General features: G+C 40.3%; 9 protein-coding genes across 19 annotated transcripts; 4 read left to right on the top strand and 5 right to left on the bottom strand.

Moving 5' to 3' along the window:
• Positions 1-16,512: 16,512 nt before the first annotated feature.
• LOC140482585 (glutaminyl-peptide cyclotransferase-like) lies at positions 16,513-42,353 on the bottom strand. 2 transcript variants are annotated; one of them, XM_072580113.1, is made up of 7 exons: positions 42,237-42,353; positions 36,080-36,226; positions 31,796-32,077; positions 26,998-27,171; positions 23,146-23,245; positions 20,430-20,546; positions 16,513-16,682 (listed from the first exon to the last, which is right to left on the bottom strand). In XM_072580113.1, exons 1-7 carry the CDS (start codon positions 42,351-42,353, stop codon positions 16,537-16,539), a joined length of 1,083 nt encoding a protein of 360 aa, XP_072436214.1. In that variant the 3' UTR covers positions 16,513-16,536. The 2 variants fall into 2 exon arrangements, with proteins under 2 accessions (XP_072436214.1, XP_072436215.1); XM_072580114.1 differs by lacking the exon at positions 42,237-42,353 and adding an exon at positions 28,189-28,211 and having other exon boundaries at positions 26,998-27,157; positions 36,080-36,175.
• Positions 42,354-89,647: 47,294 nt separating this feature from the next.
• On the bottom strand, positions 89,648-117,329 carry qpct (glutaminyl-peptide cyclotransferase). The gene is made up of 7 exons (XM_072580546.1): positions 117,100-117,329; positions 113,699-113,845; positions 110,660-110,941; positions 100,242-100,415; positions 98,204-98,303; positions 96,475-96,591; positions 89,648-93,459 (listed from the first exon to the last, which is right to left on the bottom strand). Exons 1-7 carry the CDS (start codon positions 117,214-117,216, stop codon positions 93,314-93,316), a joined length of 1,083 nt encoding a protein of 360 aa, XP_072436647.1. The 5' UTR covers positions 117,217-117,329; the 3' UTR covers positions 89,648-93,313.
• A 24,088-nt stretch (positions 117,330-141,417) lies between these two features.
• mocs3 (molybdenum cofactor synthesis 3) lies at positions 141,418-210,358 on the top strand. The gene is made up of 13 exons (XM_072580545.1): positions 141,418-141,635; positions 149,295-149,430; positions 152,345-152,437; positions 154,778-154,898; positions 160,335-160,413; positions 160,497-160,610; positions 161,916-162,024; positions 177,395-177,457; positions 179,159-179,322; positions 187,641-187,688; positions 187,971-188,067; positions 189,124-189,234; positions 207,718-210,358. The coding sequence occupies exons 1-13, from the start codon at positions 141,492-141,494 to the stop codon at positions 207,873-207,875; spliced, it is 1,437 nt and encodes a 478-aa protein (XP_072436646.1). The 5' UTR covers positions 141,418-141,491; the 3' UTR covers positions 207,876-210,358.
• Positions 210,359-255,291: 44,933 nt separating this feature from the next.
• Positions 255,292-676,534, top strand: prkd3 (protein kinase D3). Of its 5 annotated transcripts, XM_072580534.1 has the most exons (20): positions 255,292-255,591; positions 426,164-426,289; positions 460,767-460,905; positions 523,845-523,976; positions 545,877-546,019; positions 558,625-558,675; positions 563,207-563,396; positions 565,852-565,929; positions 569,245-569,428; positions 570,741-570,864; positions 578,042-578,119; positions 625,741-626,017; positions 640,683-640,735; positions 649,117-649,189; positions 651,720-651,826; positions 657,050-657,211; positions 666,924-667,022; positions 672,047-672,314; positions 674,139-674,224; positions 676,343-676,534. In XM_072580534.1, exons 1-20 carry the CDS (start codon positions 255,292-255,294, stop codon positions 676,514-676,516), a joined length of 2,844 nt encoding a protein of 947 aa, XP_072436635.1. In that variant the 3' UTR covers positions 676,517-676,534. The 5 variants fall into 5 exon arrangements, with proteins under 5 accessions (XP_072436635.1, XP_072436636.1, XP_072436638.1 ...); XM_072580535.1 differs by lacking the exon at positions 426,164-426,289; XM_072580537.1 differs by lacking the exons at positions 255,292-255,591; positions 426,164-426,289 and adding an exon at positions 360,189-360,292.
• Positions 657,424-708,985, bottom strand: ndufaf7 (NADH:ubiquinone oxidoreductase complex assembly factor 7). 4 transcript variants are annotated; one of them, XM_072580541.1, is made up of 11 exons: positions 708,807-708,985; positions 708,178-708,353; positions 707,460-707,540; positions 706,156-706,266; positions 704,505-704,718; positions 702,509-702,567; positions 700,615-700,728; positions 699,001-699,144; positions 697,172-697,345; positions 670,687-670,752; positions 657,424-657,480 (listed from the first exon to the last, which is right to left on the bottom strand). In XM_072580541.1, exons 1-10 carry the CDS (start codon positions 708,880-708,882, stop codon positions 670,693-670,695), a joined length of 1,209 nt encoding a protein of 402 aa, XP_072436642.1. In that variant the 5' UTR covers positions 708,883-708,985; the 3' UTR covers positions 657,424-657,480; positions 670,687-670,692. The 4 variants fall into 4 exon arrangements, with proteins under 4 accessions (XP_072436642.1, XP_072436641.1, XP_072436643.1 ...); XM_072580540.1 differs by lacking the exon at positions 657,424-657,480 and adding an exon at positions 662,801-664,449; XM_072580542.1 differs by lacking the exons at positions 657,424-657,480; positions 670,687-670,752 and adding an exon at positions 679,228-679,373 and having other exon boundaries at positions 708,807-708,984.
• A 190-nt stretch (positions 708,986-709,175) lies between these two features.
• cebpz (CCAAT enhancer binding protein zeta) lies at positions 709,176-748,391 on the top strand. Its single transcript, XM_072580533.1, has 16 exons — positions 709,176-709,346; positions 716,701-718,199; positions 723,575-723,806; positions 724,619-724,838; positions 729,356-729,441; positions 734,977-735,030; positions 735,623-735,725; positions 738,253-738,321; positions 739,235-739,301; positions 740,704-740,804; positions 741,009-741,069; positions 744,509-744,693; positions 745,117-745,200; positions 747,008-747,066; positions 747,352-747,433; positions 747,740-748,391. The coding sequence occupies exons 1-16, from the start codon at positions 709,188-709,190 to the stop codon at positions 747,880-747,882; spliced, it is 3,204 nt and encodes a 1,067-aa protein (XP_072436634.1). The 5' UTR covers positions 709,176-709,187; the 3' UTR covers positions 747,883-748,391.
• On the bottom strand, positions 747,591-754,772 carry LOC140482850 (protein CEBPZOS-like). 2 transcript variants are annotated; one of them, XM_072580543.1, is made up of 5 exons: positions 754,642-754,772; positions 749,096-749,214; positions 748,580-748,624; positions 747,970-748,057; positions 747,591-747,840 (listed from the first exon to the last, which is right to left on the bottom strand). In XM_072580543.1, the coding sequence occupies exons 2-4, from the start codon at positions 749,211-749,213 to the stop codon at positions 747,981-747,983; spliced, it is 240 nt and encodes a 79-aa protein (XP_072436644.1). In that variant the 5' UTR covers position 749,214; positions 754,642-754,772; the 3' UTR covers positions 747,591-747,840; positions 747,970-747,980. The 2 variants fall into 2 exon arrangements, with proteins under 2 accessions (XP_072436644.1, XP_072436645.1); XM_072580544.1 differs by lacking the exon at positions 754,642-754,772 and adding an exon at positions 754,340-754,617.
• A 742-nt stretch (positions 754,773-755,514) lies between these two features.
• Positions 755,515-915,392, top strand: slc30a6 (solute carrier family 30 member 6). Of its 2 annotated transcripts, XM_072580531.1 has the most exons (15): positions 755,515-755,759; positions 759,334-759,371; positions 779,748-779,834; positions 786,792-786,876; positions 828,238-828,280; positions 830,917-830,982; positions 840,237-840,317; positions 844,060-844,095; positions 851,999-852,093; positions 866,147-866,195; positions 868,197-868,316; positions 875,117-875,219; positions 876,001-876,048; positions 877,132-877,200; positions 913,438-915,392. In XM_072580531.1, exons 1-15 carry the CDS (start codon positions 755,528-755,530, stop codon positions 913,936-913,938), a joined length of 1,653 nt encoding a protein of 550 aa, XP_072436632.1. In that variant the 5' UTR covers positions 755,515-755,527; the 3' UTR covers positions 913,939-915,392. The 2 variants fall into 2 exon arrangements, with proteins under 2 accessions (XP_072436632.1, XP_072436633.1); XM_072580532.1 differs by lacking the exons at positions 755,515-755,759; positions 759,334-759,371; positions 786,792-786,876.
• Positions 915,393-1,040,138: 124,746 nt separating this feature from the next.
• On the bottom strand, positions 1,040,139-1,044,245 carry LOC140482844 (forkhead box protein G1-like). Its single transcript, XM_072580530.1, has one exon. The coding sequence runs from the start codon at positions 1,044,096-1,044,098 to the stop codon at positions 1,042,989-1,042,991; it is 1,110 nt and encodes a 369-aa protein (XP_072436631.1). The 5' UTR covers positions 1,044,099-1,044,245; the 3' UTR covers positions 1,040,139-1,042,988.
• Between the last annotated feature and the right edge of the window lie 62,128 nt (positions 1,044,246-1,106,373).

Below are 1,106,373 nucleotides of genomic sequence, written 5' to 3'. Positions count from 1 at the left end.
TCTCCTCGGCAGCCTCAAAATAGTGACAAAGCATACTAGTCCAGGCCTTGCTTTCCTGCCATAAAATTGAGCATATATTAAATGTGGAAATGAAGGCACCCAGGAAGTTTTATGGCTTCACCAGCCTGTAAATCCATTTACAGATGATTGTAGTATTCTGTCCAACATCTCTGAAAAAGTATATTTCCCTGTGTTCAGTAAAATGTGTTGAATTAAAGTGGATTGGTATGCATGAGCTGAATAGTTTGTTTCCAACACCAAACTCTACAAATTCCATGCATGCATCCTTCAAATAGATGCTTGCAAGGACTTTCTGGGATCTCCATTTTTTATACATTTCTTCAATTTGGGCAAAAAAAACTCAGATTTATTTTTAATCTTTCCCTCAGTTTAGATAGAGGTTTATAAAATCATGAGGGGCACAGATAGAGTGAACAGCCAAGCTCATTTCCCAAGGGTTGGGGAGTCCAAACTAGAGGGCATAGAGTTACAGAGGTCTATAGCATGGAAAGAGGCCATTCTGCTCAACCTGTTCATGCCACCGAATTTTCACAATTAAACTAGTCCAATCTGCCTGCATTTGGTCCATATCCCTCCATACCTATCCCATCTATGTACCTGTCTAAATGTTTCTTAAATGTCAAAATTGTATTTGCTTCCACTGCCAGCTCTAGCAGTCTTTTCTAGATACTCACCACCCTATGTGTGAAAGATATTCCTATCTGGATCCTTTTGTATCCCTCCCCTCACATTTTAAACCTGTGCCCTCTAGTTTGAGACATCATGAGGAAAAGCTATTGGAAATCTACCTTATCAATGTCTGCCATGTTTTTTATAGGCCTCTATAACATCACTCCTCAGTCTCCTAAGCTCCAAAGAAAAATGTCCCATCCTATGTAACGTCTCCTTACTACTCAAACCTTCCAGTACAGGTAGCATCCTAGTAAATCTTTTCTGCACTCTTTCTAGTTTAATAATACCATTTCTATAGCAGAATGACTGAACTGCATGCAGTACTCCAAATATGGCCTCACCAACGTTTTGTATAGTTGCAACAAGACGTCCTGACTTTTACAGGGAGGAGAAAGTGAGGACTGCAGATGCTGGAGATCAGAGCTGAAGAGCGTGGTGCTGGAAAAGCACAGCCGGTCAGGCAGCATCAGAGGAGCAGGAGAATTGACATTTTGAGGCTAAGCTCTTCATCAGGCTACCTTCCCCCTATCCTCAGCCCCCCGACCCACAAGCCTCATTCCTTATGCCTGAAAAGTTGATTCTCCTGCTCCTCGGATGCTGCCTGACTTGCCTGACCTGCTGTACTTTTCCAGCACCACAGTCTCGACTCTGATCTTTAAGAGGCCCTATTTTCTCCCTGGTTACTCTTTTACTCATTATATGCTTGTAGAATCTCTTTGATTCTCCTTTATCATAAATGCTAAAGCGATCTCTTGTCCCTTGTTTTCTCTCCTAAGTTTACTCAATCACCCTATATACTCCTCAAAGAATTCACTTGATCCCAACTGCCTATACATAGCATATGATTCCTTCTTTTTCTTGGCCAGGGCCTCAATAAGTCTCATCATCAGGGTTCCCTACTCCTGCCAGCCTTGCCCTTCATTCTTACAGGAACATACTGATCTCTCTATTTCACTTTTGAAAGCCTCCCACTTACCAGACCTTTGTGTGCAAACAGCCTCCCCAATCAACTTTTCAAAGTTCCTGTCTGAGACCATCAAAATTGTCCTTATCCCAATTTAGAACCTTAACTTGTGGACCAAACATGTCCTTTTCCATAGCTTTTTTAAAACTAATGGAATTGTGGTCACTTTATTGGTTTAAGTTGAGAGGGGAAAGATTTTAAAAGGACCTAAGGGGCATCTGTTCACATAGAGGGTGGTGAGCTGCCAGAGCAGGTGGTGGAGATTGGTACAATTAAACACATTTAAAAGGCATCTGGATGGGTACTTGAATAAGAAGGGTTTAGAGTGATATGGACCAAATGTTGGTAATTGGGACTAGATTAATTTAGGATATCTGAACAGCATGGACGAGTTAGACGGAAGGATCTGTTTCCATGCTGTACATCTCTATGACTATGGATCAGTGGGCATTATTTAGAAGCTGTGAGATGTATTTAAGAAGTCCCAGGATCATTATTACTGTCTTCTGAACTCATTTAAACGTTCTTTCAAATATATGGTTCTCAAAATGGCACTTGCTAGCCAAATATGAGCTCACTGGTAATGTATACAAGTTTGAAATGACAAATTTTGGACTTTGTTACTATTTTTCATAATTTTTAACATGTACTAGATTAACTTCAGCAGGTACACAGAGTTTTATACAGTAAAGGAATGAGAGACTACAGCAACAAAACTTCGGGAAGCTCTGGATTGCATTTGTAGTCATGGTAACCGCACCTCATACTGCCACGTCTCTCCTTTTTTTTAGCCAAAGTTACCATTTATGCAAATAACAAATCTGCTTTTATGTACAGTATATGGACATAATTGAGACCAGACCTACATTGCAAATTACAACCTAGCAAAAATGTGAATCAAAATGTTTAACATTTATTTTAAATCGTGAACAATGTGTACATTTAGTGTTTTGTTTTGAAAAATAATATTAGATTCAAGTGACCTGCATCAAATTTACAAAGCACTACTGCAGGGGAAGCAAAGTCTTGACAGCAAAATATGCATTATCCATGTCTGCAGCCATTGGATTGTTTCAGTAAACAGAATCTCAGCTATCCCCCTAATAACCACAAGCCATCCACACTTTCCTGATTTAAAACCTGTTATATACTTTTGGTTATGATTTTTCCCCTTCTTTAGCAAACAGGCTGTGTGAATAACCTGCTTGCAAAATGCAAAAAAGGTCTAATTAACCAGCCAGAAAGCAACTCAATGAATAGTGCAGTGCTGTAATTATTTTACATTATACATTTCACGTTGCCTATCACTTTCCCTGCTGTTTCCTTTAGTTGTTGCTTTCTCTACTAACAATTATAAAAATTAGAGTCCTTATTAGAGTCATAGAGATCTACAGCACGAGAACTCCATGCTGACCAGATATCCCAACTCGTCCAGTTCCACTTGCCAGCACTTGGCCCATATCCCTCCAAACCCTTCCTATTCATAAACCCATCCAGATGCCTTTTAAATGTTGCAATTGTACCAGCCTCCACCACTTCCTCTGGTAGTTCATTCCATACACGCACCACCCTCTTTGTGAAAAAATTGCCTCCTAGGTTCCTTTTATACCTTTTCCCCCCTCACCCTAAACCTCCGTACTCTAGTTCTGGACTGCACCACCCCAGGGAAAATACTTTATCTATTTACCTTATCCATGCCCCTCTTGACTTTATAAACCTCTATAAGGTCACCCCTTAGCCTCCGACGCTCCAAGAAAAACAGCCTCAGCCTATTCAGCCTCTCCCTATAGCTCAATTCCTCCAACCAATATTCCAAAAGGGGCCTAACCAATGTCCTGTGCAGTCGCAACATGATCTCCCAACTCCTATATTCAGTACTCTGACCAATAAAGGAAAGCATACCAAACACCTACTTCACTCTCCTATCTGCCTGTGACTCTACTTTCAAGGAGCTATGATTGTCTGCAATGTTTGTAAAATAGCCCTTAGGGATGAGTGACCACAATATGATAGAATTTTACATTATGTTTGAATGTGAGGTAGTTCATTCTAAAGCAAGAGTGTTAAATTCAGATAAAGGAAATTAAGAAGCCATGAAACACAAATTGGCTGAGTTGGATTGGTAAAATGCATTTCAAGGTATGATTGTGCATATGCAATGCATAGAATTTTTAAAACTATTACATAACTTTCAAGAATTATACGTTCCTTCAAAGTTCAAAAACTCAAAAAGAGCAGTCAACCATGACTAACAAAGGAAGTTCAGGAATGTATAAGATTAAAAGAAAAGGCCTATAACTCCAATCACCAGAGAGATTGCCCCTGATTCCCATTGATTTCAGTTTTGCTGAAGACCTTTAATGCCACACTCAGTTGAATGTTACCTTGATATCAAGGGCTATCTATCACTTGCTGCTTATACTGTCCGGTATGCAAGTAGACCTGTTGAAGTCATATCTGCCTCATTGGAAGATGGTTATGGTTGTTCAAGATCAGTCATCTCAGCTCCAGGGTGTCTGCAGGGATTCCTCGGGGTAGTGACTGAGGCCCAAACATCTTCAGCTTCTTCATCAGTGACCTTCCCTCAATCATAAGGTCAGCAGTTGGTATGTTCGCCAATGTTCAGTACCATTTGTGAGTCTGCAAATGCTGAAGCAGTTCACGTTCAAATGCAGTTGGACCTGGGCAATATCCAAGCTTGGGCTCGCAAGTGACAAATACCATTTGCATCACACAAATGCCAGACAATGACCATCACCAATAAAGGACAATCTAACCACTGCCCCTTGTCATGCAATGCTGTTACTATCACTGAAATTCCCGACATCCACAAACTGTGAGTTACCATTGACCAGAAACTCAAATGTACTCACCATGTAAATACAATGGACACAAGAGTAGGATGCGGTTTCCTTCAGGTGCTCCAGTTTCCTCCTGCAGTCCAAAGATGTGCAGGTTAGGTGGATGGGTCATGCTGAATTGCCCATACTATCCATGAAAATGCAGGATAGCTGGATTAGCCATGGAAAATGAGGGTTACTGGATAAAGCAGAGGGGATGCGTCAGGATGTGATGCTCTTTGGAGGGTCAGTGTGGAATCAATGGGCCAAATGGCCGGCTTCCAAACTGTAGGGATTCTATGATCTACAAGTCAGAAGTGTTATGGAATTCTCCCCATTTACCTGGATGAGTGCTGTTCCAACAACATTCAAGAAACTTGACACCATCCTGGCCAAAGCAGCATATTTGATTGGCAAAACACCCACAAGTTTCCACTGCCTTCATCATGGACTCAGCAGCAGTATGTACCATCTACAAGATGCCCTGTAGAAATTCACAATGATCCTTAGCCAACACCTTCCAAATTTAGAAACAATCATTTCAGATAATCATTACATGGATTATGGTGTATTAGTTAGGATGAATAACTTCACTAACTTGCTGCAGATTTTTGAAGCGGAACGGAAAGGAACTATGTGGGTCACATTTTGATGCAGTATACATGAAATTTCAAAAGGCACTTAATAACTGTCTCAAACAAACGATTTGTGAGGGAAATTATAAGTCATGGTATAAAAGGGACAACGGTAACATGAATACAAAATTGGTTAAGTAATACTAAGCATTATATTTTTCAATGGATATTTTTAGGCTTGAGGTTTGCCATCATCGTCAGTGGTCCCTCACAGCAAAGGTTGACTTTATTCCACCCTCAGGGTGAGTCCGTAGGTGACTGTACGGACTAATGCAACTATTGCAGACTCTGTTATACTTAGGGCACAGGGTGGTCATGGGAAGAAGTGGGTGACACATTGGTGTGGCAGTGTGCTCATTTTCCTGTTTTTGCCTATCTTCCATATTTTCCTGATGGCAAGTCTTGAGGTACTTAATACTTTCCTGGATGCTTCTCTTCCACTTTGGACAGTCTTGTGCCAGTGATTCCCAGGTATCTGTGTGGAATGCTGTACTTCATTTCACTCGAGGTATCACTGAAGCACTTCCTCTGTCCACCTGGGGCTTGCCTGCTATTTCAAAGGTGAGAATGGAGAACCTTCTCGGGGAGTCAAGCTGACGACATGCCCAGTCCATTGTAGCCAATGTGGTCAGTGCCTTGATGCTGGGGATATTGGCATGGTCGCAGATGCTGATGTTGATGCGTCTTTCTTCCCTGCGGATATGCAGCATCTTGCACAGACAGCATTGGTGGTAATGCTCCAGTGCCTTGCCATATCTACAGTAGGCTGTGCATGTCCCAGTGCCATGTAGAAGGGCAGGAACTAACACAGCTCTGTAAACCTTAATTTTGGTGTCAGATCTGATCTTGTCCTTGAACACTCTTTTCCCCAGGTGACCGAAGAATACGTTAGCACACTGCAGGCGTTGCTGGATCTCTTCATCAATCGTTGCTTTGGCCGACAGGACAATTCCGAGGTACTTGAAGTGGGTTGACCTTCTCTAAGACCTCCTTGTGGACCTTAATTGTTGGGTGTTTGCTCAACAATGCCATGCCAGCTCAGTGGAGGACCTTCGTCCGGTGGCCGTTTAGGCTGAGACCTATGCTTACATAAGCCTTCGTAATGATGATCTGGAATACAAGCCATGAGATTGCACATACACAAGCATCATCTGCATATTACAGAACAATGACACTGGTTGAGATGACTTTAATTTTGTCTTCAAGGCAGTGGAGGTTGAAGAAAGGAAGGTTTGCAGTATAGTTCTCCAAAGATCAGTATTGAGACCCTTACTTTTCCTAATATATTAATGATCTGGATCTTGGTGCAAACTTGCAGCTGATATTAAACTTGTAAGAATTGTTCACTGAAGAGAACAATGTGGAACTCCAAACAGACATTAATAATTTGGGGGATTGTACAGAGATGTAGCAGATAAGGTTTAATGCAGATATTTGTGAGGTGATGCACTTTAGTCTGAAGAACGTTGAAAGATAATATAAAATAGCCAGTACAATTCTAAGAGGGGTGCAGGAGCAGAGGGATGTGCACATATTATTGAAGGTAGCAGGACAGGTGCAGAAAGCAGTTCATAAAACATACAATGTTCTTGGCTTTATTAGTAGGGGCATAAAGTACATGAAAAGGAAGTGATGTTGATCTTGTACAAGGCACTTAAGACCATAAGCCCATAAGACATAGGAGTGCAAGTAAGGCCATTCGGCCAGTCGAGTCCTCTCTGCCATTTAATCATGGCTGATGGCATTTCAACTCCACTTAACCGCACTCTCCCCTAGCCCTTAATTCCTTGTGAAATCAAGAATTTATCAATCTCTGCCTTGAAGACGTTTAACATCCTGGCCTCCACTGTGTTCTGTGGCAATGAATTCCACAGACCCACCACTCTCTGGCTGAAGAAATGTCTCCTCATTTCCATTCTAAATTGACCCCCACTAATTCTAAGGCTGTGCCCACGCCTGGTCTCCCCGCCTAACGAAAACAACTTCCCAACGTTCACCCTTTCTAAGCCATCTTGTAAGTTTCGATTAGATCTTCCCTCAACCTTCTAAACTCTAATGTAATACAAGCCCAGGATCCTCAACCGTTCATCATATGTTAGGCCTACCATTCCAGGGATCATCCGTGTGAATCTCTACTGGATACGCTCCAGTGCCGGTATGTCCTTCCTGAGGTGTGGAGCCCAAAATTGGACACAGTATTCCAAATGGGTCATAACTAGAGCTATATAAAGTCTCAGAAGCACATCGCTGCTTTTATATTCCAACCCTCTTGAGATAAATGACAACATTACATTTGCTTTCTTAATCACAGACTCACCTGCAAGTTAGCCTTTAGAGAACCCTGGACCAGCACTCCCAGATCCCTTTATACTTTGGCTTTATGAATTTTCTCACCATTTAAAAAATAGTCCATGTCTGCATTTTATTTTCAAAGTGCAAGACCTCACATTTGCTCACATTAAATCTCATCAGCCATTTCCTGAACCACTGTCCTAAATTGTCTAAATCTTTCTGCAGCCTCCCCACCTCCTCAATACTACCTGCTTGTCTGTCTAACTTAATTTCATTGGCAAACTTCACCAGAATGCCCCCAGTCCCTTCATCCAGATCATTAATGTATAAAGTGAGCAGCTGTGGCCCCAACACCAATTGTCACTGCTGCCATTCCAAAAAAGAACCTTTTATCCCAACTCTCTGCCTTCTGTCAGACAGCCAGTCCTCAATCCATGCTAGTAGCTCACCTCGAACACCATGGGCCCTCACCTTACTCAGCAGCCTCCCATGAGGCACCTTATCAAATGCCTTTTGGAAGTCTAGATAGATTATATCCACTGGGTTTCCCTGGTCTAACATACTTGTTACCTCTTCAAAGAATTCTAACAGGTATATCAGGCACAACCTCCCCTTACTAAATTCATGCTGACTTGTTCTAATCTGACCGTGCACTTCTAAGAATTTAGAAATCTCATCCTTAACGATGGATTCTAGAACTTTATCAACAACTGAGGTTAGGCTAATCGGCCTATAATTTTCCACCATTTGCCTTGATCCTTTCTTGAACAAGAGGGTTACAACTGCGATTTTCCAATCATCTGGGACTTCCCCTGACTTCAATAACTACTGAAAGATCACAACCAATACCTCTGCTATTTCCTCAGCTGCCTCCCTCAGAAGTCAAGGATGTAGCCCATTGGGCACAGGAGATTTATCAATTTTTAGACCTTTTAGTTTTTCTAGCACTTACTCTTTTGTAATAGCTACCATACTCAACTCTGTCCCCTGACTCTCCTTAACTGTTTGGATATTACTCCTGTCGGGGTAAAAACAATGACTGCAGATGCTGGAAACCAGATTCTGGATTAGTGGTGCTGGAAGAGCACAGCAGTTCAGGCAGCATCCAAGGAGCTTCGAATTCGACGTTTTGGGCAAAAGCCCTTCATCAGGAATATTACTCCTGTCCTCCACTTTGAAGACGGACACAAAGTACTTATTAAGTTCTTTACCTATTTCCTTATCTCCCAGCATTAGCCTTCCTACATTAGTTTGGAGTGTCCCAATGTCTACTTTTGCCTCTCATTTGTTTCTTATGTATTAATAGAAACTTCTCCTATCATTTCTAATATTACTGGCTAGCCTACCTTCATATTTGATCCTCACCTTCCTTATTTCTTTCTTTGTTATCCTCTGTTTGATCTTGTAGTCTTCCCAATCTTCTGATTTCCCAGTGCACTTGGCCACTTTATAGGTTGAATCTTTTTCTTTGATACGTTTCCTGATTTTCTTTATCAGCCTTAGCTGTCTAATCCCCTCCACACCCCCACACCCCACAGGATAATCTTCCTTTTCTTTTGGATGAACCTCCGTACTATGTCCTCAGTTACATCCAGAAACTCCTGCCATTGTTGCTCTACTGTCTTCTCCACTATGGTCTGCTTCCAGTCGAGTTTTGTCAGTTCCTCTCTCATGACCCTATAATTACCTTTATTTAACTGTAACACCATTACATCCAATTTTGCCTTCCATCTTTCCAACTGCAGACTGAACTCTACCATATTATGATCGCTGCCTCCTAAGTGTTCCCTTACTTTAAGATCTTTTATAAAGTCTGGCTCATTACAACACACTTTAAGTCCAGATTAGCCTGTTCCTATATGGGCTCCATCACAAGCTGTTCCAAAAAGCCATTGTGTAAGCATTCCATGAATTGCCTTTCTTTGGATCCACCTGCAGCATTATTCACTCAGTCCACCTGCGTATTGAAGTCCCCCATGATCATTGTGACCTTGCCTTTCTGACATTCCCTATCTATTGCCCCTGGTCCTGACCACTGTTAGGAGGCCTGTACATAACTCCCATTATGGTTTTTTTTGCCTTTGTGCTCCTCAATTCCATCCACACAGACTCCACACCATCTGATCCTATGTCATTCAGTGTCATAGATTTAATTTCATACTTAACTAGACAAGGCAAGCCTGCCCCCTCTGCCCAGCCCCCTGTCTTTTTGATAAATTGTAAACCCTTGGATGTGTAACTGCCAGTCCTGAACCCCCTGCAACCATGTCTACCACATCAGAATCATTCACGATGATTTGTGCCATTAATTCATCTACTTTGTTACGAATACTATGAGCATTCAGGTAATACGCCTTAATGCTAATTTTGTATTAATGCTATCCTCATGATTTCCAACATCTCTAGTAATATGTCCTAAGTTATCCTTCCTTTTTGCTTCATTCCTAGTCTGCCTTGAACTTAAACCCTGCACACATACTAACTTGCTGCTTATGTTTCTACCTGAATCCATACTCCCTATCGCTTTCCCTTTCCCTTCCCCCGTTTCACAAGTTTAAAGTCCTAGTCATCACTCTATTTATCCTTTTCGCTAGAACACTGGTTCCAGATTAATTCAGGTGGAGACTGTCCCGATCTCGACTTGGTAGACCTCAGATGAAATATTGTGTGTAGTTGTGAGTACCATGTTTTGGAAAGATGTGAATACATTGTAAACAGTGCAAAAGAATGATTCCAGGAATGAGAAACTTCAGTTATGAGGATAGAATCATACAGCACAGAAACAGACCCTTTTATCAAACCATTCCATGCCAAACATAATCCTAAACTAAACTAGTCCCACCTTCCTGTTCCTGGCCCATATTCCCTCCAAATATTTCCTATTCATGTAGTTATCCAAGTATCTTTTAAATGTTGTAATTGTGTCCCATCCACCACTTCCTCAGGAAGTTCATTCCACATGTGAATCACCATGTAAAAATATTGCTCCTCATGTTTTTTTTTAATCTCTTTCATCTCACCATACAAATATCCCCTCTAATCTTGAAATCCCCCATTCTAGGGAAAAGGTACCTACCATTAACCTACCATCGATGCCTCTCATGATTTCATAAACTTCAATAAGGTCACCTCTCAACCTCCTAGGCTCCAGTGAAATAAGTTCCAGCTTTTCTTTACAACTCAAACCTTCTATACCTGACAACATCCTGGTAAATCACTTCTGTACCTTCTCCAGTTTAATATTATCCTTCCTATAACTGGGTGACCAGAACTGCACGCCGTACTCCAGAAGAGGTGCAATGTCCTGTATAATCTCAACACGACTTTCTAACTCCTGTATTCAAAGGGCTGAGCAATGAAGGCAAGCATTCTAAATGCCATTAACCACCCAGACTAAATGTGACACCAACTTTAAAGAATCATGTACTTGAATCTCCTAGGTCCCTCTGCTCTACAACACGTCCCAAGCCTCTAACATTAAGTGTAGAAGTCCTACCCTTGTTTGTTGTACCAGAACGTAATACTTTGCATTTATCCAGATTGAACTCCAGCTGCCATTTTCAAGCTCATTGACCTATTTGATCAAGATCCTTTCATAATCTTAGAAAACCTTCTTCACTGTTACTATACCACCAATTTTGGTGTCATCTGCAAAATTATATCAGCTATGCCTTCTGTGTGCTCATCCAAATAATTTATATAAATGACAAACAAAAGAGGACCCTGAACTGATCCCAGTGGAACACCACTGACAACAGACCTTCAGTCTGAAAAACAGCTCTCCACTACCACTCCGTGTCTCCTGATGTTATGTCAATTATGTATCCAATTGGCTAGCTTACCCTGAATCCAGTATATCGAAGAGTGTGATGCTGGAAAAGCACAGCCGGTCAGGCAGTATCTGAGGAGCAGGAGAATCAATATTTCGAGCATAAGCTCTTCATCAGGAATCCGATATGACCTAATTTTACAAATCTATCTTCAATGCAAAACCATGTCAAAGGCTTTACTAAAGTCTAAGAAAACTATGTATTCTGTCCTCATCAATTGTTTTTTGGCACCTTCTCATAGATTGATGAATTTGGGACTTCTTTTCTGCAAGAAGAAGGCTGAGAGGAGATTTATTAGAAGTTTTTAAAATCATGAGTATGCACAGCACCTGCTCATAAAATAAAAATTAATGAGAAGGCATAGATTTCAAATGATGTGCAAATGAAGTAAGGGTGATGTGAGAAAAAAAATCTTTTCACACAACAACTAGTTAGAATATAGAATATACTGCCTGGAAATGTGGAGACAAGTTCAATTGAGGCATTCAAGAAAACATTGAATGAGTATTTGGAAAGAAATAGTCTGCAGGGAAACAGGGAAAAGGCAGGATATTGGCACTATGTAATAGAACTGTCCAGAACTGTTCTGCACTGTAACAGTTCTGTGATTATGGGTGGACAATGTTCAAACCTCAGTGACTCAGATTCAAGTTGATAGGAATCAGAATTCAAATTTATCATTGGTCAATGGCCATCAGCAATTCAGCTTCATTGACAGGAAATTGATGGATGTCAGAAGTCATCACATTATATCCTTTGTTTCCAGACCTTTGGCCAGAAGGATTCATCTTTGTGGCCAAAGATTTTTCTTTGAGAACCATCACTTTGTACGTATATGAGATTTAGGGCATAGAGGTTTAATTCTAGATCATAGCCTAGGTGTTAACCAATGTTTTCGATTGCCTTTAAGAACAAGTTTGGTTCAAAATAAATGGGTTATTTTTTTAATTAATTAAAGAATCCTGGTGGATTTTATTTTGCTGGATCATAGTACAAAAATGAAGCAATTGGCCATTTCTGTAATTGAGTCAATACATTTACACAAATTATGCGACTGGTGGAGTAATCAAGCTTTATTATCAGCAAATTTCTCATGTCACAGTACTAATAGAATTTTATATCTCAAAATCTCTAAAACATGCCCTCAGCTGGGGTTGAGATGGCTATTTGAAATAATACGAAAACCTACAGAATTAGGAACAGGAGTCCATTCCTGGCTTGTGCTTATTTCTTTTTAACGTTTCAGACAATATAACAGTGTCTTCGTGGCATATTGAGTATGATCTTTACAAAATAGGGCAAGATCTTCTAAGTTATATTGCAAAATAGGCACTGATTTTAAAAGGGGTTCCATTCTGAAGAAAGTAGCATAACTGATAAGTTTGTGGATGTGGAGGCCTGACCATTCTTAGTGGAAGGTCTTCATTTCAATAATAATTGCAAAAACAAAAATTGCTTGAAAAACTCAGAAAGTATGGCGGCATCTGTGGAGAGAAAGCAGAATTAACATTTCGGTTTGATTGAAGGAAGCTGTTCGCAGGTAAATGGAAGTCTGGCAAATGGGAGGTTTTCAAAAGTAAGATAACAAGGGTTCAGGGCCAGCATGTTCCTGTTAGTGTGAAGGGCAAGGCTGGCAGGAGTAGGGAAAACAAAATGTCGAGAGTTATCATGGCTCCAATCAAGAAAAAGGAGACATATGTCAGTATGGGCAGCTGGGATCAAGTGAATCCCTTGAAGACTATAAGGAGTGAAGAGGTACACTTAAGAGGGAAATAAAGATGGCAAAAAGAGGACATGAAATAACTTTGGCAGATAAGGCAAAGGAGAATCCACAGAGATTCCACAAGTATATTAAGGGCAAAAGAGTAACAAAGGAGAAAATAGAGCCCCTTAAAGAACACTGAGGTCATCTCTATGTGAAACCATAGGAGGTGGGTGAGATCCTAACAAATATTTGTCATCAGTATTTACCATGGAGAAAGATATGGAAGCTGGGGAAGTAAATAGTGATGTTTTTACCGTGTTTTAAAAAGAGTCCACATTACAGAAGAGGAAGTGTTGGAGGTCCTAAAATGCAAAAAGGTGGATAAATACCCAGAGCCTGATGAAGTTGTATCCTAGGACATTGAAAGGAAGTGAGGGAAGAAGTTGCATAGATATTTGTATCATTGACGCATCGACAGCCATAGGTGAGGTACCGAAAGACTGGAGGGAGGCTAATGTGCCATTATTTAAGGAAGACTGCAAGAAAAAGGCAGGAAATTACAGACATGTGAGTCTAATGTTAATGGTGGGTAAGTTGTTGGAGGGGATTCTGAGAGACAGAATCTACAAGCATTTGGAAAGGCAGGGACTAATTAGGGATAGCATGGCTTTGTGCGTGGTAAGTTGTCTCTCACAAATTTGATTTTTTTTTTGAAGAGGTGACCAAAACGATAGATGAAGGCAGTGTGGTAGATATTGTCTACATGGATTTTAGCAAGGCCTTTGACAAGGTACCACATGGTCAACTGGTTAGTAAGATTAGATCACATGGGATCCAGGGAGAACTAGCCAATTGGATACAAAATTGGCTTGACTGTAGGAGACAAAGGGTGGTGGTAGAGGGTTGTTTTTGAGACTGGAAGCCTGTAACCAGCAGGGTGCTTCAAGAATTCCTGCTGGGTCTGCTGTTGTTCGTAACTTATAAAAATGATTTAGATGGGTATATAGGAGACATGGTTAGTAAGTTTGTAGGTGACACCAAAATTGATGAAGAAGGTCTACTAAGAGCACAATGGATTGTAATCAAATGGCAAGTTGGAGTTTAATGCAGATAAATGCAAGGTGTTGTATTTTGGTAAGACAAACCAGGGCAGAACTTACATAGTTAATGGTAGGGCCCTGGGGAGTGTTGTTGAAAAGAGAGACCTCGCAGTTCTTTGAGCGTGGAAACATAGGCAGGGTGGCAAGCAAGGCGCTTGGCACACCTACCTTCATCATTCAGAGCATTCAGTACAGGAGTTGGGATATCATGTTATGGATGTACAAGACATCGGCCACAGTTGGAATACTGCATACAATTCTGGTCACTCTGCCATAGGAAGGATACTATTAAACTGTAAAGGGTGCAAAAATACTGGAATTATAAGGAGAGACTGGATATACTTGGACTTTTTTTCCCTGGAGTGTAGGAGGCTGAGGGGTGACCTTCTAGAGTTTAATGAAATCACCAGGGGCATAGATAAGGTGAATAGCCCAGATCTTTCCCCAGGTAGGGGAGTCCAATTTAAGGTGAGAGAAAAGTTTAGAAGGGATGTGAGGGGCAACTTCTTGACAGAGTATGTGGAAAGAGCTGCCAGAGGAAGTTGCAGTGGCAGGTACAATTACAACATTTAAAAAACATTTGGAAACGTACATGGATTAGGGGGATATGAACCAAATGCAGGCAAATGTGCTAATTCAGTTTAGAAACCTGGTCAGCATAGATGAGTTGGGCTGAAGGGCCTGTTTCCATGCTGTATACCTCTAGGACTCTTAACACTGCAGGGTCCGCAAGTGGAAAATGAGATATTGTTCTTACAGCTTGGGCTGAACTTCACAGGAGCCCAGGCAGGTCCCTTGGTCACCCCTGTTGCCTATGTTGTATCTGCAAAAATGACAATGAGCTTTTGGTTGCCTGCCATTTCATCACCTCACCCCTGGCCAACATCGGCCTTGCTCCAGTTTCGGCCTTGCTCCAGTGCTCCAGTGAAGTTCAGTGCAAGTTGGAAGATTGCCTCATTTTCCACTTCTGGACTCAATATCAAGTTCAATAATTTTGGGGCCTGGACATTTCTCCCATGACCTTACTCCAACCCCCACACACTGGGCCTTGTCATCACATGGATTGCTAACATCAACACAGCCCATTGTCAGCCATTACTAGTCTTACTTAACAGCCATTCATTCTCCCAGGCTGATCTTTACCCATTCCTTTGATTGCCCAACTGTTTTTCTCTGTCTGGGCTCCATCTCCACCGATCATTTACTTCTTTCCTCTTCCTCCACTCCTTCTTTAGCATATATACTAACCTTTTCCAGTTACAGTCAGTTCTGAAGAAGAGTCACTAGAGCCAAACATCACTACTTTCTCTCCACAGATGCTGCCAGACCTTCTGAGTTTTTCTATCAATTACTGTTTTTGTTTCTGATTTTCAGCAACTGCAATTCTTTGTATTTTTTATAATTACCAGAAATATCCAGATGGAGATCCACTGGAAAGGCCCTGTGCAGACAGTGGCAGCAGGATTAGAATTGAAGCTCTTAGAGTTGAGTACCAAACGTCTTGAGTGATTTTTTCTTGGGCAGGTGGAATTTGAACCTGTACCTTCTAGAGTAAAGATTGTGCTGCATGACCCTTACTTTGGTTTGCCTACAGTTTTGCTGTCTGCTTTAAATGTAAGAATTCAAACAGACAAGCACTTAATTTTACAGCATGTTCTTGACTTTTGGATTAGAAAAGTAGAGATTTGTACTTGACTGCTTATACTTCTGTCTTTCGAAAAGAGTTGTTGAGCTCAGTTAAGAGTGATTTCTATCAAGGTTTCTTCTCAACTTTTGAAGTTACACTTCATGCAGTGTGGACTCACGTTTCAGATCTATATTTGACAACATAATGCTGAAGTGATGATTTTTATGTCATAATACATTTACACTGATACAAAATGCGTTGTACAACTATATTGTTTAATGCATACATTCCAATTGACAAACTTAACCATTACAGTCCAGATATATTTTCATTGCAGTTAAATTAACATATCACCAAAATGATTTCAAATGTATCCTCAAACAATATTACCAAGAAAACTTACACCAGCAAGCATTATTTACCAAGAATTTAAGCCATGAAGCATCTATTGATTAACAACAATGAGTATTGATCTTTCTATACATTATATTCTCATGGACATTAACTATGTGAATAAATTTAGTTACTTGTAAATAATGATTCCTAGTTGCAGCAGAATTTGTAACTGCTTTCTTAAATTTATTTAGTTTGCAATACATGGGTCTGTCATAGCCATCCATTTGGTAAACATTAAGGCAACATCATAATATGACACAACACTAAGTTATAGTCCCAACAAGTTTATTTGGAAGCATTAGCTTTTGAAGCGCTACTTCTTCATCAGGACAACCACCTGATAAGGAGCAGCACTTTGAAAGTTAGTGCTTCCAAATAAACCTGTTGGATGATGACCTGGTGTTGTGATTTTTAACTTTGTCCATCCCAGTCCAATATCGGTACCTCCAAATCATCACAATATGAGATACTCCAAAACAAATATCTGCAAAATTTTATTGAGGTTATCAATTGTTGTTGGGTCCAGGTTGTCTTCATTATCCTCCATTCTGTGCCATACTTGGGGGAAGGGCGATGGCATGATGTGCAGAATGGGAACATCTATGTAATATTAAACATTGACCAATTACTTGTATTTATTGAATTTGTGTTAGTGCTGCATTGTGATCAAATGATGTTTGAATTGCAATATGTCACTAAAAGACATTTATTTCATTTGAAGCAGTTTTTTGTGAAAGGCACACTATTTATGAAACATGCTGAAAACCAATGTGAACATGTTCTACCTGGAGTTCCACAAACAAATCCAATTTTCTGTCCTTTTTATGCAGACTAATAACTGTTTAAATATTATTGGACTATGCTAATTGTGTTACTTTGCAGCATTTATTCACGAAGTCACTATGACTCAGTAGTAGGACATTTGACCCATCATATCTGTTGCTGTTTATACAGCAAAACAATCTGTTGCATTCCCATGCACTTTCCCCAATATTCTACAACTCTTTTTCCCCAAATGCCAACCAATACTCTTTTGAAATAATTAACAGTTGTTTTGAAGTCATTGTCTCCATTTTGCACCACAGCATAAAGCACCATATTCCCAGGTCATTAGCATTAAGTGTGTAACAAATTCCTATTCACAATTAGTGTGGTGGCCTTGGTGAGGCCACACCTTGAATAATGTGTGCACTTTTGATCTCTTAGTCTGAGGAAGGACATTCTTGTTAGTGAATGTTCACCAGACTGATTCCCGGGATGGCAGGACCGAAGTAAGGAAAGACTGAATTGGCTGGGTTTGTATTCGCTAGAATTTAGAAGAATGATGGGGGGGGATCTCATAGAAATACACAAAATACTGCTGAGACTGGACAGTCTAGTTCCGGAGGAATGTTCTTGATGTTGAGTAGGTCCAGAACCAGGGGTCATAGTCTAAGAATAAGGGTTAAGCTATTCTGAGATAAGGAAGAATTTTTTTCACTCAGAGTTCTGAACCTGTGGAATTCTCTTCCACAGGAAGCTGTTGGGATCAGTTCATTAGATATATTCATGAGGGAGCTAGATGTGGCTCTTGCAGCTAAAGGGATCAAAGGCTATGGAAAGAAAGCAGGAATGGGATACTGAAATTGTGTGATCAGCCCTGATCATATTGAATAGTAGTGCAGGCTCAAAGGGCCGAATGGCCTACTTCTGCGCCTAATTTCTATGTTTCTATGGTTTCAACCTAACCCTGCCACTAACATCCCTTGTTCCTGGGACCATTCTCCTAAAAATGTTGCTTCTTTTTCTCGTCACCTTGAATCAGTGACTTGTGGTTTTTGATCCTTCAACCAACATCAACAGTTTCTCCATTTCTATTTTGTCCAAACTTTCCGGATCTTGAACAACTTTAACAAATCTCTCATGATCCTTCCTCCAAGGAGAATATTCCATATCCCTGCTTCTCTAGTTTAGTAACATAAATGAAGTTCCTCAACTCTAGAACCTTCTTATGAATCTTTTCTGGACCCTATAAAATGTAATACTGTCTCTCCTAAAGTGCCTTGAATAGAATTGGACATGGTGCAAGCATTCCCCGCTTTTTGAAAGTTCGCTTTACACCACTTCACTTTTATGGAAGATTCACATTAGTACCTGTTCACGTTAACCAAAAGAAATCCAAAGAGGATTTTCACTTTTACGAAAAACAGCAAAATTTTTCCCATGAAAATGAATGCTTCTTCAATTTATGCCATTTCAGCTTATGAAAGGTTTCATAGGAACACTCTACTTTTGGATAGGAGGGGACATTTCAGGCTGAGAGAAAGATAGGACTACAAATGCTGGAGATCAGAGTCGAAGAGTGTGGTGCTGGAAAAGCACAGCATCTGAGGTGCAGGAGAATCAACATTTTGAGCATAAACCCCGCTCACCTCTTCCCCCTTTCACCTTAAACCAATGCTCTCATTCCTGATGAAGGGCTTATGCTCAAAACGTCCTGTGCCTCGGAGACTGCCTGACCGGCTGTGCTTTTCCAGCATCATATACCTTGACTACATTTCAGGCTGAACCAAATTGTTTTACAGGTGCATCATGTTCTTTGCATTTGTACTCCATGCAAGTATTTCTACTTGTACATAAATATAGTCTATGTGGAAAATCTACAATTTTGTTACATGTGAAAGGAGAAAATGCCTTTCCTTACTTTATTAACTGGAAAGGATGCAGAAATGATTTACAAGGATGTTACTAAGACTGGAAGGTTTGATCAATAAGGAGACTCTGAATACACCAGGATTGACTTCAGAGAGTTTTATGAAATCATGAGGGACATAAATAAGGTGAATAGCCAAGGTCTTTCCCCAGGATAGGAGAGTTCGAAACTAAAGGGCATAGGGGAGAGGGGAAAGATTTAACAGGGACCTGAGGGGCAACATTTTCACACAGAGGATAGTGCGTATATGGAACAACCTGCCAAACGAGGTTGCAGAGGCATGTACAGTTACAACACCTAGAAGACATTTGGACAGGTACATGTTTAGGAAGGGTTTAGAGGAATATGGGACAGATGCAGGCAAATGAGGCTAATTCAAACTAGGAAAACTAGTTAACATGGACGAGTTGGGCCAAAGGGCCTGTTTATGTGCCCTATGACTCCATGGGAGACTGGTTAGCAAAGTTAGATTTCATGAAATATAGGAAGTACTAGCCATTTGGATAGAAAACTGGCTCGTAGGTCGAAGACAGAGGGTGGTGGTGGAGGGTTGCTTTTCAGACTGGAGACTTGTGACCAGTGGAGTGCCACAACGATTGGTGATGGGTCCACTACTTTTCGTAATTTATATAAATGATTTGGATGTGAGCGCAAGAGGTCCAGTTACTAGGTTTGCAGATGACACCAAAATTGAAGGTGTAGTAGACAGCGAAGAAGGTTACCTCAAATTACAATGGGATCTTGATCAGAGGAGTCAATGGGCTGAGGAGTGGAAGATGGAGTTTAATTTAGATAAATGCGAGGTGCTGCATTTGGAAAAGCATATTAGAGCAGGACCTATACATTTAATGGTAAGGTCTTAGGGAGTGTTGCTGAACAGGAGACCTTGCAGTGCAGATTCATAACTCCTTGAAAGTAAAATTCCAAGTTGATATGATAGTGAAGAAGGCGTTTGGTATGTTTTCCCTTATTAGTCAGAGTACTGAGTATAGGAGTTGGGAGGTCTGTACAGAATGTTGGTTTGGCCACTTTTGGAATATTGCGTGCAATTCTGGTCTCCTTCCTATTGGAAGGATGTTGTGAAACTTGAAAGGGTTCAGAAAAGATTTTCAAGGATGTTGCCAGGATTGGAGAATTTGAGCTAAAAGGAGAGGCTGAATAGTCTGTGGCTGTTCTTCCTGGACCGTCGAAGGCTGTGGGGTGACCTTATAGAGGTCTATGAAATCATAAGAGGCATGGATAGGATAAATAGACAAGGTCTTTTCCCTGGGATGGGGGAATCCAGAACTAGAGGGCATAGGTTTAGAGTGAGAGGGGAAAGATATAAAAGAGACTAAGGGGCAACCTTTTCATACAGAGGGTGGTGCATGTATGGAACGAGCTGCCAGAGGAAGTGGTGGAGGCTGGTACAATTGCAACACTTAAAAGGGATTTGGATGGATATATGAATAAGAAGGATTTAGAGGGATAAGGGCCAAGTGCTGGCAAATGAGACTAGATTAGTTGTCCACTACACCTCCAATTTTGGTGTCATCTGCAAACTTACCAACTATACCTCTTATGCTCTTATTTGGTCGGCATGGATGAGTTGGACCAAAGGGTCTGTTTCCGTGCTGTGCTATGACTCTATGACTGTCTGACATGTTGCAACATACCTCTTTGCAAAAATGGTGTATGGTCATCATCAATGTGCCCTGCTTGCATTTTAGTCCAGAAGTATTTCACCTCATTGGAATGGTCATTCAGTAGTCCCTGTCGATGCAGACGTCGCTCTGTTGAACAACAAGTTGCACTTAATAAATGGTTCAGTATGTTATTCTCCAAATTACAGTGCATTGCTCCATTACACTAGTTAAATCCTCTCTCTTTGAGATGTACTTTCTGTTATGTTTCTCCAATAAGGGATTATCTACCAAAATTAAACATATAATGTATTTTAGGTGTCTGCTTGGCATTGAACCATTGCTGTTTTTTGGAGTTGCTACTTTCACACTGTGAATACATTCTATTCTATAATCTAGTTTTAATTTTATTTTCATTTTTTTTAAAACAAGATTTAACCCTTCCTTCAAATTTGAAGTGCCCATCACTTGACAACCTGAAATTTTTTTAAGAAAATCGTAAGAACATAGGACATAGGTAATTTGGCCCTCAGAGTCTGCTCCATTCATAATTGATCTGGCTGTGGTCTCAACTCCACTTCTCTGCACACTAAAACCCCTGACTCCTTTGTGTAACTCTACCTTGGTAAAGAAAAACCTCTACTGCTTTCTGGGTAAGAAAATTCAACATACTAATATCCCTCAGAGATAAAACATTTCTTCTCATCTCTCTCTCGAATAAGAAAGATCTCTTCTTCTTAAATTGTATACACTCGTTCTAGTCTGCAAATCAGATTAAAAGCTTCTTGGTATCCACTCTACTGACACCCCTCAGAATATTATGTTTTATTCTTCAAAACTCCCAATGGGTATAGGCCAACCTGTTTTGACACTTGTTCATAAAATAAGCCCTTCATCCCAGCAATGAGTTAAACGACCCTTCTCTGCACTTATGTTGTTTTTCAAAGTATTAAGTATTCTGATGTGGCCTCAAAAAGACCTTAATAAAGTCCTGAAGGATGGGAAAAATTCATTTAATGTTGCTCTTTTTTATATATCAACCCAATTTCAGTTTACTCTGTTACCCATTCATACATCAGCTTGTTATTCCTTGGTTCTCAACATGGATTATCAAGATGATCTGTGATCTTTTCCCTCCCTTACATTTTTGCTTCAGATTTTTGTGCTTTTTGTAGCATGGCAACCAAGTTTAATGCACAGATTTTGAAACATATTGAATTGCTTATCCGAGGAGTTGCCACTCAAGTTCTACTGTCCTTTAATCAACATAATTCCCTGAGGTGCCATTTGAAATTTAATTCAAGTTTCTGCATGTAAGAATCCCCAGTAGTCATAAATCATTTTGGACCTTTTATCCTACGATGTCTCGTCATTGTATCGATTGTGTAAGATCTGGGTAATTATTCACCTTCCTGTTTATTTAATCTTTAAAGATCAAATTCTGTGCTGTTACAACTCATCCTTGTAAGGCAAAATTCCAAGTATCCATACTGTCCATGTTTCCTTTATTTACCCTTTGCAAGATTAAACATTACGCAACACCAAATTATCGTCCAATAGGTTTATTTGGAAGCACTAATTTGCAGAGCGCCACTCTTTTATCAGGTGATTGTGGAGGTTAAGATCACGCTCACAGAAGTTATAGCCAAAGGAGTCCAGTGTCATGGAGATGTGATACAGTAAACAATCTTAGATTAAACTTGCATCTTTTATAATGGAATATGCTGATTTCTGTTCCTTGATATGTAAATCTGGGATATCAAAGAACAGAAACCAGCATATCCCATTATAAAAGATGAAAGGTTTAATAAAAGATTGTTTACTGTGTCATATCTCCATGACACTGGACTCCTTTGGCTGTAAATTCTGTGAGAGTGATCTTAATCTCCACAACCACCTGATGAAGGAACGACGCTCTGAAAACTAGCGCTTCCAAATAAACCTGTTGGATTTTAACTTTATCCACCCCAGTCCAACACCAGCACCTCCATGTCCTTTGCAAGATGACAGGCACAACACCCAGGCATTACTGTTTAAACTTATTTATATCCCAGAGGCTCCTATCTTAGCCTTAGTTGGGATATTTGCCAGCTAATGTTTGTTGCACATTTGTATTTATGTAGCATCTTTAATGTTGTAAAATATCCCAAGGGACTTCACAGGAGTATTAATCAACAAATTAGTACAACAACCCAGAAAAGGGGACATTAGAAACAAAACAGAAATTGCTGGAAAAGCTCAGTAGGTCTGGCAGCCATCAGTGAAGAGAAATCAGAGTTGATGTTTTGATTCCAGTGATGCTTTTTCGGAACTGTTGGTAGCAAGGAAAATGTTGCTTTTTATGTAAGAGAATGGATGGGGGAATGGAGGATAGAGCCCAAAGAGCAAGAAGAAAAGTCAGACAGACAAGGGAATGGATAGTGTTCAGCCTAGGAGAATGAATAGCTGCCAATGGGAACTTTAGTGGCTAACAATGGATTGTGTGTAGTAGCAGACCATGTGATAACAAGGTGTGGTGTGTGGTGGATGAAGGCTTCAGTGACAGTTAAATTGAGGCAGGAGCAGAGCTGGTTGATAATATGGAGGAAATAGGGGATGGTGCAAATAGATGGTCATAAGCCCATCTCAGCATATCATGATTGTGAGCAATTTGCTTCAGCCTCCAACAATTGACAGGAAATGAAATGGAGTTGCCTAGGAAATGGAATCTTGCACAGATTGAAGAGAATTTCAGTTAAGTTTCAGTTACCTATTAGCTGTAGTCTTTTATGCCATCGAGCTGTATTTGGAAAATAACTTGGAAATCTCGGATTTGGTCCACCAATTAAATCCAATAAAACCAGTAGGTCCTATGAAGAATGGAAGCAGTTTGTCAATTTTGTTTTAAAAATCACTAATCAACAAGTTAACAATTACCTCAACTTGCAAGGTTCCATCAGATATAAATTCTGTACTAAATATTTATCAGCTGATAAAATACTTTATCCCCATATTAATATCTTCCTTCAAACTGAACATATAAAACTTCCTTATTTGTATCTTTGCGGTCTTTCAAAAAGTGAAACCTTGCATTTTGTTAGCAGCTGAATTAAACTAAATGACTACTTGCAGTGATTTGCAGATCTGAATCCCCCAGACTCCTCCTCTCCTCAACTTAATTTAGACAATTACTTTTCGAGGAGTGTAGAGTCTCCTTATTCTTCCCACTAAAACATGCAACTTCACACCAATCTATCTACAAATTTGTTAGCCATTAAAAATGAACAAGATTATTCACAAGTTCCTGTATTTAGTTGCAGGTTCTACTCTGGATTGACTGTAACCTCAAAAGCAATCCTCATCCCCACACTCTGTCAAAACCCTGTTAAACATGATACATTGTCCATGAATATTGAAATTAAGCATCTGATCCTCAAGACCAGTTATTTTTATTTGTGAACATAAAATTATTCCAGCAGTGACCTTTGTGCAATACCACTTTGCAGCTTTAGTTAAAAATAGGCAGCTTTTAAATTAAAATAAAGTAGTTGGGGTTCCTAAAATCAATACTTTGTTTTTAAAGCTAAAAGATATCCACTCAATAGTTTTCAGCTTTACATCCATACACTATCACAAAGAGAAACATATCAGTGTACCCTTTTCTGCAAATGTATAACATATGTTTCTCTAACCATTTCTCTACGTATATCCTTAAAGAAATCTCAAACGGTCGCATGGATTTTAGTAGAAGTCATTAATAGAAGTAAAGACAAAGGAAAGTTTCCTAACTTTCATGACAGTAGGACTCATATGACTACAGTTTACATGGAAAACAATAAATTCCAAGGCAACAGTACCCATCTTACATCAAGTTAGTAACATATATAACAGTGATGAAGTAGTAAGACCCTTTGGTCCATCCAGCCTGTTCCATATAATTGCACTGTCACGTGTTGCAAAATTTATCTATCCATTCTATCTAAACCTGTGTGATTTCATGGACAAGGTGAAAAGCCAAGTAAAAATAAGAAAATCTGGGGAGAAAAAAGTTGGGAAAATGTCTCTCTGAGCCATCTAAGCAATCAGAAGTAGTCCAGGAAATCAGTCAGGTTTTGACATTCTTAATTTTTTTAAAAGAGGTGATAACTATACCGTGCAGAAACAAGTCAAACTGTTGCCTTAAGAAATTTAACAAATCCACCATGAAACATTATTTATTCTCAGAGAAAAGGAGCACTGACTGATATCCAGCCTAGATCTGGTGTGTTATACAACTTAATGTTGTGACGTCTGGACCTTCTTATCTTACTTAGTTAGAACAAACTGTCAATTTGGGAACACGATCTATTTCCTTCATCTTTGTCAGATCACCCATAATTCTATGCTTCTCACAAGAGTTCCAATTCTTACAGTTTGTTTTCATGGCGAAGGAGTTAGAAAGCCTCAATGGTCCCTCACCATGAGAAAAGAACAAATCTGGACATGGTATTCCAAAGTAGGTCAAATTTAAACAAGATCTCGTGCAAAAGCAAAACAATATACCTTCTCATTTGTGCAGTTATCCCATAAATGTGTCCCACCATCCTATTTGCTCCAATTAAAAATTGGCAAGATTGCTCGTGTACGTTTCAAGATAGCTGCAGTAGAAAGCTGAATTAAATTTATTTCTGTATCTTTTTTCTCTGAAGAATGTACAAATGTTAAACTTTCACAATACCTATTTGCATAATACTGTGATTATCCAAGTTTAACCTTACCTGCCAGTCATGAGCCCAGTTGCCAACACGTTAAGATGCCCCAAAGCTAATAATCATCGTCTTCAATCTTTACACTTGATCAGAATGCAAATTTACAGATTGTGCCCACATCACACATCCAGATCATCAATAAAAGTAACAATACTGTTGTAAAGTGGAGATTGAGCCCCCCCCCACCAACAACTAAAACTGAAACTGAAACACGCAAAGAGGAGTGTTTCACCTCGGGTGACTGTCTGTGCGGAGTTTGCACATTCTCCCTGTGTCTGCGTGGGTTTCCTCCGGGTGCTCCAGTTTCCTCCCACACTCCAAAGATGTGCAGGTCAGGTGAATTGCCCATGCTAAATTGCCCATAGTGTTAGATGCATCATTCAGAAGGAATGGGTCTGAGTGGGTTAATCTTCGGAGGGTCAGTGTGGACTTGTTGGGCCGAAAGGCTTATTTCCACACTGAAGGAAATCTAATCTAATCTAAAAATATCTGTTAACAGAACTGTGAGAAGTGGTTAAACCCATTTTCAGCAACTTCTAGTGGTTAAATAAAAGAAATCCCTGACACTTTACAATCAACAAGTGACAGTTCATTTATCTAAATCAAGCAGTGAACAACTTAACTGAAATATTGACAAACCAAACAATTCTTTTCTAACTACTAACTCTTCCTGAATAACACAAAATTTGAATGGTATGCTGTTTCGATAAATTTAAATACCATTCATACAGAAACATAGAATTTAGTCTCTTGAAATTATAGCCAGGTTGTCTTTCAGAACTTTCTGTGCCTTCTTCCTTCTCTTCTGTCAGAAATGTCTCCTCCCTTGGTCTCTTCAGTCAGGAATGTCTTCTCTGCATTTGGTACTATTATTATTTGGATGGTGCTTTCTCTAATATATGATGATGGCGATAGCCAATTTCTGTCTTGACAGCTGTTAACTCTATCAGTTAGCTCTGCCAATTTTTCAACTGCCCCCTTTTTTTATACCCTTGATGACCTTTCAATGTTTTTACAATCAGATTGGTCCTAAGTTGTCAAAACCATCAGATTTAAATTTGATAAGTTTTTGATATGTAAGGGCCTGATTCAAATTGATTGGCTAAATTCAGAACTTGTTGTCTCGGTAAAAGTCCTCTTTGGTTGCTAACTATGCAGCCTTTTGACACAAGTGTTTCGGGCTCTCTGTGTATTGGCAAACCCAAGTTGCTACCAGAGATCCATTTTAACTTGAGGCACAGAAAAAAGACAAAAAGGACCATGCAATGCTTTCCCAAATTTACAATTTTACTAACACCAACTTTGCAATAACACACATGCTCCAGCCTCATACTACCAGTCACTCCAATCTCTTACTACTTTTAATGCAGGTATTCCAATCATGCACCATCATTAGGTCAAGCAATTCCGAACTCTCACAATGAATAACACTGGGACTATAACTTTAAACTATTGCCATTAATAAGTATTGCAATCAAATTTAGCAATTGCTTGGATCTTACCCAGCTATTATTCAAACACTCCACACAATCCAACAATTAACCAGACATCACATTTCTCCTGGTCATTAACCAGATATGCTGATCACTTATCAGCATTAACTAGACACTGGCTTCACTCTGTCATTAACGACAATGCTGTTAACATATCTATCCAGTTTCAAGATGTCATTAGACACTGAGAACATACATTTTATTGGATCTTTACAAAATTTAATCTTCTATCTATGTAGAACAAAATTGCCCTATTTTACTTCAGTATTTTATTGAAGCAGATCATGCCTATAAACATGATAATAAGCAAAGTATACGTTGTCTATTAGTATTAATCACTTCTTGTATTATTTTCCTGTCTCAAAGATAGTGAGCACTTACAATTCCATGCAGCTGGTTGGTATCACTGGCACCAGGTGGATGTTTAACGATCTCCATTTTGTTCGCCAAATGTCGAGAGCCATACAGTGAGTCAATCTCAGACCAAGATTCAATTGCTTCTTGGCCATCAAAAAAAATTAGCTGCAGGGTAAGATCTGGCCTCTCTCCAGCATTCTAAACAAAAGAGAAATATGTTTAAGAAGGCTTTACCCACACTTGGAATATTCAGGTTGCTGAGTAAATAAAATTGCATTTCCATTGGAGCATTTTCGAACGTTAAAATTCAATTGAAACAAAGATGGTGGAAAACATAGCGCATGTATGTGTTATACCACATATCATCATAACACTTTGAAATGTTCACCAATAGATGATTTTGTTGCTATTTTAATGGTATGATCAATTTAAACTGTAGACAGCATGACCAGTAAGTAAACCTGCTATTGAGTCAATTTTCTGGGTGAAGCCTTGTTAGTTTACAATTGTTGTGATATAATATGATGATAATACATATTTTGTGGCCCAGTTTCAAATATTCATACACTATTGGTTTAGAGGTATTCCTTTAAGTATTTGACCCTTTATGTTGTTAGAACTTCTGACCTTAGCATTATTAGCACCACATTCTATTATTTGCAAGTGCTGTGCTAGTTTTATGGTGATTATTCACTGCTCAAATTAAATACCATTCACTTTGAAGTATATCAGTATTTGCTTATTGAACATCTATGCATGCTACTGACTTGTTTCAATTTCATTTGTTCACTGTGCCATTTAATACATGATTATTTGATCAGCCTGCGTAAAAAGTACGTGTGGCCTTACAATATACCTAGAAGTAGCTGAAATCAGTTTGTGTTTTGTAACTGGTTTAGAATTTGTTGGACCACAGACTGTTGCAACAATTTAGTTGTCAGTGCAATAATGTGGCACAATTCACACCCTCAGAATACCCCAAAAGCGCTTCCCAGTCAATGCTTTATTACAGTCACTGTTTAAAAAATAATTTGCCAGGATCAGTTATTATTGGCAAGTTTGTGCCCATTCCTACTTGTCTTGGAGAAGATAGTGGTGTGCAACTTTCTTGAACCCTGCGATGATGATACTCATAAAACACTATGAGCAGGAAGCTGCAGGATTTTGGCCCATTGTCAATGAACAAAGGATAATACAGATCCAAATCCGAATGACTTGGGAGGAATCTTGGATATAATCTTATAAATATGGCCTTGTCTTTTAAGTGGCAGCGATGACCATTTCAGATGTACTACTTTGCAGTTAGCTGCAGTATATCCTATAAATAAGAAACACTGTGACCTCGCAAGAGGAAATAATAAATTTCGTGCTAGTAAGAGGATATTCATTCCAATGTGATAGTAAATGTTTAAAGTGGTAGATCAGTTGTCAATCAAGTAAACTAGCTAATCCTGAATGGTGTTCATTTTCTTGATAGCTATTGCAGTTGAATCCATTCAAACAAGTGGATAGCATTCTATCACATTTCTGCCTTATGCCTTGAAATTTTGGAGTGTCAGGTATTTAATCAGTCACTCTAAGGCACCTAGTTTCTGATCTACTATCGTGGTAACAGCATTTATATGACTTTCAACTTACATTTCTGTTGATTGGCAACCCCCAAAGATGTTAATGGTGGGGTCTGTGTCACGGTTATAAGTATTGAATGTAAAGAGAAGGTGACTCAACTCTCTCTTAGAAGCAAATTATTGCTTGTTACTTGGTTGGCATCATGTCATTACAGAGTCATACAGTTTTTACAGCTCAAAACAAGGCCCTTCAGCCCATTGTGTCTGTAACAATCATCAAACATCCATCTATTCTCGTCCCATTTTCCAGCACTTGGCCATAGCTTTGAATTCATGTAAGTAGTTCACAAATGTCTTGAAGGCTCCCATGTCTTTTAGGCAGTGAGTTCCATTTGATGTTCAAAGCTTTGGTGCTATGTAAGCTTTGGTAGGTACTTGTTGTAATTTTATGTACAACACAGTCCCATAACTTGAGCTGGATAAGTAACCAGAAAAGAGATCTTATGGTGCAGTGGGCAGACTCCCTACCTCTGAGCCTGAAGCTCTGGTTTTAAATCCCACCCAGAACATGTTGGCCAAGGATAGTTCATTAATAACATGACCATAACAGAGTCATAGAGATGTATAGCACGGAAAGAGACCCTTCGGTCCAACTCGTCCTTGGCAACTAGATATCCTAACCTAATCTAGGTAAAAACAATGACTGCAGATGCTGAAAACCAAATACTGGATTAGTGGTGCTGGAAGAGCACAGCAGTTCAGGCAGCATCCAACGAGCAGCGAAATCGATGTTTCGGGCAAACGCCCTTCATCAGGAATAAATCTAGGCCCTAATCTAGGCCCATTTGCTGGCACTTGGCCCATATCCCTTTTAACCCTTCCTATTCATATACCCATCTTTTAAAAGCTGTAATTGTACCAGCCTCCACCTGGCAGCTCATTCCATACATTCACCACCCTCTGTGTGGAAAAGTTACCCCTTAGTTCCTTTCTTTATCTTTCCCCTCTCATCCTGAACCTATGTCTTCTAGTTCTGAACTTCCCCACCCCAGGGAAAATACCTTGTCTGTTTATCCTATCCATGTCCCTTATAAACCTGTATAAGGTCACCCCTCCCACCACCCCACCCCCAGCCTCCGATGCTCCAGGTAAACCAGCCCCAGCCTTTTCAGCCTCTCCGTATAGCTCAAATCTTCCAACTCTGGCAATATCCTTGTAAATCTTTTCTGAACCCTTTCAAGTTCCACAACATCCTTCCAATAGGAAGGAGACCAAAATTGCATGCAATATTCCAAAAGTGGCCTAACCAATGCCCTGTACAGTCACAACATGACTCTGAACTCCTATACTCAATGCTCTGACCAATAAAGGAAAGCATACCAAATTCCTTCTTCATTATCCTATCTACCTGTGACTCTTCTTTCAAGGAACTATGAACCTGCACTCCAAGGTCTCTTTGTTCAGCAACACTCCCTAGGACCTTACCATTAAGTGTATAAGTCCAGCTCTGATTTACTTTTCCAAAATGCAGCACCTTACATTTTTCGATATTAAACTCCATCTGCCACTCCTCAGCCCATTGGCCCACCTGATCAAGATCCCATTGAAATCTGGGGAACTTTCTTCTCTGTTGATTATGAATCTGCAAATCTTTCCAACAGACACTACTGGGACTCAGTAAGAGTGGGAGAGTAGTAATGAAAAGTAGTTGGATTTTCTACATCAAGATCCATAGCTCTACTCTATGATATATATGTAAAGGTGCATGTTTGCCACAGCAACTTGGATTCGTTAAGTGAACTAGAACATACCATCACCAAATAACCAAAAAACCTGCTTAAATGATGTTGGTATTTGTTTATTGCTCATCATGACACCAGGAATACTCCAAGCAGCATTGTAAGATGTTTACATTATCCTAAACAGTCAAACAAGGTCATCTCATTGCATCTCATCCAAAAGACAGTATCTCCAGCATCTCAATATTGCTGTGTGAGTTTAAATTATTTGCTCAAGCCCTGGCATAGAGCTGTATCCAAAATTTCTGAATTGGAGTTGAAAATGTTATTAGTGCAAATTGCAGATGGAATTTAATACATAAACCTGCAATGATATATTTTGGCAGAATGGCTAGGGAAAGGCAAAATAGGCTAAATGGCACAATGAAAAGTGCACAAGGACTTTGAGTTCCACATACATAGAACTTTCTTTGTAGGAGGCAGTGCATATTGAGAGAGTAGTTATCAAAATGATTGGGATTGTGAGCTTCATAAATGAAAACTATGAGTATAAAAGCACAGACATTATATTTATTATTTATAAAGTTCTGATTGGGCCACAGTATTGAATTTAGTTCTGGCCACCACACTTTAGGAAGGATTTGGGAACTCACTGGCATGTTGTAATGGAGACTTATCAAACTGGTTGCAGGATGAAGGATGTTAGGTTGAAGAAGCTTGGTTGTTCTATATTTGGCAATGGGGGGTATTTGATAGATTATACAAGATTATGACAAATTTCGATAAAGTGGGCAAGAGACATTCTCATTTAATTGACAATACAAAGAGTGGATTAAAGGGGAAGAGATGCAGAAGGATGTGGGGAAGAAACCTTTTATGCAGTGAGAACTCATCATCTGGAAATTTTATACAACAACAGTACTCCCATCCTTATGAGCTTCCCTCTTCTGTGCTTCCAAACCTCTGGTACTCCAGCCCTTCTAGTGGGACCTGTCGGATTGATTTTTGCAGAAGTCTGTTTGCTATCCAAGTGGCTAGCACTACACCCGTTGACATTTCTCGGGCAAGGGAATTGTGTCATGTGACTGGCTGGCAGGTTTTGAAGTGGGCTTTCCTTCCAGAAAGATGCAAAGTCTCACCGTGAGCCAATTAATGGCTTAATAGCTGTTAAATTTCTAAAGAGCAATCCAGCCAACTAGAGGGGCTTTGTCGTGCCTTTGCAACTTTGAAGCAGAGGGAAAAGTAAGTTTAAAACAACAGTAATGTTTGGAAATGCATGTACTGGTCCTACTGAACCTCCATCTTGAAGTATCCATGATGACGTGGACATATCATGTGTCATTTGCAATAAGGATTATTCCAGTATAAATAGCTTCAAAAGTTGAATATTCTGTAACATCTGAATGTTAAAGTTGACATTTTAGCAATTTATTTTTCCAAGCTTGAGATGTAATAATTTACCAACTTACTTATTTATAATGCCTATGTTATAATGACTCATAAATAAAACAGTACCTTTATCTCTAATAATAATTTGTCCAATGCACGAGCAAGTTCCAATATCATGGAACATGGTACAGCAGAATCAGTGGCACCCACATACACTCTGCTATACCACCATTTGTTGAAATATTTTGAGTCATGATGACAAGCCAGCACCAGCCTTCGCTTAGCTGAGGGGTTCAGAGTGCTGATGATATTTGAAAATGTGACGGTTCCATAGGGTATTGCTTCCTGGAAGGTGTCCTCTTCAGTGACCCAGCCAGCCTGGAGTTCATCTAACTGACTTATGATATGCTGTGGAGAGAAACCAGTTTTGTAAAGCTTAATTCTCACAGCAACTGAACAAGTGTCTGGTTAAATGCATCTTATACTTAAAGCTATTTGCTTAATTGAATTGAATTTATTGTCACATGTACTGAAGCACAGTGAAAAGCTTTGTCTTGCGAGCAATAAAGGCTGAGTAACATGATGGCATTATAGGTTCAGGAGTAGGCAATTCAGTTTATGTACTTATCCTCCTTTATTCTAATATTACTCATTCTCATTCCACTCACCACCTTTAGATGCATTTCCCTCAATAATTTGGGCAAGGATAGTCTGACAATATCTTAGATCTATAGTTAATCAAATATTTATTGCTTTTTTTTTAAAAGAGAAGGTTTCAAACTTGTATCATCCTTTGCATTAAGAAATGCTTGCTAATTCCTCTCCTGTTTTACCTGGCTCTCAACTTGCCTTAGATCTGTTTACCAAAATAAACTTTTTTCCCATGTATCCTGTGAATTTGTTTAAAAGTCTTAAAACCGAAATACTCTCTAACCTTCTGTATTCCTGGGAATGTGAGCTTAGTTTATTTAATCTTTCTGAATCCAGCCCCTAGGATGCTAGTAATATTCTGGTGTTGGTTTCATTTCACCATACAGAGTTCTTCTAGTTATCTCTTTGAAGGTGCCATCTTAAGGGCAGGGACTGATGTTTTTAGCATTATTTATGAAGAACACACATTGAGTAGTGTGGATCCAGTTTACTCGAACATTTCAAACAAGTTTTTTAACAGCTTCAACGGTAACTTGCAGTTACAGATAACTATGTTTGCAACCTCCTGCAAATTACTTTCTTTCTAGAATACACATGGCAGTCGGTCATGGGCTTTATCCTTGTCTTATTGACATATACCGTTCTTAAATCTAAATTACACTAGGGATGAGGGCTCTTGTGGGATAGTGGGTGGTGTACTTACAAGAAGGTCCATGTTCAAGTTTCACTTACCCCAAAGATATATCATAATGTGTCTGGACAGGTTGATTTGAAAGAAATCTACAACAGGGATGAAAATAGAGCTCAAAAAATTGAATTTAGGCCATTTAATGCCTGTTACAACCCAGAGCAACTTTGAAGAGGTTCAGGAAAATACTTCTTTCTTGACTTCAATTCACAGAAAATGAGACAGTGAAGACTTTTGAAACATTGAATGAACCATAGAATCTATAGTGTGGAAGTAGGCTATTCGGTCCATACTGACCCTCCAAACAGCATCCCACTCAAACCCACCCAATCCCATCTTGTTTTTGTCATGGCCATTCCATTCATCCCTCGACACTGTGGGCATTTTAGCATGGCCAATCCACCGAAGCTGCATATCTTTGGACTGTAGGAGGAAACCAAAGCAAACCCACGCAGACAATGTGTAAAATCCACACACAGTCACCTAAAGGTGGAATCAAACACTGGTCCCTGTGAGAACTGTGAGGCAGCAGTGCTAAAACCAATGGTTTACATTGAAACATCAAAAAAAAATTCATCTGTCACAACTGTATACTGACTAGGAATTGTGTTAGACTGGACAAGAACATATAGCTGCAGTTTGTCCAGTGTGACCAGAATCAAAACATCATTGTCGACAAATAGCAGAGAAAATTAATCATTCTTTGAATCACTATATCAGTGATTTTCCTCATACATTCTTATTCATATAATTATTTCTTTTAAACTTCAAAATATATTTCTATTTTTATTTCTGTCCATCTTGATCTTGAAATTTCCAATAATATCATCATCCAGAGTCCTTTTACATCGAACATAGAATATAAACAAGGTTTGTGAAGGTTTGTAGCTCAGGTTGAGGTTGAGAGTGTAGGTTTGCTCGCTGAGCTGTAGGTTTGATATCCAGATGTTTCATTACCTGGCTAGGTAACATCATCAGTGGCGACCTCCAAGTGAAGCGAAGCTGTTGTCTCCTGCTTTCTATTTATATCTTTCTCCTGGATGGGGTACCTGGGGTTTGTGGTGATGTCATTTCCTGTTTGTTTTCTGAGGGGTTGATAGATGGCATCTAGATCTATGTGTTTGTTTATGGTGTTGTGGTTGGAGTGCCAGGCCTCTAGGAATTCTCTGGCATGTCTTTGCCATAAACAAACACATAGATCTAGATGCCATCTATCAACCCCTCAGAAAATGAACAGGAAATGACATCACCACAAACCCCAGGAACCCCATCCAGGAGAAAGATATAAATAGAAAGCAGGAGATAACAGCTTTGCTTCACTTGGAGGTCGCCACTAATGATGTTACCTCGCCAGGTAATGAACCGTCTGGATATCAAACCTACAGCTCAGCGAGCAAACCTATACCCCATAGGATATAAACTTCAAAACTATTGAGAGCATTTTATTATTGGATGCAATCCAGCATTTTTAGTGCATTCAACTTGGTATGAATAGAAAGTAAATAAATGATTCCACCCGACTGATTCTTTACTTTGAAATTTATCTGATGATGCACTGATAGCTCACACTGCTCACAAATATTCCTGGATCTGGGTTTGTACTTATTGTAACATGAGTGCGTGGAGTTCTTCTATGAAACGTGAAAGCTTTGAATTCTGGGACAGATCTTGAAAACAGGAGACCATTCTGTGTTTTCAGGTTATCCTCCTGTTCATGTTGCTGATGGCTCATATGCTTCTCATTTAATCTGTTCATTGGAGATATATGCTAACCGAAAAATCTCCAACAATCTTGAGGAAGTTCTAAGTTCTGAGGAAGGGTCACTGGACCTGAAAGATTAACTCTGATTTCTCTCCATAGATCCTGCCAGACCTGCCGAGCTTTTCCAGCAATTTCTACTTTTGTTTCTGTCAATCTTGATCTTGAAATTTCCAATAATGTCAGCATCCAGAGTCCTTTTACATAGAACATAGAAGTGTACAGCACATCAATGGGTCCTTTGGCCAATGAAGCTGTGCCAAACGTGACACCAAATTAAACTAATCCTTTCTGCCTTTGGACAATATCCGTCCATTCCTTGCATATTCATTTGCTTATCTAAAAGTACCTAAAATGACCCTATTGTAACAGTCTCCACCACCATCCCTTACACTTTCTGTATAAAAAATTTACCCCTCACATCTCCTTTGAACTTTCCCCCTCTCACTTTAAATGCATGCCCCCCAGTATTAGACATTTCAATTCTAGGAAAAAGATACCTATTGTCAACCCTATCTATGCATCTGATAACTTTATAAACATCTATCAATTCTACCCTCAGACTCCAACGGTCCAGAAGAAACAACCCCAGTTTTTCTAGCCTCTTCTTATAATTCATATCCTTTAATCCAGGCAGCATCTTGGTAAACTTCTTCTGCACCATCTCCAAAGCCTACACATCCTTCCTGTAATGTGGCAACCAGAATTGAACACAATACTCTAAGTGTGGCCTAACCAAAATCTTATAAAGCCGCAACATGACAATGCTGACACTAATACTCAGTTCCCTGACCAATAAAGGCAAGCATGCCTTACGCTTTCTTTAACACCCTATTTACATGCATAGCCGCTTTCAGGAAACTATGGACTTGAACTCCAAGATCTCTCTATACATCAATTGCTGACAGAGTTCCACTATCCTTTACCTGCAAAGGTGCTTCCTGATTTCCTTTCTAAATAGCTGGGCTCTAATTTTCCGATTATGTTTGTCTTATTCTTGCATTCCCCCACCTCCGCTCTGCTGCCAGGAAATAATTTATTTTTGAATCACTTTAGCATTACCTTCAGTGATCGCATCTTATGGCCTTATGATCTTAATCTTCTTTATTAAAGAGTGGACAGGAAATTGGAGTTGTGGCCCAGATGAGATTAGCTGTGATCATATTAAATGGTGGAGCAGGCTTGAGTGGCTAAATTTCCTTTTCCTCTTTCATGTTCTTATGCATGATAAAGTTGCTACATTCTGTCATAGGCTTCCAAAATAAATTTAACTTTAATGGACTTCATAACTTTACAGGATAATTTTACTCACGTGACGCACAGCTTGGTTTCCAATAGAGCCTGGATATCTCTCTCTAAGCATTGGTCTCAAATAATTAAACCACATTTGAGAGATGTTGGTCAGTGCTGTAATGTTGCGGATGTCGATTGGATTCAAGAACTTGGGCTTATGGAGTAGCTGGTGGTTAAAATCATTGACAAAGCGTCAAAATTAAAAACATATGAGGTAAACTATTACCACAAAAAAAGTTACATTTGCTTATGAAAGCTTATTTATAGAAGTAGTAAATGCTGCAAACACTCAGCATGTTGGTGGCTCAGTGGTGAGCCACACGGTGCCAGGGCCCTGGGTTTGATTCCAGCCTTGGACGACTGTACATGTGGAGTTTGTACATTCTCCCTGTATGGGTTGCCTCTGGATGCTCCAGTTTCCTCCCACAGTCCAAAAATGTGCAAGTTAGGTGGCTTGCTATGCTAAACTGCCCATAGTGTCCAGGAATGTGCAGGCTAAGTAGGTTAGCCATGAGAAAGTCAGGGTTATAGAGGTAAGGTAGGAGTGTGGATTCGGTGGGATCCTCTTCAGAGGGTTGGCGTGGACTTGATGGGCCGAATGGCTGCTCACACTGAATGATTCGATGAAATCAGAGAGCATGTGAGTCAAAAGGAATAGAGAAAATGAGCGGAAACCTGGTGGGATATTAACTAGAGAGTTAGCGACAAACGTATGCTGCATCTTTCAGGAGGTGTCTGTTGAACCACATGCCAATAGGCAATGGCAAGGCCGTTGGTCAGCCTCCCTCTTGAATAAGACCCCAGAGACAGAAGTCACACCAGTGAGAACCACTGGATAATAAGAGGCTGGTAGGTCTTGAACTCAGCAATGCAATGGAGGAGACCAGATTGTGGCTGCTGGTGGGAATGCATCACTGGAATCCCAAGATCTCAGGACAAAGGCAGTGATATTTGGGAGAAGGTGATCTTGGATTGGGGATCATGTGAGAGGTGCTTTGTAACCAAGGCTAAGGGTTGGCTTGCACCTGTCACCCCACATCTGAAGTTCAGTCACTCAATCAGTCTTTGCTTGCATTTGATCAAGTGACTACCCCAAGAGGATAAACGGCCCTGCAATGTAGCATCTTCTGGGAATGTTGCATAGTGACAGGCATGTCTGAATCTGGACTAATCTGAGGGATAGTGAGTAAAACCATTGTGGCCTCCTTAATTGACCAGTTAAGAACCTCAATTGAAGGTGGGATAGGAAGGTGAGTCATAGACTTTTCCATCACATTTTACCACTGGTTGGGCAGAAAGATGACAAGATTTGGGTATGCCACCGCCCTGCTTAAAAGAACCCTTCCGTTCTCCAAGGTCACAACCCCAGCAGCAGGCAGTTCCATCTATTGTTTCAGATCAGTGGCCTTTCATTTTGACAGAAAGTCATCAACCTGAAATGGTAATTTTGTTTCTATCTCCACAGATGCTGCCACATTTGCTGGGAATTTGTAGCATTTCTGTTTTCATTTCATATTGTCATCATCGAGAATATTTTGCATTTGGCTTTAATTTATAATTCACCAACTATGAACTAAAATCAACCGAAGAGAAATAATTGAATAATTTTCTCGTCATTAACGAAGGTTTCAGAATTATGCCACACATGTGTGAATATTTCTGGCTGTATAGCTAGGGTTGATTGTGAGGAAATGCCAGTCACCACTCAAGCCTTTTCAAAAAACGTTTGTAATCAAAACTCATTGTATGAGGAATCCCAGACATAAATTTATACAGCAATCCATTAAAATAATATTGTAATTGGTTTCATAAATCATGGTCCACAAAGGATCATATGCATCTCTCTCCAACAGAGGCAAATAATTGGTTATATAAAGTTTGATAGGCACCATTCATTAGGTAGGGTGAGACATAGTGAGATGACAGATCTCTGTGATTGTAGGCAGTGCTTTAAAATGTCATATATTCTAGTTTGCAACATTTAATTGTCCTACTAAAGGAAGGTTATTATTAAATTAAGTGCCGAAAAGATTTACAAGGATGTTACAGGGACTGGAAGGTTTGAGATATAAGGAGACGCTGGGAATGTTGAGACTTTTTTTCCATTGAGGTTCGTGGTTGACTTTAAGACATTTGGACAGGTATATGAATAGGAAAGATTTAAAAGTTTATGGGCTAAACAGAAGTGAATTAGACTCATATTGTTTGGGAGACCTGGCCGCATGGATGAATCGGACTGTTTTTGTGCTATATGACTCTATGAATTGGGATTTTGGGACCACTACCATTTAAGAATAGAAATGTATAAAGAAGCACATTATTCTGTGAAGAAAGCAGGAATACAATGTTTCCAATCTAATATATTTTCAGCAACGTCTATTAGTAAAAATATTGATCAAGCAAACTACAAGCCTGGTTTCATAAACTTTTGATTGAGCGGTGGTGACAGAGTGGTAATCTTCATGTACAGTAATCCAGATCCCCAGGCTAACAGAATTATCGAATCCCTACAGTGCAAAAAAAGGTCATTCTACCCATCGAGTCTGCATCGACCCTCTGAAGAACATCCACCCAGATCAAGACCCCCACCCTATCCCAGCAACCCCATATTTACCATGGCTAACCCATCTAGCCTTCAGATCCTTGGACACTACAGACAATATGGCAAGGCCAATTCACCTATCCTCCACATCTTTGGAATGTGGGAAGAAACTGGAGCATCCGGCAGAAACCCATGCAGAAGTGGGGAGAACATATCAACTACACAACCAATCACCCAAGGTTGGAATTGAATCCAGCTCCCTGGCACTATGAGGGAGCAGTGCTAATCACTGAGCCATTGTACTACCCAAAAACCCATGCCTCGAAAGAGACTGGAATTGGGCCATGGTTTCAGATGGTGAAATTTGAATTCCATAATATCAGAAGTTAAAAAAACTAGCTTGATGGTGAACCTGTAAACATTGTCATTAAAACCTATCTGGTCCACCAATGTCTTTTGTGGAACAAAATCTTGACTTGATCTGGTCTGCATGTGACTAGAAACCAACAGTAATGTGGTTGACTCTTAACTTCCATCAGAAATGACCAAGCAAGCCACTCAGTTGTTTTAAAAGGGCAACAATAATTTTCATTGATGATCAGTTTGAGTTCTGCCAGGGCCACTCAGATCCGAACCTAACTGCAGCTATTTCTCAATACAATATCCGAAATTCAACCATCTTTAGCCACTTCAGCAAATGAACTGCCCTCCATCAGGTCAGAGTTGGGGACATTTACACAATGTTCAGCATAATTCATGGCTCCTTATATAGTAAACTTGTTAGCATCCAAGTGCAGCAAGACCTGGACAACATGCAGGCTTGGGCTGATAAATAATATTTGTGCTGCACACATAGCAGGCAATGACTCCAGCAAGAGAAATCTAACTAGTGCTTTACTAATACTGAATTGATCACCATCAACGTTCTGGGGTTACCATTGACAGGAAACTGAACTGAACCAATCAGATAAATGCTCCAATTACAAGAACTGCTCAGAGGCTAATAAATTAGTAGTGGGTAACTCATCTCCTATATCACCAATGCCTGTCCGCTATCTAAAAGGCATTAGTCAGGATTGTGATGGAATACTGTCCACTTGCCTGGATGGATACAGCACCAATAATCTTCAAGAAATTCAATGTAATCCAGGAAAAAGTACTGCTTGATTGGCACACCATATACCACCTTTAGTATTCACTCTGTACCACAAACACACAGTGCAGCAGTGCATATCACCTAAAGATGTACTGCAGTAATTCCAACTCCTTAAAAAGCATCTACCAAACCCGCAATCTCAACCATTTAGAAGGATAAGCACAGCAAAAACTGGGGAACAAGTTGACGTCCAAGATCCCCTCCAAGACATACGCCAGCCTGGCTTAAAATGATATTGCCTGTCATTCGCTGTCACAGGGTCAAATTCTGGAAATCCCTTTCTAACAGGGGCAGTCCTGGTTGTCCATGCAACCAAGTTCTTCAGTTTTTCAGGAAATTACCTCACCACCACTTTCTCAAGGGTAATTGGGGATGGGAAATTAATACTGGCCCTGACAATGATGCCTATATCCCATGAATGACATTTTAAAAATAAGGAATCAGTGAGTCTTCAGTCAGGTTCTTAACTTGAACCTTCTAAATTATGGGGATGTAAGAAGGAATCAAGAACTGAGCATGTATTGCAAAATGCCCTATATCTATCTCCTTCTTGTTATCATGACTGGTCAGTAGTGATCCCTAAAGTCCTGACTGCTTAATCATGAAAGTGCCATAGAAGTACCATGGATATGATGATTGCGCTTTTTGATATGAGCCTTTAGCCCAATTCTTGTGGTAATTTCAGCCCTCTTTTCAGGCTGGAGCAGCTCTTTAATACTACTGTCCTTAGCCTTGCAACAGCCTTTTGATGCCATATTGACTTAAAATGTCATTTTAAAGATCAGCTACTCTCATACAGCCTCAGTTACAGCCATCTTGAAACACACTTTTAAACATAGTTAAAAATCACAGAACACCACATTGACCACCTGATGAAGAAGCAGCATTTCAAAAGCAAGTGCCTCCAAATAAATCTGTTGGACTACGACCTGGTATTGTGTGATTTTTAACTTTGTCCACCCCAGTCCAACACCGGCACCTCCAAATCATGACTTTTAAACATGTTGTTCACTATGTTTAAATAAAACTCATGGTATAATTATTACAATGGTTTTGTAGAAGTACAGGATTAAAAAAGAATATATGTTACTTATGCAACTTTAAGAGCTTTAAAACATGAACGAAATAAATTATTGAGAACTGTCATACGATTGCATCAGTCATTTTTAATTGAATTCATATGTTTGTTTGAAATTTTGACAAAACATTGGTGCATGGCACTGATTTTGAAAAGCTTCTATTACTGAAATTGATAAACATCTCAAAATATTCTCCTGCACCTAAAGTTATATAAATACGAAAGTAGAAGCAAGAACAAGTTATTTTGACCATTAAGCCTGTTCTGCTATTCGTTATGATCATAACTGATCCTACACTTCAACAGCCTATTCCTCCTTTTCTCCATATTCTTTGATCTCTTTAGCCCGTTGTGCTATATCCAATTCTTCCTTGAAGTCAGACAGTGTTTCAGCCTTGACTGCTCTCTGTGGTAGCAAATTCCACAGGCTCATTCCTGACTGGCCATCATTTAGTATTTTTCAGCCTATATCCTACCCTGCACAAAGTTAAATATGCGCTTTATCTGATCACAACAAGTTCCTTTACCTGAAACCTGTGGACTTTCAAAATCCATATTTCAACTTCAGTTCCTTCCATGGCTTTGAAACTTCCAGCCTCATTCTCAGCATCCACCTTCTGCTCTTCTGAATCCAATCTTTTTTTTTGTGCCTACCATCCTGTCCATTATGCTATTAGTTTATAATCATCACCCACTACTTCCTCCTAACAATTTGACTGTTCTCTTGATGGTATCTGTGTCCAAGACATTTGAAACATATTTGAATATTGTGCTCTGTGAAATGCTAGTTCAATTTAAATTGGATTGAATGATTTATTGTCACTTGAACTTAACAAATAAATACGGTACAATGAAAAGTATAAAAGAAGATATTAAGATATAACTAAAATATAACTAAAAACAGAGTTTCTTCCTCTGATAATGAAACCAATCCTTTCTGAACAGGACAGATAATATCTAATACTAATATACCTGAAATTTTCTTACATATATCTTGACATTAACTGAATCCTGCATTCAAAAGGCACTTTTTCAGTATTGTTGACATCTTGACAACATTACAAAAAATTACAAATTTCTGATCTCATACAACTGCACCTGCACACACCCTCACTTAAAATTGGTTTTTTGTATTAGCTTCAATCTTACTTACTGTGCTGGACAATTGACAGTAAAAGAAAAAGTAGCTCAAATAGATTATGTTCTAAAATTTCACCCTTCCCAAAATATGTTAGACTTATCTTAATGATGCTATGTCCTGTCAACATTTAACAACAGGAACAGAAGCTTAACTGAAAGCCCTCTACTTCCCTTGATTTTGAACTGTAAACTGTAACCTGCTGACACAGCACCAACAACAATATTTTCACCACAATGAAATCTATGGCCCTCAAACATACCTTTTCCTCTGTCCATGGTGCTTTATATTGTCGTTGTCCTTGGGTTTGGGAGAAAGTTATCGTCAAGTATAATAGAACTGTAAATGGAAGATAAGCTAAGCTCTTGCTATGAGCCATTTCTAGCTTAAGTGCACACTTTTGTCTTGCTTGTTCTTCCTGTCTTCACAGACCAATGTGCAATCTTGTAAGTCTAACTAGAAATCACAGTGCACTTATAACCCTTTTCAGCTCTACGTCATTCTGGACTCCCTTCAATTGGCAAATAAGGAATAAGAGACCAAGATGTGATAATCGGCTTATCTGCCTTGTTATAAAAATGTAACATATGCAAGAATGCATAAAGAAATCTTACCCATTTCAAGCAGATTCTCTCTGGGAACGTAATTGACTCAAGTAAAACCTCCAGGATTTTACTAACATTAAATGACAACACAATAAGGTGGAATAATAACAACATGCATTTACCTTGTAGTTTTTACTGAGTAAACATTCCAAAAAACCTCATCGGAGGAAAGGTCGTGCTGAACCATGTAAAATGATATCAGGGCAGATGGCAAACGTTTTATGGAGTGTCTTAAAAAAGGACAGTTGGAATAGTTAAGGGAGAGAATTCCAGGATTTGGAGCCCTGGTGTCTGAAGACATGAATTGAAGGAGGACGGATCTCTTGAAGAATTGTAGGGCTTGAGAAAGTTGCAGAGATAACAGGGAAAATTTACAAATGAATACGAGAATTTTAAGAACCTGGGAGCCAAATTTAGGTCAGCAAGCGCAGCTATGAATGGTACATGGGAATTCATGTCAGTTAGGAAAAGAACAGCAGAGTTCTATATTAACTCTGTTTATGGCAGTTGGAAGATGGCAGGTCAGCTGAGTTTATATAAGAATAGCAAAGTTTGAAGGTAACAAAAGCATTAACAATCATTTGAGCTGCAGACAAGGTGAGGCATGTTGGGGTAAGACAGTGTTACAGAGATGAAAATAGGTGATCATGGTGTTTGTACCAAAAAGAGGTTGAAACCCCATCATGGGGTCGAATGTGATATGTCCACTGAGTCTAGTTCAACCTCAGTCAGTGCCAAGCATAAGGATGAGAGTAGATGTAGAAACTGTGTATTTCAGATGATGTTACAAAACAGGCAGCATGTACACAGAAAATAGGATAAAGCATCAACTAGCATGAACATTTGCAGTTCTGATTTCACAAAGATCACCAAAAGAACTATGAAGGAATATGCAGCAAGACAGGTAATCACCATTATGAATACATTTGTGTTTGGTTTTCCTTTTGGTAACTAATAATTCAAGATTGATCCATATTGGTGGCAATGGTTAAATTCTATCCAGCACAAGTGAGATGTATTGAGAGTGTCAGAGCAGTAGTTGACAAGGTATAATTGAAAATTATATTATCGTATTGATGTCTTGAATTAAAAAATTGTGGTAATAGGTACTTGCCATCCCTAACCCGAATACTGTCTTAACCCTTCAGTGTCTTGAAGTGTTTTACATCATCTCTTGCTCTACAAAGGAAATGGCCCAAAACCTTTTTTTTCCTGCCTACCCATCCCATTCTCCAAACATGCCTCCAAAGTGTTCCTGTCATTGTACCCTTGATGATTTCACCTACACCCATTGTATGTGTACTTACACCTAGTCTGCACTCACCATGAACTGCTTTGCTACTTCCATGTTCTTTCAGTTTGCGATCTACAGATATAGTACTTAAAGTTACCGAGGAGATGCCTTACATACGGTTGTCAAGAGGAAACTAGGATTGGATTTGTAAACAGAGCAATCAAAAGAGACATAACAGAAAAAAAAACAGAAAGAGCTGGAGAAACTTAGCAAATCTGGCAGCATCTGTGGAGAGAAGGAATAAACTAAGAAAACAGAACAGCAAATAATTGTAGCTACATTCCCATGGGAACCAAGACCAGGCAATTTAATTGGAATGGCATAAACTTTGAACATAGGCCATTCAGCCTCTTGAGTCTGTTTCCCCATTTAAAGAATGCATGGCTGATCTGTGGCCTAACTCCGTAGGCCTGCCTTTGGCTCATATCCCTTCATAGTCTTGTCTCTTAGAGAAAAATCATTTAAAGGTCTAACTAGAAGAGGCTTGTGTTGAAAAGAAGTAGTTTGCTACATCATAACACTATAAACAGATTATATTGATGTAAATAATATTGTTTCAAAGGTTGAGTAGACCCTGGATCTTAGCAATTTTACATTTTTCTCCTCACAAGTCTACATGTTATCATTGTAGTGGGTGACGCTTCTGGCATTACTCAGTGTTAGCCCTTTTAGACACTTACACCCTTAAACAACAGGCATACTGCTAAACTGTCCTCAACCAAGGAACATCTCTTTACTGCTTAGGGAGTGCAATGTAGGTTTACAAGAATGATACTCAAACTCTAGGGAATACATTATGAGAAGAGATTTTACAAATTATGCCTTTTTTCTCTAGTGTTTAGAAGGTTAAGGATGATCTGATCAAGGTCTTGAAGAAACTAACAGGAAAAGATAGGGTAGATAAAGATAAACAACTTCCCTGGTTGGGATTCAAGAACTAGAGGGCATAGTCTGCAAATTACGACCAGACCATTCAGGATAGATGTTAGGAAGCACTTCTCCATACAAAGGGTGGTAGATGTTTGAAATTCTCTTCCACAAATGGGAGTGGATGCAGGATTGGTTGTTAATTTTAAATCTGGGATGGATAAATTTTGGTTAGGCAAAGGTATGAAGGGATATGAGCCAAAGGCAGGCCTATGGAGTTAGGCCACAGATCAGCCATGCATTCTTTAAATGGGGAAACAGACTCAAGAGGCTGAATGGCCTATGTTCAAAGTTTGTGCCATTGCAATTAAATTGCCTGGTCTTGGTTCCCATGGGAATGTAGCTACAATTATTTGCTGTTCTGTTTTCTTAGTTTATTCCTTCTCTCCACAGATGCTGCCAGATTTGCTAAGTTTCTCCAGCTCTTTCTGTTTTTTTTTCTGTTATGTCTCTTTTGATTGCTCTGTTTACAAATCCAATCCTAGTTTCCTCTTGACAACCGTATGTAAGGCATCTCCTCGGTAAAAAAGGTTAAAAATTAAGACTTGCATTTATATAATACCTTGCATGACCCCAGAAAGTCCCTATGTGCCATACAGCAATTAATTACTTTTAATATATAGTTGCTATCATAGTGTCAGAAACACAGCAATCAGTTTGCCCACAGCAAGCCAATACAGACTGTGATAAATAGCCAAGTAATCCACTTTTAAAATATTGGTCAAGGGATAAATATTGAACTGGACACTGGTGAAAACTATCCTGCCCTTTTTCCAAATAGCACTATGGTATCTTTTCAGACTCTTCTGAGACTTTAGGTCTTAGTTTGATGTATTTTCCAAGTTATGACATGTCTGAAAATGTAGCACTCCCTTGGTACTGCACGAGATTTTCAGCCTCAATTTCTGAGCACAAATCCTGGAGTGGGACTTGAGCTCACAAACTTCAACATCTATTGCACATTAGTATCTTACCACAGAAATGCCAGTGATTGAATGGCCAAAGGAGGAATGTTGCTTCCGTAGTATAATGAAAGTAATGTAGATCAAGATGATGTAATTAGTGTTATGATTCTACATCTCCTCTAAGAACCTGCAAACAAACAGGCCAGGATTTGCTTATCATGCACTTTGCATATTCAGTACTTTGGGTTATTTTTTATTTTAATTAACCTATTTTTCTAATCAACCTGTTCAGAGTGCGGGTGGAACTTTAACTTGGGTCTCCTTGTCCAGGCGTAAGGAACTACCACTCTGCCATAAGTGAGCTGACTACTCTGGGTTAGTACCAGTAGCAGGCAAAGTAGGTCATTAAGAGAGCACTAATTATCCACTGAAGGCCGCCTTTGGGCTGACAACTGCCCTGTTCCTGATAGACCTTATTCTAGAGTCTTAAAAGAAGTGGCTAGTGAGAAGATTGATGCATTAGCTGTAATTTTCCAAACCCTTTTGAGTTGGGATAGTCCAATTAGATTGGACGATAGATATCCTTCACTCAAAAAGACAGAAAGGTGAAAACTACAGACCAGTTAGCTCAACACCCATAGTAGGGAAAATAAGAAGTTATAAGATATGTTCACGGTAATCAGGTAGAGTCACCCTAATTTTGCTAAAAGGAAATCATGCTCAACCAATCTAGATATTTTCAAATCAACCTGTACAGCGATGTTATTACACACCAATAGAGCAGGTGGGACTTGAACTTTGATCTCCTGGCTAAAAGGGACACAACCACTGTGACACAAGTGCTCATATGTTAAAGCGATCAGTTGGAGTTTTGGACTGAGGATTTGATCTGATTTGATTTATTGTGGTCATGTATACCTAAGTACAGTGAAAAGCTTTGTTTGCGTGCAGTACAGGCAGATCATAGTAAGCAAGGACATACTGATCGTAGGGTGCTTAGACAGTGTGTGGCTTACAGGTTACACTGCACAGGAAGTGTGCAAAGCAAGATTAACATTAACGCGATCAACATTATTTGAAGTTAGAGAGTCTGTTCATCAATCTAATAACAGCAAGGAGAAGCTGTTCATGAACCTGCACTTTCATGTGTTTAAGCTTCTGTATCTTCTGCCTCAGGGAGGATGTTGTAGGAGAGCTTTAATGGGGTGGGATGGGTCTTTGATGATGTTGGCAGCCTTTCCGTGGCAAAGAGATATGTAAATGGAGTTCATAAATGGGCAGAACATGCAACCTTCTGTAGTTTCTTACAGTCCTGGGCAGATCAGTTGCCTTACCAGGCTGTTGTCGACCTGGATAGTATGCTTTCTATGGTGCATCTGTAAAAATTGATGAAGGTCCTTATGGACATGCCAAATTTCCTGAGCCACCTGAGTAACAAGAAGCATTGTTGTGCCTTATTGACTGTCGCATGTATGTGGGAAGTCCAGGACAGGTTGTCAGTTATTGTCACTTCCAAACACTTGACACTCTTAACTCTCTCAACCATTGATGTAGATAGGAGTGTATTGTCCTCCTTTCTTTCTGAAGCCAATGATCAGTTCTTTCATTTTACTGACATTTGGAGAGAGATTATTATCATTGCACCATAACACTAAGCCCTCTGTCTCCTTGATGTATTGTGACATCCTTGAATGATATCTGTCCTACCATGATGGTGTGGTCAGGACACTTGTAGATGGTGTTCTTTCGGAATTTGGCTATATACAGTTGTGGGTATACAGGGAATACTGTAGGGGGCTGAGAAAGCACCCTTGGGGGACTCCAGTATTAAGGGTTATTATGGAGGGGATGCAGTTGTCTATCTTCACTGACTGCAGTCTATGAGTCAGGAAGCTGAGGACCCAGTTGCAAAAGGTGGAGCCGAGACCTAGGTCTTGGAGTTTTGAGATCAATCTGGAGGGGATTTTGGTGTTGAAGGTGGAGCTGTAGTTAATGAGTAGGAATCTGAAGTAGGAGTCCTTGCAGGGAACACTTGCTGTGCATTAGGGGAAACAGGAGATGACAGAATCTTTTAGAATTTCAGAAGGCATATGATAACATGCTTCATCAAAGATAAAAGTGAAAAATAAAAGCTCATGGTGTAGGGAGAAGCAGGAATAAAACATTGGGCTGGTTAATAAGAAGCAGGCAGTAGGCATAAATGAGTAATTTTCAGGTTGGAAAGTTGTAATGAGTAATGTGTGACAGGGATTTGAGTTGGTACTGCAACTGATAACAATTTACACTAATTATTTAGGTATGGTTGCATAATTTGCTGACAGTGCAAAGATAGATAGGAAAATAAGTTATGAAGAAGACAGAAGAAGGCCACAACAAAATAAAGATAGGTTGAATGGGCAAAAATGTGTCAAATGGAGTATCATGGGGGAAAATGTGAAATTATCCATTTCCAGTGATGTCAAGGGGTGGAGATTAGGTTGTCTCTTACTGAACATGGTCATTGTCAAGAGTGTGTTGCTGGGAAAGCACAGCAGGTCAGGTAGCATCCAAGGAGCAGGAGAATCGACGTTTCGGGCATAAGCCATTTCTGTGCCGCAAATGTTACTTGCCACTTGACAACCCAGATTGGATATCGTCTAAATCATGTTGTATTTGAATACCGACTGCTTCAGTATTGGATGAGTTACAAATTGTGCTGAATCAGCAAACATTCCAACTTCTGACCTTATAATGGAGGGGACGTCATTGATGAAGCGGCTGAAAATGGTTTTGTTCAGGACATTTCCCAGAGCAACTTCTGAAGAGTTATTCTGTAGCTGAGATGACTGACCTCCAACAACCACAACCAGCATTCCATATGCCAGGTATGATCTAACCAGCAGAGCATTTACCCCAATGCCCATTGATTCCAATTTTGCTAGGGCTCATTGTTTGTTCGAATATGGCCTCGATGTCAAGGTCTGACACTCTCACCTCACCTCTGGAATTCAGCTCTTTTGTCCATATTTGAACCAAGGCTATAATGAGGTCAGGAGCTGAATGGTCCTGGCAAAACCCAAATTGGATGTCAGTGAGCGGGTTATTGCTGCTTGATAGCAGTTCATGACACTTTCCATCATTTTACTAATGCGAGTAGGCCTGATGGGGTGGTAATCGCCAGGGTTGAATTTGTCCTCCTTTCTGTGTACAGGTCATACCTAGGCAATTTTTCCCATTGTTGGGTAAATGCCAGAGTTGTAACTGTAGTGAAAGAGTTTGGCGAGGGGGGTAACAGGTTCTGGAGCACATCTTCAGAGCTATTGATGGAATCTTGTCTGGGCCCATTGACTTTTCAGCATTTAATGCCTCCAACTGTTTCTTGATATAATGTGGAGTAAATCAAATTGGCTGAAGACTTATATCTGTGATGCTGGGGACCGCTGGAGGAGGTCAAGATGTATCATGCACTTGGCACTTCTGGCTGAAGATTGGTACGAATGCTTCATCCTTATCTTTCACACTGATGTGTTGGGCTCTTCCATTAATGACCACAGGGACATTTGTGGAGCCTCCTACTCAAGTGAGTTGTTTAATTGTTCACCACCATTCCCAACTGAATGTGGCAGGATCGCCGAGCTTAAATCTGAAGTTTCGTTGTGGGATCGCTTAGCTCTGTTTGCCACTTGCTGCTTCTGCTGTTTGGCATGCAATTAATCCTGTTAGAAAGCTTCACCAGGTTGATACCTTATTTTTAGGTATGCGCTGTGCTGCTCCTGGCATGCCTCTTGCACTCTCCTCTGAACCAGCATTGAACCCCTGACTTGACGATAATGGTTGATTGGGGAATTATGTCAGGCCATGAAGTCAAAGATTGTGCTGGAGTACAATTCTGCTGCTATTGATGACCCATAGCATCTTATAGATGCCCGGTCTTGAATTGCTGGATCTCTTCAAAGTCTGTCCCATTTAGCACAGTGATAGTGCCAAACAATATTATGGAGAATGTTCTGAATGGGAAGGCAGAACTTTGTCTCCTCAAGGACTATAGAGTGGTCAGTCTTCCCAATACAGTTATGGATAGCTGCATCTGCAGGCTGCAGATTATTAATGATGAGGTGAAGTATATTTTTTTGATCTTGTCGTTTCCCTCACCACCAGCCACAGACCCAGTCTAGCAGCTGTGTCCTTTAAAACCCAACCAACCTGATCAGTAGTGCTGCTGCTGAGCCACTCTTGATCTTGGACATTGAATTTCCCCCATCCAGAGCATGTCTTATGGTACTTCCTCCGAGTTGTTTAATGTGAAGGAGAACTGATTCATCAGCTGAGGCCGATGGTATGTAAGGAGCAGGAGGTTTCCTTGACCATGCTTAACCTGAAGCCATGAGACTTCATGATGACCAGAATCAATGTTGAGGACTTCCAGTGCAGACTGGATGGACAAGAACTCCTTTGCTTCCATCATACACTACCCTTGGTATCTATGCCTAGGCAAGCTGTGCTTTGGTGAATACTGCTACCTACACATTGAGATACTAGTCTGGAGTATCTTGGGCTATGTATATTGTGCATACATTTCCTGAGGTTGCTTGTTCCTTATCTCTAAATCTCTACTCCTACTGTAGAGCCTGAGCACAAAAATCAAGTCTAACGCTCTTGTCAGATATTGTAAATTCCTTGTTATTTGAGCCTGCCAAGCTGTTAAAGATTTAGTAACATACGACATAGATACATGGTTAAATCATTCAGCCCATTAAGCCTGCTCCACTATTTAATAAGACTGTGGCTAATGGAACACTTCAATGTCTTTTACCCACACTATCCTCCTGACACTTTAAGCTATTTATAATCAACAAATGATCAACCTCTATTTTAAATATACTCAAAGACTGAGCTTCCACATCTTCTCTGGTAGAGGATTCCAAAGTTTCACCATTCTTTGAATTAAAAACATTTTTCCTCATCTCTATCCTAAATGGCACCTGTCTTATTTTTAAATTGTGCCCCCTGCATCTAGAATCCCCAGCCAGGGAAAACGTTCTGTCTGCATATACCCTGTTTACCCCTTAAAATATTTTGTAGATTTCCATTAGATTGTCTCTCATTCTTAAAACCTCTAGAGAATATTGGCTCAGTTTATCCAATCTCATTTCCTCGAACAGTCTGTTGAACATTCATTGAGATTCCTGTAAGGCAATAATATCTTGTCTCAGATGAGAAGACCAAAACTGCACACATGACTCCAGGTAGAACCCAAGCAAACTTGTATGCAACTGAAAAAAGATTTCACAACTCCTGAACTCAAATCCTTTTGTAATAAAGACTAACATTCTATTAGTCTTACTAATAGCATGCTGCACCTGCATGTTGTCCATTACTGAATTATTGACAAGGACATCCAAGTCTCTTTGCACATCCTCTATACTTCTCATCCTCTCACTATTTTATACATTTTCCATGTATTCCTTACCAGATTGTAATGTCAATCCTTCAACTATGTTGTAACTATCTTACTTCTAACGCATTTTTAGATGCTACAAGTAATGCTACCACTTTTTCTTTTATTCTTCTTTTGTATCCAAGATTTGTACCTAGGTGCTCTTACCTAAGATGACACCATTAGAGACAACCATTGTAAAAACTTTTCACTGTACTCCTGTACTGGAGTACACATGACAATGAAGGTTATTTAATTCTATTCTATGTCAGTGGGTATCTCTTATACTATGTGCTTTAGTTTTGCTGAAAAAACTCCTGAGGCAGACTCAACAAAATATTGGAAATCAAAATATACTAAGTCCATCAACTCATCTTTCTCAAAGAGACTTTGTTAGTAATATCTTCAAAAAGCTCCAACAGATTTGTCAGATATGATTTTCCATTTGCAAATCCATGCTGACTGTACTACATCAGATCGTTTTGATCAAAGTGTCCATTCATCATATCCTGTACAGTAGTTTCTAGCATTTTCCCTGCTACTGATGGAAGTCTTACGATTCTTTAGATGCCTATATTTTCCCTGCTGCTTGCTGAACTAGTGAGGTGACATGCACAACTTTTCAATTTGCAGGTATGATTTGCAGGAACTTTGGAAAATGATTGTCAATGCATTGACTACCTCCATAGACACCTCCTTCAACAGTTTGGGATGGAACTAGAAAGTTGTGGGGACGTAATTTAATTATTTAACTCAAGTTGATTACTGAGAGACCTATCTGGGCTGAAGAGTCCGGTGTAAGATCAGCAACACACATGTCTAGAGAAGAGTTAATTCATATTGTCATTGATCATTCTGAGGCAACTTCTGCAGCAATACAACATCCGACCTCCTCTGGGTGCAGCAGATGTTTGCAGGTTTAGCATGGCTCGTCCTCGAAACAAACTGGACCAACTTTCAACATTTACCTCCATAGAGAGTGGCTGGCTATAATGTTTTCTTAACAGAAATGTAGAAGTGTGTAAGTTTCTTTTTTGGCATGTCCTTATTATTTGTACTAACTATCTTGAAGTCTTTTTCTCTAAAACAGTTCCTCATGCAGGATCTTCTTAGAGATTTTGCAATCATGGATGTTGGTTGCTCACTGAGCTGGAAGGTTCATTTCCAGACGTTTCATCACCTACTAGGTAACATCTTCAGTGGACCTCAGGCGAAAACACTGTACATGATTCCTGCTTTCTATTTATGAAACCAGTGTTTTGCCTGAGGTCCACTGAAGATGATACGTAGTAGGGTGATGAAACGTCTGTAAATGAACCTTTCAGCTCAGTGAGCAAACCTACATCCAGAACCTCAACCTGAGCTGCAAACCTTCTCAAACTTGCTAATACTGTAATCATTTTTGTAAGTGTCATGACCTACATATCTAAATTGAATGTTTGGCAAGGTAGTTTCCATGCTGTTGACCCAGCATGGCCCAAGAAGGAATGTTGTCATAGATGCCATGTATTTGCTGCAAAATTAAATTAAACGCTGTCTAGTCTCAACTGGCTGTGAAAAATCCCAAGGCACATTTCGAAGAAGAGCTGTGTGATTATTTTCAGTATCCTGTCCGATATTTCTTCCTCAGTTAGCATGAGATTTTGACTAAGGAGCAACAACAGTGCCTTCTCCATCCTCCTCTTTTGCCTTGAAAGGAGCACAAGTTCTGATTTTTACAAGAAACTGACAAAATTCTTGAAGCTGGTTTCAACAGGTTTCTTCGAAGTTACAGCAGGATTTTGAAAAGAGTTTCAGCTTCCGTGATAATATAAAATTTCCAACCAACACAACCAAACCAATTCAATTTTTAGGAGTATTTCTGTCAGAATAATACTCGAGAACATTAGGCCGATATTTTATTGTGGCTGTTTTTATGCGTTTCTGACAGTATAACAGTAACTGTGCTTCAAAAAGTCTTTTATCCCTGTAAGATGTCCAGTGGTCACAAAAGACTGTACATAAATATAAGTCTTTGCAAAACAAAAAGTGTCGAGCCCTTTTTCAAACCATTTGAATGTAAATGCAGGTGGTCTCATTGGAAATTTTAAACACAACACTAAATAATCTTGAGTCTAATTATTCCAATAAAGTGCAATGTCATAGAATGTCAGATTTGACACCATTTTTGATCATCTTTTTATCATCCATTTTGCTTCATATCATGTTTTTCAAATATTCCTGTAACTCAATAGAATTCTACTTGCAAATGAATCTCATCCAGGCCTGCTGTTCCTTTGCAGTACAAATCTGATACTTTGTTGTCAAATACTAAAATGAATTACAGGAAATGTATCTTTGGGAAGAAGAGAATGGTGATCTATTTCATATTTGTTTTCCAGCACACAATGTAAGTGATATGAAACACGTCATTGATGTACTTTCAGGTAATGGGTCATTATGATCAAAGGAACACAAAATGCTATTACGGTTTGTCCTCTTCCCAAACAAAAGTAGATCACCAAACAAAGTTACACTCTCTTGAATGAAGGCTGCTTTACTCTACTTAACTCTGACTTTTTAATATTCAGAAATAGTTATTTACAGAAAATTACTTTTTGGCTGGAATATAGTAGAAGCCATATATGGATTGTGGACATAACATAAATCATTTTGTACTCAAAACATTATACGAATGAAAATTTTAATCATCCGGTTTTCAAGTGCTCAGAAACCCCCATTTCTATTTTATATGGAAGTAAACTTTATAAATTTGTGCTTCTGACAGGGCTGTTGCTTTGGTGGCTAGGCATGTTGGCTGTTAGGACATGCAGCTGAGTTCACCTCACAAAATGGTAGTTCTAATTTATGACTCTGTAGTATGCAGCATTTTTGAACAATGCTCTCTGAAGGAAGATCAAGAATAACAGGGCTTCCAAAACACCAGAGGATACAGCTGGCACTTGCATGGAGAATTAGTAAGTTGATAAATGAAGCCGGAGTAGTGAAGAAAGAAAAGAAGTTCAAAACAGTTAACATGCACATGTGTAAGTGTATGGAATATAATAAATAAGGTTGGGAAGTTACAGACACATTGAAATGTGGAATTATGATGTTGTGGTGCTGGCTGAAGGAAGGGCAAGACTGGGTATTAAATATTCCTGAGCATAACTTGTCTAGGCAAAATAGAAAAGGGAGAAAAGAAGGAGGGATAGCAGTGTTGGCTAAAGAGGACATTGCAATGCTGATGAAGGAAGATATCTCAGTAGGTTCAAGGATAAAGACAATTTGATTAGAGCTACAGAATAAAAAGGGTACAATTGGGGGATTCAAGATGGTGGTGATCTAACGGGTCTGCCTTGCTGAGTTCTGCACCATAACTCAGGAGAAGTGGTGCTTCTACCCTCCATGTCTCAGCTGTTTTGGAAAACAATAGTTAGTTTTAAGCTACTGGCATCACTATATATCCTTTTTAGCAATTAGGGAAGATGACTAAAGGCAAAGGGCCAGGTGGATCCCAACAAGCAGGGCATTCCCCTGCAGCAATGGATTCAGCTGTGGCCATAGCTTCAACCTTCACAGAAACCCCGTTGGATTTTCCTGCTCAGCAGGGCCTGGCTTTGGAGTTTGTGAAACTTAGGGAAAAGATCGAGTCAGCAGTGGCAGAGACCCGTGCCAGAGTGGAACTGATCTCTGCCATGAGGGGGCGATGCAAAGTCCCAGGCAGTGCATGGAGGAGTTGAGCGGCAGACCACAACATTAGAAACCGTGGCAGGACGGATTCGGGCCCTGGAGAAACAGGTACAGGCCTTAATGGAGCAGGTCAACAACCTTGAAAATCGAGGTTAAAGAAAGAACACCCATATTATTGGGCTGCCGGAGCAGAAGAAGGTGATCAGCCAGTCAGTTTTTTTGAACAGTGGCTGCCACATTTCCTGGGCTGGGAGGCCAAGGTGGGTTGGGTGCAGATCAGTCGAGTTCACCGGGTCGCGGTGCGCAGGCCTGGGTTGGACCAGCACCCCCGCCTGGTCGTAGTGTGATCCCGGTTCTACAGGGGCAAACAAAAGGTGTTAGAAACTTCCAGATCATTGGAGAAGGATCCACAGGCCCTGATGTACCAGGGATCAAATATTAGGTTTTTTCAAGATTTTTCTGCAGCTGTGATCCATTAGAGGGAGACCTTCGACGAGGTAAAGGAGAGACTGAGGGATCTGGACATCCAATACTCCATAAGGTACCCAGCGATGCTCCACTTGAGCCATGTAGGGTCTGTACATGTCTTTGACTCATTGGAAAAAAGTAAAGAATTTTTTGGACACTTTAAAATAGACTGAATTGTTCAAGTAACACGGACATTACTAGTTCTTTTATTCTTTGTTTTGTCCCTTTAATAATTTTTTCTCCTTCTTTCCCTTTATAATTATATTCTGTTAAGTGTTGTCAGAATATTCTTTTTCCCAATGATAAGTGAGGTCAATGTATGGATGGGATGGGTGGAATGCCCACTTTTAATTCCTTTGTTTGTAATATTCATGTATCTTTTATTCTTTGCCTGGGTTTGGGTTGTGGCTTCAGCTAGAAGGAGCCATGGAGGTGTATGTAGGTAGTGGAAGTGCCCCCTATGGGCAGGGGGCAAAATCTCCCTTCATGTGTTTTTTGCATTGGTTTATTATAGCTTTAGTTTTTTAAAGTTTTGTTTTGGTAGTTTTAGTATGCCTATTTTTAGGCTCTATGAGTCTTTAGTTGTTTGCACTCGGTGTGTTATGAGTAGGGTTCTTTCTGTCAGGGGTTCAATGGCTGTTTTAGAAGGATATGGCTAAATGTTCATTTAAATAGTGCACCTGGAATATTAAGGAGAGTCACTCACCGATCAAGAGAAAGAAAGTACTTTCGAGTCTGAGAAAGGAGATGGTTGATATTGCTCTGTTGCAAGAAAATCACCTTTGGGGCGGCACAGTGGCTCAGTGGTTAGCACTGCTGCCTCACAGCACCAAGGACCTGCGTTTGATTCCTGCCTTGGGTGACTGTGTGGCATTTGTACATTTTCCCTGTGTCTTTGTGGGTTTCCTCTGGGTGCTCCGGTTTCCTCCCACAATCTAAAGATGTGCAGGTCAAGTGAATTGGCTATGCTAAATTGCCGATAGTGTTAGGTGCATTTGTCAAGGGTAAATATAGGGTAGGGCAATGGGTCTGGTTGGGTTACTCTTCAGAGGGTCGGTGTGGATTTATTGGGCCGAAGGGCCTGTTTCCATACTGTATGGAATCTAATCTAATCTAATCTAATCTTGACGCAAGGAGGATCAAAAATTGCAGCGGGGTGGGGGCGGTTTGAGCGGGTGTTCTTTTCATCCTGTAACACTAAAAGCAAGGGAGTGGCTATACCCATTCAGAAGAATCGCCCATTCCAGTTATTAGGTCACATTAAGGACAAACATGGGCGGTCTGTGATCCTGAAAGTTTTAATACATGGTGAGGAGTATGGCATTCTAAATATTTACTGCCCCCAGCACATGCGCTCAATTTCCTGACTGATGTGCTTTCTAGATTGATTGCCCTTGGAACATGGCACACTATTAGAGAGGGAGATTTTAATTGCCTCATGGATCCTACAATAGATGGGATGCCCAAAGGTCTCCCAGGTACCTCTTCGCAATCTAAACAATTGGCGGACTAATATATAGATTCTGGATTAGTGGTGCTGGAAGAGCACAGCGGTTCAGGCAGCATCCAAGTAGCTTCGAAATCGACGTTTCGGGCAAAAGCCCTTCATTTTTATCTCTGGACTAATATGTAGAGCCAGGATTGGTGGACGTTTTGAAATGTCTTCACCCGTCGGGTAGGGACCTCACCTTTTTCTCTAATCCACATAAGTGTTATACAAGGAGTGACTTATTTCTAACTCCATAAGCTTTTTTGAACTTGATGATGTCCTGTAAAATTGGAGGCATAGCCATTTCCGATCATGCAGCAGCGTATTTGGAGTTTAAGGTTTGGGGCAATGGAGTAGGTTCACGGCATTCGAGTAGGTTCACGGCATTCATGCATGGATCCTTTTATTCTTAAGGATAGCAAATTTATTGAGTACTTCTCGAGTGAGTTTAAAGTGTTCTTCGCCATCAATTCGAGCATAGCCAGTAACTTGTCTGGTGCTTTGGGAGACTGCCAAGGTCTATTCAAGAGGTATAATTATTTCTTATTCGGCTAGTCGGAGACAAAAGAAGGGAGAGCAGCAACATCTGCTTGAGGACCGGCTGAAGGCAATCTAAACAGCATACTTTGATAGGCATTCAGTGATTAAACTACAGTGAATCACAGCTCTCTGGACTCCTCTGTATGCCATGCTCACTCAGATAGTGGAGGAGAGAAATCTCTTTCACAAAACAAAGGCTATTTGAATATGGTGATAAGCCAGGTAACTAGCTGGCATACTTGGCTAGGAAAAAGAGCGCCCCACCCCCCCCACCCCCCAATCCATTATATCAATCAGTCAGGGCACTGGGACTCTTGCTTATGACTCCAAAAAGTTTAATATGGCATTTCGGAAATTTTATTCCAAGTTGTATTGGTCGGAAGACTGTGAGGACAGGCTGGTTAAGGTGGAGTCCTTTTTTAAGAACCTAGACTTTCCAGGTGTGACTTCAGAGCAGGCTTCTTTTTTGAATGCTCACTTGACAGTGCAAGAGATACAGGAGGTGGTAAGGCAGTTCCAAAGTGGTAAGGCACCTGGCCCTGATGGTCTTCTGAGTGAATTTTATAAAGGTTTCATGAATATATTGTCCGAGTCGATGCTGGACACGTACAATTATTCGTACAGTCAGAACTGCCTCCCGTCCACTCTGAGAGAGGCTAATATCGCACCAATTCTCAAGAAAGGGAAGGCCCCGGAGGATTGTGCCTTATACAGGCACATTTCACTATTAAATTAAGACTTTAAAATTAAAAGACTTAAAAGACACTTGCATTTATTTTGGAAAAGGTGTTGCCCTTTATCATAAAGGAGGACCAGATGGATTTTATCAAGGGCTGTAGGTCCTCTAATAATATTAGAACATTATTGAATATGGTCCAGGTGTGTCAGCAGAGGTCGGTTCTGAGCTTGGTGATGTCCCTAGACGCAGAGAACATTTGACTAGGTGGAGTGGCCGTATGTTTTTTTTGCTTTGGAGCAGTTTGGTTTAGGTGGGGTCTTTACCAGATGAGTGGAGGTTCTATTTAGTGATCCTATGGCCGTGGTCCTCACCAATGGTATAAGATCCAGTGATTTTAGTATTGGTAGAGGCAGCCAACAAGGTTGTCCCCTCTCACCACCATTATTTAGTGGTGATTGAACCACTGGTGGAGGCTATCCGGAGGGGCCCCAATATAGCTGCCCTGGAGGTGGGATCAGCGGCACATAGATCAAGTTGTATGCAGATGATGTTCTCCTCTTCCTATTAAATCCAGCAGTGCCTGTGCAACATTTAATAGAATGCATTAATTTACTTGGCATTTTTTCGGGATATATGATCAATTTTACAAAGTCAGAGGCCAATACCTAATCTCGAAGGTAAAATCCAATTCCCCTTCAGGTGGTCACAGTGGGGTTTTCTTTACCTAGGTATTTTTGTTACTCCCACCTTTGACCAGTTACAGGCTAATTTTGCGCACTTGCTTGATAAGATAAGGCAAGATCTTCAGCATTGGGAAGTCCTTCCAATATCCTGGTTAGGCCAAATATCTCTTATTAAAAAGAATGTTCTTCCTTGCTTATGATATCCCGCATGTATGCTGCCTCTGATGTTGCCTAAGCAAATGTTGCAAAGACTCAACGGCTTGCTCGGTTCTTTTATTTGGCATCACAGGCGGCCTTTCATTAAGCTTACCAAATTGAAGCTACCCCAGGGGCTGGAAGGGGGGTTAGACTTTACAGATATTTGGAGATATCACATAAGCTCCCTTCTATCCTTTGTGAATGATTGGGCTTTTGAGGACTCAAGATCAATATGGTTGGATATTAAGGCCTCCCAGCTGAAGTCTGTTGTTTATAGATAGGATGAGGATGGTCATGGAGTACTGTCAGAATCCAATTGTCATTAATACGGTCAAAGCGTGGAGAGCGATGCAACAAAGCGAAGGCAGTCTATCCAAAATGTCCTTTCTTACTCCCATAGTTGGAATGCCAGGATTCTGGCCAGGGCTGATGGACTCTGGATTTAATTTATGGGCATTCAAGGGAGTCTATTGCCTGGAAGATTTATTTGAGGGAGAGTTCATGATGTCCTTCGACCAATTGAGTCGCAAGTATGGATTGCCCAGCAGAGACCTCTTTCGTTATTTTCAGTTCAGGGACTTTATTCAAAAAAAAGAGTATGCTTTTTGGTCAACCCTCATAGGTCTGATAAAGTGAGGAGAGTGCTTCAGATTACAGGCACTCTCTCGATTAGCACCCTTTGCCATCAAATAGGATGTGGCATCTCGAAAGATAATGAGCAGCTCTGTGGGGTCTGGGAGCAAGAGTTAGGAGTGGAGATCCCTTCAGAGATATGGGAGGACATTGGGAGAATGTGAAAAAGATCTACAGAATGCATGTTATGCAGCTGAATGTCCTTCACAATGTTTATCTGATCCTAGACCGGCTTGCGAAATTCAAAAAGGGAGCACCTCTAATGTGTCCCAAATGCAAAACAGGTGTACATACTCTTACTCATCATTTGTTGTCATGCCACAAGCTTTGCAAGTACTGTGGCACCATAGCAAGAGTCATAGATGGGGTCCTGGGGACTGGAGTCAAGGTAGATCCGATGTCTCCTCCTGGGCCTGTCAAATTTGTCCTCCTTAGATGAGTATGGGAAAAAGTTCTTAATATTTTCACATATTTTGCAAGGAAGAACATTTTGATGAGTTTGGTCTCGGAGAGCGCTCCGGGCCTGCCAGAATGGTGTAGATTAGTTATGGAACACATTCCTCTAGATTTCCTTACAAGCATGGTGCACCAGAAAACAGAACTTTTCGATAAAACATGGCAGCCTTTTTTGAACTATTTAGAAGCAGATATGTCGGCAATATTAATTAGGGTCTTTGTGTAGCCACAATGCCTAGGTCTGGTGAGCCGTTTGCCCTGAGAGGAAGATTTCCGAAAAAATACAGGTATAATAACGAATGCTCCTGGTGATGGGAAGCTTTGGTGTGGTTGTGCTGAGTGGCGCCATTTATTTATTTATTGAATTATAGTCCGTGTAGAGTTGATTTGTTTTGCAGAGTAGAGTAGTAGTTTACTGTAATTGTTGTTATACTCTCAGATTGTTATATATTTTTTGTAATTGTATAATTTTGTAAAGAACAAAAAGTTTTCCATAAAAGTATTTTAAAAAGGGTACAATTACATGTGCGGTGTAATCTATAAACAACAAAGTCGTAAAAAGGATGTCGAGGAACAAATCTGCAGGGAAATTACAGAAAAGTCACATTATATCAGAATTATAATGGGGGACTTCATTTGCACAAACTGGGATACTGGTACTGTAAGGGGTAGCAAGGGGCAAATGTTCCTAGATTGTGCTCAGGAGAGTTTTGTACAGTGTATATGCAGTCTGACAAGGAAGGATGCATTGTTGGATTTTGTTCTTGGAAATGAAGTGGACCAAATGGATCAAATATCATTGAAGCAACATTTAGGAGGCAGCGATCATTGTATCATGACATTGAGGATAGTGTTGCAGAATGACACACAACAATCCAGAGTTTAAAAAAATTAATTGGCGGAGAACTGACTTCAGTGGTGAAAGTGCAGATTTGAGCAAGATTGATTAGAATAAGAGGCTGATGAGAAAAGCAGTAATGGAACAATAGGCTACCTTTAAAGAGCAGGTGGTTCAGATACAGTTATGGTATATTCCCTCTAATGGAAAAGATAGGACAAACAAATCCAGAGTTCCCTGCATGATAAAGGAGGTAGAAATTAACATTGGAAAGAAAATGTGTGCTTAAGACATGTGGAAGACAGAAAATACAATTGAGAATCAACTGAAAATTTGGAGGGCAAAGAGGGGCTTTGAAATATCTTTGGCAGTTAGGATCAAGGAAAACCCCAAAGGTTTTATACGTATATTAAGAGTGAGAATATTACCAGGGAAAGAGTAGGACCTATTAGAGACCAAAGGGGCAATCAGTGCCTGGAGCCTGAGGACATGGGTGAGGTCTTAAATGAGTACTTCTCATCTGTATTCACAGAGGAGAAAGACATTATCGCTGGGGATTTCAGTTGGGATGGTAAGGTTCTAAAACACGTTAAGATTAATAAGGAGAACGTATTACATGTTTTAGCAGGCATTCAGGTGCATAAATGCTAGAGCCTCATGAGATGCATCTTGGTTGCTATGGAGAGGCAAGGGAGAAGCTTGCTCAGCCCCTGGCGGACAGACTTAATACTTCGCTGGACACAGGTGAAATGCCAGTTAATATGGTTTCTTTGTTCAAGAAGAACAGCAGGGATAAACTAGGTAATTATAGACCAGTCCCTGCCCCCCCAACCCCGCCCCCAACCCTGTCCAATACCGCCCCCCACCCCAAATCCCATCCAATACCGGTCCCTACCCCAAACCCCGTCCACCACTGCCCCCGCCCCAAACCCCTTCCAACACCGCCTCTGCCGCAAACCCTGTCCAACACTGCCCCCCACCCCAACCCCGTCCAACACTGCGCCCCCGCCCCAACACCGCCCCCGCCCCCAACCCCATCCAACACAACCCCCCACTCCCAAACCCATTCAACACCGCCCCCCCCGCCAGCGCCCCCCAACCCCATATACACCTGCCCCCTCTCTGGGGCAGCTGGACTGTAGACCAACAACATGACTGCTGCAGTTGCCTTTGTGGGGTAAGTCTCCAAATAGCGTGCACACACACATACACACACAGCCGCACACGCAACTTTTTACTGCAACGTTTTGACGGGTTCCATCTTTGCCCTGTACAGGACAATGTTGGAGAGATTATCTGGGGAAGGGGGTGTTTAGGATACACCCCTCTGTAGAACTCCAAGGAAAGTGTGGGGTGTGAGAGAGGGCGTGCAGTCAGTCATTTGGAGATGGTGCCTGTTTAATAACTGTAAACAAAAGATGCGATCAGTGTTGGAAACACGTCTTTGATGTAAAGTTTCTATCAGGACCTCAAGATCTTCTTCGGATAATCCAATTTTCGGATAATTGGAATTCGGATAATCGAGATTCCTCTGTATACGGAGATTGGTGGGGTCAGAGGTGAGGAACAATTGAACTTCCTTAAATTTTGGAGGCATCCAAGCAAATTGGAAAGTACCTAATTTAACATCCTTATTCAAGAAAGGAAGAAGATTGAAAGCAAGGACCTCTAGGCCCGATCTGTCATTGGGAAATTTCTTGAATCTCTTATTCAGGCAATTATTATATGGTACCTGGAAGATCATTATGCAATCTGGCATAATCAACGTGGCTTTATGTTGACCTAATTTAGTGAAATGGATAAAGGATAACATGTAGATATGGCATACTTGGATTTCCAATAGGTATTTGAAAAGGTTGCTACACGAGATAAGAGCACGTAGCATGTGGGGTAATATTAGCATGGGTAAAGGATTGATGAACTAGCAGGAAGTAGAGAGTGAGAATAAATTAGTCTTTATCAGATTCCTAGATTATAACTAGCCTCAACTATTTATAACCTGTACCAGTGATTTGGATGACTTGATGAAACGTGTGGTCACTATATTTGCTGATGATACTGAAATAGGTAGGAAGGTAAGTTATCAAGAGGAGGTACACAGTCTGAAAAGGGACATGGAAATACTAAATAAGTGTACACAAATTTTGTAGCTGGAGTATAATTTAGGAAAATGTGAACTTATATATTTTTTCCTGGAAGACTAAAAGAGACTAGAAAACTGTTAAAAAAATTGATTTACCTCAGTGTAAGGAATTCAGCTAAAATACCAGACCAGAATTGTTCAGTTCATACCTTGATAGGTTTATTCAAACCCGAGAAGGTTTATGTTCAGTTGTATGAAGGCCCCAGGAAAAGGTTATTTCATTTTCAAGACTGGGAGTTGAAGCCACATTCAACTTAAAGCCTACAGAGGTGACCAAAAAGGGAATTCTCTGTGGTATGAGCACAGTAATGCTTTTGGCATTAATGGGACATATTTATACCTTGCATTTCAAATTCTTTGAGCATGCATTATATGCAAAAATTTGGTTTATTCTATTTTATCTGCATTTTTTTTGCATAATGAACTTCTGTTTTATAAATATCTGCAACATTGCATGCTTATGTTTCAGTGAGAGACTACCTCATTAAAATCAAAGGCAAAAATGAAACATCATCCATAATTTGGGACATGACTTATCAGCTTGGATCATGACAATATAATAACGCAATAATCTAAATAATCATTCAACAATTTGATCTTGTTAAATGCAGCATATTGCTTTTTCATAGTGACTTTTACATGGAAGAATGCACTATATTGTTAAATAAACATGTAATCAGGAGAGAAAAATGAGTAAACAAAGCCATATTAGGAGCAGTGGTCAAAATACGGTCAAATGTGGATTTCGAGGAGAGTCTCAAAAAGGTTTAGGAACGTGGAGGGGGAAAAGCAGTTGAAGGTGAATTTCAGTGTGTCATGACTTGATGGCTGAAGGCTATTAATTGTAAGACAGAGGCCATGGAGTGGGGATTGGGGCGAGCACAAAATGGCAAAGTCCAAGGAGCAGTGAGCTCCTAGAATGATAGGGAGAGGAATGCATGAATGATTTAAACATTTGAAAAAATTAAAGCTAAGAATTTTCTTTTGAGATATTAAAAAATTAAGAAGCATATAGCAAGACAGCTAAGCACATACATAAAGACCATAAGACATAGGTGCAGAAATTAAGCCATTCAGCTGATTAAGTCTGCTCCACTATTCAATCATGGCTGATAACTTTCTTAGTCCCATTCTTCTGCTTTCTTCCCATAACCCTTGAACCCCTTTACAATCAAGAATTTATCTATCTCCGTCTTAAATATGCTCAATGACCTGGCTTCCACAGCCTTCTACGGCAGTGAATTCCATAGATTCACCACTCTCTGACTGAAGAAGTTTCTCCTTATCTCTGTTCTAAAAGGTCTTCCCTTTACTTTAAAATTGTGCCCTCAGATCCAAGTCTCTCCTACCAATAAAAACATCTTCCCAATATCCACATTGTCTAGGCCATTCAGTATTCTGTAAATTTCAATTAGATCTCCCTCATCTTTCTAAACTCCACTGAGTATAGACCCAGAGTCCTCAAACATTTCTCATATGTTAAGCTGTTCATTCCTAGGACCATTCTTGTGAAATTTCTCTGAACACGCTCCAGGACAAGTACATCCTTCCTGAGATATGGGGCCCAAAATTGCATGCAATACTCCAAATGTTGTCTGACCAGAGCCTTATAGAGCCTGAGAAGTACATCCCTGCTTTTATGTTCAAGTCCTCTCAAATTAAATGCCATCATTGCATTTGCCTTCTGAACTACTGACTCAACCTGCAAGTGTACCTTCAGAGAAACCTGGACTAGAACTCTCAAATCTCCATGAACTTCAGACTTCTGAATTTTCTCCCCATTTAGAAAATAGTACATGCCTCTGTTCTTCCTACCAAACTGCATGACCTCACACTTTTCCACGTTTGTACTCCATCTGCCACTTCTTTGCCCACTCTCCTAACCTATCCAAATCCTTTTGCAGCCTTGCCATCTTCTCAATGCTACCTGTTCCTTTACCTATCTTTGTATCATCTGCAAACATAGCACAGGAAAGAAATGTATGGGAAGCATAGTCTTGATGAACTGAAGTTCATGGAAGGTAAAGGCTAGGAGTTTACCAGAAGAGCATTGGATGCAAATCAGAGATTGACAATGAGACTTTCTGCAGCAAGTGGACTGAAGTAAAAATGGACGAGGAAGAAGTGGGTACTGCAGATGCTGGAGATTAGAGTCAAGATTAAAGTGATGCTGGAAAAGCACAACAGGGCAGGCAGCATCTGCGGAGCAGGAAAATCAATGTTTTGGGCAAAATCCCTTCATCAGGAATGATTCCCAATGAAGGGCTTTTGCCCGAAACATCGATTTTCCTATTCCGCGGATGCTGCCTGACCTGCTGTGCTTTTCCAGCACCACTCTAATCTTGTTGTAAAAATGGAGACAAGTTATCTAATGAAGTTCAAAGATTGAGGTTGGAAGCTAAATTTGGAATCGGTCAACGATGCCCTCCACCGCATCTCTTCCACTTCCCGCTTCTCCGCCCTTGAGCCCCGCCCTTCCAACTGCCACCAGGACAGAACCCCACTGGTCCTCACCTACCACCCCACCAACCTCCATGTACAGCGTATCATCCACCGTCATTTCCGCCACCTCCAAACGGACCCCAACACCAGGGATATATTTCCCTCCCCTCCCCTATCAGCGTTCCGAAAAGACCACTCCCTCCATGACTCCCTCATCAGGTCCACACCCCCCACCAACCCAACCTCCACTCCCGGCACCTTCCCCTGCAACTGCAAGAAATGCAAAACTTGCGCCCACACCTCCCCCCTTACTTCCCTCCAAGGCCCCAAGGGATCCTTCCATATCCACCACAAATTCACCTGCACCTCCACACACATCATTTATTGCATCCGCTGCACCCGATGTGGCCTCCTCTGTATTGGGGAGACAGGCTGCCTACTTGCGGAACGTTTCAGAGAACACCTCTTGGACACCCAGACCAACCAACCCAACCACCCCGTAGCTCAACACTTCAACTCCCCCTCCCACTCCACCAAGGACATGCAGGTCCTTGGACTCCTCCATCGCCAGACCATAGCAACACGACGGTTGGAGGAAGAGCACCTCATCTTCCGCCTAGGAACCCTCTAACCACAAGGGATGAACTCAGATTTCTCCAGTTTCCTCATTTCCCCTCCCCCCACCTTGTCTCAGTCAAATCCCTCGAACTCAACACCGCCTTGCTAACCTGCAATCTTCTTCCTGACCTCTCCGCACCCACCCCCACTCTGGCCTATCACCCTCACCTTGACCTCCTTCCACCTATCGCATTTCCAACGCCCCTCCCCCAAGTCCCTCCTCCCTACCTTTTATCTTAGCCTGCTTGGCACACTTCCTCATTCCTGAAGAAGGGCTTATGACCAAAACGTCGATTCTCCTGTTCCTTGGATGCTGCCTGACCCGCTGCGCTTTTCCAGCAACACATTTTCAGCTCCAATCAGATAAGATGCTAAAGTTTTGAACAGTCTAGAGTTAAGCCTAAGAAACTAGTAAGGAAATAGAAGGAATCTAAATGTTTAACTGAGTCTTCCAAGAAGCAAATGCCAGGTAAGCAGAATACAAGAGGAAATGGGCCTGGGAAGGACTAGGATCTAAGTAATTGTTGATTAAATTAATCCCAATTCATAAGAAAATCTGAAAGCTTTGTCAATTATGCCACAATTTTATACATTATTGTTAGACAACGTCTTTTAAGTATTGGATAAATTATTCTAAGAAAGAGCAGATAATTTTAGTCACAGTCAATCATATTAAACACTGCTGGAACTAAAACATTCACTGTCTTGTATATAGGCTACTATTTGTATTACAGAGAAAATTGCAGGAGGAGAATATCCAATTTTTAATCTTGAATGTACATTTTAACAAGATTTGTTGTCAATTTTCTCTTTGTAAAATGTTAAGAAAGAGCTTTTATGTAGATTTCCATGGTGTCTTTAAATAAACTGCACAAAGGCTGGTGTCCCATCACCAATCACACTTTATTTAGTTGCAATGTGGAGGTGCCAGTATTGGACTGGATGGACAAAGTTAAAAATCACACAACACCAGGTTATTTGGAGGTACAGACTTTCAGAGTGTCGCTCCTTCATCAGATAGCTAGTGGGGCAGGATCATAGGACAAGCGTTTATAGTAAAAGATCATAGTGTCATAAAACTGATGCAATATATTGAACAAACCTAGATTGGTGTTAAATCTTTAATCACTCAGAATGGGGATGCAGTTTCAATTCATTAGTATGTAAATCCCAGAACTTCTTTCAAGTCACAGTCCCAAGATAACTTAAGGTTTTATAAAAGAAAGTTGACATTTCAAATCAGACAATGCATTAAAGGTGTGAAGTTAGAGTCTGTCTGTATCCCAACTTTGAGTCAAACTGGTTCTGTTTCCAAAGTAGGAATTTATAAAATGTCACATGGATTGACTGCCTACAGATTGTGTGCTTTTTGAACAAAGTTGAATATGTCTGCAAGTACAAATCTGCAAATGCAAATCCACGCCATAGATTCATATGTGTGCGTGCATGCGTGGGTACGCATTTGAGGGAGAGAGAGAAAGAGAGAGTGTTTGTGTTTCGAAGAGAGGGAGAGAGCATGTGAATGTGCATATGAGAGTGTATGTGTGTGGTTGATAGAGTGCGTGCATGAGTGTACAGAGTATATGCCTGTGAGAGGGTGTGCCCGTGAGTATGTGTGCATGTGTGTTTTCTAAAACCTTAAGTTTAAATTGCAATGTATTGAACAATCTAAGTGTATTCAACACATCACATCACTTGTATGACACTTTGATCTTTACTATAAATTCCGTGTCCTATGATCCTGCCCCCTAGCCACCTGATGAAAGAGTAGTGCTCCAAAAGCTTGTACCTCCAAATAAATCTGTTGGACTAGAACCTGGTGTTGTGTGGTTTTTAAATTTATTTAGTTGTGCACAGAACGCTGGCTGTAGTCATCCAGATTGTAGTCAGTTCCTGAACTGCGAGATTCTAAATTTCCTGTTTATGTTTTTTCTCTGACATTCCTTTTTTTTTAAGAGTCAGCCCCCTTTCCCCTGACACAGTCAAGAAGGAGAGTCCTTGTACACACACACGCTGATCCAGCTCCCTCAAGAGCCAGCTCTCAGAGTGATCAGAACCTCTGACATTGCTGTTTTCTTTTTCTCCTTTTTTTGTGAAACACAGTGAAAAACACAAGGTGCACAAATCTTTATTCAGTTTCTACCACCAGGATGAAAGGAAACACCTGCGTGGCCAGTGACAAGCAATGCCCTTAATTTCCTGTTTATATTTTTTTTTTCTGTTTTGGACGTATCCCCTATTTATATATTTTTTTTCTATCCCCACACTACCGCCTAAGTGCGGTAGTGCTTATTTTTTTTCCCCAGCACCCATGGTGTGTGTGTGCAGGTGTGAGACACAGTGAAAAACACAAGGTGCACAAATCTTTATTCAGTTTCTACCACCAGGATGAAAGGAAACACCTGCGTGGCCAGTGACAAGCAATGCCCTTAATTTCCTGTTTATATTTTTTTTTTCTGTTTTGGACGTATCCCCTATTTATATATTTTTTTTCTATCCCCACACTACCGCCTAAGTGCGGTAGTGCTTATTTTTTTTCCCCAGCACCCATGGTGTGTGTGTGCAGGTGTGAGACACAGTGAAAAACACAAGGTGCACAAATCTTTATTCAGTTTCTACCACCAGGATGAAAGGAAACACCTGCGTGGCCAGTGACAAGCAATGCCCTTAATTTCCTGTTTATATTTTTTTTTTCTGTTTTGGACGTATCCCCTATTTATATATTTTTTTTCTATCCCCACACTACCGCCTAAGTGCGGTAGTGCTTATTTTTTTTCCCCAGCACCCATGGTGTGTGTGTGCAGGTGTGAGACACAGTGAAAAACACAAGGTGCACAAATCTTTATTCAGTTTCTACCACCAGGATGAAAGGAAACACCTGCGTGGCCAGTGACAAGCAATGCCCTTAATTTCCTGTTTATATTAGTCAGCCAGGGCTTCCTGAATGGCGCAGGTTAACAACTTTAATCAAGACTCTTGTAGTCATTGAGATGCACCTGGTTCCAATCACTACAGTCTTCAAGGCACCCAAAGCACTGTGGAACCAGTGGACTTTATCTGAAATTTAGTTACTATTGCTCTTTAATCAAAAATAGCAGCCAAATAAAACAACACACAACAAGCAACACATTTTAATGAGTTTTTAATGGTGTTAGTTCAGGGAGCTATATTGACCACAATACTGGGAGACCTCTTCGCCCTTGTTCCAACAAAGACATATGATCTTTCACATACATTTCAACAGGCAGACAAGAGGTTCATTTTAACAACATATCAAAAACAAAGTAGGTGTGAAATTAGTTTTAGTAATGCTATTTGCTGCCACTGGTGGACAAATTTTCCATCTAGTATGCATCTACACACTTCTGCTACAAAGTGAATTAGGAAGGACATCTGCGAGGATGTTCATAGGAAATAAGTCGAGCAAAAATATAATGGTGTCAATCGTATTGGAACACTGATTTGATCCCAGAATGAATCTTGAGTTGGTGTCCTCCCTTAATCTCAAACTGTGGGGTTCTATACAAACAAAAACCAATGGCCTGGAAGAAAGAGTGGTCAAAATGTTGAAGGCTTAAAGATACCAAGCTGTCACTGTTCTTATTTGATTATATGACCACCCCACCTGCAAATACAGAGATAGCACCGGCAGAGTTGCCAATGGGTATTAGACTCCGTACCATGTTAAGTCTGATCTTCCCGGATCTGGAGGTGAGAATGAAACAGGATCAGGCAATCACAAAATTCTGCCAAGCAACACAGACAGTTCAATACAAGGAATGAAATTTGATGTAAGAATCACAGAAATGACACCTCATGGGTAAGAGGTATGGTCGATGTGAGGTCCCGATCAGTGACGTGTAAAGTTTGGGTAGGTGCGACAGTCTTGAATAAGCACATGAACCAAATGAAAGCCAGGAAATCGCAAATGATGTGCAAGCAAAACATACCCTGCCCCTCAAAAGGTTACCAGAACCTGTGGGTTCACCCTCTCCATCAAACAATGGCAAGTCCTCAGAACCAGTGATAGACGTGATGGATGTTGCCACCTCAACACCCTTGCCAATGGAAGAAGAGTGAAGTTCTATTGAGGTGTTCCTCATGCAAGAGGCATTACATGCCACCCATATTACACACTAAGTCGTAGAAACCTGACCCAGTGTTAAAATGCCCCTGGGTGTTATACAAGAAAAGGACCAGCCTATGTCCTTGGACTCGGTTGGGGTGGGGTGTGTAGTGGTTGGAACGTGGTCAGCCCACTGGACATCACAGAATATGAGTTCCCTAGTTGGGGTTATTAATCTGGCCCAACTAGGAAGCACTTACTGACAGATAAAGAGGGAAGTGTCCAAGATACTGCCACTCTGATAGCTGAATTTGAAGAGATAGTACTAAAGTCAAGGACTGTTCATGTCTAAACAAAGTTTGATTTGGTGATGGGATATCAGCCTCTGTGGAGTCATTTCATCATCCACATACTTTTTAAAGATTGTGAGGTTTCCTGCTTCTACTACTCTCCCAGGCAGTTCATAGGATCTCTACTCTCCCAGGCATTCCAGATTCCTACCACTCTCTGGGTGAAAAAAAAACCTTCCTTAAATATCCTCAAAACCTCCTGCCTTTCACCTTTAAATTTTCCCCTTCACCTCAAGGGGAACTACTCAATCAGGTTCCCCTTTAACCTCCTCTGCTCTGCAGAAAACAACCTGAGCCCTATCCAGTCATCTCTTCATAGCTAAACTGCTTCAACCCAAGCAACATCCTGGTAAAGTTCCTCTGGAGTCTTTCCACTGCAACCATATCCTTCCTATAGTGTAGTCATCGAACTGTACCCAGTACTCCAGCTATGGCCAAACAAGTGCAGGCAGGAGCTCCCCACCCTTGCTGTCAAAGGGATCTAACAATAGATGTGTTGTTCTATGTTTGATGCTTTCCACAGTTCTTTTAAGTGACAAAATTCTACAAGATGTGACATGGCAGATACTGAAGGGCATTTGCTGGCTTCATGCTTCCACACAGACCAATTGAGTGCACTTGTGGATATTCCCCTTGGAATATTCAAGGGAAAAAAACCTTGACTATTCATCCTATTCATGCCTGTCATGATTTTGTAAACTTTGAGAAGGTCACTCCTGAACTAGAGTCCTCCAGGGAAAATAGCCCCAGTCTATTCAGCCTCCCCCTATAGCTCAGACTCTCCAACCCTGGCAAAATCCCTGTAAATATTCTCTGCACCCTTTCAAGTTTCACGACATCTTTCCGATAGCAGGGAGACCAGGATTGAATGCAGTATTCCAAAATATCCTGTACAGCCACAACATGACCTCCCAATTCCTATACTCAACGCACTGACCAATAAAGGTCAGCAACCACTTTGGGAGGGGAGCCAAGCAGAGAGCAGCCTGGGAAGGTAAGAGATGTAAAAACCTACCACGTGGAGTTGGGGTCTGCACTTCAGGACAGGAGCAGAGTGGAGAGCAGTCTGGGATGGTAAGAAGTATAGAAACATATTGCATGGATTTGGGGATTGTACTTTGGGAGAGGAGCAATGTGGAGAGAAGCCTGGGGAGGTAAGAGGTATAAAAACTTACCGCATGGTTTAGAGACTTCACTTTGGGAGAGGAGCTAAGCAGAGAGCAGCCTGGGAATCTGAGTGGGAAACTGGAAGGTGACAGCATAGGAGGGTTATGATTTGATTGGCTAACAAGAGGTCTGCTAAACACTAATCTGTGTTAATTTGAATCTGGTTAATTTATTGGATACAACTTATTTATTGGTTAAAACTTGCATAAGCAGAGATACAAAATCAGTTATTTCTTTTAAAATTCATAACTAACTAAATAAAATAAGAATGGAGGGTCAGGTGGTGTGTTTTTTTCTGCATGATGCAGGAGCTGGTGGACCCTGTTGTGGTTCCAGGTGATCATGTCTGTAGTAAATGGTGGCTGGAAGAACTCCAGCTCAGAGTCAAGAAGCTGAAGTCTGAACTTCAAACATTGTGACACATCAGGGAGGGGGTAAGTTACCTGGATGCTGTGTTTCAGGAGGCAGTCACCTTACCTGATGAAGGAGCAGCACTCCAAAAGTTGTACTTTTAAAATAAACCTGTTGGACTATAACCTGGTGTTGTGTGATTTTTAACTTTGCCTACCCCAGTCCAACACCAGCATCTCCACATCATGACACCCTTTAGACTAACTAATTCGAATTCAACCAGTGGTCAGGGACAGGTGTAAGGCAAGTAAAGGGATCCAGGGGGTAGGGTTGCAGGAGCCTCAGCCCCTGTCCTTGTCCAACAGGTTCAAGAGTTTTGCTCCCTGTGTGGTCAGGAATGGGGACCGCAGGATGAGCCGACTGACTGCAGCACTGTGGTGCAGGGAGCCACTCAAGTGAGGGGAGAGAAGAGAAATGTTGTTGTAATTGGGCATAGTAAAGGTAGAGGCATAGACACTGTTCACTGTGACCAGGATCGAGAGTCCACGTAGGTACCAATGACATAGGTAAAGCTAGGGCAGAGGTTCTGTTAAGGGAGTATGAACAGCTCGGAGCCAATTAAAAAGCAGAACCAAAAGGGTAATAATCTCTGGGTTAGTACGCAAGCCGTGAGCTAATTAGCACAGGGTCAATAAAATTAAGCATGGCTTAATGATTAAAATGCATGGCTTAAGGACTGGTGTGAGAGAAATGGGTTTGAGTTCATGGGACATTGGCACCTGTACTGGGGAAGAAGGGAACTGTTCTGATGGGCGGGCTTCATCTGAACCATGCTGGAACTAGAGTCCTAGCGAATCACATAACTAGGGCTGTAAACAGGGCTTTTAACTAAATGGGGTGCAGGAGAAATTGTAGGGGAAATTTAAAAAACTACATTAAAGGAGGAGATAAGAGTGCAGGACTCAGGAGAGGTTATTAAAATCTCCAGCACAGACACAAATAGGACAGGGTGTTTGGAAAGGGTTAGGAATCAAGCTTCCAGCACACTGGACAAATGACCAACAATGAGAAGAGGTACGATTAAAAAGGATTGAAGGTGTTATATCTGAATGCAGACAGTATAAGGAATAAGGTAAATGAGCTTGTGGCACAGATTGAAATTGGCAGGTATGACATGGGGGGCATTACAGAGGTGTGGCTGCAAAGGGATCAAGATTGAGAGCTGAATATTCAAGGATATACATCGTCTCTAAAAAAGATAGGCAGTTGGGCACAGGGGATAAGGTTGCCTTATTAGTAAGAAATGAAATTAAATCAATAGTAAGAAACTAAGTAGGTCAAATGGTGTAGAATCTGTGTGGGTAGAATTGAGGAACTGCAAAGGTTAAAAAATAGTTGGAGTTAAGTACAGGCCTCCAAAAAGTAGTCAGGAGCTGGGGTGCAAAATACAGGAGGAGATAAAAAAGATGTGTAGGAAAGGCAAAGTTACAATAATCTTGGGGGATTTCAATGTGCAGGTGGACTGGGAAAATCGGGTTGGTAGTGGATTGCAAGAAAAGGAATTTGTGGAATGTCTACAATATGGCTTTTTGGAGCAGATTGTGGAGGTAAAAACAATGACTGCAGATGCTGGAAACCAGATTCTGGATTAGTGGTGCTGGAAGAGCACAGTTCAGGCAGCATCCAAGGAGCAGCGAAATCGATGTTTCGGGCAAAAGCCCTTCATCAGGAATAAAGGCAGTGAGCCTGAAGCGCAGAGAGATAAGCTAGAGGAGGGTGGGGGTGGGGAGAGAGTAGCATAGAGTACAATGGGTGAGTGGGGGAGGGGATGAAGGTGATAGGTCAGGGAGGAGAGGGTGGAGTGGATAGGTGGAAAAGGAGATAGGCAGGTCGGACAAGTCCGGACAAGTCATGGGGACAATGCTGAGCTGGAAGTTTGGAACTAGGGTGAGGTGGGGGTAGGGAAATTAGGAAACTGTTGAAGTACACATTGATGCCCTGGGGTTGAAGTGTTCCGAGGTGGAAGATGAGGCGTTCTTCCTCCAGGCGTCTGGTGGTGAGGGAGCGGCAGTGAAGAAGGCCCAGGACCTCCATGTCCTCGGCAGAGTGGGAGGGGGAGTTGAAATGTTGGGCTACGGGGCAGTGTGGTTGATTGGTGTGGGTGCCCCGGAGATGTTCCCTAAAGTGCTCTGCTAGGAGGTGCCCAGTCTCCCCAATGTAGAGGAGACCCCATCGGGAGCAACGTATACAATAAATGATATTAGTGGGTGTGCAAGTAAAACTTTGATGGCTATGGAAGGCTCCCCACCGACTCCCACAGCTACCTGGATTACACCTCTTCCCATCCTACCTCTTGCAAAAATGCCATCCCGTATTCCCAATTCCTCTGCCTCTGCCGTATCTGCTCCCAGGAGGACCAGTTCCACCACAGAACACATCGGATGGCCTCCTTCTTTAGAGACCGCAATTTCCCTTCCCACATGGTTAAAGATGCCCTCCAACGCATCTCGTCCACATCCCGCACCTCCGCCCTCAGACCCCACCCCTCCAACCGTAACAAGGACAGAACGCCCCTGGTGCTCACCTTCCACCCTACCAACCTTCGCATAAACCAAATCATCCGCCGACGTTTCCGCCACCTCCAAAAAGACCCCACCACCAGGGATATATTTCCCTCCCTCCCCCTTTCTTCCTTCCGCAAAGACCGTTCCCTCCGTGACTACCTGGTCAGGTCCACGCCCCCCTACAACCCACCCTCCCATCCTGGCACCTTCCCCTGCCACCGCAGGAACTGTAAAACTTGCGCCCACATCTCCTCCCTCACCTCTATCCAAGGCCCTAAAGGAGCCGTCCACATCCATCAAAGTTTTACCTGCACATCCACCAATATCATTTATTGTATCCGTTGTTCCAGATGTGGTCTCCTCTACATTGGGGAGACTGGGCGCCTCCTAGCAGAGTGATTTAGGGAACATCTCTGGGACACCCGCACCAATCAACCACACCGCCCTGTGGCCCAACATTTCAACTTCCCCTCCTACTCTGCCGAGGACATGGAGGTCCTGGGCCTCCTTCACCGCCACTCCCTCACCACCAGACGCCTGGAGGAAGAATGCCTCATCTTCCGCCTCGGAACACTTCAACCGCTGGGCATCAATGTGGACTTCAAGAGTTTCCTCATTTCCCCTTCCCCCACCTCACCCTAGTTCCAAACTTCTAGCTCAGCACTGTCCCCATGACTTGTCCGGACTTGTCCTACCTGCCAATCTCCTTTTCCACCTATCCACTCCACCCTCTCCTCCCTGACCTATCACCTTCATCCCCTCCCCCACTCACCCATTCTACTCTAAGCTACTTTCTCCCCACCCCCACCCTCCCCTAGCTTATCTCTCAGCGCTTCAGGCTCACAGCCTTTATTCCTGATGAAGAGTTTTTGCCTGAAACGTCGATTTCACTGCTCCTTGGATCCTGCCTGAACTGCTGTGCTCTTCCAGCACCACTAATCCAGATTGTGGTGGAGCCTACTAGGGAACAGGCAATGCTGGATTTAGTGTTGTGCAATGAAGCAGACTTGATAAGGGAGATTAAGATGAAGGAACCCTAAGGAGGCAGTGATCATAACATGATTGAATTTATCCTGTAATTTGAGAGGGAGAAGATAGAATAAGAAGTAGCGGTATTAAAGCTGAATAGAGGCAACTCCAGAGACATGAGGGAGGAGCTGGGTAGAATTGACTGGGGAAGGAACCTAGCAGCAAAGTGGAACAGCAAAGGCAGGAGGTTCTGGGAGTAATTCAGGAGACACAACAGAGATTCATCCCAAGAAAAAAGAAGCATGGTACAGGGACCATGAGGCAACAATGGCTGACTAGGGAAATCAGGGATAGCATAAAAACAAAAGAGAAGAGCATATAATGTGGCGAAGGGCAATGGGAAACCAGAGGATTGGGAAGTTTACAAAGACAACAGAGGGCAACAAAAAATATAAGGTAGGAGAAAATTAAATATGACAGTAAGCTAGCCAGTAATATAAAGGAAGATTGTAAGTTTCTTTAGATATACAAAGGGTCAAAGAGAGGCAAAGGTGGACATTGGACCACTGAAATTTATGCTGGAGAGATAGTAGTGGGGAACAGGGATATGGTTGAGAAACTGAATAATTACCTTGTGTCAGTGTTCACAAAGGAAGACATGAGTAATTTCCCAAAACATCAAGACAATGTGGGGCAGAGCTGATTATGGTAGCCATCACCAGAGAATGTGCTCGAAAAACTGAATGGCCGGAAGGTGGATAAATCACTTGGATCAGATGGACTATACCCCAGAGTTCTAAGAGAGATAGCTGAAGAGGCTGTCGAGGTGTTAGTGGCAATCTTTTAAGAATCATTAGGATCAGGGAGGATCCCAGAGGACTGGAAAGTTCCTAATGTTTAAGAAGGATGTAAGGCAAAAAATGAAAAAATACAGACTGATTAGCCTAACCTCAGTTCTGGGTAAGATCCTGGAATCCATTGTGAAAGATGAGACTTCTGAATACTTGAAAGTGTATGATAAAATAGAACAAAGTCAGCGTGGTTTCATCAAGTGGAGATCATGCTTGACAAATGTGCTAGAATTCTTTGATGAAGTAACAAGCAGATGAGACCAAGTAGAGCTAATGGATGTTATCTACCTGGACTTCTGTGCTGCACAGAAGGCTACTGGGTAAGATAAGGGCCCATGGTGTTAGAGGCAAGGTGCTTGCATGGATAGAACCTTGGCTGTCTGGCAGGAAGCAGAGAGTGGGGATAAAAGGATGGCAACTGGTGACAAGTTGTGTTCTGCAAGGCTCAGTGTTGGGACCATAAGTTTTCACTTTATATATTAACAATCTCGATGAAGGAACTGAGGGCATTCTGGCTAAGTTTGCAGATGATACAAAGGTACAGTTAAAAATCACACAATACCAGGTTATAGACTAGCTACCCGATGAAGGAGCAGTGCTCCGAAAGCTTGTACTTCCAAATAAACCTGTTGGACTATAACCTGGTGTTGTGTGATTTTTAACTTTTTCCACCTCAGTCCAACATCGGCACCTCCACATGGATACAAAGATAGGTAGAGGGACAATTAGCACTGAGGCGGTGAGGAGGCTGCTGAAAGATTTGGACAGGTTAAGGGAGTTGGCAAAGAAGTAGCAAATGAAGCAAAACATGGGAAAGTGTGATACACTTTGATAGGAAGAATAGAGGCATGGACTATTTTCTAAATGGGGAGAAATGGAGGTTGCACATTCTCCCCGTGTCTGCGTGGATTTCCTCCGGGTGCTCCAGTTTCCTCCCACAATCCAAAAATGTGCAGGTTAGGTGAACTGGCCATGCTAAATTGCCTGTAGTGTTAGGTGAAGGGGTAAATGTAGGGGAATGGGTTTGGGTGGGTGGCAGGTCAGTGTGGACTTGTTGGGCCGAAGGGCCTGTTTCCACACTGTAAGTAATCTAAACCTTAGAAATCTGAAGTGCAAAGAGACTTGGGAGTTCTAGTCCAGGATTCTCTCAAAGTAAACTTGCAAGCTGAGTCAGTACTTAGGAAGGCAAATGCAATAATGTCATTTACGTTGAGAAGACTTAAATATAAATGCAGGGATGTAGTTCTGAGCCTCCATAATGCTCTGGTCAGGTCACATTTGAAGTAGTGTGCACAGTTTTAGGCCCAATATCTCAAAGGATGTACTGGCCCTGGAGTGGTTTCAGAGGAGGTTCACAAGAATGGTCCCAGGAGTGAACAGCTTAACGTATGAGGAATGTTTGAAGATTCTAGATTAGATTAGATTCTCTACAGTGTGGAAACAGGCCCTTCAGCCCAAGCCAACCCTCCAAAGAGTAACCCACCCAGACCCATTTCCCTCTGACTAATGCACCTACCACTATGGGCAATTTAGCTTGGCCAATTCACTTGACCTGCACATCTTTGGACTGTTGGAGGAAACCGGAGCAAACCCATGCAGACACGGGGAGAATGTGCAAACTCCACACAGACAGTTGCCCAAGGCTGGAATTGAACCTGGGACCCTTGTCCTGTGAGGCAGCAGTGCTAACCACTGAGCCACCATGCCGCCCTGGGTCTATATTCGATGGAGTTTAGAAGGATGACAGGGATCTAATTGAAACTTATCGAATACCGAATGGCCTGGACAGTGTGGATTTTGGGAAGATGTTTCCATTGGTAGAAGAGACTAGGACCCGAGGGCACAGCCTTAAAGTCAAGTGAAGACCTTTTAGACAGAGACAAAGAAAAACTTCTTCAGCCAGAGAGTGGTGAACCTATGGAATTCACTGCCACAGAAGGTTGTGGAAGCCAGATCATTGAGTGTATTTAAGACTGAGATAGATAGGTTCTTGATTGTCAAGGGGTTCAAGGGTTACAGAGAGAAGGCGGGGAATGGGATGAGAAACTTATGAGCCATGACTGAATGGCAGAACAGACTTAATGGGCTGAATAGCCTAACTTCTGCTCCTATGTCTCATGTTCTTATGATACCAACCACCTTCCTCACTACATTGTCTACCTGCAACTCCACTTTCACGGAACAATGAACCGGCACTCCAAGGTCTTTTTGTTCAGAAACACTCCCCAGGACCCTACCATTAAGTGTATAAGTCCAGCCCCGATTTGCTTTACCAAAATGCAGCACCTCACATTTATCTAAACTCCATCTGCCGCTTGTCAGCCCATCGGTCCATCTGAAAGGCTCCATTGTACTCTGAGGTAACCTTTCTCGCTTTCCACTACACCACCAATGTCATCTGTCAACTTACTAACCATACCTCCCATATTCATATCCAAATTATTTATATAAATCATGAAAAACCATGGACCCAGCATCAATCCTTGTGGCAAACTGCTGGTTACAGGCCTTCAGTCCAAAAAGTAATTCTGCACCACCACCCTCTGTCTCCTACCTTGGACCTAGTTTTGTATGTAAATGGCTAGTATTCCCTGTAATCAAATGATCTAACATTGTTAATCAATCTGCCATGCGGAACCTTGTCAAAAGCCTTACTGCAGTCCATATAGACCACGTCCACTGCTCTGTCTGCATCAATACTCCTTGTCACTTCTTCAAAAAAAACTCCATCAAGTTACCGAGACATGATTTCCCAAACACAAAGCCATATTGACTATCCCTAATCAGTTCTTGCCTTTCCGAATACATGTAAATCCTGCCCCTCAGGATTCCCTCCAACAATCTGCCCGCCACTGACGTCAGGCTCACTGGTCTATAGTTCCTTGTCTTTTCCTTACCACCTTTCTTAAATAATGGAACCATGTTAGCCAACCTTCCAGTTTTCCGGCACCTCACCCACAGCTATCAATGATACAATATCTCAGAAAGGGGCCCAGCTATCTCTTCCCTAGCTTCCCACAAAGTTCTGGAGTACACCTAATCAGGTCCTGGGGAATTTATCATATTTTGGTGTTTTAAGACATCCCCCACCTCCTCCTATGTAACATGGACATTTTTCAAGATTTTGCTATTTATTTCCCACATTCTCAAGTTTCCATATCCTTTTTCACAATAAACACTTGTTTCTAGTCTAATATGACTCTTCTTCAGAACTTTATTCTTTGTAACTTTGTCAGAACTTGTTTTTCCTACTTATCATTTGCAAATTTGATTACAGTACAGTTGGTCCTTTCATCCAAGTGATTAAAGAGATTATAAATAGTTGAAGGTTCAACACTGATCTCTGTGGTATTCCACTTGTACAGTTTCCCAAAGTATAAGTGATCCACATCTCGATTCTGTTTCCTGCTTGTTTTCCAGTCCTCGAATTGTATTCATATATCATCCTCAACACCATAAGTTTTTACTTGTTTTGTAATTTTTGTGTGGCATCTTGTTCAAATGTTTAGGAAATCTGAATATGATACTTTAATGTCTGTTACATCCTCAAAGAACTCTCATAAATTTGTCAAACATGATTCCTTTTTCAAAACTATGTTGACTTTGCCTGATTAAATTATAATTTTCTAAATGTTATTGCCTTTTTTAAAAATGAATTTCAGCAGTTTTCCAATGACAGACATTGTGCAAGCTGGCTTACAGTTTCCAGATTTCCATCTCCCTCTTGTCTTTAACACAACTATTCTATTCCAATCTGCTGGGACCTTTCCAAGATCTAATAAGGAATTTTGGATTACCGCCAATACTCTGCTATCTACAATCTATTATCTTTACGGCCATGTCATATAGAATTGTAGGCTTCAGGTCAACAGATCCTGAGAATTTGATCTATTAATATTACCATTACCTTTTCTTTAAGGATGGCAATTGTTCAAAAATTTTTATGTCCCATTGTCTCTTGATTTTCAGCTATTTTTGCGATGCTTTTTCTCAGATGCAAAATACTTAATCAAAGCTTGTTTCCCATTCTTAATTTTCCAATTTCACCTTCCACACCAATTCTGACTTCAGCTGTTCATTTTATTTTTACATACTTATAGAAGCTTTTCCTACTTGATTTGATATTTCCTTCTCGTTTACTCTCGTACGCCGATTGCTTCCTGTTTTTGTCATGTTGTGCTGGTTTCTAACATATTCCCAATGTTTTGCCTACCATTAATGTTAATAGCATTGTATGTCTTTTCTTTTAATTTGATACCCTCCTCGCTCCTACACACACACACACACACACACACACACCTTCCTAAATTGGTCATGGCTGTTGCATTCTTCTGGTAAAGTCTTTCTGTGTGTTGAACCATGATTAAATTCAGACCTGTGTGGAATAAAGTAAGGTTTTCAACCTGACTGCATTTTCAGGTCTTCAACAACCCTTTCACCACAAAGCCTTGGCAGCAAATGATTTAAGAGAATCTGTCAGAATTTTTAAGCTGAATTAGAAATGAGATAGCATCCCATGAAAATGATTGTGGAACTCTGCAAATATATGAGCCTTCCATAAATCTATGATAAAATACAAGAAGCTCTTTTTTTTCTCTCCAGTATATATATTTGTGGAGATATGGTCAAGATAACAGTTGTCATTACTGAATAAATGAATATTTTTTCCACCAAGGGAACCCTTTGGCAGCATTGAGGAGTTAGAAACTGTATGCCGAACATTCCAGTCCTTGAATAATGTGGGTGATGATGACGCAGTTGGGAAAATATGGCAAATTGGGAATCTAATTTCGAGCAATTTTGAGAAAGAAATATGACAGTGGAACCAAGTTTTGAATGATGAGAAGACAGTGCCACTAATGAGAGACAAGAGGCTTATTTACATTAATTTGCATGCCAAGAGTAACTGATCTCACCTCATTGATATGCAATTTCTCATTCTCCCACACACCAAAATGAAACTAGATGGCAACAATTCCCAATTTGAAAATCTGAATGAGTACCTAGTGGATGCATATTGAAACTTGCTCTGCCAATTCTTTATGTTGGACAGCAGTCCTCTATAAAATCAGGTCACCTTCTACAGCCAGCAATTGATCACATCCCTGTTTATTGAAGTTGACATTGGCCACATACCAGCTCCACCATGTCACCATGACACACCCCTGACCCATTTAGGGATAGTTCTATACTTCAGTGCTATACTTGGGTCCGCTAGCATCTTTAATTGTAATGCTGCAGCCAAGACACTTTGTACAATGAGACAAGCACTCATCTCTTGGATTGGACCTGGGTTCATCTCGAGGCTCCTTGCATGCTGCCTTAGTGCACACTCATTTTGTGTCTACTTAGCATCACCACTTTGCCTTGCCATTCTGTGCTTTGTCATCTCATGCAGAGCTTAAAGGCTCACTGTGCTTCTGTCTTGCCTTGCTGATGCACACAGACTCAAAGCCACACAGCTTGTTATGGTTATCAGCAGTGGCTAGAAACAAGGGGGAACATTTTGTGATGTAACATTGAGCTGTGACATTGTTACATCAACACTGTATGCTAATTATGTGACAAACACACTGCATGTGGTTAAATCAAATTGTCATATCCAAAAGTCTAAGGGGAGTCGTAGTCAGGTAGGTCGAGGGGGACAGCCTTCAGTCAGGACAGACAATATGTCAAGGGCAGTATACTTTCAGTCCAGGCACTTGGACACAGTTAGTTGGCTGCTTCATTTCCGGGTGGACTACAATCAGTCTTGCAGGTTTAATTCAACTGGTCTGGGAATTCCCAGTAAATGACCCCAGGAGTTGTATACAAATCAGTTAGGGGCTTTGAATAAAAGCAAAATACTGTGGATACTAGAAATCTGAGAGAAACATCGAGAATGCTGGAGAAATTTAGCAAGACTGGCTGTATTTGTAGAGAGAGAAACAGAGTTAACATTTTGAGCCAGGTATGACCCTTCTTCAGAAAGGTGCAGGAGCTGCTCACGTCACACCTCAGTGCATAAAGTGTCTTATATGCAATGCTGTTTTTTTTTTTGGCTTCCCTGAAAGCCACAGTCACTTGCCTTCCATGGAATGCTGTGCAGTTGGCAGTGGCACTGTACTCTGTCCAAAGGTGGAAGTCAGAACACCATACTTTCCAGCATTTCTGCAATGCAATATCTTCTTTCACTGGGGTGACTCAGGGTCATAGGACGGTCTCTTTGCATTATGTTTCTATGCAGGTCGTAGAGTCATAGTGATGTACAGCATGGAAACAGATTTCGGTTCAACTCGTCCATGATGTTCCACCAGTTAGCCTAACCTCTCCAAGTCCCATGTGTCACCACTTGGCCCATATCCCTCTAAACCCTTCCTATTCATATACCCATCCAGATGCCTTTTAAATGTTGTAATTGTACCAACCTCCACCACTTCCTCTGGCAGCTCATTCCATACACGCATCACCCTCTTCATGAAAAAGTTGCCCCGTAGGTCCCTTTTAAATCTTGCCCCTCCCACCCATAAATGTGTGCCATCTAGTTCTGGACTCCCCCATTTGAGGGAAAAGACCTTGTCTATTTACCCTATCTATGCCCCTATAAACCTTGAAAAGGTCACCCCTCAGCTTCCATGTTTGCGGTTGTATCTGCACAGACAGAAGATACCGCTTAATCCTTAAAATCTCTGCTCTAAACAACTGAAAGACGCATTGAGTCTACGGGATGGACAATTGGTATTCTTGAGCGCTGCAGCATTGTACCAAGTAAGAAAATGAGGAAGTTCTTAAAAGATAACAGCACCTTCAGCAACCTGCAAAATAACAATGTCATCCAAAGCAATGCAGACAGGGAGTTGCATGAAGTCACCTTTCCCTGATGAAAAGTGTTTTGCTACTACTGAGGCCAACATCCCTCACATGATCCCAACTGCAAGTGCACCTTAATACTTTGATCTTTTTCTGCAGTTTATGCTGTTTAATTAAAGGTAAGGTCAGACATGTTTCGAGCATTGTGGGTGCTGAAGAAGACTAGCCTCTCTAGATTGATTTTTGTAGTTGCAGCTAAAATGACATTCACTCACATAGCTGATGTTGAAAAGTGAACATATATTTACAAATACAATGATGTATTTACAATAAAATGCCACTCATCCCACCTATGTACCCTTGTCAGGATGCCTTCTTCCTTTCCCTCCCACTACATCGGAATGCATTCCTGGTGTCCACAGTCATGATAGAGGAAGCCTGCCCTGTAAAGTTTGCTAACCTTCGAGTTTTGTGTGGGTGACCTCGGGGCCTTTGTGGCCAGAAGGCCCAGACATCACCTTTATACATTATTTTTATACAAATTATCACCCAATACCTTCTTGAATGCTTCAATTGAACCTGCCTCCACCACACCTCCAGGTAATACATTTTATTCCTTCTAAACTTGCTGTTTTTCTCATGTCCCCCTTACGTCTTTTGCAAGTCACTTTAAATCTGTGCCACCTTATTCTTGTTCCTTTTACATATGGAAAGATCTATCCACTCCTTATCCACTCTATCTAGTTTCTCATGATTTTGAAACCCTCTATTAGATCTGCTCTTAGCCTTCTTCTCTCCAAGGCAAGCAGTCCTAACTTCTTTAATCTATCCTCATAATTGAAGTTTCTCATCCCTGCAATGGTTCTTGTACTGTGCTTCTGCACTCTCCCCAGTGCAGTCACATCCTTCCTATAATGTAGTGGCCAGGACTGTACACAATATTTGAGCTGAGGCTGATCAAGAATTCTATACAAGTTCAATATCATGTCCTTGTACTTGTATTCTATGTCCATATTAATAAGGCTGAGGTGACTGTCATCATCTGTGCATATATGCACAAAGGACTTTCTGCTCCTCCACCCAGTTTAGAATTGTATCCCTTTGTTTGTAGTCTTTCGGTGTGCTTCCTACCAATACATATTACCTTATACTTTGCTGCATTGAAACTCATCTGCCATCATCTGCCCATGCCATCAACCTGTCTGTCCTCCTCATTGTTTACAATTCTTCCAAGTTTGAAGTCATCTGCAAACCATAATCTAGACCATTAATAAATGTATGAGGGGGAGATCCAAGATGGCGGCGACCTAAGAAGATCGCACTGCAGCACTCCATATCGCAGCACAAGTGGGACGAACCTTCAACCCGCCCAAACTGGACCATCGTGATATCTTAGGACCCTGGAAAGATCATGGAGTCCCAAGAAACTTCTAAAAGTTAACTTACCTGGGGTTCCTGCTGTCCAGAGATGCCGAAAAAGGGAGGAGGAGCATCTGAGGCTGGGTCTACAGCTCAGCCTGCAGGATCCTCGAAGTCAATTACTTTCCAGGCCCTGGTGAATGAACTCACAAAATCTTGCGAGATGCTGGGGAAACAGATTGAAGAAGAGCTGGCTCCAATCTCTCTTATGCTGCAGAAGCATAAGCAGCAGCTGGGAGACCTGGAGAAGAGGATGGATGAGGTGGAGCACAGGATCACAGTAGCCGAAGCTGATGCCAGTTCACCCAAGGATAGGATCCAAGTCCTGGAGTTGCAGGTCCATAATTTGCGTGACCAAATGGATGATCTTGAGAACAGGGGCAGGAGAAAAAACATTTGGATCATCAGTCTGCCTGAGAGTAAGGAAGGTGAGCAGCCTGCAGAATTTGTTGAGGATTGGCTGCCGAAATTCCTTGGTTTGAAGGCTGGCATGAAAGGATTGAAGGTAGAGAGGGCTCACCGGGTCAAAGCATGGAGATTGGGTCTGGGTCAACGTCCTTGTCCTCTCCTGGTGTGGTTCCATCATTCTAGGATAAGGAGACTTCCAGAGTCCAGGGGAAGGATCCGAAGTCCCTAATTTACAAGGGCTCTAAGATCATGTTCTTTCAGGACTTCTCAGTGGCGGTGATCCAGAAATGAAACTCTTACAACTGTGTCAAGAGAAGACTGAGGGAGTTTGGGATTCAGTACTCCATGAGGTATCCAACAGTGCCTCGGTTCACCTTAGATGGATCCATACATCTCTTTGACACATCAGAGAAGACAAGAGGATAAATTAACCTAATTTGAACAATTTCAGTATATTGGAATTTATTTTTCTGTATTTTTTCTGTTGATAATAATTTGGTTTAAACTATGTTTGGCAGCAATTGAGATGTACATTTTTAATTTCTAAGTTAGGATATACGAAAGGATGGGTGTGGTATTTTTCCTTTTTTTAAAAAAATGTTTTTTCATTCATATTGGTATTCTATGATGTGTTTACTCGTTTCTGCTCGTGTTTGTGCTCTAGCTGGGAGAAGTGAAGGTGGCTGGGATAGTTAGATGCCTATTTATGGGCAGTTTGGGATGGGTAGTTGCCCCCTCTGGGCAGGGGGTGAGTTCCCCTATTCAGAGCTGTTGGCGCTTTATATGTTTTGGTTTTTGGTTTACATTTTTAATTTTTAGTAGTTTTGTAGGTTTGTTAAATGTAGTGGTTTTGGTTTATGTAGCTTTTATATTTGCTGGATCATGTGACACTAAGGCTCAGCGATTTGTGGTTTGAGTTCCTCCTCTCTGGAATTTAAATGTTATTGCAGATGGTTATGGCTAATGACTTGATTAAATTGTGTACCTGGAATATCAAGGGAAGTCACTCACCAATTAAGAGGAACAAGGTACTCTTGAGTCTTAGAAAGAAGAAGGTGGATATTGCTTTGTTACGGGAAGCACACTTGGATGACAAGGACCAACTGAAATTACAGCAGAATGGCTTTGACCGAGTTTATTTTTCATCATTTAATACTAGAAGTAGGGGACTGGCTATATTGGTTAGGAAGAATCTCCCATTTAAGTTGTTAGAGTGTGTTAAAGACACCCCCTAGAGGTTTGTAATTTTTAAAGCCTTGATAAATGGGGAAGAATATGATGTTTTAAATGTTTATTGCCCTCCAGCTCATCCCTTTAAATTTTTGATGGATGCTTTTTCTAAGTTGATAAGTCTCGAGTCCTGGCACCTCATTATAGGGGGAGATTTTAACTGTCTCATGGATCCCACAGTAGACAGGTTGCCCAAAGGTCCCTCAATACCCTCTGTGCAAACTAAACAGTTAGTGAGTCTGTGTGGGGAGTTAGGATTGGTGGACATCTGGAGGCATCTCTACCCTACGGGGAGGGATTTTATGTTTTCTTCCAATCTGCAAAGATATCACACCAGGATTGATATTTTTCTTCTGACCCTTGTAGCAACCCTGGATTTGGTGGCATCTTGTACAATTGGTAATATTACCATTTCTGATCATGCTCCAGTGTACCTTATGGTTAAGATTAAGGATGTTACAGTGGGTTCAAGGCACTGGAAAATGAATCCCTTTATCCTCAAGGATAATAAGTTTGTGGAGTATTTCTCTAGGGAATTTCGGGCATTCCCAGACATCAACATAGGCTCGGTTGATAGCTCATTCGTTCTCTGGGAAACTGCCAAAGCCAATGCTAGGGGTTAGTTATTTCCTATTCCACTAGTAGGAAGCGGCAGAAGGGTGTGCAGCAACGTCGTCTTGAAGCACGGTTGAAGCCAGCCGAGAAGGCTTCCTTTGACAGACCCTCATTGGTCAAGCTACAGAGGATTACGGGGCTGCGATCTGCATTAAATTCTGTGCTCACGCAGATGGCAAAGAAGGAGCTGGCTTTTGCAAAGCAAAAGTTATATGAGCACGGTAATAAGCCAGGCAAATACTTATCGCATCTTGCTCGGAAAAGAAGTGCCTCACAAGCCATTACGGCGATTTGGGAAGGGTCTGGGAACCTAACATGTGATTCTAAAAAGATTCATGTGGCATTCCAGAGGTTTTACACTAGGTAATACTAATCCAAGGATTGTGAGGAGGGGCAGGCCAAAATGGAATTTTTTTTAAGGATCTGAAGCTCTCGGGCTTGACTCTCAAACAAGAGTCCTTTCCCAATGCCCCCTTATCAGAGCAAGAAGTGCAGGAAGCTGTGAGGCAGCTCCAGAGTGGAAAGGCGCCCGGTCCTGATGGACTTCCCAGTGAATTCTCTAAGGAATTTATAAGTATACTGTCAGGCCTGATGCTCAACATATTTAATGATTCATACAGTCATGATTGTCTCCCACCATCCCTGAGAGAGGCCAATATTTCATATTCTTAAAAAAAGGAAGGACCTGGAAGATTGTGCTTCATTACAGGTCCGATTCACTATTAAATGTGGACTTTAAAATCCTCTCTAAGACTCTCGCGTTAAGGCTGGAGACTTACCTTCTATTATTAAAGAGGATCAGACGGGCTTCATAAGGGGTTGCGGATCCTCCAATAATGTTAGGAGCTGCTTAGTGTACTTCAAGCATGTCAACAACAGTCAATACAGGATTTGATGATTTCTCTAGATGCAGAGAAGGCATTTGACTGAGTTGAGTGGCCATACGTTTTCTATACTCTGGAGCGGTTTGGTTTGGGCGAAGTCTTTATAAAATGGGTAAAGGTTCTCTACAATGGCCCTCTTGCTGCAGTATTCACCAACAGGATACGATCAAGCAATTTTAATATTTTTAGGAGCAGCCGGCAGAGCTTTCCCCTTTCACCACTGCTTTTTACGTTGGTGATTGAACCATTTGTGGGGATCCCAATATATCAGCTCCAGAAGTGGAGTCAAAATTACATAAGATTTCGTTGTATGCAGACGATGTCCTAATTTTTTTGACAGATCCAGCAGTTTCAGTGCCTCACCTGATACAATGCATTTGCACGTTTGGCACTTTTTTGGGGTACAAGATTAATTTTGCGAAATCAGAGGCTATGCCTATGGGTGGTCTTACGAAGGAGCTAGGTCTTGAGGGCGACTATAGACTCCCATTAAATGGTCACAGTGGGATTTTGTGTATTTGGACATATTCAGTTCTGGATCAGCTGTTCAAAGCCAATTTTATTCAATTATTTGATAAAATTAAACAAGACTGTCAAAGATGGGAGGCACTTCCGGTCTCGTAGTTGGTTCGGATAGCGCTAATTAAGATGAATATTCTCCCCGTTTGCTATACCCTATACGGATGCTCCCCCTGATTTTCAATAAGCAAATATTCAGGAGGCTGAACAGCTAGTTCAGCTCCTTTATCTGCCATCGTAAGCAGACCCTCATTAAAATAGCTAAACTGAACTACCTCACAGATTGGGGGAGAAGACCTTCCAAACATTAAAAATTACTAACTAAGCTCGCTTTTGTCCACATGAATGATTGACTTGTGGAGATCCTCTTTCAATATGGCGAGATATTGAAGCCTCCCAGCAAGGCGCCCCTTTCCAGTGTTGTAACAGGTGCAATGGAGAGGATTTGGGGTGTAAGAATGGAGAAGGACCCTATATCTCTCATTCCCAATGTATTCCTTGTAGGCACGCATAAGAAAAAACTTTGCAATATTCTCACGTTCTGTGCAAGAAAGAATATCTTGCTATGTTGGATATCCGAAAAACCCCTGGGCCTGTCAGATTGGCGGAAGATTATTATGGAGCATATTCCCTTGGATTTTCTCACAAGTATGGTACACCACAAAACTGAGAATTTTTGTAAGACGTGGCAGCCTTTTTTGGAATATCTGGACACAGATTAATCTGCCAAACCAACAAGGGCTTTTACATAGCCGTAACGATTGTGTTTTACAAGTCCAATATCCAGAGAGGAGGAACTGTGAACATATGAGCATTTTGTTTGGCTGGGCTGAGTTATTACTATTTATTAGTTTGTTGTTGGTTTTTATTTATTTATTAAGTTAAATAGCCAGTTTTTTTTAAATTCTTCACTTTTCTGTATGTTTATACATTTATCCATGAGGGTGGGTTGGGGTTTTTTTAACTTGTGTTTTTTTTTTGTATTGTTTTGTACTTGTTGTAATACTAAAAAATCTATCTTTTTAATAAAAATATATTTAATAAATAAATAAATAAATAAATGTACGAGGAAAAGTTATGGTTCCAATACCAAACCCTTAGAGACCTACAACAAATCTTCCTCAGTATGAAAAATATCCATTGACTATTATTCTTTGTCTCCTATCACTCAGCAAATTTTGTAGCCACAGGAATCCCTGAAAGTCTTGGCATTGTTAAATACTTCTACAACTGGCAAGTGCACAGTTGTACACCACTGAGATAAAGTGCACAGCTAATGAGGCAAACTGTAGAGAATAGTGTGAGAAAACTCTCTAGTCCTCATGGAGAAAAACCCTCCAGCACATCAAAATTAACAATTCATTATTTTTTGATAAAATTCAATCAATGTAGCCAGTGGTAGAATTTAACCTTATAAGTAATCCCCTTAACATCTGTAAAGTGGCCAAAGGCGAGTTGACTAATAAATTCTAAAAAAGCACAATATTTTTACTGAAATCATGTTTTTATTAAATTTTAGAGAAAGAAATCTTATAGAGATCAAAAAATACAGAGTCTTTTCTAATATTTAATATAACTTGTGAATCAACATACTGACAAATCTGAAAAGGAGATATTCTACAGAGCATAGTAAGGGCCCTGGACATGGAAGAAAAGTTATGCAAACATTATTGATACAGAACTATATGTTGATGAATTTGCTACGTGTATCATAAGTAATAGTCCTTCTAATATTTCAATTTTGTTACTTTGTAAATATCTTAATTAGAACAAGCAGAGAATAGAATTACACAATCTAATGTATTGTTAAAGAATTACAGTGTAATTTCAATCCATTGTTTTTTACATCTGTTTACTAATTTTAATCAAAATTAGAGGAAGTGCAACACATTTTTCCATTTTACATCCATATCCACTTTTTATTAAAGTTAGTTACAGTACATAACTATCCCCCAACTCAATAATTAATAACCTGTAATTGTTACTTACCATTGTGTATTTTTCTGAATGTGTGGTTTTTCAGTTTTTTTCCTGATGCTTTTTCCATTTAATAATGAAGTGATAAAAATGATTTGCTATGTTTAAGACAATAAAACCAGGATATGGAGGAGCCAGTGTTGGACTGGGATGGACAACATTAAAAATCACACAACACCAGGTTATAGTCCACCTGGTTTATATAAGTGCACATTATTCCAACATATGCACTGCTCCTTCATCAGAAAGCTAGTGCTTCCGAATAAACCTGTTGGACTATAACCTGGTGTTGTGTCATTTTTAACCAAGACAATATAGATGAATGGCTTCACTGTTTGTTCACATACAAGCAAATGGACAAATGTAATGGCATAGTGTATATTAGTTTATTTAAACACTAGATATTTTGAAATTAGCAAAATGTTGTCTACATGTGGAAGAAGCAACATTGCATGTCACAATAAGTGAAAGCACATCTATCCATATTAAAAATGTTGTCAAGCTAACAAATTCAGGAAGAAAAAGAACAGTTAAAAGTAAATCTCTCATACCTATCAGAATTTCGTCATGCATGATTGAACTAATGCTTTTAGAATGTTAGTTGTAAGTAGCCTGAATCATACCCAATTCATTCATCTCCATTAGTTTACATCATGTATGAGGAATGATGTTTGAAATCCATGTTCAAAATCACCTGTGATAATAGGAGTCCAAGAAAAAAATTAGATTATGTTATAAATATTAAATAGAGCAGCATTTCTCTACATGAGTTCGCAGCAAACAGTTTTAAAAAAGGAAATTATGATCCAAAATGGTGAAGGTAACTGAATAAGAATAGGAAATGCACATTTTTCTGTATTAGTAGGGTAAAACACGCGAACACTGAACTTTGTTTCAAGGTTGTCAGAAAGAAGGCATGTTGTAAAAATAAACATTTCAGATAAGGTGTGATCCCGACCTGGTCTTAAAAGAAGTGACTAGCAAAAATTGATTCACTCACATCCTACAGAAACAGTGTCAGAAGTTTAGGGTTGTAAAGTAGATAAGACAATACCAATGTTAAATGGAGAACTAACTCATCAAAATTACAGACTAGTAATTATGAATTATGTTTCAGAAAGTATCATGAAAGAAGGAATGAGATATCTAGATAGATATGGAATGGCACGATAAACTGGATTATGGTAAAGACAAGTTGATATTTTTGAGAAAGTTATCTCGTTCATGTGTTGCCTATAGATTTTATAATGCTTATGATGCCGTATTATGCAAGTGATAAGCTGACGATAGGAAGACATGAAATGAAGGAAAGATTTCATGGTGGGTATGGTCATTATCAGGGGAATGATTTACAATTCTAATTTATACCAATGATATAAAGCATTGGACGCAGTGTAGTGGAACAATAAAAATAATACCAACAATAATATCTATGTTAAGAGATGTGAGGAGAAGTTAAGAAGTCCGCGATTGTTTACTGAGGATATCAGAAGATTGAAGAGAGCTATTCAGTATCTAAGTTTCTTAGAGTGAAAACATAAATTGAAACCCAATTGCCATCTATGATAGAAATAGGATATGGCCTGAACAATGGTTTAGATTTTACCACGATATGTACAGGTAGTGAACATGTGGAATGGATTTGCCAGGGAGACAGGTAGTGTGGAAATATAAAGGTTGAACTGGATATTTGGGAATGTCAGCTTTTAAGCATCATTAATCTAAGGGTACAGTCAGATAAACTGCCAAGTTTTGTTTTTTTTTCCCAGTCTCTGCATTGCTATAGCTTTTCTTCTTAAATATCCTAAGAGCTATTTCTCAAATATTTTTCAGTTATCTTCTGTGATTTTAGTGTCTTAAGAATTTTTTTGCATTATAAAGATATGTTTAATACAAATCTTTGTGATAAAACAACATTTTACACTAAATATTTACTTCACCTTTTTGTAACAATCACTTCTAAGTTAGTCAATGTTTGTGAAAGAAATACAATTTTCAGGTAAGGCATCTTCTAGATTTTCAGCTTCATCTTCTAGATAGGCACAACTTCACCCTTGAGGGTAGTTGAGGTTTGGTGATTGGATTGTATTTCAAAGAAAGCAAATTCTTTGAATAGAATATTATAGGTAAGCCCAAAAAGTTAAAATCTTCATTTTTCTCAGTTGAAGAATGCTAGCTTTTGATTAGATATAAGATAGAATATTATTTTTACTATCAGGATTGGTTCATCAATGTGGAATTTTGCCTTATAAGCAAGCCTTTTAAGACATGTCATTAGTGAAATTAACAGCCCTCATAACTAATGGAAGGGTTGGACTTTTGAACTAATATTAAGCCCTATAACATGAAGAACTAGAGTTCTTCCCTACTTTCTGCACTTTTTTGGAAACAAATTAAAGTTAAGTAGTGAAGTTTTCACCATGGCATCACATATATATGTGCAGTCAAAGCAAAGTTCTTCTTAGATAAATTTCAAAACAGAATGGAGGTGCCAGAAAACAGAACTTCTTAACATGCAAGGCACACTCTTCTGTACAACTATATTGTTGCTAACAGCTTTAAATAAGAATGCTGACTTAAGTCCACATACACCTAAATTTATATTGTTTGAAAAGAATCAGCAAGATAGTTTGTTCATCTTCCTCTATCTATACCATTTGAAATTATGTTTTAACTTATACATTTCATGATCAGTGAGAATTGGTGTTTCAGGTATACAATTCCAATACAAAATACTGAGCTAATCGTGCTGCCTTGTCAGAATTAATTTTGCATCCACGCAGAACACGTCATACAACTGTACCTTTTAATGCTAACAGTACAAAGACAAATTTAAAAGTTACAATTTAAAAATATACTTTAGATACAGTTAAATTATACATTTCACCAAAAGGTTTCAAATGTCTAATGAACAAATTTTTCTGAAAACTAAGATCAGTGTGCATTATAAGTGACAAATGAACACCATGAGATATTATTGATTAGCAACAATTAACATTGATTCAGTTAGCATATTAAATACAACAGGCATTATCTCTAAGAAGCCACACTTATTCAATAAGTAAGGGTTTCCCAATTTCATTAAGCTGGGAAGGACTGCTATTTACTGAAATCTGCTTAGCCTGTTGTTCAAAGTCAATCATAACGATTAATTTTGTATAAACTAAAGCTATACTAAAATCTGAGATATTCCAAGACAAACAGCTGCAATATTTTATTAAGATTATCAATTGATGTTGGATCCAGATTGTTCTCATTGTCCTCCATGCTGTGCCACACTTGAGGGAAAGGTGTAGGTATGATGTGCAAAATGGGAACCCCTATGGAATATAAAACAATGTAGAATTACTTTATGTTTCAATGTTTAGTAGCTTTCAATATCACAATCAAAAGTGGTCCAGAATATTTGGCCACTATAAGGCTTTAAGAATCTGTTACATGATCAAGAATGTAAAATTTTTGAGAAGCTTTATTCACACACTACTCATTTTATGATGTCTCACAAATATGGATAGAAGATCAATTGCATCATGCCATTCCCAAGCCTTTGAGTAAACCATTTGCTCAGCCTGCCTTCAGCATCATCAGAGGGTGGCTTTCAAGCAGAAATCTGAGAAACTCACAGGTAATGAGTTCAGGTGTTTTAATACCATGATTCAGGCCACAAATGAAACTACTGATAGCGCAGAAATCCTGTACTGCAGACCAAGAGATCATGGGAGCAATGTATCAGATGGCCAGTTTTAATGGTCACAACTAATTCAGAAATAAAAGAAAAAAATGCATTTATATAGTGCATTTCACAACTAGTGGACAACTCAAAGTTTTTTATAATAATGAAGCACTATCTTTTAAAGTCGCTTTGCAAGATAGGAAATTAGCAACCAATATTTACAAAGCAAACTATTATAAATAGCTAAGTGATAGTCATAGATTCATATGCCCAGTCAATTTGTTTTGTGTGATGTTGATTGAGAATTGACAAAGATACCAGGTATAACCCTTCTGCTCTTCTTCAAAATAATGCCATCGGTTCTCTTCCATCTACCCAGCATGAAATTGAACCTCATTTAATAATTTATACAAAAGTATGTCAGCCTTGATCTTTATACTTAAGTTCTAAAGTGGAATAAGAACCAAGAACTCAGTGAATCTGAGCCGAAGCTGTCACTATACCAATTGATTAATAGAAGATAAAAAACAAGTTTTAAGATTCTTGCTGCTCTCTTACATAATAGTAATCCTTTAATTAGCTGTCAGTTGTTTTTGTGAAAGGTCAAATTGCCTGCCTTTGGGGTCTATCAATAATTGGAGAAAGAATTGTGGTCAGAGCTTGCTGGAGTGGTTTGGTTACATCAGAATCATGGATTAGGAACTTATTTGTTCATTTTATGTCATGTTTAATTGGAATTATATATGTCAATAAAGTTATAGACAAACATTTGAAAAGGAGGGGTCTTGGGCTTCTCACACTTGGAGAAACACAGCAACCGAAGACATTTTCCACCAAAGATTTTGCTTGATTCAGTTCTGAGCAAGCAGATTGGTATATCATTCTAAAAGAATGCCATTTGATTAGCTGCCAAGCTGGAGATAGATCATGCAAGTTACTGTCACACAGCAGCCTTATCTAGCAACAAATGCCTGTAGGAAAAACAAACTCCAGATGGTAAGATGCTTAAAATAAAAATATTATATTCACAATTGTAATGTTCATAATAAATTCACAGTCAATTGAAGATATTGGAGATGGGTCAGAGTGACACTCATCAAAACGACTTCATTATTCTGAAATACTAGGTTTCCCTTTTCTCTCCAAGGTTAATAACTGATAGAAAGGAAATTGATTTTTATCCTCACCACAGTTGCAAAGGTCAACCCGAGGCAAGTAAACATGATTATTTTGCAGTAAAGCAACTGAGATGGGGACAGTAACAAATGTTCAAAGCTTCTGATGTTGATTATCATATTGTGTGACTAAAACAAATTTTAGCTTTTGTGGAGTTCAAGTTTGAAAAAAAGTCACGCACACTTCTGTGGAAAATACTCAGCCATGAAACCCATTTAAAAGTGTTATATCTCCTCGAGTATTCAGCTGCTGTAAAAACAAATGCTATTCACCCACCACATGAAAGATGTACTTTAATAAGATATTAAAACTGTCAATCAAAATTTGAACTCGGCTCCCCTGCCAAGATAAAAGGATTTGGAGGTTTTGAAACTTGGCCCAGGCTTCAAAATCGACTCATCAGTAAGAACAACCTTTAGAAAATCTCATAATTAAGTCTATTGAAACTGCAGGAACAGATGCTTAAGTTTTTTATTGTCTCGGCTAGACCAATTGCTCTGTCAATTAATGCATTCTAGCAGTTAGAGTCTTATTTTAAGTCTGAATGATGACTAACGCAGTTTTTTAGTTTTAAAGAGAAGGGATTTAAATAACAATATCATGACACTCAAACAGATTTCATATAGCCTTCACATATATGCCTCCTTCCTATATGTCTTGTTCATAATAATTTCATAATTCCAATACTGAAGAAGGGCTACCGAATCAAAACATTAACTCTGCTTTTTCTCCATAAATGCCGCTAACATGCTGAGTTTGTCCAACAATTTCTGTTTTTGATTCAGATCTTCAGCATCCACAGTTCTTTGCTATACTTTAATTCATTCACTAATGACCTTTAGGGAATAAAGACTGTTCGCTTCATCTAGTTAGGCCTATATTTTTACTCCAGACCCATGATAAATTGTTGTCTCTTAACTAGGAAATGGCCTCATGATCCAATCAGCTGAAGGACAATTTGGAATGTGGAGTAAATATTGGCCTTGCTTGTGGCACCTGGATGTTTTTAAACATCCTTATGCAAGAGATTCAATTTCTATTAGATATCAGGCTGTGAGTAAACTTTGTTTCACTGCTTTGTCTTTACTTAAAATGAGCTAACCATTCCAGTAAAAAATTTGTTGCAAATCGTACATGGATCACTTTTAGCATGTTGTTAAAGGACAAGAAATGATGAATAGACATTATTTATAAACAGGCTGCAATTAATGGATGTAAATCATAAAATATATGTTAGAAAAATAATTCAATTTCTACAATTAAGTGAAGTAGTGTAAGACAATCCAAAATTATAGAACCTTACAGAAAGTGGCAAGTTGCCCCATCAGCTTGTGATGGCTTTCATAAAGAGTTAATCAATTATTTCTATTCTGCTATTCTATAAATACAGCCACAGAGTACAAAAACAAAGAAGCAATGCTAAATATAAATCAATCTATGACATTGTTACATAACAGGAGAAAAACTGTCGCATGCTACAATATACCTCTTTGCAAAAATGGTTTATGGTCATCCTCAATATGCCCAGTTCGCATTCTGGTCCAGAAATATTTCACCTCATTGGGATGATTGTTCAGTAAACCCAGTCGATGCAGACGACGTTCTATTAGACAACAACAAGCGAGTTCAGATGAAAGGTCATTGACCTGGAAAGTTTTTTATTATAGAGTCATAGAGTCATGCAACCTGGAAGTAGACCCTTTGGTCCATCCAGCACATGCTAACCATAATCCCCAACCAAACTAGTCCCACCTGCCTGTGCTTGGCCCATATCTCTCCAAATATTTCTTATCCATACACTTATCCAAAAGTCTTCCAAAGGTTGAAACTGTACCCAAATCCAACACTTCCTCTGCAAGTTCATTCCACACACGAACTATTCGCTGTGTAAAAAAAAATTGCCTTTCATCTTTTTTAAATCTTTCTCCTCTCACCCTAAAAATATGGCCCCTAGTCTTGAAATTCCCCACCCTAGGGAAAAGGCACCTGCCATTCACCTTCTTTATACCACTAATGATTTTATAAACCTCTTTAATGTCGCCTCTGAATCTCCTATGCTCCAGTGAAAAACGTTCCAGGCGATCTAGGCTCTCTATATAACTCAAACCCTCTATTCCTGCCAATATCCTGGTAATCTTTACTGAACCCTCTCCAGCTTAATAATATCCTTCTGACAACAGAGAGACCAGATCTGGACACAGTACTCCAGAAGAGGCCTCACCAATGTCCTGTACAACCTCAACGTAATGTCTCAACTCCTACAGTTTATCTATATATATGTTTCTTGTGAAAGTTGATTGTGAATTGAATCAGGATAAAGCATTGAGATTTCTGTACTGTATCCTTGGTAGTTTTCACTAATACACTAAGGAGGCAGGCAAAACCCCATTTGAAATTTCAATGGCCAGCCATTTGTGCTTTGGAAAATTACGTAATGAATTCCTGAGGACAAATAATTTATTTAAGTGATTTAATAAGTATATGTTTTACACATTAATTTGTTCCAATCTGGGATGAGCTGCCCAGGTTTTTGGAAGCTGATTCATTTGATATTTATGTGGCACTTTTAACCTTGTTAAAAAGTCCTGAGATACTTCATTTGAATATTATCAAACAAAATTTGGCACTATACTACATGAGGTATACTACATGGTCAAAGACTTGTTAGTTTTTAAAACAGACACTTTAAAGAAAAGTAGAGGAGTTCAGGAAGAGAATTTCAGAGGATAGCTGAAAGCATTTGTGACTGAAAGCATAGATGCTAAAGATGGACGTGATTAAAATCAAAGATGATTAAGAGGTGTGAATCAGGAGAGTGCAGGTATTTGAGGTTTGTAAGGTTGGAGGAAGTGACAAAGATGAAAAGGAAAGTGGTCAAAGAGTGGATTTGAAAACTACATTCAACACTTTAAAAGTAAGCAGAAATTAGAGAGGGTCAGTCAGCAGAAGGATGGATCAGTAAGTCTGATTTCATATGCATTAGGGGCATGGAAGATAGAGTTTTGGATGAGCTCAAGTTTATACATTGATAAGAGATTCAGAAGATGATGAATTTGGAGTGAGATTGATTGGGAAATTGTATTTAGGAATACATACAAGTCAGAAGGAAAAAAAAACACAAAGCAAAATGCATGGTGAATAAAATTTGCAACAAATAATAATAAACAAATTTATAGTAAATCTATATCACTAATATTTCTATTAGTGTTTGTTACCTATTAGCTGTAGTCTTCTATGCCATCGAGCTGTATTTGGAAAATAACTAGGAAATCTTGGATCTGGTGCACCAATTAAATCCAATAACAAAAATAAGTCCTAAGAATAATAAGGTAATTGTCAAATTAAAATTAGAAAATCAATAGGTTTGTTAATTATCTCAATTTCCAATGATTACCAAATATATTTTACAGAATTAAAAATGACCCCATCAGGTCTAAATTCCATCACTAAAATGTTTAGGGGGTGATGAATTGCTTTAACTTCAGATTAATATCCTCTCTAAAATGCACTTGCATTATTATAGAACATAGAACATAAATCTTCGCACAAACCTTGAATAGAACATTACAGTGCAGTACAGGCCCTTCGGCCTTCGATGTCATACCAATCTGAAGCCCATCTAACCTACACTATTCTGGAAGCATGTTCTAAAAAAAACTGAACTCAGTTAATTAGAATAGTAAGAGTCTCCATTTTTCTCATAGTAAGGAAAAGGTAGCAGAATGACAATCCATACTCAATGTTGTTCATTATTGAAAGATAAACGTTGGATCTAGTAACCATTATATTTATTTTAGTTTCTGCGCCTTCTGAGTGGGATCATGTATTGAACAGAATTGAACTTTTGTGTGTTGCCCTAACAATCAGTGAATACATTTAAAATATATTTTGTATTGCTGTCTTCAATAGCAAAGTTAAAAATCACACAATACCTGGTTATAGTCCCCAGCTTTGACAAAAGGTCAGTTAGACTCGAAATGTCAGCTCTTTTCTCTCCTTACAGATGCTGCCAGACCTGCTCAGATTTTACAGCATTTTCTCTTTTGGTTTCAGATTCCAGCATCTGCAGTAATTTGCTTTCAACCAGGTTATAGTCCAACAGGTTTAATTGGAAGCACTAGCTTTCGGTGCACCGCTCCTTCATCAGGTGGTGCAATGGATAGGGTAAATAGGCAAAATCTTTTCCCTGGGGTCGGGGAGTCCAGAACTAGAGGGCATAGGTTAGGGTGAGAGGGGAAAGATATAAAAGAGACCTACGGGGCAACTTTTTCACACAGAGGGTGGTATGTGTATGGATGGGTATATGAATAGGAAGGGTTTGGAGGGATATGGGTCGGGTGCTGGCAGGTGGGACTAGATTGGGTTGGGATATCTGGTCGACATGGACAGGTTGTACCGAAAGGTCTGTTTCCATGCTGTACATCTCTGTGACTCTGTGATTCTATGATGAAGGAGCGGCACTCCGAAAGCTAGTGTTTCCGATTAAACCTGTTGGACTACAACCTGGTGTTGTGTGATTTTTAACTTTGTACACCCCAGTCCAACACCAGCATCTCCACTTCAATAGCAAATGTCAACATTCTACATATGGGCGGAAGTTTCTACCCAAATGTGGGAAGCAGGAATGGGGACTGTTTGGACCCAAAATAACACCCAGGATAAAACAGCCAAGCTTTGCAATTTTCAGAGGTGTCCCTCAAGTTGGTATGGAAGACATCAAATAAAAGGTGCAGGCGGGCTTTCAATGCTGAAGGGCTCTTTTGAAGCCTTCTACCTGGAGGCAAGCAGCAGGGTGCATGAGGGTTAGGTAACTGAGAGGGAACTTCAGAATCAAAGTGCCCTCTTGCCAACGTTTGAAATATTTTCACTAGAAAATGTTACTGTAGCTAGGCCAGCACTATGTGGGAGAGTGGAGGATGTTTTCTCTATTGTGCACCCTATTTGCTGTTCTTACATCAGGCAGCTAGGAAAAACCTCTAGGCTTGCCTCCGGAGCTGCTGCCGTCTGAACTGAACTATGACTTCAGACTGTTGAAGTATCCCTTAGTGTCAGGAAACTGCGAACTGCCAATAGGCCTGTTTTAGCTGTGGTTAACAAGATTTCACATTGCCATTAACCAATAGGAAAAAAAAGGGGTTTGTTGAATATTTAGGAATTGAATTTTTGTCTGTGTTTGGGAAAACCTGGACCATCTATTGATGACAATCATTTCTTGTATTTTTTTTTCCTGATTTGCATGTAGTCAGTACTTACAATTCCATGCAGCTGATTGGTATCAGTGGCACCAGGTGGATGTGCCTCCCTCTCCATTTTCTGCGCTAAATGTCGTGAACCATATAGTGAATCAATATCAGACCAATATTGAAATGCTTCTTCTCCATCAAAAAATATTAACTGCAGGGTAAGATCTGGTCTGTCACTAATATCCTAAATGAGGGAGAAATAATTTACACGTAAGTACATGTTGATTTTAGACCATAAGACATAGGACCAGGAATTAGGCCACTTGGTCCATCGAGTCTGCTGCATCATTCAATCTGAGAAGTTTCTCAACTCAATTCTTCCATTTTCTCCCTCTAACTTTTGATCCCCTTGACAATCAAGAACCTATCTATCTCTATCTTAAATATGCTCAATAACCTGGCCTCCACAGCCTTCTGTGGCAATGAATACCATTAATTCACCACTCTCTGGCTGAAGAAGTTTCTCCTTATCTCCATTCTAAAGGGTCTTCCCTTTTCTCTAAAGCTGTGCCCTCGGGTCCTTGTCTCTCCTGCTAGTGGAAACATCTTCCCAATATCCACTCTGTCCAGGTCATTCATCATTCTGTAAGTTTCAATTAGATTCCCTATCATGCTTCTAAATTCCATTGAGTATAGATCCGGAGTCCTCAAAAGTCCTCATATGTTAAGCCTTTCATTCTTAGGATCATTCTCATGAACCTACTCTGTACCCGCTTTATGGCCAGTCCATCCGCCCTGAGGTATGGGACCCAAAGTTGCTCACAATACTCTAAATGTGGTCTGATCATAGCCTTAGAAAGCTTCAGAAGTACATCTCTGTTTTTATATTCTAGTCCTTTCGAAATAATGGCAACATTATATTTGCCTTCCTAAATATCGACACAACCTATAAGTTTATCTGAAGAGAATCCTGGACTAGGACTCCCATTTAGAAAATAGTCCATGCCTCTATTCTTCCTACCAAAGTGCATGACCTCACAATTTCCCACATTGTATTCCATCTGCCACTTTTTTACCCAGTCTCCTAATCTGTTTAAATTTTTCTGCAGCCTACCCACCTCCTCAATACTACCTGTCTATCTATCTTTGTATCATCTGCAGGCTTAGCCTAAATGCCCTCTGTTTCTTCATCTAGATCATTAACATATAAAATGAAAAGTTTTGGCTCCAACACTGACCCTTGTGGAATACCACTAGTCACCAGCTGCCAGCCTGAGAAGCATCCTTTTATCCCACACTCTTTGCTTCTGTCAGACAGCCAATCTTCTATCCATGCTAACATCTGGCCTCCAACACCATGGGCCCTTATCTTACCCAGCAGTCTCCTGTGCGGCACCTTGCCAAAGGCTTCTGGAAGTCCAAGTAGATTACATCCACTGGCTCTCCTTAGCCTAACCTGCTCATTACATTATCAAAGAATTCTAAACAGATTTGTCAGGCATGACCTCCCCTTGATGAAACCATGCTGACTATACCTTATTTTACCATTCATTTCCAAATATACAGAAATCTCATCCTTCACAATGGACTCCAAAATCATACCAATGACCGAGGTTAGGCTAATCAGCTTGTAATTTGCTGTCTTTTGCCTTACTCCCTTTTTAAACAGGGGAGTGAAAATCAAAGTTCTATTATTGGAGTAGAATAACTAGCTAGATAAGCTGCTTTAGTACTATTGGTTACTGTTATTGGCACTAGTGGGAGGAATCCCTTCAAATAGCATATGGGAATTTCTACCTCTTTTTGAGCAGACAGAGGTGGCCATGATTTAACATTTCATCTGAAAGATTGTATGTCCTACAAAGCAGCATTGAAACATCAGCCAAAATTATATTGCTTGAGTTCCTAAAATGGGCAAACCCTACAAAGTCTGAGCTGGGGATCATAGAGGATGGGGATCAGCACAAATGGCAGGGGTTTGTTTTCAATGGATCCCCCTTTATGGTGCTGCATCTCTTAATCAGGCACTATGCCTTCGAATGACTGACAATGTTCCATCTCTGCTTTATTGATAGGAACATGAGAACAGGAATAAGCCATACAGCCCCTCAAGACTGTTCCAACAAAACTGAGATTATGGCTGATCTGTGGTCTAACTCCATACATTTTCCTTTGATCCATATCCCCTTATACCTTTACTTAACAAATATTTATCTCAGATATAAAACTAACAACTGATCCTGCATCCACTGCCACCTGAAGATGTAAGTTCAAAACAGCCCCCACCCTTTATGTATGGGGGTGTCTTCTTACATCTCTCCTGAATGGTCTGACTCTAATTCTCAGACTGTTTCCTAGTTCTAGAATCCCTAACCAGTAGAAATAGTTTATCTTTATCTATTCAGTCTTTTCCTAATAATTTCTTGAAAACTTCAGTCAGATCACTCCTTAACCTTCTAAATTCCAGAGAAAACAGACCTAATGTATATAATCTTCCCCCATATTGGAGATAGTAGCAGAGTAGTACCGCAGTGCACCAGGCTCCTGCTCATGCGCAGTTTGTTTACTCCGTCCACTCTTACTTTTATTTCTTTCAAATTTTTTCCTGTTCTTTCAGTACTTATTTTTCTTAGATTACTCTACTTACCATATGTGTGGTGCAAATCTGTGGTAAAAGGGGTCCCCAACATCAATGGCAGTCATCTCAAGTGGCAGTGAGAGCAGGAGCAGGCAGCCTGACACTGAGAGGTGGTGGAAATGAGAACAGGCAGCATCAGGGGTTGGCGACAAGAGTGAGAACAGGCAGCCCTAGGGACCAGCGATGAGAGGGGGAGCAGGCAGTCTGAGGCGGCCAGTGACGAAAGTGAGAAAGGCAGCCCAAGGCAGTGGAGGCAAGGTCAAGCCCTTGTGATGAGTGCAAAGCCAGCATGGCCAGGCCCTTACTGACTGTGATGTTGAACTATTACCTTGCTTTGAAATTTTTCTACATTTCAGTAATAAGGACTGTAATGTTTAACTTCTTAATTTGCTTTTTTTATTCATCTGCTTTGTACCAAGAATCTGTGTCTTGGCACATTTGTTCCTAACATGGTGCCATAAGTGGCAGCTTGTAAACTTTTTGCTGTACTCATGTGAGTGAATATACGTGACAATAAAAGCTGATTCTCATTTTAATTCATAACAATCCCTGAAGTCCAAGTATCACTCTTGTAAACCTATGCTGTAGAAGATCACTAATATAAAGGCTAATATATCCTTCTTAATGTGTGGTGTCCAGATCTGCGCATACTACAGGTCATTCTGCTATAACGTGACTGTTGTGTTCCTCTGTAACCTTGCACTATAGAAAATCGCACTATGGAAAACCACGATTGAAAATTGCGCTGTAGAGGATTACTAATAGAAAATCACTATACCCATTCAGTAGAAAGTTTGCATTATCCAATCAACGTCCACAATTTGTCAAATGCGTTATAGCCATTATACACTGATGAAACTCGCGTTGTAGCAAAATGACCTGTACTCCAAGTGGGGTCTAACAGGGTTTCATATAACTGCAGCATAACTTCTGTATCCTTGTACTCCAATGCTCTAGATATAAAAGCCAGAGTTCCATTAGCTTTCTTGATGATTTTCTGCACCTTTTGTGACAGTTTAAAGATCTGATGTTCTAAATCTCTTTGGACATCAACTGTATTTAACTTCATCCATCTTGAAAGTACCCTGATCTGTCCTTTTTTGGTCCAAAGTGGATAATCTTACATTTGCTTGTATTGAACTCTGCCTGCCATAGTTTTGCGTATTCACCTAGACGATCAATATCCCTTCGTAATTTTATGCCATCTGCACTGTCTACAATATTGCCTAACTTTGTGCCATCAAAAATTTTGATTATATGACTTTCAAGCCACCAAGCCGTTAATAAATAATATGAAAATTAAGGCCTTACTATAGATCGTTGTTGAACACTACTGGTCACATCCTGCCAATTTGAGAACCTACCAATTATTCCTACTTTCTGTTGTCTGCCACTCTCCCAATTTCCTTGCAATGTCACTTATTTGCCCTGAATTCTATGGGCTTTTACCTTACTCAATAATCTCTTACATGGCTCTTCATCAAATACCTTCTGGAAGTCCATATAAACAACATTCATAGACATTCTCCTGTTCACTCTCTTAGTCACCTCTTCAAAACATTCAGTGAGGCTTGTCAGGCATGACCAACCTGTCATGAATCCCCTTGACCATGACCCCACCTCCCACCAAACCATCATCTCCCAGACCATCCATAACCTCATCTCCTCAGGGGATCTCCCATCCACCGCATCCAACCTCATAGTCCCACAACCCCGCACCGCCCGTTTCTACCTCCTACCCAAAATCCACAAACCTGACTGCCCCGGCCGACCTATTGCATCAGCCTGCTCCTGCCCCACCGAACTCATCTCTGCATACCTCAACACGGTCCTGTCCCCCTTAGTCCAAGAACTCCCCACCTACGTTCGGGACACCACCCACGCCCTCTACCTCCTCCATGATTTTCGCTTCCCCGGTCCCCAACACCTTATCTTCACCATGGACATCCAGTCCCTGTACACCTCCATCCCCCATCACGAAGGACTCAAAGCCCTCCGCTTCTTCCTTTCCCACCATTCCAACCAGTACCCTTCCACTGACACTCTCCTTCGACTGACTGAACTGGTCCTCACCCTGAACAACTTCTCTTTCCAATCCTCCCACTTCCTCCAAACCAAAGGAGTAGCCATGGGCACCTGCATGGGCCCCAGCTATGCCTGCCTCTTCGTAGGATATGTGGAACAGTCCATTTCTGCAGCTACACTGGCACCAACCCTCACCTTTTCTTCCGCTGTATAGATTATTGTATCGGCGCTGCCTCGTGCTCCCACGAGGAGGTTGAACAGTTCATCCACTTTACCAACACCTTCCACCCCGACCTCAAATTTACCTGGACCGTCTCAGACTCCTCCCTCCCCTTCCTAGACCTTTCCATTTCTATCTCGGGTGACCGAATCAACACGTACATTTACTATAAACCGACCGACTCCCACAGCTACCTCGACTACACCTCCTCCCAACCTGCCCCCTGTAAAAACGCCATCCCATATTCCTAATTCCTTCGTCTCCGCCGCATCTGCTCCCAGGAGGACCAGTTCCAATACCATACAACCCAGATGGCCTCCTTCTTCAAAAACCGCAATTTCCCCCCAGACGTGATCAACGATGCCCTCCACTGCATCTCCTCCACTTCCCGCTCCTCCGCCCTGGAGCCCCACCCCTCCAACCGCCACCAGGACAGAACCCCACTGGTCCTCACCTACCACCCCACCAACCTCCATATACAGCGTATCATCCACTGTCATTTCTGCCACCTCCAAACGGACTCCACCACCAGGGATATATTTCCCTCCCCTCCCCTATCAGCGTTCCGAAAAGACCACTCCCTCCGTGACTCCCTCGTCAGGTCCACACCCCCCACCAACCCAACCTCCATTCCCGGCACCTTCCCCTGCAACTCAAGAAATGCAAAACTTGTGCCCACACCTCCCCCCTTACTTCCCTCCAAGGCCCAAGGGATCCTTCCATATCTGCCACAAATTCACCTGCCCCTCCACACACATCATTTATTGCATCCACTACACCCGATGTGGCCTCCTCTATATTGGGGAGACAGGCCGCCTACTTGCGGAACGTTTCAGAGAACACCTCTGAGACACCCGGACCAACCAACCCAACCACCCTGTGGCTCAACACTTCAACTCCCCCTCCCACTCCACCAAGGACATGCAGGTCCTTGGACTCCTCCATCGCCAGACCATAGCAACACGACGGTTGGAGGAAGAGCACCTCATCTTCCGACTAGGAACCCTCTAACCACAAGGGATGAACTCAGATTTCTCCAGTTTCCTCATTTCCCCTCCCAACCTTGTCTCAGTCAAATTCCTCGAACTCAGCACCACCTTCCTAACCTGCAATCTTCTTCCTGACCTCTCCACCCCCGCCCCACTCCGGCCTATCACCCTCACCTTCCACCTATCGCATTTCCAATGCCCGCCCCCCAAGTCCCTCCTCCCTACCTTTTATCTTAGCCTGCTGGACACACTTTCCTCATTCCTGAAGAAGGGCTCATGCCCAAAACGTCGATTCTCCTGCTCCTTGGATGCTGCCTGACCTGCTGTGCTTTTCCAGCAACACATTTTCAGCTCTGTCATGAATCCATATCAACTTTCCCTGATTAACGAAAATTTCCAAGGTACAGGTCGTTCTGGCATTACACAACAGTTATGTTCCTCGCACTATAGAAAATTGCGCGATGGAAAACCACTATGAAAATGGCACTGTAGAAGATCGCTATATCCATTCAGTAGAAAGTTTGTGTTATCCAACCAAATTCGTCAATTGTGTTCTAGCCATTTTGCACTGATGAAACTCGCATTATAGTAGACTGACCTGTATTCAGCTACCCCCATCCTTGATTATAGACTCCTGCTAAATTGATCTGTAAGTCCTGGTTTTCCTCTTTCGCCCTTATTAAAAAGCAGAGTGACATGTACAATTTTCAAATCCAGAAGGACGACTCCTGTATGTAGGGAAGCTGAAAGATTATAGTTAGGGCATCTACAATGTTCTTTCCTATTTCCTTTAATACTCTTGGATGGAAAGTGTCAGGTCTTGGGGATCTGTTACTTCCTCGTTAATTTCCTCATTACTGATATTTTACTTATGTTAATCTTTTTCAGTCCTTGTTCTCAATCTACTATTAATTTCCTCCGGACTTCTATCCTCCTTTTCTACTGTAAATGTTATGGCAAAGTAATTATTCAATATGCCTGCTGTTCCCCTGTAATCATGAACATTACCCCCACTTTCAATCTTTAATGGATCAGTGTTGCTCCTGACTATCCACTTTCCCTTTATATAACTACAAAATGTATTTTAATTTATTTTAATGCCCCCAGCAAGTTTCTTTTCATAATCCATTTTAGTAGCTTACATAAGATGCTTTGTGGCCTTTTTGGCCTTTATATTTTTCCCATTCAGCAGGATCGGTGCTGTTTTTCACATTTTTTTTAAGCTTTCTTTTAGTTTATGCTGTCACTCAGTTGTCCATGGCTATTTTTTCTGTGAAATAGAGCTTTTCTCTCTCAGGCATATAAACTGGTTTTGTATGGTGTTAAATATTTCTGTAAACATCCTGTACTGTTCCTCAGTTGTTTTATCCATTAGCAAATCTTCCAAGTTCACTGTGGACAATCTGTTTCGTCTTGTTCCAGTTGGCTTTACCTAAATCTAAAACTCTAGTAGTTGATTCAAACACTTCATTTTCAAAAGTTGCATTAAATTCAATCATGTTATGATTTTGATAAATGTTCATGCACAAACTCGTTATTCATCACTAAATCCAATGTTGCTTGTCTTCTTGTTGTACCCAGGGCATATATCCTGGACACTTGCCTAATTCTTGCACTTATACAATTTAGAACTTCAGAGGAGCTACTAGGTGGTCTGTATACAATACCTACTAAAGTCTTCATTTCTTCACTGTTCCTCAGTTCCAACTATATGGTTTTCACTGAATGTTTTGTCAACATTATATCCTCCTTCACCATTGAAGCAATTTTGTTTTTAATCAATAAGGCAACTCCATCACCTCTACCATTTTCCCTGTCTGTTCTGGAAACATCATAACACAGTATATTTAGTTCCCAGTCCTGATCATACTGCAGTCATGCCTCAGTAATGGCTACTATATTACATTCTTCAATTTGAATTTATGTCTAATGTCCAATTGATAGACTTGATTGAAGCTGGGCTGGCAAGGACATCAAAAGCCTGCCTGCCATTGACTTAATTGGGCAAGTGTCAAGGTCTCTTCCAGGTAGTTAAATGTTTCACCCCACCAACTCGCCAAGGGGAAGGCATAAGTTACTATACAACTATTGATGAAGTGAAGCCTGAAATGTTACCATATTAATCATCCATCATATGAACATCTACAACCAGAAACTTTGTTAAAATATAGAAAAAAGTTCATGTTTATTTGAATGGGACAAAATGATAATTTTCTTAAAATGGGAAACCACAATATTCGGAGTTGAAAAATGTGGTGCTGGAAAAACACAGCAGGCCAGGCAGCATCCGAGGAGCAGGAGAATCGACGTTTCGGACATAAGTCCTTCTTCAGGAATGAGGCTGGTGTGCCAAGCGGGCTGAGATAAATTTGAGGGGGGAGGGGCGCTGGGAATACGATAAGTGGAAGGAGGTGTGGGTGAGGGCGATAGGCCGGAGAGGGGGTGGGGGCGGAGAGGTTGGGAAGAAGATTGCAGGTCAAGAGGACGGTGCTGAATCCGAGGGTTGGGACTGAGATAAGGTGGGGGGAGGGGAAATGAGGAAGCTGGAGAAATCTACATTCATCCCGTGTGGTTGGAGGATTCCTAGGCGGAAGATGAGGTGCTCTTCCTCCAGGCGTCGTGTGGCCAGGGTCTGGCGATGGAGGAGGCCAAGAACCTGCATGTCATTGGCGGAGTGGGACAGGGAGTTAAAGTGTTCAGCCACGGGGCGGTTGGGTTGGTTGGTGCCGGTGTCTCTGAAACGTTCCGCAAGTACGCGGCCTGTCTCCCCAATGTAGAGGAGACCACATCGGATGCAGCGGATAAAGTAAATGATGTGTGTGGAGGTGCAGGTGAATTTGTGACGGATATAGAAGGATCCATTGGGCCTTGGAGGGAGGTGAGGGGGGAGGTGTGGGCGCAAGTTTTGTACTTCTTGCGGTTGCAGGGGAAGGTGCCGGGAGTGGAGGTTGGGTTGATGGGGGGTGTGGACCTGACGAGGGAGTCGCGGAGGAAGTGGTCTCTCCTGAATGTTGATAGGAGTGGAGAGGGAAATATATCCCTGGTGGTGGGGCCTGTCTGGAGGTGGCGGAAATGACGGAGGATGATACGATGTATCTGGAGGTTGGTGGGGTGGAAGGTGAGGACCAGTGGGGTTCTGTCCTGGTGGCGATTGAAGGGGCAGGGTTCAAGGGCAGAGGTGCGGGAAGTGGAGGAGATGCGGTGGAGAGTGTCGTCAACTACATTGGAGGGGAAATTGCGGTCTTTGAAGAAGGAGGCCATTTGAGTTGTTCAGGAGTGGAATTGGTCCTCCTGGGAGCAGATGCGGCGGAAGCGGGGGAATTGGGAATATGAGATGGCATTTTTACAGGGGGCAGGGTGGGAGTTGGTCGGTTTGTAGTAAATGTCTGTGATTGAGTCAGTCGCCCGAGATAGAAATGGAGAGGTCTAGGAAAGGGAGGGAGGAGTCTGAGATGGTCCAGGTAAATTTGAGGTCAGGGTGGAAAGTGTTAGTAAAGTGGATGAACTGTTCAACCTCCTCGTGGGAGCACAAGGTAGCACTAATAAAATCATTGATGTAGTGGAGGAAAAGGTGTGGGGTGGTGCCAGTGTAGCTGTGGAAGATGGACTGTTCCACATATCCGACGAAGAGGCAGGCATAGCTGGGGCCTATGCAGGTGCCCATGGCTACTCCTTTGGTTTGGAGGAAGTGGGAGGATTGGAAGGAGAAGTTGTTAAGAGTGAGGACCAGTTCAGTCAGCCGAAGGAGGTTGTCAGTGGAAGGGTACTGGTTGGGTCATCAGGAGTGGAAGAAGCGAAGGGCTTGAAGGCCTTCGTGATGGGGGATGGAAGTGTATAGGGACTGGATGTCCATCGTGAAGATAAGGCGTTGGGGGCCCGGGAAGCGAAAATCAAGGAGGAGGTGGAGGGCGTGGGTGGTGTCCCGAATGTAGGTGGGGAGTTCTTGAACTAAGGGGGACAGGACCATGTCGAGGTATGCAGAGATGAGTTCGGTGGGGCAGGAACAGGCTGAGACAATGGGTCAGCCGGGGCAGTCGGGTTTGTGGATTTTGGGTAGGAGGTAGAAAAGGGCAGTGCGGGATTGTGGGACTATGAAATTGGAGGCAGTGGATGGGAGATCTCCTGAGGTGATGAGGTTATGGATGGTCTGGGAGATGATGGTTTGGTGGTGTGAGGTGGGGTCATGGTCAAGGGGGCAGTAGGAGGAGGTGTCTGCGAGTTGGCGTCTAGCTTCACCGGTGTAAATATGGGTGACCCAAACTACCACTGCGCCTCACTTGTCTGCTGGTTTGATGGTGAGGTTGAGGTTGGAGCGGAGGGAGTGGAGGGCTGCGTGTTGTGAGGGTGAGAGGTTGGAGTGGGTGAGAGGGGTGGACAGGTTGAGGCGGTCAATGACGCAGCGGCAGTTGGATTATGAAGAGATCGAGGGTGGGTAAGAGGCCAGCACAGGATGAAACCACAATATTCATTATTGTTTAGGTTGACATTTAACAATCTGTTTCACTTGGCTTGATTCAAATGTAGGATAGATAAATTAAGTGAGAATTTTGAGTGATTCTTTCCAGACTAATAGTTTACAATGTCTTTACAATGGTGTATCATATATCAAGGAGTACCTTCATCTCAAGTAGAAGATTGTCCAGTGCACGAGCCAGTTCCAATAGCATGGCACATGGTACAGCTGCATCAGTGGCGCCCACATACACTCTGCTATACCACCACTCATTGTAGTATTTTGAATCATAGTGACAAGCCAGCACCAGCCTCCGCTTAGCTGAGGGGTTCAGGGTACTGATGATATTTGAAAATGTGACTGTTCCATAGGGTATTGAGTCCTGGAAATTGTCCTCTTCAATTATCCATCCAGCCTGAAGTTCACCTAACCGACTTATGATATGCTGTGGAGAAAAATAATTTTAACAAAAATTAACAAAGCTAAAAACATAAATGGTTAAAAGGTATTTTCACTTGGAGTATCTATTTTGCTTTCTTAATAAAGGCATGAAGTAGGATGTTGTATGTTCAGTGTAAATGTGATTAAATGGACTGATCCATTTAATCAGATAGGAGTTCTTGTATTCCTCTCTATCAAAGTGCCAATCTAATGCAGAGATTGATAATAACAACAAAATTGAAAGGGGGTTTTTAAGTGATCCCCATTTTCATGCAACTTTTGGCTGCTGCTTGCAATGGTTAAGGAGAATGTCAATAGTCATCACTTCAATTCATAGACTGGAAGACAGTTTTGTTTTAAATGCATTTTTTTAAAAAATGAGCATTGTCAGATGGTAGTGTGCTACTTCCTTGAACTGCTCCCGTCCACTTACTGCAGGTATAACCCACAGTGAGGAAGGGAGTTCCATTGACAGTAAAGAAACACTAACATAATTGAAATCAGAATGATGTTTGGCTTGGAAGGGACTTTGCAGGTGGTGGTACTCATATGCATTTGTTGCTGTTGCAATTCAATTGTTGCTGTTTCACATCTAGGTGGTAGATTACAGGCTTGGAAGATGCTGTTGAAAGAGAATTGGGGAGTTGCAATAGTGCATCATGTACATGGTACACATTGCTGTTGCTACACTTCAGTGATGGATGGAACAATTAAGTTAGTGGATGGGATGCCAATCAAATGGGCTCTTTTATCCTGGATGACGTTGAGCTTACTGAATGACATTGGTGCCACACTCATCCAGGCAAATGGAAAGTAGTTTTACATTCTTGACTTGTATCTTGTAGATGTGATAACCTTTGGGAAGCCACAAGGTGAATTACTATCACAGAATTCCCAGTCACCAATCTGTCCTGTTGCCAGAATGTATAGGCTGGCCCAGTGAAGTTTCTGGTCAATGGTAAGTGCCAGGACATTTGTTCATGATTTGTTCATGGCAATGCCATTGAATGACATGGGGAAATGGTGAGATTTTGTTGTATTGGAGATAGTCATTGCCTGGCATTTATATGGCATGTATATATGACTTGTTACTTTTCATTCAATGCTTGAATATTGTCTTGACCTTGTTGCATATGAACCTAGACTTCCGTATCGGAGAAGTAGCAAATGGTGCAATCGTCGATAAACATTCCCACTTCTAAACTTATGCTGGAGGGAAGGTCATTGATGAAGGAACTGAAGATGGCTGAGTCCAGGAAACTATCCAGGAACTCTTGCAGCTTTTGGGGTTAAAGTGGTTCATCTCCAACAATCACAGTCATTTTTTTTGCTAGCTTTGATTCCATGAATCCACAATGAATTTAAGTCTTTTTTACAGCTGATGGATATACTTTTAATTGTCATATGTCCAAATAATTTTAATAGCACTTCAGGTCATGTAATACCATCTCTTCTCTCTTGCATCTCATTAGCTGTATTACAAGATATAATGTTGAGAACATTGCTTCCATCACTACAGTATTGCATGCCAATTGGGTTTCAGAGTCAGATCGAATAATAATGTTCAACTGCAGTCTGATTAAGGTATCAAGTTTCTAAACCAGGGGAACACCAGGGCAACAGCAGAGAAAAGCACTTTTCTCTAAACTGTTATAGTTAACATGCCCTTAAACTCTGTTGAATATTTTGCTATCAGATTGAAATCATATTATATTTACATATTCAAATTGGCCCTTTATATTGTCCAAATAAATGTACAGAAATAATTTCACCACGTTCAGATGTTGACCAAATAGCAGACTTAAAGTTCACTCATACATCTCAGATTATGGTCAGACTCTGGCCTTGTCTATAGCAGGACCAATGTGTGAGTGCTGTGGAACAAGAGAAACATTAAGCTGGATTTTATGGCCTCTATCAGGTATGATTTTGATTATGTAAAATAGAAGAGATGGCAAGCCTGCCATTTTCCAGCACAGCCCCCTGCCATAATATGGTTAGAGGATGAAATTGACAACTTGCCTATAAATTTTAAGTAATTCATCGGTAATTTGGCCTGTTACCAAGACAATTGACCAATATTTTATACATTCAAAGCCATGAAATTTGTTGTGGAAAGACGATCAGTGTGAGGAACTGACGACTGAAATTTTTTTTTGTAATAGTAGGAAGGAAGAGGCGAGTAGCATTTCCAGGCTTCCCTTTGCATATTGGGGGACCTTGTTCCCAAAAGTTTACTTCCCCTTTGTTGATAATCCACCTGCTAGCTCTAACATTTCTTTGATTTTTGGAAGCTGACCAATGGGAGAGTGTTGAGTGGTATGCTCCACAGTAAAATTCAACCCATAGGAACAGGAGAAAGCCATTCAGCTGTTTGATCTACTCTACCATGCAAGGTGACAGTAGCTGATTTTAGATTTAGTTCTGTTTTCTCTCTTTAGACCTATTCCTTTGGCACCCTTACTGAGAAAACATCTCAATCCTGAAACCTCCAACTGATACAATATCTGGAAATTTTTGAGTGGATGGGTTTCAGATTCAGACTACTGTTTTTCTGTGCTTTCTGCTTTCCTCCTAATGGCCTGGCTTTAAGTATATGATTAACCTCTATTTCTTGATTACCCAACCATAGGAAATAGTTAACCTTTTAAACAGTTCAAATCAGATCATCTTTCAATTGTCTAAACTCAATGAAATACAAGCAAACATGATGCAAGGAGAATTAAGTTTTCAAAGCAGATAAAACATTAATGACACTCACCTGGCGCACAGCCACGTTTCCAATAGATCCGGGATATCTCTCTCGAAGCATTGGTCTCAGATCATTGTACCACATCATAGAAAGGTTGGTCAGTGATGTAACATTCCGGGTATCAGCCGCAGTCAGGTACTTGGGCTTATGGAGCAGCTAATGATTTAAAGTCAATGAGAGAATGAGAACATTAAAAATATGTGCCATCCTCTTGGGTTTTCAGCCTTTAGCGGGCATCTTAGAACTAATAGCATTCAAAAACATTTTTAAAATTACCAAGAGGAAGTTGAGTGTGTGGAGATCCTGTGGCTTTAAGAGTTTATTTTGTCCATTTTTTAAAAAAAAAGGAGAGACAGATTGAGGACAGGTGATAAGTAATCTGTGAGAAGATAAACAACATGTGAAGCCTTGGGTATTTTTTTTTAAAAGATGGAGCAATAGAAGCAACCTGAATGTTACCACCCACAGAAGCAGGGATGTTTAGTTTAGCTTTCAGCAGGGTTGGAAGGCAGTGAATCTTGCCTGGCTGCTACATTCTCTGAGTTTTCTCTCAGAATTGACTTTTGATGTTCTTTCCTACTGAATTGGAAAACAGCATGTAAGACAATCTGTTTTCTGAATTTCCCTTTTGTCAAGGGCATATTAATAGGATGTGACTATATTGGAACAGTTACTGGTCAGTAGTAAAATAATTTATTATTCTGTTAAGTCCTCTGATGGAGTTATGTTATTCTAAGTTCCTCTTTCTTTTGCTGTATTTTAACTGTAGTGTTTGACTAAATTGTGTTTTGCTTAACGTCGAGTAGTTTGACCAATCGAATTGCATCTGGAACACAGCACCTCACATTTGCCTTTAATATAAGAAAACAATAGGGTGTAGGCTGCCTTCTTAATATATTTTTGAGGGTCTGGTCTGGTCCATAACAAGTAGAGATGGACCTGAAAATTAGTTCCCTTAAACTAACCGCTAAACAGCAAGATCTAATAAAATGATCTATATAATGCGCAAGTACAATACTGCAAAAGATGTACTCTGCATACTACAACAGCAAGCCAACCTGATAATTGCTTAGGCAAAATTAAAATGATCATTTCCTATATCATAAAGAACAGCAATATTAGCAAAGGAGAACAAATCTAATGCTTAGCTTTCATCTATTCTTAAATTATCATGAAGTGTATTTCATTCTAACTTCCTCTATAAGAACGGATTATTTTATGGCCTTTTAACAACACCCTAATATTGGAGGCTGTATTGTAAAGTAAAGTCAGCTAAACATTTGGAAAATCACTTAAAAAGATGTTATTTAATTGTATCTCTAGAACCAGCAGTGTCATTCATGACATAATGTAAATTTGTGTCAACAACCACAGGCAGACTGAGAATACAGCCCCTTCATCATGTGTCGGCATGTGAATTACAGTTTCACATTGTTGGCTTTTGAGGAGTTTACGAAGACTTGGAAAGAATTTGCAACCCAAAAGTTAAAGTAGTCATCATAAAATAAAACCAACTGTGTGCAACTGGTTTGGGAAGTTCACTGTGTAAATAGTTCTGATTCTAAAGACCCAGCATTTACAAAACAGCTTCAAGCAGACAGGTGCTACAATGTGAAGGGAATTAACTCAATCATAGCATTGTTCATAGCATCATCATTGGTTAGAGCAAGCACCAGAAGAACAATGTTGGTGGAAATAAATCCAGCAGGGTAGAATGACCGATACTGATATCCATCCAAAACGTATGATTCACACTGAGATGCAATAAGACTTTTTTGTTTCAGATTGTGAGTGTCTGCATACATAGGGTAGAATGTTATTGAGGCATTACATAATGGAGACAATCTCCTTAGGAAGCCATGAAGGGACTAATTACCCTTTTTGTACTATTACTAAGCTGTTGCTATTACTGCAATTTTATTGGGTTTTGTTGTTGAAGATTCAAAAAGTACGTTTTTTTTTTCTCTTTTTCCTCTCTATATATTCTGTCTTTCTTACTCCAGTCTCTATTTTCCTCTTTTTTGAGTGTACCTGATTTTACAATGTATTCACCCATGATAACTTATGGTTTCTGCTCTGTCCATGTTGTCAATTTCAGTCTTTCAATCTGATTGGCCAAAATGATAAACAAATGCTTTTCCTATTCATTCTGTTTCCAGATGTTGTTTCACACACAGTTCTTGGAAAGGAAAAATTTTATAAAAATACATACAAAGGACAGGTTTAATGAATGGCAGATCGATCTCCTGTAACTTATGGACTAACATTCTCTCCATTCAAACTAAGACATGGCAATTGTGAGGCTTCAAATATGTAGAAACATTTTTAACACAGCAAAAACTGGGTGGAATTAGCAAATAGGCTACCCTTACAACCTAAGAATATAACAAAATATGGAACTTCCTAAGAATGATCATATTTTTGGAAATTAACCAGAACTCGGGGCAAACATGCAAAAAAAAGCTGAATTGCCTTTGATAAGAACTCATGTTACATCACTAATTTTGTTATTTGAATTCTGACATTTGTTATGAATTTTACCAAAACAACTCTAACACTTCAGTTACTCAAATGCATATATTTGTAAACCCATAAAATTTGTCTCAGTCGTTTTTTGTTTCTGCTTCTATTTTACCAGAATTTAGGCAACTTTATTTTACCACAGGCAGAAAGGAATATTGTTAATATTTAACAGCTGTGATTAAGATTAAGCTGTAATAAAATTACATTCAGATCGTCATGCTATCAATTTTGGATAAGTCAACAACAACGCAAAACCTTCCCAATAATATTCATAGACTCAATGCTGCAAAAAGGCTGAGACAAATTTGAATCAAGAATTAAGATTTTATTTTGTAGGCCTAGAGAAGTAGGAGTACTTATCCAAATCACTGGAGGAAAACATAGTCCTCCCCTGCAAAGGCCTTATGTTTTCTTCTCCTCACTACTTCCCTTGTTCTGTGCACTTCCATTTCTGGCTGTTACAGCTTCATAACACTGTCCTACTCTTGTCTTACCAGGTTATGATCCGCTAACGGTTCAAGTGGGAGTAGTAGGATTAAAATGCCCAGATCTTTTTCATCTGTCCCAGTCCTGCGGTTGCAGTCACAGACAAAGTTAAAATTGAGGTTTTTATACTAGCTTCAATAATAAATGCAATGCTGGGTTGTTGACAGAAAAAAAACGTTCTGTACAAATGGATTTTATTCAAAGTTTCTCCCTTCCTTTCCCAAAATATGGTGGATGATTATCTTCATGATGTTATGTCTTGTGACCTACTAATGACAGGCCCCAGAGGTATTGAAGCCCACCTCAAAATTCCTCTGCTTTTCTCCATTTTAAAATGTGAAACTACAAGCATTCTCCACATTTGCGCACAATAGCCCTCAGACCACAGTCTCAAAACTTACCTTTTCTTCTGTCCATGGTACCTTATATTGTTCTTGCCCATAGGTTTGGCAGAAGATTGTTGTCACATGAAATAAAAATGCAATACGAGAATAGATGAAGCTGTTGCTACGAGCCATCTCTAGCTGTTGTTAACAAGCACACACTTTTGCTTGCTTGCTTGCTTGCTTGCTTGCTTGCTCTCTCTCTCTCTCTCTCTCTCTCTCTCGACACAGACTAATGTGGAATCTTGTGAGTCTAATCAGAGCTCACAGAGCACTTAAAAGCCTTTCCTTTTTTACGTCATTCCAGACTTCTTTTGATTGGCAAATGAGCAATAGGTAAGACATGATCTTCATCAAGATGTACTTTGATCATTGGCTTATCTGACTTGGATTTTTTTTAAAAGCTGTAACCAATCAAAATTGAGCATAAAGAAATTTTGGATATTTCAAGCTTTTTCTGCTTCTACTGGGTAAACAATTGTCTCCGAAAAATCTGGAAAGATTTTCTTTAAATGACAGTACAATAAAATCAAGTAATAAATATTAACATTTAAGGTTTCTGCATTATAAAGGTCACAAAAATTATACAAGAATTATTGTGGTCTAAACAACAATAACAATAATTTTAAAAATATATCAAGCACCTTTTTCTGTAAGAAAATATCCCAAGGAACATAATGAACAAAGCATGCTACTGAACCACTTAAGAAATATCAGATCAGATGACTGTAGGTTTGATCACTGAAGTATATTTTAAGGAGGAAAGCAAAGGAGAGAAGTGAAGATGTATAAGGAGGGAATTCTAGAGCATCGAGATAAATGCGTGACCACAATGGTGAAGTGATTACAATTGAGGATATTCAAGAGAGCACAATTAGTTAAGCATAGATATCTTGGTTGATTTTGGGACAAGAAAGGATGACAGAAATTGAGAGGGGTGAGCCCAGGAGGGAATTGTAAACAAGGATGAGAAATTTGGAATCCAGGCATTGTTGGATGTGAAGTAGGTCAGTGACTATTAGGGTGATAGATGAAGGGGACTTGTGTGATGAGCAGCAGAGTTTTGCGTTGTACAAATTTATAGAGGGAAGTTGAGAGATTAGCCATCAGCATTCGCTATCTAGACCTTGAGGCTCCATGTTTATGATTCATTCCAGGAATTATGCACCATTGTACAAGATAGACATGGCAGATATTGCAGCATTGATGCTGTTGCCACCTGATGAAGAAAATGAGTTTCAGCTGAGATGCTCTGGACACAAGAGGCTACAGTTCGGTACATGCCACCAGTATCTGAGGCAGAGTCAGAGGAACCGGACCTGGTGTGAAAATGCCTCAGGAGAAGCTACAAGAAAAAGAATGGGCCTACATCCAGGAAATAGAAGGGGAAGGATATAGTGATTGGAACAAGTTCAGCCAGTTACATCTCATTGAGTATGAGTTCCCTGATTGGAGCTATTAATCTGGTCCAATCAAAGATTCCTGGCTGACAGATATAAACAGGAGTGTTAAGAAAAAAAAAATTAAAAAAAATAAAATAAACAGGAGTGTTGTCACTGGCCACTCAGGTGTTTCCTTTCTTCCTGGTGGTAGAAATTGAATAAAGGTTTGTGCACTTTGTGTCTTTCACTGTGTCTCACACCTGCACACACACACCATGGGTGCTGGGGAAAAAATAAGCACTACCGCAGTTAGGCGGTAGTATGGGGGAAAAAACAATGAGGAAAAAAAACTTTAAAAAAAGAAAAAAAAAGAAAAAAATAAACAGGAGTGTTGTCACTGGCCACTCAGGTGTTTCCTTTCTTTCTGGTGGTGGAAATTGAATAAAGAATCTTTATTCGTACACCTTGTGTGTCTCACTGTCTCACACCTGCACACACACAACATGGATGCTGGGGAAAGAATAAGCACTACCGCAGTTAGGCAGTAGTTTGGGGGTTAATATTAAAAAAAAAGGAGGGTGAGAGGTTCTGTTCACTCTGAGAGCTGTCTCTGAGGGAGCTGGGGAAAAAAAAAAGAGTGTCAGAGGTTCTGTTCAAAAAAAAGTAAACAGGAGTGTCAGGGATTTTGCTCACTGTAGGGGCCAGCTCTGTGCTAGCTGGGTCAGTATCTTGTACAATGCATGTGTAAATAAAAGATGACTTGCAGACAGGATATCTTCATGGACATTTTTTCAGAACAATGTTCCAGAGGTAGAAATAGGCAGTCTTAGTGATGGTGTGAATACAGAATGGAAAGCACACCTTCATGTCAAATTCACTCCTGTTTATTTTTTTTATTTTTTTTATTTTTTAAAAGTTTTTTTTCTCATTGTTTTTTTCCCCCATACTACCGCCTAACTGCGGTAGTGCTTATTTTTTCCCCAGCACCCATGGTGTGTGTGTGCAGGTGTGAGACACAGTGAAAGACACAAAGTGCACGAATCTTTATTCAATTTCCACCACTAGGAAGAAAGGAAGCACCTGAGTGGCCAGTGACAACACTCCTGTTTATTTTTTCTTTTTTTCTTTTTTTTTCTCTTTTTTTTGTGTGTGTGCAGGTGTAAAACACAGTGAAGGACACAAAGTGCACGAATCTTTATTCAATTTCCACCACTAGGAAGAAAGGAAGCACCTGAGTGGCCAGTGACAACACTCCTGTTTATTTTTTCTTTTTTTCTTTTTTTTTCTCTTTTTTTTGTGTGTGTGCAGGTGTAAAACACAGTGAAGGACACAAAGTGCACGAATCTTTATTCAATTTCCACCACTAGGAAGAAAGGAAGCACCTGAGTGGCCAGTGACAACACTCCTGTTTATATCTGTCAGGCCAGGAATCTTTGATTGGACCAGATTAATAGCTCCAATCAGGGAACTCATACTCAATGAGATGTAACTGGCTGAACTTGTTCCAATCACTGAGGTTTCAAACAGCCCAGTTTAGTCTCAGACAGTTGGCAGGATAGAGTAATTAGCTTGAAATGAAATTTAGACCAGGGATAAAAAAAAAGTTAGATTAAGTCCAACCATTGTTTAATTGAACAAAATTTTCTGTTCAGTGGTATTGGTTAGCAGGTAAACACTGTGATAATTTAGCAATTGTGGATAAATTGAAAGAGATGGTGGTAAGGTAATATTGGTTGTTATCAGGATACATGTGAAAACCAATGTGCGCCTTTTAGATGTTGTTACTAAGGGGTAGCATATAGATGAGAATTAGAAAGAAATCAATAATAGAATTTTGAGTGATATCAGAGGTAACACTGCATGAGCTTGAAGAGAATTCAATGCATGTTATACTCAGACGTTGATCAGATACATGAGTATAGAACAAGGTTGGAATGGTTTCTGTTAGCTAAAAGTTAGCAGAAAAACATGCAAGGAGGATAAATAATCATTGCTCCTATTTAAAAATGAATACCCCTCCAATTTTCGAACCTCAACTCATCTCATCAAAATGCTTAGTCCCTCAGAGAGTGACTGATTTGTGGCTAATGTTTATATGTTATCCTGGATAATAAGTGCCAGCAGCCTGTGGAAAAAACAAATCCGCAGATTCTGTCATCATCTGATGCCTGTATGTGCATTGCTAGTAGATATCACTATTCTCTAAATAATATTCCTAGCACATAAAGGATCAGATCTATACTCCAATGTTGAAAGTACGATCAGTTAGCCATCAGGATGCCCTGTGCCCAGACACTGAAGTTCTTTGAGTTTGATCCTAGCTATAATCCTGGAACCTGACCAAATGGAACCTCCCAGCACAGCTATTACTATCGTTTGTGAGGGCAGTCAGGGAACCATGAATGCATAGGTCAATAGGCTGGAAATATTCCTGAGGATGATGTGAGCAAAAAAGCTAATCTAATTCCTCAGTAATCCAACCAGACCATTTGTTGGGCCTACATATATCCTTATGGGAGTAGTTACACATCATTCTGTGTATACCAGCTCTTGACTGAGCAGATGCATGGATTCCCAATTAAATATTTCCTAAAACACAGAAAACGTCTTCAAAACAACCAGTCCCTATCAGAGTTAAGGGAGAACCTTGACAGAATTTCAGGGTTAAAACCCACACCTAATAATATTAAGTTTCAAATCAGCACTCTTACATTGAAGAGTTTTTTTGGGTGCATGGGTGCATGAATGTTCCAAAGAATGCTGGACTTATATTTAATATTCTGTTGGGCATGCTTCTAATTTAAGCCAAGATTTTTTATGGCAGAGACAAGGTGTTGAATTAGTCCATCAAATAGCAAAGTTGCAAAGCAACAGACTTGATAACATTTTTGATAATCTTGTTTCTTTTCATCCATGTTGCCCCATCGCAGGGTGTTTCATGTACTCTGAAAATACAGTAAGATTAACCTCCTCCAGGACTGCTATCATTGTGCTGCATTATGTTGACACTTTGTTGTTAAATTTCAATATAGTGTGAAGTTTAAAAAGCACAATTATAAAGGAAAGATTAACAATTTGTTTTGTATTTATTTGCCTGTGCACAGTGTAATGATATGAAATGTATTATCAACGCATTTACATGCAATGTTTCAATGTCTACATTTTTAAAATAAATTCATTGTTGGAATGTGACAAGGCCAGATTTAATGCTCATCACTAAATCCCCAGAGAAGTGGGTAATGAACCTTCCTCTTGAACATTGAGATGAAGAATTGAGTGGCTATGCAGTACACTTCAGAGTGATGTTAAGAATCAACCACATTGATGTGCAACTGAAGTTTTAGAGACCATTCTGAGCAAGGATAGCAGGTTTCCTTCCCTGTAGCCTAGTAAGAGATTACTTGGAATTTTATTAGAATCCAACAGCTTTATAGTTAATTTACTATATGACCTATTTATTTTCAGATTTAAAAAACATGAATTTAATAAAGTTGCTGTCTCTTTAAGAAATGCTGCTCTCTTCGACATTTCCCTGATCCTTACAATGTTTACAGTAAATTATTTTTTCAGATGTTATGAAATGGAAACCATATGTGCATTGTGAAAACTACATAAAAGCCATTTTGTCTTCCAATAACATTTCTCATGCTTTGTTTGACTGGCCAATTTTGAAGTGCTTAAAATTACTCACAGTTATTTTTCTTATGAGGGTAGGTTTTGTGAATTTGTGCTTACAAGAAACTGAGCTTGCTGTTAGGGCATGTTAGGCGTTTGGATGGGCAGCTGAATTAATTACTTAATAATATTCATATTTTTACCTTAGCAGACTAAGTAGTGTAAACAATGTGTCATGGAAGTTGGTTGGGTGCAGGAAGTGGCAGTGATGGCAGGGCAGTCTGTGTGGTTGGTGGAGAAGGCGGCTTCTGCAGTTGGCATCAATCAACTGCTGCAATGCAGTAGGCCCAAATTGGTATTCGTGGCAGATTGACAGAAGTGGTGGTTGCATTGGTGGTGGCATAGTAGGTGTGGTGTGGTGCTCCTGGGGATGCAGAGATGGTGGCAGTGATGGTGGTGGGGTGGGACTCCTGGAATGGACTATGATGTGGTGCATTGGTGGGTCTGGAGATCATTGCGGAGACCCCAATTCCAACCCTCCCCCCACCCCCCTTCCAATGTTGAGCAGAGCACTAGAATGGATGAAGAACTCTGTTTTTAGTTATATTTTCGTTAACTCTTAATTTCTTCTGTAACTCAAAATGGCGCCAGAGCATGACAACATTTTATACTTTTCACTGTATTTATTTGTTAAATACAAATGACAATAAACCATTCATAAGTCAGGAGTGTAATGGGATACTCTCCACTCGCCTGAATGACTGCAGCCCCAACAACACTCAAGAGGTTTGACGCCATCCAGACAAAGCAGCCTGCTGATTAGCACTGCATCCACAAGCATTCACACCCTCCACCAATGATGCTCAGAAGCAATAGTGTGTCCTATCTACAAGGTGCCCTGCAGAAATTCACCAAAGATCCTCAGACAGGACCTTCCAAACCCACAACCACTTCTATGTAGAAGGAAAGGGCAGCAAATATATGGGAACACCACCATATTCAACTTCCCCTTCAAGCCACTCACTATCTTGACTTGGGAATATATTGCCATTCCTTCATTGTTGCTGGGTCAAAATCCTGGAATTCCCGCCCTAATGGCATTGTGGATCAATCCACAGCAGGTGATCTGCAGCGGTACAAGACAGCAGCTCACCACCAACCTTCTCAAAGGGCAACTAAGGACGGACAATAAATGCTGGCCAGGCAGCGATGCCCACATCCCACAAAAGTGAATAAATAGAAAAAAAATCAATTCAATACAAGTCCACAGTACCCTGAAAGTGGCAACACAAATGTATAAAATGACCAAGAAGGCATCTGGCAAGCTTGTCTTCATCAGTTGGGTTATGGAGTATAAAAATTAGCACGTCATGTTGTAGCTGTATAGAAGTTTAATTTGAATCACATTTGGAATACAGTGTACTGTTCTGGTTGTCATACTACTAAAAGGATGTGGAGGCTTTCGAGAGGTTTCAGAAATTGTTTACCAGGGGTCTGCCCAACTGTTGAGGATGAGGGGCTGCCACAACTACTGAGGACCTGGGGCACCTATAACTGCCGCGGGCTGAGGTCATCTCCAATGTCCAAAGACCAGAGGCCTTCCAACTGACAAGGACCAGGAACAATGTTGAAGCTGCCGAGGACCAGGACCCTGCTGAAATTGCCAAGAATCAGGGCGTGTCAAAATTGCTGACGACTGAGGGCCAGCCAAAACCACCGAGGACCCAGAGCCGTCCAACTGAAACTGCCTGATCTCAGCAACAGAAAGAAGAAAAGATAAATTTGATATAAAAGGTGAAATTCAGAAATAATTGCAATAATAAGAAATAACAAAAAAAGGATGCAGCTGGTCAGCTGAAAGGGAATGGAACGGGTCAAGAGCTGCCATCTTATATATGCAAGCATGGATTGAGGATTGGTTTGTATATAAAACACAGACAGTTGGAATAAATGCCCCATTCTCAAGTTAGCAGGTTCTGCAAGGTTCAGTACTTGTGCTCTAGATATTCACAATTTATATCAATGATTTGGATGTGAGGGCAAATTATAATCTTTCCAAGTTTACAGATAATAGAAGACTTGGTTGGAATATAATTTGTGAGGCAAATACAAAGAGTCTTCAAGGGGTTGCTGACTGAGTGAGCAGAGCATGGCAAATGCAATGTAATGTAGATTAGATTAGATTACTTACAGTGTGGAAACAGGCCCTTCGGGCCAACAAGTCCACACCGCCCCGCCGAAGCACAACCCAGCCATTCCCCTACATCTACCCCTTTACATAACACTACGGGCAATTTAGCATGGCCAATTCACCTGATCTGCACATCTTTGGAGTGTGGGAGGAAACCTGAGCACCCGGAGGAAACCCACGCAGACACGGGGAGAATATGCAAACTCCACACAGAGAGTCGCCTGAGGTGGGAATTGAACCCGGGTCTCTGGCGCTGTGAGGCAGCAGTGCTAACCACTGTGCCACCGTGCCACATAAACAAGTGTGAGGTTATTCACTTTAGTAGGAGGAACAAAGAGTCTTAAATGGTTAAACATTTGAAAAGGACTTAGATATCCTTGTTCATGGGTCACTAGAAGCTAGTACACAGATGTAGCAAACAAGTATGTATGCCTTTATTGCAAGAGGATTTGAGTACAGCAGCAAAGAAGTCTTGCTTCAACTGTATGGCACCCTGGTGAAGCCATAGCTGGGTGTTCAGTTCTGGTCCCCTTGTCTAGGAAGGATACATTTGCCAAAGAGGGAGTGCAGAGAAGGTTCAGCAAACTGTTTCCTAGGCTAGTGGGATTGCCTTGGGAGAGAGCTTGAAGAAACTGGACCAGTATTCTTTACAATTTAGAAAAACGAAAGGTGATCTCATACGACATACAAAATTCTTAAAGGGACAAACACAGAGTAGATATAGAAAGAATGTTTCCCTTGGCTATGGGACCTGGGACCAGGGGTCACTGTATCAGAATAAAAGCTATTTTCTACTGAGCTGAGGAAGAAATTCTTCACTCAGGGGATGGTGAATCTTTGAAACTTTCTACCTCAGAGGGTGGTGCCAGCCCTTTCGTTAAATAAGTTCAAATCAGATTAATAGATTCTGAAGTGGTAATGTCATCGAGGATATGGGAATAGTGTAGGAATATGGCATGGAAGTAGATGATCAGCCATGATGTGGAATGGCAGAACAACCTCAAGGGGCTCAGTGGCCTACTCCTGCTCTTATGTATCTATTGTCTTCTCACCTTGCTGTTAATACTGAATACCAGGGCTTAAAGAGCTGGACAAAGCACTTAACTAATATCTACTAATTGTTCTGCTAGACCTGGGTGCCCCAGGTGGCCACCACCCTTTCCATGGTGCTTGCATTTGGGACCCCAAATCTTGAAGAACTCTTCCATCCTCTATTACAGTCAACAGAATGTTTCTGGCACACCTGCCTGACATTCATTTGAATCTCTGCACATTGATCAAGTCATTTATGGATGCGAATAGAGTCATGTCTTCACTTTTGGGCTGAGTAGGTGCCTGGTCTCTGGCAGTCATCTGTACCAGACTTTTCTTCCTCAACCAGCTGTGGAGGAATGTTAATGATGTGCTCTCCAAATCGTGTTCCTGCATCTAATATATATAGAATAGCCATAAAAGTGAAAGCCTCTTCAGTGCTAAAGGATGCAGGTGAAAACCTTGACAGTGAATCCTCTGAGGGTTCAGAGTTGGAGGTGTAGCTGAGAGTCTCAGACTGTAGCCTTTTCCTTTTGGAGGTGCCACTAGTGCCTGCATAAGAGAAGAGATAGAATTAATTGAAGAACATGGCAAAAAACATTTGCAGAAAAACAATGAATTAGCGCAATTGTAAAAGGGGAGGAGCATAGCATAACGGAGCTTATTGGGTTGGTTGCCATTTGGTTCGTCCTCATCAGCATATAAATGGACTGGGTTAGTTTCACTGTCTTTTCCTCACAAGGACTGAGGAGTTAATGTCCTGCACCCGATCCCTAACATGTAACTGGGACCTCTTAGCCTGCTTGTGAGCCAGTGTTTTCTTGCAATGAGAAAAAGAAAGGGATTGACCATGATGGCAGTGGATGCAAGAGCATTTAGTGAACATGCCAGAGCAGGAGCAGTGGTGATGTGTCCCTAGTGAGTGAGTAGGAACAGCAGAGGACAGAGAGGGTAAGCAATTGTAGAGGAGGAGGTGAATGCAGGCTCTTGAATAGATCTAATGCTAAGGGTTACAGTCCATCAGCCTTTGTGGTGTGTATGCAGTGGCAGGGTTAGATTAAGGGCTGATTGGAGGTGGCGGAGAGTAGATGGTGGCACTTGCCTTAGTGGGGCACACAAGATCATTGACCTTCTTCCTATATTGTTAGCTGTCCGTTTTGATAAATATTGATTTGATCAATACATCGTATCAGTTATATGACACTCTGATCTTTTACTATATATTCTGTATCCTGTGATCTTGCCCCATTAGCTACCTGATGAAGGAGCAGCACTCCAAAAGCTTGTACTTCCAAATACACCTTTTAGACTATAACCTGGTGTTGTGTGATTCTTAACTTTATTGGGGAAGTATATACAGCATCCTTACTAGGTCTGGCCTACATAGGATTCCTGATCCATAGCAATATGTTTGACCGTTAACTGCTGTCAGAAATGGCTAGCCAGCTCCTCAGGAAAATCGACGTTTCGGGCAAAAGCCCTTTATCAGGAATCATTCTGATGAAGGGCTTTTGCCCGAATCATCAATTTTCCTGCTCCTCGAATGCTGCCTGACCTGCTGTGCTTTTCCAGCACCACTCTAATCTAGACCCTGATCTCCAGCATCTGTAGTCCTCACTTTCACCTAGCCAGCTACTCAGTTATAAGCCAACTAGGGGCGGGCAAATGCTGGCCCAGCCAGTGACACCCACATCCAATGAACTTTGTTTTTAAAATGTGCTGTCGAAAGGAGTTGCTGTAATGTATTTCGTAGATGGTATTCAACGTTGTCACTGTGTGTCAGTGATAGATAGATGGTAATCAAGTGATTTGCTTTGTCCTGGATAATGCCAAGTTACTTAAGTGTTGTTGGAGCTGATAAAATGTTAATTTGAGTTCAGATAATTTTGATTACTCTCGTCATTTTAGGTCAGTGTCCTTTTCTTTTTAATACCATTTTAGTCCAGGCATTAAATTAAGTTGATGAAACTTGAAATTCAATTGTCCATTTTTTATCGCTAGCTAACTTGGGTTTATACTTCGTGAATAATCTTTGGGAGTCAGGAGGTGAATTACTTGCTGTAGAATTCCAACCTCTGACCTGTTCTTGTGATCACAGTATTTACACAATGAATGCAGTTCAGTTTCTGGTCAATGGTAACACTCAGGATATTAATAGTCGGGTATTCAGATGCTCCTCACCAAACCCCTTTCCACACCTGGCACCTCATCCTGCTGCCGCAAGAGGTGCAAAACCTGCACCACACCTCCTCCCTCACCTCCATCCAAAGCCCCAAAGGATCATTCCAAATCCGGCAGAGATTTACTTGCTTAACCTCAAGCCTCATTTACTGCATCCATTGCTCTCAATGTGGTCTCCTCTACATCGGTGAGACTGAGCACAAACTCACGGAATGGTTCAGGGAACATCTCTGGTCTGTATGGGCCAAACAACCCTAATTCCGATGGCCATTTCAACTCCTCCTCCACCGATGACATGTCCATCTGGGCCTCCTCCACTGCCTCAACAAGGCGACCCCCAAACTGGAGAAAGAACACCTCATCTTCTGTCTCGGGAACCGACAACCACCCAGCCTTTAGGTTGAATTCACCAGCTTCCAAATCTCCCCATTCCCTCACCCCATCTATGATCCAATCCTCCGACTCGTCACCACCGTCTTGACCTGTACATCTGTACACCCATGTGGGCGGCACAGTGGCACAGTGGTTAGCACTGCTGCCTCACAGTGCCAGAGACCCGGGTTCAATTCCCGCCTCAGGCGACTGACTGTGTGGAGTTTGCACATTCTCCCCGTGTCTGTGTGGGTTTCCTCCGGGTGCTCAGGTTTCCTCCCACACTCCAAAGATGTGCAGGTCAGGTGAATTGGCCATGCTAAATTATTAATACAAGAAGCTTCAATCTGCAATTTGAGAGGGAGTGGGTACAATCTGAAGTGACAATATTTCAGTTGAATAAAGGGAAATATGGAGCTATGAGGGAGCAACTGGCCAAAGTTCAATGGTTCAATACCTTAACAGGGAAGACCGTGGAGGAACAATGGCGGATATTTCTGTGTATAATGCAGAAGTTGCAGGATCAGTTCATTCCTAAAAGGAAGAAAGATCCCAGGAGGAGACATGGGCGGCCGTGGCTGACAAGGGAAGTAAAGAAACATATAAGGTTAAAAGAGAAAAAGTATAACTTAGCGAAGATAAGTGGGAAGCTTTTAAAGGAGGACTGGGAAGCTTTTAAAGAACAACAGAGGATTAGTAAGAAGGAAATACGCAGAGAAAAAATGAGGTACGAAGGTAAACTGGCCAAGAATATAAAGGAGGATAGTAAAAGCTTTTTTAGGTATGTCCAAGGCAAAAAAATGGTTAGGACAAAAATTGGGCCCTTGAAGACAGAAACAGGGAAATATATTACTGGGAACAAAGAAATGGCAGAGGAATTAAATGGGTACTTCAGATCTGTGTTCACTGGGGAAGACACAAGCAATCTCCCTGAGGTAACAGTGGCTGAAGGACCTGAACTTAAGGGAATTTCTATTTGCCAGGATTTGGTGTTGGAGAGACTGTTAGGTCTGAAGGTTGATAAGTCTCCGGGACCTGATGGCCTGCATCCCAGGGTACTGAAGGAGGTGACTCGGGAAATCGTGGATGCGCTGGTGATTATTTTCCAGCGTTCAATAGAATCGGGGTCGGTTCCTGAGGATTGGAGGGTGGCTAATGTTGTGCCACTTTTTAAGAAGGGTGGGCAGGAGAAAGCAGGAAATTATAGACCAGTTAGTCTGACGTCAGTGGTGGGAAAGATGCTGGAGTCTATTATAAAGGATGAAATTACGGCACATCTGGATAATAGTAACAGGATAGGACAGAGTCAGCATGGATTTATGAAGGGGAAATCATGCTTGACTAATCTTCTTGAATTTTTTGAGGATGTAACTCGGAAGATGGACGAGGGAGATCCAGTGGATGTAGTGTACCTGGACTTTCAGAAAGCTTTTGATAAAGTCCCACACAAGAGGTTAGTGAGTAAAATTAGGGCGCACGGGATTGGGGGCAAAGTACTAGATTGGATAGAGAATTGGTTGGCTAATAGGAAACAAAGGGTAGTGATTAACGGCTCCATTTCGGAATGGCAGGCAGTGACCAGTGGGGTACCGCAGGGATCCGTGCTGGGACCGCAGCTTTTTACAATATATGTAAATGATATAGAAGATGGTATCAGCAATAACATTAGCAAATTTGCTGATGACACAAAGCTAGGTGGAAGGGTGAAATGTGATGAGGATGTTAGGAGATTACAGGGTGACCTGGACAAGTTAGGTGAGTGGGCAGATGCGTGGCAGATGCAGTTTAATGTGGATAAATGTCTGGTTATCCACTTTGGTGGCAAGAACAGGAAGGCAGATTACTATCTCAATGGTATCAAATTAGGTAAAGGGGCTGTTCAGAGAGATCTGGGTGTTCTTGTCCACCAGTCAATGAAGGCAAGCATGCAGGTACAGCAGGTCATGAAGAAGGCTAATAGCATGCTGGCCTTCATAACAAGAGGAATTGAGTATAGAAGCAAAGAGGTGCTTCTGCAGCTGTACAGGGCCCTGGTGAGACCACACCTGGAGTACTGTGTACAATTCTGGTCTCCAAATTTGAGGAAAGACATTCTGGCTATTGAGGGAGTGCAGTGTAGGTTCACGAGGTCAATTCCTGGAATGGCAGGATTGCTTTACACGGAAAGACTGAAGCGACTGGGCTTGTATACCCTTGAGTTTAGAAGACTGAGAGGGGATCTGATTGAAACGTATAGGATTATGAAAGGACTGGACACTCTGGCAGGAGGGAACATATTTCCGTTGATGGGGGAGTGCCGAACCAGAGGACACAACTTAAAAATACGGGGTAGACCATTTAGGACAGAGATGAGGAGAAACTACTTCACCCAGAGAGTGGTGGCTGTGTGGAATGCTCTGCCCCAGAGGGCAGTGGAGGCCCAGTCTCTGGATTCATTTAAGAAAGAATTGGATAGAGCTCTTAAAGATAGTGGAGTCAAGGGGTATGGAGATAAGGCTGGAACAGGATACTGATTAGGAATGATCAGCCATGATCATATTGAATGGCGGTGCAGGCTCGAAGGGCAGAATGGCCTACTCCTGCATCTATTGTCTATTGTCTATTGTGTATTGTCTATTAAATTGCCCGTAGTGTTAGGTAAGGGGTAGATGTAGGGGTATGGGTGGGTTGCGCTTCGGCGGGGCGGTGTGGACTTGTTGGGCCGAAGGGCCTGTTTCCACACTGTAAGTAATGTGGGCGGCACGGTGGCACAGTGGTTAGCACTGCTGCCTCACAGCGCCAGACACCCGGGTTCAATTCCCGACTCAGGCGACTGACTGTGTGGACTTTGCACATTCTCCCCGTGTCTGCGTGGGTTTCCTCCGGGTGCTCCGGTTTCCTCCCACAGTCCAAAGATGTGCAAGTCAGCTGAATTGGCCATGCTAAATTGCCCGTAGTGTTAGGTAAAAAGGGGTACATGTAGGGGTATGGGTGGGTTGCGTTTTGGCGGGTCGGTGTGGACTTGTTGGGCCGAAGGGCCTGTTTCCACACTGTAAGTAATCTAATCTTCCTACCCACATATCCGCTCCACCCTTCCCACCGATCTATCACAATCTTCTCCTTCCTCCATCCATCTGTCACCATCCCATCTGCCTGCCCTCAGCCCCAGACACAACAGACCCTATTTATTTCTCAGTCCCCTTCCCGCTCCCCAGTCCTGATGAAAGATCCTGACCGAAACATCTGTTGCTCAGATGCTGCCTGACCTGCTGTGTTTTTTCCAGTGCCATACTTTATTGACAATGATAATGCAAATGAATGTTAAGGGAAAATGGGAGACAAAAATAGAAATTGCTGGAAAAGCTGAGCAGGTCTGGCAGCATCTATGGAAAGAAATCAGAGTTAATGTTTCAGGTCGGGTCACATTTTCTCAGAACTAGTAGTAACCAGGAGAATGTCAGTTTATATGCAGAAGATAGGGCGGAGGGAGGAGGTAAGGAGTGATTGGTAGGTGGGGATGCAGCCCAAAGAAAGAGAAGAACAGTTGGACAGACAAAGGAGTGAATAATGATCTGGCCAGGAGGGTGAATACCTATTAATGAGGACTGTTACAGGCTAACAATGGATTGTGTATAATATGTAACAATAAGGCCTGGTGTGTTGGTATTGGAGTAAGGACATGGGAGAGTTGAAGCCCTATTGAACTCAATATTGAGTCAGGAAGGCTACACGGACCCAAGTGGAAAATGAGATGCTGTTCTTCTAAATTGTGCTGAGCTTTGCTGGAGCACTGAGGCCAATCTGAGACAGAGATGTTGGTCTGGGAACAGGGTAGTGGGTTGAAGTGGCAGGCAAATGAAGTTCAGGGTATTTTTTGTGAACATAATGCAAATGTTGTGTGAAGTGGTCACCAAGGCTCCACTTCAATTCCCCAATGTTAAGGAGACCACATTGTGAGCAGCAAACACAGTAAACTAGATTGAATGAAGTGCTTGGAAGGTGTGTTTGGGTTCTTGGATACTGAGGAGGGAAGAAGTAAACAGGTGTTGCCATGAGGCTGTGGGGGGTGTTGGGAGTGAAGAAGACTAGACAAGGGTGTCCTGGAGGGAACAGCAAATTTAAGGGGAAATGGTTAGATTTTCTCCTGTTGGAGATAACAATTGCTTGGCACTTTTCTGATTCAAATGTTACTTGCCATTTATCATCCCAAGCTTTAATGTAGTCTGGGTCTTACTGCATATGAACACAGACTGTTCAGTCTCCAAATAAAAGCATGGATGAGGGTTTCAACGGCAATTGAAGTAAAGCAGCCATAGAGTTAGCTAAAACAAAAACAGAAAGTGCTGGAGATAATAATGGTGACTGGCCTGCTGAGTTTCTCTAGCACTTCTATTTTGTTTCATATTTCTAACATCCATAGTTCTTTGCTTTATCTTTGTTTTGTTATAGAACCAATAGGTGTTACAGAGGTGAAAATAGGAAGTTCTGGAGATGGCACAGATTTATGATCAGAAGCTTGTGTTGATGTCAAGTATCACACCAAATGTATGAGTAGACCATTTAAGCCCAGGCTATTTGCTTGGGCAGTAGGACCCATTTCAGTTTTGAATATTACATTAGAGGAAATTTCTGTTCATCGAGTGATGGGTTTTGGACAAGAAGTCTGTAAATTTAGAGACAATCTGCAGCAAAAATGCATTGCAGGGGTCAAGGGTGATGGTGAATAGGTAGAACTGTGTGTCACTAGTATGCATGTGGAAACCAGATGTGTTATTGATTATATCACTAAATACTGTATTCACTATTGAATATCGGGAAGAGGAGCCATTATCTGTGATTCTTTGGTTATGATTAAATTGATAAAAATGGTAAGGAAGTTAACATTTACCGAAAATGTTAATTTTTTGAGAGTTTTATGGATGGTTTATCTCCATGAACCCTAGCCGGTTATCTCACACAATTCTCTGCAGCTCACCTCTTTATATCGTATGTACTCATGTATAGGTGGGGTTTTGAAGACTTTTTTGGACTGAAATTAGGGAGTCGACTCAGACACGATGTATCATTTTCAAGGGGATGAAATTCATGCTTGGCATAGACAAACAAGAGCCAGATCTCTATATACGACACTCTCCTTGCACTGTCATGTGCTCAACATTGACAGTAGTATTTGCCACTGCTGGGAACTCCTGAGATTGCTAGCATCATTGTAATATTTAAAGGTCTTGCAAGAGGCCAAACGCTTTCAGCCAGGAGCTAACCATCACAGTTCCACATAATAGGATGTCAACAAAGAAGATATACTTCTGAGGGCACAGATGTGGCATAAGTGACACTCCATTGCAAATATGAGCTTGCATTCGCAAGTGTATTGCTTCTTTACATCAGTACTTCTCATCAAATTTTATTGTAAATGCAGTTGCAAGAATCAAGCTGCAATAGGCTGTCCATCCTTGTTGTCATGTCATCTTAGCACCCTGTCCAATTCCCTAACACCCAACATAGCATCACATCTTCTCATTGTTGAACATGGGAGCAGCACATGCTAGAAACCCTTCAGACAGTTGAAAATGTCGGGCTGAATCTTACCAGAATTTGACAATGTGTACATTTCATAGAGTTTCATGACGGGTTTCTCTCCTTGAATCCTAATGAGTTTTCTCACGATGGCAAACTTGTCCCATTAACTGTGTACCACACCACAATGGTGCCTGCTCATCCAATGCTCAAATCTTGCCATCGGCAAGATTATCACACTGCAAGATTATCCCAGCTCCCTCCTGCCAGCACCATATTCAAAAGACTTGTGTGCATCTGGTCAAGTACTGTCAAGCAAGAGTTGCCCTGCATGGTTTGAAACATTTGCCCCAGACATGCCGAAAGAGAAATTGGTGTGCAGCTTTGCAGACAGGACCTGTAGGTCCTAGTGGAAGAGTTGGTGCAGTGGAGGGCATTGCTGTTTCCCCAGGACTGTTGGAGGAGGCTACAACACTAAATCCTGTCTGTCTAGTCCAAGAGTGTCACCTGGTTCAGTGCAGTCTTTACCATCCTGTGAAATGACACCGGTCTAGGAAGAAGTTAAATTGAATTCATCTCCACCAGGGATGTGCAACAATCTTCTTTGTGCTACCTCACATTCACTGTACCTCTGCTATTGCACCGACATCCCATCAAGTTCATGCTCTATTACTGTCACTGACACATGCAACGTGTTTTCTTACTTGCTCTCACCCACCCAATCCTCTCAAATATATGAACTGTGCAACCCCGACTCACTTACTCAGGACACCTTGTCACCTATTCCCCATGTGCACCATTTCTATCAGCTGTGCCATGCACTTTCATCTCACTTAGTCCCTCCCTTTCCCGCATTCCAGAATAAAATGGCCAAAATAGGACAGAAAGAGACAAGGCAATTGATGGGGTGCCTGACATTTGGTTCCTCATCCTCTACAGAACAGGATTCTGATTATGGGAGAAAGTGAGGACTGATTATGACTGCCTTGAGCAGCCGACTTGCTGTGCCAAGTCCTGGACTGATATCCTAGGTACACCAGTCATTGAAAATAAGTATGCAGGTGCATCAAGCAGTTAGGAAAGGGAATGGTGTATTGGCATAATAATAAAAACAAAGAACAATCTGAAACAAAAACAGAGCATTTCAGAGACTCAGCACGTCTGGCAGCAACTTTAGAGAGAAAAACAGAGTTAATGTTTCAAACGCAGTGGCCATTCATCAGAAATGGTTTGTTGGCCTTCCTTGCCACCAGCTTTGATTACAGGAGGAAGGAAAGTTATAAAAAGCTATACAGGACTTTAGTGAGATCACACTTGAAATATTGTATGCAGTTTTGGTTGCCTTTCATAGCAAAAGATATACTTCCCATAGAGGGAGTTCAGTGGGGTCAGGGTCAAGGTCGCAGCATACGTGGTTGGCCACTTTGGATAGAGATAAGGAACAATTTCTTTACTAAGAGATTCTATTAATCTGTGAAATTCTCTACCACAGAAGGCTGTGAGGTGAAGTCACTGAACTTATTTAACAAAATAAAGATGGATGTTAAGAGTTAAAGGTCTCAAGGGACACAGGACAATAAAGGGAGTTTGGTGTTGAGATAGAGAATCAACCTTGATCATGTTGAATTGCACAAAGGGCTTGATGGGCTGAATAGCTTATTTTTTTCTATTTTCTATATTTCTATGTTTCTCCTCCATGTAGGAGACTAGTAAACTACTTAGAAACTAGGCAATAGTAGGCAGTAAAGAGATGTTAATGCATGCAAGTAGACCTCTTGTTGCTCACAGCTTGATTCTCATCTCGCTATACAAAACTTGGTTGTAAAATTGGACTTAAGTTTCTGGACTTGCCATATTTCCCCAACGACCTTGCTATTTCTCATGCCTTTAAGGTGCAGGGAAAATTCTGTCCAAAATGCTGATCTGGAAGATACTGTATATCATCCAAACTAGATGTCAGGCAAGTAGTTTGGTAACAAAGATATATTGTAGTGATTGAGCACAATGGTTGAGATGCAGACATGGATGTCATCAATCTACATATGTAATCTGAACACATATCTTCTGAAGATGCACCCCATCAACTGTCTTGTTTCTTTCTTAGGTAGTTTGTGAAGGAAGGGAACAAGGAGCTATGCAATCTGTGAACAAATTAGTTAGAATTCTAGTTCATAGGAAAAGCTGTAAACTTTGTAATGATGTCACAATGTTGTGCATTGTTCATACTGATAGCTTTCGGGTCACTTTGTGCTACCAAATAATATTAAGACAGAAGACTCCAATTACAATAGATAGCATTCAGAATACCTATCAAAACTAAGAAAATCATTGTAATGTATTACAAACTGTTCATATTAAAAAGAAACATGCACAGTAGACAAATAACTGTACAGTTACAATTGCTATCTTTTGTTTTTAGTTGAGAAAACAAATGTTTTAACTGATGCATTTCTATTTTCATTTTGTGAAATGTGTTGAAAAGAGAAAAGGACTTTCATTAAACAGGACCTAATGTATTCTCAAGGAATTCCAACACACTTCATAGTCAATTATTATTTATTTGTTGGTAAGTAGCTAAAAGTGTACAGTTTTGGATTCCTTACCCACGGAAGGACATTGTTGCTTTGGAGGTCATTTCGAAAAGGTTCACTATACTGCCCCCCAGAATGGAAGTGTTGGCCAATGATGGGAGGTTGATTTTATTTATTTACTTATTCACAAGATGTGGCCAATACTAGCTAGGCCAACATTTATTGCACATGCTTCCTTGCCTGTAAGAAGTGGTGGTGAATTTCCTTCTTGAATTGCTGCAATTCATAGGGATAGGTAGTTACACAAGAAGCATATTACGAGATATTGATCCAGTCACAATGAACAATTGGTGATATAACACAGTCAGGATGGTGTGTTTCTTGGAAAGAAACTTGCAGGTGGTGACACTCCAATGATGAGTTGTTTTTCTTGGCTGGAGAGTTTGGAACAAGGGGAAGTGTCTCAGGTTCAATCGAGGGGGTCAATCAGTCAAAACTGAGGTAAGGATGATTTCCTAGAAACGTAAAGAAGAAAATAATCAGAAATTCTGCTATGTGAATCCTTGAAATAACCCCAATGGGCTACCAATGTTCTATGATTCAGCATAATCAAGAATAAGATAGATTTTTAGACTCTTGGGGATCAAACAGATGATTGAGTTGAAATCAAAGATGGAGCATGATCTTTGGAACAGGCTTGGGGGACAACATGGTCTTCTCCTGCTCCCATTTTATAAGTAAATTCTGTAACAGCCATTCCTTCACTTCTGTTTCTTCCCTTCCACGAAAAATGATTAACCTGAGAATTGCAAATTATTAAAAATGTTTTATGTGAAGGTGGTGATGCAGAGTACAAAAATGTCCCAGATGTTCAAATTACTGCTCCTGGTGTTCAGACATTCATATGTAAAGAGGGCATTTCATGAATATGTGTTGTTGCTGTATAAATAGTCCACATTATGTTTTACTGTGTTAATCAGTTAGTGCCTTATGTACTAAGTAATAAACTTTATTTTATTTTTCATTTAAAAGTATACCTTATTTTCAATTATCCTCATTTAGAGAGCTAAGCGTTTGTTGAATTTTAGACAGTGTAGGTTTATGATAAGAATACAGTTCAGAATAAATTAAAATGGAATTGAAGATCATAACTTACAATGCTGAAGTTATTAATTAATAGAAGATCGTACATCTTTCATGTTACCAGTCAGATGCTGCAAAACACTTTATGAATCTCTGCAACCTGATCTACATTTTGAACAATAATCAAAATATTTAATATGCAGTTATACTGAAAACAGGGTTTCTTTTCAATCAGCAAAATATAATGGTATTCAAATGATTTGCCAGTCACATTGTTCTTCAACATCTTCATCATACAAAACATCAATTATAGACCTGCAACACCCCAATCCCACCCAAAATCAGGAGGTAAAAGTGGGATGCTCCAGTGGCTTACATAATATTAAAAGAAAAGAATCAACACACACAATGCAGCAGTATAACTCTCATCATCCTGCTCTTTATAGCCTTGTTTTAAAAATAACATATGGAGAAGACAACCTAAAACTTTACTAGACACATTGAAAAGGAAGGTTAGAAACAGAAATGACATGATCTTGATGTTTTCACAACATTCACACGCAAATGTCAATTCTTGATTCTCCACAGATATTGCCTAACAAGTACCTACTGCCTTTTCTACTTTTATTTTGCTTTTTACCTTCTTATGATCAATACTGCTCTATTTTCTGTAACCAGTTTAATTAATTACTTTTATCAAGCAAAGTAAAAATTATAGACTTTTATTCCAATGTTCTGTCCACATGACAGTTCCTTATTATTTTTGTGAAATAAAGCTGGAACTCCTTTTTTTTTCCCTATAAGCAAGTAAAACAGCAGGCTAACGGGACAAACTTGAGATTGGGGACTGATCAGCCAGAATAGTGTTATTTTTTTAAAAGTTTCCTGAAATATATTTTTATTTTATGTTTTTCATTCCTTATATTTTTGGAGCAGGTGGCGACATTGTTATAATATCACTGGACTCATAATCCAGTAGCCCAGGCGAGTGTTCTGGGGATATCCTTGGAATTCCTCCATGACAGATGGTGATATTTGAATTCAATAAAAACCTGGAATAAGTAGCTAGCCTAATTGTGACCATAAAACCACTGTTGATAAACATAAAAATTCACGTGGTTCATTAATAATTTTTAGGGAAGGAAATCTGTCATCCTTACCTGGTCATACGTGTGATCCAGATCTTCAAAAACATGATTGATCCTTATCTGCTGTCTGAGGAACTTGGAATATTCCGGCAATGCTGGATTATTAGTAATATGCTGGCCTACTTGTCAGTTCCAAAACTTGAATATTGTTCCAGGTCTTGCTGCATTTGGACACTGACTGCTCAGTATCTGAGGAATGAGGAAAGGAATTGTGACAATGTTCCATATGGTAGACTGGTTAACAAGGTTAGATCACATGGAATACAGGGAGAACTATCCATTTGGATGAAAAAATTGGCTCAACGGTAAGTGACAGAGGATAGTGGTGGAGGGTTGCTTTTTGGACTGGCGGCCTATGACTAGTGGCATGCTGCAAGGATCGGTCTAACTTTTTGATGTTTATATAAATGATTTGCAAATCACTATGGTTAGTAGGTTTCAGATGACACCAAAATAAGTGGTGTAGTGGAGAGCCAAGGTTACCTCAGAGTACAATGGGACCTTGATCAGTTGGAAATGGGCTGAGGCGTAGCAGATGGAGTTTAATTTACATAAATGTGGTGCATTGCATTTTGGTCAGGCAAATCAGGGCGGGGCTTATACATTTAATGGTAAGGTCCTGAGGAGTGTTGCTGAACAAAGAGACCTTGGGGTACAAGTTCATAGTTCTTTGAATGTGGAGTCGCAGGCAGACAGAGTAGTGAGGAAGGTGTTTGGTATGCTTTGGCTGATCTTTAAATCCTCATCTCCCCTTACTTACCTTTTCCCTATAGCCCTTGATTCCCTTCCTGATGAAAAATCTATCTACACCAACCTAAACAGCCTGCAGTGATAAAGAATTCCTCAGATTTACAACCCGATGAGAGAAGAAGTTCGTCCTTGGTCTTAAATTTATAACCTCTTATTCTGAGATCCAGAACCTTGTGTATTTCAGTAAGGTTGTATCACATTCTTTCATATTTCATGCCTAATCTACTTGACCTCTCCTCCTAAAGCAGCCCCTCCATACCTATTATCAGACTAGTTAATCTTCCCTGATTATCTGGTCGCATGGATGAGTTGGACTGACAGGTCTACTTCTGTGCTGTATATTTCTATGACTCTATAACTGTCTTTTATGATGTCTTCAATTGCTAGGACACCTTAACCTCACATTTCCCTACATTACATTCCATCTGCCAAGTTTTTGTTTATGATTTGGAGATGCCGGTGTTGGACTGGGGTGTACAAAGTTAAAAATCACACAACACCAGGTTATAGTCCAACAGGTTTAATTGGAAGCATACTAACTTTCGGACCACCGCTCCTCCATCTGGTGATTGTCACCTGATGAAGGATCGGTGCACCGAAAGCTAGTGTGCTTCCAATTAAACCTGTTGGACTATAACCTGGTGTTGTGTGATTTTTAAGGTTTTGTTTACTTAATTGAACTTGTCTATATCCCTCTGCTGACTCTTTGTTTAATCCTCACCACATGTCTTTCCTCTTATTTTTGTGTCATCATTACACTTGGCTATAGTACATTCACTTTCTTCATCCAAATTATTAGTATATATTGTAAATAATAGTGTCCGCAGCATTAATACCTGTGGTTCACCATGAGTTACAGGTTGCCATCCTGAAAATCCCTTCCCCCAATCCAACTTTCTGTCTATTAGTTAGCCAAACCTTTAATATACTGCTCCAATACCATGGACTCTGATGTTATTGAATAGTCTCTTGTGTAATCACGTGTCTTCTGCATTTTAAAAAAATGTCCAAATTGAAAAATAATTTTTAGCGCCCATTCCTCCAGGATTGCTTTCCTGATCCACAATTTTTAAAAAATCATATTCTGTTGTATTCTTAGAAATGTCTACTTGTGATGCATCTGAGCTTCAGGTTACAAAATGATAGATGCTTATCAACCTGCTGAACTTCTCCAGCATTTTCTGTTTTTATTTCAGATTTTCAGCATTTGCAGTATTTTGTTTTTAAAAAGCCAGTTCACTTATTTCAACACTCAAAATTTGAGGTATCTATTGAATTGAAATAGTAGGCAGCATATATTTATTTCACATTAGACCATTGATGAACTCTGTGAAAGTGAGGACCACAGACACTGGAGATTAGAGTCGAGAATGTGGTGCTGGAAAAGCACAGCAGGTCAGGCAGCATCCGAGGAGCAGAATTTCTGATGAAGGGCTTTTGCCCGAAACGTTCAATCTCCTGCTTTGCTGCCTGACCTGCTGTGCTTTTGCAGCACCAAACTGATACTGTACTCGCCAAGAGAAGAACTGTGAGGTCCATATACATTTTTGCATGTAAATTTTTCATTAGGAACCATGGGTGATTGACTGAATGTTGTTAATAGATGAAAAAGGTATGATGGGTGATTTTGTGATGGGTGAAACAAAAAAGGGCACTTTGGATATAGTAAAAGAACATGGGGATTCCATAGTAATAAGAAAAAGTGGGGCAGTGCACAATTGAAGTAGCTTAAGAGCAGATCTGGCAGCATCTCAGGAACAGGACAATCAACGTTTCAGGCAAAAGCCCTTCAACAGGAATCGGCTCAGTTGAGTGAATTGAGGTCCCTGGTTCTATTCGAATTTGCGAGTCCTGTGTACAATAGTACCATCTCTGTCTCTGGGTTAGAAGTCTTGGGTTCAAGTCCCACCCACTCCAAGTGTGTCGTAACCTGCCTGAACAGATTGATCAAGAAGATTCATAAATGTAATTTTTTAAAAATATTAAAATCTCTTGTGAGGCGGTGCTAGTGTCCCTGCCTCTGAGCCGAAGACCCAGGGGTTTGTCGTGACACGTCTGAACGGATTAAAATAAGCAGAAAGAATTCCAAATATTTGAGCCTTTGATGCCGAACAGCTTTGAAATCAGTGATCAAAAATAAGAACAAAGTGGGGAATTCAAGAAAATTAGAGAGAAAAATCCTTCTGTAAGGACATATTGGAGAATGTCGGCCATATTGCTAAGAAACTGCAGCGGTGGTGACCTGCATAAGTTAAGAGGCAGAGTTGACGACCATCTTAGTAAAGGAAGGGCGAAAGGAGGCAGCATTGACGACCATCTTAGTATAGGAAGGGCGAAAGGAGGCAGCGTTGACGACCATCTTAGTAAAGGAAGGGCGAAAGGAGGCAGCATTGACGACCATCTTAGTATAGGAAGGGCGAAAGGAGGCAGCGTTGACGACCATCTTTGTAAAGGAAGGGCGAAAGTAGGCAGCGTTGACGACCATCTTAGTATAGGAAGGGCACGGCCATGTTAAGTACACGCAGCTTTCCGTGTGTTACACTGTTTCTGGTCCTCCGGCTGAATTCAACATTGAAGCCGGAGTGCACGTGGAGAAGCACGATTTAAGGAACTGTTTTTCAGCTTGAACATGGAAGTGGAGAGGCTGAGGGATGAAATGTTTAAGAAGGAGGAGAAGGAGAAGGAGCAGGAGGTGGAAAGGCTGAGAGATGAATTATTCAAGAAGGAGCAGGAAGTGCAAAGGTTAAAGGCAGTGGTTGTCAACTTACAACAGGTACACGAAGAGAGTCCCCACCCTCAGATCAACTGTCTTTCTGAAGAACTGCTTTTATGTCAGCTTAACTATCAATGTCTCTAGTTCTCGAGAAGAGTAAATGCAGTCTAATAGTTTTAGTACAGACTGGTAAAGATTGTATTGCTGTTACTTCACCATCCTCCCCAGACTAGGTGAATTGAGAAATCAAAAACTGAAATTGAATCGCTCCTTTAGATAAGGCTGCTTAATAAGAATTGGGTACCAAGCTAACAGATGGAGTTAAGATACAGCTTAGCTATGATCTTGCAGTTATGCCTCTGCTACTGTATCCCTTTCACTATTATAAACAAAACTCTTTTGCTGTACTCCAACACATAGGAAAGTCCAACTGTGAATGTTTGCCTGCTGTGAAGACTCACAGAGTATCCTGGTTGAGCCCAAACTTGGGAGATGGCAAAACATTAAAAATGTCTAATCAACAGTGCCTTTGCAAGATTCTCCAAACCTCATGGTCCAATAACAGTGTCCTCCTGAAAGCAACTTGAGGCACTGCTCATTCAAAGCAAGGTCTTTTGGTTGGGACATATCCTTCATATTGTTGACACCAGAAGTGACATATTGAACCTCTGCAGTAGATTAGATATATGTACACCCACAGTGCTGTTATGGAGGGAATTCTAAGGTATTGACTTGTCCATAGTGAAAGAAAAGTGGTCAAAATCCAAGTTTAGCTTAGGAATAGCTTGGAGGTTGTGGTATCCAATGCACTTGCCCTTCTAGATGGCAGTGGCCATGGTTAGAAGGTGCTGTCGAAGGAGCATTGCAGAATTTCTGCAGTGCATCATTTATATGATACACACTATTTCTATAATATTATCAGTTGTGGTGCCAATCATGTGATGCCAATATGCTCTGTTGCCCTGGATGGTGCCGAGCTTCAGCGATAATCTAGGAAATTATCGGCGGGTGAACTTGATGTCTGTGATGGAGAACCTCTTGGAAGAGATACTAAGGCACAAGATATATGCGCATTTGGATGATAATGGACTAGTTAGTGACAGACAGCATGGTTTTGTACAAGAAAGGCCATGTGTCTCCAAACTGATTGCATTTTTTGAAGAGGTGACAAAAGTAATTGATGAAAGAAGAACTGTGGATGTAGTTTATATGGACTTTAGTAAGGCATTTGATAAAGTCTCACATGGCAGTTTGGTACAAAAGTTAAAATCACATGGGATTTGGGAAGGGCTGGCTAGATGGATACAAACTGACTTGGTCATAGAAGACAGGTGGCTGTGAAAGGGTATTTTTCAGAATGGAAATGGGTAACCAGTGGTGTCCCACAGGGGTTGGTCTTGGATCCTCTGTTTGTAGTGTGTGTGTGTGTGTGTGTGTGTGTGTGTGTGTGTGTGTGTGTATGTATATGATCTGGAGGAAAATGTGGTCTGATCAGTAAGTTTGCAGATGACACGAAGATTGGAGGAGTTGTTGATAGTACTAACGATTGTGAAAGGATACAACAGGATATAGATTAGTGACTTGGGCACAGAAATGGCAGATGAAGTTTAATACAGACAAATGCGGGGTGATCATTTGAGATCAAATTTAGGTTTGAATTATACTGTAAATGACAGAACCCTGAGAAACATTATCATACAGACAGATCTGAGCATGCCGGTCCACAGTTCCCTAAAAGTGGCAACACAGGTGGCCAAGGTGGTTAAGAAGGTATATGGCGTACTTGCCTTCATCAGCCAAGGCATGGAGCACAAGAATTGGCAAACCATAATGCGGCTACATAAAACCCTTGTTAGGCCTCATTTTGAGTATTGTGTAGAGTTTTGGTCACTACATTACCAGAAGGACATGGAATCTTTGGAGAGAATACAGAGAAGGTTCACCAGGATGTTGCCTGATCTTGAGGGCACTACCTCTGAGGAAAGGTGAAAAAGACTAGGATTGTTTTCACTGGAAAGACTGGCTGAAAGGAAACCCGACAGAGATCTACAAAATTATGAGAGGCATCGATAGGGTGGATAGTCAGAGGCTTTTTCCCAGGGTTGAAGTTTCAATTACAAGGGGGCACAAGTTCAAGGTGAGGAGAAGGAAGATTTAAGGGAGATATGCAAGGGAAGTTTTTCACGCAGAGTGGTGGGAGCGTGGAATGCCCTGCCATAAAAGATGATGGAAGCAGACGTTTAAGAGGCATCTGGATGGTAACATGAATAGGGAGGGAATAGAGAGATACAGACCAAATAAGGGCAGAATGTTTGTCTTTTAGTTTAGTGAGGGCAAGATGGTTGGCACAGGCTTGAAGGGCCAAAGGGCCCTGTACCTGTGCTGTACTTCACTTTTGTTCTTGTTGTTGTTTGTAGGTGTGCTCAAACAGGCAATGTAAAGAGTATCACCTGTGCCTTGTAGGTAGAGAACAGTGAAGAAGGTTGTCTGGAAATGCAGTGAGATCTTGATCACCTGGCCAGTGAACGAATGGCAGATGACGTTTAATTGGGATAAATGCAAAGCGTTGCATTTTGGTAAAGCAAACCAGGGTAGGACATACACAGTCAATAGCAGGGCCCTGGGAAGTGTTATAGAACAGGGAAATCTAAAGGTACAGGTTCATAGCTCCTTGAAAATGGAGTCACAAGAAGACGGGACAGTAAAGAAGGCTTTTGGCATGTGAGCTTTCATTGGTCAGAGCATTGAGCACAGGAGGTGGGACATCTTGTTGCAGCTGTACAAGGCATTGTTGAGGCCACATTTGGAGTACGATGTGCAGTTTTGATTGCCCTACTAAGGATATTATTAAACTAGAAAGAGGGCAGACAAGATTTACTCGGAGCTTAACTGGACTGGAAGGTTTTAGTTATAAGGAGAGGTTGGATAGGCTGGGACTTTGTTCTCTGGAGCATAGGAATCTGAAGGGTGACCTTTATAGAGGTATATAGAATCATGAGAGGCATATATAAGATAGATAGATAGAAGACAGTTTTCCTCATGGTAGGGGAATTTAAAACTAGAATGCATAGGTTTAAGCTGAGAGCTACAAAAGGGTCCAGAGAGGCAGACGTTTCACACACAGGGTGATGAGAGTCTGAATGGGTTGCTGGAGGTAGAGGTGGAAGCAAGTACAAATTTTGTCATTAAAGAAACATTTCGACAGGTGCATGGATAGGATTGGTATGAAGGGATATGGACCATAAGACCATAAGACATAGGAGTGGAAGTAAGGCCATTCGGCCCATTGAGTCCACTCCGCCATTCAATCATGGCCGCTGGGCACTTCAACTCCACTTACCCGCATTCTCCTCGTAGCCCTTAGTTCCCCAAGACAACAAGAATCTATCAATCTCTGCCTTGAAGACATTTAGCGTCCCGGCCTCCACTGCACTCTGCGGCAATGAATTCCACAGGCCCACCACTCTCTGGCTGAAGAAATGTCTCCGCATTTCTGTTCTGAATTTACCCCCTCTAATTCTAAGGCTGTGTCCACGGGTCCTAGTCTCCTCACCTAACGGAAACAATTTCCTAGCATCCACCCTTTCCAAGCCATGTATTATCTTGTACGTCTCTATTAAGTCTCCCCTTAATCTTCTAAACTCCAATGAATACAATCCCAAGATCCTCAGCCGTTCCTCATATGTTAGACCTACCATTCCAGGGACCAAATGGGACTAGTTTGAATTGTGAAAAATGGATGACCTGGGCGTGTTAGAGCTTGTTTTCATGCTGTAGACCTCTGACAACGACAGGTTTTGAGAAGTAAGGAAATGAGTTACTTTAGATTAGATTCTTTATCGTGTGGAAACAGGCCCTTCGGCCTAACCAGTCCACAACGACTCTCCGAAGAGTAACCCAGATCCCTCTGACTAATGCATCTAACACTATGGCCAATTTAGCACGGCCAATATACCTGGCCTGCGGGAGGAAACCAGAGCACCCGGAGGGAATCCACGCAGACAGGTGGAGAATGTGCAAACTCCACATAGACAATCGCTGGAGGCTGGAATTAAACCTGGGACTCTGGTGCTGTGAGGCAGTAGTGCTAACCACTGAGCCACTGTGCCTTGCTGCAGGAATCCTAGCCTCTGACTTTTCTTTTGTCACCATTGTATTAACAGTGTTTCCAGTTCAGTTTCTGGCTAATGTTGTCAGTGGGGTTTCAGCAATGGTAATATCATTGAATGTCAAGGGGCGATTGTTTGATTCTCACTTGTTAGAGTTGATCATTGCCTTGCGCTTACGTGGTATGAATATGACTTGCAACCTTTCAGCCTGAACCTGGATGTTTCTAGGCCTTGCTACATTTGGAGACATGTACTATTTCAACATCTCATGAGCCATGAATGCATCTGAACATTCTGCAATCATTTATGAACATCCCACTTCTGACCCCATGATGAACAGAGGGTAATTGATGAAAGCTGCACATTAGTACAAACTGTAAAACTGAACAGTCAGATATGTCAAGTAGATGATCTGCCTTGACCTACTCCTGAGATCCACAGCATCACAAATACAGTTTTCAAATGATTTGGCTTTACTCACATGATATCCAAAAATGGCAAAAGACTATTGGCCCTGTCAGCATTCGATTAACAGTGTTGAAGAAAGAGTTGTGCTTCCGAACTAGCTGTGACCCTAGCCAAATTGTTTCAGTACAATTTCAATATTGCCCAGTATTTGTATGCTGTCAATAGTCATCTCCAAGGGAGAACCTAACCATCACCTCTTGATATTCAGTGGTATTGTCATCACTCCATCCTACATTTTCAGCATCCTGAGGGTTAATATTGTCCAGAAACCAAACAAAATTTGACCAGGTACATACATACTGTGGTGACCAGAATGGGTCAGAACGTAGGAATTCTGCAGCAAGTAACTCCTTCTATCTAAAGGGTCTGGATCATCTACAAAACATGAGGAGATTGAAATAGTATCCCTTTGTCTGGATGGGTGCAGTTCCAACAACACTCAAAGACGCTTGATACCATCCAATACGAAGTAGTTGACTTGATTGCAGCCAATTATGACCTTGAAAATCCACTCCCTTTACGACTGACCCACTGTGACAGCAGAGTGTATATACAGCGTGCATTACAGCAACTCAGCAAAGCTCCAATGACAGCAACTTTTGAAACCCTCAATCTCTACCACCTAGAATGACAAGGCAGAAGATACTTAGCAACACTACTACCTGCAAGTACAGTTTCCAAGTGACAAATCATCCTGACTTGGAAATGTATCATATTTCTTCAATATTGCTAGGTCAAAATCCTTGCGTGCCCTTTCTGACAACATTGTGGGTGTTCCTTCTCCTACAGACTTGCAGCAGTTAAGGAACGTAACTTAGCCATGGCTGGTAAAGAAGGCAATACATGCTGGCCCAGTCAGTGACTCCTATAATCCCTTGGTTGAACATTGTTTTTAATGTATTGTATGTGGACCTCCAAAAGGCATTTGATTAGATGCTGCTCAATAGGACTGGTGTGCATATCTAGAGTTTGGTGATTGAAATGAACTATAATAATATGGTTAACTGAAAGTAGTGGATGTTAGACATTTTCTAGACTTGAGACTCTCCATTAGTTGGTGTACAGATGTCTGCTAATATTAATATCTAGATTTTGGTGTACTGTGCACAATTCTAGAATTTGTGGATTAGATCACTTGAAAGTATTTTGAACCATGAGGAGGATAATGTGGAACTTCAAAATGTCATAAACAGATGGGTGGAATGGAAGTTCAAGTGACAAATTTAATATAGAAGTGATCAGAATTTGGTCAGAAGAAAAAGCAGAGGTCTTGTAAAACAAAGACTACATTTCTAAAGTGGGTGCAGAGGCAGAGGCATCTGGATGTATTCGTTCATAAATGATTGGCAAGAGAGCAGGATGAGAGTACAGTTAATAAATTGTACAGCATCCAGGGCACTTTTAGTAAGGGCATAGAGAATGAAAGTAAGGATGTTATGTTAAACCTAAATAGAACATTGCTCCAGCCTCAGCTGGAATATTATGTCCCCGCCTGGTTGCCACACTTTAGGAAGGATGTGAAGATGTTAGAGAGAGTGCAGCAGCAGTTCAAAAGTGGTTTCAGGGATGAAGAATTTGAGTTAGGTGAAGTAATTAGAGATGTTGGGTCTGTTTTTTTTTTCTTCCTTTTTGGAGAAGTTTGAGAGGAGCTTTAATAGGTGTATTCAGAATCCTGAAGGTCTGCTCTGAATATGTAGGGGAAAACTATTCCTGTTAATGGAAGGTTTCAGAATAAGAGGGCATGGATTTTAAGGTAATTGTCAAAAGCAGTGATGAAATGACAAAAAACTCTCATGCTGCAAATAGTTAGGATCATGAATGCACAGCCTAAGAGTATTTTGGAAGCAAGTTCAAATGGGTCATTCAAGAGAATTGAAGTACTATCTGAAAAAGAATGTGCAGGAGGATGTTGCCAGGGTTGGTGGGTTTGAAGTAAAGGAAGAGGCTGAGTAGACTGGAGTTATTTTCTCTGGAGCATTGGAGACTGAGGGGGTGACCCAACAGAGGTTCATAAAAACCATGAGGGGCATGGATATGATGAATAGACAAGGTCAGAGTAGTGTTGCAAAAGCACAGCAGGTCAGGCAGCATCCAAGGGGCAGGAAAATCAACGTTTCGGGCAAAAGCCCTTCATCAGGAGTGGTGATGAAGGGCTTTTGTCTGAAACATCGATTTTTTTTTCCCAACTCCTCAGATGCTGCCTAACCTGCTGTGCTTTTCCAGCACCACTCTAATCTTGACTCTGATCTCCAGCATCTGCAGTACCCACCTCCATTTGAATAGATAAGGTCTTTTCCCAGGACTAGTTTTGCAGTCCAAAACTAGAGCGCATAGGTTTGAGGAGAGGGGAAAGATTTTAGATTTGGATTAGATATTCTACAGTGTGGAAACCGGCCACACTAACCCTCTGAAAAATAACCCACCCAGACCCATTCTCCTACATTTACCCCTGACTAATGCACCTAACACTATGGACAATTTAGCATGATCATTTTGCCCGACCAGCACATCTTTAGATTGTGGTAGGAAACCGGAGCACCGGAGGGAACCCACGCAGACACAAGAATGTGCAAACTCCACACAGTCACCTGAGGTGGGAATCAAACCTGGGTCCCTGGTGCTGTGAGAGCAGTGCTAACCACTGAGCCGCTGTGCTGCCCTTTTGAAAGGGACCCAAGGGACAACCTTTTCATGCAGACAATGATGCGTGTATGGAATGAGCTGCGAGAGGATGTGGTGAAGCCTCGTACAATTAGGACATTTTAAAAGGTATCTGGATTGGTAAGTGAATAGGAAAGGTTTAGAGGAATATGGGCCAGATACTGGCTAATGGGATTAATTTAGGATATCTGGTGAGCATTGGCAAGTTGTTTCTGTGGTGTACATCTCTATGACTACAGGAAGAAGTATGGGGAGTGGCATTAGTTGCAATACTTTTTTTTGGTAATACAGCATAGGCCAAATGTTCCCCTAGCTATCCTGTGATTCTGTGACATCTTTTTATGTAAAAATATTGGCAATACACAGCAGACCAAGCATCTTTAGCAGAGCGAGGAACAGAGTCAACATTTTAGGTCCATGCCTATTCATCAGATCACACCTTTCTTATCCTCCCAGTTCGATAAATGTCTTTCTTTTTCAGGATTCTCATTCTGGAAATACGTTTTCATTACTGAAACAAGTAACAGGGATGCCTCCATTGGAAGAAAAATCTCTCTCTAATGAAGAGATCCTGAGATACAGCAGACAGCTCATCATCCCAGAGTTTGGAGTCAAAGGTAATATTTAAAATAATTAGAATGAATATAGTTCATAAAATTTTAGACTTAACAATTCTAGTATTGGACAAGTAATATCAGTGGTGGAGTTCAAGTAGAAAATTTGAATTCAATATATAATTATATTAGGTTACCTACAGTGTGGAGACAGGCCCTTCGGCCCAACAAGTCTACACCGATCCTTCCAAGAGAAACCCAACCCCACCCCTATAATCCACCTAACACTACGGGCAGTTTAGCATGGCCAATTCACCTAACCTGCACATCTTTGGACTGTGGGAGGAAACCGGCGCACCCGCAGGAAACCCACGCAGACACAGGGGGAATGTGCAAACTCCACACAGACAGTTGCCAGAGGTGGGAACCCAGGTCTCTGGCGCTGTGAGGCAGCAGTGCTAACCACTGAGTCATCTTGCCACCCCAAATCTAGCATTTTGTGAGCTATTGAGTAAATTTGAATTCTGCTTGGGGGTTTTAAAGCTGCTGAAACAACAGGGGAGACACCGAGGTGGTTCCCCCCTCTCTCTTATCAAAAGACTATATTTATCTGATGCTGTTATTATTAAAAGCAAATTAGTTTTCTTGGTTGACAGTTATGTTTTCAAAAGAAAGTGCATCTCTGAAAAGCAGATTTTAAATTTTTTTTTAATATTGGGCGGTGTAACAAAATCCTGCTGAAAGTCTTTATTGTGAAAACAGATGTCACTTTTTAACCATTTTCAAGCATGCTTAAAATACTTTTTTTCAGAAAGGGTTGGTGAATTTGAATTTCTTTGTTTACAGGGCTGATGTTGTATTGATATTTTGAGAGAAAAAGAGATTGTGAATAAAAGTGGTATGATTTAGATAACTGCTTTTACTCACTTTTCGTGGAAAACAGAAGTGTGACGTGCAGTTACAGAAATATTTCTGAGTCATAGAGATGTATAGCACAGAAACAGACCCTTTAGTCCAACTCATCCATGCCAACCAGATATCTTAAACTAATCTAGTACCATTTGCCAGCACTTGGCTCATATCTCTTTGAACCCTTCCTGTTCATATATCCATCGAGATGCTTTTTAAATGTTCTAATTGTCCCAGCCTCTACCACTTCCTCTGGTAGTTCATTGCATACATGCACCACCCTCTACGTGAAAAATGGCCCCTTGGATCCCTTTTAAATCTTTCCCCTCGCATATTAAACCTATGTTCTTTGATTCTGGACTTTCTCATCCCTGGGAAAATACCTTGTCTGTTTACCCTATCCATGCCTCTCATGACTTTATAAAGTTCTGTAAGGTCTCCCCATAGTCTTCAATGCTCCAGAGAAAACAGCCCCAGCCTATTCAGCCTCTCCCTATAGCTCAACCGTCCAACCCTGGCAACATCCTTGTAATTATTTTCTGAACCCAGACATAGTGATTGGATTAAGCAGTGGCTATTATGCTTGTATCCTTACTGCCACATTGCTGATATGAGAGAAGTTGGACTAAGCTGGCTCTAAATTATTCTAATAATAATCGCAAATGTTTTATGACTTTTTATAATTCTTCACTACTTGAATTCCACATATAGTAATGACTAATTTATTTCCACATATGGAATACTGAACACAATATATAATCCCAATTAATGATTGTTCCATTGCTTTGACAGATGAGTGTTCAGCAAATAAAGACAAGTTTGCAGTTTAGGTTAATGTAATCTTGTGTGACATTACCGAAATCGCTTATTGCAAATGCTACATATGAAGTGCTTGTTCTAAAGTGATCTAACTGTTCTCTTAAATGTTGAAACAGCTTGAGAACAGAGAGTTTTCCATTTGTGTTTATCAAGGGTTACATCCCCCATGATTTAGCTTGGAAAACTCTAGCAAACTGAGGCTATATCTAATTTTGAGATGTCCTATGGTCTGATTTCCATGTGTAGCTGGCTTAGAGTACGATTGTTTTTTGTTATGTGAAAATTCTTCATGCAAATCTAAACCACATGATTGATCCAACAGAGCTGAACTCTGACCAACATTATTGCCAGCCAGGCAGCAGTTTGCAAAAATCTCAGAGCTGGATACTTTGTCCTACTACCTGATATTGTAAATAGATCTGGGACAGTGAGGGTGGAATGCTTCTAATTGTTCTTTTATATGATACTGTTCACATTGGTATCTATTATACATTTTAATTATAATCGAGTTTTAAATCTCCCATTTGTTTTTAGCCAGTCACATACAAATGTTAGAATAGATTGGGAATTACGATTGCACTCTGTAGTGGAAGAGCTTAGCTTCATACAATAATTCATTGCCAAGATTAGAAACTGAGAAAACATGTCTTGATGTGCTACTCCGTGCAAAAAGAAAAATTGGAAATGATTTAACCTTGGAACTTACATTTGGGGAAAAAACATTGTAACCTAACACAGAAACAAAATTAGATTTTCTCCATTATTCCTCCCAGTGACCTGTAAGCATTTCAAACTTAACATTTTAAAAGACAAATCCTATATCTATGTCCTCATTATAAAAAGGCAGAAATTGAGAGACATTCAGCACATTGAGACAAGGAAGCCATGAACCCATCAATATTGAAAACACTAGTCAAAGCACCATTTACACTTGTTACAAATATTTTGAGTAAAAATGTGGACTTTTATAGTTTAACTTTCTGTTGCACAATGTTATCTTGGAAATCGATAAACAAGGTGGTTGTTCTAACTAGTCCATATTGTGTTTTATTTCATCTTCTTTTTTAATCATCTGCCTACTCATAAATTTTGATATGGTCTGTTTCAGACAGCAATACTAGAAGTATATCCCATATCTTCTGGATCCTTGGTGTTTAAAATATAATTATAAGCAAATTAAATGTGACATGTGCCCTAATATTGGATTCAACAAATAAAATCTATTGGCGTCATGTTTTCATGCTTTTAGGTCAGCTGAATCTGTCTAAGAAGGCTGTTCTGATTGTTGGATGTGGCGGTCTAGGCTGCCCTGCAGCTCAGTACTTGGCTGCTGCAGGCATTGGTAAGTTTAGTCTAGGTCTTTAATTTTGACTTTATTTTTCTTGAATAGATTTTGCACAAGAAGCTTGAGAGAGACTTTATGGAGGTTATTATAGATCAACGAAACAATAAAACTTGTATGTCTGTGAACAAGTGTTGCTTCTGTGAATTGTACTAATTCTCAGGGAAAAATGATTTACTGTATGGAGTACGGGACATGCTATCTCCCAGAGATCTATCCTTTATCTGCAGATTTTCACCACATATATTAATGACTTAATTAAAGGAATAGAGATTTGTAATCCAAATTTGCAGGTAACACTAATTTGGAAGGTAAAATGGTTTGTGTGAATGGGAGGAGCAATATAGAGTCATAGAGATGTACAACATGGAAACAGATCCTTCGGGATCAGATATCCCACCCCAACCTAGTCCCACCTGCCAGCACCCGGCCCATATCCCTCCAAACCCTTCCTATTCATGTACCCATACAAATGCCTCTTAAATGTTGCAATTGTAATAACCTCCACCACTTCCTCTGGCGGCTCATTCCATACACGCTCTTGTGTGAAAAAGTTGTCCCGTAGGTCTCTTTTATATCTTTTCCCCTCTCACGCTAAACCTATGCCCTCTAGTTCTGGACTCCCTGACCCCAGGGAAAAGACTTTACCTATTTATCCTATCCATGCCCCTCATAATTTTGTAAACCTCTATCAGGTCACCCCTCAGCCTCCGACACCCCAGGGAAAATAGCCCCAGCTTGTTCAGCCTCCTTATAGCTCAAATCCTCCAACCCTGGCAACATCCTTGTAAATCGTTTCTGAACTCTTTCAAGTTTCACAACATCTTTCCAATAGGAAGGAGACTAGAATTGCATGCAATATTCCAACAGTGGCCTAACCAATGTCCTGTACAGCCGCAACATGACCTCTCAACTCCTGTACTCAGTTCTCTGACCATTATAGGAAAGCATACCAAACACCTTCTTCACTGTCCCATCTACCCGCGACTCCACTTTCAAGGAGCTATGAACCTGCATATAAAAGAACATAAGGAAACTGAGTGAGTAAATCTATTGCTGATAACTTCATTTTTCACTAGAATGAATTCTATCTGAAATGACAAAATAGACTATCTTGTGGTGAGGCAAAGGGATTTAGGATTCTATGGACACAATGACTGAAAGCTACTGCACAAGTATAAAATGTAATCATAAATGCTGTTGAAATGTTGCCCTTTTTATTCTCAAGAGGACTGGAATTCAAAAGTGAGGAAATGATGTTTCGGTTACACAGGGTCTTAGCTGGAACCCATCGGGAGCAATGCATTCAATTTCAGTGACTCCACTTCAGAAAAGATTGCTTGGCCTTAGAAAGGGTACATCCCTGATGCATGTGAATGTTATTGTGGCTTAAAATGGTAAATTATGAAGTAGGAGAATCAAATTTAGTTTAAACAGTTAAGAGGTCATCTCAATGCGGCATTAAATTGATTAAAATATTCATTATAGTAGGTGCAGCAGAATTAGAGCTAGGACGTTCAGGAATTAAATCCAGAAGCAGTTTTCACAGAATGCGGAGTGGGAATTTGATATTTTGTCTTTCCTGAGCAAGTTGTAGGCATTAGAATGATTAACATTTTCAAAACTGATTGTAAAGAATTTTTGTTAGGCATGTGTACCTAATGTGCATGTATGGATGTTGTACAGATAAGCCATGATCTAATTGAAAGGTGGATCAAGTTTGAGGGGCTGATTAGTCTACTCCTATTCCTATCTTCCATCCCTAAATTTATAATTTGACAGCAATATTAATTCCCTCCCCCCTACCTTTTTATCTCAGCCCGCTTGGCACACCAGCCTTATTCTTGAAGAAGGGCTAATGCCCAAAACATCGATTCTCCTGCTCCACGGATTCTGCCTGGCCTGCTGTGTTTTTCCAGCACCACACTTTTCAACAACATTAATGTGTCCATTTCTGATGGCGCCCTTGTTTATCCATGGAAAAGTACTTGGATCATTAATGATGATTTTATGCCCCATTTACTTTCCAGAGCTGCTTCAAAGAGAAGCAATTCCTTAGTAGTTTGGAACCCCGTTTCCTATGAACTGGAGAGAAACATCAGGATTCATAACATTTTGAAGATACTGTCGGTTAGTTCTGATTGTTACCTTGGCAGTGCCCTCGTTAAACCATGAAATATTGTGGGGCACCAGCAATTTGAAAATGACACCACTAGCTTTGTGTCAATTTCTTTCTCTTTTGTACATTGGATCTGCGAAAAGTAAAATCTGTTGGGTAATGTATTTAAATGTAACTGAGCGATGGGGCGAGGATATTACAATGTGCAAATGTCAATTTAGGTCGATTAGGACTCCTTGATTATGATGATGTGGAGCTTACTAACCTACAGAGACAGATTCTCCATACAGAAGATAAGTTAGGCGTGCCAAAGGCATTGTCTGCAGCAATCAGAATAAGTCAGTAAGTATATTTGTTTATGTCTCTTACTTTCTTTGATCACTCTAAATTTAAAAAAAAGGTTTTCTTTGTGGGTACAGCTTCCATTGTTGACAGATTTCAACAGCATACCTGTAACATTTATTACTCATCAGTTTTCTCCCTTTACTAAACCATTTTAAGGTATTGTTTCCTTGATGGAATATGGGTTGCACAGTTGTAGGTCACCTTCTGGAAGCTCACCAAATCAACTATTGTTCATGTAAGTTATGCTGTGCCTTGTACATGTTACAGATTTTGTTCCTCTGAGATGGTTGCATATCCAGAAAAAGTGTAAATGTGTTGAAGCAGTTTTTTTTTCCTTCTCTTTCTTACACCTATGATCTTGTGATAGTCATACAGCGTGGAAACAGACTGTTCAAATAAACTCGTCAGCGCCAACCAGACATCCCAATCTGACGTAGTCCCATTTGCCAGCATTTGGTACATATCCCTTTTAATCTCTAACCTCTTCCTATTCAAATACCAATCCAGATGCTTTTTAAATGTTTTAATTATACCCACCTCCTCCTCCTCTGGCAACTTGTTCCATAATGCATCGCCTCCATAAAAATTAACCCCTCAAGTCCTTCTTTAAATCTTTCCCACCTTACCGCAAACTTATGTCCTCTAGTTTAGATTAGATTACTTGCAGTGTGGAAACAGGCCCTTCGGCCCAACAAGTCCACACCGACCCGCCAAAGCCCCACCCACCCATACCCCTACATTTACCCCTTACCTAACACTACGGGCAATTTAGCATGGCCAATTCACCTGACCTGCACATCTTTTGGACTGTGGGAGGAAACCGGAGCACCCGGAGGAAACCCACGCAGACACTGGGAGAACGTGCAAACTCCACACAGTCAGTCGCCTGAGGCAGGAATTGAACCCACTGTGCCACCATGCTGCCCACTAGTCTTGGACTATCCCACCCTAGGAAAAAGAACTTGGCTACTCGTTTTATCCATGCTCCTCATGATTTTGATAAACCTCGTAGGTCACCCCTCAGCTTCCGCTCTAGGGATAAAAGCCCCAGCATATTCTGCCTCTCCTTTTAATTCAAACCTTGTAGTTTCGGCACAACGTTCTTGTAAATCTTTTCTGCACCCTCTCAAGTTTAACAGCATCTTCGCTGTAGAAGGGCAACCAGAATCATATACAGTATTCTAAAAGTGGCTTCTTCAAAGTCCTGTACAGCTGCAACATGATATCCCAATTTCTATATTCAGTGCACTGACCAATGGAGGCAAGTGTGCCAGACGCTGTCTTCACCACCCTGTCTACCTGCAGCTTCACTTTCAAGGAACTATGAACCTGCACCCCTAGATCTTTTTGTTTGGCAACACCCCTGAGGCCCTATCATTAAGTGTATAAAGCCTGCTCTAATTTGCACTACCAAAATGCAGCCCCTCACATTTTTGTACCTTAAACTCCATCTGCTACTCCTCGGTTATAGAGTCACAGATGTACAGCACGGAAACAGACCCTTTGGTCCGACTCGTCCATGCTGACCAGATATCCCTTGCTACAGTTTACTGTAGTCCTGATTGAGATCAGCTAATTCAACACAAATTACAAATGGAATCTAAGATCTTGTGTATTTTTTTTGGCTAAGCTGCTAGCTAAATTTATCCTCACCTGGAGGGGAGATGAAATAGTTATGTAACAAATACTTATTGACTGAGTTTGAAAAAAGGAAAAACTTGCATTTGTTTGGCACTTCTTACGTCCTTGGGCATTATCAAATGTTTTGCAGCTAACAAGTTACTTTCTTGAAGTGCAACGCCCTGCTATGTAGCCAAATGTAGCAGTCAGTTTATGCAGTGTTAAAGTTAAATTAGTCATTCCGTCATTGACACTTAGAAAGCTACAAATGCCTACTCGGTTAGCTGTAAAAGATCCCATGATCCTATTCAGTGAAGCTGTTCCTGGTATTCTGGCCAACATTTGTCCTTCAAACAAATTACCTAGTTATATTTAATTGCTGTTTGTGAGAACTTGCTGTATGGAAACGAGCAAATGCGTTTCCCACATTCCAACATTTTGGTGAGAATATTTCTAAAGTACTGCATTAGCTGAGAAGTGTTTTGACACGTCCTGAGGTAGTTTGGAGTACCACAAGAGACGTGTCATTGTGAAGGCTATTAAGATGGTTTGCTAGGTATCAGAGAGATTTAACATTCACTTATTTACATTAGTCCCTGCATCCTCTGGGATTATGGTGACTTGACCTTGCATTACACTACAGACAATACAATATTCCTAAAATGTTAAAAAGGAACCAAAAGCTCCAGAAGCTAGAAATCTGAAACAAAGCCAATTGCTGGAGAATCTCAACAGTTCTGTTAGCATCTGTGGAGGGAAACTGAGCCAATGTTTCGGGTCTGTTGACCCTTCATCAGAATTATATTACAACATGGGGTTGAACCCCTCTGTTAATTAAACCAAACACCCAGAAAAGCTCGCCTCGCCTTGTAATCTGTTAAAGTATGAGTGACAGAAAACTCTCAATTTCCACTATTTAAAGAAAATAACATCAATTTATTTTTAACTCTAAAAGTGAACATTAAACAACAACTATTCACAACTCTAAGCCCCTCTTTCTCTTAACTGCTTAATACCTGCCTTCAACTCTACAACAATATGCTGTTCCAATAAGACACTTTTAGTAAAATTACATCAACCTAATTTCAAAAACCACACAGTTGCTGTGTGGAGGGGAGCGAATCTACTTGAAACATAAAACGCTGAGTGGTCTGGATAGAGTAGGTGTTGAGAAGATGTTTACATTGGTAAGGGAGACTAGGACCCAAGGGCATAGCCTCAGAGTAAATGGCAGATCTTTTAGAACATACATAAGGAGAAACTTCAGCTGGAGAGTGGTGAATGTATTGAATTCATTGCCCCAGAAGGCTGTGGAGGCCAGGTCATTGAGTATAATTAAGACTGAGATAGATAGGTTTTTGAGTATCAAGAGTTTCAGGGAGAATGGGGTTGAGAAACTTATAAGCCATGATTGAATGGCAGAGCAGATTTGATGGGCTGAGTGGCCTAATTTCTGCTCTTATTTCTTATGGTCTGATGAGCTGATATTGGGGACCAGAATTCGGCGAAAATGGGTTGGCTGTGCTGAGAGCAGTCCATGTGATGTCAAGCCCTGGAGTGTGGGTGTGGCTGCAGCTAAAGGACATATGATGTTCAGGCCCTAAAATTTAACTTGATATTCAGTCTGAAGGCTGCAGGGTCCTCAAGCAGAAAGTGCGATGTATTTTTCTCACCTTGTGCTGAGCCTCATTGGAACACTGCAGCAGGCCTTAATGTTCTTTAAAATGTGCCATTGATCCTGGACAATATGTACTTGTAAAGCTTTGAAAGCTGTCTGATTGTTGCAAACAATTCTAGAATTGTTCAACCACAAGTCAATGGGGAAAGAGCAGAGAAGTGGGATTGATTCAATAACTGTCAAAAAGTCATCACAATAGTGATAAACCAAATAGCTTTTTTTCTGTGCTGTATGGTTATAGTTTCCCTATTGATCAATAATTTATCTCCTAATTACATTAGCATAAATGCTAAGAATCTAGTCTTAACAAGCTTGGGTTCATTAACTGTTCATTCAGAGCATGTTTTATCTGGACTGTTAGAGAAACAAAACCTTATTTCAAGATTATTTTACAAATTATGAAAGGTTAATGTTGTTACAACTTCAGAATGAACAACTGCTTAAAAATGTAATTAGAATACATTAAAACTTCTGTGTGCTACAAGTCCAATAGATTAATAGTAATTAACATGGTATAAATTGTGCATTAATTTTAAGGCATCATCTTTTCAAGACATCTTTTTGCTGACTAGGTTAGTAAGTTTGTATAAATTATTTCCAAGTAGAATATCATGATGAGATACATAATTTAGCTTTTTTGTCCAGTTTGGGTGCTGATTTAGAACTCTACATTCTCCTTTCAAATGACTAGTTGTTGGATTAGGGTTCCATAGTTATTAGCCACCCTCTAGTGCTGTGCACAGGTGGCCATTATTTGTATGTAAATCTTGCTGGTGAATGCTTGATTGACGTCTTTTTGAGCACTATCTTGTCCTGTTTTAATGCAGTTAAGATATTCCGTTGGATGTCCTCCTGATAAGCGTGTGACTACTTCTTTCCTTTTAACTTGATCAAATTACCCAATATTTCAATTTATGCATTGCCAACTTGCCCATTATTATTAAAGTTTTAATTGGAACTGTTCATTCCCTTCTTTATGATGTTGCAGTTTCAGGTAGCAGATGCTCATTTTGTTTTTTTGGGCTGTTTTGGGCCAACTCTGCCTTAAACCTGTTGCATTTTCTAATCTCCCTGAATTTTCATGTTAGGTATATTGCAGCCATTAATGTATAGTCAGCTTTTAATTATTTGCATGAAGTAAAGGTCCCTCTAGAGTAACCCTGTAATATGCATTAAAGTGCAATGTACAACTTCCAACTCCTTTGCTTTTCTTACATTGACCATGTACATCATAGAGTCATAGGGATGTACAGCACGGAAATAAACCCTTCGGTCCAACGTGTCTATGGATATTCCATCCCAATCTAGTTCCACCTGCCAGCACCCGGCCCATATCCCTCCAAACCCTTTCTCTTCATATACCCACCCAGATACCTATTAAATGTTGCAATTGTACTAGCCTCCATCACTTCCTCTGGCAACTCATTCCATACACATACCACTCTCTCTGTGATAAAGTTGCCCCTTGGGTCTCTTTTATATTTTTTCCCCTCTCACCCTAAACCTATGCCCTCTAGTTCTGGACTCTCCCACCCCAGGGAAGAGACTTTGTATATTTATCCTATCCATGCCCTTCATAATTTTGTAAGCTTCTTTCAGGTCACATCCTTGAAAGGATTGACTGTTTTATGCCAACTAACGTTAAATCATTTAAAGTTTCCTGTGTTTAACCTATGCAGAATGTGAAACTACTAAAACAGATTTCCCTTTGGACCGTTAGTCAACTGATAAAGGAGAGTTGCATTCCATCAGTTTGAACCATATTCAAAACTACAAGAGGTAAAAGGATTACGCAGTAGACATCACAGTTCTTCAAACATGTTTTTCAGTTTTTATTGGCCTTCCACTTGCAGAATATGATGCGCTCTGTTGCTCTGTATAGGGCATTGCAAGAGTTTTAAAAATAATTCTGTCCCTTCTGATGACCTGGAGAAGCAACAGTCTTTCATGGGTTTCTCACTGGCCAGTAAGATCAATTGTGCATGTTAACTTGTACCATTTTACCCATAACCACCTTGTCATCTTACTTCATTGACAGATGTGCAGGCATTTAACCATTTAGAAGGGTATCAGACAAACAAGAGTATTTTTTTAAATCAACGTATTAATTTTGAATTATTATTTCTTGTCCACAGGCTAAATTCAAATGTTGAATGCATACCATATCATTTTCAGTTGAGCTACAAGAACGCAAGGCAACTTATTCAACAATATCCTTTTTTTTATGATGGTTTTTGTGATGAGGATTAAAGTATTTTTGATTATTTAGATTATTCTTAACTAATTTCTTCAAATATGACATTGTAGTGGATTGCTCTGACAATGTCCCGACACGGTTTCTTGTCAATGACGCTTGTGTTCTGAATGGGAAGCCACTGGTATCAGCTAGTGCTCTAAGGATGGAGGGGCAGGTAAAGAAATAATAACAAATACTTAAAACTTTTATTTCACAGATGTTTACATTTAAAGTGTTATTGATCTAGATTGAACAGGAGACAAATGGGTGGCCATGTTGTAATGTTTTGTACACTGTAGACTAGTAATCTAGAGATCCCAGGTTCATGTTCTTTCTCATGTATCAGCTTGAGTAAAATCGGTCAACAAAGGAATTTGAGTTTCATTTGAGGAAATCTTTTCCTACTTCACTGACGTCAAATACAAACCTTTTAAGTAGCTTGCATGATAGATACTCGGATTTCTAAAATGGACAGGTTCAAGTCCCACCATGGCATCTGGAAACTGAAATATAGTACTAGTCTCTGTAATGGCTAAATTGCAATCCATCAGATTTATCAATGTCCTTCAGGCAATGAAGTCTTCCATCTTTACCCACTGTGGTACGTATGTGATGCCAGACCCATTCAATGTGATTGAAATGACTCATTGCATTATAGGATAAACATTTGAATAATTTGAAATTTCTTTACAGTTTTGAATCTTAAGAATTCCCTACCCACAAATGTAATGGAGCCTCAATCATTAATATATTAAAGGCTATTGGACAGATTTTTACTGATTCAAAGATCAGACAATATGGGGAATGAATGAGAAAGTCGAATAGAGGCAGCCATTATTCCAATGAATTATGGAATGGGCTTGAAGGGCTGATTATCTTCTACTCCTACTTGTCTTGTTCTTATACAAAACTGCTAAAGTATATTGGTCTCTATTTTTTTGAGAGAAACTGAGATGAAGGATTAATTAGATAATTACATGTCACACTGAAAGGAGTAAGAGGAAAGATGAGGTAAATTAGAATGTAGTTGGGAAATAGTTGGCTTTGTGGTTAAACCATAGAATTCCAACAGTGCAGAAAGTGGCCAATAGGCCCATGAAATCTGCACTGACCCTCCAAATTGCGCACCCACCACCCACCCATAACCTTGATTTTTTTTAAAAATTCTGGCCAATCCACCTAACCTACATATCCCTGGACACTACATAGCAATCTTTAGCATGGCCAATCCACCTAACCTGCTCATCTTTGGACTGTGCGAGAAATTGGAGCACCCAGAGGAAACCAATGCAGAAACTGGGAGAACATGCAAACTCCACATAGATAGTTGCCCAAAGCTGGGATCAAATCCAGTTGCCTGGTGCTGTGGGGCAGCAATGCTAACCACACTGCAATTGTGCTGCCATTAAAGTACTCATCATAATTGTTGTTTGTTTTTGACACTGAGGTGGTAACCTTTTTTATTTTGTTAACTTTTCAGCTCACAGTATATAACTACAACGGTGGCCCTTGTTATAGATGCCTCTATCCAAAGCCACCTCCAGCTGAGACTGTAACTAATTGTTCTGATGGTGGAGTCTTGGGAATAGGTAAGACCATTAGAAGTAGACCATTTGGCCATATTAGCTTGGTCTGACATTCAATAGGATCGTGGCAGATCCAACATTTCTCACGTTCACTTCCCTGCCCTTTCCCCATAAACCTCTATTTCCCTACTGATCAAGAATTTATTTATCTTTCTCAACCTTAAATATACACAAAGATTCAACACCTGCAGCTCTCTCTGGCAAGACTCTTTAACCCTCTTGAAGAAATTCCTCCTTATTTCAATTTTAAGTTGACATCCCTTTATTTTTAGACTATGCTCTCCAGTTCTAGGCTGTCCCATGAGGGAAAACATCCTCTCAGTAAACTGTTTGTTTGTATCTCTGTAGCTTGGAGATAGTGAGGATTGCAGATGCTGGAGAAGTCAGAGTTGATCAAGTGTGGTGCTGGAAAAAAGCACAGCAATCCGGCAGCATCTAAGGAGCAAGGAAGTCCACCTTTCGGGTTTAACCTTTTCAATCATGTGACTGCTGATATCGCTGATCACATGACCACTCCCATCCACCCCCACTCCCAACTCCAGATCAACACTTGGCCCCAGCCCCAAGCTGCTGGGTATTCTCCACCCCTCCTTTCCCCCCCCCCCCCCCCCCCCCCCACCGACCTCCCCCTTACTGAAGATACCCTCATTACACTGTGTCCCCACATCAACGAATTTCATATGCGTCACGATGTTGAACTTTTCTTCCATTGCTTCCGCCTGTGTCTCCTTTCTCGATCGTGATTCACATCCACCTTCCGAAGATGTCTTCTCCCACCTCCAACAAATTTCATCTTCTTGAACACCCTGTGCTGGCCTCTTACTCCCCTTGACCTCTACATCTTCAACTGCTGTCACAACATTAACTGCCACAATCCCTCCACTCACTTCAGCTTCCCATCCTCACAACGTGCAGCCCTCCACTCCCTCCGCTCCAACCCCAACCTCCCCATCAAACCTACTGAGAAGTGAAGTGCGGTGATTGTATGGGGCACCAACCTATACGTCGCTGAGGCCAGTTGCCAACTCACTGACACTACATCCTACCACACTTTAACCGTGACCCCCACTTCTCAATAGACAATAGGTGCAGGAGTCGGCCATTCTGCCCTTCGAGCCTGCACCACCATTCATTATGATCATGGCTGATCATCCTCCATCAGTATCCTGTTCCTGCCTTATCTCCATAACCCTTGATTCCACTATCCTTGATAGGTCTATCCAACTCTTTCTTAAATGAATCCAGAGACTGGGCCTCCACTGTCTTCTGGGGCAGAGCATTCCACATACCCACCTCTCTCTGGGTGAAGAAGTTTCTCCTCATCTCTGTCCTAAATAGCCTACCCCTTATTTTTAAGCTGTGTCCTCTGGTTCAGGACTCCCCCCATCAGCGGAAACATGTTTCCTGCTGCCAGAGTGTCCAATCCTTTAATAATCTTATACATCTCAATCAGATCCCCTCTCAGTCTTCTAAACTCAAGGGTATACAAGCCCAGTCGCTCCAACCTTTCAACATAAGATAGTCCCGCCATTCCAGGAATTGACCTCGTGAACCTACGCTGCACTCCCTCAATAGCCAGAATGTCTTTCCTCAAATTTGGAGACCAGAACTACACACACTGTTCCAGGTGTGGTCTCACCAGGGCCCTGTACAGCTGCAGAAGAACCTCTTTGCTTCTATACTCAATCCCTCTTGTTATGAAGGCCAGCATGCTATTAGCTTTCTTCACTATCTTCTGTACCTGTATGCTTACCTTCATTGACTAGTGTACAAGAACACCCAGATCTCTTTGTACTGCCCCTTTACCTAAATTGACTCAATTTAGGTAGTAATCTGCCTTCCTGTTCTTGCCACCAAAGTGGATAACCATACATTTATCCACATTAAACTGCATCTGTCATGCATCTGTCCACTCGCCTAACCTGTCCAAGTCACCCTGTAATCTCCTAACATCCTCCTCACGTTTCACCCTGCCACCAAGCTTTGTATCATCAGCAAATTTGCTAATGTTACTATTAATACCATCTTCTATATCATTAATATATATTGTAAAAAGCTGAGGTCCCAGCACTGATTCCTGCAGTACCCCACTGGTCACTGCCTACCATTCCGAAAGGGAGCCGTTTATCACTACTCTTTGTTTCCTGTCAGCCAACCAATTTTCAATCCAAGCCCCCAATACCATGCGCCCTAATTTTGCTCACTAACCTCCTATGTGGGGCTTTACCAAAAGCTTTCTGAAAGTCCAGGTACACTACATCCACTGGATCTCCTTTGCCCATCTTCAGAGTTACATCCTCAAAAAAATTCCAGAAGATTAGTCAAGCATGATTTCCCCTTCATAAATCTGTGCTAACTCTGACTTATCCTGTTACTGCTATCCAGATGTGTCGTAATTTCATCCTTTATAATTGACTCCAGCATCTTTCCCACCACTGGGGTCAGACTAACTGGTCTATAATTTCCTGCTTGCTCTCTCGCTCCTTTCTCTCATCACCAAACCATTATCTTCAAGACCATCCGCAAAATCATCACCTCAGGTGATCTCCCATCCTCAGCCTCCAATCTCCTATTTTCCCAATCCCACACATGTCTTACCCAAAATCCACAAATCTGATTCCCCTGGTCAACCAATTGTCTGCGCCTGCTCACATCCTGCTGAACTCTTCTCAACTTATCTCTACTCTGTCCAGTCTCCTTTCATCCAGGAACTCCCCACATACATTTGGACACCACCTACGCCCTTCACTTCTTCCATGACTTGGTGCCTTACACCTCATTTTTATGAAGAACAGCCAGTCCCTCTAAGCCCATATCCCCCATGAAAAAGGCCTCAAAGCCCTCTGTTTCTTCCTCTCCTGCCGACCCACCCAGTCCCCCTCCAATGGTGAATGGCTTAGAAAGAACTTGCAAACAGTGTCATTCCCCTGTATCAGCTGCATTTGTCCTGCTAGGCAGTGGTGGTTGTAGGTTTGGAACATGCTGTTTAAGTAGGCTTGGTGAATAGCAGCAGTGCATCCTGATTGACGAAACTGGTCCTCGTCCTTCTTTCAATCCTCCTGCTTTCCACAACCAGACGAGTGGCTGTGGGTACTTGCATGGGTCCCAGTTATGCTTGCCTCTTTGTTGGATACATGGAGCAGTTCCTCTTCCACAGCTACACTTGCACTATCCTCCACTTTTTTTTTCCTCTGCTACATCGATGACTGTATCGGCGCTACCTCATGCTCCCACGAGGAGCTTGAACAGTTCATCCACAACACCAACACTTCCACCCTGACATCAAATTCACCAGGATCATCCCCGACGCCTCCCTCCCCTTCCTGAACCCCTCCATCTCTGGCGACTGACTTAACAATTGACATTTACTTCAAACCCACCGACTGTCACAGCTGCCTTGACTACACCCCCCGCCTCATCCTGTAAAAACACAATCCCTAGCTCCCAATTCCTCCGCCTCCACTCTATCTGCTCCCAGGGTGAGCACTTCCACTCCAGGACATTCCAGATGTCCGCCTACTTCCAGGATCATAACCTCCTCTCCCATGTTATTAACAGTGCCCTCAATCACACATCCTCCATTTTTCGCACCTCTGCCCTCGAACCCCATCCCCCAACTGCAACAAGGATAGAATCCCCCTGGTCCTCTCATTCCACCACTAATCTCCAAATTTAGCGTATCATCCTCTGCCATTTTTGCCACCTACAGTCCGATCTCACCACTAAAAATATATTTGCCTCCCGAGCCCTACCTGCATTCCATGGGGACTGCTCCCTCTGTGACTCCTTCATTTGGTACACACTCTCCACCATTCCCCTCTCTACACCTGGTTCCTGCTGCCATAAGAGGCAAGACTTGCACCCACACCTTACGCCCCCCCCCCCACTCAACTCTGTCTAAGGCTCTAAAGGATCATTCCAAATTTGTTAAATCAGTTCTGATGAATGGTCAAACCTGAAATGTCGACTTTCTTGCTCTTCAGATGATGCCTCACCTACTATGCTTTCTCTAGTGCCACACTTTATCGACTGTACCTCTGTCACAACCTGACTTTCTACTGACTTTTTTTTTGTCATTTGCAGATTTGATGACAGTATATTCGCTTCCTTTCTCCAAATTATTAATGCATATTGTAAGCAGTTGTCGTTCTAGCACTGAACTATGCAGGACCCCACTAGCCAAGGGTCACCAATCTGAAAAAGAACCTCCTTGTCCCCACTCATTGTTGCCTGTCCATAAGCCAGTTCTCTATTGTACTGATAGCTAGTGACTTTAACAGTGTAAGTTAATTGTTCTGTACTCTGGATGAGAAAAAGTGATCATCCTACTTCATACTTGATTACCCTTGTAAGCTGAACACTTTGTGTTGTATCCATTTGGGAGGGAAATAAAACACAATCTGTAGGTAGTTAATGAAATCTTTGTGTCCAACTGTTCTCTGACCCTTCAAAAGCAATAAGTGTCAGGAAGCAATCTTAGCTGTATTTTGTTGTACTTTTGGAAAACCACAAGATTACATTATCCAACCTTCATGAAGGTTTTCAAGGAACCAGTCTTCACCAATGATTGGCCACTCTATGAAAAAAAATCATTCATCTAACCACGCTTAATTTTAAATGGCTGATACCTGTTTCTAAGCAATAACCAATACTGTGGCTATAGGAGAGGGTCAGTGCTAAGAATCCTACAGCAAGTTACTTGTCTCCTGACTCTCAAAAGCCTGTCCACCGTCTACAAGGCACAAGTAAGGAATTTGTCGGAATACTCCCCATTTGCCTGGATGAGCACAACTCCAACAGCACTCAAGAAGCTTGATATCACCCAAGACAAGCAACCTTGACAGACTAGATGATTGGCACAGCAACCACACCTTTTCACTACCAACACAGTAGTATGCGCTATCTACAGGATGCACTACTGCTATTCACCAAGCCTACTTAAACAGCACGTTCCAAACCTACAACCACTACTGTCTAGCAGGGCAAAGGCAGTTGATACAAGGGAATGACACTGCTTGCAAGTTCTTTCTAAGCCATTCACCATCGTGACTTGGAAGTATAATGTCATTCCTTTTGTTTTTCTGGATCATAACCCGAGATCTCCCTAACAACATTGTGAATGTACCTATACCAAATGACTGTAGCAATTAAAGATTGCAGCTCACCTCACCACTTCAACAATATTTAGGGATGGGCAATAAACGCTGGTTCAGCCAGGGAGGTCCGCACCCCCCAGTCAAGTTTATTAAAAACAATGCAATTTATCCACTTCCTTATAATTGATGCCCTTAATTTACAAAATTGAATCACATCCTCGCTACATTTTTGCATCTTCAGCACTGCCAAAACTATCTCTGTAGCTAAGTTGAGACCATTCTTGTCTATCTCTAGATCAAACACTCTTTAAGTAAAAGGGAGACCAAAGGCTATACTGTATTCAGATAATATCTGACCTATGTTTTGTATGAATAACATTATAAAAATCATAGTTTTGTTTAGCAGGGCACTAAAATACAGAATCTTGTTCTCTGGCACTCGATGGAGATTGAACCTTTATGGAGTGCTTAAAGGCTATGGTCAAGTTTCTTTTCTGCTACCTTTCAATCACCCCCAAATATGCTACATACTGCACTGGAACTCTGTCAAACGATGTGTATAACAGTCTGTTGGGGTTCCTTTTTTATTTAGTAAACCTTAATGCTTGAGATTCGACATTGACTCAAACTGCTGGCAATCATTGAAATCAAGTTTTGCTAAATTACAGTAGTTGAGTTTATAAGTTATAACTGACAGTTATAATCTGGATGTTCTCATGTTCTCATGATAATAGTCTTCTCATGTTGCATGGCTTCCTGTCATTTTGTTTTCATGTTGTGTTCTCTTTGGGGCCTATTTTTCATTTTGCATCACAATTTATGAATTAATATTGGTTTATACGCATTGTGATATCTGTTTTCATTGCAAATCAGCACCCCCATACTGCCTTCATCTCAACACACTGTCTGTTTGTTCTGTCTGTGGTCAAGGGGTCTTGCATCCCTCAAGAACCCTCTGGTCTTGACTCATTCTGACTGTAAGAATTTGCTGGAGTGGACAGACACAGGAGTTTAGCAGAAAAGGTGAGACGTGAACAGTGGTGAATGTTTAGGAGGGGGTGGTAGGTAATTAATAAGGCAAGTTTGGTAAGATGCATAAGTGAACTTGCTAAATCTCTCAGTGACAAACCCTCTGTAATTCTTATATCAACAATTACGCTAATATAATTTCAGCAGTTAGTCAAGTCAAGAGGAAGACCCTTTGATCAGGGTTCCAGCATAGCAAATCCAGAGCATCCTCCAATGGCATTCCAGTGGTTTGGACATGGTCATTTGACCACTTGGAGCATTAGGAATTAGGATCTTCTGACAGGTGAGCAGCTGCACAAAGGGCAGCACACCATCCTTCTTGACAAGGATCGGTGCTGGGTCCACTACTTTTTGTTGTTTATATAAATGATTTGGATGTGAACAATGGAGGTATAGTTAATAAATTTGCAGATGACACCAAAATTGGAGGTGTTGTGGACAACGAAGAAGGTTACCTCAGATTACAATGGGATCTTGATCAAATGGGACAGTGGGCTGAGGAGTGGCAGATAGAGTTTAATTCAGATAAATGTGAGGTGCTGCATTTTGAGAAAGCAAAACGTAGCAGGACTTATATACTTAATGGTATGGCCCTAGGGAGTTGCTGAACAAAGAGACCTTGGAGTGCAGGTTCATAGCTCCTTGAAAGTGTAGTCACAGGTAGTTAGGATAGTGAAGAAGGCTTTTGGTATGCTTTCCTTCATTGGTCAGAGTATTGAGTACAGGTGTTGGGAGATCATGTAGCAGTTGTACAGGACATTGGTTCAGCCACTTTTGGAATATTTCATGCAATACTGGTCTCCTTCCTTTTGGAAGATGTTGTGAAACTTGAAAGGGTTCACAAAAGATTTTCAAGGATGTAGCCAGGTTTGGAGGATTTGACTATAGGGAGAGGCTGAATAGGCTGGGGCTGTTTTCCCTGGAGCGTCAAAGGCTGAGGGGTGACCATACAGAGGTTTATAAAATGATGAGGGGCATGGATAGGATAAACAGACAAAGTCTTTTCCTTGGGGTGGAAGAGTCCAGGGCTAGAGGGCATAGGTTTAGGGTGAGAGGGGAAAGATATAAAAGAGACCTAAGGGGCAATTTTTTCACGTAGACAGTGGTGCGTGAATGGAATGAGCTGCCAGAGGAAGTGGTGGAAGCTAGTAGAATTGCAACATTTAAAAGGCATCTGGATGGGTATATGAATAGGAAGGGTTTAGAGGGATATGGCCCAATGCTGGCAAATGAGACTCGATTAGTTTGGGATATCTGGTCAGCATGTTTCTGTGCTATACATCTCTATGATTTTTTTCTATTTTTGGCTAGTTTTCTTCACAGACTAAGTGAGAAGCAGGTGTTAAAGGAGATGGAAGTATTGGAACAGGTGAGGAAGCAGTGCAGAGGGCATGCTGTATTAGATTAGATTCCCCTACAGTGTGGAAATGGGCCCTTCGGCCCAACAAATCCACACCGACCCTCCGAAGAGTAACCCACCTAGACCCATTTCCCTCTGACTAGTGCAGATAACACAATGGGCAATTTAGCATGGCCAGTTCACCTGACCTGCACACCCTTGGACTGTGGGAGGAAACCGGAGCACCCAGAATAAACCCACGCAGGCACAGGGAAAATGTGCAAACTCCACACAGACTGTCGCCCGAGGCTGGAATCAAACCTGGGACCCTGGCACTGTGAGGCAGTAGTGCTAACCACTGAGCCACTGTGCTGCCCCATATGAATAGGGTTATTGGTTAATTTTGATAGTGCATGATGGAAGATGTTGCATGTGATAGACAATTGTAGAGCTTAAACCTTGTGAGGTGCGTACAGTATTAGAGGTAGTGAGTTTAAGGTATCTAGGAGTTGATGGTGGCACTTATACTGGCTTCTTCCAGATGGCTGAGATTGTTTTAACCCTGCTTGCAATCTTGGACCAGCATGGCATGGTCTGGCAATTTGGCTTCCACTGCCAGTCTGGGGAAGAGGCCATTCCATTCAGCACCACATCATCCAGCCGGACCTCCAGGACACTGTCTAGAAGTGGGTCCCCCATTTCCAATGTCTAAAGCAATGTCAGCAACCATGTAGGCAGCTCCAATCTGTTAGTGCTTTTTCAGATACATTACAGGGTTTTAGCAATGGTGTGGGCACAAGGGGTGTTGGTGATGTCTTGGACATTCACCAAGTGATAAGTCAGTTTAGGAACGATGTGATAAAATGGGGTGGAAATTGGACATGAGGGATGTAGCAGTGTGGCAGATAATTAATGAGGCGAGCTTGATGAAATAAGGCGAGAGAACTCGCTAGGCCTCCTGGCAACAAACCTTCCAGGAATTTGATGCAGTTCAGACTTGACCAAAACATTTTACAATATTCAGTCCAGAGAATTGTGGATAAAAGAATTTAAGAATTGGAACCTGTAACTCATGGAGAACCACTTTTAATCAGGGGAATTGAAGGTAATGGGGGTCGGGTAGCAAAGTGGACTTGAGGAATATCAAATCAGCCTTGATCTTATGACTGTTGGAAGAATATGCAAAACTTTTCATCCCTGTTTATTCAAGCATCCTGGACTACAATCCGTCTGAAATGGATGACTTATCCACCTGAAGCATTACCAGCCTCCCTACTATATCTTGTATGTCAATTTAATCTCATTCATCACCTGGGCCTTCTATTTTGTCAGCATCCAAAGCTTTGTCATCACCTGCTTCCTTCATAAACCATGTGAGGAATTTCATAGTTGACAGTCTTTAGTGCTTACTGTAGCATTGGCAAGAGATTCATGTTTCTTCTTTTGGGGAAAGCTCCAATTATTTGCCAGTCTGACAACTGACGAACAATTGCCAGGCCTTTCGTGGGAATATGATCCAAACAGCAGGGAGGCAGCGACTGCTGAGAGAAATATGCCCCCGATAGGCCGAGAATCGCGGAGCGGCCCAGGGCAGAAGTAGGTGGTGTTGGTAGAGGTTGCAGAGGAGTGGATCTTTGCAGCAAGGGCAGAGGCTGGCTTTCCATGGCATCAACATTGATGTATGGTCCCTCAATACGGCATTGTATTTTAAAATTATTTGTTCATGGAAGGTGGGCATTACTAACTCAGCATTTACTGCCTATTGCTGGTTGGTCGAGAGAAGTTGATAGTAAGCTGCCTCTTGAATTGCTGTGGTTTTTGGATTGATGGGAAGGGAGATTTCTAGTGACAGTCTAGGAATTACAAGATGGTTAATATAGTATGAGGCATGGGGGAGAACTTGCAGGTGGTAGTGTTTCCATGTGTCTGCTGGCCTGTCCTTCTAGGTTGTAGAGCTTTGGGTTTGGAAGGTACTGTGGAGGAGCCGAGGTGTGTTACTGCAGTGCATAGTTTCGATGTAACAAGACTTCTGCCATTCCGTATCAATGGTGAAGGGAATGAATATTGAAGGTTGGGATGGGGTGCAAATCAAGTGGGCTCCTTTATTCTGGATGTTATTAGCTTTTTGAATGTTGTTGGAGTTGCATTAACTAGGCAAATGGAAAGCTTCCATCCCATTTCTGACTTGTGCCTTGTAGAGAGACCAGCATTTGGGATACAGGAGGGGAATTATTTGCTACAGAATTCCTCGTCTCTGATCTGCCCTTGTAGTCGCAGTAATTCTATGGCTAGTCCAATTCAGATTATGGTCAATGGTAATCCACAGGATTTGGGGAGTGGATAATTGAGCAATGGTAAGGCCATTGAATGTAAAAGGATAATGGTTAGATTCTCTGTTGAAGTCAATCATTGCCTGACAATTGTAGGATGTTATTTTCCACTGGTCAGCCTGAACCTGCATGTTATCCAGATCTTGCTAAATAAGGACAAAGATGGCTTTAGAATTGTAAGTCTTGAATGGTACCAAATGTGAAATTCAGTGATGCTTACCACTTCTCATCTTAAAATTGGAGAATTAACATTTATAAAGCAAGTATGTCTTTTTGAATGAGGGACCTGCTTACGTGAGACCTCAAGCAATCTATATAGATTGTTTGCCATGCTCCATGTGTGGTGACAGGCCCGCTCACCACTTGATTGCTAGCGATGACAGGATGACACTCTTAAGTGTAAGGTAATTGCCCACGTAAAGGGTCGGTTAATGGCGGAATGGGAAGTCCTTTGTTGTCAGAAAAACATTTTAAAGCAGCAGATTTCAATAAAATCTCAAACTTCAGCTTGATTTGTAAAAATGTGTCAAAGATTGATCTGGTCACAAATGTTTCCCCTTTAAACTTATATGTTGCAGCTTATTTTACTTTTGCACAATCATTTTAATATGATTTATATTCTCTGTGTATTTTTCCTCCTAACTTAAAATTATAATTCTTGTATCAGTTTGGCTGATCACTTTGTCTGTGGTATTCCATAAATATTTTGTGGAAGATGTCAAATTGCAAGTTATGGTGGTAAAGTGGGAGTCGATTTTTGATTTTTTTTTGCCCACTAAAACTTTCTGGTTAACTTTTCCTGAGATCTGTCATTTCTTTGCTGCTGATCAATTAGGACTCCCATTATGGTGGGAATTTTTAAATTGGTTTTGAATGGAGTGATAGAAAAGCTTTCATTGAAGCTCTTAAAATGCTGTTCTTGGATTAGGGAAATGAAAGTATAATTATTCTAAGATCTAAGCATACATGAAATTTATTGTAGAAACATTATTGGTCGTGACTTCAGAAATAAATCTTGAACTGCACTATTATGTGGCTTTTTAAATTAGTTATCACTCAAATCAGTTGTGTTCAAGATGCCAAAACTGTACACAGGTTGTTCTACTATAATGCATGTTTTGTTAACACAAGTTTGCTGTAATACAATTGATAAATTGCAGGCACTATTTCTACAGCTTGAACTTTTAAAATGTGTGTTGGTGATTACAGTGCCAACAGTTTCAGCGCAGTTTCCAGAGTGTGATTTTTCTTTAGCGTGGAGTTGCACAAGAACACAACCATTGTGTTATAGAAGAACTACCTGTAAATGGAGAAAAAACATTTTTGATTTGGTATTTACGCGATAAAGTCACTTGTTTCCTTTGATTTATGATGTGGTTTTTTAAAAAACGTGGTTGTATTATCAAGTGCTCTGCATCGTCATTGGGTCAAAAGAAATATTTGTCTTGAAAATTATTTGAAGAATGCTTTGTTGGCATTGTTACAAAGCATGTTTTCCAGTTGGAACATTTAACAGAACAACTTGTGCTTTGTGAGCTGTTTCCTAAGTTGAGAGGTGGTAACTTAGTGTCTGATTTTGTACCTTGAAGCTGTTATATCATGCCTTGAAGCTGTTATATTTCTGTTCATTTTTGTGGGGTGTGGCTGATACTAGCTGGCCAGCATTTATCGCCTGTCTCTCATTGCCCTTGAGAAGGTGGGGGTGAGCTGCCTTCTTGAAATGCTGCAGTCCACCTGCTATGAGTTGACCCACAATGCCATAAAGGAGGGAATTCCAGGATTTTAACCCAGTGACAGTCAAGGAACGGCAATATATTTTCAAGTCAGGGCGGTGAATGGCTTGGAGGGGAACTTGCAGGTGTGCCCATGTACTTCCTGCCCTGGTTTTTCTAGATGGAAATGGTTGTGAGTTTGGAAAGTGCCACGTGAGGATCTTCATTAAATTTCTGCAGTGCATCTTGTATCAGTACACAGTGCTGCTACTGAGGGTCAGTGATGGAGGGAGTGAATGTTTGTGGATGCTAATCAAGCGTGCTGCTTTGGTCTGGATGGTATCAAGCTTCTTGAATGTTAATGGAACTGCACCCATCCAGGCAAGTGGGGAGTATTCTATCTCAATCCTGACTTATGCCTGAACAGATGGTGGAGAGACTTTGGGAGGTAGGAAGTGAATTACTTAGAGCAGTATTCCTCATCGCTGACCAGTTTTTCGAGCCACTGTGACAGTGCGGCGAGTCCAAATGGGTGTCTGGTCAATGGTAACCCTTAGAATGTTGATTGTGGGGGATTCAATGATGATAACACCATTGAATGTCAAGTTGCAGTATTTGGATTGTCTCTTATTGGTGATGGTTGTTGCCTGCCATTTGTGTGGTATGAATGTTACTTACTCTTTGTCAATCCAAGCAAGGATATTGACTAGGTCTTGTTGCATTTTGAACATGGACTGCTTCAATATCATGAAGGAGGAGTTGAAAATGGTGCTGACCATTGTGTAATCATCAGCGAACATCCCCTTATGATGTAGGGAAAGTCATTGAAGCAGCTGAAGATGAGTGGGCATCGGATACTTCCCTGAAGAATTCCTGCAGAGATGTCCTGGAGCTGAGATGACTGACTTCCAACCACTGTGACCATCTTCCTGCCTTTGTATCGGGTATGACTCTAATCAGGGGAGAGACTAGTTTTGCTGGGGCTTCTTGATGCCACCCTCTGTCAAATGCAGTAAAGGGCTGTCAACTCTCACCACACCTTTGGAATTCAGCTCTTTTGTCCATGTTTGAACCAAGGCTGTAATGAGATCAAGAACTGAGTGGCCCTGGTGGAACTCAAACTGGGTGTCACTGAGCAGGTTGTTGTTCAACAATTGCTGCTTGATAGTACTGTTGATGACACCTTTCATCACTTTCCCAATGATCGAGAGTAGAGTGATGGGTCGGTTATTGACGGGGTTTAAATTGTCCTGCTTTTAATGTACAGGACATACCTGGGCAACTTTCCACAATGTTGCATAGATGCCATAACGGTACTGGAACAGTCTGGCTAGGGGTGTGGCAAGTTCTGGAGCATAAATCTTCAGTATTATTGCCAGGATGTTGTCAGGGTCCATAGTCTTTGCAGTATCCAACTGTTTCTTGATATCACATGGAGTGCATCGCATTCACTGCAGACTGGTATCTGTAATGCTGGAGACCAATGAAGAAGGTAGAGATGGATCATCCATTCAGTACATCTGGCTGAAGATTGCTGTGACCTTTTGCACTGATTGAGGGTGGGGATATTTGTGGAGCCGTCTTCTCCAGTGAGTTGTTTAATTGTCTACCATCATTCTTGACTGTAGTCATGATTTGGAGATGCCGGTGTTGGACTGGGTGATGTGTGTTGTGTGATTTATTAAACATCATTCTTGACTGGATGTGATGGGACTGCAGAGCTTAGATCTGATCCGTTGGTTGTGGGATCACTTAGGTCTGCCTATCACTTGCTGCTGATGTTGCTTGGCATGCAATGGTCCTGTTTGATAGATTCACTAATTTGACATCTCATTTTCGGGTATGCCTGGTGCTGCTCCTACCCCTGCCATGCCCTCATGTACTCTCCATTGAAGTACGTTTGATCCTCTGGCTGTTGAGTGGGGAATATGCCAAACAATGAAGTTGCAGATTGTGCTGGAGTACAATTCTGCTGCTGTTGATGGCCCACATTACCCCCTGGATGCCCAGTCTTGAATTGCTAGATCTACTCAAGGCCTGTCTTATTTAACACGATGATAATGCCACACAATACGCTGGAGGTTATTCTCAGTGTGAAGGTGGGGCATCGTTGGTGTGCAGTGGTCACTCTTGCCGATACTATCACGGAGCCGGCAGATTTGTAAGGATGCAGTCAAATATGATTTTCCCTCTTGTTGATACTTTCACTACCTACTGTAGACCCAGTCCAGCAGCTATGTCCTTTAGGACCCAACCAGTTCGATCATTGTTGCCGAGCCATTTTTCATAGTGGGCATTGAAATCCCCCAGCCAAAGTACGTTTTTGTGCCCTTGTCATCCTCTGCTTATTTCAAGTGTTGTTCAGCATGGAATATTGATTCATCAGCTGAGGGAGGACAGTACATAGTAACCAATAGAACATTTCCTTGTCCGTGTTTAACCTGAAGCCATGAGACTTGGGGTTCAGAATCAATGTTGAGGAGTCCCAGGGCAACTCCCTCCTGACTGTATGCCACTGTGCCACCACCTCTGCTGGATCTGCACTGCTGGTGGGACAGGATGTGTCTAGAGAGGGTAATGGTAGTGTCTGGGTCATAGTCATACTCACAGATTCATATCTCTTGGACACGTCAGGCTGTTGCTTAACTTGCCTATGAGGCAGCTGTCCCAGTTTTGGCATTAGTCCCTAGCTGTTAGTGCGGAGGATTTTGCCACGAAGGCAGGGCTGTTTGTACCATTGTCTTTTCCATTGCCTAGGTCGATGTTAGATGATCCATCTGGTGTCATTTCTTTGAGCCTTTTGTAGTGATTGATACAATTGAATAGCTTGCTTGGTTATTTCAGAGGACAGTTTGCAGTTGGAGCATTTATAGCTTTTTTGATTTTATACCATCATGCCTTGAGGCTATTATATTTGCTCAACCTTGCTTTATGCTTTATTCTATTTTAGATATTTTCTGATCAACCTTTTCAGAGGCAGTATTACAAACCCCTTGAATCCAGATCTCCTCCTGATTCTGAGAAAGGGGCACATCCATTGCACCACTATTTTTTTTATACTTGCCAGATCTGGTTATTGCCAGGAGGATTATGATACAGTGCATAGACATACTGTTTAGTGACACACTGGGGAGTGGGCCAGTGGTGTTATGAAGAGCCTAATGCTCTTGTCACTCACATGATATACTTCACATGTTTTAAGCAGATTTCCATTATGAATTTATTGAACAGTTCTGTGATTTTTCATGAATTGCCCAAAAAGTACCTTTTTCTTATACTTCAGGTAGTGTTATTTCTATCTCTTGTCACCTCTGTCTCTGAAGCCAAACTATTGTGATCCTGTTAGGGGCCATTAGCAAAGTGAAACCTGAAGGACCAGTGAAATCATGCCACAAGATTTCATGTTTTCAAACAAAAGCACAAACTTTATTATATTTAGAATGAATTAAACAAGGAATTGCTTTGGAATTAAGCAACTTAGGCATATTAAGCAATTTGCTGAACACTGTTAGTGTATCACTGAGAAAAGAGATGTGCTGTTGAAGCTTTTCACCTTGCACTAATTAGGACTGTTAACTTTGAAGCTTTTATTTACATTTAAACCAGGTAAGCCAAATCCATTTTTAAAATTATTCATTCATAGGATGCGGGTATCACTGGCAGGCCTGCATTTATTGTCCATCCCTAATTATTGTTGAAAATGAGGCAATGCCTTTATAAATGACTGTAGTAATTGCATTTAGATGATGTGATGTTAGGAAGGTAGTTGCAGGATTTTGCTAGCTATGTTTGAAACACAATGCTCACTTAACAAAAAAAAAATTCAGGTAACAGTGTCAACCTAACAATATATTTTTCATATTGTAGTGCCTGGGATTCTGGGATGTATTCAGGCGCTGGAGGTGCTGAAGATTGCGTCAGGGATAGGATGTATCTTTTTAATTCCTTACCACTGTAAGGTAATAAAATGTTCCTGTGAAATGCACTAGTGCATTGAGGTACCCATTGATAAAAGTGCAGTTGCTGAAAGAAAACTTTTTAATAATGTTCACAGATTACAAGTGGTACCAGTAAATTCTGAAAAGCTAACGATCTGAGTTATACAACCAAGGCCAGTAATAACGAAAGGGTGATGCAATACGATACTGCCCCCTTGTGGCATTAGGCAATTATTGGTTGTATCACCCAAGAAACTTCTCACCATAAAACCATTGCACAATATTTGAAAACAAAGTGAGGCCTTAACATTTTTCATTCCACATCTAACTTCCAATTTCCTGATTTTCTCCATCTTTTTTTTCCTAAATTGCTGGCTTGATTTCTAAAACAAAAAAAATCAAAAATTAATGATCTGTAAAGAATCCCTACAGTGTGGAAACAGACCCTTCGCCTCAAAAGGTCCACACAGACCCTCCGAAGAGTAACCCACCCAGACCCATTCCCCTACCCTACTACTCTGTTTTATCTCTAACCTCCACATCCCTGAACACAATTGGCAATTTAGGATGACCAATTTACCTAATCTGCACATCTTTGGACTGTGGGAGGAAACCAGAGCACCCACAGAGGAAACCCACGCAGACACTGAAAGAACGTGCAATCTCCACACAGATCGTCACCCGAGGCTGGAATCGAGCCCAGGTCCCTAGTGCTCCAAGACAGCATGTTATATTTTTGCCAAGAACAATATGCTGTAGATGCTAGAAATCTTTTTTTAAAACCAGAAAATGCTTAAAAATACTGTTGGCAGCATTTGCAAACAGTAAAACAAATTGGGTTTGAGATTAACAATCTTGCATGTTGGACTTGTACAATTTTGTTCCCAATTTCATTGTATGTTGTTTCCGCCTTGAATGTGGGACGTTTAAAATGACAGGAAAGTAAAATACTTTGACCAGGAGCAACTTTTCTCCAGCCTCCTCAATCTGATGGTAATTGATCAGGTTAGCAATGATACTGTTCCTCTGCTGTCTCACCCAGTTGGATACTGTTCGTGTATGAAGACTTAATTGGGACTGACAGATTATTTGAAATGATAAAAGGATTGGATTATATGAGATGAAATGATTCAAAGTATGCTTTAACATTTATTCAGTGTTACTATTAGCACTTGTGATGTTTGATGAAATCATTGCAGATATTTGTTGAAGTAACAGGATGACCCTTTCCTTTGATATGTACCAGTAATAATAGTAATATCAAGTGATGGTTCCTTTTTTTTACTTTATTGTTTCAGCTAAATTCAGATAGTTTATATTTTATTTTTCTCCTCTACTTTCTGGTGGACATGAACCATTCCCTGACCATAATGTTGTACTGCAATTGTGGGCTGAATGTCTATTCTACAGCAAAATAAAATTTGCTAATTCAATGCTTTACATAATCCCTATTCACATGCGATTTGATGATCAAAACCAAGCCAAGTGATTCCCTAACAGGTAAAAAGTGATCTTCTATCGGTTAATCTGTATGAAATTGAGCAGTTTTCTTTTTTTAAACTGTCTGTGGGGATGCATTTTATCAGCTCCCAGCTGTATACAAAGCTGGAATCTTACACTGGGAATAAATTAACCTGTTTCCTGTGACGGAAGTATGCTCTCCTAGCTTGGTCCTTAACGATAACCTGTTCAGCATCTTACAGCCAACAGATGTTAATATTTGATGCACTGGAAGCTCGATTTCGCACAATTAAGCTTCGGTCCAAGCAGCCAACATGTGCGGTGTGTGGTGAGAATCCAACGGTGAAAGATCTGATTGACTATGAAAAATTCTGTGGCTCAGCAGCAACAGATCAGGTTAGAAACTTCTATTGTCTGAAAATAAAAAACATTAAAGAGGTCCAAAGGTGAAAGAGAACACTATATTGACATTGTAACTGCTCCATACTTCTGAATGATATAAACTCATCGTTATTTTCACTTTAAAGTTTGCATTTGCTGTCACATTTGTGAATATTCTTTCATAATAATTTAATCTCTTGCCTCTATTTAGTTTACATTTCTGTTATTCCATTCATTTGGGTGCTCTAGCACTGTTTTCCAATTATGATTGAAAGAAGGTAAACTTGTTGGTAGATCCTTGGCACTGCTCTTCTGTAGCAGCGTGGGTTTGCAAGAGGGAGGAAACAGGTGTGGGAAAATATAATTTTGCTTTTTGAGAGGTTGACATGTCAGAAGGCTATTCAACTATTTGCTTTATATTATCCATTAAATCATGGTTGATCTTGGTGGCTTCAAATCCATTTACACGCCATAAACCTTGATATTTTCCCTTATCAAAGAGCTATTGAGTGTAGTCTTCAATTTTAAATTGACTCTGCTTCCACACCTTTTGAAAGAAGTAGTTCCAGATTTTAATTATCTGTATTATTTTCTGATTTTACTTCTGGCTGGCTTGATTTATTTGTAATTGTTGTGGGTAAATCTTCACAAACCTCCTTTTAATTTGGCTACTTGCTACTTCTTAATAAGTCTCTCAGACAATCAAATACTGAACCAATTATTTAAACATGTAGCGACCAAAATAAGACCCCTTGAGTAAGCAAGTTAAGCATCACAAGTGAACTTGGCTTTGTCTGACTAAGTAGTGGAATTTAGCAATGATTCCACCAACTGCCTGTCACTGGAAGTGTACAGGTTTCGATTCTTGTGCAATGCTGTTCTTTGAAGTTCTGCGACTGAATTATTCAGGCATTGAATTCTTGTACAAGTTATTGTCCTTTTAAGTATGTAGTGTGATATTATTGTTTACTCTTTTTTTTGGATTCTTTGATCCACAATATTTTAAGTCTGCAGTTACCATTTTATCAGAAATATAGAATCCTTACAGTGGGGAAGCAGGCCATTTGGCCCATCGAGTCAACACCAACCCTCCAAACAGCATTCCACTCAAACCCAGCCCCTTAATCTATCCCTGTAACCCCACATTTATCATGGCTAATCCATCTAGCTTGCACATGTTTGGACAGTGGGAGGAAACCCACACAGACAAGTCATCCAAGGTTGCAATCAAACCTGGTTTGCCGGTGATGTAAGGCAGCAGTGCTAAGCACTGAGCCACCATGCCAGCCCTTTTGTTCCTTGATAAATTTGGCTAACTGTCTGTTTGAACGCTTTAAGTTATTTTGCTGGGCAATCACTTATCCTTTTGGCATAAACAGATGTTATCAAGGAAATGTCAAAAGGTTTTGTTCATGTAGCTTCAACTCCTCCCAAACATGGCTAAATGCTTTCAATTCCTGTATACGTTTGCCCTTGTCTTTAAAAGTATATTCAAGACAGTTGTTATTCTTCTCTCTGTGTGTAACAGTTATCTTTTGATTCTTTCAATCAATGAACAGTTATTAAAGTTCTGAAGTTTATAATATCACATAATTATTCTCCCCTGTTCTGGATTCTCTTAGTTTTTTTTCAACTCCAGTGATTCCCTTTTTAATATTTGATTACTTGATAACATAGTCATACAGTTATAGAGTTGTACTGCATGGAAACCGACCCTTCTGTCCAACTTGTCCAAACTGATCAGATATCCTAAACTAATCTAGTTCCATTTTCCAGCACTTGGTCTGTATCCCTGTAAACCTTTCCTATTCATGTATCCATGGTCACATTGTTAGTCTGGTACAAGGTTAATTTGCCCTTGAGTTTATTTTAGAGAGGGGCTAATTTGGCTTGGCTCCATTGTATCTGAAGTTTGAATGGTTCATTGGGGCCTCGTTGTTTACCCTAACAGACAGTGCTTCTGGCCAAAAGCTTGAACGGTCTTTTGAAAAACTGATATAGTCGAGGTGGTGTGGCCAGCTCTATTGTTGTGCATTTCAATTCCATTCAGGAGTGAGTTGAGTAAGAGTGTCAGGGGAAACAGGAAGCCTTCTCTCAATGATTTCCAAGTGTAAGTTGCCTGTGCCATTGTTTACTGTTTGTGATAAGGGCTGTGTGTATTGGGACTATTGCAAGTATTTTTGGAACAACATCATTAAGTTCGGTTTGGGTAGGATAAATTATCAGGTATTCTGTTTTCTGTTCTTTATGTTTCATACCATAACTTTGTAAATAAATTGTTTGTTTAAAACTTGGCAGACGATCCAGCTAATTTACTCCAGCAATATCCATTATACACCTAGCTAAACAAATAGCAAAGTTACAGTCTGAACTACCAGCTTAAAAATAGTTTTGAGGGGTCTGGCCTCATCCATAACAGATTAAGGGACGTTTGTGGGATTCAAACAGCAAGTGGTAGGTGTTAGTGTCTTTTACTTTGGGTGTTGATTTGGTTGGATTAAACAGCGCTCGAATAGCAATGGCTCTTTCAGTGACCGAGTAGTTTCTGGAGGTGGAGGAAGTGACCTTGGAGATTTTACAAAAGGCAAATAAGACCAAGCTGCGGGGTTGAAGCTACCTCGTAATGGGAGGAAAGAGGAGATGATTTCAGCAGTAGCTCAGTACTTAGATTTGCTTGGAACACCATCCGGGTCTGCAGAGATGGCAAGAATTCAATTGCAAATGAAGCAGCTTGAGTTAGAGGCAAGAGGGAAGGAAAGGGTGACAGAAATGAAACAGTTTGAGTTAGAATTAAAATCTGAAGAAAACGAACAAAGGGTTTAGGAGAAAAGAAAGAAAAAGAGAGAGAGTTTGAACTTCAGAAACTAACACTTATAAAAGGAATCAGCTTAAAAGATAAAGGGTGAAGGTACGTTTATTGTGGAAGAGCAGAGAGTTAAGACGGCAAGGTTAGCAGTTGAAGTGGCTGATGACTATGAGTTGGTCTATAAACCATGATTTGGCTTCCTGAATCAATTTAAATCCATGAGAGATAGAAGCCCTCCATTTCTTCCTTTCACACCATCCCAACCAGTACCCTTCCACTGACACCCTCATCTGCCTTGCTGAATTGGTCCTCACCCTTGACTTCTCCTTCCAATCCTCCCACTTCCTCCAGAGCAAAGGAGTAGCCATGGGCCCCAGCTATGTCTGCCTCTCTGTTGGATGCAGCTATGCCGTCCCTCACCTTTTTCTCCACAACATCGATGACTGTATTGGCACTATCTTGTGCTCCCACGAGGAGGTAGAACCACAGACTGAATCCGAATGTAGTTGTACATGTTTGCATGTTTATAGTTAGTGAATGTATATGTGTTTAAAGTACTAACCGATTTCTTTTTTAGGATTTTGAAAAAGAAGCTATCTTTAGATATTGATGGGTTTTTTTTAAGGAAGAAGGTGTCACATTGCTGGTCTGGTACAAGGTTACTTTGCCCTTGAGTTTTTTTTCAGAGAGGGGGTAATTTGGCTTGGCTCCATTGTGTCTGAAGTTTTAGTGGTTCATTGGGGCCTTGTTGTTTACCCTAACAGACAGTACTTCAAAAGACCTTTCAGGCTTTTGGCCTGAAAAACCGATATAGTCAAGGTGGCGTGGCCTGCTGTTTAGTTGTGCAGTTCAATTCAGTTCAGGAGTGAGTTGAGTAAGAGTCACAGGGGAAACAGGAAGACTTCTCACTGTCCTTCTTTCCTTATGATTCTGAACAGTAAGTTGTCTGTGCCATGACCCTTACATTAAAATGTTGCCCCTTAGATCCCTCTTAAATCTTGCCCCTCTCACCCTAAACCTATGCCCTTGAGTTCTGGACTCCCCATACCAGGGAATGGACCTTGTCTATTTACCTTATCTATACCCCTCATGATTTTATAAACCTCTATAAGGTCACCTCTCAGACTCCGCTTCAGGGAAAACAGCCCCAGCCTATTCAGCTTCTCCCTTTAGCTCAAACCTTCCAACCCTGGTAACATCCTTGTAAGTCTCTTCTAAACCTTTTTCAGGTTTCACAATATCCTTCCAGTGGAGGCAGACCAGAATTGCACACAGTATTCTAAAAGTGGCCTAACCAATGTCCTGTACAGCTGCAACATAATGTCTCAACTCCTATATTCAATGCTCTGACCAGTAAAGGAAAGCATATCAAGCCGCCTTCACCATCCTATCTACCTGCGACTCCCTTTCAAAGAACTATGAACCTGCACTCCAAGGTCTTTTTGTTCAGCAACACTCCAGATTTTTTTTAAACTCTCAAGCAAATAGAAACCAAGGTTGTGCCATCTGACCTCAATTCAACCCATTAATTCTAACAAAACAATAATTTGTAGTGCCATGGTAGTGCCTCTACCTCTGGACCCATCTCTTCTATAAGATGTCTAAGTAGGTTGATTTAAAAATGTCTACAATTAAATCGTTGGTTCTTACTGTTGAATTAAAATACCATTGAGTCAAAGGTCAAAATTCTATTAGCATTTTTGATTACATTTTGTAATATGTTTAACTAATTTGTATACAAGAGGACCTAAATCCTTTTGTTCCTCAATGGCTCCCAGTCTTGCCCCATGAAGAAGCATTCTTTTTTTACTTGGGATCCAAAACAGATAAGCTGTTTCCCACTTTTGAGCATCTATCACGTTTGCTCATTAATTCATTCTTTGATCCTTTTAATTTTCCTGCATTAACTTTGTATCATTTGAGAATTTAATTATATAACAATCCTTTAAACAAAAAAAGATAAAGAACTGGAAATCAAAAACAAAATCAGAAACTTCTTGGAAAAACTCTATTTTTTTTCTCCACAGATGGTGCCAAATCTGCTGAGTTAATGTTTTGGGTCACTGGACTTGAAACATTAACTCTGTTTTTGCTCCACAGATGCTGCAAGACCTGCTGAGTTTTTCTGGCAAATTCTGATTTTGTAACTATTCCTTAATGTCTTTAATATATGTCATAAAATGCTGAGGTTCCATTGCAGATCTGTGGGGAATAATACTTCCTTTAAACAATTGGAAGATTTCCTCCCTCCCTGTCTTCCAATTTTTTGCCAACTCGATAGCTCCAATTTAGTGCACTTTCATGTTTGGTAATCTTCTTCTGTGCAGAATCTTAACTGATGTCTTTTGAAAGTGTAATTGAGAATAGCCATCGATACTGGGTGGAATTCTCACATGGAGAATTGAGATTGTAAAATCAATTTAGCATTGTGTTGCAAACTTTTGATAGATGCAGCAGTACATTATGCTGCCACAAATATTCACCCTGACTAATATGAGAGGAAGAGGAGTCTTCTGTTTGGTGTTTGTAATTAATTCATACTTGATTTTATATGAATGGTTTAAAATTTTACTAATAATAATGAACAGAAGAAATCATCCACTGCTGTCCAGGTGACCTGATAAAATGCACATAGAACTTTTTAATTAAAAAAGTACTCTGTTAGAAATGTGTTCCTGTGCTTACTAAAAAAATTAATAATATTTTCAGAAATGGTAGCTGGCTACATTGTGGGCAAGTCACTCATTGATGAATCAGAACGTGAGGGAGACTCAAACACATTCCTCTAATAGGTAGAGATAAAATCTGCAAACTGATACATTACTGTTATTCTTATCATTGTTGTTCATATGCATTGCATTATTTCTATCCCTTGGTATCCATCAATTTGACTTGTACTGAGCCCAAGCCACAAAGTCAATCTTCTGTTTTTTTTAATGTTAGGAGCACTGGATTAAATGGACAGGGACAAGAAAGTGATACATGTTTAGAGATGGAGAACGTGGCTTGATGTGCACTTTCTATTAGTGTTTACTAAAGAAGAGGTGCTGATGAAGTATTAGCGGAAGTGGAGATGGGAGAGCTGTGAGTGAGGTGTAAATTGATAAACAGGATGCACAGGAAGTGTTGGCTGTACTTGCAGTGGGTAAATTGCTGAGCAAATGGCTTGCAGTTGAGGTTGCAAACAGAAATGCAAGTGGGGATAATAATGAAAAGACTTGCCATAGTCTTCCAAACTTCTCGAGATACAGGAGAAGTGCCAGAGGATTGAAAAGTGACAAATGTGACACTCCTGTTTAACAATGAAGGTAAGGATGTTTCTCATAACTATAGTCAGTAAGTTTAATATTAGTAGTGGATAAAGTTTGAAAAACAATTGTCAGGGAAAAGAACAACAGACTGATTGATAGATTTGAATTAATGAAAGCGATCCAGCACTGATCTGTAACAGGCAGATTATGTTTTGTGAATCTGTTTTCAATTTTTCATTGAAGAGATAGCGAAAAGGAAGACAATTGATGATGTTAGCATGGAAATAAAGGGTTGGACAGAGTATGACAAAAGGTTGGTTCAGTGTTAGCTTGGTTTAAAAATGACCTGTATAAATGAGTTGGGTTGTGGGATACAGAGAAATTTCAATATTTGCATTCAACAATCTCTAAGATGTATAAATGGTAAGGATGGTGCCAACTGACTCTCATTCGATATAGACTAGGAAAATGGGCAGACAAGTGAGAAACTGGAATTTAATAGAGGAATCTGAACTGATGAATTTTTGCAATAAATGTAGATAGTATGCACTTAGAAACACAATTTTTTTAAAAAAGCCAAATTATTTTCTTGTGCCATGAAGACTGATTCTATATTGTTGCTTAAAAGGAAGGAATATCCTAAGGAATGCTGGATAACTTTAGATATAGTATTCTTAAAATTCCTTATGAACACTTGATCACAAGCTTTTTTACAGTGTTTTTCTGGATAAACTTTATTAGCAGCCAAAAAGCTAGTTGAAAGATGTTTGCAGGTACTAGGTAAAGGAATTATGTGGGACTAGAAGATCTAGTGAAATCAGTGCCGTAAGTATAAGCACTGGGGCCCTTATTGTTTCACATCAACGGACTTGATTCAGAAACTCAACACAAATTAGTCGGATTTGCATGTGTAACTAAATTGATATGGTCAGAGTAGCGTAGCGAGTGTGTTGCTGGAAAAGCGCAGCAGGTCAGGCAGCATCCAAGGAGCAGGAGAATTGACGTTTTGGGCATGAGCCCTTCTTCAGGAATGAGGAAATTTACAAATGGTATTTAATGAATCATTGTGGATATTGGGAGAAGCTTGAGTTTTATTTCAAGTTAAATCACAAGCAGAACAATGGAATGCAGATTCTTAGAGATAAAAGAAATGTTCAGGTCGATTGTCATCAAATATATCTGCACGTTTTTAAAATTAGATGTTCAATGATCTACCTAGCAAGACAATGTGATAGACTGTCCATTTGGAGTTTACACATTCTCCTCATGTCTGCGTGGGTTTTCTTTGGGTGCTCCAGTTTCCTCCCACAATCCAAAGATGTGCAGGTTAGGTGAATTGGCCATGCTAAATTGCCCATTGTGTTCCGGGATGTTTAGGTTAGGTGCATTAGTCAGAGGTAAATGTCGAGTAAAGAGTTTGAGTGGGATACTTTTTTGGAGGGTTGATGTGGACTTGTTGGGCCGAAGGGCCTGTTTTCATGCTGTAGGGATTCTATGAAGAATTCACTGGAAATATTCAAAACTTCTAAACACACAAAATGTACTTCAAACATTGTCATGATCACGTGCCATTCACCCAGCCTTTTCTGAAAGTTGTGTTTTACCAGTACTAGCTAGAATAAATGCATCTGCCAGCTTTGCATTTCCTTGTCTTCATACAAATCCATTATGTTGTATTCCAGTAAATAAGGACTTTCAATCATATTCATTTAGTACTATATCCACCAGGTGGCCATGGTGGACACCGGCTAATGGAGTTGTCAGCAGTTCAGCTGATACTTTCACGTCTCTGTAGAGTCCTGTATGTTCATCCGAGAATGCTCTTTTTTTTCTGTATAGTTATAATTTCTTGAAATCTCTAAAAAAAAAATTGAATTGGTTTGGAGGTGTGTAATTGTTGGCAATTAGTTTTATTCATTCATGGGATCAGGCTGTCGCTGGCTGGACCAGCATTTAACCATCTGCTATGGTGGAATTTGAACCTAGGTCCCCAAAATATTACCTGGGTCTCTGTCTAGCGATTAACGCGGCTAGGCTATCACATTCCGACTTGTGGAGAGTTTTTTAAAACAGATGATAGCACGTTCTTGTACAATTTAAATTATGTCTCCTAAGTAGAAGAGGTGGTGTAACAAAAATGCCTGTCCTATGATTCCTTTATCCTATTCGAATCTGCAGTAAACTATTAATGTGTATGTTATCTGTAAAAAAGCTCTATATCCTGTTGGTTATTCTAACTCATGATCTCTCCCATTTCCTATACTTTCCAATTTTAGTGTAGGACACTTCATTTGTTAACTGGAGAACAAAGAATAACTGTCCAGGTAAGATAAGCAATTTTAACTTCCATATCAAGTATTTTCTACTTCATTGTATATGAGTTTATCAGTAGAAGTATTGTACCTGTATTTGTCAATGAAAACATGTTGATATACTACATTGTATATGCCTGATAATAAAACAAAGTTTGTGTTGATTTACGGAGGCAAGTTTTCATGTTGCAACTTATTTTGAAGTTCGTAAACTGACATCACCCACAGGAACCTATTAAATTGTTCACAAAGTCTGGCTATTAACAATTATTTTTTTCTAATCAATCACTTCAGGAATATAAACAGCTTTTGGATCAAGGTGTTCCTCATATTCTGGTAGATGTTCGTCCTCAGGTGGAAGTTGATATTTGCAAACTACCTCATTCCATTTGTATCCTTTAAATTTGTTTTGATGATCCTTTGAATTCTGGTAGGCTCAATGCTGGAATAAAATTAACAAGTGAAGAAGCTAAATAGCCCTCAAATTTCCTTTCATGTTTACATTAAAATTTCAAAATTATGACCTCAAACATTACTACTTGGGTGTTTTTGCAGATTGGTGTTCAAAAGTACAACAGAATAAACATTGTTTTTTTTAATTAACCCATGTACTGATAGTGAAAAAGATTGGTTTTCGTGCTAATCAGACAAATCATATCTTACGTTAGCACATTAGGGTAATAAATAGGATGCAGCATATAGTGTTATAGCTTGAGGAGGTGCAGAGAAAATCACCTCAGACACTGAAAGGGCACATCCTCAACCACTGTGTAAAAGGTTGTGAATTGGTCTGTACACAACCTTGTATCATCAACACAAACCTGAAAGAAAACAATAAGTATCTGTGATCCAGATTTGTGGCAGAACTGTGCTTCTGACCATTTTTATTCATCCTCTCTACCCATAATGTTTGTGTTTGGTCTTGTCTTTTTGTGTGTCTAATTGTCTGTGTATTGGACAGAAGAAGGGCTTATGCCCGAAACGTCGATTCTCCTGCTCCTTGGATGCTGCCTGACCTACTGTGCTTTTCCAGCAACACATTTTTCAGCACTGATCTCCAGCATCTGCAGTCCTCACTTTCTCCTAAAGTTTAAACTATACAATTATAGATTGGCAAATCAACTTGTCCACTTATTTCCATTGATTAAAAATAATCTGATTACAATGAGTAGTTATTTTGCTATTAATAGAAAAAAATCCTGGTTTATACATTCTGTTAACCTGAATTAAACAGTTACATAGAATTGGGCGGTTTGATGGTTTAATCCATTTGTTACATTTGTGATGCCTTTGGGAATAGTGGACTTGATTTCCAACAAACTACCCCTGTGAGTTATGACAGTAATTGCTTTAAAGGTAACCATTGTAGCTGTAAACTATGTTTTTTTTATTATTTGTTTTCAAATGCAAAGAGCACAGTACAATTGTTTCCTATACATGATGCCAGATTTTCCATTGGCTAAATTAGAGGAGAAGAATACTGAATACATGAAGCTTTTACAGAATCGCATCATCACAAGTAGAAAGGAGGCAGTAGATGAAACAGTTGCTTTCCCAGGTACAGTTCTTCCTGCATATAAAGTATACTTTATTATGTACTGGGCCTTACAAGTACAAACAATTGTGGGATTTATCTATTTAAAAGCTGAGAGCTTAACATGAAGGAGCTTTTGCAGAAACACTTGCAGTTCATTTGTCCTTGAGCTGTGTTTTCCCGTGTCTGCAATTCAGATATCCAAATTCCAATTATGATAGGGAAGTAAAATCACCAGAATATATAAAGTTTTCTTTGTTAGTAATGTCTAAATCTGCCATTGCACATAACAGGCAATCTTTCTTCTAAATTTGAAGGAAAGTTGGACAGAAACTTCAGTTAGTTATAACTAGACAGCAAATTCAGCACCAAGGCAATTACACTTATATTTTCTAATATAAGTACAGTTGAGGCATTAAAATCTAAATATTTTTGGTGTAGTGTACACTGTATTATGTGTACAAACACTTATTAGGTTTTACATTTCCGCTTTTCCTTCAGAATTCTTTCCTGTGCTTTTAAATTCCAGAGTCACTGAATTGTTATGGTGCTGGAGGAGGCCAGTTGGCCTATTATGTTTCAGCTGTCTGATCATTTTGACTTGGTGCCAACCTCTTGCCTTTCGCCCACAACTGTCTGTTGTTTCTATTTAAATAGTTATCATCCAATGCCGCCTTGAATGTCTCAATTAAACCTGCCTCCACCACACTTACTCTCACCAGGAGAGCATTCCAAATCCACACCATTTGGTGTGTGAATGGGTTTTTTTTTCACCTCACGTTTGCTTCTTTTGCAAAACACTTAAAAATGCGACCTGTTTTTACAAACCAGAACAGTTTCTCCCTATTTATGCTATCCAGACCTTCTTGATTTTTAAAACCTATATTGAATCCCCCTTCTCTAAGGAAAATAATCCCAATTTCTCCCTCTAACTGAAATTGATTATCCTTGGAAACATTCTTGCAAGCCTTTTACTGCACTGTCTCAAATGCATTCACATCTGTTCTAAAGCGTGGTGCAGAGAACTATACACAGTACTCTAGCTGAGATCTAACCACTATTGAATATTGGTTCAGAATAGCGTTCCTGCTCTTGCACTCTGAAGCTTATGTATAATATACTGTATGTTGTATTAAAAGCTCTGTTTACCTGTTCTACCACCTTTAACGATATATATACGCAGGTCTCTTTGCTGGTCTACCATCTTTAGAACAGTACAATTTATTCTGTACCGTCTTTTTTTTTGTATTGAAGTGTGTCACCTCACGACAAACCTTCCTCCAACTTGAAAAGTACCTATTAACCATTACTGTTCTTCCTATCACTCTTCCAACTTTATATCCATGTTGCTAGTATCCCTTTTATTCTGTGATCCATCACTTTCTTACAAGTCTGTTGTGTGGTACTGTGTTGAGCACCTTTTGAAAGTCCGTGCACATGTCAGCAGCCTTGCCCCCATCAAGCTCTGCTATTTCTTTTAAAGAAAAAAAATTCTAAGTTATTTAGACAGGATTTTCCCTTAACAAATCTGTGCTGCCTCTTCTGAATTAACTCATTTTTCCACATGACAATTCATTCTATCCTGAATAAATGTTTCTAGATATTTCCTACCACCAAAGTTAAACTGACTGGTCTGTAATTGCTGGGCCTATCTTTACAAGTCTTTTTGAATGAGGGCACACTTTGTAATTCCCAGACCTCTCACCACTCCCAAATCAAGGAAAAATTGAAAGGTTATTGCCAGTGCTTCTGCAGTTTTCACTGTCTCCCTTCCTTCAGTTTCCTTGGATGCATCTCATCTAGTCCAAGTACCTTACCAACTTTGATTTCAGACAGCTGACCTGAAACCTTAACCTCATCAATTTAAAACCTTTCCAGTGATTGGGTTTCCTTCTCTGACACGTGGCTTAGGCATAGGGAAAGGCAGTTAGAAAATATTAATTTAACACCTTTTTCAGTGCTACTTGTCTTCATATTTATTTCCCCTTTTTTGTCCTGAATCCATACTGCTCCTCCTGAATTGCCAACTCCTCCTAATCCTTGCGTATTTTCACTAACATTGCCAGTCTTTTTTCTGAACACCTGAACCAGGAATATTTAACACCCAGGCATGTTCTGCCTTGAGCCAGGTCTCCTTAATCACCACGGCATCATAATACCACTAGTCAATCTGGACCTGTCGTCTTAACTATATCCATTTGTTTATCTACAGCAAACTTTGTTTAACCAGCCCTTTAGGAACTGCCACTCTCAATAAACTGTGAAAAATTATTGCCAAGTTTATTATTCTGTCCAATTATTATAGTTTAAAAAATTTATTTACCTCAGTGTAAACCTACTTGTTCAATTGAATGGCCACATGAAATATCAATGCAGAGTGACAGCAACATTACAGTACTTGCTGTTGTTTCAATTTCGAGTCAATTTCTCCTCAAATACTACAATTTACTGTGATGTCCGAGTAGTCAGTTGAAGGTGCAAGTGAGAAGGCTCTCTGCTGGTGATGTTTATTTAAGTGATTAATGCTGTAAATAAAGTATAACAGTGATGTGTATATCTTCTGCATTACGTTTCTTTTACATAGTGTGTTTTTTACATTGAATATGTGGATCCCTTGATTATTTGGTATATTTGATCAACCGGCATACTGCTGGTCCCAAGGATGCCAGTTAATAAAAGTTTGTTGCATATGCACTATAGACATTGTTACTGTTTCCTTTAACTTCTCATATCAGCTCTCTGTTCTAGTGCTATCAACCTCCCAAAATGTTATGCATTCTGATATTACTTTCTAATATACTCTCCTGGTTCCTGTATCCCTGCTGAGTTAGGTTAAACCCCAAAAAAAACTACGAGCAATACACCCTGGCAAGAACTCCATCCCAGATGCAACCTGAAAGTAAAAGTCACCCTAATCCCAGGGGACCATAGACTACTGCCTCATTAGAGGGAAAACACATCTCAGGCGAGATGCAAAGTTGAGAAGGTGGGGCTTTAGCACAGCCAGTACAGTAATTGTATGTGTAATGTTGCTGTGGCTCTGCATTGCAAGCCAGCTGTCTAGCTAACTGAGTTAACTGCAATGAGAATCATAATGGTCGCCATTAGATTAAGTTGTTTTTAAATTCGAGTTATTAAAATTTGAATTCAAATTCATGCTGTGGATGAGACGTAAATCCAGTGTATTCAGAAGATCCTTAAGAAAATACGACCCTTCGTTACAGTGCACTCTACTTTTTTAATTGAAGTATTTTTTAACTCGTACTGTCTTGATCACTTCCTGCGTTTTCTGAATTTCTGATTGCAAATGTTATGTAGTATGATTAATTGAGAAAATAAAATTTAGGTTTTAGCAGAATTAAATTGTTTCTAATTTAACTAATATACTGTCAATGATTGGACTGTTTGCTGGGTTGTTATTATCTATGCACCAGTGCAACAACACTTTTTGATAAGGATTTGGTAGTAAAAGATTTTCTGACTTATAAATTTACAAATCTGTAGATTTTTTTTGGACAAAGTTTAACACAGAAACATAGGAAATAGCTGCAGGAGTAGGCCATTTGGCCCTTCAAGTCTGCACCGCTATTCAATGTGATCGTGCAATCTCAGTATCACATTCCCACTGTCTCTCTACATCCTTTGGTCCCTTTAGCCACAAGGGCTATGTCCAGATCCCTCTTGAATATATCAAATGAACTGACCCCAACAACTTCCTGTGGGAGCGAATTCCACAGGTTCACAACTCTTAAGTGAAGAAATTCTTCCTCACCTCTTCCCTAACATTGGGAACATTCTTCCCGCATCTAGACTGACCCCATTCTTCTCGATTCCAGCAAGTACAAGCCCGGTTGATCCAGTCTTTCCTTATGTCAGTCCTGCCACCTCGGGAATCAGTCTGTTGATCCTTCGCTGGAATCAGTCAATAGCAAGAATGTCCTTCCATTGTTTAGGACACCAAAACTACACCCAATAATCAAGGTGTGGCCTCAGCAAGGCCCTGTATAACTGCAGCAGGACATCCATATTCTGAGACTCAAATCCTCTCGCAATGAAGCCCAGCATACCATTAACTTTCCTCACTGTCTGCTGCACCTACATGCCAACCTTCAGTAACCGTTCCAACATAACACCCAGGTTTCGTAGCACCTCACCTTTTTCTTAAACTGCCGCCATTCAGATAATTGCTTTCCTGTTTTTGTGACCAAAGTGGATAACCTCACATTTATCCACATTATATTGCATTTGCCCATTCAGCCAGACTGTCCAAGTCATCCTTCTGCCTCTGAGAATCCTCCTCGCCACACTCACTGCCACCCAGCTTAGAGTCATCTGCACATTTGGATAAATAGCTTTCAATTCTTTCATCCAAGTCATTAATGTATATTGTGAACAGCTGGGATCCCAGCATTGAAACCTGTGGGACCCCACTCGTCACTGTCTGCTGCTCTGGAAAGGACCCATTTGCTCTAACAGTCTGCTTCTTGTCTGCAAGCTTGATTTCTGTCTGTCCTGTCTCCCAACCATTTTTCTACCCCTTCCTGTCTGCCATTTCTCTATCCATGTCAATACGTTATCTCCGATACCATGAGCATTAATCTTCCTTCCTAATCTCTTGTGTGGAACCTTGTCAAAAACCTTTTGAAAGTCCACATCCACAACATCTGCTGATTCACTCTTGTCTGCTCTTCTGGTCACATCCTCACACATTCTAGAAAATTTGTCACTTGTTAATTTTAAACAAATGTTTTAATGGAAAAGCATTAAAAGTTGACATTCATTAATCTATGTACTAAAAGCATAATCTAAATTTTAAACCACTTTGAATGATTTTAACTTATTGTGGATGTGTGCCTATTAAAATGAAGACACATGATATGCAAACCTGTCCCCTTAAGGATTGACTACATCTGACGTGGGAACATGCCTTCATTCAGAGAACGAGGAGATCTGGATCATAAATGTTTTCAGCGTACTTCACACTTCCTGACCAATCTACCACATTACTTTTTTGGTAGTAGAGAAAAAGAGCTCTAAGACATATAAATTGTTTGCCTAATCATTTAACATAAGGACCCTTGAGTATTCTTATTAATGGCATAAATTTATTCTTTTGGATTATGAAATTAACAATAGATAATTTCTATTTGTTAATAACTGAAAAATTCATGTTCCAAAAATAGTGTCTCCTCTTGCCATTAAGTTATGCTTTTTGTTTCTTTCAAAAGAAGCATAGTGTTAGCTTTTGGAGTGACTTTTTTATGACTGGTTTGAAATCTTTGGTGTGCATCTTTGCCTTCAAAATATTCAACAAGGTAGGTTCAACTGCTTCACTAGGCAGGGAATTTCAGAAATTCACAATCCTTTGGTTGAGAAAATTCTTCCTCAACTCAGTCCTAAATCTGCTCCTCCTTATTATGAGGCTATTCCTTGTTCTAGTTCCAGCCGCTCGTGGATGTAACCTCTCTGCTTCTATCTTGTATATTCCCTTCATAGTTTTATTTCTGTAAGATCACTACCCCTCCTAAAATCTTGTAAATTCCAATGAGTATAGTCCCAGCCTACTCAATCTCTTTTCATGAGCCAACTTCTCAAAGCCAAAATCGACTTAGTAAACCTCCTGTGCAGCCCCTCCGGTGCCAGTACATCCTTTCTCAAAGTTTGGGAGAAGATTTGTAGCTCGGGTGCTCGTAGCTCGGGTCATCAACGCCACACTCACAGGAATCCGATTCACTAGAGAGGAAGAAAAGGACAACCAAGTCCCATTCCTAGACATGATGGTACAGAGAACACCGAACGGAGATTTCACCACAAAGGTATACAGCTATAAAGCCACACACACAAACCAAGTCCTAAACTACGAAAGCAACCACCCCAACACACACAAAAGAAGTTGCATTAAGACACTGTTCAAAAGGGCCACAACACACTGCAGTACACCAGAACTGCAAAAAGAGGAAGAAGAACACCTATACAATGTATTCGCCAAAAACTGATACCCCCGCAATTTCATCAACAGATGCCCAAGGGAAAGACAACGGAATGAGGACATGCCACAACCTAAAGGACTAGCCACACTACTATACATCAAAAACATTTCTGAACTGACAGCCAGACTACTGCGACCACTAGGACTCATAACAGCACACAAACCAACAGCCCCTCTCAGACAACAACTCACCAGGACGAAGGACCCGATACCCAGCATGAGCAAAACCAATGTAGTGTACAAAATCCCATGCAAGGACTGCACAAAACACTACATAGGACAAACAGGAAGACAGCTAACGGTCCGCATCCATGAACACCAACTAGCCACGAAACGACATGACCAGCTATCCTTAGTAGCCACACACTCCGATGACAAACAACATGAGTTCGACTGGGACAACACTATTATTATAGGACCAGCCAGAGAGCAGCCAGGGGATTTTTAGAGGCATGGCACTCGTCCACAGATTCAATCAATAAGCACATCGACCTGGACCCAATATACCGGCCACTGCAGCGGACAGCTGGAACTGACAACCGGAAGCGGCAGAGACAAACCACTATAAATGCCAGAGGAAACATCACAGAAGCGCTTCACAGGAGGCTCCCAAGCACTGAGGATGTCACCTAGACAGGGGACGAAACGTCTGCAACACGAATTCCAGCTCGGCGAACAGAACCACAACATCCTTTCTCAAGTAAGGAAATCAAAACTGTACACAGTACTCCAGATGTGGCCTTACCAGAATCTTATACAGTTGCAGCATTACTTTTCCATTTTTAAACTCTATCTCCCTAGCAATGAAGGACAATACATCGTTTTAAGCTTCATACAAGATTTAGAAATATTTTGAGGTTTGTTTTTATAATTAGCATTTCATAAATTGAGAAATCCTTGTGTTTAAAATTTCATATCACAGGTTCGCATACCACATATGAAACTAAGTTTTTAGATCTTCTTCTGAAGTCCCTGCAAATGTTGCTGAATCCACTTCAAGAATTAAAGGAAGAGCTAGAGTATTGTATAGTGCTTTCAGTCTAAGGAAATAGCTCATGAGAGGCTTGTCTTTTATATTTTAAACAAAAACCTGTCAACTACAAGCTTCTTGAACCCAGTGCCAAATCTCAGCTTGCTTTCAGGAGAGAAAATATCATATTATACACAAGTATTGACAGGCTATGGACAAACCATCCTTCCATTTTTTGAATTCTAGCTTTGTATATTAAATTGATTTAATGCCAATTTGTAAGGCTTTGAAATGAGTGGAGTGGAGCAATGTGTTTTCAATCACAGGATGCAACTCATGTTGCTTCAATTGCCCTTTGATGGCTTAACAACTTTGCAGCAAATAAATTCTGCCAGAAACTTCAGAGCAGGTCTAAGAGGCAAACTGTGTGGTTGTGTAGAAATGTAATAGTGGAGGATGGTTGAGTCACACTACTTTTGTAGTTATAGCCAAGGTGTGCTCAAAACTCTTTTCTCCTACAATGATTTGTATGGAAAGGGCATCTGGGTAATGATGTTGATTTTTAAACGCTTTTACACAAAAGTTTAGCGGATACCTACTTCAAATGTAACATATGCATAAAGTAGGTGTAAAGCTAAAACTTGATTCATCTAAGCATCCGTGATGATGATGGAAAATGGAAGTCGTATATGTGAATATGAATCTTAAGTCTTCTCACTCTGTGGTACAAAGCTCCTCTTTCAACTAAACCACTATGCTGGAGCTTAAATCCCATTTCAGATTGCATTTTCCCTTTGTTAATTAACTTAATTATTTTGATGTATTACAAAATCAAATATTTTGCCTGAAAAATGGTAAATAAATATTTTCCCAGCAAGCTCACATTAACATTAAGTATAAAATATATTGGGATCTTGAATATTCTCATCAACTTATACACAAACTTAAAAAAAATTAATGTTCATTTTTTTACTTAAGGATTTTAAAAGAAGCTATCAAAACATTATACATTCAAACTAATCCACGCAATGTTAAAAACCAACCAAAAACAGTCTAGTAGTGGTGTTAATTAAAGCAGAACTTTTCATATCATTAGCAAATTGTTGGAAATCTGTGAAATTTAAGAACATTTTAATATTTTCTGATGTTGAGGGCTTTTGTGAAGATCTGTAAATCGGATTATGAATGAGGTAGTTGGTTAGCTTGCTGAGCTGCTGGGCTATCATGCAGCCATTTCATTGCCATTCTGGGTAACATCATCTGCGCTACTTCAATGAAGCGCTGTTGTTCTGTCCCAATGGCCTGTTCTGTTGGGGTGAGTGTCATTTCTGGGTCTTCTCTGTAGCAGTTTGTACACGGAGTCTATCTCTGTGTTTGTTGATGTCCTTTTTCAATGAAAACCAGGATTCCAAAAACACTCTCTCTCTCTCTCTCTCTCTCTCTCTCTCTCTCTCTCTGGCATGTCTCTGGTTAACTTGTTCTAGAATGATTACTTTGTCATAGTTCAGTTGATGGCGCTCTTGGTCTGTGTGTACAGTGTGTGTACCTGAATTTGATCTTCCAAAATACATCACCTCGTATTTGTCCAGAAGAAACTCCAATTGCCATTCCTCTGCCCAAATCAGCAATCTATCTACATCCTGCTGTATTCTTTGACAATCTTCCTCACAGAGGCAAAACATTTTGACACAATGCCTTTGCTCTTTCTCTGGCTATCTCCATCTCAACATCCCTTCAATATTGAAATGGCATTTTGGATCCCAAATTCGAGTTTTGGAGAAGGACCTCTCCTGATTAAGGTAAAATGTCATACACAAGGCTTTGAACATGAAATAGATTTGCTTTTCTATCACTCTATTGTTCCTCTCCAGTTACACAATTTAATAAAAACCACATTACATGCACATTAGCTTTTATGTCCTTAGCTTAAATATATTTATTGAGTTCTTGCTTGTAACTTAATAATGTGGAAGGGTTTTCTAAAGGAAAACTAGTGAAACAATAATATAAAGCAAAATCTTTGTCATGAGTTCTGTTTTTCAGGTAGTGGTATCTCCTTAAGAAAAGCAAGGTATAAGAGAAAATTAAAAAACAATAAAGTTCTAGAATTAAACTGACTTACAGAACTTTACAAAATCCAAGGGCTGTTGAGTAGTGAGGCTGTACTAAATTTTAATGAATTATTCGAGGATGTCACTGAGTGTACAGATGTAGGGAATACAATGGGAGTTCTGCCAAAATTGTCACCTTTAAGAAAACAACTATTTGTACCCCTAGCTGTTTCTATCCTGCTTTTGTATTTGATTTTATATACGCAGATAGTAGACATAATAGCAAGGAGGTGATGTTAAATTTAGCCAAGATAATGGTTTGACAACAGTTGGGAGATTGAAAAAAAATTTACATTCGCCAGATGTCTTATGGCCAATTAATTGTTGTTTTAAGTATTGTTATTAGTTTGTAGGCACACAGCAGTAAATTTGTGTGCGCAAGGTATCACAGTTAGTTCCATGGTAGATTTTGGTCATTAGTTAATGCAATTTTCTGACTCACGAACATGAATGCTTTCAAACGAAAGTTAATAATTTCATGGAATTTTACAGAACCTATTGCATGAAGGATATTAGAAATCTTATAAATGTACATGAAGTACATGTTAGAACTATGCCTGACATCAGTCATCAGGATAGTGCTGGAATGGAGTTCTTGACAGTGCACTTAGAAAATCATAGTATAATCCAATGTCTTCATGATAGTCCTACAACAGGTATTTGACAAGTTAGAGTTTTCTAACAATGTAACTATCAGGATAGAACAAGAGAATCAAGTGGATGTAGTATGTATTATATACACTTATCCAAAGTGCAATGGATGCTAGGGCATTGACTAAATTTAAGGAGAAGGTAGACGAACAGGTTTTTAATTAGTAATAGATTGAAGGGTTGTGGAGAATGGATAGGAAAGTGGAGTTGAGGGGAAGGTGAGATCAGCCATGATTGTATTAAATGATGGAGCACGGTTGAAGGGCTGAATTGCCTAGTCCTGCTCCAAGTTCTTATATTCTTGTGTTCTGATTTCCAAAAGCATTTGATAAAGTGCCACTGGAAGCATTATAAATTACAGCCAATACAGTAATTTTTAGTACATTGACCTCCAAGGTCATACGTGGCTGTGGATTTTTTTTTTTGAAACTGGACCTAAGTGCGTTGGCATGATAGTAAGCATGCGCTGAACCTTGGAGGAACTCAGCGGCCATGCAAGTTAGAGGAAACACTCAATACAACAGACAGTTACAAAGGAAATGATCATGTTGTTAGAGAATTGAAGTACAAGAATAAGAAGTCTTGCTGCAATTGTATAGTGCTTTGGTGAGATCACGTTGGAGTCCTTCTAAGGAAGGATTGCATTGGAGGCGGAACAAGTTTTCCAGATTGGTTCCTTGGATAAAAGGCTGCCCTGTTACCAGATGCTGAGTAATTTGTGTTTATACTTGCTAAAGTTTAAAGAATAAGGGATTATCTCATTGAAACATGCAAGTTTCTGAAGGTGCTTGATACTGTGCAATTGTTTCCTTTGGCTGGGAGTGAAATGACAAGTATCTTCACTCTGAGCATTGTTAATGGTTTGAATTGTCTACTGTAGAGAAATGTGGATGTTCTGTTATTAAGTATATTTAAGACTGCAATATATTTTTGGTGTATGAGAATAATGGGCTATGGGCGTATGGTCTTCTCCTGCTTCTATTTCTTAGGTTCTTATAGCAGGAATGAGAGGCTATAGTTATGAACAAGACCTTTGAAAAATATTTTAGTTTTCTTTTAGAAAGTAGAAATTAAGGATGATCTGTAGAAGTATTCAAAATGATATTGTTGGGGGGGGGGGAGAAAAAAACTGGAATAGGTCCCATGAATCTGTTCTGCCACTCAATAAGATCATAGGTGATCTGGTGTGGCTTGGACTCCACCTTCCTGCCTGCTCCCCACCTTTGATTTCATTCGTCAAGACAGATCTTTGATCTCCAATGTGAAATATTCTGAGTGGGTAACTAATGAAAGATTGCTTTCGCTAGTGAGAAGAGGTGGAAGTTAATGTAAGTGTTTTTCGCATATTAGCTTGGTAAAACATGAAATATTGTGCAGTTTTAAATGGTGTTAAATAATATGGTATGACTGCAGTGTAAGGTGAGAAACTTGGGTATTTGTGATAATGGGAGAAAGATGGGCATGGAGAAAGGAGTGAACAGAACACATCAAGACAATCTCCATTCTATTCATCTCACCCACTCTCCCTCCCAAAAGTCATCAGCATAAAAGCACATTTCCCAGCTATTTTCAATTCTTATGGAGTGCCAGTGGACTCAAAATCTTAACTTTCCATTGATAACCACAAGATTGTAAGAAATAGGAACAGGAATAGGCCATTCAGCCCTCAGAGCCTTCTTGGCTATTCAGCAGAATCATGGCTGATCCAACTTTCCTCATGCCTACTTTCCTGCTTTTTGTCTGTAACCTTCAACCTCCCCTACTAACCAATAATCTATAGATCTCAACCTTAAATATACATAAGGATTCTGCGTGCACGACTGTGTCAAGGATTTCCAAAGACATTCCATCTTGCGAGAGACGAAATTCCTCCTCCTCTCAGTCTTGTCTTAGTGCCCCTTTATTCTGAGACTATTCCTCTGGTTCTAGACTCTTCCATGAGGGAAACATCCTCTCCTCATTTACCTTTCAAGCCCATTAAGCCTCCTATATGTTTCAATGGAACTTAAAAGAATGAGAGTTTACCTCAATGAACGGAATCCCAACCTGTTTAACCTTTGCTTCTAAAACAACCCTTCCATACTGGCGATCAGGCAAGTGAATCCTCTTTGATTTGACTTATTTTTGTCACATGTACCAAGGCAAAGTTAAAAGTACTTTTTTTTTATGCTAACCAGATAAATCTTACCTTACGTAAGTACATCAGGGTAATAGAATAGAATGCAGAATAAATTATTACACTTGCTCGTGATGCCACTGTTGTGGATCGAATCTCAGACAACCGCAAGACAGAGTACAAGAAAGAGATGCACAGCTTGATGGCATGGAGTTAAAGCAACAATATCTCCCTCAGTGTCAGCAAAATGAAGGAGCTGGTTATCTACTACATGCAGTGAAGTGGAGGACGTGCCCCTGTCTGTATCATTAGTGCTGAGGTGGAGGTGGTCAAGAACTTCAAGATCCTTGGAGGAAATATCACCAACAATCTATCCTATCCATCCACGTCAACACCATGGTCAAGAAACTACACCAACCCCTCTGCTTCCTCAGAAGACTAGGGAAATTTGGCATATCCACAATGATTCTTACCAATTTTTATGGCTACATCATAGAAAAGGTGCAGAGAAAGGTCACCTAATATGAGAGGTCTGTTCATAAGTCTGATAACAGAGGGAAAGAAGTTGTTCTTGCATTTGTTGGTTTGCTTCTTTCAGACTTCTGTATCTTCTGTTCAATGGAAGAAGGTTGAGGAGCTAATCACTGGATGGGAGGGTCCTTCATTATGATCGCTGCTTTCCCAAGGCAGTAGCAAGTGTAGACAGTCAGTGGAAGGAAGGCTGGTGTTTGTGATGGACTGGGCTGTGTTTCCGTATTTTGCAATTTCTTGTGATCTTGGGCAGAGCAGTTGCCACACCAAATAAAAACCAAAAGATGTGGATACTGTAAATCAGAAACAGAAGTTGTTGGAAACATTCAGCACATCTAGTAGCATCTTTGAAGCGAAATCAAAATTAATATTTCAGGTGTGGTGACCATTCCTCAGAACTAATGGTAGCTGGAAAACTGTCAGTTTATGTGCAGAAGATAGGGTGGGGAGGAAGAGGGTGAGGAGTAAATGATAGGTAGGAATAGAGACCAAAGAGAGAGAAGAAGAGTTGGACAAAGCAGTCGATAATGATCAGGCTGGGAGGGTGGATAGCTGGTAATGGGAAGTGTTAGTGACTAACAATAGGTAGTGTGTAATGGATGACTTTGTGATAACAAGACCTGGAGTATGTGGTAAAGGGCTAGGACATGGGGGAGTTCGAGCAATAGTTGCTTTTCCAGAAACTTCTGTTTTTATATTTGCCATACCAAACTGGATGTGTTCTATGGTGTACAGTGGAAATGCGATTATCTGAACATGATGGACGGGCACTTTTTCTTTTGGATAATCGATTATTCAGAAACTTGATTAAATGGCTTTCCTCTGGGGCTCAATTTTGAAATCTGCTCCCTATTCAGAGACTGCTGCAGCAGCACAGTGCGTGAGACCCCACCACCAACACCCGCCCATTTTGTCCCTCTGTCCAGCCCCCCCACCCCCCAGCACAAAGCGTGTGAACCCCCACCCCTAACACTGCACCTTTCCCCCCCCCCAGCCCCTCTCAAGACTGCTGCTGCCGCTGCCTTTGTGAGATAAATCTCCAAATAGCGCACAGACACGCGCACACACACACTCCCACACACAACGTTTTACTGCAAATTTTTAACCGGTTCCCTCTTTGCCCTGTGCAGGACAATTTTGGAGAGATTATTCCTGGGAAGCAGGGCGGGGGGTTAGGGTACACCCCTCTGTAGAACTCTAGGGAAAGTGTGAGGAGATTGTGTGTGTGTGTGTGTGTGTGTGTGTGTGTGTGTGTGTGAGAGAGAGAGAGAGAGAAAGTGTGGGAGGTCAGTCATTTGGAGACGATGCCTGTTTAATCCCTGTAAATGAAAGACACGATCACTGCTGGAAACACGTCTTTGATGTAATGTTTCCATCGGGACCTCGAGATCTCCTTCGGATAATCCAATTTTCGGATAATTGGTATTCAGATAATCGAGTTTCCTCTGTACCTATAAAAATTGGTAAGAATCATTGTTGATATGCCAAATTTCTGATATCTTCTGAGAAAGCAGACGGGCTGGATCTCACACCATAGTACAGAGTGGTTAAAGATGTTCGCAAATTCTCCAGCCAGCTAGTCCACTCAGAACCTGAGCATGTGGCTGGGGTCTCCATCCGGGCTAGTTGCAATCTGTGGGTTCACCTCGAGGCCAATCTGACATCTGTGGAGGTGACTGGATGCAGGTACGCCCAAGGCTGTTGGGCCAGATGATATCATTTCACTGGCCTATTCAAAAAGAACATAGAATACATTGAGCTCATTGGGAAGGGATGTGTTGTTGCCAGCAATTCTATTCAACTTTGTTTTGTAGTCCATTATATTGTAGCCTTGCCACATTCGATGTGTGTTCATTTGGTTAGTCTGAGACTCTAGCTTAGTCTGGTATTGTCTCTTGGCGTCTCTGATGGCTTTGTGAAAGTCCTACAGAGAACTCTTCTCAGAACTGCCTGAATTAAGTACTATTAATTTCCTTAAAGAAGGGGACCAAAACTGATGTCAGTACTCCAAATGTTGTCTCACCAGTATCTTTTACAGTTGCAGTAAGACTTCCTTACTCTTACACTCCATCCATCTTGAAGTAAGGGCCAACATTCCGTTAGCCTTCTTAATTATCTTCTGCACCTGTGTGCTAGCTTTGTGTTTCATACAGTATAAGTGCTTCCAAGTCTGTTCTTTTGTTATCCCTTCCAAAGTGAACAATTTTTCTTTGTTCCACATTACAGTCCATTTGCCAACTTCTTGCTCACTTACGTAACCTATTAAGATCTCTGTAAACTGTTTTGTATCTCACTTGCCTTTCTACCTATTTTTGTGTCATCTGCAAATTTGACTACGTTTGCATCCTTCCTTTAAGTCATGCTGCCAAACCTGCTGAGTTTCTCAAAAACTTTGTCTTTGTTTCATGTTTTATCATCATCCTTATATCGCAGGTTATAACTCTAAACCTATATTTATTGTACCACAGAGCTAGGAGTTTGGCAATGAACATAAGTCATTTTTGCACTTCTGTGTGTAATTTGGTCAATTTTTGTATTCATTTTTTTAGCTCTCCTCCACCAAACACCATTTACTGTGTTATTCCCTAATCTAAACATTGTTATCTAAATATTTTGTAATGACCTGGCAGAGAAATAATCAAGATTAATTAAGATTGGCCTACTTTGTAGCCTTTATTTTTTAAAAAATGTTAAGTATAGGCACAGCACCTGGCACACAAACACACTTATAATACTGCCTTTAATGCAAAACAAAACTATCAGAGCTTAAGCCAAACAAAGCTGTGCCAAAATAAAATTATAAACAAACAATGATGAAAAGCTTGATGGATTTCTAGAACAGTCTTTATAGGAAAGGGAGATTGAGGGATTCAGTGAGGCAATTCCATGTTGTAGACCATAATGGCTGAAGGCACTGAGATTAATTGTGGCCCAAAGAGAGGGGAAGATGCTCAAGAGGTTGAAATCAGAACAGCAGAGAGCTATTGGTTAGGTTTTAGGATGGTTGCAGTTCCAGAGCTGAGGAGGGGGTGACATCATGTAGGGCATTAAAAATGACTATTGGAGTTAAGAGAAATCACTATAGAATGAGCAAGAAAGTGGAAAATGGAATTCAATGCCGATAAGTGTGAAATGGAATATTTTAAAAGATAAAAGTAAGAATTATACTGTAAATGAGAGAAAATTGGGTAACATGGAACAATTAGATTTATGGATTCAGGCTCGCACAGCATGAAAAAGAAACATCTTGAATGCTAAAAATCTGATCAGATACTTGGTTTTATACTAAGCGCTATAGGCCATAATGAATATGAGTTATGTATAAAACCTGAGAACAGGTGCAGGTTTTTAATCCAGCAGTCAAAAACACATTTTAGATGCTATTTGTGCTGCAATTGATAAAGATTTTATTTTTAAAAAGAGCTTGCATTCTGTTCACGTGGTGTGAACAGATCCATTATTGCAGAACCACAATAAATATTTAGACTGCTCTTTTGAGGATTAGTATTTCATTTTGTTATGTCTGGAGCTTAGTGTAGTCAGTCACCGGTGCTTCAGTACAAGTAATCTGATTGTCTCAAGTCCATGTGACCTGATAGGAGTATAATGCAATCATGTCTGAAAAACCTGAATACTTCTGTTTGGTTAGTTGTGCTGCATGGGGATAGATTGAACATTTTCCTGAAATATTGTTATGGGTAACCTGAGCACTAAATTCAATCTAAGTTAGATTTTTAACCACAGAGTTCAAAATTCATTCTCTGGACTGAGAGGTTAGAGTGAACTTGTTTTTTGATAATTAATGCCTTAGAATTAAAGGAAGAACAGAGAAAGCATTATTGCAAAATATTCTAATTTAACTACAGATTGAAAGGTACTGGAGTGCCAGAAGTTGTGCTTTAATTATAGTATAGATTGTCAAATGGAATGTGAGATTTTATTTTAGGAATTTCTGTATTAAATATAAACGTGTACTGCCTATTCACCAACCTCAGCCCTCACTAGTCATTACCTGAGGATGAATCAGACTATTTCAACCCCTGAATTCTATTTGACCCTGAGCTGGAATTCTGACTCCTATATCATCATCTATTACCAAGACTACCTATACCATCTATAATATGGCCTATCTTTGGTATTGCCTCAGCCCATTTATTGCTGAAACTCTTATCTGTGTTTCTGTTAGTTCTGAACGCTAGTATTCCGTTGCTCTTGTGGCTGACCCCTCTCATACACACCCTCTGTATATTTTGGTTAACTCGAAGCTGTGTGGCCCATACCCTAAATTGCCAAGTCATCCATCATCCCATGCACTTGTTATATGTACTGGCTACTAGTCTGACTGGGCCTCACATTTTTTAAAAAAATTGTTTACATCTCTCAAGTGAATCACACCTCTCTGTCATCTCCTTCACATCTATCACCTTCCTTGATTTTTGTGTTATTCCAATCCTGGTCTTTTTTTCATTGCTAATTTATAGGTTTCCACCAGGACAACTTTAGGCACACAGTAGGGATAAAGGGGTCTCTTTTTCAGGATGGCAGTAGTGGAGTTCTGCAGGGGTCAGTGTTAGGATCATAACTATTCATGTTTTACATTATAATGATCTTGAAGAAACTGAGAGTATTGTTAAGTTGGCAGATGATACAAAAATAGATGGAGAGATGTAGGTTTGAGGATATGGGGAGGCTGCAGAAAGACTTGGACAGGCTAGGTGAGTGGGCAAGAAAGGGACAGATGGAATGTAATTTGGGAAAGTGTGACACTATGCATTTTGGTAGGAAAAGTAGAAGTGAACTTTCTAAATGGAGAAAGGCTTTTCATATCTTAAGCACAAAAGAGCTTAGGAATCCTAGTCCGGGGTTCTCTTAAGGTTCGGGTTCACTTGGCAGCTAGAAAGGCAAGTGCAATGTTAGCATTCATTTCAAGAGGGATAGAATACAAAAGCAAATATGTACTGATGGGGCTTTGAGATGGATCTCTGGTCAGATGGCATTTGGAATATTGTGAGCAATTTTGGGCCCTGTATCTAAGGAGGGATGTGCTAGCATTTGAGGGGGTGCAGAGGACATTTACAGGTATGATCCCAGGAATCTCACATTTGTTGTATGAGGAGTGGTTGAGGACATTTGTACTTGATGAAGTTTAGAAGCATGAGGCAATCTCAATTTACAGCATACTGAGAGGCCTGGATGGAGTGGATTTGGAGAAGATGATTCCACTAGTAGGAGAGACTGGGACCTAAGGGCTCAGCTTCAAGAGTAAAGGGATGATCCTTTGCTACTGAGATGATGAGGAATTTCTTCAGCCAGAGGGTTATGAATTTGTGGAGCTCATTGCTGCAGAGGCCAAGTCATTAAATGTATGTCAGACCAAGATAGATAGGTTCTTCGTTAGTAAGGGGACCAAAGGATACTGGAAAGAAGCAAGAGAACAAGACTGAGAAACAGACCATTTATGATCGAAATGATGGAGCAGACTCAATGGGCTAAATGGCCATCTGTATCATCAGCTGATAAGCCCTCAGCCAATTCTCTCTCTTCACTTCTCTTTCCTCCTTTTTAAGATGCACCTTTTTAAAGTCTGCTTGTTCAGCCCAAGTTTATGGCAACCTTTCATAATAATGCTTTTATGCTTCTCAGCATCAAATGTTTGATAACTTTTACTGTATCGTAGATTATAAACATGCAAGTTATTGCCAAGTGTACACCGCCTCTTGCTTTTTCTTGGATAAATCAGTTTGAACTCCCATCAGCAGGGGGCACTCTTCACTTAACACTCTCGTGTATGTTGGGTAGTATTTCAGCCTCCTATGAAAATAGTAACCGAAACAGCATAGACTTACTCATAAAAAAAATCTACGTTTCAAGTTTTCACAACATATTTTCCTCAAATCATTTTGTTCAATACTGTATATTTTATCAGCGAGTTGTCACCATTTATCATCAGAAGAGAGAGCTGCTGGTCTTTTGAAAATGCTACAACATTTGTAACAAGGTGGGGGTACTATTAGCCCTAGCAACAAATTGGTCAAATGATAATCTCTAAATTTTGAGCCATTATTAATGATTTGTCTTGTAATGATAATGTTGTTCCAACAGGTGCAATGACCTAATTCCTTTCCCTTTAACTTAACAGTCTATGTTATCTGTAAACAAGGGAATGATTCCCAGAAGGCTGTTAAGATCCTGCAAGAGATACTTGACAACGAGCTCTCCACGTTATCGGTGAAGGATATCCAGGGTGGCCTAATGGCTTGGGCTTGTAAGATTGATCCAACTTTCCCACAGTATTGATTGCTGGAAACATGAGGATGAGAAGGCAATCATTTAACACAATTTAAAAAAAAATTAAAATGCATTATTTATTCAATGCACTGTTAATTGTAAATAAATGCAAATGGGAAGTTATTTTAGCATTCGGATTTATTTTGTTTGAAGTATCAATGAAGGAAAGATAATGCGTGTACTATTTTCTGTATTGGATGTATGTAAACTGGTTAATAAGGATGCAAGCAATTTGGCAACGAGAAAAAAGTGTACAGAAAATCTCACTGGTTAGGGTTGATTAATTTTACTAAGTGTCTTGTGTTACAAACCAAATGCTGTACTGTCACATGACTAATTATGGAATATTGAGAAAAAGTCAAAATTAATCCTTAAGATTTAATTGACCAATAAATCACAAATGAAGCAAATGACATATGCAGAAATTCTGACAATAGATGTTTGCTTTAATTTGCTACCACAGAAGCTTTTATATATTTTAACAATTATGACGTTGTCACAAGCATGGCAGTCTTGATACTGTGGAAGTTAATGTAGCAATTCCTGTTTTTAACAATGGACCAGATTTCTTTTAAACAATATTCATTTGTGCATATAATGAAAATGCTGCCCTTAGGTTTGCCACAAAAATATTAATTAAGATATGGATTCCATTAATGTAGATAATGACATAACATCTGTTGATATAATTTCATCTCAGATGGGTAACCTATATTTCAAATGGCCTGTTTCCACACTGCAGGGATTCAATTCAAAGATGCCAGCCAGATCAGTTAGAGTCTAGGGTGGCACGGTGACTTAGTGGTTAGCACTGCTGCCTCACAGCACCAAGGTCCCAGGTTTGATTCCAGCCTCGGGTGACTGTCTGTGTGGAGTTTGCACATTCTCCCTGTGTCTGCATGGGTTTCCTCCCACAGTCCAAAGATGTGCAGTTCAGGTGAATTGGCCATGTTAAATTGCCCATAGTGTTAGGTGGCATTAGTCAGAGGGAAATGGGTCTGGGTGGGTTACTGTTTGGAGGCTCAGTGTGGACTGGTTGGGCCAAAGGCCCTGTTTCCACACTGTAGGGAATCTAATCTAATCATAAAGATGTACAGCATGGAAACAGACCCTTTGGTCCAACTCGAACATGCCAGTCAGATATTTGCAATTAATCTAGTCTCATTTACCAGCATTTGGCCCATATCCCCTAAATCCTTTCTATTCATATACCCATCCAGATGCCTTTTAAATGTTATAATTGTACCAGCTTCCTGAACCTCTTCGCAGCTTATTTCATACACGCACCACTATGTGTGTGAAAAGGTTGCCCCTTAGGTACCTTTTTTAAATCTTTCCCTTCTCGCCTTAAACCTATTCACTCTAAATTTGAACTCTCCTCCCCGAAAGAAAGGACCATGGCTATTCACCCTATCCATGCCCCCCATAATTTTATAAACTTCCATAACGTCACCCCTCAGCCTCCAGTGCTCAAGGGGAAAATAGCCCCAAATTGAGCCTCTCCTTAAATGTTTTTTTTATGTAAGTGTATTTTTTTATAAATATGTGCATGAAGAGCGTAAAATTTTATCTTCACCAATATAATATTACCATGGCAAAATCAGTTCCTGAACATTTTTCAGCTTTGCGGTGCAGGATCGATTGTTTGGAAGACGTACTGAAAATTTCAAAATCGAAATTTGGTGCTTTCTAGGAAACTATTTCATTTTTACAGCTACTCAGGCACTCTTCATTCTGTTATTTATGACTGACACTTCTGTTAATCAATTCGGAAATAGCAATTGTTGTTGCAGTTCTTGCTTAAGATTTATTCCGTAAACATACCTCAATTAATTAAACATATGAATTTATTAGATCTGTTTATTGTAAACAATGCATCCCAACCCATATCCTCCCACACCATAGATGGCATCATCACATATATTATATATTTATATGGTAGTATTGTAATCATGTATGACCAATGCAATTTTTAAGAAGTGCTGACACCTTTAATTAATCAGACTTGGGAGTTTTGAAATTCTAAAAGTTGACATTGTGGACTTCGTGGATAGGAAAAAGTCAAGCAAAGTCTATCTTTCCAGTATCTGCCTTGATTTTGACTGTTGCTTTTAAGGGAGAATATACACCAATTCCTTAGAGTAATCACTAAGGCTGAAAATAAATCTCCGGTCTAGTGCATAACATATCCCTTATAATTTTTTTCAGGTGCTTCTTTATCTTGAGTCATTTACTTTGTACAAAGAGCTGTAATCGGACAATAATTCTGTGAACCATACAATTATTGTAAAACAAACACTCCATCATGAACAGGATATATTTATAATAAAAGGGGATTTGACATTTTTATAGTCTGTGGATTAGTTGCAGAATTGCATACAGACACTTCCCTTGCTCGGTAGTTTCCTCCTGTATTTGCACTACCCCTTGCTGTCTGACATAAATTCTATTTGTAACCAAGAAGCAATAAAGAATTAATGTTTTGACCTACAGTTAATAAAGTCTTCATATATGAGAATATTAAAAATTGAGTGCAATGTAAAATTACAGAATCAACAGATAAGTATTGATATTATTGAAGCCAGAACTTAGTTGAAGGTTTTCATTTGTTCAATTTTACTGAATCAGTATTGTGAATTAATACTTATTCAGCTGACTTATTAATACAAATCTCCCTGATCAGTAACTTTTAAAAATTTCAAATTTTAATTATTAACTGAAAGAATTATGCCACAAATTTAATGTTTTAAACACATTTTACAGCATTCGTTAAAATGAGGGAACTATTAACCTAATGTTCTGTTTTGTAAACACTAATACTTTAAGCCTAAACATCTCAATAGACCATTCTCCATTCTACTTTTATATCCACCCAAATTTCCCTATATATGTCTACGAGCATCTCTTTTAACTTCTCATGGGACCAAATGCAATTGCACCAGTTTCAAGAATTCACTTTGATTCTCCTCCATGTTCACACTATACCCCAAGATATGACAATCCAAGATGTCTTTCCAAAAGCACCTTTCTAAGAATCCTTCAACACCTCGTGATTATGGATAACCCAGATCCAGCACGAGCCTTTCTACATTCTTGCTCGGTGACTCCAAATTAGAAAAGCCATTGGTTCCTGATGGCCCTCTTCCAGACCATAGTTTCTGGCAAATTCTCTCTGCCTTCTCCAAAACTCTTCTGTACCTTGATTTCAACTTTCTGCAAGAAAACAAGAGAAAACTTCAAAACAAAACCCTCCGTGCAGTTTATTCCTTCATTAATGTATGCTTGCTACATCCTAGGTAGAGTTTTGAACTAATCCCCAGCTCCAAACATCTCATTGTTCTCAGGGTCCACATGGGTGTGCTGAGGCAGCTGTAGGTATCCTGTCTCCAAGACATTCAGAAGTAAGCCAGTGTTTAGTTTCCAATTATTCCATGGTAGGTAATTATTTCTTGAAGTTGTGATTGCATTCCTATGAATTGTGACACTTGAAATGACTGTGAATCACAGGTTCCCTTAAATATCAATGTTAAAGCTGGAGTTTCTTCACAAAAACTACATACAGTTTGAAATACACGACCATGTACATAGAACATTACAGCGCAGCACAGACCCTTCGGCCCTCGATGTTGCACCGACCTATCATTAACCTTCACTATTCCATGTAGGTCCATATGCTTGTCCAATGACTACTTAAATGCACTTAAAGTTGGTGAATCTACTACTGTTGCAGGCAAAGCATTCCATACCCTTACTACTGAGTAAAGAAACTACCTCTGACATCTGTCCTATATTGTATCACCCTTCAATTTAAAGCTATGCCCCCTTGTGCTTGCCGTCACCATACTTGGAAAAAGGCTCTCCCTGTCCACCCTATCTAATCCTCTGATGATCTTATATGTGTCTATTAAGTTACCTCTCAACCTTCTTCTCTCCAATGAAAACAGCCTCAAGTCCCTCGGTCTTTCCTCGTAAGACCTTCCCTCCATACCAGGCAACATCCTAGTAAATCTCCTCTGCACCCTTTCCAAAGCTTCCACATCCTTCTTGTAATGCAGTGACCAGAACTGTACACAATAATCCAAGTGCGGCCGCACCAGAGGTTTGTACAGCTGTAGCATAACCTCATGGTTCTGGAACTCGATCCCTCATTAATAAAAGCTAAAAAAGTGTATGCCCTCTTAACAACCCTGTCGACCTGGGTGGCAACTTTTAAGGATCTGCGTACCTGGACACCGAGATCTCTCTGCTCATCTACACTACCAAGAATCTTACCATTAGCCCAGTACTTTGCATGCCAGTTACTCCAACCAAAGTGAATCACCTCACACTTATCTGCATTAAACTCGATTTGCCACCTCGCAGCCCAGCGCTGCAGCTTATCTATGTCTCTCTGTAACCTACAACATCCTTCATCACTATCCACAACTCCACTGACCTTAGTGTTGTCTGCACATTTACTAACCCACCCTTCTATGCCCTCATCCAGGTCATTTATAAAAATGACAAACAGCAGTGGACCCAACACTGACCCTTGCATACACTACTAGTAACTGGACTCCAGGATGAATATTCTAGGAGAAAGTGAGGACTGCAGATGCTGGAGATCAGAGCTGAGAATGTGTTGCTGGAAAAGCGCAGCAGGTCAGGCAGCATCCAAGGAGCAGGAGAATCGATGTTTCGGGCATGAGCCCAATTCCTGAAGAAGGGCTTATGCCCGAAATGTCGATTCTCCTGCTCCTTGGATGCTGCCTGACCTGCTGCACTTTTCCAGCAACACATTTTCAGCTCCAGGATGAATATTTCCCATCACCCACCACCCTCTGTCTTCTTTCAGCAAGCCAATTACTGATCCAAACTGCTATATCTCCCACAATCCCATTCCTCCACATTTTGTACAATAGCCTACTGTGGGGAACCTTATCGAATGCCTTGCTGAAATCCACGTACACCACATCAACCGGTTTACTCTCATCTACCTGTTTGGTCACCTTCTCAAAGAAATTATGTGTGCAGCATAGTGCATTATTAGTTGAAATGATTGGAAAATAAAATATTGTATTATAGTCATGCAGCGTGGAAATAGAGTCAGACCAACTCGTCCATGCCAACCATGTTTCCACATGTTAATTCTTTTAAATATAATGTTTAATGTAAAAAAAATTTTTTAATGATCTTAGTACTAGATTTATTCGGCTCCATCTAGTGGCGTAAGTTGGGTCAGTGCGGGTAGCTGTAGTCCATGACAACTGATACTGATCAAAGTCTGTCACTAGGTGGAACCTATAACATCAGCAGAAGAGCTCAAGAACAGACTCTGAGGACAAAGAGTGCTGGGAGGCAAGGATGAAAAGCAGTGCTAGGTAAAAACAATGAGTGCAGATGCTGGAAACCAGATTCTGGATTAGTGGTGCTGGAAGAGCACAGCAGTTCAGGCAGCATCCGAAGAGCAGTAAAATCGACGTTTCTGGCAAAAGCCCTTCATCAGGAATAAAGGCAGAGAGCCTGAAGCGTGGAGAGATAAACTAGAGGGGGGTGGGGAGAAAGTAGCATAGAGTACAATAGCTGAGTGGGGATGAAGGTGATAGGGTGAGGGGGAGAGTGGAGTGGATAGGTGGAAAAGAAGATAGTCAGGGAGGACAAGTCATGGGGACAGTGTTGAGCTGGAAGTTTGGAACTAGGATGAGGTGGGGGAAGGGGAAATGAGGAAACTGTTGAAGTCTACATTGATGCCCTGGGGTTGAATGTTCTGAGGCGGAAGATGAGGCGTTCTTCCTCCAGGCATCTGGTGGTGAGGGAGCGGCGGTGAGGGAGGCCCAGGGCCTCCAAGTCCTCAGCAGAGTGGGAGGGGGAGATGAAATGTTGGGCCACAGGGCAGTGTGGTTGATTGGTGCGGGTGTCCTGGAGATGTTAGTGCTGTGTGGCAACAGGAAGAAGAGGGCAAGATGGAAGCGCAGCAAGAAAGGTTATTTGTGCACACAGGTCACAAAAAAAAATCTTTTGGCAAATTATGTTCTGGAATTGGTGGTGTGTAATGGATATATATTGACACTATTGAATGTTAAGGTGAAACAACATTATATTTGACATTAAGTAGGGATTTACTGTGTGACTTTAAACAAACCATGGGGCTTTCTCGGATTTCAGTTACTTCAGACTTCACAGAATCCCTACAGTGTGGAAACAGACTATATGATCCAACAAGCTGAAAATGTGTTGCTGGAAAAGCGCAGCAGGTCAGGCAGCATCCAAGGAACAGGAGAATCGACGTTTCGGGCATCAGCTCTTCTTTAGTAATGCCCAATCTCTGCACATATGATCCAACAAGTCCACACTGACTCTCCAAAGAGAATTCCACCCAAACTAACCTCCCTCCCTATCCCTGTAACCCTGCATTTCCCATGGCTAATCAACCTAATCTACACGTAGCGAGTTTGGAGAAGATTTGTAGCTCAGGTTGAGATTCTGGGTATAAGTTTGCTCGCTAAACTGGAAGGTTCGTTTTCAGATGTTTTATCACCATACTCGGTAACACCATCAGTGAGCACCTGGTAAAGCACTGGCTGAGTAACATGAGTGCCTGCCATGTACATGGTGGGAGGTGTCCCCACGTGTAATGGTGGTATCCAAGTCTTGCAGTGCCTACCGTGACAGGGTTGTATGGAGTTGTCCTGAAAGCCGGGCAGCTTGCTACGAACAATAATTTGAGGTTTGGCGGTTGTTTAAAGGCAAGCAGTGGAGGTGTGGGGAAGGTCTTGGTGAGGTGCTCATCCTCATTGATAATGTGTTGTAGGCCACAAAGAACATGGCGTAGTTTTTCAGCTCCTGGGAAGTACTGTCAACGAAGGGTACCCTGTTGGTTGCAGCACGTGTCTGTCTCCTGAGGAGGTCATTACGGTTCCTTGCTGTGGCACGTCAGAACTGGCGGTCGATGAATTGAGCATCGTACCCCATTCTTATGAGGGCATCCCTGAGTACTTCCAGGTGCCCGTCATGTTCCTCCTCATCTGAGCAGATCCGGTGTACGTGGGCTTGTCCACAGGGGATGGCTGCTTTAATATGTTTTGGGTGGAAGCTGGAGACCTGTAGCATTGTGAGGTTGTTTGTGGGTTTGCGGTAGAGTGTGGTGCTTGTGTCCAAGAATGAGACAGATAGTCGAGAGTAGTCCATGGTGAGTTTGATGGTGGGATGAAACTTGTTGATATCACTGTGTAGTTTTATCAGTGACTCTTTGTCATGGTCCAGAGGAAGAAAATGCTGTCAATGTACCTGGTGTATAAGGTTGGTTGGAGATCCTGCGTAGAGAAGAAGTCTTGTTCAAACCTGTGCATGAAGATGTTGGCATATTGGGGTGCAAATTTGGTCCCCATGGCTGAGCAGAGGCTGACAGGTAAGTTCCATACCCATAGGGAGGGCCTCAACTGGGATCTTGGGTTCATGTCACACTACAGATGACCACCATAGCACTGCACACACACACACACTCGTATGCACACACATACACACATATACTCAGACATGCACACACACCCTTACAGACACACACACTCCCACACTCACACAGGTATCCTGTCAGAGACTTAGACCACTCTACACTCATGCACACACATATACATTCTCACAGACACTCACAACTCCCCATCCCAGACACGCACACAAACACACACGCACCCCCTCGCAGACTTAAGACACTCTACACTCACTACACACACACACATACACTCTCTCACACTCACAACCCAGACAGACACACACACACAGACAGACACAAAGACCCACATGCACACATATATTTTGTGAGGTGAATTTGTACTTGTAGTTACATTGTACTTTGCTCAAAAGCTGCATGAATTCATGTAAAACTCTGTTATCTCACTTTTTAGATTAGAATCAATCTAAACCTCATGGCATAGACAGAGAACACAGGGGCTAACACCTTCAACATATTGTCTAACTAACACCAATTGTTACAGCTAACCTGAGACTGCAACTTTTAAAAAAAGGTTTTGTGATTTACACATGAAAGAAGTGAAACTATCACTGTATTTGAACAGATGAAAGACTCAACAGACAAGGTATTTTTCAATGTATAATTTCAGTTACATCACACTGTAAATTTTTGCTATAAATTCTGTGTGTTAGGATTGAGCCCTCCACAACCACCTGATGAAGGAGCGTTGCTCCGAAAGCTAGTGCTTCCAATTAAACCTGTTGGACTATAACCTGGTGTTGTGTGATTTTTAACTAAGGAAACCGGTACTACCTAAACATCTTAAATACAAACCTCCCCTTAACACCCCACTAGCCAAAAGAATAGCAGAGCAAAACGGCCACAGAATGCTTAGAGAAATGATTAACGATGCCCACAACAGACTCTGTAAATACAACCAGAGAATTTTGCGCCAAAAGACTTTACTCACTAATGCAACAGTCCATGAATGGACAGATATAGTAGAACGAGCCATTGACATTAGGTAGCGACAAACACAGAAAGTGAAAAAAAAACTAGACCAGATAAAACTCGACAAACTCACACAAAATAACAACACAGACAACCTAGAAGCATGGATAAAAAGCTTACCTGACCGACCCTTAACAGACACTGAAAAAAACCATCTTAATAAGAGTATTACAACTTCCAAAACATGGACAAGGAAGATTTCTTAGCAGCATTAGAACAACACTGAAAGACAACAAACTCGCAGAAAAAAACCAGCAAACCATCAGACAGACAGTCGCACCAACGCTATGCAGGAAAAAGGAAAAAAAACACACTCAATACACAAGAAAGGAAAGCACTAGAAGGACTCAAAAAAGATAAAAACAAAAAAGACACCTGCAAACAAAGGACAATTGATAGTCATCTTAAACTGAATAAACTGCTTGCAGATACCAATACTTAACAACAGGTGGCGATAGACCTGACCCCACAACTAGAGAAGAGAATCACAGCCCTACTCAAACAACTCCAGAAATCTAGAGAATTGAACAAGACAGACTTCCAGAAAATGACACCAGACGGATCTAACACAGCATGATTCTATGGATTACCCAAAATTTACAAACCTGGATTCCCCTTAAAACCCATAGTCTCGCGACGTGGAACTACACCAAAGATTAAACACTTAGTAGAGGACTCATGCCTCCGCATTCACTCCACCCAAGAATTCTTGAACACCATCAAAGACACCAAGATAGAAGAGGATGAAATAAAAGTTTTCTTTGATGTAACAGCCGTGTTCACATCCATCAACATCAACCTGGCCAAAGAAATGCTGACTGTACTGTTAGAAGAACCAAACACCACCAACTTCATCAGCAAAGACAACATCATCAAGCTAGTGGACCTATGCCTTACCAACAACTTCACTTGCAGAAACAAAATCTACAAACAAACCAACGGAACACTCATGGGATTTCTGATATTAGGGTTCTTAGCAGAGGCAGTAATGCAGAGACCCGAACAAACAGCTTTGTCAACCATCTAACCCAAACTTTGGGTCCACTACTTGACGACACCTTTGCCATCACTAAACAAAACAAATTAGAGGAAACTTTCAAGACTATCAATTATATCTTAGTGGCATAAAATTCACAAAAGAGGAGGAAAACGGCAACAAACTGTCACTCCTAGATGTCACAGTAGAGCAAACAACCAAAGGGGAACTTCAAACCAGCATCTACAGGAAAACAACACATAAGGACCAAAAACTGAACTACAGAAGCAATCATTCCCAACACCAACAGACGAAGCTGCATTCAAACATTATTTCAACAAACCACCACACAATGCAGCACAGTAGAACTAAGAAAGCTGAGGAAAATGACCTATATAGCATATTCAAAAATGAATGGGTACCCAATGAACGCAGTCCGCCGATTTCTCAGTAACAAACCCAAACAAGCAGACAAAACACGCCCAGAAACCCTAGCCACTCTCCCCTACATCAAAGACATCTCAGAAATGACTGCCAGACTACTCAGAGCTCTTGGCATCATGGTAGCCCACAAACCCACCAACACACTAAAACATCAGTTAATGAATGTAAAAGACCCTATACAGACAACAAGCAAAACGAACATCATTTACAAAATGCCTTGCAAGAATGTAACAAACACTACACTGGACAAACAGGCAGAAAACTAGCCACGAGCCATATGAACATCAACTAGCCACAAAAAGACATGACTCACTATCACTAGTATTCTAGTGATACAAATGAGGAAGGGCACCACTTCACTGGGACAACACATCCATCCTAGGACAAGCCAAACAGAGATGCACATGAGAATTCCTAGAAGCATGGCATTGCAACCGGAACTCTATCAACTGCGATGGACTAGGCCAGACCACTCAAAACATTCTTAAGCAGGCATCCCAGATCATAACTTTGCAATTTGTTTTGGTAAGTGTACAGTGAAAATTACCCGAATTAAGTGAGCTAAGTTGACGACTAGATTTTAAAACAGACAAACATCTATTCACAAAATTACACAATGAAACACAAAGAACAGAATAAAGAACTCCTACAGAACTCACCCTATCCAACTAGACATCAATATGCTGTTCCGAATATCCACAACAGTCCCAATAAGCAAACTCCCTTTAAAAACCAATATAAATGGAACACATGCTTACAGGTTGAAGTTGAAGGGCGGAAAGAGAGAGAGAGAGAGAGAAAGCTTCTACACAGCTCCCTGTTGAACTCCTCACCAGCTCAAAACTGAACTAAACTGCTCAGATCAGCTAGAGAGCTGACTACTCCCCTTTCATTACGTAGGTGACTTCTAAAACGTGACCACTTTGGCCTGAAGTCTCATCTGTTTACATATAAACAAAAGGCCTCACAAACTCCTTTTAATCTCTGTATAAAACCAGACTGATCGGAGCCCAGCCCGATTTATTGACCCTCTGAAAAAAAATCAAGGACAGAGTCTCCTTGAGCCAAGGAACAGCTTTTAGATAAAAAAGGGACTAGCTTTGTGACACTTCATTTTTAACCCTTCAAAACCTGATTAATAGTCGAAACACACATATACACTTTATTTATAAACATGCAAATATGCACAACCACATGCAAAATCAGACCATGGTACACCCAACACCGAATGCCCCTGTATCTCATTCGAGTCTCGATAACACATCGGCGATCAGGTTTTCGCGACCTGCCCCATGCATAATTGTCAAACTGAATGTCTGCAACAACAAGCTCCACCTAAACATTCTGGCATTTTCGTCCTTAAATATTTCCACAAATGTCAATGGGTTGTGATCAGCATATATGATTGTCTCAAATGCATTGCTGGTAATATAAACACTGAAATGTTGTAATGCCAACACCAGGCTTGAAGTCTCTTTCTCCACCATTGAATATTTCTGTTGAGGAACGTTCAATGTTGTGGAGAAAATATAGAGAATCACCAGGTGACGCAGAGAGTTCTTCAAGAAGTAGGTCTTTTATTTGCAAACAAAAAACCGTGACACTGAGACAGATTCTCGAATGCCCCCGAAACTCAGGGTCTGCGGATTTTTATATTTTTTTATTATGTTTCTGTTAGCTTATCAGTATGTCCAACTATATTAATCAAAGTACCTCACTCTCGCTACACAATAAACCAGTGATGTTAGTTCTCATTATCTCTTTAGTTGTACATTCTACTTAATGTTATTCTAATGTAATGGTTAGATATTTATTGCTAACTGTGCTACAGTGATCTTCAATTGCAGACTAACCTATCATGATAGATATTTAGCTATTCCATCCGTTACAATAGTCTCCTGTCTCAAGCTGACTCTACTAACTATTAATTAGTTATTTTAATGTCATGTCCCAAATATTTATGGTCCCAATCCTGTCATAATAACACTTAACAGAGAAACTTGCTTTATTACTTGTGTTATCTCATCTCGCCATAGTGATCTTTCAGCCTTAACCTTTCTCTGCTAATTGGTGTAACAGCATTCCACTATTCTTATCCCATCCTGCCTTCCATAGACCACAGGTTGCCAGTGGTCTTCATGCTTTAACCCTTCCCGTGCTTTCATGTTCTTTATTTTCCATATCAAATTCCTGGAAAAATACCCAATGAGTCTTTCTATCCCCTCGTCATCCTCCTGCAGGGGCACCACACCGACACCCACATCACTGGCATTGATAGTCACTCTGAAAGGCTTCATGTAATCTGGTGTGGCTAATACCGGGGCAGTGGTTAACACAGTTTTCAGGCTGCCAAATGCTCTTTCAGTGTACAGTCTGCTGTCCACTGAAACTTTTTGCCCTTTTTTTAGTAATTTGGTGAGTGGAGCAGCTACACTGCTCAAGTTTGGCTCAACTTTTTGGTAAAATCCACTCAAACTCAGAAACTGCAGTACCGTTTTTTTTTGTTGATGGTGTAGGAATTTCCCCACTTACAGAGGAACCTTGATTATCCGAGTACCGATTATTTAAAAAGCGGATTATCCAAAGGAAATCTCGAGGACCCGATAGAAACATTACATCAAAGATATGTTTTAAACAGTGATCGCGTCTTTTGTTTACAGTGATTAAGCAGGCACCATCTCCAAATGACTTACTGCCCGCCCTCTCTCTCTCTCTCCCCACACTTTCCCTGGAGTTCTACAGAAGGGTGTACCCTGAAACCCCCTTCCCCAGATAATTTCTCCATCATTGTCCTGTACAGGGCAAATGTGGAACCTGTCAAAAAATTTCAGTAAGAAGCTGTGTGTGTGTGCGCGCGTGCATGCGCTATTTGGAGACTGACCGCACAAAAGCAGCAGCAGCAGCAGCAGTCTTATTGTTGGTGTCCAGTCTGGCTGTGGCAGGGGCAGTGTTGGAAGGGGGCGGGTGGGGGGTGGTGTTGTGGGGCAGGGCGCGGTTTCGGACGGGGTTGGGGGTGGTGTTGGACGGTTGAGGGTGGTGTTGGACAGGGTTGGGGGGGTGGAGGGTGATGTTGGACAGGGACGGGGATGGTGTTGGACGGTTATGGGGTGGGGGGTGGGGTTGGACAGGATTGGGGTGGGGGGGCGGTGTTGGACGGTGTCGGGGGGGCGGAGTTGGACAGTTATGGGGCAGGGGGCGGTATTGGATGGGACTGGGGGAGGGGGAGTGGTGTTGGACGGTGTCAGAGGGCAGGGTTGCGCGGGCGGTATTGGACAGGGTTGGGAGCAGGGTCTCACGCACTCTCTGCTGCTGCTAGTCTCCTGAACGGGAGCAGATTTTAAAACCTTGGAACCCCAGAGGACAGGCATTTATTCGATTAACCGAATAATCAATTATCCAATCGAAATAGTGCCAGCCCATCTCGTTTGGATAACTGTTGTTCCCCGTACTTTTGTTTTTGCATCTTGTGGGACCATTTGTCCATGTCCAATATCATGCCCGGGAAGGTGACTTGGGTTTTGGCAAATTCACTTCTAGCTAGATTTACCACCAAGCCTGCCTTCCGAAGTCGATCAAACAAGTCCAATAAATGCTGTAAATGTTCCTTCCATGAGTCACTAAAATTCACCAGGTCATCAATGTACACCACACAATTGGGCAACCCAGGAATGACCTTATTAGTCAGTCTCTGAAATGTGGCTGGAGTGTTTTTCATGCTAAATGGCATGATTTTGAACTGATACAGTCCATTTGGCAATATCAAAATCTGAAATTGCCTTTGCTCTCTCTGACAGAGCTATTTGCCAGTAGCCTCTGAACAAGTCCAACTTAGAAACGTAAGTTGCTTGTCCCACTTTGTTGACACTGTCCTTCAACCATGGAATTGGATATGCATCAGTCTTTGTACTGGTGTTGACTTTGCGATAGTACACACATCACTGGCTTTGGGTACCATCTGGCTTTGGCACCATGACTATGGGTGAGTTCCAGTCACTGTAACTCACTTTGATTATGCCATCTTGGAGCATCCGCTCTATCTCCTTCTGAACCAGTGCCAACTTTAGAGGGTTATGCCTATGAGGGTGTTGCTTAATCAGAACACCAGCTTCTATATCTACGTAATGCACAATTAGTTCTTTCCAGTTTGTTTCTGTGTATCTCCCCATTTGATAGTAATAACTCTTTCAGGTCATTTTGATTTTCTCGTGGAAGGTAATTCAATAATTTAGTCCAATTTTTGACAACTTCCTCATTGTCCAATTTGATTTGAGGAATGTCCAATTCAGAATCCTCTGAACTTGGCTCTTCCTTCTATGCTAAAATCATGAACACACCTTCTCCTCTTGCTTTCCTTCTCTATGAAAATATGTTTTGAGTATATTCACATGACACACTCTGTGAGATTTTTTTCCTGTCTGGAGTCCTTTTCAAGTGCTTCACCTCATTTAATTTTCTCTTGCTTTGATAAGGACCACTAAACCTTGCTTTTAAAGGCCAACCTGTTACTGGAAGTAACACCAATACCTTATCCCCCATTGCAAAATTGTGAATTTATGATTTCTTATCTGCTTCCTGTTTCATTATATGCTGTGATACTTTTAAATGCTGTCTAGCCAACTCTCCAGCTCCATTTAACCTTTCTCTAAAATTTAACATATAGGCCAAATGGGTGGTCACTGAATTCTGACTTATTAGTTTCTCTTACTTCATACCCAAATATTAATTCAAATGGATTGAAGTTGGTCAATTCATTCGGTGCATCTCTGATCGCAAAAAGTACAAACAGAATTCCTTTATCCCAATCATTTGGATAATCCTGACCATAACTCTTCAACATGGTCTTTATGGTTCCGGAACTCGATCCCTCTATTAATAAAAGCTAAGACATTGTATGCCTTCTTAACAACCCTGTTAACCTGGGTGGCAACTTGCATACCTGGACACCGAGATCTCTCTGCTCATCTACACTACCAAGAATCTTACCATTAGCCCAGTACTTTGCATTCCGGTTATTCCGACCAAAGTGAATCACCTCACACCTGTCCACAGTAAACTCCATTTGCTACCTCTCAGCCCAACTCTGCAGCTTATCTATGTCTCTCTGTAACCTACAACATCCTTCGTCACTATCCACAACTTCACCGACCTTAGTGTCATCTGCAAATTTACTAACCCACCCTTCTACATCCTCATCCAGGTCGTTTATAAAAATGACAAACAGCAGTGGACCCAACACCGACCCTTGCGGTATACCACTAGTAACTGGACTCCAGGATGAACATTTCCCATCAACCACCACCCTCTGTCTTCTTTCAGCAAGCCAATTACTGATCCAAACTGCTATATCTCCCATAATCCCATTCCTCTGCATTTTGTACAATAGCCTACTGTGAGGAACCTTATCGAACGCCTTGCTGAAATTCATATACACCGCATCAACTGGGTTACTCTCATCTACCTGTTTGGTTACCTTCTCAAAGAACTCAATAGGTTTGTGAGGCAAGACCTACCCTTCACAAAATCGTGCTGACTATCCCGAATCAAACTATTCTTTTCTAGATAATTATAAATCCTATCTTGTATAACCTTTCCCAACACTTTACCAACAACTGAAGTAAGGCTCACTGGTCTATAATTACCTGGGTTGTCTCCCCTTCTTGAACAGGAGAACTACATTTGCCATCCTCCAGTCTTCTGGCACTATTCCTGTAGACAATGACAATTTAAAGATCAATGTCAAACGCTCGGCAATCTCCTCCCTGGCTTCCCAGAGGATCCGAGGATAAATCCCATCCGGCCCAGGGGTCTTAACTATTTTCACACTCTGCAGGATTTCTAATACCTCTTCCTTGTGAACCTCAATCACACCTAGTCTAGTAGACTGCATCTCAGTATTCTCCTCGACAATATTGTCGTTTTCTAGAGAGAATATTGTTGAAAAATATTCATTAAGTGCTTCCCCTATCTCCTCTGACTCCACACACAACTTCCCACTACTATCCTTGATTGGCCCTAATCTTACTCTCGCCATTGTTTTATTCCTTCAATACCTATAGAAAGCCTTAGGGTTTACCCTGATCCTATCTGCCAACTACTTCTCATGTCTCCTCCTGGTTCTTCTGAGCTCTCTCTTTAGGTCTTTCCTGGCTACCTTGTAACCCTCAAGCACCCTTACTGAGCCTTCACATCTCATCCTAACATAAGCCTTCTTCTTCCTCTTGACCTTCATAAACTACGGCTCCCACGCTCTACAGTTTCCTCCCTGCCTGACAGGTACTACATATCCAGGACACTCAGGAGCTTTTCGTTGAATAAGCTCCACATTTCTAATGTGCCCATTCCCTCCAGTTTCCTTCCCCATCCTATGCTTCCTAAATCTTGCCTCATCGCAATGAAATTGCCTTTTCCCCGGCTGTAACTCTTGCCCAGTGGTATACATCTATCCTTTTCTATCACTAAAGTAAACATAACAGAATTGTGATTGCTATCACCAAAGTGCTCACCTACTTCCAAGTCTAACACCTGGCTGGGCTCATTACCCAGTACCAAATCTAATGTGGCTTCGCCCCTTGTTGGCCTGTCTATATACTTTGTCAGGAAGCCCACCTGCACACACTGGACAAAAACTGACCCATTTATATTACTCGTACTATAGTGTTCCCAGTCAATATTTGGAAAGTTGAAGTCCCCCATGACAACTACCCTGTCTCTCTCACTCCTATCGAGAATCATCTTTGCAATCCTTTCCTCTACATCTCTGGAACTATTCGGAGGCCTATAGAAAACTCCCAACAGGGTGACATCTCATTTCCTGTTTCTAACCTCAGCCCATGCCACCTCAGTTGACGAGTCCCCAAACATCCTTTCTACAAGTGTAATACTGTCCTTGACCAACAATGCCGCACCCCCCCCCGCCTCTTTTACCATCTTCTCTGTTCTTACTGAAACATCTAAATTCTGGAGCCTGCAACAACCATTCCTGTCCCTGCTCTATCCATGTGTCCGAAATGGCCACAACATCGAAGTCCCAGGTACCAACCCATGCTGCAAGTTCACCCTCCTTATTCCGGATGCTCCTGGCATTGAAGTAGACACACTTCAAACCAACTTCTTCCTTGCTGGTGCCATCTTGTGTCCCTGAAACTTGATTTCGGACCTCCCTACTCTCAACCTTTTCTATACTCGAACTACAATTTTGGTTCCCATCCCCCTGCTGGATTAGTTTAAACCCACCAGGATATTGGTACACCTCTGATTCAGATGAAGACCATCCTGCTTATAGAGGTTCCACCTACCCCAGAAAGAGCCCCAATTATCCAAGAATCCAAAACCCTCCCTCCTGCACCATCCCTGTAGCCACGTGATCAACTCCCCTCTCTCCCTATTCCTTGCCTCACTAGCACGAGGCACGGGCAACAAACCAGAGACAACAACTCTGTTCGTCCTAGCTCTAAGCTTCCATCCTAGCTCCCTAAATTTCTGCCTTAAATCCCCATCTCTCTTCCTACCCAATGTTGTTGGTGCCTATGTGGTCCACAACTTGGGGCTGCTCCCCCTCCCCCTTAAGGATCCCAAAAACACAATCAAAAACATCACAAACCCTAGCACCTGGGAGGGAGCACACCAACCATGAGTCTCTCTCGTCCCCACAGAACCTCCTATCTGACCCCCTAACTATGGAGCCCCCAATGACTGCTGCTCTGCTCCTCTTCCCCCTTTCCTTCTGAGCAGCAGGGACAGACTCTGTGCCAGAGCCATGCGTCCCACTGCTTTCCACTTGTAAGTCGACCGCCCAACAGTATCCAAAACGGTATACTTGTTATTGAGGAGAATAGCCACAGGGGATCCCTGCACAGCCTGCCGGTTCCCTTTCCGTCCCCTGACGATAACCCATCTGTTTTTTTGTTGTACCTGATGAGTGACTACCTCCCTGTAACTCCTATCAATAACTCCCTCTGCCTCACAAATAATCCAAAGTTCATCCAGCTCCAGCTCCAGTTCCCTAACGCGGTTTTCGAGGAGCTGGAGTTGGGTGCACTTCCTGCAGATGTAGTCAGCAGGGACACTAGTGGTGACCCTTACCTCCCACATTCTGCAGGAGGAACATTCAACTGCCCTCACCTTCCCACTATTCTAAATTCACAAAGACACAGTTGAAAAAATAAGGAATAAAAAATAAACTCGTTACCTTATCAATCTGGCGCACAGAACCTTTTTTATTTGGTTAGAAGAGGAAGATGGGTGGGAGACACTACTCGAGTAGTGTATTGGGTAACGCAACCACACAAATATATGACTTCCCAGAAGTCCTTCGCTCCTCCCTTGAACCTCTCAGCAAATGGAGGCCCAACTCCCAAGGTAACTCCCTTTCAATGCGGGAAAACTCACCCTTCCCAGCAGCCCTCACTTCACCACTCCTTCTCTCCTCGCCGCTCTGGCAAAATGGAGGCCCGACTCCCGAGGTAAGTCCTTTTTAATGCAGGAAAACTCACTGCATTTATCAAACTTATCTATAACCTCCTTGGATAGTTTGGATGTGAAGTTTGATCCTTGATCTGTATGGATCTCTGTTGTTAGTCTGTAACTAGTAAAAAATTTAAGTACTTCTTCTACAACCCTTTTAGCAATGATGTTGCAACACCTCCTTTCTATATTCTGGATTAGTGGTGCTGGAAGAGCACAGCAGTTCAGGCAGCGTCCAAGTAGCTTTGAAATCGACGTTTCGGGCAAAAGCCCTTCATCAGGAATAGATGAAGGGCTTTTGCCCGAAACGTCGATTTTACTGCTCCTCGGATGCTGCCTGAACTGCTGTGCTCTTCCAGCACCACTAATCCAGAATCTGGTTTCCAGCATCTGCAGTCATTGTTTTTACCTCCTTTGTATACCCTACTGGCAAAACAATTTGATGAATCTCTTGCCCATTTCTCATCTGCTTGAATCTTTGATGGACTCCATTTCCTCATTAAGACATAATTTGTTAAGTAATAACACACAAGAATGCATTCACTTTGTTTCTTTGTAAATACCTTCTGATGTAACTATTTTAACTCATCTTTCTGCTGTAATTCAATCAGCTTAGCAGAGCTAAACTACTGGCATGTTTTCCTATTTGCTCCTTCTCTATTCTACTTACCTGCTCAAAGCAAGTTTTGGATAACAGTATGTCAGCTTTCTTATCTGTGCCTCTTGATCTCTCCTGCTTCAGCTTGTGCCTCTGTCATCTTGTGATCACACAATCAGGGAAAATTCCTGGAAAAACATTCTCCATGTCTTCAGCTGCCTGCGTCTCCACTGGATTTTCAACTAGAGTGGGCAGCACGCCTACTGGTGAATCAGCTATATAATTTGCAAGGGCAAATTGTATTCCTGGAGCTGAGAGTTTTTCCAGTACTCCTACCATAAATTCTGCATTCTTCTCTGGACTCTCTAGCCTCACTTTACATAATTGAGCACTTGTTGTCTCACCACGATTTCCTGTTACCAGTACCTTTTCTGGCAGTAGTCCCTCAGGAGTACATATCTCCTCATCCTTCAACATTACAGATGGAGAGGATTCTGTGTCCCTCAATATTGTAGCCTCCTTACCTACTACTCCTGGACTATGTGAATAAACTTTACCCTTGCATGTATATTTTTTAAGCAGATTTGGCACTTCCTCCTTAAATAACCTGTGATTATCTTGTACACCCTGAGGCAGTTGTCTAACTTCCCTTGTGCTTTTTGTTACTATTCCAACAATACTTCCAGACTTGTCTCGTTTTCCTACATCTGGCTTTCTCCTAGCCCACCAACACTGTGATTTCGTGTGGCCCATTTTATTACAATGAAAACACTGGAGCATTTTAACTTCTTTTTCCCCCTGAATGGTGTCTTTTTAAACCTGTGGTTAGCTATTCTTATGAATTTCACTGAGATCTACCTTTCCCGTTCCATGTGAGGATTTCTCTTTGCCCCAGTTTCTATCCCTCATGGACTGAAATTGATTCTGGAAATCAAACCAAATTGTATGGACCAGTTCATAATCATCAGCCACTTCAGCTGCTAATCTTGCTGTTTTAACTCTCTGCTCTTCCACAGAATTCGCACTACTTCCTCATGAGCCTACCCTCAACTTTTATCTCCAGCCTTTTAAGCTGACTTTTCAAGTAGCAGTTTTTGAAGTTCAAAAGCTCTCTCTTTTTCTTTCTCTGCTTTCTCTTTTTCTCTCTGTTCTGCTGCTCTGTCTTTTTTCCTCTCTTCTGCTTTTAATTGTAATTCAAAGTATTTCATTTCAGCTGCCCTTTCCTTATCTTACACCTTTAACTCAAGCTGCTTCATTTGTAATTGAACTCTTGCCATCTCTATAGATTCTGATAGTTTCTCCAGCAAGGTTAAATGCTGAGCTACTGCTGTAATTATCTCTCATTTCCTCACAGAAGCAGGCAGTTCCAATTCCGGCTTCTCTGCTAATTCTTGCAACTTGGCCTTATTCACGTTTTGCAAAACTTCCAAAGTCACCGCATCTACATCCAGAGACCTTTTGGTGACTGAAAGAGCCATTATTATCCCAAGCTTTGTCCACCCAACCAAACTAACACTCGAAATAATGACACTAGCACCTACCACTTGTTGTTTAAAATCCCGCAAGGGCCCCCAATCTGTTATGGACTAAGCCAGACCACTCAAAACATCCCGAAGCAGGCAGCTCAGACCATAACTTTACTATTTGTTTTGGTAAGTGTACAGTGAAAATTACCCAGATTAAGTTAGTTAGGTTGACTACTAGATTTTAAAACAGATAAAAATTGTATTCACAAAATTACACACTGAAACACAAAGAACAGAGTAAAGAGCCCCGACAGAACTCACCCTATCCAACTAGACTTCATTATGCTGTTCTGAATATCCACAACAATCCCAATAAGCAAACTCTGTTTAAAAACCAGTATAAATGGAACACATGCTTACAGGTTGAAGTTGAAGGGCAGAAAGAGAGAGAGAGAGCTTCCACACAGCTCCCTGTTGAACTTCTCACCAGCTGAAGACTGAACCAAACTGCTCAGCTCAGCTAGAGAGCTGACCACTTCCCTTTCATTATGCAGGTCACTTCTAAAACGTGACCACTTTGGCCTGAAGTCTCATCTGTTTACATGTAAACAAAAGGCCTCTCAAAATTCTTTTCATCTCTACCAAACCAGACTGATCAGAGCCCAGCCCGGTTTATTGACCCTCTGAAAAATAATCAAGGACAGACTCTCTTTGAGCCAAGGAACAGCTTTTAGATAAACAAGGGACTAGCTTTGTGACACAACAAATGCATAGACTTGAACCCCATTTACCACCCTCTGAGAAAAAGAACAGGAAATGATATCACCACTGAAAGTGACATCACCAAGCCAAGGAAACCTAAACACATAAATAGAAAGTAGGTCATAACACCAGTGCTTCACTGGAGGCTCACTGATCATGTTACCTAGTACAGTGACAAAACGTCTCAAAACGAACCTTCCAGCTCAGTGAGCAAACTTACATCCTAACCTATACATCCCTGGACATTATGGTCAATTTAGCATGGTCAATCCAGCTATCTGAAAATCATTGGACTGTGGGGGAAAACCAGAACACACAGAAGAAACCCATGCAGGGATAAGGAGTACATGCAAACTCCACACAGTTACCCAACGCTAGAACTGAACCTGGGCCTGTGAGGCAACAGTGCTAACCCCTGAGATACCATGCCACCCCAAATCTCAACCTAGCAACTCAAACCGGATGTTTTCATTTTTTGCATATCAAATTTTCAATCCTCAACCTAAAAGTTTTTCTCAAAGTGTTCTATAAGGGAGTACTTTTTTGGAAGCAAAAATCTACATAATGGAAGTTCCAGAATTTTACAATCTGAAAACTGAGTACTGCATTTTATTTGGTGCTGTGCAATTCAATGTTGCATTTTGAAGCAGGGAGGGGGTGAACGAGAGACCAAGTGGCATTTGAGATAAGGAAATACTGCATGACGCAGTCCTCTGGTCGAGCTGGAAAGTGTCCAAAGCTGCAAGTGCCGACACAGAGGGATTTGTCTGAAGTATGAAAACTGAAAACATCTATCTCTTCCCTTGCATGCTTTCTTTTCATGTGAAGGGAAGAAAGAAAATGAATATAACTTAAAAGAACGAATTCTAACAAGAAGATCCAATAAATTATCAAATGATTTACAACTATCACCCGACAAACAGAAGCATGCTGTCTATATTTGAAAAGACTGTGTGAAAGACACCACCCTTGAAATTTAGATTTGTGATCTTCAGAATTTTGTTTATCCTGTCTATATTTTTCCACCCTAATCTATCTTAGTTGTGAATATGTGTGTATCTTGGTTATTTGAAACTGTATAATTTCACATTGATTAAACTCCTTTATCTTTTATTAATGCATTCTAAAAGATCTGTTTTCATGCTGTATGACTCTAATATTACTTTTGATATTTTTCAGTTAAACCTGATGGTGTGAATTGGGCTTGTCGTGAACAGCAGTATTTCAGGGAAAATATTTTACATTTTGGGACAGGTTGCAGGAAAGTGAGTCAGGACTATCAGTGTATTATTCCCTGTTGTCATTAACAATATGAATCCTCAAATGAGTTATTCATTACAAAACTATTTTAATGTAATTCAAATAAGGCCAGCAGCAGTCTGCACTCTTCATTGTTCCCTACTTTTGTATGATAATGTCAGACAAATTTCATAGGTGATGAAATTGGGAGGGTGAATGACAAAGCTGGATACTCACGTGACTGCAAAACAGACCTCAGGCTCACAACATAAAAGATCATCTTGACATCTTAATGCATTGCAGGATAATTCGGCAGTATTTGAACTGTGCAACTGTGATTGTAAGGCAGAACTATATAAATATATAATAAATAATTGCATGCCTGCAGAGACTCAGAAAAATCACCTCAGTTGCTAAGGCCTGGTGTGCTAAACTCATAATAGGAAACCTAGTGACTGTAATTATAAAACCAACTCTGGTTGGATACATGACCAGAGGTTTTCAACGCTCACAACCCTCTACATCATAGCACTTTTACATCCCTAATATTTTTAGTAATGAAGAAAAAACGAGGTCAAAAGATAATTTTGAATGACCCCTTTTGATTCCCCCACCCCAGGATTGTTTGTTGTAATGTTCAAGAGATTAGTCTTGACTTCATGGAGGTTTGCAAACACTACTGTGGTAATTACACATGGATTTGGAAACATTATTTTGTAGCATCTGTACCCAGAGATATTCACATGCACATTTGCTGTAAGTCATGTTTGTGGCGAGTGGTAGTTGTGCTCTTATGTACATACAGCTTTTCAGGCTTTGCTGAAAATAACTAGAATATGAATTGGGAAAATTCAGTACAGTGACCAGGACATCTAAAAGACTTTTTCTATAGTATAGAGTGCAAGCAATTCAAACCAAAGGTGTTTTCTTAAAGCATAAACTATATCAAAAGCAGTATCCCTTAAAAATGCTGCAAAGTTAATCTAGTCTTCCAATGCAGATATCTAAAACCTGAAACAACCATTTTGCCAGAGCGGCGAGGAGAGAAGGAGAGGTGAAGCAAGAGCTGATGGGAAGGGTGAGTTTTCCCACATTAAAAGAGACTTACCTCGCGAGTCGGGCCTCTATTTGCCGAGAGATGCGAGGGAGGAGCGAAGGACTTCTGGGAAGTCATATATTTGTGTGGTTGCGTTACCCAATACACTACTCGGGTAGTGTCTCCCACCCATCCTACTCCTCGAACCAAAAAAAAAGGTTCTGTGCGCCAGATTGGTAAAATAACGAGTTTATTTTTAATTCCTTATTTTTTCAATCGTCTCTTTGTGAATTTAGAATAGTGGGAAGGTGAGGGCAGTTGAATGTTCCTCCTGCAGAATGTGGGAGGTAAGGGTCACCACTAGTATCCCTGCTGACTACATCCGTGGGAAGTGGACCCAACTCCAGCTCCTTGAAAACTGCGTTAGGGAACTGGAGCTAGAGCTGGATGAACTTCAGATCATTCGGGAGACAGAGGGGGTTATTGAGAGGAGTTACAGGGAGGTAACTCATCAGGTACAGGAAAAAGGCAGATGGGTTACAGTCAGGGGACAGAAAGGGAACCGGCAGGCAGTGCAGGGATACCCTGTGGCCATTCCCCTCAACAATAAGTATACCGTTTTGGATACTGTTGGGGGGGGACGACTTACAAGGGGAAAGCAGTGGGTCTGGCACAGAGTTTGTTCCTGCTGCTCAGAAGGGAAGGGGAAAGAGTATTCAATGGGGACTCCATAGTTAGGGGGTCAGATAGGAGGTTCTGTGGGGACGAGAGAGACTCATGGTTGGTGTGTTGCCTCCCAGGTGCCAGGGTTTGTGATGTCTCTGATCATGTTTTTGGGATCCTTAAGGGGGAGGGGGAGCAGCCCCAAATCGTGGCCCACAAAGGCACCAACAACATTGGGTAAGAAGAGAGATGGGGATTTAAGGCAGAAATTCAGGGAGCTAGGATGGAAGCTTAGAGCTAGGACAAATAGAGTTGTTGTCTCTGGTTTGTTGCCCATGCCACGGCTAGTGAGGCGAGGAATAGGGAGAGAGAGGAGTTGAACACCTGGCTACAGGGATGGTGCAGGAGGGAGGGTTTTGGATTCTTGGATAATTGGAGCTCTTTCTGGGGTAGGTGGGACTCTACAAGCAGGATGGTCTTCATCTAAGTCAGAGGGGTACCAATATCCTGGGGGGGAAATTTGCTGAGGCTATTGGGGTGGGTTTAAACTAATCCAGCAGGGGGATAGGAACCAAAATTGTAGTTCAAGTATAGAAAAGGTTGAGAGTAGGGAGCTCTGAAATCATGTTTCAGGGATGCAAGATGGCACCGGCAAGCAAGAAGTTGGTTTGAAGTGTGTCTACTTCATCGCCAGGAGCATCCGGAATGAGGTGGGTGAACTTGCAGCATGGGTTGGTACCTGGGACTTCAGTGTTGTGGCCATTTCGGAGACGTGGATGAGCAGGGACAGGAATAGTTGTTGCAGGTTCCAGGATTTAGATGTTTCAGTAAGAACAGAGAAGATGGTAAAAGACAGGTGGGGGGTGGGGGGGGGTGGGGGTTGGGGCGGGGGAGGTGTGGCATTGTTGGTCAAGGACAGTATTGAGGTTGCAGAAAGGATGTTTTTTGGGACTCCTCTCAATAACACCTTCTGCCTCCCGAATGATCTGAAGTTCATCCAGCTCTAGCTCCAGTTCCCAAACGCAGTTTTCAAGGAGCTGGAGTTGGGTCCACTTCCCACGGATGTAGTCAGCAGGGATACTAGTGGTGACCCTTACCTCCCACATTCTGCAGGAGGAACATTCAACTGCCCTCACCTTCCCACTATTCTAAATTCACAAAGAGACGATTGAAAAAATAAGGAATAAAAAATAAACTCGTTAGCTTACCAATCTGGCGCACAGAACCTTTTTTTTGGTTTGGGGAGTAGGATGGGTGGGAGATACTACCCGAGTAGTGTATTGGGTAACGCAACCACACAAATATATGACTTCCCAGAAGTCCTTCGCTCCTCCCTTGCATCTCTCAGCAAATAGAGGCCCGACTCGCGAGGTAAGTCTCTTTTAATGTGAGAAAACTCACCCTTCCCGTCAGCCCTCGCTTCACCTCTCCTTCTCTCCTCGCTGCTCTGTCAAAATGGTTGTTTCAGGTTTTAGATATCTGCATGGGAAGACTAGATTAACTTTGCAGCATTTTTAAAGGTCACCCGTTTCGATATAGATTATGCTTTAAGAAAACTGAGATGGTATGGGCTGAGGTTAGAAACAGGAAATGAGAGGTCACCCTGTTGAGAGTTTTCTATAGGCCTCTGAATAGGTCCAGAGATGCAGAGGAAAGGATAGCAAAGATGATTCTCGATAGGAGTGAGAGAGATAGGGTAGTTGTCATGGGGGACTTCAACTTTCCAAATATTGACTGGGAACACTATAGTACGAGTAATATAAATGGGTCAGTATTTGTCCAGTGTGTGCAGGTGGGCTTCCTGACACAGTATGTAGACAGGCCAACAAGTGGCAAAGCCACATTAGATTTGGTACTGGGTAATGAGCCCGGCCAGGTGTTAGACTTGGAAGTAGGTGAGCACTTTGGTGATAGCAATCACAATTCTGTTATGTTTACTTTAGTGATAGAAAAGGATAGGTGTATACCACTGGGCAAGAGTTACAGCCGGGGAAAAGGCAATTTCATTGCGATTAGGCAAGATTTAGGAAGCATAGGATGGGGAAGGAAACTGGAGGGAATGGGCACATTAGAAATGTGGAGCTTATTCAAGGAAAAGCTCCTGAGTGTCCTAGATAAGTATGTACCTGTCAGGCAGGGAGGAAACTGTAGAGCGTGGGAGCCGTGGTTTACGAAGTAAATGGACTCTCTGGTCAAGAGGAAGAAGAAGGCTTATGTTAGGATGAGATTTGAAGGCTCAGTAAGGGCGCTTGAGGGTTACAAGGTAGACAGGAAAGACCTAAAGAGAGAGCTCAGAAGAGCCAGGAGTAGACATGAGAAGTTGTTGATGGATAGGATCAGGGTAAACCCTGAGGCTTTCTATAGGGGTATTGAAGGAATAAAACAATGGCGAGAGTAAGATTAGGGCCAATCAAGGATAGTAGTGGGAAGTTGTGTGTGGAGTCAGAGGAGATAGGGGAAGCACTTAATGAATATTTTTTGACAGTATTCACTCTAGAAAACAACAATGTTGTCAAGGAGAATACAGGCTACTAGACTAGGTGTGATTGAGGTTCACAAGGAAGAGGTATTAGAAATCCTGCAGAGTGTGAAAATAGATAAGTCCCCTGGGCCGGATGGGATTTATCCTAGGATCCTCTGGGAAGCCAGGGAGGAGAATGCCGTGCCTTTGACATTAACCTTTAAATCGTCATTGTCTACAGGAATAGTGCCAGGAGATGGCATAGTGGTTAGCACCACTGCCTCACAGCACCAGAGACCCGGGTTCAATTCCTGCCTAGGGCAACTATCTGTGTGGAGTTTGCACGTTCTCCCCGTGTCTGCGTAGTGCTCCGGTTTCCTCCCACAGTCCAAAAAAAAAGTGCAGGTTAGGTGAATTGGCCATGCTAAATTGCCTGTAGTGTTAGGTGAAGGGGTAAATGTAGGGGAATGGGTCTGGGTGGGTTGCTCTTCGGAGGGTCGGTGTGGACTTGTTGGGCCAAAGGGCCTGTTTCCACACTGTAAGTAATCTACAGTGTTCAAGAAGGGGAGTAGAGACAACCCAGGTAATTATAGACCAGTGAGCCTTACTTCAGCTGTTGGTAAAGTGTTGGAAAAGGTTATAAGAGACAGGATTTATAATCATCTAGAAAAGAATAATTTGATTAGGGATAGCCAGCATGGTTTTATGAAGGGTATGTTGTGCCTCACAAACCTTATTGAGTTCTTTGAGAAGGTGACCAAACAGGTAGATGAGACTAAACCAGTTGATGTGGTGTATATGGATTTCAGCAAGGCATTCGATAAGGTTCCCCACAGTATGCAGAGGAATGGGATTGTAGGAGACATCGCAGTTTGGATCAGTAATTGACTTGCCAAAAGAAGACAGAAGGTGATGGTTGATGGGAAATGTTCACCCTGGAGTCCAGTTACTAGTGGTATACCGCAAGGGTCAGTGTTGGGTCCACTGCTGTTTGTCATTTTTATAAATGACCTGGATGAGGGCATAGAAGGGTGGGTTAGTAAATGTGCAGACAATACTAAGGTCGGTGGAGATGTGGATAGTGACGAAGGATGTTGTAGGTTACAGAGAGACATAGATAAGCTGCAGAGCTGGGCTGAGAGGTGGCAAATAGAATTTAATGCGGACAAGTGTGAAGTGATTCACTTTGGTTGGAATAACCGGAATGCAAAGTACTGGGCTAATGGTAAGATTCTTGATAGTGTAGATGAGCAGAGAGATCTCAGTGTCCAGGTACACAGATCCTTGAAAGTTGCCACCCAGGTTGACAGGGTTGTTAAGAAGGCATACAGTGTTTTAGATTTTATTAATAGAGGGATTGAGTTCCAGAACCATGAGGTTATGCTACAGCTGTACAAAGCTCTGGTGCGGCCGCACTTGGACTATTGTGTACAGTTCTGGTCACTGCATTACAAGAAGGATGTGGAAGCTTTGGAAAGGGTGCAGAGGAGATTTACTCGGATGTTGCCTAGTATGGAGGGAAGGTCTTATGAGGAAAGGCCGAGGGACTTGAGGCTGTTTTTGTTGGAGAGAGGAAAGTTGAGAGGTGTCTTAATAGAGACATATAAGATAATCAGAGGGTTAGGTAGGGTGGACAGGGAGAGCCTTTTGTCATGTATGGTGACGGCGAGCACAAGGGGGTATAGCTTTAAATTGAGGGGTGATAGATATAGGACAGATGTCAGAGGTAGTTTCTTTACTCAGAGAGTAGTAAGGGTATGGAATGCTTTGCCTGCAACGGTAGTAGATTCACCAACTTTAAGTGCATTTAAGTCGTCATTGGACAAGCATATGGACGTACATGGAATAATGTAAGTTAGATGGGGTTCAGATTGATATGACAGGTCGGCGCAACATCTGCGCTGTAATGTTCTATGTTCTATGTTCTATGTATATTTACTTCTCCCCATTCCTTGTCAGCATCCAATGACCAATATTATTTTGTCTGACAATAGACATGAGTCTCACCGATAGATTTCTCATTGATTTGTTGAATCATTTAGATGGATATAAGACAACAACACTGTAAACTTCCTTGGTCAACATAAGAGATATCGTCATAAGAGTCAGAATCTTACAGCTGAGAAGGTCAATCGTTTGTGCCTGCTCTTGACAAGAGTATTCCACAGTTGTTCCAAATCCAAAATATCCCCACCATAGACTCTATTGTTTTCTTTCAAGCATATGTCCAATTGTCTTCTGAAAGTTACCACAGAATCTGATTCTATCCTTTTTTTTAGGTGGTATGCTCTCTATCATAACCCTTTGTGAGAAGAAATGTAATCTCATATTCTCTGTAGATTAAAAAAAACTGCAAAAAACACCCCAATGGTTACTGATCAATTGTGGCAAATAATTTCACCCTATTTACTCCATTAACCTTACCCCATCCAAACTTAAATACCCCTTTAATCTTCCAGGTTGTAAGGAAACAATATCAACTTCTCCAAAGAACTGAAGACCCTCATCTCTAATAAATGTGATGCACTTTCTTTGTATTCACTGATCATATTTACAAAGCCAACTATCCCTTTAATTTTCTTAATTGCCTTATCAATTTGCCCTGCCACCATCAATATGCACAAAGTCCCTTTGATTTTGCACCTAATTTTAGACAGTACCGTTTGAATGATACTACCTTCATGTTTTTCACAAAGCTGTTCACTTCCAAAAACACCAATTTACATGAACATAGCACTTTATTAAAACTATATTTTTATTGAAAAATAGATTTTTGAAATATTACAACAAATACAAAACAATACTATTCAAAACAATACAATGAAAAAACACCAAAAATATGTTAAAAACCCAACCACCCTCATGTACAAATGTATAAATATGTATAGAAAAATATATATTAAAAAAAATCCAACTAACGACTTAACTAAATAAATAATAACTAACAACAAACTAATAAATAATAATAACACAGCTTAGCCAAACAAAACATTCACTCTTGAATATCGAGAGCATTAGGTTTCACATATTCATACGTTCGCAGTTCCCCCTTCTGGATATTGGACTCGTAAAGAACAATCGTTACAGCTGCATAAAAGCCATTATTAGTGTGGCAGATAAATCAGGTATTTGAAAAGGGCCGCCATGTCTTATAGAAATTCTCAGTATGCTTGTGAGAAAATCCAAGGGGATATGCTCCATAAAAGTCTTCCGCCAACCTGACATGCCCGGGAGATTTTCGGATACCTGACCTAACAAGATATTCTTTCTTGCACAGAAAGTGAGGATGTTGAAGATTTCTCTTATGCGCATATGCAGGGAGCACACTGGGCAGGCCCAGAAGAAGAGATATTGGGTCCTTCTCTACCCTTACACCCAAAATACCCTCCATTGCACTCACCACAGTGCTCCAGTATATATAAAGCCCACCACAGGACCAGAGACAATGGGTAAGAGTGCCAACCTTGCACTTGGGACATGTTGAACATACTCCTGGTTTAAATTTTGACAAACAATCTGGAGCCAAGTAGACCCTGTGGAGAATTTTCAACAGCAAAGCATGGGTCCTATTGTAAATTGATATCTTTCTTGCTTATTCCCAAATATGTTCCCATGCCTCTGAGGAGACCTCAAGGTCTAGCTCTCTCTGTCACACCCTGCAGAGTTGATCGAACTCATCTGAGATGGTGCCCACCAATTGATGATATAAAGTGTAGACTGAATGTATACTCTTAGTATTGAGCACCCTCCTCTGTCTGTCGGATTTCTAGGGATCAGTCAAAAGTGTAGCATTTTTTGAATAAAATCCCTAACTTGGAAAAAAAGAGGTTCCCGTTAGATAGCGCGTATTTCCGTGCTAACTGATCAAAGAACATCATTGTGTCTCCTTCAAATAAATTGCCCATGCAAGACACACCCCTAGCTGCCCAATGTTTGAATCCTGAATCTATCATCCCCGATTGAAAACCCAGCATACCCACTATAGGTGTAAGAGAAGATGTTTTGCCAATATTGTCTTTCCTCTGCCAAATTACTCTCCATGCTTTAACAGTATTGGTGACTATTGGATTATCGCAATATTCCCTAAATGTCCTCATTTTGTCCAAAAAAGCAAACTGGTAAGGGGGCACCCTGCCTGAGAGGGTTCAATATCTAAACATATTAAAAGAGGGTCCCATCAAGCCCAATCATTCGCGTAAGATTGAAGTGAGCTTAATTGATAGTATTTAATGTCCAGAGATCCACTCCCCCCAGTTTGTGAGGCAATTGCAGTTTAGCTAATTTAATGAGGGGCTACTTACAATGCCAAATAAAAGAGTTGAATCAGCCATTCAGTCTCCTGAACAGTTGCTTATTGAAAATCAGGGGCAGCATCTGTATAGGATATAACAAACGGGGAAGAATATTCATCTTAATAAGCGCTATCCAACCTAACCATGAGACCGGAAGCGCCTCCCATCTTTGAAGGCCTTATTTGATTTTGTTGAATAACTGAACAAAATTAGCTTTAAACAACTGTTCAAGAACTGGAGTGATGAATATGCTCAAATACACAAAATGCCCCTGTGACCACTTAAGTGGGCATTGATATTTGCCCTCAAGACCTCACAACTTCGTAAGACCACCCATAGGGATAGTCTCTGATTTTGTAAAATTAATCTTGTATCCCGAAAAGTTGCCAAATGAGCTGTTGCATTGTATCAGACGAGGCACCAAAACTGATCTGACAAAAAAATGAGGACATCCTCTGCATACAAGGAAATCTTATCTAATTTTGATCTCACTTCTGGAGCCGATATGTTAGGATCCCTCCGAATGGCTTCCATCAATGGCGAAAGGGGACAGCCCTGCCGGCTGCCCCTAAAAATGTTAAAATTGCTTGATCGTACCCCATTGGTGATGACTGCAGTGAGAAGGTCACTGTAGAGAACTTTTACCCATTTTATAAAAGCTTTGCCCAAGCCAAATCGCTCCAGACTATAAAAAAGGTATGGCCACTCAACTCGGTCAAATGCCTTCTCTGCATCTGGAGAAATCACTAATCCCTGTATTGACTGTTGTTGACATGCTTGAAATACATTAAGCATGTATTAACATTATCTGTGGCCCTTTATGAAACTTGTCTGGTCCTCTTTAGCAATAAAAGGTAACACAGTCTCCAAACTTAACACAAGAGTCTTAGAGAGGATTTTGAAGTCCACATTTAAGAGTGAAGTGGGCCTGTATGAAGCATAGTCCTGCGGGGCGAAATATTGGCCTCTCTTAGAGATGGCGGGAGACAATCATGACTGTACGAGTCATTGAACATGTTGAGCATCGGGCCTGACAATATGTTTATAAATTCCTTATAGAATTCGCTGGGAAGTCCATCAGGACTGGGCGCCTTTCCACTCTCCTGCACCTCTTGTTCTAATAAGGGGACATTGAGAAAAGACTCTTGTTCGGGGTCACACCCAGGAGTTCCAGATCCTTGAGTAAAATCTCTGGAATGTCACATTAATCTTTTTGGAATCACATGTTAGGTTCCCAGACCTTCCCTAATCGACATAATGGCTTGAGGGGCACTCCTTTTCTGTGAGATATGCTAGGTACTTGCCTGGCTTGTCACCATGCTCGTATAGCCTTTGTTTTATGAAAGTAAGCTCCTTCTTTGCTGTCTGCGTGAGCACGGAATTCAATGCAGACCGCAGCCCCGTAATCCTCTGCAGCCTGGCCAATGAGGGCCTGTCAAAGTCAGCCTTTGTGGCTGTCTTCATCTGTGCTTCTCAGAGACGTTGCTGTTTGCCCTTCTGCCACTTCCTACTGGCAGAGTAGGAAATAACAAACCTCCTGGCTTAGGCTTTGGCAGTTTCCCAAAGGACGGACGGGCTACTAACTGAGCCTGAGTTAATGTCTAGAAACTCCGAAATTCCCGAGAGAAGTACTCCACAAACTTATTATCCCTAAGGATCAAAGGGTTCATTTGCCAGTGCCTCAGGCCCCCATAAGTCCTTAATCTTAACCGACAGGTACACTGGAGTGTGATTGGAGATGGTAATATTACCAAAAGTACAAGATGCCACCAAGTCCAGGGTTGCCATGGGGGTCAGAAAAACATCAATCCTGGTGTGACATCTATGTGGATTGGAAAAAAATGTAAAATCCCTGCCTGTAGGGTGTAGACGCCTCCAGATGTCCACAGCCCTAACTCCCTACCAGATCCACTAACTATTTAGTCTGTACAGAGAGTATTGGGGGCCTTTGGACAATCTGTCTACTGTGGGATCCATGAGACACTTAAAATCTCCCCCTATAATGATATGCCGGGACTTGAGACTGATCAATTTAGAGAATGCATCAGAAAGCACCATAAATTTGAGGGAATGGGCCGGAGGGCAATAAACATTTAAAACATCATATTCTTCCTCGTTTGTCAGGGCTTTGAGAATTACAAACCTCCCGTGTGTGTCTTTAACACAGTCTAGTAACTTAAATGGGAGATTCCTCCGAACCAATAAAGCCACTCCCCTATTTCTGGTATTAAGAGATGAAAAGTAAACCCGATCAAAGCCATTCTGCTGTAGTTTCAAATGCTCCCTATCATCCAAGCGTGTCTCCTGTAACAAAGCAATATCTACCTTTTCCTTTCTAAGACTCGAAAGTACCTCAGTTGGGGAGTGACTCCCCTTGATGTTCCAGGTACACCATTTCGCCAAGTCATTAGCCATACCTTCTGTAGTAACATTTAGCTTCCAATGAGGAGGAACACGAACGACAAACCACCGAGCCTTAGTGTTGTAAGATCCATCGAACATAAAAACTACATAAACTAAAACTACTACATTTAACAAACTTACAAAGCTATCAAAGATTATATACAACAAAAACCAAAAATCAAACCAACATATAAAAAGCACTGAATAGGGGAATCCACCCCCTACCCAAAGGAGGTAACTATACATCCCATTACCAATACTGCAGCCAGGGCATTTAAATACATGAACTGGGCATAAACCACCCCTATGTAGGCATCTAGCCATCCCAACCATTTTCCCTCCTCCTGGCCGTACTGCAAACACAAGCAGAAAAGAAAGAAAATACACCATGGAATAACAATGTGAATAAAGAATTTTGGGAAAAAAAGATAAGTACCCCACCCATCCTTAACTTAGAAATTGAAAATACACATCTCAACTCCCACCAAACAAAGTTTAGACCAGATTATTACCAATTAAAAATGATAGGAAAAGAAAGCCCTGACTGGACTTCCTCTCTTTTTGAAAGAAAAATAGAGGCATACCCAAACAACACTACTATTTGTACATACTAAATTGTTCAGATTAAGTTACTTTGTCCACAAAGTCTCTTGCCTTCTCCAATGTGTCGAGGAGATATACAGATCCACCTAAGGTGATCTGAAGCACCGCTGGATACCTCAGAGAGTCCTGGATCCCAAACTTGCTCAGTCTTCTCTTGACACCAACATATGATTTTGTTTTCTGGATCACTGCTGCTGAGAAGTCCTGGAAGAACATGATTCAGAGCCCTCGTAAACTAGAGCCTTCAGATCTTTCCCCTGAATTCTGGAAGCTTCCATGATTTTCTCCTTATCTCTCTAAAGATGAAACTGCACCAAGATAGGATGAGGACATTGGTCCAGACCTGATCTCCGTGACCCAGTGAGCTCTCTCAATCTTCAAGCCTCCAAGTATAGGAATTTTGGAAACCAGCTTTCAATAAATTCCACTGGCCACTCAACTTCCTTACCCTCCGGTAGACCGATGATCCAAATATGTTTGCCCCTGTACTTGAGGTCATCCACTTGATCAAGCAACTTACAGACCTGCATCTCCAGGGCTTGAATCCTATCCTTGGAGGAAGCAGTATCAGGTTCCACCACTGCGACTCTGTGTTCTCCCTCATCTGTCCTTTTCACCAGGTCTCCCAGCTGCTGTTCATGCTTCTGCAGCATGATGGAGATCAGGGCCAGCTTCTCCTCTATCTGCTGACCGAACATCTTGTGAGATTTTGCAAGCTCCTTCACCAGGGCCTGGTAAGGAATAGAATCCAAGGATCCTGCAGGCTGGGCCGTGGGCCTGTCCTCAGACGCCCCTCCTCCCTACTTTAGCATTGCTGGATGCTGAAAACCAAGGTAAGTTGATTTTTAACAATTTCCTGGGACTCCATGATCTTCCAAGAGTCCCAGGATATCGCGGTGGTATGGGTAGGGCAGGTTAAACATTCATTCCGCTTGTGCTGTGGTGCAAAGCTCTGCTATGCGATCTTTCTAGATCGCCACCATCTTGGATACCCCAAACACAACACTCTTAACATACTAAAAGGTCCTAAGGCACATCACCAAATTCTGACACCAAGCTACACAAAATGTTGATAGCATTAAAGATAAATAGATATGTAGAGTGCTTTAGGGAGGGAATTTCAGAATTCAGCCCCTTGCCAGCTGAAGGCATGGTAGCTGAAGTCACAAAACAGGCCTGAAAGGGAGGACTGCAGATATCTTGGCAAGCTGTAGGGTTGGAGCAGATCAGATGGAGAAGGGGAAAGGGGTAAGACCATATCAGGATTTAAAATCAAGAATAACAATTTTCATGTGAGGGCATAGCTTAACCAAGAGCCAACCTGGGCCAGCAAACAGGCAGACAAGGGAATATGACTATACATGGGCAGGAGAGTTTTGGATGATTTCTAGCTAATGGGAGGAAGAACAGCCAGAGAAGTGTTGGCACAGCCAAATCGAGAGATAACAGGATGAAAATTTTATTGTAGGATGAACTTCATACTTACATACTATAAACTACTACTGCCACATGTCTGACCATTTCACCTGATGAAGGAGCGTCGCTCCGAAAGCTAGTGTGCTTCCAATTAAACCTGTTGGACTATAACCTGGTGTGTATGATTTTTAACTTTGTACACCCCAGTCCAACACCAGCATCTCCGAATCATGTTTTAACATTGTTATTGTTGGCTGGGGAAAGTGAATATTTCAAAGCTGAAGGAACAAAATCATTTCTTCTGGCTTGAGATTTTCTAGTATGGCCTGCTTTGCATCCCAGTCATTTAATATAAAACAGAAAATGATAAAAATGGTCTGCAAATCTGGCAGTATCTATGGAGAGAGAAATAGAGTTAATAAGTTGAATTTTTCCTTCTTTGAGAATAGTCAAAAGCTGTCCCAGCCCTATTCACTCCTGTAATGCACCTAGTGGCTTAGCTTTGATGAGACGTGGTTGACTGGCAGGCAATAGTATCATAGAATCATACAGTATGGATACAGACTCTTCGGTCCAACTAGTCCGTGCCGACCATGTTCTAAACTAAACTAGTCCCACATGCCTGTATCTCTCGGCCCATATCCCTCCAAACCTTTTGTATTTATGTACTTATTAAAATGTCTTTTAAATGTTTTAACTATACCTGCATCCACCACTTCCTCTGGCAGTTCATTCCACACATGAACCACGCTGTGTAAAAAGATTGTCCCTCATGCCCTTTCTAAAACATTTTCCTCTCACCTTAAAATTATGCCCTCCAGTTTTGAACTCCACCACCCTCTAGAAAACTCCCTTGTTATTCATCTTATCTATGCCCTTCATGATTTTATAAACCTCTATATCTTTGCATTTATAGTCCAATTTGGGATGACAAGCAACCAAGGGACACAGGATAATCAATTAGAGTGCTTGAAGATGTATAACGCTGTGCAGAGGAGGAGAACATAAGTTGAAACTGTGATACGGATGATGGGACTGAAAACCAAACCCCCTTGCTTAGCACTATCTGCTGGTTCTGTCTGCATTTGAAATGCATAGATTCGCACAAGTATTTTGGGGTGTATGGCCTGGCGATTGCCAACTTCGTTCTTCAAAGTAAACACTGCATATACACCATATGATGCTCAAACCCTCCCTCTGTGTCCATGTCTTGTAAATGGACAGCAGACAAAGCAGACTTCCCTGTGTGCCACCAGCAAAATTCAAATTCTTTCTACAATTAATTGCAAATTATTACCTTAATTTATCCTGATGCTGCTGGACCATCATGTCCCTGGAACCAGCTTTGGAAAATTCATGAGGCAACAGGAACATGGCAGGAATTGATCCCAAAAAGCTTTTTCTAAAAATTCTTAGGCCTTCTTGCCAAGTTTTAGGAAAATTCTGCCCAAGTAACCCATCACTTATTGGCTTTCAATTTACATGGAAATTGAAAGATTCATGGCATAAAAGGAGGCCCTTCAGCCCATCATGTCTTGCTCGCAAAACTTTTGATTTATTATAGTTACATATATTTAAATACAGTGAAAAACTTTGTTTTGCAAACAGTTCGGTCAGATCATAGCAAACAAGAACATACAGACCATAGGGTGCTTAGACAGAGCGAGGCATACAAGGTTGCAGGGTGCACAGGAGGCCCACAAAGCAAGATCAACATTAGCAAGATTAACATCGTTTGAACTTAGAGATGTCCATTCAGCAGTCTAACGGCAACAGGTAAGAAGCTGTTCTTGAACCTGCTGGTGCTTGTGTTCAAGCTTCTTTGTCTTCTGGCTGATGGAGGAGTTTGGAAGAGAGCATATTCAGGGTGGGAGGGGCCTTTGATGATGTTGGCTGCCTTTCTGCAGCAAAAAGAAGTGTAAATGGAGTCCATGGATGTGAGGTAGGCTTCCATGATGCTCTGGGCTGTGTGCACAGCTTTCTCTAGTTTTTTACAGCCCTGGGCAGAATAAACTGAGCTACCTAATCAAATTCCACCTACCACTTGTTCATCCACCGTCCTCCAAGTTGTGGCAACTCAGTAGATATCCAAATGTAGTGAGGGCTTTGACATCAATCATCCTTTCCAGACTCCACTACCCACTGAATGAAATGATGACTCAACTCCCTTTAATCTTTCTACCGTTACTTTTAATCTATGCAACTTTGTCTCTCTGTTAATGGAACTACATTCTTTATGTTAGCTCCTCACAATTTTATACACCTCTTTCAAAGCTCCGTTTAGTTTACTTTGTTCCAAAGAAATAAACCCAACCTTTATAATCTTTTCTCAGTCAAATATTCCATTCTTGGGAAAATGATCATAAATTTCTTTTGTGCTCTGTTGTGATCATATCCCTCTGATATTGCCGTAACCAAAACTGTTGGCAATTGTTTTGTTGCAGCCTAATGAGTGTTTTATGCTCTTCCAGTCTAATCTCCGTATTCTGCACCTCAGGCCTCACACCAATAAAGCATCGGTGTATACCTTGATCTCTCTCTCCTTAACCTACCATTCAGTCGACCCCTTGTGCCCTAGGACTCTGTGGCGACGGAATCTCTGAGGTAACTTACGCACTTGCATGCCGAGTTCGCTTTCAGAATCATAAGTTCACTGGAAAGGGAGGCTAGAGTCTCCCTTGAATTCAGAGGTTTGAGTCCTCAGAACCATAAGTTACTGGAAAGGGAGGTTAGAGTCCCTCTGGAATTCAGAGGTCAGAGTCCACTAATACTGAGGTTTGGGACTCCGGAGCATAGTGCATAAGATAAAAAGAAACTACTGTGTCTGTCTCAACCACCCTGCCTTAGGCCGGTTGTTAAGAAGGGAAACCCCCCCACCTGAAGGTCAGGATGCTGAGGTGAGTGTGGAGACTGAAGACATTGGATTAATATATAGAGATAAGTTGGGAAGTTGAGACTTTAAAAATGGGATAAGCGTTCCTATTACAGGTTTTAAATGCAACAGTCTTTTAGTTGCGTAAGTCTAGTCAGAATTCTTGTTGAGCTTTGTTATTTTAGCTTAAACAATAGTTTATTCATATCTGACAGTAGATGGAAAACGTTGATGATTATGACATAACGGGTCAATCAAGACCCAGGTTTGTTACAGAAATATTAAGTGATGCCTCTTTGCTGGTTTATGTTTTAGTTATCTATGTTCAGTGTGTATGGTCAAAATTCAAAGATGCTTATAATACCAGTCAAACTTGCAAGAGTTGAACCTGTTGAAAATTGTAAGGGAAAACCATGCTAAACACTTCCAGCACTTTTTAAAACCCAAGAAGTATGACGACCTGATACAACAGCATTGTCTTTATTTAGGGAATAAGGAGTGAATTGGCAGAAGATTTGTAATTACAGGGAACAGGTTTTATTAAACAGGGAGTGTGGAGGTGAAATGGTCAAGTCACTGCATTGTGTCTTGAGTGGCATGTGTCTATGAGGGAGTGGTTTGGGGTTGTCTAGTGGGCATTACTGACTGTGATGTAACATTTTGAATAAAGGAAGAACTGGTCCCTTTGTTCAGGGAGCCTTGCTTGACATGCTTCGCAAGCATTGTGAAGAACATAGAACATTACAGTGCAGTACAGGCCCTTCGGCCCTCAATGTTGCAACGACTTGTGAAACCAATCTGAAGCCCATCTAACCTACACTATTCCATTCTTGTTAATTTGCCTATCCAATAACCATTTAAATGCCCTTAAAATTGATGAGTCTACTACTGTTGCAGACAGTGCATTCCACACTCCTACTACTCTCTGAGTAAAGAAACTATCTCTGACATCTGTCCGATATCTATCACCCCACGATTTAAAGCTAAGTCCCCTCGTGCTAACCATCACTATACAAGGGAAAAGACTCTCACTGTTCAAAGCTTGTACTTGCTTAATACGTTTTGATTGTTCACAGATGTTGGCATTTTGCAGTTGCAAGAATCATAAGAAAAATAATCTAACAACCCAACCTGGCTAGATCATGACGAAGAATCTCTGCATCATCATCGCAGTTCAGCCTCCCACCCAATTTGGCACCATCCAGAAACTTTGAGATGTTACATTTTGTTCCCTCATCCAAATCATTGATATATATTGTGAAAGGCTGTGGCACCCCACTAGTTACTGCCTGTTAATTTGAAAAGGATCCATTAGTTCCTACTCTTTGTTTCCTCTCTGCCAACCAGTTTTCTATCCCTTTCAATACACTTCCCCAAATCCCATGCGCTTTAATTTTGTATAAAAGTCTCTTAAGTAGGACTTTGTCAAATGCTTTCTGAAAGTCGAAATATACCATATTGACTTGCTATCCCTGGTCAACTCTACTAGTTATATCTTTAGTGGGCGGCATGATGCTCAGTGGTTAGCACTGCTGCCTCACAGCACCAGGGTCCCAGGTTCGATTCCAATCTCGGGAGACTGTCTGTATGGAGTTTGCACATTCTTCCCGTGTCTGCGTGGGTTTCCTCTGGGTGCTCCGGTTTCCTCCCACAGTTCAAAGATGTGCAGGCCAGGTGAATTGGTTATGCTAAACTGCCGATAGTGTTAGGTGCATTTGTCAGAGGGAAATAGGTCTGGGTGGGTTACTCTTCGGAGGGTTGGTGTGGACTGGTTGGGCCGAAGGGCCTGTTTCCACACTGTAAGCAATCTAACCTTCATAGAATTCCAACAGATTTGTCAAGCATGATATCCTCTTCATAAATCCACACTGACTCTGTCTCATCATGCCACTGCTTTCTAAATGGTCCGCTATAAAGTCCTTGATAATGGATTCAAGAATTTCCCCTACTACCTATGTTAGGCTTACCAATGTTAGGAAAGAGACCATTTGAACAGTTTTTTGAACGCAAAATATGTACCACGATGCCAGAGTGGAATGATAGTAAGGCTAAAAGAAATAGTGCTATAGAGTTTTATGCAAACCACAGAAGGGAAGCCATATGGTCTGATATGATGCCAGGTGATGAAACATTGCTGAGATTGGAAATTCCCAGTTAGACAACATTAGGGAATGTTTTATCTCAAACTGTATATAGTCACAATCAAAGGAAAGAGTCTACTGAAGGAGTAAACAATGAGATATATTCTGCATTGGTTAAAAGGCATCAAGGTGACAAAGATACAGCAGCTGTTAAGCCAGGTGAAGTAACTAAGACAAAATTAACATCTAGTAGAGTCTGAGTCATACAGCATGGACACAGACTCTTGGGTCCAACTCATCCATGCTGACCAGGTTTCTCAAACTAAAGTAGTCCCGTTTGCCTGCATTTGACCCAGTGACCTCTAAACCTCTCTTCATCATGTGCTTGTCGAAACGTCTTTTAAATGTTGTAACTATACCAGCATCTGCCATCTCTTCTGGCAGTTCATTGCGTATACGAGCCACCATCTATTTGCCCAGTTAGCAAAGCCCACGTCCCCGAGTGAATTAAAAACATGAGATATAAAGCAGCAATTGAATAATGAACTGACAGTGCACTGCATACCTTTGCTATCTTCCCCCACCCTCCTCTCTGACCTATCACCTCCATCCCCACCCCCATTCACCTATTGTACTCTTTGCTACCTCCTCCCCAGCAGCCCCCCCCCCCCAATAATCTCTCAACCTTGGAGGCTTCCTGTCTTTATTCCTGATGATGGGCTTTTGCCCGAAACGTCGATTTTCCTGCTCCTCGGATGCTGCCTGACCTGCTGTGCTTTACCAGCACCACTCTGATCTAAACTTTGGTTTCTCGCATGTGCAGTCCTCATTTTTGCCTAGTACACTACATACCTCTGTTAGATAGCACACATTGAAGTAATAAGAAGTAGCCTTCATTAATGTTTTCTTAATAGAGTCATAGTGATGTTCAACATGGAAACAGACCCTTCGATCCAATTTGTCCATGCTGACCAGATATCCTAATCTAATCCAGTTCTATTTGCCAGCACTTGGCTCATATCCCTCTAAACCCTTCCTATTCAAATACCCATCCAGATAAATGCTGTAACTGTACCACCCTCCACCACTTCCTCTGGCATCTCATTCCCTCTGCGTGAAGAAATTGTCCCTTAGGTCCCTTTTTTATCTTCCCCCTCTCACCCTGAACCTATGCCCTCTAGTTCTGGACACCCTCCCCACCCCCACCCAAGAGAAAAGACCTCATCTATTTATCCTATCCATGCCTTCATGATTTTACAAACTTCTATAAGGTGACCTCTCAGTCACTGATGCTCCAGGGAAAACAGCCCCAGCCTGTTCAGCCTCTCCCTATAGTTCAAATCCTTCAACCCTGGCAACATTCTCGTAAGTCTTTTCTGAACCCTTTCAAGTTTCACAGGATAGAAAGGAGACCAGAATTGCATGCAATATTCCAAAAATGGCCTAATCAATGTCCTGCACAGTTGCAACTTCCCAACTCCTCTACTCAACGCTCTAATCCTATCTATCTGTGACTCTGCGAACTATGAACCATGAACTTGCACTCCCATGTCTCTTTGTTCAGAACACTCCCTAGGACCTTAACATTAAGTGTATAAGTCCTGCTCTGATTTGCTTTTCCAAAATGCAGCATCCCTTTGAATCTCTGACCTGGTGTGATTCTTCATCTAGATTACTACCCTATGGCTAAATTGGGAAATGACTTCAACACGCCGATGCAACGAACAGAAAACTAAAAACTCTCCAAGTAGTGAAAGCTCAGGGCTTTCTGTGTCTGTCTGTGTGGAGTTTGCACATTGTCCTCATGTCTGCATGGGTTTCCTCCGGGTGCTCCGGTTTCCTCCCACAGTCCAAAGATGTGCAGGTTAGGTGAATTGGCCATGATAAATTGCCCATAGTGTTAGGTACATTAGTCAGAGAGAAATGGGTCTGGGTGGGTTACTCTTTGGAGGGTCAGTGTGGACTGGTTGGGCTGAAGGGCATGTTTCCACAGTTAAAAATCACACAACACCAGGTTATAGTCCAATAGGTTTAATTGGAAGCACACTAGCTTTCAGAGCGACGCTCCTTCATTAAGAGAGAGTCAGGTGATGAAGGAACGCCGCTCCGAAAGCTCGTGTGCTTCCAATTAAACCTGTTGGACTATAACCTGGTGTTGTGTGATTTTTAACTTTGTACACCCCAGTCCAACACCGGCATCTCCAAATCACGTTTCCACAGTGTATGTAATCTAATCAACATCTGTGGAGAAACAGTAAAGTAGATTTAGCGGCACAGGTCGATTACTTTTTTTTCCAAAATGGACCATTAATGCAAAACTTTGTGTTAAAATATAGCATTTATTCAAAGATGTCACGATTAATGAAAGTCAAATAATGTGTTGCTGGAGAAATGTTGATTATCCGAATGACGTTGAGTATTTTGTTGGAAAATTGGATGTTCGGATAATCGAATGCTGGATAAGCCAAGCATCAGCACTTTGCGATCTTTCCGGATAACGTATACAATAACTGTGCAGCTGATCTGCTGCTCCAAATGTCTGGGGAAGTGACAGGCAGCTCGAGCCTCCTGGTCTCCATGGAAACTGGCCTTGCTGTTAAACTTGGCTCGCCAACCGCGGGCCTGTTTAATTCTACACGCGAACGATAGATGCCTGTCCCTACCGGCACCTACACCTTTGCTGCCTCTGCTATCTCTTTACTGAGGGGGTGCGAAGGGCAAATTCCAGACTCAGCCTCTCTCCACAAAAACCGTTAGAAACCGCGCCTTGGCCGTGACCGCACGGAGGGAGCGGGGTTTGTGAGCCATTGCGCATGTGCGCTGGAACTCTCTCGAGCACGTCGGGAGTTGTAGTCTATCAATCACACCACTTCCCCTTGTAGACAGAAGGAAACCGCCAGCCCGGAGAACTACGACTCCCACGATGCCATGCGACAGTTGCGCCGTCTCCCCCGCCTCCCATTTCTCTTTGGTTACGCAGTTACGGGGTGGAGGGACATGAAGTACAGATGAAGTGGACGGAACGAAGTGTTCTGAAGAAAACTTCAGCAACTGGGTGGAAAAGAGTGAGTGCATTCCGAATTAACACACACAAAAAATTGCTGATCTTAAAAGTGAATAGGTTAAACTTGTTGTTTGGGAAGAAAACTCATTCTGCATCAATCAATCAACCGTCCGTGTTGGAAAGCTGCTCATTGATGGGTAAAGTTCTGGTGTGAAGACAACAGGGTCCAATTTTCCTTCACAGCTATTGTAAATGTTGTTTGTGTTTCTAACTTAAAGAATGTCACGATTGTAAAGTGGAGGCCGGTGTTGCACATCGGTCTCAGTTAATTTTCATGGAATCGAATTCGTTTTTTTACAACCGAATCAGATATGACGCCAAAGTTTTAACCAGAGCCGTATGCTTCAGCTTTTCTGTCTTTGAATGACATGTTAGAAAGCTGCAGAGGACTCTGTGCTTGGTGAGCATCTTCAGCACATCTTTTTGCGCTTTAATTTTAAAGGGTAACGGGAGCGATTGAATTGTAAGGGGCGCTTATCTTTTCGAAACATCTAATAATCCCATATTTCAAATTGAAATGGAAGAGTTCATTATACTTTGCCCTTCCTTGGACTATGTTAAGGTGTACTCTGATTCTCGTTAGATTTGTTGTTTACAGTGGCGTGACGAGATTGACTGATATGGGAAAATCCCCGTGGAATAACGGAACATCCCATTGGTAAATAGTTGGAAGTGGGCGTTTTTGTTTACTATTTGCCCCTTTTAAAAAAAACTTTAGAGTATTGTATAATGATTATATGTTCAAGTGAAAATTGATTGCATGTTCTCTTTCGTTTCTAACATCTTACGCTTTTGACACACACTATCTCTACTTATTATATCATAAGAAAACACAGCTTGTCTCGTTCGTGTTTGGTCTCTACCCGTTTTCGCGAAAAGTTGATAAAATGTATTCCTGAATCGCGTCGCCATATCATTATGTAATTGAAGGTGAGTTTAAAAAAAACAAGTATATTCCCCAGAGGGATGCCACGTTGTCCTTGACCCAGTTATGTTACAGACACTCTAGTAAATTAAGGTTGACGACTTTTATCTTGCAAGGGTTGCTCTGTGCCCTTGACTCAGTATTCAAATTGAGGATGAATTTTATGTGTAGATCGGATTCAATTGATTGGGAACCAAAAATAACAAAAGTTACTTATCTACCTTTTGAGATCTCAGTCACTTCAGGCAAATAAATATCCCAGCAACCAATTTGCAGATGTGAGTACAGCTGTGCTTTATGGACAAACGCTTTTTTTGTCTAATCATATTGAAGCAAATTTTAAAGGGAGTGGGATTACTGTCGAGAGTTTATGGGATATCTTCATACTTTGATGTTCTTCCAAATGTTATTGTTGTTTGGACCTAATGAATTTGTTAATGACTAATGACTGTGCCTCTCTGTAAAAAAGTGTGAGAAACTCAAAAATGGTTTAAATAGTGATCTGTCCAAATGTCCACCTCCTTCTCACTGCAGTACTTCTAACATTTTCTAATTGTTTCAGTTTTCCAGAATATGAAGCTTTTGCCATGTCTAATAATGACTATTCCTGACAGTACCTCTGTGAATTAAAAAAACATTAGGATGTTAAAAATTGATATTATCTATGCAAGAAGTGCATTTTTGCATTTTCTTTATTTAAAGTCATGCACTTTCATACATAAATGAAGTTAGAAATCAAATCATCAGTGTTCATTAAAATCTGCCCCACTTCACTTGCTAAATAGGACTTCAAGTTTTATAATTATGTAACTTCACCCAGTCTGAAAAGCTCCATTCTTGCTGCCTCAAGGTGCTGGCTATGTTGCAAGATAACAAACATTTCCCAACTGAGCACTACATTGGCATTCTGGTCACTGATCTGTTTTAATCACAGCATGAAGATCAAATCAATTTTGGAAAACTGGCACAACCAATAAGTTAAAAAAAACTGTAGATGCTGGAGATATAAAACAAAAAGATAGAAATTGCTGACAAAATTCAACTGTGCATGCTGGAGATCTGAAACAAACAGAAATCACTGAAGGAACTCAGCAGATCTAGCAGCATCTGTGGGGACAAACCAAGTTAACTCGTCCAGTTGGATGTTTATGACTTAGTCATGGATAGAGTCAGAGAGATGTACAGCACGGAAACAGACCCTTTGGTCCAACTCGGCCATGCCGACCAGATTTCCTAAATTAATCTAGTCTCATTTGCCAGCACTTGGCCCATATCCCTCTAAACCTTTCCTATTCATATACTCATCCAGAAGCCTCTTTAATGTTGTAATTGTACGAACCTCCACCACTTCCTCTGCACTATTATCCTCTGCATGAAATAGTTGCCACTTAGGTTCCTTTTAAATCTTTTCCCCCTCACCTTAAACCTATGATTTCTCGTTCTAGACCCCCCTACTCCTGAGAAAATACCTTGTCTATTTACCCTATTCTTGCCTCTCATGATTTTATAAACCTCTATACGGTAACCTCTCCGAGGCTCCCAAGGAACTGTAGAGTAATTTCGATATCCATCCCGATCATCACTGCTGCGGAAGAGATAACGTGTTTGCTCAGATTTCAGGTGTGCGGTGTACAGGGGGAATATATGGCGATCAATATAAAATAGCAGCACCAGCTTGATTTTTCATTCTATGTTGCAAACGCGATTCCAAAGGAATGTTTTCCTGTTATTTCATCTTACCAACAACAAAATTAGCGTACTTAGTAACCTTTGATTCAGTTTCTGTAGAATCGTAGAAAGTATATCACCGAAAGAAGTAATTGACCACATGGTATGTGGACCAGCAAGCCTGTTAAACTGGAACTATCCAGTCTGATTTCCCTGCTTCTTACTTCGTATCACACCTAAGTAGTTCCAACTGTCTATGTAAAGGTCCAGTACGTTCACGTTAGCTCTTGTTAATATGGCATTGCCTTGGACAGTACACATCTTCAGGTGTTGTGGTAACTATTAACACCGAAGAAATATTCATGGAGGAGTATCTACTTTACAAACTTATAAATGACAAATTATTTTACGGCAAACACTATTATGCGTTCGTCGGTGGATACAAATCTGTCGAAATCCGCAAACTAAAGTGCGGATCGGGGATCACATCATCGGATGCCTGGTGAAAGTTTGATAACCTGCTGTCAGTCAGAATATGGATTAAAAGTAAAAAGTTGCAGCAGATGCAATAACCTTCACTTGCCCACTTGTAACGTTGTTACAGATCTTCAGTTGAAAGCAGCTGTTTTCATGTCATGCGTTATAGAAACTCCTGTGGCTTGGTAACTGATTATTTATTGGGCGATTGGTGTCACCAAATATTGTACATGTGTTCTGGACGATACGTGTGTCGCCGTCAACTATCGATAGCCTCGTCAGATGAATTCTAAACAGACGCAGAAAATGCTCCAAAAAAAAACCGATGTGTGCCTAACCAGTGGTAATTAATGTGAATGGAGATGAACGGATGAGAGACTTAGGACTATCCGGTCGATTTAAAACTCTTCACTGAATACACCCTACCCTCGCTCTTTATCGTTGTAATGACTCTAGCGGGAAATGGAACTTAAACAGCTTTATGTAACGGTGGAAAAGTAAGGGTCTGCAGCTGGCCTTCTGAACTGTTTTGAAGTTAATGGTTTTGCGCTTTAAGTGGGAAGCTGTTTCTTTGCTGTAACAACATTCAGAGCCAAATCTCTCTCCTTTCATCTTTCCCTCCCCCACAACCGGGTGATTGCTTATAACTTAAATGTTTGCACATCCTCTGGGCGTTGGGTTGTCGGTATTATTGTGTACGTTAGCAATAAAACATCATCTTTTCATCGAGCCCCCCCCCCTTCTCTCTTTTGCAGGGTATTTCCGGTGACGGATTGAACGTCTGGCGACGGCGGACTGAAACTACAGAACAGCGAGAGAGGGAGAGTGAGAGAAGGCGAGAGGAGGAAAGCAGAGTTGCGGGGGGAGGGAACATGAGTGGAACTTAACTAGGCTGCAGCTAAACAAACTTCTCACCAAATGTTAGCCCGCTAATCCTTGTACCCTTGTCCAAATAGACAAACCGACTGCAGTTTTGCCCCTTTTTAAAAAACATTTGTTGTTTTAGTTTTGGAACGCTGGAAGTTTCTAAATTGAAATTTATCGCCTAGAGAAGCCAGATGTCAGCCAACAGCAGCAACTCATCTCCTCCCGTGTCGCAGAAATTGTTACCGCCGGTGTTGCCGCTGCCTGCCTCCTCGCCGACCCCATCGCTGTCCCCGCCCGCTAGCGGTATACTGTCTGGCCGGCTTTCCAACGGGAGCCTCAGCGCCCCGAGTCCCACCAATTCCCGGGGATCCTTCAACGGCGTTTCCTTCCTCCTGCAGATCGGCCTCACCCGGGAACCAGTTACCATTGAGGCTCAGGATATCTCCCTCTCCGCCGTCAAAGACCTTGTTTGCTCTATTGTGGATCAAAAGGTAGAGTACTTAAGATTTTTTTTAAGGTCAATGTTGTTTATCTCTAACTAGGGAGATAGTGATTTTCTTTTTATTTGCGAGGAGATGGTTCGTATCAGCGATCTATCAAATTTGAGATGGGTCGGTGGGGTGACTATTTTTTAAAAAAAAGTTATTTACCAAAGCTTAAATTGTAGTTCTGAACCTTGCCTGAATCCTCTTGAAACAGCTACTGAATATAACGGTTCTTTTTAGACCGTTTTAACGCGAGAGAAATGATCTGTCAGGACATGGTTGTAACGTTCTTTTCGGGTAATTTCCTGATCAGTTTCAAAACAATGTGGCGTGCCCCTCCCCAGAATTTGGTAGTGCGACCTGTTGCACAAAAGGTAACTGCATTCATGGTTATAGTCAGCCACAGGAACTGAAATCATGTGGCTTAAATCTGTCGAACTGATAACACGCTACTTAGTCTGTTGTCAGATGCAAACTACTTTTTCGTACCACATTGTTAGTACTGTATGTGTGTGTTTATGACTTAGTCCTGAATGTAGCAAATTGATAAACCAATGCAAGTGGTTGTTTATTTTGCTAATACATAACTGGTCTACAATACTCATTAACTTTGCACAGGGTAAATTTTACATAATGTATATATAAAGATCATGCAAATATTTTGATGAAACCTTTAGCAATTTTAATATGGCTTTTGGGCATGAACACAAATATAGAAACAGTGTGGTGGTCTTTTACCCCTCAAGCTCTGATTCAGTGCAGACTGGCAACTACACAACAATCTCTTACACGCTAACTGTTTTGCTGGGTCAACTGCTTCAACAAGTATGCATAAAATGCTGCTTATTATTTAATTGATTTAATTTGTTACTGTATCTGTGAATACAGAGCATCCATTGTAGTATTTGTTTGATCATACAGTGGCACTGCATCATTGAGAAATTGAAAATTGTCTTATTAGAATATTAAGTTCAGAATATCAACTGCAGTAATACAAAAGCATTCGTGTCAGTCTGTTAAAAATGTTCAATTCCTTTGGAAGTATCAGTAAAATATATAATGAGATTATATCTTACACAGATTTGTCAATGAATTCTTTTTATAACCACATTTTAAAAGTATTTCAGCAAAGTCGGTTTCTGTTGTGTTTGAAAACATCAGCCATTAAATTGAGTGAGCAACAAAAACAATATAAAGCCCCTTGCATTTTGATTTTAGGAACTATGTGAGCTCAGTGAATTCTATTCAGTTCATTTAATTTTATCATCAGTGGCCTGTTCAAGTGGGGCAAACAGATTGAATTTCAATTTGTTGAATGAAAGCTTGGTTTGTTGACTCTTTTTAGTAAATTGTGGTGCACTGTGCTAATTTTTATTTAAGTCAAAGACCTTTTGTGTAGTGCCTGCATGATTTTACACCAAAAAAAATTAGCACTATACGAAAAATGGACATTTAGATCAACTGGTCTATATCGTTTCCTATCGTGTTCGTTTATATTTGGAAGCAGAGTCATTAGGGACATTTAAGCGACTGCTGGACATGCACGTGGATAGCAGTGAGTTGAGGGGTGCGTAGGTTATGTTATTATATTTTACATTAGGATTAAACCTCGGCACAACATCGTGGGCCAAAGGGCCTGTCCTGTGCTGTACTCTTCTATGTTTTATATTTCTCTTTCTTTTCTCAGTCTGTCATAGATGCATCAATACATTAAGTACAATACAATACAGTACTATACTATATTTTTAACTAGTGGGATTGGTTGCAGTTCAGTTTAACTTCCCATGCAGTTTTACTCACTGTTGATCTAAATGGATGATTTGTAAAACCTACAAGACTCTGATCTGTTGATTTCTACTTTACACAAATGATTCAAATAACAATCAATAATTCTGTCTTCCAATCGCTCAGAATTAGATTTTATGGTCACATGTACTGAAGTTGAGGGATACAAGAGTACAGTGAAAAGTGTACAGAGTTGCCATTCCCAGTGCCATCTTAGGTACAAAGATACCTAGGTACAAAATCTTAAGTACAGAGTAGAAAAAAAAGAAATAAAGTTAAAAGTTCAACATTATAGTCTTTCTTAAGTACTTAGCCATACTGGCCTTGCAATCCACACAATCTCCCTGTGCTGACTCAATCACCCTTGCACTTGACGTTGCCACAGATGCTGGGAGATCTCGGGGTACGTGTTCTTCAAGCAGCTGCCTTGGGCTGCCTGTTCTCGAAACCACTGCAGATGCTGGTGTCCTCTCGCCATCACACTGGCTCGATCTCTTCCCTACTGCACTAACCCATTCTCCACAGAAGTTAAATAGATTCAAGTATGAGAAAAAGAGCAGTGAAAGAAGAAAATAAAATAAAAGCAGTCTAGCTCCTGGCAGGATCCCACATGCTGTGCTGCTACTCTGCTGCCATCTTGGATTTACCTCTGACTTCATGTAGTAACATTGAAATGGAAAAATACCTTCTAAATCCATTAGTTTGAATCATAGAATTTCTACAGTGCGGAAAGAGTCCATTTAGTCTGCACTGACCCTCTGAAGAGCACTGCACCCAGTCCTAGTCCTCAACCCTATCCCTGTACCTGTCATGGCTAATCCACTTAGCCTGACAGCCCTGGACACTGTGGGGCAACTTAACATGGCCAGTCCACCTGAACTGACCATCTTTGAATTGTGGGAGGAAACTGGAACACCCAGCAGAAACCCTCGTGCACACTGTGTGCAAATGCCACACAGATGTGGCCAAGGCTGGAATTGAACTCAGGTTGCTGGTGCTGTGAGGCAGCAGTGCTAACCACTGAGCCACCATACCAACTGATCTTGTACTTATTTCCTTTGTTTTGGTCTACCCCATAAGTGGAAACTGTGTTTCTACATTCTGCTCTATTTAAGTTCCATTATAAGACATGTAGTACTTGCTCTTACAGCACAGTAGTAATAATCCTCCCTCTGAGCCAGGATGTCCAGGTTCCAGTCCCACCTGTTCCCAAGTGTGTCATAATATTTGATTCGTTGATTTAAAAATATCTATTTTTGCTAATTTCCAGAAAAGCGCTCCAGCTCACTTCATTTATCCTGATAGCTGGAGCCTCTCAATTTTGAAAACATTCTTTTAATTCTTGTTTGTACTTGCTCCAGTGCTCCATATGCTTTTTTTGACCAGACTTTCACAAACCATTCCCAGAGTGGTGTAATTAAGATTCTGTATAAATTTAACCTTACCTCCCTGTTTTTCTGTTCATCAAGATGTGAACTCCAATACTTTGTAAGCTTTATGCCTTTCAACTTATTGCCTCATGAACTGCCTCTGCATATAGCCAATAATAATGAAATGGCCACTTACTTTGAGCGGCACATTCCAGTTTTGTATCTGTTGCACCTAAAGCAAGGAAAGGTTGCTTGTTTTTACAATCATTGCATTTTAGAGAATCAAATGTCATATTTCACCCACATATTTGGGTGGGCTGAATTATGTTTCAGCCTGATTGGTAGTGCAAAAGTTTCCTAACATGGCTTTTCAGACATTACTCTCTTTCATATACAGCTTCCTCGAAATTAAAATATCTGTAATTTCAGAGATTGCAAAAAAAGATAGTCTTTAGCTCATACACCGACACAAAACATTGGCTGTGGAATCATTTCAGATATTATCAAGGGTTGCGTCACCAAATATAAAATGATTTGTCTTTCCCACACAATTAACAATTCTGCCACTTTTCATTCTAAATAAGGGGAGACATGCTTGCTTCAGTCTGCTACACATTTCCTGCGCCTACATACAAGTATATGTAGACAGGACTAGTTGGTGGAATAGAGTATTTCTGCATTTTTGGATTTTCATGTGTCCTCTAAGTTTCTTGTATTCTAAAATTTACACATGAAAAGTAATTCCATCTGAATTAGTAACAGGGATAGGCCATTCAGTACCTTGAGAGAGTGCAATCCATTCAAGAAGATCATGCTGATTACTCCACATTCCTGCCTGCCACGATAACATTTCATCCCCTTGCTTATCAACGCCATGAATGATTTGGAGGTGCTGGTGTTGGACTGGGATGTATAAAGTTAAAAATCATACAACACCAGGTTATAGTGCAACAGGTTTATTTGGAAGCACTAGCTTTTGGAGCACTGCTCCTTCATCAGGTGGTTGTGGATACTCCACAGCCATCTGATGAAGGAGCAGCGCTTAAAAAGCTAGTGTTTCCAGATAAACCTGTTGGACTGTAAGCTGGTGTTGTGATTCTTTTTAACTTTGCTTATCAAAAATCTATCGACCCTGGCCTTAAAAATATTCAGAGACTGCTTCCATTGCCTTTTGAAGAAGATTTTTCCAAAGATCTCAATCCTCTTTGAGGAGGAAAGCATTATTTCTTTTTAAATGGGTGACTTCTTTATTTTCAAACAACGGCCCTTAGTTCTAGATTCTCCTACAAGAGGAAACATCCTTTCTACATCCACACTGTCAAGACCCCGATATCTTCTGTATATTTCAATCAAGGCGTCTTTAGTCTTGGTCAACTCCATGGGATAAAAACCTAGCCTGTCCAACCTTTTCTTTATGAGATAACCTACCCATTCCAGGCATTTATCTAGTAAGCCATTTTGAACTGCTGATATGCATTTATATCCTCAAATAAGGAGACCAGTACTGAACACTTTCAAATGTGGTCTCACCAATATCATCAAGAGCTGAAGCATGATCGCCTACTTTTGTATTCATTTACACTTGTAATAAATAATAACATTCTACTGGTTTTCATAATTACTTGCTATACCTGCATACTAACCTTTTGCGAACTCACAGATTAAACCTGTGTCTTAGAGCTCTGGAGTGTCTCACCATTTAGATAATAAGATTTCACATTTTCCCATATAATAATGCTTTTGCTAGATCTTTGCCAACTTAGTTAACATATGTATTTCTTTTTTTTTTAGCCTCCTTGTGCCCTTTTCGATTAACAATCATTCTTTTATCTAAGTCACTTTGTATAAATTGTACAGAGTTGAGGCCCTTGCCCTGATCTCTGTGGCGTGCTCAATTACAGCTTGATAACTAGAAAATGTGACCATTCATAAATATATCTATTTTCTGTTAGCTGGCCAATCTTCCATTCATGCCAGCATGGTGTTGTGGGCAATATATTACTGGGCTAGTAATGTGGTGCTCCAAGCCAATGTTCTATGTGCATGGGTTTGAATACGACCACGGCAGATGGTGGAATTTGAATTCAGCAAAGTCCGTAATTAAATATTAGTTTGATCGTGTGATCATTGTTACTTATCAGAAAATTCCAATTGGTTTACCAGCATCTATTTTTAGGGACAGAAATCTGACCAGCGTACCTGGTCTGGCCTGCATGTGACTCCAAACCAAAAGAATTGTGTTTGACTCTTCACTATCCTCTGAAATGGCTTAGCAAGTCCACTCAATTGTATCAAAATTTGTACAAAATCTAAAGAAAAGGAATGGAAATAAATGGATCAATGCCTTCACTGTTGCAGGGTAAATTAATATCACTCCCTTCCTAACAATATTGTGGATGTCTCTACACCCTATGGACTGCAGCAATTTGAGAAGTCACTTAATGCAACATTCCTCTCAGGCAGGTAGGGATGAACAGTAAATAGCTAAACCTGCCCAAATCCCTTGAATGGACATTGCAAAAAAAAATGTTGTTGGAACTCAAAAGTATGCACATCTTTTCAGAATACTGTCATGCACTCCAGTCGTAAACCTATTCGATGTGAGTGCTGCATCATTCTTATCCTAATGACATGGTTCATTTCTCTTGCAAGTTTTTACCATAATGTTTCTTTGAAAAATATATACTGAGTATGAACGAGTTATATTTATGCACTGTTATACTGAAAAATGGATGCATTCCTGATATCAGGACTAAATCTTAACAATATCTAATTGTTAGTGAAATCTTGCTTGATAATTATGGGTGCAATTATGCAAAGTAAGTGTGTAACTTTTCATTATTTACATTTTTAAATGTTTGACATGGTTTTCCTAGCATTACACCTTTTCAGTATGTTACAGTCTGGAGATACTTTACTGTCAGCCTTCCTATTTAAGTGACTCATCTGTTTGAGAGGTTTGTCATTTGCAGCAGTTGCTTGTTGGCTCAGCTGACCTTGAATAATGCTTGTTACCCATTTTAGAATTTCAGTTTCTAGGTAAGCTGTTGAACCAATAGTGCTGCTTGTAGCTCTTTATAAGGCAACTTGTCCCAAGCCCCCAACTTTTTTCCATATTTTAAAAAAAACTTCCTCTTTAGAAGCTGTTTTTGTTTCTGTTTTCACCACTGCTTAAGTTTAAATAACCAGTGTGCAATTGACCAGGTGAGAGAAATACTGCAAAAGTTTTGGAAAGCAGTGCTGCGTTACCTGAATGTTGAGGCCGTGTGTGTCTGTGCTTCTGATCTTCTTTGGAGCCTAGGTATCTATTATTGAAGGCAGTACCTGCTAATACAAGGCACCCCTATCGACTGCACATGTATAAGCATCTGGAGTCATGTGTGCATAGACTTGCAATAACTCACAATCTGTTCACCTGGAAAAAGTGGGTATACTGTGGAATTGTTTGTCTCATTGAAGTGTGCCTTGATACCAAAAAGATTGGGAACTACTGAGGTGAAACGGCCCTTGTTCTAGGAATCTCAATATAAATGTAATGATCTTCTCTGTGTTGGGAATAGGTTTTTTTTAAATTACCAATCAGTGGATAAGCTTTTTCCCTAGTGCTCATGTCAACACCTCTCATAATTTTGAGCACCTGGATGAGTATATGAATAGAAAGGATTTGGAGGGATATGGGCTGGGTGCTGGCAGGTGGGACTAGACTGGGTTGGGATATCTGGTCGGCATAGATGAGGTGGACTGAAGGGTCTGTTTCTGCGCTGTACAACTGTATGACTCTCTAAATCTCTTTAACCTTCCAGATGCCTTAACTGTTTGCTTGACCACCTGTGTAAAAAAAAAAATAGTATGTAAAGTGAAAATTGCAGTTGGAGAGGGACAGAATACTCCATATAAAATTTATTGTGCATATAGAGAACTCACTTAAAAATACAGTTCTCTTAATATTTTAATGCAAACTAAGTATAAGTAAGACTTGAATATGAACATAAAGTAGTTTTGCCTGTCTGATCTATTCCAAAAAGCTATTTGGGGATTCGGTCTTCCATTTGGTTATTAAAATCATGAGGGGCATGGACAAGTTGAATAGTCAAGTCTTTTTCCCCAGGGTAGTGGAGTCCAAAACGAGAAGGCATAGACTTAAAGTGAGGGGAAAGATGATAAGGGATCGCTTTTTCACATAGAGTGTGTTGCTTTTATGGAATGAGCTGCCAGAGGGAATGGTGGAGGCTGGTACAATTACAACATTGAGTGTACGAATAAGGATGATTTAGAGGGATATGGGCCAAATGCTGGCAAATGGGACTAAGTTAGGATTTCTGGTCAGCATGGATGAGTTGGACTGAAAGGTCTGTTTCCATGCTGTACATCACTATGACTCTATTTACAATGTACATCATTTATAAGTTTACTCCTCCGAACATAGCATCACTGCAGTTTCAGTAAGTGTCTCTTTCTAGTCTTTATCAGTCTTTTGGATGTGTCATGACATACCTTGAAGGCCTTCACATCTTGGTGTAAATTTAACCTTGGACCTTCTGGCCCAGAGGTAGGGGGCATTGTGTCAGAAGAGTCCTTAGTGTCTTTTTATATGTAACTTTATTCCCATCTAGTTTTGTTTAACAGGGCAGAGTAACAAAACAAATGTTCAAGATTTGACAGAATTCAAATTGAAATGACACTTTGGAAGTGGATAATGCAGTTCACCTCCTGCGGTGCCCATTGGCTATGGAAAGTCTCAAGCGTGCATTGTGTCTCTTATTTTTATGTATGCTTTAAAGCTATTTTCTAATCAACCTGTTCAGATATGTTATTACACACTTCTGGAGCAGGTGGTACTTGAACCTGGTTCAATATTTTATTAAAGTTGTCTCCCATGTATATAGGAACTCCTGCAAAACAGCTACTGTAAGAAATGTGGCATTTTTTCAAGTAAAATACCATACTGAGTTGAGTAATGAACACTTCAGGTTGCTGCAAAGTCATAATTTACAACTTTATGAAAGTATAAAAACAAAGAACAAGGTTAATGGAATTTTGGCTGTTATCTCAAGCAGGTTGAGATACATATGGGGGGGGGGGGGTGGATTTAATATTGCTGTTACACATAGCTTTGGCCAGACTTCATCTGGAGTGTTTTGGAAATACAGTTATGATTGTTAAGAGCTTGCACGATATCTAGGATCTTTTTATTGAGAACTTGAAACAATAGTTTCAACTAAATCATACAGGTATTCTCAGTTGAACGATCTAAAGCTAACAGGTCATGGTGCAGGGTAATCAACACTGGGGAAAAGAAATAATGAATGTTATAGATCTGTCAGAAGAAAGTGGCAACAAGACAAATGGAGGATGTTCACCAAAGCTGTCTAGTTGGTTTAACCCCACACCCCTCCCCATAACTTGTAGTTCTCCCCATGGCCATCCCTTTTTGTGATCTGGAGCTCTTGAATCCTCAGATTTGCTCAATTCCTCCTTTCCTGTTAGCTGAAAACTCACTTGCCCTTGCCCTCACCCACTTATCTATTGCCTGCTAAACCAAAATTTGGAGCATGTCTGCCATCATGACCAGCCTGAGTGATACTGTCAGATCGGGGCCAGCCTGAGACACTCTGCAACCTCAACCACGTGCCTGTTGGAGTTGGGAGGAAGGTGGTGTCAGTCAGTGCTAAAGTACTGTTGTCTTGTGGTTGCGCCTGCCCATATGGGGAACAATGCTCTAAGGGCTTGTGGAGGATAATTGTTTATTGATGGGATGCATTTATCCATGGAGTAGGTGTGCTGAGTATTATATGGAAACTTGAAATGAACTCCAATTTATCCATATTAAAGGTAACTAAACCCTAGTGATAAAGTCATCCCTTTCATTACATTATCCGTGGCTCTTTCTAATTACAATGCTTCCCATTTTCTCTGTTCAAATCATGTTCTTCAGTAGGCTACCTGGGCTGCACAGTACTGTTTTGCTTTGTTCATGGCATATAAACTGTGCAGTTACACCTTTGACTTTTGTGGATTATTATTTGGATTCTTGAGCGTGACACACAAGTCAATTTCTGTTGGTGACTCTACACTCCTTATGACCTAATTGATGTACAAAGCATCTATAAAGTGTAGCATGACCAAGATAAACAATTATGTTTTTATTGTTAACAGAGTATAATAATTTAAATGTGCCTTTCATTTCTTTGGCAGATAGATAATCTCAACCATATTTTGTTTTATAACTATGGTAAATTATTTAACTCACAAACTGAGTAATTTCCATTAATATAGGTGAAGTGTTAAAATTATCTTGAAGTAAACATGGCTAGGACTACATGACAAGATATTATTAAGCTGGAGAGAGTTCAGAAGAGATTTACCAGGATGTTCCCAGGAATGGAAGGTCTGAGTTATAAGGAGATGCTGGATAGGCTGGAACTCTTTTCTGGAGTGTAGGAGGTTGAGAGGTGACCTTTTATAGAGGTTGATAAAATCATGAGGGCTATAGATAGCATGAACAGCAGGTGTTTTATCCCTGGGGTAGGGGATTTCAAGATTAGGGGGCATATTTTAAAGGTTAGAGGAGAAAGATTTAAAAAAGACATGAGGATAATTTTGTTTGCACAGAGTGTAGTTCATTTGTAGAATGAACTTCCAGAGGAAGTGGTGGATGAGGGTACAGTTAAAGTTCATGAATAAGAAACGTTTGCTGGGATATGGGCCAAGTGCAGACAGGTGGGACTAGTTTCGTTTGGGACTATGGTTGGCATGGATTGGTTGGACTGAGGGGTCTGTTTCCAACAAGCAAACTTTGGCAAAGTAATCTTGGGGATAAATATCTTTACAAACATTAGAGAAGTCCAAAGTTGCTGTCTATCTCTGTGCTTCAGGTTGAAATCAAACCAATAACTTATTGTGTGCTCTTGCTTTAATACTTATAAAACAATTTTAAAAAATTGACTTTTACAAATTGGTATGAGACACAGATAGTTGGACGTTATCACCATTCTCTCAAACTTTTAAAACAAATATAAGCCAGAAATTTGATTCTCTGTAGAGTATGTGTAAAGGTGAAGATTCATATGAACGTAATGAGGCACAGGAGTAGGCCATTCAGCATCTTGAGCTTGCCTGCCATTCAGTAAGATTATGGCTGACCTGATTCTAACCTTAAATGTGCATTCTTGCCTAACCCTAGTAATCTTTAAGCTCCATACTTAACTAGAAGCTATCCTCTTCTGCCTTAAACATAATCCAGGACCCTGCTTCCACTCCGTTTTTGGGTATAGCCTTCCTAAGACTTGTAGAAAAGTGAGGACTGTAGATGTTGGAGATCAGAGTGGAGAGTGTGGTGCTGGAAAAGCACAGTTGGTCGGGCAGAATCCGAGGAGCAGGAGAATCGACGTTTCGGGCTAAATCCTGATGAAGGGTTTTAGCTTGAAACATCGATTCCAAAGACTTGTGCCACTCAGAAATTTTTATTTCCTGATCTCTCTTTAAATGAACAACATCTTATTTTTAAACAGTGATACCTAGTTCCAATTCTCCTGTAACCACAAATATACTCTCCACATATGGCAGAAGTGGGTACTGCAGATGCTGGAAATCAAAGTCCAGATGAGAGTGGTGCTGGAAAAGCACAGCAGGTCAGGCAGCATCCGAGGAGCAGGAAAGGGCTTTTGCCGAAATGTCGAATTTAAAAAAAAATTTTTTTTTTCCTGGTCCTCTGATGCTGCCTGACCAGCTGTGTCTTTCTAGCACCATTCTAATCTATATGCTCCGCATATGTCAAGACCCTTCAGATTTTATATTCAATGAAGTCACCTCTTGCTTTTGAAAACATCCAAACGGTACAAGCCTAGCCCGTCTAACCTTTCTTTTTAAGACATTCTGCCCATTCTAGGGGTATTTGTCTCATAAACCTTCTCTGAACCACTTCCAACACATTTACATCCTTCCTTTAAATTGGGTACATAGAATTGGTCACGATACTCTAGATGTGGTGTCACCATATAAAACTGAAACCTCCAGACTTTTGTATTGAATTTTTTTTTGTGATAATTTTTAACATTCTATGAGCTTTTCCAGTTATTCTGTCTTCATATTGACCTTTTGCAATTCATGAACGAGGACACCCAGATCCCTCTGCATCTCAAAACTGCAATCTCACCATTTGGATAATTTTAAACTTTTTTTTGTGTCAAAATGGACAATTACGTTTGCCACATCTTTGCCCACTCATTTAAACCTTTAACATTTTTTGTAACTTCGTTGTATTCTCTTCATAACACCTGTCTTTGTGCTGTCAGCAAATTTGTCAACCGTACTTTTACATCATCTAAGTCATTTACATAAATTGTAAACGTTGACGTTCCAGCAACAATTCCTGTGGCAACCACTCTTTCATATCTTGCCAATCTGAAAAAGATCTATTTGTGCCTATTCTCTACTTTCTGCTAGCGAGCCAATATTTTATCGATGTCAAGACGCTATGCTGTGAGCTTATTTTCCACGCTAACCTTTGATGTGGCATCTTATCAAATGTGTTGTGGAAATCTATGTACAATAGAGTTAACGGTTCCACTTTATCTGCAGCAGTTACCTCTTGAAAGACCTCCAGTAGACTGATCAGACATAATTTCCCTTTCACAAAGCCATGTTGACTCTGCCTGATACCCTTGAAGTTACCCAAGTGCTCTGTTATCTATTATTTAATAATAGATTCTAATTCATTCTGATTACAGCTGGGGCAAAGCAAGGACAAAACATCTGTGCTGTTGCATGAGCAATGTTAAAAAAAATTAGTTTACTAAATAATTATGACTTTAATATTTTGATTTTTTAATATTAATATGCAGTCAGTTCTGCTGTAACACAGGTTATAACAAAATTGAAGAATTTCAAATGCTATTTGTAGAACATGAACATTCCTTACCTGCATTGTCTAGAACATGGTTCTGGCCCCATTAGTTTAGATGGCGTGACTAATGTGCAATTTTCATATAATGTGAGACTGCATGAGAACGGTACTATTGTGTTATATCAGAACTACTAATATTTTGACTGCAGAATCCTTAATCTAAGCAAAATATATGTACAACATAGATTGCCTTCCAAATTCTCATATTGCCCTGTACCTCAGCCCATATATTGGCTTTTAATAAACCTGAAATTGAGGAGGTACATTAAATGTAACTTAAAATAAGAAACCTTGGACACAAATATTTTCATTCCCCTGTTACCTAATTTAAATTCAGGTAATGTGACAAGGATGGGACCTTTACCAAAAAATCCAGTTCACAAAAAATAAAAATTCGCCTGTAGTTCTTGGCTGGAAAGAAGTGCCCAGTTGGACCCCAAGTGGCTTGAGCAATTGTATGAAGATTGTTATTTTGTAATCTGAGCATGTTGTAATTGTAGTGTGATGCTGTTAATTTTATGCCTTTTGATATCTTAATTTTAAAAGTATAAATTGCCATTTGCGACACATTAGGGCAGAGAGTCACAGTCTGGGAGTACAGAAAGAGGTCATTCAACCTATTGTGCCTGCACTGGCACTGCAAATGAGGAAAATATTTGGTGCCAATCTCCTGCTTTTTCCTCATACTTTTACACATTAATTTTCTGTCCAAATGACCATGACTCTTGAATGACTCAGTCAAACCTACCTCCGCCACACTTCCAGGCAGTATAGTATATTCCATATTCCTGACTACTTGCTGAGTGAAAAAAAGGTATTTTTTTCTCATATAACTTTTGCTTCTTTTGTAAATCACTTTAAATCTGTAGCCTGTCATTCTTGTTATTTTTACAGTCAGGAGCAGTTTCTCCATATATATTCTATCAAGCCTACTTATGATTTTGAAAACCTATCAAAAGTATTGGAACTCCTCTTGGCCATCTTCTTAAAAAGGAGAGCAATTCCAACTTCTTCAATTGCACATTTCTCATTCCTGGCATCATAGCTGTAAATCTGTTTTGTACTCAATGCTATGCATCCTTTCTATAATGTGGCACCTAGAACTGTACACACTACTCCGGTTTTAACAAGTGTCTCATAACAGTCTAACATCACTTCCTTGTCCTATTTTCCTAATAATAGAACTAAGGATGTTATATGCTTTTACTTACTACTCTGTCCGTCTGCTCTGCCACCTTCGATGATCTTTGCACATACACACCCAGGTCCCTCTATTCCAGTTGCCTGTTCAGAATTGTACCCCCTATTTAATATTGTCTTTCAAAGTTTTTCCTACCAAAATGCATCACTTCACACTTCTCTGTATTGAAACTTATTTTGCAACCTGTCTGCCTACTCCATCAACTTGTCTGTTCTTTTCGAGTTCTATAATGTGCTCCTCACAGTTTACAATTCTTGCAAACTTTAAACTTGTCCCTGCTCACCGATGTATCATAAGTAATAAATGTCAGGAAAAGCAATGAGTCCCATTACTGATTCTGGGGAACTCCGTTACAAAATTTCCTCCACCCTGAGAAATATCCCCTGGTCTTTACTCTCTTGTTTCCTCTTATTCAGCTAATTTTTAAATCCATGTTGCTACTGACCTTTTAGTCTGTTGTCTGTTGTCTGTTGTAAGGTCACAACAAAGCATCACCCCTATGTGGTCTCTTTACTGATTTTCAATCAGATGAAAGATGCCAATCCTGCACTTAAAAAAAAGCCTCTCTGTTGATTCCAATTCTGATGTTTAATTTTGGAATAAGGTTTTTTTTCAATGAAATAGCTTCCCAAGCTTAGATCTGATTTGGATCAAGTCCAAGTTGGTTGAAAAATTGTGATCATGGTTGACAGTTGTTTAGGATGATTGATCAAAATCGTTTTGCACGTTTTATGTAGATATGTTCGAACCACACAAACTGTTCTCTAAACTCAGTGAAACAAAATTAAAAACATATTGGATGTGTTCAGGAGATACAAAAAGTGAGTTAATGTTCAAAGAGGAGAAATGGTGTAGAAAAAGTGGGTTTGGGTATGTTGATCAATATATCTGAAACAAAATACTGAGAAACTAAATGCTCTTGCACTATCGCATGCTTTGCCTCGAGTGTGCTCTCTTGTGCTCGCTCATATTCTATGTCTGTATCTATTAAGGATCACTTTTATCTTAGTAGCAAGGGTTTGTTTGGCAACCCTTAAAGATTTGTATAGAGACATCCAGGTTTCTCTGCTCCTGACCTGGTTTTAAGATTAAGATTATATCTATCTACTTTTATATATAGTTTGTATTTAGTCATCTTACTTTATTCTGACCAATTGAATCATTTCATATTTTACATGATAAATTTCACAAGGCATGTCTATTTCACCAGTCTATCTATCTATCTCATGAAGTTTATTGGCTCACCTTAATACATTTTTGAGTTTTGTGATTCTGCAAACTTCAAAATTATGTTCTGTATATCCAAGCCCACGAACATCTTCCTTTGGTTTTCCAACCACCATTTATCATAACTTTCTGTATTCCATCTCTTAGCCAATTTAATGTTGTTCCAGACTTTAATCCTATAAACCTAAATCTTGCTCAGAATTCTACTGCATAGTAATTTACTCAATGCTGTTTGAAATAGAGATAATAAATACAGAAAATCTGGATTAATGTAGGTAGGTTGACACCGGTTCGATGGAATGAAAGCCGCCTTCTGTATTGTATGATTCTATGAACGTATAATCACACTACCCCAATGAGCCCTGTTAGTTAATTCATCAAAGAATGCAATCAAGAGTAGAATAGAATAACCTTTATTATCAAGTGCACTTAAATTAGTGCAGCGACAGTTTCTAATGCCACCTCTCGGTGCCATCTCAGGTACAGAGTACCGAGGTACCGATACTTTGAGTGTTGTTATGGAATTGCAATAGTAAAGGAAGACTAGCGTGGGAATGCAGAGTTTTAAAAGGTCCAGAATGATAAATTAAAATGTATCTTTAAAGTACTCAAATTATAGTCCTTTTTTCACAGTCCATGCACATGAGCCTTCAGGACTGGTTCCCCTGGCCAGCCTGTGCTCGCTGTACACCCGCTTTGGGCTCCAGCCCACAATAAAGTTGGTCAAACACCATTTTCTTTATATTGAATATATGCTGAATTTCAAGTGTGTCACTATCATTTGCTGAAGGTCAAATGACTTTTGTCCTGAACTATCTCCCTTCCCCCTTTTTGAATCGACTAGTTCCTTCTTAACTAGTCTTTTTGATTTATAAATGACTTTGGGTTCCCATTTATTGTGTCTGCTAATCTATTTTCACGAACTAAACACTTCATTGATTACAAATCTGTGTTAAAGTTAGGTATGCAGGCACAATATACATTCATAAATAATCAGAGTTGCTTCAAAGTTGAGTAGCAAATTATTAATAGAATAAATAGATAGCAAATCTGTTAAGACAGTGTTAAATCCACGCTGAGAATTAGCTACAATATTGACCAGAGTTAGAGATTTTAAATAGATGCAGTTACTTCGATTAGTTCTTTAGATCTGTCAAATTCATACCTTTTGAATTGACACCCTTCTACTTGCAGAAGTTGGTGCAGCCACAATTTTCCTGATAGTGTCTCCTTAAAAGTAAGGTTTGTGCTAGTAAGTTTACTTTTGCATCCTTTAGTTAAACATTCTTTTAGAAGCATAAACTGATTAACAAAGAGAGCTAAAGAAAGACTCATGGTTTCACAAAAATGTTTCTGTTATCGAGTGTTAGAAAGTCTGGCCTTTTTTTTGTGTTGGTCATCCTCAACAAATCCCTATTGAAGCAATGTTCGTAAGATAGATTTTACAAGCTTCATCTCCTCACGCTGCTTACCTTGCAGTTTTACTTGTAACGCATGGGCTCACAGAAACATGAGAGGTTGTGACCTGTTTATGACCCAGTAATTACTTCAACTCTGAACTTGATCCAGGGATAAGGACTTTACAACATAATTACTAAAAGTACTGTTGTACCTATACTACTTGTTCTGTTTAACAGCTGAACTTCATCCTGCGTGAACGACTTAAGGCATATGAAGGCAAATCTTTGTGGAAATATTTTGCAGCACAGTTCCTATGGTATGTGTAAGTCAGCTAGAAAGATGCTGCTAACACAAAATACTCCATCTAATGTCTTGCCTGAAAACTTACTGACTTTCCAAGTTTGAACTTTGGGTTTCTCCATGTGACTTCTGTGCCAACAAGTTGTTTATGTTTCTATTAGGGAGCTTGGATAAAAGGAAGGACAATAATAGTGGGGTATGCCAAACTGTAAAACTTAATTGCAATTGCTCAATACTCTTACCTAACAGATAGAAAACAGAGAAATAACTGGTATTTCCAGTCTAATTTTGCAACATATGAATTTAGTACTAATTTGATAATTGCTCAAAATGTTACTTGAAATTGATGCTTTTCCCTGCCCCATGAAAACATACACCTGATTAGTTTACCATTAAGTACAACTCAACCTTACTGTGTAATTTGTTGATCTTGTCTTTAAAAAGACAGCCTTATTTCTGAGGACATGATGTTTTCTATTTGTGACATCTAAAGTTTTTCAATGTCTTATGACTGGCTCAAATATGTACTTCAATGTTGTCCACGGTGAAATAAAATGTTCTGTACTTCTAGAAACATTGTTCCATTTGCCCACCAAGCAATCAAGTAGTTCTGAATGATATGGCTGTGTTGTCAGCGAATTGTTCCTTCTTTTTGAAAACAAAATGGTGGCCCAAATTAGGGGATGGAGCCACTTTTTGAGGAGTCAGAAAATTGGATTTTACACATGGAATGCCTTAATTTGATCTTAAAGGCCGTCAAAGTGGCTGAGGACATCATAGTACCAATTTAATTAAGTGCCATTGGGAACAAGACCTTTGCAATTCTAAGGAGTCTGACAAACCAGAGAAAACATTCCAAGAGCTTTGTGAAATGTTAGGAAATTATATGACATCCACGCCACTGATGATTGCAGAACTTTTCCACTTTTACAAATGGGTACAGCATGAAAGAGAATCCATTGTCTAATTCATGGCTGCCATGAAGAGGTTAGCAGAACATTGTGAATTCAGAGAGTTTCTCCAAGATGCATTTTGGGATGATTTGGTTTATAGTCTCTGATACAAAGCCATCAATGGAAGCTACAAACAAGAAGAGACTTGGATTTCAAAGCAGCTTTCAAGATTGGTAGACACTTGGCAGAGTGTGATGCCAATCGAGGAATGCTGCTGATATGGCAAAATTGACCATGTTGGACGGAAATCTAGTGCCACAGCTGTAATGATGTGGGTTGTAGTGCCTGAAATTGCCAGGCACAACCCTAACAAGAGAAGGGCCGTTGGAAAGAAACCTTGTATTGAAGACAAGGCATAAGGTAAGTGCCGACAGCAGGCGGTTAGACAGGGCGTCAGCTAGAATTGGACGGCCCAGAGTCAGCAGAGTCTCAGTTAAACATATTATTGGTATGGAGTGAAACTGATTAATTGTTTTGGGGTTTTACACAAAGTAGAGTGGAAGACTATAAAAAAGATGCCCTAGGAAACAGAGGATATCATGAAGACTTAGATCAGAGACTATGCCTCAACTAAGATTATTCTTGGAACTCGTAAATTTGCATGACAAGTTCGTTTGATTTAACAACCATGCTAAAACCCTGCATTGGTTGCTGGGAAAAGGGCAGCCATGGAAATGGACCCAGGAATGTGAGGTGTCTTACCAGGAGGTGAAGCAAAAGGTCAGAATTATTAACGCATTTCAACCTGAAGTTGCCACCACAGTTGGCATTTGACACCTCATCTTATGGGGTTGGCATTGTACTGTTGCACGTCTTACTGAATGGAGAGGAAAGGCCTATCACGTTTGCATCAAGGCCAATAATGAAGATGGAGGAGAATTGTACTGCAATTGAAAAAGAAGGATTGGGTATTATTGGCATTAAGAAGTTCACACATTTCCTTTACAGCAGGCACTTTGTGCTACTGACCAAACACAGACCATCCATTTTTTTTTCCCACATACGAGGATGTCGTCAAAGATGGCAGTGTGTCTGCACTGGCTGTATCAGCCTACTCATATGAGATCAAATACTGACAGACAGAGAAGAATGGCTACGCAGATGCCATGTCAAGGCTGCCACTACCAGGGAGTAAAGGCATTTTTGACTGGAACGTGAAAATTAATGTGCTTTTCACAGGATGATAAGGTGCCAGTGTCAGTGAATCAGGTATGGAATGCTATATGGAATGACCTGGTTGAGCCGATAGTGGACTTCCTCTTGAAAGGGAGGTCCAGTCATGGAAATCGCCCATATTTACGCTTTAACTGCCCAGATGGTGGGAGTTGTCTGTGTTGAACATGTGCTTAATATGGGAAAAGAGAATTGTTATGCCTCCCCTGTTAAGAGGAAAGGTGCAGGAAGAAGTGAACCAGAGGCACGCTGGCATGATTGGAATCAAGGAGCTTCTTTTGGTGGCCAAATGTGGACTTCCAGATTGAGGAGAAAGCAGGATCATGCAAATCTTGGTGCATTAGTAATAAAGGCACCGTTTTATTACCCCTTCACTCATGGTAATGGCCTCAAACACCATGTCAGAGAATTCACGTCGATTTCGTGGGACTGACAGAGGGACAGATGCCACATGTGGTTATGGATGCCCACTCCAAGTGGCCCGTGATGGCAATCGTGAATTCAGTATCAGTGGAAGCAAAAGTAGACCGACTATTGAAATATTTCCCAGGTTCATGAGTGACAATGGTTTAGAGTTTGAGGAGTACCTGGAAAATCACTGAGTCAGTGACATCAGCATTGTGACAAACATCACAGCAGAGAGATTTGTTCAAGCCTTGAAGAGGCCTTAAAGGCTTCACAAGGGGAGAAGTCTCTCGGACTGCAAATCAACCGCTTCCTCCGCATGTACAGGAACATGCCACTTGTAACTACCCAATACTTGCCAGTGTCCTTCATGTTCAACCATGAGCTAAGAACCATGTTTGACTTACTGCAGCGTGAAGACATCAGAGAGGTGATTGAGCGAAATTAAGGAAGACAGATGCGCAAAGGATGGGAATCTCCAGATTGAGGATATTCCAAAGAAAAGAAATAGTGGTTAGCCCAGAATTATATGTCTGAGCAAAAGTGGATCTCCAGCAGTCGTGGTGGCTCAAACAGGATTGTTGTCACGTGCGCTATAGTCTAGGGATAAACTGATGTTGAGGAGACACGCGGACTGGCAGGTTGCTGAACCTTGCAATGGAGCTGGGGGAAGAAGTACCTCAGAACATTGAGCGGGTCCAGATGGGACTAGTTGTCTTTATTAGATCATATGACTTCAAACTGGGGTTGGCTATACCTAGGGAAGAGACAATAGCATCATGGGGCAACAACAGCCAATCAAAGAGGGACATACCTCTGGAATAACAGGAGCTTCTTGAAGCCAGGGAGATTACACTATAAAGCTTTCCTGAGATGAGGATATGGTCTTTGAGAATTGCCATCTACTGAGAGATTGATCATGTCAGTGTAGACTATGGAAGGGTAATTTTATTTTCCTTTATTGTATATATTCGTGCTGATGTATACATGTTAGCTACAATGCTTGTATAATGGCTATAATTGTGTATATGTTTATTAATGGGAGTTCTGAAATAAAGGTGGAGGGGTGTTTATGTATGTAATTGGAGATACTGCACCTTTTAGAGAGCTGGTCAGGTGACCTAGGGGATAGAGTTTGGGTCCAGTCGAGAACTATCTGTGAAGCTGTGAGCATTGTAAGTAAAGTATTCCTGTTAGGATTTACTGTTTGTCTACCTGGTATATAATTCCTGGTTGCAAAGGAAGCACCAACATAATAGAAAATAGGTGGTCTTTAGTAATGGGTATACATTTAGCTGAAAGCTTATCATGGAGTCAAGAATAACACCAAAGTTGGAAATAATTTGGTTATGTCACGGACAGTTGACAATGAGTTGGATGGAGTCAGTGGTTGGAGAATAAAGTTTGTGGTTGGGATGGAAGACAACGATTCTGGTATTCGTGGTGTTTTTAGATGGAGGAACTTTCCGCTCTTCTAACATTAGAATCAGATAGGCAGTAAAGACCATGGCAGAGGCAAGAAAGGTGGTGCTGAGTTAGAGCCGGTTGTCATTAGTTTACATATGGAACCTGACACTTGTGTCTGAGAGATTTTTGAGTGGTTCAGGATAGATCCTTACGGGACACTGGCTTGTAATAATCATAACTGTTCTTGAGAATCATGTAATGCCTACAAAAATATTAGCTGTCTTTTAATGTTATTGTGCCAGTCCTGGCTATTTGAAAAACTTGTCCAGTTTAGTATTATTACCCTATTTATGTTTCTATGTTTTGCTTTGTAACCTTGCAAATCAAACCTCTTCATGTACGCATTTAGTAACCTTTTAAAAGTTATGAAATCTAATTTCACTATGCATTTAGGCAGTGCGTTTGTGATCTTAAACCTCTGTAAAGAAATTTCTCATTACCCCACCAGTTCTATTACTAATTATTACTTTAGGTCTATGACTTCAGACGACTGATTCATTGTCAGAGTAAATAGAGCAAGTAGGAACAAAGTATCAAAAGCCTTTATGGTTTTCAAAACTTAAGCTAGGTCTGCCCTCAGGAAAGCAATATTATTCACCATGATCTCTACATAACTGAAGTCCCCTATCCCTGGTATGCTCCTGGCAAGCCCCCTCTGTACCCCATTTTTTTTGTTCATCGGTCTTCTGTTTCAAATTGTCAGTGAAATTGCCTTTTATTATTATTCCTAAATTTCCATAGTGTCCAAAAACTGTTGTGGGTCAGGTAGTACACTGCATGAATGAAAATATTACAAATCACAGCAATAAAGTACATTTGATGGTGAGCTGTATTTCCCCATGCCCAGAGTTCAAAACCTTGAGGGGGAGAATAGAGAAACAAGGAAAAATGCAAATTGAATACTGTCTCAGTGCAAAGAAAAATCCATGGACCACTTATCCTTAGTTGTATTTTCTTTTGTCTGGAAAACATTTTGGGATAACTTGTGATTGTGAAAGGTGCTGAGTAAATGCAAGATCTTTTTTATTGCATGCTTCCTAATCCCATTGCTGGAGGTCCGGAAGCATGCCTTCTCGGTTTAGGATATCGTATAGCTGAGGGACAGAAATAAAGCAATTAAAATATTTAAGCTTTAAAGGGTCTTTGCTCCATGGGGCATTTTTGTTTAAATTTGAATGGTTGTGTGTTTGTATTGCAACATCTGTGAGTGAAATGGCAGGTGTAAAGAAATTTAATTTATAGATTACTAATCTGAACGTGGTTTTATGTAACACATCTCATACAGTATGTTATCCTTGTATCAGCCACAACATTCCTTTCAAACTGCAGTCACTATTTTGTAGACAAATGCTGCAGCAATTTTGTGAATGGCAAGGACCCCCCAAAACTTTAAGAAATATGTTTGGCTATGTTGGTTATATTTGCCTAGGATAAATCCTGTTCAGGACTGTGGGCAAACATTTATTTGGGGTGAGCACACCTTAACTGAGAGCTGGAGATTTTCTGGCATTGAGAAGGAATTTTTAAATGTACTACGCATGTTTACAACACTATAAAATGCATTTCTATTTCTGTTACAGTCTATTTAATCTCTGAATTTTAAGAGCTGCCTTTGCTGTTGTTACTGGTAGATAAGTTCTAAATTGGCCAGTAGCAGCACTGAAATTCACATAGAATTAATTGGCTCTGGCAAATGGATGGAGCTTACATTTGGGTGAGTAGGAGCAGGGTATCAGTATGGAGCCAGAAAAGAGAGAACAAGGGCGGGGTTAAGTTTGGACAAGTGAGGGAAAGGTCAGGCAAGTGCATGGTGATTGAAAACCACTCCAGAATGAATCATAAATACACAAGATCAGAGAACTGAAGACATGCAGGAAATAATAATTTGGGAAGGAGGTGCTGAAGGCAGAATGTATAAAGAGTGGGTTGCAGACACAGGATTGAAGAGAGCGTACATAGGGATATAGTAAGTTTTTTTTTTGTCATTTACAATTAAAATGTACTGAATCTGCATGTCAAGGGTAGACTTATCGTGTTTGCCTCCTGTGTTCCCTTCACCTATTCCACACACTGTTAAACACCCATCTCCATAGTTTTTTCAGTACTAAGGCAAGGAAAATTATCATGACTGATGTACTGTGAATGGGTTTTAATCCACAATCTCTCTTGATTTCATTGGAGGGTTGCTATCATGGAACCATACTCCATTTTGACTTGGCAGCTTTATTAAAATTTTAATACAAATGTTTAACAGCCTTCAATTTATATTGAAAGTGATTGTTATTTGCTGACTCAGTGATTTACACTTACTACAAATGAATTAAAATTTACATATTTGCATAATGCTGGATCTATTTATTTAAATCCTTTTCTGTTGATAGCAATATTCTGTTGTGTAGAAGTCTTGGCATCATTCCTCCATGCAATCGATGACAGTTAATGAACAAAGTCATTGTTTAAAGTCATTGATATAACCATAATATTGTAGGTATCATTGTGCTGTTAAAGAGTATTTTACAGAATATGCTGAGGTCAGAAAAGCATTTAACTTTTATTTGAGAAACATCTTACTGTGGCTTCGTCATGTTACCAGGTTGCAAGAAAAATTAAGTTAATGTGGCGTTGCATCATTTTTTGTGATGTATGTTGTCTTATTAGCATATCATACAGTCAACTGAATGACTTCTTCTCCAAAAATAATTCAAAGCAGTTACCTGCCCCGATATTTGTTGGGAAGGGTTGGAAGTGCCAGCCAATTCCTTGAAAACTTAGAAGTATCAAGTCTATCACAATCCCACCAAATTTAGTGGTAGATACTGACAGAATTTTAAAATTTTCAATTTTGGCTTGACATTTGGCTGTGAGATCGGAAAGCCTGCAGTAATTGGAGTTTGTGGCAGTCCTTGGAACTGAGAAGAGTGGCAATAGGAATAGATTTGGAGGCATTGCTGAACATGCCAAGTTTGTTTGTGAGGAGATGCTATGATATAGCATACTTCCTACTGCTCCACAACAGTGATCAAAAGCAGTTGCTTTCTTCAGCTGATTGCTACCTACTCTTTTTTTAGCTACTGAGTTCCCAAGCATTGACAAAGGTAGTCAGCTGTTCTTGAATTCAAACTGAAACCAATATCTGATGCCACAGCCTCATTTAAATGTGATAATTACACATTTATCTCTCCAGAATGGGTACTCCACCAACCCCAAACCTGCTGTGTAAAACTTGTGATTTGGTGGTACCAGTGTTGGACTGTGGTGTACAAAGTTAAAAATCACACAACACCAATTATAGTCCAACAGGTTTATTTGGAATCACTAGCTTTTGGAGTGCTACTCCTTCATCGGGTGGTGGTGGAGTATAAGATCGTAGGCCACAGAATTTATAGTAGAAGTTTACAATGTGAAGAAATTGAAATTATATATTGAAAAAGACCTGGATTGTTTAAGTCTCTCAACTTTTAGAATGGACATGTTTGTTTCAGTTCTTTCATATGTAAATTCCAGAACTTTCCTAAAGTTACATTCTCAAGTGAACTTTAACAATTGGTGCCATATTGGCCTAGATAGTGCATTGAAGGTGTGAGGTGCCTTGTGTGACGTTGCAATGTTCAGACTGATTCTAATCTAAAACAGGGATTTACAGAATCTTACATGGATTCATGTAGTTTTTGAGAAAATAAAATGTAATTCTGCAAGTACAAATTCATACCACAAACTTGTATGTGTGTGCATGTGGGTGTGTATGCGCGTGAGTGAGTGTAAAGGGTATAAGTCTGTGAGAGATTGCGAGTGTGAGTGTCAGAGAGAGAGCTTTTGTGTGTATGTGGGGTTCAGTGGGGTTACCTGTAGTGTGACATGAACCCAAGGTCCCAGTTGAAGCCATCCCCAGGGGTACTGAACAGGTTCTGGAATTTACAAATGAAAAAATTGAAACTAATATGCCCATTCTAAAAGATGAGACTTGACAAACAATCCAGGTCTTTTTCAATGTATAATTTCAGTTACATTACAGTGTAAACTTTTGCTTTAAATTCTGTGTCCTACGATCTTGTACTTCACAACCACCTGATGAAGGAGCAGCGCTCCAAAAGCTAGTGCTTCCAAATAAACCTGTTGAACTACAACCCGGTGTGTGATTTTTAACTGTGTAAAACTTAAAGTAGGTATTTTCCTAACAAGCGAGGATTGAGTTTCCTATTTTTCCAAATTCACCTCCCCACCCTGCCTCAATGCTGTTGCATGCATTGGGGAGGGGTGTTGGGGGAATAGTAAAATTACTTCTAATACGTTTTTTGCTTATATATAGGATCTATATAAAAGCAAAGAACGTAGCATCTCTGCTAGATCCCTATTTGATTCAATAAAATTGTGATTTATTACTTGATTCTGAGAGATAAAGATGCAAATATCTTTAATAAAAGCCTTATTTTAAAGATGGTTGATTTGAAATAAATAGAAAACTGCAAAATGGTAGAGATTTATTCACTTTAGTGAAGAGAGCTTTTCGTTGTACCAAAGCTTAAACTGGTTCTTCTGCTGTTATGTTGTAAAGGTTGGTAAATCATCAGGATTATTAACTGCAGTGTGAGGTATTTACATGACTTGCTTTTTAGTTGTCCTGAAGTAACCTAATAGGTTAGGGACCAGCATTCTGGCAGGCAGGTTTTCTACTGCAACACCACTACATTTAAACTAAGTAGCTGGGGGGAGGGGACAAACTGGATGTTTAAAAACGAAATTGAAGGGAAAGTTAGAACAAGAGAAGTCAAGAAAGACAACTTGTATCAATGAGGCAGAAAACTCGGAAAGGGATCAAGCTGTAAGGTTGAGTGAAATAGGGGTTGATGGGAAGGGTGAGAGCAATAACAAATTAAAAATACTATACATGAATGCACGAAGCATTAGACATAAGATGGATGAGCTTGAGGCTCTTTTGGAAATTGGCAGATACGATATTGTGGGGATAACTGAGACGTGGCTTCAAGTGGACAGGGCCTGGGAAATGAATATTCAAGGCTATCGTAAGGACAGACTGACGGGCAGAGGGGGTGGGGTGGCCTTGTTGGTAAGGGAGGATATTCAGTCCCTTGCGCGGGGGAACCTAGAGTCAGTGTGAATAGAGCTGCGAAATACTAAGGGTAAAAAGACCCTCTTGGGAGTCATCTACAGGCCCCCAAACAGTAGTCTGGATGTCGGATGTAAGTTGAATCAGGAGCTGAAATTGGCCTGTCGCAAACATGTTACTACAGTTGTTATAGGGGATTTTAACATGCAGGTAGACTGGAAGAATCAGGATGGTATTGGACCTCAAGAAAGATACTTTGTGGAGTGCCTCAGAGATGGATTCTTAGAGCAGCTGGTGCTGGAGCCAACCAGGGAGAAGGCAATTCTAGATCTGGTATTGTGTAACTAATCAGAATTGGTCCGAGACCTCGAAGTGAAGGAGCCATTGGGAAGTAGTGACCATAATACATTAAGCTTCAATCTGCAATTTGAGAGGGAGAGGGTACAGTCGGAAGTGACAGTACTTCTGTTGAATAAAGGGAACTATGGAGCTATGAGGGAGGAGCTGGCCAAAGTTAAATGGTGCAATACCTTAGCAGGGATGACTGTGGAGGAACAATGGCGGATATTACTGTGTATAATGCAGAAGTTGCAGGATCAGTTCATTCCTAAAAGGAAGAAAGATCCCAGGAGGAGGCATGGGTGGCCGTGGCTGACGAGGGAAGTTAAGAAACAAATAAAGTTAAAAGAGAAAAAGTATAACATAGCAAAGATAAGTGGGAAAACTGAGGACTGGGAAGCTTTTAAAGAACAACAGAGGATTACTAAGAAGGAAATACGCAGAGGAGAAATGAGGTACGAAGGTAAACTGGCCAATAATATAAAGGAGCATAATAAAAGCTTCTTTAGGTATGTGCAAGGCAAAAAAATGGTTAGGACTAAAATTGGGCCCTTGAAGACAGAAACAGGGGAATGTATTATGGGGAACAAAGAAATGGCAGAAGAATTAAATGGGTACTTCAGATCTGTGTTCACTGGGGAAGACACAAGCAATCTCCCTGAGGTAACAGTGGCTGAAGAACCTGAACTTAAGGGAATTTATATTTGCCAGGATTTGGTGTTGGAAAGACTGTTAGGTCTGAAGGTTGATAAGTCTCCGGGGCCTGATGGTCTACATCCCAGGGTACTGAAGGAGGTGGCTCGGGAAATCGTGGATGCGTTGGTGATTATTTTCCAGAGTTCGATAGATTCGGGGTCGGTTCCTGAGGATTGGAGGGTGGCTTATGTGATACCACTTTTTAAGAAAGGTGGGAAAGAGAAAACAGGAAATTATAGACCAGTTAATCTGACCTCAGTGGTGGGAAAGATGCTGGAGTCTATTATAAAGGATGAAATTATGGCACATCTGGATAGTAGTAACAGGATAGGACAGAGTCAGCATGGATGTATGAAGGGGAAACCATGCTTGACTAATTTTCTTGAATGTTTTGAGGACGTAACTCTGAAGATGGACGAGGGAGATCCAGTAGATGTAGTGTAGCTGTACTTTCAGAAAGCTTTTGATAAAGTCCCATACAGGAGGTTAGTGAGTAAAATTAGGGTGCATGGTATTGGGGGCAAAGTACTAGATTGGATTGAAAATTGGTTGGCTGATAGGAAACAAAGGGTAGTGATAAATGGCTCCATTTCGGAACGGCAGGCAGTGACCAGTGGGGTACAGGAGGGATCCGTGCTGGGACCGCAGCTTTTTACAATATATGTTAATGATATAGAGGATGGTATCAGCAATAACATTAGCAAATTTGCTGATGATACAAAGCTGGGTGGTAGGGTGAAATGTGATGAGGATGTTAGGAGATTACAGGGTGACCTGGACAAGTTAGGTGAGTGGGCAGATGCATGGCAGATGCAGTTTAATGTGGATAAATGTCTGGTTATCCACTTTGGTGGCAAGAACAGGAAGGCAGATTACTACCTAAATGGAATCAATTTAGGTAAAGGGGCAGTACAGAGAGATCTGGGTGTTCTTGTACACCAGTCAATGAAGGCAAGCATGCAGGTACAGCAGGTAGTGAAGAAGGCTAATAGCATGCTGGCCTTCATAACAAGAGGAATTGAGTATAGAAGCAAAGAGGTGCTTCTGCAGCTGCACAGGGCCCTGGTGAGACCACACCTGGAGTACTGTGTGCAGTTCTGGCCTCCAAATTTGAGGAAAGACATTCTGGCTATTGAGGGAGTGCAGCGTAGGTTCACGAGGTCAATTCTTGGAATGGCGGGATTACCTTACACTGGAAGACTGGAGCAACTGGGCTTGTATACCCTTGAGTTTAGAAGACTGAGAGGGGATCTCATTGAGACATATAAGATTATGAAAGGATTGGACACTCTGGCAGCAGGAAACATGTTTCCGCTGATGGGTGCGTGCCGAACCAGAGGAATGGGGTGAGTGCCAAACCGGGTAGACCATTTAGGACAGAGATGAGGAGAAATCTCTTCACCCAGAGGGTGGTGGCTGTGTGGAATGCTCTGCCTCAGAGGGCAGTGGAGGCCCAGTCTCTGGATTCATTTAAGAAAGAGTTGGATCGAGCTCTCAAAGATAGTGGAATCAAGGGTTATGGAAAGAAGGCAGGAAGACGATACTGATTAGGAATGATCAGCCCTGATCATATTGAATGGCGGTGCAGGCTCGAAGGGCTGAATGGCCTACTCCTGCACCTATTGTTTATTGAGTTGACAGAAGAGTTATTAAAAGCTTTCAGAATGTACTTGGAAAATGGAGTGCTGAATTTTTCAGTACGCTGAAGTATTTACATCTGTTGTAAAATTATTGCTGTCTTGGAGCTCATCAGCCAGACACAGCATAGTGTTGCCAAGCAAAGTAGATATAAATCGTTTCCATTATACTTTATCAGGATAAGTATTTGGTTTGAGATACGTGAACATGCTAACCTGCATGTCAGTAAAAAGTAATACTCTTGTAAATTTACAATAAAGCATATACAGATTATAGAATATTATTTTGTCTGAGTTTAAACTTCCATACTTCGTAGAGGGCTATTTAACTCTATTGTTACAGAGAATGACATATACACATTGTGTAAAATATATTGTAAATATAATGGAAATATTTTTGATTTTGATGTAGTAAAGAATAGCGTTGCATAAGCGTTTCACATTTCTGTCAAGCCATCAGATGCCACAATTTTATACTTAAAAGAATCTTGTATTGTATTAAAGTGGGTTTATTTCACAATCCAAATTTCCTTGTGACTCTGAAGAAGTCTCAGCTTTGAAATTCTGAGCTGAGAAGGTCAAATGATTAAACACTACTGCTTTTCACTTCAAAAGGATTGGGGCGGTGGTTGCTTCTTGGCTGTTGTGTGAAATATTGAAATGCTTTAATAATTGCCCTCTTTTGGGAGATAAACTGGAAGTGGATCTGATCTCTGTTAAAGCCACTTACCAATTTATTGGACTACTTCAATATTTACTGATAAAGTCTTGTTTCGTAATCTTGCCTTGGTGTATATGTGTTGAATGCAAGGCAAAGCTAGATAACGCTTAGACTGAAGACCACTTGCAACCAATTTATCTTAAAATTTGAGTCTTTCATGTTTTAATTCTAATACTCCCATAGCAACATTAATGTTTCATGCATTATTTACTTAACCGGATCCCAGGAGAGAGATGATCTTAGTGCACTGCCTTCCTCAATTCGAGCATGACCTGCAAATGGATAAGTAGTTCAGCTTTTATAGCTGAAAACATGTTATATATCATTCGTTTGTGCACACACCATAATTGTAAGCATGTTCACTTATAGATGGGTGAAACTATTGGCATGAGTTTCTGCTTTATTTCTGGTAAATGCTTAAGCTGCTTGGAATCAAGTAGCCTAAAAGGTCGCAGAATATTAAACCTTTATGAGCTGTGCCCATGCTGTAACTATTTAATACTTTGTTGTCTATGATATTTTACATTGCTACTTCAGCATTTCTACACCCACAAAACTGACAGTGCCCGTCTACTCTCCCTGTATTGTGATGCATCCTCATCCCACTTACCTAGGTGACAGGTAGATCAGATTTGCTGCCTCCATTCTGCTTTTAGGCTGAAATCTAAAGTGCCTGACTGGTCTAGTATGGTAGAGGAAAACCACTTAGTAGTCTAACAAGGCGAGGCGACAAGATGTATTTCATTACATTAGAGCAGTCAGGTACTACTAACATTGCTGAAAATGTGTTGCTGGAAAGGCATAGCAGGTCAGGCAGTATCGAAGGAGCATCGACGTTTCGGGCATGACCCCTTCTTCAGGAATGAGGAAAGTGTGTCCAGCAGGCTAAGATAAAAGGTAGGGAGGAGGGACTTGGGGGAGGGGTATTGGAAATGCGATAGGTGGAAGGAGGTCAAGGTGAGGGTGATAGGCCAGAGTGGGGGTGGGGGCAGAGAGGTCAGGAAGAAGATTGCAGGTTAGGAAGGCGGTGCTGAGTTCGAGGGATTTGACTGAGACAAGGTGGGGGGAGGGGAAATGAGGAAACTGGAGAAATCGGAGTTCATCCCTTGTGGTTGGAGGGTTCCTAGGCGGAAGGTGATGCGCTCTTCCTCCAGCCGTCGTGTTGCTATGGTCTGGTGATGGAGGAGCCCAAGGACCTGCATGTCCTTGGTGGAGGGGGAGTTGAAGTGTTGAGCTACGGGGTGGTTGGGTTGATTGGTCTGGGTGTCCCAGAGGTGTTCTCTGAAGGATCCCAGGTCGTGGGGTCTGTTTTGGAGGTGGCGGAAATGATGACGGATGATACGCTGTCAATGGAGGTTGGTGGGGTGGTAGGTGAGGACCAGTGAGGTTCTGTCCTGGTGGCAGTTGGAGGGGTGGGGCTCAAGGGCGGAGCAGCGGGAAGTGGAGGAGATGCGGTGGAGGGCATCGTTGATCACGTTTGGGGGAAATTGCGGTCTTTGAAGAAGGAGATCATCTGGGTTGTACGGTATTGGAACTGGTCCTCCTGGGAGCAGATGCAGCGGACTCGAAGGAATTGGGAATATTGGATGGCGTTTTTACAGGGGACAGGGTGGGAGGAGGTGTAGTCTAGGTAGCTGTGGGAGTCAGTCGGTTTATAGTAAATGTCTGTTGATTCGGTCACCAGAGATAGAAATGGAAAGGTCTAGGAAGGGGAGGGAGGAGTCTGAGACGGTCCAGGTAAATTTGAGGCCGGGGTGGAAGGTGTTGGTAAAGTGGATAAACTGTTCAACCTCCTCGTGGGAGCACCTCCAAACGGACTCCACCACCAGGGATATATTTCCCTCCCCTCCCCTATCAGTGTTCCAAAAAGACCACTCCCTCCATGACTCCCTTGTCAGGTCCACACCCCCCACCAACCCAACCTCCACTCCCGGCACCTTCCCCTGCAACCGCAAGAAATGCAAAACTTGCACCCACACCTCCCCCCTTACTTCCCTCCAAGGCCCCAAGGGATCCTTCCATATCCGCCACAAATTCACCTGCACCTCCACACACATCGGGTGCAGCAGATGCAGTAAATGATATGGCCTCCTCGATATTGGGGAGACAGGCCACCTACTTGCGGAACGTCCCAGAGAACACCTCTGGGACACCTGGACCAACCAACCCAACCACCCCGTAGCTCAACACTTCAACTCCCCCTCCCATTCCTCCAAGGACATGCAGGTCCTTGGACTCCTCCATCGCCAGACCATAGCAACACGACGGTTGGAGGACGAGCGCCTCATCTTCCGCCTAGGGATGAACTCCGATTTCTCCAGTTTCCTCATTTCCCCTCCCCCCACCTTGCTCAATCAAATCCCTCGAACTCAGCACAGCCTTCCTAACCTGCAATCTTCTTCCTGACCTCTCCGCGCCCACCCCCACTCTGGCCTATCACCCTCACCTTGACCTGCTTCCACCTATCGCATTTCCAACACCTCCCTACCTTTTATCTTAGCCTGCTGGACACACTTTCCTCATTCCTGAAAAAGGGCTCATGCCCGAAACGTCGATTCTCCTGCTCCTTCGATGCTGCCTGACCTGCAGCGCCTTTCTAGCAACACATTTTCAGCTCTGATCTCCAGCATTTGCAGTCCTCACTTTTCCCTACTACTAACATTGACATAATACACCTTGCTATCAAGGTTATACGGGAGACTTATCTCCTGCAAGAGCCACAGCTGTTCTCCCATCCTAGTTTGTATTAATCCTTCGTAAGATCCTAAGACTTTTAAAAGTTCCCGGGTTAGAAAGGCAAATCTCTACTAATGCATTAATTCTGACGAGCATGCCAGCAGCATAGATTCATTTCATTTTCTACACTGGCTGAGATTGCCATTAAGGACTTTCCATCTCAATCTGTCCCCTTGCCTGAGATGTGGTGACTTTCAGGTTAAACCACCAGTTGTCCCTCTCTGAGAGAGCAGCCTTTTGGTCCTGTAGTATTCTGGCAACTCTACCATTACCTTCGTCACATTATATCCAAATCCTCAGGCCCCTTCCATCACATGAATTCACTGTTAATTATCTGATCAGCAATCGAAGGCATTGGTCCAAACCTGTTCTGTTGAACAGAAATTAGTCCTAAAAAGATAAGCCAGAGAGCATTAAATCAGTGCATTGATCTGACTGATGTTGTGGAAGTATCATTCAGTTGAAACCATTGACTCTATCTTGATTCAGAAAAAATTATTAGTTTTAACTATTTTTCTGTGCCATTCTTACTTCATCTAGAGGAGCTGATGGCCATCTTACAGTCACTAATTAGTTTCACCACTTGATTACACTAATACTTTCGATCTTTCAGTAGTAATGAGATACCTTAAAAAACCATTTTGGCAAAACTGGCACAATGTTCTGTGCATTTTGGATTGGATAGTCCAGGCATTAATGTTTTATATTGTCTGTCATTCTCTTCACTTGACCAAAACTCCTGGTTGTAGTGTAGAGTTAGGATGCATAAAGAGCCATGAACAACAATTTCATATCTAAACATTAAGATAATGCTTGGGATCACAGTTAAGTGAGATTTGGTGTGAATTCAGACAGGAACAGTGGAGTAGAGTTTTGGATTATTGCAAGTCTCCAGAGGTGAAATATGGGATACCAATCAGGATTACATCAAAATAATCAAGTAGAGATTCAACAAAGAAAGAAATGAGTGTTTCAGCAGCAGTTGAGTTGAACAATGTTACCATGGTGCTATTGGTATCACCTTTTCTGCCTTCGAGTCTAGGTGATTGAGGTTTAGAGTACTGTTCCAGTATTTTTTTTAAATAGAGGAATGGTGGTTTTAAGTTAATGAAAAATCGTCTACAGAATGTCCAAACAATTTCTAAGTGGTTTGCACTCCAAATATGAAATGCTTAATCTTGTTAGTAACTGTCCACAGATATTTATTTTCCACTCCTTGTCTGTTTCTTGATTTAAGGATGGCATCTGCTCAAACTCAAAGATTTCTATGATTAGTCTTTTTTGGCTGAACAGGCTGATTCTTGATTTGTACATATTTTGGGCACAAGGGACAGAATGTCCCATGAAGTAGTGGGATCTACAATGCAGGATTTGCTTCCATCTATTTCTTTACCACTGCTCTGCCTTCTCATTTAGTGTCCTGAGAATCAAAATGTACTGCAGCCCAGTGGGCAGAGTTGTTTATCCTCCCAAGATCTATTTGAGAATTGAGAAAATGGGTTTTGGCCATCCAGATACTCTGACAGGTCCCTCAAAGTTAACTTTACAGGATGGTCCTGTTATTAGATCTGGAGGCTGCAAACTGAGGCATTGCTGGCCAAATTTCTCTCGCACTCCTATTGCTGATAAATAGTTCACTATGTTACAGTTCAGATTCTTTTTACTTGATTTACCATCTTATCTGCAAACTTAACTTGCGAGCATTCCTATTTTCACATTGCAGTAAACAGAATGCACAGTATCTGTATCTGTTTTAAACACTACCTATTTGAATTTCCATGTACTTAGTTTATACTTTCTGAGATAATGTATGCCATATGCAAGCAGCACTTTATTTAACCAATACACGTTTCTTTGCATGGCTAACAGATGAGAGGTTTTTGGGTAAAACTAAAAGGCCTGCTGTTCAGTTCAAAATTCTACCTATCAGAAGATTGTGGAAGTAACATTCGTGGTTCTCAATCTTTTTTGCATAAACTAATCCACATGTGGATCAGTATTGATAAAACATTTGTTGTTCCTTTGTTCAAAGACCACACAAGTAGGCTCGAAAGACATTTTATGATTCAGCTGATGGTACTTGAAAGAACTGAGAGGGTGGTCTTCCTGCACGTTTTTGATACACCATTTAAGATTCAGTGCTGGATTATCAAATGAAATCACTCAAGTTCAAGATATAAAAGCGCATTGTGCAAATAATTGTAATAGAGTAGCATGCATTTGTCATTTGTGTATGTGTTTGATGCAGCAGAGCTTCAACTACGCATACATGGAAATATTAAACTACTGTGCACTGATTGCCTCATGAAGGTATGAACTTCTGATTATTTGTGCATAATTTTTTGGTTTGATTTTTGTCATAATCTAAGCCTCGGCCGACCTTGGTCTTGTGAGATGTGCAGTTCCCTGTTTGTGATTGAAGTGTTGCTATTTCATTCAACTTTTTTGTTTCTATGAATCAGATATAGTAAAAGACAATGAAAAGGAAACAGTTGTTGTTGTTTTTGCCATAGACACAGGTTTATAACTCTTCAGTCTCATGTCTGGAGATGTCATTACATGAACCCCTGGATCCAGCTGCACTGGCCTCAAACTGTGTTGTATTGGGTTCCCTCATGTTGCACTCTTTCGGTGCACTGCCTTTCTATATCAATTGAGAAATTAATAAGCCTTGTTAGTCAATTTGACAAGTTGCCTTTCTCTATGATTATATAATAGTTTTTGATTATTTTCCTATTCTTAAGGTTTATCTGCTGAGTGTTATAGCGATTCCTGCAAACTTCAGTGCAACCCCCTTGCAAACTTTTCAATAAAATCGTGGTCTAGTCATTTAGCCATTTGAGAGTCATGATAGAACAGAAGACTAGCCAACACTGACTTCTCTTCTTGGTCAAATTCAGTGAGAACCTAGTTTGCATCAACTCCAATTCCCTCTGCTGAAATGGTTACAATTAATTAATTAATTAACTATTTTTAAAAAATCAAGTGACTACTGTCTGTCAAACACATCTGAAACAGGATATTGCAAATTGACAGAAGAAAAGGAGGAACAGAATGAATGTGAAGCAACAAAACAGACAAGAGCGAATAAATTTAAGTAGGAGTAACAAAGGAGAGAATGAGAAGGAAAGCAGGAGTGTGGAGATGACAAAGAATGTAAATGTATGTGGTGGGGTTCCAAAACAGTAGATAACAGTATTCTACAAATTTAGAGTAAAATACATCAAACTGATATGACTGAGCTGGGTTTTGAGCTGCTGGTAAGACTTTTGTTGCAGTGGCAATATTTGAGAATGTACTCATAAACTTTGTGTAAAACTTCCATCCCCTTGCTGGGATCTAATTTTATTGCTCGATCATTCCTGTTTTAGAATAATCAGGGCATTCTGTGTTGGACAACTGTCTGTCCTCTGAGCTAGGAGGATGTTCTGAAAATATTGAAAAAAAGCATAGTAATTGGCCTTTCATCTTTCTGTGAAGGATGATGGAAGCAGCCTCAAAGATGAATTGGCTAGTACTTGATTGGGAACGATTTTGTATTGCTATGGGAACGAGTAATTGAAAGTTCCTTTCAAGGAGCCAACACAGGCATAATAGGCAGAATGGCTTTCTTCTGTGTTGCAAGATTCTGAGGTTCTTTTGTCAGGTCATGTGTGTGTAATGGCAACCACAGAAATCTCTGCAGTTTAAAGTGAAAATATCAAAGCAACTTTTATATAATTGAGGCTCATGGTGCTAAATAAATGCAAGGAGTCAATTCCTTTTTAAGATGCATGTTTTAATTTCCCATATGAATTTTATCAGTAACTTTCCTGTTTCTAATTTACTAAAAACAACTGCTCTTGAGTATTTCAAATGATGTGTTTTATGGCACTCTTTTTGCAGCAAATATGTAAAACAATAGAATGGTTCCTCTTTAAAGTGCAGTGTCATGAGTGAAAATACTTTTAGAATGGAGAAGATGGGGGCAAACATTTCTGATGTTGGGAATATAAGATTACATAGATGACAGATTTTGGTTAAATTAGAAAAAGAGGCCTTTGAGTGATGAAAGATGCAAAATTGTTAAATATTGTTTAACTTTCTAAACTTCCAAAAAGTATGAGCTACGGGCAATGTTTTATATTGTTAGAATCAGCTAATTGGAATCAAACAAGAGGAGGATCATGGTCTTGGGATAACATTTGGCCAATGAGAGGCAAGTGGAAAGGAAAATTAATGCATCAAGCAAGTTAGGAAGTGAGTGTTGAATTTACAATCAATGTGTTGTAAACCAGACTTAAAATGTATTATAATTACTCATTTGCTTAGAAATCTTAATCAGAGGATACAGTTGATTTATATTGAAATATTAAATACAACATCAAAGCTCATGACTCAAAATTGAAATCTCATTCATAAATGTAATGGGTGCATTCCTGGTTTCTTTTGGTTCATGTTCAAATTATTTGATTATGTTGTGACGGTTGGAAACTAACTCACCGGACATTTTAATGTGTCTGTTCAGATTTATGTCATTTTGTTTTGTCATACTAAGAAGATTGGTGGGAAAATGTGCAAATTGCAGATTGGTAGTGCTGGGGGTATGAATGAGGTCTTTGGAAGTAGCGGTAGAGTTGGGTGTTGAAGGGCCAAAGAGATGTTAAGTTCTAGAGTGCTTATAACTCTGCCTCACTGGAGTAGTGTGCTGCAAAGCAGTGCTACCATTCCGAGTTGTCATGAAGGTTAAAGGTTTTGTATGTATACGTAAAATTCTTTAAGTTTACCTGCCTTTTAGACCCAGTTTGGCAGACCAGAGTTTTGTACTTAACAATGATTACTGTATTAGATTAGATTAGATTAGATTAGATTAGATTACTTACAGTGTGGAAACAGGCCCTTCGGCCCAACAAGTCCACACCGCCCCGCCGAAGCGCAACCCACCCATACCCCTACATCTACCCCTTACCTCACACTACGGGCAATTTAGCATGGCCAATTCACCTGGCCTGCACATCTTTGGACTGTGGGAGGAAACCGGAGCACCCGGAGGAAACCCACGCAGACACGAAGAGAATGTGCAAACTCCACACAGTCAGTCGCCTGAGGCAGGAATTGAACCCAGGTCTCTGGTGCTATGAGGCAGCAGTGCCGCCCTATTACAAACAAATAGATTCTAGCTATATGTAAATGATTAATAGCTATTGACATATAACTCTACTACTTAAAACTCAAACCCCCTTCCAAAACTCCCCGTACACATACAGGCAGACACCAAGATGTCGGTGTTATGGATGGAGGGAATGACTGAGCAGGCATCTCAATGGCCTCTGTCCACAAGGTTTACTGAGCTGGTCCTTTTGGTTTTGAAGACCTGCTGCTTTCGCTCGCAGGAGGCGCAGGGTGCTAGTTTACCCTTAAAGTCTTTGTCTTATTCGTTAAGCACCACAGCTTGCAGGAACTGATGACAGAAAATAAACACCTTTCTTAAGGTTCAAGGCATTTTTTGCTGCGCAGAAAAGGAAAGCTACTTCCTGTTTGAAGATTTGTTTGTAACATTCACACCCACAACCTGAGAGCCAATCACATAGTTGTTGGCAGGAACCGGGCCTTTGTCATGGACAATGGCTGCAACTCCACAGACCAATCAGATACTTATTGCTGGCCAAATCTCATTTTTGAACGCAACCTCGGCTGTAGCTTCTCTGTAACCTTCCTCCAAACAGCAGTATAAATAGCACTTGCTATGATTGCCACTTGCTTGTTTTTAAAAAGTGCAGTCATCCTTTCCATATCCTGAGATTTTAAATAACCCTTTTCCTAATTTCAGTGCACAATTTAAAAATTGATTGAAAAATGACATCTTTACACTGCAGTGTGCTGACAAGGCTGTTTGTTTAAGAATATTCAGGGCTGAGATTGACCGATCTTTAATCTGGAACAGAATCAAGGTTTATGGGGATAAGGCAGGAAAGTGATGGTGAAGATTATCAGATCAGCCATGAACTTGTTAATATGGAGCAAACATGATGGACTGAATGGCCTACTTCTGCTCCTATATTTAATTGTCTTATGATGCTTTTCCTTTCATGACAATTAAAAATGTTATTCCTTGTTTTTAATTGTTGAATTTGATTTAAATTACATGAATATAGCTCAAGCAACTTGCTGGCAGTCTTTTGAGAGCTCAACTGGTTGTAGCTGGAATCTCTCCTGAACTACAAGCTGCAAATTTGAAATTATTGCATGCTATGAAAATGCGTTATGTGAATGCCAAAAGTTATGGTAGCATGTTTTTAATTAAGCTAGAATTCACCTTAAAATGTAATGATTTTATTTCAGCTTTAGATTTGGATGTGCAGCATAAGTGGAGGCATTTTGGAATAATGGCAATTCCTTTTACAATTTGCAATTAGTTGTTAAAAGATTACTTATTCTTAGCAGAATTATCATTATGATTTAAAGTTTTGAGGCATAACTGACTGAAGATTTGATTTGAAGATTTTTGATTTTTAAAAAAACTTCACAGCTAATTTTCTATAGTTAACATTAACTGAAAACGAATGTTTAACATTTGCTTACATTCCACATTAGTTGAAAGAACATCTTCACTGAGGCAGTCCATGTCCATACACAGCAAGACCTGGATATCAATCAGGCTTGGACTGATACATGGAAAGTAATATTCATGCCACACAATTGCCAGGCAATGACTGTTTCCAACAAGAATATCTAGATGTTGCTCCTTAACATTCACTGGAATGACCATCATGGACTTCCCTCACTTACAATATGCTGGGATTACCATTGACATGAAACTGAGCTGGACCAGCTTTGGAAAAATATTAGTTACAAGAACAGGTCAGAGGCCAGGAGCTTTGTGGTGACTAACTCACCACTTGTCTCCCAATGCCTACCCACCATCTACAAGGCACATTCAGGAGTATGATGGAATATTCTCCCACTTGACTTGTGTGCATCATCAAAAATTTTGAAGAAGTTTGACACTATTCAGGACAAAGGCCACTTGATTGGCTACCCATCCTCTACTTACAACATTAATTCCTTTCACTATTGGCATACAGTATTGTTCAGGTGTACAACTTGTAAGATGTACTGCAGTAACTCAACAAGGCTTCTTTTGTAGTATCTTTCCAACTTGTGACCTCTATCACTTAGAAAGGCAAGGACACCAAATGCATGGAAACACCACTACTTGCAAGCTCCCCTGCAAGCCAAGCACCATCCTGACTTTGAACTATGTTATTGTTCCTTCAGTGTTGCTGGTTTGTAATCTTGGAACTCACTTCCCAACAGCATTGTGGATTTCCCTACAGTCCAAAGAGTTCAGTGGTTCAAGAAGGCAGTTCACCAGTACCTTCTGAAGGCAACCAGGGATGGGAAGTCAGTGCTGGCCTTGCAGTGACATCCACATCGCATGAATTAAAAACAATGAAAGATTAAATATTAGCTATGTTGACATAGTGTCAAACCTGCAAAAGCATGTGCCAGGTCAAGAGCTTATCTCTGTGTCAATCAAGATGTCATTCTGGCATATATTTGAATTTTCTTAAACCAGTTAATATTTATGGCCTCTAACCCTATTCTTATTCTCCTTTATTTTCAGCAGGTTCAGTGTAGCATCTGACATCCTCGCAAGTTTAATTCACTGTCAGTTCAAGTTTCACTTAAAATACTTCCAAAAAAAACCAAAATTGAAACTGATACCCCAGTGTGGTATTAAAATGCTTTTACGCTTTTGAGTATTGGAGATAAAGTGTTAAGCCATAGCTCTATTAGTGACTCAGTGGTTAGCACTGCTGCCTCACAGCTCCAGCGACCTGGGTTCAATTCTTGCCTCGGGTGACTATCTGTGTGGAGTTTGCACATTCTCCTTGTGTTTGCATGGGTTTTCTGGTTTCCTTCCACAATCCAAAGATATGCAGGTCAGGTGAATTGGCCTTGCTAAGTTGCCCATAGTGTTAGGTGCATTAGTCAAGGGTAAATATAGGGTCCCTACCTGGGGCTGGGTGGGCTACTCTTCGGATAGTCGGTGTGGACTTGTTGGGCCGAAGGGCCTGTTTCCATATTGTAGGGAATCTCGTCTAATCTATTTTTCCTCCAAGGTAAAAATGAAAGCTCCTGTGGGCATTTTCCCGAAGAAGAATGAGGAAATTATCTCAGTATCCTAGCTAATAATTTTTTTTGGCTGTTCTCAGCTACCAATTAACTGACTCAATTTTATAAATACAGTTGTATGAATGACATTGTGTAAACAAAATTGAAACATGATTAAACCCACAATAATGGTGTGTTATTGTAAGGAAGAATAAACAAATTATCCTGTTGTGTTTTTCCCAATCAACGACACAAAAAAAAACTTGACTTTCTGTTGGTGTTTACACAGTAATCATTTTATGCATAGAGTCATACAGCACGGAAATAGACCCATCGGTCCAACTTGTCCATGCCAACCTAATCCAATTCCATTTGCCAGTACTTGGCCCATATCCTTCTAAATCCTTCCTATTCATGTATCCATCCAGATGCCTTTTAAATGTTGCAATTGTACCAGCCTCCACCACTTCCTCTGGCAGCTCATTCCATACACTCACCACCCTCTGCGTGAAAAAGCTGCCCCTTTTATATCTTTCCCTTCTCACCCTAAAACCTATGCCCTCCAGTTCTGGCCTCCCCCACTCTGAGGAAAAGACCTTGCCTATTTACCCTATCCATGCCCCTCATGATTTTATAAGCCCCTATAAGGTCACTAAAGACCAACACTTGAAAGAAATGCAATGCATGTAAAGCAATCTTTCATTAAATTTTTAAAGAAGCCTTTGTCCAGAAAATTAACTAATGTTTGTGGGAAATAACCTTTTTGTTTTCAACAAGTTGCGCATTTTTTCCCCCGTCCATTTTACTGAAGTCTCAGAGCCTGTTCATTCCTACTTTATATTGTGTATATTCCTTCACTTCATTGAACGTAGAGATTAGAACTGAAATTATATCATTCTTTTTCTGGGAAATTTACACCAGACTGGATTGGGAGGAATAATATGTATAAACATGGAGTCATAACTTTCTCTAATAATGGATTTGCTGTTCATTAATTTTAAAAAAGTTGTAGTCTTCTTTTTCCTTCATGCATATTTTAGTCTGAGATTCAATCTAGCAATTCTCAGAATAGCTGCCATTATAGTTTACTACATTAATACTGTTAGATAAGTCCCACTGGTTCTTTTCATTGTAAGGTTTCAGGTCCTGCCTCAGTGCTGGTCTACTTGCTTTGCTACACTTGAGGCTGATGAAATCTTTGCTGTAAAATGGGATCATGGTAAACAGTTATAACTGTACTTGAGACCCCAGATTCCCATGAGCAGTATTTGAGAAATCAATTTGTTGCTACAAAAGGCATAAATGAGCAGAGTTTGTTTACATTGTACTTTCCTGCCTTGATGCCTTTTTGTGGTAAAACAAGGACTAAATGGTCACCCAGCACCATACTTGTACACTTAGATGTACTGACAGAGGGTGGACCTTCCTTTCAGTCCAGATATATTCAAAGATATGTACTCGGGCAGACATTTATTTCAATTTCTGTTCAGTTATGTACAGGATTTTGGGTTCTAACCTAATGACCTAAAGATAATAGTTAAACCTCTCTTTGAAGAAATCACTGTCACGCTAAAGGTTTGTATTTCTCATTTTAGTTTGGTGTATTCAATATTTCTCTCAAGTTTATACTCGCTACTGATGATAATATGATGTTGTCATCTCATTAGAATGCCTTGCTTGATTCTGTTAATGTTTTGCACATGATGACCTCATTCTGCTGAACAATAAATGTCGCATCATACTATATTCCTTAAATTCACTGATGAGCTCCTTTTTGATGAACAAAGTTAACTATATTTTAGAAAGTTATGATCTGTTGGACACATTTACATGTGGCTCTTTCATAAGTTGGTTGAAGCTGATAGCTAACTTAAGAAGTCTGCATGAGCATACAGCAAAACCTAAACAACATTTATGCTTGGGAAAATAAGCGATGAGTAAGATTGTGTGATACTTTGCATGGCGACATGTTCATGCAGAGGTTGGTGGGTGTATGGAATTAGCTGCCAGAGGTGGTTGTGGAGACTAGTACAATATGAACATTTAAAGGGTATATAGATGGGTACATGAATAGGAATGGTTTAGAGGTATTTAGGTCAAATGCTGGTAAATGGGACTAGATTAGCTGACAATATCTGGTTGGCATGGACCCGTTCGACTGAAGGGTCTGTTTCAGTGCTATACATCTCTATCTCCTACACGAGGAAAATCTAACCATGTCCCCTTGATATTCGAATTGCCATACCATTGCTGAATTACCTACTATCAATATCCTGGGAGTTGTCAATGAACAGAAAATGAACTGGATATTCAGTTTTATATACTGTGGCTATAAGAACAGGTCAGAAGCTGTCAATTACGCTGTGTATAACTCCCCTTCTTACTTTGCAAAGCTTGTCCACATCTACAAGGCTCAAGTCAAGTGATAGAATACTTTCCATTACTTACCCTGGCTGAGTGCAGCTCCAACAAGACTGACGAAGCTCAACACTTTCCAGTACAGAGCAGACCATTTGATTTGCACCCCTTCCAACACTGTGTACTTTTTTTTACCACCAATGTGCAGTAAGCATCTACACAATGCACTGCAGCAACTCTCAAAATTTCCTTCAAAAAGTACTTTTTCAAATTCTTGACATCAAGCACGTATAAGCACAAGCGCAGTAAGTATGTGGGAACTGCCTGCAAGTTCCTATCCAAGCCATGTATAATCCGAACTTGGAACTGTATTGCTGTTCCTTTGTTATTATGGGGCGAGGAAATCACTTTGTAACAACATTTTATGTGTCCCTACACCAGATGACTTTTGCAGTGGCTCAAGAAAGCAGCTTATTGCTACCTTTATTATGGACAATTCTGCTGAAAGATAGTTAGAGATGGGCAACAATGTTTGGTTTTCGAAAGAATGCTCACATCTGATGAAAGAATTGAAAAAATTCATGTCAATGGTCAGAAGATAGTGATTCTATGATTAATCATAATAAAGAAGTTGGAGTTTGAATCAAAGCCAGTTACAAATGTAAAAACTGAGAATCATAAAAACCTGCAGGATCTCATGCTATCTGTCATTGTTACTACTGGAAAAGTCAGGTCCCAGACTGAAACCTAGCTTGATGGATCACATTTGGATTTGTTTTGACAAAGTAGCGTCTCCTGAAACACAAGCAATGTTGCAGTTTTTCTTATAAAAGAAGTTATCAGCAAAATAAATGGTAAAATAGACACAGTGTGTTTTCATGTCTGTTTCTTCTTCATATGGTCTAGTTGGGCCTTGCAAAGGGGTTGCTTTATCTTCCATTTTGGATTGACAGAATGGAGAAAGGCCATGTGTTCTTCATTTATGTCATTATATAAATTGTGCCAATTGAATAAAGTAATTTAGATTGCATCTGTTGCTAAATCTGCTGTAGGATAATGCAGTATGATTATGCAAATCAAGTTTTGCCTCATCTTCTAATATCTGGATCTACCTTTCAAGGGATTGCAGAAACAAACCTGCAAAGCAACAACTTATATTTAGCCGATGGAATTACATGTTGCAGTGCACGAATATTACAATGCACAGGTGACGCTGAACCACCTAAGGCAGTATGTTGGTAAAAAATATAGGTTTTAAGGAGTGCCTTAATGCAGGAAAGTGAGGTAGAGAGGCAGAAATTAAGGAAGAAATTCCCAAGATAGGAATATAAAACAGAATGAATGGCCACAAATTGTTGGATAATTGTAACTGGGAATTCACAAGAAGTCAGAATTAAAGACCCGATTTAAGGTTTCTGGGCTGAGAATGCCACAGAAATGGATGGGTGGGGGGAGGAGGAAGAGTGCAACATCATGGAGGGATTTGAAAACAAAGATGAGAATTGAGATCTCGTTTAACCAGGCACCAATGTAGGCACCAGGACAGAGGTCTTAGAGGAGCAGCTAAATTCAGCTTCTGGTATTCTAAAATGGAGGATGGGAAAAATGGTGGCTGTAAGAGCTGCTGCTTTTTTTTTGAGGTAATTTAGGTGTTGGAGGTGATATCCTCTGATTCCAGGAGCGGCAATTACTGTTTTATATGCTGGTGTATTGTTTTGGAACTCTGGAGGAAAAAAAATCAAAACAACAGCTCTTTTAAAAGGGAAAATATCAGACAAAGACACGAAACACGTGGTCAGCGAGGGGCAGAGAGAAAGAAACCTACAATGCTAACTGCTGGGGCTGTTTTCCCTGTAGTGCGGTGGCTGAGGAGTGACCTGATAGTGGTTTATAAAATCATGAGGGCCATGGATAGGGTAAATAGACAAAGTCTTTTCCCTGGGGTGGGTGAGTTCAGAACTAGAGGGCATTGGTTTAGGTCGAGGGGGGAAAAGATATTAAAGGGACCTAAGGGGCAATCTTTTCACGCTGAGGGTGGTGCATGTATGGAATGAGCTGCCATAGGAAGTAGTGGAGGCTAGTACGATTGCAGCATTTAAAAGGCATCTGGATGGGTATATGAACAGGAAGGGTTTAGGGGGATATTGGCCAAGTGCTGGCAAATGGGACTCGATTAGGTTTGAATATCTGGTTGGCATGGACGAGTTGGACCGAAGGGTCTGTTTCCATGCTGCACTTCTCTCTGACTCTAAGATATTGGCACCAGGGCTTTAGATGACTTCAAAGTTGAAGAGAGTAAGATGTTGGACACCGACCAGGAGTACTAGTGTAATCTATTAATAAAATTATGAATGAGAGTTTCAACTACAGATCAGCTGAGACAAATGAAGTCTGGCAATATTACAGATGGAAAGAGACATTCTTATTGATGGCATGAATATAAAATTAAAAATTTATAGGATCAAATGTGATAACAAAGTTTCATACAGACTGGCATAATATCAGACTCCTCTGAGGAATAACAGTGGAGTCAGCAGTTGATAAAAGAAGTTTGGAGCAGGGTCCTAAACTAAAGGCTTCAGTCTTACCATCATTTAATTGGGAGAAATTTCTGTTCGGTCAATACCGGGTTTTGGATAAGCAGTGTGATATTCATTAACAGTGGAGAATCCAAGAAAGGTAGTGATGAGGTAGAACTGGGAATTGGAGCACACATGAAAACTAATGCTGTTCCCTTGGGTGAAGGGGTGGTATATAAATGACAAAGAAGGGGTCCGTGGATAAATCCTTGGAGGACACTAGAAGTAACAGTGCAGAAACAGAAAAAGGAGCCGTTATAAGTAATTTTCTGGCTCTGCCATACAAGAATGAAAACTAGTGAGAGCAATCTTACCCAGCTGGACAACATCAGCAATGTTTTAGTATTTGATGCGTAAAAGGCAAAAGACTGGCGGAGAGGGAAAGTTTATCATTGTTTTTGTCTCTCAGGGTGTATGATTTTGATAAGAGCTATTTCAGTATTATAGCAAGGGGGAAACTGGGGCTCAAACATAAAGTTCCATGAAAGGTGAAAGGGTGGCAACATCGCTCTGAAAACATTTGGTGAAGAAAGAGAGGGGAGGTTGGAAAAGTATTTTTGATAGATAATGTTCACAGGTTGATTTTTATTTTTCATTTTTGAGGAGAGGATTCAAAAGGTTCAGATACCAGCTCCGATTATGAGGAGTGTCTGTTGTTGCGATCTGAGTCTCATATTTATGGGGAAGCATAAATCAACTTGTACAAGGCACATATTGCTTAAGACAGAAAATTACTACATAGAATAGAGAAATTATGTCCAATAAGCTAGACTTTGTGACAGTAAGCTTAGAAAGTATTCACGTAGAGATGGTTGCAAAACTTTACCTCCCTGTCACACTACCACTGTTGAGTTCACTATTCCTTTTAGGAGAAACTAGAGAATTATTGAAAAATAAATCAAAATTATACTTTAATTGGCAACATAGAATTGGTGGATGTTCTAAGATAAATTTGGATATGTTGTTTTAAGTACAAGTTCTGGAATGATGCCACTCCTATGTTTCACGAGATGTTGTGATTTCTCCTGGCCCAATATCTTCCGACAACAATTTTGAAGGATTGCAATAATTCCTCACTTGTGTCATGAAAAATGCAACATGTAATGAAAGTGTTTCCTAACAACTAATACACCACTTCAGATTGGTTCTATATGACCTTTTCCATTAGAAACAAAATAAAAGATTATACTCCATAAGTGTAAGTATTGTACATTGCCAAATTACAAGTCTGCAAATGGAATAACTACTAAAGAAAGTTTAAAAACATAAAAAAGAAAAATGCTAGCTCTTTCTTTTTACCTTGCTGTAAGCAAGTGCCAGGGAGATGAATAGCAAGAGCCAGGAAACGACCTATGGAGTGAGAGTAGCTTCACATTGAAGGATTGTGTAGGCAAGATGGAGTGGTAGCCAACAGGATAGGTCACTCCAAAATGGTACTGATGGGATCACATGACCCTACATCTCACCCAGTGCAAAATTAAATGCAAATTAACCATGATAAACAAATGTTGTTAAATAAAAATGAATTAAATGGAACAACTATAAAGCAAAGACATCTTGTAATTGACTCTGTACAACTTCACAATTTTTTCACTCAATAATATAAAAATATATTAGAAGCAGTACATATGGTAATGAGTCACTTCATGTTTGCTGCAAGTTTTAAATTTGTATGAGGCTCCATTATCTTGTGACACAGATGATTGAAGTTTTAAAGGAAATGTCTCCAATTGAAACCCTGAGCTGTTGGGTAACCTAAGAAAGCTGAACAATTTATATGCAATTGGAAAAAAATGAATTATGAGTGAGTAATGTGCTCACATTTTAGTATTGTTTGAAGTGATTATTAATAATATATCTCAAATAGTACATTATTTATTCATCTTGCAAAGATGGACAAAGACTAACTTCAGTGAAAAAAGTAGCAAGTATCTGTGTTTGCTACAGCACTCATCTAGTGAAAGTCTTTTATTGAAGCAACAAATTAATATATGGAAGTGCCTACGCTATGAGAGATTTTTATTCCCAAAAATATTTCCTTCAGAAAGTCAATTTAAGTAGATGACATCAGCATCTATCTTTCCTGAAGGTCTTGCTGTAGAACATTGCCTTGATGATTGTTTTATCAAATGTTGGTACTTCAAAAAATTTTTTTAAAAAAAACCTTTAGTCATTTATCGTTCTTATTTACCATGTTGAACGTTTAATCTGCAATATTCGTGTGAAGTCTTTGTCTCGTCTGCAAGTCTCCGCACCATGTACCCTTTGGCAGTCACTGACAGCACCAAGTCAGTCACCCTATCAATGGTGATAATATAATTTCCTTGGTTCAGCAGCAGAGTTAGCACTGTACAATGTATTCTGATGTTTTAATGGCTATTTTACTGTTTGAACTTTTAATAACTTTAGATATGTAAACTATTACATTTATGGTTCAGTTAATAATAATAATTGCAGGACGTTGAATTAGGAAATAAAGTAAGGGTGGATAGAATGGTACTACTAGAAATCTGCAGAATTTGCTTGTTCTGCAAAGTTGGATAATTGCTGGCTATAATTAATCTCAGGTTCCCTTAAGTTGGTCCATCTAAATATCGGAAATATTTCAGTGATGAGGTAAACACGAACCGCTGGTCTTGAAACCTACATAAATAAGGTGTTATGGACCAGGCCAGACTCCCTCAAAACATTTCAAGAAAGTGGCTCAGACCCTAACTTTGCTAGTTGTTTTAAGCAGGGGTGGAATGCAAATATTCCAGGAGTGATGCAGCTGGTCAAACCACCCTTTTTGTTGAAACAAATCAGAATTTATTTACAAGATTACTGAATGAAACACAAACAAAAGAGAACAGAATATAGAATAACGTAATCTATCCAAAAGCCCAACCGTTCATCCCAACTTCATGATACTGTTCCAAATACTTGCGACAATCCCCATAAATACCCGTTGGCATGAAAGGTAAAATCAAACCCAGGGTCTTTTAGGAGATAAGTCCAAGAGAGAGAGAGAAAACCAGCTTGGAACTGCTTCTTTGGGTCCAGCAGCTTCAGAGCACTACCGTGCTCAAACCAAAGCAAACCAGAGAAAAGCTGAGCTGGGAGAACTGGCCACTCCCCTTTCATTGTACAAGTTTTTTTTAGAAAACGACTTAAAAGCCTTTTGCTTGAGACAGTATCTGTTAGCTATGATCAAATTGGTCCTAAAACCCTTCAACTTTGACTTTTCGGAGTCTGTGTCTTTTACTACCTCTCTTTTTAAAAAAAAAGCCAGGGACAATAACCTTGTTAAAGGTGGAGCGTCGTCTCAACTGTTTTAATCCATGAGTTTTCTATTAGTGTCTTAATTTGTGCCTTAAAATTTATTGTCCGTATTAATTAGTCAACCAGTCATAATAAATGGAGGCAAGAACTAAAACTTTACTTCTTTCCCACTTGTTTGAAAAGATAATTATTTAGTTTCTGCTTTCATCTGCAATAGCATTTGGGTTGTGCGCATGCAAATGCCTTCTCAGTTTAGTGAATCTATAATTGAGAAATTGGACTAGTGACTTTCTCTGGAAACTGCCAAAGTTATTTTTGATTTCCATGGAGCCTGGTGGGCACACCATTCCAATTTTTAATTTTTTCTACTTTCTATCATGTGGTTTTTTTGCACAGTCGAGATAAGATCAGGAAATTACAACTGTTCGCTGGTACTCCATTTATCCTTCAGGAGGGCTGGTGTATTGGAGATCAAGTTGTAACCTGGCTTTTTTCCCCCCAATATGGAGTGCTTTTTAAAATCTTGGACAGTTTGTAAGTTGTTACAAAAGAAAAATACTATGGATAGAGTCACTGAGCATACAGCATGGAAACAGACCCTTTGGTCCAACCAGCCATTGCTAACCATGTTCCCAAATTAAATTAGTCCCACTTGTCTGTGTGCTTGGTTCATATCTCTCCAAATCTTTTCTATTGATGAACTTACCTAAATGTCTTTTAAACTTTGTAACTGTACCTGCATCCTCCACTTCATTCTCTGGCAGTTCATGTCACACATTAACCACCCTCTGCATAAAAAAAAGTTGCCTCTCATGACTTTTTAAGAAATATTTCTCTTCTCACTTTAAAAATATGCCCCTTGAGTTTGAACTCTGCCACCCTCGGGAAATACTCTTGTCATTGACCTTATCTATGCCCCTTGTGAAGATTCTGCCCCTTTAACAAGGTTATGATGTCCTTGGGTTTTTTCAGGAGGGGTTGTAAACTCAGTAGTGCGAAATGTGTAGCAGGCACTGCCTAAGTCAACAATCGGAGGAAGCTTTTAGGATATTTTAAAAGCAGTAGTACAATGAAAGGGGGGTAGCCAGTTCTCCCAGTTCAGGTTTTTTCTTCTAGTTTGATTTAATTTTTAGTAGGGAGTCAGAAGCTACTGGTAGCAGAGAAGCAGCTACAGTAAAAAGAGGTTCCATGCTTAAACAGAGGTCTTTGCAGAACTTTTGTCTGAAATCTCTTCTGCCTGTAAGTACCTGTGTTTGAATTTACCTTTTGCCAAGGGGTGTGTTTATGAGATGTTACAGGATTTGGAACAGCTCCTTAGTTAAATTGCAGTATTGAGTCGGTTGAGTTTTCAAATAATTAAGTTATTCTAAATTCTGTTTGTGCTTCAACCGTAATGTGTAAGTGGGTAATCCAAGATGGAGGACAGGAAAAATGTCTGGTTGTAATAGCCTGCTCCTTTTTATTTTTGAGGTGTTTTAGATGTGAGAGGTGATTTCCTCCAGGAGCAGCAATTACTGTCTTATATGCTGTTGCATTGTTTTGGAACTTTTGAGAAAAAAAACGTCAAAACAACAGCACTTTTAAAAAGGGAAAGGAACAGACAAAGGAAGCACATGGTGAGGTCAGTGCAGGAGAGAGAGAGAGAGAAAGAAACCCACACTGCTAACTGACACAGCAGTGAACCTGCACAGTACAGCTGTTGCTGTTTGAATTCATGTATCGCTGGACATCAGAGTGTATCTGAGAAAATTAACAAACAGTGAAATTCACAACTAATCTTGGAGGAACCTGTTTGGGAGAGGTCACAGAGACAGCCATGTAAATATTTTAGTATGTCTGCAGTAGTGAGTAGAGTGGGTTCTTTCTTGATTATATATTATATTGAGATATGTCTCTTGATTAAACTTAAAAATATAAGCCATAGGTATTAATTTAACCTGGAGCAGTGTTTTGTAGAGGAATAAGACAGTGTTATTTTCTGGGTCTGTAGATTGAAAGAAGCAAAAATGGCCTTTAGTAGAGTGATATGCTCTTCTTGTCGGATGTGGGAGTTTAGGGAGAGTTTACGTGTTACTGATGATTATAACTGCAATAAATGCCGTTGGTTACGAATCTAATCAGATCAAATGGATTGGTTGAAGAGACAGTTAGAGGCAATGAGGAATTTACAAGGACAAGGGGATGTGATGGATGGCAGTTATAGGAATGGGGTAAAGTCGCAGATACAGTCACATAGATGGGTTAACTCTAGGAAAGGAAAGAGAGGTAGGCAGGTAGTGCAGGAGTCTTCTTTAGCTATCCCCATTTCAATCAAGTATGCTGTTTTGGAAATGTAAGGGATGTTGGATTCTCAGGGGAACATAGCACAAACAGTCAAGTTTCTGGTATTGAGACTGGCTCTAATGCAACGAGGGGTACGACTGGTGCCGAGAGATCGATTGTGTTAGGAGACTTTCTAGTCTGAAGAGCAGACAGACGTTCCTGTGGCCAGCAGTGAAAAATCAGAATGGTGTGTTGTTTCCCTGGTGCCAGGATCAAGGATGTCTCGGACAGGGTGCAGAATGTTTCCAAGGGGGAGAGGGGTCAGCAGGAGGTCATTGTACACATTGAAAACAACAACATGGGAAGGGAAAAGGTTGAGATTCTGAAGGGAGATTACAGAGAATTAGGCAGGAATTTAAAAAGGAGGTCCTCCAGAATAGCAATATCTGGATTACTCCTGGTGCTACGAGCCAGTGAGGGCAGGAATAGGTAGAGCAGATGAATGCATGGCTGAGGAGCTGGTGTATGGGAAAAGGATTCACAGTTTTGGATCATTGGAAGCTGTTTTGGGGTAGAAGTGACCTGTGATTTGCTGGAGCTGCTCGGGAGGATTTAAACTAGTAAGGTGGTGGAGGGAGGGGTGTGGGTGGAACAGAGGGATATGGTGAGGAAGGCGATCAATCTGTGATTGGCACAGCTGAGAACAGACGTGAGTCAGACAGTCAGGGCAGGCGGGGACAAAGCAGAGAACAAAATAAGACTGATAAATTAAACTGCATTTACAGGGGGACTCCATTATCCAAATACCAAATATCCGAAAATTGTATTATCCGAAGGAAAGCTTGGGGTCCCAATAGAAACATTAAATCAAAGACGTGTTTCCAATACTGATCACGTCTTTTGTTTACTATGATTAAACAAGCACCATCTCTCTCTCTCCCCACACTTTCCTGATGATCTACAGAGGGGTGTACCCTACCACCCCTTCCCCAAATAATCTCTCAAACGTTGACTTGTACAGGGCAAACGTAGAACCTGTCAAAAAATTGCAGTAAAAAGTTTGTGTGTGTGTGTGTGTGTGTGTGTGTGTGTGTCTCTGTGTCTGTCCATGCACGCGCACATGTTATTTGGAACTGCAACAGCAGTCTTATTGATGTCCAGTCCGGCTGCCCAGAAGAGGGTATGGGGGGTGGGTGGGGAGGAATGGGGAAATCAGGAGGGCAAAAAGGGGACATGAGATAGCTTTGGCAAATTAAGAAGAATCCAAAGGGTTTTTACAAATACATTAAGGACAAAAGGATAACTAGGGAGACAATAGGGCCTCTTAAAGATCAGGATTTCTTCCAACTACTTACCCCCCACCGATGTCAGGCTCAGTGGTCTATAGTTCCCTGGCTTGTCCTTACCACCTTTCTTAAATAGTGGCACCACGCTAACGAAGCTCCAGTCTTCCGGCACCTCATCTGTGACTATTGATGATACAAATATCTCAGCAAGAGGCCCAGCAATCACTTCCCTAGCTTCCCACAGAGTTCTAGGGTACACCTCATCAGGTCCTGAGGATTTATCCACTTTTATGCATTTCAAGACATCCAGCACTTCCTCCTTTGTAATATGGACATGTTTTAAGATGTCACCATCCATCTCCCTACAATCTATATCTTCCATATCCTTTTCCACAGTAAATACTGATGCAAAATACTCATTTAGTATCTCCCCCATTTTCTGTGGCTCCACACAAAGGCCGCCTTGCTGATCTTTGAGGGGCCCTATTCTCTCTCTAGTTACCCTTTTTTCCTTAATGTAATTGTAAAAACCCTTTGGAGTCTCCTTAACTCTGTTTGCCAAAGCTATCTCATGTTCCCTTTTTGCCCTCCTGATTTCTCTGTTAAGTTTACTCCTGCTGCCTTTATACTCTTCTAAGGATTCACTCCATCTATCCTGTCTATACCTTACATATGCTTCCTTCTTTTTCTTAACCAAACCCTCAATTTCTTTAGTCATCCAGCATTCCTTTTACTTACCAGTCTTTCCTTTCACCCTGACAGGAATATACTTTCTCTGGACTCTCGTTATCTTATTTCTGAAGGCTTCCCATTTTCCAACCGTCCCTTTATCTGCAAACACCTGACCCCAATCAACTTTTGAAAGTTCTTGCCGAATACCGTCAAAATTGGCCTTCCTCCGATTTAGAACATTAACTTTTAGATCTGGTCTATCCTTTTCCATCACTATTTTAAAACTAATAGAATTATGGTCACTGGCTCCAAAGTGCCTTCCCACTGACACCTCAGTCACCTGCCCTGCCTTATTTCCCAAGAGTAGGTCAAGTTTTGCACCTTCTCTGGTAGGTACATCAACATATTTAATCAGAAAATTTTCTTGTACACACTTAAGAAATTCCTGTCCATCTAACCCTTTGGCAGTTTCAATCTATATTTGGAAAGTTAAAATCCCCTACCATAACCACCCTGTTATTCTTACAGATAACTGAGATCCCCTTACAAGTTTGTTTTTCAATTTCCCTCTGACGATTAGGGGGTCTATAATACAATCCCAATAAGGTGATCATCCCTTTCTTATTTTTCAATTCTACCCAAATAACTTCCCTGGGTATATTTCCGGGAATAACCTCCCTAAGTACAGCTGTAATGCCATTCCTTATCAAAAATGCCACTCCCCCTCCTCTCGCCTCCCTTTGTGTACTTCCTGTAGCATTTGTATCCTGGAACATTAAGCTGCCAGTCCTGTCCATCCCTGAGCCATGTTTCTGTAATTGCAATGATATCCCAGTCCCATGTTCCTAACCATGCCCTGAGTTCATCTACCTTCCCTGTTAGGCCTCTAGCATTGAAGTAAATGCAGTTTAATTTATCAGTCCTACCTTGTTCTCTGCTTTGTCCCTGCCTGCCCTGACTGTTTGACTCGCCTTTGTTCTGAACTGTACCAGTGTGAGATTGATCTCTTTGCTCACTATCTCCCTGGGGTTTCCCCGCCCCCCCACCTCCCCACCTCCCCAACCTTACTAGTTTAAATCCTCCCAAGCAGCTCTGGCAAATTTTCCTGCCAGTATATTAGTCCCCTTCCAATTTCGGTGCAACCTGTCCTTCTTCTTGGACAGGTCACTTCTACCTCAAAAGAGATTTCAATGATCCAAAAATGTGAATCCTTCTCCCGTACGCCTGCTCCTCAGCCATGCATTCATCTGCTCTATCTTCCTATTCCTGCCCTCACTAGCTCGTAGCACTGGGAATAATCCAGATATTGCTACTCTTGAGGACCTCCTTTTTAAATTCCTGTAATCTCCCTTCAGAATCTCAACCTTTTTCTTTCCTATGTCATTGGTTTCAATGTATATAATGGCCTCCTACTGGCCCCTCTCCCCCCCCTTGAGAACATTCTGCACCCTGTCAGAGACATCCTTGATCCTGGCACCAGGGAAGCAACACACCATTCTGATTTTTTGCTACTGGTCACAGGAACGTCTGTCTGTACCTCGGACTAGAGAGTCCCCTAACACAATCGATCACTTGGAACCCAATGTACCTCTCATTACATTAGAGCCAGTCTCAATACCAGAAACATGGCCGTTTGAGCGACGCACCTCTGAGTGTCCATCACCCCCTACATTTTCCAAAACAGCATACTTGTTTGAAATGGGGATAACCACAGAAGGCTCCTGTCTACCTGTTTTACCTTTCCTGGAGTTAACCCATCTATGTGAGTGTATCTGAGAGTCTTCTCCTCTTTCCCCCCCCCCCCCCCCCCCCCACCATATGACATATGATGAATAGAAATTGGAAAGTGCTCCTTAAGAAATAAATAGTCAAGAATATAGATCCAATATTTCAATGATTCTAGTGAACAGGATTCTATGTAATAATTTGATCAAGTTAGAATCAAAACCTCTGATTAGGAAATGACTGCTGTTAATGTTTCTGTCAATAAAAATGTTTTTTGCTTCTCTCACATAAGTAGAAAGTAATTGGAAATGGATTTATGGCTTCAGATAGGAGTGAGAGAATTAAATAAAGGAACTACTGCAGTAAATTTTGGCGAGATCAACTTAGATCAGGTCAGTTGAGAATCAGAGCAACTTTCTAACTTGTATCTTGTGTTTGCCATATCATATGTGGCTGCAGCTGAGAATACATAAGTATTCTTTAATATAATTTCCATCTATTCCGAGGGATAGTCATTTCTGCCTGGGTTAAAATTTCTCGAATCAAGTGAGTACTCGATCATTCTCTTATTTAAGAAATAAAATGATGAAAAATTATAATTAATATCATTTGCAATCTTTTCTGAACAGTTTAATGCTGCTTGCAAACTCAGAGCAATGGTGTTAAGTTTAAAATAAGGACTACTGTCCTCAGTAACACATTATACTCTTAACAATGCAATACAAAATCTGGTATATTTCATGCACTTTGTTAATTGTGTGCAAAATATTTTCATGATTTCTATCAGAGTCATCAGATTTGATTTTTTTTAAAAAACAAATTCTGCACTTTAAAGAATTTTCTTTTGTATAGTGCCATTTACATCTTTTCAGTATCCCAGAGGGCTTCACAGAAATTAATTGTCAAATGTACTTATGAAATGTTAATGACTGCGTTGCCTTCTGAGAACCACAGCAGCACGTATTACACAGCAAGGCAAGACCGATTAACCTGATTTTGGGCGGTCATGATTGGCTGAACCAATATTTATCTTTCTGAGAAACAGAAAACTTTCTTGATTTTTTTTTTTCTTTTGAACAGCTGAGAAGTGATGATGTGGGCTCTTCTCTTTAGTCTCCTCAGTTGGTCACAGGTAGAATTTTATTTTCATGAGGCTATATCTTACTCCTATTAAAAATGTAGCTAATTTTGTTTTCCTTGGACTATTAAGGAGAAAATCAAGTTTTTTTAAATTCAAGAAGCAAACTTGTTAACTGTTAAACCTGAGGAAAATAATAGGAAAAGAAGTGTTGTCAAGCATATGGCCTTTGTGCATTTATCACAGTGAATTTTTCTTTCATGGTTGATTGCTTTGACAGAAACAGGCATCACTTTTAAAACCTATTCAGGATACTATTATAAACTTCTTTGTTCTATTGTTTTTTAAATTGTCTTACCTACTTTTAGATGGGGGGATTTACAAGAGGTTTCAATAATCCTCTTTACATTGTTACTCTTGGAATTAATGCCAGCAATAACTGTGGTTGAGAAGTCTCATCCCCAGAGACATTAGAAGGTCTCATTTTGAGCTTTATGTTCCACATGATGAATTTCAATGTCTAGGTAATTGTCTGTTGAATAGCTTTTTCAGAATTGAAATTCTGCTGTGCTATTTGGAAATTATTTTATAAATTTCTGTGAACATGGCTACTTTTAGATAAGGTGATTTTTGTGCATTTTGAAGTCCCCCATCTTTGGCTTTCTAAGCTCGTTGATTTAAGTTTTAAAAATCAATAGTCTGAATTTTAATATCATGACAATCTTACTATGGGTTTTTTTTCTTTGTCCTTTTGGGAAGAAATAGCTCCTCTAAAGATGTGGTTCTCTTTTAGTATCACATTAAGGTGTCAGTCTAGATTCGTGTGCTCCCATGTTGCATTTGAGCAAACATGTCTTTGGATTTTAAGGTGAGTTTAATCAAGGAACCAAAGCTTAGTGCTTTTATTTTGCTAATGCAGTGTTTGGTTAAATGTATAAAATTGTGAAATCTGTAATCTAATTTGTTATAACATTTCATGTATCTTATAGCAGCAGTAGATCTTATGAATAAATAATGTGGGATGCTTCATCTATTTTGTAACTTAACCATTAATAAGAATGACCAACCAGGTATTGGTTTTTAGCTGCCTTGAAATGCTGCTAGATAGGGAGGGAAACACTGAAGTAAAAGTAAGGATACTGTTGTTGATCTTATCCCATTAATTGTGTATTTGCTGGTCACCTTTATCTATGCATTAACAACTAAGAGTTCGAGGGCAGAAGACTATTTAGGAAATTTTTAAAATTTACTTATTGGATATGGGCATCACTGGCTGGGCTAGCATTTGTTGCCCATCCTGAGTTGTCTGTGAGATGGTGATGATTAACCATCTTTTTGAACAGCTGCAAACCATTTGGTGTAGGTACACCCATGATGCCGTTAGGGAGAAAGTTCCAGGCTTTTGACCCAGCAATACTGAAGGAACAGCAATATATGTCTCTGTTAGGATGTTGAGTAGTTTGGAAGGAACCCGCAGGTAGTGGCATTTCCATGTATTTGCCGCCTTCGCACTTCATGGGAATTGTTGTAGACTTGGAAGATGCTGTCTTTGGAGCTTAGTGAATTGTTACAGTGCACCTTGTAGATGGCACACACTGCTACTACTGAGCATTGGTGATGGACAGAGTGATTGTCTGTGAATGTAGCATGTTTGCCCTGGACGCCATCAGTTTTGACTGTTGGAACTGCACTTACCTCGGTAAGTAGCGTGTATTCCATCATATGTATGACTTGTACCTTGCAGATGGTGGGTAGGCTTTGAGGAGTCAGGTGGCCAGCTATTCCCAGCAGGATTCCTAGCCTTTGACCTGCTCCTGTAGCCACCATATTTATATGGCTTGTCCACTTCAGTTTCCGGTCAATGCTAACTCATAGTATATGGCTAATAGGAGATTCAGTGATGGCTATACCACTGAATGTACCAAGGCTATACCAAGGAATGATAGAACATAGAACATAGAACAATACAGCCCACGATGTTGTGCCGAACATTTGTCCTAGCTTAAACACCTATCCTTGTACCTATCCAATTGCCGCTTAAAGGTCACCAATGATTCTGACTCTGCCACTCCCACAGGCAGCGCATTCCATGCCCCCTCCACTCTCTGGGTAAAGAACCTACCCCTGACATCCCCTCTATATCTTCCACCCTTCACCTTAAATTTATGTCCCCTTGTAACACACTGTTGTATCCGGGGAAAAAGTCTCTGACTTTCTACTCTATCCATTCCCCTGATCATCTTACAAACCTCTATCAAGTCACCCCTCATCCTTCGCCGTTCCAATGAGAAAAGGCCTAGCACTCTCAACCTATCCTCATACGACCTATTCTCCATTCCAGGCAACATCCTGGTAAATCTCCTCTGCACCCTCTCCAAAGCTTCCACATCTTTGCTAAAGTGAGGTGACCAGAACTGCACACAGTACTCCAGATGTGGCCTTACCAAGGTCCTGTACAGCTGCAACATCACCTCACGACTCTTGAATTCAATCCCTCTGCTAATGAACGCTATTACACCATAGGCCTTCTTACAAGCTCTATCCACCTGAGTGGCAATTTTCAAAGAGCTATGAACATAGACCCCAAGATCCCTCTGCTCCTCCACGTTCCTAAGAACCCTAACGTTAACCCTGTATTCCGCATTCTTATTTGTCCTTCCAAAATGGAAAACCTCACACTTGACAGGGTTAAACTCCATCTGCCACTCCTCAGCCCAGCTCTACATCATATCCAAGTCCCTTTGCAGCCAACAACAGCCCTCCTCACTATCCACAACTCCACCAATCTTCGTATCGTCTGCAAATTTACTGGGTAAAAACAATGACTGCAGATGCTGAAAACCAAATACTGGATTAGTGGTGCTGGAAGAGCACAGCAGTTCAGGCAGCATCCAACGAGCAGCGAAATCGACGTTTCGGGCAAAAGCCCGATTTCGTTGCTCGTTGGATGCTGCCTGAACTGCTGTGCTCTTCCAGCACCACTAATGCATGCAAATTTACTGACCCACCCTACGACTCCCTCTTCCAAGTAATTAATAAAAATTACAAACAGCAGAGGACCCAGAACTGATCCCTGCGGAAATCCACTTGTAACTGGGCTCCAGGCTGAATATTTACCATCTACCATCACTCTCTGACTCTGACCGGTTAGCCCGTTCTCTATCCAACTGGCCAAATTTCCCACTATCCCATGCCTCCTGACTTTCTGCATAAGCCTACCATGGGGAACCTTATGAAATGCCTTACCAAACTCTATGTACTCTACATCCACTGCTCTACCCTCATCCACATGCTTGGTCACCTCCTCAAAGAATTCAATAAGACTTGTAAGGCAAGACCTACCCCTCTCAAATCCGTGCTGGCTGTCCCTAATCAAGCAGTGTCTTTCCAGATACTCATAAATCCTATCCCTCAGTACCCTTTCCATTACTTTGCCTACCACCGAAGTAAGACTAACTGGCCTGTAATTCCCGGGGTTATCCCTATTCCCTTTTTTGAACAGAGGCACAACATTTGCCACTCTCCAGTCCCCTGGTACCACCCCTGTTGACAGTGAAGATGAAAAGATCATTGCCAACGGCTCTGCAATTTCCTCTCTTGCTTCCCACATTATCCTAGGATATATCCCGTCAGGCCCAGGTCTATCCTCAAGTTTTTCAAAATGCCCAACACATCTTCCTTCCTAACAAGTATCTCCTCTGGCTTCATACTCTCCTCTTCAACAATACGGTCCCTCTCATCCGGTTTCCTCCCACAGTCCAAAGATGTGCAGGCCAGGTGAATTGGCCATGCTAAATTGCCCATAGTGTTAGGTAAGGGGTAAATGTAGATGTAGATGTAGATGTAGATGTAGAGGTATGGGTGGGTTACGCTTCGGCGGGGCGGTGTGGACTTGTTGGGCCGAAGGGCCTGTTTCCACACTGTAAGTAATCTAATCTAATCTAATTTGTAAATACTGAAGAAAAGTACTCATTCAAGAACTCTCCTATCTCTTCTGACCCAATACACAGTCTCCCACTACTGTCCTTGATTGGACCTATCCTCGTTCTCGTCATTCTCATGTTTCTCACATATGCATAAAAGGCCTTGGGGTTATCCTTGATCCTACCCGCCAAAGATTTTTCATGCCCTCTCTTAGCTCTTCTAATCCCTTACTTCAGCTCCCTCCTGGCTATCCTGTATCCCTCCAACGCTCCATCTGAAGCTTATTTCCTCAACCTTATGTAAACCTCCTTCTTCCTCTTTACTAGACATTCAACCTCCCTCGTCAACCAAGGTTCCCTCACGACCATCTCTTTCCTGCCTGACAGGTACATACATATTAAGGACACGTCGTATCTGTTCCTTGAAAACGTTTCACATTTCAACGACATCCTTCCCTGACAGCCTATGCTCCCAACTTATGCTCCTCAGATCCTGTCTTGCAGCATCGTATTTACCCTTCCCCCAATTGTAAAACCTACCCTGTTGCACGCACCTATCTCTCTCCATAACCAAGATGAAAGTCACAGAATTGTGGTCACCATCACCAAAATGCTCACCCACTAACAAGCCCATCACTTGTCCCGGTTCGTTACCAAGTACCAAATCCAATATGGCCTCCCCTCTGGTCGGACAATCTACATACTGAGTTAGAAAAGCTTCCTTGACACACTGCACAAACACCGCCCCGTCCAATCTACTTGATCTAAAGAGCTTCCAATCAATATTTGCGAAGTTGAAATCACCCATGACTAACTACCCTGTGGCTTCTGCACCTTTTCCAAAATCTGTTTCCCAATCGTGTTTCTCCATATCTCTGGCCTCACCTCACCTCACCTCACCAATGTCCTGTACAGCCGCGACATGATCAAAGCAGTGGATCCAGCATCAATCCTTTACGCACACTGTTACAATAGACAATAGATGCAGGAGTAGGCCATTCTGCCCTTCGAGCCTGCACCGCCATTCAATATGATCATGGCTGATCATTCCTAATTAGTATCCTGTTCCAGCCTTATCTCCGTACCCCTTGACTCCACTATCTTTAAGAGCTCTTTAAGAGCATCTCTGCTGCTATTGGGGGGCCTATAGTAAACACCCAACAAGGTGACTGCTCCTTCCCTATTTCTGACTTCAGCCCATACCTACCTCCAAAGGCAGATCCCCCTCGAACTGCTTTTCTGCAGCCATTATACCATTTCTAATTAGCAACGCCACCTCCCCTCCTTTTTTATCACCCTCCCTAATCTTACTGAAACATCTGTACCCAGGAACCTCCAACAACCACTCCTGTCCCTCTTCTATCCACGTTTCCATGATGGCCACAACATCGTAGTCCCAAGTACTGATCTACGCCTTAAGTTCACCCACCTTATTTCTGATACTCCTTGCATTGAAGTATACACACTTGAGCCCATCTCTGTGTCCGCAAGTATTCCCTGTCAGTGCTACCTTCTCCACACCTCCCTACGTTTTTGAACATCCTGAAAAACAGCTAACCTACTTGCTGGACTACAAGTCCGGATCCCATCCCCCTGCCAAATTAGTTTAAACTCCCCCCGAAGAGTGCTAGCAAACCTACCTCCCTGGATATTGGTGCCCTGCTGGTTCAGGTGCAACCCATCCTGCTTGTACAGGTCACACCTTCCCCAGAATGCAGTCCAATTGTCCAAATACCTGAAGCCCTCCCTCCTTCACCATCCTTGCAGCCACGTGTTCAAGTGCACTCTCTCCCTATTCCTTGCCTCACTGTCACGTAGCATCGGCAACAACCCAGAGATGATGACTCTGTCCGTCCTAGCTTTTAGCTTCCAGCCTAACTCCCTGAGCTCCTGAATGACCTCCTCACCCCTCTTCCTACCTATGTCATTGGTGCCAATTTGCACCACAACTTCTGGCTGCACACCCTCCCCCTTAAGGATTCTGAAGACATGGTCCGAGACGTCTCGGATCCTGGCACCCGGGAGGCAACAAACCAACCGAGAGTCTCGCCCATGTCCACAGAACCGCCTGTCTGTCCCTCTAACTACAGATTCTCCTATAACTAGAATGATGGTTAAACTCAGTCTTGAGATGGTCATTGCCTGGCACTTGTGTGGTGTATTACTTGCAACTTGTCAGCTCAAACCTGGATATTGTCCAAGTCTTGCTGCATTTGGACATGGACTACTTCAGTATTTGAGTTGTGGCTGGTGCTGAACATTGTGCAATCATCAGCAAAATTCTCACTTTGTCCTTATATTGGAGAAGAGGTCATAGATGAAGCAACTGAAGATGGTTGGACCTAAGACACTCCCCTGAGAAACTCCTGCAGAGGTGTCCTGGAGCTTAAATGCCTCACCTCCAATAACCATGGCTTTTGTGCCAGGCTTGGATCTATCCAGAAGAGAATTTCCCCAATTCCCATTGACCCTAGCTTTGCTAGGGCTTCTTTATACCACACTCGATGCAGCCTTGTTGTCCAATAAGTTACTGACTGTCACTTTGTCTCTAGAATTCAGTTTTGTTGTCCAAGGTGTAACTAAGGCTGTAATAAGGTCAGGAGCTGATGGTAATGGATGGAGCCCAAGCTGAGTGTCTGTGAGTAGGTTATTGCTGAGCATGCATGTTGATGACTCTATCCATCATTTTACTGGCGAACAAAAGTAATTTGGGGCAGCAGTCGGCTGGGTTGGATTTGTCCTTTGTGTACAGGACATATCTGGGCAATTTTCAGCATTGCATATGCAAAGGACAGTAGTGGCCCCACAACAGACACACAAAATGTTGGAGAAATGCAGCAGATCAGGCAGCATCTATAGAGAGAGTCTGATGTAACTCTTCTTCAGATCCTGTTCTGATTCTCTCTCTGCAAATGCTGAGATTCTCCAGCATTTGTAGTTCTTTCAGATTTACTGTATCCTTAGTATTTTGCTTTTATGGTAATGTCCACATCTCTATGCTAGAAGGTATAGGTTGAAGTCCTACCTGATTAAAAATGCCTACAGTCAAACTTATAATTCATATCTGAGTACTAGATATCCAGGAATAAACTCTTTTTTTGTAACTAATAGCTAACAGGAGCAAACAAGATTACCTGTATTGTGATCTTCATGTAATACAAATAAACTAAATGTGGAACACATGATATGAATACTGCAGGGTGCAACGCATAATAAAAAGGAGGCTTGTGTCAATGTAGCCCTTGCTTAGGTTGCCATTATGTGAACTGGTGTGTTACTGGCAGCTGCTCAACTTTCGTGGTGTTGAAGGAACTAATTCTGAACTGGTTTTAGATGTTGTGAACCATGAGATTTCCAATGGAACCACTTATTTTGTGTCATGCTGCTGAAGCTGTGGTATTCCAGTTGTTTGTGGAGTACCAGAAATGAGGGATACTTAATAAGTAGATGAAAGATATGTGAAGACTGCAGTTATAGTGCTGAGCAGCTACTTGATTATAATCTGGTACTATCTGATGCTGACACTCTGTCAGGTAACTATATTAATGTACCAAATTGCAGGTGTGTGTATGTTGCTGTCAGAATTGCCCAGGTTTCACATTGCACCATCAGACGCAGGTAGCTCCTCTGGCATCATCCTGTCAGGAATTGAATTGAGGCTGTCTTGATTCATTTGTACAGTGGAGGCTTTACTCTAAGCATAGAGACAGGTTTTGAACCAACTGCACCCCCCACTTAGTTGTTTACCTTTGTTCCTTAACACTGTGGGCGGCACGGTGGCATAGTGGTTAGCACTGCTGCCTCACAGCGCCAGAGACCCGGGTTCAGTTCCCGCCTCAGGCGACTGACTGTGTGGAGTTTGCACATTCTCCCTGTGTCTGCGTGGGTTTCCTCCGGGTGCTCCGATTTCCTCCCACAGTCCAAAGATGTGCAGGTTAGGTGAATTGGCCATGCTAAATTGCCCGTAGTGTTAGGCGAAGGGGTAAATGTAGGGGAATGGGTCTGGGTGGGTTGTGCTTCGGTGGGTCGGTGTGGATTTGTTGGGCTAAAGGGCCTGCTTCCACACTAAGTAATCTAATCTTAAAAAAAACACCTTTCATTGGAAAGAAAAGCATTTTTGCAAAGAAAAATTAATATGACAGAAAGAACTTTTATGTTTTCTTTCCAGTATTTCACTCCTTTTCTTAGTTGCTTTTCTATTCATTCATTTGAAACCCATTTATTTACCTGTCCATTTATTTAAAATGTGATTTGAGTGACCAGTAATAATGATAAGTGAAATTGGGTCATGTGAAATTATGCTCATGGAATGAATAAGTGCACTAGACTTTAGTTAGCAACTTAAAATGTGTATACACTGCACTTGCCAGATCAGTGCTATTGCACTGCAATTGTAAAAATATAGCTATCAAATGGGCTAGAATCTGAATTGATCCTGCAGTAAACCTGAGTAAATGAAGAAAGGAGTTTTGCTTACCTTTGAATTTTAATTAGATTTTTGGAATGATATTTATATAAGTTTACCATCAATGTGAAGCCAAACCACTTTGCACCAACTTTGCATTCATTGTGTGAGTCACTTACCAATGAAGTAAAAACATTTATGGCATAGAAACAGGTTGTAATCTCTGTTCATGTCTATTATATATTTTGCTAAATTTTTATCTAAATAGTCCTGTAAAAGACTTTTTCCAAATTTATCAAGACAAATGTGGTGGATGCACTCTAAATAGCGAGAATCAATTTGACATTTGTGAGTAAAGATACACCTAAAAAGTCAAATTAAACCATGTTCAAGATATAACGATGGCATTGTCACAGGGTTATAATGCAATCTGCGTCTGTATTTGACTGGAGGAGGGGAATTAGAAAAAAAATCCTTCAAAATTAGTTGAGTGCTGTATTTTCTTTCTTAAGTTTAAATTGGCATCCGGTGGTTTAGATCTGAACAGATACCAGTTTTTGGAGTATTAATATATAGTGTGAATGCAGTGAAATGCATGTGATAATATAGGACTGTGAGAATTGCAAATGGGACATAATACATGGCAAATTCTTGTTATAGATTGCATATCCTTTTTGGAATTGGTCATGTTCATAAATAGCCTAAATTCTTTCACTATACTTTGTGAAATACTTCTGACAGAAGTTACCTAGTCAGGGAAGCAATGTGCAATCAAAATAGAATATTTAGTATTGCATTGAGTGTCTTGAAGTAGATCTTAAAAATGTCAATACTGCTGTAAATAAAGTCTTGAGACATTTGTGTAGACAAAATAATTTGCCATTCTGTATTTATTGAGAGAAGATGGATAGAACACAGAAGCTGATGTTAAAAGTATGGAGTTTTCATTAATTCCGATGAAGTAAGTATCCTATTTTATTGATGATTTGGTGGTAGGTCCAAAACAAAGTCAAGGAATTCCTTGCATGGGATATATAGGATAATAACGTATTTGCGTAACATTAGTCAGCTGAAACCAATTAATTTAACTCTAGCAGGAAATAATACTAATCATTTATTCTTATGAGATCAACTCTGAGCTAGTGGGCCTACTTCACGTTTATAGTGCATTAAGCCAGCTACCACATGATAACTGTTTTGCCAACTGTTTGTTTGACAGGAAAGGTCTGAAGGGGATGGGTCACTTAGTGGAATGGGAAGTTAGTGTTTTTTTCCCTGTATTTGGGTTATTTTTCATAGTAGGAGGATAGGAACAAAGAGAAACGTAAAATTAAATGGAACATTTAAAAAAGAAAGTGAAAATGAAGTCAGAATTGTATCATCCTTACTGCTTCTGGACAAATGCTGTTGAGATTCTCAAAATAATGCTGGCAAAACTTAATCAGAAAAGTAAAATTTGTAAGCTGGGACCAATGTCGTGTAACAGACATTTCGTTGATTATTTCAAGGTTTTCTCTGACTGATATCCTCATCATTACTCCAGATCTTTCTGAAATTTTCTTAATTCTTTTCCATCTATCAATTAGTCCTTTATTCTTGTCCTTTAACTTTGTCACATCCCTCTCCTTACTCATCCCACCCCCTGTATTTGTATTGCCAAGTTGTTCAGTTCTACATCGAATTCTGGTGGAATCGATGAAACCTAGGAACAGGAGTAGAACTGTCAATACCTTGATTTTTTCTTTCCCCCCACCATTCAATTAGTCAGTGGCTGATCTACATTTTAATTCCATCCATCTGCCTTGATCCCATAACCCCTTGCTCATCCAGTCCCTATTTGCCCATCATATCTGGATAGATCCTTCTTTTATCTAAAGCGGATAACCTCAATCATTCCTCGATTGAACTTTATCTGTCACAGCTTAACCTTTCACATTATCTGTCCGTGTTTCCCTGCAATTTTCAATTGCTGTTTATTTCTTGGATTGGACAATAAACCCGAATAAGAGGGTCTCTGATCCTTCATCTAGGGTTCTTTTTATAAATATATTGAAATGTGAAGAGCCCAAATCCCTTTCACACATTGACAGATTGGATGTATATCTGTATACTACCTACCTTTTTTTTAGCCAATTCCACATTCAAACCAATAGTTTCCCCCAATACTGTGCACACTTTATTTTTGTTAACAATGCAGTCCCTGATCAAGTGTCCTGGAAACTGATTGAAAGAGAGAGAGAAAGAAGAGGTAGATTCCTTTGAATGGATCATTTGTAAGTAAACTTGTGCTTATTCGTGTTTTTACTTCATTTGTGATTTCTTATGAATTTTAGTAAGTAAATGGACTACTATTTTTTCAGGATTTGTATTCATTCAAAGCTTACTGCAATATTTGTTTGCCAAGAACCCTCAAAGCTGCTTAAGTTCCATGAATTTTAAAATGTCTGTGGCATTTGTGACATCTACTGTAACTTCAATAATGGAGTTCCCTGAAACTCTGAATGAAGTCACGTGTATTGTGTTCATCTACTGACAGCTGAATCTTGTGCTTCAATCTGCTGCTTTTTTCAGAATCTTTACAAACACTTGAAAATAGTGAAACTAGTTTTATTACTTCAATGTTTTGAAGTTTAATTTTTCTGCTGTCCACTTTTTAACAAGAACAGTGTGGTGGAGGTTGGTACAATTACAGCATTTAAAAGCATCTGGATGGGTAGATGAATAGGAAGGGTTTAGACAGATATTGGCCAAGTGCTGGCAAATTGGACTAGATTAGGTTAGGATATCTGGTTGGCATGGACAAGTTGGACTAAAGGGTCTGTTTCCGTGCTGTACATCTCTATGACTCTATGACTCTATGTTTATATAATAGTCTTAATGCAATGAAAACATCCCATGACAGTCCATAAGAGCATCTAACAAACTTTGTCATCAATCCATGTATGACCAAAAGCTTGGCTAAAGAAATAGCTTTTATGGAGTATTTTAAAGGTGGTATAAAGGCAGAGGGTTGCGGTGGAATGTGCAATAAATTCCAGTTTGAGTTATTGTATGAATGTGTGAGTTTGTTTCTCCCCATCTACCAAAAAATGGTGAATATATTAGAAATTGAAATAGCTTTCCAATTCATGTGCAATTGTCAATTTAACCTATTCCCTTAAATTTAAAGTGCTGAATATTGAAGAGAAAATTGTGGTCCGCTGGGGGAGAAGGGAAGATTCATGCAGCAATTTTAACATCATCTTTGGTTGAATTCAAAGTTATTATAACTTTGCTAGGATAATGATGCAGATGTGATTTTTGATATTTTGTATTGAGTTTCTAAGGTACAGAAGAGTTGGATAAGTGGTAGGTTCATTCATAAAGTCAGGAAGTATGGGATACAGGGAGATTTGGCCATCTGGATTCAGAATTGGCTGGCTGACAGAAGGCAGAAGAGTGGTTGTAGATAGAAAGTATTCTGCTTGGAGGTCAGTGTTGAGTGGGGTCCTGCTGGGCTCTGTCTTTGGGCCTCTGCTCTTTGTAGTTTTTATAATTGACTTGTATGAGGAGGTTGAGGGGTGGGTTAGTAAATTTGCAGATGACACAAAGGTTGGAGGTGCCATTGATAGTATCGAGGGCTATTGCAGGCTGCAGCGCAACATAGACAGGATGCAGAGGTGGGCTGAGAAATTCAGATGGAGATCAACCTAGATAGATGCAAAGCAATGCATTTTGGAAGGTCGAATGCGCATGCTGAATATAGGATTAAAGACAATTCTTGGTAGTGTGGAGGAACAGAGGGATCTGGATGTGCAAGTACATAATCCCTCAAAGTTGCCACCCAAGTGGATAGGGTTGTTAAGAGAGCATATGGTGTTTTGGCTTTCATTAACAGGGGGATTGAGTTTAAGAGCCGCGAGGTTTTGCTACATCTCTACTAGTCCCTGGTGAGATCACACTTGGAATATTGTGTCCAGTTCTGGTCGCCCTACTATAGGAAAGGCTTTGGAGAGGGTGCAAAGAAGGTTTACCAGGATGCTGCCTGGACTGGAGGGCTTGCCTTTTGAAGAGAGGTGAATAAGCTTGGACTTTTCTCTCTGGAGAGAAGGATGAAGAGAGGTAATCTGATCGAGGTATAGAAGATAATGAGAGGTATGGATAGGGTCAATAGCCAGAGACTTTTCCCCAGGGCAGGATTAACTGGCACGAAGGCTCATAGTTTTAAGATATTAGGAGAAAGGTATAGAGGGGACGTCAGAGGTAGGTTCTTTACGCAGAGAGTTGTGAATGCATGGAATGCGTTGCCAACGGTGGTGGTGGAAGCAGAGTCATTGGGGGCACTTAAGCGACTGCTGGACATGCATATGGATAGCAGTGAGTTGAGGGGTACGTAGTTTAAGTTATTTTATTTTACATTAGGATTAACCCTTGGCACAACATCATGGGCCAAAGCGCCTGTTCTGTGCTGTATTTTTCTATGTTCTATGTTCTAAAAGTTATGATATACTATCCCCTAGCAGCTGATTCTTTTGAAATTATGAAAAAAAATCCAAATCTTGACATTGGAAATATGTGTTCATTAGAAATTCTTCAGAATACTATTTGAACAACTGCTTCAGAATATGACAAATACCAACGTAGTGGAGATTTCTGCAGTTGTGTGTTCCAACTCCCAACGCCCAAAGGCTTTTAAGATAATAGAGCTGTTGAGCAGTTAAGCTGTGACTAATGCTGATTTTTGTTGTCTATAAATTGCATAAGTTTAAAAATGGAAAATCAGGATGATTTTGTAATCATTTCTTGAATATTATGCTTTATGTAATTGTAAGACTCAAGTATTTTTCTGATCATTATGCTTTTTAGACATTAAATCGAGATTGTAGGAATTATAAATTTTTAAATGTTGCTACTTAATTGGTTTAGTGATTATTTGGTCTCCTGCTTTGCAGAATATGTTGTTGCGTTTCACTAAAGCTGTCAGCAAGTTTCACTTAATCCAGGACATCCATTAATGTTGAAAAGATGTCTATTCCATTCATGGGACCAGGGATGGTATTTAAAATCCAAACAGAAATTACTGGAGAAATGAGGGGCATAAATAAGGTGAATAGCACCAAAATCTTTTCCCCAGGGTAGGGGACTTTAAACTTAGAGGACATACTTTTAAGGTGAGAGGAGAAAGATTTAAAAGGGAGCTGAGAGGTAACTTTTTCACACACAATGTGCTGCCAGAAGAAATAATAGATGGAGATAGCGTCCCAACATTTAAAGACATTTGGACGAGTACATGACTAGGAAAGGTTTAGAGGGATATGGGCCAAACACAGGCAATGGGACTATTTTAGTTTGGGAAACTTTGTCAGCATGGATGAGTTGGACCGAAGGACATGTTTCTACATTGTATGATTCTAACTGCTCACAACATAAAATCCCCTGCTGATGAATTTGGACTTGGGCAGGAGCAGGGGGAGAAAATGGATGAAACAGGTGGGGGACAGAGGGATAAAGCTGTATGTGTAGCTCATAATTGGATAATTTGTTTTACAGCTTTTGGTTCATTTGCCTTCCAAAATTTAGGGAAGTATATTTTGATAGAGCTTTGTTTTGGGAGGTTACTTGGATCTTCAAACTTTGGTGTTGCTGAAGTTAGCTTGGTAAGTTATTGGTGTACAACTTGTAGATGTCACATGTCACAATGAGTTAGTGGTAGAATAGATGTATGTAGTATACAGGAAGGATGTTAATCAAGTGGACAGCTGTATTCTAATTGGTATTGAAGTGAAGTAGTTGCATTTGTCTAGTTAGTACTTTGTTGCACATTTGATTTTAAAGCTGGGACATATACTGCTTTGTTTATAAGTGTTGAGGCATTTGTCCTGCTATTAAAGCTACTTTATTGCCATACCATGTTTAGTTAAGTTTATGGTAACTTCCAAAAAGACACTCTGCTATTCTTCCTTGGAGGTGGTCATAACCCAGTGATTTAGCAGAACGAACATGTTTTTTGTCAACTCAAATCTCTATATTCTCTGATATTTTAGCAATAGGCTGCTTTATTGTTGGTGAAACAAAGTATTGCAGGTGCTGGCAATCAAAAAGAAAAACAGGAAATTCTAGAAATACTCCGACATAGCATCATGGAGAGACAAATGGAGATAACACTTCAGGTCGTGACTTTTTTTAAATATTTCAGTATTGGAGAATTGGACACTGGCTAATTAGTAATGAAAATCCCCATTTCTTCCTTTGTGCTTGAGGGGAAACCATTAACGAAGCATTCTGAAACTAACTGGAATAAGTGCACTTCTCAAAACTCTTACTGTAATGTCCTGGAACTGAGATGATTGATCTTGAGATTACTGGTCATCTACTTTTGTTTCTGAAATAAACATCAGTGCCTGAAGCTTTACCTGGATATAGCTGTTGATGAGTTATTGTGTCATTGATTAAGAAAGGTGATTGCTAACTAAGTTTTTTTTTGATAAAAGAGACCTGTCAAGATAATTTTGTACAAAATCATCATTTGGTTCGCTACCACTGCCGGACCTGGAATAGCATGGCTAGTTACAGTGCATATGTATGTAGTACTACAGCAGTGGAATTATGGTGAAAAGACATCTCCAGGAAAGCCATTTCATAATACTGTACATGGACTTGCACATAAAACAAGGTTTCTTAAAGAGTGGAGCTCATTAAAATGTGCTTAGGCAACTACTTAGTTTATCAGGTTGTTTTTGAGTTTTTAATTTTCTCATAACACTATCTGCTAGGGAATACTGACCCTTGCTTTCTCTTCCGCCATTTAAAAAAACTGAACAGAATTCAATGGATGCCTGCAACATGTGTACAGAGCTCTCTGAACAGTAGGGCTGCGTGGCTGAGCCAAAGCTAATCTGTTATGTAACCCTTCTAATAGGGTTTTCCCCTTAATTTAAAAGGAAAGTATGAAATGTCTATGCTCCTGATTTCCTGTCTTGAGTTACCAGTTAACTACTGTTATATTGCACAAAAGGAAACCTGTGCTGTTTTATGTGTACTATGCAGCAGAATTTTACTGTTAAATGAAAACCAGATGTGATAATACATAGTTGTATAAACACATCATGGATCACTGACCATGCGCGGAAAATGTCACTTTTTACAATTTTAAATTTTTTCCAAGCCCTGTGCCACCTTGTATTTTCAGTTTAGTTTTCTTCTATTTAATGTTTGTGACTGCTCGTTGTTCATTCCAATCGTATCAATATTTTGTGAATAATTCTTCAAATACTTTGTATTCCTAATACTCAATGCATCATGCCTTCAGAAAGCATATAAATTTAAACAAACTGAGGAAGATACCTTTCTTTTTTTCTCCATAGATTCCATAGATCAAAGTTTACAATAGATGGTTGTCATTGTAAATGTTCCAGTCACTGTTGATATGGTTTTCATCTCAGGCACTGTAAACAACGTTGTCGCCTTATGTTCCTGCTCAGTTTTCTCTTGCCATTTTTCCGTATTTGTATTTCTGTGTCGGGGAGAAGGTTCTTCCTATTTACAAAGACCATGTCCTATTCAATGTTTTTTTTTATCATTATAAATTGCTGTGATTGTGATCTCCAAGATATTAAGACTATTCCAGCAAGTTAACAGATTGGATTTGAGTAAATATTCCATTTCTGTATCTTCTGATTTTCTTGCTGGGTGTATGAATACAAATGTTCAATGCTGATATGCTGAAAGACCTTGAGGTCATGAAAGTCATGACTGTATTAGAGCCTGGTCCAAGCAGGATGATGAAGCTCATTTCCAGTTATTGTTAGAGTTGCATTGGGAGGTGCAGTCTTTATGGAAATCCCTTTGTATTATAAAAGGAGAGAATTAAGATCATTGTATTATTTTTTGGAATAATTGCATTCCGATTTACAAAATATACTGGACTAACAACAGTCAATTTGACTATAGATCAATGGATGTAGTTCAAGATATAGCAATATTTTTATTAAGATCATCGTAAATTAGGCTAAATTTTCAAATGTTTGTGACACTGTACGTTTTTATGATAAGTTTATTCCTCATTTGGGGATCACTGGAATACCCATGGTTTATCACCTAACATCAAGCCTCTGTCTTGACAAAATAGATCTAAAAGTTCTTAGAAAAGCAGATGATGCAGACATCAAAATATTTTTTGTTCAATTGTGCGCGCACAAAAAACATGCTATAAAACAAGAAATAGGAAATCTAAAATACTTAATAAATGTTTGTTCACTTTTGTGGTGCATCTTCATACTGGCACCAGCAAAATTCAAGTAATTGTGTCTTTTCTGAAAATTAGATTATTAACATTTTGCTGCATAATCCCCAATTTAAATTTTATATATTTTGTCATATTTCAATTTTCTTCTGTTGACAAATTATAATTTGAGTTAATAGCATAGATTTATGCATTTTGTAGTGGCTTCAAAATTATTAACTGCTTATCTAAAAGTGTACAAAGTTAAAAAATCACACAACACCAGGTTATAGTCCAACAGGTTTAATTGGAAGCACACTAGTTTTCGGAGCGACGCTCCTTCATCAGGTGATAGTCACCTGATGAAGGAGCGTCACTTCGAAAGCTAGTGTGCTTCCAATTCAACCTGTTGGACTATAACCTGGTGTTGTGTGATTTTTAACTTTGTACACCCCAGTCCAACAACGGCATCTCCAAATCATATCTAAAAGTGGGGTGGTGGTGCCAGCACAGTATTTTGGTACTGAAATAGTAATCCAGAAACCCAGGCTAATACTCTGAGGACATGAATTTGAATCCCATGACAACAAATGGTGAAATGTGAACTCAATAAACAAACTGGAATTAAAAAGAAAATCAAATGATGACCATTATTAATTATCACTAATGTTCTTTAGGGAAAGAGCTCTGTCATCCTTCCTTGGTCTAGGCCATATGTCACTTCAGACCCATTGCAACATGATTGACTCATACTTGCTCTCTGAAATGGCCTACCAGCATTGACCTAAGCAACAGAAACATCAGTGGCAAATTCAGCCCTGTCAAGCCCGTAGAATCCTCCTCACCTGCATCTGGGCACTTATGGCAAACTTGAAAGTTGTCCCATGACTAATCCACTGGTCCTGGTTATGTGGGTTTGATTATGTGGACTCTGGATTCCATGAAGCCTCAAGGCTTTAGATTACATGGACAACAAATTCTCCTGTTGATTACCACCTACCGGTCAGCTGAAGAATGAGTTCTGCTCCATGTTGAACACCATTTGAAGAAGCTCTGAGGATGCAGATTGTACTCTGCATGGGGACTTCACTGTCTGTTACCAATAGTGGGTTCACAGCACTACTGTTTTCCTAGCTGGTTGTTTCCTAAATCATGTAGTTGCTAGTCTGGGTCCCGTTGTAGCTGGTGAAGGAACTCACAAGATATAAAATCTATTTGACCTCATCCTGACTATCCACATGTCTAGATGTATCTGAGCTGAATGTGACAAACATTGAACAGATCTAGCAATTATAAACTTAGCCGAAAGAACCGCATAGATACAATCAGCACCAATAAATTGTATTCAACCATATTCTGTAATACCTTGGTCTGGCATCTCCCCACTCTTCCATTACCACCAGGTCAGGGATCCATCCTGGTTCAATGGTGAGTGCAAAAGGATCTGCCAAGACCAGAACCAGGTAAATCTAACAAAGATGTGCCAAACTGGTGAAGATGCAACACCGGAATACTTGCATGCCAAACAGTGGAAGCAGTATGCGATTGACAGGGCTAAGTGATCCCACAACTGACAGATGACATGTAAGGTCACACAGAGACATTTAAGAATCTACAGAAAGAGTATTCAGTCATTTTAGCCAACTCTGCCAATAAATAAGATATTAACAGATTTGTTTGTTTTGAATTCCACATTTCATTCTAACTTGATAACTTCTAATGTCTTTGCCTAACCAAATTATCTGTCTCTGCCTTAAAAAAAACTTGTCTTTTGAAGCAGAGAGGTTGATTAGAGTTCAGGATAGATATGTTCCTGTGAAACTGAGGGGTAGAAATGGCAAGATTAGGGAACCATGGTTGAGTGGTGAAATTGAGACTAGCTAAGAGGAAAAAGGATGCGTACATAAGGACTGGGTGCCTGAAGACAGACAAAGCTTTGGAAGAATATCAGGAATGTAGGACCAATCTGAAATGAAGAATTAAGAGGGTTAAAAGGAATCATGAGGTATCCTTAGTGAGCAGGATTAAGGAAAACCCCAAAGCCTTTTATTTCTACATAAGAAGAAGCAAGGTTGTCCCACTCAAGGACAAAGGGGAAAGATGTGTGGAGTCAGAGAAAATGGGTGAGATTCTTAATGAGTACTTTATATAGGTATTCACTGAGGAGAGGGACATGGTGTATGTTGAGGTTAGGGATGGATCTTTAATTATTCTAGGTCAAGTCGGCATAAGTAGGGAGGAAGTGTTGTATATTCTAAAAGGCATTAAGGTGAACAAGTCTCCAGATCCAGATGATATCTATCCCAGGTTATTGAGGGAAGTGAGAGAGGAAATAGCCGGGGCTTTAACAGATATCTTTGCAGCATCCTTGAAAATGGGGGAGGTCCCAGAAGACTGGAGAATTGCTAATGTTGTCCCTTGTTTAGGAAGGGGATAATCCAGGTAATTACAGATCTGTGAGCCTGACATCAGTGGTCGGGAAGCTACTGGAGAAGATACTAGTGGAGAGGATATATAGCCATTTGAAAGAAAATGGGCTTGTCAGTGATAGGCTGCATGGTGTTGTGCAGGGAAGGTCATGTCTTACAAACCTATTAGAATTCTTTGAAGAGGTGACAGTTGATTGATGAGGGAAGGGATGGAGATGTCATATACATGGACTTTAGTAAGGCATTTGATAAGGTTCCCCATGCTGGGCTGATGAAGGTGAAGTTCAGGGGGTCCAGGGTGTTCTAATTAAATGGATAGAGAACTGGTTGGGCAACAGGAGACAGGGAGTAGTAGTGGAATGGAGCTTCTCAAAATGGAGACCTGTGGCCAGTGGTATGCCACAGGGATCCATGCTGGGACTACTGTTGAGATTTGGAGATGCTGGTGTTGGACTGGGATGTACAAAGTTAAAAATTTCACAATGCCAGGTTATAGTCCAACAGCTTTAATTGGAAGCACACTTGCTTTTGGAGTGTCGCTCCTTCATTAGGTGATAGTGGAGGAGTCAATCCTAAGGCACAGAATTTATAGCAAAAATTTACAGTGTGATATAACTGAAATTATATGTTGAAAAATACCTTGATCGTCTGTTGAATCTTTCATCTGTTTGAATACCACGATAGTTTCACTTCTTTCATGTGTAAATCACAAAACCTTTTTTAAAAGTTGCATTCTCAGCTTAGCTGTGACAATGGGTTTTGTGATTGCAGTTACATCACACTAAATTTTTTATATAAATTCTGTGTTTTAGGATTGAGTCCTCCACTATCACCCGATGAAGGAGCCACGCTCCGAAAACTAGTGTGCTTCCAATTAAACCTGTGCGACGACTGTGATATACATAAATGATTTGGAGGAAGGTGTAGCTTGCTCATTAGCAAGTTTGCAGATGACACTAAGATTGGTGGAGTAGCAGATCGTAAAATCAAAGAATACAGCAGAATATAGATAGATTGGAGAGTGGACAGAGAAATGGCATCTGGAGTTGAATCTGGATAAATGTGAGGTGATGCATTTTGTAAGTTACAATTCAAGAGCAAGCAATACAGTAAATGCAAAATTCCTGGGGAAAATTGATATACAGAGAGATGTGGATGTTCAGGTCCATTGAAGGTGCTATCGTTCCTTGAAGGTGGAAACACAGGTCAGTATAGTGGTCAAGAAGATATATGACATACTTTCCTTCATCAGATGGGGTATTGAGTACAAGAGTTGGCAGGTCGTGTTACAGTTGGATAAAACTTTGGTTCGGTCATGTTTGGAATACTGCGTACAGTTGTGGTTGCCACATTACCAAAAGGATGTGGATGCTTTGGAAAGAGTGCAGAGGGGGTTCACCAGGATGTTGCCTGGTATGGAGGGTGCTTGCTATGAGAAGAGGTTGAGTAGATAAGGATTATTTTCATTGGAAAGAAGGAGGGTTGAGGGGGGATCTGATTGATGAGAGGTGTAGACAGGATGGATAACCAGAAATGTTTTCCCAGAATCGAGGACTTAATTACTAGGGGTCACGAGTTCAAAGTGAGAGGTGAAAAGTTTAGAGGAGATTTACATGGAAAGTTCTTCAGGCAGAGGGTGCCTGGAATGTGTTGCCAGCGGAGGTGGTAGGTGCAGGAACGATAGCATCATTTAAGGTGTTTCTAGACAGATACATGAATGGGCAGGGAGCAAAGGGATACAGATCCTTAGAAAATAGGTGGCAGGTCCAGATAGAGGATCTGGATTGGCACAGGCTTGGAGGGCCGAAGGGCCTGTTCCTGTGCTGTAAGGTTCCTTGTTCTTCTTTTGAAGTTGCACAGGCCTCTTGAGAAATGACTTTTCACCTCAAGTATAAAAGGCAACTCACAATTGTAAACAGTGCTCCCTGGTTCTGGGCTTGAAGTTTGTGCGTCCATCTTGTCAAGACATTACAGGGACCTGTGTACTTCAACAAAGTCACCCTTTGTTTTTCTAAATCCTAGTGGAAACAAGCCCAGTCTGTTCAACCTTTTCTTTTGTTTTTGTTTTTGTCCCTCTTATCTAAGTTATTGATACAATTGTTTAAAAAAACTGTCATACAAGCATACACCTCTGCACGAATTCACTTGTCACATCTTCCAATTTGAAAAAGATCCATTTGTGCATGCTCACTGTTTTTTTTATCAGCCAGTCAACTTCTATTAATGCTATTATTTTATCCCTTAGCTTCTTATGTGGCACTTTGTCAAATGCCTTCTGGTAATCCATTTATAATATAATTTTTAGAATCCAGAAGAGAAATTCTTTATCCATATGGATGTTGTTTAATTAACACTATAACTAGATTCTAGAAATCTGACACAAAAACCACAGATGGCTGGAGAAATACATTAGGTTTGGTAGCAACTATGGTAGCAACGAGGGGTGGCACAGTGGCTCAGTGGTTACCACTGTAACTTCACAGCACCAGGATCCCAGGTTCGATTCCAGCCTCAGGTGACTGTCTGTGTGGAGTTTGCACATTCTCTCCGTGTCTGTGTGGGTTTTCTCCGGTTTCCTCCCACGGTCCAAAGATGTGCAGGTCAGGTGAATTGTCAATGATAAACTGCCCATAGTGTTAGGTGTATTAGTTAGTGGGAAATGAGTCTGGGTGGGTTGCTCTTTGGAGGGTTGGTGTGGACTGGTTGGGCCGAAGGGCCTGTGTCCACACTGTAGGGAATCTAGTCTAATCATGTCTCCAGGCACCCCTTTTCCCACGGCACATGTAACTCGTTTGAAGAGCTCCAGTAAATCAGTTAAATAATTTCCCTTTCAAAAATATGCTGACTCCTCTCAATTACCTTGAGTTTTTCAAAATACCCAGCTACAACCATCTTAATAATTGATCCTATAACCCTTCTGTTGATAGACATCAAGCCTCAATAGCCTTCCTCCCTTTTTGAATAGAGCGATTATGTTTGTTACTTTCTAGTCAGATGGAACCTTTCCAGAATTGAATCAATTTTGGAAAATTAACATCAACACATTTACTACCTCATCAAGTATCTGTTTTAAGACTCTAGGATGGAGTTTATCAAGACCTTGGGACTTATCAGTCTGCAGCTTTCAGTTTTCTCAGCAGAGCTGTGGGCTGACACGTCCTCAGGTCCTGATATGCTTCAACTTATGCCCTTAAAGTGATAGTTAATGAGTTAGTAGACTGGGGCCTTGACAACAGTCTGGCAATAGTACTGAAGACTTGTGCTCTGAAATAAACCAAAATCATCCCTTGCCAAGCTATTCTGGTACGGCTACAATACTGTTATCGACCCAATAATGTGGAAAGTTTGTGTAGATGCATCCTTTATACAAAAAGCAGAACAAATCTAACCCAGCCAATTACTGTCTTATTGGTCTATTTGTAATCATCAACAAAATGATGGAAGAAGTTGTCAATATTAGCACGAACTCAGTAATAGACTGAGCGTCAGCGCACAGGTTATGTTCTGTCACGATTGTTCAGTTCCTGATTTCATTACAGCCTTGTCCAAACATGGACAAAAAAGATGAAATTTAGAGGGAAGAGTGACACTTAACATTAAGGCAACATTTGACTGAAACAAGTAGAGCGAATGCTGAAGAAACTAGCAGGTCTGGCAGCATCTGTGATGAGAACAACAGAGTTACCATTTTGAGTCCTGCGTGGGCTTTTCAGAACTGAAACTAAGCTTTGACTGAGTGTGGTTGGAATCGACAGGAGAAAGGGGTTAAGCTCTTAATTGGTTGGAGAACCACTTCACATAAAAGAAATGTTAATCATCTCAGTACCAGTATATGACTGCAGGAATTCCTCCGGGTAGGTATTTTCTAATCTTTGGAGCAGGTTGGTCTTGAACCCACAAGCTTCCAAATCAAAGGCAGGAACAAAACCACTGCACTACAAGAGCCCCAATTCCTCAGTGTCAGTATTTTAATCAGCCTGTTTGAAATGCTATGACACATCTCGGTAGCAGAACCCAGGGCTTCTGGCTTAGAGCAGTGGTAGAGCCTTAAAAGAGGGAGATCACACATATTTTGAAATGTAGATATTTTCTAATCCAACTGTTTGGAGATGTTACTACATACATCTGGAGAAGATGGTTCTTGAACCTAGACCTCCTGGTGCTGAGGTGGGGAGAGTACCATAGTGCTACAAGCATTTCAGTTCCTTAGCATTAAGCCCAATCTTCTTCAACCGCTTCATCAATGAACATCCCAACTCCCTCGGAAATTCAGAGTTACAGATATTTACTGATTATTATTAAACACAATTTGCAACTGCTCAGGTGTTGAGGTGCAGTTCATGTTTCTTTGCAGCAGGACCTGGCCAATATTGAGACCAAAATTTGAGTGGCTATTACCATTTGTGTCTTGAAAGTTCCAGGCAATGACCATCTAACCATCAGCCCTTAACATTAAGTGGCATTACCTTTTGCTGGATCCTCCAATGTCAACATCCTAATGATCCTAAGGGGTTACCAGTGATCTGAACTGGAGTGGACCAGTTGTATAAATTCTTTGCTTCCAAAACAAGATCAGCAGCTAGGAATTCTGTGCTGATAACTTGCTTCATGGCTCCTTAGTGACTGTCAACTATCTACAAGCATAAGTCAGGAGTTTGATAGAATGTTTTTCCTTCTGTCTTGGTGGGGTAGCCACAACAATACTAGAGAAGCTTGACACATTCTCAGTATCCCACTTGATTGTAAACCAATCTACCATGTCCTTCATTCACTCCCTTCAGCAGTGACACACACTGCAGCAGTCTATACTATTACAATATGTACTACTATAACTCATCAAGCCTTCTTTAACAACACCTTCCAAACTCATGAACTTCCATCTTCCACCCTCCATCACCTCGAAGGGCAAGAACAGCAGATACACCGCCAGCAAATTCCCCTCCAAGTCGCCCGCCATCCTGACTTGGAAGTATATCATTGTTCCTTACCTGCCACTGCCTCAACATCCTGAAACTCATTCCCTAGCAGCATTGCAGGTGTCCCTACACTGCAAGTATTGCAGCAGGTGAAGAAGGCAACTCATCACCATTTTCCCAAGAACGTTTGGGAGTTGATAATAAATTCTGGCTTAGACAGTGATGCCACTTCCCATGATTGAGTTTTTTTTAGAATCCAGAAGAGAAATTCTTTATCCATATGCATATTGTCTAATTAACACTAACTAGATTCTATAAATCTGACACAAAAACCACAGATGGCTGGAGAAACACATTAGGTTTAGTTGCAACTATGGAGAGAAATGGTGTTAATGCTTTGGGTCCAGTGATGAAGTTCTGAAGAAGGGGTGACTGGGCTCAAAATGCTAACTCTGTTATCTCTCTGCAAATGCTGTCAGACCTGCTGTTTTTCTGCATGCACTCTCTGTAGATCTTGTTTGTCATCTGAACAAAATTGTATTAGCAGGAAGCTCACAGTTAGAAGTGTTGTTAAGCTGTAGAGACCATTAATATCTAAGATATGATTCGGAGCCAGTGTTAACTTTCCTTGTTTGGATATTAGCTGAGTAGCTTCTTTTAAGACCAGTATGGTCAATAAATTTACCAGGATTCCTGTTTTCTGTTGTTATCCAGTAATCGTCACTGGAAAGTGCTTGTGGACATGGATGTTCAATTAAATTAGGAGCTGTGTTTCACTCCATTGTCAAATCTGAGCACCTAGGTTCATGTGCTGGGAGAAACTGGCTACCTTGGTGAGGTGTTGGAAGACCGCTGCTGATGAATTGTACCTCAGAAGGAAACAACTCAGAAGGAATAACACACAAACCAATAAAGTACCCTTGGAATTTGACACCTAATGTTTTACAGTACAGCTATTTATTTTTCCATAATGCTTGCAGTTTTTGACAGGTTCCGGCTTCTTTATTGACACACTAATTATTTTCATCACATCTCATAACAGAAATTTTTTTAACGTTAGTATTCAATCGAGGCCACTATGTAAGTATGTAACACTATAATTGTTTTAACCCAACATCAGAATGATATTTGAGGAAGTAAATTAGTTTACTTCTGTAATGTTTCTTGGAATTATGGTCAGATCATAGTGTTCAGAAGATGCATTAGCTTGCTTTTGTTAATTAGTTTTTATACTGTCTACTCTTTAAGAGAAAATGGTATAGCTGGGAATGGCCAAAATCAACAAAAAGAAACTGTACATGTGACATTGAAACATGATTAAAAAGATCTTATAATCTATACAAAGTGATGATTCATTTGAAGGTTGAATGAAATTAATCACCTGTTTGAACACTTTGCAGATCTTTCATGTCATACAACAAGTGAAATAAAGCCAGGTAATCAACCTTATTGGTCTAAAAAATGATACTTGACAGGGCATTTGTATGATAAGGATTTTGTGTTTGCACTCTCTGTATCCAGTAGTTTCTTAGGGGGTGTATTGCTATTATTAAGGTCATGGTTTCAAAAGTGTTAATTTTGAATAGCATACAGTATTTAGTTCCACATAATCTGAATTGATTTAATTTAGTTACATATTACAATAAGAGGCAGCTGGTTATCTGGGAGTTGATCAGCTGATGAAGATGAACTATTCTTGTGACTTGGTGTAAAACTATGTTGGAATTTTTGGGATGGCTTGTGTAATCAGATTGGTGAGTTTACTTGATTGCTGCCAATTTTGCTGTTACTATCACTGACTTGGAAAGCAAAGTCAGAGGTCACATCTGAGACCTCGGCACATTTTGGAAACCTAGTAAGAAGGTGTGTTATTTCTAAGTTGAACTGTTGGCAGTTGTTGTTTTTAGCAGCAGAATGAAAATCTTAGTTCCATTTTCTGACTACGTGCCGCACTTTGCTAAACATGCCAAAATAAAGATGGAGCCTTGAGTTTGTAGTTGAAGAAGATTTTAAATGACTGCAGTTCAAACATTGGTACTTTTGGTACTTTTTATAGAGTAAGCTCTTCCCGTGGTTGAAGTGAAGGTGCACAAATGGGCATTAGTTGTGATGCAAATATCTGATTAATTGTATGTGTGCTTTAGTATATAACATTTACTTCCAAGAAATAAGTTTAACTGTAAAAAAAATGGGATAATGGAATTGAAGGATGTGGAAGTCTATTATGCTTAGAATATCGGTGCTACGTTGTTTTAAGAAGTTACTCTTGTTTGTTTAACAGAATCCGAGGAGAAGAGAGTGTTGGTTTGGTTTATGATTTGGAACTAAATCATCTGGAAAGCATTCAGTGAACTCTTAAAAGTGACTAAAACTTGTTAACTCAGCAGCTATGTCAACAGGTAGGGTGGTGCTTAACTGGATTCCTAGTTTTCAGTTTGTGTATTCGGTAGAAGTTGCTCCTTGCAGCTGGGAGAATACTGAACAAAACAATTAGTGGGGTTAATAGGTGCAGGGAGGGAGCCAGGCCCACAAGCAGTATTTTCTTGATGCACCCAAGGAATTTGGAGAAATCCCAGGGGTAGTGCCCGTTCAATGAAGCTAGCTATCTGTGAAAGAGCCGGAAATGTGCCCATGAGAAAATGCTTGAATGCAGTTTCAGGACTCTAGTGGAACAGTCTCCAAGAAAGAACATGAGCAATATCGAGGGGCTGTGAGAGGGGCTTTTTGAGAGAGTTCATATCTAGATCGTCAAGAGTGAAGAATTGGAATTTCTCATAAAGGAGTCCTAAGTTTTAAAGAAGCTTGGTAACCCACAGTGTTATTATTTTCTGGGGAGGGGTAGCTGAGAAATCTATGGGATCTGTCTTAAATAACATTTGCTATTTGGTGTGCTTTTTAGGATTTTTGATCACTTTGTTTAGCTGACTATTTACTTCATTAATTCTATGAATGTTTGAGCTTAAGTTGTGTAAATACAATATAGGTTGTTTAACTTTATTAACTTTTTAATATAGTAAAGTTTATTTTGTAAGTAGTGAGTCTAAGGCTTTGTCTACTGTAAACAAAAAAACTAGGTCATAACTTCCATTTGATGGTCTTGTCTGGGATTGTAACAGTTGTTTAATAGAGATGTTTGGTCTGACAACTGATTTAAAAATCTTATTAGTTGGTGATGTACATGCTCGTTTTAGTAAATTGTTGTATATTTCTTTTATTCCTCCTTCAGTTTTTTATATTAGCTACACAGCGTGGTATTTTAATTCTGTATGAAGAATGGTTTAATCCTCTAATTGTTGGTGTGGACAGTTATTGCTTGTGCAGTTGCATTCATGAGAGCTTTTTAATGCATTCTGCTGCCATGCAATGGGGTGCTGTCACTGTCATTGCAAGTAGTATTTGGCAAGAGAATACAACCAACGCTAAGGTTGGCAACAAGGATTAAGGAATACTGGGAAAATACAATTATTATATATATTTGTTTTGTTGAAGTGATTCAGAATACTTGAAAGTTTGATTGAAACGTAGTATTTTGTGTTTTATGGAATCAGTGGGACCTCTGAGCATCTTTTCCTCATTCCCTAAACATGTTTTAACTCACTTGAAGTGTGATTGAGGTTGAGTCCTTTTTGATTCAGCTCATTGTTAAAACTGAGTGAGTTATGAGGGATCTTTTAATAAACTGAAAAAATGAGTCAGCAATATTGTATTTGTCATGTAATAGAACTTTATTTATCCATAGATTCAAAAGTATTTTTTCTTAAAAAAACCTATATTTTCATATCATTTATGATACATTGGGCATCTAAACAAGTAGAGTCATGGAATCCCTACAGTGCATAAAGAGGCCAATCAACCCTTGAATCTGTACTAACCCTCTGAAGACCATTCTAATAAGACCCAGCGCCCTACCCTATCTCCATAACACAACACTGCATTTACCATGGATAATCAATCTATCTTGCATAACCTGAGACACTAAAAACATTTCTTACCTTGTCCAATCCACCTACCTTGCACATCTTTGGACTGTGGGAGGAAATCAGAATACCCAGCATAAACCCATGTAGACACTGGGAGACTGAGCGAACACCACACTGACAGTCACTCAACTCTAACCTGGGAATCTAACCTGGGTCCCTTGCACTGAGGCAGCACTGCTAACCACTGAGCTGTCATGGTGCTTACTTTTTTAAAATCGATCCCATTTAATAAAACTTAAATCATTACATTTTACTTTAGTTTTAAAAAAATTAAGTCAAGTTCAGTGAAGTTCCATTTAATTTGCAATGGTGAATCATGCTTGTAAATTCTGCAAGCATTTACATACGAACATGCATACGTAGGGACAAGAGTTAGCCACTTGGTCCTTTTGAGTCTGCATCATTAATCAATAAGATCATGGCTGATCTGCTTTTAATCTCACCTTTACATTCCTACATACTCCTGATAATCTTTCTTCCCTTTGATGATTAAGAATCTATCTACCTCTGCTTAAAAATATTGAAAGATTCTGCCTCCACAGCCTTTTGGGGAAGGGAATTCTGGAGACACTCAACCCTTGAGGAAAATATGTTACCTCATCTGTGTTAAGTAGATGATTCCTTATTTTTGAAATTTGGCCCCTAGCTCTAGATTCTCCCACCAGAGTAAACATCCTTTCCACATTCACCCAGTCAAATCCCCTCAGGAATTTTATGTTTCAGTTAAGTCACCTCTGAGTCTTCTAAACTCTGTGATGCAGGGCTAAACTGACTATCCCATCCTCATAATGCAAACTGCTCATTCTAGGATTAGTGTAGGAAGTCTTCTTTGAACTGTTTCCAATTCCTTTTGTAAGTACAGTAACTACTGTACACAGTACTCCAGATATGGTCTCACACCCAATGCCCTTTTAAACTGAAGTATAATTTCCCTACTCTTGCATTCAATTACCATTGCAATAAAATACTTCTCCATTTCCCGACTAAGAAATGTTTCTGATCATGAAAGCCTGACATGCTGCTGACCAGTTTGGCACTAGGTGACTTTGCAGTTCAATTTTTGCTCCATCATGAAATATTTAGCATATGGCATTTCACAAATTGTGATGAACTGAATAAGTGACTTACTTTGTATATTTTTGGTGCACAAAGACTGTCCTTCTCTGTGTCTCTGTGAATCCGTACACTTTTGAAAAATTTGTTCACAGGATGAGGGCATTGCTGGCCAGGACAGCATTTATTGCTCATCCTTAATTACCCAGAGGGCATTTAAGGGTCAACTGCATTGCTGAGAGCCTGGAATTATGTAGTCCAGACTGGGTAAGGATGGCAGTTTCCTTCCATGAAGGTTTTAGTGAACCAGGTGATTCCAACAATCAATTCAAAGTCATCATTACACTCTTAATTCCAGATTTTTATTGAATTCAAATTATACCATCTGCCGTGGCAGGATTTGCATCTGGCTCCCCAGAACATTACCTGGGTCTTTGGATTAACAATCCAGATTGGAGTGGTGCTGGAAAAGCACAGCAGGTCCGGCAGCATCCAAAGAGCAGGAAAATTAATGTTTCGGAAATGTTGATTTTTCCTGCTCCTTGGATGCTTCCTGACCTGCTGTGCTTTTCTAGCACCATTCTGGTCTTGACTCTAATCTCCAGCATCTGCAGTACTCACTTTTACCTCACTGGATTAACAGTCTAATGATAATACCTCTAGGCCTTTGCATCCCCTCCCCTACTGATATAGCTTGTAGAATCTCTTGTCCTATTTAGAACTAAGGTGGTTGTGTAATTGAGATTTTGGAACAAAAGTGCCTTCAGAAACTTTGAAAGATTTTTCCTATATCTTTTGAGTTTTTGAAGAATTCAAAAAAATTGAAAATTAGAATGGATTTTCAATCAGTGTCTTGCTTCACTGACCTATTTAAAAACTTGTGACTTTAGTACAACTGTACTCTACCCTAAAGGTAAATGGTTATTGTATTAGCTAATGCCAACATGTATTTTTCTTTGGGAATGGCTACTTAGAACTTTGAAACACTGGATATCAAAGAAGAGACCCAACTGGGACTGTTGAGAAATAGATACTAGGAAGGGGAGGGTTCCACTAATGCAATGGACAATGATTTTACTGTTGATAGTTAAAGAATAGCATATTGAAAGAAAATAAAAAGTAGAAATTTTAAGGACAATGATTTTTTTTCAGCTTGAAATAAATGAACAATTTGAGAACAATTAAATCCCTAATTATTCTGTGGTCTTCTTGAGGTGCAGAATCATACAGATCTTTGTACATCCCCAATATAATAATCTAACTTGCAATTATGTAACACCTTTTAATGTAGCAAAAACTCCCTAGGGGCTTCAGTAACATCAGACAAAATTTAACGCTAGTTGCATATGAGATTAGGACCAGTGACCCAATGATAAAAAAAAATTAGGTCTGAAGAATGTCTTTGAAGAGGGAGAAGTTGGGAGGGATTTCTCAAAATTGGTGTCAAGCAATGGTAGAATCATGAAAATAGCACAAAGTGCCTGAATGCAAGAGTTAGAGTGTAAGACTGGAAGAGATTATGGGCATGGGTGAGACCACAGAGCAATTTAGAAGACAAAAGTAAAAACTTTTAAGATGCAGCATATGCAGCATTTCCGGGCTGATGGGCCTAAGTTTATCTAGTCTTTCTTGCTGGTTGTTAATTATTTGACAAAATGTGCAGTTATTAAACAGATGGTTTCAAAAGAATACATTCTCTGAACAATTTCTCCTAAAGTAAGATTAAAGAATCTAAAGGTGGAGCATGTTTAATATTTAATATTTGTAGGTTAATTACCAGAAAGAAATCTAACAAATTGGGCTGCAGTCTGACACCAGATTATTAATACTAAGTGAAATTCGGTTAAAGTTGAAATTAATACACATTTACTAGAATGTAAGCCTAAATGTTTGTGATCAAATCTCTCAACTTCAGTTTGAACCAACACTTGAGGTAACTGGGCAATATTGAATAACGTCTAACATCTAGCATACATTTATTGGATTTTTAAAGATAATATACAGCAATGTGTTAGTGTTGCAGAGTGGACAATATCTAAAATGAGGTGGGAAGCATGTCCACTGTTTGCAATGGTTATCAATTGTTACAACACTGGGTAAATGCCTCTGTTAATTTAAACCAGCAACATAGAAAAGAGTCACCCCATGCTGTAATCTGTTAAAATTCAAGAGGCAAAGAACTATCCCCAAAGTCACTATTTGAAGTATAAAAAAATTAAGAACTTCCTTCTTTAAGTCCAAAAGACAATATTAGCTAACAACTATTTACAACTGCTTTCTCTTAATCTATCTTTTATGTGTCGTGTCCCCCCCCCCCCCCCCAACCAACGTTATTGGTCCAATAAAACCCCCGATTAAGATTTACAAAAATTTCAAATTTCAAAACCAGCCAGCTGTCTAATCTTCCTTTGTCTTCTTTTCTTCTTCTTAGGGTTTCTATTTCACAGGTTGTTGATAGATAAAGGTACCTTTTGAAGAGAGCTATTGTCCTGGCAGTCTGCAAATGTTGGTGGCTTGGCAGTTCGCCCCTAACTGTTCAATTTTCCTGGTCTTATACCTCAAAGCATCGGATCCTTTCATTGATTTTATAATGTCAAAATACCTTGATTGGAGTTTAGTATCTTGGGGCATAATTTAAACAGATTGGCCAAATTTGCATTTGTTTTTTGTCTCATAGCAACTCGGGTGCTGCTAGATGTTGGACCTAATATTACATTGTAAATTCTCCAGCAGTCTGTGTGCTTGTTAAGTTCTTCAACTCTCTTAAAGGTACAGTACCCCTTACACCTTCATAACATAATAGCTTTATTTATAACTAATGAAAATGAACAAATACAGAGTCTCTGTAATACAAATCAAAATTATAGAAATAAATGATCAATAATTTATTTATTGTCACTTGCATTTTGTATTTAATAATACAATAAAATAGAGGAAAAAACTTCAAGAGTCGCCACAAATCCTGGGCTATTTTGAATAGTTTAAGAATAAAAAGCATAAAAAATATAACTGAAAGAGTCCTGAGCCAGCTCACCATGAAACTTGCACTGTCTCGCTGCATGACTCCACCGATGTTGAAGTTCCCACTCTTTAGCATGTTCATAGCTCCTTGAAAGTGAAGCCGCAGGTAGATAGGATAGGATAGTGAAGAAGGCGTTGGGTATGCTTTCCGTTATTGGTCAGAGTATTGAGTACAGGAGTTTGGGAGGTCATGTTGCGGCAGTACACGACATTGGTTAGGCCACTGTTGAAATATTGCGTGCAATCCTGGTCTTCCTATCGGAAAGATGTTGTGAAACTTGGAAGGGTTCAGAAAAGATTTACAAGGATGTTGTCAGGATTGAAGGATTTGAGCTATAGGGAGAGGCTGAATAAGCTGGGGCTGTTTTCCCTGAAGCGTCAGAGGCTGAGGGGTGACCTTATAGAGGTTTACAAAATGATGAGGGGCATGGATAGGGTAAATAGGCAAAGTCTTTTTCCTGGGGTGGGGGTGTCCAGAACTAGAGGGCATAGGTTTAGCGTGAGAGGGGAAAGATATAAAAGAGACCCAAGGGGCAGCTATTTAACACACAGGGTGGTACGTGTCTCGAATGAGCTGCCAGAGGAAGTGGTGGAGGGTAGTACAATTGCAACATTTAAAAGGCATTTTGATGGGTATATGAATAGGAAGGGTTTGGAGGGATATGGGCCGGTTGCTGGCAGGTGGAGACTAGATTGGGTTGGGATATCTAATTGGCATGGACGGGTTGGACCAAATGTTCTATTTCCATGCTGTATGTCTCTATGACTCCATTTCTTTGCTGGGCCCATCATGTCATTGCTGGGTCCTGTGTGGAACCCACACTCATTCCTCAATCAGGAGTCTTATTTGTTTCAGCCGCTTCTTTGCCAAATCGTTGAGTCTCCGGTCTGGGCCTACTGTAACTGGAGTCCCTGGCTCCAGACAAGACTGTCTCACCAAAGGTCCCGCTCCGGTTGTCATTTTTTTAAATAGATATTTTTATTAGTAATTTAACACTTTTACAAGTTTACAAAAATAAACAAAACTCTCAAGTACAAACATTGATATACAATTAAATCTTAAATATATAATAACCAAAATTTAAGAAAAGAAAAATACCGAGAAAAATAAACAAAACTCAACTAACTACTAATCTAACCTACAACTAACCAGAGTATATATTTAAGTCTCTTACATTATTCAAGTAAGAGAAGGAGAAAAAAAAACAGCGGATAACATAGAAATTGGGTAGTGAGATACATGCTCGAAATGTGTTAACATCAAATGTAACAAAACCCGTTTTCGTGTGGGATTCCTCTCCTAAGGGGCCCCGGACCAGCCAGGTTCGTAATCTCAATTAAATAAAAGCCCTTGTTAGGATAGCCGAAATATCTGTATTCATGTAATTCAAGAAGGGCTGCCATATTTTATAAAATAATTCAGTCTTTCGGTGCACCATATTTGTAAGGAAGTCAAGGGGAATACATTCCATAATTAATCTGTGCCAATTTGAAAGTCCAGGGGGGCCCTCAGCCACCCAGTTTACCAAAATATTTTTCCTTGCACAGAAAGAGAGAATAGAAAATAGTCTCTTCCCATGCATGTCCAGGGAGGATAAGTTCGAAAAGTCCAAAAGGAGAGATACGGGGTCCACTTTAATTTCCGTTCCTAAAATTTCTGTCAGGGTACTTGCTACTTTAGTCTTGTATCTACAGATCTTATGACAGGTCTATAGACAATGTACAAGAGTGCCCACCTCTATTTTACATTTGGGACACATTTGAGATGCCCCTGCCTTTACATTTTGCCAATCGATCCGGTGCTATATGGGCCCTATGAAGTATCTTCAGCTGGATAGCCTGAGTTCTGTTACAGATGGTGATTCTTCTGGCATTTTCCCAAATGTCATTCCACGTTTCTATTGAGATTTCTAGTCCCAAATCCTGATCCCATGTTTTAAGCAGATTGTCCATATCTCCTGATACTTCATCATGTAGTAAATGATAAATAGTACTGATGGAGGATACTCCCATTGGTCGTAGTAATCTACATTCTCTATCTGATTTATAAAGACTATCTAATAACATAGTCGTCTTCTGTATATAGTCTCGAATTTGGAAGTATCGAAAGAGGTCTCCATTAGGTAATCTGAATTTCTGACGCAGCTGTTCAAAAGACATCAGGACCCCATCTTTAAATAGGTCCCTTAGACATGAGATACCCCTGGATCTCCAGAGTTTAAAAGTGGCGTCTGTAAACCCCGGTTGGAATCCCCATGCTCCCACTATCGGCGCATAGGGGGATGTTTTATGTGAGTTGCCCTCATTTTGCCGCATTATATTCCAAGCTTTAATTGTATTTAGTGTTATAGGGTTTTTACAGTGATCCGTAATGATTTTCCTCTTGTCTGAAAATAAAAGGTTAATAAGTGGGCATTTTACTTGAGAAGCCTCGATGTCCAGCCAGATTGGGTCTTGTTTGATCCACAATCAATCAACTATGTAACTTAATAGGGAACTTAACTGATATTTCCTAAAATCTGGGAAGTCCAATCCTCCCCTTGCCTGTGGAAGCTGAAGCTTCTTCAGCTTAATGAGAGGCCATCTATGATTCCAGATAAAGGAACCCAACCAGCCATATAATTTACGTAGTGCCAGCCTCGGCAGCATCACCGGAAGCATTCTCATAGGGTATAGGAGATGGGGCAGGACATTAATTTTAATTAGTGCTATTCTACCCAGCCAGGAAATTGGAAGGTCTCCCCATTGCTGGAGGTCCTGCCTTATCCTTTCCAGTAAATGCACAAAGTTAGCCTTGTATAACTGACCAAATACTGGGGTAATAAAAATGCCTAAATATAAGAAACCCTCCAGGGACCAACGAAAGGGAAAGTGGAATCCGTCCACTAAATGGGCTATCATAGCAAGGCCACCCATTGGCATAGCCTCCGATTTTGAGAAATGAATTTTATAGCCTGAGAATGCACTAAATGTATTAATAACTTGGATTAAGCGAGGTACGGACATCATAGGTTTACTGAGGAATAGAAGAACATCATCTGCATACAGGGTTATTTTATGTTTACCTGTACCAATCCTCTGGGCCGTTACATTAGGATCAGCCCATATAGCTTCTGCTAGTGGTTCAATTATTAGTGTAAATAATAATGGCGAGAGAGGACATCCCTGATGGCAGCCCGTACCCACACTGAAGCTATCCGAGCCTAATCCATTGGTAACCACACAGTTGGGATCACTATACAATGTTGAGACCCATTTGGTAAACACCTTTCCAATGCGTAAAACAAATATGACCATTCAACCCTATCAAATGCCTTTTCCGCGTCTAATTAAACTACTACTCCTGGTATCTTTCCCTGATGGCAGGCTTGAATCATATTCAAAACCCTTCTAATATTATTAGATGATCTACGGCTCTTAATAAACCCCGTCTGATCCTCCTTTATGATATGTGGCAGTACCCTTTCAAGTCTCAATGCTAACGTTTTAGAAAGGATTTTAAAATCTACATTTAGCAAAGCTATTGGTCTGTATGACGTACAATCTTCTGGATCCTTTCCTTCTTTAAGGATAAGAGAGATATTTGCCTCTTTCAGCGAAGGTGGGAGACAGCCCTGACTATATGCATAGTTATAAATGTCCATAAGTGGACCAGCCAATATTTCTGTAAATTCTTTATAGAATTCAGCTTGAAAACCATCTGGGCCAGGTGCCTCACCACTCTGAAGTTGCCTGATTGCGTCAAGTATTTCTTGGAGCATTTAAGACCGATACCTGTTCCGGAGTTAGGCCCAGAAAGGTCAAATTTTTAAAAAATGATCGCATCCTCCTAGTCCTGTCTTCACAATCCTGCGATTTATATAAATCAGAATAAAATTTTCTAAAGATTGCATTAATCTTTTTATGATCCAGAGTCAAAATACCCGTACTTTCCTTGATAGACGTGATAGTTTGAGGGGCCTTTTTGTCTTTGCAAGAAATGCTAAGTATCTACCCGGTTTGTCGCCAAATTCGTATAACCTTTGATTTGCAAATAATATTTCCCTCTTAGCCATTTGGGTAAGCGTAGTGTTTAGAGCTGTCCTAAGGGCCGTAATCCTTTGCAATTAAATAATAGAAGGTCTATCAGCGTATGCAGTTTCAACTGCTTTTAAGCGAGCTTCGAGCAGACGCTGTTGTTCTCCCTTTAATTTTTTCTGGGTCGCTGAGTAGGAGATGATCAAACCTCGCGCGTAAGCTTTGATGGCCTCCCACATCATTGATGGGTTGCTAGCCGTACCAGAATTAATTTCTAAAAAAGTTTTAAATTCTTGAGGAAAGTACTTTACAAATTTACTGTCTTTCATTAGGAAGGAGTCCATATGCCAATGCCGAGGGGATGTCCCATTATTCCTCGCCTTGGTTTCCATATATACAGCAGCATAGTCGGAAATTGCTATACTACCTATTTTACAGGATGATATGGAATTTTTTAAAATCGGGGCAAAAAAACATATCAATTCTGGTATGGCATTTATGTGGATTGGAGTAAAAAGAAAAATCTCTGCCCTGTGGATGAAGACATCTCCATACATCTACTAATCCTAATTCTTTGTTCAGATCCACCAATTGTCCAGATCTAGGAGATACTCCTGCAGTACTCTTGGGAATCCTATCTATTTCCGGATCTTAAATACAATTAAAGTCTCCCCCTAGAATTGTATGACGGGCACCAAGAGCCATCAACTTTGAGAAGGCTTCCGTTATAAATTTAAAGAGGTGTGCTGGGGGGGCGGGGGCAGTACAAACTTAAAATCCCATATTCCTCTCCATTTATAAGGGCTTTAATCAGAATATATCGTCCAGATTCGTCTTTTATCTGATTTAGGATTTTGAAAGGGAAATTCTTCCGAACAAGAATAACAACTCCTCTACTTTTTGAGCTAAAAGAAGAAAAAAAGCCTGATCAAATCCACCCTGTCGTAGTTTCAAGTGTTCTTTATCCAACATATGTGTCTCCTGTAGGAGAGCTATATCAACTCTTTCTTTCTTAAGATTTGATAATATTTTCTTCCTTTTGACTGGCGAATTACACCCCTTGACATTCCAGGTGCACCGCTTAACCGACCGATCAACCATAATCATCCGGTCAAATCCGAGACCCCTCGGGAGGGGAAACCCTATCCAGAACATCCTGAGCATACAGCATATAAAATTCACAAAAATAAAAGCTCTCTAATACACTCACAACAGTATAATAAAAAACTATTTCTAAATAATTTTAAAAAATGTATTTGAATGGAGATTTTCCCCCTTGTTCCCAGGAGGTGTCACTTCCTTTCCAAAGGTCCATCGTATCCTCTCCCAACCAATGACCCACCCTTGACCCAGGCACTCCTCAATAGGATGAGGAGAATTCAGATATAATACAAAGCTAGAGTTTACAGTGAGCACCCTACCCACCCCCCCCCCACCCCCACACACCCACACCTGGATATATTTGGTAATGTTAATACCATGTATAAACATGTATAACTATAAAATTACAACCTCAACAAATAATAATTAAATATAATAATACAAAGTAGCAAGGGAAAACAACCCCCCCTCCTAGAGACAGAGGTAAAATAGAATAAGGTAACCACCTCCACCCACCAACATTAACTCAACCCCTCGGCTAATATATACATACGCACATACATACATAGAATAATTTAAAAAAACAACCCCAAGGGGGGAGAAAATCGTTAAATAGAGAACAAATAAATAAATCCCTCTCACCACCCCCAAGATGATATTAAACAGTAAGGTAAGAAAAAAGGTGGGGGGATCTCAACCGGAGTGGGGGAAAGGCAAACCAACATCCATTGTACCTTACAATTTATCTAAGAGAGTCCAAAAATTCCTTGGCCTTTTCCGGCGATCCGAAGTTATACACGGATCCTTCATGGTTAAAGCGTAGCGTCGCTGGATAGCGTAAGGAGTACTGAATATTTAAGTCCCTTCAACACTTCTTCGCCTCAACTCTTTCGGACCAGAGCTGGGGAAAGGTCCTGGAATAACATGATCTTGGATCCTTTATAGATTATGGCTTGAGAATCTTTTCCAAGACTTCTCGAGGCTTCTAGGAGTATCTGCCTCTCCCTATAGCTCTGCAGCTGGAACAGGACCGGGTGGGGACGCTGGTTCGAGCTGGGCCCGCGTTTTGCAACCCGGTAGGCCCATTCTACCCTTACCTGGCCTGATCCAGCTTCCAGATTTAAAAGCTGTGGCAGCCACTGCTCGAGAAACGCTGTAAGCTGGCCTTCCTTTTCCCGTTCGGGAAGGCCCAGCAAATGAATATTTTTTCGACGACCTCGATTATCGAGGTCATCAATATGATTCTCTAAGGTCCGGACTCACTGTTCGAGAGTCCGGACCCGATCCACGGCCGATTGCGCTGTAGTTTCGGAGGTCGTAGCCTTTAGCTCCGTCCCTCCATCTTGGCGCTCGATTTCTTTAGTGTCTCGGTCGTGTTTTTGCAGCGCGGCCGAGAGTGAGTCCCATCGACTTCGGGAATCTTCAATGAAAGCGTCGATCTTCGCATCCAGTTTGGAGATGATTTACACAAGGCTTGCCACCGTAGGTAAGTCCCCCAGGGCGGCTGTGGACGCCTCTGCTGCAGCTGGAGAGGGTGGGGAAGGGGTTCCTGCTTGCTGAGAGCTGCAGGCTCCCTTCCCTTTAGTCATTTTTACTAAAGATTAGATTGTTTAAATTTAATACTAAGCAACTAATTAAATTAAACAGCTATTTTAAATGATTTGGTGGGGGTGGGTGGCCCACTTTGCCCAAGTCTTGGGAGGAGCACTGTAGACTCAGACTTGCTGGGTCGCCGCCATCTTGGATCCCCCAGTTGTCATCTTTTGAGATTTCTCTTGCTGGACGAGTTTTGCTGCCCTTGCTGCTGCCAGCCCCAACTGTCAGGAGGACATCCTTGTTGCCACTTCCTCTAGTTGCCGTGAGGAGTTATGCCCGCTGCTGCTGGGAGGAGATGCCATTCTGCACATTTCCCGTTGTAGCTGCCAGGCTGATTTCACTGACTATCCCACTGCAGAAGGCTCTGAAGTAAAAACTAAAGAAAAAATTTAAAGATCAAGAACAAAAGTAAAAAGAAAAGAAATGAAAGAAAGGATGTGGAAGCAGATGAGCAAGAGCTGATACGCAGCCCTGCTACTCAACCATCATTTTGAATAACTTAATAGGGCTGACAACATCTTTGGAGAGAAAACAGAATTAATGTTTCAAGTCTATTAATTTTTCTTTAGAACTGATAGCTCGGAAAATGTGATATTCATGTTGTTGAGGGGGGTGGGGAAAGGAGTGAGTGCATAGGTGGAGACAGAGCCCAGAGAAAGAGAGAGTAAAAAAATAGTAAGGCAAAGTGATGATTGATCTTATTGTTTTCTTGCAAAATTAGGAGTGGTGCAGGATATTTGTTGCCCGAGCCAAATTTGACAAATGGACTTATTTTATATTGCATGCTGCACTGTGGCTCCATAGAGAGGGATTTTGAATAATCCCATTGGCAACAGGTGTCAGATCATTCTAATCCATTAATGGTGCTTGAACTGCTTTACTGCTTTGAGGGATTGCATTTATCTGATTTGATTAATACCCTTGTGTCCTTGTTTGAGGAAAGGATTGGGCATTTAGATTCAGGAGCATTTAATTCAGATCCTCAATGCGATGTTCGAATATTAATATTACACTAGTGAACTGTACAATAGTTGAGGGATAAACATAGATAAATGTAAACCTGGAGAATCCCCCATCTACTCTTCAAACAGTGCCATGATATCTTTTACTCCCTCCTTGAAGGGGACACAGATTTTCAATTTAAAGATTTTATCTGAAATCTAGCACCTCCAACATTCCAATACTTCACTGCCACTCTCCAGATTATGTATTCATCTCTCCAGAATGTGACAAAATTCCCAGATCATGAGGCAGGAGAGCTATTAGAGAAATAAGGCTGACACCTAAATTGTTGTAATTTCAGTCCACTGCACCTTTGTACTTACTTTTTACATGCAGAAAAAGAATACATTTATTAAGGTGAGGATTCAGACTAGGGCTAAGTTTTAGTTAATTGCGTGAGTATTTTGTCTGTGACATACTGTATGGTCTGCAGAACACTGTTCTGTCTTAATGCTGATAAATTACTTTCAAAGTGATGGAAAGACATGTTATTACATTGTAAATGCAATATCATATGTGAACTGACCTAACTGTTCCCACAAAAATAAAAGGTTATTAGCGAGTTTTGGGACGATTTTTAGCTCAGGTTGAGGTTCTGTATGTAGGTTTGCTTGCTGAGCTGGAAGGTTCATTTTCAGACTTTTTTTCACCCTACAAGGTAACCTCTTCAGTGGGCCTCAGGCAAAGCATTACATGATTCCTGCTTTCTCTTTTTTTGTTTGGGGTTCTTTGAGTTGGTGATGTCATTTCCTGTGGTGATGTCACTTCTGGTTCTTTTTCTCAGGAGGTGGTAGATCGGGTCCAGCTTGATGTGTTTGTTGATAGAGTTCCGGTTGGAATGCCATGCTTCTAGGGATTCTTGTGCGTGTCTTTGTTTGGCTTGTCCTAGGATGGATGTGTTGTCCCAGTCAAAGTGGTGTCCTTCCTCATCCATATGTGAGGATACAAGTGAAAGAGGGTCATGTGGTTTTGTGGCTAGTTGGTGTTCATGTATCCTGGTGACTAGTTTTCTGCCCGTTTGTCCAATTTAGTGTTTGTTACAGTTCTTGCGCAGTATTTTGTAAATGATATTAGTTTTGCTTGTTATCAGTATAGGGTCTTTCAAGTTCATTAGCTCCTGTTTTAGTGTGTTGGTGGGTTTGTGGACAAGCAGACAAAACACGTCCAGAAATCCTAACTACTCTCCCCTACATCAAAGACATCTCGGAAATGACTGCCAGACTACTCAGACCCCTTGGCGTCATGGTAGTCCACAAACCCACCAACCTACTAAAACAGCAGCTAATGAACTTGAAAGACCCAATACAGACAACCAGCAAAACTAATGTCATTTACAAAATACCATGCAAGAAATGTAACAAACACTACATTGGACAAACAGGCAGAAAACTCGCCACCGGGAAACCTGAAGATCAACTAGCCACAAAACTACATGACCCTCTCTCTCTCGTATCCTTCCATACAGATAAGGAAGGACACCACTTCGCTGGGTCAATACATCCATCCGAGGACAAGCCAAACAAAGACACGCACAAGAATTCCTAGAAGCATGGCATTCCAACCGGAACACACTCAACAAACACATCAAGCTGGACCCGATCTACCATCCTCTGAGAAAAAGAACCGGAAGTGACATCAGCACAGGAAATGACCTCACAGGAAATGAAATCACCAACCCAAAGAAACTCAAACACACAAAAAGAAAGCAAGAATCATGTATAGTGCTTTGCCTGAGACGTTACCTAGTAGGTTGACAAAACGTCTGGAAATGAACCTTCCAGCTCAGCGAGCAAACCTACATCCATAAAAGGTTATTATTTGCAAGCTTCAATTCATGATGAATTACAACACCATTATTTGACACCAGCATTTGCTTTTGGACAATAAGTAAATTTGTATTTAATTTTTAAAAACTGAATTCTACTATTGAGCACTTTTATGCTGATTATTTGTGTGTTTGAGTTCCAGATGATGTTGGCCTTATTTTAAACCAAATAGATTTATACAGACAAGTCAAGTGTCACTCCTTAAATGAAAGTAATTTGTTTTTGATTTAAAAAGTCAATTACTTTATCCAACACCTTGCAAACACACAAGAATCTAAATTGACTTGCGATCCAATTGGCTGTCATACAAGTTTGAGAATATTTCTCCATTAATTGTTTACATGAAGGCTGATACTAAGATATTTTAAATGTGCAAAACATGAAAAACCCAATTTTCATTAAATCTTTGAGGGTATGCATCTGAATTGACAATAGATTCTGTCAGCTCATTTGAAAGCTGATGTTTCCTCCTTCTGCAGTTTTAGGGAATGGGGTTCAGAAAAGATTTACAATGATGTTGCCAGGGTTGGAGGATTTGAGCTATGGGGAGAGGTTGAATAGGCTGGAGCTGTTTTCCGTGGAGTGTCGGAGGCTAAGGCGTGACCTTGTAGAGATTTATAAAATTGTGAGGGGTATGGAAAGGATAAATAGACAAGCTTTTCCCTCTGGGTAGGGGAGGCTAGAACTAGAGGGCATAGGTTTCGGGTGAGAGGAGAAAGATATAAAAGGGGCAACGTTTTCACGCAGAGGGTGGTGCGTGTATGGAATGAGTTGCCAGAGGAAGTGGTGAGGCTGGTAAATTGCAACATTTAAAAGGCATCTGGATGTGTATGTGAATAGGAAGGGTTTAGAAGGATATTGGCCAAGTGCTGCAAATAGGACTAGATTAGTTTGGGATATCTGGTCAGCATGGATGAGTTGGACTGATGGGTCTGTTTCCATGCTGTACATCCCTATGACTCTCTCTGATTCAACAATAAAAAATCTAATTTTGTATTTGTGGTGAAAGGAAAAACACACTTTCTCGCTGGTTTCCAGAACATGATTGTGGACAGTTGCGTATACTTTACTTAATGATAAACTGATCGTATTTGTGGATGTTACAGCCAAACCAAGTCTGACAAAAACAACACTTAAAAAGGCACTTTAATATAAAGCAAGGAAAGAGAAATGCAGTGTAACCTGACTCTTGATGATTGTCAAAGCTTGTAAGATCAGGAATAGCCCATTTCAATTCCCTTGAGGGTATTCCACCATTCAGCTTCATTGCTGCAAATCTGTTCCTCAATTTAGTATCTGCCTTTGATTGTTAATATTATATATGCTTATCTATTAATAAATCTATAGATCTCAGTCTTGAAAATGTAGTAGATCAAGCGTTGACAGCCTTCTGAGGTGAGAATTCCAGGTACTCACTGCACTTAGTGGAAAATTGCTTTCCACTTTCGCTGTGAAATGTCTAGTTATGATTTTATGGTTGCATCCTCTTGTTCTGGATTCTTTAGTGAAAGAAAATAATTTCTCTGCGTCTATTCAATCCTTTTAAACACCTCCAGTTGGATCTTCAATCAACCTTCTAAATCCATGGGAATATAAACTGTTGGGATTATTCATTAACTATATGTGATAACTAAAAATGATGGTTTGAAATTTATGCTGCCTAGTTACATTTGGATGGTGATTGATATCTGTAAGAGACTAGCTGTCTAAGATTTGATCTCTTACCGTTCCTTTTATTTTTATAGTTTTTAGTTTTAATCAAGCATTAGGCTTTGAGTGTAGCATCAATGAATTGAGTCCTTTCTCCAGCATAAATACCTGCATGTGGGCCAGTTTGTTCCTTCTTCATATCAGTCTGACCGAGTACAGCTGGCTGTTATCAATTTGAAAAAATGAACATGTCTGAAATTTTTGCATTTAATATCAGTGGCAAAGTCATTATATCACTCTATGCTCTCAACATTTAATTGTTGTGAATGTATCATGGTGTTTTCACCTTCTCTGCTTAAACCAGCAAGCACTCCCTTAATTTGGGTCATCCGAGTTGCTATGACATCCATTTCCTGTTGGGAATTATGAGCAAATGATTTAGGTTTGTGAGTAAAGCGGTCGCCTTTGTTGTTACACATAGTATGAATTGAGCTTCAGCAGTAGATTGTGCACAGCAATGGGGCAGAGAAAGGGAAAATACCATGATTCATTTGGCTGTCACAATGTTCTGACTGGGTTTAAACCATAATTAACAGAATCAGACTTGAATTTATGTCTGTATAAATTGGTTGCCACTGGTCTGTGAAGCTGATGAAAACCTGTTTTTTTGATGTAATGCACACAAAGGACATGACCTAAGAAATGAGAGCAGGCATAGACCAGATGGCCTGTTGACCTTACTCTGCCATTCTGTGTGATTTATGGCAGATTTTTTTTTGCCTCAGTACATTCTTACCTGCTCTCCAAATGTCTTGATTTCCAAAAGGCCAAATATCTGTCTATCCCAATTTCAACCAAACCCAATGGTAGTGCATTCACAACCCTCTTTGTCGACATTTCCAAAGATTCACAATCTTCTCAGTGAAGCAATTACTCCTCTCAGTCCTCGATGATTGAAGTCTTAGGCTGTACCTTGTGTATGTGAGTCTGAAAGTGTATACTGAGGAGTCACATAAACACTACCCAAATGATGAAAGACTTGTGGGCAGAGCAGCTTCAGATCCCAGAAAGGTAAGACCTGACATCCCTATCACCCTAATAGTGTATATAATAAATTCTGTTGTATCAATGTAAGTAGTTGCTAAAATGATTTTTTAAAAACTACTGCTTGTTCAACACAAGAGCCTCTTCTAGATCAGCCAATAAGTTGCACTCCTCTGCCACACTTGACCAAGCAGACCCCTGTGCTACAGAGGATGAAGGCAGAAAACCTTCATTTGTTGAGGCGCAGATTCTGTTCAGCTGTACGTGCAACAGTAGCTCCACATTCTGGATTCCCCATTCAAAAGAAATAACATCTGTGCTGAAAACAACAAATGCTGGCGATCACAGTGGGTCAGACAGCATCCATTGAGAGAGCAACATCTGTGTCTACCTTGTTAAGCTGCTTCAGAATAGTGTATGTTTAAATGAGATCACCTCTCAAAGCATGAAAATCCAATTTGGTCAGTCTCTCATCTTAGGACCACTCCCTCAGTCTAGGTGCCATTCCAGTAAACTTTCTCTGTACTGCCTCCAATGTATGAATATCCTTCCTCAAATGTGAAGCTCACAACAGAGCACCGTGGTTCACATGGGGTCGCATCACAGTTCCAAACAATTGTAGCAAGATCTTTTTTATTCTTTTTTGGGATTTAGGTTTTGCTGGCTGGCTGGCATTTATTGATTGTCCTGAGTTGCAATTGCCTTGAACTGCTACAGTTCATACACTGTAGGTAGACCCACAATACTGTAGGGAGGGAGTAGACCCAGAAGTAGCAAAGGACTGGAGATATTTCCAAGTCAGGATGCTGGATGGCTTGGAGAGCAATTTGAGGGTGGTGGTGTTCCCATGTATCCACTGCCTTTGTCCTTCTGATGGAAGTGGTCATGGGTTTGTAAGGTTCAGTAAGGATCTTTGGTGAAAAGAATTGGTAGTGGAGGGAGTGGCTTCATGAAGATGTGGTGCCAATCAAATGGGCTACTTTGTTCTAGATCGTGGCAAGCTTCTTGAATGCTGTTGGAACTGCACTCAGAAAGGCAATTGAGGAGTATTTCATTACACTAGTGACTCATGCTTTGCAGAAGGTTGTCAAGCTTTAGGGAGTCTGGAAATGAGTTTCTTGCTGCAGTGTTCTGAGCCTCTGACATGGTCTTGCTGCCACTTTATTCATATGGCAAGACCAGTTCAGTTTCTGGTCAATAGTAACCCCCAGGATGTTAATAATAGGGGATTCACTGATGGTCACACCATTGAATGTCAAGGCGGGGGGTGGTTATATTGTCTCACATTAGAGATGGTCATTGCCTGGCATTTCTGTGGCATGAATATTAATTCATTGTTCCATTTCCTCCAATGTCTTTGTAATAAACACGAAATGCCATTTACCTTGCTAATTGTTTGCTGTAAATGCTTGTAAACTTTGTGTTCCTTGTACAAGGATACCCAATATTCTCTGAATATCCACTTTGCTACATTATACTTCATCCATCACCTTATTACCCAGTCAATTAATGAAAGTGGAGCCATATTTCCAAATCAGTCTGTAGTTAATTTATGGATGAGATTGTGGATTCCTCAAAAGTACTCACATGCAGTGTTTGGATAGTACAATGTAAGCATATAGTCACAACAGAATGATATAGTTATATCTTATCGCGAAAATATTTTACACAAAACCTTTTATAATACTTCACTGATCCAATTTACTTTTGCTTCATGAAGGGTTCAGAAAAAATTTAAGCAGTGCTGATGTCCCCTCACCACCATTGATATGCTGAAAGGTAGTGATTCATTTTTTTCCAATCCCCTTAATGATGAGCTAAGGCCTTCTGCACTCATCTGACCTTAGTCTGCTCAGTCCATTCATTCTTCTAAGATCAAATTAATCTCTTCAACCCTGAGAAATATTATTCAACTTCAAGTTAACAGCAACCCTACTCTTACATTGTGCTGATGATCTCAAGCATAAATATAATACTTCTTGTTATGTATTTTGAATAACTTACAAACTATTGAGTAATAAAATTTAAGAGTCCTATGTTGGGTGATTGTGAATCATGCACCTTGAGTTAAAAGTCTTGTGCAAAACATTTTTTGTTGTTTTAAGTTTTTAATGTCTATCCAGATAAATAGATGAGATATTACACAATGATATTTTACTACTGCTATAGGACTGAGATTGTACTCCCTAGCATAAAAATACTAGGTTCTGGATTTAGCAAGAAATTCTTGTTACTGTTGGAAATTTGGTGCCACATGATTGTCCAAAAAAAAATGAAAATGATGAAGGAAAGAAACTAGGAGTCAAGATCTAGAAGGCATAGGTTTAGGGTGAGAGGGGAAAGATATAAAAGAGACCCAAGGGGCAACTTTTCCTCAGGCAGCTCATTCCGTACACATATCACCCTCTGCGTGGAAATGCTGGAGGCTGGTACAATTGTAACATTTAAAAGGCATCTGAATGGGTATATAAGTAAGTTTAGAGGGATATGGGCCAGATGCTGGCAGGTGGGATTAGATTGGGTTGGGATATCTGGTCGGCATGGATGAGTTGAACAGAAGGATCTGTTTCCATGCTGTACATCTCGATGATTCTGACTGTATCTCATATATAGAAATATGGAATTAATTGTTGTCAGGCCTGTTGAGGCCAGGTCATTTGAGAATTTTAAAGTTGATTGGATTTTTTTTTGTATGACAAACATGATTAAAAGTCATGAACGGGCAGATGGGAGTTAAAATCCAGATTAGCAATGATTTAATTAAATGACAACAGATAGGTCTGAATTACTGACTGTTGTTGCTATTGTTATTGTGTTGCTATTGCTATTGTGTTGCTAAAATATTTTCCATCTGTGCAGTAATGGCTTTTGCTTTTTTCTTCAAAAAATTTAGCCATCACATTTAACTTGGAAATAATGGAATGTAAAACAAAAAGTAAAAATGGATACAAAATCACAGTAGAAAATTCCATGTTCATTCGTTTTAAAAAAAAGTGCATTGATTTGTTTCTTAAACCTGTTTTGAAACTGCTGTGAAAAGCGTGACGTAGATCTCAGGAAGCATTAACAGCTGTCTCATGCAATTTGAAGAATCTAAACTGCCATTCCCCACCTACTTGACAAGTAAGAAGTCTTGAGTACATGGAGTGTTAAAGGTGAATAATAAGTGCACTTAAGAGGAAACTAAATAAGTCCACGTTGTAGGGTGATTTGACGGCAGGTTGGAAGAAACAGTGGCATAGGCCTATTGAGATTGGCGTGTTTCTATGCTGTAATTTCTGTGTAAGAAGTGAACATCTGTTTCTCATATTTGCATCCTTGCCATTTTCAGCATTGACTTTTTCTTACCTTTGAAACTTTTGTTTAAGTCAGTATTGACATTCTGAAATGATGACCTGATTTGAGCTGGGTAAGTTTAATTATTTGCAATTTGATATTAAGATGAGGAAGCCTTCCTGCTTTGCATTAAAATATTGAACTTGTCATGAAATGTGTAACAGATGCAAGCTTGATAATGCTGTGGGATGATATTGAGAGGCTATTTTGGGTAAAACAAAATAAATTGACTTTTAGCATGGTACAAGTTCTCCACTGAGAACTGAATTTCAGACAGAGCCTGCTTGTTCAAAATATACCTATATTTTAAGTCTTGATACTTTCATAGTTGAGATGATATAACCAGTGAATGAAGAAGCACAGAAAGAGACATTGATTCAGTCAATTCAAAGAACAATCCAATAACTGCCATATCCCAACTCTTCTCCCTGGTCCTCTAATTTTTTCCCTTTTAACTGTTCATCCAGTTTCCTTTTGAAATATTAATTGAAACTTTTTCTATTGCCCATGTTGCACTCAGATCATCATAACCTGCTCTGTTAAATAATGAAATATTCCTTTTATTGTATGTTACATTTAGTACTTTTGTCACTAACTTTAATTCTGTATTCTCCAGTTGCCAATCATTGATTGGAGATAGACGAAGCATCTATCAAAATACTTCATAACATTGAATATTCCGATTAAATAGTCCCTTAATCTTTTGTAATGAGATGAACCCCAGTGTTACGTGTTCTGCACATAAGTGATGTTCTTTTATCTCAAGTACTAATCTCAAACAGCTCCTCTGCACTGTAAGACTTGGACATCCTTCTAAAGCATGGTACCTAGAATAGACTGTAATACTGTTAGAATCTAAGTATTAATTTAAAAAGGTTTTTCATAACTTCCCTGCTTTTATACACTTCTGTTTCTATTCAAATGTTCCTTAACTAGTCTTATCCATATGGTCTGTGCTGGTTTAACCCCTAGATTTGTGCTGTGTGAAAGTCCATATACACAATATCAACTGCATAGCCATTACCATTCACAGGATGGGGACAAAAATTGCATGACATTGACCTTCCTACAACAAGCTTGTGCATTGATTAAAACATGTAAAGCACAGAGCTAAGCTGAGATGCAATTTTGTGAGAAATGTACTTGAACAGGAATCAAAATGACTGCAGTTAATTATTAACTCAACACGTGTTGAAAATTAGCAGTGAATGCTAATCAAAATCTTGTTATACTTATTGATGTTACTACGTGGTAATTGATTGAAGAGCTGTATTAGATCATAACTCACAATATACAGAAGAAAGGATAGAATGAAAAGGGCTATATTGTTTGGTTCAGAAAATGTTCAAACTTGAAGTTATCACTTTTAAATAGAGTGCAACCCAGAACTAGGGTCCTGGAGCTCACTATTTCCAATCTCTGGAATGGAACGAACATGCTTTTTTAAAGTTTGGAGTAACATTGATGATGGGAACTGTTTCTTGAGATACCATGTGCAAATAGCTACTGCTACTGTGGAATTTACCTCTTGGCACTGATCTTTCCCCCATCCATCTAAAACTATGATGTGGAGGTGCCAGAGTTGGACTGGGGTGTATAAGGTCAAAAATCAAACAACACCAGGTTATTGTCCAACTGGTTTATTTGAAATTGAAAGCTTTTGGAGCTCTGCTTCTTCCTAAGATGTGGTAGGATAGGGAGTACAAGACATAGTACTTATAAGCTTATAAATTCTGTCTTGTACCTCCCTATCATACCACACCTGAGGAAAGAGTGGGGCGCTGAAAGCTTTGCAATTTCAAATAAACCTGTTGGACTATAACCTGGTGTCATTAGATTTTTGACCATCTTAACTATGTTTCAAATGTAAAAAGTCAGGTGAATAGGAAAAGGATCTTGTTCATGCATGTAATGTTAAAGTGAGTACTAAGATATGTGTTGTTTTTGAAACTTGTTATATGCAAGTTGGCTGTATTTCAAATCTGGGTAATCGCTTCGTAAATTAGATGACAGAAAGGTAGATAGCAAAATAACTTCTAAAATGCAAGTCTGCAAAGGAATGTGCAGGTACAGGTAGTTCTGGTATAACGTGCATTTCAGCAGCACGATTTGGCTAATGTCATTGAAGATTTAGTGAATGATATTTCAGAGAAGCTTACTTCCGTTGGCAATAGCGCGATTCCAGCCGGAATCAGTTCGCATGCTTTGTTTTGAACTCTGCACCGTCCTGCGCATGCGGCGCTGTATTGCACAACTGCCGGTGTCTGTGCATGCACAGTTTTGATACCCCCACATGCGTGATGTCGGTGCCAGTCTTCGTGCCGTTCTGCACATGCGCTATGTCCACGCTGAAGTATCTGCGCCGTCCTGTATTTGCGATGTCAGCTGCAGACGGGGCAGCTTTATGTGGGAAGTACTGTTCAAAGAGCAGCTTTCTTACATTTTCTGAATGTACTGTGTTAAATTTACGTTTGTTTCGTGAATAATTATTATTTCAACATTCATTCAGGTGTGCTATACTTTGCATTAGACTTTGGGTGATATTTGAGCACTCATGAATTACAGTTTCGGCTGGTACTCCGACCCACGCCTCCCGTTGGCTTCATTTTTTTATTATGAGATTTTCTCTTAGCGAGGGTTTGCTGGATCACAGTCGCGTTATTGGAGAATTACCTGTATTCTGTGTGTATAATATCACCCTGGTTCATGTTTTTTTCACTTTAACATCAGGAAGTTATTAGGTTTGGAAATCTCCTGGAACATCGCGTGATTCATGAAATTATTCTTTCTGGCAGTATTTTACAGAATCTGAAGATTGGCACCATTTTAATGTGACCACTTCCCCTCTGACTTGGGGATGTTCCCAACCTTCCAATTTGTGGCCTCACCTGTTGTTGTATCACTACATGGGATCTGAATACAAAGTCCCTACCACCCACTAGGTCCCAGATTGTCTGGCAGAACCGCCCCACCCCAGGTGCTGGTTAACAGTGTTTCCCCATCACCTCCCAGCCTCCTCTGTCAGGAGTCCCACATGCTGTGTCCCCTCCCCAACATGTCAGCCCTTTGTGGCCAAGATGAGCAGCCATTGGAGCAATGGTATAAGCAAATCTGAGAGGCAGTGGTAACCAGCAAGGAAGAGCACTGCAGTCTCCCAAGAAGACTATATTTAATTGTGACCAGGAATAAATATTGATCCCAGAAGGAATAGCCCAATTAGTGAAAGTCTGCAGGAAGTACTGTCAGTAAAATATTGCATTTTATGGGTATTTTTGATTTTATTTTGTTATTTAACTTAACAATGTAGAAACTTATTCATTTCAAGTAATAACATTTAACTTAAAAGGTCCAGGTTTTGTTTTTCTGTGAACATAATTCCTGTTTTATTTCCTATGGGAATGAGCTTTAAATGAGGAGACCCTATCAATAGATTAAGTGTGTGGGCAAAAAAATTAGGAAATGGGAAAAATATGACCTTAGTTCATTTCAGCAGGAAGCCTAAAGAAACATTTTACTTAAATGGAGAGGTATTTAAGCAGTATAGAGGAATCTTGAAGTATGCATAATAAAATTTAGTATCCAGGTCCGGCAAATGGAATATTTGTGTTTATTACAAGGGGAATAAAATATAAAAACAATAATGTTTTGCTACCATTGTGTAAAGTATCAGAGTACTTGTGAGATCGCATTTAGAGTATTGTGTCCAGCTTTCGTATCATAAATCTTTTCAAAGGTACTACAGTACAACCTCGATTATCTGAACATTGATTTCGAAATTTCAGGTTATCTGAACAAAATCTCAAGGTACCGATGCTTGGGTAAACTGTGTTTTCCGAACTTTTGAATTATCAGATAATTGAGGTTGCCCGGTACTTGCATTTACAAACATTTCAAAGGTTCACTTGACTGATTCTTGGGTTGGGGGTTATCTTATGAGGAAAGGTTAGGCCTCTAAGTATTGGAGTTTAGAAGAATGAAAGATGGTCTTACTGAAGCATATAAGATCATGATGGGTCTTGGCAAGGTGGGGCGGCATGGTGGCGCAGTGGTTAGCATGCTGCCTCATAGTGTCAGGAACCCATGTTCGATTCCACCCTCTGGTGACTGTCTGTCTACGCGGAGTTTTCACATTTCCCTGTGTGTGCATGGGTTTCCTCCAGATGCTCGAGTTTCCTCCCATGAACAAAAATGTGCCAGTTAGGTGGATTGGTCACACTAAATTACCTATAGAGTCCAGGATTATGCACACTAGGTAGATTAGCTATGGGAAATGCTACATTATGGAGGTAGGATGGGGAGGTGGGACAGGGTGGGATGCGCTTTAGAAAGTCAGTGTTCACTCCATGGGCTGAATGGCCTATTTCCACGCTGTAGGGATTCGCAGATTGATTCTACGGTGGTTGCTGAAAGGAAGCTTTTCACTGTGGGGGAGACCAGCACCAGAGGACACAGTTTGAAAAAAAAGCCTTCCTTTTAAAACTGAATCTGTGGAACTGTCTTCCCCAAAGATCGGTGGAGGCAAGATCATTGAATACCATTCAGTTAGAGGGAAAGTGATGTCCTTGTTGGTAAAGAAACTAAAGGATAGGCAATAAAATTTCTGCAACAATCTGTCAACCTATGATCTTTTTTGAATGGTGTAGCAGGCTTGAGGGACCACATGGCTTGCTCTTAATTTGAAAGGCTCATGCCTAAAATATTGACTCTTGTGCTCCTCAGATGCTGCCTCACCTGCTGTTCTTTTCTAGTACCACACTTTTCAACTTTGCTAATTTGTACTCTTTGTTTTTTCCTAGATTTTCCAACAATAATTTGAACTTCTTTTCTCCCCCAAACCACAGTCTTTTGCTTTATGCAGTGTATCAGCTGTTTGGTTTTGTAACAGTACTGGGTGGATGCAGCATTAAACATTGACTTTGTACATTATTTAATTTGCAAAATTGTTGGAAGTTTCTTGTTATTTCTGATTTTTTTTCATGAAAAGGAACCATAATGCGTTAAAACAGAAAGTAGAAAATATGCAATACATTAGTCTGCTTCTGTAAAGGTGAAAAAAATTTTGGGAAATTGGAAGGGAATTACTCATTGTAGATTTTTCAGCTATGCTGAATGGTTTGGTTTGCTTTTGACCTAATTTACTGTTTTTCAAACAATAAGGCATCAGTACTTAAGAGCATTTCTGTCTCTAACAGCTGGATTCATTATCTATGCCATTCTCTTCTGCACTCCTCCCCCCCCGCCCCAACTGCTAAATGTTCTGTTTAAATAAATAAGTGATTGGATCATTGGGCAGTGTTTTTTTTCAACAATTGAGAAGTGATGTTTAAACCATGTTAAAGAAAACCAAGGCCTTGAAAATTGATTTTGTGTGGAAACAAAGTTGAATATTCAGATTCCAATATGAATCTTATCCTTTTTTTGAAGAGAAAAATCACTCTCTTGAAAAGAGTTAGGGTTTCCAGTTTAAGACAGAAGAGAGCGAAGGTTGAATGCTTGCTGCTGGTGGGTGATGCAATCTAAATAAAAATCTTCCCAGCATGAAATAAATAACTGAAGTTATCCTGTTAGTTTAATATAGCATATGGCTCCTAAAAGTGTTGAGCTAATATGCTGCAGCAGGCTGTATTTTACCATCAGCAATCCTTTGTGAGTAAGTTAATATTTAACTATTAAGTATTAGTATCAATTCAAATAAAGAAAAAAGATGTGTTTTCTGTTTCAGTAGCTGCTACTTGGCAACTGCTGTGATTAAAAGTAGTCTACGCCCGTGGTTGTTGCCAAAAGTACTATATTTCTAAATTACAGTGCAAAAATTGCAGGATTTTCTTGATGCACAATACTACCATAATGATATCCTCAATCTGTGCAATTAAAGTAGCTTGATGGCACATTTTGAATTTATGTTCCACTTTTTTCAATTTAAAATCAGTAGCCTGAGTGAATAAACAGCTGTTCCAAATATGCAACTATGCAACAATTACCACCATGTTTTGTAACCCAGCATAGCTGTTTCTTTTCTCCTTAATCACCTCCCTTTTTCTATCATTTTCATCATTTATTTAAAAGTCATCTGCCCAACTTTTAGTCTGCATCAAGTTAGAGTCATTGACCACCCTTTCCCATTCACAGGCCAACAGCACAATAAAGTTTAAAATTCTTAGTATTTTATTTAAAGTCATTTGTTGTATGTACTTTCTTCAAATCCAGAAGATTTTCAAGCCCTCACTTTGACCTTTTTTACATTCTTTGCCCACCCATTTGTGGCCATGACATTTTTGGGGAAATCGTCTTTCCACTTTGAAAATTGCTAAACTTCAAAAGAAATGGTTAGGGACTTGAGCACGATCAAGCTAAATGACAATCCAATTATTTAAACTATTCATGAAAATCACATATGGAAGTCACCTACAAACTCTAGGAATTCAAAAATACTAATTCTTATTCTGATTTCATCCATCCATCTACACTGGTGGATAATACAAATTATACATTTCTATCTTCACCTAGAACATGACTAGAGTCAGACTTTGGCTGATTACAATAATCTCTATGTCTCTAATTCAGATTGACTGATTGAGTCCCTGTAACATACTGTCTCAGGGCATCAAGATGTGTGATAAAGAAAACCAAATATCACAGAAGTGTTTAGATGTCAGATTTTAGGAATTTTAAAAAGAAATAAAAAAAGTACAGCAAGTTTTAGGGGAAAATTGTCCAGATTGAGGTGCCTGAACATTTAATTATTATGTGTTTTAGAAAAACAGGATTTTTAATTGGCTTGAACAATTCTTAGATTATTGTGGACAATTGGAAATACAGACATGTCTTGGAAAACTGAAGACATCGGCACAAATTCTGTTTTACACTGTGCCCATTTTACAGTTCGTTGAAGTCAGTGAAATGCAATATTGGGTAAGTTGTAAAACTAAGGATCCATGCAGTGCTGTAGGTTTACCAGCTGGTGAATTACATTAAATTTAACTCTAACTTGAGAACAACATTCTGTTGCTGCATTATGACCATAATTCCCATGTGCCTTGGGCAGTGCTGTATCTGTAATTTAGTTAAGTCTGGATGATTCTTAAGTAGAAATTTTTTTAATCAAGTGCAAGATTGCCAATTGTAATTGGGATTCAAGTTAAAAAAAAGGATTGAGTGTGAGAAGACAACATATTTGTGAACATAGTGCAGTAATTTTAATTGCCATCTTTTGAGGGGTTGAATCAGAATTGGTGCTGTCCTTGGGCATTTGGTACCGTAGCGATCTTATAGAGGTGGGAATATTAATTCTACCTTATCGCTGTTTTTGATTTATTTTTGTATATCTGTTTTTATTTCCTTATTGATTTGCATAACAACTTTGTTGAGGCTTTGAAACGACAAAAATCTAGAAAATTCCCCATTTGGTGTGCAGAATCTTGATATGAAATGAGTATAGTGCAAATACCTCTCAAGATGTTAATAAGCTGTTTAATCTGACTCTTAAACTCTTAACCGGATTGATTTGATCTAAGTTTTTTTATTACTACACTGAAAGAGGTGGTTATTCAATGGAAAAGAAAATGTTGCTCTGTGTTACCCAGATTGTTAGATGAGTGCACAGTCCTCTGTTGAACAGTCTGACCACAAAAAGATTAATTGGATCCAACAGGAGTTCCTTTGTTGAAAGACCAAGGAGGGAGACTTAGCAATTTTGAAGTCAAAATGTGCTTCTTCAATTAATTTTCTTATTGTTAGCCAATAATATCCTTTTTCCAATGTGACTTTATTTTTGTGAAGGAAAAACCAGTAAAACTCGCGAATGGCACATACTCATCACTTCCGTTTCCCCGGCCCCCAACGCCTCATCTTCACCATGGATATCCACTCCCTCTACACCTCCATCCGCCATGTCCAGGGCTTCCAAGCCCTCCGTTTTTTCCTCTCTAGACGTCCCCAACAGTACCCTTCCACTGACACTCTTATTCGTTTGGCCGAACTGGTCCTCATCCTTAACAGTTTCTCCTTCGAATCCTCCCACTTCCATGGGCACACGTATGGGTCCCAGCTATGCCTGTCTCTTTGTTGGCTACGTAGAACAGTTGATCTTCCGTAATTACATCGGCACCGCTCCCCACCTCTTCCTCTGCTACATTGATGACTGCATTGGTTCCACCTTGTGCTAACCCTTTCCACCCGGACCTTAAATTTACCTGGACCATCACTGACGTCTCCCTCCCCTTCCTGGACCTCTCCATCTCCATTAACGACGACCGACTTGACACTGACATTTTTTACAAACCCACCGACTCCCACAGCTACCTGGATCACACCTCTTCCCACCCTACCTCTTGCAAGAATGCCATCGCATATTCCCAATTCCTCTGCCTCCGCCGTATCTGCTCCCAGGAGGACCAGTTCTACCGGAGAACACACCAGATGGCCGCCTCCTTTAGAGACCGCAATTTCCCTTCCCACATGGTTAAAGATGCCCTTCAACGCATCTCGTCCACATCCCGCACCTCTGCCCTCAGACCCCACCTCTCCAACTGTAACAAGGACAGAACGCCCCTGGTGCTTACCTTCCACCCTACCAACCTTCGCATAAACCAAATCATCTGCCGACATTTCCGCCACCTCCAAAAAGACCCCACCACCAGGGATATATTTCCCTCCCCACCCCTGTCCGCCTTCCGCAAAGACCGTTCCCTCCGTGACTACCTGGTCAGGTCCACGCCCCCCACTACAACCCACCCTCCCATCCTGGCACCTTCCCCTGTCACCGCAGGAACTGTAAAATCTGTGCCCACATCTCCTCCCTCACCTCCATCCAAGGCCCTAAAGGAGCCTTCCACATCCATCAAAGTTTTACCTGCACATCCACCTTTCGCTGCTCCTTGGATGCTGCCTGAACTGCTGTGCTCTTCCAGCACCACTAATCCACATACTGATTTAACTCATTTCATATATCTCAGAATGGGAAGTCCAGTAAAGTAAGTGCTTTCTTTTCCAAGTATGATGGGTTTTTTTCCCTTTGTGTGTCTGTTCTTCCTGGAGATGATTTGAGAGGCAACAAATTTCTATCCAAAAAAACTATCTTCAATGCTGGTCTAAATTGTGCTTGAAAATGCATTGGTTTTCTGAAGTGAAGTTCATGTTTCGTCTCTAGCTCATTTGCATGATCCCAAATCTCCTATTAACCGGTGCTGTTGGATAGCATTTTAGAATTTACTTATCTTTTGCATGTTCCAGAAAGAGTTGTATTACAACTGAAATGGGCTTTCACAAAAATAGTATAACTGGTCATTACCTGAGTTTCAAAAAAAAAGACTGGATGCTGGAAATCAGAAATGCAAACAGAAAAACTTAGCTGGTTTGGCAGCATCTGTTGAAAGAAAATTAATTAATATTTCGGGTCTAGTTCTGAAGAAAGCAAAAATTAACTTAGGGCGGCACGTTGGACAGTGGTTAGCACTGCTGCCTCACAGCACCAGGGTCCCAGGTTCAATTCCAGCCTCTGGCAACTGTCTGTGTGGAGTTTGCACGTTCTCCCGTTGTCTCTGTGGGTTTCCTCCGGGTTCCTCCCACAGTCCAAGATGTGCAGGTCAGGCCATGCTAAATTGCCCATTATGTGCATTGGTCAGAGGGAAATGGGTCTGGGTGGGTCCGTCTTTGGAGGGTTAGCATGGACTTGTTGGGCCGAAGGGCCCGTTTCGACACTGTAGGAATCTAATCTAATCTAATCTTTTTACCACAGATGCTGCCAGACCTGCTGAATTTTGCCAACAATTTCTGTTTGTATTTCTCATTACCTGAGTAACCTGATTTCTATCCAGTGATAATAAATTTTTAAAAAACTATACAGAGCAATTTAGTGGTTGCATTAATGTATATCGTGCAGTTTCTTAGTAAGTTAATGTATCGATACTTAAACATTTTAAAAGATGACTGTTGGTGCCCTTTCTTAATTTGAAGAGCCTTCTCAAAATTGCCTCAACACAGGATATTGAAACTTGATGTGTTTCTCAAACCAATCTGGACCTTAGGCTGTTTTATGGACAGGGCCAACTTCCATCCCAATGTTTTAAAATCACTGTGAAGATTTCAGGAACTTGCTTTCTGTTGGATGTAACGTATGCTTGAATTTCACACTTTTTACTTTTTACACAATTTCGTCTTTTTTTTTTAGCAGATAAATCAGTGTAACCTAGAGGAAGTTCTCTGAATATCCTGCTTTCGTCAGCTACAAGGAGCTATTTAACAGTACAGTAGTTTTGGGGCACAGAAATGTCAAAAATAGGAGTATGAATAGACTATTTAGGCCTTACAGCTTGCTCTGCCAATCAATATCATGGCTGATCATTCACCTCATTAACCTGTTCCTACTTTCTTCCCTTTAGTCAAAAGAGCTATATCTAATTTCTCCTTGAAAATACTCAATGTTTTGGCCTTGACTGTGTTGTCTGACAGAGAATTGCATGGGCTCACCATTCTCTGGATGAAGAAAGTTCTCCTCATCTCAGTCCAAAATGGCCTAACCTGAATCCTTAAACTGTGACCCCTGGTTCTGGACTCCCCAGTCATTGGAAACATCCTTCCTGTATTTACTCTATCTAGTCCTGTTAGAAGGCAGATGATCCAGAGATTGTTCCCCTTCTTTGTCTGTGTGGAAGTACTTCCTTTTAACTTGCCTCAGTTTAGAAAGTTTGCAGATTTTACCCTGCATTCTGCGATTGTTTGGCACGATACATTGGGTGCTATAGTTTATCAATGCTGTGCTAGTGATTGACCTTTTTTTTTAAATTTCAAAATGAAAATTACTTGACGCTCCAATTTTGATGCAATGAATGCTGATTGAAAGAAGAATTTACACTTTACCCTCGTGCCAATCCTGCAACTGAGAACTTGAAGCAATTCAGAAAATAGGTTACAAATAAAGTCTACTGCTGCATTTTAAATAATTCATTGTAATGCATTGTGTTATATTGCATTGATGATGGGTTAATACAAACTATGTCATGGTGATGTGACATCACATAATTTGGAGTCTCACACAGCCATATGGATATATTAAGTCAAGGATACAGAGTGATCAGCTGTCCCCAATTTTCTGGAAACCTTCTGTTTTTGAATCCTTTATCTTGAGTCCCAGGTTATTACATGGATACTCTCTGTTCTGTATTTTTCAATTTTGAAGTATGTGTTTTGTGTTCACTTCATGTTTGGCAGTGCACACAGGCAGCTCCCACATTCCACCACTCCCTATTTTCACCGATTCAGTTCCTAAACATTTGGTAAACTTCCCTTGTTTTCCTGGCAAATAGTCACTGTGGTAAGATGCGATCCAAGAAAACCCCCACTTCATATACCTCTGCAGATTCATTAAGCATTTTATTAGTTTAACAATGTAATGAATATTTAATAATTAATATAAAGCACTGAAGGACTTAAAAATTACTTTCTAACACTACTGAAATCTGTGACTAACTAAACATAAAGGAGTATTTATAATCTGCCTGCGTCTTTTCAGCTTTTACATTTGCCTGGCTTGTTTATCTACCTATGTTGTCAAATATGACTTTTTGGTGATATGAGTTTGATGTATCCAGCATGAAGGAAGTTCATAAATTTACTTGTAGGCGAAAGAGAAAAACTGTTCCATCAGATTCCTATGTGGGTGTGTGTCATGTGTATTGTATTGACACTTTTACTGAAATGTAGTTACTCATAGAGTGCAATTTAATTTCTGCATAAGTATTATCAGAAACATATTATCTCTTTTACTTGGTGATGTGAATAAGCACACTGTCATGAGGAAACTGTAAGTGAAAGTCGCAACCAGCAAAAGCCATTGAACTGGAAGGCCTCTTCATCGTGCTATATCATTCTGTGCATTAAACATTATGCCTAGCTTTTGATGACTTACTATACTGAAAAAAAAACTATTTTGATTTGGAATACTAAAACAGCAGTATCTTAGCCTTGTATACCATTTCTATACTTAGAACACACTATACCAAAAAAGACTATTGTTCACGACTGGATGTAGGTTTGCTTGCTGAGCTGCAAGGTTCATTTCTGGACGTTTTGTCACCCTACTGGTAACATCTTCAGTGGGCCTTTGGCAAAGCACTGTTCATGATTCCTGCTTTCTGTTTATATGTTTGGGTTTCTTTGGGTTGGTGATGTTATTTCCTGTGGTGAAGACACTTCCTATTCTTTTTCACAAGGGGTGGTAGATGAGGTCTAACTCGATGTGTTTGTTGATAGAGTTCCGGTTGAAATGCCATGCTTCTCGGAATTCTCATGCGTGTCTCTGTTTGGCTTGTCCTAGGATGGATATGTTGTCCCAGCGAAGTGGTGACCTTCCTTATCTGAATGTAAGGATACTAGTGAGAGAGGGTCATGTCATTTTGTGGCTAGTTGGTGTTCATGTATCCCGGTGGCTAGTTTTCTGCCTGTTTGTCCAATGTAGCGTTTGATACATTTCTTGCACGGTATTTTGTAATTAGTTTTGCTTGTCTGTATAGGGTCTTTCAAGTTCATTAGCTGTTGTTTTAGTGTTTTGGTGAGAGTGTGGGCTACCATGATACCAAGTGTTCCGAGTAGTCTGGCAGTCATTTCCGAGATGTCTTTGTAGGGGAGAGTGGCAAGGATTTTTGGACGTGTTCTGTCTGCTTGTTTGGGTTTGTTGCTGAGAACTCGGCGGACTGTGTTCATTGGGTACCCTTTCTGTTTTAATACATGGTATAGGTGATTTTCCTCTGCTCTGCGTAGTTCCTCTGTGCTGCAGTATGTGTTGGCTCGTTGAAATAATGTCCTGATGCAGCTTCGTTTGTAGACGTTGGGGTGATTGCTTCTGTAGTTCAATATTTGGTCTGTATGTGTTGTTTTCCTGTGGACGCTGGTTTAAAGTTGCCCATTGGCTGTTTGCTCTACTGTGATATCTAGGAATGGCAGTTTGTTGTTGTTTGCCTCCTCTTTAGTGAATTTTATGCCAGTAAGGCGTATTATTGATGGTCTTGAAGGTTTCCTCTAATTTGTTTCGTTTAGTGATGACAAAGCTGTCATCCACGTAGCGGACCCAAAGCTTGGGTTGAATGGTTGGCAGAGCTATTTGTTCGAGTCTTTGCATTACTGCTTCTGCTAAGATCCCTGATATCTAGACTACTCAAATGTCTTGGCATCATCTTGCCACCAACACACTGAAACAGCAGCTAATGAACTTGAAAGACCCAATACAGACAACAAGCAAAACTAATGTCATTCACAAAATACCGTGCAAGGACTGTAACAAACACTACATTGGACAAACAGGCAGAAAGCTAGCCACCAGGATACATGAACGCCAACTAGCCACAAAACAATATGACCCTCTCTCATTCGTGTCCTTACATACGGAAAAGGAAGGACACCACTTCGCTGGGACAACACATCCATCCTAGGACAAGCCAAACAGAGACACGCACGAGAATTCCTAGAAGCATGGCATTACAACCGGAACTCTATCAACTAACACAGAGTTGGACCTCATCTACCACCTCCTGAGAAAATGAATAGGAAATGACATCACCACAGGAAATGATATCACGAACCCAAAGAAACCCAAACATACAGATAGAAAGCAGGAATCATGAACAGTGCTTTGCCTGGAGGCCCACTGAAGATGTTGCCTAGTAGGGTGACAAAACGTCTGGAAGTGAATCTTCAAGCTCAGCGAGCAAACCTACATCCAGAACCTCAACCTGAGCTACAAACTTTCTCAAAACTCAATATAACTATTGCTCAAGTCTGTTTATAAAACCAACAAACTATCTTCTGCCTGATTCCTCCGATCAGCGAGTTGATTTGTTCCCATTTTTAGGGGCGTATTCTCCTTTAAAAACACTTAGACAAGCAACAAGAAATCTAAAATTGATGAACAACAAAAAGTAATAACATAAGTTAAATACCACTGAGCAACCAGTGTCTTGAAGTGCATTATTATCAAGACAATAGGGTAGGAAGGAGAGGCAGTGATACTTCTCCAAGAATGAAAACAATGTGTCAAGTTATCTTGGTCCTTCTGCCAAAGTGAAATACTGGAAACCTGAAATTAAAGGAGAAAACGATGGAAAGTAGTCAGGAGGTCAGGCAGCATCTGTGGAGACAGTGTTAACTTTCCATTTTGATGGAAAAGGTTAATGTTGTGTGAGGGCTTTTGTACCTTTGAGTAACATTGAGGAGCATGCTTGTGACATCACCACACTGGTCAAATGTAACTGTGAGTGATGGCAGGTGTGTGTGTGTATGTATTTGACATTAATAAAAGCACTTGAAGGCCTTTCAGTACTGTAACAGTAAAATTGGTCTTACCTTCAGAAGGTGAAAAACCAGAAAAAGAACCAAAAAGACATGATGAAATAAACAGCTCAGGGAAATCCCAAAGAGTTCTTTTTGCACATCAGTCGCAAAGGAGGAGTTGAGTTGATTAGGGACCAGAAAGGGGATTTACACATGGAGCCAAGACGCAGGTTGAGGTGTTGAATGAAAATATCCTCCTTTGCAGATGTTGCCCAGGCCATGGTGACAGAGGATAAAATCCGATTATTAGAGGGCTTAAAATTGATATGGTAGAATTGCATAAGTTGTCTGTTCTTAAAAGTTGGTAAGGCACTAATACCAGATAAAGTGCATCCAAGGACATTGAAGGAAGTGAGAGATTTGGAGCTATTGCTGCAGATCTGGAGAATTGTAAACCTTGTGCCCTTGTTCAAAAGAAGTTTGGTACATGTATGGAATGAGCTGCCAGAGGAAGTGGTGGAGGCTGGTGCAATTACAACATTTAAAAGGCATATGAATAGGAAGGTTTTGGAGGGATATGGGCTGGATGCTGGCAGGGTGAACTAGATTGGGTTGGGCATGGGCGGGTTGGACCGAAGGGTCTTGTTCCATGCTGTGCATCTCTGTGACTCTATGACTGTAAGTTTGCAAAGATCACCCCAGCAATTACAGACCAGCATGTTTAACTTTGGATTTGGGAAAGCTTCTAGAAACAGGTGTTTGGGCTAAAATTAAAAGTCACGTGGAACAGTGTGGGTTGATTTTGAGTCAGCATAGATAGATTACATCTTGCTACGTAGGAGGCTGTTTCAAAGTTTTCTAATGGCATAAAACCTGGGAGATTTGTAAACTGTCAGGAGGCCAGTTCAGATTTTCTCCAAAGACAACTTGATTGAGTGAGTGGTTTCAATGCTGAGAAGAATGAAATGGTACACTTTGCTGCAAAGGCCATGAATCAGTGTAAAATAAAAGGTTCTAACCTACAGACTATGTAGGAACTGAAACTGGGTGTATATGTACATAAGTTGTTATGATTCACAGGGCAGGTAGGGTGAGCTGTTAATAAAGCATAGAATATTCTCGGCTTTGTTAATAGGGCATAGTATACAAGAGCCAGGAGAGGTTAGGATGAACTTATGATGCTGGCTAGACCTCAGCTGAAGCATCGTGTATAGTCCTTGATGCCACACTATAGGAATGATTTAAGTACAATGGAGAGTGTGCATTGAAGATTAACAAAGATGGTTCTGGGGAGGAAAAACTTCAGTTATGAGGATACTGGAGAGTTTGGGAATGTTTTGCTTGGGCAGGAATGTCCAAAAGGAGATGTAATAGAAGTTTTCAAAATCTTGAGGGTGCTGGACAGAGTGGGTCGGGAGGAACTGTTCTTACTCATAAGTGAATCAAGAAGAAGATATAGTTTTAACGCATTTTGTAAAAGAAGCAAAGAAGAGAGATGTAGAAACTTTTTCTCAGTTAATATTTAAGGTAATGCACTGCCTAGACGTAGGCAGTGGAGGCAGGTTTAAGGTATTCAAGTGAGCATTATTTTTTAAATAGAATGGAGGATTACAGGGAAAGATTGATACCAACTTAAAATGTTTCGAGAGCTAATGGCCTCCTTCTGAACCATCATAAATCTGTGATTCTGTAATAAGTCAAAACATTCAGCTAAACTTTACATTTAAAACCGTTTTTAAAACTATAGAAATTTTAACAACTTGCAGTTTTAGCACTGTCACAACATTCTTTACAACTGCCACAATTCAACATCAAGATCTGGTTTTGACCACCAAGATAATAGTTTGCAATTAATTCTATGTTTGACTTCCCAACAACTTTTCGTCAAAGGGGCAGATTTTTGACTGGCTAGTCAATTATGCCAATGTAGATGGGCATTGTGCTTGCGGATCCTTCAAAATACCCATCCTGGTGGACTTAAAGGGATTACCTGGGAAATTGAATTTTCCTCAGGATAATTCCTCTTTGCCTGGAGTCCTCTGAAAATCTCCATAAAAACTGAAACTTTGGATGTTTCTTCTGATTAACAAGTAAAATTTTTATTTGCGAAAATTGAGACATTGAATATTTACATTTTTTATAAACCCACCGACTCCCACAGCTACCTGGATTACACTTCTTCCCACCCTATCTCTTGCAAAAATGCCATCCCATATTCCCAATTTTTCTGCCTCTGCCATATCTGCTCCCAGGAGGACCAGTTCCACCATAGAGCATACCAGATGGCCTCCTTCTTTAGAGACAGCAATTTCCCTTCCCACGTGGTTAAAGATGCCCTCCAACGCATCTCGTCCACATCCCGCACCTCTGCCCTCAGATCCCACCCCTCCAACTGTAACAAGGACAGAACGCCCCTGGTGCTCACCTTCCACCCTACCAACCTTCGCATAAACCAAATCATCCGCCGACATTTCCGCCACCTCCAAAAAGACCCCACCACCAGGGATATATTTCCCTCCCCACCCCTGTCCGCCTTCCGCAAAGATCGTTCTCTCCGTAACTACCTGGTCAGGTCCACACCCCCCTACAACCCACCCTCCCATTCTGGCACTTTCCTCTGCCACCGCAGGAACTGTAAAACCTGTGCCCACACCTCCTCCCTCACCTCTATCCAAGGCCCTAAAGGAGCCTTCCACATCCATCAAAGTTTTACCTGCACATCCACTAATATCATTTATTATATCCGTTGCTCCCGATGCGGTCGCCTCTACATTGGGGAGACTGGGCGCCTCCTAGCAGAGTGCTTTAGGGAACATCTCCGAGACACCCGCATCAATCAACCAAACCGTCCCGTTGCCCAACATTTCAACTCCCCCTCCCACTCTGCCGAGGACATGGAGGTCCTGGGCCTCCTTCACCGCCGCTTCCTCACCACCAGACGCCTGGAGGAAGAACGCCTCATCTTCCGTCTGGGAACACTTCAACCCCAGGGCATCAATGTGGACTTCAACAGCTTCCTCATTTCCCCTTCCCCCACCTCATCTTAGTTTCAAACTTCCAGTTCAGCACTGTCCCCTTGACTTGTCCGACCTGCCTATCTCCTTTTCCGCCTATCCACTCCACTCTCCCCTCCCTGACCTATCACCTTCATCTCCTCCCCCACTCACCCATTGCACTCTATGCTACTCTCTCTCCCCACCCCCACCCTCCTCTAGCTTATCTCTCCACGCTTCAGGCTCACAGCCTTTATTCCTGATGAAGGGCTTTTGCCCGAAACGTCGATTTCGCTGCTCGTTGGATGCTGCCTGAACTGCTGTGCTCTTCCAGCACCACTAATCTAGAATTGAATATTTAGTCGAACTCTTGCGTCCTACATTTAACTAACAAACCCTGAACTACACCACCCAGGCCCTGCCCTGATATGATCAGGACTCATTCCCTGACAAGATTCAGAAGCTCCAAATCATTGAAGACAAAATTCTCCAGCCTTATGCCAACAAGTATTCATTGTAGGATTCCTGAAGAAGAGCTTATGCCTGAAACGTCGATTCTCCTGCTCCTTGGATGCTGCCTGACCTGCTGCGCTTTTCCAGCAACACATTTTTCAACTTCATTGTAGGAAATAAAGCTTACTTTGAAAAAAGTGTGCTACATTCTGAAGAACACCTTAAGCATTAAACCAAGTTATTTTCAAACCATCATATATGTTAATGCCTTGAAGAACAGGCTAATATTACAATAGAACAAATCTTTGTATGAGGAAAAACTATATATGGATGAACAACATCACTTTTTTAAAGAAGTAACACCATCAACCAATCCAGTTACTGTATGCGGCAAAACAGCCTAACTTGCTCCTTTGCTCTTGCAGTTACATCAACACAAGACCCTACAGCAAGTACAATCTTAGCAAGGCAAATAGTCAAGCCACCAGATTGATTAAATTTCTGATCTAATGGAAACCAGCAGAAAAAATGTCACCTGCTTTGCTTCACCTGTTCCTATATGTTGTCACAGAGTTTCCAAATCCACTCATTGACACTGATGAATTAAGTCAAGATTTGGGGAGGGTGAGAGGTAGAAGGAAATGATTACAGTAAATGTTGTTAGTACTCATTCAATTAATTCATTTGAGGGTGTGCATAACAGTTATGGAATGTTTTTGCTGTGGAAGGAAAGCTTGTGAGGAGTCTTTTACAAGTGCTAAGGACCCTGGGACATTCTAGCAATCATGTCATGAAGATGCACTGTACAAGGTGTAAATAGCGCATTGTGAATTAGTGAGAGGTGTCAGCAAGGTTGATAGAGAGAAGCACGCGTAGAGAATGGTCTTTCAATGGTACAACAGTAAGACTAGAACCTGATATATTTCAGATTACTATATTTGCTAGTAGTTAGTGCTACTATGCAATAAATAGAGATCGAAGGAATCCTAAAACTTAGTTTCCTTTTCAGCGAGTCTGTCCTGAATCCATACTCTTAAGTGAGTGTATAAAACCACACAATAGCAGAGTTATAATTGTGTTAGGATGAAGGCAAGGAAAGGGGCCAGGTTGGAGCTGGCAAAAACAATAGAGAGGACCGAGAGTAGTTAATGTTGACTCGAACCTTGTTAACTGCCATCTTGACTATTGGTTAGTAGTTTTTTGGGATAAAACAGTGGACATGACTTCACCTTAATGTGATTTATTAACAAATTGTTGGAAATACCCCATTGTGGGTAAAGGGGAAGACCGCTTACAACAGATAGAGGGTGAAAAAGGTAGAAGCAGGAGGGAATCAACTGAAACAGTGATCATCAAGAAATAGGTACAGTATGAAATGAAGGGTTATAGGGCTACAGAATGATTTTAAGAGAGAGCCTATTTTCTTTGTTCCCAAATGACAAATTGTATTTTAATGCAGTTTTGGTCTCTACTTAGAGCAGTGGAGAGTTAGTGTCACTTCCAAAAGAATAAAGTAAAAGTTGAAATCATCCAGTGCAATAAATTGCTATTGTAAATCTGTCAAGGGACCTTATCATTGGACAAACTTCATTATTGTATGAGTCATGGAATAATGGAGTTGTTTCCAAAGATTGAGAGGAAACATGAGAAAGATTGACACAAGTTCTGCCTGTTATTCATTGTCTGCATTGAACATTTTGCTCATTCAGGTTAACTCATTATCTGTTCAACCTGGAGGAGTTTGTAATAATGAAATCTCTGGTCTTTTCATACCACATTGCCATTAAAGGATCAAGAATATTATTGAAACCAAGCAAAAAATAAATCCTACTACTCTAATAAAATCCTATCATAAAATCTCTTCACACTTTCTTTCAACTCCAATGTATTTCCTTTGAACCACTCTGTATTTTCAGTGATCCAAGATGTTCTTATATGGTCTTCCCTTTATGAATCCTGTCACATTGTGGAAGTTTCCTGCATATTGCGTGCAATTTAAGTCCATGTTCCTTGATTTGATAGTGTGGAGTTTTTCGTGGTCAGGTTTTCCTAGTGTAGGATCTGTTGATTTCTGCAGTTTTTGTTTTCTCAAACATTTAAGAAAGATGGCACTAATTTGACCTCTACCACTGCCATTGACTCCAGGGTCATTGGTATACTCGACAAAGAAACAAACGTAGGCCACTTGGCCACTATTATATTAGGTCATGGCTGATATATTCCTCAACTGCAGTTATCCGTCTCAGACAATAAAAGGATATTGCATTTTCTGAACAAAACGACTTGTTCAGACGATACACAGCTGAAACATTCAATAACGTCTTTACTTCTTAAAAGATCCAACCATGATTATATCTGTGGGACAAACTGTCACTTATCTTTAAGTGCACTATTACGAAGTAACAGCTGCAACATCTTTTCTTTCTCTACCTGTCTATCTCTGTCCCTCTAAGCCTAAGAAGTGGGGAGAGCTACAAAACTCCTCCTTCCCACCGTTTAGCAGTCAAAGCATAAAAGACTGAGTATGGAATGAATCCTATCTTTACATCTACAAAAGAGCAAAAACCACCATCTCCCTCCACCCACCTCTGAAAATCAGAAGGTGCTCAATGGCCAACCAAATGAAAACTTCCCAGTTCGCATCCAAATAGCTTGGGAAGCACTTCAAATATAGATGATATTCCATTTGTTAATGATTGCTTCATGCATAGTTTTTAAAAATAAGGCATTCAGTCCATAGTCAGTTTTTTTTTCATTTTCTCTTTAAGTTGATTCTTATTGCAGCATTATCTTGTTTGATATCCTATCTATCTGCACCCTAAAATAGCAAATAATTTGAATTAAGCAATTCAATTATTTAACAAGCCTGTCAGCATCTGTGGATTGAAAGCAGAGGTAATGTTTTGAGTCCAATAGAAAGTTAATCAGATCTTTAATTCTGTTTTCTCTCAACAGATTCTGCCAGACCTGCTGAGTTTCTGCACCAATTTGTTTTTGCTTCAGATTACAAGCATCCACCTTGTTTTAGTTTATTAACACCATTATTTCGTAGTTTTAAACAACAGCAGCTTGATTTTTGTAGAATAGAGGCTGAGGCAAATACATATGTTGCAATCACCAGCAAAATGTTTGACAGAGGTGATCTTTAACCAGAATTTTAAGGGTAGAGATATTGGGGAAGCTTTTTGAAAAGATGTTCCAGCTCAGCACTCCCCATGACTTGTCCTACCTGCCTATCATCTTCTCCACCTATCCACTCCACCCTCCTCCCTGACCTTGGTCCCTTCCCCCACTCACCTATTGTACTCTATGCTACTTTCTCCCCACCCCTACCCTCCCCTAGCTTATCTCTCCACCCTTCAGGCTCTCTGCCTTTATTCTTGATTAAGGGCTTTTGCCCGAAATGTTGATTTTACTGCTCCCCGGATGCTGCCTGAACCGCTGTGCTCTTCCAGCGCCACTAATCCAGAAGATGTTACCAGGTGTTGGGCTTAGGTAACATGAATGAAAAGGAATAGACAAGCCAATGGAAGTAAGGTTTTGGAGATTGGATGAAGGCTGAAGGAAAGTACAGAACAAATGGGAAGTTAATGCTAAATTAATTATGAAACCAATTGGAAATTGTCTGATTAAAAGGAGATCCATCCAAATGTAATCTCATTTATCATTCACAAGCCAATTTATGCAGTTTCCTTTCAACATGTTTTGGGTCTGTCTCATTTGGAGAAATGTGCAGTTTACAGATCTTGCAGAGTTCTTCCTGCAAATGAAATATTGTATGAATATCTCAATTGTACTTGTTGCAGGTAAGAAGCTTTGTTTCATATAATTGCCACTTTTGAGATTAATTTGAACAATATTTATTGAACAATATTTTTGAAACCTGTTTGGCTGCTTTATGACGAAGTATAGCTTTTTGCAGTGGATTATATCATTGCCAGGGAATGAGAGTGGGAGGGGAAAGGTAGTGGTTGGGGAATGATTCCATTGGGTCTTTTGCTTGCAGTGGATTCTGAAACTATGAAATCATTTGTAGCCAGTTGGTATTTTGTAGCTGTTATAAAAGTTTCCAGAGAGTTTATGGCTCAGAAACGTGCTTTTTTTTTGACAGGAGCCAAAATTTTCTGGAAACATTTTATAGCACATCAACAATGTAGAACTTAGCTGAAATGACATCCTCATTTCTTTCTCTTATCACTCTTCTCCCCCCCTACCCCCCACCCACAGCCAACCAAGATTATCCATCTTGTTGACTTGAGTCATCCACGAAGGAATGGTTTGGTGTGTTGACAGAAAAATTCAGCTTAAAAACCATGCCATTTGAATGAATAAACTTCAGGGAGCTGCTAAAATTGTTGCCTGAAAAATATCCTGTTAGGAATATGTGAATATGGTGGACAGGATGGAACTCTTTATTGCTAGGATAGAAAACAACGTTAAAACTTCTATTTTACAAATTAAGGTGATGCATTTTTAAAAAATGTATGCAATGGTCTGATGTGTGTATATTGTTTCCTACTTCCTCTGGCTGTTTCTCAATGCCCTGATTTTACCAGAATTAACCCTGGTCAAAATGTGAAATCTTCATCTGTTTGTTTTGTTCCTGTGTGAAAAGAATATAATTTTTTTAATGTAATATAATTATGTATTCCACCCTGCTCCTCATCCTCTTTAATTTGGCTTGGCTACTGGACTTCTGTTCTTAAATGTTTAAAGTTAAACTGCAAGCACATTAGCTGACGCTCACTTGTAAAATGACAAGGATTTGTCCATCAGCAGGTCAATATATACACAGTCTAAATTTGTATATTATTATCTATTTATTCTATCAATTGCCTTCAGCTGCCTAGGCATCCTGGTGTGGAATTCTCTCCCTGCACCTCTCTGCCTCATTTTCCTCCTTAAGGTGTTCCTTACAATTTATCTCTTTATCAAAATATTGCTTATCTGAGCAGAATCTCCCTATGTGACTCCATGTAATGCTTTAATTACTGTATTCCTAGAAAATGCCTTGTGACCATTCATTTTGTCAAAAGTGCGAGTTAACTGTGGGTTGTCTTAGCACAAGTGCTTGTACTAAAATTATATTTTCAAATAGGAACCCTCTAATATGTTTGTGCTTTTTAAATTCTAACCTATACTACAATTCCAACTTTCATAATTCCACCATTGACTACTGTGTCTTCAGCTGCCTAGGCCCGGAGTTCTCGAATTCCCTTCCTAATCCTCCTCCATAGTGAATTGCAAAGGACCCACTCTGTACTACATCCTCAGGAGAATTCATACTCTCAACAATTGGGGGCGACACGGTGGCACAGTGGTTAGCACTGCTGCTTCACAGCGGTTAGCACTGCTGCCTCACAGCACTAGAGATCCGGGTTCAATTCCTGCCTCAGGCGACTGACTGTCTGGAGTTTGCACGTTCTCCCCGTATCTGCGTGGGTTTCCTCCGGGTGCTCCGGTTTCCTCCCACAGTCCAAAGATGTGCAGGTCAGGTGAATTGGCCACGCTAAATTGCCCATAGTGTTAGGTAAGGGGTAAATGTAGGGGTATGGGTGGGTTGTACTTCGGCGGGGCGGTGTGGACTTGTTGGGCCGAAGGGCCTGTTTCCACACTGTAAGTCATCTAATCAACAAACAGTATTTCAACTCCATCTCAAACATCAAAAACTGTAAGTACAACAAACTTTTATCTACCCACCTCCATAACCAGTGCTCCTCCAACATTCCAGAAGATTCCCCCAGCCTCTGGAACTGCTCGGACACCATTAGCCATGTGGCTGGTGCAGCTGCCACCCCCCATGCTGATTGATGATGTCACTTCCACCCCATCATGGCCACTCCCACAGCCACTTCCGCCCCTCACAATTCCTTATGCATCACACGAGACATCACTTCCGCCCCTCACATTATCGCTGATGTCACACACTCAGTGACTTCCGCCACACCGACTGCCGTGTCTACCACCACTTCTGCCCCCACCAATGCCACTCACCTGCATTCTGCTGACATGCCCCCCACAGATCCCACTGTCACCATTCCTGGACCCCAGAACCCTGAGGGAAACACCACCCCTGCTCATGACTCCACCCCCATTCCCCCCACCATCACACCCTCTCCAGTTACTGGCTCCGCCCCCACATCCCAGCTCCCAGCTCTGCCGAGTTTTCACCATCCCTCCAGACCTCCCCCTCACTGAGGACGAATGATCAGTTCTCAGCAAAGGACTCACCTTCATCCCCCTTCGACCATGCATCAATGAATTCAATGCACGGCGTGACGTCAAACACTTCTTCCGCTGCCTCTGCCTCCGAGCTTACTTTCACAATTGGGACTCCAGCCCACCTTCCGAGGACCCCTTCGCCCACCTCCAACACACTGCATCCACCTGGACACCCCACGCTGGCCTATTACCTGCCCTCGACCTCTTCATTTCCAACTGCCGCCGGGACATTAACCACCTCAACCTGTCTACCCCCCTCCCCTACTCCAAACTCTCACCCTCAACACGCAGCCCTCCAATCCCTCTGCTCCAATCCTGACCTCACCATCAAGCCAGCAGATAAAGGGGGTGCAGTGGTACTCTGGTGCACTGACCTCTACACCACTGAAGCTAACCGCCAGCTCAAGGACCCACTTCCTACCGCCCCCTCGACCCCCCCCCCCCCCCCCCCCCCCAACCGCCCCATCAAACCATCATCTCCCATACCATACAGAACCTCATCACCTCAGGAGATCTCCCACCTACAGCTTCCAACCTCATAGTCCGGGAACCCCGCACTGCCTGGTTCTACCTCCTTCCCAAGATCCACAAGCCTCACCACCCTGGCCGACCAATTGTCTCAGCATGCTTCGGCCCCACTGAACTCATTTCTATCTGCCTCGACACTGTCCTATGCACCCAGTCCAGGAACTCCCCAGCTATGTTCAAGACACCACCCATGCCCTCCACCTCCTCCAAGACTTCCGTTTCCCCGGCCCCCAACGCCTCATCTTCACCATGGATATCCAATCCCTCTACACCTCCATCCGCCATGACCAAAGCCTTCAAGCCCTCTGTTTTTTCCTCTCCCGACGTCCCCAGCAGTACCCTTCCACTGACACACTCATTCATTTGGCCGAACTGGTCCTCACCCTTAACAATTTCTTCTTCGAATCCTCCCACTTCCTCCAGACCAAAGGGGTAGCCATGGGCACACATATGGGCCCCAGCTATGCCTGTCTCTTTGGCTACGTAGAACAGTTGATCTTGCGTAATTACACTGGCACCACTCCCCACCTCTTCCTCTGCTACATAGATGACTGCATTGGTGCCACCTCGTGCTCCCGCGAGGAGGTTGAGCAATTCATCAACTTCACCAACACATTCCACCCGGACCTTAAATTTACCTGGACTATCTCTGACACCTCCCTCCCCTTCCTGGACCTCTCCATCTCCATTAATGATGACCGACTTGACACTGACATTTTTTACAAACCCACCGACTCCCACAGCTACCTGGATTACACTTCTTCCCACCCTACCTCTTGCAAGAATGCCATCCCATATTCCCAATTCCTCTGCCTCCGCTGTATCTGCTCCCAAGAGGACCAGTTCCACCATAGAGCATACCAGATGGCCTCCTTCTTTAGAGACCGTAATTTCCCTTCCCATGTGGTAAAGATGCCCTCCAACGCATCTCGTCCACATCCCACCTCCGCCCTCAGACCCCACCCCTCCAACCGTAACAAGGACAGAACGCCCCTGGTGCTCACCTTCCACCCTACCAACCTTAGCATACACCAAATCATCAGCCGACATTTCCCCCACCTCCAAAAAGACCCCACCACCAGGGATATATTTCCCTCTCTACCCTTTTCCGCCTTCCGCAAAGACCATTCTCTCTGTGACTACCTGGTCAGGTCCACACCCTCCTACAACCCACCCTCCCATCCTGGCACCTTCCCCTGCCACCGCAGGAATTGCAAAACCTGCCCCCACATCTCCTCCCTCACCTCCATCCAAGGCCCTAAAGGAGCCTTCCACATCCATCAAAGTTTTACCTGCACATCCACCAATATCATTTATTGTATCCGTTGCTCCCAATGCGGTCTCCTCTGCATTGGGGAGACTGGATGCCTCCTAACAGAGCGCTTTAGGGAACATCTCTGGGACACCCGCACCAATCAACCGCACCGCCCCGTGGCCCAACGTTTCAACTCCCCCTCCCACTCTGCCGAGGACATGGAGGTCCTGGGCCTCCTTCACTGCCGTTCCCTCACCACCAGACGCCTGGAGGAAGAACGCCTCATCTTCCGCCTCGGAACACTTCAACTCCAGGGCATCAATGTGGACTTCACCAGTCTCCTCATTTCCCCTTCCCCACCTTACCCTAGTTCCAAACTTCCAGCTCAGCACTGTCCCCATGCACTTGTCCTACTTGCCTATCTTCTTTTCCACCTATCCACTCCACCCTCTCCTCCCTGATATCACCTTCATCCCCTCCCCCACTCACCTATTGTACTCTATGCTGCTTTCTCCCCACCCCCACCCTCCTCTAGCTTATTTCTCCACTCTTCAGGCTCTCTGCCTTTATTCCTGATGAAGGGCTTTTGCCCGAAACGTCGATTTTACTGCTAAACCTGGGATCCTGCCTAAACTGCTGTGCTTTTCCAGCACCACTAATCCAGAATTAAAATTGATCTGTCTGACTAAACATTTGGTCATCTGTACTAATGTAAATAGGACCTCGGGTAACTTCTTCATGCAGAGAGTAGTGTGTGCCTATTCAGCCTCTTCGATAACTCAAACTCTACAGTCCTGGCAATATCCTTGTTAATCTTTTCTGCACCCTCTCAAATTTAACAACATCCTTCCTATAAAAGGGCAACCAGAAATATATACAGTATTCAAGAGTGGTCACTTTACCAAAACTCTCAATTGAAGCTTTCCAATCAGTAGTGTGTGCATGGAATGAGTTGCCAGAGGAAGTAGTGGAGGCAAGTACAATTACACCATTTAAAAAGCATCTGGATTGGTAATGAATAGAAAGGGCTTAGAGGAATACGGGCCAAATGCTGGCAAATTGTGATGTCTGATTGGCATGGATGAGTTGGACTGAAGGCTCTGTTTACATTCTGAATGACTCTGACTCTTTGACTGGAATGGATTTAGAAGGTGATCAGAAACTTTGGCAAGGAAAGGGGATTTGAAGATTAAATGGCAGTTATGAAGGATAATGAGCTTTTTTTGAGGAGAGGTGAGTTGGTGACAGATTTAAAGCAAAGAGGAATAACATCTGAAGAGAGAGAACTATTTTTAATATCAGCTGCCGCAGGACTTTGTTGTCTTCATTGTGTAACTTGAGAATATTTGTGTTCTTAGTTAGGATCAATGGAGACTGAAGAAGATTTGGCTGTTGGTAAACTTTACCTTTTGATGAACACTGTCTTCTAATTGTACACAGGTCAAGGCTTAGGGAGCTTTCTGTGAAAACCGCATTATGAAACAAGAATCCCTCTTCACTAATTTATATTACAGTACGGGTGTGTTTGAGATGTCTCCACCTATGAAAGACGTGAGCAGTAACTAGACACTTGGGAAACAATATGGCAAGTCTGAAAAATATTGAGGGGGGAAATGTCAAACTTCCACTTTCTAATAGCTGGATGAGAATCTCGTTAGTAAGCTAATCTCATCTCATTTATATGAAAGTTCATCAGGTACGGGTGAAAAATTAGTTTTCACCAGTTCCCAACCTGAAAGTCAGAGTGGTAATCTGGTGGCTGCAGATCATTGGTAACATCTTCAGGCATTCAACCTGGTCAATTGATTGGAGGTTGGTGTAGTGACAGTGTTATTGTGAGAAAACAAAAAGAAGATAGTGACACTTTGCGGAGCACTGCAGGTTATTCTTGCAGCACTGCTGCACGTTACCCTGGACCAGGAACAATGCACTGACGTGGATACCAACATAAGGTAAGGTTGGCAACACTTGAAATGGTGCACCACTGGGGTTTACATGCTGTAAGGTCCCAGCATCGATGAGCATGTCTGCCACTGATTGATAATGGTGCTGTGAGACAGGTGCATACTTAAAGACCAGTCTAAAATGGCGTCGTTAAGATTACTAGGATTCAGAAGGAAATTCACCAAGAGACTTGGCAAAATTGATAGTTAGCCATATTTTGGGAGAAGTTAATCTGTTTTCTTTTTATGATGCTCCATGTGTATTCTTTCTAGCTCTGAAACATATTCAATCTAATTTTTACCAAAGTTATGTTGGTCTCTTGTAGCTTGTTGAAGCCATTTACTAAACTCATTTAACACAATTGCAAATTGGAAAATGTTCCTGAATTTTCACTCTTGCCTTTCTATAAAGGAAAGCTAACTTCTCTTTAATGAATACATCAAGACAGACACTGGATGGAGAAGCAGAAGTAGGCCATTCAGCCCATCAAGTAATCTTCACTATTCACTGAGATCATGGCTGATGTAACAATCCTTCACTTTCCTGCCTTTTCCATAACCCTTGAATCCCCTGCTGATTTAAAAATCTGTCTATCTTAACCTTGAAGAAACTCAATGATCCAGCACTGATCGTCTTCTGTTAAGAAATTCCACTGATTCACTAGTCAAAAAGAGAAATAAAATTCTCCTCATCTCTATCTTAAATGTGTGACCTCTGAGATTATGCACTCTGATTTTAGGCTCTTCCACATGGGCATACAAACTTCCAGCACCTATCTTGTCAAATCCCCTACGAATTTTGTCTGTTTCAACAAGGTTTCATTTTTTAAAATTCTAATGAATGCAGGCCTAACCCACTTGACCTCTCCTCATTAACCAGACCCTCCATAGCTGGTATAAGCCCAGTGAACTTTTTTCTGGACTCTTTCTTGTGCCAGTATATCTTGCCTTGCATAAGGAATGCAAAACTGTTCACTAGTGATCTGACTAGTTCTTTTTAAGTTTTAACAAAACCTCCTACTTATATGATCCATTTCTTGTGAAAGTAAGTTCAACATTTTATTTGCCCTCCTTATTACCTGCTGAACTTTGCTAGCTTTTTGTGATTCATGGATGCAGTCACTACAGTCTGTAGTTTTCTGCAGTCTCCATTTAAATAATATTCAGTTTAGATTAGATTACTTAGTGTGGAAACAGCTCCTTCAGCCCAACAAGTCCACACCAATCCGCCAAAGCGCAACCCACCCAGACCCATTCCTCAACATTTACCCCTTCATCTAACACTACGGGCAATTTAGTATGGCCAATTCACCTAACCTGCACATTTTTGGACTGTGGGAGGAGACCGGAAAACCCGGAGGAAACCCACGCAGGCACGGGGAGAATGTGCAAACTCCACACAGTCAGTCGCCTGAAGTGGGAATTGAACCCGGGTCTCTGGCGCTGTGAGGCAGCAGTGCTAACCACTGTGCAGCCGTGCCGCCCACGTTTTGTCTGTTCTTCCTGCCAAAGTGCAGGAACTTGATTTCTTAACATTATATTCCACCTGCCAAGTTCTTGTCCACTCGCTTAATCTTCTGTATCCCTCTCCAGACTGTTTATGACAGCCTTGTTACTTGTCATCCAAGTCATTAATGCATATTGTAAACAGTTGTGGCCCTAGCAATGATCCTTATGATACTCCTACTGGTTATGGATTACTGTGCTGAAAATAACTCCCTTGTCCCAATGCTCTGTATTATTTTAGTTAGCCAATACTGTATCCATGGCGAAAGTGAGGATTGCAGATGCTAGAGATTAGACAGTGTGATACAGCAGGTCAGGCAGCATCTGAGAAGCAGGAGGATCGATGTTTCGGGCAAAAGCCCTTCATAGACCCTTTTCCAGCACCACACTCTCGACAAGACCCATGCTAAGTAGACTGGGAAGCAAAAAGTTTTTTTTCTCTTTGAATGTGAACAGCCATTCTTACATATTGAAAATCTCACAACACCAGGTTATAGTCCAACGTGTTTATTTGGAAGTACAAGCTTTCAGAGGGCTGCTTCTCCAAATAAACTTGTTGGACTATAACCTGGTATTGTGTGATTTTTAACATTGTCCACTCCAGTCTAACACCAGCACATTCACATGAATTCTTACAGAATGAGAAGTGAAAAATAGTATGGCTTTAACAATGAAGCTTGACCTGCTTTAAGAGAATCATCCTGTGCCAGTTGTGTATTCAAATTTCGTAGCTGTTGACATGTTGAGAATTGAATATGCATTTTAACATTTGTCTATTTGGTGTTAAAACAAAATTAAATCTTGCACTTCTGAAAGAGAGCAAAACTTTTAATTGTATAGTTGATAATTTGACCATTGTTCTGCCAATAGCTTATTTATATGGGCTGCTGTTAGTTTCAGTACTCAAGGTGATGTGATCTACTGACTTCCGAGGACACAGATTCTTATCTTGTCCAAAGCACAAACAGCGTTTATCTCAAAGATACTTCCTGTAGTATTTGCTCAGAGCTTCAGTTAAGTGATAAACATACAAATATATGACTGAAGTGAAACAAATTGGAACGCATCCTTTAACCACATTGTCTGCTTAATCGGATATGTCTGCCATAAAGAACTTCTTTCCAACCATATTGTTCTGGAGTCATGTGTAGTTCAGCTGAGGAGGTTGGTAGATTCTGGAATTTCTTTTTTGTTTTGGCTAAGTATTTTCAACTCATTTTGAAGATTACTGTTTTTGCATTCATTTGTAAAATGCAAACTCACAGGAATGGTGCTAATTAAATGTTAAAAAATATGTGGTTTCTGTTGTTTGGTATGCTAATAAAAATGGCTATTGCAAGCCACAGATTAAAATAGAAAATGCTATTTTGTATGGATGAACTGCATTCATTTTGTATTAAAAAATATGGCCAGTACCACATTCTGCAATTTTCTCTTTTAAACCCTCAATGTCTTTTTTAATCTTGACCTTTTGAGAACTAGTTAAAAACCTACCTGAAGTGGCGAACTCTAGTTCAACATCATTTTCTTCTGAAAATGTGAGCAGTCTTTGCAAGAATGCAGCAGACTATGGGTGATAAGGAGGTTCCAAATTGCTTGTAGATTGGGGACATCAGCTTGTGTGTTATGATGTTCAACTATGTTGATTCTCTTCTTGACTCTTGAAGTTCTTGATAGCTATACCTTTAGCTAACTGTGTTAAACTCTGAAATTCCCTTTCTAATCTTTCTGACCCTTAGCTCTCCTCCTTTTAAGATAGAATGACTCATGGAGAATTGCAAAATAACTACAAAATACCGTGCAAGGACTGTAACAAACACTACATTGGACAAACAGGCAGAAAACTAGCCACCAGGATACATGAACATCAACTAGCCACAAAAAGACATGACCCTGTCTCACTAGTATCCTCACATAGGGATGAGGAAGGACACCACTTCCATCCATCCTAGGACAAGCCAAACAAAGACAAGCATGAGAATTCCTAGAAATGGCATTCCAACCGGAACTCTATCAACAAACACATAGAGTTAGACCCCATCTACCACCCCCTGAGAAAAGGAACAGGAAGTGACTTTACCACAAGAAATGACATCACCAACCCAAAGAAACCCAAACGTATAAATAGAAAGCAGGAATTTTCAGCACTTCTTCGCCTGAAGCCCACTGAAGATGTTACCTAGTAAGGTAATGAAACATCTGGAAATGAACCTTGCAGGTCAGTGAGAAACCTACATCCAAAATGACTAAATTTCCCAAAACTTGGCTGTTTCATGGAGAGTTAACATCCCTAAGAAGTGCCTTTGGGCATTGTACGAGTTAAATGTGCTTTTTAAGAGCAAGTTATTGTAGGAAGTTCACAAGTCTTTATTTCAAACTTGATGAATGTGTGATAATGAAAAGTCTAACAGATAAATGGTATGTACAGTTGGCCCAGTGCTGTTTAAGTATTAAAATCTCCAAGAACCACAATAATACTTAAACACGTAAACTAAGGAATGCATGCAACATATACGTATTATGATTTAGTGCTTAATATTGATTTCAAATCTTATCTATTGTCAGAAAGATGGTCAAATCAAACCGTCTTTGTAAGAAGCAATACCTGTGTCACAGGATAATGGAAAGTTGGATGAAGAAATCAATTTAACACAAACGATTGCATATGTGTATGTGTATATTTAAGGCTGAAATAGGTTTTTGATCATCAAGGGGAAAAGGCAGGAAAGTGGATGTGAGGGGCTTGAGGGGCTGAACAATCTAGTCCTGTTCTTATTTGTTCTGGTCTTATCCTAGCCATTGGTTTCAGTTGTGTGTAGCTGTTGGATGGAGGGGCCTGAAGAGTATTACAGATATATTGAGAACTCTGGTCTGACTTTAGTCTGCTTCATTTCAGTTAATACTTCACGTCTGTACAATAGTGGTGTGGTCTGTAGGAGAGTGATTCATCAACTGAATGTGGCACTTGGGCTGATCAGACTCTCTGGTTGACTAGTTATAGTTTGTTTTTCCATGATTGATTAACTTATGCATTATGTGGAAATTGATCAAATAAACTTAATACAATGAAATGCAACACTATATTCGGCAACTTGTACAGGTTATAGCATTGTTGAAGGTAAAGCAGCTTGTGAAAATTACAATACAAGGCTGATTTAACCAATGGAACAAAAAGATGTTAAGTTTGAAATCAGACTTTAAAAATAATTGTTTAAACTTATTAACATGGAATATGTACTTACTGTGCTTAAATGACGAGTAAAATTGTAATTGATGCTTCAGTAATATGGAATCTGTCATTCCTGGCTTAAGTAATTAAGATATATTTCATATGTTTATAAGCAATGCAGCATAAGCTTCTTGCCCCTCTAAAGTGAACAGTTAGTCCTGCTTTTTAAATAATATTTCTCATTAACATTATATTCTTGTGTAAAGCAATAATTTCAGTCCAACATCAATATTTGCTTCATTCCTTTCTCTGCCCAGTTAGCCTGTTGTCCTGTATAAGTTTTCCTCTTCAGTTTTTTTGGAAGGTTTGTTGCATTTCTCATTGAAGCAATAAGATATTTTTGCTTGACATGGATGAAATGTTTTAAAAGATTTATATAGCCTATTTCACATCATGATAACTTTGGAAATCAGGTTTTGTGGTCACTTGGGCAAGTTTTTTGATGTGATTAGTGTAAAACAACAGCAGAAGGGTTCAAACAAACTTGTGCATGTACAAATTTAAAACTCATCCATGTTTGAGTGTGAAATGTTTTGACTCATTGGGTGTTATTGTGGAACCCCAAAGTTCGCAATGAGACTCCTTCCAACTCTACTATATTTTTCACTTCATACCATCTTGATTAAGATTGAAAACAAGTAATCTCTTCCCAATTGCACCAATGATAGAATTTTTTTATTTGCTCATGGGATATGGGCATCGCTGGCTAGATGAGCAATTATTGCCTATCTCTTATTACACATACGGCAGTTAAGAGTCAACCACATTTGCTGTGGAGCAGGAGTCACATCTCAGCCTGACCAGCTAAGGAGAGCAGATTTCATTCCTTGAATGACTTTTAATGTACCAGGTGCATTTTTGCGATATTTGCCAGCTAACTAACCTGTATTTGTGGGATCCTAGACTCTATTTGTTAAAATATGAAGAATAAAATGTTGACATAAAGCTATAAAATTCTCTAACAAAGTTGGCATTAGGGCTTTTATATATTAAATTTTAATTGATTCCAAATTTCAGTATGGTGGGGTTCAAACCCACACACCCAGAACATTATCCTGCTGTTCAAGATTACTAGTTCAGTTGCATCATTACTCCATTATCACCTCCCTTTGGAATTGGTTCAGGGGTGACACGCTTCGTTTTTGTTTCTATTACTGCTTGCTTCCTGGTTTCTGCAAGGCATATTTTAGAGATCTCATGGCTGGATGTGCTGTTCCATCATGTGGGATTAGTTTATGAAAACTGTTGCATATTTATATTTGTGATGATGCCATCCATTTGGGGAATGTCATGAGTTTGTTGCTCCTTCTTCAGACTAAATATTCCATTATTTAGAAGACAGTGTGTGGGTCTTCCTATTGACAGTCAAATTTAGCAGATTATTTCAGACATTAATTACTGAAGGTCTTATAATATCCAACAAGGGTAACTTCTGGAAAAGACTTGAAAGAGTTACATAATACTGCCTTATTAAGATAATCCAAGTGTATGTTTTGAACATCGATCCTGGGATCATAGTTGAAAATGGTGTTTTAGATTTACTGGTCCTTTTTAAGTAGTTGTTGTGAGTAGTAATTGAAACTTGTTGGCTCCTTAACTAGTTCAATGTGCTTAATCTTGTTGAAATATTATTTTTTAAGGTTTTCAGTTCTGATATTTAAGAAATGAATCCACTCGTAAAAGCAGTTAAAAGGATTAACATGAACTTTGTCAGAGAATTTTATAGCTTTCTGTCATCTTTTCATTATTCATACTTTAATAAAATTGAGCCTAGGATCCTATAAATGCAGGATTAGTTAGCTGTGCCAAAATCAGCATGTGAAACTCTTACTGATTTTCTTTGTTTACTAGTAGTGAAGATATTAAAAAGATAAAATGGATCTGCTGATGCATGAAAGCTGGGATCAAAGGAGAACCCAGCACCCCATCTATAATAATTTTTTGTTGTCATTCCAATAAATATTATAATAACTTGAGTCTGAAGTTTCTATTTGTGTCGAGTGCCAAATGTTAACTGGTTTCAAATGCAGAATGTAAGATCAAGTGATAAAATTATTTGTTTTTCAATATCTGCATGCGTCAAGGGAACATAAGTTGGAGAATTGATGTTTAAAACAATGCATCTGCTTGGTTTAGTCCTTTTTCTGTTTGTTTGTCTGAGCCTCTCTTTGTGCCCTGCTCCCTCACTTTTTCATATCTTGCCTTCTCTTCGTCACATTTGGCGCTTGTGCCTGCTTTTATTTAATCTAACCCTGGCTTTTGTTATGTGTCAGTTTGCTTTTCTCAATCTGCCTCTGTATTTTTATAAATCTCTTTCTGTTTCTCTTTCCCTATGTACATGTGTCTTTGCATTTCTCCCCCTATGTCTGCGGCTCATCTTTTGTTTTCATGTACTTAGTTTTATGTACTTTCTCTCTTCTCCCACTTCTTTTCCTTCACTGTTTTTGATTTCTGACTCTGTCTTTTATTTTCTAGGTCAATTGTAGAGTCTAAGAAATAATCTTAGCCTCTTGCTGAGATATTTGTATCATCGATAGTCACAGGTGAGGTGCTGGAAGACTGGAGGTTGGCAAACGTGGTGCCACTGTTTAAGAAATGTGGTAAGGACAAGCCAGGGAACTATAGACCAGTGAGCCTGACGTCGGTGGTGGGCAACTTGTTGGAGGGAAACCTGAGGGACAGGATGTACATGTATTTGGAAAGGCAAGGACTGATTAGGGATTGGTGAAAGTGGGTACTCCAGATGGTGGAGATTAGAGTCAAGATTAGAGTTGTGCTGGAAAAGCATAGCACGTCAGGCAGCATCTGAGAAGCAGGAAGAATTGATGTTTCGGGCAGAAGCCCTTCAGGAATTAGGGATAGGCAACATGGCTTTGTGCAAGGGAAATCATGTCTCACAAACTTGGTTGAGTTTTTTGAAGAAGTAACAAAGAGGATTGATGAGGGCAGAGCGGTGGACTTGATCTATATGGACTTGAGTAAGACGTTCGACAAGGTTCCCCATGGGAGACTGATTAACAAGGTTAGATCTCATGGAATACAGGGAGAATGAGCCATTTGGATACAGAACTGGCTCAAAGATAGAAGACAGGTGGTGGAGGGTTGTTTTTCAGACTGGAGGCTTGTGACTAGTGGAGTGCCACAAGGATCAGTGCTGGGTCCCCTACGTTTCTTCATTTATATAAATGACGGATGTGAGCTGAAGAGGAATAGTTAGTAAGTTTGCGGATAATACCAAAATTGGAGGTGTAGTGGACAGCGAAGATTGTCACCTTGGATTACAATGGGATCTTGATCAGATGGCCCAGTGGGCTGAGGAGTGGCAGATGAAGTTTAATTTAGATAAATGTGAGGTGCTGCATTTTTGGAAAGCAAATCTTAGCAGGACTTATACACTTAATGGTAAGGTCCTAGGGAGTGTTGCTTAACACAGACCTTGAAGTGCTGGTTCATAGCTCCTTGAAAGTGGAGTCACAGGTAGTTAGGATAGTGAAGATGGCGATTGGTATGCTTTCCTTTATTGGTTAGAGTATTGAGTATAGCAGTTGGGAGGTCATATCGTGGCTGTCCAGGACATTGGTTAGGCCACCTTTGGAATATTGCGTGCAATTCTGGTCTCCTTCCTATCAGAAGCATGTTGTGAAACTTGAAAGGGTTCAGAAAAGATGTACAAGGATGTTGCCAGGGTTGGAGGATTTGAGCTATAGGGAGAGATTGAATAGGTTAGGGCTGTTTTCCTTGGAGCATTGGAGGCTGAGGTTTATATAATCATGAGGGGCATGGATGGAGTAAATAGACAAGGTCTTTTATCTGGGAGCAGAGCATCCAGAACTAGAGGGCATAGGTTTAGGATGAGAGGCGAAAGATATAAAAGAGACCTAAGGGGCAACTTTTTCATGCAGAAGGTGATTGAATAGGCTGCTAGAGGAAGTACTGGAGGCTAATACAATTGCAACATTTTAAAGTAATCAGGATGAGTATATGAATAGGAAGGGTTTGGAGAGATATGGGCCGGGTGCTGGCAGATGGGATTGGATTGGGTTGGGATATCTGGTCAGCATGGACGAGTTGGACCGAAGGGTCTGTTTTCATGCTGTACATTTCTATGACTGTGTAAATAATTAACTTAATATGTTATATCTGTTCTCCAAGACCCAATCCTCATGATGCATGCAGTTATTGAGAGCTCAGACATTGTATCAGTTGATTTTGCTTCCTATTCTATTGATCTTGGCTCATGTGACAATGGGGAGATGCTACAAATAAATCTTGATCCTGAATAGCCTGCTGACCCTGCTCTAATGTTACCTAATAATTTAGGATCAAAAGTGCGGAAGAAGTGAGGTTTGAGTTTCGTTGTTGAAGCCTCACGATCCTTTAAGTGAGGTACTGAAAGATGGATAACATTTACACATCTTCATCCCAGAAAGGAGTCATTCTCTTGATCTTTAAACACTTTTTGTGCATGACTAGGATGGATTTTGTGGCTTATTTTTTGGGTTTCATGTTTTCCATATGTCTTGTTACATTTGTAGATGAATATTGGCCTTTATATCTCGGCAGCTAGAATATAAAGGAGCTTTTGCAGCAGCTAATCTAAGTTCTGGTTAGACTAGCTTTGATGTGTTGTAAACAGTCTTGGGTAGTACATCTTGAGAAGGATACTAAACGTTGAAATGGGTACAATACAGCTTCTTCAGAATATACCAAGGCACTAGATGTTACGTTATAAGGAGAGATTGTTTGAATTAGATTTGTTTTCTCTATTATGTGGAAGTTGAATGATTTGAGATTTTTAGGATTTTTAAAGGAATTGTGGAGTAGATAGAAACTCTTTTTCTCTAGCCTCGGCACTCCAAACAGGGTTATAAGCTTAAAATCAGATCAGCTTTATTCTGGGTTTTCAACACAGTTGTAATAATGTATCAAAAACAGAAGTAGCTGGAAAAGCTCAGCAGGTCTGGCAACATCTGTGCAGAGAAATCAAAATTAAAGTTTCAAGTCTGGTGAGCCTTCCTCAGATTGGGTGATAATGTAGAATTGTCAAACACAAGCAGCAGTAGTGGCTAACTCCTTTAATTTTATTTCTGATGTCAGTATATGTTTGCTAGCATAAAAGCATATGAAGCTTTGGTAGGTAGATGGAATTACAACCTGGAACTGCTGTGATGTGGAGGTGCTGGTGTTGGACTGGAGTGGACAAAGTTTAAAAAAATCACACAACACAAGGTTGTAGTCCAGCAAGTTTATTTGGAAGCGCTAGCTTTCTGAGCACTGCTCCTTTTGGATATTATGGTCTACTCCTTCTGTATCTAATGTTCTGACTGCAGATCCGAGCATGAAGTTTGGAGTGCATAAAAAAAGTTTGTGGAAAGAATTCTCAACATGCATGAAAACCAACTCCCTTGAGTCCAGTGAGCAGAACCACATTTTGAAAGTTCGTTTAAAAGAGTGTACCATGAAGAAGTCCTCTTCAGAAATGTCTGATGATGTAAAAGATGGGAAGTCTTTATTTCTATTGCTATAAAGGAAGATGTGTATTTGTTTTCTATCAATGAAATGTCAAAACAATGAAAACTATAAACCTATGACCTCCTTGAGCTTACTACGTTCTAGGAATTTATTTATGCAACTACAGCTATTTAGTTATTTATTTAATCAATCATGATATATCAGGTGGAATACATTTACTTACCTACTTTCTGACATGGACTAAACCTCCCAGAAAAGTCTGAGACTTTGAGGTTGGAGTTTGTAAAGTTTTGTCTTTGTTTGTTTCCTTCTTGGCTGGAGACACAAAATAGAATTTGTAAGGGAAAAAAAGTCAAAATAAATTATGGAATTTGAGTGTTACATGTATCAAAGAGATTTGAAGTTTTTTTCCAAGTTAACCTTTACAGCTAGTTAAAATAAATTGTGAAATTTAGAAAGTGCATTTGGTTATCAAATGTGGAAGGATAAGGTCATGGGTTCCACTTGTGAAAATTGAACAACAATACATTTTAATTGCTTAGACCAAGTGCATTTTCAGTGTATGACAATATAAATATGTGTGTATATTCCTGAATTACGAATTTATTTTCTGTATACACTGTGCCGTTATCATTGCTTTGAAAGTTCCAAATAAAAATTTGAATTTAAATGTTGCAATAGCACCAAATTTTGGCAACACAAAGCTTTTCTTCAGGTTATAGTTCAGTGTTTGATATGAAAACCTTCAGCCAAACAAATGGGTTAGAAACCCACACCTGGGAAGATGGAATAGTGTGCCGACCGAAAGCTTTAAGCAGCAGTTATAGAGTCATAGTCATAGAGATGTACAGCATGGAAACAGACCCTTCGGTTCAACGAGTCCATGCCGACCAGACATCCCAACCCAATCTAGTCCCACCTGCCAGCACCCGGCCCATATCCCTCCAAACCCTTCCTATTCATATACCCATCTAAATACCTCTTAAATGTTGCAATTGTACCACCCTCCACCACATCCTCTGGCAGCTCATTCCATACACATACCACCCTCTGCGTGAAAACATTGCCCCTTAGGTCTCTTTTAAAGCTTTCCCCTCACACTAAACCTTATGTCCTCTAGTTCTAGACTCCGTGGCCCCAGGGAAAGACTTTGTCTATTTATCCTATCCATGCCCCTCATAATTTTGTAACCCTCTATAAGGTCACCCCTCAGCCTCCGACGCTCCATGGAAAACAACCCCAGCCTGTTCAGCCTCTCCCTGTAGCTCAGATCCTCCAACCCTGGCAACATCCTTGTAAATCTTTTCTGAACCCTTTCAAGTTTCACAACATCTTTCCGATAGGAAGGAGACCAGAATTGCATGCAATATTCCAACTGTGGCCTAACCGATGTCCTGTACAGCCGCAACATGACCTCCCAACTCCTGTACTCAATACTCTGACCAATAAAGGAAAGCATACCAAACGCCTTCTTCACTATCCTAACTACCTGCGACTCCACTTTCAAGGAGCTATGAACCAGCACTCCAAGGTCTCTTTGTTCAGCAACTCTTCCTGGGACCTTACCATTAGTGTGGACTTGTTGGGCCGAAGGGCCTGTTTCCACACTGTAAGTAATCTAATCTAATCTAATCTAATCATTGTGTGTAAGTCCTGTTAAGATTTGCTTTCCCAAAATGCAGCTCCTTGCATTTATCTGAATTAAACTCCATCTGCCACTTCTCAGCCCTTTGGCCCATCTGGTCCAGATCCTGTTGTAATCTGAGATAACCCTCTTCGCTGTCCAGTACACCTCCAATTTTGGTGTCATCTGTAAACTTACTAACTGTACCTCTTATGCTAGCATCCAAATCATTTATATAAATGACAAAATGTAGTGGACCCAGCACTGATCCTTGTGGCACTCCACTGGTCACAGGCCTCCAGTCTGAAAAACAATCCTCCACCACCACCCACTGTCTTCTACCTTTGAGCCAGTTCTGTATCCAAATGGCTCATTCTCCCTGTATTCCATGAGATCTAACCTTGCTAATCAGTCTCCCATGGGGAACCTTGTTGAATGCCTTACTGAAGTCCATATCGATTAAATCTACTGCTCTGCCCTCATCAATCCTTTCTGTTACTTCTTCAAAAAAGTCAAGTTTGTGAGACATGATTTCCACAAACAAAGCCATGTTGACTATCCTGAATCAGTCCTTGCCTTTCCAAATACATGTACATCCTGTCCTTCAGGATTCTCTCCAACAACTTGCCCACCACCGAGGTCAGGCTCACTGGTCTATAGTTCCCTGGCTTGTCTTTACCACCGTTCTTGAACAGTGGCACCACGTTTACCAACCTCCAGTCTTCTGGCACCTCACCTGTGACTATTGATACAAATATTTCAGCAAGAGGCCCAGCAATCACTTCTCTCGCTTCCCACAAAGTTCTCGGGTACACCTGATCGGGTCCTGGGGATTTATCCACTTTTAACCGTTTCAAGACATCCAGCACTTCCTCCTCTGTAATCTGGACATTTTTCAAGATGTCACCATCTATTTCCCTACAGTCTATATCTTCCATATCCTTTTCCACAGTAAATACTGATGCAAAATATTCATTTAGTATCTCCCCCATTTTCTGTGGCTCCACACAAAGGCCGCCTTGCTGATCTTTGAGCGGCCCTATTCTCTCCCTAGTTACCCTCTTGTCCATAATATATTGGTAAAAACTCTTTGGATTCTCCTTCATTCTATTTGCCAAAGCTATCTCATGTCCCCGTTTTGCCCTCCTGATTTCCCTCTTAAGTATGCTCCTGCTGCCTTTATACTCTTCTAAGGATTCACTCGATCTATCCTGTCTACACCTGACATATACTTCTTTCTTTTTCTTAACCAAACCCTCAATTTCTTTAGTCATCTCAGCATTCCCTATACCTACCAGCCTTCCCTTTCACCCTGACAAGAATATACTTTCTCTGGATTCTTGTTATTTCATTTTTGAAGGCTTCCCATTTTCCAGCCATCCCTTTACCTGTGAACATCTGCCTCCAATCAGCTTTCAAAAGTTCTTGCCTAATACCATCAAAATTGGCCTTTCTCCAATTTAGAACTTCAACTTTTAGATCTGAATCTTTTCCATCACTATTTTAAAACAAATAAAATTATGGTCACTGGCCCCAAAGTGCTCCCCCACTGACACCTCAGTCACCTGCCCTGCCTTATTTCCTAAGAGTCGGTCAAGTTTTGCACCTTCTTTAGTAGGTACATCCACATACTGAATCAGAAAATTGTCTTATACACACTTAACAAATTCCTCTCCATTTAATCCCTTAACACTGTGGCAGTCCCAGTCTATGTTTGGAAAGTTAAAATCTCAACTGTACCAGTCTCAGGTTGATCTCTTTCCTCACTATCTCCCTGGGTCTCAGCCCCCCACCTTACAAGTTTAAATCCTCCCAAGCAGCTCTAGCAAGTTTCCCTGCCAGTATATTAGTCCCCTTCCAATTTAGGTGCAATCCGTCCTTCTTGTACAGGTCACTTCTACCCCAAAAGAGATTCCAATGATCCAAAAATGTTTCTTGCAGATAGCAGAGGTCCCCTTACATGTTTGTTTCTTAATTTCCCTCTGACTATTAGGGGGTCTATAATACAATCCCAGTAAGGTGATCATCCCTTTCTTATTTCTCAGTTCCACCCAAATAACTTCCCTGGATGTATTTCCGGGAATATCCTCCCTCAGCACAGCTGTAATGCTATCCCTTATCAAAAATGCCACTCCCCATCCTCCCTTGCCTCCCTTTCTATCCTTCCCTGTAGCATTTGTATCCTGGAACATTAAGCTGCCAGTCCTGCCCATCCCTGAGCCATGTTTCCGTAATTGCTATGATATCCCAGTCCCATGTTCCTAACCATGCCCTGAGTTCATCTGCCTTCCCTGTTGGGCCCCTTGCATTGAAATAAATGCAGTTTAATTCATTAGTCCTACCTTGTCCCTGCCTGCCCTGACTGTTTGACTCGTTTCTGTTCTCAACTGTACCAGTCTCAGGTTGATCTCTTTCCTCACTATCTCCCTGGGTCCCAGCCCCCCACCTTATTAGTTTAAATCCTCCCAAGCAGCTCTAGCAAGTTTCCCTGCCAGTATATTAGTCCCCTTCCAATTTAGGTGCAATCCGTCCTTCTTGTACAGGTCACTTCTACCCCAAAAGAGATTCCAATGATCCAAAAATGTGAATCCTTCTCCCATACACCAGCTCCTCAGCCATGCATTCATCTGCTCTATCCTCATATTCCTGCCCTCACTGGCTCGTAGCACTGGGAGTAATCCAGATATTACTACTCTTGAGGACCGCCTTTTTAAATTTCTGCCTAACTCTCTGTAATCTCCCTTCAGACTCTCAACCTTTTCCCTTCCTATGTCATTGGTTCCAATGTGGACAATGACCTCTTGCTGGCCCCTCTCCCCAGTGAGAACATTCTGCACCCTCACTGAGACATCCTTGATCCTTGCACCAGGGAAACAACACAGCATTCTGCTTTTTTCCTTGAGGAAATTCTTCCTTAAGTTACTTTTGCTCCAAGCACCAGCTGTCCTTAAACTGACAATTATTTGTATGTGAGCATTGATGATTTGAAGTGAAGCAGCTGGTGGATTACTGGGGAATGAGGAATAAGAGCTGAACTTGGCTTCACCAAAAATCTATGCACTTAGACCTTCAGCAGGGTTTGAATGATACCAAGTGCAAGTGGCAAACTTGGCTGCATTTCCTCTGCTTAATTGCAGGACTTATCGAAATAAACCATTGCTCCACTGTAGAAATCAGGCTGATTGAGCACAGGCCCAGGATCAAACCTAGTGTTTCCTGAAGGTGTATTTTTCACAATCTATTATTTAACAAATTTGGTCTGTGTGGTTAATGTACTGTTTCACTGGATACCAAACCCACACATGGGTATCTGTAAGTAATAGCAAAGTGTAGTATTTATGCCATAGGAAAGTTCAAATCTTGCGTTAAACAATGATAGGAATATAATGCATTTACAATAGATCTGCATTAACAAAATAGAAAAAAAAGATGTTTGGCAATATTAGGAAGATCAAATGTCAAGGCAAACATCATCCATGCTCAATTTCATGAGTATTTATTCATTAATTTGTTCAAATAGTCTCTGAGGAGTACAGTTTATAGTTTGCAGGAAAAATATTCAGATTTTTGCAGGATTTTAACCGTGCTCTTGTTCATCTTAATCCTTGAGTAGTGTTTTCAATGTTTGCACATGCTTCTATTCTGACAGTACAGTTTTAAATATGGGCGCATTGTAGTTGATATTTTCTGCTAAGAAAAATACAATTTTTAGCAATTCATCTTGAAAATTATGGATGATATAATTCCCAATTCTCTTCAAAACTAACCTATCTTTTTCAATCTCCCTACAAAAGGCTATTTCTTTTTTAAATGTTGCAATATTTCTTCGTGATTGTCAAATGCTAAATCTGCTTCTGAAGCACTACTTACCAAGTATTGTAACATAGCCCTTGAGAGATTTGTGAGTTTAATCCATTTTACTTCTGTCTAATCTGAAGATGATCTGTACAAATCCTATCAAACTTTAAGAAGCTAATAGTTCTTAGCATTTAATCTCGGAGACTACAAAATTATTTTAAAATGTTATATAAAGCTTGTTTATTTTGTTGTAAACCATGTAAAGTAATAGCAAGTGGTGACAGCTTTCTAAAATAGACAGCTGGATTTCATTATAAACATATAGGGGTAGACTTTCCCATGGGGAATTGTGCCTAGTGTGCATTGATTAGGTTGTGCTTTAGATTTCCACTAAATTACTTTGTACAACTGCAATATTAAAATCTACTGTGGGCTGGTACGAACAGGTGTTGTAATAGAAAGCACTTGTTTGTGGTTTTTCTTCCTTTATTTTCCTTCTTTCTGTTATAAAGTATTCATTGAAGTACTTACACGTGGTAATCCAGTGCAGTTCTTCGAATACAGCTAAAAATAGGGTTCCCACCAAAAGTGAGAATTGTAAAAAATGTTCAGTTTTCTAATTGTGAATAACCTGTATTAAAATTCCTAAAAATAACACTGAAAAGCTGTACAATTGATTATTTAATTAGTGTATGTTAATCAGTTTCTTAGTAATTTTAAATTTTTTAAAAACAAATGCCTGTTTTCCAAAAAAATGTATAATTTGAAGAGTCTTCTCAAGCGAGCATAGTCAGCAGAATCTTGCAGTTTCCACTTGAGTATGTGGGTACTTTTGTGGGTCAACCGAAATGGTAAAACTGAATTTTGAAGCATATCAAAAGAAGCACTGGCGTAAGAGGCCTTCCGCATAATTGGTGAGCACTTCAAAATCTCTCCCTGATCTTTTATGCAGGTCTGGTGATGCCAACAAAGTTATGGTGGAATCTGCGCATTTGAGGCGTACACACACTATACATATCGCACACCCCATTTCAAGTGTACGTACAGGATTATGGCATTTACTGCAGTAATTTTATTTACATTGTTCAGAATGTATTTGATGCTAATTTTCTTTTAGCTGGTTTTAAAATGTTAAACAATTATATGGGCTGTACAGATCAGCTCATTGCAGATGAACAATATAACTTTTCTTCTCAGAATATCTCGCTTGTTGTGCAGGTCCTATAGCTGAATTGTTTCTGATATGTGCCAAATATGTCAAAGACCAGCTTGTGGTGTTCTTCTATGTGAACATAAAAAAAGGAGCACAAGTAGATCATTCAGTCCCTCAATCCTGTTATGCTATTTAGTCACACATTCCACATTGTGAATTTTGAATTCCACATTCTATGTACTCCTTTATATCCTTCGGTACTCCTGGCTAGCCACAGTATTTTTAAGATCGAGGTGGATATATTAAATGACACTGCATCCTTCCAAAGTCTCTGAATGAATGTTTGGAGAGAAATAATTTCTTCTCATCTCTTTCCAAAAAGAGCAACCCCTAATTTTGAAATAGTTCCCCCTAGTTCTAGAATGTTCCACAAGAGGAAGCATCTTTTATGGCCACTGCTTTTAATGTGATTTAGTAAGTTTGATCCAATTTCAATCGAAGAGAGACTGGAAACTGGCTTGGGTTGGACTGCATTCTGAACGTTTGTTTTTCCCCTTATACACAGTGGTTGTACTTATTGTTATGGCATTGAAATAGCAAAAACTCTTTCACAACTTCAATAAATACTGCTCAGTAAGTTATCTGGATGTAGGTTTGCTCACTGAGCTGAAATGTTCATTTCCAGACATTTCATTACCCTTCTAGGTAACATCTTCAATGAGCCTCATGCAAAGCAATGCTGAAAATTCCTACTTTCTATTTATATATTTGGGTTTCTTTGGGTGGTGATGTCATTTCCTGTGGCGATGTTATTTCCTGCGGTGAAGTCCCTTCCTGTTTCTTTTCTCAGAGGGTGGTCGATGGGGTCCAACTCTACGTGTTAGTTGATAGAGTTCCGGTTGGAATGCCATGCTTCTCGGAATTCTCATGCATGTCTCTGTTCGGCTTGTCCTAGGATGGGTGTGTTGTCCCAGTCGAAGTGGTGTCCTTCCTCATCCGTATGTGAGGATACTAGTGAAAGAGGGTCATGTCTTTTTGTGGCTAGTTGGTGTTCATGTATCCTGGTGGCTAGTTTTCTGCCTGTTTGTCCAATGTCGTGTTTGGTACGGTCCTTGCATGGTATTTTGTAAATGACGTTAGTTTTGCTCAATATCTGTATCGGGTCTTTCAAGTTCATTAGCTGCTGTTTTAGTGTGTTGGTGGTATCATGGTAGCCCACAAACCCACCCATCGGCGTACTGACATCAGTGTCTTTGAAGTAGCTATTAAGCACCAGCATTGAGGCCATGATCGTCCAAAACCACTCTGTTGGGCTGTTGATTTGCCAGAGTTCTTACTGCCAAATCATCTTTGCTTAGCTCAAGGAAGGAGTTCCAATGAGAGAAGGGAAAGAAACATTTCACACACTCCCTGAAAGCTTCCCTCAAGAAATACAACATATCTTTCAACGCATGGAATTCAGATGAAACTGGCTTGGAGGAAACTCGTGTATGAAGGACTACAATTCTTTGAGAACACCAGTACGCAAGCAGAAGTATGGAAAAGGAACCAGAGAAAGGAATGCTAACAATCTCTAGTCCAACCGCTTTCACCTCTCTGAAAGACCTGCCAAATGTGTGGTCAGAGGTCGAACTCTAGGATTGGGGTCCTCAGCCATGCAAGGACCCACAGAACCCATAACCACTGATATAAATTTCTTAGGTGGACAATCATGCTCATTAGCCAGTGATTACTAGCAACGAATGATATGAATTAATATCATTTTTGGAATTTGGTTTTCAGGATAGAAGCCAACGGGTTTTTGCTTATTTCTGTTGAGCATTATAAAAAAACTAATCAGGGTCAGTGCTTTTTCTAGAATCATGGCTAAATCCAGCATCTTGTCAAAAGAAGATGGCTGCACCCTCTGTGATGTTAATGGAAAGATGCCAATGTTTACAACAGGTGAAGTAAACATGTAAGGAAATTTGTCTTTTTTTTTTCAGGTTTCAGCAGAATCTAGGATGAGCTTTTTTTTTGGCCAGTTCAGCAGATCCCAGGATTGAGCTTAGAAGCAAGTTTACTTTGTATCCTGGAAGTTTAAGGCAGTCCAGAGATCAGTTTCCTCAGCAGGAGAATTTAGCTTGTAAAACTTGCAATGCATGAGAATCTGGTTTGAAAGCTGTGGATCATTAGAACTGAGAATGTTTTGGCTCTGATATGTGAAAAAGTTCATGTTGGCAGGTTTGGAAAGTATTGATCAAATTGTCTATAAATTCCATTGCAAATAAACTGCCAGGATTCAGTTAAGTAGAACACTTAAGAGCTGAGACAACTCTGCAACAGTAATAAATAGTCCTGCGAAACAAGGTGAAACTATTTTGTGGAGATCTACCAATAGTTTTCTATACTTTGGCAACTTGCTTGTTATATTTCTTCTTATATTTCTTCTTTATGTAATAAACCTTTTCTGTTAGAATCAGCAACTTTGTACAAACATGTCTCTGTGCTTAATTAACTAAACAAAGAAAAATTCTACCAAGTCAGGTTTCATTCTGGAATATGACTTGTCCAGTAATACCATCAGCTGAGATCATTTTGTAGGCAGTGAGCTCTACTAAACTAATTGATAATACACAAAAAAGATGCAATTATCAGGCCTTTCAATCACAATTACACGCAAATCACATGCATTGAATTGTATAGTTTCCATTTTGTTTAGTCTCTCGTGGCTGATAAGGTTATCAGTGTTTCTGTTTATGTATTTTCAAGGTGGATTAATAATGCATTACACTAAACATTTCATTAGAAAATGCATGTATAACAGTAAACTTAGAAATGAAGGTTCAAGCTTAATGAACCTGCCAAATTTAGTGAGTACTGAAGATCTTGTAGGTTCAACTCTAGCATTCAGTTGGTGAATTATAAGATTCTGCTTTCAAAGACAGACAGTTTTTTTAAAAACAAATAATTGGATGTAAAATAAAGTATTTAATTCATAAATTAAACAAATTCTTCCAAATAATTTAAAGATTTTAGATTCCTTTCTTGATTTTTGACTGATGTTAGTTAGCATTTTACTCTGGCTTACAAGGTTGAGTAGAACTTCCCCTATGTCTCATATTTGCATAGGCAATTTTCATTACCCCTTGCAACAATATTCTTTAACTGTAATTGGGGTTCTTTAGCTTTGCTGATGGGGTGTAATTAGAAAAGGTTTTGGGAATTGAGAATGGCTACAGCTTTGTGATGCTGAGGTTATTTGGAAAAGGGTTATGTTCAGATAGTGAATTTGATTTCTGATTTGACTGTTTCTCTCACCCACTGTAGTTATACAAATAGTGTTCCAGTCTGGTGCCTTGTGTGACTATATTCAGTGAGGAACTATGAATAAAAATATACTGCATGAATGTAGCACCTGTCGTAACCTCAGGACATCATGAAGTCATAGAGGTGAACAGCACGAAAACAGACCCTTTGGTCCATGCTGTCCAGATATCCCAACCCAATTTAGTCCCGTCTGCCAGCACCCGGCCCATATCCCTCCAAACCCTTTCAATTCGTATACCCATCCAAATGCCTTTTAAATGTTGCAATTGTACCAGCCTCCATCACATCCTCTGGCAGCTCATTCTATACATGTACCACCCTCTGTGTGGAAAAAGTTGCCCCTTAGGTCTCTTTTATATCTTTCCCCTCTCGCCCTAAACCTATGCCCTCTAGTTTTGGACTCCCCCCACCCCAGGGAAAAGACTTTGCCTATTTATCCTATCCATGCCCCTCATAATTTTGTAAACCTCTGTATGGTCACCCCTCAGCCTCCAACGCTCCAGGGAAAACAGCCCCAGCCTGTTCAACCTCTCCCTATTGCTCAAATCCTCCAACCCTGGCAACATCCTTGTAAATCAAAGCCAGTAAATAGTTTTGAAGTGTAGTCACTGTTTAGAAAATTTTATACCCAATTTTGGACATACAAAGTTCTCAAAAGAACAATGTGATAATCAGAAAATCTGTTTTTGCCATCCAAGATGCACAATGCACTTGTAGCCGAATTAATAAATTCAGTCTTGCCAAGTCAGTTCTCCCATGCCATCATAAAAATCACCCAATCTAATATTTTCCAAAAAAAGTTTCGTAAACTGATGTTCCAAAATTTAAAATTACGAAAATTGCTATTGAATTCAACTTTTCTCAAAACAACATGTGAATCACTGTGAGGTGCCCAAATGCAGTGTCAGTATACTTTATATTTACAGTATACATTCCACACCTGGTCATACCCAAGGAGCTCTACACAATTTCTATTTCTTCAATATACTGTGACTGTAAGACCTTGATCTTTAGCTGATGATCTTTCCATATTGCACTACTGTGGCTGTTGTTTCTAGCTTTTATGCATCCCTGGGACTGAGAATGTGCCAGCCTGTAACAATTGGTCAAGAACAACTCTGCACTGGAAGATCAGCAAGATCTTCGGCAGACTGAGGAGCATCTTTCACTAATGTGATGGTCCTGCTACTACAATTGTTATTTATCCATGTGTGAGTCCTTAGGAATGGCAAGTAGAGGATAGAGCCTGTGTCATAGAACTGAGTTGAGTCTCGATAAGTGTCCATGCATCTCTCACAAAAGGAGATTGGTCACCAGTCTCTTTCCCCACTGTGGGAACCTTTTCTCTTATTAAAATATTCATGACATTTGTAAAGATTGATTCCAAGACTTCAGTTTAAAAAAAGAACTGACTAAGCAAATATTACACTGGGAACTGTACCTTATTCCATCTTGGGCATATTGCTTAAGAGGCTGTCCACAGTTTCCAGCCCCTCGATGTACCATAGCTGAAAGATCATAAATCTTTTAATTAAAATTCAGCAGGATTATTTATATTTGCCTGAACTAAACCCAAAGCAGGGCTGACACTCCAAGTGGAACAACTTCAAACCTTTTAGGATGGGGTAACCTTACTGGGTTGGTAGGTATGGTTGCAATCCTGCCTGTCCACCCCATTGATGCCATAGAATGTGCTATGCTCTGACAGAGAAACATATACACTACAGGAATAGATTTGTAGCGTAAAAGTTTAGGGAATCATTTGTGATTCAGAATTTTTCCAATAAACTTGCAGAGGGAAACTCGTTTAAGAATAACTAATCCTTTGTCTCTGTTCTGATGACTGCTGTGAGGTTTGTGTTCCTTTCTTTATGAAGACCATTTGGCTTGGCATTCTGCAGAACTCTTCTGTATCTGTGGGAACACAGTTGGTTAAATAGATATTATAAAACTTTATTGTAACATTCAGATACTAAGTTTTCCGAGTATAGCTATTTTTTAATCTATCTGCATAGCACCTAGTCTAAAATCCTTGATTGCATATATGTAGGGTTTATCCATACTGGATAGACAAAGCTGCGCAACATTATTACAGGCAATGTTGAATTGTTTTTTGGATTTGTAGACTGGAATAAGTCCGTGAGGTAAAAATAATGACTGCAGATGCTGGAAACCAGATTCTGGATTAGTGGTGCTGGAAGAGCACAGCAGTTCAGGCAGCATCCAAATAGCTTCGAAATCGACGTTTCTGGCAAAAGCCCTTCATCAGGAATAAAGGCAGTGAGCCTGAAGCGTGGAGAGATAAGCTAGAGGAGGGTGGGGGTGGGGAGAAAGCAGCATAGAAACTGTCCCCTTGACTTGCCCAGACTTGTCCTACCTGCCTATCTTCTTTTCCACCTATCCACTCCACCCTCTCCTCCTTGACCTATCACCTTCATCCCCTCCCCCACTCACCCATTGTACTCTATGCTGCTTTCTCCCCACCCCCACCCTCCTCTAGCTTATCTCTCCACGCTTCAGGCTCACTGCCTTTATTTCTGATGAAGGGCTTTTGCCCGAAACGTCGATTTCGAAGCTATTTGGATGCTGCCTGAACTGCTGTGCTCTTCCAGCACCACTAATCCGGAATAAGTCCGTGCTCATCAATGATGTAGTGCCTCCTGCTCTACTTTTGCATCCGCCTGGAAGGCTGTAAAGTATAATGTTTGCTCTGAAAGTGAGCATGTGCAACTGTGTAGCACTCTAATGCAGCATTGATTTATTTTTAATCTGTTGAAAACATTGGACCTGCAATGGGAAAAATATGACACAATGTTCACTTGTATCTGTTTTTTGGGGGGAAAACGTGGGATGGGGTGGAGGGGGGTGTGCATTGGGGAAATTATCAGAATGGAAAATTTATATAAATTAATATCAAGAAGTCTAAGAAATTGAAGGTGACTGGCATTTGTACTATATTTTTGGGCAAGAAACATACACCTTTGCATATGTTTGCCTGCTGTTATAACCTAACTGGGAAGAATGCACAGAAATCAAACTTCATTATTCCACATGCCATCACAAAAATGTAAATACCCAGTTAATCACCAAACTGATCACTTTGCCTGACAGAATATTCTTCAGGACAAAGACCACTCACCAGGTTTTGTCATTAACATTTATTGTAAACCATTTATTCGTTAACAGGCAGCAGAAAATAAAAAGAAACAAATAAAACAGATGAATATATGGATAGGGCAAACAAAATTCTAAAGATCGATAGTCTAGATCACTGGGTGGAGAGTATTTTTTCTGAAAGCTCTTTTGAATTTAGCAATGATAACATGCTGTTATCTATAGAGTGATGGTTGTTCTTTGATTTGATAGTTGAAAAAGGTGGGTGTCTGTCTTGTATTAAAATGCATACTTTTTAGCTTTATTTTGTTCACCGAGAGAGTTTTTTTTCCAGTTTGAGTGCTTTTTCGATTCACTAATCTCACAAGTCTGTCACAAACTTTAGCTCAACCGATCTGAATGTTATCATCAGGCAGGTTTTCTTCAACTAAAAGACTCTTGGTGTTGTACTGTCCTAATAGTTCACTGCCTCAAAGCAGAACCTTCTTGTACGACTTGAAATGTGCATCACTTGATTTTTCAAGTGGCGAAACTCTCCTGGTATTTTAGTTATGCAGTATGACTTCTTTTGCAGTTTGTATTCCAAAAGGGGGAAAAATATGTAGTCTCTTGCACTGTTGTATTGTGAATTGGATTGTTTGCATGTGTGTGTACTTTTTTTGTGATCAAGGTACTCTGCTGGAGAGTTATATGAACAGGTGACAAATTTTCATATTTCTTATTAAAAATGTTTTGTGGGACACAATCTTTACATGCGTTAAAACACCTTTGATCTATTGTAAATACTGTACTTATTTTGATTCTCATTATATATGTTTGCTGTATGCAAGGTTTTGTAGGAATGGTAACCCCTATGAATAGTAAGACATTGCTGCACTGAAATAATATATAAAATATATGTTGTTATCAGAAAGAGTGTTAGCCATTATTAAATAATTCTTCAGTTTTATTTTCATGGTTAGCTTATTTGTGCACAGGTATATGTTGTGGTTTTTTGAATCAAATTGCATCCAAAGTTAAAATGAAAGATTACGTTACGTTGGTGCAGCTGTTAAATGGAGTATTGTTCAGGTGTAACTGTAATTTATCTACCAGTTTGTTGTCATGGGAGCTGCTCCTTGTATTTTCTTGTAGCATTGTAACATTTACTGTATGCATTTTGAACAATAAGAACATGATTCCATCTAGTAAGCACCATCAAGTACCTGAAATGAAGTGATTAGACAAAATGCAATTACGGCATTTTCGATGTGTATTTTTTTTCCAAACCAAAACTTTTTTTACCCTTTTTGATATTTTGCTTGTGGGTAAAAGTATCAAAAGGTAAAGGCATACTTCCCTGAGCTGTCACGAAATGTTACTGCATCTAAGTAACCGTTCTCTCCTCTTCCCCCCCCCCCCCCCCACCCTCCCCCCCACCCAAGCAATTAAAACAAACAAGAATTTGGATGCAAATCTGACACTAAACTACAGCAGCCGCCGGATGCCATAAATTACATGTTATTAACAAAGGAATGAAATTACTGTTGGCATCTTGTATCATGAAAGTGAAGGACATTTGATATATATGCAAATCTATGTTGGAAGGTGTTCACAGTAGTAGGCAAATATATTGATATTGTTTTTTTATTTAAAAGGGACAAAATAGATACAAATTCAAAGGTTTAGATTTGTACAGACTACATTTTTGACCTAGTTTATATTCAATACCTGTAAAAGCAATTGATATTCAATCTAGCATGTATTTTACAATTGATTATGAAATGTAATTCATGTACTCACAACATCATAGACTCATGCATGTATAGATTTTTTTCTAATCAACCTGTTTGACAATGTTATGACACACCTCTGGAGCAGATGGGATTTGAATCCAGCCCTCCTGGCTCAGACGTAGAGAGAGTATGCTGTGCCACGTACTAATTCGGCTATATTTTGGAAACTAATAATCACTTGCTTTGTTCTGTTATTCTAGGTTTAGTCTATTCAGTTTTTAGAATTGGTTAAAAGCAATTAGTTACTGTTGTATTAGCTGAAGCAAAGGCAGTTCTTGTGGCTCAGTGTTATTAGCATGCTTTCTTTTACCTATGAAGTATTTTCTGAGATGAAGTAACAAATCAAAAGTGGATTGATAATGGCTATTCATGCCATTCAATTGTTCAATTCAAATGTTAATTCAAATGTTCTGATAGAGCTTACACAAGTATTAATAAGTGATGACATTTCTTCCAAAATTTATACTATTTTTCTATATACATATTTCAACCTTTCTGCAACTGCTTTTAACATCTTAATGCTGGAATAAAATATAGGTATTTGAAGCATTCTCTGAATATCAGTCATAACAGTTGTGTACAGCACATGACATCTGGTAGTCTTCACACATTAATGATTTCTAAACGTAAATTCAAATTTGATTTAGTCAATTGTTATGATTGATGTTAAGCCATCTGTGAATTTGTTTTTGAGTTTATTAACCTGTTTGCTCTTGTACTTGCTTGCATTCTCATCTCTCTGTCACTCTCACCTCTTCCATTCAATTGTGACTGTAAATCTGTATCATGTTACTCAGCAGCAACAATGTTTATGTTGCTATGTTATTCAGTCTGAGTCTCAGTGTGCTTTATCATATAGTAACATTGTGTTAGCTTTAATGAATTAAGTTTTTTGGTTTAGTCTTACAATTCATACTAGTAAATAGACTTTGCATTCTGTGCAGTTTACCTTGTAATACCAAGTATGACAGCAGGACTTGGGATTTGTAACATATTTCACTGCTGGTACCATGTGGTATTTCCACCTCTGTCAGGATGCAGTATTAGGTAAGGGTTATTTGAAGTAGTGTACTGTCATCAATTCTCCTTTCTGTCTTTTCACATGATAGCAGTAAAAATCCTTACATTTGGTCATGTATAATTACGAGCATCTTGGGGAACTGGTGCAGATATGTCTTTTCTGAAAGCTGTAGTAGAACTCGGTTACAAATTCGTACAGCACAGGAGATGCCTTTTGGCCCATTTGAGTCAGCATCTATCTATCCACATTAATGCCACTGTCCAGCACTTGATTGAATATTCTGACATTTCAAGTGCTCATTAATTAACTGTTTAAAGGTGGTGAGGTTTCCTGCCTCAACTAACTTCCCAGGCATTGCATTCAAAATTCCCACCACTTTGAGTCAAAACGTTTCCTCAAATCCTCTCTCAAGTTCCAGCCCTTCAACATAAAATTATGTCCCCTTGTTATTGACCATTCAAACAAGGGAAGCAACTGCTTCCTCACTACTCTGTCCATTTCTCTCATAACCTTATACTTCTCATTGAGGTCCCCCCTCAACCTTAGCCAGGCTTATCCAGCCTCTCTTCATAGCTAAAATGCTCTATCCCAGGCATTATCCTGTTGAATCTCCTCTGCACCCATCCAATGCAATCACATCTTGCCTGTAGTAAGGCAACCAAAACTGCACACTATTTCAGCTGTTCTGATGAAGTTCTGTACAGCCCCAACATTACCTCCCTGCTCTTACCTTTTATCGGCTGTGACATAGATTATAAGTGTCCCGTATGCTGTCTTAACTACTCTATTAACCTCCCTGCCAACTTGAGGGAACTGTGAACAAGCAGCCCAGTATTCCTCTGCTCCCTCTTGTCCTGTCATTGATTGAGAACTCCCTTGCTATTTCTTCCAAATTGAATCACCTCGCCTTTTTCAGAGTTACATTCTATCTGTCCATCTGACAAACATCCCTGTATCTTCCTGTAACCTAATACCATCTCCTTCACTGTTGATCAACCACCTCTTTATGTCATCTGCAAACTTACTTATCTCCCTGCATTCTTGTTTACGCTAATAATATATCACAAACAGTCAGGGAGCTAGCACTAATCCCTGTCGTACATTACTGGACACTGGTCTCACAACTTTCTGTCACTATCCTCTGTCTCCTACTATTTAAGTGAGTTTTGGATCCAGCTTGCCAAACCAACCTGAATGCCGTGTGCTTTTTTTTAAATCTCCTTTATCAGTCTCCCATATGGGATCTTGCTGAAATCCATACATCAACTTCACTACCCTCATCTACACACTTGATCACCAATTCAGATAGATTTGTTAGGCATGACCTCCTTCTAACAAAGCTATGCTGGCTATCCCAGATATTCCATCTTAACGACCACTTTCAATACTGCTTTTTGTAGTAAGGTTAGCTTTGAAAGAAAATGATTTTAAACTTGTTGTATTATGTTGGCTTTATCAAAAATAACATGGAAATGTACTTTTTTAAGATCTGGCAGATTACTGCTTTCCCTTTTGTAAACTCTGCTTGCAAATGCTGTCCTTCAGCTTTGACATTTCTGTGAAATACCGTCCAAACAGGTTGGTATGGAAGCCTCTGACAAGTTTGAGGACCTTCTTGTTCTTCCTCTTTCTCCTAACCCTCATATATTGCAAATCAAGATGATTTTGACTTGCTGAAAATAGCCTCTCCTTATGCAACTTCAGGACACTGTTTGCTTTGGTCCCTGGTCTGTTGCTTGTTTTGAGTAGCTGCAGAAAAAAGATTACTGATGTTTTTTGCCACGACACCTGTCCGGGAAGGTCTATGGTTTGTACGCTCCAATCAACCTCCCCTTCTGGTTGCCAGCCTCCCCTCTCACTCCCCCAGTGATATGTCCATCCTGGGCCTCCTCACCATCAAAATAAGGTTACATGCAAACTGGAGAAGAACACCACCTCATCTTCCGCCTTGGGAGCTTACAACCATATGATTTTAACGTAGAATTCACCAGTTTTCAAATCTTCCCACTCCCAACCTCATCCCAGATCCAGCCCTCCCTCTCCACCCCACCCTTTTGACCTGACCTAACTGTCCATCTTCCATCCCACCTATCCGCTCCACCCTTCCCACTGACCAATCACAATCACCTTCTACCTGCATCCACCTGTCGCCATCCCACCTAACTTCCCTTAGCCCCACCCCATCCGTCTATTTATTTCTCAGCCCCTTCCCCATCCCTAGTCCTGATGAAATGTTCCAACCAAAAACGTGGATTCCCTGTCCCTTTGAGGCTGCTTGACCTGCTGCGCTTTTTCCAGCTCCACATTTTATCGACAGTGAAATTCCTAAGTATAACAAAATTTATTTTAAATGTTTCCTACAAGTTGGCAAGTGGGTGAAGTGCCAAATTATGTTCTTGAAGTATCTATTGATATCTAGCTGGCCCATTAACATTGATGTTATAGAGCAACTCAACAACAAAGAACAAAGGAAGGAGAGATATAAATTTGTATAGTATTACTGACTAGCTCCAAAGTGTTATCACTAAGACTGGCTAATTTCACTTCCACAGCATTAAGCTGATTTGCTGAAGTCTTCATCTGTACTTTTGTTACTTCTAAACCTGACTATTTCAAAACACTCTTAGCTGGTCACAGCATTTGTTTCCCAATGAATTTGTGGTCAACCATAACATTACTGCCAATTTCTTTTAATTGTGTCAAGTTCCATTCATGTACTTCCTAACTAGTTCTTGGTTAAACGTGGCTTGATTTTAGAGTTCTCATTCATTTTTGCAAACCCTGCCATCACACTGTCCTTCCCAATCTCTAAATGTCACCAATCTCACCATCCTCTGAACTGTCTGAGCTCTTCTAGTTCTCGCATTTTATGCACTCCCATCTATAATTGCTGCACTGTTAGCAGCTATGTCTTCAGAATCCTAGTCTCTGGAGTTCTTTGTGTAATATTCTCTGCCTCTGCTTCTGCAGCTCTTTTATACCCTTTAAGACCTCCATACTCCTCAAAGATTATCCCTAACCATGCATTTGGTCAACTGCTCTAATATTGTGTTACATGGCTCAGCAAATATTTGCTCATAACACATCTGTAAAATACTTTGAGACATGTTATTACATTTAAAAGCACTGCATAAAACCATGTTGGTGGCAGTGATGATGGCTAGAGTACTATTTGTTTTTCCGGCCTTGATCTCCCTCTTTCCTGTATGTTTCTCAACCTAACATTATCAGTACTCCAACTCATCAATAACTAGTTGTTTTAAGAGTGACAAGTTTTTGCCAGTCTTTTTAATTGAAAATTTATTTACTGTTCACCAGCTGTCCTTCAACAATAAAATTGTTATTTATGATTTTGAGTGCTGATCTAAATGCTGAGTATTGTTATTTCTTGTAATGCTTGTTAGGGAAATGAAGTTTCCATGGTCCTTATTTTTCTCAGATCTCAGTGATTAGTTTGACAATTAGGATGCATCCAACCTGCAGCATTGTCCTTGATCTTATCACGCGAAGAAAAAAAAAACTTGTGCTGCTTCCGGCCGACAGCAGGAAATATTAAAAAACATGCATGCGCGCACACAGCTGGCAATTAACTGCTAAATGGGGTGGTGATTGCAATTCTGGTGATGCATGAGTTTTATAGCACTCCAGAGACTCAGCTAACATTATAAAATAAATATTTAAGATGGGTTAAGGCAGGATTTTTTTAGCGCAGGTCAGGTGCAGAGTCAGTTATGGCACGTTTACTGTTTTTTTTTGTACCCTGATAGGAACATCAAAAGATTTGAGTGAGCATTAGGTTTGTGTTGGAAATAAAGTTGGGCATGAACACGTTAGACCATATGTGCTGTTTCTGTGCTATACATGTTATGTAAAGTGACACAAGTAGCTTAATAGTTCATGAGTATTTGCAGCTTGTTTGGCAATGTGACAGCTGAGCCTGGTCCTCTTCCAACTGATATCCATGAGCACGCACTTTTCCAGCTGGGCAGTGTTCATGAATATTTTTATCTTTTGCCCACATTTCATTATGTCTTTGCACATGCCCAAGCTCAAGAACATGGAAATTCATTCCTCTGCCAAATGAGGTCAACTAATTTAAAACAGACCAATGATTAAAGTTGAGATTGACTTGTGTTGTACCCGCAAAATCTCATCAGTGCTGTATTTCATAGGGAATCAGAATGTGATTGCAGAGAATGGTGTTGTATAACTCTTGTTGGGGGTCTTGTACCTAATGTTGCAAGTTTTGTTGGGGACTTGTAGAGTAACACACACGCTTGGCTATGATGTGATTTACTCACATGAAATATTGAATTAGAGTATAATGCATTTAGCTAATATCTTTGTATCACTAAATTATGATAAATTATTCCTCTAAACTGCATTGAATATAGTTCTAACCAATCCAATCTCTGGATTACTGTTTGTGACATGTTTGTCTTTGGCCAATTGGGCTTGATTTACACAAATGACAAGTCAGTGTAGGGGAATTGCATGCTGCCCAGTGGAGTGGCTACATTTGCACCTAAGGTATGATGGTTGTCTGTCTGAGTGGGAGTCTAGGGACAGGTAATGCTGCATTAATTCATCTGGAATTGAAGGATTTTATTGTTTATCTCTAACACAGCAGGAAGGGCTTGATATCTGGGCGAAAGTGAGGACTGCAGATGCTGGAGAGTGGACATTTCGGTCAAAAGCCCCTCATCAGGAATGATTCTGTGAGCCGAGGGGGTGGTGAGATAAATGGGAGGGGGTGGGGCTGGTGGTAAGGTAGCTAAGAGTGATAGGTAGATGGAGATGAGGGGTAATAGTGATAGGTCAGAGGGGAGGGTGGAGCCAATAGGTGGGGAGGAAGATGGACAGGTCATGATGGTGGTGCCAAGTTGGAAGGTTGGATCTGGGATAAGGTGGGGGGAGGGGAAACAAAGAAACTGGTGAAATCCACATTGATGCCGTGGGGTTGCAGGGTTCCGAGGTGGAAGATGAGGCATTCTTCCTGCCGGGGGAGGGGGGGGTGGGGGGAGGGGGAGAGGTGGTGTAAGGGAGTGGCGATGGAGGAGACCAAGGACCTGCTTGTCCTCGGCAGCCCATGACCTGCATGTCCTTGGTATGATATCGGTCTCACTCAATCATATGAAATTAGAGCTTGTATAGTTTCTTGCTTTCTAGAGCAGTGTATTAACATGGAAGAACCCGGGTCACTGACAACATCAAGCAGTAACCCGAAACGTCGGTTTTACTGCTCCTCGGATGCTGCCTGAACTGCTGTGCTCTCCCAGCACCACTAATCCAGAATCTGGTTTCCAGCATCTGCAGTCATTGTTTACACCTAAATTAAGCAGTAAGGCTTGGCTTTATAGTTATTGAATAGTAAAGCTGTGCTTTACAATTGAAGTTGAAGTCTGATGTAATTGATTTTTAACCAGTAGAAGTAAAGTAGTGTATGCTTACAGGAAGCCCATCTGTTGATCGGGGTTTTTGGCTGCACGGAATAAGAACACTTTCAACTATATTTCCACAGGACTTTTGGCAAGTTCAATATCAGAAAGAAGGCAAAATAAGAATGGAGCAGTGTATGAGATCATGGGTTTAATTCTGATGAAAGATCACAGTGCTAAAATGTTATCTGCTTTCTGTCTGGATTCTGCTATACCTGCTAAATATATCCAGCATTTGCTATTTTTATTTCAATTCTAAAGTTTGTTTCAAATCTGCTGAAATATAATAGAACTTTTTATTTAAGGACTTAAACAGTACTGTTCTCTAATAAGGCATAAATATGGAAAATTGTGAATGGTCAGTGTGTAGCATTATTCAGACTTCTGGCAAGAAAGAAATTCTCTCAATGCTGTGTATAATAATATCATAGGGGTTGGTTAGCTCAGCTGGTTGGAAGGCTGATTTGCAACATAGTGATGTCAACTGTACAGGTTCAATTATCATACTGAGTGAGGGCACCATGAGGGTCTCATCTTCTGACCTCCCCCCTCGCATGAGGTGTGGGGACCTTCTGGTTAAGCCACCACCTGCTTTCTCATTAGAGAGGAGCAGACCTATGGTCCTCTGGGTCTATAGCGAGTATTATAGTCATATCAAAATGTGTTCAAAAATGCACATTGCAAATAATTTCCTTGTGGGATGCAGTCATCGTTGGCTGGACCAGCAATTATTTCCATCCTTAGTTGACCTTGAGAAGGTGGTGATGAGCTGCCTTCTTGAACTGCAGCAGTACATATGCTGTAGGAAGACACACAAGGCCGTTGGGAGGGAATTCCAGAATTTTGATCCAGGAACAAGGAAGGAATGACAATATGGTGAGTCAGGATGGTAAGTAATTTAAAGGTAAATTTACAAGCAGTGGTTGACAAATATCTGCTGCCCATGTTCTCCGAGTTGATAGTGGTCATGGGATTGGAAGGTGCTGTTTTCGTGAATTTCTGCCATGCACCTTGTAATTAATACACACACCTGTGACTGATTATCGGAGGTGTATGTGATGTTGATGAAGCAGCGGTGGTTATGTCTTTGAAAGTCAAAGGCTGTGGCATTTGTGAGGCATGAATATTACTTACCATTTTTGAGCCCAAGCCTCGATATTGACGTGGTCTTGTTGCATTTGGATATGGATTGCTTCACTATCTGAGCAGTCACACATGTTACTGAACATTTTGCAGTCATCAGGAACAGTGCCGCTTCTATCCTTTATGACAGTGGGAAGGTTATTGATGAAGCAGATGAACGTGATTGGGGCCAGGATACTGCCCTGAGGAATTCCTGCAGAGATGTCCTGGAGCTGAGATGACTGACCTCCATTGACTGCAGCTATTTTCCTATGTGCCAGGTATGACTCCAACCAGTAAAGATATTTGTTGCCCCAATTCCCATTGACTTAATTTTGTTAAGACTCATAATGTCACACTCTATAAAATGCACCCTTGATCCCAAGGGCTGTCACTTCCACCCTTGGAATTCAACTCTTTTTGTCCAAGTCTGAACCAAGGCTGAAATGAGTTCAGGAGCTGAGTGACCCTGGTGGAACCAAACCCGGTGTCACTGAGCAGGTTCTTGCTGAGCAGATGCAGCTTAGTCCGGGCGTGGCATATTCTGGGCCACATCTTTAGTACTATTTCTGGAAAGTGAAATGCCTCCAATCATCTCTTGGTATCATGTAGACAGAACCAAATTGATTGAAGACTGGCAGCTGTGATGCTAGGGATCTCTGGAGGAGGCTGAGATGGATCATCTACTTGGCACTTCTGGCTATAGGTTGTTGTGAATGCATCAGCCTTTCTTGCACTAATGTGCTGGGCTTCCCCATCATTTATGCAGCCTTCTCTTCTAGTGAGTTGATTAATTGTCCTCCACCATTCATCACTGACTGTGGAAGGACTGCAGAGTTTATATCTGATTTGTTTATATCTGCTTGTGGAATTGCTTAGCACTATCTAACAGTTGCTCCTTGTGCTATTTGGCATTCAAGTAGTCCTGTTTGGTAACTTCACCAGGTTGACATCTCAATTTCAGGTATACCTGGTGCTGCTCTTGATATGGCCTCCTGCACACTCTGCTGTCACTATACTGTAATCAGATCAGTTCTACCTTTTCTAAAACATAACCAGGATTTATAAATTTATGATCATTTCTGAGTTCCTTTCAAGCTATGAAAGGGGTTGCTGTTGTGTATTGGTCTGGAAAAATTTAAAAAGATTAATACTTGTAGTGCAATGAGCATCATCCATTGCTAATGATGTCATGAGGATTGGGTGGGACAGTAAAGTAGGATCTTGTGGGGAACTGACCTGAGGCTAGGTCCGATGGACAATCTTTTTAATAATTTAGAACTTATGCTTACAACTTGTAATTGTTGTTGCAATGCAATTAACGATATCCCATTACTGCACAAGACTCTTCTCATTAGACCACAAGATGGCTACCCCATTTGCACTCATCTGTGTAAACCCTTAAAAAACCTTCACACCTACAAGATCGGGGTAGCAACAGACACAACAGTAACTGTTACTTTCACTAGTGCATCTGTTGTGCAATTGCTTGAAAAGTACTCTATCATGGCTTTTTATTTTCCTATGGAAAGAATGCAACCACACTGAATGTTCAGTGTTTATGTGCAAAGTTGTGGAAAATATAACCTTTCAACTGTTACTGCATGATGACCACTTATGAGTAACTGGTATTATGAAAGGGTGTCAATCTAAAATGACACAATCAACGAATTTTCCTTGTTAGCACAGTGCTTTCAATGTATTTATAGAATAAATTCATTAATGAGAGAAGTTATTAAATCTGTTCTTTTATGATTGGCCTTTGAATTTGAATTTCCATGTTTGCTTCAGTTTAACTTGAGTATGGGTACAAATGGTCCAGGCATAAACATTTATTGCCACTTAGCCCTCAGCTGCTGACAGCTTTTAATATTAAAACCATGGTAGAATCTTAACTTTAATGGAATCATTAAGATATGAATTTTTCAGTTCCTAAATTATGAGGATGGAAAAGTGTTGTTATGTATTATATAACTGTTGAGGCAATTCTGATTGGTGATTTCAGGAATTATTTTTATAATTATCAAATAACGATTATCCTAACTGCATGAAGCTTGATTGATCATGTATTTTTCTTTAACACTTGACCAACAACTTTATGAAACAATGTGATATTATGTGTGAAACAAAAGTCTAGTTGGGAGAGGAAATTCATAGGCAGTATTCATGGTAGACTGGGGAAGCAATCATGCCTCATTTGAGAGGACTCCAGAGCTTTGCTTTGTTGAATAGTGTGTATCATTACCAGCAAATACATAAGTAACTGTTTCAGTGATGAAAAAGTGCTCAGTTGTTAACTGAGTTAGCAAATTTAGCACATTACAACGCCTTTCTGTTCGGGTGTTATGACTGATTCACAGATTGCAAAACATAAATGAACAAGTTCTCACTATTTAACCACTTATACTTTCCCTGAGCCAAATTCATCTTTCACTACTACTTTCTCTCTCCTGTGACAATGCTTGTGTGACTTGCTGATTACAACCATTTGTCTCTCTGATCTTCAAATATATTTGAAAGCATTTGACCCTCCTTGTTGTTCCTATGAGCTTGCCCTCCTTGAAAGTGGAGTCACAGGTAGATAGGACAATGAAGAAGGTATTTGGTATGCTTTTCTTTATTGGTCAGAGTGTTGAATACAGGAGTTGGGAGGTCATGTTGCGGCTGTACAGGACATTGGTTAGGCTACTGTTGGAATATTGCGTGCAGTTCTGGTCTCCTTCCTATCGGAAGGATGTTGTGAAACTTGAAAGGGTTCAGAAAAGATTTACAAGGATGTTGCCAGCGTTGGAGGATTTGAGCTATAGGGAGAGGTTGAATAGACTAGGACTGTTTTCCCTGGAGCGTTGGAGGCTGAGGGGTGACCATATAGAGGTTAATAAAATTATGAGGGGCATGGATAGCATAAATAGACGAAGTCTTTTCCCTGGGGTCGGGGACTCTAAAACTAGAGGGTTTAGGTTTAGTGTGAGAGGAGAAAGATCTAAAAGAGACCTATGGGGCAACTTTTTCACAAAGGGTGATCCATATCTGGAATGGGGTGCCAAAGGCAGTGTTTGAGGCTAGTACAGTTGTAACACTTAAAATACATCTGGTTGGGTATCTAAATAGGAATGGTTTGGAGGGATATGGGCCTGGTTCTGGCAGGTGGGACTAGATTGGGTTGGGATATTTAGTCGACATGGATGAGTTGGACCGAAGATCTCTATGATTCTAGTTCCTGACCAGCAATTATTACCTCAATTTACACTGATTAGAGCACACATTTCATGTGTCTTCAACAATAATTGTCACACTGCTAGTACCCTGTCCCTGCATCGCTCATAACCTGTCTTTGTTTAGGTTTCAGTGCCAACCACTGATCTTGGACAATGGAGCAAAACCTTAAAATCTGAAGCAGGCCATTTATGCGAGATGTTAGGAAACATCCCTTCATAAAGGGAAGCACAACGATAGTTAGGTGCATTAGTTAGGGGGAATGGGTATGGGTGGGTTATTCTTTGGAGGGTCGGTGTGGACTAGTTGGGCGAAAGGCCTGTTTCCACACTGTCGGGAATCTAATCTTAAAAAAAAAAGGTGGCATAGTGGTTAGCACTGCTGCCTCACAATGCCAGAGACCTGGGTTCAATTCTCACCTCGGGCAACTGTCCGCATGGGTTTCTTCCAGGTGCTCCAGTTTCCTCCCACAATCCAAAGATGTGCAGGTTCGGTGAATTGGCCATGCTAAATTTCCCGTAGTGTTAGGCGAAGGGGTAAATGTAGGGGAAATGGGCCTGGGTGGGTTGCTGTTCGGAGGGTTGGTGTGGACTTGTTGGGCCAAAGGGCCAGTTTCCAAGCTGTAAGTAATCTAATCTAATCTACAAAAACAGAAATTGCTCAGGAGGTCTGATAGTGTTTTGTGGACAGAAATCAGAGTTAATGTTTCAGCTCCAGTGACCCTTTCTCAGGACTGATGGTAGCTCAGAAAGATTTTTGTTTTATGCAGAAGTTAGTCTGGCAGTAAGGAGTAAATTTAGGTGGAGATAGAGTCTAAAAGAACTGTTGGACAGAAAAAGGAGTGATTTACAATCAGCCTAAGAGAATGAATAGCTACTAATGGGGACCATTAGTGGCTAATCTGGGTTGTATATAATAGCAGACCATATGTTAAGAAGGCACAGAGCAATGTAGGTTGTGGTAAGGACATGGGAGAAAGTGCCTCAAGCCCTAAAATTGTTGAACTCTATATTGATTCCAGAGGCTGTAGAGTTCCGAAGCAGGGAAAAGAGGTGCTGTTCTTCCAGCTTGCGCTGTGCTTCACTGGAGCACTGCAGTAAGCCTGAGACAAATGTTAGCCAGGGAAAAATAGTGGTGCAGTGAAGTGGCAGGTGAGGTTTATTGATGTATTTCATGCATCTTATAATGGCTTCCTCAGGATTCTCTGCTGTCAAAACCCTTCTCCAGAGCAGCATGGATCATAAGGCCTTGTATTCAGGTAGAAATGCTGATTAGCTGTCCTTGAGGTCCCACCTCTGTTTTAGCTTGGAATTGAATGAACAATATGAAACAATAATTGTTTGCATTCTCAACACATTTCTGGGACTTTGACGACTAACAATCTATCCACTATTATCAGAGCTCCTTTTGTCATTGTCACAAAATGTGAATGGCGTCTTCCCAGCAAAACAGCATTTATAGAGTCATAGAGATGTACAGCATGGAAACAGACCCTTCGGTCCAACCTATGCATGCCGACCAGATATCCCAACCCAATCTCGTCTCACCTACCAGCACCTGGCCCATATCTCTCCAAACCCTTCCTATTCATATACCCGTCCAAATGCCTCTTAAATGTTGTAATTATACCACCCTCCACCACATCCTCTGCCAGCTCATGCCATACACGTACCACCCTCTGCGTGAAAAAGTTGCCCCTTAGGTCTCTTTTATATCTTTCCCCTCTCACCCTAAGCCTATGCCCTCTAGTTCTGGACTCCCCGTCCCCAGGGAAAAGGCTTTATCTATTTATCCTATCCATGCCCCTCATAATTTTATAAACCTCTATAAAGTCACCCCTCACACTCCGACGCTCCAGGGAAAACAGCTTGTGAAGAACAGCCAAGCACCTAGTTCTGTCGTTAGGTAGATTTCAGGGGAGGTCACATAATCCTCTTCATTTTATCTAAATTTTAAGATCCAGCCCTGAAACATTAAATTTTCTAAACCTAATACTCATAGCCTGCTCAACGATGTAAATGGTCATGCACCCATGGTTGTTGGGGTTAAGATATACATCAGCCATGATCCACTTCGAAAGGTATGCTTTTGCTCCTACCTGAAATGGTTACATGTAGTAACATCTGGGCCTGAATGGATATGATTAGATAATATCCCACCAGTTGTGCTGAGGATCCACATGTGTAAGTGACTGTAATTGAGAGTACACACTATACAGACTGTGTAAAATCTGTCATTCACAACCTTCACTGGAGAAATCACACCGCTCTTATTGAGAGACATTTAAACTACATCAGTCATGAGTTCTGTCATAAACCTTTTTTAAAATAAACATTTTGTAGACTTTCTTTCTTAGCATGTCTTTTTGGATGAAAAGTTTAGGAAACCCATTGATTGCAGACTTGCTGGCAGCTAGTCAGGCCGTCTGTAACTGACAGTTTTTTTTCCCCCACAGTGGGTGCATGTGCAAGTTCTGAGTTGCTGCTGGGGACAATTGGATCAATACTTCTGCTTTCTCCTCCCACACTCTTTGCAAACCTCCAGGATCGCTAAGGCACCCTTGATGTAACACCTCCAAGCATCATGATTTCTGATTTATGTTTTGTACTGGTGATCTTTGATGTAGTATACAAAGAGGGTCTTAAGGGAGTCCTTGAAACATTTGTGAGGTCCATTTGTTCCTTTTAACAGTGCTCAGCTCTATACAACTCTGTGCTGGGCTGGCACCTGTCATCTAACTGGTTAATGTGATCCACTCGATCTGTTTGAGTTTGCAGGGGAATCGTCTTGATTCTGGTGATACTGGTTATTCCACGATTTCAGTGCTTGTGATGCAGTCCTGTCAGGAGATCTTAACGCTGCTGTTGGGTGATGTCCTTTCTAAGTTATCATCGCATTAAACGATACGTCTGTGCAGGATTTGGAACTGCCAGTGTATCTTCCACCTTCTGGCCCTTTTTTGTTGTCGAGTTGCATATAGGATGGATCATTTCCTACCTGCCGCGCGATGGAGCTTTAAGATGGAGTTCAGTTTGTGCTAATTAACCCCATCCTTTAAGTCTGGAGCTCATATGTCAGGGTGCAATGAATTTGATTAGTGAGGTCTCCAAGTCAGAGGGTTGGATGTTTCCCTCTCCTTGCTGATCAAGGATTGGGACTATAGTTCCTTTGATATTTTATCCATAGCTGATGTGTAAACAATTGTAGTTCATGCAGCATGGTCATTTAGGCCATTTGGAGTCCTTCCATCCTTGTTGATGTTTTGGTCAAGGAAGAAATCCAGCCAGGCAGTGTCATATTCATAATTTCTCTCACACTATACTTTCTTTCTCTGCTGACATAGTTTTCCAGGACTTGAAGCTAGCAATGAGAGTTAAATGTTTCTTTTTATTTCAAAAATAAATGTTATTCATAAAATATCTTCATTACATACATAGTCACTAAAGCAGGAGAAAGTGAGGACTGCGGATGCTGGGGATCAGAGTCAAGAGTGTGTGTTGCTGGGAAAGCACAACAGGTCAGGCAGCATCTGAGGAGCAGGAGAATCGACATTTCTGGCATAAGCCCTTCATCCACTCTCGACATAGTCACTAAAGCAGTTCATTTCTTTACAATAGCATATGAAGAAACAAACAAACAAACATGAAGTCTGACTCAATCCAGCAAACACACCAAAGGCATTTCTTACATGTACTGCTCGTAGTTTGCAGCTGGCTGAAAATATGAGGGTACTTCCTCGAAATGAACACACTTTACATTCCACGTCTAAATTTCAGTTTAGATCTGTGTTTATGGATGCCATTTGATCAAATGAGGTTGAAGCCAGGACAACATTTACAGCAGGTGCTATGATAGTCTGTGATTGGATTCCAAGAACCTGCTGTAAATGTTGTCCTGGCTTCAACCTCATTTGATCAAATGGCATCCATAAACCCTGGGAAAAGAAATATAATTTTAGATCAATGTGATTCTACAGTCAAGATTAGAAAGAACTGATTGCCTATAAGTCAAAATGTCTGTTTAGTGCTCACTTACTCCAAACTCAGAATTTGCATTGAAAATCTTTGTTATCTAATTAGTTGAAATTAATGCATGGTTTTAATCATCACCCTCAGGGCATGAGAGACAGTGGACAGTAACAGTAATAACTTCAGTGAAACTTTGCTCTGAATACAGTAGACTTGAAACTCCTTCCAGAAAGACCTTCATGCACTGCATTTTCTCTTTGGCAAAAAGACGCAGCCACGACCTGTTATTCTTTGACTCAGTGTACAAACTAATCGGTGTACCTTTAAAATTAGCCATCTATTTTGATCATTTTAGAACTGCTATGGTAATGCAAACATTTAAAAATCAAGTTGCCAGGACATTTCAAAAGTATCTAGAAGGCAAGTTTAATTTAAGGCAGTTAAAGTGAAATACAAGTGGGTGAGGTGATTGCAGGTTTTTCTTTCTCCTTGCCATTTGTTCAAACTGCCCTTCAACATAGTGATTGGTCTCTCTCGTTGGAAATGTAAGTCTGGTTATTTTTTTGAATCTGAACTTGCATAGCAGTTGTTGTCTGAGCAAAATCACAGGATTGAATATGCACAAGTGTTTACAAAATTGCAATCTGTTTCAGAAATTCTGACGTTGCCATATATTTTAGAGCAAAACAGAATTGAGGCAAGTTAGATGAATTATGAGGTTAAATCTGATATTGAAATTCCATCGTGTGTTTCTTGTCTGTAACAGCAACATTTTGTTAGGAGGAACTAGGGGTGGGCCCATGTTTTTCAAAGGTTTCACATTGGCATTTATTGATTGATCATGGTGCAGCTACTTCAATGTGAGAGTTGCAATGTTAATGTCATTGTTAGCAGTTCATCAAGAAATGTTCGTACAGTTGATTCTTTGGAAATGCATTGTCTTAATAAACAAAAACTGTTACTACATAATTTTCAACAGAGAACAGCCAGGGAATTCCTAGAGGCATGGCACTCATCCACAGACTCCATCAATAAGCACATCGACCTGGACCCAATATACCGGCCACTGCAGCCGACAGCTGGAACTGACAACTGGAAGCGGCAGGTACAAATCACTATAAATGTCGGAGGAAACATCACAGAAGCGCTTCACAGGAGGCTCCCAAGCACTGAGGATGTCACCTAGACAGAGGACGAAACGTCTGCAACACAAATTCCCAGCTCGGCGAACAGAACCACAACAACGAGCACCTGAGCTACAAATCTTCTCCCAAACTTTGATACTTTTGACTTGATAGTTCTGTCTGCGCCTGAAACCTGGATAAAATGAATGTTACACAAATCAAAATCCTAAAATCAGACTAATATGTCCAAATTGCTGTGGCAATGCGCAATATAAGACAATGCAACATTTACGTAAATTAATAGAGCAGAGGAGGACTCCATTTGGCCCATTGTGCCTGCAGAGATCTGTTTGAAAGAGTTATCCAGTTAGTTCCTTTTCACTCCTCTTCTTTATCCCTGCTCATTGTCAGTAATATGTTTGTAGTATTATTAAGGTTCAGTTTAACTTGGATAAATGTGAGGAATTTTATTTTGGAAAAACAAACAAGGACTTTTACAATTAATGGTAAGGCCACGGATAGTGTTGAAGAACAGAGAGACCTAGGAATTCTCGTGCATAATTCTTTCAAATTTGCATCACAGATAGACAAGGTAGTGAAGAAGGCATTTAGCATGCTTTCCTTCATTTCTCAGACCATTGAGTGTAGGAGTTAGGACATCTTGTTGAGGTTCCATAGGATGGTGATGAGGCCTCTTTTGGATACTGTGTACAGTTCTGGTCATCATGCTATTGGAAGGATTTTATTAAATTGGAGAGGGTTCATCAAAGATTTACCAAGACGTTGCAGGGAATGGAGGGCACGAGTTGTATAAATAAGCTAGAAAAATACTGGAGGTTAGGAGGCTAAAGTGTGACCTTAGACCTTTGTAAAATCACGAAGAGCGTAGATAAGGTTAATAGCACGAGCCTTTTCCTTTGGGGGCGTTCAACACTAGGGGGCATAATTTTAAGGTAAGAGGAGAAAGTTTTAAAAAGGACACGGGGGCAACATTTTTACATAAAGTGGTTCATGTGTGGGAATGATCAACCAGAGGAAGTGGTAGGTGTAGGTACAGATGCAACATTTAAAAGACATTTGGATAAGTACATGAGTTGGAACAGTTTGGTGGGATATGGGCCAACTGCAGACAGGTGGGACTAATTTAGTTTGGAAACATTGGCCGTGTGGACCAGTTGAACGAAAGGGTCTGTTTTCATATTGTATGAATCTATGACTCTATTAAACATAAAGAGGTGGAGAACATGATTTAATAACTTTTGAACAAAAAACAAGAGAAACATTTGGGATTTTGTGTTAGTGTAGGCATGTATACCATTGCAGTTTGTAATAAATCTAATATTAATACAAAACTAACATCTAACTTCCGATTTCACTGCCTTCAATATGAATTAATATGGTTGCTGAGAAGGTTTGTTGAAAGAGGGTATGGTTATTGGCAGAATAAAATTGACACAGTAGCAGGTGTACTATTTCCAGTATTGGGCGGCATGGTTGCTCATTTGTTCACACTGCTGCCTCACCGCACCAAGGAACCCAGGTTCAATACCACCCTCTGGTGACTGTGTGGAGTTTTTATATTCTCCTTGTGTCTGTGTGGATTTCATCCCATAGTCCAAAGATGTGCAGGTTAGGTGGATTGGCCGTGCTAACTTAGCCATCGTGTCCAAGGGTGTGCAAGCTATGTGGTTAACAATGGGAAATGCACTGTTACAAGGATAGGGTAGAGGGATGAGTCTGGGTTGGGTGCTCTACAGAGGGTCCATGTGGACCAGATGGGCCAAATGGCTTACTTCTACATTGATTCTTTGAATAACGGAATCTAGATGCCTATTGTGGGTAGACCAGAACTGCAGAATCTAGAGATCATGAACAAAAACACAAATTACTGGCAAAATGCAGCAGGTCTGGCAGCATCTGCAGGGAGAAAGCAGAGTTAACGTTTCCGGTCAGGTGACTCTTAATCAGCATTGAGTGAGAAACTGGAATCCCAAGTATCAACTTCACTCAGTTCTTGCAATAGAGGAGTGGGCATTGAAATCAGAAGCACCATCGGTAGATTTGGGATAGGCCACATCATTTCATGAGGGTGCCCTGTCCTCTGGCTGCTTGTAATGGGCCTATATCTCTATCCAATTTTAGCATTTCTTTTCCTGAATTTTAACTATCTAGCTTTTATTCTGTTGCCTCCTGATAGCAGCAGAATTAAGCCTTGATACCAAGAGTAGATCATCCAAAAAAAAATTCTTATGATGGAGTAAACTGGAAAAAAAAATGACCTGGAAAAATATTGGAACAACTCATCTTAGTCAGTTTCTCCATTGGTAAGTGAAAAACAATTCAGGCGCAAGGAAAATGTTTGGTTTCCTTGATATAGTACAACATTCCAAGGACTACATTCATTCCTTTTGGTTATATATTATAGTTTTGTCGTTTGGCACTAATGTATATATTTTTTATGATTTAGTTGTACATTATTTTTAGCAGTTGCATTTCGTAAAACAGAATTACTGTAAAATTCATGAAAAATCTCCACAGGTAGTCCAGTAGAACAATGTTGTAACTTTAAGCGGAAGATGTGTCACAAAATGTCTGAAATATTGAATGCGCAGTACAAAATAATTGTGGTGATTTGAGCGCTTGCATGATATGCAACCTTTAGGGGACATGATTGAAGCCGTTTTTAAAAAAATCTGAAAAATGCTATTGAGATTAATTAATACAAGGTAGCATTACAATAGCTGGTGGTGTTTAGTTTGCTGTCCAGAAATAATAGAGAACAATATCTCAATCTATCAAGTAGATTAATAAGATGCTGCATAGTTTGATGATTGAGAAATTCTTCAGCCTGTCTAACTTTCTGTGAATTTTTGCAATGTGTCTTCATCCCTTTTATTTATAACTGTCATATGTGAATTTTGAAAGTATTGTTAAGAATGTATCATCCAGATTGTTTCCAAATAATTGGAAAGTTATTTTAAAAATTTATGTTGTGTCCCGGCCTGGCATCACTGTGGAGCTGTATATTCTTAATTTATTTTTGGCCTGTGTTTCTCAAGTTTCAAAACACAAATTAAGGAAAATTTCTAAACTATTTTTCAATTAAAAAACATTATATTCTGAAGTAAGTGGTACAGAAAGAATTTTGGTGAAAGTGCTTTTCTCCAGAATGTTCTCCTGATATTGATTTAAGTTTGGAATAATGAATGACTGTCAGCTGATTGTTATGGCAGTCACTTAATCAGTTTGATCTGGTGATGATATGAGCTTTTGTGAGCAAGATTAAAATGGATAAAATTTGATCAGAATTATGGGATTTAATTACTGGGAAGCACACTACTTGCTGTCTAATCTTTCTAATACTATGTGCATATTCATTGATCATTTCATTTTCAATAAACATGATGGAAGGAGTGTACTTTTGGGTGAAATGATGTCAAAGATAGTTGTAACATAAACTGATTAGTTACATAACCCAATAATAGCAGTTACAGGATTATCATGTTGCTGCTATTTGTATAGGAAGATCATCCGGTTGTTTTGCAAACTGCATTGCTATAGCTGAACATCTATAACACCACTATGCCAGTAGATACATAGTTCCACTCCAGACAACTTCACTAGAATTAGAATTAGGTTTATTGTCACATGTACTCAAGTACTTGAGTACTGCGAAAAGTGTACAAAGTCGCCATTTCTGGTGCCATCTCAGGTATAGAGATACCTAGGTATACATTAGAAAAATTTAAGGTAAAAGTTCAACATTACAGTCCTAAAGTTCTAAAGCAGGGGGTCCATGCTGGGTTTGATTTGGAGATACTGGTGTTGGACTGGGGTGTACAAAGTTAAAAATCACACATCAGGTTATAGTCCAACAGGTTTAATTGGAAACACGAGCTTTCAGAGCGCCGCTCTTTCATCATCATCAACCACCTGATGAAGGAGTGGTGCTCTGAAAGCTAGTGCTTCCAATTAAACCTGTTGGACTATAACCTGATGTGTGATTTTTAACTTTGTACATGCTGGGCTTCAGCTTGAGGCAGGAGTCTGCACTGGGATAATTGACCAACAAAACAGAATGGGCAAAATTGAGGACTGCAGATGCTGGAAATCAGAGTCTAGATTAGAGTAGTGCTGGAAAAGCACAGCAGGTCAGGCAGCATTCGAGGAGCAGGGAAAATCGATATTTCGTTCCTGATGAAGGGTTTTTGCCCGAAGTGTCGATTTTCCTGCCCGACAAAACAGAATGGTGTGTCTGTGAATTATTTTTCGGGCTTCGCTCGAAAATGATTCTACACTTTCAGAAAAGGTGGTACAATTCTCTTCATGCACAGCAGCTATTTACTTACCAATGCAGGTAACCAGAATCTAGAATAAGCCCAATCTGATCTCATCAGAGACTCTATTGGCCATATAGCTGTACATCATTGTTCATAATTCAGTCATTAGAATATTTCATCTTGCTTTTTGGCTTTCTGTTTTACTTGTATCTAAACTCCAGTAGAGTTGATTAGGTAATTCAATACTACAATAGTAATAAATGTGTTGCTTTTGTAAATGGATATCAAAGATTATGGTTAAATCTTGTATCAGTGAATCAGGATGACAAATGTAAATACCTCTGCATTTAAATGTTTAACCTCATTCATGTGTTGAATAAACTCTGATCTGTAACCCATATTATTTATTGCTATATTCCAAATGAACAAAGTAATACATTCCCCCTTGCCAGAATTTTGTTTTAATGATGCCAAAGAAAAAACATGTACTGTACTTGGTTTTCTCATTTGGTTGCCTTTCCAACTAGACACCAAAGCATTCCAAATTGGAAACTTGATAAGGTGATCTTTAAGTGTTATTTTAAGTTAGTCTTAACTTGATACAAAAAATTATTACAGTATTGTGTTAACTAAGACTGTTTTGATGATTCAAATCCCACTCCAGGGCTTTAGCTCAGACATCTACTTCCATGTAGTACTGAAAGACTGTTGCAGTGTCACTAGGTGCTGCCTTTCAATTGAGGTATTAAAGCAAGGCTTTGTCTTGCTTCTTCAGTGAATACAAAAGATCAGAGATCCTATTCTTAGGAAAAGTAGAGGAGTTACTTGCCTGCCTTGCCAACATTAAATCCCTCAATCCACATTACTAATACAAATTATCTGGTTACTGTCTCATTGGTGCTTGTGAATGCTGCTCAAATCTTGGTGACAGTGCTTCTTACGTTTCAAAGTAGACTGCATTTAGAAGTATTTCACAGTCTGTAAAGTGATTGATTGTGAAGTCCTCTGGCCACAAAAGGCACTTTATGGATGCAAGTCCTTTGAAGTGTTTATCAAGAGCTAAGTAAATTCATTTTAACATCCTATTAAAAATCAGGATCGTTGCCTGTCTCATCCACACAAGTTAAGGATAATTGTAGGATAATTGTTCGGATAATTGTAGGTTTCCTGGTTTAATGTGAACCTATGGATTATTGTGCAGTAGTTGTGATAAAACTCTGCAGAGGCTTGTGGTTTTAGCAGTGCAGCACAATTAAGTATTTACAAGTCAATAGATATCACGCAGCATGCACTATACTTCTATATGTGAGCCACTACATAAGTTTTCTACAGTTGTAAGTATGTAAAGCCTAATGCTGCAATGTTTTGTCTTTGTCCAAGCCTTTAAAACATGATGACTTGAAGTTCCAAAAAAATAGAACCCTCCATTCCTGCTGATATTACCTCCACCAATGTTTCTGACAATGCACTATTTTTAAAGTTTATTTTGTATTAATTAGCAAAAAGGAGATTATTTGTATCTGTAAGTTTGAAAACTTTGTAAAAATAGTTTGTAAGTTCTTCCCATGATGTTTGGAGGTGGACAGGGCATTTAATCAGGGGCCCAACACCTTCCTATCTTAACCCTGATTAAGTCAATAGCAGGAAGGCCCATGGTCAGCCATCTTTCCCTTCTATTTGAAATGCTTAAGTGGACAGCTGATGCCTACTTAGTGCCTCATCCTACTACCACCAGTATTAAATCAACAACAAAGCTTATTACCATATGGGGAGCATGACAACTCCTGTGAGAGGTTAATCGTGGTCTCTTCTTTTACAGATATTTTGTGCCTGATCTGTAAATAATTGGCAGGTAGGGCGCTTAGAACCACCTCATTGCCTTTACCTTTGACCTCTGGGAACCCTGTGATTTAGATTATCCCACAGTCCTGGATCTCTGGTCAGTGTATTTCCTACATCAGTTCCCATCGCTAAGGTGACGTTGGCTCTTTATTTGTATTTTTAGAAATGTTAATAAACTAAAAGTTCTTTAGAAACAAATACAATTCATGCCTTTTCTTAGTCCAATTGTACCATTTCTCAGTCTAGTCATGCCATTGTGCATTTCAATTACTAACTTTGGCAGGAACGTTCTTACCCAAAAACGTACACATTTAAGCAATGGTAATTTCAGGAGTAGTCATGTGCCTATAAAATATAAGACAGAGTGTAAGATAACCGCTTCATAGAGCATGCCAACAGAGTGACACAGTAAAGCCTATTCATTGTGATCAGTGAAGGAATTTTACTTTATCTCAAATAAAAGACTGAGTGTTCGGGCCGAGAGTGGATTTTCAGGGTCTCTCTCTCCCAGGGTGGAAATGTCAAATACTAGGGGAAAGAGGTTTAAATGGAGATGGAGAAAGTTTAAAGAAGATATATAATTAAAGCGTTTTACACAGAGGTTAGTAGCTGCCTGTAATGCACTGCCAAGTGAGTGGTAGAAGCAGATACAGTAGCAAAGTTTAAGAAAATATAGACAGACACATGAACACACAGAGAATAGAGGGAAATGGACCATGAGCAGGCAGATCAGATTAGTTGAGAACAGCATAATGGTTGGTATGGGCATGGTGGGTCAACGGGCCTGTTCCTGTGCTGTTTGATGTTTTATCTTTACCAGCAGTGTCTACTGAAAACAAAATTGCTATGCTCTAAGTTTTGTTTCCTCACTTTTAAACAGGATACTTGAATTTAGTAGCTCGACTACTGGCATTTGTGCCTTCAGCTCCCTTTTAAAGACTTATTTTTTGTAATTCCCCCACTGCTCCGTGCTCCATAAAGCCTACTTTTATGACCAAGAAATGCTGTCATTTGACCTAATTGCTCCTTATGAAGCTGTCAGTTTGACAACTTTTGTAAAGTATTTTGGGATGGTTTATGGTGCAATGAAAATGAACTTTTTTTATCTCTGTCTTATTGATACCGTAAGGTGCAATTGCAAACTAATTGTAGGTACAGATTTGGTTTATTGAGCGTTGTAGTAGAAAACTATTTCTGCAAGCCACTTCAATGTGCAATTAAAGGATATTAGTTTAAACATGCTAATCATTAATGATAAGGTCTTTATGTGCAGGATTAAGTTCTGAGTATGAATATAAATGCTTAAATTTTTATTACAATTTTATTTTACAAAAAACCCATCTACATGATGTTCACTGGTTTGAATTTGTTTGGTAGAGTGAATGGTGCCTGCGGGTTGGAAGGGAGACCTTGATGTGAAAATATTGTTGGTTTGAGTCTGACATTGGACTGTCGGAAAGGAGGAAAGGGCTTATTTTTACTTCACAAAAATAAGGCTTGCATCATTTATAGTGTCAGTATTTATGGTGGTCAAGGATTGCTTTGCACTTTAATTTGGAAAGATATATATTAATTGTTTGTTTGATTTCGAAGAAAATGTGGTTTCTTGAGAATTTACTTTAGCATTCACAGGAATTGAGGAAATTGGGACAAGAGAACAATACAAGGATAAGGGATTCCAAGTCTCCCACTTGCCATTTTTATGATCTAAAATCAAGTACTGTAACAGTTTTGAAATAACACTTTGAAGTCTCTTGTTGGTCAAAAGAGCGAGGGAAGAAGCCAATATTGTGTTTTAAATTTTCAAATTGAGAACTGCTGCTCCACTTTTGTTTCAATTTCTGATGACATTTATATGAGAAAAAGCACACTCGTGGTGTTAAGTCCATGCAAACTTATAGAGAAAAAATGCATGACTGAAAAATTCAGTTTTGTTCCGCCTGAAAGATGACCATTCCAAATTGAAGTACACAGTTCAATGTTACAGTAACGTGTTGTTTATGAATTTATTTTGACTTAAGTAACCCAAGAAATAACTGACATGAAGTAGATGCTTCTGCTTCACAGATATTGTCTGAGTCCAGCTGTTTTTAAATGGTGCGAAATGTTTTTGCTGCCTGATGACATACTGTGGTGTAGAATTGAACCATTTCGGTTCAGATGAAGTTACGATTGTTTTTTTTAAAAAAATGGTCCTGAATTCGTTTAGCTAAATCTGTTATTGAGCAGGTTACTATGGATGACTATGGATACCTTTGGGCTGTTTGGCTTCATGCTGTGTTCTCATTCATTATTAGGTTTCCTCTCCTGACACGAGGAATTAGGATTTAAAGATGTCAAGATAAGACCCTGCAATGATAGTTTCATGAATGGCATGAAAAATACACTGAGGATCAGGAGGCTACAGGACGATGGAATGATGGATGATGGAATTAAGAAATTTGCATAATAATTATTAGTGGGTAGGAAAGGAGGAAGAAAATCTCATTTTCAAAAATGGATCTTTTACAAATGGTACTGTAAAGTTTTAAAAATTACTTGTGTATGTGGCTAAATCACAGCCAAATCAATACAGCTGATAAAAAACCAGTGCTCAAAAGGCAGTGGGATAGTGGACGAGTAGAATCATAGATTCCCAACAGTGTGGAAGTAAGCATCCCACTCAGTCCCAGCCCCCTACTCTGCCCTGTAAGCCTCTTCCCATGGCTAATCCACCTAGCCTGCACATCTCTGGACACTAGTGACAATTTAGCATGGCCAATCCACCTAGTCTGCAAACCAGATCACCTGGGGGAAACCCACACAATCATGGAGAAAATGTGAAAATTCCACATAGACTGTCACCTGTGGATGGAATCAAATACAGGGTGCTGTGAGACAGAAGTGTCTATCACTGAGCTACTGTGCCATCCTAATCCTAATCCGAATCCTAATCCTCATCAGAACATTGCCAACTCTAATGGGAAGATTCATTCATAGAATCATAAAATCATCGAGTCATAGAGATGTACAGCATGGAAACAGACCCTTTGATCCAACCTGTCCATGCCGACCAGATATTTCAACCCAATCTAGTCCCATCTGCCACCACCTGGCCCATATCCCTCCAAACCCTTCCTATTCATGTACCCATCCAAATACCTCTTAAATGTTGCAATTGTACCACCCTCCTCCACTTCCTCTGCCAGCTCGTTCCATACACGTACCACCCTCTGCGTGAAAAAGTTGCCCCTTAGGTCTCTTTTATATCTTTCCCCTCTCACCCTAAACCTATGCCCTCTAGTTCTGGACTACCCCGTCCCCAGGGAAAAGACTTTGTCTATTTACCCTATCCATGCCCCTCAGTAAACTTCTATAAGGTCACCCCTCAGCCTCCAACTCTCCAAGGCAAACAGTCCTAGCCTGTTCAGCCTCTCCTCATAGCTCAAATCCTCCAACTCTGGGAACGTCCTTGTAAATCTTTTCTGAACCCTTTCAAGTTTCATAACCTCTTTCCGATAGGAAGGAGACCAGAATTGCACGCAATATTCCAACATTGGCCTTACCAATGACCTGTACAGCCGCAACATGACCTCCCAACTCCTGTACTCAATACTCTGACCAATAAAGGAAAGCATACCAAACACTTTCTTCACTATCCTATCTACCTGTGACTCCACTTTCAAGGAGCTAAGAAGATTTAGTTACCCTCACAAAAAGAATGGAAGAAAATAGCCCGGCACTGCAATCTTAATTGCAGTCTAGTTCTTTCCCATGCTTGTTGCTTATCAGAACAACTAGGAGGACTGCAAGGCCTGTGGATGAAACAGGGAGGCTGCAAATCTGGTCGGGAATATGAGGTTTGGCAGGTGCTGTGCGACTACAGCATGGGCGGATGATGGTGGTGGTGGTGGCAAGCAGAGGGTGCTACAAGGAGGCTAAGGAGAATTGGACTGGCTGCAAGGGAAAGTTTTTTTTTTGTCAAGGGGGAGAAAGAAAGTGGGAAGAAGGTGACAAAGAAGGTAGAAATAGAGGCTACAAGAGAAAATGGTTTCAAACTATCCACAAAGAAATGCTCAGCTATCTCTGAACTAGGAAAATTTAAACGCACTGAAGTAATGAATCACTTGCAGAGGATTTTGGAATCTTAGGTTCAGGCTAGATGGGAAAATAGGGAATTACTGTATGGGGAAAAATATTGAATGCTGTTTAATGAACACCATTTAACAATTTTAATATTTGTGAAATTTAAATCTCTGATATCTGAGCTGCTAGAACGTATACTAAATTTCACAAATATTAAATTGTTAACCAATGTTCATTTAACAGCATTAGGCTTGTAAATATGGCTTTTCAGCGTGGCAGTTATTTTGAGGGAAAAAGAACTAACATATGCTTGTTGTCTTGATGCCAAATTAAATATGGTGTCTAGGAAATTCATGCTGTCCTTCTGCTTTGAGCCTTTGAATTTAGTGGATAGTTGATGCTAAATGAGACTTTCAATAAATTCTTGTAATTGTCTTTCTGAGAGAGTCCAATTATTCATGCATTGTAACAAACTGCAACACCTTTTAAAGGTGTTTATGAATATTAAAAAGCAGCTGCTAAAATTGAAAAATAGCCCTCGGAAAATTCTAGAAAGCTACCCTCTGAAAAATGATTATACTATAGCCTATTAACAGACATGACAATGAAGTATTTAATAGTTTAAGCTGTTTAATCTTTAATCTGATTGGAAACATTTTAATGAAATTAAGTATTATAATCCATTTGCATCATTTATCTCTCTCTTTACTAAATGTATGAGAATGTATTAGAAGATGATGGCCCATTACTTGTGTAATCTGAGTCATAATTGTAATAACAATTTCTTATTTGGGCCAACTTATTGGACCTTTACGGTATTCTTCGGGGGATCAAGAGAATAGCCTGCCCTAAAAGTTGCAAGCATGAGTATAACAATAAAACCAACCTCATTTATAAGCTAATGAAAACTGATAAAGCAAACCTTTTATTAACCTGTACTTATGGGACCAAGGGTGTGCTAGCTGATGAAATTTTCCGGATAATCAAGAGGTCCACATAACCGCAATAAACCAGGTAAATACAATTAAGATACCACTGAATTGATATATTGTTGACTGCTGACTTGAATTAATCAAATGGATACTTTTGACTCCAATTAGGATATGTCTTTTATACAATGGGTGGGGGAGATTAAAAATATGATGCACTTGGCTGAGTGAGTGGTTGTAGTAGCAATAAAATTCGAGTTCAACTGAGGCAAATATTCATGTTGCTAATAAGCCAGAAAATATGAACTATAAGTTTTGAACTTTCATTATCTAAATCTATTACCTGATGCTTGCTGGGACTAAAACTTTCTCTTTCTTTCCTAAAAAAAGAAAACATTGACTAAAAATGGCCATAGTGGTCACCTGACCGGCTTGAGTCCAGATCATGAAAACAATGTGAGATGAACAGAGACAACCTGAAACAGTGCCTGAAGATTATACAAATTGGAGAAACATTTATTCAACAAGAGCTTGAGTATATTTTCAGATTTGAGGATACAAGACTCATGAGGGGTACAGATAGGGTTAATGGTAGGTGTATTTTCCCTAGGCTGGGGGATTTCAAGACTAGGGGACATATTTTTAAGGTGAGAGGAGAAAGATTTTTAAAAAAGACATGAGGGGCAAATTTTTTACACACAAGTATGTGGAATGAACTTCGTATGTGGAATGAACTGCCTGATGAAGTGATAGAAAGTAAGTAGAATAAGTACATGAATCAGAAAGATTTGGAGGGATATCAGTCAGGAACAGGCAGATATGACTAGTTTCGGATTCTGTTTGGTTTGGAGAAAGTGAGGACTGCGGATGCTGGAGATCAGAGCTTAAAAATGTCTTGCTTTAAAAACGCTTTTCTGTTTGGCTTGGTCTGGTTGGACTGTTTGTGTAGTATGACTCCATAAGACATTAATTAAATAATTGTGGTCTCAGATTCAAAATATAATACCTCTAATTACATATTTTAACTCTAATTACATGTTTTAAACTTCACATTCTTGACCTTTTCTTTTCTACCAAACAAATTTTCCTTTTTAAACTTTGTACCTGTGCTTCTATGTGTGTACTTTGTCACATTTTATTTTTCTTGGGGTTGTTAAGTAATGAAATACCTCTTCCTTTCACTCAAAACAAAATCGCAATTGGCATGTTGATTTTGACCAGTAATGTGTTGGAGCTGAAGTGTCATATACTTGCATGCTGAAAAGAATTTTAAAAAATTTGTTGCAACTGATCAAGCAGGAAGAAAATAGCGAGGAGATGGTGATTCGCGCACCTCACCTGGTTGCAACAGTATCTGTTTCGAAGAAGTCCTTAGATGATGATGTTATTTCTGGCTAAGTCAGATCCCAGACTGAAATCTTGCTTGTGAGGTCATACCTTTTTGTTTTACATGGTTGGTCTTTCACTGCAGTACAAGCATGTAATGCTACAGATTTGGTTTTAACAATAAAACTGAAGTTTATTATGCAGAAGAAATGAAGGCAGACTAACCAAACTATTTGCATATAAACACACATTTAAACATTTTCAAAACACACTGTAAATTACAACTCCATTAATGCCAACAGCAGTCCTTTATTGCAACTTTCAAATGCTTTTTAGCTAACTCAGTCATTGTTCAAATTTTCTCTGAAATTCAAAATGTAATTTGGAAACATAGTCTCTGAGTTTTGCTTTATCAATGGTGCTCTCACCTCATGTCTATATTAAGACTAAATTATTCATTTAGGAGCAGCTGTAATGCCAAATTGCAAAAAAACGAAGTGGTCTCCATTTCGCCATTAATACCTTGTCTTTGAAGTAATAACACTATTGTTTCAGATTTCGTCTCTTAGTAAGCTGTTTGGTATAATTCAATTAATTTCAAAATACTTGTTGCATCTTTATGAAAGAAGATGGGCAAACATGTCAGCCTCGTTCTCTTTCTTTCATCCTTTCTTGTTAAATTTTAAAAAATCATATCTAAAACAGAATTTCCAAATTCTCTCCCTGTTTCATAGGACTTTTAAATTACATATTTTTAATTCATCCTCTGTTTATCGTTTCTTTCCATTTCTGATTTTGTTAACCCTCTATCCCTTTCCATTGCTCTGTTTTTCTTTATCCTCACTATTCCTTAGTCTCCATTTCTCTCCTAAGCATGTTTTTTTTATTTCTAACAAAACCTTGGCTAATTCCAGCTGTGACATCACAATTTCAGATCTTTACTCTTCCACATCTAAATGCTGCATAATCATTTGAATCATTTTGTTTTTATACTTTTAAACTTTTACTTCTACATTCAGTTTATCTGCTAACTCTGTTTAACTTTAGGCAGGTTTCAAATGATCCACTCTTTTATTTCCTGATTCCAGAAATCTATTGGCAACGTTCAGAGCCAATCTTTAAGTTCTATTCAATAAAGATCATTACAATATAGCTTTTAATGTCCAGAACCAATGCTTGCCCTTTTCTTTTAAAAGGAAAGACATCCGTCTCTCTTAAATCCAGTAAGTTCAAATCCACCCAAAGCCCCCAGTCGTTATGATCCAAGCTCATGCTATTATGAGACAAGTCATATGCCATTCTGACATCTGCTTCAATAGATCACTTTGTTTTGTTAACTGTTAAAAACATATCTGCAGCAGCAACCCTGTAAGATAATCAGAGGGTTAGATAGGTTGGACAGTGAGAGCCTTTTTCCTCAGATGTCGATGGCTAGCACAAGGGCACATAGCTTTAAATTGAATGGTGATAGGTAGTTTCTTTACTCAGAGTAGTAGGGGTGTGGAACACACTGCCTGCAAAGGTAGTAGACTCACCAACTTTAAGGGGCATTTAAGACCATAAGACATAGGAGTGGAAGTAGGGCCATTTGGCTCATTGAGTCCACTCTGCCATTTAATCATGGCTGATGGGCATTTCAACTCCACTTACTAACACTCTCCCCATTGCCTTTAATTCCTTGCGAGATCAAGAATTTATCAATCTCTGCCTTGAAGACATTTAACGACCCAGCCTCCATTGCCTCCATGGCAACGAATTCTACAGGCCCACCACTCTCTCTGGCTGAAGAAATGTCTCCTCATTTCCGTTCTAAATTGACCCCCTCTAATTCTAAGGCTGCACCCATGGGTACTAGTCTCCCCGCCTAACAGAAACAACTTCCCAGCGTCCACTCTTTTGAAGCCGTGCATTATCTTGTAAGTTTCTATTAGATCTCCCCTCAACCTTTTAAACTCTAATGAATACAATCCCAGGATCCTCAGCCATTCATCATAGGTTAGGCCTCCCATTCCAAGGATCACCTGTGTGAATCTCCACTGGACATGCTCCAATGATGCAGAGCCTAGAACGAACAGCTCTCCCCATGATCAAGCCCAAGCTTTGGATCCGCTATGTGGATGAAATCTGTGGCATCGCAAAATGGAACAAATTAGAGGACACCTACAGTATCATCAACAACATCCTTACTGGTATAAATTTCACCAAAGACGCAGAGAACAACAACTTACTCCCCTTCCTAGAAATCACAGTGGAATGAACAGTCAATGGAGAACTGCATACTAGCATCTACAGGAAAGCAACACACAGACCAGACACTCAACGACAGGAACAACTATCATAACACCCACAAAGGGAGCTGAATCAGGGTATTATTTAAACGGGCCACAACACACTGCAGTACCCAGGAGCCACGAGCAGCAGAAGAAAAATACCTGACAGTGTATTCAAGCCCAACGGGTACCTGATGAACACAGTCCACCGATTCTTAAACAACAAACCCAAACAAGAAGACACAATACACCCAGACACTCCAGCCTCACTATCATACATCAAAGATGTCTCAGAGATGACTACCAGACTACTACAACCCCTTGGCATCAAGGTAGCCCACAAACCTGAAACAGATACTGGTCAACCTAAAGGACCTTGTACCAATAGCCAGCAAAATGAATGTCATATACAAAATACCTTCAAGGACGACAACAAACACTTTATCGGACAGACAGGCAGGAAACTAGCCACCAGGATACATGAACACCAACTAGCTGCCAAAAGACCTGAACAGCTATCACCAGTATCCTTACACACCAGACGAAGAAGGACACCACTTCGACTGGGACAACACATCCACCCTAGGACATGCTAAACAGAGACATGTATGGGAATTCCTAGAGACCTGGCATTCAAACCGGAACTCCATCAAAAAACAGAGGTTGGACTCCGTTTACCAAACTCTGAGAAAAAGAATTGAAAGTGATATCACTTGCGTTAACCGACCAAAACACTCAAATAGAAAGTGGGACAGAAACCAACACTTCAGTGGAGGCTCACTGATTGTGCTACCTAGCATTTGTCCTCCGTACAAATCTGAATACAAATCTTACAGCTCAGTGAGCAAACCTGCAGTCTGACCGTCAAACTGAGCTACAAATCTTCTCAAAAATCGCATATAACATTTCTGCCACAATGTGGCAGGCAATGACTTTCCTAACAAGAGAATCGTGTCTTTTCCCCTTGAAGTTCTGTGGAATTACCATCGCCGAATCCCTACTGACAACATTCTGGGTGCAACCATTGACCAGAAACTGAACGTGACTTACCAAATAAATACTATGGCTGCAAGAGCACTTGGGAGCTCAGAATTTGGCGGCAAGTAATTCACCTTCTATTTTCCAATGACTATCCATTATCTCCAAGGCACAAACCAAAAATGTGATGCAGTACTCTTCACTTTCTTGGGTGAGTGCAGCTTCAACAAGACTGATTAAAGTACTCCAGTATCCAGGGCAAAGCTGTCTTCCTGATTTGGCACTGTATCCACCACTCTGAAGATTTACTCCCTTCACCATTGGCGTACAGTGGTAACCTGTGTGTTATCTCCAACATGCACTGCAGTAGCTCTCCAAGGGTCTTGTGACTGCACCTTCCAAGCCTGTGACCTCTATCATCTCGAAGGACAAAGGCAACAGATGGATCGGATCACCATCACTTACACATTCTCCAGGTAGCATATTATCCTGTTGAATCTATATCACTGTTCCTTCACTGGTTGCTGGGTCAAAATCCTCCCTCTCAAACAGCACTTAAATGTCTTTGCACCCCAGAAACTGACCATTACTTCAGAAAGTGGAGTGGAGGGCACATCCCTTACTGCATCAATAGTGGAGATAGTCAAGAGCTTTAAGTTGCTGGGAGTGGTGATTACCAACAATCTGTTCTGGTCCTCCCACGTCAATGCAATTGTCCAGGAAGCACAGCAGCATCTCTATCTCTTCAGGAGACTGAGAAAATTCCACAAGGATTCTTACTAATTTTATAGTTCACTATAGGAAGCATCCTATTGGAATGCATGACACTGTGATATTGCAACTGCTGTTCCCAAGACCACCAGAAGCTACAGAGAATCATCAACATAGTCCAATCCAGCATACAAAGCATCCATTGAATTCATCTACGTTTCCCACTGTCTCTGGAAAGCAACCAACATAATCAAAGACACCTCCCACTCGAGTTATAGTCTCTTTCACCAGTAGGGCAGAGATATAAAAGTTCAAATGCATTTACAAAAGATTCAAAAACAATTTTTTCCCCCGCAGTTATCAAACTTTTGAACAGACCCCTCAAGTATTAATTTTGACTTATTTTTCTTCTTCTTCTCTGTGGCTGCTGTAGCAGTGTATTTAGCACTCTGTACTGCTACCCTAATACATTTTGTATGATACGATCTGCCTGTATAGCATGCAAAACAACACTTTTCACTGTATCTCAGTACATGTGACAGCAATAAATCAATCATTCAAAACTGCAATGGTAAAAGAAGGCAGCTCATCACCACCTTCTCCAGGGCAATAAATGCTGATGTAGCTCATGATACCCACATGCCATGAATAAATAAAAGTCTTTATTACAGATTTTCCATGAAGTCTTTGTCTTTTCCTAAATACCTTTTTGTCTCAGACAATGATGAGTTTGGCATATACAGTATGAGCATATGCAGTGCGTCTAATTCAGTGAATGCATCAGTATCTTGCTGTCTGTTATCTTAGGAATTTTTTTCTTTTGATCTTTATGCAGTTTTGTTCCCATCTGTCCCTCCATTATCTGTTAAAACCTTTATAGAATGTTGAAAGCTTAACCAACAGATTTTATGTGCATCTTGTTTAAAACAGGCTTTTGTGTTTGTTCATATGAATGTGTGAAAGGAAAAATATGAGCTAATTATAGACTTGAAGCCTTCAGAAGAAAATCTAGCATGAGAGCAATGAGAAAATGCTAGACCATGTCCCCCAACTGCCTTTGATTAGCTCCCTTGCTTTAAATTGTGTACCATACCTCACCTGACTGGAAAAAAAAACACCTAGAAGAGAAGTAAACAGTGGAGACCATACAAGGAATCAGGTAAGAAAAGTGAGAGAAAGGGGGAGAGAATGCAGAGCAAAGGCTGGAGGGAGAGAAACTTCAGGAACAGTTGAGATAAATAGGAGATGTCTTGTCCAACTGCTATAAATGGTGTAAAGTGACTGTTGGCTATTAATATATTTCATCAGTGGACATTTTTAATGTTAATCATTCTAAATTTGTGTTGGCATTTATAATGTCATACTGCAATATAGTTGGTTCTGATATTTCACAAATGCTCTGTTGCTGTGTGATTCCATGTTGTAAGAAAATTGTGTAAAGCAGCACCATTTAAACTAATGGGACCATGTTAGCGTTCACATTCTGCAAATAATGGTGTAAATTCTTCAATCGAGTTTTAGCCAATTCGTGTTGGAGAATCATACGTTATGGTAGAACCAACTGTAAGACCTTCCCAACCAATAGCATCATTTGTAGGAGAATGTAAGTTTCGATTATAAATCCAATAGATTATTGGAGTATAACTCCACATTTGTTTCATTGTATTGTGCATGCAGAATAGTGTCTATTGAAGTTGACCATTCAATCAATCAGATCTGTGCCAACTTCTGGATATCCAGATGATTTCTTGTTTTTTGCCTATATTTGCCATGCAAGTTTTTATTCCATTCATTCTTGAAGGCTGCCGTTGAACCTGTACTCATCCCCACCACAAAGCCATGAATTCCAATTACTGAACATTTGTGTAGCAGAAGGTGTTTTATATCATGTTCTCCCTGGCTTTTTTGCCAATCTTGAAGCCTGTGTCCTCTGGTTATTATCTGGTCAAATGAGGTAGAGCAAAATCGGATGGTGCTGTGATCGAGTCATCTTGGACCAACATTAACTTGCTCTCTCTCCTTGGATGCTCCCTGACCTGCTGTGATCTCCAGCATTTGTTGTGTTCAGTACAGATTCCAGCATCTGTGGTAATGTGCTCCAAAAGAGTAAAATCAGATGTATGTTCATTGATATTGCACACTTGCCAAGTTATTTTTAAACAAATTAAGGAAAGTGTCAAATTTCAGTATAATTGCTTAGAATAAAATTGGAATGTGTATTCCGAGGAGCATTGCACCCATGGGTTGATGTGATGTTTCAGTCAATTTGAAAGAAAAGTCATGACTAATCCTGAAGAGTCGCCACATTGAAGTAACAGATTGTAAAATAAAATGTACAAATCAATTTCGCAAAATGTAACACAATGACATATTCTAATTTATCCAGACCATGGATGCTATTTAATTAGTGGAGTGCCAGAATTGTTTAGTTTTCACCTATTGGTGCACTAATATGAAGAGTTTTTATTTTGGTTGAAGGTGTTACATGTATATGGCATGCCATTGATTACTGAGACTTGAGTTATTACTGAGACTTGAGTTATTTGCACAATCCTCTTTTCACAATCCAGCCCAGAGTTTCATATTTCAATCATGTGATACAAAAGGAGACTACGTAAAACATATAAACAGATTTTATGGATTTTATACTTTTGTTAACAGCCTGTTAATTTTGAAGCAGTTTTCTCGTCAACATTACATGATAAACTCTTCAGTTGATATTTTAGAATGGAACGTGACATTTGTAGCACAAATGGTCAATAAGTCATGATTACTGAGAATACAATCAACAGTCCAGTGTCCTCGGAAGACAAAGTGTTCAATTACACTCTGACCTTTGTGATACATGTAGGGATCTGTCAGAAACAGATTGCTGACACACGTTTAATAAGTGGCAATGTTTATAGTATTGTATTTATTCTACTGGTGCTGTTCATTGGCTTTAAATACTAAAATAAAAGCACTAAGTCTCCTTGTCTGTCTAATTGTTGAAACACAGGTAAATGGCAAAATTTGGGAAGGGGAATAACAGTTTTTGCTTGTAAAATCAAGGTTAATTGTTTGCAAATAAATATTAAAGGGAATTCTTTTTAAGTTAGATGACCAATGCTTGCTTTTGTTGAATTCAAGATGAAGGATACTTTGAGAAACAAATTTAAAATCATTGGCGAAGTAGTCAATCTAAGAATTAGCAATTTTTTAGAAGATTTGTAGCTCAGATTGATGATAAGTATGTAAGTTAGCTCATTGAGCTTAAAGGTTTATTTTCTGATGTTTCGCCACCATACTCCATAACATAATCAGAGAGAGTCTCTGGTGAAGCACTGGTGGTCTGTTGCACCTCTCTATTTAGATAAGATCTAATTCAATGTAGTTATTGACAACACAAACATCCTAGGACAGGTGAAACAAAGACATGCATGAGAAATTCTTAGAGGCATGACATTCTAACCAGAACTCCATCAATAAATACATAGATTTAGATTCTATCTACCCTCCCTTGAAAAAGTAAGAAAGAACCGGAAATGACATCACCGACCTTAAGAAACCAAAACCTCTCAATAGAGAGGTGGGACTTAACACTGGTGCTTCACCGGAGGCATTTACTGATGATACCTAGTATGGTGACGAAATGTCTGAAAACAAACCTTCAAGCTCAGTGAACTAACTTTATAGACTGATCTAAGAATATTCCAATTACATTAGTCACTATTGTCCCTGAACTAAAACTATCCTGAAATGGCCAAAAGACGTCGGAGCAGAATTAGCCCATCAAGTCTGCTCCGCCATTCAGCCATGGCTGATCAGTTTCTCAATCCCATTCTCTTCCCATTCTCCCCATAGCCCTTGGTCCCCTTACTAATTAAGAACAAGTGTATCTCTTAACAATACTTACTGACTTGGACTGCACAGCAATATTTGGCAATGAGTTCCACAGATTCACCACCACTGGCTAAAGAAATTCCTCCTCATTTCAGTTCCAGAGTGTGGTGTCTTCATTCTAAGTCTGTCTTTGGTCCTAGGCTCTTCTACTAGTGAAAACATCTTCTCCATGTCCACTGTATACAGGCGCCTCTGTATTTTGTAAGTTTCAATGAGATTCCCCCTTCTAAGCTTCATTGAATATAAACCCAGGATCCTCAACCGCTTCTTGTGAACCTCTTACACACTCCTCCAATGCCCACACATCCATCCTGAGATACAGGACCAAAACCTGCTGACAATATTACAAATGCTGTCAGACCTTATGCAGCCTCAGCAGTACATCTCTGCTCCAGTATTCTCGCCTTTGTGAAATGAATGCTAACATTACATTTATCTTCCTAACTGCCAAATGAGCCTGTATGTTAACCTGAAGAAAATCATGACCTAGGATTCTCAAGAATCTTTATGTTTCAGATTTCTGAAACCTTTTCTCATTAACAAAATAGTCTAAACCTCTTCTTCCAATCAAAGTGCCTAACATCATACTTTCCCATCAGCCATTTCTTTACTCACTGTCTTAGTCTGTGCTCTCAATCCCTTTGTCTAGATCATGAATGTACTACATAAATGGTGTCAACAGTGATTCTTTGTGGAACTTCACAGGTTACTGGCTGTCATCCTTCCCTTAATAGGCTCTTTTTGCTTGAGAGAGATTTCTGCTATGCCTCCTGAATTACCCCCAGTAAGTCCTGTCAGGAAAAAATTTACTGGTGCTTCAATCCTATCCTATTTATTTGAAGTGCATCTTTTCTTTAAACTCTCGTGCTCTCATTGACTTCCTATCTACTTGGTTACTAGCTATTTTATTCATGTCTTTTTCAAAGTTAACCGTTTTAATTCTTAATTTGTTCCTTCTCCTGGTTTCCAATCATTCATTTTGGTAATGAGTGACTTGCAAAAAAAAGGCTAAAACCTTTGTATTTCTGATTATGTGAATAAAGACTAAAGAATGAAACATCTGTGGGAAATAGGTAATGTTTACAATAGAAGTTTGCTACTTTCCCTCAAAAAGTTGGCTGTCAGATTAGACACCAGTGCAATATTTTTATTTCCAGTATTTGTGGCCTATTTCCTCTCCTGGTTATAAGTTTTTATGAGGTCCTGTGTACTAAATCAGCTGAACTTTTTTTCAAGCATTTATTGCAGCTCTTCCTACTTCACATGTGGGGAGTTGAGAGGTGGAATTAAACCGGGGCGGCACAGTGGCTCAGTGGTTAGCACTGCTATCTCTCAACACCAGGGTCCCGGGTTTGATTCCTTCCTCCGTCGACTGTGTAGAATTTGCCCATTCTCCCTGTGTCTGCATGGGTTTCCTCCAGGTGCTCTGGTTTCCTCCCACAATCCAAAAATGTGCAGGTTGGGTGAATTGGCCATGCTAAATTGTCCATAGTGTTAGGTGCATTAGTCAGGGGTAAATGGAGGGGAATGGGTCTGCGTGGGTTACTCTTTGGAGGGTCGGTGTGGACTTGTTGGGCTAAAGGGCCTGTTTCCACACTGTAGGGAATCTAAGCAAGCTTGTCTGGGCCATGACTGCAGATATTTTAAAAAGTATTGCTTGTGACTTGTTTTACGTGGAAAAATGAGTAAATATTAATGATGGAATTGCGATTAATTGAAATCATGGTCAGATGTTGATTTCTGAAATACTCTGGTGTACATGTGACTACAGTAATGTTGACTCTTAAGTCTTCTAAAATGGCTTAGCAAGCTAAACAGCTCAAGAGCAATGAGAAATAGGTGCTGAATGCTGATTTTGCCAATGATGACAGTGTCCCATGTCAGAATAGTGAAAAATGAAAAGCCTCTGTCATGCTGTGTTACCTCAACATTGTGCAGTTCTCCCTTTGAGGCTTTTTACCTGGTTGATGCTCTGTAATTACGAAGCTGAAAAAAAGTAAATCTTTATTAAAAGCTCCCGCTTCTTCAAATCAATTCACATCAAATTACTTGCTGTGCAAATTGTGCTCCTGTTTTGACAGTTATGGCAACTTGCAGCTGAGAAAATGCAAACCACTCCAAAACAAAGTTGATTGCTGAAACTCCTAATGTAAATGAATCCTTTGCAAAACATTCTGGGATCTGGATCCACATTCTTCGCCAACAACTAATTAGTTCTTCTGGCCCAACTGTTTATCAGGTTTCATTGAAATCCATCCATGAATTTTTGAGTAAGTCTGTTTATTTGTAAACAATCTTAACAGACGTTACTCTCCCCACAGTCAATGACGGAGCTAAATAAATCATGGATTATATTGCACTGTTATGATTATCAGTGTTTATTTCTTCAATCAATTTACTCATCAACACATAATGATCAGAAAGAATGATATTAATGCTACCAGGAGTTGGATAATTGAAAGATTGATTAAAATGGAAAATAGTGAGATTTGTGTTCATGCAACCAAAACCATGCATGAAAGTCATTCAAGATGCACCCCAGAATCTTCATTTGTTTTGAGAAACGTCTTCCTCCAATTCTTCTTCAAACTAATTTTGTTCATTAACAAATGCAAAATTTGCCCTAAACCAAAGAAACCAGGTAGTATAATGGAATGTAATAATTTTTGCAAAAGTTGTTAAAAACCTTCCTTGATTATATTTAAAAGTGGTACTTCGGTGCAGTTTGAATAATACAACTTAAAGTATATTTAGTCTCTTTGTTTTGGTCAGGATTTACTCCCTGAGCCATTAGCTCCTCTTCAGCAGTTCAACTCGCTCATCGATGAGTTGCACCTAACCAGTGCACGTTAATGAGAATCCGAGACCTGTGTGTTTCTGAGCATTTGCTGAATTATTTTAATCTTAAATTGTTCATGTGAAACTTAAATTATGCAATCAGGAACTTCATTGATAACACATTATATGCTATCTGCGTTTTCAAAGGATAGATTGTATAGCATCTTTGTACAAGTGTAATTTTATTTCTCTTAAGTAGGATTATATGTTTACACAAAGTCTTGTGCTTAAGCTCTGACTCATTTGACAGCACTCTTGCCAATGAGTCAGGCTGTTGTGGGTTTGAGTCGAAGTCAGGACTTGAACACAGGAGTCTGGTCTGGCACTGTTGAAGGAGGTTGATATCTTTTTGGTGAGATGTTAAACTAAGACCCTATCTTCCTTTCACATAAATGCGAAAGATCCTATGGCATTCTTTGGATGAAGATCAGAAGATTAATCCCTGGTAACAACCAGTAGTTATCCTTCCTTCCATGTCATAAAAAGAAATTATCTGGTCATGATCACATTGTTATTTGTTGGCTCTCAGTAGCAATACAATTAGTTAAGCTTGGGAAGAAGATGTGGAATGCTCTCCTTTATTGTCAGAGATATAGAATACAAAAGTAGAGACATAAGGATAAAACTGTATAAGATCCCACATTACAGGAAGGACGTAATTGCTCTGGAGAAAGTGTAGAGGAAATTTACTAGAATGTTTGCGAGGGTTGGAGAATTGGAGCCATGAAGGGAGATTTGAGAAGTTGGGGCTGTTTTCTTTGGAACAGAGAAGGATGTGGGGCAGCATGATTGAGGAAAACAAAATTGTGAAGGGTAGAAATAGAATAGGCAGGAGGAACCTGTTTCCCTTAGCAGGCAGTTCAAAAGCCAGGGATCAAAAAGTGGCAGAAGGATTAGATTGGTTGTGAGGAAAATCTTTTTTGAGCAGAGTGTGGTGTGGGTGATTGGAATTTATTGCCTAAGTTGGTGGTGGAGGCAGAGATCCTAATCTCTTTTAAAAGTATCTAAATCTGTACAAGCTGTAGGGCTATGGACTGTGTACAGTAAGACAAGAATTAGAAACTGCATCTGGATATCTTTGGATTGGCATGGACAAGATGGGCCAAAAGGCCCTATTCTGTGCTGTATCATTTCTGTGGTTCTATTTTGTTATGCATATATTAGCTGCCTCATCTTATACATTTAATAGTATGTAGTACTTCAAGACTATTCCATACTCTAATTACTTGCATCACTTTTTTGCTTCTTTTGCACATCACTTTAAATATATGCTTTTTTGTTCTTCTTTACGAGGAGACCACATTCTTTCTGTCTGTTCTGAACAGCCTGCTCATGATTTTGTAAATCCTCTGCCAATCTTCTCTTGTCTAAGGAGAACACTCTCAACTTCTTCAATCTGTCCTCATATTGAAGTTTCTCATATAACAGTTTTGGCACAAATTGAACTTTGAGAGCTTGTGTTCAGACTCCAAGAGTTCTCCATTCTCCAAACACTTGAGGCTTTTAAGATGGAAATTTTGAAATATCTGTTAAACAAACAGATTCGAAGAGCTCATTTCTTGATGTGCAATGTTCTCCATTATAGTAGTTCCCAACTTAAGGTCCCAATTGTGTTCTTTGAAAGGGTCATTAAGTGAAACAAAATTTAGCAAATCATTCGTCTTCTTAAGAATCGATTTATAAATTGAAGTTGGGATCCAAACATATTTCTCCCTTGCTTCCCAGGGAGCCACTCCTCAATCTCTATTACCTGAATGTACAAATAGTAATCATGAATACTTCTAGCCTATGGAATGAGGCCTCAAGCAGGGCAAGAGTCCCTAGACAACTCCTTCATATCAGCATTGTTCTGCTGCTTTGCCGATGGAAATGACAGCATGCAACATGAGCAGTGATGATGTAAAAACATAAATCGCAACGTAAATTGGAAAAACAGACCCTAAAAGAAATGACTTAGACCCAGATTAAGTTGTACAGGACGACGTAAAGTGAGGACTTGCTGTGTTACAAGTCGCTGGTTTGGTGATTGCAAATGGTTCATTTTACATTTCTTTTGCAATTAATGTACACTACTAATTTCAGAGCAGCACCTGAGGTTTTTTGATTTTGTTTAATATTGTTGATAGTTCAAGACAGACACTGTTGGAGTAAAATTTCTGTTCTAAAGAAGAGACATATTGGATTTGATGCTTTAACTCTGTTTCTTTCTCCTCAGTTGCTTTCAGACCTCCTGAGTTACTTTGTTTCTGTTTCAGATGTAGAGCATCTGCAGTATTTTGCTTTTATTGATGGGATACTGTTCATTTGCTGCTTGTGATAAAGACTTCATAAGACACCCCAGTGAAGCAGTAAAACCTGGTATATGCTGCAGAACTGGATGTGGTTTTGAATTTTTCTAAAATAGGTATTTGCTGAGTCACTGTGTTAACCTATGTAAAGTGGGGCTGTAATGGATGATGATTGAGAGGCATTGAGTAACTGTGTAATTCTGCGTCAAAACAGTTTTGAAAGTGCGCATGGATTATATAATTTTAAGGACTTACAAAACACTATAGTCTGATTAAATGTGCAGTAGGAAAATTGTACTTTAAGGACCTTTATAAGCTAAAGCCATGCGTTTTATTCTTCCCTGATGTTTCTACAGGGTGCTACTGGAAGCACTGTGCTGTTTAGTGAGAAGTAGGATTTGTATTTCAAGCTCTTAACCTCATATCTATATAATCTTGTGTTATCCTGATAATATGCAGAGCAGAGTCCCAGATGTTTTACTCCAAAGGGAAATAAATATTGGAGATAGATTATACACCTCCTAGAGTCCAGTTTCAGAACTACATTGAATGATGCCCAAAGGATTTTTTTTTGCTTGTGCACACAATACAGAGTTGAGTCTAGCTGAAGGAAACAAATGAGGAATCGAAAAAAAATTGAATCCTTTAGATCACGAAACTTCTCCTCCTTTAAAAAAGATTGCCCAAATGGATAGAAAGTTGTTTTCTTGGGTCCCTAAAGAAGACCTTGCCAAAAAATACATTGGAAGCATTTCTGACTCCATTGATAAGCTAATTTGTTTGTTTGTTTGTAGTTTTATTCGTTCCTGAATTGTAGATTCTTTATATTAATGATTAAGGTTGGAACCTGTTTTGGATTCAAATTACTTGAGTATATTAGTGACAGTCCTACAAAGTAAGGGCCTAAATAATATTTTAAAAACAGATGTATACCATAAAAAGTAAGAGTTTTGTCCTTACTGAACTGAATTTCTACATGAAATGAGATGGTAATGAAATATGATAGGTTTCCTGTATGTTGTACCATAGTGTATTAAAATGTTGGTTTCACAAACATGTCATGTACAAACATAGTTGCTTCTGCTTTCATGAGCATTTCTCCAACGCGAATTGGCTATAATGTGACTGAAGACTTTAGAGCATTATTTACAGAATGCAAATTTTCCTTATCTGTATTGGCATGATTCCTGTCCCGTTGGTTTAAATGATGCTGCTATTATGCGATTTTCTTATAATGTGGGATCGCATGGGAACGGAACTATCATATGCTATATCAGTCTATATGCTATAGAGTGTAAGGAGCAGGAGTAGGACATTTTTACCTCTTCAGCCTGCTCTGCCTTTAAAGATGATCATGGCTGATCTGATTGTAACCTCAAATCCACGTTCCCATCTACCTCGATAACATTTTAAACAGTGATTCCCAGTTGTAGATTCTGCCTTAAAAGGAAACCTCCTTTCCACATCCATTCCAGATCTATTAGGATCTTGTATGTTTTGACCAGTCACCACCTACTCTTCTAAACTCAAGTGGATACAATGCGAAAATATCCAACCTTTCCCCATAGGACAACCCATTATGTCTGAGCTCAATGCAATTTATTGATGAGTCTTTTGGCGTGAAGCACGATTAAAGTTGAGCAAGTATGTTTTTAAACTGTATCTATTCAGCTGACGCAAACAGGAGGAACTTGATTAGGTAGTTCAGTCACTTAAGCCTGTTCCACCACCCATGACTGATCAATCTACCTGTTCAAGTATAATCTCCTCCATGTCGACAGTCTACAGTTTTCCAAGGACATGACATATCACTGACTCTACCCTTTTGGACACTCTCAATTCCTTCTCCTCATCATTAACGTTGATGCCTTAAGTCATTTTGGAATTCTGTTCCTAAATGCCCTTGAAATTACTCATTAAAGCGAACCACTTTGACCACACTATTAATCACCCATCCTTCCTTAGCTCAGTCTTTAGATCTATTTTTGTTTGATTATACTCTTGTGAAGCACCTTGGATATTTTACTATGTTAAAGTTATTGCGTAAAAATTCAGGTTTTTGTTGTGATCTTCTCAAATATTTAATTGGATTAGTTAGACATGATCTGCCTTTTCCCAAATACCTAATCCCTTAGATTATTTTACACTTCAAATGTTCATTCATTTTATACACGAGTAATAGGTTACAGTTTCCTGCTGTGCAACTAATTCTGATTGTAGTAACCTTATTGCACATTTTAAAATGTAACAAAATGTAACGTGAGCACAAGTAAATTTAAGACCAGGACCAAGGTATTTGGCTCCCAGGTCCTGCTCTACCATTTCATAATCTCATAGCTGACCGCGAATCCACATTCCTGCTCCCGCCATATCCCTCAACTCCCTTGTTGATCAAAAACTAACAGCCCTCTTGTGGCACAATAGTAGTGTCCCTACCCCAGGACCAGGAGATTCAAGTTCAAGTACCACCTACTCCAGAGATGTGTAATAATATTTCAGCAGGTTGATGGGGAAAATAAAGGTTGAATAATAAAAAAATTAAATATATTCAGCAACCCAGTCTCCATTGCTCTCCATTGAAGAGTATTTCAAACACTAATGATTCTAGAGGAAAAAAAAACACTTCCCTGTGGTCTTAAATGGAAACCCAATTTTTAAAATGTGTCCCCTAGTTTTAGGCTGCATAACAAGGGAAAATATCATTTTAGAATCCACCCTATGAAGTTCTCTTCGAATCTGACATGTTTTTGTAAGATTGACTTTCATTCCTCTAAACCCTAATGGGTGTAACCTGTTATTTGATCATTCTTCATACTATATGCCCCTTATCCAGGCATGAGTCAAGTGAACCTTCTCTGAGCTACTTATGTCCTCTCTGAAGTAAGAATGTACATCAATCTGCAGTTTTGATTGCTTTGTGAGCTAGGGTAACCACCACACCCATTTCGCAAAAGAAAATGCTTTCTAGTCTGTCACTATTTAAAGAAATCTTAAACAGTCTTGCAGGTACGTAGTTACGTCCCATGTACACACCACTCTTGTGTTGATATGTAGGGATGTATGGTGTGCTCTTCTTGTAGCAGACTGTATTGCAAATAATCAATTGTTTTTAAAAAGGATAATGTTTGGAAAACTGCTATGGCAACGACTGCAGATCATTTGATCCTCAAGGTCAGAATTGTTTGTCTAATCCTATTTTGCAGTGATAAGCAGGGAAGTCCTAGTACTCCTGCAGAATAGGAAGTGACTTTGTATTTATGCTGGTCATATCCTGGAAAAACTGGGCTGCTTTGTATGTTTTGCAATTTCTTAACTAGCGGATGTTTGTTTTCTTTCGGTCACATTTGAAATTTATTTGTATAATAATTGGACCAGTTATTGTGTGAATTTTGTCCTTAGATGATCCATGCTGTCATTTTACACATTATCATTCATCCTCAAATTTTTCCAGGGAAATTACGAAAGCATAAAGTATTCAGAACTGGGACGTGGAATCAGGAGTTACCAGAAAGACAGTAAGCTGTAGTAATTTTTAAGGGGGTGAGGTCAGTTTGAATTAAGACTTTACTTTAGGAAATCAATGAAGATTGACCTTGGGGATTGAACACATCGAAACTTGAGCTTTGGTTTTGAGAGGTGAGTGGGAGTCGGTGCCAATATAATTTAATAGATGGAGTTCATGTTTCACTTTATGGTTTTGAAATGAGAGGATGACCTTGACATTGCTGGTGTTGGATAGGAATAGGTCACTGTGCTGAGGCACTCTTCAACCGTTATAATCCAAGGAAAAGTTTATTATTTCTTCAGTGAATAGAAGTTTATAAAATCATGAGAGGCGCAGGTGAGCTAAATAGCCAAGGTCTTTTCCCTACGGTGGGGGAGTCCAGAATTAGAGGATATAGATTTAGAGTGAGAGGGGAAAGATTTGAAAGGGTTCTAAGGGGTAACATTTTCATGCAGAGGGTGGTGCGTGCACAGAATGAGTGGCCGGAGGAAATGGTGGATGCTAGTACAATTACAACATTTAAGTCATCTGGATTAGTTATATGAATAGGAAGGGTTTCGAGGGATATGGGCCAAGTGTTGGCAAATGCGGACTAGATTAATTTAGGATATTTGATTGGCATGGTCGTGTTGAACCATAGGGTCTCTTTCCAGGCTGTACATCTCTATGACTCTGTCAGTCATTCAATAGCCTTACCATCATTGAATCCACCCACAGTCAACAACTTGAGGGCTAACATTCACAAGAAACTGAACTGGATTAACCTTCTAAATGCTGTGGTGAGTAGAGCAGGGGGGTAGGAGAAGTAACTCACTTCATGACCCCTTTGTGTGCTTGTCTACCATCTTCAAGGTACAGGTCAGTGGTGTGATGGAATAATCCAGTGCTTGTGTGCATGAGTGAAGCTGTAGAAGCTTGATGCCATCCAGATCAAAGCTGCCTGCTTGATTGGCAGCACATCCATAAACATTCATTCCCTTCTCCCCCACCAGTGTATGCCATTTACCAAGATACACGACAGAAATTTGCCAAGGTTTATTAGACAACACTTTCTAAACACACAATCTTTATCATCTAGAGGATCAAAGACAGCAGATATGTAGGAACACCACCATTTACAAATTCCCCTCTAAACACTCACCATCCAAACTAGAAAATACATCATCATTCCCTTAATGTCACTGGGTCTAAAATCCTGGAATTCCTTCTCTAACAGCATTGTGAATGTACCCAACACTGAATGCACTGCGATGATTCAAGAAGACAGCTCACCACCACCACCACCACCTCAAGGGCAGCTACAGATGGAAAGTAAAGGTTGGCTCAGCAGATGAAGCTCGCACCCTGTGGCTGAATTTTTTTTAAATTTTGATTTTGTGTTACCTTCATTTCTGAATAAAATGTAGTAACAATCTTCAACTCTTTGATTTGCATTAAATCAAATGAATGGTTATTTATAATAAGGCTCCTTTTTTTTGTATTTAATAATGGGTTATCCAACCAACAAATAACACTACTTTGCGTTATAATCTTGCAATAAGGTTTGCTTGTAAGTTTGCATGCATCATTAACATGGCATTTGGGTTTCATTTGGAATTGGTAGATGGTGTAGTGCAACTTCTGAAATTGAAAGTGTTTCAAATGCTTCTTAATCAGGATGTGGGTTTGCTTGCTGAGCTGGAAGGTTTGCTTTCAGACATTTCGTCACCATACTAGGTAACATCTTCTTCAGTGAGCCTCTGAATGAAGCACTGGTGATGTAGCCCGCTTTCTATTTATATGTTTGAGTTTCCTTGGATTGGTCATGTAATTTCCTGCAGTGGCATCATCTCCTATGGTGATGTCATTTCCTGTCATCCTTCTCAGGGTTTGGTAAAAGGGATCCAAGTGAATGTGTTTGTTGATAGAGTTCCGGTTGGACACAAAGCACATTGACTTGGATCCCATTTAACACACCCTGAGAAAGAGAACAGGAAATGATGTCATCATGGCAGAAACGTCTGAAAACTAACCTTCCAGCTCAGCAAGCAAACCCACATCCAGAGCCTCAACCTGATCTACAAATCTTCTCAAAACTTATATATATATCTCTCAAAAAAAATCACAAGAGAAAGAACTTAGAGTACATTGAAAAGTTCTTGATTTATAATATGTTCTAGAGACGGCACAGTGATTATCACTGCTGTTTCACAGTACAGGGATTCCAGCCTTTGGCGACCGTTTGGAATTTACACAATTTCCTTGTATTTGCTTGGATTTCTGCTGAGGTGTCTCGTTTCCTCCCTTAGTCCAAAGATGTACAGCATAGGTGAATTGGTGATGCTAAGTTGTCCTGTATTGTCCACTGATGTGCAGGCTAGGTGGGTGAGGTAAGGTAAATGCCAGGTAATGGGAATAGAGTGGAGGTGAGTGAGTGTCTAGGTGAGATGCTTTTTTGAAAGTTAGTGCAGCCTCAATGGACTGAATGGCTTCTATCTGCACTGTAGGATTCTGTGATTCAATGAAAGCAATCATTTTAGAGCTTGTGTTTTTGCATATGATTCAGCAATTCCCGAAAGGTTAAGGTTTTATAATTTATTCCACACGCAATTTAAATATTAGCACTAAAGAAGTAGCAACTCTGTACTGTGCCACGTATAGTATCTTGTCAGTGCTAGAATGAAGCCTCCTGTTTTGTTGCCAAATTTAATGCATCCACAGGTTTTTATCTGTTCCAATAGTTTGACACATATTGAACAAATATGGCACTTCAGTGAAATTGCATATGAAATAAGTGTAATTTATTGATTTTGTTGATGGTAGACTATGACAATATCAAATCAGCTATTTGTTGAAATTTTATTGAAAATTGAAGTGCGAGAGAGACAGCAATCTAAGCTAATACATTCGAAAACAGTGTTATTTGGGTTTTTTCCTCATGCATGATGTCTGACAATATTGAGCTTGATGTATGTATATACCAGCAAGCCCAGTGAGAAGTGAGAACCATTACGTCAGGCTCACTGTTCTATATACCACTGAGACTTGCTATTGTCACCTCTCGCAGTGCCACTCTCAGCCTTGCTTTCTTTATTGAACTCCCTAATTCTGTTCAATTCGCTTCCTAGGTCTATACACACAGCACTGCCCCCTCCAGCCACCTGAACTTCAAATGATATGAGCTTTTGTTGACATGGTATATTCTAAGTCTTGCTTTCAATAAATGCATAAAGTAACTACCCTGAAAGAAGAGATGTTAGAGAAGCCAATGGTGTTAAAGACTGAATAGTTCCTGGACCTGAAGCGATGCATATAAGGATATTAAGGAAGCAACTACAGGGATAGTGGAGGGCCTGGTAGTAAACATCCAAGAATCCTTAGGTTTTGGAAAAGTCCCAGAGGATTGGAAAACTGCCCCTGTTTTACCTTTAACTCAAAAAAGGAAGGAGTCAAGAAAATCGATAACTACAGGCCAGATAGCTTAATGTCTGTTATTGGGAAAATGTTAAGAGTCTTAAGGGAAGTAATATGTAATATAGAAAATTAGCTAACTAATGAGAGTTAGAAGTGGGGGCATTTCAGAATGTCAACTTGTAACAAGTGGAGTGCCACAGGGACAGTATTGGGACCACAATAATTTTGCAATATATATTATTGACTTGGATGAGGGAAGTGAACATACTGCAGCTGCATTTGCAGATGACAAAATTAGGTGGGAAGGCAAGTGATGAAGATGACACAGAGTGCAGAACGATGTAGACAGCTTAAGTGAGGGGATAAAACTTTGGCAAATGGAATCTCATGGGAAATGTGTTTCTGTATTTTAACAGGAAGAACAGAGGAGCTGAATAAATAGACTACAAAAAGTTACAGCATAAAAGTTTGGCAATCCTCATTCATCAATCACAAAAAGCTAGTGGCAAAGTTCAGTGGGTGATAGGAAAGTGCATTGGAACATTGGAGTGTAGATGTAGGGAGGTTTTGCTAAAATGATACAAGGCATTTGTCAGACCAAAACTGGAATACTGTGAATAGTTTTAGGCCCTTTGCCTAAGGAAAACTATACTGACGTTGGAGACAGTCCTGAGAAGGTTCGTGAGGCTGTTGACTAGATATAGAGGGCCTGTCTAATGGGGAAAGATTGACGAGGATAGGTCTGTACTCATTGGAACTTAGAAGAATGAGAGACAACCTTATTAAACCACACAAGACTCTGAGAGGGCTTGGCAGTGTATATGGAGAGAGGTTGTTTCCCCTTATTGGAAAGACAAGGATCAGAGGGCATTATCTGAGTAAAGGGTTGCTCAATAAGACAGAATTGGGAGGATTTTTATTCTACGAGGGTAGTGAATCTATGGACGACTTTACCACAGATGGCTGTCAAGGCTGTGATATTAACTGTTTTCAGGGCTGAGATAGATAGATGTTTAATCAATAAGGGAACCAAGGTTAAGGGGGAAAAGTAGATTTGAGGATTGTCTGATCAGCCATGATTTCATTGAAGGACACAGCCAACTTGGGCTAAGTTGCTTGCTTCTGCTTCTATATCTTTTTTGTCATGCAAAATTCCACCTCCAAGTTGGTGAATTTGAAATCTTCACCCTCATTTCTAAGTTTCATATGTCCTCCTACTGTTTCCTATTACTATGCATCCTCGTTCAAAAGTCGCATCAACTCTAACCAGGTTCATATTTCCACTTTGTCATTAGTGAAAGACCCTTTCTGTCTTCTGGCCCAAGTGTTAGTACATTGTCTGTAAATTAATTTGAAGCTTTCTAACTTCAGCTCCACCATAACCAATTTTTACTTTGGTCACATCTCTTAATTATCACATTGATTATTGTTGGTTGCTCCTCTGAGATATGTTGAAATACTTAACTGTTGTGACTGTGCTATACAAATGCTTGTTGTTTGTAAAAATGTTATGTAACATTCAATGTCTAAAAAGATATTTCAAAGTTGTGCATTTTTGTGGCCCCTTTCAGTCCTTTGGATGCTCAAATCTATAGGCCATTTTATGATTTTTTTTCACTTGGTAGATGTATGTAACTAGAGGAAAACATATTTGTTATTTTTTCTAGTTGAAAGGAAATTACCTGGTAGTAAATAATGAGGATTTGAGGCATAAGTCAACACGAGTATGATTATTTTTGCTGCAAAATTATCTTCTGCCTCTGAGATTGTCGGTGCAAAATGGACATGGTTTCACATGTGGTAACTAAGAATTCAATTGCAATTTTACATCACTTGGCAAACCAGAACATTTCAGCAAAATGTGTCCAAAATCTCAATGTATATCTTAAAATACTAGAATTTCAGATTTTATTAACATATCAATGTAATCCAGGTATATTTTGATGTGCATATAAATCTAACCGTATTGTTATGTTCACCTTTTAATTCAAAGGAAACAGTTTTTTGTGACAGCAATAAAAACAAGGCCATTCTCCATCTCTAGATTTTTTTTAACAGAAATTCTGTATTGTTGAGTCATACTGAAGATAAATTGATTATCAGACTAGGAGATTTTGGCATCTGTAAATATCTAATCTGTTTTTATTTTAGTTCCCAGAATGTGGCTTTTTTGGAATGTATGACAAGATCTTGCTCTTTCGCCATGACCTCAATTCTGAGAACATCCTACAGAGGCTGATATCAGCAGAAGAAATTCATGAAGGGGACTTGATTGAGGTTGTTCTTTCTGGTAGGTAGTCTCACCAACTTATTTTGCTGCAGTGGTGAACTTTGGACTTAAAGTTGCCGTTTGCTTTTAAATTACTCATAGGATTTATACAAGACTTGACATTATCCTTGTGTTTGTTATTTTGCTGAGACGAGGGTTCCATCTTAAAAGAATCTTTACTGTAAGGAGACACTTTATGATGTTTTCCCTGTTGTTAAATGGTAATGTTTCCTGTTATTTATATTTTCCTTGCAGGTTAAATGAATAGAGTTTTTTTTTTGTAGTGGATATTAGTTCTATAAGCAACACAAGTCTAATAATGTTGGGAGTAATTGAGGAAATGCAAGTTTGCTTAGAGTTTAAACAAAGTAAGCTAAATTGAATTTATTTTTTAATGTCATTTATGCTGATACTGTGGTTCTAAGAGGCATATTTTGTCCTGGTTTGTTTTTAATGAGCAAGGTTGAGACAGGCATGTTGAGCAGCCTGCTCAAAGTCAATAAAGTAAACAGCTTTTGAAGCATTTAGTTGTTTTTAAAAGTAGAAGCAGCCTGAATGAATGAGGTAAAACTCCTCGAGAACCAGGATTTCTGGATTTAGCTCTCTGCAGTTGCTGGAGTAGTGAAACTGGATGTGGAAGTTGTTATTTCTCTCTCTGGTACAGCTAAAAGTTGATATATTTACTAATATATTTTGAGGGGTTTGGTCTCGTCCGTAGCACACATTTAGAGTTTTTTTTTCTTAACTGTAACCCCAATGTTTGTTAGATTGGGTTGATTTTGATTGCTTTTAACTGGACTGATTTTAGCAATAATGGCTATTTAAGAAATAATTTCCAGTATAGATTAGTTTTTGGACCCTCTGCAGAATAAATTGCAAAACCCTATTATGAGCTTTTCACTGATGTGGTCAGTATTTGAGATTGGAATATGAAAAATTTGAATAGCTTCTTCTATGCTGTATGACTCCATGAAGTCAGGTTGAGTTGACAGAACACTGTTTGGGAAACCATTCTTTTATTGGAGAGAAAAAAATAGCTTTATAGTCTTCTCATTGTAACAATATTAAATGCAAGTAGCTGATTTCCTTCAACTAATCTTCAGCAATCAAGGTCATTGTTGAGAATGATTTGCCCAAGCACAACTTAGTAAATGCAGTAACTCTCCAAAATGCGAGCATAACTTGGAAACCTTTAGATTTCCATTCAACTCTATGGTGTATGTCTCTGCAGTGATCTATTTTGTATGCATTTAATCCAAGGTTTCTATGGGCAAATGGTTATTAATCATGTTAATCACTTAATCATGACCTGTATTTTTTGCTGAAAATTGTTTTAAGGAAGTTAAATGTAAAAGTTTTTGTTTACTTCTCTTTGTCATTTTGAATTCTTGTTTTTATTCCTGAATTCCTTCAACTAATCTTCTTTTTATCCCTGAATTTGCCAAACTTATTATGAGCATACTCCAAGTGAGGATCCATAAAGCATTGCTGTTCCAGATGGAATATCCCAACCTGTTAGACGCCTGGGTGATGAGGGATGAACCAGCTCCATTTTTGTTAAATTCACCTACCCTCTGGATGTAGATTTGTTCACTGAACTGGAAAGTTCAGTTTCAGACATTTCGTCACCATACTAGGTAATATCAGTGAGCCTCTGGATGAAGCACTGGCAGTATGGCCAGCTTTTTGTTTGTGTTTAGGTTTCCTTGGGTTGGTGATGTCATTTCCTGTGGTGATCATCACCACAGGAAATGACATCGCCATCCCAAGGAAATCTAAACACTTTAATAAAGAGCGGGCCATACCACCAGTGTTTCATCCAGAGGCTCACTGATGATGTTAACTAATATAGTGATGAAACATCTGAAACCAAACCTTCCAGCTCCGCAAGCAAATCTACATCCAGAACGTCAACCTGAGCTACAAATTTTGTGAAAACTCGCTATCACCTACCCTCAGCTGTTTGCAACAAGGTTAATTTAGTAATATTCCTTTCTCCCTAACCCAAATAACCCTGTGTTTTAAAAAGAGCCAATGTTACCAGACTTCCTTGAATTAACAAGGGGTGAGTTTATTAAATACTAAATATGAGAAGAGTTAGTAACACAACATAAGATGCATATAGACTAGAAAGAAGAGGTGAATCCAAAAAGATGAAAGTTTAAAAGCTCTGAATTGATCATGAAGATTGGGTTGTCGAACATTGTGGCTGCTGCAATGAAGGTAACAATAGTGTTGACATTGGTGGGTGAACAATCCACTTCATGACTCTCCATTTTGGATAATCGTGCAATATCTGTAATTCTGATGCATTTCACCTTTGTTGAATTCCAGCTTTAGGATGTGGAGGTGCCAGTGTTGAACTGGGATGGACAAAGTCAGAAATCACACAACACCAAGTTATTGTCCAGGAGTTTTATTTAAAATCACAAGCTTTCAGAGCACTGCTCCTTTATCAGGTGAAGTCAGGTGCAGCATTCAGGATGAAAGAGTCTTTTTGTTGTTCAGTTTCTTTTTTAACTTTTTTAGCAGCATTATAGGGGGTCTTCACTTGCTTCAATGGTAACTAGGGGGAAATTCTTTGACCATGACTGCATGCTAATGCAAACCCACCCTGGTACATACAAGGGCATTCAGTCCCACTAATCCATTCCAGTGTTATATCTGGCTTTTTAATCTCTTTCCCTGTGCATTCTTGAAAGGGAAAACAAATATGCCTGTAGTTTGGGACATAATCCAAAGGAGGTAGTTTTCTGTTGCATAGGATGTTGTCAGCTCTTCATTATCTCTGTAGTCACAGGAGATTACAGTCCAGTCTGTTTGAAATTTCTTTGACATCTTTTAAATGTTGCAACCCAAGTTCAACACACAGTCCCATTTTTTGCAACTTGCAGTTATGGCCTCTCCAGCAATGCTCTCTTAAAAAAACACATTTCAGAATTAAGAGTTAAGAATGTCCATAATACTGTGGGATTCTGACCTGTTGTCGCAACAAAATTGTAGTTATTTCTTTGTGAGAGTACATTGTCCTCTGTCCTATGTCTGACTGAATATTTGGGGCATATGCTGCTTTTGGTTTGAATAGTTTCATTACTGAAATTAGCTTGCTGTGCTGTCTAGCCAACTCCTAGTCACATAGACTGAAGTTGAAAAACTGATGCTGCTTAACTGGTTGTCTAGAAGAACTATGAAATCAACAAAGGGGCTAGAAGCAACACATAAAGCACTAAGTTTTTCCAGTGTTCTAAATAATCAGATATAACTAAAAGTGCATTTAAGATAGGGGTGGAGGATAATAGAAAGAAAGAGGAAGACCGTGATATTACCCACCTAACTGTAGTGGCATTTTACATCTTCCCTGCATAAGTATGATAACCTTTTACCTTAGCCTGCTGGACACACTTTCCTCATTCCTGAAGAAGGGCTGATGCCCGAAACGTCGATTCTCCTGTTCCTTGGATGCTGCCTGACCTGCTGCGCTTTTCCAGCAACACATTTTCAGCTAAGTATGATAACCCCAACTTAACTAATGTTTACTAGCCATTAAGTCATGCATGGTAGCTACTGAATTTTGGAACAAAAAAGAACAGCAAGGAAGGAAAAGAGGAGGGGGTGTAGCATTGCTAATCAAAAAGTGCAGCACAGCTACAGAAACGAAGGTTGTCGTAGAAGGTTTGTCGACTGATTCAGTATGGGTGGAAGTTAGGAACAGCAAGAGAGCAGTAACCTCATAGGGGGTCTGTAGAAGACCTCCAAATAGCAGTAGGGAGATCAAATAACTCATAGGCTGGCAGATTTTGGAAAATTGCAGATGTAGCAGGGTTGTTGTTATGGGTGACTTCAACTTTCTAATATTGATTGAACCTTCTTACTGCAGATGGTTTGGATGGAGCCGTTTTTGTCAGGTGTGTTCAGGAAGTTATCCTTACTCAGTATGTTGACAGGCCGACAAGGAGAGAGGCCATTTCGGATTTGGTGCTCAGCTATGAACCAGGACAGGTGTCAGATCTTGCAGTGGGCGAACACTTTACCACAGCCATGGAGAGGGGAAGGAGCAGTTACCATGGGAAAACATTTAATTGGGAAAAAGGAAATTATGATATCAGACAGGAGTTGGGAAGTATAGATTGGGTGCAATTGTTCCACAGAAAGGGCGCAACAGGCATGTGGAGACTGTTAAGGAACAGTTATGAGTGATTCATAAATTTGTTCCTCTGAGACAGGCAAGAAGGGGTAAGATTAAAGAGTCTTGGATGGGGAGAACAGAGGAGCTTCTAGTGAAAAGGAAGAAGGCAGTTTATGGAAGGTGGAGGAAGCAAGGGTCTAGCATAGCTTTAGAGGATTACAGGCTTGCTAGGAAGGAACTCAAAAATGGACTGAGGAGAGCCAGGAGGGGACATGAAAAAGGCTTGCCAGGAAGGATTAGAGAGAACTCAAAGGCATTTTACTTTTACATGAGGAACAAGTGAATGATCAGGGAGAAGGTCGGGTCGGTCAGGGATAATGTAGGGAACTTGTGCATGGAGTTTGAGCAGCTAGGGGAAGCCCTAAATGGGTTTTTTGCTTCAGCTTTCACCTAAGGAAAGGGACCTTGTTGTGAATGAGAACTTTTGAGGAGTGGGGAAACAGGCTTGAACAGATTGTGTTTGAGGAAGTTGATGTGCAGATATTTTGGCCCCAGCTATGCCCGTCTCTTTGGCTATGTAGAACAGTCGATCTTCCGTAATTACACCGGCACCACTCCCCACCTCTTCCTCCGCTACATTGATGACTGCATTGGCGCCACCTCGTACTCCCGCGAGGAGGTTGAGCAATTCATCAACTTCACCAACACATTCCACCCATACCTTAAATTTACCTGGACTATCTCTGACACCTCCCTCCCCTTCCTGGACCTCTCCATCTCCATTAATGATGACCGACTTGACACTGACATTTTTTACAAACCCACCGATTCCCACAGCTACCTGGATTACACCTCTTCCCACCCTACCTCTTGCAAGAATGCCATCCCATATTCCCAATTCCTCTGCCTCCGCCCAAGAGGACCAGTTCCACCATAGAGCATACCAGATGGCCTCCTTCTTTAGAGACCGTAATTCCCCTTCCCACGTGGCTAAAGATGCCCTCCAACGCATCGCGTCTACATCCCGCACCTCTGCCCTCAGACCCCACCCCTCCAACCGTAACAAGGAAAGAACGCCACTGGTGCTCACCTTCCACCCTACCGACCTTCGCATAAACCAAATCATCCGCTGACATTTCCGCCACTTCCAAAAAGACCCCACCACCAGGGATATATTTCCCTTCCCACCCCTTTCCGCCTTCTGCAAAGACCTTCCCTCCATGACTACCTGGTCAGGTCCACGCCCCCCTTCAACCCACCCTCCCATCCTGGCACCTTCCCCTGCCACCACAGGAATTGCAAAACCTGCACCCACACCTCCTCCCTCACCTTCATCCAAGGCCCTAAAGGAGCCTTCCACATCCATCAAAGTTTTACCTGCACATCCACCAATATCATTTATTGTATCCGTTGCTCCCGATGCGGTCTCCTCTGCATTGGGGAGACTGGATGCCTCCTAGCAGAGCGCTTTAGGGAACATCTCTGGGACACCCGCACCATTCAACCACACCGCCCCGTGTCCCAACATTTCAACTCCCCCTCCCACTCTGCCGAGGACATGGAGGTCCTGGGCCTCCTTCGCCACTCCCTCACCACCAGATGCCTGGAGGAAGAACGCCTCATCTTCCACCTCGGAACACTTCAACCCCAGGGCATCAATGTGGACTTCAACAGTTTCCTCATTTCCCCTTCCCCACCTCACCCTAATTCCAACCTTCCAGCTCAGGACTGTCCCCATGACTTGTCCTACCTGCCTATCTCCTTTTCCACCTATCCACTTCACCTTCTCCTCCCTGACCTATCACCTTCATCCCCTCCCCCACTCACCTGTTGTACTCTATGCTACTTTCTCCCCACCCCCACCCTCCTCTAGCTTATCTCTCCACCCTTCAGGCTCTCTGCCTTTATTCCTGATGAAGGGCTTTTGCCCGAAACGTTGATTTTTACTGCTCCTTGGATGCTGCCTGAACTGCTGTGCTCTTCCAGCACCACTAACCAAGTATTTTGATTTGTCTGTATGTGCACCCATCCTGAAAGGGGAAATCCTTACCCTATCATCCCTCAAAGACCAAATGAAATTAGGATTTCTTTGTCTAACCATTTATTCATGTATGTATGGGAAGCGCACTCATTAAAAATGGTGCAAAAATCTCCAATTTTATATAAAATGATGGTTTTATACTATTTTTACATGTAAGCTTTTTTCCAATCAAAAGATTACACATTTACACATCACTAACCATTGGTGTTCATTCTACTCTACATTGCAAGTCAGTACACTTGACTATATTATTTAATCATATTCAAATCTATTTACATCTTCACATCTAATTGTATGTACATACTTTGCGATTATTGAAGCTTTTTACCAAGCTTTGAACCCCTTTTGCCAAATTTCCATTGGCATGCAAAAGAAATGTTGCTTTAACTTTTCCCTTTAAGGTTTAAGGAAACATGGTGGAATTAATGTGTTGCAGCCACTAAGAATTTCAGCTGGCAGTGGACAGGAATTAAACACAGGACTATCAATGCTTTATGACGAGACAACCATTCATCAAAACAAGAACAAAGTGCTGGAGCAACACACCGTGTCTGGCAATATCTGACATCCTGCTGTACCACTGTTGTTAATTGTTCAACCTTGGCAACATTTCTGCACTTCAGTGTCAGTCCTGTGCCATGCATTATTAGATTTTCCTAAACATTTCATTGGAAAAGAGTAGGACATTCAGCCTGGTGAGCTTGTTGCACTATCTAATATAGTTGTGGCTGGTGTGGGCTGATGGAACACTTGAAACTATTTGACCTATGTTATACTGATAATCCTTTCTGCAATTGATAAACAATCTCGACTTTAAACATTCTTAAATACTGAACTTCCACAGTCCTCGATGATCATTGGAAAGTTCCAATGCTTTGCAACCTTTGAGCATTAAAAAAAGTTCTCTTCATCTTGGTCCCAAATGGCATCTCCCTGATTCTAGGTTCCCCAGACAGGATGAAACATCTTTCTTACATCTATCCTTTTTGAAGTATTTCGTGAATTTCAATTAAATATTTTAAGTTGTGCTCTGTTCAGATCCAACAAAAAATAGCTAATTATTTGCTAGGTTGAGGTAGAGAGAGACACGTCAAATTTCTAGAGAAAACAGCCCAGCTCAATTTAAACTTCCTGATATTTACAACCTATGAATTCTTCATATTGTGTTGGTAAGTCGTTTTGCAGTTCCTCCTATGCTGCTCTTTTTTGTGATAATCTTGGATAACAGAACATTCACCACTTGCGTTTTGCACAATCCCACCACTGTGCCGCCTGACAGTGGAGCAATTCGGTGATAATCATTTTAATCAACCTGGTTGGACATGTTTTGACACACTTCTGTGGCCAGTGGGACTTGAACCTTTGGCACAGAGGTATGGGAGCACACTGCTGACTATAGAAGAGCATTAACAAATTAGTTGTATTGTTGGACAGGACAGCTTTGTAGAGATGGTGAAATACCGACTCAATACAAACAATTGCATTGTCTTCTAAATTTTCTTAGATTTTTGTTCCCACAAAGAAAATGAATACTATAGATAAAAGGAAAAGAACAGATTCAGCTTGATCCCGAAGACAGTATTTTTCTAATTGTTTTTGTATATTTGTGTTGGAGTTTAATTAGCCTCCTTCCCATAACAGCAGAAAATGTAAAAATTGTAATCATAGCATGTACAATTATACTTGTTACATATTGGCTACAGGCACAATACGGAACCTTGTTACTGACCAGTTTACATGGAACCAATTTGTTAGAAAATTTCACAGAAGTCTTCGATGGAACATAAATTGCATAAATTTGTACTTAGAATAACATCAGTTCTGATATATGCATGGAGCACATGCTTGGCTAGGGTTGAAATTATAGTTTTAAGAAAATACTTCCATAGATTATATCATGAAGCAGTTTGACTGGTATATGGCTGGAAACATTTGTACTGAATGAATGAATATTATTCCATGTTAGGGAAAAAGCATTCAGTTTAGTATGTGACATAGTTTTGTTCTCCTGGGGTGAGGGAAATGTGTTATTTGGACAGAATCAAAAGTGGATTTCTTACTCTGTTGAAGGCAGAAAAGTTCAGCAAGTTCAGATGCTCAAACCTATTTGTATTAATTACACAAGACAGCTTGAAGCATAGAAGTGTCATCCTGTTTAGAAGCATATTTAAATGAATTAAATTAGTTGTCTTCATCAAAACAGCTGCATTTATTATGAAAGAAATTGAGCAAAGAAAGGTAGGGATTCTATGCCTCAGTTATACAGGGCAGTTGTGAGACCACATCGCATGTACTTTATTGTTTAGACTCTGTTTAATGAACAATGTAAGTGCATTGAAAACAGTTCACATGACGTTTACAGGATTGACACCTGAAATTAGCAGGTTGTGTTATGAAGAAAGATTGCACAGGTTGGGCTTGTTTTCACCAGAGTTCAACAAAGTAAGGACTGACTAGATTGAAGTTTATAAGATCCTGAATGATTGTGATAAGGTGGATATGAGAAGGATGTTTACTTTATGGATGAGTCCAGAACTTGGTGGCAATGTTTTAAAATTGGTGTTCTGAGGAAGGGTTACCAGGCTCGAAATGTTAACTCTAATTTTTCTTCACAGATGCTGTTAGACCTGCTGAGCTTTTCTTGGAACTTCTGGTTTTGTTTCTTATTTACAGTAACCACAGTTCTTTTGGTTTTAAAATTGGTGGTTTCATTTTTAGGATAGAGATGAGGGAAAATAATTTCTGTCAAAGGCTTATTTAGTTGTGGACCTGTACCTCAGAAGATACTGGAGGTAGAGTCAGTGAATATTTTTAAAGTAGAAGCAAATAGATTCTTGCTCGACAAGGTAATCACAGGCTATTGGGGATACATGGGAATGTGGAATTTGGAACACAGACAGATCAGCCATAATCTTATTGGTGGAACAGGATTGAACTGCCAAATGGCCAACTTCTGCTCCTAATTCATATATTTGTAGGCCCAGGTGGAGGCCAAACTCAAACAGCAGAAAAAGCATGTGAAAACTCTAATATCCCTTGCTCCTGTCTCTGCTTACATCATTTGCCCATCTGTGGCAGGGTATGCAAATCTAGTAATGAAACGTTTCGTCACCACAGGATTGATAAATCTGGAGTGGAAGAAAGTCATCACCTATTCAAATATCTTTCCCTACTACTTAGGCAGTCCTTTGAGACAATTATGTTTTTTTCCCAGAAGAGGCACACTACTCAAATTGCCCAGTATGGTTCATAGACAAACTGGTTCTCCAAGCTTATTAGGGTGCAGCTATGAAAACGTACCTATTGAAACACTCATATTGTACATAAATTTATTTCCCAGTACTTAAATTCCCAGATTTAATGGCAGAATTTATCCTTCCCACTGAATGACTGACTAATTTAGGAACATAATCATTATGTGTGGTAGGGGGTGTGGGGGTGGGGTGGGTAGGTACAGTGGGAGGATGGCCAACTGCCCTGTATCTTCAGCCAGAAACTGAAAGGATCTGGAAATAAGGAAATCCAAGATCAGAAGGACTTGGAACAAGCCAAAGAGATGTCATTGCATTCTTTTGACTGGTGCTGTTGAACTGCTTTCCTGGTATCTTTTCCTCTGCTTGTGTCATCCATATTTGTTTGTTTGCAATCTGTATGTATGTGTGTGTGGTGTTTTAAGAGGGGTTAGAGTTTTAGCTAGTGGTGTTATATGTTGCTAATTCATATCTTTGCTTGCCTGTGATTAATATTTTATTTATTTGCAATAAGTAGAGCTCATGTTAAGCACAGAAAGCTTGTCAATGTTTGCTGTTAACCTCAGTCCATCAGGCACATAAACTGGGGAACTCTGCAATTTTATTAAATCTTTAACTTTTGTGATGATCCCTGGAGCAGTGCAGTTCAAGTGTACACTTTATCAAATGGGTTGTTACACATATATTCTCTGATGTGGTTTTTAAAAAATCTGCTCAATGGATGTAACCATTGCTGGCTAGGTTCCAGTATTTATTGCCCATCCCTATTTGTCCAAGGACAGTTCAGAGTCAGCCACATTGCTGAGGGTCTGGTGTCACATGCAGGCCAGGTAAGGATGGTAGATTTCCTTCCCAAAAGCATATTAGCGAACCAGATGGATTTTTTAATATGACAATTGACAGTGGTTACTTGTTCTCCATTAGACTAGCTTTTTGCTTCCAAATTTTTATTGAATTTAAATTTCAGTAATTGACATTATGGGATTCAGACTAATGTCTTCAGAACATTAGCCTGGGGTTGTGGACTATTGCGGGCTACTGCTAAATTGCTGCCACTCCAGCAAGATGAGAATCTTACTAGTGAGTGGCGAGAGATCTATTTACAGCGATTTCCATACATGTCATTATTATCTAATCTTGCCTCATTGATGTACAGTTTCCCATTCTCTGAGCCTTTGGATAGAAACTAGATGGTGACAATTCCTAACATAAAAGTCAGAGTGAAAGCCAAAACTGGCAACTCCAGCTCGCTGCTTGCTCTTCCAGGACTCCATCTTGGACAACAGTCACCAACTTCTTGGTAAGCTCCATGGGCAGAATTACCTGCATCCCCTGTCCATGGACGCTGACGTAGGGCACACATCAACCTCACTGCATGCTCATGGCACAACTTTGAACCACTTGTAATATAGTTCAATACTTCAATGTTGCACTTTGGAGTACACTGGCATGTATCATTGTAATATTGCTGCCAGGCCATTTTACATGCAGGAACAGTAATACAAGTCGTGGATTGGAATAGAGTGCATCTTGGATCTTCTTGTTTGCTGTCTTAGTGCTCAACAACTTTGTGCCTCCTTGGATCCTCACCGCTTCCCTGCCGTGCCTTTTCATGTTTTTCTCTGTCACTTGGAGCTTAAGGTTTCTCACAGTACTTCTGTCCTGCTTTGCTGTTTAGCGAGAAACTAAATCCAGGCATCCTGTCATGGCTACCAGCAGTCATCAGTTCAGGGGAGTGGACATGTTGCTGTATGGTACAATGCTACATCAATCTCGTATCTACACCCTGTGCCAGTAAAGTCCATGGCAAACCTTCTGCATGTGCTTCAATCAAATGAGCATGACTCAAAATCTAAAGGGAGTAACCCTTCGTGAAACTAAGAGAACAACATTTAGTCAGCAGTTGTGGCATAGTGTCTGATACAAGTCCAGAGGCCTGGACACATTAAGTCAGCTACTTTGGGTGATTGGTGTATGTCACTACAGTCCACAGTCAGTCTTGCGAGTTTAGTGTAATCAGTCTGAGGATTCATGGTTATTCAGTTGGGGTGTTGCACAGAGATCACTTTATCCACTCAACAGATGGAGCAGTTTGTCCAAATCTGCTCGGGATGTGGATCGCATTCAGACCTGAGGGTCAGCTAAATAAGACTGGAGAGGTTTGTCAGAATCACGAAGTGTTGTGGCTGAGAAGGAGGTTGTTCAATCTGTTGTGCCTATACTGACTGTTTAAGGGAGCATCATGATTTAGTGCCCGTGTCTTGCCTCTTTCCCATACCCTTGCACATTTTTTCTATCTAAATGGTCATCTAGTGTCTGCCTGAATGCCTCAGCTGAACCTGTCTCTACCATATTTCCAGGCAGTGCATTTCAGACCTGAATCACTCCATGCGTATATCATATTTGCTTCTTTTGCCATTTGCTTCTTTTGCAATTCGCTTGAAATATATGCCGTCTCATTCTTGATCCTTTTACAAGGATGAACAGATTCTCCCTAACTACTCCATCTAGCCCTCTCCTGATGTTAAAACTTGCAAAGATTTCCTCTTGGCATACTTCTTTCCAAGAAGAACAGTCAAAACCTCTCTGATCTATCTTCATAACTAAAGTTTCTCAATACTGGAACGATTCTTCTGAATCTCTTCTGGATTGTCTGTCCAGTGCATTCACAGCTTTCCAAAAGTCTGGCACCGAGAAATATTTCTGCTGAGCCCTAATAAGTGAGTTATCCAAGTTCAACATCACCTCCTTGCTCTTATAGTATATACTTCTATTAGTAAAACCCATGATAATTGACTGCTCTCTCCATCTGTCCTCCCAGTTTCCGTGAACTCTGCACATGTGCATCAAGATCTTTCTGTTCCTGAAACCTCTTTACATCTTAATTTACATTGTGTGTCCATGTTTTCCTTACCAAAGTGTCTCATCCCATATATCTCTGCATTGAACTTAATCTGCCACCTATCCATCCATGCCACCAACTTGTTTATATCCTTTCAAAGCTGTACATTGAAGCACTGTAAACTGTGAGAACAATGTTTCATATCATCTGCAGACTTTTAATTTGGCCCTTGGTCACCAAATTCTAGATCATTACTGTATACCAAGAAAAGCAAGAATTCCAATATCAAACCCTGGTAAGCTGGAATTCCACGTAACCATGTCAACTGCATTACCCTCATTAACCCTTTCCCTGTCTCTTTAATAAACTCTGGGCCATTGCTGTTGTAGGGAAATTAGAGAAGTCAATGGTGGGGATTGGAGCCAATATGCAGAGAGGAGAAAAATTGTGAACCGGGGAAACTCTATGTATGAATTGGGTGGCCATGAGAAGAGTCAATAATACATTGGAGAACATGGGTTAGTCTTGGAGGGATGGAAGTTCAGAAGTGCTTACAACCACCCTGACTTTGATGGCAGGGGTTAGCATCACACAGTGCTGTTGCTAAGCTGTAGGGTCGTGGGTCGGAGAGTAATGTTAGAAAATAACGTAATTCAGATGTGAATAGAGGACCGTGTAAGCTTATTACTGATGGGCATGATCAAGTACACGAGAAGAAAGAAACATAGAGATTTTGGAGACTGCTTGCTTACCAGGCTGAGCTTGTGAGTGATTGCACCAAGCATGGACCTAAATTGCCTTCCACACTCATATGAATCACAAATTTGCACTGGAAGTAGAAAATGCCTGCGACTGCCCCCAGAGTGGGTGGATTAAGTGTTTTTTTTTCTGAGCAATTGCATTAGTCATGAACTTTCACATTACAGATTGAAGCACCTGTCCAATTGTGTACAATATAAATCCTGGTAGCAAGCAATCTCGGCCATGTCATTGGTCAGTGTAGGTTGAAGATAGTCATATCTGTCAAGCAGAAGTAATCACATGCGTCCTTAAAAGTGACGTCAGTGGGCCACTCACTGTTCACAAATAGTCCAAGATTTCATTGGTTGCACAAAGGCATGGAACGGACATGGTATCTCCTGTTGTATTTATGTGACATGACTTGTACTGCATTTATCGGAATAAGGTTTCTGTGATGGGCATTCCATACAGGCATTCCATGGCCCCTTCTGACCAGAATCCTCCATGTCCACTGAATGAAGGAATATGCTAAACTGATGAGGGCTGGATCATCGAAGATCGGCTGCAGAGCATTCTGAAAGGGGAGGGTGAACAACCAGTTGTCTTGGTGCATATAGGCACCAACGGTATAAGTAGAAAGTGAGATGAGGTCCTGAAAAAAAGAATTCAGGGAGCTCGGAGAGAAGTTAAAGAGGAGGACCTCCAAAGGTAGTGATCTTGAGATTACTATCAGTGCCATGTGCTAGTCAGTGCAGAAATGGAAAAAATAGGCAGGATGAACATGTGGCTTGAGAGATGGTATCGGAGGGAGGGGTTCAGATTTCTTGGACATTGGGACTGGTTCTGGGAATGGTGGAACTATTGAAAAATGGACGGTCTATATCTGAACCAGACTGGAACCAATGTCCTTGGGGGAGTTTTTGTTCCCGCTGTTGGGGAGGTTTTAAACTAATGTGGCAGGGGGCTGGGAACCAGAAGAGAAAACAAGTAGGCAGCAAGTTGGAGACTAGAGACTCTAAGAATCATGAAGATAGCATTAATAAAGGGAAGAGTAGGCAGAGAGCACATGAGCGCAAAAGAACTGGTAGCCTGAAATGCATCTACTTTAATGTAAGGCGTGTAAGGTAGATGAACTTAGGGCTTGGATTGGTGCCTGGGAGTATGACGTTATTGCAATCACAGAGACTTGGTTGAAGGAAGGGCGTGATGATGGGCAACTAAATGTTCCGGGATATAGACAGGACAGGGAGGGAAGTAAAAGGGGGGGTGGAGTTGCATTGCTGGTCAGGGATGATATCACGGCTGGAGGTCTTGGGTAGTGAGTCATTATGGGTGGAACTGAGAAATAAGGGTGCAGTTACATTGTTGGGGCTGTATTACAGGCCTCCCAACAGTGAGCGTGAGGAAGAAGAACAAATAAATTATGGAAAGGTGTAGAGGCAGTAGGGTAGTAGTGATGGGAGATTTTAATTTTCCCAACAATGACTGGGATGCACTTAGCGTCAGAGGTCTGGATGAGGTAGAATTTGTAAGAATCGTCCAGGAGAGTTTTGTAGAGCAGTATGTCAATAATCCAACGAGGGAAGGGGCCATATTGGACCTGGTACTGGGGAATGAGCCAGGACAGGTGGTAGACGTTGAGGTGGGGGATTTCTTTGGGAACAGTGACCACAATTCTGTAAGTTTTAGAATACTCGTAGATAAAGATGAGAGTGGTCCTAAGGGAAGAGTACTAAACTGGGCCACGGCCAATTATATCAAAATTAGGCAGGAGCTCGGAAATGTGGATTGGACTCAGCTATTTGAAGGGAAGTCCACGTTTGATATGTGGGAGGCTTTCAAAAATAGTGCAGGATAGGCATGTCCCGTTGAAGGCAAAGGATAGCAAGGGCAAGATTCGTGAACAGTGGATGACAGGAGAAATTGTACGACTAGCCAAGAAGAAATGGAAGTGTACATAAGGTGTAGGCAACTAAGAACAGAACGGGCCCAGGATGAATATCGGAAGAGTAGGACAAATCTTAAACGAGGAATCACGCGGGCTAAAAGGGGTCATGAAATAGCTTTCGCAAGCAGAATTAAGGAGAATCCCAAAGCATTTTATTCTTCTATAAGAAGCAAGTGGGTAGCTAGAGAAAGGATTGGTCCACGAAAGGATAACTAAGGAAGGCTGTGTGTCGAACCTGAGAGAATGGGTGAGATTCTGAATGATTACTTTGCATTAGTGTTCACTGAAGAGAGGAACATGATGAATCTTGAGATTAGAGATAGAAGTTTGATTAGTCTAGATCACGTTGACATAAGTAGGGAAGATGTGTTGGGTAGGCTAGATGTTATTAAGGTGGACAAATCCCCAGGACCGGATGGGATCTATCCCAGATTGCTGAGGGAGGTGAGAGAGGAAATAGCTGGGGCCCTGACGTATCTTTTGTGACATCCTTAAATACAAATGAGGTGCCGGAGGACTGGAGGGTTGCTCATGTTGTCTCCCTGTACAAGAAAGGTGGTAGGGATATTCTGGGTAACTACAGACCAGTGAGCCTGACATCAGTGGTGGGAAAGTTGCTGGAGAGGGTACTGAGGGATAGGATTTATTTATATTTAGAAACGAATGGGCTTATTAGTGTTAGGCAACATGGTTTTGTGTGGGGGAAATCATGCCTTACCAAGTTAATAGAGTTCTTCAAGGAAGTGACCAAATTGATATATGAAGGAAGGACTGTTGGTGTCATATACTTGGACTTTAGTAAGGTGTTTGATAAGGTTCCCCATGGTAGACTAATGGAGAAAGTGAAGACACATGGTGTGCAGGGTGTTATTGCTAGGTGGATAAAGAACTGGTTGAGCAACAGGAGACAGAGAGTAGTAGTTGAAGGGAGTTTCTCGAAATGGAGAAAGGTGACTAGTGGTGTTCCTCAGGGGTCAGTGTTGGTGCCACTGTTATTAGAAATATACATAAATTATCTGGAAGAGGGCACTGTTGGTATGATCAGCACGTTTGCAGATGACACAACAATTGGTGGAGTAGCAGAAAGCATAAGGGACTGTCAGAGGATACAGGAGGATATAGATAGACTGGAGAGTTAGGGCGGAAAAGTGACAGATGGATTTCAATCCAGACAAACGTGAGGTGATGCATTTAGGCAAGACTAATTCTAGAGCGAATTATAAAATGAACGGAAGAGCTTTCGGAAAAGTTGATGGGCAAAGAGATCTGGGAGTACAGGTCCATTGTACCCTGAAGGTTGCTGCACAGGTGGATAGAGTGGTCAAGAAGGCATATAGTATGGTTGCCTTCATTGGATGGAATATTGAGTATAAGAGCTGGCAAGTCATGTTAAAATTGTACAAGACATTGGTTCAGCTGCATTTAGAATACTGTGTACAGTTCTGGTCGCCATATTACCAAAAAGATGTGGACGCTTTGGAGAGGGTGCAGAGAAGGTTTACAAGGATGTTGCCCGGTATGGAAGGTGCTCGCTATGATGAATGGTTGAGTAGGTTAGGTTTGTTTTCATTAGAAAAAAGGAGATTGAGGGGGGACCTGATTGAGATTTACAAAATCATGAAGGGTATAGACAGAGTGGATAGAGACAAGCAAAATTCCAGGGTGAAGGATTTAATAACGAGAGGTCATGCTTTCAAGGTGAGAATTGACTGACAGGTTTAGACAGTACATTTGGATCGGCTCAGGTTTGGAGGGCCGAAGGGTCTGTTCCTGGGCTGTAAATTTTCTTTATTCTTTGTTCTATCATTACTGGGTAATCAGGGCTACTTTATGCAAGCATGGCTGATGACACCATTACATAAACCCATAACTGAGTGCAGATACAAAGGAACCAATTTTTTAACCAAGGCCATTGTGGAACATACGAAAAGCCCAGTAAAGTTATGCTTCTGATGCTTGAATAGGTCTGGGGTGGGGGGAATGCCATGTAGTAAACATGTGGCTAAGGTCTCCACCTGAACTGATCAGGTACCAGTGTTCTAGCGAAGAGGATAAATAGGGTGGTCAGTAGGACTTTAAACTTCTGAGTTGGGGGGAAGGGAAAGTGAAAGCGACAGGAGTATGGAGATAAATGAAAAGATAAGCAGCAGGATAGCATGTGTGCAGGCGGATTTAAACTTGATGGAGACTGGGAATGCAGCAAAAAGGAAGGATAACTTAGGACATCTTGTGACTTCCAATATGTCTAATGATAAGACAGTTAGCATTAAGGCACTTTACGAATGCTACGAGCATTCAGGTAACAAAACAGATGAACTAATGGCACAGATCACCGTGAATGATTATGATGTGGTAGGCATCACAGAGACGTGGTTACGGGGGGGTCAGGACTGGCAGTTAAACATCCAAGGATTTTCAACTTATCGAGAAGACAGGAAGGTGGGCAGAGGGGGCGGGGTTGCCTTGTTAGTTAAGAACAAAATTAAATCTATGGCACTGAATGACATAGCGTCAGATGATGTGGCGTCTGTGTGGGTGGAATTGAGGAACCACAAAGGCAAAAAAACCATAATGGGAGTTAGGTACAGACCTCCTAACAGTGGTCAGGACCAGGGGCGCAACATGAACCGGGAAATAGAGAAGGCATGTCAGAAAGGCAAGGTCACGTTGATCATGGGGGACTTCAATATGCAGGTGGACTGGGTAAATAATGTTGCCAGTAGATCTAAAGAAAGGGAATTCATGGAATGCTTACAGGATGGCTTTTTGGAACAGCTTGTCATTGATCCCACAAGGGAGCAGGCTATTCTGGACCTAGTGCTATGTAATGAGCCAGACTTTATAAAAAAATCTTAAAGTAAGGGAACACTTAGGAAGCAGCGATCATAATATGGTAGAGTTCAGTCTGCAGTTTGAAAGAGAGAAGGCAAAATCGGATGTAATGGTGTTACAGTTAAATAAAGGTAATTATGCCGGCATGAGAGAGGAACTGACGAAAATAGACTGGAAGCAGAGCCTAGCGGGAAAGACAGTAGAGCAAAAATGGCAGGAGTTTGTGGGTATAATTGACCACACTGTACAGAGGTTCATCCCCAAGAAAATAAAGATTATCCGGGAAGGGATTAGACAGCCATGGCTGACAAAGGAAGTCAGGAAATGTATTAAAGAAAAAGAGATCCTATAAAGTGGCCAAGAGCACTGGGAAATCAGAAGCTTAAGAAGGCTACAAAAACAAACAGAAGATAACAAAGAGAGAAATAAGGAAGGAGAGGATCAAATATGAAGGTAGGCGAGCCAGTAATATTAGAAGTGATAGTAAAAGTTTCTTTGAATACATAAGAAACAAACGACAGGCAAAAGTAGACATTGGGCCACTTCAAACTGATGCTGGAAGCCTAGAGATGGGAGATAAGGAAATAGCTGGAGAACTTAATAAGTACTTTGCATCAGTCTTCACAGTGGAAGACATGAGTAATATCCCAACAATTAAAGGGAGTCAGGGGGCTGAGTTGAGTATGGTTGCCATTACAAAAGAGAAAGTGCTAGAAAAGCTCAAAGGTCTTAAAATTGATAAATCTCCTGGCCCCGATGGGCTACATCCTAGAGTTCTGAGGGAGGTGGCTGAGGAAATAGCGGAGGCATTGGTTGAGATCTTTCAAAAGTCACTGGAGTCAGGGAAAGTCCCGGATGATTGGAAGATCGCTGTTGTAACCCCCTTGTTCAAGAAAGAATCAAGACAAAAGATGGAAAATTATAGGCCAATTAGCCTACCCTAGGTTGTTGGTAAAATTCTAGGATCCATCATTAAGGATGAGGTTTCTAAATTCTTGGAAGAGCAGGGTCAGATTAGAACAAGTCAACATGGATTTAGTAAGGGGAGGTCGTGCCTGACAAACAGGGAAACCCAGCGGATGTGGTCGATCTAGACTTCCAAAAGGCCTTTGGTAAGATGCCACACGGGAGGCTGCTGAGCAAGGTGAGGGCCCATGGTGTTAGAGGTGAGCTACTGGTATGGATTGAGGATTGGCTGTCTGACAGAAGGCAGCGAGTTGGGATAAAAGGTTCTTTGTCGGAATGACAGCCGGCGACAAGCGGTGTCCCGCAGGGTTCAGTGTTGGGGCTGCAGCTGTTCACGCTATATATTAATGATCTGGATGAAGGGACTGGGGGCATTCTAGCGAAGTTTGCCGATGATACGAAGTTAGGTGGACAGGCAGGTAGTACTGAGGAAGTGGGGAGGCTGCAGAAGGATCTAGACAGTTTGGGAGAGTGGTCCAGGAAATGGCTGATGGAATTCAATGTGAGCAAGTGCGAGGTCTTTGTATTTTGGAAAAAAATAGAAGCATGGACTACTTTCTAAACAGTGAGAAAATTCATAAAGCCAAAGTACAAAGGGATCTGGGAGTGCTAGTCAAGGATTCTCTAAAGGTAAACATGCAGGTTGAGTCCGTGATTAAGAAAGCGAATGCAATGTTGTCATTTATCTCAAGAGGGTTGGAATATGAAAGCACCGTTGTGCTACTGAGACTTTATAAAGCTCTGGTTAGGCCCCATTTGGAGTACTGTGTCCAGTTTTGGTCCCCACACCTCAGGAAGGACATTCTGGCACTGGAGCGTGTCCAGCGGAGATTGATACGGATGATCCCTGGAATGGTAAGTCTAACGTACGAGGAATAGCTGAGGATCCTGGGATTTATTCATTGGAGTTTAGAAGATTAAGGGGAGATCTAATAGAAACTTCCAAGTTAATACATGGCTCGAAAAGGGTGGACTCTAGGAAATTGTTTCCATTAGGCGAGGAGAGTAGGACCCGTGGACACAGCCTTAGAATTAGAGGGGGTAAATTCAGAACAGAAATGCGGAGACATTTCTTCAGCCAGAGAGTGGTGGGCCTGTGGAATTCATTGCCGCAGAGTGCAGTGGAGGCTGGGACGCGAAATGTCTTCAAGGCAGAGATTGATAAATTCTTGATGTCGCAAGGAATTAAGGGCTACGGGGAGAATGCGGGTAAGTGGAGTTGAAATGCCCATCAGCCATGATTGAATGTCAGAGTGGACTCGATGAGCCGAATGGCCTTACTTCCACTCCTATGTCTTATGGTCTTATGGTGAAGTCCAGACAATATGCTGCATAATTCTAGCATGCTGTGCTCTGCACAATTGAAACAGGCAAAAAGTGGATGTGATGGACTCGAAAGAGCTGGGAGAGAATGAGCTGACTTTCAAGGAGGAAGATGAGGACTTTGGGAGGAGGTACATACTTGGTGCAACAAGGCAGGCAGGACTTAACTGATACTCAGTTCTAATAGACATGAGCTGGGTGCAGTGATCACTCATTGGTGAATTTGTTCGTGCTCAAAAGAAAATGATCCAGCCTGTGTTCGCAGAAGCAAATGCAGCTTCTCTTTGTTTTTTGTTCACATTTGCTGTTGCTGAGTAAAAGTAATGGTTTTGAACCATTTGAGGGCTTTCCAGAATGTGATGATCCCACATTGAACAATGAAAAGATGTTAGGCTACACTGGGCACTGGAGAAAGAATAGAACTCCCTCAGACAGAGTTTTGAATTAGGATGATGCTAAGGTCCTGTGTGCCTGTGTACCTGTGTGATCAAATAGACTTTTACACATCTGCACTTGTAGCTGTAATGCACTGTCAGTTGTCAATTTTGTATCCTGAGAAGGGTTTCATTTTCAACAACAAAAGCAAATTGCTGGGAAGCTCAGTAGGTCTGGCAGCAACTGTGATGAGAAATCAGAGTTAACATTTCTGATGTGGTGACAATTCCTCAGTGACCCTTCCTCAGAAGGATCCTGGGCCTGAAACATTAACACTGATTTCTCTGCATAGATGCCGCCAGACCTGCTGAGCTTTTCCAGCAACTTCTGTTTTTATTTCCGATTTACAGTATCCACAGTACTTTTAGGATTTTTTTTGTGTTTCATTTTGTTACTTTCCCACAACATCCACAGTGAAGGACATATCCTGGTAGGCAGCACTTGACCATATGCACCTCTGGTCCTTAAAACTGGCATGTTCACCAAAATGCTGGCAATTGCATATACTTTCGCCAGTTACAAGTAGGAGGATGGGATGAACAGGGTGACAAAGAGCCCTGGTGCATAGGTAATCTGGCAAGTTTTGGAATATAACATGAGAAACCTCACTCGGGCTCACACTTTAAAATCACACGTTACAGTTAGTTGCTTTCTGGTAAACATTGAACCAAGATCTTAGTTCAGGATCTCATCTGAAAAGTGATAATGATATTACCATGAGTAATTCAGAATTCACCCAGAAAACTTGAAATAATATTGTAGTCATTCATAAGTTATATTTTCGTGCACAGAAATAGCAATGGCGAGCCTTGTTGCTCAACAGCCAACACTTCTATCTAACTAACTTTGATACTTCTGTTCAGGCAGATACATTTTATACAAAAATGTTTTCAAAATGGAAAATTCACCATGGATGGATCTTTTAGGGACTGAGAAACGTGCATCCTGATGTCAAGAACCACTTGCTGCATGTTTTTTTTAAATGTCGCTGCATCCTTTAATTAAAGTGCCAGATGTCAAAACTGGAGAGTGATGATTGGCTAATTAATGAGGGTTATGGCTTGTTAATAACCTTATTAACTGCACATATCATGTCATTAGCAGCTTATTATTCTATTACCTGCCCTAAGCAGATGATGCTGAGAATTCTCAACATGGAGAGCAAGTACCTAGTGACTTCAACTTGCTGTTTTCTCTAAAGGGCCTCCACTTTGGACACCAGACACCAACATCTCTGTGTACTGTTCATGGGCAACACACCCCATATCCATAGAAATTGGTATCTAGCATATACTACCCTCTAAGGATCTTTGTGACACATCTCCAATCCATTCACTGGATCCTTCTGTACTTGAGTGGTGCACTTTGGGTACAATGGCATTATAATGCACAAGGAAAAATTGCATTTAGACACTGATACAGCTCGCGGTTTGGACCAGGATCTATCACCTGGCTGTTTACTTGCTCTCATATGCTCACTTAATCTGAGCCTATCTGGAAACTCCTTGCCATTTTGTATTCACCCTTCAGCCAGAGATACTTGACTTGGCTTGTAGTACTGCAGTATTGCCTTGCCTAGTTGAGTAACAAGCCAGGCCTTTTGTCATGGTAATAAGCAGTTCTCAGTCAAGTCAAGCGAGCTGGCTTTGGTCACAGTTCCTGGCACAGTAATCCAGCTACTGTCGCTGATGCCAGTCAGCTGCTGGTGCTGGTCTTGATCCTGCAGAGAGGCAATGGCCTAGTGGTATTAACACACAGTATTAATCGAGAGACCCAGGTAATGTTCTGGATTCAAATCCCACCACAGCAAATGGTGTAATTTGAATTCAGTAAAATCTGGAAGTTAGCTTCATGGTCACCATTAGAAGTTTTGTTGATTTGTTGAGAATGGTTTGGCCTGTATGTGACTCCAGACCCACAGCAATGTTGTTGACTCTTAACTGCCCTCTGGGCAATTAGGAATAGGCAATAATAACAAATGAATAAAGAATAAAATAAAGAAAAAAGAAGGATGGCAAAGTCTTGTGTCATGATCTCTCTGGTTCTGGGGGAGGAAGACTTCTTGTGCCTGCACAGGTCGCTACTTTCCAGTTGTCCCTTGTGTTGCATGTTTCGGGCAAATGTCAGGAACCATGCAGAGCAGGTCCAGACTAATAGTATGTATTGGGGTGCATAACGGTCTTTTAAAGATGTCACTGCCACCAGGGATCCTGTCAATTCCAAGATATCCTGGCAGTTACTGGTAGTCTTGGGGGGGGGGGGGGGGGGGTGCATGGTAAGATGGGGCTGAGATTAGATGAGAGGGCAGGGTTGATAGTTAGAGATGCGTTTGGTAAGACACGATAAGAAATCTTGCTAAGCCTCATGGCAAGAGACCCTCCAAGAAATTTAAAACTGTCAGTTAACCAAAAAGGCTAACGTTCAGACCCATGATCTAAAAAGTACATGCGTTGTCTATTTCTCCTTTTGATATGAAATTCTTTTTTACACTTGTCTGCATTAAATTAATTTACCATTGTTTGTTTGGCCCTATCTTCTTGAATTCCACTCTTCTCCGGTCTGCTGCTGATGTAGTCTGCAAGTTTGGCCAGTTACATTGAGGTTCTGGATCAAAGTTTCAATCTAAATTTGAAACCACAGTGAGTCTAATCCTGAGTCCAGGTGCACACCATTCTAACATTTGTAGATTTGGGTCCCACTACTGGATTTCAGCACCATAATCAAGGACGACTTTCAAGTGTAGTACTGAGGTGTGCAGCACTGTCAAAGGCATCGTATTTTGGATGACCTATTAAAGCAAGTCAGCGTCTGTCCCCTCTGGTGAATGTAAAGGATTCCATGTCACTATTTTGAAGAAGAGCAGCAGACTTAGCTCTGCTGTCTTGGCCTCTGCTTACTCTCAATAAACCTGAAAAAGCAGATTATCTGTCATTCTCAGTCTGCTATTTGTGGGAGTTGACATATTATAGAGGATGGATTAAAGAGTTCAAAATTGCCTGTTAGCACTGGATACAATATGGAGAAAGGAACTATAATAGAGAAACAAAATAATCCAGTTGCTGGAAACCTGAAATAAAAGAAGAAAATGCTGGAGATACTCAAATTAGGCAGTATGTGGAGAGAAAATCAGGCAGGTTTTGATGAAGGTCATCATTAACCTGAAACAAGCTTCTTTTGTTCTCATCGGTAAATGTTTGAATTATGTATTTAGTGGGCTCTGACCTGACAATAATTCAGCACAGTGTCGCAACTGAGAGCAAATGACGTCACAATGTTGTGAGAGACTAGCATTTTAAGTGCATCTCCCAATGTTATAACCTGACTTAATATTTAGATCTCTGGGATCTTGTACAGAGTTCAACCCACCACCTTGTCTTCAAAACAACATGCACTCCTCTGGAAATGACATGAGGAAAATTAATGCATACCTTCACAAAGAGAATTTCTAGCTCATCTATCGAGAAAATTAAGAGCATGTGATATCCACTTCTGCTTAAAATTCAGACCACTTCTTTAGGGAACTGTTTTGTTCATATATTGTATTGAAAAATATTTTGGATGGTCTGCCTAATGGGTGGTGGAGTTTTGCTGCAGTACTTAAAAGAGAAAGATGCCAGGAATATTGCATTATACATGAAGAACTGGCACAGGGCTGATGTATGTCTTATTTCCATAAAAACAATTGAACAAATAACTAAGATGATACATACATTTTGTTCCTTTTATCTATAATTTTCAGTCTTTGTAATTCTTGTAAATGAGGGGACAGACTTGCAGCCATAAGGTAATCAGTGTAAGTAAAAGTTACAGGAGCAGTGCTAATTATAAACAGATCTTCCAGTGTTTCTTGGTTTCCAAGAAACACTGAAACATCTGTTTATTATCAAAATATTATCCATAAGTGTCATACAGCTCAATGTGAATAATTGAACTGAAAATTCATTGGAGTTCAAGTTTCTGGTTCACCTAAATATTTCCACTCAGCCTTCACTGTCCCTTCCCTAGTCTCCAAAATCCCCCTTATCTCAGTATCAAAGATTAAATATGCTCCTTGGCAAGTTCCCAACCTCAGTCAGGGCATCATGTCTACAGAAAGTAGCTCTCCAAAGTATGTCCACTTAACATAATATTATAAGTATAATATACAAGTTAAGAATGTGATGAGATGCTCCCCACTTCCCATGATGAATGTAGCTCCATTCAAGAAGTTCAACAGTGTCAAAGACAAAGCAGCTACTTAATCCATTTCCCATTTTCCACCTTAAATGTTCAAGTCTTCCATCCCTGGTTCACAATGGAAGCATAATGTGCTATTCAAAAGATGCACTGCAGCAACTAGCCAACGTTCTGGAACAGCACCTTTTTCAATCTGAAATCTCTATCACCTAGAAGAATGAGAGCAGCAGGTGCATGGGAACATCACCAAATGCAAGTTTCTTCTCTCTCTGCACATGTTGGAATATATCACCACCCCTTGAGGAACATTGGGTTAACATCCTGGAACTGCCTTTCTAACAGTACTGTTATCAACTTCATGTTTTCATGAGCGACTTACCACTATCTTTTCCAGAGCACTTGGGTTGAATAATAAATACTAGCTTTGTCAGTGGTGCTCAGGAATGAATAAGAAATTTGAAGATGACTCTTCATCCCTCCCTTTCCACCAAAAAAAAGATCAATGCTCCTCAAACCCATTTGTTTGCTCCTTTCTTTGAATAGTAGATTCAATTTTGTGGAACTGGATTAATTAACTCAGTAGTGCTTCAGCTGTTCATATCCTGCTCCTTGATTATATCATTACTCAATATATTTAAAAATAGTATAAAATTGTTCTATGTAACTGAAAGAATTTTTGTAATTGCCAATTTTGTTTTGGACTCCAGTTGTGTTATATGTTTTGACTCTGTGTGGTATGACCTTGTGTGCCAGGCTAATATGTGGTGCAATTATGCTGATTACACAGTGAAGGAAAATTTGGCACTGTTTACAAATCTGGCAGAAATGGTCTTGTTCTGCTTCTGCACATTTGTTGAATTATAACCTCATAAGAATAACGTCTTCAGTATGTGATGTGTAAATACAGGCACTTTTTGAAATACAATCATGTTAACATCTAGTGTTTTAATGTGGAAAAGACTAAGTTCAGTAAGTGACAATAGTACTGATTCTGCAGTTTTTTTGTACTTATGGCATCTCAGAGGGGACTGGTTATGCAGTGAATAAAATGATTAAATTTTTATTTGCATTTCATGTTGAGAATTGCAAATATGGGACTGCCTCATTCTATTTGCATAGGACTACAAAATATAAAGTGAATGGTCCCATCCCCCAGACTAGTGCAAGTATTGTCAATTTCAGCTCTCTCTTTCCCCAGTAAAGCACCCACAGTGATACCAGCAGCATACTTCTAACCATAATCATAGCATAGCCTTTGTAAATCTGTTCTTTCCCAAGTAGATGCTTCCATCAAAGGAACTATAGTCTATCAAAGAGAAAAGCCTATCACCACTTTCTCATGGCGACCAGATTTGGACAATAAATGGAATCTTGCCAGTGGCATGGAATTCTCAAGAAAAACATTTAAAACAGTACGATAGATACATTCCAAATGCTGAAAATGCAAGTTGTGTTGGAGTGATTATACTAAAAAGTTACTGATGGAATGGTTGTGTATTTCAATAATTCTATGTTTTTATATTAGTAAGGCGATTTCAGTTCAGTTATTTGTTGCTGGAAATAATTTTGCAGTGTAAAATCATATAGGAAAGACACTGTTGTAATGCAATAAAATTTTCTAGATTAGGGACTTTTTGAGTTTTCTCACCTTTCCTTCTAAGGGTGTGAAGCTAAATATAGAATGTTGACAGGCTAAGTGAGAACAGTGCAGCTAAATTCAATCCTCGCCCAACACACACCCATTTGTAGATTGCAGCAAGGACTTTTTGGATATCTGTTAGAATAAGAACCCTGACTGATTTCTTGTCCCACACCTCAGCACAAGGATGCAACCCCATTATCTCACCTTGCTGAAGAAATGGCCAAGTTACTAGCAGTATGAGTTTCACCTCAATTTTGACTAATTGACAGGAAGCTCTTTTCAAAAAAAAGAGTTGACCTAGGAGCAGGAGTAACCATACAGATCCTTAAGACTGCTCTGCCATTCACAGAGTCATAGAGATGTACAGCATGGAAACAGACCCTTCGGTTCAACCCGTCCATGCCGACCAGATATCCCAACCCAATCAAGTCCCATCTGCCATCACCCGGCCATATCCCTCCAAACCCTTCCTATTCATATACCCATCCAAATGCCTCTTAAATGTTGCAATTTCAGGGTGATCATCTGCCTTTGCCCTTTCTTTAGGAAAGGTGTGAACGTATTGGAGAGAATTCAGAAAAGATTCATGAAAATGCCTCCAGGAATGGGGAACTTCAGTTACGTATATTGATTGAATAGATGTTTTGCTGGGAGAAGAGCTGTGTGAGGGTTTAATAAGTGTTTAAAATCATGGACAAAGTAGATAAATTTCCCATTTATAGAAGGATTGAAAACAAGAATACATGTTTTTAAGGTAATTGGCAAAAAAAACAATGACAGTATGAGGAGTGAAGATTTCAAGCCATGTGAGTTAGGCCACTGGTGAGTTATTAAGTATCATATATTTCTAAACGTATGGTTTGTAGCTGGCATTTAACTGTTTTTATTGGGATAAGAATTAAAATAAGGTACGAAAGTATGTTTTTTCCAGTCCTAGACAGTAAGCATGCTCAATTAGAGTTAACTGGTTAAACTAATTCATTCTAGTTGTTGTACTGTAGATCCAAAAGATGTGAATACAAGTGGAGTCCACATTTCAAACAGTGAGAGTTTAATTGATAGCAAGTTAACTGAAGTGGGGAAGAGGGACTTTTTAAATTTATGTCTTTACTCCAACTTCAGTACAATGGAGGGAACAATTCATGAGTAACATTAAGTCACTTTTTTTGTAATAAATAGTCAGTATAAAATATGGCAGACAGCTTGTCTGAGTAGAGTATGCAATTTGTGGAATGTCGGAAGTCATGGATGCACCATGTGTCTTAAGTTGAACATATTTGCAAGAAGTATCATCATCCAAAAAACGCTGGAATCGCTGTTGTGCAACAGTGAGACAGGAGGCTATGTGGATAGTGCAGTAACAGAGGTGACCACACCACAGCTGAAGGGAATGCAGGCATGTAAGGAATGGGTGACTGCCAGGGAACCCAAAGAACCAAGCATTTTGTTTGGGGGACTCTTGCAGTATCACATTCACAAATCAGTTTTTCACTTTGCATACTGGTGTCAGTAATGGCTCCTAAGAAGAATGCAGTCATAGGCAGGTCAGTGTCACCACAGGCAGATCAGCTATACAAGGAGAAAGAAGCGTGGAAAACAGTGGGTGTTTCTGTGGTTATAAATATGATTCCAGGATGTATGTTGCCTCCATTGTACCATGGTCAGGGATACCACAGAGTGTCATATTTTTATTCACTCATGGGACATGGGCATCATTTGCTAGACCAGCATTTATTGCCTGTCCCCATGTGCCCTTGTGAAGGTGATGGTAAGCTGCCTTTTTGATCCATTGCAGTCCGTGTGCTGTCAGTCGACCCACAATATCGTTAGGGATGGAACTCTAGGTGTTTAACTCAGTGATAGTAAAGGAAATGTGATATTTTTTCAGGTCAGAATAATGAGTGGCTTGAAGTGGAACTTGCAGATGGTGATGGTTGCAGGGCATTCATTCTTCAGAAGGTGAACAACCAGGGGTCATAAACAGTGTTAGCACCATGATGTAAATAAGAAGGGGAATGAGATCCTGAAAACAGATTTCAAGAAACTAGGAAGGAAATAGAAAAGCAGGACCTCCAAATCATTTATCTCAGGACTACTCCCAGTCCCATGTGCTTGTGAACAGAGAAACAGAAGAACTAAGCAATTGAATACGTTGCTGGAAATCTTGTTTAGGAAGGAAAGTGTCTGATTTCTGATGCATTGGGACTGGAATGGGACAAGATGGAAAGGTTGTATCTTGGCAGGTCTCAGACTAATATCCTCAGAGTTTTTTTAATTGGGAAGATTTTGGCAGGGGGGTGGGAAGCAAAGAGGGAGCTCAATTCCAGAGAAATGCAGCTAGTAAAAGACAGAAGAAAAATAGTAGGCAAAAATAGAAGACAGATAAAGCATCAAATAGAATCAAATTAGAGAACAATATAATAATTGAAGGCACTCTATCTGAGCGCATGTGCCATTCCAAAAGATTGATTATTTGATGCACAAGTTGAGGCGAATTGATATTATTTTCCGTTAGAGATGTGGCTATGTGGTGACCAAGTTGGGAACTGAATATCTGCATTTAGGAGCAGTATTCAAAAAGGAAAATGATGGGATATCACCTCTTATTAGAGGTGACATAAGTGCATCAGGAAAATATGATCTTTGATCGAATGATCAAGATGTTGCATCCATTTAGCTGGAATTAAGTCACAACAAGGAAAGCAAACATTGGTGATAATTATTTAGACAACTCCAAACTTTAGTACTAACATTGGTTACACTATAAATCAGGTTATTAGAGATGCATGTAACATTGGTAATGCAGAAGAATGGGTAACTTTCAATTTGCAAATAAGCTGATTAACAAAGTCAGCACTAATGTTGTGGAGAAGAAACTCCTGTTGTTTATAAGAAATGGGTTTCTGAAAGAGTATGTTGAGGAGGCAACCAGGCTTGGACTAATTTCAGTGTTGTGTAATGAGAAAAGGCTAATTGCTACACTTGGAAAGAAAGCTTTTGGGGAATAGATAATCTAATATGATAGAATGTTATATGGAGTATGACTGCAACATAGTTCACATCATTGTTCATTCTGAGAATAGGGTCTTAAACCTGAGCAAAGAAACCTGTGAAGATAGAAACTATGAAGGTCAAGTTGGCTGTGGTGTATTGAAAAAAGCCAACTGAAAAACTTGCCGGTAGACCATGGCTGGCATTAAAGAAATACTACAAGACCAGCTAAAGCTGCACATTCTTCTCAGGCACAAACACCCAAAGGGAAAAGTGATCAACCATGGTTAATAAAAGAAGTTAGAGATAGCAAAATGTCAAGGGAAGCTGCCTTTAAGAATGCCAGAAATAGTGGTAAGCTTGAGAATTTAGAATAATTTAGGACCCAACAAAGGAGGACAATATGAATACAAACTAATGAGGATTGTAAAGGTGGGCTGTATAAAATTTTTTATTGATAAATGTGGCCCATTACAGGTGGAGACAGGAGAATTTAGAATGGAGAACAGGAATCTTGCACAGAAACTAAACAGTTACTTTGCATCAGTCTTCACAGAAGAGATATGAATGAATGATTTATTTATTATCACTTGCATTTATTGTGAATAATACAAGAAAAATACAGGTATAGAAAACCTCTCATAATTCCCAGGTCATCAAGAAGCTTGTGAAACTGGAGCTAAAAAATATTATTATTAATAAACTGTGAATACCTAAAAACTGAACCAGATTAAGGGTGATAAATCTCCTGACCTAGATGAGCTTCAGCCCAAAATGTTAAAGGAAGTAGCAGTAGAAATAATGCCTGTAATGATGGTGATCTTTGTGATTCTGTGGACTATAGCAAGGTTCTTGCTGACTGGAAAGTAGCAAATGTAATTGAGCTTTTTAAGAATTGAGGGAGAGTGAAACATTGCAAACTTTATTAGCTTGACATCCACTGTGGGAGAAATGTTATCATATGTTGTAAACGATATGATAACTGAACGTTAGAAAAGGGTGGCAAAATTGGACAGAGTAACCTCTTTTCTAAAGGGAAAATCATGTTTAAAAACTTGGAGTTTTTTTTCTAAGAATGTTACTTGCAATATAGACAATGGAGTAACAGTGAATGTGATGTATTTTCTGAAGAATTTTTTAAAAACTTTCTTTCCAAAGAATGAGTTGAGTTAATAAAATGGTAGTATAGGAGATTGGGGGGAATATGTTAGTGTGGTTTGGTTAATGGATAAGAAACGAAGAAATAAATGGATCATTAACAGATGACAGGTTGTTACCAGTAAGGTACTGCAGGAATCAGTGCTAGGTTCACAACAACTTATGATGATTTGGGTATGTGGGATAATTGTAATATTTCCAAATTTGTTGTTGGCACCAAACTGAACAGAAATATAAGTAATGAGCTTGGTGCTGGGAAGCTGCATGAGGATTTGGGCAGGCTAAGTACATAGGCTAGAACATTGCGATGGATTATGATGTAAATTAATGTGAACTTCAGTAGAAGAAACAGAAGAGCAGAGTACTCATTAAGTGGTGAGAGGTTAGGAATTGTGGGTATACAAGTGATCTTGGTATTCTTGTCCATGAGTCACTAAAAGTTAAGCAGGTACAGCAAGCAATTAGAAAGGCAAACAATATGTTGCCATTAATTTGAAGAGGATTTGAATGCAGAAGTAAAAATGTCTTGCTGCAGTTGTACAGAAGATTGATGCAACTTGACCTGCATTGTTGTCAATAGTTTTGGTCTCCTGGTCTGAGGAAGGATATACCTGCCATTGAAGGAGTGCAATGGAAGTTTACCACATTAATCACTAGACTAGTGGGATTGTCTTATGATGAGTGAGTGAGGAAACTGGGTCTGGATTCTCTAGAGTTTTGAAGAATGAGAGGTGGTCTCCTTGAAATTTACAAAATTCTCATAGAGCGTGACAGGGTAGTTGTAGATTTTTCCCTTGACTGGTGACTAGGGAACCAGGGGATGTAATCTCAGGATAATGAGCAGGCCATTTAAGACCAGGCTGAGACTACAAGCTCTTCACTCAGTGGGAGGTTAATCTTTGAAGTTGTCTACCCCAGAGGACTGTGGCAGCTCAACTATTAAGAAGGTCAAAGACCAAAATGGGTAGATTTGTAGAGACTAATTGTATTCGGGGACATGCAGAAAAATGGCATTGAGGATTTGATTTACCATGAAACGTGTCCGACTGTTTTTGATAAAGCCCTGCATAAGAAATTATTGTACAAAATTAAAGCACATGGGATTGGGGGAGTGTATTGAGATGGATAGAAAACTAGTTGGCAGAAAGGAAAGAATGAGTAGAAATTCATGGTCTTTTTCAAATTGGCAGGCAGTAATTAGTGAGGTGCCACAGGGATCGGTGCTACGACCCCAATTATTCACAATATATATTAATGATTTGGATGAGGGAACAAAATGTAACATAGAACGTTACAGCGCAGTACAGGCCCTTCGGCCCTCAAGGTTGCGCTGACCTGTCATACCAGTCTGAAGCCCATCTAACCGACACTATTCCGTGTACGTCCATATGCTTGTCCAATGACGACTTAAATGTACTTAAAGTTGGTGAATCTACTACCGTTGCAGGCAAAGCATTCCATACCCATACTACTCTGAGTAAAGAAACTACCTCTGACATCTGTCCTATATCTATCACCCCTCAATTTAAAGCTATGCCCCCTCGTGCTCACCGTCACCATACTTGGAAAAAGGCTCTCCCTGTCCACCCTATCTAACCCTCTGATGATCTTATATGTCTCTATTAAGTCACCTCTCAACTTTTTTCTCTCCAATGAAAACAGCCTCAAGTCCCTCAGCTTTTCCTCGTAAGACTTTCCCTCCATACCAGGCAACATCCTAGTAAATCTCCTCTGTACCCTTTCCAAAGCTTCCACATCCTTCTTATAATGCGGTGACCGGAACTGTACACCATAGTCCAAGTGCGGCCGCATCAAAGTTTTGTACAGTTGCAGCATAACCTCATGGTTCCGGAACTCGATCCCTCTATTATTAAAAGCTAAAACACCGTTTGCCTTCTTAACAACCCTGTCAACCTGGGTGGCAACTTTCAAGGATCTGTGTACCTGGACACCGAGATCTCTCTGCTCATCTACACTACCAAGAATCTTACAATTAGCCCAGTACTTTGCATTCCGGTTACTCAGACCAAAGTGAATCACCTCTCACTTGTCTGCATTAAACTCCATTTGCCACCTCTCAGCCCAGCTCTGAATCCTATTTATATCTCTCTGCAACCTACTACATGCTTCGTCACTATCCACAACTCCACCGACCTTCATGTCGTCCGCAAATTTACTAACCTACCCTTCTAAGCCCTCATCCAGGTCATTTATAAAAATGACGAACAGCAGTGGACCCAACACCAACCCTTGTAGTACACCACTAGTAACTGGACACCAAAATGAACGTGTTCCATCAACTACAACCCTCTGTCTTCTTTCAGTAAGCCGATTACTGATCCAAACTGCTGTGTCTCCCACAATCCCATTCCTCCGCATTTTGTATGATAGCCTACTATGGGAAACCTTATTGAATGCCTAGCTGAAATCCATATACACCACATCAACCGGTTTACTCTCATCTACCTGTTTGGTCACCTTCTCAAAAAGTCAATAAGGTTTATGAGGCACGACCTACCCTTCACAAAACCGTGCTGACTATCCCTAATCAAATTATTCTTTCCTAGATGATTTTAAATCCTATCTCTTCTAACCTTTTCCAACAACTGAAGTAAGGCTCACTTGTCTATAATTACCATGGTTGTCCCATTCTCCTGCTGGATTAGTTTAAACCCACCCCAATAGCCTTAGCGAATTCCCCCCCCCCCAGGATATTCGTACCCCTCTGGTTCAGATGAAGACCATGCTGCTTGTAGAGGTCCCACCTACCCCAGAAAGAGCCCCAATTATCCAAGAATCCAAAACCCTCCCTCCTGCACCATCCCTGTAGCCACATGTTCAACTCCTCTCTCTCTCTCCCCCTGTTCCTCTCCTCACTCGCACGTGGCACAGGCAACAAATCAGAGACAACAACTCTGTTCGTCCTAGCTCTAAGCTTCCATCCTAGCTCCCTGAATTTATGCCTTGAATCCCCATCTCTCTTCCTACCTATGTTGGTGCCTATGTGGACCACGACTTGGGGCTGCTCCCCCTCCCCCTTAAAGATCCCACACGGTCAGAGGCATCACGAACCCTGGCACCTGGGAGGCAACACACCAACCGTGAGTCTCCCTCATCCTATCCCCATCTCTTATCCGTCCCCCTAACTATGGAGTCCCCAATGACGACTGCTCTGCTCCTCTTCCCCCTTCCCTTCTGAGCAGCAGGGACAGACTCTGTGCCAGAGCCCTGTGCCCCACTGCTTTCCCTTGGTAAGTTCTCTTCTCTTCTCCTTCCACCCCCCCTCACATGTCAAAGTTTGCAGATGATATCGTGTTGGGTGGGAGGGTAAACCGCGTTGAGGATGCAGAGATGCTTCAGCATGACCTGGATAGGTTGGGTGAGTGGGCACATCAATGGCAAATGCAGTATAATTTGCATAAGTACGAGATCATTCAAATTGGAAGCAAAAACAAGAAGGTAGGTTACTACCTGAATGGCTGTAAATTGGGAGAGGGCAGTGTGCATCAAGACTTGGGCACCTGTTGCAGAAGGTAGGTATGCATATGCAGCAGGCAGTAAAGAAGGCAAATGGTGTGTTGGTCTTCATTGCGGGAGGTTTTGAGTACAGGAGCAGGGATGTGTTGTTACAGTTATACTGGGCCTTGGTGAGGCCACGTCTAGAATAGTGTATGCAGTTTTGGTCTCCTTTTCTGAGGAACGATGCTGTTGTTCTCGAAGGAGTGCAGCAAAGGTTTACCAGACTGATTCCAGGGATGGCGGGATTGATGTATGAGGAGAGATTAACTAGGTTAGGATCGCTTTCTCTGGAGTTCAGGAGGTAGGACCTCATGGAGAGAAGTTTTAGGGCTAGACAGGGTAGATGCAGGGAGGATGTTCCCGATGGTGGATGCATCCAGGACCAGGGGTCACAGTCTGAGGATTCGGGGTGGACCATTTAGAATGGAGATGAGACATTTCTTCAACCATAAAGTGGTGGGTCTGTGGAATTCATTGCCACAGGAAATAGTTGATGCCAAAACATTGAATGTGTATCCAAGGGGTGGCTAAATATGGAACTTGGGGCAAATGAGACCAAATGTTAGAGAGAGAAAGCAGGATTAGGCTACTGAGTTAGACAATTGGCCATGATCGAGATGAATGGTGGAGCAGGCTTGAAGGGTCAATTGGCCGCCTCCTGCTCCTATCTTCAATGATTCTATCATCTGCAATGGTTAAGGTAGGGTCGTTAGGCTGAAAGCCTTACTCTTGTTCCCATGTTGGAAAGCTTTTTCACTCAGCTTTGGTTAGAATCTGCAATGAGAATGTAACGGAGGCAGGTTCAATCAATGCTTTTGAAATGGAATTGAATTATTATCTGAAAAGAAAGAAAAAGTCGCCATTCTGCTTTCTCTCTGGATCCCTGTCAAAAGTAAATAACTCCTTTGGAGAGTCAGTCCAAATGCCAAACGTTGTAACAATATCGCAGTTCTATAAACTCCTCCATTTTCTCAGATTTCCTATTTTCCTAGAATATTACCATACCACACAGTTAATTTCCCAATTGAGTTATCAGTAATGTCAATTTCCCAATAATAACAATTTGAGGCAAACTATCTATCCTTGCTGAAGAGAGGAAATAATCATGATGGATACAGATGTTAACATTAGAAGGAACACCAACGAGTATTTAGGAATAAATAACTTTGAAGTGAAGTTTTGAACTCTTGACTTGTTTTTCAAAATCCTATGTTCCTGAATGTATTCAGAATGGATTTGCACAAGATTTTCTTTGGAAGTGATGAACACAACGTATAACTTTCCCTTTGCCAAAACTTCTTATCTTCTAAAAGAAAACATTCAACACAGCACTGCTGGATTTCTCATTTTGTATTCAAGTAAAGATATTTTCCAATGGCTTTGTTTTAAATTGATATAAACTGTGTGCTAAATGCCAGAGCCTAAACTTATTCCAAACCTAAACCATTTTGGAAACATGAGTAACTTATAATTTCCCAGTCACTACATCTGGCTATATTTTCAGAACCTTTGTTAGAACCTAACCACTTTGGTGGAAATTGTTTTCTGTTAACACACACTGCATTTGCCGATTTTTCCTTAATAATGAAAGTAAACTGATAGAATGAAGATGGAATAACACAAAATTTAATAGAGTGGAGAAATTTCATACTCAAGGGTTGTTGTGGAGGCAACATATTAATAAATTGTTTATACTGAGATTGTTTCCTGTTTTGCAGAATGTATCAGGTTAATTAACTTGAGGTCTGATTGTTTAGCAAAATCAGTTATGTTGTTCACGATGCTTTATTTAATTTGGACAGTAAATGCTTTGTGATTGAACTTGAGGGATGTTCTTTTCCAGTCCCAAGACAATTGCCACTTCTTAAACTGTACACAATAGATCTGTCACACCATTTTCTTGTCACCAAATGGGTTTGTTGTTTGAATTTTTTTAAGCAAAGGAATTTGACTTTGTATGGTTTGGACTCAATGTATTTTGGATGATGGTAATTGTTGTCTGATTTGGTCAGCATTGACTCTGAAGAGTTAGCATCCAGTGAATCCTGAACACAGTTTGTTGAGATTCAAAAATGCTTTGAGTTCAATCCAACTCCTTTTACTGGCTTGGTTTCAGATTTGACTCAGCTGTGTTTTTTTTCAAACTAGTGTGTGATTATGAAACAATAGAGTAGTGCAAAACTTTTGGACTCACATTCAGTAGTATGTTTTACAGATGGCAAGACATATATATCGTTGCGATCATTGGCGCTGGTGGGAGGGGTACAAAGTGGCTGAGTGCTTCATGTCTGTTTCCTTGATGGTTATACCAAAAATGGAAAGAAGCAAATTCCTCCAAATTAATTTGTGCAAAACACTTTTAAGTTGCCTTTTTTTTCTAAATGATTATTGTTGAAAATAATTCCGCAATTCTGCTTTCAGCTTGACTAGATTTATCTTTTTGTTTCTAGTCTCGTCATCTTGTTTTAAATTTATTCAATTTTTCTCTTTACTTACTTTCACCCATCACAGATCTATATTTTCCTTTTGTTCTTTACTCATTCTTATTCTCTTTCCGAGCCTATTTGCTCAACCATATTAATTCACTAGCTTCTACCAGTTCTGATAGTTTATCAGCCTAAAATGTGAACTCTATTCCTCTGATCACACATATTGCCTGACTTGTTGAATATTTTCAATCTTTTCTGTTTTATTCTAGATTGATCTATATCCACAAAAAAAAACAACAAAAATATCCTACTTTATATTGTTGTTTCTTCTCTTTGGATCAAGAAATCTGTTGAATTATTTCAGTCCATTGACCAGATTCCTTTAACCAAATGTCTGAATATAAATTTGGTGTTCGATAACCAGTTGATTAGCAAATTGATTATCACAATGTACAATGACATTGTAGATATTGAAAGGTTGCATGAGGAAACAACCAGAATGATTAAGTGGAACATGGGATTTGATCATGAAATGTGTTTGTGTAAACTGGGCATTTTGAGAAGTGAAAAGACAGTCGTGAGGTGGAATGATTGTTTTCAAATATGATTGTTTTTAGATTTAGAATTCCAAATGGATTAGATAATGTACATCCTGATAAATGTTCATGAAAATGGCAGTATAGCTCAATGGTGTAAGTGTTTTTAACTTGAAGTAAAATATAAAATTCTGGAATTGAATGCATAATTAGAGGTATTCATTCAATTTGAAGTGTACGTAAGATTTCTGGTTACAGTGGGGAAGGGATGTAAACTCAAACTAAAATCCATTGCGATGTCAAGTGGTAGTTCTTATACCTTTTCACAGCATTTCACAAAACTTTGCATTATGAAGAATTCATCTTCACATCAAGGATACTCTCCAAAGTTTTGTGTGGTAATACCACTGTGCTAAATGGAATAGATTTTAAACAGATCTACCAACTCAAAACTGCGCATTCATGAAGTTCTGACAGCAGGAATATAGTATTCGACCACACTCTGTAACCACCTGATCCAGCATATTTCTAAATCATAAAGCCAGAGAATCAATCTGACTCAGTAAAGTGTGTCACAGCAACTTAAGGCACAACTATAAGTGAATTGTCAATCTGTTGAAGTTACAACACAACAATTTGCATACGAACATTGGAAGCAGCATGCGGCAGATAAACTAAGTGAAACAACAACCACTGGATCAAATATTATGGTTCAATAAGAGTGCTGGAAACCATGTTAGGAGTAGCACCAGGTATAAGATATGAAGATAAGATATCTATTGAATCTAGCAAAGAAGACTTCTTGAATGCCAACAGCATAAACAGCAAGTAATAGATTAGACTACGTTCCCTATAGTGTGGAAATAGGCTCTTCAGCCCAACAAATCCACAATGACCCTCCGAAGAGTAACCCATCCAGACCCATTTCCCTCGGATGAGTGTACCTAACGCTATGGACAATTTAGCATGGCCAGTTCACCTGACCTGTACAGCTTTGTGACTGTGGGAGGAAACCTGAGCACCCGGAGGAAACCCGTGCAGACACTGGGAGAAAATGCAAACTCCACGCAGTCGCCCAAGGCTAGAATCAAACCTGGGTCCCTGGCACTGTGAGGTGGCAGTGCTAACCACTGAGCCACTGTGCCACCCCAAAGTTAGAGCTAAGTGATCCCACAACAAAGGATCAGATCTAAACTGTGGAGACCAGCCACATCCAGTTGTGAATGGTGGTGGGCAATTAAATATCTCACTGGAGGAGGAGGCTCCACAAATGTCCTCATTCTCAATTATGGAAGAGCCCAACACATCATGTAAAACGATAGGCTAAAGCACTCACAGGAAGCCAGAAGTACCAGGTGGATGATCCATCTGACCACCTCTAGTGGCCTCCAACATTACAGATATCAGTCTTCAGCCAAGTCAGTTCAGTCCCTTTGATATCAAGAAATGGTTGAGGGCATTGGATACTGCAGAAGTTATGGGTTCTAACAACATTCCAGTAATAGTATTTAAAACTGTGCCCCAGAACTGCAGATTCACCAAGAAATTCCTTGTTGCCTTCGATTTACATGCTCAGTCTTCAACTGACTGAGAGCGAAGAGAATTTGAGAACCAAGAAAGCAAACCTGAGGAAAACAAAATCGTGTTTTATCAGGCAACAGTGATCCCTATGCACCTTTAGACTTCAGAAACTTGGACAATCTATGACAGATACTCAAAGCACTGGAGAAGTCCCATCAGTGGTGCCTTCACAAGTTTCTCCAAATCCAGTGGCAAAAAAGTCAATCCAATAGCAGCCTCCTCGCCTAAGTCAATGTACTAATCATCCAAAACTAGCTCCATTGGGAAGGATACAACACAGCTGGTCTACTCTGAATTCAATCAAGTCAGGAGACTGCCAGGAGGGCATCCTTAAAGAAGTCAATCATACCTGCCAACCTACAGGAGATGTTGGCTATTGTGATTTATACATAATTCAATAAAATTTTATTTTTATGCTTTGATGTTTGAATCAGCGACATGTGGGTGTTTTCTATGTCTGAAGAGTTTAATGATTAACTTGTAATTATTTCTGGAGCCATGATAATTTATTTTAAACCAGCTTGATGGAGAGTTAGCTTTCATAATTAATGAGTTTTGTGTATATTAGGAGGGGTTACAAATAAAAAAAGTGAACACCCAAGTTTCAGTTAGAAATTTCTGGGCACTTATTTAGAATTGGGGGAAATGCCCATAGCTGTAGAAGTCCTTGGATGAAGATGGATCTATTAAGCAGTGCTCCTGAAAAGGGAGATTTGTTAAAATAGATTACCTTTAGAGTAGGTAGTTTAGTAATCGTCCCAGCCAGAAGTGTTTGGATACAATTCAGAAGAGGTTATTTGAAGCTGAGTGTGAAAACAGGAAGAAGCTATCGGATTTTCTAGACTGTGGGTTAATGTCATAGCTAAATTAAAGCTATCAAGATCTTTGAAATTCTTTTCTAGTGCGAGTACTGTATAAGATGTGCTTTTGGATAATGTGTAGGGGTATTTTTGTGATCTGCAAGGGAGTGTTTTATGATTAATAGGATTTTTTTGTAACATTTATTTCAAACTCTCTTGCGTTATGTGTAAATAATTTAGACTTATTCTATTTTGTCCTAATTTATGTTGTAAATACACTTCTGCTAGTTCTTAAAACCAAATCTTCACAGTGCAAGCTTATGTTTCAATGAGAAACCATCTGATTATAACCAAAACACAATGAAATTTTATCCATCAAGCCAAATTTCATTCTGGGATCTGATTTGTCCAATAATGACATCAGCTGGAATCATAGCAATCTGATTGGCAACTAGATGCTGCTCAGTTGAAAGGACACTGGACATATCACAAGACATTGGAACATGCAAATCTAAAATCTCTGCTCTCCAATCCTCCAAGCACCACCTGACCCTCCTGTGGTATAGTTTCCAGTTTGAGGTATTGTACGTATCAAGCTATTTCTGAACACATCAAGCTGGAGTGGAACCAAATCATCCTTAATGCCTAGCCACTTCCCAAGAAGATTCAATCAAGTGATATTAGACAGATATCTTGTCTTTCAGCAGATAACTGAGTAACTTGAGATATAAAATATGTTTGTGCTTCTTTGAGAAGTGTAACAAGGAAAAGAATGTTGTTAGAATAATGTTTATTTTGCAAGAACAATAAAGCACACAATGTGTTTTCCACATGGCACAGTTCAATATCTGTTTGACAAAAGAAGGTATGGTTAGACATGCGAATATCCTTCCAGTTGAAGATTCGAACCATGATTCTTCAGATGTAGTCTTACCAGCAGCGTTGTCTTAACTTTCAAAAGCCTCTTACTTGGTTATCAATGTCAAGTCAGAAGTTTGATGCCAAAAAAAGCTTGAATGATAAAGAAATATATTATCTATGGGGTGACGCATATGTAAATCTGCCTGCCAATTAGATTTTGTATTTTCCTAAAAACGTGGTTGCCCTTTGCTCTCCTTGGTTGCAGTATGATTGGGTGGTTGTGAAATCGTTTAAGATAGCAGTTCTTTTCTGTTATCTTGTTCTGTTGAACAAATGAACCAGTATATAGAATTAGTCAAGTGTTCAGCTTCTTGTGTTATTTCACATGTTGATTCATTGTACAGCTGCATTATTACAACTTTTATTGCTCTCTGATAGAAATTTTCTTAATTCATGTTTTCTTAAAATTTAAATATATTCAGAAGAATGCTTATCACTGATATAGTAGCATTCACTGAAACTTGACTCAAGCCAAAACAGAACTGAATGCCCAACACCCCAGTTATAAGGCTATTTGTAGAAAGAGTAGATAAACAAAGCAGGTATAGTAGTCTTTGAAGGAGATGTGGTTCCTGAATTAGATCTATATGGTTAGAGGTGCAAAACAGGAAGGGAGTGACTTTGTTGGAAGGTGACAAGGAAGGTGACCTTATTGGGTATTTATTATATCCCTGCAAATAGGAGGGAGGAAGTAGAAGAGAGCATTTATATGTAGATTATCAAAATCTGCAGGACAAGTTGTTAAGATAGTTGGCGATTTCAATAAACCAGGAGCATATTGGGGAAAAAGGGAGAGTGCGGGATATGGAAGAGGAGAAATTCCTACATTTCCAGTCCTACCAGGAAGGGAACTGTGCTGGATCTGGTCCAGGAAATGAGGCAGGACAAGTGAAGAATGTTAGAGTGGGCATATAATAAGATTCAGTCTTGAGTTAGAAAAGGATAAAAATCAATTCAGGTTTGAGATCCCAGACTAGAAAAGGACAGATTTTTGGGGTCCAAAATGTTGAATTGGAAAAAGTTGATTGATTCTACCAAAGTGGATGAAAAATGGGAGAATTTCAAAAGAGAGGTGAATAAGGTGCAAGTTAGGAACATACCATGAGAAATAAATATGGGGTATGCAAAGCTAGAGTAACTTGGACAACTAAGGATATTTTTGAGAAAATAATGAAGGAAAAGATTGATTTGATGCATACCAGGAATGAGGGATTTTAGATACAAGGAAAGATTAGAGAAATTGGGCTTAATCTTCTCTCCTCCAAGGAGAATGAGAGATACCTTTATTGAGGCATTCAAAATTATGAACAATTTTACGTCATGTCCCTCCTTTTGATAGGGTAAAAATAGGATATTCTGTTTCTACTAATTGGCATGTCAGCAAGAGATCTCTGAGTGAGATGAGGAGAAACTTCTTCACTCAGAACTTTGTTAGGATTTGGAATGTAGGATTTGGGAGAGTCGTAGAGGTGGATTTAATACGAGTTTTCAGAAGAGAGTTGGGTATATATTAATAAGAAACCAATTTAGAGGGTGATGGAGATATTGCTGGAGAATGCAATGAGCTCTTTTGGGAACAGGTACCGACACGCTGGGTCAAATGGCCTCATTCTGTACTGTAACAGTCTATGATTCTCTGATTTCTTGGGGACTAGTTCAGAATTTGCAGAAACTCGAGAGCAGGTTATCTGTTTTCTGAGTTAATAGCATCATACAGCACAGAAGGAGGTTATATGACCCAACATGCTTGTACTGTTTGAATGAGATTTCCAAGTAGTTGCACTCCTTCCTCTTTCAAGCAGCTCATTAATGTTTTCCTTTTCAAGTATATATCCAATTTCCTTTTGAAAGTTACTCTTGAATCTGCATCTACCACCTTCTCAGGAATTGCAATACAGGTCAGCACATAGGCGTAACTTTAGATGATGCAGTACAAGCTATGTTTTGCTTTGAAGGTAATGAATGAGGATGCAAAACCAGAACAGCTATCTGTAGTAATGTTTTTTAATGCCACAAGTTCCGTTATCTCATGCATCTGCTCTGTGGGTTTGCTGGTGTGATGTACCAGGTGTTTAGTTGAAACGGTAGTGCATGGGTTGCTACCTTCTCACTTAACAGTTTCCTATATCAGACCACATTAGGGCTTTTCAACCAACTTCCTTATCTTGCAGCTGGTTATGTTTTTTGTGCCATTTTTATTGAGTTATGAAGTCCTGTTAATATACAAACCATGTTAATACCATATAAATAATTAGTTGTGATTGAAACACAATGTTGAGTTTTAAAATTTTTTTTAAGCTGTCTTCTTCCCTTTAACTCTCATTGTGAGATATGCTTCTTAGTATGTTCTTCAGTCCAAACTTGCAATTTAGGTGAAGTAGCAACCAGTAACTTAAATGTATTTTCTGTCTTCCTTTCAAACATAAGGATTTGAGGAAAATATCTGGACAGCTCTTCTGCGTGACCTCTTTCAGATGTTTTTGGTTCACAACTTCAGTTTTTTTTTATTGCTGACAGAGTCAACAGTTATTGCCCATCCTTGGTTGTCCTTGAAAAGGTGGTGGTGAGCTGCTTTCTTGAAACACTGCAGTCCATTTGGCCTATGTGCACCCATAGTGCCATTAAGGAGGGAATTCCAGGATTTTGATCCAGCAGCACTGGAGGAATAGTGATGTATTTCCAGTCAGGTTGATGATTGGCTTGCAGGAGAATTTGCAGGTAGTGATGTTTCTATATGTTGTGTGTCTAAGGAGTCTCAGTGAATTGTTACAGGGCATCTTGTAGATGGTACATACTGTTCCTACTGAGTGTCTGTAGTGGAAGAATGCGTTTTCATGATGTATCTACCTGAACTGTACATGTCATAATCTCCAGTTCTTTTGCCCAAAAGATCTTTGTACATGCACTAAAGTCATAGATCTATCAACTAAAGGGTATAACTATTCTTTATCCTCCTCCTTCTGAATCTGTTGCAATTTACACACCTTTGTCATACCTCTCCTTAATTTTCTTAGTTGCACTGAGAAGTAACGCAATTTCTCCAACCTAGAGATTGGAATTAAAATTGCTCATCCTTGGAATCATTCTGGTGAATCAGTGCATCCTCTCAAAGGCATTTATATATTTCCTCAAGAGCTGAATTCCAGAGGTGAGATGAGAATGACCGCCCTTGACATTAAGGCTGCATTCAACTGATGTGACATTAAGGATCCTAGCAAAACTGAAATTAGTGTGTATCAGGTAGCAAACTGTCTGGTGGTTGGAGTCCTATTTGGCACATAGAAAGATGGTTGTGGTTGTTGGAGGTCAGTCACCTCAGCTCTAGGATATCTTTGTGGGAGGTCCTCAGGACAGTGTTCCAGTCCCAAGCTGCTTCACCAATGTCCTTCTCTCTATCAGAAGGGCAGCTGTTCACGATTAATTGCACAATGTTCAGCACCATTCGCGACTTATCTAATATTGAAACAGTTCATGTGCAGATGCAACAAGATCAGAACAACATCCAATCTTGGGCTGACATGTGGCAAGCAACATTTATGCCAGACAAATGCCAGGCAATGGCTATCTCTAATAACAGACAATCTAACCACTGCCTTTGTCATTCAGTGCTGTTGCCATTACTAAATCCCCCATTATCAACTTCCTGGGTGTTATCATTGATCAGAAATTCAACTAGAATTGCCACATAAGCAAAGTAGCTGTAACAGCATGTCAGAAAGTAGGAATACTGTGACGAGTAACTCTCAACCTGATTCCCCAAAGCCTATCCATCATTACAAGGCACAAATCAGGAGTGTCATGAAATTCTGTCCACTTTCCTGGAGGGGTACACTCCAACAACATTGAAGATGTTTGACACATCCAGGACAAAGCTACCTGCTTAATTTGGACTGCATCGACTCCCTTCACCACCTATGCTCACAAGCAGCAATGTGTAGTATCTACAATATGCACTGGAGGAATTCTTCAAGGCTCCTTAGTACCCCCCACAAATCCACGATCACTTCCATCGAGAAGAAAAATGGTAGAAGATACATGGGAACACCACCACTTGAAACTTTGTCTCCAAGCCACTCACCATTCTGACTTGGAAATGTATCACTGTTCCTTCACTATTGCTGGATCAAAATCCTGGAATCCCATCCCTCAGGGCATTGTGAGTGAACGTAAAGCAGATGGTCTGCAGTGGGCAAAAAAGGCAACTCACCAGCACCTTCTCGTGGACAACTGGGGGCAGGCAATAAAAGTCCAGGTTCCCTCACCAAGACAAACCAAGCCATCTTCAGTGAGGAGCTGTCTTATGCCCTTCATTGGTTGCTAAGTTCTACCTGTTTCACAACAGCAATATATTAAATTGACTTTTACCCATTTGAGCATTGTAAATACAGATTGTTCTACTATAATGCGACAGTTGTGTTCCTCTGCAACCTCACACTATAGAAGATCGCACTGTTGAAGATTACTAATAGAAAATCTCTATATCCGTTCAGTCAAAAGTTCCCGTTATCCAAACACCATCCACAATTCATCCATCGTGTTATAGCAAATTTGTGCTGATGAACATACATTATATCATAATGACCTATATTAGAATGAGAAAACGATGTAAATTAGGTTTCACTTTCATTAAGCAGCTCAAGACATTTTGCTAAATCTTCATGATTTTAGAGCTTGAAATACTGTCCTGAACTTTGCAGAAGTATCCATATTCATCATCACTTCTATGTGAAGCTGACAGCAACTTCTGGTATCTTTACATTAGTACATATATGTTAAAATCGAAAAATTCTGAAGTCTGCCTTGGTGGCAAACTTTCTGAAATTACTGAACTGACATGACAGTGTATGTATGAAATGGATTTTGTCTGGATTTTCAGAAGACGGTTGATAAGGTAAAATTGTTTTCAAAAGCCTGTGGAATGTACATGATATTGAAAGAATTGTGGGTGGAGAGATGGTAAGGGAACAAAATTTAGGAAAACCTGTCATTGTTATTGGATGCTTGTTGTGTGCCTTGAGAATTGATGCTGGTTTTATACTTCATTTTGAATTATTTAGACATTCAGCAGTAATAGCAAGCCGCCTTCTTTCAGGACAAATTAGGACATGTAAAACTTGGAAAATTAGCAGGGTGGCCTTGGACAATGTTTGTAGTTTGGCTGCAGTTCAAAAGAACAGCAAAAGGCAATTCACCCCAAGTAGGGTAGACAACTGAAAGAACAGGAAGGTCTAGGAGAGAGTATATATTGTCCTTCAAAGATAGGAAAGCAGGTGTGAAAAAAAGTCCTGAAAAGACCAATATGCTTTTGATATGTGGCAGTATTGAATATAAAAACAGTTTGTACAAACTGTCAGGCTGCAAGTGAAAAATCCCATGCAGTTCTTAGAGTGTTACATTGTGGAAAATATATAGTAAAGATTTGCTAGGATGCTATAATTTATGGTTTTATTCACAAAGCAAAATTTCAAACACAATGATGTTTTTTTTAAAAAAGGAACATTTAAAGCAAGATATAATTTGCAAAATTGTTTCCATGTGATGAATCAGCAAAATCAAAATATGAAATCAAAATCTTCACAAGCCAAAAGGTAAATAGATACATGGGATATATGTACAGAAACAGGCCATTTGGCCCGACAAATCCAAGGGGTTATGCTGCACTGAGCCATCTCTTCCTTTTCTCGTCTAAACGCTACATCATAGTCATCTATTCCCTTTTCAATTGCTTGTCTGACTTCTCCTTAAATGAATCAATACTGTTCACGTCAGCACTCCCTGTGGTAGCACATGTCACCCATTTGGATTTAAAAATAAAAGCTTTTTATGAATTCTCTATTGGATTTCTTGGTGACTGTCTCATATTGACATCTAGAACTATAGTTTCCACATTCTGTCAAAATCTTCCATAATTTTTAAGGACCCCTATAAGGTCACCCCTCACTTTTTTTGTTCCAGAGAAAAGAGACCCATAAGACAATAAAATGTAGGAGCAGAATTAGACTATTCAGCCCATCAAGGCTGCTCCACTATTCAATTGGGGCTGATATTTCTTTCACCCCTGTTCTCCTGCCTCATCCCATAACATTTGATCCCCTTACTAATCAAGAATCTACCTGTCTGTCTTAAAGACATTCAGTGACTTGGCCTCCACAGCCTTATGTGGCAATGAGTTCTACAGATTTATTACCAGCTCTCAATCCTTTTTTAAAAAAATATATGTACGCGTATATTTTTATCATCCTTGTAATTTTTTTTCTGTTTTCTGACCTGTGCCTTTATATCCCTTTTTATGGTACGGTGACTCTGAGTGCATGTTGCACTGTGAGCATGGTTTAACCAAGAGTTCAGCATAGATTCATCGTAACTTCCCAACCTTTCAGTTCTAGATGTACAGTCTTAAAGCTTTTTGCTGCTTTGTTTAAAGAGTGGTGTTGCTGAATTATGGTGCAACTTTCAAGTGATTGGTGTATATGTCCCGAGAGATCCGTTTTCCCCTCTGCCTCACCTCTGTACTTGCTAAGTAGTAAGTGACTTCATTATTCTTTGTGTCAAAATATATTATTTCAGATTCATTTGTTGTGCTTTATTTGCCCATTCTGTATAACTTGACCTTCTGTAATTTGTTGCAGTCCTCCTCAGAGTCGACTCCTTGCAACCCAAAAGATTTTGTCAGCAACCACGTTCCATTTAAATTTTGTTGCTACCTGGACTCCTGTGGTTCATGCAAGGTAGCAACTTCCAGAAGCAGAGGTCAATTTTCTCCCCCCCAAGAAGCTGACTTGGCCATGTGACCATGCAGCTTAGAAGGCTATTGGTCAACAGAAATTGAGGTTTAGATTCCATTGTTTAAATTGTTAATTCAAGTTATGAGCATTGGTTGAACAAAGTGATAAGGATTACTAGAATTTGGAGTATTTTACCAGTTGCAGGTGAAAATGTAATAAATTTAAAGGGGACTTTTGACAATAAATAACATAAAAAGTTAGGAGAAAGGTTGAAGAGATGGGTTAAAGTTGATAATGTCAGTTGAACAATTTACGCTGCCACAAATGTAATAAGCAGCTGGCCTCCTTCTTCTGTGCTGTAATCTTTCTGACTTCTATTCTAAAATCTGTCTTGTGATGTTGATGTCACAACATTAGGGCTGGCATCTAATGCCTATCATGCCTGTCCTTGGAAATGTGGTGATGATGCTTGATCTGTGGCAATAATCCATGTTGATTGTCACACTCTGCAGGGTCCTAATTTTTTTTTCAGCAATGTGCCAATATAAAAAAAATCTCTGCTTGAAAGACCAACCAACCATTTTCTTAGTGTCTCTTTAGAAATGTGCAAATTAAGGGGGATTCAATCAAGATATAGTGAAAGGAACTCAGAGATAGAATGCAATTTCAAGTGAAGAAAGTCTCTAGTGGGTAAAGCTGTAGTTGTAATTAATGTAATTTTCATTCTCTAGTCACATGCTCAATCTCTTGTGTATAGTCTTTTCAGAAGCTCCAGCAAATAGTTACATCATTTTTTTTATTTCAAAAATATACTTTATTCATAAAATGATTTGATGGTCTGTACATTTGGTCATGCCATACATATGTCCACATTTATAAACACAGATTCGAATTTATCATTTATACAGGTCTGTGCATTTCTCAACCTTATGCACATATTTGGCTGAGGCATCAGCAGAGCCCAAAAAACGTCCGCCTGGGCCCCCTGTTCTTCTTTAGGCAGGCCGATCTTTATAACGTAGTCAGCAGGATTCGAACCAACGTGGGGAAACCCCAATGGGCTTCTAATCCATCGCCTTAACCACTCGGCCATGCAAATAGTTACATCATACATCAGAGAAACAGAATTTAATTCTTGGTAATCCAACCTACATCTGATGTATTTGGCAGTGAATTCTTTCAAAAGCACCTTTATGTTAGTGGTTCTGGTATACTTTTTCATTATGTTAAGTTTGAATAAAATCTCTTGTTTAATGCAATTATAGTATTGCCAATTTTTTAAAGCTCAAGGCAGAAGAAAACCTGACAAAACCTCAAACTTTGAGTTTGTGTTCATAGAAACGTGGAAAGTAAGTGCTGGCGTAGGCCACTCAGCCCTTGGAACCTGCACCACCATTCATGGCTGATCATGCAATCACAGTGTCCCACTCCAGCTTTCTCTGCATACTACTTTATCCCTTTTGCCTCAATGGCCAGCTTCCGATTGAATATATCTAACATTGATCCCAGTAGCTGTCTATGGTAGACAATTCCATGGGTTCACAACTCTGAGTGAAAAAATTCTTCCTCATCTTATTCCTGAATGGCTTACCCCTTATTCTTAGACTGTGACCACTAGATGGTACAAATGTGAGACATTTTCAGAACCAGCACACCAATGTGGCAGTTGCTGTTATGCAAAATTTCTTGAATCTACATTGTGCAATATGCCTTTAGTAGGGTTGCCAGTTCTGGAGGCTTTCCTGGAAACTTGGCCATGTGACTTTCTAACCAAGTGACACCCATGATGTTTTATTAACTAAATGATGACTTGATAGCAGAGACCATTACCTAGAGACCTGGAAAACAGGAGCATGCATGGTTCATTTGATCTTCTGAGCTTGTACTGTTATTCTGATTATGGCTGATCAGCCAACTTGGTATTCTATTCCTGCTTTCTCTCCATACCTTTTGATCCCTTTAGTTTCTAAGAACTATATCTAAACTCCTTCTTGAAAAATTCAATGATTTAGCCTCAACTGCTTCTGTGGCTGAGAATTCCGAAGGCTTGTCGCTCTCTGGGTAAAGAAATTACTCCTCATCTCAGTCCTAAATGGCCTTACCAATACAGAGGAACCTCGATTATCCAAACATCAATTATCTGAATATCGGATTATCCGAAGGAGATCCCAATAGAAACATTACATCAAAGACATGTTTTCAACATTGATCGTGTCTTTTGATTACAGTGATTAATAGTGAACTCAGCTACCTGAAATACTGTCGAGAACAGTCCTGGACTGATGGAAGCCCAGGCACCATCTCCAAATGACTGATCACCTTCCCTCTCTCTCCCCCCGCACTTTCCCTGGAGTTCTACACAGGCGTATACCCTAAACCCTCCTTCCCAGATAATCTCTCCAACATTTCCTGTCCAGGGCAAAGGTGGAACCTGTCAAGAAGGTGTGTGTGTGTTTTTGTGTGCGCTATTTGGACACACCCCCCTCAAAAGGCAGAAGCAGCAGTATTGTTGGTGTCCAGTGCGGCTGCCCTGGAGAGGGGGTGAGGGCACATTGGGGGGGGCGGCAGGCAGGAGACAGGGTTGGGCGGTGTTGGACAGGGTTGGGGGGGAGCAGAGGGCGATGTTGAATGGTTTTGGGAGTGTGGGTGTGGAGGCGGTGGGCAGAGGAATGGTGTTGGAAGGGGTGGGGGCTGGTGTTGGACGGGGTAGGGGGCAGGCGGGGGTGGATGGGTTGGCGGTGAGCAGGTGGGGTGTGGGGGTTGGGGGGACGGGAGAGGGAGCGGTGTTGGATGGAAGGTGTACCGGGGCGGGGGGGGTGCTGGGGTTGGGGCGGGGTTTGGAGGGCCGGGCGCTCATGCGCAGTGTGCCACTGCCTAGTCTCCTGAATGGGGAGTGGACTTAACTGCAAACTCTGAGCCTCAGTGAAAAGGCATTGACTCAATTAACCAAATAATCAATTATCCGAACGAAATAGTACCTGCCTGTTTTGTTCCGTTAATCGAGATTTCTCTGTATAAAAAAAACTGTGACCCCTAATTATTATATGTGCCCTGGTCATCTGGAATATTCTTACTGCGTTTATCCTGTCTAATCCTGTTAGAACTTTGTAGTTTCTGTGAGACTTCCTATACGATTGCAGTACAGCATACCTGCTCCTGTACTTGGTTTGACAAGATAAATGTTGAGAGGATTTATCCAATCCCAGCGAATACAGTGAAAATTAGATTCCCTACAGTGTGGAAACAGGCCATTTCGTCCAATACGTCCATACCGACTCTCCGAAGAGTAACTCACCCAGACCCATTTCCCTTGGACTAGCGCACCGAACAGTATGGGTAATTTAGCACAACCAATTCACCTGGTCTTTGTGACTGTGGGAGGAAACAGGAGCACCTGGAGAAAACCCGTGCAAACTTCACATAGTCACCTGAGAGAGCTCCCTCATGCAGTGAGGCAGCAGTGGTAACCACTGAGCCACTGCATTGCTGATCGAGTTTCTCTGTATTGTGTGTTGCAAATGCAAAGTTCAGATCTCACTGTAGTACAGGAATATGGTGACATCAGTTATTTTGTACTCCAGGTGTTTTGATGACTTGTGGAAGTCTGTAGTGTCAAACATTTACTTGTTTGCACTACAGTGTGGGCATTTGCCTCCAGCAGGTACATTTTCTGATGCCACGGTACTTCACTTAGCTCCCATAATATGAGACTTGGGTAATGAAGTATTGAAAGATTCAACATTTATTGCAGCTTTTGCTTTGTACATATTTACAGGAGCAGAACTTCAGTCTAATATTAAGCTGTTCAGTTATGAATAGTAGCACACTTTGATCAGCATGTCATCCTTCATGTGATCCAGTAAAGGAGGAGTCTGAGACCTCCCTCAGGTTTCAGTGATGATATCGTGAGCATGTCTCCTAAAGCCACATTGCACATGAACTGTGAGACATGACACACTGCCATCATAGATGATAGAAGATTAAATAGTACAGTTTATCTGGTGTTGGATCTCTGTGTCAATCATGGCCTTTTGAGAGAAGTGGTTATTAAGATATAGGAAGTGCTCAACATGTTTACAGTGTCTCTTTGAAGATATGTTTTCCCTGGACTGTATATTAGTACTGATTCTTCACACTTGTAGAGGAACACTTGGCTGGAAAGGTTGTTTCCTTTCCCTTTTTTTGAAGGTAGCCACTGTCGAGGAATATTCAGGCAACATAAATATCAATCAATTATTAATGTCTATATGTTATCAAAGTCTCTGGGTCTGCTTTTTAAAAAATATATGCTGTATTGTTATCACGATAATTGAACAGCTTTCCAACACCAAATCACCATGACCTGGATCTGCTACTTAAAATTTAATTTTCTTTTTAACTGGTACCTGACACTATACAGCATGAACATAACTGTGGAAGATAGGCGGACAGTCAGCAGATACGACCCCGTCCACAGCATGCTGCCTGGGCCTATTTCTGGCCAGTCTGGTCAGACCTACGATCAGACCCATGAGGTCCTCTGATCATCCATGCCCTCTCCAGACCAGATGTCCAAAGATCAGGAGCATAGGGATGAAGTGCAAACAAAAACACAAGAAAATTGGGTGTGCTTTACTTTGGTTTTGATACGCAGAAGTGCTATCACACACAAGTGAGCAAACTGCCCCCCCCCCCCCCAGCCCCCACCAAATCATCATCGTGAATTTTTTTGTGTGGTTTTTTAAAAACAACTAACTGCCACCAGTAAAACATCTGTTTAGCCACTTTGATATTTACAAGCAAAACCCTTTAAGGACAACTCGGTCTGCTTTTTTTTTAAATACCCAGAAGTGTTGTTATGCACAACTAAAAGACTTTCCCATCTCCAAAATTGCTATTTTTTTTCTGTTTTTCACTTTAACTACCACCAATAATCACCCATGTAGCCAGTTACATATTTTAAAGCAAAGCCCGTTAAGGGCAACTGGGTCTACGTTTTTAAAGATTTAACCTAGTTTTGTTTCAAACTGTTCAGAGTTGTTACTACCCATCTCTGGAGCAGGTGGTATTTGAACCTGGGCCTTCTTGAAAAGCGGTAGGTGTTGTCCCAATGTGCAACAGGAGCGCCTATTGGGTCTACTTTTTTTTGACAGTTGCTAAAGACTGGAATCGAACCCAGCTCCTTGGTGCCACAAGGCAGGAGCACTAACCACTGAGCCACTGCACCACCCTGCGTCTACTTTATAAAAGGCACTGGTAATGAGTACCATCCTTTTACCAAGGGAATTCAAACACTGTGCGCTCTACAGGATGATTAATGATTCCCTGTGGGCCTTGTAGGAGTTATCACATCCTTTCTCCTTGCCCCTGTGATGAAGATGCCTCTTGCACTGCTTTGCAGATGGCCCCATTCCTGTTGTTTTCTGGGGCTTGCCAGGGGGACCTATAATAAGTAGGCAAATGTTTCTTCCATGAAAATCGTCAAAATGGGTCACTGCAGGGAGCTTGTCCTCAGTGACGATCTCCCACTGAGTTTCCGCTGCCTCTGTCTCCATTTCTGAGTTCTTATAGTCCTCAGGGCTGGCTTTCAAGCTTTTAATGGGTGGAGTTTCCTGTCCAGAAGTTGGTGAGGAGGTTGCTGATGATGGTATGTCTGTCAAAACAATTGCATTTGTGGAAGGTTCCTGCTATCTTCTCCCCAGTTTTTAACTGTGCATGCTTTGAGTTCTCCCCGCCGCCGTTCCCCCCCCCCCCCCCCCCCCCCCCCCCATGTTTTTTAAGGCTTACTCCCAGAATCCATGGAGAGCCATAACCAAAGTTCCTTATTTGGTATCTCCCAGTTTAAAATCCATATGATCTTTGCCCATTGGGACCTTTATTTTCGTGTTCTTGCTTCAATTAAATCTCGCCACCATGTTTGGGAAAGTCAGGCTAATTCTAGTCCGAAGCCATCAGCCCATCAATTCATGTAGGGACTACTCCTATGATTATATGCAGTATTGTCTTATAGTTGAAGAGGAAAAATGCAAGCTTCATGTCAAAAGAACCTGTAGTTTGCTTTCTCATGCTACTTTTGAATACCTGAAATGCTGCTCAGCCAAACCATTTGCTAGGGTGCCATTCAGATGTTGCCTCACTCTATTTATCTTCACAAAAGTCTGAAACTCCCCACTTGTAAATGGGGTCCCATTGTTTGTTCCAAGCATATTGAGTATACCATATATACTAAAGCATTGGTGGAATTTTAAGATGTAATAGAGGCCATTTGGTGCATGTTGATTCATTTTGAATTAGCGTTGATAAGGATTAAGAACATAAAGCCCATAAATGGTTCTGTAAACTCTGCATATACTTACACCGAGTTTCCCTGGCTATTCCCAGGGTAACGTGAGGCTGCTCGTGGGGCATTCTGGTTTTCCTGGCAGGTTTCGCATCATTTGACCAGTTTGAGATATCTGTGTCTTTGCCAGGCCACCAAATGTAGTTCCTTGCGAGCATTTTCATTTTAGAAATTCCAGGGTGGCCATTGTGCAATTCTGGAAGTATTGATCGCTAGCGTGGATGTGAGACAGCCACCCAAGCTCCCCACGGATAATGCCATCTTCTGTGCTCAACTGTTGATATTTTGAAATATAGGGTTTTAGCTGTTCTGTAGTACTTCTTGTGGTCCACCATTTACGATGGTATGGCATAGTTTCAGCAACATACTGTCCTTTCGGGTCAAGTCTGGATTTGCTTGGTAGATAATAGTACAGTGTCCATGAAGTTTGAAGTGATGGTGACCTCATCCATTTTCAGAGATGAAGGTAGGCTGGTCAATAGTGTCAAGAACCTCATTCCTAATGAAGGGCTTTTGTCTGAAACATCAACTCTCCTGCTCCTCAGATGCTGCCTAACCTGTTGTGCTTTTCCAGCACCACACTCTTGACTCTAATCTCCAGCATCTTTGGTCCTCTCTTTTTGCCTGGTCAGTAGTGTCAGGCAGCTCAAGGCATTTGCATTAGTTGTTTGTCTCACTGGATGATATTTCAAAGTATGTTTACTTATAAGTACCAAATAGCAGTGTCCACCACTAGATCTGAGCTGAAGTGATAGGAGGAATTGTCTTTTCTTCTTTGAAGAGGCCCGGCAGAGGTTTATGATCAGTTCCTATGGTGAAATGCTGACCATGGATATGCTGTGGGACTTTTTCACTGTGAATACCTTCTTTCCCGATCTGGGTGTACTTTCTTTCTGCCTCTACCAAGGTTAATGATGCAAATGTGATTTGATGCTTGTTCCCAACATCCCAATGGTGCTATAATACCACCCCTATCCCATGGGGAGAGCACTTTACAGTTGCCTTTAAAAATAAGAAAAAGTTAGGATCTAGACTATATTAAATATTTTGAGGGATCTGGTCCAGTCAGTAGCAAGTAACACTGAGTGGTCTTGGGGGTCATAATGGGCTGATATATTTGTTGACAGTGGTTGTTTGATGATTGCAAAGACTTCCACTTGTGGTATTTGCCACAACCATTTATGATTTTTTTTAGCAGGACATGGAGTGATGCAAGCTACAGCCTTGATATGAATTTCACATAGTAATTTATGAGACCTAGAAGAGACTTCATTCTGTTGTGTTCCTTCGACACAGCTCTTTTTATGGCCTTCACCTTCTCTTCAATAGTGTATAATCCATCCTTGTCAACCCTGTACCCAAAGTTTGCCACCTCTTTTACCCAGAACACCCATTTTTCCCTTTTTAGTGTTACAAAGTTGAAGGAGTGTATGGTGACTTTCAGAGATGTGCCTTGTCTGAGCTCAGCTCGGAGATTGTGACATCACATGTGACAGTGATTGGTTGACAGGTGCTGAGAATTAATAATGTGTAACAAGCAGCTTCAAGTTGTGCTTTGATGTTAAGGGAACCAGATTTGAATTTAACCATTAATTTAAATTATGCCCAGGATGCCATAAGGTCTAGATTAGAGTGGTGCTGGAAAAACACAGCAGGTCAGGCAGCGTCCAAGGAGCAGGAAAATTGACGTTTCAGGCAAAAGCCCTCACATCAATTTTCCTGCTCCTCTGATGCTGACTGGCCTGCTGTGCTTTTCCAGCACCACTCTAATCTAGACTCTAGTTTCCAGCATCCGCCCAGAATACCATAAACCAATTGAATTTGAATTTATTGTATTGACAACATCAGACTGATGAGAGGGTACAATGTTGGATGTATAAAAAAGGCAGGCATTTTGAAAATTTGTCAGAGCTAACTGTCCATCAAACTGATGAAATAAACCTCTTGCTCTCAAAAGAAATCTCAGAATGCATCATTTATGAAAGGTACCAAGAAATTTTATATGAAGACACTCGCAGTAAAAAGTAAGAAGTTGATGCAGAGAAGACAGCAGAATCAGAAGGACAGAAGGATACAACAGATTTGGAAGACCAGAAGGAAGACAGCATAAGAGACTGTATGGACTTTGAGAGATTAAGTTGATTTAATGTTGAATAATTGTATTATCTGAGCAGCATTTTAATAGAATTGGAGTCAGATAGTGATTAGTTAAGGTAAGGGAGCTCAGATTTGTTAATAGTTTTTGTTTAGTGTTCACTCTGAGCTCAGACAACGCATCTCTCTGAAAGTCACCCTTTCAACTTTGTAACACTAAAAAGAGAAAAATGGGTGCTCCAGGTAAAAGAGATAGCGAACTTTGAGTACAGGGTTGAAGTCTCTTCTCAGTCTCATAAATTACTATGTGAAATTCATACCAAATCTGTAGCTGGTACCACTCCATGTCCTGCTAAAACTAAAATCAGAAATGATCAGAAATCAGAAGTCATTGTTCGAGTTAGAAAAATTTTTTTTTTTAATCCTTAAAATCAGAGGTTCTCTTTCAGTCACTCGCGCTTGTGGCAGATTGAGGCGAGGCAAGCTTTTCCCAGGGTATTAGTTTTAATTAGCAGAGGGGTTCCACTTCCATGTTGTAACATTAGGAATGCCAGCCATAGAAAAATGTGCAAAACCTCCTCCATGCGCTCCAAATATTCTTTTGCAGTAGTTGCTGAGGTTAAAACATAATCCGTAAAGACTGTCACTCTGGGCACCGTTTGGAGGATGTTCACCTTCACCCTTTAAAAATGGCACAATCCAAAGACATACCAAAAGGCAAGCGAGTGTACCCATGCAGTCCTTGGTTAATATTTATACTGACTTACTTCCTGGATGCTCCCTCAAACTCCAGTTGGTGGTAGGTGTGGTTCATATCCAATCTGGAAAATAAGTGACCCATAGCCAGCTTTGCATGCAAGTCTTCTATTCATGGCATTGGGCATCTGTCTAAGTGGGAAGCAGTTTTGACTATCAATTTATAATCCCCACAGAGATGAACAGAGTTGTCAGGTTTTAAGAGTGGGATTAGTGGTATGGCCCATTCAGCAAATTGTGCTGGACCCATGATACCTAGTTCATCTCTGCATTCCAATTCAGCTTCTACTTTGGCACATAGAGGGATTACAAGTCGGAGACTGGTTATACTTGAAGGATTTAGATTGGACCTCTGGTTCTGCATAAATCTTGGCACTTGTGGTTTTTATCTTGCCAAGAGTTATGGACCAAACTGGAACCCCCGCTCAAAATATTTTGAGAAGGTAGCCTAGATCCTAACTTTTTTTATTTTACAGGCAAATGTAAACTGCTGTATTTCAGTTGCAATTTGACTGGTCAAACAACTCAATGTTAAGCAAAGCACAATTTATCCAAACCCTATAGTTAAAATATAACACAAGAAAGAAGAACTTAGAATAATTTAACTCTGTTAGAAAACTTAACAGAATAATATATAGAGAAACAATAATTAATGTTCCAATTTAGTAACATCCCTTAAACATACCCCTTGGCAAAAAGGCAAATTCAGAAAGCAGATTTTGTCGCATGAAACGCCCACAGTTGGAAGAGAAACCCCAGCTTCTAGCTGTAAACATGAGAGGGGAAAATATAGCACCTACTTCTTCAAGACTCCAGCAGCATCCGCTGAAACTAAAAGCTTAAATAAACACTAGAAATTCTGGTCTGTGAGAGTTAGCCACACCTGTCCAGGCTGCTTCTATTGTTCCAACATTTTTTTAACAAAACCCCAAGGTCTCTCAAGCTGTTTACATTACCACAGACCTCTTTGTACTTCTTATTCGATCTCTCTCTTAAAAGAAACTAGGACACAATACATCTCTTAAAGACACAGTATTGTCACACCAAAGCCTCTTGGAACACTTTGGGCTACTTCCCAGTGACTTCGGGTAGCTTGGGCCAGTCAATTTCTGTGGACTCACTTTCAAAATGGCTGACCTAACTTCTGCATTGGTGACTGTGGGCGCAGGTGCATCCGAGACATGAAGTCAAAGTTTGAGGCTTACAAGTCGAGCAAACCTGACCTATACAAGAAATCCAGGTGCAACCTTATAAAGTCATCAGTGATGTCAAGTGGCAATAGTTAAGCTTAAGACTTGGACCAAACACATGGACACCAGTCATTTGTGGCAAAGCTTACATAACACAACGGGCTGCAAAGTGAAGCTGAACACAATCGTGAGCAACAGTACATCCCTACTGGATGACCTCAAGCATTCTACACTCTCTTTGAACAGGACGTCAGTGAGACAATGTCGCCTATTAAAACAGCTTCTGATGCATTTGTACCCACAGTCACCATTACAAATGTTAGATTGGCCTTCTTGAGAGTGATCCCATGGAAAGCAACTGGCTGTGTACTCAGATCCTGTGTGGATCAGCTGGCAAGAGTATTCACAGACATCTTTAACCTCTCTTTACTATGATCTGAAGTCCCCTTTTGCTTCAAAAAGATCACCATCATCCTAATTCAAAAGAAAAATCATGCAGTGTCCCTCAATGCCTACCGCCCAGTGGCTCTGACCCCCATAATTATGAAGTGCTTTAAGAGGTTAGTCATGGCTCACGTCAACTCTACCCTACCATCAATTGCCTTGATCCTTTGCAATTCACCTCCTATCTCAAGAGAGCCATAGCAGGCACCATCTCCCTGGCTGTACACTCATCCTTGGGACATCTGGATAACAAAGATACATATGTTAGGATCCTATTTATTGACTACGATTCCACTTTCAGCACCATAATTCCAAACAAACATTTCTTAGCTCCAAGACCTAGGTCTCTGCTCCCCTCTCTGTAACTGAATCCTTGACTTCCTGATCCATAGATTGCAATCAGTAAGAATAGGCGACAACGCCAGTGTCCCACAAGGCTCTGTACTGGGCCCCCTACTATATTCCTTATACACTTAGGACTGTATAGCCAAACTCCACACCAATTCCTACAAGTTTGCTGACGACCACTCTATTGTAAATTGAATCGCAGACAACAATGTGACAGAATGCAGGAAAGTGACTGAGTCCTTAGCAGCATGGTATCAAGACGATAATATCTCTTTGAGCATTAGCAAAATGAAGGAGCTGGTCATTGGCTTTAGGAAGTGGAGTGGAGGGCATGCTCCTGTCGTCTGTATCACTGGTGCTGTGGTGAGAATGTTGGTTGAGAACATCAAGGTCCTGGGAGTGAGGATCACCAATAATCTGTCCTGGTCTAGGCAAGTTGACGTAACGGTTGAGAAAGCACAACAATGCCTGTACTTCTTCAGAAGGCTAAGGAAATTTGACAAGTCCACAAGGACTCTTACCAATTTTTATAGATGCCTGATAGAAAGCATCCTGTCCAAATGCATCACAGTGTGGTATGGCCACTGCTCTTTCCAAGACTGCAAGAAATTACAGAGAGCTGTGAACATAGACCAGTTCATTACGCAAACCCCATGTAATAGCTATCTGTTGATTCTATATTTCCCACTACCTCAGGAAAGCATCCAGCGTAATCAAAGACTCTCCCACCCTGGTTATACGAGCTTGCATCTTTTTCTGTTGGCGCGAAGATAAAAGTTTGAACGCACTTACAAAGTGGTTGAACAGCTTTTTCCCTGCTGTTATCAGAGTTTTGAATGGATATCTGTAATGTTAATTCTGATCTCTCTCTGTCTCTTCTCTGCGGCTGTAACATTGTATTCTGCACTCTGTTCTGTTACCCTGATGGAACAATCTGCCTGTATATTACACAAAACATTTTCACTCGGTACATGTGACAATCAATCAATCATCAGTACCCATTTAAAGATCTGTTGTCAATCCAGGTAGATTTTCTGCTGCCAATCCCTTCTGGACAGGTGGAATCTGGCCCTTTGCCCATGCATAATTGGAATTACAGTTATATGTAAGGCTTCCCAATGTATGTGACCAGTCTAGCCTGGGTGTCTTGCAGGCTTAAAGCTGCCCCATCAATGTTTCTTATAGTCTTTCTTCCCAACTATAGGTACAGTGGCACCTATGTCAACCTCCCTGTCTAGGGGATGGTCATGTATCTGAGGCTTTGTCTTAATTGGGGCCACTCTGGGACCAGTGATACAATTTAGCTGTATCAATTCCTCATTCTTGGGCTGATTTATTTGCAAGATTGTGTTTTAATGTGGGTGTATCTTAGGCCTGGTGATAGATGATTCACTTTTGTAGCCTTGTCTGGAGCTCACTGTATGTGAACTCTAACACAACAAGTGCAGCACGGATGTTTATGCTTCTCACTATATTGTGAAGAGACTTCCCGTCCAGTCCTGGAGCCTTAAGGGCTCTGACTCCAATTGCTGTTCCTTGGCAACAAAGGGAAGCCATGAGTATTATACGCTGGGGGCTTGGTTCTGAAATATGCGAGTTGCCTAAGACTGAGGACAGTAATGTTTATGCGCATCTGAAGCAGCCAAGTTCCTTTTTCCGCATTTTCAGGGGAGAAGGCCAGTTCTACAGCTTTATTGAGGTCCAGGTTTGGTTTAGTGATTCATTTCATTTAAATCACAATATTGTTAATTTCACAAACCAAGTGATCCCTTAACATTTCCTGATTTGCTGACCTGTACCCAGTGTTCTGCCAATTTCTGCAGTTTAATCAAGAATTCAGTAACATTCCCCAGGAAGTTTATTTGCCGTGTTAAACCTGAAACACTGCAATACAACAGATGACACGGTGTCATAGTGATCTGCTATCATATCTATGAGTCCATCGAGATCTTGATTCTGGATCTTCTGCATAGGTTAAACACTTTATGATGCTGGAAGTCAAGTGTTCTACAAGTGGTCAGGAGAATTACATTTTTTGTTGGTGGTACCTTCTATCTCATTCGCCTGAAAAAAAAATTGCACACCTGCATCATAAGATTGCAGTTTCCAAACATCAGCATTTTCAATATTTTCCCTTTGTGGTCTTACTGGGTGTGTTGAAAGGCATTGTGCAGTTTAGTGCCCTTTTGGCTGTTTGTCAGTAGTATCATGCTGCTCTACTTGGCTTGTTAGCACAGTAACTCATAAAACATTAGCTGAACAGAAGGAGGTACCCTTTTGCTAGTTTCTAGATTACTCCCAAACAGGCTTATGAATATGTGTAGCAATGTTTATTTCTTCTTTGACTTAATACCGTCCTGAACACATCTGCAAATGCCAGTGATGGAGCTCTTTGTTATTTTTAATGGATTGAAACTGAAGTTTGAGAGAAGAAATCAGTCGATTTATAATTATATTTATGTCTGTATTTGCTTTGCATATATTCTTTCCTTTGACTGGACCCATTAAATGCAGTCTTGTGTGATACTGCCTGTTCATTTAAGTCAGTGTAGTGTGGTGAAAGGTGTGTGACAAGGAATATCATTTTTCTATCTTGATGTTAAACTGGTGACATGTAGTCATTAGTCTGTTTTTTTGAAAGGAATTTTAAACCAGCAAGCCCCTTCTGGAGAAGTGATATTGTTATATTCCAGGGGTTTACCACCAGACAAAGAAATAATTTAAGATGCTGGCTTGCTTTTATATTCAGAATAATAGAGGATTAATTTTATTTTGTATAATCCAGAGAGTGGAAAGTTTTGACCATTTCAGAAGAGACCTGACTGGAGTCAGAAGTAAGTTTGGTCACTCCTAGAAACAAATTAATTATTCACAGCTGCTAAGGAAATAAGGTATCATGATCGAGTATAATTTGTGGTACTTTCAGACTAGGAGCATTTGGTTAAAAATCTACATTGATTTTTCAAAGCTGAGCAATTCCAATTACTCAGTTATGTGAGTATTTGAGGGAAAGGCTTCACAGCTCACATGACAGGAACTGTGGGGGGAATAAAGCAGTAAGTCAGACTTAAAGGTTGGATAGAGAAGGGAAATTTCACTGATTTTTGATTAGCTGTAAAGTGATGATGTTGGGAAATAGGATTTTGTGTTTTGAAATCTTTAGAACTGTTATGTTTAGACAGCTTGGTTTGTTTTATTTTAGTCTGATCTCTTCTGTGTGACCATCTCCTCTTTTATTGTTAAAATTGACTCTACAACCTTGTATGTTTATGTCTCAATGAAAGGCTTGCTAAGTTAACTTCAGGCCAGAAATCATTCTGGGATCTGTCTTGTCGAGTCATAACTTCAGCAGTTATAATAACAATGGACTGTAGTTAAGCCTATTGATGGTAGATTGAGAGCAGAGCCTGAGTCAAAGATGTGTTGAAAAAATATACTTGTATTTTATCATGAATTATTGAATCTTTTAAGTGAGTTAAGCAATTTTTAAAAATCTTTTACTTGTATATCTAAGTGAAAAGGAATCCATTTTCCCTCCAAATTAGCTGATTAATTCATGTTAATTTCATGATGTCACATAGCAATTAGCAACATCAGTCATTCACAAAAACATTTATATTTACAGTGCCAGTGATCTTAATTGTGTGTGAATGTCGTTATAAGCAAAATTTACGATAAGGTTGCAAAATTAAGAAGTATTGTTCTTATGCAGTATTTTGTAAAATAACTTTTGTTGGCAATTGGGAATTTTACCACTTAGTGTTACAATGTTTTAAGAACAGTTGGTCTAATTTTTTAAACAGTTTTGATATTTGGTTGCAAGTGTGGCTAGTAATTAGTAACTAATGCCATATTCTGAAACATATCTCCGGTATCTCTTTACCCACATGCTAGACCCTGTCATGGCATGGACTTTTAGAACAGCCAACCTATTTTCACTTAGTTATGATATCTATTGTCAATTTGTCTTTTTCCTGTCATGCAATCATCTATCCCTTTGTCTGCCTAAATGTTGTTCGCTTTCTTACATTCTTCTTCTTTATCTGGTCATGTTTATCTGCAGTCCTTCCTCTGTGTGACTGTAACTCTGTGACTTTATCTAATAATTAGCACACCTGCCTCAAAGTGCTAGGGACCCAGGTTCAATTCCAAACTTGGATGACTGTGTGGAGTTTGCACATCCTCCTTGGGTACTCTGGTTTCCTCCCACAGTCCAATACTCCAAAGATGTGCGGAGTTAAGTGGATTGACCACGCTAAATTGCCCCATAGTGTCCAGGAGAAGTAGCCATAGTAAATATGAAGTTATGGGGATAGGGCAGGGGCTTGGGTTGGGTGGGATGTTCACTTGAAAGTCATTGCAAACTCAATTGGTCAAATGGCCTCTTTCTGCACTGCGGGGATTCTATGATACCGTGATCTCCTGTGCCCCTTCTTTTGAAACTATTATAACATTTAGTGTCTGATTTTGAATGTTCAAAATTGTTGTTATGATATTCTTCTTGGATTATTTTAGTTTAGATAAATCTGGAGATTGGAAAGTTTTTGGGTACTTAAAAAGAGGTTTGACTAGAGTTGGAAGGACTTCAGTCACTCATAGGGGAACAAGAAGAATTTTCACAGCAATAAAGAAAATAAGTGACCTCAGTGATGGAATCCTAACATTGTTTTCAACTCCCAAGGACTAGAATTCATTATTTTGTCATAAGTAACAATTTATTTGGAAACATAGCATCCCACAGTTAAGAAACGTGTTCATAATATTTTAAATGGTAAAAGATACTTTTCCCCAAGAAGATTAATTTTCATTTCTCTTTTTTTAAACAGCACTAGCTACTGTTGAAGATTTCCAGATCCGACCACATGCCCTTTATGTGCACTCTTACAAAGCCCCAACTTTCTGTGACTACTGTGGAGAAATGTTATGGGGATTAGTACGACAGGGCTTGAAATGTGAAGGTGAGTCTCTATTTCTGACGTCTGATTGTCAAGATGTGTCTAAACATACAGAAGTCCAATCAATTTTTTTGTTTACATTTCGCATTTAGAACTCTAATTTGCTTTTGGAAAATATGTGAGTAACCACCTGAAATTAAGTATTCTGTCCATTGAGGTAGTGACCCATAAAGATCAGGAAAGTCTTGAGCTCAAATGCTATACTAATTTAATCAGAGCTGTGATAATTGTTGGGATACCACAATTGACATCTGTTTCCTGCTATAAAGGGACTGTTGACCAGAACCCAAGGTCTCCTGGGATGCAAAGACAAAAATAATAGAACGCTCATATAGAAGTGCTGCATTCAGGGCAATAAGCCATTTTCTGGTTTTTGGAGCTTTGTTGGGCGCGGGAAAGTATGTTTGATGCATTTGAGGATGACAGCAATTTTGGAAGCAGAGTCCGAGGTTAGCGCTGTTTTTATTTAGTTTTCCAGGGCAACAGTGATCTAAAGACTCAAATAGTTCGAGAAATGAAGTTCACATTATATGGCATAATGGACCAAAAAGACAACCGCTTAGAACAGATTAATATTGATGATGCCCCAATCTTAATCTGTTGTTGGGGTGGTTTGAGTTTTCAAGAATGTGTACCGCAAAGTATAAGCTCAGCCTGAGCTAGTTGAAGGAAGTGTTGCAGTGCCACCATGTATACAATTGCATGTGTTACATGTTGGTGAATTGCAGTTAATGTCATCATGTACCTACCTATCCCACCCCTCACCACCATTTTAAGAACCTCTGCACTAAGCTTTATAATAATATTTAAAGTCATCTATGGTATAGTGCTGCTGTTTTGGAAGTGTTGTTCTTTGCACAATCTGTCTTCACAGCTGACTGTATAAGATGCCACATCACTATTCAGAGGCAAGAGTTGTCCTGGATAATTTAAATTGATTTTCTGGTCATTTGTCTTATTGCTGTCTTGCAGAACTTTGTTATAAGCGCATTGTATGCTGCGTTTTGCCACAGTACAACTGTGCACGTATAGCGTGCTGTGAATTACTTTGGAACAATCTGACCTTGTGATAGGTGCGAGGTAAATCTACGTTTTTATTTCCCCTGAAGTGATGATTTTCAATTCGCCCTTGAGTAAGAAAACAGCCAAGTTTATAAGCGCTTCTCAGTCATTTTATAATGTATATTAGTTGCAGTACCTTAGCTTGAAAAGATTAAAGACATTTTTATAAAACGCAAGATGCAATCAAATTATTTGTTTAATTTTCAGGGCTTTTTATTTTGCTTTTGCTCTTAGTTTCATCATCTTGTGCAATCTCTCAAATTCTTGTTTATATGGCTGGCAGTAACTGAGAGAATATGGGAGAAATATTGAACAATAATACATCCCTTAGATGGAAAACATTTACAGACATTGACTTCAGACAATTATGCACCAATCTGATCCCCCAGCTGATGTCCAAAAATCAGTTTGGTGATACACTTCACTAAATCTGAGACATGTAGAATAGCCAATACCATAATTGTCATTATATCTATTTAGCATGGAACAAAGGAGTACTTAATTCACATTTGTACGAAGCCAGAAAACTCAAAAGTTAAACAACTTTTTTTTAGAAACTGATAGATTTCTGTAAATAGTTACGTTTGTGAGAATTTTAGTTCTGATACACTTTTTTCTTTCGAACCTTAACAATGTGCGCAAAATATCTTTTGTTGTTAAGACACTTGATGGTGGCAGTGATTTAAAAATGAGCCTACAGAAGTTCTTTCTTTCTAAAATTGTGAAGTATTAACTTGTTCCAGTTTACATTCATTAACTGCTTTAGTAGAACAATGATTTTAACTCCAAAATCTATAACTGACTTTGTAAGCAAATATTGAGGATCACCATGGTCATTGATGATGCAAATGGTCTCTTAAGAGCTAAACATGAACAAGGTGGACAATAGTGCCATCTACTGGTAAAGTCTGAGCCACATTTTAATTCTCAAATGTAGTGTAGGTAGAGTCATAAAGATCTGTACAGCATGGAAACAGAGCTTTCGGTCCAACTCGTCCATGCCAACCAGATATCCTAACCTAATCTAGTCCCATTTGCCAACGCTTAGCCCATATCCATCAACCCTTCCTATTCATATACCCATTCAGATACCTTTTAAATGTTGTAATTGTACCAGCCTCCACCACTTCCTCTGACAGCAGAAGATCTAAAGATATTAATTTAATATATCTGCAGAGAGTTTGAAAATTTAGGCCTTTTATCCAAACGTCCACTGAGTTAATGGATAAATTAATCTGCTTAACGAACCTGTTCTTACAGAAAAGTTAGAGCATTCCTAATTTGTTAAACCTTTGTATAGATGTAAACAGATGATTTCTGTAGCAGAACTGGCGTTTCTTTTATGAATTTAGTACTAAAGAGATTGACAGGGCAGTCATTGTTTTCACTCAAGTGCCTTATGTGTATGTATATACCTCATTCTTTAAGCAAACTACGATTTTTTTTCCTGTGGTGATCCCATGGTTTATGAACCAAGTAGCTCTAGAATACCTTAGTTCAAGTAAGTTGCACCCATTTTCCATTCTTGGGTTTCCTTGAGAACTGTTAATTTTCTAAATTGCAGAGCTCAATGCAGAAGCCCCGCAACCAGATAGGTGGCAATTTTGTATCACGCTGTCCACCAGAAATAGTAGGATTGTTAGCTGGGGAATGACCTCAGGTCAGATGAATGTTTGACTCAAAGCTGACTAGGAAACACCATTGGGAAAATTAGTTCTTATTTCACAAAAAAAAGAAGCAATTTATGAAAATAGTGTTGATGCATTAAACTGCATCATTACAATGCATTTAAAATAATTTTTTAAACTGAATTGCTTTATAGCATCTCTTTGGACTTTGCTTTCTGGAGTAGGGACATTCTCAAGATATTGCATTGCCTTTATCTGTTAGATCCAGGTACAAATGATTATATCCAGTTAGTTCCATCTTATGTAAGGGCCCTCTTGTGGAACAGTGGTAGTGTCCCTACCCCGGACCCAGAGGTTTGAGTCCAAGTCCCACCTGCTCCAGAGATGTGTAATAATATCTCTAAACAGGTTGATTAGGGGAAAAAACAGGTTCCATCTTATTTGATAGGGCTCTTGTAGCACAGTGATATCCTATCTCTGAGCCAGGAGGCCCACATTCAAGTTCCATCTGCTCTGGAGGTATATCACGACATGTCTGAGCAGGTTGCTTAGAAAATATCTCCCATCTTATTTAAATAGGGGCTCTTGAGATCAGTGGTGGTGTCCCTCCCTGTGAGCCAGGAGACTCAGGTTCAACTCCCACCTACTCCAGAGGTGTGTAATAATATCCTTGAACTGGCTGATATAGAAAATATTTATCTTATTTGTACAACTGTTAGATTTCAGTATCGATTGTCTATTCAAAACATAGATTATGATGACCTTCTGACCCCATGCACATGAACTGCCATTTGTGAATTTTTGACGACATGGTTTTCAACATTCAGAAAAATGTTGGTTAATTATTTATTTTAAATTCCAGAACTTTGATAAGCTCAAGAAACAGTGTAGGAACTTTGTTGTCCTCTGTTAATTTAAGGATTATTATTTAGTTAATTAAAGTTCAGTTAATTATCGCAGTAGCTGGAAGTCCAATTTAATATATTGTTGTCCAGTTCACGGAAAGTCAATGTGAACTAGAGAGTACTACTGTAGGGGAATCTTGTTCACATATTGCATTTATTTACTTTTAAGACGGTTCTTCTGCTTGCTGATTTTCAAAGAATTAATTTCATGACACATCCACAATACTTAGTTGGCTTGAGGATAAGGCAACTTTATGGTTGATTCCAGTGGTATAGTGGTTATCTTTCCTCCTTTGAAACTTGGGTTCTAATCCAGCTCAGATTTAAGAGGTTAAGTTCTCATCTCGCTGACAGTAAGGGTTCTCATTAAAAGAAATTTTCGTGCAGCGCTCATCCCAAAAAGCATGCATAAATCTATATCACCAGAACTAATTTAACTGTCTCATTCTTTCGGCATAAAAGTTTGACTAGCATAGAAATGAATAATGTCACATTACTGTAACAGGTAAACGTATTACATAAGAAACACACAAAAAAGTGAGTTAGCAAGGTTGAATACCATGGGACTAACGGAACATTTCTATGGATATGAAGTTATTTGAGAGACAAAAAGCAGAAAATTCATAATGAATGGTTGTTTTTCAGACTTTGGTTTGAAGGGGGAAGTGGAAAGTATGCACTGATTGCCTCCCAAGGGGTTGGATCCATGCTGTTTTTGGTATGCATTAATAACCTGGACTTGAACATGCATATCAAAATTTTGCAGTTTGCATATGGCTTAAAGCTAGAGTGGGGGTTGTTGTAATTCGTTAGAATTTTCATTCTTTCAAAGAATAGGTGTAATGCACCCTTTCTGCATTGTATCATTTAGTGCGTTCAAAGTTTACTTTCTATGGGGACTGAAAGCTTTGTTATTGTGTTGATATTTGAGTGCATTATCCAACATATGGACCCGATTGTAATAGCACCCATATGGGTTATTTGTTTGTTTTCTGCTTTTAAGCCAGAATTTTAAATACGAAAATAAGGATTTTAATATAATGTTACAAGGGTCAGTTTCTTTCAGAAGGCATCATAGCTTTCATTTGTTTAGGATTTGAAGTTGTATTGAAATTATTTCCAACTATTGATTGATGGTTGACATAACCTTGCAATCAATTTTGTTTATATTTTCTTTTCTCCTATCCAATGCTCTTATAAATGAGTATCTTTCTTTCTGTCCATAGTAACTGCGGTATAGTGACCTTGTTTGTGCCTGCTTCAATAGTAGTTATCCAAATTTCAAACAGGCCACCTCTTGCTGACAATTAGGAGAGATGACAAGGTGCATAACTCTGATTCTTAATTAGCCATCTTTTTTAGCTTAAATGATTCTTAATTAGCCATCTTTTTTAGCTTAACTGCAACTTTCAGCAGGTTAACCACAGCGTCCAACTGGGTAGAACAACCAATAATTGGTTCCATTCTTGTCCATCAATTCATTCTCAGAGAATGTGTGTCATGGATTCTTTTCCCAATTTTCCTGTCCTAACACTGGAGTTCCCCAAAGTTCTACCTATCCTTTGGCTTTCTTATATTCATATCTACATGGTACCCCTCAACAATATCATCAGGTTCAGCATGTAAGATAGCAGCACTTTCACCATCACCATCTTGAGCCTGTTTAAACACGGATTTTGCTGTGCAGTCCAATCAAATATGGGATGAACAATTATTTCTGAGGGGCAATTAGGTATTGGGAAGGGCAAAGTCATTGTTCTTGGTCCCTGTACAATCCCATTTCCTGTTCATTGTTTTCACCTTTAGTGACTGCCTTAAGCTAACCAATACAGTTCACAACCTTAGTGTTGTGTTGACAGTTCTGCAAACAATGCAAAAATTGCCTATTTTTTGACATCAATAACATGGCTTGATTTCCAACCTGCCTCAGTTCATCTGCTGCCTAAAAACCTATGCCTTTTGACAGGACTGATACATGAAGAGAACTGGATAAATTAGGATTCTCTGCCACAGAAAGTGGTTGAAGCCAAAACAGTCAATGTTTTCAAGAAGAAGTTAAATCTGATTCTTGCACAGCTTATGAGTTTAAAGGATGCGGGGAGAAAGCAGGAACAGGGTACTGTGTTTGATGATCAGCAATGATTGTAACAGAGCAGACTCAAAAGGGCCAAATGGCCTACTCCTCCTGTTTTCTTTGTTTTTGTGTCAAATTTATGATCCACTGTTCCATTGAACTCTAGCTTTATCTCTCATTTCACGCCAACAGGTTTGTGCTTAAAGCCCTCCTGTTAATACATTGTAACTTGCTCATTGACAGAGCATTGTCTTTTTGCTGACCATCAATGGCTTCCTGACTGACATTTCAGTTTTAACATACTTATCTTTATTTTCAAATTCTTTCAAAGCCTTTCCCCTCCCTTCTCTCCAGCCTCTCCAGCCCTGCAAACTTTTGAGATCCTTGAAACCTCTGCTTCCGAGTTCATGAATACAGTATCCTTGATATTAACTGTTTCACTATTTTCATTATGCCATAAGTGACAAAACTATGGCTTTAAGAGTTTGTTTTGAAGAGAGATTTTAAGGCAGAGATGCTGAAAACTCATAAAATAAACAGTTTGTGAAGCCTTTGTTTTTTTTCCCTCAAAATTAAAACAGTAGAAGCAGCTTGAATGAGTGGGATCAAGCTCTCACACAATCAGGATTTTTAGTTTAGCTTTTAGCAGTTGTTGCTGGGGTCTCAGAAGGGTTTGGAAGCTGCAGCATATCTCTACCTGCTAAACTCTGTCACAGTTTTCTTTTGGCATTTTCCTGTGGCTGGAGTTGCATGTAAGGCAATCTGTTTTTCTGAATTTGTCTTTTTCCAGGGTGTGTTCATGGAATGTTACTACGTTGGAACAGTTAATTAATAATAAATACTCCATCTATTATTTTGTTAAGCATTTTGATAGAGTTGCAGCTAAGCCAATTTTTATCTGATTAGATTAGATTACTTACAGTGTGGAAACAGGCCCTTCGGCCCAACAAGTCGAAGCGCAACCCACCCAGACCCATTCCCCTACATGTACCCCTTCACCTAACACTACGGGGAATTTAGCACGGCCAATTTATCTAACCTGCACATTTTTGGACTGTGGGAGGAAACCGGAGCACCTGGAGGAAACCCACGCAGACACAGGGAGAACGTGCAAACTCCACACAGACAGTTGCCCAAGGTGGGAATTGAACCCAGGTCCCTGTCACTGTGAGGCAACAATGTTAACCACTGTGCCACCATACCGTCCATATGTTTTCTTTTGTTTCTTAACCTGTAGTGTAAGAATCAAGTGTGTTTTGCTTAATGTACGGTAGGTTGACCAATCAAACTGCATTTGGAATGCAATGCCTTAAATTTACTGTTAAAATAGCAAAAAAAATTAGCGTCCAAGCCAACTTCTAATATATTTTGAGGGGATTTAATCTGGTTCACACCACTTCATCCCAAATTCTGCAGCTTAATCCCTAGCACTCTACACCCCAAAACCCATTTAATCTCTTCAATAAGCTTTTGTTCATTTGTCCTCAATTTTCCTTTATGGCTTAATGTGATAATGTCTTATTGCAGTCACTATCTTTAGTAACTTGGAATATTTGCTGTGTCAAATGTGTTATATAAAATAATGTAAGTTGCTAATTTAAAATCTCATATTTATCAGTAATTGCAGTGACAATTATCATCACCCAGGCCAGACCCCCTCAAAATATTTTAAGACGGTAGCCTAGACCCTAACTTGCTTTTATTTTAAAGGTAGATGTGAAGTGGATATTTCAGGTGTGATGCAGCTGGTCAAACCACTCTGCTTTAAACAAAACAGAATTTATTTAAACACTACAGTTAAAACACCAACAAAAGAAAATCGAATTTAGAATAACTTAACTATTGGAAAAGTTAACTGACCCAATACAATAACTTAATTCAGGAACTATTCCAATCCAGTAGCATCCCATAAAGACACCCCTTAGCAGAAAGGTAAGTGAAACACAGATTCTTACAAGCAGGAGGGAGCAATAGCCAAAGAGATTTCCGAGAGAAAGTCAGTCAGGAGTCATTTACTAAAGCTTGCAACCTTCCTGGGCTCAAGCATCTTGTGACTGCCACAGCTAAACCAAACTAGAAAAAAACCTGAACTGGGAGAACTGGCCACTTCACTGCCATTGTTAAACCAGGCTCTTCCTAAACCCTTTGGCACCTCAGCCTTTATGACCTCCCTTAAAAAAAAAACCAAGGACAAAATAACCTTATTAAAGTGACAGTATCCTTTGCAGATTCTTCCTCCAGCAGATGCTCATGGCTGTGTAATAAAATTGATCTTTCTGTGCTATGACTAGTATTAATGATGTAAACTGCTTTCTCCCTGAGCTGCTGTATAATAACAATGGAAATATGGTATACTGGTGTCAGCTTTGTATGATTGTTCAGGCTGATGAAAGTAACCAAGGGTTCTTGTTGTTGTTGTTATTATTATTAACATTTTTTTTGGCTTTGTCTAGCAGCAAATGCCATATCAAGGGTTATGGGAAATAACAAGAAAGTGAGGTTGAGAATTATCTGATCTCATTCAATGGTGGAGTAGACTTGATGGGCTTAATGACCCTATTCCTATTCCTTTGTCTTATGGTCTTATATTGGAGGTTCCTCTGAAAATTCTTGAAGCTGCACTGCTACTGCATTTTCCCCCCATAACCACCGGAAATAGGTGATTCAGGAGAATGCCCTTTAGGAGTTATTCTGCTTTGGGCCCAGAGAAATAAGTTGATTGTTTCCACAACATGATTTATCTCTCTTCTTGAAGATGCTTAGAATTGTTGAATTCTTACAGTGCAGAAATGTTGAAGGCTTGTTTCTCACAAATCCATGGAATGAGTGCATAGAGTCCACATAAGCAAAAGGAGCTATTCATTGCATTCATTGACCTGGCCTAAGCAGTCTTTTAAATTCATTGAAATACATTTAATTTGTCTCTTTAGGTATTCTATCAGAACTATAATTATAATTTACGTTGTGTTTTAGGTTACATTGTTGAATAACTAGATGGGTTGTGGAATAATGATTCCAAATGAGTTGGTTTTAACTGAAATATGGTGAAACTTTAATCCAGAATTCCCCTTTTTGTGTGTATCTAACCAACTACTTTGTACAATAAAAGCAGTCCACCTTTTTGCCCGCATTTTGATACATTGCCCAGGTAGAAAGAAAAATGAGCATCCATCTTAACTATTTATTGTCTAGTTTACATTATTGAATATGTTGTGAAAAATCACAGGAAGGTGATTATTTTTCACATATGCTATAAGTTTTAAAAGCTTTGTGACTTAATTCACAATAAAGTGGATAAATTATTAGCATAAGTAGATAGAAATGGTGATGATAAAGTTGTGATTGTAGAGACGTGGCTGCAGGGTGATCAATGAACATCTCTGTGTGTTAATGATATAGGAAGGGCAGAGAAAAGGGGAAAGGAGGTTGGGTAACATGGTTAGGGGAGTAAAAAATGCAGTAGTGAGGAAGGATATTGGTTTTGAAAATCATGTTGTAGAATCTGTATGTGTGGTGCTAAGAGACAGCAAGAGCAGAAAATATTGTTATGGGTCATCTATAGCTCCCCCCCCCCCCCCCCCCCTCCCCCAGCAGTAGTGGAGATGTAATAGAAAGCATTAAACAAATCAGAGATGCAAACAATAAGAGTGAAATTGTAACCATAGGTGACTTCAATCTGTATCTATTAATGATGTTATAGACCAGGATTACCATGTGTACATGATGGCTTTTAAACCAATACACTGAGGAACCAGCCAGAGAACAAGTTATTCTGGACTCTTCAATGAAAACAGTTTAATTCACCATCTTACTGCGTGGGGTCTCTTGAAGGAAGCCTATAATATGGTGAAATTCTTGATTGAGATGGAGAGTGAAGTAGTTAACTCTGAAACTAGGGTTCTGAATCTAAATAAAGGTAATTATGAGGCTTGAATTGGTAAGGATAAATTTAGTAACTTTACTAAAAGGTTAATGGTAGATAGGCTAATATTTAAAGAACTTGTGTATGAATTCCAGACAAGAAGGAATAGTTGTTGTAACAGAGGTAAAAAAGGAAAGGTGTTTCAACCACGACTTACAAAAGAAATTAGGGGTGGTATTAGATCCGAAGAAGAGACATACTAAATTAACAGAAAAATCAGCAAGTATAACAATTGGAACCATTTTAGAATTCAGCAAAAGAGAACAAAAATTTTGAGCAAGGCAAAGAAGTAGAGAAAGAGATTAACATTGAAAAACTGATCATAAAAGCTTCTTTAAATATATGAAGAGAAAAAGATTAGTAAAGACAGATGTAGGTCACTTACAGTTAGAAGCCAGGGAAATTATAACAGGGGATAAAGAAAGGGTTCTGTCTTCACAGACCAGGGCACAAATAACTTCGCAGAAATGTTAAGGAACCAGTAGAGTGAGAGGGCAGAATTAAAAAAAAATTGATATCAGTAAGAAAGTAAGGAAATTAATGGGGTTAAAGGCTGACATCGCCAGGACTTGATTGTTTACATCCCAGCAAAGTTCAGGAAATGACCCTGGAAATATTAGATGTATTGGTGGTCATCGTCCAAAGTTCACTGACTATATTCAAAAGACATATTCCAAAATTTCAAAGGCATCAAGGAGTACAAGGAGAAAGTAAGAATGTGGCATTGAGATAGAGGATCAACTGTGATCGCATTGAATGGCAGACCGATCTCATAGGGCTGAATGGCTTACTCCTGCTGCTAGTTTCTGTGTTTTGTTTTTATGTTAAGTAGCTGCTCAAGAGCCAGGCTATCGCTCTTGTTGCTTTTCTGCCTTTCTCCCCCAAGAAACAGATAGGCCTCCAAAATGTTTTCTATATGAACTGTTCTGTACTACCATTGATGAATTCATTAGTTAGGTAAAGAAGTGGAAATAAAGAAGTGTTTTATGTAATTCAAGATAATCATCTGGCCAAATAAAACGTGGGGCTGGGTTTTACAACCCCCTGCTTGGGGGTTTGAAGGCAGGAAAGGGAATCTCAAAATGCACTGTGTGGCATTCCTTGGGAATGCTGTGGGGAGGGGAATTGCCTTCAGTTTGCATGGCGGAACCACAAACGAGGTGCTTTCAATTTCTCAACACCTGCCTGGGCATAGGCGTGACTGTAGTGTAGGTAAAATAGCAGTGGGATGCGACCCTTAAGTGGCTATCAATATGACCACAGGCTCAAGGGAGGGTGTGTCCTCCCACTCTAAGGGAGGTGTTGGGAAATTGGAGGCACCTCCTTTTATGGTGCCTCTGTGCCCATTGGAGACAATTCCCCTCTCCATAGTCTTTCCAAGTTTTCCCTTTACTCACTCCTTCCTGCCACTCATAGCTCCATAATCGGGGCTTCACAGCTTATACCTGACACATTCCCCCACACTTAGCTTGATGTTTGGCTCCGGTGGTGATCTCCATTGGAAACTGCCAGTAGTCTAAGCAGTAGTCACAACTCTTACCTGGAATTGCTGGGGCTAAAAAACTGAATGTCATCTAATTAGCCATTGGTCTCCTGAGGTTAAACTTCTTGTAGCTGTAGAAAATAGGGTCTCAAAGCAATGTAGGAAGACCAAATTCATGTTGGCTGTGTTCAGCAAGAGAATGCACTTCTTCAGTCACTAAATCTGCCTGTTATTTATCCATCTGCTCTGTTCTGACTCCACAGATTTATCTGTACAAGATATGTGCCTGCTTCAAGTGATGTGAGTTATGCAAATAGATGAATACTCTGATTCTTTGGAACTGGTTTTCTCATTTTCAACTTGGTGGCCTTCCTGTACAAAGGAAAGCGGGACTACATTTATAATACAGTGAACAATGTTTCCTGTTGCAGTTTAATGTTACTTTTCACATGTTGAGTTTCAAAATCATTGGACACTGTAGATTTTGCAATTTGGACTACACTAAACTGTCCAGGAATGTCAATGTCATTTTGGTCTGTAAGTCTTCAAGCTTGTGATGCTTTTGTTTTCATTAATTTTTGCCCATCTCTTGTTGTCTTGGGGAAACTTGTGGTGAGTCGCCCTTGTGAACCATTGCATTTCAATTCCCCATTGCTGGGAGAGAGGCAGTCCCAGCAGTTTGAAACAGCTACAGTAAAGAAACAGTGATGTATTTCCATGTAAGATTGTGAATGACTTGGAGAGGAACTTGGCGATGATGGTGTTCCCATGTATCTGCTGCTTTTGATATCGGTTGTAGGTTTGGAAGGTCTCTTCTAAGGAGCCTTGGTGAATTTCTGTGGTGCATTTTGGAGACTGTATGCTGCTCCTGCTGTGCACAGGTAATGGAATGAATATTTGTAGATATGGTGCCAATCAAATGGAGTTGATCAAACATTTCCAGTGCCACACAACACTTCACGATATCCACAGTGTGAAGAAGGAAATTCTGTGGTCACTGTGTGGCGGCCACTCTTATTGATACTATAATTGACAGGCTGGTTGGTGAGAATGACTCAAGTATGTCTTTCCCCCTCCCCTTTTTGGTTCCTTCATCATTTGCTATATTCCAGCTCAGCAGTTACGTCAATAAGGACTCGACAAACCTGGTCAGTCATGGTGCAGCCAAACCACTCTTCATCGTACATGTTGAAGTTCCCCACCCAGAGCATGTTCTGCACTCTTGGCATCCTCAGAGCTTCCTTCAAGTGGTAGTCAACATGGACAACTGCAGATTGATTCACCATATTCATCAATTCATCTGCCAGAAGTGAAACAGGTTTTCCACAATTACCTTTTCTGTCCCATTAATTCCTCCAAGTTCCACATCTAAATTCTTCCAGTGTGTGCTGCCATGACATGATTTCTTGGATCAAATACCACTGCCAGTATGAGAGAGTGAGTGCTGCTCATGTAACACATGCCACAAATACATGTTTCTTGATGAGACAGGTGCCTGCAAGTTTATTCACAACACTCGCTAATTACACTGCTGTAATAGCACAGATTTGTACATAATTTGGATTCTCTACTTTCTGATACTGTATATTTCATACACAGATGACTAATTGAACACACGACAACGACGCCATTGCACTGAAGGTGACTCAAGTTGAAACAGGTAGCTTAATATTGGAATATCACAAGGTGTGATGTCATGTAGGTACACTGTCAATCTAATCTAGAGTCTATGCAATTACCCAATACTGTGTTATTTATATGGATGATATTGCCTGCAAGTTGATTGGTTGGTTGTTTAGTTCATCACCATACTGTACATGTGTTGATGGATAACTCATTTATATGTTGATGTGCATTGAATGAAGTTATGCAGTTGAAGTATGATGTGCTGGAGGAGAGGAATTAATTCTTAAATTCCTCTTGTTGCACTTGTTAAAATTTGCCTAGTTTGAGAACACGATTTGCAATGCTACAAAAGTCACCAAGAGTAATTTCATAAAACCTGTGTTCCATTTTTTGTTTGTGTGGTTTCCTTTATACTTTCAGAACTTGGTGTGTCCTTATGCACCACTTAGTACTTGCTGCCCTCTAGTGGGTAACCACTCCGGAAAATGAAGAATTGTACAGGCACCAGCAATGTTCTTGGTTTAAAACTATTCTTGCATTCTTCCTTGGCTGCTAGCATAATTACGTTTTTGTACTGGTATTTACACAGTCAGCAGTGTCTCCATTTGCTTTGGCTCACACTCCGGTACAACTGAGGTCTGTATCCATATAAAATTAGCTCAACATGTACTAAAATGTCTTTTAAAGTGCAAACAAATGTCAAATTGTACATTTTGGCACAAGTCCAGTGTAGGCTGAGCAGGTGCCAATTGGGAACCTCCTATTTCTCTAAAATTAGGAAGTTTCGCTTCTTTATACTTTAAAAAAAATTATGCAATGTATACTGAGTTTTTCTTATTGAGTCTAATTATACAACTTAACATGCATTTTTTTGCATTAGTGATTAATTTCAAAATGGCAAACATCTTGCAACCCAATTAATTTTGGAATTTTGAACAATCAGAGCTATATTTTAAAAAATTTACATCTCCATGCAGTTTATATCACCTTTCTGATTATAATAAAGACTGTCTATCAAGTGTGTAATACTGTGTAGTTGCATTCTCCTGCCAGTGGAGGTATTGCAAGACCACTCCTAGTTTAAGTATATATTACATAATAGAAAGTTTACAAAAGCTCTTTTTACTATTAATGTGTATGGGGGCATAAAAATCAAATAAAATAGTACACAGAATTGAGGTTCATTGATCGAATGAATAACTTATTTCAAAAGATGAATTGTACACACCCTGATCTAATTATCTCCTCCAGTTTAACTCCACAGTCCAAAGACCACATTTGATCTTGACTTCACACATACAATGCTATCAACAGATTATTAATAGTTTGCAGTCCTGCAATAATTTAAAGACCAATTATGTTTGCCTTAATTATTTTCTTTATTGATAGAGTATTGTGATTGTAAAAATAGTTTACCAGTTGTATTGGTAGAAATGGGATTGTAACAGTTCTCACAACTCCAGTCACTGCTGCATTTCTGGATTACTGCCATAAGTGACTGACCATCCTCCTCCCTTAATGGGGAAAGTTGAAGAACATCATTACGTGCCAGGAGACCCCTTGACTCCTCAACAATATCAGCAAGGGCCTGAAAGTTCTTAATGTGACACAGATTTTGTTCAGTTGCATTGGTACAAAGATTTTTAACAATGATGGACAGCACCCAATCCCAGGATTCTCAGCTCATATGTATTTAGGGGCATTTTCACTGCCATGAGGTAGGGGTGCAGGCAGCTGGACCACACATAGCACATCACCCTTTCTGGCATTTAAAAATCCCATCCCCATAATATTTTTGTAGAGCCTGACCTTTTTCGTAAGTAAATATTTAAGGACTCTTGGAGGAATCATGAATCACAGGGATTCCAGTATCAAGTCATAAACGACAAATAAAAGGCATTCAGCTGTTCCACTGAAATACACTGTTATATGACCAATGCCAGAAGCTTATAATCACTTCAAACTTAATCTGGTGTCATGACTTAGATCGGAGCATGTAAACTGATTTCTTTCTTTGTCCCACTCCTCCATTGGCCACATTAAAGTTTGAATTGAAAAGGCAATTATGTATGAGATTTTACATGGCTTTTTATTGGAAACAAGACAGCAAGTTCCTACTATAAGCTCTATATTTATTAACCAATAGAAAAAAAAAATTTGCTCAAGGAAATATGCAAAGATGATTAAAAGTTGTAAAATATGCAAATAGTTCCAACCACCCTCCTTATAAAATAATGCATGTGTATGTGATGTTTTTATAATCATCATTACATTAGAATCATTAGGATCAGGAGTATCCCTCAACTAATTTTATTTGACTTCAACCTGATGGATCTACCTCACCCAAAGAAGGAAAGCCGGTATGGGTTACCTACTTCCTCGTAGTCTAAGGTACAATTGATTTTTACCTGGGTTATAGCTTTCCCTCATATATGGCCCAGGTGAAACTCATCAGAAAATATTCCTCCATCGTAGGCATTAGGAGTTGGGAAAAATAAGTAACCATTACATTTGAGGAAAATAAACTTATTCAGTGTCCCCAGTACTGTAACCGAAGATGCATCTTCCTGAATCATTTTTGGCTGGGTGAATTTACTGTTTCTGGTCAAAGTAATATAAATTCAAAATTTCCCTTGAAGAAGTCTTTGTTTGTAGTGATAAGGCCTTCCAGTGGATTTTCATATCTCACAACTTTCATGTTAGGAATTTCAGAGAAGGGACAGAGGGAAAAGGCTGTTTGCTTTGTGGCAAGTTTTGTCAGTGTGCTAAATCAATTTGATTTTTTTGCACCCATAAATGGAGTCAGGAGATCACTTTCTACAAGTGTTCCAAGTTCACTGTCTTCATTCAAACAGCTTTTTCCTTACAAATGCAAATATTAGCGACTGTCTTTTACTTTGCCCAGTGTTCTTTTCAAAAAGGGTTTACAATGCATATATATGTCCCATCTTTGATATTATAATTTAACATCATAGATTCATGCAGCACAGAAAAGGCCCTTCAGCTCACTGAGGCTGCACTGGTGTAACTATTGATAAAACTGCACTAATCCCAATTTCCTGCAGTTATAGAGTAATAGAGATGTACAGCATGGAAACAGACTCTTTGGTCCAACTCATCAACGCCAACCAGATATCCTAAATTAATCTAGTCCCATTTGCCTGCCCTTGACCCATATCCGTCCAAACCCTTCCTATTCATATACTCATCCAGATGCCTTTTAAATGTTGTAATTGTACTAGCCTCCACATGTCCTCTGGCAGCTCATTCTATGCACCCACCACTCTCCCTGTGTTTGCCCCTTAGATCTCTTTTATATCTTTCCCCTCTCATCTTGAACCTACCCCCTCTAGTTCTGAACTCCCTCACCCCAGGGAAAGTTCTTGTCTATTTACCCTATCCGTGCCCCTCATGATTTTATAAGCCTCTATAAGGTCACCCCTCACCTTCGATGCTCCAGGGAAAACAGCCCCAGCTATTCAGCCCCTCCCTACAGCTCAAACCCTCTAACCCTGGCAACATCCTTGTAAATTACTTCTGAACCCTGTCAAGTTTCACAACATCTTTCCTATAGGAGGGATGTTTTCTCAGAGGATATGTTTCAGTTATTAATTCAGTTGATTGCTTCAGAAACATTTCATAGATTTGCTAAATTTGGTAGTGGCTTGTTGATTTTCTGTACGCAATAAGTACTGGAAGAGTGTGCATGAAGGATGCGTGGGCAGCCATGGAAGTATGACAGATGAGGACTTGAGGGCCTCACATTCATGATCAGAACTGGGCTGATGGCCCAATAATTGAAGGTAGGCATTCCAACCTGTTACTCATCCTTTTGCCTCTTCAGGCTATCCCCAGGGAAGATGAGAGTTTGACTCCATCCTGCCCCAAAATATGGCAGCCTGGGGCCTCCATAACAGACTTTGCCAGACTCCCAATACTTATCTCCATTACAAAAATCTAGTTCCAGATCTTTGTTGTTTTGGGACTGAGATAACTCCATTTCCACAAAGCATTTCCAAATATGCTTGAAAGGCACTGAAAGTAAAATTACACTTCTACTTGTCAACTAACTGAACTGCTTAAGGGAGTGAATGAGTAGCTGGGTCATGCAGAACATAAAATTCCTGGATCCTAATTATTAGGTTGATCCCAACCATGGCAGAAGAGGAGTGCATCAATGATATGTAGTGTCCCCTTTCTGCGGAGAGAAATGGGAGCAGTTTTCTTTCACAGTTGCTGTTTGCTGGAAGGCTGTTTCTGAGGACCTTGTAGGATGACTGTACTTCAGTGATCTAGTTCCATGATTGTGACACTTCAGGCCTTTACATGCAGACTGGTCATATTCGTGAGGTGGAAGGGATGCAGCCATGCTGGCCTTTCTGATTTGGACAGACATCGTGCTACTTTTCAAGTTTGTTTTTACCTTAACTTAGCTGTTACTATTTGCTAAAATTGAGCGAAATTAGATCAACTGGGAATTAATGAGTTCAAGTTTAAAGTTAGTTAAAGACTGAGTTCACCATAGAACATCAGTTTCACTTTCAAGATCTTCTGTTGAATCAGAGTCACATAGCACATAAGAGACCCTTTGGCCCACCAAGTCTGTACTGACTTGTCTACACTAATCCCACCTTCAACACTTAGCTCACAGTCTTGAATATTGTTGCATTTATGACGAGTAATCATTTATGTACTTTCTCAAGGTTGTAAGGTTTCAAGCCGGCTTTTACTACTCTCCCAGGTAATGCATTTTACAATGTGAATTACATTGTTGTAAAACTCTCCATTTGTTGAAAGTTAAAATTTCTATCATTCCAGTTATGAGACTACTGGACAAGCTTGATCTTTATTACAATCTGTCTTGTTAGACCATAATTAGATTAGATTAGATTCGATTACTTACAGTGTGGAAACAGGCCCTTCGGCCCAACAAGTCACCACCGCCCCGCCGAAGTGCAATCCACCCATACCCCTACATCTACCCCTACCTAACACTACGGGAAATTTAGCATGGCCAATTCACCTGACCTGCACATCTTTGGACTGTGGGAGGAAACCGGAGCACCCGGAGGAAACCCACGCAGACTCGGGGAGAACGTGCAAACTCCACACAGTCAGTCGCCTGAGGCGGGAATTGAACCCGGGTCTCTGGCGCTGTGAGGCAGCAGTGCTAACCACTGTGCCACCGTGCCACCCAGCACTTTTAATGAATAGAATGTGCAGAAGAACCATGAATAATAAAAAGCGTCAAGATTCTAAGGTTGAATTGAAATACTAAACTAAATCTCCATTTTGCAGAACTCTAAACAAAAATGACTGAATAGGTATACTGAACAAGTAAATAATTTTTCTAAACCACTTACACTATATATGCAATTCTGGCATTACTAATTAATATGGTGTGAAATGACTTAACAGGCACATTACGGGTTAAACATCCGACAGACTGTTCTTCAAATGGTTAATGCCATGAAAACAACTCCCACCCTAGTAGTTGAGACACTGTGGAACAATGTTAAAACTCTGTCTTCCATGCAAGAAATTCGCAGTCCTTCACTTTTGAAGAACGAACCTTAGAACACTTCAAAGCCTCTCTGACTTGGCCTGCCTCAATGGCTGCTCATGCTTCAGTAGTATAATCTCTTCTTCCTGAACTGAGTTACCCAAAGCTTCCAAGACTGCCCCCAGTCATCCAGATACCAGCAGAGTTTCAGCTTTTATTAAACTGCTTGCTCCACAAAACTATTGTAGAATTTCTTTAAATTCCAACCTTTTTCACTTCCATCAAGCAAATACTGCTTCTAAGCTTCCTGCACTCCATACACAGTTGCACTGAGCTGTCAATGACTTCCAGATCTTCCAGAATTGTTTCCCCACAGAATGGAAACATCATTCTCCAGAACTTCTCCTTCGCCCTCACTGCCTGGAACCTGCAAACAGCAACACTTGTGCTGTTTAGCCACTTCCCCTGTTTTTGTATTTAGCCAGCTTCAAACTACAACTAACTTCCCTGTTAGCAATTATCTGGATAAGTTGAAAGCAGAGGACCACTTCAGGCCCACTGTTTCCATTATGGCATTGATTGCTCTGAGCTACCTTTAACCTGGCCTTTAGATTATCAACCAAGTTCGGAGCAACAGAGACCTAATGGGCCACTAAATCCACTCAGTTTTGATTCTAGTACAGATCAGTCAAAAGTAATGTAAATCCTGATATCCTCAGTCAAAAAACTAACCATAGTAGGGATCTCCTCTCTGCTGGGTGGAGGAATCTGTGGTTGGTGCTTTGCCTGTGCCCATGCCCTAAGTCAACAGCAGCATTTTGACCCTAATTCCCAAAGATTTTTGGACTTTCATTCATTAGGCAGTCACCAACACACTTGAGTAAATCCAAACCAAATTTAGAGAGGGAGAGCCAAATATATTTAGAGTTAGAGTTGAATGGCAGAACAGTTCAAGGAAGCGATTGGCCTAGGTTGCTATTATTTATGTCCTTACAATCCAAACTAATAGCTGTAATCAAAGTTCTGACTGAGGCTAGTTGGTTTCAGAAGCTCATCCCATGCTGACTACATTATGGGTTTGGATTATTTCCTTCTTGTTTTTCTTCCTGATGAAATGTTTTTTGTGCTTGAATGTATAGCAACAGCAATATTATTCCCTGTATGAGATCAAGTTTTCAGGAACCTGAGCTGGTGTCAAATGGTGGAGAACTGGGTCTTTTTTTTAATCTTTGCTGTATGCTGCTCTTGGAAACAATATCTTGCAGCTTTGCTGTAAGTTCTAATGTGTGATGAGTGAACCACATGATGCCCTAGTAACTGCGGAAACCAAGATTTGTTATAGTCATAAAGGGCCTCGACATTTTATAAGCTTGGGTGCGCAAGTCTGATAGTTCTTTGCTAATATTAGGAGAGATAGGCAGGGTATCATAGAATCATACAGCGTGGAAATGAGCCCTTGGTCCAACTTGCCCGTGCTGACGAGGTTTCCCAAAGTAAACTAGTTCCATTTGCCAAACCTTTCCTATACATGTATCTGTCCAAATGTCTTTTAAATATTGTAACTGTACCTGCATCTACCACTTCCTCAGGCAGTTCAATCCATATACAAGCCACCCTCTGTGTGAAAAAGCTTCTCCTGAGGTCCCTTTTAATCTTTCCCCCTCACCTTAAAATTATGCTGTCTAGTTTTGAACACCCCTACCTGAGGGAAAAGACCTTTGCTATTCACCTTACCTATGCCTTTCGTGATTCTATAAACTTCTGTAAAGTCACCCCTCAACTTGCGCTCCAGGGAAGAACAATCCCCACGCTATACAGACAAGGCGGTTAAGAGGGTGTTCGGCACACATGCCTTCATTGCTCAGACCTTTAAGGATGGGAGTTGGGATATTGTATTGAGGTTGTACAGTGCATTGGTTGAGCCTCTTCTGGAGTACTCTGTCCAGATCTGGTCGCCCTGTTATAGAAAAGAGATTATTAAACTGGAGAGGGTTCAGAAGTGATTTACTTGGATTTACTAGGAGTGTTTAAATTCTAAGGAGAGGCTGGGACTTTTTTCCTTTGGAGCATAGGAGGTTGAGAGGTGTTCCTGTGGAGGATTAGAAAATCATGAAGGGTAGGTGAATCTAGGTGGTGTTTTCCAAGGATGGGGGATTTCAAGATTTGGGGACATATATTTGAAATGAGAGGAGAAAGATTTAGATGAGACAATGAGAGGCAATTTTTTTACAGTGTCTCAAATCAACCTTCAGAGGAGTGGTTGATGCTGCTCCCGTTGCGTTTAAAAGTCATTTAGATAAGTACATGAATAAGAAATGTTTGGAGGCATATGGGCCAAGCACAGGCAGGTGGGACTAGTTTAATTTGAAGTTATGGCCATCTTGGACTGGTTGGACCAAAGGATCAATTTCTGTGCTACTCTAATCAGCTTTTCCTTACAACTCAAACACTCCAATCCTGGTAACATCCTCGTAAATCTCTTCTGCACACCTTCCAATTTAATCATATCCTTCCTGTGTTAGGGTGACCAGAATTGTACAAATTACTCCAAAAGTGCCCTCACCAAGATTTTATACAGCCACAACATGACATCCCAACTCCTATGCTCAATGCTCTGACCAATTAAGGCAGGCGTGCCAAATGTCACTTTCACTGCCTTGTCTGACTGTTAGGCCACTTTAAAGGAACCATATATCTGTACCCCTAGGTCTCTGTGTTTGACAACACTCCCAGGGCTCTACCATTTACTGTGTAATTTCTCCCTTTTATTTGTCTTAACAAAATACAACACATTACATTTGTCTAAATTAAACTCCACTCCTCGGCTCATTGGTCCAGCTGATCAAGAACCCGTTGTACTCTTAGATAACCTCCTTCACCGTCAATTCTGGTGTCGTCTGCAAACTTACTAACTATGCTTCCTATATTCTCATTCAAATTGTTTATATAAATAACAAGCAATAGTGAACCCAACCCTGATCCCTATAGAACACTGCTGGTCACAGGCCTCCAGTCCGAAAAGCAACCATCCTCCTTCACCCTCTTGTCTCCTACCATCAAGCCAATTTTGTATCCACTTGGCTAGCTCTTCCTGGGTCCAAACCAACAGATACCATCCAGAGGTAAAGGCATCAGTTCCATACTGTTACATATGTCAGTAAAAATATTTCATCAAGTGGTTTAGAAATTGCCAGGCAGTCTGCTGGGTCACATGGGTTCTTTGAAAATGCAACTGAAGTTTTACGCAACTGATGTAAATTCAAAGCTACGTGAAATTGCTTCCTGGATGGTTCCAAATCCTATTGATTCCAAGCGTACTGACGCCAGATTGGATATTTGACATCTGTTGTGACATTCAACTCTTGAGTACTTGCAGAATACTCACTCTGGACTGATGCAAAAGTGGCTGCACCATGTATGATACGATAGAACTGCCCGAACTTGCACTTTGTCAGAGTTTCATTGTGATGGGGTTGAGGAATAGTTTCATCTTAGATGCTGCAGCATAATCCCTGATTTCCAGGTTTGGCTTTGGCTTTCATAAGTAAGCTAAGTAATTTATTGTTCTGAAGAAGAGTCACACTGGACTCCATGTTAATTCTGTTTCCCTCTCCATAGCTGCTGCCAGACCTGCTGTTTTTCTCCAACATTTTCTGAATTTACTTTCTTTCCCTAAATATCCATGTCTAATTCTGTTCAGGATGTGGTCTCAACTATCACAAACGATGTGCCTTCAAAATCCCAAATAACTGCAGTGGAGTGAGGAAGAGGCGCCTGTCCAATGTGTCTTTGCCCGGGCTCTCTGTTCCAAGGCCCGCACCATCGGATTCTGTCTCAGAGGAGGTGAGCATTCAATGACATGCCAATAGCACGGGGTTTACTTTGTCAAATTTGTCTAAACATGTGAGAGTTAGTTTATCCAGCCATGTTAAATAATGATATTAGAATTGTTTGTTTTTTACATCAGATGTGTGCACTTCTAAAAAGAGATATTTTTGCACTGCTCTGAGAACTGTGGTGTAACGTTAAAATTTTATATTCTTTGAAAGAAGCTTATCCTTTCCAAGCCCAAAGATTGTCTTGAATTGACTCACTTGTTAACAGAGTTTCAAACTACTTTTTTTGGGGAGGTGGGGGGGGGGGGAAGAGAATGGATTTCATGAGAAAATATTTTTTTAAAAAAGTGTGTAGAAGGAAAACTTCCACCAGTGAAGAAAGCCTGGGAGAGGAACTGAGGAAGGGAAGGATCAGCTGAAGCTTCATCCTTTTGAAATTATAGTTCAAAGATAAGGACAACCATTTCAACTGGAATCCTTTAATTTATCTAAGGTGAAGGGACCAGATTTTGTGCAAGAAGTCAGGGACGGTTTATTGTTTCTATAACCTTTGGAGCATTTTGTACTTGCTTCTGGGATAACCTTTATGTGAGAATGAAGGTTATGATCCCATGCCCTTCCACAAGAATGTGTAATGTAAGAGTTAATATAACAGATGCTGAAAGGATGCAGTAGGCAAGAGCGCTAATGTTCTGAAGAAAGCAACCCAAGCTTATCCAGCCTTTCTTCACAGCTGAATCACATCTTTACAGCTCCATACCAGGCAATGGCCTAATGAAATTTCTCTGCACCCCCTCCAGTGCAATCACATCTTATGGTGTGGTGACCAGAACAGCGCACGGTACTCCATCTATGACCTAACCAAAGTTTTGTACAGCTCAAATGTGACCTCCAGGCCCTAATAAGTTTTGCTACAACTGTCAAAAGTCAAGCATCACATATACCTTCTTAACTACCATCTCCACCTCTCATGCCACTTTCAGGGAGCTGTGGACAAGTATCTCGAGTTCCCTCTCTTCCTCTGATTTTCCTGATCTCTTGCCATTCATGTGTTCTTAGTTCTTCCAAAGTGCTTCCCCTCACACTTATTGGGGTTAAATTCCATCTGCCGTTGATCAACCCATTTGACCGATCTGTTTATATCCTCCTAGAGTCTAACACTTCCGCACTCAGCTATCCAGTCAGTCTTTGTGTCATTCACAGACTTAATAATCTCTGCCCCTTCTCCCTGTACACATTGTCATCTACATAATTTATGAATATCACAGTATCGGACTCAGGACTGATCCCTATGGTGTGTCACTGCATACTGGACTCAGTCACACAAACAACCTTTTGCCATCATTCTCTGTCTCCTGTCACTAAGCTAATCTTGGATCCAACTTGCCAAGTTATCCTGGATTTCATGAGTTTTTATCTTTATCAGTTTCCCTTGTGAGACTTTGTTGAAATATATATAAATTACATCAGCAGCACTACCCTCATCCAAACATTTGGTCACCTCCTTGAAATGTTCCACAGAGTTGTTAGGTATAATCTTCCTCTAACAAAGCTTTGCTGACTATCCTTCATGAAACCTTGCCCCTCTAAATGGAAATTAATTTTCTCCTTCACTATTTGCTCCAATAGTTTCCCTACTACTGATGTTCGACTCACTGGCCTATAGTTCCCTGGTCTATCTCTTCCATCCTTGCACAGATCTTGCTTAGTATTCTTCTGCAAACTGCTGAACCTGCTTCTCTGTCACTGCACATCTTGAAACTTATTACACCATTAAATTGTTCCACTGTTGATTAAAAGTTATCAGTCTGATACATTTAACTCTGTTTCTCTCTTCATAATGCTGCCTGACCTGCCACGTCTTTCTGTTTTTGTTTTTTATTCCCATCCCCAAACTTGCAGCTATTGAAGTATTTAGATTTTTTTCTTAATGACCGTCTCATTTTCAATAGAAAAAATGTAACTTGTTGCGTGTCCAAGAATGCTGACTATATAATTTAATCTGATAATCCAGTACAATCCCAAAGAAATGCACCATTGCAGGGTACTATCTTTCAGGTGAGACATGAAATGATACTTTTTCCCTGTCCTCCTGTGAGAATGTGAATGAGCTTATGGCATTTCTCAAAGAAAAATGGGATAATTAGCCTTGTGTAAGACCATAACACACACGAACAAAAATTAGACCATTCAGCCCATTGATTCTGCTCTGCCATTCAATCATGGCTGATCAGTTTTTCATCCCCATTCTCCAACCTTCTCCCATAACCCTTGATCCTCAAGCGTCTTGGACATTGTCCTTATTCTTCAGCAAAACAACCATACACAGATTCATCTTGTTAATTACCTCCCTGCTGCTTGTAGGACCTTGCTTTAACTCTGTTGAAAGCCATATTTATGTACATTTACAGGAACAAGTATTTAATTGGCAATACACTGATTTGAGACATCCCAAGATCATGGAAGGTGTCATATGAACGCAAGTCCTTTTCTTGTTAACTGTTGAAAAAAGTTGTTACTGATCCAAAACTGATTACTTTTAGGACAGGAACTGTTGTTGTCAAAGTCACAGCTGATATTCTGTGTGATGGTGACAAAGTTAAATTTTCCTCATTCTTCTCAACTAGTCTACAGCATTGACACTATTGACCATATTGTCATCCTCCTATGCGTTTATGCAGGTGAGGAGGACTTCTCTCACCACGGTTCAGTACTTCATTATCTAAATATAATCAGGCAATCATTTGCAATGTCATTTCCTCCTGGTCCCATATTACGGTTTCTGTTATTCCCCAAGCATATATGTTTGCCCCCTTCCTATTTCTCATTTACTGCTGTGCTTTAGAGGCATCATCGAATGAACATTTGGTGTCACATAAAGGCTGACATGACCCAGCTCCATTTTACAGTGACCTTTCTTGATTTCTCAGCTGATGCAAATTATCAGACTATTTATTATCACTGGAACACTGGATGAGGAGAAATTTAGAAAGAATATTCTTAAACCTGAAACTGTTGTTAGCAGTCACTATTCCCAATTCCATTCACTAAATGCAGGCTCAATCCCTCATCCTTGGCAACCGTTTGAGATTAAGTTAATCTGTTGCAATCTTTGTGTTACATGTAACCCAAACTTGAGGTTCCAACTGCATAGTTATGCTATCTTCAAGACTACATTTTTCCATGTGCCTAACATTACATCTTATTTTGTTTTCTATTGAAATCAGTAAAATAGGCTATGAAAGGGAAAACTGATCTGATTTTGTCACTTTCTTGCCTGGTGTGTAAGATTGCAATTCCCCACTGCAGAGTTTCTTTATGCATATGCCAACATTATTTAAACCGGGCAGTTTACTTGCCACAGATGGCATTCCCAGCTGCACAGCATCTAATGTATGCCACAGAGTATTTTGATGCAGTCTATACTTATCCCTATAAAGCCTTCAATCACATTCCAAACCAGATATTTATCCTGCTCTTTTTTTAGAGGAGTTAATTGACGTAGTATTAATTACGTTTGAGTGTTCCACATATTTACTCATCTATTAGTTTTGTTCCCCCCTAATCTCTGTGCTTCACTTGAAGCTTTTTAATTTTGGTACTTTTGCCCTTGATTTATGACTCCAATGTAAGTTGGGTAGTACATTTGTATCTGCATTATTCATGACACTTTGATTTATGTCTTTGAAATAACACTTTTGTGTTTTTTTGAAAATATCATCCAGCTTGGGATTTTCTTTTAGTCTGTCTTCATTTTTGAAAACTCTGTGACCCAGGACCACTCTTGGAAGTCTACTCGGAAGCCTTTCCAACGTGCTTATCGTTTTGGAGATGATGTCGTCAAAATTCCAATCGTAACCTTATTGCAAGTTCTAGAAGAATTCTGAGTGATTTGTTGAAGACTTGTATACCTTGAGTCAAACTACAATGATGCATCTTCTAAAGATGTTAATATTCTTTAAGGGCTTTGCTAAATGAAATAATTTGATATTGAAGAGCTTCCTTTTCTGTCTCATGACACAAAATCCTAGACTACTCTTTCATAAAGTCATGGAACTGTACAGCATGGAGACAGACCCTTTGGTCCAAATAGTCCATGCTGACCAGATATCTTAATCTAATCTAGTCCCATTTGCCTGCATTTGGCCCATATCCCTCTAAACCCTTTCTATTCATATACTCATGCAGCCTTTTAAATGCTGCAATTATATCAGCTTCCACTACTTCCTCTGGTAGTTCATTTCATACATGCACAACCCTCTGCATGAAAACGTTGCCCCTTAGGTACCTTTTATATTTTTCCCCTCTCACCCAAACCTATGCCCTCTATTTCTGGACTCCCCCACCCTGGGGAAAAGACCTTGTCTATTTAACCTATCTATGCCCCTCATGATTTTATAAATCTCGATAAGGTCACCCTCAGCCTCCAACCCTCCAAGGAAAACAGCCTCCGCCTATTCAGCTCTCCATATAGCTCAAATCCTCCAACCCTGGCAACAGCCTTGAAAATCTTTTCTGGACCCTTCAAGTTTCACAACATCCTTCTGATAGGAAGGAGACCAGAATTGCAAACAAAAAGTTCCAAAAGTGGCCTAACCAATGTCTTGTACAACTGCAACATGATCTCCTAACTCCTATCTCAATACTTTGAGTAATAAAGGAAAGCATACCAAACTCCTCCTTCACTATCCTATCTACCTGTAACTCTACTTTCAACGAACAATGAACCTGCAATCCAAGGTCTCTTTGTTCAGCAACACTCCCTAGGACCTTACCATTAAGTGTGCAAGACCTGTTAAGATTTGCTTTCCCAAAATGCAGCACCTCACATTTATCAAAATTAAACTCCATCTGCTGCTTCTCAGCCCATTGACTCATTTGATCAAGATCCCATGGTACTCTGAAGTGACCTTCTTTGCTGTCCACTACACCTCCACTTTTGGTATTATCTGCAACCTTCCTAACTATATCTCCTATGTTTACATCCAAATCATTTATATACATGATGAAAAGTAGTGGACCCAACATCCATCCTTGTGGCACTCCACTGGTCACAGGCCTCCAGTCTGAAAAGCAACCCTCCACCACCATCCTCTGTCCTCTACCTTCCAGCCACTTTTGTATCCAAATGGCTAGTTCTGCCTGTATTCCATGAGATCTAACCTTGCTAACTCGTCTCCCATGGAGAACCTTGTTGACCGCCTTACTGGTCCATATAGATCACGTCCACCGCTCTGTCCTCATCAATCCTCTTTATTACTTCTGGAAAAAATTCAATCAAATTTGTGAAACACTATTTTCCACACACAAAGCCATGCTGACAATTCCTAATGAGGCCTTGTGTTTCCAGATACATGTACATCCTGTCCCTCAGGATTCCCTCCAACAACATGTCCACCACCAACGTCAGGCTCACTGGTCTATAGTTTCTTGGCTTGTCCTTACCACCTTACCTAAATAGTGGTACCACGTTAGCCGAGGCTTCTGGCACCTCATCTATGACTATCGATGATACAAATATCTCCTCAAGAGACCCAGCAATCACTTCCCTAGCTTTCCACAGAGTTCTAGGGTACACCTGATCAGGTCCTGGGGATTTATCCACCTTTATGCATTTTAAGACATCCAGCACCACCACCTCTTGAATATGGACGTTTTTAAAGATGTCGCCATCTATTTCCCCACACTCTATGTTTCCATGTCCTTTTCCACAGTAAACACTGATGCAAAATACTCATTTTGTATCTTCCTCATCTGCAGCTCCACATAGGCTGCCTTGCTGATCTTTGAGTGGGCGGAAGTGGGTACTGCAGATGCTGGAGATTAGACCCAAGATTAGAGTGGTGCTGGAAAAGCACAGCAGGTCAGGCAGCATCCGAGGAGCAGGAAAATCGATGTTTCGGGCAAAAGTCCTTCATCAGGAATGCCTGTGTGCTCCTACTGCCTTTTTACTCTTCTAAGGATTCCACTCAATCTCTCCTGTCTTTACAGGAGATGGCAAAAGCAGGGAGGTGTGGAATTACTAGTCAAGGACAGTATTACGGTAGCAGAAAAGACGTTTGAGGACTCGTCTACTGAGGTAGTATGGGGTGAGGTTAGAAATAGGAAAGGAGAGGTCACCCTGTTGAGAGTTTTCTTCAGGCCTCCGAACAGTTCCAGAGATGTAGAGGAAAAGATAGTAAAGATAATTCTGGATAGGAGCAAGAGTAACAGGGTAGTTGTTATGGGGTCTTTAGCTTTCCAAATATTGACTGGAAATAGTACGGTTCGAGTACTTTAGATGGGTCAGTTTTTGTCTATTGTGTGCAGGATGGTTTCCTGACACAGTATGTAGAAAAGCCAACAAGGGGCGAGGCCACATTGGATTTGGTACTGGGTAATGAACCTGGCCAGGTGTTAGATTTAGAGGTAAGTGAGCATTTTGGTGATAGTGACCACAATTCAGTTATGTTTATTTTAGTGGTGGAAAGAGATAGCTAAATAATGCAGGGCAAGAGTTATTGCTGTGGGAAAGGCAATTATGATGCAATTAGGCAAGGTTTAGGATGCATAGGATGGAGAAAGAAACTGCAGAGGATGGGCACAATTGAAATGTGGAGCTTATTCAAGGAACAGCAACTGCATGTCCTTGATAAGTACGTTCCTGTCAAGCAGGGATGAGGTGGTCGAATGAGGAAGCTGTGGTTTATTAAAGAAGTGGAATATCCTGTCAAGAGGAAGAAGAAGGCTTATGTTAGGATGGGAACTGAAGGCTCAGTTAGGGTGCTTGACAGTGACAAGTTAGCCAAGGAAGACTTAGAAAGTTAAGAAGAGCCAGGAGGGGACGTGAGAAGTTGATGGCATGTATGTTCAAGGAGAATCCTAAAGCTTTCTATGGGTATATCAGGAATAAAAGAATGACTAGAGAAAGATTAGGTCCAATCAAGGATAGTAGTGGGAAGTTGTGCGTGGAGTCCAAGGAGATGGGAAGGTGCTGAATGAATATTTTCCATCAGTATTCACACTAGAAAAAGACAATGTTGTCGAGGAGAATACTGAGATACAGGCTACTTGACTGGACAGATTGATGTTAGCAAGGAGGAAATGTTAGCAATTCTAGAAAGTGTGAAGATAGATAAATCCCCTGGGCTGGATGGAATTTATCCTCTGATTCTCTGGGAAGTCAGGAAGGAGATTGTAGAGCCTTTGGCTTTGATCTTTATGTTGTCATTGTCTACAGGAATATTGCCAGAAGACTGGTGGATAGCAAAGGCTGTCCCCTTGTTCAAGAAGGGAAGTCGAGACAACCCTGGTAATTATAGACTAGTGAGCCTTATGTTAGTTATTGGTAAAGTGTTGGAAAAGTTTGAGAGATAGAATTCATAATCAACTAGAGAGGAATAAATTATAGGGATAGTCAACATGGTTTTGTGAAGAGTAGGTTGAGCCTCACAAACCTTAGAGTTCTTTGAGTTGGTGAGCAAACAGGTGGATGAGGGTAAAGTGATTGTGGAAATGTAAAGTGGTGGTGGTTGATGGGAAATGTTCATTCTGGAATTCATTTACTATGGTGTACCGCAAGGATTTGTTTTGCGGCCACTGCTGTTTGTCATTTTTATAAATTACCTAGACGGTGTGGAATGATGGGTTACTAAATTTGTGGATAACAGTAAGGTCGATGGTATTGTGGATAGTGCTGAAGGATGTTGCAGGTTATAAAGGGACATAGTGTGAGGTGATTCACTTTGGAAGGTGCGACAGGAATAAAGAGTACTGGACTAATGATAATATTCTTGGTAGTGTAGATGTCCATGTACATAGATCCCTGAAAGTCGCCTCTCAGGTTGATAGGGTTGTTAAAAAGGCATCCGGTGTGTTCACCTTTATTGGTACAGAGGTTGAGCTTCAGAGCCACGAAGTCATGCTGCAGCTGTACAAAACTCCGGTGCGGCCGCACTTGGAGTATTGAGTACAGTTTTAGTCATTGCATTATAAGAGGGAGGTGGAAGCTTTGGAGAGGGTTCAGACGAGAATTACTGGGATATTGTCTGGTATGGAGGGAAGATCTTATGATGAAAGGCTGAGGGAGTTGAAGCTGTTTTCGTTAGAGAAAAGAAGGTTGGTATATGACTTAATTGAGACATATAATCAGAGGGTTAGATAGAGTGCATGGTGAGATCCTTTTCCTCGGATGGTGATGACTAGCACAAAAGGACATAGCTTTAAATTGAGGGGTGATAGATCGAAGACAGATGTCAGAGGTAGTCTCTTTACTCAGAGAGTAGTAAGTGCATGGAAAGCACTGCCTGCAACAGTAGTAGACTTGTCAACTTTAAGGGCATTTAAATGGTCATTAGTTAGACATATGGATGAAAATGGAATAGTATAGGAGAGATGGACTTCAGATGGGTTCTTCAGGTTGGTGCAACATCGAGAGCTGAAGGGCCTGTACTGTGCTGTAACGTTCTATGTTCTATACTTCAACACCATCCCTGTGCCTAAGAAGGCTCATGCAGCATGTCTCAATAACCCCGCCCAGTGGCCCAAACTTCGGTGGTTTTGAAGTGACTTGAAAGGCTGGTCATCCAGCCTCCCCACTACTCTTGACCCATTCCAATTTGCTAATTGAACCAGCAGATCCACGTCAAGTGCCATTTCACTTGCCCTTCACTCCTGCCTAGAACATCTTGACATGACTCATTGACTACAGTTCAGCCTTCAACACGATTATCCTCTCGAGACTGATTATTAAACTTAATGATCTCAGACTAAGCCCCACTCTCTGCAACTGGATCCTCAGTTTTCTGCCCCACAGGCCACAATCAATGAAGATTGGGGACAATATTTCAGCCTCACTAACCCTGGAGCCCCCTAGGGTTGTGTACTCAGCCTTTACTGTACTCACTTTGTACCCGTGACTGCGTCGCCTAATGCCATTTACAAGTTTGCTGATGACACCACCATAGTCGGTCGAATCTCAGATGGCAATGAAACAGACAACAGACGGGAGGTGGAAGACCTGGAACAACGGTGCATAGAGAACAATCGAGCTCTCAATGCTGGCAAAACCAAGGAATTCATTATTGACTTTTGATGGGATGTTACTCATGCCCCCCTACACTTTAACAGCACAGAGGTGGAACGAGTGGAGAGTGTCAAGCTGGGAGTGGTAATCCACAACATGCTTTCGTGGACTGTTCATGTATACGCGCTGGTTATAAATGCCCAACAATATCTTTCTCAGGCAACTGAGGAAATTTGGCATGACAGCAAATACCCTTGCCAACTTTTATAGGTAACCATCAAGAAAGACGGTTACAGTGAGTGATGAACTCGGCCCAGACAATCACAAAGGCCAACCTCCCATCTATGGAATCCATCTTCCTGGCCTGCTGTCAAGGAAAGGCTGCCAGCATTCTCAAAGATCGATTCTACCCTGGCAATGTTTTTCTACAACCTCTACCATTGGGGAGAAGGTACAGAAGCCTGAACACACACACCGGCCGGTTTTGAAACAGTTTCTACCATACTGTTGTTAGAATACTGAATGGACTCACAGACTCTTAACATTCGCCTGATCCTGTGTTTTTGTTTTTGCTGCTGTTTACCTATTACTTACTTATCTGTGCTACTGAACGATAGAACTATGTGATCTGCCTGTATTGCTCGCAAGACAAAGCTTTTCACTGTGCCTCAGTACACGTGGCAATAAACTCAATCCAATACCTGACATATGCTTTCTTCTTTACTTTAACCAAAATCTCAATTTCTCTCGTCATCCAACATTCCCTACATCTACCAGCCTTTTCTTTCACCCTAACAGGAATATACTGTCTCTGGACTTTTGTTATCTCATTTCTGAAGGCTTCCCATTTTCCAGCCATCCCTTTACCTGAGAACATCTGCCCCCAGTCAGCTTTTGGAAGTTCTTGACTATTGGTGTCAAAATTAGCCTTCCTCCAATTTAGAACTTCAACTTTTAGTTTCAGTGTATCCTTTTCCAGCACTATTTTAAAACTAATTGAATTATGGTTGCTGGCCCCAAAGTGCTCCTCCACTGACACCTCGGTCACCTGCCCTGCATTATTTACCAAGAGTAGGTCAAGTTTGCACCTTCTGTAGTAGGTACGTGTACATATTGAATCAGAAAATTTTCTTGTACACACTGAACAAATTCCTCTCCATCTAAACCCTTGACAATTGTAGCAGTCCCAGTCTGTGTTTGGAAAGTTAGACATCCTTGATCCTGGCACCAGGGAAGCAACACACCATTCTGACTTTTCACTGCTGGCCACAGTCAGTCTGTCTGTACCTCTGATGAGAGAGTCTCCTATCATAATCGATCGCTTGGAACCTTTCGTTTTCTATAATCTCTACTTTTCCATTTTTCATTCGATAGTAGTTTTCCATTCGATACTTATGGTATTCAGAAACTTGTTTTTATTAAAATAGTATAATATATCCAATAATACACCACATAGCTTTTAAATCCTCATGTCTGCATTTTAGCCAGTAGTATCTGGCAAATTGCAATTTGAAATTATGAGATCTTCAATATCTTTTGCAGTTTAGGTCTGTCAGGTAGTTGACTGCATGGGCCGAGTCACAATGTAAAATTATTCAGGGTAAGCACAAATATGAAAATGATAATAGGTTACTCATTCTGAAGCTAAGGAACTAAACGTTTGAAGACACAGCCATCAGTGGTAGAGTGAAAACACTGGATACATTAGTATTGGAGTAGCACATGCATTTTGGAGATTGGCGGAGATTGTTGTGATGGGTATGGGTTTGAAAACAATATTGAAGTTTTAAAACAAGAATCCACTAGAGTGCTTATTTCAGTTTGGAAACAACTGGAGGTGAACAAATTCATTGAGATGATTAAACGTATAATGAGGAAAATAATATAAAAGATGATGGGATTAGCAATTGTAATGAATGCTATGGGAAGTGAAGGGCAGATATTGAATTGCATTAGAAGGTCTTATGAACCAGACCAAACCCCGTCAAAATATATTGAGAAGATAGCCTAGACCCAAACGTTTGCTTATTTTCAAGGCTAAGAGCTTGAAAGAGTGCGGTGATTGAGGAGGGATAGTGGCAGATAAATAAATTTTGAAGGTGCTGAGGATCTGATTGTAAGTGGCTTTATGGCCACAACTGTTGTTTGTTTCCAATATGGTAAAATCACCACTGTTTTCTGTTGATTTTGTTTCTGGATGCCATCCATTTTTTAATAAAACCACCTCCTGATGTTAAGGAAGCTAGATGAATGAACTCCATTGCAAGGTTTTCTCTCCTTATGTTCCACTGTTTCGCAACCAACATTATTACATTTGTGACTTTCTGTATCAGCATGTTTTGAGGGCAAAAGTTAAAAGTATTTTATCACTGAGCATTTGAACACAAAAATCAAGGCTGACAGTAAATAATTTTATAGAAGAGAAAGTACTGTGTATATTTGAAATCTGAAATAAAAACACAAAATGCTGAAAACAGTCAGCAAAGGTTTGAGAAGAGAACAACACTTTCAGGTCAAGAATCTTCCTTTAGAACAAGGAGAGGAAAGTGCCTAATGAGGATTGCTTGGTCCTCAATTCAAAGAAGAAATAGAGAGCTCTCTTGGACTACCATCACATCAGGATGGCCTGAGGAGTTTCTATTCCTTCCTTCAACAGCAGCCCAACTCGTCTCTATCCACAACCACACTTATTTTCCACCTGGCTGAACTTTGATCTCCAGTTAACAATTTCTTCTTTAATTTGCCTTATTAAATAATAATAATTGTTTCCCAATAAATCAAGAGATCAATTTTGCAAAGAAGTGTTTGAGGGATGTCAGATGGCCGTAACTCACCTCTGAATTTCAGTGTTCTAAAATTAATTTAGCTGGAGCACAGAAGTTAAAGTTATCACTCCAGTGCAGTACCAATGGAACATTGCACTGTCAGAAGTGCTAACTTTCAGATAAGGCATTAAAATGTAGCCCCATTTGCCTGCTGAAGTGGATGTAAAAGATTTCATTGCGCTATTTTGAAAACGAGCAGAAGAATTATTCCTGGCCTCCTGACCAATATTTATTCTTCAGCAATATTGCTGAAATAGCTCATCTTGTCTGATCCATTTATCACATTTGCTGACTGTAAAGATTTGCTGTGAGCAAATTGACTGCAAGGTTTCCTACATATGATAAAGGCATCGACCATAAAGCATTTTGAGATGTTTGCTGGTCATGATGAACAATTTATATCTGAGTCTTTATTTATTGAAATCATGGCAGAAATATCTTCTTGAACACTGCTGTGTATTTTAAGATTGTTTCATGTTGGAATCAGCTATCTTCAAAAGAGACTCTTATGTAAAGCGAATAAACAAAATTTCTGGCAAATTTCTTTATTATTTGAAAATTTTATTTTGGGTCTGAAGGAGCAACTTGATTGTTTTGTACTTTGTTTGCAAACGTTGTGGCATGAGGTTTTACCTGTGATTTCAGTATAGCGTCTGTTCATAAATTTTTGGGTGGTGAGGTTTACAAAGGAGGCAAGGAAATAAAAATGCTAAGTATGCATGGTACAAAATTTTATCTAAACTTTTCTGATCTGTGCTTATTTTGAACTGTTAATATCCACAGGGGCTGTATCCAGGGATACAACCAAGAAGTGATGAAATTCGTTTAATCAAGGTAAACGTATTTGAGTGACTAGCAACCTTCTGTTTTAGTCAAAACATTCAGTTTTTAGGCTTTAGCTTTTTTCTTTCTAAGTGCTGACATTGATTTTGTGAAGGAATAAATCATATTTACTATCCTAGTGATGCCTATGATAATTTATGGCTCTCTAAACCAAACACCTACATGGCTCACTATCCCAACACTCAACATATATAGTTCTTGAAGAGAGCATTGGTAATGTTTAAGGTTAACAATACAAACTGTCCAAAGTTTTGGGTGTGGGGAGTATTTTAGTGCATGCGTCAATGTTCATATTGGTGTATTAACAACGCATAGTGGAATTAATGTGTTGTCTGCTCTGGTAAGAGGGGTAAGAAGAGGCACAGATCTACTCATTGCCAAAAATGTGAAGGTTAGATGGAATTGTGGACCAGCGACCTCACTTTCAGCTACTTTGTACATGTGTAGCTATTTAGAAATGACAAAATTAGGAAAAGATCAGCTGATCTATCAAGCCAACCAAGTACTCATGATGGCAAGAGCACTGTGAGTAAGCACTCTTCATTCTCGTGCTCTCGCTCGCTCGCTCTCGCTCTCTCCTTCGCCACCCCACACCCAATTATAGCTGTATACTAGTATTAGTAGAACATGCTCAGAGCCCATCTGAGTAGCTGAGTTCTTTAAGCTAGGAACCAATCTCATATGTCACTTCTGACTACTTTTATTTCCCATTATGGAACAAGGCTGGTTAAAGTATTATAGGGTCATAGAATCAATTAGTACAAAAAAGGTCCTTTAGCCCATCAAGCATTCCAAATAAAGCCTAATCAGTGACTTCTCTTTTTTTTCGTAATCAACGTTTTTATACACGTCTGGAGTGGTGGGACTTGAACCTGGGACACCTGATCCAGCAGTAGGGACACTACCAGTGCACCATAAGAGGATCCCTCGATCAGCAACTTCTGTAGTAACAACAGAAAAAAGAATTCTGTACATTTCTGGAATACGTTGGAAATTGCATTAATTCACAGCTAGTCACTACCATGATTCTTTCTAAAAGTATCACAATTGTCTAAATGTATGACGCAAATTTAAAAATGCATTATATGCATTCAAGATAGTTAGTCATAGATACATGTACAGCATGGAAACAGACCCTTCGGCCCAACCCGTCCATGCTGACCAGATATACCAACCCAATCTAGTCCCACTTGCCAGCACCTGGCCCATATCCCTCCAAGCACTTCCTATTCATATACCCATCCAAATGTTTCTTAAATGTTGCAATTGTACCAGCCTCCACCACATCCTCTGGCAGCTCATTCCATACACATACCACCCTCTGCGTGAAAACATTGCCCCTTAGGACTCTTTTATATCTTTCCCCTCTCACCCTAAACCTATGCCCTCTAGTTCTGGTCTCCCCCATCCCAGGGAAAAGACTTTGTCTATTTATCCTATCCATGCCCCTCATAATTTTGTAAACCTCTATAAGGTCACCCCTCAGCCTCCGACACACCAGGGAAAACAGCACCAGCCTGTTCAGCCTCTCCCTGTAGCTCAGATCCTCCAACCCTGGCAACATCCTCGTAAATCTTTTCTGAACCCTTTCAAGTTTCACAACATCTTTCCGATAGGAAGGAGACCAGAATTGCACACAATATTCCAACAGTGGCCGAACCAATGTCCTGTACAGCCGCAACATGACCTCCCAACTCCTGTACTCAATACTCTGACCAATAAAGGAAAGCATACCAAACGCCGCCTTCACTATCCTATCTACCTGCGACTGTACTTTCAAGGAGCTATGAACCAGCACTTTCAGCAACACTCCCTGGGACCTTACCATTAAGTGTATAAGTCCTGCTAAGATTTGCTTTCCCAAAATGCAGCACCTCACATTTATCTGAATTAAACTCCATCTGCCACTTTTCAGCCCATTGGCCCATCTGGTCCAGATCCTGTTGTAATCTGAGGTAACCCTCTTCGCTGTCCACTACACCTCCAACTTTGGTGTCATCTGCAAACTTACTAACTGTACCTCTTATGCTTGCATCCAAATCATTTATGTAAAGAACAAAAAGAAGAGGACCCAGCGCCGATCCTTGTGACACTCCACTGGTCACAGGCCTCCAGTCTGAAAAACAACCCTTCACCACCACCCTCTGTCTTCTACCTTTGAGCCAGTTCTGTATCCAAATGGCTAGTTCTCCCTGTATTCCATGAGATCTAACCTTGCTAATCAGTCTCCCATGGGGAACCTTGTCGAACGCCTTACTCAAGTCCATATGGATCACATCTACTGCTCTGCCTTCAACAATCTTCTTTGTTACTACTTCAAAAAACTCAATCAAGTTTGTGAGACATGATTTCCCACACACAAAGCCATGTTGACTATCCCTAATCAGTCCCAGCCTTTCCAAATGCATATACATCTTGTCCCTCAGGATTCTTTCCAACAACTTGCCCATCACTGAGGTCAGGCTCACTGGTCTATAGTTTCCTGGCTTGTCTTTACAGCCCTTCTTAAACAGTGGCACCATGTTTGCCAACCTCCAGTCTTTAAGCACCTTACCTGTGACTATCGATGATACAAATATCTCAGCAAGAGGCCCAGCAATCACTTCTCTAGCTTCCCACAGAGTTCTCAGGTACACCTGATCAGGTCCTGGGGATTTATCCACTTTTAACCGTTTCAAGACATCCAGCACTTCCTCCTCTGTAATCTGGACAATTTGCAAGATGTCACCATCTATTTCCCTACAGTCTAAATCTTCCATATCAGTAAATACTGATGCAAACTATTCATTTAGTATCTCCCCCATTTTCTGTGGCTCCACACAAAGGCCGCCTTGCTGATCTTTGAGGGGCCCTATTCTCTCCCTAGTTACCCTTTTGTCCTTAATATACTTGTAAAAACTCTTTGGCTTCTCCTTAATTCTATTTGCCAAAGCTATCTCATGTCCCCGTTTTGCCCTCCTGATTTCCCTCTTAAGTATGCTCCTACTTTCTTTATACTCTTCTAAGGATTCACTCGATCTATCCTGTCTACACCTGACATGTGATTCCTTCTTTTTCTAAACGAAACCGTCAACTTCTTTAGTCATCTCAGCATTCCCTATATCTACCAGCCTTCCCTTTCACCCTGACAAGAATATACTTTCTCTGGATTCTTGTTATCTCATTTTTGAAGGCTTCCCATTTTCCAGCCGTCCCTTTACCTGCGAACATCTGCCTCCAATCAGCTTTTGAAAGTTCTTGCCTAATACCGTCAAAATTGGCCTTTCTCCAATTTAGGACTTCAACTTTTAGATCTGGTCTATCCTTTCCATCACTATTTTAAAACAAATAAAATTATGGTTGCTGGCCCCAAAGTGCTCCCCCACTGAAACCTCAGTCACCAGTATTTCCCAAGAGTAGGTCAAGTTTTGCACCTTCTCTAGTAGGTACATCCACATACTGAATCAGAAAATTGTCTTGTACACACTTAACAAATTCCTCTCCATTTAATCCCTTAACACTGTGGCAGTCCCAGTCGATGTTTGGAAAGTCAAAATTCCCTACCATAACTGCCCTATTATTCTTACGGATAGCTGAGATCTCCTTACAAGTTTGTTTCTCAATTTCCCTCTGAATATTAGGGGGTCTATAATACAATCCCAATAAGGTGTTCATCCCTTTCTTATTTCTCAGTTCCACTCAAATAACTTCCCTGGATGTATTTCTGGGAATATCCTCCCTCAGCACAGCTGTAATGCTATCCCGTATCAAAAATGGCACTCCCCCACCTCTCTTGCCTCCCTTTCTTTCCTTCCTGTAGCACTTCTATCCTGGTGAATAAACACAAGTTTGATCAACCACTTCAGAAGGTGCTTAATGTGATTCGAAGAATTTGCACGTGGAGAATAAATGCTGCCCTTGATTAGGGTGCTGAATGGCCTGTTTTTTCCTGTTCTGTTGTTACAAAGGACCTTTCAATAGCCCATGATATCTTGGAACATTGACCCAGTTTGTTGCCTTTAAAGTGTCACAAGTTCGCAATCAGTTTTAGTAATACACCTTGTTCTATATTGCACCAAGTTGTTACATTTTTCTTGAACTATTATGATGAATATTTCTTTGTACTTTTCAAGAAGTCAATGTTTTTTGGGATGGAATTTTATAGTTAGAATTTTTTTCACTTTCTATTCACTTGTGTCTCTCCATGTTATTTGACATTCAGAGAACAGGTTTCTAATGTATTCCCAATTCTCTGGCAGTACCACTCTGAAAGCTGTAATTAGTTCCTGTGAAAGAATGTCCCAGGGTGTATTTTCCTCCAATTTTTTGTTTCCCTTGGAAGATGTTGGGCTATCTAACTTGGTTTATGTTATTCATGTGGAAAACCACAATAGTTGACTTTCACTTGAAAATACAATTGTGTTGTAGTGTGCTATGATTAATAAATACATCTGTTTAACTGAGTATAAAGTATAGTATTGTCATGGAAACACTTCCACTTCATATCGTAATTTTGATCATTTTATGTGCTTTGGCTTTGCAGCGTTGTCACCAAGAAACCAGCAAAAGAATTCCCTCATGGAGTGGGCGCCCAATCTGGATGGAAAAAATGGTGTTGGGGAGGGTGAAAGTACCACATACCTTTGTCATACACTCTTATACACGTCCCACTATTTGTCAGTACTGCAAGCGGTTATTAAAAGGACTGTTTCGGCAAGGAATGCAATGTAGGGGTAAGGACTCTGCAGATGTATAATGCTGGCAGTAAATAGAGTAATATATTTCCAACTTCTAGACCATAACCATCAGAATATTTAAGTAACAATTTTTTTTAACTACTTGTTCACCATGAATCTACTGCCCTTTATAAACACGTAAATTCTGAATTTATTTTAAATAATAGATGAAGTAACTTCATGTGTAAGCGTTAAATACTTGAGGTAATGGTGCAGCACTCTGTCTTGATGTTTATGTATGTAAATCTATAGTGTTGTTTTTCAGTTGATTAACTTCTGCTATTACAGCCAGGGAACTAATGACCAGTGAGCCTGACCTTGGTGGTGTGCAAGTTATTGGAGGGAATCCTGAGGGACAGGATGTATGTGTATTTGGAAAGGCAAAGGCTGATTAGGGGTAGTCAACAAGGCTTTGTGCATGGGAAATCATGTCTCACAAACTTGATTGAGTTTTTTGAGGAAGTAACGAAGAGGTTTGATGAGGGCAGAGCAGTAGATGTGATCCATATGGACTTGAGTAAGGCGTTCGACAAGGTTCCCCATGGGAGACTGGTGAGCAAGGTTAGATCTCATGGAATACAGGGAGAACTAGCCATTTGGATACAGAACTGGCTCAGAGGTAGAAGACAGAGGGTGGTGGTGGAGGGTTGTTTTTCAGACTGGAGGCCTGTGACCAGTGGAGTGCCACAAGGATCGGTGCTGGGTCCTCTTCTTTTTGTTATTTACATAAGTGATTTGGATGCGAGCGTAAGAGGTACAGTTAATAAGTTTGCAGATGATACCAAAATTGGAGGTTTAGTGGACAGTGAAGAGGGTTACCTCAGATTACAACAGGATCTGGACCAGATGGGCCAATGGGCTGAAAAGTGGCAGATGGAGTTTAATTCCGATAAATGTGAGGTGCTGCATTTTGGGAGAGTAAATCTTAGCAGGACTTTTACACTTAATGGTAAGGTCCTGGGGGGTGTTGCTGAACAGAGAGACCTTGGTGTGCAGGTTCATAGCTCCTTGAAGGTGGAGTTGCAGGTAGATAGGATAGTGAAGAAAGCATTTGGTATGTTTTCCTTTATTGGTCAGAGTATTGAGTACTGGAGTTGAGAGGTAATGTTGCGGCTGTACAGGACATTGGTTAGGCCACTGTTGGAGTTTTGCATGCAATTCTGGTTTCCTTCCTATCAGAAAGATGTTGTGAAACTTGAAAGGGTTCAAAAAAGATTTACAAGGATGTTGCCAGGGTTGGAGGATTTGAGCTATAGCGAGAAGCTGAACAGGCTGGTGCTGTTTTCCCTGGAGCGTCGGAGGCTGAGGGGTGACCTGATAGAGGTTTACAAAATTATGAGGGGCATGGATAGGGTAAATAGACAAAGTCTTTTCCCTGGGATGGGGGAGTCCAGAACTAGAGGGCATAGGTTTAGGGTGAGAGGGGAAAGATATAAAAGAGACTTAAGGGGCAACTTTTTCTCACAGAGGGTGGTATGGGTATGGAATGAGCTGCCAGAGGAAGTGGGGGAGGCTGGTACAATTGCAACATTAAAGAGGCATTTGGATGGGCCTATGAATAGGAAGGGTTTGGAGGGATATGGGCCGGATGCTGGCAGGTGGGGCTAGATTGCCTTGGGATATCTGGTCGGCATGGACGGGTTGGACCGAAGGATCGATTTCCATACTGTACATCTTTATGACTCTGTGACTCTACATTGCTTCTCCAATGTGTTTATAATATTTGGACTTTTAGAAAGCCTGTGAAAAATACATTTTAGGATTAATTCCTTAAATCGTTATTAGAACTCCGTACCTTTGCTGTACTCTATCTGTACCCATATACAGGGATGCAATGGTCTAGTGGTATTATCGTTACTCTGTTAATCCAGCGTCCCAAGTAATGTTCTGGGGCCCTGTGTTCAAATCCCACCACAACAGATGGTGGAATTTGAAATCAATAAAAATATAAATTAAGAGTCAATGGTGCCCATGAAACCAATGTTGATTATTGGGAAAATTTCATCTGCTCTCTAATGTCTTTCAGGGAAGGAAACTGCCATCATTATTTGATTTGGCCTAAATGTGACTCCAGATTCACATCAATATGGTTAACTCTTAACTGCCCTCTGGGCATTTAGGGATGGGCAATAAATTCACATCCCATGAATGAATTTTGAAAAAAATATCCAATATGTTGAATGTACTGTTTCAAAATGTTTTTCATAATTCACTTTTCTACTGCATTTGCACAGGATCCACCAAACTGCAATGCCCTAAAATAAAACCATACTCCTTTATGAGTTTATCTCCTTTATGATTGAAGTTGCAGTGACTGAATTTGGTGTTTTTGTCTTGCATCTCCAGTAAGTCTTGAGTTTACCACCAGATTAAAAAAAAAGTGTCAGCTCACTGTGAGCGAGGGATCTGTGCATTTCATTGGAAATTCACTTTGCTTGCTTTGATTTTACAGACTGCAAGTTTAATTGCCACAAGCGATGTGCATCAAAGGTGCCCAGGGATTGTCTTGGTGAAGTTGTCTTTAATGGAGGTAAGGAAATGCATGCAAATTAGTCTTGAATCATTAATCCTGGCATCTATTGTAGAAATAAAATAGTTAATTTAATGCAGAACCTTTCTTCTGTTCACGTTTATAAGATTTGTATTGTGATTTGATTTTTATTTTGTAGTCTTACATATTTTAAGTTCTGCTCCAAAAGTAATCCTCTTCATAATGTAGCCCATATCAATAAGCTTTTGAGCTGCAAAGTACAGAGGGATTTGGGAGTACAGGCAACAGGATTTCAAAGGAAACACCTTAGATAGATGAAGGCTGTAACAAAAACTCATGGAATTTCAGGTTTTAATCACAACGTATGAAAATTAAAAGCCAAGAAATAATCGTGAAGGTATATAAGGCATTAAATTTTAGTTAAAATGAAGCTGGAATATTGTACTTTATACTGTAGAAAGGATATTGGAAATTCACCAGGATGATTTTAGATTAGATTTGGATGATATGCTAACTAATATGAAAAAAATAACACTTGTAAGATTATTTTTAGTGAGTATGATGCAGATTTAAAGGGTGGTATAATAGAAATAGCTAAAACTATGAATAACTAAGACAAATTATGTTGAAGCAATCTGCTTCATTAATTCAGATACCTATAATGAAGGATCTAAAGATGTATAATTAAATCTTAGAAATTTACAGGAGAGAGCAGAAATAGCCTCTTCACACAGAATTGTAAAGTTTGGAATTCATCATTAAGGTTAGTGCTAAGAAAAGAATATAATGTCAATGTTTAAGATTTGATTGAGTAAATGGGTGAAGGCGTAGGGAAGGAGTATAAAGTTGTGTATGCTGTGATGAAAGAAGAAAGAATGTTTACGTTATCTTGTTTGGAAATTGGAAACTTATCAGAAGACTGAGTAGTGGTAGGTTCATGGAGAATGTTGGGTCATAGAAACTGGGAAGACAAAAGATAAATATAAATTCTGTGCGAAAACATAGACTATGAAAAGTACATTGTGGAACTAATTAAAGGAGCCCTTGGAGTGGTGAAAATGTTTTAGTTTTCCTAAGTGTTGTGAACAAATACAGCTGCTAAGTGATATCCTTCATGATTTTCAGCAACTTGATTCATTAATTCAATTAGCTACATTAGTTAACAGTTTGAAAAGTTTAAATTCACATCTGTGAGTAATTTCAGTAAACTTTCTCTGCTCACAGAAATAGTGGAATGTTGACTATTCTGTATGCTAGTGTATAAAATGGATTTAATGCAGGGTGGTGTTTATGCATGAATATAAAATAACATGAAGGGCATGCTAACTCACAATTATTTTCTTCTCGAGGAACAGAACATCTGAGAGTGCTATAGGAAATATTTTAAAATTCCATAGAAACATTCACAAATGTTTGACTTGAGGATCTGTGATACCTGATTGATTCTTTTCAAATTAAGGTGAACCGCTGGAAGTTTGGTAGTCTTTTATCACATTTCTGTACATTATATTTTGCTATAACTGTATCAAAGTGTTAGAAAGTATCTATCATTTTCCTGAAGCTCCAGAAGAACTAGGTCTAGACATTGGCTTTTTGATTTTGGGAACCTGCTCCCCCAATTAAGTATTGAAAAGAGTGAAGATTTTTAGTTCCTTCTGCAAACTGCAGTCCCTAGCTACAGACTCCATCCTTCCCAGGCAACAGTCTAAGATTCAGTCAATCTGTTTGTACCCTTGGTGTCACATTTGATCCAGAAGATGAGCTTTTGACCTCATATTCTTATAATTAGTAAGACTGCCTATTTCCAGCTCCATAACTTTACCTAATTTTCCCTAAGAAGTTCAGGTCATCTGCTGCTGAATCTCTTATTCATTTGTAATTGTTCTTATATTTTGTTTTAGTTCTTTGGTAGCACAGAACTTGAATATTGTTGAATAGTGTTGCATCTTACACTGAATAGAGATGAGAATGTCAAATTTCAAAGCATCAACAATTTATATTAAATGAAGGGTGTTGATTGGTTGGCAAGTTAAATCTGATTAGTCGAGGGACTGCCATGGAGAAAGCACTGGGGATGTATTGTTCCCTGTCATTTTATTTAATTCAAAAGAAATGCAATGCTTGGATATATTCATTTTTCCTACAGAAGGGCATGTTCCTGCAGATATATATGTGAAGTTTCTTACAAGAGGAAATGAGCTACCCTGTGAGCCCAAACATCTATCTTAAAATGGTGTCAGTGTAACTCTTGAAGCACTCAGGATTGTTCAGCAAGTGCTATCTAATGACTGAATCACAATTTAACATTTAGCATTGAGTTTTGCAAGTACTAAACTTTACACCATAGTTGCAGAAAGATTGATTTCTCCATGTGGGAGCCTCTACATTAGAGGGTGGAATTGCAGAATGAGGGATGACATATTTATGACGAAGGTGAAGAGAATTTCTTCTCTGAGGATAGTGATTCTTTGGAATTCCTCACCACAGAGGGCTCTCGTGACTGAGGTACAGATTTTTAAACAGTAAGAAAATCAAGGATCAAGAGAAAAGCAGGAAAGTGAAGTTGAGGATTATTAGATCCGCCACAATCTCATTGAATGGTGGAGCAGACTTGATCAACTGATTGGTCTGCATCTGCTCCAATGTTTTACAGGCAGGTACAAGTCAATAGGTACAAGCCTATTGCAGACAATCAAAGTAGTGTGCTTTTTAACATCTTTTGCCAGTTGTTGGGATGTGCAGCCTACACACCTGGCATGTACTGGCACTTACTTTTATATGCCACCTTACCCATTTGTGTGATAGCAAAATATCTCTTTGATTTGAAACAAACAATTCATTAGTGCAAAATATCACTTGTGTTGCTACCACACAGCAGCAATGTGAACTGCTTTACCTGTTGCTCAAATTTTTGTGATTACTTCCCTTCCAGAGCATTTTGAGGCAAGATTGGAAACTATTCAGGTCTAAAACTGCCAACCTTAGGCCGTTTTTATGACTACAGTCAGTTCTTCTATAACACAATGGTTGTGTTCCAATGCAACCTTGCATAATAGAAGAATCACGCTATAGAAACAGCACTTAAAGTGTTGGTGCTGTAATCACTGTAAGATTGTCTGGATAGCAATCAGGATGACAAAATCTTGGCTGATCTTGCCCTCCTTATGTGGGTGCTCAAGTTAATTCTATCAGTCACAGCACCTTCTTTGGTGAGGTCAGATTATGTAACACAGATTTGGAATTGAATTAAGCACCTTCATTATCTGCATCCAGTACATTTGATGAACTATTAACAGAGATATCCAAATTGAACACCGGAAATGTATATAGCAATTTTAATATAATTCTTTGCAGAACCAGCCAGCCCAGGACCTGACTCTGATATGCCCATGGAAGTAGATAGCAGTGACATGAACAACGATGGGAGTAGAATGTTGGATGATACTGAAGAGCCGTCCACCTCCGAAGAAAAATTGTACTTTATGGACTCATCTGATCTGGATGGTGACAAAGATGAAGAACCTGTCAGAACAATCAGGTAATACTTTTATTATATGCTACAAGTAACCATCAAAGTGATGAAGGAAATTGTTTTATAGTAAACAGTGAACCTTCTTATACTTAAGATGCTGTATTTACTTAATGGTTGGATCAAGATTAGACCCTTCTACTGACTTACCATCCATCCTTGCAGAATGTTTATTAATTTGATACTATCTTCCTTCTATTGGGATCTTTCTTTCTCACTTACATATCTGTAACTGAAAGCAATTCATTCATTATGATTTGCAGTCATACAAAGATTTTTTTTGTGGTTATTGAGAAGTTTCCAGCTCAGTGGCATTAAAGCACATTTAAAGCACATTTGAGGATTGCTGTTTGATATTATACAATGAGCTGATGATGCAAAATCCAAATCTACTGGGAGGAAGTGAGGGCAGTAGGTTAGGGAGAATTTCTTGAAAATGGAAGAAGGTGATTATAAGTATGGAACAAGATGTGGCAATTCAACCCATCAGGCCTGCATCTTTCACAAACAAATCCTACAATTCATCCTGTCACAAACTCTGCTGAATATTTAAATTTCTAAGGGAGCTACAGAATTTCAAACAAAACTCCCAAACATGGAAATATTTCTGTGGCCCTCCCTGAGGTATTTAAGCAAAGATTAGTTATTTCAGTTCAAAATTTCAACACATGATAAGTTGCTTTCTTCAGGTGGAATGAGTCCACGAGCACAATGTTCAACACACTCTTCAGGTTGTCCGATCATTTCTATCAGTGTTTCCCTTTTAGTTGTCAATCTCATTCTTGTTCAGATATTTTTAAGTTATTTTTAAGAATTTCATCAAAATGCCATTGAATGCCTTTTACTGAAGCTTTCCACAACTGTACAACATGGATGAATGAAGTTAAATCTTTAATTTAATTTCGGCCTTCTAGATATTATACTTGTATGCTTTAGTTCTGTAGATACAGTTGAATTTAATTAACCTGCATATATGTATCCAAGTTGAATTCTTTTTAACTGGTTAAACATCCGGCTCTTTGCTAGTTCATAAGCAGGTTCATGATCACCACATATATTTATGGATATATGATAAAACATTTTATACAAATACAACAGTGATTGTTGTCTGTTTGAGTTGAATGGTTGATACCAGACTGATGCTGCTCTTGTTTATCAGTGTTTTCTTTATGTCCTGTTCCATTTAAAACTGAATTGGGTCAAAATAAATCTTGTGCTATGCAGTTTTGGAAACCAAGATGAATACCCTTGCATTCGTAATTCACCATCTCAATCCTGTATAGTCATTCCTTGTTCAATAACTTGGAACATTTTGTTCTAGTCCTTCAACAAGCAACAATATTCCTCTCATGAGAGTAGTACAGTCTGTCAAGCACACAAAGAGGAAGAGCAGCACAATGGTGAGAGAAGGTTGGATGGTCCACTACACCAGCAAAGACAATCTAGTAAGTACATTTCTTTTGAAACTGTGGAAATTTGCTGAGCTACAGAATTTAGGTCATTGGTAGAGATCAGTTAGAGTCAAAGTAATAGAGATGTACAGCACGGAAACAGACCCTCCGATCCAACTTGTCAATGCCGACCAGATATCCCAACTTCATATAGTCCCACTTCTCACCCGGCCCATATCCCTCCAAACCCTTTCTATTCATGTACCCATCCAGATGCCTTTTAAATGTTGCAATTTACCAGCCTCCATCACTTCCTTTGGCAGCTTATTCCATACATTCACCACCTGCTGCGTGAAAATGTTGCCCCTTAGGTCTCTTTAATATCTTTCCACTCTCACCCTAAACCTATGCTATCTAGTTCTGGACTCCCGCACCCCTTGGAAAAGACTTTGTCTGTTTAACCTATCCATGCCCTTCATGATTTTGTAAACCTCTATAAAGTCACCCCTCAGCCTCCAGCGCTTCAGGGAAAACAGCCCCAGCCTATTCAACCTCACCCTATAGCTCAAATCCTTCAACTCTGGCGACATCCTTGAAAATCTTTTGTGAACCCTTTCAGGTTTCACGACATCCTTCCGATAGGAAGGAGACCAGAATTGCATGCAATATTCCAAAAGTGGCCTAACCAATGTCCTGTACAGCCGCAGCATGACCTCCCAACTCCTGTACTCAATACCCTGACCGATAAAGGAAAGCATACCAGACGCCTTCTTCACTATCCTATCTACCTGCGACTATACTTTTCAAGGAGCTATGAACCTGCACTTCAAGGTCTCTTTGTTCAGCAACACTCCCTATGACCTTACCGTTAATTGTATAAGTCCTGCTAAGATTTACATTCCCAAAATGCAACACCTCACATTTACCTAAATTAAACTCCATCTGCCACTCCTCAGCCCATTAGCCCATCTGATCAAGATCCCGTTGTAATGTAAGGCAATCTTCTTTGCTCTCAACTACACCTCCAATTTTGGTGTCATCTGCAAACTTAGTAACTATATCTCCTCTGTTCACACCCAAATCATTTGTATAAATGATGAAAAGTAGTGAACCCAGCACTGATCCTTGTGGCACCCTATTGGTCACAGGCCTCCAATCCGAAAAGCAACCCTCCACCACCATCCTCTTCCTATATCTTCAAGCCACTACTGTATCCAAATGGCTAGTTTTGCTTGTATTCCATGAGATCTAACCTTTATAACCAGTCTCCCATGGGAACCTTGTCGAATTCCTTACCAAGTCCATATAGATCACATCTACTGCTCTGCCCTCATCAATCCTCTTTGTTACTTCAGAAAAAATCATCCTTAATCAGTCCTTGTCTTTCCAAATACCTGTAAATTCTGTCCCTCAGGATTCCCTCCAACAAAGTGCCCACCATCGACATCAGGCTCACCAGTCTACATTTCCTTGGCTTGTCCCTAACGCCTTTCTTAAATAGTGGTACCCCATTAGTCAACCTCTAGTTTTCCGGCACCTCGCCTGTGACTCTTGATGATACAAACATCCCAGCAAGGGGCCCAGCAATCACTTCTCTAGCTTCCCAAAGAGTTTGAGGGTACACCTAATCAAGTCCTGGGGATTTATCCACTTTTATGGGTTTCAAAACATCCATCACTTTCTCCTTTGTAAAATTGTTTCAAGGCATCCAGCGATTCCTCTTCTGTAAATTAACTGAAAAAAAACAGACTTAAGTAATTTATAACTTTTACTGTTGTGAACAAAAGTGTTCAGCTTGGTCTAAACAGTATAACATGTCATAGTTTATGAACTGAGAAAATGTTGGATATTTACACCATAGAACGGAGGTAGGAATGTTTCTTTTTGTGGCAAGTGAACTTAACATACAGCTGGCAAATGAACCCTAACACTAGTTGTGGAAGAGTGCTCCAAAGCATGGAAGAAGATTATTGTAATCTCGCACATTAGAACACTAGTCCCGCACCTTTGGAACTGGTTTAAATGTATCACACAGAATTGAGATAAAGATTTCTAATAATTTCAGCATTAAAAGATTTTTGCAATATGAATCCAGTCCTTAACACTCGATACTAAAATCACCTGTAATTCGGAGCATCCACAAAAAGAACTGCCTGGTGGAGGAAATGGAAAACATGCCTTACCAGGGCCTGATTGGAACTGGGCGACAGTAGATGAAGTTTTGCTCTATATTTGCCTGTATAATACCTGACCAGTAGTTACTTGTGAATTATCTGCCTTAAATGTCAAGAGATTTATTTTTCATGCCCAAATATCCACAATAAACACGAAACAAATTGCTCTGATCTGACTTGAAAGAAACAATCATCTCCTTCTGAAGAGTGATACAGAAAGCAATTAACAAAGAGCATGCAACCCAGCCCTGATAATACTCTAGGAATTACCACTGTCTACATTCATGAACATTTCATAAGCTTGTTTGATATTGTCTTGTTAGTTATTTTTATTTATGGTAAAGAGAGTAGAGGAGTGCCCAATAAATGCATGAAACATTTGTCCTTGCTTTCACCAGTAATTTCTACTCTTGTTACTTTCTGTACTACATGACTTATTTTTTGATAAGTTCAGAACTGGGTGAATGAGAGGCAGAGAAGCACAGTCCTTTTCTCCTCTACACCCAAGTTCTAATGTAGACCTGACTTAAGGTGAACTTATTTGCAATAATGATCTATAGTAAATGAAAATTTGCGAACTAAATCTCAATGCAACTTTTAAACATAATGAGTTTCTTAGAGCACTGCCATGTATTGTTCAGCCCAACTGATTCAATTTTCTATTCTTGATAAGTTAATTGATAAAAATAGAAATATTTCACTCTGCTCCTTATGTTTCTGCAAAGTTTCTGGCCCCGAATCAAAATTCACACCCAGCAGCTCTCAAAATGGCTTTGGAGATTTTTTAAAATGATATTTTGTTGTGGTTGATCGAGTTGACTTTATTCTGTATCTTGAGGATATCTGGTTTCTGAGTGCTATACTTACTTTTGGCTGTCGCTACCTTATTTGATTTATTATTCCTTGATTTGGGAAAGAAAGAACAAAAGCTATGAGTTGCAGCATTGGCAAGTCTTCTAATCAACGACTATGACAAGACAAAGCAAGTAAGAGAATGAAATGTGCAGTATTTTCCTTTCCATTCCCATCATTGTGAATTGGAATGGACAGCAATAATAGCATGCTCACTAAAGCCTATGTTTAGTTGTTATGTGTTATCTTCTGGTTTGCAGTATGATTTTTTTTGCAAGACTATAAGAAAAAGGAACAAGAGTAGGCCATTCAGCCTCCTGAGTAGGGCCCTTCCATTAAGTAGGATCATGGCTGATCTGATGCTCCTCACTGCTAAAAAAAAAAAATGTGTTGCTGGAAAAGCACAGCAGGTCAGGCAGCATCCAAAAAGCAGGAGAATTGACGTTTCGGGCATAAGCCCTTCTTCACACGCTTTTCCAGCAACACATTTTTCAGCTGACCTGCTGCGCTTTTCCAGCAACACATTTTTCAGCTCTGATCTCCAGCATCTGCAGTCCTCACTTTCTCCTGATGCTCCTCACGCCCATTTTCCTGCTCTTTCCCCAGAACCCTTGATTCTCCTACTGATTAATAATCAATTTGTCTCAGCTTTGAATATACACAAGGATTCTACCCCTACAGTTCTCTGTTGCAAGGAGTTCGAAAGATTCCGAACCCTCTGACATACAAATTTCCTCCTCATTTCAGTCTTAACTTGGCACACCTTAATTCTGAGACAATGCCCTCTGGTTAGGGAGTGTCCCATAATGGGAAACATCCTCAGCATTTACCCTGTTAAGTCCCTTAAACTTGTATTTTTCAATGGGATCTCCTCCAATTTTTCTAAATTCAGTTAGTAGAATGTCAACTTGTTTAACCTTTGCTAATAATACAATCCCTCCACACCAGGAATCATCCAAGTGAACCTTCTCTGATCTGTCTCCAGTGAAATAATATTTTTCCCTTAGGGTAGCAAAACTGCTCACAATACTCCAGATGTGGTCTCACCAACACCTTACACAATTTCAGCAAGACTTCCCTAACACAAATACTCCTTGAAACAAGAGCCAACAATTCATTGGCCTTCCTGATTATGTGCCGCACCTGTGCACTAATTTCCTGTGATTTGTAGATCAGTACCCCAAGTCCCTTTGTGTTGCAGATTTCTGAAGTTTTTCTCCATTTAAATATATTCTTCTTTTGTTCTCCCTTCCAAAATGAGCAACATCATGTTTTCCAACATTGTACTGATTTTTTTTGTCCACTTTAACGCATTAATGTCTTTCCTTTTTTAAAAATTCTTCAAAGTCCTTGAATTAATGAATAGAAGGGTTTCTCTTCAAGTAATGTTCCTTGTGCAGCAGTCTTCAGACTTTACCCGAGGGAGAAATCATTGTACTTGTGTAAGTAGCAAAACAGGAAGTTGGTGAGAATTGGTTCTCTGTTCAAAAAGAAGACACAATCTCCTTTGGAGATTTAAGAAATAAAGAATTTCTAAAGTGACCCTTGCTTATTGAAGCCTATTTACTGAGGCAGTGTGGGCAATCTTCAAAGGACACTGGAAGATTCAAACATGACATGACAAGGAGAAATTAGCCTGCTCGGAAGATAGTAACTTGGGATTGAGGCTTATAAAGCTACTTATCTACCAGTAGTGTGCAGCACAGCAAAAGGATTATGTTAGATAATTCATGAGAAAATATGTTTTCTTTACCTCAATGGACTAGTTGGACCAAAGGGTCTGTTTCTGTGCTATACAATTCTGAATCTATTAGTTGCCTATTGATAATGTTTGATTTCAGTTGATTTTAGTTTATTTGCTACATTAAAAGTTTTAAAACTGAAATCTCCTTTTGATTATTTCCACTAGTTATAAGGGAATTCATCTTTTTAAAAGTTATTGGCCTTGTTGGAGAACATCACAAAATGAAGACATTTTCAAAACTTCAATATAAAACTAAATCTAATTATTAATTTTGACCAAATGCCTGCTTTGATACATTGCATGCTGATTCAGCACACATCTTGTTCCAAATAGTACTGAGTTATCTTTAATGGTACTCACTTTTAAATCTCAATCTACCTCCCAAATAAATAATTATCCAGAGCTTTACTTTTTTTTCTGATTTATAATTAATCAATATAGCGCTATGATGGCAAGTATGTGCAGCTCGGTAAGAAAAATGGCGATGAATGATCAATTCACAGAAACGTCTGCGAATGGTCCAAATGGTCTGCTTCTATACTGTAGGGATTCTGTGATTCTTGATTATGGCTCGTCTTAATCCCTTTTCTCTTTGAAAAAGTGTTATGGTGCCTAAGGAAACCTCTTGGCTCATTGTGTCCTCACCAGCTTTGAGTATTTTAACATCGTGTGAATCTTCTGCTTTTTCTGCATAAATCTGCACATTGTTTCTAATTAAATAATCACTGTTGTCTGCTTGAATTCCTCGACTGAACATGCCTCCACCACACTTCCAGGCAGTACATTCTAGAACTTAAATGCCTGCTGCATGAAAAAGATTTTTCTCCCCTCACATTTGCTTCTTTTGAAAAATGCTTTTAAACTGTGCCATCCAGTCTTCAAGTCATTGAAAAGTAGCAAACGTTTGTCTTCATCTACTCTGTCCAGACTCTTCATGAGTTTAAAAACTTCTCTCCGATAGAATCATAGAGTTGTACAACATGGAAACAGACTACTTTTTCACTACTTTTTAAGGTTATATTTATGGGGTTGACTATGACATGGATACTACTTTTGAGGAGCTGAAATTCATGCCTGTCAAAATTCATACCGTATCATTAGCAGAAGCCGAATTGATCTCTCAATGAATTTTTTAAAATGACAATGAATTACCATAATTCTGGAAGACCTGGAGTGGTGTGGGACAGCTGGTGGACTGGATGCCCGGACAGTGACAGCCAGCGAACTGGAAACCGAAACGGAGTGCGACGGCTAGCAGACTGGAAACCGGAGCAGAGTGGGACATTTCAAGGACTCTAAACCGGAGCAGAGTAGGGTAGCTGACGGACTGGAAACCAGAGCAGAGTGAGACAGCCGACGGACTGGAAACCAGAGCAGAGTGGGACAGCCAGTGGACTGGAAACTGGAGCGGAGTGGGACGGCTGGCACACTGACTCAGAAATGTTGATCTGTTTTCTGTGAAGAACTAGGGTTGATTTTTAGATGATATATATGGGACATTTCAGATTCTTGGCCCAAAAATAGTGGGTTGACTTTTGTGAGATCGACTATTACTCAAGTACATTGTTTTGAATGCAATATGCCACGACAATGTATGTTATTCCAACTTTGGTTAAGATAAAGTTTTTAAAAATTTTCTGTTGTGAAATTTTTGTTCATTGTATGTTATTGTTGATAATAATGTCAGTTTTCATTTTCACAATGTGCCATTTAGGATAAGCATTCATTAAGGTCTCTGGTGAACTCTGTTAGCGCTCACTAAATTATTGTTGAGCATTTTCACTCTCTTGACACAATTTTCACTCTTTATGAATGCTGTTTAAGTGCATTATCCTCTAAGTCTTACAACTGATGTATTTATAGAACTCTGTATGTTGGTTAATAAACACAAAAGGCTTATAGAGAAAATTGATTTGTTAAGAGAGCACAAAGATAGATATTAAATATTAATGTTAAGTATGTCCCCTTGACACACAACTGTTATAGAAAATCTTTAGGGGAATGTAAGGAATATTTTCAAAACTAATTGTTGATATAATCATGACTTTTTCTTTGTAATCCAAATGTCTTCAATCTAAATTTGTGTTTAAAATTTGTTGATAGTTAAAGAATTAAATTTTGCATATTTATTTCTATTAATATGTATCATTACAAATGGCATTTTGATATTAAGTTAAAAATCACACAACACCAGGTTATAGTCCAACAGGTTTAATTGGAAGCACACTAGCTTTCGGAGCGACGCTCCTTCATCAACCTGGTGTTGTGTGATTTTTAACTTTGTACACCCCAGTCCAACACCAGCATCTCCAAATCATTTTGATATTAGATGACATGATTTTTAAGTCAAAGAGCAATATGAACAGGCTTGCCAACCAAAACTAGGCTCATGCTTCTTTTTAATGGTCCTAATATTTTCTTAAAATATAAAATTCATTTATTGTGATTTTGTTTCTTGCAGAGAAAAAGACATTACTGGAGGCTAGACAGCAAGTGCCTTACACTATTTCAGAATGACACTGGAGCCAAGTACTACAAGGTAAGAGCCTGCCATTCAGTCCCATGTCGCACTCAACATGTCATAAGACAAGTATATTGATAAGATTAAGGTAATTGATGGGTGAAATGTATTTTATCATATTATGTCATTTGTTTTATATGAAATGGATGGCTTATTTGATCAGGATTTGTTTACTAAGTAATTTTCTGGCAAAGGCTCTAAAACAGATCTGCTGTGACTGGTAGTAAGGTTTTATACTGCTTGATCTTCTGAAATTATTTTAAGTATCCTGAATAAAGAAATTTTTATGCATTCTGAAGTATGAACCCTGAGAGAGCACCAAACTGTGAAACATTTTGAGAAACCATACATCATGTAAAGCAAAACTTGTTACCCAGTTTATGCCAGAATAGCTGCTTAAAAAGTTAAATTGCTGCATTAGTTATTTGTGTTCATTGGATAAAGAGGATAAAAATCTACTAGGATTTTCATACAGTGGCCTTGAGTGAAATGGGTGAGGTGTGGGGGATATTGGATTGTGTGCTGGTGTTAAGAATGTGGGGGGTGTGTGCGCACAATGAATGAAAACCGGTGTGGTTCACTAATGAAGAGTGACATAGTCAAATAATCCACTGACATTTACCAACCCAATTTGTCTGTGAAGTAGGGACTCCTTTGGAAGCGTTTGCATGTGACAGGGATGGGTTTTGAACCATACCCCAAGGACGAGTTGCTCTCCTCCCGGAAAGGACACGAGAACTTTTGTGGGAACTGAGGAAGCAATACTGAAGTAGCTCCAATGTAATTAGTAAATTGTTTACTTGAGTGCAATTGTGATCAGTCAATGGGAAACATTCAGACGGCATTGATCTTATCAAAAGACTCAGTGGGCTTAGCTGACACAGTTAAATTGAACTTTTATAGGGTAACTTTGATCTTGAAGTATCCTTGAGTGGGCTGAATGTTGTACAGTAGTTTCAAATTAATATGACTTTTTGTATTTGCTACAACTTTAGTGAATGCCTAAGTTTGCTAATTTTTCTGCAGCTTGTCTGTGGTTAGGTAGTCAGTCACTGTTTGCTTCCTCCAGAATTTAAATCAACCTTTTCTTTCAAATAGATTATTTGTTGGCTTTGGTTTATTTTTCTTCATTGTTTATATATATATTTTGAAGTTAATAAAATCCACAGAGTAGGCCTGTAGAATAAATAGTGTGCCTTAGTGTGCTATATGTAGCCATTGGACTAAACCTTTTGGTCTCTTGCAGTGAACCACTTCCTGAAGCATTTCTCCTATGCCAGTTTGCAGGTCACCACTGCTGTTGAGCACACTCCATTTATATTACAGTGCAGTTTATTCGGTCAAATCAGCCTTGAAACTACTGAAAATGCAGTTTGAACATGAGATATTAGAAGAAAGATTCCCTTGGGTGATGCTTCCTGCTGATCATTGTTTTTATAAATTTATAGCTTTTAAAATAAGGTCAAAATGCTAGTCTCCAAACCTTAGATCACCAAGCAATGGGCACAAGATTTGTTTTATGTTTGTTTTTCACATAAAGAATAGTCTATTTCTCATTCTTTGTCTTGAGAAGCTTAGGCTAGACCATTCAATTATATTTTTTATACACTTTTAAGTCACTGCAGCAGATACTAATGACTCAATTGGAATATGTAAGCCAGACTAGGGAACGGGGAAAGTGAGGCATCTGCCCTGAAGGCTATAAATGATTTTTGACTAAGCAGCAAGACTTTTGTGACGAAGTAGCCGGATTTATTGAATTCACTTTCTTAGCATCCCATAGCCTGAGTTTCTTTGGTCCTAGTTCCATTGCATAATAAATATAATGGCATATTCATTCTATCGAAGAAACATAGAAAACAAGTTTAGAGATAAATTGGTTTCAACATTAATTTACCATTTGTCCAAGTAGCTACCTTTACTGAAACTTCAGGGTTCTATGATTTTTCTATTTAATTGAACAAAATTGATACAGTATTAATATCATCTACCATCTGCCTCCACGGCCTTATCTGAATGAATGAAACAATTTTGTCATGAAATCTAAACTCAATAATTTATCATTGCAACACCAATAAATCTCCTCTAAACATGTGTGCAAGCTCATTGTTGTATCCTTGTATGGAGATTGAATAAGGGAAGAGGAAAAAGGATGGTACAATGGCTCAATGGTTAGCACTGCTGCCTCACAGCACCAGGGACTTGGATTCAATTCCACCCTAGGGTGACTGTGTTTGTGTGTGGAGTTTGCACATCACCCTGGTGTCTGCATGGATCTCCAGGTGCTCCGGTTTCCTCCCCCAGTCTGAAGATGTGCAGGTTAGATGGATTGGCCATGCTAAATTGCCCATAGTGTTCAGTGATGTGCAAGCTCGGTGGGTTAGCCAGTTAGCCATAGGAAATATAGGGTAGGGGGACAGGTCTGGTTGGGATACTCTTTGGAGGGTTTGTGTCGACCAGTTGGGCTGAATGACCTGTTTCCACACTGTTGGGATTCTAAGAAACATGAGCATTATATTATCAATAATGTTTAAGGTATCAAGTATAACTTAATGGTAGCACAGTTCACTCTAGGTCAGCAGTTGTCCTGTAGTGCTGCACTGGAGTCTTCATACACTACAGGTAGATACTGACTGTTTGCTACACTGTCAGAAATGTCATCTATTGGCTAAGGCTTGTAAACCAAGAGCCCATCTGACTTCTCAAATGGAGTTGTCGCTCACAAATTCCTTGTCAAAGGCTTTCCTGATGTCCTCAGCCATTATGTTACTGTCTTACCCTGGTCTATCATGTGTATTAACATATTTCGTGAGAACATTTGATGCTATTTAATACACACCAATATTTGCTTTAAATAGTTTCTCTCCCCTCCCTCCTTTCTCTTCCTCTGTGACAATTATTTCCTGCAACATTCCCCTAACATGCCTATTAATGTTTTGCCTGTAAACAGCATCTTTGTCATAATTTATAAATACAACTTCACATTGCTGATCAAAATCCTCCAGCCTTCGTCTCCAATATTGGTAGAAATACTACTCGACAATATTGGTGGCTGTTAACTGCCTGAGTTAATCAGTTAAATTCAAACCGTGCAAATTGACTCTGACTCTGGTCAGGTTGTTATCTGCAGTAAGGATTGGTTGTTTCATTAGATCTTTCCTCAATGAAAAAGGTGTGCTCTGTGGATGTCATTTTGTAGTCAGTTCTGCTATAATGTGCATTTCTTCAACGCAAATTGGCTATAAGGCAGTTGAAGAATTTAGACCATTATTTGTAGAACGCAAACTTTCTATACTTGTATTGACTATAACACGATTCGGTCCCATTGGTTTAAATAGTGCTTCTATTATATGATTTTCTTATCTCGTGGCATTGCATGGGAATGGAACTATCGCACTGTGTCAGAACAGACTGTACCTGTAAAGAACAGGGCCCATGTGTGAATGAATCATATCGTTAGTCTAATTCATAATCTTTAATTGGTTTGTGGTGTGACGTCAATTAATGGAAGAAGCATATCAAAAGTTGCACGTGTTGTTCTGAGCTTTGCAAGCATGGCTAGCTGAGCATGGCTAACCGTTTTGATACATAGACTAGAGTAGTTTTGGAGTGTCGTATGCCTCCACTATCATTATCAATGTTCATATCTTTTTAAATGCTTTTACATTTGCTTGTATCAATGGTACTGAGGTGGAGGTGGTCGAGAGCTTCAAGTTCCTAGGAGGATCTATCCAGGTCCATCCATATCAACATGACAATCAAGAAGGCACACCAATGCCTCTACTTTTCCTCAGAAGGCTAAGGAAATTTGGCATGTCTGCAATGACGCTCACCGATTTTTATAGATGCACCATGGAAAGCATCCTATCTGGATGCATCACAGCTTGGTGTGGCAACTACTTTTCCCAATTACAAGAATTACCGAGAGTTATGCATACAGCCCAGACTATCATGCAAAACCAGTCTTCTTTCCACTGATTCCATCTCTACTTCCCACTGAAAGCAGCCAGCATAATCAAAGACCCTCCCCCTCCAGTTAAATGCTTTTCCTACCTCTTCTATTGGGCAGAAAATACAAAGTTTGAAAACATGTACCAATAGATTCAAGAAAAGCTTCTTCTCTGCTGTTATCAGATTTATGAATGGACCTGTCATATATTAGAGTTGATCTTTCTCTGCACCTTTTGTTTAATCTGAAACAAAACAGAAATTGTTGGAGAAACTCAGCAAGTCTGGCAGCATCTGTCAGAGAGAAAGCAGGGTTAACATTTCAAGTCCAGTGATCCTTCTTCAGAATTGCTAGACCTCCTGAGCTTCTCCAGCAATCTCTGTTTTTATTTCTTTCAGATGTGAGAGGTCATCTGATTCACTCTTAATTAATCTATCAGGTTCCAATTCTCATGAACAATAGGGTTCAAATAAGGTTGTAATTTTGTGGATTATCAGAGGTGTTGACGACAAAAGGTTTGTCCTGAATATTTTTTAGATTATGTATCCTGTTTGTAACTTGCAGAAAAGATTGAAATTGAATCTAACAAAACACATATGTATAGTGTGTGTAGGCTGTCGAGTTAGAATCCTAACAACTATATAATTGGGTTAACTATAGGGTTAAGTATAGATTGTTAAAAAGGGAAGTCTTCATATTATCATGGTTCCAGAGATATAAATGAATCTGCTGACTGTTCTTAATATTTCAACTTCAAATTTTGACCTCTGCATTTTAAATAGTTGTTCTATCATACTGTAATTTTAAGGAACGGAATAACCACTTTTTATGATACCTGTTTTTCATCAGCTCAGATCAAACTAGATTTCTTTAAATTTTGAACTGCTGCTACACTGAGAGGTAGTGTCCATGCTGCTCTACTGGGACAAATATCTTGGAGTCAGGGCAGTTATGGATTCTTTGTGGTGTGACTCTGTTATCCTTCTACCCTTCACCACATCTCTTCCACCACTCTACACATCCCCACTCCGGCACAAGTATCTGAACCTATTTCCCTGCTAGCATGTTGTATAGTAACAGCCATGACCACAAATGTTTCCCTGTGACCTAGCTTTAAATTCCTGTAGTTACAAGAATTGGCTGTTTGTTTTTAAGTTTCATGCTCCCTCCAATACATTGAACTTGACAGCATGTAGTGGACAGCGAAGAGGGTTACCTCCGATTACAGCAGGATCTGGACCAGATGGGCCAATGGGCTGAGAAGTGGCAGATGGAGTTTAATTCAGATAAATGCAAGGTGCTGTATTTTGGGAAAGCAAATCTTAGCAGGACTTCTACACTTAATGGTAAGGTCCTAGGGAGTGTTGCTGAACAAAGAGACCTTGGAGTGCAGGTTCATAGCTCCTTGAAAGTGGAGTTGCAGTTGGATAGGATAGTGAAGAAGGCGTTTGGTATGCTTTCCTTTATTGGTCAGAGTATTGAGCACAGGAGTTGAGAGGTCATGTTGCGGCTGTACAGGACATTGGTTAGGCCACTTTTGGAATATTGCGTGCAATTCTATCGGAAAGATGTTGTGAAAGTTGAAAGGGTTCAGAAAAGATTTACAAGGATGTTGCCAGGGTTGGAGGATCTGAGCTACAGGGAGAGGCTGAACAGGCTGGTGCTGTTTTCCCTGGAGCATCGGAGGCTGAGGGGTGACCTTATAGAGGTTTACAAGATTGAGGGGCATGGATAGGATAACTGGGCAAAGTCTTTTCCCTAGGTTTAGGGTGTGAGGGGAAAGATATAAAAGAGACCTAAGGGTCAACTTGTTCACGCAGAGGGTGGTACATGTATGGAATGAGTTGCCAGAGGATGTGGTGGACGCTGGTACAATTGCAACATTTAAGAGGCATTTGGATGGGTATATGAATAGGAAGGGTTTGGAGGGATATGGGCTGGGCGCTGGCAGGTGGGACTAGATTGGGTTGGGATATCTGGTCGGCATGGACGGGTTGGACCAAAGTGTCTGTTTCCATGCTGTACATCTCTATGACTATGACTCTATCTCTAAGATTGCGACGAATTTTAATAATGTTTGGGGCAAAAAAATGACCCTTTTTATGTTCTCGAAGTAAGACCATTAGGGGAGGCAATGGTCTCATGGTATTATTGCTAGCCTATTAATCCAGAGATTCGGGTATGTTTCTGGGGCCCAACATTCAAATCCTGCCAGGGCAGATGGAACCCGAACTGAATAAAAATCTGGAATTAAGAGTCTGATGGTGATTGTTGCTGAATGTCAGAAAAACCCATCTGGTTCACTAATCTCCTTAAGGGAAGGAAACTACAATCCTTACCAGGTGTGGCCTACATGTGACTCCAGACCCACAGCAAAATGATTGACTCTTAACTGCCCTTTGGGCAGTTCGGGATAGGCAATAAAATGCTGGCCTTAACCAGTGATGCCCACATCTCATGAATGATTTTTTTTTTTAAATTGTTGCTGGAGCATGGACATTGGTAAGAATTCTATGTTATGTGCAGGAAACTTGGTTCTGGCTGACCTCAACACTGTCTGCATAGCGATGAAGTTAGCATTATACTTCTGGTTTGTCAAGGCTAAATTGTGTTCCACGGATATAGATCTGAGAATGGTAACAGCAATCTAACTATTATTAAAGGTGATTTATCATGACAGATTCTTGTTATGTTAATTAATCAAAAAATGCCAAGTAGTTCAATGCATTGAAGAATGAATTTTGATCTATTTTAGCATGATTGAGTGTTAAAGAATAATCCAACTCTTGAGTGACTGATGTTGCCATATTTGCAATAACACATAACAGCACTTGAATGTGAGGCGCACAGAGCGTTAACACTTTGAACTTGATACAAGCACATTTTCATCTTCCACAGCCACCTCTTCAATTACTGTGGTTCCCTGATGCAGTTTTTGAATGAATGACTCTCTAAGTTCTGATTCTACCTTGAGCCTGAAAGTTATTATCTTTCAACATTAGCACAGGGGTGTAAGGCAAGAGAGTGCTGTCAGCATAGATGGAAAGAATAAAAGGTTAGAAACAATTCACTTCCAATGACTCCCCATAGTTTAATTGATTACATCGGCGATGGCTAAGTTGGTGGCACTCTTGCCTCTGAGTCAGAAGGTAATTCCTGGGTACCGTATTGAGAAAGAGTTGCTCTGACAGATGTCCTGACTTTTGGATGGGACACAAAAACAAGGAACTGTTTAATATCTGATCATAATCACGTTGCTCGTGTGAGTTTGCTGTGCGCAAATTGGCTGCTGCATTTTCTGTATTGCAACAGTGAATACATTTGAGAAGTGGCAGGAGAACACTTGGACACCCTGACATTGACAAAGGTTTTATATAGATGTACAACTGTCCTTTTCCCTTAAATCAATTTCTGAGCCTTCATTGTTGAATGTAGGAGTCATCCATGACACTCATTGCTGCCCCAAATGGTTGTAGCAAGAATAATTTGTAATAGCATCAGAAGTCCTGTAATCTCATGATCATCATTAAATTTTTATGGGGAGGCCTCATGGTAAAAAGACTCCTGCCAGCTTTGGTGTTGCTATTGGTGGAGTGTTACAAATCACCCAGCTATTACAGAACATTTAGATTCCTGGTGAGTCCCTTCACAGAAATTTCACAGAATCCTAACAGCGTGGAAACAGGTCTGGCCACTATGGGCAATGTAGCATGGTCAGTCCACCAAACCTGCACATCTTTGGACTGTGGGAGGAAATTGGAGCACCCGGTAGAAACCCATGCAAACACTGGGAGAATATGCAAACTGCATGTAGACAGTTACCCAAGGATGGAATCGAACCTGTGACTTGGTGCTATGAGGCAGCAATGCTAGCCACTGTGCCGCCCTAGTTTAATTTGGAAATACCTGGTATGTTTTGAGTTAATAATCAATTGTATTACTAATGTGTCATTCAAGTGATTGATCTCCCAGTAATCTCTACTAGTTGCCTCATTTCATAAAGCAGTGGTATGTCTATTAGATGTCAGATGTAAACTATGTATTTTCACAAATGCCTTATGGGGTGCAACCAATGATTGTCTTTATAAATTTTTCCTATTCCACTTGACCCACAGTAGAGTCAGGAACCAAAAATCTTGGCAAATTATGCTTGGAAAAAAATACAGTTCCAAATGCTGCACTTTCCGGATAAAAATATTTTCATTTCTTCAAGCGTGAATTATTGATCATTTGGTTCCTTTTCATCTTTGATTCCACTACATTATGCATTTAGAACATAGAACAATACAGTGCAGAACAGGACCTTCGGCCCTCGATGTTGCGCCGACCTGTGAACTAATATAAGCTCATCCCCCTACACTATCCCATCATCATCCATGTGCTTATCCAAGAATTGGTTAAATTGTTAACTACATTGGCAGGCAGAGCTTCCACGTCCTTACCACTCTGAATAAAGAACCTGCCTCTGACATCTGTCTTAAATCTATCACCCTTCAATTTGTAGTTATGCCCCCTCGTACAAGCTATCATCATCCTAGGAAAAAGACTTTCATTGGGATTTCTTCAGGAAGGGCTCATGCCCGAAACGTAGATTCTCCTGCTCCTTGGATGCTGCCTGACCTGCTGCGCTTTTCCAGCAACACATTTTCAGAAAAGACTTTCACTGTCTACCCTATCTAATCCTCTGATCATCTTGTGTGTCTCTATCAAATCCCCTGTTAGCCTTCTTCTTTTCAATGAGAACAGACCCAAGTCTCTCAGCCTTTCCTCATAAGAGCTTCCCTCCAGACCAGGCAACATCCTGGTAAATCTCCTCTGCACCTTTTCCAATGCTTCCACATCCTTCCTGTAATGGGGCGACCAGAACTGTGCACTGTATTCCAAATGCGACCGCACTAGCATTTTGTATAGTTGCAGCATGAAATTTTGGCTCTGGAACTCAATCCCTCTCCCGATAAAACCTAACACACTGTATGCCTTCTTAACAGCACTATCAACTGAGTGGCAATTTTCAGGGATCTTTGTACGTGGACTCCAAGATCCCTCTGCACATCCACACTACCAAGAATCTTTCCATTGACCCAGTATTCTGTCTATCTGTTATTCTTCCCAAAGTGAATCACCTCACATTTAGCTGCATTGAACTCCATTTGCCACTTCTCAGCCCAATTCTGCAGTTTATCCAAGTCCCCCTGCAACCTGCAACATTCTTCCACACTGTCCACTACTCCTGTGACTTTAGTGTCATCTGCAAACTTCCTAACCCATCCACCTATGCCTGCATCTAAGTTATTTATATAAATGATGAACAGCAGTGGTCCCAAAGTAGATCTTTGTGGCACACCACTAGTAACCGGACCCCAGGCTGAATATTTTCCATCAACCACCACTCGCTGCCTTCTTTCAGAAAGCCAGTTTCTAATCCAAACTGCTAAATCACCCTCAGTCCTATGCCTCTGCATTTTCTCCAACAGCCTACCCTGTGGAACCTTATAAAAGGCTTTACTGAAGTTCTTGTACACCACGTCAACTGCCCTACCCTCATCTACATGCTTGGTCACCTTCTCAAAAAATTCAGTAAGGTTTGTGAGATACAACCTGTCCCTGACGAAACCATGTTGACTATCTGAAATCAAATTGTTGCTTGCAAGATGATTATAGATCCTATCTCTTAAAATCCTTTTCAAGACTTTTCGTACAACAGAAATAAGGCTCACTGGTCTGTAATTACCTGGGTCAACTCTAATGCCCTTCTTGAACAAGGGCACAACATTTGCAATCCTCCAGTCCTCTGATACTAAACCTGTAGACAATGACGACTCAAAGATCAAAGCCAAAGACTCCGTCATCTCCTCCTTAGCTTCCAAGAGAATCTTCGTATAAATCCCATTCAGCTCAGGGGACTTGTCTACTTTCACTCCTACAATTGATAACAGCTCTTCCTTACTAACCTCGATCCTTTCTAGTCTAATATCTCGTATCTCATTGCTCTCTATAAAGAGACTAGGTATTGAGACTGTAGAATCACAAAAGTAGAGCAAGTGAAGAACAATTAGTGCACTTCATAATTTTTTAAAAACTGCACAAGGTTGATAATTTCCGTAGTAAACCACGATTCCCTTACCTTATCACTTCCTCCCTGCCTGACAGGGACATACCTATCAAGGACACGCAATATCTGTTCCTTAAACCAGCTCCACATTTCGATTGTCCCATCCTTTACATTTTGCTACCCCATTCTATGCATCCTAAGACTTGCCTAATCGCATTATAATTGCCCTTGCCCCATTGGTAACTCTTGCTTTGTGGCATATATCTATCCCTTTCCATTGCTAAACTAAGTGTAACTGAATTATGGTCACTCTCTCCAAAGTGCTCACCTACAACTAAATCAGACACCTGGTCTGGTTCATTACCAAGCACCAGATTCAGTGTGGCCTCCCCTCTTGTTGGCTTTTCGACATACTGTGTCAGGAAACCCTCCTGCACACGTTGGACAAAATCTGAACAATCTGATGTACTAAACTTATAGCATTTCCAGTCAATGTTGGGGAAGTTAGTAATGACCACCCTGTTCCTTTCACTCCTACCTAGAATCATTTTGCCAATCCTCTCCTCCATCTCCCTGAAACTCTGTGGAGGCCTATAAAAAAAAACTCCCGGTAGTGTGACCTCTCCTCTCCTCCTGTTTCTAACCTCAGCCCATACTACCTCAGTAGACGAGTCCTCATCAAAAGTTCTGGCTCTTTTTGATAGAGAACTGGCTTGCTGTTTTTAATAGCTTTTGTATCTTTTGAGGTTCATGTTGGCCAGTTTAAATATTTTGATTCCTAAGCATGTCTCTTTTCCCCTTGTAGGCCTGTTTGTAGCCGCAATCTTTGAATACTGTAAAATTTAAATGGTCATTATTTTGTCGTGCTCAATTTAAAAACAAAACTGTGGTGGTTTACCAAATGTTTTAAATTATCAAATTGTTCTGTAAATATGTTAAACTGATAAATGTTCAACTTCAGTGAATGTTTCAGATAGTTTGGTTAAATGTTCTGCTCGAATGACTAAAACAAATTTTGAACTTAGTGTCAGCTGTTTTTGCTGTGCTTTGCTGTGTGCATTTGCTTAAATACTCAATTTGAGTGATCGTACTCATAAACATTATGTGTCTGTAGTTGTGCACAGAACTGGACTGGTAAGAGGAAAGAGAGGATCTAGTTTCGCTATGTATAATTGAATAATTAATATAGGCCAAACTTGGTGTTCATTTTTTGGTAGAATTGAGAGATCCATTTTTATAGTTGGTTTTGTAAAAGTACTATCATAAGTGGCTGTGAAGTATGGGAAATTGTGATAATTGATCTTTGCAAACATGCTTGCCATAGACTGGCTATGTCAACACGAATAACAAGCTAAAATTCTGTGGTGTGACCATGTCGCAATTGTCATAGTTGTTAATGTTGAGTCTGTATCAATTCAAAGATTACTGTTACTGCCTATTCTATTAACTTAAGTCCTGAACAATTTGAAATTAACACTCATGTATTTTGAAAAAGTATATTTAAACTGCAGAGGTTGCTTACCATGGCTATAAGAAGTAATGTGCATTATGTACTGAGAGTTTACTTCCGAGAACAAGTTGATATTTTTGTATCTTAAGAAATACAAATTGACTTTTCTGTTCATTTTTTGATTTGGGGAGAAGTGTGAGAGGACTTTTTTCAGATAGTTGGATTAAAACTAAGTTGCTTGTTCTTTACACAATGATAGAATTTATTAATTAGTTGGTAGCAGTCTAGCAAAGCCTGTCTGGTTGCTTACATTTGTTGAAATAGTGGGCCTGGTTCCCCATTATTAAGGTAATGAAAAAATAGTCTACTTAAAGTAAGTGTTTTTTTTAAAAGATCCAAGAAGAAACTTGGATGGTTAAGAAAATGTGAAAATTTACACAGTTTTTGTTTTGCCCAAAATTTCTTCATTGAGCCCTGGTTTCGATTCTTAAGCTAGGTAGAAATCTTCTTCCTTTTAGTCGAGGAATTGTGCCAAAGGCTAGGTTTTCATAGATAACCAGAGAGACTAGCTGAAATGTGAAACTGCAGGACAGATTATGAAAAGGTAATCGAGATCAAATATAAAACAGATAGGAAAACCATGATGGGATTTATTTTAAAAGAAAAGACCATGGATGAGTATAGGAGAACTTGTAGAATAGTTGAGGACAATGATTTTCTATTGTCACCTAATGAGTATCTATTAAAGATATTGGTAAGGCCACTAAGATAAAAGAGATCCGCTTGAGGTAGAGTTGACAGATTGACAGATGCCTTTAAAGGAGACTGCATAAGGATACTAGGTTTTGAGCCTGTAGAATCAAATAAGTAGAGCAAGTGAAGAACAATTAGTGCACTTTATTTTTTTTTAAAAAGACAAGGTTGATAAATAACTGGGACCCAACATTTTACATTCAAATGCTCCTGGGTTTACTAACAAAGACTTTAACAATTATATTTCAAAACTCGTGGAATGAAAATCTTATCAGAGTACTGAACAGTTGTAACTCAAAGAGCTCCCATCAAAATTGGACATGGAAATAACCAGGAAATTACTCGGTTATAAGTGTTACCTCAGTTGTTGCTCAACTGAGAATGAAATATGGAAGTGGAAAAGCAGGCTTTAATCTGTTATTATGTAGCACTAATCCCCATACAGCAAAAATAAATACATGATTTGATGAAATTAGAGGGTAAAAAAGAGGAAAAGTTATGAATATAATTTAAATGGATTTTCAGAAGTGTTTAATAAGCATCATGTAAGGATCACATGACAGCGATAAATGTACTTTGAATTAAGAGGGAAATGACCAGATAACTTGTTGGTGGACAGAGAATAAAGGATTTGATTGAAAGAAAGTTTCTCAGACTGGAACAATGAATTGAATTCCATGACGATCATTGTTGGAACGTATCTCAAACTACTATCCACATATAAATGATCCAACTCAGAAATTGTGGAAATATTGAAATTTTCTCACCAATGAATAGGGATGTGGAAAATTTGTGGTAGGAACCTAGTAGGCTGATAATTAACTATAAGAAAAATATGGAATATGTACTTTAGAAGTAAGGATTGGGAAGGAAATCTAAATATTCAGAAGAAACAAAGGAACAGGATTTTTCTTTTAAGATATAGCAGGCCTAATAGAGAGTAATGCAGATGTCAAAATCATAAATTATGGTCTGAGTCCTTGAATTTGTACCAGAGAGAGTAATCACAATAAGGAAGTATTGATGGACTAGGGATCTACCTTGAATAGAGCTGAAAATGTGTTGCTGGAAAAGCGCAGCAGGTCAGGCAGCATCCAAGGAGCAGGAGAGTCGACGTTTCGGGCATGAGCCCTTCTTCATTAATGAGGAAAGTGTGTCCAGCAGGCTAAGATAAAAGGTAGGGAGGAGGGACTTGGGGGAGAGTGTTGGAAATGCGATAGGTGGAAGGAGGTCAAGGTGAGGGTGATAGGCCGGCGGGGGGGTCAGGAAGAAGATTGCAGGTTAGGAAGGCGGTGCTGAGTTCGAGGGTTGGGACTGAGACAAGGTGGGGGGAGGGGAAATGAGGAAACTGGAGAAATCTGAGTTCACCCCTTGTGGTTGGAGGGTTCCTAGGCAAAAGATGAGGCGCTCTTCCTCCAGCCGTCGTGTTGCTATGGTCTGGCGAAGGAGGAGTCCAAGGACCTGCATGTCCTTGGTGGAGTGGGCGGGGGAGTTGAAGTGTTGAGCCACGGGGTGGTTGGGATGGTTGGTCCGGGTGTCCCAGAGGTGTTCTCTGAAATGTTCCGCAAGTAGGCGGCCTGTCTCCCCAATACAGAGGAGGCCACATCGGGTGCAGTGGATGCAATAGATGATGTGTGTGGAGGTGCAGGTGAATTTGTGGCAGATATGGAAGTATCCCTTGGGGGCTTGGAGGGAAGTAAGGGGGGAGGTGTGGGTGCAAGTTTTGCATTTCTTGCAGTTGCAGGGGAAGGTGCCATGAGTGGAGGTTGGGTTGGTGGGGGATGTGGACCTGACGAGGGAGTCACGGAGGGAGTGGTCTTTTCGGAATGCTGATGGGGAGGGGAGGGAAATATATCCCTGGTGTGGGATTCGTTTGGAGGTGGTGGAAATGACGACAGATGATACGATATATATGGAGGTTGGTGGGGTGGAAGGTGAGGACCAGTGGGGTTCTGTCCTAGTGGCGATTGGAGGGGCGGTGCTCAAGGGCAGAGGAGCGGGAAGTGGAGGAGATGTGGTGGAGGGCATCGTCGATCACGTCTGGGGGGAAATTGCGGTCTTTGAAGAAGGAGGCCATCTGGGTTGTATGGTATTGGAACTGGTCCTCCTGGGAGCAGATGCGGCGGAGATGAAGGAATTGGGAATATGGGATGGTGTTTTTACAGGGGGCAGGGTGGGAGGAGGTGTAGTCTAGGTTGTTGTGGGAGTCGTTCGGTTTATAATGTCCGTGTTGATTCGGTCGCCCGAGATCGAAATGGAAAGGTCGAGGAAAGGGAGGGAGGAGTCTGAGACGGTCCAGGTAAATTTGAGGTCGGGGTGGAAGGTGTTGGTAAAGTGGATGGAACTGTTCAACCTCCTCGTGGGAGGAGGTTCAACCTCCTCCATCGCCAGACCATAGCAACACGATGGCTGGAGCAAGAGCGCCTCATCTTCCGCCTTGGAACCCTCCAACCACAAGGGATGAACTCAGATTTCTCCAGTTTCCTCATTTCCCCTCCCCCCACCTTGTCTCAGTCCCAACCCTCGAACTCAGCACCGCCTTCCTAACCTGCAATCTTCTTCCTGACCTCTCTGCCCCCGCCCCCACCCCCACTCCGGCCTATCACCCTCACCTTGACCTCCTTCCACCTATCGCATTTCCAACACTCTCCCCCAAGTCCCTCCTCCCTACCTTTTATCTTAGCCTGCTGGACACACTTTCCTCATTCCTGAAGAAGGGCTCATGCCCGAAACGTCAATTCTCCTGCTCCTTGGATGCTGCCTGACCTGCGCTTTTCCAGCAACACATTTTCAGCTCTGATCTCCAGCATCTGCAGTCCTCACTTTCTCCTCGAAGATTATCTACCTTGAATAGGTTACATTTGGAATATATAGTACAATTTTGGCCCCCTTTAGATTGCAGATAAAAACCACCTCAAAGGTGCATTTGGATTTCCAGCACTTATTCGCAGATTCTTGAGATTCCTTTCACTGAAACTGAGAAGGCCCAGGAGTGATTTAACAGAGGATCATGAGTTGAGAAGATAAGCTTTTTTTAAATTCATTCATGGGATGAGGCCAGCATTTATTGCCTGTCCCTAATTGCCCAGAGGGCAGTTAAGAGTCAACAGCATTGCTGTTGGTCTGGAGTCACATGAAGGCCAGAGAAGGTACAGTTGACAGTTTCCTTCCCTGAAGGACATTAATGCACCAGCTTGGTTTTTCCAACAATTGACAATGGATTCAAGGTCATCATTAGACTCTTAATTCCAGATTTTTGTTGGATTCAAATTCCACCATCTGTTGTGCTGGGATTCGAACCTGGGTCCCCAGACCATGTACTGGATCCCTGGATTAACAGTCTGGTGATAATACCACTAGGTCATGGCCTACCAAATGAGCATAAATGTTAGGTATTTATAAAAAGAAGTAAAAGGAGGTTTTAAAGAAGGAAGCATTTACAAGCAAAGTAAATAGTACAGAATGTTCTTTCCCTTTTGTTTTTGCTGGTTCATAAATCCATTTAAAAGGGAACTGGCTATAACTTTGCAAGAAGAGGATATTAAAGGGCATGGGTAGCATGGGATTAGGCTAGGTGGCTTATATACTTGAAAAAAGTCATCAGCACATACCTGATGAGGCAAGTGGTCTGTGTGGCTGTGAGCACATACTCCTATTTCTGAAAAGTAATGTGAAGTGGTTTTAACTGAGAATATCCAACAGTGCATCAGCAAATGCACCTTAAAGGTACTTTCTGTGGCTGGCTGTCAAGTACTTCAGGACATCATGAATTCACAAAAAGCACAACATAAATTCAAATCTTTATTTTAACAGCTGGGAAAAAGTAGGTCCATAAAAGTACTCTACAATAGCAACAAAGGATTTAAACCAGATTTTGCCCCAACATTTCTCTTGCTGTATCATCTTCATCTCTTGAACATATATACAGTTAGCTGTGTGAATCAAGAAGTCTCTGTCTGAGATTCACAGTTCTTCCAGATTACTGAAAATGTAAAAAGTCTAAATTACAAACAAACATACGATTGTAGTAATTGGGATTGCACAGAGTTGTGCTTTTTTCTTTGATATCTGCACACCAAACTCACGAGAAGAAGTTGAGACATCTCTTTTGTTTGGTTTTGTTTTGTTCTGTTCTCACTTGTACTCCCCCACATTCTCTTCAGTTCTGACCTCAAATTATTCCAGAAAGACACTCTCAAAAAATTCAAGCAACAAGCCAACCAAATAATTTCACTTGCTATTATGCAATGGTGACCCAAGTGATATTTACCACTAATAGGATGTTCCCTTCAATCCTGAAAAATGTTCTATCTACCACAGTTAAGCAGCATCATGCATAAATTTCAACACCAGTGCAATGACAGGTACTTAGGTCATATATTCCGATTATTATGAGATTTGAAGACATTTTCAGTCTGAGATTATGAAGCAAGAATTCTTCATTCCACTAGCATCATTACAAAAAGGAGGACAAATTTAGGACAAACAAGGAGCTATTTAAACTATTCACAGGGAATGATTGTATTGGTTATATTGGGCTGAGGAATTCCTTTGTGTCTCTGCTCTCACATCCCAACAACATTCTGTTCACCAAGGATGATCTTCCTTCACAACAAGAGTTCAGTTGACTGCTCCAGTTGTTGTCCCTCATTGTCACCTGCCAGTGAGAGGTTGAGAAATGTAGATGTCCAAATGAATGTGGGCATTATTGTTCATGAGTCACTAAAAAAACCACATGTAGGTGAAGCAAGTGATTAAGAAGGCAAAAAGTATGTTGGCCTATTGCCCATAGTATTAGTTGTATTAGTTTGGGGTAATTATAGGGTAGGGGAATGGGTCTGGGTGGGTTACTCTTCGGAGGGTCAATGTGGACTTGTTTGGCCAAATGGCCTGTTTCCACACTCTAGGGAATCTAATCTAAAGAAAAGGCTTGAATATGCAAGTGAATATGTCTTAGTGCAATTTATGGAGTCTTCACACAGAGTATTATGTACAGTTTTGATCCCCTTATCTAAGATATTAGCAAGTTTTGAGAAGATTTATAGCTCAGGTTGAGGTTCTGGATGTAAGTTTGCTCAATGATCTGGAAGGTTCATTTTCAGACATTTTGTCACCATACTATGTAACATCATCAGTGAAGCACTGGTAGCATCAAATAGCCATAAAAAGACATGACCCACTCTCACTAGTATCCTTATATACAGTTGAGGAAGGACACCACTTCAACTGGGACAACACGTCCATCCTCGGACAATCCAAACAGAGACACGGACGAGAATTCCTAGAAGCATGGCATTCCAACCAGAACTCTATCAACAAACACATTGACTTGGATCCCATTTACCACAGGAAATGACATCACCACAGGAAATTACATCACCAACCCAAAGAAACCTAAACACACAAACAGAAAGTGGGCTATGCCACCAGTGCTTCACCCGGAGGCTCACTGAAGATGTTACCTAGTATAGTGATGAAACATCTGGAAATGAACCTTCCAGCTCAGTGAGCAAACTGACATCCAAGAATGGATATACTTGCCACAGAGGAAATGCAACACAGTTTCAGCAGATTAATCTCTGGGATGATGCAATTGTTTTATGTGGAGAGATTAATGAGATCTGTATTTCCTAGAATTTCAAAGAATGAGCGATGACCTTACAAATGTTCGAAACTCATACATAGCATGACAGTGTGAAGATAAAATAGAAGGTAGGTAAAATGTTTTTCCTGTCTGATGAGTTGATAATCAGGCAATGTAACCTCAGGTTGAGGAGTGGACCATTTAAGACTGAGATGAGAAGGAATTTGTTTGATCAGTGGATAGTGAATCTTTCGCATCCTCCATCAAAAAGAGCTGTGTAAGTTTAATCATTGAGTATGTTCAAAACAGAAATTGATAGATTTCGAGAGGCCAGTGACATCAATGTATATGGAGCCAGTGTAGGAAAGTGGTGTTGAAGTAGATGATTAGCCATTACCCAATTGAATGGCAGAACAAGAATAATGGGCTAAATGACCTATTCTCAATCATAAACTGAGACAGTTCTTTTTTGTGAATTAAATAGAAGAAGACAAATATTTAGACTTATCAAAGGCTACATGCAGCACAATAAGATTTCAAAGTTAAGTCTATGAAATTATGAGAAGCTCTTTTCTCACTACTATCCCAAAGGAGAGTCTTAACTCTGTGGAGTTTTTAATGAGTCATTTAAGTAGAGGTTTTTCCAATGAAAATTGGAAATAAGGAAAGTCAAAAGTGAAGATTTTTTTAAAAGGTTATATGCATTGAATCAAATGCTATAGCTGTTTAACGTGTGAATACTATATATGGCTGGATTCTGCAGTTTTGGAAACCAAGGCTAGGAAATGCTTTGAGAACTGTTATGGGAAAAACACCAGTCTCTGAGTCAGAATCGGGGTACAATGACAGAATTTATTGCATGAGGAAATACCGGAGCTCCGGAGAGAGAAAGACAGGACAGTGGTCAGCTGTGAGTCTTCTCTCAACCCGGAGAACATGTCAAGAAACTTTTATGCATCTTGTGATACAATAGGTCAGTAATGAGATTATTGTCTTTGTAACATGGTTTGTTTATGGCAATCATTGCAGAATCATTAATAGTTTTGATACAGTCTTTAGGTAAAAACAGTGACTCCAGATGCTGGAAACCAGATTCTGGTTGAGTGGTGCTGGAAGAGCACAGCAGTTCAGGCAGCATCCGAGGAGCAGTAAAATCGACGTTTCGGGCAAAAGCCCTTCATCAGGAATAAAGGCAGAGAGCCTGAAGGGTGGAGAGATAAGCTAGAGGAGGGTGGGGGTGGGGAGAAAGTAGCATGGAGTACAATAGGTGAGTGGGGCAGGGGATGAAGGTGATAAGTCAGGGAGGAGGGTGGAGTGGATAGATGGAAAAGAAGATAGGCAGGTAGGACAAGTCATGGGGACAGTGCTGAGTTGGAAGTTTGGAACTAGGGTGAGGTGGGGGAAGGGGAAATGAGGAAACTGTTGAAGTCCACATTGATGCCCTGGGGTTGAAGTGTTCTGAGGTGGAAGATGAGGCGTTCTTCCTCCAGGCGTCTAGTGGTGAGGGAGCGGCGGTGAAGGAGGCCCAGGACCTCCATGTCCTCGGCAGAGTGGGTGGGGAGTTGAAATGTTGGGCTACAGGGCAGTGTGGTTGATTGGTGCGGATGTCGATACAGTCTTTGTCAGTTCCACCACAGCCTTCATTAATTTCAGAATGGTCATTACCAGTTTCAGAGTAGACATTGCTAGTTTCAATGTCTGCGTGGAAATCCATTGCTGTAGTAATGGGCGCTAATTGCTCTTCCTGAGAAGGACAATTACTGCAGTCCTGGCTGTTAGCGTTTCTTATTGAGTCTGTGTTAAGCTATTAGCATTTCTATAAGAGATGTTGGTTGGACCCAGGTACTTTGCTCATGTGTATTCTCTCCCCCACCCGCCTTAAACTAAGCAATGTGAGTGCGTTGTTCTGGTACTCTGGCCCCAGGCAGTGTCTGTATCTGCTCTGCTGTTTCTCTCCACGTTGTGATCCGGCAGCCAACTTGTATGTTACGTTGGCCAACTGATGGCTCAGTGACCATCTGTGTGTCAGTGTGCCTAGTCTCACCCTGCCCCGTGCCAGCTCCCTCTTCAGACTATGGATGGTGAAAGGCATTGAGTATGTTTGCACAGTGTGATCAAAAGCAGAGCTTCTCTAAAATTTCAAATTTAATCCACAAAAGCCAAATTATGTGATTGGCTCCTGGATTGCTGAACAGCTTGTCAGTGTGCACAATAGAAGCCTTTGGACTGCTGCAATGAGCAGATGGCCTGTCTTTCTCTCGAATGAAATTTTTTTTAATTTCAAAAATATACTTTATTCATAAAATGATTTGATGGTCTGTACATTTGGTCATGCCATACATATGTCAACATTTACATACACAGATCAGAATTTATCATCGTTATATACAGGTCTATGTATTTCTCAATCTTATGCATATATTTGGCTGAGGCATCAGCAGAGCCCAAAAAACGTCCGCATGGGCCCCCTGTTCTTCTTTAGGCAGGCCGATGTTACACGGTGGTCTTTCCCCACTGCGCCTTGGCGGCAGCTGCCCCAAGCTTCAGCGCGTCCCTCAACACGTAGTCTTGGACCTTGGAATGTGCCAGTCTGCAACACTCAGTCGGGGTCAACTCCTTCAGCTGGAAGATCAACAGGTTTCAGACTGCCCAGAGAGCATCCTTCACCGAGTTGATGATCCTCCAGGCGCAGTTAATGTTCGTCTCAGTGTGAGTCCCGGGGAACAGGCCGTAGAGCACGGAGTCCCGCGTCACGGCGCTGCTCGGGACGAACCTCGACAAGCATCACTGCATTCCTCTCCAGACTTCCTCTGCATAGGCACATTCCAGAAGGAGGTGTGTGACAGTCTCGTCCCCACCGCAGCCACTTCGAGGGCAGCATGCGGTGCGGCAGAGTCTGGGCGTGCATAAAGGATCTCACAGGCAGAGTCCTTCTCACCACCAGCCAAGCCATGTCTTGGTGCTTGTTGGAAAGTTCTGGCAATGAGGCATTCTGCCAAATGGCTTTGACAGTCTGCTCAGGGAACCGCTCAACAGGATCCGCCCCCTCCTTTTCCCGAAGGGTCTCAAGGACACTAAGTGCTGACCACTTCCTGATGGACTTGTGGTCAAAGGTGTTTTTCCTCATAAATTTCTCCACGAAGGGCAGGTGATACGGAACAGTCCAACTACTCGGAGCGTTCCACGGCAGCGAGGCCAGGCCCATCCTTCGCAACACCGGGGACAGGTAGAACCTCAGTATGTAGTGACACTTGGTGTTTGCGTACCGGAGATCCACGCACAGCTTGATGCAGCCACACACGGCCATCAGGGTGAGGGTGGCATTGGGCGTGTTTTTTTCCCCCATTGCACCGGTCTTTATACATTGAGTCTCTTCGGACCCGGTCCATCTTTGATCTCCAAATGAAGTGGAAGATGGCCTGGGTGACTGCGGCGGCACAGGTTCTGGGGATAGGCCAGCCCTGTGCTGCACATAACAATACTGAGAGTACCTCACACCTGATGACCAGGTTTTTTCCCGCGATGGAGAGCGACTGTTGCCCCCATCTGCCTAGTTTCTGTCTCATCTTCCTGATCCGCTCCGCCCAGGTCTTGGCGCACGCACCAGCCCCCCCGAACCAAATACCCAGCACCTTCAGGTGGTCAGTCCTGACGGTGAAGGGGATAGAGGATTGGTCGGCCCAGTTCCCGAAGAGCATGGCCTCGCTCTTCCCTCGGTTTACCTTGGCCCCCGAGGCCCGTTCGAACTGGTCACAGATGCACATGAGTCTGTGCACGGACAGTGGATCCGAGCAGAAAACAGCGACGTAATCCATGTACAGGTAGGCTTTAACCTGTAGGCCTCCACTGCCAGGAATAGTCACCCCTCTCAGGCTCGCATCCTTCCTGATGGATTCGGCAAATGGTTCTATGCAACACACAAACAAGGCGGGTGAGAGGTGCTCATCCCTGCCTGACTCCAGATCTTACAGGGAAGCTATCTGATTCCCACCCATTGATTGAGACTGCACTGACAATGTTGGTGTAGAGCAGTCTGATCCAATTTCCAATTCCCTCCCCAAAGCCCATTTTGGAGAGGACATCCCTCATATATGTATGCGATATCCTGTCAAAGGCTTTCTCCTGGTCCAGGCTGATGAGGCAGGTGTCCACCCCCCTGTCCTGCACGTAGGCGATCGTATCCCTGAGGAGTGCAAGACTCTCAGAGATCTTCCTGCCCGGTACAGCACAGGTTTGGCCCAGGTGGATCACCTGACCTGGTTGGCGATGACCTTTGAGAAGATTTTGTAGTCTGTATTTAACAGTGAGATCGGTCTCCAATTTCTAACTTCCTCCTTGTCCCCCTTTCGCTTGTAGATAAGGGTGATGATGCCTTTCCTCATGGATTCACTCATGGTACCTGCCCGAAGCATACTGACATACACCTCCAGCAGGTCCTGGCCGATCAAGTCCCAAAGAACGGAATAAATCTTGACCGGTAAGCCGTCGCTTCCGGGAGTTTTATTCTTTTCGAAGGACTCGAGGGCCTTGGTCAGCTCATCCAGAGATAGCGGCTGGTCCAGCCTCTCTCGTGTTCCGTCGTCTAGGACCTCCGTGATAGAGGACAGGAACGACTGGGAGGCCGCGCTGTCGGTTGGCTTCGAGTCATACAGACTGGCATAGAAGGATTTGTTGATCCTCATGACGTCAGCCTGAGATGACATTACCGAATCATCTTCTTTCTTCAGGCTGCTGAGCACGGAGCTCTCTTTGTGCACCTTTTGGAAGAAAAAACGTGAGCACGTCTCGTCCTGCTCCACCGAACGGACCCTGGACCGGAAGATTATCCTGGAGGCCTCCGAGGCAAAGAGCGAGGCTTGCTGGCCCTTCACCTCCTGGAGGTCCTCCGTGACATCGACCCCCATCGTCTGCAGCAGGAGCAGGTTCTGCATACGTCTTTCTCTCGAATGAAATACCTAAACACTGCAGAAAGCCAGTTTATTTATTTTTCTTCACCAGTTGTGTCAGCTATGGCCTCTAACCAGTGAATAAGTGACTATACAGTTTGTGTTAATCACCAATCCATCCTGTGATGGTGTGAAGAGATTGAAGAACAGGAAATCCAGAGAAGCAAAAAAGCATCTCAGTGAACCCTGTGAGCTGGTAATTGAACTGATTTCCCCATTTTTTCTTCCACCTATAACGCCAATTTTTCTTTTAGTATGTATATGTGGTCAGGAGATTTAACTTGGAGAGTTATATGTTGGCAGTTCTTAGTTGGATTACCTGTGATTGAAATCTATTTCTTTTAAATAAATAGTAATACTTGTTAAGTCCAAAAATGTGGTCCAAATTTTTGTTTAACCTGGGTCTAACTGACAGGTAAATTGGGGGCTTGGTGTACTTTGATAACCTTTTTTAAACATTTGATACCATTCCAGGAGTAGTAGGCCTTGTTTTTCAGTGTGCTACCTCAGTGCGGCATGACAATATTTTTATCATACTTCCTGCCTCTATGACATGACTCATATTACTTGTATCAACAGATTCTGCTATTTGACTGTCTCATTAAAAATGACAAACCTTTTGGAGACAGGTGAACTCTAAATTGTGAACAAAGATATAAATCAACTCCTAGGGTTTTTGTGGCATAATGGTAGTGTCTTTACCCTGGACAAAGAGGCCTGAATTCAAGTCTCACCTGCTCCAAAGGTGTGCAAGAACATCTCTGAACAGGTTGATGAGAAAATATCTGTAAATTATTTTTTAATAGGAGTAGGCCTGTTCAGGGCCTGCACACTTGGTTGATCTCTGTGTGATTGGCTGTGCATGTGTAAGGGTGTTTTTTTTTTAGGGCTTTATGGTGCAGTAATTGTATCTGTGTCTGTAAGTTTGGAGGCCTGGATTCTATTCCCACCTGTTCCTGAGATGTGTAATCGCATTTTTGAAAAGGTTCATTCAAAAATATCTCAGAAACTGGTCTCTCCCCTTCAAACGTGGGGGATTTAGAAAATGGGGTGGAAGCACGGTAGCCATTTTTTTTCCTGATCCCACCTTTGCTTCTGTCAAATTGGGTACAGGTCATTTCGCTATATTGCAACAGTTGTGTTCCTCTGCAACCTCGTGCTATAGAAAATTGCACTATGGAACGCCACAATAGAAAATTGTGCTGGAGAAGATCGCTAATAAAAAAAAAATAGCTATACCAGTTCAGAACAAAGTTTGTTTTATCCAAACAACATCCACAATTCATCAGTTGTGTTATAGCTAATTCACACTGACGAAGTGCACATTGTAGCAGAATGACCTAGATGGGAAAATTTAGCTGGTCCACTGTTCCCTATGGAGGTGGACCTAAAAGCTAACTTCGCACTAGTCACAGAAGACCAGATTCTCCTGATATCATGACCAACATTTATTCATCTATCGGAAATAAATCTGTTTATTTACTGTTTCAGAAATGCTGCTGGCAAGATTGGCTGCTATGTTTTGTGACATAGTGACTTCATTTTTAAACTGTTGATGGATAAAAAGTTTCCTGAGAGCATGAAAGACACAGTTCAAATAAAGTTTCTTGTCTTACTGTCTTGGTTAGGTAATTCACTATTCTATTAGCTCATTTGCAGCTCTAAAGTGACGACATATTGAGTTGATTAGATCTTTTTTCAGTATTATCTTGTAGTATTTTGCTATAGCAATTCTGTTTCTTGCTGTATTCAATGTTTTGTGTTTGTCAATATTGAATTTCACCTTTTTCAGTAGATTACAAAACTCAGTGTTGGTATTTAAACAATTCAATTAATTGAGCTTTAGCTCAATGAATTTGAAATGCCCTGACATTTGAGTTTGTTGGACTGATATTGAATACTATTAATGAGTATTATAATACATTAGGCAACTTAGGAAAGGTTTATTAGTTTAAAGATGAAAGTGCAGATTTCTCTGTTGCAAGTGAAAGTACATTTACTATTTACCACAAAAAGTCCAATATAGTTGCGAAAAGGAAGTTCCCAAGCAGTACTACATCATTATCTTACTGGAATGTGGCTATTTTTAGAGTGTTGATTTTTATTGTACACTATTACTTTTTCACTGACTTAACCTTTTTCATGTTAAGTATTGTTCATCTCTTCCATTCACATATCAAAGTATCGTTATCTTTCTTATCAGACCCCCAAATCTGATGCAGTTTCTTGTGAGGTTTCTGGAACTGGGTTCAAGACCTCTAAGCGCCATGTAACAGAATATTTACACTCGCTTACCGATCCTTACAGCATAGATTGCATTGTTGTTTGTTGTACTCATCACGTCAATTTCTTCGCTGCTGCAATCTGTAGCAGCATTCACTTTTAAGAATCAGTGGCATTTGGACAGATATTTTTCATGCCTGTAAAGGGTTTGGTTTGATCATCAGCATCGGGAAAACAAATTATATGGCCCAAGATGTTATCATTCTATATTCCGCCAAATTGGTAGCTTCTCACATCTAGCTCCATGATGACTAGCAGGTTGTCACCAGCATTGCAAAGGCTGTAGCTGTTTCGTCAAGGCTGCATAAGACCATGTGGAACAATAACAACCTGACTGAGATCACCAAATGAAAGTCTGTCCACTTTTATCCTAAGTGTACCCCAGTAAGGTACTGAGGCCTGGGCAATATGTGCTAAGCAGGAGAAAAGCTGAACAGTATCTACCTTTGATATCTTGGATATGACTTTGGCGAATCTGTGCTGGATAGGGATGTCCTGTAACATGCTCATTCCATCAGCATACATTAATTATTAAGACATCGCTCAACGCATCAAGTTGTGTGCTACTGAAGGCAACACAACCAAGACCCATGGATTTGGTTCCCTGGCTGAATCTGGGATGAAAATTGACCAGATTAAGGATGGATGTTATTCCTCTTCCGTCAGACAGCACTCGCAGAGAGGGACGTCACAAATGTCACTATTTGTAATCATTTTCTGTGTGTGTCAGTATAACTAATGAAAAGAGTACTGCTGAGAAAATAATCTGTGCTAAAATTAATTTTATTGTCACATACTCACATGAGTAGTGAGAAGTTTACAAGCTGCCAGTTATGGTGCCATCTTAGGTACAAAGGCACCTAGGTACAAATTCTAAAGTACAAATTCTTACAGAGGAAAAATTAGAAAAACAAAGAAATAGAAGTCCAGCATTACAAATCATAGGAATAAATTAGAGAAATAAAGAAATGAAAAGTCAGACTAGCAGTCCTTCCAATCCTGTCTACACCAGCAGCTAGCCTCCAGACCACTCCTTCACTTTGAGGCGAAAAGTCCATGCTGAGAGATTGTCATACCGGGCCAGGAGACTACTATGCTGGGCTACTGAGAGACCACTAAGCCGGTCCACGTGAGGCCAGGAGTTCAGGACAGCGCCAAGAAGGAGAAAAGAAAAGAAATGAATGGACAAGCTCCGACTGGAGAGTCCTACTTCACTGCCATCTTGAAAAAACGAGCTTGGCTGCATTCATTCAAATGGCTGACAACTGAACACCCAAAGATCTTCAATACAATGAACTGGCCATTGACCTCCTGGATTTTCATACCCCCAGTACAAAGATACCTCCTAATGATGTATGAAGATAGCAGGTCTTGAAGCAGATATAATAACTGTCCTTGACGGTTGTGACCTGTGGAGGTCAACTTTCTTGAGAGGTGCTGGAAGAGGCAAGGTGAAACAGAATGCTCAGCTAGCTGAGAAGAGAGCCTAGATTAAACAGAGAGCAGAAACTCCTGACCTTTCTCAGTGCACTGTATTCATCTATAGCAAATACCATGCCAGAGTGCGACTCCTGATACATACCAAGGGATATTTAAAACAGTTGAGCATCAAGGTGCAAATCTTCTCTGAAAAGATTGAAATCTCTGTAAATTGTTGTAGGGAATGAGACACTGCCAACAGCAGATTGTTTGTTTTAAATTACATTTCTGGGAAAGGAGCTCTATATGTAATTCAAGTTAAACCATGTTGATATAAACAGGATACTGCCTAGCTGCAACCCATACTTAAGCTAGCATCATGGACAAAAATACTGTCACTGTCAGGTAATAAATACATCACAGGGAGGAAGTCATATGATTTTGTGGAGGTTCAGTTAAAGCAGTATTCAGACCAACTATACAGTGTGATATCCTGTGACACATTCTACAAACTTTGTTACTGTGTGTATCACAAATTGTCTAAATATGGTTTCACAAAATCTCCAGCATTGAAAATGCTGATTTCTAAATGAATTCAAGAAGTAATAAATGGTTGAAGCACCAAATCACTTGCTGTAGTGAACACTGTGATTAAGCTTTTGACAATAGTACACCTTTGTATTTTAACCTTTCGTGTGAGCATTATCATAGACATTTACTGCCTTCAACAAAAGAACTCTCCACATAAACGTTAAGAATTTTAAAGGCAATCAAATTTTCAAGAGCTTTGACTGAGCTTGAGTTTAAAGTGCTCGTTGCCAAATTCTCCTTTACTCTTGCAATTGAAACATTACCTGAATCCATCAGTTATCCAACTGCATTTTTATTGATTTTTAGCTTTTTTTTCTCTTTCAATTTGTTTTCCAGTGACCTCTGTTTAAATTTCCTGTGTAGCATTTCTGAGTAGAGAAGGAAAAACTATACCTCATGATGTGCAATGCAGAAGTTCCTGCAGTCTGCTGAGCAAGTTGTGCAGTTACATCAACCTTTCTTTGCCTGTGCTGCACTTACACTGGTTCTGAAGCAACTGTTCTGTATGAATAAGTTTGGCATCATACTGATATATGTATTTCTGCACTTTTACATGAAGGACTTGTGTACCCACACTTTTTTTCTCCTTTTCCTTGGAAATTGGTGATGCTGTTTGAATCCTGCAAATATTGGGTTATTACAGATAGGTTTTTATTGTCTGAATGGAGATATTATGCCACAGCCCCTCAGGCAGAACATCTTTATTCTTGCTCTCTGAGAAATAACCAGAGGCCAAATTTGCGAGTCACTAAAATCCTGATTACAGAGGGGGTGGAAGTGGTATCATATTCCATTGCTAATAGCCTAGATTTTTGAGTTGTGTCAATGCTGGGTACTTTGCTGCTGCTCAGGAAGATTTCCTGAACCTGACACTATTAACACTCATTTTGCCCAGAATCTTTCAATCCCAGCTGACGGAGAAATGTGCAGTCCAAATATCCCATCCAACTCCCAAAAGAGTCAAAGAAGATGTGGACATACTTACTGTTTATGACAGTTCCTGCCATATTCAGTCCTTTTCATGGCTGAATGTGATTTAAGGAATGGGGATGAATTAGGTGGGTGAGGTGTGTGGATAGTTGATGAATGATAGTCTTGTCTGGATGGGGAAGAGATGTGGGTAGTCAGGTGATCAGGTGGGGTCAGTCTTGAATGATTATAGATTGATTATGTAGTTGTCCAGCTGCCAAGCCAGGCTTTAAATTGTCCAACATTTCCTGGGCATCTATTAAGGTAAGCTGTGTATATCTAGCCCAAGTCTGTGCTCTAAGCTGAAAGTTGGTGATTTTTCAAGGAGGCTCCCTGATAGTTGGGAGTCAGCCCGTCAGATATTTACATTTCCAGGGCAACTGTTCTATATGTCCACATAGCAGGTCTTTCATGAGGTATGGATGTACATCTTCTTTCATATTTTCAAACTCTGACAATTGTGAGATCAAAAGATTTGAACCTCGAACACACCGTTCTTAACTCTGGAGGAAGATTATTTGTGATATCACATGCCCTTTCTCTTTGATGACGAGATGGTTACAATCCTTCATGGGCAGGACCTAACTTTTTTCTTGCACTTTGCTTTTCCAGAATTACATACAAACCGAATAGGCTATTTGACACAACAGATCCATGAAAGGATGCTATCCTGATACTCCACGCAAGCTCCTATCTCTTCATATCATCATCTATCTCTGACACCATATCCTTCTATACCTTCTCCCCCATTAATTGGTCTAGCTTTCCCTGAAATGTATCTTTGCTGTCTGCCTCAAATTACTCCATGTGGTAGTGTTCCACATTTTTCAACATTTTCTTGAAGAATAAGTATACTTTAGGCAACAGTTTACATCCATCATGTCAAGTATCAAGACCATTTCAAGTGTTTGATTTTCCCTTGAAATAATTGTTCAAAGTGTCGAAAATTATCAAATGACTGATTTAGCTACATAGCTAAGACATTTTAATGAGGATAGGTTTACATCTTCAGGAGGGTCTTGTAGCATTCCTATCTCTGAACCAGGAGGCCCATATTCAAATTCTATATCTGCCAAAATTGCATCTGAAGTGGTTGACTAGAAAATATCCTTACATCTTCAAGGCAGACTGGAAATGTGCAACATTTGAGAGTTACTATGGCAATAATCTTTAGTTATTAATATTTAGGAATCTTAATTAAAGTGTCTTTTTGGAGGTAATCCTTTATTTCCTATTTTTTGTTTGTTTCTATATATTTGAAATTGACTATTTGCCTATTTATTGTGGTGCCAAATTTGCCTTTGTCATCTATGTACATGTTAGTAGATTTCAGCAATTAAGTTTCCTTCTGTGCACTTAAAATAAGCTTTGTTCAACAAATTAAATCAAAGCATGCAGAAAATCTCCATACAGAAACTTGGTCAGCTACCCGCATTGTCATTGCACAATTTGCAGTCGCTGTAAATGATGTAACTTCCAAGCACAGAAACTAGGAGGTATACAGTGTTATATTTCTTGCTACAATTGTGTACATTAATTCAGAATGAAGATCACACTGCTGCCTGCAACTGAGTACTGCTCATTAATACATAAAGAGGTAATATAGCTCATGAGCTGGAATGTGATTTTAGAAAGAAAAACAAAAAGGGAAAAATAGTGAATTAAAAATCAGTAGCGATTTCAATGTGTGGAGAGGAAAATTAGTATTACACAAGGGGAACTCTAAATGTTTTATCCTAAATGTTTTGTTGAAGTTGTTTGTAAAAGTATGAAAGGAAAGGTGTCAGCGAAAGGGGAAGAAAAGTGAGGGATGGGGACAAAGTTGGGTGTTTTACATAACTTTTCTATTTTCTCCCCGATTTTCTTCTGATCTTTCTCAGGCATATGTATCCTGTGGTTAAGAGGGTAAGTGAGAAACTTGTTCCCAACCCATTTCTGAAGCTATTTGCAGCAATTTGTTCAGGATTATATTTAAGTGACCAACTTGCTCCCAGACCATTTTCCTGATTCAAGATATCTGGTGACCAGTCATTTCACTCCCATAGTAACTTAACAGCTCACTGGTAGGAGGAAATAATTCTATTAATTCCATGCAGAAAACCTGCAGTAATACTCCATGGCTGGTGAGTCCACTTTTACCCTTCATCTGTTGTGGAGATAGCTTGATGCAAGTGTTAAAGTTGATACCTGGAGAAGAGAATTAATTGATTTCAGTGCAGTTATTATAAAGACCTGCTTGTCACATTGCCCCAAATGAGAGAGGAAATGTCACGTGGAACTAAGGTAAAAGCGCATTCAAATTATCAAAACGACTTTTCCTTTTTTATAATTGTAATTTTCTAGGGAGATAGATTCAAACCCTGCCATGGAAGATGGTGGAACTTGAATTCGGTATAAAAAGTCTGGGATTAAGAGTTTAATGCTGATCGTGAAACTGTTGTTGATTGTCAGAAAAACCCATCTGGTTAGCTGTGTTCCTTAGGGAAGGAAATCTGCTGTATTTACCCAATCTGGCATACATGTGACTCCAGACCCGCAATGTCTTTGACTGTCAACTGCCCTTGACAGTTAAGGATGGGCAATAACTACAGATCTAGGTGAAATTGAGGACTGTAGACGCTGGAGATTAGAGTCACGAGTGTGGTGCTGCAAAAGCGCAGCAGCCAAGTAGCAGGAGAACTGACGTTTCGGGCAAAAGCCCAATACAGGTCTGGCTAGTGGCATATATCTTGTGAATAATTTTTTTTTAAATGTATGTCGCATCATAAATTTTCTAAATCGGCAAACTGCAAACTTAATGTAATTAGCATTTGCACTGCTTGTCAAGAATTGGAACAAATGTATGAAGAAAAGTCTTGCTGTCTTAAACCAGTTTATTACTTTGCCTCATTCTTGATCAGATTTATTTGAATTGATGGTGCAAATAGAATAAGCATGAAAACCTGAGAGATTCATATCTCGCAAATATTCCAACCATAATTTTTCATGGAGAACTATTAGTTGAGGCAGGTGTAAGCCATATACATCTTCCTGAGAATGTTTCATTTTCAGTTTCTAATTTTTATTATTTGATGCTTCATTTGTTAACAATTAAAAGTTTGATTGCTTGATGATTTTACCTTAATTTGAAGTCTGGTGCTCGGAGTTTTTAAAGTCTGCTCACCGTTCAGGAGGTAATGCAGCATGACAGCGCATGAGACCCCGCCCCCAACCCCATCTGACATCACACCCCCGTCCCCAACCCCATCTGACACCTCCCCCTGCTCCCACCCTGTCTGACATCTCTCCCCGCCCCCGACCCTGTCTGATACCTCTCCTCGCCCCTTACCCCGTCTGACACTGCCCTCTGCCCCCAACACCTGCCCCTCCCAGCCCCGTCTGACACCACCCCCCACCCCCAACACCCACCTCTCCCAGCCCTGCCTGACACCGCCCCCCCCCCCCCCCCCAGTGCTGTCTGATACTGCCCTCCCCACCCCCAACAACCCCTCTCCTAGCCCCGCCTGATACCGGGCCCCGCCCCCAACATCCCCCATGCACATCCGCACACTCTCCGGGGCAGCTGGACTGGATGCCAGCAACAAGACTGCTGCTGCAGCCTTTGTGGGGGAAATCTCCAAATAGAATGCTCTCTCTCATGCGCGCGCGCGCACGCACACGCACTTTTTGATAGATTCCACATTTGCCCTGTACAGGACAATGTTGGAGAGATTATTTGGGGAAGGGGGGTTTAGGGTACACCCCTCTGTTGAACTCCAGGGAAAGTGTGGGGAAAGAGAGAGGGCAGGAGGTCATTTGGAGGTGTGGTGCCTGTTTAATCCCTGTAAACAAGAGACATGATGACTGTTGGAAACACGTCTTTCATGTAATGTTTCCATCGGGACCTTGAGATCTCCTTAGGATAATCCGATTTTCCTAAGGACTGCAGTGGGCAGTCTCACCTTCTTTTAGCTGCCCTCTAATTCCACAACATGAGCACTGAAAACTGGCTGCCTCGGAGCTTACTGTTCATTGCCCTGTTTTGGTAGGCTTTTGAATAGACAGGTCTTCTGCTTTGGGCCTACCCAACTCATGGGTTCATCCAAAGTTTGAATTACTTCAAATATTTCTGCAACTATACAGGTAATAAAACAAGAAGTCCAGGAAGATGGCAATTAATAATGAAATGAGAACACAGATTCCTTAGGAGAAGTTAAGGAACAGGAGCACATATTTTGTTCAATTTCTTTATAAGTTAAAGGCTTTAAAACAAAGGTAGTTGTGGTTGTTAGAGGTCATACATCTCTGCAGGAGTTCCTCAGGGTATTGTCTTCGGCCTAGTTATCTTTGGCTGCTTCATCACTGACCTTCTGTCCGCTACAGTCAGAAGCAGGAATGTTCACTCATGATTATACAGCACTCAGCTCCATTTATGACTCCTCAGATACTGGAGCAGACTGTGTTCATAAGCAACAAGATCTGAACAGTCTCAAGGCTTCAGCTGAAAAGTGGCAAGTAATATTTGTGCCACACAAGTGCCAGGCAGTGACAATCTCAACAAGAGAAAATCTCGTTGGTAATCACTCAGTAATGAATGTGATTGTTCACCAAGGAGATTTTGCATCACTGGTGATGGGCTAAATAGGTCCTTGTGTGGCTCATGAGCCCAATCCTAGAGGCGTATATTTGACCACACATTTGGTTGGTGTTTCTGGAAAGTGGACTTGATCCATGGCACAATCACATGCTTTGTTTTCTCAAGTTCCATTTCCATAATCCCTTTGGCTAAGGGGTGTTCTTGAAGGATCGTGTCCCTTCAAACAAGGCTCCTCCAAGTTGATTTCTTCTAAGCAAAGTCTCCTAGGTGTTGACATCTGTTACATTCCTTGAAATATGCCTGCAGGGAGTCATTGAAGTATTTCTCCATTGAGGTTAGGTGGATTGTCCATGTTAAATTGCCCAGACTCCAGAATGTGCAGGTTAGATGGATTAGCCATGGGAAATGCAGGATTTTAGGGAGAAGGTGGGGGGTTGTGGGATGCTCTTTGGAGGGTAGGTGTGGACTTGATGGACCAAATGGCCTGCTTCCACACTATAGGGATTAATGATTCTATGATCTGAATGGGATGGTTTGGTACAGGACTAGGGTCTTCTTGATGTTAAGGTTGGACTAATTCTTTGGTATGCTTACGAGAAGGCATTCAACAAGGCTTGAAGGCTGTCTTCCAAGAAAGTGGAGGTGACATTACTTGTGGAAATTCAGTATGCGGATGACAATGTCAGTGTTATTTTCTTCTTGGATTTCAACTGGTTATGGTTGATAAAGTTATCCACACAACCTATAGGCAATGTTCACATTGCTGGGAGCTTGTTATTGACAAGATGAAGAATGATGGTAATGAAAGTGGAGGAGTGGGGCAGTCATACATCCATACTTGACCTGCCATGACCACAAAGGATTCTGTCATATTGCCGTTGGTGAGGACAGTCAATGACATCTTGTCATGGAGGAGATGAAGGATGTTGATGAAGTTCCAGCGTTTAGGGTCTCCCATACATCCCAATTGACTGAATCTGAAACCTTGGTCATGACGATGAAGGATATGTGGAGTCTTTGGCATTGTTCCTGACATTTCTCTTGGAGTTGTTTACTGTGAAAATATGTCCATAGTTCCATCATTTGGTTGGAAATCATACTGGCTTTCCATAAAGATTTATTCCAAGCAATACAGTGCAATAACCATCCTCAACAAGAGAAAATGTAACCAACAACCCTAGACATTTGATTACGTTACCATTATTTAATCAACCACTTGGGGTTATCATTGATCAGAAACTGAACACCTCCCGACCCTTATCCCCATGACTGTCCATCATTTGCAAGGTACAAATGATGGAATACTCCCCACTGGCCTGCAGATTCAACAACACTTAAGAAGCTCGATGTCATCCAGGATAAGACATCCAGTGGGATGCAATGAACATTGACTGTCTGCACCACTGGCGCAAAGAAGCTCTGGATTGAATTTTACCAGAAATCAGCTAAGTGTTAATTGTGGCAAGTTTAAGGAGTTTGTTTTTCTCACTATTCTGTGATATTCCTTGTTACCTATATATCTCATTCTATCTTTCATATCACCACAGGCTGATGTACTTGCCACAGCCAGGATCTTCCATGGCCACTTTTAAAGCCGAGCCATGCCACCAGTCAGGTGCTGACAGCTAGGAGTTGCCCTTTGTCATTCGCATAGTAAAAAAGGAACTAAAAGAAGTACGTTTCAGGGCACCTCGGTGGTGTGGCTGACATCGCTAATGCAAGTTCAAATTCATAAATGTGTTGCTATTTGAGAACCAAGCTACACTGGTTACTCATTCTTGGTGTCATCCCATTCTAGTACCATGTCTAAGAGTGTGTGCTACTCTTTCCCTAATGTGTCAAGAGTAGCCTAACAGCTTTTCATTGTTCACAGTGGGACCATCGTATATTGATAAGCATTTAGCAGTTGAAAATATTCAGTAACAGCAAAAGTGAATACAAACAAAAGCTGCACTTACTTCTGAGAACGCACAGGGGCCACTTGCCTTTTGAGCAGAAACACATTTGCGTTCAATGAGTGATCACTGCAGCCACCTCACATCCAATGGAACTGATGGATGATTGGTTAGTGCTACTGCCTCACAACACCAGGGACCTGGATTCGATTCCAGCCTTGGGTGAATTTCTATGTGGATTTCGGATGTTCTCCCCTTGTCTGTGTGAGTTTCCTTCCACAGTCCAAAGAAGTGTAGGTTGGGTGGATTGGCCATGCCATGCAAAAACTTGCCCATTGTGTCCGGGCATGTGCAGGTTGGATGGATTCACCACAGTAAATGCTACAGGGATAGGGTTGTGGACTAGGTCTGGTGGCATGTTCTTCAGAGGGTTCGTGATTTCTTAATAGCCTCTTTTTACACCGTAAGGTACTGATTAGGTCCTCTCTGTTTCTGTTGTGTTTGACAGGCATTGTTCTGTCAAGCTGGAGGTGATGTTCCTTCTCTCAATGTTCTTACCTCGCTCCTTAGAAGCCCACTACTGTTTTCCCTGTTAATCAGCATTTATTACATCCCCTCTATGTGTGCTCCACTTGTGCTGAGCACAGCATAGAAGGATTATGCAACACATTCTGTTTGGACAGTATTGTAAAGCTCTAACCCCCCCCACCAAAACAAAAAAGACTAGCATTAGAGCTACTTCTTTAGCAGGGCTATCATCTGAAACGCATGTCAAAAAATGGGCAATATTGAATTTACAGTCCGCCTCCTTCAGGGGTTGCAAAATGGAGTTATCAGTCCAAATGCAGCAGTTGTCCCTTGTCTTTCAGTAACCATCCTTGTAAGGCATCCAGCCATTGATGGTTTGACAAAGTCTACCAGACCGTGAGATGTGGAGGACTCTGAGAAGGAGAACTATGGAATGCCTTTACATGGATGATTGACAAACACTTTAGATTATATTACTTACAGTGTGGAAACAGGCCCTTCGGCCCAACAAGTCCACACCGACCCGCCGAAACGCAACCCACCCAGACCTATTCCCCTACATTTACCCCTGACCCTAACACTACGGGCAATTTAGCATGGCCAATTCACCTAACCTGCACATTTTTGGACTGTGGGAGGAAACCGGAGCTCCCGGAGGAAACCCACACAGACAAGGGGAGAATGTGCAAACTCCACACAGTCAGTCGCCTGAGGCGGGAATTGAACCCGGGTCTCTGGTGCTGTGAGGCAGCAGTGCTAACCACTGTGCCACCGTGCCGCCCAATTGTTCTGATGAATGTAACACAAACTATGTCATGCAAATGTAGTAGCCACAAGCCTCTTCCCCTCTTCGTTTTGCAGCCACTTTTTTCTCATCGTCCCATTTCCAGCTACTTCTTGCTTCTTCCTCTTCCTCTTTGCAGATACTTACTGCTACCCCACACCCACTTCCTCTTTGCGTCTATTATTTTCTCCCCTTCTCCTCTCCAACCATTTGTATGTACTTCCCTCAACTTCACTAACCCAACAAACTGGCTGCACCCTCTGCTCATCCTGGCATGCATACACTCTCCCAGTCTTACCTGCCTTGTTCACCACTACTCAACTTGGCACTGCTCCTCCAAACACAGACTATTTCCCTCCCACAATTAGCTAGTTGGAGAAACAGGATGTGATTGTAAGAACAGTTGTCTTTAAATTTCCCAGCTCCATTTATTGGTGGGGGGGCGGGTGGGTGCAGGGGTTGGGGGCGGGTGGGTGCAATGTGTTTTCACATTGGTCACCATTGTGATTCATTCTTCTCTGACCAATTTGTCCACTTTCAAGGGTGCATTCATCCATTACCTCCATGTGTTTTTGATTCATCAAAATTTATAACACAAGAAGTCATTTGGTAATCATGTTCACACTGGTCAAGAGAGATCTGACGACACTAAGCCCATTCTCCAGCTTTTTGTCCGTAGCCCTGGAGACTTTGGCAATATAAGTGAATATCTATATATGCTTAAATGTTACAAAACTTTCTGATGCAACTACTGTTTCAGGCAGCAGGCATACAATTCCTGCTACTCTCTGTGAAGAAATTTCTTAATCTTAACCATTTTGCTCCTCAACATCCAGGATTCTCTGGTCTTCATCCTATCCTTTCTCTTCCCTGTACTCTAGCTATTTCCTTCTTGAATGCCTCCCACAGACAGAGTTTTATCTTCAAATAGCTGCTTTTAGTCCCTATGGGCCAAATTGAATCTTGTTTTCGTAAAATTCCCTTTTCCACCAGGTTAGAGCATTTATTCTCAGCCCATCCAATTACCATAACTATCCAAAATCTAACTAACTTATGCTCATTGTCTCCAAGATCTTCTTTATGTACTGATATATCTTCCACCTGCCTGGATTTATTTCCAAACATTAGGATCAGAACAGCTCCCTCCCTTGTTAGGCTTTCTACATATTGGATTTAAAAAATCACCTGGATGCAGTTTCAAAATATTGTTCCCTCTATACTTTAACTGACATTGTGTGATGTTTGGGAAGTTAAAATCCTGCACTGTTACTGTAGCAATGATATGATACTTCCAATGCCTGTGTACCCCAATCTCATCAAATCTGATTCCTCAAGCTACTTACATTTTTGGGGGGGCAGCACGGTGGCTCAGTGGTTAGGTGGATTGGCCGTGAGGTATGCGGAGTTACAGAGATAGGGTAGGGGAGTACATCTGGGTGAGATGCTCTTTTTGAAGAAGGGCTAATGCCTGAAAAGTCGATTCTCCTGTTCCTTGGATGCTGCCTGACCTGCTGCGCTTTTCTCGCAACACATTTTCAGCTGAGATGCTCTTCATACAATCAGTGTGAACTCGATGGGCCGAATGGTCTGCTTCCACGCTTTAGGAATTCCATGACCACACTGTCAGTCATTTGGCAGAATGCTGCATTACCAGAACTTTTTAACAAGCACAAAGACATCGATTGGCTGATGGTGAGAAGGGCACTGCCCATTTAGTTTCTTCATGTATGCCCAACTCTCTGCACCACTGCACGCAAGTTAGTGCAGAGTTGGTGGAGAATTTTTTTTTATTCATTTATAGGATGTGGACAGTCCAGCATTTATTACCCACCTCTAATTTCCCAGCAGGCAGTTAGAGTCATCCACATTGCTGTTGATCTGGAGTCACACGTAGGCCAGACCAAGTAAGAACAGCAGTTTCCATCCCTGATGGGCATTAGTGGGCCAGATAGATTTTTCCACCAATCAACAATGGTTTCAGGGTCACCAATAGGCCCTTAATTCCAGATTCATATTGAATTCAAATTTGCCATCTGGCATAGCAGGATTTGAATTTAGATCCCCAGAACATTAACTTGGGTCTCTGGATTAACAGTCTAGCAATAATATCACTTGGCCTCCATACATTTCTGAGACATTGGGACCATTTTTGGGGAGGTAGGATCCATTCAATTTAGACATTTGAACAGGACCAGAAACAACACCCTTGTGGTGATGTTTGTTCACATTGTTGGAGTAGATTTAAACTAGATTGACAGAGGGATGAGTCATAGAGTAATATAGCAGAGTAACATAGGCCCTTCGTCCCAAACTTGTCCATACTGACCATGGTGCCCACAAGTAGCATAGAAGGATCAGGAGCAGAGATGGAACAACAAGTTAAAATGTGAATGAATCTGGAATCCAGAAGAAAGGCTAGATAAGACTGGAGTGAGTTTAGTAAGGAATGAATGAAATATATTTGAATTAGAATCCCTACAATGTGGAAACAGGCCCTTTGGCCCAACAAGTCCACATCGACTCTCCGAAGAGCAACCCACCCAGACCCATGCAACTACCCTGTATTTACCCCTGACTAATGCACTTAACATACACATCCCTGAACAATCCCTGGGCAATTTAGCATGGCTAATCCACTCACCTGCATGTCTTTGTGGGAGGAAACCAGAGCACCCACACAGACGTGGGGAGAATGTGCAAACTCTACATGGACTGTCAGCCAATGGTGGAATTGAACCTGGGCCTCTGGCACTGTGAGGCAGCAATACTAGCCACTGTGCCACTCTCATGAAACAGCCCGACAGGATCCACACTCTCCTCTTCCCGCAGAGTTTGTGGACGCTATGTGCTGACCACTTCCTGATGGACTTGTAGTTAAAGGTGTTTTACTTTGCAAATTTCCCCATGAAGGGCAGATGATATGGAACAGTTCAAATTGTTTAAAGCGCTCTGCAGTGCCGAGGCCAGATCCCATCCTTCACAACACTGGGTGCAAGTAGAAACTCAGTCTGTGGTGACACTTGATATTTGTGTACCAACAGTATTAGCACAGCTTGATGCAGCCACGCACAAAGGTGGCTATCAGGATGAGGGCAGTGATGGATATGACCCCCACCCCCATCCAGAGCTTTGTACATTGTGTCCCTCAGACATAGTCCCTCTTACACCTCCAGATAAAGTGGAAGATGGTTGGGGTGACTGCAATGGTGCAGGTTCTAGGAATGGGCCACACCTGTGTCATGTACAACAACAGTGAGAATATCTCACACCTGATGACGAGATTTTCACCTGTAATGGAAAGGGAGCTGTTTCCTCCAAAAAAAAACAGTTTCTGCCTCACCTGGGCAATACACTCCTATTCACGTTCATGTCTTGAGTCTAACTCGGGTTTGATGTCAGCCTGTTTGTTTCTCTACAAGGGTCCTCTCCTCATCAGCTCCTCTGTGATGCTGACTGCCTGTCTCAGAATCTTCACCTACCACCCTTCTCCTCTCCAAGCTTTGATCATTGGAAGAGACATCTAAACATTATATAAAATTGACATCTGTTATGGACCTAGCCAGACCCCTTTAAGAAAGTAGCCCAGACGCTGCATTTTTCTTATTTCAAAGGCAGGTGCTAAGTGGATATTCCAGGAGTGATGCAGCTGGTCAAACCACTCGGCTTTAAGCAAAACAGAATTTATTTACACATTACAGTTGAAACACAGACAAAATAAAGCAGAATTTAGAATAACTTAACTATTTGGAAGCCCAACCGACTCAAAATCACAACTTAACAAAGGAGCTGTTCCAATGCCCACAACATGTCATAAACTCACCTCTTGGCAAATGGTAAATTCAAGCTCAGGTTTTTACAGGCAGGAGAGATTTCTGAGGGTGTAGTCAGGCAAGAAACATCTGCTGAAGCATAGAACCTTGTTTCACAGTAACAGCTCTCTGCTACCAGCAGTTTCTGACTGCCTGTTAAAACAAACAAAACTAGAAAAAAACCTGAGTTGGGAGAACTGGCTACTCCCATGCCATTGTTTAAAGTAGCTACTTCCAGACATATTGGCATCTCAGCCTTAATGACCTCTCTTGAAAGAAAACGAGGTCAAAATAACTTGTTAAAGAGGTAGCATCATCACATTTAAATCATAAATCATTGTCCTTATTACAACAACATTAGCTAACTCTGAAAATTTCACCCGGAGATCAGATGCTGGAGAGTTTGTTGAAACAACCTTAAAGAACACTTTTTAAGTTTGTGAGATGAAAGTTATTATCTGAAGCATCTGACTGCAAACATCCACCAGACATTAATCCATGCCCCATATGTCAAGGTCAAAAGTGGCTAACAAGCATTTTTGTCTCGATGCACAATGCACAGAACTCCCCTTACACTATTTCCCTCTCTCCATCCAACCAACTCCTTTGTTCCCTTCACCCATTTGTCTTCCTTCCATTATCTTACCTACACTCCTTCATCCTAGTCTCTTCTCAACTCTGTCAAAATAGTGCCATTGTATATTTTACTTTCACCCAAGAAAGCAAATGGGACTTCAGTTTAACATCTTATTCCAAAGTTTCCTTCAGGACTGCGGTGGAGTGTCAGCCTTGATTTCTGTACTGAATTCTTGAAGTGGGACTTGAATAATCTGACTCAGAGGTGAGAGTGCTACCAACTGAGTCACAGCTGACACTTTAAGTCAATTTAAGGTGAAAATACAACTGAGCTTAGTTGGACAAAGATGGACTTTGTGAATTTTGATATTTACTAAGTTTGCCCTTTTTAAGAGTACCAGAATAACAGATCAGTTATGGATTTGAATTACATCATTTTCTTATCAAGTTGATGTGCATATGAGTGGGCAGATCAGAACTGAATTGCCTCTTCAACAGTTTCTTTTAATTTAGATCACAAAACCGAAAATGATAAGACCGTGATGCTTCTTAAAGAACCATATGCCATATATACAATTTGTTTGCGTGGTTGTCTGATGGAATCTAGAACTGCTTTTGGTCCAGTAAGCCCCCTTTAGAACTGAATTTGAAACATTAACACTGTTTTCTCTCCTCAGATGCTGCCAGACCTGCTGAGTTTTTCCAGAAGATTCTGTTTTTGTTTGTTTCAGATCTCCAGCATCAACAGTTCTTTGTTTTATTTCATTGTTAGAATATAGGATAGAAAACCTTCTTGTTATCATTCTCAAGCCACTGCACAGCACAGAGATAGGGGTTTCTCCATTTATTTTTTCAATACTTGTTCTTTCTCAGATCAGACTCTTATCCGAAGTGAACTTCATTCTTGGACTTTCCCAAGGGGCTCATATCTAAACCGACCTGCATGCTCGGGATTTCCCCATATTATAAGGCACCAGGAAGATTCCTCTAAATGGATTCCCTTCTAAGCATTTGGTTTTTGTCCTCTAACAGATTGGGGAAGAGTTGTTGTGGCTTCTCATAGATTCATACAGTGCAGAAAAGGTCCCTCAGCCCATTGAGTCTGCACTGACATAACTACCACTAAAAGTGCACTAATCCTAATTTTGTGCACTTTCCTCATAATCCTTAGAGTTATGCTATTTGAAGTATTCATCCAAATATTTCTAAATGGTTATAAGGTTTACAACCTCTACTACCTTTCCAGACACAGCATTCCAGATGAATGCAAGTATCCCATATGCCGCCTTAACTATCCTATTCACGTGCTCTGCCAACTTCAAGGATCTGTGAATAATTACCCAGAGATCCCTCTGTTCCTCTAAGTTACCCAGTGTCTTGCCATTCATTTAAACACTCCTTTATCTTGTTTCATCTTCCAAGGTACATCATCTTGCACTTATCAGAGTTAAATACCATCTTCACTGGTCAAAATGTGAAAATTGAAAGGGTTCAGAAGAGGTTTACAAGGATGTTGCCAGGGTTCGATAACTTCCTGTAACCTACAACCATCTTGGCTATTAACTACTCTACCAATCTTGGTGTCATCTGCAAATTAGCTGAACATTCTCCTCGCATTTTCACCCATATTATTTATGAATAACAAACAAGTGCCCCAGTACTGATCCTTGTCATACACTGCAGGACACCGGCCTCTAGTCTTTAAAACAGCCTTCTATCACAATCCTTTATGTCCTAATCCAGTTTCTGATCCAACACGCCAAGTTTCCATCAATTCCTTATGCTTCAACTATCTCAATCATTCTCCCATTTGGACCTTGTAAAAAACTTTGATAAAATACATATAAATTACATCAACTGGACTTCCCTCACCCACACACTTGATCACATTTTTGAAAAATTCTAACAACTTTGTTAGGCATGACCTCCCTCTGACATGATGACTATTGCTAGTTAACCCATGTGAGTATTAATTTACTCCTTCAGAGTTTTCCCCAATATTCTCCCTACCGCTGATGTAAGACTCACTGATCTGAAACTTCCTGGTTCATCTCTACCATCCATCTTAAAAAATGGAACAAAATTAGCCATCCTCCAATCCTCTAGCACCTCACCTGTGGCCAGAGAGGAATTAAATATTTGTGTCAGAGCCCCTGCAATTTCCTGCCTCGCCTCCCACTACAGCCTGGGATGCAGTTCATCCAGGCCAGGGATTTCTGTTTTTAAACCTGACTGAGTGTTCAATGGTTCCCATTTGTTATGTCAAATTGTGACAGTTCCTTACAGTCCCTTTTCCAAACTCCGTACCTATGTTCAGTAAAGACAAAAGAGAAGTATTCAGTCAACACGCTTCCAATATCCTGCAGTTTCACACGCAGGTTGCCCCCTTGGTCCCTAATGGGCCCTGCTCTTTCCCTAGTTAGCCTCTTTAATGTATTTATAAAATACCTTCAGAATAAAATGAAGATAAATCACTAGCTGGAGAAGATTACATAGAAGAGTGTGGGCTTAGAAGTAGATGTTGAAGGGAGTAGAAAACACTACCACCAAAATATAATGAAATGATTATAATGTATGTCATCTTGCTTATCTGACAAAATAGCTAAATATTCCAATTCCACATCTGAACTGATGGTCTGGGTTTTGCGATGGATGGATAAGCCAATATCAACAGAAAATATGAGTTGGTGTTACTGACAATCAACTAGCTGGTCCAGTTAGAGAAACAATGGTTCAAGAGCATCACCAGGAGTGGTGGTCACTACTGATGAAGACTGGAGGTCTGCTGCATTCCAGAGATAGGAAAATGCTAAACTGAAACATTTGAGAAGCCAGTTACTGGAAGGGAATTCTCTCCAAGGAAATAACTGAGCCGCGAGTGCCACTTTCCCTCATTGATACCCTTTCTTCACTTAAAACAACTGCTCTCTTCAACTCCCTCATTTGCCACTGGGTGGTTACCTCCATTTAATTGGCCCTGTATTCATTCTGCAGGGTTTTGATCTTTCCACTGTCAGCAAAACACTGACCGTTTACAAAATTGGTTGCCTGTCTCTTTCTGGTGGGCAGCCTACCTGATTACAGTCTGGGTAGAGATGGGGGGGGGGGGGGGTGTGAATGGGAGATTGTGTTGGCAGTAAAAGACTGACTAGTGACAAAGCTTTTTGAGCAGTCTTCACTGATAGTTTTCTCACTTTATCTGCTAATGTTCTGACTTTGGATGAATGTACTAGTAGGATGGACTCTTCACTGCTACAAATAGTAAACTATTATATAATTACATAATTTACAAAATGAGACTCCAATTTTACCCTCATCAAGTGAAATGTACTGCTTTATTGGTATCTGCAAGATAAGAAAGTAAAATGATAGAATGATTGTACCATGTATTGCCCTGTGAATTCAAATAGAAGGACAGAATTCAAAGCAAAAAAAATCAACTTTCATTTACAGTCATAAAAAAGACCAACATGGAAATAGATCTTTCGATCCAACTCGAATCAGAGGTACATAGCACAGAAACAGAACCTTTGTTTCAAGTTGTCCTTGCATGCCAGATATCCTAAATTAATCTATACCTGTTTACCAGAATTTGGCTCATATCCCTCCAAGGTGTTCCTATTCATGTACCCATCTGGATGACTTTTAAATGTTGTAATTGTACCAGCCTCCACCACTTCCTCTGGTAGCACATTTCGTACACGCACCACCACCCTCTGCTTGAAAATGTTACACCTTCGGCCCCTTTGTAAATATTTACCCTTTCACCTGAAATCTGTGCCTTCTAGTTTTAGACTGCCCCATCCCAGGGAAAAGACCTTGGCTGCTCACCCTATCCATGCCTGTCATGATTTCATAAACCTCTATGTGGTCACCCCTCAGCCTCCAGCGCTCCAGGGAAAATAGCCCCAGCCTATTCAGCCTCTCCCAATAGCTCAAATTCTCCAAACCTGGAAACGTCGTTGTAAATCTTTTCTGAACCCTTTCAAGTTTCACAACTTCCTTCCTATAGCAGGGAGGCTAGAATTGCACCCACCTATTTGTCTAGAAATTTCATGATCGCATGCCCCCAAATGATTTGCAGCTAGTGTAACACTTTTGAATTGTGGCCTTTGTTGTGCCACAGGAAATTAAGTGACAAATTTGTGTACAGCATAATTTCAAAATGAGATATTGGGATAGCAATTTATATTAAGCAGAACTGTATCGGCCATCCAATGCCTATACTTATTGCTTGGTATTTAGCTTCATTGACTCAGTGGCTTTAGACCATTGACCTTTTTTCATCTCAAAACAGTGGCTGATATACTGAAGTTGGAAAGGCAAAATAAAGGTTGAATCTTTGTTTGCCCTATTTTATATTAAATATGGTTTATTTATCTGGCCTTGGTGTGAATAAATGTCAAGTGACTAATCCTCAGTCATGTATGTATTTGTCAGCTTTTGTACGGTCATTCCTACATTCATATGAAACCTGTAAAAGTCTCATTCCTCACTGACTGCTTATTACTTTGATTAAGATCCATGACACAGTTTTGATCATCAGTTTCTGTGGTGTAAATATGATGAACTATTATTCAGAATTTGTCTTCAGAGATTAAGAGCCTCCCATCTTTTGGCATTATACCCAGTGATGGGGATATCACATTTTCCTTAAACTTAGCTCAGATATTTGGTGTTGGTTTTGTTTCTTACATAAATACTAATGTTTACAAGGGAGCACATTTCTTTTATATTTAGATGACTGGCACAAATGAAGTTAATCAATTAAGGTGATCAGTTGTGCCAATGAAAATACCCTTTTTTTCAATGTAAGATATGACCTTGTTGCTCATACGAATAGAAATATGTGATGTACATGTGCAATGGTTTTGTGAGGCATTGGATGGTATCCAGAAGACCAAATATACATGACAAATATCTATTATTAATCTGAGATTTAGAAATCAGTTAAGGTAGGACAGTTATGGCTGACGTTATAATGTTATGGAATATATTGGTTGTCGGTATACTGAGGGAGAGAAAAGATTTTAGATCGAGCATGAACATGGATGATTGAAAGCACGAGTGGGCACAAGGTACTGTGCCTTTCTAGTTGTGTTTGAGAGATCGAAAGCAAGAGAGAGGAAATGGAGGAAGAACATGTGAAAGAGAAAGATAAACAGAATAAGAAAAATTGCTTGAAAAAAGACAAGAAGTTAAAAATACAAGAGAAGGAAAGAATAAGAGATTGGTAGAGAAAAGTATGTGACAAATATTATATTTTGTCTGGATGTAATAGTGTATACAATGAACAGTATTATGTGAAACCTTGGTATAAAAATGCTGTACCTATAGCAACAAACCTGCTCTCCAATACGTTATAAACAATGCCATGGGGAGGGAAGTTGTGGTGGGGGGACTATCTCGAGAATCTTTTATTTATTTCTGATATTTGGGCAATGCTGGAAGGTTACCATCATTGTGAATCCCTAGTTGCCCTGAGAAGGCAATCAAAGCAGCCAATGTTGGAGTGGTGACCCAAAAGTTTTGTCAGAGATTATGTTTTAATGATGGCTTTGAAAAGGTGAACATGGTTGAGAGATGTTGAATTTAAAGAGGGAAATCCAGGCCTTAAGCTTCTGAACCCATAAATGCCAGAGTCAGAGTTTAAAGCTGGCCAAGGTCACTAGAATGGAGTGGTATATTTCAAACCATGGAGGATTTAAAACACAGAATTTAAATCTTGACACATTGAGGAATCGGGATCTATTATAGCTCAAAGGGGCTAATGGCTGTGCAAGATTGAACAAGATATGTTCAGGGTAGTTTTAAATTTGAAGCTTATGGTGATTAGGAGGTAACAGAGAGGTACTTTATAATATTTGTACGTGTAGAAACACATTTATGACTATAATCCATTTTACCAAGTTGTATTTTAATTTAGTGCAATCTTTACTTCCGAGTCTTTGAACAAACTCATTTTTATATTGCATTGTGGCAGAAATGACCTGTTTGCTTTCTTTCACAGTATTTTTTACTTTAAAAGTCAACTTACAGTTGTGATTGTGAGTGGAATCTAATCCTTACTATGACTAATCCCTGCAGTATGTTCTCATTCATTTAGTTTTGTACTCTCAAACAACATCTGTGGAGTTATTTTATGCTAAAGTGTCTTAACTGCTTCCTTCACTCTTTCTGCTGTTACATCAGCACCACATAATTGGAGCAGTTGAACAGCCTGAGAGGAAATTACGAACAAAACTTCAGTTACTCCATATGTCTGTGTTGAACTGCGTTTCATGCTTATTTAAATGTAGATAAAGTTGTGTTTCTTCTGTTAATTATCACTTAAGGTAGCGTATGAATATGATATAGCTATGTAATGAGCTGGTCATCCATTTTCGGTCTTTTTGGATGGTTTATTACTAATATTAGTGGGACTTCAAAATCTTTTGAATGTGCAAAACTAATACGCTGTCATGGTCCAAACTTTCACATCATAATAAATGAGCGGCATGGTGGCACAGTGGTTAGCACTGCTGCCTCACAGCGCCAGAGACCCGGGTTCTATTCCCGCCTCAGGCAACTGACTGTGTGGAGTTGCGCATTCTCCCCGTGTCTGCGTGGGTTTCCTCCGGTGCTCCAGTTTCCTCCCACAGTCCAAAAATGTGCAGGTTAGGTGAATTGGCCATGCTAAATTGCCTGTAGTGTTAGGTGAAGAGGTAAATGTAGGGGAATGGGTCTGGCTGGGTTGTTCTTTGGAGGGTTGGTGGACTGTTGGACTGAAGGGCCTGTTTAAACACTGTAAGTGATCTAATCTAATCAATAAATAAATACATAGAAATGATAGCTACATAGCAAATGTTTCATAAAACTTAGTTTGTTGAGCCTTCAATGGGACATCAACATAATTTCCACAGAGAGTAACACAAAAATTGCTATATTATCAATGTATTTAGCATTTTATCAGTTCCTCTCCGTTTTATACAGCTAATGGGTAATTCTAAAATGATGGTCTCTTTGCATGGGATTTTACCAGTCTTTGTCGCTATCTGTGTGGGGATTTCCCCATAATTATTTAAGGAGAGTTACTGATTCAACATCAGTCCATCAGTACTTCACATCAGCTGAAGTCCGTTAGTGTGATCATCTATGTAAACTTTTTGCGTAGTGTCAGCTTGTGAAAGGCTAAAACACTGTGTCTAATTTTAGCGACGTGCTAATATCTTTGCATCTGTCTCTACTTTAACCACCACAGCCTTCATTACAAGTTGTACACCATGAGATTGAGCAGGAAGTCAAGAAATGATTCAGGCTCATTGGCTGAACATTCTTGGGTTGGTTGTGCACATAATCAGCAGCTTATCAAAAGACAGAATATATTTCTAGACTTATTCACATTGCTCTGCTAACAGCTCAGGCAGTTTTGAAAACAGACTCTTCTAATGTTTGCAGACTCTTTCTAAGGCAGGTCTTTGATCTCTCTCACTTAGGAAATCCCACTGTCAGAAATCCTGCAGTTGGATCCACCTCGGGATTTTACAAATCTGGCTCAAGGCAGCAACCCTCACTGCTTTGAGATCATAACTGACACCATGGTTTATTATGTTGGAGAGAATCTCGGAGGCAACTACCAGAATCATGCCCTGGCAGCCACAGGAGTAGGTTTAGATGTTGCTCAGAGCTGGGAGAAGGCCATTCGTCAGGCCTTGATGCCAGTCACTCCACAAGCCAGCGTGTGCACCACTGCAGGACAAGGCAAAGAGCACAGTAAGTAATTTTTATTCTGTTAACCCTGTCAAGACATTAAAGACCATCAGTATCATTTGAGATGGCAAGTCAAACAAGTTTGTTGCCAAGGCTAGTTCACATTGAATTAGTTGAAGATATAACATGTATAGTGCAAAGCTTGTTTTGGAATAACTAAATATGATCTTGTTACTCATGCTATAAGATCACAGGTGTGTGTTGCATTTTGTTGTTTTGAACACTGATATTTGAGAAAAATGTAGTATATGGCCTTAATTAAGGCAGATTTTTTAAATTATTGGTCAATTTCATTTGTCAGGATGATATTTTATAGTTGGATTTTTATTGACTTACAATTTAAACTTGGATTAGTGAATCATTGATTAAATAGTGACAATACCTCCTGAATTCTGGAATGTGGCAATGTCCTCTTTTAAGCTTACTGCTGGCTTATGTTGGAAATTAGCATTATTTTGTAAATCCTTTGGCCAGTTTTCTTGTTATAGGTTCATTGTTAGCATTTCTTAAATTTAACTATGTTCTTCTCTTCTTCACTGAATCCTCTGAACTGTCTCTCCTTTTGTTTTAAGCCATGACCCAGTGGTAGCACTGTTGCCTTTGTTAGAAGTTATAGGTTCAAATCCCACTTCAGGAATTGAGCACATAATCTCCACTTCAGTGGAGTGCTGAGAAAGTGCTTTTTTTTGAAATATGTTTTTAAGATGAGGTGTTAAGATGAAATTTTGTTAATCCTCTCAGGTGACTGTAATATAATATCATTAAAAGGTGGGCATATTAGGATTACAAGATCACAAAAAATAGGAGCAGGAGTAAGCTATTCAGCCTATTGAGCCTACCCTGCTGTGATAAGGTCATAGCTGACCTGACTGTCACCTTTACTCCACATTTTTGCCTATCCCTCAGAACCCTCAACTGCTTTGTCAATTAAAAATCTAACTTGACCTTTAGTGTAATTGATGATGCAGCCTATCCTGTTCCCTGTGGAAGACAATTCTAAAAACCAAATTCCAAATAACCCCCCCCCCCCCCCCCCCCCCCCCCCCCCCCCCAGAAAATAAATTCCTCAACTCCATCTCAAATGGGAGTTCCTAAGTTTTAAACCTGACCTGCTAGATTTAGTTTCCCACATGAGCGTCACCATTATTCCAGTATGTATCCTGTCAAACTCCTTCAGAATATTACAAAACCTTCATTTCAGGATTCAGCTGAGTGAACCCCTTTTAACGCTTTATGTAAGTATATCCCTCCTTAAGCAAAAAGTTCACAAATCCCACTTCAGGAATTGTATACAGTACTCACCACTACCCTGTACAGGCCAATAATCTATTTTCCTTATTAATTATTTTCTGTAATTGCGTGCTAACATTTCGGCATTCATTTACAAGAATAATTAGATCCATCTGTAATGCAGCATTCTGCAGTCACTCTCAGTTAAAACTATTCTGTTTTCTGCAAAGTGGACAATGTTAATTTTTCCCACATTATACTACATTTGTCCACTCATTCAATCTATTTATATCTTTTTGAAAATGCTTTGTGAGTCCTTCTGTTGATATCTTACCTATTTGTAGCCAAACTTACTGATGATACAATATAGTCAGTTTTTCCCTGAAATCATTGAGATATTTTGTAAATAGTTGAGGCCAACACTGATCTTGTGTCATAATCTTTAATGTGACACCTTATCAAAATGCAACTTGTTCTGATTCTTCTGATTTCTTGTTAAAGGTTATTCCTCCAAAAATAAATTTGTAGCCATTCATTTCACTGGAGTTCATGCAACATTGCTGAGCGCAATTTGGCTGCAGTATTTGGGTTCAAAGTAGTGACTACACTTCATAAGAATCTCATTTGTGTTTGAAAATCCTAAGAATGCAAAACATGCTATTTAAATGCAAATGGAATTCCTTTTTCTCCTCCAATTATGTTGTTTTCTGTAAAACAGTTCCATGGTGATCTCTTGCCCCCTGAACACCTGCTTCAATTGGCCATTATCATATGGAAGGACATTAATCTGCACTAATTTCCAATAAGATGAGACAAACAAATGGCATGTTAGCCCTTATTGCAAAGGGATTTAAGTAGAAGGACCAGATCCGAATCATTATTGCACCAGATCTTAAAATTTGATATATAAGGAGTAGGCTTAGTTAATATATAGGATTACTGAATGCTCAGACCATTGCGAATCTTTGGCAGAGGATTATGTGAGGTTTATAAAAAAGATGAGCTATGTTTAACTGAAATAAAAACACAAACTTGATTCAGTTTTTTGAAAAAGTAACAAAGAAGATTGATGAGGGCAGAGCAGCAGACATGATCTATGTGGACTTCAGTAAGGCGTTCAACAAGGTTCCTCAAGGGAAACTGACAAGCAAGGTTAGATCTCATGGAAAACAGGGAGAACTAGCTATTTGGATACAGAACTGATTTGAAGGTAGAAGACAGAGTGTGGTGGTGGGTTGTTTTTCACACCAGAGGCCTGTGACCAAGTGGTGTGGCATAAGGATCGGTGCTAGGTCCACTCTTCGTCATTTATATAAATGATTTGGATGTAAACATAGAAGGTATAATTAGTAGGTTTGCAGAGGACGCCAGAGTTGGAGGTGTAGAGGGCAGCAGAGAAAGTTACCTCAGTGTACAATGGGATCTTGATCAAATGGGCCAATGGGCTGAGGAGTGGCAGATGGAGTTTAATTTAGATCAATGTGAGGTGCTGCATTTTGGGAAAGCAGATCTTTGCAGGACCTATACACTTAATGGTAAGGTCCTTGGAGTGTTGCTGAATAAAGAAATCTTGAAGTGCAGGCTTATAGCTCCTTGAAAGTAGAGTCTGAGGCGATATCGAAGATAGGATTGTGAAGAAGGCATTTAGTATGCTTTCCTTTATTGGTCAGAGTACTGAGAAGAGGGGTTGGCAAGTCATGTTGCGGCCACTTTTGGAATATTGTTTGCAGTTCTGGTCTCCTTTCAATCAGAAGGATGTTGTGAAACTTGAAAGTGTTCAGAAAAGATTTACAAAGATGTTGCCAGGGTTAGAGGATTTGAGTTACAGGGAGAGGCTGAAGAGGCTGGGGTTGTTTACCCTGGAGTGTCGGAGTGTTGGAGGCTCAGGGGTGACCTTATAGAGGTTTATAAAATCATAAAGGGGATGGATAGGATAAATGGACAAGGTCTTTTCCCTGGGGAGTCCAGGACTAGAGGGCACAGATTTAAAGTGAGAGGGGAAAGATAGAGAAGAGACCTAAGGGGCAATTTTTTTCATGCAGAGGGTGGTGTGTGTATGGAATGAGCTGCCAGAGGAAGTGGTGGAGGGTGGTACAATTACAGCATTTAAAAGGCATCTGGATGGGTATATAAATTGGAAGGGTTTAGAGTGATATGGGCAAATGGGACTAGATTTCATTAGGATATTTGGTCAGCATGGACGAGTTGGACTGAAGGGACTGTTTTTGTGACTCTATGACTCTATAAAATGCTGGACATACTCAGCCGGTTTGGCAGCACCTATGGAGAGATATAAAAAGTTACTTGGCTGAATTTCATGGATCCACGTAGTGTGCTTGAAGGCAGGGAAAGGCTAGCAAAATGCAATGCGTGGCCTGCCAACCATCTTCCTGCCCACCTCTGACCAATGTCCCAAGTTTAGAATGAGCTGTATAGATGTCAGATGGCCAGTTAGCTGTTAGGCCTACTGAAGCCCTTAAGTACCAATCAGTGGCAACATAATGGCCTCTTCGGTCCAGAGTGATATCTTGCCCATGGCAAAGGGAAGCCCACACCAGGTTGGTCGTCCATCATCTTGTCCTAATGCATGGACTGGGGTGAGGAGCATCCAGGTTTGGCAGTCCCTGTCTCCAGTGAAGGTTCTGTCAACTCTTTTTAATCCTCCCATAACATGTTAAACCTGGCCATCCAACTCCCTCACTCCCTTCCCTGGAATCTCCTAGCAAAGTCCTGTCAGTACCCCAGACTTCATCTTTGTCTAGCTTCCATTACCACATTTCTTCATAGAATGCCTGTGGGCCACCAGTGACAGTGATTCAGACCTGGTGCTGCTAAGTGCTTTAAGGTAGGACATCCTATCGGGATCGAATCATATGTTTCACTTTGAGCCAAGTAATACCCCTTTCAAGTGTTTGTAACTGTGGTACAGCCAGAAGTTTGGTAGGCAGGCTCCTGACAGAAGTTTGTTTGGATTGTAGTATTAGTAAAATACTACCCAATCTTTCAGGTTGTGTCCTTCCGTCAATCTCCATGTTTTAAGAGTGCTTTATTCATTTCAGACCTGTAATAACCTAATTTCTATTTTCGCAGTTAGTTTGTTGTCTTGGTGGATATGGATTAATTATATTTCTTCTACTCATTGATGAAGAATGATGTGCATGTATAGCTTCCATGATATGGTTCTCCCTGGTAGTACTGTAATTGCTTTTTGTCTTGTAATGTGTTAACATATATTGTCCATAACTGTACCTGAGAAAGGACAGCAATGGATAGTTCTTAATTTTTATCTAAATTGCATTCGGACAATTTTATTCACTACTGTACAATATCACATCTTTGAACAATTAATAGTATTTAAAGTACTTGCATTTTAAACATAGATTTAGTTATATGACTTGATACAATGATAAACACATCACTTTCACACTTGTTACAATTGAAGTTTTCTAAGTTAGCAGTTTCCTACTCTAGGTGAACCTGCCCTTAATGGCGTATTTTTCTAACTGTGAAAGATTGATAACCAGAGGACACACATTGACAACAACTGGGAATTACGCTAGGGAATGATGAAGAGAAATATTTTTACTTAGCAAATTATCACAGTCAAGAATGGCTTACTTGAAGGGTTGCTGAAATTGGATTCAATCATTATTTTCAAAAGGATATTGTAACTGCTTAAGTAAGAAAATGTTGTAAAGCTATTAGGGAAAAAAAAGAGTGGGTCTATTTCGTTAAAAATAGTGGTTGTGGAATATTATATCATAAGACTCAGAATTTATAATAGTGCTCCGAAAGCTAGTAATTCCAAATAAACCTGTTGGACTATAACCTGGTGTTGTATGATTTTTAACTTTGTACACCCCAGTCCAACACCGGCACCTCCAAATTTTGAACAAAGGTGACCTTTTGCTTTTTACCTTTCAGAAGGATTTGGTTATTCCTGGGCTAAATTATGCAGGTAGTGGTAAAGATGTTTACCACTAGCCTCAAAGAAACATTTCCACAAAACTTGGTAATCTCTCTGGTTTTCTTGGAGAAAGTGAAGACTGCAGATACTTATGCCCGAAACGTCGATTCTCCTGCTCCTCAGATGCTGTCTGGCCTGCTGTGTTTTTCCAGCACCACACTTTTCCTCTCTGGTTTTCTTGCCTAATATCGGTTTAATCTAGTGCCAAGTAAAGGGGACCTCCAGCAACAGCAGCCATACCATCAGCAAGCACGTCAGGAAGTTAAAGCTGCTGAATCCCCTCATTTGTAATTTAAATGTTTGATTGTCAAATCAATTAAGATAGGAACTAAAATATCATAAATTTCAAAAAAAATTTTTAAAACATATTTGGAATTTGAAGAAAATTGACTTTCCAGAAATGTAAGTTAGTTTTTCAGGGCAGGTGATTTTTTTTTTGGTGATACTTATTAAGTTAGCTTACTGTTTAAAGGCCTATTTCAACAAAGTGACCATTTTAAAGGATTTTTACTGTAAGGCTAATAATGTGCAAGTTCCCATCAATTCATAGATTTTCCACTGATTTTACTCATCATTGTCCTCTGTAGAAGTGTAAAATCACTGATAGCAATTTATATATTTTTTGTGCATATGGAGACTCTATAAGTTGCTTTAGGTGTCAGTGGAATACAGATGGCTAATGATGACAGTTTCATTTCAATGCTACCAATAAATCTGGACTTCTGGAAAGTTGTTATGACAAATATTATTTCTGTCCTTTGACCTTTCAGTTCAGGCTTATCAGTGCTGATGTTGGTGGAATTTCATTCATCAGCCTTCAGGCTAAACAACGTATGAATCTGACTGTTTTAATTGGTGTAACTGTCAGGATGAATGTAGATTCATATCCTTGAAGTTAAGAATTGTATGTATGTTTTTCATTTACTCTTGGGGCATGGTGTTCCATTTATTACCCTTAAACCACCACTTGTGAATACCATTGAGTAGCTTGTAAGGCCATCTCTAGCAATTATGAAACAACTACAATGCCATGTGTTTGGACTCCTGTATAATCCACACCTCATAAAATACTGAAAATACCAATTAAGTTTACCAAGATTTTGGTAGGTTGAGTGTCTCTATTATTGATGATTGATAGTTTTTGATTTGAATGCAATGCCACTAGATCATTAGTCTAATCACCTGGATTAGTGGTCTACTAACATTACCGCTCTGCAACCTAACTGCTATGCTGCTTTGACTACATGGATACATTTTACCTTTCAAAATGTCCTTTTTTTCTTGTAGTCTCTATGCAAAGAGTAATTTTATTTCCTTCCATTAACAGGCATACCTAGGTTTTACTGTGTATCTGCATGGTAAACAAATATTGTCAGTAACAAACAAAAGCAGAAATTTCAGGAAAAACTCAGCAGCTCTGTCAACACCTTGAGAGAAAATAGAGCTAATGTTCTGAAGAAGTCACTGGACTTATTAACTTTGTTTTCTCTCAACAGATGTTGCTGGACCTGCTGAGTTTCTCCAACAATTTCTGTTTTTGTCTTTTTTTAGATCTCCAGCATATGCAGTTCTTTGCTTTAGATTTTATCAGTAATTCACTTTATAAGAAATCATAGAAGAGAAGCAGTCTCCAAGCAATGCTCACTCTGACTATTAAGAAAGAACACATTACAATTAGAATCATCCATGAAATTTATTTAAAAAGTAGTATTGGTGTACAGTGTCACTGTGGTTCGCAAAGACTCACTGGGAACTTGATACTTTGCGATTAGTGTAATATCCCACACACTTATCAAGATCAATTCATTGCAGCTAAAAGCTGTTTTAGAAAGGTTGTTATTAACTTGTCATAACGTGATAATACCAATGCTTACTCCTTCCTAAAATTAGTTGAAAATAAGAGGCTGGCCTTTGATTTCTTTTAAGAGTCTATTAAAATAGAATTTGGGACTTGTTAAACTAGAAAGGGGGGTGCATGTGTTCATAATTTTAGCAAAACTACTTTTTAAAATTTACAAAAATGCTAGAATAACATATTTTACGAAGGATTGATTTAAAAAAAACTGCTTTTAATCTTGATTCAGTTAATTTTTTTTAAAAGAAAACTTCATTTTCTATCTCACACCCATTTTTATTTTTGTTTTCCTGCTTTTACGTTAACATACCCCATTTCCCCCACCCAAAAAAAAGAACATTTAATATCTTCCTTCCAGAACTGTCAAAACCACGAAAGAACCATCTACCAGGAAATAAGCAACAGCAGCAAAATTTGACTTTTATTTGCATAGTGCAGTAAAGTTCAATAGAAAATCGGAATACAGTCTAACCTCCAATCAACTTCAGTGATCATTTTTTTCAAATGTGGATGTTTTCCAGAACTGAAGTAAAGGACAAACTAAATAATTACAGACCAATAAACTTAATGTCAGCAGTGGAGAAGTTGCTTGAATCCATTATAAAAAAGCAGAGTGTTGTGGAAGCATATAATTAGAGAGTCAACATAGATTTATAAAACTGTTTTGACTGTCTAACCTAGCAAAGTACTTTGATCATTACTTTGAGATGATAAACAGAGGAAGATCAATTGATATCACATTTAAATTTTCAGAAGGATTGTGATACAGTTCTTTCAAGAATTTGCTGTTTAAAGTTGAAGAACATGGAATTCGAGACAGATAGTTGAGTGATCAGGATATGATTGGAAATTTAAAGGCAGAGAAAATAGATAAAAAGGACATTTTCAGGCAATTTTGAATTAAATATGTTTCAGTAATCAATGAGATTCAAGGTTTTGATTTTGTATATGTATCTAGATTTAGCAAAGAATGAAAACGCCAAATCTTCCAGATAGCCGTAACGTGTACATTACCATTGACTATAAAGACTTGGCATTCTGACACTACTGTCCTTCGTACGAGGTTTTTGAGAGGTCTTAACTCATAGGCTAACTTTTGATTTTTTGGGGGTTATATTGGTTTCCTGAGATTTTACTTTCTCACTGATTTATTTAGTGCAGTCAAGCAGGGTCAAATACTGTATCTGAATTTGTGCTGATGTGGGAGATTTGAACATGTACAATAGCAAAATTAGAAAAAAATCATCAATATCTTTAATAATTATGAACTCTCCATTAAACTTAAAGCTACAATGCACAAGGAAAGCTTTAATTTCTTAAACACTAATGTATTTAATTTGGCACAAGACAACAGGAATGTTCACAGCAAAAATAGTTTACAAATCAACTAACACACTTCTACAAACAAAATGCCATCACCCTAAAAACACTTTCCACAGACCAATATGGCCACTTCTGCCACATAGCTGGAATGTTTTAACCAGCTAGTCTTTTTTAACTGCATTTCACACCTCTGATTTTAATTAACAATTTAAATATTGTTCCTCACTTTGAAATGTAATAGTTGACAGGCTAAGTGATAACTGCAAATAATTGATCTGAGTTCTGCATTCCTGCTACATGCAGTCATGAATGGTGGCAGATAGCTAAACAACTAACAAGAGATGGAGGCTCCATAAATTCTCCGACTTTAATGGAAACCCATTGCATCAGTACAAAAGACAGGGTTCTAGCATTTGCATTCACCATCATCCAGAAGTGACATCTGGGTGACCAATCTTGGCCGCCTCCTGAGGTCCTCAGTACCAGAAGTGGCAATCTTCAAAAAAGTTGGTTTTAGCCCATTTGGTCTTAACAAATGGCTGAAGTCACTGGATAAAGCAAAACTTATGATTCTTGATAATACTCTGGCAGTCATATTGTAGGCTTGGGCTTTGCAAATATTTGTGCACATCAGCAAGTTGTTCTAGTACAGTGGTAGAACATTGGATCAAGCTGACAATGTGGAAAATTGCTCAGATACATCCTGTGCACAAAAAAACTGGAAAACCCAACCCAGTCAATAATCTCCCTATCAGTTTAAAGGCATAGAAAATAGGAGCAGCAGTCGGCCAGGCAGCCCATTGGGCCTGCTGTACCATTCAGCATGATCATGTCTGATGTTTTAACCCCATACTCCTGCATTATCCCTATACCCCTTGACATCTTGAAGCTCTACAAATCTATCTGCTTCTTTCTTAAACTCATTCAATTACAGCTTCTACTGTGGGAGAATTCCACAAGTTAGCCACCCTGTAAATGATGAAATTCCTCCTTATCTCAAACTGAATAATCCTTGTTTTGGATCATTCCTGCCTCTAGCTTGTCCAGCCCCATCAGAATTTTTTATCTTTCAATGAGATCCCCTCTCATTCTTCTAAACTCAAGTAAGTATAGGTCCAGTCAACCCAATTTCCTCCAATAATAAACCTGCCATCCCAGGAATAGGTCTGGTGTAACCTTGATGCACTCCTGCTATGGCAAGTATATGTTTTCTTAGACAACGAGACCAAAACTGCACATAGTGCTCCAGATGTGGGCGGCACGGTGGCACAGTGGTTAGCACTGCTGCCTCACAGCACCAGAGACCCGGGTTCAATTCCCGCCTCAGGCGACTCTGTGTGGAGTTTGCATGTTCTCCCCGTGTCTGCGTGGGTTTCCTCCGGGTGCTCCGGTTTCCTCCCACAATCCAAAGATGTGCAGGTTAGGTGAATTGGCCACGCTAACTTGCCCGTAGTGTTAGGTGAAGGGGTAACGGGTCTGGGTGGGTTGCACTTCGGCGGGTCGGTGTGGACTTGTTGGGCCGAAGGGCCTGTTTCCACACTAAGTCATCTAATCTTAATCTAATGTGGTCTCATCAAGGCAGCTGTAAAGCTGCAGTACGTCTTCCTTGCTGCTGTCTGCCAACCTTTATGTAGTGAAGGCCAACATACCATTTGCTTTCCTAATTGATTACTGCATCCATACGCTTAATTTCAGTGACTGGTGTATTAGGACATATTTCAGTCACCATTCCACTTTGCCATTCTGTTTTTGCTATCGAAGTGGACAACTTCACATTTATCCGTGTAACACTACACGTGCCATGCGCTTATCTATTCATTCAACTTGTCTGAATCACCTTGAAGGCTCTTCAGTCCTCCTCACCTTTCATAATCCCACCTAATTTTGTGTTGTCAGCAAACTTGGAAATATAGTATTTAGTTCCCTCATTCAAATTGTTGATATGTACTGTGAATACCTGGAGCCATGTATATCCAAGTTGATACGAAGATCCTTGTGAATAAAGCAGTCATCCCTCCAACCCTTCTATGTGGTTCCAAAACTTGGACTACGTATAGATTTTTAAAAGCTTTATTCATTTTGTGGGATATGTGTGTCATTGGCTGGACCAGCATTTATTAACCTAGTTGGAGTATTATGCACAGTACTGCTTGTCACATATTAAGAAGGATATGGAATCATTGGGAAGGGTGCAGGGGCGATTTACCAGAATGTTGCCTGGTATGGAGGGAAGCTCTTATGAGGAATGGCTGGGGAACTTGAGGCTGTTTTCAATGCATGTTTTCATTAGAGAGAAGAAGATTAAGAGGTGACTTAATAGAGACACAGAAGGTGATCAGAGGATCGAAAAGGGTGGACGGTGATGGCCTTTTTTTCTCAGATGGTGATGGCTAGCACAAGGGGGCATAGCTTTAAGTTGAGGGGTGATAGATAAGGATAGATGTCAGAGGTAGGCTCTTTACACAGAGAGCAGTAAGGGCATGGAACGCCCAGCCTGCAACAGTAGTAGATTCGACAACTTTAAGGGTATTTAAATGGTCATTGGATAAACATATGGATAATAATGGGATGGTGTAGGTTAGATGGGCTTTCAGATTGGTTTCACAGGTTAGCGTAACATCGAAGGCCAAAGAAATTGTACTGCGCTGGAGTGTTCTATGTTCTAGTTGCCCTTGAGAAGGTGAGCTGCCTTCTTGAACTGTTGCAGTCCACCTGTTATGGATTGAGCCACAGTGCCATTAGGGAGGGAATTTCAGGAATTTGACCTAGTGACAGTGAAGGAATGGCAATATATTTCCAAGTCAGGATGAAGACTGGCTTGGAGGGGAACTTGAAGGTGGTGGTGTTCCCATGTATGTGCCACCCTTGTCCTTCCACATGGAATTGGTTGTGGGTTTGGATGGTTCTAAGAATCTTTTATGAATTTCTGCAGTGCATCTTGTAGGTGGTACTTGAAAAGGACCATCAACACTGTCTGAGCAACACTGCATCAGCTAGGAGGGCAGACATTCGAGCATCAGTGCCCTTCCAGGAGCCAATATCACTAGCATCGTGGCCACAATCATTCAAAACCAACTCTGATGGACCAGCCATATGCTTAGGATGCCTAGGTTCTTCGTCTAGCTCAAGTAAGGCACTCATATGCGAGAAGGACAAAGGAGGCGTTTCAAAGATTCCTGAAGGCCTCCCTTAATAAATGCAGCATAAATTTCAATGCATGGGAGACTCTCTTCATGATTGTAGGAATTTTTTGTATGAAGGGACATAATTCTTTGAGAAGATCCAAGAGGAACTGTGGAAAAGGAACCAGAGAAAAGAGTGTCAGTGATCCTGAGACCAACGACCAGTTCCACCTCCTGGAAACAACTGCCAAATGTGTGGTTGGAGATGTGGCTCTAGGATCGGGCTCATCAACCATGCAAAGGGACACAGAACCCATGGCCAGTGGCATAGAATTTCCTGGATAGACAAGCATACTTATTAGTGAGTGATTGGTGACACCTGGGATCCTTGCAATACCTTACTACTTTCCAATCTGTAGAAGACCTGTTTATTCCTATTGTCTGTTTCCTGTCTACTTATGAATTTTCAGTGCCAGTATATTACCATAAATTCCAATGTATTTTGATCTAACACACTAACCTCTTATGTAGGACTTAATCAAAAGCTTTCCAAAAATCCAAACACTTGCTACAACTCAATTTTGAGTAAAGTAATGAAATTAGTCGACAGTGGTGCTATTTGTAATGGGATGGTCAGTTTGGTTGCTACCCTCATTAAAGCTTTAGTTCAAACAGGGATAAAATTGCTGAAGTCCAGGGATGAGGTGAGAGTGGCTGCTCTTGACATCAATGCAGCACTCGACCAAGTGTGGTATCAAGACGTCCTCGCAATACAGAGTTGATGGAATCAAAGGGAAAACTCTCCACAGGTTGCAGTCTTGTCTCGCTCTAGAGAAGATGGTTGTGGTTGTTGGAAATCCTTCATCTTAAATCTAGGGCATCACTGCAAGTATTCTTCAAGGTAGTGTCCTAGGCCCAACCTTCAGCTGCTTTCTTTATGACCTGCCTTTCAGATATTTTTAATTTTTTTTAATAACCTTATATTAGATCAGAGGGGGTGTATTCACTGGATTTGATGTCCAGTACCGGTACTGGAAAAATTAATTCTTAGTAGACAACATGTACAATAGATTAGAATCCATATAAGAGCAAGAGAGACTTGTTTACTTGGGAAATAAAAATATTAAGCATTATGGTAAAGGTCAAGAAATTGGAATTAAAAGGAAATTCTGTCACTCACCTAATTATGGAGCCACTTCTGGGTCAAATGACCCACTTTTGTTTCAACTATCCTTTTGTTCCTTTCTAGCTCTCCTGACAAACTTGTAAACTACACATCTCTCCCCACCCTATTAGCCAGTTTAAGAATTGTAAAATTAATTAGACTGACTGACTAGGACAAAGGGTAAATAGGCCAAACAAGGAAATAGAGGCCACAATTAGAGCAGATGGCAGCAGAGTGACTTGAATGGCCTTCTCCTCTAAATTCATATGTACATAGGTTCTATCCTCCTTTAATCTTTACTGCATTGAACTTATACCATGTGTAGTTTTGTACAAATTGTAAATCAGTCTTTCAAGTAACTTATTCACAATTATTTCTTTGTACAAGTGTAAATGCTATGAAACAGCCTAATAAACCCTGAAAAATTATTTATACTGAAGTATAAGAAAAAGATCTGTCTTCTGTTTTCCATATCGTAATGCATTAGTAGATTGGAATAACAATTTGAACAACTGCTGTCTAGTAGTGGCCATGTTGGTTCAGCCATCTTACATGAAGAATAATTTGTGCTTATTCAGTTACAATTGCATCACTGGAAGAAGTTGTGTTGTGATATAGAGAGTCAAGAGCATATATATTCAAGTAAGCTCGGTAAATATACAAGAAAGCAAGAGAATGCAATGCAAGACAAAATCAGGTGGATTAATGCTTGTGAGAGACCTACAACAACCTTAGAATGGTTGGGCCAAATGGTCTGTTTGTGTCCTGTACAATTTATAGAGAGAACATAGAACAGTACAGCACAGAACAGGCCCTTCAACCTATGATGTGCTGACCACTGATTCTCATGTATGCACCCTCAAATTTCTGTGACCATATGCATGTCCAGTAGTCTCTTAAATGTCCCCAATGACCTTCCTTCCACAACTGCTGCTGGCAACGCATTCCATGCTCTCTCAACTCTGTGTAAAGAACCTGCCTCTGACATCCCCTCTGTACTTTTCCTCCAACCAGCTTAAAACTATGACCCTCGTGTTAGTCATTTCTGCCCTGGGAAATAGTTGCTGGCTATCAACTCTATGCCTCTCAGTATCTTGTACACCACAATTAGGTCCCCTTTCCTCCTCCTCTTCTCCAATGAAAAAAGTCTGAGCTCAGTCAACCTCTCCATAAGATAAGCCCTCCAGTCCAGGCAGTATCCTGGTAAAACTCCTCTGAACCCTCTCCAAAGCATCCACATCTTTCCTATAATAGGGTGACCAGAATTGGACACAGTATTCCAAGTGCAGTCTCACCAAAATTTTATAGAGCTGCAACAAGATCTCACGACTATTAAACTCAATCCCCCTGTTAATGAAAGCCAAAACACCATATGCTTTCTTAACAACCCTGTCCACTTGGGTGGCCGTTTTAAAGGATCTGTGTACCTGCACACCAAGATCTCTCTGTTCCTCCACATTGCCAAGAAGCCTATCCTTAATCCTGTACTCAGCTTTCAAATTCGACCTTCCAAAATGCATCACCTCGCATTTATCCAGGTTGAACTCCATCTGCCACCCCTTAGCCTATCTCTGCATCCTGTCAATGTCCTGCTGCAGCCTACAACAGCCCTTTATACTGTCAATGACACCTCCAACCTTTGTGTCATCTGCAAACTTGCTGACCCATCCTTCAATCCCCTCATCCAAGTCATTAATAAAAATTACAAACAGTAGAGGTCCAAGGACAGAGCCCTGTGGAACACCACTCACCACAGACTTCCAGGCAGAATATTTTCCTTCTGCTACCACTCGCTGTCTTCTGCTGGCCAGCCAATTCTGTATCCAGACAGCTAAGTTCCCTTGTATCCCATTCCTCCTGACCTTCTGAATGAGCCTACCATGGGGAACCTTATATAACATTACGGAATAGAGGGTCAGTAGTTTGAATAATTCTTTTGATATAAGGAGTAATTCTGCTGCTGAATAATCTTACTGCAACTTTTTTCATTGTCATTCTTTCCACAGAAGATCTATCTCTCAGCATTTCTGTATCGAACTGCCAAGTCCAGGAGAATGTGGTAAGTCAATTTTTATTCCTTGCTAGTGCTCCAGTAATTTGTCATTTAAACCAGGAAATTAGAGGCCAATTAACCTGAAATATATTGTTGCTAAATTATCAGAATCTAAAATACTGAATAAAATTGATAAGCTCTGGAATAATAAGTCAATGAAGGTTATTCAGTATCAATTTTTAAATGGTCTTTGATAGATTTTTAAAGAAATTAGCACAGGCTGTTGGTTAAAGGAAGTGCAGTGGATGAGGTTAATGTCGATCATTAAAAATCATTTGACATAGTAAGCATTGGTCTAATATATTATATTCTTATAAGTACATGTATTTGGGTAGTTCTGTGGCTCAGTGGTTAGCACAACTGCCTCACAGTGCCACGGAATCTGGTTTGATTCCAACTGTCTGCGGAGTTTGCACATTCTCTCTGTGACTGCATGGGTTTCCTCTGGGTGCTCCAGTTTCCTCCCACAGTCCAAAGATGTGCAGGTTAGGTGAATTGGCCATGATGTGTAGGTTAGGTGTATTAGTCAGGGAAAATGTGGAGTAATAGGGTAAGGGATGGGTCTGGGTGGATTACACACTGAACAGTTCTTCGGGGGATTGGTATGGACTTTTTGGGCCACATGGCCTGTTTCCACACTGTAGGGATTCTATTCTATGAAGTACATATGCATATTTATGTTTATATGATAGATTTAGACTTACAAATTTAGGAATAATACATTATGGAAATGAGTAACAAGAAAGGAAATTGCAATTTTTCAAACTACTTTATATTCATTCATGGGATGTGGCTGCCACCCATCCCTAGCTGCCCTTGATAAAGTGGTGATGAGTGCCCTTCTTGATCCACTGCAGATCAAATAGTGTAGGTGCACTCTCAATGGTGATAGGAAAAGAGTTGTATGATTTTGGGCCAGAATACTGAAGGGACAGCAATATATTTCCCCAAGTCTGACGACAGTGAGTAGGTTGGAAAGAACCTGCAGGTGGTGGTGCTACTGTGCATCTGCTGCACCTGTCCTCCTAGGTGGAATTGGTCATGCGTTTAAAAGAAAAACTAAAAGTATTGTGGATACTGTAAATCAGAAAACAAAACAGAAATTTCTGAAAAATTCAGCAGGTCTGGCAGCATCTGTGCAGAGAAATCAGAGTTACTGTTTCAGGTCCAGTGATCCTTCCTCAGTTCTGTTGTGGGTTAAAAAGAACCCTGGTGAATTTCTGCAGTGCATTTTGTAGATAGTATGCGCTCTACTACTGTGTCAGTGGTAGAGGAAGTGAGTGTTGCTGGATTCGATGCCAGTCAAGTAGGCTGCTTTGTCCTGTGTGACATCAAGTTTCTTGAGTGTTATTGGAGCTGCACTGATTCACTACAGTGGAGAATATTCCATTGCACTACAGACTTGTGCCATGTAGATGGTGAACAGGCTTTGGGGAGTCAGGAGGTGAGTTACTCATTGCAGGGTTCATAGCCTCTGACCTGTTTTTGGTCCAACTGTATTTATATGGCTAGACCAGTTTCATTTCTGATCAGTGGTAACCCTCAGAATGTTGATTGACTAGGGATGGGGAAGAATTCAGTGAGGGTACCAATTAAATTAGTATTAAGGGGCATGGTTAACGTCTTTCTTATTGGAGATGGTCATTCCCTGGCATTTGTGTAATGTGATTGTTCCTTGCCACTTGTCAACCAAAACCTGGAATTTGTCCAGGTCTTGCTGCCTTTTGACCTGGTATCTGAGAAGTGGTGAATGGTGCTGAACATTGGGTAATCATAGCGGACATCCCTATTTCTAATCGTATAATAGAGGGGAGGTCACTGACAAAGCAGCTGAAAATGGTGAGGTGTGGGTCATTTCCCTGAGGAACTCCTGCGGATATGCCCTGGAGTTGAGATGATAAACCTCCAACAACCACAACTATCTTGCTTTGCACGAGATATGACTTCAGCTGTGGAATTTTCCCTCAAATTTCCATTGACACGAGATTTGCTAGGGTTTTTTGATGCACATTAAGTCAAGATGAAAAAGAAGAACATTTATACAAGTGTAAGTATAACCAAAGGCAACATTTTAAGTGGGTTTTATTTTTAATTCACTCTTGAGATGTGGGCATTCATCACTGGCTAGTCAGTATTTATTGCCTGTCTCTAGTTGCCCTTGAGTAGGTAGTGCTGGGCTGCCTTCTTGAACTGCTGTAGTCCATGTGCTGTAGGGAGACCCACAATGCCCTGAGGTAGTGAATTACAGGATTTTGACCCAGAGATAGTGAAGGAATGGTGTTTTATTTCCATCAGAGAACGGTGAGTGGCTTGGGTGGGAACTTGCAAGTGTTCGCAGGTATCTGCTGCCCTTGTCCTTCTAGATGGAAGTGGTCATGGGTTTTGGAAGGTACTGTCTCAGGATCTTTGGTGAATTTCTGCAGTGCAGGTAGTGTACACTTCTGTTACTGATTGTTGTTAGTGGAGGGAGTAGATGCTTATGGATGTGGTGCCAAACAAGCCCACTGTTTTGTATTGGATGAAGTCAAGCTTTTTGAGTGTTATTGGAGCTGCATTCATCCAGGCAAGTGAGCAGTAGATGTGGACAGGCTTTGGAAAGTTGGAAGTATTCCTCGCCTCAGCCTGCTCTTGTAGCCTCTGTATTTATGTGGCAAGTCCAGTTGAGTTTCTGGTCATTGGTCAGCCCCCAGGATGTTGATAGTGATGATTCAGTGATGGTAACAGCATTAAATTTCAAGTGATGGTGATTAGATTGTCTCTTATTGGAGATGGTCATTACCTGGTATCTGTGGGACAAATGTTATTTGCCACTTGTCAGCCCAACCATGGATATTGTCCAGATCCTGTTGCATTTGAACATGGACTGCTTTAGTATCTGAGGAGTCACAAATGGTATTCAACATTGAGCAATCATTGGTAAGCAATCCCACTTCTGACCTTAAGCTGGAGGGAGGGTCATGGAAGCAACTGAGGATGTGTGGGCCTCTGCAGGAACTCCAGCAGAGATGTCCTGGAGCTGAGGTAACTAACTTCCAACAGTCACAACCATTTTCCCATGTGCCATGTTTGACTCCTGATTCCCATTGATTCTTGTTTTAGTAGGGCTCCTTGATGCCACACTTAGCTTTGATGTAAAGGACCATTATTCTTATCTCCCCTCTGGAATTCAGCTGTTTTATCCATGTTTGAATCAAGGCTGTAATGGGTTCAGGAGCTGAGTGACCATGATGGAATCCAAATTGGCCATCAGTGAACACATTGTTGCTAAGCAGATGCTGCTTCATAGCACTGTCGATGACACTTTTCATCACCTTGCTGTTGATTGAGAGTAGACTGATGGGGATTTGATTGGACAGGTTGGATTTGTCCTGCTTTTTGTGTACAAGACATAACTGGCTAATTTTCCACATTGTTGGGTAGATGTCAGTGTTGTAGCAGTACTGCAGGTGGTTGGTTACGGGAATGGCAAATGGTAAAAAGACAGTGGAGGATATATAACTGTGAAACATAGGAAGGGAGCTCAAGTTGAACTCAAGAAAAGGTAGCACTCTGAGACCTGCAGTTTTTCATGCTGTTTTAGACGAGGAATGTATAACTAATAAAAATGTTAGCGTGCACATTTGCTGTACAAAAAAAAGGCTACCAAAGCAGGTCAGAGGCTATAAATTCAGTTGGGAGTAACTGTTCTACTGTTCCCCAGTACTCCTCCACCATCTACAGGGGCACATAGCAGGAGAGTGATGGAATACTCCCCACTTGCCTGAATGAGTGCAGCTCCAGCAATGATCAGTTCAAGAAAGCAGCTCAGAACAATTTTCTCAAGGGGTGGACAAAAAATACTGACCTATATTGCCACACCCATATCCCATGAAATCATGTCTTCAGGTCCTAGCCTCTCCCATAATGAGAAACAACCTCTCTGTATCTACCCTGTTCAAATCCCTAAAACTCTTATATTTCAATATGATCCCTCATTCTCCTAAATTCCGATGAGTACAAGTCTAAGCTACTCAACTGCTCCTCATAAGAAAGTCCCTCTATACAGAGTTCAACCTAGTGAACATTCTCTGGACTATCTCCAATGCCAGTGTATCTTTCATCAGATAGGGGAACAAAAATAGTTCACAGTATTCTGGTCTGACCAGTGCCTTGTATTGTTTTTGCAAAGCCTCCCTATTTTTATACTCCATTCCCTTTTGAAAGAAAGGCTAACGTTCCATTTGCTTTCTTAATTATCTGTTGAACTTGGAAGTTAGCTTTTTGTAATTTATGCACTAGGAGCCCTCATGCTTCTATGCTGACACTTTCTGCAATCTTTCCATTTATAAAAAATATATAACTCTTCTATTCTTTATACCAAAGTATGTTACCTTAAATTTTCCCTCGTTATATTCCATCTGCCAATTTTTTGCCCTCTCATTTGACCTGTCTACGTCCCTCTGCAGATCTTTGTGTCATCCTTAGTATTTGCCTGTCCACTTATGTTTGTTTCATCTGCAAATTTAGTGGTAATACATTCATTTCTGTCATCCAGGTCTTTAATATATATATATAATACTGGCCTCAGCATTGATCCTTGTGGCACTCTGCTAGTTACAGATTTCATTCCTAAAAATGCCCCCTTTATCTCAACTTTTTGTCTTTGAAGCCCTTAGCCAGTCCTCCAACAATGCTAATATACTGCCCCCCACCCCCCAATACCATGGGTTCTTATCTGATTAAGTAGTCTTATGTGTGGTACTTTCTCCAATTCCAGTTTCAAAACCTCAAAGTACTTATCCACTTTATCCTGCTTGTTATTGCCTCAAAACAAATTTGATAAATTTATCAGATACAGTTTTCACTTCATGAAGCCATGCTAACTCTACTTGATTTTATTACTTCCAAATAAAACTGGTTGGACTATAATCTGGTGTTGTGTGATTTTATTTTTAACTTTGTCCACCCCAGTTCAACACTGGCAACTCCACATCATGATTTTATTAAGTATTTCTAAATACTGTCCTCTTAAATCTTTTATAATAGGTTCCAGCATTTTCCAATAGCAGATGTCAAGCTAACTGGTCTATAGTTACCTGTTTTTGTGTCCCTCTCTTTTTGAATATTAGTGTTATATTTGCTAGTTTCCAATCCTCTTGGACTTTCCTTGAATCTCTAGATTCTTGGAAGATTATTACCAGTGCATCCACTATCTCTGTAGCTGCTTCTTTTAAAATCCTCGGATGAAATCCATTAATTCCAGGGGACTTACCAGCCTTCAGTCCTGTTAGTTTCCCTAGTACTTTCTCCCTAATGATATTTTATATTTATTTCCTCCCCCACCCTCACTTCAGCCCTTGATTATTTTGTATTTTTGGAATGCTATTAATATTCTCTACCATGTTGACTGATGAAAACGATCTGTTTAACGCCTCTTCCATTTCCTGTTTCCCCATTATTATTTTCCCAGTCTCACTCTCTAAGGTACCTATGTTCACCTTGGCCTCTCTCTTCCTTCTCATATTTTTAAAGAATCTCTTACTGTCTGTTTTATACTAATTGCTAGTTTGTCTTCATAGTTTGCTTTTCCTCTCTTAATTGTCTTTTGATCATTTTTCATTAGCTTTTACGATGTTCCTAGTCTTCTGGTTCACGACTAATCTTTGCCACATTTTAGGTTTTCTTTCTTCCACTTTGATACCTTGTTTGGTTTATTCCCTTCCTAGAATCCTCCTTTGTCACTAGGATATATCTTTGCTTTGAGTCAAAATCTATTTTCTTTGATATCTGTCATTATTTTTCAAATATCATTTTTACTGAACTCCTTTCCCAGTCCACTCCAGCCAACTCTTCCCTTATGCCTACATAATTACCCTTATTAAAGTTTAGCACAGCTGCTTCTGACCCAAGTGGCTCACTCTTAAACTGAATGATACATTCTGCCATGTTATGGTCACTGTTTCCCTGGAATCTCTTACTCTGAGATCATTTATTATTCCTGCCTCATTAAGCATTACCAGATCCAAAAAAGCCTGATCCCTGGTTGTGTCCACAACATATTTCCCGATTATACTGTACCCATTCGTCCTCATGGCTACTTTTGCCAATTTGAGTTTTCCAATCTACTTGAAGATTAAAATCACCCCTGATTGGTGTACTTTTTTAACATGCTATTATCATCTCGTGATGTATTTTGTGTCCTACACAACAGCTACTGTTCGGGCCCTATTGATTACTCTAATCAGAGTTGTCAACATCTTGTTATTTCATACTTCCACTCATATGGTTTCGACTTGAACCCTGCCCCTCCAATCACCACGAGGACAGAACCCCACTGGTCCTCACCTACCACCCCACCAACCTCCATATACAGCGTATCATCCGTCATTTCCGCCACCTCCAAACAGACCCCACCACCAAGGATATATTTCCCTCCCCTCCCCTATCAGCGTTCCAGAAAGACCACTCCCTCCACGACACCCTCGTCAGGTCCACACCCCCCACCAACCCAACCTCCACTCCCGGCACCTTTCCCTGCAACCGCAAGAAATGCAACACTTGCGCCCACACTTCCCCCCCCCCCCCACCTCACTTCCCTCCAAGGCCTCAAGGGATCCTTCCATATCCGTCACAAATTCACCTGCACCTCCACACACATCATTTACTGCATCCGCTGCACCCGATGTGGCCTCCTCTACATTGGGGAGACAGGCCACCTATTTGCAGAACGTTTCAGAGGACACCTCTGGGACACCCGCACCAACCAACCCAACCGGCCCGTGGCTGAACACTTTAACTCCCCCTCCCACTCCGCCACGGACATGCAGGTCCTTGGCCTCCTCCATTGCCAGACCATGGCAACATGACGCCTGGAGGAAGAGCGCCTCATCTTCCGCCTAGGAACCTTCCAACCACAAGGGATGAACTCAGATTTCTCCAGTTTCCTCATTCCCCCCCCCCCCCCCCCCCCTTATCTCAGTCCCAACCCTCGGACTTAGCACCGCCTTCTTGACCTGCAATCTTCTTCCCGACCTCTCTGCCCCCACCCCCTCTCCGGCTTATCATCCTCACCTTAACCTCCTTCCACCTATCGCATTCCCAACGCTCCTCCCCCAAGTCCCTCCTCCCTACCTTTTATCTTAGCCTGCTTGGCACACCTTCCTCATTCCTGAAGAAGGGCTTATGCCCGAAACGTCGATTCTCCTGCTCCTTGGATACTGCCTGACCTGCTGCACTTTTTCAGCAACATATTTTTCAGCTCTGATCTCCAGCATCTGCAGTCCTCACTTTGTCCTCTACATAATTTGATCCAAGATCATTTCCTACTACTGTATTTATCCATCTTGTACGAACAAAGCTACTCCACTGCCTTTCCTTTCCTACCTGTCTTTTTGAGCAGTCACATATTCCCTGAGTACTTAGTTCCTAGCTCTGATCCCCTGTAACCATGTCTGTGTAATGGCTTTTAAACTCAAACCCATTAACCTTTATTTGTGCCAATAATTCATGAATTTTGTTCTGAAAGCTACATATATTTCAGTAAAGACCCATTAATTTTGCTTTTGCCTTTGGAGCTACTTTCAAGGAAATTCTGGTATGGAGAGTGTATCGCCATATTGAGTATGCATCACTATAAAGTAGTTCATGGCTTGTATGTGACATCTATGTTTGCTTGCATTGTGCCATACAATGTACATTTACATTACAGTTCAGTACATTTCCTTGTATTTGATCTGATACTATCTGTTCAGTTCAATTTCCATTTATTTTATCCAATGTAGCAGCTTAAAAAGTGCTTTGTTGCAGCAACCAAACACTTACCTTGTAAATAAAACAATTACTGTTTATCGAAAAGGGATTAAAGCAAGTGTCCTATGTGAAAGGATCTATATTATAAAGTGAACTTGGGTTCCAAAAGTATGATTCTCATAGTATTTGACTTGTTTTTAAATGAGGCTGTGTGTAAAGCACAGAGGTAAGGCACCAGTTTCCTAATGCTTAACCATAATTTGATCACTACTGATGAGTAATTTGGAGTCAACATATTTGTTTTTTCTGATCCAAACTGACTTCCCAGCACACATTTTCAACATTGTGATTCCTATAAAGTCCCAGTTTGAATATTATAAGATCCATGCTCTTGACTACAGCTTCCCATTTAGTAATCACAAGAAGCTACATGGACTTCATCCCAACTATGATAAAATTATTGCTGTAGATCTTTGAATTTATAGCATTTCTATCCCCTCAAACTGGTGCATTTGATTGTTGGGAGAAACCACAAATCATGCGTCAATGTGTGAACAGTTCATGGACAGAAGAAAAACCTACCAGAAAGGACATATGATCACATAATTTTTTTGCACATTACATTTTACTTCAACTTTGATCTTCAATCTTTGATGCAGGATATCAGTTCTGTGTACCAAATCTTTGCTGACGAGGTGCTGGGTTCAGGGCAGTTCGGAATAGTTTACGGTGGTAAGTCACATTCCTGATCTAAGCAGTCAATATTTTTGTCTTGTTTACAAAAGCATTTGTTTTAAACAGTCAATGCAACAATGATTTGCCCAAGTTCAGGAGTAATGTATGCATTTTCGACTGTTGCCATGTCAGCTTATGAATGCAAGAGCAGCCCAAGTTAAACCTTAACTACAATGGTTTTGTTTGCTACTTTCCTGCTTCTGTTTTTATCCATGAAACTGAAACTATTACAAACTGTTCTTATTTATTTGTAAGAGTTGAACAAGGATCAAGTCCATGAGATCACTATGGCAGACGTTCTGTGTTTGGAATGAAAATAGCTCCCAGATCTGACAAGCCTACATGCATTGAGGAATTTTTTTGATATCTGTATCAGAGTTTTTAGTGGTGTCACAGATAGAATTTGTATATTCTCTTACTGCACTGGGTCATTGTTTTGGACAAAGGTGTACCTTTTCTTTCTTCTGTGTGTGTCCCAGTGCAGTCATTAATTAGCAAGTTTTTTGAGAGTTTAAACATGAATTTATTTATCCTTGCACTCTTATCCCAAATTAAACATGTCTTACACACTTGATCTCACATACATTCTCACGTACACAAAAGCCATATACAGGTGATGTAAATGTACTATAGGTTGTTCTGTTATAATGTATGTTTTGTCAACGTGAATTCACTGTAGCACAATTAATGAATTGGAGACGCTATTTCTACAGCATGAAGGTTTTAAACATGTTGGCTGTAACACGATTATAGCGCCAACATTTAAGCACTGTTTCTAAATGGTAATTTTTCTCTAACATGGGGTTGCACAAGCAATTGTATATAAAATCTTATTCTGATTTATGATCTCCCAGTCTCCCATTGGCAGGCCTGTAAAGTGAATGATTCACAGCAGGTTGTGAGGTTTCTTGTAGTCAACTAGCTAGGAGTTTGGCTTTCATGTGAACTTTAAACTGGAAAAAGTTACCTTCGCTGGCTATTAATTTAACTGTGCTTTTTCTAAATCTGGTTTTCAGGTTGGCTAAACTTATGGTTTGATAGCTTTTTGTAGAAATAACTGCAGTTTATTGTTGATCTTTTAAGGAGATGAAGAAAACATGGGTGTCACCATTTGACTTTCCGCTAGCTCAAAGTCTTTTCCAAATAAAGTGGTGGTTTTCAGATTTATTCTACTGTTTGTGTTGTGGTTTGACATCTCTGAGGGTTTGAGACAATCCTGTGTCTGTGACCTATTTAATCGGGTAACATCTTTTTGATTGGTTGCAGGAAAAGGCATCGATTTCCAATAGTCTGAAAATGTTCTTTTCTTCCCTCCTTGAGACAGGAAGTAGTTCCAATCCACAAAAGCATTCAAGCAGCCCTCAGGGTGGCCATTTTTTCCAGCCTTTATTCTCTGTTTTTAATTTGAAAATCAGAATAGAGCATGCCTGAGCTGGACGTGACAGTGGCGTTAGTTGATTTGGCTAATTAATGTCAGCACTTCTGCACATGCTGATACCTGTTGACAAGCTTTCAGGGATTGCAAACAGAAGACAAGTAGTTCACCACAGAGAGGAACAAGAAGTCAAAGTGAGAGTAACTCAAGTGATGTGTACATATCTAATACAACTATGTGTAATTATAACAGATCAACTTCAGAAAGAGTTTGGCTATCATACAAAATTGGCGGTTGTTATACAAATAAAACAGAAATATGACAGTCAGAATACCCAATTCCAGTTTGTAATTGTATGTCTATTGGGTATACAGAGTTAGAGTTTTAACCTATATTTATGAGCAGTTTTAGACGAGGCAATGATAAGATTCAAATTCTTCCTCTAAAATTATTAAAACCCAGTCTTTTAATAATACAAGGTACTGCAAAGTTAATTCAGTCAGTCATAAACTGATGGATTTATGAAGAATGTAATTCACAGTTGTTGGGTGGTAGTGGTGTGTTAATCCAAGTTTCTGTGGTAACGTGTACTTTTACATGCATGTTGTAGACTCTGGCTATAGATGGTGATGGTAGAATTTTCAATACTCTTTGCATAGCATAGTTGACCAGGAATCTTTCTTGCTTTTACCACCTACCATCGCCAATTGTTGAAATGATTTTCAGGTTAATAGTCAATTGTTTGTCCATGTTATGAATGCATCTTCCTTGGTCATCAAATCTAAGTTCAAAGACCTTGGGAAAGGTTGAATATTACAAGTATGATTTACAATGATAAATTTTGTGTGAATGTTCCTCCCCTTAATTTTTTTTAACTTTATTAGCTGTATTATGTAATTTTATGAAAACAAGGCAATGTCATAGAATGTTTGTTCTGTCGCACATGTTGTGGAGAAATGAAAATAGGGTTCCAGCTGACATTCCATATGTAACAAGTTCTCCAATGCCTTGCAATGACAATATGGGAAATTAATGATCCTGAAAACACCTTTTTATGGCTTCCATAAATCGCATCCACCATAATTTACTTTGGGCTGGGGAGTGAGAAATGTCTAATAAGTACAGGGATTGTGTTGTCTTTTGTATATATAGGAAAGCACAGAAAGACTGGAAGGGATATGGCAATCAAAGTGATTGACAAGATGAGATTTCCCACAAAGCAAGAAAGTCAGCTTCGCAATGAGGTGGCCATCCTTCAGGTAGGAAAAGCAAAAAACGATGCAGTCTTTTGAATGAGGTAAATTCAGTGATAAATGATAAATGTCTGCTTTGTGAAATGTTTCAGTGGTTTAGTAGTTTCAAAGAAGTTTAGCATTTGCTGAGACCCATTTTTATTTTTAACTCACCTTTGCCTGGACAGTTCAATAGTTCACAACACTGACTTTGCAACTTTACTCAGATCAATGGAATGCAAATTATCTGTTGTCTTAGCGACCATAATTGAAAACCATTTGGGCACACTTAATTTCCTAGCAGGCAAAAGTACACAGTGTAATACATTGCATCATTGGGTTTTATATATACATTATGATAATAGATATAAAATTGTCTGTTTCAATCAAAAGATATACCTAGAGTCATCCAGCACAGAACAGATCCTTTGGTCCAACTCATCATGCCAACCAGACATTTCAATCTGATCTCGTCCCATTTGTCAGCATTTGGCCCATATGCCTCAGAACCCTTCCTGTTCATATACCAGATGCCTCTTAAATGTTGCAATTATATCCACCTTCACCACTTCCCCTGGCAGCTGAATCTACATACACATTACCCTCTGCATAAAAAAATTGTCCCTCAGGTCTTTTTAAAATCTATCTCCTCTCACTTTAATCCTATGTCCTCTAGTTTTAGATTCCTGCACCCTAGGGAAAAGACCTTGGCTATTCACACCATCCATAAGACCATAAGACATAGGAGTGGAAGTAAGGCCATTCGGCCCATCGAGTCCACTCCGCCATTCAATCATGGCTGATGCGCATTTCAGCTCCACTTACCAGCGTTCTCCCCGTAGCCCTTAATTCCTCTAGACAACAAGAACCTATCAATCTCGGCCTTGAAGACATTTAGCGTCCCGGCTTCCACTGCACTCCGTGGCAATGAATTCCACAGGCCCACCACTCTCTGGCTGAAGAAATGTCTCCGCATTTCTGTTCTGAAATGACCCCCTCTAATTCTAAGGCTGTGTCCACGGGTCCTAGTCTCCTCGCCTAACAGAAACAATTTCCTAGCATCCACCTTTTCCAAGCCATGTATTATTTTGTACGTCTCTATTAGATCTCCCCTTAATCTTCTAAACTCCAACAAATATAATCCCAGTATCCTCAGCCGTTCCTCATATGCTAGACCTGTCATTCCAGGGATCATCTGTGTGAATCTCCGCTGGACACGTTCCAGTGCCAGTATGTCCTTCCTGAGGTGTGGGGACCAAAACTGGACACAGTACTCAAATGGGGCCTAACCAGAGCTTTATAAAGTTTTAGTAGTACATCTCTGCTTTTATATTCCAACCCTCTTGAGATAAGAGACAACATTGCATTCGCTTTCTTAATCACAGACTCAACCTGCATGTTTACCTTGAGAGAATCCTCGACTAGCACTCCCAGATCCCTTTGTGCTTTGGCTTTATTAATTTTCTCACCGTTTAGAAAGTAGTCCATGCTTTTATTCTTTTTGCCAAAGTGCAAGACCTCGCACTTGCACACGTTAAATTCCATCAGCCATTTCCTGGACCACTCTCCCAACCTGTCTAGATCCTTCTGTAGCCTCCCCACTTCCTCAGTACTACCTGCCTGTCCACCTAACGTCGTATCATCGGCAAACTTCGCTAGAATGCCCCCGGTTCCCTCATCCAAATCATTAATATATAATGCGAACAGCTGTGGCCCCAGCACTGAACCCTGTGGGACACCGCTCGTCACCGGCTGCCATTCTGAAAAAGAACCTTTTATCCCAACTCTCTGCCTTCTGTTAATCAGCCAATCCTCAATCCATTCCAGCAGCTCACCGCGAACACCATGGGCCCTCACCTTGCTCAGCAGCCTGCCGTGTGGCACCTTATCAAAGGCCTTTTGAAAGTCTAGATAGACCACATCCACTGGGTTTCCCTGGTCTAACCTACCTGTTACCTCTTCAAAAAATTCCAACAGGTTTGTCAGGCATGACCTCCCTTTACTAAATCCATGTTGACTTGTTCTAATCAGACTCTGCTCTTCCAAGAATTTAGAAACCTCATCCTTAATGATGGATTCTAGAATTTTACCAACAACCGAGGTTAAGCTGATTGGCCTATAATTTTCCATCTTTTGCCTTGATCCTTTCTTGAACAAGGGGGTTACAATAGCCATCTTCCAATCATCCGGGACCTTTCCTGACTCCAGTGACTCTTGAAAGATCTCAACCAATGCCTCTGCTATTTCCTCAGCAACCTCTCTCAGAACTCTAGGGTGTATCCCATCGGGGCCAGGAGATTTATCAATTTTAAGACTTTTTAACTTTTCTAGCACTATCTCTTTCGTAATGGCAACCATACTCAACTCAGCCCCGTGACACCCTTTAATTTTTGGGATATTACTCATGTCTTCCACTGTGAAAACTGACGCAAAGTACTTGTTAAGTTCTCCTGCTATTTCCTTATCTCCCATCACTAGGCTCCCTGCATCAGTTTGAAGTGGCCCAATGTCTACTTTTGCCTGTCGTTTGTTTCTTATGTACTGAAAGAAACTTTTACTATTATTTCTAATATTACTGGCTAGCCTACCTTCATATTTGATCCTCTCATTTCTTATTACACTCTTTGTTATCCTCTGTTTGCTTTTGTATCCTTCCCAATCTTCTGATTTCCCACTGTTCTTAGCCACTTTATAGGATCTCTCTTTTTCTTTAATACATTTCCTGACTTCCTTTGTCAGCCAAGGTTGTCTAATCCCTCCCCGGTTAATCTTTCTTTTCTTGGGAATGAACCTCTGTACAGTGTCCTCAATTATACCTACAAACTCCTGCCATTTTTGCTCTACTGTCTTCCCAGTTAGCCTCTGCTTCCAGTCTATTTTAGTCAGTTCCTCTCTCATGCCTTCATAATTACCTTTATTCAACTGTAACACCATTACATCAGATTTTGCCTTCTCCCTTTCAAACTCCAGATCCGTGCATCTCTGTAAAGTCTGTAAAGTCACCCCTCAGTCTCTGATGATCCAGGGGAAAAAAAGGCCCAGCCTATTCAGCCTCTCCCTACAGTTCTGGCAATGTCCTTTTGCATCTTTTCTGCCCACTTTCAAATTTAACAACATCCTTCTGACAGAAGAGTGACCAGAATTGTGTGCAGTATTCCAAAAACGACTCTCAAAAATGTCCTGTACAGCTGCAACATGACATCCAAACTCCTCTACTCAATGCTATGACCAATGAAGTAAGTGTGCCAAATGTTGCTTTCACCATCCTGTCTTCTGTTTTCAAGGAGCTATGCACCTGCACCCCTAGTCTTTGTTTGGCAACACTCCCCGGGGCCCTATTATTAAATGTATAAGTCCTGCTCTAGTTTGCTTTACCAAAATGCAACATCTTGTGTTTGTCTAAATTAAACTCCATCTGTCACTCTTCGGCCCATTGGCCTATCTGATCAAGGTCCTATTATACTCTGAAATAATCATCTTCACTGTCCAGTACACCACCACCTTTGGTGTCATCGGCAAACTTACTAAACATAGCTCCAATATTCACATTCAAATAATTTATGTAAGTGACAAAATGCAGTGGACCCAGCACTGATCCTTGTGACATACGATTGGTCACAGGCCTCCAATCCAAAAAAAAATCCTCCACCATCACACTCTGTCTCCTACCTTCAAGTCAATTTTGTATCCAATTGGCTAGCTCTGCAACGTGTGATCTCATCTTACTAACCAGTCTACCGTGTGCAACCTTGTTGAATGCTTTGCTGAAGTCTGTATAGACAACTTCTGGGATACAGAGACATCAGTGTTGAAGTAAAGGGATGTTTGATTCACTTGGTAGCACTTTTGTCAGAGGTCAGAAGTTCAAGTCCTACTGCAGAACTTGACTGTATAATCTAAGTTGAAATGTCAGTGTATTTTTGTTCAGGAGGTGTGATTTTTCAGGTATAATGAAACCAAGGTGCTGTCTGTTCTTCTGTCTCGATTCAAGTTGAACATTTACCCGTCATCCAACACTATTCAACCATTGCTACCATTATCTCATTGCTACTTGTGCGAACTTGGATATAAAATTGGCAGCAGCATTTCTCTGCATTTTAACAACAGAATGACTACACTTCACAATGTAAGCCACAGATTGTGAAGCCCTCTAGGATGTCCTAAGGATATGACTGAATATGAATGTAAATGATTTTTTTTTGGTTCTGAGGTTTGGACTAAAGTGCATGTTGGAGACAGCACAAGAGGAGCTATGCTGTTTGTCCAACTCAGCTATACCTTAACTGGGTATGAAAATGTTTTGGATCACCAGCACTGAAGAACATTAATTGGATGAGCTGGAAATATTTTTCATTTTATTTAAAAGTTACATTTGGAAAAATGCAACACATTTGGTTTTGTAAGGTTTCAAATTTGATAGCCTTCACTAAAGTCAATGTTGTTACAATGGATTTTGTTTCTCATATTTTAAATGGAGTGCATGAAAGAATAACCATTTTACAAGTGAACTGCTATTTGGTATAGTAATCTATGTAGTGAATATACGTGAAAAAATGAAAGTCTATACTGAGGTTTTCACGATTATACTGTGCAATTTTATAAGTCTTTCTCTGAGTTATCTCAGTGCAAGATAAGCTAGCAGTTGAACTGGTTCTAGGTTTATATGACGTGCATCTCCTCCCCACCATCCCTGCCATCACCGCCCCTCCCTGCCCAACATTCACCTCCCACAATCCTGCCCCCGTCGGAAAACACATTTCTAGCTGAGACCAGATTACAAGTTGTGGCCACAAACCCACGTCTTACTTGCTGTGGTAAGATGTCTTAGTTGGCAAACACACTTATGACAGTGTGATACACCTACAGGCCTTATCTTCTCCCTCCCTCCCCCAGTTTTCTGCCTCCTTGTTGTAACCGTGCTGAGTCATGCTGGGATATTGTTCCACCAGGGAGGTGAGAGGATTAGATCAGCAGAACAGAACATTACACCATGCTTTTAGATCTGGCTGTAGTGCACCATTGCTCATGTGTACCCAATACAAGCACACATGAAGTGTTATATTTGACCTAAATAAAGCAGTGTGAACAAACAGTGAAACTCTATGCTGACCTCTTCAATTGCTATCAAAGGTGTCAAATGTCAAGCTAATGTCTGTTACAGCATAATAGTATTAAATCTAATTTGGATGAATGAATTGTTTGATGAATAACTCTTTACACTGATTATTTTTAAAATTTGTTCATTCTTAGAACCTTCATCATCCTGGAATTGTAAATCTTGAGTGTATGTTTGAAACTCCTGAAAGAGTCTTCGTCGTCATGGAAAAACTTCATGGAGACATGCTGGAAATGATTCTATCCAGTGAGAAAAGTCGACTGCCAGAGCGTGTCACCAAATTTTTAGTCACACAGGTAATTTGTGTTTTGTTCTTTTACCTCATTCTCACCTAACCCCCAATCTCCAAAAAGCCTCTGAAGAAGCATCAGTTTCATCCCACTTCATATTAAAAGTCTGTCATTTTAAAATCACTTGCAGAAATTGAGGTTAATTGAGAAGCTATGAATCAACCCTTTGAGTATGGTCAGTTCATGGCAGTTTTTATTCCTTTTGAAAATTCAGGTTTTCCTTGCACTTCTTGGCTGACTAGGCAGATCCTTGTAATCCTTCAGTGTGGTTCTTTCTGTTTGGAAGAAGATACAATACAGCAATCTGTCTTAACAGTCTTGCTTTCTGGTCATTCCTACCTTTCCTTTTAACAGTTTGACAAATACTGTAAACGGTCATTTGAAAAGTCATGAATATAAATCCATTTTGTCCTGTAAGGAATTCATTGTGTGTGAACCTTTGCACTTTCAGGACATGAAATCATAAATGGCTGATGTTTATCAGTTTACTTTACAACTAGCTACTTTGTTGAAAGCCAGAAGTACTGGTAGAATCATCATTTCAAACTGGAACAACAAAATACTCACTGATATAGAAAAATTCAAGTTTTTTGATATCTCAGTGCCCATCAGGAGTGCAGATCATTGTTAATGGAGAAGAATTGGGACAGCAAACACCCAGTATGTTGATGTTCATTGCAAGATAGTATGGCAGGAGCAGCACCAGATGTGTCAGTGTAGGACTAAACACATGACAACTTTTTCATTGTTGGTCATGGGATGCAGACATTGCTGGCTGAGTTATTGTTTCTTGCTCATCCCCTCATTGCCTTTGAAACATTGATACTAAATTACCCGTTCAAACTGCTGCAGTCCATGTGCTGTTGGTAGACCCACAGTGTTGTCAGGAATAGAGTTCCTGGATCTGACCCAGTGCCACTGAAAGGACCTTTATTTCCAAGTCAGGATGGAGAGGACTTTGCTGGTATTCCCATGTATCTGCTGCTCCTGTCTTTCTAACAGAATTAGTTTTGGGTTTGGAAGGTACTGCCCAAGGAGCTTTGATGAACTTCTGCAATACATGTTGTAGATGGTACATACTGCTGCTACTGAGCTGCAGTGATAGGGGGAGTGGATGCTTGTGGATATGGTGCCAATCATGTTGGGCTGCTTTATCCTGAATGGCATCAAATGGCATTAGTGGTTGGGAAGCTATTGGAGAGAATTCTTAGGAATAGGATTTACGCACATTTGGTAAAGCATGGCATAATTGTGGGTGGCACGGTGGATATCACTGCTGCCTCACAGCGCCAGAGACCCAGGTTCAATTCCCACCTCAGGCGACACTCTGTGTGGAGTTTGCACATTCTCCCCGCGTCTGCGTGGGTTTCCTCCGGGTGCTCCAGTTTCCTCCCACAATCCAAAAATGTGCAGGTTAGGTGAATTGGCCATGCTAAATTGCCCATAGTGTTAGGTGAAGGGGTAAATGTAGGATAACGGGTCTGGGTGGGTTGCGCTTCGGCGGATCGGTGTGGACTTGTTGGGCTGAAGGGCCTGTTTCCACACTAAGTAATCTAGAGAATTAGGGACAGTCCATAAGACCATAAAAGATGGGAGCAGAAGTTAGGCCATTCAGCCCATCACTATTCCTGATAAGTTTCTCATCGCCATTCCCCCATCTTCTCCCTGAAACCCTTGATCCACTTCACAATCAAGAACCTATCTATCTCAGTTTTAAATATACTCAATCATCTGACCTCCGCAACCTTCTGTGGCAGTGAATTCCATAGATTTACCTCTCTCTGGCTGAAGATGTTTCTCTTTACCTCTGTTCGAAAATGTCTTCCCTTCACTCTAAGGCTATGCCCTCGGGTTCTATGCCCTCCTACCAATGGAAACATTTTCCCAGCATCCACTCTGTCCAGGCCATTCAGTATTCTGTAAGTTTCAGTTAGATTCCCCCCTAATCCTTCTAAACTTCCATCAATTATAGACCTAGAGTGCTCAGATGTTCCTCAGAAGTTAAGCTTTTAATTCCTGGAACCATTTTTATGAACCTCTTCTGAATACTGTCCAGGGCCAGTATATGCTTCATGAGATATGGGGCCCAAAATTGTGCACAAAACTCCAAATGTGGCCTGACCAGAGCCTCATAGACCCTTAGAAGTGCATCCCTGATTTTATATTCAAGTCCTCTCAAAATAAATGCCATCATTGCATTTGCCTTCCTAACTGCAGACTCAACCAGCAAGTTTACCTTGAGAGAATCCTGGACGCGAACACCCAAAGTCTCTTTGCACTTCAGACTTCAGAAGTTTTCTCCCTGTTTACTAAATAATCCATGCCTCTATTCTTCCTACCAAAATGCATGACGTCACACTTTTCCACGGCTTTGTGCAGGACAGGTAGTCTCTTGCTAACTTGGTTGAATTTTTTGAGGAGGTGACAAAGATGACTGATGAGGGGAGAGCAGTGGATGTTGATTCGTAAGGCTTTCGACAAGGTCCCTCATGGTAAGCTCATCCAGAAGATTAACATGCGTGGGATCCACAGTGACTTGGCCAGGTAGATTCAGAATTGGCTTGCCCATAGAAAATAGAGGGTAGTGGTGGAAGGATATTTTTCAGGCTGGAGGCTCGTGACTAGTGGCATTCTGCAGGGATCTGTACTGGTACGTCTTCTGTTTGTGATATAAGTAAATGACTTGGATGAAAATTTGGGTGGGTGAGTTAGTGAGTTTGCAGATTATACAAAGATCTGTGGAGTTGTGGATAGTGTAGAAGGTTGTCAAAAGATATAGCAGGATATAGATCAGTTGCAGAAATGGGTGGAGAAATGGCAGATGGAATTTAATCCGGGTGTGAGGTGCTGCACCTGGGGAGATCGAATGTTAATGAAAAGTATACAGTTAATGGCAGGACCCTGAACAGCGTTGATGTACAGGGGGATCTTGGGGCTCAAGTCCATAGCTCCCTGAAAGTGGCCCCACAAGTAGATAGAGTGGTAAAAAAAAGGCTTATGGCATGGTTGCCTTTGTTGGGGAATTGAGTACAAGAGTCGGGATGTCATATTGCAGCTTTATAAGACTTTGAGGCCGTACTTAGAGTATTGCATTCAATTCTAGTTGCCACATTAGAGGAAGGATGTGAAGGTTTTGCAGAAGGGTGCTGCCTGGATTAGAGGGTATGAACTATAAGGAGAGGCTAGAAAAACTCTGGAGCCGCAGAGGTTGAGGGGAACTTGATAAAAGTCTATAAAATTATGAGATGCATAGATAGGATTGACAGTCAGAATCTTTTTCCTAAAGTTAAAATGCCTAAAACCTAGGGAGCATGCATTTAAGGTGAGAGGGGGAAAATTCAAAGGAGATGTCAGGTACAAATTTTTTACGCAGAGTGTGGTAGGAGTATGGAACATACTGACTACAGTAGTGGTGGAGGCAGATACGACAGGGGCTTTTAAGAGACTTTTAGATAAGCACATTAATTGGCAAGGAATGGAGGGATATGGACCAAGGGCATTCAGAGAGGATTAGTTTAACTTAGTGTCAAGTTTGGCACAACATCATGGACCAAAGGGCCCATTCCTGTGCGATACTGTTCTATGTTCAAACTTCTTGACTATTGTTAGAGCTATACTTAGCCAGACAAGTTTGGAATATTTCGTCACACTCCTGGCTTGTGTCTTGTGGATGATGGACAGGCTTTGGTGAGTAAGGAGGTGAGTTTTTTGACAGAGGATTTCCAAGCCTCTGACCTGCTTTTATAGTAACACTACTTATTACAGTGAGTACAGTTCTGTTTCTGGTCAATGGTAACTCCCAAAATGTTGTTAGTAGGAGATTCAGCGATGGTAACACCATTGAATGTCAATGGTTAGATTCTGTATTGTTGCAAATAGTAATTGCCTGGCACTTGTGTGAAGTGACTGTTATGCACCACAGAATGTTACTTGGCTGGGAAGAGGAAGGTAGGTGGTAATCAGCGGGTGCTTTCCTTGCCCTTGTTTGACCTGATTCTGTGAAACATCATGGGTTCCACAAACAATGTTAAAGACTCCTAACACAACTTACACCCAACTATGCCACCATTTCTGCTTGGTGTGTACTGCCAGTGACACAGGACATAATGGGGAATGGTGATGGTGTTGTCTGGGACAATGTGTGTGAGATACAATCCATGAGTATGACTATGTAAAACTATTACTTAACTAGCCTGTAAAGCAGCACTCCCAATTTTGGCACAAGCCCCGACAAGAGGTCGACGGGACTGTGCTTGCTGTTGTTGTTTCCAATGCCTTCGTCGACAGCAGATGATCCTCCGATTTCACTTGTTTTTTTTCTTTTCTATTGTTTGATAACAATCTGTCTGAATGACTTGCCATTTCAGATGCCAGTTAAATGTTGGCCCATTGCTGCTATGGTCTGGAATTGCATGGCAGTTACCTTCGCTAAAGAGGGGACATTAGTGAACCAGATGAGCTTTTATAATGATCAACATCATTTGCCTTTTAATTCAAGATTTTTATTGAATTCACATTCCACCATCTAGCATTGTTTTAGTCTTGAACCTGGGTACACAAACATTGCCCAGATTTCAGGATTACTAGTCCAGTGACAATACTACTGAGCAATTGCCACCTCTTGGCAAAAGTGAGGACTGCAGATGCTGGAAACTAGAGTGAAGATCAGAGTGGTGCTGGAAAAGCACAGCAAGTCAAAATCAGAGGAACAGGAAAATCGACTTTTTGGGCAAAAGTCCTTCATCAGGAATAGAGGCAGGAAGCCTCCAGGGTGGAGAGATAAATGGAGGGGGGTGGGACTGGGGAGACAGTAGCAAAGAGTACAATAGGTGAATGGGGGTGGGGATGGAGGTGGTAGGTCAGAGAGGAGGATGGAGCGGATAGGTGGGAAGGGAAATTGGCAAGTAGGACAGGTCATGAGGACAGTGTTGAGCAGGAAGGTTGGAACTGAGGTAAGGTGGGGGGAGGGGAAATTAGGAAACTGGTGAAGTCCACATTGATGCCCTGGGGTTGAAGTGTTCTGAGACAGAAGATGAGATGTTCTTCCTCCAGGCGTCGGGTGGTGAGGGAGTGGCGCTGGAGGAGGCCCAGGACCTGCATGTCCTCAGCAGAATGGGAGGGGGAGTTGAAATGTTGGGCCATGGGGCGGTGGGGTTGATTGATGCGGGTGTCCCGGAGATGTTCCCTGAAGCACTCTGCGAGGAGGCGTCCAGTCTTCCCGATGTCAAGGAGACCACATCGAGAGCAACAGATACAATAAATGACATTGGTGGATGTGCAGGTGAAACTTTGGATGTGGAAGACTCCTTTGGGGCCGTGGATGGTGGTGAGGGGGAGGTGTGAGTGCAGATTTTGCAATTCCTGCGGTGGCAGGATAGGGTGCCAGGATGGGAGGGTGGTTTGTTGGGGGCGGGGGGGGGCGCGTGGACCTGACCAGGTAGTCACAGAGGGAATGGTCTTGCAGGAGGGGGGGGGAAGGGAATCATATCTCTGGTGGTGGGGTCCGTTTGGAGGTGGCGGAAATGTCGGCGGATGATGCAGTTAATGTGAAGGTTGGTAGGGTGGAAAGTGGGACCGGGGGGGGGGGGGGGTCTGTCCTTGTTACGGTTGGAGGGGTGGGATTTGAGGGTGGAAGTGCGAGATGTGGACGAGATGTGTTGGAGGGCATCTTCAACCACGTGAGAAGGGAAATTGCAATCTTTAAAGAAGGAGGCCATCTGGTGTGTTCTGTGGTGGAACTGGTCCTCTTGGGAGCAGGTCTGGCAGAGGCGGAGGAATTGTGAATACGGGATGACATTTTTTGCAGGAGGTAGGGTGGGAAGAGATGTAATCCAGATAGCTGTGGGAGTCGGTGGGTTTGTAACAAATGTCAGTGTCAAGTCGATCGTCATTAATGGAGATGGAGAGGTCTAGGAAGGGAAGGGAGGTGTCAGAAATAGTCCAGGTGAATTTAAGGTCAGGGTGGAATGTGTTGGTGAAGTTGATGAACTGCTTAACCTCCTCGCGGGAGCACGAGGTGGCACCGATGCAGTCAGAGGTGGGGAGTGGTGCCGGTGTAACTGCGGAAGATGGACCGTTCTACATAGCGGACAAAGAGACAGGCATAGCTGGGGCCCATACGTGTGCCCATGGCTACCCCTTTGGTCTGGAGGAAGTGGGAGGATTCGAAAGAGAAATTGTTAAGGGTGAGAACCAGTTCAGCCAAACGAATGAGAGTGTTAGTGGAAGAGTACTGTTGGGGACATTGGGAGAGGAAGAGACAAAGGGCTTGGAGTCCCTGGTCATGGCGGATGGAGGTGTAGAGGATGTCCATGGTGAAGATGAGGCATTGGGGGCTGGGAAAACGGAAGTCTTGGAGGAGGTGGAGGGCGTGGATGGTGTCTCGAATGTATGTAGGGAGTTCCTGGGCTGGGGGGATAGGACAGTATCGAGGTAGGGGGCGATGAATTCGGTGGGGCATGAGGACGCTGAGACAATGGGTCGGCCAGGGTGGTCAGGCTTGTGACCTTGGGAAGGAGGTAGAACCGGGCAGTGCAGGGTTCCCAGACTATGAGGTTGGAAGCTGTGGGTGGGAGATCACCTGAGGTGATGAGGTTCTGTATGGTCTGGGAGTTGATGGTTTGGTGATGGGGGGTGGGGTCATGGTCGAGGGGGCAGTAGGAAGAGGTGTCTTTGACTTGGCGTCTGGCTTTAGTGGTGTCGAGGTCAGTGTGCCAAACTACCACTACACCCCTTTATCTGCTGGTTTGATGGTGAGGTTGGAATTGAAGCAGAGGGAGTGGAGGGCTGCGCATTGAGGGTGAGAGGTTGGAATGGGGGCAAGGGTAGACAGTTTGAGGCGGTTAATGTCCCTGCGGCAGTTGGAAATGAAGAGGTCGAGGGCAGGTAATAGACCAGCGCGGGGTGTCCAGGTGGATGGAGTGTTTTGGAGACGAGTGAAGGGATCCTCAGAAGGTGAGCGGAAGTCCTGATTGTAAAAGTAAGCTCGGACCTGTCCTGTCCCCAAATAATTGCCTCCTCTCGTAATCTACACAGGAGCAGCATGTATAGACAGAGCCAAGTTAGCCAAAACTGACAGATCAGATCAAAACTCTGCATTCCTGCTGCATCCACTTGTAAATAATTGTGGTCAGTTAAACAGGTAGCCAGTGGATGATGAGGTTCCACAAATATCCAGTATCCTTAATGACGTGAAGCCCAGCACAACACATAGGGTATAGAAGCCCAGGATTTTGACCCAGCGACTGTGAAAGAATAAAAAAAGTTCCAAGTCAGGATGGTGTGAAGCTTGTAGGGAAACATCTATGTGAAGGTGTTCCTGTATATTTACTGGCTGTTATCCTTCTAAGTGGGAGAGGTTACATGTTTGAGGTGCTGTTGGAGAAGCATTGGTGAGCTGCTTCATTAATGACCTCAGCATTTGGGATGTTTGGTTGTGCAGTATTTAGTATTCTTTGTAACTCCTCAGATACTGAAACAGGTCAGTATCTATATGCTTATGTAGACAATATTCAGGCACATGATGATAAATCTAAGTAATATTTGTGCTACACAAGAATTTAACCATCTTCTTCTGATATTCAATGGCTGTACCATCACTGAATTCCCCACTGTCAACATCCTAGAGGTTACCATTGATCAGAAACTGAACTGGGCCAATCCTTTGCTGTGCATAAAAGACAGCTTTGAGACTGGGAATACTTTGGAATGTAACTAACCTCCAGACTCCTCAAGACCATCCTCTCCAAGACAAAAGTCAGGAGTGTAATGGATTTGCCTGATTGTGTACAGTTTTCACAACACTGGAAGCTTGCCACCATCCAGGACCAAAGTAGCCAGCTTGTTTGGTACCCTATACCTTTTAGCTTTTAACATTCACTTCATTCACCACTGACGACTACTGGCAGCAATGTGTACCGTTGACAAGATACACTGCAGTGACTCATTAAGCCTTCCCCAACAACAGCTTCTAAACCCAGGACCTCTACAACTTAGAAGGACAAGAGCAGTAGATTCTCCTCCAAGTTACATATCATCCTGATTTGGAAGTGTTTGACCATTCCTTCATTTGAAATCATGGAACTGTCCTCACAATAGGACTGTCAGTGTATCTGCACAAGATGGACTGCTTAGGCACAGATAACAAATGTTGGCACAGCCAGAAGTGCCCATATCTCTTCTAAGAATATTTAGATCACTTAGTGTGGAAACAGGCCCTTCGGCCCAACAAGTCCACACTGACCTGTCGAAGTGCAACCCACCCAGACCCATTCCCGTACATTTACCCAATTCACCTAACCTGCACATTTTCGGACTGTGGGAAGAAACTGGAGCACCCGGAGGAAACCCACGCAGACACTGGGAAAATGTGCAAACTCTGCACAGTCAGTCGCCTGAGGCAGGAATTGAACCCAGGTCTCTGGCGCTGTGAGGCAGCAGTGCTAACCACTGTGCCACCGTGCTGCCCAGAAAATACATGAAGCATAGGCATGATTAGATCAGATTACTTGGTGTGGAAACAGGCCAACAACTCCACACTGACCCCTGAAGAGCAACCTACCCAGACCCATTCCCCTACATTTACCTCTTCACCTAACACTATGGACAATTTAACATGGCCAAATCACCTAACCTGCACATCTTTGGACTGTGAGAGGAAATTGGAGCACCCGGAGGAAATCCACGCAGACACAGGGAGAATGTGCAAACTCCACACAGACAGTTGCCCGAGATGGGAATTGAACCCGGGTCTTTGGCGTTGTGAGGCAGCAGTGCTAACCACTGTGCCACCGTGCCGCCTGAAAAAAGGGAGGGAGATGAGTTATGTTTTCATGTTTAAAGGGAAGGGAACATACGTTAGATTGCCCCGTGCATACACATAGACAACCACCTACCTAAATGCCAATCTCACTATCCATCAGGGATTACAGAGGGGACAGTTTGCTTCTGCTGTATACCAGCTCAAAGTTCCATGCAAATTGTGGCTAACTGCCTTACAGCTATTGAGGTGTGTATCTGGAATAATTAACACATGGTTCGTTTTAGATGTCCACTGTGCCATGTTTTTAATTGTTTGTAACTGAGCAATATGATTGAATATTTTTCAATGGTTGCCAATAAAACCTAGGAGAGGTATAGTGTATGTAACTATGTTAGACAGAAATGGATAGTCAGAGATAAGTTTCACTTTATTTGGTGTGCCCATAACTGCTAATGGGATTATGTTTTGTACCAGTCTTGCTCATCTTAATCTGTTTGTGCCTAAATTCTTGTAGTGTAAACTGTGGGGTGAAAACACTTTTGCCTCTCACCACTGAAGCTAAGTAGCAGCAGTATGTACTAACTACAAGTTTCACAGCAGAAATTCTCCAAACGTCCTTAAATAGCACCTTCCAAACCTAGGAACAGTAAGGACAAGGGCAGCAAATACATGGTAACACAGGAACTTAAAGTTCCCCGCCAAACTCCTCACTACTTGAAAATATATCACCATTCCTTCATGGTCACTGGGTCAAAATCCTGGACTTGCCTCCTAAGGGCAGTGAATAGCACATGGACTACACCAGTTCAAGAAGGCCACTTACCTTCTCATGGCCAACAAGGGACAAGCAATAAATGCTGGCCAGCCAGTGATGCTCACATTCCAGAAGTGAATTTTAAAAATTAGAGGTTTATTTGTTTGAATATCTATTACTGAACTTATTGGTTTTTTTTAAAGATTCTGGTGGCATTACGACACTTACACTTTAAGAACATCGTACACTGTGACCTGAAGCCTGAGAATGTACTACTTGCCTCGGCAGATCCTTTCCCTCAGGTGGGTATATTTTCATCGGTAGTCACAGGTGAGGTGCCGGAAGGCTGGAGGTTGGTTAATATGGTACCACTATGAAAGAAAAGTGTTCAGGAAAAGCTGGGGAACTATAGTCAGGTGAGCCTGACATCGGTGGTGGGCAAGTTGTTGGAGGGAATCCTGAGGGACAGGGTTTGCATGCATTTGGAAAGGCAAGGACTGATGAGAGGTGGTCAACATGACTTTGTGTTTGGGAAATCATGTTTCACTAACTTGATTATTACTTCTTCAGAAAATTCAAAGAAGATCAATGAGGACAGAGCAGTAGATCTGATCAAGGTGGACTTCAGTAAGGCATTCGACAAGATTCCTCATGGTAGATTGGTTAGCAAGGTTAGCTCATATGGACTACAGGGAGAACTATTTGGATACAGAACTAGCTCGAAGCTGGAAGACAGAGGATGGTGGTGGAGGGTTGCTTTTCAGACTGGAGGTGTACGACCAGTGGTGTACCACAAGGATTGGTGCTGGACCACTGCTTTTTGGCATTTAAGTAAATTATTTGGATATGAATATAGGAGGTATAGTTAGTAAGTTTGCTGATGACACAAAAATTGGAGGTGTGGTGGACAGTGAAAAAGGTTACCTCAAAGTACAATGGAATCTTGATCAGATGGGCCAATGACCAAGGAGTGGCAGATGGAGTTTAATTTCGATAAATGTGAGGTGCTGCAATTTGGAAAGGCAAATCAGGGCAAGACTTATACATTTAATGGTAAGGACCTGGGGAGTGTTGCTGAGCGAAGAGATCTTGGAGTGCAGGTTCATAGTTCCCTGAAAGTGGAGTCGCAGGTAGGTAGGATAGTGTAGAAGGCGTTTGGTATGCTTTCCTTTATTGGTCAGAATATTGAGCACAGGAGTTGAAAGTTGTGTTGCGGCTGTACAGAACATTGGTTAGGCCACTTTTGGAATATCTTGAGCAATTCTGATCTCCCTCTTATAGGAAGGATGTTGTGAAACTTGAAAGGTTTCAGAAAAGATTTATAAGGGTGTTGCCAGAGTTGGAGGATTTAAGCTATAGGGAGAAACTGAATAGGTTGGGGCTGTTTTTCCTGGAGTGTTGGAAGTTAAAGGGGACCTCCCAGAGGTTTATAAAATCATGAGGGGCATGGATAGCTTAAATAGTGGGGGAGTCTAGAACTAGAGGTCATAGGTTTAGGTTGAGAGGGAGAAGATTGTGGTGTGTGTATGGAATGAGCTGCCAGAGGAAGTGGTGCAGGTTGGTACAACTACAGTTAAAAGGCATCTGGATGGGTATATGAATAGGAAGGATTTGGAAGAATATGGGCCAAGTGCTGGCAGGTGGGACTGGATTAGTTTAGGATATCTGGTCAGCATGGGCGAGTTGGACTGAACAGTCTGTTTCTGTGCTGTACATCTCTAGGACTCTAACCACAAGATTAGAGGCATAGGTCCTTTGAAATGGTCCTCATTCAAGTATAAAACATTAGCTGATTTTAACATAGCACATCAAATTTAATCCACTCCCTGACTTTGCCTTCAAAGCAACATAACATTTTAAGATCTAATGACTGCGACAGCAGACATTTCTGTTTAACATTGCCTGAACTTATCTATTTTGAATGGCAGAATGAATGATTCAGCACTATGTCTTGCATTGATTTACAAATTGGCTATTTTGTGCCTTCTATAGAAGTTTTGGGTAATGTTTCTTTCAATTATTTATACCTATTACTACTCAGCTGTACAAAGTGCTTGCATTGTATTTTACATTGTGCAAGAGAGCTTTATGGTGAAGATTCTTATTTTTTATCAAATTATTTAACTTCAAACATTTTTTTCAAGTATTGAGATGAATTTAGGGAAATAGCTACAGGTTCAATTCATGAGTTGTAACTGTCTACTAAAAGTTTCCTGAAGTCACATGATAATTCTTTAATAGCTCAGATCTCCTAAGTGTGCCTTTCTCTAAGAAGTTTTGTAATAATGCTATAACTGTGTTATTGCCTGTAAGACACTGATTTATCATATAATTCAGAGATAGCCCAAGTACATCTCCTGATCTGCATTAGATTAGCCAATCTCTGATCAGGCTTTATTGGTGTTGGGCTCCACATTCCCAAATTAAGGATAAAGTATAAAAGACAGACTGTTCCTCATGGTAACTAGCAACTCCTTTTAAGAAGTACACTGCAGAGAATCTTTTGAACTTCATTGTATTAGCAGCCCCTGTTAATTAGTCTAAAGCATCCTGTCTAGTTTCAGTGGAGTCTGACTGTGGGATTGTTAATGTAAATGAAACACAGTCAAATGGCCAAGAAATCAATGTTGCTAGCATCCATAGTTTTACTCCTAGGCACAGGATTAGGTAATTGAAATCCTCAAACTCATTTCACCAGTCAGTGAGATTTTACCTGATCCATCTCCCTACCTTGCATCCATATTGCTTTAAACCCATGTCCATTAAAATTCTTAAATCTCAAATTTAAAATTGTTATTGTGAGAGAGAATTCCACATTGCTACAGTTCCTTATATGAAGAGGAAAATCCTACAAACTTCAATCAAATCACTCCTTAACTTCCTATTTTTCAGGGCATATATGCCTAATTTATTAATCTCTCCTCAGTCTGAGAGAGGGATTCAGGTAGCTCAGTTGGCTAGACAACTGGTTTCTGGTGTAGAATGAAACCAACTGCATGGATTCAATTTCCACAGTAGCTGAGATTACCATAAAGGTCACACCTTCGCAACCTCGCCCCTTGTCTGAGGATCGGTATCAGATTAAACTCATATTTCCCTCCCCACCCCTTTCCACCTTCCGCAAAGACCGTTCCCTCCATGACTACTTGGTCAGGTCCACACCCCCCTACGACCCACCCTCCCATTCTGGCACTTGCCCCTGCCACTGCATGAACTGTAAAACCTGTGCCCACACTCCTCCCTCACCTCTATTCAAGGCCCTAAAGGAGCCTTCCACATCCATCAAAGTTTTACCTGCACATCCACTAATATCATTTATTGTATCCGTTGCTCCCGATGTGGTCTCCTCTACATTGGGGAGACTGGGCGCCTCCTAGCAGAGCGCTTTAGGGAACATCTCCGAGCCACCCGCACCAATCAACCAAACCGCCCCGTGGCCCAACATTTCAACTCCCCCTCCCACTCTGCCGAGGACATGGAGGTCCTGGGCCTCCTTCACCGCCGCTCCCTCACCACCAGACGCCTGGAGGAAGAACACCTCATCTTCCGCCTCGGAATACTTCAACCCCAGGGCATCAATGTGGACTTCAACAGCTTCCTCATTTCCCCTTCCCCCACCACCTCCTAGTTTCAAACTTCCAGTTCAGCACTGTCCCCTTGACTTGTCCAGATTTGTCTGACCTGCCGAGCTCCTTTTCCACCTATCCACTCCACCCTCTCCTCCCTGCCCTATCACCTTCATCTCCTCTCCCACTCACCCATTGTACTCTATGCTACTCTCTCCCCACCCCCACCCTCCTCTAGCTTATCTCTCCACGCTTCAGGCTCACTGCCTTTATTCCTGATGAGGGGCTTTTGCCCGAAACGTCGATTTCGCTGCTCGTTGGATGCTGCCTGAACTGCTGTCCTCTTCCAGCACCACTAATCCAGAATTTGGTTTCCAGCATCTGCAGTTATTGTTTTTACCTCCTATCAGTTGTTCCTCTGTCTAGTGAGAGAGCAGCCCAGTGGTCCTCTGAAGCTCCGGCAATTCTAGGACAAACCGCATAATCAAACCATCAGAACCCTGGTAATATTCTGGTAATTATATTACATGTATTCTAAGGCTGGTATATCCAAAGGTGCAGTTTCAGAAGTATGTGCAGTATTCCAGATATTGTATATCTGGAACAGAACTTCCTTCCTATTATATTCTAGCTCTAGTTATGATGGCTTACCCACAGCAACATTTTTAAATTTTACTTCTGTGCTTGAATATTTAATTTTAATCATCTAGTTATATGAATCCCTCAATTTCCCTTTCACCATTTCATCCTTCACTTTCGCTTATAAATAATATTTTGATGTGTCCTCTTATTTTTGGCTGAAATTGATAACTGCACACTTAAGTCCATTCAAATCCCTCTGGCATGGTTCTGCCAACTCAATTATTCTGTCAATGTCTTTTAATTTTATGCTCCCTCTATGCTACTGACTATTGTAGAAATATAAAATACAGAAAAAAGTGTAAATGTTGAATTTATACATAACCTTTGCACAACGTATTTTAACTGCTCCCAAAGTTGAGAACCTCATTATAGGGAAAATATAAATGGTAAATGTGCAGCGTAGCTTAACTAGGATATTACCCAAGATGGGGTTATCATTATGAAGGTAGATTTTAATGTTTAACAGTTTGTACCAGAATTCAGGTATGATTGAGTAGAGGTTGTCAAGATTATGAAGAGTTGCGACAAAGTAAATACTAATTGGTGTTAAGATTAATCTCTCATACTTGTGATTACAAAGTTAACTGCTGCAAACAGCCTCTCACTTCAGAGCTTCCATATCTAAACTGACACCCGCTTGTAGTTGTGTATCACTTCGTTTATCCCCTCCATTGCTGCTTTGCTAGCAGGCTGCTCATATGACATCTAGTCATAAATGAGTCTCCGCATCCTCCTCCAATTAAGTATTGTGAAGTCTAAGGATATCATTCATTTCTGTCACAAATTCCATTCTCTTTCCCAGCAGTTGTCTCGAGTTGAACCTGATTGTTCTCAAACATAGCATTCTCATTGATCTGAAATTCAACTTCCTGCCCTGTCTTCTCTCCAGCACAAGAACAGCAGTTTCTTCGTTGTGACACTCTGCAGCTTCATCATTCTCCACCTTTCCCTTCTACAGATAGTTATTTCAAAGGTCCATTAGCCAGCTCATTCTCCACCTTCCAAAAACTTCAGCTCAACTAATCACTTCAGTGTATGTTGGGGCAGAGAGTTGTTACCATTCTTGAATGGAGCCTGAATTTTTAGCTTTGTTCTAATCAGCTTTGACACTCTTTTAGGTAAAACTCTGTGACTTTGGATTTGCTCGTATTATTGGTGAAAAATCTTTCCGACGATCTGTGGTGGGAACCCCAGCCTACCTAGCACCAGAAGTCCTCCGGAGCAAAGGCTACAATCGATCCCTTGATATGTGGTCCGTAGGGGTTATAATCTATGTGAGCCTCAGTGGCACTTTCCCTTTCAATGAAGATGAAGATATTAATGACCAGATTCAAAATGCAGCATTTATGTATCCACCAAATCCATGGAAAGAAACATCTAGTGAAGGTAGGAGATAATCAAACAACTTTAAGCTTCCTAATTAATATATTAAGCATATGACTGAAGATTGAATAGCAATTCATTGCTGATGATGCCACGAGCTTCGGAATATGAAGTTGAATTACATAAAAGGTTCTTGAAGGGGATTTCGGTCCATAAGATGTTACCAGCCATGATAAGACATTTATTATGCCATTTTTGTTTGAATTTCCTAATTTTCTTAGCAACACATCCTCATCTTCATGTTACCCACTGGTGATATCATCATCACTATGGAGAAGGTTCCATATCTACACTGTCACCCACTTGTGGCTGTCTATCACTTCGTTCATCCCCTCCATTACTTCTTTGCTAGCAGGCTGCTTATCTGACATCTAGTCTTGAATGTGTCTCCGCATTCTCCTCCAGTTAGGTACTGGGAAGTCTGAAGACATCAGCATTCATTTCTGTCACATATTCCATTCTCTCCATCTCTTTCGCAACAGTTGTCTCGAGTTGAATCTGATTATTCTCAAACATAACATTCTTGTTGACCTTCAATTAAACTTCCTGCCCTGAGTTCTCTCCAGCACAATTCTGCCAATTTCTTCTTTGTGACATTATGCTGCTCCATCACTCAACACCTTTCCCTTCCCAAGATGGTTATTTCAAAGATCCATCAGCCAGCCCAGCTCCCATCCTCTATTATCTGAAAACGTCAGCTCATCTAATACCCATCTCTCCAAATTCAATCCAGTACCATCTCCCATGTTTGCCATACTCACTGCCATAATTGTCTTCTGGTCAACAGTATCTAAGCCCTTTATGGCTTCATCTCCCACTATCTCTTTCTGACTTATTGCCGCTGCACAGTTTCCAGCAAGAACCCCATCCTTCTGACTTTAGATTTTTGTGAAAATTGACTACCAGATTTAGCTATGCAACAGCAATTGCATTCTTATGTTTGTACAGTGACTTGGTAGGTAAAGGAATGTGGTACAATGGTCAGAATTTAAGGAGCTAGGTTAAAAAAAAATAGCAATCACGATCTCAAATGCAATAATCTCTGAATACTTCCTGTACCATGTGAAAGTGAGCACAGAAATAGGAGGGTAAGATAGATGAATGCATGGCTGTAAAGATGATTCATGAGAGAGAACTTTAGATTCCTGGGCACAAGGACTGGCTCTGGGCAGATCGTACTTGTACAAGTGGATGGGTTATGCCTGAACAGAATTCATATTGTTCTTTGTGGGATTTTCTTTGTTTGTTTGTACTGTTGGGAGGGCTTTAAACCAACTCAACACAGGTGGGGGAATATTAGAGGAGAAGACTAGGTTGCAAAAATTACATGGAGAGACAAATAGCACTCATGCAGAGACTAGCATATCAATAGGTAAAGTTGGAATAAGGGAGAATGTAATTAAATCTAAATTTGGTTGACTGTGTATGTATGTGAATGCCTAGTGGACAGTAAATAAGATTGCCATGTGGCAGTAACTGAACTTTGCTGAACGAATGGCAGGATTGGGTGCAAACTTCTCAGAAGAGATTGGAAAGTGGGAGGGATGGCGATATTGTTTAAGGACAATGTTACAGTGTTGTCGAAAGAGGATGGTTGCAGAAGGTCTAGGACTCAATTGGATTTGAGGCTGAGAATAGCCTGTGGTCTGACAATGCTGCTGTAAGATACTCTGAAAAAAGTCCATGAATTCATCATCTATGCTACTTTTGCCAATCTGATTTATCGAATCCATATGTACATTAAGATGTGCTGTTATTTTTGTCTTTTGCATATTTGTTCAGGTTATCACAGATCACTAACTCAATCTATTTTGCCCCTTTTCGTAGCCATTGATCTAATTAACAATCTGTTACAAGTAAAGATGAGGAAACGTTACAGTGTGGACAAATCTCTGAGTCATCCTTGGTTACAGGCAAGTTAAGATGTTGCATGATTTACAGTAGCCCTTCTTTATGTAAGACATTAAGTGTGTAATTTATATTCCAGTTTTGAACTCAAGCTGGTTGCTGGTCTTTTCTGGTGATATAAATAGTATAAAGAGAAGTACTTCTGCTATGATAAAGGGTCAGCAAACCTTTTCAATTCATCCAGAGTTTGAAATTTTACTGCAACAATGTCTTATTTGTTTTTGATGCCAAGGTTGAAATGCAGGTGTCTATCATTCTTTTCCAAACTCATTACCAATTTCAAAATGATACTAAACAGATCAGCTTTCACACAATGCCATTAATTCCAATCCTAATGTAGTGCAGTCTTTAAATCTTGATTGATACACGAAACATGTTGCTCCAAATATTCCATATATAGTAACCCTCCTGCACACATTGGACAAAAACTGACCCATCTGAAGTACTTCGACTATAGTATTCCCAGTCAATATTTGGAAAGTTAACTGGGAATACTCCAGTTCAAGTTCTTCAGATGGGTCAGTTTTTGTCCAATGTGTAATGGACCCAACCAAGTGTTACATTTGGTGGTAGGTGAGCACTGGTGAGAGTGACCACAATTCGATTATATTTACTTTTGTGATGGAAAGGGATAGGTGTACACTACAGGGCAAGAGTTATAGCTTGGGGAAAGGCAATTACAATGCAATTGGGCAAGATTTAGGATGCATAGGATAGGGAAGGAAACTGCAGGGGATGGGCACAATTGAAATGCGGAGCTTATTCAAGGAGCAGCTATTGCAGTTCGGTGATAAGTATATATCAGTCAAGCAGGGAGCAAGTTATCGAGTGCAGGAGCTGTGGTTTACTAAGGGAATTGAATCTCTTGTCAAGAGGAAGAAGAAGGCTAATGTTAGGATGAGATGTGATGGCTCAATTAGGGCACTTGCGAGTTAGCCAAGAAAGACCTAAAGAGGCAGGAGGGGACTTGAGAAGTAATTTGCGGATAGGATCAAGGAAAACCATAAGGCTTTCGATAACTATATCAGGAATAAAAGAATGACTAGTGTAAGATTAGAGCTAATCAAGCATAGTAGTGGAAAGTGTGCATGGAGTCAGATGGGGGAAGTGCTAAATGAATACTTTTTGTCAGTAATCACACTAGATAAAGACAATGAGGTCGAGAAGAGTATTGAGATACAGGCTACTAGACTTGATGGGATTAAGGTGCATAAGGAGGAGGTGTTAGCAATTCTAGAAAGTGTAAAAATAGATAAATATCCTGGGTCGATGGGATTTATCTGAGGATTCTCTGGAAAACCAAGGAGGAGATTGCCAAGCCTTGGCTTAGATCTTTGTCGTCATTGTCTACAGGAATAGTGCCAGATGACTGGAGAAAAGCAAATGTTATTCCCTTGTTCAAGAAGGAGAGTAGCTATAACTTTGGAAATTATAAACCTGTGAGCCTTTCTTCAGTTGTGGATGAAACTTGAGGCTGTTTTCGTTTGGGAGAAGGAGGATGAGAAGCAATTTAATTGTGACGTATAAGATAATCTGAGGATTAGATAGGTTGGACGGTGAGAGACGTTTTCCTCAGATGGCAATGGCTAGCATGAGGGGACATAGCTTTAAATTGAGGGGTGATAGATATTGAACAGATGTCAGAGGTAGTTTCTTTACTCAGAGAGTAGTAGAGGCATGGAATGCACTGCCTGCACAGTAGTAGACTCGCCAACTTTAAAAAGGCATTTAAATGGTCATTGGATAGGCATATGGACGAGAATGGAATAGTGTGGGTTAGATGGGCTTCAGATTGGTTCCACAGGTCGGCACGAAGGACCTGTACTGTTCTGTGATGTTCTATGTTCTAAGTGTTTATGGCAGGTGGTGTATCTGACACTTATTATAAGTTTATGGGGATATGGAAATGATTCCATCTCAAATCATTGAATTTTACATGGTTCTTATTACTCACACTTGAATAAAGAGAATAATTTATTCATGTTATGTTTCATTAATAATCTGTTTCATCCAGAATACATTGTTGTGCCTAAGCCTGTGAATTCACCTTTTTTTCTGCTTTTGTATTTCTGTCTTTGCTGTGAATCAAGATTGAAATATTCTCTTGTCTATGCGCTATACAGGATTATCAGACATGGCTAGATCTCCGAGAGTTTGAGACCAGGAAAGGAGAGCGTTACATCACACATGAAAGTGATGATGCACGATGGGAGGAATATTCCCTGGAACATAATCTCCAGTACCCCAAGCACTTCATCATGGCACCGAATTTAGATGATATGGAAGAAGATCCTTAATGTATCAAACTGAACAAACTGCCATGACTGATTAACATCACAGCTATGTTGTGGAAATGTACTGCCACTGGGGTAAAGGAAGCCAAGATTTGTTGCTGCTTGTCGTACAGCACAGCCAAAGTGGATTAGATACTGCCCAGCTCTTTACATCAGTCCGTGTGACAATAAAGAGGGAGGATATAAATGAAGACTGTGTAAGCCTGAAGCATATTTCAATTACACAAGTGCAGACTTGGTGACTGGTGTATGTGGACAATTGAATGCCGTGAGCTTTAGATTTTAAACCAAACATTCCTTTTCTAGTATTTAGCTGGTTTAATACTATCCACCCAAGTACCTCCTCTGGTAACTAGTCACTTTGTACCAAGCCATAAATGTACTTGTTTACTAAATGCAAAGCTAGATCAGATAATCTTTTTTTCATAAGTGTTTTATTTTTTACAAGATAGAAAGTTACAGCGAAAAATTGTCCATTGCAGGACAAGGGCTATTGCTTGGACCAAATTCAGTTTAAGTAAGGATTTCCTCTTACTAAAGTTGATTGGCACTTTGAGTAAATCATCAGTTTGTTCCATTTTGTGTACACGATTGAGACAGTATTTACACATGAAGGGTCTCTTACGAAATGACCTTATCAGCTTCATTGATTACTTTGTAAAGTTGATGTCATTGAGTTACCAAAACTTTCTTGCGTCTAAGTTTTATAAGATAATATAAAGCTATAGCATCTCTTTCCTAATGCTGAGTATAACATTGGCAGAGCAATATCTCCAGTAGTCACTCAGTTGCTGATCCATTTGTACTATGGTTCAAAATATGACAGTCAGTGTTACAATGAAGTGATATTGATTGGTTTAGAATGAAGAAATGGTGCTAAAGGAGGAATACTGGAGTGCTAAAATCCACTTACATCTGGGACCCATTACACTAGATTAAGCTATAAATTCTACAGTGGAGCAATGATGCAGCTGGAGGGCGCACAGTTTCTGGAGTTTTAGTTGGAAACACATACTTTATTGGCATCTTGCCACCTGAAGGCACTGTGGAGACATTTTGCTTTGAAGGTGCCAGGAAGTCTACTCATTTATGTAACTCCCAGTGGTGACTGGTACTGTTGTTAACAATGTAGATTTTGTCTTGTCATCTCTTCATGACAGCAGAAGGACAAATCCCATCTGTGTGAAACCCATCATTTTCATTTTATTAACTGTTTTAAGATGCTGCAGGTCCAAATTCTACAAATTAAGAATGAGTCACTTCTGTCGGCTGCTACCAATCAGATTATTGGTTGCAGGAATGGCTAAGTAGTACTCTGTGCTTGCATCTGAACAATCAAATGAAGATCTTTGCCACATCATTCCAACCAGAGAGCAGTATTAATGGGCATACAAGAAAAGAAATAATGGTTGAATGGCCTTGTTGTTTATGATACCAAGAAGGTACACATTCCCATTGCAGGCAAAAGCCTTGATAGCAACTGGATGTGCATTCATATTATGATGAGTCCAGCTTCTACTTATTTGCTCCCTTATTCTTGAGACAGTGCATTTCTTGAATAGTTGAGGCCTTTGACTTCAAACTTCACATAAAAATAATTTGTCTCTGAACTGGTGGGATATGGCAGGGCTGGTGTGGTGGATGTGGGTAGAGAAAGTCCTGCTTCTTATTGCAGTTTTATTAAGAGGAGTTTTTCAAAAAATGTGTACTTTTAAAATCCTGTATAGATGAAGTCTGTTGCACAGCCTTTTATGTTAAACTATCAGTTCAACCCAAACTCTTGAGAAATTTCACAGGATGAAATGCATAATTTGAAGACAGGCTATGCAATTTGAAAGAAAACATGATAGCTATCTCTCCTTCAATAGCATGTGCTTGTGTCCTTACTGTGTGCACTGTGATGTACATACATGTCTAATTGACATTAAATATTCCACTCGTACGTGTTTTTATTCAAAAATACTTTATATTTCCCTCCTGAAGTTGGACAGCATTTTTTGTAAATTGTGTAGTGAAATTTCAACAGTTTGTTTTTTAACCAGATGTGTACCTTTGATAAAAATAAATATCACAGCATACAACAGTAATATTTTAAAGATTAGAAATTATAGGTGAGAAATGAAAGATTGAGCAGTATGTTGCATTGACAAGCATTCCTATTACAAATAGCAATCGACTGTTGCTTTTCAATATAGGCAGGCCTAAAGAATGATTGGCAATCAGTTAAAGTTCATTTTTCCCCTGACAACAGATGCCTGTTGACAACTAAACGTTTTGCTGCTTAATGTCAGTGCTGCAGCTATGAGGTTCATGAGATCACAGGTAGTGTCAATCAGGCTTGCAGAGGTAGCTGGCTGTATCAGCAGCCTCCCATTCATATAAGGTTGAACTGCAGCCTCTTTTGTTCCACAACTGAAGACTAATAATGAATGGATTTGAAAAGTAGAATTTTTCCTGTAAACATTTTCAACTGGATGTATTCATTGCTTCATAGTGTCCATTGTGAAGGGTGCCTTGAAGCTGAGTTTTCTTTTGTTTGGGAGAGACAAGAGTCCATGTTGCCCAAGTAGAAGCATGCAAGTACTTGCTTCATATATGTTGATATTTGTATGAACCTCAAATAGTGCAGCATCAGGGGAAATTCCAGTTTCTCTGCAATACTGTTGCAATTCACATTTTCCACCAAAAGGTCCAGCTTATTGTATACATGTAAATCCGAGAATGCAGTGAATTGCTTTCAATGTTAATATTGTTATTTTCAAAACACTTTCATTGACTTATCCCATTCTATTTGAGAAATCTTCTCCAGCCTTCAATCTCAATCTGCAGCCTCAACTTCTTTGACTCTAAATCATAAGTTCTGGAACATCAGAGATGGATATTACATTTACATATAGACCTGTCATTCTTTGCTAAATTCATCTCACCTATTGCAATTCTTCATGATTTTATGCAGCTACTAAAAACCTCTTCAACTGTGCCTTAAATCACTTCCCTATCTCTAAGTTTCTATATTTCTTATTGATACCTACCTTCCACATCTGTAAAATGTTGTTATATGTGATAAATGGAATAGAAATGCAAGTTGCTGGCAAACTATTTTTCCACCTATCAAAAAAGCTGGCCCTTTTATAAAAAGACACAATGTCGCAAAATAAAAGTATATGATTTAACTGATCTGTATGGACCTTTTAAATTCATTTTGAAAACCTGTCTATATTATGTTACTATAATATCAGTATTTTTTAACTCAAAAATATGTTCAACCAGCATTGCACCTGATGTTTTGCAGCTAAAACAAAAATAAATCAATTTTCTATCATGCTGCAACTTTAAAAATAATTTAATTGAAAGATAATATTCCATTCTGTCATTCAATGTTTGTATTTGAGGGAAACAACATGTAGAATTCAGATTAAGGGTCTTCTGTGGCGTGTTCTGACATTAAAAATTTCCAGCACATTTATGATGTTGCTGAGAGATTAGATAAATAAGAAATGTTTTAGCCCTTATGCAATGCAAGGAAACATTTTCAACATTTTGTATGCTTTGAGTTGGTACAAATGTATAGGGACCACTGAATTTGAATATGGCTTACTATAGCATTTGTTGCTATTGGAATACCTGAAAGAAAGGCGAGTTTAAGATATTTTGAAGCGCTAGCTGTAATGAGACCAACACTTTACCTGAGAATCCTTTTTTGTTTATTTTTGTTTGCATTTTGTGAGCTTGCTGTCTGCAAAGTTGAACAAATGTATATTGAGTTTTAAGTAATATTTTTGTGGAGGGGGGGGGGGATGTGTGAGTAGTTCTTATTTTATGCTTTAGTTTTAGATTGTTCTACTCTTATTTGAGTATGCTATCCTTTGTCCTGTGTTTGTTACAATAGTGTGTTATTTGACTAAATAGATCATACACTCCAGTACTGGAAGATAATATAAGGAGTGAAGTTACCTGGTTATAGTCTCAAACATTTCCAAAAATAAACGTTATGCAGTGGCTTTTGCTCTGGTTTCATATTTAGTTTTTATATATTGAAAGTGCGATATCTGTTGTCTTCGTTCTAACCATTTGATTTTAAGTGCAATTTTGGCAAAAGAAAAGCATTTAAGTTTAGAGTCTATTTTAAAAGATTTAAGATATTGTCAAGAACAAAGTTTACCTTCTCTTCTGAACCTACTATGATTAGAGGTGTGCAAGTATGCCAGTACTTGGATTGTGACCTTGTGTAATCAAATTATTATAAAATATTTAAAAATTGAACAGCTGAAAAGATGTCACAACATATATTTTGTACAGCCAAGTGAGGTGTTGTGGATTCTGCTTGGAGAACCATTTTGGTTTAGCATTAAGTTTGGCTGCACACACCTGATTATCAACCAGAACCAAACTGGGCACTAGAAAAGGTACAGATACGAAGTTACCACATTGGTGGAGCAAAGAATGTGAAATTCAAATTTCCCCTTAAATTTCAGTTGATTTAGTTTTTTTCTTTTTTAAAATGCAAAACTATATGGTTACTAATCATGGTCGATATAAAAATATTTGCATTCCTTGTCTTTAACCTATTTAATAGGGATCTTCCTTCATTGTTGCTGTTTTCCCCAAGACGTGCTGAATGTTCTGCAATTGAAATCATGTAGGTAGCTTTATGCTGATTAGTAAGATAAACTGTCTGTAGGATGTGTATTCTCCATTATGTGAACAAGCAACTGTTTCCAGTCTTAGTGACATGCTAATGCTGTTGTCTCTTAAGTTCCAAACCAGTGTGCTCAATAATGTTGAGGTACAGGAAATGAACAAAATAATGTAACTGTCATTTTAAGTGGTAAAATCCACTTGCTATAAACTATAACAATCTAGAATTAAAATGAAACACATTTTGAAAGGGAATTTGTTTAAATTAATTGTCCTGACATTTAATATTGATGTAATACATAATGTATTATCTTCAAAAGACTTTGGTCTCTGATAATTAATAACAATTCAATTTTAAAATCTGCAATGTAGATAGAAAATTGCAACAGTGCTTGGCTCACTAATACGTATAGAATAGGCAAACATTTGATAGATTGTTCACAAAATATGTACTTTGGCAAAGATACTGAAAATGCATCTGCACTAAGAAAGATGTCAATAAATTCTATTACCAATAAAAGAAATCAATCTCACAGCATGATTTGAGAAATAAATGTCATTTAGCCATGCCCTATGTCTGGGTAGTGGTATAGACTATAATAACAAAACTGCTGCAAGTTTCCATTTTTATTAACATTTTGTCCTAAAAATGTAATTGCAGTTTGCAGCCCAAAGGCTAACAACAAAAGTGAAATCAATGTATTCTGATCATTTAGATTCTGGGACATTTTTATGTTAAAATCATTATATGTTGTACAATGATTATTTTTTGCATTGGCTTGCCCGACAATAATTGTTGCCTTTTTGTGTGTTTGCTTCTGTCCAATTAAAAAGAAATTTGGATTTTGTATATTCAGTTTTGTGCTGAACAGTCATGAGATACTGGAGGTGGTTTAATAAGGGCTCTCCAGCATCTTTACACTGCACTTTAGCTGGTCAGTGTAGTTGCTGTGGTCCATACTCATTGTTGTGAAGTGTGATGGAAATTAAGGAACCATAGACTTTAGACAACAGCACAAAGGACCAATTTATGGTGTCTGTTAGGGAAATAGTTCTAGACTATTCCTGAGAATCTTTACATCAGTGTTGCCACTGGCTTGGCATGAGTCTTATGGAAAAGTGTTTTTGTATATTTTAGTACTTGCAGTTTAATAAAACTAATTGGAATTTCATCTTGTGCTAATTCTATTTTGTTATTGCAATTTGTGGGTGTTTACAGCACTCAAACAGCTCACATTTTTAATGACATATTGAGTGGTGAAAAGGTTCACTGTGGGATGGCTAAAGGGTTCACAATTACCAATCTTTGAACAAAAGGAAAGGGAGTGGAAAAGCACAAATTAACCAATAGTCAGAATCAGATGATAAGGCACAAGCTATGTCTTGGTTGTAATGATGTGGATGAATAAACAAACTATAAATTCATTACATTGGAGGACCATGGAGTAATCTTCGAGGAGAAAGTGAGGACTGCAGATGCTGGAGATCAGAGCTGAAAATGTGTTGCTGGAAAAGCGCAGCAGGTCAGGCAGCTTCCAAGGAACAGGAGAATCGACGTTTCGGGCATAAGCCCTTCTTCAGGAATGAGGAAAGTGTGTCCAGCAGGCTAAGATAAAAGGTAGGGAGGAGGGACTTGGGGGAGGGGTGTTGGAAATGCGATAGGTGGAAGGAGGTCAAGGTGAGGGTGATAGGCCGGAGTGGGGGTGGGAGTGGAGAGGTCAGGAAGAAGATTGCAGGTTAGGAAGGCGGTGCTGAGTTCGAGGGATTTGACTGAGACAAGGTGGGGGGAGGGGAAATGAGGAAACTGGAGAAATCTGAGTTCACCCCTTGTGGTTGGAGGGTTCCTAGGCGGAAGATGAGGCGCTCTTCCTCCAACCGTCGTGTTGCCATGGTCTGGCGATGGAGGAGTCCAAGAACCTCCATGTCCTTGGTGGAGTGGGAGGGGGAGTTGAAGTGTTGAGCCACGGGGTGGTTGTGTTGGTTGGTCCGGGTGTCCCAGAGGTGTTCTCTGAAACGTTCCGCAAGTAGGCGGCCTGTCTCCCCAATATAGAGGAGGCCACATCGGGTGCAGCGGATGCAATAGATGATGTGTGTGGAGGTGCAGGTGAATTTGTGGCGGATATGGAAGGATCCCTTGGGGCCTTGGAGGGAAGTAAGGGGGGAGGGGGGGTGTGGGCGAAAGTTTTGCATTTCTTGCAGTTGCAGGGGAAGGTGCCGGGAGTGGAGGTTGGGTTGGTGGGGGGTGTGGACCTGACGAGCGAGTCACGGAGGGAGTGGTCTTTTCGGAACGCTGATAGGGGAGGGAAGGGAAGGGAAGTATATCCCTGGTGGTGGGGTCCGTTTGGAGGTGGCGGAAATGACGGCGGATGATACACTGTACTTGGATGTTGGTGGGGTGGTAGGTGAGGACCAGTGGGGTAACCATGGAGTAAGTCATGATCTGAGATGACAGGTAGACAGGATTTCTTGTGAGACAATGAGACAAACAAGATTTTGGAAAAAGTAGACCACTGAAGCGAATGGGTTAATAAATCCAGTTTGAATGTGACAGAGAAGTGAGAGAGAACATCAGTGAAGAGGTCAAGGTCGGAACAGAACAAAGAAAAGTGGTGAATATGGAAGAAACTGCCCTTGATGGAAAAGATGTGGGGTTTAAAGTCAGCTCCAGTTCAACCAGGATACAAAGATTGTGAAAGGTGAGTTCACGTTAAAAGATTGATTCGAAAAAGATTTGACTGAGGCAAGGAAGTGGGTTTTGGGTACAGGAAGGATTTTGTCAGGTGGGGGTGGCTGTGCACAATCTGATAGTGTGGCAATAGTTGAGTGAAAGAAGGGTGTTGGCGTTGGGTATGATCAATGTACAATATGGAGCTCAGACCCCACACCTCCATAGCTGATGTCTTTGGGAGCAACATCTGTTTTTAAAAAAAGGGAAGGCTCTTGAGGGAATGTGGAACTGGAGAAAAATGAATGCATTTTATTGAATCCTACAACAGAGATAATGCATTGCAGTCCCAATCACAAACAATAGAACATTGGCTAGGGCTGATAGTTGGAAGACAAATGTGTGGTGTTATTAGGAAGAAGGGCACAAAGAGATGGCAATTGGATGAACAGATCAGATTTTGTGGGAAAGGAATGATGATTTTCAAGGGGAAAATGCATGAGAAAATGAGACTACTGATGCCAATTAGCGTAAGTGTCAGAAAGGACAGCTACATGATCAGGAGAAATGATCAAGAAAATTTTGGAATTAATTGACTTAATGAGCTTGGAGTGGAGGTGCTAAAAGAAGAACAAATTTCAGGACCAAGATGGTTTAGAGTCTGGATACAGTTTGAAGGGGGAGGTAGACACTGGTGAATGAATTGATTCAATCAATAATTTCAATCCTACAAGATTAATTTTGCCTTTCAGATAAAGATTCAGGAAGGGAATGTAAATTCATTGAGAAAGGACCCTAAGGTTGTGTTTGCCCTCCAATGACCCAAACTATTTTCCTTTCAGAAATGCATTTTTTCTCTTTGGGAACTAAAAAAAAATATAACTTGAGTTGGGGATTGAGAAATGCAAAAATATGGGAAATAGGTTTGAGGATAGTTTCTCCAAGACAAATCGAATTGTACCTTGGGTGACGTTGTCTAATTGGTACCAGAAAGTCTCACACATCAATGTAGTTTGGGCTATACTTTTTGCTTGGACATGAAAATGTTGCCACAAGAACTTTTATCGTCTCTCATTACTGATCCTGATGATTTCAATATATGAAAATTCGAAAAGATTTCTTCTAATTAAGCAACAATATTCTAAAATCTAGTTTGATCTTTATTTTGCATATTAGAATGTTCAACACTTCATCATAATGACATATAGCACCTAAATGTAATACAAAATGTAGAATCATAGAAATTTGTAGCACAAAGAGGATTATACTGCCTTTCGTGTTTGTGTTGGCTAAAAAGGACTTATTCTGTTTAATCATGATTTGGAGATGCCGGTGTTGGACTGGGGTGTACAAAGTTAAAAATCACACAACACCAGGTTATAGTCCAACAGGTTTAATTGGAAGTACTAGCTTTCGGAGCATCACTACCACCTGATGAAGGAGCGACGCTTCGAAAGCTAGTGTGCTTCCAATTAAACCTGTTGGACTATAGCCTGGTGTTGTGATTTTTAACTCTGTTTAATCAGTTTTCCAGTTCTTGTCCTGTAGCTTTTTAAACTGTGCTTCAAATGTGTAAACAAATACTTTTTAAATGTGATGAGAATTTTGATCTCTCAAGAAATGACTTTCAGATCTCCACTACCTTCTTGGTGAAAAAAATGTTCTGCTCAATGCCTCTACTTTTTTCCACCAGTTGGTTTAAATCTCTGATCCTTGGTTATTGAATTTGTATATCTACTTCATCACACCCTATCTTGTTACCTTCAGGATCTGTGGACATACACTCAAACGTGGTTCTTAACACTTCTCAGTATCCAATGATCCAATGTATTCCTTTGTCTTGTTATTCCCGTCTCATCCATTCTGAATGTGAAAGCTGGGAGTAGTAATAGGCCAATCAGCCCCTTGAATCTGTTCTGCTCATTCAATAAGATCATGGCTGATCTGTTCGTTTCAAATTCCACATTCCTATCTACCCTTAAAGGCCTTTGATACCTCGCAAAACAAGAATTGTTTACCTTAAAAAATTTACTGGCTCCCACCTCCACTCCCTTTTGAGGCAGACAGTTCCAAAGTCAATTAACTCTCTGAAAAAAAAAGCAACTGTCCTAAACGAATCCCTAATTTGAAAAAGGTGCTTCCTAGTTCTGGACTTGCCTAAAGAGGAAACATCTTTTCCGCATCCACCTTGTTCAAGATCTTTATAAATAATATTTAATCAACTGTTTGAGTTTCTTTTATACTAGTTGCCAGTGCTTTTCTGTACATTTTTTTTGCTTTCCTAATATCTTCCTAATTTCATCCCTGCACGTTCTGCACACCAATATTTTTGCAATATTGAACTCTTGTTTTCTGACATGAGCTTCCCTTTTGTAGACTTATCTCAGTGTTATGATCGAAGCTGAATGCTGAACAAGTCTGATCGCAGATGAAACACCACCTGAGCAAGTGGCACTTGAAGTCTGACCTTATAGCTCAGAGACACTTTCACTTAGCCACAAGAGCACATTTCAGTTTGATGTACTCCATTTGCCAGATTTTGGTTCAATCAGTCAACCTAACTATAATCCATCTCCATACTCCCTCTGTCCTCTTTAACACATACATTCCTATTTATCTTTGTTCATGTGCAACTTTAGCTGCCATGTCTTTGCTTCCCTCATCTAAATCATCGATGTAAATTGTAAAAGGCTGAGAGCCGACACAAATCCTAGTTGAATTCTACATGTCCCATTATGCCAATCCGAAAAATAACCATTTATGTACCCTATCTGTTTAGCAGAATACATAAATATAGACAATAGGAATTGAAGTAGGCCATTCAGCCCTTCAAACCTGCTCTGCCATTCAACAAAGGTAAAATATTAGCAACCTCTGGCCTTTCACCTATGTGTAACTAGACAAAATTTTTTTAAAAATTGTTATTGTAATCCTTGCTCCTCTTCACAGGCTGAAATTTAGGCAAGGGAATTTACCCCTTGATATTTCCTATCCTGATGTTCACCCCATCCAATTTCATACACTTCCTCATCCACAATGTATAGCATCATTATCATCCTTTTGTGAAGAAAGACGGAAAGAATCCATTAAGAAGTGTGCATAGGTCATAGAGATGTACAGCATGGAAACAGACCCTTCGGTCTAACACGTCCATGCCGACCAGATATCCCAACCCAAACTCATCCCACCTGCCTGCTCCCGGCCCATATCCCTCCAAACCCCTTCCATTCATATACCCATCCAAATGCCTCTTATATGTTGCAATTGTACCAGCTTCCATCACTGCCTCTGGCAGCTCATTCCATGCACGTACCACCCTCTGTGTGAAAAGGTTGCCCCTTAGATGTCTTTTATATTTTTCCCCTCTCACCCCAAACCGATGCTCTCTAGTTCTGGGCTCCCCAACCCCAGGGAAAAGACCTTGTCTATTTACCCTATCCATGCCCCTCATAATTTTTTAAACCTCTAAAAGGTCACCCCTCGGCCTCTGACGCTCCAGGGAAAACAGCCCCAGCCTGTTCAGCCTCTCCCTATATCTCAAATCCTCCAACCCTGGCAACATCCTTGTAAATCCTTTCTGAACCCTTTCAAGTTTCACAACATCTTCCTGATAAGAAATTGCATGCAATATTCCAACACTGGCCTAACCAATGTCCTGTACAGCCGCAACACGACCTCCCAACTTCTGTACTCAGTACTCTGACCAATAAATGAAAGCAAACCAAACGCCGCCTTCGCTATCCTATCTACCTGTGATTCCACTTTAAAGGAGCTATGAACTTTCACTCCAAGGACTCTTCAGCAACACTCCCTAGGACCTTACCGTTAAGTATATATGTCCAGCTAAGATTTGCTTTCCCAAAATGCACCACCTCGCATTTATCTGAATTCAACTCCATCTGCCACTTCTCAGCCCATTGGCCCAACTGGTCAAGATCCTATTGTAATCTGAGGTAACCTTTGCTGTCCACTACACCTCCCAATTTTGGTATCATCTGCAAACTTACTAACTATATCACTTATGCTCGCATCCAAATCATTTATGTAAATGACAAAAAGTAGAGGACCCAGCACCGATCCTTGTGGCACTCCACTGGTCACAGGCCTTCAGTCTGAAAAACAACTCTCCACCACCACCCTCTGTCTTGTACTTTTGAGCCAGTTTTGTATCCAAATGGCTAGTTCTCCCTGTATTCCATGAGATCTAACCTTGCTAATCAATCTCCCATGGGGAACCTTGTCAAACTGAAATCCATATAGATCACACCTACCACTCTGCCCTCATCAATCCTCTTTGTTACTTTAATCAAGTTTGTGAGACCAGATTTCCCACGCACAAAGCTATGTTCATTAACCCTAATCAGTCCTTGCCTTTCCAAAATCATGTACGTCTTGTCCCTCAGGATTCCTTCCAACAACTTGCCCACCACTGAGGTCAGGCTCACTGGTCTATAGTTCCCTGGCTTGTCCTTACCACCCTTCTTAAACAGTGGCACCACATTAGCCAACCTCCAGTCTTCTGGCACCTTACCTGTGACTATCGATGATACAAATATCTCAGCAAGAGGCCCAGCAATCACTTCTCAAACTTCCTACAGAGTTCTAGGGTATCCCTAATCAGGTCCTGGGGATTTATCCACCTTCTTGCGTTTCAAGACATCCAGCACTTCCTCCTCTGTAATTTGGACATTTTGCAACGTGTCACCATCTATTTCCCGACAGTCTATACCTTCCATATCCTTTCCACAGTAAATACTGATGCAGAATACTCGTTTAGTATCTCACCCATTTTCTGCGGTTCCACACAAAGGCTGCCTTGCTGATCTTTGAGGGGCCCTATTTTCTCCCTAGTTACCCTTTTGTCCTTAACGTATTTGTAAAAACCCTTTTAAGGAGAATCCACTCTATTTGCTGAAGTTATCTCATGTCCCTTTTTTGCCCTCCTGATTTCTCTCTTAAGTATACTCCTACTGCCTTCATAGTCTTCTAAGGATTCACTAGATCTATCCTGTCTGTATGCTTCCTTCTTTCTCTTAACCAAACCCTCAATTTCTTTAGTCATCCAGCATTCCCTATACCTACCAGCCTTCCTTTCACCCTGACAGGAATATACTTTTTCTGGATTCTCGTTATCTCATTTCTGAAGGATTTCCATTTTCCAGCCATACCTTTACCTGCGAACATCTGTCCCCAATCAGCTTTCAAAAGTTCTTGCCTAATACCGTCAAAATTGGCCTTTCTCTAATTTAGAACTTCAACTTTTAGATCTGGTCTATCCTTTTCCATCACTATTTTAAATCAAATAGAATTATGGTCACTGGCCCCAAAGTGCTCCCCCACTGACCCCGTCAGTCACCTGCCCTGTCAAGAGTAGGTCAAGTTTTGCACCTTCTCGAGTAGGTACATTCACATACTGAATCAGATAATTGTCTTGTACACACTTAACAAATTCCTGTCCATGTAAACCCCTGACACTGTGGTAGTCTCAGTCTATGTTTGGAAAGTTAAAATCCCCTACCATAATCACCCTATTAATCTTACAAATAGCTGAGATCTCCTTACAAATTTGTTTCTCAATTTCCCTCTGACTGTTAGAAGGTCTATAATACAATCCCAATAAGGTGATCATCCCTTTCTTATTTCTCAGTTCCATCCAAATAACTTCCCTGGATGTACTTCCAGGAATATCCTCCCTCAGCACAGCTGTAATGCTATCTCTTATCAAAGATGCCACTTCCCCCTCCACTCTTGCCTCCCTTTCTATCCTTCCTTTAGCATTTGTATCCTGGAACATTAAGCTGCCAGGTCTGCCCATCCCTGAGCCACATTTCTGTAATTGCTATAATATTCCAGTCCCATGTTCCTAACCATGCCCTGAGTTCATCTGCCTTCCCTATTAGGCCCCTTGCATTGAAATAAATGCAGTTTAATTTGTTAGTCCTACCTTGTCCTTGGCTGCCCTGACTATCTGACTCCCTTCTGTTCTCAACTGTAACAGTCTCAGATTGACCTCTTTCCTCACTATCTTCCCCCCGCCACTTACCCCACCTTACTAGTTTAAATCCTTCCAAGCCGCCCCAGCAAATTTCCCTGCCAGTATATTAGTCCCCTTCCAATTTAGGTGTAATCCGTCCTTCGTGTACAGGTCACTTCTACCCCAAAAGAGATTTCAATGAACCAAAAATGTGAATCCTTCTTCCATACACCAACTCCTCAGCCATGCATTCATCTGCTGTATCCTCCTATTCCTGCCTCGCTAGCTCATAGCACCAGGAGTAATCCAGATATTACTACTCTCAAGGACCTTTTTAAATACCTGCCTAACTCTCTGTAATCTCCCTTCAGACTCATAACCTTTTCCCTTCCTATGTCGTTGGTTCCAATGTGGACAATGACCTCTTGCTGGCCCCTCTCCCCCGTGAGAATATTCTGCACCCTCTCTGAGACATCCTTGACCCTGGCACCAGGGAAGCAACACACCATTCTGATTTCCTGCTGCTGGCCACAGAAACGTGTGTCTGTACCTCGAACTAGACAGTCCCTAACACATTTGATCTCTTGGAACCAGATGTACCCCTCCATTGCATTAGAGCCAGTCTCAATACCAGAAACTTGGCTGTTCACCTGAGAATCCAAGGAGAAAGTCAGGACTGCAGATGCTGGAGATCAGAGCTAAAAATGTGTTGCTGGAAAAGTGCAGCAGGTCAGGCAGCATCCAAGGAACAGGAGAATCGACGTTTCGGGCATTCCTGAAGAAGGGCTTATGCCCGAAACGTCGATTCTCCTGCTCCTTGGATGCTGCCTGACCTGCTGTGCTTTTCCAGCAACACGTTTTCAGCGCTGTTCACCTGAGAATCCATCACCCCCGACATTTTCCAAAATAGCATACTTGTTTGAAATGGGTATAGCCACAAAAGACTCCTCCTATAGCTGCCTATCTCTCTTACCTTTCCTAGAGTTAACCCATCTTTGTGACTGTATCTGAGACTTTCCCCCATTCCTATAACTGCCATCCATCATATACTGTTGCTGTTGCAAATTCCTCATTGCTTCTAACTATCTGTCCAACTGATCCATTCGATCTGATAAGATTTGCAACCAACAGTATTTATGGCAGGATATAATCTGCTGTAGTCCTTAAACTCTCTTTAAACTCCCACATCTGACAAGAAGCACATTTCACTCTACTAAAGGTCATTTTTGCTTCATCACAATCTACAGACCGAGAAAATAACACCATCTTATTCCTGTGCAAACACTAGATAAAAACAAGGACTGCAGATGCTGGAAACCAGATTCTAGATTAGTGTGGTGCTGGAAAAGCACAGCAGTTCAGGCAGCATCTGAGGAGCTGGAAAGTAGACGTTTCGGGCAAAAGCCCTTCATCAGGATTAGTTCCTGATGAAGGGCTTTTGCCTGAAACGTCAATTTTCCTGCTCCTCGGTTGCTGCCTGAACTGCTGTGCTTTTCCAGCACCACTCTAATCTAGAATCCTCTACAAACACTGCCCCAGGTTAAATTAATAGTTATGACTTATATTTTAAGTTTAATCAAGAGACATATCTCCAAAAACATATAGGTATTCCATCTCCACAATTCTTTTTGGTTTCTGATTGTCCCTTCTCATTCCTTTATATTTTCTTTATCTTTCTACATTTATATAACATCTTTGAGGGTTTATATTTCTTGCCAGTGCTTTTGCATTCCTCTTTGCTTTCCTAATTATTTTTAAATTTTCATCCTGCAATTTCTTCACTAACTTTTCTACAGTATTGAACTTTTATTGTCAGAAGTTTCCTTCTTTTTGCCTTATCCCACTTATGATTTAAGCTCATTTTAGTACTGAACAAGACTGATTCCAGAGTAAGATCTGGCATGATAGACCATAAGTTTTATTTCTGCAATTGTTTATCTTGGTCAGCAACTGACCACATTCACAAGAAACTGTCAATATACTTTTATCAAAAGGTCAAGAAAGTTTATTACGCTAAAATAATAAAAAAGACAAACTATATATATTTTATAAGAATTACTTGAAAGGTCTTATTGCAAATCATAATTTTTATTATAATAAAGTTCCAACCTTTTCAACAGCAATCTTGCTGATACTCAAACTGTAGTGAAGGGTCATCCTGTTTTCATTTTAAAGTTACTTGTTCAATTGTACAGGTCTAATTGTTTATTTTTTCAGCCAACTTCTGCATTCACTCAATACTATGTCGGTTATTGCCGCTTTAAAAACTGCTAACATAGTTCATTTATTTTTTAACGTGGGTTTGTTAAGCTCACAACCTTCTGTTTTTCGAGCTTTTCTCTTACTGAAATTTTGTCAACATAGACTTCATTCCTTTTCTGCTTCGGCTGTTTGTTTCAGTTGCTGTCTGCTGTGGGATTTTCCTGTTTGATATCATGTTTGGTCATGAATTTCCTTTATTTCACAATATTGTCCAACTAACACTCAATCACTTCCAGGTTCACCTCCTCATCTATCCTTGTTGTCAGTGAAGACTTGAGCTATAAATGGTAGGTTACATTCATCCACAATGAACATGAAAAGGCTCAATACAATCCCCTCAATCATTGATAGTAATATTTTCTTGAAGCATCCAACAATCAGCATCTGGTAATGACCAGACTAGAGGTTCATCTGATCCAGTCTGTCTCAATAATATTGTTAAATGAGCAGGATTGGTAGAGGGACGTTTGGGAGAACAAAGTGACAGCCATCCACATGGTTGGAGTGAAGAGTGGAATGGATACTTGCCATTTGTTCCCATCATTCTCATGGTTTCATGCCATCCACAACTGAACATGCTGCCTCAGTCAAGGGCGAACCTGTTAGTGTACACTCCTTCCAACAGTGGATATCATGGCTGCAATGTGTACCATCTGCTTAATGTACAATTGCAATTTAGCAAGTTTATTTGAACAATAGCCACAATTTTTAATACTAAAAAATAAGAACAGTACCATTATTAGAAAATAATTTAATGTGAAGTTTGAGTTTTGAATTTACATAGTATGAAGTTAATTAGTTTCCCTTTCATTTTCTTGTTGTGAAGTTGTGCTTTTCTGAAGGTATATGTAAAGTTCAATAATGATGTTACAATGATCCTAAGCCCAAACTTGATACTGTAGGTTTTGTCAGCACGATGCGACTAATGGCTTTCTTTACAACTGCAGTTCACTGAATCCTGCAACAGGTGGTGCTATTGGACCATGTTTTATGCTCCTTGTATCATTGCTTGAAATTAATCTAGCACAAGGTAACAAGGCAAAAAACTTGAATCGATTCCCCATTTTCTCAGGATTCATGATCATATCATAGGCATCAATCAAACCTGTACATGTGCCTGGGTCAGATGTATTCCTGAGCAGTACCTGGAAGGAGAATAGAGTGGTTGTTGACTAACTATAAATAACTACAAGAACAAGAGTCTACAGCATGGAAACAAATCATTCCATGCTAACCATGTTCCCTAACTAAACTAGTCCCACGTGCCTGCACTTGGCTCACATCCCTCAAGCCCTTCCTATTCATTTACTTATCCAAATGTCTTAAGTGTTGTCCCTGTACCGGTATCCACCATTTCCTCGAAAGTTCATTACACACATGAACCACACTATGTTTAAATAAAAGTTCCCCTTGTGTCCTTTTTAAAATCTTCTCTCACCTTAAAAATATTACCCTTACTTTTGAATCTTCCTGCCCACAGCTTTGATGCTACTCAATATTTTTCTTGTATGCAGAAAGCTGACTATAATAGGAAACGTCTAGTTATGAAGTATTGATGGACAAAATTGATTGATATAGCACCTTTCATCCCCTCAGGCTATATTAGTCAATCAAAAAGGGCTACTTTGTTATAAAATCTTTATGTAGTCAAAATGCCCCATTTCTGGTTTTGCATTCATAACCATGACTGACACTTCATGGAATATTGAAAGAGTGCTATGTTGCTGGAGGTTGACACCCTTTGAGTAAGAAATTCAAACCAGGGCCATTTGCTTGTACAATTACTGTTATAGATCTAATGGTAACACTTGAAAACTTCCTGCACTGCTTCAAGTATCCTAGCCAGTGTTGCTCTCAATTACCTAAACAAATTAACTGGTCACTTATTCACTTGCTGGTTGTAAATTAGAGTGAACATAGCCACTACATTTGTGGACATACTTCATCAGTATAGACAGGAATGACGAGACGCCAACACTTTCCTAATTTCTAGAGGCTATAGAATGCAATGATAGTAAAATCAGCCAAAAACCCAAATCTAGAGGTGAGTTTTAATGAATCTGTCATTGAACCTCTGAGATAACCTGTGATGACCTGTCAGAAGTGTAGATCTAAGCAGACTGCTGCCATATCAGCATGTCTAAATTAGTAAATGAAGTGGTCAAAGTCCTATCAGACCATATGGCTGCTCTAATTAGATAGAAATGACTGGTGGTGGCTCAACCAGAGAGTCACCATACCTCAGCTGAGGGGAGAGTTTGAGAAGCAGAATCCTTCATGGTAATCCCAGACAGTTCAGGGATTGAACTCACTCTGTTGGAATCACTCTGCATTCCAAACTAGCCATCCAACTCAGACTCCTGCTAATAAGTACTGTTACAAGAAACACCTTGAGGTCTGGCCTCAGTTCATCTAAAGAGATGAACCTTTACTAAAACATTAAGAACAATGTAGTTTTCTGAAGATTGAATTGCACTATTGTATTATTAAATGTGACTGGTTGCAAGCATCACATTAGCTCTTTTTATTGTGCTAGACTTGATACACATGAATGCTTGCCCCTTTACCAGATCCGAGCTAGAACTATTCTGAAGTAGTCATACTGGACTATAAATGTTAACATTATTTTTCTGTCCACAGATGCTACCAGACGTGTTGTTTCTCCAGCATTCTCCTTTTTTTCTTGATTTCCAGAATCTGCAATATTTTAAGACAAATCTCACGTCTTAATCATGCTCCATCTAGTGGTAGACATTAGTCAGTGGAGGTGACTGCAGAATTCTGGCAGTGACTAACTATAGCCACTAGTTGGAGCTCTCTATCCTGGAGAAGCAAACTGCTTCAATGGTGAAGGCAGAGGAGATAAAGCTGATGGGAAGCAAAGCCTAAGATAAGAAGCAAAAGCAGGGGGTGATATCTGCACGAGCCAAAATGTGGAATGGGGTAGGAGACGATGATATTAAACTGGGTTGGTGACCTCGGGGTGAAGGTTCATAGTTCCTTGAAAATGCATTTGCAGGTAGACAGGGTGGTGAAGGTGGCATCTGGCACGCTTGCCTTCATTGGTCAGTGCATTGAATAAAGGAGTTGGGACATGTTTCAACTGCACAGGACATTGGTGAGGCCACTTTTAGAACACTGCCTTCAATTCTGGTCTTCCTGCTATAGGAAAGATGCTGTTAACCTTGGAAAGGGTTCAGAATAGATTAAAAGGGTGCTGCTGGGATTAGAGGGTTTGAGCTATAGGGAGAGGCTGAACAGTCTGGGGCATTTTTCCCTGGAGGATTGGAGGCTGAAGGGTGACCTTATAGAGGTTTATAAAATCATGAGGGGTATGGATAGAGTGAATAGACAAAGTATTTTTCCCAGGGTAGGGGAGTCCTAAACTAGAAGGCTTAGGTTAAGCTGAGAGGGGAAAGATTTAAAAGGGACCTGAGGAGCAACCTTTTCATACAGAGGGTGGTGCACTTATGGAATGAGCTGCCAGAGGAGATGGTGGAGGTGGGTACAATTACAACATTTAGAAAATCATCTGGATGGGGACATAAATAGGAAGGGATATGGGCCAAATGCTGGCAAATAGGACTAGATCAGTTTAGGATATCTGGTTGGTGTGGGTAAGTTGGACCGAAGGGTTTGTTTCCATGCTGTATAACTGTGTAACAAAAAGAACATGAAAACCAGGTACTTTTTCTCTAACCCTGTTTCCTCAGTGCAGTCATGAAGAGCACCTACCTCGAGGTCAGCAAATGAACAGAGAAAGTAGACAAGCAAACATTTGTGCTCTCAAATGTAACTTGTCAATTTAAATAAAAGAAAAGCTTAGAAATTGCTGACTTTGATATGAATTTTAGGCAAAGTCTTTTCCCTGGGGTCAGAGAGTCCAGAACTAGAGGGCATAGGTTTAGGGCAAGGGGCAAGTTATAAAAGAGACCTAAGGGGCAACCTTTTCACGCAGAGGGTGGTACGTGTATGGAATGAGCTGCCAGAGCAAGTGGTGGAGGCTTGCAATATTTAAGAGGCATTTGGATGGGTATATGAATAGGAAGGGTTTGGAGAGATATGGGCTGGGTGCTGGCAGGTGGGACTAGATTGGGTTGGGATATCTGGTCGGCATGGACAGGTTGGACTGAATGGTCTGTTTCCCTGCTGTACATCTCTATGACTCTAAAGGATTGTTTTGCAATGTGCTGTCTAGAAGTAAAATTAGCCTGCAATGCAGAGATAACCAGCTTACTGAATATAACAGCCATACAAAACAAAGTTCCAAGTTGGATGAATTTTTGTGCTGAATAAGCTGAGCAGTGACATTTGTTCAAGTCTACTGCTATCTCTCCACATTAAAGAATATCACTGAGGTTCTTGATCCTGAAAATACACCTGCTGGAAAATTTACTGAGATGCATGTTGGCTGATGTTAAGGCTTGTAAGGCTGCCATACCCTATCTCTCTCCGTTACCTTGTTATCTGTTATTACCTAAACCCCACTGCTGAGAAATAGCAACTCTGATGGGGGAACAATGAAACTGCATCAATTGAGATGATCCAGAAACTTCAGAAAAGAGGAAAAACTGAAGAAGTAGAACAACAAGTGTTCACTTCTTAATATGGAAATGCCAATGGTGAAGCATTTCATTCCTAATTTACTGCAAAATATATTCATTTTTCACAGCAGTTTTCATTCAGGTTTATGAAACCAAGACTAACTTATACAGCACAAGGTCAGGAAAAGATATGATTAGCACTAATTATGCAGTACATATTGGGAACTGGTCTCTTGTTCAAATCACTTGTTGAAAACATCTGTTATGGCCCTTTAACTCTCCAAATAAATCAGTGCTCTTGTTGCAGAAAACTTGTTTTGTATTTAAAGCAACACAGTTTTGTTCTAGTAAGTCAACAAATACCAAAACAAAACTGCATGATGATTAGAGTACATTGGATCCTCTTGTGGAGTCCAGGGCCTCAGTTTGAAAATTCAACTCCTGAGGAAATTGCCAATAACAGCTCAGGAGAAGATCATGTGGTTGGAGATTTACACTGGAACGAAGACAAAAACAGACTAATATGAAGACAGAAAAACAGAAGATTATATATATTGGTGCTGGTAACATCATACCTGAAGTCTCACATCAATGCCCATATTCTTCAAAAACTCATGCTGGGGAATTGGTCCTAGGGAGGTCACTTTACCCTTTGTCATTTGCCGAAGGTAGCTGAAATCAACATCTGCGGTCAGGTCTGCAGTTCCAGGTGCTGTGAGCACATCATGCTGCTGATGTCCACGAAAACCCTTTACAAATAATGGTTATTAAGCATAAAAACAAATTATAGTGGCAGAAAAATATCAATATTATCTGAGGTTCTCTCCTAAGTGGAGAGTAAATCATGGATTTTTATCTGTCTGTACTTGAGTGACCATCTGTAGAAGCAACCAAATGAGAAATAGTTTATTCAGAGTCATTTACTACTCATAAAATAAAAAGACAATATGCACCCTATGAAAAATGTTTTTGATGGAATTCAATTAATTAGGCCTGAATTATTTTTGTAAAGGAAGTCACATGAATGGATTTGAAAGATGTGCGAATGAGATGTAAGCCACATTTGGCCTCAACCTGACATCCTTTCATCACCTGGTAAACACCGGAATGTCAACCCTGCTAATTTAACACTTAAGTTATGCTGAAAAGAATGTCCTCTCTTAAAAACTTAAATAATAAAAGAAAATGAGCAAGAAAATGGAGTGGTAGTACTCTATAAATTGGCAGTATTCTATAAATTGATATCTTTTTGTTTAGCTGAGACTTCTGTGGAAATATAAATCAGCAATGTGTTTTAGCTTATTGTACAGCTGAGATGGACTACAGCAAATCAATACTTCATTGACTTAATATGATTTTGTACTTCCTTCATCTCAACAAATCCATTTACCCTGACACTTTCAAATGTAAGATGGCATTAGATTAGCAATGGTATAGAAACAGTGATGTCACATTGCACTGATATTACCGGTACATACTCAAAAGGTCAACATGAAATTTCAAAAGGAGGTCTTGAAATTAATATTTGTGATTCACCAAGTTGAAATAGCTAAATGCCAAAAAAAAACCCTTTAGACTCCAACTGTGACTATTTTCTACTCCATAAACCTGGAAGACTTAAAGACGTTCATCACCTTCCAACCATCGCGGGTTTAATTAAAATGCAAATTTTGAAATAATTGTGGAAATAATAAAGACTAGTTCCTTTTGGAGATCAGTACATTATAATGGTCTTTTTAATTATAGTGGGGAATAGTTTGGCAGCAAAAATACGTCAAGTTTCTCTAAATAAAAATTCAAAAAAGCTATTGCTATGAAAACATTTCATTTATGTAATGTCGATTGAAAACATAGTTAGCCAAAGGGAGTATTGTATTTTGAAAAACATTTATTTACTGGATGGGTCAAGTTATTATCTGGATGAAAAATCTTTAAAAAGAGCTTTCAGATCACATCAATAACTACTACTGTACTGTTCTGTGTTTATTCACACTGGTATCAATGTTAACCTCTCTATGACTAGCTGAGGTCATAGGGACACAGCTGAAAAACAGGAACTGCCACCCAAACAAACCATGCACCTGTAAAGATTGCGACTGAGGAGCAGAGTTTGATGTATGCGAGTTGTAGAGTTCAGATGTGCTATTATAACATCTAACTCAGTTTTCCACAGTGCAGTAAGGAGTCTCATGTAAACTTAACAGCTGGTGATTTAACTTTTATTTAAATTCTACAGAACACAAAGTATGAAACACAGTACAAAAATCCACATTTAATAATAATAGGATACAAACCTGTAAAGAAGATGAATTGCAGCTCTGTGGCAGATGTCTGGGCTTCAGTAGTTTGATAGGAGATCTATGAACACTAAAGGTTTGTTAAGAATATGTTTAGTTGAACTTACTCTAAATGTGTCAGTTTTTGTTCCATTATGGCCATAGTCAGCAATCATTGCTGCTCCCCCATCTTCAGTGATCCTGCTGGCTAGATTCTGAACAATGATACCAGCCTCAGGGCATATCTCTATATGGTCTCTTTCATCATCGTTCTATTTGAAAAGAAAATTAAAGATTTCTACTACAGCCAAAGAAGAATCACTGAGTAGAACTGGTATATTTCAGCTTCCAAACCAAATTTTAAAAATATAGAGTAAAACGGGTATTTAATCATTTCTGAACAGTCACCAATAATATAATGATGCCTATTGCCTGATTTATTTAGGCAACCTTTTCCCTCACACATTTTTTATTCACACATGGGACATGGGCATCACTGGCTCGCCAAAATTTAATGCCCATCCCTCATGCCCTTGAACTGAATGGATACTCAGCCATTTCAGAGGGCAATTGAGAGTCAGCCACATTGCTGTGGGTCTGGAGACACATTTAACCCAGGCCAGTTGAGGGTGGCCAATTTCCTTCTCTGAAGGACAGTAGTGAACCAGATGGGCTTTTCTGACAATTGGCAGCAGTTTCATGGTCATCATTGGATTCTTAGTTCCAGACATTTATTATTGAATTCAAATTCCACCAAAATGACGTGGTGTAATTCAAATCAAGATCCCAGAACATTAGCTGAGTTTTTGAATTAATAATCTTGAGGTAAGACCACTAGGTCACTGCCTTCCAGATATTTTGTTAAAACTGGTGAATATGTACACTGAATTCACTAAACATCAAAAGCAAATGCCCATTTCTCTCTTTAGAGATGCTCCCAAACCTGCTAAGTTTATCTAAAACTTTCTGCTTTTATACCAAAAATAGGAAAGTTCTAATCAAACCTCATTTTTAATATCCATATCAGAAGTTATATAACCCACTGCTAATGGATTAGAGCAATATAAATGAATACAAGATTCCACAATAGTCAATATTCTTATTGCAGCTCTCGAGTTGTTCAATTATTTACACACACTTCTAATTTCGCAGTCATCCATTTTAAGCACCTCCACATGCCTCCAGAAGCAATTCAAGTTCATTCTCACCAGAGGTTTTGCAGTTAGAGCTGCTTAACCCTATGATTAATCCAAATCTGAAAGACATAATATGGAATTGTACGGAGAACCGTTGATCACCATCCTTTGTGGCATGGTATATTTGCCCATTACTTTGATGCGTCACAGTACAATATGGATGCTGCCTGAACTGCTGTGCTCTTCCAGCACCACTAATCCAGAATCTGGTTTCCAGCATCTGCAGTCATTGTTTTTACCAATATGAAAAACAAGCTAACCCAAGAGAAAGATTATTCAGCTTCTTATCCTGTCCCTTTTTACTTCTTTGTACAACAAATGTGATAAATACTGTACAGGAGCTTTTTATTTCAACTGTTTTTAAAGTGGATGTTTTCATCATGAATTCCTACTAGGATTTTCCCACTTTTTTGCTCTAACCTTAATGTACATTTGGCTCAAATCTTCTTTATGCAGGAGGGCTTTGAAGTAATTCACTGACTTGGATAGTTAAAAAATGAATAAACTCTATAAGTACAGGTGCAATCTTTTTTTAAAAAATCTCACCTGAATTAATGTTTTGGAAGCCAAAGTAGCGTGAGGTGCTAGAACAAACCGAAGTTTTTCAGGTGAATTTGGTTCAATGTCGATCAATATCTCACGCCATCCATGCTTCGTTTTCTGCAAGTGGTGAGCAGTTATGAATTTGAAAATCATGGCTCAGATTTAAACATGTATAGTTCATATTTTATTGCACACTTGGTAAATTAACTGATCAATTTTGCCAGAGTTTACCTTATTTAAGAAAAGGCACAATATATATCAAAAGCAGCCTTTTTTAATAAAAAAATAGTGGTTTGAGACTGTTCAGGGGCAAGATTTTCACTATTCACCCTCATCAGTTTCCATTGGTGGATGCAAGAAACAACATGTTTCTCAAATGGTGGCAATATTGCTGTTCGGCATTCAATTTCCCTGCACATAGTTTTGGAAAAGGAGTATTCAAACACACAGCCTGCAGGCTGTTTTTTTTTTGTTTAGTTCCTTTTATTTTGTAAACTTTGCTTTAATTCAGTTCACTCCAAAAAACGATTATTCAAATGTATATAAAAACAAGGTCATCCTGAAGGTGGCTGTGTTTTATCATGTGTGGTGGGTTGAAATAAAATTAACTGCAATGTTTGCATATTTCCTGATGACACCAAACTGGGTGAGAATGTAATTTCTGAACAGTGGGCAAGGCTTTATGGGATTTGGGCAGTCTAAATAAATGAACTGAAACATGGCAGCACGATCAAAAATAAATAAATATGAAGTTATTTGCTTTAGTAGAAAAAAATAGAATATTTCTTAAACGGTTGGCAAATGCAAGTAACCCAAGAGATCTAGGAGTTCTTCTCCCCAAATTTAAAAAAAGCACGCAAGTGCAGCAAGCAATTAGAAAGGCATATGGTATGTTCACATTCATTTCAAGAGGACTGAAGTGCAGAAGCAAAGATAACTTGCTAAACTTGTATAGCAGCTTGATGAGACCTAGTCTTTGTGAGAACAGCATTCAGGAGATGATCAAACATTTTCTAGAATGGCAGAGCAGGCTCGTTGGACTGAATGGCCTACTGTTGTTCCTATGTTCTCTTGCTAGCTTTCTTGACACTTCCAAAGAGTTCCTGTACTACTTGGAACACAGGCATGTCCACTTCTAACAATCTCAAAGGCACCTTTCCTCTACCACAGGTTCCATATTGAAAGAGTACTTTACCTCTCCAAAAGCATATCCCAACATTCCAAAGAGCTATGTCAGTTTGTGACCTTCTGCCAGATCCAAAGCTGCATTTTGGTTATCCCACGAGCACAAATCAGATCTGACTGAGGTATGTGTGCTGTGTCTCCATGAACCAGAGACGTGCAAATCAGAAAACACCTCAATTCTGCCCAATGCAAAAATAGGCTGAGTCAAGGGATGTGTATTGCAATTCTGTACATACACTGCCATTTTCTGCAGAAAATTTCAGGCCAGAGTAACACAAGTACAAGATTTTAGTGGTAAGCGAAACTGCAGTCAGGCTGCTATTTTAGCAAGCTTCCTTTGTAACAGCACAAAGACCAAAATAATGTTTCATATGCAAGTTAATTTATTTGAACAAACATGCTTGATGCAAATGCTGTAACTGTTGGATACTAAGTATGTAGAGGACTTCAGTTTTTAAAAAAACAAGCGTAACAAACATATTTGAGTTTCACAATAACAAATGTTAATATGGTTAAAATGAAAATTTTTCAGTTGCTTTGAAACAATGAGGGTCAGTGGAAAATTTCTATCAAATATATTATCCTAAATGATTCACTTACACCTCTTGGGTGAAGTAGGCTATGCAAGATTAACGAAATGAAATGAGGAAATAAAGGTGGGAAAGAGATACAGATCAGTATTGTTAGTAGCTTGCCAAATTTGATATTTTACCTGGAACTTGTGTATTGGAAGTACATCAAAAAACTCATGTGCAATATAAAAGCTGAATCCTGAAAAAGAATGGAGCACATATGGATCACATTTACATGTTAATAAGGCAGAAAAACCATTTCTTGAATCCAACAATATTTTACAATTAATAGCAATCTTTCCATAAAACCATAAGACATAGGAGCAGAAATTAGGCCATTCAGCCCATCAAGTCTGCTCCACCATTCAGTCATGGCTGAGAAGTTCCTCAACCCCATTTCCCACTTTCTCCCCATAACCCTTGATCCCCTTGATACTCAAAACATATCCGTTTCAGTCTTAAATGTACTCCATGACCTGGCCTCCACATCTTTCTGTGGCAGTGAATTCCACACATTCACCACTCTCTGGCTGAAGACATTTCTCCTTATCTCCATTCTAAAAGGTCTTCCCTTTACTCTAAGGCTATGCTCTCGGGTCTATGGTCTATGGTCTCTCCTACCAATGGAAACATCTTCCCTACATCTACTCTGTCCAGGCCATTCAGTATTCTGTATCATTCAATTAGATACTCCCTCATCTTTCCAAATTAGATTTAGATTACATTACAGTGATGGAAACAGGCCCTTCGGCCCAATAAGTCCACACTGACCCACTGAAGCGCAACCCACCCATACCCCTACATTTACCCCTTACCTAACAATACGGGCAATTTAGCATGGCCAATTCACCTAACCAGCACATCTTTGGACTGTGGGAGGAAACCGGAGCACCCGGAGGAAACCATGCAGACACGGGGAGAACATGCAAACTCCACACAGGCAGTCGCCTGAGGCGGGAATTGAACCCGGGTCTCTGGCGCTGTGAGGCAGCAGTGCCACCGTGCTGCCCACAAATTACATCCAGTACAAAGCCAGAGTCCTCAAACACTCCTCAAATGTTAGGCTTTTCATTCTTGGGACTATTCTTGTGACCCTCCTCTGAACACGCCCCAGGGTCAGTACATCCTTCCTGAGATATGGGGCCCAAAATTGGGCACAATACTCTAAATGTGGCCTGACTAGAGTGTTATAGAGCCTTGGAAGTACATCCCTGCTCTTACATTCAAGTACTCTCAAAATAAATGCCATCATTGCATTTACCTTCCTAACGACTGACTCAACCTGCAAGTTTACCTTGAGACAATCCTGGACTAGAATTCCCAAGTTCTCTTTGACTTCAGACTTCTGAATTTTCTCCCCATTTAGAAAACAGTCCATGCCTCTATTCTTCCTCAAAAGTGCACGACCTCACGCTTTCCCACATTGTACCCAGTCTGCCACTTCTTTGCCCGCTCTTGTAACCTGTCCAAATCCTTCTGCAGCCTCCCTGCCTCCTCAATGCTACCTGTTCCTCTATCGATCTTTGCAAACCTAGCCAAATTGCCCTCAGTTCGTTCATCTCGATTGTTAATGTGTCAAACAACTATAGGAAAAGGATGTTCTTTCCCTTTAACCTTTCTGAATTACAAATAATTAGACTCATCCATCCAGCCGATAATAGACCGGGTTTAAAAGGTGTGAACGCAATTCTGATGAAACTTTTACATTGTTAAGAATGGGAAACTATAGGCAAGTAGTCAACTGTATATGGTTAGTATAGAGTAGAATGATTTTGAAACAACTTGAGCATCTAATTTTCAGGAAATAAGTGCAGAGATAGTACTGAAATGCAGCATTGATGCAAAATTTTGAATCTAATAATAGTAAATAAAAATCAATCAAATTCACGCAAATAAATTAAGGAGGTAGATTTCAGAATTTATAAATTGCAACATATTTAATCAACTTCATCTATTTAAGATGTCCCACTGCAAAGTTGATGTTTATGGTGTGTCCCACGTGTCACATTTTCTTCTGTCATACTTAGGTAAAGTATGTCCCTCACATTTAATTTTTCTATTTTATTTCATTATGTTACAACTTATTTTCTTAGTTTTTCTTCTTTTACATTTTACTTAATTGTTGAATGGTCTCACCTCTAGGTACATCCTGTAGATCCTTGTACCAGGAGATTGGAAGCCCTGTTTTGGTTGTACCTGTTTTATAAATTGCACCATTTGGATCATGTCTTAAATGCTGCTCTCCTTCAGTCAGAAGCTGCGCTTGAACTTCACCAAGCTTTGGGCTCACCTCAACCAAATGCACTGAAATTTCAGAATCCTTCAACATAGAATTGAGTTGGCTGAAAACCTAATTGTATAAATACAGGTTAATTGTTAAAATTAAAACATTTTTTATAAGAAGTGTATTTGAAGTAAATGACAATAAAAATAATCTCCTTATATAAAAGGAAATATCACAATATAAAACAAAGATTGTGTATTTATTAAATGCCTCACCATAATTTTGTCCCTTCCTTTATTTATTCAACAATATTTAAATGTTTATTGTCTTACCTATTCCCTGTGGAAAATTGGAGTGTCACATTAAAAATAAAAAATTCGTAAGATTTCACTAGGGTCTGGAAACAACTTTGAAAAACTCTGCGGTGGTAAATGTTGTATCCATGTGTTGTGCTCCTTAACACAGAACTACCATTCTCATTCTGGTTTGATAAAAGGTGTCTGTTCAATTTACTTGAAAATTGCAAATAGATTTACTTAACAGAAAAACACTTTTGTTTCTGTCTATCTGCAAGTTATGTACACATCTTTAGTGTAGTATTCTGCTGCCTAGAATCCTCATCACTGCTGATCATGTGATGTCATCCTGTCAAGAACTATGACTCATTGAGTGAAAAATAATTCTCCTTGTCTTGATCCTAAAACGTTTACCCCTCATTCTGAGGCAGAATGCCTTGATTCTAGACCACTAAGTCAGTGGAAACATTCTCCTCTCTCTGCACTGTCAATCTCAGTAGGATTTTGTGTGTTTGAATGAGATTGCCTCATTTTTTAAAACTCCAAAAGAATATAGATCCAGTTAATTTAATTAGTTTTGTTAAACTGTACCATGTAGATGATGGCTTGAGAGGGGGAATCAGCGGTGAGTTATTTGCCACACAATTTCTACCCTCTAAATGGCTCTGAATTTGGTTGTGGTCAACATTTTCTATAGGTTTTTTTTTTAAAAACGTAACAGAAGGGTAGTGACAGATTTCCATCATGTCACTAACTTTCACTTATCTTAGATAGGCAAGGGATTTGCTGTTAGTGAACTTTTCAACATTTATAAATTCCTCAAGCCTCATAGGAGGGAGGAAGGAAAGTGCCAAGTCTCAAATGTGCATCCTTTAAATCAGAAAAATTGCATTTAACTAAAATACTAAAAAGTCAGTTTCGCTTAGCTAAATTTATAGAAACTGACAGTGTGATGAAAACAATGAGCACATATCTTTGATAATGTTGAAATTAAACTGTCAAATATATTTCCTCACTCTTTCTTCAAGTAGTACAATGTTTGATGTAGGAGTTTTGCATATACTTTCATAATCATCAAACACTGTGAAGTCATAACAGTGAAGGTTTTGGATGAATTAAAGAAAATTCTAAAAGAGAACCATAATTGCTATATGCTATCACAATGTTCAAAACCATTAGAGACAAGACAGAAATATTCATAAGAAAATTCACACTTTGGAATTTAGGTTTGACAAGTTGTAAAATTAAGAAATAATTGATATCTTACCCTTAAAGCATCACTCGCTAAAGTACCCCTACCAGGTCCAAGTTCTACTAGTTGAAGTGTTTTTGGTTTCCCAGCAGCCATCCATTCGCTTATGCACCACACTCCAAGTAGCTTGGTGTGGAGGAGAAAAAAATACTTTTAGATAACTGTTTAATTTAACTAGTCCAATTTAAATACAGGAATTATTAAGTGAATCTAATAGTGCAGCATTACTATTATCTATGCAATGCACTCTCCTTATCAATGGAAACACTTCAATATATATATTAGTTAAACTTTAACAATTAAAATTGGAATCTCGCTCAAGAATCAGCACCCAACTCTCTTTCATTCTTTAAAATTCTTGCTAAAGAGGAAGTTAACAATCTTGTAAAAGTTTTCTTTGATGGGTACACAGAAGAACCTCAATTATCCAAAGGACACGGGCAGTGACTACTTTGTTCAGTTAACTGAATGCCGGATAACATAGTTAAGCCAAGCATCGAGACCCTGCGATCTTGTTCAGATAATCCAAAATTCAGTTAATCAAATGCCAGATAATCAAGGTTCCTCTGTAATAGGAAAATAAACGAAGCTGAAGCATAGGTCCTTTCTACGCTGTTCTAACAACATCCAATTTGGTTGATTGGACAGTAGTACTGGCCATTCATCTCATGAACTTAGAATTAGCCTAGGGATAATAAACAGGAGGAAAATTCCCATTTCACCATAAATCATAGCTGTGATTACCATTTGTATCAGTCAATTTTAGGAGAAAGTGAAGACTGCATGTGCTGGAGACCAGAGTCAAAACATGTTGCACTGGAAAAGCACAGCAGGTCAGGCAGCACCCAAAGAGCAGGAGAGTCGACATTTCGGGCATAGCCCTTCATCAGGAATTAGGGAGGTGGGGCGGGGGAGCTGAGAGATAAGTAGTAGAGTGGGAGTTGGGGTAGGGGGATAATAGCTAGGAAGGCAATAGGTAGATGCAGGTGGGGGTAATAGTGATAGGTCGGACAGAAGGGTGGAGCAGATAGGTGGAAAGGAAGCTGGCAGGTAGGACAGTTCAAGAAGACAGTGCCGATTTGGAGGGCTGGATCTGGGATGAGGTGGGAGAGTCAATTTTAGTAATGCAAAGGCTGTTAGCCATTCAATAATAGATTACATTCTAAAATTCAATTAAATCCTAATTTATGACAATCAAAATTACTCTGCTAACCTTTATCTATTTTGTACAAGCAATAGTGAGGAAATAGCTTTCTTGCTTTTGACTTTTCAGGGTTCCACAGAATCAAAACAATTACACAATGCCCTGCTAAACTTACTTCTCCAAAAATCTGACTAATTTCAGGTGAAGTAATGAAGTCTCCCTGTGGTCCTAGAACATCTCTGTGTTGATAATATCCCTAGAACAGAGTACACAAATATTTTCAGTTAACAATGCCCATAAAAAAAGAAACCCTTTGATAAATTACGTCTTTTTTTTATATACAGCATGCTAACTGCAGGAGCAGAAGACTGTTCAGTATCTATCAACACAAGTACAACTAAAGAAAAAGAAAAAAAAAGGCAGAACTCTTTCATACTGTCAGCATGTCTCAAAAAACCTTATTGCAAATGAGGTATTTTGGTGTGTAATCACTGTAATGCAAGAAATACAGCAGTCAATTTGTATATAACAAGATTTCACAATCAACCACCTGATAATGGAGAGATGTGAAGTTGACTGAGGGATAAATATCAGCCAAGGGATGAGGGATAATGACCCTATTCGTCCTCAAATTAACGCAACTGTATGTTTTATAACTACCCAAGAAAACAGAAGGGTCCTGTATTACTTGAATTCTGGCACCTCCAAGACTGCAGCACTTTCTTTACTAGAGAGTAACCTTGATTTTTGTGTTCAAGTCCTACACCAGGAGTGGAATTCACAATATTCTAACTCCGAGGGGAGGGTTTTTATTGTGAGGTTTAATTTGTAGCATTAAAACAGCAACCATTGCAAAGATGCCAATTTTTAATAGTCAATGAGGAAATACATACTGTGACAGGGTTGGTTAAAACTTCCCTCATATATTCTGCGACTGAAATCGGGCCTGTTGATTTTATTTTTGAAATCAAGTGCTTTAGCATTATATTATCTTGGCTGCCTTCTTTCATAATTTGTGAAGTTCTGGAACATGATCTCATCCATTGACCTGCCCACAATCTTCCACAAACTGCAAGAAATGGAAAAGAAGATTGAAGTAAAGTTCCAGTTACATAGAAGAAGTATTTTACTAACGTGACAATTTAAGCCAATGCAACACTTTAATTACACATTAAGAACAATTGTTTCTCCCAATCTTAGCAACAAAAAGAGATCAGAATCTAAAAATCATCAGTTTGGTTGTACTTCAAGTATGAGGAATTTTTTTTTGCATTAAGGCTGGCAGAACTGTCAATTTCTGCTTAACCTAAATTTCAACCATAAGATCATGATTCAAACAACGGTCCTCATTTTCAATAGAAACCCATAACCTGGGCTTTCCATACGTGTGAAATATTCAGAATGGTACATAAGATCAGCAACATTGACGAGACTGCAGTTAAACACATGGAGATTTAAAAAAAATAACATGCAAAACCAGTAACACAGGAGATTGAAAGAAAAACTTATTACTTGGCAATACCTGGAGAGCTTTTTCTAGAAATGTAGGAGGAAACTCCTGCACATAAACGTTTTAATTCAGGAAAGAACCTCATCATATACAGTTTTATCGTTCCCTCATCGAGTCTCAATAAATGACTAAAAGTTCACAAAAATCAACAAAGCCCCAACCTTTCACCATCGACCTCTGACCCCTCACTCCTTCAAGGTCATATGCTCGAGACAAAATCAATAAATTGAAACTTTATATATATTTTAGGATATCAGCAGGAAATATATAATATTTATCTATTACTTGTAAATGGGTGCTTTTATTCGTGTTTACTCATTTTTTAAAAATTAAAACGTTTTATGGATGTGGCAGGGCCTGAGCTGCGCATGCGTACGGACAGCGATCGACAACATGGCGGCGATGGAAATGGATGTCGAGACGCTGTTGGAAAATTCCGACGCAGAGGAAGAGGAGGAAGAAGGAGATCGCGACGAGTCGCAACGTCGCGATGCAGAGGATACGGGCGAGGAGTTCACGCTGAACCTGGTGCGGCAGCTCGGAGGGACTAAGGTACGATAGAGAGGACATGAGAAAGGGACGGTATGTCGCTTTCCACGTGACAGTGAGGCAAGGAATAGGGAGAGAGTGCAGTTGACCACGTGGCTGCAAGGATGGTGTAGGAGGGAGGGCTTCAGGTATTTGGACAATTGGACTGCATTCTGGGGAAGGTGGGACCTGAACCAGAAGGGCACCAATATCCTGGGAGGTAGGTTTGCTAGCACTCTTCCCGGGGGGGGGGGGGGGGGTGTTCAAAGTAATTTGGCAGGGGGATGGGATCCAGACTTGTAGTCCAGCAAGTAGGTTAGCTGTTTTTCAGGATATCCAAGACTGTAGGGAGGCTGTGGAGATGGTAGCACTGACAGGGAATACTTGCAGACACAGAGATGGGCTCAAGTGTGTATACTTCGACGCAAGGGGGATCAGAAATAAGGTGGGTGAACTTAAGGCATGGATCGGTACTTGGGACTATGATGTTGTGGCCATCACAGAAACGTGGATAGAAAAGGGACAGGAATGGTTGTTGGAGGTTCCTGCTTACGGATGTTTCAGTAAGATTAGGGGGTGTGGTAAAAAAGGAGGGGGTGTGGTGTTGTTAATTTGAAATGGTATAATGACTGCAGAAAGGCAGTTCGAGGGGGATCTGCCTTTGGAGGTAGTATGGGATGAAGTCAGAAATCGGAAAGGAGCAGTCACCTTGTTGGGTGTTTACTATAGGCCGCCCAATAGCAGCAGAGATGTGGAGAAACAGATTGGGAAACAGATTTTGGAAAGGTGCAGAAGCCACAGGGTACTAGTCATGGGTGATTTCAACTTCCCAAATATTGATTGGAAGCTCTTTAGATCAAGTAGATTGGATGGAGTGGTATTTTTGCAGTGTATCCAGGAAGCTTTTCTAACTCAGTATGTAGATTGTCCGACCAGAGAGGAGGCCATATTGGATTTGGTACTTGGTAACGAACCGGGACAAGTGATGGGCTTGTTAGTGGGTGAGCATTTTGGTGATGGTGACCACAATTCTGTGACTTTCATCTTGGTTATGGAGAGAGATAGGTGCATGCAACAGGGTAGGTTTCACAATTGGGGGAAGGGTAAATACGATGCCATAAGACAGGATCTGAGGAGCTTAATTTGGGAGCATAGTCAGGGAAGGATGTCATTAAAATGTGGAACTTTTTCAAGGAACAGATACGACGTGTCCTTGATATGTATGTACCTGTCAGGCAGGAAAGAGATGGTCGTGTGAGGGAACCTTGGTTGACGAGGGAGGTTGAATGTCTTGTAAGGAGAAAAGTTACATAAGGTTGAGGAAACAAGGTTCAGATGGAGCGTTGGAGTGATACAGGATAGCCAGGAGGGAGCTGAAGAAAGGGATTAGGAGAGCTAAGAGAGGGCATGAAAAATCTTTGGCAGGTAGGATCAAGGATAACCCCAAGGCCTTTTATGCGTATGTGAGAAACATGAGAATGACGAGAACGAGGGTAGGTCCGATCAAGGACAGTAGTGGGAGACTGTGTATTGGGTCGGAAGAGATAGGAGAGTTCATGAATGAGTACTGTTCTTCAGTATTTACAAATGAGAGGGACCGTATTGTTGAAGAGGAGAGTATGAAATGGTAAGCTAGAGGAGATACTTGTTAGGAAGGAAGATGTGTTGGGCATTTTGAAAAATTTGAGGATAGGCAAGTCCCCAGGGCCTGACGGGATATATCCTAGGATTATGTGGGAAGCAAGAGAGGAAATTGCAGAGCCGTTGGTAATGATCTTTTCGTCTTCGCTGTCAATGGGGGTGATGCCAGGGGACTGGAGAGTGGTGAATGTTGTGCCCCTGTTCAAAAAAGGGAATAGGGATAACCCTGGGAATTACAGGCCAGTTAGTCTTACTTCGGTGGTAGGAAAGGGTACTGAGGGATAGGATTTATAAGTATCTGGAAAGACACTGCTTGATTAGGGACAGCCAGCACGGATTTGTGAGGGGTAGGTCTTGCCTTACAGGTCTTATTGAATTCTTTGAGGAGGTGACCAAGCATGTGGATGAGGATAGAGCAGTGGATGTAGTATACATGGATTTTAGTAAGGTATTTGATAAGGTTCCCCATGGTAGGCTTATGCGGAAAGTCAGGAGGCATGAGACAGTGGGAAGTTTGGCCAGTTGGATAGAGAACTGGCTAACCGGTCGAAGTCAGAGAGTGGTGGTAGATGGTAAATATTCAGCCTGGAGGCCAGTTACAAGTGGAGTTCCGCAGGGATCAGTTCTGGGTCCTCTGCTGTTTGTAGTTTTTATTAATGACTTGGAAGAGGGAGTCGAAGGTTGGGTCAGTAAATTTGCAGACGATACGAAGATTGGTGGAGTTGTGGATAGTGAGGAGGGCTGTTGTCGGCTGCAAAGGGACTTGGATATGATGCAGAGCTGGGCTGAGGAGTGGCAGGTGGAGTTCAACCCTGTCAAGTGTGAGGTTGTCCATTTTGGTAGGACAAATAAGAGTGTGGAATACAGGATTAATGGTAGGGTTCTTAGTAAGGTGGAGGAGCAGAGGGATCTTGGGGTCTATGTTCATAGATCTTTGAAAATTGCCACTCAGGTGGATAGAGCTTGTAAGAAGGCCTATGGTGTATTAGCGTTCATTAGCAGAGGGATTGAATTCAAGAGTCGTGAGGTGATGTTGCAGCTGTACAGGACCTTTGGTAAGGCCACATTTGTGGTACTGTGTGCAGTTCTGGTCGCCTCATTTTAGGAAAGATGTGGAAGTTTTGGAGAGGGTGCAGAGGAGATTTACCAGGATGTTGCCTGGAATGGAGAATAGGTCGTAAGAGAATAGGTTGAGAGTGCTCGGCCTTTTCTCATTGGAATGACGAAGGATGAGGAGTGACTTGATAGAGGTTTATAAGATGATCAGGGGAATAGATAGAGTAGACAGTCAGACTTTTTCCCCGGGTACAACAGAGTGTTACAGGGGGACATAAATTTAAGGTGAAGGGTGGAAGTTATCGAGGGGATGTCAGGGGTCGGTTCTTTACCCAGAGAGTAGTGGGGGCATGGAATGCGCTGCCTGTGGGAGCGGCAGAGTCAGAATCATTGGTGACCTTTAAGTGGCAATTGGATAGGTACATGGATAGGTGCTTAAGCTAGGACAAATGTTCGGCACAACATCGTGGGCCGAAGGGCCTGTTTTGTGCTGTAATGTTCTATGAAGCGCAGGTCTCTCTGCCCACGTGGGGAAACGCTGCTGCTGAGTCTCATTGACTACCAGCTAAATATCCTGAAAAGGAGAGGCTTGAGCTGTCTCTGTCAGTGCTGATGTCCCAGCACGTGCCTGTCCTGGCTCAATTTGGTGGTACTCTCGCCTTTGGAGTGGATTCAATTCCCACTCCAAAATACTTGAATACAAAAAATCTAGATCGATTTCTTGTACAGTACTGAAGGAATGCTGCATTGTTGGGTGTGCTGTCTTATGGCTTGTCAAGTAGATGTAAAATATTATTTGAGAAGAAGGGGAGCAATTTTCCTGGTGATCTGGTCAGTGTGTGTCTCTTAACGGACAGCAGAAAAACAGATTATCTGACCACTACCATACTTAGATATTTGACAGTACAGAATTTGAATATTACAGGGGGCGAAAATCACCTATGTTATGATGCCACCTTTTGCAAAGGGGGCTCAAAAATGTTACCCTTTTCCTCAACTGAGAATTCCCTGTCACTATAGTTTATGGGATGTTCAACCATGTCTGACCCATTTCCTGCACTTATACCCTCACCCAGTCTCTTTGACAAAAGATCTGCACTTCTGCTCCACTAGCTCCTGCATCCAAAGGATCATGAGCTGCTCTTTTTGCCATCTCCAGGAGGATGCCACCAGGCACATATTCTCTTCTCTTCCCTTCCCTTGTCAGGATTCTGCACGGATCATTTCCTTGAGGACACCTTGGTCCACTTCTTCTCCATTCCTAATTCCTCCTCACAACCCTATAGCATCTTTCCATGTGATCGCTAAAGGTGCAACACTTATCCTTTTATTTCCTCTCTCCTCCCTGTCCAAGGTGAAGGAGCAATACATCTGCACCTTGTTTCAATCTAGTCTACTGTGTTTGCTGTGTACAATATGTCCTCATTGGGAGATGAAACTCAGGTGGGTTACTTCTTTGCAGAATACCTATGCCCTATCCATTAAAAATAACCCTGAACTTCTAGTTCAACACACCATCATGGCCCCATGCCAATGTTTCTGTCTCAGGCCTGCTGCAATTGCTTTAGCAAAGCTTGACAGAGCTGGAGAAACAGCATCTTGCCTTCTGTCTAGGTAGCTTACAACCTTCAATGTTGTTAACAATTTCAGAATGTGAACACCCTTCAAGTTCATTACCAATCTCCACACTCTGAAATTGTGTTCTATGGACTTCTCTCAGCACTATCAACCCATTTTCAACACTTGCACTTGTTAGCACCCTACTCAGCATAATCTCCCTATTGGCTTATCATCAGTCCCTTTTTTTTCCTCTCCTTCAATCTCCATGTGTTCTATTCTCTGATTTCCCCCAACCCCATCATTGGCATAAATGCCACCCTTTTCCACTTGCTTTCAGTTCTGATGAGGTCACTGGTTTTAAAACATTAACTCTGATTCTTTCTCTGCAGATGCTGCCAGACTTACTGTGTTTCTCTGGCACACTCTATTTCTGTTTCAAAATACCAGTGTCTGCAGTCCTTTGTTTTATTTCAACATTTATATTGTTTCAGGACAATGTTGATGAGTTGGCAGATCGACCGATTGCTAGAATTGTTGCCATAGAGATTGCAATTGTCAGTGATAACTGATAGTTAGCTGTCAGTCTTTTTAAATTTAAATTCAGTCTTTTTAAATTTAAATTCAGTCTTTTTAAATTTAAATTCAGTCTTTTTAAATTTAAATTCAGGTAGGTTGACAGATGATTCAAGACATTTTCTGAGAAATGAATCAGAATGGGGGGTTGTCCCCTGATTGGTTCAGTTGAATCATTGTGTACACGTTCTTACTGTTTCAAAGAAGAGATTGATGTACTAATATGTAGCTTCCAGTACATGTAAGTGTGCTCCACTGCAAGCCTGATTGATAGTCAGTGTAATACTTTGCACACTAAGAATTGTTTAAAAATTGTTGTCAATTCACAAAATTACTGCATTGATTATCTTGCAAGTGCAAGCTGGTTGATTTATGATCAGTACTTTGTTGCAAATAGCCAAAGATAAATGTGTGATATAATATACCTATACAGCACAAGAACAGGTCCTATGGCACACCGAGCCTGCATTGATTCTTAATCCTTATTTCAGCCCGCTACTTATTCCCCTTAGGTGGTTTCTATCCCTCTGTTCCCCTCCTGTTCATGTGTCTGTCAAGCTACGCTTTAAATGTTGCTGACATGCCTGCTTCCACCACCTTTACCTGCAGTACTTTCCAGGCACCCACCGACCTCTGTGAAAAAGTTTCCCCACACTTCTGCCATCAACTGCCCCCCCATCTTCTCACCTTGAACCTGTGCCCTCTTGTCGTTGACTTTTCCACCCTGGGAAAAAGCCTCCGATTTTCAACATCTTCTATGCCTCTCGTAAGTTGTGGACCTCTATTAGGTTGCCCCTCAGCCTCCATCTTTCCAGTGAAAACAATCTAAGTTTATCCAACCTTTCCTCATAACTAAAACCCTCCAGACCAGACAACATTCTGGTAAACCTTCTCTGCACCCTTTCCAAATCATCCACGTCCTTCTGGTACTGTGGCAACCAGAACTGATTATTCCAAACGGGGCCTAACTAAGGTTTTGTGCAGCTGTATCAGAACTTGCCACCTTTTACATTCGATATCCCAGCCAATGAAAGCAAGCGTGTCATATGCCTTTTTGACCACCTTAATCCCTCTGTTCCTACTTTCAGGGATCTATAGAATGATGGTGGCTCTGTGGTTAGGACTGTTGCCTCCCAGCACCATGGACCCAGGTTTGATTCCAGCCTCGGGCGACTGTCTGTGTGGAGTTTGCACATTCTCCCCATGTCTGTGTGAGTTTCCTCTGGGTGCTCCAGCTTCCTCCCTCAATCCAAAGATGTGCAGGTTAGGTGAACTGGCTATACTAAATTGCCCATAGTATTCAGGGATGTGTAAGTTAGATGCATTAGTCAGGGGTAAGTGTAGAGTAATAGGGTATGGGGATGGATCTGGGTGGGTTACTGTTCGGAGGGTTGGTATAGACTTGTTGGGCTAAATGGCCTGTTTCCACACTGGGGATTCAATGATTACATGACCTGTACACCCAGTTCCCTCTGTATGTCAGTGCTCCTAATCTACCAATTATTGCATAATTCGCATCTGAATTTGATCTTCCAAAATGCATCACCTCACATTTTTCCAGATTAAATCCTATCTGCATTTCTCTGCCCAAATCTGCAATCCATCCATATCCCGCTGTATCTTTTGACAACTGTACATCTCTATGACTCTTCATACCTGCAACTCTGCCAATTTTGGTGTCATCCGCAAACTTACAAATCAGACCATTTACATTTTTCTCCAGATCATTTGTATATATTACAAACAACAAAGATCCCAGCACTGATCCCTGCAGAGCACCACTAATTACTGGTCTCCATTCTGAAAAGCACCCTCTGACTTCTCCTCTCTGTCTTCTATGACCAAACCAGTCTTGTATCCATCTAGCCAGCTCAACCCAGATCCCATGAAACTCTATCTTTTGTACCAGCCTGCCATAAGGTACCTTATCAAATAACCTGTTTTACAGATGGCTGGAATGCTCTGATTTGCTCAACTTATTATGATTCCAAAAAGAGGACTTTATCTGGGAGGATAAAATGCTATGAGTCATTTGAGTTGCTTTAACTCTTCTGTAGAAAGTAAGGCTTACAAAGCATGGTATTTATTTTGGTATTACACTTCTCCTTGGTATTATCTCTCCCTAACCACCTCCAACCACAACACAGAGACCTTTGCATTTCTACAATTTTGGCCTGTTATTTTCTTTGTCCCACTATTGTCAGTGATGTTTTCAGCTGTGTGGACCCCTGACTCTGGAAATCCTTCCCTAAACATGTCTCTTTTAAGATCATTCTTAAAACCTATCTTTTTGATAAAGGTTTTGGACACCTTATTACTTTTTGGTTCTGATAGTGCTCTTGTGAAGTATGTTGGAAAGTTTTACTACATTAAAGGCCCTGTAAAATCAAATGATTTCGAATTCTGTGTACTTTAATCCTGCTCTAGATTAACAAACTGTTGTGCATAATACCATCATATGCTTACACCAGGATAGTAGAACCTGATTTCAGTAAAATATTTGTGATATTGACTCTTCTCTGGTAAAATGATTTCTTCTTCTCTGCAGGCAGACTATATAATGCTGTATTCGTTAAATGACAATGAAGAATTAATTGATGGTGGAAAAAAGAATGCAATAGATGATCTGAAAGAAGGTGAATTAGAATCCTTCATCAATAAAATCGGCATAAGGAAATATTCCAAATTTCTCCTGGAGAAAAATGAAGAAAGCACTGAAAATGAAATAAAAAAGAAAGACAAGAATAAAAAACATGAAAAGGTGAAAGAGAAATTACAAGATAGAAGGGATGAACAAAAGGAATTTCCTGGAAAGAAGGAAAAAAGGCTCATCCAAGATCATGAAGTATCCAATCCATCCGAGGTATTAAGCAGGAAAGCTAAGAAACAGGTCACTTTAGAATTTGAACCCAAATCATACTTATTGATAAAACCAGGAGGAAAGTGGTATAATATGGAATATACCAATGAGCACAGTTCTCAGCCACAACATGAAACACTCATCTCACAGTATAGAAGTCTAGCTAAACAGCTGTATGAGCATGAGGCCAATCTTTACAGGAGTAAGCAAAATATCCAAAAAGGAGCAAATTCAGCATGGATAAAAACTGTGGTCAAAACAGGCACGCTAGCAGATAGAATGGCAGCTATGACACTTATGATACAAAATGCTCCAGTGCATACTCTATATATTGTGGAGGAATTAATCAACCAAATCAAGAAGAAAGGAAGTCGACGGCAATACTTAATAGCTTTGACTACGTTAACAGAGCTACTGATCTCTGAGTTACTTCCAGACAATCGAAAACTGCAAACTTTCTCCCAGCATCCCTTTAATAACCTGGAAGAACTTGCTAGTGGAAACAAAGATGCCAGAGACAAGCGTCTAATATTGTGGTACTTCGAACACTTGCTGAAGCATCAGTTTGCAGAGTTTGTGCAAGCCTTAGAAACTTTGGCCCATGACGCTGTCCAAGCAACAAAAGCTCGTGTCTTGGCAACAGTCCACGAGATTTTGTGCAATAAGCCAGAACAGGAGAAAGCCCTGTTGATCCAGTTAGTGAATAAATTAGGAGACCCACAATATAAATTGGCCGCAAAGGCCTCCTACCTTTTGGAAACTTTGCTCCATAAGCATCCCAATATGAAAACTGTTGTGTGTTGTGAAGTTGAGAGACTTCTGTTCAGGCCTAACATTAGTCTGAAAGCCCAGTACTATGCCATTTGCTTTCTCAACCAAATGGTCCTGAGTCATGAAGAGAGTGATCTGGCTGGGAAGCTAATATCCATTTACTTTTCATTTTTCCATGGCTATATTAAAAAAGCAGAACTAGACTCTAAAATGCTAAGTGCCTTGCTGTCGGGTGTCAATCGAGCTTATCCTTATTCCAAGATGGATGATGAAAAAGTGATGGAACAAATGGATACTTTGTTCAGGATTGTACATACTGTAAACTTCACCACAAGTGTCCAAGCACTAATGTTGCTATTTCAGGTGATGGATACTCGACAAACTGTGTCCAATCGATATTATGTAGCACTCTACAGGTAAAATTTAGTCACATAATTGTTTTTACAAAACGTACAACTGAAAAAGTTTCAAATGGCTACAGAGAATATATGCTAGAACATAAATGCGATCTCCTTAAAGGCACAACTTTCAGAATAACATTGTGGCATGTGGAAGAAGTGCTTAAAATTATGATGTAATTGATTTTTCAAGTAATTAAAAGGCTTCCTTATAGTGAGATGGATAAATCTCTATAAAAGTTTTTTCATCCATTTAAAGACCTAGGAAGAGCTATAAGCCATTTAAGCCCCTCCAAGCCTGTTCCACCATTCATTGAGATTGTGGCTGCTCAGTAACATAAGTTTATACACAGGGGAATTTTGATTATGCAAACTTGATGGATGGGCACTATTTCGTTCGGATAATGAATTTTAATGCCTTTCCTCTGGGGCTTGGAGTTTTTGAAGTCTGCTCCTCGTTGAGGAGACTACTGCAGCAGCAGCACGGTGTGTGAGGCTCTGCCTCCTAACCCTGTCCAAACCCTGCCCCGCCCCCAACCCTGTACAACACCGCTCACCCACCCCCAAGTCCGGGCCACACTGGCCCCCCTGTCCCTGTCCGACCCTGACCCCAACCCAGTGCATCACCGTCCCCGCTCCTGTGCACTGTTGGAAACATGTCTTTGATGTAATGTTTCTATCGGGACCTCGAGATTTCCTTTGGATAATTCGATTTTCGGATAATTGGTATTCAGATAATCAAGGTTCCTCTGTACTAACTTTTGCCTCAGATCATTTGATATGTTCTTGGCTAAAAATACATTTGTCATGTCTCACTTTTAAAATTAATGTTAGTATATCCTCAGTTCCCGTTTGCAGAGTTCCAAACTTCTTCTGTTAGCTAATTCCACTCCTAAAAGACCTGGCTCTCCCTTTTTTTTTATTGTGGACTCTAATTCTAGACTTGGAATTAACAAAGAAATAACTCCCTGTTCCCCTTAATATCTTGAAATTTATAACATAACTCTTCAACTTTAAAACTTGAAGAAGTATACCCTAATTTTGTGTACAATTGTTGCTTAAAGTCCAGGGCAATATATCTTTTCTGACATGTGCCCAGGAGTGCTCTCAGTATTCTGTGTGGTCTGACCAAGGAGCTATGGAAAAATAACTTCAAATCCTTTCTATTCAATTCCTAGATTTTACCCTCTTTAATAATTGTTTTGTACCTGTCCATAACATTTTAATCTGTGTATCTGAACCCCCAAGTTTCTTCCTCTTCTCCATGTTTCCACTGGCATGCGTAGATTCAGGTAATATAAGAAATAAATATGTAGTAGCTGCTAAAGTAGGAATGCTTCTCTGAGGATAAGTAAAAAAGAATAAAAGGATTTTTTTATGTATGCCCTATTCCAGCATACTATAACTGGCCTGGAAGAGCCATTGTGATCTTGGATGCTGTACTGTATTTGTTAATAGTAACACCTGTCAACTTAATGAGAATGAGCTTAACTCATTGACTTTGTTTTTAACCTGCATCTAAATGTTGTGTAAGTTATTAAAAGATATCTTACATATTTTATGCACAGGAATATATAAATTAAAGGATGTTAGTTTATCAAGAATTACCACGTTATGACAGAATGAATCACCAATCATTAATATGCACTTTTGTTTTGCTTTTTTGGAAGTGTTGGAATTGATTTTGATAATTGACCTTGGGTGAATTTAGTGTAAGGAATGGGTGATAAGGCATCATCAGGAGAGACTCAAAACCAGCAAAATCCAATGATAGTATAAATCACCAACATAAAACGCAGCAGAAAACAAATACCCTTCCCAATGTTAATGGTATTGTGGAACTAGTGAATAATTTACGTCTGAATATGGCAATATATCTAATACTTGTCTTTAAATATTCTGGTAGTCAAAATTCTTATAACAAGTTAAATAATTTTGTTTGGTTCCCTATTGATTGTTAATTTCAGTTTCCCAAATAAATCATGACTTTTACATTTCCACCAATCTTATAAAGTTTGTGTGCACCGAGAGGGGAGCAGATTACCATATCCCATTTTACTCTTTGAATCTAAACAGAGTTGGGCTGGCCCATGTAGAGCATTCAGCACATTAATTGACTGATTTGCTTGTTTCTGTGCTGTGCATTCTCCCTACTTCTACCCAATCTATGAAGATTTCCTCCCATTAGGCATGATGTTTATGGATTCCATTGCCATTAACTACACCACAATCCCAGCTGTTTGCTGTTCCTCCCTCATTTCAATGTCAACTACAAATTATTCATTTTGAAAAATTGAACACGCCCTGGAATTTAAAGGCCAGACCTTTTATGTTGCGACTGAGATGGGAAGAGTGCACTATGTTTCTCTAGTCCCATTCTTCTATAGTTCACACATTAATGAATTGTTTTGCTTCCTTCCTGATTTACTTTTTTCTATACAGGCTCAATTTTTAAAAATTATCAGCTAGGTTTCTTTGATGATAAATCAGTCATTTATTAAAAAATATATTGAATGAAGATGCAAAACTTGTTAATATAGTTTTCAAAGTGGAAATGTTCAAACAACACGCAATTACGGTGAAGAGAGAAATGGATTGTTGTCTCTAAAGATTCACAATTCACTTTTGGAGGATGGGAGAAGGCACTTTTGGCTCATACATCTTAGTTCTCAAAGGCAAAATAAAGTGTGAAAATTTAGCTGGCTGATATTCTGGAATATGTAGATGGGTAAAAAGAAAGTGAGGACTGCAGATGCTGGAGATCAGAGCTGAATGTGTTGCTGGAAAAGCGCAGCAGGTCAGACAGCATCCGAGGAGCAGGAGAATCGACGTTTCGGGCATGAGCCCTTCTTCAGGAATTCCTGAAGAAGGGCTCATGCCCGAAATGTCGATTCTCCTGCTCCTCGGATGCTGCCTGACTTGCTGCGCTTTTCCAGCAACACATTTTCAGTACATGTAGATGGGTGTCAACATAGGCAGTTGTCTCTGGGCTTTTGACAGACTCAGCTTGTTCAGGAAACACAGTATTGACATTATTTCCTGCCACACTTCAGAAGAACAGCCTGGGTTCTGACTGAGTAAAAACAATGACTGCAGATGCTGGAAACCAGATTCTGGATTAGTGGTGCTGGAAGAGCACAGCAGTTCAGGCAGCATCCGAGGAGCAGTACAATCAACGTTTTGGGCAAAAGCCCTTCATCAGGAATAAAGGCAGAGAGCCTGAAGGGTGGAGAGATAAGCTAGAGGAGGGTGGGGGTGGGGAGAAAGTAGCATAGAGTACAATAGATGAGTGGGGGAGGGGATGAAGGTGATAGGTCAGGGAGGAGGGTGGAGTGGATAGATGGAAAAGAAGATCGGCAGGTAGGACAAGTAATGGGGACAGTGCTGAGCTGGAAGTTTGGAACTAGGGTGAGGTGGGGGAGGGGAAATAATGAAACTGTTGAAGTTCACATTGATGCCCTGGAGTTGAAGTGTTCCGAGGCGGAAGATGAGGCGTTCTTCCTCCAGGCATCTGGTGGTGAGGGAGCAGCGGTAAAGGAGGCCCAGGACATCCATGTCCTCGGCAGAGTGGGTGGGGTAGTTGAAATGTTGGGCCACAGGGTGGTGTGATTGATTGGTGCAGGTGTCCTGGAGATGTTCCCTAAAGCGCTCTGCTAGGAGGCGCCCAGTCTCCCCAATGTAGAGGAGACCGCATCGGGAGCAACGGATACAATAAATGATATTGGTGGATGTGGGCGTAAAACTTTGATGGGTGTGGTTCTGACTGGACCAGGGCTCTAGATGCCACACTGAATCCGTAATATGGGGTTTTTTTCAGAAACAGTAGCACTGACTTGGGAAGTTCTTTTCTTTCCCCATGCAGTTTACCAATTGAAAAATCTGAACAATCTCCATAGCAGAAACTGCAATCTGAAAGTCATAAACCTTGGCAAGGGGTTTGCAGTAAACAATCTGTTACAAAAAAAAATTTTAAGAGATGCTTAGTTTAAAAAAATTCCAATGTCTTTTCATTGACCTCACTGTTTAAAAACAATTATCCTTCACACTCAAATCTGCAGGAAATATTAAATATGAAGTAGCTTCACATCAAATTTGGTAACTGAATTATCTGAAATTTTATGCATGGTTACTATATAAAAGTTGCCTCCACTTGCATAGACATTCTTTGAAAACTATACAAAACAATTACATGTTTTTAGTTCAGTAATGTTTGTATCTGGGCTAAATAAGTCTTGTTCATTATTTTATTAAGCTTACTGCAGTCTCTCCCTTTAAAGTCCTGGCTTATACATTTATTGCATTTTTGCTGTTTGCATTCTCACTGTTTGGATGAACCGCATAATTGAGACAGGTAAGATTTATGTGTGCTCTAAGTTTTTTGTCTCAGTATCTATTTCAATCAAACTGGTTTGGCAAAAATTGAGGACAAGCATTTGCCTACTTTCCAATATAATTTTCCTAAATTACTCTTGCTGATTCAAGTCTGGTTACAATCAGAAAAATATGCTTCAATGAGTCACAGATGTAAAATGACAATTTGCCCTGTTTTGGCACAACATCTTTCAACGTCTAAGACAAGATTTTCTCAAAGTCAGGGCTAGGACCCCAAGTGGGGTTGCGAGCTGAGGCTTTTGAATCATGAGCTCCAAGACAGCAATATTTACCATAGGGACTACGACCTCCCCGCTGCCCACACTTCCCTACCCACCTCCAGTTTTCTTCTTTGTCATCCAGGCTTGCAATAGCTTTCAAGCCTTGAAATAGGGTCACCATGAGAAAAAGTTTGGGGAGCATTGATCTGAGGTATCCACTCTCAAATTAATTTGTGTACTTATGCTGCCTTCAAGTTATTTTTTACTATTGTGATAGTAATGGGCTCTGTCATTAAATTAGAAAATACAACAAATAATTCCACTATAACTTGCTCGGTTCTATAAATTTAGTTCTGCACCTTTCATCAATAAAAGGAGAGGTTGGCTTTGGTTGTTTTGGAAATATGCATATGATATCATGGTGTAGCACAGTCACTTTAGATCAACATGTATATCTGCTCAAAATATAGAAAGAAGTAAATAATGAAAGATTATTTACTTAAATAAATCAGTACAAAATGGGCATGCATAAAAGTTGGAGCCTTGAATATTTTCTTCACAACATGGGAATGTAATTTAGAATACAGTGAAGAGAAAATTAGATAAATCTACAAAAATGTTCAGGTAATCAGCAAAATTATTTACTGTAGATGGTTCCAGTATGAAGCTTGTATGATGGCCACAGAAGTGAAATAGCCACCTGTACCATTTCAATGATTCAATATACATGAATTAAGGGTTAATGTTTTTCTCTACCTGCTGGTTTGTTTGAAAAGTAAATAATCTGACTTTTGTATGCAGGAAACTGTTGGATCCAGGACTGGCACGATGTTCTAAACAAGCCATGTTTTTGAATCTGCTGTACAAGTCTTTGAAGTCTGACCTCGTGCTTCGTCGCGTTAAGGCATTTATAAAACGGATCTTGCAAGCTGCTTATGGCCAAACACCAGCGTTTATATGCGGTGCTCTCTATCTTATTTCTGAGATTTTAAAACTGAGGCCTGGCATCCGAGTCCTGTTACAGGAACATGGGGTACTGCTTTTATCAATCCATTGTGTCTCATATTGTTTTCTTCTTCAACATAACAAGGGCTGGTAATGCCTTTTATGGACTTATCCATTATTAAGTTTTGTGTGTATCAGAATGAATTTTATGTCAAATAACCACAAGCAAGGTTTTATAAGTTCTTTGCCTGTTTAAGTATGCATTTTAAATGCATTAGATTTTGATTGAAGGTAATTTTTTTAAAAAGTCCATTTGAATACAAATTTATCATATAACACAAATTCAGATATATTGGTAGATTAAGCAGAATTTTAAAATATGAAATCGCTGCTCAGGTTAATTATCAGTTTAATTCAGAAAATCTCAGGTTCAAGTGTTTTAATCATTTATGTATTTTGAAATGGTATTCACTTGTAATTTTGAGCCTTTAATAAATCTTAGGTACAATTCCTGAACTGTATTAAGCTAGCTGATCTGTATGATAATGCTTCAACGGACTTAGTAGGGGTTCCACTCTTGTTGGCCCTCAAATAACCCCATTGGGAAATGCAGGAATTGTAAATGTGAGTGAGATTGGCACGACAGTAGTGGCTCACCAGCATACATTTTGAATGTCCTGAATAAAGAAGGCCATTTGAGCATGAGTCTGGAGACTGCTACCTTTTCTCAAAACCTCTCAGTATGGAAATGTAACTTCAGAAGAGGTTGGTAGAACATTATTGACAGTATTTATAGTAACAACCTTAGTAGAGTCTACAAGTGATATAGTTGTTTCATTAGAATAATTTCCTTACAATGTCAGTGCATGTCAAATAAATGTGTCATTCTTCCTTGATAAGGAATCTGATGAAGAAGAGCATTTTAAAGATATTGATAAAAGTGATGAGGAAGAGATATTTGAAGATCTTGATGAAAAGATGAAGAAGAAATCTGAAGGGGAGAACTATGTTGTTCATAAAACAGATGCTGCCAAAGAACAAAAAGATGTGCAGAATAATAATTTAGATGGCAAAACAGAATCAACAACATCTGGATCGTGGTTGCACCACAAAAATCAAGGTAATAAGCTATTTGAATGGACTGATGTGGGGCAATTTTTTTCTTTTGCAAGCTTGTTAGTCATAATTTGACAATATCTAAAACAAATATTGAATAGTTCTGCAGAAAATCATATTGGACTTGGAATGGAAACACTGTTACAAGGAGATCAAAGCTGGGAACTAAATACTTAGGTGTATAAAAGACAGGCAAAAAGAAAATTATGGAGGGTTGGCTTTGTTAGTGTGAGTTGGTTTTACTGTTTACTTCAAGTAATCAAGCAGTCACATAATGCATCCTTAGTACACTAAAACCATCTTTCAAACCTTGTGTTCCGCAGTGATAGGTAGTATGCATTACAGTTTAGAAGAATGAGGGTCAATCTTAATGAAACAATTAAACCTCTGAGGGGATTTGATTGGATAGACGTTCAGAAAATGTTTGCATGACATGGGAATCTTGAACCAGGGGTCAGAGCTACAGAAGAAAGGAACACTTATTTAAAACTACAGTGCAAAGGAATTTCTTCTTTCTGAGAGTAGTGAATATCTTTCTACATCAGAGATGCAGAGGCTCAATCGCTTAAAATATTTGAAGAAGAGGGAGGTAGATTTGTGATATATTGAAGAGTTAAAGCTGGTGGAAAAGGGGGATTAAGACCTGAGGCAACTCAGCCATGATCTTGTTAAATTGTGGAGCAAACTTGAGGGAAGAAATGCCTTACTCCTGCTCCTATATTTTATGATAAATTCTTATTAGTGACTCGGAAATAAATTTAGCAGAAAGACCATGGGTGAAAAATGGCAGACATCGAATATATTCGTGACTCATGGGAAATATTCATCCAGTGAGAAAAAGGTGGCTTCTAGGAAGGGGATAAACTGACAGTGCTTAAGCAAGCAAGTTAAGGAATGTATGACATTGTATGTTTTGCTTTATTTTTGATGTAACAAAGATTAATGATGAACTAGACTAGGGAAATTTTTAAAAAGCCAACAAAAGAAACGAAGGAGAAGAAAAAAAATCCATGAGGATAAAGTAACAAGTACTAGCAAAATGGTCAGTGAGAGCATTATTATTTTTAAGATTATATAAAAAGGAAAAGAAAAATGCTAGATTTGAGCATAGCACCTCAGAACATGATTAAGATGTTAATAATGGGGAACCAGGAAATGTCAGAGCAGTTGAATAAATACTTTGCACTAGTTTTTACTCTTTAGACATTAATAACATTCCAAAGTTATTAAATCAGGGGGCAAAAGGTGGGGAGGAAATAGAGGAAAGGCACCAGGGAACCTAAGATAACTAAAGGTTGTCAATTCCCTTGGACATGATGAGTTCTGTCCTAGGGTACTAAAGAAAATAGCTACAAACATGGTGAATGTTTTGGTAGTAATCTTCTGAGAATCATCAGATTTCGGATAAGTGCCAGAGGATTAGAAAACTGCAGATTGTAGCGCTCTAACACAAAATGGGAGATGTGTTTTTTTTAAAAAAATGAAGTGACTATAGGCCATTCAGCATAGCATCCTGTCATTGGAAAAATGCCAAAATATTGAAAAGGATACAAAACAGTACATTTAGAAATGCATATTTAAGCAGAGTCAGCATTGCTTTGTGAAGTGGAATTTTACCTGACGACCTTATTAGAACTCTTTGAAGAGGATAGTTAAAGGATATTTTTAATAGATAAATTTAAGTTAGTTAAAGGTGAATGGTATATTTGGATTTCCAAAAGGCAATTATAACATACTGTTTAATAAGGCAAGTGTCTGTTGTTGTGATTAGTATATTGGCATTTTTAGCGGATTAGCTAACGAATAGAAGACATAGAGTTGAGATAAAGGGGGTATCTTCAGGATGGCAATCACTAACTAGTAGAATGCTGCAGAGATCAAGTGCTGGCAATACATATATTAATGATTTGAATGAGGGAAATGAATATGCTCTTGTCAAGTTTGCAGATGACACAAAAACAATTGGGAAAGCAATTTGTGAGGAAGATATAGTCTGAGACGACAGAGCAATTAAATGAGTGGGCAAAAACTTGGCAGATGAGTATAATGTGGGAATATGAGATTATACGGTTCAGCAGGAAGAATAGAGGGTCTGAGGAATATTTGGCAATAAAAATGTTATATAGTTGGGGCAAAAAAAACTCAGAATAAGTGGATCTTTTTCTCGTTGCAAGACAAAACTAGTGGGTTGACATAAGGTTCTGTCTTCAGGCCCCAACTGTTTATAATCTGTATTAATGACTTGGATGTGAGGATAGAAAGTAGTATTGCCAATATTGCAGATCACACTGAAACAGGTGGGAAAGTAAGTTTCAATGAAGATGTCAGAAATTTATAATTGGGGCCAAATTTTGGCAGTTGAAGTTTAATGTGGAGAAGTGAGAGGTTATCTATTTTGTCTGGCAGAATAGAAAGGCAACTTATTATCTAAATGGACAGAGAAAGCAGAGTGCTTTGATGCAGAGAGATCCTGGTGTCCTCATGCATGAATCACGGAAAAGCAGTATGTAGGTACAACAGGTAATCAGGAAGTTAAATGGAATTTTGGTATTTATTGCTAAAGGAATAGAGTATAAAATGAAGGTATTGCTGCTATTGTACAAAGCATTAATGAGACTGCACCTGACTTATTATACATAATTGTGGTCCCCTTCCTGGAGGAGAGATGTAGTTTTATGGAAGAGAAGTTCAGAGGAGGTTCACTAAATTAATAAGCAATTTGTCTTCTGAAGAGAGAATGAGCAGTTTAGGGCTACACTCCTTCGAGTTTAGAAAGACAAGGGGAGATCTAATTGATGTATATAAGATACTATGGGGATTGACATAATGCGTTTCCTTGTGGGTAATCTTGAATGACAGGTCATGGTGTTAAGGGGTAGCAGATTTAAAACTGATGAGAAGAAATTACTTTTCTCAAAGGGTCGTGAATCTGTAGAATTCACTGTTTCGGTGTACGATGGATGCTGAGATATTGAGTAAGTTTAAAGAGGAGAGAGAGATTTTTAATTAGTAATTTAAGAGTTATGGACAGAAGGCAGGAAAGTGGAGTTGAGGCTGGACTGAGATCTGCCATGCTAGTGTCATTTGGCAGAGCAGGCTGAAGGAGCTGAATTGCCTACACTTGCTCCTAGTTCTTATACTTGTTCATGAAATGCAGAAAGTTGAGGCAGAGAGGGATTTGGATGTCCTTATGCATGAATCACAGAAAGCTGCCATATAAATTTAGTGGGTAATAGGGAGGACAGCTGGCCTACCTCTCAAAGACCTTTAAAATAGGGAGGTCCTGCTAACATTATGTAAAGTACGAGTCAGATCATACCCAGACTACTGTGACAAGTTTTGGTCCCCTTATTGAAGGTAAGATATACTGGCATAGGAGGCAGTCCAGACAAGATTCTCTAAATTGATTTCTAGAGGCATTATTTCATGAAAAAGGGTTGAGTACATTGGGAGTCTGTACTCACTAGAGTTTAGAAAAATGAATGGTGACCTTACTAAACATACAAGACTTTGCAGAGATTTGAAAAAGTTGTTTTCCCCGTGTGGGAGTCTAGGACCTTAGGGGCATAATCTCAGAATTTAGGAGTCACCCATTTTAGACAGTAATGAGGATTTTTTTTTTCTCTCCTGAGGGGAGTTAACTTGTGGAATTCTTTACCACGAAGAAACATCAAGGCTGGGTCATTAAATACATTCAAGGCTGAGATAGACATTTTTAAATCGGTAGGGGCTTAATAATACTAGGGGACATGCATTTAAAGTGAGAGGGACAGGCTTTTGAGCAACGTGTGGTAGGAGTTTGGAATGCACTGCCAAGGGTGGTGGTAGAGGCAGATACACTAGGGGCGTTTAAGGAACTGTTTGATAAGTACAGGAACATGCAAGGAATGGAGGGATATGGACCAAGGGCAGGCAGAAGGGATTGGTTTGGGCTGATGGGCCTGTTCCCAAGCTGTACTGTTCTATGTTCTAAGGGAACCACAGGTTATGGGGAAAAGGCAAGAAAATGGAGTTGAGTGTTGTCAGATCAGCTATCAGATCAATGAATGGCATAGTAGACCTAATTGATGGAATGACTACCTCTGCTCCTATGTCTTATGTGAACTGTTTTTCTCTTCATAGGTGCAGCATGAGTTGCTAAGTTTCTTTAGGATGTTGTTGTTTTTATTTCAGATCTCTACCATTCCCTTTTACTTTATGATTAAAAAGAAATCTTTCCAATCTAGCTACACTGCTTTTCCACAACTACTTACTCCACTGAACTGAGGTGTCCTCTGCCTTTTTGGTGTGGCCTAATCAAGCAGACATTTAACCAATCATTTAGATAGTTATAGCACAATTTCATTGCTTTTGTACCGAATGCCTTTAATTATAAATCCTAAAATATTACATACTGAACTTGGTGTCTAAAGTTTGATACAATTATCCTTTTTAAAAAAGTCGAGAATATAAGCTTTGTTGACATTAATTACTATTATGCAAAGTATAGCTAGCGTTATCAAGCTCTGCTCTTTGTTTTAGATAAGTGTCTGGGAAACTATGACCCATTCCACAGAAATCCCCTCTCTTGCGGAGCAGATCGCACTGGCCTCTGGGAATTGAAGAAGGTAAAATATGTCTATACTAAGTAAATATTACATGTTATGCATGTAGTGGTATTGTCCTTTTTTATATAAAAAGACATTTTTTTTAAGCTTGGAGTATTTGATTTATATCTAATGAAAAAGGATTGTAGTTGCATCAGTTGTGTTATTCAACAACAAAATACAAGTCTTTGCGGTTAGAGTTTCAGATCACCTTTAGTTATGAAACTGAGTCATGTGGAGAATATCTTCTTGTATGTCTGTCAGGTAATTTTGTGATGAAAGGTTAGGGGGAGACCATATGTTTTGCTAGAAATTTAATTAAACAAAATTATGTTTCACAATGAGGTTCCACATGTACACTTCACATGAGGGTAATCACAATATGAACTCTTAGTTAAAAATAAGTTTAGGCTTCTGTCACATTTAGAATGAGGTTTGATTTGTTCTATGTGTATGATCTTCAAATAACTATTAGTGTAGTGTAGGCAAAGGCTATTGATAAGCCAGAGGATTAGATAAGTTTTAAAGGCCAACAAACACCAACCAAATAAAATGGAGAAAATAAACTTTGAGGACCAACTTGCAAATAATATCAAATTAGATTATTTATTTATTGTCACATATACAGAGGAACCTTGATTATCTGAAGAACACTGGCGTGGAATATTTTGTTCGGTTAGTCGCATGCCAGATAATTGAGGTTCCTCTGTATCTGGAAAGATGAAGTGTTTTTGCCACAATAAAGCGCATTTGAGTTGCAACTTCTGTGTAAAGCCAGCTGAGTCCACAATTCAGGCTCCCGAGGCCAGGAATCCCTGCTCCAGGCACTGCCACTGCCACAACTGAAATCCTACCAAGTTCCTGAGTCCATGCTGTGGGCCTACTGAAACCAGGAGACCTCTTCTGGACACCGCCACTGCAGCAGCCAACAACCTGCCGAGCACCATTACAGCCAACTAGTCCCCGAGTCCCTGCTTCGAGCCTCCCACAGCCCCATTCTGACACCAGGTATCTCCACAGCTGATGGCCCACTGAGTTCAAGAGTCCAGAGTCCAGGCTCCAGGCATACCAAAGTCAGAAGTCCTTGCTCCATCTACTGCTGCTGACAACCCTCAGACACAGTTCCAGTTTACCCATAATGTCAAAAGATGAAGTGAAGAGAAAGAAAATGATGGGAAAGATGGACAGAAAGTGCTTCTTTAACTATATAAAAAGGAAAACAAAAGCCAAAGTAAACACATGCTCCTTAGAAGCTGAGTCTAGGGAACTATTAATGGGGGATCAGGAATGTGCAGAGGAGTTGAATAAATACTTTGGATCAGCCTTCACAGTAGAAGACCCTTAGAGCATTCCAAAATATTTAATATTCAAGCGGGCAAAAGATAGGCAATAACTACAATAGCAACTAGAAGAAAAAGTTGAGGGAAACAAATGGGCTAAAAGACTGATAGAATGCATTCTAGCATACAAGAGGAGGTAGCTACCGAGATAGTGGTTGAGCTAGTAGTTGTCTTCCAAGAATCGTTAAATTCTGGAAAAGTCCGAGAGAATTGGAAAACTGCCAATGTTAACGCCTTTATTTAGAAAAGGAAGGAGATAAAGAATAGCTAACTTCAAGGTAGATATCTTAACTTCTGTTATTGGGAAAATTTTCAAGTCTGTTATGAAGGATGTAATAGTGGAGCATATTATGTATTTCTGAATGCATAAGTAGAGCAGCATGCTCTACTTATAAAGGGGAAAGTCATGCCTGAAAATTTTACTAGAATTCTTTGTGGAGGAAACAAGCATGATTTGATAAGGGGGAAGCATTGGATGTAATATACTTGGATTTTCAGAAGATGCTTGATAAGGTACCATATATTAGGTGACATAACAAGATGAGAACCCATTACGACGCAGGTTGTGTATCATCATGGATAGTTGAGGGATTGGCTACATTAAAAGACGGAGATCTCGATGGGGGATCCAAGATGGTGGCGACCCAGCAAGTCTGAGTCTATAGTGCTCCTCCCAAGACTTGGGCAAAGTGGGTCACCCATCCCCACCACACTCACCAAATCATTTAAAATAGCTGTTTAATTTAATTAGTTGCTTAGTATTAAATTTAAACAATCTAATCTTTAGTAAAAATGACTAAAGGGAAGGGAGCCTGCAGCTCTCAGCAAGCAGGATCCCCTCCCCCTCCCCAGCTGCAGCAGAGGCGTCCACAGCCGCCCTGGGGGACTTACCTCCGGTGGCGAGCCTCATGGAAATCATCTCCAAACTGGATGCAAAGATCGACGCTTTCATGGAAGAATCCCGAAGTCAATGGGACTCACTCTCAGCCGTGCTGCAAAAGCACAACCAAGACATTAAAGAAATCAAGCGCCGAGTCAGAGGGGCAGGGCTAAAGGCCGCAATCTCCGAAACTACAGCGCAATCGGCCGTGGATCGGGTCCGGACTCTTGAACAGCGAGTCTGGACCTGAGAGAACCATATTGACCTCGATAATCGAGGTCGTCGAAAAAATATTCGTTTGCTGGGCCTTCCCGAACGGGAAGCGGAAGGCCAGCTTACAGCGTTTCTCGAGCAGTGGCTGCCACAGATTTTAAATCTGGAGGCTGGATCAGGCCAGGTAAGGGTAAGAGTGGGCTTACCGGGTCACAATACGCGGGCCCAGCTCGAACCAGCGTCCCCACCCGGTCCTGTTCCAGCTGCAGAGCTATAGGGAGAGGCAGATACTCCTAGAAGCCTCTAGAAATCTTGGAAAAGATTCCCAAGCCATAATCTATAAAGGATCCAAGATCATGTTATTCCAGGACTTTCCCCAGCTCTGGTCCGAAAGAGGAAGGCATTTGATGAGGCGTAGAAGTGTTGAAGGGACTTAAATATTCAGTACTCCTTACGCTACCCAGCGACGCCATGCTTTAACCATGAAGGATCCGTGTATAACTTCGGATCGCCGGAAAAGGCTAAGGAATTTTTGGACTCTCTTAGATCAATTGTAAGAGATAATGGATGTTGGTTTGCCTTTCCCCCACTCCGGTTTATATCCCCCCCCCCCCCCCCCTTTTCTTTTTTCTTACCTTACTGTTTAATATTATCTTGGGGGGTGGGGAGAGGGATTTATTTATTTGTTCTCTATTGAACGATTTTCTCCCCCCTTGGGGTTTTTTTTATTATTCTATGTATGTGTGTATTAAAGCTGGGGGTTTTAGTTAATGTTGGTGGGGGGAGGTGGTTACCTTATTCTATTTTACCTCTGTCTCAAGGAGCGGGGTTGTTTTCCGTTGTTATTTTGTATTATTATATTTAATTATTATTTGTTGAGGTTGTAATTTTATAGTTATATATGTTTGTACATGGTATTAACATTACCAAATATATCCAGGTGTTGGTGTGAGTGGTGGGGGGGTAGGGTGCTCACTGTTAACTTTAGCTTTGTATTATATCTGAATTCTCCTCATCCTATTGAGGAGCGCCTGGGTCAAGGGTGGGTCATTGGTTGGGAGAGGATACGATGGACCTTTGGAAAGGAAGTGACACCCCCTGGGAACAAGGGGGAAAATCTCCATTTAAATACGTTTTATATATGTTTTATTATTTAGAAATAGTTTTTTATTATACTTTTGTGAGTGTATTAGAGAACCTTTATTTTTGTGAATTTTATATGCTCTATGCTTGGGATGTTCTGGATAGGGTTTCCCCTCCCGAGGGGTCTTGGATTTACCCGGATGATTATGGTTGATCAGTCGGTTAAGTGGTGCACCTGGAATGTCAAGGGGAGTAATTCGCCAGTCAAAAGGAAGAAAATATTATCAAATCTTAAGAAAGAAAGAGTTGACATAGCTCTCCTACAGGAGATACACCTGTTGGATAAAGAACACTTGAAATTATGATAGGGTGGATTCGATCAGGCCTTTTTTTCTTTTAGCTCAAAAAGTAGAGGAGTTGTTATTCTTGTTCAGAAGAATTTCCCTTTCAAAACCCTATATGGACCTGTCATAAGATTCGTAGATACTGGACAAAAGTAGCAAGTACCATGACAGAAATTTTAGGAATGGAAATTAAAGTGGACCCCGTATCTCTCCTTATGGGCTTTTCGAACGTTCCCTCCCTGGACATGCACGGGAAGAGACTATTTTCTATTCTCTCTTTCTGTGCAAGGAAAAATATTTTGGTAAACTGGGTGGCTGAGGGCCCTCCTGGACTTTCAAATTGGCACAGATTAATTATGGAATGTGTTCCCCTTGACTTCCTTACAAATATGGTGCACCGAAAGACCAGATTATCTTCTAAAATATGGCAGCCCTTCTTGAATTATATGAATACAGATATTTCGGCTATCCTAACAAGGGCTTTTATTTAATTGAGATTACGAACCTGGCTGGTCCGGGGCCCCTTGGGAGAGGAATCCAGCACGAATACGGGTTTTGTTACATTTGATGTTAACACATTCCGAGCATGTATCTCACTACCCAATTTCTATGTTATCTGTTGTTTTCTTTTTGGTTTTTTTTCTCTTATTTGAATAATGTAAGAGACTTAAATATACACTCTGGTTAGTTGTAGGTTAGATTAGTAGTTAGTTGAGTTTTGTTTTTTTTCTTGGTATTTTTCTTTTGTTAAATTTTGGCTATTATATATTTAAGAGTTAATTGTATATCAATGTTTGTACTTGAGAGTTGTTTATTTTTGTAAACTTGTAAAAATTTTAAATTTCTAATAAAAATATCTACTAAAAAAAAAAGAGACCTCAGTTAAGGGCATTTCAGGATGTCAAACCGTAACTGATGGTGTGCTGCAGGGATCAATGTTAGGGCCATAATTAATTACAAAATATATTCATGACTTTGAGAAAAGTGAACGGACTGTTGCCAAGTTTTCAGTGACACAAAAATAGGTGGGAAGGAAAGTAGTGAGGATGACACAATCTGCAGAAGGATATAGAAAAGCTAAAAACTTGGCAGATAAAATGTGAGGTTGTGAACTTTAGTAGGAAGAATAGAGGAGCTGAATATTAGTTAAATGGAGAAAGTCTGCAGCAAGCTCTGACACAGGGATTTGGGAGTCCTTGTTCATGAATCTCAAAATGCTACCACTCAAGTTCAGCAGATAATAGTGAAGGCAAATGGAGTGTGCCCTTTATTTCAGTGGGAATGGAGTATAAAAGTTTTGCTAAAACTACCAAAGTCATTAGTCAGATCATTGCTTGAATATTGTGAGCAGCTTTGGGCCCCCTTACCTAAGGAAATATATACTGTCATTGGAGGTAGTCCAGAAAAGTTTCACTAGCTGACACCAGGTATAGAGGGCCTTTCTTGTGAGAGGTTGTGTAGATTGGTCCTGTATTCATTGGAATTTAGGAGAGAGGTGACCTTATTGAAACATACAAGCACCTTGGGGAAATTGATCGGCTAGATACAAAAAGTTTGTTTCTCCTTGTGGGAATTATAAATGTGTTTTATTTAGAGTTGGGAAAGCTGATTCTAAATGTGCATGAACAGTAAAATGTTTTCAAGATCTATGTAAAGTTTGTACTAACATTTATTTTGCTTTGGTGTTATTTCCCAGCTAAGTGAACATTTCCACCCATCTGTGACACTCTTTGCAACAACTATCCTGCAGGTAAGACAGATAAATGTCTTGTGAAGTTTATGGTTTTCCTTGTATCGTTTTCCACCTTCCTGCCAACAAATTTTGTTATTGAGTGACTTAATTTTAAATTAGGAATTTTATTTCAAAATTACATTGGGCTGATTTGTCACATCAATATTTCTCCACTTCAATTTTATTTTTACTTTGAGGTACAGTATCATAGGTGGACAAATCTGTTGCTGAATTCCCAAAAGACTATTATTATCTGGGTATTGGCAAGTTATTATATCCTGCAGGGCATCATCCTGTAGTCTAGTTCAAAATCACTGCATAGCAGCAAGGAATAAGAGTTTTGGATAATGTGACCTGTCTGGCCCAAAAACACTACTAGCAATTGTAACTTCTCCATTTTTCCTTTCCCAGAGATTTGTATAGAAATATTAGATCTTTTCTTCCTTGAACCTCTTTGTAAATTAGACTTTATCAGGTGTCAGTTTTAACTTTAAGCCAAGTTTTATGAAAATCGCCTACTTGTTACTTTAAAAACTTCATTGGATTTAGAAAAGTGGCATCTGTTGTGAGTTGGTAAAAATAAACTTGGTGTCTGTATGATTTCTGGTAGGGTGACCACATTCAGTATCCTGGGGACCCTCTACAGGACTTTACATTAATGAGATTTCTTGATCGTTTTGTGTACAGAAATCCAAAACAACACAAAGGCAAAGGTAAGCTCTATCTTTGTAATTGTTTATTTTTTAAAACCTAGCATTTTATACGTCATTGCAAAATTTATACATCTCCCATGTTATTCTGAGAGTATTTTCTGAAAGAAAAATCCCTCAAATGTGTAATTCGAAGATTGTGACATATAATGCAATGTTTGTTCAACATCTGGAATGAAAGCTACAATTGGAAAAAAACGACCTAAAATAAACTGTCAAAATCAGAACTAATAGTAAGCATCAAAAATTGAGTATTCTATGCCAATTTGTATATATAGTAGTAATAATGGATATGTGCATTTCCTTTCAGTGGTAGTGCACTACTTCTGTTTTGTACAAGTATTGGTAAATCTATTCTAATTTTTTTGATGGAGCCCATTAGTTACTGCAAATCTGTGATCATGCACTTTACAAAATACAGTCAGTTCTACCATAACGTGATGGTTGCTTCCTTATGCAGCCCTGCGCTATAGAAAAATTGTGCTTTAGAAACAGCGCTTAACAGTGTTGGTGCTGTAATCGCGTTCCAGCCAAAACCCATTTTAAAAGTTTGCAGTGTAGAAACAGTGTCCCAAATTGGTCAGTTGTGTTACAGCGGATTTGTGTTGATGAAACAGAATGACTTGTGGAAATAAGCCCGTTTATTTTAAATCATACAAAATACCCATAAGACAAAATACATACTAAGACTGCTATCAGTATTTGTACTGTATAATTTTAAAAATCAATTTAATCTACAATTCTGATTAAATCTGATCAATTTCAGTTAAAGTTCTAATCTACAGTCTTAAGAATGTAGAAAGTCATTCACAGAGTGTCCAATGTATTTCAACTTAAAAGATCGTAGACCAAACAAGAATGAAACTCTGCCCCATTTCAGCTTATATTTAAAGTCTCATTGTAAAACAGCCCATCACTCATAAATTAATAAAATGGAATATTGTGTCTTTGTGTTGTTTGATCTGGGGTGACATCAAAAAATGATGCCAATTTTTATTGAAAGAGGCATTTACTAAACCCAGACATACATCAGTTCATCATTAAGGTGTGACTCTCAGCTTTTCAAAGACAGTGGTAGTAATTAAAATAGAGGAACCAACATATTTTTTGTCTGTAATTTATTTGAGAGAGTTGACCTCACTCTGCATTGGCAGGAAAATCATGAATTGTTGATTTGTACATTCACAAAATACATGTAGAATAGAAATCCTTAATCTTAATTTGTTGATTCAGAAAAAGACCAGTAAATCCCCACCCCACCCCACCCCACCCCACCCCCGATTATGAATGTTGCACAACACGAGGATGGTTTTTCATTTTTTATAATCAAATGAACATGAGATTTTTTTGTTTAATTTATAAATGAATATATGCGCACAAAAGATGAAGCATAGCGATTAAGCCAGTGCTTTTGGCTTTTGAGACTTAGATCCTAAAGTGTTGTGATTGCTATAATTGCTTTTGGTTTCATTTTCTAGAGCAAACATACATTATTGGATTTGAATCTAGTTATGTGTTAACTGTGGTGTTGTTGGTAGCATGCTTTCCTCTGAGTCACTCACAAGGTTCTGGATTCCAGTCCTACTTCAAGCTCTGAGCAAAAAAAGAAAAATCAAGATTGATACTAGTGTGCAATACTGAGAGAGCATAGCGGTATTGGAGGTGCCATTGTTCGGATGAAACATCAAGCTTGAGGCCCCATCTGCCTGCTCTACTGCATGTAAATAATTGTGTGGCAGTGTCTTGAAGATGATTAAGGGGGTTATTGCTGGTGTTCTAGCCGATACTTATCCCTCAAGTGACAGTACAAAAAAACTCAAGTTTTTGTAGTCATTATCAGTGTTTTGAGACATTCAGTGGTGTGAAAAGCACGATTCTTCTGTGTGAAAACAATTTTTTGTTAATCTTCTGTTATATGGACATTAAGTTCTGTTGCTAAGATAAAGGGCAGTAGACCCAAATGGGACTATTTCCAATGTTTCTCTTCAGATATCTTGGAAGTCAAGCCCAATTACTCTTGCTGAGAGCTGGCACAAACATGACTTGTCTATTAGCCTCAGCCTGTGTAATTACTCTTCTATACATTGAATGGAAATATGTCCAGTAGCCAATTTGTTTGTCTGTGGTTTTCTGAGTATGGATAAAATTATTATTGACATTGTATATGTAAAATAACAAGATAATGAATGTTGGAAAATAATGGAGATGTTCTATAGTCTGGATAATGTATATGCAGTATAGTGTATTCCTGCTGAAGGGCCAAAGCCCGAAACGTTGATTCTCCTTCTCCTCGGATGCTGCCTGACCTGTTGTTTTCCAGCACCACACTCTTACCTGTTATCTCCAGCATCTGCAGATCTCACTTTCTTCATATGCAATAGTAGGCAAGGTTGTGGATTATTATGCACATTAGATTCACCAGGATGGTATAGAATGTGACCTCATTGGTTTTTTCCTTTTCATATGTACAATTGATAACATTCTTTGACATGGATTAGTCTTTTGACAAAATGTCGTCTTTGTTTTGTAGAAAACACTGACAGTGTAGTGATGCAGCCTAAAAGGAAACTTCTGTTGAATGATGTGCGTAACCTGCCAGGTAATTAATGAACCAACAGTATACCCAGCATTGGAATACAGTGATTAATTTTGCTTTAACCATGTTTGGGTTTCTGCATTTTGTAAATGTATATTTATTTTCCTATTACAGCTATATCTATACAAAGACTTTACACAATCATGATAGTATAAACCATGTATTATAGTTCAGGTTTGGAATGGGTTCCAATGTTTTCTATTAATTAAATCTTGTTGCTATTATTGAATTCACAACGAGCCTTCCCAAAACTTGTTAGTTACGTGCACTATGGTGTGATATTGAGTGATACAGATCAAAGAAGTCACTGGTCTGTACTGAGTTAGCTGATCATAACTGTGGAATATTAAAAAATGACGATTTATGTATGGTGGCAGAAGATGGTTGAAATTTCCCCACCATTAGGAAGAGAAGATTATTCACAGTGCTTTAACTGTGGGTTTGGTGAATTGTGGACATGAGGAAAGAGCATGGAAAAGTATTTGTTGAAGATCACAATCAAGTCCTATCAGTAATACTGAATCATATTTTTCAATAGTGACTTGTAGATTTTTGTTTATAAGTTAGGGTTTGTCATACTTGCTTATGGAGAAAATTAATGAGATGTTTGGAAGTACTTTGGAATTCAACAAAATAATGTAGAAAATATGGTCAGCTACATAATTGAACTAGGATGAATTTAAGCAAATCTTATGGGTTAAATATGGTTCTGCATTGAGTAAGCAGATTTGCAATCTAATATTTCATCTATTGTCACATCTTTAAATTCATTGCTACCTCTTTAAGTCACACTTCATTCAAAGATGGCAAATGAGTCCTCTTTTATTATAAAACTTAAATCCTTACTTCATAGGATTAAATCTAAAATGGAACTTAACAGATGACTTAACATTGATTTGGTTTATAACGTTTACAGTGAATAGTCAGAAGTTTATTGAATGTGAAGAGAACCAGATCCCAGTGGATGAAATATTTTTTCACAGGTAAGACATTTGCTTCTAAAATTGTCACTCTGTGTACCTGATGGGGATTGATACAATAACACATACATTAATTTATTTCTTCTCAAACGTAACATGTTAGGAGTGCTTTACAAGGAATGGTGGGATGTCACTAAAAACACTATGATCACTCCACTTTGTAGTTTCTCCCTCCTGTGCAGCTTCCTATGACTTCCCTAATTTTGTTCATTCTTATCTATCCAGTTCTAACTAGAAAATATCCTGTAATGGCTTGCCTTCCCATTCATGCACTCCTTTTTTTTTCCCTGGAACGTTGTAGGCTGAGGGGTAACCTCAGAGATCTTTATAAAATCATGAGGGGCATGGATAGAATAGACAATGGGATTAGAATAGATTAGAATATCTGGTCGGCATGGATGGGTTTAACAAAGGGTCTTTTTTCGTGCTGTACATCTCTATGAATCTGTGGTGTCTTAGTAGGATCTATCTCTGCTCCCACCTTACATTTTCATATCTTCTAAGCAACCTGTTCAGAGACAATATTCCACAGCTCTGGAACAGGTGGGACTTGAACCCAGATCTCCTAGCTCAGTGGTAGGGACACCACCACTATAAAAACCCTCCACTCTTTTTATTTCTTAACTATATGTTGCTCCTTGAAGACTCTTAAGAACACCAGATTTCACATATACACTGATGACACCTTACGGTCAAATCTCTCCAAATCCTCAACTATCTCCTGTTACCACCTTCAATCTTTTGATTAATGCTGCAGAGATTTCTGACTTTTGTAACCCTGCTTTCTACTTTCAGTTGCTTGATGCTCCTAATCTTATACTCCTGTTTCCTTGTTTGGTGTTAATTTATTTTGACTAATTACATTGCTGTAAAGCTGCTTGCGATATTTTAATAAACTAAAAGGTGCAATATAAATGTAAGTTTAAATATGGATTGTGGACATGGCTGGCAAGGCCTGCATTTATGTCAATATTCACAAGTGCACAATGAGTAACAAGCATTAGTATTTCTTCTGTGTTAGTTGTCTGAAGCAGTAGGTCATGTTCAGTTTCAATGTTATTTTATAATGCCTCATTCTTCTGAACCACATCTTGACGTAGAAATTCAGGATCTTTAATATAACAGCATAGAATGTTGATAATCTAAGTAGAAAGCTTAGTTGAAAAGTACATGACTAATGTTTTTTAAGTTTTTAGCTCCAATAATTGAACCTATGACTACAATCTGCAACACAGATTTGGCTGCTATTTTTCAACATACCTGTGATATTTAAAGTTTTAACTGACATAGGTTGAAAATAGAGTCGAGGTCACCGTCAGTTTTGAATCCAGTAGTAACAAAACTTAAGATTTTAACAGCTTTGACGTCTAAAGTATCTAATCTATTGGATGGTAATTTTATTCAGATATTACAAAAGACTTAACACATTGGAAAAGCAGCAAAGATTTCGAGGAAGTGATGAAGCTGTGGAAGATGTAGATGATGATGAGTTTGAGCAGCTACTTGGTAAGCATTGTTAAACTAGATTTAAATGTGCGTTGAAAGGTATGCAGCTGATAAATAGAATTTTGACTAACATGTAGAGTGGTGGTGGTAGGCAATATCTATCTATGATAGTTCCTCTTCTCAGTGATTTTATCTGGTGTTGTTTCACTGCAATATAAATGCAATATTTCAAGTTAGGTTTATCTTTACATTTTGCCATTTCAGATTTCTATGAAGGAGAAAAGTCTAACGACAGATTAATTGATAACCGTTTAGATTTTGCCAGGTAAGATTTATTCTGTTGTATAGATCTGCTAAATGCTGCAGTTTTTCTTCAGAAGTAACTTGCTCTTTAGTGTACTCTGTTTTGGTCAATTTGTAAACTCACATTATTGCCTGTCGATTTTTGATAATTATTCTAAGCCCTGTCATTCAGCAGAGCTTAGCATATTAGGATGTTGTGTGTTTATATATGGACTTCCAGAGGCATTTGCTAAGGGCTTGCACATCAGATTATCAGCAAATACGATTGTTTGTAGGATGCAGAAATTAGAAACAAAGGGACAAGTTCTGAAGAAGGCTCACCAGAATCAAAACGTTAATTCTGTCTTCAGTCCACAATGCTACCATACTTCCAGCATTTTCTGCTTTTGTTTGTTTCAGATCTCCAGCACCCACGGTTGTTTGTTTTCTGATTGTTAGAATGTAGCAAGTGATGTTTCTGGGAAGCTTGAACTAGGCCCTTGATTCCTCATCATACACCTAAAAGTTTAGAGTTGAGGATTGTGGTGCTAGAAAAGCACAGCAGGTCAGGTTGCATTCAAGGATCAACATTTCAGGCATAGAACCTTCATCAGGAATGAGGGTTGTGGGCCAAGGTGGCTGAGAGGTAAATGGGATGGGGTGGGGCTCAGGTCAAGGTAGCTGGGAATGTGATAGGTAGATGATAGTGGGGATGAAAATGCTAGGTCGGAGAGGAGGGTGGAGCAGCTAAGAGGGAAGGAAGATGGTAGGTAGGACCATTCAAGAGGGTAGTGTCAAGTTAGAAGGTTGGGACTGGGATAAGGTGGTGGGGGGGGGGGGGGGGGGGGGAGAGGAAACAGGGAAACTGATGAAATCCACATTGATCCCCTGGGGTTGGAGGGTCCCAAGGTGAAAGATGAGGCATTCTTCCTCCAGGTGTTAGGTGGTTAGGGTTTGGCGATGGAGGCGGCCCAGGACCTGCATGTCCTTGGCAGAGTGTGACAAAGTTTTCAGCCACAAGGCAGTGGGGTTGGTTAGTGCAGGTGTCCCAGAGATGTACTCTGAAATGATCCGCAAGTTGGTGTCCTGTCTCCCCAATATAGAGGAGTCCACATTGGGTGCAACAGATACAGTAGATGATGTGTGGAAGTACAGGAAAGTTTCTGTCAGATGTGGAAGGATCCTCTGGAGCATTGGACAGAGGTGAGGGGGGGGGAAGGTATGGGCGCAGGTTTTGCACTTCTTGTGGAGGCAGGGTGGGTTGGTGGGGGGGTGTGAACCTGATAAGGGAGTCATGGAGGGAAGGTCCTGGGCCACCCTCCATTGACAAACCCTAACCACCCAACATCTGGAGGAAGAGCGTCTCATCTTCCACCTTGGGACCCTCCAACCACAGGGGATCAATGTGGATTTCATCAGTTTCCCCATTTCCTCCTCCTCCGCTTTCCCCCCCCCCCCCCCCCTCCCCCCCCCCCCTCACCAACCTTCCAACTTGGCACTGCCCTCTTGAACAGTCCTACCTGTCCACCTTCCTTCCCACCTATCTGCTCCACCCTTCTCTCTGATTTATCACTTTCACCCCCCACCATCATCTACCTATTGCGTTCCTGGCTACATTTCCCCCAGCCTCACCCCCTCCTATTTAACGCTCAGCCCCCTTGGCCCATAAGCCTCATTCCTGATGAAGAGCTTATGCCCAAAACTCTGATTCGTCGGCTCCTCAGACGCTGCCTGACCGGCTGTGCTTTTCTAGCACCACACTCTTTGACTCTGATCTCCAGCATCTACAATCTTCTCTTTCCTCTGCACTTATAAATTTAGGGTTTGGATGAAGGAATACAGAGTTATATATTGGCTTTGCTGACAATAACGTATGTTAGGAGGCACAGTAAGTTTTGTGATGGAAACAGGAAGTTACAGGTGGACAAAAATTTGAGTAGCTGAATTTCTAGACATAGAAATCATAGAGTTTAGGTCAGAGTGGTGCTGGAAAAGCACAGCAAGTCAGGCAGCATCCGAGGAACAGGAAAATCGACGTTTCGGGCAAAAGCCCATCAGGAATAGAGGCAGGAAGCCTTTAGGGTGGAGGCTTCCTGACGAAGGGCTTTTGCTGGAAACCAGAGTTTAGATCAGAGTGGTGCTAGAAAAGCACAGCAGGTCAGCAAAAGCCCATAATCCAGAGTGGAGGCTTCCTGCCTCTATTCCTGATGAAGGGTTTTTGCCTGAAACGTCGATTTTCCTGTTCCTCGGATGCTGCCTAACCTGCTGTGCTTTTCTAGCATCACTCTGATCTAAACTCTGGCTTCCAGCATCTACAGTCCTCATTTTTGCATTGAAATCATAGTCAACAAAGGCTGTCCGAAGAGCATCCCAGCCAAACACAATATGATAAGCAAAACGAGTGCCAATAGATGTGATGAAGAATTAAAGGTTGTGTCCAAATGAGGTATGAATTGCTACATCTGAATGAAATGTGAAAGGATAAAGAAAGAAACAATACAAAATCAGCAAAACTAAGGGGAAGGACAAAAAAAAATAAGAACAAGATGGAGGAGGCAGAGTTTCTGATCTGAAGTGCTTGAACTTCATTTTGAGTCAAGCAACGCACCGCCACATAATCCACCTAATGTTATCTAGCAAAATTGAACTAAGCACAGACTGGGTGATCATTTTGTGAAACACCTCAAGCCAAGTTTTCTGATGTCATCCTAATTTTCCACCATACTGTCACACTGACCTTTAAGGCTATAGCTTGCTGTATTATTCTATTGCAGCTCAGTGCAATCTTGAGGAACAATTTGTCTTTTGATTTGGTACTCCATAGCCTCGACAATTAAATTAAAGTATTTTTAATCAATGGAGTTTACTTATTGGATTAGAAATCATGATTATTTGCCATCAGAAATCTGCATGTCAGATTTGCAGAACAGGGGTCTTGCATCAAGCCAATTTAATGCCGTTCTCTGCTTAAATTTATTTTGACTACACTGAACATTCTATTGTGCTTTTGTGAGCAGATGTCCAGCTCAATTTGCATTTTTATGCAGGCTGAATATATAAAGTACTTTAAAAAACCTACAGTTGCTGTAGATCTGAAACAATAACAAATTGCTAGAAAAACTCAACAGGTGTAACTGCAACTGTGGAGAGAAACCAGAGTCAATATTCCAGAGACTCTGTTTGGGAACTAACTTTGTAATTCGAAAGTCACATCAGTTTTGTTCACTTTTATGTATTATTTTAACCAATTTGCTAACCGAATAAATTTTTTATTTCTTACTGTGTGAGAAAATGTTGCATCCACCACACTGAATGGAAGCAACAAGCATCACTAACATAATGGGAAATTTGATGTCATGCTTTCAGATCACCAAAAGGGGAGACTAACCAATTTTCATAAGTTTATAGCAAAGCATCATTATTGGGCAATAGCAAAAAATAAGCTGTTTACTTGTCAAAACAAATGTCAACTATTTTCATAGTAATATGAAACAGAAGTCAAAAAATGCAAAGCGAGTTGAAGAAGCTGATTCAGACCTCGAAGATGATGATATGGGTGACTTGGATGATGATGAAGTATCATTAGGAAGCTTGGATGAAGAAGACTTTGAGGAAGGGGTTGGAGAAGATGGTGGCATGTTTATGGATGAACTGAATGATTCAGAAGGTACTGTTTATGCTTGCTGCAATATTACATAATAAAACTTAATTTTACAGTAAAGGTAGGTCTACCTTTTATCCTGATGAATGCAATGAACTTCAGAGAAGCTAAGTATTTATAAATCAAAATCTTCACTTTATAAACCATATTGGATGATACTTAACTTGTACTTTTTCAAATACAGTACTTACTGAGCACTAAAGAATGATATTAAGTTGGTTCATGAGTTACTAAGTGAATGAAATTAACTGGTAGGTGAGAATACATAATAAACACATCTTTCAGATCTTGAAAGAAATTTGTTGCTAACTTTATTTTCAAACTTCCTGTTCTTTGCGCAAACCTATAATCAGTTGACATTAGGATTTTTATACAGTACAAGTAATTTAACCAGAATTACACTCATAATACTTTTTCACAAATATGCAGAGGTCAACAGTGTATCAGCAATCAAGAAGTGTAAAACATCTGGCAAAAGGAAAAAAGACATTGATTTCGCCAAATTTATTTCAGGTACAAAATTACTTCTGGAAATTATTATCAGTCAGTGCTTTAATTGGTCTGCTTTGTAGAACATTTGACATTTTTACTCTTTAATTTCACTTCTCCTGAAGGATAACTTGGGTTTTCACTAATGTCAGAATATAATTTATTCATGCAGCCTGTCACTGAGTCACATAGTCATAGAGATGTACAGCATGGAAACAGACCCTTCAGTCCAACCCGTCCATGCTGACCAGATATCCCAACCCAATCTAGTCACACCTACCAGCTCCTGGCCCATATCCCTCCAAACCCTTCCTATTCATATACCCATCCAAATGCCTCTTAAATGTTGCAATTGTACCAGCCTCCTCCACTTCCTCTGGCAGCTCATTCCATATATGTACCACCCTCTGTGTGAAAAAGTTGCCCCTTAGGTGTCTTCTCTATCTTTCCCCTCTCACCCTAAACCTATGTCCTCCAGTTCTGGACTCCCCGACTCCAGGGAAAAGACTTTGTCTATTTACCCTATCCATGCCCCTCAGTAAACCTCTATAAGGTCACCCCTCAGCCTTCGACACTCCAGGAAGTGTGAATTATGGCTGATTATAGTTTCGTAATCAAGTAGTACTGATGTTCTAATGGTAAAGATGAGTTAACTACTATTACTATTACTACTACTACTATCTTGATATCCAGAGTCATGTTTTTGTATATTTTACTATTCATTTCTCCACTCCTCTCCTTGTTTTGCTATACAGTGTTTCCATCTTGTGCAAGTTTATTAAATTAACATAATGCTTTAATGCTTAATTCTCCAAGAAAAGGAATCTTAGATTTTCTTAGTTGGTGACTAATGAGTTGATCCAGTGAAGGATACACCTATGAAAAATTAACCTGTGCATTTCCAGGTAAAGATGAGGTTATAGTGACTAGAATTAAAAGATCAGTCCTGTAATTTTTCAGGCAGTCAATGCCGGAAGAGGATTCCTCTGAGTAAGAATCAATTCATAGCCAATTTTTGAAAAGAAAGTGGCAGTTTGGGTAACAAAGCTGGTTTCTGCCATCTATGGAACTATGTTATCAAGATTCATAACCTTTTGGGAGAGATTTGAAGCAATAATGTTGAAATTCTTAAAATTTTAATTAGAAAAGTCATTTTGTTTTAAATATCTGTTTGCTGAGTTTTCTTACAGCTGGTAATTGAAAGAAAACATAACCAGATTGGGCCTGTATACTTGAACTAAATTATGTTTTTGTTTTAGAATTATTAACCCCTATATCAAAGTAAATTTTGTCTACTGAATTGTTAATCCAGAGACCCAGAAAATGTTTTGGGGACCTAGGTTTGAATTCCATGATGGTGGAATTTGAAATTGTGTATTTTTTTTAATCTGGAATTAAAAGTCTAATAATGGCCATGAAACCATTATCAATTGTTGGAAAAAGCCATCTCATTCCATCTTTACCTGATCTGGCCTATATGACTCCAGACCCATAGCAATGTGGTTTACTTTTAACTTTGTACATCCAGTTGGGATGGGTATTTAAAAAGCTGTTCTAGCCAGCAATCCCTTACTGTACAAATTAAAGTGATTCAAAGTTTGCATCTTTTACTGTATTAATGTAGTACATCTTAATACTTTGGCTTGGTACTAGAATGGAAATCTTGACTGTTCTTTTGTATGATATTTCAGTACCATGCAGGACAAATTAAAATGGGAGAGGGGGAAGTGAATGGTTGATACATTGAACTATTTGTAACAGGAGCTGAAAGTAGCTTTTGTTAAGTGGTTGATTTACTTGCAAATTTTCTGAATTATATGTACTGTTTCAGGAAAGAAACCGAAAAAGGGTGTTAAGGATGACATTAACATGGCTGCTGCTGCAGAAGAGGTGAGAAGTAGTACATTGTCATTTTAAGGTGATATTAATAGATTACAGCAATCCTGTTGGACTTGAGGGTACTTCAGGCAGCATACTTAGCATGCATATGTAAATTGCTCGACTAGTTTGTAATTCACAATCTTCCAAAGAGAATTTTTCTTGTTGAGAACTCAAAAGTCAAACTTCAGTTGAATCAAAATATACAAAGTAAAAATTGCCATTACTGCAGAGGTTATTTTATATTTTTTGTAGTGCTTTGACAGAAACTAAATTTAAATATTTTTGTTTAAATAGTTTGGTTACCTGCTGGATGAAAATGCAGGATCAAAGTTTGACAACATTGGTATAAATGCAATGGCAAACAAAGATAAAGCAAGTAAGTAACTGAGCCTTTAACTTTATTCTGACACTAATATTTTCAGTTATATACTTTTGAATCAGTAGTAATTGGGGATTTTTGGTATGCTTAAACCAAAGTTGTATTCTTAATTTTATAAATCTTTAATGTCACAAAACCATTATTTACAACCAGGAACATCTGATTTCATGCTTTATTTGAATAGTCAAGCCATAACCTCCCATTGGCTAGACACTAGCCATTAAATTTATCTATTGTCAAAGCTTTTCCATTTGGAAATTACATGGTGGCTCAGTAAAGAATATCAACATGCTATTCCTCCAGGTATAAAGCAGCTACAGTGGGAAGCCGAACGTGATGCGTGGATCAGAGGCAAAGACCCACAGACGTTACGTAAGCAGAAGAACAGATTCAAGGCCAGGAAACTACAAAATAAACGCAAAAGATTTTTCAAAGAGCAGAGATGAACACAGCTTAGTAAAACTATTTATTCAAAAATTGTTCCTAACCTCCCCTGATAAATCAACTTTTATAGATTTAGACTTTGTACTTACATATTTACTGGTTACTTGTTGGACCATGTTTCCTGATCCTGTTCTCTGATTCCATAGATTCCTGCCCACTCATTGGATTTATAATAAACTGAAAATAGTACAGCAAGTTATTTTGTATCAAATTATAAAATGGATGCCTGTATATTTTCTTTAAAAATGAAGACAATGCAAATCAGAAGGACTTTTCTATGACATTGGATGATTCAGAGTTTAATAAGAACTTTAGTCTTTTAGTAAAGATTAACATGAAAACAGTACAGGATGGTTAAAAGATAAATGCAGAAGATGTCAGAATCTCAACTCTTCAAGCAGTATGCATGTATGAATTGTGAAGCATGAATTAGAAATTTTAATTTTGTATAAAATTGCTGTATGTAAAAGACAAGCTCAAGCAAATAAAACTAAACCATATTTGCTCTTTAGAGATCTGACAAGTCTTTGTTCACACTGTCCTTGATTATGTTTTACTCTCCATGAAATGCTTGAAGCCTAGCTTTATAAATTCAACTGAATTTGTGACTTCAAACTAAATTTAGAGTTGTTTAGAAATTTCAAAACAATTGAAGCTTTACAGCACAATCTCATCTCTCAAACTAGAACTGGTACTCACCTTCCAAAATAGAAGGAAATCTTTTGTTCATGGAATGTCTGAACTCTGGGGGGGAGGGGGGGAAAAAGTGCACTTTATTTGTATAATCTTCATGTTGCCTAAAGCAGTCATCTAAGAACAAAAACTTCTCGTTAGCTGAAGAAAACTGTTTTTTTGGGAATACATAAAGCAAAAGGGGCAGTGTTACTGCTAATTTTTCACAAAACAGATTCTGAAAACATTAACAGTTGGGAAGTAGTGGGTGTTAATTCTGCTTAATTTCATACCAGAACTGTTAATCACTGCAGTAACTGGTATGCCTTCCATAAATTTATCTAAAAGCATTTAACAAACTTAAAGCACAGTAGAGAAGATGGGACTTGAGGAAACACTGCTACAAGAGCCTTGTGAAATACCTTTTATTCTGGTATTTTTCAGCAAAAATACCAGATTAATGAATTATTAACTGAAGTGAGAAGTCCTACTTTAGTAATTAACCACTGAAGGAAAACAGTGGGTGCATCAAGTTATTCTTACCTTGACTGGTATTCATCCTATGAAACAGCCAGTATGCTCCAATTACTCCTGCAACCTCCACGATTAAAACTCCCCTAAAGAGTCGTCTCACTAATGGTTCCATAGTTTTGGGTGACATTCTTAAAGAGAAACGGGGGGGAGGAGTCCATAAACACTTATCTGATTCATATTTACAAGGTATAAAAGTACTTACTATATAAATGTACCTTACACATCCTTGGACACACAAGTGGTTTACAGTCAATGACATACTTTTGAATCTTAGTTTCTGTTATAATACAGGAAATGCAACAGGAAAATTGAATGAATTTTCCACAAGTGATAAGACAGTTTGGTTTTATTATTAACCAGGACAAAATGGATAACTCTGCACTTAGTTACAGGTAATGTTAGAATCAGATTAGTATTTACTAAGCCAACCTAATCAAAAGATAGTCAGTCAATGGTTAACAATTTTAAAATTGCTATGTGCTTATTCTTGGAAAAGCACATGGATGACGATGGGATAGTGTAGGGGAATGAGCTTAGATTAGTTCACAGGTTGGCGCTACATCGAGAGCCAAAAGGCCTATTCTGCGCTATATTTTTCTATGTTCTTGAAGGTACAAGAATATAGTTTTTAAAAACTATAATTTGCAATGCATCTTATCCTGAATTGTACTCTGCTGCAATAATCTTGGTCAGTGAATTCCTTACTTACAAATCCACAAATGTCTCACCTCCGGATGCAATGACTAGATGATAAATTCCTTAATATCACTAGACCATTACCTTCCTTTTAGGGGTAGGCTATTCATCCAGCACGTTCATTCACCTATCCATCTAGTAAGTACTGTTCTCAAGGCCCAGATTCAAATGCTGACATGACAGATGGTATTTGAATTCAATTTTAAAATCTGCTTTCATGGTCACCCTTAGACTCTCAAATTGCATTGTTGGAAAACCCATCTGGTTCACGAAGGAAACAGTCATCCTTATCTGGTTTGGCCTACATAGACTTCAGACTCAGCAATGCATTTCACTCTTAACTGCCCTCTGCAAGACCAAGCAAGCCATTGAGTTGTAACAAACACCAGAAAGTCTTGAAAAAGAAATGAAACTAGACAGACTACCTGACATAAACTTTGGCACCAGCAAAAAGAGCCATGCTGACCCTGTCATGTCCTCCTCACTAACAAAATTGGGATGATAACATCTGATTATAGGATTAAAAAAGGAACAGAAGGAGGTTGTTCAGCTTCACGCATCTGCTCCATTATTCAATAGAATTACAGCTAATCTGAGATTCCTCACATCCATTTCCCTGCAACCTTTGATTCGGCCATTGATCAAAAGTCCATCTAGGTCAGCCTTCAATATACACAAGAACTCTGGTCCCAGAGTTGTCTATGACAAGGAGTTCCAAAGAGACAACTCAGAAGGAATTCTTCCTCAAAGTCATAAACTGACAACCCTTTATGCTGAGACTATGCCCTCTGGTCCTAGATTCTCCCATGAAGGGAACATCCTCTCAACATTTACCCTGTCAGCCTCTTAAGAATACCATATGCTTCAATGAGATTAGATTAAATTACTTAGTGTGGAAACAGGCCCTTCGGCCCAACAAGTCCACACCGACCCGCCGAAGTGCAACCCACCCATACCCCTACATCTACCCATTACCTAACACCACGGGCAATTTAGCATAGCCAATTCACCTGGCCTGCACATCTTTGGACTGTGGGAGGAAACTGGAGCACCCGGAGGAGACCCACGCAGACACGGGGAGAATGTGCAAACTCCACACAGTCAGTCGCCTGAGGCGGGAATTGAACCCGGGTCTCTAGTGCTGTGAGGCAGCAGTGCTAACCACTGTGCCGCCCAAATGAGATCACCTCTCATTTGTCTAAATTCCAACACGCCGAGTCCCAACCTGTTTATCTTTTGTTCATAAGACATTCTCTCCACACCAGGAATCATCCCAGTGAATATTCTCTGAACTGCTTCCATTGAAACAATATCCTTCCTTAAATAAGTGGATCAAAACCACTCAGTATTGCAGATGTTGCCTCACCAACACCTTGTATAGTTGCAACAAATCTTCCCTACGGGCTCAATATTGCATTAGCCTTCTGATTACCTGTTCTACCTATGTGCTAGTTTTCTGTATTTCATGTATACGTACCCCCAAGTGTTAGTTGCCCACTTACTTAACCTGTTAATACCTCTCTCTCAACTATTTTTATCCCTCTTGCAACTTGCCTTTCACAACCATTACCTACAAGATATGATTCCGTGTATACGATTATATCCCAGACACCACCATTACTATCCCTGGAAATATCCTGTCGCACCAGCAGGACAGGCTCAGCAGAGATGGTAGCACAATAGCGTATAGTTGGGAGTTGCCTGGGAGTCTTCAACATTGACTTGGGCCACCATGAAGTCTCATGGCACCAGTTCAAACACGGGCAAGAAAACCTCATGTTTTAACATGTATTTTCCTCCCATGAATTAGTAGCGCTCCTCCATGTTGGACAAAACTTAGTGGAGCAAGGGCGCAGAGTGTACTCTGGGTGGGAAATTTCAATGTCCATCACCAAGAGTAGCAGCGTTACTGTTCAAGCTGGTCGAGTGTTAAAGGACAGTGCCCCGACAGGTGGTGAGAGAAACAAGAGAGAAAAACATACTTAGTCATCCTCAGCAATCTGCCTGCCACAAATGCATGCGGATACAAAAGACATTGGATACAGCAAAAACTATGGTCCCTAGATATAAGTTTGCTCGCTGAGCTGGGAGGTGCATTTTCAGATGTTTCGTCATCGTATTAGGTAATATCATCAGTGAGCCTTCAGTGAAGCACCATCGTTTGTGACCCACTTTCTATTTGTGTGTTAAGGTTCCCCTGGGTTGGTGACATCATTTCCTGTGGTGATTTCATTTCCTGTTTTTTTCTCTCTCAGGGTGGTAAATGGGGTCCAAATCAATGTATTTGTTGATAAAGTTCCAGTTGGAATGCTGTGCTTGTCTGTTTGGCTTGTTCTAGGATAGATGTGTTGTCCCAGCTGAAGTGGCATCCTTCCTCATCTGTATGTAAGGATACTAGTAAGAGTGGGTCATGTCTTTTTGTGGCTAGTTGATGTTCACGTATCCTGGTTGCTACTTTTCTGCCTATTTGTCCAATGTAGTGTTTGTTACATTTCTTGCAAGGTATTTTGTAAATGACATTAGTTTTGCTTCTTGTTTGTATAGTGTCTTTCAAGTTCATTAGCTGCTAGTGGGTTTGTGGGCTACCATGATGAGTAATCTGGCAATCATTTCCAAGATGTCTTTGATATAGGGGAGAGTAGCTTGGGTTTCTGGACGTGTTGGACCCTGACAACATTCCAGCAATAGCACTGAAGACTTGTGCTGCAGAACTTGCTGCACCCCCTAGTCAAGCTGTTCTACTACAATTACAACAGTAATTGTAGTAGAACAGTAATCTACCGAAAAATGTGAAAAATTGCCCAGGTACATTTTGTACACAAAAAAAAAGGACAGATCCAACCTGGCCAATTACTGCCCTATCAGTCGACTCTTGATCAGCAAAGTGATGGATTATGCTATTCAAACATCACCTGCACACAGACACTCAGTTTGCTGTTCCAGCAGGGCCATTTAGCTCCTGTCTCATTCCAACTATGGTTCAAACATGGACAAATGAGCTGAATTTCAGAGGTAAGAATGCATGCCCTTGTCATTAAGGCCACATGTGACTAAGTGTGGCATCCAGAGGCACTAGCAAGACTGGAACAAGGGGCAAAACTCTCTGCTGAGAGTTATACTTGGTGGAAAGGAAGATGGTTGTGGTGTTTGGTGATCAGTCATTGCTGCAGTTCCTCAAGGTAGGTATTTCTAATCAAACTGTTCAGAGATGCTTTTCCACACCCCTGATGCAGGTGGGACTTGAACCTAAGCTGAAAATGTGTTGCTGGAAAAGTACAGCAGGTCAGGCAGCATCCAAGGAACAGGAGAATCGACGTTTCGGGCATCAGCCCTTCTTCAGGACTTGAACCTAAACTTAGTGGGCCAGAGATACAGGCACCACAACAGCCACAGTTCCACAGGGTAGTGTCCTAGGTTCAACCATTCGCATCAATGAGCTTTCCACAATAAGGTCAGAAGTAGCGATGTTCACCAATGTTTACACAATACTCAGTGTCATTTGCGACTCCTCAAACACTGAAGAAATCCATGTTCAAATGCAGCGTTAGACAATATTTAGACATTGGCTAAAGAGTGCCAACTTGCATTCCAACACACATGCCAGACAATGACCACCTCCAAAAAGGGACAATCTAACCATTGCCCCATGGCATTCAGTAGCAATACCATCACTGAATTCCCCTACTATCAACACCATGAGGGTTACCATGACCAAAAACTCAATTGGACTTAACATACAAATACAGTGGTTACAAAAGCCAGGCAAAGACGAAGAATTCTACAGCAAGTAACTCACCACCTGATTCTCCAAAGCCTGTCTACCATCTACAAGGCAAAAGTCAGGGTGTGATGGAATACCCCCACTTGCCTGAAGTACAGCTCCAACAACACTCAAGAAGCTTGAGACCATCCAGGATAAAACAGCCCACCTCCACAAGTATCCACTGTCTCTGTTACCAATGTCCAGTAACAGGAATGTGTACCATCCACATGATGCACAGTTGAATTTACTAAAGCTCCTAAGACATCATTTTCCAAACCCAAGACCACTTCCATATGGAAGGAGAAGATACATAAAACACCACCACCTACAAATTTCACTCCAAGCCACTCACTTTTCTGACTTGGAAATATATTGCTGTCCCTTCAGTGTCAGGTCAAAATCCTGGAATCCTTTCCTAACAGCATTTCCTATAGCACAAGGACTAAAGCAATTCAAGGCAGCTCATCACCACCATCTCAACCAAATAAGGTTGGGAATAAACATTGGCCCAGAGACACAGACATCAATACACCACAAGAACCCAGGTTGCACAGGGTAGTGTCTTAGATCCAACCATTTTCATCAATGATCTGGGAGAGTAACTGTGTTCGACCATTGCAGATGAAGAGGACACTAATTCATATCTGGGAGTCCCTTTAGACAGGCGCCTTGGGTAAACATGACTTGTGTTATTTGGGTGGCACAGTGGTCAGTCCTGCTGCTTCACAGCGCCAGGAACTCAGGTTCGATTCCAGCCTTGGATGACCGTATTGACTCTGCACGATCTCTCCCACCTCTTTTTGTGTGGGTTTCCTTCCACAGTTCAATCACATGCAGGCTACGGAGATTAGCCATGGTAGATGTGAGGTTACACGCGACGCAATTACTCAGGGGGGGGGGGAAGATAGGGCGGGAGGTTCCGGTGGGATGTTTTTGCAGGGTTATTGTTGACTCAATGGGCCAAAGGGCCTCAGCGCCGGGACCCTATCCGGAGACGGTGAACCCTGATGAGTCAGCCGCCGGCACGATGACGATGACCAAAAGCCGAAAGTAATGCGCTGTCCTCGTGAGGACCTTCGTTAAGCGCGTCACTCACCTTTGAAAGTGACCCGAGCCCCGGATGGCATCCTGAGTCTGCGTACTTCACTCCCTCGCCGTACGGGATACCGTACCGCCCTCTAAACGCGTTTGCACTGTTTCGAGTTCCCTGCTCCTTTCTCAGTGGCTTGTCCCCCACCGCAACTTTGTCTGGACTTTTTTGTCAACTTGTTGTAGCTGATCCCGTATCACTGTTCGGGAAAAATAAAAGTCACCTCCATCATTAATATTTTAACATGATCTCAGCCATAAAATGTCTTACTTCAATGCAGAACAGTTTCATCAATGTTTTCAGGTTACACAATGGGATCCCAACACTCTTTGCAAATAGATGAAAATCCTGTTGACAGTCCTAAAAGTTTTTTTTTAAATCTAGTTCGAACGATTTTTTTTTGCACTATTTAATTCTGTGGTCTGCCTGTATTGCTAGCAAGACATAGCTTTTCACGGTGCCTCGGTACACGTGACAATAAATTCAATTCAACTCCCTCAAAGTAATTTGGAAATACAATCATTTGCGGCTGTATACTTTACAAAATCCCTCTAGATTCATTATTTACAATTGGAGGCGAACATTTGTTTTTTGGCAAACCCAGAAATTCTGTAAGTTTGATGGTTGTTCTATCTTGTACCTGTCAATTAGCAAACTGTCGAGTTTCCTAGTGAACTGAAGAATTATTACATAAACAGTGATATGTGTTCAAGGAAACGCTCCCACATCAACACATTTTCTATCTATAGACCATAAAGTGATGAGTGAAGAAGTAAGCATTAATGTATTTCGGGCTGATGGTATTTTGGGTATATAAGGTTTTTACCCACTGTACGAAAGGGTTTTATTTCTTGTTTATTGAGATGGTTCTGGTGACAGGGGTCCAGCTTTAATGGTCCATGGCGTGGGCGGGGCTGGACCGAGCCGGCGGCAGCGGAGCAAGATGGCGGAGGACACGTCTCGGTATCTGAGCGGGGACTATTACCCCCGTAAATTCGGGCCCAAGCCCGATGTGGTGCCCTCGGGGGTGACCGAGAGGAAGGTCTTCCCGTTCGGCAACGGCCTGGACAAGCCGGACATGGTGGCGGTGGATGTGGTGAATGTGAAGGAGGCGGAGGAGGAAGGTGAGGGGGAACGGCCACTGGGGCACGGTCAGAGAATGGATTGGATTGGATTGGGAGGAGGGAGGTAGGGAGGATATGGAGGGGGCACTGGGATATGGGGGGGGTTGGGGATAGGAAGTGGGGGGGGGGTTGGGGATAGGAAGTGGGGGGGGGGTTGGGGATAGGAAGGGGGGGGTTGGGAATAGGAAGGGGGGGGTTGGGAATAGGAAGTGGGGGGGGGGGTGTTGGGAATAGGAAGTGGGGGGGGGGGGTTGGGGATAGGAAGTGGGGGGGGGGGTTGGGGATAGGAAGTGGGGGGGGGGGTTGGGGATAGGAAGTGGGGGGTTGGGAATAGGAAGTGGGGGGTTGGGAATAGGAAGTGGGGGGGGGTGTTGGGAATAGGAAGTGGGGGGGGGGGTTGGGGATAGGAAGTGGGGGGGGGGTTGGGAATAGGAAGTGGGGGGGGGTTGGGAATAGGAAGTGGGGGGGGGTTGGGGATAGGAAGTGGGGGGGGGGGGTTGGGGATAGGAAGTGGGGGGGGGGGGGTTGGGGATAAGAAGTGGGGGGGGGGGGGTTGGGGATAGGAAGTGGGGGGGGGGTTGGGAATAGGAAGTGGGGGGGGGGTTGGGGATAGGAGGGGGGGGGACTGGGGATGGGGAGATTGGGGGGGAATGGGGAGGGGTGGGGCACTAAGAAAAACGCCATTCCTGGCCTTGGCACCGCCCCCTTGATCTGTCCTACCTGTCCATTTCGAATCCCACCTATCCACTCCACCTTCTTGTCTAATCTATCACCACTATCCCCCACCATCATGTACCTATTACATTCCCAGCTACCTTCTCCCCCCAGCTCCACCCGCTTTCATTTATCTCTCAGCCTCCTTCAGTTCCCCCCTGCCATTCCTGATGAAGAACTTATGCTCGAAACACCAACTCTCCTGCTCCTTAGATGCTGCCTGACCAGCTGTGCTTTTCCAGCACCACATTTTTCGATGGCAATTTTCCACTGTCAGGTAAATGCCACTGTTGTAATGTACCCGTAGAGCTTGATGAAGGAGCAGCAGGTTCTCTAGCACAAGACTTTAGTACGATTGCCGGGATGTTGACAGTGCCCATAACTGTTTCTTGATATCACATGAAGTGAGCAAATTGGCTGAAGATTGGTCTGTGTAATGCTGGGGACCACTGGCAAAGGCTGAGATGGGTCATCCACTTGGCACTTCTAGCTGAAGATTGCTACGAATGCTTCAGCCTTATCTTTTGCATAAAGTGTTGGGCTCTTCTACCATTGTGGAGCAGCTGCCTCCAGTGAGTTGTTTAATTGTCCACCACCATTCACGACTCGATGTGGCAGGACTCCAGAGTTTAGGTCTGATCCGTTGGTTGTGGGATTGAGTACCTCTGTCAATCATTTGCTGCTTCTGCTGTTTGGTACCTTCACCAGGTTGATACATTAATGTTAGGTGTGCCTGATGTTCCTGGCAATTCTTTGAGTCTTCATTGACCCAGGGTTGATACCCTGGCTTGATGGTAATGGTTGAGTGGGGATATGTCAGATCATGAAGTTGCAGATTCTGCTGGAGTACAATTCTGCTGCTGTTGATGGCCCATAGTGCCTCATGAATGCCCAGTCTTGAGTTGCTAGATCTGTTCAAAGTCTGTCCCATTTAGCATGCTGACAGTGTCACACAACATGACGGGGAGGCATTCTGAATATGAAGCTGGGACTTAGTGTCCACAAGGATTGTGCAGTGGTCACTCTTAGCAATACTGTCTGTAGCCGGCAAAATTGTTATGGATGAGGTCAAGTATGTTTTTCCCTCTTAGTGGTTCCTTGACCACCTGTCTAACAGTTATGTCCTTTAGGATCCAGCCAGCTTGATCAGTTCTGGATGTAGGTTTGCTCACTGAGCTGGCAGGTTCAATTCCAGACGTTTCGTCACCCTACTAGGTAACATCTTCAGTGGGCCTCAGGCAAAGCACTGCTGATAATTTCTGCTTTCTATTTGTGTTTGGGTTTCTTTGGATTGGTGATGTCATTTCCAGTTTTTCTCAGGGGGTGGGAGATGGGGTCTAACTCGATGTGTTTGTTGTTAGGTTTTGCCAACACTAGGGCAGTGGTTAACACAGTTTTCAGGCTGTCAAATGTTTTCTGAGATTCCTCCGTCCACTGATATTTATTGCACTTCTTCAACAAATTAGTGGAGCAAACACACTGCTAAAATTTGGTATGAATGTCCCATTATAACCACTCAGTCCCAAGAATCACAGTACTGCTCTTTTCATTGATGATATGGGAAACTCCTCAATAACCTTTTTTTCACATCCAAAGGAACCAATTTTCCATGTCAGAAACGGTCCTGTCAACCCTGCAAAGTCTTTCTACTAACATCTGGGGGCTAGTGCCAATATTGAGATAGCTGACTCAGAGTCTAGTCATATTCACAGAATCGTAACTTACAATGCTCCAGATAGCATCACCATTCTGGATGTAGGTTTGTTTGCTGAGTTGGAAGATTCTCAAAACCCACTACGCTTGATCAGTAGTGCTGCTGTCAAGCCATCCTTGGTATCTGCATCCTTGTTACCTTTAGTACTTTCTCTAAGCACTGTTCAACTTGGAGGACTATTGATTCATCAGCTGAGGGAGGATGGTATGTGGTAATCAGCAGGAGGTTTCATTGCCCAAGTTTATTCTGAAATCATGAGACGTCCTGAAGTCCAAAGTCAATATTGGACAAAATTTCTTTGTTGAGACTTTGTAGTGATTGATACAACTGAGTGGCTTGCTAAGCCATTTGAGAGTCAACCACATTGCTGTGCGTCTGGAGTCACATGTAGACCAGACAAAGGAAGGAAGGCAGATTTCCTGAAGTATATTAGTGAGCCAGATGGGGTTTTTTCCTGACTGTGTCAACAGTAGTTTCATGGTCATCGGTAGATTTTCTAGCTCCAGATATTTCTTATTGAATTCAAATTCCACTATCTGTCATGTTGGAATTCAAACCCAGAATGCCAAAACATTAGTTGACTTTCTGGATTATTAGTCTAGCGATAATTCCATAGCTAATCACCTCCCCCATATGCTGCTTATTGTGGCATCTGCATTAATAAAGATGCTAATATTACTGCTTTGAAGTATATGTTTACCTGATGGACATCACCAACCCAAGGAAACCTAAACACAAATAGAAAGCAGGCCATGCCACCAGTGCTTCATCCAGAGGCTCACTGTTGTTACCTAGTAAGGTGACGAAACATCTGAAAACGAACCTTACAGCTCAGCAAGCATATCTACATCTACACTCATCTTTATAATCCCCGTTGCTTTCATTCAGTTTTTTTTTGGCTACTATTCCAAAACAGGAAGTGCAGAGTTGATGTTTTCAATATGCAACATTACAACTTGGTTTGAAGCGTATAATGGAGTTTCCATTTGGGAAAATCCAGTACTACAATAAAAATTCTTCCCATTCAATCATGAGTTTTTCATGACATGTTAAAGATATTTGTTCTGAAGTATTTAAACCACTTAAAGTTCCTGTTAAAGTATGTTTTACATGATATACATTTGATCAATTCTTTTGATCTTCCAGGGTACAAGAGAAAACTGGACACCAGTACTTATCTTTTGGTAAGTCCAATTTCCCCTTATTCTTTATTCATACACAACTTGGGTGACAACTTGACGACCTTGTGACTATGCTGTCCAAGGGAACTTGTGTCACAATGATGACTGGATACCCAGGAACACTTCTGCCTCTAAACTGATGGCACCTTTTTTTTAGTGTTAATTAATTGTACTTTAGAGTATTGTTTTCAATTAGTTTGTTTCATGAGCAGAAACATCATTTTGAAATCTTTAATGTTATTAAGATGGCATGTGGGTGGGAGGCTTACCATTTGTGTTGTAAATCGTAATTAAAATAAATTTGGAGACCTGTAACAGTAGTGTAGGGGATAAGATGTAACATTATTAGAACTATTTCTATTAAAGAGTAGATTATTGAGCTTAGTCGTGCCAAGGCTTTCCCCCTTTGAAGAGGATTGGAGGAAGAGCCAATCAAACAATTCATGCAATTAAGAGTAAAATACAGATGCTAGAAATCTGAAATAAAAACAGAAAATGCTGGAGAAACTTGGCTGCATCTATGGAGCAAGAAACAGTTAAGATGTTTACAGTTTCAAAGTGGGCAACTGAGATTACCACCTTGCTCCCATGCAATTCATCACCAGGTCTAATAACAGAACCTCATTGACTATTTAGGTAATTTCTAAGTTTCACATTTGACTTCAACAACTCCAGAGCATAAGCTCTGAGTTTTATTTTGATTACAACCCCTACCCTGCTGTATCTTGTTTGTATTTTGTTGGCTTTGCTCTTTAAGGAGAAAGTGAGGACTGCAGATGCTGGAGATCAGAGCTGAAAATGTGTTGCTGGAAAAGCGCAGCAGGTCAGGCAGCATCCAAGGAACAGGAGAATCGACGTTTCGGGCATCAGCCCTTCATTCCTGAAGAAGGGCTGATGCCCGAAACGTCGATTCTCCTGTTCCTTGGATGCTGCCTGACCTGCTGCGCTTTTCCAGCAACACACTTTCAGCTTGGCATTGCTCTTTACCCTTTTATCCTAACACACCTATCATTCGTGAATAATTTACACATCAAACTCTGCTTTACCACCGTTAACACTTCATTTATCATTTATTCTGGGCATCCTCACCATCTGTATCACCTGCTGTTTCGTTGTCAACAGCATTTTCCATCCCCATTCAATTTTAAACAAGAGTTGTATCAGGCTCGAAATGTTAACTCTGTTTCTCTCTTCAGAGATGCTGCCAGACATGCCGAGTTTCTCCTGCATTTACTTTTTTAACTTAAAACAATACATTTACTCATTCTCAAATACAAATAGAAATTGCTGGAAAAACGCACCAGGTCCGCCTGCATCTGTGGAGAGAAATCAGAGTTAACGTTGTGTGTCCAGTGACCTTTCCTCAGAACCCAAAATGTTTACTCTGACTTCTCTCCACAGATACTGCCAGACCTGCTGAGCTTGTACATCACTTTCTGTTTTTGTTTCTGATATCCATCATCTGTAGTTCTTCCGGATTTTCATGTGTTCATTCTGTTTGCTGATCATAGTTCTACCCTGAAGTAACCCAGTTTTAAATAGTTGATATCGGTTCGTTCTTTCCATTGATCAATGAATAGATGACATCACATTTTGTATTATTAGTTCTTATGTTGTGTGCAACCCTCTGCTTCGTCTAAGTGGTGTTCAACTTGGAGGGCACTGATTCATCAACAGGTGGATAATTAGTAGGAAATTTCTTTGCCAATATATGACCGGATACCACGAAACACATGAAACCTGGAGTTGATGTTGATTGTCAAACCACTGTCTCCTGACTCTGCTGGGTTAGGTTTCCTCTATTTTCTCCAGTTGCTGTGCAGACCTCTATGGGCCATGTGCAGCAGTGGCTGGAAGTGAATGCATCAGAACACTGAGTGGCTGCTCAGACCCAGCTGTGCAACTTAAAGGGAGCATTTCTGCTGGGTCTGCCCTGCTAGCTGGACAAAACATAACCAGGAATAGCACTGGAAAATCCTGGGACTGGCTGTAAAGTATGATCTGGTGAGTATGCCTTTATCAGGTTGTAACTTGACTAGTCTTGACTATGGGATAGCTTTGCCAAGAGCACAAGCAACCAGTTGTTAGTGAGTAGAACTTTACAGGGTCAACTGACCTTTGTCATTTTCAGTGCCTAAGCTTATCTCAGGTGATCAGTCAAGTTTTATTATTTGATGTTTCTGTAGCTCTTTGATAAAACTAATTGCTAGGGGATTTCAGAGTACATTTAAGAGGTACGGTTGCACTTAAAACCACTTCTGAAGAGTCACTGAATTCAAATTCCTGCTGTTTTGTGTTTATTTCGATAATATATACTGTTTGATTTGATTTATTGTAGTCACATGTACCTAAGTACAGTGAAAAGCTTTGTTTGCAAGCAGTACAGGCAGCTCATAGCAAGCAAGGATGTACAGATCATAGGGTACTTATACAGAGTGAGGCATACAGATAAAACTTTGAGGAGGTGCGCGAAGTAAGATCAGCATTATTTGAATGTAGAGTGCATTCGTCAGCGTAATAATGGCGGCGAACCTCTTGAATCTCTGATCTGCTTTGTAATTTGCATTAGTCTACAGTAGAGTCATAGAGATGTACAGCACGGAAACAGAACAAACGGTCCAACTTGTCCATGCCGACCAGATATCCCAATCCAATCTAGCCCCACCTGCAAGCACCCGGCCCATGTCTCTCCAAACCCTTCCTATTCATATACTCATGCCTTTTAAATGTTGCAATTGTATTAGCCTCCACCACTTCCTCTGGCAGCTCATTCTATACATATACCACCCTCTGAGTGAAAAAGTTGTCCCTTAGGTCTCTCTTATATCTTTCCCCTTTCACTCTAAACCGATGCCTGAGGTTCTGGACTCGCCCCACCCGAGGGAAAAGACCTTGTCTATCCATGCTCCTCATAATTTTATAAACCTCTATAAGTTCACCCCTCAGCCTCCAATGCTCCAGGGAAAACATCCCTAACCTATTCACCCTCTTCCTATAGCTCAAGTCCTCCAACCATGACAACATCCTTGTAGATCTTTTCTGAACCCTTTCAAGTTGCACAACATCTTTCCGATAGGAAGGAGACCAGAATTGCACACAATATTCTAACAGTGGCCTAACCAATATCCTGTACAGCCGCAACATGACCTCCTAACCCCTGAACTCAATACTCTGACCAATAAAGGAAAGCATACCAAACACCACTTTCACTATCCTATCTACTTGCGACTCCACTTTCAAGGAGCTATGAACCTGCACTCCAAGGTCACTTTGTTCAGCAACACTCCCTTGGACCTTAGCATTAAGTGTATAAGTCCTGCTAAGATTTGCTTTCCCAAAATGCAGCACCTCACAGTTACCTAAATTAAACTCCATCTACCATTCCTCAGCCCATTGACCCGTCTGATCAAAATCCAGTACTCTAGGGCAGTATTGATGAATGATCAGCTCTGAAGAAGAGTTATCTAGATTCAAAACATTAGCTTGCTCTCACTCCACAGATGTTATCTGACCCACTGTGATTTCCAGCATTTTTGGCTTTCAGTTGATGATTCACCATTTAGTCTTACTCACTAAGGATACCAATCATTGGAAGTCCAGGTGCTTCCTATTTCATAGAAGCAAATTTCAAAGTTGATAGATTGCTTTAGCTGGCTTAGTTTCACAACTTGGTAACAGCAAGCCAGTTGATTCTAGCAAAATTAACTACAGCATTCTTCCTATGCCATTTGATGCTGCCAACTTGATCTATACTCTTCAGTTGCAGAACATCGATAAAGTATGTGTATTAAACATCTGAAATCTAACCTGCCAGGAGTTGTCATTAGTTTATTTTGGAAATTGATTTGAGTCTAAACTCAATCATTTCTTTATGTTCCACGGCATCCATATTCCTTTAACACTTTCATATTCCGCTTTTTTCACTTTCCCCATGGAAGAAAATTTTCATCGAAACCATTGTCAATTTCAGTACCTTGTTATTGGTAAGCTAATTTGAATATGACACCAAATAAGTTTTGCAACTAAACCTTATGTTTCACAAATCCTGACACGCTCAGTGCCTTTAAGCAGCATTTGTGCAAAGAAATAATTACAGTTAACCTATTTCTGTCTCAAGTAGTGACATAACCTTCACTTCACTTTTCATCCCTGTCTCTCGACAAATCAGGAAGGAAAGATCAAGATCTTCAGAGGTCTCTTGCCTATCTCTCAATCTAGGTGATTGATTATCATATGACAATTATTAGAGGGAATGAAATACTTAGAAAAGAGAGACCTTATACAAAAACCTAGATAAGTTGTATTGGTACTTTGTCTGCATCATTCCTGATGAAGGGCTTATGCTCGAAACATCGATTCTCCTGTTCCTCCAGTGCTGCCTGACCTGCTGTGCTTTTCCAGTACCTCACTCTAGACTCTTATGAGTCTAGAGTACAAAAACCTTAACCTTACGAGATTAAACTAAATCTTCAACTTGTATATATATTTGAGCTGAGTAGGGTATCTTGCACCCTGCAGTTGTCATAACACATCTGCAACATGCCATCTCTGTCCTTAATCACTTAAGAAAAAACTTCCTCCCTGTTTCTGGTATGTCACCTCACTTCCTGAAGACTTTAGGCATGCATCTGGTTCAGCCATTTTGTAGAACAAGGATAACTGCTGCTTTCAGCCATCGGCTTCACTCTCCTCTGACACAACAGGCTTCTTCATCACCAAGATTGAAGCCATGGTCAGCAGCCTCTGCATTTACCCCCTCACTTAGTCTACAAAATCTAGGTATTCGCTAGGCTTCACCTTACCCTATTCCTGAAACTACTCATGTCCTCTCTAGTTTTTCTTTCTTCTCTGCCTCATTCCTGCTCTGCAAAACTTGGGTGTATTTGACTTCCTTTTGTAGTTTGCATGATTGATGTTGTAAATAGTTTTGTCTCATCAAGTACTGAACTTGTTTTGCAAAGCCATCAGCATCACCACCTTACTCCTCAAATTTCCATTCGTGATCTTTTTTTGGACCAGCCTTGTCCATGTCACAGCAAAGAGCAGTTCAGAGGCTAGGTATTCCTTGGTATAGCAGCATGGTTAACTTAACTTTCCAAAATCTAACCGCCACTTGCAAGGAACAAATTGATATGTTAATGAAATACACTTGTCTCAATATGCACACCCATAACAACAGCATGTTGGGCACATGATCAATGCCTTCTCCACTAGCCTAAACTCCCACCACTAGCATACTTAGTTAAAATGTCTCCTATCCACAAGTCACACTGCAGCAATTCACCAAGACTTCATATGTTCCTCACCTTTCCTTAGGTGTAGCATGCAGTACGTAGAAAATAAATGTATGGGAATGCCATCAGTTCCTTGGTTCCTTTTTCCAAATCCCACACGATCCTGAATTGGACATTGCTGCTTCTTCATCAGTGAACAAGATCCTGGAACTCCTGGACAGGATTGAAGGATTACTTTCATTTTATGAATTGAAGTTGTTCAAAAAGACAATTCACTATCTTCAGGACTAACTAGGATAGGTAAAAATGTGGCCTTTCATTGTTACCAAGTCCTGAGAGAAAATACGTTGGCGAATTTGGAGATTTGTAGCTCAGGTGAAGGTTCTGGAGGTAGGTTTGTTCGCTGACCTGGAAGGTTCATTTTCAGATGTTTCATCACCATACTAGGTAACATCATCAGTGAGCCTCCGGTGAAGCACTGGTGTTGTGGCCTGCTTTCTATTTGTGTTCCTTGGGTTGGTGAATCATCTAGAAAGGAATAAGTTGATGAGGGATAGTCAACATGGTTCCGTGAAGAGTAGGTCGTGCCTCACAAACCTTATTGAATTCTTTGAGAAGGTGACCAAACAGGTGGATGAGGGTAAAGCGGTTGATGTGGTGTATGTGGATTTCAGTAAGGCGTTTGATAAGGTTCTCACGGCAGGCTATTGCACAAAATACGGAGGCATGAAATGGAGGATGATTTAGCAGTTTGGATCAGAAGTTGACTAGCTGAAAGAAGACAGAGGGTGGTCGTTGATAGGAAATGTTCATCCTGAAGTTCAGTTACTAGTGGTGTACTGCAAGGATCTGCATTGGGGCCACAGTTGTTTGTCACTTTTATAAAGACCTGGATGAGGGCATAGAAGGATGTATTAGTAAATTTGCGAATAACACTAATGTGTGGATAGTGACTAAGGATGTTGTAGGTTACAGAGAAACATAGATAAGCTGCAGAGCTGGGCTAAGAGGTGGCAAATGGAGTTTAATGCGGAAAAATGTGAAGTGATTCATTTTGCAAGCAGGAACAGGAATGCAGAGTACTGGGGGAATGGTAAGATTCTTGGTATTGTAGATGAGCAGAGACATCTAGGTGTACAGGTACATATATCCTTGAAAGTTGCCACCCAGATTGATCAGGTTGTTAAGAAGGGATATGGTGTGTTAACTTCTATTGGTAGAGGGATTGAGTTTCGAAACCATGAGATTATGCTGTTGAAGCTTCCCCAGTAGCTTCGGTGGGTAAGGGAGGACTCCCTACTGGAGTCTACTCAACCTTCCCTGGTTCTTTCCCTGAGATTGTTCAATTGCCTGGAATATATTCTTATAAGCGGTTCATTAAAGGTTTAGCATATTTATTGAAACATTTACTACAGTATCACAGTAACAAGACACCAAGCCCGAGTCTATGTAGAGATTCTAGAAATTCAGCAGAGTAACAGTACCAGCACTTACCAACCTCGGGCTCTCTGACTACTCCGAAAATGGCACTCAAAATATTTAGTATTTATACAATTTTTGCCCACTAAACATGTCAATTAAATACCTGCTGATGAACATGATGTCTTCACCCACATTCCAGCTGTGTTGCGATGAACTTTTGTTGACCGATTACATTACTAGAATAGCGATAACGTAACTTCCCTTGTGCCGACTCTGGTGATGACATTAAGTGTTGATATCCTCTAAAGTTTGGTCACATACTCATCACCTCATATCCTTGTTTTAAACCTGATTACTGACTGTCTTTTGTGTCTTAAACCCATTCCTCATTGTTTTCCAACTCACATGCTTGGTCAGTAAACTCTTGATTCAAACCCCTATTGTCTTTCCTCATAGGTACTTGAAGTTTGAAGTGATCTGTCAAAGGCTTTTGCTCCTCCTTAATGACTAATTTTTAAATTTCATAGCTGCCTAAACTTGCTCTTGTACAGAGCTGGGCTTCCTGCTTTTCCCAGCAAAGCTTGAAACCTTTAGTTAAGTTATCTTTCTTAGTACCTTTTGCTTTAGTTATAACATTCTTTGGTTTCTTTAATTCAATGCTTTCCCTTTGTGTCCTTTCTCAATGCTGCAGCTGTACAAAACTCTGGTGCAGCCACATTTGGAGTATTGTGTACAGTTCTGGTCACCGCATTATAGGAAGGATGTAGAAGCTTTGGAAAGGGTTCAGAGGAGATTTACTTAGGATGTTGCCTGGTATGGAGGGAGGGTCTTACGAGGAAAGGCTGAGGAACTTGAGGCTGTTTTCATCAGAGAGAAGCAGCTTGAGAGGTGACTTAATTGAGACATATAAGATAATTATAGGGTTAGATAGGTTGGACGGTGAGAGCCTTTTTCCTCGGATGGCGATGGCTGGCATGAGGGGAGATAGCTTTAAATTGAGGGGTGATAGATATAGGACATATGTCAGAGGCAGTTTTTTTTTACTCAGTAGTAGGGGCGTGGGAAATACTGCCTGCAACAGTAGTAGACTCACCAACGTTTAGCGCATTTAAATGATCACTGGATAGGCATGTAGATGAGAATGGAATGGTGTAGTTTAGATGGGCTTCAGATTGGTTCCACAGGTAGGTGCAACATCGAGAGCTGAAGGGCCTGTTCTGCGCTATAATGTTCTTTGCTCTATTTCCTCTTCTTTTTCTCAGAGGGTGATTGATTCTGGATCCAATCTATGTGTTTGTTGATCGAGTTCCGGTTGGAATGCCATACTTCTAGGAATTCTCATGCATGTCTGATGGGCTCATCTGATGTTGGATGTGTTGTCCCAATAAGTGGTGTCCTTCCTCATCTGTATGTCAGTGGGTCATGTCTTTTTGTGGCTAGTTGATGTTCATGTATCCTGATGGCTATTTTTCTGCCTGTTTGTCCAATGTAATGTTTGTTACAGTTCTTGCTAGGACTTTTGTAAATGGCGTTCGTTTTACTTACTGTCTGTATAGGGTCTTTCAAGTTCATTAGCTGCTGTTTTAGTGTGTTGGTGGGTTTGTGGGCTACCATGATGCCAAGAGGTCTGAGTAGTCTGGCAGTCATTTCTGAGATGTCTTTGATGTAGGGGAGAGCGGCTAGAATTTCTGGGTTGCTTGTTTGTGTTTATAGCTGAGAAATAGACAGATTCTTTCATTGGTTACCTGTTCTTTTTGAATACGCTGTATAGGTGGTTTTCTTCTGCTCTTCGTAGTTCCTCAGTGCTGCAGTGTGTGGTGGCTTGTTGAAATAATGTTCTAATGCAGCTTTGTTTGTGAGTATTGGGATGATTGCTTCTGTAGTTAAGTATTTGGTCCATATGTGTTGTTTTCCTGTAGATGGTAGTTTGAACTTCCCCATTGACTGTTCGGTCTACTGTGACATCTGGGAATAGCAGTTTATAGTGGTTTTCTTCCTCTTTTGTGAATTTTATGCCTGTAAGGATATTATTGATGGTCTTGAAGTTTTCCTCTAATTTGTTTCGTTTCGTTTAGACATGACAAAGGTGTCATCCACGTAGCGGACCCAAAGTTTGGGTTGGCTGGTTGGCAGAGCTGTTTGTTGGAGTCTATGCATTACTGTCTCTGCTAAGAATCCTGATATTCGAGATTCCATGGGTGTTCCGTGATTTGTCTGTAGGTTTTGTTATTGAAAATGAAGTGGGTGATAAAACATAAGTCCACTAGCTTAATGATGATGTCTTTACTGATGAAGTTGGTGGTGCCTCGTCTATGTGTCTTTCATTCTTCTAATAGCATAATCAGTATTCCTTTGGCCAGATTGAATTTGCTGGATGTGAACAGGGCTGTTACATTAAAGGAGACCATGATTTTATTATTCCCACTTTGACTGGGACAACACATGCATTCTAAGACAAGCCAAACAGAGACACTCATAGGAATTTCCAGAAGCATGGCGTTCCAATCGGAACTCTATCAACAAACACATCAATTTGGATCCCGTCTATCATCTGAGGAAAGAAAATGGAAATTACATCACCACAGGAAATGACATCATCAACCCAAGGAAACATAAACACATAAACAGAAAGCTGGCCATAATACTAGTGCTTCACCGGAGGCTCACTGATGTTACTAGTATGGTGACGCAACGTCAAAAAGCGAACCTTCCAGCTCAGTTAGCAAACACATCTAGAAAATATATAAAAACAATAGTGCATTTTCTGCTGTAAATTGATTGGACGATGAAGTAGTATTCTTACTTAGAAATGAATGTCCCATTTCATTACTTGAGCAATAATATCAAGGTGGCAGTTTTAGTTTCTTAATTGTAAGTTGGAAGATAAAGTGAATGTCACTGTTGAGCTGGACTGTTTGGCTGAAATGTGGGACACTATAGTAAAGACTGGAGAGAAATGCAAAATATGTAAATTAGATTGGAAATGAAGAATATTAAGAAGAATCTGCAAATCTATGTATCTCTTTTGATTAATATAAAGAAAAAGTGCTACTATTTCACCTAATTTATATCAGCCATTTTTCCCCATGCCATGCAGGCTGGAAAGTCTTGAATTTAGTCTGATTTATGGTGGTGAAGTTGTTTGATCTCAACCAGGCAATAATTGAGATGCTATCTTGGTTCCACTGAACTCAAGGGGTCAAGGTATGGATAGGGCCTTCATTCCTGGTGTTTGACCAAGTAATAACATATTGTACTGTTCACTCACTACTGAGTTGATGACAACAGAGTTCAAGTTTAAAAGGGAGATGACATTACCAACTTAGATTTTTTTAGTGTTCATGCATGGAATGTGGGTTGTCACTGGCTGGGCTAGTATTTATTGCCCATTTTTTTGTTGCCCTTAACTGGCTTAGTCATTTCGAGGTTAACCATATTGCCATAAGACTGTATTGACAATTGTTGCATGATCACCATTAGATTTGCTTCTAATGCTTCATTTTGTATAAAATGGTGTAAGAAATAAATCAGCCAAGACCCTGAAATGAATAAACCTCAGGAGCAACATTTTCACACAGAGAATGGTGTACACATGGAATGAGCTACCAGAAGAACTGGCAGAGGTCAGCACAATTACAATATTAAAAAAAATTTGGATACATACATGGATAAGAGAGGCACATAGGACTAGTTCAGTTTAGGAAACCTGGTCGGCCTGGATGAGCTGCGCCAAAAGACCTGTTTCTGTGCTGTACACCTATGACTGTTTACAAAGTTAATTTTATTGTTGAAGCTCACTCCAGCAAAGATGCAGAAATTATTAACAAACGGTTTAAAATGTAAATAATATAACTAACTCCGGCTAATGCAGAAACAACACACACAATCTCTCTAAGCATGCAAAAAAAAGTATCTGCATACTTTGATATTCTACAGAGTATCAAACCTAAAAGCTGGTCAGAAAAAAACAAAAGTATGCTTTGTCTCATTTAAAATAGACTATGTTGCTTCCAATTGTTCATGAAAAAATTTGTGTTGCTCATGCAGGGTGTCTATGGGTGTGTATCGGGAAAACCTTTTATTGTTTGTTGTACTTCAACTCCATTATTTCCATTGGTCCCAAACTTTGAATCTAAGCAGTTAATTCTAAGTCATAGCTGTTCATACCAATGTCGAAGGATAGTATGGAGTTCTGCCAACATCTCTTTTTTTTAATTGATTTATGGGGTGTGGGCTTTGCTGGCATTTATTGCCTATCCAGAGTTGTCCTTCAGAAGGTGGTGCTGATCTGTGTTCTTGTTTCAGTCTACGTGCTGTATGTACACCTGCAATGCATCAGGGAGGGAATTCCAGGATTTTGACCCAGTGGAAGCAAAGGAACAGCAATATATTTCCATGTCAGAATGATGAGTGGCTTGGAGGGGAACTTGTAGATGATGCTGTTCAAATATTTTTGTTATGATTGTCCTTCTAAATGGTATTGGTTGAGACTTTCAAAGATCCTGCCGAAGGATCTTTGGGAAGTTTCTGCAGTGCTTCTTGTAGATTATACATGCTGCTGTTACGGAATCTTGGTAGAGTGATTGAATGTTTGCGAATGTGGTGCCAATCAAGTGGGGTGCTTTGTCCTAGATGGCATCAAGTTTCTTGAGTGTCATTGGAACTGCACTCATCCAGGAAAATGAAGAATATTCTCTCACACTCCAAACTTGGGGTGGACAAGCTTTGGGGAGTTACTACTCATAGTATTCCAAATCTCTGACCTGCTCTTGTCACCACTGCATTTGTATAGTGAGTCCATTTGAGTTTCTGGTCAATGGTTGGTAACCCCTCCCAGGATGCTGATAGTGAGGGATTAAGTGATGGTAATGCCTTTGACTGTAAAGGGGCAGTGGTTAGATTATCTTATTGGAGGTGGTCATTGCCTGATATTTGTGTGGTATGAATGTTAGTTATCACTTGTCAGCTTCAAATCGCAACAAGGAAAGAACTCCCCCGTCCTGACCTTGTACCCCACCAACCTCCACATAAACCGCATCATCTGCCAACATTTCTGCCACCTACAAACGGACCCCACCACCAGGGATATATTTCCCTCCCCACCCCATCCGCTTTCCATAAAGACTGTTCCCTCTTTGACTACCTGGTCAGGTCCACACCCCCTAACAACCCATTCTCCCCTCCTGGCACCTTCCCCTGCCACCGCAGGAATTGCAAAATCTGTGCCCACACCTACCCCACCTCCATCCAAGGCCCCAAAGGAGCCTTCCACAGCCATCAAAGTTTCACCTGCACTTCCACAAATGTCATTTATTGTATCTGTTGCTTCTGATGCATCGGGGAGACTGGATGCCTCCGAGCAGAGCGCTTCAGGGAACATCTCTGGGACACTTGCACCAATCGATTCCACCATCCCGTGGCTGAACATTTCAACTCCCCCTCCCCCTCCCACTCAGCCGAGGACATGCAGGTCCTGGGCCTCCTCCACAGCCACTCACTCACCACCCAACACCTGGGCGAAGAACGTCTCATCTTCTGCCTTGGAATCCCAGGACATCAATGTGGACTTCATCAGTTTCCTCATTTCCCCAGCTCCAAACTTCCAGCTCAGCACTATCCTCATGACCTGTTCCACCTGTCAATCTTCCTTCCCACCTATCCGCTCCACCCTTCTCTCCTACCTATCACCTTTACCCCTTCCTCCATCCACCTATTGCACTCCCTTTATAACTAGAGCATCCTTTATTAAATAAGGTTAACAAAGCTGCACACAATACTCTTGGTGTGGTCTCAATAAAATGTTGTACAACTACAGCTAGATATCCCTGTTCCTGTACTCAAATCCTCACACTATGAAGAACATAACATAACATTTGGCTTCTTCATTGCTCTTGCACCTGCATTCTTACTTTCAGCGACTACAGTAAAATATGTCCCGGTCTTGTTGCTGATCCCACTTCCCAAATCTATTGCCATTCAAATAATAATCTGCATTCCTGGTTTTGCTGCCAAACTGGAGAAGCTCATATTTATTTGCCATGTATTCGCTTACTCATTCAAATTGTCCAATCACACGTGAAGCATTCCAACATCTTTCTCACAGTTAACCCTCCCACCCAGCTGTGAAGTCTACAAATTCGGAGAGATTACATTTAGTTCTCTTATCAAAACCATTCATCTACATATTGTGAATAGCTAGGATCCCAGCACTGATCCCTGAGGTACCCCACTAGACAGTGGCTGCCAAAGAAAATAAACTTTTTAAATCTAAACTTGACATTGAATGCTCACAGCTCTTACAGGATAAATGGATTCAATCCATTAAATGAATGATATAGTCCAAATTACACAAAGACAGCAATCTGGCCAAGTGTTTAGTTGCTATGAAATGTTGACAGAAATACATATTCTTACACATGCTGGTTCCTGAAAGACGATTTTTCATTTGGACATTTGCCCACATGCTTAACTGTAGTCTAGTGTGTTGTAACATTTTATAACACAATTACTATATAGTTAAACATTTCTGTATTTTAGAATTAAGGTGAATTTCTAATAAGAGAACAAATAAAGAGAGAAAGTAAGTTTGAGAAACATAATGCATTTAAAAAAAAGTTTAAATCTGCACTTGCTAATGCAATATTGAAGACACATTATCTATACTCTCCAGTTGTTGCACTCATATCTGACACATAAGATGGTTGTGGTTGTTGGAGGTCATTCACCTTAACTCCAAGGCATCTTTGCAAGAGCCACTCAGGGTGCTGTCCAAGACCCAGTCACCTTCAGCTGCTTCGTCAATGACCTTACCTCCATCATAAAATCAGAAATGGGAATGTTTACCGATGATCGTACAACACTCTGCACCATTCACAAGTTTCAGATGCTGAAGCAGTTAATGTCTAAATGCAACAATTCCTGGGCAAGATTTAAGCTTAAGATTATTGTGGTGCTGGAAAAGCACAGCAGGTCAGGTAGCATCCAAGGAGCAAGAAAATCAATGTTTTGGGCAGGAGCCCTTCATCAGGAATGAGGTTGAAAGCATCGGGGGTGGAGATAAATGGGAGAGTGTTGGGCTGGGGAGAAGGTTTATCAAATTGATTCCTGAGATGGCAGGACTGACATATGAAGAGAGACTAGATTGATTAGGAGTTTAGAAGAAGGAGGCGTCATCTCATAGGATAAATTTAAGAAGGATGATCCCAGTTACTGGGGAGTCTAAAACCAGGGGTTATGGTCAAAGCTCATTTAAGTCTAAGATGAGAAATTTGTTCACCAGAGAGTGATGTGTCTTTGGAATTTTTTGGCACAGAAAGCGGGAACTAGGTACTGAGTTGCTTGATCAGCCATGATCACATTGAATGGCGGAGTAGGCACAAAGGAACAAATACCCTGTATGTCCAATTTTCTGTGCTTTTACTTTCCATTTAATTGGAATATTTCTTCCAAAATTGATCAGCTGTGGGAATTTAAAAATTAGCAAAGAAAAACCCATGTCGAGTCTCCATTTTAGATCAAGTTTATATAATGGGTATAATTTAAAATGGTGGCCTAATTTTCTACTCCGTCCTCAGTGTACTTATGGCACTATGTTGTTCGAAAGATGATAGTCCAAAATTGCTCTTGAACACATAGTTTGACATACAATGAGTAAACTGGACACCTTATAAAAGATAGAGACAGAAAATCTGAGGCTTGACCACTAGATGGGTCCATTGGAAAACTGATCAACTTGAGAAATGCATCTCTTTCTTGTATTTTCATTCATCAGTTCTAAGGAGGGAAAAAAAACTGCATCTGATATAATATTTTCACGTTACTCATGTACAATGAAATGAGGAAGTATGAAAAATTGGTGAAAAGTAGTGAAATACAGTGAGGGTGCAAGTAGAAAATAGCCTTAAAGTGGACACACAGATATGAGGAACATCCAATTGCTTCTCCCACTAAGAAAATTGGCCTTTGTCTTTCTTTTTTGTCACTGGTTATTCTTGCACTACTGAGTGAATATTTTAGCTGTTTGTTTCGTACTAATATTAATTACTAATGATCACAGCTATCATCAGATTCTGAAATACTTCATACTTGACCATAGCTATCTGGTGGGTGGAAAGCTGCAGGTGTGGAGAGGTGGTCACACTGGCGCACAGTGAGTCACAAGTTGCATTGTACATATTTGTTACTTTTATGTATAGCATTGAAATGATTTTGTGCTTACACTAAAATAATCTATGGGGTAAGAAATACTCTAAAATGTTATCATTGGATAAATTAGTACTTTTGTTGTCTGGCCTTCAAATCAATGCTGTTATGTATCATCTTGAAATATTTTGTGCATTTTTGCCTGTTCTACAAATAGTTAATTTACTTTCGCCATTCCATCTTTTCAAACTTTTTTGTATCTAAACCACCTTGATTTTCATCAGCAGCAGCATATATTTGAACAGAATGGTTCTCCAAGACAGTTCATCCCTTCAGCCTACTCCTCAATTATTCAGATAGCAAAAACTATTTCGAACACATCTTTAAAGCAGTCTTTGGCAAGAAAAATTTAAATACTCCAAGTAAATGCAAAATATTGTGAATGCTGGAAATGTGAATTAAAATCAGAAATTGTTGGAAAAGTTAAGCAGGTTGAGCAGCCTCTGTAGAAAGAGGATCAAAGCTAATATTGGATGATTTTATTGTCATGTGTATTTTAGTGAGAAAAACAGTAAAATATAGTGAAAAGCTTTTCCACTGCTATATATACATATATGTATGTCATATGCTAAGTAATTGTGTTAACAATACTTGCAGCATGTTTCAGTATCTGGTGTTGCTAATAACCCTATATAAATAATTGAATGAGTGAGGACTGAAGACTGAGATTTCTGAATTTTTCAAGTTTACTTGTGTCACTGCTCTTCTGAGTGGTGATCCACATTAAGAGACTGAAGACTTTTAAGAATTTCAAAAACTGTATTGAGGACAGTACAAAGATGCAAAGAACACAAGCCTTTTTCTGATCGACCAATGATCCATTCAGTGCTACTTCCTGTTCTTGTCTGGAACTCGAAGATTTAACATGTTTTGCTTCAATTTCCATCCTTATTTCACCTTCACATGTTCCATCTGACTATTTCCTTTCCTCCCTTCCTTGATTTCACAGTTTCTATTTCTGAGAATAAGCAGTCCACCAATATCCATTCAAGTAACTCCTGCAGTTTTCCCGACAAAATCCTGCAAGGATTCCTAACCATAATCCCAGTTTCTGCATTTGTTCTGATGATGCCACCTTACACCAGGCTGCTTCCTTTTCATTTATCTGAAGGTTCCCCTCCCCCTTATGATTGACTGACTGGGTTTTCAGCCATGTCTGACCCATCTCCTAAACTTTGACCCTCGTCTTGTCCCTTCCTTCTCAGAGCAATATCAGGGTTCCCCTTGTCCTTACTTTCTGCACCTCTAGTCTCCACATTGAAAGGATCATCCTCCAAAATCTCTGCCACAGCACCTTCACTAATGGCATTTCACAGGGGCCATTTCTGCTCTGACACCTTGGTGCAGTCTTCCATCACTCCTAACACTTCCAGACTCCCCCATGGCACCTTATTATGCAGTCAAGGAAGATGTAACACTTGCCTTTCATTTCATCCCTTCCCATTGTTCAAGGTCCCAAACATAGCTTCCAATTGAAGCAGCATTTTACTTAAACCTTTATCAAACTAGTCTACTGCATTCACTGTTCACGTTATGGTTTCTTTTACATTGGCAAAACCAAATGCAGATGAGGTGCCTGCTTTGCAGAATACCTCTGCTCTGTCTGTAAAAGTGACTAACCTTCCAGTTGCTTGCCATTTCAATAAACAGTCTTGCTCTGGTGTTAATATTGCTCTTCTGGGTATGCTTTAACATTTAAATGAATCACGATGCAAGCTCAAAGAGCAACACATCAATTTCTGCTGATGCACTTTACAGCCTTGAGGACTCAATATTGAATTTCATAACTTCAGAAACTGACTGCATTATGTCTGTTCTCCAATTTTTCTTACATTCTCTTCTCTTAACCCCATGTCACCACCAAAACACCCCACACCCAGGGACTTGGCTTGTTTACTTAGTAGTTAGAACCCATTCTCTCCCTTTCATCCATTTAATGTATTTTTCCCTTGCTTTACCATTAGAAACCCATTGTCTTTTGCACTGGGCCTCTATTTTTGTCAAAAGTACACAGGAGATCCCCATCAGCATACAAACATGATTCCATACAGGGGTAATTTTAAAGGTCCGTCATAGGAACATTTCCTGTACTTATGAATGGCTACTTTACATTGTTCTGCATTGTATTTCAACTTGCGTACAAATCAACTTGTGAAAGGACTCAAGAATGGAACAAATTTGTAACCTGAGAACTGTCAGTATTTTTTTTAAAAATTCCAATACCTTTCAGTTCTGAAAAAGCCATTCCCAGACTCAATGTTAACTCTGTTTCCCTTTCCATAGATAATGCGAGACCTGAATGTTTCCAGTAATGTGTTTGATATCAAAAGAGAAAATGCTGGAAAATCTCAGCAGGTCTGGCAGCATCTGTAAGGAGAGAAAAGAGCTGATGTTTCGAGTCTAACTGACCCTTTGTCAAAGCTGACAGTTGGTATTTGAGAAGATTTTCTTTTGCAGTTTCTAAAAAGTCAGTCAAGACTTTATCTAATTTGCTTAAGCTCTTCAGAGAATTCCAAGTTTGTGGGACCATTCAATGTCTCGCATCGACCAGTCATCCCAAAAATAAGTTCATATAGAAAGTACATTCAATTTGACAAATTTTGACAAGGTGCTACAGCATACTTGGGATGTTCCTTAAATCCCCTTCAATGTACCTCTAATTGGGTAAGTTAGTGAGAATCTCTTTTCAGCAAAATGCTTGGGTGAGTTTCTGAATTTTATTAATAAAGTATCAAATTTATGGCATTTGCGTCATGTGAACTACAGGCTAGGTTTATGAACCAATACATTAATGTATGATTCTCTTGTATGCCTACAATGGGCTAGGGTATTTGTTCATTTTGAGAAATGATTCATGATATGAGGAGCCCTTTAACAAAGCAAAGTAAATGCTGAGATTGATTGGAATGGGAAAGAAATGAAAGCATAGTCAAATTTGTCTGAAGGTAAGTGAGAAGTTGAATGTACAAACACTTATCATTTCTATTGTCATGTTTAAGAATGGAATGCGACTGATATATCTTGAATAATGTTCTTCAGGCTCATACTTCCCTCTAATACTGCTAATCCATCATTTGAAACCAGTTCAATAATGCCTCACGTTTCACGACTGCACAAAGCCTCAACTTAATATTGTAGAATGTTTACTTCAAATCAAGTAATCCAAATTAAGGATAATCATGTCAAAAGCTACTGAATTGGTTGTAGTATATGGGTGACCTGAGAACTTGTAATTTTTAATCATTTATTTCAAAGTATCGAAATGGTTCTGAGCTTAAATTTTAATCAGTGTTCAGAAGCCCATGAACTTAACTAGTATGCTAGTTTTGCAGCTCTTTGGTACTAAAATGTAAATGTCCTTTGTTATTAGATCAGTCAGCTCTTTAGTTTAAAACTACTGAATTAAAGTTATTGTTTGCAGGATTACTGTTTTCTGCTTTATAGAAAATCTGTACAATTAATGCATTAAAATCTGTTTTCAGCTTTTCCTTCCTATGTGTTCTAGTTTGTTTGACTTGGTTATTTGATGTTGATACCAATGTAATTTTGAAATATATTTAATTATATTTTGCTGTTTGATAGCTGCAAAGGTTTTTCTACACTTGAAGAGTCACTCAGAGAGTAGCTCTTTTTCTCAGTCAAAGATAAAGTGTAAAATGTACCCTTTTACAATAATAGTTAAAATAATGCATCGTCTGTGTTCAGTAAAGCCTATTAATTTGTGTTGGCCTCTGCTAGAGTGACAGGAGATGTAAACTGACAACAAAAGAGCTACTCTAAGTATGGCAAATTGAAAATGTCACTGAAACATCTCCATTACAGGTAGTGAATGCATGGAACCTTGCTTGCACATGTTGTACGGTAGACTTCATAACTTTTCGACTTTAATGGATACAGTGTTCTGTATTAGTAGGATAGTGTTTCAGTTAATGACCATGATTTATCATGCCTCCTGGTAATCTCTCCAAGTGGTGTAGGTTTTCAGTGATAAATGAACATAATTTGTAATCTGGAAAATTCTGAATTCTGATTTAAAGCATGCATTCATTTTTTACATCTATACTTATATAGTAAATTATCTACCCACCCCCACTCCAAACCTCATTTGTGGTTGCATGAGCCACAGTAATTCCTGGGTTCATCTTTCATCTTACAAAATTTTAAACTACTTCCTCTGTTTTATCATGTGGGTTCCTTGAGAAAATGGAAAAACTGTTTTTCATTATTAATAAATAAATGGCCATAACTTGATTTTGTTATTGTTCATTTGCTTAGAGGCATTTCATGTACAATGCACAGTGATGGTAGGTTAGAAGTAGCAAAGAAAGTTGCTCCAGTATTCTGGTTGCAATTTCAGTTTTCATAACCCCAATTGTTATGTATATTTAATACTAAAGTTTAGCTGAAAATCAAGATAGTACATATCATTATTTCAGCTCTGGTTAAAAGCAACTATATTGTCATTTCATTTCATATATTTCTTGCGAGACATTTTACCTACTTGGTGAATTGACAAAAATATATGTTAATGGTCTATATCAAGAAAATTTATGGATGTGACATGATTGCATTTTTTTTAGAGTACCAGTCGTGTTGGCTCAGTTACAGTTTGTTTCTACTGAAATTCATTTCCATAGTTATCAACAATAACACTTTCACAAATAGAGCTAGTTCTATAATTTTTACTCAAAATAAAAAGTATTCATTATTCAAGTGTAGTAATATTCAGTATTATTAATAAACTAGAAATGGGTTTATTCTGAAAAAAAGGTTAACTGTTTTTGCCTCCACCTTTATTTTAACCCTCAGTAACTGAAAAGATTAGTCAGTTTCTTGATAAGTTAAATAGTGTTTAGTTTATGAAAAGTTTTAAAATGAGCCAGATATTCTTATGTGCCTGAGGTAATGGGCTCCAAGTACCAGACACTCTACAGCAGCCAGAATCAGTGAAGCATTTTCTGTTGTTATTAGTTTTCGTTTTGAGCAAAATGATTTTGCATTTAGAGATCCTGGAAACTAATTTTTGACATAACTTGTGTTTACCACCCCTTACTGTTTTCCACTTGTTCCCTAGTTTCACTAGGGTTGAGATGAAAGAACCAGCACAAACTTTTTTAAAAGAAAGCTCTACCTTGGTTTATTTGTAATCTGGTTAACTTCTATAGAGAATAGACAGAGGATTGAGTACCAGGGTTCACAGATACAATTAACCGTTTTTCTTCTATGCTTTGTTAGTTTGAAGTGTTGTGCTCATTTGTGCATTTCAGAGAGGTTCATGTGTTTAATATTGGATTGGTTACTCTGTTTTTGGTTGAGGAAGGGTTATTGGTCAATAGAATTCTTTGGTGCACCTAGATTAGGTAAGCATCAGTTTAACTTTATATCTGTAAACTGGCACCTCAGACAATAAAGCACTGTCTTAGTATACTGGATTGTCAGCATTGATTATGTAGTGAAGTCAGTGTGTTTCTCTGCAATGAAATGTGTTGATATTTAAAATAGAATTTTTCTTTTTGAAAAGGGTACGATTCATCCGTTCCACAAAACACACAGATCTCTTGGTGGAAAGTTTACCCAAGAATTTCTGCTGGTCTCAGCAGATAGACGGGTAAGTACTATTTTTAAAAATACTTGTGCTTAGTCATGATGCTTGTGTTGATTTAAAATGTTTATCTCTTGTAATTGTATAGGTTACAGGACATGTTTTCAATAATAAAATTTTACCCAAAATAGAAAACTTTTTTGTTTGTGAAACCTATATTGATTAGTGAACAGTTTGGAATGAGAGACTATGCTGTGGCCCAATATACCGGCCACTGCAGCGGACAGCTGGAACTGACAACTGGAAGCGGCAGATACAAGTCACTATAAATGCCGGAGGAAACATCACAGAAGCGCTTCACAGGAGGCTCCCAAGCACTGAGGATGTCACCTAGACAGGGGACGAAACGTCTGCAACACAAATTCCCAGCTCGGCGAACAGAACCACAACAACGAGCACCAGAGCTACAAATCTTCTCCCAAACTTTGAATTTACAATGATGTTAAGAAAGGAGTTCCAGGATCTTGACCTAGCAAAAGAATGATGATGCCTTTCTCAATTAAAAGGATGTGTGACTTTAAGGGGATCTTGCAGCTAGTGGTGTTCCATGCATCTGTTGTACTTGTTCTTCCAAGTTTTGAAGGTGCTACTAAAGGATCCTTGGTGAGTTGCTGCTGTGAATCAAGGGTATAATATACATAGCTGCCACTCCGCATCAGTGTTAGAGGAAGTGAGTGTTTAAGATAGAGATGGGATGTCAGTCAAGTGGGCTGCTTTATCCTGAATGGTGTGGAACTTCTCTCATGTGTTTTTGGAGCTGCACTTACCTAGCCAAGTGAATAATAATCCATCACACTCCTGGCTTGTGCCCAGATGGTGGACAGGTTTTGGGGAATCAGGAAGTGAAGTATTCCCTGCATATGATTCAGTAAAGTTCCTGGTTAATGGTAAGTCCTAACCCTGAACAATACTATTCTGGTGGTTTCAGCAATGGTAATGCTGTCTAATGTCAAAAAGATACGGTTAGATTCTTGTTTGATGAAGTGTGAGATTCATGTAAAGATGTATTTGTTTTTAAAGAGTTTAGATTTTAAACCAGTGGCATATGGGCATTGGATTATTTTGATGAAGGGGTTTAAGAATTACCTGGGTCAGTCTTTGCAGGTTTGTGATTTAAAACCAGTATGCTTTCAGAGAATAGGTGACTGCAAAGCCTCCTGCAGAGGTAACAGAAGTTCGATTGTGCTGTGGTGATTGACAACAAGAAGAAGCTAAGATGAGCAAGTCTTTAAAAACCTAGTTAAAATGCTTTTGGGTTCAGTTTGAAGGAGATCTGCCTGAATCAAATGTAGTCTGTCGCAGGAGAGGAGATTATTCAAATGAGTTAATGGAATGTTACCTCTGTGAAACTGCATGGTTTGTGAAATTTCCAGGCCATGAATGTTTGGTTAGAACTCAGCAGACAGTTAAAAGTCTAAGAAGCTTTTGGTGTATTCCAGGAGAAAATATATTTCAATGAAGAAGCAAACTTAGAGAAAATATCTCTGGATTTTGATTAACTGTAAAGTGATAGTTTTGGGGGATAGTTGAGGTTTTTGAAATATTTTAATATGATATATTTAGATAGCTTGATTTGTTTTATATTATTTTCTTTTATAAAAAGATGTCTCTTATGTTTAAAAAATCAAATCCGTAGCCTTGTGAATTTGTGTTTCAGTAAAAGATCACCATGTTAAATAAAATAGGAAAAGATCAATCTAGCCATATCATATTCTGGAATCTGATTTGTCCAGTAGTGGCATTAGCTGGAATCATAATACCTGTTTACCATGGTCATTGCTAACTTCTGCCTTGTATATGTTGGGTAGGTTTTTCAGAGTCAGGTGAATTACTTGATACAGAATTCCCAGCCTTTGATGTACTTTTGTAGTCAGGGTATTTAAACAGCTCTGAATATGTGTTGCTGGAAAAGCGTAGCAGGTCAGGCAGCATCCAAGGAACAGGAGAATCGACGTTTCGGGCATCAGCCCTTCTTCAGGAATGAGGAAAGTGTGTCTAGCAGGCTAAGATAAAAGGTAGGGAGGAGGGACTTGGGGAAGGGGCGTTGGGAATGCGATAGGTGGAGGGAGGTCAAGGTGAGAGTGATAAGACGGAGTGGGGTGGGGACGGAGAGGTCAGGAAGAAGATTGCAGGTTAGGAAGGCGGTGCTGAGTTCGAGGGATTTGACTGAGACAAGGTGGGGGGAGGGGAAATGAGGAAACTGGAGAAATCTGAGTTCATCCCTTGTGGTTGGAGGGTTCCCAGGCGGAAGATGAGGCGCTCTTCCTCCAACCGTCGTATTGCCATGGTCTGGCGATGGAGGAGTCCAAGGACCTGCATGTCCTTGGTGGAGTGGGAGGGGGAGTTGAAGTGTTGGGCTGGTTGGTCCGGGTGTCCCAGAGGTGTTCTCTGAAATGTTCCGCAAGTAGGCGGCCTGTCTCCCCAATATAGAGGAGGCCACATTGGGTGCAGCGGATGCAATAGATGATGTGTGTGGCGGTGCAGGTGAATTTGTGGTGGATATGGAAGTGTCCTTTGGGGCCTTGAAAGGAGGTAAGGGGGGAGGTGTGGGCGCAAGTTTTGCATTTCTTGCGGTTGCAGGGGAAGGTGCCGGGAGTGGAGGTTGGGTTGGTGGGGGGTGTGGACCTGACGAGGGAGTCACAGAGGGAGTGGTCTTTTTGGAACGCTGATAGGGGAGGGGAGAGAAATATGCCCCTGGTGGTGGGGTCCGTTTGGAGGTGGCGGAAATGACGGCGGATGATACGCTGGACATGGAGGTTGGTGGGGTGGTAGGTGAGGACCAGTGGGGTTCTGTCCTGGTGGCGGTTGGAGGACGGGGCTCAAGGGCGGAGGAGCGGGAAGTGGAAGAGATGCGGTGGAGGGCATCGTCGACTTCATCTGGGGGGAAATTGCGGTCCTTGAAGAAGGAGGCCATCTGGGTGGTACGGTTTTAAACAGCTCATCCACTTCAGTTTGTGATCACTGGTTACACTCAGGAAGTTGATAATGGTGGATTCAGCAATGGTTAATTCAATTGAATGTCATGGGGAGCTGATTAGAATCTGTTTTTTTTTATATATAGAGTAGTTCCCTGACATTTGTATAGTGTTCCTGTTACTTGCCACTTATCAGCCCAAGTCTGAATGTTATCCAGATATTGCTGTGTGTGGGCATTCAATCCTTCAGAGTCTGAGGAGACTCAAATAGTACAAAATCCAATGTGCTCATCCCAAATATCCCAAAATCTGACCTGAAGTTGGAGGGAAGGCCATTAGCAGACCTGCTGAAAAATGTTGAGCCGAGAATACTACCCTGAAGAACTCTTGTAATTTATATCCTGACAGTGAGATGATTGGTCTCCAACACCCACATCCTTTTTCCTTTGTATGAGATATAACTACAACTACTTGAGAGTTTTTCCTTTTATTCTTATTGGGCATGGGCATACCTGGTTGTGTCAGCATTTGTTGTCTGTCCAGAGATGTCTTTGAAAAGATGGTGGTGAGTTTTCGTTTTGAACTGCTACAATCCATTTGTTGAGAGTGTGGTGCTGGAAAAGCGCAGTAAGTCAAGCAGCATGCAAGGAGCAGGAGAATCAATGTTTCGGGCAATTGATGAAGGGCGTTTGCTCAGAGCGCTGATTTCTCCTAGACCTCACATGCTGTCTGGCCTGCTGTGCTTGTCCAGCACCACCCTCTCAACTTTAATCTCCTGCATCTGCAGTCCTCACTTTTACCTGACATCTGTGTGTATCAGTAGACCCACAATGGCATTACTCAGTTAAGTACAACCTTGATGTCAAGTGCAGTTACTCTAATCTCCCCCTTTGGGTTAATTGTGTTGATTTGCATATGCAAAGACTGTGAACAATGTCACTTAGAAGATCTTAGAATCACTACAGTGTCCATTCAGGCCATTTGGTCCATCAAGTCCACACTAACCCTCCAAAGAGTGTCCCACCCAGAATCCCCTACCCTGCCCGTGTAACCCTGCATTTCCCATTGCTAAGTCACCTAGCCTTCACATCCCTGGCACACAATTTAGCATGACCAATTCACCTAACCTGCACATCTTTGAACTGTGGGAGAAAGCCTGTGCAGACACTGGGAGAATATGCAACTCCACACAGACAGTCACTTGAGGCTGGAATTGAACCCAGATTCCAGGTGCTGTGAGTCAGCAGTGCTAACCACTTTTAATTCCCTATTCTTGCTGTAAGAAGTAATGAAGATATTGAATTGTTTGATCATGACTAATTGTGTTTTTAACAGTTGTCCTATGACATAATTACAAGTGAACAATCTTTTCAGCCTGAAAAATTAATTTTGTAAGTGAGAGTCTTATTCCCTCAGAAGAACATTTAGATCGAGTTGTTGTTTTTTTTTTGTTTGAAGTTTTATATATTTCAGTTTCTCCATTACACCCCATATAGAGTCCTGATCTTTTGTTCACTTGCTGTGCAGTGATTAAGATATTTTTAAAAATGAATTTCACTCCCTGCTTTGTTGTCGGAGAATTCTTTAGTGTAAGTGGCTAATCAATCTACGTGACTCTTGCTTTGCTTAAAGATGGCTCCACATTCAAAGTCATGCAAGAACAGAGAATCCACACTCAAAATCTGATTCATTGTTGACCACAAAATCCAGGTTAAGTTCTCAAATTAGACATTGGGATATTGTATTTACTAGCTTTGTATTTTCTGCTTAAAACATTATAAGTGTACAGTTTTAAATTGTTTGAATGCTCCAAATGTGATAATTGCATTTTTCATCCTTGTGAAAACATTTAATACTGTACCTGAAAGGTCAAATTGGTTTTGCATATATTTGTAGTGTATAGCTGAAGGTTTAGTAGAGCATAATTAATGATATTTTCATTGTCTAGTAATTCCTGATACAATATACCAGTAATTATCAAGAAACAGCAAAACCTTTGAATGTGTTTCATAAAACTAACGTAATTTATCAAAAATTAATCTATCTCAGCAGATTACAAGGTTTAAGAACTACTTTTTAAAATTCCCTAGGCATATACAGATTGTGATTCAGAAGGTACAAGACCTTGTACGAATTGTAGAAAATTGATGACAGTGAAGGCATTTGGCCTATTGTGTCTGTATCAGATCTACATTTGGAATGTGGATGATTGGACAATGATTTCCCTTCCAATCAGTTGAAAACTAATTGAGGGCACTCTTTATGTGCGAGGAGAAATGTCCCCAGTAGGTGACTGCAGCCCATGTATGAAATGGTGATGACCTTCTAGCCACAGGACTTGCCTGTTACTCTTAATACTGGATTTGAACTTTTAAATAATCACCTTCTTAGTTCTTCTCCATGGTCATCTTACAATTGCTTCCTAGTTCACAGCTTGTAATTTCATTCCAGCATCAGGATCTGAACCTTGGAACGTAAAGGTTGTCCTTAAGTGTTTCTGATTGTGGCTGGAAACAAATCACACCAGCTCTTGACAGAGAGATGCACTTCTTATCCTTTTCACTGCTATCACCTGTATACATTGCTTGACATTTGTCAGTACCAGCAGTAGGTCTTATAACGCTCCCATTTGACTGAATCTTAAATTGAAAAAGTCTCTTTTACACATTGTCATTCCACAATATATTTGTATTGTTTATTTTCCATTGTTTATGGTCACTGATATTGTGCTTAAACTAAATGTTCTATTCTTTCCCCATGGATAAATTCCTGCTTTCTCATGGCAGTTCTATCTGACTGGTTTGGTCTAATGAAGTTAGTCAGTGCAGACCCACAGGCATGAATCCATATCCTATCATTTTATACATTACAACTGAAGCTGGAAGAGTGCACTATTGCTCTGGCCCCAATGCTTCATGGGTCATAACTTAAAATAAAAATACTCTTTCCATTTATAAAAAGTGACCAATTAAATGCCTTATTTATGTTAAATTTTAAACAATAAGAACCATCAACCAGGTTTCTTCACAAAACAGTAGATGCAATAAGTGGTTAAGGTACACAGTAATATGGAGTTATAAATGCTTATTCCTTTAAATATCCCCAAAACACTCTTCTGGGGAAAAAAAACAATAAAACTGATTTCTCTGCAGAGATTGTCTTCTCAAAAAAAAAATACTATACTCAAAATGTTATTTTTTTAAGGAGAAAGGATTAAGGGTGGACTGTTTCAATGTCTGTCACTCTGATGCCGTAGCCCAGCAAGAGTCTACAGCAAAGAAAGCAGTTATCATTAGTCTTATGATGTCCAAAATGCCTCATTTAAAAATCCACTATGACTTTTCAACAATCTCTTCGAAAGAGACTATTCTGTTTTTCGACAAAACCTTTAAGTAATATATTTCTCCACACTTCTTTAAATCTTCAAAGAAAATATGCAATATGAAGCATCTTTGTTACGCACTGCTGCAAATTAATACTTGAATTGCTGCCATTTTCTTTTGAAAACGTTCGATCTGCTGCCCTGAATTGTACTGATTCGAGTAGACAATATATTTTAAACTAAGATCATGAGGTGATTTGTATTGTTGCCAGTTGCATTCAGCATTGACCAGCGCAAATGAGAATTCAAATTGAGTGACTTATTTTCTTCACCTCCCCATTCAACTTTCTAATTTTCCTGGCTAAATGAAATTCTGGTATGTGCAGATGGATTTTCAGTTTAAAAAAAACTGCCCATGCTTTCAACTGGTGTGCACATCAAAAAATCCATCTCATAAAATTTGAAACAATCAGAAAATCCACTTCTGCTTGCTTTACTTTAAGTTCATTCTGTTCATCTGTGTCCAGTGAATGCAGTACGTACATCGTCCTCACGCTGGTTGTCTGACAGAATGTTAAGTGTGAAATGTTTTCAGGCCATCCTTTAACTAAGTTGAACAGCAGTGAAGTAACTTTTGTCAAACACAAATGACAAGGGTCAAAGTTCGTGCAAGATGATGCTCTCTGAATGTTTCAGTGCTGTTAATGCACTCTCTCTATTCCACAGTCATGGAAGATCTTGCTCTTTGGATTGTTAAACTTGATTTGTACAGGCTTTCTTCTGATGTGGTGCAGCTCCACAAATAGTATGGGTAAGTAAGAACTTTGTATATTCACTGACTTTTGCGTTTATTTGTAAACAGTCGCTGACATTTGTCATAAGCTCGTACAGGAAGGTTGGAAGAGATAATTTTTCCAACCAAGGTGAGCTTTGAACCTATATTAGCCCAGCTTAATAAATCTATCCAAATGTTCTCATACAAGTATTGTTGGATAAGATTCACCAGAAAAGATTTTTATTTTCTTTCCTAGCTCAGAGAGGCTTGACCAATTGTAATAACCCATTGTTTCATTTGACCGAACATAGTGACTCAAAACAGACTGAGGATTGAATATATATTCAAGATCTGAATGGTGCATTGCTAATGTTAAGTTTTTCCTACTCTTCTTACTCTAGACTGTTAAGATAATAGTCTGAATTGCATTGCTTTCAAGAGCACTTTGAAGGTTTCTTCAACTTGTGTAATATTAGAAGAGAAGTAGAGTTTCTATATGATACAAACTGAGGATCAAGGAAGTGCACATCTGAGACAATAGTGCAACATTGATGGGAAGGTCTAATGACAATGTGACAAATGGACAGCGCATTTTCTATTGCAACCTGTTATCTGGGCAAGCACCAATAGCATGGTTTAAAAAGATTGAGGAATTTTGAGCACAAGTTGTACTTGTAACTGCAAGGTGTGCATATTTCTCAATCTTTTAAGTCTGTCCGTCAAATCTGCTGACTAAAGCAAACGTAGCATATGTAAGAGGCTACACTTAAAACTGATGTGAACATCCTGCAGTTGTTTGTCCACAAGTCACTTCATATTGCTTCTAGGTTTTTAGGCATAGCAAGAGTCTGTAACTTTTCTGATCTTTTAATTGCAATTTTGAAAAGGGTTTTTAAAAGTACTTCTCCTTTCTGAAACCTATCCTGCATTATCTGTTCCTTTTGAATGCATTTTTATAGAAAAGTATAAGTTACTTACAAAACAGAGAAACTATTCCAGTTGCAGGTTCTTAATACTATGTGAATATTGGTTAAATAGATTGAAACATTTGATCTTAAGACTAGTGGAAGAATTGTACTATTCTAGCTCTAACATTTCTTTCAGCCCCTGTTCCTTACATTGAACTGTGACTCTTCATTCATATTTTAGGCTTAGATGTATTCTGATGATATTGGGAAGTACTTTACTGTAACTTTACATAAAAGTAGGGAGCAGCTTTGGATGTGTTTTTGGTTGAAATGAACATTTGCTGCGAAGGAAGAAACTATTACAGATTATGACTGATTTTTTTAAAAGTTGTAGCCACACCCAGGTAAATGTAGTACAAGTAGGATGGGAAAGCAAGTGCCTTTACCCTCCTCCAAAACTCAGGAGTAACTTTAGGCATAAACATTTTAAAGCAGATCTGTTTGTTCAGTGAGAGAACTTTTATTCTGTAGTCCATTAGAATAGTTACTGAGTAAGCATGTTCTTTATTAAGTAGGATTTGACTAGTCTTTAAAACTGATTTTAACCACAAAGTAAAGAAGGTAAATTGCAATTTTGAGTCTTTCCTACTCGTCTTACTCTAGACTGTTAAGATAATAGTCTGAATTGCACTGCTTTCAAGAGCACTTTGAAGGTTTCTTCAATTTGCATAATATTAGAAGAGAAGTAGAGTTTCTATATGATACAAACTTAGGATCAGGGAAGTGCACGTTTAGTTTATCTTGACTTTTGTTAAATTTTGCATAATGAGAAAAAAAGTGCTATAATATTGTCATTTATTAGCGATTCAAGTGGCTAAAAGTGAAGTTCAAACATTGTGTTCATACCAAGCATTTATCTGAGATATTATAATGCAGTGCTCTTATTACTGGATTAGTAATCTAGAACCCTGAATGATAAGCTTTCTAATCTCATTAGAGCAGTTGGAGTATTTAACTTCAGACTAATAAGATTAAAACAGCGAAGAACAGTAAAAGTGACAACGAAGTTATGAAAATGTAGATATTTTAACAGGATTCTTTAGGAAAAGAAACCTGCTGACATCGCCCAGATCTAATTACAGCTCCAAAGGCACTGAGGAGCAACTAGAGAGGGAAAATAAATTTTGACCCTGTCAAATGCCAAGAATCAATTTTTTAAGAACACATTCTGTAGCTTTTTCATATGTAACTTTTATAACAATTTAAATAAATGTTCATCACAATCATGAATGATGAATGCAGTTTATAGAGCCAAACAGGAAAAGTACCTTGTTAGGGTATATTGTGATTCCTGCTAATCATTATTAATAAATACAAACAGTCCTTCATATCTTCTAGTACGAAATCTTTTTTTTAGATGGTACTGCTTAAATGTTTTTGCCTAACTCAAATTTGATGCAAGAAGGCATAACTGTTGCTGGTAGCAATTAGATGTGATTTTTTACTGTTCAGAAGTACTTGAATTTGTCAGTCATAATGTCAACAGAATTGCATATTTCAACTTGGTTCCAAGTTTTTTCTCATCATGTATTGGCTTTGTAATCTTATGCAATATTGTATCCTAGCTAGAGTGAGATTCATTCAGCACAGATTGCTGATGTTCTTTGTATAATTGTAACTATTGTGAATGCTAGTGGTCATCAGTCCCTCTGGTTCCTGGGCAGATGAACAGCTGATGTGTGAGCAATGTAGAGACATAAGACTGGAAAAATCAGGCTATGTGTCTCTATTTCTCTGCAGTAAAGAAACCAAAACCTGAAGAATATTGGTTGCTTTCTGTAAGCAATTGCTTTTAACCAGTAACTAAGAGACTTTGTAATTAGTATACCAAACACCCTGTGCTTGCTGCTAAAAAGTCAAACAGTTCAGGAAAAAGATTGGAGAACAGAGGATGTTGGGAAGCAAAAGGAACATCTTATCAAATCCTGTGGATTGATGTTGTTAACCGTGTTTCCCAACATATTTCTCTCCATCCATGAGTTGTTTTTTTGTCTGCATGAATGTAAGGTTGAAAAGGAGGTTTAGAGGTTCAACTAGTAGAGTTTTGTCTGCTAATAATTCATGGTTTTGTTTACCTGAGGCTCGGACGTATTTGTAATAAATAGCATTTGTTAAACACAAGAATATGGTCAATGTTTCCTGTTAACCTGAGTCCAGCAGACAGGTAAATTGGGAACTTTAAATACTTCGATTAAATGATTAACTTTTGTGGCAACCTTGGGTGTAGTGGTGGTTGAATGGGTTCACTTGCCCAAGCGGGTCATAACATTAACTACTGACTGAGCTGGTCGAGTGCTAAAGAGTGTAATCATCTGCAGTTGGTAGAAAGGAAACCGGAAAGAGGAGAAAACATACATGATGTTTTCTATGTCCATGATATTTCAGTGTACCCAAATTAATAGACTCCTTCTAAAAAGAATTCTGAAGCGAGGGCCCTCTGCTCATTTGTGGTTCACAAAACAAGTTAGGGAAAGTATAAAAATGAAGGAAAAGTATATTACTATGCACAAATGAGGGGCAGGTCAGATAATTGGTCAGAACATAAAGAACTGGAGAGAATGACTAAGCAGGAGAAAGAAATTAGTGTATGAGTGGATTCTGGGTAATCCAAGATGGAGGATGGGAAAAATTTCTGGCTGTAAGAGCTGCTCCTTTTTTTTGAGGTATTTTAGGTGTTGGAGGTGATTTCCTCGAATTTCAGGAGCATCAATTACTGTTTTATGCTGTTGCATTGTTTTGGTACGTTGGGGAAAAAAAAGTCAAAACAACAGCAGTTTAGAAGGGAGAAGAACAGACAAAGGAAGCACATGGTGAGGACAGTGCAGGAGAGAGAGAGAAAACCTGCACAGTTACTTTCTTTGCAGTTTGAATTCGTGTATCGCTGGACATCGGAGTGCATCTGGGAAAATTAACACAGTGAAATTCCCAACTAATCTTGGGGGAACTGATGGGCGAAGTTCACAGCACAGAATCAGATAAGTTAATTGTTGTTTTAAGTCTGTCCAAGAGAGAGGCTCCAGTAGTGGGTACAGTGGATTCTTTCTTGATTATATGTTTTGGAAAATAAATCTCTTGATTAAACTTAAAATATAAGCCATAGCTATTAATTTAACCCGTGGCAGTGTTTGTAGAGGAATAAGACAGTGTTATTTTTTGGGTCTGTAGATTGTGAAGGAGTAAAAATGGCCTTTACAGTGATTAGATTTGATTAGATTAGATTAGATTAGATTACTTACAGTGTGGAAATATGTACTTCTTGTCAGATGTGGGAGTTTAAAGAGAGTTTAAGGGTTACTGCGGATTATATCTGCCATAAATGCAGTTTGATGCAAATCTTATCAGATCAAGTGGATTGGTTGGAGAGACAAATAGAAGCGATGAGGAATTTGCAACAGCAACAGTATGTGATGGGTGGCAGTTATAGAAAGGGGGGAGTCTCAGATACAGTCACATAGATGGGTTAACTCCAGGAAGGGTAAGAGAGGTAGGCAACAAGAACAGGAGTCTTTTGTGGATATACCCATTTCAAACAGGTATGCTGTTTTGGAAAATGTAGGGGGTGATGGATTCTCAGGGGAATGTAGCACAAACAGCCAAGTTTATGATATTGAGACTGGCTCTAATGCAACGAGGGGTATGTCGGCTTCCAAGAGGTCAATTGTGTTAGGGGATTCTGTAGTCAAACGTACAGACAGACGTTTCTGTGGCCAGCAGCGAAAAAGCAGAATGGTGTGTTGTTTCCCTGGTGCCAGGATCCAGGATGTCTCAGAGAGAGTGCAGAATGTTTTCACAGGGGAGGGGGGCCAGAGGACATTATCCACATTGGAACCAACGACATTGGAAGGGAAAAGGTTGAGACTCTGAAGGGAGATTACAGAGAATTAGGTAGAAATTTAAAAAGGAGGTCCTCAAGGGTAGTAATATCTGGATTACTCCCAGTGCTACGAGCTAGTGAGGGCAGGAATAGGAGGATAGAGCAGATGAATGCATGGCTGAGGAGCTGGTGTATGGGAGAAGGATTCACATTTTTGGATCATTGGAATCTCTTTTGGGGTAGAAGTGACCTGTACAAGAAGGACGGATTGCACCTAAATTGGAAGGGGACTAATATACTGGCAGGGAAATTTGCTAGAGCTGCTTGGGAGGATTTAAACAAGTAAGGTGGGGGGCTGGGACCCAAGCTAGATAGTGAGGAAAGAGATAGATCTGAGACGGGTATAGCTGAGAACAGACGTGAGTCAAACAGTCAGGGCAGGCAGGGACAAGGTGGGACTAGTAAATTAAACTGCATTTATTTCAATGCAAGGGGCCTAACAGGGGAAGGCAGATGAACTCAGGGCATGGTTAGGAACATTGGACTGGGATATCATAGCAATTACGGAAACATGGCTCAGGGATGGGCAGGACTGGCAGCTTAATGTTCCAGGATACAAATGCTACAGAAAAGATAGAAAGGGAAGCAAAAGAGGATGGGGAGTAGCATTTTTGATAAGGGATAACATTACAGCTGTGCTAAGGGAGGATATTCCTGGAAATGCATCCAGGGAAGTTATTTGAGTGGAACTGAGAATTAAAAAAGGGATGATCACCTTATTGGGATTGTATTATAGACCCCCCAATAGTCAGAGGGAAATTGAGAAAGAAACTTGTAAGGAGATCTCAGCTATCTGTAAGAATAATATGGTAGGGGATTTTAACTTTCCAAACATCGACTGGGACTGCCATATTAAAGGTTTAGATGGAGAGGAATTTCTTAAGTGAGTACAAGACAATTTTCTGATTCAGTATGTGGATGTACCTACTAGAGAAGGTGCAAAACTTGACCTACTCTTGGGAAATAAGGCAGGGCAGGTGACTGAGGTGTCAGTGGGGGAGCACATCGGGGCCAGTGACCATAATTCTATTCCTTTTAAAATAGCGATGGAAAAGGATAGACCAGATCTAAAAGTTGAAGTTCTAAATTGGAGAAAGGCAATTTTGACGGTCTTAGGCGAGAACTTTCAAAAGCTGATTGGAGGCAGATGTTCGCAGGTAAAGGGACAGCTGGAAAATGGTAAGCCTTCAGAAATGAGATAACAAGCATCCAGAGAAAGTATATTCCTGTCAGGGTGAAAGGGAAGGCTGGTAGGTATAGGGAATGCTGGGTGACTAACGAAATTGAAGGTTTGGTTAAGAAAAAGAAGGAAGCATATGTCAGGTACAGACAGGATAGATCTAGTGAATCCTTAGAGTATAAAGGAAGTAGGAGTATACTTAAGAAGGAAATCAGGAGGGCAAAACGGGGACATGAGATAGCTTTGGCAAATAGAATTAAGGAGAATCCAAAGGGTTTTTACAAATATATTAAGGACAAAAGGGTAACTAGGGAGAGAATAGGCCCCTCAAAGATCAGCAAGGCAGCCTTTGTGTGGAGCCACAGAAAATAGGGGAGATACTAAATGAATATTTTGCATCAGTATTTACTGTGGAAAAGGATATGGAAGATATAGACTGTAGGGAAATGGATGGTGACATCTTGCAAAATGTCCAGATTACAGAGGAGGAAGTGCTAGTTATCTTGAAACGGTTAAAGGTGGATAAATCCCCAGGACCTGATCTGGTGTACCCGAAAACTCTCTGGGAAGCTAGAGAAGTGATTGCTGGGCCTCTTGCTGAGATAGTTGTATCATCAATAGTCACAGGTGAGGTGCCGGAAGACTGGAGGTTGGCAAACGTGGTGCCACTGTTTAAGAAGGGTGGTAAGGACAAGCCAGGGAACTATAGACCAGTGAGCCTGACCTTGGTGGTGGGCAAGTTGTTGGAGGGAATCCTGAGGGACAGGATGTACGTGTATTTGGAAAGGCAAGGACTGATTCGGGATAGTCAACATTGCTTGTGCGTGGTAAATCATGTCTCACAAACCTGATTCTGAGTTTTTTGATGAAGTAACAAAGAAGATTGAGGGCAGAGCAGTAGATGTGATCTATATGGACTTCAGTAAGGCATTCGACAAGGTTCCCCATGGGAGACTGATTAGCAAGGTTAGATCTCATGGAATACAGGGAGAATGAGCCATTTGGAGACAGAACTTGCTCAGAGGTAGAAGACCTTTGTGGTGGAGGGTTGTTTTTCAGATTGGAGGCCTGTGACCAGTGGAGTGCTACAAGGATTGTTGCTGGGCCCTTTACTTTTTGTCATTTACATAAATGATTTGGATGCGAGCATAAGAGGTACAGTTAGTAAGGTTGCAGATGCTACCAAAATTGGAGGTGTAGTGGACAGTGAAGAGGGTTCCATCAGATTACAACAGGATCTTGACCAGATGGGCCAATGGGCTGAGAGGTGGCAGATAGAGTTTAATTCAGCTAAAAGCGAGGTGCTGCATTTTGGGAAAGCAAATGTTAGCAGGACTTCTACACTTAATGATAAAGTCCTAGGGAGTGTTGCTGAACAAAGAGAGCTTGGACTGCAGGTTCATAGCTCCTTGAAAGTGGAGTCACAGTTAGATAGGATAGTGAAGAAGGTGTTTGGTATACTTTCCTTTATTGGTCAGAGTATTGAGTACAGGAGTTGGAGGTCATGTTGCAGCTGTACAGGACATTGGTTAGGCCAATGTTGGAATATTGCATGCAATTCAGTTCTCCTTCCTATCGGAAAGATGTTGTGCACCTTGAAAGGGTTCAGAAAAGATCTACAAGGATGTTCCCCGGGTTGGAGGATCTGAGCTACAGGGAGAGGCTGAACATGCTGGGGCTGTTTTCCCTGGAGCGTCGGCAGCTGAGGGGTGACCTTAGAGGTTTACAAAATTGAGGGGCATGGATAGGATAAATAGACAGTCTTTTCCCTGGGGTTGGGGAGTCCAGAACTAGAGGGCATAGGTTTAGAGTGAGTGGGGGAAGATATAAAAGAGACCTAAGGGGCAACATTTTCACGCGGAGGGTGGTACGTGTATGGAATGAGCTTCCAGAGGATGTGGAGGAGGCTGGTACAATTGCAGTCAGGTATAAATGGCAAAACTCCCACAGATGGAGTGTAGTTTAGAGAAAATGTGAAGTTGTTCACTTCGGCAGAAAAAAATAAAAAAAAGCAGAGTAACAAATGGAGAACGGCTACTGAGTTCTGAGATTGAAGAATCTAGGTGTTCTAGTGCGAAAGATGCAAACATTTGATATGCAGATACAACACATAATCAAGAAGGCTAATGAGATGCTATCGTTTCTTGCAAGAATGCATAAGTAAAGGCATCATGCTTCAGTTATACAGGGGACTAGTAAGACCAGATCTTGAATTCAGTGTGCAGTTTTGATCTTATTATTTAAAGATGCAATTGGATTTGAGGCTGGACAAAGAATGTTTACTATACTAATACGTGGAATGAGTGGGATGTCTCGTGAAAAGGATTGGGCAGACTGTACCTGTTTCCACTGGGTTTCAGAAAAGTGCGGGGGTTTAGATTGAAGTATAAAATCCTGAATGGTCTTGATAAGTTTGACATGAAAAGGATGTTTCCTGTTTAGGGTGACTCCAAAATTAGGGGACATTGTTATTTAAAAAAAGAATTGTTTAGGACAGAGATGAGAACTTTTTTTCTGAGTTCTGTGACTTTTCTCAGTCTGCCCCAGAAGGTGGTAGAGGTGGGGTCATTTAATATTTTTAAGACAATAGTAGTGTTAGAACTGTCACTGATTTTTCATTATTTTTATTCTGTTATCAATTTTGGTAGTGAACTGGGAATAGAGAGCTGAAGATGACTTTTGGATTTTGGAAAACCGCTTATAATAAATGCAAAGAAGAGACCAAACAAGTTTTTGTTTGTTTGTGAGACCAGGTCTGGAGGTTACTTGCAGTCTAATTATTGATTAAAAGGGTTCCTACAGACCCTCACAAGAGCATTGTGTTTAAACAATGAGCAGAACTTGGCTGTGAATGAGTTCAGAACCTGGGAATTGATTCTGGCATCTCTGGAAAAGACCCGATGTTTAAGCAGATGGCAGATATTGAATAGTAAATGAGGCCTCAGGAAGAGGGTCCATCTGCCATAATTAAAAAATTTTTTTTTAAATAGTGTTTTCTGAGAAGAATTGACTGCTGGTGACAGCTTGAAGTTTTGAAAGTTCCTTGCCTAATCTCCCATACTGGCTTTCTGAAGTTGAAAAGGCAGAAAGCTGAGTCAGAAGTATTACTGTCTTTACCTGAGTCAACTAGTAAAAGCAATTGAGAATATATCTATGCCTGTGAAGTAATGCATCGTGAAAACCATTTAAACTGGCCAGTTTTGTTATTTGCTTTTATTTATCCTCTAACCATATTTCTTTTGTCTGTCTTTTATATGAAAGGGGGCTGTAAACAAATGGTTTGGGTTTAAAGCGTGGCATTAATTAAATACCTTCTTATTTAATTTTTGTTGTCTGCTAAAACTATTGTATGTTTAGTAAAGAATTAAGTCTTTTGTTTAGGATACAAAATTGACAACTGGAATTAATTATTCACAAAGTTTGGGATTGTTTGTTCAAAAGTTAGAAGCCATTGGATAACTGTTGGGGTGCTTCAGATTTTAATTTTACTGTTCAAAGTTTGGGAGAAGATTTGTAGCTTGGTTGCTCATTGTTGTGGTTCTGTTCGCTGAGCTGGGAATTTGTCTTGCATTAATTTTACTGTTTTGCAAATATAGAGGTAGAAAGGGCCTGTTCTGTGCTGTATTGTTCTAAAGGCTGAAAACAAAAAATGCAGTAATTTGCTCGAACAAGTAGAAAGGCTGATTTAGTTTGGCTGTCTGTAACAGTAATAGTGGGGAAGTTCTTTATTGGGAAGAGATAAAGAGGTAATTGGAAGCAGATTGGAATGTGGAATTTGAAACACAAACACAAACAAATCAGGTAAGATATATCTGAGAAAGAGAATTTTTATTTGCAAAGATATTAAGGGATATGAGGTAAAGGGAGGTATAAGGGGTTTAGGCCAAAGATCAAGCAGGATCTCATTGAATGGCAGAATAGGCTTGAGGGGCTGAATAGCTTACTCCTCTCCCCATGTTCCTATTCATTCCCTCATCTCCTGATCTAATTTACTAATGTTTGTTGAACAGTATGAATTTCTTGCCTCCATCAGTCTTCCTTCCATTTCACAATTAATCCATTACCTTTTTTAGGAAGTGACTTTCCTGGAGCTGCTATGATGCTGAAGTGTGAAGAGATTACTTTCTTGAAAATTGCATTTTACGAATAAAACTTGGATTGTAAGTTTTATTTGTTTTCTGCCTGTTTGGTTCAGGAAAACCAAATCTCATCTAATAAATGAGGCTGAGTTATTATTTTAGCATAAAGCTGTATTTTAAATAAGAGTTCAAAACTCTAGGGATAAGTACTGAACTCCCAGAGATGTCACAGGTGTGTTGGTCTTAATAGAATTCCACCTTGAAAGCTTTTTTTTACATATTGAATGGAAAAGTCACCATGAAAAACAACATAAAGGGGAAAAGTACCTAATATTTACAATAATTGTCTCTAGACTTGTGCTTAATGTCCTCCTCAGAGCCTCTACATCATTGTTTGTTCTACATTGAATCCTGAATGTCTCAATACATTTTACAAGTAAAAGGTTTGAACACACTTTTTCTCCTGATCTTGGAAGTATGAATTGGTGAACGATTGTAGAGAATCACCAAATGCGTAGAACTAGAGGTACTAAAAATCAGAGCTTTATCATTTTGTCTGTCAAAGTAGGTTGCTTCTCAACTTGTTGGCTGAGGTGTAGCATAGCTTAGTAATATGGGAAGAATAAAATTAAGTGATAGCCTACAAAAAAAATGTAGAATTTGGTCTGATATAAGATGCTCAATAAATTGGAATTGAAGTTCCATTAATGGAAATATAGGCTTGGAATACATTTACCTTCTAGTGGAAAACTGCAGCTTATTATGCAGCTAGTTCTCATTTTAATCTCTCCAACTTCCTCAATATCAACTGATGAATATAATTCAAACAAAAGTAATAATTTAATTAGGTAATTAACTAAACACATTGTGTGAACGATAATTAGATCTTCCATGAACAAAACAAATTATTGAATTTGGCATAGCTTCCTACTGTTGCCATACATTGTATAGTCCTAAGAGGCATCATTCTGTCTGCACAGAAGTTTAGAGTAGTGATTTGTCTTCTACTGCCACTATCAGTAATAATTCTAATATTCACTCCTTGATGCTTAGTATGAATGCTTGATGCCCAGCATTTTAGATTGCAGAGAGGCAAACATTTATTTCTGATACTCTGCACTTGCAACTGGGAAAACCACTGTCATTGTGGGTATTGTGTATTTGTTCTACAGACAGAAAATATCAGTATTGCATTGAGATGTTTTATTTGGAATTATGCTGCGTGATGTGTCATTGGTGATGATGTTCTGACTCCTTTTCTTGTACTGAAAGCTTAACCCTTGATGGCTGTCCTCTGGAATGTTGTGCTAGTGTGGTTGTGGTGTTGTGTGGGTTTGTATGAATGAGGGAGGGAGTCATTTAGTTGGAGGTCAAAATAACTAGTTAGCAATACAAGTTCAAAACCAGGAGAGCATGTTAATTCTGTAATTTAGCACCGAAAGTAAGCAAATCACAGGAACTGCTGGTAATTGGGTATGTAGTATGCATCTTGATTGGAACCTATCACTGGGGACCGGGATCTTCTCACTTGCTACAGATAACACTAGTGGGTAGTTAGTCCAATCTGGATAAGTAACAGAAAACATATCAACACTCTGTATTGAAAAGTATGGCTACTTTAGCTGAAATGAAAACCAAAAGTATTTGAAAAATCTAGCAGGTCCATTGTATTTGTGGAAAGAGAAACAGGGGAAGCAATGACCTCGTGATGTTATCGCTGTACAGTCCAGAGACCCAGATAATGTTCTAGGTACCCAGGTTGAAATCCTGCCATGGCGGATGGTAGAATTTGAATTCAGTGAAAAAACAAAATATGGAATTAAGAGTCTAATGATGACCATGAAACCATTGTTGGAAAAACCCTTCTGGTTCACAAATGTCCTTTAGGGAAGGAAACTACCATTCTTACCTGGTCTGGTCTACATGTGACTCCAGACCCCTATCATGTGGTTGACTCTTATCTGCCCTTTGGGCAATTAGCAATGGGCAATAAATACTGCCTAGCCAGTGATGTCCTCATCCCGTGAATAAATAAAGGAGAATTAAGTCCAATCTGATTTTTCTTCAGAACTGCTGTTGTACCTAACTGACTTCCAGCAGAGCCCATAGACACAATTGGTCGGTAAACTATGTTTCTTCCAAATTGTTTAAAGCTTCCTGATTTTGTGTCAAGTGGGAATGTGATGCTAAGGGAAGCAAGTCAACACACTTTCAACACAAATAGAAGCTCTCTGCAAAAGTTAGATGTTCTCAGAATAAAGTGATTGCGTTGTCCATGCTGTGTGAGAGAAGGTTGAGAAGGAATATGATGCTCATCTTTAGAATGCTGAAAGACATGTATAATGCTATTTACCTTCAGTTGTGATTGCAAGACTAGAGACAGTTTATATCAAATTGACAAGCCTCGGGGGAAATTAGACATGAGGCAGAGTTTCCGTTTCGGGATTAGTTGGTGATCAGAATGAAATTGCACCCAAATCTGTGCACGTTATAAGTACATTTTAAGTTTCTGCTCCAACTTATTTGCGCATTGCCACCAGTAAAATCTGCCATGAGCCAACATAATTTGGCAGGATTTTAGATTTTTTTTTAAAATATTGATTTTCAAAACAAGTTGTTGATCTATTTGTGTGCTAATCTGGTGTATTTTGACTAAACTGAAAATTGGTTTATCACAAAAATTATTTTTAGTCAGTCCAATCTGCCACCTTAAAGTAACCCAATTTTATGTGACTAAGAACCTTTTTAAAAAGCTATATGTAATATTTGCCAGTTCAATTGGAGTAAAGCAATCTGCTACTTAATAAATTAATCTTAAAAATGCTATTCAAGCATTTAAAATGTGTTTTCATATCCTAGTGCCCAAAAAAAACAACTCTCAAGGACCCTCCTCAAATGTAATGCAAATGGGGTCATTGTCAGAAATTCACAATGGAGATGACCTTGATACTGTGGCCTTTTTTGGCAATGAAGCCAACTTATATTGTGGCTTTTTTTAAAGTAGGGCAGAAGATCATGGAAACTGATCTAGATGTAACTTACATTTAAAATTCTGTTGGTTTGACTTATTTCAGGAAAGTTGCCCAGATTAAACCAGTTCTATCAAGCAGAAACTACTCACTTTTTCTTTCTACCTCCTCCCCATCTCTACCCCTTCTCCCCAACCCCTCCATGCCTGAGTCTCACCAAACATATCTGTTAAATGGGTCATCATTAAAGAGAATTAGCTATGTGGGCATTTTCAGAAAAAATGAATATGATTTTAAAAAGTAAGGTTGGTACAGATAATCAAATGCTTGTGATAAGTGTATACAATAGTTTAGATTAGTTGCAGATTACTTACAGTGTGGAAACAGACCCTTCAGCCCAACAAGTCCACACCGAATCGCCGAAACGCACCCACCCAGACCCATTCCCCTACATTTACCCTTGCACCTAACACTATGGCAATTTAGCATGGCCAATTCACCTAACCTGCACATTTTTGGACAGTGGGAAGAAACCGGAGCACCCGGAGGAAATCCACGCAAACACTGGGAGAATGTGCACACTCAACACAGTCAGTCGCCTGAGGCGGGAATTGAACCCGAGTCTCTGGCGCTGTGAGGCAGCAGTGCTAACCACCGTGCCACCTGTTTGACGTTTGACATTTGACATTTTTTACAATAAAAGCATATTGATTTTGATTTCAGTTCTGTGAAGTAACTTTTTATTTAAGGACATCATAAAGCCATTTGGAACAGTGACCTAAATATATTACTTCCAAAAAAGCATGTGATTCAGTTAAGTGCCAAATAGGATTCCTGTGCTGTTAATTGATGGAATATTTATATTGTTGTGTTTACAACAGGCGGCGCAGTGGCTCAGTGGCTAGCACTGCTGCCTCACAGCGCCAGGGACCTGGGTTTGATTCCAGTCTCTGGCGACTGTCCGTGTGGAGTTTGCACATTCTGCCTGTGTCTGCGTGGGTTTCCTCTGAGTGCTTCGATTTCCTCCCACAGTCCAAAAATGTGCACTTAGATGAATTGTCTATGCTAAATTGCCCCTAGTGTTCAGGGATGTGTAGGTTAGGTGCAGTAGTGAGGGATAAATACAGGGTAGGGGGAATGGTTCTGATGGGTTACTCTTCAGAAAGTCAGTGTGAACCCTGTTGGGCCGAATTGCCTGTTTCCACACGGTCGGAATTCTATGTTTCTAGACCGGAGGCCACTAGTTTAGTGCTGACTTCAGAAGAACCAATAGTTCGAACCAGGAGAACAGCCATCTGAGTAAAAGTGTTTTAATTAATACAGTCATGAAGCTGTGAGAGTTTGTACAGAAGGTTTCAAATTGTCAGAACTGAAAACAAGTTGAGGCCAAGGGAAGTGGAAAGAACTCATAAACTATAACAGTAATCCAAGAAGAACAATTGGCAAGAGTCAGTTGAGTCAGAACTTTGAGGTAGGAGTAATATTTCTCTGACATTGAGTATCCATAAGGGATATGCTGGGAAACTTTATTTTCACTTATTAGTTGAGGTTTTTTTCAACTGGCTTTATACATATCTTTATTTCTTTCACATAGTAAATTTGTGTTCTTGTGTTAAAGATCATTGGCAATTTCATTTGAATATCTTCAATGACTAATCAACTGCAAAATTGAAAATTATGACCCATCAAGCCAGGATTCACCATGGGATCAGACTGTTCAGAATTGCCACCAACTGGTGTCATAACATGTAATATACAATATTCTAATTTCAGTTGTCATCCTTATAAATTATAATTTGTAGAGGGCATTGAATAATGTTCGGTTAATGTCCAGAGGTGTGATTTCTTTTATCTAATTTTCTTTGGGTTGAAAAGAATTTTAAGTGAGATGAAATCAGCTCTCTCCAGTTCCATAACGGTTTAAATTGCTGGTATATTGAAACATTTTTAGGTCTGGTAGAATACTTCATCTTGTTTTCAACATTAGTCATTCTTAAAGGAGTTTAAAAATGTGTTGATGGAAAAGCGCAGCAGGTCAGGCAGCATCAAAGGAGCAGGAGAATCTACATTTCGGGCATAAGCCCTTCTCCTCATTCTTAAAGGAACCTATAACAGTGAAACTCACTTACAAAGTTATTGGGTAATCATAATTTAACGCTGCAACTACTTCAGAGATTAAATTCAGAGACTGGCTGATATTAGTGGCAAAGGAGCTTGATTTGAAATTGCCTGTTGTTTAAAAAAGTTCCATTCAGATTATAGAAACATCAAAGGACCAGTTTTACATCTGTGTACTAATACAGTATTCGTGTTAAAAACTCATTTATGATTTTATATCTTGATCAGTTCCAATTTTGTGATTTCATACGACACTGATATTATCACAAATACGATTAGTGGCATGAGGTATTCTAGCAATAATAGATCACTAATTCTGAAGAAGAATCCTACAGGATTCAAAACATTAACTCAGTTTCTTTGACCACAGATGTTGCCAGATTCAGCACTTTGTTTTATTTCAGATGTTCAGAATCTGTGGCGCAATAGTTCAGCTTGTTTAGCGGAAAGTTGGTGGTTCGGAACTGCCCAGAACGAAGGCTTTGCTCTTGGGCGGCATGATGGCTCAGTGGTTAGCACTGTGGCCTCACAGCGCCAGGAACCCAAGTTCAATTCTAGCCTCGGGTGACTGTCAGTATGGAGTTTATACATTCTTTCCGTGTCTGCATGGATCTCTTCCAGGTGCTCCAGTTTCCTCCCACAATCCAAAGATGTGCAGGTTAGGTGAATTGGCCATGCTAAATTGCCCATAATGTTCAGGGATGTGTAGGATAGGGGTAAATGTAAAGTAATGGGGAATAGGTTTGGGTGGGATACTTTTCAAAGGTCATTGTGGACTTGTCGGGCCGAAGGGCCTGTTTCTACACTGTGCGGATTCTATGAAATCTGCAGTACTTTGCTTTTATATTGTAATAGATCATATAAATTTTCTTTGTCATGCAGACACTCCATTTTTATAATTTGTATATTATAGGCTTATTATTTTTCAGTACACTAAATCTTTGATATCTATGGGAGTTAGGGGCACAGATATCATGTCAATACCAGTACCACAAAATCTTCCTCTCTACCGCAAAGAACCACGCAATCAGATCAGATGAGTCCATGAAAAAAAATGGTCTGGAGCTGACCTCATGAGTGAATCCATAGAGAACAAGGAATAAGCATAATTAACGTTTAAACTGATTTTAATTTTAATTCTGCCAATTCATTCATTTGAATATTCACCCTAATATTAAGCAATGCTGATTTTACTGAATGGGTTCTTCTTGAAAGGATATAAAATTTTATATGCCTATGAGTCCTTTAGTTTTGATGTCGTAAGTTTCAACAAAAATCTGCTGCAGTCTCCATTAATTGTGGTTAACAGTGAAAGTTTTACATTTACCCCTGAGATTTATAATGTTTTCAGATCACTTACATCTCTATGAGACTATTTGTTTTAAGGTACAAAAAGACCAGCATAAAAGCTCTAGTGTTTAAAAAAAGGATAGATCTGGTCCAAGTAAATGCAGGAGTTGGCCATTCAGTTCCATGAGCATGTCTCACCATTCAATTAAATCTTGGCTGCTTCTGCGTTTCACCTCCATTTACCCACCTATATCCTTTGAGACCCTTACTGAATATATAAAAAGCCTTGATTGCTGTCATGAAAATTTCCATTAATGCAACATCTGTTTGATGTTACATTTAAAGACTTAATGTCTTGAATTTTCTGTCGCTAATTGGTGACATCAGCAACAGGCAACTGTGCATTTGTGAGATGCAGCAAAATTGTAAATGTCAGACTAACATTTGTATACATAGTGAAAATCTCTCACTTAAAGTTAATGCACAGTTGCTTATGATTCTTTCCTAATCTTCATGAATATTCCCTAAAACATAGGGATGGTTCTTGCAAGCAGCATTATCACAATATTTTGATGTCTTGTGTCGATGAACTGACAGGTTGGACAGCCTGCCACCAACCACCAATCAATCTTCTGGCCAAGTAGTGGATCTAAACTCCAAAACCATTGGATGTTGGAGCAGAAGCAACAACAAAGTTGTATGGCTTTGTTGCTTTTCTGACGACAAGATTACTTGAATCTTTATCCTGATGGAATTCAGTCAACAGCATATTTGGTGTTTAAGGCAGCAACCCTGCAGTATAATGAAATCATAAGCTTAAAAGAGAGTAAATTAGCTGCTCAGGAAAGGGATGTTTAGAAAGTTAATGTGTACAAGAGTAAAATTAATAAAATCCATTAAGGAATTTGGAAAGAAAAATCTGAAATTTGAATGACTCAAGGACCAACAATGCAACTAACCACCAACATTAGTCTGAATAGTTGTGTATAAAAGAACAATCATTATCAAATTCAGAACCAAAAGCCAGTAACCACAGGCATCGATCCCAAGAGAACTTGGACAAAGAGCAATTATTACATGATCTGGGAATGGTTACCTGCAGCATTTGAAGCTTGACTTCTGGTTTCAATCTGCTATTGACACTTAATCACTTAGGTATGTCACTGTGTATAGAGAGATGTTTAAGATGATTTGAAACCCAGTCAGATTGCTCAAATTGAGGCAGTGAGCCAATGTTCCGGAATAATATCCACATAACCCTGAAGACAAAATTATGTGCAAAATTCAATGTATAACTTGATTTCCTTTAATGATTGACCCTTAAAGGCAAATTTACTTGCTTTCCTTAATCAAATTTGAACGTCCGTCTGAATGATGCAATCATTTACCAGAGTAGTTGTTTGTTTCTAATGCAAAATCTCAATTAGAGTTATTTTGGCTTTGCATTTTTAATTCTTTTTTGAATGTCCTATGAACTTTCATCCTACACTACTTGGAATGTTAATAGAACAGTTTGACACTGAAAACAAAATTGCTAGAATTAATCAGCATCTATGGAAAGAAACAGAGTTAACGTTTTAGTTCAATAATCTTTCATCAGAGCACATTATTGGGATGAAAGGTCATTTACCTGAAGCATTAACTCTCTCTCTACAGGTTTTCCATTTTTTTTGTTTCTATTTCAGATTGCCAGCATTTACAGACTTTACTTTTATATTAGAGTTTGATACTTGTATATTCGCTATCTTGCTCTGTGGAAATCATGGTTAGTTCTGTTTAACCTGCTCTGTGTTTCTGTACGTGGTCATCATTTTTATGTTTGTGCACTAATTCTCACAATGTGCTCGTCACTGCTTTACTTCCTCCTCCTCACAGTCTGTTTTATCACCTACTTATTTTCATTTTGAGGTTAACACTTCTCCCTTTGCATTCAGTTCCTTTGGGCGGCATGGTGGTTCAGTGTTTATCACTACTGCCTCTCTGCGCCCGGACCTGGGTTCAGTTCCCATCTCTGGACTGTCTGTGTGGAGTTTGCACGTTCTCTCCGTGTCTGGGTGGGTTTCCTCTGGGTGCTCTGGTTTCCTCCCACAATCCAAAAATGTACAGGTCAGGTGAATTGGCTATGCTAAATTGCCCAGAGTGTTGGGTGCATTTGTCAGGGGTAAATATATGGTGGAGGAATGGGTCTGGGTGGGTTGCTCTCTGGAGGGTCAGTGTGGACTTATTGGGCTAACGGGCCTGTTCCCATACTGTAGGGAATCTAATCTAATTGCATACTGATTCATTTCTTCTTCTTGTTCTCAGTTTTGCTTATTTGTATTTGCCATTTTTTTTACCATCTTGGCAATGTTTATACAGGCCGGCTTGCTATAACACACATCTCGTTAACGTGGATTGACGAATTGGGGGATACTTTCTGAAGTGCAAACTTTTAAAACATGTTGGCTATAACACTATTACATCGCCAACACTATAATGCGGGGTTTCACAAGAATGCAACCATTGTGTTATAGGAGAACTACCTGTACTCTTGTTCAGTATTTTCCTTTCTCATATCTTCATCTTTGTTTTGCACTTTCAGCATTTCAAGTTTATTTTTCTGTCAAGTTCGATGTTTTGCACTGTTTTTCACAGTTCTGCTCTTGCATGTATGCTTTCCATTTTCTCCCCTACTGGATTCCTTTTCCTGTCTCGTACACTTATTCTGTTTTCACTCAGTCATTGCTTTTCTCTGGTGTGTTATCTATTTTTCTGTATTGAATGAGTGATCTCACTGTCAGACAAAATGAGGAATCAAAAACATTCAGCCCTCTGTCATGGGTAGACCATATTTTTCATCTTGACCTTGTCATTCTCGCATCCTCTCTCTTTTCTCTCTCATACTTCCTTTAATTTTTGTTTGAGTGATCTCAATGTTTGTCTTCCTCGTTCACGTTTGCCACTTCATGCTCTGTCACAGTAATCAACCCTGCTTTTGCACAATGTAATTAAAAACTACATTATTAATTATTGTTTGAAGGTTTTCATGGTAAAAGCAATTGCAAGTGTAATGAACTTGAAATAATTTTATTTTTGAGAGAAAACTATGTTTCAGAACATGACTGAAACTTGCCTCAGCTTCCCCACTCTACCACTGCTTTAAAGCACATATGCTTCACTAATAATGGAGTTATGCACCGGCAAGTTCATATTAATATACATTGTTGTTAAGAGGTAGAATAGGGGATAACTGTACAAAAAAGATTGAGTGAATTTTAGTGTTGATCCTCATAGAAAAAAATGAAATGCCGAATGGTGGTTTTATCATTTTTGTTGGGGGTTAATCCTCATGGGAAAGTGACCTCAGTTTCCGGATGTAATATGAGTTCGAGTTCTGACAGGTCCTCACTCCTATCCATTAATTGTCATTTAGTTACTCTAATGCCTTTAGTTCATTGTAGTATCTGTGATACTAAATTACCAAAGTACAGCAAGGGTCTTATTTATCATACACGTTTTTGACAGACGCTGTGAAATATTTTCCCATGTGCTTTGTATTCAGCTACCATTTGATTTTATATAATTATTTCAGCTAAGTTTTATTCATATATTTCCCCCATTTTATGATGCAGGCTTTGAATATTTTTCAAGTATTAAAATCCATGATAGAACATAGAACAATACAGCACAGAACAGGCCCTTCGGTCCACGATGTTGTGCCGAACATTTGTCCTAGCTTAAGCACCTATCCATGTACCGCTTAAAGGTCACCAATGATTCTGACTCTGCCACTCCCACAGGCAGCGCATTCCATGCCCCCACCACTCTCTGGGTAAAGAACCTACCCCTGACATCCCCCCCTATACCTTCCACCCTTCACATTAAATTTATGTCCCCTTGTAATACTCTGTTGTACCCGGGGAAAAAGTCTCTGACTGTCTACTCTATCCATTCCCCTGATCATCTTATAAACCTCTATCAAGTCACCCCTCATCCTTTGCCGTTCCAATGAGAAAAGGCCTAGCACTCTCAACCTATCGTCGTACGACCTATTCTCCATTCCAGGCAACATCCTGGTAAATCTTCTCTGCACCCTCTCCAAAGCTTCCACATCTTTCCTAAAGTGAGGCGACCAGAACTGCACACAGTACTCCGAATGTGGCCTTGCCAAGGTCCTGTACAGCTGCAACGTCACCTCACGACTCTTGAATTCAATCCCTCTGCTAATGAACGCTGATACACCATAGGCCTTCTTACAAGCTCTATCCACCCGAGTGGCAACTTTCAAAGATCTATGAACATAGACCCCAAGATCCCTCTGCTCCTCCACCTTACTTAAGAACCCTACCGTTAACCCTGTATTCCACATTCTTATTTGTCCTACCAAAATGGACATCCTCACACTTGACAGGGTTGAACTCCACCTGCCACTCCTCAGCCCAGATCTGCATCATATGCAAGTCCCTTTGCAGCCGACAACAGCCCTCCTCACTATCCACAACTCCACCAATCTTCGTATCGTCTGCAAATTTACTGACCCACCCTTCGACTCCCTCTTCCAAGTCATTAATAAAAATTACAAACAGCAGAGGACCCAGAACTGATCCCTGCAGAATTCCACTTGTAACTGGGCTCCAGGCTGAATATTTACCATCTACCACCACTCTCTGACTTCGACTGGTTAGCCAGTTCTCTATCCAACTGGCCAAATTTCCCACTATCCCATGCCTCCTGACTTTCTGCATAAGCCTACCATGGGGAACCTTATCAAATGCCTTACTAAAATCCATGTACACTACATCCACTGCTCTATCCTCATCCACATGCTTGGTCACCTCCTCAAAGAATTCAATAAGACTTGTAAGGCAAGACCTACCCCTCACAAATCCGTGCTGGCAGTCCCTAATCAAGCAGTGTCTTCCCAGATACTCAGAAATCCTATCCCTCCGTACCCTTTCCATTACTTTGCCTACCACCAAAGTAAGACTAACTGGACTGTAATTCCCAGGGTTATCCCTATTCCCTTTTTTGAACAGGGGCACAACATTCACCAGTCTCCAGTCCCCTGGCATCACCCCCATTGACAGTGAAGACGAAAAGATCATTGCCAACGGCTCTGCAATTTCCTCTCTTGCTTCCCACATAAACCTTGGATATATCCAGTCAGGCCCGGGGGACTTGTCTATCTTCAAGTTTTTCAAAATGCCCAACACATCTTCCTTCCTAACAAGTATCTCCTCTAGCTTCCCAGTCCGTTTCATACTCTCCTCTTCAACAATACAATCCCTCTCATTTGTAAATACTGAAGAATTGTACTCATTCAAGAACTCTCCTATCTCTTCCGACTCAATACACAGTCTCCCACTACTGTCCTTGATCGGACCTACCCTCGTTCTCGTCATTCTCATGTTTCTCACATACGCATAAAAGGCCTTGGGGTTATCCTTGATCCTACCTGCCAAAGATTTTTCATGCCCTCTCTTAGCTCTCCTAATCCCTTTCTTCAGCTCCCTCCTGGCTATCCTGTATCCCTCCAACGCTCCATCTGAACCTTGTTTCCTCAACCTTATGTAAGCCTCCTTCTTCCTCTTTACTAGACATTCAACCTCCCTCGTCAACCAAGGTTCCCTCACACGACCATCTCTTTCCTGCCTGACAGGTACATACATATCAAGGACACGTCGTATCTGTTCCTTGAAAAAGTTCCACATTTCAATGACATCCTTCCCTGACAGCCTATGCTCCTAACGTATGCTCCTCAGATCCTGTCTTGCAGCATCGGTATTTACCCTTCCCCCAATTGTAAAACCTGCTCTGTTGCACGCACCTATCTCTCTCCATAACCAAGATGAAAGTCACAGAATTGTGGTCACCATCACCAAAATGCTCACCCACTAACAAGCCCATCACTTGTCCCTGTTCGTTACCAAGTACCAAATCCAATATGGCCTCCCCTCTGGTCAGACAATCTACATACTGAGTGAGAAAAGTTTCCTGGACACACTGCACAAACACCACTCCGTCCAATCTACTTGATCTAAAGAGCTTCCAATCAATATTTGGGAAGTTGAAATCACCCATGACTACTACGCTGTGGCTTCTGCACCTTTCTAAAATCTGTTTTCCAATCTATTTCTCCACATCTCTACTGCTATTGGGGGGCCTATAGTAAACACCCAACAGCCCTTACTTCAGCCCATACTACCTCCAAAGGCAAATCCCCCTCTAACTGCCTTTCTGCAGCCGTTATACCATTTCTAATTAGCAACGCCACCCCCCCCCCCCCTTCTTTTTTACCACTCCCCCTAACCTTACTGAAACATCTGTAACTAGGAACCTCCAACAACCATTCCTGTCCCTCTTCTATCCACGTTTCTGTGATGGCCACAACATCGTAGTCCCAAGTACCGGTCCACGCCTTAAGTTCACCCACCTTATTTCTGATACTCCTTGCGTTGAAGTATACACACTTGAGCCCATCTCTGTGTCCGCAAGTATTCCCTGTCAGTGCTACCTTCTCCACAGCCTCCCTACATTCTTGGACATCCTGAAAAACAGCTAACTTACTTGCTGGACTAGAAGTCCGGATCCCATCCCCCTGCCAAATTAGTTTAAACTCCCCCCGAAGAGTGCTAGCAAACCTACCTCCCAGGATATTGGTGCCCTGCTGGTTCAGGTGCAACCCGTCCTGCTTGTACAGGTCCCACCTTCCCCAGAATGCAGTCCAATTGTCCAAATACCTGAAGCCACATGTTCAACTGCACTCTCTCCCTATTCCTTTCCTCACTGTCACGTAGCACCGGCAACAACCCAGAGATGACGACTCTGTCCGTCCTAGCTTCCAGCCTAACTCCATGAGCTCCTGAATGACCTCCCCACCCCTCTTCCTACCTATGTCATTGGTGCCAATGTGCACCACGACTTCTGGCTACACACCCTCCCCCTTAAGGATTCTGAAGACACGGTCCGAGATGTCTCGGACCCTGGCACCTGGGAAACAACAAACCAACCGAGAGTCTCGCCCATGTCCACAGAACCGCCTGGCTGTCCCTCTAACTATAGAGTCTCCTATAACTAGCGCTCTCCTCCTCTCCCCCTTTCCCTTCTGAGCCTCAGAGCCGGACCTCGTGCCAGAGAGCCGGACCTCGTGCCAGAGACCCGGTCACTGCAGCTTACCCCTGCTAGGCCGTTTCCCCTCCAAACCGTATCCAAAGCGGTATACTTATTGTTGAGGGGAACGACCACAGGGGATCCCTGCACTGCCTGCTTCCTCCCCTTCCCACCTCTAACTGTTACCCAGCTACCTGTGTTCTCTGGCGTAACTATGTCCCTGTAGCTTCTATCAACACCCTCTCAGCCTCTCGAATAATTCTCAGTTCATCCAACTCCAGCTCCAGTTCCTTAACGCGGTCTGTAAGGAGCTGGAGCTGGCTGCACTTCCTGCAGATGAAGTCAGCAGGAGCATCGGTTGTCACCCCTACCTAAAACATCCTGCAGGAGGAACGTTCCACTGCCTGTGCTGCCATAACTCTACACTTAGTCTCCAAAACAAGAACACTAAGTAGCTTACCTGTTCAGCCGACTGAGTCCTTTTTTTTAGGTTAGAGGAGGAGGAGGGAGAGTGGGAGACACTACACGTGTAGTGTCTCGTGTTCCTTCTCCACTCAAATAACAATGACTTACCTTCCCGACCAGCTCTGCGCTCTGACTTCACTTCCGCCCAGCTCCCGCCGCTCTCTGCTGCAAAAATAAGTTACTTGTTTGCAACGTTTAGCTTAAAACCCACTTATCAACAATTAATAGACTTTCATAAATGGAAGTTTTTTTTTAATTGTTGGCTGCCATCAATTATTTTCATGTGTAAAAATTACAATAATAGAAATCTCTACAGACATTTTTCATTGAGATTTTAGGCCTAGTTAGTATGAACGTAAGACTTAGGACCAGGGATAGACCATTTAATCTCTCAAGCCTCTCTTGACTGATCTAAATTTGGTCTCAACTTCACATTCCTGCCCAACCTGAGTACCCTTGCTTTGTAACTAGTATGGGAGTCAACCATCATTTTTTAAAAAAAAAGGTGTTTAGTGACCATACCTCCACAATCTTTGAGAACAAGAGTTCCAATGACTCATAGCCCTCTGAAAAAGAAAATTTCTTCTCACCTCTACCTTAATAGAAACCCCTTTTAACTGTGTTTCCTAGTCCAGTTCTTTCCCATGAGAGTAAATACTTTTCAGCATCCACGTTTATGAATTTTTCAGCAAAACAGTGCATCACAAGATGCAGCTAGTGCGGAGTCTTTTCCATTCTTTAGCACTCCCACGTGTCCCCATCCCATTACCAACAACAAAGGGGGAAGATTGCATCTTTTTTATGTTAATTGTGTGGAAATGTGCCCCTAAACTTGCAATAATTTAAAATCCCATTTTGAAAAGGTAATGGTCATTTTGAGATTTGGCATTAAACAGAGATGATAGGTTCTGAATCTTGAGCATTTTACTAGCTGAATGTGTGAATGAGACTTCAAAGTTACTCTGCCAGATATTACTTCTATTAACATGCAATAAACTCACTAGTAATGCAAGTTAAATTATGATGAAAAAAATGAAACAGTGTAGGATTTTAAAGCTGCAGATATTTTATTAAAATTGGGTTTAAAAATTTAATCTAATAACATAATTTCTGAAATGTGAAATTTGTGGTTTAATTTATTTCATTGTGTTTATTTAGTTGTCAGATATTGTTGTTAAATTTTGATTACCTGAAGGAAATTATCCATAAAGTCTGGTTACTTTGAGAAGCTGCCAGTTCAGCTGCACCAATGATAACTCACCTGCTTTTCTTCAAAATAACATCATTGCATAATTTTTTTAAAAAGTGTTTCAAATCAACCCATTTGTGGGTTTTATTACACTTCTCTGGAGCAGATTGGACATTGACCCAGGCCTCCCAGTCCAGGGAACAGGACACTACCAATGTGCCACAAGCAAGGGGGGAGACATTGCTTCTTTTACATCTTGCTGAGAAGACAAAACAGACATCATTTAAGAATGTCATTTTTGAGTTTGTAGTGTTGCAGTGCTGTGTCAGAGACAAAAATGCTGTCAATTGAGCCATTAACAAAAGGTAGGTAGTGCATTCCTGGGTGGAGTACATAAATCAAAGAACTGTTTTAGGAAAGTAAATGTGTATCCATAATTAAGATTGGTAGATTCTGCTGAACTTCTTTAAAAAATATTTCTTTCTTCAAAATGATCAATCATACTTATCATTCCTCATACCTTTCCTCTTCCATACTGTGTATCTTAAGCTCAACCATGCCAAACTCTATTATGTTAAACTGAGAGTTCCCAGGCTGCAGCCAGCCTACCCGAGCTATGAGTGTAGTTAGATGTTACAATTCTACCAATTAACTGTTTTCACTCCACATCTCTTAATGTGCACGTTTCCAGCGTTTTTTGTTTTGCTTCAGATTTTGTGTCTTCAACATTTTGGCTTTTTTGCCCAGGAAAATCTGACTTACCAATTTGATGTCCCAAATAGCAAGGTGTCCTGTTGCTAACTTATTGCTATCAATTACACATGCAGAGATTTATTTACGTTTCATAAGTTTTCCTAATACAGTGCATGAAAACATAGCATTTTAACACTGAAAGTGGCAGTCCCACCTTTCTTGCTGAGATCTGGCTAATCTGGAGATGATTTTAAACAGCTGTGTATATGTCCGGAGTAAATGGTTCACTTTCTCTTTCTTTTCCCCAACTCTATACTATAGCCCAGTCATATGCTATTTCAGTTGATCTACCAGATCCCAACACTGTGACACCTTGCCCATTTGGCTCAATGCTGCTGATTTCCCTGTCTGTTTTTTGTTCATGTTAGCATGACTCCAGCTGCAGTTTCTGTCTCACCAGTAAACGTTCATCAACTGTTGGTCCACATTTTCACTGCATCTGTCATGCTTGCTGGTATTTTATTGTAAGCAATTTACTTTTGAAATGTAAAAGATGCAAACAAAATCAATAATACAATATTTGTGAAGTACAAGACCAAAAGGCTGAGCGAGAAGGAGGAAGTTATGGTTACAGAGACAACAACAATTGAACCATACACTGTACAATTAGGGGAGACTGAGGCAAATGTTGGGAATGAGAAGTTAGAGGATCATTACAACAAGAGACATATTTAATTAAAATAAACTTTGTATGTGAGCACCACCTTGGGAAATGGACTAATGCATTTAAAATTTTTCTCTGCAGTTGTACAAATATACTTTATTAACCTTCAAACGCAGTCTGGCAGAACATAGTAAACAGACTTAACTTACAGACTGTGCTGTGGAGCAGCAAAGTGGAAATCTCAGATGAGATATGAAATCTGTACAGCCTAGCTGACAGTATCTGCTGTAATGTTATGACAGTTCAATCCATCTGGATGTCTGGAGTTTGCTAAAGTGGGAAGATTGTCTCAGTGACTATTAGGAGACGGCTGCCTTTATCAGCCTGAGTCCACAGCCACTAATGGTAGCTTTGCAGGGACGCATTGACGCAAAGCTTCCTTTTAAAGTCTTAAATTTCTTTTCAGAGTATACCAAGTGGATTCTTGTTTTCAGTCAATAAAGCTTTTAGTTTACTTATTGAAGAATTCTCTTTTAATGCAGAGCATTTTACGATATCCGACACTGAGTGGTCGATATGTGTTTCATGAAGCAATGACAGCAGAATGCTGTAGTTTGCAAATCTCCTGCTTCAAGTCTGAAAACTAGCTAAGATTTTGATATTGGAAATCGAATATTTCTACACCATTCTATTGGCTCAGTTGCAGCTCTACTAGGGGAGCAGGCTAAATGTAGCATAGATGGATGGGAAAGGGCAGAGCCTTTAACATTGCTGATCCCTTGGTAACAGGGCTGCAGTTATGTAAGAAATGTATCTGTCCCTAGGGTAGGAAATAAAATGGCACAAATAAAATGAGAGCGCGGAGTATATGAATGTTTGTCTTGTGTTCTGCAGTCAGCATTAAAAATTAAACCAAAAAGATAGATTAATTTACCTTTAGCGTTCTTGTTTCTTTTATCTTGATTGGCCACTTTTGTAAACATACACAACTGACCTTATCCTGTTGATACAGTGATGCTCTGAGACAGTAGTGTGCAATGCTTGGCCACCAAAGTGCTTCAACTGAGCCAGAAACTTATGGAGTCTTACTGTGTCTTTTCCTGAAAGGCCTTGTCTGCAGTCATTAACCTTAACTGGTGCTGAGCTTGGTATTTTGAAAGTGTAGTGAATTCAGGTGTTGATTTGTAAAGTTTTCGTGAAAACTTAATTGTCCAGATTTGACTAGTCCACTTAAATGTTCTCAAGATTTTTGCAAGGTTTGTAGCTCAGGTTGAGGTTGTTCACAAGATCTACCTCAAAGGATAATTTCACTCTACATTCACGAAATTAATTTGGCACAATTCTCTACAGAAGCCACCATATGGAGCAAGAAAAGTCATAGACTCCAGTAGTTATACTTGTTTTCCTTTTTTTGTTGTCTAGGTTGTTGCATGAGGACTATGTCACAAAAAGACTGATTTATGAAGGATAACTTAAAATAGCTGTTGCTGCAATCATTTTATGTGCAGTCAGAGATCCATCTGAATCTCCCAAAACTAAGTTATAGTTTATTTTCCCTCATATGGAGGAATAAATTGATCATGAGAAAGCAAAATAAATTGATATAATGCCTGTATTTGCAACTATGTACCAGTTCTGTAAAGCATTAGCTGTGTAAATGGCTGTTTTTCCAGACCTCCTAAATGAATTATTGTAGGTTCAAAAATAAAAAAATCTTTTTCCGCATCAATTTATTCATGAATGGGAAGATATCTCTCCTTCACATTCTTCTTCAATCCCCACACTCCCAGTGGATTTCTGGCTGTGATCGTCATGAACATTAGATCAACTGCTCATTTGGAGAGCTGGTGTGGACATGGTAGGCTGAATGATCACTTCATGTACCATAATAATTCTGTGATTCTGTTAACAGCTGGCTGAGACAATACATTTTCAGAGTAAGTGGTTAGATGATGTCAAAGTTCACCTCTTGCAGTCACAGAGTCATAGAAACAGAAACAGCGTCTTTGGTCCAACTTGTCCATGCTGACCAGGTATCCTAAACTGAACTAATCCCATTTGCCTGCATTTTGCCCTACAAATGTCTTTCAAATGTTGTAATTGTACCTGCCTGTACCACTTTCTCTGGCAGCTCATTCCATCCACGCACCATCCTTTGCATGAAAAGGTAGCCCCTCAGGTCCCTTTTAAATCTTTCCCTTCTAACCTTAAACGTATGGTGTCTAGTTTTGGACTCTCCCACCCTTGGGAAAAGAAACACGGCTATTCAACCTATCAATGCCTTTCATTATTTTATAAACCTGCATATGGTCACTTCTCAGTCTCCAAAGCTCCAGGTAAAAAGTTCTGGTCTATGCAGCCTCTCCTTATGACTCAAGACCTAGCAACCACTGTAATTTTTTTCAGTATCCTTTCTAGTTTAACAATATACTTCCTGTAGCTGGATGACCAGAATTTGCACAGTATTCTAAATGTGGACTCATCAATGTCTTGTACAGCCACAACATGACATCCCAACTGCTATATTCAGTGCTCTGAAGGCAAATATGCCAAATACCGCGTTCATCACCTTGTCTACCTGCGATGTCATTTTCAAGGATCAATTAAAGTTCCTTGTTCCCTCTTTTCATCAATATTCCCCAGGGCCCTTCCATTAACTTCGTAAGTCCTGTCCTGCTTTGCCTTATCAAACTGCAACATATTGCATTCATTTAAATTAAACTCTATCTGTCACTCCTCGGCCCATTGCCTTAACTGATTAAGATCTCATTGTACCCTTAGCTAACCTTCTTTGCAGTCCACTCTGACACCAATTTTGGCATCATCCGCAAATTTACGAGCCATACCTCCAATATACTCATCCAAATCGCTGATATAAATGACTAAACAACAATGGACCCAGAAATGATCCTGGTCACAGGCCTCCAATCCAAATAACAATCCTATACCACCATCCTCTGCCTTCTACCATCAAGCTAATTTTGTGTCCAATTGGCTATTTTTCCCAGGATCCCATATGATCTAACCTTACTAACCATGTGGGACCTTGTTGAAGGCCTTGCCAAAGTCCATGTAGAAAATGCCTACCTCTCTGCCTTGTTCTTGCTTCTTGGTAACCTCTTCAAAAAAAACTCAATTAAATTTGTATATGAAATAGCATACTGCCTACAAGTTTGCAATTCCTATTTGTGAATTGGGAATAGATGGAAGGATGAGGCAGAATCAGAAGTGTTGCATAAATTTCTCATTTCTGACTGCCATACAGTGTGTTAAATTTTCATAACGAAGTGCTGATCTCAGGACATTGGTATCTTGAGAGATTGTTCATCAGCTTTTACTTGTTGTAATAGTAATATGGTTCTCAGTTAAGTTGCAGTGACCATTTGATACTTTTAGAAGTAGTGTAATGGAACAAGGTGGATTTCCTTAAATTACGCGATGCCCTCTAAAACCTAAATTTATAAATTGTCATACAAGTTATTCAAACTCAGCCATATGCATTAATTTCTTACTGCATGCTTCTATGATTCATGTGTCTAATCTCTGCCCACCTTAATACTCATTAGCCTTGTTTTTATATTTTTGTCATTTTATTGAGATGGTGGTGTATACATGAGATATCTAAATACTGAAAATATTGATAATGTATGCTGTCAGTATGAATTCCAATAAGATGTCTGCCATGTACCCAATGAAAAATATTTTAGTTATGCTAATACATAGGAGCCAAAGCAGGGCAACCAGTAAATTCATAAATGCAAGTGAACCACAGAATTTCTAAGTCGAGAGTGTGGTGCTGGAAAAACAAAGTAGGTCAGGCAGCTTCTGATGCTTACCATCTCATGCTGGTGTTGAGGGTGCTGTGCTGGTGGACATTGAGATTAGAGAACACACTCAGAATTACTGCTGTGAAAGAGGCTTTCGATTCCAACATTATATTCTCCATTGTTGGCGAGACATGTGCTTTGTAAGGAGTTGTCTGGCTTTTTGATTAGTCCACACAACAGCACACCTGAGATCAAGAATAATGGAATAAAAATTGAAACCTACATTATTTCTCAACTTGGACTGCTCAATGTGACACATTGCTACTCTTAAACATGTTAGTCAACATGGGACTACATTTCTTTTTTAATGCTGTCTTTGGTTTCAAATCCCCATGGCATGTATTTCAGTAATTAATGAGTTTCATTTTAAATTGGTTAGAGTGCAAGCCATTTGAAAAGAGCTTTTCTGAAGTAAGAATTCTGATTTGCCTTTAGATTGGATCAGGGTGGCAAAGTGCATTGTCCCATGGAGTTTAAGCATAAAGAATTCCAGGAACAAAAGATTAGCCTGTTCCTAAATTAATTTTGGGTATGGATGTTTTGGTTGCCCTTCTCCTGTGACGAGGTTGAATTTGTTAGATAAATTGATGCACAATTGTACATTGGCAGAATATTATAAACATGACCAAATGCTGTCATTTTCTTTAGTCATCCAAAATAGTATTCAGACAGTTTTTAACCATAATTTTTTGTGCCTTTTTATCTCCATGTTTTTCTCATCACTGTCAATAATATTCTATGATTGAGAGTGCAACAAATTTCTCTGTTAACAGAGACCGTATATTCCTGTCAGGGTGAAAGGAAGGGCTGGTCGGGAATGCTGAATGATGAGAGAAGTTGAGGATTTGGTTAAGAAAAAGAAAGAAACATATGTCAGCTATAGACAAGATAGATCAAATGAATCCTTAGAGAATAAAGGCAGTAGGAGTATACTTAAGAGGGAAATCTGGGGAACAAAAAGGCAACATGAGATAGCTTTTACAAATAAAGTTAAGGAGAATCCAAAGTGTTTTTACAAATATATTAAAGACAAAAGAACAACTAGGGAGAGAATAGGGCCCCTCAAAAATCAGCAAGGCAGCCTTTGTGCAGAGCCGTAAGAGATGGGGGAGATACTAAACAAGTATTTTCTATCAGCGTTTACTGTGGAAAAGGACATGGACAATGTAGAATGTAGGGAAATAGATGATGACATCTTGAAAAATGTCCATATTACAGAGGAGGAAGTGCTGGATGTCTTGAAATGTATAAAAGTGGATAAATCCCCAGGACCTGATCAGGTGTACCCTAAAACCCTGTGTGAAGCGAGGTAAGTGTTTGCTGGGCCCCTTGCTGAGATATTTGTAATTATTGATAGTCACAGGTGAGGTGCCAGAGACTGGAGGTTGGCTAACATGGTGCCACTGTTTAAGAAAGGTGGTAAGGATAAGCTAGGGAATAATAGACCAGTGAGGACTGCAGATGCTGGAGATCAGAGCTGAAAATGTGTTGCTGGAAAAGCGCAGCAGGTCAGGCAGCATCCAAGGAGCAGGAGAATCGACGTTTCGGGCATCAGCCCTTCTTCAGGAATGAGGAAAGTATGTCCAGCAGGTTAAGATAAAAGGTAGGGAGGAGGGACTTGGGGGAGGGGCATTGGGAATGCGATAGGTGGAGGGAGGTCAAGGTGAGGGTGATAGGCCGGAGTGGGGTGGGGGCGGAGAGGTCAGGAAGAAGATTGCAGGTTAGGAAGGAGGTGCTGAGTTCGAGGGATTTGACTGAGACAAGGTGGGGGGAGGGGAAATGAGGAAACTGGAGAAATCTGAGTTCATCCCTTGTGGTTGGAGGGTTCCCAAGCGGAAGATGAGGCGCTCTTCCTCCAACCGTCGTGTTGCCATGGTCTGGCGATGGAGGAGTCCAAGGACCTGCATTTCCTTGGTGGAGTGGGAGGGGGAGTTGAAGTGTTGGGCTACGGGGTGGTTGGGATGATTTGGTCCGGGTGTCCCAGAGGTGCCTGACGTCGGTAGTGGGCAAGTTGTTGGAGGGAATCCTGAGGGACAGGATATACTTGTATTTTGAAAGGCAAGGACTGATTAGGGCTAGTCAACATGCTTTGTGCATGAGATATCATGTCCCACAAACTTGATTGAGTTTTTTGAAGAAGTAACAAAGAGGATTGATGTGAGCAGAACGGTGGCCGTGATCTATATGGACTTCAGTAAGACGGTAGACAAGGTTTCCCATGGGAGACTGGTTAGCAAGGTTAGATCTCACAGAGAGAACTAGCCATTTGGATACAGAATTAGCTCAAAGGTAGAAGACAGAGGGTGGTGGTGGAAGGTTATTTTTCAGACTGGAGGCCTGTGACAAGTGGAGTGCCACAAGGATCAGTGCTGGGTCCACTACTTTTCGTCAATTACATAAATGATTTGGGTGTGAGCATAAGAGGTATAGTTAGTAAGTTTGCTGATGACACCAAAATTGGTGGTGTAGTGGACAACAAAGAAGGTTACCTCCGATTACAAGATCTTGATCAGATGGACCAATGGGCTGAGAAGTGGCAGATGGAGTTTAATCTAGATAAATGCGAGGTGCTGCATTTTGGGAAAGCAAATCTTAGCAGGACTTATACACTTAATGGTAAGGTCCTAGGTAGTGTTGCTGAACAAAGAGACCTTGGAGTGCAGGTTCATAGCTCCTTGAAAGTGGAGTCGCAGGTAGATAGGATAGTGAAGGTGGTGTTTGGTATGCTTTCCTTTATTGGTCAGAGTATTGAGTACAGAGTTGGGAGGTCATGTGTGCAATTCTGGTCTCCTTCCTATCGGAAGGATGTTGTGAAACTTGAAAGGGTTCAGTAAAGATTTACAAGGATGTTGCCAGGGTTGTAGGGTTTGAGCAATAGGGAGACATTGCATAGGCTAGAGATGTTTTCCCTGGAACGTCAGAGGCTGAGTAGTGACCTTTATAGAAGTTTACAAAATCATGAGGGGCATGGATAGGATAAGTAGACAATGCCCCTTCCCTGGGGTGGGGGAGTCCAGAACTAGAGGGCATAGGTTTAGGGTGAGAGGGGAAAGATGTAAAGGAGACCTAAGGGGCACGTGTGTGGAATGAGCTGCTAGAGGAAGTGGTGGAGGCTGTACATCTCTGTGACTCTGTAGCTGTTTTCCATCTCTGTACTGTTACTTATAATACTTGGAAATTGTTTTTGAACTTCTATTTTTAAAATGGAAGTGATTTATTTTCCTAACTTTCAAGTATAGTGAAAAAACAAATTACTTAAAAATTTTTCCAGCATTGCTGTAAATTTCAGTTTAAATATTATAGTTCTTGTTCTATTGAAGGACTTGTTCGTTGATGACACTCCTTCAGTGCTTTGATCTAGTTAGCGGTGAGTGTGGACCAGTGATGTGGCCACTCGAGATATTTTCTAATCAACCTGTTCAGAGATGGTATCAGGTGAGATGAGCACCTGGAGATAAGTGGAACCCTTGACTGAGGAAATGCCTCCCAAGGTCAGTGTACTAATCCTTGAATTAAGAAATGGTTCACACAACTTTACAAGCTATGACCTGGCTGCAGTACTCACAAGTCAATGAAAGAGCGACCATGTGCAGTCTGAAGCACAGTACCAGTCTTTGATGTAAAGGATGGCCATAATAGCTTTAGCAATCTTCAACTGGTAATGATTTTCAAATGCAGGTGAGTCATAGAGTCATCGAGGTGTACAGCATGGAAACAGACCCGTCAGTCGAACCCATCCATGCCGAATAGATATCCCAACCCAATCTAGTTTCACCTACCAGCACCCGGCCCATATTCATATACCCATCCAAATGCCTCTTAAATGTTGCAATTGTACCACCCTCCACCACATCCTCTGGCAGCTCATTCCATACACGTACCACCCTCTGCGTGAAAAAGTTGCCCTTTAGGTCTCTTTTATATCTTTCCTCTCTCACCCTAAACCTGTGCCCTCTAGTTCTGGACTCCCCGACCCCAGGGAAAAGACTGTCTATTTATCCTATCCATGCCCCTCATAATTTTGTAAACCTCTATAAGGTCACCCCTCAGCTGCCGACGCTCCAAGGAAAACAGTCCCAGCCTGTTCAGCCTCTCCTTGTAGCTCAGATCTCCAACCCTGGCAACGTCCTTGTAAATCTTTTCTGAACCCTTTCAAGATTCACAACATTTTTTTGATAGGAAGAAGACCGGAGTTGCACGCAATATTCCACCAGTGGCCTAACCAATGTCCTGTCCAGCAGCAACATGACCTCCCAACTCCTGTACAATAAAGGAAAGCATACTAAACACCTTCTTCACTATCCTATCTACCTGCGACTCCACTTTCAAGGAGCTATGAACCTGTACTCCAAGGTCTGTTTGTTCAGCAACACTCCCTAGGACCTTACCATTAAGTGTATAAGTCCTGCTAAGATTTGCTTTCTCAAAATGTAGCATCTCTCATTTAGCTGAATTCAACTCCATCTGCCACTTCTCAGACCATTGGCCCATCTGGTCAAGATCTTGTTGTAATCTGAGGCCAACCCTCTTTGCTGTCCACTACACCTCCAATTTTGGTGGCACCTGCAAACTTACTAACTGTACCTCTTATGCTCGCATCCAAATTATTTATGTAAATGACAAAAAGTAGAGGGCCCAGCACTGATCCTTGTGGCACTCCACTGGTCACAGGCCTCCAGTCTGAAAAAAAAACCCTCCACCACAAAGATCTTCTACCTTTGAGCCAGTTCTGTCTCTAAATGGCTAGTTCTCCCTGTATTCCATGAGATCTAACCTTGCTAATCAGTCTCCCATGGGGAGCCTTGTCAAATGCCTTACTGAAATCCATATAGATCACATCTACTGCTCTGCCCTCAACAATCCTCTTTGTTACTTCATCAAAAAACTCAGTCAAGTTTGTGAGACATGATTTCCCACGCACAAAGCCATGCTGACTATCACGATTTAGTCCTTGCCTTTCCAAATACATGTACATCCTGTCCATCAGGATTCCCTCCAACAACTTGCCCACCACCGAGGCAGTCTCACTGGTCTGTAGTTCCCTGGCTTGCCTTTACAGTCCTTCTTAAACAGTGGCACCACATTTGCCAACCTCCAGTCTTCTGGCACCTCACCTGTGACTATTGATGATCCAAATATCTCAGCAAGAGGCCCAGCAATCACTTCTCTAGCCTCCCACAGCGTTCTCAGGTACACCTGATCAGGTCCTGGGAATTTATCCACTTTTAACCGTTTCAAGACATCCAGCACTTCCTCCTCTGTAATCTGGACATTTTGCAAGATGTCACCATCTATTTCCCGATAGTCTATATCTTCCATATCCTTTTCCACAGTAAATACTGATGCAAACTATTCATTTAGTATCTCCCCCATTTTCTGTGGCTCCACACAAAGGCCACCTTGCTGATCTTTGAGGGGCCCTATTCTCTCCCTAGTTACCCTTTTGTCCTTAATATATTTGTAAAAACCTTTTGGATTCTCCTTAATTCTATTTGCCAAAACTATCTCATGTCCCCTTTTTGCCCTCCTGACTTCCCTCTTAAGTATACTCCTACTTTCTTTATACTCTTCTAAGGATTCACTAGATCTATCCTGTCTGTATGCTTCCTCCTTTCTCTTAACCAAACCCTCAATTTCTTTAGTCATCCAGCATTCCCTATACCTACCAGCCTTTCCTTTCACCCTGACAGGAATATACTTTCTGTGGATTCTTGTTATCTCATTTCTGAAGGCTTCCCATTTTCCAGCCGTCCCTTTACCTGCGAACATCTGCCTCCAATCAGCTTTCGACAATTCTTGCCTAATACCGTCAAAATTGGCCTTTCTCTGATTTAGAACTTCAACTTTTAGATCTGGTCTATCCTTTTCCATCACTATTTTAAAAGGAATAGAATTATGTTCGCTGGCTCCAAAGTGCTCCCCCATTGACACCTCAGTCACCTGCCCTGCCTTAATTCCAAGAATAGGTCAAATTTTGCACCTTCTCTAGTCGGTAAATCCACATACTGAATCAGAAAATTGTCTTGTACACACTTAAGAAATTCCTCTCCATCTAAACCTTTAACACTATGGCAGTCCCAGTCGATGTTTGGAAAGTTAAAATCCCCTACCATAACTACCTATTATTCTTACAGATAGCTGAGATCCCTTTACAAGTTTGTTTCTCAATTTCCCTCTGACTATTGGGGGGTCTATAATTCGATCCCAATAAGGTGATCATCCCTTTCTTATTTCTTAGTTCCACGCAAATAACTTCCCTCGATACATTTCCAGGAATATCCTCCCTTAGCACAGCTGTAATGCTATCCCTTATCAAAAATGCTACTCCCCCTCCTCTTTTGCTTCCCTTTCTATCCTTCCTGTAGCATTTGTATCCTGGAACAGTCAGCTGCCAGTCCTGCCCATCCCTGAGCCATGTTTCTGTAATTGCTATGATATCCCAGTCCCATGTTCCTAAACATGCCCTGAGTTCATCTGCCTTGTCCCTGCCTGCCCTGACTGTTTGACTCACTTCTGTTCTCAGCTGTACCCGTCTCAGATTGATCTCTTTCCTCACTAAATCTCCCAGGGTCCCACCCCTCCCACCTTACTAGTTTAAATCCTCCCAAGCAGTTCTAGCAAATTTCCCTGCCAGTATATTAGTCCCCTTCCGATTTAGGTGCAATCCGTCCTTCTTGTACAGGTCACTTCTACCCCAAAAGAGATTCCAATGATCCAAAAATGTGAATCCTTCTCCCATACACCAGCTCTTCAGCCATGCATTCATCTGCTCTATCCTCCTAATCCTGCCCTCACTAGCTCATAGCACTGGGAGTAATCCAGATATTACTACCCTTGAGGACTTCCTTTTTAAATTTCTGCCTAACTCTCTGTAATCTCCCTTCAGAGTCTCAACCTTTTCCCTTCCAATGTCGTTGGTTCCAATGTGGACAATGACCTCCTGCTGGCCCCTCTCCCCTGTGAGAACATTCCGCACCCTTTCTGAGACATCCTTGATCCTGGCACCAGGGAAGCAACACACCATTCTGCTTTTTCTCTGCTGGCCACAGAAACGTCTGTCTGTACCTCCGATTACAGAATCCTCTAACACAATTGACCTCTTGGAAGCTGACGTACCCCTCGTTGCATTAGAGCCAGTCTCAATACCAGGAACTTGGCTGCTCGTGCTACGTTCCCCTGAGAATCCATCACCCCCTATGTCTTCCAAAACAGCATATCTGTTTGAAATGGGTATATCCACAAAAGACTCCTGCCCTAGGTGCTGACCTCTCTCACCCTTCCTGGAGTTAATCCATCTATGTGTCTGTATCTGAGACTTTCCCCCCTTCGTAAAACTACCATCCATCACATACTGTTGCTATTGCAAATTCCTCATTGCTTCTGTCTGTCTCTCCAACCGATTCACTCGATCTGATAAGATTTACATCCAACAACGTTTATGGCAGATATAATCCGCAGTAACCCTTAAACTCCCATATCTGACAAGAAGTACATATCACTGCAAAGGCCTTTATTGCTTCTTCACAATCTACAGACCCAGAAAACACCATCTTATTCCTCTACAAACACTGCCCCAGGTTAAATGAATAGCTATGGCTTATATTTTAAGTTTAATCAAGAGACTTATCTCCAAAAACATATAATCAAGAAAAAATCCACTATACTCATTATTGAAGCCTTTCTCTTGGACAGACTTAAAACAATAATTAACGAATCTGATTCTGTGCTGTGAACTTCGCCCATCAGTTCCTCCAAGATTAGTTGTGAATTTCACTGTTTGTTAATTTTCCCAGATGCACTCCGATGTCCAGCGATACACGAATTCAAACAGCAAAGGCAGTAACTGTGCAGGTTCTCTCTCTCTACTGCACTGTCCTCACCATGTGCTCGAGTCCTTCATGAGTATCAGTTTTTGTATACCCTTAGGTTTAACCTTGCACGTTGTAGTAGAGATTACTTTTCTTGAGGTAAAATGGATTAAAGTAGAAATCTTTATGAACACTACCCCTATTAGGGTTAATAGTTAGCTATCTTACTAATAGGATCATTTTCAGTCCAATCCACCAGAATGCATTTTGTCTGAATCCTCCTGAAGTAAATTAGGGCAACATTACTGTCTGTGTAACCAACAAAGTAAAGTCTGTCAGTTATATGTTTCCTAATCAAAGCTAATAATGACTTTAGAAAATTTAAATGTTGCAGGATTGAAGTGTTCTGCTATGTTCAATTTGCATCCAAATATTTTTGAATTACCTAAAGGACAATCTCTCTCTGTGATAGAATTAATGTTATCAGTTTTGAGTCTGCATTCATCTGGCACATTTAATTCTTTGTCGAAGAATGTGGTACTGGAAAAGCACAACCAGTCAGGCAGCATCTGAGGTTCAGGAGAATTGACGCTTTGGGCATAAGCCCTTCATCAGGAATGTTGCAACATGTATATTTTAAATAGTTATTGAGTACAAAATTAATTGTGAATGTTCAGGTTAGAGAGTTTCTTAAAGACAACTGTTTACATAAGACTCAAAGAAATATTCATGGAATCACATTCAGCCCACTAAGTCTCTACTGCCAAAAATGTCATCTTACCTATACTAGTTTCACTTTGCTGCACTAGGCCCATAGCTCTCAAATGTTATGACACTTCAAGTGCTCATCAAGTGTTTTTAAAAGTTGTGAGATTTCCTCCCAGGCAGTGCATTCACAATCCACAACACCCTTTTAGAATCATAGAGATGTACAGCACGAAAACAGACCCTTTGGTCCAACTTGTTAATGCCACCCACATAACATAAACTAATCTAATACCGTTTGCTAGCACTTGGTCCATATCCCTCTAAACCCTTTCTAAACATATACCCATCCAGGTGTCCTTTAAATGTTGTAATTGAAGAGCCTCCACCACTTCCTCTGGTAGCTCATTCCATATACGTACCACCATCTGCATGAAAAGGTTGCCCTGAGGTCCCTTTTAAATCTTCCCCCTCTCACCCTAAACTTATGCCCTCGGGTTCTGGACTTCCCCAACCCAGGGAAAAGACTTTGTCTATTTACCCTATCCATGCCCCTCATGATTTAAAGTCACCCCTCCGTCTTCGACGCTGCAGGGAACACAGCCCCAGCCTATTCAACATCTCCTGATCGTTCAAAACCTTCAACCCTGGCAACATCCTTGTAAATCTTTTTTTTTTCTGAACCTTTTTAAGTTTAACAACATTCTCCCTATTGGAGGGAGACCATGATTGCACGCAATACAGTATTCCAAAAGTGGCCTAACCAATGTCCAGTACAGCCGCAACATGACCTCCCAACTCCTGAACTCAATACGTTGTCCATTAAAGGAAAGCATACCAAATGCCGCCTTCACTATCCTATCTACTGCGACTCCAACTTGAAGGAAAAATCAAACTGCACTCCAAAGGTCTCTGTTCGGCAACATTCCCCAGGACCTTAACATTAAGTGTATAAATCCTGCTATGATTTGCCCTTCCAAAATGCAGCACCTCCCATTTATCTAAATTAAAGTTTATCTGCCATTCAAGATCCCATTGTACTCTGAGATGACCTTCTTCGCTGTCCACTACACCTCTGATTTTGGTGTCATTTGCAAACTTACTAACTATACCTCCTATGTTCAGTTCTAAATCAGTTATATAAATGACGAAAAGCAGTTAGTGAGCTTTGAGAAGATTTGTAACTCAGGTTGAGGTTCTGGATGTAGGTTTGCTTGCTGAGTTGGAAGGTTCGTTTTCTGATATTTCGTCACCATATTCGGTAACCTCCAAATGAAGTACTGGTGGTGTGGCCCGCTTTCTATTTATGTGTTTTGAGTTTCCTTGGGTAGGTGATGCCATTTTCTGTGGTGACATCATTTCATATGGTGATGTCATTTCCTGTTCTTTTTCTGAGGTGACAGTAAACAGGATCCAAGTCCATGTGCTTGCTGATAGAGTTCTGGTTGGAATGCCATGCTTCTAGGAATTCTCATGAGTGTCTGTTTGGCCTGTCCTGGGATGAATGTGTTGTCCTAGTCAGTGGTGTCCTTCCTCATCCGTATGTAAGGATACTAGTGAGAGTGGGTCATGTCGTTTTGTGGCTAGTTGATGTTCATGGATCCTGATGGCTAGTTTTCTGCCTGTTTGTCACAGATCTTGCACGGTATTTTGTAGATGACATTAATTTTGCTTGTTGGGTCTTTCAAGTTCATGAGCTGCTGTTTTGTATTGGGGGGTTTGTGGGCTAACATAATGCCAAGGGGATGAGTAGTCTGGCAGTCATTTCTGAGATGCTTTTAACACAGGGGAGAGTGACTAGGGTTTCTGGATTTGTTTTGTCTGTTTGTTTGGGTTTGTTGCTCAGAAATCAGTGGACTGCGTTCATTGGGTACCTATTCGTTTTGAATTTACTGTTTAGGTGATTTTCCTCTGCTCTGCGTAGTTCCCCTGTGCTGCAGTGTGTGGTGGCTTGATGAAATAATGTTCTAATGCAGCTTATTTGTGGATGTTGGGATGATTGCTTCTGTAGTTCAATAGTGTCTTGGTGAAATGCTATTCTTCATTCCTTCTAAACCTCCGGCCTTTCACTTAAAAAATTATACCCCTTTGTTATTGACCTTTCAACTAAAGGGAACAGCTGCTTTTTATTCTCCATATCCATGGCACTCATAATCTTATACACCTCTCTCAGCTTCCCCCTCAACCTTCTGTGCTCCAAAGAGAACGATCTGAGCTGATCTAACCTTTCTTCATATCTGAATGCTGCAACCCAGGCAACATCCTGGTGAATCTGCTTTTCACCCCCTCCAGTGCAATTGCATCCTTCCTTTTGTATGGTGACGAGAACTATGAAAAGTTAGGGCCTAACCAACATTTTGTACAGTTACCTGCTTTTATAACTTATGCCACAACTTCATTTATTGCTGTGAATTAAGAAAAAAAGTGTACTTGACAAAATATAAATATTAATTTGATATTTTTCTTGTTTTCTCTACAGCTTTAACTGCTTACACATATCTTACCATTTTTGATTTTTTCAGGTAATTTTTTTTAATATTATGTACATCAGTTTTTAGTGTAATTGTGTATGCCGGTATTGAAGATTAATTGACAGAAGTGAGGTTTTATTTTGCCAGACCTTGTGAATGGTTGTTATGAAATATATTCGGAATTAGTTTTTACTGTGACTGATTTCATCAACTGATCAGTTTTGCTTTTAAATTTTATTCACTTCATGGATTTTATTTTTCATAAACGCACACCTCTATGAGGGAGGGTGAGCAGGTGACCTATTTCCTGACCTCTGCTGTTCCGACCACAGCTGCTTGGTTGTCCACATGTGGTTTGTGATGCAAAGTGACACTATTAGCGTGTGTTTAATTCACTGGCTGAGGTCAATATGAATGTCCCACTTATTGACTTCATCCCTCAACTGAGGCATTGAGACCCTCCATTTAAACCCACCACCAGTCAGCTTTCTCCTGAGGGACCAGCCCAATAGTTCTCTGGCACCATGGTGACTTCACCTTTCCTCATGAATAGACTTTACAAGCTTTACTTTCTGTGGGATGATGCCTGATGTCTGCTTACTATAGTTTCTTCTGGTTAACAGAATTGTGATTAGGAACATCCTTTGTTCCATTCTGAAAATTGTAGTGAAAATGTGTTGCCAACATCATATTTTGTAACTTTGAAATTAATGCGTTAAATTGTTCTGCCACATAACCGTGGAGTGTTTTTATTTTGATGTAGGTTTGCTGGCTGAGCTGAAAGGTTCATTACCAGTCTTTTCGTTACCTTACTAGGTAACATCTTCAGTGGACCTCGTGAGAAGCAATGCTGAAACTTCCTGCTTTCTATTTATATGTTTGGGTTTCTTTGGGTTGGTGATGTTATTTCCTGTGGTGAAGTCACTTCCTGTACCTTTTCTCAGGGGGTGTTAGATGGGGTCTGACTCCATGTGTTTGTTGATCACGTTCCAGTTGGAATGCCATGCTTCTAGGAATTCTCGTGCGTGTCTTTGTTTGGCTTGTCCTCGGGTGGATGTATTGTCCCAGTCAAAGTGGGACAAACCCACCAACACTAAAACAGCAGCTAATGAACTTGAAAGACCCTATACAGACAATGAGCAAAACTAACATCATTTACAAAATACCGTGCAAGGACGGTAACAAACACTACAGTGGACAAACAGGCAGAAAACTAGCCACCAGGATACATGAACACTAACTAGCCACAAAAAGACATGACCCTCTCTCACTAGTACCCTCACACACGGATGAGGAAGGACACCACTTCAACTGGGACAGTACATCCATCCTAGGACAAGCCAAACAAAGACACGCACAAGAATTCCTAGAAGCATGGCACTCCAACCGGAACTCTATCAACAAACACATCGAGTTAGACCCCATCTACCATCCCTGAGAAAAGGAACAGGAAGTGACTTCACCATTGGAAATAACATCACCACAGGAAATGACTTCACCAACCCAAAGAAACCCAAACATATAAATAGAAAGCAAGAATTTTCAGCATTGCTTCGTATGAGGTCCACTGAAGATGTTACCTCGTAAGATAACAAAACATCTGGAGATGAACTTTTCAGCTCAGCGAGCAAATCTACATCCAAAACCTCAACCTGAGCTACACATCTTCTCAAAACTCGCTAAGTTTTTTTTTGTGATTGGAGACAACACATATTATTTTCCAAAAAAAGTCATTGGACTCACGTCATTACTGTTTTACAGATGCTTAGTTTCTACGGTACTTGGTTTTTATTGCAATATGTAGTTTGTTTCTGAAAATAGTGTCATTGAATAAAATATTTATGCCTTGGTATATTTCCTCCAATTAAGCTCTGTTGCCAATTCAGTATTTGAATTCCTACATTTTTGTAAAAATCGATTCAAAATTGTTTACTTTGAAAACAATAAATAGCAGTCAATGCTTTGAGTTAGATTATAACCTATTGATCGATCCCCACAGCATTGAAGGTGAGGATTAAAAAAAGATAAACTTGATGAATATGTGTGGAAGAGGGATTACCATTTCAGATGGGACTCCTCTAGTTTCCTGCCCTCTCTTGGGGAGTAATTATCAATCTGGTACCTGCTGTCATTTCTGAAAGTGAGTAGCTTAATTGACTGTTATCTTGGTGACATCACTCCAGACAGAATGGAAAGTGACATATCTCTGAAGCAAAGTCATGTTGGATTTTGTTTCTACAAATTGGCACTTAATAAAAAACTTAAAGATCTGTAAAATGCAGTTTAAAAAATATATGACTTTACCCTTTTTTTTGAAAAAATTGTTGCCTGCTCATCGGTGCCCTTTTTGTTTGGAAAAGGGGTTGGTTTTTTTTCAGTGAATTATTTACATTATCTCCAAAACTTTGAACTATAGCTAAATGTTTACTCGCATGTTAAGTGACATCATTCCAGGAAAAGAAAAATACTTAGGCTTCTTGGTGGTTAGTTATGCTCAGAATTGTCTTTTTATTGTACAAGTTAAGAATTGTAAAATATTACTCTTTACATGCGATTAGGACATTTTTATGTGAAATGTTACTTTTTATGGAATTGAATTAACAAATCTGAAGCTTGTGAATGCAATTTGCTTTGCTTACAACTGCTTTCTGTCCAAGCCTTTTAACAATAATCTCTTTGTTTTTTAGTTTGATGACTTGCCTAATAAGTTTCTGGGTGACTTTGAAGAAACCTAGTTCAGGGTACTCTTTCGGGTAAGTGTATATTCAGCGTTACTCAGTAGATGCTTCATTTTTTATGAGGTGACTGTTTTGACCCAAAGCAGTTTGATGAGCAGAGGTTCCTTCTGTCCATTTTAATAAAGAGGAGGCATTTGACCCTTTTTAAGGTCTTCGTTTTCATGGTGTTACTTTGTAAAGTAACAGATTTATCAGCCTGCCTAAGCATTCACAGCATAATGTTGATTGGATCCCCACCTGCATGCAAACTGAAGTGAAGTTTCATCTTATTTGCTCTGCAGCTGCACAGAGCACTGCAGAACGTTCTGTTTCACGTAGGAAAAAATGGGGGGAGCACTGGCCAGATTGGTAGCTGCACTTGCACAATGGACTACACGGCCAGTCACTCCTTTTAACAGACACTGTAATGTGATGGCTGAACCAGGTAAGATTGCAAACCTTCAGGTCACAGAATGGTGGCCTGGCTGGCTAGTGAAATCTACAACTAAGGTCTGACATTTCATTTCACTGGCTCTTGGTAACTTGACAAAACATCTTTCTGTTGGATTGGGGCATTTTGGCTGTGTAAGTAGAGGGTAACCTACCACTGCTTGAGCCTGGTAATCTGGAAGCCCTTAGCCTGTTAAAATGGCAGCAGTATCTCAGTAATGACTTTAGAATCCTTGGGCCTTGACCATTGTTAATCTATTCCTGACATTTTTGGATTTAGATAAACAAAGAATATTTATGCCCAATGGGATGAAAGTGTTGAGCAAACAATGGCTTGTTTTGGAGATTTGACCATTCATCCAGCTGACTAGCTCCGTCTACAATGAACCCGGTTGTACATTTGAAGGTTGAAATTTTGAGAGTTACACAAAGTCCCCATTTTTATAAATCCACATAAATGTGGTTTGTAAAATTGTGTATGTCAGTCTGCAGTTTAAGAAAGGTAAGAGGGAAACTAGACAATTATGGCCATGTAATATAATATTTATTATTGCAAAATTGCTAAAGTCATGGGGACAAGGTCGGGGAATATCAGATGATAAATGGCACCTTTGGAGGTACAAGACAGAAACAATAAGCTGAGTGGCCTCTTTCTCACCATTCTGATTCTGTAAAGCTCCTGGGATTGAAGGAGAATTGTTGGGCTGGATGTGAAATTGGATCAGAGGAAGGTGACAGGGGTGGTAGAGTTAGTGATCAGTGGTATGGACTAGGCCAGACACACACACCAAAATATTTTAGGAAGGTAGTTTAGACCTCAGCTTTTACCTATTTTAAAGGCAGATATGAAGTGGATATTCCAGAAGTGATGCAGCTGGTTGAGCCACTCTGCTTTAAGCAAAACAGAATTTATTTAAACACTACAGTTGTAACATAAACAAAAGAAAACAGAATTGAGAATAACATACGTATTGGAAAACTTAACTGACCCAATTCAGCAACTTAACTGAGGAACTGTCCCAATCCAGTAACATCCCACAAACACACCCCTTGGCAAAAAGGTAAAGTGAAACACAAATTCTTACAGGTAGTAGGGAACAACATCCAAAGAGATTTCAGAGAGAAAGTTAGTCAGAAGTCATTTGCTGAAGCTTGCAACCTTTGTGGACTCCAGCAACTTGTGACTACCACAACTAAACCAAACTAGAATAAACTTGAACTAGGAGAACTGGCCACTCCCCTACCATTGTTTAACTAAGCTCTTCCCAGACCCCTCAACATCTCTGCCTTTCTGACCTCTCTTTTTTGAAAAAAAGAACCCAAGGACAAAATAATCTTGTTAAAGTGACAGCATTGTCACATCAGATATTCTAGTTAGTAGGCTCTGCCTAATGGTGTCCTGCAATAACCTGTGCTGGAACCTCGCTGTATTAATTAACAACTTAAAGAGTGAGATAGAAAACCAACTACTTGAATTTGCTAATGATTCAAAGGTGAAGAATATTGTCAGCTGTGGAGATGGCAGCATGTCATTGCAAAACATTAATAGATTATGATTTGAAGGTGCCAATGTTGGAGTAGGGTGTGCACAGTTAAAAATCACACAACACCAGGTTATGGTCCAACAGGTTTATTTGGAAGCGCTAGCTTTCAGAATGTTGCTCCTTCATCAGGTGGTTGTGGAGTATAAGATCGTAAGACCTGTGTCTTACGATTTTATACTCCAGAACCACCTGATGAAGGAGCAGTGCTTAGAAAGTTACTGCTTCCAAATAAACCTGTTGGACTATAAACTGATGTTGTGTGATTTTTAACTTGATAGATTGTGAGTTGACAAAACGTTTGCAAATGAATTTCAGTACAAGCATCGAAGTGGACAGTAATGAAGCAGAGAGGTAAAAACAATGACTGCAGATGCTGGAAACCAGATTCTGGATTAGTGGTGCTGGAAGAGCACAGCAGTTCAGGCAGTATCCAAGGAGCAGCGAAATCGACGTTTCGGGCAAAAACTCTTCATCAGGAATAAAGGCAGTGAGCCTGAAGCGTGGAGAGATAAGCTAGAGGAGGGGGAGGGTGGGGAGACCCACCCTCCTCTAGCTTATCTCTTCACGCTTCAGGCTCACTGCCTTTATTCCTGATGAAGAGTTTTTGCCCGAAACGTCGATTTCGCTGCTCCTTGAATGCTGCCTGAACTGCTGTGCTCTTCCAGCACCACTAATCCAGAATCCAGTATTGAAGTAGAGTCAAATTCAGAAATTCTTGTGGTAAAATTTGAAATTCTCTTCTGTCAATAAGCAATCAATCCTAGATCTATAAATATTAAAACTGAGATTGATCTCTTGTTATCCCAAGTTATTATGGTAGGCAAAGTATCATTTGGTAGTATAGAACTTGAGTATTGCAGATAAAAGGCACATTTTGTCAAAGCTTTTCATCTTGCACTCATCGGGATATTTTGCAAGAATTCAAGGGCAAAGCCAATATTTAATATGCGTGAGAGGAGAGTACCGGTTGGTTGGCAAGTAGACTCTGGTAGACACCCTGCCTTGGAGAATGCCTGATTAATGCTGATTAACAGTTAAGCTTTGGTAAATTTTAACTTGGGTAGATAGACTCTGATTTCTCTGAGCAATGCTCTGACTAGTGAACCAACAAATGACTGTCACCCATGGCTTTTCTGTTATTTTTCTAATCTTTAAGATCAGTTGGTTTTGATGGAGTCCCTCCCTCTGAGCCAGGAATCCTCGGTCCAAGGCCCACCTACTCCAGAGGTATATAATGACATCTCTGAACAGCTTGATTAGAAAGTATAAAGGAAAGTTAGGCCTCTGTCATGGTAGGGACCATAGAAGAAGACTGAGTTAGAACTATTTCAATAATATCAAGGCGGCTCACAGTAACTCTTACTGATGAACCTGGGGGAGCAGCATCTGTGGGAAGAAAGCAGGGTTAACATTTCAAGTTTGTTGACTTCATCAGAATAGTAGCTAGGAAGACTGGTAATTATGCTGAAACCAAACTGAAAGATGGGGAATGAGTGGAAAGGTGTGGGGGGTGGAGGGAGGCCAACAGAAAGAGACAGAGAGAGAGAGAGCGATGGAAAGGGTAGGTAAACAAGTAGACCAGAACAGAAGTATCACTGAATAATGATAATAAGAATAAAGAATGAGAAAATATGTTAGCTATGCTGAATGCAATCCATTTAATGTAATAATGGACCTAGGGGTATGTGGGAGTGGGTGACAGGGCTATAAGAGACAAAAATAGAAATTTCTGAAAAACTCAGCAGGTCTGCTTGCATCTGTAGAGTGAAATCAGACTTAACATTTTGGGTCCAGTGACCCTTCTTCACTGGCTAAAAGCTATCCATGTCATAACATGGTGGGTCATGACTAAAAAGCATTGAATCAGACTATAATATTATTGAACTCTCTGTTGAGTCCCAAAGGGTGCAGGGACCCCAAGTGGAAAATGAGATGTTATTCTTCAAACTTGTGCTAAGGCTCGCTAGAACACTGCGGCAGGCCTGCAACAAACGTTGGCCAGAAACACACTGGTGTGTTGAAATGGCAGGCAACTGAAAACTCCGGAGTCGTTTTTGTGGACAGAGCACGAGGGTTCTTGAAAGAAGTTACCCAGCCTGCATTTAATCTCCCCGATGTAGAGGAGACCACATTGTGAACAGTGACTTCAGGAACTTCCTGGCTTCGAGGTAGAGGCACTACCACTAAGCCACAAGACCCTAACAAACTCTGCCATGCATGCTGTTCACAAATGCTAACTTGCATCAATGTTCTGATGAATGAACCCAAGCTCTGAATATTCAGTTAACTGTAGATTGTTCTACAGGAAACAATATTGGTGGTAATGTTCCTATGTATTGTATTTACATTATGTATTTATATAACATGGCAATTTCACTGTGAAATCTGCAAAGATTTTGTTTTTCTTTGATCACATGGCTATTAACTTTGAAAGCATAATTGGTAGTGGGGAATACAAAATAAAATCAAAATTAATAAAATTAATTCCTGTTTTGGGGAATTATCATCTTAACCTGCACAATTGTCCCTATTTTACATACTTGGAATCTCTACATGATTTTCTCTTCCACCCACTGTACATTGTATTAATATTGCACATTACTTAGCCTGAAATCAGAGAATGAGATTACAAAGCTATGAGCTTGGGGACTAAATTTTTTTTTCTGATTTTTAAAGCACTATTCAAGGCTAAGGCGACAGTATTGAAAGTCAGAGGGAAATATATTCCACTGTTGGCTAGCCATCCAGTTCGAGCAATCTTAAACAGCTTTAAACAAAAAAACCCCTTATTTGTAAACTGTGTCCCCTAGTTTGAATTTCTCGCACCAGGTGAATCACCTGTTCAGCATTTTCCCTGTCAAGTTCCCTCAGGATCATGTATGTTTTAACAAGATCACCTCACAATCTTCTGAACTCCAAGCGATGCAGCCTGAAGTTGTTCAACCTTTCTTCATAAGATAGCCTTTTCATTCTAAGAATTGGTCAAATGAACGTTCTTTGCACTGCTTCTGATACATTTATGTTCATCCTTAATTAAGGAGACCAAAATTGTACACCAGACTCCAGATGAGGTCACATCAATGTATATCATAGAATCAGTAGAAGCCTGGTTACACTGAAATTTTCTGAGTAATCTACTTTCACCTTCTTAACAATGAATGCCAGCATTTTCCCTGTGAAGATATTAAGCTAACTGATTATAGTTCCCTGCTTTCGGTACTTGGAAATGCAATTGCATTTCAACAATAAGTTAGACCAGGTTATAGAGTCGTACAGCACGGAAGCAGACTCTTCAGCCCAAACAGTCCATGCCGAACATAATCCAAAACTAAACATGTTCCACTTGCCTGCTCCTCGCCCACATTCCTCCAAACCGTTCCTGTTCATGTAATTAATCAAAGGTCTTTTAAAAGTTGTAATTGGAGACATATCCAACACTTTCTTAGGAACTTCATTCCACATGTGAACCACTCTGTGTGAAAAATTTGCCCCTCGTGTCTTTTTTAAATCTCTCTCCTCGCACCTTAAAAATATGCCCCCAGTCTTGAAATCCCCCAGCCTACAACTACCATTAACTCTATCTAAACCTCTCATTATTTTATAAACTTCTAGAAGATCACCTCTCAACCTGCTATGCTCCAGTGAAAAAAGCCCCAGCCCATCTAGCCTTTCTTTATAACTCAAACCTTTCAAACCAGCAACATCCTGGGAAATCTCTTTTAAACCCTCTAGTTTAATAATATCCTTCCTACAATTGAGCAACCAGAACTGGTCACTGTATTCCAGAAGATGCCTCACCAGTGACCTATATTCCTATTCCTCCCAACTCCTATATTCAAAGAACTGTGTAATGAAGGCAAGTATGCCACACGCCTCCTTAACCACCTTGTCTGTATGTGACACAAACTTGAAAAAATTATGTACCTGCACTCCTAAGTCCCTCTATTCTATAACACTACCAAGGCCCTCCCATTGATTGTATAACCCCACCCTTGTTTGTTGTACCAAAATGCAATACCTTGCATTTATCCAGATTGAACGCCATCTGCCATTTTTCACCCGATTGACCCATTTGATCAAGATCCCTTTGTAATTTAGAAAACCTCCTTCATTGTCTATAATTGCCACCAATTTTGGTGTTGTCTGCAAATTACTAGCCATGCCTTCAGTATTCTCATCCAAATCATTTATATAAAAGAAGTGTTTTCATTGTCTCATCACTAAGTATGTGAAATAATATGAAAACACGAGAAAAAAAGTAATATGGTATAGTTTGCAGTCATTTGTATTGTATTAATATATAAAATTTATTTTTTGATCATTCTCTCTACACCCTCTCCTCCTAAGTCTTTGCCAATGCATTGTAAACAGCTTCTACAAGGTGCACCACAGTGTATCAAATGAACCCTGGCAAATGCCCTGCTTTCCCCACTCCAAGACAGATCATTCCAGATGGATCCCTAGTGGAAAGGAATTGTTACAGTCCTTCATCCTATCACTTTTGTTCATAGATTAAGCACAAAAATGTTGATAATGACATGGCTTCACTATCGTTCCTCTTTGCATTGAGTAATGTGATACTTTGAAATCAGTTTGTTTTATACAAAATACAAAGTACACAAAGTAACTTGTCTACAGTGTTTTAATTATGTATGATAATTTTTTTTTACAAAATGTGTTGGTAAATGCCTTATGATTAAAACAATTTCAATGACAATAATAGTCTTCTAATGTTTCATAAATAATCCAACTGTTTGTCTTCTTCATAAATTAAGCAAGCAAAGACTTGCATTTATGGCATCCCTTTGTTGAGGAAATGCAAAGCATTTCACGATTTAAAGTACTTCATTGGTTGCCGTTGCTGTTATAATATAGGAACTGTCACAGCCAATTCATGCTGCATGCTTCTATGAATAGAAGTGTGATAATGACAAGAAATTGTCGTTAATTGAGAATTAAAAATTGACCAGAAGACTGTAGAGAAGACAACTTTTCAAAATAGTGCCATGGGATCTTGTATGCCCATCTAGAAGGGCTATAGTTTAATGGCCCATTTACTCTTCTGGTCCAAGAGTTGTTGAGACGAGTAGACTGGAGTTGTGCATCAGGACCATGTGAAACCCTGGCACAGATGATTCCATGGGAATTGCCCAGCCAATTGAAGTTGAATTCCTCACTAATTTCCCTTTAGCATTCTCTCCTTCTTATTTGGCCTGGGCTGACCCTGCTAGAGTGGAGCTGATGCACCCTCACTCTTGGTCCACTTCAGAGGTCAATTAAGAGTGTATCTCATTACTGTGGGCCTGGAGCTACATATTAGCCAGACAAGTTAGGGACATCCGATTTTTCTTCCCTAAAAAGCATGAGTGAATCAGTTGGATTTTTAGAACAGTTGGTAATGGTTTCATGGCCATCATTAGACTTCGTATTCAAGATTTTTAAAATTCACATTCTACCATTTCCTATTGTAGAATTCAAACTCGACTATAGACCATTACCTGGTATCTGGTTTGCAGCGAGAATATCAGTGCACTACTGCCTCCAACATGTATGATCTCATTGGTCCACTTTCAATCAGTAAATAATGGAACAGGTCATCAACAGTGCTGTTGAGCAGTATTTGCTTAGCAATAACATACTGACTGATGTTTAGTTTGTATTCAACCACAACAGCTCAACTCTTAATCTCATTAGTGTAGATTTAAACATGGACAAAAAAGCTGAATTCTAGGGCCAGCGGGGGGGAGGTGGTGAGAATGATTGCCCTTGATTTCAAGACTAAAATTTCCTGAGCATAGCATCAAAACTCTCAAATAAAACTCCAGTTAGTGGGAGTCGGTGGACAAATTATCTGCTGCTTGGAGGCATGTCTAGCGTAAAGGAAGATGGTTGTGATTGGTGAAGGTCGATCTTTTTGGCCTGAGAACATCTCTTCAGAAGTTCCTAGGCCATACCATCTTCATCTGCTTTTTCAAGGACCTTCCCTCCTCCATAAAGGCTGAAGCGGGGATATTGTGCAATCATCAGCCAATATTCACCATGTGCGACCCATCAGATAATGGAGCAGTACTTGTCCAAATTAATTAAGACCTGAACAACATCCAGACTTGGGCTGATGCGTGTGAAGAAACATTTGTGCCATAAGAGCCAGGTGAAGAAAGTGCCATAATAACCATCTCCACAAGATAGAATCTAACCATCATCCCTTTACATTCAATGGCATTTCTATTGCTGAGTTCCCTGTTGTCGACACTTTGGGGGTCCCATTGATCAGAAACTTAAATGGACTAGACGTATAAATATGGTGGCTGTAAGACTGGGAATCCTGCAATAAGTAACTCACCACCTGACTCCCCAAAGCCTGTCCATCATCTAAAAGGGCACAACTTAGGCCTGTGACCAAATTCCTCACTTGCCTTGACAGAAGAAGCCTGACATCATCCAGGAGAAAAAAGCCCACCTGATGGCACCAAAACCATAAACATTCACCAGCACACTAACCGCAATATATACCATCCTCCAGAGGCACTGCATTAGCTCACCAAGGCTCCTTAGCCAGCACCCTCCAAACTCTTGACCACAAGCAAATAGAAAGACAAGGGCATCAGATACATAAAAGCACTGCCACCTGCAAGTTCACCACCAAGCCACTCCTCATCTTAATTTGAAATATATCTGTGTCCCTTCAGTGTTACTGGGTCAAAGTCCTGGAACTCTGTCCTTGGTAGCATTGAGGGTGTACCTACATGAAATGGACTGCAACAGTTCAAGTAGGCAGCTCCTTACAACCTTCCCAAAGGTGATTAGTGATGGGCAATTAATGCTGATCTATCCAGTAACACCCACAACCCCTGAATGAGGATTTTAAAAAGTTGCTCTTCACAGAAGGATACATTCTTATGGAAGAAAATCTTTAAATAAGACACATTCAGTTCAAATATATTGCATATTGCTGAAAGTTATTTTTAAGTTAAGATTAGACTGTGTATGATGATAGGTTTGAATATAACAGGATTTTGTTTTCAAGATTAAAATTAGCATCCACAGTATTGAAAATAGCTTTATAAAATTCTGTCTGAGTAGGATTGCAGTCTGTAATCATAATCTGAAAATATTTGCTTGTCTGTTTGCTGAACCATCTTAAAGGTTTTGTCCTGTAGAGATGTTAGAGCAATTTTAGTTCTGTCTTGCACCTACTTCTACTCTGCATGGAATAACATCTGCATTACTAAGAACGATGCATGGATTGTTTTACAATCGTGACACTTGTTTTCCTGCCTGATGCTTAAATTTCAGGTTTGAGAGGTTTGAAGTATTAGCAGTGTTCGCTGCCACTGTCCTGGCACAGCTTGGGGCTCTCTTTATACTCAAAGAAAGGTAGGAATGTGGTTCCTTTTCCCTTTGATTGACATGTAACGTTTCACCATGAAAATTTATCCTAGCCTGACATGCATCAGGCTAATCAATATTTTATAAATGCAAGCACACGATTGTTCCTTTCAGCATTAAGGCAATAATTATGGAATTTGAGAGTATATTAGAATCTTGCCAAAAAAAGAGGAGTGGGTGATGTACTTTGAATAAAATGTCGCAAGTAAAACCAAGGTGCAGCCAGATTCCAAATGATTGAGGGTATTCAAACCAAAGATTCAGTAAACATGGGGCCCAGTGTTTCAATCAAATACCCATTGCTGTTTAGTAAAATTGTAAGAATTCTACATTTAGTTATGCCAGAGATTGTTGGCTAATTCATGAAAATTTTTCCAGTATGAAGAATCTTCATTTACTGTGGTACTGTGGTTATGTTTTCGAAAAATAATGAGCGCAGCATAACTTACTGCTCTACATGGAATGACAGTAATTTGCTCCCGATTAGTCAGTATATAAGTGGAATGAAGGTGTTGCTAATGGGCTATCGTAAACATACATGATGTTTAGGGCCACAATAGGAAACTCAGCTGCAGTAATACATTTAAGGAGAACAAGTAAATTAGCTTAATGGATCACATTGATTGAGCTTCCTGATCCTCAAATTTTCTTCTTGTATTTAGATTTATCCCTCCCTTTCAATTTTTCCTTCTGTGTCATTGAAATTATCACATGGCTGGTAGCTTAGACCAAGGTTTCAGCTTCTAATACTTTGCAGCCAAATATCTGTACTGACAGAGCAAGCAACTTGTTTTTCAAAAGCATTTTTTTTATTTCTTTCATTTCTTCAAACAATTTTAGTCCAAGAGGTCTTTCCTGACCAAGGTAGTAACCTGGAGATCTGCACCCAGGACTTATTCTGCTACATGTGTTCTATAGATAGTCACTGGACGTTTTCAAGGTCTGCTTAGAATAATTAACTTCTAATGTTCCTTTTCCTTACCACTCTGTCGTCTTCTACCCAACTTCCCTATAGGAAACAGTCAATTTTTTTAATTATTTTCCCCTCCTTTGATAAGCTGCCAGGTATTAAGCTCACTATATTGCATTATCATTTCCATAAAACCCATCCTTGGCACTGGCAGATTATACAATTTACCTAGACCATCACTTGCTTTTTTTATATTTTGGTTAAATAATGTAGTTATGAAATCGGGTAAAGGGACACTATAAAAGCAGGAGTTTATTTACTGTTCCTTTCTGGAAGGATAGGTTAAATGACTGTCCTTAGATACCTTGTGATCTGTGCTTTCTTTCCTTTCATTTAGAAAAAAGTAGAATATGCTTGCTTCACACCTAAGAGTGAAGATTAGAAGAATCAATTTTCATTTTAATGTTCTTTTCCTTTCCTCCCCTTCATTGCTGAAAGTCTTGTCTTGTGTTAGGGTACAGTTTCACAGGCTGGTGTCTTGTCAGGCACTATTGAACTCATTCTTGTCCCTAACCACATATCAGACACACATTTCCTGCATTGTAATCAGGTGTGGAAAAACTAACAGATTCCCCTTTTCCTTCAGCTACCATATCTTCCTTAATTTCAAAGATGTAGGTAACAACTCATTGTGTTCTCATTGGGATCAAGTTAATGATACTAAATTCATATCCCTGTATACTACACCAACTTGTTGCACAATACAAACTAATTTGAAGTATTTCCTGACATTACTTTTAATTCTGAATGCCATTGATGAGTCCACTTTACCACCTTACCACTAATTAAAAATGCTGTTGTTTAGAATTGACTGTCCCCTTTTGAAGTTAGGCATTGGTTTTATTTTCAGAATAATGTAGAGGAAACTGTTCATTGTATCAGCTTCATGTTCCAAATGACCTGGCTTGGTATGCTGTCAAAGGTTGGTTAAAATATTTCAAACATTTAAGATTCTTGTGGGAACATAGAAGTCAGTGTATAGAAATTCACATTTCTAGAAATACAAATTTCTGTACGATGCAGTAGATCTGCAGCTGTTGTAGAATTGTACATTTTAACACTGCATTGTTAAAATACTTTAAGACCCTGTCTGCTGTCTAAGTAACATGCAGTAACAAATATAGCTTTTCTGATACATTATCGGTTCATGACTACACAGCTATGTTTAATGAGATTTCTGAATGAGCCATTAATTTTAAATCTTGTCGAACGCTGCATGTGTGAAATTTCAAAATAACTGTACACCATGTACACCAACAGACAGACCACACTACCAAGGATATATTTCCCTCTCCACCCCTATCAGCGTTCCATAGAGACTATTCCTTCTGCAGCTCCCTTGTTAGTTCCATGCCCTTTACCAACCCATCCTCCACATCTGGCAAGAGGTGCAAAACCTGCACCCACATTTACTTACACACACACATATCTGCTTCCTCCCCCCGCCCCCCCCCCCCCAATCTCTGTCCAAGGCCCCAAAGGACCTTTTCACATCTGGCAATCTGGTAGAGAATTTCCTACACATTTCTCTCCTCCCACACTCCCCCCCCCCCCCCCCCCAACCTTATCTACTGTGTTCATTGCTCTCGATGTGGTCTCCTGTACTTCGGGGAGACAGAATGCCTACTCGTGGAACATTTCAGGGAACATCTTTAGGACACACGCACTAAACAACCCCACTGCCCTGTGGCTGGCCACTTCAGCTCCCCCTCCCATTCCCCAAGGACATGCAAGTCCTGGCTGTGTCCACTGCCAATTCAAATCCACCCACTAACTGAAGGAAGAACGCCTCATCCTTCCGCCTTGGGACCCTTTAACCATACGACATTAACATCACAAGTTTCCAAATCTCCCCTCCCCCATCTCATCCCAGATCGATCCCTCCACCTTTGCACTGCCCTATTGACCTGTCCGACCTTTCCATCTTCCTTCCCAGCTATCCGCTCCACCCTCCGCACCAATCTATCACAATTGCCTCCCACCCTCATCCATCGCCTTCCCTCCTACCTTCACCCACAGCCCCACCCCCTCCAATGTAGCTCTCATCCTCCTTCCCCCTCCACAATCCTGATAAAAGGCTCATGCTTGAAACATTGACTCTCCTGCTCCTCAGATGCTGTCTGACCTGCTGTGTTTTTCCAGTCCTACCCTTATCGACTATAAAAACTACCTACTTGCTAACCTGCACGAGATATTCAATGCTGATATGTTGCATCATCAGTTATAATGGTTATTGATACATTATGTGCATCGTTCCCCTTGGCATATCATCCTAGTTTAAGTCCTTAGTCCAAATTATCTGACCTCAGCTGGGGCAGATTTTGGGGATTCAAAACTTACCTTGCACTCTACCTCTCCAAGGTTCTAACAGCCCTTAGTCCATCCCAGTCCCCTCTCATCCTTCACAAATACCCTCTTCCCTCCCTGGCCTGAGAAAGAAATATCTAACCAGAGTAGTCATATGGGTACTGTATTTGTACAGTGGCCAGCATTCCTGTGACTATACTCTGTCTTGAGTTGACATCAGAAGAGGAGAATTGGTGAAAACTTGGGAAAGATGTTTTATGAAAATAAAAAACTAAATCATATGATTTCACTGGTGACTGATGTATTAACACTAATGCTGTATTTGCAAAAGTACAGTTTGCACCTTTCTGCTTTTAAAACCTATTTGATATGTTGTGCTTAATTTCTATATGGCACTATGATTGTTTTTTTCTTGAGCAAATTTAATTCCTTTGCTTTTTCTTTTTGAGACAGTGTGGAGCGATTTCTAGAACAGCCTGAAATTCATACGTAAGTTTTGTTCAAAATTTAGTTCTATACAGGTAAATATTTATTAGTATCTTGGTTTACCAAAAAGATTTTCAGTTTCTCTAAAATTTTTATGATTTTGAAATAGAAATTTGAAGTCCCAGTTATTTATTGGAAGAATTTCACCATGAAATTTCACATTTCAAACAAAAACTGCTGCTGTACAGGCATTAAAGCAAGTGCTACTAATTTAGCAATATATGTAAAAATCCTGTGAAGATCACTTCTCATTCTATTTTTTTAAATTTCATCCAAGTGGTATCCTATAGCTTACATGATTGAGAGTTCTTTCACTTCTCCTGGGTACAAGATAAGATGTGTCACAGCACTCGGGAATTCACATTGATTTTCCTCACTGTTCCTACTATTTGCGGTATGAGCTTTCTTGGAAATCCTTCCATGAGTAGTTGGCTCCCCCACCCCCACCCCACATTTTTCTTTAAGCATCTCATGACATTGGACACCCCATCTCAAGTTAACTCTTTACTCCCTTCATGCATAATGATCTATAGCTCTTAGCAAATTTTCCTCTTTGAGTCAAAGGTGCTTCCACAATCCAACTCACTGTTTGTGTGGGAAAACACAAATAGTCCAAAACAAAAGGCCATCTCTCTGAAATCTATCCCTATAGCAATGTGGTGGTACACTTCTGGTGTCCCAGATAGTGATTTAAGCTAGTTAACTTTACCTTCCAAAACAATCTTTTCTTTATCTGAAATTACATGAATAACTTAGATCAAATGAAAACCAGGTATTTAGAACAGAATCATGGAATTCCTCCTTCACTATCCTATCTATCTGCGACTCCACTTTCAAGAAGCTATGAACCAGCACTCCAAGGGCTCCTCCCTAGGACCTTACCATTAAGTGTATAAATCCTGCTAAGATTTGCTTTCCCAAAATGCAACACCTCGCATTTATCTGAATTAAACTCCATCTGCCACTTCTCAGCCCATTGGCCCATCTGGTCAAGGTCCTGTTGTAATCTGAGGTAACCTTCTTCACTGTCCACTACACCTCCAATTTTGGTGTCATCTGCAAACTTACTAACTGTACCTCCTTATGCTCGCATCCAAATCATTTATGTAAATGACTAAAAGTAGAGGGCCCAGCACCAATCCTTATGGCACTCCACTGGTCACAGGCCTCCAGTCTGAAAAACAACCCTCCACCACCACCCTCTTTTCTACCTTTGAGCCAGTTCTGTATCCAAATGGCTAGTTCTCCCTGTATTCCATGAGATCTAACCTTGCTAACAAGTGTCCCATGCGAGTTATCGAACGCCTTACTGAAGTCCATATAGATCACATCTTCTGCTCTGCCCTCTTTGTTACTTCTTCAAAAAACTCAGTCAAGTTTGTGAGACATGATTTCCCATGCACAAAGCCATGCTGACTATCCCTGATCAGTCCTTGCCTTTCCAAATACATGTACATCCTGTCCCTCAGGATTCCCTCCAACAACTTGCCCACAACCGAGGTCAGGCTTACGGGTCTATAGTTCCCTGGCTTGTCCTTACCACCTTTCTTAAACAATGGCACCACATCTGCCAACCTTCAGTCTCACCTGTGACTATTGATGATACAAATATCTTAGCAAGAGGCCCAGCAATCACTTCTCTAGCTTCCCACAAAGTTCTCGGGTACACCTCATCAGGTCCTGGGGATTTATCCACCTCTGCCCATTTCAAGACATCCAACACTTCCTCCTCTGTAATCTGGACATTTTGCAAGATGTCACCATCCATTTCCCTACAGTCTATATCTTCCATATCCTTTTCCACAGTAAATACTGATGCAAAATACTCATTTAGTATTTCCCCCATTTTCTGTGGCTCCACACAATGGCCGCCTTGCTGATCTTTGAGGGGCCCTATTCTTTCCCTAGTTACCCTTTAGTCCTTAATGTATTTGTAAAAACCCTTTGGATTCTCCTTAATTCTATTTGCCAAAGCTATCTCATGTCCCCTTTTTGTCCTTCTGACTTCCCTCTTAAGTAGACTCCTATTTCCTTTATACTCTTCGAAGGATTCACTCGATCTATCCTGTCTATGCCTGACATATGCTTCCTCCTTTTTCTTAACCAAACCCACAATTTCTTTAGTCATCCAGCATTCCCTATACCTACCAGCGTTTCCTTTCACCCTGACAGGAATATACTTTCTGTGGATTCTTGTTATCTCATTTCTGAAGGCTTCCCACTTTCCAGTCGTCCCTTTACCTGCTAACATCTGCCTCCAATCAGCTTTCGACAGTTCTTGCCTAATACCGTCAAAATTGGCCTTTCTCCAGTTTAGAACTTCAACTTTTAGATCTGGTTGATCCTTTTCCATCACTATTTTAAAACTAATAGAATTATGTTCGCTCGCCCCAAAGTGCTCCCCCACTGACACCCCAGTCACCTGTCCTGCTTTATTTCCCAAGAGTAGGTCATGTTTTGCACCTTCTCTAGTAGGTACATCCACATACTGAATCAGAAAATTGTCTTGTACACACTGAAACAATTCGTCTCCATCTAAACCTTTTACACTATTGCAGTCCCAATCTATGTTTGGAAAGTTAAAATCCCCTACCATATTATTCTTACAGATAGCTGAGATCTCCTTACAAGTTTGTTTCTCAATTTCATTCTGACTATTAGGGGGTCTATAATACAATCCCAATAAGGTGATCATCCCTTTCTTATTTCTCAGTTCCACCCAAATAACTTCTCTGGATGTATTTCCAGGAATATCCTCCCTCAGCACAGCTGTAATGCTATCCCTTATCAAAAATGCCACTCCCCCACCTCTCTTGCTTCCCTTTCGATCCTTCCTGTAGCATTTGTATCCTGGAACATTAAGCTGCCAGTCCTGCCCATACCTGAGCCATGTTTCCGTAATTGCTATGATATCCCAGTCCCATGTTCCTCACCATGCCGAGTTCATCTGCCTTCCCTGTTAGGCCCCTTGCATTGAAATAAATGCAGTTTAATTTATTAGTCCTACCTTGTCCCTGCCTGCCCTGACTGTTTGACTCACTTCTGTTCTCAACTATACCAGTCTCAGGTTGATCTCTTTCCTCACTATCTCCCTGGGTCTCATCCCCCATCTTACTAGGTTAAATCCTCCCGAGCAGTTCTAGCAAAATTCCCTGCCAGTATATAAGTCCCCTTCCAATTTAGGTGCAATCCGTCCTTCTTGTACAAGTCACTACTACCTCAAAAGAGATTCCAATGATCCAAAAGTGTGAATCCTTCTCCCATACACCAGCTCCTCAGCCATGCATTCATCTACCCTATCCTCCTATTCCTGCCCTCACTAGCTCGTAGCACTGGGAGTAATCCAGATATTACTACCCTTGAGGACCTTTTTGAATTTCTGTCTAACTCTCTGTAATCTCCCTTCAGAATCTCAACCTTTTCCCTTCCTATATCATTGGTTCCAATGTGGACAATGACCTCTTGCTGACAACTCTCCCCCATGAGAACAGTCCACACCCTCTCTGAGACATCCTTGATCCTGGCACCAGGGAAGCAACACTCCATTCTGCTTTTTTGCTGCTGGCCACAGAAGCATCTGTCTGTACCTCGGACTATAGAATCCCCTAACACAGGGGTGGGCAATTAATTCTTCCAAGGGGCCATATGAGAAACCTGAGTTGTGTTGGAGGGCCGAACCAACAATAAGTTGAACGTAATTCTGCTCAGTATTAATTTTCTCCCATTGTAAAAAGTACTATATTAAATAGTTTTGCACTGAAACTTATAATCAAAAGAATAAGGATATTCTGTTACAATAAAGATATGAAATTGTGGAGTAGGTCAAATATCGAAGAAATAAACAGTAAAAACAATAATTTCAGTATTTCATTTTATCTTTAACATGTTAATCTTACAAACCAATAATGAAAATTTGTTTCATTACTGTTCAGTATTGCAAACAACTCTATACAAAAAGCAATAAGTGCTTTTGATGTTTTTCAGTTCATTTTACTTGTTTAGTGAGAAAAATCCAGTCTGTTTTGGGCTTGAACAAGTGCACTGAAGTCTGGTTGAATGTCTGAGGTGGATATGCAAAGGATAGCTGAGAGGTGATCATCAGTGATAGAGGATCGGGATTTGGATTTGTTGAACTTCATCACTGAGAATGTCTGTTCGCATATGTAGGTAGATCCAAAGAGTACTAGAATCTTCTGAACATGCCTTCTCATGTGTGGAAAGTTCTCCTCTTTTGAGGGAAGAGTAAATATCAAACAGTGAGACTGACCTGAAGTACTCTGCCAGAAGTGTGTCAGACTGCAGGTCAATAAGTTCAAGCTGAACATCACTAGGTCATTCTCCACATTGCATGTAAATGGGGAAAAAATCATGTGCATTTCATTCTCAACCATTTTAAAGTCTTGAAATCGCCTTGAAAGTTCACCATGCAGCGCTTCTAACATGAGTACCTATAGAGGTGATCAGCTGAAGGTGCGGCTTTCTTAGTGTTGCCAAGTGGGTGAGAATGTTGTCCTCCACTTGGCTTGAGAGAAACTGCAACCTTCTCATAAAAGCCTTCACCAAGTTGTACATTACATGCACAAAAAGGTCCTTGCACTGCAGTTTCACATTAGTTCATTCATAAGTGCAGTCACATCAACAGCAAAACCAAGGTCGACAATCCAGTCTGCATCTGAAAGCTGTGGAATGCCAATCCCTTTCTTCACACAGAAATCTTGAATCTCTTCTCTCAGGTTCCATACACTTTTCAGCATTTTGCCCAGGCTGAGCCACCTGACAGCTGTGTGGTAGCCTATGTCATGATGTTCAGTCTCATTTTCCTCTAAAAGTGCAACAAACTGCCTGTGATTCAAAGCTCTTGCCCTGATGAAGTTAACTATTTTAGTTACAACATCAACCACATGGTTAATTTTTAACACTGACTTACACAACACTACCTGATGTAAAACACAATGCAAAAACACCAATTTCTGTTCAGGGTCAATTTCTGTCACTTTATCCTGCATTCTCTTTAAGAGTCCAACATTTTTTCCCATTAGATTTGGACAACCATCCATTGTCACACCCGTCAGCTTGTCCCATTTTAGTCCCAACGTGTCCAGATATGCATTTACCTCCGTGAACAAATCATTAGCAGTTGTTGTTCCTTTCATTGACTGCATGGCTGCCAGCTCCTCCGTGACTTTAAAGTCCGTAGTTATCCCACATATGAAGATGAGTAGCTGGGCTGTGTCACATACATCACAGCTCTCATCCAAAGCCAAGGAAAAAAAGTCAAAGTTGACTGCTCTGTGCTGCAGCTGAAGCTCCAGATTTCTCGCAATGTGCCCAATCCTTCTAGTTACAGTGCATCGGGAGAGGGGCACATTCTCAAATGCCTCCTTTTTCTCCAGGCATATTAGTTCTGCAGAGTCCAACAAGCACTCCTTAATACACTCTCCATCAGAAAACAGTTTACTGTTTCTGGTGATTTTGTGGGATATGACATAACTTGTCTTGGCGTGAGCTGACATTTTGAGGGCTAGCCAGCAAGCATCACTTTTAGCTGTTCACGCACGCACATACACGTGCATGTGCGTCCATACGTAAATTTTAAAAAAGCATCCTTTTCAAAACAAAAGCAACACAGTTGTATTGCGTGTATGGCGTAAATACTTTTTCATTTATGTTCTAATTTAAGATTGACCTCATGCGGGTCGGAAGGAACGACCAAAGGGCCGGATATGGCCCGCGGGCCGTAAAATGCCCAGGTCTGCCCTAACACAATTGATCTCTTGGAAGCCAACATTCCCCTCGTTGCATTAGAGCCGGTCTCAATGCCAAATACTTGGCTGTTCGTGCTACGTTCCGCTGAGAATCCATCACCCCCTACATTTTCCAAGACAGCATTCCTGTTTGAAATGGGTATATCTGCAAAAGACTCCTGCCCTAGGTGCCTACCTCTCTTACCGTTCCTAGAGTTAACCCATCTATGTGATTGCCATCCATCACATACTGTTGCTGTTGCAAATTCCTCATCGCTTCTAACTGTCTCTCCAACCGATCCGTTCAATCTGATAAGATTCGCTTCCAACAGTATTTATGGCAGATGTAATCTGTAGTAACCCTTAAACTCTCTTTAAACTCCCACATCTGACAAGAAGTACATATCGTTGTACTAAAGGCCTTTTTTGCTCATTCATAATCTACAGACCCAGAAAATAACACCGTCTTATTCCTCTACAAAACACTGCCCAGGTTAAATTAATAATTATGGCTTATATTTTAAATTTAATCAAGAGACTTATCTCCAAAAACATATAATCAAGAAAGAACCCACTGTACTCACTACTGCCGCCTTTCTATTGGACAGACTTAAAACAACGATTAATTTGTCTGATTCCGTGTTGTGAACTTCATCCAAACAGGTTCCTCCAAGATTAGTTGTGAAATTCATTGTTTGTTCATTTTCCCAGATGCACTCCGATGTCCAGTGATACATGAATTCAAACAGCAAAGGCAGTAACTGTGCAGGTTTTCTATCTCGCTCTCGCTCGATCGCTTGCTCGCTCGCTCTCTCACTCACTCACTCACTCTCACTTGCTGTCTCTCTCCTGCACTGTCCTCACTATGTGCTTCCTTTGTCTGTACTTCTCCCTTTTAAAACTGCTGTTGTGCTTTCCTTTATTGGTCAGAGTATTGAGTACAGGAGTTGGGAAGTCATGTTGCGGCTGCACAGGACATTAGTTAGGCCACTGTTAGAATATTGCATGCAGTTCTGGTCTCCTTCCTAACGGAAAGATGTTGTAAAAGTTGAAAGGGTTCAGAAAAGATTTACAAGGATGTTGCCAGGGTTGGAGGATTTGAGCTATAGGGAGAGGCTGAATAGGCTAGGACTGTTTTCCCTGGAGAGTCGGACCGAAGGGTCTGTTTTGTGCTGTACATCTCTATGACTCTGTGGCCTGCAGATTTGGGGGTGTCATCTTTCTAATTCTTGTCTTGTAAGTGCACATAGAAAGACCTTTGTGAATTCCAGAGTTAATTTAATTACAAATCATGCGTTACAAATTTAATTTCCCAAGAACTAGATGTTATACAGAGGAAACTTGAATATCCAGCATTCGATTATCCGAATATCAGATTATCTGGCAAGATCGCAGGTCCCAATATTTCGCTAAACTGTGTCATCCGGAATTTGATTATGCAGAATTCAATGAACCGAACAAAGTACTCCCTGCCTGTGTCCTTCAGATAATCAAGGTTCTTCTGTATTCCTGTAAGATATGAAAGATTAAATTAGACATTTTCACAATAAGTCAACTATTCACCAGTCTAATCAGACACAACAGCCTTATGTTGTAAGGAAAAGGACTGGTATTTTAGATCCATCCGTACCTCAAATCTCAATGGAGCTTGTGTAGGTAAATTGAAGACAAAAGCACTTGTTGAAAATTCACATCCTATGTGGAAAAATAAGTTTTGGGCATCATTCCCATCGACTGGGTCTTTGTCTTCAGCCAGGATTGCAGTTTCAGAGTTGTACTCACATCAGAGCACCTCATGATCTTTATTTGCTGCAGAATCATTTCAAGACATTTGAGGGGTATCTCTGCAACAAGACACAAAACTTGTGAGCATGAATATACATAAAGATGTGTCATTTCTTTTTTAAAAAATTATGTTGCCTACTCCCTTACCAATTGCCAGTCTGTGAATGATGAAGTGGTCCTCAGCTTATTTGGATTGTGAATTCCAATTTTTGTGCAGTTTAAATTGAAGTAGTGCAATAAGGCTTAGATTGGCAGTTGTATGTTTTTTGAATAAAGAAAATGAGTAATTAACCATCAGAAATGTCATTGCAGGTAGCAACTAAAATGAAGATCAGCTTTCATAGTTTCCTGAGATATAATCAAATTCTGTCCTGCAGGGGGCGCCTCCTTGTTGGTACCTTTGTGGCCCTGTTTTTCAATTTGCTTACCATGCTGTCTTTGAAGAACAAGGCTTTGTCTTACGTCTCTGAAGGTGAGTTCTATTCCAACTGCTACAAGTTAGCCACAAAGTAATGGCAATTTTCCAATGACTTAGATGCTGCTACCTACAGAACAGATATTAACATTTTCAGTGTGATGTCTAGAACATCAATTATGTGCAGCAATCATTAATAAGATGAAGTTAAACTGGTCTTAAAAGGAAACTTGACAAAAATAAAATAGTTTCTTTGTGGTTGAGGCATGCGACACGTTGTGCATGGCTCTTGATATATGCTAATTATAAAATAGTCTTTCAAATTATGTGCTTTAAAATGTTCTGTGTTAATCTGTTAGGGCTGTAATAAAATTTCCTTAATACTGTATATGATAACATAAGTTGAAGAGTGATTCTTTACCAGGGACACCTATTTGTAAGGGTGCGATGCATGTTATTACTCCTCCCATTTTCCATATTTATAGTTGCTTGCAGATGTTGAAGTTGGGAAAGATTTCTTGGCTTCAACAGGAAAGGAATTAAAACAGTATTGCTGTGTATTTGTTCATTTAAGTTACACATCTGTTTTCAGCTGTTGATTTCTTAATTTAATTCTCTGCAACTCCTGAGTCTGTTCCTTTAATGCCAGCAATTGATGTTTAAAATGAAATCTTTCAAAGATTTTAACTCCTATCTAACTTTATATTTATAAAGGTATAGGTACAGTCAGGGTGGGGGACAAAAAGTTATGTGCACATGCATGTCTCAAATTCTAATTAAATACCAGCATCTATATTTGAAACATGAACAGTAATGCAGACATTGCATGATACACCATGGGTTCAATTTTTGCCTCCCTCGAGGTGAAGGGAAATTGAAATAATTGATTAAGTTGACCCTAGTGAAACAATCATTCCCTCTTCATCAACTCAGCAATACACTTCTGAGTGAGAAGGCCTATGGTTGACCTACTCAACCCACCATCAATTAAGGCACTTAAATTATCAAGTGATGGCCATTGAAAGATTGCAACTTGCCCACTACCTCATTCCTGACAGGAAAGATACACGAACAAGAAAGGGAGAACTGCAAATGCTGGAAATCTGAAACAAAAACAGAATTAGCTGGAGAAACATAACAGATCTGACAGCATCTGTGGAGAGAGAAACTGAGTTAAAGTTTCGGATCCAGTGACACTCCTTCAGAATTGATTGTAGCTAGGAAACGGTGGAGGTGGAGTCATGATGAAAGCAATCCATTTGATGACAAGGTCTGGAGTCTCAGGATGGATAAACAACATGGAAGGGAGTGCTCAGGCTCTAAAATTATTGAACACACTATTGAGTCCTGAAGGCTACAGGGTCCCCAAACAGAAATTTGGTATGCTGTTCTTCCAGCTTGTGCTGAAGCACTGCAGCAAGCCTGAGATAGAAATGTTGAAATGGCAGGTGACCACAAGTTCAGGGTCATTTTTGCAGACAGACATTTGTGTTTCATTAAGTGATCACCCGGTCTGTGTTTCATCTCTCCAGTGTGCAGGAGACCGCATTGTGAGCAGCAACTACTCTTTTCAAGGCTCAAACATGGCTCATTTTCCAAATGGAGAAACCAATTTGGGGATCTAAGTGCAGATAGGTTGGGGAGGGGGAGCTGTTAGGAGTAAGATGATGACCTCTTAAAAACCACACTTCTGTTGTTACTTTCAAACCTCCTTCACCCACCCCACAAGAAAGATCTAAAACAATTTACTCTCATTCCTGGATTCTCCCCAAGAAATGAGACTTAACCAGTGGCCTTTACCATTTGGCCTTTCACCAAAATCTGCAGTTTTGCAGGTAAGAACTGTCATTTAGACATTGTTGTTATAGTACGTCAATATCGTTTCCAAATAGACATTCTGGATTTCTCCTGGAATTACTTTTCTTGTTCATCTTCTGGAGGTAATGTGCCTCTCTGCAGTTTTCTCCCATGAAATGTTTCTTTTTATAAATATTGCATTCCATCTAATGTGATGTGACCTTTGCTTTTAGATTAGTGAGTTAGGGTCTGAAAATATTAACCAAGCCATGTAGAGAACGTTATTTAAAAGAGGGCAGGAAAAAACCAAAGATGTCCTGAATACTGTTTCACCAATGTAGCGAAATGAGAAGCTAATAAGAACATGCAAAGATTACGTGAGAATTGTGAAGGAGTAAACAAGTAAGGGAATGATTGGGGAATGTTCAGGTTAGGTTTTTAAAAAGATGTACTTTTGAATTGTATTCACTGTTGTAAATGAGGAGAAATTGGATGACCAATTTGAAAACAAAATATGTGAAATATAGCTGCATAATCTATTTAGGCAGCATTGGTTCAGGGATAAATATTGTTTGCAACAGGGCAAGAGCTCTCCTGACCCTTCACAAATAGTGCCTTAGCATCTTTAGATCCACCTGAATGGGTTTAACTTCTCATTCAAAAGATGGTGCCTCCAGCAATGGCCACACTCCCTCATTATAGAGTTCACCAGTGATGAGTACTGGTTTTGGATTCACCAGAAGTGATGAAAAAAGGAGAGACATTCTGAAGAAATGAACTTTGTCTTGTGAAGACATGCTTTTTGGCTGAATGATTTTTAAAGGTTGTAACCTAGAGTTAATTAAGTATCAGGTTAGATACTTAAGGATCTAGTGTACGTGATATTAAAATAATACAATTATTGACACTGTCAGCCAGATTTAGGTTTTTGCAGTTCTGGGGTGAGAACTGTCACGGGCTCAATTGAAGAATACAAACTGAAAGATCTGTAGTAAATTGAAAGGCCATGATATTGGAAAGTTATTTTTTCCTATCGTGCACAAATCAAATCCTGCTTTGCTGTAAAATTCGATAATATTCTCAATTATAAGCACTGTAAACTAATAACATTCAGCACATTTAATTTCAGAATTTCAGGCAAAAGTCACATTTTGTCAATGCTTTTTGTTTTGCACTTATCAGGACATTTGACAAGTGTATAAATTTAAGGAACAACATTTATACAGCATGAGTGCTGATTGGTTGACAAGTGGACTCTGACTGGCAGAGGCGTCACCATGGAGAATGCATCCATTAATGATTGACTGCTACATTCCTTCTGATTTCTCCAGCTGCTGCGAGGTCATTTGAGCACCATTCGTGGCAGTGGCTGAAGAAACTGGAATTGAGTATATCCACATGGCCGAGCACATTAATCGGTTTGTACAATCCTTCTGACCTGTACAGTTTGGAGGCATTGTTGGTTGACCATTAAAACCAGGCTTTATATATTAATTTTAAACCAGCCAAGTTGACTGTGATTGGTCAAGACATGACTGAGAAATTAAACAGATGGTTGTCACCTATTTAGTTGTATTGAGAAGATGCTGCGAATGTACATGTTTCTGTTTGCAAAGGACAGGGCCCTCTATTAATACATGTAGTTTGATAAGACTCGTAACATAGTGTTCTAACGATAGATGTGATTCTGAAATTAGTACCATTTGTTGGATAACCCTGAATGTGAGAAGAACTACACTGACAACTAATTCAGGATTGTTAATCGGGTTCAAACTTCTGTGCATGTTAGTGTACTGGAAACAACTTGTTCACAGTGTCTAGTAATTATTTACTCAACTGCAAAGCTGTTGGAAAATACCTCAAGAGATATGGGAAAGCTGCCTAGAGCCCATTCACTCCTTAATGCACCACTGAATTATAGGCTTGCAAGGAGAGGGAGTCAATTTCAGTCTGTTCTGATATAACCCGTGATAGTTTGATTCCCATGTGATCCCGCATTAGAAGAAAATCACGTGATAGCAGCACTATTTAAACCAATGGGACGGGAATCACGTTATAGCTAATTTGGGTCAGGAAAGTTTGCGTTCTACAAATAATGGTATAAATTCTTTAATAGCATTATACCCAATTCACAGTGAAGAAACGTGTTATAGCAGAACTGAAATGTAACTCTTTTTTTTTTCAGTGATTACAAATCCTAATTGCCATTTTGTTCCAACTAAAGACTGACTAATTGATTTGGGGTCTATCCTGAAATTGGGTGGGCCTAGCTGTTACAGACTGCATTAATTCTATGACTCCTACCAAATCAGGTAACATGCTAGTGGATTTATACTGTTCCTTCTTACCTCAACATCTTTACTATATATGACATCACTCATATATTAGTTTAGTTGCTCCTGCTGATGTTAACCATTTGGGCAATCTTGATCTTGCTAAACAGCATCTTGGGACTAATTGGAGCACAGTCATGGGTTGTTTTTCAGACTGGAGGCTTGTGACCAGTGGAGTGCCACAAGGATCGGTGCTGGGTCCACTACCTTTGATCATTTATATAAATGATTTGGATGTGAGCTTAAGAGGTATAGTTAGTAAGTTTGCTGATGACATCAACATTGGAGATGTAGTGGACAGTGAAGAAAGTTACCTCTGATTATAACGGGATCTTGATCAGATGAGTCATTGGGCTGAGAAATGGCAGATGGAGTTTAATTCAGATAAATGCGAGCTGCTGCATTTTTGGAAAACAAATCTTAACAGGACTTATACAGTAAGGTCTGAGGGAGTGTTGCTGAACAAAGAGACCTTGGAGTGCATGTTCACTGCTCCTTGAAAGTGGAGTCGCGGGTAGATAGTGAAGCAGGCGTTTGGTATGCTTTCCTTTATTGGTCAGAGTATTGAGTACAGGAGTTGGGAGGTCAAGTTGCGGCTGTACAGGACATTGGTTCGGCCACTGTTGGAAAATTGCATGTAATTCTGGTCTCCTTTCTATAGGAAAGGGTTCAGAAAAGATTTACAAGGATGTTGCCAGGGTTGGAGGATTAGAGGCTGAGGGGCGACCTTAAAGAGGTGTACAAAATCATGAGGGGCATGGATGGGATAAATAGACAAAGTCTGTTCCCTTGGGGGGGGGGGGGGGGGGGGAGTCCAGAGTTAGAGGGCATAGGTTTAGGGTGAGAGGGGAAAGATATAAAAGAGACCTATGGGGCAACGTTTTCACACACAGGGTGGTACGTGTATGCAATGAGCTGCCAGAAGAAGTGGTGGAGGCTGGTACAATTACACCATTTGAAAGGCATCTGGATGGGTATATAAATAGGAAGGGTTTGGAGGGTGCTGGCAGGTGGGACTAGATTGGGTTAGGATATCTGATCGGCATGGACAAATTGGACCGAAGGATCTGTTTCTATGCTGTACATCTCTATATGACTCTATGACTAAGTGAGACAAAATTTAAGAAAGTACTTATTAGTCTTTAATTGAACTCTTTGAGCAGATGCTCAATTAGCACATTATGTTTTAGTCACTGTTATAGGTTATTTCAAAACTTAAAGATCTGTCACGATTTTCCAAATCTTTTAATATGAATTGGGTGGCCCAAGGATTACTAGAGAGAAATAGCCGTCTCTCAGCTGTAGTGGTGCTGCTGCATTAACAGCTTATGAAAATATTGCCATATTCAGTTTCTTGTTGAAAGGTACCTTTTTTATGCAATACTACTTCAATATTTTAACATCAGAATGACAGCTACCATGAGAGCAATTACAGGCTTTTGTAAACAGAGTTTTTCAAGGATGTAAGCAAGTCACAACAGCAATTTTGAAGTTAAAGTCGGTTTGTCATAAACCATTAAGCATGCTCCAATAACTCTGCCTTTCAGTTAATCAGTTTGGATGAAGAGATTTTTGCTTTATGATAGGCCATCAGAGTTACAGAATAGAATGAAGTATCCTCATCAAGACAGTGTGTTGTGGAATCCACAGTATTTTGCTTTTGTTCTGATATTCTGATACTGAATTTAATGTGTAGGGTTTTGGGTGATATCACAGAAGTGTTATGACACAGAAAGAAGCCATTCAGCCAAATGTGCCGGCACCATTATCTACTGTCAATCTCCTGCTTTTTCCCCATAGCCATGCACTTCATTTCTATCCAAATATTCTCTAGAATGTCTCAATTGTTTGGCCAATTTTCTCTTGGAGGTCACTTCTGAAGCAGAGGGCCAAGCATTCTCCAATGCTTTATCTAGATAAATATTTTTTTGATTTTACCAGAGGACACCTTAAAAAAACAGAGGATTGAGGATGGACCTAATCTATATGGACTTGAGTAAGGCATTTGACAAGGTTCCTCTTGGTAGACTAGCTAGCAAGGTTAGATTACATGGAATACAGGGAGAACTAGCCATTTGGATACAAAATTGGCTTGAAGTAGAAAACAGAGGTTTGTGGTGGAGGGTTCTTTCTCAGACTGATGATGTGACCAGTGGTTGCCACAAGGATGGGTAGTGGGTCTACTGCTTTTCATTATTTATGTAAATGATTTGGATGTGAATATAGAAGATATGGTTAGTAAGTTTGCAGATGACACTGAAATTGGAGATGTGGTGGACAACGAGGAAGGTTGCCTCAAAGTATGACAGGATCTTAATCAGATGGGCCAATGGGCTGAGGAGTGGCAGATAAAGCTTAGTTTAGATAAATGTGAGGGGTTGGATTTTGGAAAGGCAAATCAGGGCAGATTTATACACTTAATGGGAAGGTGCTGGGGAGTGTTGGTGAGCAAAGAGACCTTGGGTGCAAGTTCATATTTCCTTGAAAGTGGAGTTGCAAGTAAATAGGATAGTGAAGAAGGTGTTAGGTAAGTTTGCCTTTATTAGTCAGTGCATTGAGTATAGGAGTTGGGAGGTTATGTTGCGGCTGTACAGGACCATTGGTTAGGCCACTTTTTGGAATACTGCATGCAATTCTGGTCTGCCTGCTATAGGAAGGATGTTGTGAAACTTGAATTCAGAAAAGATTTACAAGAATGTTGCCAGGGTTGGGGGATTTGAGCTGGAGGGAGAGGCTGAATAGGCTGGAGCTGTTTTTCCTGGAGTGTCAGAGGCTGAGGGGTGACCTTTTTGAGGTTTATAAAATCATGAGGGGCAAGGATTGGGTGAATAGTCTTTTCTCTGGGACGGGTAGTCCAAAACTAGAAGGTGAGAGGGGAAAGATATAAAAGGGACCCAAGGAGCAACGTTTTTACAAAATGGTGCATGTATGGAATGAGCTACCAGTGGAAGTGGTGAAAGCTGGTACAATTACAACATTTTAAACGGTATTTGAATGGGTATATGAATAGGAAGGGTTTAGACGAATATGGTCCAAATGCTGACAAATGGGACTTGATTAATTTAGGATATCTGGTTGGCATTGGCGAGTTAGACCGAACGATCCGTTTGTGTGATGTATAGCTCTATGACACTATGACAAATTTAGAGTTTACGGTTTATAGATGTATTTAAGTGAAAGGACACGTAAAGAACACGCAGGTAAAGGGATGGTTAGAAAATGGGAAGCCTTCAAAAATGAGGTTAACGAGAATACTGTTAGGGTGAAAGGAAAGGCTGGTAGGTATAGGGAATGCTGGGTGACTAAAGAAATTGAGGGTTTGGTTAAGAAAAAGAAGTAAGTAATTGTAAGGTATAGACAGGATAGATTAAGTGAATCCTTAGAAGAGTATAAAGACAGTAGGAGTACACTTAAGAGGGAAATTAGGATGGCAAAAAGGGGACATGAAATAGCTTTAGCAAATAGAATTAAGGAGAATCCAAAGGGTTTTTACAAATACATTAAGGACAAGAAGGTAACTAGGGAGAGAATAGGGCCTCTCAAATATCAGCAAGGCGGCTTTTGTGGGCAGCCACAGAAAATGGGATAGATACTAAACGAGTATTTTGCAGCAGCAGTTACTGTACAAAAGGATATGGAAGGTATAGACTGTAGGGAAATAGATGGTGACACCTTGCAAAATGTCCAAATTACAGAGGAGGAAGTGCTGGATGTCTTGAAAGGGCTAAAGGTGGATAAATCCCCAGGACCTGATCAGGTGTACACTAAAACTCTGTGGGAAGCTAGAGAAGTGATTGCTGGGCCTCTTACTGAGATATTTGTATCACCGATAGTCACAGGTGAGGTGCTGGAAGACTGGAGGTTAGCTAACGTGGTGCCACTGTTTAAGAAGCGTGTTAAGGACAAGCCAGGGAACTATAGACCCGTGAGCCTGACCTCTGTGGTGGGCAAGTTGTTGGAGGGAATCCTGAGGGACAGGATTTACATGTATTTGGAAAGGAAAGGACTGATTCGGGATAGTCAACATGGCTTTGTGCGTGGGAAATCATGTCTCTCCAACTTGATTGAGTTTTTTGAAGAAGTAACAAAGAGGATTGATGAGGGCAGAGCAATGGATGTGATCTATATGGACTTCAGTAAGGCATTCGACAAGGTTTCCCATGGGACACTTGTTAGCAAGGTTAGATCTGATGGAATAAAGGGAGAACTAGCCATTTGGATACAGAACTGGCTCAAAGGTAGAAAAGAGGGTGGTGGTGGAGGGTTGTTTTTCAGACTGGAGGCCTGTGACCAGTGGAGTGCCATAAGGATCGGTGCTGGGTCCTCTACTTTTTGTCATTTACATAAATGATTTGAATGCTAGCATAAGAGGTACAGTTAGTAAGGTTGCAGATGACACCAAAATTGAAGCTGCAGTGGACAGCAAAGAAGGTTACCTCAGATTACAACAGGATCTTGACCAGATGGGCCAATGGGCTGAGAAGTGGCAGATGGAGTTTAATTCAAATAATTGCGAGGTGCTACATTTTGGGAAAGCAAATCTTAACAGGACGTATACACTTAATGGTAAGGTCCTAGGGAGTGTTGCTGAACAAAGGGATCTTGGAGTGCAGGTTCGTAGCTCCTTGAAAGTGGAGTTGCAGGTAGATAGGATAGTGAAGAAGGCATTTGGTATGCTTTCCTTTATTGGTCAGAGTATTGAGTGCTGTAGTTGGGAGGTCATTTTGCGGCTGTACAGGACATTGGTTAGGCCACTGTTGGTATATTGCATGCAGTTCTGGTCTCCTTCCTATCGGAAAGATGTTGTGAAACTTGAAAGGGTTCAGAAAAGATTTACAAGGATGTTGCCAGGGTTGGAGGATTTGAGCTATAGGGAGAGGCTGAGCAGGCTGGGGCTGTTTTCCCTGGAGCATCAGAGGCTGAGGTGTGACCTTATAGAAGTTTACAAAATTATGAGGGGCATGGATAGGATAAATAGACAAACTCGTTTCCCTGGGTTCGGTGAGTTCAGAACTAGATGGCATATGTTTAGGGTGAGTGGGGAAAAATAGAAAAGAGATCGAAGGGGCAACGTTTTCACACAAAGGGTGTGTATGGAATGAGCTGCCAGAGGATGTGGTGGAGGCTGGTACAGTTGCAACATTCAAAAGGCATTTGGATGGGTATATGAATAGGAAGTGTTTGGAGGGATATGGGCCGGGTGCTGGCAGGTGGGACTAGATTGGGTTGGGATATCTGGTCGGGATGGAGGGGTTGAACCGAAGGGTCTGATTTTTACTGAAATCAAACTTCACCATCTACTGTGATGAGAATTGAACCCATGTCTCCATTTAAAGCATTGGCCTGGAGTTCTAACCCAGTGACTTCTTCACTGTACCACTGCTTCCCTCTCTTTTATATCTATATTTCAATCCCTAACTATAACATTCCCTTCTAAGTCTGTTGTCTGATGCATTTAAAAACGCCTTTTTTTCACATCAACAGCATTACCCTCATTATTGCATTCTGTTACTTCATGAAAAAACTCAAGCAAGTTATGCAGGTGTAATAGGCAGTGAATAAAGCAAATGGTATATTGGCCTTCATAACTAATGCATTCAAGTGCAGGAATATGGAAGTCTTGCTACAATTGCACAGGATCTTGGTGAGATGGCACCTAAAGTATTTTGTACAGTTTAGGTCTCTTATCTGAGGAAGGGTGTTCTGATTATGGAGGGAATGCAGAAAAGGTTTAGACCGATTCCTAAACTGACACATCATAGAACCCCTACAGTGCAGAAAGAGGCCATTCGACTTAGCCTCCATCAACCCTCCGAAGAGCATCCATACCAACCCCATAATCCAGCATTTACCATGACTAATCCACCTAATCTGCCCATCTTTTGAGTGAGAGTGGACACCCAGCAAACACAGGAAGAACGTACAAACTTCACACAAAGTCATTCAAGGCTGGAATCAAACCCGTGTCCCTAGTGCTGAGAAGCAGCAGTGCTAACTACTGAGCCACTGTGCTGTCCAAATTAATTAATACTGTTTCAGTATTGTACTGCATTCTACATATGTTTGACCTCAGTGACAGCATTGTGGAGTCGAAATGGAGTTATCAGCTATGGTTACGGATGGTTACCCATGTCTCCTAATAGCTAACTGCTAAGACATCCAGTACTTGAAATGGACAGGAACTGAAAGTTCTCAAAGAAATTGGCATCACAGCAGCTTGTAAGTGCAGACTTTTAAGCAAGTGTATCAATAATTCCAGAGGACTGTTCATTGATGAAATTATTTCTGTTGGTTTAAAAAAAAGTGTACATTTTCAACTGTTTGAAGGTTTTCCAACACATGATGATTCCACGTTGAAGAATGACAAGATGTTGTGCTATGCTGTGCATTAGAGAAAGAATAGCACTCCCTTACACTGGGTTCTCATGTGGTATAGCACTAAGGATGGGTAGTCCTGCTGAGCTTTTATCCAGCAATTTCTAATTTTGTTTCTGATTTACAGCATCTGCAGTTCTTTTGGTTTTTACATAATATAATGGAATTTGTTATTAAATTGGAGAATGGAGTCATCAAAACTGAAACTACAATCCTAATCTCAATAAAGGGAACTATGACCACATGAGGTACAAATTCAGGGATGGATTGAGGAACCTTATCATTTGATGGTGGACAGGCAATGATTCATATTTAACTTACATGTGTGTAAATTACAACAATTATTTACTCCTCTGGATGCAGGTTTGCTTCCTGAGCTGGAAGTTCATTTTCAGACGTTTCATTGCCACACTAGGTAACATCATCAGTGAGCCTACAGATGACGCACTGGTGGTATAATGCTCTTTCTATTTGTCTGTTTAGATTTCCTTGAGTTGGTGATGTCACTTCCTGTTGTGACAACATTCCTGTTGTGATGTCATTTCCTGTTCTTTTACTCAGGGGGTTCTAAATGGGATCCAAGTCAGTGTGTTTGTTGATAGAGTTCTGGTTGGAATGCCATTCTTCTAGAAATTCTCGTGTGTCTCTCTATTTGGCTTGTCCGAGGATGGATGTGTTGTCCCAATTGAAATGGTGTCCTTCCTCATCTGTATGTGAGGAGCTACAAATCTTCTCAAAACTTGTTAATTTTGTGCCTGATAGGAATTAATAATTAAGAGGAAAGATGTCTCAACCATGACTTACAAAAGAAATTAGGGATGCTGTTGGATCTAAACAGGATACATATAAAATTGTCAGAAAAACAAGCAGATCTGAGGATTGGAAGCATTTAAGAATTCCGCAAAAGAGAATGAAAAGTTTGATCAAGAGGAAACATAGAATATGAGAGTAAAAGTACAGGAAACTATAACTGTTCATAAAAGCTTCTATGAATATGTGAAGAGAAAAAGATTAGTAAAGCCAAATATAGGCCCCTTACAATCAGAAATGAGAGAAATTATTTTGGGAACAGAGAAAGAGTTGAACATTTATCTTGGTTCCATCTTCACAATAGAGAGCACAAATAATCACTCAAATGTGAGGTTACCAATGGTCCTGTGAGAGGAATTGAAGGAAATCGGTATAAATCACCAGGGCCTGATAATCTACACTTCAGTATACTAAAGGAAGTGGCTCTAGAAATAATCTGCTGCAGTGGTGGTCATTTTCTAAATTCTGTGACTCTACTATTTAAAAAAGAAGGGGGAGAAAAAAGAGAATTGAGGATCAGTGAGCTAACATCAGTAATATTTGTAAAAGATGTGATGACAAATATTTGGAATGTATAAATGGGATTGGATAAAAACAAGCAGGCTTTATGAAATGCAAATCGTGCTTGACAAATTGACCGGAGGTTTTGAGGATGTAAGTTGTTGAATACATGGGCAGAATCAGTGGATGTGGTGTATTTTGAATTTTCAGAAAGCTTTTGAAAAAGCCTCTCATAAAAGGCTAGTAGGTAAAATTAATAGTACAGGGTTAAGAACTAATATGTTGGCATGAATGGGATTGATTGTCAACCTCTCTCTCATACCCTGAAAAGTCTGTAACTGTATTTAACCCTGGCATCCTTAACTGTGGCACAAGGGAGGCAACATATCATCTTGCGTTTGCATCTGTAGCTGCAAAATAAAATGTTTGTTCCCCTAACTATTAAATTGCTTTTGTTGTTCTCCTATTCTTCTTTATGTTGCACTCTACATCAGAGCTAGTTATGGTGCTTGGACATTCCTATGCCTGTACACCCCAGATGAAACATCACTTTCAACAGCATTCAGAACTGAATACTGGTTGGAGACAGAAATGCATCCATAGGACCAATGAAATATCTGCCTATTTCTTTATGAATGCCAGGCAGTCACCCATTCCCTCTGTATAATCTTGGGCTGAAGGATGATTACATGTATAAACATGCTATCCATAAAACACTCAACCTTGCAGATGCACTGCAATGGTACCAACTTCCTGTACATATAGTTACTGAGGACAATGAATTCTGGAGTTCCCAGTGGAACAGAATATACACTGCAGAGATCAGAGGTACCATGCCATTCCTCTACTAAATTACAAAATCTGCTTCACTAAAAATAAACTAGACTCAGCACCTACTTCTCATCTGTTTTCTATTACCTATGTGCAGCTAAATTGAAATGTTTTACTTTGCTCTTGTTACTTTTTTTAAAAAATTCCAGCTCCTTAGACTAACCTCCTAACGTTGAAGAAAGGGAAGCAAAGCTGCAGTGTTTAATATCTAATTATTTAATGATCGTATTGTGATGTCACAAATTTCCTCCCCACACCTCCATCAGTTCAGTTTTCCAAAAATATGCCAGAGCAGGGAATGTGGAATGAGTACTGAAGTAGCTGAAAGAACTGGTGATTTAATGTGCATGTAACCAACTGTCACAGAATTCAGGCACAACCCCAGTAGTCAAAAGGATAATAGGAAATGAGCCCAGAATAAAAAGACAGTAAATGGTCCCCTATTTTGTTCAGTTGAAATATGGTTTAGTGTATTTTCCTTCTGTCTGCAAAAAAACAGTATTGCATATTAATAAATGTAGCTTCCAGTACATAGGATTTGTGCTGAATATTTCTCCACTGTTTAGACATTGGTAAGTGAAACTTTGGTACACCCCAGCTTTTTTTTTGCAATTGGCCTATCAGAGCTATAAGATGAAACGGCAAATAGTGAACGTACACAATTGACAACTCTTTTTTTTTTGAAGAAAAATGGTTGTGTGATCAAAAACAGAAGGTGCTGGAGAAACCCAGCAGGTCTGACTGCATTTAATTCTAAAGATGAGTCATTCTGTACATGAAACATTAACTGTTTCTCTCTCCACAGATGTCGCCAGACCTGCTGAGTTTCTCTAGCGCTTTGCGTTTATTTCAGATTTCCTGCATTTGCAGTACATTGCTTTTATTTATGGTCATGCAACAGTGTCTCAATTCAAGCATGAAAATCTGGCAACATCTTTCTATTTTATCTTCATTAATATTCAAAACCAAGAAGTAGAAATATAGACCAATTAATCAAATTTGATACATTGATGCATTTTTCTGCAGAGAGAGACTACAAAAAGACTTGCAGTAATTATAATTCATCTTTTCAGGTAATGCAAATGCTTCTATTATAAGTATGTGTTAATCTCATGAGAATCAGGGCTGTTCTATGCAGCTCAGTAACAGGTGGTTGAAATGTTGGCATATTTTTTATCTTTCCAGCTTTAGTGGTTTTGTCAGGATGTAGTCCTAGCACATACTGTACAATAAAGCTGTTTATAATTGGGAAAATAACTATTGAGGGTAATCAGAATTATGTCCAAATCAAATGATCTCTCTGCAGTCAACCACACCAGGAAAACATCTTTTTGGTAGTGCTGGGAAGCTAAAGCAATTGTGTTATAGGAGAGCACAGTTTCTTGATTCAACCTGTGGTTCTTCATGGTGTTCATTTTTAGACAATAAGAAAAGAAAATTAATTAACCTTTCCGTCTTTGCAGCTGCTAGTACAAGTTGGCTCCAGGAACATGTTGCTGATCTAAGCCGAAGGTAGGAATGATTTAGAAATGAGAACAAAACTTTGCTGGGAATGCCCAGCACATCTGACAGCATCTACAGAGAAAAGCTGAGTTAACATTTCAGGTCAATGACCTTTCTGTTAGTTCATTGATACATTGACAGTTTCTTAATGTGGTCAGCTTTACTGCTTTCTGAGTTTGCAATTGTAAAATATGCTGTTCAATCATGCAGCTTTTGAAAGTATCAAATAATTATGGTTATAACATAATTGTGATTATCCAGTTATGCCAGGAGACCAAAACAAATGTCTTTTTTCATAAAAAATAAACTTAGAAATTTCAGAAATGCTGATTCTTGCAGTTTCTGCTTACTCTGAAAAGAGAGTATCACTAGCATTGTCAGAAATAAATTTATCTTGCACTTTCTGTCAGTGTAGGCAGCATATATTTGAGAGCCAGTGAGTGAATCTGAGGGCTGTTATCAAGGTAGTTAGGTTTGCTAGTGTGGGTAATTTGAGCAGAATCCCTGCAGCCATTATAAGCCTAGTGTAAAGTCTCTGTGCCACAAAAAGAATCATTGTGGAGAATGTTGTAATTTAAGCCATCTTCAAAAACGTAAATTAAATACCCTGATCTTACTACAAGATGCCAAATTAGAAGTTTTTGAAGGAGCTGAAGGGTAATTGTTGCTGTAATTTGTTCTTTCCTCACAATCTGACAGATTGATGTGATTTAGATGAAGAACCTTGTCAGGTACGAGCATACTGATCATGCAGTGTCCCAGTGGACTGTTCATTTACAAAATTGCCTGCTAAAAGATCAAACTTTTCAGCAGTTTGTGCTGCATTTGCAATTTTGCCACATCTGTAATGAGATATCCTATGATTCAGAGAAATGTATTTTTTCACACAGGCTTCATTGCATGTTAAGCAGCAAGTATATCTGTAATACTATGTAAATATTTTCATTTGTCAGAAGTTTAACATGATTGCTTTATAATTGTTAAGCATGGATATCATTGTGCTTCAATGATGTGAAGCACAGTAGCCATTGACACAGGTTATAAAACAGGAGCAGAAAGTTGATTATATCTAATATATTATATGCACTGTACAAGGCATGAATTAAATACCCTGGAGTAATTTCAAGGCTGTAATTTCATCTTTGTATTCAAATAATTAAAAGCACTAAAGCTTCATTCTTAAAGATTATTACATCATCTGTGTCCTTGGGTCAGATTACTACCTCTCAATCACTCCCAAGGATCCATTCTCGATTGTGAATGGATTTGAGGGAATAGTACTGTAAATTGAAATGTTTGCCATCTCAATAAATATTAATCATTTCCATGTACAGGTCATTCTCCTACAACGTGTTTCGTTAACGTGAATTCACTGTAGTGTGATTGATGAATTGGGGGCGCTGTTCTAAACTGCGAACTTTTAAAGCGTATGTTGGCTGAAATGTGATTACATTGCCAACACTTTAAGCGCTGTTTGTAAAAAGCAATTTTTCTATAATGGGGGATTGCTCAAGACCACAACCGTTATGTATTTAAACTTGATTGTGAATGTAAGTCTCACTTGGTGTCAGGTCATAAATAATGAGTGTGTCAGAAATATGGGGCGTTGGTGCAAACCATTTAAAATAATACTATTTATTTTGGCTAGACTGATGTTGGAGTGCATTAGCTGCAATGCAGACCCACGCAATTTACCAGCCAGTGTGTACCAAATGTACACTAAATTTATTCATGCTGGGAAGTGGTGAATTTTAGCACTTTTGCTATGGAAGGGAGTTGAGAACAAGCCCTCAAGACCAGTCTTGCACAGCTTCTGATGGGTGATGTCAGCACGAGAACTCATAGAATCGGTTACTTGGAATAATAAATTGTATGAGATAAAGCAAAAATTGTTGTTTTCTGTCCATGCAGTAGCTCAGTACTGAAAAATTAGGAAGATTTAATTGACAAAAATTACTTAAACATTTTTCAGAAGGATTATATTTAAAAACACTTATATTTTGTTTCCAGTTTATGTGGAATAATTCCAAGTTTAAGCAATATCCTGCTTCCTCGCATGAATCCATTTGTCCTGATTGACCTTGCAGGAGCACTGGCACTTTGCATCACCTACATGCTGATTGAAATAAAGTAAGTGATATAGATTGGAAGTTTTGTACATACCCTCATCTTTGAGAAATATGCAAATGGACCATTAATGGAGACTATTAAATACAATGACATTTTAAAATCAAACTTCTCAATGTATTAAAATGTGAATAATGATGAGTTATCCTTTGTCCTTGTTGATGTCTACTCCCCAATAATGCAGGTGACGGAACTGCACACAGTACTGGAGAAGATGTGTTGTGGAGGTGCCAGTGTTTGACAGGGGTGGGCAAAGCTAAAAATAACACATCAGGCTATAGTCCAACAGGTTTATTTGGAAGCACAAGCAGTGCTCCGAAAGCTTGTACTTCCAAATAAAGCTGTTGGACTTTAACGTAGTGTTGTGTAATTTTTAACTTACTCCAGAAGAGATATCAACAACGTCCTCTACACCCTCAACATGATGTTGTTAGTCAGGGTAAATATAGGATAACAGGGGAGGGGAATGGATCTGGGTGAAATACTCTTCGAATGGTCGGTGTGGACTTGTTGGGCCAAAGGGTCTGTTTCCACACTGTAGAGATTCTATGATTCTATGACGTTCCAACTCAAAGGTCTAAGCAATGAAGGCAAGTATGCTGAATGCCTTCTACTCTCACTTGTATGGGTGGTAATAGCTCTAATAACACTCAAGAAGCTTTACATGATCGGGACAAATGTAGTCCACTTGTTTGGCCCCACATTGACAAACATCCACACCCTCCTCCATTGACGCTCAATAGAGGCAATATATACTCTCAATAGAGGCAATATATACTATCTACAAGATGCACTGAAAATTCATCAGAGATCATTAGATAGGACCTTGCACACCCACGCTTACTTCCATTTAGAAGGACAAGAGCAACAGATAAGTAGGAACACCACCATTTGCAAGTACTCCTGCAAGCCCCTCACCATCATGACTTGAAAATATATCACCGTTCCTTCACTGTCACTGAGTCAAAATCTAGAATTCCAATCACCTGGTGAAGGAGCGGCGATCTGAAAGCTAGTGCTTCCAAATAAACCTGTTAGACTATAACCTGGTGTTGTGCAATTTTTAACTTTGGCCACCCCAATTCAACACCAGCACCTCCAAATTACAGCAAAATGGACTGCAGCTCATCACCATCAGCTCAAGGGCTACTAGGGATGGGTGATAAATGCTGGCCAGCCAGCAACACCATGTCCTATAAATGCATAAAATAGCCTCATTTGGTCAAATTCTTCCACCTCAACGTTAAGAAGACTGAAATAATCATTTTTGGCCTGTGTCAGACAATATTTTCTTTTCTTAGAATGAACCAAGCAATACAAAACTTTTGACAGTGTGATCAGTTCTAAATTCAGCTCCAAGCCTGGATTTTTATTAATCTCCAAGATTGCTATTTTCACCTCCACAACATATCCCACTTCAATCTCAGCTTTAGTGTCTGCTTGATCAAAGTCAGAAGTCAGGTGATGAAAGGGCAGCCCACTACTGAAAGCTTGTGATTTCAAATAAACCTGGAGTCATGTGATGTCCAACCCCACATCCTAGAAAGCATCTGTTGTTAAAACCCTAATCCATATTTTTGGGTCTGTTAACCTAATGTATTACTTGCTCATCTTGCATCCTCCATTTTCTGTGAATTCCAATTTATCCAAAGCTCATCTGCATACACAGCCATCATATTTACCTTTACTTATGCCTTGTTGACCAGTATGACACTAGCTACTTGTAAATTTGAAACTCCCTTGTACCTATGCTTTTCCCTTCAGAGCCTTGCCTACTCCCAAGCTCTGTAATCTTCTTTAACTCATATGTTTGTATGTTCTATGTTACGTGGAATATACACACAAATGTTTGCCATTTGGCCCAAATAGTCAGTGGTGATGTTTATATTTTTAACAAATCTCCTATTATTCCATCCACCTCATCTCTGCCTTTCAGGCAATTTTTCTAATCCTTTTTCTTTCATAGTGTTCATTCAGTGTTCATCTAATCTGTTTGTTTCAGCCACATCCTGAGACAGTGAGATGTACATTCTAGCCACTGTTGGGTAAAATGTTTTAAATTTTTATTTCCCTTTTGAATTTTCATCTTGTATTGATGACCCCTAATTTTGAATTATTCTACAATTTGAAAGATTCTTTTGCTCACCTCTTTCATAACTTTTGAGGCTCCATCAGGTCACCTCTACGTTGTCCTTTTCCAAATGAAAAAACCTTTTAAATCTTTTCAAATAACTAAACACTCCCAGTTTTGCTATCCTCCTTGTAAATCATGTTTGCACTAGTCCTTTTGTATCCTTTTTAGATCCTATCCACATTTAACATAGCTTTATTACTTTTGAATTAAAGCCCTAACCCCAATTATATTTAAAAGGTCCAGAACCGGGGTCAACGTTTAATGATACAGAATAGGTCACTTAGACTGAGATAAGACTTTTTTCACCTAGAGTGGGGTGAGCCTGTGGAATTCTCTGCCATTGAAAACATTGAGGTCACAGAACTACTGCCAGAAAGGAGTCATAGAGACGTATGGCACAGAAGTAGATCCTTCGGTCCAACTCATCCATGCTGACAAGATATCCCAACCCAATCTAGTCCCACCTGTGAGCACCCGGCCCATATCCCTCCAAACCCTTCCTATTCACGTACCCATCCATATGCCTTTTAAATGGTGCAATTGTACCAGACTCCACCACTTCCTCTGGCAGCTCATTCCATATACGTACCACCCTCTGTGTGAAAAAGTTGCTCCATAGATCTCTTCTGTATCTTTCCCATCTCACCCTAAACCTATGGTTTATAGTTCTGGACTCCCCCACTTGAGGGAAAAGACTTTGTCTATTTATCCTATCCATGCTCCTCATGATTTTGTAAACCTCTAAGGTCACCCCTCAGCCTTTGACGCTCCAGGGAAAACAGCCTCAGCCTATTCAGTCTCTACCTAAAGCTCGAATCCTCCAACCCTGGCAACATCCTTGTAAATCTTTTCTGAACCCTTTCAAATTTCACAACATCTTTCCAATAGGAAGGAGACCAGAATTGCATGCAATATTCCAAAAGTGGCCTAATCAATGTCCTCTGCAACATGACCTCCCAACGCCTATATTCAATACACTAGCCAATAAAGGAAAGCATACCAAATGCCTACCTGCGACTCCACTTTCAAGGAACTATGAACCTGCACTCCAAGGTCTCTTTGTTCAGCAACAGTCCCGAGTAACTTGCCATGAAGTGTATAAGTCCTGCTAAGGTTTGCTTTCCCAAAATACAGCACCTCGCATTTATCTGAATTAAACTCCATCTGCCACTTCTCAGCCCATCTGGTCAAGATCCCATTGTAATCTGAGATAACCTTCGCTGTCCACTACACCTCCAATTTTGTTGTCATCTGCAAATGTACTAACTGTACCGCTTATGCTCGCATCTAAATCACTTATATAAATGACAAAAGGTAGAGGACCCAGCACCAATCCTTGTGGCACTCCACTGCTCACAGGCCTCCAGTCTGAAAAACAACCCTCCACCACCACCACCACCCTCTGTCTTCTACCTTTGAGCTAGTTCTGTATCCAAATGGCTAGTTCTCCCTGTATTCAGTGAGATCTAGCCTTGCTAATCAGTCTCTGAAGTGGAACCTTGTCGAATGCCTTACTGAAGTCCATATAGATCATGTCTACTGCTTTGCCCTCATCAATCCTCTTTGTTACTTCTTCAAAAAACTCAAATCAGGCTTGTGAGACATGATTTCCCACGCACAAAGTCATGTTGACTATCCTGAATCAATCCTTGCCTTTCCAAATACATGTACATCCTGTCCCTCAAGATTCCCTCCAACAACCTGCCCACCACCGATGTCAGGCTCATTGTTCTGTAGTTCCCTGGCTTGTCCTTACCACCCTTCTTAAACAGTGGCACCACATTAGCCAATCTCCAGTCTTCTGGCACCTCACCCGTGACTATTGATAATACAAATATCTCAGCACGAGGCCCAGCAATCACTTCCCTAGCTTCCCACAGAGTTCTAGTGTACACTTGATCAGGTCTTGGGGATTTATCCACTTTTATGCGTTTCACAGCATCCAGCACTTCCTCCTCTGTTATATGGACATTTTTCAAGATGCCACCATCTATTTCTCTACATTTTGTATCTTCCTTGTCCTTCTCCACAGTAAGCACTGGTGCAAAATACTTGTTTAGTATCTTACCCCATCTCTTGCAGCTCCACACAAAGGCTGCCTTGCTGATCTTTGAGGGGCCCTGTTCTCTCCCAAGTTACCCTTTTGTCCTGGATGTATTTGTAAAAACCCTTTGGATTCTCCTCAACTCTATTTGTCAAAGCTATCTCATGTTCCCTTTTCGCCCTTCTGATTTTCCTCTTAAGAATACTCCTACTGCCTTTATACTCTTCTAAGGATTCACTCAATCTATCCTGTCTATACCTGACATATGCTTCCTTATTTTTCTTAATCAAATTCTCAATTTTTTTTAGTGACCCAGCATTGCCTCCACCTACCAGTCTTTCCTTTCATCCTAGCAGGAACACACTGACTCTGGACTCTCGTTATCTCATTTCTGAAGATTTCCCATTTTCCTGCCATCTCTTTAACTGCGAACATTTTCTGCCATTTAGCAAATGAAAGTTCTTCCTTAATGCCATCAAAATTGGCCTTTCTCCAGTTTAGAACTTCAACTTTTAGATCTGGTCTATCCTTTTCCATCACTCTTTTAAAACTAATAGAATTATGGTCTCTGGCCCCAAAGTGCTTCCCCACTGACACCTCAGTCACCTGCCCTGCCTTATTTCCCAAGAGTAGGTCAAGTTTTACATCTTTTCAAGTAGGTACGTGCATATACTGAATCAGAATATTTCCTTGTACACACTTAACAGATTCCTCTCTATCTAAACCCTCAACACTGTGGCAGTCCCAGTCTATGTTTGGAAAGTTAAAATCCCCTGCCATAACAACCCTATTATTCTTACAGATAACTTGAGATCTTACAAATCTGTTTCTCAATTTTCCTCTGAGTATTAGGGGTCTATAATACAATCCCACTAAGGTGATTATCCCTTTCTCATTTCTCAGTTTCACCCAAATAACTTCCCTGGATGTATTTCCAGGAATATCCTCCCTCAGTACAGCTGTAATGCTACCCCTTATCAAAAACGTCACTCTCCCTCCTCTCTTGCCTCCCTTTCTGTCCTTTCTGTAGCATTTGTATCCTGGAACATTAAGCTGCCAGTCCTATCCATCCCTGAGCCATGCTTCCGTAATTGCTATGATATCCTAGTCCCATATTCCTAACCATGCCCTGAGTTCATCTGCCTTCCTTGTTCAGCCTCTTGCATTGAAATAAATGCAGTTTAATTTATCAGTCCTACCTTGTTCTCTGCTTTGTCCCTGCCTGCCCTGACTGCTTAACTTGCTTCTGTTCTCTTTCCTCACTATCTCCCTGGGTCCCACCCCTCCTGACCTTACTAGTTTAAATCCTCCCAAGCAGCTCTAGCAAATCTCCCTGCCAGTATATTAGTTCTCTTCCAATCAGTCTTGGGGCTAAAGGGCTCAAAAGCCATTGGGGAAAAAGCAGGAAGAGGGCTGATTTGCACACTCACCCATGATCATTTTGAATGATGGAGCAGACTCAAAGCTGAATGATCTACTGCTGCACCTAGTTTCTATGTTCCTGTATACCCACAGATATTCTAGTGTGTTATTTTGTTAAAATTTTAAATCAATGTACTGGCTTGTAATCTCGCTAATATGTTTATTTAGTTGTATCCCTAGATCTCTTTCCTCATTTCCCTGTCAGTTTCTTAGAGCAAAATGTTTTGATACTTTTTCTAACTGTGGGGACAGGTGTGTATGTTAGTGGTTGGGGTTAGTATGGAATGTGCCCTCTCAGTGTTTGGTGGAGGCAGGCTCAGTCAAGGTATCAGAAGGGAATTATACTTTTATTTGAAAGGAATAATATGAAAGGTTGCAGGAAGGGGGCAGGGGAAATACACAAGGTTGGTTCTCGTGGAGAGAACCAGTGCAGATGCAATTGTTAAATTTCATTACCTGTGCTGTAATCGTTCTGAGATTCTGCATTTTAATTGGTGATGCACATATCACCTCAACTACAAAGGTGAATCACCCAATCATCATTAAGAGCTGACAGTTCAGCAAGGATGAATATCTCACCCTATCACAAACCTGGTAAACTTGAGTCAGAAGAAGCTGCTGAACAATCAGAGACAGGCAGCTTCTAGGTCCAAAAGTCCACCAGTCAAGGCCTATTCCTTTGAAGGTCTGTCTTTTTTTAATCATCTGATGGAGTGAAGGAGGTTGTGAGGCAATGGTAGGGCTGGCATTCAGCAGTCAGCCCCATGTCCCCCATCAATTCCTTAAATTGCCGTCAGACTGGGCATTTGGAGGCAACTCGCCCTGTCCCGTATCCTGACAGGCAGGTTGGCAAACCAGCCACCTTTTTCACCCTCTGGGAGGTGCCAGATTAGACACCTTTAAGTTGCAGGTTATTGACTACTGTAGGAGCTTTAATTGTATATGAGTACAGAAAGTCCTGATTGGCCCATCTCAGCTAACTCTTAGTTGCTCAGGTGAAGTATGGCCAACTCACTCCATTATTTCCCCTTCCTTCCACCTCCAGGGAGAGGAAATTGCCACCCTTATTTTCTGAAGTCAAGGTCATAAGCCGACTAAAGTACCTCACATTTATTTATGTTAAAGTACATTTGGTATTTTAACTAACTATGAGAAGTGTATTTTTATCTTTTGACCACCAATATTTTTTGTCTTTATTTTCAGTAATTATTTTGCAGTGGACACAGCCTCAGCTATAGCCATTGCTGTTATGACATTTGGTACCATGTATCCTATGAGTGTCTACAGTGGAAAGGTTCTGCTTCAGGTAAGAATCCTCTTGCCTCATTCCCAACCTTGTGAAATAGCAACTCAGTCTGTCGTTATCTGTAAATCAAATTCTTGCTAAAACTTCAGTAATGCAGACTATTAATTTCCCATGTGATGAAGAGCAATTTTTTTGTATAAATAGGATCTCATTAAAACCTTATTTAATGCAGAAAATAATCATACAATATCCATTTCAATTTGCTTTATTTTTCCAAAAAACCTAGATTATGTTTAGAGGAAAAAAATGTACCTGCTCTAACACTGATGAAACAGGTCTGACACTGTTTTAGTCAAGATGGAACCAACTTTAAGGTGATGGATTAAGAGTATTTATGCAAGAATTACATCATACAGCATTAAAGGCTTACCTTTTCTCTTTTGTTGGGTTTCAATGGCAGAATTTGAGAATGGTACAGATCATTCTGCTATAACGCATGTTTTGTCAACACTAATTCACTGCAATGTGATGAACAAATTGGAGGCATTATTCTAAAGCACAAACTTTTAAAACGTGTGTTGACTGTAATGCAATTACATCACCAACACTTTAAGCACTGCTTCTAAATAACAATTTTTCTGTAACCCCAGGGTTATAGAGGAGCACAACCATTGCATTAGAAAAGAACTGACTGTTTCATCAGTAACAAGTAATTGAAAATGAGGAGAGGCAAAATGATTCATTTTGTGAATAAGTATATTTCCTACATAAGTATTCATAATTGAGCTTGCTGCTGTGCCTCTAATATTTCTAAAAGTACACTGGATTTTTCTTAAAACAGACAACACCTTCACATGTGATTGGACAACTGGACAAACTTTTAAGAGAGGTATGAATTATTACTAAGCAAGTTAAAAATTGCAGTAACATTTTATCCATATTTCAATACTTTTTCACATGATCTGGGCCTCATTTATGAACATATGGATTGGGAATAGGAGTGTGTACTATTTCATTTTCTAATTTCTTGCTGTACCTGCATGTTAATTTTCTATAATTCATATGAAAAGGCACTCCCTATTACTGCAGAAGTGTTTAATTTGCTGAATGTTTTTCAGAATATCCTGAGGACATGAAAATTAATATGTAAATGAAAAGTTTTCCTTGTGGTGCTTACCTAAATTAGTAAGACTAGCAATGTAAGTTGTTGGAGAATATGTAATGTTTCACTCTGTGCTGGACCCCAGGAATAAGAAGGAAAGTCATTTTTATCATCTGATAGAGTGAAGGAGGTTGGGAGGCAAGGATAAAGGATGGCGTTCAGAGATCACTGCCATGACCCTCCCATGTAGAAGTTGAAGTACTGTCAATATCCCCATAGGTATTGGTGAAAAAATAATTAGTGTGAACTCTAGATTCTCAGATAGCATTGAATCACAAATGTTGATTCACTGGAGGCATGGTAGTAACAGCACTTGGCTTTCAGCCATGTGGTTTTGAGTTCAATTTAAACTTCAAATTCAATTTGCTGCATCTGGATTGGTGATGATATGTTGGTCCATGATGATGAATATGATGGCAGGATGTAGTGTCCTGTGACAACTTGCTTCTGCCTCAAGTGAGATGAGCAGTCAAGCTGTAGGATGATATGCTGCAGTCCTAGCTAATGGTGAAACTGTGACAACACAAAGCAAGCAGGAAAGGGAGTGCATTGACTTCCAGCTTTAGTTTGTCTGCCATGTCTATCATGAATATGTTGAAATTATTATGAAAGATAAAGGTATTTTGACAATAGCGTACACATATAATGTGCTCTTTGGAAATCAGAACACACTTTTGTGTACTTTTATAAGCAAGTAAATTGTCAGGTTTGTTAAGATGATCAGATCTTTTTATGTTTGTTGTTTACAAATGTCTGTAAATAAACTTGAATCAATACTGTGCACATAAATGTTGAATGCCCTTGTTTTAGGTCTCCACTCTAGATGGCGTTCTCGAAGTGAGGAATGAGCACTTTTGGACCCTTGGATTTGGAACTCTGGTATGTTCTTTATAGCTCAAATATGAATTTAGTTCTGTACTATCAAGATTTGTTGCTTTAATGTATTAAATCTTAGTTTTTAAATTGGATCTGGTTCTTGGGAATGGGTAAGTCAAGTGGAACAAGTGTCACAGAATCATGCTGTTATCTCGGTGCTGGTTCCCCAAAGAAGATATTCATGCAGTGCCATTCACCTACCTTCTCCCCATGGCTCTGTGTGTTCTTTTTCAGATGATGATCTAATTTCCTCTTGAATTGCTTGATTGAACATTCCTCACCCCACACCCAGGCAGTGCATTTAGGGTTCTAACAACTTGTTGCATGAAAAACATCATCATGTTGCTAATACATCTTTACCCAATAACCTTAAATTATCAACTCTTTTGCATTTGATACTTACACCAATGAAAATTTTTCCCTGTCTGACCAGTCTTTTCATGATTTTGAAAACCTCTACTATTTGGGAACAGTTTATGGGCAGTGATCATAGCACCATAAGATTTAGGTTAGCCATGGAAAAAGACAAAGAGCATCAGAGATATAATGAACTAATTAAAGGAAGGCCAGTTTCAATGGGCTGAGATGGGATTTGGCCCACATAAGTTGGAATCAAATATTGGCAGGCTAAACAGAACATAGTATAAAGGGTGATATTCTTGTACAGTCAGGGAGTATTTCCACAGAGGGCACATAGAAAAAAGGCTGAACTCCCTGTGTAACAAAAGAGGACACTCATAACATTCCAAAAATACTAAATAATCGCAAGGCTAAAGAGAGGGAGTCAATAAATGCAATAATTATCACCTGAGAAAAAGTATTAGGGAAGTTAATGTGGTTCAGGGCCAGTAGGTCCCCTAGACCAGATGAATGCATCTGAGAATTTTTAAAAGGCAATAGTTATTGAAAGAGTGGATGTATTGATCGTAATCTTTCAAGAATTTTTCAATTCTGTGAAAATATCTGAAGATTGGAAAACTGCCAGTATAGCATCCTTATTTATAAATGAAGGTGGTAACTATGGGTCAATCAACTTCACATTTGACATAACATAATTGAGTAGAGTCAACATGGCTTCATGGAGGGAAACCAAGCCTAACAAATTCATTATTATTCTTTTGAGGACCAAACAAACAAGACAGATAAAGGAGACCCAGTAAATGTAATATATTTGAATTTTCAAAAGGCTTTGGATAAGGTATCACATGTAAGGTTACTTAATACAATAAGAGTCTATGGTACTTAGTTAGTATATTAGCATGTATAGAGAGTTTGCTAATTTAAAGAAGACGGAGTTGAGATAAGGCAGTCATTTTCAGGCTTGGAACCTTTAGCAAGTGAAGTACCACAGAGAGCTGTGCAGAATCCATAATAATTTACAATATATGTTAACGGCTTGGTTGATGGAAATGAATGTGCTATCATTGGGTTTGCAGATAATGTAAAAGTCTTAAAGGTAGCTCAAAGTCTGCAGAGGAAAGTAGACAAATTGAATGAGGGGGTGAAAACAGAAAATGGAATATAATGCAGAAAAATGTGAAGTTAACATTGTGGCAGCAAGGATACAAGAGAGATTTGGGTGTCAATGTGTACAAATCACATAAATCTGGCATTCAATTTCAGGTTTTAATAGGGAAACCAAGCGGACAGTTGTCCTTTTAATTCAAGATTTGGGGTTTGTAAATAGGGAGCTCTTGCTAAAACAGTACAAGGCACTAGTCAGACCAGCCCAATGTATCCATTTTTGGCCCGTTATCTGAAAAAAAAGATATTGGTGTTGGAGGCAGGTTGATTCTTAGTAAGGTGAGATTTATTTACAAGGTGATGTTGAGTAGGTTGGGCTACTCAAGGGCTCACCCATTTTAAATAGAGATGATGAATTATTTATTCTTTCTGAGTATGAATTTGTAGGATTTGTTACTGCAGAATCTGTAGGGGCTAAACCATTAAGTATCTTCAAGACTGAGGTCGACAGTTATTTTTTAATCAGTGAGATGATCAAGAGTAATGGTGAAAAGCCAGAAAAGTTGAGCTGAGGATCATCGGGTCAGCCATGGTCTCAGTGATTAGCAAAGCAGACTCTATGGATCAAATGGTCTACATATCATGGTCTTATTTACCATAAAAGGGTGTATATGGTAGATGCAGGTTGATTATGCAAGTGAGAACAATGTTGAATATACTAAACTCAGTTAAAATAAAAGCAGAGACTATGAGAAGGGACTTGAAGCTAACCTAAATGTAAAGGTCATAAAATGGTGATTAAAGGAGCACTGGAACTGATTAGGTACCAAACATAAAATTTGGGCAGAGGGAGTAACACCTATTAAGTGAGTATTTTACATATTTGTCATTAAAAATAGATGCTACCCAAGTCTGAAGAAAGAGATAGTTGAGACTCTGGATGATAGTAATTAGTTGATTTGTGATTTAGAAAAATTGGGTGTGCTTAAGTCACCAGAACTGAATCCAGTGCAGCAGCAGGTACAGAAGGATGAGACTATGGAACTTAGAGAGGCACTGACCATAATTTGCCAATCTTTAGTCTCAGGGTGGTGTCAGAGGACTGGAGGATCGCAGGTGTTATGATCATGTTCAACAAGAAGTATAAAGATATAAGTCCAGCAATGTCAAGCCAGTTTGTTTTGCAGGATTAAGTTAACGTCATTTGAGAAAATATAGATCAAATTGGGGAAAGCCAGCATGGATTTATTTAAGGATAAGTCATACTTAACAAGCTTCAGTTTTTGATCAATTAATACCGAATTGATGAGGCAGTGTGATTGTTGCACACATTGACTTTGAAGAGGCATTTTATGAAGTGCCACATTAAGGACTTGTCAGGAAAATCAAAACCCATGAAATAAAATGGGCAGTGACCACCTGGGTATAAGGTTAGTTCATTGACAGTTAACAGAGAGTAATGATAATTTTGTTTTGGTCTATATTTAGCAGGGTTACCTTGAGTTCAATATTAGGATGACTGTTTTTCTTGATCTGTACTAATGACCTAAATTTTGGTGAGGAGCAGGATATAACTTCAACATTTGCCGATGTTTGAGATTTTGGAGAAGATTTATAGCTCAGATTTTAGATCAGGTTGTTGGTTTGTTCGCTGAGCTAGTGGGTTTCTTTCTCAAAAGTTTCATCACCATGCTAGGTAATGTCATCAAGACATTACCGGTGAAGTGTTGGTCCCACTTGCTATTTGTGTGTCTTGGATTGTTGTGGTGGGTGATATCATTTCCGATTCTGTTTCTAAGGTTGGTAAATGGGGTCCAAATCTATATGTTTGTTATTGGAGTTCAAGCTGTAACTCCATTAACAAGCATACAGATTTGGACCCCATTGTTGGCTTCAACTGTATGGTGTGTCTAAGTTTGGGTGTCACACAGAAGGATGTGAAGGGCAGGAAGGATTGCACAAATGGATCCAAGGACAATGGATTAGAGATGCTGGGCTGTCCTTAAGTAAGGTTACAAGGAAATTTAATATGTCTCATCAACCTGTGAATGATCACAGTGGAGCAGAGGCATACTTTTCCCATTGTTATTGTTGAGAATCATGGAATATTGACAAAAGTACCAGCAGCAACACAATGACAGTTTTTTTTTCCACAGCAGATGATTAGGAGCTGGAATGTGTGGCCTGGAAGGGTGATTGAGGTGAAAAGTCTCAACTTTTAAATGGTACTGAAATGAGCACTTTAAATGCCATAACATTCGAGGCTACAGATAAAGTGCACAGAGGTGGCAGTGTAGCGTAGATTTAGAATAGTTTTTTTTCAATGCAGACATGATATGCTGATAGGCCTATTCTGTGTTATATGATTCTATGATCTGCAAGGTACTGCCTGAGAGTATGGTGGAATTTGGTGTATTTATGCCTTTCAAAAAACATTTGGATAAATATTTGAAGAGAAGGTGTCTGCAAGGTCATGGAGGACTAGGTGAATTGCACTTGCGGAGAAATAGCTTGGACTCAACAAACCAAAGGGCCATCTCCTGTGTTTCAACTGCTCTATGGGGCTATTCTGTTGTTATGGTATATATTGAAATAATCTAAGGTATATTGTCCTGTGTAACAGTGTGTTTCCTTAATATAATGAAGCTGTTGGTGAAAACACTTAGCAAATTAACAGGAAAAATCAGAACTTAAAATGAACATATATTTCACCTAGTGTTTCTTTTTCTTGCATTCTTTCCTATTGTATTCATTTTATTTTACTTAGGCCTGTTAATCTAATCTATTCTTCTAAAAAAAAGCTTCAACATTTTTACTTTTCTTTCTTTTTTCCCTTGGATGTTCAGCTCTCATTTTCCAAGTGGGAGGAATTGTTTTAAGATTTCTTTCAGTAATTTAAAAATCCGGTTTTCCAGTCAATGGAGAGCACTAACTGAAAACAAGCACTGATTTCAAATTAAAGAACAATTTCTATATATTTAGCTTATTTGTCAACTATTAAAGATGATCTGTAGAACAGAGAGTTGAACTCTGCAAAAAGACTGATGAAATTTTAAGTTTGTATCTTTAACTTACAAAAGGTTGACTGTGACATGTAACAAAGATCTGGAAGATTCCTAATCTATTTTAAATTTTCTACTTTGAGCCTGCAGCGTGTCCACACTTAATGTGGTCTGAGGTTTACTTCAAGGTAAACCAGACAGTAAAGATAAATTTAAGGTTTATCACACAAGTAGCAATTAATGCTTCCAATGAAGTAGATTCTGTAAACCAAAGAACCGTAAGTTCTTCTACATGGAGGAGCTAAGTTATATGGAACTGTTGATAATTGTATTATATATGCATTGGAACAGAATGTATGTTCCAATATTTCAATATCAAATAATAAACCATTGGGAAATGCTTCAAAATTCTAGTTGCCTTTATAGCAAAGTTAATTTCAAATCTCTGCCAATGATTTTTTTTCTCCCTTTGTGTATTTTCCCATGTAATTCCATTGCATTTGTTTATGTTCAAGCTTGGTATCAATAAACCATTAAGTTGCCGCTTCTCCTCATAGACATGCATTGAGCTCTACAGCTCGCATCTCTGTATAAAAATAGATCTTGTAACATTTGAGTTAAATTCACCTGGGAAATGTTTCTAAACAAACAGACTTTATCACAAAACATATTGTCTGTCTGTATTCACAGACATGGATACACATCATTCTGAGATTTTCATTTGTAGCAAATTTAACAGATATAAAAGCTGAATTGCATTTTAATTGCTTCTAAAAGTACACGATAGGAATCATGTTTTTATTTGATATATATAACACATTTGATATTGAATTGGCTATAAACAAATGGTTATGTTTGGATATTGGAACATATTTCAACCAAGCAAAATGTTTAATTACTTGTTGCAAACAATTAGGCCCAAGAGACACAATCAGCAACACAGAGATTTAGTCTCTGGCCACATCAAGTGCGAACATGCCACACAAAGACAATAGAAAATATAAAGTAGCAGGTGTGGAAATAGATTCTGGATCTATTCATTTGTTATATTTGTAACGCACACAGTTTCCACTGAAATCCCTCTGCACTTTGCCAGATGTAAATATCTCTTTTTATACACTGCTTCATGAGTTTTGTATTGCTGTTTCTTGAAACATGATGTTTTAAGTTTTCATGCTCTTGCCTTTTTCATTTCCACTTATAATATTGAAATCTTTAAGATTCACAATTTTAACTTTGCTTGATCTTTGGATTCTCTTAAACTGCTTAATATATTTGTGGTGTTGGATATATAGTGGGTCATTTCTCAGCTCTGACACTACATGTATTAAGAAACCAGCATTTCTGCTGGTTATTGTTTCTATGTCCCCTCCAATTTTATCTGATTGTAACTGGAAAGGACTAGGAGACATGGTGATGGGTAGTTGTAATTTTCAAATGAAGATTGCAGCTTCTGCCATATGTAAATTGCAACCATTGCAGCAACATCACTTATGCTAAGAGGAATGTGTAAACCTACAGGATATTGATTTCTGTCTCCTACATGGTTACACTTGTTTTAATGTCAGACACCAAATATAGTCAAAAGGCCCTTCTGTGCCTGCTGGCTATCCTGTTTGTAGAAACACAATTGTCGTATCCATGAAACTGTACCATGTTTTGGCTACCTGCACTTGTTTTGACTACTTGTTAGTTTTGCTCAATTGAAGGTAAGCTTTCCTGTAAACCAGAAAGTTGTGTTCAAATCCCTTTGCAAGATTTGAGTTTGTAATTCAGGCCCTTCCTTGCATTCAACATGATGGGAATTTGTATTGTTAAAGTATCGACGAATGTAGAACCCAGCTTTGTAGTTACTGGTCAAGTACACTGAGTGCTTCCAATTGAGGCATAAGTATGATCTAGGAACTAGGAGAACTCCACCACTTTTCAAATAGTGCCATCAGATCTTTAACGTTCATCAGACAAGGTAAGCAGTATTGCACTGACGTTTCAGTCTACAAAGACTGTCAGTCCTATCAGCCAACATATGTTGGCTTTCTTTATGGTTCTAAGAAATCTCCTGTTACTCATGAGCTAAGTGGCTTTTAGCTAATTGTATTTTTTAACTCCATTCCTTTCATATAATTTCAAAGAATTTTTGGAAAATATTTTGTGTTCTGCTGTTCAACAAAACATTTTAAGTGGTCTGCTATTTAAATTGGAGGCCTATGACCAGTGGAGTGCCACAAGGATCGGTGCTGGGTCCACTACTTTTTGTCATTTACATAAATGAGTTGGATGTGAACGTAGGAGATATAGTTAGTAAGCTTACAGATGACACCAAAATTGGAGGTGTCGTGGGCAGCGAAGAAGGTTACCTCAGAGTACAACAGGGTCTTGATTTAAATGGGCCAATGGGCTGACGAGTAGCAGATGGAGTTTAATTTAGATAAATGTGAGGTGTTACATTTTGGAAAAGCAAATCTTAGCAGGACTTATACACTTAATGGTAAGGTCTTAGGATGTTTTGCTGAACAAGGAGACCTTGGAGTGCAGGTTCATAGTTTCTCGAAAGCTGAATTGAAGGTAGATAGCATAGTGAAGAAGGCATTTGGTATGCTTTCCTTTATTGGTCAGAGTATTGAATACAGGAGTTGGGAGGTCACGTTGTGGCTGTACAGGATGTTGGCTAAGCCACTTTTGGAATATTGCATAAAATTCTGGTTTCCTTCCTATTGGAAAGATGTTGTGAGACTTGAAAGGGTTCAGAAAAGATTTACAAGGATGTTGCCAGGGTTGGAGGATTTGAGCTGTAGGGAGAGACTGAATAGGCTGGGGCTGTTTTCCCTGGAGCGTTGAAGGCTGAGGGGTGACCTTATAGAGGTTTACAAAATCGTGAGGAGCATGGATAGGATAAATAGACATAGTCTTTTCCCTAGGGTCGGGGAGTCCAAAACTAGAGAGTATAGGTTTAGGGCTGGAAAATGTGTTGCTGGAAAAGTGGAGCAGGTCAGGCAGCATCCAAGGAGAAGGAGAATTGGCGTTTTGGGCATAAGCCCTTCTTCAGGAATCATAGGTTTAGGGTGAGAGGGGAAAGATATAAAAGGGACCTAAGGGACAACTTTTTCACACAGAGGGTTGTGCATGTAAAGAATGAGCAGCCAGAGGCAGTGGTGGAGGATGGTGCAATTGCAGCATTTAAGAGGCATCTGGATGGGTATATGAATAGGAAGGGTTTAGAGGGATATGGGCCAAGTGCTGGTAAATGGGACTGGATTAGGTTAGGATACCTGGTCAGCATGGACTAGTTGGACCAAAGGGTCTGTTTCCATGCTGCACATCTCTATGACTCTGTGAAAATTCATTAGGGCCTGATAACTTAGCAGTCCAGCCCCTATCTCAAATTGGTATGTGAGTCTGGGATGCCATAAAAACCCAAACGTATTACCAACACCTTTCACATTTGGGTGAACAGTTCTGTGATAATTCCTAGGAGATTGAATAAATTTTGAATAATGTAATTAATTAACCAGTGTGTTGCAGCATTCTAATAGGGATCTTTAGATGCCCATGGTCCCTGTCGTCGATTTCTGATTTCTGTCAGTCAGGCCTGATGGGCAACCCTCACATCAAGCATTCCATGAGTGCAGGTGGTGCAAACACAGTATCTCTTTACCTGTCAACACATGAGCAGTGCGGAGTCCCCTGTCAGAATTGGTCCCATGGAAAATACCATGTTGTTTTCCACATTCACATACACCAGTTCCAGTGGAAAATCTTCTGGGTGTATAATACAAAGCCCAGTCCATCAGCTAAAAATCAATTGCCTTTTAATGTTTGCTTTTCAGTGTGCCTGTGTGTTATTGTGTTCAAAGTACAGAGTCATAAAATTGAAGTGCTTCTAGCATTCATGCAATGCATACTATAAATGTCTCCATTCCACTCTTATTTTGTTTTAAATGTAGCAACTAAGTGAATGTGTCATCTCAACTTCTCGTTTTGCTTCCTTTTTTTATCATTTTTGCTTATCTCTTTTACACCTTTACTGAATTTACTTCTTTTTTTGATTTTAGAACAATGATTTATTCATAAAACTAACTGTGCAAATAGAATAACTTCCTCTCTGTACTGGTGATCCTTGCTTGTATGCTTTTTTGTACTATTTGCATCACCTGCATTCAGAGTTTGTTTGTTGTTTGTGCATCATAAGTTTGCAGATTGTCTGTTTTGTACACATGTATAAGCCATATCCTGGAAATTTGTCCCACTGGGTTATAAAACAAAGTGCAATAACATGTTGTGCAGTACCTAAAAATGAAAAATATTGTGAGTCCTCTATCACAGTAGATTACTGTGGCTCAGGAGCATTGTAGCACAGTCAGATAATCTCTGTCTTACAGAAGTGCACGTCTATTAGCTGATTATAGTGTATGAAGACTGATTTCAGAAAAGGCTGTTGCTTACAGTTTTTTTTCAATGAGTGAAAATGTACATAGAAACAGAGAATTTAAATTGCCGGGGTGGAGGGAAGAATGGAAAAGAAAAATATAAAATTTCATCGTGAGGGAAGATTGAACATTGAACTCTGTTGTGTGGATCGAAATTCTGAGAATGACTGTATTTTAAAAATGATGGCATTTAAAAGATTCTCCTATTAAAAGTAGAGCTGGCCACGACTATAAAAGGAATTCTTACAGAGGCAGATGGCATGGTTCAAGAACTAAATAATTGCATTGCCCTCACTCAGATAGGATGCTGTGAGCAAGTCAGTAAAGCAGAAGGCAGCAGATATATCAGATTGGATAAAATAAATAAAAAGGTGATACAAATTTTCTTTTATTGCAGTCATTAAGATGTCACCTCGTTTAGATGACCTGCATCCTAGGTTATTGAGGGAAGTAAAAGTCAACATTGCAGTGCTCTGCCCACAGTCCCTCTTGGACATGGAGACAACTGTAAATGTTACACTCCCATTTTTTTTAAAGCGAGACAAATCAGCCTAACATCAATGATGGTTGGCGTTTTTAGCTAAGAGGAAATTAATTGCTATTTGGAATATATGGGCTAATAAATGAAATTCAGCTCTGATTTATTAAAGATAAACCATGTTTGATTAATTAGTTTAAGTTCTTTACAGTGAAGTGAAAGAAAGGAGAGATGAAGTGAATGATGTCTTTGTTTTTTAGAGACTTTCCAAAGATGTTTGCTAATGTATCACTTAATAGCCTTGTTAGCAAAATTAAAGCTCATGGGATCAAGGGAATAGCAGCAGCATGGGTGCAAAATTGGCTGAGTGACAAAGTATAAAGTCATGGCAGTTTTCTTTCCAGATTGGCAGGAAGTATGTAGTGGTATTCCATGCACATCACTATAAGGACCGCAGCTGCTTTGGTTGTGTATTGATGACCTGGACTTGGGTACAAAATACAATTGGAATAATCTCAAACAACAATAAAAATTATAGCACAGAAACAGGCCCTTCGGCCCTCCAAGCCTGCGCTGATCCAGCTCCTCTATCTAAACCTGTCGCCTATTTTCTAAGAGTCTATATCCCTTTGTTCCCTGTCCATGCATGTATCTGTCTAGATACATCTTCAATGACGCTATCGTGCTCAACTCTACCACCTCCGCTGGCAACACATTCCAGACACACAACCCTCTGCATAAAGAACTTTCCATGCATATTTCCCCTAAACTTTTCCCTTCTCACTTTGAACCCATGACCCCTAGTAATTGAGTTCCCCACTCTGGGGAAAAAGCTTCTTGCTATTCACCCTATCTATACTTCTCATGATTTTGTAGACCCCAGTCAGGTTCCCCCCACAACCTCCATCTTTCCAATGAAAATAATCCTAATCTATTCTACCTCTCCTCATGCCTCACGCCCTCCATACCAGGCAACATCCTAATGAACCTCCTGCAATGTCTCCAAAGCATCCATATCCTTTTGGTAATGTGGCGACCAGAACTGTACGCAGTATTCCAAATGTGGCCGAATCAAAGTCTTGTACATGTGTAATATGACTTGCCAACTCTTATATCTGATACCCCATGCGATGAAAGGACCACTCTATTGACCTGCATTGCCACCTTCAAGGAACAATGGACCTGAACACCCAGATCTCTCTGTACATTAATTTCCCCAGGGCTTTTCCATTTACTGTATAATTCGCTCTTAAATTGAATCTTTCAATATGCATCACCCTGCATTTGCCCGGATTGAACTCGATCTGCCATTTCTCTGCCCAACTCTCCAATCTATATTCTGCATTCACTAACAGTCCCTTTCACTATCTGCTACTCCTCAATCTTAGTGTAATGTGCACATTTACTAATCAGACCACCTACACCATCCTCCAAATCATTTATGTATATCACAAACAACGGTGGTCCCAGCATAGATCCCTGTGGAGCACCACTAGTCACAGGTCTCCATTTTGAGAAACTCGCTTCCACTACTACGACTCTGTCTTCTGTTGCCCAGCCAGTTTTTTTAAATCCATCTAGCTAGTACAGCCTCGACCCCATGCAACTTCAACTTCTCCATTAGCCTACCAAGGGGAACCTCATCAAATGCCTTACTGAAGTCCATGTATATGACATCCACAGCCCTTCCCTTATCAATCAACTTTGTCACTTCCTCAAATAATTCTACAAAGTTGGAAGACATGACCTTCCCATGTTGCCTAGCACTGATAAACCCATTTTCTTTCAAATCAGAATAGATCCTATCCCTCAATATCTTCTCCCTACCACTGATGTCAGGCTCACCGGTCTATAATTATCTGGATTATCCCTGCTACCCTTCTTAAACAACGGGACAACATTAGCAATTCTCCAGTCCTCTGGGACCTCACCTGTGTTCAAGGATGCTGCAAAGATATCTGTTAAGGTCCCAACTAATTCTTCTTGCTTCCCTCAGTAACCTGGGATAGTTTGATGATGGTGCACACTCAGAAACGTAGTGAACGAAACAAGTAATAACAGACCAGGAAGACATAGATTAAATAAATTGCCAGAAGTTTAACTGCAATAAATGTGAAGTGATGCAATTTGGTAGGAAGAATGAAAGGAGGAGATATGAATCCAGTTGGATGATATGAAAGAGAGTGCAAGAATAGAGTTGTCTGAGAGGTAATCCATGCATTTTTTTGAATGTGACAGAACAAGACGAGAAAGAATGTCGACAGGATTGTAGGTTTGAGTACAAAAGCAAGAAAGGCATTCTAAAGCTCTATAAAAAGAATAATCAAAAAACCAAAATAACTGCAGATGCAGGAAGTCAGATGGGCCATTGGACCTGAATTGAGTCGAAAACTACAGGACATAGGTTTAAGGTGAGGTGGGAAAGATTTAAAAGGGTCCTGAGTGTATGGAGCGACATGCTTAAGGAGGTGGTGGAGGTTGGTATAATCACAGCATTTAAAAGACATCTCAATGGATATGTGAATCGGAAGAATTTAGAGGTATATGGGCCAAATACTGGCAAATAGGACTAGATCAGTTTTGGATATTTGGTTAGTATGGACAAGTTGGACCAAAGGGCTTGTTTCCGTGCTGTATTACTCTGACTCTGCTTTCTGTCCACAGATGCTGCCAGACCTACTGAGATTTTCGAGCAATTTCTGTTTTTGTTTGTAAAAACCCTGGAATGCCCTTAGCTGGAGAATTTTCCATCTTCAGTGCAGTACACTTTAAGAAGAGTGGGAAGTTCTTGGAGTGGGTCCATAATAGATTTCATGGAACAGGTTCAGAATGATGGTCTTATGTTATCTGATGAGACTGAAGAAGCAGAGGAAGTTGAGGAAGTTTAATTAGAGGTGTACAAGTAATCAAAGCTTTTGATCATGTCAATGAAAATACACCGTTTCTAATGGCAAAGGACTAATAACCAAATCATGACTTGGAGTTCTACAGCACAGAAACAGACCCTTTGGTCCAAGTCAACTATGCTAACCAGATATTCCAATCTGACTTAGTCCCATTACCAGCATTTGGCCCATATCCCTCTACAACCTTCCTATTCATGTATCCATCCAGATGTCTTTTAAATATTGTCATTGTACCTGCCTCCGCCACTTCCTGTAGCAGCTTATTCCATACACACACCATACTTCACATGAGAAATTTACCCCTCGGGTCCTTTTTAAATCTTTCCCATTTCACCTTAGATCTATGCCGTCTAGTTTTGGGTTCCGCCACCCTATGAAATAGACCTTTGCTATTCACCCTATCCATAACCCTCATGATTTTATAAACCTCTATAATGTCACCCTTCAGTCTCTGAAGCTCCAGGGAAAAAAACCCAAGCCTGTTCAAACTCTCTAGTCCTGGCAATATCCTTGCAAGTCTTTTCTGCACCTTTCCAAGTTTGACAACATCCTTCCATAGAAGGGCAACCAGAATTGAACACAGTATTCCAAAAGTTGTCTCACTAATGTCCTGTACAGTTGCAACATGACATCCCAACTCTTACACTCAGTGTTATAACCAATGAAGACAAGTGTGCCAAATGTCGTCTTCACCACCCTATTTGAGACTCCACTTTCAAGAAGCTATGCACCCCTAGGTCTCTTTGTTTGGCAACATTCCTCCAGGGCCCTGCCATTAACTGTCCTGCCCTGATTTGCATTACCAAAATGTAACACCTCACACTTATCTAAATTAAATTCCATCAGTCATTCCTCAGCCCACTGGCCCATCTGATCATAGTCCAGTTGTAATCTGAGATAATCTTCTTCACTGCCTACTACACCAACTATTTGGTGCCATCTGCAAACTTGCTAATCATGCTTCATATATTCACATCTAAATCATTTATATAAATTATGAAAAGCAGTGGACCCAACACAGATCCTTGTGGCATGCAACCAGTCACAGGCCTCCAGTCTGAAGAGCAACCCTCTACCACCACCACCTACCTACCTTCAAGCCAATTTTGTATGCACTTCGCTAGCTCTGCTTGGATCCCATGTGATCTAACCTTACCAATCAGTCTACCCTGAAGAACGTTGTCGAATGCTTTGCTAAAATCCATACAGACAATGTCCACCACTCTGCCTTCTTCAATCTTCTTATCACCTCTTCATGAAGCTCATCCAAGTTAGTGATACACAATTTCCCAAGCACAAAACCATGCTGACTCTTCCTGATCAGTCCTTGCCTCCCAAATGTAATCCCTGTCCCTCAGAATCCACTCCAACAGCTTACCCATCACTGATGTAAGGCTCGCCAATCTATAGTTCCATGGCTTTTCCTTATAGCTTTTCTTAAAAAATGGCACCACGTTACCAACTGCCAGTCTTTGGGCACTACAGCCATAGCTATTGATGACACAAATATCTCAGCAAGGGGCCCAGCAAAGTTCTGGGGTATATGTGATCAGGTCCCGGGTGTTTATTTAGCTCTATGCATTTTAAGATCTTCACCATCACCACCTCGGTAATATGAAATCTTTTCAGGCCATCAGTATTTAATTCCCCAAGTTGCCTGGCTTCCAAGTCCTTATCCTCCGTAAACGCTGACACTATTTATTTAGTATCTCACCCCTCTCCTGTGGTTCCACGTAAATAGCCATGCTAAACCTTAAGGGGACCCTATTCTCTTCCTAGTTACTCTTTTGCCCTTAATGTAATTATGGAATATCTTTGGATTTTCCATAACTCTGTTTACCGAAATTATCTCTTATCCCCATTTTCTCCTCCTGGGCTTCCCTCTTAAGTATACTCCTACTGCCTCATATCTCCTTCTGGAGATTCGCTCTTCTATTCCTGATATATACTTCCTTTTAATTGACTACAGCCTCAGTTTTTCTAGTCATCCAGCGTCCCCTACACCTATCAACCTTGACGTTCACATGCACGGGAACATACTGTCAGTGATTGGCAAAAGAAACAGATTTTTATGCAGCTAGATGTTGTGGTCTAGAATATCTGAAAGGTGATTGTAGCTGGTTTGCTAGTTTAATTCAAAAGAAAATTATATAAATGTTTGAAGGAAAACAATTGTCCAGGACTATGCGGAAAGAGCAAGGTCATGCATTTAATTTGATAATCCTACCGAGGAGCCACCTCTGGCATTAAGGGCAAAATTACTTTTTTAGTATTGTATCATTTTATGACATTGTTGCTTATTTTCATTTTAAAAAATTAAAACAAAGGCTAAATGGGTGTTGTTCTATAATGACATGACTAGTTGGAGATTTGTTTCAAAATGCAATTTTAGGTATAAGTGAATATCATAATTTAAATTTGCCTGGAGGCACTACCACAACACTCAAATGCTGTTAGAAGTAAATTTCATTCGGTACACATGGGCCAACTCAACCACGTCCACTGAAGATTGCCATGACCGACGCAACAGATTTTGGATGGCTTACGCCTTGGAAGAGGGGGATGCATGTCCTTAGGAAAGGCAAATGCTATTCTAATTGAAGTAGTCCAGAAGTGAAGGGACGTTGTTCATGGTGAAAAGTGTTGACTCATCCTCCTGTTCTTACCTGCACCCCACCCCACCCCAACTCAGTTTCTTGCATCAGCTGACTCTTCTGGTCCTCCCAGAACCATGTCAACTATCAAGCAGTCTATTTCTTCTGGTAATGTAGGAGCACAGGAAATGGAGTAGGCCATTCAGCCCCTTGAGCCTGCTCTGACATTCAGTGTGATGATGCTGACCTATTGGCCTTACCCCATTTACCTGCCCATATCCCTCAATACGTTTGCTTAACAAAAATTTATGTATGTCAAATTTACAATTAGCAGCTGATCCAGTATCAACTACCATCTGTACAAGAGAGTTCCAAACACTTACCAACATTTTGTGTGTAGAAGCATCTCTCCTGTATGATTTGGCTCTAATTCTCAAGACTACTCCCCCCTTGCCCCCACTTCTAGAATATTTAACCAGTGGAAATGCTTTATCTACTCTGCCTTTTCCTGTTAATATCTTAAAGACTTAAATCACCCTTTAACCTTTTTAAGTTCTAGTGGAAACAGGCCCAATTTGCGTTAATCTCTTCTCATAACCCCTGAAGTCCAGTTATCATTTGTGTAAACCTACTTCGTACTCCCTCAAAGGCAAGTATATCCTTCCTAAGTTGTGGTGCTCAGATCTGCTCATAGTACTCCAAGTGAGGTCTAACCATGGTTCGGTATACCTGCAGCACAACTTGTGCATCCTTATACTCCAGTCTTCTAGATTTAAAGCTAGCATTCCATTATCTATCTTGATTATTTTTTGCACCAGTTGTGGTATTTTAAAGATCCATGCATCAACTCCCCCACCACCACCCCCCTCCCCCGCCAAGTCTCAGTGGATATCCACTGTGTTCAACTTCATACAAATACCCTGATCTGTCCTTTATCATCTACAAATTCATACAACAAGGAAATAGACATTTTGTTCCAAATAATCCATGCTGACCAGGTTTCCCAAACTGAACTAGTCCCATGAACCTCACACTTGCTTGTATTGAACTCCAACTGTCAGTTTTGTCCATTCACATAGTCTATCAATATCCCTTTGTAATCTTCTACGATCATCTGAGTTTGATTTATTATTGTCACCTGTACCAAGATACAGTGAAAAGTGTTGTTTTGTGTGCTATACTGGCAGGACATACCATACAAAGTGCATTAGGGTAGCAGAACAGAGTGCAGAATACAACGTTACAGCCATAGAGATAGAGAGATCTGAATTAACATTTGAGAGGTTGATTCAAAAGTCTGAAAACTGCAGTGAAGAAGCTGTTCTTGAATCTGCTTATTCATGCATTCCAACTTTTATGTCTTCTGCCCAACGGAAGAGAGTGGAAGGGGTCTTCAATTATGTGACTTGCTTTCCCGAGGCAGCAGGAAGTATAGATGGACTCAGTGAATGGAAGTCTACTTTGCGTGATGGACTGGGCTGTGTTTACGACTCTATAGTTTTTGCAGTCTCGGGAAGGGCAGTTGCCATACCACGCTGTGATATAGCCAGATAGGACGCTTTCTATGGTGCATCTAAAAAAAAAGAAGAGTCTTTTTGGATATGCCAAATTTCCTTAGCTTCCTGAGAAAGTAGCAACATTGTTGTGCTTTCTTGACCATCATGTCGACCAGATCTGCACTGTCTACAATACCACATAATTTGTCATCAGAAAATTTGAACATATGATATACTATCCCATTTATCCCAAGTCACCAATAAGTAACATGAATAACTGAGGCTCTAACACAGGTTCTTGTGGAATACCTTAGTCTTGTGTTTCTACCCGTTATCCTTAATTTCTGTCAACTCATTTAAACAGTTTCCTGGCTATGTCAGCAATTTGCCCTCAATTCCATGTGCTTCCAACTTAGTTAATTGTGTTCGTGGAACTTGATCAAATACCTTCTGGAAATCCATAATAACAGCATCCACAGGCATTCCCTACCCACTATTTTAATCACCTCTTCAAAAATTTCAATCCGGTGACTCCAATAAGATGTCCAATCAGCATGATAGCATAGCAATTACTCTTTTTTTTTCGGTAATCCCCAGAGAATCCCTGGGATAACTGTTGAATACTGGATCTCCCAAGTGTTTCAAAAATTCTCTTCAACTATCCAACAACAAAAGTTTAATAAATTTGTAAGTATCACTCAAAATCCTTGGCAATGACTTGGTCAAAGAGCAACAAATAAATGGAACTAAACAAACCACTATCATTTTGTGCCATCAAAATGCTGTGTAGCCTCTTCATTGTGCAAAAGCAGGCAATTTAAATGTCATTCAACTGCAATAGCAATATTCTGTTGACTCAAGGCATGCTTTCTCTTTTTATCTGAAGAGCATCTTGCAGAAAAACAAGCCATGTCTTTGGCCACATCTGAGATTTTTAGGCACCTAATGGAGCTGGTGAACGTCACTCTGTGACCCTCACACAGACTGCTACATGCTTTATATTACCCTAGCTCTAGATAGAGGTTGAATGTGATCTGTTTCGCTTGGGAAATGTCTCAAAGTTGCTCAGCTGCATAATTATTGTGGAGGAGACCACATGCCAGCATAGGGTGGAAGAGATTTTTTTTACATGTTTGCAGTATCAGCTTGACGCAATGCTGGCAGTCTTGGTTCTGAGTCAGTTTGGATTTGGGCATATGATCAGAACAAGTGAAATATGATAGCCTGCTCTGCCATTCAACAAAATTTATAGTTATTGTAATTGTGGCCTTGCCTTTACTTACTTTCTTGTACTATCCATCCCCACTCCCCCCACCCCACCTGTAATTTCCCTGTAACTCAGTTTTATTGCTGTCTATCTAGAAGAACATTTCCAAGATTAATAACACAGAGAGATTAAATATCTCCTCATCTCTGTCATAATGGGATGACCTATATTTCAAAACTTTGCACCATCTTTCTAGGATACCTGGTGAGGGGAAGCATCCTCACAGCTTTTACCCTGTCAGTGTCCTTCAGAATAAACTATGCTTCAATCAGATTACCTCTTTTTTTTTAACCCCCCAATCTAAAGATCCAACTTGCTTAACCTTTCTTCATTGAAGGAATGAACCTGGTGAACTTACTCTGAATTGCCTTCAATTAAGCTCTCTTTAAATGAGACTTGACTCCCCATTCCCTTTGCAAAACTGGCTTCCTAAATACTTCCTGTTCCTGCATGTTTACCTTTTGTGAATCATGTATCTGTACAGCAACATTTTGCTATTTTTTAGATTTAAATAAAATTCAGCCCTTTCTTTCTGCTGAACTGAACAATCTCATTTCCTCATGTTATACGTCATCTACCAACTTGATCAATCTATTTCCCTTAGCAGTCTGTATGTATCCTTCTCTATCCTTAGATCATCAGCAAATTTGACTGTAATGTAAATTGTTCTGTCATCCAAGTCAATAACATGGGTAGTAAATAATTGAGACTCCAACAATAGTTACAGTTTGCCAGTTGAAAATGACATAAGCTAGTATTTCAACTTTGTTTGAGACTGAGCTGAAATCTCCATGGCAGTTCCTGATTTACTACAGCAACTTTGGCAAAAGGTCTGTTGGATTGGTGTAAGTAACTACACAATTTGTCCAAGATTCTGATCATCTTTCATCAGTGTTGCAACAGGAGAGCAGAAGAATCTCCATGGACGTTGTTGGCCGTTGTCTTCAGAATCAGACAGTTTTGGACAGTATTTGGGGAAAGCGGGGAAAGCAGGGAATTCTCTTGGTGTCTGAGTCACCAAACAAACACCATCAGAATGAGGCTGCAACTGACTCATTCATGCTCTTTATGCTTTTTAAAAAAATCATGCCATGATCCAGTTAGTTCAAATCAACAGTAAAACAAGACTTCTTAAATACAATTAGCAATGGAATCCCTTATTCCATGAAAGTTAACTAAATTACTATACATTTGCTGCAACAACTGATTTCTTTATTACTATTATGTTTTTAAGCTAATAAAGACAAGGTAAGCAAGCAGTACTTTTTTTATTGAGCGAGGAAAACCCATTTGTTTGACTTCAAGCAATATGGTTTAATTTAATATTTTTGTGTATTTTGTCACAACAGGTAGATTAAACTCTTTAAATAAGACTTGACTCCCCATTCCCTTTTAAATTCATTTGGAATTTGGGTGCAGAAGCAATTCTTAATGCACTTTGCATTACTCATGTGAGCATATTTTTAAACATGCTAGATTGAGATTTATTAAAAACCACTAAAGTGTTAATTTCCTCTAACTCATAGCTTTTGACTTCTTGTTTTGTAAATGAGTCACTGTTGCTGATTAAAATTTCCTCTTCCAAATTACATGTCACTGGAACAGTTCCACATTTTATGCCGTAAGTGTAGTATGGTCATCTGGTGGCAATGTTATGGGCAAGCAATCTAGAGTTCTGGCCTGATGAACCAAAGAAATTATTCAAATCTTATCCTACCATGGCAGTTCGGCAGCTTAAATTCAGTTTTAGATATGATATCTTGTTGGTATCAGTGTTGGGTCGTTGCTTATTTTTAAGAAACGTTCATCATTCTGAAGGCAAGAAAACCTGCTGTCCTTGACTGGTCTGACCTATTTAGAACTCTGGTGACATGCTCAACTTTGCCTAAATATTGCCAAAATGACCAACCAAGCACTCGTTGTATTGGTTCATTACCCATGCCTGGCCCTACACATCAATCACCACCTCACAGTAACTACGAATGAACAACAAATGCTCATCTTATCAGTAATATTCACATCATGTGATTTGATTGCAGGAAGACAGTGTAATACTATCGTTACCACAATGTTTAACTATTACAGTGTGACATTGCAATCCATCCAAATAGTACTAATCTGGCATTTCATACTGCAGGTTACAAATATGATGATATTGCGAATCTAGTGCAAGTACATTTGCAATGGTTGCTTATCACAGACTTTGAATACTGCAATAAAACATCTCAATGCAGCACTTTATAAACAGGAGACTAGGATATTCTTGCAATATTACTATATTGCAATTATAAATTATCACATTGCAATACAATAAAACGAATCCTGTTTTGGAAAATATCTAAGTAGCCTTTCTTTCCCTTTTTAATTTTTTTTTCTTGGGGGGACTCAAGTGGGAAGGTTATTGATGTGACAAAGAGTTCAAGTTTATACCCACTTAATGAGTTAACACTCGCACAACCTGAAAGTGAATAACCAAATAATTGTACCTGTGGGGAATTTTAGAGAGTTACTTGGATATGTCTGGTCATGTTCTATTACTTGGATACAGTCGCAGTTTCTCAAAATAGAGCCTGTGCAGCGCCAGTTAATACTATCCCAAGTGATCTACTGTAGCTGTGCTTCAGATGGGGAAGTAGATATGCTGTTCTCAGGTGTGTTTAGCACATCAACAACAAATACTCTTGATAATGCATGTTGATGCACTCTAGGGAAGTCCTACACAAACATATATTTTGTTTCCAGCCTTTAAGCAGTGTAGCATTCTAACAAAACGGTGGTCTTGTGGGAGCAGGGATCCCTGGTGACTGTGAGGTAAGCGTTTTGTTGGATCGGCACTGCAAAGCAAAATGGTTTGCCATACAGTTGAGTGAAAGTAGGAACAATGACTTTTGATTTGTGGTTCATATTTTACATGACTTTAGTTGCTTAAATAATTTTGTGTAGGAAGCTTATTTGGATACTCTTTTCAAAACTTTACATGATTGAATGACTAGCATTTCATAAAGTACATGTATTGTGCTAATTGTAGGTAGTATGGGCCTGCCCATTTGGCATTAACTGATAATTTTGGGTTCACTAAAGATGCGTGCCAGCTAGAAGATGTATAATTGTATAGTTGAAAAGTAATGTGCCAGGATTGCAATTTTACACTGTCATGATCTGGAATCAGGGAATCAATCAGAACAGTTTAGTGTTTTACTCAGAGTCATACAGCATAGAAACAGACCGTTCGGTTCAACCGGTCCATGCCAAGCATAATCCCAAACTAAGCTAGTCCCACCTACCTGTTCTTGGCCATATCCCTCCAAAACATGAATCTGAAGTTCTTCAAACATGGTTTATGAGGCATTGTGTATGCTGGAGAATTTAACAAACAATGCTGGAAGCAAATTTATTAGCCTCGCCATTCCTAAAGACTAACTTACATTTGGTGTTGTTCTCTAGAATGCAGAATCCCTTCATTGCAATGTTCAACAATCCTTCATGCAAATTTTTGTTCCTAACATATAAGGACAGTTTGTGAGCCAGGATTATGTACGGGGACCAGCAAAAGCATACTAACAGCCTATTGTACACATACTTGCATACATTTACACTCACCCACTTTCATCTATTGAACTTTGGTCAAGAATGGGGACTTCCCCCTCTCAGGTGGAGTACCACCACGAATCCGAGCTCTCCTGAGATCAGCCAACTTAATTGAAGTGAGGAATCAAGATAGACGTCAATACACATCAAAGAAGCAAGCTATTAAACTCAACTAGCCCATGTTAGTGCTTATGCTGTAAGCAAGCATCCTCCCATTCTCCCCTCCTATAGCTTGTTCTTCTGTATTTTTTACATTAGCGCAATCATACAGTTTCAATTTGGATGTCTTATTACTGACTCTGTCAGTAGTGTCAAAGCTACTCAGACCAAATAAATCAACCTTGTATTAATATAATGCCTTACATCCGCATGATATCCCAATGGTCGCCAACTGATTTGTAGGCTTTGAAATATTGTTCACGCAAAGCTAGAAATCAACATGCAACCTGTTTAACTCAGTAAAGCCCTACAAACAACAAAATAACTGAATGAGCAGTTAATTGTTGTTTGATTCTGAGTAGAGTGTAATACCGGCTAGGCTAGTGTAAGCATTATTTAGAACTGCATTATGGTATCTTGTAAAAGCAAAATCATCTTTATGGGCCATTCTTCTTTTATTTGTATTGTGAGGCACATAATTTAAAACTTAAAGTCTTTAGGGTGGCATGGTGGCTCAATGGTTAGCACTGCTACCTCACAGTGCCAGGGACATGAGTTCAATTCCTGCCTTGGGTGACTGTCTGTGTAGAGTTTGCACATTCTCCCCGTGTCTGTGTGGATTTCCTCTGAGTACTCTGGTTTCCTCCCATAATCCAAGATGTGTAGGTCAGGTGAATTAACCATGCTAAATTGCCTATAGACTGCCTATAGTGTTAGGTGCATTAGTCAGGGGTCAATATAGGGTAGGGGAATGAGTCTGGGTGGGTTATTTTTCGGAGGGTCAATGTGGACTTATTGGGCTGAAGGGCCTGTTTCCATACTATAGGTAATCTAATGTGATCTAACCAAAGTACTGCAGATCAACTCAGAAATTCAGTTCCAAAAAAGAGTCATATTGGACTCAAGATGCCAACTCTGTTACTGTTTCCAAGGATTCTGCCAGACCTGCTGAGTTTCTTTCGCACTTTCAGTTTTTATAATGGCATCTTCTGTCCACTTAAGTGGCAGCTGCTGTTTAAAAGGTATGTCCTGGTGTGGACAGCAATTGCAGACTCTGCCTTTATTACCCATGTCTAGTTGCTCTTGAGAAGGTGCTATTGGATATTCTTCTTGGAGTGCGGTAGTCTGTATGCTGAAAGTACCCCCAACATTGCAGTTCGTTTGATTGGTTGATGACACTTATTACCAATCAGTAGTACAGTGGTTTAGTGTTTGAGAATCATCTTAAATTCACTTATGGAATTTGGCCATTGCTGACTTGACAAGCATTTATTGCCTATCCCTGATTGCTATTGATAAGATGGTGACGAGCCACCTAAAGAAGTCCTTGGGAGCCATTAAGCAGGAAGTTCCAGGATTTTGACCCAGTGACACTGAAAAAGCTATGCTTTATTTCCAAGTCAGTGTGATGAGTGGCTAGGAGGGGAATTTGCAGATGGTGGTGCTCCTGTGTATCTATGCCCTTGTCCTTCTAGATGATAATGGTTGTAGGTTTGAATGGTGCTATCTTAAGAGTCTTAGTGAATTTCTGCAGTGCGGTTTAGGAATGGTGCACACGTGTGTTGGTGATGTTGTGGATGTGGTTCCAATCAAAGGGCTGCTTTGTCCTGGATGGTGTCGAGCTGTTTGAATGCTAATGAAATGTTAGTTGCTACTTGTTAACCCAAATCTGAATATTGTCCAGATTTTGCTGCATTTGGTCATGAACTGCTTCAGTATCTGAGGAAATACAAATAATGCTGAACATTACACAATCATCAGTAGACATCCCCACTTCTGACATTATGATGGAGGAAAGGTCATGGATAAAGCAGCTCAAGACGGTCAACCTGGTGCCAAAAAAAATCTCCAACTCTTTCATATCTACTGACTATCAGGATGTGGGAGAATTCAGCAAAGCTATCACAGAATCGTCCATGGCAAACATCCTGGGGAATATCGATGACTAGAAACTGAACTGGACAAATCATAAACACTGCAATTACATGGTGAGGTCAGTGCCAGGAATTCTATAACAATTAGCTTACCACCTCATTCCTAAATGCTTATTCACCCTCTCTAAGTCCTAAGTCAACAGTGCAATGGGATATTCTCCCCTTGCCTGAATGAATACAGTTTCAATGACACTTGAGCTCAACACCATCCAGTATAAAAAAGCAGTATAAAATTAATAGGTACTTCACTCACAAGGGAAAAAAACAATAAAACTAGCAAATGAGGCATACTGTTCTGAACCAGTCTTGTATTATTCAAAATAAAGGTCCAGTAAAACCAGTATGTTTATTTCCAAGCATTAAGTTTTTATTTAAGCTGGTGTTTCCTTATGGATTTACCTTAAGCATTCACACTCCTGTGCTGGCACACACTTCTGTCACTGTGCCAACAACAACATGCAGTGCGGTAACTCATGAAGGTTTTTATCAGCAGCCAAATCTATGACCCCTACCACCTTGAATGACAATGATAGCAAATATGTGGGAAAGCCATCAAATGCAAGTTCACCTTCAAGCCACACACGATCTTAACTTTGAGCTAAATCACTGTTCCTTTGCTGTTGATGGATCAAAAATTTAGGACACCTTTGTATTAGCGAAGTGGGTGTAAGTAATCCACATAGATTACAACGCTTCTCAAAAGTTGCTTGCCATAACTTTTTGAGCGTAGTTGGGATTGGCGATGACTACTGGTGTACCCATCAACGCACAGATCCCATAAGCAAATAAAGAACTGTAAAACATCACTGCACAGTTTTCATCTTTAGTTTTCCTGTTCATTCTTCATTTTCCATAATTGAAATGGAAATTGACCACTTTGTGGTTTTACGGAGTTTTAATGACTTGATCAAGATTAACAATACTTTGAAGAATTCTGTAAACTTCATTAAAAATTTTAATTGTCTGGTATTATGTTACTCTAAGGTGCTCTCTTTCATAATATCTGAAGCCTGAAGTCCTAATCAGCTGTTTGGTCTTTGATTAGAAATAAATGGGTACAAATATTTTTAAACAATGGCTGTCAAATTGATATCAAATCCTAAATGTTTTTCATTTTATAGACAAAGGAAATACTTTTTCTCCCTAATTGTACAGCAAGTTTAGGATCCAATGCAAAAGTGGCAATGATTGGATTAAACATCATTTTTTCTAAAACCAGATCCAACAGAACTATCATTTGTTCAGACAAATAACTGCTTATTAGCTCACTTACAAAAGCAGCTGCACACTAAAAGGCACGACATTTGAGAAGCAGCATCTTGTCTCCAAGCCATTGTCACCTGGTCGTGTGAAATGCTTTTTGTGTGATATGTATGGAGAATTTAATTCAATATTCTCAGAAGGTTTTTAAACATATTCATGGTTTAAAATTGTGGTTTACCTGAAAGTACTCTTTTAAAAGCAATTCATATTTTGTCTCCTTCATAACCATTGTCCCCAGTGTATTTTTAATTTAATCTTCCCAGTGACTTCAGTCCATTTAAAGCCTCTTCCACTTAATGCTTATACCTCAAAGTATTCTTTATGGCTTGACACCTCTATTGCTTATGTAGAACGTAATGACACGGAATAACTGCAAGGCAGTAATCTGATAGGCAATATTTTATAAATCATGAGAACTAAACTCATCAGGCATCTAAATTCTTGAGATGAAATTACATCCTCAAAATCAATCCACAGTATTTGCTAGTCTGTTAATATCTTGGCTGATGTTTTAAAATTCAGTTTTGAATAATGTTGAGTAATGACCACACAATTGATTAGCTTGCATAAATGATAGAACCTTCAGAAATAAGATGAAACTTCTGTGTTGGCACGGTAATACATTGTTTCATTGTCTTTGTGTGTAATCATATATAATGTAAAAGCTTATGTTGCTAACCCGTGACTTGCAGTATTGATAGGAGTGTGTGTACAATACATGTCATCATCTATATAAGCTCATGTAATTAACCTATGCCTTAACTGGGATTGCAAAATGAAATAAATTGTTGAAAAATGTGATTCTACACCGGCAAGCATAGCACATTAATCTGTTTGTAAATTACATACTTTTATTCATGCAACTTCATGCAAGCAGTTTTTACTATTTGGGGGGGAAAAGTAAATGACCATCAGAATGTGTGTTATCATTTATTAAAATCATTCTTTCCTAGAGTACTATAATATTTTTAAAAATCTGTCTGCATGCAGCAAAATCTCTAAATTTTGGGTGGGGCTGAAAGTGACAGGTAATATTCACGCAACGCAAGTACCAGGCAATGAGCATCTCCATCAAGAGAAAATTTAGCTTTTTTTTTAAATTTCCATGCTATTATCATAGCTGAATCCATGACCAACAACATCCATAAATTTAACTGAGCTAGCATATAAACACTACGACAGCAAGAGCCAGTCAGAAGCTGAGAATTGCCACCTCCTCTTCCAGAGTCAGTCCACCATGTGCTGAAGATTCATAATTCATTATTGTTTGAGAGCTTGGGTTCTAACTTGAAGAACAATGCACAGCTTTGAGTTGAAATGATCTTTTTATTGTGGGTTTAAGAAGGAAAAGGCCTTTTTAAAAGTTTATTTTAGATTTGTTTTGAGTGTACTGCGTTGTCTGGAGATTTGTATAGTTCATATGTAGTTAAATTTTTAAACTTTTGAGGTGAACAGTCCATTGGGGGGTGGGGGCAAAAGAGTAAAAGAATGCTATTGCCTAGTGACAGGAGACCAATAACAGTTCATAACAATCCAGAAGAAGTTGGCAGTGTGCATTCATTCAGAGATTGCTAACAACAGAGATGTTATTAGTGGTCTCGAAGCAGTCTGGCCTGAAAAGAAGTCCTGAATGCCTTCAATGTCAGTAAGTGAAAAGCCCATGGAACAGAGGGCTATTGAGGTGTAAGAGAGAAGACATGCTTACAAGGCTGTAGGAAACATGAGTTTAAGAAAGACATTAACTTGACTTAATTATTACTTAGTGACTTGTTTAAGGTTCTTGGGAAGAGACATTACTAAAGAAAACAGCATAAAGTGAATGTACAAAACTTTGCCAAAAACAAACCGATTACAACCATGTTTTAATGTGGAGATTTCAGCCATTTATAAGGTGGTTGTGGGGTAAAGTGTTAAATATTTATTTCTGCTGTGTAAGAAGACTGATTTAAACAGGTCTTAGTATTGTTTGTGTGTTTTTTTTTCTTTTTGTGTGGTAGATTTCTACATTATTTTGTTGAACATATGTTAGCAATCTCTTGTGAATATGTTTAGTGACTAACTGCCATGGTAAATAAAAAGCAATATTAAACTGATGATCTGTTAAGTAGGGTTCCACTCTGGGATCTGATTTGTCCAGTTTTGCCATCAGTTGGGATCATAACAACATCCATGAAGTACTAATCCCAAATGTGATGGAACATCCTCCACTTGCCTGAATTAATGCAGCTCTGACAGCATTCAGTTTTCACACGACCTAGGACAAAACAGTCTGCTTGGTCAGCATGCTATCCACAACTTTAAAAATGTACATCATACATAACTGATGCATAGTGGCAACAGTGTTTACTATCCACAAGATGTCCTGTAGCAAATTACGTAGACTGCTTCAGCAGTACTTTCCATGCGTGTGGCTCCTATCAACTTGAAGATCAAGGACAGCAAATGTTTGGGAACACCTACAGTTTCCCCTCCAAGCTACGTAACACTTTGACTTGGAACGATATAACTTCTGTTTCCCTTAGAATACACACACATCTTGCTTGACAATCATATTTTGTGTGGATTGTTCATTTGTTGGGTGGTGCAAAGAGGGAGGGTATAGTTTCTGGCTACTATTTTCCAACCTGTTTGTTTTTTTTTTCAAATCTTGGAAGGGAGAGTCTCAGTTAACACTTTGCATGTTCTTTTGGAAATTGGAAATCCATACAGATTTTAAGGCAGTCAACTAGCCTGATCAGGAGAACATTCATAGGACACATTAAGGAAGAGACCCTTCAGCCCATTGAGTCTGTACTGCCACACTAGTCCCACTTTCCAGTACTAGGCCCTTAACTTTTGGCCCTATTAAATGCTCATCCAAATACCCTTTAAAGGTTATGAGGTTACTTATCTCTACTACCCTCCCAGGTCATGCATTTCAGACTCCCACCAGCTGGGCGAAAACTTTTTTCCTCAAATCTCCTCTAAATCTCTTGCCTTCCATCCTAGAAATATGACACTTGTTAGTGACCTTTCAGCTAAGCTGCTTTCTATCCATCCTATCCATGACCCTCACAATATTATTCCCTGCTGTCAGATTTCCCTCTTCAACCTTCTATACTCTAAAGAAAAGAACTTAAGCTTATCCAGCCTCTCTTCATAATTAAAGATTGCCATCCCAGGCAATATATTGATGAATCTCCTCTGCATCCCCTCTAATGTAATCACATCCTTCCTATAGTGTAGGGAACAGAACTGCACATTACTCAGCTGTGGCCTAACCAAAGTTCTGTATACTCTGTGATACCTCTCTGCTCTTATAGTCTATGCCTTGACTGATAAAGGCAAATGTCCCATTTGTCATCTTAGCTACCATATTAAGCTGTCCAGCAACCTTTATGACTTTGTGCACCAGCACCCCAAGATCCCTCAGTTCCTCTGAGCTTCTTCATATCCTACCATTGAGTACTCACTTGTCCTGTTTCTTCTTCCAAAGTGCATCACCTCACACTCATCTAGGTTAATTTCGTCTGTCGCTGATCGGACCATCCGACAAATCTGTTTATATCCTCCTGTAACCTAAGACCTTCTTCCTCACTGTCAACCATCCAGCCAATCTTCACGTCATCCACAAACCTGCATATCATCCTTCCCACATGTCTGTCTTTATTGTCAAATGTATCCCAAAAAATAAGGAGCGCAGCATTGATCCCTTTGGTATGTCATTGGACACTGACCTCCAGTCTCACAAACTGCCTTCGGTCACCACCGTCTGTCTCCTACCACTGTCAATTTTGAGTCTGCAGATTTAGTGACCACCTCAAAATTAAAACCAGATTTGTTAGGCATGACCTCCCTCTGACAAAACCATGCTGACTATCCCTGATTGAATCTTGCCCTTCTAAATGGAGATTAATTCTCCCCTTCAGATTAATTTTCTGTAATAGTTTCCCTACTACTGATGCGCGACTCACTGGTCTGTAATTCCATTGTTTATCTCTACTACCGTTCTTGAAAAGTGGAACCACATTTGCTGCAGTCCTCTGGCACCTACCTTGTGGCCAGAGAAAAATTAAAAATCAAGATCAGGGTCCTGATAACTTCTGCACTTGTCTCCCATTACAGCCTGGGATACAACACATCAGGACTTAGATATTGGTCCACTTTTAAACCAGCCAAATTGCCAATGCCTCTTCACTCCTTTTAACAATCTTCTTAAGAACCTCAGAGTCCATTTTCCTGTCCCTCTCTCCTCCTCCCAAGTGAAGGCAAATGTCTGGGTACTCATTTAACACTATCGATATCCTCTGGCTCCAATCGCATGTTTCCCCCTTGGGCCCTACTCTTTGCCTAGTTATTCTCTTTCCCTTTATGTATTTGTGTAATATCTTGGGATTCTCCCTAATCTTGCCCACCAGTAGTTTTGCCCACGTTGCTGACCTAATTGCTTTCTTAAGTTCTCCTCAACGTATTCTATAATACACTAGGATTTCTGTTGACCTGTTCTCATTTTAGCTTTTATATGTCTCCCTCTTTATTTTTTAAGCCAGGTCTCAATCCTTCTCAACATCAAGGGTTTTCTCTGCTTGTTGCTCCTACACTTTGCTGTAAAGGGAACATTTTTGGGCCTGTATCTCCCCAATTCCTTTTTGAATGCTTCCACTATTCCATTGTAGATTTACCCTCAAGTAGTTATTCCCAGTCGTCTTTTTGCCATATTTCAATAAGCCCTGCTTCCCCTCCCCCCACCCCCCCCCCCCCCCCCCCCCCCCCCCACCTCAATCCAGAACTGTATTTTTTTTCGGACTATATTTTTAATTTTCCATTACAAACGTAAATGTTATGGTGAACTGGTCTTTATCACAAAATAGTGTCCACTGGTCCACTGCCCCTCAAAAAATAGAATTAGGTCCAGTACAACACCAGACCTTGTTAGCCCTTCTACTTATACACATTAAAAAGCTCTGTTGAGTGCGTTTCATGAAATCTGTGCCCTCTCAACCCTTTATACTACGATTATTCAAATTAATTATGGGATAATTGAAATCCCTAATGTAATTACCTTATATTATTTTTGCACACCACAATAAATTGTCCATATTGCTGCTTAATTCCTCATTGGCTTTGTGGGCCTATGGTGCAATGGCCTCTTTATACCGAAGCTCTACCTAAAAAGCCTAATTTGATGACCCTTCCAAGATATTGTCCCTCATTTCTGCAGTAGCTCACTCCTTAATTCATAATGTGACACCATCACCTCTTTTATACCCTCTCCTGTCCTGCCAGAAGGTCCCGTATCTCAGAATGTTGAGTTGCCAGTCTTGCTCTTTCCTCAATCAAGTCTCTGCGATGTCAGGCGCAGCTCAATTCCACCTGTTGGTCAACAACCTTGACTCATCTGTCTTACCTATAATATTCCTTAGCTCTGAGGAAACCATTGGAAACTGGAACATGATAAAATAGTTGGACATTTCCATTACTATGGATTTTTGACAACATGTAATTTGCACTCCTAAAATATAAAGTTGTGTTGGGTAGGTTATAGTTCAAATTTTCTATAATTGCATATCTAAAATCCATCGTGAGCCACTCTGGTAATGTAATAAAAAGTGCACCAGGATACACTCTAGGAGGGTAGTTCAGGGAGCAAACCTCACAACCTTTAAAAAGTACTTGGACGAGCACTTGAAGTGTCATGACATTCAATGCTATGGGCCTAGTGCAGGAAAGTGGGACTAATATATGTAAAATATTTATGGCAGTCCAGACATGGGATTAAGGGCCTCTTCTGTACTTTGATTCTATGATTGATAGATTTAAGTCATGTTCTTTCCTCTTGCTAATAAAACTAAATATATGTATCACAAAAAATAAGAATGCCTAATAGACCTCGATATAGTAACTTGACTTAAAAATCACTGAAAATGAGTGATTTTAAAAAGTCTATCTAATACATTGAAACATGTAAAACTTTCATTGTATACTATTCAGATTTTTTTGCTCCATGCAAAGACAGGTGCTTAGCTCAGTGTCTGCTAATGCTTCATACTGAGCTGTTAGCAGTTTCTTTTTGTTAGTTGTGGTTTGCCATTGCCTTCCATTTAGGCACAAGGCAAACGGGTAGATCTGAAGTCTACCTCTGCTACAGTGAAGATTGAGCCCATTCTGTTGCTGTTTTAATGGTCCGAAGTCACACGACACCAGGTTATAGTCCAACAGGTTTATTTGAAATCACGAGCTTTTGGTGTGCTGTTCCTTCATCACGAACAGTGAAGGGAAGCATGTAGGCACAGAATGATAGGCAAAGAAATCAAAAGCTTGTACAACTGGTGTGAGTGGAGTGTTGACAGGCTGAATAATAGATCTCTTCAGGTGATCAAAAGTGTCAGCAGCTGAAAAGCAAGTGAAGGGATGACCTATGATCCGATTGATTGAAGCAGAGAGATAATTACAAAAAAAAATTAAAATAGGACTGTGCTGAAGACAAACCAAATGGCTGGAATAACATGACAGGTGTAAGAGTTGCATGCAGCTCGACTAACCAAAGTAATACATAATCCAACCCTGTGCAAATTACTTAGGGTAAAGAGTTCATAACATGCTATCAAGATGATGGTCTCAAAACAGGACAGTAAGGAAGATGTTACAAATATAGAACACTATGATGGGGTAACATTTGGCGCAACGTAAACCCAAAATCACACCTGAGGCAGTCTTCATGAGTATGGAACTTGGCTATCAGTTTCAGTTTGGCAATCCTGTTTTGTGTGTCTCAAAGGCTGCCTTGGAGGATATTTACTCAAAGATCAGGTGCCATGCAAACTCACCAACTGGCCTTCTGGTCAGTTTATTAGTGAACTAAATGTTTGTGATATAAAAACAATTAAAATCATGCAAACTAGTTTCTGTGTAGCTAAGGAATTTATAACAGGTGGAAGAGTTTTCCTGAACCCAAAATTGAACTGATAACTCTATTTTCAAAAAGTGTGGCACTGGAAAAGCACAGCAGGTCAGGCAGCAGGAGCAGGAAAGTCGATGTTTCAGGCATAAGCCGTTCATCGGGAATGGGGGTTGCAGAGAGATAAATGGGAGAGGGTTGGGGCTAGGGAGAAGGAAAATGCATGGAAGGCGATAGGTACATGAAGGTAGGGTGATGATGATAGGTCAGAGGGGAAGGTGGAGCAGATAGGTGAGAAGGAAGATGGGCAGGTAGGATAGTTCAAGAGGGCGGTGCTGAGTTGGAGGGTTGGATCTGTGAAAAAGTGGGGGTAGGGAGATGAGGAAACTGGTGAAATCCGCATTGATGCCGTGTGGTTGGAGGGTCCCAAGGTGGAAGATGTGGCATTCTTCCTCCAGGCGTCGAGTGGTTAGGGTTTGGTTATGGAGGAGGCCCAAGGCTTGCATGTCCTTGGTGGAGTGGGAAGGGGAGTTGAAGTGGTCGGCCACAGGGCAGTGAGGTTGTTGGGTGCATGTGTCCCTGAGATGTCCTCTGAACCATTCCGCAAGTTGGCATCCTGTCTTCCCAATGTAGAGGAGACCATATCGAGAGCAACAGACACAGAGTTGAGGTGCTTGGAGTTGCAGGAAAATCTCTGTCTGATGTGGAAGGATCCTTTGCGGGCTTGGATGGAGGTGAGTGGGGAGGGGTGCAGGATTTATACCTCTTGCGTTGGCAAGGGAAGGTGCCAGGAATGGAGGATGCATTGGTTGGGGGTGTGAACCTAACAAGGGAGTCACAGAGGGAGTGGTCTCTGCAGAATGCTGATGGGGGTGGGGAGGGAAATATACCTCTGGTCTGTTTATGAGTAGTGGAAATAGTGGAGGATGATGCATTGTATCTGGAGATTGGTGGGGTGGAAGGTGAGGACTGGGTGGTTCTGCCCTTGTTGTGGTTGGAGGGGTGGGGTTCAAGGGTAGAGGTGCAGGAAGTGGAGGAGGTGTGCTTTAGGGCATTGTTTACAACGTTGACACTCTATTTTGATCATCTGGGTATATAGGCAATCTGTGGTTAAGACCTGATTTAACTGATTCAAAAACACAATGTCACTGTTGCCAGAAATCTTAGAATAGAAAATGGTAGAAATATTCAGTTCTGACAACATATGTGCAGAGTGAAATTGAGTTAACATTCCAAATAGTTCTGATAAATGGCCATCAACCTAAAATGTTAACTGCTTATTTCTCCACAGATGCTGCCAGACCTGATGTATGTTTCTAACATTTTCTGTTTTTCTTCCTGATTTGATTGAACTGGTCTTGAAGCAGCATAGTTTAAAAAAAAATTACAGAAACTCATGCTTGAGGCTTAACTTGCATTTAAATTGGCCTGATCAGTTTTGTAGGCTCAGCCAATTCCATCTCAGTTGGACTGATTGTGATTGCAATAAATAAGTGGCAGAGTTACCCCTAGCACTTCTAATTTTTTTCCTTGCCAAAATTCAGCACTGTGTTCAAGAACTTCAGATAATCATCTTTCATCTTTATTTCTGGAGCCTTCAAATATGTCATTTTGTGTATCCTTCCATAAGTGTGAATCCTCCCTGTAATCAGCATGCACTGCAATGTCACCTAATCATTACTTTTTTATACATAGTTAGTCTTTTATTGTTCAAAAATGTAACATCCAAAGCTGTTATTCCTGGCTATTCAGCATTTAAAATAAAGGCAGACAGAAATACCATAAGCTCATTCCAATAGTGGCCAATACACGTACATAAAAGATTGTGCAATCTCTTTGACCATGTCAGATGAGAGTCATAATGGTAACGAAGACAGTAACCAGATTGAAGTTGAAATTTCCATTGGATTTTAATTTAATCACATGATCTGAGTGCTCCACATTAATATACTGTATTTAATGTGCCCCACTAAGATCTGGATTTAAGGATTACAACAATGTAAACAACGGTCATTGCTAAAGACTCGTATACTGAACAGCTGGAGCCTTGTTCTGAGGACAGTCATGGATCAGCTGGATAGTTGAGGATTGTTGAATAGGATGATATCAACCGTGGAACAAAATTTGGAACAAGTCCAATATTAAAAGGCTTTTGGCAACTTCAATTAACATCCAGGTCACTGACCAAGATTGTCATTAACACCTAAATATAATTTGTTATACAAATAAGGCATCTTTATGTCACTGCTGTGGACGTATCTGTTGTTTTAAAGCTATTTGGCCAGGTAGAAATGCTGAAAGTAATTTTAATATCCATTACTGCTCGGTGGTTTGTTTAATATCTGTCTATTTATTTTTTTCATTTATTGTATTTATGTAAATACCTTTTATACTCTGGTCAGCGGCAGCACACTTACCCTAGTAACTGAAGGCTGTAAAGTCAAGTCACACAATAGAGCATAGAAATATAGACTGATACAGTTCTCCATTGTTATGCTAAGGAAGTATTGCACCATTAGAGATGCTGTGCTTTAGGTGGGATTTCATGCCAAAGCACCTCTTCCTTATGTAGACATAAAAGATTTTGCGGAACAATTCACTAAATAGTAAGGATGGCCTGTCTTTCGGCCTGATCAATGTTTATACCTAAGCCAAAGTACGTTTGTTTTAAAAATTGTCTTGTCTACTCATTATCATGTAGCTGTTTGTCAGATCATGGCTTTGTGTAGAACCTTGCAATACTCAATTTAGCAACTGTATTCATTGCTCACAATGTTGTTTGCTCTACGTTGGGGAGAGAAAATGCAGACTGGGCAACAGCTTTACATTCTGTCCGCATAAATGGCCCTGAACTTCCTGTTGCCTGCCGCTTCAACATGCCACTGTATTCCCTGGCCACTGTCTCTGTCTCAGGCTTGCTGCAGTGCTCAAGCAAAGTCAGTGCAAGCGCATTTTCTGCCTGGGGATGCTGCATCCTTCAGAACTCAGTGTCAAGTTCCAAACTTTTAGGGCCTAAGCATCTTCTCTCATGCCCTTAACCTAACCCCCACACACCAGACTTGTGTATCACCAAAAACAACTCATTCGTAGTCACTAATTGGCCCCATTTGCAGCTATTGATTTCCCAAGCTGACCTTTACCCACTCCTTTATCTGCCCAACTGTTTTCATCTCTCTCTCTCTCTCTCTCTCTCGGCTCTATTGCCATCTATCACTTACCCCTCCCTGCTTCCTCCACACCATCTTTAGCGTATGTACCAAACTTTTCCTAGCTGAAATCAGTTCTGAAGAAAGGTCACTGGAACTGAAACATTAACTCTGTTTTCTCTCTACAGATGCTGCAGACCTGCTGAGTTCTTAGAATTCATAGAATCCCTGTTGTGTGGAAAGAGGCCATTAGACCAATCAATACCACACTGCCCCTCCAAAGATCAACCCACCTAGCCTGCACATCCCTGGACACTCCGGGGTAATTTGGCATGGCCAATCTACCTAACCTGCATGTCTTTATCCTGTGGGAGGAAACCGGTGCACCCAGAGGAAATCCATGCAGAACCAGGGAGAATGTGCCAGCTGAATGCAGACAGTCATCTGAGCTTGGAATCAAACTTGGTCCCTGGCTGTGAGGCAGCAGTGCTCACCGCTGAGCCACTGTGTTACTCAGCAACTGTTTTTCCAGCAATTTCTGATTTTGGTACTAAGAAATCGAAATTGTTGTGCACAGTCCTACAATGTTGGCAACAGGGAGGAGTTTGTCTTTTATTACACTATTACCCTATTGTGATATCAAATTTATTTTGCTCTCTCTTCAGACTTTGTTGAAGCTCCCTGCTTAAATCTGTTGAAGTGACTTCCAAAGCAGTTCAGTTAAAAGTCTGAGTTGTAGAATTTGTAATGCAGGTTTTCACCGTTAAATTCTTCCCCTTTACCCATTGCTTCCAGCCCCAGCCCCATAACCATCCACTTTCTCAGGGTGGCTAAAAATTCCAAGTAGCTCTGGCAGAACATGGGTGACATGGGTCTTTGATTCTCATAGATTCCTCTGGTCAACTTTTAAAGGAGTATTGTTTCCATTCTATCTTTTTAAGCTGTTCTGATTTTTCAATCTTACATAAGGAAAGATTGAGCCCTAAACTGCAGTATAATAATTCACATCCAAGTACAAAGTAGAAGGTCTCCTACTGGTGAGCAAAATCCAATTGGCAGTAACTGATTGGTTTCTGTTACAAGTCCCTCAATTTTTCATCTTTAATATTTGTGGCAACCAACCAAGGGAAGCATTTTAAAACTAAAATTGGAATAATGAAGAATAATAAATATGCAGCACTACCTGTGTCTTATTTTCAAATTCAGGTACAAACTGACGTCTTTAGAAAATTGGCACATTAAGGACCTGCTCAAGATATTCAGTGTACAAAATAGCAAGGCTATTCTACCAAGCTAATTCGATCTGAATGACTAATGATGTTTCCTCAGGAAAGAGGCACAGTATTCTGTGCGCTGATTTTGTTGTCTATCGTCCATAACTTTTAAATAGGTTTTGAAAAGATGAGACGCACTGCATAAGAAGTAATTCTGCGCATTTAAGCAAAAATAGGCAATGCTGGAAATGGCTTATAAGATGTGAAGCTGGTTAATGTATTGAATGGAACTTTTATTAATTAATTGCAAGGTTTTACCAGAAATCTCCGTTCCTTCAGATCCTGATTGAACTTTTAAAAGATTTGAGTTTTCTCATTAGATTTGGAACATATTTTTTAAAAGGTTTTGCTTTTATCCTCTTTAGGCTGGCTCTGTACACGTCCGGATCAGGAGAGATGCAAATGAACAGCTGGTGCTGGCCCATGTGACCAACCGCCTAACCACACTTGTTAAAACTTTAACTGTTCAGATATTTAAGGATGATTGGGTTCGACCATTACTGGTTACAGGATCAATCCCGAGCAATATACTGAATCCCTTGGACCATGCCAATATCGCACCAGTTCCAGCTGTCAAGCCTATGGACCCAATCACCTCTACCCCAGCAAAACCATCCAGTCCTCCTCCTGAATTTTCCTTCAACACACCAGGCAAGAACATTAACCCAGTCATCCTACCAACTGCCCCACCAACTAGACCTTATGGCTTAGGTCTCAATTATGGAATTGCTTCATATGGAGGTGCTCCCCATAGCATTGGGAGACCTGCAACAGGAATGACTCAGGGATTCAGAACTGGATTGTTTAATATTCCGAATAGATATGGAACAGGCACTCAAGGTCATCTTAACCAGTTCAGGTCATAAGTACATTGCAGTGGTGCATGATGCAAAGGTATGCTTCAAATTAGTTCCTCTTAAATTAAAATTTTTAGGTGAGGAACTTTTTTTTACATTGGGGATCATATAGGTTTGTGTTATTACCTCCATAGATTAGGTGAGATCATTTCTGTCGTATTTTATGTTCTTAATATTTTTGCTTAAAATCGTGCATTTACAAACTCCAAATATATGTGGAATGTGTTGCACTAAAAAAAGGTTATTTACTTTCTGAAATATTTATGTATTCTTTTCAAAGTGCTTAGAAAAAAAAAGTACTTTGCCAAGGATGGTCTAGAGATTCCCTAAAATACGTCTCCATATATTTGACCATCAGACTATGAAAGATAGTATCCTACTGACAAATTAATGGACCTCTTCTCTTGATTTAATGCTTCTAATTAAATAAAATTTCCGACATTTGAGGAACTGTGGTCCCTGAGCAAGTATCGTAGACTCAATATCACTGGGGGAACGTTTTAATTGTTCAGGTGATCTCATCGAGTAATGTAAATGCCTTTTTGAAGCACTGCAGCAACTCGGTCAATGACTCTGCTTGTGATGCCTGTTTCAAAGTTTGTAGATCCATTTCATATGTACTGTAACGAGCATTGCAAGACTTTAACATTTACAGTGCCAATGAAATTTAACCCATTTGAAGAAATGAATATGCCATATTAATTTACACAGGAAAATAACAATCTTATTACCGATTTTTGGTCTGTCACTTACAGCCTTTATCTAGTTCTCAAGAAAGGACGTGATTATTACTTTCAGTGTTAATGAAGTTTAAAGTTGCTTTGGAGGCAAACCAGCCATCCATTTGGGTGAATAGATTGACTTCACTTTAAGGGAAGATTGGTCTATGTAGATCTGTTTCTGAATCCAGGGTATCCATGCATTATGTGCAGAAGTTCCTTCAGGTATTCAAGTATAATTAGTCAGTTTTGATTTTGCTGTCTGGTTATATTCATTATAAGTACTGGACTGTCACTGTAAATATCTCTTAGATAAAACCTCCATTCCTATGTTATGAGAAACAAACTGTATAAACTGTATAGATCATTTTGTTCACGGCTTTTCTAGAGAAATATACATGAAAATATTTTGTATTTAAATACTATTGCTATAACAGCTCTTATTATAAATATATGCTGTTGCTTTCACTATTAATATAGATATGTGGTATATATGTCACCAAAATGTACAAAACCAGATATTTCTCAAAAACAATGCTGGTTCAGTTATAACTGAAGCATGGTAAAGATTGTATGTTTTGTTGTGTTGCTGTTATATTGATCAGTAAAGTGAAATCTCAAACTGAAAAGCTGTGTAATGAGCAGCAGTAGTTTTGTGTTGATATGATTCATGCTGTATTAAAATGAGATTTTTAAAAGTAATATTTAAATTTGCAATAAAATATTAACATTATTTTAAAATGATCCAAAGTATTTTTTGAGAATCATTTTGTTTTTATCTTCAGCATCTAGCATGACTGTCCAAGTAGTCATGAGCCTAAAAAGCTCATAGGAATAATGAATTAGATGGAGTTAAGGGCGTTTTTGTCCAAGTATAATTGCCCTCCTCAAATTATAAGTACATTTAGGAGATGGATCTTTTTCAAACTGTGTGGCTAATGACTGACAGTATCCGGGACATTTGTGCCACGTATTCCACAAATATGATAAAATATAACCTCTGGAAGACCTTCCTTTACTAACCATACTTTGTTACTCTGTGGTTCTCAAACTTTTCATCTGGGGATCACCTGTCTCTCATACCCCATATTTTTCTTGTGATAAAATTCAACTAGAAAAATGTTAATACCACATTCCGGCAGTTGTTCTTTGTTTGCAGCCCACAAATGTTGAAAATCCAATCACACAGTTGTGCGCGTCATGTAACATAATCTTGCTTCAAAAGCTATGCTGGCACTTGTGATGCCTAACACTGTACACACACGGGACCCAGTCTGGTTGTGAAAGAGTCTGCAAATAGTGATATGAGGGTTTCGACCTGATACCTCAACCATTACTTTAATCAGTTTATGGACCACCTGGTGGATCCTCATAGGCCACGAGTGGTCTGTAAACCACACTTTGAGATTTATTGCTCTAACTGAGGCAAATCATTATTCAAACTACATCCACATCCATATTATTGGCCGCTAGTTTGACTACTATAGTATGTCTTTATGGTCCCCAGACTGAAGTATTATAATAATCCTTAACTCCAATTTGTTGGAAACTGCTAAAATATTAAGTTCCATGCAATTACGTTCCTCACACTCCCACCCCATTTCAACACCCTTGCTTTGTCCTAGATCTCTTGCTCATTCTCCCCTTTCTCTGTCTCTATCCCTTTTTTGGCCTCAGCTTTGGAGTGCAACAACTGTTTGAAGTTCAAGCATCTTCAGCTTAGGATTTATGAGCTGGAGACAGAACTGAAGACATTGTGTTAAGCTACCTGGATTCTTTGTACCTGTAAGCAGTCACATACTACTTAGGATAGGGTTTTCTGAGTTGGCCTGTGGTCAAGGATGGGAAGGTGTGGCTGTGAGTGAGGCAAGTAAGAAGACACAGAGTGCAAGGGTAGGAGCCTTTTCTAATTTCCAATAAATTTGAGGTTCTCTCAGCCTGTTTGGGTGAGTCTGTTTGCAACATGGATGTGCAAACTGACTAGTTCGGGAAGTCATTGAAGTGTGAGGAACAACAAGGAGTGTAGTAGCTGCAGATAATAGTGTAGTAAGCAGAAAGATTCAGTTATCTGCAGCAAGGAGGGAAAGTCCAGAAGAATGTGTTGCCTACCCATTCAGAACATTTGTTCAGGGCTAGAAAATAAGTTGGAGTGGAAGACGGAAAAATAAAATCTCAAGGAAATGGGAGTATGTATTTACATGGATAGAGGATTGGCTGGTTGGCCAAAAGCAGAATATACATAAGTAAGTCTTTGCCTAATTGGCAGGGTATGATGAGTGGAATCCTGCAGAATCTGTGCTGGAGCATAACGTTTTCAATTTACATCAATGACTTAGACAAGGGAAACGATGACATGGTAGCTAAATTCATAGATCATGTCAAGGTAGGAGAAGACATAGTGAAATGCTTAAGTTGAGCGATTAGGCAAATATCCAGCAGATAGACTATAATGGGGGAAGTTATGAAGTTGTTACTTTGGCATGAAGAATAAAAAAAGCAGAGTATTGCTTAAAAACAGATTGACTGCAGAAATCTGAGATACAGAGGGTTTTAGGTGCTCTGGTGCATAAGTCATGGTTAAAATGCAAATGTAACATGCTAAGTTAATATAATTTTTTTATTTCAAGGAGAATTGAATATAATTTAAGGGTGTTATGTTTCATTTATGCAGGGTATTGATGAGATCACATCTTGAATACTGTGCGCAATTTTGGCCTCCTTATTTAAGGAAGGATGAAAATTCATTGGACGCACTTCAGAAAAAGTCTACTAGATAGATAGCTGAAATGAATGGGTTGTCTTATGATAGATTGGATAGCCTCGACTAGTTTTTGTTGGCGTTTACAAGATTAAAAGGCAACTTCAAAGATATGCAGGTTGGATGGATTGGCAATGGTAAATTGACCATTGTGCCGAGAGATGTGCAGACTAAGTGGATTATCCATGGGAAATCAGGGTTATGGGTATAGGGTGGGGGAATGGGGTCTGGGTGGGATGTTATTTGGAGCGCCGGTGTGGACTCAACGGGCCAAACCATAAGGACTTTATGATTCTATGACTTAATTGAAGTATATAAGACCCTGAAAAGTCTTGAAAAGATGGATATGAAAAGGATGCTTCCTAGGTGGCTCTGTTTGAAAATGGTGGATAGATTCTTGTTCAGCAGGAGAATCAAGAGTGTTCAGAGTAGCTGGGAATGATTAATTTGAAACACAAACCAATCAGCCGTGATCTTATTGAATGGCGGAGTATCCTCGAGGGAATGAATGATCTCCTGCTCCTATTCTTTATATCTCTCTAGCAAAGCTATCAATTTTTTCAGTACTACTCCATAGAACTCTCTCACTAAAACGTCCTGCCTTGGAAACATTTCTCTTGAAGCTCATTTCGGATCAACTATCCCAACCTATTAGTTGAACATGATAATTAGGCTCATACCAGACAAATGCATGATAAGGGATGAAACCTAAAGAGGAAAATCAAATTATTCTAGAGGAACACATTGGCTCATTTTTAGCTTATTTTTCAATAAACGTTTTGTTTAACAATGAGTAAATTGAAAATGGTGACAACAGCCCAGTTAAAAATGTGTGTATTGAACAACTGAACAATGTGGTGATAAATAAAGAGGTGTTGAAAAGGCTAGTAGTATTCCAGGTAGAGAAATCATCAGGTCCAGATGGGATGCATCCTAGATTGTTGGGACAGGTAAAGAAGCAAATTGAAAAGCCATTGACAGAAATTTTCCAGGCCTCTCTGAACACAAAATTAGTCTGGGGATTGGAGGATTGCAAATATGACACCGTTTTTAAGAAAGTGGCATAGGGTAACCCAGGAAACAACAGCCCTGTCAGCTATTGTGGGAAAACTGATGGAGGCCATATATGGGTTGAGGTAAACATACTCTTGGACAAAAATAAGTTAATACTAGGCAGTCAACATGTCTTTGTCAAGGGCAGGTCATGTCTGTCAAATTTAATTGAGCTCTTTGACAAGGTGACACAAGTAGTGGATGATGGTAGTGACAGGGATGTTGTATATTTGGACTTTCAGAAAGCATTTGATTCAGGGCCATATAGCAGGTAGGTTATCAAATTAGAAATGTTTGTGATTGATGAGTCCTTGGCAGCATAGATTAGAAGTTGGCTAAAAGATAGAAAAAGAGGGTAAGTAGAGACGGTATTTCTTAGACTGGAGGCGAGTTTGAAGTTGGTGTTAGCCATGGATTGGTGTTGGGACCCTTGCTTTTTCGGATTTATCTAACTGATTTAGAGATGGGTATTAAGGGCAAAATCTCTAAATTTGCAGATGATACTAAGCTAGGTAGAATAGCGAATAGTGAGGTTGATGCTGAGCAGCTTCTGAGAGACATTGACAAATTGGCCAAATGGGCACAGACCTTGCAGATGAATTTCAATGCAGAGAAGTGTGTGGTAATGCAGTTTGGTAGAAGAAACTTGGAGAGACAATGCAGGCCCAATGGTATAACTTTGAGGGGAGTATAGGAGCAGAGGGACCTCAGGGTTCAAATGCATAATTCTTTGAAGATGTCCAAGCAAATTGAAACAATTGTTAAGAAGACTTTTAAAAAACACTTTGGGTTTATATCTCTACAAATCATTGTACAGAACAGATTTGGAGTATTGTGTTCAGTTCTTAAGCAAGGATATTAAAGTCTTAGAGAGAGTGCAAAGAGATTTACTCAAATGATACCAGGAATGAGGGATTTTAGATATAAGGAAAGATAAGAGAAATTGGGCTCGTTCTACTTGGAACAGAGAAGGTTGATAGGTGACTGTAGTGATTGTCATGAGGACTGACATTTGAACCTCAGACAGTATGAGTTCCCTGATTGGGGCTGTAAATCTGATTCAATCAGGGAACCCTGGCTGACATAAAAAGGTTGAGTGTCAGAGATACTGACAGTCTGGTACCTGACTCTGTAAGAGGCAATATTATAGTCAAGGACTGTTCATGTGTAAATATAGGGTAACAATCTAAGGGAAAGTGAGGAATGCAGATGCTGGAGATCAGAGTCAAAATGTATGGTGCTGGAAAAGCACAGCAGATCAGGAAGCATCCGAGGAGCAGGACAGTCAACGTTTCAAGCAAAAGCTCTTCATCAGGAGTGTGTGTGTGTGTCGGGGGGAGGGGGGGGCATGACAAAGGGTCTGAGAGATAAATGGGAGAGGAGTGGGGCTAGGGAAAAGGTAGCTAGGACTGGAATAGGTGGATGAAGTTGTGGGGGTGATGTTGATAGGTCAGAATGGACGGTGGAGTGGATAGGTGGGAAGGAAGATGGACAGGTAGGATGGGTCAAGAGGGCGGTGCTGAGTTGGAGGGGTTGATTTGGGATGTGGTGGGGGCAGGGCAGATGAGGAAACTGGTGAAATCGACATTGATTCTGTGTGATTGGAAGGTCCCAAGGCAGACAATGCGGTGTTCTTCCTCCAGTCATCTGAACAGTCCATCCTCCGCAATTACACTGGCACCATTCCCTACCTTTACCTCTGCTACATCAATGACTGTATTGGCGCCACCTCATGCTCCCAGGAGGAGGTTGAGCAGTTCATCAACTTCACGAACATCTTCCATCTGGACCTCAAGTTCACCTGGACCATCTTGGGCACCTCCCTCCCCTTCCTGGACCCCTCCATCTCAATTTCTAGTGACCAACTCAACACGAACATTTACTCCAACCCTACCGACTCCCATAGCTACCTGGACTACACCTTCTCCCACTCCCCCTCCTGTAAGAGCACTATCCCTGACTTCTAATTTCTCTGCCTCTGCTGCGTCTGCTCCCAGGAGGACCAATTCCACTTCAGGACATCCCAGATGGCATTCTCCTTCAAGGACCGCAATTTCCCCTCTTACATGGTCAACAATGCCTTCTAGTACATCTCCTCCACTTCCCGCAACTCCACCCTTGAACCCCACCTCTGCAACCGCCACAAGGACAGAACTGCCCAGTCCTCACCTTCCACCCACCAACCTCTAGGTCCAATGCATCATCCTCCACTATTTCTGCCACGTACAGTCAGACCCAACCACCAGAGATATATTTCCCTCCCCACCCCTTTCGGCATTCCGCAAAGACCGTTCCCTCCACGGCTCCCTCATTAGGTCCACACACCCCACCAATCCACTCCTAGCACCTTTCCTTGCCACTGCAAAAGGTGTAAAACTTGCGCCCATATTTCCTCCCTCGCCTCCATCCAAGGCTGCAAAGGATCCTTCCACATCCGGCAGACATTTTCCTGCACCTCCAAACACCTCACCTACTGTCTAGTACTCTGATGTGGTCTCCTCTATATTGGGGAGACAGGACACCAGCTTACAGAACATCTCAGAGAATATCTCTGGGATACACGTGATAAATAACCCCACCATTCTGTGGTCGATCACTTCAACTTCTCCTCCCACTCTGCCAAGGGCATGAGAGTCCTGGGCCTCCTCCACTATCAAATCCTGGCATGAGGTGGCGCCAATACAGTCAACGATGTAGCGATAAAGAAGGGTACTCTATTTCCACTATCTGGAATGTCAGGAACTAGGGGTCACAAAATCAAGTTTGGCGGCAACAGAGCTAGGAATTAGATGCGGAGAAACTTCTTTACTCAGAGCATTTTCAGGATTTGGAATGTGCTGCCTGGGAGAGTGGTGGAGGCGGATTCCATACAAGGTTTCCAAAGAGAGCTGGATATATATTTGAATGTGATGAATTTAAGGGACTGCAAAGGTATAGCTGGAGAATGAAACTAGTGGGTAGCTCTTTCAGAACCTGGTACAGAAACGATGGGTCAAATGGCCCCCTCTGTGCTGTACAATTCTATGATTCTATGAACATATGAGGGCAATTTTAACTGCCCTTACTAAGACTGGACCAACTGAATTGGACAGAGTGCCAGTTTTTGATGCACTATTCAACATTAATTGAACAGAAGTACCCTCATCAGATTCCCACATCAATAAAGTTCTCCCCAATTAATTTGGGGCCAGAAAGGGCCCAATGAAAATCTCCCATCTGCCAACAGTGGGGGTGACTGAGTGATTGCAGGAGATATGCTGTTGGGGAGATGGGATTTGACAGTGAGAACAGGTAGGGCAGTTGTCAGTGCACCCCCTCCTTCCTAATGCAGGAATCCTCAATCAGACACTGAGTCCATTTAAACAAGGATTTGCTTGTCGTGCAATCTGCATTGTGAGCGTCAGCACCACTGGATAACAAAAGGGCGGAAATGGGTCAGGGCAGAATGGTCGTCATCAAGGCTGCTGGTACTCATTGGTTGGGAAATCTGAAATTCTAAATATGAAGCTACTGACAGCCACGTGACACTGACGTTTGGGTTTACCTTGTACTAGTGGAGTCCCACACCAGTGACCATCCCCTACTTAAAATCTGACCTCAGTCCATAAGTGAAGAGAGAGTGAGGTGGATATCATCTGTGTACAAGCAGAATCCCGTGTCTGTGGATGACATTCCCAACTGCGGCGGGTAGGTCACAAAGACCCAAAATTACCCTAATGGCACTCCAAAATCAAAACACAGTTATTGCTGGTGATATATCAAGTGAGTCCCAATGAATTGGTCAGTGGAGTGGTGGTGTTGAGGGATGATGGTGTGGCCAGCCATGTTGAAGGCTGAGAGAGATTGAAAAGGAAGCTTAGAGAATGCCATTCATCATTTCTTCTCTTTTTGTGTTTACTGAACCACAGCAAGAGGCGTAGTTTTTGCATGGGGTAAGGAGGTGAGACTGAGTGAACTCATGTCCACTTAAACCTGAAAGGGGATGAAACTCCAGACAACTGATTTAATACCTCTGCCAGCCATTTAGCCAACTGAGCTAATTATACACACGCAACTACATTTTCATCTTTTTAGTGTTTCAAAAAGTGGGAAAGATAGACATAAACTCCTTCTTGCTGGCTGCATTTTTTCTAATTTCTGTGTCCTCTTACAAATTCCATATGTTCCTTAGCCTTCCAAACTTCACAAATAGCACCACAATTCCCTCAGACAACCCTTTTGACAATCTGAAAATAAAACAAAAAATTATGGATGCTAAGATCTGAAACGAAAACAAAAATTGCTGGTGAATGTCTGACAGAATCATCATAAGGGCTCTCATGAAGAATCACTGGACTTGAAACATTAATTCTGCTTTCTTCCCACAGATGCTGCTGAGTTTCTCTAGCATTTTCTGTTTTAACCTTTGAGAATCCCCTTGGTTCTGCAACAACAGTCACAGATATGGGAGGTGCAATCAAAGGAGGCTTGACAAATTACTGCAGTGCATCTTATATATGGTACAAATTTCTTCCAGTGTGTGTGGTCATAGATTATAGAGATGTACAGCACGGAAACAGACTGTTTGGTCCATCTTGTCTATGCTGACCAGATATCCTAATCTAATCTAGTCCCATTTGCCAGCATTTGGCCCATATCCCTCCAAACCCTTCGTATTCATATACCCATCTAGACGCCTTTAAAATGTTGGGATTATACCAACCTCCATCACTTCCTCTGTTAGCTCATTCCATACACGCACCGCCCTCTGTGTTAAAAAGTGGCCCCTTGGGTTGCTTTTAAATCTTTCCCCTCTCACTCTAAACTGATGCCTTCTAGTTCTGGACTCCCTCACCCCAGGGAAAATACCTTGTCTATTTATCCTATCCATGCCCCTCATGATTTTATAAAACTCTACAAGATCACCCCTCAGTCTCAGACACTCCAGGGAAAACAGCCCCAGCCTATTTAGCCTCTCCTTGTAGCTCAAATCTTCCAACCCTGACAACATCCTTGTAAATCTTTTATGAACCCTTTCAAGTTTCACAACATCCTTCTGATAGAAGGGAGACCAAAATTACATTGAATACTCCAAAAGTGGTCTAACCAGTATCCTGTACAGCTCCAGTGTGGCCTCCCAATTCCTATACTCAATGCTCTGTCCAACCAAGGCAATCATACCAAACACCTTCTTCACTATCCTATCTACCTGCGATTCTACTTTCAAGCAACTATAAACCTGCACTCCAAGATCTCGTTCAGCAACACTCCCCAGGATCTTACCATTAAGTGTATAAGTCCTGCCCTGATTTGCCTTTCCAAAATGCAGTACCTCACATTTATCTAAACTAAACTCCTTCTGCCACTCCTCAGCCCACTGTCCCATCTGATCAAGATCCCATTGTACTCTGTGGTAACCTTCTTCGTTGTCCACTACGCCTCCAATTTTGGTGTCATCTGCAAACTTACTAACTATAGCTTTTACGTTCACATCCAAATTATTTATATAAATGACAGAAAGTAGTGGACCCAACCCCAATCCATGTGGCACACCACTGGTCACTAGTCTTCAGTCTGAAAAGCAACCCTCCACCACCACCCTCTGTCTTCTACCTTCAAGCAAGTTCTGTATCCAAATGGCTAGTACTCCCTGTATTATGTGATGAATCTTGTGATTTATTTTATTCATTGTTGTGGGTGTACTTGAGAAAGTGGTGGTGAACTGTCCTGTTGAACCACTGCAGTGCATGTGCTGATGGTAAACCCAAAATGCCATTAGGAAGGGAATTCCAGGATTTTCACCCACCGGCAATAAAGGATGATGAGTGGCTTGGAGGGGAACCTGCAAATGTTGGTGTTCCCATGTTCCCAAGATTTATTTTAAGTTAATGTTTAAATGCAGACTTTAAGTGCTGTAAGAAATCCAGATATCAAGAGGCATTTTCACACGGAAGTGATGTTGTCATATCTTACCCTCAAACTAAATCCATGATTAAAGAAAAGTGAGACTTGAATATCGACATAAACAATCTTCTCAGAAGGTTGTTATCAAAATATTTGAGTTCCATTTTGCCCTTAGCTATATACAACAATAACTAATTCAGACAGCATATTTACTAGATACTGAAACCAGACAAATTCAGGTCAGTGCACTCTCATAATCACTAGCTTTGCTTAACCCTTCATTTTAACCACAGAAAAAGCTTCAACTGCAAATAAAAAAGAATCATGATTTCCTCTGATAGCAAAGGGTTAATAGGTTCAGTGCACTCTGATAATCACTAGTATTGTTGAATACCCAGGCTGATTTTCACACAGCGAAGGCAACAGCTGCAAGTTCCAGTGTTCCTAATGTTTATGTCCGAGCCCTCCCACTGTTACTGTATTAGCATGTTGTCACTCAATGACCCATTTGACATTGCACAACATTGATGTCATGTGTGTGTTCACATCAAATGAACTGAAATGCAAAGTTCAGTGGGATTAGTATTTTTATTTTCAGACCAATAATATGTACTCACATTAGCTGTATATTAAAGACCATGTTTGTACACTGGAGGTTTTATAAAATCTTATAATCTCTATGAGGGCAATGTTACAAATAATCATGAATAAATCATAAATAATGAGAATGACTGTCACACATTTTTATGACCTCATTGCTACTCAACCCCAGCTGTCAATTATTCTATTTTTAAAAAATTAAATGATCCATTTTTACTTACTGCCCCTTTTTTAGGTCTCTTCAACAGAAAATGACCCTCTCACAATGCTAATTTATACCTCCTTTTTCTAAGGCAGTTCCTCAGGATCAAAGATGACTTCCTTCTGGTTCACTGGGTTCTGAGATGCCTCATCAATCTGATGTATGATCTGCAGACTCTGTCACATGTGGGACAGGTGATGCTTGGAAGATCAATTGAATGAGATTGGGAGGTTGACGTTCTACATCTGATGCCTCAACTTCACTTCTGTGTGTTCCAATTGAATCTCTCAATGTAATCAGTGCCTTCCTTTTTCAATGAACCTTCTCCAATTTAGTTGGTCACAACCCAGGAAGGGTCCAATGGTCCCCATTTTCTAGGATCTTACCGTTTGATCATAATTGACAAGGGCGGGAAAATGTTGCGCTGTGGGAGCTGGTGTGGGCCTTAGTTTTCTGGACATTTGGGGAAAGTCCCATTTTCTAATATGATTTAGAGATGGATTCATGGGATAGAGGTTGTCAAGGCGCAAGAGGGTTGGAGGCAAGGGCAGGGTGGTGGCTTTCAGAGCCCACTGCCCCCCGCATTTTGATCAATCAGGCACAGATTAGCAGGGATCCTTTCCCCTCTGCTTCCAGAAGGCCACAGACAGACTTGACAGGGTTTTCTAGGCAGTCTTCAAGAGGCACAGGAAAGCCCTGTGATCCCCATTAAATCCTTAAGCCACCACTAAAGTGCAGTGGGCCCAGAAATAATGGGTGTCAATTCATGAGCATAAATAACACTTCAGTGCTAGCAGACACAAAAATACAATCATAGAACATAGAACATAAAACAGTACAGAACAGTACAACCCCATCAGGAACAGGATTAGGCCTCTTGGTCTAAGTATTCAATGTTCCTATCTACCCATAGTAACATTTCCACCATTGTTTCTGATGAATTTATCCAATTTACCTAAAAATATTCAAGTCTATGACTCTACATTTGAGTACATCTCTTCTTACATGCTCATCATAAACTCTGATGACATGACCTAGCCAGCATAGTCAACATTGCGTGGATCCTTTCTGAGTTAGACATCGCCAGTAATCTGCGTTAGGGACTCTGTGAGTCCAAGGGATCCCAAAGATCTTTCTGAAGCAATACATATGAAATGAATTCAATCAGTATTCCTGCTTCTGATATATAGTCCCAATCGAGCACTACCAAACAACCTGCTGAGTAAGCATCATTATAGATCCATAGTTGTGCATCAATTGTGCAGTTGAGGGTTTTCCAGGCACTTGCTTGATGAATTCAAAATGCAGCAGTGACGCTACCAATACAACCAACCTCATTTAGGCTTCTTGACCCTTCAAGCCATTGACCCAGGTAACAGAATCTGCTTCCATTTTTAAAATTCAGTGTCGTTTAGCTGAAATGCTGCTTCAAGCCAACCATCCAACCTAGCATCATTTCTAATAGACATCATCTTAGTTTTATGTGGTTTAATATGCTGCTGTTGTGATTGTGTTAAAGAATGGTGACAATTCAACAGTGACATGAAGATAATGGACAACACTGGAGCTTAAGCTCGTGGCTATTTATTTGGGAGGTAGAGAATCTGCATGACCAACTGGGTTATGTTTTCCTTAACTAATAACACAGCACTAGTTTCAGGAGGTATGGAGCAAGGAGCAGCAGTTCAGGAAATCAATAATTTCCTGAATTACCCATGTTCTAAAGACTGAGCTCGACATCTAGTTGACTAATGGACAGTGAATGACAAAGCATGTACAGTATTTGTTTTCTGACCTTCAAAAATTAAACTGACCAGACTAGAGAAGGAAAATTAAGACAATGCTGCATGGTTTGCGGTAAAAGAAAGGGACCACTTTACATGAGCACTAGCTGCTAGGATAGAGCAGCAAATATGCTGATTGAACTGGTGCCAACACCCTCTTAAATGCTTAAATCACACTGACAAGGAAATCTGATGCTGTCATGTTTCATGAAGGAAAACATGTCTGCGATTCATGCATTTAAAACAATCATAGCATGTGAAAACTACCAATTACAAATGCTTGAAATGCTTGAAAAGAAAAGGCAAAAAAAATCAACGGCTATGCCCCCACTTTGTTACAGCCAACTGACACATTTTTTTGTAATTCATTGAACCAATGGGGTTTAATTTTTTGGATACTGTAATTATTTGTATTGAAATTTTACAATTTAAGTGCAGTGTTTCTCCTTTTCCTATGATTTAAAAACACAGTAACCAACTGTTTGCAATAAAATGAGAGGCCACTGATGAACTACAATAGCTTAAAATGATTCTTACTCCGTGAGGAGAAACGCCATAATGTAGTAAAACAACTGACAGATAAGTAGTTGTTGCATTGTAACAGAATGATTGCAACAAAGATCAGTTAATCCAATCATAAGAAAGTATGCAAAAATGGACATTTGACCCACCTGCTCTAATCCTCTTGCAGATCAGCTAAAATCAGTCTCATTAAGAACTTCACTCACATACGTAATTTGCAAAATTTCTTCCTTTCTCAAACTTACTGAGAAAAACACTAATGGGGATATGGTGGGAGGTGAAATTCAACTTGAGTCACTATTTGAGTGTAAAATACTTGTTGGGAAAACATTTTTTTCAAACTGTGTTTTGCCATGACCCTTGTCTGGCCCTTTCTCATATATCTTCGGTGTTAATGCTGAGGCCCAGATCACTTCACAAATATTACTACTAATGTGGAGTTACCAATAAAGTCCCACCTGAGTTTATAAACAACACATAATGAAAATGGCTACAATGCCATTCCAACTTCTGAGATCTTTGGTTATATTTCGCTGGTCTTTTAAATTAAACTTCTAACTAAAGTCCTAAGTGTGTTACAATTTCTTTTGAACAAACTGCAGTGGTTATAAAGATCTCTTCCTAAGTGTTGCCATGATAATTTGAGAATTACTTTATCAGAGTTCTGGTAACCTACAGGATTGTAGTTTCTGATGGAAATAATTAGATTCTGAACTTTAAACGTAAGTTGTATAGAGACAGAACTGACTTACCCTAGATATAATACTTTATTTCCAGTTTGTGGCATAGTCATGGTCATAGAGTCATACAGCAAGGAAACAGACCCTTCAGTCCAATCAGTACATGCCAAACATAATCCCAAACTAAACTAGTCCCACCTGCCTGCTTGCTCCCGGCCCATATCCCTCCATACCTTTGCTATTCATGTACTTATCCAAATGTTTTTTAAACATTATAATTGTACCCACATCCACCACTTCCTCAGGAAGTTCATTCCACATGCAAGCAAGATCATTCACTTTTAGATACACCTTAAACCATTGCTCAAAGAATGCCCCCTTCATAGCTCAGTTTACACTGCCCTATAATCTACATCCTGCTCTTGTGGAAATAAAATCCTAATAAAAATTATATAGTTCATATCTTCTGCAAAACCCAGTGCTGAATGTTTATGTGAAAGAATATTGGTATTACATGTTTCCAAGTGTTAAATAAGTTGCTCAACCTTTGTTGGAAAACGCATTAAGCCAGGGATGTAAAATTTAAATTCTATTTAGACCACAGAGCTGAATGCTACCTAACGTACTTAGTGTCTCCAAATAGCTGAAAGTGGCCCATCTTTGATGACATGAAGAAAGGAAATAAAATCTGCTATTCCTTTGGGGACTGTCATAACTTTTCAACATTGATATTCAAATTGCAATTTTGATTTTCTAATTAATGATTTTAATGGTATTGCAAAATTAGATCAAAGGCAAATTATTATGGATAATAGAAATCTGAAATGAAACCAGAAAATTCTGAAAGTATTCAAAAAGTCAGACAGATCTCTGGAAGGAGAAACAGAGTTAACATTTCAGTTTGAAGACTTTTAACACTTGCTTTCTTCATTGATACAGCTGGTTGGCAAAGGATTCTGGGTAATCCAAGATGGAGGACGGGAAAAATTTCTGGCTGTAACAGCTGCTCCTTTTTAGAGGTATTTTAGGTGCTGGAGGTGATTTCCTCATATTCCAGGGGCAGCAATTACTGTTTCATATGCTCTTGCATTGTTTTGGAACTTTGGGGGGAAAAAAGGCAAAGCAATAGTTACTGCCTTTGCTGTTTGAATTCATATATCGCTGGACATCGGAGTACATCAGGGAAAATTAATAAACAGTGAAATTCACAACTGATCTTGGAGGAACTGTTGGATGAAGTTCACAGCACAGAATCAGATAAGTTAATCGTTGTTTTAAGTGTGGCCTACAGAGAATCTGCAGTAGTGTGTAGAGTGTGTATCCTGGAACATCAAGCTGCCAGTCCTGCCCATCCCTGAGCCATGTTTCTGTCAGTGCTATGATATCCCTGTCCCATGTTCCTAACCATGCCCTGAGTTCATCTGCCTTCTCTTTTAGGCCCCTTGCATTGAAATAAATGCAGTTTAATTTATTAGTCCCCCCTTGTCCCTGCCTGCCCTGACTGTTTGACTCGCGTCTGTTCTCAACTGTACCAGTCTCAGATTGATCTCTTTCCTCACTATCTCCCTGGGTCTCAGCCCCCCACCTTACTAGTTTAAATCCTCCCAAGCAGTTCTAGCAAATTTCCCTGCCAGTATATTAGTCCCCTTCCAATTTAGATGCAATCCGTCCTTCTTGTACAGGTCACTTCTACCCCAAAAGAGATTCCAATGATCCAAAATTGTGAATCCTTCTCCCATACATGAGCTCCTCAGCCATGCATTCATCTACTCTATCCTTCTATTCCTGCCCTCACTAGCTTGTAGCACTGGATAAAAAGGGAGACTAGAGAGGAGGGGAGGGTAGCATTTTTGGTAAGGGATAGCATTACAGCTGAGCTGAGGGAGGATGTTCCCGGAAATACATCCAGGGAAGTTATTTGGGTAGAACTGAAAAATAAGAAAGGGATGAACACCTTACTGGGATTGCCTTATAGACCCCTAATAGTCAGAGGGAAATTGAGAAACAAACTTGTAAGGATATCTCAGCTATCTGTAAGAATAATAGGGTGGTTACGGTCGGGGATTTTAACTTTCCAAACATAGACTGGGATTGCCACAGTGTTAAGGGATTAAATGGAGAGGAATTTGTTAAGTGTGTACAAGACAATTTTCTGATTCAGTATGTGGATGTACCTACTAGAGAAGGTGCAAAACTTGACCTACTCTTGGGAAATAAGGCAGGGCAGCTGACTGAGTTGTCAGTGGGGGAGCACTTTGGAGCCAGTGACCATAATTCCATTAGATTGAAAATAATGATAGAAAAGGATAGAGCAGATCTAAAAGTTAAAGTTTTAAATTGGAAAAAGGCGAGTTTTGACGATATTAGGCAAGAACTTTCAAAAGCTGATTGGGACAGGTGTTCGCAGGTAAAGGTACAGCTGGAAAATGGGAAGCCTTCAGAAATGAGATAACAAGAATCCAGAGAAAGTATATTCTTGTCAGGGTGAAAGGGAAGGCTGGTAGGTATAGGGAATGCTGAGATGACTAAAGAAATTGAGGGTTTGGTTAAGAAAAAGAATGAAGCATATGTAAGGTACAGACAGGATAGATCAAGTGAATCCTTAAAAGAGTACAAAGGAAGTAGGAGTATACTTAAGAGGGAAATCAGGAGGGCAAAAAGGGGACATGAGATAACTTTGGCAAATAGAATTAAGGAGAATCCAAAGAGCTTTTACAAATACATAAAGGACAAAAAGTTAACTAGGGAGAGAATAGGGCCCCTCAAAGATCAGCAAGGTGGCCTTTGTGTGGAGCTGCAGCAAATGGGAGAGATACTAAATGAGCATTTTGCATCAGTATTTACTGTGGAAAAGGATATGGAAGATATAGACTGTAAGGAAATAGATGGTGACATCTTGCAAAATGTCCATATTACAGAAGAGGAAGTGTTGGATGTATTGAAATGGGTAAAGGTGGATAAATCTCCAGGACCTGATCAGGTGTACACTAAAACTCTGTGGGAAGCTAGAGAAGTGATTGCTGGGCCTCTTACTGAGATATTTGTATTATCAATAGTCACAGGTGAGGTGCCGGAAGGAGGTTGGCTAACGTGGTGTCTCTGTTCAAGAAGGGTGGTAAGGACAAGCCAGGGAACTATAGACCAGTGAGCTTGACGTTGTTGGAGGGAATCCTGAGGGACAGGATGTACATGTATTTGGAAAGGCAAGGACTGATTAGGGATAGTCAGCATGGCTTTGTGCATGCGAAATCATGTCTCACAAACTTGATTGAGTTTTTTGAAGAAGTACCAAAGAGGATTGATGAGGGCAGAGCAGTAGATGTGATCTATATGGACTTCAGTAAGGCATTTGACAAGGTTCCCCATTGGAGACTGATTAGCAAGGTTAGATCTCACGGAATACAGGGAGAACTAGCCATTTGGATATAGAACTGGCTCAAAGGTAGAAGACAGAGGGTGGTGATGGAGAGTTGTTTTTCAGACTGGAGGCCTGTGACCAGTGGAGTGCCACAAGGATCGATGCTGGGTCCTCTACTTTTTGTCATTTACATAAATGATTTGGATGTAAGCATAAGAAGTACAGTTAGTAAGTTTGCAGATGACACCAAAGTTGGAGGTGTAGTGGACAGCGAAGAGGGTTACCTCAGATTACAACAGGATCTTGACCAGATGGGCCAATGGGCTGAGAAGTGGCAGATGGAGTTTAATTCAGATAAATGCGAGGTGCTGCATTTTGGGAAAGCAAATCTTAGCAGGACTTAAGCGCTTAATGGTAAGGTCTGAGGGAGTGTTGCTGAACAAAGAGACCTTGGAGTGCAGGTTCATAGATTCTTGAAAGTGGAGTCGCAGGTAGATAGGATAATGAAGAAGGCATTTGGTATGCTTTCCTTTATTGGTCAGAGTATTGAGTACAGGAGTTGGGAGGTCATGTTGTGGCTGTACAGGACATTGTACTGTTGGCTGTACTGTTGGAATATTGCATGCAATTGTGGTCTCCTTCCTATCAGAAGGATGTTGTGAAACTTGAAAGGGTTCAGAAAAGATTTACAAGGATGTTGCCAGGGTTGGAGGATTTGAGCTATAAGGAGAGGCTGAACAGGCTGGGGCTGTTTTCCCTGGAGCGTTGGAGGCTGAGGGGTGACCATACAGAGGTTTACAAAATTGTGAGGGGCATAGATAGGATAAATAGACAAAGTCTTTTTCCTGGGGTCAGGGAGTCCAGAACTGGAGGTTTAGGGTGAGAGGGGCAAGATATAAAAGAGACCTACGGGGAAAATTTTTCACACAGAGAGTGGTACGTGTATGGAATGAGATGCCAGAGGAAGTGGTGGAGGCTGGTACAATTGCAACATTTAAGAGACATTTGGATGGATATATGAATTAGAAGGGTTTGGAGGAATCTGGGCTGGGTGCTGGCAGGTGGGACTAGATTGGGTTGGGATATCTGTTTGGCATGGACGGGTCGGACTGAAGGGTCTGTTTCCATGCTGTACATCTCTATGACTCTATGACCTACTGACTATTTCCAAAATGTGTCATTTTCGTTGCCGAATTACAAACTTGCTTTGAACTTCTTGAAATTTATTTTCTGATGTTCATCCTCACAAATTTACAAAGGTTAGTTTGGTAGATAATGCATAATGGAGAAGAGCTGTGTGTTTCAAAGCTGAAAATAATTGTAAATACTGAGAGACTAAAATTGGTGGGTCCTAAAAAACGTGCCTATCACATGTGAGGAAGAATTTGAATAGAAAGCTGAACTAAACAAACACCTAAAGGTAAGAAATCAACTTGACTCATATATCAGAGTGCTTATGGTTATGGTTATTAGTGATGAAAATACAGTATTGTAAATAATTTGCAATTACAGTAAAATTTTCTGAAGTGCATATGGGTTTTGGGAATGGGAATGGGAGGTGCCATTTTATTTAACTGTTTAATACCTAGAACAGAACCCTTTTTCAATTCACCTTAAAAAACTAAACTTCATATTTTTCAGTAAGATAGATGCTAATAGGGGGTCCAGCAGCAGATGTGTTTAACAGAATGAATGTATTTAATAGTGGAGATATTAAAAAAAATTTGATTGCAGGCCATTTGAAAACTAGAAGCTACAAACACAAGATCATTATCAATAATTCCAAAAAGAAATTCGAACAGTTTTACGAATGTGAATTGTGCCATCACCAAGCGTAGTTAAGACAAATGTGACAGATACATTTAAAGGGAATCTAGAAAAATACATGGGGGTTACGCTGAAGGGGTCAGATGGGGAGGATTGTGGGGAGGCTTGCATACAGGCTAAGAACTGAATCAGACAAGGTGAGCTAAGTGGCCCGTTGCTGTAGATATATCTGACAAAGCTATTGAATAATGACAATGATCAAAGAGCATCTTTTTTATAATAAGTAAGGGTGCAGACAGTGATATCTTCTTGAAAAGATATTTAGGTGAAAATTACATTCTGAAAGCAGACCTTAATTGTGCTTAAAGAATATGGCATGGTAGTCAGGCTCTTTACTACAGTATCAGCCAACTGGCTTTCTCAGGAGGATCATTATTTTGAATACAATATGCTTGGGATTTGGAGGATATAAAAGGGAGTTTGGACGAAGCTCCTTAAAAATCTCCAGGGCTTTTCAGCAGTCATTGCTATTCTTCTCAACAGAAGAAGGAAGTCTCCTTAAACACTGATTGAGCTGTCACCCTGATCAGAACATTGCTTCTCTTCTTTCGTTTCAGTTGCCATGGAAACAAGGTCTTAGATAAGCTGCATAACAGGATCAAAAGGAAGATTATGAATTGTTCTAATAGACTACATTAATAGAACACAGTGTGAATGTGAAAGCTTAAAGTTTGTAATAACTTTATGAAAGTGTAATAGTGTACATCAATATATAATGTAAAAACAACTTTTGAAAGGAATGATTCAACAAAATAAACCTCAAATGTTAAAAAGGATAATTGCATAGGGAATATCACCGTATTGATTTGGAGCCAAATTCAGGCCCCATTTGAGTTTAATCCAAAAACAGTAAAATTGTAATTCTCTCTGTTGTTGAAATAATAAACTGAAGACTTGGCTGAACTCCAATATTCCATTTTGCCATTAGAGAAAAAGAAAGAAAATCTGCATTTATCCAGAGTTGGAATTACCAAAGCTCAGATTTCCTTGACTGCCCAAGTTTACAACCACTCAGGTTTCAAGCTTAGATTTGCACACATTCCTAAGCACTAACAATTCAGATAATGCAGAACAATTGTTTTTCAATCCTTTTTGACATCCTCATCGAGGAGGACAAGGAGTTTGCATAACAAATTGATTGATTTTTTTTGTCACTTGAACTTAATCTCTTTGAAATAAAAATCAGTTCTGAATTTCCTCTCGATAGTGTGAGGTATGGAAGCTGGGGATTTGTGGCCAGCACTGTTTTAATATTAATTGTTATTTATTAGTTAGCTTATTCGGTCATGGCAGAGAAGCATCACTGGCAACACCAGAGTTTATTACCTATCTTTAAGTGTTGGTAGGGAATGGGTTCCAGGATTTTGACACAACAATAGTGAAAAAACAGCAAGATATTTCTAGGTCAGGAAGGTGTGTGACCTTTATATTAGCTGACTTTACTTTTTTATGTGGTAGAGGTAGTGGGTTTGGAAAGTATTGTGGAAGAAGGCTTCGCAAGTTGTTGCAGCGCATTGTGTAAACAACCAGGAGGCTGGAAGAAAACAGCAAGCTATGCAGCATCAGGAGATGGAGAAATCAATGTTTTGGGTGTAATCCTTCTTCAGGTGTAGTTGGTACACATTTCTGCCACTGTGTGCCGATGAAGGAGGGAGGGAGTGCTTAAGGCTGGTGGAAATGTGAGCCTGATAGCAAAATAATGAATTAAAGTGCAAGCAACTGGAACTCTGAGGTCATGCATGTGGATTCAGTGGAGGTGCTGCTTCACCTAGCACAAGTGTTTGGAAATGTTGTCCAGGTAAAGCTGCATGTGGGCAATACAGCTTAAGTATCTGAGGAAGTATGAATGGTATTGAACTTTGTACAATTTCAGTGACTATCCACACTTCTGACCTGATGATGGGGGCATTGTCTTGTTGATGGAGGTGTAGGTGGCAGAGTCTCTGACAAAACACAATAAATTTCTGCAGGAATATTCTAGAGCTAAGGTTATTAATTCCAACAACCAGAACCCTCTTACTTTGTGATAGATATGACTCCAACCAGAGCAAAGTTGTACGTCTGATTCCAGTGACTCAAATTTCGCTGAAGCTCTTTGATACCACATTTGGCCAAATGCCACCTTCTTGACAAGATCAATTATTCTCACCTCAGCCCATGAATTCAGTTCTTTTGTCCATGTTTTGCGCTGATTTTGTAATGAGGAGGGAAGAAGAGTGATCTTGACAAAACTCAAGCTGAGCATCAGTCAGCAGATCACTGCTGAATAATTGCTGCTCGGTAGTGTTATAAACTTCACTTTGCTGATGATTGAGAGTGAACATGTGGAGCAATAATGGTCATATTGGCTTTGTCATGCTTTTTGTGGACAGAGCATATCAGGATAATTTTCACACAGCTACAACTCTGGTTAGCTTCTCAAAACAGTTTGGCTAAGAGTGCTGATAGTTTCAAAGCATAGGTTTTCAGTTCTATAGCCAGGATATTGTTTGAGTCTGTAGTCTTTGTTCTAGCTAATGCTTTCAGTTATTTCTTGATATCATATGGAGTGAATTGAAACATTCGCCTGTACCTGTGTTTTTGTTTTTGCTGCTGTTTACCTATTATTTACTTATCTATGCTACTTAACTTTTACAAGACAAAGCTTTTCACTATGCCTCGGTACAAGTGACAATAAATTCAATTCAATTCAATGAAGATTACTGCAAATGCTTCAGCCAAGCCTTTTGGGACTGATGTACTGGGTTTTGTTATCATTGAGCATGGGGATATTAATGAAGTCTCTTCATGTGATGAATTGTTTCATGGTCCACCACTGTTCATGATTCAATGTGGCATGATGTTAGGCTTTCTGATCAGATCCTTTGGTTGTGGGATTGCTTATCTTTGTTTATAACATGCTGTCTCCATTGTTTAGCATGTGTGTGTTCCTGTGGTGCTGTACTGCCAGGTTGGCACTGCATTGTTAAGTATGGCCTGAGCTGCTTTTGTTTTTCTTTCCTGCACTCCTTGTTAAATCTAGCAAAATCCCTCTCAAAGAAGGAATTAACACCAGGTAGAAGTTCCAAAGTTAAGAGGAATGATCCAAAGATTAGTCAAACATTAGTTTCTGAGGTTGTGCTTAATGATAGGTGAAAGGTATTAAGGCAGATGATTTTAGGGAACAAAGCTCTGATGATTAACTTTGAGATGGCAAGAGGCTCTGCCACTACTGGGAAAGGGAGGAGTGGAGAAATGCACAAAGAGAAAGGGGGCCAGAGAATAGCTGGTTGCCTAACACCAGCAGCAGTTGTACAACAAAATCAAAGATCTAAAATGAAGAAATAAATATAAACTTAATTTATTAGGAAAGAAAGAGAACAAGTATGGAAGTTGATGAAGAGGGGATGAATGATGGGTGAATATAACGTATTATAGCCTGTGATGTATTACAATCCCAAACTCTTCCAGAGACCTCCAGATGAGAAGTTAACTCTTGGTTAACTCTTCCCAATCTGAGGTAAAGAAATTGAGATCCAGTGAGTTAAAGTTCATGAAGAAAGGCAGTGGAAGAGACATAGACAAGGTAAAAACGTATCAGCAAAGATTTCATTTTAATTGATCTTTCTAAGTGAAAATGAAGAATTTTAGTAATGCATGAGATGTGATATTTAAGGCATAATCCATGTTAAACAGCTTTCCACTGCTGATTTCAGTGAAACTGTGAACTGTATACGTAGCTGAGTGAGTTTACAACACAACAGTTGATGGATTTTCTGCCAGCACCAACTTCAAGTGTAGGAATCTATAGGGTCTGCTTGGTCCAGTGCACAAGAAGAAAACCACTGACTGGTCTAACTAAAAGAGACCTTTGTATTGTAAAAGTAGTTTACTGAATGTTAGTAACTAGTTGCTTGTTATTGTAACAGCGATAAAGAAGAGAACGTTGATGTTGGGAACCGAAATTGTTTGCCCATAAGTCCTTATGAACTCATCATAGTTTTTACAGCTTAAGGCATTCCTCAATATTAACCCTTTCAGATCTTTAGAATAGCCTTTATTGTCACATATACTCAATGAGTATAGTGAAAAATCCATTTGTCACGAATTACAGTGCTGACTTTTAGATACAATACTATCTAGGCACAGCTTCTTTAGTTACAAGATCTTAGACAAGGGAGAATTAAAATGACTAGTGTTACAGAAATAAAAGATCAGTACGACAGACCATGTTGGCACCTAGCTTTCAGCCCGCAACAGCCCGTGGCTCCACAGCTTAAGTAATATCATCTCTCACGTTTTTTTCATGATTAATATTGCACATTCATGTACATAACTACATTTTCCATTACCCAATCTCCCTGCAATCTCTGATCACAAATTTAGGTAATCTGTTGGCTTCACTATTCCCCAAGAGGGCATTCTTTGGATTAAAAGACTGGTAGCTTGCTGTGTGGAGGGCAGTTGACTTTGATTCTCTTTCTGACAGCTCAGGCCTATAGGTCTCTTTGAACTAGAGGATCTTTAATCTCTTGTATTCCTTTGCAAAGAATATCATTCCTGCTGAAACAAGTCTCTGCAATATCCTGAATCTCCAAAGCAGGTCATTTATTCCTCTCAGTGTCTTGAATCATTGGACATTGGTTGTTACTTCCTAATGATAGCTTTCATGGAGTTGCATAACTTAGATTCACCACATCTTTCATCCATATCAGCAGACTTTTATTCTCAACTTGACTGTAGATCTGGCTGAACTATGCAAGGCTCTTTACTTCACAATTGTCTTTGGTTTGGACATTCTCGTTCACCATCAGTGATTGCACCACTGATAAAACCTGTGTTCTCTTCTTTAGTTTTTTTGTTTTAGAATTATTTCTTGCTTGGCATGATTTCTGTCACTTATTCATAAAAAAGATAAGGAAGTTAAATATTCTATTTAAATATGGCTGTTCCCAGTCATCTCAACATTTGATTTAAATCAATCATAATCATTTGTTCATCAAATGTGTTACAATCTGAGTTACATCATTAATAGATTTGTCAGCTCATGTGGTGTATACTGATCATTGGCTACCTCATTGCCTGCCTTTTCCCACAAACCTTGCTGATTTTTGCAGTCTGAAATCTCTCCAGTGTTGATAACAGCGGAAAATATTTCTGTCAAAACAGTATATTCACAGGTTCCCATCTTGTTAATGGTACAAACAAATTTCTTCTGCCAATTTGGCTAATTTCAATGGATTCTGGATTCCTCTGAGTCTAGGAATCCCAATGAAATCTTCAAACCAGTTGTCCTTTTGATTGGTTGTTGCTTGACCAGTTGTTCCTCATCTTTAACTCATTTAACTCTTCCATTATTTGACTAAGATTAAGGTGAAGACATACATTCCTACTCAAGAGTTAGAATTCTTGATTATGAAATAAGTTTAGGATTTACTTCTTGGCATCCCTTTTATTGGAGAGTTGCTCTGACCATACCTTTGATCTTAGGTTCCATGCCTCTTGGACTATACAGTTGCATTGTTGCCAGTGTATGTTTTCTTGAACATGGTTTATTGTCTGATAATATAGTGACACTCGGCATACTGCCAACTTGAAATTTGTGCTTTGGTCATTGATGTAAATATTAGCTTGCTAAAATATAAATTTGGATCACTTATTTCCCCAAAGAATAGAGTCATAGAGTCATAGAAATGTACAGCACAGAAACAGACTCTTCGGTCCAACCTGTCCAGGCCGACCAGATATCCCAACCCAATCTAGTCCCACCTGCCAGCACCTGGCCCATATCTCTCCAAACCCTTCATATTCATATACCTATCCAGATGCCTTTTAAATGTTGCAGTTGTACTAGCCTCCAGCACTTCCTCTGGCAGTTCAGTCCACACACAAGACTCTCTGCGTGAAAAAGTTGCCCCTTAGCTGTCTTTTATATCTTTCCCCTCTCAACCTAAACCTATGCCCTATAGTTTTGGACTCCTCCATCCCAGGGAAAAGACTTTGTCCATTTACCCTATCCATGCCCCTCATGATTTTATAAACCTCTATGAGGTTACCCCTCAGCCTCTGATGCCTCAGGAAAAACAGCCCTAGCCTTTTCAATCACTCTCTATAGCTCAAATCCTCCAACCCTGGCAACATCCTTGTAAATCTTTTTTGAACCCTTTCAAGTTTCACAACATCTTTCCGATAGGAAGGAGACCAGAATTGCACACAATATTCCAAACGTAGCCAACTAATAGCCAACTAATTCCCTGTACAGCCGCAACATGACCTCCCAACTCCTGTACTCAATACTCTGACCAATAAAAGAAAACAAACTAAATGCCTTCTTCACTATCCTATCTATCTGTGACTCCACTTTCAAGGAGCTATGAACCTGCACTCCAAGGTCTCTTTGTTCAGCAACACTCCCCAGAACCTTACCATTAAGTGTAAAAGTCCTGCTAAGATTCACTTTGCCAAAATGCAGCACCTCACATTTATCTAAATTAAACTCCATCTGCCACTCCTCAGCCCATCAAGATCCCGTTATAATCCAAGGTAACCTTCTTTGCTGTCCACTATACCTCCAATTTAGGTATCATCTGCAAACTTATTAACTATACCTCTTATGCTCACATCCAAATCATTTATATAAATGATGAAAAGTAGTGGACCCAGCAACAATCCTTGTGGCACTCCACTGATCACAGGCCTCCAGTCTAGAAAACAACCCTCCACCACCACCCTCTGTCTTGTACCTTTGAGACAGTTCTATATCCAAATGGCTAGTTCTCCCTGTATTCCGTGAGATCTAACCTTGCTAACCAGCCTCTCTTGTCGAATGCCTTACTGAAGTCCATATAGATCACATCTACCATTCTGCCCTCATCAATCCTCTTTGTTACTTCTTCAAAAAACTCTATCAACTTTGTGAGACATGATTTCCCACGCACAAAGCCATGTTGCCTATCCCTAATCAGTCCTTGATTTCTAAATACATATACATCCTGTCCCTCAGGGTTCCCTCCACAACTTGCCCCCCACTGATGTCAAGCTCACTGGTCTATAATTCCCTGGCTTGTCCTTACCACCTTTCTTAAATAGTGGCACCACACTAACCAAACTCCAATCTTCTGGCACCTCACCTGTGAATATCAGTGATACAAATATCTCAGCAAGAGGCCCAGCAATCACTTCCTTAGCTTCCCACAGAGTTCTAAGGTACACCTGATCAGGTCCTGGGGATTTATTCACTTTTATGCATTTCAAGACATCCAGCACTTCTTCCTCTGTAATATGGACATTTTTCAATATGTCACCATCTATTTCCCTACATTCTATACCTTCCATGTCTTTTTCCACACCAAATACCAATGAAAAATACTTTAGTATCTCCCCCATCTCCTGCAGCCTTGCTGATCTTTGAGGGGCCCTAATCTCTCCCTAGTTACTCTTTGATCCTTAATATATTTGTAAGAACCCTTTGGATTCTCATTAACTCTCTTTGCCAAAGCTATCTCATGTCCCCTTTTTGTCCTCCTAATTTCTCTCTTAAGTATACTCCTACTGCCTTTATACTCTTCTAAGGATTCACTTGATCTTTCCTGTCTATACCTGACATATTAGAATTTCTAGAGTGTGGAAACAGGCCCTACGGCCCAACAAGTCAATATCCACCCTCCGAAGAGTAACCCACCCAGACCCATTCCCCTACCCAACCCTATATATGCTTCCTTCTTTTTCTTAACCAAACCCTCAATTTCTTCAGTCATCCAGCATTTCCTAGACCTACCAGCCTTTTCTTTCACCATAACAGGGTTCTTTTCTGTTGTAGACTGTTCCACTTTATTAGTCATTTTTTGTGGGTAGCTTTTTTTTATTTTTCTGAGACTGTGTCCTACTTCAGCACATTTTCTGAAATTTCCTATTGTGTGACAGACAAGTATTCATTTTTAATTGCTCCAATCTATCAATGTCTGTGAGATAAATTTGCTTCACAGCATTGTCAAGGACCTTTGGTGTTTTTTGCCTGGTCTCCTTAGATGTGTTATTTGTGGTTTGGTAGCTTAAGAATTGAATGGACTGTGCTTTTCTCCTGCGCCAAGATTGATGATCTTCTCCTAGGATTGATTTGTGTTGCTTCTAAGCTTCTGCTTCACTCACCATTAATGACTTTCTCAAAAAGCAAGTCTTCTTTGGATTGTAATAAATCTAACATAGACTCATCAGCAATCCCCGCAACAATTCTTTCTCTTTTGAATTGCCATAATTGTATATTTCCATTAATCTGTAGAGATTATGCAAGAAATTATATATCCTCCAGATGCTGAATTCTTCTATTATACCTTGCTCATTCAAAATTTGTATTTATTCTGAAATTAAAGTAGTCATCAAAAGCTTTTACTCCTTGGTGAGCTATAGTGTTATCAGCTATGCTCAAATTGTGTATCAGAGTCTATTTACATGTTCAGTTTTCAGTTTAGTATCAAATTTGGAAGCTTTTCTATATTTTAAAAATCATTTTCTCCAATTTGTCTTATTCTCTATTCTACTTGATACATCTTTGAAATTAGATCTTTCTGGAAATATTGTAGGAGTCAGAGAAACATCGAATGGCATGATTTGTGGCAGAATCAAATGAGAATTCTCACAAGGCCTATCTCAGGAAGTAAACAAATGGCTCAAGGAGTGGTGTAAGAAAGAAGGGTTCCATTTCGTGCGGGACTGGCATCAGTATTGGGACAGGGGTGAACTGTACTGTTGGGCTACACCTGAACTGATCTGGGACTGGGATCCCAGTAGAAAGACTAAATAAGAAGGGTGTCTCAAGGACACTAAGTTAAGTTAGAAGGGGTAAAGGCTTAGCAGAGGTTATTAAAATTTCCAGAACAAGTAATAGGACAGAGTATGGAAAGGGTCAGGAATCTAACTGCAGGGACAGTAGATGAGAGGATAACTATGTGGAGTGGGGACAGTCAATGCAGGACTGGAGGTGGAGTATTTAAATGCAGGTAATATATGAAACAAGGTAAATGAGCTTGTAGTACAGATCGAAAGGACAGGCTGATTGACCAAGAGGACAGGGTTGCCTTGTTAGTAAGAAATGAAATTCAATTGATGGCAAGAACCAATATATAGTTGGAAGGTGTAGAATCTGCATGGCTAGAGTTAAGGAACTGCAAAAGAAAAAAGACCATGATTGCAGGTATTAGAATTAGAATTAGTTCATCCTTTATTGTCATGTGTACTCAAGTACAGAAGGGCGGGAGAACAGTGAAAAGTTAAAACTCTTGCCCCTTGTGGTGCCATCTTAGGTACAAAATACCTAGATACAGACCTTAGATACAAAATACAGAAATAAAGGGAAAAGAAAGGAAAAAAAAGTTACTTACTTATTGTTGTTCATAGTATAAATTAGAAAAATGAGAATAAACTTTGAAAAAAAATGACAGTCTTTCCATAAAGGACAGCAGTAGATCAGCACAATGGGCTCCCACATATGGTTTGTCCAAGTTTACAAGCCACTGACCACCCGTACAAGTCCCCAGTCCAGCTACAATCCTGCTCCATTCAGGCCTCCAGCCCACTGGCCTCCAAATGATTGTCTGTCCCCCCTCCATGTGAGTCCCCAGCCTGCTGGTGGCCACTGCTCCACAGATGACCTACTGGCTGTTCTTGCTCCCACAAGCCTCCAGCTGTCCCTGATGCGCTCGGGGCTCTAGCCTGTCGGCCGTCCCTGCTCTTCTCAGGCCTCCAGCCTGATGGCTGTCCCTGCTCCACTTAGGCCTCCAGCCCAATGGTCATTCCTGCTCCACTCAGACCTCCAGCCCACTGGCCATCCCTGCTTCAATCAGGCCTCCAGCCTGCCGGCCATCCCTGCTCCATCGTGCCTCTAGCCCGGCTGGCCATCCCTGCTTCACTCAGGCCTCCAACCTACTGGCCATCCCTTCTCCATCGGGCCTCCAGACTGCTGGCCATCCCTGCTTCGCTCAGCCCTCCAACCTGCCGGCCATCCCTGTTCAGTCGGGCCTCCAGCCCACTCCATTCCATGCCTCCAGCCCACTCCACCTCAGGAGGGAACACCAAGAGGGATCAAAGGGGGAGAAAAAAGAGAAGAAAATGGGAAATAAACAGAAGGAGTGGAGGGGATCCAGTTGGAGCATCCTACTCCACCACCATCTTGACTGGAATATACAGGTCCCTGAGTAGTAGTCAGGATATTGGGAAGAAAACAAATCAGAGGATAGAATATTATTGTAAGAAAGGCACTATTACAATAATCATGGGGTACTTCAATATGCAGATGAACTGGGAAAATCAGGTTAGCGGGGGATCTCAAGAAAAAAGATTTGCGTTTTTTTTGGAGCAGCTTGAAGTAGACCCCACTAGGGAACAAGTAATTCTGGATTTTGGTGATGTATTATGAGGCAAACTTGATTAGGGAGCCTAAGATGAAGGAACTCTAAGGGAGCAGTGACCATAATATGACAAAACTCACCCTGTAGTTTGAGAGGCAGAGGCTGGAATCAAAAGCAATGGTATTGCAGTTGAGTAAAGGTAACTACAAAGACATGAGAAAGGAGCTGGACAATGTTGATTGGAAGGGATCCTCGTAGGGAGGATGGTAGAGCAGCAATGGCAGGAGTTTCAGGGGTAATTCAGGTGGCACAGCAAACATTAACCCCTAGGCGCAATTAACATACTAAAGGGAGGATGAAGCAACGATGGCTGACAGAGGAAGTGAGGGGCAACATAAGAGCAAAAGCATACAATGTGGTGAAGACGAGTGGGAAACCAAAGGATTGGGAAGCCTTTTAAAAATAGCAGAGGGTAACTAAAATGCAATATGAAGTGGGAAGATGAAATATGAAGATAAGTAGGTCGGTGAGCTTGTAATATGAAAGGAGACTGCAAGAGTTTATTTTTAATAAACTCCTTATTTTTAAGGAGGCTGCAGTAGGACTTGGACAGGCTAGGAGAATGGGCAAAGAACTGGTAGATGGAATATAATATAGAAAACTATGAGGTTGTGCACTTTGTAGGAAGATTAGAGACATAAACTATTTATTAAATGGGGAATGATTTTGAAAATCTGAAGCACAGAGGGACTTGGGAGTCCTAGTTCACGATTCTGTTTAGGTTAATACATAGGATCAGTTGGCAGTTGGAAAGTAAATAAAATTTCTGTCTACATTTTGAGAGGGCTAGAATACAAGATGAGAGATGTATTGCTGAGGGTGAATAGGGCAGCAGTCAGACTGCATATGGAATTTTGTGAGCAGTTTTGGGCCGCATATCTAGGGAAGGACATGCTAGCCTCAGAGGGTTCCAGAGGAGCTTCATAAGAATGATCCCAGGAATGAAGGATGTGTGTTGGAGGAGCAGTTGAAGACTTTGACTCTTTACTTGATGCAGTTTAGATGGGTGAGGAGGCATCGCAATGAATCTTACAGAATATTGAAAGACCTAGATAAAGTGGAAATGGAGGAGATATTTCCACTAGTCAGAAGGACTAGGACCCAAGGACACAGGCTTGGAATAAAGGAATGACTCTTTAAAACTGGGCTGAGAAGGAGTCTCTTCAGCCAGAGGGTGTTGAGTCTGTGGAACTCATTGCTGTAGAAGACTGTGAAGACCAGGTCATTCAACTCAGAGATAGATCAATTCTTGATTGGTAAGGGGATCAAAGGTTACAAGGGGAAGGCAGGAGAATGTGTTTGATTGAATGGCAGTCCAGACTTGATGGGCCAAATGGCTTAATTCTGCTCTTATATTTTATGGGTTTATAGTCTTATCTCAACATTAGGAGGATTCTTTTAATGTTTTTGACAAGTGTGTGGCAGGTTTCTCACCATTTATGGCCAATTAACTGAAGTTGCCAATTAAGGGAGATTATTTCTGGTTAAACTTGGGCTTATTAATGGTCCCACTCACCTCATTAATATTTAGCTTCCTATCATAACTCCACCAAACAAGCCAGACATTGAGAAATCTTGACGTGGAAGGCAGTTTGCACTGAACGAATTCTGTGTTGGGCAAGGGACGCCAACATTTCAGGGCATGTTCCATGGGCTACTGCAGCAAGGACACTGTGTGTTCATGGACATGACATAGCTCATGGAATGGACCTTGCTGTTTTCTTGGCTCTTCACTTGCTCCCATAGTGTTCACTCACTCTGAGCCTACCTAAAGCTCACAGCATCCCTGCCTTTGTGCAATTTCCCCATTAGCCAGACATACCAGACTCATATTATTTCTGCTTTGCCATGTCATTTAACAGACACAAATGTTTGTCATTTATGGATTTCAACTGTCTTCAGTCAAGAGAAGAGAGATAGCTTTCAGTTAGGGGGTTGCAGCACAATAGATCAAGAGCAGTTCAGTTACCAGAGACTGGACATAGTTAGTCAGTCAGTTGGGGTTGTAAATATCATTGCTTTTTATTTTTCTGCAATTTTGATTCAGGGTTGAAATAGGATATGAGCTGCTTTCAAAACCAAGGATTGCTGTATTCTTCAAAAACTAGGAATCTGGTACTCATTGTAAGTACTATTTACTCAATTGTTTGTTCAAGCAGAAGATTTGTTTACAGATGAGCTGGAGCCAAGAGATGTGTATAAATGGAGCTTTAGCCAGCAACAAATAACTGATTGGTCTACGGACTATTGACTAGTTATCAAGATCTGCCTACCAACGACTGTGTGATTGGCTCCAGGTGGCTGAACAACTTGGAGATATGAGTGTTCGGCAAAAACCATTGAACCTTTGGAGGAGAAGAAGCATCTCGAGCCTGAAGAAAGCCAGTTTGTTTCCCTTTCCAGTTGATGTAAGTTGTGACTTTTAATTGACAAGTCAAAGACCTTTATGAGTGGAAGTGAGTCATTCTGTGCCTCCTGGAAATAGATGAAAATATCTGGAAAAGGAAGATCAAGAAGCAGCATTCTGATCAGTACAAGAATCGTTTCTGCAAATCCTGTGGACAAGGACTTCTGGATTACCTTCCCAGACTTTTCCTTCACCCATAACATTCATACTTTTTCCCTGTTTTTATCTGCCTGTGTGTGTACCAGGGGACTAGGGAATTAAAGCTTTAACTTGTAGAGTTATGCATCAATGGTTCATAATGACTTATTTGTATTTAGAATCTATTTCTTTGAAATAAATAATCATTCTTGTTTGGAACAGAAATCTGGTCTGTGCTTTCAGCCTGGGTGTGATGGGCAGGTACATTGGGGAATTCTCTACACTGACAAAATGTCTAACCTCTGTGATGACTGCAGGAATAGCAGAACTTCATTTCCAGTGAATTACCCCAGTGAGGAGTAACAGGTTGGTCAGAGGCCAGATAGTCTCCTCATGAGGGGTGAGGAGCTAAAAGTCAGGTTACACATCTTGACTCTTGGAGAAGATGTTTCCACGAATCGGAAAGGCTAGGACCCAAGGACGCAGGAGTGAAGGGATGACTCTTTAGAACTGGGCTGAGGAGGAGTCTCTTCAGCCAGAGGGTATTGCGTCTGTGAAACACATTGCTATAGAAGACTATGGAGACGAAGTCATTTTACTCAGAGACAGATTGGTTCTTGATTGGTAAGGGGATCAAACGTTACGTGGAGAAGGAAGGATAATGTGGTTGAGAAACATATCAGCCATGATCAAATGGCAGTCCAGACTTGATGTGCCAAATGGTTTAATTCTGCTCTTATATATAATGACCTTATAGTCTAATAATGGAGGGCATGTAGTCTTAGTGGTGTTGATAGTTGTGTGGGTAACAGTGAGTGAGGGAAGATATTGTAGACAATTGTGACAGTGTGAAGAATGAGCCTTAATGAAGGTTGACAGTAAAGCTAGAGTGAGTGTGAAGTATCAGAGGAAAGGTGATGGCACTTAAAACTGGCAAAGTGGAGAAAGATATTAACCACTTCTTCCAGTGCTGGGCATTCCTCCAAACAATAGTCTCTAACCTCGTTGACAACCTTGGACCAGGCTGGCATGGTCTGGTGTTGTAGCCTTCACTGCGGGTCCTGGGGAAGAGGACATCCTGCCAGCACACACCCTGAATGGCCTGTAATACTGTGCCAGTGCCTAAAGTTTCTCCTCATCCATTGAACATTCCAACTTAGTCAAGGAGTCTCCAACATCTGTCCATTCTCCAGTTAAACCCTACTGGAGACTGATTCAATAGAATACCACCATGCAATGCAGTATCATCTGCTTTGGAGTAACTAAATTCTCCCTCTCCAGGGAATACCTTGCAAAACATGTCTTATTATTGCCATTGAATGTAGATTCTTCTGTGTTGACTCTTATCATGAGGGTTTTTCTGTAAAATTCTAAATGTTCAGTTCTTCTCTGCTGATGGCACGAGCTGGAGACTTAAAGGTGAGCGTGTGGATATTGGAATATCTTCAGATTTCCACCACTGCCAGCTGAATGAAATCTGCACCTGCTGCTCACCATGGTGTATCTGCAGCTGAATAGAATCAGCACCACAACATGTGATGGATTAGCTGCCACCATCCTCGTTAAGTCGAGAGATCCATAGGACTTTAACAGTAGAGGAAAACTACTCATTGATTTAACTTCAAGAAGCTCTTGTATTGAACAAAAGACAGTTTATATTGCAGGTTAGTGACTAGTTACAGGTTATATTAATATAATAGATATTTTACAGAGACTGTGAAGTGGACCGAGATTTTAGGTCTTACTCTAACATGGTCCTAAACTGTTCCGCCCACAAGTGCTTATGAGAGCAACATAGTGGGTGCTGCTTAATGTACTTCTCAATATTAACCATTCCAGACCATTATGCAATAGAACCAAGCAGTTGAGAGAATGCTGAATTTGGAGGCAAGGCATAGAGATTTTGACAAGGGTGAAACAGTTAATTTTCATTTCCCAATGTAAAATGGAGGAATTTCTAGTTTTCTGGCAATGTAACTGTGAATTATATTTATATGATCTAAATTAAGTGGCCGGGAAGCTACTTCAATTTTTAATTGTTTTTACTTTTTAATTTGTTTGGCTGCATTTCATATTTGCACTTGATATTGCCTGATTCGAATAGGATTCTCTTGAGGATAATTGTTTGCGACAAGTAATTAAACATTTTGCTCAATAGAAATATGTTGTAAACACAGCCATATGTTTACAGCCAATTTTATATTATAGGTGATTCAATGGAGAATTGGCAAATGAATCACTCTGAATTGCTCTTGCCCATTTCCTAATTGTTTGTTAGTTAGAGATCCAACATCTAGATCTAAAACCATGGCTAAGTTCCCAGTTGCCAGTTTTACCTCTGGGAGATGATGCTACGATGTTAAGGAAATGTATGAGGAGACAAAAAACAGCAAAGCTTCATATTAAATAGGAATATAGGAATAGGAATAGGAATAGGAATATAGGAATTCCTGAAGAAGGGCTTATGCCCGAAACGTCGATTCTCCTGCTCCTTAGATGCTGCCTGACCTGCTGCGCTTTTCCAGCAACACATTTTTCAGCTTAACTAGGAATATACCGAGAAGTACATTTTGTAAGTCATAGAGATGGACTGCACAGAAACAGACCTTTCAGTCCAACTTGTCCATGCCGTAAGAAACAGTAAATTAATATATTGAAGAAGCAAGGGACTTTGATCAGAGCAGAACAGGCAGGAGAAGAGATTTCAAAGCGGTGTTCGCAATCAGGAATTTCCTAATTGGAGTATATAAAGATAATCTGTTCCTATTGGTGGTATAGTCCAAAACCAGAAACATCAATTAAAGTTGATTAACAAAAGATCCTAGGGCAACATGAGGAAATATGTTTTCATGCAGCAAGTGGCTATGATCTGAAGTACTCTGCCTGAAAGGGTGATCAAAAATAGATTCAATCAAGACTTTCAGTAGTGAATTAAGTAAGTACACCTAGGCAATTAAATTGTAGAGCTATGGGGGAAGGGTGAGTGCTACAAAACCATTTGGATTGCCATTGCAAAGAGTATGCATGCGCTCTAGAAACCAGACAGCCTTTGGCTGTGCTATCACCATTCTATAATTCTATAGTATCAGGAGAGGTTATAATGCCATTGGGATAATAATCATCAGACTATGACCATTTGTTTTTATTTTTATACAAGAAAAATCTGATGTTAAACAAATTCAACATGGATTAAATTCAATTTAAAAGAAATTTGAAGAGGAACAAATGCCTGAATATAGGAATAGGACTGTTGGCTGACACTAAAGAGCATGCTTTGTCATGGTGCCAGCTCAATTAGGGTGTGGAAGTCACTGCTTCAATCTATCATACGTCTAGAGTTTTGATTTTCCATTAATAAATGTTAAAATGATAATTGGAGGAAGTGCAAATCTGACATTAACTCAACACTTTAATTTGCAGCCTAGAAAAATGTGGCAGTCCAGTATTAAGGTAAGTATTAAGTACAGGTAGAAGATCCTTTAGCTGAACATCCGAAAAGCTCCAAAATCCGAAGGTTTTCTTGTGAAGTTTTTTTTTCATTAACAAGGTTGTTTGGCAAGCAGACAGTTAACCCATGTCAACACCCACTTGAACCATATCACTTAGATGCGACGTTTGGGGTTTGGGGGGGGGGGGGGGGGTTGCGTGGCAAGCATATTCTTACTTAGAAGTCTGCTCCTCCGGTAAGATTTTTAAAAATTTCATCATTAAACTTATTTATTCTGAAAACTGAAAAATTCTGAATTCCAAAAACCAGCTGGTCCCGAGCATTTCGGATAAAGGATCTTCTACCTGTATTAATATGATTAAGCAAAATCAGTATGGCATCATGAATAGGAAATCATATCTAATGAATTTATTAGAATTATTTGAGAAGGTAACGAGGAGGATAGATAAAGAGGACCAGTTGATATAATATATTTAGATTTTCAGAAGATATTTGATAACGTACCACATTTTAGGATATTTAATCTATTAAGAGACCACGATGTTGGGGTAATATATTAACATAGGTAGAGAATTGGCTGGCTATTAGAAAACAGGGAGTTAGGATAAAGGAGAATTTTCAGGCAATCTGTAACTAGTGGAATACCACAGAGTTCAGTGTTGGGGCCACAGTTATTTACAATATATATTAACGACTTGGATGGGAAAATGAATGTATTATATAGACAAATTTGTGAATGACACAAAAATATTTGGGAAGGTGCAGGGTCTACAGAGAGATTAAGCAGTGAGCAAAAACTTGGCAGATGGAATATAATGTGGAATAATATGAAGTTATACACTTTGACAGGAAGATTACAAAAAGCTTAGACTGTTATAGGAAGGCGTAATAGATACACTTAGAAAAAAAAAACAAGCAGGTTAGAAGGGATCAGTTGATGGGATGACCTGTTTAATTCAGGTCATCCCATCAAATTCTTTGAGGACATAACAAACAGGATGGTTTGATCATGAAACCGGAAGATGTAGGAGCGGAAGTGGGCTATTTGACCCATCATCTCTACTCCATGATTCTGTGATTTTATGGTTGAGCTGATAATCATCAATCCCACTTTTCTAATTTTTTCCTCATAACGCTAGATTCCCTTACTGATTAAAAATCTGTCTATCTCAGCCTTGAATGTACTCAAAACGCCAGCCTCCATAAGCTTTCTGTAGTAAAGAATTCCATAGGTTCATTACCCTCAGAGAAAACCTAAAGAGAGATCAGTAGATTTAGTGTATTTTGATTTCTCAAGGGCATTTGATTATGATGCCCCAGAAAAGGTTACTATGCATTATTTGAGCTTTGAGGGTTTTGAGTTTGGAAGATGTTGTCTAAGGAGCACAGGTGAATTTCTGCACCACAATCTTGAAGCTGGTACATACTGCTGCTAGTAAATGTTGGTAGTGGCGGGAGTGAATATTAGGTGGAGACATGTGGTACCAATCAAGTGGCCTGCTTTGTCCTGGATGATGTCAAGCTCTTGAGTGTGTTTGAAATTGCACTCATCCAGGCAACTGGCAAATATTTCATTACAGCCTTGACTTGTGCCTTGTAGATGTTTGGGGAGTCAGGAGTTGATTACTGTCTGTAGGATGCAAAGCTTTTGATGAGCTCTTGTAGCTACAGTACTTATATGACTAGTCCAGATGAGTCCAGGGGATTCAGTGGTGGTAATGCTATTGAATGTCAAAGGTAGTGATTAGATTTGCTTATGTTGGAGATGGCCATTGCTTGGCAATGGAGTGGTGTAAATGTTAGTTTCACTTGTCAGCAGGACCCTGGTAACATCATTTGTAAATGTACTTCTTCAATTTTGAGGAATCACAAATGATGCTAAACTTTGTGCAACATAGAAAGCATCGCATTTCTGACCTTATGTAGTAAAAGGACACTGATGGAGCAGTTGAGGTGGTTCGGCCAAGGAAAGTACCCTGAGGAACTCCTATTCTGGAGCTGACATGACTAACCTCCAACCATAACAACATCATTGTTTGTTCCAGGTATGACTCCAACCAGTGAAAAGTTTTAAGATCATAAAATCATTAGAGACAGAGGAGAATTGGGTCATTCAGCTTCTCAAATCTGCTCCACCATTCAATCATGGCTGAAGTTTCTCAACCCCATTCTGCTGCCTTCTCCCCATAACCATTGAACACCTTAGCAAACAAGAACCTACCTAGCTCTGCCTTAAATACACTCAATGATTTGGCATCCACAGCCCTCTGCAGCAATGAATTCCACCGATAAATGTCCTCACTGGCTGGCTCAAGAAATTCCTCCTCATCTGAGTTCTATACAGTTGCTCCTTCACTCTAAGGACAGACTACCCTTGTGTCGTAGTCTCTCCTACCAGTGGAAACATCTTCTCCACATCCACTCTATCCAAGCCTCTTAGTATTCTGTAAGGTTCAATCAAACCCCCCTCATCATTCTAAACTCCATCGAGTGCAGGCCCAGAGTCTCAAACCCTCCTCATATGACAAGCTCTTCATTCCCAGGACCTTTCTTGTAAACCTCCTCTGGATCCCCTCCTAAGATGCAGGGCCCAATACAGGTCAAAATATTCCAAAAGTGGTCTGACCAGAGCTTTATGCAGCCTCAGCAGTACATTTCTCCTCTTGTATTTTTGCCCTTTTGAAATAAACGCTAACATTGCATTTGTCTTCCTAACTGCCAACTGAACCTGCATGTTAACCTTAAGAGAATGCTAAGCAAGGATTCCTAAGACCCTTTGTGCATTTCCCCAATTAGAAATTAGTCTATTCCTCTTCTTCCTACAAAGTAGATAACCTCACACTTTACCACGTTTTATTCCATCTGCTTTGTCCTAGCCTTTCCAAGTCCTGTTGCAGCCTCCCCGCTTCCTCAACACGACCAGGCACTCCACATACCTTTGCGTCATCTGCAAACCTAGCAACAGTGCCCTCAGTTCCTTTGTCCAGATAGTCAATGTACAATATGAATAGTTGTAGTCCAACACAGATCCTTGCGGAAGTCCACTACTCGCCAGCTGCCATCCTGAAAAGGACTCTTTCTCCCTACCCTCTGCCATCTGCCAGTCAGCCAATCCTCTATCCATGCCAGTACCTTGACATTTGCACCAGGGATCATCTTATTTAGCAGCCTCCTGTGTGGCACCTTGTCAAAGGCTTTCTGGAAATCCAAAGATACCACATACATCTTCATTGCTGCTTGTTATCTCTTCAAAGAATTCTTGAGAAAGCTGTGTTGACTCAAGACTTATTTTACCAGTGCTTCCAAGTACTTTGCAATCTCATCCTGAATAAGATTTCTCAAATCTTACCAATGACTGAGGTCAGGCTAACCGGCCTCTAATTTCCTGTCTTCTGCCTCCCTCTCATCTTAAACAGGGCTTGTTACATTAGCCATTTCTAGTCCTCTGGGACCCTTCCTGAATCCAATGCTGCCCGAAAGATCACCACCAATCCCTCTAGAATCTCCTCTGCTATCTCCTTCAGAACCCCTCAATTACTACTTCTCCAGCCTCATTTTCCAGTGGTCCATTTAGATGTATAAAAAAATCTCTTGCAATCTTCTTTTAGCTAGCTTACACTCACATTTCAACTTCTCCCCACTTACTGCTTTGTTAGTTATCCACTGCTGGTTTGTAAAGGCTTCCCAATCCTCTAGCTTCCCACTAATCTTCACCACACTGTATGCTTTCCTTTAGCTTTTATGCTGTCCCTGAAATCCTTGTCAGCCATGATTGCTCTGTCTTCCTTTAGTGTGTTTCTTCTTCCTTGAGATTAATTTCTGCTGTGCCTTCAAATACCCCCAGAAACTCCTGCCATTGCCTGCTCTACCGTCTTCCCTGCTAGGCTCCCCTTCCAATCAACTCTGACCAGTTACTCCCTTGTGTCTTTGTATTTGCTTTTACTGAATTGTAAACCATTACATCTGGTTCCAGTTCCTGCCTCTGAGTTTTATCATACTATTGTCACTGACCCTCAGGGTTGCTTCATCTTAAGTTCCCTAATCAAGTCTGCCTCATTACACATCACCAAATCCAGAATTGCCTATTCTCTAATGGGCTCCTTTTCCTGAGATTCACTACCAACCTGATTTTTCAAATCAACCTGCATTTTGAAGTCCCCCATGGTTATTGTATTACCTGTAGTGCCTTTCTAACATGTCTTTTCTATCCACAGATTTATTTTCTTCCCCACATCCTGACTGCTGCTAGGAAACTCACCAGAGTCTTTTGTCCTTTGCAGTTCTCAACTTCACTCTCGCCGATTCTACACCTTCGGACTCTACACCACTCCTTGAGCTAATTTCACTCCTTACTAACAAAACAACCTCAAACCCTCTGTCCATCTCTCTGTCCTTTCCATAGCATGGACATATTGGATATTTAGTCCCCAACCTTGATCTTTGTGATGCCCACAATATCATAATTTCAATCTGTAATAGAAGCTCATTTACCTTGTTTTGTGTACTGTGTGCATTTCAGTACAACACCCTCAGTGCTGTATTGATTTCCTCCTTTCTCATAGTTGTCCCCTTATTTGCTGCGAATCCTGACCTGTTCCATATTTTATGTCCTACTACTTGTTATGGAACCTTTAACAACCTCTGTTGAGCCCACACCCCTTTACTTTTTTCCGCATAACTGAATCCAACACAGCCTCCTACACCCCTCAGCCACTACCCTATTCTATTAGTTTACACCTCTATCCAAAGCCTAGTTTTCCTCCTGATTCCCATTGACTACGGCTCCTAAATGCCACATTTGTTCAAATGCAACCTTGATGACAAGAGCAATCACTTACTTTCTGAAATTCAGCTCTTTTATTTTACCAGTGCTTCCAAGTACTTTGCAATCTCATCCTGAATAATGGACTCTCAAATCTTACCAATGACTGAGGTCAGGCTAACCGGCCTCTAACTGACTCAACTTTTCCCAATTTGATAGGGACCACTAAACCTGGCTTTGAAGGGATCGCCTATCACTGGTAACAGTACTAACATATCATCCCCTCAGGAAAACATCCAAGTCTCAGAGCTTTTATCTGCCACCTGCTTCATTCTACACTGTGCCCTCTTTAGGTACTGTTTAGCTAACTCACCTACTCTATTTAATCTCTCCCTCACCTCTGATACATAATCTAAGTGTGAGATCTCTGACTTTGGTCCTGTCAATTTTTCTTTAATTAATTTCAAAGGCCCTCTCACTTCATGCCCAATATTAACTCAAAGGCAGTGAACTGAGTAGATTTGTTTGGGGCACCTCTAATGGCAAACAATATGAATGGGATATCTTTATCCCAATCATTTAGGTAATCCTGACAGCATGCTCTCAACACAGTCTTAAAGGTCTGATGCCATCGTTCTAAAGCTCCCTGAGATTCAGTATGAGACGCACTGGATTCAAAGTGCTGTATACCTGAGCTATCCATGACCACTTTCAACAGCCGTGCAGTAAAATTTGACGCTTGGTCTGACTGAATCTCTCTGGGTAACCCCATACCATACTAACTTCTCTACCACCTTTTTTGCCTTGATACTCCAGAATGGAATTGCCTCCGGAAATCTGGTAGACATGTCCATTATGGTTAACAAGTACTGGTTCCAATTTTAAGTTTTCAGGAGGGCATCTACACAATCAATTATAACCCAATGAAAGGTTCTTCAAATGCGGGAATTGGCAACAAAGGTGCTGGTTTTATTACCAAATGTGGTTTACCTACCATTTGGCATGAACGACAGGTATGGCGAACGTTAACCACATCCTTGTGCATTCAGGCCAATAAAAATGTTTTTGTACCTTAACCTGAGTCTTTCGTACCCCTAGGAGACCTCCTACAGGTAGTTCATGTGCTACCCATAACCCCTCCTGTCTGTATGTTACCGACAACACAATCTGGTGCACCTCAGCCCATTTCTCCTCTGCACTAACCTGCCGTGGTCTCCACTCCATCCTAGGATTCTATCTTTCAGATAGTAACCCTCCAGAATATTCTCTGCCTCCTTTTCGCATCCACATATATATCTTTTATCGTCTTGTCTTGCTGTCACACGTCCCTTAGCCTTTCAGGACTAAACCTCTGACCCTCTGCCTGTTCAGGTTTTTCCTGCACCACGACGTCAAACAGGATATCAGCTAACTGAACCTCAGCTCCTCCATCTTTATCTTTACTTTTTGCTTCGTGCTGTGACTTATGATGATGGAATCTGGTTACCACACAGTCTGGGAAAATACCAGGATATTTCTGTTTTAACTCCTCTTCCTTGGGCTTCTCCACAACAAGGGATGTCACTCCCACCTTGGATCTACCAAATCGTTCCCAAGAACAAACTGAATTCCTGGAACTGACCCTCTGTCAACCACTCCCACTGTACCTTCCCCAGCCTTGAGGTGGCGCTCCAACGTGATCTTACATAGGGGAACGTTAATTTTCTGTCCATCTATCCCACAAATTACCACACTCTCAGGTCACAGAGCAGAAAGAGTTCATTTTCACTCATCCCTTACTATAAGCGACTGGTTAGATCTTGTATCTCTCAAAATTACAACTTCGTGTCCTTTCCCCCATTCTTTCTGAGTAAACTTTACCCACTGAGGCAAATTCTTTGTAGAAATCAGGTACTAACTCCATATCCAGCCCCGGCCTAGGCTGTGACTCTCCTATAGCTCCTCGGCTCTTCTTGGGGTTGCCTTTACTACTTTCACTAATGCCACTGGCTTAGCTTCTTTTACCACATCTTTTCCCATAGTGCCTTTCTTTAACAACCAGTACTGTTACTTTATGTGTCCCACTTCACCACAGTGGAAACACCTGAGGCCTTTCACCTCCTTTCTACCCTCTTGGGCTTCTTTTTCATCCTGTGGTAAATTCTTTCCAGTGCTCTCTACTCTTGGGTTTGTAGTGTAGGATCTCCCCTTCTCCCAACCTCTATCCCACACAGGGATTCTGGCCGGAAGCTGTTTTATGCACCAACATGTACTCATCTGCTAATTCTACTGCCCTTCTCACTGGCTGGACTTTCTGTTCCTCCACATGAATTCTTACCATCTCTAGAAGTGAATTTGTGAACCCCTCCAGCAGAATAATCTCTCGTAGAGCCTCAAAAGTCTTATATATTTTTAAAGTACCCGCCCATTGATCAAAATGACTATGTTTAATTCTTTCAAACTCAACGTAAGTCTGACCTGATTCCTTCTGTGTGTTTCTATACTGCTGTCTATATGTTTCTGCTACTAATTCATAAGCACCTAAAATAGTCTGTTTAACCTCTTCATAAATTCTTGACCCCTCATCTGACCGCATGGCAAATACTTCACTAGCTCTGCCTACTAGTTTAGTCAGAACTTGCATTACTCATAAATCCTCGGACCACGCCATCTGCCTAGGCAATTTTTCAAATGAAATAAAGAAGGCTTCAACATCTTTCTCATCAAAATGTGGCAGAGTTTTGACCTATTTATATATATCACTACCTTCTCTTTTAATCTCCATTCTGGTAACTTGACTTTGCTGACTAAGTCACAACTACTCAAGTTCAAATTTTCTCTCCTTTTGCTCAGCTAAGAACTTTCTCTCTCTTTCTTTTTCCTCTCTCTCTCTCCTCTCTCTCTTTGCTCAGCTAAGAACTTTCTCTCTTTTCCTCTCTCTCTCTGTTTATCTTCTAACTCCATTTTCCTCAATTGTAATTTAAGCTTTTCTACTGCACTTGTCTATTCCTCTAACATACCTAAGTGTTTGAGGAACTCCCTTACAATTTCAGCTCTACTTTTGTCCTTGGTTAAACTCAAATCTAACTTATTTGCTAATTTTAACAGTACGGCCTTTTACTTTCCTTGTAAACTTTCTTGGCAAATTTGAGAATCATCTTCAAATCCCACAACCTTTGTGGCAATTTTCAGAGCCATTTCTCTCACTTTTAATTAAATCAATCACAAGTCACTGAAAGTAAACAAATTGTCTGACTTACATTTTATTTAAAGATCTAGGGCACTAACCTGCAAGTGTTTAAATCTGCTGGGACTTTTCGTACCTCCAGTTCTATTCAAATCTGTCTAAACCAGTTCAAATCCTGGATGAGCCCCCAAACTGTTATGACACGGGTAAACCCCCTGCTTAATTTAAACCAGCAACACAGAAAAGATTTATCCCATGCAGTATTCTGTGAAAATTGGAGCAGCCAAGAACTATCCCAAAGGTCACTACATAAAGTAAAAATTAACAACTTTATTTCTTAAAATATAACAGAGAATTATTAACTAACAACTATTTACAACTCCTTCCTCTAACCTATCTTTTACTTTCCCTTCTATAATACTAGTTCACTAAAACCCCTGATTAAGACTTATCAAAATTCAAATTTCAAAAGCAGCCAGCTGTCAAATCTTCTCTTTATATCTTCCTGTGCCTTCTTTACTTCTTCTGAGGGATTTCTGTTTCACAGGTCACTGATCAATAAAGGTACCTTGAAGAAAATTATTCTCCTGGCAGTCTGCATTTGTTGGTGGCTTGGTAGATCTCCCTCAACAGTTTAATTTTTCCCGATCTTATACCCTCAAAGCATCGGATTATGTCATTGGCTTTTAATATCGTCAATATACTAAAATTGGAGTTTGGGGTTTTTTTTGTGGTATAATTTAAACTGATAGCCACATTCAAATTTGTTTTTGTCTCCAGGCAACCAGCTACCCTGGCTACCAGACCAAAAGCTTACATTATATCTTGTTCAGAACTCTTGGTGCTGTCGAGTAGTTTTGCTAGCTTTTACCTCTCTTAAAGGTACAGTACACCCACATCTTCATATCGGTATCTACATCCTTCCTGAGGTACACAGTCTAGAACTATACATAATACTTGAGGTCTAACTCATATCTTATACATGTTCAGTGTAACCATTTTGCTCCTGTACTCTATGTCCTTATTAATAAAGTCTGGATATTGTATGCTTTATTACATGCTTGCTCTAACTGTCCTGTCACCCTGAGTGACTTAAGCACATATAAACACAGATCTCAGAACTGGATAGACATATGTATAGAGTTCATTTATACTGATCTGTGAATGTAGTAGGCAGTAATAGAGAACCTGCTGTTCGATTTCTCAGTTAAGTTATTGAGAATAGGGAGCTAATTTGACAGTTGCATTTTAAGTTTGAATTTGAACATAGAATGGAGCCCATGAAGACATGTTAGGAAATTCTTATTTGCAGCTTCAGTTATAGTAAACGCAGAATCTAAATATCAGAAATGTGTAAGGGATAGAAAGTTAGATGTCATTACACCAAAGACACATTTCTTATGGAATCCAACAAAGCAATTTGTGCATGCTGGGGCTAATGGAGATCTCTTGGCAACACCATCAATTTGGGCAAACTTGGTGTTGTTTAAAATGAACTTAACTGCACAATTTGTGTTCATAAGTTCAAAGAATTCACACAATAGAGGTGAATCTAGGTCGCCATGGTATAGTGCTGTAGTGCAAGTGTCTGTAACTTCCTTGAGGGGTACATTTGCGTATAAACTAGCAAGGTTAAATGGACGCATCAACACTGTATTGCTGTCAATATGCAAGACCTTCACATATGAAGGAATCCAGAATACTTGCTCAAAACTGTTTGTAGCAATTCACCCAACCTTTTGGTCAGTTCATGTTGTGCAGAATTGGTCAGGGGAAAAGATAAAGTTATAGGTACATCATTTTGTGTGTTGGTGGGCAGCCCATATGTGCACCGATGCAGTGAGCTGTGAAGACAAATGTTATCATAAATATCTCCCAGCAGCTCAATGCTCTGGATTGTTCAGCAAACCCATTTTCCAACTTGATTACAAGTAAGGCTATCTATTCATGCTGAGTGGCAGATCCAATACCTACAAATTTCAAATGTTGTTGATATAGTTACGCTTGAGAATAACTATTTCAGTCCCTTGTCAGGTTTGCTGATATACACATCTGGGTTTGTCTTGAGGTCTCACAATGCTGACAGATATTTGTCTTGCATGTTAAAATGGGGCAAATTGTTCACAATTCCACACAAGGTATGCACTAGATAAGCTAGGCATGTGCTCAAGGATTCACCATCTTCAGTTGTCACTGGTTTGTGCCAGGATAGCTGGAACTAGAGGGGTTTGAACGCAGAAAAAACCCTGTCTCGTGTGTTGTGGGATGAAGGCACACTAAAACAGAATAATGGTTCATTGATATTAATGAGGAAGAATGGTGATTACCTGTACTAATTTATTGATATCAGTAAGGAAGAAAGCTGATTGTTTACTGATACTAAGGAGTGGGAATGCTGTGTAATGATTTACTGATATGCAAGATCCACAGTAAGGTTCGGAGATCTTCACCAAAGAGGCCTGGGATGTTTCTTCTGCCTGCTGCCATGGCGTGCTGATCATTCAGCATAGCCAACATCTAAGTTTATAATTAACTACAGAAGTAATCAATAAATGACAAAATAGTCATAATTGTAATGCCAACAAATCTGTCCAGCCCAGAAATGAATCAGTTTTAAAAGTTGTTTCTCAATTTTACATGTAATAAATTGTATAAAAATGGTCTAATCATAAATCTGCTTCCTACTTTAGATTTCTGTCCCTTTTTCTCTGATTTATTTTTTACTTTCTTCATTTTATTTCCCATTCTGTATCTATTTGGCTCTAGTTCATCCTCCTTCTCTGCTGTTCCTCTGCTTCTTTTTCAGTTTTTAAATCTCATGAATTAAGAATGGGGACTCTTAGTTCACTCATTTAATCAGATCCCGGATGCATCATTGCCTTTTCCACACCGTTAAGAACTCTCACTTACATTAAATTATGAAGCAAAAATTAGCTATGAGTAAAAGCCAAACTATTGGTGCACACCATGAGTGGCCACATTCCAATTAAATCTGACCAAATTGATCACTCTAGTATCCTTGTGTGTCACTCCCCCTGCTGATGAACTATGAGGTAACAATTACCCTGTATATAACTCAGAGAGGAAATTCCAGGCCTGAATCCATGAGTAGAAATGCTGATACATTGGGCTGCTTCAATCTAGTTCCACTAGATACATATCCAGAAAAGGGGCAACCTACAATTCTAACACTACTTTAACTTGTTGGGACCATAAAGATAGTTGACAATAGAGAAGCGAGGTGTTACACTGGTGAACTGAGAATGCTCCTCTGAGGTTAAAATTCTGGCATTTTGTTGGGGAAGTGCAGAAGGAACTTTTTCCTGCATCAAACACATGCTATAGTTGACCTGGGAGTTCTTTGTGTTGACAGTAGGCAGAAAAACATGGAAAAATGTTCCACTCCCCAGAACATTAGGCAATTTCATAAACAGAAGATACACACACACACACACACACACATATGATGTTCAAGCCACTGAAAAGTAAAATATTCTTAATGGCTGAGCTCTTAGAAATTGCTAAGATCCAAAGTAATTGTTTATTAAAGAGTAGATTGCATGCTGAACAGAGTCTGTCACTTGTGTCAGAGCTCTATGCCTGGTGAGAGGCAGTGGGAATTTGTTTGAAGAAACCCGGGCTTCTCTGTTTTATCCTAATTTAAAAATACAGACAAACTTAGACCCAGTGAAACTCTGTTACTCTTTCACGATATTAGTAGTTCATTGGTTACCATGGTTATTTTACATCCAATTCATAAGTGACATTTGCATGCAATTTACAATTTATTTAGTTTTGCAGTATTTATTTTCCCAATTTGTTTTTCTCATTTGAATTATTTATGGGTAATACTCTGGTTTCATGACCAAGAGAAAGAAACATTGTGGAACTTTGTAGTATTTGAGTACAGGAACATTTTTTAAATGTTAGATGTACTTTTTTTTTCCAAACCTATATAATAACGAAATCATAGAATCACAAAACAACATACAAACAGCTCACATGGCCCATTATCCTTATAGTAGCTATTTGAAAAACCGATCCAAATAATTTCCATTCCTAACCCATACCCTTTATTCTATTGTTTCCAATTTTTCTTTCATTTCTCTTTGAATTTGCTTATATTATCCTTTCAATAAGTGAATACAAGATCATAATAATTAGTGCATTAAAGAAATCCCCTATTTCAGCTTTGACAGTTATCTCAGATCTGTATTTGCTGGTCATTAACCATTCCTCCAATGGAAACAACTTTATCTTATTTATTTGAATGTTACTTTCTTTTTATTTTCCCTTCTAGCTTTGGAGCCTGTTGTCTCAAATATTGCCACAGTACAGATCAGCTTAACAGTGCTTTAAAATTTTCCATGTGGCAACAAGACTGTACCATGAGAGGGTTAACATTTCAGGAAGATAGTCTTTCAAAATTTGAAAATGTTGGTGGAATCAAAATTCACAAAGGAATACATGGCCTCTTTTGCCAATCCACACTTCTCAGGATTCAAACTGTTAGACTAACTTATGTGGGCTGATTAATTAAGTGTATTTACATTTTGGAATCTTAAAACAGTTTTGTTTTCTTAGGAGTACTTCAATTATTGTCTATAAATCTGTTATTGACTCTGTTAAAAGATTATTCTTGCATGTATTTTCTTGGCTTAACTCAAGAACATGATCCTTCTATTGTCAATGTTTAGAAAAGGTCTTTTTAAATAACTCTGTCTGATTATTGTCAAGATTATAAGCTTTGACTCCAATTTCTAAAATTGGAAGTCTTGGGTTCTCAAAGTTAATGGTGTCTCATTTTGTTTGATCTCATTCCAGTTTCTGACATCGAGCCCTGCTCTATCGACAAGCTGATCATTCAAGGAATGTCCTTCATCTAATCTACCTGCTCTCCATTACTCTTTATTTTGTTCCATTTTATAATCTTCCTGTATTTATTTTGTTCTTCTTTTGAAATAATGCATAATTTGCACTTTATTTGTTTTCTGCTTGATATATATTTGGTTTACATGTTTGCTAAATGGTACCTATATGTTTTTTTCAGGGAAATCATCCATGCTCTGACTAATGCTGTGCTTGTGAATCTTTGGCAGCATAACACAATGACCTGATCTGTTGATTTTCCATTTTGATTTAGGTGAATAAACAGAAAACATTTAGGAAAACAAGAACACATTAGGGAACAAAGACTAAGAATAGAAAAGCTCCTAAGTGATTTGATCAAATTCTAAAAATATAGACTAGTTAATAATCCAGAACAATATTGTCTAACATGCTCGCCACTTGCTACATGCAACTAACTGGAAATCCAGATGTGGCTAATTTCATTTGATTAGTAAATTAGAACTGAATAGGCATGAATATGATCTCAATACTTACACTTGCAGTGTATTATAATGTTCACAGAGTTATATGCATGAATTTCAGGAGAATATACATCACTTTTAAAAATAAAATGGAGAATGGACAAACTACTCAGAAGTAAAATGAAGTTGAGGGTCAGGTGACCTCATTGCTTTCTGTCCATATGCATGGAATCTTACAAGCCTGGATACTATCTGTTTGTCCGGACAAGATATTAAAATCCAATCATGTTCTTGGAAAATTTCAGTGAGAGTTAATTAAAATGTTTCAGATCTTTCCTGTTGGATTACTGGTCTCCACTATCCAAATATCTCCAGAAACTAGTTCTAATAGAAGCTATGGCTAGAGGCAGAAACCTTTTAAACATTTTGATGGTAGAAGAGAATTCCATAGAATGGGTGCACCAAGAAACCAGGTATATTCCAAGGAGATGCAAATGGTGAAATTCTATTGTGTGTCACTGCCCAAGCCATCAGTCACCATTTCTGTGGACAATGGAAAGCAGACACAATGCATGAAAACAACTAGACTGTGAAATGAAACATTTATTAACATGCTGTCAGGGGGAGCTGATCAAGACCAGCAAAGAAAGAACCATGCCTAAAATCCACTATCAAGCTGAGAATTGCGGATAGCCTTTACCTGTTGATGTGAAGAACCAAATCAGATCGGCAGTGAGGCCAAAAATTTGATTCTTCAGGCAGTAAATTACCATAAATCTGTTATCACAAAATTCCAACTTCCAATTCCTCAGAAAACCAGAAGTATTCAGCCTGGAATTTTTCAAGGTACCAACTTGAAAGAATCAAATTAGAACAGTGAACTGTTGGATTTTTAAGATCTCAGTTCATATCACCTGTTCCGTAATTAGCGTTTCTTGTGTATGTCTATGCATGAGTGGTGAGTGCTGTTGCAAATACATTCAGGTGTTGGGAAATAAACATTTATCTTTTTTAAACCTTACAAGAAAACATGTCTTTTGTCTGTTCTTCAGAATTACGGCAGTCAAGTTTTTTTGAAATACAACTGCTTTTGGACAATTGAGTGTGGAACCATACTACCATCATTCCCCTGTCTATAACAGGATCCTTGCGCACTTATGCCCTTTTTTTACCATGGATTTGTAACAAAAAGATTGTGTGAATGTTTACTGATTGTGCAATGCTTCTTCTTTTTAGGTAAGTGGTGCTTTGTTACGAATATGAACAGATGTGAAGTACATTTATTTGTATCCTATAATATCTGTGTGTGTGTGTGTGTCTGTGTGTGTGTGTGTGCATGCGTATGAATGCATGAGTGTGTAAGGCACTTGCTCCTAAAATTTCAACTAAAATAGTGTCACCCCAGCAATTTCTATTGGACAATACTGGTCCAGAATCTCTCCCCTTCCTTTCCTAACAGTCATGTGCATGGAGCCAGAAATGGTTATGGTTTCCTGACTTTCCTAAAACCAAATTCTGATTTACCAAGACTTGTGATAAAAATAAGATTTTTTCTGTATCATTGTCAAGTTTGCCAAACCTAAATCAATTTATGTGGATCAGATAACTTAAGAAAGAAATTTGATTTTTTTCTCAATTTCCTTTATCCTCCCAACAGCTGAAACCAATAAAATGTTGCAATAAAATGTTGGACTGGAAGTTGCATACAGTTTATTTTCATTTTGTCCAAATGTGTTTGTTTTGAAAAGGTATACACAGGGTGTATTAAAATGCTGTTTGGTTATTTACAGAAATACATTTACAGGGAGTGAATATGGGAATAAAGCTATTTAAAGCAATAGCCCAACATCATCTTAAAATACTGCTAAGCAAGCTGCAATAAAGCTTCAAGCTTATAAAGTATATTCAATATATACAGACACAGCTGTGGCTAGATTGAAAACTCCCTGAACACACATCTTATAACTGATTTTAAGAAGTGAAGAGTTCCATTTGATCGGCCTAATGAAGCTGAACTGGAGACTGAAACTCACTGAAGCTTTGTGTGTATTTAAAAAAAACACAGAATCTTATTCTTTTTCAGTCTGGTCGCCTTCTCCTGGATCATGTTTCCACACTTTTCACTTTTGCATAATTCTCTGTATGCTCACAATTATTTTTTGTGCTCAGTTCACCTGTCCCTGCTATTGTGCTGATATGACATTTATGTGTGGTTTCAACACTAACCCTGCATAAGCAGATTGCTCGTTCATCCAATGTGCTGATGTAAGTCTGTTCTTATGCTGATATTACAAGTGATGTATTGTTGCCGTGTCCAGCTATTTGCTTAGCTCTAGGATATGTCTGACAGCGTTTCAAAAAAAACCTGCTGAAGACTAGATTAAAATCAGGGCCTGGAAATTGGATAGCATTGAGGCTATTTCTCAAGCATGCAACGACTGCCTAAGGGTCCAGTATGGTAAAAGGAAGCTCATTCTACATTGCAAGGGTGCTTGGTACCATGTTGGATTGGGTCAGTAATGCTGCATTTCTAGTTCTGTTCACAACCTCCCAGTCCTCTAATCTGCTGCAATCCTGTACCCTAAATCATCTCTCATTTGTTGGTAGCATTGATACTTATTTGAAAGCATATGTTCCTCTGGAGACTCTGCAATGTCATTCCGGTCTTTCCCTCTCCATCAAATAATCACCTGCTTTTCTATCTGCATTAAAAAAAATTGAAGGACTGTGGATTCTGGTCAGTTCTGACACAGATCATCAACTGGGGCTATACTTCATCAGCATTTTGGAGACAGGTTGGGAAAGATGGTGCTGAAAGGTAGTGAGAGGGCTATTTAACACCACAGAACAATATCAGCATTGGGGACCTTGATGGCACCCTGATCTTTGTGCCATTTCACACACATACCTTATACTGTAGTCACCTTCCTCTCCCCACAATTGATTCCTTAAGCACACGATTTTCTGCTTACTATCCTTGCAGGAGAACAGAGAGCAGAACTCCAGGGAGAGGTAGACAACTGTGCTAGGGTGACCTTGTAGACAGCCACTTTGATGGCCACATTATTCCCAGGCACATCACACCTTCAGTATTTTGCCAGAGGCATGGAGTGTCACTATAGTATGCAAAGATCACCTGGTACATCCTGGCCACCTTCCTGTAGGTTTTCCAGGAGGACAGCTGCCCTCTTTAATGGCTCTTGTCTAACGTACAAAAGGGCGTCCACACTGTGTAATCACTGATTACACAGATGTAGCTGCTGGACTATGACTCTGACCCCTGTACCTCTACACCATGTACTTCTGGCAGCCTCTTACTCTATTACCTGCTACTTGCTTTTCACTAGAAAAAACCTTTCATGCAGGTCATGCACAAGTCAACCCGTTTAAGTTACTCAAGTAAATCACCATCACATCATAAAAATAAATTGGCGAATATCCTCTCAAACTATTAGGCTGAAAAATGCTCTAGTAAAGGTGCCATTGGATCACTCTTGATGATGAATATACATTCCAAGCATTTGCTATTTCACTGCATTGTATTTGCATATAATCCTTTTGACTTTAAAGAAGAAAGGATTTGCATTATATATGTCATCTTTCACTCAGGGTGTCCCAAAGGTCTTCACAGCCAATGTTGCCCTTTTGAAATGTTGTCATGCCCTAATATGGGAACCATGAATGCTAATTTGCACACACCAAGGGTTGCACAAATAGCCATGAGACAAAGGCCAGATACATTGATTTCTTTGTGATGTCAGTTAGCCATGATGTCAGGGGCAATTTCCTGCACTTTTTCAAATAGTGCTTGAGATTTCTTACATCCAGCTGAGAGGGCAGACTGGGTCTTGGTTTAATACTTCAACTGTAAGCAGGCATTCCCTCAGAATATTCAAACGTCAATCCTTTGATTTAGTTATAAAAATCCAAGCGTGTGACTTGAGCCGAGAGTCACTCAGAAGTGAGAATGCCTCCCACTGAGCCTCAAAGACTTTATTCATGTAGCCACGAGAAATCAAAAATGGTCACTAAAAGATGCTGTCCCAACTTTTGAGATGATAGAGGGAAAGAAGAGCTGCTTGGCTTCAGATTTGGGAAGAGAGAATGGAAGATTATAAATTGCTGTGCTCGAGCAGGGGAATAGGGCAGTGCTGCTGCATATTCAGTTTTACAGTCAGCGCTCCCTGTGAATAAAACTGGGGGAAATGGAATTATGGAGCTCATCTTTTTGATTTTTTTTCATACAAACTCAACAACTCGAATCCACTTCCTTGTTTTTGCTTTGTTTGCAGCTGGTGCAATTTTCAGCAACTCCATTTTTAAGACAGCAAAGGCTCCTGCATCTCCTGTTTAAATTCAATGACAGGAGATTGCCCTCAGAGTTTACAGACCTCGAGGGTGGAATCTTAAGAATAGAACCACATGTAGTGGGGAGGCCAGCAGTAGCATGAGAACCCATTTGCTCTTCTGTGGGCTTTGCTGTGAGTCTTCAACGCAATCACAGCCTTAATACCCTGTTTCACATTTCTAGATTAATCAGGTAGAGTGGCTGAGTCCTCTGGGACCACTGCAGGCTCTGTCACTCTTACCTGAAGAGCTTGCTATGGGATCTGAGGGATGGACTGAAAGGATGTTCACTGAGGCTGAGAGGAAGCAGCCTGATTCTCATCTATCAGATGTAGAGGTGGACTGAGGCAGTGAGCAGCAGAGGTGTGGTCCCCTCAAACCTGGAGGCAGTGCCACATGGGGTAAAAACAATGACTGTAGATGCTGGAAACCAGATTTTGGATTAGTGGTGCTGGAATAGCACAGCAGTTCAGGCAGCATCTGAGGAGCAGCAAAATTGACATTTTGGGTAAAAGCCCTTCATCAGGAATAAAGGCAGAGAGCCTGAAGTGTGGAGAGATAAGCTAGAGGAGGGTGGGGGTGAGGAGAAGGTAGCATGGAGTATTTGCAGTGGGAGAGGCAGGTCCTCAGGAAGGCAGGAAAGATAAATACCAAAACATTTTCAGGTACTAAATTCCACATGTAATTACCCCAGCTTTCTTTAGCGCAGCATTCCTCAGAACAATATATCTTACAACTCCACTGACTCCTCTTGTATCTGGCAACTCCCCATACATCCCATTGCTTCCTCACTTGTCAGTCAATGTTCAGTATTCTTACACTCTCACTTCTCTAATTTCTATGCTCACCAGAGAAGAAAGTGCAGAACTCCAGACAGAGGTGGACAGCTGGGTTGGGTGACTTTCCAGTGGTAGCCACCTTGATGGTCACTAACGTCGTGAACCCACCTGGTCAAATGGAAGGAAGTCTTATTCCAGGAAGCTACTGAATTTGCTGAGAAGCCCTTAGTCTCCTGACAGCCTAATGTCGCACCACATAAATATTAATCTGGCTACAAACACTGTGTTGGAGATCTCATCCCCTTTAAACTCCTGTAGAGTGACAAACAGATAAGAGATGTCAGCTAGCTCTGCTCCTGGGAGTTGTTGCTCTTGTTCCTCACCAGTAGTGCAAGGTGAAGAAACATAGGTGCTCCCTTGCTAACGGCTGGAAGGTGCAGGTCAAGGTGTGAAGTCCAACACAGCTGAGTTGACTTCCAGAATGTTGGTAAACAACTGTCATGCACATTCTCAGAAAAACTGCAGTGCTTCAGCTCTTCAGTTTCACTGTTTGAAGGCTTCCCAGCTTGTCAGTTTCACAGAAATAGCACTCCCTGTGCTTGATCATGCCTCATTAACTCTGGCAATTTAATCACAGCTTGGGAAACCTGCACATTGGTTGCTAAAACCAGAATGCCAGATTGAGTACTGAGCTAATTGCCTCTTTTCACATTTTAATTACTTACATGATGGTCCCACAGCGGGTTCGCCTACAAATCTACCTGGGTGAAACCTGGAACTGGGTGGGATCCTATTGGTTTCTTGACCCCATGCCACACCCCCGACCCCAAATCCAAACCCAACTCCGTTGATAGTTAAAATTCCAGCTATTGTTAAAATCTGTTTAGCTCTGAGATCATCTGCCTCTCCCAAGGAGGAAATCCCTGGCATCTTTTACCTGATATATTCCTACTCACTGAACTTGAAAATCTGGAAGAATCTTTCCCCTATCTAGCCACACTTAGCTTTGAAGTCATTGTACCTTATTGCTGGTTAGTAGCTGTCAGGTAGCACTTGGATACCCGAAAGTTCCTCATACCTCTTCCTACCAGAATAGTATAACTAGCTTTCCAGTCAGTTTTCTTTAAAACTAACTTGTAAACACCAGTATCAAAATATTGCTGATTGGAAAACCTGAACAAACTCAAAAAGCTTGATTTGAAATAGTCTCCTGAATTAAAAGATGCTTTGATTGCCACGAATTGGGAATGTGCCAAGTGAACACATCTGCTGGGGAATTAAATCTATATGGTTAGGTTCAAGCACAGACAATTCACAGATTGTTTTACTCATGGTATAAGAAAGCACTTCTGTCACAACAGTTGTTTGTCTGGAGCTGAATCTTCTATCCACCACCTTAGTGATCCTTCATCAGAATTTCACACTGATCCTTTTTCATTTAAAGCCTCTATATTTGATTACTTTTTATTTCTCTTTTAACTCTGACAGTGCATTGCTTGTCCCACTGAACTCAACAGTTCACAAGAAAGAGCTTGAGGATTTGTCACAGGAACCGATCTCCCAAACATTCAAGGCCTCTTTACCCCTATGTATCCTATCAGGACAGCAGAACACAGGCCAGTATCAGCAGCAAATAGGATAGAAAACATTCAACTAGTCTCCAATTATGGAATCAGGCTAATGTAATGTTTGTAAGATACCTAGGCAGTTGTCATAATTTTATTCTGCAATATTCTACCTTCCCTGGCTATTTGACCTCCCCACCAATGTGAATGGGTGGCAGATGAGACAAGGGATACTCTTCTGCAGACACCTCTGCCAAGGGCACACAGCACCCAAATAACACAAAGTACCATCAAAGTCTAGGCACCACACTTCATGGAATGTTAGCATCATTTTGCCAGAATTTCTGCCTTGATGTGAGAGAGGAGGAGAAAGTGAGGTACTGCGGATGTTGGAGAGTCAGAGTCAAATCCTCTGGCGCTGGAAAAGCACAAAATGTCAAGCAGCATCCCAGGAGCAGAAGAGTTGATGTTTTGGGCGTAAGCCCTTCATTAGGAATTGATGTGAGAGAGGTTCAAGCAACTCTGATTTCAGTCATGTGAAATATGCTGATGGCTCATCTCAGTGGGCTAATTGAAAAGGCATTAAGGTAGCAATGTAGCTTTACTTCCCTATTAGAGTTTCCATTGCAAGATGTCAAGGTAACTGTAAAAGTGCTCTCTTTAGTATAATGGGTCTTTATGTTTTATTTTGTCCATTGCTGGCAGTTTTGATATTAAGAGTTTGTAACTAATCAGTCAGAATGCTTCGAGTTGCATAATACTTTGACTCTCATCAACTAAATGTTGAAGCAGACCAGCAACAGTGTAGGAAAAGAACAGAAACAAATTCCTGCACCCAATTGCTGTATCTTGTGGGTGTGAGGGTGTTCAAAACTAAGGTGAGACAGGAAAGGTTTAAAAGGGACCTGAGGGGCTCACACAGAGTGTGGTTCGTATTTGGAATGAACTGCCAGAGGAAGTGATTGATGCAGGTACAGTAACTACATTTAAAAGACATTGGACTGGTACATGAATAGGAAAGATTTAGAGGGATGTGGGCCAAACACAGGGAATGGGATTAGTTTAGCTTTGGAAACTTGGCCGGCATGGATGAGTTGGATTGAGGGGTCTGTTTTCATGCTGTATGACACTATGACTCCATGTCCTGTCTACATACGCTAGCATCTGTGGGCAAAGAATCAGCCTGTTCAATCATATAGAGACACATGGCAAAATCCATGACCCTGAGGGACAACCTCCAAGCATCAGAAGCAAGGCCAGCATTTGCCATAATTCCTAATTACCCTTGGGAAGATGGTAGCGTTGCTGCAGTCTATGTGAATTTGATGAACCCACAGTGCAGTTAAGGAGAGAATTCCAGGATTTTGACTCTATGACAGTGAAGGGACAATGATATAATTTCAAGCCTGGATGATGTGTGGTTTGAAGGGAAATGCACAGATGGTGGGTTCCCATCTGTTTGTACATGCGTACATCATGGCCTGCTGAGGCAAAGGTCCAGGCATCTGGACAGGTTTGGGGATTAACTGGCTGACTCACTGAGTCAGTTATTTACTGAATTTCAACCTCTCCTTCCATATGGCAAAAACGAAATAGAATGCAGGGGGAGAACAGTGAATGTAGAAGAAGAATATCTAATATCAGAGCATTCGCCTGAGCAGAGCTGGAAATCCTATTGTTGAGTGATGGGAGCGGATGTATGAGCATTGAGGAAGGCAAGGATGTTGATTTATTAGAGTAGAATATCTTCATGTTATCATTTATTCACCTCAGCAAATATTTAGCAAGCCTTACAACTCTGAGCTACATTATCACGGTTGTAGCCCATCAATAATGTCAATTTTCTCTGCACCATCCTAACTCTTGTCCCATTTCTCCTTCCTTTAGATTCTTCTCAGTGTCAGGCAGGAATTTCACACGCTTCATCATTCCTCAGCACTAGTCTGAATTTTGACATAGTAGATGTGTTAGCTAGGGCAGCACGGTGGCTCAATGGTTAGCACTGCTACCTCACAGCACCAGGGTCCCTAGTTTGATTCCAGCCTTGGGCGACTGTCTGTGTGGAGTTTGTACATTCTCCCTGTGTCTGCGTGGGTTTCCTCCGGGTGCTCCGGTTTCCTCCCACAGTCCAAAGATGCGCTGGTCAGGTGAATTGGCCATGCTAAATTGCCCCTAGTGTTAGGTGCATTAGTCAGAGGGAAATGGGCCTGGGTGAGTTACTCTTTGGAGGGTCTGTGTGGACTGGTTGGGCTGAAGGGCCTGTTTCCACACTGTAGGGAATCTAATCTAATCATGGGCACTACCTAACCATCTCATCTTCAGTAATCTCAGATTGTGTGCAACAGTAATTGCATAAAATGCATTAATGTGCTCTTATAAAATCCAATGTCTACTACATTATCATTAGACAATACTTAATGTCCTTTCACTGTACTTTCAGACTTGGCAGTGTTTGCATCATAGGCCTTAACCTGAAACTGTTTGTTAATAATAATAAATCTCTAGAAATCACTGTGAACAGGAATAGGAGGAACATATTTAACACATCCATTTCATTTTAATATTGCCATTGCTACCGTTGTATTTTATTTTAATGTTTCCATCAAAATAACAGGTAGGGGAATGTCATGGACATTTAATACGTTTTCACACGTTAGTTGGATAGACTGAAATTTCTCGATTGAAATTTATGATAAAGTCTAATTGAGTAATTACTATGTCACACATCCTGTCACAATTCATTTTTCTCATTCAAGTATGCTTTTGACTTCAGTTTTACAGGAAAAGCCTACTTGAAGCTGGAACCCTTCTCCAGGCTGACTGAAGTGTTCCTTTGAAGATTAAAATGTTGATTTCAATCCATTTACAACTGACAGTGAGCATCCCAAAGCTGAAGACTTGATAAATATTTACAGTCTATCCTACTTTATACTCTAATCTGTAATCGCTTTTTCAGACAGAGCTTGGCAAGTGAATAGTGGGGCAGCTTTTGTCTCTGTGTATGTGTGCAAGTAAGCCTGAGAATGGTAATAAAATTAGAAAATACTGAAATACATAACAGCAGGCAGCTTTTGAAAGATAGGCAACATTTGTTTCAGATGTAGATTTTTATCAGAAAACACCTGACAAATTAACCTTTTACTCTCTCAGAAGCTGTTAACCTTTTACTCTCTCTGGTGCCTCCAGTTCAAGTTGCTGATTTCCAGCATTTGCAGATGTTTTATCTGTCATCACAGGTTGATATGTAATTGCCTGCACACAGTGCAACCACAAAAATTTAAGGGGATAATTTGTATTATGTAACTATCCTCTACGCATTCTATCTTCATGCTTCCATTGAGAGATCAGAAGTTTTTGCACAGTCATGGTCATGAGTTCTATTCATAATTTTTAAAAAATAATTCCCATTCTCTGAGTAAACAGTTTATTTAAGTAGACTCTGCTGTAAATTGGCTGTAAGTTCTACCATAAAACCACGCCACTTTCAATTCATTTAGCCAATATAATGCTGTCAATATTGCCTGGGCATTTAAATTATTTGAGTAAAATATTGCAGGATTTTTAAAAAATGCTCATCTGGTGATGACATTTGGGGATACTACCTCTATTGTGATATGACTGGGTTTCTACATGATAATGAAATTGCAGTTGCACTCATGATTTTCAGGGCTGTGTGGAACAGAAGTGAGGATTTGCAGTGCTGGAGAGCAATTATGCTCGGTCACACTTGATTGTCACTTGAGAGTTGATTAAGTGAGTTAATAAGAAACTTCTTGCAGTTCTTGAACAGGTAAGTTAGAATAATACTTCAGAAAGTTTTAAATATGTAGATTTACCCAGGTATATTGTTGCAAAAGGGTAACGTACATGGGAAAAGAACTATTTTCTGACTTCATCTGCTTAAAAGGGATTGACCCATAATGACATTGATCAGCTTAGCAAATATACAGCCCACTTGCAATCTGGAACTATATCCTCTTGTTTTTATTCTGTGTTGTAATTCCATTTACATTACTGCCATCAATCATTTCAGCTTCCAGCTGTAATCAAAGTTAGCCTTTCAATGTCTAACTATCCGCCCTTCTACAATTTGCACATTACAGCTTTTAATCAATGTCAACAATTAAAAATCAAGCACTTTGTGTTCCTTGGCTGACCTGGGAAATATAACTTTTAAAAGTGCTGTCTGTTAATTGTAGCTCTAAGACATAAAGTTCTACTACTGTTCAATAAAAGCCAAGTATTGAGGATAGTTCATTCATGAGATGAGGGTGTCACTAGCCAGATCAGCATTTATTGCCCATCCCTAATTGTGAAAGGGCAGTTAAGGGTCAAGCACATTGTTGTGGATCTGGGAGTCTCATGTAGGCTAGACCAGGTGAGAATGTTTCTTCATTACTGGAGACAGGTTTTACCAACAATCAACAACAATTTCATGGTCATCATCGAACGCTTGATTCCATTTTTCAGTGAACCACAATTTTCTTTTTATTGAGTCAAATTCTACCCTCTGCCATGGTGGAATTTAAACTTGTGTCCCCAGAATATTATCTGGGTCTCTGGATTAATAGTCTAGTTATAATATTGCCAGGTCTTAGCCTCCACAAAGGTGGTGAGATGAAATAAAAACAGAAGGTACTGGAGAAACTGAAGAGTTGTGGAGTGAGAAAAAATGTTAACTGTTCAAGTCTTATATGACTTATGTTCCAGAGCTCACTATTGTTTATTTGCCTTTGGCTGTTAGTTTTGACCATTTTGTTCCAGAGCAAAAATGGAGATTGAATTACACTAATACACTAATTACACTAATACACTTCATTTATAAAATGTTGCCCAATTATGAATTGTCACTGGCTAAAGCCACAATAGGAAGAGAGCAACAGAGAAATTAACCTTAGTGTTATTCAACAAACTGGTCAAATAAAAATAACCATTTGTTGAAGGGATCAGTTTTCCTTTGAGGCAAACACACGAATAAAATCAATGGAGTGGCTTTACTAAGGAGTTGAATGATGCAAATCTAGAGATCCTGGCTTTAACTGTCAATGGCTAAAACCAGAGAAAGAAGTTTAGAGTCTCATTCAATAGATTGTTTGGTTAAATGAAACTATCCGTTTGTTGAAGGGATCAGCTTTCCTCTGGGGCAAGAATGTAAATGACATCTAATGGAACGGTTTTGAGGGCTTGAATAATGTAATGCTACAGTGCTTCTGGCGGAATATTTGCATCTGTCTCTGAGCTTGGGACTGGAACTGATAATGCTTGAATATCTCAAACTAATATGTGATAATTGGTTGAGCTATAGAAGATCAAAAAGGTTTAACAGAGTACTAATTTGATACAGACAGAGCATGAGAGACTTTGATCCCTTATGTCTTTTTGATATTTTTTGAACACCTTCTAATCAAATCCTGTCAATTTAAGAATAGGGTTGACTGATGAATGACTATCTGATATGTTTTGCAAGTGAGTGTCTTCAATCAAGAAAATACATAGACAGGACTGAGCCATAACAACTCTGGATTTATCTGTAAGCAGAATGCAAACTATTAAGTGAAGACTTTTAAAGTAAAGGAACATGACAAGATTTCAGCAACAATGGACTGGACTTTCAAACTACTGTGCTATTTGAGAAATGATCCCTGAATGACTGTGTATTTGGTATAAACAATGAAGCATGAGTGATCCCTCTGTTCTATTATGAAGAAGGAAGTGAATAATAAATGTTTAAACAATCAAAGAATCTAATTTGAAGGCAAAATTCCATATAAGTAAGTTCAGTTTCCACTCTGTTCAGTTTAACTTAATTCCAAGTATCACATTAGGCAGGTGAAGTCATAGCCTTCTGGAATTGATATTGCTTTCAATAATTTCAGATCATTTAAAACAACTATTGGTGACATTCTGCTATTCCCATTTGCATCTTTGCTATAAGCATCTTTTTCTTATTTCCTCCCGATAATGCAACAATCTCTTTTTGTCTTGCACCCTATCATCAACCTCAAATATTAACCCCGTTTCTCTTTTTAATAATTCACTCATGGGATATGGACATCGCTGGCTGGCCAGCATTTTATTGCTCATCCCTTGTTGCCACTGAGAAGATGGTGGTGAGCTGTGTTATTGAATTGCTGCAGTCCACACACTGTAGGTTGACCCATAACGCCCTTAGGGAGGGAATTCCAGGAGTTTGACCTAGCAACAGTGAAGGAATGGCAATGTTTCCAAGTCAGGATGGTGAATGGCTTGGAAGAGAATTTGCAAGTGGTGGTGTTCCCATGTATCTGCTGCCCTTGTATCTCCATGGAAAATAGTTGTGGACTTGGAAGATGCTGTCTAAAGATCTTTGGTGAATTTTTCCAGCGTAGGCACACTAACCTGGGAAATGGGGATTGGTGAAAGCAAACGATTAAATCTTACCTCTTATTGTGATTGGATCCTTGTTTTATTAACTATCTTGCTTAGAAAGACCACATTAGCTAAAGGCCTAAACAAGAATAAGTTGTTTTCTAGTCTAAACTGAAGTAAGAATATTGGTAAAACAAAAACAAGGGTCCACATTCTATTTAGTTATGTAAGGACCACATCTCTTTACTTTTGTGTTTTTAAAACTGAGGACAGGAATGAGGAGAAATGTTTAAAAGCTAATTTTGAAAGCAAGTTACCTGAAACACATGGCAGATATTTTAAACAACTGTCCGAACAGGCAATAGCTGTTCAGGTGGCAGATAATCTGTAGCCAAGGGTTTGTACTGATGCAGCTTTTGCTAGCAACAAAATATTAATTGGCCTGTGGACTAGTTACAGTTATCAATGATCACTTTTACTTGCCTACAGCTGTGTGATTGGTTCTGAGGTGGCTCAGCAGCTTGATGCTGGAAACAAGTTATAGAAACATAGAGAGAGAGAAAAAGAAATGTGCAGATCTTCTCCCTGCCTGGAAGCTGCCTATTCTTTAAAGTCAAAAACTCAGTTTAAGCTGAAGAAAACTAACTACTTATACTGCATCAGTAGCTGTAAACTGTGACTTTTTATTTGATAAATTAAAGTTATTTTCCAAGTGAACAGTCACTCTTCTTACAAGCTAATAGAGACTTGCAGAATGAGATATCTGAACAACAAGAGATCTAGCCAGCAGGAGAAGGATCATCTCAACATTGGAACTCGGAAGTACAGGCCACTGAGCTGATTTCCCAGCTTTTCTACCTCTACCAACAATCTATTTTGCTGATTTGTTTGTGTGTGTGTGCTTGTGTGTATGTGAGATAAGTAGAGTTTAAAAGGAAATTAGAGTTTTAGTTAGTAATGTGACATGCTATGATCTCTGTTACCTGTAGCTATGCCCTAATTACTTATAATAAATTATCATTCTTGGTTAGTATAGAAACCTGGTCTGTGCTTTCTATCAAGCTTCATCTGAATATCAGGTAAACTGGAATTCAGTGCGTATTCTACCAAAACTTTAACATTTATTACGACTCTTGGAATAGTGCAGCTGCATTTATACCATGCTATCTCAGTGAGTCACAACAAAATCTGGGGGCTCTTGGCTGGTATTGGTATGGAAATGGAGGTAACAAGGATTCGGGTGTGACTTGGTAAATAATACAGGTGAAGTTAAACAAAAAGGTCTGCACTGCATTTAAGGCATAGCACTGGAAAGAGTAAAGTATTTCCTGCAGATGGCAGAGTTGATACTGGCAGCCTTAAAAAAAACTTAACTAAGGTTGATTGACTTAGTGGTAGCATTGACCGACAGAACTAAGGAGGCAGAGATAGTTGAGGTACTAGTATGGCACTTGGGTTTAGAGGAAATACAAAAGAAGCCAAGTACTCCAAATAGAGAAATATTGGAATTAGGTGATATCCAGTTACACTTAAGGCAATCAGAACCTGAAAGAATGAAAAGGCTGCAGATGGATTTACAAAGGGCAAAAGAAGATAAGAAAAGGGAGGTGGTTATGGAAATGAAAAGACATGCAAATGGAAATTAGAAAAAAACAGAATTAGAAGCACACGAGAAAGATAAAGTGAGAAAATATAAGTATAAGCTTAAAATGTGCAGTTGAAACACCAGACTAGTGAGGAGAATCTGGTCAGAAGTTGAAGCCCAGTGAGGAAATGTTTAAGTTTGCATGACATCCACCAATATTTGAGGAAAAGAATGTACAGACATTCTTCATGTCATCTGTTGAAAGGCTAGGTTAAGAAAAGGACTGCTCATGCAGAGTAAGTTGAAAGGTCAAGTGCAGGAAATTTATACTTCACTGTCAGAGAGGTTTCTCAAGATTTTGATGCAAAAAACTACTATAGCTGCATATAAATTAGTGCCTGAGACATATAGGCAAAGAATTCCAGAACTTAACAGAGCACCCTGAGCAAAACTACATTGAATTTGGAAGCATTAAGCAAAATAATTTTGACAGATGAACAAGAGCATTAGGGGGTGAAACCATGTATAAAGCTCTCAGAAAAGTTGTTCTCTTGAAAGAATTTAAAAATGCACTTCCTTCCATAACAAGAACTCATGTTAAGGACCACAGGGTAGAAAGACAGCAATTATGGCTGAAAGTCATAAGTTAATCCATAAACTAAGCATAAATTCGAAAGGGATAGACAATGAGAAAGTGAAAGGAAGTCAAGTAGTCACGGTAAGGAATGGATAGCTGGGAATACCTCAGCTCTCCTCTTCAGATCAAGAAGGAAAGTCCTGAGAATGGATGTGAAAATCAGAAGCCCAGGTGTTTCCATTGTAACAGGGTGGGACAGATTTGTTTGGAATGTTGAAAGTTGAAAGGAAAACACAGAGAATTTATTAGAGCTCATAAAAGTGAGTCCAAAATGGAAACTCAAAAGGAAAATGCCACGGATTATTTTGTATCTTTAACTACAATTAAGAGACCAGAAGTAGATACCACTTTGAGTGCAAAAGAAATATATGGGGAAGTTGAGAGATTGGAAGGTTTTATCTAAAGGGAAGATAACCACTTTTTGTTCGAAGGAAGCATCCAAGCTCATAACTATTCTAAAGAAATACAGGGGCTACTCAAACTGTCATGCTATAGAATAATTTAACTTTCCCTCCAGAGATTTCAATGAAATCCAAGGTCTTGGTAAATGGGATAGATGAGAGTGTATTGCAAGTGTAAAATCCAACTGGAGTGTGACTTGTTGTTGGTAGTGGTAGTTATTTAGTTTAGAAATTACCTATGAATAGAATCGATTTTCTTCTGGGAATGACTTGTCAGGAGTAAAAACCATAGTTTCACCAGAAAGTTCAATGGGACTCCAGAGATGGAACAATTGCAGGAACAAGTCCCAGGTAATTTTCCATTATATGTAGTGACTAGAGCAATGGCTAAACAAAATCCATCAACAGAGTCACATTAATGCTACAAGGAGATGTAAGGGTAGCTGAAACTCTACTTAAGAAAGATGATAATTCAAAAGAGGTATTAGGCATTGTGTTACTTGATGCTGAGGGAGCAGATCCAGATTTAAGTAAGTTAGCACAGACTCCCGACATGAAACTGTGACTGAAGGGGTTCCTGAGTATTATTATATTCAAATGGAGTTTGATGAGGAAGTGGAGACATCCTCACAGATCTGCGGATTAAGCAGAGAGTAATGGAATGTTTTTATTGGTGCAAGTGTATATCCAGTGGGGTTTCACAGGGCTCAGTGCTGGTGCCCTTGCTGTTTCTGATGTACTTTAATGATTTAGTCTTATCTGTAAGAAATGTGATCAAGGAGTTTGTGGTTAACACAAAATTTGGTAGGATGGTAAAACATGAGGAGGATAGCCATAAACTGCAGGAGAATAACAACTGACTGGTCAGCTGGGCAGAAATGTAGCAAATAGGATTTAACCCAATAAAGTGTAAAGCAATTACTTGGCGAGGGCTAGCAAGTTAAGGGACTTCACTATGAGTAGTAGGACCCTGAATGGTACTGAAGATCAGAGGGACCTTGATGTAGATAGTTACAGATCTCTGAAGGTAGCAGGGCAGATAAATACAGAAGCAGAAAGCACTGGAAAAACTCAACACGTCTGGCAACATCTGTTGAGAGAAAGCAGAGTTAACATTGTGGGTGAAGTGACCCTTCTTCAGAACTGTTCCGAAGCAATTTCTGTTTTTGCTTCTGATTTCCAGCATCTGCAGTTCTTTGGATTTTTTGGTTAGGGCAGATAGAAAAGCTGGAAAATAAGGCATATGCGGTATTGGCCTTTAATGGCTGAGGCATAGAATACAAGAACAGTGAGGTTGCACTGAAACTGAATAAAATGCTGGTTAGGCCCCAACTGGAGGTCTGCATGCGGTTCTGGTCACCACATTCTGGGAAAGGGTATAACTGCACTAGAGATGGTGCAGAGAAGATTTACCAGGATACTGCCTGGGCTGGAGTTTCTGAGATATGAGGAAAATAATGGATAGGTTGGTATTATCTTATTTGGAGCAACAACGGTTTAGAAGAGATCTGATAGAGGTGTATAAGATTATGCAGAGCATAAATAGGGTGGACAAGAAGATGCTTTTTGCACTCATTGATGATACAGCAGCCAGACAGTATACATTTGTGGTAAGAGCTAGAAGGCTAAGAGGAGAGTTATTCTACCCAGAGGATGATGGGAGTCTGGAATTCACAGCCTGAAAGGGTGATTGAGTCAGAAACACATAAATTTAAGCAGTATTTAGATATTCCCTTGGGTTTCCATGGTCTCCAGGTTCATGGGCCAGGAGTTGAGAAGTGGGATTAGTGTAGTCAAATCTGTGTTGACCTGCATGGACACAATGAGTTGAATGACCTCCTGCCATGCTGTAAACATCTCTGTGCTGCGAGTTGTCACTGTGACAATTATAGTAACAATCATATGATGATCTGGTGTGGTTCGATTTTGAAGCATTCAAGTCGATAGCTGGCTATCATGAACACTGTTCCAGATATTTCCATCAGCTAATACTTTTAAAGCTCTGTTTGTAACATAATGCCACATAAACATATGGGATGTAGATGTTATAGAGCTAGTTCAGCCAAACCAAAACCCTATCTTCAGGCACCAAGCTTCCTCTTGTGCATGCCTTATTAGTAAATGATTGGAAAATCAAAACATCTTTTCAGTCATCTCTACTACACAAGTTGTTTTATTTCTTGAATATACTTTATCTGTAAAATTTCTAAAAGTACATTTCATGACAATCCAAAGCTAGTAGAACATAAAATATAAAACAAATTAGTTTCTTTCAATACTATTTGTTACCCACTACGTTTACAATTGCAGTCAATATGTACAATGGTCATTACATATCAGACATACAGCCCAAGAGATTTATTTTCAGTTTCCAGCCCCTCTATAGCTAAAGTGCCTTTAACAGTCGCACCACCTTTAAAGTCTCACCACTTTACTTTCAAGCTGGTTACAGTGTAACTGTCATTGGTGCAAACAAAAATTGACCACATAAATAAAGTTCATTTTCCCAGGCTGCAACATAAAGCAATGGGAAGCAACATGTAAATTCTTGTGTGTTTGTCTAAAATTTCTCCATCCATTTACATAGCGCAGGGCCAACCTTTTTGAATAATTTGACAGCTATTTGAAAATAGCAGAGATAAAGTACAGATGAATGTACTAAGCATTTATACATTTATATTTTGTGGTGAAAGTTGATGGCCAAGAGTTATTATTGGAGCTCACATATGTAGACTCCATGTTCTTTGGCCAGAGAACCCAGCACTGTAAGTTAAGTTTGGTTCGTGTGACCTGCCTTGTTCTCAAATGAATAAAACACCAATATCAATCATTTGAGAAGATTAGTTGTTTTGCCAGTTTTGTAAAACTGAACTTGGGGATTAAATAGTGCTTCAAAGTAATTTAATAATAAAGGGAGCAAATGCTCATCACAGAATATTAGATTAGTAATTTGAGTTGTTTGATTTCTGGAAAGTTTACATCTGAGGGTTCAAAAATATTGAATCTAACCGGGCTCAAAATCCTCTGATTCAGTCCATAGTAGGTCCCATTGATCTATTTCAGAGTTGTAAATATTTTTAACTAACCTGTTCAGAGCTACTGTGACACCCCTCCAAAGTAGGTAGGACTAGAACCAGGTTCTCTAGCTCAAAGGTAGGGACACTGTCACTGCTCCACAAGAACCCCACTTTGGAGCTGTATTGTGGTACATTGTTGTTGTACGATGTACAGCAGAGCTAGTTATTAGCCTTTGTTTAGAGTGATGATCTTAATCTTGATCTATTTATCTCTTGTCCTCTCACAAGTGAGAGGATTATTCACCTTATGTGCAACATTGCTATATGGTCACTTTACCTGTGCAAATGGAAAGTATTTCATGTTTTTTGATATTAGATCATAAGATTATAGAATCATTACAGTGTGGAAGGAGGCCATTTGGCCCATCAAGCCTGCAATGGCTTTCTGAGGAGCATCCCACCCAGATCCAGCCCTTAACCTATCCTCATAACCCAGCATTTCCCATGGCTAATCCACTTAGCTTGCACATCGCTGGACACTGAGGGCAATTTAGCCTGGGCAATCTACATAATCTGTACATCTTTGGAAAGTCAGCTGTACGTTACACAATATTTTATTTGTGATTGGCTCTAGAGGCCAGGATAAATAACACTGGTGTTGCACTTTTTGTTCAAAGTCAAAGGAAGCATCCAAGCTCATAACTATTCTAAAAGAGATACAGGGACTACTCAAACTGTCATGCTATAGAATAATTTAATTTTCCCTCCAGAGAGTTCATTGAAATCCAAAGTATTGGTAAATGGGATAGATAGAGAGTGGCTCTAGAGGCCAGGATAAATAACACTGGTCTTGCACCTTATATTGGATGAACCAATAATAAGATTTAGTTTTGTACGGTTGCTAAGTGTGATTGAACTAAAGTGGTAGCTTTATGCAACTTTCATTTGGACACTTAGAACTGAGTCTAGTGCTGCCTTTCTACAAATATTATAATTTTAATAGTTTCAATCGGGCTTGAGGATTTCTGATACTCAGGTTTTGTTATAAAATGTCTGACTGTTCTGCTTGTCTTCACATGACTACCATTTCTTTGGGATAAAATTGATTCCCATGTCAAGTTCCATTACTAGGTTGGCAATGAAAAATAACATAAGGAGCTTATAGAATTTATGATATGCATTCATAAAGTGTCAACTCAAGACATCTCAAAATGCTAGGTGTACAATTCATCACTGAAAATCTGTCAACATTTGTGCACAGTCAGATCCTGCAAGCAGCACTGGGACAAATGTATAGTATGTCATACCAGGGAGTTGTAGGTGTCAGCTGTGTTAAAGAAAACATTTCCAAGGTGGGAGTGAGGGAAAGTTGAAATACTCGCAAACTCAGGCTGGTACCATACACTCTCAAAACAAAACAAGCTTAGAGAAAGAGTTGTATTGGATTTGAAATGTTTGAAACATGAATTTTGTTTCTCTCTCCACAGATGCTGCCAGACCTGCTGAGTTTCTCCAGCAATTCCTATTTTCATGCTATATGTTCTCAAGTTGGACATATAAAATTAGCAGAAATTCTCACCTTCCAATTCATGTGTATTTCAGATTAAACATACATCAGACATTTTTGGCCTGGCTTTCAGAGGATCCAAGTTTATATAGAAAACTCAATGTGATCATTCAATAACACCCTACTTTAAGTGACTGAACCAGACCCATGTTTCGAAGGTTGGAAATCAAAAATTACTTACCAAAATGTTTAATAATATTTCACTTTTAAAAAACAGGCTGTTTGTGTACTGCTGTAACTGACTTTTTTTACAGTTTGTGCAGGGAGTCTTTGTAATTGAAACAGTATGGAGCAGATCAAGCAGGCATGCAGACAGAGTACTTGGGTACTTTGCTGTAATGCAATGTTTAATCAGCTATGCACATCTGCTGCTATCCCATGACCTTGTTTCCTGAAAAGCAGGCTGCTACATTACAGGGCAATGATACACAATGTGCCTGAGATAATAGATAAGCAAGCCTTGTCTGCACAGGTAAAACTTTGTTCAGCAGGCAAAGGGGATTGCTTTCAGGTGTAAGGAGAGGGAGGTCCCCTGTTCCCTGACCTAAACTATGGTGCAGATCAGTTTACGTGGCACAGACTGCCCGCCGCCAAAGCCTGAGATAAAAACACAATGCTCCATCTGCAGGGTCCTTTCTCCAGCAATGCTGCATATGGTGAACCAATTGTGGAATACAATACAAAAGCAGCTCCAATTTCCAGAGTGGAAGATAGCCCAAAGTCCTGTCTAATGTATTTCTTTTTAAATTCAGGTACAATGGATTTGTCGATACGTACTTCATGCAAGGGGAAGGATCAGAAACAGATATACAGTACTCACAAACTTATATATATCTATGTGGTTAGAAACAGAAAAGTAGTGCTTTGTGGCCACGTTCCGCAGGAAGAATGACTCTATTATCTAGAAATGAGTCTTCACACTGCCCTTTGTTGTGTGTGTTTTGCTAAGTACAACACTGGGGTTAACATGCAACCTCCTAAAGCCAAACAACAGAATTTCTTTCTAAACAGAGTGTGACCACAACAATACAGGGACATCCATTTCCCATGATCTAATTTTATACTGTATATACTTTAAAAATAATTTTAAAACTCAACGTATATACAGAGCCTCTCTCTTTCTGTGCTAAATAAAAAGTAAAATGCATTTATTCCATCATTTTACTGAATTAGAAAGATATATCCAAATGTATAAAGAATGTATGTGTACATAAATTACATACATACATAAGTAATCCATTTTAAGAATATAAAAGGCTTACACACAAACACACAGCTTCTTCCTTTCCCGCCGTACCAATCAGTACCCTTCCACCGACACCCTCCTTCGACTGACTGAACTGGTCCTCACTCTGAACAACTTCTTTTTCCAATCCTCCCACTTCCTCCAAACCAAAGGAGTAGCCATGGGCACCTGCATGGGCACCAGCTATGCCTGCCTCTTCGTAGGATATGTGGAACAGTCCATCTTCCGCAGCTACACTGGCACCACCCCCCACCTTTTCCTCCGCTACATCGATGACTGTATCGGCGCTACCTCGTGCTCCCACGAGGAGGTTGAACAGTTCATCCACTTTACCAACACTTTCCATCCCGACCTCAAATTCATCTGGACCGTCTCAGACTCCTCCCTCCCCTTCCTAGACCTTTCCATTTCTATCTCGGGTGACCGAATCGACAAGGACATTTACTATAAAACGACCGACTCCCACAGCTACCTAAACTACACCTCCTCCCACCCTGCCCCCTGTAAAATGCCATCCCATATTCCCAATTCCTTCGTCTCCGTCGCATCTGCTCCCAGGAGGACCAGTTCCAAAACCGTACCACCCAGATGGCCTCCTTCTTCAAGGACCGCAATTTCCCCCCAGACGTAGTTGACGATGCCCTCCACCGCATTTCTTCCACTTCCCACTCCTCTGCCCTTGAGCCCCGCCCCTCCAATCGCCACCAGGACAGAACCCCACTGGTCCTCACCTACCACCCCACCAACCTCCATGTCCAACGTATCATCCGCCGTCATTTCCGCCACCTCCAAACGGACCCCACCACCAGGGACATATTTCCCTCCCATCCCCTATCAGCGTTCCGAAAAGACCACTCCCTCCGTGACTCCCTTGTCAGGTCCACACCCCCCACCAACCCAACCTCCACTCCCGGCACCTTCCCCTGCAACCGCAAGAAATGCAAAACTTGCACCCACACCTCCTTCCTTACTTCCCTCCAAGGCCCCAAGGGACACTTCCATATCCGCCACAAATTCACCTGCACCGCCACACACATCCTCTATTGCATCCGCTGCACCTGATGTGGCCTCCTCTATATTGGGGAGACAGGCCGCCTACTTGCGGAACGTTTCAGAGAACACCTCTGGGACACCCGGACCAACCAACCCAACCACCCCGTAGCCCAACACTTCAACTCCCCCTCCCACTCCCCCAAGGACATGCAGGTCCTTGGACTCCTCCATCGCCAGACCATGGCAACACGACGGGTTGGAGGAAGAGCGCCTCACCTTCCGCCTGGGAACCCTCCAACCACAGGGGGTGAACTCAGATTTCTCCAGTTTCCTCATTTCCCCTCCTCCCACCTTGTCTCAGTCAAATCCCTCGAACTCAGCACCGCCTTCCTAACCTGCAATTTTCTTCCTGACCTCTCCGCCCCCACCCCACTCTGGCCTATCACCCTCACCTTGACCTCCCTCCACCTATCGCATTCCCAACACCCCTCCCCCAAGTCCCTTCTCCCCACCTTTTATCTTAGCCTGCTGGACACACTTTCCTCATTCCTGAAGAAGGGCTTATGCCCGAAACGTCGATTCTCATGTTCCTTGGATGCTGCCTGACCTGCTGCGCTTTTCCAGCAACACATTTTCAGCTCTGATCTCCAGCATCTGCAGTCCTCACTTTCTCCTCCATGTTCTTTTATGTCTGATCCAGTCATATTTCGTATTGATAGACCTGGTAACAAATCACAGTTCAAGAGACTTACAATCACTCCAATTACTAATCACCTAGAAAATAGATCTTAACTTATTCAGTCACTATTTTTCAGTGACCTTCGTGATATGTTGTATGTATACAGTTCCACTCTGCTTCACTCACTAAGACTGCCCATACAAATTGGAAAAGAATAATTTGCAGCAGCAGCATGAGCACAATTGTTTCTGGAATAAAACAAATTAAAATAACATTTTTGAAAGTTCATTTCAATTCTATAAAACATAAATTCTGAAAAATAGGTGGTCCACAGAAATAACGTGTGCCACATCTGTCACATATTGGTTGAGAGAGGGCAGTGACGATTGAGGTGAATTTTAATCATGTTCTGGGTGAATTTTAACCATCTTCTGACTGTAAGTATGCTGACTGGCCACATAAGCTGCTAGCAGTATGCCCAGTCCACATTGAGGCCTCATTACCAAAGCCACCAGCAAGATGTAGATGTCAGATAAATTATCCTTCATAAGTTCAAGTTGAGGATGAGGAAACAAAGAAAAGTTACTGAGCTGATTAGAAAGTTGACTGAGCAGCAGGAGATAAAGATTGGGAATTATATATGGTGACTGACAAAGTGAGATTAGTGGCAATCAGTAGATCTGTGTTGAGGCCTAACATAATCAACAAATTGTTTCTATGGTATATGTGATAACATAGAAAGGCATGTGTATCCAAGATTGCAACAAAGGTAAGTTGGGATTTGAAAGAGCATAGTTAAAATTAAAAACAAGAGCAGAAGTTAAAGAAACAGAAACAAAAGGAAAAGAAAAGGCCCAGGTAACCCTCGCCACTGCAGCATGAGTCTTGAACTGGGCTCGGCAAGGCCACTTGCACTGGACCCACCAATGCTGCAGTGTCGCCATGACTTCACCCCTGCCTTGCTGCCGCCTGCACCAGATTCACCACCGTCAAAGTCACCACGCTCCAGTGTCATCACTCACCACTGGACCCACCTTGCCACTGCCACCAACATCTTGCAGTTAATTGAAGTATCGGAGTCCACAACCTTCCTGAACAAATGCAAGAGTTTAACCATTTGAACCGGAGCTGACATCAGAGTCAGTGTTGATACATAAAATTACAAATAGGTGTTGATAGATCAAGTATTGAGCAAAATTGTAGCAAATGGAATCATTGTAGGTAAATGTAAGGTCATCCATTTGGACCTGAGAAGAAATTAACAGGATTGTTTTTAAATGGTGAAAAGCCAGAAACAGTGGAGGGCCAAAGAGAACAGAAAGCTCATGTACATAGATCATTAAAATATCATGAACTGGTACAACAAATTATAAAAAGACTGCTAGAATTTGTAACTACAGACTGCAGCTGCTACAGTATTAATTGGCATCTGTAGATATGATCATACGTAACAGTTCACACTGCATGTGTTCTGATGGTTTATCACATCATATTCTCTAAATGATCCCTGACCATGAAACGTAGTGAGGGCAATCTTATAAGGCCTTGAACTATATGGGCTATGGTGAGAAATTTGGCAGAATTGCATGAGACATTTAGGCAGCCCATTGGACCGTAGGAGCCGAAATAGGCTTTTCAGCCCATTCAGTCGAGTTCACTATTCAGTGCAATCTTTCTCCCTAACCCTTGATTTCCCATATTGATTAAAAGTCTGTCCACCTCAACACTGAACATACTTAATGGCCCATCCTCAACAACCCTCTAAAGAATTTCACAGATTCACTAAGAGAAGAAATTACTCCCAAATAAATATCTTAAATGTCTTAAATTACACTGATTATGCCTTCTGGACACAAGGGAGAGTCACCTCTCAGCATCTACACTGTCAAGTCTCCTAAGTCTCTTAAAAGTTTCAATAAGTTTGCATCTCACGTTTTTAAACTCCAAAGAGCACAGGGCCAACCTACTCAACCTCTCATCATATGAAAATCCTTCCATACCCAGGATCAAACTATGAACTTTCTCTGCACTGCTTCCAATGCAAGTTAGATATTTCTGCAGATAAGCAGACAAAACCTGTTCCAAGTCTGGTCTATCTAGTACCTTGCAAAGTTTTAGCATTTATAAACTAGTTAGGAAACATTGCAAATTCGGCACTACGCCTGCCTGGCTAATCACTGAGCAATTCCAGTTCTTCAGCAAGCACTAGGTCCCTAATTTTCAGTTGATTAGGGAGGAGTTGTCCCAGCCTTTCAGTAGCATTTGGGAGAATATGGTGACAATGAAAATGTATGATTCTTGACAACGAGAAAAAATGTTGAACTTTCCCTTAAGACTTGAGTAGCTAGATCAGAATCTCACTAGCAAGCATTAAGCAACTTACTTCCATATATTTGTAACTCATTATTGGTTAATCTAATCTCATTTAAATTTAGTTTGTGATTTCCCCCTTGCATTAGTGAGACACTTGACAGTGCCAATGCCCAACCTGTAAGTTGGAGCAGTTACCCAGCAGATGCAGCTCACTACTTGTTTCTCCGGCTGTCCCATCTTCAAACTCATTCACAACATTTCCTTGGGCAGTGACTTGCTCCACCATTCATTCACGAAGGTAGGCATCAGCAAACACCAGTCTCACTGCATCATCTTGGCTGATCTCAGGCTAACTCAGAAAATATTTTGGTATTTTGTGACCTCACTTTGGAGCTTGCCAATAAATGACATTGCATAGCTCCTAATCCTCTCAAGTTGCTCTATCACAGGCGCACATCCTCAAATATGCATCTGCACAAAATACATCTCATGCTTCTTGGTTTGTCTCTTTAGTACTGACAGCACTGCTGTCTTGCCTTGCCTTTTAGTGTGTTGCTACTTATGACAATGAGACCATAAGACATAGGAGCAGAAATTAGGCCATTCAACCCATCAAGTCTGCTCCCCCTTTCAATCATTACTGATAAGTTTCTCAACCTCATTCTGCAACTTTCTCCCCATAACCCTTGGTCCCCTTGATACTCAAGAACCTGTCTATCTCAGTCTTAAATATACTCAAAGACCTAGCCTCCACAGCTTTCTGTGCAATGAATTCCTTCACATCAAGCTCCCTTATTCTTATCTTAATACAGCGAGAAAGACACTGGCTTGCCAGGGCTATTGGCACTGCACAGGCAAGGTGGCACACACATGGCTATATGGGACAATGCTACGTCAGTGTTACACTTACATCCCATGGCAGCTGCTTAAGCAGCATTGAAGATTTCTCAACCAATAGCCGAGTCTGAAAGGCTACAGGGAGTGGTCCTTAGTTGAGTAAAGAGGGCCTATCGTCAGTTGGGTGGTGCCACTACAGTCAGTAAAGGGCATTGTCCGATCCCAATCCAGGGATTTTGGCCACGATCAGTCAGGCTAATATCAGGTTCCAGGGATCCATGTCCTTCCAAGCCAGAGATTGGGCCCTTGTCAGTCTGCAGGTCAAGTCCAACTAGTCCAGGGATTATAGGTAAATTAGTCTGGGAGCTGTGGAGATATCAGTCAGGGCTGGGTTGTTTATTGAAGCAGCACAATAAGGAGGCAGGTTCCAGCTTGCAAAGTTTGAACTGTCATGCCACTGAGATTTAAAAGAGGCATCATCAGTGACTTGAAGGAAGCAAGGTACCAACAGCGGTGACTTCTGTGGCTGCATGGTTAAAAGAGACGGTCATTATAGAGCCTGGATATAAAATTAATAGGTAAGTAGCAGAGGATTTTGTGAGAAGAATCTCCATAGCCAAGGCAAGAAGCTATAAAATCCAAAAATGGGATAATTCAGTGTCTTTAACAAAGGAAGATGCCTCAAAGCATTTCAGAGGAGCATAATCAGACAGAAATGGTCACCAACCCAATGAAATAGACATTAAGATAGATGACCAAAGGCTTTTACAGTATCACTTGCTAGCAAAGCTTAAAGATCATAATAAGTATAGAAAAGTGAAGATTTAAACATGTGAATGCCAGAGCATACAGCCTAGATGACTGAGGAACAACTGCTTAAAGTGGGATGAAGATATGGCAGTGAATGAGGCCAGACTATGAGAAATTCACAGTTATTGGAGGGCAGGAGGGCAGAAGAGATAGGGAAAGAATTTGCTGTGGAAGAGTTTGAATGCAACAATGAGAATTGTAAGATCGAAGTGTGGCTAAACTGAAAAGCTTATTTTAGCTCATATTTCATGACTTGAACCTGACAATCAGAATCAATATCATTGGGAAATGTACGGGGAATTCAGAGATAAATGTTCTCCTGTTTGAGCTAACTCCTTGTCTGAAAGTTAGCTTGATTGCAGGGGAAGGCGCTGCAGGAATATAGATCAAAGGACTTGAAGAGGTGGGGATAATTGAAGGCCTAGGTTGGGAGTTCAGATTTCTTGGATCAGAGGAAATCAGACACCTTATGGGAAGGCCTTTGGTGTGGGACTGTGTCCCCCCCAACTGTAGGATTTGCCCAGGCAGGTATGAAAGATCCAGGAGGATCCAGGAGACTTAAAATCTCATTTTGAATGGCTTGCTAACCTTCTCATCTCTTTTAATGCTGGTTGTGAATGGGTGGATGTAGATTTGACAACACCCACCTAAACCCAAACAATTTTAAATCCACCCCACCCTGCTATATTCAAGATTATTCAACGACTAAATATCAGCCCCAAAAATATTCGGCTTATATGCCTATTTTAGATCCATCATGAAGTGGTAAATGAGTTTCAAATGTTATAAAATTAAAAAATGTAATCATATTTATTCTCCAATACATTCATTAAAATGATTTTAAACATAGTATTTTAATGCTTCTGATAGATTTTGACAGGGCCAAGACACAATGTTCTTTCATGTCTAAAAACAGATTAGTCACTTTGAATTTAGTCAAACTGATAATTAGCTTCTATCAATTCAGGAGTACTTGAATATTTGTGAATTTGAAGATTGGCGTTTACTAACATTCAATTTAACCTTTAATCTTCCTTTCAGAGTTCTACGATAGTATATTTGGGTTACTTTGGTTTCCTTAATTTACTTGTTACTTCTTTTAATGTATTGTTATATTTATATAATTTATTTCATTCGATTGTAACCCAACTCCTTTCATAGATTAACTGACACACTAATAGCAGTAGGACAAAACTCTAAATGAAAACAATTCTTAAGTTCTAAATGAATATTGAAAACAACTGTGTTGTTAAGTCATTTCTGCCTGAAGGATCAATAGTATCATCAGTTTCTCAAGGATTATTGAGGGAGATGGATTTCTGTTTAGGATTCACATAAAACCTAGAAATTAAGCATTTATTGTACAGTAGGTTTTGCTATAACATGTGTTTCTTCAATGCGAATTGGCTTTAATGCGAATGACGAATTTAGACCATTATTTGTAGACTGTGAACTTTCCTTACCTGTATTGGAAATAACGTGATTCCATCCCCATTAGTTTAAGTGGCCTTGCTATTGTGAGGTTTTCTTATAACGCAAGTTTGCACAGGAATGTAACTATCATGTTATATCAGAACCAATTGTATATTGCTCCTGTGAAGCATTTTGAAGTTAATAGCATTCTTCATGACCACTGGCCATCTCAGAGCAACTTATACCAATTGAATCGTTTTTGGAGATGTAGTCCCTGTTCTGTTGTAGGAAACACAGTAGCCACTATGTTCTCAACACAACTGTCCCAAATAAAGATGTGATAATGATTTTGATCCTGTTTTTTGTGATGTTGGTTGAGGGATAAATATTATCCAGGACACTGGAGCTACCTCCTCTGCTCTTTTTCCATGTAGTCCATGGAATCATTTGCATCTGACTAAGCAGGCAGATTAGGTGTATATTTAATGTCTCATCCAAAAGACAGCACCTCCCACAGCACTATATTCCTTCAATACTGCACTGGATTGTCAGCCTTCAAATTTTGTGTTCAAGCCCTGGGGTGGAACTTGAAGGTAGAACTTCATGGCACAGAGGGGATCATACAACCAACTGATTCAAGGCCATATAGATGCTCAACTGAAGCAGCCAACATGTGATTACAATCAACAACCTAGAAAATAAAAGACTCGTGTTCTACATTAGGGAGAACATTTTTTTCAGAATTTGGCTATTAGTGATTCTGCATTGCCAGCCGCAAAGTCATCCCAATCTCTGGCAAAAAAGTGACAATTTCACTGTCAATATAATCACCGAATCTGGGCCCAAAATATGTCCTCTTGAGATTTTACAGATTAAATTGTGTTGAAGTGCAATTAAAGCATTTTAAGTAGACAAAACTATCCACTAAAAAGAAACAATAGTCAATCGAACTAGGTTCCTGATTTAATGTTTACAATTAGATTTCTTTTTCCCAATCGGACAGCTCTACCTGTTTTTTGTAGCCAGATTATTAACAGTTAATGTTTCTGTCACCTACATCAAACTGTGTTGAAGACCACTTAAAAAGGTGTAGCTCAACCTTTAAGGGATATTGTGACTGGGACAAAGTGACACAGAGTCAGTTTATAAATAGCAGTAAGAAATGCTGTACTAAAATCAACGACCTGGATTTTCCTTTATTTAGCAACTTGTTCTCAATTGTACAAAAAGGAGAAAAATAGGGAGGGAAAGCCAGGATTTCTGTTGTAGTAATATTCTGGAAAGATTTTCTTCCATTCTCACTGGAGATGGAGATGTTCTGCCGCTAAATCCTCAGCCCACAGTTTGTCAGAAGCAGTTCACTGGATGAAGTCTCAGACATAATTCTATTTCCCCTCCAATTACTGGCTTGAAAGAATGTCTGCACACACTGGCTGTGACACAAACAGAATCACCCAAACCCAAAAGCCATGAGTGCCAGAAATGTATACTTCCTATTAGCAGTTATTACTATATAAATATCATTAATGTTTCAAGACAAACAAAATGATAAATGGCTGGAGAAACTCAGCAATTTTGACAGCAACAGGAGTGTTCTGAAGAAGTGTCACTGGACTCTGTTTTCCCTTCATTGATGCTGCCAAACCTGCTGAGCTTCTTCAGCAAATTCCTAATTTTGTTTCCAATCTCCACTATCTTCAGTCCTTTGTTTTACCCCAACATTTCAGGGTTTTGTAAGTATTTTAAATTTTTATATGTTTTTAAAGTTTTCTTATGTTTATTTCAAATTTTAAAACTAATTAAAATGTAGTGTCTATAAGAATTTTTAAGTTGTTTTTAAAAATGTATCAAATTTTTCTTTTTAAGTCTTAGCAAACAAGTAAATGTTGAATTCTCTTTTGTTTTGAGGTGTAGCTAGATCAGGAGGACTGCACCAGAGATAACAGAAATAACAAGCATTGTAAGAGATTGTCAAGTTCTACCTTGTGATAGCCACATGTCCTCAGCAACACTTCAAAAAGCTGCTCCTCCCTCAAGAATCAGGAGCTGAGTTGTACAGTCAAAGGCGTAGCTTGTAACAGATGATAATATAACATCTACACAATTAGATTAGATTAGATTACTTACAGTGTGGAAACAGGCCCTTCGGCCCAACAAGTCCACACCGCCCCGCCGAAGCGTACCCACCCATACCCCTACATCTACCCCTTACCTAACACTACGGGCAATTTAGCATGGCCAATTTACCTGACCTGCACATCTTTTGGACTGTGGGAGGAAACCGGAACACACCCGGAAGAAACCCACGCAGACACGGGGAGAACGTGCAAACTCCACACAGTCAGTCGCCTGAGGTGGGAATTGAACCCGGGTCTCCGGCGCTGTGAGGCAGTAGTGCTTACCACTGTGCCACCGTGCCGCCCATGTAGATGTTATGTAAAGCAAGGCAGGAATCTGGCAACATCAGCACTCTGATTGCTCCAGAGGGCCTCCATGTTGGATATCAAGCATCGGTATCTCAGACCACACTCCATGGTTAAGAGCTCCATGGGCTTATGCTCGAAACGTCGATTCTCCTGCTCCTTGGATGCTGCCTGACCTGCTGCGCTTTTCCAGCAACACATTTTTCACACTCCATGGGTACCAACCATACATATCCCACAACCATGGACATTAGCATCCGACATATGCCAGCCTCTCAGATCCCTCATGGCACATTTCTAATCCACTTACAGTATGCATCTGCACTTTAATGCTGCACAATCATTACAATGCTGATGCAATAAGCTGTGCATGTGCTTTCAGGGACATGCACCTAGCTCATAGACTGGACCAGGCTGAATCTCTGGAAGAACACAGCAAGCCAGGCAGCCTCAGGAGGTGCAGAAGTTGACGTTTCAGGTGTAACCCTTAAGGGGATTACACCCAAAATGTCAACATCTGCACCTCCTGATGCTGCCTGGCTTGCTGGATCTCTGGGTTTGCAGAGTGGAGAAGGTCATTGACCTTCTTCCTAAATTACTGTGTAATCCTTCAGATGGCTGAGACTGCACTCACCTGGGTGGAACCTTGGACAGGACTGGTGTCATGACCTCCATTGTTTGTCTTCGGGGAAGAGCACCACCCCATCCTGAAGGACTTCCAGATCTCTGCTCAAAAAGAGAGGTACTAATTTCCCGTTGTCTGCTATGTTCAGGGTAAATGTCAGGAACTGTGCAATCGGAAGTGTCACTCTTTCTTTGATATTTATATCTTTTCTTAGGTGTATGTCAAAACATTAAAGCAAGATGCATTATGTGAGGAATTGAGGCATGGCATGTGGAGAGTGTTGCATACTTAAGAATAAAAAGCTTCTAGCCTGTGATCCCAAAGCGCTCTGAATTATTCTAGTGTTCCTCACATAATTTCTGTACCTGGTGCAGGATAATTTATAGAGATTAGTAGCTATGATTAGTCGGCAAGATCATTATCATTGCTGTGTGTGATTGCTGGGTTGATAGAAGGCAAATACGGACCTTGTTCTCTAGTTATGTAGCAATTCCAATGATTATAAAGAAAAATGTACCATTACTTCGAGTGTATAGATTGTAGAACATGACTATATAGAGCATTTAGATGCCACACTAAAAATCATCTGTATATATAGTTACCATCATTCTGAGAGATGGGAAAGCAGTTGAGAGTCAAGGCAACATGAAGAACTGAGATTAGGGATAAGGAGAGAGGTTGATACAAGAAAGTATGTGCCATTCAATATTTTTTTTTTGTTGCTTGCTGTCTTCGAAACATGTGAATGTGGTCATTGGATTCTTTGGGTGATATTAATACTGGTTTGTTAATTCTGATCCAGAATTTGGTTTCCAGCATCTGCAGTCATTGTTTTTACCTCACAGATTTATTACTGTAATAGATACTTTATGCTGATGGACTAGAAACATCTAGTGGGTGTTAATTTTAACAATAAAGCAGATGAGTGTAAAATGTCTTTACATTTGTCATTAAATTTTTGTTAAATTTAGCAAAAGCAGGAACTTAATCTCCCTAATAAGCTAACAACTGTCAAAGGCAAGTCCAATTAGCTATATTTATGCTGCCTATTCTAAAGAGTAAAGATGACATAGTCCCACATTGCCATTTGATACTCAGATCAGGTGTTTTCCTACTGAAATGGCTGAACTAGCATGATTTTAAGACACTCTTAATATCTGAGGACATACATCCAAAAGGGATTATATAATGCTATTATGTTATAATTAATGCAGTGTTGTATTTATACGGAAGAAGTAATTTACATGTTCCAACTCGTAAGTGCAAGATATTTCTTCACATCAATATAAGAAAAGCAGGATCCATAGGATAAAGAGCACCATGTACAATTTAGTATTTTAGAACATGGAATTCGGCATGGATAGGTTGGGTCAAATGACTTTCTCCTGTGCCATAATGACCCTATGACTGGCAATGTGCCTTAGGGAGATGATGAACATTCACGCTGAAAGCTATAAAAGTACACATTAGAAGTGGTAAGAAGGAGAAATTCAATGCAAGACACCAAATGAAAACTTTTCCTTCAAGATCATAACATTATTAAGTTTAAGTATTTAAGTATTAGATAAATATTACAAATTAAAGTAAATAAACATCAATTACTGTTTTGTACCTGTAAATAAATAGAGAGAAAATATACATCGCTAATTTTTCTCTGCTGCATTTGGAATACTACAACCTACCTGCTTATTACTGGAAATATTACATGTCACAGTAAATGAACTGTCAGAGTGGATAGAGAAATGATTTCCTTTGTGTACAGAGTGGAGGAGTCTATAACAAATGACCTAATCTTAGAACTATAGCCAGGCTCTCCAGTGGTGGTGCCAAGAAGCACCGGTTACACAACACTAGTGGAAATTTGGAACTGTTTTCCCAAAAAGGCTGTTGAGGTGAGTTACATTGAGAACTTTCAAAATGGAGGTTAATCAATATTCGTTAGGCAAGGATAATTAGTGCTATGGAACCATGATGGATTGGTGGAGTTAAGATGCAGATCAGACAAGTTCTAACTTAATGACAAAACAAACTCAAGCGATTTAACACAAAGTGAATACATGTTTAATTCTCTACTAGTAGCCACTTCCAACTTGATAAGTCCAAACTTCCATCAAAGCTGTGTTTAAGTTTTAAGTTTTACAATATTTTGTGCATATTATTGTAGGCAAATGTGATCTTTTTAATATAAAGCAAGGAAAATATTTTAGACGGATAGACTTAGTTCCAGATATTTGAGCGCATCATCTAGGCTAATGCTTCTGTGCAGTATTGATGGAATGATGTTTTGTTAAAGATGACAATTAATTAATGACATGTCATACTGCCTATTCCCACAGGTGATAAAGTTAGGGGCCATTTCACAATGATGCTGGTATTGTTCTGCTGCTGGAGTGGTTCATCTTAACTAAAGAAAAAACAATTCAGATAGGAACACAAGATTAGGAATACTTAGCTCCACAAACCTGTTCCACAATTCAGTGAGATCATGAATTATCTGCAAACTAACTATAACCACTTTAATCCATATCCTTTAATAACTTTGGCTAACAAATGCCTAGCAATTTCAGAGGTGAAATTAATAATTGATTTAACATGAAATGCCATTTGCAGAAAAGAGTTCCAAACTTTTATTACCCTTGAGGCATCAAAGTGTTTCTTAGCTTCACTCCTGAAGGGCCTGTCTCTAACTTTTTAGACTCCACCAACTGAGGTAAACTTCGCAACCAGCAGAATGAGCTTTTATCTATTTACTGTGCTGCCCCCGTATCTACGAGGAAGACTACCTCTTCCCTACAGGGTCCCACCTTCAGGTTTATCAAGGGTTCCTGGTGGGTCCCTGGGGGCAGGAACCCCTGACACCCCTATTCTTCATCAAAATTCATAAGCGGAATTGCCCTTTCTTCCCTTTGTAGATCAGGACACTCCCAATTAAAGTGCCCTATCTTTCCACAATAATAGCATCCTGCCTGTGGAGACCTCCATCTCTGCCCCTGTCACTCGAACCCTCTATCAAATGCTCCCCCTTGTCCTCTCCCTCTCCCTCTCTGTCCTACATGCTGCCACCCACCGCTCCGGTTGCTCACTATTGGTTCCATTCTTTTCTTAACTACCTCGTCAACTGTAGCTACCATCATTTTCACCTTCTGTTTTTGTCTCTCATCCTCTCTCTTTACAAACACTTTCTGTGCCTCTCTTAACAATTCATCTAATGGTTTTTCGCTCCACCCTTCTATCTTCTGTATCTTTCTCTGTATGTCTGGCCATGCCTTTGTCACAAAATGTACTTTCAAAAGACCCTGTGCCACTGGGTTCTCAGGGGTCATTCCAGAATATTTCCACATTGAGTCCCTTAATCTTTGCAAGAAAGCTGAGGGAGTCTCATCTTTCTCCTGTCTAACTTCAAAGGCTCTCGTAAAATTCTGTGACTTCGGTACTGTCTCTCTTATTCCTTTTTAGAATCAGGTCTTTCAATTCCCTTATTTCTTCTCTCTGCTCCGGGTTTTGATTTTCCCACTGGGGGTCTCTGAGGGGAAACTTCGTCTCTCCCTGTCCAGCATCCCCATCCCCAATCGGGTGTTCCCTGTCCCATATTTTAATGGCTGCTCCTCGTATAAGTCCCCTTAACTGCATATCTCAGCTCATTAATATGGAGCTTCCCATCTGACTACCTGCCGCAAGCAAACTAGACACCCCAAATTTTCAATATGGAAGTCAGAGTGGGCAGCTGGAGACCTCAGCTCACCACAGGCTGTGAAGAGACTCAATGTTGATCACATCGAAAAAGTTTTGTAGGGGCATAATCCATAACGCCATTTAAACAACGATGTGGGTCAGAGAATGGGGTTGTGTGAGTGAGGAATTGTCAGCCATGCTGGCCATGTGCTATAAGCAATGTGACTTTGTGGCTGCTATACCACTATGCTATGGGTGAGGGGCAATGCTGGGTTGCCAACACTTGTCCAGGTGCACCACAGTGTTTTAAAGATTTTGCGAGCAACCAGGGATGCCGGACTTTTAGTGAACATCCTCTGAGTGACTGGACACAACGATTGGTAAACCGAGGTTAGAATCAGGCTACAGAGTTGCCAAAGGAGTGGGATAGATAGTAAATGCAATGCTTTTGGTAAGACATGGTGGGAAATCATGGTAGGCCTCACGGTAAGAAACCTTCCAAAAAACTTTGCAAAACTGACATTTAGGCAAGAAAAAAGATTCAGCCCCACGTATTCCTCCTTCTGATCACACTGTACATAGAAATGCAAATCAAACTCAAAGCTCTACATTGTTCTATCTGATTTAGAATTCATGATCTTAAATAATGATAATATATTATCAACCTCATCCACAACTACTAACTAGCTTTACCACTGTTGGAAAACATTACCACTACAATAAAACTTTACAAATAAATTACCTCAAATTTCAGAATTATTTTAATTAATGTGGTAGAGTACATCCCTGATTAAAATTCGTTAGTTTACAGAAGAGTTAAACAAGGAAATGCTCATCAACCATTCAATACAGTAGTGTAATACTTTAATTTTCTATGGAACGCTCTGAACCGACTGTTTTATTTCTATAGCTCCTCAAGTGCTCACTGCTGTCTCAAGGTTATTCTTATTTCTTGGGAGCAACTTGAGCCTTCTAAAGCTACTCGAGGTGGAAAAAAGTTTATTGAAAAGTTAGAAAAGTGGCACCTCTACCCCTCTCTACAATAAACTTCCTCGTGAAACAAATTCCCAATTTGACACAAGAATGAACGCAAAATACTCAGCATGCTGGAAACCTAAAGAGTTGGTGAAACTCGGCAGCTCTCCTCTGCAGAAGAGTCATATTGGACTCAAAACATTCACTCTTTCTTTCTCCATTCATGTTGCCCAACTTTTGAGTTTGTCCAGAACTTCCTGTTTATCTCCCAACTAGACAGTGCCTACCACTTTGGTCTCCCCTCCACGCATCCCTCAATTCATCAAGTATATCTTTTTTCATGTTGTGATGGTTGTATTCTAGATAGAAATTATTTATGTTCAGATTAATGGACTTTTCCTTTAAAAGTCTTCACTCTAAAGATAAATATCCTTAAATTAATACGTTCTTTTAAGATCTTAAATGTGTTTTTTTTTGCATAGTGTTTGTGTTTTACTTCAGTCAGGAAACCTTTCAGCTGTGTTTAGAACTGAAGAACATTTTCCCCCACTGTGTCAAATGACTTGAAGATATAATTGAAGCTGCCTGTCAGAGTGGGGAATTTAATTGTGCATTTAAAAAATTTTTGTCCTGGGGTGCTGCACAGTGCCCTCATATAGCTTCCCTTTATATTAATCGGTTTGGCATTTACAGTCTTCAACAAATGGCAAAAATGCCCCCACAAGCAAGAACATTTTGATCTATGTGTGTTTCTGGTATTTTCAGTGCCCCTCAGCATACGTAATTGCAATATGTATACATTAGAGATGACAATTTACACGTGTAAACTATCACACAATACTTTCCAACATGATATGGCCTTTGAGAATTGTTTTAATGAGTCTGAGATTCTCTCACATCTTAAATTATACACAAGTTATCAACAAAAGTGAACTCCTGTCAATTGTCCTCTGTGTATAAGATTTGTTACCCTTACCTGACACATTTATGCTGGTAAATATAGGAGTAGATACGTTGAGGATTTAGCTTTGAGGGTTGGTCCTACCAATTTACTTCCTTTCTCAATGTTATTTAGTTCAGACAACTTGTTAGCTGCATGTCAGGCCATTTTGGAGTCAACTGTTTCCATTCAGATAAACATTTTAAGGTGCATTCCACATCACCAGGTGCAAGAAATATATCATGTGGTTCATTAAAACCAATGTCAGGAGTTCAATAAGTTCATTCAGTGAATAACTGAGACAGAAAGGTTAACCGATTTACTAATCTGCAAACAGTCAGCCATCAGCAAAACAGCAGGAAGTCTACAGCCAGCTAACAGCAGTAGCAAGTCACCAGAAACCACCTAATGTCAGCAATTATCCACCAAAAAGCAATTGTCATCAATGAGTCTATAAGCAGTTGATACCTGGAGCCAGCACCAACGACCATGATATCACTGCAAACTATAGAAAAGAGTTCCTTACTCCCTGTGTACCGTCACTAGAAGTCAATCAGCAGCAGCAGCCATCAGATACTGTCTAACCATCTCTGCTAGTTTGTCTATAGAAATAACCATTTTGTATTCAGCATAGGTAGAGGGCAAGGACCTTGGTTGCCCATTTGCTAGATGCAGAATTAATGGAATCGTGAGAAAAATCCAACATAAATAAGAGAAGCAACCAGACTAAGAGTGGAATTGATGGCTGGAGTGAGAAAAGCAGTGGGACTTAGACAGTCAATAGACAAGGAACATGTGAAAACAGACAATAAGGCTTTTCCTTGTAATTTTACAGTATAAGTTGATCTTTTTCCAAGTAGATCCTGAGCTTTATAGTTCATAATTCTTGTTACATTGTCAACCTCTTGCAATCTGTCTTTTGCAGGCCTGAAATATTTCCCTTGGATGACAGACTGAGATGACTTTGACTAGTAGAGTCCCTCCTTCTGAACTAAAAGGTCCAGACTGCTGTGGAAATGTATCATAGCATGTCTGAACAGTGGGACAAATACATTAGTGGGACAGCGCATCTAAGTACTTATGGAGTAATAAAACATGTTTAGACAACGTTACTTTATTTTTACTTTATTATTAGACATGTCAGATTATCAATACGGATACCACCATTATATGTGGGGACACCTCCCACTATGTACGTGGCATGTACTCATGCAACTCAGCCAGCCGTTGTCTATCTTATATGCTGCAGGCAAGGATGCCCTGAGGCATGGTAGATTGGCGAGACCGAGCAGAGGCTACGGCAATGGATGAATTGACACTGCACAACAATCAACAGGCAGGACTGTTCCCTCCCAGTTGGAGAACACTTCAGTGGCCAGGCCATTCGACCTTGGACCTTCAGGTTCCAAGGCGGACTTTGGGACAGGCAACCACGGAAAATGCCGAGCAGAGGCTGATAGACAAGTTCAGTACCTATGGGGATGGCCTCAACCAGGACCTTGGGTTCATGTCATGCTACAGGTGACCCCATTGCACTACAGACAAACACACTCATGGAGACCCTCTCCCATATGCTCACACATACATTCCCACACACTCCCTCCCACAGACTTTATACCCCTTTACACACACACACACACACACACTCTCTCTCTCTCTCTCTCTCACAGACACTCATAGCATCCCCCGCCCCAACACATACACCCACACACACACAACCACATGCACACATACACATATAAGTTTGTGGAGTGAAATTGTACTTGCAGAATTACATCTTATTTGCTCAAAAACTGCATGAATCTATGTAAGATTCTGTAAATCTGCTTTTTGGATTAGAATCATTGTGGCACAGACAGCCTCACTCAGAGCAGCTCGCACCTTCAATGCATTTTCTGGGCTGATATGACACCAATTGTTAAAGTTCACTTGAAAGTGTAACTTTTTAAAAAGGTTTTGCGATTTACATATGAAAGAACTTCAACCAACATGGTCATTCTAAAAGATGAGAGACTTAGCAAACAATCCAGGTCTTTTTCAATATATAATGCCAGTTACATCACATTGTAAACTTTTGCTAGAAATTCTGTGTCTTACAATCTTATTCTCCACAACCACCTGATGAAGGAGCAGCACTCCGAAAGCTAGTGCTTCCAAATAAATCTGTTAGACTATAACCCGGTGTCGTGTGATTTTTATGTTGGTACACCCCAGTCCAACACTGGCATCTTCAAATCATTACTTTATTTTCCAACTCTTAATCATTCTTGATAGAACTCATGATTTGCTCTGATTTTAATCTGTTGCGATATTACTGATAGTATAATGAGCTTCTGTTGAAATTATAACATTTCTAACAGTGAGCTTGCCCAAGTTCATTTAATGGTACTGATCTGCAACTCAGCAGCTACGTTTGTCCAGAACTTGTTACAATAATTGTTAAAGTTTATTGAATCTGCTGCTGGGTTTGTGATGTGGTTTGATTTGTCCCCCACTCCTGCAACTCAATGGAGTAACAGATCATGAACTTCCAATAAAAACTGTTAGTTTTTCAGCTCAGCAAAGCACTAAATTGTTACCTTGTGATAAGAGGCACACTAGTGTAAACTGACACAGGGCGCCCCAGCACAGCTGGATTACTGTTGTGTGTGCCAGTTGTTTGCTTAACCTCCCCGCCAATGTCCTTCCCCACCCAATGGTCACAGCCTGCTGTGCATCTTCTCCTCATTAACTCAATTCATTCACAAGCTGTCAAACACATAAGCAGATAAAGAGCTTTTGTTGCACAAATGCTGCATTCAAATCAGTTTTGGGTTTAGATAGCCATTTCTTTACCCCACCCCCCACTTCCCAAGTCACTTTGGCAATACAAAGAAGGATCGTCGGGGGTTACTGCAGCACCAGGAACTCCCATGCAATAATTTAAAGGGCCAGAAGCACACCAAAGATCAGAATGCTGGCTACACTGAAGTTTTGCCCCACGAGGTAGTCTTCAATAGTTAGGTGTTGAGGGAAGAATGGAGCTTGAAGGAGGTTGTAGCAATTTCCCTCCTCTCCCTCTCCATAATAGAGACACTTGGAAAACCGCGAATAATTTTGTTCTCCTTATCTAAGTAAAGATATTTTGGCACTGGAGACAGTCCAGAGAAGGTTTATTTGGCTGAGTCTGGTTTTGGAAGGATTTTCTTATGAGAAGAGTTTGAAGTGAGTGGGGTTTTATTCTTTGGAGTTTAAAAGTCTGGGTAAATTATTGAAACATGCAGAATTCTTAGGGGGTTTGAAGGGTGGACCAGGCGAGGTTGTTTTGTTATGAAGGTGTGTTATGAAGAGAGATAAAAGCTAGCAGAACTACCTGAGAGCATCAAATATTCTGCATAAGATACAATGCAACATGTGGTCCAGCAGTTGAGTAGACGGTTGTCTAGAGACAAAAACAAATTCGAACGTGGCCAATCAGTTTAAATTATACCCCCCAGAAAAATACCAAACTCCACTCCAGTTTGAAATAAGTATATTGACAATATTAAAAGCCAATGACACAATCTGATGCTTTGGGGGTATAAGAGTAGAAAAAAATTGAACAGCTGGGGGAGAACTGCCAAAAGACCAACAGATGTAGGCTGCTAGTCAGAACTCTCTAAGAGGTACCTGTCCAGAGAAGGAGTTTGCCCAGAGAAAAACCAACACCGACCTGGACAGCAAATCTATAGAGGAAGGGAAGAATCGACTGCTGGCTGGTTTTGAAATTTGGATTTTACAGTAAATCTTAATCGGGAGTTTTATCAGATTAGTATTTTAGATTAGATTAGATTAGATTAGATTACTTACAGTGTGGAAACAGGCCCTTCGGCCCAACAAGTCCACACCGCCCCGCCGAAGCGTAACCCACCCATACCCCTACATCTACATTTACCCCTTACCTAACACTATGGGCAATTTAGCATGGCCAATTCACCTGGCCTGCACATCTTTGGACTGTGGGAGGAAACCGGAGCACCCGGAGGAAACCCACGCAGACACGGGGAGAACGTGCAAACTCCACACAGTCAGTGGAAGGAGAAAGTGAGGACTGCAGATTCTGGAGATCAGAGCTGAAAATGTGTTGCTGGAAAAGCGCAGCTGGTCAGGCAGCATCCAAGGAGCAGGAGAATCGACGTTTCAGGCATAAGCCCTTCTTCAGGAAATTCCTGAAGAAGGGCTTATGCCCGAAACGTCAATTCTCCTGTTCCTTGGATGCTGCTTGACCTGCTGCACTTTTCCAGCAACACATTTTTAGTATTGTGGAAGGGAAAATAAAAGATAGGTTAGAGGAAGGAGTTATAAATAGTTGTTATTTAATTATTCTCTGTTATACTTTAAGAAATAAAGTTGTTAATTTTTACTTAAAATAATTCCTGGCCTCTCAGATTTTCACAGATTACTGCACAGGATAAATCTTTTTTGTGTTGCTGGATTAAATTAAACAGGAGGGTTTACCCCGTGTCGGAACAGTTTGTGGGCTCCTCACTGGGATTTGAACAGTTTGGATCTTGGATTTGTGATTTGAACTGGTTTTGACAGATTTGAATAGAATTGGGGGTATGAAAAATCTCAGCAGATTTAAACACTTGAAGGTTAGTGTCCTAGATATTTAAATAAAACTTAGGTGAGGCAATTTGTTTACTTTCAGTGACTTGTCGTAGATTAAATTAAAAGTGACAGAAATGGCTCTTAAAATTGCTAAAGAGGTTCTGGGATTTGAAGACAATTCTCAAATTTACCAAGAAAGTTTAGAAAGAAAGAAAAAGGCCATACTTTTAGAATTAGCAAATAAGTTAGATTTGGGTTTAACCAAGGACAAAAGTAAAGCTGAAATTGTAAGGGAATTACTCAAACAAAAAGGTGTATCAGAGAAACAGACAAGTGCAGTAGAGGTAGAAAAACTTAAATTATAATTGAGAAAATGGAGTTAGAAGATAAACAAAGGGAGAGAGAGAGAGGAAGAGAAGAGAGAGAGGAAAAAGACAGAGAGAAGGTTCTTAGCTAAACAAAGAGAGAGAGAAGAAAGGGAGAGAGAAAGAGAGAAGAAAGGGACAGATAAAAAGAGAGAGAATTTGAATTTGAGAAGTTGCAACTTAGTCAGCAAAGTCAAGTTAACTGTATGGAGATAAAAGAGAAAGTAGTGATATATACAAGTATGTCAAAACTCTACCACATTTTGATGAGAAAGATGTTGAAGCCTTCTTTATTTCATTTGAAAAATTGACTCGGCACATGCAGTGGTCCAAGGATTTGTGGGGAATGCTATTTCAGACTAAACTGGTAGGTAGAGCAAGTTAGGTATTTGCCATACTGCCAGATGAGGGGTCAAGAGATTATGAAGAGGTTAAAACAGAAATATCCTGGTATTTTCCCAGACTGTGTGGTAACCAGATCACAGCATGAAGCAAAACGTAAAGCGAAAGATGAAGGAGTTGAGGTTCAGTTAGTGGATACACCGTTTGATGTAATGGTGCAGGAAAAACCTGAACAGGCAGAGGGTCAGACAGAAGTGTTTACTCCTGAAAGACCAAGAGACTTGGAACAAAGAGACAAGACGGTAAAAGATATATATGTAGATGCTTACTCCAAAAAGGAGGCAGAGAATATTCCAGAGGATTACTATCTGAAAGATAGAATCCTAGGATGGAGTGGAGACCACAGCAGGTTAGTGCAGAGGAGAAATGGGCTGAAGTGCACCAGATTGTGTAGCCAGTAGCATACAGACAGGAAGTGTTATGGGTAGCACAAGAACTACCTGTTGAAGGTCATCTCGCATTACGAAAGACTCAGGCTAAGGTCCAAAAAAAACATTTTTATAGGCCGAGAATGCACAAGGATGTGGTTACCATTTGCTGTACATGTCATACATGCCAAATGGTAGATAAGCCACAGGCAGTAATAAAACCAGCACCTTTGATGCCAATTCCCCCATTTGAAGAACCTTTCACATGGGTCATCATTGATCATGTCAGTCCCCTCCTGAGAACTAAAAGTGGGAACCAGTCCCAGAGCCATAATGGATGTCTCTACCAGATTTCCGGATGCAATTCCATTACAGAGTATCAAGGCAGAAAAGGTGGTAGAGAAGTTAGTAGCTTTCTTCGCATGGTATGGATTACCCAGAGACATTCAGTCAGACCAAGCGTCAAATTTTACTGCTAGGCTCTTTGAGGAGGTTATGAATGCATTAGGTATACAGCACTTTAAATCCAGTGCATATCATCTTGAATCCCAGGGAGCTTTAGAACAGTGGCATCAGACCTTGAAGACCATGTTAAGCATACTGTCAGAATTACCCGAATGATTGGGATAAAGGTATCCCATTCATATTGTTTGCCATTAGAGGTGCCCAAACAAATCTACTCAATTCACTCCCTTTGAGTTAATATTCGGTCATGAAGTGAGAAGCCATTTGAGATTAATTAAAGAAAAATTGACAGGACCAAAGTCGGAGATCTCACAATTAGATGTATCAGAGGTGAGGGAGAGATTAAATGGAGTAGGTGAGTTAGCTAAACAGCACTGAAAGAGGGCACAGTGTAGAATGAAGCAGGTGGCAGATAAAAGCTCTGAGACTTGAATGTTTTCCCGAGGGGATGATATGTTAGTACTGTTACCAGTGATAGGAGATCCCTTCAAAGCCAGGTTTAGTGGTCCCTATCAAATTGAGAAAAAGTTGAATCAGGTGAACTATTTGGTAAAGATGCCAGACAGAAAAAAAAGGCATCAGGCATGTCATGTGAACATGCTGAAACCATATTATTCTAGAGAGAAAGAACTGGAGAAACAGGTGTTAGTTACTGTCCTGCAGAGTGAGGAATCAAATCCAGATGATATGGATTTTGATGTGCCTCAAAGTAGAGTAAAAAATGAAGAAGTCCTTGAGGAGTGGGATAGGTTAGTAAGCTGTCTGTCTCAGGAGCATAAAACATAGGTGAAAGATTTGTTACTGCAGTATAAGGACATATGTAAGAATCAGATGGGGAGGACTAATGCTGTTGCACATGAATTAGACGTAGGGAATGCTATTCTGATAAAACAACACCCATATTGGCTTAAACCTTTCAAAACCAGACAGGTCCAAATGGAGTTGGAGGCCATTGATGAGGACGTTATCGAACCAAGCCAGAGCAAGTAGAGTTCGCTGATCATCTCAGTTCCCAGATCGGACAGAACTCAACGATTCTGTGTGGATCATTGGAAGGTGAACACCGTTACAAAATCAGACTCATATCCTATTCCTAGATTGGAGGACTGTACTGAGAAAGTCAGACAAGCCAGTTGGACTTAATGCGTGGTTACTGGCAGATATATTTATCATTTGGCAAAAGAAATTTCTATGTTTGTAACCCCAAATGGGTTAGATCAGTTTAAAGTGATGCCCTTTGGAAAGAAGAAAAATGCACCTGCCACATTCCAAAGACTCATGAACAGGATTGTGCCTTGGTTAACAAACTGAGCAGTCTATTTGGATGGTGTAGTGATCTTTAGTAAATCCAGGAAAGATCACCTGGTACAGTTGGCAGAGCTTTTTGAATAACTACGAGAAGCAAACCTGGTGATAAATTGAAATGAAACTGAATTCATGAAAGCAGAGGTGGCGTTCTTGGGACATAACATCGGTCATGGAAGGTCAACCCCATGGTACGCAAAGACAAAGGTCATCGAGAAATTTCCATGACCAACCTAAAAGCAAGAGCTGCTTCCATTCTTAGGACTCAGCAGATTCTATCGGATGTTTGTTCCAAACAGCAGCAGTGTAGTGGCACCGTTAACCAATTTGCTGAAGAAGAACACAAAGCTTTGGTGGATAGAACCATGCCAGGAGACATTCGACCATTTGAAATCAATACTAATCACCAAACCAGTTTTAGCTACACCAAACTTCTCAAAATCTTTTAAAGTCACCATCGACACTAGTGACATAGGAGTTGGAGCTGTGCTCCTACAGGAAAACGAGGATGGGATTGAACTGCCAGTTGGTTACTTTTCAAAGAAGATCAACATCCACCAGAGGAAATGCTCCATGATCAAAAAAGAGCTATTGAGATTGGAACTGGCCTTACAATATTTTCATGTGTATGTCACGAACAATGTGTCGGAGACAGTGGTGTACATGAATCACAATCTGCTTACATTCTTAGAACGCTTTAAAGACAGGAATATGAGACTATTTTGTTGGAGTCTTATGTTACACTTTTAATTTAAAAATTGTACATCTTGTGGGTCTTAAGAATGTAATTGCAGATGTGTTATCGCGGATTTAACAGATAAAGTTTAGATGAGATTTATCTTTATTTAATGTTCTATATATACAGTTATATGGGAATAAGTTAAGGTGAACTTAGATTAAGGTTATCAGTATGTTAGGGTAATGTGTTTAAAGAATAGAAGAAAAAAATGAAGCCATTTTTTCATTATGATGGTTCATTTGTTTCTTAAGGGGGGAGGTGTTATGAAGATGTGGGTGTACTGTACCTTTAAGAGAGTTAAAAGGTAGCCTAACTACCTGACAGCACCAAATATTCTGAACAAGATACAATGCAACTTGTGGCCCAGCAGCTAGGGTAGCTGGTTGCCTGGAGACAAAAACAAATTCAAATGTGGCTAATCAGTTTAAATTATACCTTCCAAAAAAAACCTAACTCCAATCCAGTTTGAATTGAGTATATTGACAATATTAAAAACCAATGACACAATCCAATGTTTGAGGGGTATAAGACTGAGAAAAATTGAACAGTTGGGGGAGGACTGCCAAAAGACCAACAGATGTAGGCTGCAAGTCCGAACTCTCTGAGAGGTACCTGTCTAGAGAAGGAGTTTGCCCAGAGAACATAGAACATAGAACATAATAGTGCAGTACAGGCCCTTCGGCCCTCGATGTTGCGCCGCCCTGTCATACTAACCTGAAGCCCATCCCACCTACACTATTCCATGTACATCCATATACCTGTCCAATAACATCAACACTGACTTGGAGGGCAAATCTGGAGAAGAAGATATAAAAGAGAAGACTTGACCACTGGCTGGTTTTGAAATTTGAATTTTTCAGTAAATCTTAATCAGGAGTTTTATCAGACTAGTATTGAGAAAGGGAAAATAAAAGATAAGTTAAAGGAAGGTGTTAGTTAATTATTCTCTGTTATACTTTAAGAAATAAAGTTGTTAATTTTTACTTTAAACAGTTCTTGGCCTCGCAAATTTTCACAGGTTACGGCACGGGATATATCTTTTCTGTGTTGCTGGTTTAAATTAAGCAGGATGGTTTACCCCGTGTCGTAACAGTTTCCTCTTGTAGGAGAGTCTATGCCAATGAGTATAATCTCAGTGTAAGGTGCCGTCCAGTTAGGATAGAGCTAAGAGCATTGAGTTTTGGAATTATTTTTCACAGAGGACTGTAGACTCTGTGTCGTTAAGTATATTTGAGGCAGTAAGTGAATGAAGAGTTACAGGAAAAGACAAGAAAATGAAGTTGAGGATTATCAGATCAGCCATGATCTCATTAGTTGGTGGAGTAGTCATAATGGGCTTGATGGCCTACCATGTCTACATTTTACAGTTTTAGGGTGAAACATTCAAATACGGGAGGAATTCATAACTGGGTCTGACTCTGTCTTCTTCCAACATCCAGACATTCACAGCCTGGAATGTTGGCGCAAAGAGCTGCACTGGGAGCAATCAGGCAATGGGAACTCTGGATGATTGTCCTCTCTTTAAGCCAAAAACACAGAGGCCAGTTGTATTACCCCAGCTGTGCTTCATTTTATATATTTGACTGACTTGCGCAGAGTTTAATTAGTATTAAACGAAGACATTTCCTGCATTTTTGAAACCATATGCAGATAACATTGTTAAAAGAATTAAGTTGTTTTCATGTAAAATTATCTGTGTATTTTCTGGGTGTTGCAAGCACCCAGAATGTGCTACGCCTTATATCGATACAGCTGGAAGAATATTCCCACCAGCATAACCCAGCCCTTTGACAATTAGCCTTATGCCATATTAAGCAACACAAAGGTTAAGTAAAACAGAAGTTGCTGGAATAGCTCAGCAGGTCTGGCAGCATCTGGCAGTTTCAGGTCCAGTGACCCTTCCTCAGAACTGATGGGAGCTAGGAAAAAGGTTAACACTTCCTTTTATAGGCAAAGCTGTTTTAGAGGTGTAATTCAATGATCTACGTGGCATTGTTATTGTGCCATTGTGAATACATCATTGCCAAATGTGAATCTTTATACCACCCTTCCACCATTCCACCAAATGTTATAGATTGCAATGCAGCGGTGTCAAGTAGTTAGCAATAAATAAATCAGGGGCTGTTTCCTTTTAGTAATTTAAAGATTTAGATACTGCATTTAATATTGGGGAAATCTAGGGTTAATCAATGCTAGGGATGGGTTTGGGTAATAGATCTTCCAGGCTTCTAAGCTCCTAATCATAAGCACTTGGATCTGTGAGCGAGGGAGAGAAAAGCTGAGAAAGGATCATTCTTTGAAATGCTCAAAGGTCAAAATTGATACCATTGTCAATTCAACCTCTAGGAGGAGCTCCAGAGTTGTTCAATCTGGTATAGTTTTTAGATTTCTCCCCTTTGCCATGACTGCTATCTCGAGGAATAAGGATTTTTTCTTCCTTTGTCTAGATTAGGTGATACAACAGCAAGGTACAGCCAGAGATAACAGTGTCCACCTTAAATATTCATTCCTCTACCACTGGCACAAAGTAGCAGCAGTTTATACCATTTGCACAATGCATTGCAGCAACTTGCCAAGGTTCCCTCAACAGCACCTTCCAAATCTGCAAATGTTATCACCTAAAAGGATAAAAGCAGGAGACACATGGGTACATTGACACCCACAAATTCCCTCCCAAATCGCACAGCATTCTGACTTGGAATTTATATAATCATTCATTCAATGGCTCCCTCTGTAATAGCACTATGGATGTACTTACACTGCTCTTGTACTACTTCTCATTGCTGACATAAAGTAACCCCACATTGTGTGCCCTATCTTCCAGAGGAATGCTCTAATTCATTCCCTCACCAGCTTCTTTAATGCCAATCCCAAATCTCGCTCCTGATCAACATTACTACTGTCTTCATGCTAGATCTGCCTTCTCCCAAGCAATATTACCCCAATGATTAATTGTGCTCTCTTGCAATTCTTTCTCCTCCCACCGTATTTCTATACATCCTTTGGATTTCCCCAGCCCTGGAAAACCATGTCCCAAAAGAGAACTAACCAAAATCCTTCTCTTTGCAAACAAACTGAAGTGCTCTGTCATCATGATCCATTTAATCCCATGCACCTTCAAACTGCCTTATGCAGTTTGCTTCTTTCTTGCCCACTGGCTGGAACTAAACAACTTCTCAACCTGAAATTCATTCCCCTTGTATAACCCAGAGTCACTGCTTTGTGAGAGAAGAAAGAAGGACCAAAGGAGGAGAAAAGGGAAAATGTGAAATAAGTGAAGGAGCAAGAAAGAAGGAGGCGAAGGAAGAGGCAAACGAAAACAAAGAACATGGAATACTACGCTGAAATTGACAAAGATGAAAATGCATGGTTAAAATGATTCCAAAAGGTTATGATAAATAAGACTCGGACAAGATCTTTATTAACAATCTTTCTGATATAATCATAGGTAGCCCATTAATTATTTGAAACATTCGGACCATTCCAGAACAATGGGCAGTCTTTAGCTACAAATAAGATTTTTTATAACTTGCAAATACTCTGATTCCAAGTTAGGTTTGTAATATTTCATCTATACAGCAGCAGTCACCAAACAATGAATTATATCAAGAGTTCAAGCATGTTTCAATCATGTGCCAAGTATGGCTCCACCTGTGTGGAGCTCAAGTTCCTGCAGCAAGAATTACAGTGCGCACTGTATGTATTGGATCTATAACTGCAACCTCCTTTGGGAAGTGCATCAGGAATAAAGTAACTGGCGATGATAGATTTTTCCAGTTGAGTGTGATGAAGTGTGGGGAAATTTCAAGAAAAGTTTGTGTTGGATCAATAAAACTTTTGAAGGGTCGCTGATTCTAACAATCCCTGTTCACAGATTACTGATACTCTTTAGATGCCTGAAAACACACATTGTAGTTCCTGCTGTTTATTTTCCCCATCACTGAACTTTAGTTTGTTGATTCACAGAGTGGAATTTGATTTTAAATATAGTGTTGAAGTTAAATCTTGGGGCAGAGCTATGCTCTAAAAATAGATTTTAGATTCATTCCTGCTTCCTCCGAACACATTCCTGTTATATTCTTCACATGCCCCGCAAGATAAAATAGAGGCTTCCAATACCGGTTATATTTTCATGTTAGCAAAGAGTAGATAGGGCAGTCTGGTAACTTAATTAAGGCTAAAACTGGCATTTGAAAAATTTTCACCTTAAAAAGAACAACACACTTCATTCTGTGGTCAATGCCCAGCCATGGTACATGTGTGAAGTACTCTTGGAGGTGGTCTGATATCATCAACCTAAATTCAACATTATGTGGCTTTACCTCAAGTTGCACTAATTCATTTGTCGCAATGTTAACCATTTTTTGTAACTGGGTTTTGGTAAGGCTGTTCTATGATGCTCCAGACTGCAAAATATTACATAAATTACATTAAATTTACAGCACAGAAACAAATAATTCAGTTCATCTGATCTAAGAGGAATTAATCATAATACCTATCAATGGTCACCTGATCTATGAGAAAATAATCATAATAACTATCACTAGTTAAAACACACTGGTGAAACTAATGGAGCTAAAGATCAACAGATTCCCCGGATAGGTTGCATCATAAGATTTTAAAGGAACAAGTTAGTAGATGCACCGGTAGTAATATTCCAAGAATCTTATATTCTGGACAAGTGTCAGAGAATTGCAGAATTGGAAAACTGCCAACATAACTCCCTTATTCAAAAAGGAACACAAAAACAAACCATACTATAGGCTAGTTAACCTAATAACTGTAGTGGGATGTTATTAAAATGGATGTAATAGCAGATCATTTAGAAATACTTAATAAAATCAAATAGTGTTAACACAGCTTCATGGAGTAGAAATCATGCTTGACAAATTTATTATGAGTTCTTTGAGGAGGTAACAAATCAGATGGATAAAGGGGAAACCAGTGGATGTAATAGATTTGCATTTCCAAAAGGCATTTGATAAGGTACTACACATAAGTCTCCTTGATAAGCTAAGAGCTGATGGCATTGGGAGTAGTATATTAGCTAATAGTGAACTGTGATAAAGTAATTAATGAAGTGCCTTAGGGATCCATGCTGGACAACAGTTATATTATGATGGAAGTGAATGTACTATCAGCAGGTTTGTGGATGAGACAAAAATGGGTGAAAAACTAATGGTGAGAATGACACAAACAGGGGGATACAGACAGGTTAAGTGAGTGACAAAACTTAAAGCGAAACCATGATTCACCCTCAATGTCGGGTATACCCTAAAACTCCCCATTGGCCTAGTCTCCGATTTTGAAAAATTGAAAAAAGAGCCAAATGAATTGAGTTGCACCCCAAACCCAAGTAAAAGAAAAACAGAAAAAAAAATATAAACAAATAAATAAAAAAAGGATGAGCACTCTGCCCATCCTCAACTATGCAGTAACATCAATTAACATTGGAAAAAAATACCCAATAAAACTTTCCTTAAGAAAAAGATAGAAGTACAGAAAGTAAAGGAAAAAACATTATTGTTCATATCCTTTAGTTCATATCCTTTAGTCCATTCAGTCTATTTTAAAGTGTCCAGAAAGTTGTTCACTTTTTCCAAGGAATCAACTGATCATGCAGACCCCTCATGAATAAAACAAAGCATCACTAGATACTTTACAGAGTATTGAATACCAAGGTCCCACAGTTTTGTTTTAACCTCATTAAATGACTTCCTTTTACAGATAACGGCCGCAGAAAAGTCCTGGAAGAACATTATCCTGGATCCCACATAAATCAAAGCCTGTGGATCCTTCCTCAGCATCCTGGAAGCTTCCACATCTCTCTGCTTGTGCCTGTTGCACTGGAATCACACCAAGACTGGGCGGGGGCGCTGGTCTGTGCCGGACCTGCGCACCGCAACTTGGTGAACTCTGGCAATCTTCACCCAGTCCACCTCGGCATCCCAACCAAGAAGTTGTGGCAGTGAGTCTTCAAAGGCTGCTTGCCTAACACTCCCTCCAGCAGCCCAACAACACGGATATTCTTTCTCCTACCTCCATTTTCAAGGTCATTGACCTGTTTAGTTAAGGCCCAGAACTGTTTCTCGAGGGATGGGATCTGCTCTGCCAAGGACTCGGATTACGGTCTCCGACGTTGCAGTCTGCCGGAAGACCTGCTCCATCCATTTTCCGAGCCCATCAGGCTCTTTCTCATGCTTGTGCAGCATGGCCGCAATCGGCTCCAGCTGAGTATGCATCACCTCGATTGATGCCTTGATCATCTCCCAGAGCTTCACGAATTCTACAGCCATGGTCTGTTGTGTAGGTGATTCCATCGCAGCTGTGGTTGCAGTTGTGGTCGCGGGCGTGCCCAATGCCTTCGGCGACTGTTCCGAATGTTGGGACCTAATCAAATATTTCCCTTTAATCATCCTCTCTTATCAAAACAAGATTTCAACAGTTCCACAACTGTTGAACAATGATTTTTTTGCAAAAAGAAACTTAAGTGGGTGGGGGGACAAAAACACCACTACGCCTGGGTTAGGGTGCAGAGTTCAGCAAGACAGACTTTTCAGTTCGCCACCATCTTGGATCCCCTCAGATAGATTTTTAATCAGTGAGGAATTAAGGGTAATGGGAAAATGGCAGGAAAGTACAGCTGAAGATTATCAGAACAGCCATGAACTTATTGGGTGGCGGAACAGACTCAATAGGCTGAGTAGTCTACATCTGCTCCTAATGTGATGCTGTGTGTACTAAAGCTGATACGTGAGAGACCACACCAACAATCAACTGCATACAACTTTAGCTTTGCACCAAGTGCATTATCACTCTCCTTCAGGTGCAGAGCTGGGTTTTAGTAATGACTAGGCATGGACCTCAAGGGACATTTATACGTAGAATACAATGCATAAATAGCATAGCAACATATCCTTCTGCCCAACCAGTCCATTTATTTCCAATCCCTATTTGACTTGAAACGTTTTGAGTGAGATGTGGGGGTTGGGATTGATAAAGGCCTACAAACCAGCCTCCTGTTGTGATGGGCCTTCCACTTTACAGTGACTAATTTGTACAATTGTGAAATGGCTTCAGAGGGCATTAAAAGCCAATGTTTACAATGAACTGAAGTAACATGTGGGCCAGATCGATTGGAGTTGTCATTTTCTTCCCTAACAAACCCACCAGCCAACACTTTGCAGCTTTCACAACACCTTTTCTGTATTAGCCCAGAATTTACAAGGCTTACTGTTTGGGACTGTTAATGTTTAAATCCAAACACCAAACAAACAACTAAACAACAGAAGGTTTAAAAATGTTAAACAAAAACAAACTTAATTGCTTATTAAAAGATTTAAACAAGGTAAGCACTGTTAACTTCACACTATCATTTGTATTTTTGCTTCTCTTGAGACTAACCCAAATATATACAGCAAACATCTAGAATTCACTTTAATTCTCCTCAGTTTTGCAGCTATCTTCCAAGGTAAGATTCTATGGGAAACAAAGACAGAAATTGCTGGAAATGCTCAACAGGTCTACCAGCATATGTGGAGAGAAATCAGAGTTAATATTTCAGGTCTAGTGACCCTTCCTCAGAACCAATGGTAGCCAGGAAAAAGTTTTATTCATAATTATAGGGTGGGGGGAAGGGGCAAGGAGTAAACAATAGGTGGAGATAGAACCCAAAAAAAGAAACAAACAGTTGGCCAGACAAAGGACTGAATAATGGTCAGCCTAGGAGAATGCATAGCTACTAATTGGGACTATTAATGGCTAACAATGGGCCGTGTGTGGGGGGGTTGGGGAAAGGACATGCAAGATGATGCTGAACTCAATATTGTGTGCAGAAGCTGCAGATTTCCCAAGTGGAAAATGAGGTGCTGTTCTTCCAGCTTGTGCTGAATTTCATAGGATCACTGCAGCAAGCCTGAGACAGAGATATTGGCTAGAGAACAAGGGGGTGTGTTGAAGTGGCAGGCAACTAGAAGCTCAGCATTTTTTTTACAAGCAGAACACAAGTGTTCTACAAAGCATTGTTTATGCTTCGTTTCCCCAGTGTAGAGGAGATCACATTTGATGAGCAAATGCAGTAGACTAGATTGTGTGGAGTGCAAGTAAAGCATTGCTTCACCTGGAAAGTGTGTTTGAGCCCTTAGATACTGGGAGAAAGTGAGAACTGCAGATGCTGGAAATCAGAATTGAAGAGTGTGGTGCTGGAAAGGCACAACTGGTCAGGCAGCATCCAGGGAGCAGGAGAGTCAACATTTCATCAGGAACAATCACATCTTCATCACATTCCTGATGAAGAACTTATGCTCGAAAAGGCAACTTTCCTGATCCTCGGATTGTGCCTTACTGCCTGTGCTTTTCCAGCACCATGGGGGCATATTACACCTTCTATGGTTGCAGGGGAAGGTGTTGTGGGACTGTGGTGAGGGGTGAGGATGTGTTGGGAGCAAAGGAGAAGTGGACCACTGTGTCCTGGAAGAAATGGTCCTTGCAGAAGGCTGATAAAAGAGGGGAGGGGAAATACGTATCTGCTGGTAGCATCTCATTGGAGGTGTTGGATTTGGCAGTTAATGATGCTCTGGATGTGAATGAAAAGGAAGAAAAAAGCAAAATAATTCAAATAGACAAGCTAACACTGCACTGTACATCAAAAATGGTTAAGAACTTTCATGAGAAATGGAAGGCAAACACTTAATTATGGAATGGGGAGCCAATGATATCTTTATTGGACTGCAGTTATCCAAGCAAAGTATGCTGTTTTATTTATAGAGCAAGAGGTTAACAATTCTAAGAAGAGAGCTCTGAAAATCGTGCTTGCCATCATCAATGAGGGACATCGTAGAATGAATTAACCTAGCCTATCTGTGGCTTGATTAGAAAATTCCAGGTGGCATGGTGGCTCAGTGGTTAGCACTGCTGCCTCACAGCACCAGGGACCCAGGTTCAATTCCAACCCCTGTGTGGAGTTTGCACATTCTCCCTGTGTCTGCATGGGTTTTCTCTGGGTGTTCCAGTTTCCTCCCACAGTCCAAAAATGTGTAGGTTAGATGAATTGGCTATGCTATATTGCCCATAGTGTTCAGGGATGTGTAGGCTAGGTGTGTTAGTTAGAAGTGTAGAGTAATAGGGTGGAGCACTCTTTGGAGGGTTGGCATGGATTTGTTCGGCCAAATGGCTTGTTTCCACCCTGTAGGGATTCTATGAATATACACAAAGACCATCTCAAGATAAAAATTAACTTTAGGATTTACAGGCATCATACAGGCAGAAATCTCAAGAGCCTATTGACAAGTTTGTTGGAAGAGTTCACATCTTAGGGCATGCGCATAACTTGTCTGAAGTGGCACTCTCAGAAAGGCTCCTCAAATTGGTATACATATTCAGAAAGAATTTTCAGGACACATAAAAGGGCCATACTATTGGTGTCTTGTTTGAAAGTGGATGCAACCAAAAACTATAATGGCAGGCCAACAACGTTATGATTTACGTGTGGCCAACATTATTGCTATTGTCAGCAACGTATACCAAACCAACAGAATCTTTAACAAATGTAGTTTGTAGTACCTATGTGAAAACTGTTCAGCTTTTCTGCAAAGCATGAAGCACCAAGGGACAACTGGCCATGTATGTGTAGGTTCTGGTTCCAAAGGCCAGGCTAGACATCTGAACGAAATGTAGATGACCAATAAGTAGGGCAGAACACCATAATGCTGGCAGCAAATAAAGTGTTAAGAATGTATACAAACACATTGAGTAGGTTAAAATAAAAGTAAGAATTGAGGATGCTGAAGATCTGAAACAAATCACAAAAACATACATTGCTGGAGAAATCAGCAGATCTGGCAGCATCTGAGGAGAGAAAACAGAGTTAACACTTTGAGTCCTGTGGCCTTTTCTTGAACAGCTCTTAGTACAAAACTGCAGAAGTGAAAGTAGGGGAAAGATGTTAGAGGAGGAAGGAGAGCTCACAATTTATGGACAAAGGACTCTGGATAATGCTAAAAACTATGATGGTATGGAGATAAGTACTCTTTATCAAGTTCATTTTGACCATACAGAGATAAACTTGGTTTACAATGGCAAGTCATTTTCAAGGGTTAACAAATTCTGATACTAGAGGATTTGCATTAGGATATCATGAACATGTTACATCAGGGACACGTGTATTGAACACACAAGAAAACTAATGTGTATATCTGTGCAGTAGCCAGGGGTGAATTGGGATGTCCAATGACTTGTGACTACATGGAAGGCATGTCAAATGTATCAGCAGCAGTGGAAGCCTGTACATCTGCATGATGTTCCATTCAGTTCTTGGATGAAGATAGTAACAGCTTTAATCACAGTGCCCATGAAAGATTACATCACTGGAATATATGACATCATTAAATTTCCCATTGCTTGACAACTCACAACAAGTGTAACCATCATGAGAATGATGACCACTATTTTCAGCTTATCTCGTGCTCCAGATCAGATGGAGTCTGATAATGGAGTGCAGTTCACTGACAATCCATTTCAAGACTTGCTTAGTGGGAAGTGATCCATATCACACTGTTATCACTTAAACAGTTTAGCAGAACTTATGTTATGTGCAAAGCAAATCAGTGATCATTAAATTATGAGCTACAAAACAAGATTTTATTGCATTGCAGCATTCTCAGACAATACCAATAGAGAAGGGACTACATCATGAGCATAGCTAATGTTCAGAAGGCAAGTGCAAATAATGTTACCTAACAACCAATTATCTAACCTTCTGAGACACAAGATATTCTTCAACGACAGAGGAGAATGAAAGATATATATGTCCAGTGATCAGGTAGTGAACCATCAGATGCACCAGGCAGAGACTGTGAGTCAAAAATCCAGTGAGAAGCAACCGGGCCAGATTGTACTATGTCATTACATCTTGGTACAACATTGCAAAGAAACAGAGGCCAGTTCAGACCAAAATGCAACACATCAAACATGCATGAAGAGAGTGAGGAAGAAAAATCTGAAAATGATTGTGCTGTGATCTTGAACAACAGTAGCCAGCAATGAGACAACTAAGTTGTCAACCAAAAGCAACTATGAACAAATGTATCATCCCAGCTAGTTATACCATCACCAGATCAGGATGAGTTGTCAAATCGCTGAAAAGTTATATTGAAGTTTGCATTTTTAATCTTATAACCTGTGATCACCTGTATATAATTACTGAATTGAAAATATGCACCCTCGTAGAACCATGTAACTATGGGCCTCATTTTCCCTCATTATTTGTCACAATCTGATGATTTTAGGGAGAGTCATGGAGGAGAATTCTGGCCAATGTATGTTCCTGCATCAAAGCACACATCCAAACATTGTTTTCCCTGGTCAGGGAATGATACAGAGCTAGCAGTTTAAATCTTCAGTTCCTTATTGGTTTAAGCAAGTACATGTTTTCAATAGAAACTAACCTATTGACTATGGAATGTTAATCAATATCATAATTAACACTACAATCTGCAACAAGATTCTTTGGTATTCCAACATTAAATCTCAACCAGGAAATATGTATATTGTAGATGGATATATGGTATTAACACACAAGGGTTTCAAGGGATTTTGTGAGTGCATCCATTATGTCTTCAGTTCAAATATCAGGTATATGAAAAGCAAAACTGGTGACAAATCTCCTGATCACATTTCAAGGAACTATCCCGGCACGGTGGCACAGTGGTTAGCACTGCTGCCTCACAGCGCCGGAGACCTGGGTTCAATTCCCGCCTCAGGTGACTGACTGTGTGGAGTTTGCACGTTCTCCCCGTGTCTGCGTGGGTTTCCTCCGGGTGCTCTGGTTTCCTCCCACAGTCCAAAGATGTACAGGTCAGGTGAATTGGCCATGCTAAATTGCCCGTAGTGTTAGGTAAGGGGTAGATGTATGGGTGGGTTACGCTTCGGCGGGGCAGTGTGGACTTGTTGGGCCGAAGGGCCTGTTTCCACACTGTAAGTAATCTAATCCCCACATTGGAATCTATTTCAATGTCAGGTGTCTTTTAGGGGGTAACTGTTATTTCTTTCATGCCTCATGTTGTATTGACATCAAAGTTAAAATTAGTAAATCTTCGAGAATATATGAAGTGTTATATGACCACAATGATTTCTGAAAACTATTTAAATGGAAAGAAGGCACTGAACCACCTGATATCTGTATTTAAATACAATAAATCATTTTCTAATAGAAACAGTAGGTGACAGATCATCAAAATATTTATAGTACCAACCATTTTCTTTCCAATTTGTGGTGTGTTTAGATGAGACACTACATCATCAAGCAAATGCACATCAATCATGCAACCAATGTTAGTCTTTCTAATGGACAGAATAATAACATTTTGAATATTTTGCCAGATTGTCAGAGATGTATTTTTAATTGAAATTTACTGCAATGATATTTGTAAGTTGGGCATATTGGAGATTTTAGAAGAATAAAATAGCATTGATTGACCTGATCAAGTGATCATTCTGAAAGAACAGCATAAAGAAGGACACAATGCATGGTGGTAGGTTTTCTACATTGAATTTGGAGCAGCAGTGGACCATTTGACCCTTCAAGCCTGTTCTGTTATACAGGAAGATCAAGGCTGATCCACTTACTCCATATTCTCACCTGTCATTAACTTGCTTATCAACAATCTATATACCTTTGCTTGAAAACTATTCAAAGACACTAAAATTTAGGAGATTGAAAGGCAACCTTCTTGAAATATTCACGACTCACAGTTGACGACAGGGTTAAGGCAGAAGGCATATTTCCCCTTGTGGATGACTTCAGAACCAGAAGGCATAACCAGAGGGCAGCATGGTGGCACAGTGGTTAGCACTGCTGCCTCACAGCACCAGAGACCTGGGTTCAATTCCCGCCTCAGGTGACTGACTGTGTGGAGTTTGCACATTCTCCCCGTGTCTGCGTGGGTTTCCTCCAGGTGCTCCGGTTTCCTCCCACAGTCCAAAGATGTGCAGGTCAGTTGAATTGGCCATGCTAAGTTGTCTGTAATGTTAGGTAAGGGGTAAATGTAGGGGTATGGGTGGTTTGCGCTTCGGCGGGTCGGTGTGGACTTGTTGGGCTGAAGGGCCTGTTTCCACACTGTAAAGTAAAGTAATCTAATCTAATTCAGAGTATGATTCACCCATTTAAAAAATAGATGAAAATGATTTCTTCTCCCAGAAGCAATGACTGTATGAAATTCTCTCCCACAAAGAACTGTAGAGGTTGGTTCAATAAGTTGGGCAGATTTTTAAACAGTAAGTGGAAAGTGGAGTTGAGGATCATCAGACAGCCATAGTCTCACTGAATGGTGGAGAAGATGTGTTTTTCATGACAAGTAAGAATTTTGGCCTATTTATTTTTGAGAAGGATACACAAGCACCTAAATAAGCATTTAAAAAGTGATATAAGAATTAGCGTTAAATAGATGTTATTATGTTAAAGCACCGGATTCAAAGAGAACTAGAGGGCATGGGTTTAGAATGAGAATTACAAAAATTAAAAAGGGACTTAAGGGCAACACTTTCACACTGAGGATGGTGTGTAAATAAAATGAGCTGCCAGAGGAAGTGGTGGAGGCTAGTACATTTACAGCCTTTAAAAGGCATCTGGATGGGTATATGAATAGGGAGGGTTTAGAGGGATATGGGCCAAGTCCTGGCAATTGGGACTAGGTTAGGTTAGAATTTCTGGTCAGTATGGACGAGTTGGACCGAAGGGTCTGTTTCCGTACTGTACAGCTCTATGACTCTAGATAATGCTGTAATGGTATGGAAACTAGTGCTGAGGAGGGAAGCAGCCTGCATGGAGTGAAGGACATGGATCCAGTCTAGAAGGTGCTTTAAATGACATCACTCTCTTACCTGTGGAGCTGTTGACCTATCTTATCTTCTTTGGAGTTCTGTCTTTGCAACTCTACCCAAAATTGGCTGTCCATGCTGCACCTTTAGATTAAATTTCTTACAGTGTGGAAACAGGCCCTTCAGCCCAACAAGTCCACACCGACCCGCCGAAGCGCAACCCACCCAGACCCATTCCTCTACATTTCTCCCTGCACCTAACACTACGGGCAATTTAGTATGGCCAATTCACCTGCACATTTTTTTTGGACTGTGGGAGGAAACCAGAGCACCCAGAGGGTGCCCGCACAGACACGGGGAGAATGTGCAAACTCCACAGTCAGTCACCTGAGGAGGGAATTGAACCCAGGTCTCTGGCGCTGTGAGGCAACAATGCTAACCACTGTACCACCGTGCCGCCCACAAATGCTGCATCTCCATGAGTAACAATCATTTACAGGCATAGACTCATAGAGCTGTACAGCAAGGAAACAGACCCTTCGGCCATTCAACACATTGGATTTGTTCTGCCATTTGATCATAGCTGATATGTTTCATTTTCCTGCCTCCTCACCTTAACCCTTGATCTCCTTACAAATCATGAACCCATCTGTCTCTATCTTAAGGACACTTAAAGACTTGCAGTCCACAGTCTTCTGCTGCAATGTGTTCCACAGATCCACCACCCTCTGATTGATGAACTTCCTCCCCATGTCAGTGTTAAAAGGTCATCCCTTCACTCGGTCCTAGTCTCTCCTGCTGGCATTCTCTAATTTCAATGAGATTCTCCCCTCATCCTTGTAAAATCCATTGAATACAGACCCAGGGTCCTCAACTATTCCTCATACAACAAGCCCTTCATACCCAGGGTCATTCTTGTAAACATCCTCTGAACCACCTCCAACATCAACACATCCTTCCTTAGATACACCTCCCAAACTGCTCACAACATTTCAAATGTGGTCTGACCAAAGCCTTATAAAGCCTCAGCAGTTTATCTCTGCTCTTGTACTCCAGTCCTCTTGAAATGAATGATAACATTGCATTTGCCTTCCTAACTGCCAATTGAAACTGCATGTTAACTTTAAGAGAATGCTGAACTAGGATTCCCAAGTCCCTTTGCGGTTCAGATTTCTGAGGCCTTTCCCCATTTAGAAAATAGCTACACATCTATTCTTCCATCCAAGTGCATACCTCACACTTTCCTACATTGTATTCTATCTACCACTTCCTTGCATTAAATACATAGAGGAGAACTACCCCAAGTGTTCCAAAAATAGCCAGATCAGTCCCAGTCCCAGACCAGTGCCAACCTGAGCAGTGACCATTAATTCATTCATTTCTATAAACATATAGAAACACATAAAGGCGATAGTACTGAGAAGACCCCTCAGCACATTGTGTTTTTTGCCTGCCTTCTGCAAATGCAATTTGGCTGATTTCACTCATCAGCTCTTTCTCAAAGCTTTTACATTTTTTCTTCTTCCCAAACTCCTTTTAGAAAGCCAAGTGTTCTGCCATTAAAGGGCTGAAGTGGAATGAAAAGCTCCAGCACTTTAACACATTTAAGAGTCACTTTGCAGTTTTTTACTCGCTGTTAAATTAATAAGCTTTTGGCCCAAGTAACCACTAAGCTCCATCTTTACCTTTTAAAAAAAAATCCATTGTGGGTGTGAAAAATTGAGGTTACAAAAAATGAAAGAGTTAAACTCTGCCACTCTATCTTCATATAGATTGCTCTTATGCAGAAACCAGATATGAATCTTCCAGGCAACCTTCGTTACTGCAGCAATGGGTATGAACAGTCAGGAGTTATTTGGCGATGTAGGTCTGAGCTTCTGCGACACCAGCAATGAATGACATGCGTTTCTAAGAATTTGCTTTGCATTGGTGTTTAATGAATTAGCCGTACACTGCACATATGAGGGCGGAATTGTAACAGAGTACAAATATATGAGCCCAATCACAGACAAGCAACAACAGCAGCGGCCGTCGCTAACAGTGAAGAACGGATTTCATATTTACCCCAACAAAGACCAAAGTGTTCAGAGATATTATAAGTTCAAATTTTAAAATGGACCAAAATGCACAAACCAGAGACTTTCATTGTGGACTGACCTCCGTATTCCGGCTTCCACACATTAATCACAATAATGCAACTTATTGTTTCAACTTTTTTTCGTTTGAAGTGATTTATAACTCACATTTCAAAAAAGTCAGTTTTACGAGAAGAAACATGACGTGAGACGAAAGGAAATTATTTTATTCGAATTGTATTGGGATGTAATCCTGAAAATGTATAAGATAAAATCAAAGCCGTTACTTCAAGTCTGAGAATGTTTTGTTATATGTAACTACCTTACATAGGGCTAATAACCAATTGGTGTTAGCACTATATAGTCCAATTTTTTTGTTGGAAATCTATGAATATGGATTATTTCTGTGACGGAACACGTCGCTTTTTTTATATTGAATCAACAATATTCGGTGAATTCATTGATGTTGGGATAACAATAAATTGTCACACTCTTCAGAAGTGAGAACAGGCGTTTGTACACGTTCATAATTTCAAATATTACCCCAGATTATTAATACTGTAGGTTTCACAGGCTCCTGGATCTTAGCAGCACTGCTACAATATACCCATTCACGTTTGAGTGTACATACATTATGTATCCAGGTGCTCCCTGCCAAATTTCCCATTGCTATATTTTTGGCCTTTTTTTTGTGTCAACATTTAACACTGTAAATATTTTAGAATGGAAGCCCTATTGTTTTCTGCTAGGCGTCACTGACTTGGCCAACATTTATTGTCCTAGACAAGTTGGGTGAGTTACCTTCTTGCGCCGCGGCCGACGGTGGGAAATAGGGCTGCCCACAGTGCTGCCGTGGAGGGAGCTTCAGCATTTTGCGCTGCATCTTGTGGGTAGGACATAGCGCAACAACTGTGGGTCGGTGGTGAAGGTACTGAAAGCTGCAAATGGTGAGTGGGGTGCAAACAAGCAGATTGCTTTGTCCCGAATGGTGTCTAGCTTTTGGTGGAGCTGCAACCATATCCCAATCCTGAATTTTGCCTTTTTTAGATGATGGGCCAGATTTTGGGAAAACAGGAGCTGAGTTACTGCAAAATTCCTAGCTTTTGAACTGCTCTAGTAGACACAATATTTATATAACTGGTCAAGTTCAGCTTCTGGTCAATGGTACCCACCCCAACTACTTTGATGACGGAATAATTTAGCGATGGTTATGCCACTGAATGTCAAGAGGCAATGGTTTGATTCTCTCTTGTTGGAGATAGCACAAATTTTAGTTGCAATTTTAAACAACTGAGGTAAATAACTGTCTAATAATGCACCAAAGTCCACTGGTGGTGTTTTATGGAAACTAATTATAAAAGTTTCTCTCAGCTCTTTACAATCTTATCAATTAACAATATACAATTCCGCACAGAAATTCCAAATATCGATGCTAGTCTATGTTGGACTATTAAGCATCAATACCAAATGAACCAGGCGAGGGAGTGAGGAGTTGAGACTTGGTCCAGAGAGCGCAGATATTTAATCCCGATTTAAAGTCATGCATTCTGCACCTTTTGCATTATTATTTTTTTCTTATGTTAGTTGTAGTGGCATGTTAACATGCAGAGCAATTTGGGAAACTGAGCAACCTGAGCTCCTCAACATGTATCTGCAATTCGGGGCGAATAACTGGGAGACACGAATCAGAGGAGGGAAGGTATAATTACAGCAAGACAAAGCTATTACCATTTCAAGTGTAGACGCAAGAATTTAGAATAAAAATCTGACAAGTGCAATAGAGATGTGGCAACGGGAAGAAAACATTCTTAGATTTTCTGTGTGGATATTTATACATCTGATGCAAGTTCTTCTATGACAAATAGAAGCTGCTGCCTCACAGCGCCAGAGACCCGGGTTCAATTCCCGCCTTGGGCAACTGTCTGTGTGGAGTTTGCACATTCTCTCAGTGTCTGCATGGGTTTCCTCCTGATGTTCCGGTTTCCTCCCACAGTCCAAAAGATATGCAGGTTAGGTGAATTGGCCATGCTAAATTGCCCGTAATGTGAGGTGAAAGGGTAATTGTAGGGGACTGGGTCTGGGTGGGTTGCTCTTCGGCGGATCGGTGTGGACTTGTTGGGCCGAAGAGCCTGTTTCCACACTGTAAGAAATCTAATACATTTCATACATCACTTCCCAGCTGTTAACTATAACTGGCAGAAGATCATAACATTCAAAGGGTTATTTCCCTTATTCTCACTGGCTCAGTTTTTTTTTTACCTCTTGGATCAATACACTTTCTAATGTTTGAAGAATCCAAAATCTTTTTAACTGCTTGTGCAACATCTACAGAGGCATCGCTAACTTTGAATACAAAGTAGATCAGGGTTAAGTATTTGACGATTGCCCTTATTTTCAAAGTTATTTAACAAGCTTGTCAGAAATGTAAACATATCGTCAATAAAGATTACTAAAACGATGCATCGTCAGAAAACTAGGGAGTGGCCACACAATTCAAGTCAGAGGTATAATGCTGAACGAAAATATCAACTTAAAAGCCCAGCATTTGAGAGTGGCTGAGAGCATCTGTTTAAAATGTCAACAATGGCTTTAAAATAACTCAACTTTAGTTTTTTTTGTGTATTAGTTACATCGCGTTGTTGCGGAAAATGTACCTTTCAGCTTGTTCAAAACTTTATTTTCAGGATCGAAAATTCGTGACTGGAGAGAAAAAAATGACCGCCACAAATTGTCAAGTGAAAAGTTGCTAGAAAATCCGAGTGATTTTTTGGAAGGCAGATTGTGCAATTATACTGTGCAATTGTCGCTAGTTTCACTTGCGGTGGAATTAATGCTGGAAAAGTTGAGCAAAGGTTTAAGGAAAATAATTGGAATGGAGTTAAGTTTTGAACTGCGTGTTTTGATATGCATTTATTTAGCTGCAAATAAGAAAGCGAATCTATGTTTGACATGTCGGGTGCAAGGACCAATTTGCTCCACCAACATAGGATTCAGGTGCTGTCTCTTTCTGGCAATCTGTGTCATTCCCTTTTTATTAATCAGAACAATCTGATTACTTTCGACAGTTTTATCTGCGAATATTACATTTTGCCTTGGAAATAACTATATACATTTTGCGAATTTAATGCATGTAAGTATGACCCGATGAAGATAGACCAGGCGTAGCAGCATCGGCTTTAATTATAGGAGGTTATTTGACTGAAGATAAAACCATACACGCTCTGTGTAAACTTTGTTTCACTCCTCTTTCCCCTGCTCTCCCTGGCTCATTTTCAGACATTGAAACCTAGGCAGGTTTGGCAGCGTCTGTGAAGAAAGGAACAGACTTTCTCCAGCACTTGCTGTTTTCTTCGATCTGACGTCTCCAGCATCCGCAGTATTTTAAAATTCGTTAGTTTCAGGATTCACAAAAGGTTCATTTTTTTGGAAGGTGCCTTTACAGATGTTTGTGGAGCCAGACGTGAATAACGCAATAACCTTTCTCGTCAACGAAGATTTAAAAATAAACTTCGCCAATTTCAATCCTGTTTCGACCTAAAATCAAACCAGGCACCAGCTTTTAGGCAACGGATTTCAAGCCATTGTCATGTTTTTCACATCCCCCTCCCTACCCACCGCCCCTCCACCGCATACCTCTCTGCAAACCGCAGTTTGCAAAAGTAATAGCGTTTACCCGAAAGAATTGTTTTAATTTTGAAGAAAACTACTAAAAAGAGTGGTTGTTCTATCACAGCAAGTAAACTATTTTCAGAAAGACTTTTGATCGTTCCTTGCGCTGATCACTCCCAGGTCTGGTGAAGCTGCAGCGATAAACACTTCCTCCTAAATTGCTATTGTCCATATTCACTGCGGTTTTAAACTCCGTGCTCTTTACGTTTCAAATTGAGTTCCTACATTCAGGATCATTAAAAATCGCTGGAAAACATTCCAAGGCAGTGGGTCGCCGTCTATTAAAGTGGTGATAGTTACGTGATGATTTCTTTCTTTAACAAAACAGCCTAAGTATCAGATAGACCTATGATACTTTTGTCAAAAACCAAAAACATTAACGATATCTATCTTCCTCTCGCCACACACACTCCCTGACCTGCTGATTGTTTCCAGCATTTGCTGCTTTTATCTTCAATTCCTAGCGTTCGAAGCGTTTTGATTTTTCTTTTATTAAATTATTTCCAATGGCTGGCCGCAGATGTAATATGGCAACGTGTACTCTGCGTTGTTTTTTCTTCTGCCCTAGAAGCACAATTATCACTCTGTTGGCATTACTTTTTTGGCTTTCAAAGGTCGGTTAGCGGCAAGGAGCTCAACAACTTCCAAGTTAAACCCTGGTTTGGTAAAGCGACCAAAGTAAAATCACTCCCGTGAATTTTACAGATACACAAACAGCAACGTGGACATTAGTGAGATGTAGTAAAATGTAATATTCACAAATACTTTAACTATTTTATAACTCTCATACCGTTAGTCCCAAATGTAAGTGAAACTCCATCTAACTTTTAAAAAAGTTAATAAATTGTCGATAGAAACAGAATGCACAATAACAGCCGTGGGATTTGATCTATGGCTCGCTTACCATTGACTGTAACACAAATCGTTGTTGCAAAGTGTTTTTTTCTCTCGGAGTCATGCTCCATGACTCCTCAACGTGTATCCCCAATGCGGTTACTTGAGAAATATGTCTGGACTATCATTGTTTTAAACTGCAAGCAAGTATAGCCACTTAAGTTAATTTAAATCTTAATTTAAACCTACCCACTAGATGGAATTGAAACTCCGTGTTTTGATAAATCACAACCAAAAATAGGACCCGCACTGGAATAATCTCAACCAGTCATCAGGGAAGGAGATGGCCGAGAGCTATTATCGCTAGACTACTAATCCAGAGATCCAGGTAATGTTCTGGGAACCCTATGGAAGCTGATGGAATTTGAATTTAGTAAGAAATCTGGAATTAAGTGTCTAATTTTGGCCGTGAAACAGTTGTGAAATGTTGGGAAAGCCCCATCTGGTTCGTCTAGGGAAGGCAACTACTATCCTTGCTCGATCTGGCCGACATATGACACCAGATCCTCTTAACTGTCCTCTGGACAATCCACGGAGAGAAATAAAAACACTGGCCTAGCTTGCCACCCTCAATGAATAAAAAAATGCACCAGGTAGATTTGTTAGCGCTGTAATGTCATCATATTGTCCTGGCTAAGGAAATCCAGAGCATTTGACTTTCAACATAAAAAAAAACATAATTTTATATTGAACAGAAAACTCTAATGCATTATGTATAGGGTTTTCTAGATATAACAACGTCAGCACTGAAAAAGAAGCTAGATATAAAAATATATTTCAAGAAGGATTGTGCACCCTTTTATACAAGTAGTCACATAAAACATATAAAGGAATTATATATTTCCAAATATCCATTGTGGTGAAAATAAGACTTCCAAACGCTCAGTTGTTAAGATGAAAGTGGAATGTTGTTCCGTGGCTTGAAAAAAAAAGGTGGAACGGGTATAAACATGTTCGGAACGGTCTGTAACAACTGGTTTGCCACCTGAGCGCGGTTAAAGGTGACGAGATCGATGCAAAGAATGCATTTGTACAGGCATTTCCGCATACAACAGACATAGACAAGTTTAAGACATGACAGTTACCGAAGTTACAACTTGGCCATTCCATCAAATACTTCACACGACGTTAGAAATTCCTCGAAGAATGTTATCGTGGTTTAAAATATGAACAAGAACCATCAGATTAGTTTGTTTTGGCTCAAACGCAATATCAAATATTTGTTAGTTTTTTTTAATGGCGAGAACATATTTCAGAAAGAAACACGCTCTCTCGCGAGGTAGTAAGTCCAGCAGTTTGGGTGGAGATGAGTCAAGGTGGGGGAATAGGCAGTAATAACATTTGGCACGAGGTGATACCATCATTCAGCTCTGGCGTTGCCTGTTCTTTTCGGTGTGAGAGAGCGTGGAAAATATTCTAAGCCATATCAGCGTTAATTACATAGAAAATAGGATACACCTAGGATACATCCAAATGCTGAAACCCGTAACGCAAACATCATTAAGTGTTGTGAGCTGCTTTGAGATTTTTATTAAAATGGAATTTAGTTGTACACAGCTTTTAGTCCAAATCAAGCAAACGTTCGTTCCCAATTTAAAAATAAAGGTCAGTCAGTAAGTACATGTGGACTCCAGTAAAAGTGAAGCAAATGCATATGACTGCGACAGGGAGGCCCCGTGCAATGTGTGGACTTGGTTATATTGCCAGCGACACCGAGAGAGGTTTCGGGTGTCCTCAATGCTGTTGCTCTGTTTAAACCATCGCATACTACATTTTGCGTTTGTGGAGTAAAATACTAAGATTAAAATACTGCGGTGCTTGTCCTCTGCCATTGAAGCAGAACGTGCTGGAGAAACCCAGCAGGTCGTGCAGTATCTGTGCAGACTGATCCAGAGTTCTCTTATATGACTTCTTCAGACGCTGCCGAGATTCCCCAGCACTTTCTGTTTTTTTTGTTTCACTCTCAAAGTCTTAGATCTGCCGAGCGCGTCCCCTTCAAGAGCTCTATGGTAATGCCTGTCACTGTTATATTTAAGGTCCTACACTAAATTGACCGTCTTCTGACAGAAACGAAATGTCGACGTTTTTAAGTTAGCCGGAAGGAGTGCCCGCTCCTTACCAACACAATCAGCTGCTTTACGCTAAGATGCTGCTTTTAAGGAATTCCTTGCGGTTTCTTGCGGGATAGAAACTTGTTTGCATTGCCAAGTTGTTGGGTCAAGAATCAGCTGGGCAGATACAACTAAAGCACATCTCGTTTTCGGACAACACCCCTGCCCCCCAAGAGAATGACATTAGAAGTTCAAGGTCTTGAACTGTAAGCTCAAGCCGCCATTCACCTCGATCTTCTCAATCTATACTTTTAAAAAAATAAAATCACCTCAACTTTCCAACTCGTAAACATCCCGTTGCCGATTTCATCTTTTGCTCCTGAGAGAAGCCTAGTATAAATGAGTCATGTCACCTGCTCTGACTGCAGTACACATTCCTGTACTGACATCTTTTAACCTTTCTTCAAAATAGAATCTTCGTGTTGAGTAAAGGTCGTGTCTGCGCGGCTCCCTCAGGCACTGCGGGCGAAGGTGTTGATTGTGGAATCCCTTCAGGCGATCTCGATCTGATCTGTGCCGGTAGAGAACTTCCCCACGAATTGGTATCAATGTTATTTGGTTTTGGACAGTCTCATTGTGTTTCACCGTTAGATATTTATAGAATCATTGAGATGTACAGCACGGAAACAGACCCTTCGGTCCAACCCGTCCCTGCAGACCAGATATCCCAACCCAATCTAGTCCCACCTGCCAGCGCCGGACCCATATCCCTCCAAACCCTTCCTATTCATATACCCATCCAAATGCCTTTTAAATGTTGCAATTGTATCAACCTCCACCACTTCCTGGGAGTTGTTCTAGGGCTGACTATGGGATGTAGATCTGGTGTCTATTAAAGTTATTTTTTCGGGAGGACGTGGTTTGCTGACTATGGGGAGGGAGTGGAGGGTAATCGCTTAGCCACAATGCACTGTCGACCCGATGAAAGGAAACGAGTAGGCAGCTTTGAAAACAAACACTGGCTATTTCTTCTCCCGTGTACAGCCTCAGGGTGTGCTCCCGGGCTTGTAGTTATCCTGCCGCCCCTGACTATCGGTAGGCTATCTGCAATGACTGCTTTAGGTACCACTTCCAAACGCACCGACTTATAACAGTACACACCTGCTCCCGACTGACATCAGTTTGTAACTGGCGATGAGAAACATTCCTGGGAGGAGTTGGCCGTTCTCAGTTGCTAACCTAATAGCAGTGCCTCCGCCTTCCGTACCCCACCGGGGAAGGGGATGGGGAGGGGCGGAACTGGTTTGGAATTACCGAGTCTTGGCCCCCTGCTCTCCCCCGCTCTGCCCAAACCTGATTTTCGCCGTTTCACAGAGATACCGTCAACTCAAACTCAATTACAATCAACTCCACAACCTACAGCAGCCTGTGGTACACCCTGTCTCTAGGCCCAGAGCGACCCCCAGTTCACCCAGTGGTCTGCCAATGTATGTCTCCTGTCCTGCTTCTTTCTTTCTGGTGATTGTCGACCTGGTTCGGTTTTGCCTGACTTCATTTGATCCTATTTCCTTCCTGCAGAAATCCTCTGCTTAGGTTGGAACACTGGGGCCAGCAGTAGGTCATTGAGCCTCACGGGCCCGCTCCGCCAGTTTCGCAGGATCTCCCCGTCCAATCCTTTTCACATTCTATAACCCTCAGTCTGATCGTTGCACAATCTCCTTTACTTGTTGAAATATAAGCCACGTTAATGCAACCTCTCCTCATTGTGTAACCTTCCCAGTATTTTTATGCAAAGAATCATGCATTCATATGCAAAAAAGGACAACTACTTTTTTTAAAGAAAAAGTTCACCAAAATCAGAAAAGAAATCGGATTGTGGTGTGGAAGCAAAAGTCGAAATAATTTAAAAATACGGCATAAACTTGAACACTAAAATATGCAATTAGCAGAAGCGAGGAGAATAAAGACGAGGTCATATTAGGTGGAAATTTTATTTATTTTCTTAGTGACGGTGCAATCTATACGTCCCCACTCTAGCTGGCATTCATTTCGGTGCAGGAGGATCCTCAGAAGAACATCACTAGTACTTAATAAAAACGCGGAAGTTTCAGACACTAATGAGGCCTCTCGTGGGCAGCAAACTGGGCAACCTTCCCATTGTGCAACATTATAGTACTTTCCAGCGTCCAAATTATAATAAAGAAATTAGATGCAAGTCTTAACTGACAAAATAAAATCTAACTGGGGGAAGTAATCCTGAAACAAAACGCTTCCGGCTCCTGCACAGTTCAAACATCATCCTGAACTAGACTGGCTTTAGAGCAAGTCACGGTGTTTACAACATGTTTCCCTAAACCCATTCTTCTCGCTTAACCTGCCATTTAGATTATGCATTCTGCGCATCAAAAAAACAGAAGGATTGATTATTGAATAACCATTAACAGTAAGAGGTCGGAAGAGCCACGTTGTTGCACTATCCACTGTCTGGGACGATGCAGATGACTGTTTAAATGTGACGAAATTACTAAAGCCTGTTTCAAAAACAAGGTTGGCTGGTTTTTTTTCTGGGTCTATCCTGTAAATATTATAATAAGACATCCAGCATAAGAAATTCAGTGTTCATAAAGCCAGTATTCAAGGTGGCAATTTTAACATTTCATTTGTTGTTTGCTTTGGTGTAGCGCAGCTCGCCTTGGAGTTTATACAATTTACAAAGTGGAAATAGATTAGCTGAATCGTTAAAAGATATAAAGTTTAGTTGGACATTTCATACAGGTACTCCCAGAGACATGTACGTAGACAGATAGAAACAATCATACTTATGCAGGAAACGCAATCCATCCTAGACCAGTGTTTATTGCTCACCCCTAATAGCCAAAGAGTTCAGAGTCATCCGCATTACTGTGGGTCTGCAGTCACATTAGGCCAGACCAGAAGATCGTGATAGATTTCCTTCCCCAAAACACATTATTGAACCAGATGGAGTTTTACAACAATCGACAGTGAATTTTCTTTTAATTCCAGATTTTTATTGAATTCAAATTTCACTATCTGCCATAGTGAGATTTGAACCCATGTTCCCAGGCTATCCTGGGGTTATAAACGCTATAAATGTCTTCATAATCTTCTGTAAGTACTTTCATAATTGAAGAGCCCAAAGAATGATGTGCACAGAACTAACAGTTCATATTGATGCTGGATGGATCATTTGCAATAGTGCTATTCCTGGTCTTCCAATGTACAGGTTAGATACTCCAAATTAGACATGGTTTACTGAGTATGCTAAGCTGAATTTCAGTGTTCACATGGTGCTATTGGTTGTAATGGTTTCCCAGGAGAGGTGGTCTGCAATGCACCATTGTAAGATTCTCTTTTTTAAGGTGTAATTTTTTTTGTACTGACCACCTTGAAGTCAGTTGCTCTGAGATAAATTTCCATAAAAGATCTGTTTGGGAATTCTGTAGTCATCCCATGGTGAATGTTTTTGCAAAACACATTGCCAAAATTAGATAATTTTTCTACAAATTTGAGACTGCTGCCATCCATAAAAGAGCTATAATTGCAGACACCTGGGTCCCTAATATCAAGTTCCATGAACACACAGGCAGAAACATTTAAACATTTAACTACAGGGCTAAGATACAGATACACAAACATACAAATGTAGGTACAATCTGAGAAATACACACACACATATGTATATGTATCCATTTACAGAAACAAGTACAGATACAGGCATTGTTGCATGTGCATAAGAGCAACTGCACACAGATGGAGGCACTCACAGGCAGCTGCATCTAGACAGATGGGCAGAGGTACACAGCGAGATTTAGTTCTTACAACACAGAAAAGGGAGAGTGGTGTAGAGATATCACTGGACTAATGATCCAGAGATAGATGCAGGGAAACATTCTGACTTGCAACTGTATCACTATTCCTTCACTGTCACTGGATCAAAGTTGTGAAATGCTCTTCCTAACAGCATCGTGTCCCTACACCATACAGTTCAAGAAGGCAGCTCACCACTACCTTCTCCTGGGCAATTAGGGATGGGCAATAAATGAACATAACCAGTGACACCCATATCCCATGATTTATTGAAAATAAATTTAAAAGGCACAGAATAAAGCTCCAGGAATTATTTTGGAATTAAACTGGTTTCAGTAAATGTGGCCTTGAAACTATCATTGATAGTGCTTTAAACAAAAAACACTTGATTCAAATGTCCTTTAGGGAAGGAAATTTGCCACCTTTACTGGTCTGGCTTACATGTGCACTGTAGACCCTGCTGTAATGTGGTTACTACTTAAATGGACTGTGAAACTGTCTTGCAAGTCCCTCAATTCAAGTTGCAATTAGGAATGGGTGATTAGGAATACTCATGGCCCATGAAGGAAAAGAAGAAATACAGATATTCTTCTCCACTGATCTGCACAAGCTTCCTTCTTCCTCTCTCTTCATCTATCCCCACCAACACATCCTTAATCTACTCCTTTCTCTGCCAAGTATTTATATTACATCCCTTTCAAAGTAGTCATGCTATTCACATCAACTACTCCCTGTGGCAGCAAGGTCCACAGTCTCACTATTTTCTGTTTAAAAAAGTTTCACCTAAATCCTTTAAATGATTACATTTCAATCAGCCACTAACTGTCTAATAGCATTTCAAGGATGATCAGGAGCCCAAAGCAACAATGACAATTGATATAGCGAAATGCCAAGATGTTCGTATAGAGAAAGAAGCAATCTAGGTGACCCAAATCTGGAAGACAATGTGTTGGTTTCCTTACACTTGAGAAGTGAGTGGTTACAGATGCCAGTCTTCAACCAATTTGATTGACTCCACATCATGTCAAGAAGTAACTGAAGATGCTGGACACTACACAGGTCATGGGCCTTGACAACATACTACCAGCGGTACTGAAGACTTATGCTCTAAAACTAGACCTACACCTGGCCAGGCTCTGACAGTATAGGTACAATACTGGCATCTACCCAACAATGTGGAAAATTGTCTTTGTATATCTTGTACACAAAAAGCAAGACAAATATAACTTAGCCAAATAACATCCTTACAGTCCAATCCCAATTACTAATGAAGAGGTAATTGATTGTGCCATCAAACTGCACTTACAGAGGAATAACCTGCTTACTGCTACTTATTTTTGAGTTCCAGCAGGGTCATACAGCTCCTGGCCTTATTACAGCCTTCGTCCAAACAAGGGTAAAAGAGCTGACTTCCAGAGGTGAGGTGAGAGTCACTGCCATTGACATCAAGTTAGCATTTAGCCAAAAGCAGCTTCAAGGAGATCTAGCAAAACTGGAGTTCATGGGAACCAGGGAGAGATCTCTCCACTGCTTGGAGTCATACTTAGTACAAATGAAAATGGTTGTGGTTGTTACAAGTCAATCATAAATACAATGGTTACAAGAATAGGTCAGAGGCAAGGATTTCACCAGTTTCCTCATTTCCCCTCCCCCGCCATATTCCAGATCCAACCTTTCAACTCAGCAACGCTCTCATGACCTGTCCTACCTGTCCATCTTCCTTCCCACCTATCCGCTCCACCTTCCTCTCCAACCTATCACCAACCTATCACTGTGGGCGGCACGGTGGCACAGTGGTTAGCACTGCTGCCTCACAACGCCGTAGACCCGGGTTCAATTCCCGCCTCAGGCGACTGACTGTGTGGAGTTTGCACGTTCTCCCCATGTCTGCATGGGTTTCCTCCGGGTGCTCCGGTTTCCTCCCACAGTCCAAAAATGTGCAGGTCAGGTAAATTGGCCATGCTAAATTGCCCGTAGTGTTAGGTAAGGAGTAAATGTAGGGATATGGGTGGGTTGCGCTTCGGCAGGACTTGTTGGGCTGAAGGGCCTGTTTCCACACTGTAAGTAATCTAATCTAATTACCCCCAACTTCATCCACCTATGGCACTCTCAGCTACCTTCCCCCCAGCGACATCCCCCTCCCATTTATCTCTCTATCCCCTTGGCTCACAAGGCTCACTCCTGATGAAGGCCTTATAGGAAAGGTGGATTCTTCTGCTCCTCGGATGCTGCTTGACCTGCTGTGTTTTTCCAGCAACACACTCTCGACTGTGATCTCCAGAATCTGCAGTCCTCATTTTATCCTAGCATTTCCAAGTAACTCACCTCTTGTTTCCCAATCCTTCCATGACTTGCAGTGCACAAGTCAATATAATTGAATACACTCCACTTGCCAGGATGAGTGCAGCTCCAACAAAAATCAAGAAGCTTGACACCAGTAAAGGGCCGCTTGATTGATGTTCCATCAACCACCTCCAACACCAAAACATAGTGGCAGCATGGTGTTTCATCTACAAGATGCACCACAGCAATTCTGCAAGGCTCCATGATACTTTCCCAGCTGGTGATTTCCTACTACCTAGAAGGACAACGTCATGAAATCTACGGGAACACCACCGCTTGCAAGTTCCCCTGACGTGCAAATTCATGGCGATTTCTGGGCTGTCACTAGGTCAATCTCTACGGTGGGTAGCAGGCCATTCGATCCATTCTCCAAACAGCATTCTACCGGGATCCACCCCCTACTCTATCCCTGGAACCCTGCATTCGCCCTGTACAACGTTATACTGTGGGAGGAAACCGGAGCAGACACTCTGCCTGAGGGCGGGATCGAACCCGAGACCCTGGCGCTGTAAGGCAACAGTGTTAACCAGTGAGCCACAGTGCCACAGGAAATCGCGAAAGTCCGTGCCGAACAGCACTGTAGATGTCCCTATACCTCAAGGACCAGGCCCAGACATCCATCTCCCATGTAGCCTTTTGTTTGCTTAATATGTTTGTGCAGCTTTAAAAAATGGTCCTTCCCACATTTTCTCACCTCAGTGTCATTGAGAGTGAGGACATTTGGGCTTCTATCCCGCACGAAAACCAACAGCCTAACATGAGAGGGGAGAAGAAGCTACAGAAAAAAAAACTACAAGGGCTTGAAAAGGTCAGACGGGCAGGCACCCACACATACGGATATAGATATACAATGTTCAACAGATACATACAGATATCACGAAACAAGGTTCACACACGCTGAGATACACACAATGTACCCATCGGCAGGAAAAGCTCGAGTTTTACACGTGTGTTAAGAGTTATGATGAATTAATTCCACATTACCTCAGTGCAAGCTGCAGGATTTGCACGGATGCATTTCGTAACGTTTCAAAGCGTTTAATCCCGCAGTTAAACCATCGATAGCTATAGTTCACATATTTTAAACCAGACGATAATTATAATTTTCGGCAAGTATGTATCGCTCAGTGAATGTGGAGTTGCTGAGTTATTTGCTAGTGCTACACTGTTCAGTTTCTTTGGAAAGATTTGAAAAACCTGGCAAGTCCTAAAACACAACTGAAGGTTTCATGTAACGTGAATGCTACTAAAAAAAAACGATCATACGCACAACTGTTTGTCGTATGGGGCACCCCAGTTGTGCTAGATTGGACACTGGGCTTTTAAAACGTGAAGAACCTCCATCCCATGTAGCATCGCAAATAATAGGTTTGATATCATTCAATCCCGTGTGATCTGCCAGCAATATAACGTTCGGTTTAATTTAATTCAGTACAAATGTCGGCAATTTAGTTGCTTCAATCGAATTTTAAAATTAACTAGATTTTTTTAACTGTAAAAAGGTCCAGATACCCCGTTAGTTAAAGTATCTCATGGGTTCGGGATCTGCAAGATTCTGCTTTAAGCATTCACTTCAGCAACTCACAGAGACAAGCAGGTCACATTTTCCAGAATTTCCACATTTTGCACATTTGTCACAGAGCCAGAAGGGGGGGGGGGAGGTGAGGATTTTTAAAAAATATATATATTATACAAACAGTCACGATCTAAACTGCACGGCCTGCAGGTTTCGGGGCAGATTCAATTGTAACTTTCAAAACGGAACTTACTTTAAAAATGGGAGAAATGCAGGGTTGCAGGAAAAGGGTGGAAACTGGGAGCAATTTTTTTTAAAGAGCCGAATGGGCCGAATTGTTTCCTTCTGTGGGGTAAGATTTGATAATTTTATATCAAGACATATGACAAGAACAGAGGTTTAAAAGGATTCCCAACGTCTTGTTATGAACTGCTGTGGTTTGGGCTATTACTGGCAGAGAAAAGGTACATGGAACGGGGCTGCACATGCAATGATGAGAGAATTGTTTATATTCCTGTCTAATGGTATAGGGTTTGTCTTACTCTTCCTATTTAATATCTGTAGTGAGGAAAAACTGGTATTTGTGCACCTTAAAGGTATATCTGAGGGAAAATGTGACTTTTCATTCACTGTTTCACAGAACCTACAAACTGACAAATGGTTAACAGAAACCCATTGTTATATGTTCACGTACAATCCAAGGTATTTACAATTACAGCATTAAACTGTCACCCCAGCATTACAACGCGATGATATTTAAAAATATGGACTGAAAGGAAGCAATGGATTTCAGACGGTCCATAGATCCTTTCAGCCTCTTTCAGATCGATGCGTTAGTCTCAGAGCTCCGGCGCTATGTCCTCACTAACCCTCATCAAAACGGGGAGGGGGCCGAAACTGAGGCATCCTTATGAACTAAAACCTAACCTGCTCTGGTCCTGAAAACAAGTGCATTTTTTAAAATTAAGTTATGCAAGACATTTTGTTCCGTTTATATACAGACTTTGCCTGGTCGAAAGTCAACTTATTTTTCTGCTCAAACTATTTATTCACGACTAAATTGTGTCCGAATATGAAATGGCATAAACCAAGGCTAGCTCCAAAACACACTCAGGAAGATTGGGAATTTGTTTTTATTTCAACAGAATGTTGAAGCGGCTGTGAAAACCGAGTCAACCTCACACGGAATTAAACAAGCACCCGAGGTAAGACGTGAAACGGGGGAAGACTGGAGTAGGCCGATCCGATGGGGAATTGACGTTGGAATAAACTCAAGGTCAAAAATTAGCTCCCACCGCTGCTATTTCTTTAATTCTATGAATGCCACATCAGAAAATACCGAGTTTTGCAATATCAACACTGTACATTCCCATTAAACTTTAGCAACGTCGCAAAACATGGAATCGAGCGAACCGTAGGGTTCTTTCGCTCTATTAATTGTGTTTTCTTTAGTCACCCAAAAGTTGAGGAAGAGGTTTAAGGCAAAAAATATTTATTTTTCTAACCCTGTAATTTTGAGAACTATTCAACTAAAGGCATTTCAAACTTACTTGTACATAATACAGACAGGAAAGAGCACAAAATGGAAGTGTACACAGAATACCAGATTAGATAGCTTTCATAATGCAGAGTAAATCTTTTATTGAATTCCATTCACTAAACGTACAAATGTCAGGAATCGGATGCACAGCACGAGTCTAAGACCGAACGAATATGATCGCGAAGGAGTTTAATCATTGCCAACTCCCTCCAGCAATAACAGAGGAAGACCGAGAGGCAGAGGGAACAATTCGGTTGCAATGAATGTAATACGATTGTTTTTCGTGATTTAAAAATTTAAGACAGTACCCCTTCTAATGTCGCTGCGTGTGCTCCGCTTTACGTAACAGCATAGTGAGGTAGACTGCAGCATCGGGAGGCCTGGACCAAGGCTTCATTACAAAGCAAACATACAAGCAGCGAATATGTTTACACTGGCGATTTGAACATATTTTGGTTTTATTCACTTGTCCAGGCGTATTTTAATAACATCGAGCTGCAAAATAACTGCAAATAGGTATAAGGCCTCGTTCTGAATAAGATTCTCTATGTTATTGTATTGCATGAATATTATGTCCTCGGTTGTTCAGTAAACAATTAAAATAATTGACCTGAATGCTAATCCTAAAGCAAAATAAATAAATAGGGATTCTGCGGAAAAATCAGTTTGCGAAACAAATTGTACATTTCAAACAAAGGATCAGCGTCCCTTCAAATCGCTCCGGGAGCGCCCGGGAGTCAGACGTGTGTGCATTGCACTGAACACAATGATCATGCTACACTGGGCCAGCCGGGGAAATAGCATTGATTCCGTTCGAACGAGCCAGGGAAACCCTGAACCTGAAGCCAGCATTAACAAAACAAAAACGAACAAAGTAACCAAGGAGCGTGGAACCCGCTCATGGATATCAGAGTAGGCAGCACACTGCTATTTTCGAAGTAAATTGGGGTACATCACAGAATTGAATCGCAGACTTTCAACTGAATTCAAACATATGAATGAATATATTCGAAAGTGTGTACTTTTTGTTGCCGTGGGACAAACCCCGCAGACTCTGTCTCTCCGTCTGTCTGTCTGTCTCTCTCTCTCTCTCTCTCTCACACACACACACACACACAGACACACACAGTTTGGGATTGTGAGCCAACATGATAATTATTGTTACTTCGCCTCTGCAATGGTCTGCCAGGAAGAATTACGAGGATAACTGGGAGCTACCAAGATAGACTTCTGCTGGTTTCTCTCTGCCCGCCCTTAGACTTGTCCTGTCAGTAACATTTTGCATCAATCCCATGTTTACTATCCTCAGTGCACGAAGCAGGGAGGGAGGAGGGACTCCCAGCTCTGAGCACAATAAGACTCAGAGAGAGAGATTCGTGTCCACCCTGACTGGCAAAGCGACGAGAAAATAAAACCTTCAGCAACAACGCAAAACATATACTGTAGCTGATCGGTGGGATCGCTTCGAAGTCATTGCCTGAGATTAATAGATGACTTCCCGCTCAGTCTAATGTATTTGCGAATTTCAATTTGCGTCTGCATTACTCGATCAGTTTCAAGTTCATCACAAAACAATTTCCTTCCCTGGATGGAGAAGCTCGGACATCAGTTATGACGAAAATTGTACATACAAAATATAAAGAGAAAACTGCAGGGCAAATGGTATTCGATATGAAGATTGGGCCACATTACAAACAAAATACATCTTCTGTCTAATATAGGCGAGCTGACATGTGTTTCTCTGAGCAATTATGTACAATTGTACAGACACGCAGTCTGTCGGATTTTATCACTCCCTCGGTCTTGGCACTCATTATAATTCCATGTAGTTTGACGCTTCTGGCAAGATAACTATTTCCACAAAGATTCTCGCCTCCAATCAAATACCTTCCCATCAAAACAACCCACAAATAACTCAAGTTTCGGTAAAAAGGTTTCTGACCTTTCAAAAACCAAGGTTTTTTTTGAGGAAATTCTTAACAGGCTGAGTTGTGCAAAACAAAATGTTTTCGCGATTTCGTTTTCAAGTTGTAACACACCATTTAAATGTGTTGAAGACAATCCAATGCACACACAAACACATACACACGCCAAAAATAAAGTACTTGTGAAATTTGTGCTCATATTTATCTGTCTCTGTTGAAATAATTCGGGGGAAAAGTCCTGAGCAGTGCAAACAAGGAGCCGGCATTTTAAGACTATGATCATTCGAAGAGGAAATAAATATTTCACAGCGGTCCACGTTTTACAGAAACCCCTGTTTGTCTGTGTTTATTAAGGCGCTTTTATAGAGATGAATAAAAATAATGGTGCAACCATTTCAGATAGCGAAAAATAAAATGCCACCACATTTGCTACTACTTCCAAGTTAATTAGTACAAGAGAATTAAATAACCTACAATGTTAGGGAGACATTATTGTGCAACTTATTAAATTATAAATACATATATGTACATCTTTATAAATAATAAATAGTGTTGAACACACAAGAGCAAAAAAAAACAAACATACTCCAAACGTTTTGATAATATTTTAGATTATGCAATAGTGTTACCTTTGGTTAAAGAGAAGTCCAGGTTTCAGACTAAAGGTAACGTTTTCCCTTTGTGCCACGTTAATATTGCAAAGGAAACCGGTTGCATTGTTTTTTTTTTGTTTTTCTCCCTTTACAATTAAACTATAAAAAAGGCAGGAGCATTTTTCCGTTGTTGCAGTAGCACGTGTGCAAGATACCTTCGACATTATGATTACTACAGGATGAAACTACAGCCTCGGGAATTATTAAATGATTTTTTTTCCCTCACAGCATATAAGAGTCAAGTTTCGTCTAAAACCAGATATAATAATCTAGCGGATATATCAGCACAGATTTCCTGAAGTAAGGTGCAGCTGTAGTTTTGCATAGCATTGTTTGCTACCTACTGTCACTTCCTGGGCCTAGATCAGTGCAAAAACGAATTGCCAGCAGCCCCTCCGTTCTGCTGTGACAGGTAGCTGGTAAATCCAGCGGCGAGTCCGGACGGGAAAGTGGACAGAGACGGTCTGAGGGTCTCGGTGATGAGGGGTGAAGCTGCTGGGGGAGAGCTAGAAGTGGCGCCCGGGTTGCCCATGCCCGTTCCGTTCTGGTGTTGCACTGACTGCGAGTGATGCAGGGACGGGAAGAAATAGCCGGTCTGGCCGGACAGCAAGCTCACAGAGCAAGGGTTCACCGTGTATCCGTTGGTCAAACCACACTGTACGGATCCCCTTAACAATGGGTGAGAGAGGTCTCCGCTGGACATCTGGTCGACGCCAGCCCCACAACCGGAAAGCAAGGAGCTGTAAGTGGGAGCTTGGTTCAGGAAACTCGAGGCAGCGCTGCTGTAGTTGAGGCTGTTATGGGGGTGGTGCAGGGACAGGAAGGGGGACAGAGGCCAATACAAAGGGTTACCCCGGTCCATCAAGCCGAGGCCTGACGGAGAGAGGCGGAGCCCTCTTTTGAAAGCCAGCTTGCCCCTTGAGGTGGCCGATCTCCGCCGCAGTTTGCCCGTGGTTCCGCCGATGAACACATCGTCGCTGGACGGGTCCAACATCCAGTAGTTGCCTTTGCCCGGGTCATCGTAGTGCCGGGGCACCTTGACGAAGCACTTATTAAGGCTGAGGTTGTGGCGGATGGAGTTCTGCCAGCCCTGCTTGTTGTCCCGGTAGTAAGGGAAATTCTTCATGATAAACTCGTAGATACCGTTCAGGGTGAGTCTCTTGTCCGGGCTCTGCCGGATTGCCATCATGATAAGGGCATTGTAGCTGAACGGTGGCTTGTCGTACTTGCCGTGTTTCTTCTCGTCCTTTTTGTGCTCCTCGTCCTCTTCCTCCTCCACAGCAGGGGCGAGCTGTGCCTCCGGGCTGTCCTGGTATTTAAAGTCAGCTTTGAGCTCGGTATCGCCCGCTCTGCAGCCCTGGTTACTGTCGCTGTGCTGCTGCTGAGCCGCTTCAGGGAGCAGCAAGCTCTTGATGCTGAAGGAGGTGCACTTTGGGACCATTTTCGGCTGCTTCTGATCTCCCATATTCAACATCACAGGCTCTTTCCCTTTTTTTTTGTATTAATCTTCGCCTCTCTTCCTGGTTGGAACAACTTGGAGAGAGGGAGGTCAAAGGGAGCGCGGTGATGTTACAGCTGAGTGGAGACCTGGTGAGGAACAGAGCAGGACAACCTGCACCAAAGCAGGTAATTCACTCGGGGGCGGGAGGGACGGGAGGTGGAGACTAAAAGCAACGCCTCCGTCAGTAAGTTACTTTCAAACAGTTCATTTTTTTTGGTCTCGCTTTCTCTCCCCGAGACAGATCCAATCGGGTTGGAGTAGAAGACGCGTTAACCCGCCCCTTTCCAAGTCAATCAGTTTTAAAGATGCCGTGTATCTACTTGCGCTCAGCAACTGATTTGGAAATGACCACCACGCTCTGGATTCGGGAAGACAAGAGGAGACCGGGCCATGCAGGTAAATAAATTCATTACTAATTCCCCGCACCTTTGTGTCATTTGTTCCTTGACTGTGTTTTCGGTTTGAACCACTGGCGAGTGCCAGATGCTAACATTACAAACACTAATCAAGGTTAGTTCAATCATATTCACATTGACGGTTTTCGTTTGGGGAGGGGGGTCATCTGTTACACCTTTCGCTCTGGATTTGGAGATTTCGCGGATAACAATTCGATTCATGTTCATTTCTGGGCCACAGTTTCAACACTGGAAGTGGGAAATCTTCAGCTTCAAGTCGGTGGCCCCAAAGAAGTCATCAGTTTATTGTTCATGAAGAAAGTGTCCTTGGGCAGAGCCAACAATTAGTCGAGGAGAGGCCGCTGAAGCAAAACAAAGTAAAACACGCCAGAGCAACGCTGAGCAATCAGCCTTTACGCGCGCTCTTTGTTAAGGGCTAATTGGGACGAGAAGTGGCGGTTCGGACGCTCATTAGAAACGGTCGGTCGTGGCTCAGCCCAGCTGAGCCTTTTTTTAACAATTACTTACTGATGGCGAGAGGTTGTGCCTTTGTTTCGTATGTTTAAAAATGTCAAGTAAAAAGAGAATTGGATGTTAATTTCCCAAATACATAAAAACAGCAAAAAAAATTGGTTCGTTAATTGAAAGGTGGGATTCGCGAGAGTCCTTTCGCTCGCTGACGTTCCGCAAGTGGACTAAACAGGTGGAACCAAAACGGTTTGCGATTCCGTTTCTTCTTCAGTCAGTTTTTAGAAAACCCACAGGATTTAAACCAGTGAACTTCAAAAGGGAGTGTGCAGCTGCTTTGAGCTACGATGCATATTGCAAAAGGTGGTACGAGTTTCAATTTGCTCTTGTGATATTGAGCAAACAAAATAAAGATCAAAATAAGGAACGAGTGCACACTGTGAGGGAGAATTAAAACTTAAAAACAAAATGATCTCGGTACCTTGACATGCTACAATCACAAAAGAAAATCTGGTCCAGGGAAACGCTGGGCTACGTTTGCGGCGAGATCACAAAAGAGAAAGTAGCAGAATTGTGGTAAATAATCCGCAGGATCTGATAGGCTTATGGAAGGAAATGATCACAATGAGCAAGTCGGCCGCACTGATTCTAAACTGAAAATAAAAGTTAAATGGAGGGGCGTTTGTAACGAAGGCAAGGTGGGTTTTATTGGTGCAGCGTAATTGTAAATTTTAAAGATGCCCCTGAAAGCGAAATGTTGTTTTATCGAATTAGTTGAGTGCAAAGCCTCAGCATAATTGAAGTGCATGGAATACAGAACCACACGTATAAACAAAAAGTTGTTTGGTAAAGAAAGTAAGTATTGATGAAAAAGACACGTTTTGCAAAAAGCTTTTATTTTGCACTCGTCAGGGCAATTCACAAGAATACCAAAGTCAAGAGGCAAATAACGAGTTTCCCTTTGGAACTTCTTGTGACTTGGTCTGATGATTGCAGGACGGAAAGCTTCGACTAAGTGTCCCTTTTTCTTTCGGCAGCACAAATACATTGCAGAGGAGTCCCCACCCCACACACACGTATGTAGGTAAGGAACCATAAGCGGACACACATAATTCAAGGCCATGCCTTGAAAGCCACAACATTATAAATTGAAATACCAAATTTTAGAAAATCCTGGATTCTATTACTAATCTGATTATTAAACGAAGAGACAGTTATTTATCAAATGCGAGGTACTATAAAATGTTTTTCTTTCCTCTAATGTTAAATATTGTTAAAGATTCCACTGAGAAAACTCTTAAATTAGACTGCAAATAAATTCATGTCTTTTATTCATAGTAATGGCATTTAACTTTGGTAATAGGAATTGGATTTAATGTGAAGTGCAACTGATCCGGTCTTATTTCAAGGAGAGATTTTATTTCATCTCCAGTATGTCATTTACAGAGGTTGTATCTTCACGGTTGATTACGGTTCATCTTAAAGATGGATATTATATAGAATTTTACCATATTAATTCAGGTGGGTTTGTTTTCTTTGAGAGGTTGAAATGCTACTTCAGATTACATTTATAAATGTTAGGAGTTGGTGAAAGGTTTAATGGAATGGTGAATTTTCTGATGACGCATAATCATATCACTCGTCCCAAATAGATCATTCAAAACATTGTTTCTTATGAATCTTAAGTCATGTCAGAGCGTGGCACGGAGTGATGTTACTACACAACTGGCACTTTGACAGCAATACAGAGGCAGACAACGAAAACACGAAATATAAGTTATTAATACAATAATATGACCACAATTATGCCAAAATTATCTAATATTTTAACAATACATTTAAATATTTCCTATATTCAGGAAAGTTTCTCTAAGCACCTTCACACGATTTGAATGAAAAATAGTTTCTGGTAATTTTTCCTCTTCAGTCATCTCCACATTAATGTAGAAGTGTTTTAATATTCATTGATATGCAAGTTTCGTTCTCTGCAAACATCCCATTACACGTGTTTAGCTTTGTAATAGCTGTATATCTGTTTGTTTATGTACGTGTCTATTTATCTTTTATTTCCTACCTCTATGTCTGTTTGTTCATTATAGAGATATAAATAGGCCTGCATTTAGATTTCCTCATAAGTTTCCATTCTAGCTGGGTAATTGACACCAAGACATTGCTCTGTGGAGCTGACTTTACAGTTGGATTCCGATTAGTTTAAGCATTACCCTTCAATTCATATAAGTTTAAAAGCTGGGACCTTGGTGTTTTGATTTTTTAAAAAAAAAATCTGTTTCCTGAAAGTCTTTATTTTAAAGTAATATTCCGAATGGAAATACGATTAATGTTTGAGGTGAAGCAAGTTTTAAAGAACACAGTATGTGGGATAAATAGAATCAAGTCAATGTACTGGACTGTGGTATGGTTACCTTTTCGACCAGTTTTAATAGAGATTTATTAGGCATTGTCCGACACTTAGACAGGGTCCATACAGTTGACGGCAGCTATAACAACAACAAACTGCTTCAGTGGGTTAGATAGCTGAATGTACACATTCGTTGGCGGAACTAAATCATGGGAAAGTGGCTTTGCAGCAAGTGTACATTACTCCACTGACCGAAATACTTGCCCAAAATATATTTTAAAAGAAAATATGATTGAATGACCACTCTTTTTGTAATTCCAAGGGAGGCGCCACTAGTGAGTGTGTTCTTTATAATTATGTACTCGCGCTCCAAGATCACAATTAACGAGTTATTGAGAAACTACAGTATAAAGAGTATTTACATAAGGTTATCGGATTACACAGTTATAATAGTTGGTAATATTATACAAGGAATGCGTATCTTGGGAATTTAATAATTTAAGTACATTTTGGAGGCATGCGCATTTCCATGGATAAATCTGATTATACTCTTCTCTTACTTCCATTATTACCACTGGACTCAAACTGTATTGACTGATGGTAATGCTTAAAACAGTTTTGAATTTTATAATGCGAGTTCCTCTTACTTGTAAGTAAAGACGATGCTCGGTACGTTGCTTTACCATACAGACCAGAAGATCCTCCATCCGTACTTCAGTTATTTGAACTCAGTCTGTGAGGTCAGTTGGGTCTTTACAACCGGTCTCAGCGAACCTGAGTTAGACAGGGAAAGAGTTATTCACGATTCTTCACTTCAGCTGCTGAATGCATGTGTCCAGATGCTAGGTGTGGTCTGGATTGAGCTGGGCTGTTGTACATTTCTCGCCACGATGATCTACCATTATCCGATATTGTCATAGATGAAGAACAATTCAGCTGTTGCATCAAAGGAATCCAAATGAATTGAAACATTGCAATAATTCATGCCTTCGGAGGCTTACCCAATAGTTAAGTCTCCTCGCTACCTATTTCCATACTGCAGTATAAAGACAAATTGTCGTTCACTATTTAGTTTCTAGCAACATTGACTGTGGTTCCAACAGTCCTGCATCATCAAAATATATTTTACACTGGAGCAAAATAATCGACGCCAGACCTAGTCCTCAAACCCAAGCCTGCACTCTTCCACTTTCCAACAGGGTTTATTGAATAAGAAGAGAAATCTCACTGATTTCACTATTTCCACCCCTTCCCCCACTCAGTAGCCCCTTTGCCCCAACCTTTCCTCCTATTCCCTAATCCACAGAACTGAAGCTACAAGTGACAGCTGATTGTCACGCTGGCCAGGGAAACTAGCCCAGATCAGAACTGATCTCAAAGCTAGCACCCTTGTGTCAGTAGGATTCCATGTTAGCTGTGTACAGAACAAGCAAACTATGGAGGACACCATTACACATACACTTGAACTGAAGAGGCACATGTAAACAATATTTCAGCATAGAATTGTTTTCAGCCACTCAGTGATGCCAGCTGACAAACCTTAAACACACCTGCTTACTTTCTTCACTTTCTTTATGGAAAATGATGCCTTCAGTTTTGTTTTGCTGTAAAGGTTAAGATCTAGTAAGGCAACATATTCCTTTGACTTTGCCATTCAATAAGATGCTGACTGCTAATAACTTTACCTCTATTTTCCACAATTTTCCTACATCTTTTGAGTCAGTTGGAATCCAAAATCTACTGATTTTATATGATATAGAGAATTCCAAGGCTCACAATACAGAGTGAAGATTATGTCAGATTCAAAATGGCTGACTCTTGACTCTGATACTTTGAAACCTAATTCATGATTTCCCAGTTGCAAGGAATAGCTTATTTGTCAAGTGTTCTGGGATTTTCACTAATTTAAATTTGACCATCTCTCATTGTTTCAAATTCCACAAAATTCAGGTTGATTAGACTCAATCCTTCCTCAAATGACAATCTTCATCTTGGGAATCAATTAACTGACTCTTCACTGCACCACATCAAAGGCCTGAGATAAGGAAACCAAAACTGTATGCATTGCTCCAGATCTGGTCTAACTAAATGTCAATAAAATACAGTATGACTTAGATTCACAGAGAGGTACAGCATGGAAACAGACCCTTCGGTCCAATTCGTCCATGCCAACCAGATATCCTAAATTAATCTAGTCCCATTTGCCAGCACTTGGTCCATATCACTCTCAACCCTTCCTGTTCATATACCCAAGCAGTTGCCTCTTAAATGTTGTAATTTTACCAGCCTCCACCACTTCCATTGACAGCTCATTCCATACATGCACCACTCTGTGTGAAAAAGTTTCCCCTTAGGTAATTTTTAAATCTTTCTCCTCTCACCCTAAATCTATGCCCTCTAGTTTTGGACTCCCCCATCCCGGGGAACAGACTTTGTCCATCCAATCCATGCTCCTCATGATTTTATAAACGTCTATAAGTGACTCCTCACCCTCTGATGCTCCAGGGGAAAAACAGCCCCAGTATATTCAACCTCTCCCTCCAAGCCCAGCAACCTTGGCAACCTTCTTGTGAATCTTTTCTGAACCGTTTCAAGTTTCATAACATTGTTCCTAAAGGAAGGAGACCAGAATTGCACATAATATTCCAAAAGATGCTGACTCTTATGTTTCAACTCCTTTGTAATGATGGCTAACAAATAATTTACTCTCCCAATTTCTTACTATCCCTCTATTTTAACTTCCTGAAATTCAGGTACAACAACATTCAAATTACCTTGAAAACTAACATTTACCATAAAAGAACAAAACTGCTTTTCCTCACAAAATGTTTCATCATATCAACAAATGTACTGATTCAGTTTAAAAATTGTGAGGAAAAACAAGCTTGTGTGCTGTCAGTAACCTCAGGTTGTGTGATACTGGAGTATTTCAAATCATTGCAAGACCCAAGTTTGGGAATGTAAGAGGACACTGTCTCTGTTCAATAAAGAGCTTATTGCAGGAACATTTACAAAGAGACATGAACATTGTCCCGTATTCAAATTGCATCCTGACATGGATGATATCTGACCTTAAAAATCAAGAAATAAACATCACTGTATGGACATCCCCATAAACACTCAAGTGAGCTTCTTTTTTCTACTTATTGAACCAATTGTAATGTTTTAGTCCCAAGGTACGTGAAGTATTAGATCACTGTTGAATCAATATCAGTGCTGCTTTGGCAATCACCATGTTACAAAACCCTGCCACGTTCAGTCATAGCACTGATGTATGTTCAGTTCTCAGAATGGGGAACTCAGGGAATTAGTAACCATTGGCTGGCAAATTAGATCACATGATTTTAGCAAACGTTGTAGTGCTGGGCAATTAATGGCGCAGTCTACTACACAAAGCGGCACAAGGTCACCTTGGATGCTGCTTTTTATCATCCACAAGAGATGCTTTACTGATATGTCAGCCTCTTTCTTTAGACATCATAAAGCACAGAGAAGAATTACTTTACTAAACTTTACTAAATTTTTGACTGTATATTTAATGGATTGAGGTATATGTCAAAGTCTGATATCATCAGAATTCATTGTTTATTTTGTAGTATTTGCTAATTAATCAAAATGAGGAAAATAACATGCCAAAATTCATCATGATTCTTTATAACCAATATATAAAATCTCTGCTCATGAATGAAGATTTCTTTCTTTTAAAATTACTGTAGTTGTAAGATTACCAATTTGGGACTATGATCTCAAAACCCGAATTTCATGCATTAATTTCCAATACAGTATTTTAACATAAATCCAGACACTGTGCTGAAGCACATATTTCAGTGATTCATCTATGTATCAAACTGTAACAACTTAAATGATGCAACCTGTGCAAATTTCACATTAAAGCTATTGGAAGGATCAATGAGATAATGATATATTACAGAATTGGGCAGACAGTTAGTATATAGAATTGTGATCAGTGGAAATGAACTGTACATTTTATCCCACAGTGCTTCATAATGCATTCTGCAGTTGATAACATGTTATGCAAGACTGTGTGTCTCATTCTAATTTGTGTTTTGGTTTGTGTTAAAAAGTACGCACATGAAAATATAAATGGAGAACTCAATTGCAGGGATCATGAGTAATAATTTATTTATTCTCATTCAATCAGCACTCAAATCCCTTCAAGTTCATTTACAAAGAAAAACTAATTCTAGCAATAGAGAAAAAACTGACTTTATCACTATGCATTATCAAAAGTGTCAATGCCATTATTGTGAATCATTTTACAATAAAAAAAGTACCTGTAGCTGGCAATTTACTTAGCATTCACACAAATACTAAAATTAGAGCCATGGTCATCTTTGGGTAATTGCCAAAAGAGTAAATCATATCAAAAACCTCTCTGATCAAAGGTGATTTGGAAAACCCACAGCTCCAAGCTCTCCACTAGGTTACATACTATTCTGGTTTGGTCTTTTATCACCATTTTCTAACAGTAGATGGGTCAAAATCTGACAACTCCTCTCCCAATAGCTGTCACGAGTGACAGATATGCTTTACATATCTGTGACCTTCCCCTCACAAAATATCAGATTGCGTGAACTGATTATCATCATTGCTCATCATGTAGCACTTTTACCTTTACATCCCTATGATAACTTGAAAATATTTCTTGACTCACATCATTATCTGCATTCCTTCCACAAAAGCCTTCCATCAAATAAAATTGCTTGTAGCATACATCTGTCATCACACCCATTATAGGTTACATTTTGATACTTTGGTTTTGTGCGTGTCTACAAACAAAGGGTCATTTTGATATTTTGGTTTACTTTTTCTTGAAAAGATAGTCCTTAATGACTAGAAGAGAGTGATGACAAAAGACCTGGGTGCTGAAGATGAGGCCTCTCATCCTCTTTCAGGGTTGATCTTTGCATGTCAGAGTGAGAGAAGCCTTCTAGAATGTCAGAAATGAGGAAGTAATGACATGACTTAGCGACCATTTTAACTTTGTTTATAAATGTTTCAGAGCAAAAGGGTGAACTCATCAATACTAGTACCTTGCAGCATGCTCCTTTATTCACAATTTCCATCAATGGAATGTCAACACCAGGAAAGGTAGTGAATGAGCTGGAGCAGAGACCATTTACTCTGTCACACATAAGGTACATGTGAACAGAAGACTTTGATTGGAGGATTGGTTAGATGCTTTTTATCTCAGGTAAAGAGATTGCTGACCAGCAGCTTGTTTGCATCTTGCAGTTTATAAGTACATCTTGCTGAGGAATTACAAGCATTAATATCAACCCTGGGGGATCATATTGGACAGTGTGTTACATTTAGCAAATTTTGTGAAATAACCTGTTCACCGCAAATCAGGCCAATCATCCATCATCTAGAGTGTGGAGAAAGTGAGGACTGCAGATGCTGGAGATCAGAGCTGAAAATGTGTTGCTGGAAAATCTCAGCAGGTCAGGCAGCGTCCAAGGAACAGGAGATTCCTGAAGAAGGGCTGATGCCCGAAACGTCGATTTTCCTGTTCCTTGGGTGCTGCCTGACCTGCTGCGCTTTTCCAGCAACACATTTTCAGCCATCATCTAGAGTGTGGCAGCTCCAGGGTAATCTGTGTCTTATTGCTAGCTCCAGGGAGTCCTCATGAGAAAGGCCTCTAGACCAGTACTTTTGAAATGATTTTTTGCTGTGATCCCATTTTGAGGCTTGAACTTTGTCATGCACCTGATGGAAACTGACAGCATGCAACACTGGAGAGAAAACCTGTGAGAGTGGGAAATGGGGGAGGAGCTTATCAATAACTGTTGCTATTTTATAAAGCTTGCAGCCCCATAATTTCATCTCATGATCCCATTTGAGGTACAAACCTCCATTCTGAAAGCTCTGGTTAGACAATTTGCACTTTTTTGTTGGATACTCAGTTTGCTGCCAGAGAAACCTGATGACTGGGTGCGGAAGAAGGTGAGGCAGGAACTCATTGATTTTTTAAACTCTGTTTTCTTTCAAATTAGTGACTGCAATTCTGCACTGTTGAGCAGTACTAGCTATACAATAGCAATGTGCTTAAATCACGATACTATATCCCTGTATATCAGCACGTTTGTGAATTTTTTTCCAAGCTCCTTTAATGTCTAATGAAAGCATAAAGGAGGAATCTCCAGGTTCCAGTTGCAGCAGCAAAAGATTTCAGAACTTAGTTGCCGTGATACAAGGGTTGCCTCAGTCTCAAAGGACTTGCATTGAGACACAGCAGGCAGCCAACATGTCCATGCTGGGTGCAGTTAGAAAATGCAATAGATGCAGTTCAAGAGTTCTTATGATTTGGAGATGCTGGTGTTGGACTGGGTGTACAAAGTTAAAAATCACACAACACCAGGTTATAGTCCAATAGGTTTAATTGGAAGCACACTAGCTTTCAGAGCGACGCTCCTTCGTCAGGAGATAGTGGAGGGCTCGATCGTAACAGAATTTATAGCAAAAATTTGCAGTGTGATGTAATTGAAATTATACATTGAAAAATTGATTGTCTGTTCAGCCTTTCATCTGTTAGAATACTGTGATAGTTTCACTTCTTTCATGTGTAAATCACAAAACCTTTTTTTCAAAGTTGCATTCTCGGGTTAGCTGTTAACAATGGTGATAGCTAGACAATATGTTGAAGGTGTTAGCCCCCTGTGTTCTCTGTCTCACTCTCAACCCCCACCCCAGACACGCACACGCACACGCACACGCACACGCACACACACAAAGACCCACATGCACACACACATCCCCTGGGGTGAATCTGCACCTGCAGTGCCACACCGCACCCCGCTCAAAAACTGCACACATTCATGTAGAACCCTGAGCCCAAAAAACCGCATGAATCCATGCAAAACTCTGCCCACCCCACCCCCCAGACCAGAATCAATCCAAACACCAGGCCACAGACAGAGAACACAGGGGGCCAACACCCCCAACACACTGTCCAGCCACCACCACTGCCAACAGCCAACCCAAGAATGCAACTTCAAAAAAAAAGGTCCTGTGATCCACGCATGAAAGAAGTGAAACCACCACTGCACTCCAACAGATGAAAGTCCCAACAGACAATCGACCCCTCAATGCAAAACCTACCTCTTGCAAAAATGCCATCCCGTATTCCCAATTCCTCCGCCTCTGCTGGATCTGCTCTCAGGAGGACCAGTTCCACCACAGAACACACCAGATGGCCTCCTTCTTTAGAGACCACATGTGGACTTCAACAGTTTCCTCATTTTCCCCTTCCCCCACCTCACCCTAGTTCTAAACTTCCAGCTCAGTAACTGTCCCCATGACTTGTCCGGACTTGTCCTTCCCGCCTATCTCCTTTTCCACCTATCCACTCCACCCTCTCCTCCTTGACCTATCACCTTCATCCCCTCCCTTACTCACCCATTGTACTCTATGCTACTTTCTCCCCACCCCCACCCTCCTCTAGCTTATCTCTCCATGCTTCAGGCTCACTGCCTTTATTCCTGATGAAGGGCTTTTGCCCGAAACGTCGATTTTGAAGCTACTTGGATGCTGCCTGAACTGCTGTGCTCTTCCAGCACCACTAATCCAGAATCTTCAACATATTGTCTAGCTATCACCATTGTTAACAGCTAACCCGAGAATGCAACTTTTAAATAAAAAAGGTTTTGTGATTTACCCATGAAAGAAGTGAAACTAACACTGTATTCTAACAGATGAAAGGCTTAACAGACAATCAATTTTTCAATGTATAATTTCAGTTACATCACACTGCAAATCTTTGCTGTAAATTCTGTTACGATCGAGCCCTCCACTATCACCTGACGAAGGAGCGTCATTCCGAAAGCTAGTGTGCTTCCAATTAAACCTGTTGGATTATAACCTGGTGTTGTGTGATTAAGAGTTCTTATGTTTTGTTTTATACTGGTTGAATTCGATTTCATATCCAAATTTCAATACAAAGTGTGTTAAAGTGATGACAAAATCAATACAGATCCATGCAACTTGTGCAGTTGAACAAAGCATTTTTTTTTTAAATTGCCATTTGATTGTAGTTTATTTTTAGCTGCCAGTTTATATCTTTCAGTTTCATACACCTAGTGGACAGTTGAAGAAATGTACTGTCAACTGGCTGGGAATAGACTGGTCAAATCAGATGAACCCTCTTCATTTCAAGAAAACAAAAAAAAAGTTAATGCACAAGATGGAGTGCAAGAGTAAAACTGACAGTGTTTATTGATGAGTTCACCATAGAGAACATTGAAAAGAAAGGGAAGATCATTTTCTTAGAGCATATGTCAGTTGCGTATGTTTAGTATAATTAATTTATTCATTCACAGCAAGTATATATCACAGGCAAGCCACAGAAAATATTGCCAATCCCTTCTTTCCCTCGAAGGTGATGGTGAGCAGTCTTCCTGAACTCTAGTGTGTGTGTTTAAGGTACACCGTGCTGTTAGAGATGGGATGTGGTAGTGGTGGTGGAGATGAGCGGATAGGCAAACACAAAGTGATAATGGATAGCAGGCCAGGACAGAAGAAAAGCTGAATAAGTGATAATAAGAGCTAAGAGCGTATCACTCTGGTACACTCCTTCCTCCATTCCAAAATCTCCTCATATACCCACCACACCTTCCCATGCAATTGTGGAAGGTATAAGACCTGCCCATTTACCTCCTCCGTCTTCATGATCCAAAGGCCTTCCAACTGAAGCAGCGATTAACCTGTACTTCATTCAATCTAGTTTATTGTATTTGCTGTTCACAATGTGGCCTCCCTACTCTGGAGAGATGAAATGCAGACTGGGTGACTGCTTTGCAGAACACTTAACATTCTGTCCACCAAAATGACCCGAGCTTTCAGTTGCCTGCCACTTCAACACACTGCAGTGTTCCTATGGCAACATTTCTGTCGCAGGCCTGCTGCAATCTTCCAGAGAGCCTCAGCGCAAGCTCAAAGAACAACATCTCATTTTCTGCCTGGGGTCCCTGCAGCCTCTAGGACTCAACATTGAGTTTACTGACGTCAGAGCCTGATTCCATCCTTCCATGTTTTTACTCACCCAACACTTGGTCCTGTTTGCATTTAGCACAGTTAGGAAAAAGTGAGGACTGCAGATGCTGGAGAGTCAGAATTGATAAACTGGAAAAAGCACAGCAAGTCAGGCAGCATCCAAGGAACAAGAGTCAACATTTCAGACAGAACCCTTCTTCAGGACACTCCTAAGCCCATTAACACATTATATGGGTTGCATTCAGTTAAGTTCACCCATTGCTCTTTGTCTGGTCGATGGGTTGTTCTTTGGAGGGTCGGTGTGGACTTGCTGGGCCGAAGGACCTGTTTCCACACTGTCGGGAATCTAAATTTTCTCTTGCTCTTAGTTCGTAATATCACTTATTCAGCTTTTCTTCTGTCCTGGCTATCCATAATCACCTTGTTTATCCACCCTTTTCATCTCTCTCTCTCTCTCTCTCTCTCTCTCTCTCTCTCTCTCTCTCTCTCTCTCTCTCTCTCTCTCTCTCTCTCTCTCTCTCTCTCTCTCTCTCTCTCAGGGCTCCATGCTCACCTATCTGCTCACTTCTCCATCTCTCCAACCCCCACCCACCCAAGGAAGTTCAGCTTCAGCATAAACACCACTTTTTCCTCACTGCTAACAGTTCTGATGAAGAGTCATTAAATTCAAACCATTAACTCTGCTTTCTTCCCACAGATTTTGCCAGACCTGCTGAGTTTCTCCAGAAATTTGTTTTTGTTTATAATCTCCAGCATCCACAGTTCTTTGTTTTATTTTAGTTAAGAGTCATTGTTGTCACATGTAGGCTAGATTGGGTAAGGATGACAAATTTCTTTTCCTAGAGGATATAGTGAACAGATGATTTTTTTTCAACAATCAACAGTGCTCACATCATCGCCCTTAGACCGGCTTTTTATTACAGATTCTTAGTGAATTCAAATTTCACCATCTGCAATGGTGGGATTTGACCACATGTCCTCAGAATATTGACCCAATGTTCTGGATTACTAGTTAAGTGACATTACCACGATGCCACTGCCAGTCCAATATCATTTTAAAAATATTTTCAAATAAGGGTAGTCTGTAACTTGAAGTGAAAGGTAAAGGGAGTGATGTTCCAATGCACCTGGTGTCCTTGCTCTTATATATTGTAGAGTTTGTGATTTGGGGAGTTTGCTGTCAAAGAAGCCTTTATGAGTTGCTGCAATACACCCAGTAAATGGTCAATATTACAATCACATTGTGCTGATAGTGGATAGTACTAAACAAGTGGACTGTTACGCTCTGGCTAATGTGGATCTTCTAGAATGTTGCTAGAATAGTACTCCCAAAGATATATTGGTGTATTTCATCACACTACTGACTGATGTTCTGTAGAAGGTGGAAAGGCTTTGAGGACTGAGGATGTGCATCACTCAAACAGTACAACAAACATCTGGGTAAAAACAATGACTGCAGATGCTGAAAACCAAATACTGGATTAGTGGTGCTGGAAGAGCACAGCAGTTCAGGCAGCATCCAACGAGCAGCGAAATCGACGTTTTTTGAAACGTCGATTTCGCTGCTCGTTGGATGCTGCCTGAACTGCTGTGCTCTTCCAGCACCACTAATCCAACAAACATCTGATCTGTTCTTGTAGTCACAATATATATATGTGGCCGGTCCAGCTAAGATTCTGAATAGTAGCTACCAGGATATTGATTTATAGAAGAATTATCTGATAGCAATGCCAATGAATGTCAAGGGTCAATGGCTAGATTCTCTCTTTCTGGAGATGCTCACTGCCTGACACTTGGTGCAAATGTTACTTGTCACTTATCAGTCTAAGCCTATCTTTTTAGATCTTACTGTATGTTATCACCCATTATTTTTCTCCAAAGAATTGCATTGCTGAGTCAAAATCCTGAAATTTCCTACTATGATAGAACCACAAAATATGAGCAGGTGACAGCTGTAGCAGTTGAAGATGGTTGAAACAAGATCATTGTTCTGAGGAACTTCTGCATTGATGCCCTTGGTTGGAGCGATTAATGATCAACAACCACAACCTTTGTGTGGGTATGTCTCCATTCAATGGAGAGATGTTCCTTTGATTCCTGTTCACGACAGTTCCTTGCTGCCACACTCTGTCAACTGCTGCCTTGTCAAATCTTTCTTACTTCACCTTTTGGAACCAGTTCCTTTGTCCATCAGTAGACCAAGTCAAGTGGTCCTGGTGAATCCAAATGAAGCATCAGTGTGATACTATTAATGAAACCTTGCATTGTTTTGCTGATGATTGCAAGTTGGCTGCTGAAGCAGGAATTGGACAGATTGCACTTCTGCTTTTTATGATTAGAACAACTCTCTTTAGCAATTAATTACTTATTTTATAGAACTCATCTATCCTTACCATACTACATTGGAATTAGAACTTCAAGCAGTGTTATTAAAATATCAGCGACATTTTTAATTTGCAACTAATTGACTTGTAAACTTGTTTTTCCAAACTTTGGACAAGTTGGACAATCTCATATTGAAGGACATCATACATAAAAGCAGAGGTTTCACTCTACCAATTGCCATTATGGAAATGAAGGCCCTTCATCAGTATGGGGTCAGGATCCTCTAGAACAGGATTTCATATGCTATTAATTCCTAACATCGAGTGGGATCTCCCTGCCTAAGTAACCATTATGTTTGAAGATTATGGATTGGAAGTAGAAATAAAATTCTGCCGAGGCAAGAATATACCCAGAATGTCTAACCAGCATTTGGTCTCTAGTACTTAGTGATGGTAGCAGAGGATGGTTAGCTACATGTAAGTTGTAAATTGAAAGATAAGCATTATTTGAGCCAACATGATATGGTGAATACCCAAAGTCTTTTCCCTGGGGTGGGGGAATCCAAAACTAAAGGGCATAGGTTTAAGGTGAAAGGGGAAACATCTAAAAAGGACCTAAGGGGTAACCTTTTCACGCAGAAGGTGGTGTGTGTGGAATGAGTTGCCAGAGGAAGTGGTGGAGGTGGGTATAATTAAAACATTTAAAAATATGAATAGGAAGGATTTAGAGGGATATGGGCCAAATGCTGGCAAATGGGATTAGGTCAGATCTGGACATCTGGTTGGTGTTGACGAGTTAGACTGAAGGGTCTGTTTCTGTGCTGTATGATTCCATAACTCTTTGGCTCTAAATTAAAGAAAATCTCAGAAATATGGTTAAATGTATATGTAAAGTATTGGGGTTTGATTACCCACTTCTATGATCTGAATACAAACCTATGGAGAAATAAGCTACCCATATGTACCTGGGTAACGTTTTAAAACTGAAGTAGAAACCAGAATCATTGAATATTTTTAAGGCAGAGATAGATCCTTGTTAAACAGAGAACTCAAGGGTTATCTGGTGCTGATAAGAATGTGGAATTTGGAATACACAGATCAGCTGCGCTTTTATTGAATGGTAGAGCAGGTTTGAAGGGCTGAATTACCTAATTCTGCTCTTAATTTATGAATAAGTAACTTTAGGATGACATGCCTTCAACAAAATATGTGAATGAAAAAGGACTGAGGAACAATATTGCAGTTTTAAAACAGATGTGGAGAATGGAGAATTCGCCAAGTTGAAATGGATGGATAATAGCAGTCAGCTATTTGGTCTAATTGGTTTATGAAGAAAAGACCAAGCTCTAAGAAACTCCAAAAGGAACTTTGGACTCTAAAAGAAGCGTAAGTATAATATATTGTGGTTCTGGACAATATTTTGCTGGGCTTTTTTTCATTATTATAATTTATATGTTTATTTTAAAAAAGAAAAATGGGAATCTGTCACCATTAAGTAAGGTCTGGCAGGAATGTCTGAGATCAATTATAGCTAAGGGGCAGATGATGATGTATTTATTATAGAATAATTGGGTCAGAATTTGACTGGGTGTGTATATCGGAAACAATTAATCAACGTGTTTGGAATTGTGGAATGTGAGTAAAAAATAAAACTGACTAGATAAATATATGCCTGGATTTCCTAACCAGCTCTTAGTTTCTCTTAGATATTTAACAGGTTAATTGGTAGCCTTGTAGTCTAATAACACCTATAATTAAAAGATCCTTGGCTAGGGCACATCCATAACCTTAATTCCTTAAATAGCAAGGAAGTACATTTTGGCTGGGGTATAGTTCCAGAAGCAGTGATGGTCCTCCATCACCATGCCCAAGTGAACCAGTCTACATGTGAGTTCAGACAATGAGTATTGGCAGATTATTTGAAATCATGGGATATTACTCCTAATCTTTGCTCACCTGACAATCATTTATTCTCCCCCTCTGTAAGGAACAATATTGATTTAAAGCAAAAATCTTTTTCATTTGGCCATCACTAGCTAAGTGATGCCGAGGCTATCTGCTTTGCCATCACAGCTAACCTTTATTTACATAAACTAACAGCACAAACCAGAAGTGGAAACTTGGGAGCTTCCAAGTTTTGGTTTTGTACTACATGATGCATTTAACCATAAGCCATTGGAGAAAGCTGTGGGCATTTTTAAAAGTGAGGAATCATTGATGAAAGTGGGAATTGGAACAAAAATTTATAGTTGCAGATATGAACAGTTTTTGGAAGAATAATAAAATGCCATTGAGAACATCTTAGTCTTAGCACCAGTCTAGTCATGTACAGAGTGTTATCATGCAGTGAAACTTAAGCATGCTGTATTGCTGAGCAGGTCAAGTGATCTTGTTAATGTGTTGTTTCAGATAGAAGGTGACCCTACTCTTCAGATATCATATATATGTCTGTTATTTTGTACTTGCTAATGAGTCAAGTTCCAAAAGCAACTGCTACAGTTTTTAACCTTCAATGCACATGACAGACTGTCTTGTGTTTGAGCTGAAATTAAGTATATTAAAAACTGGACAATATACAAGACACTGTCACAGCGCAAACTACAAGGAGATTTGGGAGATTTTAGGAAAATGGAGTCAATAAGAAAATTTAAAGAAATACGAATGCATATAAAAACTGTTATTTCTGTTCAGTTAAAGACAATGCACAAACTTATAGAACCATTAATGTCATAAGAAGCAGGAAAACAAAATGGAATTGATCCAAAGGCAGAGGACGTTTGCTTGTTTCTTGAAAAATGGGAAAGATCCAAGGAGATGAATAATGGTTTGTAGCGTACAACAGAGGTGTTAATCCCTTTCTATGTTCCAGTTTTTATTCAACTGTGCTTCTAACAAAATAGCCAAACGTAATTTTTTTTTACTGTCATCTAAGATAGGGCTAAATGATGAGATTTATCTCCAGCATATTTAATCTCCGAGTAAATAGATGATTAAATCTCATAGATTATAGATGTGTTCATATTTGATAGCTATTTTGGCACATAACCTGTAAAATGTTGCTGCATTGCAAAGGTCTCAGAAAACATAATAAAAGAGATGTTTCTGGCACCATAAATAAAGGATTTTCCTTTCCTGGTTTTGCATGAGCAATGGTGAGAAAACTGGGAAAATACAGAGAAATGAAAAACAAAATCCAAATCTCAACAGAGAAATGTGTGCAATTTTTCCTTGAACCCTAAATAGTAATTTTAGAATTTCACCATTGTATAGAGACTACATTATTTTTACCTATATTTGTATCTCATTATAACACAACTCATCTTATTTATACATCACTTCCAGTTCTCTCCTTGCCCAAAAAATGAGATGGTGCAAATTCCAGACATGTAAGTCAGAGTACCTGGCACTGCAGCTCGTTGATTTCTTGTCCTGGTCATCAGCCAACTATTTCGTCACCAATAGTCTCTCCATATTCCACAGATACCATCCTCCTTTTGTCTATGCAAGCCAATATAGGCCAATATGGTATTCACCAGCCTCATCACATCATCATGGACCAACTCTTAGACCAATCCAGACCTCCAACACTTTCATCTGAACCTCAGGGGCACCTACAATTTGAATTCTTCTGTCAGGTCACTTTTGTGCAGGGATATGCCAGCATCTCATGCATCTGCGCAGGATATATTTTATAGCTCTTAGCTTGCTTTCTTAGTGCTCACTCATATTGTGATATAGTGGTTGACAGCTTCTGTGAGTGTCATGTTGCTTTCTTAGTAGCACTGATTCATAAATTGGCAGCCTATATATGGTGACATTGCTTCTTAATATGCAGGCTTTTCAAAGCACAATTACAGGCTGTCAGCATATTTGATTTGCATCGTTTTTAAGTGCAGAGGAAGAGGCAAGCACTGAACAGTCAACAGTTAAAGGTGTGGACATGTTGCCATTTGGCACTATGCTACATCAATTTCACACCTGGAGCATGTGCGAATGTCTTATGCAGCTAAGACAATGCATGTGCTTCAAGCAAAAAGTGTTGTGTGAAAATCAAAGGGAACTGTCTTAGTTGGGTGAAAGGAGAACCACAGTCAAGCAAGGGTAAGTGGCACAGTTAGTCAATGGGCTAATTACTCTACAGGTAATTGGTCACAGTTGTTAAGTGCTGGGTCCTATCACTGTCTATGGACCCTTGTCCTTAGATTGGGCCATGGTCAGTCTGCAGGTCAAATGCAATGCGTTCAGGGATTATTGGTATGCCAGACGGGGACTATGGGAATATCAGTCTGAGTGCTAAACCATTCTCAGTTGGAACTGTTCTGATAAGATAGTCTGGGGCAATAAACCATAATATGTGGAGTCATAGAGTCACAGAGTTATACAGCATGGAAACAGACCTCTCAGTCCAATAGGTGTAGGGCATTGGTTAGGCCAGTTTTGGAATACTTCATGCATTTCAGGTCTCCTGGCTATAGGAAAAATGTTATGAAACCTGAAAGGGTTTAGAAAAGGTTTACAAGGATGTTGCCACGGTTGGAAGATTTGAGCTATAGGGAGAGGCTATATAGGCTGGGGCAATTGTTCTTGGAGCATTGGAGGCTGAGGGGTGACACTATAAAGGTTTATAAAATCATGAGGTACATGGATAGGGTGAACAGACAAGGTCTTTTCCTTGAGGTGGGGCAGTACAAAACTAGAGGGCATAAGTTTAAAGTGAGAGGGAAAAAGGACCTGAGGGACAACTTTTTCATGCAGAGTACAGTGCATGTATGGAATGAGCTGCCAGAGGATGTGGCACAGGCTGGTACAATTACAACATTTACAAGGCATCTGGATCAATGTATGAATAGGAAGGGTTCAAAGAACTATGAGAGAAATGCTAGGAAATGGGATTGGATTTATTTAGGACATCCAGTCAGTGTGGAATTGTTGGACTGAAGGGTCTGTTTCGATGCTGTACAGCTCTATGACTCTATGACCTCCATGCCGACCAGATCCTAAACTGATCTAGTCCCATTCAGCCTATTCACAACGCCTTATAGCTCAAATCCTTCAATCACAGCAACATCCTTAATTCTTTTCAGAACCCTCTCAAATTTAACAACATTCTTCCTATCGAAAGGCTAATCAGAATTATGATTAAGATACCAAAGATGGTTAAAAAGGGTAATGAGATTGATGTGGTGTATATAGACTGTCAAAAGGCATTTGACAAATTGCCACACACTAAGCTTGCTAACAAAGTTGAAGGGTATGAAATCAAAGAGAAAGTGTCAGATATGATGTTAATCAAGTGGCCAGAAACAGAAATCAGTAGTTATAGGTTCTCACAGTTCACCTGATTGTTTCAACTAAGCATTATAATAAAATGTTTTATAAGTGGCTCACAAAATTCTAACAGCAGATAACCTAGGTATTAGGAAACACAGGCTAAAATGTTAAACCATTTTTAATGGCCAGAACTACACAAAGGCTTAGTCAAGTTCTGCCAGAGAAGCCATACATGTCAGGCAGTGGGGAAATCCTAACCCTCAAATTAATCTGTGTCTTTGATTCCAATATCAGCTTTTGTGAATACTAATGCAAAGTATTTTATTGATTTCACCTAATTCCTCTGGCTTCAAGCTCACTCTCTCAGCGGAGCAGGTAACGGCTGTTGGGTGGTGTTTTTTTAAGTCACGGTATAGTCCAGTTATTGTTTTTTTAACGGCTAAAATTTAAAGTTTTTTTTAAGCGCCTAGCGGACCCGGAAGCTGGTGTCGCGCTAGCTTACCTGGGAAGGTTTTTTTCTTATACAAGCGCGCAGGCAAGGAACCCGAGGCACTACAGGGGTAGAGCCTCCCACCCGCCCTCCTCCTCTCACCTAATAATAAGACCCATTGTGACAAGCAGGTAAGTGTTGGATTTTGCTTGTTTGTTTCTTTAGATCTAGTTTTTAAAGTTTACCTTTTAGACGGATGGCAGCGAAGGCAGTGCAATGTTCCTCTTGCAACATGTATGAGGTGAGGGAAGCCATTAGTGTCCCTCCTGATTACACTTGCAAGAAGTGCTCCCATCTCCAGCTCCTCCAAGACCATGTTAGGGAACTGGAGCTGGAGTTGGATGAACTGCGGATCATTCGGGAGGCAGAGGTGGTCATAGATCAGAGTTTTAGGGAAGTAGTTACTCCAAAAGTTATACAGAGATGGGTGACAGTGTGGGGGAGTGGGAGGAAGCAGCCAGTGAAGGGACCCCCTGCGGTCATTCCCCTCAAGAACAAGTATACCGTTTTGGATACTTGTGGGGGGGATGATTTACCAGGGGTAAGCAACGAGGTTCAGGCCTCTGGCACGGAGCCTGTCCCCGTTGCTCAGAAGGGAAGGGCGGAGAAAGATAGAGCGATAGTTATTGGGGACTCAATAGTGAGGGGCACAGATAGGTGGTTTTGCAGGGGCGACAGAGACTCACGATTGGTATGTTGCCTCCCAGGTGCAAGGGTACGTGATGTCTCTGATCGTGTTTTCTGAGTCCTCAAGGGGAAGGGGGAGCAGCCCCAGATCGTGGTCCACGTTGGCACCAACGACATAGGTAGGAAGAGGGGTGAGGATGTTAGACAGGCTTTCAGGGAGCTAGGTTGGAAGCTCAGAGCTAGAACGAAAAGAGTCGTTGTCTCTGGTTTGTTACCCGTGCCACGTGATAGAGAGTCGAGGAATACGGAGAGAGAAAAGTTAAATGCGTAGCTACAAGGATGGTGCAGGAGGGAGGGATTCCGGTTTCTGGACAACTGGGGTTCTTTCTGGGGAAGGTGGGACCTCTATAAACAGGATGGTCTACACCTGAACCTGAGGGGCACCAGTATCCTTGGGGGGGAGGTTTGCTAGTGCTCTTTGGGAGGGTTTAAACTAACTCTGCAGGGGCATGGGAACCTGGACTGTAGCTTTAGGGTACAGGACCTTGAGTGTAGGGAGGTTAGGAACATGGCATCGATCTCGAAGGAGGGTGTCTGTAAACAGGAAGGTGGCTTGAAGTGTGTATACTTCAATGCCAAAAGTATAAGAAATAAGGTAGGTGAGCTTGCAGCATGGGTTGGTACCTGGGACTTCGATGTTGTGGCCATTACAGAGACGTGGGTAGAACAGGGACAGGAATGGCTGTTGCAGGTTCCAGGGTTTAAATGTTTTAGTAGGGTCAGAGATGGGGGTAAAAGAGGGGGGTGTGTGGCATTGCTTGTCAAGGATAGTATTACAGCAGTAGAAAGGGTGATGGAGGAAGACTTGCCATCTGAGGTAGTGTGGGCGGAGATTAGAAATAGGAAAGGTGAGGTCACCCTGTTAGGAGTTTTCTACAGGCCTCCTAATAGTCCGAGAGAGGTAGAGGAAAGTATTGCGAGGATGATTCAGGAGAAGAGTGAAAGTAGCAGGGTGGTTGTTATGGGGGACTTTAACTTCCCAGATATTGACTGGGAAAGCTATAGCTCGAGTTCGTTAGATGGGTCGGTGTTTGTCCAATGTGTGCAGGAGGGTTTCCTGACACAATATGTAGACAGGCCAACAAGAGGTGAGGCTATACTGGATTTGGTTCTAGGTAATGAACCAGGCCAGGTGTTAGACTTGGAGGTAGGTGAGCACTTCGGGGGCAGTGACCACAACTCGGTGACTTTTACTCTAGTGATGGAGAAGGATAAGTGTGCACTGCAGGGCAACAGTTATAGCTGGGGGCAGGGAAATTATGATGCGGTGAGGCATGCGGTGATGCGTGGATTGGAAAAATAGGCTTCAAGGGAAGAACACAAATGATATGTGGAGATTGTTCAAGGAACAGTTAATGGGTGTCCTTGATAAGTATGTACCAGTCAGGCAGGGAGTAAAAGGTCTTGTGAGGGAGCCGTGGTTTAATAAGGAAGTGGAATCCCTTGTGAAAGGGAAGAGGGCGGCCTATGTAAAGATGAGGCGTGAAGGTTCAGTTGGGGCGATTGAGAGTTATACGATAGCCAGGAAGGATCTAAAGAGAGAGCTAAGAGCAGCGAGAAGGGGACATGAAAAGTCCTTAGTTGGTAGGATTAGGGAAAACCCAAAGGCTTTCTATAGGTATGTCAGGAAGAAAAGGATGACTAGGGTAGGTATCGGTCCAGTCAAGGATAGTAGTGGGAAGTTGTGTGTGGAGGCGGAGGAGATTGGTGAGACACTAAATCAATACTTTTTGTCAGTATTCACTCAGGAACAGGACACTGTTGCTGATGTGAATATTGAGTCACAAGTGATTAGAATGGATGGCCTTGAAGTACGTAGGAAAGAGGTCTGGGGAATACTGGAAAGGATGAAAATAGATAAGTCCCCTGGGCCTGATGGCATTTATCCTAGGATCCTCTGGGAAGCTAGGGAGGAGATAGCGGAGCCATTGGCCTTGATTTTTATGTAGTCGTTGTCTACGGGAATAGTGCCAGAAGGCTGGAGGAAAGCGAATGTGGTCCCTTGTTCAAGAAGGGGAGCAGGGATAGCCCGAGTAACTATAGGCCAGTGAGTCTCACTTCTGTTGTGGGCAAAGTCTTAGAGAGAATTGTAAGGGATAGGATTTATGAACATCTGGATAGGAATAATGTGATCAAGGATAGTCAGCATGGTTTTGTAAAGGGCAGGTCGTGCCTCACAAACCTTATTGAATTCTTTGAGAAGGTGACCAAGGAAGTGGACGAGGGTAAAGCAGTAGATGTGGTGTATATGGATTTTAGCAAGGCGTTCGATAAGGTACCCTATGGCAGGCTAATGCAAAAACTATGGAGGTATGGCATTGAGGGTGCATTAGAGGTTTGGATTAGGAATTGGCTGGCTGGAAGGAGACAGAGGGTAGTAGTTGATGGTATAGGTTCATCTTGGAGCACAGTTACTAGTGGTGTTCCACAAGGATCTGTTTTGGGACCATTGCTGTTTGTCATTTTTATAAATGACCTGGAGGAGGGGCTTGAAGGCTGGGTGAGCAAGTTTGCGGATGACACAAAAGTCGGTGGAGTTGTGGACAGTGAGGAAGGATATGGCAGGTTACAGCGTGATATAGATAAGTTGCAGAGCTGGGCAGTAAGGTGGTAAATGGAATTCAATGTAGCTAAGTGTGAAGTCATTAACTTTGGTAGGAGTAACAAGAAGATGGATTACTGGGCTAATGGTAGACTACTTAGTAGTGTGGATGAGCAGAGGGATCTTGATGTCCATGTACACAGATCTTTGAAAGTTGCCACCCAGGTAAATAGTGCTGTGAAGAAGGCATATGGTGTACTGGGCTTTATTGGTAGAGGAATTCAGTTCAGGAGTCCTGAGGTCATGTTGCAGTTGTATAAGACTCTGGTGCGGCCTCATCTGGAGTATTGTGTGCAGTTTTGGTCGCCATATTATAGGAAGGATGTGGAGGCATTGGAACGAGTGCGGAGGAGGTTTACCAGGATGTTGCCTGGCATGGTAGGAAGATCGTATGAGGAAAGGCTGAGGCACTTGGGACTTTTCTCATTGGAGAAAAGAAGGTTTAGGGGAGATTTGATCGAGGTGTACAAGATGATTAGGGGTTTAGATAGGGTTGACAGTGAGAACCTTTTTCTGCGTATGGAGTCAGCTGTTACTAGGGGACACAGCTTTAAATTAAGGGGTGGTAGGTATAGGACAGATGTTAGGAGTAGATTTTTTACTCAGCGGGTTGTGAGTTCATGGAATGCCCTGCCAGTAGCAGTGGTGGACTCTCCCTCTTTATGGTCATTTAAGCGGGCATTGGACAAGCATATGGAGGTTATTGGGCTAGTGTAGGTTAGGTAGGCTTCGGTTGGCGCAACATCGAGGGCCGAAGGGCCTGTACCGCGCTGTATTTTTTTTGTTCTATGTTCTATGTTCTAACTTCCCTCCTTTGTCCTTAAGTGGACCTACTTTTTCCCTAGTTACCCTCTTGCTCTTTATATCCATATAAAACACCTCGGAATTTCCCTATGTAACAAGGATATTTTAGCCCTCCTACTCCTTGTTTAAAGCGCTTTCCTACTTTCTTTATACTCTTTGAGGGGTTGTACATGTGCCTCCTTTTTTTTTGAGTAAACTCACAATTTCTCTTTTCATTCAAGGTTATCAAATAGTTACCATCCTTTTAATAGGAACATGCTAGTCCTAAATGCTGATCAACTGGCCTTTACAAGATTCCCACATGTCAAATGTAGATTTACCCTCAAACAGACAGGCCAAATCTACATTTCCCCAGTTCCTGCCTAATATAGTTGTAGTTAGCCTTCCCCAGTTTAGTATTTTCACCCAAGGACACTCTTATGCTTATCCATAAGTAACTTAAAACTTACAGAATTATGCCCACTGTTCCCAAAATACTCTCCCACTGAAACTTCGATCACCTGGCCAGGCTCATTCCCCAACACCAAATCAGGTATGGCCTCCATCCCCAATTTATACATTGCCTCAAGCAATCCTCCTGGATGCACCTTACAAATTCCCCTCATTTAAGCCCCGGCATTAAGATAGTCTCACTCAATACAAGGGACATTAAAATCGTCCACTACAACAACCTGTTGTTTTTATATTTTTTCCATAATTTATTTACATATCAGTTTCTCTCTGATCCACTTGCTGTTGGAAGGCCTGTAGTACAATCCCGTCAAAGTGACTGTACCCTTCCTTTCTGTCAATGGAACTCTCGCTACCGACCTTTCTCTCATGATGTCCTGGCCTCTCTGCTCGGTCACTGGTCACCATTCATGCTCCTTTACCTGCTAGAACTCTCATTGCTGACCTCTCTCTAACAATGAGTGGCACACTGGCTCAGTGCTTAGCAGTGCTGCCTCACTGTGTCAGGGACCCAGATTCGATTCCCCCCTCGGATGAATGTCTGTGTGAAGCTTGCACATTCTCCCCACGTCTGCATGGGTTTCCTCCAGGTTCTCTGGTTTCCTCCCACAGTCCAAAGATATACAGGTTAGATGGATTGACTTGTAGTTTCAAACGATGTGTAGGTTAGCTGGATTAGCCATGGGATAAGTAGGATTACCGGGATTGTGGGTGTGTCTAGGTGGGATGCTCTACAGAGGGCCAGTGTCGACTTGATGGGCTAAATGGCCTGCTTCCACGCTAAAGGGATTCTATTCCTGCACTTTACCCATATGGCCTCACTGCATGTGTCCTTCTTCAGTACAGTTGTATATTCTCCCTAATCGGTAACACAACTCACTCACCTCTTTTACATTCTTTTCTATCATGCCTGAAACATCTAAATCCCAGAACATTAAGCTGCCAGTCTTCTCTATCTCTCATCAGAGCTAACAATGGAATAGCCCAACAAATATATTACTTCTAAATTTAACTGCACACCCATAACCAGAGCATCATGCTGAAGTGAGAAGTTCCATTAGAAATCTACAAGTACATTTAAACAAAATAATTGAGTCTCAAAATATATTCCAATCTCTAGTGTAATGGTATATTCATTAATTAATCGATTTTTACCTGTCAAGATGTCAAATAAACTCCTTTCATGAATTCATAGCAAGTAATATTCTTTTTAGCATTGTATTTTCATTTACAAAAATATAGATAATAATATGTATTAAATTTTTGACTGTTTCTGTGAGGCAAGGTATGTTGGAATCTTGCCAGATGGAATGTAGAACTCCATGGAATGTAGAATTGGTCCTTTAGTGACAGTTCTGTTCATACCTTGCATTACTTCAATTTAAAGTAAAAAACTAAGAATATAACTAAAAGTGAAATTCCTTGCAGTATGAAAACTACACAGACACAGTTGGTGACTTCACATACCAGACAATGACATTCCGAAAAGAAGTGGCTGCTTTTCTCATACATTCTTCAGCACAAACCACATTTAATTACATCTAATTTTCTTCATTTCTGTCTTGAAGATACTGATTCATTCTAGGATATCAGTTTCACAGTGTTGGATAGAAGTGCCAGAAGCCTGTTGACATGAACAGAAATGAGGTTGACTGCGATCAACCCAATACTAAAACATGCACTTTTCAGCAGTGGGCGTTAGATAATTATCAGGAGCAAGAACCTGGATTGATTGGTCTCATCTCTAGCCCAGGGAAGTTGAGGCCACTTCTCATATCACTATTGTCACCTTTATCTGAGATCCACTCCAAGCCATATTTAATGCATTACCTTAACTTCTTCTATTTTGAAAGTCACAGGATCCAATACCTTTAGTTAACTGAGATTAATGACACATTGATCAGGATCTTATTGCTTATTTACTAAGCTGCCTCATCTGTCTCTCTATATGTATCACTGTTTCTCTGGCAGTGTCAAATAACTTGCGTATTAAATAAAGAATTGGCTTGCAAACCTACCTCAGAAAAGATTACACAAATTAAAAGTCTGGTGTTTATTTTGGCACTTCTCTGTTTTCAACCTGTTTAAAACAAAGCATGAGGTTTCAGTTCCATGTTATCCATCAGTGGCAGTACTGGGAACTCCTATAATATTGTAAACAATTATTTAACATTATTTGTTTTCCCAATTTCTATGGATTTTGTACTGTTAATTTGCTCAAACTTTGGATTTTTTATCATTAATATAGGGAGGGAGAGTGACCAGCATGCTGGTCAAGCTTGGGCTAAAATGTCTTGGGTTATTTTAGTTGCAATGCTCACTGGTTTATATCATATCCAATTTTAACTAACCATCATGAACAATTTACTAAAATATCCGCCCATACTTAATAGGGTGTTAATTAATTTGTGCTCATTAGGCTCCAATGTCATTATTGGATGATTTTAACTTTGGCATGAACATTGGAACCAACATGACTTGTTCATGTGGATTAAAATTTAGAATCCCTACAGTGTGGAAACAGACCCTTTGGCCCAACAAGTCCAAACCGACTCTCCGAACAGAGCCATTTTCCTACCCAATATTTACTCCTGACTAATGCCCCTAACCTACACATCCCTGAACACTAGGGGCAATTTAACATGGCCAATTCACCTAACCTGCACATTTTTGGATTGTGGGAGGAAACCACAGCATTTGGAGGAATCACGGTGGCTCAGTGGTTAGCATTGCTGCCTCACAGTGCCAGGGACCTGGGTTTGATTCCCAACTCGGGCGACTGTCTGTGTGGAGTTTGCACATTCCTCCCCCCCCCCCACCATGTCTGCATGGATTTCCTCCCTCAATCCAAAGATGTGCAGGTCAGGTGAATTGGCCATGCTAAACTACCCATAGTGTTAGGTGAATTAGTCAGGAGTAAATACAGGGTAGGGGAATGGGTCTGGGTAGGCTACTCTTTGGAAGGTCGGTGTGGACTTGTTGGGCCGAAGGCCTGGCTTCCATACTGAAGGGAATCTAATCTCATGCAGACACGGGGAGAATGTGCAAACTCCACACAGACGTCACCTGAGGCTGGAATCAAACCTGGGTCCCTGGTGTTGAGGCAGCAGTGTTAACTATTGAGCCACCATGCTGCCAATTGGGAAGCTGAGCCCTCTCAATTAGTTGCTTTACTTCTTCTGTATGACTTTTGTCTTATTTCTTTTGTAAGAAATAAGAATGTTCCCTGGGTTTCCACAGAGAAAATGTAGCTCTCCCCTTATTTGTAACTCCTTATCCTGTCCAATAGACTAAAAGTCCTTCTGCACACTTATCTGAGCAAATAGTTGTGAATTGTGACAGTGTTCAGTTTAAATTACTATGACAAAATCCACATTTTTCAGATGCTGCAAGTATTAAATACTAGATAAAACCATGATCTCAATCTCACTCATGCACTGAGATGATGTCAATGACTTCAATAACTTTGAGCGAGGGAAGGCTCCAACTTCAGACTGCTATTATTGAATCACGTTTTAAATTGTGCACAATTGGAAATTATGCAAAGATAGCATTGAGTTCAACTGTTACATTGGCTTGCTGGAAGAGTCCAATGATGTTGAATTACAAAGAATGGCTGCTTGGTTGATTGGGGTGCTGAAAGGCTGATAGTACTTGGATAGACATGTCCCAACATGGATTACGACTGTCCTGGAGAATTGGGAAGGTGAAAATTGGAGCAAAAGAATATGATGTCAAAGCTATTACTTAAATTAGTCTTTGGGGAACTAATAACATTTCAAAGAGACCAAGCAATTGGGCATAGCTTACTTAAATGTGTTTATTGGTCCACCTCAAGAGATTAACTAAATTGTACAGTTTGGGCATAGTTTATCAGCAGTAGCAATGCAATTAATCTTCGTTCTGTATTCTCATAGGTCTTGGCTTGTTGGCAAACAGAGCTTGAAGGTGAAAGAATAAATTACAACAAAAAAAAACCAACTATTGCGCATAAGAGGTTTCTTTGTGTTCCATGCTAACCATTGGTCAAACCATGTAGCTACAAGTTACAGTTTTGATTTACAGCTAGCATACAGTCTCATCAAAAGTATTTGTGAAAACTGTCAAAAAAAAGTGAAATGTGGAGTGGACAATAAATGTTTTCCAATTGCTCAGTGAAAATGTATATTTGTACAATGAGGCAAATAGGTAAAAACAATGATTGCAGATGCTGGAAACCAGATTCTGGATTAGAGTGGTGCTGGAAAAGCACAGCGGTTCAGGCAGGATCCGAGAAGCAGGAAAATTGACGTTTCGGGCAAAAGCCCTTCATCAGGAATAAAGGCAGAGTGCCTGCAGGGTGAAGAGATAAATGAGAGGAGGGTGGGATGGGGAGAAAGTATCATAGAGTATAATAGGTGAGTGGGGGTGGGGATGAAGGTGATAGGTTAGGAAGGAGGGTGGGGGAAGGTAGCAAAGAGTACAATGGGTGAATGAGGGTGGGATGAAGGTGATAGGTCAGAGAGGAGGGTGGAGTGGATAGGTGGAAAGGAAGATAGGCAGGTAGGACTGGTCAGGGGGACGGTGCTGAGCGGAAAGGTTGGAACTGGGGTCAGGTGGTGAAAGGGGAAGGGAGGAAACTGGGGGACCATCTCTGACACCTCCCTCCCCTTTCTGGACTTCTCCATCTCCATTAATAACGACCGACTTTACACTGACATTTTTTACAAACTCACTGACTCCCACAGCTACCTGGATTACACCTCTTCCCACTCTACCTCCTGCAAAAATGCCATCCCGTATTCCCAAATCCTCTGCCTCCGTCGTATCTGCTTCCAGGAGGACCAGTTCCACCACAGAACACACCAGATGGCCTCCTTCCTTAGAGACCGCAATTTCCCTTCCCACGTGGTTAAAGATACCCTCCAACGCATCTTGTCCACATCCGGCATCTCCGCCCTCAGACCCTACCCCTCCAACCGTAAAAAGGACAAAATCCCCCTGGTGCTCACCTTCCATCCTACTAACCTTCGCATAAACCAAATCATCCGAAGACATTTCCGCCACCTCCAAACAGACCCCAGGGATGCATTTCCCTCCCCACCTTCCGCAAAGACCATTCCCTCCGTGACCACCTGGTCAGGTCCACGGCCCCCAACAACCCATCCTCTTGTCCTGGCACCTTCCCCTGCCACTGCAGGAATTGCAAAACCCCACCCCCACTCACCTATTGCACTCTATGCTACTTTCTCCCCACCCCCACCCTCCTCTCATTTACCTCTCCACCCTGCAGGCACCCTGCCTCTATTCCTGATGAAGGGCTTTTGCCCAAAATGTCGATTTTCCTGCTCCTCAGATGCTGCCTGAACTGCTGTGCTTTTCCAGCACCACTCTAATCCACAATGAGGCAAATAGACACATGTTTGATGTTTTGTAAAGTACATCTCTCCATTTTCTTTGTATACAGTCACCTCTGGGAATAATTCATCATTAATTAAAGTTGTTTGTGTAATTGAAAGGCTACAATTATACTAAAGATAATTGCAACTTTTAGGTGATGCAATAAAAATGGCCACCTTGATCTGTTGTTTCTTTTTAATTTTTTAAATAGCTCTCCTAAAAGTAGATAAAAAAGCTTGTTTGCAATCTTTGCAAAATGAATAAATTGAAAACTGACTGACTTTTTTTTGCTTTTCAATTATTCTTTTAACTTCAGGTGATAACACATGTATCAAATTCCAATAACTGCTGAAAAGGCCAAGCAACATACATATAGTGAAAAACAGTTTAAATTTCAGGTTATTGAATTTTCATCACAACTGGCAAAGGGTGGGGTAAACATCTTTAGGCAAGAACAAAGACAGAAGGCTAAATTTTACCAGAAATTGTCTAAGTGTCAAGTTTAGGGGATTTCTTGGAGGGTTGCTCTCTGTAGACCTACCCAATTTTCTCATACACTCTTCTCATTACCTATGCACCATGCATCTATGACTCCGTACTGCTGCTATCATGTGCTCGGTAATGATGGAAGTACTCACCGCCACCAGGACCACCTGAGTTTCCCAGCATCAGCACCATTTTTAAAGACCATCTGTGCACTAGGTCAAGTACTACCAACCTGGAGCTATACTTCACAGTGCACTTAATGGGAGGGGAATAAAAAAGAAACATTTCTCAGGCCACATAGGTGAAAAGGCTAACAGTTCATGGCAGTGCAAGTACACATATGTAATTGTATCACTATTTAAGAACTGAGCTAAAAAGAATACCTCTCCTTAGCATCATCTTCACTTAGAAATCTGTCTAATTGAGGACTACTCTTTTCCTGACAGTCAGTGTAGTCTAATATCTTCTCATTGGGAATATCACACATTGGAATGCTTCAAAGAATTGCAAATGTGCACTTTTATTCATCAAAAACAGCAAAGGGAAAACAAACAAAAAATACAGGGAATGCATGCCTTTCGAGCAACAACAACTTTAGAGACAAGGAATGATCACTGCACCCAGATCACATCTAATGAAACTGGGTGTCAATTCAGTTCTGTCTGGCTGTTGTGCTGATGCTACAGCACTCTGTCTAGGAAGTGACATTCTTACTGCTCAGTGTCTTCATCTTTCTTCTTGAAAGACTGCTGCCATTCTCCCAGCTCTTTCGAGCCTGTTGCATCTCCTCTTTACTTTCTCCAGTTGTACAGAGCACATCCTCACTAGAATTGTGTGGCATACTCTGTTTGAACTGTACTGAAAGGCTCTCTCTCTCCTTCTCTCTCCCAAACTGCCTATACTTCTTACCACTACCTCCATCACCACTGACCTGTCTGAGCATCAGCTCCACAACTTTAGAACACCTATTGTCTACTCCATGGTTGCTGTGGTTACAAAATGGGCAGTATTACATCTATTGTCAGCCTCAGTTAGCGGGTCATAGTCATGGTTGCGCTTTTCTCCCTGTAACCATTCTTGTAAGACATGTGCTTCTTGAAAATAAGCAGGAACATGGGAGTTCTGAAGGATAGAAGTGTCATACCAGGTCTCAGGGTACCTGCCACACAATTCTAAGGTGTGGTACCGATGATCACAGTTGACTTGTTAATTGATGGAATGGAAACATTTCTGTTGATCAAGTCAGCCACATTACAAAATAGTTCCTTCAACATGATTTGTGTATAGTCTGTAATATCCTGTAGCTGAGAGAAGCCAACACATCTTCCCAGGCTGCAGCACTGACATCATCACTGGGAACAATGATGAAGCAATTAGATCTGGCAAAAATTACATCAGTATCAGCTTTGATATATTTGTGAACTGAGAACTGTGAGATCCCACAGTGGGGTGGGGTAAGATTGCCACCCATCCCTTCAGGTCCCAGGACCCACTCCAGCAGTTGGCACAGTTCCGTGACAGTGTCCTGGGATGTTCACAGGCTGTGCCTCACTCATCTGGAGAAAATGGCATCAAGGACAATAGGGTCTGAGCCTCCGCTGTGTTTCCTGTGCAAGAGGACCTTCAGCTGCGATTTCCTCACATGGAGGTTGTTCAGCAGCTGCTGGAAGTTACTGCTGGTCCTGAAATGACTGGTGCTTCTGTTCCTCTTCTATCCTCTGAGCCTTCATTGGACTACAGCAACAGTGACAATAACCCCTGTTGTGGTTGGATCCATTGGCTACAGTTCCACTGAACCTGTCTGGAGAAAGTCAAAGACAGAACAGGTTCTACGTAATATAAGCAGTCAGTATTTGTATCACTTGCATCATGGCTTAGCACAGTTCTCCATACAGTGGGACATGGAGGATTCTGACCAGGAGGGTCTGCAATGCTTCTACACAGATCTTTGACATAGGGACCTTATTGTGATTAATGCAGCAGAAGCCACACTGCAGAAATACTGTAGGAGACTGTAAGTGCTTTATGATTTATGATATCTTGATCTCTACTAGCCCAATCCCCTCATCACCCAACAAAGGCAAAATTGGATATAAGAGCATGTTAGCGAACATGTACAAGACAAGAGGAAATCTGCCCCATGCACTTGTGCAGTTTTTGAGATCTCAAATTATCTTTGTGAATTATAACCCATGGGTGTCACTTTTTAAGATCTTCTATAATAATATTTGCTTCAGAAAGATGATTATGATCTGCAATGACCAATGAGTTAGTCAGGATTGCTTGTAAGCAGGAGTTGTATCACACACAGTTGGACCTGCATGTATTTCAAATGCAAGGTAAAATGATTCCACATTACTTCAACTTGTACTGTGAAAAGCCTGTTTAAAGTAAATGCCTCTTGAAGAGTCTTGAAGGTGAGTCATCTCAGCTCCAGGACATCCCAACAAGAATTCCTTGGGGCTGTGTCCTAGAACCTGGAAAATATCCAGGGTTCGGATGGAAAGTGGCAAATAATAGTCATACCACACAAATCTCAGGCAATGAACATCTCCAACAAGAGGGAATTCAACCATCGCTCCTTGACATTCAAAGGCATAGCCAAAACTGAATGCCCCACAATCAAGATTCTGGGGGTTATCATTGATCATAAAATGGACTGGGCTTGTCATGTACATATAATAGCTGTAACAGCAGGTCAGAGGCTAGGAATACTGCTGTGAGTAAATCATTCACTGACTCCCCAAAGCCTGTGCACCATCTACTTGGCACATCAGGAGTGTGATAGAATATTCTCCACTTGCCTGTATGAGTATTGCTCCAACAACACAACAAGTTAGACATCATCCAGGACAAAGCATCCTGCTTCATTGTCACCACTTCCACAAACACTCAGTTACCCAATTATCAACATCAGTAGCAGAGTGTACCAACTACAAGGTGCATGACACAGCCAATAAGCCTGAGACAATACCTTCTAAACTCAGTACCTTCTAAAACCACTGCCATCTGGAAGGACAAGTGCAGCAGATACATGGGGAATACAACCACCTGCAATTTCCCCTCCGAGGCACTCAGCATCCTGACTTGGAAGTATATTGCCATTCCTACAATGTCGTTGGGTCAAAATCCTGAATCCTGGCACTGCAACTATATCCTTGAGATGGCACAAACCCAGGTATTCATCTCCATGGTGTGCTGTGATACCTTGCTTCCTGTGGTACTCCTTTTGCATCATTGTCAATCAGGTATACATGGTTCCTATTAGAGAACCATGATGCCAATTTCCCTTCTATGCAATCTGTCCTCAGTCCTCAGAAATTAATAGGATAGCTGCCCGATGTCAACACACCTCCAGGCATGCAGTGTGCTCTTGCAAGGATAGAACAACGTAAGTGACACTAGTTTTAGGACAGATATCTGGTGAGTAATGAGTTATTTCGAGAACAACACATAGTAAGCTGGGACAGAAATCAAACATGATACTCACCATTAGGGTGGCAATGGCAATTAATACAGCAAGATTGGTGAGATAACTTGCTCAGCTTTGTGGCAAGAATCAATGCAATAAACTATGTAAGATTTGCATTCAGCCAAAAAACTGAAATTCAGCTCCAAATGGGCAATCCATTAGTCTGACATTATGCCTGCTGGTTATAGACTCTCCCACAAGGGGAAGTAACCTCTCAGTATCCACCCTGTCAAGCCCCCTAAGAAGCTTACCTGTTTCAATGTTTCAACATCTTATATGATTCGCTTCTCATTCTTTTAAATAACAATGAGTAAAGGCTCAACTTAGTCAACCTCTCTTCATAAGAAATTCCCTTCAATCAACCTAGTGAACCATCTCTGTCAGTATACCTTGCTTAGATAAGGGGACCAAAACTATTCAGAATTGTGTGTGTGCTTTCACTAGTACCTTGTATAGTCTCTGCAAGACTTCGCAAGTTTTATATCCATTCCCTTTTAAATAAAGGCCAACACTCCAGATGCCTTCCCTATTACCTGCTGAAACTGATGTTGCTTTGGCTACTTTTGGAATATTGTGTGCAATTCTGGTTTCCTTCCTATTGTTTTGAAACTTGAAAAGGTTCAGGAAAGATTTACAAGAATGTTGCCAGGGTTGGAAGATTTGAGCTATAGGGAGAGGCCGAATAGGCTGGGGCTGTTTTCCCAGGAACATTGGAGGCTGAGGGGTGACCTTATAGAGGTTTATAAAATCATGAGGGACATGGATAGGGTAAACAGACCAAGTCTTTTCCCTGGATTGGGGCAGTCAATAACAAGAGGGCATAGGTTTAGGGTGAGAGGAGAAAGATATAAAAGGGGCCTAAGAGGCAATTTTTTACGCAGAGGGTGGTGTATGTATGGAATGAGCTGCCAGAGGAAGTGGTGGAGGCTGATACAATTGCAACATTTAAAAGGCATCTGGATGGATATATGAATAGGAAGGGTTTAGAGGGATATGGCCAAGTGATGGTAAATGGGACTAGATTAGTTTGGGATATCTGGTTGGCATGGATGAGTTAGACCGATGGGTCTGTTTCCATGCTGTACATCTCTTGTGACTCTAAATAGTATTCAACTATTCTATTCTTCCTGATAAAGTGTAAAACCTACACCATATTCCATTTGGCAAGGTTTCGCCCACTAATTTAATCTGTCTATATCCCACAGTGGACTCTGTGTCATCACTACTTGCCTTCACACCTATTTTAGTGCCATCTCAAACTCTGACAATAGTATGTACAAGTCATTAAGATTTTTTGTAAATAATTGTGGCCCCGGTACAGTTACAGGTTGCCTTCCTGAAAATGCTCCCTCTATCCCAATTCTTTGTCATCTATTATTAATTAATTAATTAATTATTATTTATTAATTTAGGTAATGTTTTCTCCACTGTCAGGGTGGAAGGTATTTGGAGAGACATATATTTCAAAAGGAATGTCCAATTTGAAGTCCCTGTCACTTTCCCAACTTTCCCTGATTTAGTTTGAAGCACAAATGTTCAAGGGCAGACTTTCCATTCAGAGGCTACTTAAAGTTCTGATCCTGCCACTGCTGGTAGTACTGTGGGGGCTTTAACATATATTCACTACTTGCTGGCAGATGGGTTGTCAATGTTTGTGAGTTGGGGTGGGGAGTCGTAAATCCTTGTACTTGAGAAACCCATGTCCCATGGAGAGGCCATCTGGCTGCAGGGGATGCCCACTTTCAAAGTTCCCTGTCTACTCTTTAAACTGACCACTTATGGGGCCACTCAACTGGTCTCTGTAATCCTATCTCACCTAACTTTACTCTAGGGGTCCACAAATGATTCAGCTTTAAAACCCTACTAGAGTACAAGCAGTGGCCTCTACCCCCAGAGGGGTTTTCTATGGTTAGTCAGCACCGCTTGGAGGCAAGGCATCCACCTTGAATACAACGAAGATGTAATGCCAACAGACTAGTGCCTGATTCACATTATATTGGATAAGGATGACAAGGAATGGTCACAACTGATTTGTCATTGGCTCACCAGGGCCTGACACCATGAACATTAAATTCTACCCAAAGTTTATGTGAATAATTTGTCACTCGTAATTAATATATGAACGGGTTTTAAAAAAATGTTCTTGCCATTTACAGAGCTTACACATTGGTAATTTTAGAACTTACATAAAGATTTATTAGGAGGGTGCACTCTTCCTTTCACATGTCATTTGCCTGTGCAGAAATTGCGAACTTTACACAATCCTGAGTGGTTAGCTTATTTAATACTTCAGTGTCATACCAGTGGCCATGTATATGGTGAACTAGGAACTTGATGTATGGTGGGGTTCAAGATTTTGGTTGCAGTGACATGAAGATGTGGGCCAATGAGGCTTGACTAAATGTGTTAGTTTACACATACTGATGATCCAGGCAAAACCCGCAGACAAACTTATACCTCTTTCACAGTTTGCAATTGCAAAGTCTCTATAAGGAAAATATTCTGCACTTCTAGGTAATAAAGTGATGCATTATTAACTGACTGGCAACAGCAGTTTGGTGTGGGTGGCCAATGAGAAATGAACTGAAAATATAAGCTTAGATAATGAGATTCAACACATTATTCAGTCATTGAGGACAAAACTGAGTCTGTTCTCTTTGGAGATCACTGAACAGAAATGAGGAGCAAATATTTCTATTTTCTATTTTCCTTCCAGATTTCATTCCAGACATGGTACATTTGTCACTCCAATTGAAATTAAATCTGTATTCTTCATACCTTGGTACTATATCATAAAAAGATGTCCAAATAGTTGTAAGTAGTTGTGAAACTTAAGGGTAATAAGAAAGAATAAATATGACACTATATACTCGGATCAGAAATATGGGGCCAAGTAAAATTGTTCATTCACCTCTTTGTGGAGAGTTGCAGAGCAGGCTCAGCATGGACATTGGGTCAAGCAACTGCTTCCCTTTCTATCAAATGCTGAATCCTAAATACCAGAGACTTAAAGAAAAGTAAATTTTAAAAAAAAACATAGTGGAAAAATATTTCATATGTCATATTACTTATACCAGCATAATGTGACGCTATACATTTAAGTCACCATTTCTAAGTGTACAAAAGCCTCAGCCTTTAATGAACCCACCTCCTACAAGATATATGATACAAAGACTTTTAAAATTTACTTTTGAAATTAATTGTATTTGTATTTTGATTTGCAGTTCTTGTCATGTTTGGAATAAAGAGAAATTACATAGACCTTTATCAATATGGCTGTTTCCAATTATATTTGAATGATTTATATCCCAAACTGGTGCAACAACATGTCTTTACAACTTAGATTTCAATGAGGCCTTTGTACAGAGTTTCCAGGCAGATGGAGATGCATTTTTCATTCAATCATATCATATTTCTTCATTTAGCTTACACAAGAGTTTCCATATTTTGTCTCTTACACAGTAATTTGTCAGTACATGCAACAGAGATGTTAGACACTAAAGAGAAATCTTTTTTAAAAATCAGCTTGACAAACAAGTTCAACTCCTTCTATACAACCAGGCCCCTATGTTAGTTTTTGTAGACATTGTACGCTCTGCTTAGATTACATTAGAAAATAGAAGAAGTGAAGTTTGGAGATGGGAATTTCCGCAGAATGGTTTCTGCTCTTCACTGTCATTTCACTAGAAATATCATAAAAATCCTGTTACTATGTAATTCACATATATATTTAAACTGGATTTCTGCACTTCTGGTGAAGTTTCAGCAGTGGAGTAGCAGCACACCCAAGGAAATTCATAATTCATTATTTTAACAGCTTGCTAAATAGTTGTACAATATACAAACATATGAATTAAGAGCAGGAGGAGACCACATATCCTATGAAGTCTGCTCTACCATTCAATAAGATCATGGCTGTTCTGATTACTCTACATTCCTGCCTACTCTTAATGACCTTTTACCCCCTTGCTTAACATAAATCTATTCACTTCAGCCTTAAAAAATATTTAAAGACCCAGCTTCCATTGCCTTTTGAGGAAGAGACTTCCAAACACTCATGACCCTCAGTGAGAAAACAAATTCTCCTCATTTCTGTTTCAAATAGGCAACCTTTAATTTAAATGGCGACCCCTCATTCTAGAATTTCCCATAAGAGGGAAAACTTTTCCATATCTATCCTATTAAGACCACTCTGGATCTTATTTGCTTTGAGCAAGTTGTCTCTTATTCTTTTAAACTTCAGTGGATACAAGTCTAGCCTGTCTAACCTTTCCTCACAATACAGCTCACCAATTCCAGTTATCAGTCTAGTAAACATTCTCTGAATTAATTGAGAAGGTAGAGTTTCTGAGGATTTGAAATGAGACTGGAAAATTCACCAAGCTTGCAAGATTTACCTGGCTAATCCCTCACCATGAGAGACAGTTCTAGAGTTAAATATAGGGAAAGAAACAAAACAGAGATTAATCATTGAGAGATGAATCACTTCAGACTGGAAATTGGAAATCAAATGACTACTTAAGGTCCATTGAGTTAAAAGTAAAAGGAGAATGTTCTGGATTGTCATTTACAGTAGAAGTTGCCTAAAATAATAGTGCTTAATCAATAGTGCTTCTAGTTTGTTGTGGTAAATATATTTGTGAAATATTGTCATCCCACCCTTTCATCTATCAACTGGAAGTTCAGTTTCCAGAATCATAGGAGAAATAACGGCTCACTTCAGGAATGTGAAAATTGTTATTGGCACATGATGTGGTTGTGCCCACCAGTGTCATCTGAGATTGCGTGGCTAGATTAACTGCCACCAATACAAAGAAATGTATTTTATGAGTGCTTCTAAAAATTTAATGGGTTTCAAGGTTGCTATCTTACGTTGTTCACTAACTGCCTCGGGTTGAGTAGCTGTAACTATAGAATTATCTGAAAAGTCAGAACCCTCGAGTGTGAGAAAGAGTAGTCAGGGATAGAGGAGTTAAATTAAAACTATCCAAGAAAGCCATTCTATTCATTTCACCATTCCAGACGAATTCATATGCTTGTGCATTTTGTAATCATTTGCTTCTGTGTGTGCATAAATCATTGAAGGTGGCAGGATGAGTTGAGAGAGCAATTGATAAAGCATTCAAAATTCTTGGATTTACAAATAAGGGCATAAAATACGTGAGCAAGTAGGTTTTGTTAAGTTTCTCTATAACACCATAGCTCTATATCTAGTCTGGGCAGTACATTTTATGAAAATTTAAAGGCATTAGAGGCTGTGTAGAAAAGGTTCACGAGAATGGTGTCAGGTGTAAGGAGCTTCAGTAATTTAGCTAAATTAACAAAGTTGTGACTGGTTTCCACTTGATACAGTTGTTCAAAATTCAAACATTCCAGAGAGAGTAAATACAGAAAAACTATTCCTACATATGGAAGGATTGAGATGAGTGAGTACAGATTTAAAGTAATTAGGAAAAGAAGCAGTAGAGATATGAGGAGAAACATGTTCACAATGAGTTCTCCCTCAGAGCAGGGAGACATTCAATTGAGGCATTCAAAAGAGAGATGGAATAGTATCTGAAAAAGGTGAACAATGTTGGGTTATGGGAACAACCACACAAGGTGAATTGCTTATTCAGAGAGCGTTGGAGACACAATGGGCCAAATATTCTCCATCTGCACTGTAAGAATTCTGTGATTCTGTGCTTTCCTTACCTCTTATTATTTTTATATCACTTATTTTATTGCTGTGACAACTACAGCTTTTTACAGACATGTTCTTAGCAAGGCAAAGGTTTTCCTTTACATTGTTTAAACTAATGGCTCTGTGTCCAACTATAGATGGCAACTATCAACACATTTTTTTTAGGTATTTAATAAACCGATTTGTACATAATTCTACATTATAAAGATTCAGAAAGAGTACAGGGCATATTTTGTGATACTTTTCAATTTTGATTTTTCATATTTTAGCAATAGTTAACTAAGTATGGTTCTAAGCTAATAGATTATCATATCTATAGCTTTGAAAAATTGTTCTTCATCTCCTCAATATTCATTAGAATACAAAATGGCATGACCCATCCAAAATAGGAATCTATGCTCAAACTCAAAATATTAAGGTAAAGAAAATTATAGTAATAGAGCTGCTAGAGAATATTGAGGCACTGAGTGTATAAATATTTATCAATTTTATGAAACAGAATTCAATGACTATTAATTTACCTCATGCATTTGAGCCATACCAACATTGTAGCAGAAGTTTCCAATGGAACAGCTTCACAATTAAACATGGTAGGCTGAAGGGCCTTTTCCTCTGCTGTATTGAACTATTTTTTGAAAATCAGTATGATTAAGGTGCTTTTATTATATTTGTTTGAGGACTCTTGTTTTAAATATTGTGAAATTTGATTACTTTGAAAGACTGTGGAGTCCATGCATTTGCTTTTTTCAAAAAAAGATTAATGGGCCTTTAAAAAACAACACTTGCTTGAACAGACGAATTAAACAGCTAGAGCCTGATAGACTATGAAACTTCTTGGACATGTTTCCAATAGGGGTAATTTTTCTGGGTTTATGGCTGTCAGATATTTTGATTTTCTTTTTAATATTGTGTGAAAAAGCATATAAATGTAGCCTAAGAAGAAAGTCACCTAACCCATTCTTTCCTATCTTTTTAGGAAAACCATTCAGAGTCCAGTGTGGGACGTGGAAAATTGATGCTATGCTTTTCCTGAGAAACTTCTGGAAGATTTTATTTTCAATTTTCTGAATGAGTTGCTTCTAAATAATCCCATTGACTACAGTATTTGTCCAGTGACACTCAGACATATACTAAGATAAGAGACCGAATGCTATTTGGAATATTTCATATCCCATCCTTTTTCTTCAAGAATTAACAATTACTTGGCCAAAGTACTTCTAAAAAAAAGTTGATCCATGCAAAGAAAGTTTCTTTTGTGTTTCATGAACCTCCGAGTATGCATTAGGTTATTTGGAATCTTTAATATTTATACTTTCATATTTCAAACTGCATTAAACAGCTTTTGTATCTTTGTTGAACAAGTCTTGTAACAATAAAGCAATATTTTTATTATTTAATAAAAAAAATTGCTTGACAGATAATTTGTCCTGAAACTAATATAGATCAAGTACGTAACTGGCTATCTTGATAAATGAGTGAAATGTTTAAATATATTTTGTGGAACTGTGGAGCTAGAGAAAAACAGTGCACACCTCCAACGACAGTTGTAACAGACTATAACCCAATGTAATCTATAAATTGTCTTTCTCCTAAGTAATTATAGATCATTTTTGAAAAATATACCAAACTCCTTTCTATTGTTATGCGATACCTTTTTCAAGTGTGGTTTTGTAACTAGGTCATGTTTTCAATTTGGAAAACCAACATTACAACTATGTTAGTTTTAATGTATTTCCCTAAAGCTACTTGCAGCAAAAACAGTTGCTGCACATGATCTGACAGTTTACATTACAATATGTGGATAGCTACATTTGAAAAATGACCTGAAGCTAATGTGAATTGTATACTGTAAATACATCCAGTGATATCTGTTGACTCTTCTCACTGGGATGCTTTTTTGTGGACCAAATGTCACAACCATGGACATCAAACAGCCAATTTGTTAAATATCTGTATCAGGTATTTATTATGGATTTGTGTTTATTCCTATTCATCATGGTTATCCATCAATGTACTTTGAGACTGTGTATCAGGGAGGCTAGGCAGAATAGCCAATGTTATTGGTGGTACACTGGCTCAGTGGTTAGCATTGCTGCCTCACAGCACCAGGGCCTAGGTTCAATTCCATCCTTGAGCGACTGTCTGTGTGGAGTTTGCATGTTCTCTCTGTGTCTGTATTGGTTTACTCCCACAATCAAAAGATGTGCAGGTTAGGTGAATTGGCCATGCTAAATTGCCCATAGTGTAGATTATTAGTAAGGGGTAAATATAGGGTAGGAGAAATGGTTCTGGGTGGGTTACTCTTCTGAGGGTTGATGTGGACTTGTTGGGCCGAAGGGCCTGTTTTTACACTGTAGGGATTCTAATTCTAAAATAGCAACTGGTGAATGGTTTGCATTTTGATACTATTAGAATCATTGCTGATTTTTCATAATTTTATTCTTTTATCTATTTTGACTTGGAGTAATGAATAGGGAGCTATGAGCTAAAGATGACTTTTGAATTGTGGGTAACAGCCTGTGTTAAAAAGAGGACAGACCAAACAAGCATTTGTTTATACATGAGGCCAGGCATAGGAGTTAATTGCAGGTTCATTCTTGATCAAAAGGTCCTGCAGATGCTTCAGCGTCAGGCCAGAGCTTTATACAAAGAACAAAGAACAAAGAAAATTTACAGGCCCTCCAAGCCTGAGCCGATCCAAATGTATTGTCTAAATCTGTCAGTCAATTCCTAAGCATCTGTATCCTTCTGCTTCCCACCTTCTCATGCATCTGTCCAGATGCATCTTAAATGAATCTACCATTCCAACCACCCTCTGTGTGAAGTACTTGCTGTGTGTATCCCCCTTAAACTTTCCACCTCTCACCTTGAAAGCGTGACCTTTCGTTATTGAATCCTTCGCCCTGGGAAAAAGCCTGTCTTTATCCACCCTGTCTATACCCTTCATGATTTTGTAAATCTCAATCAGGTCCCCCCTCAATATCCTTTTTTCTAATGAAAATAAACCTAACCTACTCAACCTCTCATCATAGCTAGCACCTTCTATCCCAGGCAACATCCTTGTAAACCTTCTCTGCATCCTCTCCAAAGCATCCACTTCCTTCTGGTAATGTGGTGACCAGAATTATACACATTATTCTAAATGCAGCCGAACCAATGTCTTGTACAATTTTAACATGACTTGCCAGCTCTTATACTCAATACCCCATCCAATGAAGGCAAGCATACTATATGCCTTCTTTACCACACTATCCACCTGTGCAGCAAACTTCAGGGTACAATGGACCTGCACGCCCAGATCTCTCTGCCCATCAACTTTTCCCAAAGCTCTTCCGTTCATTGTATAATTCACTGTAGAATTAGTCTTGCCTAAATGCATCACCTCACATTTGTCTGGATTGAAATCCATCTGCCACTCTTCCACCCAACTCTTCAGTCTATCTATATCCTCCTGTATTCTCTGACAGTCCCTTATGCTTTCTGCTACTCCACCAATCTTTGTGTCATCTGCAAACTTGCTGATCATACCAACAGTGCCCTCTTCCAGATCATTTATGTATATTTCAAACAATAGTGGCCCCAACACTAACCCCTGTGGAAAACCACTGGTCACCTTTCTCCATTTCGAGAAACTCCCTTCAACTACTACTCTCTGTCTCCTGTTGCTCAACTAGTTCTTTATCCACCTAGCAATAACACCCTGCACACCATGTGTCTTCACTTTCTCCATTAGTCTACCATGGGGAACCTTATCAAACACCTTACTAAAGTCCATGTGTATGACATGAACAGCCCTTCCTTCATCTATCAACTTGGTCACTTCCTTGAAGAACTCTATTAAGTTGGTAAGGCATGATCTCCCCCGCACAAAATCATGTTGCCTATCACTGATAAGACCATTCTTTTCTAAATATAAATAGATCCTATCCCTCAGTACCTTCTCCATAACTTTCCCATCAGTGACGTCAGGCTCTATAGTTACCCAGAATATCCCTACTACCCTTCTTGTACAGGGAGACAACATGAGCAACCCTCCAGTCCTCAGGCACCTTACTTCTATTTAAGGGTGCCACAAAGATATCTGTCAGGGCCCCAGCTATTTCCTCTCTTGTCTTCCTCAGCAACCTGGGATAGATCCCATCCGGTCCTGGGGATTTGTCCACCTTAATAACCTCTAGCCTACCCAATATATCTTCCCTATTTATGTCAACATGATCCAGACTAATCAAACGTCTATCTCTAATCTCAACATTCATCATGTTCCTCTCTTCAGTAAACACTGATGCAAAGTAATCATTCAGAATCTCACCCATTCGCTCAGGTTTGACACACAGCCTTCGTTCGTTATCCTTTAGTGGACCAATCCTTTCTCTAGTTACCCGCTTGCTTCTTATAGAAGAATAAAATGCTTTGGGATTCTCCTTAATTCTGCTCGCTAAAGTTATTTCATGACCCCTTTTAGCCCGCTTGATTCCTCGTTTAAGATTTGTCCTACTCTTCTGATATTCCTCCTGGTCCCATTCTGTTCTTAGCTGCCTAAACATTATGTACGCTTCCCTTTTCTTCTTCGCTAGTCATACAATTTCTCCTGTCGTCCACGGTTCACGAATCTTGCCCTTCCTATCCTTTGCCTTCAATGGACTATCTTTGAAAACCTCCCACATCTCAAATGCGGACTTCCCTTCAAATAGCTGAGTCCAATCCACATTTCTGAGCTCCTGCCTAATTTTGATATAATTGGCCTTGGCCCAATTTAGTACTCTTCCCATAGGACCACTCTCTTCTTTCTTTACGAGTCTTCTAAAACTTACAGAATTGTGGTCAGTGTTCCCAAAGAAATCCCCCACCACAACTTCTACCACCTGTCCTGGCTTGTTCCCCAGTACCAGGTCTCTTATGGCCCCTTCCCTCGTCAGACTATTGGCGTACTGCTCTAGAAAACTCTCTTGGATGCTTCTTACAAATTCTACCCCATCCAGACCTCTGACGCTAAGTGTATCCCAGTCAATGTTGGGAAAAATAAAATCACCCATCACCACTACCCTATTGCCTCTACATCTTTCCATAATCTGTTCACCTATTTGTTCTTCTACCTCATGCTCACTGTTGGGAGGCCTGTAATACAGCCCCAACAATGTAACTGCACCCTTCTAATTTCTCAACTCCACCCATAATGCCTCACTACCCAAGACCTCCATAGTGTGCTCCTTTAGCACAGCCGTGATATCGTCCCCGACCAGAAATGCAACTCAACCCCCCCCCCGCCCCACTTTTACTTCCCTCCCTGTCCTGTCTGAAGCATCTATATCCTGGAACATTTAGTTGCCAATCATCATGCCCTTCCTTAAACCAAGTCTCTGTGATTGCAATAATGTCATACTCCCCAGCACCAATCCAAGCTCTAAGTTCATCTACCTTTCACACTATACTCCTTGCATTAAAGTAAATGCATTTCAGGCCAGTAGTATTTTTTGTGCTCATCTGCTCTCTGCCTACTCTCCCTTTATTAATGCTATCTTCAGAATTCTTACAGTCTCCACCTTGCTGCCTACTTGTTTTCCCTCTGGTTCCCAGCCCCCTGCTACATTAGATTAAAACCTCCCCAACAGCAGTAGCAAAAACTCCCCCAAGGACATTGGTTCCAGTCTGGTTCATATGTAGACCGACCATTTTGTAATAGTCCCACCTTCCCCAGAACCGGTCCCAATTTCAAACAAATCAGAACCTTTCCCTCCTACACCATCTCTCAGGCCACGTGTTCATCCTGCCTATTTTTTTCATTTCTGCGCTGGCTAGCACGTGACACTGGTAGTAATCCTGAGATCACTACCTTTGAGGTCCTCCTCTTTAACTTTTCTCCTAGCTCCCTGAATTCTTCTTTCAGGACCTCATCTCGTTTTCTACTTATATCATTGGTGCCTATATGCACCAAAACAACTGGCTGTTCACCCTCCCCTTTTAGAATGCTCTGCAGCCGATCGGTGACATCCCTGACCTGAGCACCTGGGAGGCAACATACCATCCGTGAGTCCCGTTTTCGGCCACAGAACCGCCTATCTACTCCCCTCACAATAGAATCTCCTATGACTATGGCCCTATGAGTCTTTTTTCCGGCCTTCTGAACAGCAGTGCCTGCCATGGTGCCATGATCTTGGCAACTGCTGCCCTCCCCTGGTGAGCCATCTCCCCCAACAGTATCCAAAACGGTTATACCTGTTTTGGAGGGAGATGACCGCAGGAGACACCTGTACTGCCTTCCTACTCTTTTTCTGTCTTTTGGTCACCCGTTCACTGTCTCCCTCAGCAATCCTAACCTGCGGTGTGACCAGTTCACTCAACGTGCTATCCACGACCTCCTCAGCATCGGGGATGCTCCACAGTGAGTCCATCCACAGCTCCAGAGCCGTCATGTGGTCAAACAAGAGCTGCAGCTGGACACACTTCTTGCAAGTGTAAGAGTCAGCAACGTCAGACACGTTCCTAAGCTCTTACATCAAGCAAGAGGCACATGCCACGGGTCTGAGGTCCCCTGCCATTGTAAGCTTAGCTTTATATGAACTAACTAAAACCAAACAATGCACTTAAGTAAATGAAAATGAAAGATACAGAAATAAAAAATAAAAGCCTTGCCGTACAAAGTCTTTTTCTTCTGGTTAGAGGACGTGGGGTGGGGGGGGGGGGGGTGGGGGGGGGGGGGAGCGGGAAGGAGATACTACATGTGTAGTATCTTGGGTTTAGTAACTTCCCAAATATAAATTAAGCCCTTAACTTCCTGGCAGACCTCACTTCACTCCTCCTTCTCTCCTTGCCGCTCTGTAAAAATGTTTAAACAGATTGCAGAATATGGTTATTAATGAGATCAGTACTTGGAAACTGGTTCCAGCAAAGTCTGGAAAAGACCTTATTCTCAAGCATATGACAGATATCAAATAGTAACTGGGACATTGTGGATGATATGATTAGTCTGTTAAGGAAGGGCTAAGGTGGAACTGCATTTTGACCTATATTTTCTGGGGAAAAGGAATGTAGTTTTGGTGCAACTGCATAAAGGTTTGAAAGTTCCCTGCTTAACCTCCGATGGAGCAGATATTGGAAGTTCAGAGAAAAGAAAACTAAGTTACAAATTTTGCTGCCTTTATTTGAGTGAATCATAAAGGTGACCCTGATCAGCATCTTCAGAAAATCAACCAAGAAACTATCATTGTGAAAGCTACTTAAGTGATCTGGCTAGTTTTGTTATTTTATATTATTTATTCCTTAACTGTGTTTGTCTGTCTTTTGTGTGAATGGGGCTGAAAACAAAGGTTTTTGGGTTTTTGCATTGACCAGTTAAGTTTACTTTGCTAAGGTTACTATATTGATATTAAGTTGCTAAGTCTTTTTTTAATATAAACTGGTGTTTGGAATTGATTATTTGCTGGGTCTAAAATTGGTTATTCAAAAGACTGGTTAGGAACGATTGGGATCAATTTTGAAGGTTTTAATTTTTCTGTACTGCAAATTCAGAGGGAGAAAAGATGATTTGATTTGACTGTCTGTCTGTTTTCATGTATAAACAACACACAGCGTGTGAGCCCTCATGATCAAATTTTCCAGATGTAAAAATGCAAAAAGCCTCACATGCAATTGAAGACTCTCATGCTCATAAAAAGCGAGATCTCATTTTCCTCACCATCCTATTCTTTGAATCCTGAAAACAGATCACTGCCATCTATAAGAACAAGGGCAGCAGGTACATGGCAACACCACCACTTGCAATTTCCAAGCCACTACCATCCTGTCTTGGACATGTGTTGCTGGTCTTTCGTGTTGCTAGGTCAAAATTCTGGAACTCCCTTGTTAAAGGCATAACAAATCAAACTTAACTAAATGAACTGCAGTGGATCAAGAAGGCAGCTCATCATCACCTTCTCAATGGCAACTAGTGTTAGGAAATAAATGCTGTTAAGGCAGCAATGGCCACAATCCATGAGTAGATTTTAAAAATTATGAACAAAAACCAAGAAAACAAATAAAAGAAGCAAATAATAATTATTTTTCATAGAATCCCTTCGGTGTAGAAAGAGGCTCAACCCAGTGGAGACCTTAAAGGAGTTCCTTGAATTGCTATGCAATCTTACACACATTTAGCTTAAGATATCAATTTAGTAAATGAACTGTGTTGAAGAAATGTTCACCTTAAGGATTAATTTGCCTTTCACTTATTTCACTATGCACTCTATCAAAACATCTGATTTATGTAACTTCATAAAACCTGCCTTACTGCCAGGGTTTGGTGATCTTCTTGGTCACCTATGTTTTGTTTCGGTGTCCTGCTTGGCTTTTTGGAAGCATATATCCTGCACGTGCCCAATATCCTTTCATGTCCATGATTTTCCAATGTGAAGAAAAGCTGGACAGCTTTTGGGTAGATACAATGAACTACATCTCTTACAGATCTTTTAGGTTTGGTGCAATTTTCTGATTGTTGGTTGTATCTAATTGTTGACCAGCCATTATGGTTTCAAACAGGTGTCCATTTCCAAGCAATTAATGATATTAATACATTAACGATATGGTCCTTTTTTCTTGCTTATAAGATTCTGCCTGAAGGCCTTAATTGATAAAGAAGTACGATCAATTCAATGTGCCACTCTGAGAATTCTTCTTTGGAGACATTACACTTATGTCCTTTGTTGTGACATCTTGCAATAGACTTTTGGTATTATTGTCTGTGTGACATGGGTAAGGGCCTGTTAATTCTGAAGTTAGCTATTACCTTAAGCTGGTCTGCAAGTACTCTGCTGAACTTTTGAGGATCCTTCTGATGTTCCATAGAAAGAATAGATATATTAATTCTGTGCAGCCTATCTTGTCAGTAGCATATAGGATTTTTAGAAATTTCTTAGGATAGTTTTTCTGTGAAATAGAGTTGCACATGTTGCTTGAATAGCTTGATATAATTTGCTCTCAACCTATAAGTAATTATTTACCTTCTATTTCTTGTTATAAATAACTTATTATGAAATCAATGGCAGCACAGTGGCACAGTAGTTAGCACTGTTATCTCACAGTTCCAGGGACAAAGTTTCAATACTAACCTTGAGTGACTATGTGGAGCTTGCATGTTGTTCCTGCTTAGGTTTCTGCTGGGTGCTCCAGTTTTCTCCCACTGTCCAAAGATGTAGAGGTTAGGTAGATTCATCATGCTAAATTGCCCTGTAATGTTCAGAGATGTGCAGGCTCGATTGATTAGCCATGGCAAATGTGGGGTTATGAGGATAGGGTGGAATGTGGGTCTGGGTGGGATGTTCTTTGGAGGATTGGTGCAGACTCGATGAGCCAAATAGCCTCTTTCTGCACTGTAGGGATTCTTGCAACTGTATCAAGGAGGCAGAAAACTGGAAAAGGCATCATGCTGTAAAGTTGAGTGAAATAAGGGTTGAGGGGAAGGGTGAGAGCAGTAACAAATTAAAAATTCTATATATGAATGCACGAAGCATTAGACACAAGGTGGATGAGCTTGAGGCTCCTTTGGTAATTGGCAGATACGATATTGTGGGGATAACTGAGACGTGGCTTCATGGGGACAGGGCCTGGGAAATGAATATTCAAGGCTACACCGTGCTATCGTAAGGACAGACTGACGGCCAGAGGGGGTGGGGTGGCCTTGTTGGTAAGGGAGGATATTCAGTCCCTTGCGCGGGGGGACCGAGAGTCAGGGGATGTACAGTCAGTGTGGATAGAGCTTCAAAACACTAAGGGTAAAAAGACCCTCATGGGAGTCATCTACAGGCCCCCAAACAGTAGTCTGGATGTCGGATGTAAGTTGAATCAGGAGCTGAAATTGGCTTGTCGCAAAGATGTTACTACAGTTGTTATGGGGGATTTTAACATGCAGGTAGACTGGGAGAATCAGGATGGTATTGGGCCTCAAGAAAGAGACTTTGTGGAGTGCCTCAGAGATGGATTTTTAGAGCAGCTGGTGCTGGAGCCGACCAGGGATAAGGCGATTCTGGATCTGGTATTGTGTAACGAACCAGAATTGGTCAGTGACCTCGAAGTGAAGGAGCCATTGGGAAGTAGTGACCATAATACAATAAGCTTCAATCTGCAATTTGAGAGGGAGTGGGTACAATCGGAAGTGACAATATTTCAGTTGAATAAAGGGAAATATGGAGCTATGAGGGAGCAACTGGCCAAAGTTCAATGGTGCAATACCTTAACAGGAAAGACCGTGGAGGAACAATGGCGGATATTTCTGTGTATAATGCAGAAGTTGCAGGATCAGTTCATTCCTAAAAGGAAGAAAGATCCCAGGAGGAGACATGGGCGGCCGTGGCTGACGAGGGAAGTAAAGAAACATATAAAGTTAAAAGAGAAAAAGTATAACTTAGCGAAGATAAGTGGGAAAACTGAGGACTGGGAAGCTTTTAAAGAACAACAGAGGATTAGTAAGAAGGAAATACGCAGAGAAAAAATGAGGTACGAAGGTAAACTGGCCAAGAATATAAAGGAGGATAGTAAAAGCTTTTTTAGGTATGTCCAAGGCAAAAAAATGGTTAGGACAAAAATTGGGCCCTTGAAGACAGAAACAGGGAAATATATTACTGGGAACAAAGAAATGGCAGAGGAATTAAATGGGTACTTCAGATCTGTGTTCACTGGGGAAGACACAAGCAATCTCCCTGAGGTAACAGTGGATGAAGGACCTGAACTTAAGGGAATTTATATTTGTCAGGATTTGGTGTTGAAGAGACTGTTAGGTCTGAAGGTTGATAAGTCTCCGGGACCTGATGGCCTGCATCCCAGGGTACTGAAGGAGGTGGCTCGGGAAATCGTGGATGCGCTGGTGATTATTTTCCAGAGTTCAATAGAATTGGGGTCGGTTCCTGAGGATTGGAGGGCGGCTAATGTTGTGCCACTTTTTAAGAAGGGTGGGCGGGAGAAAGCAGGAAATTATAGACCAGTTAGTCTGACCTCAGTGGTGGGAAAGATGCTGGAGTCTATAATAAAGGATGAAATTACGGCACATCTGGATAATAGTAACAGGATAGGACAGAGTCAGTATGGATTTATGAAGGGGAAATCATGCTTGACTAATCTTCTTGAATTTTTTGAGGATGTAACTCGGAAGATGGACGAGGGAGATCCAGTGGATGTAGTGTACCTGGACTTTCAGAAAGCTTTTGATAAAGTCCCACACAAGAGGTTAGTGAGTAAAATTAGGGCGCACGGTATTGGGGGCAAAGTACTAGATTGGATAGAGAATTGGTTGGCTAATAGGAAACAAAGGGTAGTGATTAATGGCTCCATTTTCGGAATGGCAGGCAGTGACCAGTGGGGTACCGCAGGGATCCGTGCTGGGACCGCAGCTTTTTACAATATATGTAAATGATATAGAAGATGGTATCAGCAATAACATTAGCAAATTTGCTGATGATACAAAGCTGGGTGGTAGGGTGAAATGTGATGAGGATGTTAGGAGATTACAGGGTGACCTGGACAAGTTAGGTGAGTGGGCAGATGCATGGCAGATGCAGTTTAATGTGGATAAATGTATGGTTATCCACTTTGGTGGCAAGAACAGGAAGGCAGATTACTACCTCAATGGTATCAAATTAGGTAAAGGGGCTGTTCAGAGAGATCTGGGTGTTCTTGTCCACCAGTCAATGAAGGCAAGCATGCAGGTACAGCAGGTCGTGAAGAAGGCTAATAGCATGCTGGCCTTCATAACAAGAGGAATTGAGTATAGAAGCAAAGAGGTGCTTCTGCAGCTGTACAGGGCCCTGGTGAGACCACACCTGGAGTACTGTGTACAGTTCTGGTCTCCAAATTTGAGGAAAGACATTCTGGCTATTGAGGGAGTGCAGCGTAGGTTCACGAGGTCAATTCCTGGAATGGCAGGATTGCCTTACACGGAAAGACTGAAGTGACTGGGCTTGTATATCCTTGAGTTTAGAAGACTGAGAGGGGATCTGATTGAAACGTATAGGATTATGAAAGGATTGGACACTCTGGCAGGAGGAAACATATTTCCGCTGATGGGGGAGTGCCGAACCAGAGGACACAACTTAAAAATACTGGGTAGACCATTTAGGACAGAGATGAGGAGAAACTACTTCACCCAGAGATTGGTGGCTGTGTGGAATGCTCTGCCCCAGAGGGCAGTGGAGGCCCAGTCTCTGGATTCATTTAAGAAAGAATTGGATAGAGCTCTTAAAGATAGTGGAGTCAAGGGTTATGGAGATAAGGCTGGAACAGGGTACTGATTGGGAATGATCAGCCATGATCATATTGAATGGCGGTGCAGGCTCAAAGGGCTGAATGGCCTACTCCTGCATCTATTGTCTATTGTCTATTGTCTATGAAAAATAATAAGGATTGTTTGCTTCTTTTATTTGTTTTTCTTGGTTTTTCATTAACTTTTTTTATCCATTCATGGGACGTAACCATTGCTGCCTTAACAGCATTTATTTTCCATCACTAATTGCTACTGAGAAGGTGATGGTGAGCTGCCTTCTTTATCCACTGCAGTTCATTTGGTTGAGTTTGATTCATTATGCCTTTAGCAAGGGATTTCCAGGATTTTGACCTAGCAACACATGTCCAACACAGGATGGTGAGTGGCTTGGAAATTGCAGGTGGTGGTATTCCCATGTACCTGCTGCCCTTGTCCTAGTAGATGGCAGTGTTCGTGGTTATGGAAGGTGCTGTCTGATAAGCCTAGGTGAATTTTTGCAATGCATCTTATAGATGATATAGACTGCTGTAAATAAGTATCAGTAGTGGGGGGAGTGAATGTTTGTAGATGTGATACCAATCAAGCAGGCTCCTTTGTGCCGGATTATGTCAAGCTTCTTGAGTTTTGTTGGAACTGCACTCATCCAGGCAAGTGAGGAATATTCTACCACACTCCTGATTTGCGCCTTGTATCAATGAATCTTTAGCTTCATTGCTTCTTTTACTTTGTTCAGTGTTTCAGCCACTTACTGACTTTCAATTACTTTCAGGCTGTTCCATTAAGTAACGCAGGCTTGTAGTAACAGTTGTCAATCAATAAATGTCATTTTTTCCAAATAAGGTGCAATTATATCACATGGGCTTCCCTCCATTGAGAGAGTTCAGGTTTAAGGTGACTGCTGGAAGATTAGAAGGGACATAAGGAAATGTTTTTCACTCAGTGGTTTGTGACTGGAATCTACTGCTGATTTTGATGATTGAGGCTGCTAGTTTATACAGTTAGCTCGGACAAGTATGTTGAATAGCTTCTTTCTGAACTGAACTTTTCTGTGATTCTAAGTTCTAAAAGGACATATGGATAAATCCAGCAACAACAAACCACTTAATTTAACCCCTTGGTGGTAGGAAAGCTGTTAAAAATGATAATCATGGCATCAATTAATTATTGCAAGAATAAATGCTGATTTAACCATGGAAAGCCGAAACCGTTTTAAAGGCAAATCATGTCTGAACTAATTTGAATATTTTTTATACTGTCATAGAGTCATACAGCACAGAACTAGATCCTTCAGTCCAACTCATCCGCACACTCCAAATATCCCAATCTGACCTAATCCCATTTGCCAGCATTTGGCACATATCCCTGTAACCATCGCCCCCCACCCCCCCCACCTCCATTCATATACCCATCAATATGCTTTGTAAATGCTGTAATTGTCCCAGCCTTCACTACTTCTTCTGGTAGTGTACCACCCTCTGTGTGAAGGAGTTGCCCCTCAGGTTCTTTTTAAGTCTCGGCCCTCTCACCTTAAACCTATGCCCTCTAGTTTTGGACTCCCCTACACTGGGAAGAAGACCTTGCTTGTTCACCCTACCCATGTCCCTCATGATTTTATAAACCTCCATAAGATCACCCCTCAGCCTCTGATGCTCCAGGGAAAATAGCCCCAGCCTATTCAGAAATTCCCTCTACCTAAAACCCTTGAGTCCTAACAACATCCTTGTAAATTTTTTCCTACATCCTCTCAAGTTTAACAACATCCTTCATATAGAAGGATTACCAGAATTATGATGAAGTACTAAAGATGAGATTGATATGATGTATGTAGACTGTTAAAATAAAACTCCCAGAAACAACAGCTTACTAGCTGAGTTGTATTCAGCTCTATCGGATTTGATTGGCCAGGATCTGCTGAAGATGTATGACACTATGCTTCTGCCAGATAGCATGTGAAAATCCATGAGGAAAGGTAACATCACCCTTATATACAAATGGAAAGGGGAAGAGGAAAGAAACGAGAAATTGGTGACCAATTTCACTGCTGAATGCAGACTTCAAAATCCTGTGTAAGACCATTGCCAATCAGGTCAAGTCTTCTCTGGGATCAGTGATTCACCCTGACCAAACCTTTGTTGTACCAGGCAGGGCAATTTTTGACAACCTCACGCTCCTCAGGGATACGATCGCCTACATACAGGACAAGGGATAATCTGCCTGCCTAATCAGCCTAGACCAGGAGAAGACCTTTAATAGGGTATCATGCATGCACATGTAGGACGTGCTTTTGGGAGGGAATCCACAATTGAATCATACTGCTCTACAACAACATCAGTAATGCAGTCTCAATCAACAGATGGGAATCAGAATGCTTCCCAATCAGCTCTAGAGTCAGGCAGGTCTGTCCACACTCTCCTGCCTTGTTTGTGTGTTATATAGAAACTTTTCTTGAGTCCATCTGTAAGGATGCGAGCCTGTGAAGTATGACTATTCCAGGCAGCAGAGGCCTGCAGGGTAAAGCCTCTCTGTACATGGATGACATCGCAGTTTTCTGCTTGGATCTGTTGTCAGTGCACGACTCAATACCCAAGTCTGAAAGTAGGGTCAATTGATAAAATCTTGATAAAATCCTTAACTTTTGTGAAGACTATGTGAAAACCAGGATTCAAATTCTGGTGTGCTACCTCAACAGGTCATGGCAGAATGATTTGAGAATGAATCTGCTGTTGAAAATTCAAAAGTTGCTCCTACAACAATCAGACTGGAAAACATGGAAATACTTAAGAAGTTAGATAGAATCATGATTTTTTACAGAAAATTATTGAAGTAATTTATGAAGGGTATTACAAAATTCTAAATCTATTTTTTGGAATAAATCAAGAACAAAGTTTTGGCTGTTCATGATATTAATGTAGGGGATGTGTTACCTATGAACAACACCCTTACAGACTTTAACTAGCATGATTGGTTCAAGTGAGGGAAGAGTTCATAATGGACAATTATATTATTGAACAGAATTGTAGTAGCTGGAGCTCACTTGTGACAGTGCCAAAATTGGACAGGTCACAAAGATATTGTATTGATTCTTGATAAGTCAACATGGTGATGAAAGCAGACTCATATCCTGGTCCAAGATTAAAGGACTGCATTAAGTGAATTGGATATGCACCATTTCTCAAAAAAAAAACTCAATTTTTCTGCTTGATGGTTAGATGGGAATCCAAAGGCCCATCAGTTATTTTTCAAACTAACTGATTGCATGTCAAAAATAACAGGCCAGCTAATTTGACACGTCGAGTGATGCCAACAGGAAGGGTCCAATTCCTGCTGAAGTTAACACATAGGATTCTCCTTCTCAACATCTTCCCTCACCTGAAGCATGGTGACCTCCAGGTTAAACCATCAGCAGTTGTTTTTCTTTCATAAGAGAGAGCAGCCCTATGGTCTGGTAAGACTATGTTGACTTTATCTCTTACTTTACAATGAAAGCATTCAACAATTGGAAAAGAAACATTGAGTCTTCTACATCACTTTGAAATATATATCACCAACAATATGCAAGATACTGTTATTTATCTGGATAGCAATACATTGATTTCTTTTGGAAAAATTTCAAGACATGACCTCATGATTATTTCAACAGAGCTTTGTCATCAACCAGATAATTTAAATATTGCTCATGTGACTGGAACATAACATTTTATAGTAGATGCTTTAATGAAAGGACGTATCAAGGACACCAAATGATGTGATGTCCATGGACTTATTTAAGTCATTGTTACCACTGATGTGATATAATTATTGTGTTAAGATGTGTTTGATGAGTAATGAAAATGCTTCTTAAACATACATTTTCATTCTTCTCTTTTCGGAGGTGATGTATAAGATTTATATGTATCTTATTCATAATTTATTTGAGAGTTTGGACTTGTGATAGTGGTGTATGGGTTTTGGTCTTTGTGTCTGAAGAGGTTTAATGATTCACTTGTGAATATTTCTGTAGTTGGATTTGTAAAACAGCTCCATGGATGAAAGGAAATGATTTTGAACTGTTCAACTATAGGTTGCCTCAGGAAAGGAGTTTAGGTTTCAAGTTCTAGACCAGAAGTATTTGGTTAAAACCTTGAAGGTGTTGTTTGAAGCTGAGAAAGTCTAAGTTCAGTTGCATGAAGATTCAAGGAAGAGGCAATCAGATTCTCAAAACTTGGGAATTGAAGCCATGTCCAAGTCAAACCTGATGTGTGACAAAGAGAATTCTCTTTCTGTTATTTGAGTATTGTAATGAGGTGTTATATGTTTTAAAATCCTTAAACTTATGCAAATTGCTTGGTTATTTGATTTTATTATCATTTCTTTGCATGATAAACTCTGTTTTATTGTTAAAACCAAAAAAAACATGATTTGTCAAGCCAGATTTCAGTCTGGGATCTGACTTGTCCAGGAATAGTATCAACTTGGATCATAACTTTAAACTGGGATCATAACATTAGTGTTTTATGTAGGTTCAACATAATTTATTTTCTCTTGTTCTCTATATCCCAATTATGAAGCTGAGAATACTGTATGCTTTATCAGCAGTTCTCTCTACCTGTTCTGCCATCTTTAATGATTTATGCACATAGAGATCCAGGTCTCTCTGCCCCTGCAAACGTTTTTGAACAGCATTCTTTATTGTATACTGTCTCACTATATTCTTTGTTCCAAAATGGTGTTAAATTAGCTAATTTATAATTCACTGGGACTCTTCCAATCTATTGATTTTTGGAAAATGATAACCAATGTCGCTGGGGACTAGTCACACTTTAGGTTCAACATTTTCCTAGTACTTCTTCCCTCATGACAGATATTATTTTAAGCTCCTCCCTCCGTTTTAGCTCTTGATTTTCAAATGTTGGTGGGAAATTTTATAGAACTTCTAAAGTGTAGACAAATTCAAAATATTTGTTCAATGTACTATCTCCTTGTTCCCATTATTAATTCTGCAGACTCACTCTCTAGATACTATAGTTACTATTTTCCTATTTAAACTCTTGTAGAAATTCTTTTTTATTGTTTATATTACTAGTTAGCTTTCTCTTGTTTCACTTGATGAAGGAGCAGCACTCTGAAAGCTTGTGATTTCAAATAAACATGTTTGACTATATCCTGGTGTTGAGTGACTTCTGACTTTCTCTCATACTCTACTTTCTCTCTCTTTATTATAATTTAGTCATTCTTTGCTGGTCCTTGAAATCTGTCCAATTACTAGATAAGTACAGAATTGTACAGTGTTCATAACAGTTGTTACGGGGGATTTTGACATGCAGGTAGACTGGGAGAGTCAGGATGGTATCGGGCCTCAAGAAAGAGACTTTGTGGAGTGCCTCAGAGATGGATTTTTAGAGCAGCTGGTGCTGGAGCCGACCAAGGATAAGGCGATTCTGGATCTGGTATTGTGTAACGAACCAGAATTGGTCAGTGACCTCGAAGTGAAGGAGCCATTGGGAAGTAGTGACCATAATACAATAAGCTTCAATCTGCAATTTGAGAGGGAGTGGGTACAATCGGAAGTGACAATATTTCAGTTGAATAAAGGGAAATATGGAGCTATGAGGGAGCAACTGGCCAAAGTTCAATGGTGCAATACCTAAAACAGGGAAGACCGTGGAAGAACAATGGCGGATATTTCTGTGTATAATGCAGAAGTTGCAGGATCAGTTCATTCCTAAAAGGAAGAAAGATCCCAGGAGGAGACATGGGTGGCCGTGGCTGACGAGGGAAGTAAAGAAACATATAAAGTTAAAAGAGAAAAAGTATAACTTAGCGAAGATAAGTGGGAAAACTGAGGACTGGGAAGCTTTTAAAGAACAACAGAGGATTAGTAAGAAGGAAATACGCAGAGAAAAAATGAGGTACGAAGGTAAACTGGCCAAGAATATAAAGGAGGATAGTAAAAGCTTTTTTAGGTATGTTCAAGGCAAAAAAAATGGTTAGGACAAAAATTGGGCCCTTGAAGACAGAAACAGGGAAATATATTACTGGGAACAAAGAAATGGCAGAGGAATTAAATGGGTACTTCAGATCTGTGTTCACTGGGGAAGACACAAGCAATCTCCCTGAGGTAACAGTGGATGAAGGATCTGAACTTAAGGGAATTTATATTTGTCAGGATTTGGTGTTGAAGAGACTGTTAGGTCTGAAGGTTGATAAGTCTCCGGGACCTGATGGCCTGCATCCCAGGGTACTGAAGGAGGTGGCTCGGGAAATCGTGGATGCGCTGGTGATTATTTTCCAGAGTTCAATAGAATTGGGGTCGGTTCCTGAGGATTGGAGGGCGGCTAATGTTGTGCCACTTTTTAAGAAGGGTGGGCGGGAGAAAGCAGGAAATTATAGACCAGTTAGTCTGACCTCAGTGGTGGGAAAGATGCTGGAGTCTATAATAAAGGATGAAATTACGGCACATCTGGATAATAGTAACAGGATAGGACAGAGTCAGTATGGATTTATGAAGGGGAAATCATGCTTGACTAATCTTCTTGAATTTTTTGAGGATGTAACTCGGAAGATGGACGAGGGAGATCCAGTGGATGTAGTGTACCTGGACTTTCAGAAAGCTTTTGATAAAGTCCCACACAAGAGGTTAGTGAGTAAAATTAGGGCGCACGGTATTGGGGGCAAAGTACTAGATTGGATAGAGAATTGGTTGGCTAATAGGAAACAAAGGGTAGTGATTAATGGCTCCATTTTCGGAATGGCAGGCAGTGACCAGTGGGGTACCGCAGGGATCCGTGCTGGGACCGCAGCTTTTTACAATATATGTAAATGATATAGAAGATGGTATCAGCAATAACATTAGCAAATTTGGGTGGTAGGGTGAAATGTGATGAGGATGTTAGGAGATTACAGGGTGACCTGGACAAGTTAGGTGAGTGGGCAGATGCATGGCAGATGCAGTTTAATGTGGATAAATGTATGGTTATCCACTTTGGTGGCAAGAACAGGAAGGCAGATTACTACCTCAATGGTATCAAATTAGGTAAAGGGGCTGTTCAGAGAGATCTGGGTGTTCTTGTCCACCAGTCAATGAAGGCAAGCATGCAGGTACAGCAGGTCGTGAAGAAGGCTAATAGCATGCTGGCCTTCATAACAAGAGGAATTGAGTATAGAAGCAAAGAGGTGCTTCTGCAGCTGTACAGGGCCCTGGTGAGACCACACCTGGAGTACTGTGTACAGTTCTGGTCTCCAAATTTGAGGAAAGACATTCTGGCTATTGAGGGAGTGCAGCGTAGGTTCACGAGGTCAATTCCTGGAATGGCAGGATTGCCTTACACGGAAAGACTGAAGTGACTGGGCTTGTATATCCTTGAGTTTAGAAGACTGAGAGGGGATCTGATTGAAACGTATAGGATTATGAAAGGATTGGACACTCTGGCAGGAGGAAACATATTTCCGCTGATGGGGGAGTGCCGAACCAGAGGACACAACTTAAAAATACTGGGTAGACCATTTAGGACAGAGATGAGGAGAAACTACTTCATCCAGAGATTGGTGGCTGTGTGGAATGCTCTGCCCCAGAGGGCAGTGGAGGCCCAGTCTCTGGATTCATTTAAGAAAGAATTGGATAGAGCTCTTAAAGATAGTGGAGTCAAGGGTTATGGAGATAAGGCTGGAACAGGGTACTGATTGGGAATGATCAGCCATGATCATATTGAATGGCGGTGCAGGCTCAAAGGGCTGAATGGCCTACTCCTCCATCTATTGTCTATTGTCTATTTCAATTTGATATCATCCTTAAAATGTTAGCTCTGAATGCTCTCACTGGGATAAGAAAGAATGAATGATGATTTATTTCCACTGGTACTCTACAATGAAAAACACAGTAAAACACAGTGAAAACCTTCAATTCTCATCATAATCCAGCACCATTTGAATATTTTAGGAATAAAAAGAATAAAAAGATAAAACTGAAAGAAAGTCCATCTTTGTTCCATTGCCTCCACTATGAGTCCTGAGCTGGCTGACCAATGACACCTGCGCAACCACTCTCCATTGCCTGTACCAGGCCCCCAAAATCAGAGTCACCATTCTTCAGGTGCCATATCTCTGTTGCTGGGGCCCACTTTTCCAGGCTGCCAATGCTGGGTCCCATGCTGGGCCCTTGCTCACCAGCAACCAGGAGCCCCTGACTCCACCACTCCTGCTACCTCACCAATAACCAGGAAACCCGGCTCCAGGCCTACCACAACTAGGAGATACCGCCATTGCCATGCCAATAACCAGGAGTGCCCAGTCTGGGCCTACCACAACCAGCAGTGTCTGGCTCTGCTGCTGCTGCCATCTTGATAATGCCTTCAGTCTCCGTCCCGGGCTTACTACAAACAGGAGTCCATGGATTTGCTGAAGCCACCGCCTTGCCAAGGCCTGGAGTCCCTACTCTAGGCATATCTCACCACTTCCGCTTCAGCAGCCACTTCGCCAATGCCTGGAGGCCCTGTTGTGGGCCTACCACAACCAGGTGTCCCTGGCTCTGCTGCCAGGCCGGGCTACCATCTCGCCAAGAGTTCTATTGTACTATCTTTAAACATAATTTCTCAGTTCACTTTGTCCAACTGTACCTTCATACTGATGTAAGTATCCTTATTTAGGGTTAAAACACTAGTCATACAACCAAACCACTCTCCTTCAAACTAAACATTACTCATTTCCGGGTCTACAATAGCTATCAAACATATATGTATAATATTATCCCAGATACATTCAACTATTTTAGACTCATTTTGCCAATTTGGTTTATTCAATCTACATTTAATTTAGTTTAATTTCATTTAATCTAAGTAAGAATTAAAATAAAAGCAAAATACTATGAATGCTAGAAATATGAGATAAATCTGAAGAAGAGTCATGTCAGAGTCTGTTTCTCTGCATGGATATGACCAAGTTTCTCCATAACTTCTTATTTTTCTTACACGTATAGTAAGGTCACCTGTGATTATTATGGTAACTTTCTTAAACATCCCATTTATTTCTTCCCACACTCTCTGTCCTGCCATAATATAACTGTTTGTAACTGTATGAAATATAAACAAATCACCTTTTAACTTCCTTATTGTATATTTTCTAAAATTCACTCAGGGATGTGGGCCTCGCTGGCGAGGCCAACATTCACCATTCATTGCCCATTCTAATTGGCCAGAGCGCAGATAAGGGTCAACGACATTGCTGTGGGTCTGGACTCACATGTGGGTAAGGAAGGCAGTTTCCTTCCCTCAAGGGTTTTAGGGGCTTGACCAACAATCAGCAATGGATTCTTCATTGGAGATTTTTATTTAATTCAAATTCCACCATCTGCCATGGCAGTTTGAACCCAGATACCCTGAATATTACCTGGGTCTCCACATTAACATTCCAGCAGCAATATCTCTAGGCCATTACCTCCCTCTAATTTCCAATTAGACTGATTCTATATCTTGTTCTCATTAACTAAGACTTTTATTACTAATTAAGAGAGATGTCGTTCCAGGTTTTCCTAGTTTCCTGTGTTTTCAAAACATCAATTTTCTCTTAATATTTGGGTCCATAATAACCTGATAACCATTTCTCTGTAATGGCTACAATGTCATACATATTTATTTCTATCTGTGCAAACAATTCATTCATTTTGTTTTGACTTCCACTTACATTCACATACAGCTGCTGGAGATTGACGCTATTGTGGCTTTCAAAGGAAGATGCTGCGATGGTTGGAGGTCAACTCAGTTCCATGACATCGCTGCAGGAATTCCTTAAGTTAGCGTCCTCTGCCCAACAATCTTCAACTGCCTCATCCATCACTTTCCCATCATCATAAGATCAAAAGTGGAGATTATCATTGATGATTGCATGGTGCTAAACACCATTTGCCACTCTTCAGAAACTGAAAAAGTCCATGTTCAAATGCAGCTAGATCAGTGCAATATCCATGCTTATATTGAAAAGTGGCAAGTAATATTTGCACCACACAGGTGGCAGGCAATGAACATCTCGAACAAAAGGGAATCCAACCATCGCCCCATGGCATTTAATGGCATTACTATCACTTAATGCCCCACTATAAACATCCTGGGGGTTCCCATTGACTCTAAATTTAACTGATATTGTCATATAAAAATGTGGTTACTAGAATAGATC

This window comes from Chiloscyllium punctatum, chromosome 11, assembly GCF_047496795.1.
Source record: "Chiloscyllium punctatum isolate Juve2018m chromosome 11, sChiPun1.3, whole genome shotgun sequence".
In the NCBI taxonomy this organism is placed as follows: Eukaryota; Metazoa; Chordata; class Chondrichthyes; order Orectolobiformes; family Hemiscylliidae; genus Chiloscyllium; species Chiloscyllium punctatum.
This window is presented reverse-complemented; position numbering and strand designations above follow the sequence as displayed.

Excerpts from the sequence above, each read along its gene's own strand:
- LOC140482585 (XM_072580113.1), bottom strand. The coding sequence starts at position 42,353 with ATGGCTCATAGCAAGAGCTTAGCTTATCTTCCATTTACAGTTCTATTA. Across the intron at positions 23,246-26,997 it reads CCAACCAGCTGCATGGAATT|GACCTACTGGTTTTATTGGA; the intron begins GTAAGTGCTCAC and ends CATTCTTCATAG. Across the intron at positions 16,683-20,429 it reads TACACCATTTTTGCAAAGAG|ATGTTCCCATTCTGCACATC; the intron begins GTATGTTGCAAC and ends AATATTACATAG.
- qpct (XM_072580546.1), bottom strand. The coding sequence starts at position 117,216 with ATGGCTCGTAGCAACAGCTTCATCTATTCTCGTATTGCATTTTTATTT. Across the intron at positions 110,942-113,698 it reads GAAACGTGGCTGTGCGCCAG|CATATCATAAGTCGGTTAGG; the intron begins GTGAGTGTCATT and ends TTTTCTCCACAG. Across the intron at positions 98,304-100,241 it reads CCAATCAGCTGCATGGAATT|GACTTATTTTTGTTATTGGA; the intron begins GTAAGTACTGAC and ends TATTATTCTTAG.
- mocs3 (XM_072580545.1), top strand. The coding sequence starts at position 141,492 with ATGGAAGTGGAGAGGCTGAGGGATGAAATGTTTAAGAAGGAGGAGAAG. Across the intron at positions 177,458-179,158 it reads GATTGCGTCAGGGATAGGAT|CATCTTACAGCCAACAGATG; the intron begins GTATCTTTTTAA and ends TAACCTGTTCAG. Across the intron at positions 189,235-207,717 it reads TGAAACAGTTGCTTTCCCAG|TCTATGTTATCTGTAAACAA; the intron begins GTACAGTTCTTC and ends TTAACTTAACAG.
- prkd3 (XM_072580534.1), top strand. The coding sequence starts at position 255,292 with ATGTCAGCCAACAGCAGCAACTCATCTCCTCCCGTGTCGCAGAAATTG. Across the intron at positions 640,736-649,116 it reads GCCAAGTCCAGGAGAATGTG|GATATCAGTTCTGTGTACCA; the intron begins GTAAGTCAATTT and ends TCTTTGATGCAG. Across the intron at positions 672,315-674,138 it reads GAAAGAAACATCTAGTGAAG|CCATTGATCTAATTAACAAT; the intron begins GTAGGAGATAAT and ends CCCTTTTCGTAG.
- ndufaf7 (XM_072580539.1), bottom strand. The coding sequence starts at position 708,882 with ATGATGAGGTTCTTTCCTGAATTAAAACGTTTATGTGCAGGAGTTTCC. Across the intron at positions 706,267-707,459 it reads TTAGTCAGATTTTTGGAGAA|CTACTTGGAGTGTGGTGCAT; the intron begins GTAAGTTTAGCA and ends CTCCACACCAAG. Across the intron at positions 704,719-706,155 it reads TAGCGAGTGATGCTTTAAGG|GTTTTCAGCCAACTCAATTC; the intron begins GTAAGATATCAA and ends TTATACAATTAG.
- cebpz (XM_072580533.1), top strand. The coding sequence starts at position 709,188 with ATGGCGGCGATGGAAATGGATGTCGAGACGCTGTTGGAAAATTCCGAC. Across the intron at positions 718,200-723,574 it reads TATTATGTAGCACTCTACAG|GAAACTGTTGGATCCAGGAC; the intron begins GTAAAATTTAGT and ends TTTTGTATGCAG. Across the intron at positions 735,031-735,622 it reads TTGCAACAACTATCCTGCAG|GGTGACCACATTCAGTATCC; the intron begins GTAAGACAGATA and ends GATTTCTGGTAG.
- LOC140482850 (XM_072580543.1), bottom strand. The coding sequence starts at position 749,213 with ATGTCACCCAAAACTATGGAACCATTAGTGAGACGACTCTTTAGGGGA. Across the intron at positions 748,625-749,095 it reads TAGGATGAATACCAGTCAAG|AGTTCAGACATTCCATGAAC; the intron begins GTAAGAATAACT and ends CCTCCCCCCCAG. Across the intron at positions 748,058-748,579 it reads ATTTCCTTCTATTTTGGAAG|TTTATTATAAATCCAATGAG; the intron begins GTGAGTACCAGT and ends TACTATTTTCAG.
- slc30a6 (XM_072580531.1), top strand. The coding sequence starts at position 755,528 with ATGGTCCATGGCGTGGGCGGGGCTGGACCGAGCCGGCGGCAGCGGAGC. Across the intron at positions 755,760-759,333 it reads GAAGGAGGCGGAGGAGGAAG|GGTACAAGAGAAAACTGGAC; the intron begins GTGAGGGGGAAC and ends TTGATCTTCCAG. Across the intron at positions 875,220-876,000 it reads GTGGAAAGGTTCTGCTTCAG|ACAACACCTTCACATGTGAT; the intron begins GTAAGAATCCTC and ends TTCTTAAAACAG.
- LOC140482844 (XM_072580530.1), bottom strand. The coding sequence starts at position 1,044,098 with ATGTTGAATATGGGAGATCAGAAGCAGCCGAAAATGGTCCCAAAGTGC.